Genomic DNA, 1,076,605 nt, shown 5'->3' with positions numbered 1-1,076,605 from the left:
TTGAATTGACTTTTACTTGTGCATACATAATAAACTGCCTGTAGAAACTAAGTATAATTGTGCTAGGGGTCAGACAACTATCGTAATACTAAGCAATAAAAAAAGTCCAGAGGCATGAATTGCTGTTTAAAGTGTGACAGACCTGTTATGTGACTTGAATACATTTTTTAGATTAAATGCCTCTGTAAAATAGTGAGATATACTATTAGGATCAGGCAGCTGTTTGTATACATCACTGTCCTCTACTAGATGGAAACAGAACTATTTAATTGTGAGTCATTGGCTTTATACTGACAGAGGGGATGGCCACTACCTGTGCTTTTAAAACAAGGAATTCTGTCATCACTGTCCCCAGGAATTGTGAGTGGTCATGGTTTTCAAAATAGTGTCATTCTTAGTGACTTACTACAAGTGGCCACTGTAAATAGATTTATTATAACTGAGTATTTCAGGAGCAAGTTAAATCTCAAAGCTGCAGTGGTTTGACCCTGCTCAACTCCACATTTTAAAAAAGTCTGCACAAGAGAGGATTCAATACTCCCTTTAGAAGGAGATAAATTCACTGCCCCAGTTTAATTTCTTCCCACCTCTCCTGATGTTAAACATATACAAATGAATTGGAAACCTGTTTATCATTAATATTAAAATACAAATGAAAATAAATTGGCCTAATGGTCAATATAAAGCAAATAAGTGAATCAAGTTACATAAAGGAATTCAAGAGTGCCACATGTGTCTGCATCTGGTCATTGTTTATAGTTCACTACTCAGGAAGCAAATAAGATGGTAGGTTTATACAGAGAACATTTTCCTAAGAAATGACAGAAAGCTTTAAAAGCTTCAGAGGTGTGTCTAAGTTAGTCTGTAACAGGAAAAACTTAAAAAACAACAAATAGTCTGGTAGCACTTTAAAGACTAACAAAATATGTAGATGGTATCGTGAGCTTTTGTGGGCACAGCCCAGTTTGATACAACAAAGTCCACTGTTGCTAGGAAATATGCATAATTAAAATCTTGTGTTGGAAGTGTTGCTGGAGAAGTTGTCTACTAGATGCTGTGAGAAGTTACAGTTACTGATGCAGTTCAAGCACTGAAATGTGAGAGCCGTGAAGCAATCACACAAAAATATTGATTTTAGAATGTCTGGACAGGACTGTGTAAATCAGAAAAACTAGAAAAGTCAAGTAGTCATATGCTTTTATGTCCAAGGGTCTTAGACCCTTAGTAGGAAATCTAAAGAATTTGTGAGCCTGAAGTTTATTGTGCAAGTCATCCATTTGACATTTCTTTCTCCGAACTAAGACTAGATAGAAACTGGATAAAGCATAGTTTTACACATTCTTACTCATAGAATCATAGAATAATAGGACTGGAAGGGACCTCGAGAGGTCATCAAGTCCAGCTCCCCGCCCTGAAGGCAGGACCAAGCTCTGTCTACACCATCCCTGACAGACGTCTATCTAACCTGTTCTTAAATATCTCCAGAGAAGGAGATTCCACCACCTCCCTTGGCAATTTATTCCAATATTTGACCACCCTGACAGTTAGGAATTTTTTCCTAATGTCCAATCTAAACCTCCCCTGCTGCACTTTAAGCCCATTACTCCTTGTCCTGTCCTCAGTAACCAAGAGGAACAAATTTTCTCCTTCCTCCTTGTGACACCCTTTTAGATATTTGAAAACTGCTATCATGTCCCCCCTTAATCTTCTTTTTTCCAAACTAAACAAGCCCAGTTCATGAAGCTTGGCTTCATAGGTCATGTTCTCTAAACCTTTAATCATTCTTGTCGCTCTTCTCTGTACCCTTTCCAATTTCTCCACACCTTTCTTGAAATGTGGCGCCCAGAACTGGACACAGTACTCCAGCTGAGGCCTAACTAGTGCAGAGTAGAGCGGCAGAATGACTTCACGAGTTTTGCTTACAACACACCTGTTGATACAACCTAGAATCATATTTGCTTTTTTTGCAACAGCATCACACTGTTGACTCATATTCAACTTGTGGTCCACTATGACCCCTAGATCCCTTTCCGCCATGCCCCTTCCTAGACAAGACTTTGAATTTCAAGGGAATTTTCTCCAGTTTACAACAACACTGAGAAGTCTTAAACTCTAGTAAATTATTTTTTCTCTTCTAGTTGATAACACTTGATTCCCATTAGTGGGATGAGATGGGGAAATTTACAGTTTCTCTCTGTGCTTTACTTCGGTGGTTAAAAAGAAGGTTGCCATTTTCAGGGCTATTAATCTAGCAGTTTTGTCAAAGGATTGTACTGTACTAATAATTTCTTCCTCTTCAGTCCATTCATCTACTCTCTGCCTGTCCACACAGTCTCACTATTCTTAGGCAAGAGCCTTCTCCTCTCTGTCATTTTTCCCATGAACCAGCCTTTCTGTATTTCTTTGCCTCAACTCTCCTACTTAGTTTAATTCTCTCATCTTTTTCCTTTGCCTGTGTCTTACGAATAACAAGTAACAAGAGGGTCAGATAAATAACTCTACAGAATGTTTATGGGATACAGTTTGTATGGACTTTTAAATCTCTTTAGTAAATTAGATTCTGTTCATCAAGATCGTACTCGTGAAAAGTCCCTTTCAATTTCACATATACAGGCAGTCCCCGGGTTACATGGATCCGACTTACATCGGATCCCTACTTACAAACGGGGTGAGGCAACCCCGCACTAGCTGCTTCCCCCCAGCAGACCAGGGAGACGTGAAGCTAGCACCCCCCCCCCCCCCCCACCACCAACAGACCAGGGAGACGCGGAGTGGCTTTTCTCAGCAGACACCTCAGCTTGAGAATAAAGGACTGAGGGAAATGAGGTGTGGGAGAATAAAACTGAGCTCTGGAGAAATGTTTGGCTAGAGTTTCCCCTACAATATGTACCAGTTCCAACTTACATACAAATTCAACTTAAAAACAAACCAACAGTCCCTATCTTGTACGTAACCCGGGGACTGCCTGTACTACTTATATGGATTGGTAGTTAGCTGGCTGGTTGGTTTATCAGTTAACTTAAACTTCCTGATCTTTTAGCCATAGGAGCTAAGGGGATAAAATATTTACATTGTGTACAAATGAATCTCATTATTGGAGTGGCCGGACCAACAGCAGAATGAAACGTCAGCTTCATGAATGATACCAGCAGCCAGACTAGATGCAAGAACAGTTTTACTGCACAGATGGATTATTGTAATTCTTTCTTTGCATTGCATTTGAATCTGCAACTGAGGTAATTCAGAGACAGATCTAATATCTGACAGACCACATTAGATTATTTCCCTCTAAAATTGGACGCAACTAACAGATTTTTGAAGGACCACAGATATCAGAGAGCTAGATCAGAGAGCCCTGGCTGGCCAAGATCAGGGCCTGGGCTTGTGATGGAGAGCACAGCCCCACAGTGGGGAGAACAGCCCTCACTGGAGCTGGCAGTGAGGAGCACAGCCCAACCCAACCGGAGGCAGCGAGGAGGCAGCGGCTAGCAGCACAGTCCTGGCCAACCTGGTATAGTAGGGAGCATAGCCCTACCCAGGCCAGAAGCAGTGGGGCCGGCAGCAAGAGCGCAGCCCCAGACAGGTTCAGCATGCTGGGGAGCATAACCCCAGCCCTGAGTGGAAAGTACGGCCCCAGCAGGTCTGCACACAGCAGGTCTGCAGTGGAAAGTAAGGTGGACCTCCCCTAGTCTAGAAAACTGTCATTTGGAACCACTCACATTCCAAGGATGCTGTTCCAGGGAGATCCCACCTGTAACTCAAACCTAAGAAGGAAAATAAAATACCACAATTCTTATTATAGGCCAGCATAGCTATGTTTCTGAAGCAGCACTTCAAACATTTCTGTAAGGATTGGTTGGTGGCTCCTTCATGTTCTCCTACAATCTAGTTCAGTAGTTTTCAACCTTTCGAAAACTACTGTCTCTTTCAGGAGTCTGATTTGTCTTGCATACTCCAAGTTTCACTTCCTTTAAAAACTACTTGCATACAAACTCAGACATAAAAATCCAAAATGTCACAGCACACTATTACTGAACAATTGTTTACTTTCTAATTTTACCATATAATTATAAAATAAAGCTATTGGAATTATATACTGTAACTGCATTTTAGTGAGCCTATTTTTCAATTGCGAGTCTCGTCATTCTGAGAAGTAGTGAACAGTTCAGCAACAATTATAATTTTCTCCACATTGAGAATATTCCCACTCTTTATCTTCAAGGCAATCATAGAAGATAGGGAGCCTTTGTAAGACATGTTGACCCAAAAGGTAACAGACCATTCAAAACATGACCGAGGAGAGCAATTGCCCAGTTCCTGGTGTCACGGGGCTTGGTGAAGTAATGTTGCTTAGGCTTCAGCTTCAACACTGCATGATGAGATTCCCATTACAGCTTTCTTTGGTGATCCCAGTGAATCTTAATGCCATCTCTGGCAGCCCCCTTGAACTCACAACCCATTTTGGGGGCTTTAGTTTCAGAACCATGCGTCATAGAATACAGAGCAGTATAAACAAGCAATTGTCTGTATGAAATTTTAGCTTACACTTCCTTATCTAGTACTTTTTATATAGCCTGCTGTTAAACAAGATGACTTGTCATATTCCCTGTAAGACCTTTGCATACCCCCAGGAACATGTATTCTCCTGGTTGAGAATCACTGATTTAGATAGCCAATAGCAGCAGAGAGTATAAGAGGGAACTCTTTCTCTGTCTTTTTCTTATTTCATACATGTAAAACCAGGCCAGTCAAGGGGGAGGAGCCGGGGGAAGTGGGAATGGGGAAACTCCTGGGGCCCAGCAATTCTAAAGGGTCCAGGGCTCTTGGCAGCTGCTACTGTGGCAGCGGCTGGTGCCTTGGGCCCTTTAAATCACTGCCAGACCATTGGGTGGCTCTGACAGCTGACTTGAGATGGGGGCCATAGTGTGGCACACTCCAGACAATGCTGCAGACTGGCTGCCCCAGCCCTGACCTTCTGCCCAACACCCCACTCCTCCTGGAAGTGCAGAGCTGTCTTCCCCATGCATTGCCAAGGACCAGCAAGTCTGTTGGCCACCCTGTGTAAAACAACTTAAATTCTTCTGACAAGGACACACTTTCGACAGAAAAGACTCTGAGAATGTTAACTGAACTGTCTCTCAACAATGAGACGTACCTGGAGTTCGATAAGAATCCTGCCCCAATAAATGGGCATTGGTGTGTTTGTTTTTCCATTGCTCTTCCTACATATGTCTCTGTACTATTTTAGGCTTGTCTACGCTACAGACATCGACACTGTCACGGTCGATCTTCCAGGGTTCGAATTAGTGGGTCTAGTGAAGATTCTCTCATTTAAACTGAGAGGAGCCTTCCATCAGCACCGGTAATCCTGCTCCTCATGAGAAGTGTCCCCTCTAAGCTGCGCAGCAGCACAACTTCACAGTTGATTAATTAGCTGGTCCAGTCAGAAGCTCAGGGCTCAGTGCATGGAGCTGACTGACTGAATGGGGCTGATTAATCACCTGTGAAGCTGTGCTGCCACACAGTTTAGAGGGAACACTGCTGACGAGGAGTAAGGGAAGTCAATGGGACCGTGTGCTCTAGAGAGGTAAGCGACTAGTTGTTACCTCAGAGTCTCAGTAACAAGCAGAATCTTTTGAATTAATTTAGAATTTAGGATAAGGATTGATGATGTTAAATGCTCTGGTTATCAGAAGGGAGGCCCCTGGCACCATATCTGATCAACAGTGATTTCTCCCCAAAAGAAACACGCTTGGAGTCCAGATTAAAGTTCACTAATATAGTGTAAGAATTTAAATTGGCAAGTGCATGAACAAGAACAAGAGCGATCACCGACAAATCCAACCCCCACCCCAAAACAGAAGAGAAGAAAGACAGAAAGATCCCCAATACAGGTAAGGTATTTATACATTACAAAAGTCTCTGTGTCGCCGATGGTGATATTGGTGCTTGCGACCTTCCACATTTGGGCTCAGGTTAGCCCTCAGGGAGGAACCACAAGTGATCCCCTGCTTGGTGTATCCCAGATCACCAGTGCTGAGCCTTCGCCACAGCATGGTGTGGGAACCCACCACAGTTGTGAATGATCCCTATTCCTTTTCCCTCTGTGGCGCTGTCAGGCTGGAACGCTACTCTTGAAGGGTAACTGTCATTGGATCCTGATCCTTTGATACAGGGAAGTGGGCCCTCAATGGCATAGACGCTCCCTCTCTGACACACGCTGTCCTCACAGACACAGACAGAACACTGACCACACCCTCCCTTGGGGTGCAGTGCTTTTGTAGAACCTTTGGCAGGAAAACTTGTGTAGGGTGGTGTGTACAGTTTCAGGCTGGGTGCAAAGGATCTCTGTGCCTGGTGCAAGCATCTTCATGCCTTGTACACAGCTTTTGTGTGCCATATGCATAAGTTGGTAATGAGCGCAAAGACTTCTGGTGGGAAACAAGTCCAGATCTTTCCACAGAGTTCTGATGGTAATCTCCATTTTGTTTTCCAGTCACTGATGACAATCACCATTTTAAGTGTGCACCTTACACAAATTCTGTACACAGCAGTTGCACTATAACCATTATGAACAGATTAACATTATAACATTTGCATCCCACTAACATAGTCAACTATCCAATAAGCATAAGCTTATCGGATAGTTGACTAGTAATGCGACTAGTCGCTCCCCCGCCTTACTATCTCTATCAGAGAGAGGCAGCAAGGGGGAAGAAGCAGGAGTTGGTGCTGGGGGGAGCCTGCTTAAAAGCCAGATCCCCCCAGCACTATGTCTGTGGGGCAGGGGAGGTAGAGGCATGACGGGAAATGGCATGAGTGGGGACTGAAGCGCTTCTGCTGCAATTCTGCTTTTGAAGGGCTCTTGTACATTTCAAAGGCTCAGGTGTCACAGAGAGCATGACTCCTCCGCTGGTCCCACTCTCCTTGCGGGGCTTCCTTTTGAAATGTACAAGAGCCCCACTGGGGCCGAAGGGAGCACAGGGCCAGCGGGAGTCCCCCACTGGCCCCACGCTCTGTGTGGGGTTCTGCTTTTGAACTGTAGCAAGAGCCTGGCAGGATGCCATCAAACAGTCAATGGAAATCCTATGGACCATTCAATTAGTTAATTAATTTAAATTTAACATCCCTAGTGTGCTCCCTTTGACCTCCCGCTGTATGGATGGTGCCAAAATGTAATTTAAGATACTTCAACTCCAACTATGTAATTAATGTAGGCTGGAGTTGAGTATCTTAACTTGACTTTCTCCTTTAGTGTTGAATAGGCCTTAGGGTTTTATACTGCTACCTGCATTGTATGTTAAGTATCCATAACATGTATACATGGAGCTCCTGTTATCCTGTTCAAAGGCAACTGCAACAAAAAGTGTTGTGTTCGTGAATCTACCTTTCACAATTTCAAAACTATTTAATCTTCATGAATACAGGGCCAGATTTTCTTCTGCATGTTTTAGAGAAAGATGAGGGTGGTGTTCAGTAGGCTCATTGAAGGTAACTTTGTGTGGTGACTCCTTACGGTTTATAGGTTCATGAACAGTTTTAATCCATTTCCTGAATCTCAAAAATGTCTATAATCATTTGTTGCTGATAAACACACTGCCAGAGAAATAAAGACAACAGGACATTCTGATTTATCAGTGCAGGAATTCTTTTTAAAATTCAGTATGATCCATTGTTCCGTAAGGGCTTTATCACTGCTATTTCCAGAAACATTTTGTGCTGGTGTATTGTCCTGGCATAAGGAGTCAAGTGCTCATGCCAGTCTTCCCATGAGACAAAAAAATAAATAAATAAAAGAACAAATGTGTTAACCAGGGAACAAAGGCCGAAGCTTAAACATTTGTACAACTTCTTTCATCAAGGTGGGTTTTACCAAAATACTGTCTACATAGCTATAGTATTTGATCATTGAAAGAGGCATACATAATCTACCTTTGGTTGACGCACAGGCTTCAAGTAAAGTCTTTAATAGAGAATTAAGATTAGAAGGCCCCCTTCAAAGAAACGGATTGAACAAAAGCATCTGCCTTTGGCATTTTCATCATGAAACAGTTTTGAGTACATTTTCCCTCAAGTTCTAAATTTATACTGCTATATTGATCTTGTGGATCTTGAAATAAAAAATGTGATCTTTTCCACAAAGTCTGTTTCAACTAAATTATTATGAAGGACAAGAAAGGTAAAGCATTACTCTGACTGTCTCATTATTCTCCCTGTTGACTTTTGTTTCATATTCAGAAATTCTAGTGTAATCAAAATGTGTCCATCAAGGATTTAAGAGCCTGAAGATTATTCTCAATCTCTTGGTTTTTTTATGGTTAGTTTTGTTCTAACTGAGGCTCTTTGGGGCTAATCTTTAAATGGTGTAAATGATCATAGCAACATTTGAGTAAATGTAGGTATGAACATTTATATCAGCTGATTATCAAGCAGGTCTAACCAATCTGAGTGAAGTGCATTTATATAACCACATCCAGGATTTGTTTCCCATTACAGCATGAACTGTATTTACATAACAACTGTTGACTACCTAGCAGGTCTAGGCAAACTGAATGCACATAGCCACATGTAGGATTCCTTTCCCATTCCAGCCAGTTGTAATAGAAGCAGCTACCCCATGTTTACACAAGCCACCAGTTATTTTGAAATATTTTTTGAAATAATGGTCATACTATTTTGCCATCCCGGTAAACCTCGTTGCATGAGAGCTAAGGGATAGCTTGAAATAGAGCATTATTTTGAAATCTGGTGCTGTGTAGATGTGCCATATTTCAAAATAAGCTATATATAAGTCAATATAAGCTCTTTTGAAATAGATTCGAGATAAGATACGCAATTTGCATAGTACAAATTGCATATCTTATTTCAAATTTAGAGTGCTGTGTAGACACACCCCAAGTATTACAACTTTCAAGTCATGCAGTGTTTTTGTATTACTTGTTTTGTGACCTTACAAATCTAAATACAATCCTGGTTATAATGTAGGTATTATTTGATTATGGCCTGCTACTTTGTAAAAGGTGCAAACTGAATGCATTGGGTTTTTTGTTTTGCTTTTGATTTTTTATAATTTTAAATAGCTGGTAGGTCATATAAATACTTTATTCTAAATAAAAATAAAATTAGGATAGTGTATTATATTAATGTATTATATTTAATTTTTGTATTGAAATTTTGTAGGATATTTTAAAAAATGAATTTAGCAAATAGATTATTTTATGTCTTTAGGTATGGTAAGTTATTTTGCAGCAAAATTTAGCTTATGTTACACAACATATTTTCTTGTCATTTTCATCTTAAAATGGACAGAAAAGAGAAAAGGCAGATTGAATAGAGAATACTGCATAATGCAAATGGTGGTTGGATGTGCAGTGGAAATGCGAAGAAAGGCTATTGAAATTATTGTGCTATGTGACAGATAAGAGTATGTGTGACCTGCACTTTTGAAGATGTGGTCAGTTATACACTGGGTATATGGTGTTTCCAAATGCCAGTTCCCTCAAGCAACTGTAAACGCACCTCCATCCTACCATTACATAGAATAGTTTATAGCTCAAAACATGTATTCATTTTCTTATACTACTGACTGCATAGAATGCGTGCCAACTAATATATAACAAATCCCAAAATAGGCTCATAAATATGCTTATGTAAATATTTTCTCAAAAGAGTAATGCCCTCAGGTTCATGCAGATCATTATTCATATCTTCACACTGATTTAAAGGCATATTTCTACTTTTTTTGTGAGAATATCCTCTTTAATTATTTACTGTTAATATGGAAAGTGTTTTCCACTTCCAGCACTTGCATTAAAATTTTAAGCCACTGGTTTAAAAAGCTCTTATTTGCTGATGAGGAATACATTGTGCTTTCTTGCATATGTATATTATCGTATTTTAGATGAGAATCTGATAATATGAAAATACACCATTTTATTTGCTGCAGCATTCTTTTTACAAACTGCTAATCTTTAAACTTAATTTTTAAAGTTACTTTATACAGATCATTTACATTTAAAACAAACATTTAGGTAATCTTTCTGAAGATGCCATTTCCCTTGTTTATATATGAAATACAAATTTCCTTAATGGCAAAAAATATGCTTTTTTAAAACTGCCCTTTGATGATTGATACAAACAACTCTTCTTTTGTTTTCTTGAATTTTTCCATTGTGAGACTACAGTAGATCGAAGACTTCAGAATAACACTGTGGTTGCCATGGATTCATATGTTTGCTACATAATGTGAATCCCTTAGTTAGTTCATCATTTCCTGGCCAAAAGTCATGAGTGTTCCAGACCCAAAGTGAAAACAAGGGCCAATTTTCAGTGCTTACAGAAGCAGATTAGCAATCTAACTCCCTATTAATGTAAATCACACATTTAATCCCCACTTCATCTGACTGAAAATTTAAGCCAGCTATCTCCTGGCTTCAGTTTAAAAACAAAGTAGCAAGCAATTGATTCATAATAACATCTCATTGTCTACTATATAGTTGAGAGAATTTGTCTGTGAATGAGTGAATAAGTCTGTCTGTTCATCCATTGGTTGAAGAACTCCTAAACTGTAAGAGCTAGGACCACCAAATTTGGTATTCAGCTTCCTTTTATCATAACCTAAAGCAAGGTCAGGGTTTGGTTGTGTAGGGTGGGAGAGAGCTTCTTGATTTGTATGGGGGATGCATAAAAATAATGTCTCCTAAATGGTAAGAGCTAGGATCTTAAAGCAAGGTCACGGTTTGCTTGTGCAGAAGAGGGCGGTCGCATAAAACCATACAGAAAAGAGACAGAATCACAAGGCAAGTGAAAAGGGTTGGCTTAGGACGTACCCTGCCCCCCCATCTGGGATTGCTCCAGCCTCAAGCCTCCTACCTCCCAGGTGCCATTTAGACAGGGTGGGGGAGCTACAGTTCTTCCCTCCCCCCATTTGTACAGGAACATTGCAGATTGTTTCCCTTTGTTGGGGAGTGAGAGGTAAGTGCACAGTTCACTCCATTCCCTGTAAAAATGGCTTTCATCCTAGTGCACTTAACAAAGGCAAAATAATAGCTTATTTCTTCTATCTAGACAATAAAAATTGCTTGCAGTTTTGTCTTTGGAGCAGAGAGTTTGTTATAAAAAGAAGAAGTCAGGGTAGAAGGGTATGTCCACACAGCAAAGTTATTTTGAAATAGCCATTATTTCAAAATAACTTGACTAGCATCTACACAGCCAAACCGCTATTTAATTAGAAATAGCAGAGTGCTTATTTTGAATTTAGTAAACCTCATTCCACGAGGAATAATGCCAAATTTGAAATAGCTATTTCAAAATAAGTGCTGTGTAGACACTTATTTTGAAATAGGGGGCCTCCAGCCTTCCCAGGGTGCCCTGGTGGCCACTCCAGCCTCAACCAAGAACACTCCTCTCCCTCCCCCTCTCCCCGGAGCCTTTAAAAGGGTTGACTCTGGCCACAGTGTCTGTGCTAGCTCCAAGCCTGCCAGCCCAGAGCCAGCAGTTACTGCCACTGACCCAGTAGCCCCAAAATACGAGCCAGCAAGCCACTGGCAGCCAGCCCTACACCGCTCCCCAGGAGCAGTCTGCCAGGTCCCAGGAGCCTGCCAGGGCCCAGAGAAGGCGGGCGCCTTCCTGGTCCAGGGTGGAGATCATGGACCTTATTCAGATTTGGGGGGGATGCCCCCAACATCCATGATCTTTGCACTATAGGGGGGAACGCAGCTGTCTATGGCAGGATAGCTGCCAGCCTGGCCACATGCGAACCCAGGAGCAGGTTCACATGAAAATCAAGTTGGTCCGGCGAGCCCCCCAACTCTGAGCCCTGAGCTTCCCCTCCCCCTCCCTTCTTCCCCTTGCTTCCCCCTTCTAACTCCCTCTTCCCAGGTTTCCCCCTTCCCTCTCCCACCCTCTCTTCTCCCCTCTCCTGCCTCCTTTCCCCAGTCTCACCAGAGTTTCACCCCTCCCCCCAGTTTTGTTAAATAAAGAGAGTTTGTGTTCATGAAAATACATGTATTTTATTTGACATCAGGAAGGAGAGTTAGGGAGGGGTAAGTGGAAGGACGTGAGGGAGGAATGAGAAAAAAAATCCAGTGGGGCAGACCAGGGAGGCTCTTAGTGCTCCTCAGAGTGGAAGCTCTCCCACAGGGCCTCCTGGATACTGACAGCCTCTTGATGGACCTCCCGGATGGAAGCCTGCTGAAAATGCAGCCAAGCTCACAGCAACGTGTCCATGAGAAGCACTGGAGTGCTCAGGGACACCTCCCACTCAATGTTGCAGAGTGCTGTGGTGTTCCGAGTGAGGGCAACCATGGAGAAAAAAATGCTTTGCTGTTCCTCATCAAGGTAGGCAAGTAAGCAGGGAAAGCTGATACCGGCTGTCAAGGTAGGGTCCCTTTAAGCACAGGCCTCAGATAGCCTCAGGCAGCAGCCACACAAAGTAACTCCTGACCTGATGCCCTGCTGGACCTGGTTCCAGCTGACCTTAAATGCGATTCAGCGTCAACTCAGTGTGGACGCGCTCTTTCGAACTAGCAAAATGCTATTTTGAAATGAATTTTGTGTGCAGATGCATTATTTTGAAATAACTTATTTCAAATTAACTATTTCAAAATAAAGTATTTTGAAATAACACTGTAGTGTAGACATACCCATAAAGAATAACAAAAGGCTGGGCATTCCAGCAACTGAAGGTTCATTAGATCATCATGAAAATATTGTTAGGTACTCCACTTAAAAGATGGGGGGGGGGGGAAGAGTAGGAATGAGTGTTGTGCTGCTGGGATTTGCCTTTGGATTACTATGTTAAATTTACTAATGTTCTTGAAAAAGAGATGAATAGGGATTAATCTAAAGCTGACTGCAAAGAGCTACAAAACAATTTCACAAAACAAGGTGACTGGACAACACGAAAGTCAGATAGAATTCAGTGTTGATAAGTGCACATGCAAAAATATAATCCTAACTATAGGTACAAAATAGCTGTTATTACTCAAGAACGAGGTCCTGGAATCATTGTGGATCACCTGCTGAAAATATCTGTTCAAGGTGCAGTGGCAGTCTAAAAACTAAAAAGCTAACAAAATATTGGGCATCATTAGGAAAGCAGATAATAAGATAAAACACCGTATTGCCTCTATAAAGTCATTGTATGACCACATCTTGAATACTGTATGCAGAAATGGTCACCCCATCTGAAAAAGGTATACATTGCATTTGGAAAAGGTACAGAAAGGTCACCAGACATTAGTAGGGGTAAGGAACAGCTTCCATACAAGGAGAGATTAACAAGACTGGGATTTTTCAGCTTGGAAAAGAAATTACTAAAGGGTGAGGTGATAAGTTAGAGATCTAAAAAATCATGAATGGTGTGGAAAAATAAAATAAGGAAATGTTATTCATTCCTTCACTAACATAACACAAGATGTTTAGCTGTCCCAATTACATTTATAGCCAGCAGATTTAAAACAAACAAAATAGGTGACAAGGGATGGATCATGATGATTATCTCTGCTGTTTATTTGTTTTGAAGCACTTGGCATAGGCCACTGTTTGAAGACAGAATACAGGGCTAGAAGAACCATTGGTCTGACCCTATATGGCCATTCTGATGTTCTTATATAGAGCTGAAATGTATCTGCCCTCTGCTGTAACCTACTAAACTCCACTCACCTTCCAGAGCTGAGATAGAGCCCAGGAGTCCTGACGGGGTCTCTCTCTCTCTCCACAGAGTTCATAACAAAGTAAATATATTAAAATTTTAAGGCTAACCAGTGTCACTTAAGTGACCTGCCACAAGATGTCAGAATATATTATTATTAGAGCTGAGTAAGTCTAATATTTATTTAATTTTCTTTCTTTTATATAGGAATTAGATACAGTGCTCCTGTCAGCTAACTGCTAAGTTTTCTGCCAAAAAAAGTAGTTTTGCAGTATCTTACTAGCTTCTGGATAGAGTTGATGTGTGAGGGAGGGATGGGGTTGCTTTCCCCCTCCATTTGGTGCTTGGCTTGTACAGAGCATGCTCAGTAACATTGCAGAAGCTTCTGTCCTCAATCCGCCCCTCCATTCTCTCACTCTCCCCCCCCCCCCCATCAAGATATGCACAGGTCAGCCCTCTCCTCCTTCCCCACAATCAGAAATGGGGACCCTGCTTATCTGGGACTGCAAGACAAAGGAAACAAAGATGGTTTGCACCATTTACCACCATATAGATAAGTATTGATTAAAGCTTCTAACTCAAGTAGAGGAACAGACTGTAATATAGTTAGCCAAACTATTTGAGATCTAAACATTTACATTCAAGGGAACCAACTGCCTGTGTGGGCCCCAAGGCAAAGTGTGTGTGGGGGAGCTCCATGCTCTCAGAAGAAGTGGGGCCTTAAGTGGAACGGGAAGGGCTGGGGTAGCCAGCCCTTGGCACTAGCTGGAGCATAGCACTACCTCCCCAACCCTTAGACCTATGGCAGTGAGTTAAAGGGCCCAGGGTTCCAACCACCGCTGATGCTTCAGCATCAGGGATGGCAGCTGGGACCCCCCCCGGTACCTTTGAATTTCTGGGGCCCAGCAGGGCCGGCCTTAGGCCGATTCACCTGATTCCCTCAAATTGGGCCCCGCACCCTGAACCCGGAAGTGTGTCGGGCGTGCTGCGGGAGGGGGCATCAGCCTTGGAGGAGGAGTGTGGCTTAACCAAAAAAATTCCTGGGTCTCCCATTGAAACTTTTGTGTGCCCCCCCCCCTTTTTTTTTGCTCAACTAAAATTGCTGTAGGACCCTGTTGAAATTGTTTGAATTGGGCCCTGCACTTTCTAAAGCCGGCCCTGGGTTCCAGGGCAGCTGCCTGCGTTCCTCCCCTGTGTTTACACTGACCCAAGTAAATAACCAATAAATGACCTTCAGTCACAAGATGCTTGCACAATAAGATGTGCTACGTGCTGTGCTGACGGTTGTGAAGTGAGAAACCACAAACACGGGTTACTAATATTTTAAGGGATATATGTAACTGAAAGTTAAAAGATGCGACCACACTAATGCTTTAGCAACCAGCTGACATAAATGCTGATGAGTATGATGTACATGGTTAAAGTGACCTATGAAGCAGGTGTGGATAAACCGCAGTTTGTGTTCATGCAGCATTTTTTACAGCTAAAGTGTGGCTCACAGAGCCCCTTGCTACTCCCTCCCCCATTCTCCATCTAACAGATTGTGGGGGGGAGGGGAGAGGAGGATGAGCTGGGGACATCTGCCTTGCAGTAGAGTGTGGGGGTAGAGGCTTCTGCCAGAGACGACCAGCACCTGCTGAGGGGGGGGGGGCAGGGCACAATTTAAAGGTTCAGCCCCCGCACCAGCTTGTGTTATGCCAGCCAGGCACACAGCCCCTCTTACCTCAATGTCCCCTCCCTGCAGATCCCAGGCTGTTTTCTGCGGCCTGTCTCCATGTCTGCAGCTCCCAGCTTGCTAACTGCAGCAGCTGCTGTGCAGGGAAGGGGCCCAGCAGCACCACATGACTGAACAGGGCCAACAAACAGTGGCAAAAGGTCAGTAGCAGGGAAGCATGTGTCCTCGTGTTGCCTCTGGCTTCTGCTCAGTATAGTGGGCAGGGAGGTCTCCAGGGAGGAGGAGGAGACGGACATGGTAACCCTGTCTGTGGTGCCATTGACCCAGGACATCTCCCAGGCCTGGTGAGTGGTCTGACTCTGTCACACACACAGGGCAGGGGAGATGGGCGCACAGGAGGTGGGGGGTGAGTGTTGCTCGGGCTGGACATTGTACTGAGGTCCATGCACGTGCAGTGTTAGTGTGTGGCACGCAGACACAGCAGGCAGCCCCTGAGCACACCCAGGATTCTGCTGGCAGGCTCAGGGGAGGCCACTCACATCCTTCCACGGGGGTGGGGAGGGGGGAGGCACTATGGCTGGAAGCAGGCTAGCCACAAGGGCGCAGGCATGACCCCACACAGACTGAGGAGTGCCACACACAGAACATGGCCATGCCTTCATGTGTGAGACAGCAGCCACTCCCCTAGACAGTGCTGCAAGCTGCAGCTGTGTGGGCTGACCCCAGGGAAGCCCAGGCTGCTCTCGGTTCCTCTGCTGCCCATCAGGGGATCCCACTGTGGTTGGACACTTCCCTTGCCTGCTTGTCCATGGGCCGGGGTGTGTGTGGGATGTGGAAGTAGGCAGCACAGACCCCTGGGCACGTCAGGGTCGCTGTGAGGCATGGCCTTGCTCCTGGGACATCCCCTTCCTCTGGCCAGAGGACTGTTGGTCGCTGCTCACAGAGGAGGGCACGGCCTCAGGGACAGTGTCTGCATAAATGACTGACCACCTCTCCCTCTTTGTGTTCTCCACAGCCAGACCAGCTGGGACTGAGGGCCGAGTCACGCCATCACAGGGGACCCGAAGGCTTGCCAGGGTCCATGAAGACTTGATGCATTAGTACATCAGTGTCCTGCACGACATGCAGCAGACCCTGGTGCACAAGGTCCGCGAGGACTTGGAATGACGGAACCGCACATGGGACTAGCTGATGCAGCGGTGTGACAACATGTGTGCTGTCATGTTGCACATGATGGCATACCCGCCTAATGCCGCTCCTCCTGCCTTCCACCCTCCGGCCCCCTCTGTTATGCCCATTCCCCCTCCGCCAGCCCTCCCTACTATGCCACTGCTCCCTCCCCAAACGTTGCCTCTGCTCCTTCCCCAGGTGATGCCTATGCCCCTCCCCTAGCAATGCCCATGCCCCTACCACAAGTGATGCCTATGCCCCCTCTTTCTGCCCCTTGCCATCTCTGACCCTGCTCCAGCCCCGCTTCCTTGTTCACCTCCCTGTGGTTCCTGGACCCACCCAACCCCACTCCGATAAGGTCCCTGCACCCAAGGTGGCACATCGAGCCACCCCTCTCACTCTCCCCAGCCCTGAGCTCCCCTTCCCCTCCCAGTTATGAGCCCCCCCCTTCCCCTGCCCACCTTTTCTGAATGTTTCATAAGTACAGACTTCATTTTGTTGAAAACCAAACAGGTGGGTTTATTGAGAGGTCAGAGAAAGGGTGAAGGGAGGGACTGTGGTAGGGAAGGGATAGGTCTGCAAGCCAGAGGCCCCTAGGGAGAAGGCCCTGGGAAAAGTTACTGGTCCTTTAGAGAACTTCTTCCTCAAGACCTCCCGGATGCGCACCTCAGCCTGATGGGCCTGTTGGATGGCAGCTGTCCTCGGCGGCTTGAATGCTCGCCCCTCAAGGACGCAACATGCCACCGCCACCACCTCAGAGATGTGCTCCCCCAAGTCCAGGTAGGTCAGGAGGCACCTGAAATCACCTTGAAGTGGCCGAAGGTGCACTCCACTTGAATTCTGGCCTGGTTCAGGTGGGCATTAAATTGGTCCTCACTGGGATCCAAGTGGCCAGTGTATGGTTTCATCAGCCACAGAATGAGGGGATAGGTAGCATCTGCATGTCCCCAATGGCAAATTCACAGCAGGGGAAAAATGTGCCCACCTCCAGCTTGTGGTACAGGCTGGTGTTTCTACGAAAAGTCTGTAAAGCGTCGCTGGTGGTCACCCAGGGAGTGAAGCACCATCAAAAAGTAGCCCTTCTGATTACTATACTGGGCCGCTCAATGGTCCAGTGTGCAGATTGGGATGTGGATCCCATCGATCTCTCCCCTGCAGTTCGGAAACCCCAGGGCAGCAAATCCAGCCACAGACACGTCCAGGGTCCAGGTCTCTCAGACGGATGACCGTCCACAGCAAGATGGAGTTGATGGCCCTCACAACCTGCAGGAGGAGACAAACACACACTCAATACAGAGAATGAGAGAGGGAGTGCCAGAGCCCTTGGGAGGTGCCCACCCTGCTCCCCTCTCCTGCCCCCCCTCAAGTACCCCAGGAGCCATTCCCTATGAGGCCACCCCTCCCAGTAGCAGGACTGTGTGAGGGCGGGATGTCACAACCCCCCGGGGACAGGGCTTTCCCTCCCCACTCCACCTCCCACAGCCCTCAACCTCCCTTTCCCGAGGGACCCCCTTTTCCAGGATTCCCCCCATGCAGGGACTGCAGCCCCAGAGTGCTTTACCTCCATAAGGAGGGCCCCAACAGTGGACTTCCCACATCAAACTGGTTGCCCACCGACCGGTAGCCATCTGGGGTGGCGAGGTTCCAGTGGGCAATTGCGACCTGCTTCTCCGCAGGTGAGTGTCATGTGTCCAGAGGGCGGGAGTGAGCCAGGCACACAGCTCCAAAAAGGTGGCCTCCTGCATGCAGAGCCACTGCTGGTCGTCCCACCACTCCATGACCATCCGGTCCTACCAGTCCAAACTGGTTTGGGGCCTCCAAAAACACCTCTCCACAGCGAGGTGTGGTTGCCAGAGTGGAGCACCCACACCCAGGGAGAGGGTCCCCAGAATGAGCTCGTGGTCCATCTCATTCAGGACCAGGATGGCATCTGGCAGAAAGTGCTGCAAAAACTGCAGCATGGCCACGTGGGGCCATCGCATGCCAAGGGGCAGCTCCGGCTCCATGGCACAAAGAACAAAGCTGTGGCATCCAAAAAAAGAACAGGGCAACCACAGCAGGCACTGCGAGAGCTTTGCTGTCCCTCGAAGAGCACACAGCAGAAGCAGAGAAACGGCTGTCCAGTGGGGTCTCTTTAAGCATGTGTCTCTGCAAGGCTCTGGCACCAGAATTCAGAAGCAACTGGTGACTTCAAGCCCCACCTGAAGTGGTTCTGGGTGGCCTTTTATGTGAGAGAGTGTCCATACAGTCTGGATGCTCCCTTTCGAAAAATCGCATCACTTTTTCAATGCGTTTTTGTGTGTGGATGTGCTCTTTCAGAAGAAGATCTCTTCAAAAAAAAGTTTCTTCCAAAAGAAGCCTGCAGTCTAGATGTAACCTCACAGAATGACAGAGGCTCAAGCCACTTTGAGTTCAGAGGCTCCAGCCGAGCCCCAGCACCAGGTCCCCTGACATATCTAATTTCTCATCCACAGAGTCATACTAAAACCAAAAGAATCTATGAAAATAGACACCTGAGACATTTATTTATTAACAATTAAGTCATTGTACCAATAGCATGTACAGTAAACTTCCGATAATCCAGCACCTTTAGGACCCGGGGGGCCAGATTATCAGATATGCCGGACTATCGGAAGAGGGGGCTATGAGGGATCTGGGGTGAGGTGGAGGGGGATGCCACCTCAAACCCCTCATAGCTCCCCCCTTCTGATAGTCCGGCTCTGCCCCAGGAGTCCCCGATTCAGCTGCTGCTGGTCAGTTTCAGCAGCGGCTGAATCGGGGACGCCTGGGGCAGAGCATCTGGGGTGCTGCTGGGTTGGTCCCGTAGCACCGCTCCTCGGCGCTGCGGGACCAACCTGGCAGTACACCAGCTGTTCTGCCCCAGGCGCCCCAAGTCAGCTGCTGCTGAAACTGATCAGCGGCTGACTCCAGGAAGCCCAGGGCAGAGCTGCTCTGCCCCGGGCTTCCTGGAGTCAGCCGCTGGTCAGTTTCAGCAGCGGCTGAATCAGGGACGCCTGGGGCAGAGCAGCTGGGGTGCTGCTGGGTTGGTCCCGTAGCGCCGCCCCTCGGCGCTGCGGGACCAACCCGGCAGCACTCTGGCTGCTCTGCCCCAGGCATCCGCAAGAGCAGCTGGGGTGCTGCCGGGTTGGTCCCGCAGCCCCGAGGGGCAGCACTACGGGACCAACCCGGCAACACACCAGCTGTTCTGCCCCAGGCTTTCCTGATTCAGCTGTTGGTCAGTTTCAGCAGCGGCTGAATTGGGGAAGCCAGGCGCAGAGCATCTCCAATTTTCCGGCTGCCCGGAGCACTTCTGGGTTCCCGATGGTGCCGGACCATCAGGAGTGCCGGAGCATTGGATGCCGGACCAATGGAGTTTTACTGTATATTAAAAATGTAACTTTAATTGTGAATTTCCACTGCTAGAAAAACTCTTCATTTTAGAAATGCTCTTCCAGCTTTATTGTGCGCAAACTTGTTTATAATTGAAGAAAAATCTAATTTATGTGCAACATCACTGTTAATGTTAAGCACTGCAAGCCCATTCAAATGCTCTTGTCCCATTACTTGTTTAACACATTGAATGTGCATTCACCTGAAGCCACTGATGCAGGGAGACCAACAAAAATATGTAATGCAATTCTGATATTAGGAAATACAGTCAACAGGTCAAGATCAAATATTTCTTGAAGCAGTTCTTTCTGACTTGCAGTCTGATTTAAAGTTGATAGAATGTATACATTTCAGGAAGATGATCTCGTCACAGAGATCTCTTGAAATGTTGTTGTTGAAACTGTTCAGACACTGAATATAGATCTTCATCACTTAGTTGTCTGAACCCACAAAGGAATCCAAAAAGGGTACAAATTTGTTGTAGTCACTCAAATCGACATGTAAGACTAGATTTGATGGAGTCAATAATAACAAAAAAAATTGACTTGATAGTGCTTTCTGCATCAGATTGAGATGTTAGGCTGCAATTGGTGGAAAGCTCAGATGAAATGTCAATACCCTGTGCTACTGACTTGGACTCAGAAATAATTGCATCCCATTGATCTTTTGAATATCTTTATGAAATCATTCAATGTTATCTTTCTCAACATCTAATGTAGCATTGCATGCTTCAATTACAAGATTGGTTTCATGGATCACTTTTAGCAGCTTCATCCACCTGGACATTTGTCATGGCTCCTTCCCCACTCTGGCATGATAAATGCATAAATGGGGTCCAGCAAAAGTACCCCAAAACCTTATCTACCAGGCTCTGGTATAAAACTTCCCCCCAAAACCTTAACAACCTAGACTTTGGGAATAAAATTTCCACTGCCACCATCCAAATACTAATAAAGAAAATCAGGGGAGAGACTACTTGGGAAATCTCACCCCTAAAGTACAGTAATTCCTAGCTTAACACGTGCCCACTTAACACATTTTTGTGATAGCAAAATTTTTTTTTTTTGAGGAAACATTTTTCAAACAACACGACCCGTCCCCGCAATAACAAGATTTCCCCTACCAGCCGGCCGGTCGCCGGCAGCTGTGCCGGGCTTCCCCCTGCCTCTAGAGGCAGAAACCCTCTGTCGGCTGCAAGACCCCTCCCCTGTCCTTCCCTTCCCTTCCCTTCTCCAGAGCCAAACACTTCCCCTCCCTACTATAACCCAGTCCTCTTTCTCCCCCAACTTTATGTCCCAGTCCCAGCTGCTAATAAGTGCAGGCTGGAGCTACGAGCGCATGTGTGCTTGAAACACTATCCCCACCTTTTCCAGTATTTTCAATGGGAAAATTGACCCCGCATAACACGTTTTCACTTAGCACGATCATTTTCTGAAACGTAGCTACCATGTTAAATGAGGAATTACTGTACAAACCAGGACACAACCATTAACCAATACCATAGTAATAAAAAGAAAAGAGAAAACTTTTATTATCACTGTACTATTCCTGTTGCTAGCATAAGGATTAGATGGAAAAGTAACAAAATAATATACTCATGGAGAAACTCCATAGACCTAGAACTTAGTTACAAAGGAAAGCCAAAACATTTTTTAACAAGTGCACAGACAGAAGATCCCATACCCAAACCATAAAACAATAAAACCTAACGGATTTATCTAAATTTTACCCTACTTACAGAAAGTGGAGAATTGTTTCTTGGAGACAGAGACATGTCTGTCTCTCTCAGAAGCTGGAAGGAACTCTCAGAACAAAGGAGGGAAAAACCATAATTCCTGTGTTCCTGTTTGAAATTCCTACCTACATTTCTATTGGCCACTCCACCTGACTAGGTGTAGTTAATCTCTTAGTCTCTAGGCTGCTGGCCATCTCTCGTGATCATGACATTTTTAGCAGTTTCATCCACTTGGACATTAAAATGCATTAAAATTTGGATGTATACTTCTGAATCAACTTAAGCTCAGTGATAGCTTGTGCTGTGAGAGTAAGAGATTCAGGCTCACTTAAAGCCCTTCTCACAGAGTCCAAATGCTGTGCAACTGGTTTAATGCCATCAATTCATGCTGGCCATCTCGTTGTCGACATGCCATGAAGGAAAACAGGCAGATGCTGCTTTAGAATTTCCCACTTTTGAAGACTGCTACTGAAGAGCTTGTACAATTGCTGGATTGTTCCAAAGTATGCGATTGCTTCCTTGCATGATTCAGTGCAATCAACGCTGACAAGATTTAGTATGTGGTTGCCACAGCTGGAGAAAATACCGTTTGAATTTTGCTCGAGAAGGACTGTTTGTACTCTGTTGTACTTCCCAGCCATATTGGATCCATTGTCATAGGCTTGGCCAATGCAGACTTGAAAGTTTAATTTGAAGCCTTCCAGAATTTCTAAATATACAAGCAGAAATTTCTTTTCCAGTTTTTTTCATGAAATTATCAAACAAAATGAATCATTCTTCAATTGACACCTTTGAACTTCCTGCAATTTTAACATCTCAAACACCCAAGGTCATCTGTTGTTTCAGAACAGTCTGGAGTTGCATCAATAATAATTGATGTTGTATCTCTTCAAGAATTGTTGTTTGCACAAATGTCCCACACAGCTCAATAAACTCATTTTGTATTTTAGTAGCGAGATAATGGACTTGCATGTATTTTCTGCTCTCTTGTGATTCACAAACACACTTAACATGATCAGATAAAAGTGGGTCATACTCGCTAAGAAGCTCAGATATACCAAAAGAGTTTCCATTTGTACATTGACTGGAACCAAACAAAGTCAATCCCCATTCAGAAAGAAAAAGAATGACATTCAGTATGCACTCAATCCGTTTTTTCCAGTTATCAGTTTCTGTGTTTATTTCACTCAGGAGTAAGTTTTCAATTGAACTGTCACCTAGTGCTGCTCTACCAGCTTATTTCCATGTAACATAGTTATCATTATGTGATACTGAAGTTTCATGTGCAGGTATTTGGTCTTTCAACTTCCTCCAACCTCTACTGATGCTCCAACTGGATGTATCAGACAGTACTGATGCATTTGAAGTATTACTATTAAAAATGAAACAGGATACACAGTACAGAGCCTGTCGTGCTCCAAAAGAGCCAGTCTCTTGTGTAGATCTCTCCATTTGAAAGAGTTTTTGTCAGCAGATGAGTGGGAAAAGCACGATTTTCAGCATCTTTCGGTATATTACTTGGAATCTGAAAACAACTAACTTTGAGAAATGACTGCATTTGAGCAACATTGTTCTTATCAAAAAGTCCAAGGTTCTGATACCACTGTTGTTATATTGTGGCCTGTGCTAGTCATAAGTTCTTGCTCTTGCCACGCAGCATCTCCAAGGTCCTCATTTTCTGCCTGCACTGTCTCTAAATCAAGCATAGATGCCTCATCTAGCGCTACTTTTGGCATTTCTATGTCTTGATTAATGATCTCCTCATTTTGAGGCAGTGGCATTGAATGGGTGCAAAGTTTTCATCATCAGAACTGGAAGTGCCACTGTCAGTAGGTCACTGTCTAATAGCTGAAGTGACTTTTCTATGAGAAATGATGTTATTGGCTTTAAACTCTGAACTGCTGCTTCACTCTGTTGCTTTCGCCATCTCTTACTTGCAACACTTTCAAATTTTGCTTCATTTTTATTAAGGCATTCTTTTAAAATACAGTAATACACGATAAATTAATTCACTAAGGGCTATTGGTTATACAAAATTTGAATTGTATATACTTCACAATGAATATTATAAAATAATGGTTTGGGGGTGTTATTTACTATGGCCCTTAGAGCCTTATTTCAAAATCTGGAAATGTCGTCTGCTAACATGTTCCTGTTGTTAAATTCCTCTAATAACTGATGTGTTATTATGAATATGAACATGGGGCCATTGCCAGATTAGATATAAAATGTATTAATAAACTTTTAATTTTAGTTGTTTATCACAAAAAAGCCTTTAAAGGTGAATCTAAAACTGGACGAAGAGGTAGCTTACAAGCTGTGGCTATTATATACGAAGACACACAAGAAAAAACAGGAATACAAAAATCTCCTATACAGAGATAAACATCTAATTTAAAGCTTAACCCTCCCCCCATCAGACCAAGTAAAATCATTTTACAGTAACAGAATTAATTACGACTTTCATAACCTCTAAACTATGCAAAGACAGTAAACAGCGTTTCATAACATAGAATCACTAATCACAGAAGCTACTCCAGTCTCCAGTAATGCAGATGAAACCTCGGACGTGACTGAAAAATTGGCAAAGGCCCAAGGTCCCAAAATGATTTAAATCAATTTTTTGCAGGTATATAGAGCTTCTTTTGTTATCTCTGTTATAACTACAGGGTATATAATAAATGGAAATACAACTTGGTTGAAAAAGGTTAAAATGTGAGGCCCCTTTGTCTCCTGAGACCTGGGCCAAAAGTCTCTCTTCCACTGCCCTCCTCCCCATAGGGCCTAGTAATCCTGTACTGTGTTCTTTACGGAAAGCACCAAAAATGACTTAAAAAGCAACCTGAGAGGAGCTTAAGTGACATAAAAGGAGAACATGGGCTTGTTTGGTTTGCGGCATATTTATTCTGGGAATTAGAACATGTTTGTAAGAGGGGTTGTGTTGTGCAATGTACCCTCTGCTCTCGCAGCAGTGACTGAGCTGAGAGCACATATGCTGCAGGCAGAGAAGTAGCTGCTGGACTGTAATCCTGTTCTGTGTTCTTTACAGAATAATGCTTGTTCCTGGTGGTTTGTGTGAGTGGGCATGGTCTGAGGTGCACACAAACTGACATACAATACAGAGCACAGAAAGGAGCCTCAAGCCTAGGCTTCCAAAGTTGTGTAAAAAGTCAAAAGGCTTCCCCATGTTTAATAACCTCCCACTGGGCTAGTGAACAGGAGGAGGTGGGCTACATATACATAAGATACAGAGTGTGTCAGCATTACACAAGGTATATCCTGGCCTACATGCCTTGAAAGATGGCAGGTCAATAACCACAGTTGATGAGGACTTTGAAGGTGATGATGAGGAAGATAATGACCAAACTTCTGGATCAGTGATGAATTGTAGTTGTTTCTTGTGTGCTCCTCAGGTCCCTCATTCTAATAATATTGGTAATTATCTCCCCAGTGCTGTCGCCATACAGGAAACCAACCTCTTATCAATAATAGCTGTATAATACATTAATCAAATACATAGATCCATCAGTTAGGCTCCACTCAACAGGATGGCTTAAGGGAGCCCTGACTCAGACAGTATGGGTTATGTCTTAGCTTCTGCCTCTTTATGCTAAGATTAGGACTTTTTGAGGTTGTGTCTCACTTACTAATAAAACTGCCTTATTTTGAAAAGGCTGCCTGGCATCACTTCAGATACTTGTGGATGCGCACTGACCCCTGAAGAGAGCAAAAAGTCTCTGAACAAGTGATTGTGCCACTTGGACTTGCTGGGCAGAGCTCACAGTGCACCCAGAGGCTCAGTCTCCGAGGCATTGTGCTCACTTTTTAAGGAAGAATGGGACCCCTTATGGGCAGGGTTAGAAGTTCCTGCGGGGCAGATGTTTTTTGTTCTCAAAAGTGCTAACAAACAGTATTTAAACCAGGGCTGGTGAACCATTTTTGGGTTGGGGACCAATGACTCCCCCTCTCCAAAAAAAATCAACCTCAAAGCTAAGGAAGTTTGTAAGAGAAGCTTGGAGAATATTTGTGATTTTAAATTTTTTGCAGGTGTGGTATTTCTGAGCATCATCTATTTCTGGTGGCATCTGTCTCCATCTTTAGCAACTGCAGCTACGCCAAGCCCTTCCCACCCATCTCCTGATCCCACAAGTCCTGATAGACACCTTTCTTTGTTTGTTGGTTAGGGCTCTGTTTGAACTGTTGCCTGGAGTCCTTTCTTTTTATTCTGCTAGGAGAGGTGATTTTGTTTGCTTGAAGAAGATGTATCATTTTTACTGCTGTTATTGCAGAGAGCAATAATTCTTCTGTTCAAAGATGATGTTATATGACAGCCAGAGATAAAGAATTCAGCTTCAGGACAGAATGTAGATTTTCAGTAACAATTCCAAAATTGGAGACATGTTTAAATCAGAGCAAAGAGTCCTGTTCTCCTTTATATGTAACCTATATGCATATAGCAGTTAACAGCTTTATTCTTTACCCATGTCAAAATCTCTGACCTCTTTTTATGCACACGCGCGCGCGCACACACACACACACACACACACACACACACACACACACACACACACATACACACACACTCCCCCCTCCTTTTAAATAAAGTTGTATTTTGGTTTCTTTACATTGTAAACCAGATATTCAGCTGCATAAAGTTAATGGATCTGTTCCAAATTGGGATCTGGGCCTGTGCATTTTCTGATATATTAATAAAAATAACTATTTTTTATCATTATTTCTTAAGTATTCAGTGCCTCCATTCTCCTCCTTGAACACTCTGAGCAAGAGGCAGGAAAAATGGCAGTTGCTGATTTCAAAGGACTACAGGTGCTTTTTCACAATGTCTAAGGACAAGAATTATCTCAAAGGGCACAGAAAGAGGGACCTCTCTGAGTCAAAGACCTTCCTGAAGCTCCCCCTATTTCCACAGATTCTAAGGTTAGAAGAGAGATCACTGGGATCATTCAGTCTGGCCTCTTGTGTAATCAAGGTCACAGAACTTGATTAAAGTATTAGACATTGATCTCCTTCACACACTGAACAGTCAACCCACGGAACTTGCCAGAGGATGCTGTGAAGGCAGGAGCGGCCCGAGGCCGGCTGCGGCAGCTAGCGCCCCTGCCTGCACATGCATCAATGGCCGTGACGTCATCATCGGGCGCCCGGGCCGGCGGCGCCCTAGGCAACTGCCTAGTTTGCCTAGGCTCATGGGCTGCTCTTGTGTGAAGGCCAGGACTTTAATAGGGTTCAGAAAAGAGCTAGGTAAATTCATGGAGTATAGGTCCATCAATGGCTATTAATCACGATGGGCAGGAATGGTGGCCTTAGCCTCTGTTTGTCAGAATCTGGGAACGAGTGACAGGGGAGGGATCACTTGATGATTCCCTGTTCTGTTCATTCCCTCTGGGGTACTTGGCATAGTCCAGTGTCAGAAGACAGGATAATGGGCTAGATGGGCCTTTCATCTGACCCAGTATGGATATGTCTACACTACCACTCTAGTTCGAACTAGGGTGGTTAATGTAGGCATTCGAAGTTGCAAATGAAGCCCGAGATTTAAATATCCTGGGCTTCATTTGCATCTTGCCGGGTGCCGCCATTTTTAAATCCCCGTTAGTGTGGACTCCGTGCCCGCGGCTACACGTGGCACGGAGTAGGTAGTTCGAATTAGGCTAATTCGAACTACCGTTACTCCTCGTGGAACGAGGGGCGCCGCCATTTGCAACTTCGAATGCCTACATTAACCACCCTAGTTCAAACTAGGGTGGTAGTGTAGATATACCCTATGGTCGTACTAATGTTCCAACTGCCTCAAAATATTTAGAGGATATTTTTTAGAAAAACCTCCTATCATGATTTAGAAATTGCCCTGTGATGGAGAATCCTCCCATACCTATGGAGGCGCAGGTAAACATGCAAGTGGGGGCCCACCAGGGACTAACCCTGCAGACTGGATCCAGCCCACAGGCCGGAATCTGCCCACCCCGGTCTAGCTTCATCCTCTCGACAATGGATAATGTATCTTTCTCTGCGAGATTGAGCTCCTTGAGTCTATCACTGTAAGGCATATTTTCTAGTCCTTTAATCATTCTTGTGGCTCTTTTCTAAACCTGCTCACATTTATCAACACCTTCTTGAACTGTGGAAACAACTATGGCCAAATACAGAGGTAAAATAACCTCTCTGCTCCTACTTGAGATTGCCCTGTTTATGCATCCAAGGATTGCATGAGCCCTTTTATCCACTGCATCACACCGGGAGCTCACGTTCAGCTGATTATTTACTACAGCCCCAAAACTTTTTTAGAATAGTCTCCTGCTGTATAAGTGTGGCCTACATTTGATGTTCCCAGAGGTATACGTTTACATTTAGCCATATTAAAATGCATATTGTTTGCTTGCACACAGCTTACCAAGTCACTTGCCATCTTTCTTATTTACCACTCCTGCAATTTTTGTGTCATCAGCAAATTTTGTCAATGATTTGTTTTCTTCCAGGTCATTAATAAAATATTAAATCATATAGGTCTAAGAATTGATACCTGGGGGACTCCATTAGAAAAACACCCATTCAGTTATGATTTCCCATTTATAATTACAGCTTTAGACCAACCCGCTAGCCAGTTTTTAATTCATTCAATGTGTGCCATTTTAATATATCATTCTAATGTGCCATATCATTCTAGTTTTTTAATCAAAATGTCAAGCAGTACCATATTAAATCAGAAGTCTATGTATATTTTGTCGCCACTATTACCTTTATCAAGCCAACTTGTATCATCATAAAAAACAGAAGATTAGTTTGACAAGATCTATTTTTCCATAAATTCATTTTGATTGATATAAATTATATTAGCCTCTGTGATGAGGGGGCCCTGTTTGCTGAGTTGGGTCATCCAAGTGCAGGGTTGGTATACCCCATCACAGTCATCTAGGCTTCTTGAGGGATCACATATTTTGCCACAATATGGTTGCAGAACCCCTGGTGGGGCAGTTGAAACTAAATAGTCTATGGCCCCTGAGCTCACCCTGGGCAGGATAGAACAAATCATCAGTTTCAAAGCGCAGGGGTAGGGGAGAGCACATATATGGTAGGGACCCCTCCTGGCAGGTATGGGGTAGGGGAATCCAGGCCCACCCTTCTCCACCAGGTACTGACCCAGGGCCCTATGGAAGCAGAACATTCCCTATGATGGGATTAAGCATCAGGTTTTACTGCACTCCTTGCGTCATTTCCTACTTGCAAGCTAATCTCATGTTTCTCCTCAGTGGGCAGCGGCTCAGTGTCCCTGTTGATCTCTGCAGACATCTGGTCATTGACAACCTATTCCAGGTCTACAGTTCCCATTGGGGAAGCTCCAATGCCTCTGCAGGAGCTTGTGACACATGTCCTTCCTTCACCTCAGCCAGCTCTGACTGAGTTGGGCTGCCTCCTTTTATCTATCCCTTCCGCCTGGCTGGGGCATAGGGGTGTGGCCACAGTGGGTTTGGGTCCCTGTTGGCCCAGTGTGGAGTTGATGCACTCCATTGCACCTTTCTCAGATTCTTTCTTTATTAAGGCCTGTATCAGTCACTCCATTATTTGCATGGGATGGATGTCATTACTTACATCATTCTGTCTACTGCTTTTAAATTGCTTTATTTCTCTCTTCTGGAAGTGCTTCAACTTCCAGTGAGCTCTAGAGCCAGCCCTTATAAAACTCTGGGGTGCAAGTTATTCCGACCCGCTGACTTAAAAAAAATCTTACTTTAGTTGCTACCTTTTCACAGAGGTTTTCAAACTCTACGTTGGGCCCTGTGATGGGGTGGATAGCCCGTCCCCCCGGGAAGACCGGGCTGGGTGCCTCACCCCATAGTCTAGCCCCAGCTTTAGCCCCCATCGGTTGGGCTTTATGGTCCAGCAGCCTAGGTTATAGGGCCTTCACTCAGTAAGACCCAGTGGCCTAGTCTCTCACAATCCCTGTGAGCGGGGATGTAAGGCCCCATGGCCAAGTTTATAGTGCCCCCATCTGCAGGGCACAACACACAGTGGCCAAGTCTATAACACCCCTGTCTATGGGTCAGGAAGGCCCAGTGGCCAAGTCTATATTGCATTAAGTTTATTCGCACTCTGGGGGTCAAGGGAGGTGGAGGGTAGGGGGACCCAGGCCCAGGCCCTCCGTCTCCTCTGGGCCCCCACCCAGGGACCTGTCAGAGGGGAATCCACTGAAACACACCAAGCTTGCTGGGAGGCCTCCAGTTCCCTGCCCTCAGCTACTTCCTACCCTGTCCACTGGCTGGCTAATCCCCCACCTGCATATTCCCAATTAGTAGCTCTCCTGGTCATCTGCCTGTCACCGTAGCAGCTGTTGCTGTGGCGGTGGTGGTGGCGGTGGCTGCTGCTGCTGCTGCTACAGCTGTGGGGGAGCCAGTGGAGGCAGCTGCTCCTGGATTCTGGCAGGAGCTCTTTCCCCTCCCATGGTCAGCTGCAACTGAGCTGCTCCTCTGCCTTTTATACTGAGCCTGCAGTTGGCCCATGCCCAGCAGAGCTGTGGGGGAGGAGCCTTGTCAGCCCAACAGGCCTGGTTAACCCCTCTCCAGCCAGTGAGAGGTCGGTACTTCCCGTCACAGGCCCCCACGGTGGGTTTCAACCTCATTTTAATAAGGCCTCATTTTAAGGCCCTGGGGCTGAAACCAAAGCCTAAGCTCAAAACCAGAGAGGAAACTAAGGGGGAGAGGGGATATAAAATCTATAAAATAAACTAAGGGGGAGAGGGGATATGATAGAGGTCTATAAAATCACGATTGATGTGGAAAAAGTAAATAAGGAAAAGTTATTTACTTATTCCCCTAATATAAAAATGAAATTAATAGGTAGCAGGTTTAAAACAAAAGGAAGTTTTCCTTCATTCAGTGCACAGTCAACCTGTGGAACGCCTTGCCAGAGGATGTTGTGAAGACCAGGAATTTAAAAAGGTTCAAAAAAGAACTAGATTATTTTCGTGGAAGCTAGGTCCATCAATGGCTATTAGCTAGGATGGGTAGGAATGGTATCCCAAGCCTCTGTTTGTCAGATACGGGAAATGGATGACAGGAGAGGGATCATGTGATGATTACCTGTTCTATTCACTTCCTCTGGGGCATCTGGCATTGGTCGCTGTCGGAAGACAGGATACTGGGCTAGATGGACCTTTGGTCTGACCCAGTGTTACTCTTCTTAAGTTCTTAACTGCTGAATAAAAAAGAATACTATCGTAAGGTAAGGATACACCATCTGCTTTTTCCCCAAACTCAGAACAGAAATATTTATTAAACACTTCTGCCTTTGCTGCATTATTCTTCATAATTCTACCACTTCTGCCTAGGACTGGACCAACATCACTGTTAAGATTCTTTTTTCCTTAAATATACTTAGAAAACTCCTTCTTAGAATGCTTAAGGCAGTGCAGCCACATACCACTTTCCAGACAAGGCTGTGGAAAACTCCCAGAGTTGGCTCCAAGCACATCCACCCTCATTTGTAATAATTTTTTATTGGAGTGACTTGGGAATAAGCAGTCAGTAGATAAGAGGAAAAAATCCACGATTAAAAGATAAGGAACAACAGATATCAATAAAAGGTAAGCTTGCACAATGGAGATAGGTAAATAGCGGGGATCCCCAAAGGATCTGTGTGGCTCATTATAGCCATAAAATATCCAGAAAAGGGAATGAATAGCAAGGTGGCAAAATTTGCAGACAATAAAAATTACTCAAAATAATTAAAATCCAAAGCAGACTGCAAAGAGTTACTAAGGGATATTATGAAACTGGGGGATGTTGCATCAAAGTGGCAAATGAAATGCTGAGAAGCGCAAAATAATTCACATTGGAATACATAAACCCAACTGTACATACACAGGGCCGGATTAAGTGGGGGCTAGCCGGGCAGCTGCCCAGGGCGCCAACTCACGGGGGGCGCCTGATGGCAGTTGTAAGGGGCGCCATGCGCCCAGCTGCACAGTGCCCCTTAGAGCTGCAATCAGGCACCACGCGCCCGGGGCCAGGGCCGTGTGGCGCAGCGCCCCTTAGATCTGCCAGGGGGCGGAGCTGCACATACGCCATGCACCAGGGGGCAGAGCTGCGCATGCATCGTGTGCCTGCTGCCCGGGGTGCAGGAATGGCTCAAGCCGACCCTGTACATATACCATGATGGTGTCCAAGTTAGCTGTTACTACTCAAGAAAGAGATCTTGAAGTTCTCTGAAAATAGCTGTTCCACATATAGGAACAGTGAAAAAAGCTAAGAGAAGACTAGGAAATGTTAGAAAAGGAACAGATAATACAACAGAAAATATCACAATGTCTTTCTATAAATGTGTGATATGGCCACAACTTAAAGATTGCATACTTTTCTGGTCACTTCATCTTGAAAAAAAAAGTTCAGAAATGGCCAATAAAACTGATTAAAGTTAGAGAACAGCTTCCATATGAGAAGAGATTTAAAAAAATCTTAAGTATCACCCAATGAAGTTAAGAAGCAGCAAGTTTAAGACACACAAAAGGAAGTACTTCTCACAACATGCTCAGTCAACTTGTGGAACTCATTTCCATAGGATGTTGTGATGCCCTAAATAATATATAAATATATAATATAATTGGCTTTAAAAATCAGATAAGTTCATGGAGTGTAGATCTATCAAAAGCTAAGATGCTCAGGGATAAAACTAGATGGTCTGAGTATCCCTAGTGAATAAAAAACTATGACCAGATTCACCACTAATAAAGAAAATGTTCTATCAGGTGAGTCATCTTTAATAAAGGAACTATGTTATTATGCAGAATATTTAGAATCACAGTTCATTAAGATGACAAGGAAGAAGAAAAAATATATATTTTAGATAATAGAACAAACTGAAGGGACCAAATATCTACAGATTGTGCTAAAGCAGTGTTTCTCAACCCTTTTTTTTAATAAAGTATCCCTTTTTAAAAAATAATTATGAGTACTCTTACCGTTTTCAGACACACCATTTTTTTCTACCATTGCAACACATTTGTTTAAACAACTTAATTGTAGCTGGGAGGGTGATGAAATTTTGGGGTATAAAAAGTACAAAAATAATAAAATGCTGTAAAACTTAAAGCAAAAATTCAGTTTTCTCCAAATTTCAGTTGTGTTGATGTACCCTCCCGGATGTCTCACGAGTACCCTTAGGGGTACTCGTACCACTGGTTAAGAAACACTGTGCTAGAGTCTTGAGAAAGAGAAGAGCTGATGACTGGAAAGAATTTCCTGTTGATTTCAGTGGGAGCAGGACTGAGCTGTGAAATAGGTATATCATTCCTGAGATCTACAGAAGGCAGCAACAGTGAAAAAGTCAAGAGCATTCAGAGCAACTTACAAACAAGTAGATAAAGAGACAGAGGAAGTATATCAGCAGTTATCAATTACTCTGTTTCAGCCCCTTTGCCTTTGGGCTTGACCTCCTATTGTGATTATTTTCTCTTTCACAGTTAGTGTTGTGAGAAGATATACGGTGGAGTAATTGATATAGCATGCTATATACAGTCTTCTTGATGCATTCACACCCGTATGCTTGGATAATTTTTATCACTCCTGAGCATTTCTGTTTTGCATATCCCTAGTTTCAATTTTACTGAAATCATTTTCTTTTTTATTGGCCTCCTATATCATTGGAGTATCTATGATTTCCCAAAGGTTAGATGATGAATGACAATACATCATCGGAAGACATAATACAGGCATTTACTGATTACAGGTTGAACCTCTGTGGTCCGGGACCACAGATGTTGTGGGAGTAGAGAGCCCCAGTGACAGAGGTTGCCAGTGGCTCAGAGCAGAGCCGTCAGGGCAGTGGAGCCCATGGTGCCCAAGAGCCCACAGCTGGAGGGGCAGGGAAGCTGGCGGGGGAAGGGAAGGCAGAGCTCCTAGGGAAGCAGAGCCCACAGCTGGAGCTCAGGTAGGGCTACCTCAAGGCTGGTGGGGACGGGTGAGCCAGTGGGGCTGCTGCAGCTCATGGGAAAAGGAGGCTGGGGAAAGGTGCCCAGGTGGCTAGACTCCCCCCCCCCCCCCCCCCCCCACACACACACACGGACTCCACTCACAGATCTCCCCTGGTCTAGCAAACTCCTTTCTCTGGGACTGGTCAGGTCCCAAGGATGAACCAGGGAGGGCCAACCTGTCTAACAATTCGTACTTTTTCTTCTCTTGTCTGACAGTGAGTCTTGAGTGAGTGAGTTACTAACATGATCTTTCTGAACCACATATCAGACAAAAGGCCTAGGACTAATGTACCTTCTGAGAATTAAATTAAGAATTAAAAAAACCCATCTTCAGCTGTAATAAAGTATCCCCAATTCTGCAAATTATAATGCACAGGCGGGCTGACAGCCCATCAATAGTTCTATCGACTTCAGCAAAATCAGTGGGGACCTGTGGAGACCCAGCATTCCATCCACAAGCTATCAGGCACAGACCACATCTACAGTGCAGCCTTTTGTCAGCAGAGACAATGCAAATGAAGCGCTCGTTAGCATTTGGCACGCTGTCATTTGCATATTCTCTGCCGATGCTTTTTGTGGAAGAGGTTTTTGCGAAAAAACAAGATGTGTAGACGGGGCTGTTTTGTGCAAAAAACCCCTTTTGCGCAAGATCCTGTGTACCTCCTTTTTTGAGGCATAAGGAATCTTGCACAAAGGGGGTTTTTTTGCACAAAATGGCACCATCGACACTGCTTGTTTTTGCGCAAAAACCTCTTCTGCAAAAAGCATCGGCAGAGAATATGCAAATGACAGCACGACAAATGCTAATGAGCACTTCATTTGCATTGTCTCTGCCAACAAAAGGGTGCAGTGTAAAAGTAGCCCCAGAGCCTTTTAGTCATTTTGGTGGGTGTTGCCCTGTAATGCCTTCTAGCTCATCTCTCCTAAGAAATGGAAAAAGTCCAGCTTGCTGACATTCTCTACTATATATCTTAGAGAGTTTGTATGTCTGTCTTTCTGTCCACCCATGTGTCCATTTGTTCAGGAACTCCTCCTAAATGGGAAGAGCTAGGACCATCAAACCTGATATGCAGATTCCTCTTATCATATCTTGAAGCAAGGTCAGGGTTTGGTTTTGCACCAACAATGGGATGTGCATGGAATGCAGTGCTTTCACATCAAATGGAAAGGGAGAGGTGAGATAGCGGGGACAGTTTATACGCAGGAATGACCACAGGAAGGCAGCAAGTGCCTTAGCTCTGGGGAACAGCTGCTGAATGGCAGCCCTAGGCATGCTCACCATGCAGCACAGCCTCCACTATACCAGGCTGGTCCCGGGGAGAAGCTGGTGGGCGGCCTGTGCACCCCTCCGCCCTGGGCTGGCCCTGGGGAGAAGCCAGCAGCAGGGCCATGTGGCCCCTGCCGCCCCTGGCCAGACCCAGACTCAGACCCAGGCAAGCCTGGGTAAGTCTTTGAGTTAATACAAAACCACCAGAAAACGGACGGTTGAACCATCTCATTGAATACTCTATTATTGCACCACAACAATGTATTCAGTAGAGTTTACATAATAAAAACCAATTTGAATGTAAATACACTGTGGTTGGTGGCTTACCTGGAGGTTATCACAGGCGAGTGTGGGTGCAGTTGTGGTTGTCCTGGTTTTCCCTTGGGCAGAGTAGTAGGGGTAAGTGTTCACGCCATGCTGTCACATGTCATATTGGGGAAGAGCAGCATGAGTTTTTCATGGACAGGAAAGGCCTTTGTGTCCTGAGTCTTGGCGCATATACCACAATAATGCAACACGTATATTTGCCTCTGTCCCTTTGCCTCTCCTGCAGCAACTCTTCTCTCCACTCTTGGTCCTTCACCCTGGTGTTGGACATTCTGCCTTACAATTCCTGTGCTCACAGTCAGCAGCTACCTGGAGGATCTTGCAAAACATATCCTTGTGGATCCACTTCTGTTTTCATATGATCCAGGCCAGATGTTCAGCCGGCATGGAAGGGGCACCTCTTGTAGCCATCTCAACAGGGGCTGCTGATTCAAACAGATACAACTTTAGATTTATAGTCACAATGGAAAGTTGCCAGAGCCAACTTTAACAAGAAATGCTAATGGTACCTCTCCCCCTCCCCGGTGGGTTTGGAGTGTGGAGTGTACCCCATTAACCGTGAGAGGGGGGTGGGGCTGTTTTTGGTTTTGTGGGTTTTTTGTTAGCTTCTCACCTGAGAGCAGGAGAGTAATGGAGGGTTTGGTTGTGTGTTGCCCCTGACTGATTTTTCTGTGGATCACTGGCCCCTGATCAAAAAAATGGTTTCTCACCCCTGCTTCAGATGCTGGGCCATCCTTGATCTGAATATAGGGAAAGAACAGTAAAACTGCCAATTTTTTCACAGGCAGTGGTGTTTTGGCGTATATCTCACTCTGGAGTATGACAAAGGCCCAGAGAACACAGCTGCTACTGGGTATTCCAAGGCTGCCAGACCCTTATGTCGCTAGCCTGTTTACTGCAGTGGTGCCAGCAGAACTCACCATAGAGTGGCATGGGAAAGCTTTCTGTCATGGGGGGAAAAAACAAGACCACCATTCAATGAAATGTGAGAGAGGAATGAAGAGTATTTCGAGAAAGATTTACACTGACATTGTTCCAGTGGACACAAGGGATATTTCTGTTCAGCTAAACGAAGAGTACCACATGGGGAAAATGAGCTTTCCCCTCCCTGCCTAGCCCACCAAGCCAAAGAAAGGAAAAGTGCATGTTCTGTCTGTTCCTTCTACTTCCAGCCTAGTACAGGGCACTGGACTTTTGCAGACTGTGTAATTGGAACGTCCATACTATTTTTAAATTTATTTTCTGTTATTTTAAAGGCTAAGCAAGTATTCAAAAGTCAATAACTTTTTTCCCTCTAAAGACACGAAAATGAGATAGGAGTAATTTTTAAATAGAGAAGGATGAGGGGGAGGAAGGGTAGTTTATGCGGGGAAAGTGTGAAAGAATGCTTATGAGGAATAATGCATTTATACACTTACCCAGACTTCCCTCTCCCTCATCACCAGGTTTCTCTGTGATCAATTTGTCAGACTGGTGGCTCATCACAGGGTTTGTTTCCCCTCCCATGCCCTTCCCCCCCCTTTTCATGCACTGCAGAGAGTCTGTCCTAGGCTCTCACAAAGTGTCCAGTCACTTTTCAGATGCATGTGGGATCCCCACCAAGTATGGCCTGCAATTTGTTGTAGAAAGGAGCAGTTCTGCCAGGCAGAACCAGCTTTGTTGTCACCCATGTTCATCTTTAGCCAGAGCTCCTTTGCTTTCATGCAGCATTGCAGCTCATCCTTGCTATGCTTCAGACTTAGCATCTCCTGTGCAATCTGCACATATATATCAGTATTTCTTTAGGGACTCCTTAGCTGGACTTTCGCAGCCTCTTTTCCCCACAGGCTGAGATCCAAGGCTTCTTTCTACTCCAGCAAGGAGCATATCTAATAGTTCTCTGGGGGTATATCTATGCACTAAGAAAAAAATTGCCTCTGATGGTGCGTCTCAGAGCCCTCATATACAAACTCAGTCTCATAATCTGGCACTAAAAATAACTGTGTAGATGTTCCTGAAGCTTTGGCTCTGAAATCCGGTGAGAAGGGTGGGTCTCAGAGCCCAGATCAAGCAGAGGTATCTACACACTACTCTTTTTTGTTTCATAGTGTGAGCTCAAGTCTATAGACTTTGAGACTTTTGGCCGTGTAGACACTCCCTGTGTGTGCAGAGCTGTTGTGATCAGATGCACACAACAAATGTGAGTTAATGGGTGTGCTGTCCAAAGCGAGCAATCGAATAAGGCATTTCAAACACATAGGCTGTGTCTACATTGGTACCCTTTTCCGTAAAAGGGATGCTAATGAGACACTTCGGAATTGCAAATGCTGCGGGGGATTTAAATATCCCCCGCGGCATTTGCATGAACATGGCTGCCGCTTTTTCCCGGCTCGGGGTTTTGCCGGAGAAAAGCGCCAGTCTAGACGGGATCTTGCAGAAAATAAACCTTGAAAGTAGGAATAAGGGATCTTCCGCAAAAGGGTTTATTTTCTGCAAGATCCCGTCTAGACTGGCGCTTTTCTCCGGCAAAACCCTGAGCCAGAAAAAAGCGGCAGCCATGTTCATGCAAATGCCGCGGGGAATATTTAAATCCCCCGTGGAATTTGCAATTCCGAAGTGTCTCATTAGCATCCTTTTTCCGGAAAGGGGTGCCAATGTAGACACAGCCATAGTGTGGATTTTGAAGAATGAGGCAGCTTCTGATGTCTGGAACCCCACTTCAAAGCTGTGATCAGACCACTGTCACAAGAACAGAGGTATTGTGGAACAGCTGCTAGAAAACTGTTGGTTACATCTACACAGCAAGTGTCACTGCACAACTGTAAGTACTAAAGGTTTCCAGGTGTACAATACTCTACAAGACATGAGAGTGTCTTGTTAATTAAGTCTTGGCTCTAGAATGCATGTTATGATTTTATTTTATATGTAATCCTTTGTTTCCAATACTTCTACTTGAATCTTGATGCTTTGTTAAAATAAATTTATTTCTGGAATTATAAACATTAGGTATGTGAAAGTATAACCGTTAACAGTTAACCCAGTGTTTCTCAAACTGTGCTTTGCCAGCCGATCCCTTATGCCTCGTGAAACGAGGTTTACAGGATCGGTCAGCAAAGGCTTCCCCAGACGACCAATCTGCATCTAGACTACCGCGCTGTGCCGGATCAGCTGATCATCGGCACAGCACAGTACAGCACAGCACAGCACAGCAGCCATGCTTATTTTAATGAACCGTGGATTATTTAAATCCCCGCTTCTTTGTCTATACCGGGTAGCCTAATCTACATGCCTCTGGTGACAGAGGCATGTAGTCTAGACACACCCCAAGGGCCTCTGATACAGAGAGAGCAGCGTGGGGTGGCAGCTGGTGCGTGGCAGGAGCCAACTTAAAAGCTGGCTCCTCGTGTGCACCAGCTCTGGGAGACTTGGCTGCCATCCTGTGCCCTTGCCTCCATGTCAGTCACAGCAGCATGGGTGGCAGGTGGCACTGGGAGCCAGCAGTTACACATCTACCCAATTATCCACTTTTTAACATCCCTAATAAACTTGTCACACTAAGTGCCAGTGGGCCAACAGCCTTGCTGGGCCCATGGACAAGGCCAAGGGGTGGGGGCTGGGCTTGAAGTGGCAATGGCTAGGCCGCCCTCAGTGCTGCCCAGAAAGCTTTGTGCCTCCCCCAATGTAACCCTTCAAGCTATATTTGAATAATCACTCTGTAGCCATAAAAGTCTCAGAGGGGTAACTGTGTTAGTCTGTAACTTTAAAAACAACGAGCAGTCCTGTAACACCTTAGGGCAGGGGTGGGCAAGATATATCTTGTGGGCCGATCCGGCCTGCCAAGCCACCAGTCCAGCTCACAGACTCCCCTGCCAGGTCCCTCAGGCATGCAGCAGCCGCTGTTTTAAGCACAGGGCTGCTCCATGTGCCTCTCTACTCTGGAGGGGAGGGGGAGAAGGCTTCATGTGATCTCCCTGCCCCCAGCCCAGTCCTCAGCTCCTAATGCTGGAAACAACCAACCGATAGGAGCTGAGAGATTGGCCTGTGGGATGGGGCAGTGCAAGCCTCTTCTGCTCCCAGAATTGAGAGCCACATGGAGGGAGCAGCCTGCAGTTTTAAGTGGTCTGGGCTGCAGCAAGCAGGGAGCCCACCCTGTATTGGGGTTGCGGCAGAGCTCTTGGCCAGGAGATGTTTAGGTAAACACTTCTCAGCCAGAGTCTGCCTCTGGCATCCCTTCCCCTCCCACACCCCAACTACCTTCCCCAGGTCAGCATCCAAACCTCTGTACCCCCATGCCCTAGCTCACAACTTCCTCCCAGGCCTTATTCTCCTTCCCACATCCTTCCCCCAGGCCAAATCCTCTCTTGCACCCATACCCCGTCCCTGATTGTACACTCCAATCCCTTGACCTAGGTCACAACCCCCTCCTTCACCCAAACTCCCTCTCGGACCTCACACCATCTCCTGCACCCTGTACGTCCTTCTGCACCCAGCCTCCATCCTAGAACCCGCACCCCCTCCACAGAAAAGTGCAGCCCTTGATCATTTCCCAAAATTTTTGGCTCCCCACAAAAAATTATTGCCCATGCCTGCCTTAGGGCATGTCTACATTGGGGAGTTATTTTGAAATAACAAAGCAAGCATCCCCACTAACAAGCCTGTTATTTCGAAACAATGGGTTGTTATTTCAAAATAATAACTTCTGCTTGTGAAGAGGAATAAGCTTATTTCAAAATGGTAATTATTTCAAAATAGTCTTGTAATGTATACATACATAGCCTTGTAGACTAAGTATTATGGGCAAAACCTATATCTATAGTTAGCGACCCATTTTTAAAGCAAATTTTTTAACTTTTTTCTAGTCTCGAACAATTTGGCCTTTCCTGTAATGACTGGCCAAATCATGCTAAAGCTTCATGTGGATGATAGGCAATGCAGGCAGAGCAGGAATTGAGATGGTGATGTATTTCTAAACCAGAGATTAGATTTCTGGGAATGGAAGTTTTGTGCTGTTTATTTATAAAGCATATCTAGGTGCTTAGAAGGATCTAGGGAGGAAGCAGATTGACTCCAGAAATTAAAAATGCAAAAAAAGTTAGGACTTTTTAATTTGTCAAGGGCTAGTTTCAAACCATAAATATCAGAATGCTGAAAAAAGGGAGAAAAGAGCTGATTATGTTTTTAGAAAACATTTTCACAAACTGACAATCCAACAAAATAGAATTGTTGAACATGGGGATGGAGCTAACATAATACTGGTATTTTAAAAGGGCATTAGAATAGAAAACTGAAATTGTAACTCAAAAAGAGGCTACCATTTGGCTATGTGTATACACCTTTGAATGCTCTCTGTTGCTGTATTTTACATAAATGACACAGCTGATAGAGCTTCTTTTCAAAGTTTGCAGATGAGATTAAATTACAGAAAACATCAAATCCATTTCTTGTAAATGGAATGTGTTAGATTGATTATACTTTTGAATTAAAGATGGTAATGGCAGATAAATAAAGACTTTTAAGTCAGAGAAAAAGAACCTAAAGAAGAAATAGTTATTACATGGAAAGGCACTGTAGCATTCTACCGCAGCAAGCTAGATAAGAATGCAATATAGTTAAGGTTTTCAGCCAACCTACATATAACATGAAAAATGGCAGATCAAATTGCTGACAGAACACTACAGAGATAACAGATCTGACAATTTTACTCTATGAGTTCCTGGTTAGATATTTGTGTTTGTGACCATTTATAGTCGCCCATTTCTGTTTCTTAGACTAATGTTTATTTTTAAGTTGCCAAATATAATCAGAATCAATCTCTACACTTCAGAAAATAGAAGTTATCAAATAATGCTGTAGTAGTGTCGGACTGTATAGTCACATAACAATTATAATCATATAATTTAGTTAAACTATGTCAGAATTACAGTTTGAACACTTAGTGAAAGGTATTGTTAAACTCTCACAGTTCATAAGGAGATATCAGTTGCTAATCTCTACATTTTCTTACCTACAAGATACTGCCATTTTATTTACTTCTGAAATGATTAAAAAGGTGTTTCAAGGTGATCCATTTTCCACAGAAATGTATGTGCTTTCCAGAACTCTATCTTGTCTTCAAATATGCAGACAAAGAACCACATCATGTCATTGACTGTTAAACACAAGTCTCAGCTGAAATGCAATTCTTTTAAAAAAGATGCACCTTTCCTAGCTCTCCTGTTGCAGTACTAAGTAGCTGCCTCCCAAGCATTATATAAAAATAACAATAGCAGTCTCTCACTTCCAAGACTGTAGAAGAAATAGTTTGATTAGTTCAAAATCTATTGTATGTGCATGTGTAAAGAACTTACTGGGGAAAAACTAAGCTGTGAAGATGACTTTTGCATTTATTTTACGGCAAGCTCTGTAGTCATTCTTACCTCTTGCAGTAGTAAGTTCCCCCATCTAGTCCCTATGCCCTCTTGGCCTCGACTTATTGGTGAGGTTCCCAGTTCCACTGGAATTTAATAAAGACATCACACTTTAGAGAGAGATAGTGCCAAGCAAACTCCCAATGGTAGTCTGGTAGCTAGCACCATGCCTATGGGGTGCTTTCGCTATCTGGATGGAAATCAAGAAATAGACTTTCATCCATAGGGATCCAATGCAGAGAGCAGAGCTCAGAGTGATATGTTGTGGGCTCATAGTAACCTGCAGGAGCAGCAGCTCTGCATTTTTTTTTTTTACCAGTTGGCATTTTTCCAGCTCATGTGGCTTCATTCCTAGATGTAATGATTTTCTGTAATCCAGCCCAGAGGACAAAAATGCAGAGATCACTAGGTCAGGCTGGTGTCTGATAGAATAGAGTGCAATCTTCTGACCAGTCACTGATAGAAGTATTTTTGCTGCTATGATTATTTCAGCATCTAATAGCTCTTGGGAGTCAAAGAGGACTTCACCACTGCAGAGCTTGAAAACTGAAAGCAGATGCCCTTTTTAATGGGGGGAAGTAGGGAAGAGGATATATCTACATTACCTAGGAGTCACGGACCTGGATGTTATAGAAGAGGCAAGATACAACCCGAATTATCTTCTGTGAACATGGAGCCAATCCTGAGGCCCATACTTACCAATTATGCCACTTTTACCCATGTTGATTGCAATGGCACTACTCACACAGTGGGGTATTGCTAACAATGGATAAGGGCAGCAGAACTTGATTTTACGCTTCATTTTATTGAGCATTTGCCTGATCAAGAAACGTGTAAAGACTTTATAATTTCACCCAATGTATAATCCTAAATCCCACAGTAAACACATCTTATTCACGTGGACAGGAATCTTTCATCTTCTCACAGTTTGCACTTGTATGGCTCTTTTCATCTGAAACTCTCAAAGCACTTCACAGATGTTAACCCTCTCAGGGTATGTGTAATGCTGGCAGGCGGAACTGAACCTTGGACCTCTGGAGCTTCATGCATGAGCCTCTATAGCCTGATCTAAAAGGCAGCTGGCTCTCAACTAAGACCATAGAGCAAACTTATTCTTCCTCTCTGTAAGTGGTCTAAGTGGCATTACATGGGATGGTGAACCACATCCATGAGGTGTATGGGTTAGATGTGTCTACAAAGTTTTGGCAATAAAAGTAAAGTTGACATGCAGAAGTCACCCTCTCTCCTCCCAAAAAAGAGTCACCAAAGTGTGTTTAGATTGATTCCCTCTGTTTACAAATCATGGCCACATTTTTAGCTCCCTCATCAACGGACTGAGCAATACACTGTGGGTATGCATCCTACAGTGCCTGGTGATGCCTTCTTTTGCTAGGCACTGTGGGAACACAGAACAGAGTTCAGTGCATCTTGGTAACATGCAAAACATCCTGTTGGGCACAGCTTTGTTCCTCAGTCCTCCAGGGGCTTCTGTCTCCCTTTCACACCATTTGTAAACTGTGTCTTGGCTGTGCACTCTAATATCTAGCATCTGCACTTAGAAAACATGGATCCCTCACTTCTTCCATATCCTATGTTCAGAGTTGTGAGGACATCACACACCGCAGCAGAGTTACTACTGAAATTACTGACAGAGGAAGAAGAATTGCAGGCAAACGATACAGTGAGTGAGATGGACAGCAACAACCTGGCATTGCATTTGGCTGTCACAGAGCACGTGTACAGGGTAGATCGTCTCTTTTGGACTAGGGAAATTAGCACTGACAGGTTAGATTGCATTGTCGTGCAGGAAGACTAGAACTTTAGAATGTGTAAAGCAACCTTCCTTCAACTGTGCTGAGTTGGCCCCCAAGGACACTCGAATGAGAGCTGCCCTCTCAGTAGAGAAACATGTGGCAATTGCTGTGTGGAAACTCATCACTCCTGATAGCCACCGGTCTATTGCAAATCAGTTTGGAGAGTGTGCGTGTGTGTGGGGGGAGAAGTCTACCATTAGGGCCACACCTCTGCATGTGTGCAGAGCAATAAATTGTATCCTGCTGCAGAGGACTGTGACTCTGGGAAATGTGCATGGCATAGTTCAGGGGTGGGCAATAATATTTTATTGGGAGGGGTCTACTCCAAGAAGGTGGAAAATGGTCAAGGGCCGCACTCTTCCATGATCTCAATGGAGCTGTGGAGTCTGGGCTGGAGACTGGGTGAAGGAGGCAGTTGTGACCTGGGGCAGGAGACTAAGCTTCAGGGGTTTGGATTGTGACCTAGGACAGGGATTTGGGGTGCAGGATCTAGGAAAGGATATGGGTGCGGGGGAGGGGAGGGGCAATCAATGGCACATATTCCAAATGCAGCACCAGCCCACCTTGCCACAAAGTATATCAACAGGAAGCGATACTTCTCAATGGCACTTGTGGATCACCATAGAATACTAGGACTGGAAGGGACCTTGAGAGGTCGAGTCCAGTCCCCTGCCCTCATGGCAGGACCAAATACTGTCTAGACCATCCCTGATAGACATTTATCTAACCTACTCTTAAATATCTCCAGAGATGGAGATTCCACAACCTCCCTGGGCAATTTATTCCAGTGTTTGGCTACCCTGACAGTTAGGAACTTTTTCCTAATGTCCAACCTAAACCTCCCTTGCTGCAGCTTAAGCCCATTGCTTCTTGTTCTATCCCCAGAGGCCAAGATGAACAAGTTTTCTCCCTCCTCCTCATGACACCCTTTTAGATATCTGAAAACTATCATGTCCCCCCTCAATCTTCTCTTTTCTAAACTAAACAAACCCAATTCCTTCAGCCTTCCCTCATAGGTCATGTTCTCTCGACCTTTAATCATTCTTGTTGCTCTTCTCTGGACCCTCTCCAATTTCTCCACATCTTTCTTGAAATGCGGTGCCCAGAACTGAACACAATAATCCAACTGAGGCCTAACCAGTGCAGAGTAGAGTGGAAGAATGACTTCTCATGTCTTGCTCACAACACACCTGTTAATGCGTCCCAGAATCATGTTTGCTTTCTTTGCAACAGCATCACACTGCTGACTCATATTCAACTTGTGGTCCACTATAACCCCTAGATTCCTTTCTGCCGTTCTCTTTCCCAGACAGTCGCTTCCCATTCTGTATGTGTGAAACTGATTGTTCCTTCCTAAGTGGAGCACTTTGCATTTGTCTTTATTAAACTTCATCCTATTTACCTCAGAAAGTAGACCATGGGAGTTTCATAGACATAAAGGCAGGGTGGTCTGGAAAGGTGCATGATACATGCAGATTCAGGAACATAGGCCTATACAGAAAAGCAGTAGGCTTTCTTTTCGGACCACAAGATTACAGAGAGGGTTGTGGAAATGCCCACAGTCAGGGGCAGCCCGAGGCGGGCTGTGGCAGCTAGTGCCCCAGGCAGAACGTGCAATCGGCGCCCCCGCCTGCACGGCCCTCAATGACATGATGTCAACATTAGGCACCCCAGGTGCCCCATTGAAGGCAATGCCCTAGGCGACGGCCGAGTCAGCCTATACTCACTGGCCACCCCTGTACATAGTGATCCTGGGAATCTTAGCTTACCTGTTACAGCCCTGGCTCATGAAGCCTAACAAAGGGTACTTGACAGTGCCATACTTAGGGTTCATGGAGCCCTAGGTAGTACTATTAAACTGATGCCACTATACCCAATGTGGGGATCATATTTTAGGGATGTGACTGTAATCTTCAGAAACACAATTGTGAAATATTTTAAAGCACATTTTAAACTAAGGCCCTGTCACCTAACACAGTAAATTCAGAAAGTGACAGTATATACCTGGGGTTGTCAAATGCCTGTTAAATGGCTTAATTACCACTTGAATGGCTCTTTCACAGGTTCAGTGTTTGGCTAATAATTCTGGCAGGCTTTTTCACTTTTATCCAGATCCTCTCCTAAGGAAGCAGAGTGGCTACTTGGGCATTGTGGGAAGCTTCCTGGAGTTCAAGGTAAAAAAGCCTTCTGTAGCACACACTGCATGATTGTCAATAGGAAAGGGAGAAAGAAAGAAGAAAGTCCCTCAAGTTTTTTGTTGCTGAAACTGGGCGTTTTTCATGACTTTTGTCCCGCTGCAGTGTGAACCCTATCACAGTTTTGTCGCCCAAAAGGGGTTTCGGTGACAAAACTTGGTAATGTAGACATGAGTTTGAAATCCAGATCTGAATTTTGCTACATAAGCCCATCTCTAATGCAAATCCTTAAGCAACTCTTCCCAAGCAAAAATCACACTTTAGTGGTAGTGCAGTATTTAGTTATTTTGTACACAGTTTTCAGGGGGATAGCCAAATAACAAGGTAAAATGAATAAAATATATTCTGTATCAAGGATTAATTCTGAAGACTGTAGTCAGGAAACCCTCTAACTTAATTGAGGAAGAAGGTAGGAGAGAGAGCATGTGCATGTGCGTCTGTTTATTCAGCATGCTAGCATAGCTATGGCTGTGTGCAGTGACTAAGAGCCAAACATTCTAACCTGAAAGGCTTAGAAAGTTGTTAGCCATCTGATACACACAATTAACATCACAAACTCTTCCATAACTCATGATCTGCCCAAGATTAATCCTACCTCTGATGGTTATTGTGTCATGCCATATAGCTCAGAAGCATAAAAATAGCAATCAAAGGACTTCCTGGTTAATTTAAACCAGTCTCCAACTCTCTAAGGGGAATGAAAATGCTTTGGATGCAGAACTAACTGAGCATGAGAAAAAAATGTAAGATTGCTCATATTGAATATGGGAGTTCTTGGCTCAAATAAATTTTTCAGCAAGTCTCATAATATAATCATCAAAACTCAAAATCAATAATAACTGATTCATAATTAAAGTCACATTTCAACGCTACTTCTCTGCTTAGTTTCCCTTTACATTTAAGACGGAGTGTATACCCCCAAACCTAGTGAAACTCTGGGGGTATGTCTACACTACAGTGTTATTTCAAAATATCTTACTTCGAAATAGTTATTTTGAAATAACGTGTCTACATACAAAATGCATTTCAAAATAGCATTTTGCTATTTCGAAATAGCGCCTCCACACTGAGTGGACTCTGAATCACATTTAAGGCTGGCTGGAACCAGTTCTGGCAGGGCACCAGGTTAGGACTTACTGTGTGGGGCTGCTGCCTGATGCGGAGGCCTGTGCTTGAAAGGACCCCCTCCGGACAGCCAGTTCTCAGGTTTCCCTTCTTGCTTGTCTAAGGAGGGACGGCAAAGCATTGTGTCTCTGTGTGCTCTGGTTGCCCTCACTCGGGACACCACAGAACTCTACAACATGGAGCCAGAGCTGCCCCTGGGCATTCTGGTGCTTCTCGTGGATGTGTTGCTGCGAGCCTGGCTGCACTTTCTGCAGGCCGCCATCCAGGAGGTCCATCGGGGAGCTGTCAGTATCCAGGAGGCCCTGCGGGAGAGCTTCCACCCTGAGGAGAACTAAGAGCCTCCTTGGCCTCCCCCACTGGGGGCTTGTGCCTCATTCCTCCCTCACGTCCTTCCACTAACCCCTCCCTAACCCTTCTTCCTGTTGTCAAATAAAATACATGTATTTTCATGAACACAAACTCTCTTTATTTAACAAAACTGGGAGGAGGGGAATGAAACTCTGGTGAGACTGGGGAAAAGAGGCGGGAAAGGGGAGATGAGAGGGTGAGAGAGGGGAGGGGGAAACCTGGGAGGAGGGAGCTGAAAGGGGGAAGCAAGGGGAAGAAGGGGGAGGGGAAGCTCAGGACACACTGGTGGGGGCTCGCCGGACCAACTTGATTTTCATGCAAACCTGCTCCTGGGTTCGCATGTGGCCTTTTGTGGCTAGGCTGGCATCTACCCTGCCATGGACGGCTGCGTTCCTCCGTCTAGTGTGGAGATCATAGAATCATAGAACTGGAAGAGACCTCAGAAGGTCATCAAGTCCAGCCCCCTGCTCTAGGCAGGACCAATTCCAACTAAATCAACCCGGCCAGGCCTTTGTCAAGCCGAGACTTAAACACCTCTAGGGATGGAGACTCCACTACTTCCCTAGGTAACCCATTCCAGTGCTTCACCACCCTCCTAGTGAAATAGTTTTTCCTAATATCCAACCTGGACCTCTCCCACCATAACTTGAGACCATTGCTCCTTGTTCTGCCATCTGTCACTACTGAGAACAGCCTCTCTCCATCCTCTTTGGAACATCCCTTCAGGAAGTTGAAGGCTGCTATCAAATCCCCCCTCACTCTTCGCTTCTGCAGACTAAACAGACCCAAGTCCCTCAGCCTCTCCTCATAAGTCACATGCTCCAGCCCCCTAATCATTTTGGTTGCCCTCCTCTGGACCCTCTCCAATGTGTCCCCATCCTTTTTGTAGTGGGGGGCCCAGAACTGGACACAATACTCCAGATGCGGCCTCACCAAAGCCGAATAAAGGGGAATGATGAAATCTCTGGATCTGCTGGCAATGCTCCTCTTAATGCAACCGAATATGCCATTAGCCTTCTTGGCTACAAGGGCACACTGTTGACTCATATCTAGCTTCTCATCCACTGTAACCCTCAGGTCCTTTTCTGCAGAACTACTACTTAACCAGTTGGTCCCCAGCTTGTAACTATGCTTGGGATTCTTCCATCCCAAGTGCAGGACTCTACACTTGTCCTTGTTGAACCTCATCAGATTTCTTGTGGCCCAACCCTCCAATTTGTCTAAGTCATTCTGTACCCTATCTCTGCCCTTAAGTGTATCTACCTCTCCCCCCAGCTTAGTGTCATCCGCAAACTTGCTGAGGGTGCAATCCATCCCCTCATCCAGATCATTAATAAAGATATTGAACAAAACTGGTCCTAGAACCGAACCTTGGGGCACTCCGCTAGAAACTGACCGCCATCCTGACATTGAGCCATTCATCACTACCCACTGGGCCCAGCCTTCTAGCCATCTTTCTATCCATCTTACCATCCATTTATCCAATCCACAATCCCTTAACTTGCTGGCAAGAATATTGTGGGAGACCGTATCAAAAGCCTTGCTAAAGTCAAGGTATATAACATCCACTGACTTCCCCATGTCCACCGAGCCAGTTACCTTATCATAGAAGCTAATCAGATTGGTCAGGCACAACTTGCCCTTTGTGAATCCATGCTGACTATTCCTAATCACTTTCCTCTCATCCAAGTGCCTCAATATGGATTCCTTAAGGATCCCTTCCATGATTTTTCCAGGAACCGAGGTAAGACTGATGTTGATCATGGACGTTGGGGGCATCCCCCTCAAACCTGGATAAGGTCCATGATCTCTACCCTGGACCAGGAAGGCGCCCACCTTCTCCGGGCTCTTGCAGGCTCCTGGGAGCTGGCAGACTGCTCCTGGGAGGTGTTGGAGGGCTGGCTGCCAGTGGCTTGCTGGCTTATGTTTTGGGGCTACTGGGTATGGGGCAGTGACTGCTGGCTCTGGGCTGGCAGGCTTGGAGCTGGCACAGGCACTGTGGCCAGAGTCTACCCCTTTAAGGGCTCTGGGGAGGGAGGAGGGAGGAGGGAGAGGAGTGTTTTTGGTTGAGGCTGGAGTGGCCACCAGGGCGCCCTGGGAAAGCTGAAGGCCCCCTAATTAAAAATAAGTGTCTGCACAGCACTTATTTCGAAATAGCTATTTCGAATTTGGCATTATTCCTCGTATAATGAAATTTACCAAATTCGAAATAAGCGCTTCGCTATTTCGAATTTGTTTTGAAATAGTGGTTTGGCTGTGTAGATGCTAGGAAAGTTATTTCAAAATAAGGGCTGTTATTTCGAAATAACTTTGCTGTGTAGACATACCCTGGAAGATTATGAACATCCTCACCCAGCTCTATTGATATAAATCAGACCTTCTGCAGAGGACTTTTTCTGTGCTAATAAAAAGTTTGTTAACACCGATAAAGAATGCAAAGATCAATGTTTTATTTAAACCAGACTATTACAATGGTACAAATAATTTCAAATCATGGTCTTGGTTTCTAAATTACTATTTTCATTTTAATAGTCTTTTTGGATAGGAAAAAAAGATTTGTTCTCAATACCTGGGCTTTTGTTAGATCTACCAAAAATACAGCATGAGCTGTTGAAAAAGCATGCATTCTTATATTAAAGCTATTATTCTGACCTTAGCTCATACATGCAGCACAATACATGCACATATATCTCATCTTTATGACCATTTAGATAATGTCTGTAGTAAAAAAAAAAAAAAACTTTTTTCTTTATATAACTAGGTATGTCCTTGTTGTCACTTCTATAGTATTGAAATAATTCTAAATACAGCCAGATACAAAGTAATTCAGTATTCAAATTCTCCAAAACAAACAAACATCAAATAAAAGCCCTCTTTGTGATTCTTTGCAAAACTATAGTATTAGATTAGTTTTTATCCAGAAATGTATCTGACTGAAAAATCACAATAAGTGCTTCTTTTTCTCCAAACATTGCCAGTTAAGAAGCTTTTGAAAGGAAAGAAGAATATTTCATCATTACCTGTCTGAAACAGTAGAAAGACATTGAATTACATGTTCATTTATCCCTCAGTGTAAGGGCAGTTTATTACCTTAATCTTCTCATTGGGAAGCTATAATAATACGGCTCCCAAGAATTCCTTCCATTTAAAAATATGGCTACATCTACACTGCAGGCTTTTTGCGCAAGAGCAGCCATTCTTGTGCAAAAGCTTGCGGAGTGTCTACACTGCATGTGAGTTCTTGCACAACTAAAGTTACAGTAAAGCGTCAGAACAGAGGACTTCTTGTGCAAGAGTTATTCCTTTCCCCACAAGGAATAAGCCCTCTTGCGCAAGAGCTCTTTCACAAGAAGGCAGTGTGGATGGGCAACAAGAGTTCCTTGCGCAAGAAACCCCTATGGCTAAAATGACCGTCAGAGCTTTCTTGCGCAAGAGAAAGTCCACACGGCCATGGATGCTCTTGCACAAAAGCACATCCCTTGCGAAAAAGCACATGACAGTGCGGACACGCTCTTGTGCAAGACATTTTGTGCAAGAACTCTTGCGCAAAACAGTTCTTGCGCAAGAAGCCTGTAGCGTAGACGTAACCTATATTTATTATATCAGTGATCTGGGTCAATCCAAGAATATAAAGCCTCAGGATATTTACAAACTGATTGATAAGATCGGTCTAGGTCAGATACAAAACATTAAAACACACTTAAAACACACTTGATTTTTCAAACAATTGTCCACACAAAGGCTTTGTTTCAGAAGTTATAGGCATGCAAATCCATGCACAGAAATTATGCACACCTGTGCACACCTGATTTCCATGCATCCACAAACAGGCAAATAGTTTACCTAAACAGACTACATAGTTGTGCACACCCCACATTTTTGCACATCAATTCATGTACCTGATTTTTTAGAAATCTCGCTTTTAAGATTCCTCAATCACAAAATAAACTATCTTCCTCAAGTCAGGCAAAAAACACTGAGAAAAGCAATAGGTTTTATCATGCCCTGATGATGAACAGATTCAGAAAATTCAATTATCACATCAAAGCATCTTAGGTTACATGTTTAGATTACAGTTATCCCCTCACCATCATGGGTGTACATACAAAAACTGACAATAAGAAGAGCTGGTCATAACATGTGTTCTCGCATATGGAAAATAATTGTAAGAGCTTTAGGTTTACAGAGTTGTTGGTAATAAGATAAGTACATTCTAAATAGATCATATCGTGTAGCAGAGGGATATCAAATTTAGCAGATGAATTTGAGGGAACAGACAGTATTGAGGATGGCAACCAGAAGCAATGGATCAGAACAAGCTAGTGGCTGATCCAGTTCAACATGAAAACATGTAAGGGACCTTTAAACTAGCAACTGTCTGTGCATACATGGGCATTTTACTGTAAAATCTCCCTGTTACCCACATTTGAACCTCTGAATCACAAACATATGAAGATTGCCTGGTGGGAAGGCTTGCATGCATGAAAGGTGTGGGTATGTGTATACCTTCACTGAAGCATGGATCAGTATCCTGATTTTCAACTGTCCTCCAGGACTATTCCACAATGCACTGAATCTTTTCCTACCTGACCTTCACTCAGTGTATAAAGGGATCTGTCCCCTTCCCCCCATTATTAGTGGTAGCAGCTAGCTACGCTGAGCACTTAAGAACAGTTTTCTGCTACTTTCTGGTCTCTTCCCAGAGCAACCTCCCAGTCCACCATCAATCCTGGTATGTGCCAAGAAACTGACAGAGTAGTATAATTGAGGGTCTGACTATGGGCAGGTGTGCTGTTGAAAGCCAAACCTTTCATTCAGTAACATATATTAGTTCACATATCTTTTGTAGTCCTCTGTTGTCTTTCAAAATATCCTTTCACTTCTGCTTGGATGTGATGAATGAGTTGTGCTAGCTCTGAGGCAGATGGGCAGGATATGAGTAGCTGTGGGTGAAACTGTGGGCAGTGCCATCATTGCTAATGAAGCGAATGTGGCTTGTGAACTCACGGTTGGCATTAATTATATGAGAATTCTGCATATAGTAACAATGAAGACCAGTCACTTTGGTGATGCATCATCATAAGACCTGTTCAGGAATCTGGTTGAGTTTAATCTATTTGGTCATTCAGCAGACAATGGTAGGAATTACACAGTTGTGCATGAACTCCTAATTAATGTAGGGCTTTGTGACAAAAACAGGCATTAAAATATCTTTGATCAAAAGTGATGTAACCTAAGAGGCCATGAAAATGGGCTGCATTGTTTGTCCATAGCTGAGCAATTCTCTCTGCAGAGGATAAACTCATGCAGGGAATGAAGTAAGCCAGCTTAGAAAAGTGATCTACTACCATCAGGATAGGAAACCACTGGGTAGTTCTATCACAAAATCCAAGGAAATGGCATCCCAATGATGAATTGGAGTGCATTTAGAGGCGACTGTGGGGCATGAAAACTTGGTGCGGGCAAACACCTTGCAGGATGCTACAAGGACCTCAATGGGGCACATTTGGGACCATCGAAGAAATGAGACATTGATCATCAGAATTTATATTGCCCAAAGTCAATGGCACAATTGAAGAACTGCCACTTTCACAGACTCTGAGGGAACATAGATACAGCCCCTTATAAATGTGGTACCCTCCCAAGTCTTGCTGGATAATGGCCAACTTGTTGGATGGAATTCCAGAGACAGAAGCAGAGTGGAGTGGGTGAGTCTGGGAGACAAGTAATGTTATAGGATTAAATTATAGGAATGTGGGTTGGTTCCAGACTGTGACCTCATGGGTCAGTTATATCTTCAGAAAAATGCGTTGGCCTTCCTAATTCTGGTTTTAGGGTAAGTCAAAATAAAGTTGAACCTGGGGATGAATAAGAGCAACTAAGGCTGTTGTTAATATAGGGCTGTGGTTCTTCACAGGTACTGCAGGTTTCTAGGGAATAACTAAATAGTCAAAAGTAGTCTTCCCTGTGTCCCCTCTCAGATAGGGACAAGACTATAAGCTTCCTGGAGAGCCAGTTTAGTTCATATCTTCTTTCCCACTCAAGTACAATCCTGAGCTCCCTACTGTCATGAACCTTTCCTGTGTGTCCATCAGAGCTGTTCATGAATAGACCTCTGTGGTCCAACAAGTCTTGGAGAACAAATGAACAGTAACGTTTCAGTTCACAGTTTTGGCAGGCAAAGTACAGGCAGTCCCCGACTTACGTCGGATCCGCACTTACGAACGGGGCTTTTCTCCTCCGGGGCGAGAAAAGCTTCTCCCGGTCTCCCTGGTCTCCCTGGTCAGCAGACTAGGGGGACAGGAGCAAAGCCGCCCAGGCAGGTCCCGCCGCCTGGGCGGTTTTGCTCCCGGGCAAACGAGCAAAGACACCCAGGCGGCGGCTTTGCTCGGGTGTCCCTGGTCTGCTGGGGGGGTCCAGCGGCTTTGCTGGACCCCCCCAGCAGACCAGGGAGACAGGGGCAAAGCCGCACAGGCGGCATCCTGCCGCCTGTGCAGCTTTGCTCGGGGGCAAAGGAGCAAAGTCACACGGTCGGCGGGGTCCCTCCGCCTGTGCGGCTTTGCACGGGTCTCCCTGGTGTGCTAAGGAGGAGGGGGTGCAGCTAGTGCGCCCCCCCCCCCAGAAGACCAGGCTTTTGTTGCGGGACGCCTCGGGTAGAGCAGCTGGGGTGCTGCCAGGTTGGTCCTGTGGGAACCTACGGGGCAGCGCCCCAGCTGTTCTGTCCCAGGCTCCAGATTCAGCAGCTGTTGAAACTGATCAGGCTGATTCCAGGAAGCTGGGGGCAGAGCAACTCTGCCTCTGGCTTCCTGTAGTCAGCCCCTGGTCAGTTTCAGTGGCAGCAGCTGAATCTGCAGCCAGTTCTGACTTACATAGAAATTCAAGTTAAGAACAAACCTATAGTCCCTATCTTGTACGTAACCCGGGGACTGCCTGTATGGGTCATTGATGGCCCCTGCACAGTTCAGAAATCCTATCCACTCAAGTCCAGTTATAATTACAGATACATGGATTACAGGTACAAATAAAACCTACCTGTGGACAGATGACCCTACAAATTGCTTGGCAAACTTGTACAACCATCAACCTAATACTGGACTTCCTATTCCTGAAATGGTTTGCAATTGAGCAGCAGCTGTCAGATGTTGCCATCATCCAGAGTAACAGCCAATCACTTCTGAGTCAGTATGGATTTCAAAAAAAAAATCAGTGGTCTGGCTTTGGAGTGTTGGTACAAACAACTTGCATAGCTCCATGAAGGTCTGCTTCCTCATTCAGAAGTTCTGAAATCACTAGTCATCATCTTGGTTTCCAAAACAGTGGGGTTCCATCGCACCATGTTGGTTCTCCTAGACCAGAAGCAATTTTCCACCTATGGGTGTACCATAGAAGTACTGGCAGTGACAATATTTATTGCAAGGGACCACAGTGGATTGTCACTCACCCTCTCAGACAGCCATCTTTAGTGTACCAAAATGTTGTGGCCTGATTCCATTAAGTATCTAATAGATTTAAAACTGTACCTTCAGAATATTTTTCCTGTGACAAGTAGAAGGAACCACATCATCCACAACTTGGTCCACATCTTCTAATGGAAGAGAGAGCTGCTAATGCCAAATGTATGAATTCATAGGACAATTTCAACACCATGCAACAAAGCTGTTCCTAGGCTACTTCTACACTGGCATGATTTTCTGGAAATGCTTTCAAAGGAAAAGTTTTCTGTTAAAAGCATTTTAGGAAAAGAGCATCTAGATTGGCACGGACGCTTTTCCACAAAAGCACTTTTTGCGGAAAAGCGTCTGTGCCAATCTAGACGCGCTTTTGCGCAAAAAAGCCCCGATCGCGATTTTAGCCATCGGGGCTTTTTTGCGCGAAACAGTACTGTGCTGTCTACACTGGCCCTCTTGCGCAAATGATTTGCGAAAGAGGGCTTTTGCCCGAACGGGAGCAGCATAGTATTTCCTCAAGAACACTGATGATCTTACATGAGATCGTCAGTGTTCTTGCGGAAATTCAAGCGGCCAGTGTAGGCAGCTGGCAAGTTTTTCCTCAAAAGCAGATGATTTTGTGGAAAAACTTGCCAGTCTAGACACAGCCCTAGAGTTTCTCCTATAATGCAGAGAACTCTAGAATACCACCCCTGAAATGGAAGCACTAACACCATATTCCAGCAAGCAGCAGTGTAGACACAGGTATGTTTGTATCCCCAGCGTGTTCCCGTGCCCAGGACACGTGGCTAGTGTAGAGATAGCTTAACAGAAAAATGAGATATTTAGCACAATGGACTTGCTCCTACTTACAGTAAAGTCAATGGAAATTTTGCCAAAGATTTCAGTTGGAACAGAATTGGCATCAATAAGCAGCAATGAAGAATCTCCTATTGCTTATTTTACTTTTATGACTTGGTTTTATGTTTTACTCATTGCATATTAGTTCTGCTCAACTGACATGTTAGCACCTTATGCATAGATTAAAATCTGTATTTTGTACTTGTATGTAGCTGTCTTATTATTTGACTGTAATGTTAATGTGTTGCATGCATTTGCTATGTGCATGAGCCTTAACAAATAGCTTTAACAGAGGAAAGGCAAAGTTGTCCTTGGATTTGTAAATAGGGAAACTGAGCACAAATCAGCTGAGAATATTTGGAATAGGTAGTTGGAAGCTTCACTAATGCACAGAGACTGAAGAAATAGGAAAGGTACCAGGTAAGGTAGCAAAGATGATTAAAAGGCCTTGTGACCAAAGCTACTTCAGCATCAAACTGTGAAAGCAATTCCATTGTGGGGAGAGCCACATAATAACTGATATGATTACATGACCTAGATATTTCAGCAGAGTTATTCCTGAACAGATATTATATCTCTAGCTGTGATAAAAACTTTGGGGGTCTAATTTTAATAGGGCCCCCTTAAGTGTGCCTTTGCTACTTAGTTGCATAACATGTCATGATTTGAGCTTATAGTTATTCAAATGCCACCTTACCTTTTGGGGGTGTACTTAAGAGGTTGGTAGAACATTTGACTAGAATTTACAAATTATTTCAGCCTCTATGCAGAAGTGGTATATACCCAATAACACTCAGCTACCTCATGGGTGGGGAACCTCTGATGCCACAGACTGGACACAGTATTTCAGGGTAAGCCACTTGGTGGATCACCAGGGAATTTGTTTACCTGAAAGTCTGCAGACATGGAGTCCCCCAGCTCTCAATGGTTGTGGTTCACTGTTCCTGGCCAATAGGAGCTGCAGGAAGCTGTGGCCCAGCCTTCACTACTCCCCATAGCTCCCATTGGCTGGGAACAGCAAACCACAGTACTGGGAGCTGCAAGGGTCCATGCCTGCGGGTGCTCAGGTAAAAAAGCTGGCTGGCTAGCAGCTAGCCCTGATGGACCACGTGCATCAGTGTGTCGGAGTGTAGCTGGGTGTCCCTGGCAGCAAGGTGGTTTAGTGGTTAGGTCCTGGAATTAGCTGACAGCAGTGGGGTTCAGACCCCTGCCATGGGAGCGTGCGCCTAGGAATTCTGGCCTATTGTCTGAGTACAGTTCTTAAGTTTGGGGCATGGCCTCAAGAGTCCAAATTTCCCCCTCCTTAGTGAGGGTGCCTTGTAGGTTTACCCCAAGCAGTGGGGTTGGAGGCTTACATGCTCCAGTGCCTGGACAAGTAGACGGGCTCTAGCTCAGGTCCTGAAGACACCAGAACCAATTCCTGTCTCCTCACTGGTCAGCCCCTAATTGAGCCAGGCTCCTCCTTTTATCCTGCCTTCAGACCTGGCATTGGCTACAGGTAAAGTGGGTCAGAGCTAGCTCGGCCAAAAGCCTTTGTTTGATTCCTGTTATACCAGGACCCCTCTCTTCACTCCCTTACCAGAGCTGGCCCGAGCCATTCTTGTGCCCTGGGCGCGTGGCGCATGCATGGCCCTGCCCCTGCCCAGCGGCACCGCGCAGCACCCCTTACAATCTGGCACCCCGGGCTATTGCCTGGTCAGCCTGTAGCTTGGGCCAGTTCTGTTCCTCACACGAAGGTTCCCCATACCTGGTATACATACTAGATTATGGTTTATGTGCTTACTTACCCACTGAACTTAGTAAAAATATGAACTGCACATTGTAAATTTCTAACCTGCATTCCACTATACATACTCCATTTGTGGAGTTTTTACTACAGGAATGAAATAATTTTAATGTTTCCATAAAAGTTGGGAGCCTGTATTAGGGTTATACAATGGTTTTTACAACCTTATTATTGTTCAGACAGACACAGATATAATAAGAAAGTGACAGAGAAAAAAATCCTATAAGATGACAGCACAGCCAGAAAAGTACACAATTGAAATCTCACTTATGTCACAGAATGTAAACAATCATTGCACTTTAAGCAGTCAGGATGGGGGAGACGCTGCCAGGGGAAAATGTAAGTGGAGGAGGACAAGAGAGATGAGGAAGAAGGGGAAGTGATAAAGAAGGAAGAAGAGGAGAGAAAAGGCAAATGAGGAGAAAAGGTGATTTTTAACCATGTATTATTGTGTCTGTGCTCTTCAGTGTCAAATCTGGGGGTGCAAAGTCCATAAAGCTTATTGAGGAAGTTCCCCAATCCTCACCCTCCAGATGGGGAGTCCCTGCAATGGTCTTGTCAGGTGCCCAAGATTTCCAAAGTAAAGCGAAGAAATAATCCCACTAAGACAACAAACTCTGATCCAGTGCCACACCTCTGGAAGGGCTCTAGCACTAGGCAGTCTCTGTAGAGGTTCTCGCCTGGTCCTTTCCTCAGGAAACAAAGGTTAGATGGCCTGTTCTCTTCCCTAGTCACACAGCTACTAAGCTGCCTTTATTTAATTGCCCATTTATTACCTGACAATGAGAAGCCTGGTGTAGAGAGACAGGGGTGAGTGGGGTCACCGTACCTTTTAGCCCTGGCTGGCTCAGTATGGAGTTGATATACCCCAATTATATTCAATATTGTTCCTCTAAATGCACATACATTTCAGACAATAATTCCAACGTATGTTCCAAGGGCAAGAGCAAAGAGTTTGTACTATGCCACTTTGTTTTTGTCTCACTAGAGCAGCGATGGGCAACCTAGTCTAGTGAGAGTGCTGCATGACTGGCCCTCCATCTCACTAGGCCGCAAGATTGTCATAACCAAGCTGGTTTTATGGGATGGGGTTAATTTTGTTAACTATGCTTGCGTACCTAGAATGTGGTTTGTGCCAACTGAACCAAAGCAACATTTTGATTGGATGCAGAGGGAGCACACAGCTCTGACAATCAGTGTTGTGTGCCATCAGCATGCACCTCACTTCATGTGGCCTTGATTTACAGGTATGTCTAGACTACATGGCTCCGTCGACGGAGCCATGTAGATGAGTTTACTAGACATAAGAAAATGAAATGTCAATTTAAATAATCGCCGCTTCATTTACATAAAAATGTAATCGTGGAACGAGGTTTACTGAAGCGGTCGACAAAGGCTTCCGTTGTTGACCGTGGGGCATCCAGAGTACCGCGCTGTGCAGCCAAACATCTTATCGGCGCAGCACGGCAGCCATTTTGATGTAAATGAAGCGGCGATTATTTAAATCGTTGCTTCATTTTCCTCTCTCTAATAAACTCATCTACATGGCTCCGTCGATGGAGCCATGTAGTCTGGACATACCCTACATGCATGCCACTTCTGTAATACTGCTAGGAAAAAACCTGTGCAGATGGGAACCAGTGGAATCTGGCAACCCTGCATGATGTGGGCAATGGTAAACCAAATGCTTAGTGGACCACATATAGAACCCTGATGTGCATGTGGCCCATGAGTTCAGGCTGTTGAGCACTGCACTAGATACTCTTTCAAAGCAATTAGAGTTTTACTGTTGTGCTTGAAAGGATTCGATTATTACTGGTAAATATTGGTATATGTTGATTTCACCATACACACACACAAACTAATAAAAATATTTTAATTGATAACGATTGAAATTTACAGGCAAAGTTCATTGATAGGCAAGGTAAGGAAAATGCTACTTGAGAGCTCAGTAGAATTTGATCGAAGGCTATCCTGACATGTGATGTTGACAATTTGTCCTGTAATGTTTATAAAGCCTACATTTTTAAATTAAATAATTATTGTCTGATCCCTATAATTTTTCACAACTGAAAACTTAAATGGCTAAAAATTGAGAAAATGCTTAAAAATAAACATTGATATCATGAACATTATTTTTTATAATCTAATTCTGCCAAGCCTATTCGTGGGGTGTAGTCAGGATTCTTCTTTGTGTTCTTTATATTTCTCACAAGCTTCTTTTTTCTCCATTCCCTTTCTCATTCTCACTCTCTATTTATGTGTGTAAAGACAGAATTGAAAACTCAAAGACAAGCTCTCCGTCACTCCCCAAGGGGGCAACACAATTTGTTACTTCTGTTGAAAAGATGAGGCTAATAATGCTATGATACATTCCAGGCCATAGAAGGGAGCAAAAACATGATAACTCACAAAAATGTCCTGACAGCTGAGGAAGACACAGAGCAGAGACACTCTAGCACACTCCTCTAAATCCATTGCACCCCCATTTGATCATCCAGAGCCCTTCCTCAGTAGCTTCTCAGAACGGGGTTGTACAGATTATGGGTTAGGTCATGTGACCAGAAAGTATATGGAGTTGGAACAGCTGCTCTAGGCAATTCATATCCCTAGTGGATTGTCCAGCACGAATCCATACAGTGTTAATTCTACACCTTGGAATGCTTACTTGCAATCTGCTGCTTCTATTTCCCTGAAGAGATGTGGTGTGGCGAGGAGCAGGTAAGAGGCAGATACCCTGTAGCCAATGGCAAAAAGTAAGGCCCGATGAATGTGCACAGGTGTGTGGGTGGTGGAGAGACTATTTATTCCACAGAGGGGTTAGCACTGAGCAAGCAGATGTCCCAAAGTCGGCAGGACTGGGGGCCAGGATTCCACATGGCTCTTTGGGCTTTGTAAAGCTTGGCCGCCAATTTCCTCAGTCTAGTTCACGGGGCCACAAACTCTGTGTCCTCTGAGAATGGCCCAGCTTAGTCACAGCTTGAAAGCTGCAGCTGTATTGATGTCGTTTTTCCCCTCCTGTGGGTTGTTGAAGAGGAGGGGGCATATGGCTCCATGTTACTGCATTTAATTAAATAAGCAGCTGCACACAGCACAGAGGGAATGCTGAGCACAAACACAGCCCTGGTGCTGGCAAAGACAGTTTTCCCCGTGTATATCTGATTGGTTTAAGCTGTTTTCCCCGTGTATATCTGATTGGTTTAAGCTCTATTCTTATGGAGTTCATGGATAAGCATATGTACCCATGACAACATGCCACATATAGGCTTGGATAGAATATATTGTATGGGGGTAAATAGCATAGAACAATCACAATGAATATGACCTTCCAAATGCACCTAAGTGTGTGATATAAAGAAAAACCTTGCCATTGCACTCTACAAACTCAGTCTCCTTGGCTAATGTACTTTTCCACTTACCATATAAGCAAAATGTAGTTTTACTTAGTTCCCACTATTCTCACTGTTAAGGAAAAAGGGCAGTATTCATAGTGAGCAGGCAAAACATATTGGTAATGGACAACAAGACAACATTTTTACAACCCTTTTAGGGAAGGAAACAAAAAAAATGAAGACATGATACATGAGTTACAGTCCTCCCAGGACTGTAACAACTTTCACTGTTCAAGTTCCATTCATTTATCAACATAACATGCTAGTATTTGTAATAGTAAGAAAAATCTGAGCATGAATACTAAGACAAACCTGCAGTGCAACCATAATCCACACACAATTAATTCAATCCTTCATTGACACCCATCCTCTTTTGTTGTGTAGAATGTAGAGCTGCATAGCACTGGGTTGTTATCTGAAAAGAATAACAACTTGGTAGAATAGAAATGCCGTGGGCCAAGATTAATATATTACTATCTTCCTTTCCTATATCTAGAGCATCACTTACACAAAGAATCTTGTGATGTGTCATTCAAATGGTCTTTCCTGAGATGTACCACAGTGCAGTGCAATAGCTTTATGATCCACTCATGAAAGACTTACCTGCCCATGTTTCAGCTCCATCAAAAATGACCTCTTACTTATTGGCTGTAAATCCTTGCTCTAAGTTCATTTTCTAGACATGCCTCTGAACCTCACTCTTAGTGTTCTCACTTAAAGGGAAAGTGTCAAGTTTTAAAATCATACAGCTGTCCTATGTTACACACACAAGTTTGCTTCCAGTTTTCATAAGCTATTTTAAAAATTCTCTGGCAATATTGCCCTCTACTCTGGAAACAGGCACACAATGGCTAGGTAACATGGTCTCTGCCTATGCCACCCTTAGTAATGTTGAGTAGTATCTTACTTTGTGAGTAGTTTCATTGATTATTACTGTTTATTCCACTAATACATGATTTACAGTAATGTTTTCAGGGTCAGTCATTTTCAGGCAATAGCCTCAGTCCTTTTTATGATATAATTTCTACTTTTTCTCTTTTCAGTCATTTGCCCAGGCTGCTCATTAAAGTAGAAAAATCCATAATGGAGTCAATGTGTAATGCAAAGATTAGTTCTTAAAATTGACTTTTTTCTTCCTAAGTCATCAAATATTGCATAGATGTGGCTCTAAATTATTTGAGTCACATGAGAAAAGCAGTTCTTCCTGAAGATGATATTGAGCAATAATTTTGTTCTTCTATATACACTTCTTTAGATAGTTACCCTGACTTAAGGCATGGTCAGTCTTATGCAACTTGCAGCAGAATTCAGCAAAGCATGTTTGACATTCTACAGTGTGTGCTACTGGAACAGTGAGAATGATTAGAGCTGATTTTAGCATATTCTCTCTGCTTCTTTAGCAGCAGTGCAGAATTACTCCTTTAGCTGGTTAAACAAAATAGCCAAGATCTTAAACAGAGAAAATGGAAATATCACATAGAATCCCAACGTGTATAGATCTCTACCATTCAAGTTATTGAAGTAACAATAGTAGGCTGTTATCCTCTATGTGGATCCTCTATGGCTTTCATAGTTATCTGCTATTAAATTAATTAGAGAGACAGATCTTCTGAGTGCAATCCATGTTTTAGAGGAGAATGTGCCTAGTGGCTATAGGTCCTTCTGCTTCTGTGCCACTAGCCTGTCTCTGTTCCCTTCTGTTTCTATTTTCCCCAGTCCAAACTACCTCCTGCCCTCCTTCCCCTCTTTGCTTATCCAAATGTCCCACCCCAGAAACTGCCCATCTCCCTCTCTATACCTTTGTTCCCCCAGGTCACCTCTGCTCCTCTACATACCTTCTCCCAGCTCACTTCTTTATCTCTCCCCACTACTACTATCTTCTAGCTCCTGTCTGCCCATCTCCGTCCACTATCCCATCCTGGACTCTTGGCATCTTTGCAACATTAGAGTTCTTTATCATAGGTTTCTTTGTTATATATCAATGGTATTTTAAAGCACTGTCATTTACAGTAGTAAAAACAAGGAGGTCTGTGGCATCTTAAAGACTAACAGATTTATTTGAGCATATACTTATGCAAAAATAAGTCTGTTAGTCTTTAAGGTGTCACAGGACTCCTTGTTTTTACAGGTATAGACTAACATGGCTCCCCTTCTGAAATGTACACTAATGTTTGTGGAGCAGTGGATGTTTTCCTTATTCACAGATCTAAAATACAATAATCTATCCTGCACAAAAACATATAATTAGCAAAAGCTTCCAGTCCGTCGTCAAGCAGAACCTAAATTGAAGTTAATGAGTCAATGAATGATTTTGCCTGATTTGGCTCTAAATGCTGTGTATATTGAAATGGAAAGGAAAATAAGGAGATACTGTCAGTTCAGATTGCAGCAGTTGGATTAAAAAATTAAGTATCAAAGTCTAATCACAAATTAGAGAGGACATGAACTCTACAGAATATGCTGAATATACCAACAAAACATACAAATGAGTTCCGAAAAGCTATTTCTATGAATAATGAGCCACCCCTCCTCCAAGACAAGATTTTTAAGTTCTCAGGAAATTTCACAGGCTAACAACTAAATCAAATTGACTAAACAAGAAGATGAAGGAACAGATAGTGTTCAAGTAAATGGAAGTAAGTGGGAAGGTTTTCATAGAAATTATTCTTTAGTCAGTTGTCTGTTACGAAGGATCTGCCAAGGGCATAAAAGGAATCAAACACTTGAAGAATAGAAACTATAAATGACATATGTCTGTTTCAATGTCCGGCAAAACAAAGCCAATGTAATGCAATCAAATACCTAAAGAATCTAAGCAATTTAATAACTCGCTTGATTCTTTTACAAAGCTCAAGTAACACATGCCAATGATCCACGATTTAACACCAATAAATCTGTGGCTACTGGCTGAATCAAATTTGTCGAATAATTGATCTGATGAATATTGTGGTTTACTGTGAATAAGGCATTAAATGATTCCCCCTCGCTTCTCCTCCAAATCATTATTTCATATTATTTTATAGAACTGGGTGAATAACTAGTGAATATTTCCACTGAATATTTTATTAGAAATACTTTTGAGAAATCAGTTGAACCACACATTTTTTCTTTTCGTTATTCTACCAATTCTGCTTCACACCATACTACTCCACTGAGACTTTCACAGAATTAGGACATACAGGACTCCTCCTATTGCAAAAAATAGGAGACTCTGCCCCTTGATGTCCCATTAACAGAAACAACCTCTGGCACACAACGGAGCAGTTCTGTTTCCATCCACTAAGGGGCATTGCCAACTTTCTCCCCTCCCCATAAACAAACACCCCCGCCAGATCATTACAATACATCACTGGTATATACAGATGCACGAACTACTAAGTATCAGACTTTGGAGCCTATACATACCTAAGAATATGTACCCAAAAGTTTTCTTTATTTTACTGTCGTTTTGTGTAAAATCAGAGCAAGCAGTGATATTTTTAAAATGCATTTTTCAGGGTCAGAGTTTGCCTGTTTTCTGAGTTGTTTCCTGGCTGTCTTTATTTTGCTCAGTTCTTTTGCTTCCATTCAATACAGGAGCAGTTCAGAACATTCGCTCTTCATAGGGAGCTGAAGAAAAAAAAAACCCAAGATTTGTGTAGGTCCCGAACAGCTGGAACATTGTGTCTGTCTGTTGGTGGCCTGAAAATAGTGCAGGGACAACGGATTGGCCACTAGGGAGCAGGGGGAGGAGGAGAGGCTGCAGTTCCTCCAGTTTTTGTGCAGAGTTCTGGACGCCACCTCTCATCCAGGATCCCAGCACTGCCAGCCCCGTGTCCAGGGCTCTGTCCTTAGCCCTGCATAAGGGGCCTCAGCTGCTGCTGGACCCACACCCTGGGATCTGATTTTGTTCCTGCAGGTTACCCCAGCTTCAGGACTCCTACCCAGGACTCTGTTCCTGGCCTCGCATCTGGTATGCTGCACATGGGGGCCCAACTCTTGTCAGCCCTGTTCCTAGGCTCTGCTTCTGGCTGCCAACCAGCTCGGAGCCTAGGACTTTGTTTATGGCCCTGTATCTGGAGTCTCAGCCCCAGTCTTGACTCCCATCACTCTATCCATATTCCTCCCTGAGTCACAGCTAGTCCTGGTCCCAACTCGGAGGGATGGGTGGCAGAGACAGGAGGAAGGAGGGTGAGGTAAAAAGTTTAGGGTAGGAATCACTGGCTTTCAGCAGATCCGCTGTAAATAATGTTCCAGTGCCACTACCCTGGTGTAAAAGTAATACTGGCAGGCGGAACTGAACCTGGGACCTCTGGAGCTTAGTGCATGAGCCTCTACAGCATGAGCTAAAAGCCAGCTGGCTGTTAGCTAAGGCTGTAGAGTAGACTAATTATTCTCTCTGTAAGTGGTCCAGTGCCACTAGGTGGGGCAGTACACCATGCCCAGTAGGTGTGTGGGTTGCATAAGCAAGTGCAAGTCTATCAAAGTCAGTAGTCACACCTGCTTGTACTAGAACAGTATTCTGAGAAAGGTGTGTACCACCTGCCTGTGGCTCCAACTCAGGCCCATAGTCAAGACCCTTGTAGTTCAAGGATAGCTAGTCCTTTCAGATGTGCCAACAGGGAGTCCCTCCTGGCCGCAATAGGACTGTGCTAGTAAGCTCTTGCCTATCTCACAGGCAGCCCATGTGATCCTGTGACTCAGCATCAGTGTCATTACCTCTTTTCTTTGCGTGCTGGGAAATGCATCTCTTACTGTGTGTGACAGGCTGCAACGATAGACTCCAAGTCAGGCAACATGCACAGCACTCTTTCCTCAGCAGGCAACCAGGTTAAATGTTAGAGCAGAAGCTGGGATGTTAGTGATGGCAAAGGTCCCAAAGGAATTACTTATCAAGGCTTAACACAACACATAGAGGCCTGAATCTTTCAGAACAGTACAAATCAGATTGTAGAAACTAACCTACCAAAGCCCTACGCTGGACGGGTGGAGACCTTGTCATGTTCTTTTTGAAACTCTGCCTTTCACTCAGGAGCCTGGTAAAACTGGAACACTGCAAAGGATGAAGCTGATCTGAAGAAATTACAAGAGAAGAAGGCCTCGGAGCCCCATATGATACACAAAGGTTATTCATTTTTGGGGGAAATGGCCTGCTGATAGAGGAAAAGTAAGAGGCAAAAAACCCAAAGCCCTGCCTGGAAACAATTCAGATGTCTATAACAGTTCTGCACTGTGGAGCAACCTCTGCCACAGCCTGTTGCCTAGACATCTTCAAACATTCTGTCCTCCATGCACTGAGCTATTGGGAGCCACTGTGAAGTGTGCCCGGGCTGTGCACACCCTGCATAATCTCCCTGCATCTTGCCCCAGCTGACCTGCAGAATTGCACCAGTCACACTGGCTATCCCCTCACAGAGTCAACGAGTTGTCAGGTTTCTCCTACCTGTGGAAGGTGGGGACAGAATCTGCCATTCACTGAAGCCAGTGGGCGATTTATATGAGGCCTGAGAAACAAATACTTAGGGTGAAACACTGACGTTCTATCACATGACCAGCATGGCAGAGAAAGGACACATGGCATTAGAGGGGGAGTTGTAGGCTGCAGCCACCACTTAGCCTATATCTGCAGTTGCTGACTACACGCTGAGCCCAGAGGATGGCAGTTGTACATGCCTGGATTTCATATGTTGGGAATGCAATTTCCTCTCCTTTGCCTCACTCTGCTTCAGCACAATGTTGTTCTTAAAGCAAAGATCTTTAACTTGGGTTTGATCCATGTCTCAGGATTTGGCCCTAAATCAATGTAACGGATTCACCTATGTAGGTGAGAACTCAATAATTTTAAATAAATCAATCAGAATCAGAGAATGGGAATAAATGGTAGAGCATATTCCAAATGTCAAAATTCATCCCCCAAATACTTCTGAGCAGGAAGCAGACATTAACTCTCCAAGACATGAAGGCAGCAGTATCATAACTGTAATGACCAATCTAACTTTGAGTGCTTGATGACACTTAATCATAATGAAATGTTAGACATGTGTCCTCCAATCATAGATTCTTTACACTCTTACACTATGCCTGCCCTTCTTTCTTCCTAAAACAAATAATCTCTCAGTCTCTTTGTAAACCACCAGTGACGCTTAGTATTCTGATCACTGCAGGCAAGTCCACCTGGCATATAGTGTTTTAAATCCAAACAGTGTTATGGCGATGCATTTTCACGAGCTTCATAGAACACCACAATAGCTCTGTTCAATAAGAAGTAAATCTACATTCCAATCCTAAACTGATCAGGTTCATACATACATATATAAGACTTTTATGCATCTTTAAACTACATCTGTCAAAACGTGGTAACTAAACAATGGGATACTTAAAACTCTGCAATATCAAAGAAGTCTTTTTCTTCCTATTTCACTGGTTACAAACCTTTTTGGTTTTAAATGATGACAAAGAGTCTTTGAAAAAGTCCCCACTGTCGGCTAATGTCTGGAAAACACAATTCATCCTAGACAGTGTATCAACGTGCCATTTAACACAAGACGACTATAAAGTAGATTGAAACACATGGGATCCAAGGGTGTCAGACACCTTGACAACACCCACAAATGGCTGATTTTTTTATCTCCCCCTCAGGAGGATTTTATTCTATTTTCTACTTTGTTGCCCTCATTCCTAGAAGTTCTGTTATGCCTTGCTATGGAGGAAATCTGACACACAGATATTAGAATTTCCCCAATTTAAGAGATATGGGAGGATGATTCCCAATGAAGCCAACCAAAAACTGTCCAGACACAAACATTTTCAAGAAAAAAAGATAATCAGCATGAGACATCCTTTCCAAAGCCCACTGGAGTCAATGGAGTCTTTTGCATCGACTGCAATTAGGTGGATGTCCTTAATGACCATTTTTACTATTTTTCCCTCCCCGTTTTCCAATAGCTCCATTTTTAATGAGAGAATAACTAGAATCCAGGTCTGGCTAAACCTGCCAGATCAAAATGATGTATTTACTTTATAATAAAGGACTTCTTATTTTGTCATTCTATAGTGCAGGGTCAGCAACCTTTCAGAAGTGGTGTGCCAAGATTTAACTTACTCACCTGTATGTACAGATCCGAGTGCTGGTGATACTTTAATAGTCCTACTTACAGCAGCTTCATTAATAAATAAATTAAGATGCAGATCTTACCGGTTAGTGAGATCCTTGGCCTTGCTTTGCCTTGCTGAGTTCTCCAATCTTGGGCTTGTAGTTTGATACTTTAAGCAGCACATAAGCCTCTGAGTGTTCAGTCAGACACCCCAATAAACTGTCCCCTGCTTCCACCTTACCACACAGATGCCAGCACCCACCCACCCACCCTCTTCCCTCCCCTCCCCCCCGTGGAATCTGCTCCCCCCAGCCCCCACCTGGGCTGGGATACAATCCTGCTTCCCAAAGTAGCAGGCACTAGCAGTCTGTCCTGTCCTAGCTCACAGCTAAAGCACAAACAGATTATCCACCCCTCCCCACCTCGCAGCATAGACAAACTACCTCCCCCCCAATCCCAGCACCCACTCATCTCCTCTTTCCCCCACCCATCCCATGCAGTCACACACGTGGTGCCCCCATCCCCAGCTGGGTTGCCTCACTACCATGGCTCCATTACTGGAGGAGCAGCCAGACAGCCCAAGCTCCAGTCCCAGCCGCACAGGAGCAGCCTCCTGCCCAGATCTCGACCGTGCTACCGTAGAAGCAGCCCACGCGGTCCTGCCCAACCTGCCAGTAAAAATCGGCTTGTGTGCCACTTGGGGCTTGCCAACCCCTCCTATAGTATGACACTTAACTCCGATCCTCACTATATTGCCCTGCTTATCCTGACTTTTGGTGTTGCTGTATCTCTTCATTAGCCTGTCTAGTTTAGCGTTAAGTGCAGTACAGAATAACTACTTGAGTGATTTATAAAGCTGTCTAACTTGCTTTCTTCCTAGCATACCTCGCCTATCTGTTTCTTGTATCACAATATCTTATCTCTTATTTAGCTATTTATCAAATGGTTACAATAATCTCTCTCACACATTACTGACATGTAGTGTGCCATGCTGGCTATACAGCCAAATACATTACTTTATTACACACTGACTCTTTAATGCCACGATGTCGACAAAAACAAAAACTCAACGATGGCTTAGCCACTGATGTGCTGATACCACAACCTATCATATAACCAGTGTTGTCAGATTGTCCTCACCGTCAATCTCTCTGTTGTCTCTTATCTTAACTTGAGATATTAAGTGGTTTGGGATAGGGGCCATCTGTTTGTTCTGTGTTTGTACAACTTCTGCTTCAATAGAGTCCCGGTATAGCCCTAGGGCTCCTAGGTGCTAGAGTCACACAAACAAGCAATAAATAATAATAATCCTTCATCTTTTCCCATAGATGCAAAGTTCACTTTTATCCTACAACTTCCTTTATAAGTTGCATATAGACCACGTCATCTTAATATTTTGTTGCCGTATGTCAGAATTTCCAGTTAAAACCCAACAGCAAGAATTGTCAGTAAGGCCCTGTTCACGTACCTTGCCCCAGACAGAGAGAGGCATGTCTAGTGAGACAAATGTTGGCCTAGTGATGGGAACAGTGACCTGAGTGACAGGAACTCCCACTCCTTGCTTTGACACTGACCCCTTCTGTGGCTGTGATCTCTTTCCTTTGCTTTCCTCATCTGTAAAATGGGGATATTAGCACTTCTCTCTCTCACACAAAGCTGTTGTTTCATTCATGTCTGTAAAGCACTTCGAAGAGAAGTGCTTATTATTATCACTATTGCCAGTTCCTATTTCTGGTAATTTTCCTACCTATATTATATTCTACACTAGTCAATTACAGATTTGCATTGTTTGTGGTGCTCTTTTGCTTGTTAATGTCAGTTTTAGCAAGGAAGTCAAGAGCAGAAATGTGAGGAAAAATATTGGTGGCTGATGTATGAATAAAAAATTAAAGCAAAAAGTCCTCTAGGGAAAAAAATGTCTTTCTATATTTTTTTGGAAAGAAACCTTCAGAGGTAGTTGTTCAATACAATATCTTTTAGGCTTTTAATATGTGAAGCATATTCACTGGGGCACAGGGTGACAGAGAAGCTGAAATGCACTCTTCAACCTTATATTTTATTATAAAAAGAAGCTTTATAAAACTAACATCCATTTGGCCACTTGTTCTCATTAACAGATTACATAGTACTTTTTTGAAATGGAAAGGTGTTAGTCCTACTGTCCTGGATAAAAGCTAACACATGTAAATATAATCAGACTGGCTAATGCCCTTTGCTGTTTCAATGCTTTTTATCTATATATAACTCTTGTGTCAGGAGCTGCCATATCAGATCAGACCAGTGGTCCCTCTAGTCTAGTTTGCTGTCTCCAGTGGCTGGTACCAGATGCCTCAGAGGAAGATGCAAAAATCTACATGGTGGACAGATATAAAATAACTTACTCATAGGAGAAATTTCCCTCCTCACCCTTCTCCATCACCAAATGATTTATGACCTGAAGCCAGGGACTTTCTCTCCCTTCAATTTAAGGTATTTATAATAAATAACCCTATGAATTTAATGGCAGATATTCTTATTTTCCACATAAATAATATCATTCTTCAGCTTTTGGACACAATATCTTTAGGCAGTGAGTTCTACTAGGTAATTATGCACTGTGTAACTAATTATTTCCTTTTATAGATTTGAGAATTTTTGCTTTTTTAAACTTCATTTAACATTCCCATGTTTTTATATTGTGAAACAGGATTGGAGCAAGCCTGATTTATCTTTTCCCATGTATCAGTTTCTCTCAAGTCTCTTTCTAAGCTACTTGAAAGATGTAAATTACATTAATTCTCTCTTTAAGGCCCCTGCCCCTGCAACACAACATTGACACAAACATGCATCATTAAGGACTCACCCATCCCCTAACATATTACATAATTTATGGACAGCCTCTTCCGCCCATGTACAAGGCTTATTTGCAGTCTTCATGCTCAACGTATTAAATTCACTAGCCTAATTAAAATGAAAACCTGTCTTGGATCCACAAGGGCAGATTTCCGGAGCTAAATCTCATTACTGAGTGGTTGAGATTAGAGGGGTGGCAGAAGAATAGACAAAGAATTTCAGTCAGGAAAGTTGTATCAAAGCAAAAATCATACAAGATCTGGGGAGTGTGTACGGGGTGGGGTGGAGAGGGGGAATATGCAGAGCTCATCATCTATGTTTTATTAGGACCCGGGGATCTAAATCTCTATAATGTGGGTCCAGAGTAGAAGCAGAGATACTGAACATAAAATGAATGTCAGTTGGGGGAAAGATCTTGAGCAAAGGGACAAAAGGCCTGGGAAATCTAGAAATACCATGGAGTACAGAAGAAGAGAATACATTTCCTAAGGCCGGGAATTATAGTGGATCCCAGGGAGAACCCTATCAGGCTGCAAGAATGTCTTTGGGTCCTACTAAGAAGCATGTGGCTGCTCAAGGCAAACCCTTCCCTGGAGAAGAATATATTTCGTGGAGCAGATTCTGTCAGCCTCATACCTGCTCATGGCAATATAAATCAAAACCAGAATCTGGCCTAATACTGCATTGGGTTATCCCATAAAGAAAGGCATTGCTGAATGATGAATATCACTGTATCTCTATGATGAATGCAAATTGACTGTGGTGCCTAAAATGGGAAACAAACCAAGTCAAAGCAATTTCAGACTATCAGAACCCACACCAAGCTAAGGTGTCAAAAACTAATGTCTAAAACTAGAATAAAAAAGAATGTTCCCACTCCCACCTCCCCTTCCCCTGACTCATTAAGGACCAAATCATCATGCAGTCTTGATGGTGTTAAAGGAAATTTATTATAAATCTGATGTTGGTTCAAACATACCTTATATTGGACTGTCCCTGCAGTACTTTCTTAACAATCTTGGGTAACTGCAGGAGGCTGGAGAAAGGACAGTAATTAGCAAAGATGCCCTCTGGTGAACTTAATTTCAATAACAGGAGGATGGGAGGTTAGCCCGGCTGATTTGCTGACAGAAAGATTAATCAGAATGTATTAAGATACTAAAGGAAATGGCCTCCCACAGTTGCAGCAGGCCAAGGATTGAAATGAGGAACGGATGACAAAACCTTCAAGACTGTCTCATTTAAATCCTCAAGAGAAAGCACACAAAAAGCTACCTGAACCCAGGGAAACTGAATGACCAGAGTGACGTGGCCTGACAGATATAAGAGCAGGGGTCAGTACTGAATAAGGAGTCAATTGGAGAAATACCAGGCTGTAATATCTTCTATTTTATCTGCAACATAACAGCATTAGGATGCTCCAGATACAGCAAGTGACCCAGTAGAGGGATACAAAAGAGCATTATTAAGTTTGGAGTAAGGAGGCAGAATAATTTCTCCTTTTCAAAATCAAATTCAAGTAGAAGCAGCCATAGCCAAAGCCACTTTATATAAATTAACATGATTCTTCCATATATCAAAATGAATGGCTAGGCCAGAGGTCTTTTGCCGTCTGCAATTTTCTCTCAGCTGCTGTCCCTCGGCTCCTCTGTGTAGCAGCATAAGATCAAATGCAATAGAATGAGTGTATATCAGGGTTAGATCATTTGTGATATTTACCAGATGCCTTGTGCCTCCTCCTATATGGAGAAAGTAAACAGCTTGATCAGCTCAATCCAAGCTAGGAGCAGCACAGGACTAGGATGGGGGAAAAAGAGGCTTTAAACCAACTTAGTTCTCACCTGATCTTGGAGCTGTTCCAAGCGACCATCTGGAGATTACCCTGTGAATTTCTGCATTTTTTTCTGAGCAGGCAGGACAGGTGGTGGAGGAGCTGTATGGCTGCTGAGTGCCACTGAAGGATTATCACACAAAAGGGAGAATCCTCAGGGATCCAGATCTGTGACCTTTATGGTTCCTTTGCCCACCTGGAGCAGCATGCCTGATCTGCTGCATCTATTCCACCTGTCTCTGATTTAAAGCCGCTGGCTGCAACTTTGTGATCAATTTTACCAATGCCTTGAGGGACAACTCCAACTGCACCTCAACAAACAATACAGCAAGGCCAAAAATGATGTTGCCAACAAGCCACTCCAATAAAACCAGCAAAAACACACAGGCCTTGTAGTAAATGTACAGTATGTCAGTTAGCAGCTGATGATGCCCATGACAGTGTGGAGAAGGGAAAAGGCCCCAGTGGACTGACCTGTTTACTGTAACATGGAAATTCCTTCTCCATGCCTGTTACAGGGTATGCCTAAGTGGACCACAATGAAGCAGATTAACTACCAAACTCTGTATGCTGCTCAGAAATACACATTAGGGAAGGCAGGAAGATCTGTTGCTAGTATGGGAAAGCATGTGCACCTACCCCCTGCTCACTGCCCTTTCTTTCAGGATGACTTGCCCTTCTCTAACACCTGTGATCAAAGGAACCAGCCTCCATGAATTAAGCCTCACAACCGTCTTGTGAGGCACAAGGGATCAATGTCCCCATTTTACAGAGGAGGCTCAGAAGTTAAGGGCCCGATTTTCAGAAGTGCTGAGTGTGTATAGCTCTCATTGACATTTGATGGAATTCTGAAAATTCAAGCCTGTGATGATTTGCTAGCGGTCTCAGTGGACATCCATGGCAATGCTGGGATTGGAGTTCAGATCTGATATGTGTTTATCTCTGAGTGTTTCCAGTAGAACATGAAACCACATGAAACTTGCCTGATTCCAGGTTTTGCTACAAACTCTAAACTCAGACAGACATTTTCAAATGATCATCTACCATGAAGTGGTTGAGTGAACTTGACCCAATCTCTAGGGCTGTGTCTAGACTGGCAAGTTTTTCCACAAAATCATCTGCTTTTGCGGAAAAACTTGCCAGCTGTCTACACTGGCCACTTGAATTTCCAGAAAAGCACTGACGATCTCATGTAAGATCGTCAGTGCTTTTCCGGAAATACTATGCTGCTCCCGTTTGGGCAAAAGTCTTTTTCCGAAAGATTTTTGCGCAAAAGGGCCAGTGTAGACAGCACAGTACTGTTTTCCGCAAAAAAGCCCTGATCGCGAAAATGGCGATCGGGGCTTTTTTGCGGAAAACCGTGTCTAGATTGGCCACGGACGCTTTTCCGCAAAAAGTGCTTTTGCGGAAAAGCATCCTGCCAATCTAGACGTGCTTTTCCGAAAATGCTTTTAACGGAAAAGTTTTCCGTTAAAAGCATTTTCGGAAAATCATGCCAGTGTAGGCGTAGCCCAATAGTATGTTCAAGTGAAGGGAATTCTGCCTCAAAACATGTAACATCACAAACAATCTAGCCCATTGTTCTAACCACAAGATCAACCTTCCTTCATGCTCCACCCTCATGCTGCAGCAACCAACAGCTTTCAGATCTGCTTGTCACCAGCCACAGTGCATTCATGAAAACTACATCTGTCTGACTGCTGTGGAAATGCAGATCCCCTTATCCTAACATCTACAGTGGGGGACACTGAAACATCTCTTTTAAAAAAATCCCACCATCCCTTGCTTTACAGATGGAGGCCAATTAGGGTCATTTAATTTAGACAACAGGAATAGGGGCAAAGAAGCAATTCTGAGATATAATCTGAAAGCAATGATCAGGTACTTAGATGGCTATCTGAGACTAGAAATCATCAATCCAATGGTGAGAATGGCAGAATTGAGATCAGCATGCAGTGATCAGCAAGTGTTAACAACTGAGCAGTCAACTTCAAGGGGTGCCAATCAAATGGGGAAAAATAAAGAGTATGTCCTGACTGCAGAGTGGAGAAAATGAACATGCTTGATAAGTTTAAGTGATTGCAATATTATTAGAGAGGTCTTCACATTGAATATTCACCATGTGCCTTATGCAGGGCTTAAAGTGGTCCTGAGAAGTTTTTCATTGCCCAGCAGTAGAATGTTATTAATTCATAATCAAATTTTAGGATCAGACAGCTTGTTTAAATGCACTTAAAATTCCCTCTTGCCACTGACCTAGCTAGTTCAAACTCACATCAATTGTCTGGTTTGCTTGTTTGGGTTTGCAGTCCTGGGACACCCAGTTCAGTTTAAAGCATTTGCATTAAGCACATATGGTCTATATTTCATAGTCTACTGAAGTCAATAGGAGCCTTAATTTCAATGAGCCTCGGATCAGATTTTTTTTTAAAAACAAGAGCCTTTTATTAACATCTCAGAACTCCTCTGATTCTTCTAAACAATCAAAATTACTGAAATGTACTAAACATAGTGCAAACATAATTGAGCCAGATTCATCTCTAGTGTAAGCACAGAGAAGCCAGCTGCAGCACCACTTTGGCTTGTTGGTTACAATCATGCTGCCAATATTCACCTATAAAAACTCTCATGCTCTTCTCATTCCCAACTGTGATTTGATTCCTGTAATGTGATGAATTCCTATCAAGAGAAATTGTCTTATTTTGAGGAATGTTCCCCGTGGAACATACTACCACATGAAACTTGCATGGTTGCAGGTTTTGTTATGAACTCTAAATTCAGAAAAATGTTTTTGAGTGATTCTCTGCCATGAACCAGTTGCATAAACCTGGCCCAATTTATAACTGTGGGTTCAAATCACCTGCACAGAATGCACCTCTGTCTCAAAACCAAATGACAGTTCTCTTTTTAGTTTTTATGTTCAAATCTAAAACACTGAGGCTATGTCTACACTGCAGGCTTCTTGCGCAAGAACCATTTTGTGCAAGAACTCTTGTGCAAAAGGTCTTGTGCAAGAACGAGTCCACACTGGTCAAAGCTCATCGCAAAAGCCATGCGCTTTTGCACAAAAGAGTGTCCACACTGGCGGGACGCTCTTGTGCAAAGACTTCCCCCTGGAACTACTTTGGAGAGGGCAAAAGGGCACCAGGGCTTTCCGGGGGTGGAGTCTGGAGGTCCTTTGAGACCCGTGCTTAAAGGGATCTTCCTGGACAGCCGTTTCTCGCCTCCTGCGTGCTTTGGACCTCTTGTAGGAGCTGAAAGCTGTAGCAGTGCTAGTTGTGGTTGCCTTCTGCCCCACTGGACACCACAGCTTATGCCCTAGTGCCTTTTGTGCATTTTGCCTTCTCCTTGATGTACCATGGAGCCAGGGGTGGCCCTGTGCCTGCTCTGGCCTCACATGGCCATTTTGGAGTGCCTGCAGCTGCTGCCGCACTACTCCTGCAAGAGCTCGACATCGAGCTCATTCTGGACTCCCTCTCCCCGGATGTTTATCATTACCCAGGGAAACGTATATCATTTCCCTGTGGCATCCCCACCCGACCGTGGAGAGGTGATATTGGAGACTGGATGCCAGTACCAACTGGTGGGACCGGCTGGTCCTGGAGCAATGGGACGGCCAGCAGTGGCTCCGGAACTTCAGGGTATGACAGTAGATGTTCCTGGAGCTGTGTGCCTGGTTCGCCCCTGCACTCCTGAGACGTACCACCCAGCTGCGGCCCGCCATTCCAGTCAACAAGAGGGTCGCCATAGCCCTATGGAAGCTGGCCACCCCAGACAGCTACCACTCAGTGGCACACCAGTTTGGGGTGGGCAGGTCCACAGTTGGTGCTGTGTTGATGCAGGTAAGTCCCGGGGGGGGGGGAGGGGGTGTGCTGCACTCCCTGCCCATGTGAAGGGAAGACTCCAGGCTGGGGGGGGGGGGGGAGAAGTGAGGGAAGCCCTGTTACCCAGGGGCTTGTGCCATCCATCCCTCACACAGGCCTGCTGGTATGGGGGGGGGGGGGGCTCTGGGGCAAGGGAGCTCTGGTGTGTTTGGGGTCAGAGGGCATCACAGGGCGGCAGGCACCCCTCCCAAGGGCTCATGCACCTACCCTGCCTCATTCGGTGCATTCCCTGACCTTCTGCAGTTTGTCTGTGCCATCAATGACATCCTGCTCCAGAGGGTCATCCGCCTGCGGGACATGGACGCAACAGTGGCTGGCTTCACTGCACTGGGGTCCCCAACTGCGGGGGAGCCGTGGATGGGACCCACATCCCCATCCATGTCCCAGAACATCGGGTGGCCCATTTCATAAACCGAAGTGGTACTTCTCCGTGGTGCTCCAGGCCCTCGTGGAACACCATGGCCGCTTCACAGACATTTATGTGGGGTGGTCCAGCAGGGCACATGACGTCCGCGTCCTCTGTAACTCCAGCCTGTATTGCAGGATGGAGAAGGGTACTTTCTTCCTCCAGCGGGAATTTACAGTTGGGGACATCCACATACCTCTCTGCATTGTGGGGGACGCGGCCTACCCCCTCATGCGCTGGTTGATGAGGCCATACACCGGACAGATGGATCCCGGCTGGGAACGTTTCAATCAGCACCTGAACCAGGCCCGCAACCAGACTGTGTGCACCTTTGGATGGCAGAAGGCGCGCTTCCATTGTCTGCTCACCCCTCTCAAGATGGGCAGGTCACCCTCCTCCTCTGCGTCAGGTGGCCTGGTCACTGGGGGGCACAGGCCGGTGTCCACTGGCACCGAGGGTCCTGGGACTGCTGTCCGGCCAAGGATGGCATGGAGGCGGTCGTAGTGGGGGCAGGTGTTGGCTCCTGTCCCCTCGCCCTTGGTGGCCCAGACATAGCCTAGGCGCAGCTCCTTCATCTTGGCCCAGACCTGTTCAAGGGTCCGGGCCAGATGTCCTTGGTGTGAGAGTGCCTGGGCCATGAGGCTGAAAATTTCCACGTTGTGGTGATGGGCACAGGGGTCATGGAGGGCTTCCTCTTCTGCCCACAGGACCAACAGGGCCTCCACCTCAGCCTGGGACCAGCAATGGGCACGTCGCTTGGTGCCCCTCCGGGCCTGCTGGGAACCCTAGGGTGGTTCACGGGGTGCCTGTGGAGCAGACATCTGGGCTCCTGGGTGTAGCAGGGCAGAGCCGCATGGTGGAGCTGCTGGCTGAGCTGCTGCTGCCATCTGACATCTGCAGGCTGCATGTGGCTCTAAGGGGGGGTCTGGCAACCAGGAAGTAAGGAGCTGTGAGTGTGGGTACGGAGCATCCAAGCGGCCACTTGGGTTTTTTCCTGTTCTTGCCCAGAAACTCTTGGCTGCCTGTCTACACTGGCCTCTTGCGCAAGAACACTGCGCAAGAAGGCTTCTTCCTCATACGGAGCATCAGCGCTCTTGCGCAAGCAGCCCTGTTTTCCGACGCTGCACTGTACATTTACTTGCACAAGAATGCGTGTGTAGTGTAGACACTCGGCAAGTTTTTGCGCAAGAACAGCCATTCTTGCACAAGAAGCCTGCAATGTAGACATAGCCTGGCTGTAGCCCAATGATTTTTAAGGGCACCATAGAAAATGTTAACCCTGACTCCTGTTAGGGCTGAGGACAGACTTTGCTGGGTTTGGGGTGAGGAAGCACTGGGCCCCCAGAAGGGAGGGTCCTTGGGTGGAAGGAGTGGGGATTGAGGCTAGCCTCTCACAGTCAGCCTCTCAATGCCAACAAACAAGCACCTACAGGGCTCTGGCAGTGATTTAAAAGGTCCCAGGCTCCAGCTGCTGCTGCAGCCAAGGTAGCAAAAGCAGCAGTAGCAGCCAGGAGCCCCAGGACCTTTTAAATACCTGGGCCCTGTGGGTGGCTGCCTCCTTTAAATCCCTGGCCCCTGTAAGCAGCCCTGGCTCCTGTGATGTGAAGCATGTAGTTTACACTGTTTTTCTTGTAACATCTTGTTCTGTCCCCGTGAATCTTCTATACTTAGGGCTGTCAGAAGCACAGTAAGTATTCTGATGTTGACACTGTATTCTCCAAACACTCTTACATGGAATTTAATGAGGGTTACCATATTTGAACTTTCAGGAGTGTCCTCTTTTTTGAGAGGGAGTGTATCTGTATCAGTATCTACCAACTCACGTTGTATGAATGTATTATATAATATATACCATATAACACATAACACCTGAATACAATGTGATGACTCCAGAAATATCTTAAGCATTTAGGAAGTTCTGTTGAATCGCAACTACAAACATACTTAGTAATGTTTAAGGAACAGGAGGAAAATGTTCAAAAAATAAAGAAAGAACTCATGGAAATTTGAGACTATTTCAGTCTACAGTAAGTAATAAGTGCAACTCACTAACACCTTTATCTGCACTACAAAGAGCAGACAAAGTCAAATTTAACACAGAAAGCTACAACACAAGCACAACTATCACCTTTAATGATCCATTTCTCAGTCAATGTCCAAATCCATAAAGTATATTTGAATTTGCAGTCAGCTCTAATTAACACAATTTTGGAGACAGATCCAGCATGTAATTCTCTCTCTCTCTCCTCTCCTCCCCCACATTTGCTTTCTGTCAGTCCTTTTCTGTAACTTTATTTTTATCCAGCATACTCTGAGGCCCAAGTCACTGGTGTCCCACTGCTATGCTGTGGACCACTATTAAGGGATTCAGTTTATAGCAGTCTTCATATTGTTTTCATCTACACCACAAGATTTGCCCAGTGCAGAAACAGGTGAGAATAAACTGAGCACAAAGGTCATCAAAAGTCACCTTTTGTTCCCCATATCATTTGTCTGCTGCTGATCACAGATTGGTTAGACTAAAAAATCTGGTCCCGTCATTTTGAATCTCCCTTTTTTATTTTTTTTCAGATTCTCCAGACAAATTATATCTTGTCATGAGATGCTGCCTCTGATGATTTGGGGGTCCTGGACTTTTTTGCGGGGGATGGAGGGAGCTGGCTGTGGGTGTGTTGAAAGCTAGAGTCATAAGAAACTAACAACATCCTTAATTATGGAGCAGCTACCCCTGCTCTACATTACATAGTTTTAACTTGCTCATCTGAAATGCATTCAGCTTTCAGCACAAACATTAGATTCAATTACCATTTTATTCCCCAAATATGGTAATATTGGCAGCCAGCAAAAGCCAGTACAAGTCTTACTTGAGCACACTATTTCAACAGCTCTTGATTAATTCAGCAATGTATTTGTTTCCCTTCCCCATGCATTACAAAATTTGCTATCGCTCTCCTATTTATAAAGGTAAGATCTAAAGAAGCAGAGAATGAGAAGCTTATGTACAAAATTATCTTTTCATTATAATCTCAAGATATTAAGAAGTAAATTTCCAATGCAGTGAGTTACACACCCAACTCTAGTTATTATGTGTTATATGTCCCTCTGCACCAAGCTGAAAATTTGCCCCTAAGCATTTTTGGATTTTTATCTAGCAAAGTGCCAGAATACTAAATAGATTTTTATGAAATTGCACTCAATGGTAAAAATACACCATCTGATCTCCATAGAGTGTATAAACCTGCGACATACAAACCAGCTTTAGCACCACATAACATCGTAATTCACTTTAATGTTCACAGCCTACCAATGAATTGCTCAGTTCCAAGGCTGTTAGTTAAAATTCCCAGTAAAGTCTACATAAAAATGATAGGATTGGGCCCTGACAGGGTATTTAGGGTGTTCTAATAAATAAGGATTTCATTCCTTCTATAAAACACAAGCTGGTTTACCTGCTTGAGGTCTCTCTTTTTTCACAGCACTCCAGATAGATATCTAAGCCTATTGTTTCCAGAGTTTAGCCAGGGAATCACAGATTGGTGCTCTTGGTTGCACTCAATTAAAAGAGCCATGGCTGGGTTAACCTCTCTTGATGGAAAGGGCTTTTATTCTACTGGAATCTGAGTGCTGGTGAAGGTTACACTTGTATGCATGAGGGCAGCTCCAAAATTTTCCATCAAAACTTTTTTGTGGTTGTTGGGTTAATTGTGGTTTTGACAAATGATAAGTGTCTGTAAGTATCTGTTTTCCCGGAAGAGTTTTGATTTTGCACCTGACAACATTTTGGTTTTCAGCAGTTGTGCTCTCAAAATTGTTCAGGCTTGGGGTTCTCAATCTTTTGAGGAAGAGTCAAAGGCTGTGTCTAGACTGGCCAGTTTTTCTGGAAAATCAGCCACTTTTCCAGAAAAACTTGCCAGCTGTCTACACTGGCCGCTTGAATTTCCGCAAAAGCACTGACGATCTCATGTAAGATTGTCAGTATTCTTGCGGAAATACTATGCTGCTCCTGTTTGGGCAAAAGTCCTTTTGCGCAAAACTTTTGTGCAAAAGGGCCAGTGTAGACAGCCCAGATTTGTTTTCCGCAAAAAAGCCCCGATCGCGAAAATGGCGATCGGGGCTTTTTTGCGGAAAAGCGCGTCTAGATTGGCATGGATGCTTTTCCGCAAAAAGTGATTTTGCGGAAGAGCGTCCGTGCCAATCTAGACGCTCTGTTCTGAAAATGCTTTTAACAGAAAACTTTTCCATTAAAAGCATTTCCGGAAAATCATGCCAGTCTAGACGTAGCCAAAATGTTCAGTGGGGACAAGGGATCAACAGGATTGTTGGGCCACTGGGCAAGGTAGGAGGGGGCCTCAGGGGGAACGGGTGGAGTTGGTGCAGCTGCCCTCACCGCCACCTGGAGTGTGCTGCCCCAGGACTCCCTCCTGCAGGCAACCCTCAGAGCCACTCAGAGTGTGCTGCCAAGCACTCCAGTGGTGATTTAAAGCAGTGGTTCCCAACCTTTTTTATACCACAGACCAGAAAACCCATTCACAAACTTTTGGTGTCCTAGTAATTTTTTATTTGCATATATGAATATTCACTATGGTAATTAATTTTAAGAGGTCATGTGTTATTTTACATTGCATCTCTACGCACATGATACACGTTGTAATGGATCAGAGTTTGCCAATATCTACAACACTAAAAAAAAAATTCACAGAAAGAATTCCCCTCTGGCTGCTGGGTGGGGCAGCCCTCCCACAGGGGTGATAGGTACCTTTAGAGGGAGGGACGCAGGGAGAGGCACCCGCACTGGCAGTGGCATGTGGGGAACTCCATTTAGCAACTGAAATTTTGTCAGGGGCATAGGTGGTGGTGCCCCCAAGTGCTACCACCAGTCACCTCTGCCCTCCCACCTTCCTGTGCCATGGGGTGGGGGAGCTGCCATTGTATCTTCCCCATCTCCTTCTGTACAACCCCTGTGCTGTCTCTCTCCCTTCCCCAGCCAGGCTGCTCTTGCATAGTCTCCCCCCAGCCTCTCCTCCCAGCATCTCCCCTTTCCCTCCTTGTGACACCCCCCCCCTCAGAGTTTCCCTCCATTGCACCCTGCTCCCTTCTGCCTGTAAGTCTCCCCTGAACCCTCCCAACCTTGCTTCAGCATCTCCTGCTACCACCTCACACATCCCTGATCCCCCTCACCCCTTTTATCTGCATCCGCCCCTCTTCAGCCCCCCTCCCGGCCTTCCCCAGGACTGGATCCTCCACCCCTACCCTGCACACACTGGGAGCTGGCAGCAGCTGCCCTGGGCAGGGATTGCAGCCAGCTCTGCTGGGTTAAACCCTCCCTCTGCAGCCCCGGGGCACAGGGGGCACCACTCCTGAGAGGAGAAGGAGGGTCTCTCTCACTCTGGGGGCAGGGGCTAGCCAGGCTGGAGGTGCTGCCTTGGGAGAGGCTCATGGGGAGTAGTGGGACTGGCCCTGCTCGAGATTCCCCCTCCTGACTGCAGCCTGGGTTCCAGGGACTCAGCAGCAGCCCCCACCAGGACTCAGGGATCTGGCCCCAAATTCACCACAGGCAGCGACTGCAAATCGCTTCATGCTGTGGGGGCCAAGCCCAGCACTGGCTTCCAGAGCACCTGCACGCTGCTCCTGCGTCCTAGCGAGCAACCTTCCACTCTGCAACCTCTGTGGCTGGGGGCTCTCCTGCCTCTGTGTTTGGGCAGCATCCCCTGCACGAAGGCAGTGTCATGCAGAGACGCCAGCACAGCATGAGACAATCCTGGGAAGAGAAGAAGGTGGGTTTCTGGGCAGACTGGGCCTTGCTGCAGATCCTGCCGAGCCAATCATGAAGGCATGGGCATGGCTTGGCAGCGTCCTGCGGCCCAGCAGCCAGCGGTTCATGGTCTGCTACTGGTCCGCAGACCGGCGGTTGGCAACCACTGATTTAAAGGACTTGGGGCTCCAGGCACTGGTGCTTCCACAGTAACGGCAGAGGCCAGGAGCCCCAGTTCCTTTTGAAACACCAGTCAATGAGGCTATTGCCCTCTTTGTCCCCCCGTCCCCTCGGCAGGCCAGAGGAGGGAAAACCTGCATTTTTCAAGCTGATTTACTATTTACTAACGAGCACCCCAAGAACGGAGACTTTCAGCAGTGTCTGCTACGAATGCTCAGGATATTGTATACCTCTGCGAGAGACAGCAGTGTGAGGCAATCCTCATAGCTGCTTTTTAAAATGGGTTGAACTGTAAATGGTAACATACAAGAAAAGCAGAGGCCGTCTATCTCAGTGTTTCTTAAACTGTGCTCCGTGGCACACTGGTGTGCCACGAAGCAGTCGGAGGAGAACAACAGAGTTCAAAATGTCCCCCCTTAAAGGCAATCTCTTTTGGGGAGGGGGGTCAATAACTTTTCCCCGCTCCCCCGCCTTCTTTTTTTGCTCAACAAAAAGTCTTTGTTGTTCCTTACAAAAAATATTTTGTTTGGTGTTTCTCGGTCTTAAAAAGTTTAAGAAACACTGATCTATCTGGTTCTGGCATCTTGTGTCTGTCTGCAAAACAAGCAGCTCACAGGCACAGGCTGCACAGCTTCCTTGCCTTCTATGCCCTTAACCTTGACCAAAGAGTATGTCTACATTTGATCTGGGAAGTGTGATTTACAGCACTGCTCAAGCTAGCATGGTAGAGACAGCAATGAAGCCAGAGTAGCCCAGGCTGCAGTGTGAGCTAGTCTCCTGCATAGGTGTCTAGGAGCCTGGGTATGTACACAGGTGCCACCTGTGCTACTGTGGACACACACTGGCTACGTCTACACTGGCCCCTTTTCCGGAAGGGGCATGTAAATTTCAGCAGTCGTCGTAGGGAAATCCGCGGGGGATTTAAATATCCCCCGCGGCATTTAAATAAAAATGTCCGCCGCTTTTTTCCGGCTTTTAAAAAAGCCGGAAAAGAGCGTCTAGACTGGCCCCGATCCTCCGGAAAAAGTGCCCTTTTCCGGAGGATCAGGGCCAGTCCAGACGCTCTTTTCCGGCTTTTTTAAAAGCTGGAAAAAAGCGGCGGACATTTTTATTTAAATGCCGCGGGGGATATTTAAATCCCCCGCGGATTTCCCTACGACGACTGCTGAAATTTACATGCCCCTTCCGGAAAAGGGGCCAGTGTAGACGTAGCCTATTAGTTATAGGCTGCATCTAGACTGGCATGATTTTGCAGAAATGCTTTTAACGGAAAAGTTTTTCCAGTAAAAGTATTTACGCAAAAGCATGTCTAGATTGGCACGGATTCCTTTGCGCAAAAACTGCTTTTGCGCAAAAGCATCTGTGGCCAGTCTAGATGCACTTTTGCGCAAGAAAGCCCCGATCGCCATTTTAGCCATCGGGGGTTTTTTTGCGCAAAACAGTTCTTCCCTGTCTACACTGGCCCTCTTGACCAAGTATTCTTGCGCAAGAGGGCTTTTTCCCGAGAGGGAGCGTGAAAGTATTTGCGTAAGAAGCACTGATTTTGTACATTACAAAGTCAGTGCTCTTGTGCAAATTCAAGCAGCCAGTGTAGACAGCTAGCAAGTTTTTGCGCAAAAGCAGGTGCTTTTGCGCAAAATCTTGCCAGTCTAGACACATCCATAGCGTGCTACCTCAGACAGAGGTAGCGTGGATACAGCTATAACTATACCAACTATTCCCAGCTCAAATGGAGATGTAGCCAGGGCTGAAGACAGCCTTTGCCAGGCCTCAGAAAGGTCCAGCTGGGGCTTCAGAAGGGGTGGGGCCTTAGGCAGAAGGGGAGGGGCTGGGACTAGTCTCCCCCAGCCAGTTCTTCAGTGCTCCTGGATGCATGACACCCAGGGCTACAGCCACTGCTGCAAACGAGGTAATAGCAGTGGTGCCTGGGAACTCTAGGCTCTTTTAAAATCACTGGGTTCCAGGGAGCCTGTCCCCTTTGCCTCCCTCCCCCATAGGTGGTCCTGGCTCTCCCCCAGGGCAGGAGGTGGGGATAGGGTCGGAGGCTGCTGATCCACAGAAAAATCAGGCAAGGACTGCACACAGGTGAGAAGCAACAAACAAAAAAACAACCCCTCACTGACACGGCCCTCGACATTCCCCTCACACACCAGAGCCTGGGGGAGGGGAGGGGACAGGCTAGTAGATTGTGTGGGCTCCTGCCCCACGGGGAGATGGTGGGGTGGGGGTTTGGAGCACCAGCGTCAGCTCCCCAGTACTGGGAGGGGGGGAGCCCTGAGCCTCAGGGCCGGATTCAGGCTAGCTGGGGGCTGCATCTGGCTCCCAGGCCTAAGGTTCCCCACCCCTGCCCCAGGGGAAGAAAGTAGCTTACATTCTGCAGACCTTGCTATAGGTTTCCAAGTACTGTTGGTCTTGATTTGGCAACAAAGAAGCAGACAATGACCATCAAATTAATACACTGAAGTCAAATACAAATGGAAATGATATTAGGTCACTAGCAACCTGGGATAAATTCATCCTAATAACAGAGGGTATGTCTAGACTGCAACTCTCTGTCAGCCTTATGCCTCCTGAAAGGAGGTTTACAGGATCTGTCGAAAAAGGCTTTCTTTCTCAACAGATTCCCTTCTAGACTGCCTCTTTTTGCTGAAAAAGTGCTGAGTCGTCAAAAACAGTGGCCATTTTTATGCAAAAAAAGCATGGGATATTTAAATCCCTGCTTCATTTGCAATGTCGACCTGCCTAATCTGCATCCCTCTGCCAACAGAGGGATGCAGTCTAGACATACCCCGAGATAATAAAGTATATCCCATTGCTTATCTCCCAAACTGGTAGGCCAACCATTCAGCCCAGGACAAAACTGTTGAAGAAAAAGCCTTCTAAAGCACATCCTAATTCAGTCTGCTCTAGTAATAACTGTATATTAAATACAAATATTGCTTTTCAAAGGGAAGCATAAAGGAAGAGAAAGAAGTCATTGATCACAGTTTCTAATGCTGTTTCTAGATCAAACAAACCTGCACATGAAAAAGTCTTCTTCAATGTGTTTAAAAACAACACAAAACAAAAACACTACAGGCCTGAAGATGAATTACTAGAGGGTTTTACTCTTTGGATCTATAGAAACAAAATATGAGCTTGAACCAAAATGCTAAATTTTAGGCTCAGAATTAAAACCCAGATCCATTTCATGATACAGCCCTCCTGCTATCATAAGCCATATCTAAACCCCACATCTAAACACCGAAATGTTGATGGGACTGAAATCTGAATCTGCATTTTGAGGATTGGGTGTCTGACATGTAAGCAGCACATTTTTCACATTCAATAGGAAAAAAAAAGGGCACAATATCTGTCAGTACGCTGACCCCTTATCAGGATCGCGTGCAGTCCCATTACTGCTATGACAACTAGCGCAGCTGTGAGCCAAATGCCAGAAAAAGGCCAGCAAAAAATCCATCAGTATAGACTCATTTATCACTGTAAGAAAAAAAATTCTGGAGCTGCCATCTAAACCTGTATCCACGGTGCCAGTCTTACCTCATACCAGCATCAGATGAGAGCACTAGCTCCACAATTCAGAGCATGCCTTTAGGACTTATAAAGGAGCATTTCTGATTGAAAATGATGTTTCTATTCAAAATAAACTCTATTAAAGAAAAATAATAATTAGTATAGAGCATAGAAATTTGCAAAGACCAGAAACTGATGTATTGTCTAGGAGACACTGTGAAACCAACTTAATAATGAGCAACCACATCTTGTTGATTTCAATACTTTATCAAATAAGCTATTAAAATGGAAACATGATTTCTTTTTTAATGTGCAGGCGCATCCGTTGTCGAAAGGGCCTTTCCCAGGACATGGTGCCATCTTGAGTTCCCTATTCTGACAAGGGAAAACATATTTGTGCCTTTAGTTTGTGTCTCTTGATAATTTTTTTTAGTGATCTTAGCACTGGTAGTAGAGGCAGAATTGACAGCACTGGAGACTGACGCTCTGTTTATTCACTGAAGAGGTATAACACAGGCAGCACAGTCTTCCCCCACACTGCACTGCCAATCTGCCTACGGCACTTATTAAAAAATGTAACACCTCCAATTCCACTTCATGCATCATGAATGGAACCAAGCCAATGTACAGAACTTCTCAGCTGGTGACAGAGACACATTTTGTGTCAGTGTTAATCACATACATATGGATATATTATGTGCCTCAAAAAACCCACCATTTTCATCTTAGTCACTGGCAAGTATTCATGAGATGTTATGGGGCTGCCAGATTATTATGGCTATTATTACTGGGTATCATTGCTCTGTTATTCAAACCTGACATTCAGAGCAGTTCAGGAGTGAGGGAACTCGAAGCATTTGGATCTAAGGCTTTCACTGAAAGTCATTTCTAGACACAGGGCCAGGTTGTGCCTGGCCCTGTAGTAACTGATAGAGGGGAAAGCGTAAGTTTTCCAGCCTATGGCCTCTTCATGACAGCCACTGGGTTAGGAACAAAAATGGTGCCTATGCTTGTCCCCTCTGATTTCCCCAGAGACATCATTGCCCTCAAGGGGGTGGGGAATGACAGCAGGATGGCCTCCTTTTCCTTTCTTTCTAGTCTGTAGAGCTGACGTGTGGGGACTTCCCCCACTGTTCAAAGGAGGGAGGCGGGCCATGCACCCCCTCCCCCATTGTGCCATGGACTTTGAATGTGCAACGCCTCCTAGACCTACCCCACTTCCAAGCATGATGCCCCTGGCTTGGGGCCATTTGCACTATGCCCCTTCTGGCCTTTAGCTTTCTGCAATGGGGAAGTAAACAAATGCAATGGTCTTAATTCTACTGACTGTAACAGTTTCTCACCACTCCAAGTTACGGCAGTAATGTCTCCTATCTACACATGCCTTCAAAACCACCACACTGGCACCTGTCTTCCTACATGGTTAGGAACTTGGCATGTAGCAATTTCTCAGAACTACTATTTCTTGTTTCAGCAGAACATTTGTGGCGATTAGAAAATACAGACAAATATGTAAGAGACTACAGAACAGACCAGGAGACTGAAATCTGCTGTTCAAATATCATCGGTACACTGTAAACAGATACAAGCCCAGCTTCCTCAGATTGCTTTACTAGCCATGTTAACCTCAGGGACACCCTTCTGCTTCCCAGGGTGAGTGAGCAATAATTCAGTGATATAGCTATAATGGGGCAAGTTCACTTTCCAGTCAGAATGGTATTAAAACGGCTAATACAGCATGCTGACATTTGAAGCTGTGGTTCTCAGATATGATGCATTAATAGCACTGCAGCCAGAGCAACCCAGTAATTACTTAATGTTTGATATTTACATGGAGCTGTACATTATGTTTGCTCAGAGAGGAAAGGAGAACTGGGCAGAGGAGAAGAGGTCACAATAAACCCACAGAAAGCAAAACAGAGCTATAAATGGCAGCCTATGAACAGCATCAGCTGCACTGAGGACCTAATCATTATAGGAACTGAGTATCATCAGCTCTCTTGACACCACTTAAGGTGCTCAGTTGCTGGCAGGACTGGACCCCTCATACAGATTGTGCTGTTAAGTAATCAAAACACAACGTCTCATTTGAAATGTATTATTAGGAAGAAGATAGATTAATTTTCATGTAAGGGACTGCACTAGGACTCAATAAAAATACATTCAGTTCCCAGCTCTACCTCAGACTTCTCGCACAGGCTATGTCTAGACTGCATGCTTCTTTCGAAAGAGCCTCTTTCGAAAGATCGCATCTAGACTGCAGGCGGATCTTTCGATAGAGGAAATCCGCTTTTTCGAAAGAGAGCACCCAGCGAGTCTGGATGCTCTCTTTCGAAGACGGCCTCTTTACATTGTAGAACGCCTTCTTTCGAAAGAGGAACTTTCGAAAGAAGGCGTTCTTCCTCGTGAAACGAGGTTTACCGCCATCGAAAGAAAAGTCGCGTTCTTTCAAAATAATTTCGAAAGAACGCGGCTTGAGTCTGGACGCAGGGGAAATTTTTTCGGGAATAGGCTACTTTTCCCGAAAAAACCCCTGAGTCTGGACACGGCCACAGCCTTGAGCAAGTTGCTTAATCTTTCCATTTTTCACTTCCAGGCCCATTCAATGGGGGTGGTAATACTCTCTTTCTCCCACTCTGTCTCTGTGTTGTCTATTTTGATTGTAAGCTCATCAGGGCAGAAGATGGTTCTTTTATGTGATTGTATCGTACGTAACACATAGGATCTCCAGGCACCACCTTAATGCAAATCATAATCAATATATTCAGATTTTTCTCTCCTTCAGTCTCTATAGCTGCTCCCTATAGATCATGTCCTTTCCTGTTCAGATTGCAACATTTAGCACAGTAACAGCCTCGCGGTTTAGCCTGGGTTCATGCTGCTGGAGAAGGGAGCAAGAATCTAATTTCATATAATTTATGGTGTGTACTGTGTCTTCATACTCTTTAGGAGCCATATCCAAACCTTCTACTTACTGGGACTTTATATTAATTTTATCTAGAACTGAATGGGATCTTTTCATGTTAGTGTAGCTGTTCATTTAAACCAGGGATTTCAAATTCCCAGCCCATGGGCCGGTCACAGCTGGAGTGATTGTGTGATCTGGCCTAGGATGGAGGGGGGAAAGAGGGGCTGTCTGATACTCACTCCCAAGCCCCACTCCTTCCAGTAACCACCCTGCCCTCTCTTCCCCATGACACCCATCCCCCAAGCAGGCAAATTTGGGGATCACTGCGGGGGGCCTGGTGCCGCACAACAGCAGCAGCAGTCATGGCCCCTCCCCCCACTCTCCCCCACTGGGTGGGCACACTCACTCCACTGTGCTCTGCTTCCCCACAGCCCCTGCCGCTGCAGGCGTGGGAGGCACGAATGCTCCACTAGGGACCACAGTGATCCTCAAAGCCACATGTTCAGGGGCTGGCGTGTCGAGGGGGGGGGAGAGCGATGGTGGGAAGGGGTGTGACATGGGGGGCTGGTAACAGACAGGTGCCACAAATTACACAACCACTCCAGCCAGGACTGGCCTGTGGGCCAGGAGCTTGAGACCCCTTAGTTAAGCTGCTAGCATTTACACTGAATTGATGTGTATGTCATTGGGAAAGGCAAAATAAATTGTTTTTCCAATGTATGGATTCTTTTCTGTTTAAAAAAAAAGAAAACCTTTTGCTTTGAACAAAACTATTCTGCACAGAGCAATATACAACTGTGCTGAGGCATGTGTGTGTTCATACTTGCATAAACTCAAACTCGTGGTGATTAATTTGAAATCCAGCTGCCCTATACTTCTTCAGTTGTCCATTCACATTTCATTCGATGTAAAATGAAACCACTTTCAGTCACGTAGACTGAAAAATACCTTTGATGTCAGCAATAACAGCTAAAAGCTATCTGAACTGATTTTTTAAAGATGCACATAAAATGCAAGCAAAACGTGACTGAGAAAGGACCCAGAACGAACTGCAAGATTAGGGTGGGGGAGGTAGATGGGGAAGATTATGTTGCTTTTGAATTATATTCTGCCATACCCTTCACACACACACAAGGAAATTGTCAGGTACAAGGATACAGGAAAACAGGAAGATATACAAGCCATAAGGATTACAAAGTTAAACACAGGACGACCTACTGTGTATAAAAACAAAACAAAAACCCAGTATGCTCAGTTCATTTATGGTTGCATCTTGCAGGTGAAATGTGAGATTCAGCAATTCCCTGCATCTCCTGCTTGTGCTCCTGTGATGGTTAGAGAAAAGCCTCTAGAGAGGTAAGGGAGGTCACTCAGGGGTGAGAAGCAAAGAGAGCTGGAGAACAGGCAGCAGCAGTAAGAGCAGAGTGGGTAGCATCTCATAAAGGGCACAGATCCAAGGATATAAATTTAAAAACAGGAAGATTTTGAATTAATATGACAGAATTTCAGCCTCAAGGTTCTGATGACTGTACAAAATCCTGAAAGGTTTAGCCCCCTGCTTATGGTGTTACCACCTTTTGATGGAATTACAGTATAGGTCTATAATTCACAATTGCCCGTTGTGTAGTGCACAGGCACAGTATGGACAGCAGCTTTGATGACAGCATACTAGTCAGAAAATAATGAAGTGTTCATTATGTCACCACAACCCTGCAGTGTGTGGGCAAACAGGCTTAGACAATTTTCTATGCATTAGTTTATATATTAAAAGAGGATCCAAAAAAGTGAGCACCGCAAACCTCTTTTAAAGTTAAATAGTTTAGAATCTAATCTACCTTCACTATTCAGGGAAACTCCCATTGACTTCACTATCATTCTCTCTTGTGTGTCTCCTGCTTACAAGAATCTGATAATGAGATTTAGGGGAAAGCGCTGTTAATATTTGTTATATGTGATTTATGGAACTGAAATATGTGGTGGGATTGTCACATGATATAACTGTTAACCAGGTGGTTTATTTGAGTTAATTGCATACCTTAGTCCTATTTGTTAAAATTCTGTAAAAGCTGTTCAGGGTTTTGATAACGTTTCACTGATATCACCACTTGGCCTCACTGCCATCAATTACCTCGTCAAATTATATTCTGGCTGTGAAATAGATCTGTCTCCCATCAGATTTTTCTTCTGTTCATATTAAATAACATAAAGATAGACCCACTACAAAGTGTACAAGTGAACAAAGAGAAGTTTATAACAGGCACCCTTGATGAGACTACAGAGGTTTTGCAATCAGGGTTCTTTATATTAAGGAAATGAAGGAACCCCATATTAGACACCACATTATACAGGCAGTCCCAGAGTTACGCGGATCCGACTTACGTTGGATCCGCAGTTACGAACGGGGTTTGCTGCCCGTCTCCCTGGTCTGCTGGAGACCAGCAGACCAGGGAGATGGGAAGCAAAGCCTCTGAGGACGCCGGCAGCGGGACAGCCGCGGCGCGTCTGGGCTGTCCGCTGCCCACGTGCTCCGCGGCTTTGCTCCATGTCTCCCCAGACCAGGGAGATGGGGAGCAAAGCCGTGGAGCACGCAGGCAGCGGACAGCCCAGACGTGCCGCTGCTGTCCCGCTGCCGGCGTATTCCGTGGCTTTGCTCCCCGTCTCCCTGGTCTGCTGGAGACCAACAGACCAGGGAGACGGGGAGCAAAGCGGAGCAAAGCCACGTAGCACATGGGCAGCGGACAGCCCAGACGCGCCGCGGCTGTCCTGCTGCCGGAGTGCTCCGCGGCTTTGCTCCGCTTTGCTCCCCGTCTCCCTGGTCTGCTGGTCTGCTGGAGACCAGCAGACCAGGGAGACGGGGAGCAAAGCCGCAAAGCACGCGGGCAGCAGGACAGCCGCGTCGCATCTGGGCTGTCCCGCTGCCCCCGGGCTCCGTGGCTTTGCTCCGGACGCCTGTGGTACAGCAGCTGGGGCGCTGCCGGTTGGTCCCATAGTGCCGCTCTGGGCGCTACTGGACCAATCTGGCAGCACCCCAGCTGCTCTGCCCCAGGCGTCCTGATTCAACCACTGCTGGTCAATTTCAGCAGCGGCTGAATCAGGACGCCTGGGGCAGAGCAGCTTGGGTGTTGCTGGGTTGGTCCAGTAGCGCTGAGGAGCAGCGCTACTGGAGCAACCCAGCAGCACCCAAGCTGCTCTGCCCCAGGCGTCCCCAAGTCAGCTGCTGCTGAAACTGACCAACGCTGACTACAGGAAGCCCGAGGCAGAGTTGCTCTGCCCTGGGCTTCCTGGAATCAGCCGCTGATCAGTTTCAGCAGCAGCTGACTTGGGGACGCCTGGGGTTCTTAAGTTGAATCTGTATGTAAGAACTGGCGTCCAGATTCAGTCTGTTGAAACTGATCAGCGGCTGATTCCAGGAAGCCCGGGGCAGAGCAACTCTGCCTCGGGCTTTCTGTAGTCAGCCACTGGTCAGTTTCAGCAGCGGCTGAATCTGGATGCCAGTTCCGACTTACATACAGATTCAACTTAAGAACAAACCTACAGTCCCTATCTTGTACGTAACCGGGGACTGCCTGTATTGTAATCAAGAGAGAGCTTTAGGAGGATATCAAGACTGTGGAAAGGAAGAGCCAATTAAAATGAGTGGCTGAAGCAGACAGACTCTTTAGAAAGGCAGACCCTATATCCAGTTCTCTGGCATGTAGTAACAATGAAAGAGGAAAAGAAATCAAGAAAGTCTGTGAAATACAAAATAACTCACTTTTAAGCACAGTAGAGCTAGATTGTGCCTTTAGATGGGAGAGCCCCTGGACAAGGCATGGTGGGTAGAGCTGCTCCACCCAAGAAGTGAAGTAATGAAGTGAAGCAGTGATAAGGTGATCTTATGTCATGTAGAAGAGTAAGAGCTTATAAATATTTAATGGATTCTTTATTTTGCATATTAACCATATATAAGCACATGCATAAGCAATACAATCTTTCACCAAGAGTTTAGTGTGATTAAAAAGAATTTTCAATAACCTTTCTTGGAAGGAGTGCAAATACAGCCTTTCTGGCTCACTGGCTAGTCCATTATTCAGTACCTTGATCTGGGTACAACACAAGGAAGAGATTAATGTAACTTGCCAGATATAATCAGGATAAACAAGGAAAGTCCCTAAAGTCCCTGTTTGTTATTATTGCCAATAAGCATATAGACATGCAAAATATCATATGTGGTTATAAATATGATTAAATTAGGAATCAGAGGAGGGGGTTTGATAAAAGTAGGGTGTCATCTTAGTTATAACAGAGATTGTACTGAGACTTACACAAACCAAAAACTATATGTAAAAAAGGCAAAGTGTATGTGCATTCAACTCATTGGCCTGTGCCATGCCAGCTGATCAGTGGGGTGTGGCATTCTGAATCTATACTGAAATAAACCTAGTCTTCAGATTTGAACTTAGTGTTAACTGTGGTTTTAGTCTATTCCAGCAAGCAGTTATTGTCTGCTTTGCTAGGTTCATGATGTAATCTGTGGGCTGGGCTGGTGGGCCTGAAACATCTTTATAACTGGTTCCTGAATGCAGCCCTCAAAGTCACCATGCCTCAATGCTCTCTCCTTGTTGGAGCACCATCAGTAATTTTCTGCTGGTCTAAACCAGCAAGAAAGAGAAAGACTCGTCCCATTTGAAGGTTCCATATACCAATAACAGAAGGGCAAGGACTCCACCTATTTACTTACTGTTATCCCGAAATAGTATGATAAAAAGACAATGGGACAGGTTGTAGAGCTTTTACACACATGAGTGGGGGAGTTACTCATCTGAAGAATCCCAGTGAAATCAGTCCCATCAAGGGCCTCATCCAACTCCCACTAAACGTAATGCAAAGATTCCCATGACTTCAGTGGGAGATGGTTCAGGTCTTAAACTAGCCCAGGTTTAAAAATAAAGGTCAGATTGTGAACCCTTTGCCCCAAATGGTCAGCTGTTAGCCACCTATGTAGTACACCTGAGCTATTGGGAGTCTTTCCATCTAGTTCACTAGGGCTGTGTCTAGACTGGTAAGTTTTTCCGCAAAAGCATGTGCTTTTGCAGAAAAACTTGCCAGCTGTCTACACGGGTCACTTGAATTTCTGCAAGAACACTGACGATCTCATGTAAGAAATCAGTGCTTCTTGCGGAAATACTATGTTGCTCCCATTCGGGCAAAAGTCCTTTTATGCAAAAGGGCCAGTGTAGACAGCTCAGATTTGTTTCGTGCAAAAAAAGCCCCAATCGCGAAAATGGCGATCGGGGCTTTTTTGCGCATAAGCACATCTAGATTGGCCACGGATGCTTTTGCACAAAAGTGCTTTTGCGGAAAAGTGTCTGTGCCAATCTAGATGCTCTTTTCCGCAAATGCTTTTAACGGAAAACTTTTCCATTAAAAGCATGTGCGGAAAATCATGACAGTCTAGACGTAACCTAGAAGTAGGATCAGGGCCTTAAGTGAGAAAATAGAAACATATCTCCTTGAGTTCTGCCTCTCTCTAACCCATCTGAAGTGTCTCCGTAGTGCTGGCAATTGTGTCTCATCATTAGGCAATTCAGTGGCGATAACAATGCCAAATAGCACTACTTAACAAACAGGACAATTGGTCTTTGATAATGGAAAGTCCATGAGAAAACTTTACAATAAGATACCAGTAAAATAATTACCAGAGAAATCATCCCATTGGTCAGCTCAGCTGGCAGATCTGAATACCATGAGATGTCTGAATATGTTCAATTTATTATTTTCACCATGGAAACGCTCAGCAAAACTGACCTTTTCAGCTTCAATAAAAGTGGATTTTGCAGTAGGTCCCTTGTCAGCTGGTGGAATAATAAGTGCACGTTCTAAACCCCAGAGTTATTAAAAACTAAACAAAGATTAAAATAGTCAACTGCCCTTCTCTGTCACCTGGATCTACTGGAAAGGATCAAACTTAAATCAATCAGCTACTACAGACCTTCAGTTCAGTCATGTAGGAAAACCTTGGGACCAAATTCTCCTGAGTTACACAGATTCAAACCTGGAGTGACTCACTTGACTTCAGTGACACCATCTCTGAAATGTACTGGTGTAATTTGGTGTGGAATTTGGCCATTTGTTATGTGCTGTGGCTACTTTTATCTACGCCATTCAGTTTCATTGAGAGTATTTGGTATTGCTGACCATGATATATTTATTCATTCTGATCAGGCTCTCAACTTATCTGATATTCCAAACAACTGCCACTGTTGACTATGTACTTTAAGAGTGGTTGGGGGCTGGGATTCTACGTCTCAAGGAAACATTTCACTTTTGCTGATATAGGAAGTACACAAATGCTGAAAGAGGGTGCATTTTCTGAATTATTTTAAATTGGTGTAGCCTGAAATATTTCTTACTGGGGAATTTTGGTCACTTGCATTTACAGTACACATAGTCAACCTCAGAAACTATAGCCAGAGCTATCTTCAATACAATAATAAATATTAATGCTGTCTGCTTGCATGTGTGCTTTATTAATGTGATATATCAGGAGACTTGTGCAAAAGGTTACCAAACAATATGATCTGCTGCAAGGATTATTTCTTGATTCTATTTACCTCTTTTCACTAGCTGTGCAATTTTTCTTCCTTCAAAAAGGTATATTTAAACATGCCAAAATTCAAGCAGTTATATTTAAATCTGTGTTTGCAAGCATACATGGAATAAAAGGAAAATTTGACATATTTCAATGTAAACTCCACATGTACTATTATTAGCAAAATATACTGCAATCAGAGTGATCAAAAGTTAGATCTGTAAAGAAAGGGCAAAAAATTAATGACAGCTTTAAAATTCAGGCAAATCTCATTGTTAACAATTAATATTAATTTTCTCTAAACCTGCCTTCTAATGACACATAATTATTGGCACTGTATCAAAAGGCTATAATTTTACTTACAACTTATAAATGTTTAACATTCCAGATATACTCAACACAATTACTTGACATACCACACTGAAAACACCATCTGATTCCAAAAGGTATCAGACAGAGACTCTGCACAAAAGAGATGTCCAGTGGCTATATCAGGGAACTGTGAACCACTACCCCTGGAATTTCTTTTCAGCTCTGACATTGATACTCTAAGTCAGAGTTATGTTTTCTGTGCCTCAGTTTCTCCACCTGTAAAACAGGGAGTTTATGTGAAGTTCCATTGATTTATGTTTTTAACCCATGAAAGCACATGATCTAATATTTTTGTTAGTCTCTAAGGGCCCGTCTACACAGCAGCGCTATTTTAAAATAACTAGTGTTATTTTGATATAACTAAGTGAGCTACATAGCAAGCCCGTTATTTTGAAATTTCAAAAGAATGGGCTTCTTATTCCACATTCTGTAACACTGATTTTACGAGGAATAATGCCTATTTTGAAATAGTTATTTTGAAATAGGGTGTATGTAGACAGCACAGCTAGAGTTATTTCAAAATAGAGGCCTCCAGGGCTTCCCACAAGTGCCCTGGTGGCCACTTTGTCCACACTCAGCAAAACTCTATAGTTCCCTGTCCCCTGCAGCTCATAAAGCTGCAGCCACAGGGAATAGGGCTTGTGGCACACAGCAGGCCCAGCTTGCAATGTTCCATGCAGCAGGGCCCGACAGCTATTGCTGCTACCATGGCAGATCCCCATGGTCCTTGCCAGCCTCCCACGGCTGCAAGGGAGCAGGCAGCCAGCTCCCAAGCCCCTGACTGGGGCCAAAAGAGGAGGGCACCCTTGTGGTGCGGAGATCCTGGATCTTATTGAGATCTGGGGGGAACACTCCAACATCTCTGCGTCAGATAGTGAAATGTGGATGTCTATGGCCAGATGGCTGACAGCCTGGTCCAGAGAGGGCACAGCTGCATTCTGGACCAAGAGCAAATGAAAATAAAGGAATTCAGCCAGGCCAATGCCAAGGCTAGGGAAAGAAGTTCCCAATTGGGAGCGGCACCTCAGACCTGCTGCCTCTTCACTCATGATGGCATCCTGGGAGGGGGGCAAGTCACCTCCTCTCCCTTCGTCATCAACTCTGGCCTGGACATGCCTGTCAGCCTCCCAGAGGGCCTGGCTGGAGGAGGAGAAGGTGGCCAGCACAAACACCATGTCCACTAGCCAGGAAGCCAGCCTGTCCATGGATCCGGTACTCCACTCCCAGGATGTCACCCAGTGCTCAGACAAGGCTGGGGAAGGACCATTCAGGGGAGTTGCATTACTTTCCCTGGACACACGCGAGGGGGTGAAGGTGGCAAGTGGCATCTGCCATTCACACACACCTCCCCCAATGCCTTCTCCCCCTCTCCTCCAGATGGCAGGGTTACTAGTCCTCTCCCAGTGGGACACAGCCACTGCCATACCCGGCATCTGCACAGCATGGAGGGAAGCCAAGTCACCCCATTGCTCCCTTTCCACCTGCAGGCTCCTAGCCTAGCCAGCACCTTCCCATGTCTGCTTGTCCCTTCATGTGGGTAGCGATGCACACCCCCAGACGTCATACCCCTGCAGGAAAAGACCCACTGTCTAGGCCACAGATGGCCTTGCTCGGAGCACATTGCCATTGTCTGACTCGAAACCTTTCGGTGTCAACTCAGAGATGAGGGCTGGGCTTCAGGCACTCTGTCTCCTGGGATGACTGCCCTTTGCACTTTTCTTCACCACTGAACCAGCTGCAAATGAGTTTATAAGTTTATAATATGGTAAAAACATGCTAAATAGGGAGATCTATTTTATTATAAAGTGTCCCCTTAAAAGCTCACTGTTGTAATGAATGTTTTGTTTCTAATATTTAATAAGAACATAAGAATGGTCATACTGGATCAGACCAAAGGTCCATCTAGCCCAGTATCCTGTCTGCCGACAGTGGCCAATACCAGATGCCCCGGAGGGAGGGATCACAACAGGTAATCCTGATGTGAACTCTCCCCTGTCTCCCACCTCCAGAGAAACAGAGGCTAGGGACACCATTCCTACCCATCCTGGCTAATAACCATTGATGGACCTAACCTCCATGAATCTAGCTCTTTTTTGAACCCCGTTAAAGTCCTAGCCTTCCCCACATCCTCTGGCAAGGAGTTCCAGAGATTGACTGTGCACTGAGTGAAGAAAAACTTCCTTTTGTTTGTTTTAAACCTGATGCCTATTAATTTCATTTGGTGACCCCTAGTTCTTATATTGTGGGTGTAACCCTTCTGCCAGGTAGGCCCAGCAGAAACCAAGGCCAGGTTCAATATTTAGGGGTCCATCTCACACAGAACTGACTCAAGCCCCCACCCAGTAACCTGGGAAATTCACACGCCCCTGGGCACCTCTGAGAGGCAATGCTTCCCCACTCGCAAACACAAAGTCTGAGTGTAGGAAAGAAATATTTAGTGGAAGAGAGAGAGAAGTCATATGGCATTAACTTGGGAAAATATCACAAACAGAGTTCATAGCCCAAACCATGAGCTAAGGCCCTCCCTCCCCAGCCAAGAATCACCCAAAGTCCAACACCCCAAAAGTCTCTGACCCTGGTCTGTGCCGCCCAGAGTCCAAAAGTTCACTTGCAGGGTTTTACCTCCCAACCTGGGCAGAAGGGTGGCAGAGGGATTGATAGGGTCACCTTACGTGGTCCGAGACCGACGGCCCCACCTCTCTGTAGGGTTCTGCTGCAGTCTTTAATGCGAGCCACTCTGCCACGCTCTACCACCTGTCTCGGTCCACTCCTACCGGCCGTTCACTGGTCGTTCCCACTGGCTGCTCCACTGATCGACTGCTGTCTTTCCGCTGATCGCCTGCCACCACTCCTACCAGCCACCCACCGGTCATTCCTGCCAGCCACTTCGCTGGCTGCAACAGGTCTGGCTCCCAGCCAAACGAATTATTTCAGCTCTTAGTGATTTCAATTCTTTAGCCACCACCTAGACTGGCAAAAAATTCCAGCTTCCACTGGACTAGAAAAAGACTCCTCATGGAGTCTGCTTTAGGTCTGTCCTTACAAGAAAGGGGGAAAGGGGCAGGTTGGGCCAATCTTACAGCTCACATCTGGCAGGTGTGAAGCAGGCTGACTCAAGCCCTTTAGCGGTCCCCCCCCAGCTCAGTTCATTTAACTCTGTAAGAGGGGAGGCTTGTTCCTCAGAGACCTCTTCCAATGATGGTGTCTCTCCTACAAGCACTGGTGGCATGTTTTACAGTTCCCACATTTAGGGGTAGCATGATTTGTGACCCCCACAACAGCCCCAAATTATTTACAGTACACTACATTCCATTCCAACACTGATCTTCCATCTGCTGAATTGGATTTACATAACCACATCTCGGATTCCTTCCCCCTCCTGGCATGAGCTGTATTTACATATCAACAGTTAACAGTTAATTATCTTGCAGAGCTAAACAATTGGAGTGAGCATACCCATGCCCAGGGCAGATCTCTCCTTTTAGCTGGCTGATAACAAGCAGTAGTTCAGCCCCTGCTTACATGGGAATAAGTAAATAACTTTTCCTTATTCACTTTTTCCACACCAGTCATGATTTTATAGACTTCTATCATATCCCTCCCTAGTCTCCTCTTTTCTAAGCTGAAAAGTCCCAGTCTTTTTCATCTTTCTTCATATAGCACCAGTTCCAAACCACTAATCATTTTTGTTGCCCTTTTCTGAACCTTTTCCAATGCCAATATATCTTTTTTGAGATGAGACGACCACATCTGTATGCAGTATAAAGGATGTGGGTATACCATGGTTTTATATAGAGGCAATCAGGTATTTTCTGTCTAATTCACTATCCCTTTTTTAATGACTCCTAACATTCTAATTTTCACTGCCGCTGAGCACTGAGTGGATGTTTTCAGAGAACTAACCACAATAATTCCAAGATCTCTTTCTTGAGTAGTTGTAGCCAAATTAGTCCCCATCATATTGTATATATAGTAACGATTATTTTTTCCAATGTGCACTACTTTACAATGATCAAGATTAAATTTCATTTGCCATTTTGTTGCCCAATCACTTAGTTTGGTGAGATCTTTTTGAAGCTCTTCACAGTCTGCTTTGGTTTTAACTATTTTGAGCAGTTTGGTATCGTGCAAATTTTGCCACCTCACTGTTTACACCTTTCTCTAGATCATTTATAAATAAATTGAATAAGATGGGTCACAGGACGGACACTTGGGGGATTCCACTAGTTACCTCTCTCCATTCTGAAAACTGACCATTTATTCCTACCCTTTGTTTCCTGACTTTTAACCAGTTATCAATCCATGAAATGACCTTTCCTCTTATCCCATGACATCTTACTTTACTTAAGAGCCTTTGGTGCGTGACCTTGTCAAAGGCTTTCTAGAAATCTAAGTACATTATATCCACTTGATTTCCCTTGTCCACATGTTTGTTGACCCCTCGCCTCCAAAAGAATTCTAGCATATTAGTAAAGCATGATTTCCCTTTACAGAATCCATGTTGACTTACCCCCAACAAATTATATTCATCCATGTGTCTGGCAATTTTATTCTTTACTATAGTTTCAACTAAATTGCCCGGTACTGACATTAGACTTACGGGTCTGTAATTGCCAGGATCACTTCTAGAGCCCTTTTTAAATATTGACGTCACATTAGCTATCTTCCAATCATTAGGTACGGAAGCCAATTTAAAGGATAGGTTACAAACCACAGGTAATAGTTCCAGAATTTTCCATTTGAGTTCTTTTAGAACTCTTGGGTGAATGCCATCTGGTCCCGGTTACTTGTTACTGTTAAGTTTATCAATTTGTTCCAAAACCTTTTCTAATGACACCTCAATCTGGGACAATTCCTCAGATTTGCCACCTAAAAAGAATGGCTCAGGTTTGGGAATCTCCCCAATATCCTCAGCTGTGAGACTGAATCAAAGAATTCATTTAACTTCTCGGCTATGACTTTATCATCTGAGTGCTCTGTTAGCATCTCATCTATTACTTTTTGAGTTTTTGGCTAGCTGTTCTTCAAATTCCCTTACTATTTACATGGCAAGGAATTGTAAACCTCTTAATAGTTCCCACAAATATTTTTTTAAATGAGTTTTGTAAACCAAATGCAGCATGTTGGAGGCATTATACACAGCAGTTACAAAATATTAGCAATGTCTTTTTCACTCTCGCCACTTGCAGCGTCGGTCTCATTGGCCATCACTCATTTTGCCTGCCAGTTTTGTTGAAAGATAACAGATGGATAAAACCTTGTTCTTGACAGCTTCAAAACCCTGTTGTCATTTTGAAGTATAGTATTATGGAGGTATGTATTTCTAGATCACCTTCTTCCCTGGATTTGCGTGGCTCCTGCAATTCCAGCAGCACTAGGTGTCTTTGTGAAACATCCATTGTGACTTTGCCATAGTTGCATTTCTCACATTTGTGGGAACAAAAACCTGTTCCCTAAAGAGCATTCGGGTCAACCAAGCTCCACAGGCTTGGTTCTACTCTGGACAGCTATGACACCCAATTTCAGGCAGTTCCTTTCCTGCTCCTACTGCTCAGTGATGTGCCTTTATCCTCAACTACTTTTGTTCTGTTTAGGAGCCAGCTTCAGAAGAGTCACAAACAATATAGCTGGAGTAAGAACCAGTGTTACATCCATCTGCCTCCATTCTGAATCCTTCTTCTCAGCTGCATTTCAGCTGAAATAGTCCCCATATAGTCTGAAAAGTTCAAGGCTTGGTTTTTGCTTCAAGATGATGATTTGATTTATTCTATTTATTTATTGACAATGAGCGAAAACACCCAATCCCTCATTTAGCTTTGGAGAGTAAAAAAAAAAAAAAAAAAAAGAGGCTTTTCCTGTGCCCTGCTCTCATTTTTGGAACAGCCTCACAGCAAAATGACTGAGGGACAGAACCACTTGGCATGGGAATAGCTTTCAGATATACCCGAGGTAGATAATTTACAAAAGCATAGGATGACAGAATCTGTGTCCTAAAGAGCTTACAGTCTTGAAACCATGCCATGGTGTAATGATATCCCTCAGCCTGCAAATAATTCTTTTGAGAGAGATGGCAATCCTAAAGGTATAAAAAGAGGCCAGAATAAAAGAAACTTTCAATAGAGTTAATTCAAAGCTTTGAGTTCCCAGCAAAGAACACCCTATCTGCAAACTGAGCCAATGCAGAGGAGAACTCAATGCCTTCAGCAGGGAATCTGTCTGGCTTTATTCAGTACTGGGCACAACACAGCTTTGGATTTAAAAGGCTTATTTTTAAAACCTCTAAGATTAAATAAGAATATTAAATATCCTTGGATAAGTCAAAAGGAAAGCGTGAAAGGAAGAAATGAGGGAGTTAAAAAAAAACGGGGAAGTAGAAAGAGGAACAAATACACTAGCTTGGGGCCGAGGCATTTTATTTTAGTCACTGTCTGTTGTTCTTTTCCATTTGTTTGAGATTTAGACCTTTGATCCCATCACTGCATCTGCTCATGGCAGTGTGGATGATTGCACCCAATGTGCTTACTCTACTTTTGACATTTAGACACTTCTCTCATCCATCTGCCCAGCACACTCTTGAAGTCGGATTGTTAATGGGAAGTGCATTAGGAGATTGCTCATCCTCTCGCACAGTCCACATGGGATGATCACATGTCAGGGAAACCTAAGTTAGATGGAAAGAATGAGGCACTTACACAAAAAGGAAATTTGGTTTAATTGTCATAGTTCACAGGCTGGGTAGACAACCCAAGTTACACGCCTGCCAGTTCATATTCCTCCAGGAAACACAGGCAAACAAATAGGGATGAAGCCCCCGGCAAAGTCTGTGAAAGAGAGAAGAGCTCCTGATGCAAGTTGATATCTCAGCCCCCACCTTAGGCTGCACATGCGCACAGAGTGATTCTGTAGCAAAAATCCTTCCCAGCGAAAGCTTTAGCTGCTGACCAGCAAGCTGCATCCACAAGATCAAGTCAGTCACAGTCAATTTTAAGCCAAGTACTTGCCAGATGGAATAAATAATCAACTCACTATTGGGCAGCAATGAAAGACCAGACACTATTTCAGCATTTCAGACCCACTTTGCAAAGCTAATGAGCAATGACATAGATATCTTTGGATCCAGGACTGCTCCTATCAAAATCAATTGCAAAATCCTTGTAACTTCAGTGGCATTAGGTTTCGAACCACACCCTCAGGGTGCAATTCCATTGCCCGTTTGGCTCATGCACTTCAGTGGGATAACCTGAGACTTTTCACCTTTATGGCTACATTTTCATAACTCAAGAACTCAAAGAAGCATATACCAATGTGAGGTTTGCATAAACAGTTATACAGGAAATATTGGCCCCAGATTTTGATACTGTGCTTGGTGCATTTTGTTGTTCCATTCCTAGGGTATGCCTACACTACACTATTTCAAAATAACTAGCACTATTCCAAAATAACTTATTCTGCATCTACCCAGTAGGCAGTTATTTCAAAATCATGTCAAAATACTGTCAAATTGGAGGACTTCGTACTCCAACTCCTGTGAAGCTCATTGTAAGAGGAATAAGGGAAGTCAGAAAAAGAGTGCTCTATTTCACACTAAGTGCTGTGAGGACACTCTTTATTTTGAAAAAAGCTATTTCGAAATAAGATACGCAATTGATGTAGCTCAATTTGCGTAGCTTATTTCGAGTTCGGTCCTGCAGTGTAGGCGTACATTAGTCTCAAATCACACAGGAGAAAGAGTTAAACTATTAAGATATTATACCCAATGTTTCTTAATAAGCAGAAATTCAGGGATAAATGTGAAATGCTCAGTTTATAATATGACAAAAAGTATAAATAAAAAGTCTAATAAAATTACAGCTACTTCAAATACTTCTTCAAGAAACAAGGGAAAGTTTCTTTAAAGGTATTGTTGTTAATACCTAATGCTAAATTTTTTTAATTTTCATCACTTTTGTTGGATTTTCCTTTAATTTTTTATATTTATATTTGTTTTGTTAGCTTTAAAATATTTTCCCTGGATTTGCTTAATCATCTTTTTAATAGATTCCATCATTATTAAGAATTAATGCAACTGAATGCACTATTCAAACCTTAACTAATTTGTTTTGCTAGAAATGGGGCTTTTCATCCACAAAATGCTGATGACATAGGTCCTGAGCTGATGCCAGTAATGCCATAGTTTCCGCAGTCCTCTACACCTAACAACATTGACGCCTGGTTTCCCTACACTGTAACTTACCATTTGGACAGTAATGTATAGGTACATCCACACCTGGAAACATGGGTGCTGTTTATGTGATAACTAGCATGCCACAAAATGCTGGAGGAAATAGGGCAAAGTGTAGTATTTTCTTGAATTAGCTAGTTAAGATGACTGCTAGGGTAGGAATCTAACTTTCACATAAATCAAAGTCAAATTAAAGTACTTTGAGATCGACAGATATGCTCTAGAAGAACTAGGTATTATTTTTAGTACATTGGTATTTTTCAATGTGTTAGTTATTATGTAAAAAACACTTTTTTTGCTAATGTAGGCAAGTGCTATATGCACAACTTTTCTTTGCTCCCCTAATTATGCATGTTTGAGCTATGTCTGCAAGGCACGTGTGTAGGAAGCACAGCCTGTGAAGCAGAAAGAATGGCTAATATGATTTAAGTCACATTCACTGCAGCAGAGGAGTGACTAAAATCTAGCTGAGCCCCCTTGCTAGCACTCTGAATTCAGAACACCACCATGGACAGCGGCTAATTTAGATATCCTAGGGCTGACACTGTGCGAGTCCAGAATGCATGAACAGAGCTGTGTTTGGCATGCAACGGAGTTGGTTAGTAGTTACTGTGTAGGAGTGTCATCAGGACAAATAGATACATCCAACAAAATCCTACGGAACACCTAAAGCATATCAGTCTGGTTTTTACACAGCCCATTCCAAGAGAAGTCCAGCATTTCACAGATAATTTGGAGTGCATTCATTCTCTAAGAACACATTTATCTACCTCTTTTAATAAACCAGGTTTCTGTTGAGTGAATGCGGTATCTCCCCTAGAGCAGTAAAGTCAATACTTGGTGCCTTTTCAGATAGAAAAATCTTTCCAAATCCCCTGACATTTAAAACACCACAAGTTAATATGTAGAGAGATTAGCGGCCTGAACCTATGAGGTGCTGAGCATAACCAGCTCTAGTGAGAGCTAGAGGGAATGGAAGGCCTCACCACCTCATAGAAGGAGTACACCCTATACTCAATGGGACTCTTTGACTGGCAGCTCGGTTAGCTGATTGAGCAAAAGAGGCTGGACGGTGGGAACTCATGAATTTTAAACTGGACTTTGCCACTGTGGCCAGACAGACTAACCCCATATCATCCATCTTATTTGCCTCTCTGAAGCACAGGGCAGAGAAGGAGCAATAATATCAGCATAGTCTATGCTGGCTCATCTGATCCTGAGAAGCTGAAACACAGATATGTGGATAGAGAGCAGTTAAGTCAATAAGCTGGCCTCGAGGCTGCGGCTGGCACCTATGTTGATTCGAACACACACACAGTCCCTGGGAGGGGAATTTCCCACTGAGAAAACAATGTCCTGTACTTCCAATTTAATCATCTCAAATCTCTCTTACAAGTGTAAATTAAGTTCACAACTCCCTTGTAAGAACTGGTCTCACAGCAGACAGACCAGCCCCATTTGGCATGACAGATAAGAAAGAGAAATACGTGACCCCATGAGTATAAAAGATGGGCCCAGCACACACTCACTTTGAGTGTCATTCTACCCTCTACCTGCTGGTCGGGTTAGGTGTTTGACCTCCCGAGGTTCTATGGGGACGCCCACCTCGTATTTTCGTCTTTCCTAGGAATTGAGGGACCGGCCCTGGCCTGACATGCTGGAGTCGAGAGGCACAGAAGGGGGTAAAAATGGTACCTGGATGTGGTCCTCTGTCTTAAGTGTACACATAGAAAGAGTAAGCTGTTACTTGGTACCATTATTTCTATTTTTCTATCTTTATCTTCTTTGTAACCATTTTTAAGACCTATATTTTGCTAATAGTTAAGAAATAGAACAATAACCATTGCAACCATATGATTTATAAGCTTCCTCAATAAACCTGTAACTGTTTAAGCTTTAACCTGACTCCTTCAGTTGCTGTAACAGAACCAAGCACAATTTAAAAGAACTTCAGCCGGTCATAAAGGGACAGATATAGGGAGAGCTTGGGCGTTTGGATTTGTGTCACACCCAGGTGGCAAAATTCAGTTGGGGCGCTTCTCAGTCTCCCCAAGGCTGCTCGCTGCGAAGGAATTATGAAATTCTAGCAGCTAAAATCTGAAGCGTAATAAGCTCTTCCTGTACACTTATTGGGGCACCCTCCAGCCTCTTCCAGGTTGCCCACTGCAAGGGACCCCGGTCTCAGCAGTTGAAGTCTTGGGTGTATAGTACACACACACACACACCACTCACTGCCCTGACCATCGGCTGACAGCCACTGACTCTCTGTGACTATGGGAAAGTCACAGTTCCTCAGTTTCCCCATAATAAAATGGAGATAAGACTTCCCTACTGTGGGAAAATTAATGGTTGTGCAGGGCTTTAATACTCTGCTACTGTCCATGCTCTCACTAGTATTCAGCATACTTTCTGTGTCAATATGTGATGTCTATTTTTATTACAGACCAATGCAGTCTTTCCTTTCCAGGTGCTGCTCGCCCTTTCTTTCAACTGCTTATTCTCAGTTGTTGCTCCTTTTCTTCCTGCTACTGGTGAAGGGCTAGTGTCTTGAAATATCTCTTTGTACTGTAGCACCTTGTGCCACCTGATACAGTGTAGGTCTGCTTTTCCACTTTCAGTACCTGTAGAAGAAAATGTGGCAGTCATGGATTACATGTGATATTAATCTAGGAACCAGAGCTCGAATACTGGTGTAAGTCAATAAAAATGGAAGTTTGAGTGAATAAATGAGTTACCTGATAGGAAAAGTAAGCTGTACAAGCCAATCTGTGACCTTACTTAGGGAACGTTTACACAGCAACATTATTTCGGAATAGCTAGCATTATTTTGAAATAATGTCGAAATACTGTCAAGCTGGAGGATTTCTTACTCCAACTCCTGTAACCCTCATTGTACAAAGAATAAGGGAAGTCGGAAGAAGAGTGCTCTATTTTGAAATAGGTGCTGTGTAGATGCTCCCAATTTCAAAATTAGCTATGCAAGTGACACAGTTCAATTTGCATAGCTTATTTCGAGTTAAGCCCTGCTGTGTAGACACACCCATACTGTGTAATTGCTCTTTACTCATTCTTTTCCCATCCACAGCCATCTGTTTATTTCATCCATTTGTTTACATCTTCTCATAAACATGACTAAGATCTCTGGGGCTGGGCGTGTCTGTGCTCCCGGTATCTAGAGCACCTTGCATAAGGGCCCCGAACCCTCATTGAGGACTCTAGAATGGCTGTCAGTTTTTGTCCATTGTTTGAAACTCTAACCAACCTTTTTGTGAGATACAAAAAAGCTCCTGTATTGTGTCTGCTCTAGCAGTTCAAATAGTTTGTGTAAGTCTTGAAACTCTAGATACTAATCTGAGACCAACTCTGAACTAGTCTGTAGCATTAGAAAAATATGTGGAATGAAGTCACCTGCCTACAGGCTAAAAACCTTCTTATTACTTCTCTGTCAGACTCTGGATCCCTTCAAGAAGTCATAATAGTTATGTTTTTATCAGACTGAAACTGCTTTTTTTGTGTGTTGTTGCCCATCTGTTATGCCAATGAATCCTGGAATTACCCACTGGTACAAATGCAACTATTATCATATTATCTGATATTATCATTATCCGATACAGGCACATTTCTACTTTAACATAATGTCTTCATTAAGCATGCTAAGGAGAAGACAAAATTAGACTGTTGTACAAGTTAGACTGTTCTCAGCTTCACTTTCTTCCTTCACTGAATGAAAAGTAAGTTCTTACAGCATGTCAGAAAATTAGCCTGTAAATACTATAGCATCAAGGTTTTTTTTCCACTTGTTACTAGGAGTGGGAATTCTAGTGGTATGTCCACAGCCCTGTCACAGCCCTCAGCTAATTAATTCCCCAGTTTGTTTCAACACCTCCATATAGTGGTATCATCTTGTATGTTACCAACACTACTTCCTCACAAAAAATTTTTCCTTCTTTTTCGTCTTTACCCTCACATGTACTATTTGGGCTTCCCTATTACTCCTCCTGTTTACTGATGCCTGAACCAACTCTTGAGGCAATTCCTCCTCCGCCTTGCTGTCACAGATACAATTTCTTTAAAGAATGGTGTTTCTTTATGTCTTCATCCTTCCCTTTCCCATCTGTTTTGCTTCTTTTCTCTTCTCTATGCTTTTCTTCCTCTCTCTCCTCTAGCTCTTCATTTTTCTTCTCTCTCACAGCCCTGTCCACTTCTCACTAAAAGGACTCATTGCAGCGAAAGGAAGCCCACATAAACAAAATCTTGGTTCTCGCTCTTCCCTCCACCCAACATGCCTTTAGTTTCCCAGAATCCAAAAAGTCTTATATAATCAAAACAATTTAAAAATTTAAAAAAGGGAGAATTAAACATAAAATAAACCCAAGCACTTAATACCTGATCCCATAGACACACATTGCTGCCTCGTTTCAACATTTATATTTTGATCTGCCTCTGGACTGTGGAAAGTTGTTTTTCGTATCCATCTCATACATCATTTTTATTAAAATTCTCCATTTTCAGTCTTTCAGGATCAGAGCTTTATTCTGCAAAGGTGTCTCTACTGCAAAAGCATTCCTCTTTCTTTCAGGGCTGTCATAGCCAACCTATTATGCAAGTCAGGCAATATGCATTGTTCTTGCTTGAGATTAAAACAAACAAATTAATTTTGTTTTGCAAGCCACACTACAGTTAAAGAGTAATATTCTCTGCTTCCTGTCGATATCCATGCTTTGCTCTGTGAAACAGACTGAGCCTTTCTTCACACACTTGTCTGCCCCATCCTCAGTTTGGTGAAAATCCATTATTTACATATAAAGTGGGTGTCAATAAGCCAGAGCTACCCTGCTTTTACATGATTTTCATGCATTTTATACCTATGGTGAGCTCAGTTCTGCCCTAACTTATACCAGGTATCTTCAATGATATCCAGATGGCTTCATCGGATGTATGTCAGTGCAGCATTTTCCTATCATAAATCAAGAGAAAATCAGTTGTAAAAAAGGAACATTTTAATTAAAAGCAACATGTTTGGAAAGGTAAAATTTCCAAAACCACAAGGCCAATTAAAATATAAATGTTGAAAACAGTAATGACAAAAAAAGCTACCTAGAAAGGAGGTAGTGCTACATAGAGCTCTATATATAGTCTGTGAATGTGTTCTGTTTTATAGTGGATCATTTCTAAACTGGCTGTCACCCATTCATGAGTTACTAAATCAAGCTCAATAGGTTGTAGAAACAGACAGGGATTACACACATATATACCACATGCACACACAATTATTTTTTTTGCACTGCTAAACAGAGGCAGAAGAGATAAAGAAAGATGTGACTCATGTTGCATTTAAATTAAAAATCAGAAGAGGAAAATTCTACTCCCACCCTAAAATAACTAAATGGCTAATCAAATCATTATTTACATACACTGGGGGAGGGGAGGGAACACGACTCTCTTTATGCCTTAAACAGCAGCGATTCCATGTATTGAAAAAGAATGTGTGCTTTGTCTTTATATGTACTCTTAGACTACTGAATTATAGATTTTAAATATGCAGAAACAGTATAGAAAACTGCAGGGAAGAGCAGAAATATATCTCTCTGAAGGCTCAGTTGAATTACCTTGGAAAGATTAATTAAAACTGAATTTTCTTTTCATAAAAAAATCTACTTCCTTGTTATTGGTACATCATTACCTATTTTCCACTATGAGATACTATACGCTGCAGTGATATAAAGTTCACTGATCCTAGGGGATTAAACAACAAGTTTAATCTATTCTGGTAGACCAGAGGAGAAGTTATGATGAAAGTTATCCATTCTTTATCAAAAAGGGTTACAACTTATTATTCTACAGTTATCAATATTTTATGCTTTCTTCAGTACAAAAAGCTAAGATAATATAGTATTCTATTTATTAGAGAGGGCTTCAGTTTTGAAATTCTGATCTACATTTAGCTCCTAATGTGGACTCCTCAGAATCCACGTGTCATTTTGATCCACTGCACCACTTTAGATCCAGATACATAGTGTCATAAAGGGTACGTCTAGACTACATGCCTCTGTCGCCAGAGGCATGTAGATTAGGCTACCAGACATAGGAAAATGAAGCGGCGATTTAAATAATCGCCGCTTCATTTAAATTTACATGGCTGCCACGCTGAGCCGACAAACAGCTGATCAGCTGTTTGTCGGCTCAGCGCGATAGTCTGGACGCGCGGGTGTCGACATCAAAGGTATTTGTCGACCACCCTGGTATGCCTCCTGGGATGAGGTTTACCTGGGTGATCGACAAATACCTTTGATGTCGACACCCGCGCGTCCAGACTATCGCGCTGAGCCGACAAACAGCTGATCAGCTGTTTGTCGGCTCAGCGCAGCAGCCATGTAAATTTAAATGAAGCGGAGATTATTTAAATTGCCGCTTCATTTTCCTATGTCTGGTAGCCTAATCTACATGCCTCTGGCGACAGAGGCATGTAGTCTAGACGTACCCAAAGAGTCATCTTGTTATTAGCATATTCAGTGATCTATTTTCCTGATTGACACTAGATGAAGAAGTGCAGTAGAATTCATAGTGGAAATGACATACTAAAAGTAATGTCTTCACTCTTTTGAGAGAGTAAACCAAGATCATCACTGAAGCAGAGTTATGAGGGAAAGTTACTAGAAAGTTGTGAGATTAAATGGTAGAAACCCATTATGCATTTGTAAAGGGCTTAATTCTCTCTCCCTAACTCAAACTGAGTAGCACCTTACTAGGCTTACTCTGAGATTAACGGATCTTATGGCACGGTGAGATCCTACTCAACATGAGCAAAGGAGGCAGAATCAGTCTGTGTGTGACAGAATTGTTAGCCCAAAACATATTTAAAGTGTTGTCTTCTGAAGCTGCTTAGAATATGGGCTAATCTGCAGGCCCTTCCCCCTCCTATATCTATCACCAAGGTAGTTAAGAATGAAACCAACAGGGTAAGGTGCAAATATAACTAGATTTATTAGACTAATGTGGACTTAAAAGCAGAATACTTTTTACAAAGCAAAATAACTTAAGCCCAAGTAATAACAAATGGCTTAGAAATGAACTTGAAGTCCAGAACCCACAAACCTGACACACTGGGGTAACCAAAAGACAATAAAAGGCAACTAGAGTACCATCTCTTTCCTTATTCTGGGCATGAACCCCAACTGTCCAAGGGAATGGGTCCCCAATGGTCCCATGGAATGAACCACAACACGCAACAAAGATAGTTTTGTAATCCTGGACAGAGGCAATAATCACTGGAAATGCTAGACCATGGGAAAAAGACACAACGATCATCCAAGTAAGTAATCTCTCTCTTTTTTTTTTGTTATTTTTTTGTTCCCTGTGTTGTCCTGAGTGGTAATATGCAGACTCACTGGTGGAAATGGAAATAGATTCATGCTGATTATAACAGATGGAACCTGTTACCATATATTACAATCCTGGCATAGCTAGGACTCCTTCCACAGGCTAGAAGCATGGGAGACACTGGTTGCCACTAAGATGGAGAACCCTGAGCAGCAGCGAGCCTACCAAATAGTCAGGGTATGTCTACACTACAGAGTTTGTCAGAAAAATGACCGTTTTTCTGACAAAACTTGAGAAATGTCCACATTGCAACTGAGTTCTTCCGCAAGAAAACTGAACAAAGAGGGGTTTTTCCAACACTGGTAAGCCTCATTCTACGAGGAAGAAGCCTTTTTGCGAAAGAGCTCTTTCACAAAAAGATGTGTGTAGACGGGGAAGAGGGAGTTCTTTCGGAAGAAAGAGGAAAAAGCACAGGTGCCCTGGTGGCCGTTCCATCCATAGCATTCATAGCTTACAATGAAGAGAGCATCCATTCAGTCAGGATGCTCTTTTTCAAAAAGGCTCTGCTTTTTCAATGCACTTTTGCAGTGTGGACGCTCTCTTTTGGAAGAAGTTTTTCCGGAAGATCTCTTCTGAAAAAAGTTTCATCCAAAAGAAGCCTATAGTCTAGATGTAGCCTCAGTGGTTGCTGTGCAAACTACACACGGTCATGATTCTAACAGCTCCCTGCCTATTCTTGCCATAACAGGGAAAAAGCAAGGGGGAGAGAGGTGGGAAGCTGTCTATGAAGGAGGGCATCCAACATAGAATCCTACCTGTTGTTTATTAAAACAAGATGGAGTCTAGAGGAGAAATATGTCAAAATAAGATTATACCTCAACAGTATGAGGAGTTTCCGTGCAATGTTATATTTGTACACTTTCACCTTGAAAGGGGCCACTGATCACTTTAACTCAATGAAGGAGAAATATATTGAAGTATCAGACAGAAGTTATTTGCCTCATAGAATCATAGGGCTGGAAGAGACCTCTTTTATTCCTGAATATGCCCCTCTTCTGAAAGGGTCAGAACAAGATAAATTCACATTGGCAAATACATTAGCAGAGAAGCTTTTGTTTATTTATTTTTTAATTCTCTTGTCCTAGGGTGACCATCCATCCATTTTTTTATTTAAGCCCTCTTGCACGTGCCCTGATTTTATTAAAAACAGGTAAATTGTCCTGTATTTTGTGCTCTGGCATCAGCGCAGCCACAGCAGCTTCCTGTTTGTGGCTGCTGAGAGAATGTGGGCAGGCGGAGGCCATCAGATGATGCTCTCAGGCAGGTTCAGAGGCAGAAAGATGGGAAGCAATAGGAGGAGAACCAGCCTGTGTGTGAGAGAAGCAAGGGTTTATGGAGGTGAAAGGTGTGTGCCACTCCATTCCATGTGCAACCCAAAGCATTGTTTCTCAATGGGGGTGGGGGAATCATCTGCCACCCCTTTCAGGGTGTGGGGCTGAAGACCCAATCCCTGGCACCACCCCCAGAATTCCCAGCATCTCCCTCAGGCTGAAGCCCTGATCTGCAGAGCCCTTTGAATTCCCAGCAACAACCAAGCCAAATCCCCCACCCCCAGCACACTGAAGCCCTGATCCCTGGCATGCCCCTGCCCCCCCCCCCCCACAGGCTGTAGCCCTGATCTCTGGTGTTCCCCTTCCCTCTCACCAATGAAGCCAGGGATTGTGGGGGGCTGAATGCCCAAGTCCTGGCAATCCCTGTGGTGCTGAAAGCAGGAGTCAAGAGAGCTGAATCCCGGATCTCCGGTGCTCCCCATGCAGCAGAAGAGCCCTGAGCCCATCGGCATAGCTGGGAGGTACTAGGGATATTGTCTCCCCCCAAAAATTTCAGTGGAATTGCAGGGCAGTCCTAGGGACGGATTCACTCCTCCGGTCTTCCTGCCCCCAGCTGGTTTGGAGATGGGAAGCCAGAGCCAGCCGGTGTGAGGATGCTGCTCCTTTGGCTGGTGTGTTGGTGCAGGCAGTGGTGGTGTTCTCCCCTCTCCTCCTGATGCAGAGGTTGCAGCTGCCCCTCAGTTCCAAACATATCCTCTCCCCCCCCACACACACACAGCTGGTAAGAGCCACAGGGAAGAATGGCCTGGCTCTCTGGCTAGCAGAGACCTCAGGAAACAGGGGCCACAGGGAAGCATTTCTAGCACACAGCCTCTAGCTATCCCCAGCCACACACCGCCTCTACTTATCCTGTCCCTGCCCCTGAATTATCCCCTGTCCACACACAGCCTCTATGTACCTCCTGCTTGCTTGCCCCTTTGGCTATGCCCCTGCTCACACACAGCCCCTAAGTATCCCGTGCCTGCCCCCTGAGCTATCCCCTTGCTCAGACACGATGACTAGGTTCCCCCTAAATGCCCCCTTAGCCCACAGTCATCTCTGAACTACCCCGTCCCTGCTACCCCCACATCACTTCCCATAGCTCCTTTTGGCTATATGCCTATGGACACTTAGATAAACAAAGCATCTCGCAGCCCACCTGTGTCTTAATCAAGTGGTCCAGTGGCCCACTTTTAAAAACCCCATGAGCTAGTAAATGTTTGTTCCCCAAAACAGCATTTACTCATGAGTCTATTCACATGAGTAAGGGTTGGCAAGGTGGGCCCTAAGAGATCTAAGAATCTTTTTTTATCTCAGGCAGGTTAAAAATAACCAAACCCTAATACAACAAAACTAGGTCTATGAGACTGACTTTGTTCTGTGAATCTGAGAGGCTGCTATCCTTTGTTTAAAAAAAAAAATATCAGGATTCAGTCTTGAGCTTTTCCTTTTCAACACTGTAAAAGGGTTCATTCCTTTGTCATATGGATAGTTGTTCACAAAGGACTTGACTGATACCTCCTTGCTCATTTAGTCCAGATGGTCAAAAGTGATGAAAATCCAAAGGTATTCCAAGAAATGACCTTGGAATTGAGGACAGAACATAAGCATGATTCTGAAAGCATCACTGCTTTAGCACTAATGAAAACCGTGCTCTTAGGCAGCATTTGGTTTTTAAAATGACAACAGCACCCTCTTTCCCAGTTGATGAGACACCTGGTACAGATTTTCACAATCCCTAATTTAACAGAAACAGAGCTAGCTTGCATGGCATATGTCTATACGTATGATTTTTGCCTTTTTATTCATATTTCATTATATTTCATGCTGCTAGATGGCAATGATTTATTAGAACTGAAAACTGTGAGGAAACAGAGGCCACACTTAGACAGTGAGGGTCTGTAATGCTGAATGTCCATGGCCACGTTGTATGGCCATTCCAGACACCTAAAAGCTCTACCGAACTATTCCTGATCTGATGCAAACAGGTTGATCATTAATTACCATGTGGTTATGTGCCCTCCTGACCTTAAATCTGATCTTCTGTGCTTGATGTGTGGGGACTTTATCTCTGAGGCAGATATAGGACCAAGAAGTGTGAGCTGGCAGTGATTAATGAGGACCTCAATCCTATCAAGGCCAGTTCTTCCTATTACTGATAATAATCACTCTTTCTTAGGTCCAAAAGTCACCACAGGCAATGCATATGGAATGTCCCCAACCCCTTTATGTCTTGTTTAAGCAATGTCCATTTTTCAGATCCATATGACAGGATTGGAAATACATAGGGTTGATAAATCCATACTATGACATGTAATTTCACCTTCTTTGGGGCTCCATACCCTATGCCAGGCCCTCATTGCTGAAGCTCTGTGTCTATTTGATGACAATGCCTAGATAGATACATGCCTTGATAGATGAAATCATCCTCACTTGCTCAGCAGACCAGGTATCTTGTATCACAACTTTTGCACAGACACTTTAGATTTTTGTTTGTACGCAATAAACCCTTAGCTCTGGGGCAGGTGCCATGTGCTGCAAGCTTTCTAATATGTTTTTAAGGTCATTTGAATCCTGGCTGAAGAAAATGACATTTTGCATAATCCAGATTGCTAAAAAGTCAAAGCAACAATGATACTACTGTCATTTAACCAGGAGATCTTGCATGATCTAAAAATAAAAAAGGAGTCTCATAAAAAATGGAAACTAGGACAAATTACAAAGGATGAATGTAGGCAAATAATATAGGAATGCAGGGGCAAGATTAGAAAGGCAAAGGCACAAAATGAGCTCAAACTAGCCACAGGCATAAAAGGGAAACAAGAAGACATTCTATAAATATATTAGAAGCAAGAGGAAGACCAAGGACAGGGTAGGCCCATTGCTCAGTGAGGAGGGAGAAACAGTAACAGGAAACTTGGAAATGGCAGAGGTGCTTAATGACTTCTTTGTTTCGGTCTTCACCAAGAAGTCTAATGAAGGGATGCCTAACATAGTGAATGCTAGTGGGAAGAGGGTAGGTTTAGAAGATAAAATAAAAAAACAAACAAGTTAAAAATCACTTTGAAAAGTTAGATGTCTGCAAGTCATCAGGGCCTGATGAAATGCAGCCTAGGATACGCAAGGAGCTGATAGAGGAGGTATCTGAGCCTTTAGCTATCATCTTTGAAAAATCATGAAAGATGGGAGAGATTCCAGAAGACTGGAAATGTCTATAGTAGTGCCCATCTATAAAAAGGGAAATAAGAACAACCCAGGAAACTACAGATCAGTCAGTTTAACTTCTGTGCCAGGAAAGATAATGGAGCAAGTAATTAAGGAAATCATATGCAAACACTTGGATAATAAGGTGATGGGGAACAGCCAGCATGGATTTGTAAAGAACAAATAATGTCAAACCAATCTAATAGCTTTCTTTGATAGGATAACAAGTCTTGTGGATAAGGGAGAAGCATGGATGTGGTATACCTAGACTTTAGTAAGGCATTTGATACGGTCTCGCATGATATTCTTATCAATAAATTAGGCAAATATAACTTAGATGGGGCTACTATAAGGTGGGTGCATAACTGGCTGGATAACTGTTCTCAGAGAGTAGTTATTAATGGTTCACAATCCTGCTGGAAAGATATAGCAAGTGGGGTACAGGAGGGGTCTGTTTTAGGACCGGTTCTGTTCAATATCTTCATCAATGATTTAGATATCAGCGTAGAGAGTATCCTTATTAAGTTTTCAGTTGATACCAAGCTGGGAGGGGTTGCAACTGCTTTGGAGGATAGGGTCAGAATTCAAAATGATCTGGACAAATTAGAGAAATGGTCTGAGGTAAACAGAATGAAGTTTAATAAGGACAAATGCAAAGTGCTCCACTTAAGAAGGGCAATAAGTTTCACACATACAGAATGGGAAGTCACTGTCTAGGAAGGAGTACTGCAGAAAAGGATCTAGGGGTTATAGTGGATGACAAGCTAAATATGAGTCAACAGTGTGACACTGTTGCAAAAAAAGCAAACATGCTTCTTGGATGCATTAACAGGTGTGTTGTGAGCAAGACACGAGAAGTCATTGAAGACTGAAAGAATTGTGCTTGTTCAGTTTGAAAAAGAGATTGAGAGGGGACATGATACTAGTTTTCAGGTATCTAAAAGGGTGTCACAAGGAGGAGTGAGAAAAATTGTTCTTCCTGGCCTCTGAGGATAGAACAAGAAGCAATGGGCTTAAACTGCAGCAAGGGAGGGTTAGGCTGGATATTAGGAAAAACTTCCTAACTGTCAGGGTAGTTAAACACTGGAATAAATTGCCTAGGGAGGTTGTAGAATCTCCATCTCTGGAGATATTTAAGAGTAGGTTAGATAAATGTCTATCATGGATGGTCTAGACAGTACTGGGTCCTGCGTTGAGGGCAGGGGAGTGGACTCAATGACCTTTCATAGTCCCTTCCAATTCTAGTATTCTATGATTCTATGATGTTGATATGTTTGAGGAGCCAATCCAGGGCATGACATAACATTGCTGGGGCCAGGACACATTCTTTCTTCACCCTAGAGCTAGGATAAAACCTGTAGGACCCATGGATCTCCATTGTATCCTTGTCCCCAAATCATGTAGATATTGAAATAACTTCATAAGGATGTCAGGAACATCAATTCCTTGTAGAGCTTCTCATGGGGCAGCTTCTGATTCTGTTGCTAAAATTGCCTTTAAATGTATACGTGCTGCTGTCAAAGGACACTGAATTTGCAGTGGATCATAGATAAAAGGCAAAGATCCAGTGTAGCATTCTTTCCATCTAAGGAAAGGATAGGGAAAATATTAAAGGCCATGTCTAGTTTCCTCTTTAAATTTTGTTGACTTGATCGTCTTTCTTGTAGAGGCAGGCCAAACTGAAATTGTATATCTGAACTCTCCTCAATTTATGCGTGCTTGGATACATGGTACCCTCACTGAAACTACACCTGCCTTTGCAAAACAAAAACATTGAAGTTTTGCAACAGCAAACACAATTTTTTTCTCATTATTATATGAACTAGAGATGGATCATAATCTGAACCATTTCTCTCTGTTGCATGTGTGCACAAATATCCCATCTTTACAGGAGGATATAAAGAAATGAGTCCTAAATCTCAATCACCTTTGGATTTGCAGAAATAAAACTCAAATGAATAAATCTTTGTAAAACCAGAACAAAATCCAGACTTTATTGTTCTCATCACAGTGTTTTACATAAGGGAAGAGTATTGGTGCAAAACAACAACAAAAGTAAAAGTCATAAAACATTTGTATTATCTGTAGAGAGATATTATATAATTCTCATTCCTTACACTTGACATGCAAGTATATGGAGTAGGTAAAAACCCAATTAGTTATAATATTTGTATTTATTTTGTTTGTTGAAAACATGGGAAACACAGAAAGATAGTAAAATAAAACAAGGAAAATTTGCTCCTTTAAAGATTCAGTCCCTTCCTCTGTAAGCCATTTACATTATTCACATGATATGCAAAATAAAAGTTGGACTAGTAATGCTCACATAAAAGGGATAAGAAAGAGGAGGCAAATTAAAAAGGAGGGGAGGTGATGGAACAGAGGCACTGCTCAGTGGAGTATGCATTCCACAAAATAAATAGTTCTTTGCGATAGAATACAGAGACGCAGCCTGGTCCCCCGTATGTAAGAGATTCATTCCAACTTCCCTTTCTCTTCTCCTGAAGGTCTGCCCAAAAAGGAAAAAGGGGCGAAGCAAGGAATAAACCTGGGAAAAGGTAATATTATGTCTGGCCCAGGCAAGGCAGAGGAATTTTTATTGTGACTCTCTTTGCTTAAGTTGCTTTGTTTGGTTTCTCTCAGGCTGTCTACACCACAATTCTGTTTTGGAAAAAGGTACACAAATTTCAAACCACAAGTTGCGTACCTTCTTCCGATTCTTTTTTCAGGAGAGGCTTTTTCAACATTTGGCCCATCTACATAGGGCCAAATGTGGGAAAGTCCCCTTTCAGAAGAGCTCTTATTCCTCATTTTATGGCTTCTGAAAGAACGCACCCACTTTTTTTGGAAACTGAGCTGAAAAGCGAATGTGTTCCCTGGACATGGCAGAGTTTTTCCGGGATATCAGAGGTAGTGTAGACATAGCCTCAATGAGCAGCTTTATTGCCTAACTTGAATTTTCTTTCTGCTCAGTCATTCAAGCAGATTACAATGCCTGTGTCTAGGCTGGCCAGTTTTTCTGGATAATCAGCCGCTTTTCCTGAAAAATTTGCCAGCTGTCTACACTGGCGGCTTGAATTGCTGCAAAAGCACTGACTTCCTACTGTAAGAAATCAGTGCTTTTTGCGGAAATACTATGCTGCTCCCGTTCGGGCAAAAGTCCCTTTTGCGCAAAAGTTTTGTGCAAAAGGGCCAGTGTAGACAGCTCAGATTTGTTTTGCGCAAAAAAGCCCCGATGGCAAAAACGGCGATCGGGGCTTTCTTGTGCAAAACCGCGTCTAGATTGGTACGGACGCTTTTCCGCAAAAAGTGCTTTTGCGGAAAAGCGTCCGTGCCAATTTAGATGCTCTTTTCCGAAAACGCTTTTAAAGGAAAACTTTTCCGTTAAAAGCATTTGCGGAAAATCATGCCAGTCTAGACGTAGCCAACGAGTTTCAAATACTATAAAACTAAGGAGGGGGTTCTAAATATCACACTATCTATCCAGATTCCCTCGTACCTACGAGAATTTGTCTCTATGTGGCAGCATATGGAAGAATTGTGACCCCATTTCTTTAAAGCTGGAGCTATCCTTTCAGTAGAAGAGAATCACATTTTTTTTTTACTAACATTATGCATATTTTATCCAAAGTACTTTCCCTGTGAGGAGGTAAGTGCAACAAGTCCTTTTAAATAACTAACAAATAAATGTATTTTGAGTTATCTGAATGGCCTAATGATAATGTGCTATGCTTCAGAACAGAGCATCTGGATTCCCTGTCCTCTCCAAACACATACACACAAATATAACATGACTCATACAAGTAGTTTTCATGAAGCTTTAACATCACTAGACTTTCCAAACTCAGGCTAGTCATATGATTCCTAAACAGGCCTAGCTCCAGTGACCAGAGAATGGGGTCCTAGTTTACAGGGCCTGCAATCATCAGTGGAGCCCTAGAAAATAGATTTGGTATAACTTGCAACAAAATAATATTTTAAAAAGGCATTCTCTCATAAAAACTAGATTCAACCTTCTAAAGAATTTTTTAAATAATCAGATGCAGACCAGCATCCACTTACCATGGATAATACAGCTGTAGGAAGGAAACATCAATATTGATGCAAAAATGGTTATTAGTAAGAGTATTATAATTTATTCTTATGTTAGGTCATCACAAGTTTGTCTGCACATTGGCTAAATTTAAGAGATAATCTCATTTATACCCACAATGCCTGGACAATATAATAACATATGCTTATGGTTGATTATTTTATTAACTGTGATATGCAAGGTAATTACCAAAATTCCATGTTTCTGCTTTCTGTCACTCATGGACTGGTCTCATGTCTAAGGAGAAAACACCTAACTGTTTTTATTCAGAATCTAACATTAAGCTTTTAGAACTTCTGCCTTGATTGAACTTTCTATAATACTTTATTTTATGCTATGTTTTGAAAATGTGAGCAAGCATTGGTTATCATGTCTTGTATAAAATATTTAACAGAAATCAAGTTGTAAACATACTGCAAATGGCAAATCATAAATCCAAGGACCATTTTGGTCAAAAAGCAAACAAACCAGAAGGAGGTTTTGTCAAAGAACAGGACACTTATACTCAGTATAAGTTACCACTTGGTACTGATATGGTCTTACTTAAGTGGTGGGGTGAGGAGGTCTTTGTAAGATATATATATTCTAGAAAGAGCCCTGACTCTAAAAGAACAAACTGTTTAGGAGCAAAGAAGAATGTAGGGATATGTTATCAGGGTTATAAACTAAGTTATAAATGTAAGGTTTTCTCCCTCTGCTGCTTCCTTTTTCATAGAAGAAAACCTCAGTTATACCTCTGCAAAACTCTGACTGAAAGCATTATCTTCTATAAGTATTCTAAAGCCTTCACACTTTAAGAAAAACATGGATGGCTAGAAAATGTTTTATAGAAGATGTTGGTTACTTCTATCTAACTCATGTTTCCTGTCAGTGGAGTTTATGTATTAAATGCTTGAAGATAGCACCAGCTTTTCATGAGATGTATATTTGGTACTATTGGCAGTCCCCGGGTTACATGGATCCGACTTACATCGGATCCCTACTTACAAACGGGGTGAGGCAACCCCGCACTAGCTGCTTCCCCCCAGCAGACCAGGGAGATGCGAAGCTAGCGCCCCCCACAGCAGACCAGGGAGACGCGGAGCAGCTTTTCTCAGCAGACACCTCAGCTTGAGAATAAAGGACTGAGGGAAGTGAGGTGTGGGAGAATAGAACTGAGCTCTGGAGAAATGTTTGGCTAGAGTTTCCCCTACAATATGTACCAGTTCCGACTTACATACAAATTCAACTTAAGAACAAACCTACAGTCCCTATCTTGTACGTAACCCGGGGACTGCCTGTATATCATCAAAATGCAAAGCTGCTAATGTAAGAATTTCCTATTATCATTGCTGTGTAAACCATAAGATTCTTCATGTACCAACATGGAATCCAATGACCTTGTTAGATTGGTTACTAATATAAGAACTCATCTGCGTATACAAATATTACTATCCATTGGGGTTTAATTAGTTATCTGGCAATCCTCAAGCAACTTCTTTATCAAAAAATCAGAAAAACAAGAGCCACCTCTCTAAAGATTATTAAGAGATATTACCTTCTCTAACTGCTATTTAAATGTAGACACTCTAAGAAATAAGCTTTAAAAAGTCTTTTTTCTCTAAACAATAAAGGTGTTTGGAGACATTTGAAAACAATTTCACAATTTCAACTCCTATTATACCCTAATGAAACTAGAGGGTTATCTCAGAAAATTTGTTGAATAAAAGAAAAAAAGTTAGAAGTCTAATTGTTAAAGATGTTCTGAGAATTTCCCCATGCAAAGCTGCAGGCAGTGCAATCATCAAGTCAACAAAAATTACAACCCTACGGCATACACTGACGCTGATCACCTATTCATAACCTGAAACTGCTCATAAGACAAACCCACAAAAAATGCTAATCAATGTTCCCCCTAATTTTTTCTATCCATATGCAGAATAAACATATATGCACTAAGGCATGTGGGAATGTGCACCACCGGAAGAAACAAAACCTCACAGTGGATACTCTACTAATTAGCGGGGCAGCATATAAATCTCTTATATGCTTATATAAAGCCACACAAGCATAGCTTACAGGGAATACTGGTGCTAAGACAAAGAAAGAATAAAAGCTGCTAACTTCGAATCCAGCCCAACCTGAAAGACGCCGGTTTCTTCCTTTTATAAAGCTATGGAAAGAGGTGGTTATAAAGCCCTTGGAATTGTCGCTTGAGTAGAGTTTCTCAGTAGTTCCAGGATATGCCTGCCACACCCAATCTTTTTCAAGCAGGGTTATTTTCTGAATGGAAGCATGTTAAGAAACAGCTGGCTTAGGCTCAATTCTGCTCTGAAGAACTGCTTGTCTAGATCTTCAGGCTAAGGCACCAGCCTGAACTTGAGCATTTATGCAGCAATTTTTTCTGCTCTGAAATCTGAGCCCAAGCAAGCTCACCAGGGCCAGCTGTGGCCATGGCACAGATCTTTTATCCCTGTGTAGATGTATCCTCAGAGGAGTCTGGCATCTTTCCATTTCTTCTCAGTGCTACCCTGGGGCTGAGACAGCTGGCTGTGACCCAGAGTCAGTGGCCTCTTGCTCCACTCTACTTCAGGGGAGCTTTCCAGGGGAGAGTTAGCTCCACTCCCCTGTGGCTCTTCCCTCCCTCACAGGTACGGTGTCCCAATAAAGAACCTTCTTCCTGCCCACCAGCAATAAGGCGTAGCCCAGGTCCCTTTAACTGGATGGATTAGATTCCTGGCTCTGATCCAGGTTTATCTGCAGGGATGGATACACTGAAACAGAAATCTCCATTAATTTTGGAAAAAGTTACCTTGATCCCCTCCAGTGGTACACAAAGCCTAAAAGAGACAATCTCTGGTGAAAACTCTCCTCAGAGAGACTTACAGAAGAGATCGTAACTGAAATAACTGGTTTTTACTGTTGGTGTTCTGATGATTTTTGTTAACAATAAAATAAGCATAGTTAACAATAGTGATTATTGTGCTTATTTTTAATCATGGTGTCCCCTAAGGCACTGCATAAAGCTCAATATGATTAAAACAGAGGAAGTCACATCTCTGAATTGGCAATAAGGGAGGCAATTATTAAGATTTAGCCTACCTAATAATTTTTTGTGGTTTTTGGGATAAAGTTATTTGGTACTCAACAACATGAAGCATCCCTTTCTATTGCACACTGCAATAGTAAAGTACATGAAACAACTTTGGAGGACAAAGTCTGTCCCTAGCCACTCTCACATGGTAGATCTTGATTCCAGCAACGCATTTTGATAAATATCTAGTATATGTCAAAGCTGAATAAAGATGACACACCGGAACATTAAATAACCCCGTAACACCACTGAAGTTGTCATTTTCAATAAGTAGTTTTAAAGATTTTGTTTGTTTGTTTACCAAGAGTGGAAGATCTAGTAGCTGCCTTTCTTTTTAGACTGAATGTAACAGTGTGGTGCTCACCTCTCACAAGTAGTCCTGGCTGTCACAGCTGTGGTCTTTAAGTAGTTCCAGCCCTGGTATCTAACTTCATCCCTGGGCTTCTTCCCTGGAGGCAATGGCTTCATCCTTTTGGTCTAATTCTGGCCCCAGCTCTCCAGCTGAGCCACTAAGTAGTTCAGTTCCCCTTCTGGGGGTTTAACACTGTCTGTAGGTTAGCTCCTCAGTGACATATGGTGAGGAGAGCAGACTCAGGCCCACTCACTATTCTGGGTCCCAGCTCCAGGACCCTATGAATAATAGCCACATATAGCTGTGTCCTCTTAACTAGATTGCTTTCAGTTCCCTGGGTTACTTCTCCATAGCGCCAGCTTTTGCCAAAGCTTCACCCTTACATCAGGGCTCATCTAAATTTGTGTCCAGCAGCCAGCCAGCCAGCCAGCCAGAAGCACTTTCTCACTCCCCAATCCCTGTTAACTGTGAGCTGTCCATGGTGCTGTAATTCCCTTTAGTTGAACTGGAACACCTATTACACTCTTCTAGTTCCGTCAAGGAAATGACTGCCTCTGGCACTGTGGCTCCTTTTATATGGCTCTCCTGAGCCCTGATTGGCTGTTCCCCCGGTAGCCATGATAGACTACTAGGAGGACTCCTTTACTGCACTTTTCCTGTGAGGGGTGTGGAAGAATACGGAGGTCTTCAGCAAAGGGCCTCTGGTATCGAATACCCGGTGAAATTGAATTAGAAGCTTCTACAGCTTTACATCTGTAAGAAGGCTCCTATTGGCTTTTTGGCTATGATCTGTTCCATAACTAATGTTCTCTCCCTAGGGTATTATATTCTGCATCTTCAGAAGGAGGAGCCTAACGATCTTATAGTCCTCTTCCATTTCTCTCATCTAAGATTTCTATGATTAATCCAGACACTATATTCACAGAAGCAATTTTTCCAGTCAGAATCCATAGAGATGCTCAGGATTTCTAACTCTTCCCAGCTCTCTGAGGATTTTCTCTTTCAGTCTGAGTGATAATACTCCTCATATTCATATTCCTACTATGTCATATTTCAAAATCCAGGTACTTTTCATTCTGGCATGGATTCTGCCTATCTGTCTATTCAGATAATCTGCCATGTTCCCCTTCATTTGCAGCCTACTGTACATGTATTTTAGAGAGAATGTTCTTAGGAGGACGGTTTGTTTAGTCAGTTCTGGGTACCAGAAAACAAAACAAGGAAACAATATCAGGAAATTTATCTGGGATGTTGATATTGGTGGAAGATATTTTACTCCAATTCGGGCATTATTATGATTCCAGCTGGTTGTTCAAACAACAGCATTCAAAACCGGTTTTATTAATCACCTTGTGTGCATCTATTTCAGACAGATCGCTAAATAAAGTAGGCTTGCAATGAATAGCCTATTGCCTCCAAGAGTATTCACAGGGCACAATTCCAAATACATTAGCATCCTATTTTGTTTTGTTTTGATTTTGAGCAAAGAATAAGGCTGTCAGATGATTAAAGACCTAGGAGATAAACTGGCCTTCGTTTGCTTTTGAATTTTGCGTGCAGGTCTTCAATATTTTGTTTTGTTTTGTTGTGGGTAGACCACAAGGAGTACATTTTCACAGGTTCTACTTTTGTGCCTTCAATGGATTTAAGAGAGAGAGAGAAAACTGGATTTCAGCTTTTTCAGATGCCTGAGGATTTACCTTCAGAGAACTCTTGATCTCAAGAAACCTAGCAAGTCACGGGTATTAATTTCTTTCATAAACCTCAACAGCCTCTGCTGCTTCAGTAGCAGGTTAGTTTTTGAAATATCCCTTTCCAAAGCTGGGATACACGTTTCCAGTATTGGATTTTATTAAGTTCCTGCGGTAGCTATCTCCAAGGCCATTTTCTCATCTATTTCTTTGCAAGAAACTAAGAATGACAGAGGCTTTGCAGATAAGGTTTGGATTGCAACCTTTCCACTAGCAATTGTAATAGGAGCAACAGGGAATTAAATAAAATTATACTTTCCCCCTAGATGTCTGCTTACAAGGAAATTCAGAGTTTTATGGATGCCCCAGAGACAAACTATTATAATCCATTCCTCACAGTTCTTATTTGAGTTTTGTCTATATGAGCACCTCAAACAGTACAGAATCATGCATAAAGAATGGGCAAGAGACACTGTGGATATGTCTACATTACAGAGTTTTGTCAGAAAAACAGCCGTTTTTCTGTTAAAACTCGAGGACCATCCACACAGCAATTGCATTCTTCCACAAGAAAATTGAAAGAACAGAGGGGTTTTCCTGACATTGGTAATCCTCATTCTATGAGGAAGAAGCCTTTTTGCAAAAGAGCTCTTTCACAAAAAGGCGTGTGTGGACAGGGAAGAGGGAGTTCTTTTGGAAGAAGAGGAAAAAGCACAGGAGTCCTGGTGGCCATTCCGTCCATAGCAATCACAGCTTACATGCGAGATAGCATCCATTTAGTGTGGACATTCGCTTTCGAAAAAGCAGATCGCTTTTTTGATGCACTTCGGCAGTGTGGACGCTCTCTTCCGGAAGAAGTTTTTTTGGAAGATCTCTTCCAAAAAAAGCTTCTTCTGAAAGAAGCCTATAGTCTAGACGTAGCCTGTGTCCCATCAATATTTCAGGCTTTGTCATCAAATCAAGACAAATTCATATGTTCTTGCTCCAGTCCTACACTTGCCAGCTTGACATTATTGTTTGACAGTTAAGGTCTTTTCTCTGCAGTCTCATGAATGCCTTAATAATTTATTACATCTACCACTTGATGGTTGTTTTAATATTTATTAATTTTTATTTTGATGCACTAGCCATTTTTCTTCTCTCTTTCAGCAGAAAAACATTCACACTCATTTGCTATTTGTGGGGTATTGACATAGCTGAAGAAACAGTAATGATGACTGATAGAAGGCACCATATGTTCTGTTCATTTGTCTCTGCTGTTTTCTGAGAAATGAATAAAGATACGCTAGAAAAAGATTCTCTACGTCATTCATTAAAAAGAAAAACAGACTTTGGCTTTATGCAACAGGGGAACCTATAACTTACAGATGTACTCAGCACAACAGATATTATTAATATGGAAAAGGTTAGCCTCCCAAGCCTTGGAAAAAATAACATGTACATGTTTTCAATTGAAATGTTTTAAGGATTTCAAAGCACCTTCACAATTAATTTCCTGTATGTTTATTGTTTTAAAAAAACTTGTTTCTCCACAACAAAAAATTTAAGGTTTATATATTTGCCTATACATAAACATGTTAATTTCTACTAGTTTCAATGAAAATAGGATTAAAAATAGGATTATAGGTGACAATTTGTGATATAAAACAGTCAAGAAGCTTCAGGCCATTGTCACACATTATGGCTACATCTAGACTGCAGGCTTTTTGCACAAGAAGCTTTTGTCGGAAGAGATCTTCTGCAAAAACTTCTTGCACAAGCGTCCACACTGCAAAAGTGCATCGAAAAAGTGATGCGCTTTTGCGAAAGAGAGCGTCCAGACTGCTTGGATGCTCTCTCGCAAGTAAGCAGTAATTGCTCTGGAATGGCCAGCAGGGCACTTGTGCTTTTTCCTCTTCCCTCTTCTTGAGCAAAAAACTTCTCTTCCCTGTCCACACACGCCTTTTTGCACAAGAGATCTTGCGCAAAAAGGCGTTCTTCTTCATAGAATGAGGATTACCAATTGTGCAAAAACCCCTTTGATCTTTCGATTTACTTGCACAAAAATGTGCTTGAGGTGTGAACACTTTGCGAGTTTTTGCAGAAAAACAGCTGTAGTGTAGACATAGCCCATAATGTGTACTCTTGCTCACTCCATATATTTAAATATAGTAGTATATAATATTAGTATACAAACTATAACAATCAAATTCTGACATATACAAAAGATCCCTAAAAAAGTAAACATTCAATATATACTGCATTCATTTAAAAATGTTTCCTCCTCACACTAACAAAGACTGTGCTTACTATATAGAAAGAGCTGGATCAAACTTTTTGTTGCTGTTATTGCTGCCTATCAACCATATTCTCCGTTCTAAGTGAAAAAGTCTAACCAGTTTTGATTATTTTTGCTTTCTTTTGCTCTGTCATTTCAAAAATGTTTTGTGTTCTTGTGCTGCTGCTTCCTCTGGCTTAGCAGTAGCAATTAACCAAAAAAAAAAAAAAAACAAAAACAAACCACTGGTTCCCAGAGTCATGCACATGTCTGCCAACATCATTAAGCATTCAGGTGCAGAAACAAGGAAGTAAACCAAGGAGGTCTATGTTGCCTTGTATATCATTAAAGACATGGGGAAAAAAATCAATTTTCCAACTGGAAAAAATAAGTCCCAAAAAATCAGTAGTGAAAGATATTTTATTTTCAAGCTTCTAAGAACACATTGCAAACAATAGAGATTAAATTTAATTCCTCGTTAAGTTAAAGTAGTTGACAGCTCCTGTAAATGTGACCAACAATAGGACACATAGCTGATGTCAATCAGTAGCTAGTAATAGAATTGTTTTCTGTCCTTTGTTCTCATTGGAATCGTCTATTAAAAAGGTTTTCAGAGTACATATTCATAAATGACCCAAGGCCAAAACCTGCTCATCTTACTCACATGGGTACTTCTTGGCTTCAATGGGACAACTTGCATGAATGAAGTAAGTATGATTTAATCCTTCAGAGTATCATAATCTCCAAGGTCATCTACAATAGTAATAGACATCAAATAATGCTTTTATGTGTATATAATCCATACACTTTCACCGGTTGGATTTATTTATTCTTGCTGTTAAAATCTATGCCGCCTGCTGCACAAAGGAATACGGATGGGGGTTGCTGAGGAAAAGCACTGAATGTATAGATTTCTTATGAGAAATGTATTTGTATTGGCTTTCTTAACACCATATAAACTCTGTGCCCCCCCCCCCCAGAAATCTTGACTATATGTGCTTTATTTACCTAATGTAATTGCATCACATGAAATCTGATCCTACAGTACTTAGTAAGCCAAATCTCTCATTTTTATGAGAGTATTGCCTGAAAAAGATGGCACAATATCCTTAGTCAATATTTGAATAAATAACACCTATTTAATGCAAACAATTGATTGCCACAGAACAGATTTGATGCTATGTATGTATTTAAGTAATTCTAAACAATGGCCAAATAACATACATAGTTCTTTTATTAGACATTATCTGGAATTAGAAGTTTCTTCTTAGCTATCAGGTGTGAGCTGGTCTTGATATACATTTTTCATTGTAAAGCACTTTAATAGAGATGTTACATGAGACAGTTCAATATAGCTTTAAGAAAAATCTTTATTTTGTACCATGCTTATTTCTTAATACATCAATAATATCCCACTATACTGAACATCTGATAGTAGGAAAAGCAGTTGAGACTTTTGTTTCTCTGGGATTAAAGCATAAATTAAGAAAGATGTAATATATGGATATAAATGGCATTAATGGAATTCTCTACAGTTCTAATTTTACAGATGTTTCCTCAACTAACCCTCTTTTACCTTGCCCATTTATTTTGCTTGGAGGGGCGACTTGCAAAAGTTCCAGTGCCTCACAATCCTGCTGCCACTCTCTCTATGTCTGTGGAGGTCTACATGCCACGCTGCGGCATGGCCAACCAAATATAAAGGTTTGCTCTTGCTTTCCTTCAATTCTGCATGCTGAGGAAAGGGTCAGGAGAGCAGAATGCCATCTAGCTGATGCAGTGCTTTGGGGGTATCATTTAGCCTGACTGTTTCTGATTACAATTTCATCCAGGTGGCCACACTTTATTAGCCCAAGCAACTGGAACGTATGCCACAGAGAGCATTCCTGTGTAGAATGGGATTTTGCTCATTATTAGATTGTTTATTTTGCAGGGCAATTGTGCAGGAAAAAAAGCTGTCATTTTCTTGGATAGGAAAGTAGCATCTGCCAGTAGAGAGTGCAAGAGCTACCTTCTATTCTTTGCAGACCTAACATTCTGGCTTGCAGACAAAGCTCCTTGGTTCACATACATAGGTCATAACATATTTAGTTCTGTTGTATTGTTCAAAATTGACATTTCAGTTTTCTTCCAGTTACTTCTAGCACTTATCCCCTTTGGATTATTACTCATGATCAGAATCTTTTGGAGGGCAAACTTGGACCATGCATCTTTTTAACTGTCCAAGATTGAATTTCTGCTATAAAATATATATGCACACACACACACACAAAATCCTCTCCTGTCCTCCCTCCCCCCAGAAATTTCTCCCTTCTGGGAGACCCAAGAAATCTTGCAGCTGGTTGGGATTTCCCTTTTGTGCAACTTTCCCTTTAGGATTTGAAATGTCCAGTCAAATATTCAGAACGATCAGGGTTATTATGCAGCTTAGTGGCAAACAATATGTTGATATATATTTTTCAAACAAACTCCCCTGTTTTGATCAAAATTAATTCCCCCTGCAGACAATGCATAATTCAGCAGCTTTGTGGTATTGTGTGTGTGTAGAGGATGGGGGGGGGGGGGGGGGGACGCATTTAAAACTTTAAAGGGAAATACCACCCGTGGAAATGTGAAGGCATTGAAATGTCTCCGCATGTACTTCCATCCTTCGGAAATTGAGAGTGATTAGACACTTAGAAGAAAATAAATAACCGTGCCTCCACATTAATTTCCCTGCCTGAAACAAACCAGCACCTGCTTCCCCTTACCCCAGGGAGCTCTGACTTTACTTCATTAGATTTGCATTAATAAGCGTGTGAGCAAGTCCCCTTGTTCAGGCAAATCGCAGAGCCCTGAGCCCACTGGAGCCGCGGTGATACCTCAACCCCCCCCCCCCCCCCCCCCCCGACTCCCGCCCCCGGCCAAGAGGCAAGTGACAAAGCAGGGGTCTGTCTCCCAGCGCTGGGGACGCCGTGGCAGCGCAGGGCAAGGGGCTGGCAGGCTGCCTCGCCTCCCGTGTTGCCATGGCGGAGGAGGAGGCGGAGGAGAGGAGAGGCGAGGGGAGCCCGGCTTTCCGCTCTGCCCTCCAGAGCCCGCGCTGCCCAGCCTTGCCGGGAGGCAGGAGCAGCCCTTCCCCGGGCGCGGCGGCAGGAGGCGGCGACGGGGAGCGGGGGGCGGCAGCCGCCTGCCAGCTCCGGGCTGATTGTCCCACTTTTCTCCTCCCAGCGCGCTGCCGGCGGGGAGGCGCCGAAGTGCCCGGACCGAGCCGGCCACGGGAGCCAGCGAGCCGGCGGGAGGATGCGCTGAGCCGCCCCCACCAGCGGGGGCGCCGCTGCCGCTCGGCCAGGTCAGTGCGCAGGGGCGGCCCCGGGGAGGGGTCACAGCGGGCGGCCCGGGGCTCCCCGCGCGTCGCCCGGCCACGCCCCGACGGCGGCAAAGTCCCGCTCGCCAGCCGCGCGGGAAACTTTCGCGGGACTTGGCGGCGGCCCCGCAGCAGGCGCGGGCGAGGGGCGGTTCGGAAATAAGAAGCCGAACTTGGGCCGCGCGCCGGTTGTCAGCAGCCACCCCCCGGGGGGCGCGAGCTGGCACCTGCTCCTCACGCTGCCAGGCTGCTCGCGGGTCCAGCCGCCGAGTCCTGCCCGGGCTGCTCAGGCCCCGAGTCTGAACTTCCCGGGAGTTTTGACTGAGTAACTGCTAGAGCGTGCCCCCGAATGTCCCCTCCCGCCCAGCACACGCTTCCGTGCCGAGCCCTTCGGCCGACCCGGGCTTTTGGCTCTTTGATTCCTGTTCTCGCTGCAGCTGTATTTTGGCAAGGCAGCTTCTTGCATATGTGCATCATCCCGCCCCCCGGAGAACAGTGTAGGGATTTTTAGCAGGCAACTGTACTTCACATTGCTCTGCAGCTGGGAGATTTGTGGGGTTGAGCATTCTTAAAGGCTCATTGTGGTGACAGACCATAGCAACTCTGAAGGAGCTGCTACAGTCTAGCCAGCCAAAAAATTAGCAGGGGACAATTGCAATTTACAAATACATACTGATGGGATAATACAAAACTCCACTGTCGTGGCAGGAGCATGTGTTTCAAAAGATGCTCATAAATCCGTATTCACCAAAACTTCTAGGGGTTAATGCATGCTTTAAACTAAGTTTCAGATAGATGAATGGCTCTTTTACAAGATATATTTTTCTTCCTTAAAAATATTTCAGTACAAAATCCTTTGACTGTACATTGGTTAAAAACCCCCACAATAGGCTGAAATTGTATTCCCATTTTCAACTCACCCTTTACGTTCAGGGCTCAAACTCTAAAAACAATAATACGGGGCCCTAACTCTCTCTCTAATTTTCTCATTTGGTACATAGAATTATATTTAACCAGGGAAATTCTTTTCTTCTATATTAGTCCTGAGTTTTATGTATCTCCTAATAGATCATCCTGTCTGTGCAATACTCTACCATGCGCCTTGAAACATTTAAAACTTGACCAAACCAAGAATATTAATATTGCATTAGCAGGTGAAGGGGATAAATGTCTATCAGCCATTTTCCATCTCTAATGTCTAGGATTCTTTGATATTAGTAGTGAAACAACTAGGCACAACTAGGTGAATAAAAAAGCAAAGCCTCAAGGCCAATTTTTTGGCTTTTGGGGGTTTAGGAGCCCCAAGAAGTCAGTTTAATGTAGCTTGCTTCCTATAACTAGATTGTCTTAAGATGGAAACGTGTACAGTTTAACTGTAACATGCTTATAAAAAGCAGAGATGCACATTAGCACATTATTTGTGTCAGAAGAATACTATGATGTATTTTGTTTCAAGATTTACATGTTACAGCTTTAAAGGACTTAGGTTATAGACTTTTCCAGTTAGGAGGTTGAATAGTAAATACTATGGTCTCATAAAAAGAACTCTCACAAATTAGAAATGTAATCATTAAATCTAATTTGTTTATTAATATTCTTACCATTGGACAAAAAGTCATCCCTTGTTTATCCTGTCATTTTGTCAGATGACTGGCATCTCAAATTCCTTTCATATTCATGGGATTTGCTCTTTTCCGGGAGTAGGCCACAGAAGCTCTCAGTGTTGGGGATAACAGTTAAGCTCCTCTTTGGAATTCACGAGCTTCCAAATTAAACTTTTGCTGACACCTGCTACCTAGCCCTATTGAACCCTGGTATTGGAGTGCTGCTACTGAGCAAAGTGAATAAATAAAAAAAAATTTACCCCAAACATATGGGGGAACACTGTGAAATGTGGGAGACTAATCCAAGTTTTGTTCTTATGGAGCAAATTTTGTACAGAAATCAAACATAATTCAATCCATATTGTTGACTGCTATAGAGACTAATAACTCAATATACCTGGTAGAATCAAATGTTGAAGCAATACGTGAAAATGAACTGCACACTCTCCACCCACTCTTGAAAATCCTTGTTTATATGGTGTGAAGGATATTTTCTGAGCACTAGCTTCAAGTACTAAAAATTAGAAAGTGTCGTAACAGGAGGTCAGGACTTAATTATTTGTAGAGAGCTATCAATAAGCAAGTGTTGGTGATTTATTTCTATATCACCCAGAGCTGTAAAATGAAACAGTGAATTCTGATTGTCTTTAGCTACTTACTAAAAAGAGATACAAAAGGTGCAAGCTGCAACTGACTGATCTTTGGAATCTGAAAGTTTTATCTGGGCTACATCTGGTGGAGGATTTTGATATGCCTTTTAAATATTGTAGCCAAAATGTCTGGTGGGAAATGTCATGCATATTTGCTGCATCTGTAATGAACATGTATGGATTATGGAATATCAGGAGAATGTGGCTTTTTAACATTCAAATTTTTATGTATACGAAAGCTAAGAAGTCTGGAAAAAAAACCCTCTAACTACTTTTTTGATCTGTGGTATTTGAAAAGGGCGTCTATTGGGCATGTTTGAGTATCTTCCAAAATCATTTAAAAAAACAAAAATTGAATTTTCCTGCTTGAAAAATTTGTGTACTTGATGCACTGCTTCTACCTCACAATTAATGTCAAAAATCAATTGGCTAATATGCTTTTTATGTTTCTGCTGATCAAACAGGATGGGACTGTAAAAGCTTTTATTGCTATCTGGTGATTAGGACATAGTAGTGGTAAGTAAATAGCTTGTAATAAGATGGCTTCAATGTGCTAGTATTTAATGTGTTGTATGTAGACAGGGCCATGGGCTGCCTTATAATAGCCAATCCTGCTCCCACAGATATCCAAAGGAATTTTACCAATTGCATCATTGGGAGCAACAGTGAGTTCTCAGGTTTTTAGGTGACCGGAAGTAAAGCAGTAATGATTCACTTTAGATAATCCTGAATATTCTCTTTCTGGTTTCTGATAGATTAAATTACAGAAAGAAATTCAGATTTGCTCTCCCTCTTGACAGTAGTAATGCTTCTGATCTTCACTAGCTTGTTGAATGCATTTCAAACAGGACACAATTAATTTAAATGAGGAAGAGTATGAAATTAGGAAGAGAACAGAAGCAGGGAGCTGAGAAAGAAATATAAGGGTCACGAGTCTTAAGGACAAATTCTGGACCTAGAAATGTCAGTGGCTGAATTCCACTTTGGTGGGTGCAGCCAATAAACTCTACTATGCTCCATTATACAATTCTTACTGATCTTAAAAACAAAACAATGTATAATTGTTTTCGGTGACAGAAATACTGGTGTATTAGATTTGTTAGAGGCCGTGAATTACATAGGATGTGTGAACAGTATGGATAACACGATGGAGTCATCTCATGAACAAACAATTAATGTATTAGGAAACTGTAAACATCAGTGACGCTTTAACCAAGCCACTGAAAAAGTCAGAATTTAGGGCCCCGCCCTTAGTAGGATTTCCTCTAATGGAGTGCACATATTCTAAACAATATGCTATGTGAAAAACAAAATATTAATACTATTGATTGTACAAGAAATCAATACTGCCAGAATATTTAGTGTATATATAGAGAATAAACTTAATTGTTATGATTATTGATTATATTTTAAACTGGTGGTAAAACAGAGTGTATGTTGTGAAATCTGCTTTTCTGTTTCCACGCTTTGTGGGAGAAATATATTAAGATGGTAAATGCAGTGTAAAGGGGTTGGTAAATGCAGTGTAAAGATGGGTAAACATTAATTTCACCATAATCACACACACACAAACAGGTAGGCAAAATAATAAAAATGAAGTTATTAGCGTTTGATTTAAGGTCATATACTTGATATATTTTGACATGTGACCTTGACGACTTTGTGTTATAATGGTTTAAAACTTTATCTTTTTGATTCTTAACAGCTATTATTAAATAATTGTTGTCTGACTGCTCCATAATTTCCCACAACTGGGAACCTTTAAATTGATAACATTGGAGAAATGTTTTAAAATAAACAGTGTATTATATGTCAATTATCAAATACAAATTAATTTCTCCCAAGACTAAATATGTATCCAAATTTGCTTTCATGAAACCAGTGTAAAAGTGTCCACTGACTTCCACAATAGCAGGAGTGAACTCAATATGCACATCAAGCTGAAGTGGAAGAGCAAACGGTAAAGCACAATGTGTGCAAATCCATACACAGCTGGCTTGAAGTAATTTTTCATTAGTCACAAAAGATAAAAGTGACTATAGAATTGCACCTTTTAAATGAACATTGAGGACAGAAGAGAAAGTTTTAACTATAGAAAACAAACCATGGATTTTTCTAATCAACATAACATTTAACTAGTCTCAGAGGGGTAGCCTTATTAGACTGTAACTTTAAAAACAAGAAGTGGTCCTGTAGCACCTTAAAAGCTAACAAATATATAGTATCATGAGTTTTCATGGGTGAGGATGTTTAACTAGGGCACAGTTCGAACTGCAAAGGAAGGTGACAGATTTCACAAATTAGTCACAGTTCTGGGTGAATTCATCTTATGGGAAACAGCACAAAGTGATTAAGTGGGTTCTAATCCATAGAAATCTTAAACGTGTGAACCTACATAATCAGATAGAAGCTGATATTTCTTTCTGAATTCAGATGAGCCAAAGAAACAACTTTGTTTCTATCCACTTTTGTTCTTAAATTCTCACAGGACTTTTGGTTATGTTGGTCACAGGTGCATTCCTTGAGCCCACCATACCCACACAGACATCTTTGTGAGTTTTGAGAATGAGTTAGATTATCAACCCAAACTCATTTTACAGGAAGAAACAAAGAGGCTGGGCCTCCTTGCAGCTGCAAAGATACTTATTAGTACTCTTGAAACCCAGATCCATGGCTTCAGCTGAGGTGCATGTAGCACAAGAAAGGGGGCATGTAATGTATTAAGGCCACCTTTCCACTTTCTTGATCATGGGCTGATAGTTCGTTAACATGGTCCCAAGCATAAATCCTCTCAACTACAAGGGAGAATGAGGTAGCTGGGATGGTATCAGAGGTGCCACATTGACACTCTTGCACCAGGAGGTCCCCTTATACTGGGGATGAGCCTTCTGGAGCTAGCTATATGGTTTTACAGACAGTTTTTATTGGGGGGATAGCTCACAAAGCTGCTTCATCACAGAATTAATCCCATAATTATAAGTAACCATTAAACAGCCCATTCAGATACACTCCCTCCCCCTCAAAAAAAAAAACCCTACATGTGATTTTCATTGCTTGAAGGGAGAGGGCTCTAGTTCATGAACTCCTGTGTCCTGAGCTCATAGATAAAAGTCATGGCAGGGCACTTGGGTAACTGTTATAGCTCATTTTAAACAAAAAATTCAGAAATCGGGTGAAGTTACATTATTCCTCACTTGTATTTCTATGTAGAGTAAGATAAATTCAACATTATGCAGAAAAATATCAGCATTTTGTCTCATTTATTTTGCTTCAGGTTGCCCTGCTTCTGTCTATAGCTCTGGGTGCTGTCAAGAATGAAAAATTATAGTTAAAAATCAATATAGTAAAATGTAATCAACCAAGTGAAACCAACCATGAACATAAAACCTGAAGTAATCCCTCCTCTTCTCAGATTAACCTTGGCCAGATACCACCCACTGAATTCCACCTGTTCACCAACCTCACCCTTCCCTAAGTAGAAGTTCTGCAGAAAAGGATGTGGAGTTTACAGTGGATGAGAAGCTGGATATGAGTCAACACTGTGCCCTTGTTGCCAAGAAGGCTAATGGCACATTAGGTTGCTTTAGGAGGATCATTGCCAACAGATCTAGAGAAGTGATTATTCCCCTTTAATCAGCTGTGGTGAGGCCTCATCTGGAGTACTGTGTCTAGTTCTGAGTCCCCTCCCCCCTCTCCCCCCCCCCCCACTATAGAAAGGATGTGGACGCATTGGAGAGGGTCCAGCGGTGGGCAACCAAAATGATTAGGGGGCTGGAGCACATGACCTATGAGGAGAGACTGAGGGGTTTGGGTTTGTTTAGTCTGCAGAAGAGAAGAGTGAAGGGGGATTTGATAGCAGTCTTCAACTTCCTGAAGAGAGGTTCCAAAGAGGATGGAGAAAGGCTGTGACGGATGGCAGAACAAGGAGCAATGGTCTTAAGTTACAGTGGGGGCGGTTTAGGTTGGATATTAGGAAAAACTATTTCACTAGTAGGGTGGTAAAGCACCAGAATGGGTTACCTAGGGAGGTGGTGTAATCTCCACCCCTAGAGGTTTTTAAGTCTCAGCTTGACAAAGCCCTGGCTGGGTTGATTTAGGTGGGATTGGTCCTGTCTTGGGCAGGGGGCTGGACTTGATTACCTCCTGAGATATGTTCCAGCTCTATGGTTCTATGATAGGAAGCCCAAGAAAGGTGTTGACTTTACAATATACCAAGAAGGTAACCAAGCTAGTTTTTTTTCAGAGTACAGTGGAACAGGAGCAGGTTTCATAGTCATGAATCCTTCACAGAACATGCTCTGCTGTCAGCCTTCTTGTAGAAATTAGAGAAGTTTGAACTTTATTGCTTCTGTTAATCGCAGCAGTATTAGTATTACTCAGGAAGATGTGCCATCTCTTAGGCAGCGAGCACATAAAGTTACCCAAAACCATTTACAACTTTATGGGTCAAAGCCAGTTCCTTACATTCCACCTGTAAGCTATTATGCACCCTGCAGAGGCTACCAAGCACCAGCATTCTGATGTGTTCAGTATGTGCTCTCTACACATAGCCATGCTAAATGAGTATCTATGCTCATTTGTAGTGTCTGACTTTGTGACCTCAAAGACAGAAAGGCTTTAAAACTGCACATAGAAAGAAGAAAAACATTAAAACGGAATTGATTATTATTGAATGAGGATGGGGGGGGAAAACAACCATTCAAAAGAATTAGCATTTCAAAAGCAAAAGATTGGAAAGATCTGCAGTCTCATGATAGGCAATTTGAAAAGTTTATATCAAACTTCAAAAACCGTCCCAAGCTCTTTTCTCCAGAATTGATTTGAAAAGTTGGCAGACTTAAGAAACCTTTCAGAAACATTTTTTAGATCGATGCTAATTTGATGCATAGGAGCTCATCACAGTGCCAATTTACTGTCAAACTGATATTAACTAGGTACTTTTCTTAGAATGTTTATAGCCAAATGTCTGTTAAATATGCAAACTCAACAACTACACCACATCCTTTAAAATACTTCATTTGAAATGTATATCAAACCCCCCAGAAATGGCTTTTCACTCAATCACAAAGAAACAATGCTTACCATAAGGTCCAAGTCCTTGTTCTGGGAGAAAGGGATGAAGGATACTCCTGTGATTAAGACACAAGGCTGTTAGCCAGGAAAAATGCTTTCAGTTTTCAATGTTGCCAAAAGACCTCCATGATCTTGGTAAAATCTCTTAGGGCTAAATCTTTCAATTCATGTTCACACAACAACCAATCTCATAGAAATAAGTTAATTTAAGTAAATGAGATTACTTGAGACAGTAGTAATGATTCATAGGAGTAGGGGTTGCAGTATCAGGTAGGTACATACTTTCTGAGCACGATTTTCAAACTTGGGTGCCTATGGTTAGACATTTAAATCTGCATTTAAGTGCCTAAATAAATAATGCCTGTTTTCCGGCTCTCATTAACTCAGTGTGAGCCACAGATGGTCTAAATCCATCAAAATCAGGCTACTTTTGATCCTGCAGATACTTACCTGAGTAATTAGATGTATGTTAGTCATTTTGTTCATTGTGACTTTTCACACACAAAGTTACCAACGTATGAATTTGCAGATTAATGGTCACAGTTAGATACCTATCATGAGGCATCAAAATTTGAGCCAATGTGTCTTAGTTTTGGTATTGGTAAAATGCCAATAATACTTTTTCACGTAATTTGACTAAACTAAATTCAGCATTTTTACTATGTTTAGATCTTCTGATGGAAGATATAAACAAATGCAAATCACCATCTTTTACTATATTCTTTAATTATAATTTTTCATCAACTAGCCGTAGACCTATCATGCAGTATGAGCTACATTAGCAAAATAATAATTCTAGAAACCCAAAATATACCAATAAAAGAAAGTTAAACCAATGCATAAAATGGAGCCGTCTGTGAAATCAAAGTGACGCTTGCATTTATTTCATTTGGCAAGAAAATAATGAGCTTTGGACTCTGAAACTTTGAATAACTTATTTTTCAGGCTTCACAAATTCATCTTGGAAACAATAATAATCCATAACACAGTGGAAGAAATTGCAAAGTAGAGGCCAGGCTATCAAATTATGAGACTCTCTAGGCACATAAAGGTCTTTGTGTTGCAGTTGCAATTATTTCCTTCATTTAGCCCATGCCCCCACCAAAACCAAACCATTTCAGAATTTTAAATTGCTAGGTAGTGAATATATAATTTTCAGTTTTTCAAATTAGAGTGATTGACTATTCCATTCCAGTCTGCAGTTATTGAAACCTACTTACTTCAGCAGGTTATCAAGTGACCACAAGTATATTTAGATTACTTCACATAAAGCTCTTATGTTTATCACTCCAGACTGCAAGTGATCATTCATCCAACACAGGTTTCAACATCCAGCAGAACTAGGCACAAGTTCATTTCTATGCTGTGGAAACATTCTTTTCCACATTTGTCAAAAAGCAATTATTAAATTAAAAGTATAGGAAAAACATCTCCTACAACAGCAGCTGATCTGCAACCCTCTCTTTCTGAACAGCAATTCTGATATACACCCTTACTGAATTAGGATTGTCTGATAATATTAGTTTCCATCGTCACAAAATGCTAATGGACAGTGTTTCAGGTGATTACTTATAACTTCCTAGCAAAGTGGTCCACACCTACTTACTAGTTACAGATGTAAGAGCAATCGGACTCAATTACTGCCCAATAAACTACTTCTTTTGTTTCCTCCCTCCCCTCCCGAAATTCACTTGCATTTATTCAGTTGCTTTCCCTCACCTTTTTTTTCTTGCCAAAATGAAAGGACAGCAGCTGTCTCAGCACTTGATGCCAATGCTGTTCTTTTACAGGCAGGGGGTGAGGACCTGCTTTCAAACTGACTCTTTTCCCCACAGAGACTGACAATATTGTCTCATGTCTTTAAATATGGGTCTGTGAGTTAATGGAACAGTTTGTCAGGGCTGCCTACAGGCAGAGCATTTACATGCAAGCCAAAAAGAAAAGTAGCACAGATTGGTGTGGGTTTTATTTATTTATTTGGCTAAGAAAGAAGTAATGAAAGGGGAGGTGTCCTTAAGTATAGTATAACTTTCTCATCCATTAAAGCAGCTATTGTTTTCCCCCATAAAAAGATTAAAATTACATAAGTTTTTATTTTATTATTTTTATTGTTACTTACATTGTGGTAGCTCTTATGAGCTCCAATCCGGGATCAGAGCCCCCTGTGCTAGGCTTTGTATACTCACACAAAATTATAGCCCTTTTCTCAAAGAGCTTACACTCCAATTAAGTCCCATTGTATGAAAGTATAACACCTACTACAATCCTGTCTGTGGCCACTCTGCACTAGTGTCATACAAATTGTAAATAATAATCACATTATTCACTTTGCTTTAATTATCTTGGTACCAATAACCTGTGCAGGGATTTTTACTTAGAAAGAGATATGGCAAGTTGTTGTTCAGCCTTTGGTTCATGTTGGGAGAAATTGGGGCTTAGACTAATGTCAGGAGTTGATCTGAAGTCTCTTTTATAACATCAGTATGTTGTTAGCACAGAGGTTTGCCTGGTTTTCATAAATATTTTATGGGGTTATATCATCATTGTCATCATCATTTCAGGATGGTTGACAAGGCTGTCCTCTCTCTCTCTCTACATGTGATTGCAATCTGTTTCAGAGTTGTCTTGGAAAGTCAATTGATGATATTTCAATCAAAATGTTCTTATAACAAATTCTATTCAAATTCTGTCTGAAAGGGGGTTAAGGTTTGATCCTGCTGCTTAGAGAATGACATGCTAAATGTAGCTTCCTATGGGTTTGGCTGCAGTCCAGTGCTTTGTAATTTATAGTTCTCCTTCCTGGTTCTGGATGTGACCTTGGAACGTTAACGCTGGGTAGATTTCTTAAGTTCATACATGGGCTTATCCTTTGTAAAACTGCCATCATGGAATCCTCTCCAGTTTCTCTGTCTTGCAAATCATAATAAAAGGACTTTTCCCAATAAACGGACCAAATCAGATTAATACAGCTGTATGGGCTGGTGGATAACAGGTTGCTTGAAGATAATTCATTTTCTTTGACTTTTTCACTAAAGTAAATGTTAGTAAGTTAATAACATTGCTGTTAAATGACCAAAAATGATTAGCTAACTTCAAGAGAGAAACTGCAATTAAAAAGATTTCAAATTTGACTAGTCAATGGCATTTTCTGCAGAAATACGTATAAAACAGCTATCATTGCAGATCTCCAATCAGCCGCTCTTACTGATGTATATAATGCCTTTTATATTGAGAAATCACTTGAAAGAAAGATTATGTAATTTTAAAAAATGGTTAAATTATATTGTAACTATTATAATTTTAGTGTGCTATAGGTGTACAAGATGCTTTACAAAGTAATGAAAGAGTTAGCTATAAGTCCCTCTGGCATGGACTAAGACAGCAACATATATTTCTGAATAGAAAAATCATGTCTCTGAGAAGTTATGTCTACTGGAAAATTGCATTAATTATAGGTGCTAATAGATGTTTGTCTTTAGAATAACTATGATTACTCAGTGAAATAGGTATTCTGAAATATGATTTGAGTTGTTGCATGTAACCATAGATTGTTTTAACAAAGTGACTTAAGGCAAGTAACAATTTCTGTAAACGTGGAATAGATCCATGGTGCTTTTAATGAATTCCAGATTCTCAAGAACATAATTTCTGGAAGTACTTGATGTGATTCCTCCACACACAGGATATTTTAAAGCAAAGTAGACAAAAGGTATTTTTAAAAATGCATCACTTTTTTTCTAAGTGTTGTGTATTGGGCAAGAGAATTATCAGTGATTTCCAGCACCAGCCATTACAAAGATCAATTTAAGGCCATGAGAAGTCAATATTTGCCATCAGCTTTTTTAAAAAAAGAGTAGGTTTTTCAAAACACTCAGCCTTATCCTAACCCTGTGTCCACTGAACTCTATATGAGTTTTTACCAGTGATTCAATTGGAACGCTTTTGAAAATACTACCTGCATCATGTATGTGATGATATCAAAGCATTGCTATACAGGCAGTCCCCGAGTTACACGGATCCGACTTATGTCGGATCCGCAGTTACGAACGGGGCCGTCTCCCTGGTCTCCAGCAGACCAGGGAGAGGAAGCAAAGCGGCGGAGCACGTGGGCAGCGGACAGCCCAGACGCGTCTGGGCTCTCCACTGCCAGCGTGCTCCTTGGCTTTGCTCTGCTTTGCTTTGCTCCCCGTCTCCCTGGTCTGCAGACCAGGGGGACAGGGAGCAAAGCGGTGGAACACGCGGGCAGCGGACAGCCCAGACGCGTGCTCCGCGGCTTTGCTCTGCTTTGCTCCCCGTCCCCCTGGTCTGCAGACCAGGGAGAAGGGGAGCAAAGCAGAGCAAAGCCGCAGAGCACGAGGGCAGCGGACAGCCCAGACGTGTCTGGGCTGTCCGCTGCCCGCGTGTTCCGCAGCTTTGCTCCCAGTCCCCCTGGTCTGCAGACCAGGGAGAGGGTGAGCAAAGCAGAGCAAAGCCGCGGAGCCCGAGGGCAGCAGGACAGCCACGGCATGTCTGGGCTGTCCCGCTGCCACCGTGCTCTGCGGCTTTGCTCCGGGCGCCTGTGGTACAGCAGCTGGGGTGCTGCCGGTTGGTCCCGTAGCGCCGCTCTGGGCGCTACGGGACCAACCCGGCAGCACCCCAGCTGCTCTGCCCCAGGCGTCCTGATTCAGCCACTGCTGGTCAGTTTCAGCAGCGGCTGAAGCAGGACGCCTGGGACAGAGCAGCTTGGGTGCTGCTGGGTTGGTCCAGTAGCGCCGAGGAGCGGCAGCGCTACTGGACCAACCCAGCAGCACTCCAGCTGCTCTGCCCCAGGCGTCCCCAAGTCAGCTGCTGCTGAAACTGACCAGCGACTGACTACAGGAAGCTCCTGCCCCGGGCTTCCTGGAATCAGCCGCTGATCAGTTTCAGCAGCAGCTGACTTGGGGATGCCTGGGGTTCTTAAGTTGAATCTGTATGTAAGTCAGAACTGGTGTCCAGATTCAGCCGCTGTTGAAACTGATCAGTTTCAGCAGCGGCTGAATCTGGACGCCAGTTCCGACTTACATACAGATTCAACTTAAGAACAAACCTACAGTCCCTATCTTGTACGTAAGCCGGGGACTGCCTGTATTAAGAATGTCTTTATCAACAAATTAGATGCTTAAAATCATATTGTGCAAGATGTCAATTTAAGAACCTTTCAGTGAGTGCTCCAACCTCTTAAGATGAGACACAATAAGTCCAAGTCTCAGCTGGTGCTAATCAGCACAACTCCACTGGGCTTTTTCATGTCATTACTTTCTAATTTGATTATGAATGTAACTTGTGTAAGGGCGATAAATTTAACGTCATAATTTAGTTACACAAAGATGCTACTTCAATTAATTTTCCTTAATTTTAAAGATATAGAAGAATCACATTTAAAATCTCCTGAATTTCCCATTTTAAAACATGTTGTAAAGAAATAAACTGGTAGAATTCATAAAATAATATGAAGTAGCAATGGTGAAGCTCAGTTCACTACTGCGATGTGCAAGTCTGCACATTCCTAGAGGAAATTGGAAAGACACTACTTCCATACATGTTTCCTTGAGTAACTTAGAAGAAGTCATCGAGTCCAACCCCCTACCCCAAGTAGGACCAACCCCAACTAAATCATCCTAGCCAAGGCTTTGTCAAGCCAGGACTTAAAAACCTCTGGGGATGGAGATTCCACCATCTCCCTAGGTAACCCATTCCCGTGCTTCACCACCCTTCTAGTAAAATAGTTTTCCTTAGTATACAACCTGGACCTCTCCCACTGCAACTTGAAACCACAGCTCCTCATTCTGCCATCTGTCACTACTGAAAACAGCCTCTCTCCATTCTCTTTGCAACTCCCCTTTAGGTAGTTGAAAGCTGCTTTCAAATCCCCTCTCATTCTTCTCTTCTGTTGATTAAATGAACCCATATCCCTCAGTTTCTCCTCCTAAGTCAGGTGCTCCAGCCTCCTAATCATTTTGGTTGCCCTCCACTGGACTGTCTCCAATGCAGCCACATCCTTTCTGTAATGGGTCCCCCAGAATTGGACACAATACTCCAGATGTGGCTTCACCAGTGCCAAATAAAGGGAAATAATCTCTTCTCTAGATCTTCTGGTAAAGGACCTTCTAATGCAATGTTGGCCTTCTTGGCTACAAGGGCACACTGTTGACTCATATCCAGCTTCTCATCCACTGTAATTCCCAGATTTTTTTCTGCTGAACTGCTGCTTAGCTCGTCAGTCCCCTGCCTGTAACTTATGATATGGCTCTTCCTATGCAGTTCCAACACATCTGCATGCATAAGAGTTTGTGGGCTAGATGGGAATAGTGGGCATGTTCTTTCTTCTAGGCCAAGAAGCTTCCAGACCTCAAAAGTTGGTCAGCAGGCTAACAAGTCACTCTAGCTTTAGGGCAGGAATAATGCAATATTCATCTCTGCAGAAACCCTTTTCAGGGAAGGGCCAGTAAAGGAGTTTGTGAGAAACCAGTCACATGTCTCTTCTCCTCTGGTGTGCCAGGAGCACTGCCCAAAGTGAAATAGGAAAAAAAGCACTACTCTACAAACTGTGCCATCAGTCATACAGCTGGAGTGTATAATCAACCTTGGGCCAGGTGTGTAGCTATTCTACTGGGCTAAGTAGCAGTGAAAGACATGTTTGTATGTTGTATGCTAGGCATTTGCTTTGACACTCACTCTGTAACTGTGCTATAAATGATTCTGGTTATTGGCTACAGTGTACACAAGAGTTTGGCTAGATGCCTGTGAGAGAGGTATCTGTGATTGGTTATCTGAGTATCATTGTGCCCCAGGAGTTGGATACTTCCACTAGTAGCAACACTCACCTAATTCCTTCCTCAGTAGCTTAAGCAACCCAATACTGCCTCTTGGGTATGTATGGAATATGAAGTTACTATTTGCATAACTCACAGTGTACTAAGCATGTTTCATGAGTTTGCTAGCATATCTATCTGAGAGTCAATCTAGCTGTTCCATAGATCTGGCTGAATGGATTCCTCTTCCTTTCTAAGAACTGAACAGAGTTATCAAGGAAAATTTGTGAAATGAAGACTCTGAATTTGAGTTTGAAAGATGCTGCTTACTTTCTCTAAATAAAAAGTTTTCTCCAAAAGAAATTCAGAATATTCCCTATTCCTTGAATTAGGATATGTAGGAGGAGTTGGCTTCTAAGGTGTTATACTAAAAGTAGGTCTCTTCAGCTTCTTCAGTATTTCAACATTTTTTAAATTTACTCAAATAAATGCCCATTTACACTGGTAGTGATTTTGAGACTGAGTCCTATAGTTCTCTGCATCAGCTATTCCCTTGGCTCAGCTAACTATGTGGTAACAACCATTCCCATACTAGCTCTTCTGATTCACCCAACATCTCTTTCTAATGAATAAGCAAAGCGGAGTGAAACATGACAATTTAGGAGATTGGAGGTGGATGGGAGACTCAGAGTGTAAATGGATAAGAGAGGAGTTGATCTGATTTTGAAAAGTGGATCTGATTTCTGATTCCAGTTAGTAACACCTGTGTGGCACCTTTTGGCTTATAGACTGTAAGGCCAGAAAAAGCTACTTGATTAATCCAACCTGGACCTTCTGTATTTTACTAGACTACTCACTACCTCATTCTCAGAGATCTCATACTTAGCTGTTTATATAAGAGTGAATATGGTGCACTGACCAATTCCTCTGATAGCCTATTAAAATACTCTGTTGCTCTTTTTTTGTTAAGAACTTTGTTCTAATATCTAGCAAAACTTTTTCTTTCCTAGCTTCAGGTCATTGTTCCCTGTCCTACAATTTTCTGAGACTGAATAAATCCCTTCCTTCATTTCTGTTGTTACCTTGAAGGTGTTTATAGACTGTGACCATGTTACCTTTTCTCTTTCCCCAAACTCTATGAATTTAGCTTCTTCAGCCTCTTTGTATGTTCCTTGTTCTCTATTCCATCCATCACTATTGCCCTCTTTTTTCATGTTCTTCTTCTGAACTATAGGGACTAAAAATAAATACAGTATTTCCAAATGGGTTTGGAATGTGTATGGCAGAGTTACTTCTTCAGATGTCTATGCAGTTCTCTTTTTCTGCAGTCTCTTATCATAAGACATTATTTTTGTTTTTGAGTGGTTACTTTGTGACACCTCTTTTCTTTCAACTAAACATTATGAATGAACATATATTAGAATGTGCTCCAAATTGTTACCACTGTACAAACAGAAGGACGTGAAGGTAGACCATGAAATTAAGACTCTTTGGTTTTCTATTTTCAGCTTGCTATGCAAACCTTGTCTGAGTAGGATAGGGCTCCTTTCATATCTCAGGTTCCCCTTCCGGAGAAGGAGGAGGAAGAATCAGCATCAGTCTTTCTACTCTATCCCTAAAACAAAAGAGAGGACTATGCAGCACTTTAAAGACTAACAGGATGGTTTATTAGGTGAGGGGCTTTCGTGGGCCAGACCCACCTCCTCAGATCAAATTCTGGAAGAGAATTGGCATGACCATATATATCAAAGGAATACAATGAAAAAAAAGTGAATACATTATAAAACTGACAAATCAGAACAAAAGGAGGGTGAGGGGAAGGGCTAGTATCTATGAGATAATGATCCCTCCCCCACTTCTGTTCTGATCTGTCAGTTTTATAATGTGTTCACTTTTTTTTCATTGTATTCCTTTGATATATATGGTCATGCCAATTCTCTTCCAGAATTTGATCTGAGGAGGTGGGTCTGGCCCACGAAAGCCCCTCACCTAATAAACCATCCTGTTAGTCTTTAAAGTGCTGCATAGTCCTGTCTTTTGTTTCAGCTAGATCAGACTAACACGGCTATATCTCTATTACTACTCTATCCCTAGGCATTACCTTGTACCAGGAATACAAGCCAGGGAATGGAACACCACTTGCACTGGTACTTGAGAATGTGTAACCAACACCCCCCCCCCCCCCCCCAACATATCTGCTTAGTATGGATTGGTGACATTTGTATAATAACAATAATAATGATAATTAATAATAATATAATATCTGATGGGGAAATTCCAATATTTGTTTTTATCCCAGTTCAAGATGAAAAGTTAAATTATTTAAACTATTTTATGAACCACAAAGTTTTGAAAAATTTCAGTTTGGGAATGTTGAAATATTCCACATCATCGACAAACAAAACATTATGATTTTCCAAAATGGTAACCTTTTGTCTTGGAATCTCTCCCTTTGCCTAAACCAGCATGGGTATGTCTATACTATGGGACAAGGCCAAATTAAGATATGCAACTTCAGCTACATTAATTGTGTAGCTGAAGTCGAAGTACCTTAACTCAACTTTTGGCACTGTCCACACTGCAGGAAGTGGAAGGGAGAACATTCTTCCTTTGACTTGCCTTACTCCTTGTGGGAACAGGACTGTCAGCATTGACCAGAGCGCCCCTCTCAGCTTGAATTAGCTGTCGTCACAAGACCCGCTAATTCAAACTGTGGAAAATGGACAGCAGCTGCTTCAATTGTTATCTGTAGTGTAGATGTAATCTATGGCACCTCAAGGGAGTTGAAATTCCTGTCATCGTGCTGCCCAGCTAGACTCTGTCTCTTATGCTACATAGTAAAGTCCCTGTGGTTAAGCTACTGCAGTGCCTCATGAGACTTCCTGTCTCATACTGTTTTTTTTCTTCAAAATCTACAATTCCGATCATGGAAGCATAGCCAGGTCAAGGAGACACCATAGTGCATCATGGTAGAGGCAGTCCGTCCAAGGAGCATGGACTGGAGGAAAGAATGGGACCAGGAAAGACAAACTCCCATGAAGAGTCAGGGTGTCTCAAGTGAAGGGAGAAATTCTGAGATTAAATGTATTGATTTGGTTAGGATCAATATTTATAACCAGAAAACAATGCTTCAATTAGATTTTCCCAATGGAAAAAAATCCACCAAAATAGATTTTTTTTTCTCTGTGGACATTGTTGATATTCACAAAAATCCCATTCTGATGGAAATTCTGATTTTCTTTAAATCTTTGGACTAGTAATTATTATCTGTTCTTTAGTACCTTGGTACAGAACTGGTTCTTTTAAAATTTTGGAAAATAGAAAAAATAAATCCTACAATGCTGCATACTCTCCTGAGATATTAACCCTGGTCATATTGCAATAAAACTCTCCTTTACCATGACCCCTGCAAAAAAACCCGACAGCTGTCAGACCGCTCGTGTGCTGAGACGACTGCCTGCTGACCAATTTTGTCTCACTGTCTTCTTGTCTTCCTGCATCAGCCTATCTGTATACATCTGCTCCCTTGTCTTCTAGTTAGACTGTAAGATCTTTCAGTCAGGGGCTGTCTTTTTTTGTTCTGTGTTTGTACAACACCTTGCAAACTGAGGTACAAGTTAATGACTAAGGTTTTTAGGTGCTATCACAATACAAATAGTGGTACTAAATAATAAAAGTAATACACATAATTTCCTTTCGTTATTTTTAATCCTTCACCCAGGACCATTTTGCATAATTCTCAATCTTCATTGTATCTGCTGGAACCCAAAGTACTTGTAATAATAACAGTAACAATCAGTGTTACAACTAGTCAGTGTGAAACAAAATATTCATGCGTAGTAACATGGTCTTCTTTACAACTTTTTCACCTCACTATTCTTGAAGCACATACATGGAAGATGTGGGAAGCCAATATGAAACAGGCTACAAACATCTCCTGTGGTTGTCACTGCAAGATGAACAATGCCAAATTCTCATACTGTCCTGTCTCTCAAACAAGTAGTTGTTTTTAATGTCTAAATCTTACCATGGAAATAGATTACTAATACCTCTTCCAATATACGCTTCCAAATGACTGTCCTTTAATTTCCACAGCCACAAAACCAGCAGCTACTGGATGCACATTGAACTCTGACCCTTTTCCTTTTAATCATCATTGATCCTTACAAATTTGTCAGTTTCTAAGCAGCAGTTTATTACTGTCATTGCTGGTAGGATCTCTGTCGAGGGCTTAATAGGGCAAAAAATGTTCCCCTCTCTCTCTGGCTCTTTCCTGTGGTGTTTTCTGCATTCTGCATATGACTTGCATTCTATTTTTAATTGTGTGTCTAAATACAAAGGCATTTGAAACAGAAGATGCTTTTATCACAATATACAGTATGGATAATATATAGAAAAGAAAGACATAGCATAATACTAGATGATAAAGAAAGAGCTGTAAAGAAAGCAAGAAAAATAATCCCTAGCACACAATTTATATTCATTATTTTTCTGACTTTGAATTGACCATTATTTCCTCTTTTTAATTGTTATTTAAAATTATGTGCCAAAGATTTTCAGTGAATAATTAATTTTTTATTGTAGCTCATGTTCAAGTAGTTCATTGGGTTAACAGACCCCTCATTGGTTTGAATCTAAAAGGCTTCTACCAGACAAGCATGAATATAAACAAACATAGGGTATGTATACACTACCACCCTAGTTCGAACTAGGGTGGTTAATGTAGGCAACTGGAGTTGCAAATGAAACCCGGGATTTGAATTTCCCGGGCTTCATTTCCATGTTGCCGGGCGCCGCCATTTTTAAATGTCCGCTAGTTCGGACTCCGTGCCCCGCAGCTACACGCGGCATGAACTAGGTAGTTCAGACTAGGCTTCCTATTCCGAACTACCTAGTTCGTGCCGCGTGTAGCCGTGGGTCATGGAGTCCGAACGAGTGGACATTTAAAAATGGCGGCGCCTGGCAACATGCAAATGAAGCCCAGGAAATTCAAATCCCGGGCTTCATTTGCAACTCCGGTTGCCTACATTAACCACCCTAGTTCGAACTAAGGTGGTAGTGTAGACATACCTATAGGCACCCTCTTTGGCAATGTCAGAGAAGGACTGAAGACAATGGGGATGAGCTACTTCACGGGTGATCTCTCCAGAAGGGGTTAAGGCATTGCAAGAATGCAGGACAGGGACAGATGCTTTACCAAGTTGTTGTGCTTTACCAGTGATTAATCAGAAACTATCAAATCCTAGGGTTTTCAGTTCAATATCTTTCACCAGCACTAAACTTTTGTCACCACTTTTTAAAAAAATCACAAAACAAGATACTCAGAAGAAGATGGCACAATCCACAACTACTCTGGGGAAAAAAGAGGTAACATTAGTGCTATGCTGAAGGGGGAAAAAAGAGTTTTAGATTAAGTAAAAGTCTGATATATAAGGAAAAGGGAAAGAGAGGCCTGGGTAAGATAAGAGAGGGGAAAATGCAAATATTGGAGGAAGAGTTCAAGAGTACAGTAGAAAAAAAATAATGCAGGGGAACTGCATGCCTGTGTCATTAGGAAACGTGAAAGAAGAGAAGAAAAGATGGCCATCAGAGAAACACTTCATAGAATGGAGTCCAGGGAAAGAAGGGAAGGAGGTGAACAGAGAAAGTGTATGCAAAGGACAAATGTATGAAATTACAGGTTGAACCTCTGAAATTCGGGACTCCCTGGCCCTGCTGGACCATGGATGTTGCTGGATTAGAGGCCTGGCACCTGGGAGTACGATACCTGTCCCTGGGTTGTCCTGGCCAGGCAGGGCAGCAGTGGGACCAGCGAGCCCCGTCCCCACAGATTCCCGGTTGGGTGGGAGAGAAGTGGGGCTGTTACAGCTGGGGAGCTCTGTCCCCAGGGAACCCCCATAGGTCGGAGCCCAAATCCAAGCCCTGCCAGGTAGAGCCCTGTGGCAGTGGGGTCAAAGTGAAGCCAGCCGCAGAGATGGGGAGTACCTTGGGAGGCTGAAGGCAGGGACCTCCCCGATCCAGCAAATTCCCTCCTTTGGGATGGGTCAGGTTCTGAGGGTGCTGGACAAGGGAGGTCCAACCTGTAATTTGGCCTAAGAAACAGAATAGAAGGCAGGATGAGAGAACAGGGAAGAATGTGGGTGATTTGCAAATCAGAAAACCTATCTGAATGAAAGCCTCTGGTATCCAAACTGGGGAATAAAAATTAAAATCCCATGCAAAACTAACACCCGCAATGCAGAGCTATGTATCATCATGTACAGATCCAAATCCTGGGCAACTCACTGAACTTTGTTCAATACCAGAGCATCACAGGGGTTAGTTACAGAATCCTCAGGCCCAACCAGCTGAGGCATCTGTGCTGCTAGATACTGATAGAGATCACAGTGGGAGTAACAGTTGCAGCCTGGTCACCCTCTGACTCATGCAGCATTTTTGTTCAGAGGATACAAAATATGCACAGGCTATGCTCTAGCTCGCCTACAGTCTGCCCAACAAGGTGCTGCTCTCTATACCATCAAAGAATGGAGAGGGCAGAGTATTTTCCCAATCATCCACGGCCTGGCCGGTGCATTGTTGAAGCAGGGAGAGGACTTGCCTATGTTAAATGCCCAAGATTTTTGGTATACCACCAGCCTCATTATTATAAAAATAAATGCACAATGAAGTGAGAAAAAGCTAAAAACAAACAAACAAGAGTGGTCTTGTAGCATCTTAGAGTATGTCTACACTACAGCACTAATTCGAACTAACTTAATTCGAATTAGTTAATTCGAACTAAGCTAATTCGAAGTAGTGCATCTAGACCTATTGAGTGGACCCTGAACCGGGGTTAAGGATGGCCGGAAGCAGTGCCGGCAGGGCATCAGGTTAGGACTTAGAGCGTGGAGCTGCTGTCTCAGGCTAGCCGAGGGCTGTGCTTAAATGGACCTGACCCTCACTCCGGACAGACAGTTCTCAGGGGTTCCCCGCTTGCAAAGCAGTCCTGGCTTGGAGTGCTCTGAGTGCCCACACTGGGCACATCACAGCACTCAGCCATCAGACCGGCTGCACTTGCCGCAGGCTGCCATCTGGAGGGGGGGTCAATCAAGGGGCTTCAGGAGAGCTTCCACCCCGAGAAGCCCACAGAGCCACCCCAGTCCTCCCCATCGGGGGCTCGTACTCCATTCCTCCCTCACCTCCTTCCACTTACCCCTCCCTAGCCCCTCTTCCTGATGTACAAAATAAAGGACACGTGTGTTCAAAAATAGAAACTCTCTTTATTGAACAAAACTCAGGGAAACTGGGAAAAGGAGGTGGGAGAGGGGAAGAGAGAGGGTGGGAGAGGGGAGGGCAACTAAAATGATCAGGGGTTTGGAACAGGTCCCATATGAAGAGAGGCTAAAGAGACTGGGACTTCTCAGCTTAGAAAAGAGGAGACTGAGGGGGGATATGATAGAGGTCTATAAAAGCATGAGTGGTGTGGAGAGGGTGCATAAAGAAAAGTTCTTCATTAGTTCCCATAATAGAAGGACTAGAGGACACCAAATGAAATGAATGGGTAGCAGGCTTCAAACTAATAACAGAAAGTTCTTCTTCACAAATCAAATAGTCAACCTGTGGAACTCCTTGCTGCATGAGGCTGTGAAGGCTAGAACTATAACAGAGTTTAAAGAGATGTTAGATAAAGTCATGGAGGTTGGGTCCATGGAGTGGTATTAGCCAGGGGGTAGAAATGGTGTCCCTGGCCTCTGTTTGTGGAAGGCTGGAGATGGATGGCACAAGACAAATGGCTTGGTCATTGTTTCGGTCCATCCCCTCTAGGGTCCCTAGTGGTGGCCACTGTCGGCAGACAGGCTACTGGGCTAGATGGACCTTTGATCTGACCCAGTACGGACATTCTAAGCTCAGGGTCGGGGGTCTCAGTGGACCACCTTGATTTTCAAGCAAACCTGCTCCCGGGTGGCCAGGCTGGCAGCTATCCTGCCCTAGACGGCCACTTTCCTGTGCCTAGTGCGGAGGTTGTGGATGAGGTCCACGATCTCCACACTAGACCAGGCGGGTGCCCGCATCTTGCGGACCCGGGCAGGCTCCCGGGAGCCGCCAGCCTGGTCCCAAGAAGAGGCGGAGGGCTGGGTGACAGCGGGTAGCTGGTTCGTGCCGTGCCAGGTGCAGGGTCTGCTGGCTGGGTGCTGGCAGGCTTGCACCTGGCACGGGCATCGTAGCCAGCCCGTGCCCCTTTAAGGGCTCCGGGGCTGGGAGTGGGGCAGAAGAGTTTCCCTGGTGGTGCCCAGAGCGGCCACCAGGGCAAGCTGGGAAGGGCTAGCCTCCCATTAGTTCGAATTAAGTCGCTACACAGCCCTTATTTCAAATTGCTTAATTCGAACTAGGCGTTAGTCCTCGTAGAATGAGGTTTACCTAGTTCGAATTAAGCGCTCCGCGGTTTGTATGTGTAGCACCTATCAAAGTTAATTCAAACTAACGGCTGTTAGTTCGAATTAACTTTGTAGTGTAGACATACCCTTAGAGACTAACAAATTCTTTATTTGTGGTGTGTGTGTGCGCGTGCGTGCACGTGTATCATGAGTTTGCATGGGCACGGCCCACATCTTCAGATGAATGGAGCAAAAGGAACAAATTTAATGCAGAAAAAGAAGGGAGGGGGGAGAGAAAAAGAAGGGAGAGGAGGAGTGCCCATGCTAAATGAGACTAATAGAGTGGGGCTGTAAGTGTCCTATGCGTAGCTTTGGTGTCATTTGGGTGTTGAACATAACAACCCATCCAGTTCATGTCTTTGTTCAGTCCCTGGGAGAAAGTGTGCAATTTGCATATGAAGGCCAATTTTGCTGTCTTTCTCTGTAATTGGTTCCTGAAATTACTTTGTAAAAGAACGATCACTTTTAAATCCATTAATGAGTGCCCAGGTAGGTTAAAATGTCTCCCCCACAGGATATTCTGTATGTTGCCATTTTGAATATCTGATTTGTGTCCATTAATCCTTTGTCATAGAGACTATCCAGTTTGGCCAATACACATCGCAGAAGGGAATTGCTGGCACTTGACTGCATATATCCCATTAGAGGATGTGCAGTTCTATGAGCCTCTGATATAGTGGCTTGTGTGGTTAGGTCTAGTAATGATGTTGTTTGTGTTGATGTGTGGACAGAGTTTATTGCAGGGGTAGGTTCCTGGGTGAGTATGTTTGAGATGTGATGTGTGGTTGCTGGAAAGAATTTGCTTCAGGTTCTGGGATTGTCTGTAGGCGAGGACTGACCTGTCTCCCAAGGCCTGTGAGAGTGAGGGATCATTTTCCAGGATAGTTTGTAGATAGTTAGTGATGCGATGGAGGCGTTTAAATTGGGGGCTGTAGGTGATGACTAGTGATATTCTGTTACTTTGCTTGTTGGGCCTGTTTTGAAGAAGCAGATGGCTGGGTATTTGTCTGGCTCTGTCAGTCTGTTTTTTCACTTCCCCAGGTCAGTATTTAAGTTTTAAGAATGCCTGAGGGTAAGGATACTCAACATGTGGCCCATAGCCAATTTGTTGGTGACCCGCGGTGCAGTTTGGGTTTACGCAGGACTCAACATGCGGCCTGCGGGTGGGATCCTTTGAACATGGCTTCCACTGGGAACATGCTCCACAATGGCGAGTCAATATAGTGGTCTTCTGTTGGTATACGTTTTAGTAGTTAAATTCCTGGACTGTCATTGCTCATTAATGTGCTGTCATCTGGGTGGAAATCGAGTAAATATTGCATTTTATTAATATCAGCAGAACTGACTTAAATGGGGCCTGTGTGTTCTGTAGTCTTGTATTCATGCCTGTCCATATGAAAGAAGCTATTTGCATATATATGTATATATATGCAACCACACTTAAGTTGTGGCCCTCAGCATGTGGGCTTCCAAAGTTGTGTAGGTCTGAAGTAGATGTTTCTCACTGTCTGTGGGATTGGAGCAAATCTGGTTGTATTTTCGGGCCTGGCTGTAAACAATTGATAATGTGATGTGTCCTAGATAGAAGCTAGAGGCATGTAGGTCAGAATAACTGTTAGTATGTTTCCAGTATAAAGTGGTTGAAATCTGGCCATCATTTAATTGTACTGTAGTGTCAAGGAAGTGGCTCTTTTGTGTGGAGTGCTCTAGGCTAAGGTTGATGGTGGGATAGAACCTATTGATATCCATGTGGAATTCTTCAAGAGTCTCCTTCCTGTGGATCCATATGATGAAGATGTCATCAATGTAGCAAAGTAAGAGTGCTAGGAGGCAAGAGCTGAGGAAACATTGTTTGAGGTCAGCCATAAAGATGTTGGCATATATTGGGGCCATGTGGGTGCCCATAGCTGTGCCGCTGACTTGAAGATATAAATTGTTCCCAAATTGGAAATAGTTGTGGGTGAGGACAAAGTCACATAGCTCAGTTACCAGGTGTGCTGTGAGATCATTGGGGATAGTTATCCTGATAGCTAGTAATCCATCATCACGTGGAATGTAGGTGAAAAGAAAGTCTATATCCATGGATCAGGATGGTGTTTTCAGGAAGATTACTGATGTTCTGTAGTTTCCTCAGGAAGTTAGTGGTGTCTCAAAGGGAGCTAGAAGAGCTGGTAGTATAGTGCCTGAGGAGAGAGTCAACATCACCGGATAATCCTGCTGAAAGTGTGAACATAAGAATGGCCGTACTGGGTCAGACCAAAGGTCCATCTAGCCCAGTAGCCTGTCTGCCGACAGTGGCCAACTCCAGGTGCCCCAGAGGGGGTGGACCGAAGACAATGATCAAGCGATTTGTCTCCTGCCATCCTTCTCCAGCCTCTGACAAACAGAGGCCAGGGACACCATTTCTATCCCCTGGCTAATAGCCTTTTATGGACCTAACCTCCATGAAATTATCTAGCTTCTCTTTAAATTCTGTTATAGTCCTAGCCTTCACAGCCTCCTCTTGCAAGGAGTTTCACAGGTTGACTACGTGCTGTGTGAAGAACTGTGTGCCGATGCCTGAGAATGATGGGACATTCAGGGTTTCCAGGTTTATGGATCTTGGGTTGCAAATAGAAGAATCCTGGTTAGGGATTTGGTGGGGTGTTTGTATAGATTTGGTCCCGAGTTGTATCAGGGAGTTTCTTAAGCCGATGGTGTAGGGTTTTTGTTTTTGTTTTTGTTTTTTTTTTTGTATTCTTCTGTGGGATCAGAGGAAAGAGGCCTGTAGAATGTGGTGTTGGTGAGTTGTCTGGCAGCCTCCTGTTCATAATCTTTCCTGTTCATGGTGATTACAGCTCCCCTTTTGTTAGCCTCTTTGATTATAATGTTTGAATTGTTTTGAGGTGGTGTATAGCATTGTGTTCTGCATGGCTGAGGATCTATCTTGCATGTTGTTGTTTGTTTAGAATGTCAATCCATCCACGATTACAGAAGCAATCATTATATAGAGCTCCATAAGGAAGGGGAAGGAGAAGACTAAGACTCCTAATTCCCTTCCACTGACTGGTCTCAGAATAAAGAAGAGAAGATTTCTCCAACTCTAGTTAGAGACCAACTAGCACTCCCTTTGTCTCGAAGTGGTGAGGAGTGCATATTACAGTGATGAGTATAGCAAGTGTTAGAGCATCCCAGCACTTCTCCCAGATAACCTCCCTCTAGGCAGCCAGCCACTCAATAGGCTTTGTCTTCCCCTGGTGCCTCTTCTCGCCTGCAACAGTATTCTGCAGGGAGAGAGGCACTTGGCATTGCCTCTTCCCTCGTCATCTTCAGGAGTACCTGGCAGTTCCCTCCTCCAGGAGTCTTTGACACCTATGGCAAGGTCTCGCAGACAAATCCTGGGACAGGACTAGTAATTTTGGATAAGATATTGTCTGTAAAGGCACCAAATACAATGGATAAACAATCGCAAAGGAGAAGGTTATGGTCGATCACCCACATGATTTTTTTCAATGAGTAGTAACTGTGTCTATTAAGGAATAAATCTTGGAACAAGGAGAAAGATGTAATGCTTATTACTGACGTGATGGATGCTATAGAAACATCTGTGTTAGACCAATACTTCAGTACCTTACGATGGACAGTATGTCATGTCTATTAAAAGGGCTTTATTTATGGCTTGTATACAGGTGACTATAGAGCATAAAGCATTGCCCATGAAGGACATCATCCTAGAGTGTGAGGTCCTGGGATTGTATAGCCAAAGAGAAGAGTTTCAAAACTTTCAGTGAATTGTGAAGGAGGATTGTGTTTGGAGTTCTGAGACTGTATTCCAGGCTTTTTACTTATCTGAAATGTTTGGCAGAGATAATTAACACTGACATTGAGTTCTTTACACCTACTGTTCTGTGAGTGCAACCATTACCAGTACTAAAGGCCCGAGTGAGGAGAGATGTTTGAGGAAATCTATAGAACTACATTATTTATGGTCACTATAAACCTGAGGAATACTGGAATCCTAGGAAGAATTACAGTTTTTAGGAAAGAAAATAAGCGAAGGAAGTTCCTTGTGGTTGAGTTGGAATTTCTCTGTCTGACAGTTCTTTATTAAAACGCCTGCCACAACTTGCTCAAGATCTCATGATGTAGTCTATTCTACCATTTTTAAGCAACAATGCTACTGACTACATATCTGGGATTATTATCTACAAGCTGGAAACACTAACTACCAGTCCTCTGTAGTCACACTTCAAGATAAAACTCATCAGAACACCTATTTGAATGGGGTGAACAAAAGGAGCTGAATACAATCAGTTTTAGTTTAAACTAGAAGACTTACCTGGCATTGCTTGGGTCCTTCAGGACAAGGGGCTGGTGGTGTGGGGCTGCAGGAGTCAGGGCAGGGATTGGGGGCTCAGGGCAGGTAGTGGGTGGGGTGCAGGATTCAGGATAGGGGATTGGGTTCATGGTATGGTGGGGGTTCAGGGCAGGGGGTAGGGGTACAGGAATCAGGGCAAAGGGTGGAGGGCAAGATTCAGGGCAGGGGATGAGGATCTCAGGGCAGGGGACTGGGAGGCCTGGGGAGGCTCACCAGGGCTGCCTGTGGTAGCAAGGATGACACTGCAGCTGCCAACCTCCACTGGCTTCTTCTGGGGGAAGGGTTAGTTCCTTCAAGGTGGCAGTGGGCTGAGGCTGCACGGCTCAGCCCCAGCAGGTCCTTGGGGAGGGGAAGAGGCTTCATGGCCCTGCAGCTCCGGGGGTTGTGGGGTGGGGGCGAGGCTGAGTAGTCCGGCTCTGACCCTGGCAGGTGCTGGGGTGGGGGATGAAGCTGAGTGGGTCAGCCCTGGCTGTTCCTCCGAGGGGGGTGAGGTGCCGGGGTTGTACAGGCCGCCTCAGCCCTGGCAGCTTCTGGGGGGTGGAGGCTGTGCTGGCTGGCCCTGGCAATGCTCCCAGCAGGATTGTAGCAGTGGAGCCTCTGTCCAGCAGGTCTCCCACTCTCCTCCCTTCTTCCTCCCTTCCCCCCTTCGCCCCGCATCTGGCACTGGGACCACAGCAAGTGGAAGGAATTAGGGACAGAGGGGCCACTTACCTGTGGCCAGTGGCTGTGGTTGGCAATATGGAGAGCTCTGGCACCAGCTGGCCTTTCTCTTCCTGGTGTGGACAACCCCCTGTGGTTACTCTGAAGTATACCTGTTTTTCATAACACAGCTAGGGAGGAGTCTGAGAGCAGGGACAGCTATGCTCCTCGACCACTCGTGGCAGTGAGCGTAGGGGACAATCAAATTCCAGGCAAAGCCCATTTTCCTAGCACAATCAAACCCTGATCTTGCTTTCAGTTAGGATAAGAGGAAGCTGCATATCAAATGTGGTGGTCCTAGCTCTTACCATTTAGGAGTTCTTGAACAAATGGACTTGTGGATGGATGGACTCATGGACAGACAGAGAGATGCACAAATGCTCTAAATATCTAGAGATATATAATCCTGAGGTCTGATGGAGATTGGTGGTTGTTTAGACTGTCTGGATAGAAAAGTTTTATGCTATTAAATGTAGTTAAAAGGGCTGGGATTTTGTGATACCACGTCCCCAGGAAGCTTTTGGGACAATGAGCAAAGACAGTGGGCGTAATCCTACAGAATGGAAACTGTAGAGTAAAATAGATCTTAGAGTTTCTAAAGTCTTTGGCCCTGCTACCTCTTGCATTTAAAAAAAAAACAACCTCCTTTTCTATGTGTTTGAGACACACAGACTATGGGTCCAATCTATGGCCCACCCAAAGTCAATAGGAGTCTTTCCATTGATTTCAACAGGCTTTGAATCAGATTACATATCTCTTATGATTTAGATTTCTGCTAATTATGTGATGATTGCATCATTCTAAATGTTGCAATGCTTTGTATGTACATCACAAAATGCTGATTGCTTCACTACCATTCATATAGTATCCTTTTTGTACTTACACACACACACACACACAACATGAAAATTGAAATTTTGGGGTAGGAGAATCTGAATTGAGAAGTTTAAAATAAGGGCCTCACTGCTATGCTGCAAGGAACTGGAGGAGGGGAACTAAACTCTCTAACTATCTCCATGCAAGATGAAAAGAAGGAAAGCTTTGAGTTGCAATTTTTAGCCAGAGGTAAAACTGCAACAGTGGAGTGCTGCAGGAAGGGAAATGGAAGCTATTGCCAGTTGTACATTTGGCTTTATTGACATAACCCTTTCCACAGAGATCTACTGACTGAAAGAGGGAATTTGAGGATTAATAGTTGACTTTCCCATATCACTCCTGGAGGAAAATTATTTAGTTTATATTTAGAGGCACCATGAGTGCAGGAGTTTGAGACTGTGGCTCTCTGCAGGGGCCTGTCATGGGAGAAAGAGGAGACAATGTTAGCTGTATTCAGAGGCTACGTCTACACTGGCATGATTTTCCGGAAATACTTTCCATTAAAAGCATTTTCAGAAAAGTGCGTCTAGATTGGCAGGACGCCTTTCCTCAAAAGCACTTTTTGCGGAAAAGCATCCATGGCCAATCTAGACATGCTTTTCCGCAAAAAAGCCCTGATCGCCATTTTCACGATCGGTGCTTTTTTGCGGAAAACAAATCTCTGCTATCTACACTGGCCCTTTTGCACAAAAGTTTTTCCGAAAAAGACTTTTGCCCGAACGGGAGCAGCATAGTATTTCCACAAAAGCACTGACAATCTTACGTGAGATCGTCAGTGCTTTTGCAGAAATTCAAGCGGCCAGTGTAGACAGCTGGCAAGTTTTTCTGGAAAAGCAGCTGCTTTTCCGGAAAAAGTGGCCAGTCTAGACACAGCCAGAGTGTATATAGGAAGAAAAATGTGTTACAGAGTAGGATTCTGATTAGAGGACTTGGAAGCTGAATAATTGCTGCAGCGTTAGTAAGCCCAAGTTTTTTAGTTATGTTCATCTAACATGCAAAGGATCCCCAGTTCAAATCAAGGCAAAAGCACTGTGGGATGGAACTCCAGGAACATGTGGGATCTTGTTTCTACTCGGCCAACTGATATCTGTGATCTCTAGTGTAAGACACTGAACCTTGCCTGTTTCCTCATCTGTAAAACAAATGTTCTATTAACCACTTCCATCACATACATGTTAAAAAGACTTCCTTCATTAACGTTTATAAAATGCTCTGAGAGCCTCACATGGATTGTGCTTCATAGTTACTCTATAAGCAAAAGGATGGATAAGGCATTGTACTGGGACTCAATTCTTGGCTCTGGCCTTTGGGCCATTATCTTGGGCTCCAGCTGAGGAAGATAATTATTGACCTATGTAATGGTAAGCACTGTAATAGTCCCATTGTAGACAATGGATCTCAGTCCTTCAGCTTCCTCTCTGTAAAATGGGAATAATAATACTTCCATTCTCTTATGCACTGTCTGCATTATTTGTTTAGATTGTAAGTGCTTCAGGCATGGACTTTCTCTTAACGGAAGTATGCAACGTGCCTAAGGACAGTGGAGCCTCATTCTCAAATTAGGGGCTGAAATCATTGTAATCATAAGGTGCTGAGTCTGTGGGTGTTCCAGGGCTGGAGCATCCATGGACAAAAATAGTGGGTGCTCAGCAGCCATTGGAAGCCCCCCCAATCAGCTTTTCCTCTCTCTCCCAGAGCCTACCACCAGCTGCGGACCAGCTGTTCAGTGGCATGCAGAAGATGTAGGAGGGGTGAGGGCAGGCTGCACTTGGGGTGGGGTGGAGAAGAGTGGGACAGGATAAGGTTAGAGCAGAGGCAGGAAGAGGTGGGGTGGGAAGAAGCCGGACAGGGATGAGGGCTTGGGAACAGGGGCTTGAACACCCCTCCGGCGACTCATAATTGTAATACAAATATATAATAATAAAAAACACAAAGTATTGTCAATTATCAGTGTTAGGATTTCCATATTTACGTATATCTTTAATAAACACATATATAGAGTCTATAGGGGCATCTGAGTATATGCACACAGTGCTTCTATGGGTGTGCAGATCTGTCTGCATATGCTGTGGTAGACAGACCTTGACATTATCTTGCTGAAAATGTAATCTTCTAATAGAACAGATACACAATAGATGCTGCACTTGTTGAAGTATTTGGAAGTGTATTCATTATATTTAGCCTAGAGAGAGATCCGTTGAATATATATAATAGAAGCAAGCAGGAATAAATATGACATCCACAAGTGTAAATACACATGCCCGTGTGTGCACACACACACAAAGAGACTCTATAGAACCAGTTGATGAAAACTGAAATAATATAAACTGGGTCTCTATTTTTAAATCAATCTCCGTGGTCTGATCCTGTGCTCAGACTTCAGTTGGAGTCTGGCCATGAGTCATAAGTACAGGATTGGGCCTTAATGATCAGTTTCATAACATTCTTTATTTTTTTTTCATACACACTAAACTTGTTTTATTCACATAAGAGGTCTCTGGGGTCAGCATGTGCTTCACCATACTTCAGCTAACATTATTAACACCTTCAGAAACTGCAGTCATTTCTGTATTTTCTTCTTGCTGTGGCTGCATTTTCTACTAGAAAAACATTCAGTTCTTGCAATCAGTGCTCATTTTTGTAAATTAAAGAATATAGTGTGCCAAATTGTTCCCTCTTTCAGGATTACTTGCAGTGCGATTTATGCTGCTCTCCCTATATCTGTTGCGTGCTTTACAGGAAAATGAAATCATTACACACAACACAAATTACTAGACCTCTTTCATAATCACACACTCTTAATTGGCATGTAAGAGCTCCGATCACTGTAATACATGCAGTCAAATGTCTCCAGCTCATTTTTTTTCTCTCAAGTTTAAAGGTCAACAAGAATATTTTTCTTTAATTTGACAGGCACACAAGAAGTAATGCAAGACTCATTTATGGTCAGGTAATGCACAAAGAAATCTATAAATCAAGCTAAGGGGAATATTAGATCATGCTCATATCTGAACCCATCTGGCTTAGTTCACGAAAGAATCAATATGAGGCAGAGAGCTCAGTATTACCAGTGATTTATGCTCTTGCATCTAGGAGGAGAAACATTTGCAATTTTTTAAGTCCCTTCATCTCACCCTAAAAAAAACAAACAAGAAACTACAATGGGATTTTACAACATATGCATTCCATACATAATTTGATGGTAGGTATTTTTATTATAGCTGCTGGAGGAAGAATGATTCTATGTCTCATTCATATTCATGACTCAGCATTTTTCTAGTATTTTGATATTCTCCCCCCCCCCCAAGATATTATTTCTATGGAGCTGTTGAAGAATAAAATTATCCCAATTTCCGTGTTCCTGATTTTTGCAAAGGAGTTGGGGTTAACTATTTTTGGGCACTGTGCTAGCAGCAAAATAGAAAATATGATAGTCCTGCTTTTCTTTGCAGCCTCTTTCTGTTACTTTCCTTAATTCCCATATCTAAAAAATGGACAGTCCAAATTTTATCCCACCCCATGTCATATCCAACATTAAAGCTTTTGATCAGTCTCTGAACATACAGGATTTATTTGAAAGCTTTCTATGTATACAGTACATCTCTCAACTTAATAAAATTTCCAGTTGGCCTCAAGTTCAGCCTCCCCAAGAGGCAGAACGAAAAGTGTCAGATTGTATTGCTGTACTCTGTATGCACAGGAGTGGGAGATGGGAATAGGCTGACGTAGAGGAAGAGATTTCACAAAGCAATTAGAGTATGAAGAACAGATACTACAGAGACAGGGCTATAAAAATACCTGGATAGACGGGATAAATAAAATGTCTATTTCAGCTACAATTATTTGCTTTCCATATAGTGCAGATATCCCTCAGAGAAGTACAGAATGCAGCTTAATTTAAATTTGGAAAGCCTACAAGTTGAATTCACTGTATAATTTTTTCCAGCAAGCATGCACAAGTAAAATCAATAACCTTCTCACTGTATACTGATAAATTATTACATCAGGTATCATTGATCTAGCCAAAGTAAAAGGAGGTGAAAATAATGGAAATCTGGTGGTTGTGATTAGAAATACTTGGGATATTCCTTTGGAAAAACTTGATAAGTAAAATGATCCATGTACTTACGTGTATTGATTTTAATACATAGAAGAAACCTATCTAAACAAAAATATGTTGCTTGTACAGGTAGTTTAGGGGCTATACTGGGAATCTGTCTGTAAGTCTTCTGTCAAGAGTATAGATTATATTTTAGTTCAGTGCACTGAAAACATTTATTTAAAACGAGTGTTTTTATAATCCAAAATAAACTACTACATTTTACCTGTACTTGGCCTTTAGTCTGTTAGAAGGTTTATCAGGTATTTATTTAAAGGCTTTACCATATTTCTGTGTAATTAATAATAATGAATTCATTCACCAATTTAAACATGCTTTATAAACATAGAGCATGATCCCATGGATTTTACATGCATAAAGACTGATACAGGGGGTCCATTGCTGACACTTTCCTCTACTCTGAAGGCTTGGCGGATGGTATTGATTCTTTCAGAGATCTGTCCTTTTAACAGATAATAATATATCAGCCATTTGTTGTAGCATGTTACATCCCAAAGGATCCCAAAGAGCTTTCCAAACTGAAGAGACTGGTATACAAACTATCAGGAATCATTTCATCCATCACTGGAATGCAGTCACATTTGAGGAGAAATATGGCAACTGTCTGACAACCCACTACAGTACAGAACTGTCTCGGACAGGATGTAAAAAATACAATATTCCATCAATTTAAGGAGAGTGTGGGGGAGAATTAGAACATGGGATATGTTTTACCCAGATGGAACCTGGCAAATATACCAAACTGTGACCTGGCAGTAAAAGTCCTGTCTGCAGGGCCTCCTTCCCCACAGTACTGGGGATCTGCCCTCCCAGGCGTAAGAGTGTCATAGAATCATAGAATCATAGGACTGGAAGGGACCTCAAGAGGTCATCGAGTCCAGCCCCCCACCCTCAAGGCAGGACCAAGCTCCGTCTACACCATCCCTGACAGATGTCTATCTAACCTGTTCTTAAATATATCCAGAGAGGGAGATTCCACCACCTCCCTTGGCAATTTATTCCAATATTTGACCACCCTGACAGTTAGGAATTTTTTCCTAATGTCCAATCTAAACCTCCCCTGCTGCACTTTAAGCCCATTACTCCTTGTCCTGTCCTCAGTAACCAAGAGGAACAAATTTTCTCCTTCCTCCTTGTGACACCCTTTTAGATATTTGAAAACCGCTATCATGTCCCCCCTTAATCTTCTTTTTTCCAAACTAAACAAGCCCAGTTCATGAAGCCTGGCTTCATAGGTCATGTTCTCTAGACCTTTAATCATTCTTGTCGCTCTTCTCTGTACCCTTTCCAATTTCTCCACATCTTTCTTGAAATGTGGCGCCCAGAACTGGACACAGTACTCCAGCTGAGGCCTAACTAGTGCAGAGTAGAGCGGCAGAATGACTTCACGAGTTTTGCTTACAACACACCTGTTGATACAACCTAGAATCATATTTGCTTTTTTTGCAACAGCATCACACTGTTGACTCATATTCAACTTGTGGTCCACTATGACCCCTAGATCCCTTTCCGCCATGCTCCTTCCTAGACAGTCGCTTCCCATCTTGTATGTATGGAACTGATTGTTCCTTCCTAAGTGGAGCACTTTGCATTTCTCTTTATTAAACCTCATCCTGTTTACCTCTGACCATTTCTCTAACTTGCTAAGGTCATTTTGAATTATGTCCCTATCCTCCAAAGAAGTTGCAACCCCACCCAGTTTGGTATCATCTGCAAACTTAATAAGCGTACTCTCTATCCCAATATCTACATCATTGATGAAGATATTGAACAGTACGGGTCCCAAAACAGACCCTTGCGGAACTCCACTTGTCAATCACTCCTTTGTGAGTCGTACCCCACCGTGTGGGCTTAGACCTTTGGCTTCCCACTGAGCAAAGCTCTGGACCACCACTTGTTAGGCGTATCGGACGCCGAGGAGAACAGGGGGGGCTTGGGCCCACCCCCGCTTCAAGTCCTGACCCAGGGCCCTAAGAACCGGGGGAAATTCGTTCGGTTGGTTGGGGTTACCACCCGTAATGCACCAATCCATGGGCTTTCCTAAGAGCCGGGCCCTGGGTCACTTCCTACCTCCCTCGGTCATCTGCTCCTTTTCACTCCGGGGAGTTCCCTTCTCGCCCCCCCCCCATCCTTTGCCGGTGATGCCCTTTTAAAGCGTCTCGCCAGCTCAACGTCTGATGGAGTGGGGCAGGGCGTTCCGCAGTCAGCCTTGGATGGCTTCGGCGCATGCGCAGCCGAGCCGGGGCTGATGCGGGCAAGCCGCTTTTCCCCCTTCCCTATGCCAGCAGTGCCCTTTCAAAGCATCCCGCCGACTCAGCGTTTGACAGAGGGGGTGGGGCGTTCTGCGCTCCGCTTCAAGCAGCCTCAGCACATGTGCGGCAGAGCCGAGGCCAAGGCGAAGAGAGCTGCTTCATCCCATAATGCCGGGACAGCACAGCTTTGGTGCAGGGTGCCGGAGCGTCCCTGTTACATATCCCCACCCCTAGTTCCAGCTCCGTCCCATTGTCTTTGTGGTCATTTGTCCATGAAAAAAAAATCTGCATTCGCATGCGTCTTACCCGATCGGTGCGCAATCTCAAATTGATAGGGCTGCAGTGAAAGATACAACTTCATCACTCTTGGATTGGAGTCTTTCATCAAGTTCATCCATCTCAACGGAGTGTGGTCGGTCACTAGCGTGAATGGATTTCCTAAAAGTTAATACTTTAGCGAATTAATTGCCCATTTTACTTCCAGGGCCTCTTTCTCGATCGTAGCGTAATTCTGTTCTCTAGGCAAAAGTTACCGGCTTAGGTAGAGGACGGGATGTTTGGCCTCCTCCACCTCTTGGGATAATACCACGCCCACACCCGTCTCCAAGGCATCAATCTGTACAATAAAAGGTTTCCCCCTTCCCTATGCCATCGGTGCCCTTTCAAAGCGTCTTGCCGGCTCAGCTTCTGACGGAGGGGGCGGGGCATTCTGCGCGCTGCTTCGAATGGCCTTGGCACATGCGCGGCAGAGCCGGGGCCGAGGTGAGAGAGCCGCTCACCCCATAAATCCGGGGATGGCTGGAGCGTCCACGTTACACAAACCCATAGCTTTCTCTCCCCTGCATCTCACTGCTTTCTCCCCTCTTTCTTCTACCTTGGAGTCTTTTCTTTCTGCTCTGAGGTGTCTCTTTTCTTCTGTTTTTCTCTCCAGGGATAGGTCTCTCTGTTCCCCACCATTAGGGTTTCTGTCTCCCATGAATCTCCTCTTTTCACCTCGCATTGGGATGTCTCTCATCAGTGGTGTGGGAATATTTTAAAAAGTGGGGGTGCTGAAATCCAGTCCCTTCCGTCCCCCCCAACTGAAGCCAGGAGCAAAGCCCTGGTGTGCAAGGCCAGCAGTTTGGACTGCAGTGCATGGGGCTGGCAGTAGAGCCCCCGATGCATGCGATGGCAGCTGGGAGCCTGGGGGTGCTGCATCACCCCTAGTTCCCATGCCTATGGTCCTCATCTTCCCTTTGCAATCTTAGCCTTTTCTTTCCATGTCCCCACCACTACTGCAGTTTTGGTCCCCAATGGACTTTCCCAGGTGATGCCTCCCCCCCATCTTAGGTGGAAACTGAATGCAGGATTCCTCCCTTTCACCTATGAACCTACAGCCACCTCTGTCCCGCTTCCCAAGCACTTCTGTCTGGATAGGGCTCTTCTGTAGTGCTCCTCACCCATCCGGAAGGTGTTTCTTTCATTATCCCATTCTGCTTTTTTTCATACTGTGTATTTCCAGTACCAAGCCAGCCAAACACCAGTAGACGGAGAATGAGAGAAGCCTGCTGCAGCATGTGCAGTGAAAGGACAATCGTCCTTACAGATATGCAAGGATTTTGGATGCTCACTGATGGGAACAGAGTTAGGCCTGGGGGACCGAGGGCTGTGAGGAGTGAATGGAAAGAGAGTGCACCCAACTGCATCCTGTAGTGAGGGGCTTGTAGCCTGCCAAGATTAATTAGCACCCCCAACTCCTACAGAAGTTTTAATGGGATTCTTAATGGCCATAAAAGGCCAGGATTTCTGTTTTCCATATAACCCCAAAGATGGCATCTTCAACATCACAGCCATAGAACCAGGCTAGAAAATTGCTTCTGGGCTTTGTGGCATGCAACTTACATAACAAAGCATAAGCTATAATGTGAACATCAGTCTTGTAATGGTAATATAGAAAGAACTGCAGCTACAATCTCTCTGAGAAATTAGGGGAAAGGTTGTTATGCCTTACCAGTTTCAGAAGTCTTTTTTAAATATGGAAACAGGAAATGTGTATGTGCAGATATGCCTCATTGAAAGACTAAGTTTCTTATCCCATTTTCCTTCCACTATTGGGATTCTTCCCAAGTTTCTCTCAAGCATGAAAAATAAAAGATGCTTTCTTACAGCTCTTAAGAAATTTCTTATTCTGTGTCTGGTGCAATGAATACAAAACTGATTGTTGAACTGACACTAGTTATAAAGTCTGAGCCACATGGGATACCAGTATAGTATGAAAAATGAAAACATCCGTATGTACTTTTCATTCAGTAGGAAGAGAAGTTGATCCTGCACATGAATTCTATATTTCTTCCCAATTATCCTTCACCATACTCAATACCTAAAACCTGTGTTTTCCCCCCTGCTAATACCAAGTGTAGCAATCATAGGTGTTATTTAGCAATGGTGATACAGGTCATTTCTCAGACAAACAAAAGAGAAGGCAAATATAATGAAGTTTATCATTGCTGGTGTCTCCATTATTTCTTGTTTCTGCAGCATACATGTATCATGACTGACTACACTACAGGGTTTTTGCGCAAAAACTTGTGGAGTGTCCACACCTCAAGTGCATTTTTGCACAAAAAAATCTACAATTGACAGAACAGAAGGCTTTTTGTGGTGTAGGTATACTTCCTTCTACGAGGCATAACTCCTTTTTGCATAGGAATTCTTTCGCAAAAAGGTGTGTGTGTGGACGCTCGAGGTTTCTTGCGCAAAAAGAGCCTATCTGAAAAAGCACAGATGCTCTGATGGCCATTCTCTGAATGGCCATCAGAACTTTCTTGCACAAGAGTGTACATGCAGTGTGGATGCTCTCTTGTGCAAAAGCACAGCACTTTTGCAATGTGTTTTTGGGGTGTGGACGTGCTTTTGTGTAAGAAGTTTTTGCGGAAGATCTCTTCTGCAAAAAGCTTCTTGCGCAAAAACCTTGCAATGTAGACAAAGCCTTAGTGTTTTACTGGTCAGCTCAGTATATGTTGCTCATTTATTAACGTGCTTGGTTTATTGCTGCAGATCTCTTATATGCAACTGTTTCTTGTGACTATGACCTTTATACTTATTATATATTTTCTAATGTAATCATAGAATTTAAATAGTGAATGTAGACAGGTTGTGTAGTTTGCTTCCATCTTCACCACTTCTATCATCCAACAGCTGATCAAAAGATAAGATGATGATGATCTGGGTTGGGGCAAAAGAAGACAAAAATGCTAGGTTCCCACATTCCCTCTGAATAACTTGCTCCAAAACACTTCATACTCCCAGAATCAAAACAGTGAGAGGTAGTCCAGCGATGGCAACCAAGGCTAGTGAGCAGGCCGCACGAATGGACCTCCTGCATCTCAGTGGGTTGCAAGATTATCATAACCAACATGGTCTCCCAGGATAAGGTAGTTTTGCAAACTACACTTGCATACCTAGAATTTGTTAGATGTGCCAATTTGCACCATAGAAGCGCTTTGTTTGGATGCAGAGAGAGCACAAGGCTCTCACAGTCAGTGATGTGTGCAATCAGCACACCTCTCACTTCACATGATCTTGTTTTATGTGCATGCCACTTAGTAATATCAGTAGGAAAAAAATGACACGGACACAAATGAGCAGAATCTGACAATCTTGTGCATGGGATTACAATCCTGTAAACAAAATGACTCGCAGACCATATAGAACTCTGATGGGCTGCATGTGGCCCTCAGGCTGCAGCTTGCCTACCACTGATCTAGTCCATTTGGCAGTGCAAAAACTGCAGCTACATGGGGCATGCAGGTGAAAGGACCTCCATAGATAGGAAAGAAGACTGTCTGGAGAAGGCCAAGCATGGAGAAGAGGTCTGAGCAGATTAAGGGACCAGCCTTTCAATTCTGGAGACTTAGACTCATGTCCTAATGAAGATACAAATATAACCAAGTGAGAGAAATTTGGTTTTTCTCAGATGCAAAGTGATGCTATTTCCCCAGTGGCGGGACCACTCTTTCCATCACGTTCAGGTGACACTATTTATAGGTCTTAGACAGACTGTCATGTTCTTCTGCAGTGGTGAGATCTTTCTGTCCATGAGGTAAGCATTATTATTTCTTATTCATGCAGCTTTTCTGCAAAAATATACTTGCTTAATGCTTGCTATTTATAAAACTTTGTGCTTTGTAAATAAAGCTCTGGCCTTTGCCTCTCCAACAATGCTGTGAAACTAAGTGAATGTAAAGTGCAAGAAGAGAATGGGAGCAAGGCCAAGGTTAAAGTGCATTTTAAAATCACATTTTCGCACTTGTAATTTATTCTTCTTACCACTAGCATTTTACAACGTTTATAAATATAGGTGTTTATGCACTAGATATCAGAGTTTATTTTGGACCATTACTGCAAATTTACACTGCTCAAACAGCAGTCAGAGCTGATAATTCCATTTGCAACAAAATGTTTTAGAGAAGGTGTTATTACTGTTGTTGAAAATGTTAATGATGATAGAGTTTAAAGATAACTTATTTGGCAACCAAACCTGCATCAGTGGAAACTTCAGCAAGTTTTTTTCTCACACACTTGTCACCCCACTTCTAAACCCACCCCAAATATTTTGGAATTACCCATATCCTAAAGAGATGATATTGTTCCTCAAAACATAAGTAGCAAGATCCTGATTGTGGGATGTGATAAACACATCATGGAAGACGCCTTGTTTCATCACATCACATTGATTGCAATGGTATCAGGCCATTAGAGAAAATGAACATACAGGCAGTCCCCGGGTTACGTACAAGATAGGGACTGTAGGTTTGTTCTTAAGTTGAATCTGTATGTAAGTCGGAACTGGCGTCCAGATTCAGCCGCTGCTGAAACTGACCGCCAGTTCTGACTTACATACAGAATCAACTTAAGAACCCCAGGCGTCCCCAAGTCAGCTGCTGCTGAAACTGATCAGCAGCTGATTCCAGGAAGCCCGGGGCAGAGCAACTCTGCCTCGGGCTTCCTGTAGTCAGTGCTGGTCAGTTTCAGAAGAAGCTGACTTGGGGACGCCTGGGGCAGAGCAGCTGGGGTGCTGCTGGGTTGCTCCAGTAGCGCCGCTCCTCGGTGCTACTGGACCAACCCAGCAGCACCCCATCTGCTCTGCCCCAGGCGTCCTGATTCAGCCGCTGCTGAAACTGATCACCAGCAGCTGAATCAGGACTCCTGGGGCAGAGCAGCTGGGGTGCTGCCGGGTTGGTCCAGTAGTGCCCAGAGCGGCACTGGGTCCAAAACAAAAGCCTGGTCTGCTGGGGGGGGGCACACTAGCTGCGCCCCCCCCAGCAGACCAGGGACACGGGGAGCAGAGCCGCAGCGGCAGCGGGGTGCCGCGCCTCTGAGGCTTTGCTTTGGCAAAGTCTCAGAGGCGCAGGAACCCGCCGCGGCTGCGGCTTCAGTCCCGGTGCCTGTGGTCTGCTGGGGACGGTCCCCAGGAGACCACAGGCACCAGGACTGAAGCGGCAGCAGCGGCGGTTCCTCGCGCTTCTGAGGCTTTGCTCCGGCAAAGCCTCAGAAGCGCGGGAACCCGCCCGGTGCCCCTGGTCTGCTGGAGACGGTCTCCAGCAGACCAGGGCACCGGAGCAGCTTACGAACGGGGCTTTCTCGCCCCGGAGCTCGCAGGTAACAATCCGCCACCTCGACCTCCGGGGCGAGAAAGCCGCGTTCGTAAGTGCGGATCCGACGTAAGTCGGATCCGCGTAAGTCGGGGACTGCCTGTATAAACCCGATGGTTCTTATTTTCAACTACTGCTGAAGAGGGGAACAGGAGAGGCCTGCAGGGCAAACTTCTCCTTACACCCAGTTTTACACTCCTCACTTATGGTTCTCACTGTATCTTCAAAGTACAGGTTTTTCAATTGAGGTACTGTATATGTGCATGTGCGTACAAATCAGAGGGGATATCCATGCATCATAATGTGCAGACATGACTCAGTGAACTTATGCCTCTGTGACACCTTCCCCTCACATGTACACAAATGCTTAGTCAGTGACCTCTGAAATTTGGCAGTCTCTGTTCAGTTCCTCATTAGTCTGTATCATCAAATACATCAGAACTCATACTTTTGTAGGCAACCTTAATAGAGAGGAAGACTGAAAAAGTACGGAGCATGAACTTGGTTCTCACCTCAAAACTAGTTGTTTCTTATAGGGATGAGGGGCCTAGGAGAAGAAACTTGAAAACTATCACTTCTCACGCTATCCTTTTTCAATGGCTAAACATAGGACTTCAGGTCTGTCAATCCAGCACCTTTTCATTAACAATGAAGTGCCTCATGCAGTTTAGATCTACGTATATTATATCAGGAGTCCTGAAGGATAAACAAGTCCCATGTGATTCCTTTCTTTTCCTTTTCTCTGGCTTTACTTTGTCAGTAGGAAGAGATGAGGGTTGTGTTAATGATCCACTTATAGGCTGAAAATCACTAATGTACATTGTATCTAGTGAAAAACAATTGTGTAGCTAAAGTTCTCAATGGCAGATTTACATGTCTGTTGTGTATTTTTTTAAAAATCTGCTTCCTATTTCTGACCTGCACATCCAGTTTCACATATAAGCATGTTGCTACACTCTTGTATTAGATAGATACTGCCATATTACTAAGATTGGGAGAGGGATAGTTCAGTGGTTAGAGCACAAGTCTATGCTGTGGAAAACCCAGGTTCAATTTCTTCTCTGCCATACTTCCTGTGTGACCTGGATGGTGCTAGCACACTAAAATTAGAAACTTAGCTCTGGCAGCATGAGCCACCCCAAGAATGTGCTTAGCACCTCAGAGAGGATGTATTCAGGGTAATTAGCCTATCCCACTTCTGACACCACAGCTCTGCTCTTTTTAATGTGCTGACTTGAACAGAGTCAGATATGTGTGCCTGAGCTAGAAATTAGATCCAATATAAACTTTAAACTCTATGTGCCTCAGTTCCCCTTCTGTAGAATGGGGATAGTAGCATTGCCCATTATCAATTAATAAAGGCATTGAGAAGCTGAGATCCTACATTGATGGGGTCACATATGTACCTGACATACATCAATAAATTATATCACAGGATTAGAAAATTAGTTCTTTTTAAAAAACATAGCTAGATGCTGGACTGAATCTTACTGTTTTTGACTCTCCGGGTAGAGTTTTTTGACTCAGTCTCCGGAACAGTATCACACAACACAGTGGAAACTCATGCAGTTTTTGCATATGAATGTGACTCTGGATAAAGCATCCAAACAAACCACCTGCAAAGTCACACTCTCCTCAGTGACTGGTACAAACTGAATATCACTTACAGTATCCCCCACCTTGTTTTCTTAGACCTCGATGGTAATTAAATGTGCTTTTTCCCCCTCATGGGCACCAATTAAACATCTGCAAGCTATGCAGGTGAGGGTTATCATTTATGTGAAGAGAGAGAACTCAGATCTTTCTTCTTGGAGATAATTGCTTAGTTTAATGAGGAAGTTTTGCAGAATTTTTAACTACGGCTTCCATGGCTCGTTTAATTATTTGCATATGGCTACAGCAAGTTAAAAAGAGAATGAATATACTGCATTTCTTCTTATTCCTGTGTTAGGTTTTAATGAAAGGAAGCACAAGGGTAAGATTCTTACTAATGATGATGGGAAATTAGTTTCAGATCCCCAGAGGTCTCTCGAAAAATACACTAATGATAGAAAAAGGGCAATGAAAATAAATGCAGTACAAAGTATCACCTAGCCCTTTTGTGCTGTTTCCCAGAGATATACTGTTTCCATATAGTTTTCTATTTTTGTTTTCAGGTTAATATATTGCAATACACACAGCAAAGAAGGACTGATAAATGCTTTGCAGACTAGACAACTAGTGCTAGTATAGCATATACTGTAAAGGTTACGTGCCTAGAGACCCAGAGACAGATTCATCATGCTTTTTTATTTTTTGTCTCAAGCTAGTGAAAAGTTGTAAGTCTGGAGAGAAGGAAGCCATTATATATTAGTCATAACATTTTGAAAGGCAGCAACTCCACAGTCAACCACACAGAATATTATAAAAGCAGTTGTTAATTCTTTACCTCTCTCATTCTGTGAGAGGCACTTACCCTAAGGCATATCTCACATACAGCAATCCAGTTTGGAAGAAGATCATTCTTTAGTTACTCATACTCAGTGTTACCTTATGTTTTAGTAGCTCATTTGCAAAACTGTAAATTTTTCCTGCATCATAATGGTGAGGATTTTAATAGGTTTGGTGCTTTGTGGGAAGTGTTCTTGAAGATCAATCTTATTGTTTAGGTCAAATGGTGTAATGAGCATAGGGCAAGCCAGGACATGGCTACTGAGGAATTTGTTCACCTGGCATCACCAAAAGAGAGAGCAGTCTCCTGTGCTGCAGCTCAGTTAATAACAGTTGAGAAAGGAAAGTTTTGATGGCATTGCTAATGTGCAGTATCAGAAAAGCTTTTCATGCACAATCATCGTTCTTTCTCTTTCCACATCACCACATCTGCACCTTCCTCAACCTCCCGTCTTCTTAGAACATTAAAATACCACAATGAACTACTCATCACACGGCAGTGCAGGGGAAAAGGGGCAGCAAAGGCAAGATGATGAAAGTAGATGGGAGGAGGCAAGTAGTTACCATTGATATCACAACCCCTAATAACTATTTTTCATGGGTATCAGCCAATAGACCCCTAATATACAAATGCACCACATTGTTAACCATCAGGCACATGATTTGCGTATGCATTAATTATGTGGCAGAGGTGTGATAATAGTTATAGTGTACCTGGTATTGGATCTCTTCAATCCTCTTTCACATATTGTGACTTGTGAATCCATCTGAACTACACATTACAGTTTGTAGGGGCCTTAGGTTCCAAACCATGTTAATGACATTTACTGACATATTGGAACTATTACTGCAAAAAACCATTAATAATTCAACCACTTAAACAGTCATTTAATGGGATGGTCTGGTTCAAAGTTGGGAAGTTCAGCGCAAAGTCTGAAATGCTGCTCTTAACCCAAGCATTATATCTTGCTATTTTGGAGATCTCCCCACAGTGGTCCTGCTATGCCAAGGCATACCAGCAGGTTAACTTAAAGACAAAGGTAGTAATTTTCACAGCAGGGAATGTGTGTGAACTTCAGTTATTGTTACCCCCTAACGAAGGCTGCAGAGCTGAAACATTACCATCTAACACCACAGGAGTTAATTTAGTGGCTTCCACAGTTTGCTACATTAAACTTTTACAGCAACCTGTGACACCCAGCACAGTATAGCCAAGTTTCAGTCCCTCCACTGCATATTACTAATGGAAAATCCATGTTTTACTCACAGTAAGTGGGTCAGAAATCATCTGCAGAATGATTTGGGGTTTAAAAAATATTATTCTTAAATGTTAGCTCTTCGTTTGATTTATTGGATTCATATTGAAAATCAAAGCAAAATCTGTTAGTTGGAGGAAGACTGCATGCATACAAAGCCATCAATGAGTGCCAGATTTAGTGCCTAGAGAGAGTTCACTCATACTTGAATAAGAGGAGATGTATACAGACTGGAAGAAGAGAAACTGTTCCCAATGAACTTCAAATGAGGCATTTTGGTGGTAGCGGCAAGAGTCTTGGGACTGATACTAAGCAAAGAATGGCTCTGGAACATACTGGGACTCATAAACTTGTTCTTTAGGAGGATTTGTTTCTGTAATACAGGTAATGGCAGCAAAAGTATGGTCTTTAAGATCAGAGTTGTAAGTCTCACTGGCCAGCTATTTCCTTAGTGAGTGAGCCTGAAGTTTGTTCCAAGCCTATAGCCACTAGAAAGATGAGACTAATGGGACTGCACTGAGAAACAGAAAGCATTCAGGAAGGGTATGACACATTGCACTGTCTAGCTCTGTGTGTCCCTGATGACATACTGAAATAAAACCACTGATCCTGAGATCTTTATGATTTGTTTATTACCACATATGCTGTTTGATGTAGGAACCCAGAGTGAGCCCTCAGAGAGAAAAAGGAGTGAAACAGACATGGTATTCTCACCAAGGGTATGTCAACACCACACAGAGGTTTTTTTCGGAAAAACAACTATTTTTCAAAAAAAACTTCACTTACATCCATATTGCAAGCTCATTCTTTCAAAAAAAATCGAAAGAACAGAGGAGTAATCCAACATAGGTAATCCTCTTTCTACAAGGAAGAAGCCTTTTTCCAAAAGAGCTCTTTCGGAAAAGGCGTGTGTGGACGGGGAAGAGGGAGTTCTTTCAAAAGAAGAGGAGAGAGGAAAAAGCACAGATGCCTTGGTGGCCACTCCATCCATAGTAATCACAGCTTAAATGCTAGATGGCGTCCATTCAATGTGGACACTATCTTTCAAAAAAGCAGATCACTTTTTCAATGCACCTTTGCTGTGTAGATGCTCTCTTTCAGAAGAAATTTTTTTGGAAGATCTCTTCCAGAAAAGCTTCTTCCAAAAGAAGCCTACAGTCTAGACATAGCCCCAGCATCCACACTCAAGAATATTATCCTGAAAACACAGCTAGAATTTTGCATTTTGACAAGATAGACAGTCAGAAACAAACAATTTGCAGTTGCTTATCTGGGATTAATCTTGTTAAAGAGCATTTAGTTAACAAGAAGATTACTATGTCTCATCCACATGATTTGGATCAATCTAAAGAAAAAAGAGCAAGAACAATCCACTTCCTCCTTAAACAAGAGTTAGACTTTTATTTCTTATTTGATAAAAAAGGATGGGTCTAAGTCGTCAGCTGGTGAAAACTGGAATAGCTCCATGGACCTTAGTGGATCTATGCTGATTTACACCAATTGAGGATTTGGACCATTTAGCATTTGGGAATATACTGTATTCATTCCCCCATGTTTATTGAGTATGACAGGTGTTATTGTTGCTCTTAATAAAATATATAAAAATGAAAGCAAGTCAAGAAATGATTTTTTTCGCTGTGAAAATTTGACCAAAGCAGAGTGTTTTGTGAAAAATTCCTTTTTGTAATAAGCCATATTTTTATCAACAAGTTGTCAGCAAAATTGTTTGATCAGCTCTACCCAAAAATCAAGATAAATAATTGAGAGAAATGAGAATGAGAAACAAAATTCCCAGCCAACTGAAGAAATACATGGGTATAGCTCTTATACTGTGCTTTTCATCAGTAGATCTCAAAGCACTTTAAAAAGGAGGGCAATATCATTACCCCTATTTTGTATATTGAGAAACTGAAGTATAGTGCTGTGAAGTGACGGGACCACAGCTACCTATCAGGCAGATGGCAGAGCTAGGAACAGAACCTAAATATCTTAAGTCCCTGTTCAACATTCTTTTCAGTAGACCCTCCAGACCGCCTTGGCACTTACTACTGAATCCATAGAAAGATGAAGTTATATAAATACCAATGACCTATACACTTCATAGGAAAATTAAGTTTCATTTTATTCTGTTAGTTTACTAACTATGTAAAATGTCTGTACCCTTAAGCATTCACATATCATGAGTCCAACCCCACAACATCATGAGATTGATTTTAAAATCCACAAGATTTTAAAAATATAATTGTTTATTAAATGTCATATTTTCCTTCTGCCTTTTATTCTCATAAATTCAAAACTCCCAAGGGACCTTTGTGATTAATGTCAGACCTCCTGTATAACACACAGAAGCATCTCTTTTAGAAAAAAAGTCTTTAAAAATTGTCAGTGACAGAGAATCTATGACAGCCCTTTAAAAATTGTTCCAAAGATTAATTACCTTTTCCAATATTAAGTCTATATAAAAAAAGACACCTATTCATGGCTCTTTGTGTACTAACATAATTAATAATGTCATAAATACAACTGAATTAATCCTCTTAACACCAAAATTACAGGAGCTTCGCCTTTCATCATTTAGGAAACATGACCTCACTTTCAAAGAAGTGCAGGAAAGCTCCCACTCTACCCAAAAAAGCACAGAACAGTGTTGTGGCATGAGTTGAGACCTTCTGCAGAGACCATATCAAACTATAGTCTTTCATAGACACCAAATAAACTATTGAAATTGCGCTGAACTGAGGGAGCAAATTCCAGAGTCTAGAAGCCTTGACAGCCTCCCCCTCTCTTTTATAATGAGGGTATCTAGCTTGAATACACCTACTGACCCAGAGTTTTGGCAGTATGGCAAATGGAGAGTGGCAAACCCTCCAGATAGGTCCATTGGTGTGATACAAGGACATACGAATAAACAATTAGCAAGAAGGCCCCAAGGTAACGATGGAGAATGAAAGACAAACTTGCAACACCTAAACCTATAAAACTATGAACTATTTGAAAATACAACAATAAAACAGAGACCTACACCATAATGGAATTTAAATAAATTGGCATATAACTACACTCTAGGATTCAAATCTGATCTGGACTGTACTTAGTATTAGGAAACTGGAATAATGATGGATTGAAATGTTTTATAATTGCATCTGATGCATGACCAAAATGCAGGTTTGTTGCAGAGGTTTGTACTGTAACTAAATTCTCAAATATTTTCTAGAAAATCAGCAGCAAAAGTTCAGCTGGTATGACATAAGGGCTACATATATATTGACTGCAATGTTACATTATTATGTTTCAGCTATGAACTTTTAAGATAATCTTATTTTCTTGAATGTATGGGTTTATCATTATCAGCATGAACACAACTAGCACTTCTCAAGGTTTCTTGCTGAAAAGAAATTGAGCATGCAAATACTCTTTCATCATAATCACTCTGGCTGTGCAGGATAATTCATAAAGGAGCTAGAAATATATTGAAATTCAATATTGTTTTAGTCTAAATCAATATTAATAATTGTTTGAATTTTAAAGTGCAATTTACAATTGAAAAATGTACAAAGATCAACCAGTAGTTGCTAGCATATCAAATTTTCCTATTAATGTTAAAGGCAGAATAATTTTACTAAAATTTTTCTTATAAAACAGGAGAAGGCATTGATCTAAGAAAATATCTATCAATTATTTATATGCACAACATTAGAACCTGTGTTAATTATACATGAGCTAAAAGGTCAGTAACTATTTTAGTTTCTAAGGTCCTGATTTTAAAATTGAATAGTTTAATACAAATATTAAGAGGTACCTGCCAATTTCTTTCAATTCTGGGAGTGTTCATAATGGCTAAGTTCATATATACATTAGTAAAGGTTAATTCTTGAGATTCAGTAGTAAGAGGGGTATCTCTCAGCACGTACAGCCGAAATTGCATAGTAGGTTACAAAAATGAATCTTTTGATTTGCTACACTGCAAAATACTTAACTTTGAAATGCTACTTTTAAAATGTATAAATGAAACCATAAAGTTCTACTGATAACCCAATAAGTTTCAATGATCAAAAGTCATGTGTTTGTTTGCTTTGTATTGTGGGTTTTTTCCCCCTGCTACTATTTGGGTAGGCAGGCATCAGTTTGTAAATTAACAGTAGAGCTGCTTTATGTGGAATCCTTGTGATGGATCAGAATGTATTTTTTTTTAAATGTCAATTAACAGACCATACTTTATGCCAATTTCTGGGCCCACTGAACTCAGTGGCACAATTGAGATTAATGGGATCAAGTTATAACCCTATGCTCATTACAGCATTGATTTTATTGACATAATAATCAAAGGGGCAACAGTAATTTATTATTTATAAATAAATACTATACATAAATGCAATTTATTAATACATTATATTTATAAAAATGTATAAATAAATATTATAAATAAATTACAATAATGTCACCTACGAGCACCTGACTACTTTCACCAAGGACTGCACACAGCAATGCTGGGAGAAATGGGTGCAAATTTTATGTTCTTCAAAAACAATTTTTTTGTTAAACCCTGAACATTTTTTATAAACATAGAATCCTTATGATAATTTCCATGAATTCAAAATGCCGTCAATTCTATTGTACAAGCTTATAACAGAAATAAGACCTGCCCAAGACATGCCAGAGCTTAATGCTGTTGGTAAAACCAAAGCTTCAGAGAGTTACATTTTTCCCATCAAAAACTGTGTGAACGAATGAAATCAAACAAAATGAATACTCAAAAACTACATAACAAGAACATTAGTAGCATTTCTATTCATTGAAATCCATGGGGTATCAATGGGCATAAGAAAATTCAGCAGATGGTCTTTACTTGTTCACCAGGGAACAAAAATACAAAAGAGATAGAAAATGTTAGTCAAGGAGGACCCCAAACTCTAGACTACATACAGTTACAAAAAATGAACCGCATCTTCTCCCAATGGGAGATAAAACAGAGGACAATTAGCATTTCTTCATTTCAGTGAGAACTGAAGGTGTTCAACTACTACAGCCCCTGTCTGGGACTGGCAAGAGACTCTGCCTGGCCCAGGGCAAGGTGGGTGAGGGGATTGGATTTAGAACTCCCAGAAGGGACAGGGCCTCAAGGGGTATATCTACATTGCATTCCTCTTTCGAGAGTGGAATGTAAATGCAGATGAATAAAATTGCAAATGAAGCGCGGGTTTTAATTTCCCGTGCTTCATTTGCATAATTGCATCTGGCCGCTTTTTCAAAATATCCTATTTCGAAAAAAACAAACGCTGTCTAGTCGCAGTTAATTTGAAAGAAAACCCTTCTTTCGAAATTACCCTTACTCCTTATAAAAAGATAGAAAGGGTGGGGCCAGAGCCAAGACTCCCCTATTCAGCCCTGAGTACTGACCACGCCACACAAGACTCCAAGAGTGAAAGGGCCTGGAACTCCGGATAATGCTGCTGCTTCTGCAGTAGTCACAGTGGTGGCCGAGAGCCCTGGGCCCTTTTAAAATGCCGGGTCCGAGGCAATTATCCACTTTGCTATCACAGTTCCCCATTATGCTTAGGACACTGAAATTAGCATCCCTGTATTTCATGTTTCCTCTTGAATAGCATTTGCTTGTTGGTTTGATACCACCCAGAAGGCATCTTTGAAATCCTGACTCCAGTGGAGTTAATGGGAGTTTGCCATTGACTTCAGTAGAGTTAGTTTTTCACACGGGTATGTTTTATTTTTATTTATTTATTTATTAAAGCAGACAAATTTTATGAGAGAGAATCAGATGATTTAAGGTTCATCTGAGGCTGATAATTAAGGAGAAAGATGGCTCAGTGGTTCAGGTATTAGTCTACGACTTTAAGGGTATTTCTCCACTGCAGTTAAACGCTTGCAGCTGACCTAGGTCACTGGACTCAGGCTTGGGCTGCAGATCTATAAAACTGCAGGGTAGACATTTGTGCTTGGGCTCCAGCCCCCCTCCAACATCCCTGCCCCTTGTGTTCCATACTCTGGGCTCCAGCCCAAGTCCAAATATCTATGCTGCAATTTCATAATCCCAGAGCCTGCACCCCACAAGCATGAGTCAGCTGATATTGGCCAGCCTGGATTTCTTATTGCAAAGTAGATATTCCCTCCGACACCCAGGTTCAATTTCTTTGCTCTACCACAGGCTTCCCACTGACCGTCTGCCTCAGTTACTCATCTGTAAAATGGAGATAATATTTCACTTTCTTAACAGGGAAAGATAACTACATTATTGATTGTGAGGCACTCAGATACTATGGGGATTGTGCTTATGGGAATGCCTAAGATAGATAATAAAATCAGCACTTTTGTGACTTTTTGTGATCCTCAAAAGCAGTATTTCTCAAAGTGGTCCATGAAACCACTCTGAGAATCCTGCTAACTGGCTGCTCCAGTGTGTTTATTTTCCAGCTCCATGGCCACGGAGCCTTGCGGCTCCCATTGGCTCCGGTTTACCATTTGCAGCTAAGGGGAGCCATGGGAAGCAGCAGCCTGGCACATGCCACTTGCCCCCAGGCTGTAAGTGGCAAATCGTAGCCAATGGGAGTCGCAAGGCTCCATGGCTCCCAAGTTGATTTCTCAGAGTCGTTTCGCGGACCACTTTGAGAAACACTGCTCAAAAGTATTTAGGCAACTCATTTACATTCATAGCTTTGCTTTTTTTAGCCTGATTCAGAGCCTACTGAATGGGAATTGTATAGAAAGGCTCCTATTGACTCATGAACATCAATGGGCCTGAATCAGACCCCAAATGTAACTGTTTGTATTTTAATAGTGATTTTAGATTTCATTCCTTGCAGCAACACGTCCCCACCCTCCTAGTAAACAACTGGATATGAATTCTTAACCAGCCTGAACTGTTTCAAGGTCTCTCTATGAATCATATGATTATTGTTCCCTAAACAAAGGTTATGTTTACCTTATTTTCCTTTTTCTGTCAAGATGAGTTCTTTTAGCTGTTGTTCTAATGAATTAATAGTATTCTGCTCTTGTAAAAATACTCAGCTACAAGTCAGGTGTTCTGTATTACAGCTGATAGGAATGTATAGAACACTCACACACGTATTGTTTGTAATTCACAAACGTAGCAGTATTAAAAATGAATATACTATTTTAGAATACAGCAAACGCTTAATTTAAACTTGAAAACAAGAAATATCAAAAATCTGTTGGGTTTTCTTTAAAATAGTTTCTCCTCATGTTATTTTTAGTAACTAAGTCTCTTGCTATCTAGTAACCTCAGTCATCCTACACATATAAGTGAAGATTACTCAAAGGGGCAAGGCTTTGCAGGACCAGGCTCAAGAATGTTAATTAAATAATATATATATTTTAAAAACACCACAGAAATAGATGCCTAAAGTAGTCCAGGTTCTGGCCAGGGAAGAATTCCTCTAGCACAGGAATTGTGGACAACACTCATAAGCTTGTTTACTTAGGACCCCTTAATGAATTTTGGAGCAGGGAGCAATTTGGTGGATGGATCAGGGAGGGAGGAGTGTGTCAAAGCAGCAGTGTTGCCCCCAGGCATTTTCAGTCCTGCTGACCCCGTTTGTTTGGCCAATCAGATCAGCAGAGCAAAAACCAAATTGCCAAGTATCACCATGATGTGGCGCCCCCTAGAAACTGATGTTCAGGGCAACTGCCTTGCTTGTGATTCCCTTAAAACTGGCCCTGCAGGGCTGGGCTGTAGTATTTAGGACAGTGGCGATTTATACACTGCTACATTTGGCAGCTTGAGGAGGCTGCTGTTATCAACAGCTCTTCAGTGCAGGTCTAGATTATGCCAGGGTTCTCCTCCAGTCCCAAAAGGAACAACGGAACCGTATTCCTCCATTCCCCCTGGGCTATGCCTTTGCAGTATATCATAGATTCCCCCCTTTTGTTTAGTGAACCTGAAAATGTCATGTTGTAAAGGTCAGCCATTTTGATTTGTCTGAGGGAGAACATCCCAGGCTCTGGAAAATGAATATGCTTTTTGACTTCTACACAACTCAAGAAGGGCAGACAAGACTTTGCTGAAACTTAAAAATGTTCACTTCAAAGCCAAGAGCTTGGATGGGACATGAGAAGAATCCTCTTTAAAATATTGACGTACATGTTAAAACAGAGGGTTATAATGAAACTCCAATTTTAAGTTACTTTAATGTTAGTATTTGCTGCAATTAAAGCTCTTATTAGCTCTGGTAAATATCCCACAACGTCACAGTCAATTTGTTGGTATAGGTGGAGGAAAAACAAATTTTATCCTTAGGTCTCTTTTCGCTCACTAGAAAGACTCTGTCACATCATTAGCTCCTTTGACAAAGTACAAGTCGCTCTTCTGAGAATCTCTACATGAGAATTTCTTAACCAACCTGTAGCTCAGCAGATACAGGTAGTCAGGAAGATCTGCAGTTACATAACAGGGTCTAATGTTGATTACATTGATTTAACTTAGGTTTTTACCCTGTATCAGTGTTATCCCACTCCTACATCAGTGTAATAAAGGAAACTTTGCAGGTTACGTGTAATGATCTCTCCAATATTATCAACACAAAAACAAGTATGTCTAGCTGTTGGTTGTATTTAATTTGCATGTGTTATTATTTAGTGTGATGAAACAGACTTGAAAAGAATTTTGTAACAACAAATCAAGTGATAAAATTCTCCTACTTTACCAATATTATAAAACACGTTTTAAAGAGAAAGATCCTAGGTATTTCAAGTAACTCATTATTCAGCCTGGAACAAGGCTTCTGCTCCAACCAACTTCTCAACAGAGGAACAATTGGGTGTAATCCCAATTCCATTCCTGCCAAGAGCAAAATGTCCGTGTCTCTAATGGTGTGGATATAATGTGCATGGTAGCTTTTTTATGTTGGGAAGATGCCACTGGATTTTCCAGCATCAGACCTGGCTGGTGCTTCAGTATTCTCATTGGGTGGTAAATTTTAGCTCTCTAGACTCCTCTTCCAGATTAAACAGGAAAAAACAGATAATTTTTTTAATAAATCACAACCAGTCCACAGATTCCTGGGACTACAAGTGTGTCATCAGGGGACCTTCTGTCCTTTCTCCAGTGGTTAGTCTTCTTTCACTCACAATGCCCAAATGGTTTTTGTATATGGCCTTTCCAAGACTTCCTCTTGGGTTTCTTTGTCAGGTTTCTTCCTTAAAGCTCTTCACCTGAGAAGGGTAGGTGTACTGATCTTTCCTGATGTCCTGCTTGGTAGAGGAACTCATTGCAGGGTCTACCCATCTCTCTGATCACCCCTAGACTGAGGAAATCAAGCTAGTTTTATATCCAGCATGATTTCTTATCTGGCTGGTTTCCAGAGTTGCTGGACTATAAGTCTCAGAGTATCTTTGTGTTGGGCAGGGACCATGTCATAGGAGAGAGCTGATCCCTCTGCACTGCAGCTGGGAGGTCGGATTCGCAGTATAGCCAAACACACTCACAGTGACCCAGATCCAGTTAGTGTACTAACATAGGCTTGTAGACACTGTGGCATATATAGTGGCTCAGACAAGCTGCCTGAGTCCAGGGCTGTTTAACCTAATGGGTCCAAGCACAGATGTCGGTCTGTCTGTACTGGGAATCATACCTCTAAGGTTCAGTGTAAATATAAAGGCCAGCTCCCTCTTGTAACTGGAGAATAGGGGAATACAGTTCAGGCAGAGGACCATCAACGGGCTCATCTGTACACAAAATTCAGATTGCACTCCTGCGCTGCACTTAGACCCCCAAGCATTCTCCAGAGTTTAGAAACTTGTTGGTTGCTGAATGACCAGTAAGGAAGTGACGAATAAAAACTACCGGTACATCTACACATTCCACATCAGCAAGTCTCCTGGCCTGGCTCAACAGAGTTCAGTTTGTGGGGTTTGCACTTGTGTGCTAAAAATAGCTGTGCCGACAGAGTTTTGGCAATATAGGCTCAGGCTATGAGACCTCCTTCCTTCCCCTCTCCCCACTCATCCCCATCTCTAGGCTTTAGAGCCTCAGTAACTGCCTATGCTGTAACTTCAAAGTGCTGTCTCCACCACTGTTTTCAGAGTGCTATTGTGAGCCCCCTATAATGCTCCTCTGTTAGCTAGGACTGATAAGCTCCTTGCCCCTGACTATGTCAACATACTCTAGGAGGGTGTGCTTCTTCCAGTGCTGTTATTATTAGAGTTGCTCAAATTTTTTCAACCAAAATTTTCTCCCCATCAGAAAATATACATTTTCTACATCAAAATAGACATTTTTCAGATGAAAAGATTGATTTACACTTATTTTTAAAATTTTTGATGGGAAAGTTAAGCAGTTTCTTATGAACAAAAATTATAAAACGAAAAAGACATTAGTTTAATTTTTTTAAATAAAACTTTTCAGTAGTTCATTTTTTCCCCCTTTCATTTCTCTTCTTTTTTTAGTCTACCTTTCTCCCCTTCTCCCTGCTCCCCACTGGATCCACTTTTCACACATTTTTAATTTTCCAAACTTAAAAAAAGTTGAGAAACAGCAAAGAAAGCAAGCAGAGGGAAAAATCCATAAATATCCAAAAATAAAAACGATCACCAATATTTTTCAGTCTAAGAAAAACAAACAAAATATATTGTGGGTCAAAACCAAAAAAAAATTTCATTTAATTGTATGGTACTTCAATACAAAATGAAAACGTTTATCTGAAATCTCCTATGAGAAACAAATATTTCAATTGAAATTTTTTAACAGGAAAAAATTTCCAACCAGATTTCAATATTATAATTGTCTTTTGAATTAGCTGCTTCATTTTGACTTCCCATATCAAGGGAAATAAGTTATCGCTAAGAAATATTTATAGAATAAGTGAACAAGTACCTTGAAAAAACAGATGGAGATCATCCTCATTAGGAAGGAAGTGTTTGAAATGTTTCACAAAGAAACAAATTAGTCATCATCGCTAGAAGGATTAAAAAGACCAGTATTAAGTGAAAACAGCCAGATGTACATTGTTGTGAAAGTTGTTTAGGTTAATAAAGAAAGCTATGCAACTGCCACAACACAATGCTCCCATTTCAAGGTTATGAAGGCTATTTTCTTTTTTTCCTGAAGTTACCATAGTAGCATCACAATGAACGAGAGCCAGAATGAGCCAGGGATAGTATTCCCTTTGCTTTCACAGAAGCTCTGATTTTGTGTTTTGTTTTCTCAAGTGCAGAATTAAAACCACCTCTGGTTTTGATAGGGGTTTTGGATTCACAGGAGCATGGAGCTTTTTACAGTTCCCATTTTTCACCTGCTTTTTTATGACTCACAAACAGAATTGTTATTCTCTGTTTTAAAATAATTTTTGCTTCTAGAACAAGGGGAATACTATTTAAGAAATGCAAACACTAGCTTATGGAGCAAAATTAAATAAGGGTATACAGCAAACCAGCATCATTGTAGCAAAACAAGCTATACACAAAAGCACTCAAATCTCACCCCAGTTGCAAAATCACTATTGAAAATACACAGGCAAAACCTAGGAGATTTGGAATTCAATTATGATATTAATCCATCAGTTAAGAGGAAAATATTTGAATCTACATGTATGAAGGACTTCAGCAGCCTTGTGGTCCTGTTTCATTTTCCTCCCCTCCCTTCAACAGTCCACAGAAAAATCCCATTCCTCCCTCTCTATGTAGACATCACTGACATCTTGAAGAGGAGGCACATTGGCCTCCTAAACCTTAGATGTCTTGGAAGGGTAGAGAACAGGTCCAGCCTCCTCTACCGCCAATGCTTATTTGCTGGGGACTTTTGAGTTGGAGCTTCCAGAGTTCATCAAGGAAGGCCTGAAGCACATTTAGGGGAATTGGTGAAGGGGGAGGAGTGTCATATTTTGCATGGCTGAAGAGGCAATTAGCAACATCCAAATAACCATGTCCAGATTAGTGAGCTAGAGAGTAGCTTTGGAAGTGACTTCTGTTAAGTCTAAGATGCCATCAACAAGGGATCAAAATGAGTGCTGATTTACAATATGGTCCATAGTTTGCAAACCATGTCTGGAGTCATAAGTTGTCCTTCATCTGCCAGAGACAAAAGAGATAACAGCACCTGCCCTGGGATTTCTGAAATGGTTCAGCGGTGACCATTGTTTCAGGGCAGGTTAAAGCCAAGAACTCCTTGGCTGCGTCTAGACTGGCAAGTTTTTCTGCAAAAGCATCTGCTTTTGCAGCAAAACTTGCCAGCTGTCTACACTGGCCGCTTGAATTTCCGCAAGAGCACTGACGATCTCATGTAAGATTGTCAGTGTTCTTGTGGAAATGCTATGCTGCTCCTATTCTGGCAAAAGCTCTCTTGCGCAAATGCTTTTGTGCAAGAGAGCCAGTGTAGACAACACGGTATTGTTTTGCGCAAAAAAGCCCCGATCGTGAAAATGGCGATCGGGGCTTTCTTGCGCAAAACCACTTCTAGATTGGCACAGACGCTTTTCCGCAAAAAGTGCTTTTGCGCAAAAGCGTCCGTGCCAATCTAGACGCTCTTTTCCGCAAATGCTTTTAACGGAAAAACTTTTCCGTTAAAAGCATTTGCGGAAAATCATGCCAGTCTAGACGTAGCCCTTGTGTGCAGCTGGCAATCTGATAAAGGAGATATCCCAGTGAAACACAATTCAGAGTGTGAGCTGGAATCATGGCCATGAGAATCCACAAAAAAGCACTCCTGAAAACTTGGCCTCAGTTTAAATATTTAACTGGGGAAAAGGGGCAGTGGTGTTCCAATCTGTAATTGGCTCTTTCTTACAAAGCCTCTCTCCCATTCTGGGTTTGGCAGCATAATTTAAAGGACAGCATGAGACAGAGGCTTTCCTTGGATCTAGTGGGTCTAAACATCAGAATTTTCATTATTTCTATTCTGGTGCTGAAGGAAGCCAGAAGGCTAAAAAATTTACTATGTACACAGTCACTACATGGCTCCAGTAAAATGTTCATTTGAAACAAAGAAAAGTTTTTAATTTCAAATGTAAAATGCTTCAGGGAGGTTTTGTTCTGTTTTGGTTTTTGGCCTACAAATGTTTTGTGAGAAAGTGTGCATGTTAACTTGTTAATGATTCAGTGTAGTTTTGAGGAGATAAGTAACATGTGGCTCCTGTAGTAATTTGCATTCAGAAACAGAGAAGTAATTCTGAAAAGATTATTTGGATTATTTACTGAGTGCTGTCCATTCTTTGCCTTTAATAGTATATGAAGGCAGAAATCAGAAGTGCCTGCTTCTTGTTGCAATATGTGATGGGAAATGGATAGGTGGCTGTTGTGTTTTTCACCCATTGACACCTTGTTTTTCACTTCCAATCCTGTAGAAAAATGTTATAGTCTTTGATAGTTATGTCAAACCTCAGCAGCGAGTTCAAACTTGGATGAATGCACCTGTTAGTAATATCAATGGACAGCTCTAAATTGATGGGAAGAGGCTACTCAGAATTTGTCTCATTGATCTTTGACAAACTCAGTGTTTCACAAAAGGGAAAATCAAAATAACTGCCATCAAGCACAGCTAGAATTTTTCATAGGTTGTTGTCTTTGTGGGATGTGGATTTGCCTTAATACAAGTTAAAATAAGCCCTTGTAACTCACAGAATCTTTGTAATGTTAGAAACACCCATTTTGAGACTGAAAATCAAGATGTCTAAGGGCATAAATGGCTGGAGAAGAAAGCAAGTAAAAGTCAATAGGTTCTTCATAATTTAAAATAAACACTGAAGTTGTGTTACTAGTGGCACATAACATAGATGGTCAGGTCAGCAATTTCCCTGTATAGGGAAATGGAAGCCAGATCATCAGGTACAGACAAGAGTTCCAATTCATTGGAACCTCAATTCCTGCCTGCTCAAGTGACTTTCAGCAAATCTCAGAGGTTAAAAGGAGAATGAATAAAATCATAAAACAGGTAAGACTCTCTCTCTCACTCCTTGAATTCTAACTGTTAGGCCGGTTCTGAAATCTGACAGTGCTGAGCTGGCCCATCAAAATGTCTATATCAAAGGCATATTGCAATGGGGAACAAATTCAAAATACTTTGTTAAAAAATAAGTGCCCTTTGGTGTTCCATGGCAGGTGTAAAGAATCCTGACGCTGGAGTTTGAGAGAGGAGGGAGCTATAACTCCCCCATTCAATACAAGGAGCACTGGCTCGTAGGTATAACCTGCGTAACCCACTTACAACTTCCATGCGCTTAGGCTTCCCAATTTCAAGTCCCATTTTGTATTTTCACTCTTACATGTTGGTGATCCAAAAACCATTTCCCCCACAAATGAAAAATCTTGAATTGAAAATTTTCAGTCAAAACAACTGATTTTTCCAGGAGGAAATTTCTAATGGAAAATATTCATTTGGAAACACACCTGGGTTTTTTCCATTGTTTTTCTGGTATCAACTGAAAACAATTTTTTTTAAATAATTTTTATCAGAATATGTAGTGAATGCATGGGTGAGAAGAGTAGTGTGTGACAAGCTACTCCCCAATAGTTCCTCCATTACAGATTGGAAAGCTGAGCTCACTAAGGGCCCTAGTGGTTTCCTACTCTGGTTTCTCTGTGCTACAGAAAGTAAAGAACTATGGCCTTAATGGTTGGGTTTAATTATTGTTTCCTACCCTGAAAGGAAAAAGCTGGCAGTGACTAAATGAGAGATTTGTAATCTCTTCCTCTCTGATTCAGTATTTGTATTTGAAATCCACCTTAGCAGAAAATACATGTAGCAGATAGAGATACTCCTATCTCTTCTCTTATGCTACTCTACATTGTTTGTTTTTTGCAGAAATGCAAATGAAGCGCTCATTAGCAAATCTCGCACTCTCATTTGCATATTCTCTTCCGATCCTTTTTGCAGAAGAGGTTTTTGCGAAAAAAAAATGCTGTGTAGATGGGGCCATTTTTCTGAAAAAAAAAAAACCCTTTTGCGCAAGATCCTGTAAACCTCATTTTTGGGGGAATAAGGGATCTTGCACAAAAGGTTGTTTTTTTTTTTAAAAAAAAATGGTCCTGTTTACACTGTGGGGTTTTTTTCACAAAAACCTTTTCCACAAAAAGGATCGGAAGAGAATATGCAAATGAGAGCGTGAGATTTGCTAATGAGCACTTCATTTGCATTTCCTCTTCCACAAAAAACAAACAGTGTAGACGTAGCCATAGATGGATATCCTGGCCAATGTAATAGACACTGCAGGTCAGGAGTAAAGCAGAGTGGATTCCTGGAAGATGGGAGGACTTGGTGCCTGGGAAGCAGTCTGAGGTAGAGTAAAAGGAATGTGTGTCTTACTTAGCTTCAGATCAAAGGAAGTTTTCTCTCCCCAAGCTGGTGTGCCTAGCAATGATAATCCACTCAAGTCCACACCACACAGGCAGCATTCAAGATAAGACACAGAAGTCCTATAATAGCTTCCCAACCCCTAACAACATCTTCTACCTCAGTCTTCCCAGTCCTTAGTATGTTTGCACTGTTTTGTTTTCATTTCCTGATTTCATTATAGATGTGACACATTATAAAAATACATCTCTGGACTAGCACAGTGGATCAATTTGACTGGGTCAGTCTCCTTAACTACTTTAAAATGTTGCTAGCATGCAGCTTTAAACTGGGAGATGCCATATTCATTAGTAGGTACTCACACTTTTGCAGGCAGGAAAGATAAGAAGAGCCAGGACAAATAGAGCAGAGGTATATGTGCTCATGCAATAGATCATGCATCTGGTAGGGGAAGCATCAATCCCAGCCTTGGAAAGATGCAGATGCTTCTGTGCTACAGTGATTGTTTGAATACAGCTGTAAGGCTTTGACTCCTCTATGTTTGGAGCTTTTGTTTTGGAGTTCACATGGCATGAGAAATTAAGTTTATGTTGTGCATGTGAACAAGACGTTTACCTTGATTTGTGAGATGTGTAATTGTCTAATTGAGCAATCAGTAAGTGTTTGTAAACAAAGTGAGCATTTTGTTGACTCAATGTATGTGTAATATCAAGCAGATATCAACACTAGTCTGCATGCGTTTCTTCACTTGAGGCTGGAAGGCATCATGCAATCCAGCCTGAACAGGGGGCAGTACACAGCTGCACTGCCCAACCAGGACAGCAAAGATTAAATCATGCCTCAGAGTCACATTCTGATTTTGTGTTACCTTTGCTCCAGGGGGGAAGTAAGTGGTAGTAGCCTTTTTCCTGGCACAGTTTACTTCACCTTCCACCACAAACCAATGTGGTAGTGGGGAGGTGCCACATCTTTACCCACGACCCTCCCCTCCCCAGTCTGCACAGAAAATGGGGCAGCAGCTTATTGACAGCTACTGTTCCTCAGTGCACAGGATCTGGCAACTAGTAGTCCACACAAGGGAGTAAAGAATGTTCTTTCATCTCTTTGTCAGTGATGGAGCCTTTGGAAAACAATTATTTGCATTGCTGTGGAAATCACATCCCTTAAACTATGTTTTCCAAAACATTACATGCCAGAGATACTGGGTGTGCACAAACATAAGCCAGCCTCTATCTCAGTAATGGGCAACCTAGGCTAATGAGTGGGCCACATGAGTGGCCCTCCTTCATCTTAGTGGGCTGCAAGATTGTTGTAACCAAGACGGTCTCCCAGGAGTGGGTAGTTTTGCTAACTGCACTTGCGTACCTAGAATTTGTGGAGTACTCTGATTGAACCTATAGCAACACTGATTGGATGCAGAGGGAGCACACAGCTTTCACAGTCAAGGTTGTGTGCAACCAGCACACACCTCACTTCACATGTCCTGGCTTTACATGCGTGTCACTTTAGTAATACTGGTATGAAACAAATGACACAGAGAAACCAGCAGAATCTGGCAACTCTGCACATGGGAAATGTAAACAAAATGTCTTGTGGGCCACACACAGAACCCCAATAGGGCAAATGTGGCCCTCAGACTGCAAGTTGTTTACCACTGCTATAATTAAAGAGGAAACGAACTTTCCCTGTGGCCATGTTACACCATGACTGTCCTCAGAAGTGTTTTCTCCTTCTTCCTCTGAAGTTACTAATACTGGTCACTACTGGAAACAAGACACTGGTCTAGATCGACCACTGGTCTATTCCAAAATGTAGTTCCTACACTTCTAGCTGGAGAATTCAGGCAGAAGCTTAGTTTATACATGTATCAGTTTCATTCTTCTGGATGGATGATAAAGGGTGTGTCTAGACTACATGCCTCCTTCGACGGAGGCATGTAGATTAGCGAGATCGGAAGAGGGAAATGAAGCCGCGATTAAAATAATCGCGGCTTCATTTAAATTTAAATGGCTGCCCCGATCTGCCGATCAGCTGTTTGTCGGCAGATCGGGGGAGTCTGGACGCGATGCCCCGACAAAGAAGCCTTTCTTCATCGACACAGGTAAGCCTCGTGAAACCAGGATTACCTGTGTCGATGAAGAAAGGCTTCTTTGTCGGGGCATCGCGTCCAGACTCCCCCGATCTGCCGACAAACAGCTGATCGGCAGATCGGGGCAGCCATTTAAATTTAAATGAAGCCGCGATTATTTTAATCGCGGCTTCATTTCCCTCTTCCGATCTCGCTAATCTACATGCCTCCGTCGAAGGAGGCATGTAGTCTAGACACACCCCAAGAGAATTGGGGGGAGAGGGATACTCATGAATCAGTAAACAAACCCATCTTATCAGGCACCTGACTAGAGACTGCCTTTCACATTTCAGCCAAATAATTTAAAGCAAAGGAAACATTTTTCTTTTCACTGAAGTTTTCAACAAATTGTTTCTTTTTGCATTTCTGGAATTAATGTATTATTGACAGATGTCAGTTCATTCACAGTATTATGTTTAACCTATAAGTTTCTAGAAGATCATTAAAGCACTACTACAATTCATTGCCACTCCTCTCAGGTACTCTCAATAACATTCATTTTAATCTTTCTCTATAAAAAAAAGGTTTCCTGCAGGATGACAGAGTGATGTCATCATGTCACTCTGCATCCACAGGAGCTCTGACCATGTGACCACTTCATGAAATGAGGGGTAGAGGTGTCTCCATCCCCATGCACCCCCTGGACCAGCGTCTGCCTGCCTCTGGGCCCCACTCCCCAGCCTACCATGCAGCTTGGCTCTGTGCAGCCTGACCACAGTGCTTGGGGGCCACGCTGCAGGTCTCCCCTGAGTGAGTGGTTCCGGCTTGTGCCGGTGACCCAGACCAGTGTGCTCTCCCAGGAGCTCTGACTCTGTGTGCCCCCTGGAGCAATGTCTGCCTGCCTCTGGGCCATGCCCCCAGCCTTTCCAGCTCACATGCCTGCCACGTGGCTTGGCTCTGCGTGACCCGAGCTCAGGCATGCTCTCCCAGGCCTGGTGCAAGCTGGGCAAGGTCTTGCACCCTGGATGCTTCCCAGCTCTCCAGAGCAGCAGCTCTGCACTCTGGGCTCCCTGGGCTCACCACAGAGCAAAGCTGCCCCAACAGGCCCATGCAGAAAGATTGGGCTGGGGGCGGGCTGTGGCTCCTACTGTGGTGGCCAGGGCTGTGCTACCTGGCCTATTGGTGCTCCTGGAGGGGGCGTGCACATAGTTCAATGAATTCATGGGAAGTGGCAGGGTGTGTGATGGGAGGGAGGAAGAGGAATAGGCAGTGTGTAGGGGGGTGGTGGTAGGGATGAGGGGATATAGGAATGGAGATGGGATGAGCAGCATACGGGTGGGGTTAGGGAAGGATGGGGATGTAGGAATGGAGGAAGGAGGTGGGGATAGGGATAGGCAGTGCGGGGAGGAGTAGGGATAGGGAGGATGGTGAGTGCAGGAATGGGGGCAGGGGGATGAAACTGAAGTACAGACTGCGGGCGGGGGTGGGGGGGGGAGAGAGCCAGGACTGGGCTGGCCTCAGCCCTGCCTGACAGCCGAGGGTGGGGCAGGGAGCTAGGGCTGCCCCAGTGACCAGGAGGGAGGGGGGAAGGCTGGGGCTGCCACACCTCAGCCCAACCCTCCCTGGCAGCCAGGAGGAGAGCCGGGACTGCCTACCCCTGGAGATGGAGGTTGGCGATCATAGCAAGCAGGAGCCACCACCCCCTAGTTTTTATTTAAAATGAAAACAGCTGTCTGTCAAAAGACTGAGGTCCGCCTTCTATGACCTATCTGTTTGTGTGACATGTTGCAGGTAATTCATTTTCAACAACCTCTCACTCTATGGTATATACTAATCTAGTTCATCTCCAGTAAAACAGCTAATGCAATATGGTTTTCCCATCACGTTCATTTCCAATGACATTTCTGCCATTCTAATTTGCTTTCAATATCACCTGGGAGCATGAATGAATTAAGTCTACTTCTACCTTTGCAAATAAAGCTTTTGAAAATTCAGCTAAAATATTCATGCAATCGTAGATCATGTTTTTCCCGTGAACCACAGTACATTTTCTTAAATGTTTGGGTTTTTAATGTGACAATAATACCTTTCTCTGGTTTGATACTAATACTTACCTTTCTCACAGGTGTTATAGCAATTAATGAATGTCTGGAAGGTGCTAAGTATCACCACATGCACATACTCCTGCCACTTTCAAGGACAGAGTACTCAGATACCATGGTGATGGGCAATTATATAAAAACTTGATTGGTAGAAAGGGATTTATCCATCAGAAAAAGTGTAGATGGAGTATAAATTGCATACATTTCACTGCATTCTTACATGTTCTGAGTAAGCCACTATGTAAGACAGTTAATTTTACTGTCTATGGAGAGTTATGGTCAGCTTAACAATGGAAGCTAGAAAGGAAACATTCAAGCAGCCTACATTCATGTGCTGTACCTGCAATAATATTGTATAAATCCCAATATTGATTTTATCTTATTGACCAGTTTAAAGATTACATATGATTAGAGTCTTTTAATAATCTCTGTTTGGTATTTTCCTAACAAGCATATTTCATTTTTGTGTATAACTGGTTTTAGAGTTCAGGCTTCCGTAATTTAAACACTGGATTTAGAAAGGCTTGGGGAATGCATGCCTAGCATAGAATTATAGACTGTGAGACTGGAAGGGGCCTTGAGAGTCCAGTCCTGTGTGCTCAAAGCAGAATGAAGTATTATCTAGACCATCCCTGACAGGCATTTGTCCAACCTGCTCTTAAAAATCTCCAGTGATGGAGATTCCACAACCTCCCTAGGCAATTTTCCTAATGTCTAACCTAAATCAACCTTGCTGCAATTTAAGCCTATTGCTTTTTGTCCTATCCTCAGAGGTTAATTTTTCTACCCCCTCCTTGTAACAACTTATGCACTTGAAAACTGTTATCACATCCCCTTCAGTCTTCTGTTCTCCAGACTAAAGCAGCCCATTTTTTTTTTCAATCTTTCCTTAGGTCATGTTTTCTAGATCTTTAATCATTTTTGTTGCTCTTCTCTGGACTTTCTCCAATTTGTCCACATCTCCCCAGAACTAGACACAATATTCCAGTTGAGGCCTAAATTAGCATAGAGGAGAGTGAAAGACACTTCTTGTCCTATGTCTTGCTTTACATCACACCTACTAATACATCCCAGAACGATGTTCACTTTCGTTGTAACAGAGTTACACTATTGACCATATTTAGTGGTCTGCTGGGCCTTGATTGGCCACTGTGGAGGCAGCCACTCTACCCTGCCTGGAGAACCTCTCTTCTGCTCCTCTTGCTGGGGTGGGGTATGGCAAGGCCTCTAGCCTCCTGTAGGGGGCATCAGGACTTAGTCCATCCCATCACAATCCACCCCATCACAGGCCCCCAGAACCCTTTCTGAAGTACTGATTTTTAGTAGTATTGTTCATTCCTAAGTGGAACATTTAGCATTTGTCCATATTAAATTTCATATTATTTACTTCAGACCATTTCTCCAGTTTGTCCAGATCATTTTGAATTGCAATCCTACCCACTGGCAATCCTTCTCATCATGGTCTAATCTGCAAATATCTAAATCATTGGTGAAAATATTGAACAGAACTGTACCCAGAACTGATCCATGTAAAATCTCATTTGATATGCCCTTTCAGCTTGTCTGTGAAGCTACTGATAACTACTCTGTGGGAATGATTTTCTAACCATTTATGCACCCACTTCATAGTACCTCACATTGTACTTCAAGATATACCACATCTACTGCTTGCCCCCTCTCCAGAAGATGTGGTAGCCTGTCAGAGAAAGCTATTAGATTGGTTTGATTGGTTTTGTTCTTGACAAATTCATGTTGATTGTTACTTATTACCTTATCTTCTAGGTGTCTGCAAATTGATTTTGCTTAATTATTTGCTCCATTTTCTTTCCAGGTACTGAAATTAAGATGACTGGTCTATAATTCCCTGGGTTGTCCTTATTCCCCCTTTTATAGATTAGCATTATATTTCCCCTTTTTCCAGTCCTCCGAACTCTTACCCATCTTTCATTACTTTTCAAAAATAATTCAGAGGGGTAGCCCTATTAGTTTGTAACTTTTATAGCACCTTATGAGTTAGGGTATGTCTACACTACCCCGCTAGTTCGAACTAGCGGGGTAATGTAGGCATACCGCACTTGCAAATGAAGCCCGGGATTTGAATTTCCCAGGCTTCATTTGCATAAGGCGGGTGCCGCCATTTTTAAATCCCGGCTGGTTCGAACCCCGTGCCGCGCAGCTACACGCGGCATGAACTAGGTAGTTCGGACTAGGCTTCCTAGTTCGAACTACCGTTACTCCTCATTCCACGAGGAGTAACGGTAGTTCGAACTAGGAAGCCTAGTCCGAATTACCTAGTTCATGCCGCGTGTAGCCGCGCGGCACGGGGTTCGAACCAGCCGGGATTTAAAAATGGCGGCGTCCGGCTTATGCAAATGAAGCCCGGGAAATTCAAATCCCGGGCTTCATTTGGAAGTGCGGTATGCCTACATTACCCCGCTAGTTCGAACTAGCGGGGTAGTGTAGACATACCCATAGTCTCTAAGGTATCATGGGACTACTCTAACTTTTATTTTTTTCAAAAATAATCACTTAATGCTCAGATCTCTTCAGTCAGCTCCTTGAATATTCTAGGCTGTATTTCTCCAGGTCCTAATGACTTGAAAACATCTACTTATCTAAGGAATTTTTAACTTATTCTTTCCCTGGCTTCAGAGAGTTGGAAATGCAGGCACAGCCTCTGCAAATCCACACTAATATCTGGGTAGAGGCTTCCATCTGTCTGGATACAGATACAAGTGGAGGAGACAAGAGCAACTGGTGATGCAGTTTTCCTAATCAGAGCAATTCTATTATGACTCCCTCTTACAAACTTCCCTGTTTGCTAGCTCCTCTTGGTCACTTAGCCTCTGGCTTTTAAGGCCTTCTCTTCTAAGTCTCCTTGTTAATCACACAGGCGGAACATGATCATGCAGCTCATAGAAGCTGATCAAAAATGATGAAGGTTAATCTAAGGAACAAGGCTCAGACAGTCCCCAAACCACAATCCCAACTGACCCTGTAACTTTAAAATAATCTGAAATGGAAATACAATTAGCAAAAAACCAAAGAAGCTCATTCACCACAGGTTTGGTATCACACCTTGTTTGTTTGACAGGGGGATCTCCTTCTTTCACTCTCAAACTTCCATTTGCAGTCCCCTGTTTGCTAGCATGTATAAAAAGTTATTCTCATTCACCAGGTTTATAAGCCTGTGGCAAGTTAATTAAAGTCAACTGAGTACAAAAATAATTACAGGAAAGTAGAGATGGGAAAAGCCCAAACCCATAATTTAGAGCTTTTTGAGGTTTGTGTTGTTGTTGACAGTTTGTTGTGGGAGGATAACTCCTTTTTTCTTTTTCACTGGGTCTCTCTTTATTTGCTCATGGTGAATTAACGGACTTTCACTGGGATAAAATAATAATATGGGACTATTTTCTGTTCAGTATATGCATATGTAGCTTGTAGCTTTTACTAAATGTTGCATATTGAGAGGACCATGTGTGTGTAACGCAATGGGATACTGATCCTGAAAAGGGCCTCTGGGATGTATGATACAATGTACTTATTACATAATATTAATTAGAATGGTGTATTTATAGGAACATTGGGGTGACCTCTATGACTTTCAACTCTGCTTTTTGTTTGAATACAAACTTTTAAACAAACCAGAAAAAAAATGAAGAGTAAATTCTATTCTTTTGGAAATCAGGTTTTGCTAAGGGCTCTCATTTTGCTCAGAAATGGAATTTCTAAAACTCAAATTAAGGCACACTATTATGTTATAATTGCTAATAGAGATAACTGTGTGTTCCATTAAACTGGACCTGACAGGCCCAGAAAGAATAAAATATTTCTGATTATGACATGTTTCCTAAATAATACAATGGTGATCTAAAATTAAAACAACATTTCTACTAAAGAGATCTATTCTAAGAAATATAACAATGCTGAAGATCATTCTACAGATGACACCACAAACGTATTTGTCCTCTGTTCCTGGAGTTTAGTAATGCAATGTCATTCTTTTGGATATTCCCTTTCTTTTTCCCCTCTCCACAATTTGTTCATTTTAGTATAAACAATTCCATATAATATTTTTGGTTGAAATTGTAGGTAAATTGTGAAATCTGTACCCCTTGTATCATCCAGTTATTACTACATTTAATTTACGTTTAGACAGGATCATGGTGTCTGACCCTGCAGATACTTAAGTGACGAAATAGAAAGACACTTAATCTTGTGCTTATTATCAAGCACAAGTAGTACTATTGAGTCCAGTCTTTTACCTAAGTGCTTAGCTGAATTGGGGCTTTAGTGACTAGCCCCATTCCAATTTCATTGGGATTATGTACAGTAATAAGTGCTATGCCTGAGAGTATTTGCAGAGCTGAGCCCATAAACTCTTTCATAGATCTTAGAAAGGGAATACACTAATAGTTCATACAATCCACCTGTCCTGCCAATGCCAGCCAGGTTCACGTGGAATGTTTTGTCCAAGCTAGATAAAGATGACCCAAACATCTGGGTCATTACCACCCGTAGGATACACAATTTCCTTTGGTCAGGATGCTCACTTAGATTTATAAATGGGATACCTATTTGGCCTACAATACGGAGTCTTTTTAGAAAAAGTCATTTTCCTATGACATGATGCAGAATCCTGCAAACTGTTTCTGTCATTCTCTCCATGTTTTCTGTGCAGGATGTAGCTCATGCAATCATTTTCCCCACGTTGTCACCCTTTATGTTTTCATATTGTTGAACAAGTGAAAAAAAAAAGTGACACATACTTCAGTTGGAGCAAACAGGATGTTAAAAAGGGGTTTCTGTCAATCCAGCATATGATCATTATCCCAAGTTACACTTTTTTTTAAAATATTCTGGTTTCCTCTAAACAAGTGGAAAACACAAAATGTTACATACATTATGAAAAACAAACTAATAAGGTAGAAATTGACCAGATGCATGCAATTAGATTCACTGGGTTGATATGCAGATCAACTATGAGCTCTTAAAGAAAAACAAACAAGCTCTCTTTGCAAAAGGATATGAAAAAATAAATGGTGTACGTGGGTGTTTTTTTTTTCTCTCTTGTAGATGGTATTATAATGGAATGGCAGCCTAGAAGATGAGACTATGAGTGAAGAGTGTGTCGTGGAGATTGCATGCAGTTCATTTTCCTGGGTCAAAAGTGGATTGGTTTGAGAGCAATAATTATGAGGCTGACGTGTATGTTCTCCTTCATCTTGCTGTTTGGAGCAGCTGGTCTTGTTGTCTTCATTCATCTGCAGGATCCAGAAGACATAGTTCATCAGCAGACCCCAGGTTAGCATTTCAATTTCTATTCAGGAATTCTGTTCTATATCTTTGACACAGTTTACATACGTTACAAAAGTGATGTGAGCATAAATGTTCTTTAGGACTAATATTTCATTTTTTATAAGAGCACCTTTGATACTGAATATTTGCTCAAAATCTTGCTTAAAAATCAGACTCAATAAAGAATGTCAGGCTATGTGAGAATTTTTGCTTTGTCAAGGATTTTGACTTGAATTGAGGCAAATTCTGCTCTCAGTTAGACTGGTGTAGGTCCAGAATAGCTCCACTGATTCAGCAATACCAGTGCAAGCCTCTCAACCTGCCCATTGCCTGCTAGGATATAGTCTGAGACACAGACACAAAATGAGTTGACACAAGAAAATTTAGTCACTCAAGAAACTTAAAATATTGAGCAATTCTGTCCATTAGTGTGAATAACTCACACTTCATTATTTCTGAGGTGATAATTTTCAACAACGAGAGTTTGAGGATTCCATATCTGTCTTGAAAGTAGGTAATTTTGGGACTAAGTTGAGGGATGTCCTTCAAACTGAGAGATAGCTGACAGATACACACATATATAAGCATGGGACTCATGTTGGATTTTCTACATTGACTCACAGTGCAGACTATGGGGGTGCGAGTTGCTGCATGCCCTCAAGTGCTTCGTTGTAACTACTCCATTGCAGTCCCTGTTAGTGTGAACTACAAAGTCCACCAGTCGAAACTACATTAATGTGAACTAGGTACATTTTAGTTAGCACAAGCAGGGTCTACGTGGAGAAATTACAGAGCAATATTTTAGTATGCGCTGCAGCTCACACCCCTCTAACCCGCACTGCAGAGCCATTGACAAGCCCTTGGTTACATATGATACCTCAGTGCTGGGCATACAATAATGAGTGCAGTATAAAAATCTAGACAGAGGGATGCCAATGGAGTTACTCTATGTTCTCTCTGGTGTAACAGAGGGCAGAATTTGGCCCATTGCATTCTCTTTTATACTGGACATTGGTATTTGATTGAAATTACTTTTGTTTGCTTGTGAAAATTAATGTGCAGTTTGTAATATTTTGTGTATTTTAAAGGCCAAATACTGCTACCATGTTAAAGGATCTGTGCCCTGGCTCACAGAGCCCTGGAATTGTCATTACATTAAGTACTACCTTCTGCTTCCAGACTTATTAAGTGCTTGTCTCTGTATCATCAAACATGTTTAAGCATTAATATATTTGTTATTTAAACCAATTGCACTCTAATTTTGAAAGCAGCCACTCAGCTGAAACTGTGGAAATAATAAATCAAAACTGCAATTGACTGAAAGCTGAGGATTTGCCAGTCAGTTCACTTGCTTTTTTAATTTAATTTTGTATATTTAAATGCAAAACAGCTTGGATATTGAGCTGACATGATGGGCTAAATTCTGCTTTAAGGTGTGTCTATAAATCCATTTGAAGTCAATGGAAGCTGTGTGTACACATTTGAAAGAGAACAGGGCAAGAAGATGACACATTTGAAAGATGTACTCCCTTTAGCAACCTCACTCATTGGCTTAGTGGGGGGTGAACAGAATGTAGACAAGAGTAGGAACTTATCCACAGTTTTTGAGGACACCTACAATACCTAGACACAAAGTAGCTTAACAAGAACTTGTATTCTTCATCTATCAATCTGTATTGTTTTCTAAGTGAAAGTCTATAATCCACTGTTATTAGTAATATGGGGGGGGGACAGATATGCTCTAGTTCTTTCCTACAATTATATGAATTCAAAAAGAAGTCTGGGGCTGTGTCTAGACTACAAAGAAAAGTTGGAAAAAGATACACAAAGTATGAACTGCAATTTGCATATCTTTTTCCACTTTTCTTCCGAAAGAGGCTTTGCCAACATTTGGCCCGTCTGCGCTGGGCAAAATGTCAGAAAAAAAAGCCTCTTTCAGAAAATCCCTTCTTCCTCATAGAATGAGGTTTACAGGGATGCCAAAAAACGCGTCTGCTTTTCCAATATTTTTTTTTGAAAAGCAGGCCCGATCCTTGGATGAAGCAGAGCGGAAAAACTCTGTAGTCTAGATGTACCCTCAGTAACAAATTCTAATTCTGGGTCATGCCATCTCTTCAAATGGAGGATGAGCCAAAACCTCAGCAGATCTAGGAATGGGACAGCATTTTCTATATGGTTACGTCTACACTGGCGTGATCTTGCGCAAAAACTCTTTAGCGCAAGTGTTCTTGTGTTAAAGTAGTTGCACAAGAGAACGTCTACACTGGCATGTGCTTTTCTGCAAGAGATATGCTTTTGCACAAGAGCATCCATGCCAGTGGAGATGCTCTCTTGCGCAAGAAAGCTCTGATGGTCATTTTAGCCATAGGGCTTTCTTGTGCAAGAAATTCATGTTGCCTGTCTTCACCGGCCTCTTCTGGAAGAGCTCTTGCACAAGAGGGCTTATTCCTGAGTGGGAGCATCATAGTTCTTGCACAAGAAGCCCTGGTTTTATACAGTAGAACATCAGTTTACTTGCGCAAGAACACGCGGCCAGTGTTGACAGGCAGCAAGTTTTTGCATAAGAGCAGCCGCTTTGGCGCAAGATGGCGCCAGTGTAGACACAGCCTATGGCATTGTTTCTCCTTTTCCCTAAGGAAGGACCTCCATGGGATTAATCTTTGGAGGGGTGGAGGAGATGGCTGAAGAGAAAGAGGGTTTGTGGCTAGGGAGATGACCCTCATCATAGCATCATAATCTGCAACTCACTGGGACTCTTCATCAGATAGTTCTCTCAGACTTAAGGCCAAGTCTACACTGGCACTTTACAATGCTGTAACTTTCTGGCTCAGGGATGTGAACTCCCCTCACCTCAGCACAGCAAGTTACAGTGCCAGTATGAACCAGGCAGTGCTGTTAGCTACTTCTCTCACAGAGATGATTAACACAGAGCACTGGGAGAGCTTTCTCTCAGAACTCATGCCATGGTCATTCTTTCAGTTTAAAGTGCTGCCACAGCTGTGCTTTTAAACTGTTAAATGTAGACAAAACCTGGATCGTGTCTGCAAAATAGGGTTGTTAAATAGTGAGACTTTGCCTTCATTCTGTATTGGGACAATAACAAGTCCCCCGTGAAAAATATTCACGTATGTTATTAACCTTTCCTTAAATAAACAAAACACAGGTTAAGCATGAACAATTTAGCCCACAACAGAAAGAATAGGAAGGCACATGGAAATGAATTCCACAATAACCCTGGGCAACTCCCTCTAAAAATAAAAGAAATCTTTCTTCTTCTTTAGTCTGTTGGGATTAAATTCAGTCCTCAGGTGTACAATGCAATGTGCATGTTAAGAAGTTTCCACTTTTTACTCCAACAAATATGTGATTCTACCTGCACACAGAAAAACAGATGCACCAATAATAGGTGGAAGTCACACCTGCAGTATTGACTCTGCCCCTGACATCATCGTTTACTATCTGTTGAACCTTAGAATTTTCATAACTTAAAAAAAAGTTGGTTCTCATTTTACTTATGAAAGTCAGGAACTTTGAAGCACTGGCTTAAAGCTAACACAGGGCTAGTTTTCCAGGCTTCTCTACCATTGCCTCTTAGTCCTGGATCTGTTGTACCATTGCTCTTCCAATTAAGAGCCTCTCAATCACTGACTGCTGATTGTGACAAACTATAAAATGATTTTGAGGTAGGCATAAAGACCAACCCATTTACACTTGAGATTCCAATAAAGATGTAAACAGAAGTATTCTCAGAGATTAAACTCTCTCACTAACTTCCTAGATTTTCACAGGCAGGGCTCTGTGTATGGATGTAATATGATTATTCCAAGAGGGGCACTATCCATTACTGCCAAAAATGTCAAAACTCTTGCTTGATTCACACACTCAATTCCCATTTATATTAATGGGAGTCAGGCAGAGAGAAGAGCATACCCTTGAGAGAAAGGCACTTCTAAAATAATTACATGGTCCGATTTTCACACATTTTCAGGTGCCTCTGAGCTCAGGAGTTTTACGTGGCCATCTCCACTGAAAATCAGGTCAATTGTCCCTAAAGCACACTAGGCACTTTGTAGAACATAGAAAAGACACCGCTCATTTCATTAAAAAGAGGCATAGCCATGTATCATTATTGTACACTGTGCGCTGCGAAAATCTGTCAGTCTGTAAGAGAGAAACACCAAGGCTACGTCTAGACTGGCATGATTTTCCGCAAATGCTTTTAACAGAAAAGTTTTTCCGTTAAAAGCATTTGCAGAAAAGAGCGTCTAGATTGGCACGGACGCTTTTGTGGAAAAGCGTCTGTGCCAATCTAGATGCGGTTTTGCGCAAGAAAGCCCCGATCGCCATTTTCGCCATTGGGGCTTTTTTGTGCAAAACAGTTTTTAGCTGTCTACACTGGCCCTCTTGTGCAAAAACATTTCCAGAAAAGGGCATTTGCCTGAATGGGAACGTCAAAACATTTGCGCAAGAAGCACTGATTTCGGACAGTAGAACGTCAGTACTTTTGCGCAAAATCAAGCAGCCAGTGTAGACAGCTGGCAAGTTTTTGCGGAAAAACTTGCCAGTCTAGACGCAGCCTAGGGGTACATCTACACTGCAACAATATTTTGAAATAACTAGTGCTATTCCGAAATAACTTAGTCCATGTGTACACAGCAGGCAGTTATTTCAAAATAGTGTCAAAATACTGTCAAGCTGGAGGACTTCTCACTCTGACTTCTGTAACCCTCGTTGTATGAGGAGTAAGGGAAATCAGAAGAAGAGTGCTCTATTTCGAAATAAGTGCTGTGTAGACACTCCCTATTTCAAAATAAGTTATTTGGAAATAAGATACGGAATTGATCTGACTCAATTTGTGTAGCTTATTTTGAGTGAAGCCCTGCAATGTAGACACACTCCAGGTGTGCTTAAAACAATGTTTTCCCTCTCTCACTCAGATTAGATCCTAAAATATTAGTTTCTTTTAGGGACAGGATATTACTGTGACTCGCTTACATAATTGGTCCATCAGTAGTACTGAATTATAGAATCTGTCGTCATACTATTTAGGCCAACAGAGTCTATACAATGAAGTTTTATTTATTGGTCTTTGCTTTTGTATTTCCCATGTAGTTACTATGTGTAGTTGAATGCATTTACAATGCACTGAAATCTCATCTGCAATGCTGTGTAAAATTCAATAAAGAACATTTTTCACTCAAAACAAAGCAATGTAAAAATTTTACATTGACCAAGCAGACATTCCTCAGTGCTAATATGTTCAGTCATCTTTAATTTGGAATAGTGTAACTTCTGAAACAAGATTAATAAAAATACTTTGGTGCTTTAGTTTTATCTGTCTCTTCCAGAAATTGTTCTTTATTGTTTTAGTCCAAGCAAGCATGATGGCAAAACCTTGATGTACTACTTAAACCAGTATACAACTATAGTCATAAAACTTTAAGTAATGCTTACATTACTTTCACTGAGCAAAGTACGCTTGACAGTAGCTGTTTGTGTTGATTTGTTACTATTCATTTATTCTTTCCCTGTGCTTCACATTGCTACCTAATTGTGATGCTGTACCGAGAAAGCAATATCAAAGTAATTTTCCACAACATTAGTTACAATTTTCTTCTGATCTTTCGAGTGAAACAATCCCATCCTGTTGGCTTCTGTGAACATATAAACCTTGATTACATTTATCTGTTGGAAACCAATGCTTACAAAGTATATATGTCCTGGATAGTGGGTGTATAGCCTTTTTTGCTGATTGACAAGCTTTCTGTCTGTATAGTTATATTTATATAATACACTTGACTCAGAACAGACATGGCTGTGCCAGACAGCCATTTGTAGTGGACAAAACACATTTCCGAAGCCAATACATTAAATTCACTTCAATATTTTTCTCGTCATTACAGAGACTAACTTCACTTCTGATAGACACTTACTGGGCTTTTATGGAGTGTGTTATTATGCTTACCATTAGGAGCAGGTGGGGCTTCTGTTGAGAATTTGTGTGAAAATGAGATGGTCATGGAGGAAATAAAGAAATGTAATGCCTTACCGGAGAGTCTGTGAAAACCTTCTCTACGTCTATAGCACTTTGAGAACTTCTCCTGATAGGCACTACATATGTGCAATTGCATTATTATTTGTAAACAGTTAAAAGGTGCCTTTATGACTCTTGTGAGCAGAAAGGAAACTTGGGGGTAAGTCACAATACATTTTCCTTACGGTACACAATCAAGTTATATGTTCAATTCCCTTGTCTGCTGTCAGAACTTACAAATATAAATCTCCTACCCAAGATGGGGGATTAAACTCTGAAATATTTTACATTTGTGTGAAATATTCAGTAATTTTAAGTGCTCTCATTGTCTGGGAGCTTTACAATGAGCCAGCAGGACGGCCTATCCATCATTACTGTACTCAGCAGTAAACTTCTTCAGAAAATGACATGCTCCACAAAGACTGAGATTTATAATGAAGAAGCTTATATAATGCCGCCTTATCACTGTTGGTAAGTGTCTGTCCACAGTTTTTATTTCAGACCCTTAAAGCTAGTCAGAACTCAAATCTGGGACAGCTGTGATAGTGAAGTATGGTAAAAAGTAACTAGGAAAAAAACAAAGTTGCATTACGTTAGAGTCAATGTGGTTGATCTCAAGGATATTGAGGACTGGGCTAAAAAATTGTGAACTCTGGAATAGCCAATCAGTGGTCCAGAAATATAATTATGGTAATCAAGTAGGTGCAGCTTTACAGCAGTGGCCCATCTACTGCATGAACGAATATGGAAAGCTTTTTCCTTTGAGATCTGAAGTCAGAAGACAGTCACCATTAGTAACAGACCGAGTTTGGAAAATTCTTCCCCAAAGTTCTGAAGCTATGCAAAAGGAGGGTTAGAATAAAAACTGCTGTGTACTATTAACTATAGCAGAGGCTACCAAGCTCAAACTAACAAAAATGAGCCCAAGAACCATACAACTTGACAAAATCATTAAGCACCTGCAGTAACTCTACAGTCATTGCTTCATCCACCCAGTCTTAACAGCGCAACCTTGCTTTTTTTTTTCTTCATTTTTTGCTTCACCATTGGAGAGAGGGAGGAAAGAGATGGGAAAAAAAGGAGAGGGTAATTGTTATAATAAAATTCAATGCACAGGGGAGCCTTAGTGCAGCACCTGACTGTATATTACAGCAGCCTTACTGCAAAGACCAATATTGCAGCTGCATTGTAATTCTCTCTTTCTTAATCACTTATTCAGAACACACTCACACATACCCCTATACCTTGTTACTTCCAAATTAGAGTCCTGTGTCCATGTTTCCATGATAACTTTGCATTTCCATAATATTTTCAACTGTACATTGCATTGCTTGTTAGTTGTACTAGAAACTTTTTTTATTCGTGACAATGCAATTGAAAATAAAATGGCATCTATGAATATCATTTCAAAACTAATGTGGCTGCAGTTTACAACTTTTTTCTGGTATAAATTTAACTAGCCTCTATGCTACCACCATCCATCCAAACTATATGCAAAATAATCTGGTAACAGTATATCAGATGAGTGGACTCCATGCTATATTTTTCAAACAGAGGAGGTAGTACTTGTAAATATAAGGCATTTGTTTAAGGAATGGATGCACATTCTATGGCCACATTTGTCATTCTCTTCTCTGTGCCTCAGTCTTCTTTGACCGAGCTTTTCCCATAATAGGTAGAGTCTTCCTTTCTGTCTTTGAATCTTTTTCCAATCACTTTGCTATTATTCTGACTGAAAGATAAAGTCTTATATGCATCAGCATTGAGGTGAAGCACTAGTTCTGGCACTGCTGTGGTCTACACACTATTGTGGATATGATTCCTCTTCTTTCCTTGATGCCAGCAATGGTTTTGGTTTTGGTTTTGACTTTGACTTTTTTTAAATCTTGAAAAGTTGTGCCATTTCCCACACCACTGCTATGGTCAGAAAGCTGTCTAAATAGATACAACATAAACCTACGTTTGACAGCTGAGTTTTTAAACAGAAGATATGCAGGCTAGAGCTCACAGCAGGCATCCCCGTTTGTTTTCATTGTGTGGAACACAATACAGAGATTGCCACCTGACTTCATCTTCATGGTTCCTTGGTCACCTCCTCCCAGTCCTGATTTCATAACAGACAATGACAAAAATTATTGTTAATGTGATCTCTGGAAAGCTGTTGTTGTTGTTTTATTAATGTCTTTGTAATGCTTCTATCAAATATGGCTTTGCTCTTGGAAAGCCAGTGTATTGGAAATGAGCTTGAAGCCCACAGAGCTGACCTCAAATTGCAGCTCCACAGGTCTCCTTTTGCTGTGAGTACTTCTAGAAACTGACTTGTTAAGGAAGGTTTGTTTTTTTAGTAAATCCTTTTTTATAAGCCTTCAGAAGTTGACACCTCTTTGCTATGTCAAGCAAAATCAAAAAGTGACCAGCCGTAGTTGAGCTGCATTCAGTTGTGGTGCTTGGCAACATGTCATAGGCCAAGTCAACAATACTGTGAGATATGTCAGAATGATGGCTCATTGAAAGCATGTTTCTAAACAATCATCCTCCAAAGATCCTTTCCAAAGATTTTAAGAGAAATTACAGAAATTTGCAAAAGCTGATCAGCAGTCCTTAATTTTCACCCCATTACATTTTTATTTAAAAAAATGAGTTCAAATAATTTTGCATAGAAAATGTGAAAGTAAAAGGAAGGTTACTCCCATTTGTCAGCAGTTAATGAATTCAGTTGTGTTTCAAATAGGGACATAATTTTAAATAATTGTAACTAATTTTAAAAAAATTGAAGTGAATTTCTGATTGTGCCATTTTAAACTTTGTTATGTTATTTCCATTTCTCCGTATTCTTAACATTCTCCTAAAAGCTTAAACTAAATCCTACACCAGGATCATCCTTTTCCATTTAGTAAGCATTCATTTTCCCTTCATATTTCTAGTGGCACTTGAAATTAAAGTGGCTCTTTTTTCCTATTATTGTTTTGTTTGTACATCCACATCATGATTCTTGGTGATTATTGCTTTAGCACCAATGAGGGGAGCAGAAGAGGCAAGTAATTGACTTTGTGTTGGTCCTACAACAGTACTGGTTATGAGTCCAACTTTGTCTAACTAAAAGTAAATAATGATTTATTACCCCATAGGAGCTGGATTTAAAACCCAACTTCAGTGGGTCAGTTCCCAGCTGATTAAGGTAAGACCTTGAATTGTTTCCATTTGTATTTTCTATAGGCTAGATCCTACAACGGTTGGGGCACTCAAGCCTCAGATCATCAGAGTGTTTGAGCCTTGTTTTAACTTTAAGCACACGGGTACAACTTAAAGCACAACTATAAACCCCATTGAATTATTATTCCAGTAGTGCTGAACGGACAGCTAAGAATTGGGCCCGATTGTGCTAGTTACTGTACAAACTCAGAGCAGTAGATCTGTGCTGCCAAATGTTTACAATCTAAATAGACAAGTGTGACGGGGCAAGGCAACCCTGCACTCAATCCGCAGGGCCCAGCCAGGGTTACCTGGCTGCAGAGGCCCCTCCCCCACAGCCCTACCAAGCATGCCCAGGCTGCAGCTCAACTATAAAAGCCTGGGGAAGGGCTCAGTCTGGAGGAGAAGGACTTGTGAAGGAAGATCCTGACCACAGCTACCAGAGACCCCAGAAGAAATCAGTGGAGATGCCGAGACGAGTTGGGGCAGAAAACTTGACAAGTACGTGGGGAGTAGCTCCAGATGCCCAGGTAGGAAGTGGCCTAGGGCAGGAGCGAGAGCTGCCTCTTCTACCCTGGGAACCTCGGCACGTTTTGGCAGGACTTCCCCGCCGAGGGAGTGGCAGGTCGTCCTGCCACTCACAAGGCCCTGGGCCGGGACCCGGTGGAGTAGGGTGGGCCCGGATCCCCCTACCTGGGGGGCAACCCCGCGATAACCTTATTTCACCAGTGCAGGCCTAGCCTTAAAGGGCCATCCTAAAACGGCGTTTGTTAGACTTTGCTCATGGACTCAGGCCCGTGGACCTAGCCTTAAGGGGCAAGCCTAAACTGTGTGTGGGGATACTGTGTTTATGGACCCAGGCTGGTGAGTCTGGTTCTGAAAGGGTAATGAGTGGAGGGAGTTGGGGAATCGGGGTCTTTCTGGGCGGGGGCTAAAGAGAGCATCCCCATCACAACAAGACAGATGCAGGTTTGGAGAAAGTGTAAAAACAGCCAAGCAGAGTGAACTGTGATGGCAGCAAATGGTATGTTAGTTCCATCTTTTTTAAGAAGGGGGCAGCTTGTTACATTGGAGAGCATAAGCTTTATTGATTAATTGGGATGACTCATCTGCTTACAATCTTTTTGCAGAATCAAGGTCAGAATATTCAGCACCTTGTAGGACTGAAACCTGATTATGTCCTATTTTTGTAATGAACCACTGCAGGAGGTGCTGATGGTGATTCACACTCCCTACAGTGAGGCCATTATACTTTTGGTACTTTTGTGTCAGGTTCCGATCAGCAGTTTGCTAAATTTTCTTTCCCCTTCTTCAAAGCAGCTAAAAACTGGCTAACAAAGAGTCAACCCAGCTGGGCATCTATGCCAGCTCCCAAGAGCTTCCAACTGAAAATATCACTTTTAATTTTAAACTCTTGTCAGAGGCTGGTTTTGTGGTGCTTTTGGCAGCACATTAGTTGAACAACCTGAGTTCAGATGGTGGGTCCCTCAAAATGATGAAAATTAAGCTTGCTGAGTAATTGATGTACATAGTCAGGGGAAGCAGTGAAGTCTGCAGAATCCAAGGAATATCAAACTCCTTTTAGCAGAAGTGAAGACTGAACGGCCAGGTGGCAAAAAGGAAAAGGCTATGAGTGAAATTCCCCATCTTGAGATGACTTGTTCCTTTTCTTAAGTGGTTCCAATTTCTAATTAGGTTATTTTTATATTTTCATTGGTGCATTCCATGGACATGCCTTGCCATTCCACATAGTGACAGAATACTATTTATTGCTTTGGACAATCTGGGATTCATTATTATTTTTATCTAGTAATGTAGTAATGCCTTATGAAACTGGAAACCTGGAGCTGAAAATATGAGGAAAGGAAAAAGCTTTAACCGAACTCTCATGATTCAGCTTGTCACCCACTTGAATCACAGTGGTGGCAATTAGTCAATTATCCTAAGAATTTAGTCTGTTTAAGGTTCTGTGTATGGAAGGTCTGGTTCTGAATTTCTGGTACACTCGCAGTTCCTATTAATTAAAAAGACTTTTGAGAAACCTAATAAAGATGTGCTTTGCAAAGCACATAAGCCCATGCTGATATCAGTATCAGCTGCAACGGGTCTCAAGCATGTGTTTAAGTGCTTTTCTGTATCAAAGCCTGGAGCTACATCTAGACTGCAGGCTTCTTTGGGAAGAAGCTTTTCCGGAAGAGATCTTCCAAAAAAACTTCTTCCAAAAGAGAGCGTCCACACTGCCAAAGCACATTGAAAAAGTGATCTGCTTTTTTGAAAGATAGAATCCGTTCAGTGTCGATGCTATCTCACATTTCAGCTGTGATTGCTATGGATGAAATGGCCACCAGGACCCCTATGCTTTTTCCTTTTTCCTCTTCTTTTGAAAGAACTCCCTCTTCCCCGTCCACACATGCCTTTTTCCTAAAGAAAAAGGCTTCTTCCTCATAGAAAGAAGTTTACCAATGTCAGAAAAACCCCTCTGTTCTTTGGATATATTTTTTTTGCCCCCCAAAAGAATGCAATTGCAGTGTGGACAGAAGTGAAGATTTTTCAGAAAAACAGCCATTTTTCTGAAAAAACTCTGTAGTGTAAACATAGCCCACGTGAGGTAATTTTCAAATCTTACTTATTTGAAGTAAGTCTTATGGGGGACAGGCGGGAGAAGCAGATAGCCATCAACTCAGGCAGGAGGAGAAAAGGAGTAGAGGCAATTGTTTATCCTCTCTCAACTGGCAGATAATTAGCTAGTTTACAGCAACTGTCTTTGGTGAAAAAAGCCATTTTCATTCAGCCCAGTTGTTTGGCTTGTATAGTACATGAGCCAGATGCTCCCATGCTGGCGCAAGCAGATATAAATCACATCTCTCCTCTCTGGACCTTAACACGGGAGAAAGGAATTCACCTTGAAGGAAGACCCCTTTTGTCAGGGTTTCTCCTATCAGGGCTGCTTTCCTTTGTCTGCATCTCTACATGACTGCCACTGGCTGAGGTTGCTGAGAAGCAGGCCCGCCAACAGGTGGAAGGGAGAAATTACCTAGCCTCCTAGGAGATTTAAAAGGACTAGGGGCCTCTGGCCACCATGCTGCTGTGGAAGCAGTGGCTGGAAGCCCTCTGCCCTTTTAAATCTACTGGGTGGGCTGCAGGGATCCCAGGGCTGTCCTTACAGGGCTACAGGGACCAAGATATAGGCACTGAGTTTTTAATTTTCCAGGGGGTGCTCCCCTCCCAGTTTTCTGTAGCCCCTCCACTCCATTCCTTTCCCCAAGCCCCACCCCTGCTTTGTTCTTCCCTGCCCAGTTTCACTCGTTCCCCCAAGCACACTGCACCCTTGCTTCTTGCTCCTTCCTACAGCACCTGCTGATGCCACAAAACATCTGAAGTGTAGCAGGTGGTAGGCCCTGAGCAGGAGGACCAGGTGCTAATCGGGGGGGCAGCCAGAAGGCAGGGGATGAAGGCGAGGTTGTAGTAGGAGGGCTGTTGGTGGGTGCTCAACACCCACCATTTTTCTCCATGCCTTCTCATCCCCCTCCCACTTGCCTGCTGCTCATCTTCCTGTTTGCCTCCTCAGCCTGCTTGCCCACCTGCCTTCTACTTCACCCAGCTTTTCATGATTTTATCAAAGCACAGGAGCTTTGGCCATGCCAGGACCCCAAAAGAATAAGGTCCTTCCTTCCTCCCTCCCTATCTCTCTCCCTTCTTTCCTTTTATAAATATTTATTTTTATTACAATTTCAGGCTTGTAATAAAACTAGGAGCATTTTTGTCCTGGTTCTGGGATTTGTTACAATTTTTTTGCACAGTATAATGCCCCTAAGTCAGCCAAAGGGAGGAAAAAAAATTAGAGGCCACAAGCAGAGCAACCCCCGTCCCTTTGTGTTATCTTTATATAACAACGCTCGCAAATTTGCCATCCTACATGCAGTTGTTTCAGTAGTTAGACAATAAATATGGAGGAAAAATTGGCTGTTTATTCTATGCAGGAAAATGAATTAATCTCCCTGCACAATTATATTTTCTTTTAAAAGAAATATATTGAAATATTCATGAAGGAGACTTTTTTGTGTGTGGACGAATACCATGATCTATGTATTATACTGAAGTGTTAGAGCCAGTCACAGAACAGGAATATTGTGAAGGGTACTGACTTGCATTTTATGGTAGTTCACTGGGATTGTCTAAGGCCTAATCTTGCAGACTTTGTTCAGGCAAAACTACCAATGAGGTTAATGGGATTCTCACCTACCTATAGCCTAAAGGGCTGGAGCTCCAAATGTTATGAATAGCCAGCTTTGTCCTAAATATTAATCAAGATATATTTATTTTAATAACCTATTAAACTAAAAGCTGTACTTTGCCTTATAGTCTCCATTTATTTTTCTCAGGAAATGGTTATTACCTTGTAAACAGGAAGCACCCTCGAGTTGTTACCTAATTAAAACTGGGACACAGCAAGTTCTGCATATATAAACAGCTCATTCTCATGCTATTGATGGCAATTAGGCTATGCAATTAAGTTTCTCCAGAGCGTACAAAGTCAGATATTATTTATTATATGCTGCTGATGTGTTCAGTGCTGTACAACAGAACATTCAAGACAATCCCAGCTCCAATGGCATAACTCCACTGAGTACCATGGAGTTACATCAGATATAAATTTGGTCAATTATGGCTTTTTTTAAATCTCCATGAAATTGCAATAAATGCAGTGATGGTGCCATACAAAGGAATTACCGGTATTCAATTGTATACAAAACATTAGAATAACTAAATTCTGTCATGATTATAAAGGAAAAGGAGTAGTTCGTACAGGAAGAAAAACAAAAGATAAGGATTAATTGGACACAGTTGCAGCAATCTCAATCTAAAATATAAATTCTATCTCAACCAGAAATTATGAACTTGACACAGGAAGTACCATGTAAAAATTCAAACACCTGTTATGCAGAGGGCTAGATTAGGCAATTATATATATTATATATATATTTTATATATATATAAAAATAAAAACTGGGACCAAGGTATGCATGCAGTAAAGTCAGTTGCACTCACCGCTCATTTCTATGTCAATTAGTTGATGCCTTACGTTAGTTCTCATAGAGCCAACTAATTAGGCCCTGAGTGGGCAATGAGGATTACGGAGACTCTGTAGTCAATGGAACTATAAACATGCAGAGGGCCTGCCGATGCTGAATTCATTGCAAGACTGTGGCTCTCATTTGCAACTATTCTTCTTATTATTCTACTCCTTCACATTTGTTATTATTTAGCAAGTGACTTTGTTTTTTATGCAGAAAAACATCCATGGAATTTACTTCAGTTAGGTACACTAACATATTTTAAAAGTAAAAAAACCCAAACATATTTAAAACCAAAAGCAAAATGTTTAATTAAATTAGAACACAAAAATCAAATTGCTGCAATTTCAATATTAGTCTTAATAAATAGTGGGCCCAGAATCAGTTTGCTAAAAGTTCCCAGGGGTGAGAAAATGGAGACCAGGGGAACAGGAAAGAAATAATATTCACTATTATTGAACAGCAGTTAAATTTAAATAAGTCCACTTCAATTTTAAAATACAATAAATGTTCTTAAACGTAACAGTCTAATTAGATCCTATGACACGTGCGCCTTAGAGATGACACATTCTTCATGTCTACACATTTGCCACCTATATTTTTCCTCTTGCTTGGTTTCACAGATCAGATTATATATTCAGTATATTCTGATTGTACTCTGTCATTTCCTCTGAAGGCACTAGCTTCATTTCTTAATTGAGACCCAGTGGAGATAAGATCACCGCAACATAAGTTAATGAACTATGGAAGAGCACTGCCGTTTGCTACATGAAGTATCAAGCTGCATCACAGTAAAAAGAATACCTCCTAAGTGATGTTTCAGTAGATAAAAGTAGGCAACAAACCATTTTCTGAAATTATAGCTACCTCCCCCAAACACATTCCCATTTTGTCATTTGTTAAGAAATGGGAATGTATTTATAGCAAGTTAATAAGCTGAGCGCACACAGCTTCCTAAATGGAGAAATCCATGAAATCACAGATTTGAAACCAGACACCTACAATATAAAAGAATTAAGTTCACTTCCTCCTCCCCCACTTTAAAGGTTGAAATTTACTTGACTTACTCTTATTAGTCATGGTGACACGGTCCATTTCAACTATTCATTTTTGGTTATTCTCTTCCTTGCTCCACGTGCATTCACGTGACAGTCACAAGAGGTGTTCTCACTATTCAAGGCCAGACTGCAGAGCCCTAATGCTGCCCCACTGAAATTATCTCAAGTATTTTGACACTGACAGCAGGAGTAGTAGGATCTAATCCATTATGGATTTGGGCTACTCTTAAAAGAGCAAAAGATGCTTTCAACTGCTCTAGAGCCATCCAGGTTGTGAATATAGGCTAAGTCATATAATTATATATCCTCCTCCTAACAATGTGTTGTTGTACTCACTTGCTGCAACTTATTTCAAATTAGATCATAAATTCCTGTGGGCAGAGACATCAATGAAGTCAACGGAAGTTTTGCTATTGACTTCAGTGAAGCCGGGATTTTATGCCGTGTCGTTGTATATGTCTGCACTGTACCTACCACAATGGGGCCTAAGTGGAACCTTTGTGTGATGCTGCAGTAATAAATCAGTGATCTATTCATGTCGAAACATGCCTAATAAAATGCATGGTGGCAACATTTTAAAAAGAAAGTCAGGTTATTTTTGGACTTTAGCTGAGTTTCAGTTCTTTCTTCAGTTTTCATCCTTCTGAATTATTCTTCACCCAAAATGGTGACCCAAACCAATAAGGACACAATCGGCTTTTTGAGTGGCGATAAATGCCTAGTGAAATTGTTATTATTCCCAAAAAAGGAGTGGCCTGATAATACATTAATTCTGATTATGAAAAATATCAAGTTTTAGAATTTGTTTTTGTTTTGCAGCAGGACAAAGTGGAGACCTTTCAGTATTTTACTTGGAAGAGTCCAAAAGGGAAAATCCAACCCAGCCTAGCCATTAGTCCAGTGGAGAGGACACTCACCTGGCCTGTGGCACTTTAAAGCAAATCCCCTGCTCTGCCCTGTTTTGGAGCAGAGACGTGAATGGGATTATCATGCAGGACAGGTGAGTGCCTAGCCAACAGCTTGGAAAAGAGGAGACTAACAGGGAATATGATAGAGGTATGTGAATCTGCACTCTATGGCTATGTCTACACTACAGAGGAAGAGTGAAGCTGCTGCTGTCAATCTTCCACGGTTTGAATTAGTGGTCTAGTTAAGATAGCTAATTAAAAGTGAGAGGGGTGCTCCAGTCGATGCCAGTAGTCCTGCTTCAACAAGGAGTAAGGGAAGTTGAAGGAAGCGTGTGCTTCCTTTAAATATAATAGAGGTGTATAAAATCATGAGTGGTGTGGAGAAAGTGAATAAGGAAAAGTTATTTACTTGTTCCCATAATATAAGATCTAGGGGCCACCAAATGAAATGAATAGGCAGCAGGTTTAAAACAAATAAAAAGAAGTTCTTCACATTGCACGTAGTCAATCTGTGGAACTCCTTGCCTGAGGAGGTTTTGAAGGATAGGACTATAACAAGGTTTAAAAGAGAACTAGATAAATTCAGGAAGGTTACGTCCATGAATGGCTATTAGCCAGGATGGGTAAGGAATGGTGTCTCTAGCCTCTGTTTCTCAGAGGGTAGAAATGGATGGCAGGAGAGAGATCGCTTGATCATTTCCTGTTCGGTTCACTCCCTCTGGGGCACCTGGCATTGGCCACTGTCAGCAGACAGGATACTGGGCTGGATGAACCTTTTGTCGTACCCAGTATGGCCATTCTTATATTCTTAACAGGCCACTAGCTATTCTAGGGTACCTGCATTTGTGCACCTCTCTCTTCTCCCTGACCGGAGGAACCTTCTCAATGAAATTTTCATTAAAACAGAGGTTCCCGTGAAAAATTCAGTTTCAATAAATCAGCATTTTTGGACAAGAATACATATAAAAATGTCCTGACCATATCTACAAAGAAATCCTATTTGGATTTTACTGTTTTGGCTAGAAGAACAGCTACAGCTAGCATGCCAAACTCCCTTGTTGTTTATTAAAAATGAAAGCTGGGGCAGAGGCCTATGTAGACGTGACAGAAGATTTACCATCTCACCTCACTAGCCAAGTAATCCAGAAATGCACATTTAAAATCCTGAAAAGGGAATTTTATTTATTCCTGGCTTTGGCTTTGTCCTTTAAGTGAAATCTGAAGCCCTGTTGTAGGATTTAATGATCACTGTTTCCTAACCTAAAGGAAAGAGCTTGTCCTTCTACACGTTGCAAAGATTCATTGATAGCAAATGTGCGCTCTATGGCTATGTCTACACTACAGAGGAAGTTCGAAGCTGCCGCTGTCAATCTTTCAGGGTTCAAATTAGCAGTCTAGTTAAGATAGCTAATTTAAAGTGAGAGCGGTGCTCCGGTCGATGCCAGTAATCCTGCTTCCACAAGGAGTAAGGGAAGTCGAAGGAAGAGTGTGCTTCCTTCAAATCCCTGCAGTGTAAACAGCGCCAAAAGCCGAGTTAAGCTACTTAGGCTTCAGGTGCGCCATTAACATAGCTGAAGTTGCATATCTTAATTCAACTCTGTCCCATAGTATAGACATGCCCCAAGATTGCTTACTGCATTTGAATTTCCCCTCTCCCCTCTTTCTCCTGGACCCATGTAATGTACCAGAAATAGAAGGGCTGACTGGAATCAGGGTGTGACAGCCAGTGGGGTGATATTAAAAGGCAGAGGTCCAGAGATGCTTTCATTGCCTCCTGTAGTACAGTGAAGGGAGAAATGGGTATTAACCTACAGTTCTACAAATACTGTAAACTCTTCATTGTCAAACCCTATCCTGGCTAATAGCCAGGGTTCAACAAATACGCTTATCTACTCGCCCATGGTGAGTAGACTTCAGCCGGTCGCCCCATTCACTGGCGGGCTATGCATGCCCAGTGCGGGTCTCGCGCATGCGCGGTGCAGGGCTGGCGAGTGGGTTTCGCTGCGATCGTCGAGCCCTGCTAATAGCCATTGATGGACCTATCCTCCATGAATTTATATGGCTCTTTTATGAACCCTGATGTAATCCTGGACTTTACAACATCCTCTGGCAAGGAGTGCCACAGGTTGACTGTGTTATGTGACGAAATACTGCCTTTTGTTTTGTTTTGAACCTGTACGTATTAATTTCATTTTGTGACCCTTAGTTGCTTACCAGTTAACTGGCCCTTGCCAATGAACTCCAGCAGTGGCCAGCTGCACTGGGCTGGAGCAGCCCCAATCACAATGGGGCCAGCAGGCCAGGTGGTAGGACCCCATGGCTGCAGAGAGACCACATGGCCACAGCTGTGGCAGGGCTAGGCAGCACTGTGGGTGGCAGGTTGTAATTTAAAATGGTTAACTGGTTAAGCATTTTAATTTCCCTACAGGAGATTGTAGCTATGGGACCCTAATGACCCATGAGCTGTGCTGATGGCCAATGCCATTTAGCATAATTAGGGCAGCTGCCACTGGTAAATGACAATAGGTGACAGTGTGGTAGCACCAGATGCAAACAGTGTTTTTTCTTGTTCCACATGCCTCCACTTCCAGTGCCATACAAAGGCATACAGTAGGATACTATATTGTAATCACTCAAGGGTTATGACTGACTTTTTTGGTTGATTTTCTTTGTCTCTGAGTTAACAATTGCACAATTCATTGTGCACAACTCTCAAACAATCTGGACCTAAAGTTTTTTTCTCTTTTCAGTGGAATAAAATGACTTAAAGCAGACCGGAAGCTACTATGCTCTCTTACAAGGGGATGCCCTACTTTTTGTCACAAATATTACTTGACAAGGCAGCCACTCCTGGCAGGATACTACAAAATGATTAATGTGATTAGTTTCTTTCTTTCTTTCTTTCTTTCTTTCTTTCTTTCTTTCTTTCTTTCTTTCTTATTAGACTGAGTAAAACAGCTTTCATATTCTTTTTAAAAACTGAGACCTAATGTCCGGGTTTTCAAACATTGGGTTGTAGCTTGTAAGGGTATTTCACTGGCTGGCTGTGAGACGCTTTGTTTACCTGAGCAGCTCAGTGGCTGTGGTTTGCCATTCCTGCCAATGGGAGCTGCAGGAAGTGGTGGCCCAACCTGCATTACTTCCCGCAGCTCCCATTGGCTGGGAATGGTGTACTGCGGCCACTGGGAGCGGGGAGCAGCCGTACCTGCAGATGCTCTGGTAAATAAAGCATCTCTTGGCCAGCTAGCAGTTTACTCTTAGAAACTGTGACCCAACATTTGAAACCCCTTTATCTAACTGATGGACAATTAGTGCACGCTTTTATATAACTTAAAATCATTAACTAGTTTGGATTTATTAGGCATATTATATAGAAAAGACAAATAATTCTCCTCATTGGGTTGCCCCGGCAAATCAGAGTTTACCTCTCCTACAGATTTGCTGTATATTCTTAACCGGTATCCCCAAATTAGTGCCAGTCAGAACCCATGAGAAATTCTGTTGTGTACAGTAACAATGGAATAAATAGATGATCACTGCTTTATCCAATGACTAGGATGATTCAGAAAGCAACTCTATGTAGGTTGACCCGCTTGCAGATTAGGGCTATAATCACTTTAATTTTTCACTGGGCTGTAACAAACGAATAATACTCTGGAGGCAGTGAATACAATTTTCTGGTGAATGGCACTGTTAGAAGAAAGTCATGTAAAGAGGACAGGTAGCTTTGAAACTCTGTTTTCATAATGGATTGCAAGCTGAGTTAGTAACCGAGGCAAACTGATAAAAAGAAGTCTACTTATATTCATTTCAGTTTTGTTAATGAGTTCATTTAGACTCTTGTAAGGCCCCTTTTGTGTTTTCTTTTCCACATTTATTATCATGAAGGCATTTGCTGGAAGGACTGTTCACAGAGCAAATTTTAAGGGAATATTCAAGCATATCCTCAGAAAAGCAGCTGTTCAATTTTCACCAGAAACCTGATTTTAAGAGTGATGTTTATCCAGCTATGGAATAGAAACATACTGGGTCACCAGTGTATCCAATCAAAACTGCTCAACAAGGCCATGTCTACACAGCAGGGCTAAAGCAGAAATAAGCTACACAACTTAAGCTATGTTAATTGCATAGCCCAAGTCGAAATAGCTTAATTCAGCTTTTGTACACAGCAGGAAATCTGAGAAATAGCACTCTTCCTCTGACTTCCCTTACTCCTCGTAAAATAAAGGTTATAGGAGTTGGAGTAAGAAGTCCTCCAGCTCAACATTTCAATATTATATTGAAATAACTGCTTGCTGTGTGGACAAGGACGATGTTATTTTGGAATAACGTCAGTTATTTCAAAATTGCGCTACTGTGTAGACATAGCCCAAGTGAGCTAAGGACCAAGAGTTACTTGAGGACAGCATCAGTGAAGAATTTTAAATGATGAAAAAATTAAATAAAATTGTGGTGATCTGTTCACGGACAATTCATGATTAAAAAAGAGGTGTCATTAAATTATGAATGTGTTATTCACCCAGCTCCACTGAAGGTTTCTTGCAGAATAACAAAACCAGAAAGGTCCATGAGAAGGCTTACTGATGTGCCACTAAGACATAATAAAGAACATTTACAACAGGCTTTTGTTGCAACTTCGTGTTATGTTGGGCAAAATGTATCTATGGCATATCCCAAGTTACTGAGCATGTCACTTAGGACAAGGTGGCATTTCAATGGCACCTCAATATTTCAGAAGGGTTCCACCATTTTTACTGGACCCAGCTTGACCAGTCTTATCTCACTGCTTTCTAGGGGCTCTCCAGCAGAAGATGGTGGGGACATTTGAATGTCCACATACCATTCCAATACAAAGCTTGGAAAGTCTCTTAGAAGGTCCCTTATATATGTGTGTGTGGTTTGACTTGGACAATTTTTTTTCAAGTAGAATTGTTGCCATTTTTACTTGCTAAAATTGCATTTCTTTTTGTGAAAACACCAAAAAAAGAGAACATTTTAAAAGATGTATCCAAATTTAGCAGAACCACCTTTCCAAGAGAAGTTTAGTAAGTGCCTTTGTGGTCAGTTTCTTATCTATTAGTATCATCCAAAAATCACAGAACTGAAAACAGAGTTCTTAAAAGTACTATACAACACAGTATGCTAATGAAAACTGTATTTCATAAAATAATTCCCAATTTGGTTTATTTATATCTTTCTCTAGCACAGTATATTGCAAAAAGTGTACTTGTCACCAAGACTGCTATTTATTTTGATGAAAGATCAAATGATTCTCATTACCAAAGTAATTAAATAACTGTCAGAATCCAAAGAAAAAAAAATTGATCAGAAATTTACTAGACACTAACTGGTTTTAAGCAATATGAAAAGGGCTCACACAAACAGAAGTGTTACTGTGACTAGAATAACATGGGCTGTAAACCAAATACCTATTTTAAAATGTAGAATTATGAAAATATCCCAAATCAGATGCCTTTAAAGACAAAAAACTGCAAATTATATGCTTTACATTACCCTATTTAGACATGTAAGAGCAGCATTATAAGAAAATTAGCATTTGGAAAGGTTATTTAAAGGCACTAAAATTGAAATGTATGACAGCTGCTGTCTCATTGGCCATGGCAAACAAATGGCGCATCAGTTATAGAACTTAAGGGTTCAATAGATATCATTTCTCAGAATGAAGCATTACCATGCAGTGTCTGCACATTAGAGACTTAATTCTTCATCTAAAACTATATGGCCTGTAGCCAGCAATATATTAGATGTGCAATATGATGATTCAATAGAAGTTTCCTGCCAACCCACATAAGGAGGCAATGCAGAAATAATCTTGTGCAAACCTCTTGTAGAAGTATGTATATTTGCCAAAGCTATTTTCACCAAAATTAACCCAGAAACATGGAGATCAGTTTGGAGAGGACCTGTGTGTGCGCGTGTGTGCGCACACGAGCAATTGCTGGTTCCATGCTCTTTGCCACATTTTGGAGGGATGTTTTAGGGCCCATACATTCAACTGGAGTAGCATCCATGGAACAGCTATACGGCAACTCTGTGACCAGAGGATAGGAAGATACTTTTTTTCCCTTCCCCATGAACATTTCTAATGTCTTATGCCAAAGCTGGATTTGAGCCTTAACTATTGTGTGCTTAAATTCAGCACTGAGAATCCCTAGAGATCAGTAGCCCAATCTTCAAGTCCACACAAAGGCAAAATTCACATTGACTTTGGACCTCATCCAGCAACTGTTCTAGTGAACATTCTGTCAGGGCCCTTTGGATGGCTTTTATCCAAAGGGGTTTTGATTTGGACCTTTTGTAGTGTAGACAGAGATATAATGGTATAAAACTTCCAAAGATCTTTTCAAATGGAAACTGAAGCAAACTTTCCAGAAGTTGTTATAAACTCAGCAACAGAGACTAAAGAACTACAACCATATAAATTAAATATTTCACCATCTTATTGGGTGAAGCTTAGGACCAGTATCTATAGCTAATGCAGTGTATTCTTATCTGTCTTGCTCTCAACTCCTGCTAGATTCTAGAGAAAAACATTCTCCATACCTTAGAAAATTGCACTCGCAGTATTTGTTTGATCTTTATTTGCAAACCTTTTGATAACAACTCTTTGTGTAGCAATCTTCTTCCTTTCCCTTTGGTTGCTGCATATTGCTTATTCATCTAGGTATGAGTAAGCAGTGTTTTGTGTGCAATTCCATGGAGGCCGAGGTAAAAAGAATCAGAACTGTAGATGCAATCCAGCTGTTCACTGCAACTGCCATTTAACTCTCCTAGCAAATGTAGATTTTTCAACTCTTCTCCCCTACCATCCATTCATTTATTTAAATAAAAATAGAAAGAAACAAATTATCTAGGGACATGGACACAGACGTCAGAGTCCGCAGCTTGCGATTAAAATTCATAAATCACAAAAGAAGGCCGCCCAAACCAGCCTGTGTATCCTCTGGAGGACGGATATATATGTCACCTAGCAGTGACTCCAGCAGCCAAGCTAGGGCAAGCAAGTTCCACGGAAAACCCAGTCTGTTTCCTTCCTGACCAAATGATGGCAGCTATGATACAAGGCCTTAGAAGGGGAAGCAGGAACAGGAGAGGGAGAATCCTCAGCAGTCCAGGAGAGAAGCTGCCCCTATTGTTAGAGAAACTGCAGCTAAATTACAGCTGAATTTTATGAGGACTATGTGATTGTCAAGTTATCATATGATCCCTCCCTCATAGCATCATCTGAGAGACTGAAGATTAGGCAGGATGGCAGGATGGCAGGGGGAGGGCCGGGGCTGGGGCCTCAGTCCATTTAAAAAGTTCAATACCTTGTGATAACTTGCATCTTGCTTTGCTCCTGCTCCAACCGTCCCTTCCTGGACATATAGAAAACTCTGTGCTATTTATTCTGACTTTCAGATAAGATTTAAAACTAGAGAGGAGCCAAAGCCTAGATATTTTCTTCAAGCCAGTGCCCTCTCTCCTACCCCAAGGATCAATGGTTTGTATAAAACTGAACAGATTTCTGATGTTTTGCCAGGAAAACAGAACTTGGCACTATTTATCCATAACACTCATAGACTTTAAGGTCAGAAGGGACCATCATGATAGTCTAGTCTGACCCCTAGCACATGGCAGGCCACAGCATCTCACACACATACACCCGCCCTGATATAGCCCCAGAATTTCTGTGTGAATCACTGAATTTCTCAAATCATGGTTTAAAGACATCAAATTGCAGAGAGTTCATCATTTATACTCGTTTAAACCTGCAAGTATTCCATGCTGCAGAAGAAGGGGGAAAAAACAGGGCCTCTGCCAATCTGCCCTGACCCCAAATATGCTGATCAGAGCCTGAGTATGTGGGCAAGACCCACCAGCCAGGCACCACTAGTGCGTGAGCATTTGCATGTTTTAATATTTCAGTGAACAAATCCTTAACAGCCTGATCGAAAAACCTTTGGAATCACTGAGTCTTTCTATTGACTTCAATGGGCTTTTGGATCAGCCCGTAAAAGATTATCAATTGCTAAGATTCTTTTGTTGCAACAGGGTTTAACTCATATTCCTATAGGACATACATCTCTACTTTTTTCCTGTTTATTAAATTTGCATTCACCCTGCAGCATTTTGAAGTCAAATGTTTCCCCATGATGCTTCTGATGTTTATCCTTCTTTGCTAAGAAGAATGCTCCTTTAAACAACAGACCTGGTAGCCTCTATTCAAACTCTACTATCCTGCTTAGAAAGATGGTGTCATATAGAGAGATCTTTTTCTGATACTGTGATTGGAATACTTTTGTTACAAAAATGTTAAGGGTAATGTGAGAGGAATGGATTGAGGATTTTGAGGTAGCACAATCCTCTTTTACAAAGGCTCATGGTGTGGAGCCAAGTAATTGAAAGCATGGTCAAAATTCGTGTCACATGTCTAGAGGCAGGAATAAGGACAATCTTTTAGTGACCAAACCTGCTCAAAAATGAAACATTTCTGCAAACATTTTGAAAATATTTGCATTAAAAAATTCACCTCTATCTGCTAGTGATTTCTCTGACTGAACTGGGGGCAGTGCCCAGCTTTGCTCTCTTGAAAGACTGATCAGCCCAAAAGGGGTCCAAGCTAGCAAGACACTGAGAACTCTAATTCACACTGAAGTCAAACCAGTAAAGTTCAGGATTTGGAAATACTATGTGCCTCAGATCTGTGACTTTCTTAGGGTAAAGAAATGTGCATAAAATGTACAGTAAAACTCCATTGGTCCAGCATCCAATGCGCCGGCACTCCTGATGGTCAGGCACCATCAGGAACCCGGGAGTGCTTCGGCTGCCGGACAATTGGAGCTGCTCTGCGCCCGGCTTCCCCAATTCAGCCGCAGCTGAAACTGACCAGCAGCTGAATCGGGAAGCCGGGGACAGAGCAGCTGGGGTGCTCCCATAGCGTTCCCATAGCGCTGCCCCTCGAGGTTGCGGGACCAACCCGGCAGCACCCCACCTGCTCTGCCCCAGGTGAACCCAAGTCAGCCGCTGCTGAAACTGACCAGCGGCTGATTCTGGTCAGCCGCTGGTCAGTATCAGCAACGGCTGAATCAGGGACACCTGGGGCAGAGCAGCTGGGGTGCTGCAGGGTTGGTCCCGTAGCGCCTGCCCCTCGGCTCTGCGGGACCAACCCGGCAGCACCCTAGCTGCTCTGTCCCAGGCATCCCCAAGAGCAGCCAGGGTGCTGCCGGTTTGGTCTCACAGTGCCTAAGGGCAGCACTACCGGACCAACCTGGCAGCACCCCAGGTGTCCCCGATTCAGCCGCTGCTGAAACTGAACAGCAGCGGCTGAATCGGGGATGCCTGGGGCAGAGCCGGACTATCGGAAGGGGGGGCTATGAGGGGTCTGGGGTGGCATCCTCCCCACCGCACCCCAGACCCCTCATAGCCCCTCCTTCCAATAGTCCAGCATATCTGATAATTCGGCACCCCCTGGTTCCTAAAGGTGTCGGATTATCGGAAGTTTACTGTATATAAAAATCTATGGAAACTATTAATTGGTAGCACTGTAGCAATTTGCACTGCCTTTTTGAGCCATGCCTTGACATCAGTTACACGTATTTAACTGAGGCCTGAACCAGGTCCATCGAGCTATATTTTCTAAACTGCAATCAGCATTGGTCTACTTCTGCTTCTACTACAGTTTTATGACTGACTTTAACCGAAGCAGAACTAGGTACTCTTGAACATTCCACCCATTGTGCTTAAGAGTCAAGTAAGTCATATGAGGAAGGTCTGGCTAAGAAACACAGTGATTTGAATTAAAAAGCCTGTGGCAGTTGTAGTAGAGAGGATAATGCTTCAAGTGTAAATGGAATGAGTTGGAGACAAATGAAGCTGGAGGACAGGTAAAATGGTAAGTCAGGGTTACCTCATGATGGTGGGAATAGCACAGAAGTCAAATTGATATTTGGATGCCAACAAAAACAAGGCAAACATGACCCCAGTGAGTCAGACCTAGAGGCTAACCAACAACTAGATGGCAGGTACATGACATGGGCTTATTGGAGGATCAAGCCATGGACAGGAATGAAAGGTGATGCTGCACTGCTGCCTGGGATGTTTTGGGATGGTGTGAAGATTAAAGAGCTTCCAGCAAAAACAAGCACTCAAATAGGTGCAATTTATGAAGAAGTTAAAAGGACATATCTAATCTATATCACTATACTGTCTGGAAATCATCCCCTTTTCCCCACACACACGCAAAAAACAAGCTACCTTTTCAACTGGCCGTGTAACTTGGCTATTCCTCACAGTTGGCAATTTTTCTATTAGTAAAACACAAGACAGTAGCTATGGCTTTGTTGAAGAGAAAAATGGATTTGCTCATTTTTAGCCATTGCCAAGCCACTTTTCAGCTCATGCTGTATGGAAATACACATAAAAGGAGGATTTTTAGCCTATGATGGACCGTGTAATGGCTTCATGCATTATAGTGTGCAACCCTGGAACTCACTCACTCTCCCTGACTGTCTCTCTCTTTCTGCTACACCTAATGAACAAGTTTAAAAGGATCAAACCACGGAGTGGATAATGTACCTGGTGCACTCTCTCAATGTATCTTTTTCTTGCTTTGTACCTTAGTAAACAAGTTAAAAAATGCAGTAGAGAGGAAAATTGCTAGTGACATATTCGACCTCACTAGCTCTTCTACATTACCACAAGTTGTAAAAAAGCCACTCTGAACAGCATACAACTTTAGTTATTACAATTACAAAGCTTGGAGTAACAGTTTTAAAGTGGCAGATGTATAACACTCAATTTTAAAGGAAAGTCTCCAGATACAAGCTCACTGTTTTCTGTACAAAATGTATGTAGCTTTGAATCATTAAATGCATATTATAGCTGATATCAATATACCAGGGTTGAGGATGGTATAAATTTATTATGGTACCAGGATTTGCTATTAAAATGAATTAGTGCTAGAGCTATGCAAATCACAAACTGTTTTGAGAGACCCCAATTTTTGTTTTGATTTTTCTGTTAAATTACAGGAACCCCCTCAAAAAATGGCTGAGAGTTAAATCAAAACACTTTGTTCCATTTTTAACCATTTTTTTTAAGCAAAGGAAATTTGGAAATGCCATTCTCAAAACCACTGGAGAAGGAGAAGATGGTGGTTCTGCTATGCCCCACCACCTCCGCATACCTTATTGCCCTAGGATTAGCGCACTCCCCTGGGTGGTGACAAACCAAAGTTTAAATCCCTATTTTGCCTAATTTGGAGAAGGACTTAAACCTGAGTCTCTGTGACCCAAGAACCTTTTTAAATAGCAAGAGGGTGCAGAGGAATTACAAGAATCTCCCGAATCTGGTGTATACAATCTGGCTTGCCTAAGAATCTCATATAAGGTCTCACATGAAAGTCAGTTTGATCCTGTTCATCATTAGCATTGTGAAATGAGTGTACAGATACTATGTAAGGAGTTACGTCTATACTGGAAATATGATTTTTAAAGTTTGTATATGGAGATTGAGCCCCGCATAGGTGAAAATCAGGTTTTGTGTCAGAGCTGTTTAACCATCTTATCTGTTCAGATGCAAAATTGAACATTGTCTCATTCAGAATGGGACTACTCAGAGGAGCCGCCAACCTGCAGGGGTCCCTGGCAAGGTGGGAGGGTCCCCACTCCATGCTATCAGAAGGGATAGGGTCAGGGGGCAGCCAGCCCTCTGCATCCCCCTCCCCATAACCCTTAAAGCTGCACAGAGTGGTGCTCCAGCAGCGATTTAAAGGGGCCAGGACTCCAGCTGCCACGGCAATACCAGCAGTGGCAGCCAAGAGGCCCCTTTGAATTACTGGGCCTGGGGCAACTGCCCTCTTGGCCCCTCCCCCCTCAATCAGTGGGCCTGGGACTACTGCAACCAGTCTGAACTGAATGCAAATGAAGAGTTTTATGGCGAATTTAGACGGGAAATCAGCAGGGGAGAGAACGTTATCTGAAGATAAATTTCAAAGGTTTTGTTTCCTGAATTTGGGGGACAAAGACACCCTTGTCACCCTTCACTGAGGAAGTCAAAAGATGGCACATGGCTTGGCTGAAAACCCTGGAGAGAACTTTTGGAGAGAGAAACTCCAGTAGGCAAGAGATAGTTACATTTAGTCTCTAAAGAGAGTGTTATAGTTTAGTTGTATATGTCACTACTAGTTTCCAGTATTTTTACTCATTATTATTAAGCATATAGGCCCACCGACAGGAGGGAGGGACAACTGCCCTGGGGCCTAGCAATTCTAAAGGGCCTGCGGCTCCTGACTGCTGCTACTATGGCAGTGATGGTGCCCACAGTCCCAGACCCCTTAAATTGCCGAAGTGCCACCTGGTGCACTCCATGTGGTTAGTGTGGTGCGCTCTGGGAGGTGCTGAGGGCTGACTATCCTGTGCTCCCACCCCTGCCTACAGGGGCCCGGGCGTGGCTGTCACTCCCTTGCTTGCATCTGTTCTTTGTTAATAAACTTATTCTTTTCACTGTAAATAAATTCAAGTACTGGGGAGTTAAGCAAAGTGATGGTTCTAAATAGAGTCTTACAAGCTGGTATTCACTGTTCCCTAGGGAATAGCAGACCTGGTAACTCTGTAGAGTGCTCAGTTGAGAAAGGACTGAAATTGTAGGCAATGCTACATGGCCTAAGGCTGGCCTATACCTGTGCCTGTCCAAAAAGTAGTGCCTTGTGCTGCCAGAGGCTGGTAGTTCAAGTGAGCTGAATCACCATAGGTACAAACAAGACTGCTTCATGCTAAAAGCAGCTAGTGGCAAAGAGCCTCACAACCCTGAGTATGTCTGGACTGTCAGATTAATATATGCAGTGTCTTGCACTCGGTTTGCACATTAGATAATTCCAAGCACACACTCACTAGATTCTGGGAGATTCTCAGATGAGAAGGTCACTAACAGACAAAGAAAAGGTTACAGGTATTTTCTCTTCATTTATTTTGAGTAAGGAAAACAGAACATAGGACAGTATGATTAAGCAAAGAGATCAGACTGATCTATCGAAGGGGTCTGAGCTCAAGGTTAGAACTTGCTTAGAAGACCAATATGGCCCAGTTCTCAATAAGGTAGCCATGCAAGTCAAACTAGTTGAGATGGAGATTCAGAAGGTGAAGCTAGTGAAAGGGACCAAAAAGGTGAAAATAGAGGTTGATAAGCAAAAGCTGGAAGCAGAAAATCATAGAATCAGAGCTGGAAGAGACCTCAGAAGGTTATCAAGGCCAGCCCCCTGCCAAAGTAGGACCAATCCCAACTAAATCATCCCAGCCAGGGTTTTGTTAAGTCGGGACTTAAAAATCTCTAGGGATAGAAATTCCATCACCTCTCTAGGGCTACGTCTAGACTACAAGCCTCTTTCGAAAGATACTTGCGAAAAACAATGTTTAGACTACAACCAGTACTTTTGAAAAAGCAAGCCGATTTTTCAAAAGAGAGCACCCAGGAGTCTGGATACTCTCTTTCAAAAAAGCACAGTTTGCAATACATTGCACCTTTTTTTGAAAAAGCACTTCCGAAAAAAGGCGTTCTTCCTCGTAAAACGAGGTTTCCCGCAGTCAAAAACTGCCATGTTCTTTCGATTTACTGTTGAAAGAACGCGGCAGCAGTCTAGATGCAGGGGGAAATTTTTTTGAAAGGCCACTTTTTTCAAAAAAACCCTATAATCTAGACATACCCTAGGTAATCCATTCCAGTACTTCACCACCTTTCTAATGAAATAGTTTTTCCTCATATCCAAACTAGACCTCCCCTACTGCAGCTTGAGACCATTGCTCATTGTTCTGCCATCTGTCACCACTGAGAACAGCCTCTCTCCATCCTCTTTGGAACCTCCCTTCAGGAAGCTGAAGTCTGCTATCAAATTCCCCCTCACTCTTCTCTTCTGCAGACTATATATGCCCAAATCCCTCAGCCTTTCCTCATAGGTCATGTACTCAAGTCCCCTATTCATGTTAGTTTAGAGCTGGAGCTAGAAGACAGAAGGGACAAAAACTGAGAAACAGAAATCTAAAAAACTAGAAAGACGGCCAAAAAAGAGGGAGGGAGGTGCTACATACTGTGAACATACTGGAAAAACAAGGAAAATCCCTCAGGTTAAGGCCTCCTTTCCTCTAAGAAACACACAGCTAAGAAAAGTTTCAGAGGGGTAGCCGCGTTAGTCTGTCAGTTCGAACTAGGGAGGCTAATGTAGGCATTCGAAATATCCCGGGCTTCATTTGCATCTTCCCAGGCGCTGCCATTTTTAAATCCCCCTTAGTCCGAACTCCGTGCCCGTGGACTTTTGTCGACAAAACTATACCTGCAACAGTAAGTTGATAGAACGTGGCAGTTTTGTCGACGGCAGTAAACCTCATTCTACGAGGAATAACGCCTTTTGTTGACAGAGTTCTTTCGACAAAAGGTGCTATTGCATCCACACTATGCTTTTTTCAAAAGAGAGCTTCTAGACTCTCTCTCGAAAAAGCGGCTTGCTTTGTCGACAGAACTGGCTGTAGTCTAGACACTCTTTGTCAACAGAGGCTTTGCCGACAGTATCTGTCGACAAAGCCTCTGTCGACAAAAGCCTGTAGTCTAGACGTACCCTAACTGAAAAAATGTAAAAACACAACATATAGTCCTGTAGCACCTTACCGAGTAGCAAAAGTTGTATATGGTATCATGATCTTTCATGAGCACAACCCACACCTAAGAAAAACTGTCTCAAATCTCCTCCTCAGTTTTGTGAATGGTACCTAGGCAGCCTGTAAATCCATCTCCTTCAATTTTTTTTTTTTTTTTGGCCAAATCCATTCATCAAACGTGAGACGAGTACATGCTAGTTTCAGTCAACCCAAACCTGTCTTTTCCAGTGAATAAATTATTCATTGGGAAATTTGATCCTACTCTAATTAACAGTTCCTCTTAATAGGTGCACAGATATTACCATTGCTGTCATCCTAGGACAAGTACCCTGACAATGGCCAATTCTAGATGCTTCAGTAGAAGATGCAAGAAACTCTTCCGTAGTTAGTTATGGAATAATCCTCTCTCAGGAAGTATTTCCTCCTTACTCCCTTGGGTTACTCCCTGAAGCATTAGGGTTAATAGCTCTTCCAAAATTCAGCCTCATCTCTTAATATGCTACTAATATCCTGGGTATAACATAAATGCTTTTGTTTTTTGAGTCCAGCTAAACTCTTGTCTTTGATGACATCCTCTGGTAATGAGTTCCGTAGGCTGCACGTTACCCCCCACCCCAAGTTGTCCGTTTTTCACTGTATGTGCCAGTTTTCTATTTCATCAAGTGTCTGCTTTCACTTGTACTATGAGAAAAGAATGAATAGAAATGCCAAATCTACCTTTTCTGTATCAGTCATCATTTTTCACACTTATGTTCCATTTTATTCATCTCCTCTGATATAAACACTCCCAATCATTTTGACCTCTCTTCACACAAGAGTTTTTCCATGCGTGAATCATTCTGATCACCCATTTGAGGTGAGGAAGAATTGAAAGGTATACTTTCATGCCTCCAGTTTGTTTAAACATCATTTCCTATACTGCTAATGGGTGGTTTTACTAAATGTGAAGGAGACTTGAATGGAAACAAAATCTTTAGCTTTTTGAGCACAATTAGTATATACAGAAATAATCTAAACTATGAATATTTAGCATCTGAGAATACCCTGGTTTTGGTTTAAGTTAAAAATCCCTTTTCTTGAAAGAAGCACATGTGACCCTTCATCAGTGCCTGCTGCTTATTCCTCATTTGAAGACCTGAATCTTTGTGTGTGCCATCATAATTATTTCCAGATCAGTAAAGTGTAGGATCATTCAGAGCAGATTAGAACCTACCATGAAGAATAAGCATCAAAGGCTGATGAACTCTTAAGCAAAAGAGATTTACAACAGGGTAATGCAGAAAATGAGAAGAATTCTCTCCAAAATCTTTTCACTGAACTCAGTGGACTTTGGATTCAGCTGAAAAAGGTTTTCAAAATTCACTATGACACAACCGTGGGGGTTAGGGAAGCAGATCTGGTTTCTACTGAAGTCAAGGGCAAAGTTCCCATTTTCTGTGGAAACAAGGCCAATTCCATGTAGCAAGTTTAGAGGTGAGATGACTCTTGGCCCCTCATTTAGCCAAGGAGCAATCTGAAGATATTAGGGAGTACAAGTCAAAGTGCTCATCTCTGACCGTGTGTATTTAAGCTCCTCTTCTATTACTGTTGCTATAGCTGGAAGACAAACCTGAAAGCAGCAGGCAGGAGTATCTGGTAATTATATTACCTCAAATTCTTTCCAATAATTAGTGCTTGAGCATGCTCTATAAATGGATATTGGGCCAAATTCGTCAATTGGTTTGCCCTGCTGCATTCTGTGCAGTTATGCCAGGGATGATGTTTCCCAGTACGTTTACTTTCTGCAGAGAATTCACTCTGGCTGATAGTTTGCTCCCCACACTGCTGTAGGCACTTGCAGTGCCATTGCTATTTGCTAGCGTGCCCTGGCACATCCAGTTTATCCTGCCCATCTCAGAAAATTCAAAACATACCCTGTGCCAAGAAAATGAATTTGTTCAATAAGCACGGCAGTGTCAACTCTTTCTAATTCTGTAACAAAGATGGGAATTATGCTTTGCTTTTTAGTCATCAATAAAATCTTGAAAAGCTCTAAGTACTCAGAAATTTCACTGTGCAAAAACTGATACTGAGGCAATTCTCACTAAGAAAATTCAAACTGTTTTTTAACCAAACAAATGAAGCTAATATGTATTGACTCCATTAACAATTCATAAATGCACAAAGGAGAATTGAAGAAGCTTTATAGCTCTGTCATGTCTTTGGGGCATTGATTAAACTCTGTAGATGCCGGTCTGTCACTCTAGCAGTTATTCAATAAGTTTAGCGTTTGTCTGTCAGTGTCTTTTGTCATTGCTCTGTCCTGCTCCTTCTCGGGTTGGCAGTTATTTCGAAAAATGAACTGTCACCATGAGATAATCAATTAATCAAGCATGAATTGTTTGACCGAGTCATCTAATGAATGTTAACATGAAAACACTTGTCAGATACTTTGCGGGCTGCCGTGTTTGTAAAGTCTTGTTCCTGGAGCGGGGAGATGACTGGCAGAGCAGCCCAGTAGATGGACCTGACTGGATATAACTTACAAGCATTTCTTCAGAACATCATGGCTAAATATTTCATCATTGGCTCTGTTTTCGTGGTCCAGTCCTGCTCTACAGGCATACAGACTGGTCATCATCTTGAAGAAGGTACTTGATGCCTTGTAGCACTGAGCCTCATGTACAGTATCTTACATACAGGAGTGGAAGGTTAATGCATATACATGAGCCATTAACCTTTCTTTAACGTAAGAGTAATTTACATGCTAAACACCATAATAATTGTAGGTGCTACAATGCCCCTACAATTCTTTTGGTATTTCAATAATACACCTAATTTCTCAGGGATTTATAACTCTGTCATTTTAATGGCAGAACCATGTTAAAGGTCTCTACGAAGATTTGCTTTTTAATTTGTATAAATAATTGCCTAAGTTACCTTGGATGTCTTTAGCATGAGACAGAGAAAAACAACCTCAGCAGGCAACATATAATGTCTGCTGAGTTCTGTGGGAAGAGAGGTGGTGTATAAAAACAATTGTCAAATATCTCATGAAGTTTTTTTCAAATCTGGCTTCATAAAATTAGATTTTCAAATCCTTATGTTGGAAAAACAAATTCCTTGATTTTTAAAAGTGCTGAATAGACGTGGATGAAAGAAAACATTTTATTACATAGAGTGTAAGAGAGATCTTTTTCAGCTAGAACAGAAAACTTGGCATTTCTGGGTTTCAGCAATTGAAAACCAAAACTTTTCAGTTTGTATTTCTCAAAAGCTGCAAAATTTTAGTTTTTGGCTTTCTAATGAATGAACGCTAATTTTTTAAAAAAAGTTAAATAAAATTCATTTTTCTCAAACAAAATCAAATAAATTTTGTGAAAACTTCTAGTTCTAACCATGCAATAACTACCACTGAACTGATAGGCATTGCTGGGTATCTAGCACTTTTGAAAATCAGGTATCTAAATAAGGATTTGAGAGTCTAACATTAGTCAGCGCATAATAATGCATTGTATAGAGTCAGTTTTTAAACAGAACTCTCCACTAATTTAGCTGTACTGGGAACTGATGGCAATGTGTAGTCAAATGTCCAATGGACTCCACCATGTCACTTTATTTTTGTTCATAAGTGTCTTTGTTGTTGTTGTTGTTGTTGTTGTTGTTGTTGGTTTTTTTTAAATGAATGCATGACTGAGCGGTTTCAAACAATAACTACTGACCTGCCATGGGCATTATGGGCAATATTTTCAAAATTAGGCACACAAATTTGCATGCACACATTGTAGTCAAAGAAATATTGTGTGCGTGTATGGGCACGAATCAGGTATTGATATGTCCATGCAGAACCCAGTCATCGCTGGTTGGGATCAAACTTGGGACCTCTGGAGTTTAGTGAATGAGCCTCTACCACATGAGCTAAAAGCTACTTGGTACAGGAAGGAACACCACACTCAAGAGCTTACATTTGCACATATAAATTAGGCACGTGCAAATATTTGTATATTCTAGCATGCGTACAACTTGGAAAAAGTCTGACTGTTATGAAGTGAATTTGCATTAAAGTATTTCTTGGGATTTAAAACCTTCTCAGGATGAAACACATTGTAAGGGCAGAATAAACAGAATTATAAGGGGGAGATTGTGTTTAGTTTCAATTCCTTATGAATCTTAGTAATTCTACCACAAAGACCATTTCAGGAATGATTATGACTTTTACAAAGTAACTTTCTTCATGAGAATGTCATATATTGTCCAAATGTATTATAAAAGCACAAATGCATATGCACTTTCACATACTTTTACTACATTTAAGCATGTAAATGTGTGTTGATGAAAGTCAAGATTACAAGCATAAAGCACTGCATGGTTTCCTTACTTAAAAAAGAAAAGCAAACACTACAATCCTGCAGATTTGAAATCTGCAACAACATACTTTGAATATACTCTGGATCTCTCCTGCAGTGATCTTACTTTTCAGAGGTTCCAGAGATGAAAATGTTATCTTAATTTATTCTGAGTTGGGGTAAGATTGTACCTGCTCCTTTGTGCCATCCCAAGTGACACAACAGAGTTAATATAAGCATGGAAAGCTACTGGGAATGGAAATGACAGATTGAAACACACCACATGCCTATTGCTCACACAAAAGGGGTCTCTGACTACACTGAAGACATTCTTCCTGTTGATTTATTCTAGACATACTATTTACTTCATTTCTGAGTGCATTATTTTCACTGGAATATTTGCATCTAAGGCATCACTTCATGTATTGTAAACAAATGAAATCATTTTCTAGAAAAAGAGAGACTACACTTATAATAAACCTTAGATTTCCATCAACTTTTGGTTTCCCACAAGCCCAATGTAAAGTCTGCCAGAGAACAGCTCTTTGATTTTAATTGAAATTGATCTCTTAATATTATTACCACTTTTCTGGATTTTATAGGACTTCATGAGTGACAAGGCAGTGCAGCATGTTTCATTCATGTTTTGGATCTCAGATTTGCAATCTAAGCATTCTTTGTAAGGATCTGTGAAATTAAGATGCACATAGAGTCATGTTTATTACCAGAAGAAGAAAAGGCTTTTGGTGGAAAGCCAAGACCCACTATCTCGGGCCAGGATGCATAAGAAAATCTAAATATGCTCTCTTCAGTCTATGTAAAATAAAACAAAACCCTGTATAACAGGGCTCAGAAAAGGAATAATACATCAGGAGGTTAGATCCATCAATGGCTATTAGCCAAGATGGTTGGGGATGCAAAGCATGCTGTGGGTGCCCCTAAACCTTAAACTGCCAGAAGCTTGAACTGGACAAGGGATAGATTACTTGATACATTACCCTTCTTTGGTCATTCCCTCTGAGGCATCTGGCACTGGCTGCTGTCATAAGACCAGCTACTAAACTAGATGAACCATTGTTCTGATTCAGTATGGCCATTCCTATGCTCTTACAGCTAGAAGAAAAAGGTGTTCAAGTGTAAACAGAAGTGCATTGATTAATGCAGCTATGTTTGGTTCAGTCAGTTCTCCTGATCTCTCTCTCACAGGGCCCAGTTCTCATTTACACTAGAGCTCTTTTATGCTGTAATTTTAAAGCCCGTTTATGCTGCCAACATAATATGAAGGGGCATTACTATAGGGCTATATCTATACTTCACAGTTATTTCGGAATAAGGTATTCTGGAATAGCTTATTTCAAAATAGCACGTCTACACTGCAGGGAAGCCTCAAAATTAGTCTGAGGAAGACTTCCCTAATGTAGATGTGCTATCTTGATTTAGAGCCCCAGGAAGAATAACTTAGAATGGCCCTGTTAAGGGGCTATTTCGAAATAGCAGAAGTAGAGCATCTACACACACCTTATTTCGAAATAGCTATTTTGGAATAGGCATTATTCTTTGTAGAATGAAGTTTACTGAAGTCAGAATAAGCCATCCGTTATTTCAAAATTATTTTGAAATAATGGAATTGCTGCGTAGATGCCCGCATAGTTATTTCGGAATAATGGCCATTATTCCGAAGTAACTTTGCTGTGTAGACACACCCTAACTGAGCAGAAGGCCCACAAAGTGTATGTATCTTTTGTATAATAGCCTTAAATCTCCAAACATCTTCTATCTACAAGACAGAGGCCCATGTTCTCAAACATATTTAGAAGACTAATTCCCATTAATTTCAGTGGCATTTAGATGCCTAAATACTTTTGAGGAGCTGGGGCCAAACCAGGGCTCCCCCCTTGAATGTACTTAGATCAATAGGAGTTGGATGTAAGCATGAGAATAAAATATCACCCATTTCATATATTAGTCTTTTTTTTTTCTTTTTCACATGTATTAATTATTCTCTTGGATATTCAAGCAAGACATCTCTAGGTTGATAATGGCTATTCTGTAGTTTTGGTTTTGCACTTGGGTATATATTGTTTGCAATTTCTATACAACTATAAAAATGATAAGCATTACAAAAATTAAATACATCTAACCATGATTTTAATGGGATTGCATGGTTTGGACGCCAATTCAGAATTTAGTCTGTAATGCTGAGTATCCCAGACTATCCAGCTGAGCACCATAACGCATGATTTACCATCCTGTGGTGGACTTAGCTCAGTTCCAGCTGGACTGCAGCCTGATTGCATAATTCAGCAAACACCATTCAAATAGCACTGTTGCTGAAAGATAACCAAGATTAAAAGTGCATGAAGACTATGTCCCATTGGTACTAGGGATGTTAAATATTGGTTAATTGAACAGTCAATTAACTTCATGAATTCTTATCAGTTACTTTACTATTCTATAGTCCCCATGGGATAGGGCCGGCAGCCAGCGTACTCCAGCCCAACTCGTGAGGAGACCCCTGCCACTCTGCGCTGGTGCCTCTGTATCAGGATATAAGGCAGCAGTGTGGGGTGCTGGTCCAGTTTAAAAACTAGCTCCCCTTGCGGACCAGCTGCCTATCGCTCCATGCTGCTGTCCATGGGGAGGGCTGAGCTCCCAGACCCAGCGTGAACCTGGGCTGAGCCAGGCTGCCTGCCCACCTGGCTCCTAATACACTTTAAATGCAGAGCTGCAGTGGGGGTAGGTCCCAGACCTAGTACGAGCCAGGACTGAGCTGGGCTGCTGGCCAACCTGCTAAAAAATTTAGTGGGGGGCGGGGCAGGATGCAAGTAGTCTATTGCATTAATTTACAATCTTTTGCTTATCAGTTGATCAGTGAATCAACTACACTATTACAGACCTAATTGCAGTATTCATGTGTATTTGTGGAACAACAATGAAGTCCCTGGCACATTCAATCTTAATATCATAATTTTTTTCATAACCCCTTGCCAAAAAGCCCCTGGCTCTGGGAGCTCCCCATTTCAGTTACCTATGACAAAATAACAAGTAGTCCAGTGGTACTAGGGAGTTATTTTGAAATAATAAGCAGAGCATCCACACTACCAAACCTGTTACTTCAAAATAACAGGCTGGTTATTTTGAAATCTGTACTCCTGCTTTCCTTGGGGAATAAGCTTATTTTGAAGTCGTTATTTTGTGAGTTATTATTTCAAATTTAGTTATTTTGAAATAATTTCCTAGTGTAGACATGCCATTAGAGACTAACAAACAAATAGTATCATAAACTTTTGTGGGTAAAATCCACTTGTTCAGATGAGTTGAAGTGGATTTTACTTATGAAAGCTCATGATACTATATATTTTTGTTAGTCTCTGAAGTGCCACAGGACTACTCGCTGTTTTTAAATTTACAAACTAACATGGCTACTGCTCTGAGACTCAATGACAAAATATTCTTCTTACATATTTTAAATGTGTGTGTCTAGGTGTCCGTCCATATGTGAGCCCGTTTGTTCAAGAACTCCCAAATGGTAAGAGCTAGGACCACCAAATTTGGTATGCAACTTCCTCTTATCATAACTTAAAGAAAGTCAGGGTTTGGTCATGCCAGGATAATAGAATATGTGTGAAATGAGATTGTTTCATAGCCAATGGAAAAAGAAGGGTGTGATAGCTGGAAAAGTTATACTCACGTGTGACCACAGTTGGGCAGCAAGCACAGGGGTCAGTTATATTCACAAATGACACATGGGGATAGTAAACACCCAGTGACCAATTGCTGGCTGGCAGCACAGCCCCTGCCATCTCAGCCTGCCCCAGGAAGTAGCTGCTAGCTGCCATGTGGCCTCTGCTGCCCAAGGCTGGCCTCAGAGAACAATAGCAGGCAAGGTGTGCACCCCCGTCCACTTTGGGCCAGCCCCATGGAAAAGCTGGAGGGCAAATTGCATGTTCCCCCTAGCTCGTCCACCCTGGGCCTGTCCCAGACCTGGTAACACCAGGTAAATCTTCTAGTCAGTATATTCTCTACATGATGGTTCCAATAACCCCTTGTAGCACCAAGCTGGAGAGAACTCATTCGCCTATCCACCTAGTGAATTTTGTTAACCCCAGGTCAAAGAATGTGATGTATTTTTAATGAGCATCTAGAGCCATTTCCATACTTTCAAATATGCTGGGTCCCTGGCACATCTATAAATCAGTATCTTTTGCAGGGATTTTTTTGGAAACATTTGACCCTGATCTTGCAAACACTTTCACACGTGTTTAGCTTTAATCATGGAAGACAATAGAATAGATGAATATTTATACAGTACTCAGTAGTAAGGAAAGGACAGCAAGGTTCATTTGCCACATATAAAAGGGATGAGGGATAAGAGAGAGAGAAATTAAAGCACAATTGCAGTAACTACTCCTGCCAAACAAATAGCACCTGGTGGCAACCAGAGAGAGAGAGAGATTTGTGTAACTAGCTCAGGACCTTTCCCAGCAATAAGAAAATTATTCCATCTCTTTCAGTGACAGTCAGCGTCTCCATCTTTATATGTTTATTTTTGTGTGCACACGTGAAGGAGAAGAACACCACAAGGAATCTTTTAGGCCATGTCTACACTAAAAATAAGATTAAAGCAGCCATAGTCGATCTTCCGGGGTTCTAAGTAGTGAAGGCACACTAATTCAAACAGAGAGTGCACGCCCGTCAATGCTGGTAGTCCTGCTTCTATGAGAAGTAAGGGAAGTCGAAGGGAGAGTGTGCTCCCTTTGACTTCCCACAGTGTGGACAGCACCAAAATTCTACTTAAGATACTTCGACTTAAACTACACAATGAATGTAGCTGAAGTTGTGTATCTTAATTCAAACTTATCCTCTAGTGTAGACCAAGGGTTGACACATTTCCTACTTCCAGTCTTACATGTGGTTTTCCACAAAAGCAGTATTTTCAAACAGCAGCAATGCCTAAAGTTGGTCCTCCAGCTAAGTCTTGTCCGGATTTTCAGAGCGCCATTATGGAAGACAGTTGGAAATATAGGTGCTCAGCAACTTTAAAAATCAGACCACTTTGATGTCTTTGTCTGAAAAGTATGGCCAAAGAATAACAAGAGCCATTATGTAAGTAAGCGATTAATAAATGTTAAAGGCCTCTAGCAGGCCAGCACTACTGCCTCAAAGAGCACAGCCACAATCCTGCACGATGAAACCCTAAATTGTTAAATTATCTTTTCATGAAGAGGAAAAAAAACCCAACCCTGAAATATAACCGTGAGCTTTGCAAGAAACTCTCGCCCCTGTTTTGCCATTATCTGGCCAAATTCTGACGCTCTCTGAAGTGGTTCAGTCAAAAATGATCAACCATTGAATAACACGCTGACCCATCTCTATTTAACCAAGTGCATCAGCATGAAACAAAGATGATTTGCTGGCTGTAATATAACATTTAAAAAAATTATTAATCTGTATTGCCTATTTTGCATGGCTGCCTGTACCACAGCCGGGGAATCATCCAGAAATGTCGATCGAGGAGAGAGGCACAAAACAAAACCCCAAATCTGAAAACCATGTAGCATGGTAGAACTTTAGACTCAGTCTGGTCGGTGCTGCCTAGGCTCACCTCTAATGCTAACATGTGTGTGTCAAAAACGTAATCAATGAATAGCCTTGCAGCACCATAAAGACTAACAAAACATGTAGATGGTATCATGTGCCCACAAAAGCTCATGATACGGAATAACTCAGCTACCCTCTAAATATTTGGCTGTGGGCATTCTCACAGAAATCAATGTGCTCACTGAACTTTCCATTAAGAAGTAAATGAAGCCTGCACAACTGGGCTATGTCTACACTGGCAGCATCTTGTGCAAGAACTCTTGTGGAAGAATACATCCACACTGCCATGTGCCATATGTGCTTTTGCCCAAGAGCATCCATGGCAGTGTGGACGCTCTCTTGTGCAAAAAAGCTCTGATAGCCATTTTAGCCATAGGGCTTTCTTGCGCAAGAAACCCCTGCTGCGCTTCCACACTGCTTTGTTGCGCAAGAGCTCTTGCTCAAGAGGACTTACACCTGTTAGAAAAGAGCATAGCTCTTGCGCAAGAAGGAAGAACGGCCCTTCTTGCGCAATAACCCGCCAATGTAGACATAGCCCTGTTGAGGCACCCAACGTGCCCATATCACACCAGTTCCTCATGCACCTGAGATAGGTCCACACACTTGTGTTATTTATATGTGCAGTTAGCCAGTTTCTACTTTCAGATACTTGTTTGCGTTCAGACACAAGTTTCTTCTGGTGCAATGTATGTAGATGTGTTATACACAGGTCCTCTCTTGCACAGAGCTTGGGAAATGTTGGCACTATGATCTATCTATAGACAATAAGTCCAGACCCTCTGTTGGTAGAAGCCAATAGGGCCAGACCCTCTGTTGGTAAGCTATACCATTTACATCAGTTGAAGATGTAATTAGTTTTGATATTTCCTGGATTAAGTTATTCTCTTTGATTACCACAGGACTACACTGTGTTATTTTGCTGGGCAGCATCCCAGACACAGAGTATGTCTACACTTGCCCCCTAGTTCGAACTAGGGAGGCAAATGAAGCATACCGAAGTTGCTAATGAAGCGCAGGATTTAAATATCCCGTGCTTGATTAGCGTATTCGTGGCCGGTCGCCATTTTAAAAAGCCGGTAGCCCGAATTAACTTGCTGCATGTAGACACAGTAGTCCAATCCGAAACCCTTCCCTCGAATTAACTGTTACTCCTTGTGCATACTTCATTTGTCTCCTTAGTTTGAACTAGGGGGCAAGTGTAGACATACCCCTACAGAACAAAGGAACAAAGTTCTTAATATTATGCACTTGTAACCGTCTAGGAACATTTCTGTCTGTGTTAAAGATATTATAGAACTTGCTTAGAATGTGAACAGTAAGTGTCTTTTAGTTGCTATAGTTTATGGTACTGGCTCAGGATACAAAATTATCAGCTAAAAATAAGAGAGGGAGAGAAAGTAAAAACAATCTTCTTTGTAGCTTTTGTTTATTTTGTTTTTGCTCTAAGCAAACATCTCTATGACCATCTAAGGAGGAGGCATACAATGCAGCTCATAAACTGCTCTATTATATGACCCACAAGGATATCTTAGCTTTTCCATTTCAGAAATGTGACCCCTGCCATTCACACTTCTTGATTGATGAATTGTTCCAAACCCTGTGCCGGTTAAAATAGTGATTGATTTTGTTTGTATGTTTTGTTTGGGCAATTAATGGCTTACACAAATGCAATTTCAAATGCCGGACTGTTCTCAGGTATGTTGTTGTCAAGGCCAAACAAAGAACTCCCTGACACGATTCATCACATTGCAAGCACTACCCTCTGCCCTGCATTTATAGGAAACAAGGAAATAGGGATAGTCACACATTCTATGTCTAGATGAGGCCAATAGGAGTAGACGATTTATGAAAGTAGGTTCCCATCTCCGTTGAGACATTCAGAATCCTTGGTACCTTTGGGAAACCCAGGAAGCATTCCAACGCATAGACCAGGGATGGGGAACCTAAGGCCCAGGGGCCGGATGTGGCCCCTGGCTTGCCTCGATCTAGCCCACAAGGCTCAGGACTCCCCTTCATCATGGGGAATCCTGCGCTGGCACCCCCACCACCTTCCCGTGGGGCTAGAGCACACAAAATCTACCAGCTTGGGCCCCTCAAGTCTCTCTCTAATGGTGAGTGTCTTTCTCCTTCTCAATTCTCAGTCAGTGAGGATTTGGGTTGTTTATTTTTTTTCTCACTTGTGTGAGGCCCCTGACTGAACCCCAGTGCCATTGTAAAGAGCAGTTAGTAGGAGCAGGACATAAATCCAGAGGTCTAAAAGAAATGCTTCCTGCCCCAATAAACGTGGCCACGGATCCTTATGCTCAGGCTGCTCTGTCCCCGGTCTTGAGCACAGACTCTTGGCTTTCTCTGTCTCTGGAGCAGCAGTGTTCTCTCCTGCAACCATGTTGTCCCTTCTTCAATGTTATCCTAATCCTGCCATAGGAGGAGAGCTGGTAGCAGGAATAATATTTCCAGACTGGGGCCCCGACTCACTGAAGTAAATGGGAGACTTTCCATTGATTTTAAGCAGCTTTGAATCAACATCAAGATTAAGGAGGGCTAAAATTAGGGGCAGAGCTGAAGAAGCCACTGGGATTTTTCATGGAGAAGTAGCAATTCCACATAAGTGTGTAGACAGACAGGCAGGTAAGCAGACAGGATATACAACTATTTCCTTTTTTGGGGCCACATATGCACCTTTGAAAGGCACAGGCCTACTTTTCAGAAGTAACTAGTAGTGTTTGGGAGCCCAGGGCTGATTTACACAGAATAGGAATTTTTGGAAATAAGTCCCTTTTACTATTTTTCAGGCTAGTCAAATGAAATCACCAGTCACTTTTCCAAAATCTAGTAGGCCATAATTGTTAGAGAAAAAATTGGCTACCGTAGATTGATTGTCTGGGTTCAGACTTTAAATATAAGTGGTGTCTCATCACACCACACAAAGTAATGCCTTGGCTAGCATGGTCCTAGTTCTGAAGGGAGAAGTATTGCAAGCCATGGAAATTCTGTTAATATTTTATATGTATTTTATTGAGGTTTAATAAAGCTTAACATTCAAGGTGCTGCACTGAAAGCAGACTAACATACTTAACAAGGAAATTAAAAGCACATAGACCCACAACATAAGAAACCTGCCAAATGATCATAAAAGAACCTGTATTTCCACTCTGATAACCCATCTTCAGCCCAATTGCAAAAGGTAGGCTTCTTTCATTCAGACAGCTGCTACTTCTTAACCAGCATAGGCAGAGATACAGATGGGTGGCATCTCTCACTGTCCTAAGAAACAGCAAGGCAATTATATATCATACCGTGCTTGCAACTGACAAGTATCCCCATGTTGTTCAGAGTCAGCTGAATTATTTCTAAACCAGTTGGCACACCTCTAATTCAGCACGTAGCAAAGTTAAACTAGCTACGATAAGGTTTTATTGCTGTGAAAAATGTGGGCCTGACACAGCAGGTGAGGTAAAACAAGCTAGTCATTTCCCCTGTTGGGTGATCACTCTGCAGATTGAATAATTTACTGGAGCAAAAGAAAGACATTATGCAAGTTAATTGTAAATTGTACCCAAGTATGACCCTTTAAAAATTTAACAGGAACTTCAAATCATATCTTAGTGGAAGAGAGACGCTGACTAGGAGTATAAAGCAATGGTCTCAGAAACAATGTTTACTCAGTTGATTATGTGCAAGTCTCTTCTATCATGCATTAAACCCTAGGGCATTTAGCCTTTAGGACTGTAGATTCCTTTTCAAACAGATTTATTTTTTTTAAAGAAAAGAAATCAAATATATTTCCCTTACCAAATATTTGTGGAAGTGAAAACATTAATAAATGTGAAAATCACCTCATAATAATGGCCCCAGTAATAAAGAGGTGCTTGTCTTTTAGTTCTAAAGTTAAGACTGTTGTTCATGACATCTACCAGTATCCCTAGTGGCCAGTAGATAACCCGGGGTGGGGTGGGGGGGGGGAGTAGTGGGTGGAAGACAGGGAGTTAGTGCATTCATCACCATAATAACTTCATTACCTGAAGAGTATTTCGGGGGGGGGGGGGAGTCTCAAAACCTTTAGGGCTTTTCTTTAAAAGCTTAATGTACAATGACCTAAGGTCAACTTTACTTTTGAATGAGAGCACCCATACATGGATTTAATTCATTGAATCTTTTGTATATTAATGTCACATCTTTTGAGTCCTCTCAACTTTCCTGAGTGTTCCCTCACCCCCACTTAAGCAAACACTTAGATAATTAGGATTTCAAATAATTATGGGAACTTGTCAAACAGGCTACTGGATTTACTGTCTCCAGGACTGGACCACCTCCACAGTCAATACTCAGGACATATACTCAACCTCTGCACAAATACATATGTATCTCACACACACACACATCTAGAGCAATGGTTCTCAAATTTTTATTTTATTTATTTATTTATTTTAGGCCAATTGAAAATTGCTGAGGGTCTCAGTTGACCACTTAATGGTCTTTCCAAATGTTGTTGGTATCATTAGCTAACTATTGTAATGCACTTTGGTTAAAAGCATTATATTTAAAAATGTTAATAATAAACAATGTTTTTTGTTCTAAAATGGAAGCACACAACTCATTTTAATATCGGTAGAGGTCCCTCTGCCTCAACAGTAGCCACAGGGCTGAGAAAAGAAGGCCATCTCTCCCCAGCAGCCGCAGCCGTCTAGCTAAGGAAAGATGCCTATCTCTGGCAGCCGCAGGCCTGTATGCCCCAAATTCCTCCTGTCCCCTCTTCTCATCTCCTTACCCTCTACTTACATCCTATTTCTCCCACTTCATTCCACCCCCCCCCCCCCCATACCCTCTGTTCTCCCCAAGGCCACCATCTCACCTTACATGTGCACCTTCTCCAGGGTCCAGGCACCTAATTAGTGGAGTCACGTCTATGAGCCACTAATTAGGTGGGCAGCCCTTCATTCTCATGTGTGCAGGTACCAGGTACCTTAGAGGAGCTATCTGAAGCATATCTGAATGGAGCATGCAGACTTGTGGTGGTTCACAGACCACAGTTTGAGGACCTCTGATCTAGAGCAGTGGTTTTCAAACTCCGGGTCACGACCCAGTACTAGGTCATGGAATGTCAGGCACTGGGTCTCCTTGCTGCAAGGGGGTGCTAAGGCAGGCTACCTGCCTGCCCTGGCACCACAGACTGTGCTGAGCGCCAGAAGCAGGCGGCAGCAGGTCCAGCTCCTAGGTGGGGGAAGAGTGGGGAGAACACACAGGGTTCTGCGCGCTGCCCCTGCCATGAGCACTAGCTTTGCACTTCCATTGGCTGGGAACCTGCTGCTGGGCTGCTTCTGGGGTGCGGCATGATCTACGGTGCCAGGAGAGGCAGGAGGACTGCCTAGCAGCCCCGCTGAACCCCTGACTGGGAGCTGCCAAAGATAAGCCCCTGCTGCCGCAGCCCTGACGCCCCCAAAGCTGGAGCCCCCTCATGCTCCTCAAAGCTCTCATCCTCATTCTCCCCCTCCCCCAGCACACACAGATTTATCCATTCCCTCCCCTTTCTGAGCTCTCACTTCCATAGATGTAGCCCCTGCAGCCATGGAACTTACAGTGCTTATGTCCCCCATCCAGAGCTGAAAGTGAAACTTGTTTTGGTGTGACACTCACATACTGGCCTCCTCCAAGACTCCACCATTCATGCCTGGCCGAAATGCCCCTCAACAGCAAGGAGGCAGCGAGAGAGAGCAGGGATTCCACAGACCCTTCTTCCAGCTGCTAGTGGCTATTCCTGGAGCTACCGAGAAGGCAGTAAAATTATCTCACCCTCATACTCCAAACTCACTGCTTCCTTGCTATCACCCTCATCACCCCCGCTGTATTTTAGCACAATAGTAGGGAGGAAGCAGCTAGCACCAGTTGCATCCAGCTTATTCACCCACCAACAGTTCAGCCATGTGCCCTGGTCACAAAAGCACATGCATGTGTGGATAATGTGAGTAGCCAATTGGGACAGAGAAGCAAAGGGAAGTAGAAGACATAGGACAAATGTGGGGAAAGTATAGGTGACCGGAAGGGGAACTGGATGAGATGGAGTCAGAGCCAGTAGGGATGGATAGAACGCATTGTGCCGGCACAGAGAAGCAGCAGATATAATGGCACCAGTGAACTGTAAAAGGAGAAGGGCAAAACATTACAACAGAAAAGGAACAAGGAAGGAAGAAAAGGTAAAAGATAAAAAGAGATGGGAAAAAAGAAAGATTGGACCAGAAATCTCCCTTTCAATTCACTCCATCATGTCACTCAAGGACCTACACAGATAGAACTTGGCATCTGTATGACGCAGTTGAGAGACCTACAATTTTGGGGGCAGTCTTGAAGGCATGAGAAAGCCCACAGAAGTCTGTATTTAGGGAAATGTGGGGAAACCTAAGAGGTTTTACTTAAGAGGTTTCTCCTAATGCAAATGTGTAGCATTAGGAGACCTTCCAAATATTAATATTAATGTAACTGGAGAGGGACTGCAAATCCTCTGGAAGACTCCCAGAGTAAAAAATGGTGCAAAGAAAGGATTTCTGCTGTGCTTAGAAAACAGCACATGCTGGCAGCCAGCCAGCCTTCACCTGGGCCAGGGGACCCATAGTAAATTTCACAGCTTTAGTGTTTATTTCATGGCTCCTTTGAAAACAACAGTGGCTAACTATGTTGATGGAAGTCTTGCTTGAGGTCCCAGAACAGCCATTACACTCTTAGCCTTCTGTTCAATATAAAGTGACATGCTCCTTCTGCATTTTTTTCTCTGAACTGCTATGTCAGAGTCATGATTCGATTGATATGCCTGGCTCAAACACAACAATGTTTGCGTTGCACTTCTCAGTGACAACCTGTCAGCCCAGTTTCAGAGACTGTCCTCTACAGCCAGGCAGGGTGCAACTGTCTGGTCACTGAAAATAGGTTCCTGCATAGTTAGGTGATAAATATTAGGCCTTTGTAGCCTATCCCTCGGTAACATACAACCACTACTAGATGTCAGGACACGCTCTGTGAATGGTCAAGGACATATCGTCATACTGCAGCTCAGCAGGCTGCAGTTTTGTCTATTATTAAAATGATCTCTGAACTGCTACTATAGCACATGTAATCATCAGATGTAGGGTATCTTTTCCACCTGTGCTCCATTTACTGGCCTGGTACCCTATACATTTTACTGTTAACTTGTATTTCACCTCATAAACACCTAGAATTTTGGATTGTAGTTAATCACAGGGTTGTCTCCTCTCCATAATTTTGACTTCTTGAGCATGTTTGTATCACCAGCTTTCTTTCATCTTTGGTAATTGTTGAAGAATACATACAAACATTAAATAGCCCTCTTCTATTGGAATTGAAAGCAAGAATCCCTCACCTACGTTTTAAGAAATCATCCAGAATATCTTGGTAACAATTGGGTTGCAACTAAGTGGTCTTTCCTACTTTTTAAACATGCATGGAGCTGTCTGTGGGATCTGAAAGTTTGGAAATAGTGTCATACCAAAGTTTATACACTTACAAACCTTTTGCTGTTCTTTTCCCCTGACAGTTATGACATCAGCAGAGTTGTAATGTATGTTATGTAGGAAGAGGAAGTTATGTATTCCCTAACCAGCCCCTAAATATTGTATGTTGAATTTTGACAAATCGAGTATGAAGCATTCAGTCATTAAGGGGTGACTTGTTCTGACTGGGGAACTTTTGGCAGGAGGGAAGGCGTGGATTTTCCCAATGTTCCCCCTAATCTCTTCCATCCATGGGTGGATTTTTTCCATCCGTGTGGGAAATGCATTTTTATGTGTACCTTGGCATGTGTGAATGTGCACAAATAGAAACAAAAAACCCAGCTGTGGGCACTCTGCGAATCAGCTAGGTGGCATTTGAATCTCTCCTGAGTGCTCACACAAGTGCCTAGCTTATAGGGAACACTGGTGTTTCCTACACGCTCACTCAAGAGTCTTTGTAGGCATTTGAGAAAGGCAATGCCAGTTCCTCACATAGAGGGGCAATATTAGTCAAGGGTTTTCTCCAACCCCCTCTCTGGGATTGCAGCAAGGCACCATCCCTCATCCAGCAGGGAGGTTAGCATGTACCCTTAGACCTGACTGCTGTGCAGACCTCATCTGTGGATTAACTAGGCAGTACCCTTATCCCTGCCATCACCAGAACACAGCATTACTCCTCCATTGGCATGACTGCAAGGCACCAGTTGGTGGTTACGAAGGTGGTTCCTGCATCCCAGTCTCCTGCCCAGCAAAGCAATAAAAAACTAATTTCTACTGGATGTTTCAGCTTTCACTTGGTAGCTGCATTTTGTATCTATATAATTCCTAAAACTAATAGTATAACCAGCCCAAAATTAAACTGCAAGTCTCACTGGGAGCTTTTGCAAATTGACTTGGCAAAGCCTCTGAGAACAAAGGGGCTAGCAATGTTGATAGAAGTCCAGCTCTAACCCCCATTGAATGTGAATGAAACAATGCTAGGTTTAGGGTTTGTCACTGAGCCTTTATGAACAAGTCATGGTGTGATTAATATGCCTGTCTCATTCTCCCCCTCTATCTCCTCCCCCCAGTAATTGTCCAACTCCCATGCAGCATGTCAGGGTGATAAAAGTGGACATGAGGAAGCACTTAGAAGGGCTTTGTGAGGAAGGAAAAGGAGGTACTGGAGATGAATTCATACAGTCCCCCCTTTAAAAAGGGGCACTGTTTAATGATTCTGGCATTGCTATCCAATCCTGCTGGGCTGCCCTACCCATTTCCAGGAAGAGGGAATCCCAGAGAAGGTGCCGTTTCCACAGCTGCCAACACAGAGTGGGCAAATGCCTCTCTCCTAGCAATAAAAAGGCAGGATTGCAGAGAGCCCTCTACATCCCAGTTTTGAAGCTGCCAGGTAGCTTTGTGCAACATCGTCTAAGCCTGACACTCGAATAATTGCATCATTTGGACACTACTTCATAAGTACCTTTCGATTTTGCTTCTACTGATGCAACCCTGCCTCTAGTCACCCTGATCTAACTTTTCTAACTTTTTACAATAGTCTGATGAAATGTTTCAGCCAGAATTTGCTTTGGCTCTTACTCGTCATAGTGCAAGTTGCTGCCATTTTACAGCTCTCTGACAATTACAACTAAATAGCAATGAAACAGGAATGAGAAATGCGCACATTGGATACACTCTACCGTACATACCCATTGTCTCATCCCTAAAGTGGAATCTGTGTACATTATACCATTGTTTTATGTCAATTGTATTTATAAATAGCACATAAAAAGGGGGAAAAATAGCCACAAAGAAAATATAGAACATTAACAAATAACTATACTGTAACCAGTTTTCTTTCATGAAGAAATACAGAATTACAAATTCGCAGTTGTTATAACAATAGAAGAGTTAAGTAGATACTTTACCAAAATGTAAAAACAGTACTGTTTTTTTCTGAACTTTCTATTAATTTTCCAACTAATTTTGATAGTTTTTTCATTTCCTCTTATCATTGCTGAATTCTGCAGCTTTTGCTTACATTGAGTAATACTTACTCATTTGACTATGCATTAATCATGATAGGGTTTGCAGAATTGGCCAGTAAAGAAGTTCATTTTAGCAAGGAAAGCTGATAGATTATGGGCAAATATGAGCATCATGGCATAGAGAGGATATTATAGAAAGTTTTCACTCTCCCTCATTTTAAATTTCAACCAAAATCTCATAAAATAACCTAATTTTACACTACACCAGCCTCCTACTTGTCTAACCCAAGCTCTCTTAATAAGTAGATCATATTTTTAAGGGAAAAAAAGGCATGCATCTACCCTACTTAATCCCAGTCTCTTTACCATAGTTCAAAAAATGTCAGAGCTGTTTGCAGGAATACAGTAATTCCTTGAAGAGTGCTTATACAATTGACTGGGTAGGTATTTTTCAAGGGAAGAACACATATTCATTGAAGCCTAATTTATAAACAATCAATCCCATTGCTGGAGGGGATGGTTTAGTATCAAATAATAAATGCCCAAATTTCACTGAAAATATAGGTTAAAATCCCAGCAAAATAAATTCGTTTTTTCATTCTCCCAAGCAAGTAATCCAAGTAATGCCAGTTATATTCATTCTCTCTCTCTCTCTCTCTCTGTTTGCACATGTGTTTTAATTTCAGCTGAATTTAAAACAAGAGGGTTGTGTCTCTACTTTGATGACAGCCTCTTGGCAGCAATCATACCATTAGAGGTATGCTCTGCATCTTTGGCCAAACTTCCCCTCCCTCTGCTGCAGTGCAACAAGCTGTTAAAACATTTGCCAGTTGTGCCTTAAGTCTAATGGGAGCAACGTGAATGTTCTTTGCAAAGAGTTGCAGGAAAGTTTGGCTGATGGGCCCTGACAAACCTTAGTTAAATCTAACTAGGTAAATAGTGTAACATTCAGTATCTAAAAGTTTATTAAGAAGGCATGTACATACATATGTTACTTTAGGCACATGATTAATCTTATAGGAGTCAGCATGACTACTCACATGCTTAAATTTTAAGTACATGCTTAAGTGGTTTGCTGGGTTTGAGTCATACAGCATGCAGCCTATACACATGGCTTAAATGGAGCTAGTTACAAAAGCACAGTCCGCAGGTAATAAAAACTATGCAAACTGAATTGAAGCTAGCTCTGAAGTGCTTACTAGGATGTATTTCTAATGACAGAGGCTGGTTTTGCATCCCTCTTGTTTCCCTCTCATATCTGGCAGAACATCAGGCCCTGTAGCACATAACACTTTCCAGATCCAAAGCTGTGAGCAATGGAAGTTCCTGAAGTTGCTCTTATACACCAAACAAGATGGTAAATGAGGAAAATTCTAGGTGCTCAGCACCTCTCAGGATCAAGACCTTTACACCATAATAAGGGCTAATCACTTACCTGGTGTGCCCTTTTGGTAGAAGTGTAAGAGGAACCAGAACAGTCCTAGCCTCTACTGCAATAGTCACATGTAAAGCAAAAATACCTCCTAGTCTGTGGCTACTGGGAGTTATAGACATTAGGTTGCATCTTTGCCAGTAAAACCTTCCTCAGACCTTCATAGTGCATGAACTGGTAAGAGGGATGTTGCTGCTCAATTTGCTACAGTTCTTTCCACTAGCAGTGGCTGGAAGTAGGGATATGGTGTAATGACTCACTGTATACCAAAAACCTATCCACAAAATTCAACCAATATGAGCTCTGGATTTAGGCTGCATGTTACATGAAAACAATAACATTTGTAATGATCTATCTGTATACAGATACACATACTATTTTGTAGGGCTTACACAATCAGGCTTGAAGTATTTGGCATGAGTTTGGACAGCTGCATTATTCATAAGTGAATGATGTACATTATTTTAAAAAGTGCACAGAAAGTCTTAATACCACATCACTGTGTATCCTGCAGAGGCAACACATGGTACAGAAAAACAGTTGTTGTAAATGTTTAAAAGCCCCATTTTGAAAATTTTTACTATTTGTAAGAATACTGCTCACTTACTAGAGTAGTCCCGTGGACTTCAGTGACATTACTCACATGTGAGTGACTCTATTCTATAGGCTCTGATAATAAAATAACAGAATACTGGAACTGAAAAGGCCCTTGAGATATCATCAGGTCCAGTCCCGGCACACTCACAGCACATCCAAGCACCATCTCAATCAGCCCTGACAGATGTTTGTCTAACCTGATCTTAAATACAGTAAACTTCTGATAATCCGGCACCTTTAGGACTCAGGGGGTGCCGGATTATCAAATATGCTGGACTATCGGAAGGGGGAGCTATGAGGGGCCTGGCGGGGAAGAGGAATGCCACCCCAGACCCCTCATAGCCCTCCCTTCCGATAGTCTGGCTCTGCCCCAGGTATCCCCGATTCAGCTGCTACTGGTCAGTTTCAGCAGCGGCTGAATCGGGGACGCCTCGACCAGAGCAGCAGGGGTGCTGCCGGGTTGGTCCCGTAGCGCCACCCCTCGGCGCTGTGGGACCAACCCGGCAGCACCCCAGCTGCTCTGCCCCAGGCATCCCCAAGTCAGCCGCTGCTGAAACTGATCAGCAGCTGACTCCCAGAAGCCTGGGGCAGAGCAGCTCTGCCCTGGGCTTCCTGGAATCAACCGCTGGTCCATTTCAGCATCGGCTGAATCGGGGACACTTGGGGCAGAGCAGCTGGGGTGCTGCTGGGTTGGTCCCATAGCGCTGCCCCTCAGCGCTGTGGGACCAATCCGGCAGCACTCCAACTGCTCCACCCCAGGCATCCCCAAGAGCAGCTGGGGTGCTGCTGGGTTGGTCCCGCAGCCCTGAGGAGCAGTGTTATGGGACCAACCCGGCAGCACCCCAGCTACTCTGCCCCCGGCTTCCGCGATTCAGCTGCTGGTCAGTTTCAGCAGCGGCTGAATCGGGGAAGCCAGGCACAGAGCAGCTCCAATTGTCCGGCTGCCCGGAGCACTTCTGGGTTCCCGATGGTGCCAGACCATCAGGAGTGCCGGAACACTGGATGCCGGACCAATGTAGTTTTACTGTATTTCCAATGATGGAGATTCCACAACCTCCCTAGGCAATTTATTCCAGTGCTTAACCATTATGACAGTGAGGAAGTTTTTCCTAATGTCCAACTTAAACCTCCCTTGCCGCAATTTAAGCCCATTGCTTTTGGTCCCATCATCAGATGTTAAGGAGAATATTTTTTCTCTCTCCTCTTTGTAACACTCTTTAAGTACTTGAAATATGTTATCATATGCCATCTCAGTCTTCTCTTTTCTAGATTGAAGAACCCCAACTCTTCCAGTCTTCCCTCATAGGTCACATTTTTCAGACCTTTAATCATTTTTGTTGCTCTTCTCTGGACCTTCTCCAATTTCTCCACTTCTTTCCTGGAATGTGATGCCCAGAACTGAACATAATACTTCAGATGAGGCCTAATCAGTGCACAGTGGAATTGAATAATTACTTTTTGTGTCATGCTTACAACACCCCTTACAATGATGAATCCAAGAATGCTGTTTGCTTTTTTTTGCAACAGTGTCACACTGTTGACTCATATTTATGGTGCACTCATATAGTATCTGAGTGCCATATAATACCCGAGTTTATGTGCAAGTACCAAGGATTTCCCCTTAGTCAGATTTAGAAAAAAATGTACTGTGACTATTTTTTATTTCTATCTACCATTAAAGTCAACCTTACCTACTGTGAGTTCTTCATACAATGTCAAAAGGAATCACAGAAACCTCTAAAAATGCCCTTAAAGAGCTTTTTCTATACTTAAATATCATAACTTTAAAGAGCAATGACTGCTTAAAAAAATCTTTAGATGCATACAAATAGGGACAAAAAAAGGCATTAATCTAAGGTGCTCTTGACATTCATTTAAAATGACTACTCATAACAAAACAGATTCCACCTGTACCAGCAATGGCTGACCTAATCCTCATGACTTTTACCTGAAAACAAAGACTACCACAGAGCCACCACACATCGCTTCTTGGGCAATACCTTTCAAAGCCTTAGTAAAAAAGGTATGCTTTGGTAAGAGTCAACAAATAGGCTAGTTTGGACAAGTTGCCCTAATTTGGGTCAAACAGAAGTTTTAAAATATTTTCAACCAAGAATGGATCAAAAACAACAAATGGTTCTGCAGTACCTTGGAGACTAAAAAATAATGTCGATAGTATTATGAGCTTCCGTGGGCATAACCTACTTCTTCAGATGAATGGAACAAGGAGGCCAGAGGTACAAATAAATAACAGAAAAAGTGGTAAAAGTTAGTTTTACACGAAGGTGGATGTTTTCCAGACGGTTGGTTCCACAACCTATTATTTCCATTGGACATATGTCTCATGACAGGAATGACTCATGATAATGGACAATTAACTCACAGGAGAGGGGATTTTGTGGTCAGAATTAAATGAAGTAGTGGTGTCACATTGATGTTGTGGTGCAGCAGGCCTGAAGCATTCAGCTTCACCAGTATAGTACAGGCAGGCATTAATCTTTGTACCACACAGATCCCATTGACTTTAGTGGTCCATCCCCATAAAGACAGATTCGGAATCAGGGCCCAAAACCAAAACAGACATACTTGATGGGAACTTATTGCATGTAAACACAATTGGTGTAAATGGTTGAGAAGAACTTTAGAAAAGGATACATTTCCCAAGCAATCTTTGCTGATGCCACATCTGCTTTTTTGAATTGTCAGGCCTCAAACTAAAGACATAAAAACATAATTTAAAAATATATATACACTTTTGTTAACTTAAAGGAAACAGACTATGCTTGCCAACTAGATCTAGACTATCTAAGGAATCAAGCCCTCAAGGGCAGAACACGTCTCCCTTGCTATCTATTGTTGGTGATGACAGGAGAAATACATAACATTTACTTTCCCCAGTGACAACCATGCTGGTGTAAACAAGGTCAGAGACATTGTTTTAAGGAGAGCATTACACAGATGGTGACAAGGCAATTCCCTAAACTGAATCCTTCCACAGTTTTGCATATGCCTCTTCCTGGATCACACAATAAAGTGTTAGCCAGGTACAGTTAGCCAAATGAAGGGTTAAAAAGAAAATCTGGTCTTCATACTTTTTTGATTTTGTGAGCATGAATCTCTTTCACGGAACAGCTGTCAAGTCAGCCAACGAAACAGGTCTGCTTAGGTCTCCTGATAATACCAACTGCTGTTGTTCATGTATCCTCAGTGACAGCAGCAAGATGAAAATCGAAATGAATCGCTCTACAAATGAGACACTTTTCTGCTTTGACTTTCCAAATGTGACAGTGTTGTTTGTTTTCTCAGTCAGCAACATTTAAAAACATTAGAAGAGTCTATTGTTGGAAAGTTGCTTGGGAAGGGGCGGGCATCATAAAGCCAAAGGATGAATGGGGGGAAATCTACATAACGATTCTTTTCAGAGAGATATGCAAATTAGTCCATTAGCAAGTCTGCTAAATGGAACCCAACAATATCCCACTTGATACAACCTACCGTAGTTTAAACTATAAGTATTAGTATTCCACATCTGTCTAGAAGATATTTCTCAAAACTCTAATAATTGTGCAGCAGTTTTACAGTAGTGTAGACACATTGGAGCCTCATTGCTCTTGGTCCTACATTAATATCCAGAGGTGAAAGTAATGGTGTGGGTGCGCCTGATGTTCAGAACTGGTTGAGCTGCGGTAAAAGCCAGCAGGTGGCTATTTAAATAGCTGGCAGGGATCTGGGTTGTGATAAGACAGTACCTGTAAGAAATGTACAGGTTCCTTTCACCCCTGCTAACATTTATAGATCTTTTAGAATGCATCTGTTTGTCTGCATGTCTGTGTGTGAGTCATTTTGTTCAAAAACTCCTCCAGTACAGGGCCACCAAATTTGGTATGCAGCTTTCTCTTCTGACTTAAAGCAAGATCAGGGATTGGTCATGCCAGGATAACCTGAAGCTCCAGGAAGAGGACTGTTTTCCATAACATGCACAGGAAGAAAGCTGCATAGCAAATTTGGTGGCCCTCCTAGGAGGAGTTCTTGAACAAACGGACTCGCACACAGACAAGAGAGAAAAGGCCTGTGTTGGATGGGACCCTGAGCCCCTCCTCACCCGCCAACCTTACTCTTGCACCCTACCCCCCCCCCCATCTACAAGGCCCTGCTCTGAGTCCCGCATCCCCCTCCACCACTGCAGCCCCCTGTCCTGAAGGACCAAGATAATACTGAAGTAAGACTACTATAAATAAAAGAAAAAGAAAATATAGGCCCTTCAAAACCTAAAAATTACTGTCAAGTAAAATGGAAGTGCAGAGGGAGAATGCAAGTCAGAAAGAATTTAGAACTCATTGACTTATTCACAATGAACATATTGGAAAAAGTGGGTCAATTTTGCTTGCTTCTTTTGTTGTCAAAAGGAAATAAAATGTTTTTCGAGTGTCACAAGCTATTCAGTAAATCAAAGACTAATGATTGAAAAAAGTCAAGATTTCATGAATCAACATTTTAAATATATATTTGTCCTCCTATAGCACCTTCGAACTGAGAAGCTGAGAGTGCTGTAAACGTTTTAATGAAATTCAGCTTCCTCACATATCTGTAAGGCTAGTGCCTTTTTACAGAGAGAAACTGAGGCAGTCATGGAATGCAGAAATGGATTCTCTCTCATTTTCTGAAAAACATGGCTTGGAACAAAAATCAGAATGGAAGTTGTGAGAATTAATCTGATACATTCCCGAACTAGTCAATTAAAAATTGGCACACCATATTGGAAAGATGGTTTTATACACAGAATAAATTGTTTGACTTTTTTAAATAACATGATTAAAAGTATCATTTTCCTTACTATTTCCCATCCTTGACATGATTACCTGAGGCAGGAGTTACAGTGAAGAGCTAAGATCAGTTCTGTTAAGCCAGAAGAGAGTTGTCAATATAATTCCCATTACTGTCATTGCTTGTCCACCAATGGAAGACTATCAGCAAAATGTTTGAAATTATCTAAGAGACTTGGAAACCCAAGTTCCATTTAAGTCAATGAAACTTAGCATGAAATTTTCAAATGCATCGAGAACTTAAGACTCATTGATTTTCAGTGGAACTTGGGCTCTTACATTTCACAGGCGTTTCTGAAAATTTTACTCCCAGGGCCAAAATGTGCCCTTATTTCATGAGCATGCCCCCAAAGGCCACACCAACCAAAGAGCCAAAGTCAGAAACTTCCTCTTCTTATTTTAAGTGCTATTCATCCACAATTCCTGAGTATGCAGATGCCATGAGTGAAACCTCCACAGAGTCCAATTATGATTTAATTATTAATGCTAGTACAATGTGCTTACATGAAATCACTTTCAATCTGAGTGTCAAAGTCGTTTGCAAATATGAATTAAGTTTCAAAATACCCTGTGTTTGTCCTCATGGTTGAAGGACCAATGAAGGAAATGAGGTTCACCAATCTGCCCTATTTCCCACAGAAAACTCATGGCAAAAGCAGAAATAGTACCCAGAACTCCAGGCTCTTATTGTTGTTCCTACGCCCCAGAATACTTTTTTCCCCCTTTGTTTCTTTAAGTGTTCTCGGATCTTAGAAGACTGAGCAAATTCTCATGAATTATCTGGCTAGGTGAAGAGTTGAAATCTTAATCTCCTGTATCCTGAACTAGACGGCAGGTTAATTTGGAGGAACTGACCCTTTGGTGCACTTATTAGTCGTCTGTAAAATTGAATTATATGAAGAGCTGGAAGACATGCCTATAGTTAAGGTTATTTAACTCTTCCCATCATGAGACCTTGTACTGAGTTGCTAATAAAAAGCATTTAGGCTGAAATTTTCTGCCTCAGGCAGATTTTTTTCTTTTTTAAGATTCAGAAAAAAAATGGTCTGGGCATTTACAAAAATAATATTGGGTAAGGGTGGTGGTGGTTTTTCCATTGTCCTCAGCCATTACTTTGAAGAGTTCTAGAGATATCTGAGTTTCCTGAGAGGAACTTGCAATTTGTCAGGGAATGCTTTGGGGGTTGGAAAAGTGCTTGTGGCTGTTCCCATGAAAATCCATCCATATTTAGGCACTGGACTCCCACTGAATTTGCTTGTTGTTTTTAATTTGGGTTTAAATCTTGTGAGTTTAGGACATTTAGCAATTCACACAATCAGGCTTCTAATGTATATATTGTCCATAGAACAATGGACTACAAAAGGCCCTTACCAAATGATTGGCAATAGTTCTGATAGCACAGAATTTCTCAATTCTAGCTTTCAGATTCCACACAGAAAAACACCTCTGAATTTCAGTGCTTAAGGGATACCACATCAGACCCACTATGTACTTTGTTGAGTCATTTTACAATCATATCTACCAAACTGGGGTAACAACTGAAAAATTTTCCAAAAATATAAGGAAGAAAAACCAGAGTGAACAGTAAAGAAAAGTCCCAGAATGAACTCAAAAGCTTCTGAAGTCTTCTATCAATAAATCAATCATTTCATATATCATCCCAGAAACAGACATAATGCCACCTGGCAACTTTCTAATATTGCCAACTATCACCAATCCGATTAACTCACCTGCAGTAGTGGCTGCAATGTTTTTTACAGTGTTAACTGCTTAAAGCCAGTGGGCTCCCCCAAACTTTTTCTTCACCCCCTTACTCCTGTCTGAATCCCCATATCTCTCAGAGCAGGGGCCAGGACCAGGCTGTGGCTCTGGGGAGGGGCAGTGCAGATAAGGGCAAGGGGGCCATGGTTGGGACCCTGCATAGAGGGCCATAAACAGAGCAGAGTCAGCAGCAGCCAAGAGCTGAACCCCCTGGCACAGGACCAGAAGTAGAGACAGGGCGGAGTGAACTGGGACCCCCATGTGCACACTCCTGTGTGTGGGGCTGAGAACAGAGCCCCGAGCATAACTTCAATTGGAGCCAGAGACCCACATGTGAGAGCCCTGCAACTGGGACCTCAAATGTGGGGCCAGGAGCACTGGGATCCTGGGTGTGGAGTGGAGGCCGAGACACCACACAAAAATGAGGGGTGTGGCAGCACCTTACACACACACACACACACACACACACACACACACACACACACACACACCCCTCGTCCCTGAGCCTATGCTCACCTGTGGTATTCTCTGTCCATGGCCTGCACAGTCTGCTATGGAAATCAAATATGGCAACAACATGCAAGTTTTTCCTATCAAATCAGATAGGAAAGACTGGCTACAGTAGCGCACTGCTGTACAAATATTTCTCCCTGTATGTGCTGAGATGGACATCGCCATGCAATGGTTAAACCACAAGTGAATTGAAGTTATATGAAAAGTCATTTTATATATAGCATGATGGGTCAACAACAGAGCTTAAATCAAGTACCTTTAGCAACACCTGTCTCTTGAGTTGAAGTAGCAATACTGTTAGATGACACCAGAAAAAAGTATGTGGGATTCGATGGGAACATCTGTTATCCCTTTCTACTTTTCAGGGTTTATTAATTTCATTTTTGGGGGGTTATTTTTTGTAATTTTTGAGTTGTATATAGAAATCAAAAAGTTCTATATAGATGTCAAACAGCACTAGGTTAAAGCACAATAGGAAACCTTCAGCATGCAGATATGGATGTTAGATATCGTGTAAATGAATAGTTGTGTAACTGTATAAAATCTTAGTGGTTACATGACTATTTGATAGTCCCTGGGGTGGGGCCAGCAGTGCACTCCAACCCTACTCCCGGGGAGCCACTGCCACACCGTGCTGCTGCTCCTCTATCAAAGGCAGCAACGCGAGGTGGCAGGTGGAGCTTGTCTGTGAGGAGAGCCAGTTTAAAAATCCTGCTGTTCCCTGTCCTGCTTGAAAGCCAGCTCCCCACATATATCGGCTCCCTCGTCCTTCATTCTGCTGCCTCTATATCAGAGGCAGTAGCATGGGGGGAGGTAAATCCAGTGGGGTTTTAAACAGCTCCTCACAGGCAACAGTTCCCACTCCCCCCTCCCCCGAACTGCCTCTTATACAGAGGGGAGGGGAAGGAGAGCATGTAGTCAACAACATTAACTGATAAGCTCAAGCTTATCAGTTAATCGTGTAGTTAATCAAGCTCAAGCTTATCAGTTAATCGTATCAGTTAATCGTGTAACACATTGACAAACCTACTAGCAGGTCTATACAGACCAATTAACATGCAGCACATTAGTATACTTCAGAAATGTCCCCACCTTCCACCCACTATTGTCCACATCACGCTTGATGTGGACAAGCTGTTAGATACAAGACAGGGAACAGAAACATTGCCCATATATATGCTCTGTACTGGGAAAAGGGTGACAGCAATACAAAATGACAACCACCAAGTTTGTTTGTTTTCAGTCCATGATGTTTTATTTGTTAAAACCTAAAACCAGAAGCCCTAGTTATAAAACTCCATTTCAAGCCCTGCAGGGTTTTGAAATTTCAGACACTGATTTCATTACATTTAAAGACATGATACAAAAGTAGTCATTGCTACAGGACTGAATCTCTCCTTTCTCAGGTTTGATGTAATTTTGAGGGAAGAGGAGAAAACTGGTTAATTTGAAAATATACAGATGGTTTTTAGAAGTGGCTCTGTGGAAAGTCAAAATAAATCCTGAGCATACAGGTTAGAAGAAAGGAGAATTCAAAAAATGCATAATAAATAATTTATCACATAGGTCCATGTGATGTATGATTATCACCCAAACATACAATTGTGTACTATCCATGGCATGCCTTGTAGAGACATTTGGTAAATTTATGTGGGTGCACATATACACAATACTATTTGTAAGTTGGAATTAGAGGCCTTTTTTTATCTGAAAGCATTAGAGCAAAATGCATTTCATCAGTACTCTGAAAAAAATAATACGCCTGCTAAATTTGCTCAATTGCCAGAGCATAGATTTTGTGCATTGTATTTCAGTGACTTTGAACAATGGATAAGTAGCATAGCCATAGTCCACTGAAATGGCATGCCTGTGTTATCTGCCATCCTCTACACAGTGATTAACAGATGTGAATTGGTGTTTGCTACTATAAATTTCCTGCTGTGAGGTCCTTTGTTCGCTGCATGATGCTTCCCTGCTCTAGAATAGCTGCTAAATTAGTCAGTCTTGCCTTAAGACCATTTTTACATCATTCTAATGTCTTGTACTATGTTTATTTTTGAAGCAATTCATGAAATCAATGTAATTCTCTCTTGTACATGGAACCTAGATACTACATTAGAAATACAGCAGAAAAATATAAAATTGAATCTTTCGCAGCATGCTGTATTCCTAGGAGTCTTGGATAGCTGGGGTGATCACTTAATTAGCACATTTCTCTTTCTACCAGTGTGTGCCAGTTGAAAGGACATGGGTATATATAAAATATAAAGACACTTTCCCAGGTTCTATATTGTGAACATCTTAGGGTTCATACATCAGCTGGTAAGCTTTGCTATTATAATATTATTAGCGCCCTTAGGTGCCTGAACTACCAGGCAGCACTGATTATACAGATTCTCCATTATAAATGGACCAATTACTGTTTACATCAGCCTTCAGTACAATGGCATATTATATACACAGATACTGATCCCTACTGTAAACTGGTCTGTGATAGATCATAATCTGGCCCACAGAATACACGTGGATAGTCTCGTTCTTTTTATTTATTTATTTATTTATTTGCAGTTTCATATACACAGAATTCTATTAACTGTTATATCTTAGTGGAAAAGCACATGTGCTGGATAACATTCTGGACATCATAGGATCAAAGGAATATGCCTATAATAAGAATGCAGTCTATTTTTGTGTATGACATACAGTAATAGGTTTCATCGAAGGAATAAAATGTCCCCAAAAGTTTCAGTTAGAGGAGATATGTTTTTATTTACAGGTTACAAAGAATGTAGATATGTGAATCTTAATTTCCTGGAAAGTAAAATCAACAGGAGAGATTGGATAATATATTGTGATGCTGATATTATCTACAAGCATAAAACAATTATTTTGTTGCTAGTATATGGTTTGCAATACTCTATGTAGTACAGAAATTCAAATTTAACCAACCAACTAACTCACTGTTTACTATACAGGAACTCTAATTTCTTAAGAAAACAAATATTGCAGCTGATGCTAGTATTGGAGGAATGCAAGAGAGTATATTAAATGAAATATGTTCTTTTCAAATGTTTTGATACACATACGTATTATTTCAACCACCAATTGTATAATTGCTATCCCCAATTGTATAAAGAATGAGTAGAGTGTAAAATGTTGCCAGCTCAAAGAAAATGGCTAGGATTTCATTCTGGAAAAGATCAGCATCTCTTTATTTCTGTCATTCTCTCCTCTGATTTGTTTGTTGTTATTGTTTTCTTCTACTTTCTCTTTGATGCGTAGGTGGTAAAATAACTTGTGATAAAAACTTATAAATGAGCTACTTCCCCAAAATCACATAAGAATACATCATACTCCCAGTCCTATCATATTTTGAAAGAAGATCTTTCAGGGAGTTTTGTTAACTGCTACTTACTGTTTCACTATTCCATTGTTACCACAATGGGTATTTGTTCTGAAGTACTACTGACTTTTGTGTGCATTGTCCTTACAACAGATTACCTTTCACAAATGTAAGAACAGGTAGTTTTATTGTGCATCTATTCTTGTGAACATTAGCAGAAGCAATTAATATTCAATATGATCAGACATATCATCATTAGAAATAAGTAGAAACCATACGAATGGCAGTATTGGGCAGACCAATGTGCATCTCGCCCAGTATCTTGTCTGCCAACAGTCACCAATGCCAGGCACTTCTAAAAGAATGAACAGAACAGGTAATCACCTAGTGATCCTAGCTATGGCCTGTCATCCATTCAAAGCTTCTGGCAATCAGAGGAAACACACAGACAGGGACGCAACCCCATGGTCTATCATGAATAATAGCCATTGATAGACCTATGCTCCATGAACGTATCCAGTTTTATTTTGAACTCCTATTACAATTTTGGCTTTCATGATATACCTTGGCAACTAGTTCCACAGGTTGACACTGTGTTGTGTTAAGAAGTGACAACAGATGTGATTTCTGTTTACAAGAAAATGCTACAGGGAGGATGAAATGTTGGCAATTGTTGTTTGTCATACTTGGCCAAGTATAAATTCACATTAAATACAATTTTAAATGCATAATTTTGTTTTCTTCACTTTGCTCCCAGATGGATGTTTCTGTCTTTAGTTAGCTCACTGTTTAAATGCAGTAAATAGTCATAACTTCTAGCTAATGGTTAAATGAGCAAATCACCCAATATTGCCAAATATTACTGCTTTACTTGTCAAACATATTTTGATATCACAAATTGCTAGTGTGCTTTTCAGAGTCAAGAGCCCATTGTCCTCAATCTCTGGCTTTACAGACAAGTGTTCCTTCTAGTTTTGTGTTGGAAAATATTTGTTCAGAAAAGGGTTTTGATTTCTTTCTGCAAAAAAAAAAAAAAAAAATTCCTGTCATATGGTCTAATTACTGATATGTCAGCCAGACATTCTCTGCTAACTAAGAATGTTTGCCCATCCAATGTCACCCATACAAATTTTAGAATTTTCTGTTTGCATTTTGGACAGCTTCTTTCAGACACATGTATCTGCTGATACCAAAATGCTAAATAGATCAATAATGTGTCCATCTTTGTGCCAAGAGTAACATAAGGAAGTGTGTTCCAGCATTAATCAAGTTATATGACTGACAAGCTATCATTGCTTAGGCAGTGTTCAGTCTTCCATGGATAAGATCACCTTTGCATTCAAGTAGATGTGAGAAAGTGGAAAGATAACATCAGAGCTACCTCTCTTACATGTTCATTTATAGCTGTGCTTGTACTCAACTTCTAAGACAATGATCTTATTCATCTGTTATACTTTGGGGAATACATAATTAAATATAGTACTTCATAAATTCTTAGCTCCAATTTTAAAAAACAAAGACCCACCAGACCCTTTAATAGTCACCTTCAATGGACTATGGGAGCAAAAGAGTTGCAGGCACACTGACAAAATTTAGGTGGTCTAGCTCCTTGACTGCTCCAATAAATTAGGTAGTTACACATCCTAAGTGCCAAATGTGGTGCCCCCAAACTGATTGTGTGTGTAAAATAATGGGGCACTCACAATCCCGATAAGGGATGTTTTCTGTAACAAATGCCAAGCCTCTATGACAGAAAATCAATGCATGAAATCACATCAAAACATCCTTGCCTTCTAATTGCTGGCATAAAACAGCACAAGAATCTTTCTAGGTTGCCAGAGAATAGTGACTCTCCCTGAAAGTACCACACGTTTCTTGCAATTTCACTGTTTAATTCAGGAAAGGTGAGGAACAGGCAGAACATTTTATCAAAAGTTAATAACTGTATTTCCACCCCTCTGCTCTCTGCTCCCCCTTCTCACACACATAAAATGTGAGTTATTTATAGACACCATATTCAGGGCTGCACTTGAGATTTACAGGGCCTGGAACAAAATGGGTTTTCCTAGTTCAGGTTTTCACCACCTCCCTCCTGCAGTTTCCTTGCCTGTGTTGTCTCCAGCTCCCTCTCTCTTCCCCTCCCCTCTCTCCCTCACCCACCCATTCCTTCCTCCTTTCCCTTTTCTTTCTTTCTTTAAATGAGTTGTGGGATTTCACACATACAATATATTTTAAAATGTGTCGCTAAATCATAGTTTTTTAAAAACATTCTTGAGCTTACATTTTTCCTATCAGACAGCTCCCAAGGGAACTGCAGACAGATCATGAGCCAGCAGGTTGGAACAGCACTCATGTGAGGGAAGTAACATGGATCCAAGAGGTCTGTGTTTCTGCATAGGACTCCAGACTCTGAGGAAAATGGTGCTCATTGCTGCGTGTGAGCACGTCTCTCATCTACCCATTCCCCTCTGCCACTGCCTCCCTCCTTATCCTCGCTATCCAGCTCTTTGATTACTCATTTGTACCCCCTACCCATTATAAAATTATACTAGACATCCCTCAGGTTCATCTGACACCGTTACCCTCAGTCATCCTGCCCCCGCCCCCACCACACACAGCAGAAACACCTTCCAGTGCGTATACTCCTATTTATTACACTTGTATTCACCCCTCCACTTCCCCAGCACAATCATCTACACCCCTGTCTCTCTGCTACTCACCCTGCCTCAATACCTTCCAACTCTCCATCACTTAACACACGCAGAATCTTACCTTGAAGGGATTTTTTTTTCCATCTGGAAACTTCCTTAGGAGGGGCAATGTTATTTAAAATATTGCTAATTATGTTGATTGTTACTTCCAAGAGAACCTTTATTTTTTGGTCATTATAATTGTGATCTAAAGTAACAGTCAATGAAACATCACATGAGACAAAACAGTGTTGGAATAAAATACTGCACAGTTGGGGTCCATCATCTCTGTACCCCTAGACAGCTCAGCCAGTTCTGCCGGGGTAGCCGTTCATCAGCAAACTGTTTCATCTCTACTAAACGCTCTTTTTAAACTGCAGACCATCGGTCATTTCTTGGGATAAAGACCACTCTTTATTTCCCATCACTAAGTAGGGTGACCAGATAGCAAGTGTGAAAAATTAAGACATTTTTTCTCTCAGAGGTGGGGGATGGTTGCATATATAAAACAAAGATTGGAATATCAGGACATCTGGTCACCCAGTCTCTTAGTGACAGGAAGAGTTTTTAAGTAGCACACAGAATCAATGGATTGTCACTCTAAATACCACAGGAGAACTTACAACTTCAGCAAGGACTCCTATCACACTCACATGGTAATTCACTCACACCCAGTCTCTTGGGTCAAACTCTCATACTGTTCATAACCTACTCCTCATGTGCCTTTGAATCCTTTAGTTATTAATTATTACTAATTATTATTTGTATTACTAGGAGGAGACCAAGTGATTGACAAGTACCTCACAGTGACAACTGTTTAAAAAAAAGATAAGTTCCTACCCATAAGAGCTTACAACCTAATATGGCAAGCTTTCTCTTTATCTACCCTCAGAGGAACTTTAGTGTTGACAAACTCCTCCTGCAAAGAGTTTATAAACTAGGAACATAGGGTACGTCTACACTGCATCCCTAGTTCGAACTAGGGATGCAAATGGAGACGACCGAAGTAGTTAATGAAGCAGGGATTTAAATATCCCGCGCTCCATTAACATGATCTCGCCGGCGCGCTAGTTCGAATCACGGCTGATTCGAACTAGCGCGCCGGCGAGATCATGTTTATGGAGCGCGGGATATTTAAATCCCCGCTTCATTAACTACTTCGGTCGTCTCCATTTGCATCCCTAGTTCGAACTAGGGATGCAGTGTAGACGTAACCATAGATGGTATAATATTAGTGGAAAACACCAAAATCCATAATGCTTTACACACAAAATTAAGACGTAAAACAATAGTTTTCAGTGGAGATTAATATTTAAAAGAAATGTGAAGCCTTCATATCAAAACTTTGTTTACATGAGAGAGTGGAAACATTAGATAGAGTTTCAGAAAGCAAAATACCGCCAGTTATTTTAAGATTTGATAGCTTGAAAACAGTGTAGTGTCCTCAGACTGTCAGACATAAGACTAAACATGCAAATTGGCATTGGAATGTCATGAATGAATAAGATTCCTAATGGTACGAATAGCCTTAAGAATCCTAAAAAGACACACAAACCTCTATGTACATGTAACTCTTCTATTGGTATATGCAGGGTGCAGTGGGGGACGTTACACTTCACAGCCCTTTTGAGGTATAAAAGATATTTGGAGGTTAGGCCTGAATATTTTGCACCTCTAAAATGACAGGCAAGAACAAATCAGATTAGTCACACCTAAGTTAAACTTATCAAGAGGCCATCCTAAATTTTATCCCTTAAACATTTGGTAACATTTTCAGTCTACATAACAGAGAGAGACATATTTACAAAGAAGTGTGCATTGCACATTCAAAAATTATGTACACCTATTGTATTCATGCAAATTTGAACTCTTACTCAAAGCAGTAATTATGCAGCTAGTTGCTCATTTGTGCATGTGGCTACCTGCAAAAGAACACTTACATTAAAAATGCATGTGTTTCTGAATAAAAGGAGATCATGTTCCATTTTTCTGACAACACTGTTGAAAACCCCTGGAAAACTTGGTCTGTAACATTTTCGTTTCAGTAGTTTTTTAAATACAACACATCTGTTTCACTTGAAATCCAAGAATGGACAACAAATTCCAATTAATTTAAAGTAATATGCATATATTTTAAAGTCATAACTGTGCAAGCACAGTGCAATTGCTACAATAAAAAATTGCAGGAGCAGGAGACATTTTAGATCATACTATGCTCCCAAGACTTTGTTTCAAATCTTGGGATGCTCATTAGACTGTGAAGAGGAACAGTACTTAGCAATATATTTCTGAATGTTGATTCAGGTGGCAGGAGCACTTTGTCCCAAGGAAGTAGATTAAGGAGGGAAGTAGTAAAGAGGGAATTAGAGATATTTTGCACCAGTGAACTGGCAGAAACTGTAGGAATTCTTTGTGCTATACTACAGGGATACCTGTGGCATTGACTGTTACTAGATGCCACTGTGGTGTATATATAAAGTGCAGTCGCTCAATACAATGCTTTCACATGAAATTAAGGGAGAAATCTCACCTTATTAACCCCATTTTAATTACCTTAAAATGCATTTGTTTACTGTCAAAGCAATAGTTACACTTTCCAGAGAGCATCCTACTCCACCTATAGCCACAACAGCATGGGAATCAAGTCATTTGTTTTCCTCCAATTTTTTCTCTCCCACTCATTAAGACACGTTTCCTTGAGAGAGGAAAAAGGGGAGACCTCTGCTCTTGCTAGTGTTCTTCCAGCAGGCATGTCTACAATTTGGTGGTACCGTTATCCCTTTTGCCTGAAAGGATAAAGGAGCTGAACCCTTTCCTCTGTGGATAAGCCATCATCCGGATCTTTATATGGAGAGCTGGTTCATGAATACTACATATTCCCTATGGGGATGGGAGGGCCTTGATTTCATGTACCTCAGCCTTTGGAACCTCCTCCATAGGGGTGGGAAGGCCTAAAGAAAGCCCTCCTTCCCTTAGGAGCACCAACACTGACCCCCAAAATCTCCTTCCTCTCCTCTCACTGGAGGTTAATGGCTAACTCCATTCTGCCACTGAGATCCTATGACATACACTCCATAAGTCTCCTGCAGGAGGTAGAGCAGTTCACACCTCTCCTTGCAGATGTATGGAGAGAGAAGGCAACTATTTACATACCTGCCCTGTTAATATTTTAATGAGCTAAAACTCAGTGTGACTGAGCTAAAAGGCACTTTGAATGTAAATGTAAAAGGCACTTTGAATGTCCACCATGTTGACAAATCTAGTGACTGTTTCACAGCGCTGCATCCCAGGTCATACTGGAAGTATCAAAACCAGCTATCAGAATTCACCAGCAAGCTATAAATCTGCACAGATTGCTTTTATGTAAGCAGGGTCAGGATAAGCTCTACCCTGACACCTTCTACTGTGAGCTGAATTTACTGAAGAGATGAAATCACTGTGTACTGAGGGGAGCCTGGTGCCATACTACTGAAGAGCTGAAATCTACTGTGAGCTGAAATCACTGTTGCTGAGCTATTAGCAGAGCAGATCATGAGATGACTAGTGGAGCAGTTTGCGGGGGCAACTGGTGGAGTCAGGCGAGCGGCTGGCAGGGACGACTAGTGGAGCAGCTGTGGGACCTACCGGCTGGGGAGCGTGGACCGAGGCGGGCTGGTGGAGCAGACACTGCTCCGTGGAATGGCTGGAGCGGCTCACAGGACAGCAGGTGGAGTGTGGCGGAGTGATTTGCGTCAACGGCGGCAGCAGAAACCTACGGAGAGGCGGAGCCGCTGGTTGTGCACATAAGGGCTACGTCTACACTGGCATGATTTTCCGGAAATGCTTTTAACGGAAAAGTTTTCCATTAAAAGAATTTTCTGAAAAGCACATCTAGATTGGCAGGACGCTTTTCCGCAAAAGCACTTTTTGCGGAAAAATGTCCGTGGCCAATCTAGACGCGCTTTTCCGCAAAAAAAGCCCCGATCGCCATTTTTGTGATCAGGGCTTTTTTGCGGAAAACAAATCTCTGCCGTCTACACTGGCCCTTTTGCGCAAAAGTTTTTCGGAAAAAGACTTTTGTCCAAACGGGAGCAGCATAGTATTTCCGCAAAAGCACTGACAATCTTACATGAGATCGTCAGTGCTTTTGCGGAAATTCAAGTGGCCAGTGTAGACAGCTGGCAAGCTTTTCTGCAAAAGCAGATGATTTTGCAGAAAAACTTGCCAGTCTAGACACAGCCAAAGGTGTATCAACCCCTGCCCCCTCCATGACACCCAGGTTGGGATGGTAAAACCCTGCCAGGTGAACGTTTGAACCCTGGGGCGGCACTGACCCGGGGCAGACTTTTGAGATGTCCGACTTTGGGACTTTGGGTGATTTTTGGGTTGCTGGACTCGAGAGACTTTTGGGGTGTTTGTTGCTGGGGGGTGGGTCTTTGCTCATCTGGTTTATGAATCTGGGTTGTGGTGTTTTCCCACTTCAATGCTGATGTCGGTTACCTTGTGTTATTAAAGATTTGCTGCTATACCAAGGCTCTGTGCTTGCAAGAGGGGAAGAATTGCCTCTTTGAGGCACCCAGGGGTGTGTGTAAGATTTCCCAGGTCACTGGGTGGGGGCTCAAGCAGGCGTTGTATTATGTTGTTGCGAGACCCCTAGATATTGAACCCGGCCCTTGCTGCAATTAATTTGTCCTGGCAGAAGGGTTACATTTACATGCATTCAGAGATGTGAGTATTGCTTTACGTTGAAAGCTGTAATTCTAATAATGTTTCATGTACAGCTGATATGAAAAATCTTCTCAGACTGAGATTTTAGTCAGAAATTCTTTGTGATTTGCTTAAAAGATTTGAGGCAATAAAATACCCCAATTAACTTCTCTACTCCCCCACTTAGCACAATATACAATGAAGTACTATCAGTAAGCCCTACAAATCCGCAGATAGCCACTTTATATCCATGGGTATCTGCATCTGCAGATGTGGATGAGGCTATTTGCAGCTCATTTTTGCAGATGTGAATGTGGATGTGGTTACAAATATTGTATCTAGAACCCTGTAAATTTGCAGATATCCACAAGTATCTTCATCTCCAGATGTGGATGTGGCTATCCTGGCTCATTTTTGTGGATATGGAAATAAATTTTGTATTCACACAGGGCTCTAGCTATCAGAATCAATGATTGCTTCAGAGTACAGCTACAAGTGCTGCAGCGTTCATGCTGTAGACAATTAGATCTCTACTCTACAGTCCCTACTCAGTAAAGTTGATGGGAGTTTTGCCTGAAATTGGTTCAGTGCTGCTAGTAATGTGATGCTGTCATGAATATTTTAAAGCAAAGGAATTGGAGTAGCCTAACGAGCTTGGGTAAATCTAATCTAAGAATTTCATGCGAAATTTTTGAAACGGTCATCAAATAAAGGAGAAATGGTTAGAAAGCAGCCTTAAAAGAACTTTTTTTCTAAAGCAACCCTTCTCTCTGACATATACACATTCAGACTCGCTCCCTCTCTCTCTTCCCAGTAATTCAATTTGCTCTATGTGGTAAATTCAGGGAAGAATAAAGAGCCAGCACATGCAGTACATGTGCAATAGTAAGTTAACCCTCCAGTTTAGCATGAGGTAGAGTACAGAGCTAGTTGATAGTGGGAAGATAACACAGGCCAATGATCCATGCGAACAGTGACAAGAGGCAGAGGTTCACACCAGGTAAAATGTCAGCATTCTTCTTCCTATCACTAGTGCAGAAAGAGGGAGTACTGCAGAATAGCCTAACCAAAGTTAGAAAGGGGTAAGCAGTGAGGTAGTAAAGTTTGCGGATGATACTAAACTGTTTAAGATAGTCAAGACAGAAGCAGACTGTGAAGAACTTCAAAAAGATCTCACCAAACTGAGTGATTGGGCAACAAAATGGCAAATTAAATTTAATACGGATAAGTGTAAAGTAATGCACGTTGGAAAAAATAATCCCAACTACAGGCAGTCCCTGGGTTACGTACAAGATAGGGACTGTAGGTTTGTTCTTAAGTTGAATCTGTATATAAGTCGGAACTGGCATCCAGATTCAGCCGCTGCTGAGACTGATCAGTTTCAACAGCGGCTGAATCTGGACGCCAGTTCCGACTTACATACAGATTCAACTTAAGAACCCCAGGCGTCCCCAAGTCAGCTGCTGCTGAAACTGATCAGCAGCTGATTCCAGGAAGCCCGGGGCAGAGCAACTCTGCCTCGGGCTTCCTGTAGTCAGCCGCTGGTCAGTTTCAGCAGCGGCTGACTTGGGGATGCCTGGGGCAGAGCAGCTGGGGTGCTGCTGGGTTGGTCCAGTAGCACGGCCGCTCCTCAGCGTTACTGGACCAACCCAGCAGCACCCCAGCTGCTCTGCCCCAGGCGTCCTGATTCAGCCGCTGCTGAAACTGATCACCAGCAGCTGAATCAGGACTCCTGGGGCAGAGCAGCTGGGGTGCTGCCGGGTTGGTCCATAGCGCCAAGGAGCAGTGCTGCGGGACAAACCAGCAGCGCCCCACCTACTCTACTACAGGCCCCGGGCTTTGCTCCACGTCTCCCTGGTCTGCTGGGGGGGGGGCACTAGCTGCGTCCCCCCCAGCAGACCAGGGAGATGCGGAGCAAAGCGGCGGAGGACCCGGGCCAGACCGCGGCACTTCCAGATCAGCTGGAAGCGCCGCGGGTCCGGCCCGGGTCCTCCGCGGCTTTGCTCCCCGTCTCCCTGGTCTGCTGGCTCCCCCGCCGCTCCAGTCCTCCGGGGCGAGAAAATCCCCGTTCGTAACTGCGGATCCGACGTAAGTCGGATCCGCGTAACTCGGGGACTGCCTGTTTATGTACAGTATGATGGGGGCTAATTTGGCTAAGACAAATCAGGAAAGAGATCTTGGAGTTATCATGGACAGTTCTCTGAAAACTTCCACACAATGTACAGCGGTGGTCAAAAAGGCAAATAGGATGTTAGGAATTATTAGGAAAGGGATAGAAAATAAGACACAGAATATCTTACTGCCCCTGTATAAAACTATGGTACGCCCACATCTTGAATACTGTGTACAGATGTGGTCTCCTCACCTCAAAAAAGATATTTTGGCCTTAGAGAGGGTTCAGAAAAGGGCAACTAAAATGATTAGGGGTTTGGAACGGGTCCCATATGAAGAGAGGTTAAAGCGACTCGGACTTTTCAGTTTAGAAAAGAGGAGACTAGGGGGGATATGATAAATGTATATAAAATCATGAGTGGTGTGGAGAGAGTGAATAAAGAAAAGTTATTTATTAGTTCCCATCATAGAAGAACTAGAGGACACCAAATGAAGTTAATGGATAGCAGATTTAAAACTAATAAAAGAAAGTTCTTCTTCACACAGCGCGTAGTCAACCTGTGGAACTCCTTGCCAGAGGAGGCTGTGAAGGCTAGGACTATACCAGAGTTTAAAGAGAAGCTAGATAATTTCATGGAGGTTAGGTCCATAAAAGGCTATTAGCCAGGGGATAGAAATGGTGTCCTTGGCCTCTGTTTGTCAGAGGCTGAAGAGAGATGGCAGGAGACAAATCGCTTGATCATTGTCTTCGGTCCACCTCCTCTGGGGCACCTGGTGCTGGCCACTGTCGGTAGACAGGATACTGGGCTAGATGGACCTTTGGTCTGACCCAGTACGGCCATTCTACGTTCTTATGTAAAGTAAACGGAAGTAGAAGTGAATTTTACAATAGTAGTCTATGAACTAGTGCGCTCTTGATAATGCAAAAGTCAATCAAAATGCTCACACTAGGCTTGTGATACTTCATGTTTTGGACTATAACTGAAACAAGCCTCTGTACCCAGTGGCTGGAAAGTAACTAGTGCAATGCCAACTTTGAAAAAGGGCTCCAGGAAATCCCCTTTATAAGGGGAAATCACATGTCACCACTCTGTTAGAATCTTTTGAGGGGGGTCAACAAGCATGCGGATACGGTTGACCACCAAAATGATTTAACAGCACAAGGGCAACACCAAGTTCAAAAGGGGAAGAACAGGAAGCAGAAACTTAACGAGGTTTAGGAAAAGCTTAGGCTAAGTCTACATTACCAAGTTATTGCACAATAAGTCAGCTCCCAGTGCTGTAACTTTCAAGGCGTCCACTCTGGCAAGGCATGTAGTGGGCACTAGCTCTGCAGTTAGTGCACTCTAGATAAACCACCTTGCTGAGAAGCATAGCTTGCTGCACACTGGGTGCCAGTGTAGTACTCTGTTGTGACTGGCCTCCAGCACCCTTCCCACAATGCCTGTTCTTGCCTCTCTGGTCCTCTGTTTGAACTCTACTGCCCTGCTCTCAGATGACCAACCCTTAGACCTGCTCTTTGCATTCATTTTGAAAGTTGAAATTCCCCTTCCTGTTTATTTGGCAACATGTGGCGTGTTCTCTGCTTGTTTTTCAAGTTAGCCAGGCATCCTTCATGCACCAGGAAATCCCCTTTTTGGAGCCATGCCAGGTGCTGGATCTCATCAGCTTTGGGGAGGCGGAGGCAGTCCCGTTCCTGCTGTGATCCAGCTGAGGAATAATGCTACTTATGGGCAGATCACAGGATGCATGACCGAAAGGGACCATGCTCAAGATGCACTGCAGTGCAGGGCCAAAGTGAAAGAACTGTGAAATGCCTACCACATGGCATGGGAAGCGAACTGCTACTCTGGTGCTGGGAACCACGACCTAAAGGTTCAACAAAGAGCTGGATGATCTACTTGGGGGTGCCCTACCTCCACTCTGAAGACCCCTGGGGAGGTTGTTGTGGCTGAGTGTGTGGGAAGGGGACCCAGAACCAGAGGAGGATTCCGCCTCCACAGAGGCTTGCAGTCACAAGCTGTTTTGTTCCACTGAGGAGGGGAGCCACTCACTACCCTCGGATGCTGTGGATGATGTGCCTGGTATGTTGAGTCTTAGGAAGCACTCAAGTACATTGCTGGGAGTGGGAGGGTTAGGAGAAAGGAGGCTTTTTGTTTTTGTGCATTGCTTCTACCAGCAGAGGTCAGCTTGTGAACAGACTGTCGATGCAGTGAGGGAGATCACGGCTGGACTTGATCTCCTGAGGTCTCTTCCAACCCTAGGATTCTGTGATTCTATGCAATCTCTTATGTCTTGGAAGTCTACCTCACAGAACTCATCAAAAGTGTCATGCAGCTGCTGTGCCACATGTTTCCTCAACTTTCCTGGCAAAGCAAAAGTAGCTTTTGACCCCCGAAGGCTGACATTCCCTTGTCACTGTGCTGTCAGCGGGGATGGGGCGAAACTATCACTGCACAAAGACAAGCTGGCGTGGTCCCAGATGGAACCTGCAGTCAAGTAAAAGTCCCTCCTTTGCCTCCCTGCTCACCCTACGCAGTGGGAGCAGACAGAATAGCAAAAACCCAAGTGCCACAGCAGCCCTGCAATGCCAGCCCACAGCCCGGTGAGGCCCCTGCCCTGTACTGGCCAATCAACAGTTAACCAGCTTAACTGATATCATTTTAATCATTTCACTCATTAATTGTTTTGACCGATATTTACATCCCTACTTCACCCGCATGCCTCAGACAGAACGAATCTCAATGGTCATTAGAGCAAAACAGTCTCCCTGATGTGAGCAGACATTCAAAGCCTAGTTAAGTGTGAAGAATAGCTAAATAGGTTAACACAAGCTCACACAAACCCAAGGATGCATACACTGCATCAGATAATTTGAGATCATCATCAGAAGTTTCTGTGCCTGTGAACAAGGAAGTTGAACTTTTTCGGATCACTGTTTTCTGCTTCAGCCACACACTGGGCAGTCTCACAAATGACACACGTAAAACAGAGTCAGGCTTGGCAATGGTGCACCAGCTATCACACATGTGCTATCGCATATGGCTATGCAAATGCTTCAGACTCAAGGCTTTAAGTATATTTTATATAAATGCACTATGTTTAAAACGCCACCAACTTGATTATCAGGTTCACTGTTACGTATTGTCTGTATTTAATTTCTGTGATGCACTCAACACTGCCATCCAGGGCTGGGGGGAGAGGGGTGGAAATGCAAAGGAAGCAGCTGCCCTGGAGCCTGACATTTCTAAAGGGCCTGGGGCTCAAAGAAGTGGTGGAGTCCAGAGCCCTGGACCCTTTAAATTGCTGCCAGAGTGACACATTGCACGCTCTGGGTGGCTCTAAGGGTTACAGGGGTGGCGTGGTGTGCTATGGGTGGGACTGAGGGCTGCCTGGCCCTGGCCCTTTCCCTTCTTCCTAAGGGAGCATGGCTTCCTTTTGGGAGCATGGCACAACCGCCGCACCCCCCGCCCCACTCACACGCTTTGCCCAGGGGCCCAGCATGGCTGGTAGCTCCTCTGGATGCATTGTATGTTGTTAATAACTCATTGTAGTGTTAATGGGAACAGGTATATTACTAAAACAACCCAGTGACAATGTTGGGAAGTCACATTACTTCTCCTTCACAACTAGCGCCATAGATACTTAGCATAGTTGATCGCCTCCTTTTTTCTATCATGAAGTTTTATGCAAAATGAGCTAGTGGAGTAAAACTGACCTAGGCCTAAGGCAGGTTTGATTATAATCATTGTTTCAAATTCCCACATTCATAACTGTACTAAATATTTATGAGTTAACACAGATACTTTTATTATGTAAAGAAATTGGAGGTCATATTTCTATGTAAATTTCATCTTTTTAGCCTGCCAATATCAGGGAATGTTAAATATTTGAATTTTCACTGACTTAAAGGTTTTAAAGTTCATCAATAATTAGCTCAATCAGGTGCCAAGTGATTCAACTCCCAGGGGAGCTATAATCTTGCATGTACTATGGCAAGATTCCAGAGACTGAATATATAATATAATTAATATAAACCCTCATTTTAGCATAACTTAGTAATTAGATAATTTGCTGTATGGGCTTAGCAAAGAGACACTTAAAATATTTTCAAACGCTACCTAACTCAACAAAAAATAAAGGTTGAATTATCTTATAATGTAGATGTTAACGCTGGGGAAGGAAAAATGCAAATTTCTGTAATAATAAATCTAGTTATTTGGGTGGGCATTACTACAGCATGGTTCAGAATCAAAGCTAAGTAAATGCAAGTGCTTTGTAAATTTTCTTTGTATTTTCTCCATTGCTCATTTTATCTTGTTTCAAACTTTGTTTCTATTTCACCTGTTTTTGTCTATCAGTGGAGAGACCATAATAATAAGAATAAAGTCATAACCTCCTATTACCCAATAAAGAGCCAACCAAACCACATTAAAATTAAAATCCATCAATCCAATCCTATGTCCAAATCACAATTGCAAAGACTGACGTATGCTCTCAACTTTACATACATGAATAATCCTATAAAAGCCACTGAGACTAGTTCAGAATTAGAGGGAGAAGGGTTCAGATTATTACTATTGTTGATTCAGAATTCTTCATTTCATACTTGTTAGCAAAAACATTCACCATAGAAAAAACAATGAGGAGGTAAATCAAACTATTTTTCAGGCTTCTTTAAACCAGATACTGTGATTGAAAGATAGTCTTACCATACAAGAAGTGTCACTGCACTGAATAGATAATTAAAGTATCATATGCTGTAAACAGTAGTTAATTCATCCTGAGGTATTAAAATCATACGAAACACATATGGAATGACAAGAAAACACACTATTAATTATAGTATTAAAAGGGCAAAGGTTATTTTATCTGGTTGCACTGAAAATGTGTAACTAACGTTTTTATTTCAGTTTGGTAATTATATATTGAGTAGCTGCTTGTTTACAATCTGTAATAACGTACTTATTTTAATGAATGCATTTAACCTTATTGTATCTCCTTGCAAGGCCCATTACAATATGCCAGGCTTGGCTAACATGGAGGATCAGTGAGACATCTCTTCAGCCTGACCACTTTATTATTTATTTCTTTGACAGTAGCCCTACAAACCTGAGGCCTGGACCAGGACCTCACTGTGCTAGGCACTGTACAAACACAGGACAGACAGGCAATCCCTGGCCCAAGGAGCTTACAATTATTATTAGTTAGCAATATAGCCACCTCCGTGATCTAGACAGTACCTGGTCCTGCTATAAGGGCAGGGGACTGGACTTGGGGATCTCTCGAGATCCCTTTCGGTTCTAGTATTCTATGATTTGCCCCTTCTGTAATTTTGAAGTACAGTTATCATTACTTCAGATATTTCACTATGCCGTCAGCCCGCCTAGGTCAGTTTTTCTGCTCTCATTCTCAGTCAAAGCTTACAGTATGGAAAAAATAATTAACACATGACTGTCATTTATACCCATGCATAATACTTATTAGCTGGGTTCTGCCCTTAAGAAAAATTCACTAACACAGAATATTGTATTTGTTATGAGCTGCATTTTATGAATCAAATCCCCATAACTTTGGAAAGCAGTGTTTCCAAATAATAAATTGTAAATTATAATGTAATGCTCTTTTCTGAAAAAAAAAAAAGTTCATGACCTGAGTTACACAAGAATTCTCTTTCTTTTGTTTTCTTTATATATACACACCTATACCTCTGTAAACTCCATTCCAATTCATCTGACGAAATGGGTTTTACCTACAAAATCTTATGCCCTAGTAAATCCGTTAGTCTCTAAGGTACCACAGGGCTCCTTATTGGTTTTGCGGATGCAGACTAATGCACCTATCCTTCTGAGACTTTTCACCTCTTATGAAGAATCCTGAGCTTAAAAAAAAATCTTCAGAGGGGTAGCCAAGTTAGTCTAAATAAAATGTTATTTCTGAACAGCTCTGCTCAAGTCTTTCGGTGGAATGCATCTGGCAACTCAGGACATGTCAGACTGAATAGGGTTGTAACATCCTAGTATGGGAAGAGCAACTCCCAAATGTATTCTCATACTTCAAGTTTCTCTCTTAGATTGCAGATTAGATGCTCATTTGCTTTGGCTATAAATGCTGTCCCATCCTTCTAGAAGGCCTCTTCTCCCCTTTGAAACCTCAGACTGTATTACACTGGAGCGTGGACTCTGAACTTACTACATAATTTGGGCTGCTGGGGTTATCAACAAGCCAAAGATTACCTTCTTCAGTCACATTCAGATCTCTCCTTGCTAGTATATCTCACTGATTAAATCCCACAGTAGCAATCCTCTGTCCCTTTCCCACAGAAGATTTATGCAAATCTTAATTACAGCTTCACAGTTTCAATGTTTACTGAAAGCATGTAAATCTATTGTGGGAAAAGCACAATTGGATCCAATAATACAGAGGCATTGTTTAATTATATGCTAATTAGAGTGGTAAAACTAATAATCCCTAGTAAAATCTTGGTAAATTCTCCAATCCTGACAGAGGCTTTCTGTGTCACCACAAAACAGAGGCACAGCAAATAACCATTGCTACATCATGCCAGCTATATTGAACCCATAGCTATCTGTCTCATGGTCTATATTCAGACAGAAGAATGGCCATACTGGGTCAGATTAAAGGTCCAGCTAGTCCACTATCCTGACTTCTGACAGTGGCCAATCCCAGATGCCCCAAAGGGAGTGAACAGAAACAGGTAATCATTAAGTGATTCCTTCATCCATTTCAAGCCCTTGACAAACAGAGGCTAGGACACCATTCCTAACCATTCTGGCTAATAAGTATTGGTGGACCTAACCTCCATGAATGTATCTAGTTCTTTTTTGAACCTTGTTAACGACTTGGTCTTCATGATCTCCACTGGAGCTTCACAGGTTGACTGTGTGCTGCATGAAAACCAGACACACTAATACAACCAACACATTTAATCCAGATAAGGAAATGGAAGGCTTGGGTTTTGAGCCAGCTCCCTAAAAACATCAGGTCTACCCTCCAGGGGCATATGCTGGGAGCATATTCTGTATCATTTAATACAATAGGCCCTGATCCAAATCCCATTATACTCAGTTGGAATGTTTCCATCTCCTTCAGTTGATTTTGGATCATGCCCATAGCCCCTGCTCCCATAGGTTCCTTCTCTGTTGTAATTAATCATGCTTCTGGCCTGATTTCTTCTGCTATTTCCACGTGTCCCCACTTCCAGCCCAAATAGAATACAGGAGGAAATTTGCTCTATTGTAAGTTTAATGTACGTGTCCTCTTGGCAACATGTTCCATGGAAGAAATGTGTGAATGAACACAAGCTAATTGTCTATCATAGTAAACATACTGGTAGGTGCACTAGCCAACCACAAGCTTCTCCTTTCTAATATGCTGGAACAACTTTTGACACACTGTACATGTATTTGCCTATGTGGAGACAAAATGTCACAGTGTCTCTATCAGTGTGTGAGTTAAGAAGCTGCTCTTTAGCTTGTGGGATGTGGTAGTTGCTAAGACAACTGCAGTGCAACCACTTGCAATGTCCGTTATCATGCACCACAAGGTGTAATTTACCCACAGGTTCCTCATTTATTTGAATAAGAAAACAGCAGGGCACTTGCTGTGCCACATCCCACATGATAGTACATGGTGTGAGTGCTATTACTGTCTGCTCTGGGTCCAGACTGACACTGCATCCTATGGGAATTGAAATACTATACTGTACATTATAAAAGACCTCAGAGAGCAAAGTGAAACCTCTGTCTCTTGGAAGGAAGGTAGAGAACAGTTTTGTAATTTTCCGATTTTCTCAAAATCAAGTTTTGCAGCAATTTTATTAAATGGGACTCACACACTTTGCCAAAACTAGAATGAGAGAGACACTGTTGGTGTTTAGGAAGCATAGCAGTTGAAGCAAAGCGTGGGGCTCAGGATTTTGAATCTGCCTTCAAAACCACAGCATGGATGAGGCTGTAAAATCAGACTGTCCCACAAAGCAAACACATTTCACGTGGTGCATTACGCCACTTGCAGAGATGGAGACCACAGTGTCTATTTGTTCTCTTGGTTGTTCTTTCTATCTTTATTTCAGTTTTGAGAAAGTTCTTGTTTTGTGCCTCACATTGTCAAATACCCATGGCCCCCAACACTTTGGTCCTCATCTCTTCGAAACTTGCTAACAGGGACACCCTTGCACAGAAAATATTTATTTACAGTGCTCATACCATCTAATTTAGATGATGACACGAGTAACAATTCACTCATGACTCCCTAGCTCTCACAGAGTTGTACTGATAAAACTTTTTAGACAATACCATGATAGGGAAATGTTAAAATGATTATAAGGTAGGTGCACAACTGGTTCCAAGTCCATACTCAAAGAGCAGTTATCATTGGTTCACTGCCAAAATATCTAGTGGAGCCCCACAGGGTTCAAAACTATTGAATATATTTACTGATGACTTAGATAATGGTGTGGAGAGCATGCTTATAAAATCTTCAATGACATCAATATGTGAGGGGTTGTCAACAGGATGGAAGGCAGGATTAGAATTCAAAATGATCTTGACAAATTATGGATTTGGTCTGAATTCAACAAGATCAAATTCAATAAAGATAAGTGCATACTACTTGACTTAGAAAGGAAAAATCAAATGAACAGCTACAAATGAATGACTACTGAGGTCAGGTGGTAATACTGCTGAAAAAGATGTGGGGTTATATGAGTCAATAATGTGATGCAGTCTTAAAAAATTGTGAATATTCTGGGATGTATTAACAGGAGTGATGAATGCGTGACACAGGTCATAATTATTGCCAAATACAGTACTCAACACAGATGAGGCCTCCTCTGGAGTAACTGTCCCCCATTCTGGTCCCATTCATTTGGAGAGAGTCTAGAGGACAGCAACAAAGCTAATAAAATGTTTAGAAAGCCTGATCTTTAAGGAAAAGTTAAAAAAACTGCCCATGCTTAGTCTTGAGAAGAGAAGACTGAGATAACAAACAATTTCTGTCTTCAAATATGTACACAGCACTTTGTCATGTGCTGTGACATCACATCACTACAAGTAACAGCCCCGACACATGCAGAAAAGTAGCTTCTTGTGCTATTTTATATTTTCAGTCCTAATAGACGTGTGCCCCAGTGTTCGGTAGCGTGTCAGCAGTATGCACGTATACCTGCATTACCAGTGGCAATAGAACTGTATTTGGGGTGTGGGTGCTGAGCTGCACCCTCCTTTAGATTTGTTGAGCTCTGGTTTCTAACTCTCCCGGATCAGATGGACCAGGCTTCTTTGCTGCAAATGGTGATGTGTTTATCCAGTTTGGGACAGTTGGCAACTCTCATCGCCCCAGGCTGAGGCCATAGCTGGGGGCAGCCGCAGAGTCCAGAACCTCAGATTTGATGGGCTGTGGAACCCATGGCAGGGCCCATGGGCAGTGAGACACTGAGAGCTGATTGAGCCCATGGTCCTGGCAGGATCTCAAGAGCTGGCAGAGCCCATGAGGCCAGTGAGTGGTGGAATCCCAAGGCCCAGCAGAACCTGGGGGGCTGACAGGATCCTGCAGGGGATGGAGGGCTGCCCAGAAGCTAGGACCCAAGGTTGGAGGCGCCAACAGAGAGGCTGAACCACAGATGCAAGGAAACTGGTTGAAAACCTGTGGATGCTGCAGCACCCCCATATCCAATTTCCCACATCTTTAACAAGCATTAGCAAAGAAATGATAGATAGAGGACTATAGATATTTATGAAATGAATATTGAAATATTTCTCTTTCTCCTAATGGAGTGCTTCTCCTTTATGCTTTTTTGGTAGACACATTAAGAGGGCCTTATTCGAGTTTTCATAGTAGTCATAGTATTTGAATGACAGTTCACATGCCACAATGAAGAATACAATTGGATCATCTTTCCATTGCATAGTATTTCCTTGTATTTACTGAGTGGGCAGTTTACTGTAATGTACAGGCAGTCCCCGAGTTACGCGGATCCGACTTATGTCAGATCCGCAGTTACGAACGGGGTTTGTTGCCCGTCTCCCTGGTCTGCTGGTTTCCAGAAGACCAGGGAGACGGGGAGCAAAGCCGCAGAGCACGCGGGCAGCAGACAGCCCAGACGCGCCGCGGCTGTCCCACTGCCGGCGTGCTGCGCGGCTTTGCTCCGCTTTGCTCCCCGTCTCCCTGGTCTGCTGAAGACCAGCAGACCAGGGAGACGGGGAGCAAAGCCGCGGAGCACGCAGGCAGTAGGACAGCCGCAACGCGTCTGGGCTGTCCCGCTGCCCCCGTGCTCCGCAGCTTTGCTCCGGACGCCTATGGTACAGCAGCTGGGGCGCTGCCGGTTGGTCCCATAGCACCGCTCTGGGCGCTTCTGGACCAACCCGGCAGCACCCCATCTGCTCTGCCCCAGGCGTCCTGATTCAGCCACTGCTGGTCAGTTTCAGCAGCAGCTGAATCAGGACGCCTGGGGCAGAGCAGCTTGGGTGCTGCTGGGTTGGTCCAGTAGCGCCGAGGAGCGGCGCTACTGGAGCAACCCAGCAGCACCCAAGCTGCTCTGCCCCAGGCGTCCCCAAGTCAGCCGCTGCTGAAACTGACCAGCGCTGACTACAGGAAGCCCGAGGCAGAGTTGCTCTGCCCCGGGCTTCTTGGAATCAGCCGCTGATCAGTTTCAGCAGCAGCTGACTTGGGGACACCTGGGGTTCTTAAGTTGAATCTGTATGTAAGAACTGGCGTCCAGATTCAGCCTGTTGAAACTGATCAGCGGCTGATTCCAGGAAGCCCGGGGCAGAGTAACTCTGCCTCGGGCTTCCTGTAGTCAGCTGCTGGTCAGTTTCAGCAGCGGCTGAATCTGGATGCCAGTTCCGACTTACATACAGATTCAACTTAAGAACAAACCTACAGTCCCTATCTTGTACGTAACCCGGGGACTGCCTATACTGCAATAAAATTCTCTCTCCTTAGGACACATTCTCAGATGAATGAACTATAAAATGAGTTGGTGTTATCCAGAATATATTATAACAGTTTATTGATTATTTTAAGTATTGAACTGACTCTTGAGAAATGTGAATAGCTTCTTAATACCGGTTTATTTCAGACATTGCTTAACACAGTGAAACTGGGGAAATTTTTTTTTATTTTGACCTCATTTTTATTTGAGAGACTTTTAGCAACACTCAGATGATGCCAGTTTTATGATACTGGTTTAAGATTTAGCTAAGATTCCCAATTCAAGAAGTGTGATTTTTTAACAGGATCTAAGGGCATGTCTACACAGCAGGGCAAAAGTCAAATTAAGATGCACGACTTCAGATATGTCAATTGTTTAGCTGAAGTCAAAATACCTTAACTTGGCTTTTGGTACAGTCTACACAGCACAAAGTTGAAGGGAGAACACTCTTCCTTCGACTTCCCTTACTCCCCATGAAATGAGGGTTAACGTGAGTAGGAGTAAGAAGTCCTCCAGCTCAACATTCTTTTGAAATAATGGCTTGTTATGTAGATGTACCCCAAGAAGTTAAGAGGGAATTGGGTGTCTAACTCGCTGAAGTGCCCTTGAATATCTTAGTCTAAAGGGGAGGGTTACAAATCCTGAGTTAGCTTCTTCTGGGTTGATTTTGAACACTGCTGAGCACTCAGAAATTCTTACTAAGGGTAATGCTCACTATTTTTAAAAAAAATCAACTTGTTTATTTAAGAGTCTAACTTCAGGGTTCTACTTTTGAAAATCTGGGCCTCCATGTTTAGGATTTTGGTGGAATACAATATGCATGGACACAAGGAATACAATATGCATGGCCACGTATTAAATTACATACATCCGAACCAATCCCAGACACATCAATAGGGTTGCCACCATTGAAAGGCAACAGATTTGTACCCTATTTTAACTGGAATACATTGTGATTAGGGAAATCACAGTTTGATATTTCAGAAGCCCTTCTGCAATTGTGATTCTGCATATGGTATTGTGCTTATTTTAGAAGGGAAATTTCAGCTTGCTCCAGGAGGTGTCCCATGGAAATAAAAGTGCCATCTATTACTTTAAAAAATAGGCCTACCCAAATTTGGTTTCCATTCAGGCTTTATAGTGGAATTCCAAAAGGAAATTCCAAGCTTGCAATCCTTATACTTCCAACACTGCCACTGAAGTCTCTGGGAACACTGAGTATGCAAGGAATGCAGGACCAGGAGTTGTGGAAAATACATTACAAGCCTGCGTGCACGCTTATGAAACTCTGATCTATATTGTTTAGTTTCTTTCCTAGCCAAAGACATGCGTCAGCCTAAATAGATACATAGTGTGGTATCACTGAGTAAGTTGCGATTGAAATTATTCCAGTTTGACATCATTTGTTTGAAAAGCTCTTCAGTTTTAATTTGCACTTGTCAGGCAATAAATATGAAGTACAAAGAGCACTTGCTGCTCCTGTTTACCTTCTTTAGCAATGTTGTTGGTATGCACAATCTGCAGAAATTCTCACAATCCATCTATTTATCTACCTTAAGGTTTCCTACTGCAGCTCATAATATAGTATCTAAGCACCTTCCAATGTAATATATTGGCCCTAATGAGTTCTTTAGTGAGAGACTTTACACATTATCTTTTTCTTTATAAGATTATAGAAATATTGTATTGGGGTAGGTTTAAAGGGAGAGGAGTACGTGGTTGTGGCTGTGCATCGCTTTCTGGTCATGCCTTATCAAATAGAAAAAAAGCCCTTTTTTGTTTCTATTAGTACTGCCCTTAAAAACTGTCTTCCTGGTGTTGGTACATTTAATTGTTTGCTTCACTGCACAGCCAAACATTCGCAGATGCTCAAGACAATGAATCACGATACCTGATTATACAAGTCCTTGGCCACAGAACTTCCAAAACATGACCTGCAACACCAGCACACCGGCATTCCCTGCAGTTAGTGTCCATTTTCCCTAGTGCGTGTGTCACCTTGAAATGCAGGAAAAATGTAGTGACCACACAAACAGGCACAGCTAGCAGGCATTTCCTTCCCCACATAACATCTAGTCATTAACAAATGATTGTGTGAACTTAGTTTCAGTCATGATTCCAGATAAATGAATTGTTTGTAGCTGGTACAAAAAGTAAGTCATGAATGTCTTCTGTGTCCTCTAACTGAATGAGCTGTTTACAGAAAGAACAACAGCTTCTACTTCTACCTGGCTGGATATTTGATGAGGATGAATTTTGTCATAGATGGTATTAATGATAATCTATTTTTATACAAAAGTCAAAAGCTGTGTCCTGTCTCTACCCATCTCTTGAGACTACTGTATAGGTTAGTGGGTTTTGGTCGTTTTTTGTTTGTTTGTTTGTTTGTTTTTTGAAGGAAGAACAGAAATGCGGTCCCTAAATTCCCTTAGAGCTGAACATTCTCTGTATTTTCACCATATTATTTTTACATACAAAGTACAATATGTATCATTTATATTTATTAATCATTTTCCATTCCTTCTAATGCCTTACATTTTAAATGCAGCTCGAGAGCATGATACATAATTCAGTTTGACAGTTCATGATGCATTAAAATATTCCATCACATCCTTACAAGAACTCTGTCTGGTAGAGAAAAAGACAGTAATATAATATTGTGTTTGAGCATCCTGATTACCTTCCTCCTTTGTAAAAGAAAGAGTTGATTCCTATTCTGAAGAGTATGGTCCATTGATTTTATTCCTTTTTTATTGACATATTCTTTAGCGTTATAGCATATTGAAGAACAAATACTCTTACTTAGTTTTGGGAATTGAGTACCATTGCCTCTAAGCCACCCCCTGTCAATCTTATAAGTATAAAAGGGGTCATGAAAATTCATATATCTGACTGGACCCCTATAGGGTGATATTTATCTCTCCTGAGTCAGCTCAGAAATCAGTCAATATGATGTTATGAGCATCAATAAGGGCATGTGAAATAAATGAAGAGAGCTCTAGAAGGGCTGGAAATAAGGAAGGAAGAAAATGAAGATTCAGCCTAGAAAAATGGAAGATTTTTTATTGAAAGGGATAAATAAGGCAAAGGGATTTACTTGTACAGCAAGTCAATATAATAATGAAAAAAAGGGTACAATGGATAATTGTCCAAATGTGATCATAGACAATGAGATGGAAAGATCTGTTAGTGACGCATTTTTTCTTTGATGGGAAAATTGCCATTTTCTACGAAGGAAAATGGCAGCTATCACAGCAAAACATTAAATTTCATAAAGATTTATTTTAATGGCCAGTATCAACTAACACCATCACAAATGCTTTATAAAAGGTGCTAGAAATGCCTCAGTGTGTCTGAGATAACAAGAAATTTCCATTCACTTGGATGGGTAAAGGTTGACTATGTCAATCACGCTATTTTTATTAGACACTTCTGGAGATCTACTGTCTTCTAAATTCATGTGTTTTGTCTCCTATATTCCCTACTTCCAGTTGGTTTAATTCTTCTCTTTCCAGCACTTGTAACTGAAGCCTGCCTTATAGACAAGACTTTTGACAGTACAGTAGCAGTGGGAAAAGGCAAAATGAAAAATATAAGAATTTAGTGAAAAGGAATTGTGTATTTCTACATTCTATAAGAAAGCATTTTCTTTGTTTTTTAGAACTATGGGCTGTACTTACAGGAGGAGACTGATATTTCATGTGTGTAGTACCTAACATTCAAAACCACGCATCACAAACAAGAGACAACATTGCTTCTTATACATGCTATTGTAGAGACTATGGGTTGGTATATATATCTTGAAGCATGTAAGTGACATCAGTGAGAATTCAGAGAAGATCTAGAGAAAGGAATAAGAGATGTTTAAAGCAACTAAACATTTGTGGCTTGGCCAAATGGCAACAAGGGGACATTGAAAGAGCTGACCAAAAAGATGGAAAGAAATTGTGAAGAGTGGTAAAGGGAATGTAATTTAAAGGAAAGGTATAAAATCAGTAAAAGGAAAATTCAGGATAAATATATAGGCTTGGATTTTTAAAGGAGATTTAGATGCTCAAATTCAGTGGGATTAGAGGATCTAATTCCTTTGAAAAACCCATCCTTATCCCTGACATTGAGCCTTTTCCAGTGTGATTTATTATCCCAAGGGACACTCATTGCTTGACCAGTTTAAAAGAAGAGAGAAAAAGCTTTTGAATTTTCCCTGTAGATAACAGCACTGTATGTTAGTGGAAGGAAAGGGAGATTAAATTACCTAATAGATCCTTTCTCATCTTTAATTTTCAGGATAAGACCCTGACTGCCAGTACTGAAATACAGATCATTAGAGAATCTGCTATGAATCTAAAACATGCTGAGTCCTCTTTTAAAGCAGAGCTAAGTTAAATCACAAATCCCTGGGCATTGTTAAAAAGCACCATAATTTTTGAGTAGATTATACCATTGGAAGAACAAATATAATGAAATTGACCTAAATAACTTTTCAATCAAAAGAGACAATGTGGGTGAGGTAGTGTCTTTCATTGGACCAACTTCTGTTTATGAGAGACAATCTTTCAAGCCTCTCTTCCGGTCTGAGAAACTTAATCAAAGCTCTGTATAAGCCCAAAAACGTGCCTATCTCATCAACACAAGTTGGTCTAATAGAAGATGTTACCTTGCCCACTTTCTCTCTTTAGTACTCTGGGACCAATATGGCTACAACTACACTTGCATTTTCAATCACAGTCATTAAGTAACTTTTATAAAGGAACAAAATAGTAAAATGTCAAATTAAAAAACAAACAAAATATTTCTACAGACAACCCAATTGTAGGGCTCTTTCTCCTGTCTCCCCCCCCCCCCCCCCCATGAGGAAATATTACATGTTAACTTTCATGAAAGTCTCTTGTCATGTAATAATATTAATTTGAACCAGCTTTCAAGGGGTTCGGGAGCAGCATATTGAAGAAGAAGAAATGGGTCATGCACTGAATTTTAAGAAGTGCCAGAATTATGAATAAGAAATACAGTAACCTTCCTGGTGCCCAATGATAAAATACTACAGGCTGCAGAATATGGATTCTATATTATTTACCTTTGCATATAAACAAGTTATACTTGAAAGAACTGTGCTTTACAAATAAGGAATGAAAGGCACTAAAGTCACAAGAAAACAAGAACATATTCAAATAGAAGAACTCATTAGAACCTGGTGCTTCAGGGGAGCTTAAATCCATAGTTACTTATTAAACATTTACACATACAGTATTCAGAAAGGGTCCTACTCTCTGTCCTCTACACCACACAATAATAGATATTTATGAGACTAAAAGACGCTGCATTGAAATTAAGTTGTGATGGGTATGTTAATGTCTTGAGAACCAAAAATCAGCTAGCATATTGAGATGCATTTAAGCAATAGGAGGAAAAAAAGATAGATAAATTTATTGTGTGTCATATTGATGAAATAACTGAGCTAAACATAAAAAGATTAGACACTGCCACTGTAGATTGAACAGAAATGATTAATGCATATAAACAATTGTGATCACATTAGATGAGATCCATTTTTGAAATGATAATTTTGCCCTGCATGTGCAAGGTAATATGATATTGATGAAAGTGATTAATAAAACACCACTTATGCATTGTAAAAAGTAAGCAATTTGAGCTGCTAGGATAAGTGATATAACAATAGTAGGATGCTAGACTATAATACCTGGCATTTTGTACATGGACATCATTTATAATAGTACAAAAAGGATGCTCCAGAAATGGAGTTGTGCAACAGCTATTTTGGTTTACAGAGTTTCAAGCAATTTTTTGGTTCACAAAGGGTTACTGATATTTGTTTTGAGTATTGAGTGAACCCCAAATCCCGAACAAAAGTCACTGACAGCATCAAATGTACCTCATTTCCATTGACAACTATACAAAGGCATCTAGTTTCCACCTGAAGCCATAAATCACCTGCAGGTACACTTAACAATTCACCCTGATCTGTGAACCTTTCAGAGAAACCTGACCAAGTTTTGAATTAGTAATAAAAGCTGTACATAGATGAGTTTCAAACCATTTGGGCTTCTACTTCTACAGTTTTTTATCATTCTAGGCAAAAGGAAACTCCATGATTTTCTAAAATTCTATTGCATTTTACAGATATTTATATTTTTCTAATTCATATAAAAAGATTGCCAGTACACATGAAGGGTATAAGCAAACAAGAGCTAAGCTATGGTCTATTAAATGGCATAAAATCTGATAGAGAAAAAAATGTTTGGATACGGAGGCATTAGTATATTAAAAAAATTATAAATGAGTATTGCTGTATCATCATAATCTTCTAATATTGGCTTTACAATGATAGCAATAAGTTATTTTTGTTCATTTAATATAGTAACCCATTGAAAGTTGGAAACCATTTCCTTAATATTGTGCCCTCAATTCTCCTCCCCACTGCATCAGTTTAAACCATCATATTAGTTCATTATACAACTTTTCATAGGAGCTCTTTTGTTGGAATTGTTTTTTTTTTCGTTAGAAGAAGATCCTTGAAGGATTTCGGGAGAGGGGATGGAGGTGGAAGGAGAATTAAACATGAAGAATTATATGGATTTTTGCAGACATTTGTTTTGTTTCTTTTTTTAAAGGCAGGTCAAATTTTGAGCCTGATTAACTTTGACAATGTCACTTTAACTTAAGGCCTATAAGCAAAGGGACTACCTTTGTGCACAGTCCATATGGGCTATTCTAAATAAAAATCAACAGGGTCAGCAAATATATCCAATTGACGTGAGAACAGTTATTGAAAGGCACTAGTTAGGGGAACAGCTCAATTTCAGACAGCAGGAGTGAAAGGAAAAACTGTTGTGAAGGTAGCTGTAAAACAGGATATTGCAATTTTTCATTTCACAATGTCTGGTTCCCCCACTGCTCCTAAAGTGGAAAATTTAGAAACAAAAATAAAGTCCTGGCATGCATGCCACATTCAGAAATTAAACCACTGGTTTGAAAAGGAAAGGGAAAGGGAAAGGGAAAGGGAAAACTAAATACAAGATCAGTATTGATGATCTCATGTCCAATTGCAAAGAAGTATCCAGATACCAGCATTCCCTACCATCAACATTCATATTCACATACACACACCTCCAAAGGTACAAGATTTACAAAGGCTTTGTAGAGGCAGATGGAAGATGTGTGCATTCAGACAGTGATTAAACTGTGTCTAATGTATTATGTAAGCAATGAAATTGGTGTAAGAGAGTTACTGCAGATTGATTGAAAAAAGGTGTCTGATGTACCACTGACAGTGTGAGAGAACGAAAATGTGAGAGAACAGAACTTCTGCCTTCAGCCAAGCATTTAAAGTCCCCACTCCCTCCTCTTCCAAAACTAAATGTGCAGCGTGACACATCACAATTTACCCTACAGAGCTGCCTCATCATAAATTGTCTCTCTGTGCTTTAAAAAGAAATGGAAATTACTTTCTTCCTCACTCTGAAAATGATAAAATTTACCTGTAATATGAATCATTTGACTAGTTCCAAATCTCCTAGCCAGACATTTTTACTGATAGAATAAGGATAAATGTTTCTATTTAAGGAATGATTTTACAGCCTGTTATCAAAATGATGAATTTGTTACAAGCAAACAGACAGCACTCTGTGAAGAAGAGAAATATTTTGTAACAGTCTGTCAAACACCATGCTTTGTTAAACTAAGAGAAATCGAGCTGTGTGCACTCTGGAATGGTGAAATGAAATAGTTCATGCCACCTATCACAGCCACCCAAGTTGAAACAAAAGGTCTGATGCTTTACTGTGTTTCTCCAATTTTATTTCAGATAAGTCTATTGAAATCAATGGAATTACACTAGCATAGAACTGGAATCAGGGAGTAATGACTTGTGCCCCTACTGAGTCCATGTTTCTAACATGATTGCACTATTAGTAAATTTTTGTTTTCTCCTGTTCCCTTTCTTTGTGTAGTTTTGCTCCAGTGCTTTCAATGACAGCCTCTGCTGATGACTTGCTATGAATCCCCTGGATGCTTACTTAAAAACAAAACTCCATTAATATCATCAACTCACCCAGTGAAGTGTGATCTAGATTCCAGGTTATTTGTTGTTCAAAAATAATGATTTCTGGAAGTTTTACTCTTTGTTTTGTTGAGGGGAAAAGAAGCAGACAGAGCAGAGCAGAACACAAATCTCTGATGGGATATTTATTTTTTTTCATTTTTGGTTTGAGCCTAATAATTATTTTTTATTTCTATTACAATAGGCTATAGATTTTGACCAGGCTCCCTTTGTGCTAGGTGCTGAATAAATACATAGAAAGATTCTCTACCTTGTGGTCTGAATAGATAAGACAGACAAAGGGAGGGAGAAAGGAAGTACATTTATACTCGGAGAACTGAGGCACAGAGAAATTAAATAACTTGCCCAAGGACATACTGGAAGTTTGGTTAGAATTGTGAATGGAATTCAGATCTCCAGCATTCTAGTCTAGTGCCTTAACCCCAAGACCCTTCTTCCAAAATGCTTGGATAATATTAAGGTATTTATTTAGAAGTCAAGCAGCATTTTCCCACTTACATTTATTATCCAGCTTCTCTTTTATGTTAGCATCTTTGAAAACATAGTTTGCAGCCTAACCTAGGGAAATGGGTCTCTCAAAGCATTGGCAACAGATTATAAAGACTTCCACTTCCATTGCACTCCATCCTCCACAGATCAGTGAGTGTCCAGAGCAGGACCCAAATTTTGAACTTTGCAAAGTTAATGGGTTACTGAATCCAGGGTTTTCATTGTATATAATATACGATATACAGAGGTGGCGAAATATGAATCAGCATCTAATTCTGAAATGCTCCAAATATGAGAGACATTCATGTTCATTTACTTGTTCAGGTCCATCTCTAGCAGTGGATGTTTGAAGATAACATCTATGCAATGCTTATTTAATAGCCTCGGCAGTGAATGGATGATATCAGTCCCGTTCCTACTGGACAAATATATTGCTACAACTTTTCTGACAGTCCCAGGGACTGTACCAACCATAGAGATTAAAGTATTCTCTCATCCTTAGAGATTGTGCTGTTGAAGCACTTCCCTAGGGTACGTCTACACTAGCCCCCTAGATCGATCTAGGGAGGCTAATGAAGGCGACCAAAATTGCAAATCAAGCCCGGGATTTAAATATCCCGCACTTGTTTTGCATGTTCCCAGCCAGTCACCACTTTTAGAAATTGACTAGCCCGAAGTCTACACAATGCAGTGAAACAGGATTCCAATTTAAACCCCTAACTTGAATTAGCTGGTATTCCTCCTGCAATGAGGTTTACCAGCTAATTCGAATTAGGGGCTTTAAATCGGAATCCCATTTCACTGCCGCGTGTAGACGCAGGCAGTTACTTCGGACTAGTCAATTTCTAAAATGGCAACCAGCCGGGAATATGCAAATCAAGCGCAGGATACTTAAATCCCGGGCTTGATTTGCAATTTCGGTCGCCTTCATTAGCCTCCCTAGATCGATCTAGGGGGCTAGTGTAGACGTACACCTAGGTAACACTGCTGCTGCCCATTCTGTACTGACCCTGAGACTATACAGGGGGTAGCCAAGTTAGTCTTTCAGGATAAACTTAAAAAACAACAAAAGGTCTGGTAGCACTTTATAGACTAACAAAACATGTAAATGGTATCATGAGCTTTCGCAGTCATCTGAAGAAGTGAGCTTCAGGGGGTAGCCAAGTTAGTCTGTTACAGAAAAAAACAGCAAGCAAATGGTCTGGTAGCACTTTATAGACTAACAAAACAAAACATATAGACTAACAAAAGCTCATGATACCATCGACATGTGTTGTTAGTCTATAAAGTGCTTCCAGACCATTTGCTTGCTGGTTTTTTTTTTCTTGAAGAAGTGGGCTGTGCCCACGAAAGCTCATGCGGCCATCTACATGTTTTTGTTAGTCTATAAAGTGCTACCAGACCTTTTGTTGTTTTTTAAGTTTATTCTGAGAATATAGAACTTTAACTCCCAGGGCAGTCAAAAGCCCAAAACCTTAGCTCTTCACCTGGCTCTTTGCATTATGGAAGTATTCTGAACAGCCACTATGGAGGTTTAAAAGGGCAGATTTTTGTAAGGAGTTCTGAAAGCTACAAAAACTGAGCAAAGTTTGTTACTTTTCTGTACATAAAGTCCTACTGAACCATGCCCAAATGCCTATCCCTACTGAACCATGCACAAATGCCTATGCCTATTTTCCTTAAGGCTGCACAAGCCAAAAGAGCGGAAGAATCAGACCAAAAAGGTAGTTTCTGCCCCAGAACACAAAATAGTCACTAGACAGATTTGAAACAAATAAAATATGTATTCTCCACATTGACAATACCATTTATTTATATTTTATCTGAGGGCACAAAAACTGAAAGGGATGCTTCCCAGACAGATCTTTTTTTAAAGGACCACAGGGAATAAGAGCACAAGTGCCAGTGAATAACTCCTAAATAACTTAGGTGCTTTCAGAAATATTCTACATTCTCAGAAGGATTTCCAGAGTATTTTAGCCTCTTTCCCAACATGCTGCCCTGTAATACATGGGCCCAGAGTTTGAGATCAGACTCCTAACTTCTAAACATTCATGAATCTCTACTACTTCTGTTTTCAGATTAGAACCCAACACCTGCAACACATGTATGGATTCAGATTACAAAATGAAAAATTCATATGTATCTAATCATAATAAGCCAGCTAGCAACAAGATCTAATGTTAAGTCTGAATTCTTTACACAGCTAAGACCCTGGCTCCCGATTCAAAATCCTTAAGTCAATAGAAAGACTCTCTTTGGCTTCAGTGGGCTTTGGAACATGTCACTGCGTATCTACAGTAATTTGGTACATCGGGCTAAATTAAGAATGCAATGGTAATCATAACTCAGTTTCTTTGTCTTTGTTGGATGCAGTCTGAGACTTAATGTTATTTTTATGTAGTTTCTCATGCTACATTTCCCATTTAACAGTGATATCATTTTGCCTTCCCTCCATAAAGCATTGCAAAAGGCATTAGAATTTGGGTTCAGCTTTCATTTGTTATTCTACGGCTAACAGAGTTTTAACGTATTAAAACCATTTTGGCATGGGCAGGAAGAAATCTGATTTAAAGCAGAATCTGATTTAAAACAGACAATAGTAAATCATGGTTTAAAGTTAATGCAGTGCCCATGAAATGTGCTAGGTTGTCAGACTGGATAACTTAAGTCTTCTCTTTATCCACATAGTAGGTGCAGGATGGCATACAATAGTCTCAACTATCATTCTGTCCCATTACTTATGCCTCATCTACGAAGATTAAAGGACTTGTTGGAATAGCAGTCTGTGTGTAGATGGCACCAAATTTTCAAATAGACTCTCTCAAAATAAGCTCGAAATAAGGTATGCAATTTGCATAGACGCACCCTTAAAGCCTTCCTGGCCACATTAAAGACTTGATTTTTCTACTAGAACTGCATGGCAGTTGGGATGACTTTTTATCAGGTGGACTCTTTACCACTGATAAAAAAATATTTAATCATGAAGACTTAGGGGGAAACAACTGCATTTCTTTGCAGGTACAGATGTTCTCATATGCCAGTCATGCTTCAAACTGTATGCCATGGAACACTAGTGAACCACAATACCGTAAAATCTTGAGTATATGCGCACTTTTTCCCCGCTTTTTTTTTAGCATTAAAATCAGGGTGCACATTATCTATAGATTTTTTTTTTTTAAGTTTTCATTTGGCAGTTCCGCAGCAATTAATCAATCGCAGGACACCACAGGTTAAGTTGATTTTTATTAGCGTCAACAAGCAACTATATACACAGTTTCAAAAAGGTAAGTTAAACAAATGAAATCAACACAGCAGTGCAAACAAGCAAATACCGGTATGTTAATTGATCATGTACTCATCTTCAAAGCCCTCGAATTCGCTTTTGTTAGAATCTTCCTCAAACAGTTGAGCAGTGTCTTCCAGGGGATAGTCCTTGACATCTTCATCCAGGTAATACAAATCATTGTCATCTTCACATACCGGTAATTCGCAATCGGCCGATTCATCGTCGCTCGGATCCATCCACAGGGCATCATCCTCGCTGCCATCCACAGCATTAGAGATGCTGCATTTCAGAAACCCCTTCCTTATCATAGCGGGATAAAGTTCAAGCCAGACATCCGCTATCCACAGGGTAACATCTTGCAGCGTTGGTATTCGCATACGTCCACCTGCAGCAGTAAATGTACGTTCACCTTCCAACAATCAGGTGTTCCATTTCCTGCGTAGTGCATCTTTCATTGGTTTGTTAACTGTCACGTCAAGCGGCTGCAACATTTTGGTCATTCCACCAGGAATAATTGCCAAGTCTGTTTTGTCCTGCTGAAGCCTTTTCTTGACTGATGGCATACAATGACACCGAAATGCATCCAAAACTATTAGAGACCGCTTTCTCTGAAGTCCACCCGGCTGCTTCACCCAAACCGTCTGTAGCCAATCAAGCATTAAAGCTTCATCAATCCAGACTTTAGGGTGAACATGCACATGAACGGGAAGATTATATTCCTTGGCATTGTCTTGCGCTTGAACACAATATGAGGAGGCAGCTTTGTTCCGTCGACCATGCAAGCAAGCATTACGGTAAACCTAGACTTTTCATGGCCTGTGGTAGCAATGGAGACTGTCTTGGCACCTTTCAGTTCAAGCGTTCTGTCATAGGGATTATCGAAATTTAATGGTGTCTGATCTGCGTTACCAATTAATGAAAGGTTGTAGCAGTGCTGCTTCCGTAGATTTTTGATAAACTTTTGGAACTGCAGTAACTTGGTATCTGAGTACATTGGCAGCTTCTGTGCGATTGTTGTTCGGCGTCGGACCAATAGGCCATGGTGATTCATGAACCGATCGCCCCAGCCATATGAAGCTTTAAACCCGGCTGTGTTAGCGCACGTTTTGGCAATGGTCAAAGCTTTCATTCTAACCTCCACAATGCTAACACCACCGCCTTGCTGTCTACACTCACCAATCCATTCAACCAGCTTGGCCTCCAACTCAGGATATGCAGCGCTTTTACCTCGCTCAGCCATCTTCATCATAGGCAGCACTTGCAGGCGCTCTTTCTGCCGTCTCCAAAGCCGAATGTTAGACTCTGCTTTGTTATCAAATTCATGGCTGGCAGCTCTGTTGCCATGAGCCTCAGCATAGCTAACAACTTTCAGTTTTTCAGCGGTTGTGTAAGATCGCCAACAACTCATGACATCCCAAAGAGAGCATGGAACACTGCGCATTGGAACACTGCGCATTATATACTCGTGTGCTCACATGTGATTACCCGGCAATACAAAAAGGCAAGACGAAATACGGCAAAGTTGCGGTGCACGCTATAGATAAGAATTCAGTTTATACAAGGTTTCTGACGTTTAAAAGGTAGGTGCGCATTATGCATAGGTGCACATTATGCTCAAGATTTTATGGTAGTTTGGGAGCCAAGGAGGAAGAAATTAGGGTGCTAGAAAAGTAACTGGGGTTCCTCGGAAAGGTCTGTCTTACAGATCAATCTACAAAATGGAAAGTCCTGCAGGAAATGAACTGAACTGTTTATATCCAACACTGAAATAAAAAAATATGTATATACACACACTCCTACACACCTACCCCCATGCTAGTATAGCGCAACCTCACTTGCACTAATAGTAGGATTTGAACTCAGGATCTTACATGCTAAAAGCATACACCATTTAAGAGAAAAGACTCATTTGAAGCAGGGCTGCGTGCATAAGCCTCTCATATGGGCAAGGCCTTTTCAGATGGACAAAGGCACATTCTCGCCTCGTCCGAGTTAACAAAACTAGCACACAATCACCTTGCTCTCTGAGACCACAGCCAGATATGACATGTCTGACTTCTGTTCTGGGGCATGAAGGAAATAGCTCAGCATCAGGATAGTCTTTTCTTTTTGACTTGTTGGCTCTCCTTGTGGCACACAGCAATGATTCATTTATATGTGTCTGGCCCAAACGAGCAAGGATCTTGCTCTCTTTAAATTAAGAATAATAAGAAACTTTTACAGTACACAGCAAAGCTGAAGTCCAGATATTGAAATAAACCTTTCCAAGGACCTCACTGATTTAGAAATGTGTGTCCCAGTGCACTGGATAACCTAAGCAGATAGTGACCTTGGCAACACATCAAGGGTAATATTTTCACAAGGATGAAAAAACTGTTCTTGAACAAACTCTCCAATGTATTAGGCACAAACAAGTTCTGCTTCAGTATCAGCCATGCATGTCTTCATTTTCAAACTATTTTTTCTTAAGGTAACAGATTTATTGGGGCCGATAGAAAATGTCACCAGCCACTTAGATCTGAGCTTTCCCGTGCTCTCCTAACAGTATTGCAGAGTATTGATAGAGTACATGATTATACACCTGCCACATTTAGAACTACTAAGCCATAAAACAAAGCACCTGTGTTCAACCAACAGTCAAAAGTGTTTGTTAACTCTTAAGATACCATGGAATTGTATCTGTATACTTAGAATTATAAAGCGAGAAAAAATTATAGGAAGTGTCTTCTTATTCCCTTAACCCTGGGGGAATAATTTTTGTAGTGGGGGGGGACACTTCACCAATTTTGGTAGTTGTGGTGGGCTGGCCTGAAAACAGTGGGGCCTTGAGCAGAAGGGGTAGGGCCTCAGGCAGAAGGGGCAGTTCCCTGTAGGCACCATGTGCCTCTGGTGGGGGGAGGGGATGGAGAAGGGAGGAGACTTCACGCACTCCCCTGGAGGATGGGGGAGCATGTGAGGTCTCTCACACCCACCCTGCCCTGCTAGGGGTGCCCGGTACCTACAGGGAACCACCAACCATTTTGAACAGCTGGCCGTTCCCTCTAGTGCCATGCAGGAGAAGGAGACTTTGCATGCTCCCCTACACCTGGGTCTCGATTGGCCTGGGGGCGGGGTCATGGCAGGGTGGGTCACAGGCCAGTCCAATAGGTTGACGGGCCCAGATCTGGCCCACGGGCTGGACCTTGCCCACCCCTGAACTAACCCCACTACCAGCTTCACACTTCTCTTTCTCTCTCCTAGCAGATGTAAAAGACCGTTTCCACAACCATGACCCTCCATTTCCCACATACAAGTGCTAGAAGGACATCACTCTGTGTGACAGGCCTCCTGTAAACCTTCTCTCCCTTCAGGGCAGCCTCTTCAACAGAGCAGGGAGAAGAAGCCGCACATGAACAACAACATGCACTAGGAGGAGGAGGATGCAGTGGCTAGGAGATGATTAGAGAAGTTAGATGGATTTTGTCAGACAATTGATGGAGGGAACGTGAGTAGAATTCCTGTTTGGAAAGAGAGACTGGAAACAAATATCATCTAGTCCCTCAGCTTTGAGCCCAGAGGATGAGGAACTCATTTTAGGAGACGGTCTCTGGGTTAGGAGTAAAAAGCTGTCCTCAGCCCACATGACTCTGTATGGCATTCTGTTCTGTTTGGGGATTTGCTGCAGTAGCTCTCTAAGAAGCGTGACACCTGTGTTTGTGTACAGAGTGAAAATATTTTAAGATACCAGCTGAAATGTCTATACATAACCCTGAGACATTAGTGAGCAGAAATAGGAATGTTCTTGCAAAGCATGATGGGGGAGATACTCCTCTCTTGCTGTCCCATCTTTGTTCATCTGTGATAGCACAAGAGCAGAGAAGGAAAATCACCAGCAGAAGAAGAGAAGACACGTTGTTTATTATAACAGTGGCATCAGAACATCCCTACTTCCTCCTCCCATCAGTGATAAGGAAGGGATTTGGAGAGCCAGGACAGTGCACTAGCCTACTGCACTACCAGGGCCCCTTAATGTACAGTTTAGAAAAGGTTTTGTTGGTTAAAAGATGGATCGCCTTATGAATAGCTTCCAGCAGAATCATTTATTAAGAGCTGCCGTTCATACTGTCCTGTTGTGTACTTTACATGGATGCTAACTAAAAACACCCACAGAAAATATGTTGTGTTTTATCAACCAAGGCCGAAAAGAAAGAGGGGGGCACTGGCATAATGGGCTGGCTGAAGGTGCAAAATGCGTGGGATCTAAATTTCATGTGAGAAAACAACACTGTTTGCAAGTTGCAGGAGAAATGAAAAAACAAGCATACAGAAGCAGTGAATATCTTTTTCCTCCTCACTCCTGTGACTTCTTCGAGTATACTGAAATGTCAGTGAACATGGTCTCCCATTGAAACTCTCTGGTCTGTTTTTTTAAGTTGTTTATAAGGTGGCAATGCTGAAAACAGATCAGCTAGCAGGGACCTTACTGAACCCCCAATAGGACCTCATGAGTTAAGGAGTTCATGTTAGAAGATCCAATTGCAGGGTGAAAGTCTAATTTTGTACCTACAGTCAAATGCAAATACAAAATTACAGTTCCTGGCAGCAACAAATTTTATATAATAAAAACTAAGAACTTCTTATCTAAACCAACACTTAGTTCTTGGCAAGCTAGGATGTAAAACTACCCCACGCTAGCCTGCCAGGCACTCAGTATCCATATGGACTCTTCTGCCGTGCACCAAAAGTCCTCACTGTGCTTTAATCTACTTCCATTTGAAAGTGGGGTAGATCAAAGCACATAACCGAAATTTTTAGTGCACAGCCACGGGGTCCATACAGACACTGAGTGTATAGCAAGCTATAGCAGGGTAAATTGACACCCCAACTTCCAGAGAATGAAATGTTTGTTTAGACAGACAAGCTGGTGGGGATGAAATTTTCATCTGATCTTAAATCAGTAGGGGTATGTCTACACTACCCCGCTAGTTCGAACTAGCGGGGTAATGTATGCATACCGAACTTGCTAATGAAGCCCGGGATTTGAATTTCCCGGGCTTCATTAGCATAAAGTCGGCGCCGCCATTTTTAAAAGCCGGCTAGTGCGAACCCCGTGCCGCGTGGCTACACGCAGCACGGGCTAGATAGTTCGAACTACGTAGCCATTCCGAACTATCTGTACTCCTCGTGGAACAAGGAGTTTCCCGGGCTTCATTAGCAAGTTCGGTATGCATACATTACCCCGCTAGTTCGAACTAGCGGGGTAGTGTAGACATACCCTAGGATGTGCGCTCCTAAGTCAGTCATATCAGTGCTTTTGAAAATCCTCCCCCTCATATCTACAAATCAGGTTTCTGATAGTGGGTTTTCCCAGAAGGCAGCACTTTTGAGTTTCTTTCTGGGTTCCCCTTTCCGCATACACTGTATATTTCTGGCTTATGTATTACCAAATATTTTGTAGGTAGCAGACTTTTCCTACCTTGTATAGAAATTTCCAAACTGCTCCCCCTCCCTGCCAAAAAATATACCCTGCTTAAGACAGTTACATATGAGGACAAGAGGTCTATTTAAAACATTGCAGTTATTTCAAAAATGGAAAGTCAAGAAATTAGAAACTTTTACTGAAAGATTCCAGCCTGAGAGAAGTTAATCTGGGCCATCCTCAAGCATCTGCAATCTTTCCCCAATAATGCCAGGTGATTGTATGAATCCCTGCATTCTGTGTTGGGAATAGCATTCTATCTGGGCCACACATGGAGAGGAATGTGAGATGTTTTGGCCTCTGATCTGTATTGTGAGGTCAGAGGAATGGTCTGCTCTCCATTCTCCTGTTAGCAGGTTCTTGGAGTGAGGGAGCAGAAGTTTGGTAGGGGCAAAGCTCCAGGCTCCAGAAGTCCTTTGTTAGGGCTCTGATGCTTCCTCCAGCATTCCTTCCTGTCCTCCACGTGTGTAATGCTAGTCCTCCCTCATGCGTGCCGTTCTTCACCCATTCCCAGAGTGGCTTTAGCACTAAAAACTGTAATTTAAACACATTTGATATCTACAGATTCATTCTTATTTGAACTTGGTTTTTTAATGATTGTTGCATATGAAGTACACGTATTAGGGATGTTAAATTTAGCTTAATCAACTAATTGACTAGTTGATGGAATTTCCATTGACTAGTCAATTAGTCAATAAGCAGGGGAGCTGTAGCGGGGTTAGCTCCCAGTCTTCTCTTAATACATTTAAAAGGCCGAAGTGCACTGGGGGAGACCCAGTGCAAGCTGGGAATCAGCTGTCCCAGCTCACACTGGGTCCCCCTCGCTGTGCTTCAGCCTTTTAAATGTAAGATCTGGTAAGCTCTTAATACATTTAAAAGACTGGGACATAGCATGGGGGACCGGTGCAAGCCGAGAATGAGCTGATTCCTAGCTTGCGCCAGGTCCCCCCACCCCGCTGCCTCCCCTGCCCCCCACGGAGATGGTGCTGAGGGCAAACCAGCTTTTAAGCCAGCTTCCCCCAGCCCTGGCTCCTGCTGCCCCCCCTTGCTGCCTCTGGTAAAGACAGCAAGTGGGAGGGAAGCAACTAGTCGAGGGACTAATCGACTATCCAATAAGTTTATGCTTATCGGATAGTCACTTAGTTGACTAGTTGCTTACATCCCTAACATGTATCCATAATAATTCTAATGACTGTGCATGCAAACTGCCATTTAGATATCTCACTGGTCATTTGCACATGCATTTACTTCAGCTGCTAACAAACAATAGACATGCATTTATACATACACTTTTTGTAAATCTGAGCCCAGAAGTTTAACTTTGTGCAATTGTGGTAATATTATCAGACACTGTGAAATGCAACAGTCAGGGTCTTCATCTTAATCCAGTCCTCCAGTAAATGTATCTGCCTTCTGCACTGACAGTTAGTTAGTTAGGGTATGTCTACACTACAAAGTTAATTCGAACTAACAGACGTTAGTTCGAATTAACTTTGATAGACGCTACACATGAAAACCGCTAGTTCGAACTTAATTCGAACTAGCGGTGCACTTAATTCGAACTAGGCAAACCTCGTTCCACGAGGACTAATGCCTAGTTCGAATTAACTAGTTCGAATTAAGGGCTGTGTAGCCACTTAATTCGAACTAGTGGGAGGCTAGCCCTCCCCAGCTTTCCCTGGTGGCCACTCTGGGCACCACCAGGGAAACTCTTCTGCCCCCCTCCCGGCCCCGGAGCCCTTAAAAGGGCACGGGCTGGCTACGGTGCCCGTGCCAGGTACAAGGCTGCCAGCACCCAGCCAGCAGACCCTGCACCTGGCACAGCTCGAGCCAGCCACCCGCTGTCACCCAGCCCTCCGCCTCTTCCCGGGACCAGGCTGGCGGCTCCCGGGAGCCTGCCCGGGTCCGCAAGAGGCGGGCACCCGCCTGGTCTAGTGCGGACATCGTGGACCTCATCCACAAGGAGTAACAGTAGTGGACCTCGTCCACATGAAACGAGGAGTAACGGTAGTTCAGACTAGGAAGCCTAGTCCGAACTACCTAGTCCGTGCCGCGTGTAGCCGCGCGGCACGGAGTCCGCACTAGTGGACATTTAAAAATGGCGGCACCCAGCTTTATGCAAATTAAGCCCGGGAAATTCAAATCCCGGGCTTCATTTGCAACTCCGGTTGCCTACATTACCACCCTAGTTCGAACTAGGGTGGTAGTGTAGACATACCCTAATAGAGGGTGTGGTCAGGGCAGCCCTATTTCCTGCCAATCCCCAGCTTCGGGAATAGCCCCTTGGGTCCATGTGGATCTAATATCAAGCTGTTTTTACTTATGTCCAGGGTAACAAATCTTCCTGAGCAGTGCCAGATAGGTATTGAACCTAAGAAATTGTCTATAGATTTCTTACTTAAATAAAACATGCAACATTTTCATTCTAATATTGGTATAGAAGAAAGTCAAAAATAACTTTAGCCTAGTTTTGTTCTGTCATTCTAACATATATATTGCCAAAGATAGCGACACTGTAAAAGATTCTCACACTTAGAGTTTTTCTTTTTTGAATTTCGTTAAGTACAGAAGATGAAATACACTTGGCAATACCACAGAATTTTGGACAGGCCCATAGATAGATTGCCATAAAAGACACTTAAATAATATTTAACTGAGCAATCATATCTACCCCTAAATTTTCAAACCACTTCCCAGAGAATGCAGTCCCTTCTAAGCACACAGTTTCCATCAAAGTGTGCTTGGTTAAATCCTCTGCAGCTCTTGGAAAACGTAGGTGTAAAATCCATTTACAAAAATTGGGTTTCAAAAACAGCCTGCAAAAATTAGACCAAAATGTATAACTTCAGGTCTTCAATCAGAATCTATAGACCTCACTGTCAGGCAAAGCCTGAGTTACACAAACATTTGCTAAGAGAATTATTGAATTATAAATGGAGACTGATAACTGCAATTATATGTGACAGAAAACAAGGTGGCAAATATATAGGTTTATTATGTTAGGCTTCCTTTCTGTTTTCTTCTCTCCTCTTTATAATGAAGAAGCTGATACTGGCAGATGGAAATAAGTATGAGCTGCTTTGAATGCTTTTAGTCTGTCAGATAGCTTTACACTCAGGAGCTGAAGCAGAAAGTTACTTTCTGAACAACTTTGCAAATTTTCTTTCGTGGAAATGTTTGCCTTCTCTATTCAAAAACGTTTCATACTTTGAAAGAAATGGCTTCTCAACTATACTGTAGCATCAGTAATTTTAGCACCACCTGAACTGAATATATTTTCTATATGTGTTTCTTAAAACTTCCATGTTCTTTTTTATTGTGATCTGTTATGACAGGATGCCAGACTGTTCAGTGGTATCACTTAGTAATTAGGTCACTGGGACCCCAATTTCACCCTCTCAGTCTCCGGTGCCTCCCATCAGCAGCTCCTCCAATAGCAAACGGAGATCTCAGACTACCCAGAGGGGTCACCAGTTTAAGTCAATCTCCATTTAGTGGTGTTCAATGAATTGTAGAAGGCTCTGTGTCCTTATGACAAGGAAGAACCCTCGGTCTTATCTCCAGGCAGGTAGTTCCTCCCTGCCCTGAGACACTCATTATATCTAACTTGTCTTTACTCTTGTGAGGGGTGGAAATGAGGCTAATGTCCTTACATGGCAAAGGCTCTGGTAGGAGAACCGGTCCCTCCCAATCCACTAGGCTCGTACCCAGTGCCCTATGAAAGACGAATAATGTCAAGTACTAAGGGGTACCTTTAGTCATCCTCCCTTGGCCACATCCTACCCATCTAGCCCCTTCCTAGGTCTCAAAATCCAAGTTAAAATCATACAATCATAGAAGATTAAGGTTGGAAGAGATCTCAGGAGGCCATCTAGTCCAAACCCCTGCTCAAAGCAGGAACAACCCCAACTAAATCATCCCAGCAACTTGAGATAGCAAAGGGGAGAAACAGGTACCCAAACTTCAGTCTCGCTGAGCTCAGCTTCCTCCCCAAGGGTGTGTTTCTACTGCAGCTTTGTTCAGGAGCTCTCAAGGCAGATCTGCTCTGCTGCCCCATCTGAGTTATCTAGCTTCCTTCCTGCAGCTGGAGCATTCACTATAGATTCAGGGGCGGAGCCTCGTCGGCCAGAACTGCCACTTAACACAACTTCAACTCTAGTGTGGGGCTTATCCACCCCATCACATCTGTGTATAATTAAAATTATTCAGTGTCTAATTCAGTTAATTATAGGATTTTATTACACATATGACATTGCTAGTATGAATAACAGTTTGCATTTATATCATCGAATTATAGAAATGTAGTACTGGAAAGGACCTCGGAAGGTCATCTAGTCCAATCCCATGCATTGAGGCAAAACTAATTATCTAGTCCATTCTTGACAGATGATTGTTTAACCTGTTCTTAACAATCTGCTTCCACAGAGATACCAGAAGCTCCTTAAGTGTATCTTTATTATATATTTATTATAACAGCTTCCTTCCAAGGATCTCAAAGTACTTTGCAAGTAGTAATTGGGTCTCGTATCATGTCAGCAAGGTAGGTAAGCATTGTCCTTATTTTTCAGATGGATAAACTAAAGCACAGAGGTTAACTGACATGCCCAAGGTCATGCAGTAATTCATTAGAAGAGAGGGCAATAGAAACCAGGAGTCCTGTCTCTCTCCACTAGAAAACATTCGCTCCCTAAGTAAATGGTGTGTTTTATGTTAGCAATGTTCACTCTTCACATCTGCTAACGTAGAACAAATAACTGGGCTGATTGTGGCTGGCATTTGAGCCACATAATAAGACATAAGGCCTTCTCCCCTTTAGCCACACCTTTCCAGACTCACCATGCAGCTCCAATCCCAAGACAAGGCTCAGCAACCAGGTGCATCAGATGTCCGGCCTGGGAAGGAGAATGGAGCACCTATCCCCTGAGACATTCTGCCTTGGGACAACCAGTGCTATTTCCAGCCCCTGCCTCTGTTGAAATTCCCCCGCTTTTTCCAAGTGAGCCTGTTGCTTTAAAAGACACTCTTAAACCCCCTGTATCTGTAATGAATAGGTCAACAGTGTGCACCTACCTCTGGTTTTCCTCAACATCTTGTGGCTCATGTGAAGGCATCCCTCCTTACATTGAAAGGCTGGCACTGTGATGGCAAATTGAAGCAAGAGTTATGCCCTTATTACATCCCCAAAAGCCTCTGAGTATGATGTTAGGCAAATGTCCTGATTTATTGAAATTAAGACAGATACTATGTAGAATCCTTTTATCTGCAGCCAGTAAATATGTTTCAGAACTAAAATAAATACCCACCACACGGCTGCCAACAGAGAAATGGGATGACTTACATCCTGTGTTAGATTAACAACTGAACTGTTTGACAAAAGATAGGCCAACAGGGATAAGATGGTTAAAATACATCATAGATACAACTTTTATAACTGTAGGCAAACTTGCTGCAAGCTATAACTTATCCAGTCTCTACTCTGCAGTACTCCCTTCCTTGTATATCTGAAACTCTCTCTTTTGCAGTTTAGGCAAGCAAATGTCAAATTCATAATACCATAGAAACTAAACTCCTGTGCCCAGTCTGTTGCACTGAAACATGATTCCTGGCAATATCACCAAGGAAAATGGCATTGTTGGAAGCGGTGCTTTTTTTGTAAAAAAAAATAAGGTGCTGGTACTCCAGGGGAAAAGTTGTTGAGCAAAAAAAAAACAGGTGGGGTTTGGCCAGCATTGCCCTTTTAAGAGATGCAGGTGCATACAAAGGTGCCAGTACACTCCGTTTTTTCCAGGTAAGCTCTGACTGGAGGTGCCGGTACTGTGTCTGGAGCTGCCAGTGCTGTGTAATCAGGCACTACCATCACAAAAAAGCACTGGTTGGAGGTAACAGAGCACTAGTGATGGTTATTTCTAGTGCTATAGTAGTATTCTGTTTCCCTAATGTCAATACTTGTTGTGCTTCTGGAGATGCTGTATTTCAAGACCGAAAAATTAGATCATGAATATTTCTAGCCAAAGATTTTGTCATTTTTTTCATATGATTATGAAAACTCAGCCTGTGTCTTGCCTAAATTCCACCTTGGGTAATTCCATCCTGAATATGTTAGTTGAGGTGTTTCTATCTCATCCTAAAAACAAAATAAATATTGTATAGTATGCTAGTGCATATGACTGATAATATACAACTCCAGAGGTGGCCTCTGTAGTGAATGCAGTTTCTAATGTTCTAGATTCATCAAAAAAATCCATGATGTCTTCTCCAAGATCCCGAGAAAAGGGACCGTCCTTAACAGACTTTGTTTCTGTTTTCTCCCTTGTCCTTCACGGTTGATCGATGATGCAATGATCGATCCACCAGCCATCAATTTATTGCATTCTGCTGGAGATGCAATAAATCAATCTCTGAGAGCACTACTGTCAACACTGGTACTCCCATCAAGGTGCTGGAGTGGGCTCAGTTTGGGGTGTAAGATCTAGGAGGGAGGGAGTGTGGGATTAGGCTGGGGCGGGGGTGCAGGGCATTTTCTTGAGCTAGTTCTTCTTTGGGGGGCAGGGAAGCAGGTGGCTCAGCACAGCCCACTTTGCCCTGCGCTCACCTCCAGGCATTGCCCCGTTCCTCCCCACAGCTCCCATTGACCCACCAATGGAAGCTGCAGGACAGAGGCTGCAGGGGAGCACAGCATGGGAATGGAGCTTCCCCTGGCACTCGTGATCACGCAGCCCCAGGGGAGCAGGAATGATGGGCACAGAGCTGCCTCCCCCACCCCGCAGCCAGGCAGGGGCAGATAACACACAGGGGCTTTAGTGCCTGCAGCCCAGGCCTTTGAAAAGATCTGCCCTTTTGGTGGCCTGGAGCACTTTTTTGTGGGGGCTGCTTTTCTGTGGGGCCTCTGTCTGCATCTGGACCTGATACCAATATTGTAAAGTTGCAATGTGCCAGACATGCCACATCAGATATCTGCAAAAATTTTGTAATTCCCCAAGTATGATAATCGCGTTTATATGTTGTATTGCCTTTGCATTAGGAATTATAGCTGTGTAGGCATGTCTGTATTTCAAACTTGTGCTATGCTTCTGGGGGACACCCCCAGACAGTTTGGAATTAATATTACCTAGCCTGCTTGGTGGCCCATCAAAGACCATCAACTGTACAATGAACCCATTAAAAGGGTCCAGAGCTACACCTTATGACTCAGCAAGCCATGCTGGAGCATTCCTATAGGTAGAACTCCAAGGCTTCCAGGCCATGTGCTAGGCAGCTTGGCTACGTCTAGACTGGCCACAAATTCCGGAAAAGGGATGCAAATCAGGTAAGTCAGCATAGGGAAATCCGCGGGGGATTTAAATATCCCCCGCGGATTTAAATAAACATGTCCGCCGCTTTTTTCCGGCTTGGGGAAAGTAGGAATAAGACTTGAAAGTAGGAATAAGAGATCCTCCGGAAAAGGGCTTTATTCCGGAGGATTGCGCCAGTCTAGATGCTTTTTTTCCGGCTTTTCCCCAAGCCGGAAAAAAAGCGGCGGACATGTTTATTTAAATCCGCGGGGGATATTTAAATCCCCTGCGGATTTCCCTATGCTGACTTACCTGATTTGCATCCCTTTTCTGGAATTTGTGGCCAGTCTAGACGTAGCCCTTGTGTTTGGACTAGAGGAAACACAAGCTGCTTGACAAAGAACTATAAAAGGGGTCTGCATTTTGTCTTCCATCCTGGCTTCTTACCTCTGGAGGAACCTTTTCTACAAATGAAGCTCCGAACACAGGACCAAATGACCTATCCAAGATCCACAGGGACTTTCAAGCCAGCAAACTCACCAATACTACTAGGAACCTGATATAGGTTGGACCTCTTTGGTTCAGCACCCTTGGGACCTGAGCTGTTCCAAACCGAGGAGTTTGCCAGACATGGGGAGGTCAGTGCTCTCCTGGTGGCTGCCTGCTCCTCTCCCTGGAGCTCCCTGCCCTGCCCTAACCCCTCTAATGCTGGTCTGGCATTAGAGCTGCTGCGCACAGGCTGCCTCAGCATTACCAGGGCTCCCAGCTGGGACAGTCTGGCTGCTGCAGCCCTGGGCTCCTCAGAAGGAGCTGCTTGGCTACCCTGCCCATCTGCTAGGTCTGGCCCCACTGCAGCCAGCAATTCCCTGGGGTTCCCCGGTGGGGCCGCCCACCTACACCAGCCCTGCGTCAACTGTGGCGTTCTCGGCCCCACTGCCACTGGGTCCCTGCTGCTGCCAGAGGTTCCCTCGCCCAGGTCTCCCACTGCTGGCAGCCCCTCTGCAGCCGGGGGTTCTACAGCTGAGCCGGGATTCCCCAGCTGCCTAGCCCAACTGAAGCCACGGACTCCCCAGCCGGGACAGGGGCTCCCTAGCCATGCCTGGCTTTGTTGATGCCAGGGGTTCACCCAGCCAGGTCAGGGGCTCCCCAGCTGCTGTCTGGCCCAGCCGCTGCTGGTCCAGCCTGAATTCCCCAGCTCCCATGGGGTACGTCTACACTGGCATGATTTTCCGGAAATGATTTTAACAGAAAAGTTTTCCGTTAAAAGCATTTTCGGAAAAGCGCGTCTAGATTGGCCACGGACGCTTTTCCGCAAAAAAGCCCCGATCGCCATTTTCGCGATCGGGGCTTTTTTGCGGAAAACAGTACTGTGCTGTTTACACTGGCCCTCTTGCGCAAATGATTTGCGCAAGAGGGCTTTTCCCGAACGGGAGCAGCACAGTATTTCACAAGAACACTGACAATCTTTCATGAGATCGTCAGTGTTCTTGTGGAAATTCAAGTGGCCAGTGTAGACAGCTGGCAAGTTTTTCCGCAAAAGCATTTAATTTTGTGGAAGAACTTGCCAGTCTAGACACATCCATGTTGTCTTCCCCTGCCACCTCCAGTGCTCTTTGGTCACGCAACATCCATGGCCCTGCTGGACCACAGATGTAACCGGACCAGAGAGTCCCAGATTTGGGAGATTCAATCTGTACATGGATGTTGAATCTTTGTATGTGCCTGCTTTTACCATTTTTGTCTTGTTCTGTCATTTTTATAAATACTAAAGGATTAGCTGACTTGGTAATAATCTCAGAGGGGTAGCCGTGTTAGTCTGTATCTGGAAAAACAATGAGGGCTCCAGTGGCAACTTAGAAGCTAACAAATGTATTGGGGCATAAGCTTTTGTGGGTAAAACCCACTTCATCAGATAAATCCAAGAAGCAAGGGTATATCAAGAAGTTGTTTGTGTTAATGAAGCTAATCAAGTCAGGGTGGAAGTCTTTTTCAGCATTTAGTGTGGAGCTATTACTGTCCAGAGAGGGGAAATTGCCTTTGTAATGCATTAACTAGTTGAGATCCTTATTTAATCCTAAATTGATAGTGTTGAATTTGCAAATTAACTCCAGTTCAGCTGTCTCCCTTTGTAATCATGTTTTGAAATTCTTTTGTAGAAGAATGGCTACTTTCAAATTAATTATTGAATGTCCAGGGAGGTTAAAGTTTTCCCCTACACATTTATGTGTGTTATCATTCCTGATACCTGATTTATGTCTAATTATCCTTTGTCAAACAGACTATCCAGTTTGTCCAATATACACGGCAGAGGGACATTGCTGGCCCTTGACAGCATATATCATGTTAATGGATGAGCTCCTGATGGTTAGGTCCTGTGATGGTATCGTTTGTGTAGATATGTGAACAGAGTTGGCAATGGGGTTTCTGTGGTGCATTGTGAGGCTGCTCATGAGTATTTGCTTCATCTTTGGAGGCCATCTGTAGGCAAGGATAGGTCTGTTTCCCAAGGCCCGTAATGGTACGTCTACACAGCAACATTATTTAGAAATAATTTAGTCCGCAACTACACAGCAGGCAGTTATTTCAAAATAATGCTGAAATACTGTCAGTCTGAGAGACTTCTTACTCTGACTCCTGTAACCCTCATTGTTAGAGGAGTAAGGGAAGTCAGAGGAAGAGTGCTCTATTTCGAAATGAGTGCTGTGTAGACAGCACGAAAACTCAAAATAAGCTACACAATTGACAGCTTAATTTGCATAGCTTATTTCGAGTTAAGCCTTGCTGTGTAGATGCACCCTAAGAGCGAAGGATCATGTTCCGGGATTGGTTGTAGATTGTCAATGATGCTCTGGAGGGGTTTGAGCTGAGGGATGTAGGTGATAACCAGTGGTGTTCTGTTATTTACCTTGTTGGTAAATATCCTGAAGTAGGTGACTGCTGGGTACTCATCTGTCTCTGTCAATCTGTCTGTTCACTTCCCCAGGTAGGTATTTAAGTTTTAAGAATGACCTGGTAATCTGGCTGGGCCTTAGGGGTAAGAAGAACACTGAGTGGAGATTTAAAATAACCACCCACTGTATTGGATGTAGGTGCTGATTGAGGGCCAGGGAACTGGAATGCTTCTTGATAACCAGTGCGGGGGAGGAAGGGGATCAGCACAGTTTATGATTTGGGAGTTTAACTACAGTGTTACCCACCAATATGGGGACTATCTGCTCTCCCTTTTGCAGACTGCCCTGACATTGGCATTTCTGGTGACAGCTCCCCAAGGCACAGTGAGTCATAGGAACTACCCACAAACTAAAATTCTGAGAATGTTGGAACCTGGACTTATGGAAAGGCTACAGCTTAGAGATGTGAGAAATTTATGCTCTTTGGTTTAATTTCTTATGCAAACATTTTTTGCGGTTCCATTTTATCTGTTCTCATACATAAACTAAAAATGTAGGGCTGTAGCAAAATAGCTATTGCTTGTGCTGAAATTATAAACTACATTTTTTATAGGAAAGATATCTTTGCTTGACAAATGGATTCATAAAAATGCTCCATTTTATTGGGTCTAATTTTGGCCTAAAGTTAATGTACACCTTAACAATATTGCATGCAACAACAGGACTACTTTTAAATTCATCGCAATAAGTAAAAAAAAAAAAAGCGCCCTAAAATTTGGTGTAGTTTTGTTTTTTTGACCATTTCACACATTTCTCACCAAGAATATCCATGAATCCTTCAAAAACTGTAATATCTACAGATTCTAGGAGCCATTCCACTGGTATCAAGCATATAGTTTACATTACAGTGTTTTAATCCCTGAACTCTGTGGAAATTTACATGCAACTGTGATGATGAATATGAAGCTGAAAGAAATAGGGTGATTTGTTTTCAACTATAAATTCCATTTTCTCTGAAGTTTCATATTCACCATTCCAGAGACCTTCCTGTTAATCATTCACTTTGTAGATATTTTGAGTGAGGAATTTTGCTGCTAGAGAACTAATTTCACTAGAGAATTTCACTCTTGTTAGTGGACTGCCTCCAAGCAGGTGAAGCATAAAACACACAGCATAAACCTGGGTGGTGGATATAAGGTTGAAAAGGAAAACACATGCACAGTCACATTGAATAGCTGCATCTCATTTTGGGGGAATCTTAGTTTATTGATTGTTCCAGGAAAATTCTGTCATCCTAGAATATCTAACACACTCTCCCTGTTATTACCACCACCCACTGATAAGAGCTTACATGAGTTTTGTTTCCCCCATGTTAATTCTAATCAGAACCAGCTATCACCATTCCATATAATTTTGAAGTGTAATTATTCCCACACATTTTATTTAACAGTTATCCTTATTACCAAGTAACACGATTCACTTCAGCACAGCTGACAAGCTAGCCAATTAATTTCCCAATAGAAAGGAACTCTCATACCCTAAAAAAGGTAGGACTCTTATTCAAGATTCTTCAGTGCAAAAGGTCTTCACTATACAGCTGATTTTTGACTTCCTACAATAAATTATCCACTTACTTTAATGGTGTGCCTTGCCTTATCCCCTCTGTTTTTGAACAACAAAGTTAGAGTTGGCTATTCGTTAATTCTAACCTATCTATGGCAACCTCCATCTAAGTACCAGTGCACTAAGTTGATCAATACTTCTGCCTCTCTCTTCCTTTGTGGACATTATCCATCCTATGGACCGTTAGTAAGAAATATTTCTTAGACTCATAGAATCATAGGGCTGGAAGAGACCTCAGAAGGTCATCAAGTCCAGCCCCCTGCCCAAAGCAGGACCAATCCCAACTAAATCAACTCAGCCAGGGCTTTGTCAAGCTGAAACTTAAAAACCTCTAGAGATGGAGATTCCACCACCTCCCTAGGTAACCCATTCCACTACTTCACCATCCTCCTAGTGAAATAGTTTTTCCTAATATCCAACCTAAGCCGCCCCCAATGTAACTTGAGACCATTGCTCCTTGTTCTGCCATCCGTCACTACTGAGAACAGCCTCTCTCCATTCTCTCTGGAACCTCCCTTCAGGAAGTTGAAGGCTGATATCAAATCCCCGCTCATTGTTCTCTTCTGCAGACTAAACAAACCCAAATCCCTCAGTCTCTCCTCATAGGTCATGTGCTCCAGCCCCCTAACCATTTTGGTTGCCCTCCGCTGGACCCTCTCCAATGAGACCACATCCTTTCTATAGTGGGGGGTCCAGAACTGGACACAGTACTTCAGATATGGCCTCACCAGAGCTGAATAAAGGGGAATAATCACTTCTCTAGATCTGCTGACAATGCTCCTCCTAATGTAACCTAATATTCCATTAGCCATCTTGGCTATAAGGACACACCGTTGACTCATATCCAGCTTCTCATCCCCAGGTCCTTTTCTGGAGAATTGATATTTAGCCATTCAGTCCCCAGCCTGTACCTATGCTTGAGATTCTGCCATCCCAAGTGCAGGACTCTATATTTGTCCTTAACGAACCTCATCAGATTTCTTTAGGCCCAATCCTCTAATCTGTCTAGGTCACTCTGGATCCTATCCCTGCCCTCCAGCATATCTGCCTCTCCCCCTAGCTTAGTGTCATCCACAAACTTGCTGAGGATGCAATCCATCCCCTCATCCAGGTCATTAATAAAGATGTTGAACAAAACCGGCCCTAGAACCGATCGATCCTTGGGGCCAGTGACAGATATAGGGCAGGGCGAGCGGGGTGGCCACCCCAGGCCCCATGCTTCAAGAAGCCCCGAGCATGTGCTGTGGCACCACGGCGCATGTGCTGTGTCAAAAGGGGAGGCCCCGCGAAATTGTGCTGTCCTGGACCCCGCAAAATCCTCATCCACCCCTGCTTGGGGCACTCCACTAGAAACTGACCGCCAACCTGACATTGAGCCACTAATCACTACCTATTGGGCCCGACAGTCTAGCCAGTTTTCTATCCATCTTACAGTTCTTTTATCTAATCCATACTTCCTTAACTTGCTGGCAAGAATATCGTGGGAGACCGTATCAAAAGCTTTGCTAAAGTCAAGGTATCTCACATCCACTGACATCCATATCCACAAAGCCAGTTACCTCATCATAGACATGCCCTTGGTGAATCCATGTTGACTATTCCTGATCACTTTCCCCTCTTCCAAGTGCTCCAAAATGGATTCCTTGAGGATCCTCCATGATTTTTCCAGGGACTGAGGTAAGGCTGACTGGTCTATAGTTCCCTGGATTGTCCTTTTTCCTTTTTTTAAAGATGGGCACTACATTTGCCTTTTTCCAATCATCCAGAATCTCTCCTGATCTCTACGAGTTTTCAAAGATAATGGCCAAAGACTCTTCAATGACATTTGCCAACTCCCTCAATACCCTCAGATGCATTAAATCCGGGTCCATGGATTTGTGTATGTTTAGTTTTTCTAAATAGTTCCTAACCTGTTCTTTTTCCACCAAGGGCTGCCCATCTCCTTCCCATACTGCATTGCCTAGTGCAGTAGTCTGGGAGCTGACCTTGTCTGTGAAGACGGAGGCAAAGAAAGCATTGAGTACTTCAGCTTTTCCCACATCATCTGTCACTAGGTTACCTCCCTCATTCAGTAAGTGCCCCACACCCTCTCTGATCACCCTCTTATTGCTAACATGTCTGTAGAAACCTTTCTAGTTACCCTTCACATCCCTTGCTAGCTGCAAGTCCAATTGCGCTTTCGCCTTCCTGAGAACTCCTCTGCATTCTCAAGTAAAATATTTATACTCCTCCCTAGACATCTGCCCAAGTTTCCACTTCTTGTAAGCTTCCTTTTTGTGTTTAAGCTCACCAAGGATTTCCCTGGTAAGCCAATCTGGTCGCCTACCATATTTGCTTTTCTTACTGCGCATTGGGATGGCTTCTTCCTGTGTCTTTAATAAGGCTTCTTTAAAATACTGCCAGCTCTCCTGGACTCCTTTCCCCTTCATGTTAGCATCCCAGGGAATCCTGCCCATCAGTTTTCTGAGGGAGTCAAAGTCTGCTTTTCTGAAGTCCAGGGTGTGTATTTTGTTACTCTCTTTTTTTCCTTTTGTCAGGATCCTGAAATCTACCATTTCATGATACTGCTTCCCAGGTTGTCACCCACCTCTACTTCCCCTACTAATTCTTCCCTCTTGTGAGCAGCAGGTCAAGCTGAGCATGGCCCCGGGTCCTTCAGCACTTGTACCAGTTACCCCCAACATTCTCCTGAAACTCCGGACTTCCTGGATTGTCTGTGTACTGCTGTATTGGTCTCCCAACAGATGTCAGGGTTATTAAAGTCCCCCATGAGAACCAGGGCCTGTGATCTGGAAGCTTCTCTCAGTTGTCTGAAGAAAGCCTCATCTACCTCATCCACCTGATCCTGTGGTCTATAGCACACACCAAGCACATCATCACTCCTATTGCTTCCCATAATAGAAGAACTGGAGGACACCAAATGAAATTAATGGGTAGCAGGTTTAAAACTAATAAAAGAAAGTTCTGCTTCACACAGCGTGTAGTCAACCTGTGGAACTCCTTGCCAGAGGAGGTTGTGAAGGCCAGGACTATAACAGAGTTTAAAGAGAAGCTAGATAATTTCATGGAGGTTAGGTCCTTAAAAGGCTATTAGCCAGGAGATAGAAATGGTGTCCCTGGCCTCAGTTTGTCAGAGGCTGGAGAGGGATGACAGGAGACAAATCGCTTGATCATTGTCTTCGGTCCACCCTCTCTGGGGCACCTTGTGCTGGCCACTGTCGGCAGACAGGCTACTGGGATAGATGGACCTTTGGTCTGACCCAGTACGGCCATTCTTATGTTATGTTCTTATGTTCCACCTCTAAACTTAACCCATAGACTCTCAACAGGCTTTTCTCCCTCTATATACTGGAGCTCCAAGAGTAGAATCATGATATGGAATCATGCTGCTCTCTTACATACAGTGCAACTCTTCCTTATCTCCCCAACATGTTCTTCCTGAACAGTTTATATCTTTCTATGAGAGTGCTCCAGTCATGTGAATCATTCTTGGTTCAAACAGCCACTGGCAGCAAGGATTTAGCATGAATTTCTATGCAAAGGATGTGCAAACCAAATTTAAAACACTAAAGAATGTATTCACCTACAACACTCAATACTGTGAGGAGTTTATAGAAGCTCTCAGCCATGGCCTAACTCTGCTTCTCAGGAAGGCAACAGCAAAACTCTCTTTAAGTTCCATTGGAGCAAAGTTCACCAGCACTGTGTATTTCTCAGTAATCAAACACACACACGTCAAACCCAAAAATACAGCCCCCCAAATATGATTTACTGTAATATCTGTAATTTGGTGAAAGAATCAGAGGAGTAGCCCTGTTAGTCCAGAACAAAAAAACCCTTTGTGCGTGTGTGTGTGTGTGTGTGTGTGTGTGTGTGTGTGTGTGTGTGTGTGTGTAAGTAAAAGAATGTCAGTCATTTTTAACTTTTCTGTTTTATTCAGTAAATCCACCAATTGAGAGAGACTTCTTGGTCTTTTTGCACCAAGAGCTCCTTTTGTGACACTAATAAAAAATAAATGCTGGTTCTATCACAACAGTAAATTCAATTTCCTATCCCTTGACCACCATCAGTGATGCGTGGAAATTACAGAAATAAAAGGTCTATGACCTGTAGGCCGTTGAGTCTACAACTTTGAAGATCCTGGATTTTGTTCCTGGCAAGGGTTATATTTCTAGTATGTTTCTGCCTAAGACAATCATTCCTTCTTTAGATATCATTCTCTGTTAGTTTCTCTAGTATCCAGAAAAAATTGCTATGGTTTAATTTTATATCCCACTGTCAATACATGTCTTGGCCCATATTCTTGGAATTCAGTTAAGGTTGTAAAAGCCTGAACCATTCCAGAAGGTAGGGGGAACAGAAGATGAACCACCTAAATGTCAAAGAACTATGCCTTCAGAGGCACCCTTGTGTAGAACAGTCACTGCTGCATGCCAAAGCTGCTTGCTGGAGATGTAACAGTGATCAAGCCCACACACTATCAGGGCACCACTTGTATTCAGGAAGTGCAGCCAACTATGTCATGACTGTTCCAGGACCACCACACCCACACTGGGAGAGCCAAAAGCTTACAAAAGGATAGATGGCTCTGTGACCTCGGCTTTCATTTAGTTCACATACCATAAGCACAAGAACATGCCTGATCTTTCTCCCATTTCATTAATGGGAGTTTAGCCATTGATTTTAACAGGAGCAGCATTGGGATGAAGATATGCCAAATTAATTGCAGGTCTGTCATGGACACTGTTTAGGTAAGACAATGGAAAGAAATTAACAGCTGGTAAGTGGACAAGAACAAGAAGGGAAAAGTTATTCAAGTAATGGGAAGCTAACCACAGAAATTACTCAGCATTGTCCTGTTAGTAAGGAGTACTCTCAGTGACAGTTGAGTGTTATTGTGTGTTGTTTTGAAATAACTTCCAAGATGCTAAGCAGCAATTATGACAACATACCATCCATTTTCTGGGATACATTTTTTCACCAACATGCAAGTATGTCACACTCCTTTGGGGTGTTTTAGTGTATGGAATGTATTTACACTGTAGATAAAATAAGGTGCTTGACTAGAGTTTTCAGCAGCTCAGAACCACCACAAATAGAAAACAAAAATTAGATTCTGAATTTTAGGTAGTGTTTTTCAAGATAGAATGCCTTAATTTGAAGTTTAACATCTTTCAAAGCAAGTTTTTACGTTTGTCTTAAAATATGTTTGATTGGACACTTTGGTCAATGCTTACAATTGATGTTCCTTCATGCACTTACAGTATGGCTCTGTAACACAAGCACAGGGGAAATCACAGCTTAAAAATAAATGAACCTTATGGAGCTTGGGGAGCAAATGGCAATGACAACTGAAGAGTTTTTTTTTTTTATCTGATATTGAATTCTATGCTGCTTTAGGCTTCTGGCTCAAGGCTTATTAACTCAATGGCAAATTAACATAAAGTAGACTCAAAGACCAAAAAAAACCCCATTATGTAAGATATGAAGTTTTCCAGATCTTGTTGCCATGATGAGGAAAACACACACTTCAGCGGGTGCACAAGAAACCAGTGCTTTTTCTACTTTTGGGGGAGCAGAGGAAGGCGAGAGGATTTTAAATGTTTAGGATCTAAACCTCATTCATACTTAGTTATCTTCCTAATTAAAAAGAAAAGAAAGTGCCCACCCAAGAAACAGAGAAATATTGTTAATTCAGTAAAATAATGCCACAGTGCACACAGGAATTATATTGTTTTACATTTTTCAAACAAAAAAATTGCTATACAGCTGACAATATATTATCAGTTACTTGTTTATTGCTGATTTTATTTACCATCTCCCTGACAGTCCATAAAGAAGTGGACCTTCCTTCCTGGATGTCAGGACAACCTGTAAAATCATTTTCTTGCCTGTAATTTCTTGTTGTGCTTTCTGTAACTCAGCTAATTGTATTTCTAATGTTAAGTAACACCAAGAATCTATAGTCCCATATCAGAAATTTCTGGGGATTCTAATCCTAATTGGTTTGCACAAGTATTCTCCTGCCATGTAATTTAACTCAAGTGCCAGCCCACTTCAGCCAACTTCAGAGATATTCCAGACAATCAAATCTGACTGGTGATTGATTTAAAGTGGGGCTGTAGCCTGCAAAAAATGACTATAGGAAAATAGCACATTCTTATTTGATAGATCTTTTTACTAGACTATGTTCTAATCTCCTGTCAGTGACAGCAGCGTAGTAACTACATTAGCGTCAGAGTCACTCCAGATTTATACTAGTGTGACAGAGGCCACGTCTACATGCAGGATTAGCCTAGATTCTATTATCTGTTTCCAGCAGCCAGTGCAGCTGCACCATGCTGACTTTTGAGAGTGGACAAGATCTACAGGGGTTGGTACATACTGAGTTCACTGAAGCCTTGTCTATACTAATGCTCACCATCAATATAATCTACATTACTTTAGCTGCTATGCAAATAGCGTAGCTGAAGTAGACATACTTACCATAGCCTCTTGTGTGTAGTAAGGTCAGCAGGGGATGCTCTTCTGTTGACCCTGGCTACTCTTCTTCTCCCAGTAGAATATCAGTGTTGACAGGAGAGCACTCAGAGATCAATTTATCACATCTAAGCAGACACGATAAATTAATGGCCAGTGGATCAATTACTGCAGCATTGATCCCCAACGTAGTGGAGACAAGCTCTGAGTTTATTCCCCTATCAGTTTGAACACTCATTCAAGTGGAGTATTTTAAATTTAATTGTACAGGTTTTTTAAGCTAGGCAGCAGTAATTGTACCTGAGCCAGTTGGTTTTCAAAGACAATATTGAAAGGCTACTTTCACTGGATTTGCAATATACGTGCAAGTGAAAAATTACATACCTGTTAAATTATTGTCTCTTCCTTTGTTCTCTTTTTGCCCTGCACATAAAGTTCTTTAAATTAATAAACAACAACTAAAACTAACTAAAGGAAGCCGCAAAATATCTCTTATGCATCAGTCATATGTGGCTTTGTCTTGCACAAGAGATATCCTAGAATGACCACATCTGACTGTGATTTAGTAGTTACAAAAAAATCTCCACTCTAGTCATCTCACTTTATCCCCTTCCTTCCACCACCACCCACACACACAGAGAGCTTTCATTGCTGCTTTTCATTCATTCGCTCATTATCTACCTCTCTCCAGCAGCACAATCTCAGCTGAATAGAGAAGGTTATATATTACCTCTTTCCCAAACTGCTACGTGCATTTGATTTTTAAAATTGTTGGCTAATCTCATCTCTCTGTCAAAAATAATGGAAAACATCCTTCCTGACCCAGTCAACAAATATCTAAATTTCAATAAACTAATTCATCTCTAATTTCATGTTTGCCCTTTTCATGAAGCTCATTAAACTGCCATATAATACATCAGCTCTTCTTGAATGTACTGATCACATCCACTCTACTCTGAGTAAAGGTCATTTTACAGGTCTGCCTGTCTTTGTTAAGGGAGCTTTTGACGCAGTCAGCTGCTCCACTTTACTCTCTAAATCCAAAAAGCTGGCCTTTATGTTGTTTCTTTGTCATGTTTCTTTCTCTCTTTGGCTTTATTTTCAAAGAACTTCATTGCAGAGCTCCATGTCAGAACCACTTTTCCCATCTGTAGGAGTTTCTCAGGGGTCAGTGATAGGGCCAGGTCTTTTCAGTCTTCATATCAATAACGTAGACAGTCTACATGTGAAATGCAAAACATTCATGTATATAGATGACACTGTTCTGTTGTTTATTACAAATGATGTCTCCTCTGTCTCCAGAGTGCTCTGCTCTGAGGTGGCATATGTGATCAGCTGGCTTAATAACCAACACAGACTCACTTCCAATAAAAAGTGATGTGACAGGGTTTTCTTTCTGCCAGCTTCTTCAGCACAGCCAATACCTTTATGGTCCATATTGGAAATTTGACTTAAGTTTGTGTCACATCTAACAAATATGTTAAAGTAAAATCTTAGGAAAAGTTTGTTCTCCTAATGGGCATATTGATCACATTGCATATGCAATTACTGTTAAACTTGGCCCTGTCTGCAGAATTAAACATCTTATTTTGATATGATTACCGTGATTTCTGTCATGTATTAATTTGTGTGGAGTCATTTTCTTCATGAAGAATTATGATCAACAATTTGAGAGTATAATCATTCAAGTAAGAAAATCCCAAGGCCCCGCATTTTAAAGTGGCCCAGCTTAGCCTTTTATTTTTCACCCAAAAATCAATTGCAGTCCTAAAACAGAAGGTACAGATAATAAATTGTGGGTGCCAGGGACTATTATTTACTGCTCTTTGAATCTGCATCTTTTAATTGATTAGGGTAGAAAACTGCAGATATAAAATTAGAGTCCATCTGATGATTAATATGATGCTAAATGATTTCAAGTTGCAGTACCTCTTCATGTCTGAAGCTGCTACTGCTTCTCCCCAGACATGAAAAGCACTTAGCAATGTCAGAATCATAGTGTTTCTTCTGATGTACAGGAACATATAACCACAAAAGCTGTGCCAAAGGTTCACCCAGAACCACAAGTTCACCCACACTAGGACTGGTAGTGCAAGAAACTTCATGTGATCCATGAATATCAGCTCAGATATGTGAAACCTTTCTGAACCTGTAATGGTACTATTGGTACAGAACTTAACAGAAAATGGCTAATCTTTCTGCAGGCTTCTGTAACCTCTCTATAAAATGTAATTATATCCCTTCCATAACATAATGTAGGAGACTTTAAAACTCCTACCAAAATGATATTATTCTGTATTAAATTATATACAAATGTTTAGAGAATCCTCCTCCATTCATCAATAAATGGGGCTTTAATAATGGAGATTGCCTATCTCCTAGAACTGGAAGGGACCTTGAAAGGTCATCGAGTCCAGTCCCCTGCCTTCACTGCAGGACTAAGTACCATCCCTGACACATTTTTGCCCCAAATTTGCTTCTCCATAGCAAATACCAAGCTTATGTTAGGTCTCTTCTAGGTTGGTAGTGACTTGACCCTTCTGTTGTGGCTTTAGGAGGCCACCTACTCTTCAGTGATGTCAGATGGCTGCTCTCCTATAATCTATTCTTGGAGAAGGAGAAGTGAACTGCAGGGAAGGGCTCCTGAGATTCTTTGGGGAATACCAGCAGGAACTGGGAAAAGGAATGTGGCAGTGGACGTGTTTTTCAAATCTGACAGATCTACTGGGGGCTGAGGGTAAGTTTTTGTGCTGCTCTAGAACACCTTTTGCTGAAGTAGAAAAAGTGGCCCTGATCTCACTCTTACCTGCAAAGTGTCTGGTGAGATATGGAAATGAAACACCGTCTGATGCTCCTATAGAACCCAAGATAAGGACATCCACCACTCCAGGACAACAGACAAGTGCAGGTAATGATGGGACAGCTGAATGAGGATAGGTGTGCAGTTCTTAAACTGCATGGAACTCAGACATCCAAATGGAGCAGGAGGGGCTGGTTGGATACCAGAACTCTATGACAGAACCTGCATAGTCCACACAACCAGTGTCAACAAAATCTGCTTTGTTCATAACCTGTTGGAGAGTCCTACATTATTTACCCTGAGTAATTGGAGTAGTGGACATCATAACAATCTTGCTTTGTACCTGACTATAGAAAGAGTCACAACAGCATGCTAATACCCTTGGTTACTGAATATAAAGGACAAATCTCAGCATCATTTTTATATTTTTAAAGAGTAGCTTCTCAAGAACACATTTGTGAATTATAAGTAGATCCGTCATTGCTGAAGGCTTCATATCAATATACCTTAGTTACACTGGGACTAATTTTCTTCTCGCGTCCTCTCATGTACAAATAAGTAAAGAAAGTGAAACAGAACCCTAACCATAAGTAGGGCACTCATGAAATACAGACCTAAATACTATCTAAATTCTTAATGTATCAGAGAATCATAGAATACTAGAACTGGAAGGGACCTCAAGAGGTCATCAAGTCCAGTCTCCTGCCTTCACAGCAGGACCAAGCACCATCTAGATCACCCCTGATAAATGTCTATCCAAAGTGCTCTTAAATATCTCCAGTGATGGAGATTCCACAACCTTCCTATGCAATTTATTCCACTGTTTAACCACCTTGACAGTTAGGAAGTTTTTCCTAAAGTCTGACCTAAACCTCCCTTGCTGCAGTTTAAGCCCATTGCTTCTTGTCCTCTCATCAGAGGCCTAGAAAAACAATTTTTTTCCTTCCTCCTTATAACACAGTTTTATGTACTTGAAAACTGCTATCATGGCCCCTCTCAGTCTTCCCTTTTCTAAACTAAACAAGCCCATTTTTTTTTCATTTTCCCTTATAGCTCATGTTTTCTAGGCCTCTAATCATTTTTGTTGCTCTTCTCTGGTCCTTCTCCAATTTGTCCACATCTTTCTTGAAATGTGGTGCCCAGATCTGGACACAATATAGGCGACCCCTGCACTTATGACCTAATTGTTTCCTGGAGAACCGTCGTAAGTTGAGCTGTTGTAAGTCAAACACTTATTTCCCATAGGCACAATGTTATAAATGGCAGTTCTATTCCTGGAAACCCATTTCATACCCTAAAAATACAACCAAGCAGGTTGCTACTGTAACAAAACTAGCCACAGCTCCCAGCCCCACCTGCTGCAATTCCCACGAGGCCACACGGCAGGAGAAACAGCTGCCAATTTTGCCTCCTGGGAGTTGTAGTCCCCAGCATGCTGGGCTTGGGAGGCCATGCTGGATCAGAGCAGGGCAGTCACTAGGGACAGGCTGCGCAAATGTACCAGGCCCATAGCAGCACTGATCAGGGCCTGGGACAAGGCCCTGGTCTGGCGGGGCACCAGTTCAAACGCTGCTGGCCAGCACTGGTACTGACGCATGGAGTCTCCATCCTAAATGCAAGGGGTCATAAGTTGGGTAGTCAAAAGTCAGAGGTCACCTGTACTCCACATGAGGCCTAATCCATGCGGAGTAGAGCAGAAGAAATTTCTATAACTCATAGAACTGGAAGGGACCTTGAAAGGTCATCAAGTCCAGTCCCTCATGGCAGGACCAAGTACCATCTCTGACAGATTTGCCCCAGATCCCTAAATGGCCACCTCAAGGATTGAACTCACAAATGTGGGTTTAGGGAGGCCAATGCTCAAACCACTGAGCTATCCCTCCCCATGCTACTACAATACTTCTTATGTCTTGTTCACAATATTCCTGTTAAGGCAGGCCTGTACAACATACGGCCTGAGGGCCGCATGTGGCCTGCAGGGGTTCACTGTGCAGCCTGTGCTGACTATGGGCGGTGCGGCCCCATCCAATCGGCTGGCCAGGCGGAGGAGTGGAGAACCGCCGGGGAGGGGGAAGTGCGGCAATTCTAGCTGCCAGGCTGCCTGCATATAGTTCTGGCGCAAGGAGGCGGGGCGCAAGTCAGAGAGTGGGATGCTGGTAGACACCAGGACCTGGAAGGCAGAAGCCAGGTAGGGGAGGGGAAGGGGTTTGTGCTTAGGGGAGGGGAGTAGGTCAGGAGAAAGGGGAAGGCACCAAGGGGCAGGGTGCAGGAGAGACAAATGCCAGGGGGCCAAGTGGGGAGACACATGGTTTTTTTTTTTGCTTGACAAAAATTTTTAGCCTGCATGTTCGGTATTGGGAGAGCATCCCTACTTGCAGCCTGCAGCTGTTTTCTTTGGAGTAATATGGCCTTCACCGCTTTCCGAGTTGTGCAGGCCTGTGTTAATGCACCCCAGAATCATGTTAGCTTTTTTTGCAACTGTTGACTCACATTTAGCCTGTGGTCCACTATGACCCCTAGATCCATTTCTGCAGTACTCCTTGCTAGACAATCACTTCCCATTCTATGTACAGTATGTAAAACTGATTGTTCCTTCCTAAGTTGCGTACTTTGCATTTATCCTTATTAAACTTCATCTTATTTACCTCAGACCATTTCTCTAGTTTGTCCAGATCATTTTGAATTATGACCCTATCCTCCAAAGCCCTTGCAACCCTTCCCAGCTTGGTATCATCTGCAAACCTAATAATTGTACTCTCTACGCCATCTGGGACAGAACTGGAGAATCCCACTTATAATGTCATTTCAGCCTGATTGTAAACTGTTAATAACTACTCTCTGAGAACGGTTATCCAGCCAGTTATGCACCCACCTTATAGTAGCCCCATGTAGGTTTTATTTTCCTAGTTTATTGATAAAAAGGTCATGCACGACTGTAACAAATGCTTTACTAAAGTCTTTACTATACCACTACCACTTCTTCTCCCTCATCCACAAAACTTGTTATCCTAGCAAAGAAAGCTATCAGATTGGTTTGAGTGATTTGTTATTTACAAATCCATGCTGGCTGTTACCTATCACCTTATTATTTTCCAGTTGTTTGCAGATGAATTCCTTAATTACTTGCACCATTTTCTTCCCTGGCACAAAAGCTAAACTGACTGGTTTGTAGTTTCCTGGGTTGTTCTTATATCACTTTTTATAGATGGGAACTATATTTACCCTTTTCCAGGCTTCTGAAATCTCTCCTAACTTCCATGACTTTTCAAAGATGATAGCTAAAGGCTCACATATCTTCTCTATCAGCTTCCTGAATATTCTAGGATGAATTTCATCAGGCCCTGATGACTTGAAAATGTCCAATTTTTCTAAGTAATTTTTAACTTGTTCTTTTTTTATTTTAACTTCTAAACCTACCCCATTTCCATGAGCATTCACTATGTTAGGCTTCCCGTAGCCATCAATCTTCTTGACAAAATCCGAAACAAAGAAGTCATTAAGTACCTCTCCCATTTCCAACTCTCCTGTTACAGGCAGTCCCCAGGTTACGTACAAGATAGGGACTATAGGTTTGTTCTTAAGTTGAATTTGTATGCAAGTCGGAACTGGCTCCAGATTCAGCTGCTGCCACTGAAACTGACCAGGGGCTGACTACAGGAAGCCGGAGGCAGAGTTGCTCTGCCCCCAGCTTCCTGGAATCAGCCTGATCAGTTTCAACAGCTGCTAAATCTGGAGCCTGGGACAGAACAGGACCAACCCGGCAGCACCCCAGCTGCTCTACCCGAGGCATCCCGCAACAAAATCCTGGTCTGCTGGGGGGGGGGCGCACTAGCTGCGCCCCCTCCTTCCTCAGCAGACCAGGGAGACCCGAGCAAAGCCGCACAGGTGGAGGGACCCCGCCGCCCGTGTGGCTTTGCTCCTTTGCCCCCGAGCAAAGCTGCACAGGCAGCGGGATTCCGCCTGTGTGGCTTTGCTCCTGTCTCCCTGGTCTGCGGGGGGGTCCAGCAAAGCCACTGGACCCCCCCAGCAGACCAGGGACACCCGAGCAAAGCCGCCCAGGCAGCGGCTTTGCTCGGGTGTCCCTGGTCTGCTGGGGGGGTCCAGCGGCTTTGCTGGACCCTCCCCCCAGCAGACCAGGGAGACCGGGAGAAGCTTTTCTCGCCCCAGAGGACATGGGAGGCGACCCGCCGCCCATGAGCTCCAGGGTGAGAAAAGCCCCGTTCGTAACGGATCCACGTAAGTCGGGGACTGCCTGTATTTACTGAGCAATGGTCCTACCCTATCGTTGGTCTTCCTCTTTCTTCTAATATATTTGTAGAATATCTTCTTGTTACCCTTTATGTCTGTAGCTAGATGGAACTCATTTTGTGCCTTCACCTTTCTAATCTTGCCACTGCATACTTGCTTATATCTATCCTTTGTAAATTGATCTAGTTTCCACTTTTTATACAATTCCTTTTTGATTATGTAAGATCTCCTGGTTAAGCTAAAGTGGTCTCTTACCATACTTCCTGTCTTTCCTATGCAGTGGAATAGTTTGCGTTTGGGCCCTTAATAATGTCCCTTTGAAAAACTGCCAACTCTTTTCAGTTGTTTTTCCTCTTAGTCTTGCTTCCCAAGGGACCTTACCTCCTAGCTCTCTGAGTTTACTAAAATCTGCCTTCCTGAAATCCATTGTCTCTGTTTTACTGTTCTCCCTTCTACCATTTCTTAGACTCATGAACTCTATGATTTAATAAGCGGCGAGGAGTCCTGTGGCGCCTTATAGACTAATGGAAGCGTTGGAGCATAAGCTTTCGTGGGCAAAGACCCACTTCGTCAGATGCATGTGGGTTTTTGCCCACGAAAGCTTATGCTCCAACACTTCCATTAGTCTATAAGGTGACACAGGACTCCTCGCCGCTTTTTCAGATTCAGACAAACACGGCTACCCCTCTGATACTATGATTTCATGAACACTTTCACCCAAGCTGCCATCCACTTTCAAATTGTCAACCAGTTCCTCCCTATTTGTTAAAATCAAATCTAGAACAATTTCCCCCCACTAGCTTTCTCAACCTTCTGAAATAAAAAATTGTCTCCAATGCTGTGATACCAACAATGTCATAGTTGTGTTTATTTATTAGCACTTCAAGTTCTTCCTGTTTATTTTCCATACTCCCTGCATTTGTATACAGGCATCTAAGATATTGATTTGATTTTGACCCCCAGTTCTGCCATGCCCCTCCTATATCTCTGCTATGATAGCCCACACTCCCTCCCTTTTCTTACCTATCACCCATACAGGTCTCCATGTTTTTCACTTACCTGTGGGCTTTGGTCAAACCTAGTTTAAAATTCTTCTCACTAGATTAGCCAGTCTGTGTTCAAATACTCTCTTCCCCTTCTTTGAAAGGTGAACTCCCTCCCTGCTTACCAGGGAACAGCATCCCATGGTCAAAGAAGCCAAAACCCTCCTGGCAACACCATCTTCACAGCCAGGCATTCACTTCCAGGATGCACCTGTCTCTGCTTGGGCCCCTAGCTTTGACAGGAAGGACTGAAGAGAAAACCACCTGCACTCCAAACTCCTTCACCCATACTCCCAGCGCCCTGTAGTCACACTTGATCTCTTCAAACTCATACCTTGCAGTATCATTAATGCCCACATGGATAAGTAGCATGAGGTAGTAATCCTTGACAGTGCCCTCGTAATGTCTCAGATACGGGCCTCTGACAGGCAGCATACCACCTGAGATGCAATATCTGGGCGACAGAAAAGAGTCCAACCACCTCTTCCCTGCTTTCTTCTAGGGTATGATTCTATGATTCTAGGAAAAGGTGCAAGGTATATATGGGAGCAGGAGGAGACATTGTCATCTTTTGGCTTTTCTCTAGTCCTAACTCATTCAAAACTGCCATTTTTCATTTCGTATACAATAGCCTTTCATCAAGGAGTAGGGCGCATTGAGCCCTGATGCCATCTAGTGCATTCCAAAGAAAAATAGCTCTCCGGAAGTACTTATGATCCGTAGGGATTCAAATCATCCCTGGAAGATATGATTTAGCAATAGCCACAGTCAATTAAAACCCATCAAGGGAAATCACCCTATCCTGTCAAATGGTGAAATTTCAACATGGATCTTCCTTGAGCCCTATCACACGCCATGAACACAACACTGCTTCATGACTCAGCTAAATATATAGCCTGAAATATAAAAGGATTATGTTACACAAGCAAAGAGCAATTAAATCATTTCTAATCTGCCACCATCAGGTATGCATGCTTATAAAAAAGAATCTGCTCCCTCATTCCAAGCCATCTTCCCAGTGCCCACTTGGCAGCAGCATATACTGTAATGAATGTGAAGTGCAATTGGTGTATAAAACCTTTGATCAAGGAAATTTCAACTACTTTATTACTCCAGCAGTGGTAACTTAATTACTTTAGAAGGAGATTGCATTGCAGCCTTGGTATTTCCATAAATAGGTTAGAGACAAATGCAACCTCAACCTCTAATATGCCAGGACTCTACAATTATTACTCATATTTGAAATTGTACAGCATTTGAAAGCTGCCAGTATGTTCTTTTGATTATGCAACAGCCCCAACTCAGAAGAAAATGTATTTCTTTGAGCTAATTTTTTGGAGGTAACAATTGGAAATAAATATTTTGGATAACATTTCTATATCTATCCACCTATCTTCTCACCTGCATTAATCCTGTTTACTTAGAAATAAGAGTATGAATTGTTTTACAAACTATGATCACAGATTATGAGACTAAAGCAACACATGTACACTTTTATGACAGTGGTGGGCAATCTGTGGCCAATGGCTGTATGCAGCCCATTGGGGTTCTGTGTGTGTCCTGTGAGACATTTTGTTTATTGTTCTGCACACACAGGGCTGCCAGATTCTGCTGGTTTCCATCTGTGTAGTTTTTTCCCTACAAGGATCACTAAAGTGACCTGCAGATAAAACGAGTTACATGCTGATTGCACACATTGACAGAGAGCCGTGTGCTCCCTATACATCCAATCAAAGTGCTACTAAGATTCAATCAGCACATCCCACAAATTCAAAGTACACAAGCACAGTTAGCAAAACTACCCTATTTCAGGAGACCGTCTTGATTACGACAATCTTGCAGCCCACTGAGATGAAGGAGGGCCACTCATGTGGCCCACTCACTAGCATAAGTTGCCCATTGCTGCTTAATGGTTTTGCAGAAGGTAAAAAAAAAATGCAAGGGACAATTTATCATGTACTGAAAAGTTATGGGAAGGAAGAACTATGTATTGAACTACAGAAATCACATAAAAGACAACCCAATAACAAAAATTGTGCTGCCTCAGCTAATTCTAGCTAAGTACATTAGCAATATAATACAAAATGGAACCAATGCTTCTACAAACGTATTACTCAGTAGGAGAAAGGGCAATAAAACCTTTAGCCACAAAGTCAAGACAATTTCTCAGACAAACATTGCTAAGTAAAATTTAAAATGCTAAAACTTAGATACCAGAAACATCACAATGTACATTCTCTTTTTTTAAAGTTACCATCACAACCCAGAATTTTTTTTCATATACTAATACATGACTAAATTCTCCCAGTCCCTCCATGGCTATGGAATTCTCACTCTACTGTGTTCATCTTATTCATGGCAAGCAAGGCCAATCAGTAAGGCCTATGGAATTACCATTGAATCCCTGCACATGAGGCTAGGAAGCAGAAAGACCATACAGGAACTTTTCATAGCTAACTCTGTGCTGTGACGCCGAGGTTTGTTCCCTGGGAATGTAAAGGTCATGTTGGCAGGTGAGACAGTAGCAAGAACATAGCCACAACTGGTCAGTCATACAGTCTCTCAAATCTGCAAAAAGCTGGCAGTATGTCTACTTGTAGGGTGACCAAGTGTTCAGTTTTTTACCAGAACACCTGGTCAAAAAGGGATTTTGGTTGCTCTGGTGAGCACTGCTGACTAAGACATTGACTGTCCAGTTGGCAGCAGGGTTGATGATGCCATGCAGTAGGGCTGGCAGGCTCTCTGCTGGTCTTGGTGCTGTGTGGTTCCCAGGAAGCAGCCAGCATGTCCCTGCTCTGGCTTCTATGTGTAGGGGCAGCCAGAGGACTCTGCACACCACTCCTGCCCAAGCAGCACCACCATCACTACTCCCATTGGCTGAGAACAGCAGCCCATTGGTGTGGGTAGGGAAGTGCCTGTGGACAGCACAGCGTGCAGAGCCATCTGGCCTAGGGATGTAATAATGTAGTCATAGAATCATAGGACTGGAAGGGACCTCAAGAGGTCATCGAGTCCAGCCCCCCGCCCTCAAGGCAGGACCAAGCTCCGTCTACACCATCCCTGACAGATGTCTATCTAACCTGTTCTTAAATATCTCCAGAGAGGGAGATTCCACCACCTCCCTTGGCAATTTATTCCAATATTTGACCACCCTGACAGTTAGGAATTTTTTCCTAATGTCCAATCTAAACCTCCCTTGCTGCACTTTAAGCCCATTACTCCTTGTCCTTTCCTCAGAAACCAAGAGGAACAAATTTTCTCCTTCCTCCTTGTGACACCCTTTTAGATATTTGAAAACCGCTATCATGTCCCCCCTTAATCTTCTTTTTTCCAAACTAAACAAGCCCAGTTCATGAAGCCAAATTATCCAGTGTTACAGTACTGCAAATCCACCACACTCAGTGAGGTTACATAAGTGTAATAATGAACTGTTTGGCATGTTAGTGTAACTTGGGTTACATAAATTTGTTGAACAAGTTAGCAAATGACGTCAGAGCACAAGCAAAGGCTCAGCCACTTGTGAACTATGGCAAGGCATTATTGGTATACAAGAAAAGATCAATATCCTAAATATGAACTACAACATGCCTGTTTATCCAGCATCAGTCTTAATAAATGGTCTGTCAGTCAAAATGCTGGTGACATAATTCTAGAAGAAGGGGTTTAAATATTTATTTCAATATTTGCTGCAGTATCCGCCATTTACTTCAGGCTATGCCATTATTTTATGGGACTATAATTTAAAAGGGGAGAAAAAACCTCTAGCATCCCTGCAAATATTAAGACTTAAATATAAGATATTAAAGAATCTATACGTTAGATCACATCAGGCATTGTATATATTTTATGGCATGCGAGTGTCAATATCACATGAATATTGCATGTTGAACAAAGATACCAGGAATACAAAGTACAGTATACTGTACATTCAACATTGTGGCCAAATTAACAGTGTAGAAAAATCAGAATTTCCTGACCTCAGTGCATTATCTCACAGCATTAATCTTGCATTCATCCCATTTTATTTCATTTTCCTGAGTGTTTTTTTTTAAGTGAAAGGGGAGAAAACAGAGTTATTTAGCTTGTGTAGCTTACAAGGTCTGCAGGCTTTGCAGCTTGATGCACTTCTGAGCTTCTTGTTCCAAAGTAAATAAGTCTTCTGAACTTATCTCCTTCTGCTACAGTTGCTGAGCTTATAAACTTCCGTACCAAAACACCCAGGCAGATAGCTATCTGTACACTGAATCTATTTTAAATGCACATCTAACCATTTAATAAACTTTTCTACCGTGTTGGCTCAATGAAGAATTTTCAAATAATTATAACTAAAATCACGTACTATTTAGTGCGCCCTCTATAAACACCAAATTTGAATGTTCATGATAAAAATATTTTATGTTTGGGTGTCACTGAGGGTTGAGAGCCAAGCCCCCCCCTTGCTAAGGGCCCCATGTTATTGAGGAAAAGCAGGACCCCAAGAAATTATAGTACTTCTGTTGGTAGTACTACCTTTATGCTGACTACTCCCAGACTTGCATCTATACTCCTGACCTGTCTCACTGAATCCAGTGCTGCATCCCAGCCAGCCTCTCTGACAGGTGGGCTTCTGAATGGCTCACCAACAGCTTTAGTTTTGGTCATGTGAAGTTTATCTCCTGATTTTTTCCTCTGAAAACCTCTCTATCCCTCCAACTTCCATTTTGTGAGCACACTAATGTACTCGCCATACTCCCCACCCATCACTCAGGCCAGAGACCTAGGAATCATTTTTGATTTGTCACTTTTCCACTCACATCCTGCCCACATCCAAATTCCACCCCTTTTCTCTCTGCCTTATTTCTGAGATCCAACCCCCTCTTTATGTCCGCATAGCTAAAATTCTTGCCTATGTCCTCCTCAACTCCTGTTTTCATTACTGCAGACTGCTCTGCACTACCACATTCTAGTCCATGTACAACACAGCTGCCAAAAATATTTTTCGGGCCCATCATTCTACTGACTAAGCCATCAGTTCTCCAAATCCTACCACTAGTGCCTCCACCTCTACTCCATCACACTTGTTCCCTCACCTTTAAGTTCTACCTACCTCTACCCATGCCTCCTAACAGAACATAGTCTTTTATTGTCTTGGCCCCACACTCCCTCCCTATTCCCACCAGTTCCCTTTCTTCACGGACTGTACTCCTTGATCCAGTGAGCTCTGCCACAGATTCATAGATTGTAAGGCCGGAACTGACCACTAGGGAGCATTTGGTAATACAGGCTACAGAGAGCCATACATTTATAGCAGAGACAATCTTCTCCTTCACATCCATCCTAGAGACACAGATTCACCACAAGACCCCCCTATAAATGAGTCAACACTAACAATTTTTCTTCATTAAAAAAATACCCCAAACTCTGCACCAGCATGCTGTGTACAGGCCTAGGCTGAATAATTCTACTCTTGTAGTTCTGACCTTAATTAGCCTTGCCTCACTCCCTGTTGTTTTGCTGGAGCATTACTTTATGGCCCCTGTCAGAAATGAGACTAATATTTTGGGACTATATTTTCCTGTGTGTGTCAGGAGGCCCTGAGCACACACATGGGCATAATGCTTAAAGCACTAATTTACTGAGATGAGCAGATGCACCTTTATCCAGGTCTACCTTGCTGCAATGAGTTCCTGTCAGAATTTCTTGGACCACCGAACCGTGATGCTAGTTAAATCTCCATGACTGACTCTTTCTGTTCTACCTGAGTAGAGAAACTTCACTTATGGCAGCAAGACTCAATAGCAGCACGACTGCAGCAGATGACTTTTACCTGATTGTTCTCTTTAATGGATTATGTCTTGGTCCTCTTGGCTTTATGCTCTGATATTTTCTGCAGGCTCAGCCTAGGCTCATTTTGTTTTTCTTTCTCTCTCTTCTTTCCTACTTAGCAGTCTTAATATGGGCACTTTCCACTACCAGAGAAAAGAAGGAGTACCCAACAAAAACAGTATTCCTCAAAACATTAGTGAGTAGATGAGTATTTAAAAGGCTCCCAGTCAATTTTAATTGGCTGCTTGTTCTTCTAAACCTTAATTTAAGGATAATCCAAATATTTTTCATTTTCATCTGAGATCTCGCAGAAGCCATGATTCAGAGAATATTTTTATAAAGCTGTCATAGTTACTATGCAGCCTAGCACTAACCTACATGAGAGCACTGATGGGAGACAGTGGGACTGCATTTCCCTGCCTGTTCAGAACTGGTGGATCCTAATATCTAGCTTCAGGGATTGAATTAAGTACTCGTGAATGTGATATACAGTATCAAAATTTGGCATTGTGTAGGAAGATCATTCCAAAAGGCACCAATCAGTCCAAACAGGAAGAAAATGAGAGAAGTTTAATTTTTTTGGCATTCATATATCAAAAGAATGGACCCTAAAGCTCTAGTCCAGTTAGCTACCCAAAAATAAATGTACAGACAACAATTTATCTTGAGATGCAGCAAGGGAAGTAACAGACAAATCAATGGTAACATATCATGGACTTTAACAGGGCTCTTAGGTACTGTTATGCAAGATGGATAAATAGAAAAAGTCATGGTCTGCTTGTGGATAAGACTATGGATAAACAGGACTGTAGCCTAGAGATTCTGTTTCAGCTCTGAAGGCAACAGTCTCTCTGGAATGAAAGTTGAAATCCAAGTAAGGATGTTTATTGGTTTTGAATTTTCTGAAGGAAACTTTAAAAACTGAGGCTATGTCTGCTCTGTTAGTTCATTGCTACCTTTCACCCAAAAGTGACTGAACTGTAGTGCTACCACATATCAAAAGCTGTCCAGGGTTTTGAAACTATTGAGCAGAAAGACGCTATGTAAATTAAGATGACCTAATTTTGTATCAAACACAAACAATTTGTTTTGATATGATTAGTTCAACCCCACAGTATTCTTTACAAATGGCTCTCAGAAATCAGGGATTATTTAGACACATGGTAACTGCCCAAATAAGGGCTCCACAAAGAAAATGCAGCTGTGTAAGTCCCAGCACAATTGCAACTGAACTGGGAAGAGAAGGGGGAATTCTCTCCAGATGACTGTCAAGCCTTCTGCTGCTGAAGGTTTGTGGAACATCAAAACTTTTTCTCCCTAGTCTTCTCCCACAGCATTCCTGAAAATCAGCCTTGGTTCCAGACATTTTTCTTGCTTCCCTTCCCTGGCTTTTTGTTTATCTCTCAGGCATGAAGGAGGCAAGAAAGACTTTCTAAAAATCATCCAATGCAACAGGACAAAGCAGCAACAGTAATAACTGGGACAAATTTCAACTCTTTGGTGACCAGTCAGCATTGCCAAATGTTTAATGCACAAAGCATTTGAACGTAGCTAAAGGAAATTGCCTTTAGCAATGGCCACATGGGGTTCCCATCACTTAAAAAACAAGACAAGATAACAGGGCTGTTTATTTCAACCTGGACATATGCTTTTAAAATAGAGAGAACTATTCCTGTAAGAATTAGGGTGTCTATTTACTTTATCCTAATGAGCTCAGTTACAATATATAGCACCTAATACATAGAACACATGGTGGGCTAGATTCAGCTATCCTTACCAATGAAGAGTAACATCCTACTCCCCAATTTTGAGTTATTACTTGGAAGAAGTAAGAGTGTTGAAACCTGACTCTATAAGGTGTATCCTGAAGACATGGGAGGAGACAGCTCTCTCATTAATAGAGGTGTAAACAATAGCAGAATTTAGGCGAATACAACTTCTTTGCACAATTTGGAAGCAGATAATATTCTTATTTATCTGGTTTTGCCAGGTGCACATTACTCCTTAGGTATCTGATCTGTATGTTATTTGGGCAGTGGCACAGACAGATCACCAGCTGGATAGCTGAATAGTAAAGGCCTGATTTTAAAAACATGGAATAAAATGTCCACAATGGCTTTAGAGCCTGAATAACTTGCACATCTCTGCTGTGTGTTTCCTTTAATATCTCTCTCTATATATAAGATATATATAATCTTAATTTGCTTCCAAATTTAAAATAAATAGAATATCAAATTATGTGAATGTTTGCAAGATGATAGGCTGGAAACAAATCCATTTTCTTCTACAATGCTACTCTTACACACATCTCTAACATTTGAACCTGTTTCTGCACGAATAAGGAATCTGTCTAGATAACAGGATTTTAACTTTATCTGATATACTTCTTGGTTGAATTACTACCTCACCTACTATATACCTAACCCGGCAGAGCAATTTATTTCTCTTCTTTTTCAGTAGTGTTGGGTTGCTTTTTCTGTTGAGTGTGTGTTAAACCTGGGGCTATAATTCAGCATTTAACTCAGTCCTGGAGATTTCCTTGCTATCATCTTCAGCGACAAGTGGCTGCAGTTTTCATAATCACAAGCACAAAAATGTAGCTGAGAAAATAGTTATGTGACTTCAAACCTACATAAGGAGCATCTTGACATTTAAATCCAATTACCCTTTTCTCTTTCTGATGAGAATATGATCTCAACCAGTGGAAAATTCTACTAGACAAATATATCTTATCCCCCGTTCCTAAAAACTTTTCAATATTACTTTTGGTATTTTGCATTCCCTTCTTTATCTGTCATTTTTATGAAACATAGGGCCACAGGTGTGTAATAACTAATAGGCTGTGCCAAAAAGTCCATAAAAATTCTGTTTGAAAAGTCTTCATAGAAATAGGATCTGTTCCCTAGTTGAAATCATTAATTGCAGAAATGGAATAAACTCCAAGCTAAGACAGAATGCTGCTCTTTGTAATAAATTAAACTGTCAATCACTCAAAGCACCCTTAATATCATACTATTTCCCCAAGCTCTTAAATTACAGGCTGAATTTCATTTATCAGCCTGCTGTATGTGGAGCAGGATTAATTAAACTCATTCCAGTATTACAGTAAAGCTCCATTTCTCTCAGTACTAAAGAATAATTGACTCCAAATGAATTGGAAAGTGGGTAAGTAATTGTAGTTATTATTCTGATGTAAATATTAGTTCTCTTCTGACATTTCAAAAGATTTAGTGGAGGCACTTTTGTGATAACACAGATCATTACTTTGGCTAGAAAGGAGAGATAGCATGTGGAAAGTAAAATTATAATAATTTGTTTACATACCTGAAAATACCTGTGTCATTTATTTTCATATAGTTATATGCCCTGCAAAAACTTTCATTACATGTTGCTCTTGATTTATAGCACTAAATGTGTTGCATGAAAGTCAATGTAATATATCCTGTTCCTCTGGAAATATTTCAGAGTTAATATGAGTTCTAATATTGGAACTAGAATTACTAGCATGCTTCTCTCACAGATACAGTAACAATACTTGCAGTATTTTATAGTTAAGATCAGTTGATTGACGTTACTAATGCTTAATTAAGGTACTCAACACAAAAAAATCTCCTATTAATTGGACAACCAGAATCACTCAGACAAGATCCAGAAAAATAGCAGATTTTATGGCATTAAAAATTGGGAGTATCCTGAAATATCACCTAAACCAGTGATGGGCAACCTTGGCTAATGAGCGGGTGTCACGAGTGGCCCTCTTATCTCAGTGGGATGCAAGATTGTCCTAACCAAGATGGTCTTCCAGGATAGGGTAATTTTGTTAACTGCACTTGTGTTCCTAGAATTTGTGAGATGTGCCAATTGAACTGTAGCAGTGCTTTGATTGGATGCAGAGGGAGAGCATGGCTCTTACAGTCAATGTTGTGTACTATCAGCATGCACCTCACTTCACATGCCCTTGCTTTACGTGTTGTGACGGCGTGAAGGAACCCCGCACAGCCAGGAGCAAAACCCAGGAGGAAGGGGCAAGCGGTAGGCCGGCTCTCCCCACAGACGCCGGGAAAGTAGTGGTGGCCGACACATGCCAGGGCAGTAACGGCACCTGCGTGGTAAGCACAGGCCCAGAAGACACCGGCGCATGTGCCCTGGGTGGGTGGGCTGTGGAGCGCCAGAGCGAGGACGCTCAGGGCAGGCCCAGAGGATGCCGGCGCATGAGCCCAGGGGGGCAAGCTGCTGAGCACTGGGGAAAGGGCATTTGGGACAGACCCAGAGGACGCCAGTGCATGCATCCTGGGGGCAGGCTATAAAGGGGTCAGGACGCCCATAAGAGGGGAAGGTCCAGCGCAAGAGGAGGCAGCAACGGGCATGGAGGCAGGTGAGGGACCACCGGATAGGAGGAGTGACACCGGAGCGAGGACCTGAGGAGGGGGTGAGGAAGTGGACCAGGGCGGGCAGAAGGAGCACTGCATGTGGGCTGGTGAGTTTCAGCAGTTAGCCTCGTCAATCAGGTGGGGGAGGTGACTGCCCCCCCACCTTAGGGCCCTGGGCTGGGACCTGGAGAGAGGGCGGTCCCATGTCCCCCTCACACCTCTTTCCGGGTGTTGTGCATTGTAGGGATCAAAAGTAACCCCTCCCCAGGATCACAGCTTAGGCCAGGGGCGAGGACAGTGGAGAGGAGGGAACTCCTTTCATGGACCCCTTCACAAGTGCATATTACTTTAGTAATGTTGGTGGGAAGAGATGCGGGTCTTGCAGGGGACAGAAAGGATCAAGTATTCAGGAAGGAATGTACAAGCTTTTTCTGTGATAGGATAACAAGTCTTGTGGAGAATGGGAAGTGGTAGATGTGGTATACCTACATGTTTGTAAAGCATTTGATATGGTCTTGTGTGACTTTCTTATAGATAAACTAGGGACTACTATAACATGGGTGCATAATTGGTTGGATAACCACTCTCAGAATAGTCCTCAATGGCTCACAATCATGCTTGAAGAGCATAAGAAGTTGGATTCTACAGAGATCAGTTTTGGGACCGGTTATGTTCAATATATTAGTCAACAATTTAAGCGTATAAAGTTTGTGGATGATACCATGCTGTGAGGGTTTGCAAGTTCTTTCAGGGATAGGTATAATTCAAAATGATCTGGATAAATCAAGAGAAATGGTATGAAGTAAACAGGATTAGGTTCAAAAAGAACAAATGTAAATTACTCCACTTAGGGAGGAACAATCAATTTCACACATAGAAAATGGGAAGTGACTGTCTAGGAAGGAGCACTACAGAAAGGGATCTAGGAGCCATAGTGGCCCACAAGCTAAATATGAGTCAACAGTGTGACATGCTTGATTTTTTTGCAACAATCATTCTGGGCTGCATTAACAGAAGTGTTGTAAACAAGATATGAGAAGTAATTCTCTACTCTGCACCGATTAGGCATCAACCAGAGTATTTTATACTGTTCTGGGTACCACATTTCAAGAAAGCTGTGAAGAAATTGGAGAAGGTCCAGGTAAGAGCAACAAAAATGATTAAAGGTCCAGAAAATATGACCTATGAAGGAAGACTGAAAGAATTGGGCTTGATTAATTTGGGAAAGAAAAGACTGAGAAGGGACATGATAGCAGCCTTCAAGCACCTAAAAGGAGGAAGGAGAAAAATTGTTCTCCTTAACCTCAGATAATAGGACAAGAATAGGCAAAGGGCTTAAATTGTAGCAAGGGAGTTTAGGGAAAATTTCCTAACTGTCTGAGTGGTTAAGCACGGGAATAAATTGCTTAGGGAGGTCATGGAATCTCCACTATTGGAGACATTTAAGAGCAGGTTAGACAAAAATCTGTCAGGGATGGTCTAGATAGTCTTGCTGTGGACTGGACTTGATGACCTCTCGAGGTTCCTTCCAGTACTAGCCTTCTATGATTTTATCATTCTGTGATCGTCAAGAACAGCTCTAGGTATCATAGGCAGCGAGCACTATGGCCCGGGGGCCTGGCTCCACCAGAGTTCAGGGCCAGGTCTCTCCCTCAAGCCCTGCCTGCCACACGCTTTCCCCTCACCCTGACCCCCGCACATCATCTGCCATCCACCAGCACTTTAAAACAGCCTGGAGGTCAGTGTTCCCTGTAAGTTGTGCACTTGTGTGGCAGCTTAGGAGAGAGTCAGATGCCACCCAACTGATTAGCAGAGTGCCCACAGCTAAGTTTTTAGTTTCTTCTGGTGGTGCACATGCACACATGCTTCAGTGCACATAAAATATATTCCACACCTAGATGGAAGAGATTAGAGGGAATATTTCAAGGGGTCAGTGCAGCAGGGCTAGAGTGTCTTCCTGCCATTTACTCCATGCCAGCATATGCATCTTTGGTGCTTGTGGAGGCTGGGTTTTCGTGCCCTGCTGTTGTCGCAACTGAACCTGCGGCCAATGGGAAGCTGCAGTGGTAGAGCCTGTGGGCTATAGCATGTACAGGGACCACCAATGGCCCTCCTAGCAATCACTCATAGACCAATTAAATAATTCATGTAGGAAGGTCCTCTTTTCATAAGCTTTTATGAACTTTTCCTAAGGACATCTAGTAAGTGTACACTCACAATCTCACTACATTCATTAACTCACAAACATTTACCTTCCTTCCCCCTCTCCCCCCGCATCCCCCTTCTGTTCTGAAATGTGATTTGTCCTTTTCATATGTGTTCATTTTTTTTAATTGTATCCTTTGGTATATATGGTTGTGACTATTTTCTTCCACTATTTGATCTGAGGAAGTGGGTCTGGCTCATCATCTAATAAACCATCTTGTTAGTCTTTAAAGTGCTACATAGTCCTGCATTTTGCTTCAATCTCACTACAGTTTCTGACTGAATTTGCCACCAAAACATTCTTCCTAATCTCTAAAATAGTTCATCCATCCTGAGATTTAACCCACTGCTCCTTCTGCATAGGCAAAACAAACCTTAAACCAGCAATAGGCCCAAATCAAAATCCCAAATATAAGCATTCCCAAGCTTTGGAAGAATTCAGCACCACAAGGGACTAGACCTTATTTTATGGGATGCTAGACCTTGGATTGCCACACCTCAGATATTTAGAGAAATTTGAATATGGAAGTGAACTAATCATAGAATCATAGAATACTAGGACTGGAAGGGACCTCGAGAGGTCATCGAGTCCAGTCCCCTGCCCTCATGGGAGGACCAAATACTGTTTAGACCATCCCTGATAGACATTTATCTAACCTACTCTTAAATATCTCCAGAGATGGAGATTCCACAAGCTCCCTGGGCAATTTATTCCAGTGTTTGACTACCCTGATGGTTAGGAACTTTTTCTTAATGTCCAACCTAAACCTCCCTTCGGGCAGTTTAAGCCCATTGCTTCTTGTTCTATCCCTAGAGGCCAAGATGAACAAGTTTTCTCCCTCCTCCTTATGACACCCTTTTAGATACCTGAAAACTGCTATCATGTCCCCACTCAATCTTCTCTTTTCTAAACTAAACAAACCCAATTCTTTCAGCCTTCCTTCTTTAATCATTATTGGTGCTCTTCTCTGGACCTTCTCCAATTTCTCCACATCTTTCTTGAAATGTGGTACCCAGAACTGAACACAATACTCCAACTGAGGCCTAACCAGTGCAGAGTAGAGTGGAAGAATGACTTCTCGTGTCTTACTCACAACACACCTGTTAATGCGTCCCAGAATCATGTTTGCTTTTTTTGCAACAGCATCAGGCCTGGGTGATGTTTTCTACAAATAAAATTATAAGATTATAGAATAGCAATGATATTGCTCAGCAGCTGGAATGCAGAACTGGTAGTCAGAAGAACTGGTTGAAAGCACCTGTTGTGTGAGCTTAAGCTAGTCACATAATTGCTGTGTGCTTTGGTCGCCCTATCTGTAAAACAAGAATACCATCACCCAGCTCTGTAAAACAAATAAAGGCAGAATGCATCGAAATATAGTATACTATCAACTCCCTAAAACTACGAGAAGAAAAAAGTAAACTAGCTTTCAGTTGTAGTAACTGATAAAGATATGATTGCAACTTGAAAAATGCATTAGAACCTTCTGTTTACTGGTGACTTATGGGTAACAGCTTGTTACCGAAATTCAAGTAAATAACCCCAAAAATGCCCAGAATAGCTTCAATCCAATACAAATGGTAAGGGAAATATTTTGATTATTTCAAATAATGCTGTATTATGAAATTAAACTATTCAGACCTAAGTACATCTTCCCATTTGATTAAAAGCTAATGATAATTCAAATATTGAATGTGTGTAAAACAGTGCAAACATCAATGCTTTAAAAATCTATATGAACCATGAATTTTTTATTAGTTCCAATTTTTCCACAGTCCTGAATTCTGATGTTGCAGGTTAGCAGATAGAATTTTTATGGCTAGACACTATTTTCCAATCTAATAACTCCAAGAACAGTAATACATTGTTATTTCTTTGTGTAACTAGACCCAAATGTTCCTGTAGAAGAAATGGGAGGGGGGAGGCTCTTTGTGTGCCTGTGCACATTCCGTGTGTGTATGAGAGAGAGAGCGATCCAATTGATTTAAAGTATTTTTTGTGTCTTATTACACACATTAGTCAATGCCAAGTATGAAATTGACAAAGAAAGAGCAGCAGAGATTGTAAGGCACCATCTTACAGATCCATTATTACATTAATGACACAGTTAAGGTTAATCACATTGTTTTAATTTTTCATTGCATAAAAGATTCTGGAGACTCTTCAGACTGTAGTCAAAAGGGTAAGTTTTGTAATGCCTGGCAGAGTTCTTTCTTTTGTAGTTACATTTTGTGATCTTCACTCTAGTGACACCTCATTACCCAAATTTACATTTCATCAAGCTCACGCTCATAATCATTTCTGATCTAATTGTTGGTGAGGGGACGAGTGGGTTTGTTTTCTATCTATTTTTCAGGGTTTTTTTCTGGTTCCTTCTTTTGTGCCACAATTGACTGGCAGTGCTACTGCAAAACTAGACACTGTCATTCTGTCTTTCCTATCCGTGGACCATCAAGCCCTGTCATTAAATATTGCACTCCTGCCCTATTGCCCTCAAGCACATAAGACAATATTATAAATTCTGTTTAGCCCAAACACAAAAAGGAACAGTCCTTTTCCTTTTGCCTTCAGAAAGATGTGAGTTGAACAGATTAGTAGGTAAAGGGCAATGATTCATTTATATACTTATTTCAAAGTAGAATTTTAAACCGGCCTTTTAAAAATTAAATGCCAGATTCCTTCTAGCAATAGAAGAGTATCATTCCCAGGGGTTCATAAGGACCATTCTATCTTTCAAAAACCATTTCATTATTCTTTAGCACAAATCTGAACTGGTCAAGTCAGCATTTGAAATGAGATTCTGGTGCAGTGTGCAATGCTAACTCCAAAAGAAAGCTGATTTCAGGAAGTAAAAGGCAAAAGCATCTAATCACAGCTTAGTTACTAAAAGGGTCAAAGTTACTATGAAAAGAATTCAGAGTACAAGGCACACTGCCCAATGGCATGCTGAACTACATTGCACTAGGAACTAAGAAAACACAAAATGTAATTCATTTAAAGGTTTTTGTTGGGATTTTTTTTACAAAGCTATGTTTTGCCATTTGGTCGATAAGGGAGATATTTTCAATAATGACTAGAAGCACAAGTCCCAATAAATTGGAAGTTTCTACTAAATATCTTAGGAGCTTGTTTTTTGCTGCCACTGTTCTAAATATTGAAGTCATGACTTGTCATTAAAGTTTCATTGCTCTTTTGCCTGACATTTCAAACTTTACACTGTGATCAGGTAAAAAACCCTTACTATGGTTTATGAACACACAAGATTGCCAGCCTTTTGTTCAGAACTTCATGAATTGCAAACATATAACCTAGTTACATGCACACCCAAGATTCCCTGGTCAAATTTCTTTCTGATTATTTTGAGAAACATCCTTGATTTAATACGGTGCAATTCATATTGCTATGCAGAGAACTTTCTCAAGGAATGCCAGAAGGCAACACATTAGGCTTGTGTATCCACCTAAGGATCCACTTTGGAAGCAAGAATAAAACAAAATTGTGCTGACAAATTTAATCTTAAACTTGTATTTCATAGACTGGTGCCATGAAGATATAAAATTTCACTAATGTTAGCATCTGCAATCTATTATAAGATAAGATTGCTTGGACTGAACACAAAAACTGCCTGAGATAGAGAGCTCCTATAATATTTAGCGTACAAAACAGTCCAAAATAATAAGCTCTGTGCAGTTATTATTTTAATCATGTCACAAAAGTGGTAATTTCATAACACAACAGCAATCCCTGACAGTTTACTAGAAAGTCCAAGTTTTAAGTCTTGATCTATGGTAGGCTTATCTGTACTTAAAGCTTGCTGCATGCTCTCGGCCCAAAACCACAGAGAGTTTGCATTCGGTCACTGACAAGTAATAGATTAAAAGAAAAAAGATAGCGACAGAGAAGAGCACGCAGTTATTTCAGCATTTCATAAAATTGCACCAAACAAATAAATTGCTAAGATCATATAGTTGCACATCCCTTCAGTGGGCAATTTTAAAAATCATAACCCTAGTTTCAGACTTTGGGGAAGCAGGGAGAAAAGAACGGAAAGCAATATATTTTAAAAACAAGAAATGGCAAGGAAACAGTCAGGGTATGTCTACACTACAGCATTAATTCGAACTAACCTAATTCGAATTAGTTAATTCAAACTAAGCTAATTCTAATTAGTGCATCTAGACCTAAAAACTAATTCGAATTAGCGTTTTGCTAATTCGAACTAGCATGTCCACATTGAGTGGACCCTGAACCGAAGTTAAGGCTTGCTGGAAGCAGTGCCAGCAGGGCATCAGGTTAGGACTTAGAGTGTGGAGCTGCTGCCTCAGGCTAGCCGAGGGCTGTGCTTAAAGGGACCCGACCCCCACCCCAGACAGACAGTTCTCAGGGTTCCCCGCTTGCTTGTCTACCTCGATGAGGGACAGCAAAGCAGTCCTGGCTTGGAGTGCCCTGAGTGCCCACACTCAGCACATCACAGCACTCGGCCATCAGCTGCACTTGCCACAGGCTGCCATCCGGGGGGGGGTCAATCTAGGAGACCCTGCAGGAAAGCTTCCACCCCGAGGAGCCCGCAGAGCCACCCCAGTCCTCCCCATCGGGGGCTTGTACCCCATTCCTCCATTACCTCCTTCCACTTACCCCTCCCTAGCCTCCCTTCCTGATGTACAAAATAAAGGACATGAGTGTTCAAAAATAGAAACTCTCTTTTTTTAACAAAACTAGGGGTGCGGGGGGGTGATTAACCTCTGGGGAGACTGGGAAAAGGAGGTGGGAGAGGGGAAGAGAGAGGGTGGGAGAGGGGAGGGGGAAACCTGGGAGGAGGGAGCTGGAAGGGGGAAGCCAGGGGAAGGAGGAGGACGGGAAGTATAAAACTATGGTACACCATATCTTCAGTACTGTGTACAGATGTGGGCTCCTCACCTCAAAAGACATGTTTTGGCCTTGGAAAGGGTTTAGAAAAGGGCAACTACAATGATTAGGGGTTTGGAACAGGTCCCATATGAAGAAAGGCTAAAGAGACTGGGACTTTTCAGCTTAGAAAAGAGGAGACTGAGGGGGGATATGATAGAGGTCTATAAAATCATGAGTGGTGTGGAGAGGGTGCATAAAGAAAAGTTCTTCATTAGTTCCCATATTAGAAGGACTAGAGGACACCAAATGAAATGAATGGGTAGCAGGCTTCAAACTAATAAAAGAAAGTTCTTCTTCACAAAGCAAATAGTCAGCCTTTGGAACTCCTTGCCAGAGGAGACTGTGAAGGCTAGAACTATAACAGAATTTAAAGGGAAGTTAGATAAAGTCATGGAGGTTGGGTCCATGGAGTGTTATTAGCCAGGGGGTAGGAACGGTGTCCCTGGCCTCTGTTTGTGAAAGGCTGGAGATGGATAGTATGAGACAAATCGCTTGGTCATTGTCTTCGGTCCTTCCCCCCGGGGTAGCTGGTGTTGGCCGCTGTCAGCAGACAGCCTCCTGGGCTAGATGGATCTTTGGTTTGACCCAGTACGGCCGTTCTTATGTTCTTATGTTCTAAGCTCAGGGCTCAGGGTTGGGGATCTCACTGGACCACCTTGATTTTCATGCAAACCTGCTCCTGGGTTCGCATGTGGCCTTTGGTGGCCAGGCTGGCAGCTATCCTGCCCTAGACGGCCACTTTCCTGTGCCTAGTGTGGAGGTCGTGGACGTTGGAGGCCTCCCCCCAAACCTAGATGAGGTCCACGATCTCCGCGCTAGACCAGATGGGTGCCTGCCTCTTGCGGTCCCGGGCAGGCTCCTAGGAGCCTCCAGCCTGGTCCCGGGAAGAGGCAGAGGGCTGGATGGCAGCGGGTGGCTGGCTCATGCCGTGCCAGATGCAGGGTCTGCTGGTTCGGTGCTGGCAGGCTTGCACCTGGCACAAGCACCGTAGCCAGACCGTGCCCCTTTAAGGGCTCCGGGGCCGGGAGGAGGGCAGAAGAGTTTCCTTGGTTTGGCCCAGAGTGGCCACCAGGGCAACCTGGGGAGGGCTAGCCTCCCACTAGTTCGAATTAAGTGGCTACACAGCCATTAATTCGAACTACTTAATTCAAACTAGGCGTTAGTCCTCATAGAATGAGGTTTACCTAGTTTGAATTAAGCGGCTGTTAGTTCGAATTAATTTTGTAGTGTAGACATACCCTCACAGGTTATTTGTAGCCCTCTCCATACAGTGTCTCATTTAGAACACCCACCACTAGATTCCCTCACTAGATCACATGCACAAAAGCTGCCAGTTGAGGAGATACAAAAATATGAACTACCCATAACCCCAGAGCATAAGCCGCGGGTGAAGCTGTTGCTTGGAGTGGCAAGATCTCCAGCCTGTGATCCTGCCATACTCCACCCCTGCTCCTCTCAAGATTTTGCCCCCACTATGTCCAGGTTCCTTCACCTCTCCATGGTTTCTCTCTTCTCTTTCCTCCACTTCCCTGCTCAACGTCTTCCAGCCAAATCCCTGAATCCAAATGTAGAAAATGACATTTGAAAAAAGGACTCTTGTAAATTTACTTCTAAAGAAAATGGAGCATGTTTTTTACTCCATACCAGATTGTGAAGATTGGACATGCAGAAGGTACCAAATTAAAAGCATCACCTTTGTAAATAACGAATGTCAGTCGTGGGTGTTTTGCTATACCCTAAAGTTTGTCAGAGATTTATTTCCAAATACTTTGAAGTACAGGCAAGGCAGCTGTCCTACTGAATACAACATTAAATATAATTGAATACATGAAGCAGCTCCTCTCTGTTTCACATTTTCTTAATCAGTATTTCTAAGCTGATTTTATATTTTAAATGTACTCTTAAGCTTCCATAAAGTAATCATTCCAGATTACTACTTATTTAATGCATTGAAACAAACACATTACTTTAAATTAATCAGTCAGAGCGGTTTAGTGTGTTCATAACAAGTTCATTGCTTTTACAAAAAGCAAGCACTAATTTATTTTTGTGTGATCTCCATAACAATAGACATGTTTATGAAATTTTACCATATGTCTATGTTAAAAATATTTGCAAAGATTTGTAGACATTTTACATTTTACTGAGGTACTGATTTAGGTGGAGGGTTCTCTTAAAACTAGTTCATAAAATAGTCAGAAGTAAAGAAAGGGAAACTTATCTATGCAGCTACCTGCAAGAAAAGGGGGGGATGTCCCTTTACAGGCTCTCTTCAACAGGGGGTGACAGAAGAAAGACTACAGCAGGGATGGACAGAAAGGAAAGGAAGGCTTTAGAAGCAAGTTGTTATACGATACTAATTAAAATAAAAATTTATTTAGTTAAGGGAAGTCTTTTGAAGAATTTATTTTAAAAACCAGATGTCTGTGGATCTAACCAGTTAAGGCTAAAGATGAATAATCAGATTATGTGTCAAAAAATCTAAAGCACATTTTAAACTAAGGCCCTGTAGATATATTACAGTAGGGGGTTTCAAACTTGGGTCACAGATCTGCCAGGGAAAGCCCCTGGCAGGCCCACAATTCTTTGTTTACCCTGAAGCACCACAGAATCTCACAGTTCCCACTGACTACAGTTCACTAGGGGAGCTGCGGGTAGCAGTGTGGACTGGGATGCTGCTCCTGCAGATCCCCTTGGCTGGAAACAGAAAACCACAGTCAATAGAAGCTGCAAGGTTCTGTGGCTGCGGAACTTTAGAGTAAACAAAGCATCACGGGCCTGCCAAGGGCTTTCCTTGGCAGGTCCATGACCCAAGTTTAAAAACCCCTGTGTTACAGCAACACACGGCCTGTTAACTGGCTTCATTAACTTAATGGCTCTTGATTCAATGCTATTCAAATAGGTCTGGCAAGCTGGAAGGCTTTTCACTTGTAAGTTACTACATTCTCACAACCCACCCTGAGGAAGACTCATCCTCATGCTGCAACAGAAGAATGGTCAGAGGAGAGGGAAAGGGAGAGGAAGAGGCAAGTCACTAAGACCCAAAGGAGGCAATGCTATCACTTGCCTCTTATTCTCACTGCCAGGCAAGCTCTATCTACTGCAGCAGCAGCAGCAGCACCCAGAACCCCAGGCCTTTTAAATCCCCATTGTAGTGCCATGCAGCATACTCTAGGCAGCACTGAGGCTGGGGGGGGGGGGGGGGGGAGGGCTGCTGCAGTCTGGGCAGTGCGGAAGGCTGGCTGTCCCCGGCCCTGCCCCTTCCACCCAAGGACCCGCCTCTTCTGAGAGTGCAGTCAAGTGCCCCTCCCACCTTGCCCAGGGGCCCAGAGAGGCTGTCAGCTCCTACCACCTATGCCCCAGAGAGCAGGGGCAATTGGAGGATGTGCTGATTCAAAGTACTTCTTGGGCAACCCATGTTCCTGGGAAAGCCCAGCCAGATTCTGAAGTTGGGGTCAAGAGTGTTACTTTTAGCATTCACCAAAGACATGTTTTCCCATCCTTTTGGAATGGGAACAAAAAGTCAAAGTTTCAAAAATGTTCGGAAGCCACTAATTCCCCCAAAAATTTGATTGGCTGAACTGAAATGTGTCATTTTGATAATTTCGAAATATTTTATTCTGTTATTTACCTTTCATATTTTAAACATTTTTAGTATGTTTTAACTAAAATTTCAAACAAAGTCATTTCAAACCGAAAAAAACCCCCACTTTTGTTTAGGAAATACAAAAATCCTGTTTCAAAAGTTTCCTCCACTCAACATTTTTTCTGAATTTGGGGATTTGTTGAAACCACACGTTCAGTTTCAGAAAACTGGGATTCTCTGATGAAAAAAGTCTCACTGGAAAATTTCCAAACACCTCTCATTACTACAGCCTCCTCATTCCTGGGTGACTCCCCTTACTAACAATGGAAATTCGAGAAGTCACCAAGTCCAGTCCCCTGCACTCATGGCAGGACCAAGCACTATCTAGACCATCCCTGATGAGTGTTTATCTAACCTGCTCTTAAAAAATCTCCAAAGATGGAGATTCCTTGGGCAATTTATTCCATTGGTGCAAAGATTCACAATTATTCTCCTGAAGGAAAAATCTGGTCCTGAGGCTCTCTGGAATCCCATGTCTGAAGGCCAGCAGAGCTAGCTCACCATTCATTGGTAGGAAAACTGAGTACTATATCAACTGTCTTACAAACAAAAGTCCTTTTATTTGTGCATACACATTGTGGAACTGATTTTTAAACTTGGTCTCTGTTTGTAGTTGCCAAAATCAGACAGACATCTAATTGTGCAATTGAACTTGCAAAGCTGGTGAGCAGACATTTGAAAATTACTTGTTTCCACACAAAAAATCTCAGGCGTCAAAATAGATGCTGTGTTGAGGGTCAATTAAAATTAAGCCCTACAAATCCAATAACACTGTTTTTGGAAAGTTAAAGGTGAAGTCTGGGCCCCAATGAAATCAGTAAGAGTTTTGTCATTGAATGCAGTGGGGTTAGGATTTCATGGCAGCAATTTACCTCCATGCCACCAGTCAAAACTTTCCTTCTCCCCATACTATTGTGGGGTGCGCACTGAGTTCTCTAGACTTCTACTCTTTCCCACACCCCAGTAGACCGAAGACATAATGCAGTGTCATTATAATTAAATTTTTGGAGAAGAAGGCATATGTTCCTCTGCGTTGTTTCAGCAATTTTTAAAAATTTAATTCAACATTTTGACTGTTAATATACATATGTGAAATCTGATAATCCAGATGGTACAGAATTATCCTAGTATGGAGAACCAAAATGGTTGAGCCTTGCTTATTTCTCACACCCAAAGCTGGTTTCATGAATTTTATTTCAATAAAAAATACACAAAACTTCTGCAGCCCCCACAGTTCATTATGTGTTTTTTCATTCTTTTAAGTGTGCAGTTTTTAATTGTATTTGAGTTTGTTTAGACATGTATTGTACTACAACTAGATAATTCTCCTATCCAGTTAATTACTCTGTTTATATTCATACTGAACTACATAAGGACTTTGCCCAGCAGATAAATAGCTATAGGCTATTAGTATAAAGGCAAGTAAGGCTTGTTATTTGTCAAAGTATTTGGCAAAAACTAGATAAAGTTATGCATCTGCCAGGACAAAAGAATGCTCATTCACTGCATCACGGGGATAAGAAATGGATTAGGTACAATTCTGTTGACATTTAGGCTAGGTCTACACTGTGAAGATAAATCAGAAAAATAAACACAATTTGTGGTATGCAAATTGTGTATCTTTTTCCACTTTACTGTCAAAAGAAACATTTCTGAAATTTGGCGCATCTACATGGCACCAAATTTTGGAAAAAAGTGCTCTTTCAACACAACCCTTCTTCCTCATAAAACAAGGTTTACAGGGATGGTGAAAGAGTGTGTCTGTGTTTTCAAAAAATTTTCTGAAAAAGTGGACGCGTTCCTTACACATGGTATTGCTTTTCTGGGATACCTCTGGGAAACACTGCAGTCTAGACATAACCTTACACTAGTTTAAATAAGGAGTCACTCCTTTGAAAAGAATGGGATTATAAAAACTTATAAAACTGTTATAAAGGCCTTATCAAAATATCATTTAAATCAATAGGGGTATGTCTACACTACTCCCCTAGTTCGAACTAGGGGGGGTAATGTAGTCATACAGAGTTGCAAATGAAGCCCGGGATTTGAATTTCCTGGGTTTCATTTGCATAAAGCCAGCCGGCGCTATTTTTAAATGCCGGCTAGTTCGGACCCCGTGCCGCGCGGCTACACGAGGTGTACAGCTAGTTCGGATTAGGAAGCCTAATCCGAACTAGCTAGTCCGTGCCACGTGTAGCCGTGCGGCACGGGGTCCGAACTAGCCGGCATTTAAAAATGGCGCCGGCCGGTTTTATGCAAATGAAGCCCGGGAAATTCAAATCCCGGGCTTCATTTGCAACTCCGTATGACTACATTACCCCCCTAGTTCGAACTAGGGGGGTAGTGTAGACATACCCTAGGTATCTTTCCTTTGACATCAAAATATCATTTAAATCAATAGGTATCTTTCCTTTGACTTGCAAGTAGGAATAAGAGATCCTCTGGAAAAGGGCTTTATTCCGGAGGATCGCGCCAGTCTAGATGCTCTTTTCCGGCTTTTCCCCAAGCCGGAAAAAAAGCGGCGGCCATGTTTATTTAAATCCCGCGGGGGTTATTTAAATCCCCCGCGGATTTCCCTATTCTGACTTGCCTGCTTTGCATGCCTCTTCCGGAGAAGGGGCCAGTCTAGACGTAGCCATTGAGAATTTCCCCACACTTGGGGCTGAGGACAAGTACAGAGCTAGAACTGTTGGTCCAAATTATGTTCTCAGCATGCACGCAGAGAAGTTAGATAGAAACATGAAACACTCTTGCTGGAAGGCTGCCGTGTAATACTACTCTGTGTCTTTGAATTCAGAATGGTAACACACAAGAATCCCAAATACAAAGAGAGAAAGCAGGCTAATCCCTAAAACAGGAACACACAAGTCCACCCAACTTACTCTAGCGTGGCTTTCTACAAACGGAGTGCTCTAGACCTGGATTGTACGTTTCCCTAGCCTGCCAGCCAGCAACAACAGAATAAACCCTGAGCATTTAAAACGATACAATTATAATGCAGTTTTCCACACACCACAGTCCAGGTCATTCTGTCAAAGAGAGGCCTAGATTTTTCCCAATATTAAAGAGTGAGTGATGCTTAGATGTGGTCCAATTTGTACAACTCTACAGCAAATGATGGACTAATTACCATTGATGTGATGGAGAGGATTGCAATGTCCCTTTGTTAAAATTCTGCCACAACATCTGAAGATAAACTTGGATAATTTTCCTCCCCTTTCTTCATGCACACTGGCCCCTTGTAGTGTGGGAGAAGACTTCTTACTAAATACAGCTAGAAGCACACTGCTGTTTATTAATATCCTTGCAGCTCTAAAGGTTTTCCTCAAGAGATCCATCTAATACATTTAAGTCCATTTTAACTGATCTGCCTTTCATTTCTCATCTTTTGCCCGGCTGGGTAAAAGATAACATGGATCAGTGTCACTGATAGATTATTGTACTAAAGGCCACTCCATAGCCACACACATACAGCCTGCTGCAGCTGGCGGAAGCTATGCCATTGACATCAGCGGAAGCTCAATCAGGCTCAGATAGAGCAACATTCTTTTAAACAAATAGCTGAAAGTGCACAAAGCAGTGAAGGGAATTTGATTACGTGAAATATTTCATCAGTGAAACTTTCGTCAAACAACAGATGAAATAGAAAACTTAATTGGACAGAAAAGTATCTGGAGTGGGATATACAGAGCATAAAAAGATGGAAAAAGGAAGAATGATAAAAATCTAAATGGTGAACAAAATATAGGAGGGGCATTGAAAAAGGGGTCTGGCTTATACAGAGAGGTGGCCAGTAGAGACCAGACCTGATTAGCTGTAAAATACACAAGTACCTCTGAAATGAAGATGTAATTGTTTTAGGACAGCAGTGTGTAATAACCAGCTCACAGGCCAGATGCGGTTCACCAGGATTAACCCCTGGCAGGCCACTGGCACACGATTTACCTTTGAATCACAGGTATGGCTGCTTGCCATCGATTGCCGTTCCCAGCCAATAGGAGCTGCAGGAAGTGGCACAGACCAGGCACCACTTCCTGCAGCTCCCATTGGGCAGGAACAGTAATCCACACTCAATGGGGCCTTCAAGCAGCTGTACCTGAGGAGGTGCAGTTAAATCAAGTGCCACGGGCCCTCCAGGTGCTAACCCTAGCGAATCACATCCGGCTGATTGCCCACCCCTGTTTTAGGAGGCAAGAAACTTTTAAAAGATTTATGATAACAAGATGCAGCCGATGAGACCATTTGAAGCAAATTTGTAAAGAAAAAAAGAGGACAGTCTGCAACAAGAGGAATTAAAAATGGAATGTGGCTGATGGAAGAGAAGAGGTTTCAGAAATTACAAAAGGCAGCCGAGTAAAGGGGGAACCACAGGAAGGGATTCAAATGTACAAGGCATTTAACACAAGGAGTCCAGTATCTGCCATGTCACACACTGATCCTGGAGCTTTCCCTTTAAACTAAAGAGGAAATCAGTTGGACCTCACATATCAGAACTTTGGCTCTACAGAACACAGCCTTAAGCAGCACCTCTAAGTGAAGTTTTTACAGAAAGATGAAGGCAAATGGGTAATTTAAGTCATGATTATTCAGAAACAAAGTGGGAAGCAATGAGTCAGAGCCATCGCCTGTTAAATATCACAATACAATATTTTTCTCTGAATTGCTCTCATATTTTCTCTTGCCCATCCTCTCAAAGCTACAATATCCAACTGGATTTTTCTTGAAAAGACTTCAAGTGTAATGGGAAAAACAGTATTTTAATTTTTGTGGGAATCACAGGAAGAGCCACAGAGACTTTATTATGTATAGAGGGAAGACAAAGTAAGAATGCTAGGGTATGAAGAGAGTTCTTACATCTAGTATTACCCGGTGGAAAATACAGATGTAGTAGAAATGTCATGCTGTTCCAAACTGTCAGCAATCATACATACTGAGATAATGCTTATAGAATTAAACCATATGCAAACTCTTTATTGCAAACCATTTTACACTTTTCCTCTTCCCAGCCAAATAAGAAATAAATACTTCTAACTTGTGTAAATCAATCTGGCACATCGGGAAAGATCCAGGTGCAACTCCATAAATTCAGAGGAGTTGATTCCACTTATGAAGTTCCATGTTCAGACCTGCTGCAGTCCTTCTGAATGGAAAACAGTATGGATCACGTTCATAGCTGTGCATCAAATGGAATGGTGTTATCACAACATATTTGCACATAAACTTCATGTTAGAGTGTGTCAGGAAGGCTGAAAATTGCATGCTGTTGGGTTATAACTTGTATATTTATTTGAAGGACAGGACAGCAAATTAGAAGAATTTTCTATCCCAAGTGGTTGGGTTTTTCAGGAGTTGGTAATTTCTCAGATAAAGGATCTGTTGAAGGAGAGATTTTCATTGCAGCACACGAGACATTAGATATATAAATGTCATGTTTTGTGAAGGGGAAGGTGCATGCCCACCCTGATAGCAGCCCTGACATGTTCACAATATCCCCCGCTATCTCTGATTCTAGTGGCCAAATTCAGCCCTGGTGTTAGCATTCTTGTCAAAGGGCCATTTAGTCCGTTTGAATTTGCAGCCAGGAATTTATTGGCATGCTGCACAGATATTCAATGCATGTGCACCAATCCTGGTTACATTTCAGTAATATCACCATACTCCTGTAAACAGAGAAATTGGGTAGGCAGATATTGATAAGGTGCGGAAGGGAAAAGTGATAGGGAAGAAAATTGCTTTACAATATGTGGAGCTTTTAAGCCCAACTCCCAAGCCCAAAGTATACAGTAATTGAACTTTGCTCAAGAAATGAGAACAAAAGATGAATTAGAAAAAAAATGTACTAAGGCAAAGCATCCTGCCTTCATGTGTTAGATTCTAATTCCTTGAATATATAATGTTTAGGAGGAATCCTACTTTAACATGATGAAACCTACGAATATGTATTGTTGGAGAGTTCTTTCCATCTATTTTCAGTTATTCATTGAAGACTCTGCAAAAACAGTGTAGTACAAAATATTGTATACTTATAGACATTGGGCTTTCAAGAGAGGAATGTAAATGCAGACAAACGAAATTGAAAATGAAGCACGGATTTGAATTTCCCATGCTTCATTTGCATAATCACGACTGGCCGCTTTTTCAAAATACCCTATTTCGAGATAAAATGAAGCGCAGATTTGAATTTCCCACGCTTCATTTGCACCATTGTGGCCGGCCACTTTTTCGAAATACCCTATTTTGAGATAAAAAACGCTGTTTAGATGCGGTTATTTTGAGGGAAAAAACCCTTCTTTTGAAATAACCCTTAAACCTAATTTTATAAGGAGTAAGGGTTATTTCGAAAGAAGGGTTTTTTCTCAAAATAACTGCATCTAAACAGCGTTTTTTATCTCAAAATAGGGTATTTCGAAAAAGCGGCCGGCCACAATGATGCAAATGAAGCGTGGGAAATTTAAATCGGCGCTTCATTTGCAATTTCATTTGCCTGCATTTCCATTCCTCTCTCGAAAGAGAAATGCAGTATAGTCATACCCTACTAGACCAGGCAGGTCAGTTTAAGGTACACAACTGCAGCTATGCAAAATGCGAAGTGCGTAGCTGGATTTACCTTACCTTAAGCTAAGCCATGGTGGCATCCACAGCTTGGCGGGGGGCCAACATGAGCACACGCTCTCGTCGGCTTCTCTTACTCCTCACAGGAGTAGCAGCACAGGATGCCAGCGGAGGCTGCCCTCAGGGTTCGATGTATGGGTCTACATAAATCTGAAGGGTCAATCTTCTCGGTAGTATAGACATGCCATATGAAAGCCACCAATACACAGTCTAGCTTTTGAGCATGTGGATTTCAGCATTTTTTCATATAGGAACAAAAATCTAGTTCCACGCACCTCTGTTAGTAAGTTTGCTGGAATGTTTATTAACTTAATTGAAGCATCTATTTGTGGATTGAGGTCAGCTGGGGAGGCTTTGCTTCGTGTTCCACCACTTGTGGAGATAAGATTAACATCTACGCAAACAGGACATTCTCGGCTTTTGCTCCCAGGCTGTGGAATTCTCTTCCTCGGGATATTCGCTTGGCGCCAACGCTAGCATTGTTTCAGTGTCAGGTTAAAGCCACCCTTTTTATTCGTGCTTTTATTAATGTTTGAGTTGTATGTGTGTGTTCCTCCTCTCTATATGTTTTTAGCTGGTTATGTCCCTCTAGGTTCTCATATTTTAAATTTTTATATATATATTTGTATTGTGGTTTTTTTTGTGAGCCGCCTTGAATATTTTAAATAGAAAGGCAGGGTAAACATATTTAAATAAATAAATAATAATAATAATAAATAAATATTTGCCATTGTCTCCATAAAAACAATTTAAAAAGTAGAAACTGAGGTGTGGTGGATTTTACATGGTAAAACTTCAGGTATTCAAGTTTGTGAATAACAGGAAAAGGACAATAGAGGTTAGGGCCATTTGCAGTTTGTATCTGATCTAACATGAAAGTGAGTTCTGAAGCCATTTAAACCATAAGCCTACATTTGGAAAATGGTCTCCATCTGGGAATGATTACTACAATTCAGATCTAGTTCCTTCTACACCTGAGCACATCCTTCCTGCCCCTCCCCACCTCTGCCATTGGTTCAGGCCCCAGACAGACCATGCATCCTGCTTCATATGTATTCAGAAGGCAATGACCCGTGCCCATCCTGCTCAGAGGGAGCAACTGGGGAAGGTCCCCAGTGAAGAAATCTAAGGTCAGATGAGTACGTGTCTGGTTCCTGAGGGAAGAGATCATTTAAGGGGTGACTCAGGGCAGTGGACTCCTTCCTGCCAAAGCAGCTGCCAGCCCCTGCAAACAGACCCTGCAGAGTGACGCATATACCTCTTATCTTAGGTCATGCCCAGGGATATAACCCATATAACTCCTATCCCAGCAGGGTTCTTCGAGCGCTAAGTAAATATCATATTACCTGTCATTTCAAGTGATTCTGGCATGGCCTGTGCCCATTTAAAACATAAACCACATCACTGTTAAAGCCATTACATGCACAGAATGCCACTGCCCCACCACTGTCCTGCTTAATGTATATGAAGGGACCAGACATGAGTCAGTGTTCAATAAGGAACAATCCAATGTGGAAGGCAAGGGAGACTAGACAAGCTGTCTGTCTTTTCCCACACTGTTATTCTTTCAAAATGTGAAATGTTTTGATCAGCTAAAGCAACTCTACAAGGAACTGATGCTCAAGCCTCAATTGGGCACAGAGAAAACGTCAAAAAAAAGAACAAGTTTAGGCTGCCAGATTTGCCATTTTTCCATGCTGTCTTATTTCATACAGATCTATTAATCCACATTAAAGGTGAACTGAACAGCTTTTCTTTGGGAGAGGAGGCGTCAAAATCAGTGAGTGAAAACCTTGGATATTCTTAGGGAGGGGCTACCAGCTATAGACCAGCAGCATGATCATGTGGTCATCTTACAAGCACTAGAAAGAAACAGCCTATTTCTAAGGTGAACTGCAAAGCTCACTATTAAACTTTTATGTTATTTAAAATTCCATGTAAGTGACAGGCCATCTGCCTTTGGCTAAATCTTACACACAGTGACACTTTAAAATATTTGAACATGAATCTATGTCTCTCTGTACAAAAGCCTATGTGCAATAGACCAAGACCTATCCTTCTGCACACTACCTGAGGCAACTGCCTGCATGCTGCAGACTTTCCTACTCTTAGCCTCCTTCATCCACGCATCTTCATGAGTTGTGAAGTAGGAGCACAAACAGGGATGAGAAATTTACCTAACTTGCCTTGACCACCCTAAGACCACACACATACCCCTTACCTTAAGACACACACACACACACGCACACCCCTCACCTTAAGACAAAGCTGAGCTTCTTAGTGTGTGTAGCATGCACAACTCTTCTGCATTTTGGCTCTGTCTTGTTCCCACAGGGAACATGGCAGAATTATACCAGCTCAACTGCCTGCTGGGTCTTCCAGGACCCTTATTCTTCATATGATTTTGGTCTCATCATTAATTTCATTGTCAGGGTAGTACTTTTCTGCTCAATTTAAAATGAGCATGTTACGTGGCATGCCAGAACCATGAAGCACATACTCTGCTTTGTTAGGCTCACACAACTCAATAGACATTAAATGTCACTGAAGTTCTTCACAGTCATTAAATTTCATTGAAATCTGCTCAGACACCACCACTTTCAATCATTACCATGCAAAACAGTTTCCACCTCCTCATTTTGACCAACAGAGGCTTCTTTTACAGGAGATTAAATTAGTTATATACTTGGAATTTGAAGACTTTCCTGTTAATACAGCCTAATACTGTACTGACCTCTCCCCTTTTACAGATCTTCTACTGTCATGTGCTGGATAGCTGCAGCAGGGGATTTTCTGAAGGTGACCAAAAAAAAGGAAAGAAAGAATGCATTAACACACAACCCACATCTTTGTCAGAATGGAACCGGTGGCTTAATTCTCGACTGCTGTGAACATTAAAAATTGTTTAAACCTGTGCAAAGTGAGTGGATGCAAAATACTACCAGTCTGATATTATAAAATACCCACTTTGCACAGGTGTCAATGGCCACAAAAGGTGCAAGGGAGTGGAGAATGAGATCTGTAACTTTAGCTTAATGTATTTGACATGACAATTGAGAAATCCTGAAGCACTTTTTGGAGCAATCCAAGACCTGTGGTTGCTCTGAAGAAATGGAAGACAGAAAGCATGCCTAATAAATGGCTTAACTGTGCAGCAGAAAGACAGGAAATCAAACTGACAAGTGAATAATTTAAAGGACTGGAGCTGGAGAGAGAAAGTTAAAAGAAAATTTGTGATGCTGGACAAGGAAATATGATGGGGATATTAGCAACCAGAGGAGAATACAGAAAAAAAAGACTGTTTGGAAAGGGTCCAAACATCCTTTTCTTGGGACCCAAGAACCATTTAAATTGTGTGGAATTTCTTTTGTAGCCCATTAATACTTCACTTCTGTAGCAGACCAGATTGGTCTCACTGAGTGAGGATCTACATGGGCCAAACATTTCACCTGTCCAGAAGATATAGTGCATATCCTCCTAAATTAGGAGCATCAGAAGGTCATAGCTAAGACCAAGGAGTCATTTCAAAATTTCCCTTAATTAGTGAGCCCTTATGTAGCTAAGGAGTTCTGCAGTGCTTCACCTACAATTTTGACCAACAGGTTGTATTTTACACTCCTCTACTATCCAATAATGTAAATCATAGACTTCTATGCATCTCCATCAGTGACTCTCAATGCAAGCTGTAAATAATGAATGAGCCTTGTCAACCCCCTCTGAGGTAATTCAATATTACAATTTTTTAAATGAGGAAACAGAGGCACAGTGAGATTTAGACACATGCCCAAGGAAGGTCACATTTCAACCTCAAGATTGTCTTTTGTACCAGAAGCCAAAGGAGTGTGGTTCCTCTGAACCACCATCCCATACATAGCATACAGTTTTCACAATGGTTTTTTTTCCAATATCAGGCTTTGTAACTTTAGAAAATTGCTGTTTTCAATACTTTTTCCCCCAATAAAGTACATCTAATAAAACATACTGCAAGTCTACATTTATTAACCTTCTCCTAGCACCACACAAATCATAGAACAATTCAGTTACACGCAATGGATTTACTTCTGTCTTCAGCAGTTGGGAGATATAACTGTATCATAAAATACACTCTAATTTGTTTTCAGAGTTTAATCGTGATCTGTCATTCTACATTTCAGTGGCATTTGGACACTAAGTTTTTGCAATATTAATAACATCATAATCTTCATTAGTATGCAAATCTATACCATCTGACAAGCTCCTGTTCTCTTCCATGAGCTCCTTTGTTGTTGCGGCTTCATGAATTTCATTATGAGACTAGATTATTATCAAACACTGGCAAGGAGGGAGAAGTGAGGAATGGAGAGAATGATGTGGAAATTATAATCTCTTCTTTTAATAATGAATCCACGTTCATAGAGCAGTTTGTTTTCTCACAACAGATGCTGCTCATAGGAAATGGAGCAAAATTAAAAAGAATTTTAAACAAGTAATTCTGTAAAGTAACCTTTCCAGCAGATGTCACTGGCGGGGCTAGCTGAAGAGAAGACCAGGTTCCCCAATCCTTTGCCTCATTTAAATTTCAGATGACACCCATGCTCCTTTTTAGCATCTACCCATATGTTTTGGTGATTCATAGCTTCGTTATGCGTGCAGAAAGTGTAAAATAAAAATATCCCTGCTGTTCGATAACTGGTAGCCATTTTTCTTCCAATTAAATTGAAACCAAACGATCTTCAGACTTAAAAGTGCAACTGAAATAATTACTACAAGAACTAGGAATCCTGTGGTACCGTAAAGACTAACAGATTTATTTGGGCAAGTTTTTGTGGGCAAAGACCCACTTCATCCGATGCAAAATAATTACTGTTTCTTAGAATTGAAATTGCATTGAAACAAATTTGTTTCTGTAGACATGAATACAGCTCACCTGTTAGGAAGTCTTCCTCTCAGAACTAGAACCTGCTCCACCCCTTTCCAGTCCCAGTTCATAACTTTTAGCCTGAAGCTTTTTTTCTGAAAAGCCTAGCTGTGGGAAGCAAAGGGTTTCAGGAAACTGTTACCTTCATTTAAAAAACTGGTGTTTTTTTCAACTCCAGGTTGCAGAAAAAACTTTGGAAATACAAAGTGAATGTGTTCAGAAACCAGAAGCCAGAAAAAACAGAAACCTGATCAATTTTTTGACTCTTATTATTCTATGTGAAAAGTCATCTTTTGGGGTGCCACTGAGGGGGGGGTCCCCACAAAAGTGAGCTGGGGGGGTGGAATTAACAACACACTGGGATGAATAAGGCAGTTCACACCTCTCAGAGCTATTGTTTTAGGCACAGGGGTGGCAAATTTACAGAAATTTTGGTGGTGCCCAGAACCTGCTCCCCTCACCTACCTAAGTTTCTGGGAGGTAATTTGGGTGGGGGAGGGGGAGAGGCTCTGTGAGAGAATTTTGGTTGGGAGAAGGTCTGGAGTGCAGGCTCTGGGACCCAGAGCCTGGGTGCAAGCTCTGGACTGGAGCAGGGGATGAGGTGCAAGAGGGAATGAAGGGTGCAGGCTCTGGGAGGAAGTTAAGAGCTGGAGGAGGTGCAGGGGTGCCTGAAAACTTGTGTACTGAAATATACAATCAGACCCACCAATGGGAGAGTAGGGAGCAAAGGTGGCAATTGCCCTGGGGCCTGGCATTTCAAAGGGATCCGGCAGTCCTAGCCAAACTTGCTGCTTTTCTGGCAGCAACCAGAGCTCCAGGCCCCTTTGAATTGCTGCTAGAGCACAGTTTTGTGTGTCTTTGAGGGCTGGGGGGAGAGGGGAGAGCACCACAATCAGGTCAGCCCTAAGGGCTGACTACCTGAGACCTCACTTCCTGTTCCTGAGGCCCCGCCCCTTCCAGGTCACAGAGCCGCCTCACACCTTGCCGGTGGCTGTCGGGCCCACTGTTTACAATACATAATAATCCAGCAAGAAGTGACTTTTTATCTTGTCTACTGTACAACAGTCAATTCTAAGTCACTGTTAACTATAACATTGCATCCTTTCATTTTTTATTAAGCCATGATACATTTGGTACATATTAGTTACCTACATTTAATATTTTAGTGATGTTAGCTATTTGTTTTAATAGTCAAAGTTATGTTAAATAGTTTTCATGAAAATATGGAACTGGAATTAACATGAATTCAATTAAAATACCATTTCATGAATAGTGCAATTCATATTCATACAGGACTACAGCCCACAAATGCTGTTTAATACTTAAAAAGCTCATGCAAAAGATTATCATACTCTACAAAGATGACATTTTAAAAGCTTAGACTATTTTGTATCACATTCCAAGAGAAGTCTGATTTAATGTCATTCTGTGACCTACAATATAAGATTTCGCTAGCTTTTTGTTGTTACTAAAAGTATATGTTAAGTTGTCAATATTTAAAAATCCAAGTTAGCAGTTTGTTGCTGCATATTAAACAAAAAGCTTCCAGTTTTCATATTCTTTTCATGGCGGGCTGTCAAACACAAAATTTCAGTCATACCAAAGTCACACCAAAAAATTTCAGATTTCCCTTTGTTCTTGTCCTAATTAAGGAGAAACCTGTCATTAGGAAGATCTATTTAAAGCCAGTACAGAAATGTGTTTGGACTTTGATTATGGCAATTAAAAAAAAGTGCCATTCAAAGATGATGCTTTTTTATTATTTAAATAACTTTTCACATTCTTCTAACACATTTTCCTAAGAAGATAGCTAAATTAAGTGATAAAAGGTTACTTCTGCCTTTGAAGTTGAAATATGTAACCATTATTTCTTATCTGTCTTGAGTTAGAAAAGCTTCAGTATCATATTTTAAAGGACTTATTATCAAAATTCACCAGACTTCATAAAACAAACAAATGTTTCACTTTTTGCCCTTATTTAATCCCAGCTAGACAATTTATTTTGTTTTCAAGGAAAGAAGATTTCTTTCAACATTTGACAGAAGCAATATCTTTTTATTTTCAAATTGCACAAAGTGAGGTTGGAAAACATAACCGCTTTCTTTTCATAACATGAGAAATGGGGACAGTTGTCAGGGATATATTTTAGGAGGAAGGTTCAGACATAATGGGGCAGGTAAAGAAAAACGATGTTTTTATCTTCTGTTTAAAGCAAGAACAAGACTGAAATACAATTGAAAATGGCCAAGTAGGTCATGTCATAAAATGCAGAAGGAAGCACCATGTTTCAAACCCCTCATTCTTCCCAGCTCTGACAGGTCTGAACGTTTGTAAATAATCCATAAAACACACACACTCCAAATTTGTGACTCTAGAATGCTATGATAAATTACATTTCTCATGCACCTCTAAAAGTTTCACCTGTACTCTGACCATTAATCCATCTCACTAAAACTACCCTTGCCATTCCATACCTTAGTTAACGTCACAGAGCAAAAATTTATTTTAAACAACCCAACAAAAATGTTTCAATCTTTGCCCTTCAAATATATAATGCCCCTCCATACTCCAAATAACACTAGCCTGATGAAGTGCAGAACAAGTAATATTTACTCCTGGACTAAGGAGTATGGAATAAGGTATAATGAGCTGCTATTATTTAACATTTATAATGCATTGATATCCAGAGGCTGTGATCAGGATTGTATTAGATGCCATGCAGAGCCAGGCATAGTCTAATGCCAAAGCAATATACAATCCAAGAAGATAAGTAACATAAGCAGGGTGGGATATAGATCTGAGGATACATTACATCAAAAACAACAATTCATTGTTTCAGTTCTACTGTCTTGTGTTAGCTTTTCATTTGTCTTCCTCTCAATTCTCATGAAAAAACATGTATTCTCAACAATTTAATATTTAGTTAGCATAGAAATACTGGCCAATTTCTTATAGAAGTCTAAGCAGAAGTGGGTCTGAGGAAGGTATTATTTTGTTGAGATTGATCTATATCTGTAGGCAATATTGTTCAAGTTCACCAGCAAGAAGTCAAATTTCTCTTATTAGAAAATGTTCACATAGCTCAGAGGGTCTGTTCTTGTATATTTATTTTCAAATGAGATTGCTAAAGTGCTCATGATGGGAGACTCCTAAAGTGTACGTGCCAATACTGAAAAAGTTTTCCTAGGAATAGTGCTTCCAGCTCCATGCAGGCCTACAACTTAGCCCCCGTGTAAGTCATGTATGCATTCTGGAGAAGTATCTCCTTTCCCATGCTTCTGTGGCAACCAGAGTGAAAAGGAACCACAATACATTATTTTTTTTAAAAAAATCTGCTTATTATAAAGGAGGCCCACGCTCCAGATATTAGGCTCTTTCCTAGAGGTCTCCTTATTCCTCTCATCCCCTCCTCCTGGCACATTCGGCATCCTTGTGGCTGCTGCCAATTTGGTGCCTGCTTCTACTGCTACACCAGCTTGGTGCTTTGCTACTGTAGGCCCTCTTTTTTATAGGACCCTCTGACTTTCACTGAGAAGATTCTTGGTGCTGCAATCTAGCCCTAGGGTATGTCTAGATTACATGAGTCCGTTGATGGAGTCATGTAAATTAGTTTACCCAGCATAGGCAAAGAAGTGGGGATTTAAATAATCCCTGCTTCATTAAAATAAACATGGCCGCCACACTGTGCCGATGATCAGCTGATCCAGCATAGAGCGGCAGTCTAGACGAAGATCTGTCAGCTGCGGAAGCCTTTGCCGACCTATCCAGTAAACCTCGTTTCACAAGGCATAAGGGATCGGTCGGCAAAGGCTTCCCCAGCCAACAGATCCACGTCTAGATCAGATGATCGTCAGCACAGCGCGGGGACCATGTTTATTTTAATGAAGCAGGGATTATTTAAATCCCTGCTTCTTTGCCTATGCCGGGTAAACTAGTTTACATGGCTCTGTCGGCAGAGCCATGTAGTCTAGACATACCCCTAGTGGCTAAAATTCCCATGAGCTCTTGGGAAGAAGGAAGGGAAACTGTTGCTCTCTTCCAGTCAATGCAGGCACAGAGCTGGTGGGCTCCAATTTGGAGAGCCAGATTGCTGGTGTGGATCTTTTCCAGACCAGAAGCTGCTGCGGGAAGCTAGAGCAGGATGCTGAGAGCCTGCTGGGGCTTGGATCTAGCAGGCTGCTTCAGGGGCTGTTGGTGATTGTCCCAGGAAGGGAGAGACTCTGGCAGTGCCTGTGACTGAGAAGAGCCTGCATAGAAGTAAATGTGGCTTTTGGGAAAATGCTGCCTGGGACGGAGCACAGAAGACAAACTGACTATGGGTCTGAAGAAAAGCAGAGGGATCTGCCCAATGAACCAGGGCTGCTGGCATTTGGTGGGGCCAACTTCAGTGTCAGAGGGATTTTGCAACTGTTGCCTACCTGGACTGACACACACACAACCAACACAGTGCTGTCTCTACTCCAGCCTCAGATCTTCAAGTGTGCCCATGCAAGTGTCTGAGACTCTGAGATCCAGAGGGGTACACACTCTGGGGTGGGACATATGGTGGCAGTGTAAATGCCAGTTAGACACGTTTCATTTATTTTTGTGTACTTTGTTAATTTAATTTATTCAATTTTAGTCTGTTAACCACTTAAAGAAACAGGGTTTAAGTAAAGGTGTGTCAATTCTAATTTAATCAATTAGATGTATATTATTTATAATTGTTGTCTTGGAGTTAGATCCAGATTATTACTGGAGTAAGTTTATTCCTAGAGGTTTCTGAGGCCCACCATTAAGTGTGTACAAGGGCCAACTAGATGGAGGCACCACTTCATATTCCTTTAGGATCAAGAGACTGCAGCAAAGGGGTGGATACAGGATCCCCAACTATCCAACATCACACTAGGATACTCAGGATCTCCTTTAATGCTAAAAACATCAGGTACCAAGGCACACAGGTGAGCATTGCCTGCTCCTGAGTAACCCAGGGAGAAGAGCAGAGTTACGCTACTTTGCAATCTCACTCCACTTTAGGAAAGGTGGGCTCTAGCAAATATCTGGATGCTGATGCTGAATGCCAGCTGCAAGGTTTTCCATCTTTCTTAAGGTGATCCCTTCTTCCCCATCCCGGTAGAGCTGCAGGTGGCAGGAACAGCCCAAAACAGATAGCAAGTGTAGCTGAGCCCAACAGCTCACCAGTCTGCACAGCAAATCCTAGTGAGAGGAGGCCAACACTGGGACACCAGCCAGGGCTGAAACCACCCAGGGTGAATCAGAAACATCCAGGATTAAAGTCCCAGCCCGAATGGTACTGTTGGCAACGATGAGAGAATCAACAGGACAATCTCACCATGGCCTGTTTAGGTGAACTGCCACTTCTTCTTAGCTTTACATCAGGTCTATTTGGCCCTTAAGAGCTTGATTCGCCACCTCACCCCATCCAGTTAGTGGTTAGGTGAAGGAGAAAGGTGTTTGCCATTACAGGAGCTGCTACTGCACCTTTAATTTGGATTAAGAGCAGACCAGATCCTTCTTAGTTTTAGCTGCCATTCGGGAAGCAGTATAGTCTGAAGAAAGAAGCACATGAGAGCGAGACAGAAGGCACTGAGTTCTAATTCCATTTCAAAGTCTATCTCATTTGGTGGCAGTGAATGTGGAGTGCTTCTCATAAACAGACTGAGCACAAAATTATGGTGAGGGTAAAGTAATTAATTGATGTACAGGTCTTTGAATAAAAAATGGATATGTTAAGTGTAATTGTTACTAATCTGGGTAGAGAAAGTTACTGACCTATTTCTTTTCCATTTTTCCTCCTTGAGGCCCATGCTCTCCAGCAACAGCATGGCATGTTAGAGATCTCTAACACCCAGAATTTCCAGATTCAGCCATCATCAAACAAATCCACAGGCAACATGTTAGATTATTAAAGCTTTCATCTGTGCCATCATAGGCTCAAATGTGTTTGAGGCTTTAAGGAAAACTGCAGTGGTGTGAAACCGTACAAATCAGAACAGACAAACAATGTTGTCAAGTGCAAAATCTCATCGCCATTGTGCTGGGCTGTTTTCAGCCTGTAACATTTTTAACTCATGCTGTAATTGATGCCCCAACGCATTATAAAATTCTGTACATTTGTACAAGAATAGCCACAGGGATGAGGTGGGTGTGTGTCAGAAAGGTGGTTCACAGAACCTGGAGAAGTGTTCTCAAAATCTCAAATAGACAGTATCCAAAGTTTTAGCAGTTTAAGAAGGCACTCAAATTCTGAACCATTTGTGAGTGAAGATAAAATTCCTTTTGACTGACAGTTCCATTCATATTAATAAATACTGCACAATGTATAAGCTCTGAAGGGTGGAAGGGCCTTTCTAACACATTTGAAAGGCTTAAAGTGTTTGGCACTACACATCAAAAAGGAAAGTCGGTTTTAATAGGATGCGTTCTGTGACCTACAGCATAATGATTCCTTTCATTTGTGTTGTCACTGAAACAACTGTGTGTAATTTGTTACCTGTATTTTTAAATGCCAACAAAGCTTTCTTTCCTCTGCTTTAATTGAATGGCATCCTATTACGTATTTAATAGCAAGTAATTTTGGAGGAAACCTTACAAAACACAGGTTTGTCTGCTCTACATGCTTATAAAGGACGTGCTGATGCATGCAGTATAAAATAATTTACAGAGAGTGAATTCTTAAAGATCCTTTAGGAAGAAACAATATATTAATATTCTGTAGAATTATCATATAGTGATCACCAAAGAGAGTGAGCAATAAGCAACCAATTACCAAAATGAATTATCTGAGACAGGCCTGCCAAGAGGAGGGGGAGCAAAGAAGGTAACTGTCCTGGAAAGGCCCCGGGGCTGCTAACCACTGCTGCTGCTGCTGCTGCTATTGTGGCAGTGGCCTGAGCCCCGGACCCTTTGAATCATCACTGGAGGCCCCAATAGCACACACTGGGCAGTGCTAAGGGCTAGTGGGGGCTGACGCATTGCATGGTCGGGGCAGCGCCAAGGGCTGTTTCCTGCCTGCCCCTTCTGCCTGAGGCACCTCCCCATCTGGCAGTGCAGCGTCATCCACCCCTGTCAGCCCCTCCCGAGATGAGATACCCCAGTTCCCATTTCTAAGCATAGAGAAATGCTGCACTATCCCAGAAATCCTAGGGCACAATAACCTTTGATAATAGTTGGCTTAATGGTGATCGCTGTATGTAGTGAAGGATTTAAAATATTGTTTAATTGCATCTATAATTAGTACATACAGAGTAACATTGATCCCTTACATTGACTGGTAGGAGAGTTGTGCAATTAGAAATTCCAAGGGTAAGGATAGCAGCCCAGTTCTGAAGCAGTGTGTGTGTCTGGAAGTAATTTACTTCTGTTCCTGATATCCCATCTCTACAATGGAGGGTACTGTACAACGGAGGTCACATAAGGATAATGATGGTCATTACAATGACCATGCTGCCAAACTCTTCACTCTGGAAGAACATACAATCAACAAGAAATAAAAACTTCTGACTTTTACTCGTTTGATAACACTTACTGATTGCAGTGACCTCATGCGATAAACATCTTATTCATATGCCAGAGGCCACATTTGGGTCCCCTTATTTGTGTTCAGGGTCTCCCTGAAGCAGACTCAGTCAAACACATTGCAAGAGAAAGTCCTTATGTTGAAGATCGTACCACTCAAACAGATGTTAAAAAGACTAACATTAATCAGAGTACTTCATAACAGTAAGCACTTTGCCAGATAGTATGTTTTATTCACTACTATACAAAGTCAGCCTAACTTTTATGAGGCCAAAAAAGTACTGTATAAAAATGATATTAATTGTTCCATCTTAGATGACCACTGCCCTTTTCAAATGGAGGCAAGAAACCATAGGAGAAAACTAAGTGTCTGTGCTAGTAGATTTGATCAGTCACGTACGTGCATTTTATTTCTGCTTCACTGAGCCTTTAGAGAGACAAGGTGGGTGAGGTAATATCTTTTACTGGACCAACTTCTGTTGGGGAGAGAGAGAGGATTTCGGGCCACACAGAGCTCTTCTTCTAGTCTGGGAAAGGAACCTAGGACTTGTCTACATTCAAAAGGGCTGCACCACTAGAGCACTACATAGAAAGGCTGTCTGTGCTGATGAGAGAGATATGCCCATGGGCATAGGTACTCCACCTCTCCAAAAGGCAGTAGCTAGATCAACAGGACATGGCACTGTCTTCACCAGATATCAGTATAACAAGGTCACATTCATAGCCATGCATGCCACAGTTAGTCCGATGTAAATTCCTGGTGCAGACCAAGACTCAGACTATGTTTACACTACAGCTGATGTCAGTACATGTCACTCAGGACTGTGAATCAGAACTGCACTCTCCAAGTGACAGAACTTAAGCACCGCTGGAGACAGTCCTGTGTCAGTGGGCAAGCTTCTCCTGCCAAGGGTGTTACTATTACAGGGTTGGTAGTGGGTTCTAGGCACTTGTGCCTTTATCCTGTTCATGATTTTTAGTGTTTAGCAAAGTTATAAGTTTAAGATCCCAGGCTCATCTTTTGAAGGAGTTGTACAGGCTTCCTTTGTGTGTATGGACTGATAGGTCAGTGACAAATGTTCACACACAGGCACTCGGGTGTTTTTTTGTCATTTATCATTTTCCTGTGAGAGTTAATTCAAGAGCGAGTGTCTGGTTTCACCCACAGAGTTGCTATTGAGACAGTCAATAGGATGAGTTACACCTATGTCATAGGCATGCGTAGGACCCATAGATTTTGAAGGGGGAGTTGTGGGAGTGGAGATATGTCTGTGTCCTGGTCTACACTAGGGAGTTATTTTGAAATAACACCCTTTGTTTCAAAATAACAAGCCAGAACATCCACATTATGGAGCCTGTCTTTTTTAAATAAGGGGCAGGTTATTTTGAAATAACTCCTGCTTTCCATGAGGAATAGTGCTTATTTCAAAATAGTTATTTCTAAATAGCGGCAGTGTGGACACTCCACTGCTGCTATTTTGAAATAACTACTCCCCAGAGATATTCAAAGTAATTACTCCCCAGTGCTTCCTGGGGCTCTAAGTCTAAGTCAGACGAATTTTAAGGCTTCCTTGTAGTGTGGACATGCTATTTTGAAAAGTTATTTTGGGAGTTATTTCAAAATAATTTCCTAGTGTAAAAATGCCCTGTGAGTTTTATATCTATTGTTCTGTCAGGGCCAGGTGCAGCTTTGAATTGGTGAATCCTGATCTGTGGGGAGCCTGCTTCTGACGAACAGTTTGGAAGGTTGCTTGAAGGCCAGAAGAGGAGATTCAGGAAATATTTCTTTCCAGATTGGTCAAGTATGTGTTGTAGTGGTTTGAGGATGCCCCTAATGGCCTACAGAATCAGACCAAAGGTCCAACTAGCCCAGTATCCTATCTTCCATCAGAGACCAATGCAAGATGCTTCAGAGAGAATGAACAGAAGAGATACTCATCAATCCCGGTTGCCCATTCCCAGCTTCTGGCAGACAGACTAGGGACATCATCCCTTCAATGGTAGCCATTGATGGGCCAATCCTCCATGGACTTAACTAGTTCTTTTTTGAACCCTCTTATAGCACTGATTTTCACAAAACCCCAGAGTCATAACTAGCTAATTTGGGGCTTGAGGCAAAACCGTTCTTAGCACGGGTGGGGGTGCTGACATGGCGCGAGGCATGAGCGAAGACAGTGTAGTAGCTGTCTTTTCTGCACCCCCTCAGCTTTGCACCCAAGGCAAGTGCCTCACCCGCCTCGCCCTTGTTACAGCTCTGCAACTCCCTCTGGCAAAGAGTTCAACAGGTTAACTGTGAATTGTGTGAAGAAGTACTTCCTTTTGTTTTAAACCTGCTGCCAATTATTTGATTTGGTGACTCCTAGTTTTTGTGCTACAAGAAGGAATAAATAATAGTTCTTTATTTACTGTAGCCACACTAGCCATGATTATATCATATCTGCCCTTAGTCATCTCTTTACCATGCTAAAAAGTCTCAGTCTCTCCTCATATGAAACCTATTCCATACCCCTAATCATTGCTGCCCTTCTCCAATTCCAATTTTATCTTTTTTTGAGATGAGGCAATCAGATCTGCACACAATATTCACACTGTGGGCATACCATGGATTTATATAAAGTCACTATTATATTGTCTGTCTTATTGTCTATACCTTTCCTAATGATTCCCAACATTGTTAGCTTTTTTGACTGCTGCTGCACATTGAGTAGATGTTTTCATAGATCTTTTCACAGTGACCACAAGATTTCTTTCTTGAGAAGCATCAGCTAATTTAGACCTTATCATTTTATATGAATAGGTTTCAGTGCAGTAAGGGGCTAAGTTTCAAATAGGGGAATGTGGATGGAGGGATTTTTTTACTTGAATCATGCTCTCAGGAAATGGGGGAGGTCCATTCTATGATGCAATCAACTTTTCTGGTGGAGTGTCCTTTTTGCTGAAGAGGTTTTAAGTACATCAAGATGTATGTCCTGAGTTTTCAACACAGAGCATATTCAATGGTACTTGATAAGCTACAGATAAGTATAACTTCAGTAACAGCCAAGTTGATTGAAATTATAGTAAGTAACAGAATTTTCAGACACATAGATGAATATAATTTGTTGGGGAAAAATCAACATGGTTTCCTATAAAGCGACGAGGAGTCCTGTGGCACCTTATAGACTAACTGAAGTGTAGGAGCATAAGCTTTCGTGGGCAAAGACCCACTTCGTCAGATGCATGTGACGAAGTGGGTCTTTGCCCACGAAAGCTTATGCTCCTACACTTCAGTTAGTCTATAAGGTGCCACAGGACTCCTCGTCGCTTTTGCAGATTCAGACTAACACGGCTACCCCTCTGATACTTTTCCTATAAAGGAAAATCATGCCTCACCAATCTACTAGAATTCTTTGAAGGGGTCAACAAGCATATGAACAGGGGGGAAATCTATATTGTACTTAGATTTCCAGAAAGCCTTTGACAAGGTCCCTCACCTAAAGCTCTTAAGCAAAGTAAGCTGTCATGGGATAAGAGGAGAAGGTCTTCTCATGGATTGATAACTGGTTAAAAGATATGAAAGAAAAGGTAGGAATAAATGGTCAGTTTTCAGACTGGAGAAAGGTAAGTAGCGGTATCTCTCAGGGATCCATACTGGGACTAATCCTATTCAACATATTCATAAATGATCTGAAGAAAAGGATAAACAGAGAGGTGGCAAAATTTGCAGAGGATACAAAAATATTCAAGATAGTTAAGGCCCGAGCAGACTGTGAAGAATTTCAAAAGGATCTCACAAAACTGGGTAATTGGGCAACAAAGTGGCAAATTAATTTTAATGTTGATGAATTCAAAGCAAAGCATATTGGAAAACATAATCCCAACTAAATTTATAAAATGATGGGGACTAAATTAGCTGTTACCACTCAAGGGAGAGATCTTAGAGTCATTGTGGACAATTCTCTGAAAACATCCTCTCAATATGCAGCGACAGTCAAAAAAGCAAACAATGTTGGGACGCATTGCGAAAAAGTTAGAGAATTAGACAAAGAATATCTTATTGCCTCTATATGAATCCATGGTATGCCTACATCTTGAATATTGTGTGAAGATCTGATTTTCCCATCTCAAAAAGATTCCATTCTGCACGCTGCTGTAGTAGTCACATAAGTAAAGGTTTGCAGGATTGGACCCTTGAATTCTATGATTTAGGTTTCCCTGTTCTGTAACTGCCTCTAAAACAGAAAATATGCCAATCTGTTGTAAACAAGCCCACAATGATTTATAATAGTCATCACTACATTTTGTTTAGTACTGTACAAGCCAATGGATATAAATCAAGTCATTAGAAGCAATGACATTTAATCCCAGGGAGAATGTTTTGCTAGGTTGAATAGTTTACACTTAACTGGAGAATCATTACTGATAGAGAATACAACATATTTTAATTTTTCTCATCATATATTTAATTCATAATTGAAATCAGCTACTGTGAATGCATCGATGAAAAAACATACATTAATTTAGACCTTAAAAGTGTTAGTTTACTTTTTTCCTGTTTGTTAACAATCCCAATGAATATATTGGTAGCAAGGAAAATGCATTATTTAATTATACATCTATAGTAAGTAATTGTATCTTAATTCTCTAAAACAGAAAGCTTTTTTAGTTTTAGCTGCTCTGTTTTTGAATTCATATTGTATTATTTTGACAATGCAGTATTTTGTACTTCAAAGGAAACTGGATAACAGATTGGTTGTTTTTTTTTATTCCACTTTATTATGACCCCCTGCTGTACAGATAGCTAGCCATGAAACTGGACTGACATTGTATTTGCAAATCTGACTGATTCCTATTTTCAGGATTTTACTGGAGCTTTTATGGTTGTCAGTAAAGAAAAATATAATTCTTAAAGGACTAGCTAGAGTTTTAGAAACTATTGGCAATTCTTTATCATAAACTAACTTCTATGTTGGTTTGGAATATACAAATGAAGTATTGTATAGCCTTTCACCTGTTTTTTATCTCGGATGTCTCAGATTAAGTTTTTCAGAGAAAGATCCTATCTTTTAAATATGTCTAAAGAAACTCACACACTTTTGGTACTCCAAAAATAATAGTAATATCTAGTGTTTACATTGAGTTACTTATTATATAATCAATATAATAAAGTTTTACATAGAAAAACCACGAGGGCTAAGCCTACTCACAAATGTTGTGAACATCCAGAAAAGTAAAGTAAAGAGGGTACTTTAAATGTTGGTTATTTTACACAGTTTCAGAGTAGTTGTGCTAGTCTGTAACTTTAAAGAAAGAGTAGACCTGTAGCACTTTAGAGATTAACATTATATCTAAATTACATGGTAACTCTAAATAGACTGCACCAGAATACATTGGACTATTTTAAAAACCTGATGGTTGAAAGAATTGGAAAATTGTATTTTACAGTACTTAAATCGACTTAGCAAGCCCCTGCTTCTAGCTAATGAGTACATTGTTATACAGTAATGGAGACTAAATGGTCTGTAATGGTATTTAGAGGTGTTGCACTCTGTGTCTGGGGAATTTATCCATTAGATCTCCTAGTCCCAGCACTTTAAATTAACATGAGTTGCACATAGCCAGTGGTGAAAGGACACTGAACAAGCTACCCATATATGTCTGAAACACCCCACCCTATTCATTCTACTGGGAAAAGTTTATTTCACTTCTGTTGACTCTCAGGTATGGTAGGATTTTTTTGACTTTCACTGTCTCCACCCAGCTGGAGCAGCACTGCCTCCTACTTCCCCTGTAGTAACCTGCATCTTCATTGAAATGAAGCAGTTGCCTGGGAAATTGCTCCTGGCCAGATGGGGAGTCCCCAGCTCTGCACCCCATAATGGCATTTCTATGCCACTGATGATTTCATGCCTATTTTGAAAGCTGCATGAATCACACAGGAGACAACAAGGGAATACATTTCATGTTCTGCTGTATGAAACAGAATAGAGGGCAATAGCACTGAATATTGGCACAATTTTTAACAGGCAGTGGGGATGCTCGCTTACATCCCACCTTCAAGATGAACAAAGGCAGATGACAACTGCTGCCAGCATGCCAAAACCACCTAAGACAACATGCTAGCGAGCCTGCCTACAGCAATGTTGCCTGCTGAAGTTATCACTGACTGGCATGGGAGTGTGTTCTACCAAGGAGTAGGAGAGAAGGCTGCCTACTATCCCTAAAAAAAAAATGGGGAGGGGATTGCAGAGTATCTCCATGAAAGTATCTTAAAATCTTTCTGGAGAATTCAAAGAGATCTCTGTGAACATCAACAAACTACTCTGCATGTACAGGACAATGAAAAGCAAGTAACTGTGCCTCTCTGTTGTGCTGCTAGGTTCTCTAGTAGATGTAAATAAAGAAGTCATTAGTTCTGTCCTACCAAGTTGGTAGGTGCCAACACTGTAATGGGAAATTAATTTACACTCTTAGCTGAGGCTCCTTCCCCTGCATTGGGCTTGTCCATGCTTCACTGCCTGGACTGATTGAACCAACTGTGGAGTCCTGGCTTGTGGTGTAGATGGAACTCCAAACACATGTCCCTGATCCTCATCCCCCTCACTGTTCATGCCAGTATGTTACTCCCACATACACACATCTGGCATATAGAGCAGTACAAGCAAATAGGCCAGCTGCTGCTTAGAGACAATAGGAAGGATTTTGGGGGCAGTACACTGTGGGGAGGTACTGTGGCAGTGTGCAGGGTGGAAGTAGGGTACAGCATTTTTTTTAAGCCACAGGTTTGTGGCTCAGCACCTGATTAACTAAAGGCCACCTGGGCCTTATGATATGCCTGCTGCAGTTCCTTTGGCTTAACAGTGAACTGCTGCTGATCCTCTGCCATTTTCATTCTGCATCCCCCATATAAACTGCTCATAGATGCCTGTGTTTCTATAGCTGATCTGTACCTGTGTATGCATAGTCTCTTCTCCCCACTGCCCCAAGAGATCCAACATTTCCTGTTTATTAGAAGACACAGCATGTCAGGGGCATGCTGTCTATCTTCTAAGAAAGGTAACTAATGAAGTTGAACTTTCCCATGCAATGCTTTCTCCCTGGATGAAAAGCTGTGAAAGGAAAGCACTCGGGATGGCAATCCTTTGCCATAATCCTCTCAATTTTGCTATTATGCCAGAATCAACAGAATTAACAGATGGCTACTGCATCTGCATCATCTGTATATGACCGCAGGTCTGTCCAATACCCTTCTCCAACTGCATGGATGTGGGAGAAATGAAAGAAAAAGTGGGAGACACAGAAAAGGGATCTCAAGGCAGGGAGATCTGAAGAAAATTAGCAGGACAGGTTCAAAGATATTATCAGCTATTGGATATCTTAAAGCTATGGGTATCTTGTGGTAACCAATACTGCCATATTTTAGCCTAATCTAGATGTACGTACATTTCAAACTTTTGAGTGAGTAAACAAGCAAGGTTCTGGAGAATCCACCAAAGTGAATTCACAGCCAGTTACCCACGTATGGTGTTCAAACAAACCTTAAAAACTCCAAGCAAACTTGGACATCATGTTGCCAAAATTGACAGCTTGTCAGGAACCCTTTACATTGGAAGACTTTAAATGCTAGAAGTCCTTCCCTCGTACTCCCTCCTCCCTGCTGCTTAGAGACTATAGGAAGGATTTTGGGGGCAGTAAACTGTGATCAGACCAGGAAACTCATCCGGTATCGCTGCTTCCTCCTAACATCCTTTACCTTATCCTTTACCTAACTGGTGGGTATTTTCATTATTGTATTGTTATCTGGGGTTTCTCAGGCTTTGTACTAAAGTAAGGGCTATTGACAGAAGTAGCCAAAGGACCACAGCATTTCCTGGTTTCACTGAAGCTAACGGAACAAATGAAGGGGACGTCTACTCCTCTGACTACCCTGTCTTTAAATTGCAGTGTAACAGAATTTCCTGTCAGCCCACTCAAAGATACTGAAGAGGATGGGCTACCAGCTGACAACCCCAAAGCTCCGAATAGTGGGCTAGCTAATCACCACCAAAAACATTAAGTGTGAGATCAGGCCCCAGAAGGGTGCAAAAAGCAAATGTGTGTATCTGGCACAGGATTAAAATTAGTGTTCGAAGCACACAGCCAACAGGGAGACTGGGTTCTGCTCATGTAAACCTGAAAAGTTTAATTTTGGGAATAAAACCTGAAACATGATTTGGGATTATGGCTCCAAACATTCCCACATCTTAATAAAAGCCTTTGAAACATATTTAAATTAACTGAACCAAACCATTTCTTTCCTGCAAAAGAGCATTCTGTATTATAAGCAAGATGTCAGTGAAAAATAAAATAAATTGTATTGCAAATCCAAGGAGATGCATACTTTACAGAGAAAAATGACTTCTTTGGAGATGCTTATAATCAGCCGAGCACCGTTATCCAACAGTTCTCTCAAACATTAATCAAACCACTCTGCTTGTTTGCTTCAAGCTTTTTGTTTCATGTTGGTTTGGTTCTTTTTTTCCTTTTGCGTTATGTATGAGTATTACATTTTCCTTAGCTACCTATAAATGAACATTGACTTTGTGTTATGTGCAACTCAATAGTTATGCTTCCAGAAAACCTGCAGACACCCCGGTTGAAACAATTATACTTGATTACCCCCAGTCCCAATTTTATAAAGAATTTGAACTTTAGAGAAAAATGTAGTTAAGCAGAAATTGTCCTATTAGAAAGTACAAAATAACCGTTCAGTCAACAGTGCAATGATAATACTACTTCTTACCTAACCATATATTGTGGCAAATGGAAATGTTTTAATCATGTAATAGTGACTCCCTCTTTCTCTAAATGGACTTTTAAAAGCTTTTATCCCCATTTATTTTTCTTTACTACTACAGGAGAATTGCACTTCTAGGTTACATCTGCATATCATATTTTTTTCTGAGTCATTACCACTGCAAACTCAGCCATTATGAGTACCTGTAAAACTATTAAATAAGGTATATGTAATAAATAAAAACAAAAAAGCTTCTGTTTTCAATATTTGTTTACTATTCTCCATGTATTACTCAAAAACACTTTAAGAGCTCCAGCTTTGAATGCATTGCAACTTCATGAATTTTGGTGGCATGTGTGTATTTCAGTAGGAAAACCTTCACAGTATTTAGTTAAATATTAGTTACTGGAGACTTTTGACCATTACCAGCTGCTTGAAAGCTACATGAGCATTCCCCAGATTACCACCCTGTTGATGTATATAGCTTGTAAAATGATTTACAATTTAACATTTCTTTATTATTGATTGCTACACAATTTTTTTCAGAGCACATGGTATCCTGCTACCTTACAAGCTTTCCCATTCTGAGTCAGGGAAATTAGTTTTTAATAGCATTCTTTATCCTCATCTCAATTTTGCACAAAGGCAGGCAACAACAAAAAAATGAATTTTTGTCAAGTTAAACTCCCAAGACTCCCTTTACCCAATAAAAAAATCTGAAATGAATGTTACTCTTGCTATTTGTTATAACTATAATTCATTTAATCAAAGTCTTACTCACATATCCATAAAGACACCGTGACAACAAAAAGAGCCTGACTAAATAAAGAAGTTGTTTTTCATTTTATCCCTGGAATAACTCTGCTTCCAAATATAAAACTTCAGTTATTTAATTCAACATAATGAGCAACAGCCTTTCAAACACAGGAAGCCATATTAACCTCTACCAATGACTCAGCAGTACATGCATACATTTACTTAATAAAACCTGCTTTTTTTTTTCATGCCAGGTCTACACTGGCAGACAAAATTGATGCAAGATGCGCAACTCCAGCTACATGAATTGCAGAGTCGATGTACCTTCCACTAATTTTCTGGGTGGCCCCACAGTAAGAGGTCAATGGGAGAAATGCTCCCATCAACTTCCCTTACTCCTTGCAAGAGTGAGGAGATCAGTGCTAATGGGGGCACCCTGGGCATTCGATTTAGCGGGTCTTTACTAGAAGGCCAGGGTAAATGGGCTGAGTAATGGTGAAGTCTTCATACATTGAAACCATGATTTGAGGACTCCTGTAATGCAGCCAGAGGTTAGGGGTCCATTCTAGGAGAGGGTGGGTGAGGTTCTGTTGTCTGCAATGTGCTATCTATGTAGAGATGTTATATGTACCCAGCCTCCCAAAATAGACATACCTTTACATACAATGAGCCAAGTGCCAGCCATATTACATTATTATTATAGTATTACAGTAACATTAAAAACCCTACTGAGATCAGGGCCCCCTATTCTAGGCACTATACAGACACATGGCAAGAGAAAAACCTTGCCACAAGGAGATTAGACTCTAAATAGCTATGCCAAAGGTGGGAGAAAGGGTGTATTATTATTCCTATTTTAGAGATAGGATATAGGAAAAATAAAATCCCTCAGTTCCGCATTTATAAAATAAGAATAGTTTCCCTAAAGTCATACATAGGCAGTCTGTGATACAATTAAGAATTCAATTCACATCTCCTGAGACCACTCCAGTGCTGTAGCTCTCTCAATAATACAGGTACAAACTTACATAAGCAGTGCTGTTGACTTTAATGGAGCCATTTGTTTAAGATGATCAGGACCAGGTCATAACATGATCATTTACATTGTCTATAGCTAATGACATCTGCAGAGTAGTGTAATAAGGAGTCAAATGGAACACAATAAATCAGCCCAGTGAAATTAAACGTGGTATGTGTCCACAGACTACACCCATGCAAGCGGGTCAGATTCAGTCTGAAGCATGGGAATTAGAATTACATGAGGAGAGGAAAACTAGATGGGCAATAGCAGAACAAAACAACCCTGTGTTTTGTTAAGGATGTTGCTGAAATAGATAACTTTTTTTAAATACAGTGATGAACTCAGTAGCAATGCTATCCTATCCTGTGCTCACACAGCAATCCTTCTTTACTTGTACTGTTATTTATGTTTAATTGGAACACACAGCATTTTTGTAACATTTATATCATGGTGAACATTTAAGAAAAGCAGAAAGGCCCTTTCAGCTCAGCATGTTTATTTCTGATCACTGAACCCAAGTGGAAATACAAGCAACAGAATCATTTCTTTATGGCTTGTTTCAGTCAGTAACTCCAGAAGCAATAGGATTCCCCCATTCCTCTGCTTGCAGAGTATAAAAACAGGCTAAGAGTGGCTAACTCAGGGAATGGGTAATGGGATATGGAGCCTTTCATCTATATGTCATTGGTTTGAATCCAGCAAAGGTCTGAAGTAACCAAAAGTCATTACCATCAGATAAAGGTTCAGTGCTCTCAGTGAAATCATTTGAGAGGTTTCACTCTAGTTCCTAGTGCAGGTGTCTGCAATACCAAATCACCATGGCAATTAGCTTACATTCGGTAGTGAGTCATCCAGCAGTAAGCCCCCATATCTATTCTCATGAATGCCCAGAATGAGAATGTTGGTATTATCTCTGACACTAAGTAACTTTCATTTGACTGAAGATTTATCATAGCACTGGATACTTTGTTTCAGTTCTGACCTTCATTTTGGTTTCAATTATATACAGTCACCTTGTATTTTGTTTTGCATTGCATTGCCTGTTTTCTTTCTCACTGTGTTGTAGACAGACACGCATACAAGATAAATGGTTTTTAAAATCTCCACAAATATTTGATGGCTTTTTAGACCTGAGGCAAAGCATTCCTGGTATCCCAAATAAGTGATAGTATTGTAAAATAGGCCAGAGAGAAAGGATACAGGATACATCTCAGAAAAGGTTAGAGTTAGCTAATGTTTGGTGATTTATAATGTAGTGGGGGTCATTGTCTGTTCTTGGTGGTCCTTGTCTGTCCATGGTGAGATGAGAAACAACAACAACCTGTACCCCAGGCCTGAAGGGATGCACTCTAACTCTCCAGTTGGACATAGTGAAGTGGGGGAGGAGAATTTCAGTCTCAGGGAACAGGCAGTTTTCTTTTTTTTTTTTAAACCATTCACCAAAATTCAGCCCCACAAGGGAACCTCAGATCTGTTTAACACCATACTATAATGCCGTCTTAGGACAACACCGATGGGAAGTGTCTTATGCATAGGACTGCTGATGGGAGGGAGGGCGCAAAGAGGGCAACTGCCCCAGAATCCAGGGATTCAATACTGTAGCAGTATTGGCACCTGGAGTCCTGGGCCCTTTAAATCATCACCAAAGTGTTGTGTGGCTCAGTTCAAGCGGTGCTGAAGGCTAGGGGGTTTGCCCAAGGACCTGGAAAGACAGTTTGTTTCCCTTCCCCCCACGCACTTACGCAGCTGAAACTGCAGGAGAAATTGAGGTAACCAGAATATAATTACCCAACATGAAATTCAGCTAGGAGCCAGCTCCCAATGTTATCATTCCTATTTCTTCAGAAAACTACTACAGGAGAGACAATTTTCAGAAGCTTTGAGCACCCAGAACTCCATTTAGAATTAGTAACAGTAATTTAGGAGGGTGATCAGTAGCGTGGGCCAAAAGTTGGGATGGGGTCATAGGAAATTTTCAAAGTTTTGGCACAAAAATTAAAACCTGAAATTTTGTGATTAAAAACCTTCAAGTGAAATGTCAAATTTATTTGGAAATGTTGCCATAGTGCCTCATGGGAGTGGTAGATAAGGCATCTCAGGCCCCTGTTCTCTTATATGGGCCAACCTCCATAGGTGTACTATATCTCCTATAATGCACTGTGATGCATCATGGGAATATCTGGCAAAAATAAATCCTGAGAGATTTAGTCCAGCTAAAGAAGATTAGGGACATAAGGCACCTAAGCTATAGCTCCCATGAGGCAATGCAATAGCATTTCAAATCAAAACATTTGGGTATGAGCCATTTGGGTTTTTGACAAAAAGTCAACATTTCTCAAGAGAATCAGAAACTTTTCATGAAAAATTCTGTCTTCTCAAAAACAGTTTGGAGAGAAAGTTTCAGCCAGCCTTAGTATTCAGCAACATTGATCACTGAAGCCTTAATGACCACCAATCGTCAGTTTTAGGTCATTTCTGAAAATATCTCTTAATAATTATGGCATCACCTTCATGCATACATGTGCCTGCCCTAGATAATCTGAAACCTCTTTGTTATCCTCATCACTGGTGCCTTTTGCAAACTTTGAGGGGTTTGTTCTTTTTTAATTTGCTTGTTTACTAGTAATACACTGTATTTTAATTAAACACTAGTACACTATGTATATGCAGTTAGGAGTAACTTTAATCATGCACCTCTGAGATCAAACAGGCTAGAAGTGAATAGGTGGCAATTAAGCTACTCTGACTAAGCCTGCTCTATTCAGAAAAGGTAGTATCAAAGACAATGGGTTTGTCATTATAGTGACTTTTTAGCACAATTCTGTCACAATCCAAACAATCACTGTTATGGTGCAAGCAGTTAGAAGCACCACTGTGGACCTACTTTTATGAAAATTTAGCATAATTTTTCTACTTAACACTTACTATTTTAAGAGCAAATACTAAGACATCAAAAGTGACTAATATATTTATTGCAGTAGAGATTTCAATACCATATTAGATCCTTACCCCCCAACAACTAATCTTGTAAAACCTATTTAAACATTTTAAATATTTTTTTCTGTTAAGAGAAGCAACTAACCATCCTTCAATAAGCAAAGTAGCCTGGAAAGCAAAAGCCAGGAGTGAATTCAGGTGGGGGCAATAAAGTCATATTTTGTGTTCTAGTTTAGTGTTCCTGTTTTTACCCTATTCACCACTTAGGTGGAAGTGTCACACGGAGTGCCATGGAACAATTCACAGCGCATCAGTTACAGAGACACCTCTGCTAAATAAATTTGTGCTGATCCACTGTGAAAATTCTGTGTTCAATAGCTCTCAGCATATCTCATTTCTTTCTATCTCTGGAGTGGCTTAACAGTTAGCGAGCTCAGCTGTAGAATGAAGCATGCAAGGGCACTTTGAAATCCTTGTGTGGAAACACAGAACAAATGTGCAGTATTATGATTAAAAAACACTTTGGGGGTTAAATGTTACTAATAATTAGCAGCTTGCAGAGAGCTTGTTTAATAAATTAAAAAGAAAGTATTGTTTGTCACAATGAGGATTGCATCTTGGCATTTTCACATTACAGTGAAATGCCAACTAGCTGCAGGTACATAACTTGTATAGACAGTGAGAATGTGCTCCGCAGGTGTGATAACATCTGTAATCCTAGACACACGTTCCAGGATGCATCCATTTGTGTATTCAAGCAAGTACATCCTTTCCCCTTTAAATGCTAGGAACCAGAGACACCTAAGTATATGGCAGGAAATGGTACAAGAGAAAATGCTGAGGTTTCTAGGAAATATTAAATTAAAAAGATTGGGAATTTTTTTAGAAGTTTAGAATGTTTCACTGATCTTTTTGACCACATTGCAATTAATCACCCATTTTTTTAATTTCATGTTAGTTGGGTACAAAAAGTAGTTTGACCTACAGTACTTGGCTCACTGGCAGAGGGTGCCTTATATAATCAGTACCCTTAAGTGCAGATATACCTGCAGCTTACCAATTTGAGGAGTCAATTTAAAACATTTATGGTGAAATCTTGGTCCCACTCAACCCAATGGCAAGACCCCCACTGACTTCAAAAGATTTCACTTCATGCAACACTCCTAGTGTTGAAATATACCAAATATAATAAATGAGGAAACCAGTAGACTTCTACAGTAATTTAATAGCACTTACCATAGAAACCTCTAGCATTATTCCCTTTTTTGACCCATCCTATAGGTTTCTTGAGCAGGGATACTGATTCTATACTGAAATCTAGAGGACTGTTCTAAGAGCAATTGAAAGACTATTGATTTGGAAGCAGGAAAATGAAGCACAGATACAAGAATATGGGTAAAACAGAAGCTATTTCTTTATTAACATAAATAATCAGCATCCACACATCTATCCAGAAGCTTTTGTTCCACTGTGGCTTCTCCAAGTGGCCCTCAGAGAAATGGAGTAAAGGTAATTTTAGCAATTTCTCTAGAACTAAAGAGATTTAACCCCACCTGCCAACCCTTCTTTCATCCCGACACTCATCTCCCATATAAAAGGCCTAAGACTAAGGCACGGATAAGAAGTTTCTCAAGTTGTACAGGAGACTGAATATATATCTCTGCCCTAAAATAAAAGGCCCAGATCCATGTTTGTCTGGCTCTCTCTCCAAATTGTGCTTCTCAGTCAGTCTCTCAAACTTTTTAAGACCAAGGAACACCAAACAATTATTTTTATTTTATGCAGAACACCAAGGATTTTTTTTGTTGGAGGTCGGAGAAAAGTTATTGAGAAGAAAAAAAAGAGGTTGGGGAGAAGTTGATGAGAGGGAAAAAAGGTCACTTGCCTCTTTAAGGGCAGCCATTTTGAACTCTGTTCACAGCACACCACCGACTGCCTCGTGGCAGACCAGTTTAAGAAACACTGTTCTAAATCATGCCCTGCTAATCTTCATTGAACTACACTACCCAAAGTTATGACAAATTACCACACCATGCCCTCCTAAGACAGAGCTATTGATAGGGTTGCCAGATTTTTTTTTTTTTTTTTTTTTTTTGAAACAAACACGTACACATTTGACATTACATATTATTTAGAAGATACCGGACATTTATATTTTCTCATTTATATTTTTTTAATTTGTTTCCTGAATAGAAAGCTCAAATACTGGACTGTCCGGTTAAAAACCAGACACCTGGCAACCCTAGCTATTGAGAGAAAAGCAAGAACTCTTACTGCCAGTTCTATCTCAAGGAACCATTACTTCTAGGCCCAGACTGCACTCAGTTAATTCCCCGGTACACTGGCAGGTCCTGTCAAGATGATATAGTCTGGGTGGATGGGGCCATATCAAGCCCAAGTCCCTCATCTGATGGGTAGAATAATTTATATGGGACTTTTCTTAAATGTTAGGTTCAAATAGCAAACTGGTTAACCTGGCTGGCATAGAAATGTTGGGCTGCAAGGGACCAGCCCTTTTCCAGATCTTAACTACATTTGCAGTTAGAAAGTTTTGCTTAATATCTAACCCAGGATACGCCTAGACTCCATCCTTCTGTCAGCAGAGGGATGCAGATTAGGCAGGTCGACATTGCAAAAGAAGCAGGGATTTAAACATCCTGTGCTTAATTTGCATAAAATGGCCACCGTTTTTGCCGACTCAGCACTTTGTCAGCAAAAAGTGGCAGTCTAGAGGGGGATCTGTTAAGAAAGAAAGCCTTTTTCGACAGATCCCTTATGCCTCCTACAAGGAGGTTTACAGGATCTGTCGAAAAAGGCTTTCTTTCTCGACAGATCCCCCTCTAGACTGCCTCTTTTTGCTGACAAAGTGCTGAGTTGGAAAAAACGGCGGCCATTTTTATGCATATTAAGTGCGGGATATTTAAATCCCTGCTTCTTTTGTAATGTTGACCTGCCTAATCTACATCCCTCTGCCGACAGAAGGATGCAGTCTAGACATAACCCCAGTGTTCTCAAACTCCAAGCCTGAACAATCTGGCCTGGGACTCCCAGCAGGTTGTGGGGGGGAGGGGCTCTGTCTGTTACTGGTTCCCAAGCCCCACCCATTCCCACCATCGCCATGCCCTCTCCCCTCTATGGCACCCTGCTCCTCAGGATGTGGCTTTGCGGATTATTGGGGATGGGGGGGCTAGCACAGCATGGCAGCAGCAATTGTGGCCCCCTGCACTTCCCACAGTGGCAGGGATAGACTAGAAAAATACTGATCCCAGCTCTTAACATATTTGCAGACTCTTACCAAGTCTTCTTTCACTTTTTTTCCTCAAGATTAAACATGACCAGCTTTTCTAAACCTTTTATCTGTTCTCAACTGGATTTTCCAATTTGTCCACATATTTATTGAAGTGTAGCACTGAGAACTGGACAGAGTACTCCAGCTAGCTAAGGCCTCATCACTGCCAAGCAAAGAGTAACATTTACCTCCCAAATGTTACATACAACACTGCTGTTAATGCACTCATAGGCTACATCTACACTGGCATGATTTTCTGGAAATGCTTAAAACGGAACAGTGTTCTGTTATAAGTATTTCCGGAAAAGGCGCGTCTACACTGGCAGGATGCTTTTCTGGAAAAGCACTTTTTCCAGAAAAGCATCCGTGCCAATGTAGACGCGCTTTCCGCAAAAAAGCCCTGATCATCATTTTCGCGATCGGGGCTTTTTTGCGGAAAAGAAATCTGTGCTGTCTACACTGGCCCTTTTCCGGAACAGTTTTCCGGAAAAGGACTTTTGCCCGAATGGGAGCAGCATAGTTTTTCCGGAAAAGCACTGACAATTTTACAGTAGATCGTCAGTGCTTTTCTGGAAATTCAAGGGGCCAGTGTAGACAGCTGGCAAGTTATTCCAGAAAAGCGGCTGATTTTCCGGAATAAGTGGCCAGTGTAGACACAGCCAAAAAGTATTAATCTTCTTCTCAACTGTCACATTTTTCACTCATTCAGTTTGTGATCCATTGTAAACCCCAGATCCTTTTCATCAGTGCTTCTAGTTACCTGGTTATTCCCCGTTTTATAGTTATTCATCTGGTTATTCCTTCTCAACCACTGTAGTCTGCACTTGTCTGTACTGACTTTTGTTTTATTTACTTCAATTCAAGAAATGGTCTGACCAAGGTCATTTTGAATACCAATCCTTTTCTCGTGTGCTGGCAATCCCTCCCATTTGCAAATTTATAAGCACATGCTTCACTCCATTATCCAAGTCATTAATAAAAATATTGACTAGTTCTGCACCCAGGAAAGACCCTTATAAAATCCACCAGTTATACCCTCCGGCTGTGTCTAGACTGGCATGATTTTCCGGAAATACTTCTAATGGAAAAGTTTTTCCATTAAAAGCAATTCTGCAAAAGCGTGTCTGGATTGGCAAGTGCCTTGCGCAAAAGCATCTGTGGCCAGTCTAGACGCGATTTTGCGCAAGAAAGCCCCGATCGCCATTTTATCCATCGGGGCTTTTTTGCGCAAAACAATTCTTCCCTGTCTACACTGGCCCTCTTGAGCAAGTATTCTTGTGCAAGAGGGCTTTTTCCCGAGTGGGAGCGGAAAAGTATTTGCGCAAGAAGCACTGATTTTGTACATTACAAAGTCAGTGCTCTTGCACAAATTCAAGTGGCCAGTGTAGACAGCAAAGCATTTTAAATATGTGTACTATATTCACCCTTCACCCTTCTTCTCCAGTTCTTAGGGGGTCTCACCTATCCTATGAACTCTCCATGTCTATCCGTCCAAAGTAGCTAAATTATATTTTATGCATGTCCTCTGCCAGTCAGTTTGATTTTTATTTTCACTTACATACTGGTTTTTATGATTTCCCATATTAAAAAAGACAAGCCCCTTGCATTTCTGTGCATATTAGCTAATAATTAAATCTTCTAGATGCATGCAATATGTGCTGAATGTGAAATAGTTTACTCTAGGTACTATTTATTTTAGTGTAACAAATGCTTTCTATTCTGATACCGAACAATTGGCGTGCTCTTAATGCATTGCATTATATTGAGTTTGTGAGTGGTAAGGCTACCCTATTTTCTCCTCATGCATAAACATACATGTTCAACCTTCCACTAATTACATTAATATAGTTAAAAAGGCAGGGATAACAGGATTTTTTGTTCCTGAGTAATATGGCATCATCATTTATATGCATATAGCTGACACATAGATGTTAGCTCACAGGATTGAAATAATCACTTCAAGCCCTCTGAGGGACAGAAGAATGAATAAGTGAAATTTCTGAAATGAAATTCTTTTAATACAGCATCCCTAGGTTTTTATGATCCTTGATCTTTTGTCAAAACTCAATGTAAGAAGAAGTAAAATCAAGGCATGGTATAAATGCCAAGGTTACAGGGAATTAATTACATGAAACTACATCTCTTTGCTCTCTGATTCATGCTGAAAGTCAAGGACATCATACAAAATAGAAAAGAGGGAGAATTGGAAAGCTGCAAAAACGCATTATTTGGGGAACAAAATAACTATTTAGCTATGATACGTTTGTAAAGTTACACACCTACTAGTCTGAGCAAGACTCAGAAGCCCATGATCCTAGAGCCTATTCCTTCTGCTAGTGCTTTGCTATCTTGTTGTTGGAAAGTGCTCTTTCTTCCCTCAGTGTTCCCTCTTAAGCAGGGATGCCATGCAGATTGATTAGCACTTTGAAACTTAAAAGTGCCTATTATTTGAGAGCACATACAAAGAAAATCCCTCAAATCAGTTAGTATCTTTTCATGTTCACTGGCCACAAATTAAATGTTACAGATAGCAGCAGTAGTTTGAGAGCGTGCGCTAGGTTTTAAAGGTTTCCTGATACGTTTCACTCATTGGGAATCCATTCTTCATTTACTGAGACACAACAAAGTTGCTTTTGTAGAGCAGAATGAAAAGAATGAGAAGAGCTACTTCCACATGTGGTCTCTCTTGTAGCACTGCCATTACACTTCACTGAGTGGGGCAGATACCTTTGACAGGCAGCTAACGCAGGACACTGCCTTTAAGTTTATTTGGTAACATTTGGCACCCTGATGCAATATGCCAATTTCCCTAAATGGTTAAGAACTCAGTGCAGAATTCCCCCTTAGTGTCATGTCCAAATAAGCTTACCATGCCAAACTTAATATTCAGTCATATCCTTCACAGTGCTTGAGAAGTCATGGAAATATTTGACACTGTAGTTGCCTCATAGCATTGCTGATCAGCTCTGTGGAATTGCAAGGCAAAGTCTGAGCCAAGAGCACAAATGTGGCTGCATGGCATATAAACACTCTAACTAGATGGTAGGGAGACCAGAGTTAAGATTATTTTTAGTAGCCTTAATACCTCATTCTGATGAAATACCACAGGGCATTGCTAAAAAAAAAAAAAAAAGAACAAAATTGGGCTCTAACTGGAGTCATGATTTCCTTTCCCAAATAAGCATATTTTTTGCATCCTCCAGGGTAGCGGAGAGCATCAAACAGCGGATGCTAAATTTCTCATAAGAGTGATCAATAATTGAGCCATAAACATGATATGGTTTATAGAAGGAGGACTGGCTTAAAACTTGTTATTTGTTTATCTAAGGCAATTGACACTAGTTCATTATTTGCAGAATTCCCTGTACTGTGCGTCTACGGAATACTAAGATAGCTTTAGCTACAGAATTATCTACGGTGACATTTTTATGCATGACTGCTCTACCTTTACATAAATCAACTTCTTTATCTAATTATATATTTATCAGTTCATCTCTTTGATCAGTTTCTCTCTTTAAATATGCAATGTAAAAATGGGCCTTCTGATGCAGAGATCTATTATCGGGAAACTAAACTACCCTTTTGAGTTCTTCTCACCCATACGAATTGTTGTTTATTTATCTCTTCCATTCAATTTAATATATCTTTGGCAGTATAAAAGTAGCAGTTACATGATGTCTCTCAGGTACAATACTCTTCTTGTTAATTGCAGAAAACAGATTTGCTCAATATGAGAAACTGAAATAAGGTCATGATATTTGGGGAAAGGCGGTAGGCTTTTATGAATTGCGAAACCTTCATTAAACTTTCCTGAAGACAGGACCCTTCAGTGTCTTGGGGAAGAGCAAAATCTTCACAGTGCTACCGGGGAACATCACCTGTAATTTATTCACTTTGAATGCTTTTTATGGTGCAATTCAAGACAGATGCATGACACGATTCCAACATCCACAAACCTGAGGCATGAAGTAATTGAATCCATAACCAGAAGCTGGTAAATGGGTAGACTTATGAGTTATGCGTGTAACATGGAGAACAGCTTGCTTCACAATCATTATTTTGCAGTAGTGCAGAAATCATGTAATGAGGACTCCATGCTGTTAGGATTCTAACCCTTGATTGTTGGAACATTTCTGTCACATTAAAAAAATGATATATTGCCAAAAGATAGACAGAAAACAGTAATCGGAAGCATGCTTGGCAGAGAGTAAAGCTGCAGTTTACTAGAAATTTTACTGCAGATAAGTGACTCACTAATAAGACTGTTAATAAGATGAGCTCTACTGTATAGGAGTAACGTAACAAAACACTGTTGCCAAAGGGCACTGTTACATATTATTCTCTGAGCCAGAGACAAATTCTGAAATTATTGCAAAATGTTAAAAAATTTGAAATTACTTGAATCAAGATATGGCCTTTAAAGTAGAAGCAGCAAAAGTTTAATAAAAATTGCAAGATATTGATTTCTCAGTTGTACGTGAGGTGAGCACATTAAGGAAACAATTAAACATTAAAATTCAGCACTGCTTCATTGAAAATCATGAACTGATGAAATGTAGTTCTTTGCAAGATGCTGCTCTAATTTCCATTCAAACTACCACTGATCACTGCATTCATTATATCAGAGAACTTGATTCCCTGTTTTTGATCACGCACTTGTACTCCAAGAATTGTTCAAGACTATTCCCCCCTCACACACTTTATTTTAAAGAAAAAAAAAGTTGCATATTCTGACACATTGATATCTCTCTTGCTCATTTTCTCTATTGAATATACAGTTAAATCTCTCGTTCATTTTCTCTATTGCATATACAGTTAAATCACTGCAAACAATTTCAGAATCTATATTTTTAAAAACTTCAAAAGCTTTACTTTTGCAGTTGGGAGTATATTTTATTCTGCTACTACATGGCGTTTCTCAACAGTGCACTCTGTGTCCAAGTGCCCTTTGTTTTTATTAAAAGAAATGTACTATATCCCATGGGAAAAAAAAGCAAGGACAGCTCCCTGCCTCTACTAAAAATATACCCTTTTGTAACAGACCAAGTGAAATGAATCAAGCAGACTCTGCTTTCTGCTGTGGCCACTGCTGAAGGCAGATATATCCATGGTTTTTATTTTAAAATTCCCCTGATGAGATCATTTTAGACAGCTCTCTTTTTGATAGCACACATGCTAGCAGACTGATAGGCTTGTGAAAATCATTTTTGTACAACACAATTAAACAGGTGTAAATTATCTCCATGATTTTTAGGCTAGTCTCAGTTTATCATCTTCAGGAAGCAACATATTTGGGGAGTGATATTGCAGTACTTAAAGAAAAAGCTAATTGGCAGGGTACCCAGGCCACCATAAGAGAACATTGTAACTTTTTTAATCATAACCACACCTGCAGCAGATGATCATTAGATGAAAAGTCACAAAACAATAAACAGGAAGTCTTCTGAACTGAGATTGGGTTGAGAAGGAAGCAGCTTGCTTTGAAATAATTATTTCACTGCAGAGCAGAAATGGTATAATGAGAATTTCATGCTGCCAGAAGCTGTAACCCTTGATTGTTGGGATACAGCTGTCACCATAAAAATAACACATTGCCTTTAGATTGGCAGAGCACAGTAATCCCACCTCTCACATCTGTACTACACGTAGCCAATTAAAAATATTCTTATTACAAATATTGGCCAAGACTGGTGAAATTATTGAATGCATTTAACTGTATCTGCATTTTTCAAATAAATATACCCCAAATGCTTTTTAAATGTAACCATGCAAACTTACAACTTAGATGACTACGGGTCTATGGCATAGATGTCCATAGAGCTAAGATCTATAAAATCATGAATGATATGCAGAAAATGCATAGGGGGGAGTGTTATTTACTCCTTCATGTAACACAGGAACTAGGGGGTCACCCAATAAAATTCATAGGTAGCAGGTTTAAAATAAACTAAAGGAGGCACTTCAAAAAAAATGCACAGCCAACCCATAGAACTTGTTACCTGTGGTTCAAGGAAGTATGAGGTAAATTCTTGGAGGATACAGGCTATTAGTCAAGATGAACAGGGACTAATTAGGGCCAGATTAAGAAAGGGCCTTAAAATCTCCACACTGACAAAAGGGCAGATCTTGCAGCAGGGCCCTGGCCTGCAGTCACTAAAGCCCCTGCCTTCTGGCCCTGCCTGGTGGGAGAGTTGGGGGACGCAGTTCCACATGCTGTCATCAACCCTCTTCACTCCCCCCATGCTTGGCTGGAGTGACAAACTGGGAAGTTTCATCCATGTGCTTCTCTCACCTGCAGGCTCTACTCCTGCAGCGCCCATTGGCCAGGAATCATCACCAATGGGCGCCGCGGGGGTCAGGACCTGCAGGCGAATGCAGGACAGTGCGCCCACAGCCTTCTTGCCCCTTCTTCTCCCTCCCTGGAGCCTACACCACTAACGGGAGCTGCCCCAGGTAAGCATCCCACACCCCCACCTCTGCCCCAGCCCTGAGCCCCCTACCACACACTAACTTCCACCCAGAACCCACCCCAACTTCCTGTCTTGAGCCTCCTCTGGCACCCTAAATACAGTCCAGACCCTGCACTCCAAAGTCCTAACTCCTGCCCATACCTCGCACCTCCACCCCCATCTCATGCCCTGAGACCCCTCCCACATTCTATACCCTTGGCCCCAGCCTGGCACTCCCTCCTGCACAGCAAATGTCTCATCCTGCCCTCCTCCCCCCAGATCCCACACTCCCAGGCTGAGCCCCTCATGCCACCACACTCATCCCCGTGCCTCAACCCACTCCCCCCCTGCCACACTATGAGCCCCACATCAGGGCCTAGGGGCCTCATAAAATCTAATAGTCCTGGGCCCCCAGAAGAATTAATCCAGCCCTTGATGCAATGCCATGTTCTGGATATCCTTTAACTTCCACTTGCCAAAAGCATCTGGCAGTGGCCACTGTCAGACAGGATACTGGGCTAGATGGATGATATGGCTGTTCTTATAACATAGGAAGAAAAATCAGACATGAAGGCTACTGCTCTGCCTTTAAAGAAAGACTGTCACATCTTATAATTAATACATAATTCCACACTTTAACTGAAGAGTTCAGTATGACTCTACACTTCACCAAATTAAGATAAAACAATCACTAATGCAAAATAAAGGAGACCATTCTGCACCAAGGTCTGGTTCAGGTAAGCATCCTTATTCAAGAAAGCCCTTAAGTTTAACTTCAGCACTAAAGTTCAAAGCAAAGCACATCTTTAAGTGATTTCCTGAAATGGGGCTTTTATCTTTGCATGCAAGATTGGTGGCCTTCATCTGTACACTACACTTGTAATACAGATCAGAATTGTACCATAGACTTTTATAGTTGTACTATACTAATGTTCGGTGATCCCATAAGCACAGCTACACTGACGTTAAATAGATGGCATATGGTTTTCCTTTCAAATTTGAAGGATCACTGAGTCTGAAAACATAGGCTCATCTTTTGGAGCAAGCTGTTACACTTACTAGTCCAAACAGAATCAAACACACCATGTTAAGTTTTAAAATTCACTTGCTGTATTTACAAAGACACCATGAAAAATAATAGGGACTTTAGTATACAGATCCCATGTATTTAAGATGCATCCCATTTATTTCTACCCATGCTGTAGAAAATCCTAAATAGGTTAGATTACATTGAGTTAGAGGTAGGATCTTGCCATTGCTAGTTAGTTGCATTCTTCATTTCACTCATTCTTCAACTTTTTCCACAAAGTGGTAAGAAAATTTTACTCCAGAAGTTAAGTAGCAATGGAACAGCTTCTGACAGAGCAATAAGCAGTTTTCAGGGCAAGTTCAGCACAGGGGAGGATACGAGTTATCAGTTTGGCAATAAGAGTAACTGGAGTAAATTAAAATTATTGTGGAGATTTTCAGTAGTTAGCAGAGATAGACACAAGTTATTATGTGAATAGAAGGAGGTCATGAAATAGATGGAACAAAAGGAAAGAGAAACAGAGGGTGATAATTAGACTGCAGGCTGCAACATACAGGAAGTTTGCCATGGTCTCTGACAGATAAGTAAAAGACAACAAAAAAGATTTATTACAAGACTTACTACATGTTTGATTGTGGATTTACCACAAGCCCTACATTAGGGTCAACATGTGGTTGTTCTGCCCCAGAAGCAGATCAGAAACCAAGTTATGAAGCACACTGTCTCAACTGGAGAAGAGAGAAGTAATCTGAACACAGTATTGCCAAGTACTCCAAAATCATGAATTTTAAAAAATAAACTTGGGCTCTTTTTGTTTGCTTTCTGGGTTTTGAGCGTGTAGAGGTCCCTTGGATCCAGTTTTTCAAACTTTTCTCTGCAACTACCTGTGTAGAAACTGGCATTTTCCTAAAATGAAAACAAAGATTTTCATATAATCCTATGACTCCAGAAACTGGGGATTTAAGGGAAAAATCCAGAAACCACAAGATTTTTCACCACCTCCTGTTAGCATTTTAACTAGCCAAATTTATTTTCCCTCTGCACCAGATCAGCTGCACTGATTGGGCATGAGGATGAGTTCATTCAAGTCACTGTTCCCATGCCACTGTGGCCATATCACTTCCTGCTCACGTGCACGGGGTCGGAAATAGCAGCTCTTTAAGGCATCTGTCTCATTGTTTCATTGTCCACAATACCAATACCCTCCGGCTCAGGTGTGTACCAGGGATCATGATTTGATCCTAAAATTTGCACTGGATCCTGAATTTCTCTGAAACCCATTGCCCTGATGTTATAAAAGAAGCAGATATAAGGCTTGGCTTATAAAAGCAAATCAAAACCTACATACCTTTTCCATTTGCCACACTGCTTTAAGATTCCAAAATATTCTGACACATCACATTTAATGTTGGTAGCAAAGGCACATACTCAGAACATTCAACAGTTTTACCATTCATGGGAGAAAAACAGAGACTAACTAGCCAGTGAAGCATGCCAATGCTTCAAACAGGGACAGGGGCATTTAAAGGACAATTAAATATACTGTATCACATATGGATGAAGAGTATATGCCTTATGTTCTGCAGAGATAACCGGGAAGGGGGGAGAAGACTCCCACTAATTCCTTTGCTCCTTGGAATTAGCGGGAGTCTTCGTTGATTGCAGTGGGCATTGGCTGAGGGCCTTCATCTCTAAGGATATATTGTATTGGTGCAGGTTATGTGCTTGTCTGCATATTGATTGTACCTGAAAACAGGGAATGTGCACATGGAGCCATTTGTGTGCACAAACTGGATACCTACATGTGTAGAGAAGATGGCTTTTCCCCAAACAATAACTCTTTTGGTCGTCAGCCTTCCCATTTGTGATCCAGTTTGTAGTAGATCACCATTACAAAAGATTAGCACGAAGCATCCAGAAAAAGGTGTACTCTTCCTTGATGTATTCTTGCTGGGAGTGGCTAGTTACTGAGCAATCTATTTTATGCTCAGTTCATTTTTTCTTTCACACTAGACTTTGTTAGTAATTGTTCAACCAACAAGTCTCAGAAATGTAATGACAAAGGAGGTGCAGAAATGAGCCTTGATGCAGCGCTCATGACAAGTGTATTAATCACAAGCCAACACCTTGGGCCAAATTCAGCCCTGATGTAAGTGGGAGCAATTACACTGATCTTTAAAAAATTATCAGCAGGTGTTAAATGACAATTTCATTGAAGTCAATAGAGCAGTGCCAATTTCAGCAGCTGAGGATCTGGCACTTTGACTTTGAACAGATATATCCCCATCTTCACCAGGGGCTGGAGTCTGTCTATTGCGTAGAATTATATTCTCTCCATCCCTATGTTCACTGGTACACACATGCTCAAATTCCAGTTACTGGAAATGCACATATATTAAAATGGGTTTTTTTCAGTAGCATATTTAATGCACAAGCATTAAATTCTGTCTTGTACACTGCTAAACAAAAGAAACGTGACCAGTCATTAATTCAATGTCCTGCTGTAAACAGGCAATGCAATGCACAGAGTACAAAAACAATGGTACATTATAGCCTAAATGCTGACAGCTATTACTGGACTAGCTCTCAACCACCCAGAGTTTAACAAATCTTTAAAATGTTACACACAGGGTTCAGGTTAAAAATCTACATAACAAAATTCTGTTATGCCATCTGTAGTCCTGATTTATTTATTACTTTTTGCTGAACTGTTAGTTCTGAAACAGTTTTGCTTCTATCTGAGCAGTAAGAATGAATGAGGATGAAGAAAAAAAATACACATTTTCGATACTTCATTATTAGGTCTTACTGAAGGATTTAATAAGTTGAATTTTCCTATTAACACAATTGAGAATTTAATGAGTTTCTTAATGTATGACTTCAGTAAGCTTCTTCAATTTGAATTATAAAACTATAATACAAGCTGCACTCTAAGTGCCTGAGTGTCTGACGATGACAGTATGTTTAAACTTTCACGTTAGCATCTAATCTAAATGAATTAACAAATAGCATGAAATCTCTGCAGTGATTCTTAGCAATGTAACAGAATGAACAGCTAGAAGCTGATCCTGATCATGCAAGGCATGCATGCATGCTCTCTGCTCTATTGAAGATTGTTGGGAGTTGAGAAAACAAAGCACTTAAGAGGTGGGTCTTTTATTTGCTGTGTGCTCATCTTCATCACATTGAGCTCTTCCAATTATTCTGCTGAATGACCTTCCATTCAGATCACTTCTTCCTCTTCACTGCAGCAGAAAGACGTCTTCAGCAATCTTTGCATCCATTAGGTTTGAATGATTTGGCCAAAATTTCACCATGCTGGGTCACCATGGCAAGGACATGGGACTGGCCCTGTTGTCACGAAAATAAATGTGCTTTTCACCTGAGTTTATGAGGATTGTAATTCATTTTAGTTAAGACAAGTTAAAACACCTTAAATACTTAATTGAGTTAATAGGAAAATTGTACATCATTTAGCAGATCAAGATAAAGATGATGATTTAACTAGATTAGATTTAACTTAACCTGATAATTTGTGTGGAAACTACAAACTGCCTTGTCTTTACTAGGATTGTAGCTCATTTTAAGAAACTTGTGTTTAGAGGACACTGTTTTCGTAGTGAAGACAAGGCCACTGTTATCCCTATTTACCTCTTTACTGGCTTTAGCACCAGGAATATCATCATTCAAGGGGTTGTGAGGAAGAATTGTCACTCCTGTTCTGTCCCTCTTGACTCTGAATGAATAGGGTCAGTAGCAAACCCACGTTCAAACTCAGTAGCAAGCTCAAGGTAATTTCATTAACATTCTGTACACCAGCAACTTATCTGACACCTAGGTAAACCTTACAGGTTTGCAATATTGGGCTGGAAGACTGAAAAAAATAAAGATTTCTGGCCCTACTGTTGGTGCTTAGAATTATTTCATGGTGTGTTGTGCTACATTTTAGCAAGAGGACAACCGTCTGCAGCCTTGGAAAATACAACATCCATTTCATAGTTTATTCATGGTGACAATTGGTTTCTGCCGTAAGGTGCTATTTAGCCCACTTAGGAATTTCTCTACAATATGCATCACAGCTGTATCTAAGTGCTCTCCCGGACTTAGGAAAACCAATTTGATAAACGGACTACAGGAATCCCATCCATTTTGCTGTAAGTGTGGCTTCTGGTTTTCGCAAACAGCTGTCCCAGTCTGAGCTGGCGGGATGATGTCATTTGTGCAGCTCATTCTTCGGGGAACACTGGCTTTCCCCAATTCCCACCTTCCTCGAAAGGAGCAGAAGGTGGGGAGAGAAAGAGAAAAAAAGCTGTTGAGTTTAACAATGCCAACTGTCACTGCCTGGCGTCATCAGCGATATGAGATTATTAGAAGACCAGCTGAAAGGTTAAGGGTTTATGTAGAAAACCTGAAACCAATATTAAACCAAGATTTATAGAAATTCATGGCATGAACTTCCTAACTGTCAAGGTAGTTAAATGCTGGAATAAATTGCCTAGGGAGGCTGCGGAATCTCCATCACTGAAGATATTTAAGAGCAGGTTAGACAGAAACCTGTCAGGGATGATCCAGGGTGCTTGGTCCTGCAATGAGGGCAGGGGACTGGACTTGATGACCTCTCAAGGTCCTTTCCTCTTTTAGTACTTTATGATTCTGTGAAAATTAATGTTTACGGGTTAGTTGCTATGATTCAAGGACACAGACAGCGATGTATTGTTCTTTGTCCATGACCTATGGACAAAGGCATGCTCGTCTTCCCACTTAATGTTTTTGCTTTGCTTGGTGAAAAACTTCAAGCCTGCAGGAAATTACATTTGGCAAAATAAGAAAAACGGTTTAAATACCACTCAATCTTACATTTACAAAATGTATTTTTCAAAATGAAGTTTGCCAGTTTAAATTGGTTGTGACCAGTAAGTACATCAATGGCATACCACAGGGCTACTCAACACAAGGCCCAAGGGCCACATGAGGCCCACAACCCTTTTGTTTGTGGCCTGTGGCGTGGTTTAGGTTTACATGGGGCTCAACACATGGCCCGTGAGTAGGATCCTTTGAACATGGCCTCCACTGGGAACATGCTCCACAATGGCAAGGCATCTCCCCGGTGGGGTGAATATTGAAAGATGCAAGCAGACAGGCTGGCTGGAACAGATTGGTACAGGGTGTCAACATTTCTAGCCCCCAGAGAGGAGGTACTGGAAGCACCAGGGCATTGTGTGAAAAACTATTTGCATATATATGCAACCACACTTAAGCTGTGGCCCTTGGCATGTGCTGAGAATATCATTGTGGTCCCTGGGGCTTCCAAAGTTGAGTAGCCCTGAAATACCACATTTCATTGACACCTCAGTATTCTCTTCAATAAAACAGAATGTTTCTATGTGGAACAGTAGATTTTTCATAATAGTTTTTGGACCTGTAGCAGTAATTGAATAAAAAACATTTGATTCTCCACAATGTTTACTCCATATTAAAGGAAAATATGCCAGACTGTTTCAATTTGAGATACAAAAGGTGGGGGGGGGGGGGGGGTGCTCATCACTAGATCCATGGATGTTTTGTTACTTTTGTCAGGTATTATAGAATCTTCTGATTCACTAAAACAGAATTATAGAACCTTAAAGTAGAAGGGACTGCAAGGGTCATCGAGTCTAATTAGCAGCAGGATTTGTTGTGTCTAAACCATCCAAGACAGATGGCTGGTTATCCAGCTTCCTTTTGAAAACGTCCACTGAAAGTGCTTCCATGACTTCCCTAAGCAGTTTGTTCCATTGTCCTACTGTTCTTACCTTTCAGAATGTTTTCAGAATGTTTTCCTGAGATTTAATCTAAATCTGCTTTGTTGTAGTTTGAACCCATTGCCTCTTGTCCTGACCTCTTTGGCAAAAGAGAACAATTTTTCTCCATCTTTTTACAGCAGCCTTTCAAGTATTTGAAGGCCACTATCATGTTCCTGCTTAATCTCCCCTTTTCCAAACTAAATATATCCAGCTCCTTCAGATGTTGCTCATATGGTTTGCATTCCATCCCTTTGATCATTCTTGTTGCTTGCCTTTGGATCCTTTCTAGTCTGTCTACATCCTTTCTATCAAGTGAATGAGGGTTCAGCAACCATTGCTGTGCTTCTAGGTTGTAGAAGTTACTAGTTGAATTTCTAATGATGTGGAAGTTTGTTGATTATACAAAGGCATAGGCAAATAAGGGAAGACAGAAAATGTTCAGGTTATCAGAAATCCTAATAGGGATTTATATCTGCTCAAAATGTTCCGGTATATTCATTTTAGCTGCTGTGGTGCCTTTGAGAAAGAAGAAACAAGACCTCAGGTTCTGTTCTATGGGGACACATGATACATAGGAATACAGAGTAATTCCTTGTTGGAGGCTCCTAAAGGAATATCATTTAAACAAGGATATTAGACTTATTGATTAAAGTTGCAGAGATCCAAAACTAAAATTCAGCAACTAGTTCATTTTAAGCCATTTTCCAGGAAGGGTTTAAGAGTATACAAGCAGAAGCCAATATTTCAAAAATATTCAGAAGCTGGTTTGATTACCATACATCTAATTTACCCAGTAAAGTGCTTAGGAACATTATATACAACTAGCATATATATGAATCCGAAATCGGTATAATAGCACCTGTATAAACAATTGTGTATCTAATTTGTACACACAAATTATGCAAGGTTTCTAGCAACTGCATGCAAAACTTGATTTGAGCACTTATATATAGCAACACATGTGCAAAGTATAGGCATGACTTCAGAAAATCAAAATGAATCACTTAAATAATATTACGTTTAAACTTACTTACCTTATGAAATCATTCAGCCCAAACAACAAGGTGAAAATACCTGTATTCCAGAGTCACTAGCTACCTTGCACAAAGAATTCCCACTGAGATCAATGGAATTTTGAGTGGAGTCCAACTGCATAAGTTCCAGAATTCTATAAAATGATTGCATATGATGGAGACATGAAGAGTCAGGGCTCAATCCTCATGTTCTTACAGTTTTTTATATCATTAGGAAAAATTCCATTCAGGATTTGGCCCTGTCTGACTAAAGGAGAGAATGCACAGATAAAAACATCTGCAAGTGGAAAAGGAAATAAATCCAAAATATCAACTTAGTGTGCAGTGCATAAATATAGGCAGAACTATTCATGTCAAGAAATAATCTCACCACCAATCTTAAATTGAAAGACTAAATACATGCAAGAACCCCTAAGGGAAAAGTGACATGCCTCAGCCATAAGCCAACCTCAGTCTGAAAGCATTTAGGGAAAAAATGATGGAATTTCCTTCACCTTCTTCCAAAGACCTTGCCACTATCAGTGATGGGACACTGCACTAGGTGGACCATCATTGTGATTTGGCTTGGCAACATCTGCGTTATTAAGCAATTAATATCCAATCATCACTCAAAGGAAGGCAAAATTTATCCCCTTTTTCTGAGAGGACAAATAGGTTGTCTGAGATCACATGGTGAGTTGGTCTTTCTGATCGTGGCTTTATGCCACAAAAGGTTTCAAACTTGCCTGCAAAACTTCCTCTTATTACTTTGAATAAGGACGGAAAAAACAGACTAGAAAAAATCTACTTCGAAATTTAATTCTGGAGACCTATATAGACACACATTTCTTGTTTTAGAAATAATGTAATTAATCCTCTAGGAGAAGAACACAAATTCACTGGCACCCAGGCACTCAAATGTCTGGTCTTAAAAGAATGTTACTACCTCTTTCTATGTGAAATATTAGGAGTTCAGCACTCCTTAACTTTCCAACTTATTCCCCAAGCTCAGATCCCAGCACCACGCTGCAAGTGCTGGGAACTGGAAGAGCATTCTGGGCATATTGACATGAAACAAACTTGCTAAAGACCCTGTCATCTGTCTTTTCCCACAGTGTATTTCAGTTATTAAGAATGTAGTTCAACAGCCGCCTCTGAAGATTCTGACAGTCACCAAGGAAATCACTCATATTGCTTTTTCCAGCGCTCACTGACAACAGTTTGGCAATTACCACCTTCCTTAATGGGAAGAAAAAGGAACATGATGTAAATGAGCAGTTTGAAGTCCCATTTGTTTGTTAGTAAAACTATGTTGTGCATTCAGATTTCAGTGGTAGTCAGAGCAGATCAGGACAAGACTGCTATGATTTTAATGATTGGATATGGACTGTGTAAGATGGATTCTTACTCACTCACAAATACATATTGCAGTGCCTAATCACCAGACCTATTTACCAGTCAAAAGAGTAACTTTTTCTAACGTTGGTATATAACTCAGGGCATCTTGGCATGAGACATTTAAAGGAGCTAATCTTGATCTGTCAGGAATTTCATCAGCATGCAAACAAATCAATTGCAGTAAAATCTATACACACATATAATATCAAGGCCAAGATTATAATATTTTTTATAAATAAATGGACCTTGATGATCCTGTATCTACTATACATTTTAAATAGTTTTTTTGTGGATTTGTTTGTGCAAAATAAAATCGTACTTCACGATTACCTCCAGATGCCATATTTTGCATGAATAATCCTGCCACTTAAATTAGATGAATGCACTACTTTTTACACCAAAATATGTTGGGTGTAATATTTAAATAATCATTTTTGCTTTGCATTGGAAAAAAGTCATGACTATTATAATTAGAGTTCATAAAAATATTTGCTAACAAAATTAAAATCGAGTCACCTATTCAACTGTCATTTTAGTGCAAAGAAAATGTTTACTGTTATGAATCACAAAATAATTCAAATTAGTATGGAAAGAGTAACGGAAGCTTTACGAATTTCTGATTCAAATTTACTATGTATGGCAATTATTCAATAAAATGAATAATGTTTGAAGCTGAAATCCTGCACATTTAAAACTGTTCTTTTACTTCCCTTTTGCAAGCATATTAATAAAAATTGCAAGCAATTAATAAATAATTTCTTAAACTTTCCTATAAGTGTAATCAATGCAAAATGACTTTGTCCAGTCAACAGTGGGCCTCACTTGCAAGTAGTACTATATACACAGTAGCTGCTTTGAATTAGCATGAGATGCCCCTTAATTTTGATTCATCTCAGCTTCACTGAAAGTTTTAAATGTTTGTGGAAACTGGAATACAGTGAGTATAGGTCAAAAGCAAAATCACTTAAGAGATAAAACGAATAGTGTGAAAGTAATTCCACACTAACTATCTTAGCGCTTTAAACCTAAGAAGAAGGAACTCTGTAGGGAGAAGACTACATACATGAGAAAATGTCAGTTTTGATTAAATGTTTTTATTTTCTTATGTGGACATTTGAAACAAAATAGTCAGTTTTCAAATTCTGATTCTGAACAAATATCCATGTTTCATTTTGACTTTGTATTCTTTTGATACAGTGTAATACCAAAAATAAAGTGATAGAAATGTAGCTGTGTTAGTCTAGTGTAGCTGAAACAAAAAACAGGACTATGTAGCACTTTAAAGACTAACAAGATGGTTTATTAGGTGATGAGCTTTCGTGGGCCAGACCCACTTCCTCAGATCAAATAGTGGAAGAAAATTGTCACAACGTTCATTTTTTTAAATTGTATCAATTTAAAAAAATGAACGTTGTGACAATTTTCTTCCACTATTTGATCTGAGGAAGTGGGTCTGGCCCACGAAAGCTCATCACCTAATAAACCATCTTGTTAGTCTTTAAAGTGCTACATAGTCCTGTTTTTTGTTTCACCAAAAATAAAGGTTTTCCATTTTCAGTTTTTAATGTTCAAGACTTTTTTTTATTTTAAACAGACACACAAAAAAAGATACACATCTCACTGCCCCTTTGCTTTTACCTGAAAACATTGAAAAACAACAAGGATTACTTGAAAGTAAGCTTAATGAGTAAAAAGGATCTATTCACTACACTCTTCATTTTTTGTCTAAGCCACAAAGGCCAGTTTATGGAACTGAACAGTCAGCTGGCAGAGCAAGAGGCTGAGAAGCTTAGTGATTACCCCTTGCAATATCATGTATAAAATATTACAGCTTGTCTATAAAGAGACTGAACCACTGAAATTAATGGCAAGGTTCCCATGGTACAGGATTAGGCCATGAAGGAACACAAAGAGGAGTCAAATAACTATTGTTTAAATATTAAATGCTGTACCACCACACCAAACCTATTTTTTTAAAATTACACTGCCACTTCTGACTCCCAGAGGAGTGACTATCTAGAGAGCTATGATTACAGTCATTAAATGTTTCATTTATGAGTTGTGAGCACAATAAATGTTTAAGGAACTTAGCTATCAAGTGAAGAGTCATAGAGTATCAATTGCTACATGAAAGGGAGTAAAAATTTGGTTTGCAAACAGTAAAATGTTTGCTTCTAAAAAATAAATCCTCTTTACTTTTAATATTGACGTGCAGATGCAGTAGAGGAACAACTTTAAAGACAAAAATTATGTTAAATGAATGAGAAAAACAAGAATCCAGGAGTGTAAAATATTGCCGAATCTAGTTGGAGAAAATATTCATTAGTAAACCTAATTGATGAATGTCAGTGAAGAAACATTAAAGATTCAAACAAACAAGTTCATCTGCTACAAAGTTAAATCTACTGTTAAATTCCTCTTGCAGCATTAAAAATAAGTCACCTTTATTGTTTACACAGCCTCTAACCTAGATGCATTTTCAATGAGAACTTAAAAAGCTATTTGTTTTAAGACACACATTAAAGTCAATGGGCATTCCGTTTCGGGGGGAGGGAGGGTTGAATTGCAAGATTTGGGCAAAGCACACCAAAATCATGAGCAGTGATTTAGAAAAAGTGCTAAAAAGTAGTAAATAATTTCACCCCAGACTTTGCAAAATAAATTTAAATATAGATGACCAGTACAATGTTGCATGACTACCACAGACTTCAATGAGAGTTGCATCTGTTTGTGCCTACCACATAACTTGGTGTCATGAGTCTGTTGACACTTTTGTACCTTATTCTTAAGTGATTTCAGGTAAATCTCCAATTAGCTGATGAGAAGTGATCATTTTTGTTGGGTCTTAGATGCACATGTTTTCTGCTTCAGCCTTGAAGTTTTAATCAACATTCAGGCAGATACATCAGGAAACAGTTTTAGTAATATTGAATTACTTTGTGTAAAATGTACAGTCAGCTAATGTTGTGTTTCATCTTTCAGAAAATATCTACAGTTATAAATTGAATTGCTTTCAAGAATATGTGAACTGTAATATAATACAAAGTGGCAACACTTTACTTTGGATGTCCATTAACTGATGTTCAGCACATACAGCATGTAAATAAACTTCCAAGAAAGCACCTATGGCATCCTTGTGAACTCAAATTAAATACTTTATGATCATTGCTATGACAGTGAAATCTAAGTAACTCTCAGTGTTTCTTTCTGAAATATTTTGTTGATATTAAAACAAGTGGCTTAATCTCTCAGTTGGTGAACTATATGCTGTACTCCTAACTATCAGTTATTATTAGTCAATCATTTGGGTACACATTGCTTTTGGGTTTTGATTTTGAGGTGTTTATTTTGAGTTAAGTTATATGGGCTGAGCACCTTACATCTCATCTCTCTCTTCCCCTGGGATGTCATTTACATGAGCCATCAGGTCCTGTGTATTAATGGAACGGTTTGGTAGCTGGGTGTTCTCAGTGAAGGATCCCTCTACTCTGGAATTGCATCTCCTGTTTGTCTGACCCAAGCTGGATTTGGCAGCCTTGGGGGTAGGCCACGAGGCTTAGAGATCGAGAAGCTTTTCTCAATAGTGGCACCAGGAGGGCTAGACTCGGATTCTTTGTGGCAGCATGGGTCTTTTTTAGCTGAAATCCAGGTCTATTTATTTATGATTGTAGGATCCTGAACCTGAGAAGCTTTCCTGAAAAATTTTTATTGAAATCATTAAGTTTTTGTACAGAAGTTTCCATTTCTATGCATTGGCATTTTCCAACAGAAAAGTATCCCATAAAAAAGTCACGGTTCCATTCTAATAAATAGTATTCCTGGAAGATCGATCCATTTAGTTCTCAGGTAGTTGTGCATATCTCCCTCCTCAAGATTCATTAGAACCATAAACTGTCTTCACTGAAACCTCAAAGTATGCAAAAATTACGTGTCTCAAGTATTGTTACAAACTCCAAACATAGCTTGTTTAAACAAACAGCTTGCTGGGTTTTGCAAAATGTTCAAACTAAATTTTGAACTATCTTTGGATTAACATGTTACTAGGAAGAAAACAATATGGATCTGTACAGTTTCACATCATAAAACTGTGAAGCTTCAGAGTTAATTTCACAAACTCATGGAATGTAAACAAATGAAGAAAATGTTTGCATTAACCCCTACAAAATAAGCCTGCTAGTTTTGACCCTATTGATACTCACCGTACAGTGCAAAATAATCAGTTGAATGAGTGTTTGGTAAGGAGAAAGGCTGACACAGCATGTTCAGTATGACATTTCAGTTACATATTAGTCAAACACACGCGCGCTCGCACACACATGTACACTGTCATATTCTTCTACAGTATCCAAACACCCACAGAATCCGTGGTATTTGATATCTGAACTAAGATCCAGATTGAAGGAAGTAGGCTTTATCTTTATAATGTTCTTTTATTGTGATGTTTCTTTTATTGTGTTGTGTAAGGAAAAACTCAATGAATATCTTAGTATAAATAAATGGGCAAATAAAATTCCACAACTGATACCCACCCCAAAATATATCATATTTCATATTTGAATTTTGCAGTGTATGCCCATCTTTAATATAAAACCACATTTGTGTGCCTTGATACTACTCTAGTGTACCCCTACATTCAGGACATCTCAAATTATAAATCTGTTTCATTCTTCCCACAAGTGGAAGGACACGACCTTTCACTTTGGTAATTGTTACTTTTGCTTGTTTCTGTTATAGAATCCTGACTCCTTTTCCTGATGTTTCAAGCATGTGTGACCTTCTAGTTCATGGAAGCTGGTTTTCCCCTTGGCCAAACATCTTTTCACTGTCACTAATGAACAGTAGGTTTTTTAGGAAAATACAAGGTACAGATGAACAGTACTGAAGGACTATGCATATTCTTTTTTGTCACTTCAGTGATGAAAGGATCTATACGTAGCCTGAGAAACTAGGTTCCCTTTCACTGCCACTAGGAAAATACAACTTAAGTGGTTACTCCTACTATAAAATGGGTGCATAACTGCTTAGATAACCATTCCCAGAGAATAGTTATCAAGGATTCAGAGTCATGCTAGAAGAGCATAAGTGGGGTTCTGCAGGGATCAGTTCTGAGTCCAGTTCTCTTAATTGATTATTTAGTTCAGGGATTTTCGGGGATTAGGTCACAGGCTCCCTTTGGCTGGAAATGACGAACCACAGCCAATGAGAAATGCAAAGCTCCATGCCTATGGATGCTTAGATAAACAAAGCATTCCACAGACTATCACTGGCTTACCAGACAGGCCCACAACCCAAGCTTGAAAATCCCGGATTTAGATAATGGCACAAAGAGTACAATTATAAAGTTTGCAGAAGATTTCAAGCTGGGAAGAGTTGCATGTACTGGAGAAATGGTCTGAGGTAAATAGAATGAAATTCAACAAGGACAAATGCAAAGTACTCCATTTAGGTAGGAACAAACAGCTGTACACATGCAAAATGGGAAAGGACTGCCTAGGAAGGAATACTATGAAAAAGGATCTGGAGGTCACTGTTGACTCACTTAGCTTATGGTCTACTATGTGACACTGTCACAAAAAAAAGCCCAAACATTCTGGAATGTATTAGCAGGAATGTTGTGAGCAAGACATGAGAAGTAATTCTTCCATTCTACTCTATACTAATTAGGCCTTACCTGGAGTATTGTGTCCAGTTCTGGGACGCCTCCTTTCAAAACAGATGTGGACAAATTGGATGTCCAGATAAGAGCAACAAAAATGAATAAAGGTATAGAAAACATGACCTATGAGGGAAGATTGAAAGAAGTGGGTTTCTTTAGTCTAGAAAAGAAAAGACTAAGAGGGCATATGATAACAGTTTTCAAGTACTTAAAAGACTGTTATGGGGAGGAGGAGAAAAAAAATATTCTCTTTTAACTCTGATAATAGGACAAGGAGCAAATGGCTTAAATTACAGCAAAGAAGGATTAGGTTGGACATTAGGAAAACAAATTCCTAACTGTCAGGGTGGTTAACCACTGAAATAAATTTGCCGAGGAAGATTGTGGAATCTCCATTATTGGAGATTTTAACACCTGTTAGGGGTGGTCTACATGGTGCTTGGTCCTACCATGAGTGTAGGGACTGGAGTTGATGACCTCACGAGGTCTATTCCAGTCCTACAATTCTCTGATGCTTTTTTCGGATAGCCTAGTTATAGTAAGGGAAATCCACTTTCTCTAAATTCTTGTGGGATTCTTCTGTTCCCTAGACTCAATAGTTTGACTTTCCAAGGAACAAGGGTGGAATTTCGGGTAGGTAAGGGGGACAGCAGCCATGTGCTCTGGGACCGGCTTGATTTTCATCCCGTTCCCTGGGCACTAAGGGAGTGAGGGGGAAGTACTTACATTCCGTGCAGGCCTCACACATCCCTTCACCAGCAAGGTGTGAGGCATGCACAGAATGCAAGTACTTTCCCCTCATTCCCTTAGCACCCAGGGAATGGTATGAAAAGCAAGCCGCGTCCTGGAGCACATGGCTGCTGACCCCTCCCTCCTCCCCCCCCCACGCACACACGCCCGAAATTCCACCCTTACCTAGGCAGTCAAACAGAGTGGATTCCATCTGCCCTAGAGTAGCTGCCTCTGTCAATTCCACATATGTGCAATAGTTTTTTTCTCTTTATTTCAAAACCTCTTCTTTATCTTTTTTTATCCCAAACATTCTCCTGAATGTGTAAGTAGGAGAGAGAGAGAGAGAGAGAGAGAGAGAGAGAAAGAGAGAGAAAGAGAGAGAGACTGTTTTCTAGTTAATTTTAAAGCTTAGGTTTCCAGGTGTCTTCCATTTTTTTACTGACACTTACATGGCTGAGTAAAAACTCCAAACACACAAGGTGCTGATATTTTATGGCAGGAAACTGTCACCTTGCTAATGGAGAGCTGCCTGCTGATATGCCTGGTGGCCCCAACTGGAAATAACAATATCTGACTGTTTCTTTTTCCTGCTGGCACTGTTTTGTCAGGAATGGGGATGGGTCTGTTTACTTCTCTCTTGTATGACTTTTCATACATGAACTTTTTATGTTCTCGGTAACTGTCACCTTGTACTTCTCTTCCCAAGTATGCTACACCGCGCCTTTCTGAGCTACCACTAAACACTCGTAGTCTATTACCAACACAGCCAGTATCTTATGGGTATTTATATCCAACTGAGGAGGAAGAGAAGGGAAGAAAAGAGTGTTCCAGAAAACAGCGCATAAAGTTGCATTTTTATTAATACCACAAAGAGTAAGACTTGTGTCTTCTCCTCTCTTTCAATCTCACTTCTTCTGGAAAAGAAATTAGTGTCTTCAGAAATGGAGCCACATGAAAGTATCCAAGACATTTTCTGCTGCATTAGGTAGCATGGTAGTAGCATGGTAGCTTCATGTAATGTGCTATGTATCTAATTTCCTGAAATGATTTGGGGCACTAGATGCATTATTTTGGGTAACTGTTTCCCTGCTGCATGCAAGAATCTCAGATTGCACTTGCTTGAAATTCGTTACAGCTCTTTTGGATACACAGATCATTACTACAGGCTACTAAATATATAACTACAGCCTTAAATTTTTAAATCTCATCTTTGATTTTTAATAAAACTAAACAAAGTCTAACGTCCTTGTCAAAGTCAGGCTGCCTATGACGGCTGCCTTCATGCAAATATTAAATGTGACAATGGAGAATAACTGAAAGGTGCTAAGTAGAAATTGCAAGTAACTGCTGACAGTGTCTGAAAGCTAATGATGCTAATTAATGATATTCCCATGGACAGTTCCATAGGAGGAATGGAAAATGCAACAGCACAGACTTGGCTTTTCTGCTTTCTTTGTTGAATTCTTATTGAATATAAATTAAGTGCAGAAAATGTCACTCCCTAATTAGGATGCCTAAATAGCTCAGAGAAGATAAAGCAAACAAGTAGTGCTGCCTTCCACATAATAAATTTGCAAGCAGAATCTTCTTGTATTAATTCAATTAAATTTGCACTAAAAAGGTATTATGTATTTTCCTTCTCTTTATTGGTTATCAAGGAAATACACCAAATTTTAAAAGTTGCATATGTGTAGAACAGAGTCAATGAGTTTTGGATATTTTAGAAAAGGGTGTTATGACAGTCACCAGAAAAATAGCTCATATTTTCTTTATAAAGATAGAGCAGATTCAAACTGAAATCAGGGCCCCATTGTACTAGAAACTCTCCAAAAAGTTTGCTTTATCTTGTCTGTTTAGGGTGCAAGAGACAGGAAGTCTTTCTATGTATTTTATTACAAAGATTGAAAACAGCTTAAGTCATTTTGTGAGAAAGGTAACATTTGTGCATTCAGAAGGTATATATATAGCTTTCCAAAGTTAATACAGATTTGTAACACGAGGCTGTCATTTTGCAGGCAGGCATAGCAGCATTTCTTTTTGTTTCAATTGTATAAGTTTATCTCCCTCTCTCTTTTGTTTTGAATCTGAGATTCCACTTAACCCCCAAAATGCAAGCAAAAGCTAGTTGAAATACATATGGTCCCCGAGTTACGAATGGTCGATTTACAACCGTTCGTACTTACGACCAAAGTTCCCAATAAGCGTTTGTAAGCAGGTCCCTGAGTTACGAATGCGATCCGCGCTTACGAACAGCATGGTTGCATTTAAATGAATGGGGTCCAACTTACGAACACTTCGAGATACGACCAAGTGTTTGGTCCATAACTCGTTCGTAAGTCGGGGACTACCTGTAACCATTTCCAGCTCAATGTTTGTAGAAACACAAAAAAAAAAACTAAAAACCCTACAAGAGTTTCACATAACTAAACAACAATCCAGAGGCTATGGGACCTTTTAACAAACAATGATCTGAGCTTAAGGTGGGTAATGAACCTGGAAACCAGGTAAGCTCTACATGGTTAGGAGTTTATTAACAGATGCACTCTACAAAGGAGGAAAGTATTATCCCCATTTTTCTAACTGGTAAAGTGAGACAGATGGAAAGTGATTTGTGCAAGGCCACAAAAAAGCACATTGCAGAGATGCAAGAACTACTCAGATGACCAATGACCCTGCTCTCTTCCCATGTGTACAGTTCTGATAATTACACTTCACAGGCATCAGCAGTGAGAAGCGGCACTCACCAGTCCTCTGGTTCTTGTATACCTAAGATTCCCTTTAGCAGGCTGGTCTGTCCCTTTTAAGAACAGTGGGAGCCTGTGGCCATCCAAAACCATTCCATGGCATGTCTCCTTGGAGAACAAGTACTTCAGAGAAGTTTGCCAGACCAGCTTTAAGGAGGAAGACGGGGAGTGAATTATGTAATCACCGGATTAAAATGCAGTGCTCTTAGTTTAAAAAGGAAGACTAGAGTGAGACTCAGGAGTAGAGCTCAGCAAGTTTTGGTGGGCAAACAGGCTATTTGTGGGGGAAAAAACCAGTTCTTGATCAAATGCAAATATCTGCCAATAGTTTAAACTGAATAAAAACAGAAAATCCAGTTCTGAGTAAGTTGAAATATGTTGATGTTTTCTTTCAAAAAAATGTTTAACTATATTAAACTTTAACTAATTTAACTGTATTTAACGTTAAAAAAACATCAAAGGAGATAGCATAGAAGAAGTCTGAACTGAGGGTCTGCAAGTTAAGAAGAGATCTATAGGAAGGGCTCTGCAGAGCTGGCAGAGAGGAATTGGAAAGCGGAACGAGCTGGAGTCTGAAGTCCTGTAAGAAGGAAATTGGAATACCTGAGGAAAGAGGAGGTTGATACTCAAAGGACCAAAGGAAACAATGTTTGTTAAGTATCAGAGGGGTTGCCGTGTTAGTCTGGATCTGCAAAAGCAGCAAGGAGTCCTGTGGCACCTTAGGGTAGGTCTACACAGCAAAGTTATTTTGAAATAACAGCCCTTATTTCGAAATAACTTTCCTAGCGTCTACACAGCCAAACCGCTATTTCAAAATAGATTTGAAATAGCGGAGGGCTTATTTCGAATTTGGTAAACCTCATTCTACAAGGAATAACATCAAATTTGAAATAGCTATTTTTGAAATAAGTGTGTAGACACTTATTTCGAAATAGGGGGCCTCCAGAACTTCCCAGGGTGCCTTGGTGGCCACTCCAGCTTCAACCAAGAACACTCCTCTCCCTCCACACACACACACACACACACCCACCCACGAGCCCTTAAAGGGGTAGACTCTGGCCACAGTGCCTGTGCCAGCTCCAAGCCTGCCAGCCCAGAGCCAGCAGTCACTGCCCCTGACCCAGTAGCCCCAAAACATGAGCCAGAAAGCCACTGGCAGCCAGCCCTACACCACTCCCTAGTTGCAGTCTGCCAGCTTCCAGGAGCCTGCCAGGGCCCGGAGAAGGTGGTGCCTTCCTGGTCCAGGGTGGAGATCATCGACCTTATTCAGGTTTGGGGAGGGGATGCCCCCAATGTCCATGATCTCCACATTAGATGGAGGAACGTAGCCATCTATGGCAGGATAGTTCCCAGCCTGGCCACCAAAGGCCACATGCGAACCCAGGAGCAGGTTCGCATGAAAATCAAGTTGTTCCGGCGAGACCCCCAACCCTGAGCTTCCCCTCCCCCTTCTTCCCCTTGCTTTCCCCTTTCAGCTCCCTCCTCCCAGGTTTCCCCCTCCCCTCTCCCATCCTCTCTTCTCTTTCCCGCCTCCTTTTCCAGTCTCACTAGAGTTTCATTCCCTCCCCCGCAGTTTTATTAAATAAAGAGAGTTTGTGTTCATGAAAATACATGTATTTTATTTGACATTAGGAAGGTGAGTTAGGGAGGGGTAAGCGGAAGGACATGAGGGAGGAATGAGCCACAAACCCCCAGTGAGGCACACCAGGGAGGCTCTTAGTGCTCCTCAGGGTGGAAGCTCTCCCACAGGGCCTCCTGCATACTGACAGCCCCCCAATGGACCTCCCAGACGGCAGCCTGCAGAAAGTGCAGCCAGGCTCGCAGTAACATGTCCAAGAGAAGCACCAGAGTGCCCAGGGGCAGTTCTGGCTCCATGTTGCAGAGTGCTGTGGTGTCCCGAGTGAGGGCAACCAGAGCTCTCAGAGACACAATGATTTGCTGTCCCTCACTGAGGTAGACAAGCAAGCAGGGAAACCTGCAAACTGGCTGTCCGGGGTCCCTTTAAGCACAGATCTCAGATAGCTTCAGGCGGCAGGAGCCCCACACAGTAAATCCTGACCTTGTGCCCTGCTGGAACTGGTTCTGGCAAGCCTTAAATGCAATTCAGAGTCTACTCAGTGTGGATACACTATTTCAAAATAGCGAAATGCTATTTTTAAAAGCATTTTGTGTGTAGATGCATTATTTCGAAATAAGATATTTCAAAATAACACTGTATTGTAGACATACCCTTATAGACTAACAGATGTATTGGAGCATAAGCTTTTGTGGGCAAAGGCCCACTTCGTCAGACGCATGTAGTGGAAATTTTCATAGGTAGGTATAAATATGCAGGCCAGAATAAGACTAGAGATAACGAGGTTAATTCAGTCAGGGAGGGTGAGGCCCACTTCTAGCAGCTGATCTGGAGGTGTGAACACCAAGAGAGGAGAAACTGCTTTTGTAGTTGGCTAGGCATTCACAGTCTTTGTTTAATCCTAAGGTGATGGTGTCAAATTTGCAGATGAACTGTAGCTCAGCAGTTTCTCTTTGAAGTCTGGCCTTGAAGTTTTTTTTGCTGCAGGATGTTACCTTTAAATCTGCTACTGTGTGCCCAGGGAGATTGAAGAGTTCCCCTACAGGTTTTTGTATATTGCCATTCCTAATATCTGATTTGTGTCCGTTTATTCTTTTACATAGGGACTGTCCAGTTTTGGCCAATGTATATTTATCTATGCCCCTCTGCTATATACATTGGCCAAGCTGGACAGTCCCTAAATAATAGAATAAATGGACACAAGTCAGATATTAGGAATGGCAATATACAAAAATCTGTAGGGGAACTCTTCAATCTCCCTGGGCACACAGTAGCAGATTTAAAGGTAGACATCCTGCAGCAAAACAACTTCAAGACCAGACTTCAGAGAGAAACTGCTGAGCTACAGTTCATTTTCAAATTTGACACCATCATTTTAGGATTAAATAAAGACTGTGAATGGCTAGCAAACTACAAAAGCTGGAACGTATTAGCAGGAGTGTTGTGAGCAAGACATGAGAAGTATAAACCTCATTTTTTAAGGAAAAGCGGCTTGTCCTTAAAATGGGAGGGTTCGCCGAGAAAACCGTGTCTTAATTACTTTCACTTTCGAAAGTGAGCTCGAAAGAAGATATGAAAATTCTCAGGGAATTTGCATATCCTCTTTCGAAAGTCTAGCGTAGTCTAGGTACGCCCCAAGAGAGGAAACATGATATTAAACTCCTGGCTGAGAGTGAGTTACCAGGAGAATAGTTGAAATGAGATGGGACTAGTGCACATGGCAGCACTGAATGCTGAAACAGTTCCATGGTCTTCTCCAGGAGTGTTTCCTGAGTGTGGAGGGCAGGACTGGATACTTCTCTTAGGAATGAATTGACAAAATCAAAGACTTTCCCATTGTTAAAGAATTCAGGTTTCAATGAGCTGTTTTAAGAATGTTGGCTGATCTCTTTGTTGATTTTCATTTGTAAATTTTTCATGCTCATTCTAATGGATGAACCTGTAGTCAATTATTTTTTGTATGCCCTTCAGAATAGCATTACTTTCCGCAGGTACTGTACTCTGACCAAAGACTGCTGTTCTGCATTATGTTGCAATGTCATTTCAGTCACCGAAAGCTAGAGGAATTGTATTTTAATTGGCTAAAGTACACACACTATGCTGCCATGCAGATCCTCCGTTGCCATTACTCCAACTCGTGTGCTGCAGACACAGCCTCCAGATCTCCTGATCTATATCCACACATTCAGTTGTCCTTTTCAGATCCAATGCTCTCTCATATGGGGCCAATATATGTCCATAGGTGGCACAGACCCCTTTGTAAGGCCACTATCTCTAAGGGTACAGCTAAACAACAAGTTTTTGTTGGAAAAAAGTACATAGAATGTGCTCTGCATTTTGCATACCTTTTTCTGATTCTTTTGTCGGAAGAGGCTTTTCCGGCATTTGGCCCATCTAGACGTAGAACGAGGAATACAGGGTCTTCCAAAAGAGCACATTTGCTCTTCCGCTTCTTTTTTGGGGAAGAGCAAACACGTTCCCTGGACCCAGAGGAGTTTAGCCGTACCCTAAGATTCCTGCATCCTACAAGGCAAATGCAAGGTGTCAGCTGAACAGTAGGCTTTGCAGAGGCCCTCCAAGATGGAGTGATTTTACTGGGAAAGTCTGATTTTCAACAGATTTAAATTAATCCATTAATTTCAATGGAGTTACACCAATTTACACCATTGTGAATCTGGCCTTAAAGCACTCATTCTTAATAATTATTTAGGTACTAAAAGGTTAGCACTATTAAAGCACATGTTCTGAACATGAAATACCTCATCCCCCTCCACTACAATTTATTCAAAGTTTCTTTGGTGCCTTTGTTTAAAATCCCTTCTAATAAAATACCACCTACTTCTGCAGGCTGTAAATTGGCATGACAGTAGCAAGTGCTAACGTTTCACTATTCCATGTTAAGTAAATGCTAACCAGTCTTTTAAAAACTCTTCCCCAGCTTCTCACAGCACAAATGCAATCAAAAAAATTCTCCATGAAGATTAGTAAAATAAAACCCAGAATATATACCCTTCAGTAGCTTTCTCTATTCGGTTGATAAATAGGAAACATTTAAATAACTTACTCTGAAAGAAACCAGCAGCAGATGAGAGCTGCAGTACATTAAGGCAGACCAAAGTATTTTGTATCTTATTTATTATCATTGGCACACGCTTGTATTATACCTTAGTGTCTGAACTTCTGCTTAACTATTAATGTAATTGCTTTCAACATGGAAAATGACCATATCTTAATGAATGGGGGAAATATTTCAGTCATGGATTCTTAATTATTTTGGTAGCATTGACTGTGATGCAGGAAAACTACTAAGAAAATGGAAATTAAAGATGTGTGTGTGTGAGATTTACATTTTAAAAACTTGCTCTCAATATCAGCATTTGGAGGAACAGTATCTATCTACAAGTTGTGTGTGTGTGTGTGTGTGTGTTTGTGTTTTTTAATAAAAATTGGAACTTTATTATTTCCCAGGTTTCCACTGACTCTGGAAATTTCATCTTCAGAAACAGCAATAAACTATATCAATTTGATAATTTCACTATAGCAGCTAGAGGGATGAATACAGCGTTTCCAAAAATATTCATAACATGCCTCTGCAGCAAGCCATTTGAGTTTCATTTGGTATTTATTTTGTTTTTTTTTCCATCCAGCACAGTAAAAGGGGAGACATTTGCAACGTACAATTATGTTTGGGAAGGAAGAATTGGAAATGAGTGCCTGTTTGGAAACATTTCTAAAAATAATTAAAGTCTCAAGAAAAAAATAACTCAGAGGAGATAACCAGTTTTTAGGACCACTGGTGAGATGCACTGGGAAGAAGGGAGATGTGTGGGTCTTGAGAACTGAGATTCGTAAATTCATTAGAGAACAACCAAGACACAACCCTCCTATGACACAGAGAAACTCCTCTCCAAGAAATAATTGCGCAAAACCATCTCATTGTCCTTTGGATCTTCTCTTAAAGCATTCTTTTGGCATGATGCCTACACAAAATTTGACAGTTGCAAGTTAGTGCGATGAGGTAGCTACCTCTTGAACTGATCGATATGGTCACATTGCTTCTTTGTGTTCACTCATCTGTCTGTGTGTATCCATCTGTTGTCTCTTCCCTTATACTTTGACAGCAAGCTTCTGAGGGCAGGGAAGACCCAGCCAAAGAGTTTGCAGGGCCCGAGACAGCATGCTGTGGTTGGCTGAGCCGCATGGCACCCAGTCAGGGGAGTGGATGAGCGGCCAGGTGGGTGGGGCCAGGAGCTGGGCAGTGCGGGGCCCTGAATGCACTGGGCTGTGAGGCCCAAGGCAACCACCTGGCTTGTCTTGCCCAAAAGTTGGGCCTGGGCAGAGAACCTGTTTGTTGTACTTATGAATAGTGCCTAGCACAAAGAGATTCAGGTCCATGACAGGAACTCCTTGGTACACTCAGTAGTACTCTTCCCAGAATCTTGAAGCTCAAGCATATCAGTGTGCATCTCCCTCATTAATATGCTTTTTTAAGGAAAGCAATCCCTCAGACCCAACTATATTTTTGAAGGGAGGCTCTTGGAAGCTCTTTAGCTATTGATAAGGCCTAATTCACGAGGAGTGTAATGGTGGCACACCAGTCAGAAAAATGGATGTAGTGGAGACAGTATAACCTAAAACATAATTGGGTGACTGCAATTTTTGTGCATACATGGTACGACCTGCATGCACCAGTTTGCATTCTCTAGATTCCAAATAATCACCTGGCGTAAGCTCGGTATGGATGCATCACCAAGCTGGTTTGTTAGTCAAACAGGAGGTCATTAACTGGAAAACTGTTTTCTTTGGAATGTAATACTAATACTTTGCATTTTAATAAGCCCTTCCAGTAAAAATATCTTCTGAGTTCAGACTATACAAGCTCAAGAGATAGGGTGATATTTTTCACATTTTTCCAGATGGTCAAGGCAGTTAGATTAGTGTCTTGCCCAAACAGTCACTATCCGAAACAGTCACTATTCTCTGTCTTTGCTTTAGTTACATGCTGCTGCCTCCCCTTTCCTTAAAACAAATGGGCTATCGCAGGAGGCCAACTCCTTGGTTAAACTGATCAACTTCTCGAGAAAACACTAATTCTCCCCCCCCCCCCCAAGACATTCATGGCATTGCTACTCCCGAGTTGTAGCGGCTTCCCGCTCGCCACAGCACCACCTGCCATCGAGTTGGGGAATTAGCACTGCTGGCAGGTGGCCGGATCCCTTTCAGGACACTGCCCTCCGGCAATGTCCACAACAGCCTGAGCTTTCCCCCCCTTCCGGGGGCAGTTTATGATAGGCCTGTAGGCCTTCAGGAGGCGGCTCCTCCACCTCCAGCACAGGGAGAGACGTGCCTGCCTCCCTGTGTTACCGCGCCTTCAACTAGTCTGGGCGGGCGAGTCTCTTCCCGGCCTTCCTTCAGGTCGGGCCAAGAGGTAATTGTTCACGCGCCCGGCCTTGCTTCAGGTCCAGGCCGCAGAGAAATAAGCCCACCACTTGTCAGTCTAGTATCATACAGTTTGGGGCAGGGCAACCGTTCTAGTCCTGTCCCCTTAAGAGTTCCCGCCCGATGCACGGACGGTCCCAAACGCACTGCAGGTAAGCCCGGGCTCTTGAGCAGGGTGGTCAACAAATACCACCAGCCAAATCCAGGCCCTAACTCCAGGCGGGACGGTAAATGGCGGCCAGGCCCTGACGCCAGGCGTGGCCGCACCCAAACCCCAGTTCGTAGAAGCTCCTCCTTCAGGAGCAGGCCCGGGATGGCACCAGTAGCAGCAGCGGTGAGGGGGAGACTGCCACCCGGTTATGGGATGGCAGGGGGGTGCAGGCCCACTCACCTCACTGCGCCCTGGCCCAGGGGCCCTGATGGCAGCAGTGCAGCTGCGACTAGCTCAGCAGGGCTCCGGCCCGTAACTTGCTGGCCGTGGGCAGCTCTCCGCCCGGACTACCCCCTGGGACGCTCTCGTCTCCCCCTTCCCAGGTACCTGTTTCTTCAGCAGGTTTGTCGGGGAGTCGAGGCCGGTGTCGTCCCATCAGGGTCCGGGCGGCCCAATCCAGGGGTCAAGGGGTTGGAGCTCTGCAACATCCCGTGGGCTCGTCCTGCCCCGGCGTTCCAGTACCCATCGGGGTTCCAGCCAGTCCCCCGGCTCGGGCCAGTCCTCTGGGACCCTGGGAGGTTCTGCTGGCTGGCTTGGCCCGGCCTCCATAGCCCTGGCAGGGACGCCTTGGCTGGCCTCTGGGGAGGCCGCTGAGAGCGGCCTAGCCCCGGTCCTACTCTCCCGAGGCAGGAGCTCAGGACAGGCCTCCATCTCCTTCAGAGGCTGCGCCCTGACTGAGCTCCCTGGCAGCCTTCTTATAGTCCTAGCCCCGTCCTTTGACTTCTGGTCAGGTGAGGGGGCGGGGCTAGGCTGGGCCCAAAATGGCTCCCGGAGGGGTTCCTCCGCCTCCGGCTCAGTGGGGGACCACTTCTTAGGTCAATGTTGCTGCAAATTATGCATGACTATCTATTGCATCCAAAAGCTATGCTGGATATTTGGAAATAGCCAGAGATATCCAGTTCATGCCCCTTTCCTTCAGGCTATCCAGGTCTGCAGAGGAAATTCCCAGCTGACCAGATCTGCTGGGTTTCCAATCTCTTTAGGTCAGCTGGGTAAAGTAAAAAAATCAGGCCCTTTGTGTTTAATGTGAGTATGTAAAAGATTAGCTATTACTTTTTATGCAGAGACAGCAGTAACATGCATTGCATGCCAAAACAATCCACAACGTTTCAGAGTGAGGACCCCAAAAATAAAGCTACGTAATAAACTGAATAAATAGATGAAGCTTAAAATTGAGGTTTAAGGAAAAAAGCTTCTACAAATTTAAATGAAAATGTTCCCATGAATTATATTCCAGAGGAATCAACTGTTTATAAATAAAATACAAAACAATCACTCCCATATAGTGTGTGCCATCCAACCAATTGCACTTGTATAACAGGGCGTAACAGCCAAGAAAGGAAACCGACTTAGTCTATTATGATTGTCCAAAAGAAAAGTAAACAGTTAAAATAGATTTTAATATGTGTTTTCTATGTAACAAGGAAGAAAAGGAATTTGTTTTTTATAACTGATTTTTAACCAGTGTGTTCCTTATTAGAGACATGCCGATTTTGTTATTGGCATCCCTCTGCAGAACGTGACATATCCCACTAAGATTTTGTCTCTTGTGTAAGATGTTTTCAGCACTGGCAGCTCCAAGAACAGTAGGAAAATAACAAAACTTCAGTTGGCATCACACTAAGGTGGACCAACTAAAGTGGAGTTAATAAAATAGATACATCCTGAGTGCCGGAATATTAATGCGTTCAATTTCCATTGTACTGTGAAAACACTGGGTCTTGAAGAGTTTGAGACTGGAGGTCAAGGCAGCTCCAAAGAAAGATGAGGGGTGGGAGCAAAGGGCAGGGATGGAGACATGAATATGGAAAATGGGGAGGGTACTGAGGAAGGAGCTATCAGAGGTTAATCTAATAGAGATCTGGTAGCTGTTAAGTTCAAGGAAGGAGCAGCTAATTGTAGGCAGAGAAACATTAATACTGCCACGAAAGTGAAAGTGTCTTTGCAGGGCATGAGACATCTCCAGGGTCACCGGGCAGAAGCAGCCACACTAGAGGCAGCAATCTTCTCAGGTGATTACCACACTCTCTGCATTCCTTTCTCTCCCACCCCCATCTCATAACCACTGCAGGTTTCTTCCAGGACATAGCAGCTTTACATTCCAGTTGCAGCTCCTCCTAGAAGAGGCTCACTGAAAAGTCAAGTATCAGAGGGATCTGTTAGTCTGGATCTGCAAAAGCGACAAGGAGTCCTGTAGCACCTTATAGACTAAACAGATATATTGGAGCATAAGCTTTCATGGGCAAAGACCCAAGAACATGCATCTGACGAAGTGGGTCTTTGCCCACGAAAGCGTATGCTCCGATACATCTGCTAGTCTATAAGGGTGTGTATAGACTACAGGGTTTTGTCAACAAAAGTTCACTTTTGTCGACAAAATTATACCTGCGTCTACACTACTGCTGAGTTCTGTCGACATAACATCGACAGAACTCGACAGCTTTGTCTATGGCGGTAAACCTCATTCTATGTGGAATAACGCCTTTTGTCGACAGAGTTCTGTCAACACTGTCCTTTGCGTCTACACTCTCATGTCGACAAAGCGGCTTGCTTTGTCGACAGGACTGGATGCAGTCTAGACATTCTTTGTCAACCGAAGCTTTGTCACCAATATCTATCAACAAAAGCCTGTAGTCTAGACGTACCCTAAGGTGCTACAAGACTCCTTGTCGCTTTCATGAAAAGTGTATCTCCAATCCAGCTGGGTCCCATCTCATTGGGAGCCAGCTTCTGGGACAGACTTGCCACTGCTAGAGGAGTTTCCAGTTTCCACCTGGATGCCACCAATGTCTAACACACATCATGGACACATAATCCAAGGGCTTGAGTAGCATGCCATTGCACATAACTCACTCTGTGATTCTAAAGAGAAGTACAATGTTTGTAATGTGCTCCAAATACAAGACTCATTAATTAGCTGCACCAAATTAGCAGACAGGCAAATGTGTTCTTGAAGACTGAGAACAGAGCAGGAGTCAAGACACCCAACCTGGTTTATAATCTGGATTCTAACACTCACCTTCTACATGATCCTCATTTTAGGCTTTCAGCAAAAAAATCTGGCCACAGATTTGGGGTTCCTAAATTGGTGACCTAACAATTAAGGGTGCTCAACTGAAATATTAAGGTAATCAAGAATATGACCACCTAAAATCAGACCACACTTGAAAGTTTAGCTTATAACCTCTGCTGCCTGTAAAACTGGAATAACTATGAACCACATTTGTGCAGCACTTTGGGATCTAAGCGGGGGAGGGAGGTGGAAATCACTGTGTAAGTACTGTAGCAATGAACTGTAAAATTAATTATTTTCACCCTCCAATCCTGCAGTTTTTTGGGGGAAACGGTATATTACAAATGAGTTATTTTATAAAGCCACTTTCTCTTGCAATCTACAGAGTAACTCTTGCTTTTGTGTATAATTACTCTGTCACCAAACAGAAGAAGGTGCTATATATCAGGAGTGGCCAAGCTTACTGACCCCCCAAGCTGTGCACAATAATCTTCAGAAGTTCAAGCATCTACCAGTATGAAGGGCTTCTTCCCAGATCCCGCCCGCTCTCCCCCCAAGCTAATCTAGATACCCCTCAATGCAAGAGCAGAAGCCCTTAAGTCCCACCACCCCGCGATAGGCCAAAAGGCCCTAGCTCCCTGCACCGTGTCTTACAGGTGGAGAATGGAGAGGGGTATGGGTGAATGCTCTGGAAGCCTCACTTTAATTGTAATAGAGCTGTATGCAGCTCATAAGCCACAGTTTTGCCATGGCTGCTATATATGATACAAGGCAGTATAGTGACTGTTTGCCTTTGACTACATTTCACATGAAGAGTGAGAGATGTTCTTAAAAGATCAAGAAGCTCAAGGTTTTCCTGTAATAGCTACCATTCACAGAGATTATATAAATAAATACGTCATTGCCATTAAATCAATTAGTTTTAAACTAAAATAAACTAAGAAGTCACTGCAGTGTCAGTTGGATATAACACCTAAGGACGCTCTGCAAAGAATATGCTCAGGGTCTTGACACCAAAAGATATCTGAGTTGACTCTTCTTTGAGGGAGCTATCATTTTATTATTTAGCCAAAGCATTCACTCAAAGTTCTCATCTGTAGAAAATGTCACGGACTATTTACAACTTCTCTGAGAATTCAAAAGATTCATTGTACAGATTCACTTGTTTCTGGCTGGCAGTCCATTTTATTAAACCTTACTTGCTTCATCTCATTAATTTTCTGCATGTTAAAACTGGGAACTATGTCATGGTGGAGATGGGCCTATTAAAGGTTTGTTATTGTCAAATAAGACATCAATTTAGAGATAAGAAATTACTGAAGGACATTATAGATATAATTTATGCCACTGTTTAGGCCATGATCTCAGAATAAGAAAAACCTTTTCAGTCTTTTTACATGGACTTTTTTCTTAAACGTACAATTTATTATTTCTAAAGTAGAATGAGGCAAGTGGCAGAGACAGATGGCTTACTGACATAGCAGCACTTTGCAAATATTTAATTGTTTCCTACTTGAAAGAGCTTGCAATTTAACATGATACATGATAAAAATTGTGCGCGCTACTAGGTACAGACCAGGCTGGGCAATGTATTGATAGTAAACAACTTAGTCAAAAAGTTTCTCCTCTTTTTCTGTCAACAAATCATTCACAAGCTGAGTTACTTTTTTCAAATTTATTTGCCAGTATTTTTATGCAAATAAATTGTAACCTGAATGCTACGCACAAAACTACTGCTTGGAAAATTCACTAACAATTTGCTATTGGTTCTGTAACTGGTCACTTTTGTTACCATTCCCACTGCCTGATTGGTTAAAGCTATTATAAAAACAATCAGGAGTAGTTGAATAAGACATCTGTGACATACACATCTTTGCACAAATGTTCACAAATCTTCTGAAGTATCTATTTCTGCAAATATGTAATTGCATAAGTTTTGATACTCTCCCCTTGCAATGAGATTTCATTAAAACACAAGCAAACAAACATTGTTCATGGAAGCACACTAAGAGGCACATATACAGAAGTGAAATCAACTTTTATTTAAGCCCAGTCCCAGCTGGGTTAAAGGGCTAGCTACAGGAGGGCAGACAGGATCACTGGGTCTATGGGCAATATGGTGGGAGCCTTGGGCAAAAGGAGCAGGGCTGGGGCAGTATAGTGGAGCTTGTGATGACCGGGAGAACCGTTTGGTCACTTGAGACGAACAGGAGCAGCTAACAGGGAGTTTGGAGAGGGAGTTCTCCAGGTAAAAGAGGAGTAAATATGGGACCCTTGTGGTAAGTGGCTGTCTGTAATGTGTGTTTATGTGTGTGTGTGTGGGGGGGGGTTATTTGCTGTGTGCTGAGCTTGTGTTTGTCTGTTTGGTTGGTTGGTTTGTTTGTTTGAAGGAGCATCTAAAAAGGTTTGAAATCTAGAAGCCTCTGTTAATTGGCTGAGCCTCAGTCAAGGGGAGGGGCTAGCAGAGCTTCATAAGCCTGTGAGTCAGTGACCAGGGAGCAGCTAACAGGGAGTTTGGAGAGGGAGGTTAGAGGGCACTAGTGACTTCTGACCTTCATTAAACGTAACTTTTATAATCGATATTCTAGACATTTAATAAGAAGCCCAGTTTATACTTAAACTTATTCATAAGAAAAATGGAGACAGAAGCCCAGCAGCAGAGTGGGGACTATCCTGTTTATTGTGTCAAGTGTAACATGTATGATTACCTGCCCTGTGGGCGGGTGGCATATGTGTGCACCCGTTGCAAGGAGCTCCTGACCCTCAGAGACCAAGTTCAGGCTTTGGAGGCCAGAGTGCCTGAACTGGAGGAGCTAAGGGAGGTAGAGAGATATGTTCATGAGACTTTCCGGGACACTGTAGTACTGTCCCACCTCCAGTCTGAGAGCCCCAGTGCTCTTAAAGAGGATGAAAGTCTCAAGGGAACAGAGAATTCAATGGGAACAGAGGGAAACCATCCCATAGTTGGGACCCTCCTTCCAGAGGATGTTGCGGTATCCTCTCACAATGAGGATACCTCTGAGGGGGAGGAAATGCCAGTTGTTAGGAAAAGGCATGTGTTAGTAGTGGGTGATTCGACTGTTAGAAACATAGATAGTTGGGTTTGTGATGACCGGGAGAACCTTATGGTCACTTGACTGCCTGGTGCGAAGGTTGCGGATCTCTCAAGGCATCTAGATAGACTTATGTGAAGTGCTGGGGAGGAGCCGGTGGTCGTGGTACATGTAGTAGGTACCACAGACGTAGGGAAGGGTAGGAGAGATGTCCTGGAGGCCAAATTTAGGTTACTAGGAAAGAGACTGAAATCCAGGACCTCTATGGTGGTGTTCTCGGAAATGCTTCCAGTTCCACGCGCAGGGCCGGGTAGGCAGGCAGAGCTTAAGAGTCTCAATGCGTGGATGAGACAATGGTGTAGGGCAGAGGGGTTTGGCTTTATTAGGAACTGGGGACACTTTTAGAAGAGGAGGAGCCTATACAGGAAGGATGGGCTCCACCTAAACCAGGGTGGAACCAGACTGCTGGCACTAAACATTAAAAAGGCCGTAGAGCAGTTTTTAAACTAAGAGATGGGGGGAAAGCCGATTGGTGCGGAGAGGCACGTAAATCGGATGGAGACTTCTCTTAGAGGAGAATCCGTTGATAGAGATTCTCTAAGCTGTAGTCAGAAAGAGAGGAGGGGAGAGGACACACCATGGGCCAGAGCAAACAAACAACCGCATATAAAGGAATCCAATGAATCAGGGAAGGGCAGACAAATAAGCAGTGGCAAATTTTTAAAGTGCTTCTACACAAATGCTAGGAGTCTGACTAATAAGATGGGTGAACTAGAGTACCTCGTATTAAAGAAGGATATTGACATAATAGGCATCATTGAAAACCTGGTGTAATGAGGAAAATCTGTGGGCCACAATCATACCGGGATATAAAATATATCGAAAGGATAGAGCGGGCCGGGTGGGTGGCGGAGTGGCACTGTCTGTGAAAGATAATGTAGAATCAATGAAATAAAAATATTAAATGAATCAACATGTTAAATAGAATCGCTATGGAATCATATTATTCCATGCTCCAATATGAAATTAGCAGTAGGGATATATTACCGACCACCTGACCAGGATAGCGATACTGACATTGAAATGCTGAGGGAGATTAGAGAGGCTACCAAAATAAAGTACTCTATAATAATGGGGGACTTTAATTATCCCCATATTGACTGGATACATGTCACCTCAGGAAGAGAAGCGGAGATAAAATTTCTCAATGGCTTAAATGACTGCTTCTTGGAGAAGCTGGTACAGGAACCCACAAGGGGAGAGGCAATTCTCGATTTAGTCCTGAGTGGAGTGCAGGATAAGATCCAGTAGATAACCGTTACAGGACCGCTTGGGAATAGTGACCATAATATAACAACATTTAACATTCCTGTGGTGGGAAAAACACCTCAGCAGTCCAGCACTCTGGCATTTAATTTCAAAAAGGGGAATTACACAAAAATGAGGTTAGTTAAACGGAAATTAAAAGGCACAATGACTAGAGCCAAATCCCTGCAAACTGCATGGAAACTTTTTAAAGACACCATAATAGAGGCCCAACTTAAATGTATAACCCATATTAAAAAACATGGTAAGAGACCTAAAAGAGAGTCACCGTGGCTTAACCACCATATAAAAGAAGCAGTGAGGGACAAAAAGGTATCTTTTAAGAAGTAGAAGTCCAATCCTAGTGATATAAATAGAAAGGAACATAAACACTGTCAAATCAAGTGTAAAAATGTAATAAGAAAAGCAAAAAAAGATTTTGAGGAACAGCTAGCCAAAAACTCAAAAAGAAATAGCAAAATGTTTAAGTACATTAGAAGCAGGAAGCCTGCTAAAAAACCTGTGGGTCCCCTAGACGATCGAGATAGAAAAGGAACAATCAAGGACGATAAAGCCATTGCGGATAAACTAAATGATTTCTTTACTTCAGTCTTCACGGATGAGGACGTTAGGGAGATTTCCAAATCTGCACCGTCCTTTGTGAGTGATGAATCTGAGGAACTGTCCCAGATTCAAGTGTCATTAGAGGAGGTTTTGGAACAAATAGAAAAACTTAATGTTAACAAATCTCTGGGACCAGATGGCATTCATCCAAGGGTTCTAAAAGAACTCAAATGGGAAATTGCTGAACTATTATCTGTGGTTTGTAACCTATCCTTTAAATCAGCTTCCGTACCTAATGACTGGAAGGTAGCCAACGTGACACCAATATTTAAAAAGGGCTCTAGAGGCAATCCTGGCAATTACAGACCGGTAAATCTGTCTGTGCACATTATGGCACGTGACAGAGGTGTGCAGCACCTGGGGGCAGGTCCTCTGGGTATTGTAAATTCCATTAAAAACTCAACTTTCACATAAGAAGGGAAAGGGTAAAGTTAGATGCAAAGACTGAATGGGGCTGGGCATCAAAAAAAGGGAACAAGAACAGAGATATCATTTTCAGGGTCTTTGAAGGCCAAGTTCCTGCAGAAGAAATGAGAAAACCAACAGAAGTGTTGTGCATACAGTGCAGTGATACTCTATCTGAATTCCTACTTATCTATGTGCTGCAAAGATATTCTTTGTTGTGGCATCTGGCACCACATTTTAGTTATTTTTTAACATCACCAATTTCAGTTACGTTCAATGGATTAAAGAGTCCAACCTCTGGCCCAAATGTACATTCCATTGTCATTTTTGGTTACCATCTGGGAGCTAGTAGCGCCAAAATACCATCAGTGTGGCATAACATTAAACTTAGATGTGATTCGTTGAGAAGTGTGGAATGTATTTCCACTTGCTGAGTTCATTCCACCTAAGAATGGTTTTCTCCGTGTAGGTTTAAATCTGATACGACAGATTGCTGCTGGTGAGAGAGAGAGAGCTGAGAGGAGACAAAATTTAGAAGTCATGTGTGACAAGAAACATTCAAGAAACTAGTAACCAACTTCACCATACATCTTCCATTCCAAATATACTCTTCACTGTTATTCTGACCACGTGTTAGCACCAATAATTGAAGTCTTAATTCTGATGCACATTCTTCCTTCCAACTAATGGAATTCCTTTATTTGATGTAATGACTGAAGTACAGTATGAAAGTACAAGATATCCACCCTATTAAAAACCAAGTCACCTTCTGAAGCAGTTAGCAACAAAAGTGTGAATTACTCATCATTAATTCCTTTTCTTTCATAATTTAAAAACAGATAGCTCAGACAGCATTTATGATACCTTCATCTTTTTAGTAGCAGAATGATCCTTACTTCATACAGAAAAGTTAAATAGGTAATAACACTTTATGAATGGGATTTTCAAAAGCACCCAAGAATGGTGCCTCTGCTACCACTGAAACCAATGGCTGATGGCCATAAGAACACCAGAACAGCCAAAGTGAGGCAGACCAATGGTTTATCTAGTCCAGAATCCTATCTTCCAACAATGGCCAATGCCAGGGGCTTCACAGAGCTAGTTTGAAATTCCCCCTCGCATCCTCCCTCCCCCCCGTTTAGTCTTTTATTACAATCTTAGCAAATGAAATTTAAACCAATGTGTCCGCATCTGTGTAAATACTGGTTTTCACTTGTCTAGTCTTGTTTTTGATTGTGGCAGGCTTAAAGGCTTTCGGGGAGGAGATACAGAAAGAAAATGTAATTATATTATAAATCCTAAATACTGATCTGATTTTAGAATCAGGAATTATATTTCCGGGTGTGTGGCCCACAGAGCTGCCCCCAAACTAGTATCCAACCCACATCACTGCAAATGTTAGACTAGCCTTGGATGTTGTTAAATCTTATAATTTCAGGGGGTGGGGGGAAGGAAGTAGGTTACCAAACCACTCTTCTGTATTACATTGGTAGGCATAGCTAGTTCATGCAAAGATAAATATTTAAATGTGTAAATTCTTGCATGTTGACAGAATTGACAGCCAAAGTGAATCTCTGGTATCTGCGACAGAGGATGAGAAGTCATTTAACAAGCTATATCAGATATTACAAAATAATGAAGCCCAGAGCTGAAGTATAAGGCAGTATAAGTATAACATTGGTGATGCTGAACAGACTACTGCTTGTAATGATGCTATTACACAAGGAAATTACCAAATGCATGTCAGCAATTACACATGAGAAACCAAATATCTCCGTATAAAACAAGCAAATTGCCTAACCCAATCCACGGATTTGTTTTAATTAAACATTTGACTTTTCAGTACTCAGCATATACAATTTCTGCCCCCACAAAAAGGGATTTCATTACAACATTCTGAACTGATAAGGAAAAGAAGATTCAGACTTTCTGGAGGTTTCAACTGGTACCTATGCTAGCAGGAAATCCATTTTACAGGAGTACTCAAAAGAAGAATACAATAGGCTAGGGCTCATTCCCTCCAAATATTCCTCACCTCCACCTAGGGAATCAGGGTTAGAGAGAGGGTAAAAAAAAATCTGATTTAATAATATTTACAGCACTTTAATCCTGAGCTACCTACTTACCTCTGCTTGGGCATTCAAAATTAAGGAAGACAGCTATTAACCATTCGCTACAGTTGGTGAAATTAAGGCAGAGGCGCAAACCTGCCAAAGGGCACAAAGGGAGTCAATGCAGAGCCAGTGTAATGTTTTGATTAATGTAAGCGGCTATATCATCCTCTAATGCAGTGGTTGGCAACCTTGGCTCTTGGTCCATCAAGGTAATCCATGGGCAGGCTGCAAGAAATTTTGCTGATGTTGCCAACCAGAGGCACATCCCCGCCCAGCTCCTATTCGGTGGGAGTTGTGGGAAACTTCCTGAAGTCTGGAGCCTGCACTGCTCCCCGCAGGTCCCACTGGCCAGGAACAGTGAATTGCAGCCCCTGGGAGCTCAGACAGGGGCCCTACCTGTGAAGGTCAACATCAGCAAAATATCTCATCATGTCCCAGCAGCAGATTACCCAGTTGGGCAGAGAGCAAAAGGTTGCTGGCCCCTGCTCTAGTGCATAGCTGCAGCAAAGATCAAAAGGGATACACAGGTAGCCATGTCTCTGGAGAGAATGGCCCTAGGAGCTATTCCACAGGCTGTAGCTATATAGCTGAGAAACTATTAGCAGTGTAGAGGCAAATATGTTGGTAATATCTATGGGCTCACTACAGGGTGGTGCCCAAGCAACTAACAAAGGTCTAGCTCAAGTGGTATAAAGTTGTGTCTTCGTATTCAGAGATCATGGGTCCCTGCTGACAGCCATGATGTCCCTATGGGTTAAAGCATATTATATATACAACCAGATTAGAGCACTGGAATTCCAGACCTCTCTTTGCATAGCAGTTTTCATACTCATTATTCCATAGCATTTTACAAAACAATGGATTAAATGCTTGTATTATATTGACTGTATTAACAAATTTAGCCACCAATAAGAGGTCAACTACAGTGCTGAGTCATAGGCCCTAGAACTAGTTTTGAAAATTCTTAGATTCACCACTTTCTGCTGAACAAGTACTTTGCTAGAACTGAATAAGAGGAGGCTTCAGACTTGCATCTCATTTCTAAAAAAAGCACCTCTAGTCCAGCCTGATCTTGCTCCCACTGAAGTTAATTGTAAAAGTCTCTTTGACTTCAATGGAGCAGAATCAAACACATAGCGCAGCATCCTCTCCTGCCCATCCTGCCTAGTGCTAGGTTAGCTCCTGCTAATAAACTGCTGGTTCATATAGCCATAGCAACACAGAAATAGGTTCAACCATTAATATCTGTTCATAGTTCTTGAACAAATAAGTCAAAGATCAGCTTGTTGGAATAGGTGCTATAGCTGCAAGAAACTAATGAATGTAAATAGTGTATAGTCAGGGGACTGATAGAACAAATTTAAACACACAATATTCATGAGCACCTTAATAATGTAATGAAAATTAATCTGATAAGACTGGGCTTCTCGGGTGGTAGTTCAATTTGTAGTACAAAGGTATTATACACTGGTATGATGACCTGCAATTGTCCTTGTCAATTGCTGCAGATTTGTCATGTAGCCCCATTAATTAAACTGAAATCTTTTTAAGCAGCACTGACAGTGACAAGTGGCCGCACTACGCAAACCACCACCAAAAATCTTAGTTGATCACATAAACAAAAGATGTTTTTCAATAGCATACACTTTAAAGTTTGCTTAACTGCAATAGTGGTCATAAAGTATAAGTGAAATAAGATAAAATATTTGAGGTAATATCTTTTATTGAGCCAACTTCTGTCAGTGACAGGCACAAGCTTTTTGAGCTTCTACCGAGCTCTTCTTCAGGTCAAGAAAATGCATGCAAAGTATGGATGCTGAGTACATTTTCTAGAGCTAAAGAAGAGCGCTGCATAAGCTCAAAAGCTTGTCTCTCACACAAAGCAGAGTAAGAGGCAGTCCAGTAAATGATATTACCTCACCCCACCTCATCTTTCTAATATCCTGAGGCCAACATAGCTACAGAACTTCATGCAACAATCTATAAGCAATTGCAAAGTCTCTTAGTTTAAGTCTTAAGAGGTAATCACATCTTTTATTTCTGAGTGGATCTCTCTTGAAAAGTTAAGAGTGTATGGCATAGTACTCGTAAAAGTGGTAAGTGCTTTTCATAGTATGTTCAAAATGTTCTACAAATCTTAGCTCATATATACATAGCACACAGGGAGAGGGGTTATAGGACAACACTGCAGACTGGTGTACATTTAAATCTATCACGCTATCCAAAGTGGGCACATTTAAGAGCAAGTTTTTGTCAACTGAAATAAATGCATTTACAAGCTGACATTTTGGCTTAGTGGACATGGCACTGACCTGGGCCTAGGGAGATGTGGGTTCTATTCCTGGTTTTGCCACTGGCCCTCTGGCTGTCAACATGAGCAAGTTATTTCACCCCTGTTTGAGTTACCCCACTATCCCAGAGGGGAAATGATATTTTTCTATTCTATAAAGCATTTTAGATCTGCAGAGGTAAGAGTCATACAAAACCTAGGTATTATTACTATGGTCTGTACACTGATATAAAACAATAAGGGCTCATCTAGGCCACGGTAAAGTGTCGAAAGAGGATATGCAAATTCCGTGGGAACGTGCATATCTTCTGATCTCACTTTCAAAAGTGGAGCTTTCAAAAGTGAGAGTAGTCTGGACACGGGTTTTTTCCGGCAATCCCCCCTTTTTCGAAAAGCTGCATAAACCTCATTTTCTGAGGAAAAGCATCCTCTTTTGACACTTTAGCATCATTTAGATGAGCCCAATGAGTCTATTTAATATAGGCATTGCTCCTACTCACATCATAGTTAACTCTTGTTGATCTCAGTGGTACAAGATAAGTATGTATTTTTACCAATTATTATTGTAATTTTCCTTTTCTTTCTTTAGGAATAAAATACAACATTGGACCCCAACAACCCAAAAAAGTAAGTTCTTCAGGAAAAACATTTCAGACTATAGAGTAAGACATATTTGCAATGCAGAATATGAGACAAGGGGAAGAAACTTCAAAGTAAATCATTAGTCTAGAGGTAAAAGTATCCAGCTTTTCCCCGGAGTGGAAATTTTCTTATTAAAATATGAATTTGGTAAGCCATGAACATTTAGTTTTATGATTATTTGCTAGACTACATATTGCTAAAAGATACTGTAAACTTGAAAGATATTTGCAATATTTGAATATTCATATTTGATGTGAAATTTTATTGATGAAAAGAATGAGCTGAGTGTCAGATGATTTGAACGAAAAATACTAGTATAATTGTGCCATCTAGTGGCTACTAGTTCATTCAAAGTAGCAGTGCCTATATACGAGTTATTCTTTAAAGCTTAAGAGAGCACTACAAAGTACTTGAAAGAATGCTAGAATTTACCAGCTGTTTATCCAGATTCCAGGAGGACCTTAGGGTATGTCTACACTACCACCCTACTTCGAACTAGGGTGGTTAATGTAGTCATACGGAGTTGCAAATGAAGCCCGGGATTTGAATTTCCCGGGCTTCATTTGCATAAAGCCGGGCGGCACCATTTTTAAATGTCCGCTAGTGCGGACTCCGTGCCGCGCGGCTACACGCAGCACGGACTAGGTAGTTCGGACTAGGCTTCCTAGTCCGAACTACCGTTACTCCTCGAGGAGTTTCACAAGGAATAATGGTAGTTCAGACTAGGAAGCCTAGTCCGAACTACCTAGTCCGTGCCGCGTGTAGCCGCGCGGCACGGAGTCCGCACTAGCAGACATTTAAAAATGGCGCCGCCCGGCTTTATGCAAATGAAGCCCGGGAAATTCAAATCCCGGGCTTCATTTGCAACTCCGTATGACTACATTAACCACCCTAGTTCGAACTAGGGTGGTAGTGTAGATATACCCTTAGTGAGACTCAGTTCATAGCCATCTCTACAGGTTCAATTTACTTTTGAATTGGAGTGAATAGGAATTTTGTCCACAGAGGACATTCAAATCATGACATTATGGTGTAAATGCTAGTTTTATATTCATCAGCAGCAATGTGGGGGAGAGAGAGAGAGTAGGAGGGAGTGTGAAATTCTACCCAACCATGGAATAAGTCTGATTTCCTCATATGATTTCCACATCACACAAGACAGCTGGTCATTTACATATTCAAGATGAACAAAACCTATGTTTACTGCATTTAATCAGGGTAAGTCTCCCAATAGGTGGACAATCAAATACTTTAATAGTCACATCAGTTTAGGATAAAACTGGCAATGGTAGAAGGGACCACCAGAATGAGTTGGTTTCCAAGTCAGCCTGTATCACAAGATAATATAATAATGGCAGGAGGAAAAACTTAACACATGTCATTCTAGGGGGAAAAAGTGTCACTTTTTGTGAACATTAGCAAAAGGAAACACCTATAAAGAAAGTTTTACTCTTGTTTGGGTCTTAGTCAACGTACTGTATACAGAGAAGTGAAGAGACAACCCAGACTGTGTCCCACCTAACCACCTGTTCCATGAGTATGCACAGCCCACTTATTATTTGTTTAATACTGATTAGTTCCACTTTATTTCCGAACACAAAATTTAGTAAGTCACCTGCAAATTTGCCTTTTTGCTGATCACTTTTTCAACTTATTACAGAAAAAAAGAGAAAAAGAAAAATCCATTCCCCTTTGAAGAAGGAACTTGGCAAAATACAGAGAATCAGTAGTGATTCTACAGGGAGAGGTAGGCTGAGCTGCAGCTTCCCTTTTGTAACTGAGTGATCTTATCCTTTGACAGTCTCATCTAAAGCCCTGTGACGATTTCTACTGGGCCATAGAGAGGCTAATCTAACTCCCATTGAAGTCAAGTGGACATTTGCCTTTAAGGGGATTGGATCAAGCCCAAACTGCAGATTCTGCCAGTTATCTCAGCTGAGCAGAAAGAACTTTAGACATCACTAGGAAAATTTGCAAAAGTGCTTCAGCACAAAGAACAAAGAGAAGACACGTTTCAAATCTAAAACTGATTTTTTTATTAGTGATAGGGATGCAGCCGTGTTAGTCTGGTGTAGCTGAAACAAAAGACAGAATTATATAGCACTTTAAAGATTAACAAGATGGTTTATTAGGTGATGAGCTTGTGGTTCTGCCAATTTTCTTCCACATATTCATCTGAGGAAGTGGGTCTGGCCCACGAAAGCTCGTCACCTAATAAACCATCTTGTTAGTCTTTAAAGCGCTACATAGTTCTGTCTTTTGATTTTTTTAAGTGTGACTATCTTTAATCATCATGAAGGAGCATTTGAAAGGCAAAGATAGAAGAGTTTGAGATTTACTTCACACTTTACCTCTAAACATTAAAGTAGTTTAGACTAGCTAAAGTATTCACCAACAGCTATATCTGCATAATCCCTGTTCTCCCATTTCTTCCTCCATTTGAGCTATAACATCTTTGGAAAAATCACAGTATAATAAACTAGTTAAACAAAATCTTAGAGTGGAAGACCTAGATTTTTCTGTGATAAAGTAAATATATTAATTAACTTAATCCATACAGTTTGCCCCATCTTGCTGAAAATGGTTAACAAGTGTCACAGGCAGAACTAGAATAAGAACTCAGCAGTTGAAGCTTCTCAGACACTTATTAAATCCAAAACAGTCAAAGGCAGTATGATGCAATCTACCTTTCCCCCTTTTAAACTTAAGATCATTTTGACCTGTATACACTGCTATTTTCGATCTCTATATAAAGGTTTATATGAAATTGGCAATAAAAGGTGGAACTTTCCACTGATGGGCATACTAGCTGCCTAACTTCCATTGGCTGCCATCTATTCTTGACTACTGTCTTTGCTTTGTAACAGCTTTGTCATTTTTCACTCCAAATAGCCAAATCCAATACTCATTAAAGTCAATGGAAAAAACTCACATTGGACTTGGGATTAGGGCCATAATGAAAGCTGTGAAATACATGCCAACAAACAATGAGCAAACAAGTGAAGTTAATTTGAGCCAAGTGTAGGATTTTCCTTCTTCCTGACATGCCTACAGTATGAAATCATTTAAAGGTGACATTGTTTCAAGGCTTCATTAATAGCTATAATAAATGGTATTGTATGCTGAGTAATTATTGATTTCCAGAACTGTAACCCATCTGGACCATCATTTTCAGGCTCACCTTAATAATTTAGCTTGTGTTCCTCTTGTAATGTATATATGCACATTTTTAAAGACAACAAGAACTGAGTTGCAATAAATGGCACAATATTCTAAAAAGGAAGAACGTATATAAGATACCATCTTCCTTAACAGAAGACATATTCTATGGCAGTTGGCTTGTTTTTAGGGGCTAGAGCCTCATGCTGGTAGCCTGTTCTGGTTCTTGGACTACTTAAGCCTTCAAAATAATGCTGATGTGGAACCTAAAGGGTGCAACATTTCTAGAAGAGTAAATTTCGTCCCTAGAGATACAGACCGAATTTTAGATAAGGTGTGTCAGCGTGGTAAGAAATAGGATAGCCAACTCTCCAGGATTGGCCTGGAGTCTCCCAGAATCAGCATCAATCTCCTAGAGACTATTGAAAGCAACTCTGGAGATTTTAATAGGATATTTTTTTTAAATGATGTTACATCATGTCGATGTTACTCTGTCGACGAAAGGCGTTATGCCTCGTAAAATGAGGTTTACCAGTGTCAACAAAACTGCTGAGTTCTGTCGACATTATGTTGACGGAACTCAGCGGTAGTGTAGGCGCAGGTATAGTTTTGTCGACAAAAGTCCACTTTTGTCGACAAAACTCTGTAGTCTAGACACACCCTATGTCTGCACTGCAGCCTGGGTAGACAGACCTGTGCTAGTGGGGTTCGAGATGATGTGAATATTATGACTAAGGGGAGAGGATCAGATCACTCCACAGAACCAGTGACCATTCTGTCATTTTTAGCAGGCTGCCTCATGCCCCATCATTGCTGTCTGTCAGGTATATGCACAGAAATTTAACTTTTACTGCTATTGTAGCAAAGTTCTCTGCACCTAAACCCATCGGGCTTTAGCTTTCATGTCCATGTAAACAAGTTAAAACAGAAAGAGAAGGATAGTGAAAATCCCAGTGCAGAAGCAGTCTCAGACATACTACAATACACATCATTTTATCAATTAGCTGAACTGAGAGTCGATGAATAGACCAGTCATTAAAGTGTGCAAGTTATCAATAGTGATAAATACCCTCTCATTTAGTAATTTGTTGGGTCTTTTCTTCCAGCAGGACTGCACTTCTAGCAACAATCAGGATGTGAGAATAAGAAAAAATTCTGCAGATAAATTAGCAATGGGAAACCAGAGAAATTCTTTATACCCTCCTGTGAATGCGCCTACTAATCTTCAAAGTACAGAAAGAAAGCAGAACATAATGTTTGTGATGAAAGACCATCAAACAAAAGAAATAAATCCTATCAGGCTCCACAAACGGAGGAGATTTATAATTAAGAAGAGTCCTATACTTATTGCTATGAACAGTTCTTCTCTCAACCTGCCTTTGCTTAAGTCTGAGGACAGAAACAACAACAAATGGAAAAGTCTCTATCAGATCCAAAAAGAAAGGAAGAGAATAATGAGAGACACTTGTTCCAAATACAAGAGTAACAGCAGAAGGATAATCACTCCTTATCATGTTTCCAGAATATTTGTAGAAGATAAATACAGAATTCTATACTGTGAAGTTCCAAAAGCTGGTTGTTCTAACTGGAAACGTGTGCTCATGGTTCTCAATGGGTTGGCTTCCTCTACAAAAGATATACAGCACAACACAGTACATTATGGAAATTATTTAAAAAGGCTGGATGGGTTTGATCGCAAAGGGATTTATCACAGGCTCAATACTTACACCAAGATGCTTTTCATTCGCGAACCATTTGAAAAGTTGGTATCCGCGTTTCGGGACAAGTTTGAGCATCCGAACAATTACTACCACCCTGTATTTGGAAAAGCTATCATTTCAAGATATCGTGTCAATGCCTCCAAAGAAGCATTAAGGACAGGTTCTGGAGTCAAATTTAAAGAGTTCATTCAATATCTTCTAGATGTACATAGGCCAGTGGGCATGGACATTCACTGGGATCACGTAAACAGGCTTTGCAGCCCATGTTTAATAGACTATGACTTTGTAGGGAAATTTGAAAGCATGGAAGAAGATGCAAATTTTTTCCTGCATTTAATTGGTGCACCAAAAAATTTAACTTTCCCTAGGTTTAAAGATAGACATTCCAATGAAGAACGAACAACCACTAAAATTACACAGAGCTATTTTGCACAGCTGTCTCCTTCACAAAGACAACGCAGTTATGATTTTTATTATATGGATTATTTGATGTTTAACTATTCAAAACCTTTTGAAGATTTATATTAGAAAGTAAAAGATACTTATATTTCATATCAGCTGAATAACATAATAGACACAAAGTCTCAGAGGGGTAGTTAGCCTGTAACTTTAAAAACAGCAAGTAGTTCTGTGGCACCTTAGGGTATGTCGACAAAGCTTCTGTCGACAAAGAGCATCTAGACTACATTCAGTTCTGTCGACAAAGCAGCTTGCTTTGTCGACAAAACCCTGTAGTCTAGACACAACCCTAGATGCAATAACACCTTCTGTCAACAGAACTCTGTCAACAAAAGGCGTTATTCCTTGTAAAATGAGGTTTACAGCCGTCAACAAAACTGCTGAGTTCTGTCGACATTATGTCGACAGAACTCAGCGGTAGTGTAGACGCAGATATAGTTTTGTCGACAAAAGTGGACTTTTGTCGACGAAACCCTGTAGTCTAGACACACCCTTAGAGACTAACAAAAATATATAGTATCATGAGATTTTGGAGGACAAAACCCACTATTTTCATCTGATGAAGAGGGGGTTCCCATGAAATCTCATGATACTATATATTTTTGTTAGTCTCTAAGGTGCCACAGGACTACTCATTGATACTAGATACAGGTCTTGGTACACCGATACTTTAGAGACGCACACCACACTCATATTTTCTACAAATAAGCAGTGAATTCATGTTACATAGTATCTATTTTATAACTTTTCATTGTGGAAAATGTACCATGAATAAAACAATTCCTTTCCTATTAGGCCTAACACATCAATGAAAAACAGGAAATACAAAGTGCTAATGTCTTCACGTGGCATCTGCTAGATGTTACAGTATGTTTAGCAAATGTCAGTTAAAGAGCATTTCCACTGCAGAAAGAAATAAGTAACAGGCCATAAAGTATTTACAATTAGTGATGTCTACATTTGCTCTTTAACTTCCTCCTTTAAATCATCATTTTACTATGGTTTTGCCATGTGATAACGATACACGTGAAGGCTCCCAAATAAAGCACATGATTTTCCATTATGGTGTTTATTTGTGTTTACACTGGAAGGTGGCAAGAAGAGTGGGTGAAGAGGTAGGGAAAGCAGCTGAAATCCTGTGGTGGATCCACTATTCTATTGATTTCCTAATTGCTATGAAGAGCTCTTTAAAATACCATAAGAAAAAAAAAGTGCTGTTTTATTAACAGCTTTACAGTTCCTTGCAATCCTCAATGTATGCAACCATACATCAACGCAGCCTTCTAAATTTGATGCTGGACATAGATTTCTAGTTACTTTCTGTGATTATCAAAATTAATTATAACAGGAAAAAATCTATCACAATTACAGTAGAATGTTCAAACACGTATTAGTGAAAACTTTAATACTTAATGGCCATCTGAATGCAGTGTTAGAGCAGATGTTCCAATTCACAGAGTGAGAATGTATTGTCTTCATTCCATATTCCCATTATGCCACATTGATCTGCAAGAAGATAAAATGCCAGAGAACATTTACATCTCTATGCATGTCATTAAGATTCTTTCAATCCTTTGCATTAACAAATATTTAAATTTAATCTGTGTAGTCACCAAAAATATCAAATGTTTCCTTTAAAGTGGCAAATAAATGTAAATACAACATCCAGCCCATCAGGGTGCTTTTTAGTGCTGCAAACAATCAGGCTTTATTTTGGTTAAAAATCAGATATCAGCTCACAGCAACTAGCAGAGCATATTTGTTTGTGGTTTCATTTGGTTCATAATTTTCTATATTTAACTGCAGTTAAGCTAGATTTTCTTAGAAACATCCAAGAGATTCAAATGTTGGAGAGTTACAACAGCAGCGAAACATCTATCTTTTGCTGTTTGTGTGGGGCCAGTGAAACAGCAGTAGTGTTTCTGAGGTCAATGCTATTTTCAGTTAGGGGAGCACATTTGAATCAATCTGGGTAAATCTATACTACTTATTTTTGAATCTCACTTCCAATCTCTCTTTCGAAAACAGGTCTTTCAAAAGTGAAAGTAGTGTGGACAAGTTTTTTCGGAACCCGCCCCTTTTCGAAAAACCCTATAAATCTCTCTCTCTTTTTTTTTTTTTTTTTTTTATTAAAGGAAAAGCAGTTTTTGAAAAGGGGGGATTTTTTCTGAAAAAAACGCGTCCAGACTACTTTCACTTTTGAAAGACCTGCTTTCGAAAGTGAGATCAGAAGAAGATATGCAAATTCCATGGAATTTGCATATCCTCTTTCGAAAATAAAGTGTAGTCTAGACACACCCTGTTTGTTACACAATCTAAGCCTCGGTTACATGTTATAGAATCATAGAAAACTAGGGTTGGAAGAGACTTCAGGAGGTGATCTAGTCCAATCCCCCTGCTCAAAGCAGGACCAACCCTAATTAGATTCTTTCTAGATTCTGTACAGACGTTAGCTAATGCAGACCTCAGGATGAACTCTGCATAGAGCTTAAAACCTGGCTTCTCCTACCAAGGGGCCGAAAGAGTTGCCGGTCCTCTGTGCAAAGTGAGGGGACCAGATCTGTGCTCCCATAAGTGGCAGGGACTCAGGTGGAAGGGATGGAGCTAGGGCAACCAGCCCTCAGTGCCTCCTGGGCCATGCCTTGAACCCCCCCCCCCAATCCAGCCAGCCCTTAGTGCCGGCTGGAGCATGCCACCCAGGGCTCTGGTGGCAATTTAAAGAGCCTGGGGCTCCTATGGTTGCAGTAGTGGCAGCAGCTCCCAGAAGCCCTGGGCCCTTTTGAATCGCCAGGCACTGGGGCAGTTTCTCTGCCCTGTTGGTGGGCGGGTCTCTCACTGGAAGTTAGTGCAATAGAAGAATTACCTCACCCACTGTTTCCTTCCAACAAACTTAGAATAAGCCATTCTTTGCTCCAAAGAGTTGACAGTTTTAGGACTCAGTTCTGCAAACGTTAATGTATGTGCATATTCTTAAGTGCTTTGCTAGATCAGCTGATTCACAGCATTCAAGCTTTGGGAGGGAAATGGTGGAGCGGGGATGGAGCTTAAATCAGCTAATTCACAGTATTCCAGAAATGCTAGAAGGGAGGGGGAGGAGAAGGGACGGGACACACTCAGGGGAGGAGTCAGGGAAGAGGTGGAGTGGGTGGGGGAGGGCCCACAGTAGAGAAGATGGTCACGCAGCCCCTGGAAAAATGAGAAGTGACACACATTTAAAGCAAGCGCTCATGTGAGGCACATGCTGATTGCACACAACACTGAGCACCATGTGCTCCCTCTGCTACTTATATTACTTTTGATGGCAAATTAATTTGCCCCTAATAATGGATCACTTTATGCTAAAAAGGCACAATAAAGAAAGAAAATCAAGTACAATGTATTTAATCTTATTCTTGGCATCATGCTTAGAGCACATGCCCGATTTTAAACTTGCAGCCCACTGAGATGAAGGAGGGTCACTCGTGTATGCCTTGGTTGCCCATCTTGCTAAGCATGGTAATTTAGGCAGCATTGCAGCTGAGAAAGTCATTCTTCATTATTGTATTTTCCTTGGAATTCAGTCATGTTAAATGCTCCACACACACAAGAAGGGGTGTCTTTCTAGCCAACATGATTAGATTTAGCTATAACTAGAGGAAATCTGGAAGAGTCACTAAGACACACACAGAGGATGTGATAAGGCCTGAGCTCATTTTCTATAAATGGATGTAATTTGCTCATTTTGGGTTGGACCCTGCAAGCCACCAAAAGGATAAAAAAGAACCAGAACACTCCATGTGTGATTACACTTCTTCCCTCCCCAAACAATTCTGGATAGTTCTGAACCCTACCCATTGACCTGAATGAGAGCACTTCTCATTGAGAGAATTGGGGATGTATCTTCATTCAACTTCCAATCATGCTTGGTGCATGTGATGGAGCAAGATAATGTGAAAGAGATCTGGGAAAGGGTTAACAAAACTGGTGGTTGGATTCAGGCCCTTAATGAACTATACATAATGTTTTAAGGGAAAGACAGGCAAAAAAAAAATCCAACTGTACAGGGCACACAACAGAATTGGCTTCCTCCTTCCTTCTTCTAAATTTATTTTAGGCCAGGTCTACACAGATATTGCACCAGCATAACTATTTCAGGGTATGTCTACACTGCCACCCTAGTTCGAACTAGGGTGGCTAATGTAGGCATTCGAAGTTGCAAATGAAGCCCGGGATTTAAATCCCAGGCTTCATTTGCATCTTGCCAGGCGCCACCATTTTTAAATCCCCCTTAATGCGGACTTCGTGCCCGCGGCTACACGTGGCATGGAGTAGGTAGTTCAAATTAGGCTCTCTAACTTGAACTACCGGTACACCTCGTGGAACCTCGTGGAATGAGGTGTACCGGTAGTTCGAATTAGAGAACCTAATTCGAACTACCTACTCCGTGCCGCGTGTAGCCGCGGGCACGGAGTCCTCACTAAGGGGGATTTAAAAATGGCGGCGCCCAGCAAGATGCAAATGAAGCCTGGGATATTTAAATCCCGGGCTTCATTTGCAACTTCGAATGACTACATTAGCCACCCTAGTTCGAACTCGGGTGGCAGTGTAGACATACCCTCATTTAGGCCAAATCTCTGTGTGGAAATCTTTGCCAGTGCAACTGTGTCAGCATTCTCTACTGGTAAAGCACTCCATATGGATACAATCTATACTGATAAAACTGTCCTTTCAAGCTTAGTCCAACTTAATTTCTGAGGCTGTGTCTACACTGCACCATAACTCAAAGTAAGATACGCAATTTGAGCTACTCAAATTGCGTATTTTATTTCAATATAGCTTATTAATTTTGAAATAAAGCTCTATTCCGAAATGAACCTTTCTCCTCATAGAATGAGGTTTACAGGGACATCGGAATAGTGAGCGCAAAATAACAGGCTTGCTGTGAAGATACAGGACAGCTATTTCGGGATACTCTGGAATCCTGAAATAGCGATGCAGTGTAGATGTACCCTGAGTGAAATATGCTATACTAGTGAAAACAGGTTTTCCTGTATAAGTGTATCTAGAGTAGGGCCTTTTACTGACACCTCAGAGTCACAAATTGCACCGATTTTATTACACCAGTACAGCTAGATTGGTACAATATTTGGATGTAGACAAGACCTGAGAGAATAGAGATTTGGGCCTTAGAGCAACACTTGGTAAAATTAACATGTAATGGAACTGATATAATTGTGATTTTTATACCAGAAGAATTGGTTGAAATATTAAAACCTATTTTGTGAAAAACTTCAAAACATAAAGCAAACTTCAAAATGTAGATGCATACAAGGTAGAACCAGTTATAATGTAAAAAGTCATATATTTTACTAGTGTCCTCTCCTTCCCATTCTCTCCCCCAAAAAGTTAACCATTTCAATAAAAGAGAGGGAGTATTTTCACAAAAAATGAAATATTTGACATCAATTTTTTGTAGAAATTTGTTTAAAAACCAAGACCATTCAAGGACAAAGTGTTCATTCAAGAAAACTTGACCAGCTATCTGCAGTACTAACAGATTTAATTACTATGATATTTGAAGAAGAGTGGCTTCCCACTGAAGTGTGGAATCTGCTATATATAAATGTCTGGTTTGTTTGATTATAGGTTTGTTAGCTGTGGGTGGTTTGTTGATTGGGTCCTTTCACTTCTTACTGACAAAAGCAGTGTGGTGGGAGAGAGTTTTATTGAGCAAGGAAATATAAACACATACACACACAAGAAAAAGGCGGGAAAGAATGACTAAGAAGAAATAGAGAAAGCTAGTTAGCCAAAGCCAATAAGGAGTGGAACCAAGGAACTATAGAAATGGTCTGTAGGTCTTAGCACTCACTCCAGTTAAAGGGTCCAATGAATTTGATCCAGATCAGAAGCTCAGTCTGAGGTAAGAGTACATTTGGTCAACATTCTTGACCAAAATAAATTTACTTGCTGGAAAATGAGGTTTCATGTAAATAAATGTGTTTCATGAGAACATAGCAATATTAACTATTATTTGTTCTCCAGTTGGGTGATCTGAAATGAAAAATTCCATTTTAATGTGTCGATCTTTTTATGGATCAATGTTTAAGTTTTCCAATTCAAAATTTCAGAATTTTTTTCTTCATTTTGTAATTATGTTTTCAATATTGCATCTGTTCTGCCTGACTGGGAATTAAAAATAATTTCAAAGTGTCAAAATTTCCTATGAAAGTAAAATCCCATTTTTTTGACTGTCTCTAGTTAGGAATTCAGCCAAGCTTAGGATCTAGTGTTGCTTATATCACAACTTAAAAGTTTATTGGCAAATGGTTTCCTATTCTTAAAATGTGCATTTTATAAAGTTGAATTCTCAAAGCTTGGTAGTGAAAGCTGTAATTTAACAGCCCTTGCCACTCCTGTACTCTTTAGTGGATAATTTACCAACAGTATATACACATTAAACATTATGGAAATATTTTAAGATTCACTGCATCTGAAACTCATTATAAAATGTACAAGATAAATTCTGTTCTTTTGGAAAAGTGCGTAAGTGTTTAAAAAACAATATGATGAAACGATGTACTGTTGGTTTTGCTGACTCAAAAAATAGTATGCATGCTTAATAAAGTTGGCCCTTTGGTTCATTCTCATTTGTAACAATGTAGAGATACTGTGATCTAGCAACATAAAGAAAATTACGAACAGGATAAATGGCAGAGGGGAGCTTGCTTATCTTTTTAAATGCCTACAGTCTTTAGTAATTGGCATCATTTCTATACCCTATGCTCCTAGCAAACTCAGTGTTCTCCTGTATGTCTGTACAGTGCATACCAGATTGGAGACATTATTATTTATTATGAAGCAACGTTCCCAACCCTACACAATATGCAAAAAGTAAAGACAGTCCCTTCCTGTCTAAAGAGCTAACAGTTTAAAGACAGGGAATCCACATGAGGAGATAACTTTTTTCCCCATTTTGTTTAGTTCTTCCCATTTGGATGCAAGTCATTTTTCAAAGCCCCCCCCCCCCCCCCCAAGGTTTTCTGAAGGGATTTGAGTGAAGAACAGCCAAAGCTACATTCAAAGCTCTCCCTCAAACACCTTTATGTTTTCTTTAAAATAAAAGATGAGTAAAACTAATTACAAGAAGCTTCAGGAGGTAGCTGAGTTAATCCGTACAGAAAAAAACAACAAATGGTCTGGTAGCCCTTTATAGACTAACAAAAGATGCAGATCAGGGTTTCCCAACCTATGGGTTAGGACCCAAATATGGGTCGCCATTACATTTCAAAAGTGTCACCAGGTGTCTCTCCAGGTGGCTCTTAAGGAGCCATTCACACATTTTTTGAATTATTCAGGAAGACTTGATGATCCAGAGCAGTCAAAATCGGTCCCCATCTGGAAAAGGGTTGGGAACCACTGATGTAGATGGCATCATGAGCTTTCGTGGGAACAGCCCTCTTCTTCAGATGACTGGAGTTGATCTGAAGAAGTGGGCTGTGCCCACAAAAGCTCATGATACCATCTATATGTTTTGTCAGTCTATAAAGTGCTACCAGACTATTTTTTGTTTTAATTACAATAATATTGTAGAAGTGTGTCTATTGAACTAAAAATATTGAGTCTTCACATTGAATGCTGTTTTCTTTGTTTATACACCAATCCTATATAACAAGTCAAGACAGACAGAGCTGGCCCAAGGTACAGGCCATTATAGGGGGCACCGCACGGGGCTGCCAGGCTGGGCAGGCGCTGCACCGCGCATGCGCCACGTGCCCGAGGTGGTGCCACATATGCACTGGTCGCCCAGGGGCGGGGCCACTGCACGCCCGGCAACCGCGCGCCCGGGGGCGGAGCCGCGTATGCGTCACACTCCCAGGGTCGGCACCGCGCTCCTGGGGCCCAGGCCTCACGAATGGCTCAGGCCAGCCCTGAAGACAGACCTACATTGTTTAATATACTGCCTTTCATTTTTCCAATATCTATTCCCACTTATGACTAGGTACACACATCGCACCCCTGGACCAGATACTGCAATTATTTCTTCTAGTTTTACATGAATGCAACTAACTTTAAGGGAGTTATTGAACAATGTGTATGCACATTTGTAAATCAGTATGTGAGCCTGTGTGTGTGTACACAACATATATGCATGTATAGTATGCATGATAAAGCCTGTACAAAGGACTGCCTTCCACCCTGAGTATACTATAGAGATTGGTAAGTCAATGCAGGTTGAGCCTCTCTAATCTGGCACTTTCTGGTATGGAAACATCCATGGTCCAGCATGATTTTAGTTAGCTGGATGTCCACTTATCATGGGTGTGGCCAAGTTTTCCATGATCCCATAAAGTTTGTTTACAGCCACTGGCCCTGGCTCTCAGTGTTCTATGCTGTTATTTAGATCTAGTTTACCCCTAAATGTCTTCTAAGAGCCCAGTAAGCAGTGGAAGTGTGGTAATGCTGCTAGACAATATTGACCTCCTGAGCGAAGTTTAGCCTGTATAATCATTCACAGATGCTCCAGAAAAAAAAGTCTTCTTTGCATTAACTTTATTATTAATTGTCTTTGGAAGTATACATAGGCCAGCTGCACATTCATTTGAGTATTTTTTCTTGAGCTATCACTATACAATAAATAAGAATGAATAACCAAGTCATGCTCTCACTTGCCACATTATCCTGAGGTATTACACCAAACTTTACAGGCTCTTTTTTTACTATCATCATTCTATTATGCAATTTACTTGGAGTCATTTTTTCCTTCCCCAAAAACCAATATATTGCAGATCTGGAATTTTGTAGGCCACCTGGAAAAGAGGAATAACTAAATAAAGGAATAACACAAAAGCTAACCTAGCCTAGCCTGTACACTACACTTCCCCAATAGAAACCCAGTAACATTTGCAGGCAGCAGCAGTTTATTTCCACAGAACAGTGTAAGGGACAAGTTATGGCACAGTTTATTCTTGTTCACATTGCATTAAGAGATTACTGTTGTGTGGATGATGCTACTTCAACACCAAGGCCTGCACACACTTGAATAAGAGCACAGTAAGTGTCTCATGTTTCATGTGGCAAGATGCATACAACTTGTTTTCCCCCAAAGACAGGCTATAGGTAAAGAAGGCACCTTGCCTCCACTCATTAGCTTAAAGCAACTGAGTCTAGCAGGCAGACCTGTAAACAAATATTTGTTTCTTGAACAAATGCTCAGGTTGTACATTAAGGAGGATGCACCAAAACTCAAGCATAGGAAACACAATCTGAATTTGTTCATATTGGCTCCTATTAGTATGGGAGAGGAGATCTGGTCTAATGTTTAGAATGGACTCTCAAGCCAAGCCTATTCCTAGCACTGTCCTCAGAGCGACCTCCAACAAATTATGTTAGACTGAAGTTTTCCACAGTAGCCATAGATTCTGGGGGCCTCTATTTCTGAGTTTCCAGCCTGAGACATATTGGACCTGAAATTCAGAAGTTCTCAGCACTCAAATCTCCCACTGATTAGGCTTGGACCTCATGGATTCTATCATTTTAAAGGCCAACAGCAATTATAGCTGATCTTATTTGAACTCCATGCTTGAGTTAATCCCCTGAAGTGACCACAGGTGCAACTTAATTAATGTTTGCTAAGTTCTTTCCGGGATTTTAAAGCAAGAAAGGAGGTGAGTGCCAAGTATTATAGAAGGCAACAACACAGAGGGAAGACCGTCACATGAATCATGTTTAAAGCTGATAATCCATCTGGATAACCAACGTAGTGAAGAAATAGTCTTCTCAAAAATCAAGTTTAAGTATTTCAGCTGCCTCATAAAATGCAAGTCACATACATTGCACCTGCTGCTGATGGGCTAGTTTGATGGGAGCAGTTCCTCAGAAATAATTTTGTGAATTGGCTGTAATAAAAACACCCGTTCATTAGTTTAAAAAAAAAATCTTTGGAAGTCCAGTGTGGGCATTCAGCTGTTACTGGAAAATTAACACAGATGATAAATATATATGCAGTCAATACCACCTGCATACCCTCATCTTTGACAAGAAGACTTTATATTATAGTGATTTGTTTAATTAATTTTATCCAGCAGAACAAAAAAATAAGCTCTTCCTTATGTATCTGTCACACATTTACATTTGTGCTATTGACTTTCTTCTTGAGCACTTAATTGAACAAATCTGTCTCTAATATAATTCCATTACATTCACATCACATAAAAGCAACCCATCACTGGTGTTTGGGTTCCTCTCCATTCTGATACTGCCACTGCAGGAGTCCCCGGACTGTGTTCCAACATACTCAACATTCCCTTTCAAAAAGGATCAGTGATGTTTTCTGCTGATATCCCATATCCCAAGATATGAAATTAGCGATGGGCCTGAGCAGCCAAGTTCTGATCCACTGCCTAAGTTTTCCAGAGTTTGTGGTCCTGTGATGTGGGATTTGTCCAGACTCATCCCTACTTGGGGCATGAAGGTCTGATGTTCCTTTCCCTCCACACACATCCAAACATGTGCAATGGCAGATATAGCAGAGGGTGTTAAGATTAATTTCTAGTCCTTGAAGCATCACCACATGAAGCAGAGCACAAGACTACACTAGTCACAGCTCTGCACCAGTCTATGCCACACGAGGGGCATCTGCGCCTTCGTTAATAAGTGAATTGTCTAAGCTATATAGTTAGTCTCCAAATTTATGAATTTATTACAACATGATCAGCACACAAATAAATAAAAATAATTTTGCCACTGTTTTTTAAGTGCACACTTAAGGAGTGTGTCTACACTGCACTGTTATTTCAGAATAACTAGTAATGTGAGTGTCTGCAGAGCAATTCCTTTATTTTGAAATAATATAGAAATAACAGGCATCTTATTCCGACTTCTGTAAACCTCAGGAATAACTCTTGGAGCAATAACTCTTCTTCTGAAATAGCTATTTCAATATACCTGCAGTGTGGATGTTCCACTGCTGCTATTTCGAAATAGCTTCTCACCAGGGCCAGTCTAAGTAATTTCTCCCCAGTGCTTCCTGGGACTCTAACTCGAGATAGCGTGTCCACATTAGGGGAGCCTCTCTCGGACTAATTTTGAGGCTTCCCACTAGTGTGGACACTCTATTTTGAAATAAGCTATTTTGAACTATATCTTCTGGAATAGCTTATTCCGAAATAAGCGTGCAGTGTAGACATACCCAAAGACATTTATTCAGGGTCCCCGATCCAGTTACCAGGACATAACGACACACGGAACACATGTGAACATCAGCTAACTTATACAAACAATTCAAATACTGATGAAGACCATGAAGGGTACCTTTGTAGATGGCTTGTCTGGTGATATTGGTCAGAAACCATGTGTAGGCTTAATTTTGCAGTCTTTGAATAGCTACTGAAGAGCACCACTGCAGTCAGCCACAAGTGAAATTCTTTTTAGCTTTTAGGGCATGAGGCTGGGCATCAGACTTTGGAGGCACCACTGAATCACTATGGAACCTTGGACACCATGTGCGTCAGTGCATCCATCGGAGGTATAGGGATAATACTTCCATCCTTCACAAAGCCATGGTAAGGCTTGAGCCATGGTTTTTGAAGTGCTTTGCATTTCAACGGTGCCTTTCATTTGACGATCTCAAAGGATTATTCATCCACAGTAATACATAAGGACAGATAAAAGGGGTTTTGCTTTTGTTGAAACCATTTTTTTCAGTGACATGTTCCTTTTCCTTTAGAAAAAGGACACAAAGCAGTTCCAAACATAAAGCACCACTGTTAGTCACCATGACCTCCACTGAGCAACAGAAAGAAGACACAGAAAGAAATGAAGGATGGTAGTTTTATATAGGCTTGTGTTCGACTTCTGCATTGAAATCCATGTAGACAAATCCTGCCAAAATGACAGTGATATTCACGTTATAAATCATGCATACAATGACCATTTCTGCAGGGAGGAGGGGGGAATTTTGCAGATACAAGGGGGATTATGAATTTTGACAGTTTATCCATAGTTGTCTCTGCAACAAAGCACTTTTTAAAAAAATTATCTGAAATATGTCAGAGATCATTAGCTCATCCCAAAGAAAACTGAATGCCAGGTGTACACTGTAATCCATGGGAGCATGGAGCAGCAGATATTGATCAAAAAAGTGTTTTATCTTTGAAGTTCTTTCAAAATAAATTTAAAATCAACAAACACTAAACCGATCACTAACCTTTGTAAAAATCAACACTCAGCAATCAATAGAAAAGCCTGGCTAACTCTCAGAAAGTAGAGAGATCAGGAAGAACCATGAACCAATGGAGCAGAAAGAGAATTGATTTTAACAGAGCTAAAAGTCTACAGAATAATATGCACCATCCTGAGTCTCTATAGATTTGATTATGGGGGAGAAGGTGGCTGCTCTGTGGATGGCCCTAAGTGAAATTTAGAATCTAATTAAGAAAACAATTATTGCCCATTTAAATTTCAGCATGACTGCTACAGATGACAAATGCCAGCAATATCCTGATGACACCTTGCTATATATCATCTTCTCATCAAGAGGAGACAAAGCCATCATCCAGTTGCCCTAGATTCTAAAAGAAATAAGTATCTGGATGAAATGCAGTTGGCTCAAGCATATTTACCCTCTGTAAGACAAAGGTGAACATGGGTGTCTGGTTTGCTAGGCAAAAGGAGACTCCACCTATCCAACCCTGGGGCTGCTGGCCCCACCCCTCCCTTCCCTGCCTTCAACTTGCCCCTGGGGTTGCTGTGGAATGTTGTTAGTACATTCAGGCAGGTTCCAGGGTGGCTGGGAAGGCAGAGGAGCAAGGAGCCTCCTCAGCAGCCTACCCCGGAACCTGCATGGAACAGACACAAGGCTGGAATTACAGTCACAAGGTTCTCCCTGCTGCTGCTGCATTCTCCAGCGCACCGGCTGAGCATTGCAAGCCCTGTTCTGCAGAGACCATTACACCCAGTTTGCTGTGTCCCTGCTGTTGCTTGCTGATTTAGCTTCCTCCCTGCTTGGCCTCTCACCCATCCAGTCCCCCTCCCTGCACTTTGGCCAGGGTGGGCAAAGTGGACTTCTTCCTTGATGTGCTCCCTTTCCTCCTTTTCCCTCTCCCTGCTTTGTTGGTCCCCACTTCACTAGAGTGAGGAGTGGTGAGGGGTTTGGTGTCACTTTCCACGGCCAGTTGCTACTGAGCCTGCTGCTAGGGGCTCTTCTCCCCTTTCCCTCTCCCCACATGCTCTCCCCATAGGCCTCCTCACCCTTGCCAGCGCGTGGAGTCATGGTGGGGGGGAGGAGTTGCCTAGCTCTGCTGAGATAGCTTCCCAGTCCCCTCCCCTTCTTCTCCTCTCCCCACAGGCTTCCTGTTTTCTGTGGAGTTGGGACGGGGATGAGGAAAAGGGGGTTGAGGAGGTGGAGGGACAGGCAGTGGGAAAGGAATGGGGAGTGAGGTGAATGAAGGGAGGGAGATGGAAAAGAAAAGGGGATGAGGAATCAGAGGTGGGGAGCAGGAGTCCGGCGTTCAGTGTCCCCTCAGCAGCAGCTGGGGCTCCGTGGTTAAGCAGGTTGACCCTGCTTAACCCTAACAAGCCCTGCTCCCCTAAACATAGACTAGGGTTACCAGATGATCTCAGAGGGGGGGGGCGGCTGGGAGGGGAGTGGAGCTGACCAGGAGTAGGTCGGGGGGAGCAGGGCTGGCTGGGGGAGGCAGGGAGAGCAGGGGGGAACTGGCCAGCGGGGAGCAGGGCTGGTCGGGAGTGGGTTGAGGAGAGCAGGGCTGGCCTGGAGGGAATTGGCCGGAAGGAAGTGGGGCTGGCCTGGGCGCATGCAGATCCCGGGGTGCTGCCCGTCCCTGCACACGGTCCCGGCAAGGCGCATGGGTGAGTCCAGCCCCGGGGATTCCATTCCTCCCCAGTTCCGCCCCCAACCCCCTCCTCTCTACTGTGTAGTTGCGTCCTGCCTTGCTGATAGACATGCTCACGCAGTGTGAGCGTGTCTACCAGCCAGGCAGTACGCAACTACGTACTGATACTCATGATAATAATAAAACGTACTTAATTAGAAAATATCGGTGTGACGGACCGGGCCGGGTCTGGGCACAGATGAGGGCATCCACTTAGGGCGAATTGCTCAAATTTGGGGCTCCTTACAGCTCCTAGACTGGTGACCTTTCCAAACAGGCCACAAACCAGTCCTACAGAGCACTTCAGCAGCCTGCCTGACGCCTCACGAGCAAAACCCCTCCAGCACCCCAGCAATATCCGTGCCCCAGATGGCCCTGGGCCTCATACACAGGTGAGGGGTCTAGAATCCGATCTCACCTTCCCCGAACAAGTTCTGTCTGGTTCTAAGAAACCAGCCACAGATTTCAATTTACCCTCTGGACCTTACCCACAAATCATGCTGAGCCAATCCTTTAGAATCTAACATCTAAAGGTTTATTGCTACAAGAAAGAAAAACATGAGAGTGAAGTTGTTAAAGGATAATACATGACATGCATCGAATCTCCCAGTTCTCAATGCAGGCTCTAGCAGAGATGTTACAGCTGCTGGCTTAGAAGTCCTTGTTGCGCATCCTAGGTCAGGATGGGTCCACAGTTCATTCCGGCTCTTCGATCCCTGCACTGCTGCCTCTGGGATGAAGTGCTGAGCTGAGTATCAAGATGAAGACCACGTGGCATATTTATACTTCCTTCCTGGTCTCTTGGCTTCAGCTGGTCACTTGGCCAGCGGCCTATCCCTGTGTGCCGTGCTGGCAGCCCTTAGGTGTCAGCCCTCATTCTTGACGTGTGTCCTTGGCCTATTGAGTGCCATTGTCCCACATAGCCTCGCTAATTAGCATGTCCATAGGCCGAACTTTGCCCAATGCTCAAGCACATTCAGAGAGACTTCCAGTCTCCATACAGATTCCTAACTCCACACACAGACATAATACAGATATATGAAGAGCAGATACAGAATCAGAAGCAGGTAAGCTTTTGTTTGACCCCCCTCACATGGCCCGCTTTGTACTATTTTTGGGGCAAATATCCCCCCCCCCCCCCCGGGTGCAGCAGTGACCAGATGCTCCCCTCATAATCCAATAACGTGACAACTGGACATTTATATGTCTGGTATTTTCTCAATTTGTTTCCCGGACAGAAAGCTCAAATACCAGACTGTCCGGTTCAAAACCGGACACCTGGCAACCCTAATCTGGACTCATCCAACAAGCTCTCCACACCCCCAGCTCACTGAGCCCCAGCAAGCTGCACCTCCTGTTAAGTCCCACTTCCCCAGCACTTGGACCCCACATCAAGCCCCACTTGCCCTTGACTCCTCCACTGAGCTCAGCCAGAGTCCCTTTGCCCCTACACCAGACCCTCCCCAACAAACCCCTTTGTATCCCCATCTCCCACTGAGCCACCCACACCCAGACTACCCCATACCCGGATCCTCCCTCAATAACCCCTCTGCACTTGGATCATGCAGGGCTGAGCCTGCCCAGCCACACCTGGTATGCCTGGCCCAAAGGAGGGAGCAGGGCCAGCCCTTACACTGTGGTGTGTCTAGACTACTGAGTTTTGTCAACAAAAGTGGACTTTTGTCGACAAAACTATACCAATGTCTACACTACTGCTGAGTTCTGTCGACATAACGTAGACAGAACTCAGCAGTTTTGTCGACGCTGGTAAACCTCATTTTACGAGGCATAACAAATTCTGTTGACAGAGTTCTGTCGACAGAAGGTGTTATTGCCTGTAGGGTTGTGTCTAGACTACAGGGTTTTGTCGACAAAGCATCTTGCTTTGTCAACAGAACTGAATGTGTCTAGACGCTCTATGTCGACAGAAGTTTTGTCGACAAAACCCTGTAGTCTAGACGTACCCTGTGTCAGGGTCAGGTGCAGCCTCACTGCCAAGGGAGGCTTGGGTTTCAGGGTGATCTCTCATCTCAGTGCAGCCAGTGGCCTGTGCTCCCCACTGCTAGAAAGGTGAAGATCAGGGGTTTTCATAATGATCTTCCTTTCACAGACAGTGGGCCCATCATATAAAGCTTGATCAACAGGAGTTTTTCCACTGATTTAAGAAAAAAAAACTGCGGATAAGGAACTTAATTATCCCGTGCCTCAGTTTCTCCATCTGAAAAGGGGATAATAATAATAATACTTGCCCACCTCACAGGAGTTTGTGTAAATTCATCGGTTTTAGTTTGGTGTGTTCATGTCATCAGATGGAAGGTGCTGAGAAGTACAATTTTACAAATTCAATTTCAAAATCTTTCTGCATTATTCATGAAGTGGCCACTGCCCCTGGATTACAGGAGAATTTTGATTTGGGGCTTTATGGGATGAATCCACCTTCTCCCATTGTGAGATACTGGAGCAATTTGCCAGAAGAGGCAGGGATAGTGAGAGCAGGGCCCTACCGGGCCTCCCCCATCATCGCTTTTCAAAGGGCTATCCAAAGACATAGGTAGGCCAGCCAGCCTTAGGTAGTGTCTGTGCTGCAGGGAGGATTGGATCATTTGTGGCAGCAGGTACCCTGTGCTGGCCTGCTAAGTGGAACTGGGCAGAACAATAAGTGGCCAGGAGGAATGGATCCTCCACCACCAGGTCCAGAGGAGCCCTTCAGAGCTTTCCCACAGGTAAGCTGTGCCCTGAGCTGGGACAATTTGTCTTTTTTTTGCTTTTTGGTTCAGGGAGGGCAGTGATCTTGAGCTGTGGAAGCCTAGGGAGAGAGGGCTGTGTAGGGAAGAAAGGCGGGGCAGAGAGAGGAGGGACCTAGTGGCAAGGAAGTGAGAAGTTATTGGTAGGATAGGTCCCAACTCTTTTCAGTGGTTGGGAGATTATGTTTTCCTGGTGAGAACAGGGCTGGGGATTTGGTTCCTTCCCTCCTGGGGATATTGGGTTTACTAGTCAGATACATAAAACTAGCACCATCATGCTGCCTCAGTGGGACATTTTACCTTCTTGGTTCTGAGAGCTGGATGGGTGCTGCTGTTAAAGCAGCAGCCAGCCTGTATTTTACTGGCATGTCCCTTGGCAATTCTTATTCTTTGTCTGAAGTACTTACTGCTATTGAAACAATCAACATAGGAAGCCCTCAACTTCTTTGTATGAAGAAATGAAAATGAGGTAGCAACTTTTGCAGTCTGATTCTAGTCATTTTCCTCCTAGAAAGAAAGGGGACTAGGCCTAACACCTCGTTTGATTGTGCCAAGAGAAGATAAAGATTTCTCAATTAGCATTAACTGGTGCCTGCCATTCTGTGTTCCCCGGGATCAATGAGAGGCGTTCGGGCCATTTGCAAGTTATCTGCATGTCAGATATGAGGGTATTTAATAAACCTGTGACTGACATTTCTTATTCCCAAATTTAGTGCTGTTAATTAGGTACATATCTAATTCTGCATATTTGGCACATGGTACAAAACAGGCTCCATTTTTTTGGGAAAGAAATTGCAGAAAAGTGGAGGGTTTTCAAAAATAATGTGCTTGGGATCAGGGATTTGACTGGAATGGGACAAGCACACAGGATGCGTAGGAAAGAGAGGAGGGAGCCAGTGGGAAGGAAAAGGGGAAGGGGCCTGGGTAGAGAAGCTGCTGCCTCCCCCTGTGGAAGCTTCACCAACTGCCCATGGAGGGGAACCTTGTAAGAAATGGAAAGTACTCTAAGAAACTGGCAGAGGCCATAAATATTTCCTACTGAGAGTATTTGTTCACCTGTTAGCGGTTTGCAATGGGTATGACCTGTATGAGGAACCGCTAGCAATTGTAGCCAAAAATGCATTCTTTCATCTTTGATGACCAGGAAAACTTGATGTCACCAGTTTAGAGCGGCGATACTAACAGAAATGAAATCTAATTAACTAAATTGCTTTTTAAACCTGTTTCATTAAATTGGTGTAGCTCCCTTGTCTGGACACTCAAATTAAGTCAAAGGGTGCATCTACACTGCACCGTTATTTCGAGATAGCTAGCGTTATTTCAAAATAACAATGCAAGCATCTACACAGCCATTCCATTATTTCGAAATAATGGACAGCTTCTTCCAAAATCTGTAAACCTCATTCTATGAGAAATAACACCTATTCTAAAATAGCTATTTTGAAATAAGGCGTGTGTAGATGCTCCACTGCTGCTATTTTGAAATAGCCCATCACCAGGGCCATTCTAAGTTATTCCTCCCCCAGGGCCTCCTAGGGCTCTAAATCAAGATAGCATGTCTACATTAGGGAATCCTGCCTCAGACTAATTTTGAGGCCTGCAGTGTAGACGTGCTATTTCAAAATAAGCTATTTTGGAATAACTATTCCAAAATAGTTTATTTTGAAATAAGCATGCAGTGTAGACGTACCGTAAGTGCCCCTTGTACTTATATAAGTTACTTCTATCAGCAGACCCTTCCCACACTCACCCATGCTGCAATTTCCGAACCATCTGCTGCAGGGTTATTTTGCTCACAAAGCAATGCCAGGCAATACTTGTTTTCTACCCAGTGACTCAACATTTGATGTCTCCCACTGTACTGCATGTTTTCCTTTCACTAGGACAACTTTTTTCTCTGACAGACGCCTCTAAACAAAGGAAACACCCTTGCTGTGTCTAGACTGCATCCCTTTTCTGTAAAAGGGATGCAAATTAGACACATTGCAATTGCAAATGAAGCGGGGATTTAAATCCCCCCTGCTTCATTTGCATAAAAATGGCTGTCGCTTTTTTCCAGCTCGGAGCTTTGCCGGAAAAAAACACCAGTCTAGACGCGGATTTTAAGAATAAGGAATAAGGGAATTTTAAGAGGAATAAGGGATCTTTTGGGAAAAGGCTTTATTTTCCGAAAGATCCACGTCTAGACTGGCGCTTTTTTCCAGCAAAGCTCCAAGCCAGAAAAAAGCAGCAGCCATTTTTATGCAAATGAAGCAAGGGGGATTTAAATCCCCGCTTCATTTGCAATTGCGATGTGTCTAATTTGCATCCCTTTTACGGAAAAGGGATGCAGTCTAGACACAGCCCCTGTTAGCAAACTAATTTAGTCACATTTGTCTTCACAAAAACAAAGTTGTTTAACATCATTACAAATGTTATCCACAGTCAACCATAGGACATCACTGTTTGAATCAGAAGGTTACTGTTGCCCAAAGGAGCTGCCGACAGGCCTTATGACCTTTGGAAATCCCTCCAGAAGGGACACTCTGGGACTAGAGACGTGACAGCCTGGATATTGCTGTTTTATTAAGTAAATGAGAGATGGGATGCTACACACTCACACATCACACTTACACAAGAAAGCGAATGAATTGGATTGTCCTGGCACTGGACGGCATGCTGTCTTCCTGAGGTGGAACTATGCTGGTTCGCTGGCCGGGCAAAGATCACCAGTTGGGAGGGGCGTGCTTAAGGATCGAACCCCCAGCATTGCGCGTCTTCCCTTTTTATGGACAGCCCCCATTGCTTTTTTTGTCCAACAGTCCTCACTCTTGCTATTTAGCGGTATGTTCCTCTGCTCCTGTTTTTTGGCACGCTCCTGCTCCTTGCATGTGATTGGAGGGAGGATAGCTCAGTGGTTTGAGCATTAGCCTACTAAACCCAGGATTATGAATTCAATCCCTGAGGAGGCCATTTAGGCATCTGGGGCAAAATGTGTCAGGGATGGTACTTGGTCCTGCTGTGAAGGCAGGGGACTGGATTTGATGACCTTTCAAGGTTCCTTCCAGTTCTAGGAGATAGGCATCTCCATTCATTTCATTGGCTTGTGTTTGATCACACAATCGTGACGTGTCCCTTCCACTTCCACATGTGCCAGACTGTCACTGCTCTTTGCCTTGCGTCTTCTGGGTTTTGCCCTCATGCATACTTCCATACGCTCAGGGGAGGAGATACAACTCATGACCATTACAATGGTAAGAAACAAATGGGCACCCTATTCACCCTCCCAACAGTTACCAGTGCACTTGTTAGAGTTCTCAAGTACATGAGATGTTTTCCAGTAGCTTACTAATGCTGCCATGCCTAATCCGTTAATCAGCAAAAGGGATGCTGACATTTTTAAGATTAAGCAGCAGATCAGGAAGTTAAAAGTGTACTGCATGCTTTATCCCAACCATGGCCTGACTTCTTCACTCAAGCCTTTAGTGAAGAATGGGTTCATGCTTCACTAGGAGGAAGATATTGATTAACACTGAGCTGAGGAATAGTTAAGGGGTGGGGTGCAAGCAGCACTGCTAAAGTAATTTAAAGAGAGATGGCCAATTGTCGCCAGACAGGAACCCCCCCTTGTAACATCCATTTTTGCTTGCCTGGAGCATACAGGGCACACAGAGCAGAAGGCCCAGGCTGCTGTGACCGTGAATGGCTGTAAACAGAAGTATGCCAATTGCTGACAAAGAGGCTGCCAAGGAGTGTCCTTGACTTAACCCATATTGATACGAACACACATCCGTCCATGGGGGGAGGAATCTCTCGCCCAGTAAAAAAATGTCTAGTGCTCACAATTTAGTTCTCTCTCTTGCAAGTGTAAATTAACTTGAAACTTGCTTGTAAGAACTGGTGCCACAAAACGGACCAGTAGAATTTGGCCTCTTAGATAAGAAAGAGGATACGGGCCCCCAGGAGTATATAGATGGGTCCAGCAGCACATTTTCTCTGAGTGTCAATCTACCATCTATCTGCTGGTCGGGTTAGGTGTTTGCTCTCCCGAGGTTCCAGAGGGGACGCCCACCTCGTATTCGTCTTTCCTAGGAATTGAGAGACTGGCCCTGGCCTGACACGCTGGAGTCGAGAGGCACAGAAAGGGGTAAAAATTGTACCTGGATGTGGTCCTTTGTCTTAAGTGTACACATAGACTTAGAGCTCTTTAAAGAGTAAGCTGTCACTTGGTACCATTATTTCTATTTTCTATCTTTATTTTCTTTGTAACCATTTTTAAAATCTGTATTTGTTAACAGTTAAGAAAGAGAGCAATAGCCATTGTAACCATATGCTTTTATAAGTCTTTTAATAAACCTGTACCTGTTTAAGCTTTAACCTGACTCCTTCAGTTGCTGTAATAGAACCAAGCACAATTTAAAAGAACTTCAGCCGGTCATAAAGGGACAGACATAGGGAGAGCTTGGGCGTTTGGATCTGTGTCACTCCCAGGTGACAAGATCCGTTGGGGCACCTTTTCAGCCTTTCCTAGGCTGCCCGCTGCGAAAGAACCCCTGTGTTCTAGCAGCTAAAATCTAAGGTGTAATAAGCTCTTCCTATATAACGGGGTGTTTGTTGGCCTGCTGGCCACCCTCTGCGACGGGACCCCGGTCCTAGCAGTAAAGACACGGACGTTAAACCTTTTTTCGGAAACATACACACACACACTGCCCTGACCGTCGGCTGACACCAATCAACAGAGAACATACGATAGGGCTGTTTGACAAAATGCTGCCAAGTCTGCACTCCCAGGAAGCCCCTGAATGATGAGGATACAGGGAGACGACCAACAAGTAGACACATCATGTAATGCTAGTGCAGTGACTGGTCACACTTCAGTCTCACAAGGTATGAGGCATGAGCTGCTGCCTGATTGCTGAGGTATGTGAAGTTTCCCTTTTATTTCTGGTCCATACTGGAGCACAGTGCAGGTTCCTTCTTTCCAGTGGGACTGAGAGACTCACCAAGTCCCCAGGCGAGGTGGAGGGGAGGGAAGCAGCTTGCATCCCCAAAAGGGGCATGGCCTTGGGCCAAAGGAGCAGGGTTGGGGTTAGCCTCCCCCAGGCAGCCTTCAGTGCCACCTGGAACATGCCAGGCTTACCTCAGGCAGCCTTCAGTGCTGCCCAGAGCACCCAGATTTAAAGGGCCCAGGGTTCCAGCAGATGCCATTGCCACGGTAGCAGCAGCCAGGAGCCTTGGGTCCTTTTGAATCACCAGGTCCCAGGAGAGTTGACCCCCATCTTTCCTGCCTCTCAATGGGCCTCCTTCCTTCCTCTTGTCCATCCCTTTCTAACACGCATTCTCCACCACATCCCCACTCTACAGGGCTGAATCTTCTCAGGCGCAGCTGACATGGCAACACGAGGGCTATGCATTTAGTCTTTGGAATCTGACTGAGTTCACGTGCATTGGTTGGTTCTGCTTGAGGGAACAATACTGGACTTCTTAGGAAGTGGGCAAGATGAGTGAATTGCCTTTTCCTAGCTTGAGCTTCCAAAAGATGTTGAACACCTGCAGCTCCCGTTGTCTCAAACAATTTATGGGTGCTCAGCATTTCTTAATATCAGGCCATTACCCTCATGTCTGATTCTGGTTTTACACCAAGCAATCTCTCCTTCCCAAGACTGACAATAAATAGGACTGGTCTTCTCAGCAGGTCAGAATCTATTAACCCTAACTGACCACAGAACTCCTCCCCAGCCTGTGGAAGGGTTGAGACAACCCCCCAACCCCACTTCAGGTCCCGCTTCTCCACCCCACCCTACCCCACCACTTCTCCCTCCCCTGAGCAATGTGGTCACAGGGGACTAGCAGGGCCAGTGTAACCACCACCAGGCGGATTTGAACCTAGGACCTCTGAAGCAGAGTATAGGAGCCTCTACCCTCTGTGCTAAAAGCCAGCTGGCTCCCAGTCCCTGCTGTAGAGATCTCTTGGTTTTAACTGTTGCTGTGGTCCAGGTACCACTTGCATTGCTCAGGAACCACACGAGGGCTATTGCCAGAGGTATGCAAATGAGGCTAAACGTGGAATATTGCAGAGCCTCATTTGCATATCTAATGAGCCACCATTTTTGCAGAAGAGGCTCTTGCACCAGAAGGCGCTGTCTACACTGCCCCTTCTTGCACAAGAAAAACCCTCTTGGGCAATGCCATTATTCCTGAAAATAATCAGCGTAGCGGGAGTTGGATTCTCTCTGATTTAGCGTGCTGTGCTTTGCTGAGGGATCACTGGAAAACAGTTGAGCAGCTGCAGGTGTTTTGGGTTGGAAAGTGGGATATGACTCCACATTTCTGCCAGCATAAATGTCTTCAAAGATATTCAGCAGCACAAAATCAAGTTCAGAATGAAACTTGGAAGCCTGACCTACATGATAGAACAAAAAATCCTGTTCCTAGAAAAGAAAGGGGCAGGGTAGGATAGATTGAAGGCATGTCTGTGTCAAATTGTGAATGCCATTTTGATTCTAACCTTCATAGTAATCCTCATCCCCTCTGCACTGTAGCCTCCATGTTTGATGGAGATATCCAAGGTGTTGATGGAAACCAATGTAATCTTGATTAGATCAGACACTCCTACACACTGTCTGCTCCCACCAGTGTTCAATCAGCCTAGAACAAACCTGTTTTCAAGTTAAGAGTTCAAGGAATTCCCTGGACTAGGTAAAGTCACCCACTCCAGCCAGGGAAACAGGCATCCAATGTTACAGAGGCTATTTCTCCCTCAGAGTAGAGAACCGGCTCCCCAGCGGTGGACTGCTTGGAGATCATGATGCCTCCCTAGGCCAGCAGTGGCAGATAATCATTTTGTGAGATTCAGGGCATTTGTTTTGTGACTAACAAAGCTTGGAGCAAGCAGTGACTGGCAGGAGATGACTCTGCAACCACAACTTAAAGAAGAATTACAAAAGATGCAGCGAAAACCAGTCAGCTCTTGCATTTTACTTTATCCCATGCTACAGGAATGAGAGTGCCCATGAGGAAAGGCTATAAATTTAGTACAACAAAGGAAATACTACTGTGGTATAGAGTTTGGTCAGCTGTGTAATTCACTGCCACCACAGCCAGCAACTCAGGCTTTTTTGTTTTTTGTTTTTTTTTTAAAAGGTCTGAATAATTTTCCTACAGTAGGCACTTGTAGCTAGGCCAGCTAAGATAATGAGAAGGGAAATCAAAGCTCATGCCTCAAGACATAAAATGATTGCTTGTGTGGGGATTAAGAAAGAACTCCTTTCTCCCGCCTCCCCACACACACACACAGCATAGCACAATTGCCTAGGTGTATTATGAAGGGTTTTCATATTTGCTCTCTTCTGAAATGTTAGATCTTGGATACTGCCAGAGGCAGGATTCTAGATAGCTGGAGCAGTGGTCTGATGCTCTATGGCAAATTCTATGTAACTTGTTCCGGAATCATTTCTATGGTATCCAAATGCCTAAAAGAATCAGGACACTCCATTGGCTTGATTAGATGATAACAGAAGATATAAACTATTCATGCAAAATATCCTGCTGAAGCTTTAATGTCTTCATCTTCTTCAAAATAGGGACCCTGGATTTAGAAGTATGGAAATAGGGTCTCAAATCTAATTCAGTTCCTAAACCAAGAGCATTCAAATTATAACTCTCCATGTGACAGGTATTTAATAAGATTATTATACAAAGGAAATTGCAAGGCCTTGACTAGCTGTACTTTAATAAATTTGAGAGATGTTAGAGAATGCTGCCCTCATCTGGTGGCACGTTACTAAGACCCACATTTACTGGTTTTCACTGCATCTTTGCTCTCACCCCATATCTTTGAGTTCATATAGTATGGAACTGTTTCAAAGGTGAGGTGAGAGCAAATTATAACATTAAGAACTAGGAGAACTAATGTGTTACCAATCACATTAGTTGCATGACTGAGAACACCTAAGAGTCAAGATACATGTCACTTCATGATTCTCCTTGCCCTAATCCTCCAGTGCAAGAGATCACTGTTATTCCATAGCACCAGATACCTCCTCCCTGCCATCCCAGACAAATCCAAGGTGAAACAATACAGAGATCAGAGAGAAGGGGTGGTATAAATATGTATGAAACCTGAAACCACAGGGAGTAGAATAGAAAAACATCCCTAAGTCCTCCCCCTTGGTACAGGTTGAACCTCTGTTGTCTGGGATTCTCTGGCCTGGATGAACTAGAGAGCCTCAGCAAAGAGGTTGCTGGGAGCAGAGCTGACCAGAAAGGCAGCGGAGCCCACAGGGCATCAGAGCTTGCAACTAGCTGGGCTGGGAAGCCAGTGAGGGCACCGGAGCCCACAGCGGGCCAGGAAGCCAGCACAGCTGCCAGAGTCTATGGGGAGGGGAGCTGCAGTGAGTTGGGCCAGGAAGGGGAGAGGTTGCAGAGCCCAGAGCTGGCAGGGGCAAGTGACCACAAGAGCCTTTACCAGAGCTCCTGGGTCTGGCAGGGCTGCTGGAGCTCACAGGGCTGTGGAGACCACAGGGCTGCTGCAGCCAGGGGGCAAAGGCAGATAGAGCCATATAGCTGGGGAGAGGAGCACAGTAGAGAAGCTGGCGCCCCAGCCTCTCCCCAGACCTTCCCTGATCCAGAAAACTGCCTTGTTTGGGACCGGTCAGGTACCGAGGGAGCTGGACCAGGGAGATCAAATCTGTAGTGGAGAAATAGGAGGTGCCAGGCAAACCTGTGCACTAGTCTCAGAAGATTTATTTCCCTCCATTCCTCTGGCATATACACTTTCCTGTAGCCCTATAACCCCTATCCATTGCTGTTCTTCCCAAGTTCTCTTTCAGAAAAGAAAAATCCACTCACTCCTCACCAAATGAAATATGCTTGAACCCGCAAGGTTGTATGAATAGTAACTGCAGTTTACTAGGATTTCATGTGCAAATAGAGCACTGTTATGTAAAAATGGTCATTGAAACACCTGAAGACCACTTGAACACATAACTGTTTATTTGAATTTGCAAATATCCAATTTATGTATGGAAATGCAGTATTTTTTTCCTGAACATTAGGTATATAATTTTATCAAATTCATGTGCAAGGTTCTAACAGTAAGGTAGCGTATGTAATTTTTTCCAGCCCATGCATCCTATCCACTGGACTGCAGAAAAAACAGGATCATAAGCATGATAATTTATCATGTGAAACTTAAATAAGTCAGATCCTCACTAGTGATAAATTCTCTTTCCTCTTGGATAAGGGCCTCAAAAGACAGCCCACTCTCATTCAGCATTGCCTGGTGAGCTGAATTGTTCCATCTCTCACTTGGGTATTTAATTTGTCAGCAGTGTTTTCCTGTTTGTATCCATACTAAGATTACTGTACTGTCAGCCAACTGCGACATTAGCACTCAGTCCTACCTCTTCCATTTCTCTCTCTTGATTCTCTCTAGTGGCTCTCCCTAACCTTTTCGTATTAAGCCACTTACAGCCATTTGTTTCTCCTCCGTTTTAAATTGATTTTAAGTTTATATATATATATAATGTCATGAAGGAAATGCTCTCAGTTTTCAAAGAAAATGGCCATTATTTTTCATCCCAAGAGAGTGACATCAAGAATAAAAAAATATTCTTCATAAACTTCCTTCCAGTGTTGAAGGATCTAGCAGCTGCCTAACAAAAAATGGTATCTCAATAATACAGAAATTATGCTGCCAGAAAATGTCATTTCTAAAACTGTTGGTCATTAGCTGAACATCATAGATCAGGATCTTTTTAACCAGAAGCACTGGAAAAACTTGAGAGGGTGACTAAAGCCAGAGAACACAATTTTTCCTATAATTACTGCATAATGAAACTAATTTCTTTTCACCCTTGATGCCTTTCACCTCTTGCCAGCAGCGTTAATGTAGAATATGGATGTTAATAATGAGGACAGTAAGAACTGAGTGTTTTAAAATTTGAAGCCTTATTTTAATGGTGTTCAACATAGTATAGTATGCAATATAATTAGGCTTGGCAGGTTTGTTTGGTTTTTTATAATTTTGATGGATAATTTTATATTTATCTATTTACATTTTCGCAGCTGTGGAAAGTTGAGGGCAGACAATAGAGAGGTCAGGCAGCCATTTAGTGACAGATGTTGAGATTCAAAGAATTAAAGGTTTAACACAAAAAATTAATATCACCTCACATGTCAAAATATACAAAATAAGCATTCGTAAATCAAACTAAGCAGCATTTTTCTTATTTGCTTATCTGAACATTTTTTATTACATGGGATAAAATATTTTCTTTTCTGTCTGAAGATTAAATTGACATTTGACATTCACCAATAAAAATATAATAAGAAGCCTAAATATAAGACAACTGCTCTTTACCAATTCAAAGGATATACTTTTCTGCTCAGAGCAGCAATAGAATACCAGGCTGAAGATACTTAGTTCACCAGTTTCCACCTTTGTACATCCTCTTAGATCATAACTTACTTTTAATAAGCAGCATAGTAATACAGCTTATACAACCTTCCACACACTAAAAATATTCTGGTCCCTTAGGACACATTCTTTCAACCTTCCCAGTATTCAAAAGGGGTAAACTGACACACTGAAAAATCAAACTCATACTTTTAGAGCTGTGTGGAAATTCCATGTCACAAACATTTAAGTCTGGCATTGTTTTGAATCAGAATGAAACAATTTCAAAATCTTCCAGGAAAGAAAATTCTAAACAAAGATTCATTTTGGATCAATTGAAACATTGTTTCTATTCTGACAGGATATTGAATTACACGGCCTGCACCCTCCTTCTTCCTCCCTTCCCCCCACAAACACATCCAGTTTTTTCAAAAATTAAGTTTGTAAAATCAACAATTCTGGAAACCATTTAGATTTTAATAGAACTGCATTTTTTTTATGGAAAATGGCTCCATCAAAGTTTTTCTATGTACTCCCTTCGCAAATTGCTATGTTGGTTCCTATTGAGTTATTTTTGCCCATTTTCCATTACATTCAGTGGGTGCTGCATATGCTTTATCTGAAACAAGAATTTAACCCTTTATTTCAAATCTATGCATAATTTAAAGCTACCCCACAAAAAATTTGAAATGACACTCTGCACCGAGACTTACACTAAGTTATTTCGTAGGACAAATTTAATTATTTCCTGATAATGCCATGTAGTCCTATTGTACTTCTCTCCCATAATCTCATATATTTGCCCAGTGCTTTTTGTCCCACAACATTTTGCAGTACAGGATTTCATCCACTGCTGAAATGCTGCCCCTTCTGAGATAAATATAGGAACTCTTTAACAGGATAATTTAGGATTGCTTAGAAAAATCAATACCATATATTACTGAAACCTTGGAGAATAAGTATGATACAAGAAGCACATACTTTTACTCATCTAAAGTCATACATCTAGGGTTGGATTTTTACAAGTGATTTAGAAGCACCAAATTTGCAATGGAACTTGTGCTCTTAAGTCAGGCACTCTTGAAATCCTACCGCTTGACGCCAGTTGTACATCCTCTCCATGTGATGCCACTTCCAGCAGCGCAGTGACCCTTTTCCCGATACATTCAGCCCTGATTAAAGGGAGAGCTAATGCCTGGACCTGCCCATTGAAGTACCAACAAGCCCCAGTTCTGCCTTATTTCATTGATGGTAACTGAATCAAGGCCTAAATGAACTTGCTCACCTGGAACTTGAGCTGTAAAAGCAGAATTAATGATTTAAGGATCAAGGGAATGACTGATTACAGACAGGACCCATTGCAAATATTCTGTCTTTCTAATGCTTAGGAAGAAGCCACATGTTGAAATAACATAGGGATCCAATAATAATTGCAGGAAAGAGCCATAAACATTTCAGTACTGAATGTACTCATATGCCTGGAGTTGATGTCAGCCATATTAGAGACTCTGTTTACAAAGATTGCCCCCAAAGAAGAGGCTACAAACAATTATGCTCACCTTTGTTTTAATACTACAACAGGGTGGATGACACCAACTGTGGAGTGAAGAACAGCCACAGTGTGAGGAAGTCAATATTTATACAGACATTAAATCAAAACAGAAAACACAAGAGAATGAATCATGGCTTTCAAACAGGGGAGTGAATAGAGGCTCACATGGGCTAACAACTGGATCACACTGTAACAAAACCATGGCTACACAAACATCCACACTCGCCCCTCTTCGGGCTACATGCCTGCAGCATAGTGAAGAGAACTCAGATCCCTTGCTCTAGAAACACATCTGCTCCTCTTCTACCATTTCACAGAGGGGAGGAACAGCTCAGTGATTTGAGCATTGGCCTGCTAAACCCAGGGTTGTGAGCTCTAATCCTTGAGGAGGCCATTTAGGGATCTGGGGCAAAAATTTGTTAGGGATGGTACTTGGTCCTGCTGTGAAGGAAAGGGACTAGACTCCACAACCTTTCAAGGTCCCTTCCAGTTCTAGGAGATAGGCATTCTCCATTTAAAAAAAAAAAATCAGATTCTCCCTACCTCTGTAATTAAAGATCCCTCGTAGTAGGGCTTAGAACAGATAGAAATTTTACTGACTCCAGGTCAACAGAAGAAGAGACAGGTACCAGAAGAAGAAACAATACTGAACATTCATCTTCAAAATGCTTTGGATTAATCAATGACTGGCTCCTGAGCATCCTTGTGCAATACTTAGAACAAACTCAAGGCTGTTGCAGAACAACTGTGAACAGCAGCTATGTACGTGTGCAAGTCATAGTAAAGCCTACGTGTAATCCAGTATGCTCGTCTTGAACTGTTTGTGTATCCACTCAAGAAAAATAATGTAGGAGTCCTGGATAGAATTCTTCTGGTAAAATATTTATGATCCCTGGATGAGGAAGATGTGACAGAGGACTTAAAGTCTCATGCTCAAAGCCAAAGTGTATGGCCACATCTACATTAAAAGGGAAGGTTGAATTAAGATACACAACTCGAGCTACATTAAATATGTAGCTGGAGCGGACATATCTTAGTGTTTTCCAGCAGTCCCCACAGTGAGAAGTCAATGGAAGCAAATGCTCCCATCAGCTGCCCTTACTCCTCACAGGAGCAGAAGTACTGTGCTGATGGGGGTACCCTGAGTTCAATTTAGCAGGTCTTTACTAGACCCACTAAATCAAACTCCAGAAGATTGATTACAGCAACATTGGTTTTCCCCATAGCGGAGACATGGCCTATGTGGTAGACATAGGAATTCCTAGCTCCCTGCTCATAAGCTGAAACTATGCATGGCTGTCCAAAGCATTTGAGATTTGACTTACTCAACCTAAATGTTACCCCATTCTTACACTTTGAAAACAGAACTATGACTTGGCACAAAATAAGGAGTCTGGTGCACAATTGTGTTTATATCCAGCCAATCTGCAGTCACCTGGTGCAAGCAAAATAGAAAGAAAGTTTGTCCCATTTTAGTCATGCTGCAGAAAGAGGCAATAATGGGGTTTAGTCAGGGCTGGATTACCCAAGAGGCAGACTAAGCACGTGCTTAGGGCACCAGCAAAGCAGGACACAAAGATTTTTATGGTACAGTATTGTTTTTATTTTGGATTACATAGGGGGGGCACCATAATCTTTTCAGTGCTTAGTGTCTCTGAAGGTCTTAATCTGGCCCTGGGGTTAGTTTCTGGGCAGTTAATGCAGAGACAGGGAAACAAACAGCAATGTCTCTCAAAACAGGAAAGGAGCCACAACACTCAGCATCTCGACTGTACAGAGATTGCCCACTGATGGCATTTGGGAAACATTGGCCCTTCCACAGGAGAAAGCGGGTAGAGTAAGAGGGCTTGTCTGTTTTTGCCTGCCTTGTGGAAAATAGCCCAAATTACTGATTACCTAGGGAGGTTGTGGAATCTATCATTGGGGGGTTTTAAGAGCGAGTTAGACAAAATATCTGGTAAAGGATGGTGTAGATAATCATTAGCCCTGCCTCAGTGCAGGGGTCTGGACTAGATGACCTACATTTCTATGATGGGGAGCAGGAAGACTAACACTTTTTTAAATGGGAGGAGGAAGGAGTGGAATGGGGGGAGTAATGACAGGTGAGAGGTGCAACAATAACCAAGAATTAGCCAACCAGGTGTGCAGTTTAGGGTGTTGAGGCCATAAAATGTAATGGCACAACAAAACAGGAAAAAGAGAACGGAAGGGAGAAAGTCCTGCCTTTGAAGATGCCAGCATTTAATGATGAAAACTCTCTGAAGTGGTTTGTTCTTTGGAGATGGGGACATGGCAAAGGTCATCTGTATTTCAGGGTGGGCTGAATGTATTGTTTAAGACTGCTGGGCTTCTGGGATTGTCAGAGGACATGCAATTTACATTCCCAAGAAGCTAGCACAGTAAAAGACAGCCGAGCCCAAGTAACCATCACATTCCAATTAATCCCCATAAAGCAGTGCAGGAGTCAATTGCGGAAGAACTCTGTACATGTGAAGTATAGGGGTGATGAAGCCTGCATTCTCCACCCTCTTCCCCATCCGCCCCCCCCCCCCCCTTCCCTATTACTGATGAGCCAGAAGCAAGCCTCTAGGAACATACACCACAGTAGCAAGAACGAATTGTAGATAAGGGCGGGAACATAAGAATCTTGTTTACATGATCAGTACATTTAGGTAAACAAAGTCAAAGGACAAGCAGTACAGCTGAGCCATACTGTAACAAGCAATGAGTAACCCCCGGAAATTTCCGAACTGCCACAAACAAGGTAGAAACACAATATTTAAAGCTGCACCAGAGCACAGCAATTTGGACCTCACCAATGGGCTTTGGGTACCGTTGCCTCGGAAACTGAAACAGTCTTCTGGGCACACAGAGCTGCCCCCAAGGGCCCAGCACTCCTGTTGGCTTCCCTATCTCAACTAATTCTGTCCTGGGTATAAAGTTATTGCCATCTAAAATACTATCAAACAAGAGCAGTTTTCCGTCTTAAAATGATCTCCAGCTAAAGGAAAAGGGAACACGAAGGGTTGTTAGAATGAAAGCCGGATTACTTTGCACTGTAAATGCTTTTACTATGTTTCCTTCTTTATCTTTAGTGAGGGAAAGTGTAGCAAATTTTTCATAGTGTGAGCCATAGTACTAAGCAGACTGAAGTCTGTAATCAAACATGAGATAGTAACTGAGTTATATTAACACCTTTAGCCCTCATTCCATCTTAAGGCAACACTAACTTCCTGGTCAGTCATCAGCCCTGGTCTAGACTGATTCAAAATAACAAGCGGAGCATCCACAGTACCAAGCCTCTTATTTTGAAATAAGGAGCTGGTTATTTCAAACTAACTCCTGCTTTCCTTGGGAATAAGCTTATTTTGAAGTAGTTATTTCTGGAGTTATTTCAAAATAACTTCCTAATGTAGACATGCACTCATCACAAGGCCCCCTCAGCCCTTGCTACAAGTTTATGCAGCATCAGTGCGAGTGGCATTTGCCCTCCCTGGTGGCTTAGCATACCACGTTATTAGAGGCATTTGTACTAACTGGACATGTTAGAGCACAATGCCTAGTTTAGACAAAGCTTCAGCCCAAGTCCCAGTAATTAAACTAAAGCCATTTACAGCCAGTAGCTTAATTAACACTCTCTCTCTGTTCTACATTCAGAACAGGGGATCAGGCTGCAGCCACTACTGTCCCCCCCGTCCCCCACCCCCTTCGTTCACCTCAGAAGCTAGTAAGGGGCAGGGAGTGAGGACGAGCTGGAACAGACGTGCATTTTAACTCTCTCTGTGCCACAAACATTGAAAGTAGGTCATGTGGATGCTGCTCCTCCTAAGTCCCTCATAAAGCCATGAGAACTTTGGAGCCTGAGGGGAATGTTGCTCCTGACACAGTTTCCATGGCACTGCCAAGGCCTTTAGGCTAATGCCTGCTGTCTGGGTTCTCTTTTCCAGCTATCAGAGCGAACTTGCTTTCTGTGATTTCCATGGTTGTCTCTTACCCCTTTAAAGAATTTCTTTCCAGGGGAAGGGGGGGTCCCCCTCAGTTTTTTCCATGTTTGTTAGTAGCAGTATGCTAACCAGGGTTCCAACTGCTGACAATGATTTTTTTATGGACAGTATAGAAAGACGTTACTTTTTCCACAGACATTCTTACGTAATATAAAGATGGCTCAAAAGGTCTAAAGTGAACAATATTCAGTGTTTTTATTAGTACCTCACAAACACAATGTCATTATGCTAGCTTAACCTTCTTACTTGCCATATCCATGTCCTCCAAGTTCTGTGGTTTGTGATCATACATTGCAGGAACCATGCTGTCAACCATCGCTTTAGTATTTTTTCCAGGTCCACTTTTGACAGTCAATCATCCTTCCAGCATAAGAGTGGACAGTTTATTTCTTACAGTGAAGTGACTGCCCCGATGTGAAGTGACCCGTCCCCTACCCCCTCAGCTTCCAGCCATGGGGCACAAGATAGAGGAGTACGCTGCATATACGCCCACTAAAATTGCTTTTGCTCTGGTGCTAATGACCTTGAAGAAAAGTTCAAAGCCAGAGGTGGAGAAAAGCAGCAGCAGGTTGGAGGGAACCTCCACCATGAGAATTCCCCTTTCCATCCCAGCCTCAAGATAGTTTTTTATGGATAAGTCTAATTTCAGATTTTTTTTTAAATGGACTCTCCGTGAACTTACTGAGGGTTGCCAATTCTGATGCTAGCACCATGAGGTTCTGGCGAACACTGAGGGCTCCAGTGTGCTGTGAGAGCACACCGGACACAATTCCTGCCTTAACGAGCTTATACAAGCCAACTATTTGGCTTAAGGGACAATATCAGATGCATCCCAACTCCCTTTCTCCCAGCACTTCAGAGTTGATATAAATATAATGATCAGAATGTTAAAAATATCAATTACATGAAAAACTGGGGAAAGAAACGGAGCATATTTTTGCAGTTACCACATTTTGGGGAGTTTCTCTCAAATCTCCCAAGGCATACATAGCCTATCTTCCCATAAATCCACAGCAGTTGATCAGGTGAGCTTAAGATAATACAGGCAGAAAAAATTATCTTGAGACCTTCAGCTGTCCTCCATCTCACCCAATGGGGTGAGGTTTGCACAAACATTCTGACATAATATAAAGATGGCTCAAAAAGACAAAAGGGAAAAATTGTTTGGGCTAAGCAAAATACATTCTTTCAGGTATGAAATTCTTTGCACTTAGGAAAGAGAGAGAAAAAGTTGAGAGGAGGAAATCCAGAATTTAAAAATTAGCAGATACAAAAATAGCACTGCATGCTATTGCATGAACCAACAGTGGCATCCAGTGGTATATTTCCATAGATGAATATTGCATGCAGATATCACTAACTGTGCCTTTCATCAAAATAGTCTAAAAAGCAGATTTTCCAAAGCTGATTTTCCAGTATTCACACACTTTTGGACACAGTCACACACAGATGCTGGAAGTAGGGGTGTTGTCACATCCCCTGGCTTGAAATAGTTTCCATCATAACACTATTAGTCTACAAATTGTTCCAGCACCGATGCAGCCATTAGCACCAGGAAAAGACGCATGTGAGAGAGCAGACTAAGGTCTAGTCTATACTAGACCAGGCAGGTCAACTTACGACACGTCATCCAGCTATGCGAAATACATAGGGCGGTCCCAGCATCCACACTGTGAGAGGCTGACGGAAGCACATGCTCCCGCAAGCTTCCCTTACTCCTCACAGAAGGAGGAGTACTGGACACTGGCAGGGGCTGCCCTCGGCGTTCAATTTAGGGGTCCACATCAGTGTTGCCTCTAAGATATGCAGCAGCACAGCTTCACAGGTGATTAGTCAGTTTAGAGGGAACGCTGATCTATATTAGACCAGCTAAATTGAATGCCAGAAGATCAACCTCTGGAGGGTCAATCTCCTTTGTAGTGTAGACATGTCCATAATGTGCATCCATTAGTCAGTCAGAAAGCTATTTGCATTAATACCTAGTTCTGCCTCCGTGAAGAGGACTGGACTGGACGACTTATTGAAGCCTATTAGTACATTTGGGCTTGCATGCAAATTGGGACTTGCACAAATTAATGTTCATTTACCATTATTTCTGCAAGTTTGGAAGCTAGGTTGAGGCATCTCTGAAATTTATATGCAAACTGGGCAATGTTAGATTTGAACATTTTCTAAAGTTATTTGTTTTCAGCAATTTGAAGCCCTGCTGTCTGTTGTCTCTGATAACTGGAAGAGAGAAATAATTTGCTTTTTTGAGGTCTTCACAGCTGTCCTCTGGCTCTTCAGTTGTTTTTTACACTTAAGTCCACAAGATGGCAGCAGATACATTTGCAGGTCTGTACTGTTCAGTTAGTCCCTCATTGGGCTACTGTCCTGTCTCCTGATTATTTAGTGACAGTAAAACAACTTTCATCCAGAACATTTACTTAGATGCAATTAACAGTTTGAACATACATTTCTATATATTGAACACGTCATTTTTGCTGCCCTTTTATCATTGCCAAACAGGGAAAAGAACAGACATTAAAAGTAACACTAGTCTTGCGTACGGATTTTTTTAAATAGATGTAGATTTGCAAGACTCTGAACTCACACTTGAAATAACATATCAATAGCATGCATCAATAGATCATTGTGAAGTTTGACTCACAAATACCAATGTACTGGGAATGGGAGGGAGAGCAGTCTCCAAGAATTAAAGCAGAAGGGTAACCCCGATTCCACTTTAGCCAGTGACTCACTGTGTGTCTTTGAGTAGGTCAATCAGTTTACTTCTGTGCCTGAGTCCCTTCAGTTGTAAAATGATAATTCCTAATTTACAGGCATGTTGAGGCTTTATTGGTGTTTATAAAACACTTCATATATACATAGCACCTCAGAGAATTCTCAGAGATTCTCAGAGAATTCCAGTCAGCTAACTATACAATAAAATAGGGAACTGTTTATTAATAAGTAGGCATAAATTAATTTCATATGTCACTCTGCAAAGAACAGTGAAAAGAACCAGGTTCAAGAGTTCCTGATTCTCTAATATTTAATAGATGTGAGTTTGTCTGTCTGTTCAAGAACTTCTTATAAATGGTAAGAAGGTGGACCACCAAATTTGGCATACAGCTTCCTCTTATCGTAACTTAAAGCAAGGTCAGGGTTTCGCTGTGCCAGGAAACGGGATGTGCCTGGAATGGGATTGCTTCTCATAAAACCATAGACAGAATCACTAGGCAGGTGAAAGCAGCTGACTAAGGGTATGCACACACCCCTTTGGGACTGTCCTGCTCCCTCCACACACCTCCAAGCATCCTTCAGGGAGAGGGGGACTGAATCTCCCACCTCTCCCAATTCATACTGGAACATTGCTGGCTGTTCCCCTTTTTCAGGAAACCAAGGGAAAGTAGACAGTTTGTTCTATTCCTCACTCGGGCTGGGGAGGGCAGGGGGCAGATGAACCTGGACCTGCCCAGCCCAGGGGACATGCACCTCCTCCCCCAGCTGTGCCCACTGCAGCTGCAGCAGCCATGGAGAGGCGCTTCTCACCTGGCCCTAAACTGCTGTGGTGAGAGGGCTGGGGTAATCCTCTCTCCCCAGGGCAGCCTGCACACTGAATCCCTCACATACAGCCCCACCCCAGAGCAATGACTTAAATGAAGAAAGTCAAAAATTGAGTTAAGGACTTGAGCAATGCTGGGTAAAACTTCTAATAGATTATATTTATTGGAATCTTTGTAACTCTAGGAAATGCTTGTCTTCAGCCCCTAGCTAGAACCATATTCATATACTGATGGATTCTAGAAGTTAAAACTAAAGCCCTTGGTCATCTTTATCAAGGTTCTTTTTCCATTCAGCCCCCCACCCTCACCCTGTATGTCTTTGGGAACCTGATTACCTAGCTCTCTCTGAACCAGGTTATGTATCTAGGAAAGGAGAAGTTACCGAGGGAGGTGGTGGAATCTCCATGCCTAAAGGTTTGTAAGCCACAGCTTGACAAAGCCCTGGCTGGGATAGTTGAAGCAAAATGCAGGACAATGTAGCACTTTAAAGACTAACAAGATGGTTTATTAGATGATGAGCTTTCGTGGGCCAGACCCACTTCCTCAGATCAAGTGGGTCTGGCCCACGAAAGCTCATCATCTAATAAACCATCCTGTTAGTCTTTAAAGTGCTACATTGTCCTGCATTTTGCTTCAACTACCCCAGACTAACACGGCTACATTTCTATCACTATTCTGGCTGGGATGAGTTAGTTGATGTAGGTCCTGCTTTTAACATGGGGTTGGACTCAATTTCCTAAGGTGTTTTCTAGCCCTATGATTCTATGAAAGGCATCTCATTTAGTAAGAAACTGAGGCCTGATCCCAGCATTTGTTCTAGTGTAGATAAGTCCATTATGAGTTTTTACTAATCTATCAGTACAATCTGTAGCATGACTGCCTTTGTATAACTTAATTACCTTCCCTATGGGAACATGTTCTAACAGCATAATCCTGCCCACACTGGAGGACCATTCAGCTAATGAGACCAGTACACTTTCAGTGGCATAACTTCTGCATGTAGTAGCCAGGAGTTACTGGTGTGGTGTCCTGGCTGGCCCCCTGCTCTTTCAGTCATTGATAACTGTTTGGCTGTGTGCATGTGCTCCTCTGCATGTACTGTTGGGCTTGAGCAAATAGCCACCACAGCAGACGCGGAGAGAGTCCCCAAAGACCACAAAAATCAGATCAGGATCAAAGCCACCTGGCCAGGTTTATTGTCAAACAAAGACCAACTTGGAACCCCCTTGTCTGGCACCCCCAGGATTTGACCCATCCCAAATGAGGGAATTTGCTGGGAAATGGGGAGGTCCCTGCCACTGGCCTCCCAGGATACTCCTCCTCCCTGCAGTTGGCTCTGCTCCGGCCCAATGCACTGGGCTCAGACTTGGGCTCCCGCCTGCTGGAGCTCCCCAGCTGCCGCCCTGCTTCTCTCCCACCCAACCAGGAATCCCTGGGGATAGGACTTGCTAACTGCTCCACTTTTGCCATTCGCTGGCCCTCCTCTCTCTTCCCCTTCCCTTCCCCAGAGCCAAACACCTCCCCTCCCTGCTGTAACCCAGTCCTCTTTCTCCCCCAACCTTATGTCCTGGTCCAAACAGACACCACCGCTTGAAATGCAACCCCTACCTTTTCCATTATTTTCAATGGGAAAATTGACCCCGCATAACACGTTTTCACTTAACACGATCATTTTCTGAAATGTATCTATGGTGTTACGAGGAATTACAGTATTGGCAAAGTTTTGACCATTGTTAGCTAGGCCTCAGACTTCAAACAAGGCCTGTGCTACATGGACTTTTGTTTCAGGTTCTCATCTTACTACAAGCAAGGCTCAGGAAAGCCAGGGTGTACATGAGCTATTGAACACTCTGCAGTCTATTATTGCTCATTGAGGCCCCCAAATCAATACCCGCCTCCCTCTCAACCTCACTCATTAGTCCAGTTTGACAGCAGTATATTCAAATGGGTTGGAGGAAGGAGGCAGACTGCTTCTTTCAGCATGCTTTATGCTTTAGACTGCAAACAACAAGGTCTTCCTTGCTGTTTTCTCAGGAGCATAACCACTGGTTAAGCAGGTGTGCCCCATCCCAGGCTGTCAACTCCCAAAGGACACTTGAATCTGTTTCTTCAGTGGGGTCCAATCAGTGCACCATAAAAACGGTCTCACTCTCGTGTACTTTTGGTTGAACTATGTAACCTGAGCTCACTGAATCAGTTCAGGGTGGTCCACTTTCCTCATGGCAACCCTTTTAATGTTTTTGCAGCCAATATAACAAAAATTCCAAATAAAGTTTATTAAACTGCATTGAAGTAAATGGTAGTTATGTGAATTTAACGTGGTTGGTGCTAAATGTGCTTTCTATTCCCATCATTTCTCTTACAGGGGAGCAACAGAGCTTCAGTGACCTGCAAGCGCCTGCATGCCAGTCCCAGGTCTTAGAGAAGAAGGAAACTGATCTTCCATAAAAGATGCAGAAGCTTGATTACCAAGTGTGATGGGGCGACCCCCCCTCCCCCGTCCCCGAGGCGCCGCCGAGCAGGCACTGTTCGGCATCTGCGGGGCGCTGCGCCAGGAGTGCGCGGGGTGCACACAAGCTGCGCTGGGGCTGGGAACGCTGGCAGCCCCGCCGGCGCGCGGCCGCGACGCGGCAGACAGGGAGGGGTTAGCGGGGCGGAGTTTCCCCGCCTTGATAGACGTGGCAGGCAGCCAACCCGGGGCCAGACGGGCGGAACTAGGAACACCCGGCCGATAACGCGAGGGGGAGGCGGAAGCCCGGCGGGAGGTTTAAAAAGGGAACCCCTTCCGCCCAGGAGGGGGAGAGAGAGAGAGAGAGAGCAGGCGCTAGCGAGAGAGAGGGAGAGAGGGCGGGGAGAGGGGGAAAGTCGGCGGACCTCCCCAGAGCACAGACCCAGCCGCCACCCAGGCTACCTAGCCCAGCCCCGTCGCTAAGGTGCGGGGAGCGTACAGGACCGACAGGCTGTCGGACAAACTAAAGGTGACCGACCCCCCGGGGGGGGGTGTGCACCGAGGGCGGGAAAGGAAGCAGCCCGGGGCGGAGCTCGCTCGAGCTGGCGGGTTGACGAGTTACGGCAGGAGCCCCGTCAGCCGGACCGGAGCCAGACAGTTCCGTGTCCTTAGGGCCCTGGGCTGGGGCCCGTGAGTGAGGGCGGGCCCGGGCCCCCCTTGCCCTCCCCCCTCAGCCGCGGGGGGATTATATTGCTGGCCGGGCAGCAGCGAGGAGACCGAGCACGTAGCCGGGAGCCGAATCCCCGCAGCTGAGCGGGGCAACGAGATACTGAGGAGCACCGTGCCCACCCCGGGGGCGCCCCCGAGTACTCCGGGGCCCAACGGGCACGGGCGCCCCGGCTACACGTGGTGGAGAATGTGGGCACTGGAGAGTGATCCCCGCCCCTGGTAGAGAGGGGCATAAGCACCGCTGAGGGGAGCAAACTTATGAAAATATTTTGTTTCAGTAGAAGCCGAGAGCGGGGGGGGAGCCGCGAGGCCCGCTGCCTCCGGAAAAAGAGCCGAGAGATGGATCCCACCCAGGTGTTGGAGTGGATGAAGGCCGCCCACCGGGAGAGTCAGCAACAGCAGAGTGCGCTGATCCAGCTATTTTGTGGCAATAGCGGCACCCCTGACGGATCTGACACGCGCTGCCCTACCCCAGAGGATACGATGGTCCCCCGAGTGCGAGGAGGCCTTCCAGAAGCTGAAAGATTGCCTAACCCGGGCTCCGGTGTTAGCTCAGCCCGACTTTAGCCAGCCCTTCACCCTCTACACGGACGCCTCAGAAAATGGAATAGGGGCAGTCCTAGCGCAAGGGGAGGGCATAAACGAACACCCCGTCGTCTATATCAGCCGTAAGCTGTTTGTACGGGAGCGTAAGTATGCAACAATCGAAAAAGAGGCCTTGGCGGTAAAATGGGCAATTGACTTATTAAGGTACTATCTTTTAGGTAACCGGTTCCGAGTAGTGATGGACCACGCACCCCTACAGTGGCTGCAGACTATGAAGGACACGAACGCCCGGGTGATGCGTTGGTATTTGTCCCTGCAGCCATACGCATTCGAGGTGGCCCACAGGGCCGGAAACCTGCACCAAAATGCGGACTTTTTTTCGAGGCGACATGAGGAGGCGGAGGACCCGGAACCAGGAGTGGTGACTGATTTGGAAAGGGGGGGGGGTGTGACGGGGCGACCCTCCCCCCGTCCCCAAGGCGCCGCCGAGCAGGCACTGCTCGGCATCTGCGGAGGGCTGCGCCAGGAGTGCGCGGGGTGCACACAAGCTGAGCTGGGGCTGGGAACGCTGGCAGCCCCGCCAGCGCGCGCCCCGAGTACTCCGGGCCCCGGAGTACTCGGGGGCGTACAGGACCGACAGGCTGTCGGACAAACTAAAGGTGACCCCCCGGGGGGGAGGGGGTGTGCACCGAGGGCGGGAAAGGAAGCAGCCCAGGGCGGAGCTCGCTCGAGCTAGCGGGCTGACGAGTTACGGCAGGAGCCCCATCAGCCGGACCGGAGCCAGACAGTTCTGTGTCCTTAGGGCCCTGGGCTGGGGCCCGTGAGTGAGGGCGGGCCCGGGCCCCCCTTTCCCCCTCCCCGCAGCCGCGGGGGGATTATATTGCTGGCTGGGCAGCAGCAAGGCGACCGAGCACGTAGCCGGGAGCCGAATCTCCGCAGCTGAGCGGGGCGACGAGATACTGAGGGGCACCGTGCCCACCCCGGGGGCGCCCCCGAGTACTCCGGGGCCCAACGGGCACGGAACAAATCCAATTCTCAACAAGAACACATTCCTTTGCAAGATACCACCTTTCCCACTAACCTCTTACATCCTCCCATGACAGGTCACAGCAGATTTTTAGAAAATGTTTCCAAGCAAAAGCAAGTTTAATATTCTATCCTGAAGGTTGAACCCAAGAGAAGACCAGATGTGCCTCAACTGCCACCCTGAGCAGCTACCTCTTTAATAGTCATTCACGGTCCTTCCCAGGCAACAAGAGTGATCACTCAGTTACATTCCCCATTTGTGTAACAGCAGTGCATTAACAGAGTCACCAGTTCATAGCATGCTTTCAAAGAGTGTGAGACAGGTCATGCTCTGCTCATCATACGGTCTATATTATGAGAGAGACTGGGAGAACAACCCTCCTAGTTCACAGGAGGGAAACTGAGAAATGAATCGAGTAAGTAATATAGCCCTGGTCACCCGGAAAGTCTGTGGTAGAGCAGAGAACCAAACCCAGATCTCCCGAGTCCCAGTCTAGCTTGTTAGCCACAACAAGGCCAGCCTACACCACTGGCTTTATCTGTGCACCTTCATAGGGGTGTCAATTATCAGCTCTCTGGAGTAACACATTTGGCAACCCATTCAAGCCCTCATGCACCTGGCGGGGCTGTGGTCAGACACCTGCATTTGTTCTTCCTACCCATGGAAGGCCACACTGGAGCATTGTTCCAAATATCTAGGTAGCCACTGCTCCCCCTGCTGGTACTGACTAGCTTGGGGTCTGGACACTGGTGAGACAGCAAGACAAGGATGTTGACGGCAAGAGAAAGTAGGGACATTTCCCTCAAAACCCTCTTCTAGAGTCTCCTTCCAGCCACAAACTCTCTTCAGAGACCATGGAATCCCTTCCAATCTCTCATTCCCTTGGGCTGTTCAGCCATCTGCACCCTGACTACTGAGATGTTCAGGAAACAGGCTTCTACCTCCCCCATAGCAGGGAATGGAATTGCTGTGTAGATGCTCGCATAGTTATTTCGGAATAACGGCCATTATTCTGAAATAACTTTGCTGTGTAGACACACCCTAAATGACCAGACACTTTTTCAATTTCTCAAATGTGGTCACTATGCCTCAATGAGGCTCAGCTACCAGGGGCTTGTCTTGCAGCCACAGCCTCCTGGGCTGTGATTGGGGGGCACAGCAGCGGTTTCTCTGCCTCTGTTGCTCCTGGATGCACTGCCTTGGTGTTGGTTGCTTGGACCAGGGATAGGAGAGTGTTAGACTCTAACCATGGGGCTTTGGGCTCACACCTCAGGGTTCCGGCCGTGTAACGTCAGGTTCTGTCCTGGGCCCCATCCCTGGTCATGGGACTTCAGGCTCTTTCACCCCACTGTGTGCCCCAACCATCCACGTCCCTCATCCCTGACCCCTGCTGCCTCCCCCCTCCAGGGCTTAATTTGTCCCCAAGTTCACTGGGGATGAGCAAGCTCGCTGTGAAAGGTGAAATTCAAATTTTCCTGAGTGCTTCCTCCCCCACTTAGATCGACAAGATTTGAGCTTGAGCATCAGCATCTGCCACAAATCTCATTGGCAGAAGTGTCACTGATTTCTAAAATAGAAATTACTCGACATTGCCTTCCTTGCTTCTAGAGCAGTTACAATTGAATATCATCTGGTCATGACACCAGAGTAACATAGTTAGTTACTAACTTTTGTGAAAAGTAGCTTGGAGTCTAAGGCGATGTCTACACTGCATAGTTATTTCGGAATAAGCTACTCCAAAATAATTATTCTGAAATAACTTATTTTGAAATAGCACATCTACACTGCAGGGAAGCCTCAAAATTAGTCCGAGGTAGGCTTCCCTAATGTAGATGTGCTATCTTGATTTAGAACCCCAGGAGGAATAACTTAATGGCCCTGGTGAGGAGCTATTTTGAAATGGCAGAAGTGGAGCATCTACACACAACTTATTCGAAATAGCTATTTCGGAATAGGCATTATTAAAATTTCTATTTTAATCTTAATCCACTGTGATCTGTTCCATATCTACAGGTGGCTGAATTTGATATCTCATGGGGTATTTGGGATTTACTGTTTGTAAGGGCTTTGAAATTCCTGGAAGAAAAGTTATTCCAGAAATTTTATTTATCAAAATATTTTCCACCCTTCACTAAGAATATTAGTCTTTTCATATTTTAGTAGCCTTGACAATATTTATTAGGGGGTCAGAAGGGAGAAATTTCACATCAGCTTCATTGCTAAAATATTGATATTTATGTTTAAGGCATGATATTCAAAAATGTGAATTTCAAATTTTACAAGAAATTCCTGATTGATTGCAGAGCTCCTGCAGCCCAGTAAGCTCATCTTTCCACCAGATGTCACACTTCCCTTTTATTTCTTGCCAGTTTTTACCTGGGATTAGCTTCAGATCTCATAGACTCAAAAAGATATACACTTGATCTTAGCCAAAAGGCCGAGTATACACAAACATCTGTGCACAATCATTTCCTCTTACTGCAAGCTTCCAAAACAAAGCCTTGGCTATCAGTCACTCCAATTTGGCAGTGGTACTACACCCTCCAGTAGACATTAGAAGGTGTGTTTCTATTGCATAGATCGATCCCCAGCCTAATTTACATAGAGCAGGTCTACACTAGACTGGGAAGGTCATCTTAAGGTACGCAACACCAGCTCCATAGAATATACAGCTGGAGCCGGCTTATCTGAAGGTGAACATAGCGGTGTCCCCACATCAGGAGGCAGACGGAGCAAGAAGTACAAGTGCCAGTCAGAGCTGCCCTCGGCATTCAATTTAGCGGGTCTACATTAGACCCACTAAATCAAACACCAGAACATCAATATCCAACACAGCAAGTGAAGATGTGATCATAAGAGCTCAAACGGAGTCAAAAGTGGAAAAGTAATTTCATATTTCCAGCAGCCTCAAGTACTAAACACATACCTGGGCAACAAGTCGTTTACATTAATTTAAGTTCTGATTCTCTAGATAGTTTGTTTCCAAGGATCCCTAAATTTGTGTGTGAATAGGTAATCAGAAGTTCTGATTCAGAACAGCCAAAATCCTCTCCCTTGATCCCTCACGTCTACTGACATACTATAGTTAAGGCCCATGTTTCTTGGTGGTTCTATTTTCATCTGTATAGATAATATTTATTCTATAGGAGGAGGAATTTAATTATTTAGTTCTTATTAATCAAGAGCATGGACCAAGTACATTTTTTTAAAAAATCGGAGTGCCTAAATCCTTATTTAAGCACCTATGTAGTGACATGTATTTCACAAGAGCTGCTTTGGTTTGCTTTAAGTCAAATTGTTTGGGATTTATACCTGTGTAACAGAGCAGAACTGGGCCCACTATTCCTATTAGCCTGCATACTGGAAGATTTTTGCCATTTGCAATTTATTTCATGCTTTCCTTGCAAAAGTAATCTGTGTCTCTAGGAGAAGCCACCTGAACAGTCTGCAACTTGCTTTTGTTTATTTTTAATAAAAAATGTCTAATATACTAAAAATTAATCCACATGAAGCACTAATTTGAACATCCAACACTACCTCATTGTCTCATCTTTAGATACTGTTAATATGCTGTTAATATTCCACTGCACAGGTTTAGTTTATAACTTTATATAATTTCTTTCCTGTTCTTTGACAATGACCTATTTTTAGACACATCACACTGAATGGGTATGTCACTTGATAGAAAGCCATCCTGAAGATTCAAGTCTGTCATAAATAAATATGAAAGACAAACTGGTACGTACAAGTTGCCTCTGAGACCTGCTTTCAAGTCCATTCCAGAATGCAGCGAATGAAGATCATTTCAAATGAATGTCTGCTGGTCTCTGCCATGTTTCTTCTCTAAGAATTGCACATCACAAAACAACTGAGCATTTCCAAACAGACAGCCCTAAGAACGCACAGAAGAGGAAGACTGCAAGAGGATGTTCCACTAACCAGACGCCAGCACTTTCCCAACTCCCTCCCTCCATCTCTAAGAGGTTCAGATATCATCAGGGCACTCGAAAGGTCATTGGATTCACTAATTTCTCTACTAGCTCTGCAGAAAGTAGAAGTTAATATTTAGCTAGTTAACACTCATAAGACAGGCTATACCAGAAAGGTTTTTTTTAATAAATACAGACAGGATTTCATTATTCTACATAATAAATATCACTTGGCAACAGTAAGTCAGGTCTCCTAACATACTGAGTTGTGCAGGAATTGGCTGTTTGTTCAAGGAAGGGTTTGTGTTTCTACCTTGTCAGATGACATTCAAGGCCATGTTGCCGGAGGCACTGAGAGTTTTGACCTCTAAAAGAGAATTTTCTCATTGTCTGCTCAGAAATGTAACGTTTTTCATATTGAAAGGTTTTATATAGTACTAGGAGACTGTGCCCCCTGCTCGCTACACCGATACAGGTGGTGCCCCTGTCTGTGGGGGATATGCAGCCCCCCCCCCACCTCCTAGCCCTCCTGCAGGGAGGTGGAATCTGTCCAGGCCAGTTGCCAGGTGGCTTTGCCATCCCCAAACAGCGTCACACTGTTGTCCCACATGAAAAACTTTTGATAGATAGATGTATCTTTCTGCTTTAAACACAGCATATTTAAACCTCTAACATAATAAAACAGCTTTGCGATTAATGCTCTAAATACTTAAATACCAGAAAGCTATCAGTATATTATCATGATCATCATTGCACAAGAAAGATACATGGGCTAAATTCTAGCATTGGATTTACTGTGGATACACAGAAGTATGTCAGGTCAGAACTTGGCTCATAGGGTCCTAGATGTTCAGGTAGAAAGTACCTATAGGATCACAAGCAAATGTAGTTTATAGTTCCCCTTACTAATCTCATACTTTGAGTGATAATATGTTTAGTGCTTACTTCATAGCTCTTCCTTAGATTAGAAAGAAAACTTGTCTTTACTTACTAATGCGTTAGACAAGGTCAACACTAGATCTGGAAGGTCGGCTTAAGGTATGCAACTCCAGCTATGTAAATAATATAGCTGGAGTCTGTGAACCTGAAGCAGAGCGTGGGGCGGTCTTCAGAGTGGGAAACATACGCTCCCATCAGCTTTCCTTAATCTTCCTCTGCAATGAGTACGGGTGCTAATTGGCAGTGCCCTCAGAATTTGATTTAATGGGCCTTAACTAGACCCACTAAACTGAAGGACAGAAGATTAATCTCCAGTTCATAAGTATACATGTGGACTTAGGGCATACTCGCCACGGATCAGCCCTTGGGAACAATAGCTCAAATAAAAAAAAAAGTATTGAAGAGATTGAAAGTATATTATATATAGTAATATTTTGGCCTTTTCCACATCAACCTGATTTGTACTCACTAAGGTTTTACTAAACACATGAATCTAACAAGCCAAATAAATCATCATTATGGCTTGGTATCCAAAGCTGACAGTTGGTTTTTGCCCCTAAAAGCAGTGTTACAAATGTTCTATGTACAGCATCTTTCATGACAATTGACACCTCGCATGTGTGCATGCACACACATACACAATACTATATGTGCGCATGGGAAGAGTAAGAATTACATGACTTTTTTGTCCAACAAGTAAATTTTCTGGTTATGAGATGGTGAAAAAATAGGGCTCTAGGAACATCCATAAAATCCACTGCCATGTATAAACTTGAGACAAGTGCATCTTTGCCTTACTAACATGGAAATCAGAGACAATGCAACTGGTAGGCAGCAAGCCTTACTAAGGCAGGCACGTGGTCCTGGAAAATTAAACCTTAATAGCAATGTTAGTCCCATCCAATACATGTATAAAGGCTCCTTAGTATCTAGATACCATATACAGCATTAACATAAATACAACTATTCAGAATGGACTCTTCTCTTACCATCTGAGGATTTGTATGTTTAAACATGGATCTACTCCCCACCAAACTGTTGACCAAATGCAGCAAGGATCCCGACAAACCTTTTGCCTTGACAGCAATGTTGAATGGGTATTTGCATTAGCTCATTTTAATATGTAATACAGCAGTCCAGTACCCCCAATAAAGCCAAGAGCTCTGAAGGAAGTATTTCAAAGAGTGCCTGGAATTGAAGGTGTTTACCTTAGACACAAAGTCAAGATGCACTGGAGCATAGTCTTCCTCACAGGGAAGAAGCCTTCTGATTAGACAAGCAGTAAACTGGATACCCACATATGTCAGCTCCTAAAAAAGGTACAAACCAACCATAAAACACAATCATCCATCACCAAGACTACCAGTGCAAGAGAGAGCTTGAGAAGTTTAAATTGTATTATAGCTACAGCTTCATCATGCTAGTTTATACCAAAAGCACGAGACGATCTTGCATCTTTTATTAAGTATTTTCATTGAGAAAGAAGACAGCCAATTTTAACAATTCAGTCATCTATTCAGTATCATCTTCAGGCTGGTGTGAAATTGGCACACTGAAAATACTGCAATGAGAGGTGCTCCTGTCCTGTATCAGACAGCATAGAGTATACTGTGTATTTGTGAAAGAAAGATACCCATACAAATTGAGACATTGAGGTTGCAGTGAAACCCTAATACATTTTGGATTAAAACAAAACTATGAGGAGAAAGCTGGCCTATGTCATGTGTATCCAGTTCCAGACAAATGGGACAAGAGTTCCATTTGAAGGGCTTATCTGCCACTATCCATTTGACTGCTACTATCTAGAGGACACAAATACAGGTTCTGCTGTTAAAAAGTGGACCTTTTCCACTGAATTGGATAGTGATATATTTCCGTCATCCCAAATCTTTGTATAAACACATTAAGGAATAAATTGTGACAAGGAGTACAGCTGTTTTATCTATGCAAGTTTCATTTTAAAAAGCATCTTGTCAAATTGGTTAGAAACATTTTGGAGGTAGGGAAAGCATGTATATGTAGTGGTTGTGGTGACTTGGCCTGAAATAGAAAAATCCAAAAATATGTTTGTAATAGGAGTGCCACTTAAGAGAATAGTTATTCAAAATGCAAGTTATTATTTAAGCTTCTATCATCCAGATAGGGAAAAGGAAGAACAACACTTATTCATTGTTTATTTAAAATCAGATCAGAGTTTTTGAAGAACCTAAACAAATAGCCATCGGAATTCATTATTCCAGACACTTGGATTATACATCTATTTCTGGGAAGCCAAGTGTCAGTATTACTTGCAAAGCACTCTTGAAAAATTCAACAGTTAAAAAAGGCTTGCCATACTTTGCAATGCAGCGTGAAATTTGGGAGCTTACTGCTACCAAGGTGATTGAGTTTCTTTTGCTATTATACATGCTAAATCCAATTCCCAAACTAAATATTCTTCCCAATCTGACTTTTGAAAAAAAAAAACAATATACATAATTCATCTCAAAATGGAATTCACTCGGATACAGAAATCCTCTGAACATTAGCCCAGTCTGCACAACTTTACAGTATTTCATACCACTCTACAGCCTTTCACATCTTGTTAAGAGGTTACTTTACCAGAATAATATTAGCGTTAAGTGACAACCAAGTGGAGTCCCAATAAACAAGTCTATCTGTCACTCAATACCCTAACTCTATTGCCTGAGAATTTATTTTTTTAATTACAATAATCAATTTTCCATCATAACATACATAATACTTAAAGTCTATTTTGAGATGAAACACATGGTACTCAATAACAAACAGAGCAGATCTACACTACCACTTAGGTTGATCTAACATATGTCACTCAAAAGTGGTGAAAAGACACTCATGAGCAATGTAAGTTACAGCAACCGAAGCATTATCTACACCAGCACTATATTGGTAGGAGACATTCTCCCAGGCTATGTCTACACTGCAGGCTTCTTGCGCAAGAACTGTTTTACGGAAGAGTTCTTGTGCAAAAGCTCTTGCAGAAGAGAGCATCCACACTGCCATGTGCTTTTGCGCAAGAGCATCCATGGCAGTGTGGATGCTCTCTTGCGCAAGAAAGCTCTGATGGCCATTTTAACCATAGGGGCTTCTTGCATAAGAAATTCATGTTGCCTGTATACACAGCCCTCTTGTTGAAGAGCTCTTGCGCAAGAGAGCGTATTTCTTGTGGAGAGAGGAATAACTCTTCCGGAAGAAGCCCTGTTTTATGACACTATACTGTAAATTTACTTGCGCAAGAAAGCACGTGCAGTATAGACACCCGGCAAGAACAGCTGTTTTTGCACAAAAAGCCTGAAGTGTAGGGCTGCGTATAGACTAGCAATTTTTTCCGCTTGCAAAAACTTGCCAGCTGTCTACATTGGCCGCTAGATTTTGCGTAAAAGCACTGACATTCTACTGTCCAAAATAAGTGCTTCTCGCACAAATGCTTTGATGTTCCCGTTCGGGCAAAAGCCCTTTTCCGGAAATGATTTTGCTCAAGGGTGCTAGTGTAGACAGCTAAAAACTGTTTTGCGCAAAAAAAGTCCCGATGGCGAAAATGGTGATTGGGGCTTTCTTGCGCAAAACCGCGTATACAATGGCACGGACGCTTTTCTGCAAAAAGTGCTTTTGCGGAAAAGTGTCCATGCCAATCTAAACGCTCTTTTCCGCAAATGCTTTTAACGGAAAACTTTTCCATTAAAAGCATTTGTGGAAAATCATGCCAGTCTAGACGGAGCCCTAGTGTATACCTGCTCTAAGGTTAATTCACTTTGTCTCTAGCAACAACGGTTACATTTATAACATGGACCGAGGTGGAACCTAACCACATCATCTGGACACCTGGGCTTTAGGCCCACTATCAGTGTCTTATAACCAAGTCAGGGGACAAAAGTGCTGTAATCTGGTCTTCTAACAGTTGTGTTAGCAGTGTAGATGAGCCTTTATTCATTGTGAAAATCATCCTTAATGCAGAATTAATGACATTAACATAATAGGAGGATGAGTATTTGGCATATAATAGGAGGGACAAGTGGGTGAGATAGTATCTTTTATTGGACCAACTTCCTTTGGGGCAAGAGACAAGTTTTCTTGCTAGATAGCAATTACATTGGATACAATGATTATTAAAATAACATTTATAGCAAGAGTTACATTAACATGAGAACAGCCATACTGGGTCATACCAAAGGTCTTTGTAGCCCAGTCTCCGGTCTTCTAACAATGACCAATGGAAGCTGCCCCAGAAGGAAAGAACAAAACAGGGAATCATCAGGTGATCCCTGTTGCCCATTACCAGCTTCTAACAAACTGAGGCTAGGGTAGGACTGCTGAAGGGAGGGACAAATGAGGCAGTTGCCCCTGGGCCTGGTGATTCAAAGGAGCTCAGAGCCAGAGCCCTAGACCCTTTAAATTGATGCCAGAGTACCACACTGTGCACTCCAGGCAATGCTAAGACCTAGAGGGCAGTGCTGCCTAGGAGCCAACTTGGCACACTCTGGGCGGTGTTCAGGGCTGGCTGCATTGGCTCCGGCTCTTCTGCAAGTACAGAGCCATCCCCCAACAGACACCTTGCCCACTTTGCAGAGGCTACCAGTGCCATAGGCTAGGGATGCCATTCCTGCTATAGCCATTGATGGACATATCTTTCATGAGTTTATCTAGCTCCTTTTTGATTATTGCTGTAGTCCTGGATGTCATCACATCCCCAGGCAAGGAGTTCCAGAGGTTGATTGTGTCGTATGAAGAAATACTTCCTTTTGTTTTAAACCTGCTTCCTATTCATTTCATTTGGTGACCCCCCCCCTCCCCCCCAGTACTCATGTTACGGAAGTAGTAAATAACTCTTTAGTCACTTTTTCCACACCAGTCCTGATTTTACAGCCCTCTCATATCGCTCCTTAGTCATTTCTTTACCAAGCTAAAAATTGCCAGTTTCAATCTTCCAGATAGCAGCTGTTCCACACCCATCTTTTCTTTGATCTTTTCTGAACTTTTTCCAGTGCCAAGATTCTGTTGTGTGGGTTTGTTTTGTTTTTGAGCTGAGGTGACCACAAGTGGACACAGTATTTTTGTAGCATTTCTTGGTTAGAGTACATGAAGGGCAGAGTGTTAGTGTGGAGAACGTTGACTAGGAGGTAGATTTAATGTTTTGTGACACCGGGGCAGCTGAACAACATGATTTCCAATTAGTTGAACCCAGAGATGTAGTTTGGCTGCTGTTCAGTATTAATGAGAACCTACAAAAATACTGTAAGTTAATCTGTATGTTGTTACAGAGCTCACACATTAATACACCAGGATAAAGCACTAATTACAAATAAGAAACAAGTCTTCCTATCTCCTGAAGGACTATGCTTAGTGCTACTGAACAGACAGGGGTTATAGTACCCAGGGCAAAAAACACCCACCTACTAGCCAGGACATTGGTTTCTTGTGAGTTACTATTCAAGTGTTACAGTACAATACTCCTCCTTATACAGCTAGCAGATAGTTTAATATAAACACCACAAGCCAATTTGTGCTACAGTGACTTCACAGCACAAATCTCTTGAGCTTTCTCTCTCCCCTCACAGATACTCCCAGACTCTACCCTAATGACAAACAAGCTTTATCCTGTAATGGCTACAAAGAGCAGGTGGATCCTGTTACCCGACTAGCACAACTGCTTACCCTCACCCCAGGCAAGCTTTGGAGGGAGAAACTCCTAGGCAGACCATCTTCAGGAGCACTACTCCCTGGGCCCACAAGAACTATAGAGGATCCTGATTCAAAACCAATCCCTATAGGTCCCCTGGGAGCAGCAGCTGGTTTCCTAGGCAACTACTAATGGCCTGAAAACTGTTGTATCATTTATACAGCCGAAGGGAAAGAATAGTGGGGCTCAGTGGGAAAAACTGGAGAGAGGGTGTGTCTATGGCCTAAAAGGGTTTCTTCATTGCATCTCCGAAGGTACCTCTCGTCACAATGGCATTTAATTCTTACAAGACTGATAGTGATGCAGACATTTCTACACAGCTGCAAGCAAAGAAAGTCTAAAAGGCAATGCTGTGAACAACATGGACAGCCTATGTTTTGCACTTTCTGCATAAGCTATTGTGCAATGGGATACCAGGCTCTCCTTTCTGTGTCAGTTCTACCTGTTCGCCATATTATAAAGCAAGAATAAGGAAAGGGAGTCACAGCACTTGCATTATTCATTCCATGAATTGTTTAAAAAAAATCAAAATAAGAACTGTAGTCTTGTTAGTTCTCAAACATTTTTCCTCAAAAGCAATTCCAGATTCGATTAAACTATTTGTTAACTCACTTTGTGAAAGGAGGCCCTGTGAGCCTGATTCTGATTCCACTTAGACCTCTAAATCAGGAAGAGAGCCAACAGAGTCAAGAGTGACCAGAGGGACTGAGAAGAGGAATAGAACCTCACTATCAGGGGGAAAGGACTGTGAACCAGTAGACTACTGTAAAACCAAAGACTTGTTAATGCACAGGGCATAAAAGAGGTGTCCCAATCACAGCATAGTACTCCTATAAAAAATCCTGCACTGCAGGCCCTGGCCTTGCAGGGTAATTGAGTTTGGGGGGGTTCAGACTGGGGTTAATTGCATTTTACACATTTGGGGCTCAGCTTGGTATTTGTGCTCTGAGACTCCCCTTCAAGAGTTTCAGAACCTGGGCTCCACCCCAAACTTTTACAGTGCAATTTTTATTCCCAGGAGCCAAAGTCAGCTGGGCCAGGGCCCATCACAGCCATGCAACTGTTCTTTTAATGCAGTGTAGACATACCCTTAAGTTTCCTTCACCTCACTCAGCCCTACATGAGCCTACTATGGGCCAATCATTGGAAGAGGAGATGCTAGTAGCTACCCCTCCCTCTCTCACCCCACAGATCTTCATTACAGCATAGCCTTGTTATTCACATCACCTCATTTATACCCTTTGTTTGGGCTGAGATATTTAAAGGTTGTCTGTGTAATCCTATGGGATGAGTTCTGCCTTTACATTTAAAATATGCTGTGATATTAAAAATCCACATGGAGAAGGTTTGAAGCCACTAGAACTTCACTGACTTATACCAACTGAGTATCAGGCCCAGGTCTCATTTTACTCTTAGGATGCCTACCCTCCTGCAACTGAAGTAAATGATAAGCTTCAAAAGTACAAGACTGAAACCGTACACAAGGCCCAATTAAGCAACTCTTATGTCCCTCACTACTTATTCACAAAGCATAGGCAATAAGATTACTGGTATAAGCAAGAGCAGCCCAAGGCTGGCTGCAGCAGCTGGCACCCTAGGTGGGGCAACACAATCAGCACCCCTGCCTGAACAGCCATGACATCATCAGGCAGCACCCAAGACAGCAGCACCCTAGGCAGCTGCCTAGCTCACCTAGGCTTACAGGCCACCCCTGGGTGTAAGTGCTCCCCAGAGTGGGCAAAGGGCCCAGAGTAAATGCAGTTCAGTTACTCCAGACTGACTTTACAATAATGCAGAATTTAATGCTTCATAATAAAAGCAGCTTGTGTGAATATTTACCTTTACTAACACACTCTAAACAACATCTACATATGGGGTAGGATCAGAACTTACCCTCTTCCTGAAGTTCACCTTTATTTACAAACAATTAAAAATAAGGCAAGAAAGTTCATCTGAAGCTTTTTCACTGACTTAGCTATTTCTAAAACCACTATCTCCAGAACAACATCATCTACCCTCCCTCCAATCCTCACTTTTCCAGAAAACTCTGCTCATCTCCCTTTTATACAGGTGGGGGTAAGGCACCACCTACTTCCTTGAGTCAGCAGAATCCAATTAACCTTTTGTCAACAGGATTATCATTGCTGATGGTGGAAGTTTCAGGCAAATGCTGCCTGTCATTTAAAGTTTTTTACTTGACAACAGCTTTTAAAGGATATCAGATAAAATATTAAGAGTTGACATTGTAAGTTTTTACAGTTAATCACTGGCAAAGCCTAAACTTAAAGCAAAGGAACATATACAGCTGACTCAAAAATATGTTATACTAATAGGAGTATTGTAGCATCTTCTAGAAGATCCAACCAGGATCAGGCTGCCATTGTGCTAGTATAAAAACACAGGGATATTGATGATGATCAAAGAGTTTGCAATATAATTTGAAATAAGATGCAATAAATGAGTATGATAAGCAAATGGAAGGAGGCCAGGAATGGAGGCTGATGTGATAATGCAGATTAGCTATGGCACAGCTTGATGGTTCCAGATCATCTTGGATGTTTGTTTTTATTGGTTTATTTATTTAAATAAAATTCACAATTCCTGATTGCCACTTAATCTAACCAGATTGGTTGGCTGATTTCAAGTGGGCACTACAGCTGAGGTGTATCTTAAGGAAGGATTTGAGAAAAAGGTAATGGTCTAGCAAAGTAACCCCAGGAGAGATTTCCTGAGTGGAGACCTTTAAAAGAGAAGTAGGCAAATAGACAATCCTTTATTATTGCCTGTATTAGATGGGCAAAAATAAGAAAATTAATAAGGTGAACAAAGAATCAATGTGACACTAGGGCATATTAAAAACACCTAGACATAAAGGAACATTTTATTTTGGAAAATCAGTTTCCCTTCCTAGACAACAAAATTGTCCCAACAGCAGAACGTTAAACTTAATAATCGTTCACTGCATATTAATTTTCTCTTCACCACACTAAAATAAGCTTGTAATGGACAGAAACATAAACAGTATAATTGTTACTATAAACACTAGTCTATAGTATATAAACTAGTATAAGTGCACTATAGTAGTTCAGTATCACCAAAATCATTTTTATTCCAAACTAAATACACCAGATTTGTTAACAGATTCTTATTTGCAAATTCCACAGTTCACAAATTGATTATTGATTAAACACTTAAAATATAATACTGCTTTCCCTCAATACCTTCCCAGACTGAGGATTTTAACCGACAAGGATGCAAAAATAGTGACATTATGGTAAAATAAATAAAAAGTTTGAGCAAGAAAGCCAAATAAGTACATGAATCATCTACATAAACAATGGCATTTATTCTCTTCTCAATATATACATCTCCCTTTTTATGTGAAGAAGAATCAACATGGCTATCAAGATAAGAACATGCCCCTTAATTTACATAACACTAAGGGATTCATTCATAAGAGCACAGGCACTGTGTTCAGGGCAAGATAATGCCTTTGAAGGAGAAGCTACACATGATCCAAAAAGTGACATAATCCATGTATGATGAGCTACGAGGCCTCTCTATGCAAAATTGTTATTGGAGCACAAGCATCTTCCAAAAATGCATGCTACAATGCATATACATTATGAAGCTACATAAAATCTTTCCTTCCTTTTCTATTGGCTGCCATACCACACTTCCTGCATTAGTAAAGGTATCCAAACTGGAAACAAATTGTTTTTCATTTTTATGGCATTGTCAGTGAGCCTCTGGAGAGCTGATGATCTCCCATGTAAAGTTCTGACGGCACAAAAGCCAGAAAAGCCATTAATGCAGTCCTGACCAAACTTTTTGCCTGTGTGATCCCATTTTGAGACTTTGTGACCCCAGAGAGCAACAAAGCAACACTGCAACCAAAGACTCTCAGAATTTACACCTTAAATATGTTATCACGAAAGAGGACATGATAGCTGTTTTCAAGTATCTAAAAGCGTGTTACAAGAAGAAGGGAGAAAAATTGTTCTCCTTGACCACTGAGGATAGGACAAGAAGCAATGGGCTTACATAGCAGCAAGGGAGGTTTAGGTTGGACACGAGGAAAAACTTCCTAACTGTCAAGGTGGTTAAACACTGGAATAAATTGCCTAGCGAGATTGCGGAATCTCCATCACTGGCGATATTTAAGAGGAGGTTGGACAGACATCTATCAGGGATGATCAAGACTGCTTGATCCTGCCATGAGGGCAGGGGACTGGACTTGATGACTTCTCAAGGTCTCTTCCATTTCTAGTATTCGATGCATTCTATGATTAATGCTCTCTAATGTGACACATGGGCTTTTGTATTACAGTACAGCTTCTCGAAGTCCGGTGGTGTGATAGAAAGTGCACATCTAATCTGACCTGACACTGACAGTACATCAATACTGAGATTTGATCAACAGAAGTGCACCAAATCCAGCTCGAAATATTTGCTCACAAAAGATGCCAACAGTTTCCAGGCACATGTTGATATTCACTCTTGACAGTGAACCAGAACTTCAAGGCAGTAAGTTGGGCCTTTGTTTCTCACAAAAATCGACTGTACGAAATTTCAATGAGTTGTTCAGTTTCAGAGGCAAATCCATGGTATCAGGTGTGCACTAAAAGCACTTCTGTACCTAAAAGAGCTTCTTGTACCATACTTTGCCCAAGTAGAGGGAAAAGAATGCAACCTGTTCCTCCATCAGACTGAGACGCCCAGCGATCACTTGTGATTTACCATGAATTTTATCAACTACCAAGAGAATACACAGGGTGGCTTAAAAAAAGATTTTGGCACTGCCTTAAAGCACTTACAAGCCAAACTTTTCACATCTCAGAAAAGGCTAACAGCCTCCTACCAACGCACGCAAACAATTCTCTCTTAATAAGGCTGCTGCTCACAGATAAGCATCTTCTGGATTCAAATCTCTCATCTGATTGTTTGTATAACTGCCTGGTGCAAATGGCAATACGACATCTGCACAGACAGGTCTCTGGTTCTATTCCACAAATTCCATGCCAGGAAAAATGGCAGTCACTACGCATATGACCTCACATGTACTCTAGGTTTGAGGTCATGTGGTAAGGAGGCATTGATGTTGCTCTACAAAATAGTGGCCTTCAAACAGTATCCTTGGACTCAATGTATGTATAAAGTATCAGTGTACGGAGAGATTGCCAGATTGTAGATGAAAATGATGGCCTCCTGGCACATCATTTGTGGAGTAAGTCAGGACATATATGCATTGTCTTTCAGGCCAAATCTGTCTTGTTGGACCCCGCTTCCACAAAAGAGCTCATAATTCACCATTTGGGAGCCGCTGCATTAATTGATCTGTTTTTTGCCTAAAGGAGAGAGCACTGAAATGCATGTTAGGGTCCTTTCCAGATATGACTGTGCCCAAGAATTCTGAAAATGGTCCATGATTTGAATCAAAAGAGACTGCAGTCTTTTTCACCAGTTCTTTGTATCCTGCCATTTTTTGAGTGTAGCTTATTGCAGGCCTTTGCCGGAATAAACACGATGTACGACCTCTCCTAGAGGTGTATTTAATAGGGAACTGTCTGATACATTAGATTCAGTTTCTTCAGTGATACCAATGCAAAATCAAGAAGTCAGGGACACCATGTGGATTTGTAACGCTCCCTGGAGGACTTTGTGTTTATAATAAACCAGAGACTGAATTACAATAATCAATACATGTTTTTCATCTGTGACATATATAATATGGATAATCTTTATTTAATAAGCAACCAAAAGCTAATTAATGAAATTTACCCATGTAAGTTAAAAATACTCGTTTCAATAGAACATAACAGAATGGCAAAGTACAAAAGCTGAGAAATACCATATGGCAAACTGATGCAGTAGATATTGAGGAAATTGCATGTTGGGAGTTATTTTTGGCTTGTAGCAGTCAGGAAGTGATGATGATATATATATAGCCAAACATTTTCTAGATTATCTTTCCAACCTAATGTTATGTGCCTAAGATGTTTGGACCCTGCACTTTCTACTGAAGATTACTTCATAAAAATATTGATGTGTGAAGTATTTACAGCTGTGAACTGGTAGGTAATTTTAAAAAATCTAACTGAATTTAGACATTTTAACAAAGAAATGGCTTGTAAATTAATTCAGAATATAGACAATTTTACTAAACAGAACTCAGAATACCCAACTAAGGGGGAAAGAGAGAAAAACCTTGCCAACTTTCTAATTTGTGTGGCCACAGTTGAGTATCCCAGGACAACCCTCTTCAACCAACCAATGACAAATTATAGTATATGATGTCAGTTAACTGGCAAACATCATGGTGGCTTCCTTTTTACAGAATGTCCAGGACTGCAATTTTTTTAAACCCTGATCAAGTCTCTTGAACTTAGGTCCTTAATTCTTTCTTTTCCTCTCCACAATGCCACCTGACAAAAATCAGAAGAACTGATGTTCATGAGGCCCTGGAGGTTTTTCGCCTTCCTCTGTAGCATGGAGTACAGATCACAGCTGGAGGATTCTCTGCATCTTGGGGTCTTCAAACTATTTGAAGGCTTCAATATCTGAGATATAGGTGAGAAGATTATTCTAGGAGGGGGTGGGTGAGATTCTGTGGCCTGCACTGTGCAGGGAGTCAGACTAGATGATCATAATGGTCCCTTCTCACCTTAAAGTCTATGAGTCTGTGTACTTTTGAATGATGTCCCTAAAATAACTGCTTTTTCATATACTCGGAACATCTTTCGTATGAAATTTTCTGTGAACTGGTATCCTCTTCACATCTTCTGGTTCTAGCTCATTCTCACCTGTTGAAGCATTAGTGCTAGTTACAGATCCCTGGCATCTATACATTCTTCACCAGGACTCAGAAATGTGTCTTTTTTCCATATTCATTTCTGTGTTTGGCCTTATTTACCATGACAGAAGGCAAAATTCTTCTCCCAGCCACACCAATGAAAACTCATCCAAGTCAAGGTTTAATTGATCAAAGACACACTTGGGCCCATCAATTATTTTTGAAGTACTGATTCACAAGTTCAGTTCAGATTTCTGAAGTACTTGCTCAGTTCTTTCACCTTCTCTTAAAGGTCCAGGCACCCTGGACAGGCCTTGTGGCAGGAAGCCGACCAGAGAGCAGCACCCTGACCACGCGTTTCTGCCTGCCACAGGCATTTCAAGGCATGTCGGCCCCTGAAGCCCCCTACCACCTCCCTGGACCTCGCAGGGAGCAGACTCAGGAGTCCCAGGACCCATTCAGGGGGACCAAGAGGCGTGCACCCTCCTGGTCAGGCCCAGAGATTCAGTTCCTCCTCAAGCTGTGGGGCGAGCAGGAGACGTGGCAGGATCCCTGGGCCAAGCGGCGGAATGCCAACATTTATAGCTGGATGGCCACGTCCCTGGTGGAGCATGGACACCCACCCCGGACCATGGAACAGGTCCAGAATAAGATGAAGAAGCTCCGCCAAAGGATATGTCTGGGCCACTGAGCGCAACTCCCACTCAGGGGCAGGACCCTGTATCTGCCCCTACTACAGGGAGCTGCACCAGATCCGGTGGGGGGGAGGGGCGGAGGAACATCTTCTCCGCCCATTCTGTTGGAATCCAGGGTCGAGACCCCCATCATAGTCCGGCCAGAGGTCACCCCAAAGGAGGAGCAGGAGGGCCAGGGCCAGCCAGCTGTGCCGGAGGAGGAGGAGGAGATGGGCCCCCTACACATAGCTGCACAATGTAATGGTTTCTTAGTCATGAGTGGGAAGAAATATAATCCCATATAGAGATCTTAGTTTTATAGGGACAAACATCTAGCTCTCAGTCCTTCAGTGTTTCATTCTTGAAGGTTTTTTTTAATATTCACAAGTGATCTGTTTTATTAGTCATTATTAATTACAATTATTATTTAAAATAACCAAAAGTATTCTAGGCACGTTACAGTAACACGAAAAGAAAAGGCACCTGCCCAAAGAATTTATAGTTCATGGATTTTATCCTGTTCCCTTTGAAGTTAGAGGGAGAGTTACCAGTGACTTTAGAAAGGGCAACATTTTGCTAATTTCAAATATAACACAACAGGGCAACAAGTACAGAGGTAAAGGCATGCAATAATAAGATCAGATATAGACTGCAATATGCATGTATTGTGGTACTTTTAATAATAATTAAGAAATAATAGGTAAGAAGTTACAGTTGTAATTACTGTATTCATGGAAACAAGATGTTCTGATTTTTTTATTTCATTTGCACTTTCTTTGATTTGATTAGTAATTTCCAGATATGATTATTTTAAAAGACTTCAGTAAAATTATACTGAAAAGAGATTTAGAACATCTGGAAATCAAAACTTGTGCATGTGTTGGACCTGTTTCTTATTCTATTTTTGTTTTACTGTAAAATATGCATCATATGTTGTTTCAGGACAATATGAAAACAGATTAAAGAAAATAGAAATGAAGATACTTTTATTGATTTCTATTTCAACTCTTAATAATACTTTTCAATAATTCTTTGATTAGCATACTGAAAACACTCAAACTCAGACTGTGTAATGATAAGATAAAACAGGACATGTGTTATAAAATGGTTTTGTCCTTTTCAATACAAATTAAGCAACAAGATACAAATAAATCTTGATAAGGAAAATGCAAAATATTGTACTGCCTGTGCTATTTAATACCTAAAATACTTTTGACTTATAGACAAGAACTTTTAAAGTGCTTAAGGTAAGATATCCTCTAACCTCCAATTTTAATTATAATATTCCATGCCTGAGCTCAGGAATTTTATATTATGAGTTTGAATTTATTATATAAAGGACACAATAATATTGCTAAGAAAATAAGTTATGTTCACTTCTAAAAGTGTTTCTTTTTTCTTGTTTGCTGCAGTTATTTGTACGGTTTTTTAGTAGTTGAGCTTTAAGTGAAGCTCTGAAAAACAATGTTAGAATTCAAAATAAAGTGGAAGATTTTATTTTCAGGGTCACAAGTACCATAGCGAGATTTCTCTCTTAAACAATGACACTTAGTATCTGTGTAGTTCTATGAATACTTTTGAAGTGTCATATTAAAACCAATCTCTTGGCCTTCAGGCAAAGAGAAGCAATTAGTCTTGGAGTTGTGAATAAATAAAAATCCATTTATATACCCGTCCTTGACATGTACCTTGCAAATCTTAGAAACTTCATCTAGTGGGAAAAGAAATGTTAAATCATGAACACCAGTATTAATCATATTGCAATGCTGCTTCCTAAAACTGTTTAGTTTATATACATCTTTTAAGTATTAATTCATATGTATATATTCATACATATTGAAACATGACAACAAAGTGCCATTCACACAATTGAGCGAAAAGAAAGAAATGAGTGAGTGCATGCGGTGCTATATAGAACACCTTTAATATCGACTACAATAATATGGGTTAAAAAAAATCAAGAACAATGTCCCTTTTGAGACACCATGAAAACAATACAGTGTAATATGCACATCTTTTTCATTCTCAACTACTACTGTGTCTTTGCTTTGATCTAAAAAAATAAACCCAAAAAGCAAAACTCAATTCCTGTATGAGCCAGACATTTTATTACTGTGCAATACACTTGAATTATTACTTTTTGAGATGAGTTGGGACTGACTGAGGAAGCATTTTTTTCTTTCTGTTCAATAAAATATTTTAATTATTTGTTTCCTCTTTATTGGGCCTTGGTATAGAAGCACTATTTCCAGTTATGTTTTGATTACTGCTCATAAGTCTCATACTTACTTTATATTAGACCATAATATACAGATGAAATAAAAATTAAGCTTCCAAATCATATACAATTTTCAGGCTGTGCCTCACTGAGTATCTTATTTGGCTTGCCCTGCAAAAGAGGACTTAAAGTCTCAATGGGATTTTTTTCCCTCTCCTGAAACTGCACTTGTTGAACTGTTAAAGGGAAACTACAATCTTGCCCAATGCTATAGCAAGGCAGTTAATTGAAGATACTGTTATGCTCAGCAGGTTAGTTTCAAATAAAATCCCAACCTTTTGTGCTGGAGTTTCATAGACAATACAGACACTTCAAAAGTCAAAGGTGAAACTGTTGCCCTAAGAAGGGTACCTGAGCTGGTAGGATGGTCAAGGAAAAACAAATTTGAGTCTGTGCTGGATGCAAATCTCTCAGCTGACCTAGTTCTCATTCTCCTTTTCATTTCAGAAGCTCAGCTAAAAATCCATAAATTAAGGAAATTAACTGATGGAGCCTCCGGCATCTTTGTAAGCTATTTAAATCTTTAAATTTACAACATCTTCTGCATATATCAAGTAATTGAACTAACTGCAGGGATGTAACTTTAATGAGAAAATTTCCCTCTTCTGCTGCAGTTTGTACTCTTAAAAAAAAAACCACTACCCTTAGGAAAAAGTTTCTGTTTATTCCTGCCATGGAAGATAACTTTAAAAAACCACTCAATTTTAGGGGTTTCTGCTTTTTCTCACTTTGTTCTTGATGGTGCAATAATAAAGACATCCAGTTCCCACGCCTTCCTGCTCTGACCATAAATGTCAGGAAAAAGGACTAGTGTTAAGCCCAATGCTTCAGATTTTGCCTCTGACAGAGGAGCTCTCCGGTGAGGCCAAGCAATTCTGATTTCCCTTTAACCATGAAGTGGCCTGACCTTTGTAATAACAGCAAAAAAATAAATAATTACATAACTTTGCTGCACTTACAGTAGTTTACAGCTAGTAGGCGCTGAAGATCTAAAATGTACTTAATTCCAGTCACAGAGGCTGACATTTATTTCTAATATACAAACACACATACACACACACAAATATATCCTATTCTTACACTCTTAAGGTATGAAAAGTAATGATGTATTGAAAAAATGCAGAGGGGATGCAGGTCAAGGAAAGGTGTTCCTCTAGAGATCAATATGGCAGAGAGATGAACTGCAAAAATAACAAGAGGGTCGAACTGCATGAAATCACATAAATGAAACAAAGGAAACACAATTTGTTAAAAGTTTATTCACAGATCAACCTGATTTTAGGAAGAAGGGGCTGAGAAGGATGTTTTCATAGTGTTCAGTAGCCAGATGGATGATCTACAAAATGAAAAAAAAGAGATGATCCATATAAATAAAATAAAAGAGCCATTTAAAAAAAAAGTTTATTGCAGGATGTCTATCTAAGCTATTTATCTTATCTATCCATCTATCTGTCTATCTATCTTTGGTCTAGCCAAGCTCAATAGTAGGCAACTATCCCAAAATCCACATGCCATATTGGCCATCTGCAAATAATCGATTTAATAATAAATACCTTAAACCACCCGCACAAATGTTAAAAGTTTATTCAATGTAAACATCACCGTGGGAGAGGGGTGGGGGAGGTAGAGAATGCAGGTTTCCCTCTAGATCCATATCCCATATTGGGTTAGCTGCACACACAAAAAAATGCCGAAATGTATGGAACCAAATGAAGCAGCTTTTGTTAAAAGTTTATGGAGGATATTGCTGTGCTGGTTGAAGGGAGGGGCTGGGTGTGAGGTTCCAAAGGGGGAGGCACAGCGACGGGAAGCAGCAGCAGCGGCTGTGTTGTGGCCAAGCCAGCGGAGCGCCTGTGGAGCTGCCTGTCTGCCTGGGAAATCTTCATGGCAGACATCTCCATCTAGCCGTGCGCTATAATTGAAATGGCGCTTTTGGCCAGGGGCGGCCTGCCAGGGCGCTTTCTGCAATAGCACAATGCATGTCGATAGACGTCATTTGGTTTTAATGGCCTACAGGAAATTTGGCGTTTACAATGCGAGACATTAGCAAAGGGTGAAAAGGGAGAGAATGGAGGGAAAACGAGAAGGGGGGGGGGGGATAATTGCAATCCTCCACCCCCCAAAAAACCCCTCCTATCTGCATCTTTCATTGCTGTAGTTTTTTTTTAACTTGATCTAGTTTATCAACAAGTGCAGAGTGGGTGCTACCCTAATTGTAACAGAGGAGTCAAGAGATGTGAGAAACGTGCCCTGTGTTACTTATTTGGGAGCTGAAAATTTATGCCTAGTTGAAAGTGCCTGGGGAAATATTACATCAGACCAAATGACAATGATTAAAATCAGCTCCCCCCCCCTTCCTCCTTCTTCTTTTCAGTAAGTCTATTGAAGGACGTGACAGTGGCCTGATATTCCACAACATTAAACCGTTATCCCCCCAGCCCCGGAAGGAGAGGGGCTGGCAACCCAAACCGTTAGCAAAAGGATTCTGCAGCCAAGAAGAGAGGGGGGTTAGTTTGGGGAGGGGGGTGGGAAGTAGGAAAGTGGTGGGGGCTCGCCATCTGATTTTATTATTCTTATTAATTTTATTTGCAAAGGTGTTTTTTTTTAAATCTGAAGATCTCCAGCCAAAGGAGGGAAAAATATCCAATTTTCATCGCAAAATTAGCTAGGGCGAGAGCAAAGAGCTGAGCTAATTGTAGCCTAATCCTCTGCCCTGGAGGCGTTTGCAAAGCCCTGAGCAAGAATTCGCTTTTTTTCCTCCTCTTTTCCCTTCCCTCTGTTATTTAGAGACGGGATTATTGCCTTTCTTCTCATAACAGCCTCGGCAGTTTCATTTTAAGGCTTTTTCCCCCCTCCACATACATACACACACACACACACAAAATAAATAGAAGAAGCATAAAAAAGAGGGAGAGAGCGGGAGAGAGAAGAAGCAGCTTTAAAAATAATAATCACAGCAGGATCTAAGGAACAAAGATAGTAATAAAAGCAAAAAAACAAACCCATCAACACACAAACCCAACAGAGCCCAAAGCAAAAGGGGGGTTTGCAGATCTCTCTTCTGTGTTCAAGGTAAGAAAAGCTGCTCTGAACTGCTGTTCCTGTCTCTCCCCTGCATGGACTGGGGAGTGCGCATTGCATTGCATGGCTTTTTTTTTTTTTTTTTTTTTTTTTTTGGAAAGTGCCTCTTCTTGAAACTAACTCCGATCTTGGCTCTGGAGAAGAGACCGAGGGTTTTTTTTAAAGCTACAGGATCCATTTTCATCCACCCTCCTTTGATAGCGCTGGCGCTCTGTGTGTGTGTGCATGCATGTGTGTATGGTTTGTTTCCTTTTTCTAAGGCATGGCCAGTTTGGCTGGAGCCCCGATGCCCGGGGTTCCGAGGCTGCTGCTGCCGCCCTAGCCCCAGCACTGAAGAAGGCAAAGGATCCGGGGGCAAAGCCACAGCGCGGAGGAGGCAGAGCTAATTGGGTCCCGGGCTTTTGAATGGTACACAAGGAGCACTGGCAACAATTGCACTTTCCAAAAGGGCAGCTGCAATAGCAGCCGCCGCTGCCACCGCGTTGTAGGGCTGGGAGGGGGAATCTGGGTTTTTTTTTTGGGGGGGGAGGGGGTGTTATTTTTCCGTGCACTGTTTGTTGATGGAGGGAGGGGGATGTTTGTTTGTGGGGGCGCGGGGGTTGTTGACGGTGTTTGGTTTGGTTCCCCCTTTTGCTTTAAGAGGTGAGCCTCTTGGTTCTGGTGGAGACTTTGTGGGTCCGTCCTTTGGGGTTGTCTCTAGGGTGTCTAAACACAAAGGAGGAAGGCAGATGACAAAGCTTCGTATGGAAAACACGGGCGGTCTGTGAATGAAACTCTGGCGCCAGTCAGAGGGGAAGGCTTGATCTGGTGTAGACTTCAAACCACTCTAGGCTATAGTTTGCATTTCTGTTCCTACATGGAATGTGGCACACTTCTGCAGAATTAATACAGTCGTCTGGCTAGGGTTCACCACCATGGCTTGCACATTAAATAGATAGGATCGGAGGTGCGGGGCTTTCCCTGCATTCATCTAAGGCATCTCCTTTCTCGTTATGTGAGGATAAGTAAGGGACGCCATGTTGTGCTTTTTTTTTTTTTTTTTTTTTGAATGTTCTTTGGGCATTGCTGTATATTTCAAACAAAAAGCCAGAAGTTTCGTGACCGGTGTGCAGGGCTTACTGGTGATTTCCCTGACCATCAGCAGGGAAAGGCATGTGTGGGTGACGTGAAACTCACACTAAATAGATTGGAGAGTGCTAGGAATGGGGGGAGGAGAGTGGCGAAAAGGGTTGGTTTGGTTTTTTTTAGCGAGAGCTCAACACGCTCTCAAAAAGTTTCTGACTTGACCCACTTGCTGGCCAATGTCCAGTGTTTTCTGAACCTGGGTGCAAATGTTTTATGGGCTTGTAGTTTATAAGCGATTGGCCAAGGTTTTAAAGTAACCTGATCACTTCTTTGTCTTAGGTTTGTTTCACAAAATAAACAATCGGCTCCCAGTCGCCTAAGAGGCAGATTCTGGATATTATCATGTTTACGTGTTTATAGAGAGGAAGGCAATGCCAAGTCTCTTTAATTTTGACCCTCTGGCTGGGCTGACTCCTACCTCCCTGGAAATACAGACAGTGCCATGAAGCCACGAGAGTGCAAGGTTAAGTTCTTTAGCTGGTTATTCTCCAAAGTGCTTGAAATGGGGTGTCGGGCGGGGGGGTGAGGGAACTGAAACGGTGGTTTCACTTTTAGTGATATAATAGATCTGCTGTTAAAGAAAGAAAGAAAGGGGGGGGGCGTCAACGGGAATCCAATAAAGGAACCAGTCAGAGAACAGATGTTGGTGCTGATCTCATTAAAGACGAGTCAGTGGTCCTGCAGCAGACTGGACTTTGTGCCTTTGATGCACACACAGCGAGCTGGCTGCATATGGGTTGAAAGATGCCCCCTTTCAACATCTTAGAAATAGTGAGCTGTTTCATGGCAAGTCCTTAAACCTGCAGTTTTCATTTCATGTCTTAAATGTGCATGAAGGAATTAAACTGCACGAGTGAATAACAGCATTAGTTTCAATTAATTTTTATCCTGGCAACAATAAACTTTAGAAACAAAGCACTTTTACATCCTTAATTAGTCTTGGTTCCCATCTGTAGTCTTTTAAGTGTCTGTTTTGTGATTTAACTTTGTCCCTCCTTCAGAGCTGCTTTCTTTTTTAATTCTTCCCCTTTATGTCTTGTTATCCCTTCCAGACTGTTTCTTGTTTCTCTTCTTCAACCTTTCACCTCCCTTGTCCCAATCTCTCTGCCTTGCTCTGTGCAGTTTTTCTACTGTATTTTCTCAAAATCAACAGCAGTATTGGTTACCATGGCCCCAAGCTATGTGCAGAGGTGGGAAAGCTTCATCCGCCCAAAAGTTCTTACACTTTTGAAGTCTTTCTTTTAGTAGGATCTGACTGAAATGTATCATCTAGAGTGTGTATTAAATGAACAATATTCCTGTAGGCTTCAGAGCAAGAAAGGCAACACCCTGGAAAATTCTGCAGTCTTTCAGCATTCTCTGCCCTAGGGTGATAGCCCTGGGCATGGAGCTGAATGGAGCTCTTACAACTGCCTTCTGTTTACCTTTTATGGTTAAAATAACAGCTTAGCAAAGAAGCAACTTCATGGAGAAACGATTCAGTGAAATCATCTCAAGCTGTAGCAGCATAGCTAGTTTAATCACCCCTAGAGAGCTGAACAACTGTGAGCACAATGGGACACAAAATCATTTTGTGTGTAAATGAGCATGGCATTGTGATTATTTCACTTTGCATGGGCAAATAGTTTTTACAAGCAGTACTTATGCAGTTAGCTTAGAGAGGCAGAAAAAGATAAGCTGGCTCTGAAAAAATCTTGGTGTGTAATGTCTGAAAAACTAAATATTCAGATAATTTGAGAATCAGGCTCTATTGATTTTGCCTTTAGCAGCTTCCTGTGTTACTTATTAGAGCAGGGCTATTGGCTGTGCCACTAGTAGTGATGTTATACCCTTTTGTAGGCAGCTAAAGAACAGGGATTATTTTATATGGTTTAAAAATTGAATTTGTTAAAGTTTCTTCAATATTTACACTTCCAGTTTTAATTTTCATATCAGTGTTATAAAACACACAGATAAAGGCTTTCATGGGATAAATACCTTTAAGATCCAGCTCTGTACATTAAATTAATATATTACTTGCTATGATGAATTTTACAGTAGTTTATATTGAGAAATACATGCAAGAAGATAGTCAAAGTTGGATTAAGGAAACAGAAATATTTATTTCTAGGATTAATGGAAGTGCTTTTTACACCATAAAAAAGAACTGGCTTTTGTAGCTTTGTTAAACATTTGGGTTATTTTAGAATATTAATCTTTGTTAACTAAACAAACCTGTATTTCAGATCCCCTTCTGATTACCTCCACTAAAATAAAAACCTGAAATCCTTCAATAAGTATGAAAATCCATACAACATTATGAACTATTTTAGTTTTCCAGTGATTTTCTATAATTAGGTGGGGTTTTTTCAGTGCATACTGTGGCTGAGTGATGCCAAAAGCAGAGATTGTTCAAAAAGTCCCTCCAGTGAATAGTATAAATTAAATATCTCTACTCTACTGTATGGGTATGGCCTCACAGAGAGTCTCAGACAGTTTGCAGATCAAGGCATTTGCTGATGTACCAACATTAAACAAAATCGTAAGAAAGTAGTAGTGTTTAAATATGCACAAATAGATTCAGATCACTTGATCTTTAGCTTTCTATGCATATTTTAAAACTGGAGTCTGCATTTCAGGACAAACGGTTAAATGTAAGACTTATTTCAAGTCTTACAAGTTCTTTGATTTCATTTAGAAATTGTAGGGGTCCAGATGAGCCCTAATTAGGCATATTTTTTGTAAAACTCCATGAGGTGTATTTCCAAGGCAGCTGTCTCCTGCAAGGTCTGTACCTTTATCATTAGTGATAATACTTAGGGTTAGAACAAAGGCAGAGTTGACATGCAGCATGTAGCTACTGACCCTTACATTTATGAGAAGGAGTACAGAATGAACATGAGCTTGCAGTGCTCTTTGGTAGGAACACGTTCTTGTCTGTGTTGGTAGCCAGATAGAACATCCACAAATAGAGAACTGACTGCTAAAGTATTATGTTGCTTTGAAAAGTTAGTTGTTTTATTTGTGATATGGCGTATTTCCTAAAGATTGCTCGTAACAGGACCTTGTGGGAAAGAAGAAAGCAGCATCTTTAGTCATTAAAGGATTCAATCATTTTCCTTGAAGGTGGTGCTACAGTAAAAATGTTAATGCCAATTTCACATCGACTGACACAGAAGTTCTAGGACAGTGTTGATATTTTGTTCCGCATTCAGTGCAGATGTCCATTCTGCATTTGAAGAAAAAAGGATGTGGATTCATAATGGGGTGATGTATTTCTGTACTGGAGTAGTTTAAATTGTTCTGAAATACAATCTAAGATGTTGTGGTTTTCTTTGAAAGATGTCAAGATACATTATATTTGTATCCCCTTTCCATGTATTTTGGTAACCATGTTTTTTTTAAATAATCTTGTCAATTACATGTTCACTGAATGGTTATGGCAAGCATATTGTGCAAAATGTTTATTATTAAAAGAAAGTAGAGGCTTAGCATTCTTAGAAATGTCAGCAAATTAACCTGGAAGAATTTGGACATTCGCTTTCTAACATTGCATATAAAGTGCTTATCAGATGTTAGGAAGAGCTTATATGTTTGGTAGCATGACTGCAAAACAAAATACCAAAAAAATTAGATTATATTCAGAAATGTTTTAACTATAATATTTTGCATATGTTATTCTACACATATTTATTTGATTTAATTCAGTTGTGTAAGACACATTGGTGTGTAAGAACTTCCAAAAGCTTGAATAGGTTTTTCATTTTTCATATATGTTACCTATAATTTTTAAACCAAGTATGTTGGTATCTAGAAAAGTTATCATCCTTTTCATATAAAACCTGAAGACATTTTTGGATATATTTTGTCCCTAGCAGTCCCTTCCACATCAAAGGAGTTTTTGAAAGTCTTTTAAATATTTGTTTTAGGTTAATAGAAGCAGAAATTCAGTGCATGAATTTGGAAATCAGGTACAAATATTTAGACTGAATTCCATTTAATTTCAGATATTGTAAAGTAACAAATACACACATTTTCATATGTATATTTCTGATTTCTAATGCTACATTTTATGGCATTTGTGAAACCTTTGTGTCATGAAAACTTCAGTAATTTTATATAATATATATATATATATTTGCTGCCATTGCTTCCAGCTATTAATTTTCTTCAGTTTGAAAGCTTATTAGTCCCTTGTTATATCGACTATTAAGATGTAACCAATACTTATCAATTTATTTTGTAGTTATTAAAAATAAAATCTATTTTTCATAGTTTGATGTGAAATTTACTACATGTATAAACTAAATGCCTTAGGTGCTGAGGAAATCACTAATTTAGAGGTGTCTCGTTACTGAGACAAACTTGCAAAAACCCCTGAATCCCAATTCACAAATTGGTTATTCGTTTGTCAGGGGATATTTCACATCTAACACATAAGCCCGCGACCTTTAATTAGAATTTTGCAGTTTGTTTTATGCCCCTTGAGGCTGACACCTTGAAATTTTTTTTCTTGATTTCTTATTGCTAATAAGCATCTTTCTCTTCCCCTCTGGTACTTTGAAGAAAATGATGCAAATACACTTAATTACAGTGGTGGCAATAATTTGTTAGCTGAATATGTGATCAGGCAGATGCAAAAATGATCTGATTAGATCTGTGATCACACTAGAAATAAAGGTAACACACAGTTACATTTAAGAGAAACTGTTCTTTTTTGTCTTCCATTTCCAGGAGGGAAGAAGCATGTCCCGTCTTTCTCTAACACGGTCCCCAGTTTCTCCCCTGGCTGCTCAAGGAATTCCTCTCCCAGCTCAACTCACCAAATCCAATGCTCCTGTGCATATTGATGTAGGAGGACACATGTACACCAGCAGCCTGGCTACCTTGACAAAGTATCCAGATTCGAGGTAAGACCTGTGTTTTCAAGCTGTGTGGCTATTTCTTTTCGTTGCTTGGAAATATACATTTACCTGTGAGGAATATTTGGATGTAAAACACAATATATTACATATTCACAACTTATATGCAATTCAGTCTCCAGTTGCTCCATTAACCTCACTAGAGTTCTACAGGAAAAAAAGATTGCAAACTGTATGTATTATTTGGACAGTCCATTCATTTTCTTTCTCAGCCTCTTCCCCACCATACTGCTGTGTTTTAAGCACCTGTTGATGTGACTGTCCTATAATATTCACCACTATATAAATTGGTTTCTTTATTTTAAAACAACCTTTGGTTCAAAAATAAACAAGCCTGTCTTTTATGGGGGTGCTCACGGGTATATTTTATCAGGCAGTTAAAGCCTTAACAGAGGTGCAGCGGTGTAGGTTGGTAGAATTTTTAGCTGATGTGTACCCACTCATTCAACAGGATTGACACTAGTTACTCATTGTCAGCAGAATGCCTAGCACACAATGTATTTATTTGCAACTGCACGTCAGGTCAAAGTTGTTTGTAGTTACCGCATGCAGATTAGTTACTGTACATGCAGCTACTGGTGTGTCTGGCGATGATTATGTAATCTGGCCAGTATTTTAAGGCAGTAGAAATTGCAAAGATATGCATATATAAACCTCTGTAGTATTCATTTGGGGCCTTATTTTGTGAGGTGTGTAGCACTATGCAAGGTGCGCATTGGAGGTGCTCAGCACTTTGGGCCGTAGGGTGGCAACTGAAGAATATCAGTGATTTAAGAGTTAAAAGCATTTTTGTCAGAGTATCTCAAAAGGGATATTTGTTAGCTTTAGATTTTTAATGAAATCCACCAAAATTAGTATTCTGAGATTGAAGAATAACAGATTGTGTTTATTCTGTGCAAGGGTCAAATGCTTCACATCTAAATAACAGGAAGTGTGAGATGTACAGTACAAGGTGTTTGGTCACCCTGGCTAAAGAAAGCAGTTTTGATTCAAATGCAAACCAGGAATCAGGTCAACAGTGTAGTTGTCAGAGGTTCTGCTGGCAACATGACCTGTATTTCTGCAAAGAGACAGCTTTTTCAGTATAGAGGTACTGTATAAAGCTACATTTTTGTTTAAGTATTTTCCTGTTAGAAGAACTGGGGATTTTTGCATTGATTTGGCAGATTCCCAAGCAGTAAATGACATTTATGGAGACACCTTGAAATGCTTCTGATGTCATAAAGCATATGGCTGTTATTTCAGTCCAAGACTAGGTAGTGCATTGAAATGGTCCGTAGGAAAAAAAAAGCATTAATTGAAATGCCAATATTTTAAAATTAGGCAAAATACATGATTTTTGGGGAGACCATCTACTTCAAGATTCAGTCAAGTATTTAATTGCAAGGAAGAAATCTATCCATGGAGGAAAATTTATAACAGAAAAACAGATGGATGTTTCACAGAATAAAGAAAATACAGCGAATATGCAGCAGTTGCAGTGAAATAGCACATCTGCTTCCACATTAAAAAAAATCAGTGCTGACATTTTAGAAAATATGCCCCCATATCAGAGTTATTTAATAGAAACATCAATGGTATAACTTGCAAAATATAAATATGTTTAAAATAAATCCCCAGATTTTATTCAGGAGTTTTGGTTTATAATACAGACTTGTTCAAACAGTTGAAACAAAATAAGTGTATTCGTTTTGATTTTTAAGCTGCAAGTACAAAACAGTTATTGGTACTAGTGTATTGTGTTGTGCATTGTCTTGCATTTGTATGTGTTGTGTTATCTATTATGGCTTGAACTTGCAAACTCTTTTTCAAGTAGTTCTTGCCCATGGGTTCAGTGAATCTACTCATGTGAGTAGATGTTTGCAATACTAGACCCTTAGATTGTAAAGTTTGAGTAACATCATACAGTCAGAAAACCAAGAAGAGTGGATATGTAGTAAGGAAGTGTTAGAGCACACATTTTATATTTAAAAAGAGACAGATTCAGGTTATTTTATTTAATTTTGCTAGTGGGATTCCTGCAATCATTCGTTAGTTGACATGAATGGTTACCCCAGTCCTTACTCAGAAGGGCCTGCTTTCATTCCCATTGAATCCAATGGCAAAACGCCCAATGATTCAGTGTTCTGGATCCTCAGTAGTGTTGGAATAAATTAACAAAAGCTTTTGTTTTCATTGACCTCTAAAATATCTTCCAGGAGGTAATAAACTGCCTTCACAATTATCATGGATGAGAGAGAGATTTTCGGTCTTAAGCGGGTGTAGGAGAAAAGGATATATGTTACTGGGTGAGACAGCTGGGAATAGTGAAAAGTGCAATTAGCCCACTCTGCAAAGATGACATGCGTAGCCACAGATGGAAGCAAGCTATTTTCATGTGCACACAGAGCTTTTTGGATTATTTATTCAGGGTATTAAATTCTTTACATTTTGGTTATCAACATTTCATAAAAACTTCAAGTATTGTAGAGTAATCAAATCGTATAGGCCCGGGTTCAGCAAAGCACTTAATTGTGTGCGTAAGTCCTTTGCCAAATAGGCTTGGCTATGCTTTGCTGAATCTGAGATGCAGTTGTAGAAAAGAAAGTTGCAGCATCCTAAAAATTAAAGTGTAGGAGATAATCTTCATGTATATCTATATTACATTATTTATTTGCTTTTGCTGTGTGCTTGTAAATCTAAATATACATTTTTATTATTATTTGCATACATCTACACACTTGTGTGACACACCTCATATTAATGGAAAATAGAACAATAATTCAATTATATTTATTCCTCAGTTGTTCTTATAATTGGCCTGGTCCTGCAAGGTCCCAAACAATTTCAGTTTGCATTGGCTTCACTGGCAGTTGAGCATTCTCAACACCTTGCAAGATCTGGCTTAACAAGAACAACTATAGGAATGGTAAGTTCCTGCCTATACTGGCTTTTCAGTCACCCTTCTAGTATGATATAAATTACACCTGACAGCAGACAGCGTGATACATTTCTCATTGTAATTTGTTAGGATTGACCATGCTCAGCCCACTCTTGGCTTTTCTGTGTTCTGCCATTCATAAGTTATGTGTTTCAGCTGTAATTCATGAAAATAAAGAGGCTGGTTCTCCAACCATGACTCATGTGAGTAGTCAGTGATTTGAAGTAGTGAATGATTTGAAGTCGGTGGGCCAAATTCTGTACTCAGTTATCTCAGCGTAATTTCAGAGTGACTCTTAGGGTGTATCTAGACTACAGGGATTTTTCGAAAAAAGTGGCCTTTTTTTGAAAAATCGTTATCTGCGTCTAGACTGCCACCGTCTTCTGTTGACAGTCAATTGAAAGAATGCAGTGGTTTTGTCAACCGCGGAAAACCTCGTTTTACAAGGAATAAAGCCTTTTTTCGGAAATGCGCTTTCGAAAAAAGGTGCTATGTAATGCAAACTGTGCTTTTTCGAAAGAGAGCATCCAGACTGCCTGGTGTTCTCTTTCGAAAAAGTGGCTTGCTTTTTCCAACGTACTGGTTGTAGTCTACACGCTCTTTTTTGAAAGAGGGTTTTTAAAAAAAATCTTTCGAAAAAGCCTCTTTTGAAACAGGTGTGTAGTCTAGACGTAGCCTTAGAGTCTTTGGTGTTTATATCCGCACAACTAGGAGAATTTACTCCAGAGAGTGCGTTTTCGTGAGTAAAGGTTGCAAGAGGTTAGCCACATCTTTTTCTGCAAACCTGCTTGGGCTACATCATGATGCACTCCCCACAAGGGAACTTATTTAGTTACGCTATAGAAACAAATTCCTCCATAATGAAGTTTAACGCACATGTGCCATGACCTGCTCTTCTGTATCAGCTGTGTGAGTTAAAGAAGATAAAGGAGATGGAGCACTTAACTAGTGTGACAAATGGAAAGCTAATTAAATGGCCACTGTAAATGATTCAGTCTATGTCTGTATTTCTCACTTCAATCATTATAGCATGATATATATATTTTTTTCTGACAGAAATAATGTATAAAAGATATTTTGGTCCTTCCAAGAATAAAGGCAAAGATTCTGACTCACCTGTCATATCTCTCTCATAGATCTGTGCCAGCATGCCAAAAAAAATAAGAAACACATATATGACAGTTATGTGTAAAATTATCTCAGTCTCTCCATTATTAATCTGTTTTAATGGACAGTTACAATGTAGAGGCATGATCCTCTATTCCTTGCAATCCTTTTCCTCTGAACTTCATCGAAATATAGAGCTTTGGATGTGCAAGGAGATTCACATTCTGCCTTGGCTGGATCTGTATACCGGATGTGTCAGCTCAATTTTATTCCATTTATTTATGTTTAATACATGCTGAAAAAGTCTTAACCCTGGTAATTTTAAGTTACAGAATTGCAAAAAAAAGACACTCTTGTGCAATCTCTCAGTCCATGTCTCATATTTAAACAAAGAAAACAGACAAGTTAATAATATTTGGCAGCCAGGTTCTCTAGAAATTTCATTCATGTTTTCACCCAGACTATCTCTAACACAGTCCTCTTACACATTGACACTTGAATACAGATTTCCCTGACAGACTGCAAAGGCTCTGGTGACACTAGCACACCCATAAAGTGAACTGAAAATGATATATATGTATGTATCTAATAGGATGGGATAGTTCTTTTAAAAAAGAAAAGTCCCTTATTGTATATCTATTATTGTACATACTGTCACAACATGTGCACACGATGCATAAAAAAGCTGCCAAATACTTTAATGGAGCAGTATTAGAGCCCAAATCCATATGCAGATAGTCAAAATCTCAAAGTTTTTACTGATTTTTCCCCCCCAGTGGAAATTTTAATTTTTTTTTAAAAGGAAAGATTTTTCCAGAAAAGTTGTCTTATTTTGTGACCAAATTTAATATTTATCTTCTAGAATAGGAGTGTATTCTTTGAGCTAAATATATATACCAGAAATATCCTTAGATAATTAAGATGTGTTGTATATCCTTCCAGTAAATATATGTTTTGTTCTTTTAGCTTAATACATTAAAAGCTCTTAGGTTTTCAGTAGTGTTCGTTTTGTGGCATAAATGAAGGAACATCTGGAAATTTTAATGTAAAGCTGAGTTACAGCAAATTTACGTGTCGGTGTAAGTGGGAATAGTGTGTAGCTCTCTCCTCTTAGCTAAAGCCCTTTGTGCTTCTTTCTCCCATAACCACATACAGTCAGAAGGGAGTACTAGCGTCAGTTTCTAATGTTGTGGTTTTTCATTGGCTTTGTCCCAATCAGTGCCATGTAGATGTGGTGTAGGATATATTTTTTACATATTTTTCTCATTTGAGAATCTCTCACATTTTATCTCTCTCAACCATTTTAGTGTCATGTGATGGTTTACGTGCTAATCTGAAGTCACGTTTGGACATTCTTGCTGTGTAAACTGAAAATGGTAATTACATGCAATTAGCAAACACTGAAACACTGTACTATATATGGGCAAGTAGACTGAAATTCACCCTATCCCAGTGTCGGGGGCAGAGATGGAATTCAGTCCCTACCCTATGAGCAGTCTGTGGGGCTAAAACTCAGAACCTTTGAGACCAATACTCCAGTCGTAGGTTAGAATGACATCTGCTACCCCTATGTACCTTCTGAGCAGTGGTTCTAGGCTACTGGAACATCATGTTTATGAATACTGTGTTTCTTTCCTGGCTATTCCTCCCTCCACGCAAGTCCACCAGTGCACAAACACACAGTATGCATGTGGCATTTTGTTCCTCCTCGGAGCTCACACCTCTCCCCCAGGCGAACCCATTAATTGGCTTAAAATGAGTAAAGAACTTTAGGCTATCCATCCACACCACTGTGAATTTCACCTTTAGTGAGTTTTCCCATTTTAGTCAATGATACAACTCTCATTCAGTTCAGTGGAGCAGAATTGGGCTTCTACTCTGTATGGGTTCGTATCATACTATTATAATTCAATGGGCAAACTTTTTTATGAGTTTGGTCCAGCAAGCTTATATACCTGCAAAACTCCAAAACTGGAATTTTGCTTTTGCATGGACTTCATGCTCTTTATTTTGAATATGTATTATGAACTTAAACCTCATGAACTTAAAATATCCTTTGGGTTTTTGCTTTAAAGTGAATTTCCAGTTACTTTCTTCTTCACATCTGTTTTCCTCCATTGATTAATTTCCAGCAGAATCCAGTGAAAACTCTGATAAAGAAGTAGAAGCCCCTTTTTTACAAACATTCAGCACAGTATGCAATAGAGATCACACACTGATAAATTAGGTTATGTTTTTGGGTGGCAGAGAAATTGAGGATTTACTCAGAAAGGCAAGTCTTTTAGGGTATGTCTACACAGCAAAGTTATTTTGAAATAACAGCTGTTATTTCAAAATAACTTTCCTAGCATCTGCACAATCCAACTGCTATTTCGAAATTAATTTGAAATAGCGGAGGGCTTATTTCGAAATTGGTAAACCTCATTCCACGAGGAATAGCACCAATTTCAAAATTGCTATTTCGAAATAAGCGCTGTGTAGATGTTTATTTTGAAATAGGGGGCCTCCAGCCCTTCCCAGGGTGCCCTGCTGACCGCCCTGGCCACAAGGTAACTTCTGACCTGATGCTCTGCCGGAACCAGTTCCGGCTGGCCTTAAATGCAATTCAGCGTCCAATCAGTGTGGATGCGCTATTTTGAAATAGCAAAAAACTATTTCGAAATGCATAATATATTTCGAAGTAACTATTTCGAAATTAGATATTTCGAAATAACGCTGTAGTGTAGACATACCCTAAGTGAGTTGCCTACTTCCCCTTATTGCTAGAAAACACAGGGTGTTCTTTTGTTTAAGATAAGCTTGTGCACGATACAGACAAGAACAGTTAAAAGTGTACCGAGTTTTTGTTCACAGTTTGATGTCCGTGCACCTCGTTTTATGTTGAATTTACATTTGATCTTTCGCTGTCATGGAAGAAACTTGCTATTGCATTTCATTCACACACATTTAGGGCTAAATCCTTTGACCCTTACTTTGTTGTTACTTGAGCAAAAGTCCATTGGCTTTCTGGGATTTTGTCTGGTAAAGTTATGCGGGATCAAGGACTATTTAGGGTCAGTGGTCCTTGCCCTCCTCCCCCGCTCAAACAATGTCTGCCTCAAACCACAGAAAGGGAGGGTTGCATTTAACAGTGAGTAAGAGTTGGAGAGAGGAGAAAGGAATTCTTACTCCCAACCTGGTAGCCTGAGGCATCCTGGGTGCATACTGGCAGTTGTCCTGTTGCTACTGTTACAGTCAAAGAGAGAGTGAGGGGAAGAGGGAAGGATGCCTGGGTCCAGAAGCTGGAAATCTGAGTTCTGTTGCTGGTTTTCTGGAGCAAGTAAATTAATCCAGTCATTTAGCTTCTCTGTGACTCTGTTTCCCCATATATAAAATAATGTTTTCCCGGAGCACTGTGCAATTTAATTTACTCTTGTCAGTGCTTTGTGATCCTTATGTGAAAGGTGCTGTACATATACAAAGTATTATTCAATATTATTGTGCGTATGGCTCCTTACAATTTATGGGGCAGGCAGAGTCTGGGGTATAGTGGATGTAGTAAGCTTTTCCTAGTCACTCCTCCAAATACTCTTCAGATGCAAAAAGACATGGCTACACTGAGCTCTCCAGAGCACAAAAAGGGCAGAAATCTACAGTGTGATCTCTGTGGTGATAAGGACATGATTTGGCCTCTGAAAAGAAAACAGTGACACTTACAAAATTACAGCTTGGAACTGTCGTTTTACACTCCCTATCACTTTCTTGCAATAAGGAGCAATATCCCTCAAGTCAGTGCCTAGCCTGAGTAGTTGAGCTGAACACTGGGAAATCGAAGGGATCTTCTCCTTATCTCAGGAAGCTACTCTGCTGAGGCTGCAGTAGGCCTCCATGGTCTTAATGCCATGTGTCTGTGAGATGGAGGAAGTGAATAGGAGGATCTGTGTAAGTGTGGATTATCCTTCACACCTGGATCTGCCCTGCCTAACCTGACTGTGTGCAGGGTGCCAATGTGGAGCTGTTCAAAATGTGTTTCCCTGCCTGCGTGACCTCTCCTTACACAGCAGAAGCACCGAAAGGAGACTTTTGCCAGCAGTGAGAGCAGAATTTACCCCATGGGAGTGAAACGTGTATCAGTTGGATCCTAGCACTGGAGCTCTGTTCATGAATGAATTATAGGCATGATGTTTGCTCAGAGCATTCAGTGGAATTTGCAAGGGAAAAAGTTGCTCAGCTGGTCTCTGCTAATCATGTTCCCCCAAAGTAATATTTATTCAAGCCTAGGTTGTTTTGAGATCGTTGGTATAAATGGAAGTTATGTTATTTGGGGGCAGGATACAAAACAAACCATTAGGTGGAGGAATTGATACCAGTGATCAAGCTTATCTGATTTCTGAACATGAAATTGTATCTATGTTGCTAGTCTGCCAACATGGGCTGTTCTAAAAATGGACTTTGGGAAGCCTAAACATTCAAGTTAGCTTATTTGCTGGTTCAGCTTGGATAGTATATGAAGAAGGACTTGTACTTGGTTTTCTGATTAAACAGAGCTCCTTTAACTATAAGAAGCATTCCTAGACATATCTGACTGACGTGACAAATGGCCTTTCAGTAGAGCGATCTACCTCTCACGACCTTTGGGAGTAGATATGGAGTAATACTTGTGCAAGGATCATTGTTGAGCACCATCGCCACCGTGCTTGATGCAGACATCAGCTGTCCTCATCTTCTTTGCTCTATTTTTATTTCCCTGAACAGATCATTTGAATGCGGTTACGTGCAAGGCAAATGCCTCTCTCTGCTCAGCTCTTTTATAATTCCCCTGCAGTGCTGCTTGTGTAAAAGAATGTGTCATTAGAGGCAGGTCCTTGGTTCTAGACCGGAAAGCATTGTTAGAGCTGACAAACACAAGGGGCTCGTCTACACTGGCCCCTTTTCCAAAAGGGGCATGTTAATTTCAGAGATCGTAATAGGGAAATCCATGGGGGATTTAAATATCCCCCGCGGGATTTAAATAAAAATGTCCGCCGCTTTTTTCCAGCTTTTAGAAAAGCCGGAAAAGAGCATCTACACTGGCCCCGATCCTCTGGAAAAAGCGCCCTTTTCCGGAGGATCTTATTCCTACTTTGAAATAAGATCCTTTGAAGTAGGAATAAGATCCTCTGGAAAAGGGCGCTTTTTCCGGAGGATCGGGGCCAGTGTAGACGCTCTTTTCCAGCTTTTCTAAAAGCCGGAAAAAAGCGGCGGACATTTTTATTTAAATGCCGCGGGGGATATTTAAATCCCCCGCGGATTTCCCTATTACGATCTCTGAAATTAACATGCCCCTTTCGGAAAAGGGGCCAGTGTAGACGTAGCCAAGAGGTAAAAGGATCCAATTCACGGTGCCACCCTGACCTATTACCAACTCTGATGTAATAAAACACCTGTTGGACGATTTCTTTGTCCTTTGGGGAATTGTACTGATTTTCCTCCTTCTTTCTATAGCTCCCACTAACCAGAAGGCCTATCTTACCCCTCACGTGATAGGCCACAGTGGCACTAGCTGCACAGAATAAGAATGCAGTAGTTTACAAGGCACTGCAAGTGGAGCATGAAAAGCATCAACATGAGCAGAACAGTTTGCGAAGATTCTCCCACGGGATGCCATAGAAGCAACCTGTTCCTAGCTTTCATCTGCGAGTAGAGGTTGTTTTTATGTGGATGAGCAGTGTAAAGTATTTTGTCTGTGATCGCTGTTACACAGTTACAGTGGCTTTATACTCCAGACAAAGGGGGATTCTCCTTTATTGATTTTTTTTCTTTTAATGCTGTATATCCAACACATTCACCATCCCATGCAGCGGCGTTATGTCACCATGAAGATACAGTGGCATTCCATTGGAAATCATATCCTCAGGTCATAGTTAACTACTGTAAAAATGCAGCAAAGTGGCATTACCTCTTGATATTTGGACTTTAAATATATTTCACTGCCATTTCTCCACGAGTCAAGTTTTGATTTATACAAACCCTATCATGGCATGCAGACGTAGTCTATTTAGAGTACTATTTCATTAACTCCTTAGAATGTTTGTAAAATACACTCTCTGGACTACGAAGATGAGAGGTATGGTTTGTAAGGCGCATGATAGGAAATGAATTTGTCTCTAGGCCTAGCTTAATTATTTTAATGATACCACTGGTGATTACTATAGGTGTCTTTCTGTGTATATATATATATATATATATTGTGACCTACATACATGTGCTCATTTTTGAAAGCTAAGATTTAAATAGTTGTTGAGCCATATTAATTCATGGAGTAACTCTACTGAAGTAAATGGAGGTAAGCCAGGAATAAATTGGGTCAAATCTTGGTGCCACTGAAATGGGTGGCATTTTGCCATTGTTTTCAGTAGGACCAGAATTTGTCCCGTTATCTTTTAAAAATGTCCTGCAAAATTCATTGGGACAATTTACTCCTTACTGCAACCTGTTGACTCAGTGAAATTACACTGGAGGGTAGAGGCAGAGCATGTCCCATTATTCTGTGTAGAAGAAATACACAGAACTTGAAAATTTTATTAAGGGTTTGCTTTTGACTGCAGTGGTTGTCATAAAGACAGTTTTAGGTTGTGCGGCCAAAAGGCATGTAAAATTACAGGCTTGTGTCCAGATGGTTACATAGATTTTACTCCTGTATAACTTCATTGATTTCAGTGGATTACTCCAGATTTACACCAGAATCAGGCCCAGTGGGTTCATAGGTTAATAAAACTTTTAAAAGCAAAGTGTATATTTCAGTTGAATAAATAGGCAGGCATGCCAGACAAAAGAGTTAATGATGAAAGCATATGAGAGTATAGATCGATAGATCACTTAGGGTATGTCTACACAACGGCAATATTTCAGGATACCGAGGTATCCCTGAAATAGCTATCCTGTGTCTTAGAAACACGCCCTTATTTTGAAATCTTTTTCGAAATAACAGGTGCACTATTTTGCCATCCCTGTAAACCTCGTTGCATGAAGATTAAGGGATGGCTCGAAATAGCCTATTTCGAAATAGACTTGAAATAAGCTTCACAATTCGCATAGCGCAAATTGCGTATCTTATTTTGAGTTTTGGGTGCTGTTTAGACGCGCCCTTCGTCACAACATTCTGTACTGATTAGGATTTAGCTAACACAGCGATAGCCACATGAACCCTTAGGATACTCTTTTGGGCAGATTTCCCTACCATATGAATTGAATAATAAATTGATAGCAATACCTATCCCTCATAAACTCTAGCATTTTACATTATCAAAGGACTTTAAGTAATTACTCCTGACACCAGTTTTCTGTGATTTTGAAGGGTAACTATTATTGAGCTACATTCAACCCTAGTCTAATTCCATTGACCTCAAGAAATAAATATAGCCCAGTCTTCATTTTATAGATGGGGACACAGCAAAGCTGGACTTGGATCTCAAGACTCTAAACCAGTGTTCCCTCTAAGCTGCATGGCAGCTTCACAGGTGATTAATCAGCCCCTCCCAGTCAGAGGCTCAGGGCTCTTGCATGGAGCTGACTGACTCAGAGGGGCTGATTAATCACGTGTGAAGCTGCGCACAGCTTAGAGGGAACACTGCTCCCAAGCCCCTGCTCACTTTCTCTGTCTTCTAATCTTGGATTTTTCTTAATGTTTTATATTTTTATATTCAAAATTGAATGTTTTTTGGATTTGTTCTGCTTTGCAATTTTCTCCAGTAGGATGGTTATTAACCTAGTGTGTAGGCACACTCACTCTGTGTTGATGCAGTTAGTGCGACTACAAGTTGCCTGTTAGAGCTGGTGCACGGGACATATAGGCTAGGCAGAGGTATTCTAGGGTTCATGAGTATTGTGTTGCTTTCACTCTACTGTACTATGGTCTGAGTTCAAAGGCTTAAAATTGCTGCTTTTTTGTCTGCTGAGGGCCATGTAAAGCAATAATTGAAAGGAATCCTGTATGTGGATAGCGGGAAGCTATTGTGCAGCATTTGCTGATCTGCATGTACAGAGAGGATCATTTGGCAAGAACTGGAAAAATGAAATTTGCAACGTAAAGCTGAAATGATGAAGGAATCACAAATCCTGTTAACGCCTTTGTTCTAATGGAGTGCAAATGCTACCCAGTGCTGGCAAGTAATCCATTTAGAACTAGTAGATGCTTCTGTAGCAGCAAATCTCTGTCCTGGGAAAGAAGATAATGAAAAACTCAGGGCATCCTTAACATTTTTGGTGTCATGCTGTTCTGCAGGTGTTTTTCTTTCTATCAGACAACAAATTCCACCAGTAGTATCTACACAAGAGGCTGAAGCTTTGCAGTTGGTAAAGGTGAAAGTCATTAAAGGCAGTAGGCTAAATTCTGCACTCACAGAATAAATCCCATATATCCTCACTGAGACAAAATCATGATTGGTGCCATTCAACTATAAAGGAGTCAGGGATAAATTTCGCTCTTTGGCGTCACAGTGATTGTGTGGGTATGAATGAGGGCAGAGTTTGGGCCACTAAAGGTTTATGTTGTAATTGAATAAATCAAGATTTATTGATAGTTTTGTAAACTTGTTTAAAAAATCCAGCGTCAGTTTGTAAAAAAACCCAAACAAATAAGCAATTTTTTTATTTTTTCTCCTTTTAATGTTAATTGTATTTATTTGGGTAGAAAGGATTGATGGTTAAATGATGGCCCTGATTCTGCTCCTAGTTAAGTCAAACTAAGTTTTACTCTTGATTTTAGAGGGGCCAGAATCAAACCCATTTGGGTCTGTTGTTTCATGTTAAGGAGCAGCAACTGAGTCACACTAAAATGGCCAAGCAGGGAGATTCTGCTCTCAGTTACAGTAGAGTAGATCTAGAATATTTCCAATCAGGCCAATGGCTCAAGGTTTTTATACTCAATTTCTTTCAAGTTTCATCAAGTTGAAGAATGGGAGCCACATCTCCTAAGTAGCAGTTGTATTGTACTCTTCCTTCCCTAGTGACAGTGTCATTTAGAAGATAAAATAAAAAAAGAACAAGTTAAAAATTACTTAGAAAAATTAGGTGTCTGTAAGTCACCAGGGCCTGATGAAATGCATCCTAGAATACTCAAGGAGCTGATAGAGGAGGTATCTGAGCCTTTAGCTATCATCTTTGAAAAATCATGGAAGACAGGAGAGTGGGTGGGTGCATAACTGGCTGGATAGCTGTTCTCAGAGAGTAGTTATTAATGGTTCACAATCCTTCTGGAAGGGCATAACAAGTGGGGTTCCGCAGGGTTCTGTTTTGGGACCGGTTCTGTTCAATATGTTCATCAATGATTTAGATATTTGCTTAGAGAGTATGCTTATTAAGTTTATAGATGATTCCAAGCTGGGAGGGGTTGCAACTGCTTTGGAGGATAGGGTCATAATTCAAAATGATCTGGTCAAACTAGAGAAATAGTCTAAGGTACATAAGATGAAGTTTAATAAGGACAAATGCAAAGTGCTCTACTTAGGAAGGAACAATCAGTTCCACACATACAGAAATGGGATACAAAGAGATCTAGGAGTCATAGTGGACCACAAGCTAACTATGAGTCAACAGTGTGACATGGTTGCAAAGAAAGCAAACATGATTCTGGGATGTATTAACAGGAGTGTTGTGAGCAAGACACGAGAAGTCATTCTTCCACTCTACTCTGCATTGATTAGGCCTGAATTGAAGTATTATGTCCAGTTCTGGGTACCACATTTCAAGAAAGATGAGGAGAAACTGGAGAAGGTCCAGAGAAGAGCAACAAAAATGATTAAAGGCCTAAAAAACATGAACTATGAGAGAAAATGAAAAAAATGGGCTTGTTTAGTTTAGAAAAGAGAAGACTTGAGAGGGGACATGATAGAGGTTTTCAAGTATCTGAAATTGTGTTACAAGAAGGAAGGAGAAAAATTGTTCTTTTTAGGCCTCTGATGATAGGACAAGAAGCAATGGGCTTAAACTACAGCAAGGGAGGTTTAGTTTGGACATTAAGAAAAACTTCCTAACTGTCAGGGTGGTTAAACACTGGAATAAGTTGCATAGAGAGGTTATGGAATCTCCATCATTAGAAATATTTAAGAGCAGGTTAGACAGACATCTATTAGGGATGATCTAGACGGTGCTTGGTCCTGCCATGAGGACAGGGGACTGGACTCAGTGACTTCTCAAGGGCCCTTCCAGTTCTAGTGTTCTATGGTTCTGTCTCTATACCCCTACTCACCAACAGCTCAGAGAAGGAGGGTTTTTCTTTCTTGTGGAGTATAGCCATAGCACACCTCTCAAGGCACTCCCTTTCATTTACTAAGGCCACATCTACAGCAGAAAGTTGTCTTAAGTTATGAAACTCCAGGTATGACAGTAAGGTAGCTGGAGTCAATATAACTTTAAGTAGAGTTACCGTGGGGTCTACACCAGTAGGGATTGATGGGAGAAACTCTTCCATTGACTTCCTTACTCTTCTCATCCAGGATACAGTAACAGGATCGATAGGAGAGCGATCTGCAGATCTTCACTCGACTTCTAAATCGGCCACTGGTGAATTAGTCTTACAGTGTCAATCCGGGCTGTCATGTAATTGTAGCCTTAGTTCACCTCTATCATCCTGCAGTAGTTAAAAAAAAATCTATTGGAAATTCCATTTGCTTGTGTCTCTCACCTGCTGTCTGTTCTGATTCCCAAACAAAATGATTATAAGCTTCAGAGGGGTAGCCGAGTTAATCTGTCACTGGAAAATCTTAAAAAATAACAAATAGTCTAGTAGCATTTTAAAGATTAACAAAACATGGAGATTGTATCATGAGCTTTTGGGGGCACAGTACACTCCTTCCACTACATCAGGGGCTCATTTAACTGCACATCCAGTAATGTGATCTATGCCATCAAATTCCAGCAATGCCCCACTGCCATGTATATTGGCCAGACTGGACAGACTCTACGGGAAAGAATTAATGGACACAAATCAGATTTCTGAAAAGGCAACATATAGAAACCTGTTGGAGAATACTTTAACCTTCCCGCGCACTCATTAATGGATTTCAAAGTTACCGTGTTTCACGCCAAACAATGGGTATTTATAGAGGTGCACATTGTTCTTATCAGCCTCTTGTAACTTGAACAATCTAATTCACTACTTTTTCTCTCTTCTTCCTTTTCCCCCTTCCTTATCCTCTCTCCCCCGCCTTTCCTTATTTATTCTTGGATCTGAACTTTTAATGCTCAGGTCATTTGAAGAAGTGGGTTGTGCCCACAAAAGCTTATGATACCATCTACATGTTTTGTTAGTCTTTAAGGTGCTACTAGACTATTCGTTGTTTTTTAAAATGATTACTGTCTCTTCCCAACTTACAAACTGGTTACGGACCAAGCAATTGGTCATAACTCGGTTTGTTCATAAGTTGGACCCCATAGAGTTACACGCGACCTCGCTATTCATAAGTGCTGATCGTGTTCGTAACTTGGGGTCCTCCATTTACAACAGCTTCGGTTATAACTTAGAACGGTCGTAAGTCGACCGTTCACAACTCAGGGACCAGCTGTATAGACATATTTGATGTGGAAAGAAGAATCTTGTTATTACCAATCATTCTGGACATGTTCCGTTTCTTTAGGGGAACAGTTGGAAAAAACCCCATACAGCTTAACCAGATATAAAAATAAATAAGAACTTTATTAATTTACCAACTGAAGTGTGATTCAGAAATAGAGCTAGCTAGGGACAGATTCCGTTTTCACACCACATATATGTAGCACCAAGTGAGTAGAGAACAATACCTCTGTTCAGCCATCTGTCTGCAATAAGTGAAGCTATATCTGCTAAGGAGTTTCTGGGCTAAACTGGGATAAAACAGGGACACAAATGGAGATGTGTGTTACATTTTGGGCATAGCTTAATGCAACATCCACCAAGTTGGTATTCAGGGATTGTGTAAAATTAGTATAAATTAAAGCATAGGCCTGGGAAGTAGAGGTACTGCAGCACACCTAGGTTTTGTACCGGCTTTCCCATGCTCGGGGCTTATCTTGGAACCTGGCCTCTGGGCAGCTCCATCCCCATCCTGGGTCATTCTGGTCCCACCAGCTTCAGCATCCCCTGGGGTCCCATCGCATGCCATTCCTGGGATCCAGGCCACTGGCCTTTCAGACTCCAGTGCTGCTTGGGTACCTGCCACTGGCCCTAGCTGTAGCTAGGTTATCAACTCTCCCAGACTGGACACCATTTGGGGCAATAGCATCGAGCCGGGACAGTTGGCACTCATAAGTGTTACCCCAGCCTGGGGCAGTGAGAGGTGCAAACAGGTGTGTGCGGGGCACACAGATTAGTGCTTCCACCCTAAAAGAATGAATGGATGGACTGCAGCAAAAGCAACTGAGGGAGAGAATGTGAGGTAAAGTATGTTTTCCTACTGTAAGTCCATCCTTCAAATCCTAGTTTATCAAACAGATGTACCCTGTAATTGTTTTGCACACCCACTGAATTCCCAATCATTGTAAGTTATAGTGCTCTTTTACTGCACTGGTTTTGTGACTTAGGCCAGGTCTACATTAGACCCAGTAGGTTGGCCTAAGGTACACAACTCCAGTTCCATAAATAATGTAGCTGGACTCAACATACCATAAGCTGAGCTTGGTGTTGTGTCCATGGCGAAAGGTCGACGGGAGCAAATGCTCCCGTCCATATTCCTTACTCCTCGAGAATTGAGGGTTACCGGTGCTGACTGGGGGCACCCTCCATGAATGATTTAGTGGGTCCTTACTGGACCCACTAACTCAAGGCCAGAAGATCAATCTCCGGTGCAGTAAGAATAGATGTGGCCTACTGCACCCAGATACATAAGTGCAAGTCCCATTTACATCAGAGGAATTTGTGTATATTAGGCAGAATTGGGCTTCACTTGTAAAATTACATTTATCCTCCCATCTCCCAATGAATTTTGCCCCATATATAACTTATTTGTTATTGGAAGTCTCTGAGAGTTCATGCTCTGCTATTCTGAAAAGCATCATAGGAGAACATTGCTCCTCTAACACATCTGTGCTCAAAGAGACAGGGAAAGGTATATAACTTGATTAAAAATGGAAGGCGCTATCCTTATGCACCAGCCATACCCATACTCCTGCCTGCAGCTAGTATATCAAGAGAACATTTACTCAGCACCGTTGACTTGTTGAAATAAGCAACTCCGTGCAGGCTCTTAGGACCAGTCCTTTTCTCCCGCTAAGCAGCAAAACTGCACCCAGCAGCATTAGAGTTCCAGCACACCTGCAGGGGATGGGCAGGGACAGGATATGCACCAGTTAGATACACAGAGTGAAATCTTGGTGCCACTAAAGTCAGTGGGAGATTTGCCAGAGACTTTACTGTCGCAAAAATTTCACTCAAAGCTCCCATTAACATTAAAACAAAACTAATATCTTCATGTTCCCCAACGTCCCAAAGGGCCCACTAGTGCAGTGTTAATGGAAACTGTGTGCAAATCTTCCAGTCAGCTTTGAGAATCTTAATCATAATGTTTAATTATCTCCTGCTTAGATGAACTTTCTATAGTAAAAAAGAAAAATGGTAACCGTGTTTTGAAGACATTACTGATGCAGCTTGCTGTTCATTGGGTGTGTGTTCTGGGCTTTTATTGTTCTGGGTTGGGTTGTTTAAAGGACTGATAGTCCTAATAAGAGGCAGGAATGTTTTATTTGCATTGTGCATCTTCAGATGTATCCTGCCAGGTGCAGAGTGCCATCAGCTCCCACAGAATTTGAATGGGGATGCAATTGCTGCAGTACAAGGCCCTGGCCAGGTGGGAGGGTAGAGAAGCAGGCTGGAGTGTGGGGTCTTGGTGGAAGGGATGAGTGAGGGGGCTGGAGGTGTAGGGTTTCGGTGAAAGAGGTAGGTGAGGGTTCAGGGTATCTGTGGTGGAGATGTGTGAAGGTCTTGAAGGGTGGTGAGTGAGTGTGCTGGGGGTGCAGGGTTTCAGCTGGGGGGGGCTATGAGTGAGTGGGTGGGGGGATGCAGGGTATTCATTGATACTTAAAATAAATCTGCTTGAATCCCACTCACCTCACTGTTTAAGTCCCTGTTCATGCCATTTCCCTGCTGTGCCTCTGTCTCCCCTGCCATCCCCCACGGAGATTTTTCGAAAGATCCTGTACTCCGAGGAGTACAAAATCTTTCGAAAAAGTGCCCCCTTGTCAGAAAAAACGTGTCTAAGCCGCGGTTTCAGTTTCGAAATGGTGCTTGTTCGAAACAGCGCCAGGATGCGATTGTGCAAATAAATCCCCACTTCATTTGCACTTTAGAAACGTCTAATTTACATCCCTCTGCTGACAGAGAGGTGTAGTTTCGACACGGCCTCTATCTGTTGATTTCTCTGCTCATTCAGCTTGTTGATATGGTTACACACTGAAAGAAATAAAGAGTCCATAATACAGCAATTAAACATACTACCAACTGTTTGTTTAGGGAAGTATTTTTATAGCTGATAAAATAAACTTGTAAATATATATCTAGTTTAATAAAGCTTTACAGCTGAATTTGCCACCCTTATTTACATGAAGTACTGCTTTATTTTGTGAATAGCCCCACTGATTACTGCACGCATGAATAAAGAAGGCAGAATCAGGTCCTTAAAGAACAGTTATACTATTGATCAATTTACAAACATCTGAAATAAATTCCTGATAAAACAGCGAATTCTGAAGGGCCTAATTCTGATCTTACTTTCACTGATGTAAATTAGGAGTGAAGCCAATAGATTTACATCTGCATAAGCCTAGTGGAAATTAAATCAGAACTGGACTCTCAACTAACTTTAAAAAGAGACTGTTTACTCTTGAACTGTGATCCTTTAGCCATAACATCTATCACTTCACTCCTACCTTGCCTCCCAAAGGGCACAGTATTAAAAAAAATCATCATAGAACCTTAAGAATTATTTAGCTTGATGAATGGTAATGGCCACACTGGATTATTGACTTTTAAAAATACATGTTGATAATATATATATATACACCACCAGCTTGATCTATTGCAAAAATAAATATTCTTGCCTGCACAGCAAAATATAAAGTATTAAATCTAGGTAATAGTAATAGATCCAATAGTTCCTCTAGGTGCTTAATAGTTAATGAGTGTAATATCCTTCAAAAGCACTCCAATGTGAGCACATGGCTCAAAAACTCTTATGGCATTCCAGCATCAAAGTTAAAAGGCAAAAAGACAGGGTTATAGAAATTAGAGATGGATAAACCACTTACCTTGATATCTCATCTTTCTCCCTGAATTATATAGTATATTCTCCGGTGTTTTGTCCAAGTCGGTTTTAAATAATGAAAGATAAAAGTTCTTGGGTTACATTTGTTTTAAAAAGCTTAGCTTTTGAATCTACAAAGCTGATTCTGTATTTAGACCTTTAGATTTGGCCATTTATGTCTGGAGTTTTTTAAAGATGGGATTTTTAAAAGTGCCTGTGACGGAGGAACTCGGACCTCATTGACTTCCATTAGAACTTACACACCTAACCCACAATTGTGGAATTGCAATGATGGGCTGAGTTTGAGCCTCTTGAAAGTCCAGCCCCTAAATTAACTAAGCATATACAGGAGAGGGGGTGAGTTAAACCAAGTGGAAGCTGGTGGGGATGAGTGCAAAAGAGGTATCAGTGGTCATATGGCATTTGCTACGTACCATACGGTCTCAAGAAAGGCTTTCTTACCTTGACTGTATCATGGAAAATCCGAGTTACCATTTCCAGGGTCTGTGCGCAGGATGTAGAAGCCCATCTGTGTGCCCATTGCATGGCTGAGGGTCCATGGATAGAAAGGTTACATCAGCCCAGGGATAATAAGGACAGTCAGATCAGAGTGACAAGCAATCTCTTGGCCAATCTGCAGAATTTCAGGTGGAAAGTCAAGTGAGAGCTAATGCTGACAGTTTCAGCATCAACTTGTCTTCTATTCCTCACGGCTGGGGCCTAGAGAGCAGCTGTGGGCAGTTACGCTGTGACAGTAGCTCTCAATGAACTATGCTGCCAGGGAAGGGTCCCTGAGATCAGAGCAAGAAGAGCTGGCCCTTCCTATCAGATTTCCTTGCAAATTGGGACATAGGGATCATTGGAAAACCCTGGCCTTTGGGAGCCCACAAACCACTGTCCCTGGAAGAATGATGGGCAGGAAACATTTTCAAGTCTGCTGTGTAACTTTTAACTTCTCACAGCTTTTAGCATAAGAATGCAATGAATTAGTTCTCTATTTTCTGCTAGTGAGTTTGTTTATGGGGTAAGAACCAGATTTTCAACCTAGCACTGAGAGTTAGGGGATTAGGTGCTTTTAAAAATCTCACTAGGCACCTACCTGCCTATTTAGGTAACTAAAGACCTTTGAAAATCAGGCCCTGTCTGTAAATGATTGGTGTTGGCCACATGGCACAGTTGGAGTTGAACCCACAAATGTCTTCCCCCTTTCTTTCACAGTATAAAAATGAACAACAGACTTTTTAGAAAAATTGTTTAAAACAAAATTCTCTCCTACGCTGACAACCCAAGTGTCAAATTTCAGCCTGAAGCAAGTTTTTATGGCTGAGTTATTAACCTCTGAAAATAAGGGTTTGTAATGGAACCTATGTCAGAACTTTGATGGTGGCAGCATATATGTGCCTCTGTCAGGATGATATGTTTAGTCTCTGTAGCATTTCAAGGGCTCATGCCCTGGTGCTCCTTCCCCTCACAATGGTGGCTGTTTACCTGGCTACCGTATGGGAAAAGGTTTTAAAGCTCCTATTGGATAGGAGAGAGTGTGTGGGAATATGCGACAACCATCCAGAGTAGGTTTTTTTCTATTGAGCTTCATGCTAATCTAGTTGACAGATAAAATTATGATCCAGATTCAGAAAAGGTGATGTAGAAAGGTTAAAATGACATCTCCAGGCTTCAGCTAAGCCCCTTCTGTGAAAATCACTTAGGCTGTGTCTACACAGCAGTGTTATTTTGGAATAAATAACATAGCGCACATATATATTGCCAGCATTTATTTCAAAATAATGTCGAGCTGGAAGACTTCTTACTCCGACTCCTGTAACCCTCATTTCATGAGGAGAAAGAGAAGTTGGAGGAAGAACACTTTTCCTTCTACTTCATGCTGTTTAGACAGTGCCGAAAGCCAAAATAAGCTATTTCGACTTAAGCAATGCAATTGACATAGCTCAAGTTGGGCAGCTAATTACGACTTTAGCCCTGTTGTGTAGACATGCCCTTAATTTCTCTGTGTCTCAGCATTCCATCTTCAACACAGAAATAATATCAACTGTACCCCCCTTGTAGGGGTCTTGTGATGAACATAATGGCTGTACTGGATCATACCAATAGTCCATGTAGCCCCATATCCTATCTTCTGATAGAGGCTTCAGAGGAAATGAACAGAACAGGTAACTTGTCAGCTAGTCCCAGCTCTCATATTTGGTGGTCTAAGACCGGGTCTACGCTAGACCTGGCGGCTCGGCTTGAGGCACATAACTCCAGCTAGGTAGAATATGTAGCTGGAGTCTGCTTACCTTAAGCCAAGCTTGGCAGCATCCCCACAGTGAGGGTGTGTCTAGACTACATGCCTCCTTCGACGGAGGCATGTAGATTAGCCAGATCGGAAGAGGGAAATGAAGCCGCGATTAAAATAATCGCGGCTTCATTTAAATTTAAATGGCTGCCCCGATCTGCCGATCAGCTGTTTGTCGGCAGATCGGGGGAGTCTGGACGCGATGCCCCGACAAAGAAGCCTTTCTTCATCGACACAGGTAAGCCTGGTTTCACGAGGCTTACCTGTGTCGATGAAGAAAGGCTTCTTTGTCGGGGCATCGCGTCCAGACTCCCCCGATCTGCCGACAAACAGCTGATCGGCAGATCGGGGCAGCCATTTAAATTTAAATGAAGCCGCGATTATTTTAATCGCGGCTTCATTTCCCTCTTCCGATCTGGCTAATCTACATGCCTCCGTCGAAGGAGGCATGTAGTCTAGACACACCCTGAGAGGCTGACAGGAGCAAAAGCAGGAGTACTGAACGCAAGCGAGGGTGCCCTCTGAGTTCACTTTATCAAGTCTTAGCTAGGTTTGCTAAATCAAACTCTGGAAGATAGATTGTGGCAGCAGCAATCTTCCTTTTAGTAAAGACAAGACATTAGGGGTTGAATGCATGGCTCATGTCCTTACCATTGATGGACCTATCCTCTATGAATTTATCTACTTTTTTTTAATCCAGTTATATTTTTGGCCTTCATGATGCTTTTTGGTAGTGAGTTCCAGATGCTGTCTATGCATTGTGTAAAGTACTTCCTTTTGTTTGTTTTCCACATGCTGCCTATAAATATCATCAAGTAACCCCTAGTTCTTATGTTATGTAAAGGGGTAAATAACACTTTCCTAATTCACTTTCTCCACACCTTTTATAAGTTTATAGATCTCTCTCATATTGTTTTTTCATCTCTCTTCTAAAATAGATAATCCCGCTCTTTCTTTTTAATTTCTTCTCACATTGAAAATGTGCCACACTCCTACTGATTTTTGTTGCCCTTCTCTGTACTTTTTCCAGTTCTGGTACTTCTTTTTTGAGATAGGGTAACTAGAAAAATATGCAGTCAGTATTCTAAGGGTAGGGTTATCATGGATTTATACAGCGGTATTATGATATTTTCTATTTTCCTATCTATCTCTTTTCTAATGGCTCCAAATATTCTGTTAGCATTTTTTGACTGCTGTTCAACATTGAATGGATGTTTTCAGAAAACAATCAACAAAGATTCCAAGTTCTCTTTTTTGAGTAGCAGCAACTAACTTAGCCTCCATCATTTTGTACGTATAGTTGGGATTATTTTTCAAATGTGGATTACTTTTCATTTGTCAGTAGAACTCTTAAAATCTCAGATGCAATATCTGCAGTTCATTTTTGCGGCTACGGATGCGGACAGGGCTCTGTTTGTCAGCGTTGAATTTAATCCGCTATATTGTAGTCCAGTTACCCAGTGTAGTTTAGTTCACTTTGCAGTAAGCTTTGAACATAACTATTTTGTGTAATTTTGTAATGTTCACAAATTTTGCCACTCCATTGGCCACCATCGTTTCTAAATAATTTATGAACAGCACATGTCTTGCTGTTTACATCTCTCCCTTATGAAAACTGACCATTTATTCCTATCCTTTGTTTCCTATTTTTACTGATTCATGAAAGGACCTTCCCTCTTATCCTGTGAATGCTTAGTTTGTTGAACAACTTTTGGTGAGGGACCTTGTCGAAGGCCTTTTGAAAGTCTAAGTACGCTATTATCTGCTGGATTACTTTGGTCCTCATGCTTGTTGACACCCTCAAAGAACTTTAATAGATTGGTGAGTCATGATTTCCTTTTAAAAAGCTCTGTTGACAATCAGATCTGATCATTTTGTTCTTTACGATGCAGTCAGTTTGCCTGGTACTAAAGCTAGGCTTACTGGCCTTAATTGGCAAGGTTGCCTCTGGAACCTTTTTAAAAAAATCATAAGATACTGTCCATTCATCTGGTACAGAGGTTGTTTGAAGCAATAGGTTATATACTATAGTTAGTAGTTCTTCAGTTTTATATTAGAGTTCCTTCTGAACTCTTGGGTGAATATCATCTCTCCTGGTGACTTAGATAGTTTAATGTATTTATTTGTTCCAAAACCTCCTCTGGCAACTTGGTCTAGGACACTTCCTCTGATTTCTCACCTAAAAATAAAGGCTTAGGTGTGGGAATCTCCCTCACATCCTCCATAATAAAGACCAATCTAAATAATTGAATCAGCTTTTCTGCAACAAACTTTTCTTCCTTGAGTGTTCATTTAGACCTTGATCATCTAGTGACTCAATTGAATGGCAGATTTCCTGCTTCTGAAGTACTTAAAGAAATTATTACAGTTAGTTTTTGTGTTTTTTAGCTAGTTGATCTTCAAATTCTTTCTTGAGATGACTATACACTTATACACTTGCTTTTTTCTATTTTCTTCAGTAGGATTTGACTTTCAATTTTTAAAGGATGCCTTTTTACCTCTAATGGCTTATTTTACCCTGCCAGCCATGAAGGCTTTTCTGGTGGTCTTGCTTTATAATTAGTTATTTATATTTCATTTGAACCTCCAGTATGTTTTTTTTTAAATAATCTCCATGCAGTTTGCATGTGTTTCACTCTTGTGACTATATTCTTTTTCATTTCCATTTAACTAACTTTCGTATTTTTGTGTATTTCCCCCTTTTGAAGTAAAATGCTATTGTGGTGGGTTTCTTTGGCATTTTGGCTCTATAGGACGTTACATTTAATTACATTAGAATTGCTATTACCAAGTAACTCAGCTATATTCACCTCTTGGACCAAATCTTATGCTCCACATAGGACTAAATCAACAATTGCCTCTCCCCTTGTAGATTCCAAGACACACTGCTTCAAGAATCCGCTGGGATGTTTCCATGCTAAACATTATTGTATGCCAGATAACAGGGATTGAACTATGCCAGTACATAATAGTATCCTGCATTAGCACTTACTCCTAGTTTTTGCTCTCTTGTATTCGCTATAATAGTTCCATTTTTCCTTCTGTGTTCTGCTTCCCGCCTCTACTCTTAACTCCATGCAACAGCAAAGAGGCCAAGTACAGTTGACAAGCTCCTTATCAAGTGCAGAGAGAGAGCTTCAGAGATCTTATCAACTTCACTTTGCCATTCTGCTTATGCTTGGAACAAAACAGCAGGGTGTGGAAAAGCAGAAGGAAGCAGCAGGTGTAAAGAATAGAACTGCCGCTCAGTAAAGGGGCACTGTATGTAATGTAGAATTTCTTTCAGCCAGAGTAGAATTTCTTCTCTTCCCTTCCTCCCTGAAAAAAAATTACAAAAAGCCATATTTTAAAGATAATTTTCTGAAACTTGTATTCCTGACTAATTTGACAAAGGGCAGAAGAAATATCTACAGAATCAATTTTTAATAAATGTAAACAAATAAATTATAAATGACAAAAATATTGCTGAACAGTTAAATATTAATAACATAATTACTTAAATTAATATTTTTAATGCACTACTTATGGAAGAGTCTTCTTGACACTGCCTTGCACACTTTGTTAATGAAATGCGTAGGAGCTGGATTTGATGAGGGGGGAATCCTGGACTTTGTGGGTGTTCCCAGTGTAGTTGATGCTGGGAGGGGGGACTCTGAGCATGGCCAGGGGAATTTTGGAACCAGAGAGAAGAGGAGCCGCAGTTTTGTGTTTTCACACTAAGTGTTACAAGATGCCCCCAATTTTATTGCAAGTCTCCTGTTATTTGGTATTTTTCTTAAAGCCTCTTGGAGTCAGATTATTGGGGCAAATCGCAGCTTTCATTTAAAAAGAGCCCTTTATGGTAATGAAGAGAAACTTGAAAATGTAACTGTAGACGCTCAAAAAGCAGGTGGTAGGAATAAAAAACCACCTCTACATTTATTTTTAAAATTTCATGATTTGTGAGCCAATCTCTTGATTTTGGGGGACCTGACTCATGAATCCCAGGAGTTGACAATGCTGCCGTTACTCCGCAATGAGCTCTCTATTAAATTAAAAAATGATTTCTGAGACACACCAAAGGGAGTTTAGTTTGGTTTTCCAGATAGAGAGATTGTGGCTAGAGTTACTGGCGTAACATGGGCAGAAACAGAGGGGCTGTAGATACCTAAAAGCACTAAACTGCCTCTTTTCACTTCCAAGCAAGCAAGAAAAGAATTTACTGGTAAAAATTATTCAAATGTGGGTTGGCTGGCTCATTTGTTTATTTTTAATCTAATAAAAGGGGATCTTAATATCCCTGTTAAATCAGTAGAAAGCTGGAAACTCCCCTTTGGCATTTTGGCTAAATACTGCTTAAAATGTAAAAGCCTTTAACAACAACAATGGAAGTACAAAGAAACTATAGAACTTGAATAACCAGGGGTCATTCAAAAGTGAGGAAGAGTAGTGAAAAGTGTTTGATCCAGAGTCAAATTAACCAATAGGTGCACTAGGCCAGAACTGGACCCCAGCCATTTTGACAGCATTGCTCTGCAGGGGCAGGTTTGGGAATAGCAGGAGTGAAGGGATGTCAGTTTTTAATATGGCCTTTTCCATTGCAGGAATCACATAGGCACTGTACAGGTCCTAGGCAGCTGCGTGGGCTGAACCCCGGGACGGGCAGGACACGTTCTTGGAGAGCTTGACAAAGCGGAGCCTCAGGTCGGGTTGAACCTCTGGCTGGGGGACATGGAAAGGCTGCTCCGGAGCACGGCATGGGGAGAGTGGGCAAGAGACGGCACAGGACAGGAGTAAAGGGAGTTAGGTGGGCAAGCGTATCCTGAGGAGCAGCTCACTGATCAACATGTGCTTAGCATTTGCTGTGTGCTGGCCACACTAAGTGGAAGAGAAGCCTTGCAGCAAGAGAGGGCAGTGAAGAGGCAAGGCTGGAAAGAGGAGTGGTAGAACCAGCAGCATTGTGAAAAGTACAACAGAAAGTACTCAGCGCATTCTGTAGAAATGGGGGGTGAGGGGAAGGCAAGCTCACAGAATCCTATGGTCTTCAAATGCTTGTTGGGCTGAGCCGGTCTGGATTTGATCCAATGTCTGGAAATTAAATCAGGACAAAAATGTGTTTATGAATCGGAAAGGATAATATTACTCTAGCAAGCGTGTAGAAGTCTTTAGAAATACTAAATAAGATCTCAGTGCTGGAGACTTTTCCACCTCCATAGTATTTCACTTCCTTGAGCCCTGGGGTTGCCAATTGTCCAGGATTGGCCTGGGATAGGTTTGTAAATCCTATTTAATTAGTTAACTGGTTAAATGTTAAGTTTACCTGGTTAGCTGATTAAACTGGGGGAGACCGGGTGCTCCAGCTCAGCTGCTTCCAGCCCCACCCGCACCCCCTCCTCCACTCTCTTCCAAACATTCCAGCTCACGCGGGTTTGGCGCTGGCGGCTTGGAGGGGCTGGAGCAGCCCGCCACCTGCAGCAGGCTGAGGGTGGGGGGCTGATTCCGGGTAACACTTAACCATTACCTGGTAAGCATCACCCGTTAAGGGTGATACTTATCGAGTAATCGGTTAACTCGTTACCCATTCCCATTCATATACCTAGCCTGAAGTCTCCAGGAATTAAAAGATTAATCTTTAATTAAAGATTGTCATGTGGAAAACCTCCAGGAACATGTCCAGCCATAATTGGCAATCCTATGGAGTCTTCCACTTTCTTCCAAACATCAGTGAAAGCTGCAGATGCATTCCCCCCAAGTGGAGCAAGCAAGTTGTTTCTGCTGAAGTGGGCTTCATATATTTTTGCCAAATATTGTGTGGGGATGAACACTACTACTAATCAGAAACATGATTTTGTGGAGTGAGCCAGGCTCTCCTGCCACTGTTTCCCCTCCCCTCACTTTCCTCCAGGTGAATTCAGACATATCAGGCTGTGCCGGCAACAAGGTCTCACTCACTGGGTGTGAGACTCACTCATTAGCATGCTCTCTTACTCGCACACACGCCTAAGCATATCTCATTCATTTTGAGTAACTATATAAAGATTTACAATTACACAGGTACTGCAAGAGACAATAGATCTGGGGCCTCGGGTACAGGGCTTCCAGCTTGGAAAGCTGCTTTCTGAGCTCATGTGTTAGCCATGGAGGCTGCATTCAGGCAGGCATTCTATATGGGGGAGAAAGGAGGCAGTCTGGGGGAGGAGGGAGGAGCGCGGGGAAAGCACACATGCAGTGGTGGATTCGCTACTGGGCAAATGGGGCTGTGTCAAGTGGCCCTGGCCAAGAGGGAGGCTCCCAGAAAAATGGGTATTCCCTGATCTGCTTCACTCACCAACTAACCTGATAGTCATGCTGGGGAGCAGGGGAAGTTCCCATGCCCTGACCTCAGTCGTGTGTGTGTGTGCGTATGCGCACGTCACAGACAGAGACAAAAATCCCAGAAAATGAGCAGGACTTGACCAAATGTTTGTGGGCTCTGTAGAATACAGTTCAAAATGTAAAGCATACTGCAAAAATTTGCCTCTCCGGGGATCTTAATCTGTCTAGGTTGTCCAGCCAGCAAATGATTGTTTATATTAACATCTACTGGTTTGCATTGCATACAAAATTATCATGTGCCCTCAACCAGTGATTCTCAACCTTTTCTACATTTAAGAACCCCTAAAAAATGGGATGTGGACTGCTTTGGAAATTTTGAAGGGAGATACAGACCCGTTGGAAAATATATTGTCTGTGTATAGTTGAATTCTGTTCAGTTTTCAGTCTAACTCTTTCACAAACACCTTAGACGCAATTTATGGACCCCCGGGTCCACATATGACAGTTGAAAACCACTGCCCTAGACTTTAGTATGACAGAACATTTAAGTGTTTTGTGTGCAGTATTAAGCAGTGTATGTTTTAAAACAAACTACTGTATTAACTGCTGATTGGATTAAAAACATGGACTATTGGATGTTGCCACGGACCAAAGATGAGAGGACTGTCTTAAGCAATGAGCTAACAGGCCACCTTTGGCCTTGAATTTCACTCTTTGGGGCTGTAAATCTTACTCTTAAGGACAGCCAGCCTTTGACATCTCTGTGAATATCTGCTTGGTGACATGTTTGAACACTACAGAGCCATGCTAAAGGCCTGAGAGCTTCTCCATATCCCAGTGTCCCAGGAAACAGAACATCTCCAGACACATTACCTCTTATGGTATAGTTATCTACAGATCTGCAGTTACATTCTTGTGGTTTCCAAACAAGCAACTTGCACACTGCTCTCATTTGCCTAAATTGTTATTTTTGTATTTGCTGTGCTGCTACTTTAATGAATAGGCTGCAAACCATTCCCTTTGATATTGTTGCTTGCCTTGGTTCATCGCTTCCAAAATGAGGCCTACCTGAGTAAGCAAGTCAACTAACCATTTGTTGTAATGGAAAGTTGTCAGTAACCAGTCTCTTCATGGTGTTCTAGATCACCAGCTAACCTGTCATGCAAGGCTTTGGCCTGAAACCCATGTTCCTGCTATTTTCACTGAATTCACTAGGTGCCTCGGAAGTGTTGCTCCTTCTAGCTGATTTCACAAAGGTGTAGTTTGTATTTGTGAAATAATTTAGGAGGAGAAACCCTTTTTGGTTACGGAATTACATACTGCAACTGAAGTTTGGTTTTGGAGCAGGTAACTCCTAAACCATTCTTGTTTTGGGGTGGGAGTTAAGCAGCACATTCAGTAGTGAAGAAATATTGCTGAAGGCCTGAAAACTCACTTTTTTGTTTTCTTTACAATAAAAATCCTGCACTGTGCTAAGCCTAGCCTAATTGGAAATTCTGTATCCAATCCTCCCTATATCCCCTCTTTGTTGGCAAACATTCCTCTATTTGTTCTGTAGAATCTGAAAGCAGCAATTGCATTTTCTTCAATGTGTCTTAAAACATAGGACAAAGGTTCCAAGGGATAGGAGATCAAAGCTGCGCCCTAACTAGCTGTAAGACAGCAGTCTTCTGTAGAAGCTCTCAAAGTTACTCTGTCACCAAGCAAATTAATTCTATACAAGTGCAAAATTGAGCATGAGTTGTTGTCTCGAGGTACCTCTGATTCCTTCCAGTTAAAGCAAGAGCTGCATGGAAACTCAGTTTCACTAGCCCAGATGCACACTTTGTGAAGGAAGTTAACCCTTTAGTTAATAGACTAAAATGTAACACTGGTCTTTACCTTGTAACGACTAAAGCAGATGCCCCTAATAATGTCTAGTAAAATAACAATTAGAAGAGAAACAGTGGGATGGATAACTATTAAGCAAAAAAAACCCCTAAACTTTTAGAGCTACTGAAACGATAGATTTGCAGAGACTAAACACTGCAAGGCAAACATGATTGCTTTTTCTGGTCGATTTGCAGAAGTAGATGTTGAAGGAAATTCAGCAGATGTATTGTACTTGGGTTTTAGGAAAGCATTTAGTATATTTTCATAATTCAAATCCGCTATGATGCAAACACTGGCACATATATTGATACTAATTGAAGGATTGTAAACATAGGACAAAGATAAACAACAAAATATGGAGTCACAGTAAGAGTGTAAGATTTCTAGTGAAGAATAGCAAAGAATTATGTTATTCTTATTTAATATTTCCATAATTAATATTGAAGAAGGTCAACAGTACATTAATTAATTTTGCAGATTAGACTAAATTAGAGAGACACCAGATTTAGGCCCAACAGTGGAAAGCAAAGTGGACATAATTTGGCAATACATTGCAATCTTGAAACAGGCCCATGCTACAGACACAACGATATCTATCACAGAAAATGGAGGTGCTAGTTTCTCTAAATAGCTCTGATGCAGTAGCACCTGGATTACTGTAGTCAGTTCTGGGCACCTCTTTGCCACAGACAGATTGACAAATTAGGGAGTTCTAAGAGAAGCACAAAAGATTAATGGGCCGGACAGATTAATTTATGAGGAAAGGTTAAAAAGGAGCTATGTACCGTAGAGTTGGTAAAGGGCAGAGTTAATTTGTGAGTATTAGTATCAAAGTGTGGGGAAAATTTTACGCCAGGGACTGTAATAGGGAACAGTGGGATCATAGGCAAGCTAAGTAGCAAGGGAAAATTTGTGACAGTGGATTCTAGAGGGCTACAGTTTCCCAGGGAAATAATGGAACTCCTGTTGTCTGGGACATTTAAAGCTAAATGTGGCAAAAATTAGTAACTGCAGTAGGAAACTATGATTATCAGGGAGATGGACTCGATTCCTTCATAAGCCATTTCTGTCTCTGTCTTCTATGATGCTGCTTTCAAGAATATTACCTCTGTGTATATATAGATAAATTTATGTTATTTCTCAAGGAAAGACAGGATGAAATCCCAGCCAACCAATGCCCGAGTCCCTTGCTTTGTAGAGTGTATTGATCGCACTGGAATTGAATAGGAAATGTTTAAAACTTAGCATTTTGGTCATGTTTATGTCTAACCAGTTAGCCACTTGGCATAATGTCTAAATTTCTTTTCTTTGGCATCCAAAGATGTAAATGGCTTCTCTGTGTATGCCTCACCTGGTGAGAAATGACTTCTCCTGCAATATTGGCAACAGCACCAAGGCCTCAAGTGTAATAGTGATAGACGTTTGTACAGATCATTCCTTGCTGCACAAAAACTGGACGTCTAACCCATCCAGCCACAGAAGCCTAAAGATCTAGCACTGGGGGGATTTACGTAACTAACATTGGTTCATTTAAACCATCTTCTCAAAAATGGAAATATTTTCTGACTAATGACAAGTGACCTGGTGAAAAATGTACTGGCTAGGAGCGCAACACCATTCAATTCTGGATAAGCTGTATATGGTAATTAGGGACTTATTATAGAGTTAGCACCCCATAGCCATATCAGCTATGACCAGCCTACTGCAGGGCAAAAGCCTTCTAGACAATACTCTGTCAAAATTATGGACCCTGTTTGAAGCTCTTATTCCAAGCAATGAGAATTTTACATGAGGAGAGAGTGTAGGATAGAACCCCTCTCCACCAGTATAGATGTGTGTGTGGGGTGTGTTATATACATGTGTGTGTGTATATATGTGGCATCTGTCTTTCTGCACATTTTCCTTTGTCACAGAGTTTACAGAATTAAGATACTGCATTATTAGAGTTATTCTTATGCAAGTGGAACTCAGATAGCTGAATTGGCTGGGCTGTTTTTAAGCCTGTAGAATTTAATGAAATTTTTGTGTATCTTCTACCCATTTCTCTTTTTTTTCCAGAATAAGTCGTCTGTTTAATGGCACAGAGCCTATTGTCTTGGATAGTTTAAAACAACATTATTTCATTGATCGAGATGGTGAAATTTTCAGATACATATTAAGTTTCCTAAGGACATCTAAACTGCTACTCCCAGATGACTTTAAGGTAAGGGAGGCCATGTCTACAATCCATTTTTTCCACATTCTGTCATTTATTTTGGTGTAGGTTTGTTTGTGTGCTTGACCTAAACTCAGTTAACTAAATGTTGATGTTTATTGTTAGAGTTTTTAGTAGTTGTGTATTACATTGGGGATGCTATGTTTTAATAAATGGACCAGTGGTTGTCATGGATACCATAAAAAGCTAAACGATGAAGCTCAAGGCTAAATCAGTTTTTCTAAACTAATTTTATTTTCTCACATTTTTAGCTTATTTATCAGGGTATAACAACAATTAAGAAGTGGCAGCAGCACCAGCTAACATTTGCCTCAGTTTTATGTTCAGCATCTCAAATAAATGTTCTATATTTGATAGTTAAAGCATTTTAAGTTGCATAAATCTGTTTCTGATTGGTGATTTTAAAATTCTTACAATCTTAAATAAACCCATGTCAGTTTCTACTGGACCTAACTCGTTATAGACATTTTGCTTTCAAGGACTGATCCCTAACACAGATTGTGAAAAGTAAAAGTGCCCTCGAGAGAATGGGATTTACTGAGGCGATACTATGGAGCAACGTATTTTGACTTTAAGTTTAGATACTGACAACTTTGCTAATTCTGAATGATTGAGTGGTAAAACATAATCTCCAAGCTGATTTCTTTATATGTGGATGTACAAAAACGGAAACCCTAATATCTCCAGGCATGTGCCCAAAAATTAAGACAACAGAATCCAAAACATAGTGCACCTGGTAACTGATGACACAATTAAATGAGAATATATTCCTATTTGGAGTTGGCAGACATGCCCAGTATCCCTGGAACAGGGATTACGCATATGCCTTCAATAAGATTTCAACTTTCATGTACAATTAAATAAATTGGTCATTCTTCAGATGGGGATCATCATTAATTTTGAATGGGGAATATAACCATTCCACCAACCTAAACTAAATCCTAGTAATTGCTGTACAAAATCAGTTTTTTTTAAAAAAATTTATAGCAAGTACCATTTTATATAGGCTCCAAGGAATTCACTGTCTAATTTGTGATATAACCGCTTAACTGGCATGTAGGAGCAGCCTCCTGTACCCACCATGGGGTGGGGCAGACTGGCAGCCCCTATGGGCTAGCAGAGGTGGCAGCCCCTCAGGGCACGGGCAGCAGCCAGGCTGGGGTGGCCCCCCACCCACGGGATCTTGCTTAATCAGTTAGCCAGTTAAATGTAACGCTTAGCCAGTTAACCGATTAAATGGGATTTTACATAACATTTAACAAGTTAACTGATTAAACAGGAGTCTAAAGTGGACAGACAGCAGAGTGCAGATACATAATATATTGATGTGAATCAGGATTGGAAGATTTAGTCTCAAAGCAGTGATGAGGTTTGGGCTCTCGTAGATTATTTGTTGAAAGGCTTTGCACAAGAAGTATGGTCTCCAGCACTGTGTGTGCAGAGAAGGGGATTGCGTGGTGCACAAGAGGAAAATTGTTCTGAGTTTAGTATGGAAAAGAGAGAGAAGACTAGGAATATTAAATAGCGTGGAATTAAATAGTCGTGTAACCATATGAAATATTAGCAGGTATACAACTATGCGATAGTCCTCGGAGTGGTGTTGCAGCTAGTGTACTCTGGTCCCATTCCCAGGAAGCCACCTGCAACTGTGCTGCTGTGCTGCTGTCTCTCTATCGGAGGCAGCAGCGTGAGGTAGCAGGCAGTAGCTGGTCTGCAAGGGGAGCCTGTTTAAAAACCAGCTCCACCATGCAAACCGGCTCCTGCCTAGGCTTACCGGTTAATCATGTAGTCATCTACTTGTTCACATCCCTAGAGAAGACTGTGAGTCAGTGGTGGGCAACCTGTAGCCAGTTGGCCATAGCAGGCTATCATGGTTCTATATGTGGCCCAAGACAGTTTGTTTGACAGTGTTGCCAAATTCTTCTGGTTTCCATTTGCATCTTTTTTTTGTGACAGTCATATAAAGCAAGGCACATGAGGTGTACTCTTATTGCACATTGAGGGTACGTCTAGACTACAGGCTATTGTCGACAGAAGGCAGAGACTGTCGACAAAGAGCGTCTAGACTGCATCCAGTTCTGTCGACAAAGCAAGCCGCTTTGTCGACATGAGAGTGTAGACGCAAAGGACAGTGTAGATGCAATAACGCTTCTGTTGACAGAATTCTGTCGACAAAAGGTGTTATTCCTCGTAGAATGAGGTTTACCACCATCGACAAAACTGCCGAGTTCTCTTGATGTTATGTCGACAGAACTCGGTAGTGTAGACACAGGTATAGTTTTGTCAACAAAAGTCCACTTTTGTCGACAAAACCCTGAGGTCTAGACACACCCTGACTGGGAGAGCCAGGTACTCCCTCGGCATCCAATCAAAACGCTGCTACAGTTTAGTCGGCGCACCCTCCAAAATCTACCCTATCCTGGGAGACCACCTTGGTTATGACAATCTTGTGGCTCACTGAGATAAAGGAATACCACTCAGTGGCTCACTTAATAGCCTAGTTTGCCCATCGCTGCTATAAGGTGGGAGTACTTGGGGTGGAAGGGCAGATGTGGAAAATGAGAGAAATGAGGTAGGTAGGAGCGGAATTGGGCCAGGACCATAAAGGGAAGGGCCACATGGTCTTTGTGGATGTCAGGAAGGAGCCAGTGAGAGGATCAGTAGTAGCAGAAAGAGATGATTTTAGCAATGTACTTTGGTAGGAGCCATGGAGAAGTGGGAGAGGAGACTGCAGTGATTGGGAGAGAGGGTCAAGATACTGTCAGGAGGATGGATTTTATACAACAAAAACCACGGATATGTGAGAATGAGTATCCTCAAAGTGTACGCCAGCCTCAAAGAGCCATGGCAAGGCTGGATTTAGAACTCAGATGTTCCTGACTTCAAGGATCATGCTCAGTCCATTGTTTCATGCTGCCTTTTCGGATGGAGTTAATTGTATTTTATTTTTATTCCTCCCTGAGATAGCTCTAGAATAGACCCCCCGGGTAATGAGGACTCGGAACAAAAGCACAGTTTTGCAAGGTAGGGAGTAACTCAACAAAAATGCATAGAAGAATGCATTGAAAAGCTGTGCACTATAAAACTGCACTGCAAACAGTTTTTACTTCACAGAAATCTTGTAATTTTGCTAGTGTGATTAAAGTGACAGAAGACAACAATCAACGGCTGCAAATGGAATGGTTTGGTATTTCTAAAGGAAAAACATTATTTAAGGTATAAACACCTAACAGGTTTTCCAGTGAGACTTGCATTAAATGGGTTTTTTTAATGTCAAACAAAGCATTATCAAGTGTTTTGAATATTTATTAGTTTTTTTACCTCTTTAATTTAATCAAGTCGTTTAGTCGCCTCAGGGCTAAGCCAAGTTGCTTTTCAACTTGAATTGTTGCTCAGATTGTTATTTTGGAAAGTTTGGAATGTTAGTACCACACCAATGTTTTTGTGTTTGCTATTTAAGTGTTGTTTTCAGACTGAGTTAACACTGAAATGCAGAGAAAGTGGAGTATGTGTTCCTAGGCTAGTGATTCTTTATTATCAAGTCTGACTGGTGTGTTTACGGTGAATATTAACTACAGTTCCAATTACTAATAAGACAAGACTTGAAAGTATTCTGCATCTGACAGGTCTTCCTCCTGAGATCAAGATTCCTTGCTGATTATACAGCATTCATGTTTTTGTGGATTCTAAGCAGTGTACAGAGTGATGCTTTAAACATTTTGAAATTATTTGTAATTGCTGAGTTTGATTTTCCCTTGCATCCAAGCTCCGCTAAGCTCAGAGGATGCGGAGCAGGCAGTGAAGTTACCAGCCCCAGGAAGTCAGAGCGGTTAGAGGCTGCTCTCACTTAAGCCACTGGTCCATAAGTGAATGTCTACACTGCAATTGAAAACCTGCAGCTTGTCTGTACCAGCTGACTCAGGCTCACAGGTCTCAGGCTAAGGAGTTGCCTAACTGCAATGGAGATGTTTGGGTTTGGGCTATGGCGTGGGCTCTAGGACCATGGGCGGTGGAAAGGTCTCAGAGCTCGAGCTGAAGCCCGGGCCTCCATGTCTACCCTGCAGTTAAACAGCCCTGAAGCCCAAGGTCTATGAGCCCAAGTTAGCTCGTATGGGCCAACCAGGGGTTTTTAACCGCAGTGTAGACATATCTTTCCTGGCACGTCCCCTTTGTCGGGTGGTGGTGGCTGGGTTTACGGAGTTCTCTAGCCATTTGCAACCAGAATTTAGCCTCTTTGCACTGCTTACAGTCCGTTATTTACACGATAGGCCCCCAACCTAAAAAATGGGGCCCACTGTGCTAGGCATTACACATACATGTGGAAGAATTATGGCCAGCCAAAAGGACCTACTGTTTGAATACATAAAACAGGCAAAGGAAGGACAGGGGAGGAAGCGGTGTTCTGATTTCAGGAGAAGCAGAGGTACAAAATGCTAAAGATGTGCCTGGGGTAGAGCCTAGCATGGAAGCCAGAGTGCCTGTGTGCAGGTGGGGTGCTGTAACCACAAGAGCAGCCTTTCCTTTGCCTTGATAGAGCCTTAAAATTAGTGTGGCCCAGGCTAACATTGTTTGATATCAACTTAACCTTAATTAATGCCCATGGTAGCCATTTGCGGGGGTGCATGGAGTTGGAAGGAACCTCATTCAAGGGCCAGAAATTCATCTTTGTGTGCTGCTAGAAGAGCCTAGAACTGCTGAGGACAGAAGGCAGTAGGCTACGCCCTCCAACCAAACCCAAGCAAATATAATCCCAATGGAAATTGCTATGTCAGCCCCCTGTGCAGTAGAAGAACAGGTGATACAAAAATAATCCCTTGCAAGCAGTAAAGGAAGCAGGACTAGAAGGACCTTGCAGTCTCTGGCAGCCAGTTCTTTACTCACTGTGAGTAGAGCTATATCCCACATGTAGTCCCACTGACTCGCTGGAATACAACTGAGCCCTGAGTTTCTCACACCCAGTGAGATGAAACCGTCGAATTACTCCAAGAGATGACTGTGACATTTAGCAAACATGAAATTTGCCACAGATTATCCAGATCTTTCCTGCTAGATCACAGTGTGTTGCAGAAAGGGGTTGACAGTCTCTCTTAAAAAGACTTGTCAGTCATTCTGTCTAGCTTTAAACACTGTCCTGGGTACCAAGGAGTGGTCAGTGGGCTTGTGTGTGCATAGCCCACTGCCACTGTACACAAATTCCCTCTTTCAACTGATCTAACACAGCTGTACCATTAGCTCGCTGGGTGGAAACAGAAGTGAGGAGTTGTGACTTGAGGGGGGATTGATACAGTAGCCCTGCCAATACTGAGCCAGGACTGAGGAGTCTGAAGCTGCAGTGCCCTGGAATAGAGAAAAATCACATGCACACACTTGCTTAATGGTCCCTTATATTGCTTTTCATCTGTTCCTCACTCCTGAAGTCTGCGGCAGGCTGGGTTTCCTCATATACCTTCTGGCAGTGGGAGCCACAGCAGCCCACTTCCTCTGCAGAGACCACATCCATGTCCCATAGAACAGCAGCATCTAAGAGGCATGTTCTGAGTGTGTGGTTTAGTCCCGCATTGGGACAGGTGACCCAAGAGACTGCTTGGGGGGCATTGGGCTCTGGGTGCTGTTGTTGTTGCTAGCGATGTGTCAGGGATTCATCTTTCACTAGCCTCCTAGAATGTTCTTAGAATCCTGTGGAATCTTCCAGACTTTCTGAGAATGACATTTTCCTTGAACCTCCTAGAATATTATATTATCAGCCAAGGCTTTGCTGAGAAGCAGGGTGTTGCCAATCAGTCTTATATGACAGATATAAATCATGATGCAGATCATGAATCGAAGTAATGAAATGGGTTACAGATGGAAAATAAGATATTCAAAAGTTTAACAAATGGAAGGGGGCACCATTTGGTCTAGGGTTAGGGTTGCCAGGAGTCCAGTATTGTACCAGACAGTCCAGTATTTGCACTCTCTGTCCGGTAAAAAAAAATCAGAAAATACCGGACATCTGCAGTGTGCGATGTCCGGTATTTTCTGATTTTTCCGGCTACGCACCGGACGGAAGCCTGGCATGGGAGTCCCAGCTGGGAGGCGGGGCCGCAATTGCCACTGGGAGCCCTCAATTGGTTGAGTGTAAGGAGGAGGGGAAGCCTCCTCCTTGCTCGTGCGTCGCTGGGAGCACGTGCCCAGGTCAGTCCTGCTCCAGGCCAGTCGATTTGCTCACCCCTCCCCGCTTCCTGGCCGGCTGGTTCTCCCCCACTTCCCCTCGTGATCTTCCCCAGCTAGCCCCCCTGCACTCAGTTTCCCGCTGGCCCATACCTCTTCCTTGTCTCCCCCAGCCAGCGCCTCTGCACCGCTCCCCGCCCCTGCCAGCTTGGCTTCCCGCCCCCCCCTTCCTCCTGGCCTGTACCTCTTCCTTGTCTCCCCCGGCCAGTGCCTCTGCACCCCCCCCCCCCCCCCGCCCTCTGCCAGCTCTGCTTCCTGCTCCTCCTTACTCCCAGCCAGCCCCGCCCCTTTCCGGCCAGTCCCCCCTCCCTCGATATCCCGTGGCCAGCTCCGTTCCACCCGACCCCCTCCCCCAAGACCAGCCCTGCTTCCCGTTGCCCCCCCCATCTCCTCCTGGCCAGCCCCGTTGCCACCCCTCCCCCTGTTAGCTGTTTCTAGGGCCCCCCCCTTCCCGGCCAGCATCACTCCCTTCCTGGTCGGCTCCCCCACCCCCAATGAAACGTGTTTGGGTTTTGTTTTGGTTTTTTTGATTGATGATCTGGTGTCCCCCCCCCCCTTTTTTTTTCCTTCAACAAAATGTTTTCCTGGTGGTTTTTTTTGGGGGGGGGGGTCGGTATTTTTCTTTCAGCCATCTGGCAACCCTGTCTAGGGCTGGTCCTGTTCAGGACATTTCCTCTGTCTTCAGACAGCAAGGGCCACATGCAAACAGAGCACAATGCTGGAGTCCAGGCAGGGCGCTGGGCATCGCAGGAAGAAGGGTGGGATGGAAATCCGCTCTGGCAGGGCCTGGAGACCATGTTAGACTATATGGTCATCACCTCGTCCCTTCTCAGGGAGGACAAAATCCTCACTGTGTGCTCATGGGGGAGGGCAGTATCTTATATTTGATTTCCGTGCAGGGGCTGCATCTGGAACCCTGTCCTGCTGCCCAGTAGGACCTTATTGTTTTCAGTGCCAGAGCCTCCCTGGAGGCAGGTATCACATTTGTCCCAAAGAGCTTACCCTGCCCTTTGCTTAGCAACAGGATACATCTGCAGCAGCCTATAGCCACTTCTGAGCCTGGGTTTCTATGTGGCAGCTGAGCCTGTAACATTAGGGTAACCAAGTATGCTCCTGCTTTTGTGTGAGCTTCGGATTAGATTCATAGATTCCAAGGCCAGAAGGGGCCATCTAGTCTGACCTCTTGTATAGCGCAGGTCAGAATTGCCCCCAAAGGGGTGGGCCAGGTGTGGCCCAGGGGCCGGATCTGACCCGCCTAACACTTTGATCCGGCTTGCGGACTGTATCTGGTCACTTTCTATTTATAGCCTGCTGTCTGTGCCACCAAATTTCTAGGCAGCGGCTCAGGCATCAGGATCCTATTTAAATGGCTCACAGTCGCTGTGCTACTTGGGCAGAGGCCAGAGCCACGAACCCTTTTAATAGCCGCAGCAACCCCAGGCGGCTGCCAGGCTACATGGTAGTGGTGAGGCCAGGAGCTGCGAGCCCTTTGCTATGTTTTTAATTCAAAGCCTCCAGACCCAGACTACTCTAGAGGGAGTCTAGTCACCATCCCCGCCCCTTTTTCCCCAGGCCCTGCTCCTTTTGGGGGGAAGCCATCCTATGCCCACATAGCAAAATTCATTAAGTGGCCCCTTTGCGAAAATTATTGCCAACTCCTGCTTTAGAAAAACATCCATTCTTGATTTAAAAACTGTCAGCCAAGGAGAGTGCACCGCTTAGTGAGTTGTTGCAATGGTTCAATACCCTTGCCGTTAAAACTTTACACCTTATTTCCAGTCTGATACAAACACACATTTGTAAACGACAGGCTTCTTTAATATTCTGCTTGTCCTGTGATATGACACTGGCAAGATAAACTGCAATTTTCTTGTCCTCTCTGTGGAACTGTCAGATGTTGTGCTAATGCAGTCTGGGCTGGCTTCTGCCCTGTCTTGTGCTCTGTGTACAGTGGATGTCCCTAGATAATGTGAGAGTAAAACGCTCATAGATCTGAAGTATAGCATTTTACACCCTCTTTGCACTACACAAGGAGCAGGGCAGTGGAGAATCAAATCCTGGTGCCTGTAGTGGTGTGTTTTCTTTGTTACTGCGTTTGTTGAACATCTCCCCTATCCTGCCCCACCCCAAAAAATTATTAAAATTCCTCAGTGATGCACGGTTGACTAGACAATTTGCCAATCACAGACATGGTATCATGGTATCAGCTATAAAACAGTCACTAGGTTTTAAGTTACGGGAGCAAGACCAAGTGCAAAGCTGGTATTTGTTCCAGCCTTTGGAACAGCACATGGTGGTGATGAATACATGAGGCAATATGGGGAAACTTGCACTGCTGCTGTGCTGTGAATTAATAGAGGATGTCGCTCTCATGGGCTGTCAGTCAGACAGTGTACTACATTCTCCGTTTTAAAAAAAGACATTTTATTGCCCATATTTCTTTGGAGAATGACAGACAGAACACTCCCTTCACTGTCACTTATGGGATCACTGGCAGAAGGAGCTGCCTGCATAGATTACCCCCAACACTACATTTGCTGTATTAAGCGCATTGAAGGATTCTGAACATTTGTTACAAATTGCTTTGTGTAGGTGTATGCAGTAAACTACTAGTAAACATATACTTCGGAATAAATGGTGCCATGTAATATTCTAGCCAGAGTTAGTAATTGGGGGGTGACGTGGTCTCCTATTTTGGGGGTGGTTGTAGTTTTTAAATATTTAAACAATTTTGACTTGGTACAAAAAAACAAGAAGTTGAAACTGGTGTACATGTGCATGTCTGTTTATGTGTATTCATAACTCACGTTAACTTTTGTTTTAATAACTCATGTTGTGTGTGCAATTTTTGGAATGGGTTGATCACTGTGGATACAAAAATGGAGTCATTTGACTCTGAACACTGGTTTCTGGGGTTGCTTTTTTGTTTTTGTTTGTTTTTTGGTTGATCACAGAAAATTGGAAGATAGAAACTATATCTTGTTAATTTTTTCCTTATTAAGCAGTAGTTAGAACAAATGGTGATTTAGCAAGTGGTTACTAAAGACTTAAATCTAATGCCATAGGCTAACAGATGGCTCTAGAGGAGATAGCACAATCGCAGAGGTTTGTTGGCTCTGTAATGTTAGTATTTCCCTGGAGGTTGTAGCAAGGGACTGTTGCACTTCTGAATATTATGGGCCTGGTCCAAAACCTGTTGATGTGGAAAGACTCCCATTCAATTGAATCAGGCCTTATCTGAATGTGAGACCTACATTCATTTCAGAATGAAGGACAGATTTATACAGTTCTGTAGCCTTGCTGTTTCTGATAACTAAGCTCATGTTGGGTTTTCATCTTTTGGATGTTATTTCAGGCTCACATACAAACATAAATTCCTGCTTTACCCTAATAAATAGTGTATTCTTTCATGTTGAACATGACCAAAAGTCAGGAGCAATTGAAGCAACTGAGAGACTTTCTGTGAAATTCAGTGAGCATTGGATAGGGCCCTGTTCACATCAGTGAAATACTAGCATTGGCCTAGTGGACAGAGTTGTTACAGACTCCCATGTGAAAAAGATTTCAGAGTGTTTTACATGCAGATCATTAGTCCCTGTAGATTCAGCCTGATTGATCTCTTGTGCATTTCAAATTAATGTTCAGGGAATTCTGCAAATGTGGAAAGGCAGAAATGACGGTGACTCAAAAGAGGAATATGCTTCTGAATAAAATAATTCATCATCCAGGTTCATTTCAGGAATGTATCACAATGGAATTAAATCCAGTGATGCATAGTAAGGATCATGGTGTTTAGAAGTAAGGTGCCGACATCACTGTCTTTTCACCCCGGGTCAGCTCATCCTATACACTCCTACCATATGCCCATCCATGAATCCAGTTTTCTCTGCAGCACTTCTTGTTTGACACTGATGTGGGGCAGTATCTGCCATTACACGTCTTCTTTTATCTTTAGTCTCCCTTAGGATCCATTCCTCTAAGATGCTTAACATCCTTGACTACCATATTGGATGGTGGGGGCTGGAGTGGTTCCAGCCCAAGGAGCAAGGCCCCCTGTGCCCTTTGAAGGCTCACTTCCTTGCATAGGGACTGTGATGGTTCCATTTGCTTCATATCCATTTGTTGGTGGCCTCTGCCTGATGCTATAAAAGAAGGCAAAGCAAACTCACCCCCCACAAGTCATCTGGCCAGTGCATGCTCCCCAACCTCAACAAGCTTCTGCCAGAAGCCAGGGATTGGAGATACACTAGCAAAGTTAGGAAATTACAAGGGTAACTGTTCAGTTGCCGATCCATACATCCACAGGCCTCCATTGAAGGCAGCTGAGTTGTAGTTCCAAATCTGTCCCTAACAGTCAAATCCGTTGTGGACATTGCTAAACTCTTTGCTTTTCATTCCCCTATTAGTTCCTTTTCCCCTGTGCGGTGGATCCATAGAAGGCATCAAATGGCTTTCACTGTGCTCATTTTTGTTGCATATCCCTTAATTTTGCCTCTTCATACTCAACTCCTTTCTGCCCCCTATAGTTTCATTCTCGTGATGATTCATGCCTCTAGTAAAAGAGTATTTTCTGGTGGTCAGAGCAAAGAACTCTAGGGTTTTGTTTCCACATGCTAGCTGGCAGCAGCCTATCCATTTTTAAACTGGGTGTAACCCCATACATGGGACTGTTTTGAAGGTTGGTTTAACAATGATTTTTCACATGAAAGTCCAAGAGTTGTTTGTAGTTATTTCTTGTCAGCATCTCTAAATCTTTGCTGTTGATTTAGCTTTGCTAAAGCAGCTTTGCTGGTGACTGAATGTCATCTGTGACATGGGGAGGCACAAGCCCCATCTCTCAGGGTACAGCTACACAGCATGGCTGAAGTCAGAATAAGCTGTGCAACTTCAGCTACTTCAGTTGCGTAGCTCAAGTCAAAATAGCTTATTTTAGCCTTTGGCACTGTCTACACAGGAGGAAGTTGAAGGAAGAACGCTCTTCCTCCTTCCCTTACTCCTCCTAAAATGAAGGTTACCACGAGGCTGACTAAGAAGTCCTCCCACTTGACATAATTTTGAAGTAAAGGCTTGTAGTGTAGACGCGGATCATGTTATTTCGGAATAATATCAGTGTGTAGACATGCCCTCACTGACTTCCACCATTGTCTTATGCTCCAGGGAGGGATCCCGACTGGCATCTGCAATTGTGTTAGCACCACTGCTTTCCTAAGCATTGGGGGGCTATCAGCACCAGTGTTCATTCTAATCTTTTCCATCCATGTATGGAATAATTTTGTCAGCTGGGTGGCCCTGGAATCTCTAACAACCACACAGCTCACAGGGAACACTGCTCAGCACCTTTCCCCTCAGCACGCACTAGTGCCCTTAGTTTGGGATGGAGAAGGCCATCGGACACGTTTGCTGACAAGTAGTTAGCAAGCATGTGCTGAAAGCACCTCTCTCAATGAACTGAGGTGTTTTAATTACTGTGAGGAACAAATCACACGATGGACAAGTGGCTGGTAAAAAGTATTTGTTTAGACAACAGCTCAGCGACCAGCGTACACACGTGCTTGTGGCCATGCGTGTGCTCGTGGCGTTGTTGGAATGTACCGCCTCCCAAACTGTGTTTTAAACACATTTTTTCTATTTGTAAGAAAATGGCTGCTGGGCCATTTCCTTGCTGTGCTGCAAATGTAGCCTGCAGGGAGTTTTCACAGCTGAGTTTAAAACCACTAAAACTGGGAGTTTAAAATGAAAACCTGGCAGGCTTCTTTCTCCATGGTAGCAGTCGTATGAGTTGCAACAATGAAGTTAAATATGGATCCTTTCAGGAGTTGTGCATAAGAATAAGGCTCTGTCCTCCTCCTCTGATATCAGCAGGCCCTGCTTTCTGCAACCAGTTATTTTGATTGTTTAATCCAAAAGAAGAGCCTTTTGACATTGATCTTGTGGGGTAATAAACATGAAAGAATGATTCAGCACAATGGGAAGTGAACAGACTCTTCAAGGCGATTTAACACTCAAGCACGGGGTGGCTATCTTTGTAGGTGTTACATAGTAGAAGAGTAAGACAGTTGGGCTACCTGTTGACTTTGTGCTATTGCTGACAATACGTGAACCTAAGTAGGTCACAGGGGAACAATATTCATTTTAAAAAGAGAACCATGCACATTTCTTCTCTCTCTTTTTTTCTTTTTATAGGACTTTAATCTTTTATATGAAGAAGCAAAGTATTACCAGCTGCAGCCAATGATTAAGGAACTTGAGCGATGGAAACAAGAGAAAGAACAAAGGAAACATTTCCAGCCTTGTGACTGCCTGGTTGTAAGAGTGACTCCAGATCTTGGGGAAAGAATTGCACTGAGTGGGGAGAAAGCTTTAATAGAAGAGATATTCCCTGAGACTGGGGATGTCATGTGCAACTCTGTAAATGCAGGTTGGAACCAAGACCCTACCCATGTCATTAGGTTTCCTTTGAATGGATACTGCCGGTTGAATTCAGTGCAGGTAATGGCCTTTCAAGCAATGTTGTCTCATGTTGTAGCTTTTTTTATTTCATGTTCCGTTATATGCAGATTATTTGCTTCTGCTCAATTACCTATTTTTTGCCCGGTGAGATCACAGTCTTTCAGGTTTTTCTAAGTCTAAGCAGAAAAATAGATTTAGATTGTGTATGTTAGTGCCATGCTGGTTTCATAATAGTGTTATACTGATAAATGCTAATTTTTTCATCAATGTATAGCCCACAGCATTTTTTCCCTCCAAAGTGCCCCTGGGAAGAAAGAGAGAGTTCCAAAAACTACAAAAAAAATCTCCATGCCATTTTATAGAAAATGCAACAATGTGTAAATGCATAATTTATGTCTCACTCATAATTAAATGATGGTGCCTCCGGGATGGACTTAAAAAAATTGATCTCTGCACTTTTTTTTTTCAAAAGGATGTTCTATAAAAATTGCCCAGAGTATTTTAAACAAAATGTATTTCATTTTATACTTTGAGTTTTGACATTAGGATTAAAATTAAACATATGAAACAAAGAACAAGAACTGGACAGATTGGTGGATGGAAGCAGGAATAAATACCTGGCTGGTCTTTAGGCAGTTGTCTTGAGGGGCCTAAATGGTCCATCACAAGGAATGACACACAACTGTAGACAGTGCTGTGGAGGGTTGTAGCAGTCCTTGTGCGGAGTGGAAAGAATTGTGCTGATTATGCTGTTAACACAGAACATTAATTAGTCAAGGCAAAACAAACTTCTCTTATGTTGAGTTTATGTCTTTAAAATATTTTGCAAAAAGGATGTCTGTCTCTGGTGGTTTTATTAGGAGAAATGATTCCTTCAACCTCTAGGTCAGTGGTGTGCAACATTTTCTGATCTGCAACCCCCGCACTGCGGGGGCCGCCAGCTGCCGGGCCCAGCCCCCGGCCGGCCGGATCTAAGCACCGCAACCTCCCAGGAAGACATCCGTGACCCCCCTGGGGGTTGCAACCCACGAGTTGTGCACCACTGCTCTAGGTAACCGGTTCCCAAGTTATTCACATCTATAGCTGTTTTGTTGGCTGGACTGTGGGAAACGACTGAGATATGGGGACATTTCTCAGTGGACACTCATTCGCAAATCAGCTGGCACTCTGAGCAGTCTAATCAGAAAGGACAGGGAGGAACAGCCATCCAGACTTTACAGAGCTCTAGCCTCCTATAGGTGATCTCTTGACATCAGAGGAGAGGCAAATCAGTGGAGCAGCGTGAAAGAGGTTGGGCTGCCACTGCTGTGCCTTTTCTAGAACACTGAGCACTAAATATGCTGAAAACATTCCGACATGTAATAATATATGCAGATTTGCTTTAATAATCTGTATTTTACATTAATAAGAGTTTCCTCTTTAATTAAAGGTACTGATGCATTATGCATTAAACCTGTCTGAAAAAGAGATCGATCCGCAAATTTTGGTTTCACACTAAACACTCCCAAATGTTTCATTCAGTTCAGCTGATGAGCTCAGTGCCCTTGGCTAGTTTTGTACAGTTCCAGATTAGTTTGAATGAGGTTTAAATTGGATTGGGTCACATTCTGACCAAAGAAAATGAAATACCTTCGGGTCGGTCAGAAGCAGGGCAATTTGCTGGGGACCAGCAAGTTGTAACAAGTGTTCCATGCTGCTGAGGAAGAGGATGTCTGCAGTCTCTCTCAGTTGGGTGAATTAATTTTCAAGGTGTTAGTACAACTGGTTTGGTGCATGATGTCCACATGCCCTGGTTTGGTGCATGAAAGAAATGAAAACACTGAAAGATCAATGCTAGTTAAAGACCAACCCAACAATGCACTGTAAACACAAATACTTAGGAGAGATCTGAAGGTGTTGTTATAGTTGGCTAGTTGCTAGGAGAAGATCACCCCAAAAAAGCAAAGAGTAACTGCTGGTCTATAATAAAACACTTTGTTTTCAGCATTAGGTCATTCGAGTAATCTCCCTCCTCATTCCTGGTTGACGTATAGCATTTATTATTGCAACATTCATGAATTCTTTGGAACTCGTACAAATTATTTCATGAAATGATGTTTCATAGCAAGGACTCATATGAAACTGCATATGTAAAACAAAGAATGTCAATATGTTAGTGGGCCAAAAAAAATAGCAGCCTTCAATTTAAAATTCCCTTTTGTATTTGCATTTTGAGCATATATTTTTCCTATGATTTAAGTTATTTTTTTAACCTGACAAAGGACTTAGGAAAATACATCAATATTCAGCAAACAGGCTGTGAAAATTGCATATGTTGAACATTTCAAAACTAAGACCATATTAATATCACTTTACAAAATGTAAATGAAATGCATTAAGGAATCATATTTCTGTCTGGAGAACTTCCCAACAAAATAACAACCTGTGTGTCTACGTGTTTGGAGTACCTGGCAGAGAGAATATCTTAAATCCTAATATAATTGCACTATTTCATATATATATATACACACACACACACACACACACATATATATATATATATATATATATATATATATACACACACACACACACATATATATATAATGAATTCATTTACTTTTTGGCATGTTTTCTTTGGAGACTTAAAGTAGCTCATATTTTATCCTATAGCTATGTTCATGTATTTGCCACTGTCTCCTGATTTACTTTTTAAAGCAGTATAACATGTACGTGGGCCCAAGTTACAAAATATGGCTTCCTCTTGTCTATGTGCAAAAGCACACTCAGCTTCCTGAGTGCACGAGGAGTAACACACAGAGAGGAGTGCAATATGCACACATTGATATTGTAGCCATGCAGCGGAGGTGGTATTCTGTAGACCTTTGCTTATCGCATTCAGTATAACCTAATGCAAGATATAGTTGAGCCAGTACAATATTTAAATATCACCCAAACTATTTTGCTTCTTGCTCTGAAAATTGATGAGACCTGTGTTTTTAACACTAGGTTACAGCCTGCAGTCTCATCCTTCAAGCACATAGGTAGCACAAATGAATCACTTTGTTCTATGTGAAGTGTTTTAAAGATGTAACGTCTGTATGGTTTGTGTGTTTTTATATAGCTGGCTTAGTAAAGAAGAGACTTATGCTAACATGCAGCTTGACATACCTATGAGATACCAACAGCATCTCAGCACTAGTTTTGCATTATAAGCATATTGACTGTTTTTTTTAAACTTTGTAGTAAATAGATTGGTCAAATCTCAGTGTTGGTATGGGTGTCAATCAGTCTCATTCCAGTTAAATGGAAACCCACTTATGTCATGCTGCACTTGCTATAGAAGTGGTTCTAATGTCCACCTTGCCTAGTCTATACCTATTAAAAAAACAGATCCCAGACTGTGGGTTTTCCTGCAACTCCTGATCAATATACAAGCATCTCACTTCCATCTTAGAAGGGACAAATGCTGACAAAACAGTACTGTGTCCTGCATCCCCTTCTTGTCTCTAGACTGCTTGTGTCCTTGCTTCCCCCTCTCTCCGTTGTTGAATAAGGGGGTAGGACTTACTTTTTTTTATTATACTTTTACCCCCAAATTCTCCCTCTTTGCTTTAACTTCTTGCCTGTTGTTTTCAGATGCTAGGGTGCATTTTCCTCCCTTGAATTGTACTACTTCCTTACATACATAAACTCTGTAAAAATCAGGGCAAAAGTCAGTGAGATTTGGCAGATGTAACTTTATTAGAACACAAATCACTTTGTCCCAAGGCCAGACGCAGCTCCCAGCGCAAGCTGAATCAGAGCAGACAGCATGAGTCAGGCAAAGCTTAGCTACAATGAATGTTTCCTTTTCTTTGCCAGTCTTCAGAAACTGGGCGAGTGAGCAGAAGGCTTTAGTTGCCGTCCAAAAGTTCACCTATTTGAACTGCTGGTGGCTAATACTAGAGATCTCAAAGGAAAGCTCCTACAGTTGATCTAGCGGATGTACTACATTGAGTTCACATCCTTGTCCAATCAGATTCAGTGTTCTGCCTCTGGCACAGTCCCCTTGGTGTTTATAGGTAGCAAAATAGACAGGAACAATGTTTTTTGTCTATAAATATTGTCAGTTCATTTAAACAAACTAAAGACACTAGCCTGACTTTCCAAAGTTACAGAAACTGAGCCACTCTGCACTGGACAGGGAAAGATGTAAGGAAATAGAGAGGGAGGCATCGGACACCAACGGGCATTGTTGATGATGATAATGATTAGCTTTTTCCTCTATGGACCATTTCTGTGGCACTTGGGCTGCATAGTGCTTGGTCTAAAGAATATTCACAGTGTAGCAGTACAAAGGTTTGGCTAGAAGAGTGTTTGGATGCAGATTTCAAATACAGGCGTGCAGATTCCCTTTGCACTGTTAGTCGGGAAACCTTAACGTGCATATATTCTTCCACTTACACCTGTGTCTCCACACTGAAGTCAGTGAGATGTAGCAAAGGCCAGATTCTTGCGCAGCACCTGCAGTGGGTGTACATGGAAAGTGTCTAGTCCTTTTGGAAGATGCTCAAGGAACCTGCCTTAAGTCTATTCTTCCTATGCTGATACATACTGTCATTGCTGATGCCTACTCAGCTGCTGCTAAAGCCCACACTAGGCATATTGGGAAGAGAGTGTTCACTGAATGTTCCTATCTCTAGTAGTATTAATCAATTGCCAGACCCTCAGAACTGAACCTCATCAGGAAAAGAACAGTGGAGATCCCCCTGTAGCACTGGAGTGTGAATAATAAAAGTAAACAGGAGTGTAGCAGACGATTTTGTACATTACTGCCCTTTATTCAGTTGAGCCTTCAGCTGGAGTGACTGAGGTTTCCTTTTATTGGTTTCAAACCCATGTCTGTTGAAGACAAGCACATGAAACTAGCATCCAGCTGTACCTGCTGCTTGAAAGCCTGTATGCACACCTAATATGTTGGGGAAATAGTTCATCAACAGTTCATCCATGTGAAAACATGACCCTTATCATCCAGCCAAGGGTGATATGCAGCATGTCAGTCATGCAAATTAAAGCTGCCTCTGGGCTGCTTTAACTCATGCATCCAAATTACCCTAAGTTTTATTTAAAAGAAAAAAAAATGTGCAGAATACAATTTTCTGTTTGTTTGGGCTAGTCTGTTTTCTTACCCACCTGTATCTAGTCTCCCCATCCCAGTCATGGTTTCTGAAAGCAGCACTAAATTCCAAGAAGAGGAGGAGTTGGTGTGATTCAAGCTAGAAGGCTCGGGGAGGTGTCACTCAGATACGCAAAAGACTTACTTGCGCTCAGGAAAGGCTCAGTGTTTGCAACCCTTTTTCCTTGAGACTTGCCATATTAATAATGAATTATGAGCACTTGTTATTATGACTTAAACCTAGTGTTGTTTTCCTGTAAGAGAGCGCATCAATATCACTGCAATCCAGTATTTTACTATATAATGTACTGAACTGCTTTGTCTAGTGCTTATTTGTTTGATTAATTTTTGTTTTCTACAGAGGTTTGCTGTAAGCGAGACTTTAATCACAGTATAGTCATTTAAGAATAAGTTATAAAATTATAGCTGTGTAATATTCATTCCATGCGATCTAGAAAGACCAAATGCATCATTCAGATCCACTGATTCAAGATGCTTTTATCCTATTCCCTAATACCTCAAATTGGCTACAATTAATCTATACTCTTTTTCACATTGCAGGTGCTCGAAAGATTGTTTCAGAAGGGATTTAATGTGGCAGCTTCGTGTGGTGGTGGGGTAGATTCCTCCCAGTTCAGTGAATATGTGCTGTGTCGTGAGGACAGAAGACCACAACCCACCCCAACAATCAGAATAAAGCAAGAACCCCTGGACTAGAATCAGCTCTTCCTCCTTTGCAACCATAGAAGTGTTTAATAGTCCCTTATGTGAAAGGATTTGCAAAACAGTATTAGCAAACAAATTGTGACTTATGTTGCCAATTAATGATATTCAAAAACTACCTGTCACATGAAACATTTGAAAAACCTCCAGTTTTTCATGAGGAAACAACTGAGTATGCCCAGTGTACAAGACCTTTGTGGGAATGTACTTTCAATTGAACAGCTGTGATGCTGAAAAAGGCCAAGCTTCCCAAAATACTGACCCTGGATTGGGCTTCTGCAGAAAGACCAATTAAAGCAATCTGAATATGTCAGCTGGAGAAACAACAGTTCTTTTGACAGCACTCTTTCCCTCCCTCCGTTATATTCTAAGGCAACGAAGTAAGGTCCACCAAAAGGAAGATGGTACCTTAAAAACTGCACTGAGTTATCTTTCCTGTCTGAATGCCACATTTCTCTCATATCAGATGTACTTTACACCTCCATAGATTTATGTTATGTTTCTGTTTCTGTGATTGTAACTCATTTGTGCTAGCAAATGGCTTATTTTTATACAACATTGACAATTGAAATAACTCTGTGTACAGAATACAAAATGAGAAAAGGACCAACTTAATCATCTGGTGCTCAGTATTTTAATTGCGGACTAGTTGTGGCTAATATGTGCAAAAATAGGGATCTGGAAGCACAAAATGAATTTTTTAATATGGCCATCTGAAATCTAATGGTATAGCACAGGCCCCAAACGTGGAGTCATAGTTCCTTTGAGATGGCAGTTTTGTTTTCTTCTCTCAGTTTCTGTGTTTTGCATCATTAGTGGAGGGGTGGTTCTGCCAAGCATGTTCTATTACCCTTAGTCATCCTTTTTACTAAACATATTTAAAACAAACATTCAGGAGCAGATGTTAAACATTTTGGACACCCCTTACTCTTCATGGCCCTGGAATTTTTACAAAGGTTGATAAAGACCCATCCTTCTTTCTGACAGGAGCAAGTCAGGTTTTATTTAGATATTTTTTCTTCTATTAATTTGAACTATTAAAGTACTGATTTTATAGCTGCCCTGTATCTGTGTATTTTTAACCATAAAGAAGCCATTTGTTTATAGGAGGTTACTGTTCCTTTAACAAAGACAGTATCAATCTTCTGACTTATTCAGCTTCCTTAACTCAGGAGACAGTTCTGTGTTTGCAGGTGCAAGTATATAAATAGCATTCTGCCAAATCCAGTTTACTGCTGTTTAGCATGATTGGGTCCTCAATAACTAATTCATGTATTAGTCGCAATTTAGTTTCTCCCACAATAACTTATAGAATACTTTTGTAGATGCTGAATTTTAATTAAACTGTTTTTAGATGCATAAGTACATCTGTATAGAGAAAGGGACAGAGTATTAAAATCAGCAGTATTTGACATTTCTGTTTCTCTATTGCCATCTGATTACATGGGCAGAAATTAGGACCTGAAGTTTAATACTGAATTTTTCAAGTGTCTAGTGATTTTTGGGTGCCTATGTTGGAGACTGTACGTGGAGTCAAAGATTTTTGGAAAATGGAGTACATGCCTGCCCTCTGAAACTCTTCAAATTGTCTCAGATTAGTCACCCAGAATCATAAATCACTCATACAAATCTTAGCTTAGTGGCCTACTACTGCCTTAGCAGAACTGTTGACAGACATTTGGCCAAATCTGTCTACTTTAAAGATTATTAAAGTTACTTTATTTCATGGTTTTATACTTGTTTGACACACTAAATAAAATTGCTAGGTACTGCCAATATTTGAAAAGATGGCACTACATTACCTTTCTATGTAAGATATCTGTAGAATTGTATATTATACATTTAATATTGTAAAAAAAATTAACGTATAATTGTCATGTATTTGTGTATACATATTTCTTATACAATACTTCATACCATAAACATTTCAGTAAAGATCAAAACTGCAGCAAGTAGAATGAACACTAACTTTCTCTCCATTTCCTCTGGCCTTTGACTCAGTTCAATTTATTGTAGCCATCTCTTCAAAAACAGTGTTTATTGGTTTTATAGATTTAGTTTGACTTCAGTTCAAAGTCTCCTTTAAGCATCAGTTTTGCTCCTTAGCTTTACTATATATTTTCCAGTTCTGTATTCAGTTCCTGAGCCGGGTGATTCAGAAAGAAATGGAGGCTGTGTCTGTGCATACTGTTTCATTCATTAACATTCATCTAGGAAAGTTCTTCTCTAGTTACAGCACAATCAGGCTTCAGACATATGGGCCAACCCTGCAGTCCTTGCTCAAGCAAAACTGCTGACATCCACAGGAGTTTTGCCTGAATGTAGGGTTATATCAGTAGGAACATATTAAAGCACCTCTTGAAAGGGGCTGTGGTCTTCCAGCTCCATTTAAAGTAAAAAGGGAAAGTGAAGGGCCCTCTTCTCCACTCAGGATCAAACCCATAGGCAGAATGCTTTAGTGGTATGTAAAGAGCTAGGAACTATTTGTGGCTTCATTCGTCTGCTTTCTTCAATTTGGAGTTCACCATATTTTTATAGCTCAATAAAGCAGCTCCAGTACTCACAGCAGTTTGGTAAGGTGGCATCGTAAAAGATTCCAGGCTGCTCCAACTGAGTTAAATGAGAACTTGAGATGGAAAGTTTGAGCCATGACATCACAACATTAACTGCACAACAGCACTGAAGCAAGCAAGACATATGGAAACAATCACTTTGTTGGAGAAATATGCCTTTTTTTTAAAGCAAAAGTTAAGCTAGGACATGTTTTTAGTTAGCGACTTCAGGTCGCTGATTTAAAGTTTATTACAATTTCATTTGTATCTCTTTTACTTTTTTCTATCCCCGTATTCTAAAGTAGCAATATCAGCAAAAACTGATGTGAATTCCTGTTACTGTCCTAAACCACAGTAGCACAGCTTGATTAAGAACATTGCCCAGTGCCATGTAAAACATTTAAAAAACCATCATCACATCTCTAGTAAAACTGTGGTGTGCAGACAGCGAATGCTTTTAGTTTGAAGATCGAAAGTAAACATGCCTTGTTTTTTAATCTAATTTCACTGTATGAAATTGGTTGGAATCTCTTTTCCTGAGCACTGAAATTGTGGTTTTTAGAACTTTAGTCTTCTCTAGCACTTTCACATGTACTGTTCTGTACCACTGTGCTCTCAAGTCTGACAAAAAAGTGAAAGGAAAATGTTATGTTGTGCTTATTGGTCAAATTTTTAACAAAGCAAATGTTGAGTACATTCACTGGCTGTATTTAATAGCATCAAGGTTTGTTGACAGTTTTATTAGATGTTTGACAAAGAATTAGAATCAGCACAGCAGAACATTAAATACTCAGTTTTAGTATTTCTTTGTGGGTATTGTTAATATTTTAATGCAAAATGTTTTTGACCAGTGCTTATAAACTACAAGACAATGTGAAACTGAAATTAATGTTTGATAAATTAATACTGTATGTCACTCAAATGTTACTTTAGTAAATTGTTTTATTTCTTTACAAAATAAGTACAAATAAGGAAGTATGCTTTCACAGAAATTGGGGCATTTACGAATATGTACAGAAATCATCAAAATAACAATTCTAATAAACACAGGGTTTATAAACAATATGTACAAATTATCAATACATTTAAAACATAATTTTACACTTCCTGGCCTTAAATACATTACAAATACTCTTTTGGCTAAATAGCAGCAGTATAAATTTTGATCTGCTTTTTAACAAACCTTAAAATATAATTAAAACTTCTGTTTTTAAATCTATTGGACAGATAGTTCTATTTGTGCTTTCACTATTGTTTCTCATCCAAAAAAAATACTGCCTCAAAAAGTGGCAAATATCGACATAGGAAAAATTGAAAATATAAATAAGCAAATGTCTCCCTTCCATTGTTATTGATAATACTGTTATGTCTGAACTAATACTGGTATTCGCCTGCTTACTAAGTACCTTATCCAAGACCTATTAAGAAGACTCTCATTGGCTTTGGTAACTTATGGTCCAGTCCAGCAAAGCATTTAAACACATGTGTAACTTTAAATACTTACACCTATTCGCATGCGGAAGGTTACACACGTTTAAGTGATATTCTGGATCGGGGGCTCAAGGTCTGATCATGCAAGGTGAGGTCAATTCCCAGTGACTTGTGATGACCCTGATAACCTTGCAGGCTTGGGCCCTGAGGACTTGATACCACTCCACTGACTCCAATGAGAGTATGACTGGCCCCTCTATAAGACAACTATTTTTGGCAATGACTTTAAAAATCTGCGTAGAATACTCTAAAATCTTTATTAAACAATACTTTCTCTCACTTTTAAAACCACGATTAGACCATACTCTTCACAATAAATAATTTTTTTAAATAAAAAGCCAACTCAGATTCATTTTACTGCATCTGCTACAAACGTGCAAAAGGTTGAGCAGATTTAGAAAATAACTGAAAGCTAATCAAAATAACTCAGCTGGGACCTGAACGCACAGATTTCATACACTCAGGAATTAGATCAGCAAATAAATACTAAAAGCAAAAAATCATTACTATATAAAATTTGTGCAAGTGTGGGACAGCTCCTCTTTCAGCTGGGCAAAAATTGGCAATTATAAGTAATCTAAAATGATAGCAGGCATCACTCTGGTTAGTCAATGAAAAGTTAGGAGGTTATGGAAAGGCTAGCATTGTAATTGAATATATAGCTAATAAAAACAAACAGCATCCCTTGAACCCAATCCTGCAAACCCTTCTTGCAAGATGCCCAGTGTCATCAATGGGATGCCTCATGTAAGCATTTGCAATCAGGCCCTTAACTGGTATAAACGCCTTCTCATCCAATCTGTGTACCCTCATCTGAAAATGGCCAAATGCCATAAAATTTTTTAGCATGGATCACAACCATAGATTTTATCTCCTTAAAAACCTTTTGCACATTTTCATTTCTTTCTTTAATTTATGTAAGGGGGATTTATTGCATGTGTCTGACAATTTTGCAAAAACAAACTACTGGAACAGTGATATCTGAAAAAAATAGAAGGCACGTTCAAATTACAAATTTTCAATGCAGGCTGAGCTCTGTGAGGAAACCAATACAATTCTTGGCTTTATTTAAGCAAAGCTCTGTAGAGCAGGAGAGAATGGCTAGTTTCTCTTTCCTGTTCCATGTAAAAGATGAAGTCCCTGAGGGTTACTCGAGTTACCTTCTGTCTTGCATACTGCCTGGATGTAGGAGCCCCGAAACCAGCCTGACTTCCACTGGTCATGCCCAAAACCTGAAAGAAAATTAAAGATGATTGTCAACGTTCAAGAGCAAAACAAAGGGGCTACATCTACACTGGCGGCTTCTTGCACAAGAATTCTTTTGTGGAAGAGTTCTTGTGCAAAAAATCTTCCACAAGAGCACATCCACACTGCCATGTGCTTTTGCGCAAGAGCATCCATGACAGTGTGGACGCTCTCTTGCACAAGAAAGCTTTGATGGCCATTTTAGCCATTGGGGCTTTTTGCGCAAGAAATTCATGTTGCCTGTCTACACTGCCCTCTTGTGGAAGAGCTCTTGCGCAAGAGGGTTTATTCCTCGTGAGGAGAGGAATAACTCTTCTGGAAGAAGCCCTGTTTTACAACGCTATACTGTAAATTTACTTGCGCAAGAACACTCATGCAGTGTAGATAGCAGGCAAGTTTTTGCACAAGAACAGTTGTTCTTGTGCAAGAAGCTGCCAGTGTAGATATAGCCAGGCTGTTTTCACTTTCAGGGTATGTGGAGTTAATGCTTGGATTTTTTGTGTGTCCTAAATTGGTAAAAATGACCTTACCCAGCAAGCCTTGAACATGTGATAAACTAAAATTGTAAGTAATCCCACTGAATTAATGTAAGTAAAGTTACCCACATGCATTCATGTTTATGAGATTGAGCCCTCCCTATAGGTGCAAAAAACAGATAAACACTGGGATACATTCTAGTTAACTCCATTTAAATTAGTCAAATTACATAAGAGAAATGTGGCTCAATAATGTCAAAGTCTGTGTGGAAGCTAGGTTGGTAGCAGTAGTTCATAGTAGGTCATAGTAAATGGCTAATGTATACATCTGAACCTTGTTCCCAGTTCTTTGTACCCAGGATTGGAAGAATGTGTGTGTACATCAACGTGTTGCTGATCTTAAAACCAGAGCACTAAATTCTCAAGATCAATAAACTCAGTCCATGATTTATAGTCCCTTTAGGATACTGTTGGTTCTAGAATGCAAAGCCCCCTATCCTGAAACATCTCAAAGATATTTCCATTTAGGAGACCACCATTGGTTTGTAAAACTTCGTTCTGCTTCCATGCGATTTTTATCAAAGAAAAATATTAACAGGAAATAATACCTTGAAATATCTAAATTATGTTGAAAAACTTCTAGAATGTTTTAAAAGAATTCTAGAATGCATCAAAACCCAAAACATACCATCATTCATTCATTCTTAAAAATGTTCCTAGGGTTTGTTTTTTGTTTGTTTAATATTCAAGGATCTTTATTGAAGCACATTATAAACATTTACTTATATGCAAGTGTAGTCCTGAAGAATAAGAGGAGAAATATAGTACTTTATCAATAGGGCAGACAGAGGCTGATTCTTTCACTGCCTTTTTCTTCATCCTGAGAGTGTCAAACTGTCATGACTATAACACTCATTAGTTATTTCTCCTCTGTCCAATTATTAAACTACTATGAATGAGTCAAATCCTGTTCCTCAGCTCCATGAATGCAAGACTCTGAGGCTATAGCAACACTATAGCCTACTTCCGGAAGAACAGCTCGTGCGTAAGAGAGGGTTTTTGCGCAAAAGCGGCTGCTAATTATGCAAATGAAGCACGGCAATAGTCCACGCCACGCTTCATTTACATAAGCTTTTCCGGAAGAAGGCTACAGTGTAGCTGTAGCCTGAATGTAGCTGAACAAATGTGGATGCTACATGCAAAATGGGGGATGGGCAGTGGAGATACCTACAACCACAGTCCATTATAGAAGATAACATCTGTGTGTGGAGTCATATCTTGAGAATGGGACAGAGAAGTCAATGATTCACCAGCTAAACTCTACCACAAACGGGGATGTTTGGGGCAACTGAAACAGTTGTTCATCCACACCCAATGGACAGGCCATTTACTCTAGATGTTTCATGCAGCACTCTGCATTTTTAACAGAGAGCAGCAGGCCTTTTATTGTGACAGTACTTCCCCGGTACACAGTACTGGCACCTCCAGATGCAGTACCAACATCTCCAGTCAGAGCTCAACAACTTTTCCCCTGGAGTACTGGTACTTTTTATATATATATATATAAACAAAAAAAGCACTGGAGAGAAGTATAGTGAGCATCTCTTTTTACTGATACCACATATATTACCGCAATATCTATGTGATAAATTGCAGAACCACATGAAGAAATGCACGTATCATGTACTTTGAGATGGCCTCTCACCTGCACTCTGACCACTAGTTTCTACCCAAACCATTGTCATTATTTCAGAACTCCAAAAATCCAACTTTGTTTAAATTTACCTGAGAACTGTTTTTCTTTTCACTGCAAAAGTTGAACTTCCTTTTCCCATCCTATTCATAACATTGGCTTGAGGTCTTGCACAATTAATGCTGGAACCATGGCACACACATGAGGAAATGAAACTATTCCAAAATCATGCTGACAGTACTTTTATATTATCATAACATGTCATACATTGCAAGCAACTACAAAATAATAATAGAATAAAACTAAATAATTTTCTCAAATATTGTCTTCAGAGAAAGCTTTCTTTCAATAAAGACAAGGCAGGCAAATTCTGTTTTTTTAATAGTTTGAAAACCACTGTAGCAAACAAATAATGTCTATTCGCTGGCCAAAGTGGCTGTAATGAATATGAAATAAATCATATTTATAAGTTGTTACATTTATTTTCTGAAATACTAATTTTTTTGGTGGAAAGATGATCATATTTCATGACTGGTATAGTAAATGTGATATTTGTAACAGGAAAGCGAAGTTTGTGTGTTTTCATAATAGCTCCAATATTGTAAGACACTCAGCTAGCCAATACCATTTTATAATTTGGCTTTACAATGTGGATTTTTATGAACAATTTTAGAAAACAAAGAGTGCATTTAAATTGACAGCACACTTTGTACCAGTTAACACAATCCCTAATATAGAATTATACCAATTTCTGTTTGGTATCGCATTGTATTTAAAATTATTCTTCAATGCTCCATATGGCAAAAACATACACTATTAATTGCTACTGCTTTTTTAATTATCTAAAAGAATGTCAACACTGTTAAAACTAATTGTCAAGCATAGTAGGATTGAAGTAATACGGATCTGACCAAAAAATACACCACATATTTATCAGTGTGATAGATTTTTCATTAGCAAGCCTCTGTGTTGCCTGTATCCATAGCAACTAATAAAGGAGTCACAAAGATAAAAGCTCTAATAAAAAATAAATGGCTGGAAATTGTTTACATCCTTTATTTCATAGCCTACCATATCTAAGTTATCATAGCATTATGCCCACTTCAATGTATATATCATAACTTTTTTTTAAAGTAATGAACTACTGTTTTAAATGCAAGAGGGACTTTTAGAAGGCAGGTTGTAGACTATGCAGGGCTTACACTCACTTTGCAGGTTGCAAATCTCAAAGAATAAGACGATAGCACAAAACAGTTGGTATCTCCTTCATTAGGATCCACCCATTTTCTTTGTGCTTTGTCTATGCGTAGACAGCAAAATGACACTCGAAGTGGATTGAGTGACTTTATTTTGCAGTCAGTGGTGCATAGAGTAGAACAAGAAAGAGAGGTTCAGGAAATCAAATGTGGAAGCAAACAGTCAAGAGATGATGCCATGTTCTTGGTAGAGATTGAGGCACTGAAGTCAATAGGAATCTTTCTCTTGACTTCCATGGCCTTTCGCTCAGACCCCAGAAGTACAACAGGGCAGATGGCCATGTGTTTATCTAGTTTTTTTCATTATACTGTTGGCTTGTCAAACTGTCTGAGCCAGTATAATTTGAAACAGTCTTAAGAGAGAGAGAGAGAGAGAGAAAGAGAGAGAGAGAGAGAGAAATGGCAGAAAAGTGTAACTCTGGTACTCTGGCATTTTCTCATTTAATGCAGAATTTAGGGCACATTTCTCTGCTTGTCTGCTGCTTTTATGATTGTCTTCTATAAGAAAACAGACACGTCAAGAAAAGTAAAATAAAAATGATGGAAATAAAATACTGTTCAAATTAGGGATGTAAACAAGTAGTTGACTATATGATTAACAATAAACCTTGGCTTATTTAATCTTGTAGACTACTCGCATTCTGCCCCCTTTGCTACCTCTGTATCAGAGGCAGCAAGATGGAGAGGGCAGGAGCCAGTACTGGGGGGAGCAGGCTTAAAAGCAGGTTCCCCCCAGCACTGGCTCCACGATGCTGCCTTCACCACCTCCGCACTGCTGCCGCTATACAATGTGGATGTGTCAAAATATACAAAACCCAGAATTTTTCATTGACATTAATCCAAAATGACACCCACTATCACTCACACAGAGTCAAAATGCCTCTATGCATTAAATTACAGTATTATCACCAGCAGGACATTAAAAATAGTTTTAACTGCTCTCAAAAAGTATGCTACTACCAGAACTGTCTAATTTACACATGGAAGATAAGGGATGTATTTTAAGTTCTCAGGTTTACAATAGTTAACCGATTAAAATTTGCACATTTCCCTAAATCTGAAAAAAGCATCAAGTTTTAAAAATGTAAAAGAACTGGAGAGATATGCTGTGAGAGTCTAGCTGGGAAATACAAAGACAAGGGCAAGTGCAGAAGATTGAATTTAATATTTTATCCATCCCTCCTTTACCAGAAAACAACTCAGTCTTGACATCTCTTCTTTGAACACAATCCTGAATGGAGGCTATTGCTTCTCTGTAACCCAGAGAAGCAAGGCAATAATGATAAAACACATCCATGGTTTTCTTCCCAGGCTACATGGCCTGTCCTTGTGGAAGACTAACACTTCAAGCCAAAGTCCACAAGTGGGAATCACGAGGCAACTATTCAAAGAAAAGCTAAGGCACAGATGCCCGTAGCTCCTGGGGTTGGCAGTTGTCATGTCTAGGTAGGGGAGGCGCAAGAATGGTTGAGGTTCAGGAATGTAGCTTCAAAAGCAGCAGGGCCTGGGTGTGGTGGAGAGGGGGGATATAAGTATGTTTGATACAGGGAGAAGTGAACGGGGTGAAGATTCAAGGAGTCTTGTCTCTCCAATTTCCATGAACTCAAGTGAGACACAGGGGAAGTGAGGCATGTCTTATCTGGCCTTAAGAGTGAGAGGTCTTTGCGGTCAGAGGATAATCTTTGGGATAAAATGTGGATAGTGAAGTGAAAGTGCACTGGAACAGAGGTTGGTGCTATGTGGAAGAAGTGCAGAGCAAATGAATGAGCATGGTAGCGAGTGGGGAAGTCACTGGAGAAATTGGTTAGCGTTATAGCAGTCTCTGTAACTGCTAGGGGACAAAAATTATCCTTACGTTTGCAATGTAGGGGTCTTGTTAAATCGTGCAACCCAATACAGTTATGGTAAAGAGGGTACTTCTCCATCTACCCCATGTAAGATGATACAGCCATTAGCTTTGGACATAGATCTTGCCACACTTCCTCATACCTTTGTCCACCCAAGATTTGATGACTCCACTTAACACTACAACCTGGGACATTTGGGCTCTTTGCCCAGAGCATGGGATATTAATCAAAGTCTGAATCTGGAAGTCATAAAGGGACAGGTAGGTATTCAAGTAACACAAATGTTGCTGCAGAAACACTATCACAAGGCAGGAATTTTTCTTATCTTAATAAGGACTCACTGCCATGCACACAGTCTGTACGTCAGTTTATTGTCCACCTAAGGTCAAATCAACACAAACACAGTTGTTCAACATACCCTGGGTTAGAGCGCTCTAGGGATTTTAGCCATTTAGTTCTGTGGTTCATTTTCCCTTTCCTCCCAGGACTCACAGTCCAGTTGCTCCTGCTTCCCTGCCCAGGGGATTCTGGCAGTCTAAGCTCTCCAGGAATCACTGCTCCCAGGGAACAAGTAATGAAAGTCTCATGCCTGCTCCTCCACCTACCCTACCCCATCTGGGTCTCTATGTAAACTCAAGCATTCTCTTCTGAAGTTCAACTAGGGTCAGCTGACAAGTCACAGATGCACTGATCTTAAAAGAACAGTGGCATCCTATGACAAGCACCCTCAATATAAAAAAGAAGCTGCTGCTGCCAAAAGCTTTTTCCTGAGGATCCCTTCACTGTGGAACATGGTCTTAACACCTGGCTCTGCCAGAGCCTGTGTGTGTCAGATTCTCCTTTCTTATGGGTATTTGAGGACAGGATGAGATTAGGATAGAATGGAGGAGTCTGCTAACTGTAGTGTAGCAGAGTGGGAATGGACTAGGATTATGTGGTTCTTGGTGATTTTAGAAGTTCAATGCATTTGTTAAGCACTGTTTTTTTTTCAATACTAGGAGCCCCAAAGCATGGGGAGGTTGCTTGTAGTTGTATGCTTGAAAAAAATCTAAGTAAATAAAGATGAAGCAAGTAAAATTGCTCTACACATAGTAAGCTAGAGAATGCAGGGAAGAATAGAGAAGTACAGAACTGTTATGGCTTAGAGCAGGGCTACTCAATGTTGGAAGCCCTGGGAGCCACAATGATACAGCACATGCCAAGGGCCGCAAATTAAGTGTGGTTGCATATACATGTAAATATATATGCAAATAGCTTCTTTTACACTGGTGGGCATGAATACAAAGACTAAGGCAAGACTATAACACATGCAGGCCCCATTTAAGTAAGTTCTGCTGATATGAATAAAATGCAATATTTACCAGATTTCCACCCATGTGACAGCACTTTTAATGAGCAATGATAGTCCAGGAATTTAACTACTAAAATGCATATCAACAGACTATTATATTGACTCGCTATTGTGGAGTGTGTTCCCAGTGGAGGCCATGTTCAAAGGACACCACACACAAGCTGCGTGTTGAGCCCTTTGTAAACCCAAACCGTACTGCAGACAAATGGGCTGTGGGCCAGATGTAGCTCATGAGCCGCATATTCAGTCACCCTAGCTTAGAGGCTACTGCAGGGAATTGGGAAGCAGGAGACCTAGATTCAAGTGCTCTGTCTGCCATTGGGTTACTGGATGATGTTAGGAAAATAAAAATCAAAACAAAAAAACCCTCCCTCCTTTTTGCATCAATTTCCCCATCTGTAAAACTAGACCACCACCTTTGTAAAGTGCTTTTAGATCTGTGACTGTAAGGGGCTTTATAAATGCAAAGTATTTATTTATAATTAGCTTTCCCACATAATTTAGGAATCAATCTAGCTCCCAATGAAGTGGTTTCAATTATTTCAATGGAAGATGACTCAAGCTCTTAATCATCGTTACCAAAATATGTAGTGGTATGTAAATAATAACCTTATAACAGCACCTCATAGATTAGCAGTACTGCATGAAACCAAATGATGGCCAATCTCAACCCTATACTTGATATAGGATCCTTACAAAAGTCTTGTTTTCTATTACTATTCCTCACCAAAAAGCCACCATTTAGCTCTTTGAATCAACTGCATTTATAAAATTTATTAAAGTTAATTATTTCTTTATGAATTGAGTGATTTTCATCTGCTAACATTTTTGGCTCATACTAGTTCAGTACAACTGCTTCTAACTACTTGGTTCTGGCACGCGTTTGCATGTTACACCCTCTTTCATGAAAATACATCTCATTTCCCCCTTGGCATATAAACACACACCTCACCCTGCAGTCAAACATCAGAAAAACTGATTTGCACGAGTATTTACAAGCACCTTAAATACCAACACAATTGCAACATTTCACAGGACAGTGTGCAGTAATTTTTAATGTCACGAAATAACGAGGAAGGTTAAGCATAATGAGCTATGGATGTTTAGAAAATTCTCTCATTAAATGAGATATTTTCAATTTATATCACATAATGTGATTCAGACTGAGAAAAGTGGGTGGCCATTACAAGAAGAAAGTCTGACGGGTTTGTTTAACACAACAACGTACCATATTGCAATAAAAACAGTCAACTTTATAAAATAACATCACCTCAAAAACTTACATCTGAAACAAACTGGCATGCATTACCAATTTGTCCACTTATACTTTTTTGTAAAAGAGCATTAACCACAAAAACCCAACCTGATCTCTGGCAGAAATTGATTATGCAACACTATTTCTAAAACATAGACCAACAACGTGGGGTGGAGATCAGTGCACCAGTCTGCCTGAATGGAAATGCATAATGCAGGGTTATGTCTAACTTTGTTGCTGAAGGGGATTACTCAGGCCACTCAGCTGCTTGACCACCTACATTTCAGAAAAACTGATTTGCACGAGTATTTGCAAGTATTCTCACAGAAAGAACAGTCCTTCTGAAAAGTTTCAGTTCCCTATAGGGATGTAAGCAACTAGAATCATAGAATCATAGGACTGGAAGGGACCTCAAGAGGTCATCGAGTCCAGCCCCCCGCCCTCAAGGCAGGACCAAGCTCTGTCTACACCATCCCTGACAGATGTCTATCTAACCTGTTGTTAAATATCTCCAGAGAGGGAGATTCCACCACCTCCCTTGGCAATTTATTCCAATATTTGACCACCCTGACAGTTAGGAATTTTTTCCTAATGTCCAATCTAAACCTCACTTGCTGCACTTTAAGCCCATTACTCCTTGTCCTGTCCTCAGAAACCAAGAGGAACAAATTTTCTCCTTCCTCCTTGTGACACCCTTTTAGATATTTGAACCAGAGCCATTCATTGAAAACCGCTATCATGTCCCCCCTTAATCTTCTTTTTTCCAAACTAAACAAGCCCAGTTCATGAAGCCTGGCTTCATAGGTCATGTTCTCTAGACCTTTAATCATTCTTGTTGCTCTTCTCTGTACCCTTTCCAATTTCTCCACATCTTTCTTGAAATGTGGCGCTCAGAACTGGACACAGTACTCCAGCTGAGGCCTAACTAGTGCAGAGTAGAGCGGCATAATGACTTCACGAGTTTTGCTTACAACACACCTGTTGATACAACCTAGAATCATATTTGCTTTTTTTGCAGCAGCATCACACTGTTGACTCATATTCAACTTGTGGTCCACTATGATCTCTAGATCCCTTTCCGCCATGCTCCTTCCTACTTGACTAATCAGATGCAGCAAGGGGGTAGCAGTAGCTGGTGCTGGGGGGAACTGGCTTAAAAGCTGTTCCTCCCAGCATAGTCTCCACGGATGGAACAGGAGAGGTAGGGGTAGCGGCGACCTGGCACGAACCGGGAATCAGCTGATTCCCAGCTCGTGCCCAGTCCCAGGATGCTGGACTTCTACTTTTTAAATGAATTAAGAGCCTGCTGGGTCTTAATACATTTAAAAAGCAGAAGCGCAGTGGGGGAAGGGAGGAACCCAGCATGAGCTGGGACAGCTGATTCCCAGCTCGCACCGGGTCCATCGCACTACACCCCAGCCTTTTAAATGTATTAGGAACCGGCCAGGTCTTAATACATTTAAAAGGCTAGAGCTGCAGCGGGGTTAGCTCACAGGGCTAGGAGCTAACCCCGATGCAGCTCCCCCTCTTATTGACTAGTTGATGGATATTCCATCGACTAGTTGATTAAACTACATTTAACATCAGTAGTTCCCTATATCAATGTATCCATGCACTCCCATGCATAAATACTGAGAGCAAGAGAAACTGAAGTTCTGCCCACACAGCAATTTGTGCGAAAATGCATCTTTCTGATAGCTGACATTCATTAATAGTAAAGACAAGGTTGGAGAGGTAATAGCTTTTATTAGACCAACTTCTGTTGGTGAGAAAGACAAGCTTTTGAGACCACACAAAGCTCTTTTTCAGGTCCAGTTTTTCTTTCTCCTTCTTCAACAGAATTTGCTCCAATAAAGGATGTTACTTCACTCATCTTGTCCTCCAGTGTCCTATATGGCTACAACAACACTGCATGGATTCATTAATAAGGCTAATTACCTGAACTTTTTGCCTCTAATATACAGCACCTTTATGGAAGCATGGTGACTGTTAGGACTGTTCTCAAACATCATAAGTCATCAAGTCTTATGTTCTCAGTAAAGGCATTTCTGTTCTTTTGTTGGCCTTCCATTGTAAATCCTGGGTCAGGATTTTGATCTGACTCAGTTGCAATTTGTCAGGATATTGAGGGTATTTTTTTTTCTTTGCTCTCTGTGCTGTTGGCTCTTTTGTACGTTGGTATTACCATTCTGGAGTCTATTTTAGGGACAAACAAACTGGTTTCAGTAAATGCGAACTCACTCAAAGGAAAACCCAGGTCAGGAATTCTATGTCCCCACCACTTGTAGCCATCACAACTTCACTTACCCAAAGGAGCTCCAAATGGTCCCCTCCCACCTTTTTCTGATGGACAGAGAGCTATTCACTTCCCCTGAAGAAAATGTAGCTTGCAGATTGCGAAGTGACAAGCACAACTGAAGGCCAAACTGGGGATATAGACGGAAAGATTATCCAACAATTTAGGAACTGGAGTCTCCAAAAGGGTCAGATAAGCTTTTAGTACTGTCAGGACGATATTTTCAAAACAAATGAAGTACAGGCAGTCCCCGGGTTACGTACAAGATAGGGACTATAGGTTTGTTCTTAAGTTGAATTTGTATGTAAGTCGGAACTGGCTCCAGATTCAGCTGCTGCCACTGAAACTGACCAGGGGCTGACTACAGGAAGCCGGAGGCAGAGTTGCTCTGCCTCCAGCTTCCTGGAATCAGCCTGATCAGTTTCAACAGCTGCTGAATCTGGAGCCTGGGACAGAACAGCTGGGGCGCTGCCCGGTAGGTTCCCACAGGACCAACCCGGCAGCACCCCGGCTGTTCTACCCGAGGCATCCCGCAACGAAAGCCTGGTCTGCTGGGGGGGGGAGGGGCGCACTAGCTGCTCCCCCTTCCCCCCCCAGCAGACCAGGGAGACCCGAGCAAAGCCGCACAGGCAGAGGGACCCCACTGCCCGTGCGGCTTTGCTCCTGTCTCCCCGGGGTGCTGGGGGGAGTCCCCCCCAGCAGACCAGGGAGACCCAAGCAAAGCCGCACAGGCAGTCCCCGACTTATGCGGATCCGACTTATGTCGGATCCGCACTTACGAACGGGGCTTTTCTCGCCCCGGAGCGAGAAAAGCTTATCCCGGTCTCTCTGGTCTGCTGGGGGGGTCCAGCAAAGCCATTGGACCCCCCCCCCCAGCAGACCAGGGGGACAAGAGCAAAGCCACCCAGGCGGTGGGGTTCCCCAGGCGGCGGCTTTGCTCGGGTGTCCCTGGTCTGCTGGGGGGGTCCAGTGGCTTTGCTGGACCCCCCCAGCAGACCAGGGAGACCGGGATAAGCTTTTCTCGCTCTGGGGCGAGAAAAGCCCCGTTCGTAAGTGCGGATCTGACATAAGTCGGATCCGCGTAAGTCGGGGACTGCCTGTACAACTGTGCTCCCATATGCAAACATTTACATTAAAATACCTTTATGGCTCCATAGTAAGACAATAAAAAATCAGAAAATACTAAAACAACGTAAGCTTAATTATGACCTCTTGTGCATTATAATGCAGTCTTCAACTACATTTCTTAGATAATATAAAATAGACATATTTTCTGTTTTCTATAATATATGCTGTTTCAATAAATATATTTTACCAACAGCTATAAATATATATGTAAAGCATTTGCAATAAAATGTATATTACACTAATATCAACTGATAGATTTTACTGGAGTTATCTGGAAAATGCTAGTAGAAATTAGCTAGACTTGACTGAGGTCACTAGAATTTACAGTCAGAATTTACACCTCCAGAGTGTTATGAAAAAAATACCCTTTTAATCTTTATTTGGCAACTTGTGTTTAAAGATCAGATGTTTTAATTTTACACTCACATAACACCTGGTTAATCACTACTGAACTAGCTACCTTTATATATTATTGTCCCAATCAAGCAGTCATCACCAATCATAATCATTTGTCTAAATCACTCTCTTAAGAGTCATCCCAATAAAACAGGCCTACTTCAAAGTAGGAGCCTGCACTGTAAAAAGAATTTACAATTATATAGAGCCCTTCATCCACAAATACCTGACACATTTGTATACAGAGAACAGAAGCAACCTCTAAGGCAGGGGTGGGGAACCTCAGGCATAGGGGCCAGATGCTGCCCTCGACTTACCTGGATCTGGCCCCCAGGACTCAGGGCCCCTCCAGCATTGGGGAGCCCATGCTGATTCTCCAGGTCCCCCTGCGGGCTGGAGCACACATAATCTACTAGGCTACCCCCTCCCCCCCCCCAGGCACTGGTGTGCAAGGGGAATGTGGGAAGGGTCTTTCACCTTCTCAGTCGGGGGTCACGGTGAGGGTTTTTTTCTCTGCTTCTCACTTGTGTGCAACCCCCTATTGATTTTTCTGTTGGTCAGTGGCCCCCCACACACAAAATAGGTTCCCCAGTCCTGCTGTAAGGGAGAAAACAGCAGTCATTTGTGTTTAGCAGGTAGGTCAGTAGTGAGGAACTTGTAATCAGAGGGCCACATGCCCCTTCAGGGTTCTATGAGTGGCTCGTAAGACATTTTGTTTACTGTTGTCACCGTACAAGGTTGCCAGATTCTGCTGGTTTCCATCCATGTTATTTTTTTCAAACCAGTATTATTAAAATGACATGCATGTAAAGGAAGGATCTGAAGTGAGGTGAATGCTGATTGTAAACAACATATACTGTAAAAACCATGTGTTCCCTCTGCATCCAATCAAAGCATAGACACCGTTCAATTGGCACATCCCGCAAATTCTAGGTACACAAGTGCAGTTAGCAAAAACCACCCTAACCCAGGAAACCATCATGGTTACAATAGTCATGCAGTCCATTGACATGAAGGAGGGCCACTCTTACAGTCCATTCACTAATCTAGGTACATGGAAAGTTTATGCACTGACGCTGGGGACAGGCCTCTTAGTCATATGAAACATGTTAAAGTCAGCTCTTTAACACACATATATAGCCAAAAGAGGTTCAAGATTTATGGGCAGGTCTGAAATATCCACACAGTAAGCTGCTTGGAACTCAGCAAATCTGCCTTGAATCAGCAAAACAAAGCTCCTCCCATTAACAGGAATCTAATTTCACAGAAAAAGGTCACCTGCATGCAGGAAGAAGTCACAGGCCACTAACAAGAACAAGAAGAGAGGAGGAATGGAGAAACAATGCCCTCCCCTTCCAAGAATTCAGTCCACTGACACAAGCAGTAGTCATGGAGATACCAGTAACAATCAGTACCACCAGTGCTGACTCTGATTCATGCCCTTCCCAGAAGGTAAAGTAGAAAATACCTAAGACCCCCTAATGAAAGATGATATCAACCCTTCCTTTGCTAAGGGGAATCTTCCGCACTCCTTCTAAACATGCAATAATCCAACCAGCACTAAAAAAAACATCACTTGATGTTAAACAGTTCACAAACTACAGCCCAGTGCCTAATCTCATTCTTTCATGCAATCAAGAAGCCAACAAAAAACAGTCTCCAGCATCAGCTGAGACAACATGTGCTAGAAGTATGTTAAAGATACATCAAACATAAACAGGACTAAATCCTCCCATGCCCACTGGTGTAAAGAATTAGTAGCTGCAGCACCTCTGTTCCAATGATCCCAGGGCCAGTGGAAGGACCCCTCAAGGACTGTTACAAGTTTAAATGGCCTTGGGGACCAAACTGGTACTTAGCTTCACACAGCCCAAGAGAGGTGCATCTTTGATACATCTAAGGACTCTGTTCTAACGAATATGAAAAGACTCCAAAAACCCTAGGTTTGTTCTTAGCTCTGTGTACGAAGTTCCTATGTAACCTTGGAAATCACTTGACCTTATAGGGCAGCTTCGGTTACTCCATCTATAAAATGGGGGCATGGATATATAATACTTTGTGTTGGCATATATAGTGTGAAAAGTGCAGTGAAAGATTAAGGTCAGTAAGCCAAACAGAGAATAGAATTTTTACCTCTTTCACCTGTGAAAATTGTTCATCTTTCTCTCTCCCTCTCTTCTTTCCACTTGTTCAGATAAAAAGCTGAATACAACTATAAGGTTTTAAACTGTTCATTGTCTTTCTGTATTCTTGATGCTACAGTTAATACACTCTAAAAATGTCATGTTTTAGATCCGCCCTCTTTTTGCAAGGTGCTCTGTAGCTGCTAGACTCTTTTCATCCATGTTATGCACCGTAGTCTCAATCCATAAACATATTGCAGCTACTGAACTCATTGCCTTACCTGGATTCCAAAGAGTGGAATAAGAACTTTAGGATTTGAAGCTGTACTCTTCTAGACAGAATTATGTATAGTATAACCTCTTTACTCTGTTTCTACCCCCCTTCATCCACCCACTCTTCACCTGATATGTTCCTCCTCCTCTCCTTTGCGAATGTTTAATCAGGTGCCTTTGAAATATCTACTAAAGATGTTAACTAACGGGTAACATACTAGTCGAAAAGTCAATGGAATTTCCATCAACTACTCAACTAGTCGATAGGCTCTACCACATTCCTCCTTCCACTGGGGCTCTTATACATTTCAAAGTACAAACTCTGCATGCAGCCCGGGGCCAACGGGAAGTCCCACTGACTTCTGGCTCCATGAGAGTGCTTATCCTTTGAAATGCACAGGAGCCTCCAGAGGCTCCTGTGCATTTCAAAGTGGAAGCTGCCACTTTTAAGTACCCTCTCCCCCCTTTGCTGCCTCTATTTGATAGAGGCAGCGGGGGGGGGGGGGGGGGGAAGGAATCGACTAGTCAACTGGACTATCCGATAATCATTTGCTTATCGGATAGTTAACTAGTCCTTAACATCCTTAATATCTATCCTGCCAATTTTTTGTTGTTGTTGAAATCAAAGTACTCTCTTACTCATCTTTCAACACCAGATCACACTCTAGCACAAATCTTTTTGTAGCCTTGCCCATCTTACTCCAGTGCAATTATGTTGCATATTCCTGTATTTTCAATCCTTTTGAGGCAAAGAACTCCAAAACAACTCTGTGGGAACTGTGATGAGATCAGCCAACAGAACAAACAGGACTTAGAATGTTTGATTCTCATTTGATTTCTTTTTCTTGGTAGTCATCCTTTATCATTTTTTTCAAAGTGATTATCTGCATTATGCATTGTAGCAAGGGTCCCTCTTACTTAGGCTACCACTGGGGCCAGCCTCTCGCTCCCAACCCCAGGGATTGAGGTTCGCAGTGGGTCTCTGTGATAGGGAGCCCAGCCACTCCTTCTGGGACTCCTTCCCCAGCTGTTTCTGTTCTAATGCTGGTATGACACTCTCTCAAAGTTCTTGCTCTCTTACTTTATGTCTCTCTTTCACCTCTCCTCCCGTCCTCTCACTCTCCTCCGCACCACCACGCCCCCCCCCCCCAGCTTCCAATTGCCGAGGCTTTTAAAGGCCTTTCAGCCAGCCAGCAGTGGAGTCAGTTGGCCCCAGTCTGCATGAGCCAGCTCCCTCCCAGCTGCTTCTAATTGTCCTGCAGCCCTCTGCTGCTATTTACAGGTCTTGTACCCTTTTTGAGCTGCCTTTTTTTCCCTTTGCAGCAGCCCTTTGGCTTAACTCTCCCACAGCATCCTTTAATTTTCTCTGCTCCTTCATTTTGCAATTTATATAATTTTGTGACTTATTGAACCAGAAACTAAGAACACTGGAACAGTTTTGATACTAAATCACTAGTGGGGCCACTGGACAATCAAGATGCTAAAGGAGCACTCAGAAATGATAAGGTCATTTTGGAGAAACTAAATGAATTCTTTGCCTCAGTCTTCATGGCTGAGGATGTTAGGGAAATTCCCAAACATGAACCATTCTTTTTAGGTAACAAATCTGAGGTATTGTCCCAGACTGATGTGTAATTAGAGAAGGTTTTGGAACAAACTGATAAAAACAGTAACAAATCACTAGGATAATATGGCATTCATCCAAGAGTGCTGAAAGAACTCAGATATGAAATTGGCAGAACTACGAGTTGTGGTTTGTAATCTCTCCTTTAAATCAGTTTCTGTACCAAATGACTGGAAGATAGTTAATGTGATGCCACTTTTTAAAAATGTCACTAGAGGTGATCCTGGCAATTACAGGCTGGTAAGACTAACTTGAGTACTGGGCAAATTGGTTGAAACTATAGGAAAGTACAGAATTCTCAGACACAGAGATGAACATAGTTTATTGGAGAAAAGTCAACATGAGTTCTGTAAGGGAAATCATGCCTCACTAATCTACTAGAATTATTTGAGGGAGCCAACAAACATGTGGACGAGAGGGATCCAGTGGTTATAGTGTACTTAGATTTCCAGAAAGCCTTTGACAAGGTCCCTCACCAAAAGCTTATAAGCAAAGTAAACTGTCATGGAATAAGAGAAAAGGTCCTCTCATGTATTGATAACTGGTTAAAACAAAGGGTAGGAATAAACGGGTCAATTTTGAGAATGGAGAGAAGTAACTAGTAGTGTCCTGCTGGGGTATGTACTGGGACTAATCCTATTCAATATATTCATAAATTATCTGGAGAAAGGAGTAAAAACAGTGAGGTGGCAAAATTTGCAGATGGCACTAAACTGCTCAAGATAATTAAATCCAAAGCAGACTGTGAAGAACTTCAAAAGGGCAGTAATGCATATTGAAAAATATAACCCCAACTATACATATAAAATTATGGGGACTCAATTATCTATTACTACTTGAGAAAAATCTTGGACTCACTATGGATAATTCTCTGAAAACATACACTCAATGTGCAGTAGCAGTCCAACAAGCAAACATATTATTAGGAATAATTTTAAAAGGGATAGAGACTAAGACAGAGAATATCTTATTGACTCTATATAAATTCAGGGTATATCCGCATCTTGCATACTGGGTACAGATATGGTCACCTCATATGAAAAAAAAATCTTGCCATTGGAAAAAATTCAGAAAAGGGCAACCAAAATTATTAGGGGTTTGGGACAACTGCCATATGAGGAGAGATTAATAAACTTATGACTTTTCATTTTAGTAAAGAGGGGATATAATAGAGGTCTATAATATGATGACCGGTGTGGAGAAAGTCGATAAGGAAAAATTATTTACTTGCTCCCATAATACAAGAACCAAGGGTCACCATATGAAATCAATAGGTGAAATTTAAAACAAACAAAAGGAAGTATTTCTTCACATAACGCACAGTCAATCTGTGGAACTCCTTGCCAGAAGATGTTGAGAAGATCAGGACTTTAACAGGGTTCAAAAAAGAACTAGATAAATACTATCAATGGTATTATCTAGGATGGGAAGGAATGGTGCCCATAGACTCAGAAGCTGGGAATAGGTGACAGGGGAGGGATCACTTGATGATTGCCTGTTCTGTTGATTCCCTGTTGACAATTTGACATTGGCCACTGTTGGATGACAAGATCCTGGGCTAGATGAACCTCTGGTCTGACCCAGTGTGGCCATTCTTATATTCCTCAATATCTAGAATATGTGAAATTACAGAATTTAAGTGTTTTAAACATAATTAAGATACACCAAATTGCTAGCCAAGTAAAGACTATTTTTCTTTGATGTTCCCTTTGGTAAAAATAAGTTGAGCTGAAGCAATATAGTCAATAGGATAGGACAGCAGGCTGCTCTACAGCTTTTCTTAATGAAGGAAGGCCAGCACAAGAGGTGTCTTGCATTGTGCTGTAAAATAAGTCACAAACTCAAAAGATTCCATCTGTCTCTCTCATTCAATGGCGTATCAAATGCCCATCTCTCAGGGAACAAAAGATATTTTCTGTTCCCCACACTGCCAATTCAGATATGGCACAATGCCATAAAGGGCTTGCCTACATTGTGGAGTAATGTGCTACATGAGTTGTTTTTTATAAGCACACTAATACGTTTAACATTAATTGGTCTGTGCAGACCATGCTGGTGTGCATGAAAGATTCAGTAGTATTCTTTAGCATATTCTGATACTCCTGGGAGAATTTTGCACCACTGCACAATGCCAAATTTTGCAGAAATTAATGTGACCACAGAATTTCTTTCCCGCCCTGGAAACGGACTGCAGTGCTGCTAGCCACCATAGGGGCTGCTGGACCCAGCAGAGCCCAGCTCACTCACAGATGACATTGCTGGGGGTATAGTGAAGGAAGTAGAGAGTTCCTGGCAGCTGTAGTTTCCAGCAAGCCCTAAGGGAAAGAGAAGGCAATGCACAGGAAACTCCATACAAGCCTGGAATTAAGCCTCAGGCTGTTTCTTCCTCCGAATCTCTAGGCTCTGGAGTTGAAAAGGGAGAAACCACAGCTGGACTATGAAAGGGGAATGGCAAGTGAATATCTAGGCTGGTGGGCACCTGCAGTTGGGGTCTGAGGGAAGGCCATAGATAAACATGAACTGGGTGGCCATAGTGGTTTCTTGCTGGCAGATATTTTGAAAGAATAAAATAACTGAAACTGGCATTATTATCTAGTGTTGTTTTGACAAAATTTTGCAGAATTTTGTAGAATTTTAAAATTAAGTGTGAAGAATTTTTAATTTTTTTGGTGCAGACTGCCCCTAGGACAGAGTATCTTCACTCGGGAATTTTTAGTGTGTACCGGAAAAGTCTACACGGACCAATTAATGTGGACCACGTGGGCACATCTACACAGCAGGGTTAAATTTGAAATAAGCTACACAACTTGAGCTATGCTAATTGTGTAGCTTAAGTAGAAATAAGTTATTTCGACTTTTGGCGCTATCTACACAGCAGTTATTTCAAAATAGAGCACTCTTCCCCGACTTCCCTTACTCCTCATACAATGAAGGTTACAGGAGTCAGAGTAAGAAGCCCGTTATTTTGAATTTATTTCAAAATAATGGGCTTGCTGTGTAGACACGCACTACGTTATTTCAGAATAACTGACATTATTCTGAAATAACACTGCTGTGTAGACATAGCCTGTTCGTGCACTTCAGAAATCAAACCCCAGTATGCATTACTCTACCATGTAGACAAGCCTTACTGGTCGATGGGGTTCAACCACTATAGTGGCTACTGTTATAGCCAACTAGCATCCGAATAGCCACATGTGGCTAGTATGTTGGATACCATACGTCTACTCCTAATGGTTGTGAATAAAATCCTTCAAATGTGAACTGAGTGTAGCTCAAAGCACAATCTTCTTGACTCTGCAGCCAGTCCCAAACAAAAGCCCTGAGAGATGTGAACTGCCTTCATTCATCTCATCTGACTTTCAACTGCCTAAATGACACATTAAGAGCAAGATTTTCAAAAAATGTTGTTATGCAACTGTGTGCCTATTTTGAGGAGTGCTAGCAAATGTGTGTGCCAATTAAATAATTTTGTGCACCAATGCCCAAATAAAAAAAGGGAAAAACAGCCATGCAACTAGAAGTGTTTAGCATAATTTTTTCCACTGAATAATGTTGAATGCAACAGTAACTGTATTAAAAGCTTAGTCATAATCTAAGTACAGTAGTAAAACCTCGTACAATTATCACTGGGGTCCTGGTGAATGGAGCATAATGTATGTCCCCAATTTGAACATCAAGGCCACAACATTATTTAATATGGCTCTCTTCACAGAATTAACATCCCTGGGTTGGAATTTTCTCTCCCACTTGAAGCTGGTCAGACTACAGCAAAGCTCTCAGGAGTCTAGTACTTATGTCCTGGACTCCCTCCCATCTTGAAATTATACAAAATACTATCTTAGAACATCTTTATGGATGACAGAAACCAAGGAGCCAAGCAGAAACCCCTCTCATGTATTGTCTGCCACAGCTGAACTGCTGAGGCTTCATAAAAGCAAATATTTACAAGTTTACATTTAAAAGCAGAAATTGTCTAAAATTAATATCTAGTGGTCATCTCACAATCAAAGGAGTAATGAAATTTTAAGACAAATATTATTTTCAGCAAACAGGAGAATAATCTCTTAAATAGGAAATCAGGTGCTAAAATTTCTCAATAGAGGGCTGTTTTTAACCTTTCATGCACTTTTAAAAGTGTCAAGGACTATAGCTGATGATTGTGATCAGCTAGCAAGGACGAAAAATGGGGCAAACTTTTTTTGGGAGGAGGTAGGGGGATTCAGTTGCCTCAGTAAAACATAACTCCTAGTATCGGGAAGTTCAGTCACCATAGGGGTAAATCAGGTTGGTTAACAGTGAGTGAGGAAGGATTATATACAGTAGGAAATAGATGAATCCCTTAGCTGTTCATTTCCAGATTTATTAACATTTAGAAGAGACCATGTTACTTTCCACTCCTGCCCTAATCTCTGTCCTCTTCATACCCAAGCCACCCCTTCTCTCCTATAGTCTCCTGCATTACTACTATCCCTCCTGGTCAGATATCCTCCAAATGCATGCCTCCCAATCTGTGACTCAACCCAGCCATTGCTGAAACAGAAAAGCCTGAACTCAAGAGTAGGTCAGTTTAAATTTATAAACATTTATTGTACTATGTGTTTAAACTTTGCTCTATATAGGTTGAACCTCTCTAATCCAGAACTCTCTCATCCAGAAACATCCGTCATTCAGAATGATTTTAGGTAGACAGATGTCAACTTTGCATGAGTGTGGCCAGGTTTCCCGCAATTCAATAAAGTTTGTTTACAGCCACCAGTTCTTTCTCTCTCAGTATTCTGTGCCGTTATAGAGCTATAATTTACCACTAAATGTTCTCTCACAGCACAGTAAGCAGCGGAAGTGTTGGTAAAGCTGCTAAACAATATTGACTTCCCATGGTCCAGAAAATTCTCTCATTTGGAACTGGTCAGGTCCTGAGGGTTCCAGACAAGAGAGGTTCAATCTGTATACATTTATCAATAATTATTTATCACTCTGTATCTTCAAATTAATGTCTTCTCCATTGACACGCACCCAAAACCAACTAGTCACCTAAATTCTTAAAGGCATTTCTCTGTAGGATGGCCAACAAAACAGAAAAAAAATTTCAGATTCTATGACATACTATTTTGGAAACAATTTTGCTTTGTGACTTTACAATTGATGTTTTTTTAGGAAAATGATATTACAACTTACACAAAGCTGAACTAGTTAAGGAAGGGACTTAAGAAAACAACTAATTTGACACATGAAATGAGCGTACAATTAATACAATTATACATCTGCAAGAAATTTTGCAACAATGTTGTGAATAAGATATAGCTCTGGAAAGCCACAAACCCAATTAAAAACTTTAACTAATTATACCTTGATATAATAAAGTTATAATCCAGCATTACCATATCAATAAGTGACAAATTCTTGTCAAATTCCTGAAATCATCCATACATTTGTGATTTTAATGTCTTCTTAAAGCTGAAAATCATTCAGCACACTTTAAAGGAAGATATAAACTAACAAGTAAAAATAACCAACAGAGAGCCATCATGATCTTTGCTTGATTATAAATACATTTCAAATATATAGATATTAATTACGTTTAAGTTAGATAGGAAGTTAATATCAAGAGGATCAAAAATAAAAAGGGTCCAATAGTAAGCAATCTGTATAATAATTAAAACAGCTGCTACAGTATAATGGGAAACAATTGTCAAAGATACAAAATAGCATGTATAAACAACACAGCATAGAAAAAAAGAAGCAAAATCACGTGATACCAACTGAAGAAGCAAAACAGATCTAGGCTGACAGTTTCCCAAAGTTGCCAGAGACCAACATATTAACTTAAATGTCTCGTACAAATAATTAATGGTGAAATAGGCCACCCTTACAGAACGCAGACCTTTCCAAAATACTTGCCAAAATGGAGCTCAGTGTTGGGATAACTTTTGGCAAAGTTAAACAAAAGACTATGGAGTGTAACACAGTATCTTTGGATGGGAGCTGGTACAATCAGTCAACAGCTATATAAGAAACAAGACTTAACTAAATTAATTAGAGAAAGCAAATGAAAAAAATTATGTGGGATTCAGAATGTGTTCAATAGTATGGAATGATGCTACTGGCCTATTTTTACCATTGGCAATAAGATATGAGAAACAGCTAGCTCCAGTAGAAGCAAGTGCATTATGATACAACACAACATGAGCATTATAAAATGCGAGATGAATCTCAAGCCCAGAGGCTCTTTAGCACCAATCCAAATCACAACTCTCTGCCTTCATTTTTCTCCTTTGCTACCATTCTACTTCTCCAAGTTTTTCTGATTTGATTAACCCTTTTTTCTCTTTATTGTCTGATATTTTCAATTTTTCTAACACAAAAATCAGATTATTAAAAAATAAATTAAATAATGATAGAAACTACACTTTGGGCACCAGAAATTTTCAAATTGTTCAGCATTCAGTAGCTTCCTTTATTCTTAGTATGAACATGACCGCTTCATTGGTACCTAAACGAGAGCTAAGCTCTTTGGAAATCTGGTCTCAGCTGTGGATAACATGCACTTTTGAAAATCAGGTCTCATGAATAATTACAGAAATCATAGATCAAGTCTCAACATGTTGTTACTACTTTGAATTTAACTTTGATTGCTCTTTCTAAATTCTGTTTATAACCATGATCAATGAGATATAATTGAACCATATAATACATGTTAGCCATTTTGGGATCATCAGTGATTTATTTTTGGATTTGGTCTACGATCTTTTTATCTCCAATTCGATACTTTGAGTTACATAGATAGTATAACTCAACTAATTATATTAATTTGGTTATCCTGGCCTGAAATATGTGACATTACTGAACAAAAATGTTAAGCAAATGTTATATGCATGTATACAATTGATCCTTTCTGCTGTTTCTTAAAATCTGTGTTAATATCACTGATTTTCAACATAGTTTGTAAATACGTCTACCTGCATGTGCTATGGAGTATTGTAGGAGGTTGTAACTATTTTACCACCTGTTCTCTGAACTACAATGTGTATAATCCCATATCAGTGTTTGCCACTAACTAGTGCAATTCTTAGATCTTGTCTTCCACTTACACTTTTAAAATTAAACTGTAGTAAAATGAATGACTGGGTTATATGTTGTTCTTTCGAAGCCTTCACTGTTCCCCAGCTAATGTCGGCTGCACCTCACCCACCAAAATAATCTTTAAAACCAGTTTTTATTGTAGGCTGAAATCTGCCATAAAACAAAGTAAATCTGTAATCAGTGCATCCTTTATCTTTCTGAAATGTCTCCTAAGATCTTGATAACTTTATTAATGAATCCATCACACTGAGGCTGACTTATTTTAGCCTGTTATGGTCTTGATCCTTAAACATAATGCAAGTTTAAGATCCAGTTCAGTTTGACATTTTTTTATACTCTAAATAGTAAATATGAACACATGCTTTCTGAGACTGGCAAAACCAACCACTACTCAGTCAGAAGCATAGAGCTCTTTCCATCCACTCAACCCTGAAGTTGAATGGAGGATCTGAAAAGTCAAAAACAAATGGTGGGAGGTTTGCAAAACAATTACATAAATGAAGCACAATAAAGCGCCAGGTCCTGATGGCATACCAGGTGAAGTACTGAAAGTGGGAAGGGGGAGAAACATGGACAAAGAAGCTTCGTTTGCTGCTCCTCTTAATCTGGCACACAGAAGAAATCCCTGCTGACTCACGACTGCTAACAGAGTCACCATTTTCAGAAAGGGAGACAGGACTGACTGTACCAAGTATTGAGGCATTGCCATCTTCTCCATCACTGGGAAGAATTTTACTGAATCGCCTGCTTCCTCTTGCAAAGGAAGCATTTCCAGAGTCACAGTGTGGCTTCAGACTGTCGTAAGGCACCACTAAAATGATTTTCACAGCCAGGAAGATCCAGGAAAAATGTCAAAAAAGCAGCAAGAGACATACCTTGCCTTTATCGATCTCACCAAAGCCTTCCACTTTGTCAACTGTGAGGCTCTCTGAAAAATCATGTCAAAGTTTGGCTGCCCAAGCAAATTTATCACCTGTGTAAGACTCCTGCATGACCAGATGACTGCCTCCATCCTGCAGTGGCTCTACCGAGCCATCTGTCAACCGAACTGTTGTAAAACAAGGCTGCGTATTGGTACCCACCCTTTTTTTTCCATTTTTTTAGCAGCTATAAATACATTAGCCTAAGATTGTCTATCACAGGATGGTGACATTCAATATTGGACTGACGGTTGTTACACTGGATAAATTGATTAGAATTATTAGGGAGTCAGATTATCAGGGCTCGACAATTTAGTTAATCTATTCGCCACGGGTGAGTAGATTATAGACCAGCATGGCGCCGCAGCACAATCAGCTTATGTGCAGCGCGCTGAACCATGTGGCTGGTGAGCAGGGCTCGCCGCGGCGTGGTGAGCCCTGCAGATTATACATGATTCCTGTGCTCACAACATGGAGTCTGTTAGGGTTCCATTTTGAATCTGAGGGAAGGGATAGAATCTGGTCTTTTCCCGCTCAAAAGGGCTTTGCACTCAGCACACCTAAGGGTGCACACGGCACAGAACGGTGCACTCCACCCAAAGTTATGCACATGGTTCCTTAGGAGATGCACACTACCCTGTAGAATCTTTGCACACGTCACAGAATTGGTGCACCCAGTACACAATTCTTTTCCCACCCAAGAGTTAATAAAAGCACCCCATAAGGAGGGTTCTGGTTCGTTCGTTCCTGTTCATCATTGTGGATGTTGTAGCGTATGTGGATTCCTCTGTATTGCTATCTCATGTGCCACCTGCATGTAGAGTAGTCCCACGTTAGGGAGTTGGGACCAGGGATAGTGGCAGTTGGACTTTGTAACATCTCCACAATTCTTCTGGGATCATGTGGATTTACCGAAGGGTCATTCACCTCTGATCCAGTGAAGAGCAATAGTCCAAGGAGGTTGAGGATTTCTTGGCGGTTCTGTGTCGAAAGGCCTGGATTATTCACTTCGAGGGATCTCCTCGTAGGTCCTCCTCCAAAGCTTTAAACTTTCTGTGGAGTAGAAGGTCACGAGCACCGACCGCGGACCATCTTTGTAATATATATTACTATTGTATAAGGGGCTTTCTTGTCTTCTTGTTTTCTAGGGTTAGGGTTGGTTGTGTTTGATGTTATCATTTCCTGTGTATGCGGTTTTCAATTCTGACAATATATGGTTTGGCCCTAAATCTCTGCACCAGTGTCTGCAGGTGGTCACAACAGGGTCTGCAGCAGCACCCATCAGCTCTCCCGCCTTAGCTGCAGGTCTTCATGCACCCAGTGCTCCAGGATGAGGACCTGCCTTCACAGAAGCCCCAGGTACTGCCGCTGGTACTCCTCCTGGTTCCGGGTCAGCCTGCTGAGTGCCCAGGTGTGGGAGGATGTCCTGGGCGGGGTGGTGCGCCCTGCACTCGCAGCTGCTGTGGCTGTGGAGAAACAAGAGAAGTGGTCAGTTATCCCTGGGGACACAGTGGATGAAGCCCAGCCCTCCTCTGCAAGGCGAGGACGGCAGGTCTCCACACCATTAGAGCCGATGTGCTTGCACACAAGCATGTCCTGCTATCCCCAGGAGTGTGAGCCAGTCCGGGACTGCACCCATGCCCCTGTGCTATATATAGTGTGGGTGTGGGGGGGGGAAGGGGAGATGTGCCCTGCCTCTGCATAGAGGGGGCTCGCGGAAGGAAGCATCATGCAGTGTCCCTCCCCGGAGTCAGGAGCATGTCATGTGCCTTCATACATACACGTGTGTGGGTAACAGGCCAGGGACCCTGTGTGGCAGCCAGCCAGGGCCACATGCCCAGAGTGGCACGGCACATGTACAGGTTGCTGTGTACTCCGTGGTCAAGGCCCACACACACGGTCCCTGGTCTCCCTCTCCCTCCCCCGCTCCCCATAAGGGGACAGTGATGGCACTCACATGTCAAGGCCTCCCCGGCCTTGGATGACACTGGAGACATGGCTGCTGTGATGCTTCGGGGGTCCTGGATGAGTGCCACGCTCCCTCTTGGCTCCTGTGACTCCTGGCCGTCGTCGTCCTCCTCCTCTTCCTCCTCCGTGCCATGCTCAGGGTCCTCTGCCCCAGGGTCGATGACCATCTGGGGGGCACGGACTATCTGACCTCCCCCAGGATGGGGTCCAGGGCATCATAATAGGGGCAGGTGTCTGGATCAGTCCCTGGTTGGGAGCTACCCCCTGTGGCCCTGGCATAGGCCTGCCGCAGCTCTTTGATTTTCATGCGCACCTGCTCCTGGGTGTGCATGTGGCCTTTGGTGGCCAAGGTGTCAACCATCCGCCTGTAGACGGCCCCGTTCCTGCATCAAGTGCGGAGATCATGGACATTGGAGGCCTCCCCCCAAACCTCAATCAGGTCCATGATCTCTGCACTAGGCCAGGAAGGCGCCCACCTTTTGCAGCCCCTGGCAGGCTCCTGGGAGCGGTGGAGGTCTGGGTGCCAGAGGGTTGCTGGCTCATGCTGGGCCAGGGGCAGCGACTGCTGTCTCTGTGCTGGAAGGCTTGCAGCTGGCACAGGCACTGTGACCAGAGTCTACCCCTTTAAGGACTGGCTCCGGGACTGGGGGGGGGAGCAGAAGAGTTTTCCTGGTTTGGCCCAGAGTGGCCACCAGGGCACCCTGGGAAGGGCTGGAGGCCCCCTATTTTAAAATAAGCATCTACACAGCGCTTATTTCAATTTAGCTATTTCAAATTTGGCATTATTCCTTGTGGAATGAGGTTTATCAAATTCAAAATAAGCGCTTTGCTATTTCGATTTAATTTCGAAATAGCAGTTTGGCTGTGTAGACGCTAGTAAAGTTATTTCAAAATAATGGCTGTTATTTTGAAATAACTTTGCTGTGTAGACATACCCTCCCAGAGCATGGACATCAGTCTAATCTCAAACAACTACAACAGCAATTTTAGCCTTGCAGCTGACCTGGGCCCACCACAGCTATGCCATGTGTAGACATATCACAGAGACCAATTATCATATGGAAGTCAAAGGGGATTTTACATGCATCTTAATGAGATCAGAATTTGCCCCAAGTTCTGAATTTCCAAACTAGCAAATATTGCAGTACAGCTAGACCAAAGTCAATATAAAATAAGGTTGATAGCATTGAGATGAAATTGTTTTGCTTTTGTTAATCCATATTTTGTTCCAAACTTTTTACCAGCAATATTTAGATGAGTTCTCACAGGCACGGAACAAACTCAGTAGCACAATGAATTTTTCAGAAACTGATCTGTAAATCAAAGGAGAGACTTCTTTGCAAAAGACTGATGTTCCATGACATCAATTTTTAGCTTCATAGTGAAATTATATTTTCAAAGGCAGTGTTAATTCCAGGGATTTGCAGAATAGTTTATCTGGGACACTACATGTTTTAATTGTCTTTTGAAAAGTACCATAAAAATAGCTTGCAAACTACTTAGCTAAAATGTATCAGAACTTTTGGCCTGGGTGTAATGGTTTGCATCTGTACTGTAGTAAGAAAACTTATTCTATCCACAAGAAAATATACACACTTCTGGTTGTATTTAATTTAATACAGAATTAACATTTGACAATCATTTCCTGAAGAATGCGAGAATAAGAGTGAAAATCAGATATGGATATTACTAATCTTTTTTATATTTAGACATAACTCAGAACATTAAATGATAGTAGCTCAATATACTTCTCTTTTGACTTATCCATCAATATTATTGTAATGTCTCAGTAGAGGCAATAGATCCAATTAGTACATTTATACAGGAATATTCTTGTAAAATAATTTTATGCTAACTTTAAAAAATGAGCACATATCTTCTGCCTTTGGAAAGAGTTAATGCCTTCTCCATTCTCACTGACTATAATGCCACTTCAATAAGCATTTGTACTTCTATGGCGTCTGTTTTGTGCGTGAACAAAAGGAGATCAAAATTCCACAGTGTGTGAAGAAATCAGTTCATGAGATATAATTTTGTTTTTTCCACACGAGTAGTTTAAATATGTTATTTAATGTTATCTTGAGGCATAAACATAAGGCATGTAGGTTAAAAAAGTCAAAACTACATCTTTGTGTACTAGCTATTTCAAAAATTTTGTTTAATGTGCAAATGACATAATGAACAGGATGCTTGATTAAAGTAATTTGCACCACAGTTATAACAGTGCAGAAATGCTGGTCAGTAATAGTATGTACTTCATACATAACTTCCAGCCATATAAAAAGATTTTACTTTTTAAAAATCTTCCACTGGAGGGAAAAATGCTTGTGTTTCTTTTTTGGAGCTGGTGTTAAAATATTCACTTTCCCACACAGAGCAATAGTGCTAAAAGCTTCAATGGGTAACAATTAGAATTTACAATTCATTTTTCCTCTTCATATACAAGAGAACATTATCTTTTATATTTTGCAATTTTCTTTTGTATTTAAATATTTCCCACCTCTGCATTAAAATGCCTTTTATTATGCAGTTCAACAGGCTTTCCTAGGTAGGCATCCCTAGAGCTTAATCCTGATTCACAAAAGAAAAACATCTAATTACTCCACCTACATAATTCATTGGCCCACAAACAAAAGTTGGCTAACTCATGATGTTATCTGACAGACACTACAGAGCAGATATAAAGAGCTCACTACATGAGGGAAGCCTTCATCAAGCTTCAGTGGGAACTGCTGCTGATCAGTAACAAGAGTGCTTTGGAATCAAACACAATTGCAAGTACCAGTCCCTCCCCTCCTCCCATCATCAAATCAGATAATACAAAGGGAGGGATGTCATTTTGAAATTAAGAACCTGAAGTTCCAAAGTAGTTAGTTCTGTCTTTAGGGGCTCAGCAGGCTTCCAGGTAGATCATGTAGCTATGTTCTAAGATCATATTGTGACCCTCTATAGACACACACAGCACAGTAAGCTACACACAAGGTTTTTTTTGTGAATTTAGTGCCATTAATTAAAAAAAAAGAGAGAGAAAAGACTCTAAATTTTTAGTTTTTGAAATTCCTAATGCTTGCAAAAAACTCAAGCCTTCAGTGGTACAGTAATATAAGAGAGATACAGAGTAAATTGAGGCATAGAAATTATCCAATGAAAAAACTGGACTAGTATGATCAAGATAAATGAAAAACTAGTATATTCACACCATGCAGACTTAATGTAGCTCAGCAAGACAAAATCTTATTAAGGGTCTGTCTAGTCTTAACCCCTCTCCCAAATTTCCTTCTAAAGCCTCATAAAGAAACAGAGAATCCAGTTAATTTATTTTTCTGGTCAAGTATCTAAGGCCCACTAAATCACTAATATTGCAAAAGATTTGGCCCACTTTTGTTCAGCTAGGGGAACATTTTGTAGTGATGAATTAATTTCAAATGAAAAGCCATTATTTTCCACAAGTACTAAGGAATAGATTCTACATGAAACAACTTTTACTACACAAACTGAGGCTTGCCAGAAAATTACAGTTCTCGGGTTTTCGAAATTTGTCCTCATTCTGCATGAAAATGAAAATGAAAGGATAACATGAAAAACTGGGTCTCGGACCATTCTCCTAACCACTGAGTCCCATCCCCGATTCCCAGAAGAAATGCCACCTTAGACCTGAGAAACCTTCCTGATAAAAGGTTGGCAAAAGAGACTCTTCCGTGAAATTTTTGGGTTTTGTGAAACTTTTGGGTTTTGACAAAACAGCATTTATTTATAGAAAAAAGTTATGCCAAACCATTTTTGACCAGCTGTAATAACAACCTAGAATTTTAGGCAACCCAATTCTACAAACTTTTACTTACATAACTAAATCTTTATGCATGTGAGTGGTCTAATGGGCCAATGTAAGGACTATTTGTAGGTGTACATGTTTACAGGATCAAGCTCTTAGGTTTTAATTAAAAGGTATATTCTGGTCCCACAGTTTACCAGACTCAGTTAAAATACTCACTTTAAAACAATGGGGTATGGATATTTTCCCCTGTAGTCTACGGTTCTGAAGACAGGAGATGAGAAGAAGAATTATTATTTGAAGCCAGACTTCCCCCTCCTATGCCAAGTCTCCACAATTACGTTTGGAGGGCTATGTCATATACTTCAAGTAGTAATTAACAACAGAAATGTTTGGAATATACGAGTAAGGACAGGGCACTTGAAAAAAGAGTTAACAGATGTCCTTTACATTGCTGCTGGCCCAATAACATTGTTGCAGTAATTTATTTGATGTGGAGTTTATTTAACTGCTGCAAAGACATAGAGTTATAATAATCATAAGCAGGTTGCATTAAGTATAATGCATCTTTGATACATAACAGTTAAAAAGAATCTCACGATACTATGTGCCTCAAAAGTAGGAAATGTACAGTACTTCTGTATTCTGATTTTAAAAAGCTGACCAAAAATCACTGCAGACTTTGCAAATAAAACTAGAGTTCTTTTAAAAATAATGTCATCTATATTTTGTGATAGCAAGCAGACTTGATTTCAATGCCAAATACTGGCATACTTCAGTAAGCTATCAGCACAGCAGTGCTGCCTTCTTTCCCTTTGAAAAATGAAAGAATTAAATTCAAAACAAACAACTTCAATTTAACACCAAACTACAGGATAACCAATCTTAAAAATGTCAAATTGTAATGGATCTTAATACCCATATAAAACACAAAAATAGTGGCATTGTTCCTTGGTAATGCATAGCAACCTTACAGAATTTCAGTGAAGGAGAAAGAAGGGAAAAACACCTTATTACTTCTAACTCCTGCGAGCCATTTTGGTCTCCAAAGGTTTTAGACTGCCTGAGGCCATGTGTCTGCAGTGTTTCGGGAAATGACTTGCCTTCGCACGAACACTGCTATGTTCTGCAGCACTGCTGCCCCCCAGCATCCCCGCTCAATTTCTGTTTAACTCTTCCTTACCTATATCAGCCTCTGATTTTTTATTTTTTTCAACCAAGATTTTAGAAAGGGTTTTTTGGAGGTGTAGGGGGTAGGATGTTTTAAAACTAAAAGAAAACAAAGCTTTTGGCCAAATTCTCTCAGAAATACAAACCCAACAATTTATCTGCATATACCCTTGGAAGGAGTTTATTCTCTGTTAAAATTTGCTAACAAAATCAGCTGTGATCACAGACCTTTAAAGTTTGATATTGTCCAAATATCTGTCTAGTTTACCTCATTAAAGAAACAATGGTTAGAAACAAGTAGAAATCATCAGACCCACTCCATCTCCTCCTTCAAAACAGGAATGATAGCTAGAAAAAAATATTTCAGCTAATACTGGCTTTAGGTTTTAAATTATATGCCAAACACTGCTCTATAGGCCAAGACTAAATATCTGGCTAAAATCCTCGTCATCACCCTTATCTAATTTGTCTGAGCACCAGAATATTAAATGAGAGTAGCAAACATCTTCTCTCATACACAGGGAAAGAAAGAGCAATGTCTTCCTACTGATACATTTGCTAAGGTAACTTAGGCAAAAGGTCTCCCCCCCTCCATTTTTTGAATAAATTCAAGGTTATGTACTGCAAGCTACTTTGTTCCATAGCTCTTTAAAAAACCTCTAGAAAATTCCTAGCCAAGGTCACTGCTGATTGACTCAAAATATGACAGTGTAGGAGGCTACTACAATATTCTGTTCATCTCAGAGGTTGAATAAGCAGCACTAACTAAGAGGAAAATCAATATAATACTTCTCAGTGAGGAAGAAAACAGAAAATAGTTTAGCAGTTAAGTGGTTAATGCAATTCCTAAGTGTTCAGCAATCATTGCAATTTAGTGCCATTTCGATTATTACACAATAAACAGACCATGTTGTCTGGAAGCAAATTTTTATGAGTATAGCTGAAGGGGTTGCAACTTATTTAGCTGCTGAAACTCTAAGGGAAAGAACATTTCTGAATGCTAACACTACAGATCACAAATATACAGGTATACTAGAAAGGTTATTTTTAGGTCACTACTATGGTAACTAACCACACTGACCTTTAAAATTAGTATGCAGTTAACAAAGAAAAATAAAGTTCAATAAAATGTTCTTTAAACCAGATAACTTACCAACAACACTGCACATTCTAGTTGTGCAATATGTTGTCAATTTTTAAAGCTATTAATTTCAGAAAAGAACATCATGCCAACATGATCAAGAAATCTGCTAACTCTGGGGAAAACATTGAAAAAAAATGGAAAGCTGGGCTTTAGCTACCACAGTTTTAAAAACTTTTCAAATATTAAAATGTATTTGTTTTGCAGACAAAGACACAGTGGTACCAATACAAACAAACATAACATTTTTACATAATGTGTAGTCAAGGCAACATTAAAAATAAAGATAGCCAAAACTGGGCATCTTCTTTTGCCTAATTTTGTCAAAATACAGAATTTACAATTCATCTGATAAAGCAAACTGCTCTGGAATTAATAAATGTGAAGGCAGTTCTTTAAGACTGTCAAGCATCAGGTTCAGGGGAAGATGGAAATGAATGAGAAGCGATTAAGAATGCACAGTTAACAGCAATAGGGCCTCAGAAAAGGAAACAATGGAAAATACCTTGGACCCAATTCTGTAGTTTTTACTCAGACATAAGTCCAATTAACTTTGAATGAATACTTTGTTAATAAAAATGAAATCTCTGGCCACTCCACTATGTAGGAAATGGAAGTTAGATTTTGACTGGCAAAATTAAAGCTTTATGAATATGGGTTAAACCTTTGGATGTTCTAGAATGCTCTGTCTGGAGACTGATAGAAAAAACAGAATGGTAGCTAGAAAGCGGGGAGGTTATTTATTATACTACTGAATCTAGGTCATATTTCATATCTTTATTTTGGCTCTGCTAGTCTCTCTCTAAATATATATAGAGGTGAAAGAAGGGAAAGGAGGGGAACCTCAAGAGACAATTTAGATTTTATTAAAATGTGCTTTATATACTTCTATGTCACATTGCTCCTGAGGTGACAGTCTACTTGCCTTCATCACAGGTTTTACCATTAAATGGAAGACCAATGATGGCTTAGGTAATCAGTACAGCTTTTATGATTATTTAATTATTATATTAAATCTGGACTGTGTTGTTAATCACAGCGAGACCACTTTTTAGTCCTACAGATAAGTACAACCTGAGTCATCCTTTATCTTAATTAACCCAATAACCTTATATTACAGTAGTGCCTAAAGTCTCCACCTGAAACTGGGGATCTATAATGATAGGCAACATACAAATGCAAGAGTTTAGGAGACAGAGAGAATTAATATCTCCATTTTACAGATGGGGAACTGAGGCACAAATAGATGAAGTACTTGTCCATGATGTCAAAGACTATGTGAGACAGAGTGGAAATGAATCAAAATCTCCTGAGTCCCAGTGCCTTCACTGTGTGGGGAGGGTTCTCACATTCCAAAACCAAGTGCGGTGGTATTAACACACCTAAATAAGGATTAAGATGCCTAAACTCAGGCACCTGATTAGAACATTAATGTAAATGTTTTGCAGGTTCACAAATCCATTGAGAAATACAAGATCAAATGAACATTTTTATGTATGTATTCACTGTAGTTCTAATCAAGCATACAGATGACAGGCCAAATTTTCTACTCCAAGGAAGTCAATGGAATTATTCCATTTCGGTAACTGCTCCCCCTACTTAATATAATTACTGAGTTTACTTAAAACTGCATTTTCTTTGTAAAATATGCTTGGAAAGTTAATAAATGTTCAATTGCACTGAGCAAAAAGAGTCTTAATGCTGAAATGAAAACCAAAATGCTATCCCTATCTCTAGTCTGAAAACTTTTCACATACAAACTCACATTAGTGTAGTGATTTAGATGGTAATAAATAATCAAAAGTCGTTTTCTGAAAGCCAGCCAAGATACTGAGCATTCTTCATGATATCTTTTGTGTCAATCCTGCTTATTGCTGCTGCCCATCACAGTGGCTTATTTAAGGGCCTGAATGAGACTGTTAAGCAGGAAAAGATCAAGTGAACACAACAGAGCCTGTCTGCATCAGCAGTAACTCAGGTCTACTCTAGAGGACAAAATCAAACTAAGATACACAACTTCAGCTACGTGAAGTTGGAGTTGACATATCTTAGTTTGAATTTCTACGGCATCCCCACTGCGAAGGTCAACAAAAGAAACTCTTCCATCAACTTCCCTTACTTCTTGCAACCTGATGAAAAACTGGTTAAACAAGGATGCAATCCCCAGTCGATTTAGCGGGTCCTTACTATACCCGCTAACTTGAACCTTGGGAGATTGATCTCTGAAGCATCAATCTCGTGGTAAGTCGAAACAAGACTAGTTAACCTATCCTTTTAAAGTCCTGCATACACTACAATTTTCAAATTGATGTTATGTTCAAATAGATCAAAGTTCTGATCGGCTGTTATTCATTTTGTTACTCATACAAGACAGACTATGTTGGAATATTGACTCATGACAAAAACTATTTTAAAAACTTTAAAATTAAAATATAAGTTAAAAATGGGGAGAAATTCATTTTTATGTAAATATTAATTTTGACCATGTGCTTCCAGCTACATTGGCTAGTTAATCTGACATAATATAGGGAAACTGCCTATTGGAACAAGAGGTAGAGATAATTATGGTCTCATACTGTTAAAAATTCTTGTGGTTTGCTATAGAGAGTTAGCTTTAAAATACAGATTTTACTTGCTATATCAAGTTTCCTGCTCTAGAAAGAAAATACTAATTCAAAAGACACAGTGCATTAATATATATTTTATTTTAACCTATTCAGAATGAAAATTTATTTAAAATACAATAAAATGGCATGCAAGTCTAAAGACTAAATATAAAAATCCAAGAAGAATGTCAAATGAACAAACTTTTTAACTCTGCAGTTTTTATGTTATTAGATGCTCTTCCTAACTTGTTAAAATTGATCAAATAGAAAGCTGTGAATAGAGAAAAAATTAAGCCAACTAGAAAAGTGTGACTTGGATTTAATATTTTATAATTGCCAAGGGACATACTGAGATCAATGAATTTTTGCCCGAGATGAACGTCAGAAAGAGATGTACTTCAGTCTTTTAGGGAACATTGGTCTATTTAATTCTTGTGTCTGATGCATGTGAAATATGCCTGTCTTGGCCTTCTTTCTTGCCTGGAGGCAATGCTGGGGGCAGACATTACCACTTTTAATAGGCTGCCATCTGAGGAATGGCAAGGGATCCAATAACCCATCGACTCTAATGGATTTGCCTGTTTATTCACTTATACCTTTTTTGCAGCTAATTTTAGTTTTGCATGCTGAGTTGTTTCACTTTAAATTAAATGAATAGAAACAAAGGGGAAAAGACTGTGCAGCTAATAAACCATGATTATTTTCGAAATTCTTCTCAACAGGATCCTCCATACATTAAGGTATATCATTTGAGAATGGATTCACTGCTGTGTTTTTCCACTTGTTGTCAAAATTAACATAGCTTCTTGCAGATTTAGTGAGACACAAAGTAGATTATTATGAAGTCTTAATTATAATGTATTGTAATTTGTAGCAGCATTAACTACCCAAATTCAAATGCAGCAAATTGCGCACTTTCTCCTCACTCTCTGACAAAGGGGAACAGCCAGCAACAGTCCCGTATGAATGAGGGGGTAGGCTACCCCACCTGGAGCAGCTGTGGGTGGGAGGTTTGGGGGTTTATGTCCTCAGCCAATCCCTTTTACTTGCCTGGTGATTCTGTCTTTTTTCTTTATGATTTTCTGAGAAGCAATCCCAATACAGGCAAATCCCATTTTCCTGGTACAACCAGACCCTTACCTTGCTTTAAGTTATGATAAGAGGAAGCTGTATACTGAATTTGGTGGTCCAAGTTCTTACGGTTTTGGAGGAGCTCTTAAACAGAGACAGACAGACAGGCAAACACTCTCAAATATATAGTAGATAAATCAGATTGAATCCCTCTGCTCGCAGAAATATATAAGTAACATTGACTAGTAACAGTCTCCTGTAGGTTAAATCTGTAGAAAAATAAACATTTCAAGAAAAATGAACATATGATTTATCAGAGGATAATAACCCTAAATATGGAATGTTGTACATTCTCAACAGGAGATATTTTCCCCTTGTTGCTCAGAAGATATCTTTCTTCCCCACATCTGGTCCTCAGGAAAGTGCACCATCTACCAGTATTATGCCTCAAGATCTGGCATTTCAATTGTCTTCCTTTTCAGAGAAAGACTAGATGAAACTCATTCCAGAGACCAACAATGCCATGTCTTTGTGGACCACAAGGACTGCCTAAAGTGAGAGGTGAGTCTTCTTTTCTCCAGAGACTTGTGTGTGATCAGTTTCTGCACTGCTTCCAGATGATGACAACTCCAGCATAGACAGCAGACCGAGAATCAGATCTGGATCTCTTACACTGATCTTCTCTGGTCTACACTCTCATTTAAACTGACATAGCTACATCATTTAAGGGGTGTGAAAAATCAACACCTCTGCCCTCACTGACACAGCAAAGCCTATCTAATTCCCAGCATAGATGCAGCTGTGTCAATGGAAGAGTGTTCCTGTCAATATACCTACTGTTGTGTAGGAAGGAGGTATTCCTACACTGATGGAAAAACACTTCTGTTGGCATAGGCATACCGTCTATGGCCGTGGTCCCCAGCCCGGTGCCCGCGGGCGCCATGGCGCCTGCCGGGCCCTTTACATGCGCCCGCAGAGCAATCTGGGCTGGCCCCGCCCCCGGGCGTGCGGCAGGTGCCAGCCCAGGGCGCATGGCTGGCCGCGTCCCCGGGTGCGCCGCGTGTGCCGGTGCCGACCCTGACCCCCGCCACCGGAGGCGCCATGCCAGCCCTGGCCCCGGCCCCAGCCCCGGCGGCACCACGCGGAACCTAGGCAGCCCCTGCCCAGGATCGCAGCACATGCCGGTGCCGACCTTGGGCGTGCGGCGCATGCTTGGCCCCGCCCCGAGTCACGTGGCCTGTGAGCGGATCCCGCCCCCATATGCGCAGCGTGTGAGCAGCCCCGCACCCAGGCGCCCGGCAGCCCCAAAACGTTGGGGACCACTGGTCTATGGCATATAGTCTATGGAATTATACTAGGAACGTTAGTTAGATAGCTGTAACTGAATAGTCGTGTAACTGCATGAAATTTTAGCAGTTATACAACTATTCACTAGTCACAGGGGCAGAGCCAACAGCCGGTACTGAATGTGTACCGAATCAACACCTCTCCCAATTTAAAAAAAAGAATTTTATAGAATAGAATTAAAATAATTGATTAAAACATGACAATGCTGCCATTTGCTCCCCCTTTGAGAAAAAGTCTAAAGTGAACAATCTAAAAAATAGAAATAAGTTTCTCTTTCATATGTGGAGGAAGTCACAAGGTTGTGACTATGAAAACCTAATTATAATAAGGGCCAAAAATTTAGCCCCTTCCAGGCAACTGCAGTTGGGAGATCAAATGTATATAAACACATAGTGAGTCTTGCAACTATAAAGGAATCTTACAGACCCAATATATTTTGAAAAAGCTTTTTCTGTTTGCTAGGAAGCTCCTACCTTATAGTATTTCTAGTACTATGGAAATTAATAAAAACAAATCAAAATATATTTCAAAAATCATTTAAAAAATCCTCCCTAAAAATGAAACAGATCAGAATAAAAAGGGTCCCCAACTCATTCTTAGCATGCTCCACAGAGATAGCAAGTTATTGTCATTGATGAAAGGACAGCACCAACTGGTTATTGTCTATCTATAGCAAGTTAAGTTTTCTTTTCAGGGCATCATATATAGTAATTTGGCTTCTTCCCCTATACATCCCACATTTACAAGGACAAGTCCATGTTAGGAATGTCAATGTGTTGTTGACTACATGATTAACCAATAAACCAGGGTTTATTGGGTAATCTTATCTACTACACACACTCCCTCCCCCTTGCTACCTCTGTATCAGAAGAGCAATTAGAGGGAGAGGGCAGGTGGGATCCAGAGATATAGAGACAGCAGTGCAGGGTGGCAGGGGGATCCGCAGGAGTGGGGCCGGGAGCACACTGGCTGCCAGTCCCGCCTCCAGGGACTATCTAATAATCACGTAACCGCTAAATTTTGATGGGGTTACACAATTATTAAATTAATAGCTAACTAACATCCCTAGTCCATGTTTACCATTTGTTGATCTTTTGCACATTTTCTTAGTGACAATTTTTTTTGTAACATAGTGGGTGAATCTACACTGCACCATAACTCAAAATAAGATATGCAAATTGCATATCTTACTTTAAAATAGCTTATTTTGTCATTTGGCACTGTCTACATTGTGCCAAATTTCAAAATAAATTGCTATTCCAAAACATTTCTTACTCCGCGTAGAATGAGGTTTACAGGGATGTCGGAATAGCGAGCCCAAAATAACGGGCTTGCTGTGAAGACACAGTATAGCTATTTCGGGATACTCCGGTGAGGCCTCAAACCAGTCAGAGACTATCTAGTCAGTACTGAGGATTGGGGGGCTGGATTTGTAACAGGTTACTCTATTGTTGTTTTTCATTACTCTGTGATTTACAAGACACAAGAGCATATATTTCATAGAATAAGCCAGCACAGTCAAAATAAGCATCATGGTTTACATTTATTTTTGATTAATTTTTCAATTTTGCCTCAATGTTTATATCATAGCGGGAGACCTTTATTCTGTCGCAATACTCTATTGCCAATACACCTTAAAAATACCATAAAATGAAAAGTATATTAAATAATTTTGAAAAGACTAATTCACATATCTGAAGCATAGTTCCTTTACTAAATTAATGTTCTTCTAAGTCAGTTATAAATCTTGCCTGCCATTTAAACCAGTATTCCAAAGCTATTATTTAAATGTAGTTAAACCAGCTAATCTAATATGATGCTTCACATGTGCATGGAAAAGTTAAAATAATTTGTCCGCCATAGACACATGTTTGAGTTCATCTTAGAAGCTACATAGCTACAGCATAATTATTTTTTTCCAAATCATGTTTGTGAACCTGGATACTAACTCCCAGACACTGTGTGCAAAGAAAAATGGGAACAACAGACTGAAGTTGGGATTGATTTACTTCATTAGCTGGGATTACAAGTTTAACTTACAAACCAGAGGTCAAAATTTCTCATTAACAAGGGGGCCATGAATTGCTGCAGGGCTTGGTTCAAGAGGAGACCACTCTTATTACTAACTACACATTTCAATCTGTCTTTGATGTTCTCCTTCTACCCTCCTCCCTTTTATTTTTTGGCAGAGGAGTTGATTTTAATTGTAGCTATACAACACAGCTCAGTTTGCCTGAGAGCCAGCCTCCACATCTGCAGTGAGTGCAGTTCTAGTGATATTGGGTGCAGTCCATAGCTTAGGGCTAATTTTAATGGCTCCCCTTTTCATACAAGGCTCAGATTGTTTTCCACGTGATTCCTGTTAATTTAGCTGCAGGAAAGGGCATCAGTTTTCCTTGTGAGTTTCTGATCCATACTCCTAAACTAGGTGAAATGTATTAAAAGAGAGAGAAATGATCACAAAATGAGAGTTTCAATGTTCTAACTAACTTCTTAAACAGGAAAACCAAATAATCACATTTTTAACAATCCAAACAGAAAAATGAGGTTTAAATTATTTTAAAATCTGTTTGTTTTTTGAGAATCCTTTCATTTATGAAATGCTAAAATGAAGCTCTTGCTATATTTATGGCTTCTAAATAATGCCAAGGGTTAAAAAGCGGAGGAGAGGGGAGAAGAGGTATTAAATATCTACATACTACAGAGTGCTCAGAACCTCTGGATTCAAACTAACATTTTACAATACCTACCCTTTATGAAAGAGAAGTGCTTACAAATAAGACTTCGATATATGATGGAAGCAGATAGTGTAGTGTTCCACAAAATAATAAAATGTTCAATATATAAATTTTACTTCTGAAGAACTGCAATAAAAAAAACTGAAAACACACAAAGATTGAGTCATTTCGTACTAGAGATGTCAACGTGTAGTTGACTATATGATTCATCAATAAGCCGGGTTCATTGGTTAATCTTGTTGACTACATGCCCCCCCTTGCTGCCTCTGTATCAGAGGCAGAAATGTGGGGAGCGGGAGCTGGTGCTGTGAGGATCTGGCTTTACGCAGTCTCCCCATGAGCACCAGATCTGTCTGCCCTCCACCAGCCCCATGCTGCTGCCTCTGATAGAGAGACAGCAGTGCAGAGAGTGAAGGAAGTAGGCTGGAGACAATAGACGCAGGTAAACTGGCTTTTAAGCCAGTTCCCCATGCATGCTGGCTCTGTGGACTGGCCTGTCCTCCCTCTTGCTGCCTCCTACAGAGGCAGCGAAAAGAACCAGTCAGGAGCTGGTGCTAGAGGGAACTTCCTTAAAAGTCAGTTCCCGTGGTGCTGCCTGATCCCCTTCCCCCACTGCTGCCTATCAGAGGAGGCTGCCACAAAGCAGCCTCTGTCCACGATGGCCCAGACTCCCTGCAGCAGCCCCTCTCCACGGGGAATCCGAGCTCCCCAAGGACAGAGGCTGCTCCACTTCCCACGGAGCAGCCTCTGTCCGTGGCGAGCCTGGGTCTGCTGGGACAAAGACTGTTCCCATGGCAGCAGCCCCTCTTTGCAGGGCATCCAAGCTCCCCGTGGACAGGGGCTGCTGCCATGTACCAGCCTTTGTCCTCAGGGAGCTCAGGCACCGATCTGCAAAGGGAACTGGTTTTTAAACTGGCTCCCCTTGCAGACTGGCTCCTGCCTGCTACCGAGCGCTGCTGCCTCTGATAGAGAGGCAGCAGTGTGGATTAGCATGGTGCTCCCTGGGAGTGGGACCAGGAGCACTGTCGAATAGTTGTGTAACCACTAAAATTTTATGTGGTTACACGACTATTCAATTACATAGTATTTAACATCTCTATCTCATATAGCAAAAAAGTTGTCAATCTATAGGATGTAATACACAATTTAACATCTTCAAGTAGATAAAGGTAAAATCATTAAAAATGTTATACAGTATACTGAATATTATAAGCAAACTGGCATGAGTAATTAAACTGATGTTCCATTCTACTTTAAACACCACAAAATTGAAAGAGCTATAGTTGAAATTAAGTTTGTATATATAATATTCAATGCTAAGCAGTAAGAAATGACACAGAGACCTGAAAGTCATTTTAACAGCCTCCCCCTCCACATGTGATAGCAATCTGTTAAATACTGTACAGTTTAAATGCACAAAAAAAATGTTAATTGTAAGGGTTACCCAAATAAAAACTAACATGCTGCCGAATACATAGTATTTTCAGTTCCAAGTTCACTGTTTCACCTTTGTTTATATATACCTATTTTGACTGCAGCAAAGACATTTCTCTATCTTCATACCTATTTATTATTAATAATAAAAGACAGCTTTGCACATGATTAATTCAGACAAATTAATAATGGAAACCCAAAAGTGAAAACGTTGGGAAAATCAGAATAGTTATTTTTACTTAGGACTAAATTCAAGTCACTGATTATTTAAGTAGACAAAATCTCCTATACTGTGTGTACCATTTTCTATTGGACCAGCTTTGGCTACAAACACAGTATTGCAGAATTACAAAGACCAATCACTCTCTTTAGTCATTTATATTAATAGTTATGGTTAATACTTAATTCCCCAGCACTCTCCAACTGCCTTCAATAAAAACATTTATTCAAATATAAGATATGAATTCACATCCTGAACTATCTGAATATTAACTTTTTCTGGTGCTAAAGTCTGTCCTCTTTTCTTCTAGTTTGTAACTAAGCTGACTGCTGGAACTTTGTAAAGATCCTTTGTTTGGCTTCAGGATGTAAGAGTTAGTGTGAGACAAGGGTAGGCAGTCTTAGTCGGCTATCAGTTTCATTCCTTTTGGCAGCATAGGTCAAGTCACTGGCCATGACTTCCAGTCACCTTTACAAAATCTGCTAAAGCATCGGTTATGTCTGATCAACACAGGGTGCAATGACTACCTTTAAGTTTCAACAGGGGGTTATCTTAACAACTAGACATCTTTAAAAGGTCATTATTGCAGTCTAATTTCAAACTGGCACTGAAATGAAGGGTTGTCTTTGTGTGGGATTAATTTAAAAACCTCAGGATTTGATGTCAGTGGGAAATAACCAGCGTGGGACTCATAATGCTGCCTTCTCCTGCTTCTGGCCAGCGCCTACGGCTAATTTCTTAGGAGATGAAAACTATGACAAGCCCTTCAGTTAAGCTGAAAGCAGGCAGCAGTCCAGTAACACCCACAGGCCTTAGAGGCATCCTGTGACCCCCTTAGAAAAGTCACATTCACTTTGCTCTTGAGAAAGGAAAAATAATGCTGGAGGCATTTTGTTTTAAACCATGTGAAATAAGGAAATGTGAGGATGTGAAAATGAAGTGAAAAAAGTTAGAATTCATTTCCTCCCTTTGCAATGGCTTAGAAGCAAAACTGGTTCATTTTGAAAGAGTGTGTAAAAATCTGATACATTCACCAGTAGACAGTGACTACAAAATGCTTAAGGTAAAATATGTAAATATGTAAAATAATCTCTTGAAAAGCATCTTCTTTTGTGCTTGAAAGCATTTTGTGAAAGCATCTTTATTTCTCAGTAGCCTTAATAGAGAGAAAGAAAAGTTATTTTCTGGCAAAATAAAAACAAAATTAAAAATATTTTTTAAAAGAATTATTTTGAAATAAATCTTCACTGAGATAAAGGAGAAGAAAAATATTTTACAACTTCTTTATACTTCTGCTGGCCTTTTAGAATTAATCTGAATAATAAAGTAACATGTAAATTACAGTTTCAAAAATTTAAATAGGATTATTTTAACTCTTATAGACCTAAAGCAAACCTAATCTGCCAAGTCTCCACTCTCATTTTATTTTAAAACTGTGCATTTTTTTTCAATTGTTATGACTTTCAACTCAGAATGGGTTTTTATCTTATGGCATGGCAGATCCAACCTAATTTCCTCTTTAATATGACCAAAGTCTACACAAATATATGTTCAGATTTAGTTTATTATTTGGCTAAGCACTGCTAATCTTGTTCAAAAATACTCTTTCATTAAAATTTTGTCCCTTAAAAATCTATTAATACAGAAATAAAAGTATATGAAAACATAGTTTTTATTCTTTAGACTAGATTATCTTGATATGTCTCCATATTGTAACTGTCTCATTATCATAACTGAATGACAGAGAAATAATTCACAGAAAATCTGTTTCATTCCAATTGAAGTGTCAATCCATAAAAATAAATTCCTTGTGTCAAAAACAAAGTAGCCTGGAACTTATTATTATTTTTATTTTTAAGGAAAAGGCAGGAAGCAGGGGTAGAGAGAAGAAAGGCAAAAAGATAGGTGGTGGCCAGTAACCAGAATACATCAAAGGACTGATCTCTCTGGGATAGGAATACAGTGACATACTACTAGTATGGTAAATTTCAGACTGCATCAGAGTGCAACAAATTAATGCTTGACTAAATATATTTATTTTCCCTTTAATAAGTAAGTGTAAGTGTTAGTTTTTTATGATGATATTGCAGGTCATACAAATAGTACCTAAGAATTTCATTGGGGATGAGAGGGTTAAACAAAGACAGTAAGAATTTTAAACATATTTGTACAGTGCCTAACACAAAGATACTCATTCTTGGTTCATTAGGTACTACCATCATAAACATTAATAATAAAATAAACAATAAATTTTTTTATGTACCTACCAGGTGCTTTCATCTCTATATATTAAGGTGGGAAGCAGTGATAACAAATCACTACCATATATGAGGAATCAAGTCTACTCAACCCTCCAAAAGTCTTACTACAAGATATCATCATTAGAAGGACAACGATGATCATCATGTAACTGATAAACAATGATCAAGGATCTCCTCCAAAATCATCCCCATGAAGATGCTATATGACATCCGGTCAGATGCTATATGACATTCGGAGTGCTGGATGGCATCCAGTGAATGATGAAAAGGAACCAACAGGACATTAAATTGTGATATTCTCCACTTTCATCCATTCAAAACTTTAAAGGCTGTCGACCACACTTCATTACAACCAAACTTTGGAAGAAGATACCACTAAACTTGATATAATTAATTTTTCACCTGATCTCCTGCAGATTCATCACACCTCTTACTGAAATCAATTCAGAAAGAATGAGACTCTTAAAGGGTTCTTTGTTCTGTGCAAATTATGAATCTTCAGTGTGTGAGTTGATTAAAACTTCACATGAATGGGTTATCCCTCTTCTGGTTCACACAATTATGGCTAGTGGGTTAAAAATATCATTTGCTGACCTTGTTTTGGGATACAGGCGGGTGTATAAATTTCACAGTCATCCATGTAATTGTCTGCCCACTTTAATCTCTGCCAATGATAAAGAAAGATTTTGGGTCTCTGAAATAGGTGGAGAGCAGTATTCTTATGAAACTGCCAGCATATAAGAAAAGAACACACACAGTAGGTAAAGAAAAGGGATTTGTAGGCACTTGCATTATTGGTTTAAAACATGGCTTGCATATTTAATAAGAACGGTGACTTAATACTTCACTGTGTATGTTCCTTAAACTCCCCTTTGATAGATTGTTATAAGTCACTCTGAATTTAGGCATACAGGCATCAGTTTTGTCTCTACTGACAGATGTAAAATGCTGTCAGAAAATACAGTAGTGACTCCGCTGTTTTGTGTCCACACTGCTGGCTGTAGTGTGGCCACACTTCCAGCACTAGAGAGGTGAACTCTAAACAGCTATCCCACAGAGAACCCGCCTACCCCTTAATGCCATGGCTCACAAAGTCATATACTGGGAGCCTTGGCAGCAAGGAACAGTTCAACAACAGGCTGAGCAAGTATAAAATGACTGGATGTGCTTTTGGCCATTTAAAAGCATGCTAGCGATGTTTGTACAGGAAGCTGGACCTGGTACCGTCCATATGCTTATAACCACATGCTGTACCCTACATAACATTTTTCAAGGGAAGAGTGAAAGCTTCTTCACTCAGAGCTGGACCACTCAGGCTTAGCTCCTGGAAACTGAGTTTGAGCAGCCTGAGACCAGAGCTATTAAAGAAACACAGCGTGGGGCTATAAGCATCAGAGATGCCTTGTAGCAGCAATTTGTTGCTGAAAGTCAGTAATATTTGTTGCCATGCATGGGAGTACAGCGGCTGCAGTGCTAGTGGGGACAGTGATTGGTCCATACTTTGTACAAAACTGCCGGTTGTTTTGCTGGTGTGTGCTTGCTTGCTTTCATATAATAGAATAAAGATTGTTTTCAAGCACAATAATTAATTTATTAAAAACAACAAACATAGAACACACACGCTGCATAACACATCTGCACTTTGTGGGAGGGAGTGAAGGAAGGAAGGGGGTGAGGCCCAGGCATGTTTACAGATTTGTGCATGTCCAAGTATCATATGTAAGCATTGTTCACATACCTATCACTGACTATCCCAGGGCGAAAACACATAAGGCACAAAACCCATGAAATGGTGAGTTAGCCAATGGGTAGGGGAATTCATTGATTCAAGGCCTTACTGTAGTTTAGGCATGTGTGCCGTGGGGAAAGCCAACACTGTAGGGGGGCCTATGATCAGTAATGTCCACACATTTTCCACAGACTGTGTTCTTCCTGGAAGATATTTCACTGCTGAGGGTGAGAAGGGAAACAAGGAAGGGTCTTCTGTGAGTTTGCGGCTTTTGTCCTGGTCTCTACACAGCTTTCCTGTTTACAGCAAAGGTCTCCTCCTTCCTTATTGCACAGTGGCATGGGAATATTATCCTTAGCAGGACAACGAACACAGCAGCTCTGCCAAGGAAACTATGGAGGCGGATTGCCCAGCATCTGCATGACTCTTTCAATTAGATCTTTGAAGTTGATTACTGTGAAGCAAGAGAATACAGGCAGTCCCCGGGTTACGTACAAGATAGGGACTGTAGGTTTGTTCTTAAGTTGAATCTGTATGTAAGTCGGAACTGGCGTCCAGATTCAGCCGCTGCTGAAACTGACCACCAGTTCTGACTTACATACAGAATCAACTTAAGAACCCCAGGCGTCCCCAAGTCAGCTGCTGCTGAAACTGATCAGCAGCTGATTCCAGGAAGCCTGGGGCAGAGCAACTGCCTCGGGCTTCCTGTAGTCAGCGCTGGTCAGTTTCAGCAGAAGCTGACTTGGGGACGCCAGGGGCAGAGCAGCTGGGGTGCTGCTGGGTTGCTCCAGTAGCGCCGCTCCTCGGCGCTACTGGAGCAACCCAGCAGCACCCCATCTGCTCTGCCCCAGGCGTCCTGATTCAGCCACTGCTGAAACTGACCAGCAGCAGCTGAATCAGGACGCCTGGGGCAGAGCAGCTGGGGTGCTGCCGGGTTGGTCCAGTAGCGCCCAGAGCGGCGCTGCGGGACCAACCGGCAGCGCCCGAGCTGCTCTGCCACAGGTGTCTGGAGAAAAGCCTAGTCTGCTGGGGGGGGCGCGGGCGGCGGACCAAGACGCACCGCGGTCCCACCACCTGGGTCCTCCGCGGCTTTGCTCCCCGTCTCCCTGGTCTGCCAGGGAGACAGGGAGCAAAGCCTCTGAGGACGCCAGCAGCGGGACAGCCGCGGGGCGTCTGGGCTGTCCCGCTGCCGGCTTCCCCGCGGCTTTGCAAAGCCGCGGGGGGACTCGGGCAGCGAGGCAGCCCAGGCGCGCCTGGGTTGCCTCGCTGCCTGAGCCCTCCCGCGGCTTTGCAAAGCCTCGGGGAAGCCGGCAGCGGAGCAGCCCAGGCGTGCCTGGGCTGCCTCGCTGCCCGAGCCCGCCCATGGCTTTGCTCTGCGTCTTCCTGGTCTGCAGACCAGGAAGACGCGGAGAAAGCCCCGGAGTACAAGGGCGGCAGGACCGCAAGGTCCCGCAGTCCGTGTCCTCCGGGGGAGCCCCGTTCGTAACTGCGGATCCGACATAAGTCGGATCCACGTAAGTCGGGGACTGCCTGTACATCAACACCCTCTTCCGCATCTGTCTAGCCCTGTGTTGGTCCTAGCACCACACAGACCCAAACTTGCTTTTAGCAACCCTGCTGTCCCCAACACCTTACTTCAGTGCTTCCAAAAATCAAAGCCAACTGACCAGATGCATTCTCTGCTGATTTTGCTTACCCAAACTCCAACTGCTATGACTGGCTTGCCTCCTCTGAGGTAGAAAATAGCTCCTGACTGCATGCAGGACACTTAATCATCCTCAGGCTCTGTGGTCCGTCCTCTTTGGCACTCACATCCACTATTTCCTTCTCCTGGTTCAGTCCACTCTGGGATGATCCAGAGTGTCCATAGGAGTCTTTGAAGCTGAGGTGGTGGTCACTTCCCAGTCTCTCATACAGCTCTTTGTAGAACCAGCAGGTTGTGGGCTTAGCAGTGTAGTGGTAGTTTGTCTTTCATGCCTTCTGGTAGCCATTTTGCGGCTCCTTCACTTTGACCCTACTCTGCAGTAGGTCCCAGTCATGGCTCCTTTCAGTTATGCATCTTGATATCTGCCCATAGGTATCATAATTCCTATGGCTGGTGCACAGCTAGGACTGGTCAGCCTCCTCTCCCAAAATACAGATGAGATCCAGCACCTTGGCATTGCTCCAAATAGAGGATTGCCTGGTGCATGGAACAGCCATGGTCACCTGGAAATATGTGCTAAGATCATTCCAGGTGTGACTGACCAAAGAGGAGAGCTTTCAAAATTCCAAAGGAATCTAAAGGGAGGGTCTGACAGTTGGTCACCTGAGGGCAGAGCAATAGAGTTCAAACTGATGACCAGAGAGGCAATAACAGACATTGTGAGACGGGTACCAGAGGCCTGTCACAGTGCTATAGTATACCACAACATCCACACACGTTCTATGCCTCTTGTTGAGGTGGTTTACTGAGAGCACAGGCAACTGCAGAATTACTGCATACTAGGTGCTTGTCAGTATGGACATCTCGGGAATTACTGTGCTGTAACTTGCCAGTGTAGCATTGTCATAGAGAGCTCCACGTACTTACTATAGGAACAACAAATATTCCAAGTACATGGTCACATGAACACTTTTCCATCCTGAGAGAGAGAGCACACACAAGAGAAAGTGCATGAGTTGATGGCCAAGCCAGCAGAACTAAACATTTTGTTCCTGTGATCTTGTTTATCTCAATTTACCAGCTTCCCTTTACAGAAACTGACAGCTAATCTACACTATCATGCTACACCGTGTCTGGTGAAAACATCCTATGCCAAAGAGAGAGCACTCTCCAATGAGCATAATTACTCAACCTCAACATAAGGCAGGAGCTATCTCTCGCTGACACACAATGGTGTGAATACTGCTTTAAGTCAATGCAACTTGCATTGCTCAAGGCTGTGAAAAAGCCCATGAGCAATGCAAGTTACATTGACTAAAGCTGCAGTGTAGACTAGAGCTTGGTCTCCTAACTATTGCTGGGATAGGTTTGGATAAGTTAATAATTGTTGGAGAGTTACATAAAAAAGATAACTGTTCTGTTTCTTCTGTATCACCAATACTGAGTTTGCAGTGAAAATTATTATGGATGAAAATATACTAACAGAGAAAGAAAAGTACTGTTACCAAGATCATTCAACAAATGCAAATTCAGTTCACTATGATGTCTCTTAGTAGATAATGTATTCTTCCAATTTCATTTCTGAACTCCTATTCAATCTTACATACAAAAACTACCTCTGAAACAAGGAAGTGGTGGAAAGTTAAATTATTTCTTGCAGAATATTGATTTTCTCTGGAGGTCTTGTACTGAACAACCAGGCCTGACTCTGGTTGGCTTATGACTTATTTTCCCAAAGCAGTTAATCATGTTATATATTATAATAATATATGTTATATATTATAGCAATTAACATAATTAATACCATATTAGTTGTAACATTGTTTGGGTCAATGATTCTAAGGGTCCGTCTACACTAGCCCCCTAGTTCAAACTAGGGAGGCTAATGTAGGCATTAGAAGTTGCAAATGAAGCCCAGGATTTAAATATCCCGGGCTTTATTTGCATCTTCCCGTCCAGGTGCCATTTTTAAATCCCCCTAGTCCGAACTAACTGCTACACGCGGCAGTCAAAATTAACATACACATCAGAATCCAAGTTGATTTTTCCATTTCTAACTGCAGAAACGCCATGTGTGGCTATGCAATATTTCCAGGTAAAGTGGACACTTTCATCTGTAGGAAAAAAATCTTAAATATTGTTCCATTCTATGAGATATTTTATTATTTTAAACTTCATATAATTTTAGATTTATTGTCTGACACCCATTCCTGAATATATATTTAAAGCAATATGATATGATATCTGCGTCCCCAGCATCAACACAAGGAATCTATTATTACATTACACATCAAAATATTTTAAAAATAATAAATACTAATAGTAACCATATTTCTAATTTGGATTTCAACCTGCTCTGATAACTTCTCTGTTGCAATGACAAATAGCAGTATCTGAATTCATTACAGCCTGATTAATTAGGCTGCTTGTTATACAAAAGGAAAAAAGACTTCAATCGGAAGAGGTAACCTTCTACAGTACCTGTGCAGTTGTACATAAGAAATCAACCCCTAGATTCATACATCTTCCATTTGATTAGCAAACTCTTAGTGATTACTTCTCAATTATCTATTGCATGGGTCAGTTAAACTGAAACTGATTAGACAACTAAAACAGGAGTCTAAGATCTAATATGTTGCAGTTCTAGTAAAAAGAAATGTTACAAGAAAACAGACAAATTATTGAGTAGTGTTTCTTGCTCTCTCCAGTCTACTTGGCACAATCTGGCTGAATCTCAGAAATACATTTCCCAATTTAACATAAGCCTATTGTGGAGCTGCAAATGGGTTGGAGACTTCCATAATAAAAATCTCTTTACTCACCAATACAGAAGCCTAATCCCAACTAAAATTTGATCTTTCTTGTTTGTGAAAAAGAATTCCTTAATTTTTTGAACTCAAGTATCATTGAAACATTCCTTTCTTCTGAAGAGCGTGCATCACCAGAAAAAGCTCAATATCTATAATGTGCATTTCTCAGGTCTATCATATCCACATATTACTCTGTTATGGTGTGATATTGGAGAGTTTCTGGGAGCACCACTGAGAGGGTCAAATCAAGGCAAATTACTTACAGCCCAAGACTAGGGGTACTCCGCTATACAGCACACCAAACCAGTCACAAAAAGCACTTCTGTATGCCACACTTCCCATCAAGAAGTCACACAAGCAATTCCCTTAGACATTCCAGCGTCTCCTGTGCCACAACCAGTACCACTTCTTATACAGATGAGAGGTTATTAAAACCAATCTCACCAAATCCAAACAGGTTCTCCTGATCCCAAAGAACCAACCACATTCCCAGGTCAATTTATACCTCAGATCTTACCCAAAAGATCATGTGGTGCTAATCCTTTAGAAGCTTAATTCTAAAGGTTTATTAATAAAATTATTAAAAGAATCAAATTACATACACCAGTGCAAAGTTCTTGGTGCAGGTCTGAAGCAGAGATAGATTAATCTGCTGTTTTATAAATCTCTGGAATACAGCCTTTGTATGGGTCATCATGGCAAAGATGCTTCATGGCAAAAATGCTTCAGAAGTGATGAGCTAGAATGAAGACAGGAATGAAGACAAAGATGGAGGAACCTCCAGGACCCTCTTTACATCCTCACCCATGCGGAGGGAGTCCCATTGTTCTCCTTGGCTATATCTACACTGGCGGGTTATTGCACAAGAATGGCCATTCTTCCAGAAAGCATCCACACTGCCCACCCTCTCTTATGCAAGAAGATTTACAGTATTGCGTGGTAAGAGAGGGCTTCTTGCGTAAGAACTATGCTCTTTTTTAACAGGTGTAAGCCCTCTTGCGCAGGAGCTCTTGTGCAAGCGGGCAGTGTGGATGCTCAACAGGAATTTCTTGCACAAGAAAGCCCTATGGCTAAAATGGCCATCAGAGCTTTCTTGTGCAAGAGAGCATCCACACTGCCATGGATGCTCTTGTGCAAAAGCACAGCTCGCACATGGCAGTGTGGACATTTTCTTGCGCAGGAGTTCTTGCACAAAAACTTTTGCACAAGATGTTCTTGCGCAAGAAACTGTCAGTGTAGACATAGCCCTTGTGTGAAAGTAAGGCCCAAATGCAGTTTGTCACGTGAATAAGTCACCTGTCCATGCATGAGCCAGTCCTATTTAGGCAAGCAGCCATGGGTTACATATTGGTTTGAACATTCACAGCAAAGTTTCTCATACGTGGATTGGCACTACTTAAGGTGCATTGTCAGTGAATTACTACTATTCACTTGACTAGCAACCCTTTCAGAATAGGTTGGCAAAGCCTGTCAATAATCTCCCAGAAGCAAATATTTGATATGCAAGTACAGCGCCAGTTCTCATAACTTCAAACAGGGATGTAAATTCCCATTTAAAAAGTTAACTGGTAAAATGATAGGGGCCCTAATGTGTTGCTGGCTGCTCTGGCCAGGTCAGTCACACTGCAAGCTGCTCTGGCCACTGTGCCATAGGTGGGAGTTGCTCTGGTTGGGCAGAGTAGGGCCCACCTGTGATGGATAGGAGTAGTGCTGGCCTTTTCTGAACATCCCAGCATTTAGTGACTAAACGGTTAAACTCAGGTTGCTAGGGGGTGCTGGCAGGAAGCCAGAAGAGCCAATGGGAGAACGTATTGAGATTTAAATTGAAAGGTTACCCGCCTGCTGTTTTTCTTTGTGTGAGTTTTAAGCCAGGAGTTGGGGAAACATATTGAACTGAACCAGGCAGAACTATGATGCCTATAAAGAATACAGGCAGTCCCTGACTTATGTCGGATCCCTACATACGAATGGGGCTTTTCTCGCCGCGGAGGACGCGGGCAGCGGGACCGCCCAGACATGCTGGGACCCCCCAGCAGACCAGGGAGTCGCGGAGCAAAGCCACGGAGGACGCGGGCGGCGGGACCGCGGCGCGTCTCGGCGGTCCCGCCGCCCGCATCTCCCTGGTCTGCTGGGGGGCGGGAGGGGTCACAGCTAGTGCGCCCCCCCCCCCAGCAGACCAGGCTTTTTTTGCCGCGGAGGACATGGGCGGAAGGACTGCCCGCGTCCACCGTGGTGAGAAAAGCCTGGTCTGCTGGGAGGAGGGCGCAGCTAGTGCGCCCACACCCAGCAGACAAGGCTGTTCTCGCCGATGCCTGGGGTAGAGGAGCTGGGGCGCTGCTGGGTTGCCTCGGGCTTCCTGTAGCCAGCCGCTGGTCAGTTTCAACAGCGGCTGAATCTGGACGCCAGTTCCGACTTACATACAAATTCAACTTAAGAACAAACCTACAGTCCCTATCTTGTACGTAACCCGGGGACTGCCTGTACTGGGCATGAAAACGGACTGGACCTTGAAGCACAGATCATAAGTAGAAAGGGAAATGTCTATTTAGTCATGATCAGGTTATTTTCTTTGTTTTGTTGTTTGGTTAAATTTCTCTGCGCTAAGCAAATGTGCCCACTCCTCATATACTGTAATTAAACTGAATCTCAGAGATACAATATCTCTGTGTTTTAATCTGTTCTTTTCCCAGTTGCTCTGTAACACCTAACAACCAAGTACGCTTTATCAAGTATATCTTGTTGTGTTTTGTTAATAAAATCACCTTTTTTAAGGAGATGATTTGATTCTTGTGTCCTGGAAGGTAACAGAAGGTCTATGTATGCATGCCTAAGACTTAGGGATCAGCTATTAGAGACTGCAGTTTGTTTTCTCTTTTTATTCCAAGCCCTCATGTAGTAAAAGAACTTGGGGACATGTCTCTGGGGTGCAAGTGTTGTGAACAAGACACAAGAAGTCATTCTTCCGCTCTACTCTGCGCTGGTTAGGCCTCAGTTGGAGTATTGTGTCCAGTTCTGGGCACCACATTTCAAGAAAGATGTGGAGAAATTGGAGAGGGTCCAGAGAAGAGCAACAAGAATGATTAAAGGTCTAGAGAACATGACCTATGAAGGAAGGCTGAAAGAACTGGGTTTGTTTAGTTTAGAAAAGAGAAGATTGAGGGGGGACATGATAGCAGTTTTCAAGTATCTAAAAGGATGTCATAAGGAGGAGGGAGAAAACTTGTTCATCTTGGCCTCTGAGGATAGAACAAGAAGCAGTGGGCTTAAACTGCTGCAAAGGAGGTTTAGGCTGGACATTAGGAAAAAGTTCCTAACTGTCAGGGTGGTTAAACACTGGAATAAATTGCCAAAGGAGGTTGTGGAATCTCCATCTCTGGAGATATTTAAGAGTAGGTTAGATAAATGTCTATCAGGGATGGTCTAGACAGTGCTTGGTCCTGCTGTGAGGGCAAGGGACTGGACTTGATGACCTCTTGAGGTCCCTTCCAGTCCTATTATTCTATGATTCTAAGTGCTTTCTTCCTAGGTTCAAGAAGAAAGGTGTGGGTTTTTTTTTCACTTGATGGTGGCAGCCTGTCTCCCAAGGCCAGGGAATCTGAGACCTTGGGGAGCTTTTAGGCAAAAGCCTATAGAAGCAATGTATTTTAAGGTCTCTTGTGGGCCCCCACCTTCTGCACTTGGCATGCTAGAGTGAGGAACTGCCTTGATACCACCATATTGCCTTGCGGGCTGCTCCAGCAGGGCTGGGCCACTGCTTAACTAGTTATAAGGTAAGCATGTTGATATGGCTAATGCTTACTGAGTAACCAGTTAAACCTTTACACCCCTAACTTCAAATACAAAAATGATACATTTATATGGCATAGGATTTGGAGCAAACTTATTACAGTGGTTGCAACAATGTTTTGTACATTCACATCAGAATTAAATAATGTCACATATGGTATCATAACGTAGTGAATACAAGCAGAGAGAGGGTAAGTTTAGAAGATAGGATACACAAAGAACAAGTTAAAAATCACTTAGGAAAGTTAGATGTCAGCAAGTCACCAGGTCCTGATGAAATGCATCCCAGGATACTCAAGGAGCTGATAGAGGAGGTATCTGAGCCTTTAGCTATGATCTTTGAAAAATCATGGAAGACAGGGGAGATTCCAGAAGACTGGAAAAGGGCAAATATTTTGCTCTATAAAAAGGGGAATAAGAACAACCCAGGAAACTACAGACCGGTCAGTTTAACGTCTGTCCCAGGGAAGATAATGGAGCAGGTAATTAAGGAAATCATATGCAAACACTTGGAAGGTAATAAAGTGATAGGGAATAGCCAGCATGGGTTTGTGAAGAACAAGTCATGCCAAACTAATCTGATAGCTTTCTTTGATAGGATAACAAGCCTTGTGGATAAGGGAGAAGCGGTGGATGTCATATACCTAGACTTTAGTAAGGCATTTGATATGGTCTCACATGATATTCTTATTGGTAAACTAGGCAAATATAACTTAGATAGGGCCACGATAAGGTGGGTGCATAATTGGCTGGATAACCGTAGTCAGAGAGTTGTTGTTAACGGTGCTAAATCCTGCTGGAAAGGGATAACAAGTGGAGTTCCTCAAGGGTCTGTTTTGGGACTGTTCAATATCTTCATCAATGATGTAGATATTGGGATAGAGAGTACGCTTATTAAGTTTGCAGATGATACCAAACTGGGTGGGGTTGCAACTTCTTTGGAGGATAGGGACATAATTCAAAATGACCTTAGCAAGTTAGAGAAATGGTCAGAGGTAAACAGGATGAAGTTCAATAAAGAGAAATGCAAAATGCTCCACTTAGGAAGGAACAATCAGTTCCATACATACAAGATGGGAAGCGACTGTCTAGGAAGGAGCATGGCGGAAAGGGATCTAGGGGTCATAGTGGACCACAAGTTGAATATGAGTCAACAGTGTGATGCTGCTGCAAAAAAAGCAAATATGATTCTAGGTTGTATCAACAGGTGTGTTGTAAGCAAAACTCGTGAAGTCATTCTGCCGCTCTACTCTGCACTAGTTAGGCCTCAGCTGGAGTACTGTGTCCAGTTCTGGGCGCCACATTTCAAGAAAGATGTGGAGAAATTGGAAAGGGTACAGAGAAGAGCGACAAGAATGATTAAAGGTTTAGAGAACATGACCTATGAAGCCAGGCTTCATGAACTGGGCTTGTTTAGTTTGGAAAAAAGAAGATTAAGGGGGGACATGATAGCGGTTTTCAAATATCTAAAAGGGTGTCACAAGGAGGAAGGAGAAAATTTGTTCCTCTTGGTTTCTGAGGACAGGACAAGGAGTAATGGGCTTAAAGTGCAGCAAGTGAGGTTTAGATTGGACATTAGGAAAAAATTCCTAACTGTCAGGGTGGTCAAATATTGGAATAAATTGCCAAGGGTGGTGGAATCTCCCTCTCTGGAGATATTTAAGAACAGGTTAGATAGACATCTGTCAGGGATGGTGTAGACGGAGCTTGGTCCTGCCTTGAGGGCGGGGGGCTGGACTCAATGACCTCTCGAGGTCCCTTCCAGTCCTATGATTCTATGATTTTACAAGATGAACTTTGCTCAAATATGGGTTTTTGAGTAGGCTACCCAAATTAGAGAAATGCTTGTCTTTGGGCAGAAAATATCTCCTCTAACAGTAATGTTATTCACTCACTATTCCTTATGCTTGTTAAAATGCAAAGGCAAATGCAAACAATATCCTCCTGATACAAGATAAGAATTCAGATAAAGGAATATAAAAATCAGAACGTGCAATCAACCTGAGAGTGGAAACCCAGTCAACAGGTTTTTTTAAATTGATTGTACTGATGTTAAAAATCAGTACTCAGCATTCCTTTGAATAGAAATAAAGGGACAGGAATTTTTGCAACTGGAGTGTGTTGCAAAAGAGCCTATTTTCACACAAGCAATGGTTATGAATAGCAAAGGCAAAGAGATAAGCACAGAAGATTAAATCACCCATAACAGCAGAGCCACAATAACAATGGACGAATTCTCATCCCTTTGGACTACATTATAAATGGTGTTCAGACATTTTTGAAGTAGCCCGTGGTCAAAAACTATTGCCCACCCTTGACCTAGACACAGAGCTGACTGTATGTTCAGGTGCCAACTGTGGAGACGATAGTAACTAAAAATGTTGCCAGACTCCCAGCCTTCCTTTTCACATTCTGACCTGGTTATCATAATGCCAGTGTGTTGACCTTCATAACGTAATATGCCAACATGTTCCATAATGGGGAGCCCATGTAGCAGATCTGCTGCCTTCAGCTAGTACAAAGAGCAGCAGCATAATCACAAGGCCTTGGAAGAGGGAGTTCAGTCTAGCTTCTGTTTCACTTTCTACAATGGTTGTCCATTTATGTATGTGGAATAAGATTATGGATTTAATTTTAAAATTTAAAAACCTAAAGGGACACAGTTCCAACTATATCCCACAGCTAATCACAATTAGCTTTTGTTTCCCTATTTAAGACTGTTCCCTCTTAATGGGAGAGGCTAGAGCTTTTGATTCAAGGAAAGTCTGGGTCCTAGCAAGTGTATATTTTTAACTTCATAGAATTGTGCAGGTTGGCCTTCCAACTTTAAAAGTATCTGTACCTGTCAGGTCCAAGATTTTTCTGTTTGCTAAAGTTCTCAGCCCTTTCAAATACTTGTTGTTGTCTATTTATCAAGGTGCAATAGGGTTCCCTGGCAATAGGCACCATATAAATAAAAAAATGCGTTAGTTGTTCCGCAACTGGTGTTGTTTGAGATGTGTTGCTCATGTCCATTCCAAGCTAAGTGTGAGTGCTCACCACATGCACTGATGATGAAAGATTTTCCCTTAGCAGCACCCAAAGGGTAGCAGCTCTGGTGAACTCTGGAGTGTTGCTCTCATGATGCTGAATACTGGACACCGCATGCTCTCCCCCATCTTCAGTTTCTTCTTGCCAGAAATTCCAACAGTGGGGAAGAAGGGTGAGTTGTGCAATAGACATAAGCAACACATCTTGAAGAATACTAGTTGCAAAACAAGTAACTGGCTTTCCTTTTTTGAGTGCTTGCTCATGCCCAGCCCAAGTAAGACTACTCCTAGTATCTGTTGAGGTGAAAAGGAATTCAGGGATGTGTAGGCTCAAGGCATTGTACTGCCAAATCAGGTTCCCTCCCTAACCTGCTAGGTGAGGGTGTAGTGAGCCATGAATGTGTGTATGGAAGACCACGTTGTGGCTATGCAGATGTCCTGAATCAGAATCTGAGAAAGGATTGCAACTATGTCTGCACCTTTATTGAGTGTGCTTTTATGAACAGCGAGACACGTGCCAGGTCATAATATGCCTTCATGCAGGAGGAAATCCAATTGGAAATTCTCTGTATGGAGACTGGAAGGCCCTTCTCAGTCACTATGAAGAGCTGGGTCACTTTCTAAAGGGCCTGTACATGCTGCAGGTAAAAGGCCAGTGCACACTGGCCGTTCAAAGCACACTGCCTCCTCTCCTCGCTGTTGGCATGTGGCTTCAGGTAAAACACATGAAGGAAAATATACTAGTTAACATGAAAGAATGATAAAAAAGCAGGTGGTTTCAGAGCTGAATCTTGTCCTTAAAAAATACATTTCCAATGTCAAGGCCGATTAAGTTCCAATCTGGCTGATGTCACTGACAGGAGGAAGGCAATTTTCCATGACAAAGGAGTCATAGAACAAGAACTCAGTGACTGAAAGGGTGGTCCTGTTAATCTAGAGAGGACCAAACAGAGGTCCCATTAGGGAATGAGAACCTTGACTGGAGGGAAGAGCCTTTCCAGGCCTCTCAGGAACTGGGCTGACGTCTCATGCAAAAACCGATCTACCCTGAATTGAAGGATGGAACACTGAGATGGCTGCTAGGTGTACCCTAATAGAGGACAGGCACAGGCCCTGACTCTTCTTGAGAAGCAGGTATTCTAGCAGGTATCCATGAGGGAGATGCTCCTCTCAGCTACCCAAAGAGAGAACCTCGTTCATTTCATCAGGTAATTTGCCCTAGTAATTGGCTTCCTTCTGCCTAACAGCACCTCCTATATACTTCCCTAGAACATGCCTGCTCTTCCAGGTTCAGCCATGCAATAGCTATGCAATGAGGTATAGGGATGGGAAGCTGGGATGCAGAAGAAGACCATGGTCCTGCGATAGGGGGTCTCAGAGAATGGGCAATGTCCATTGTGGGGTGATTGTGAGGTCCAGGAGCATCCCAAACTAGTGCTCTGGCATCATCTTGTGGGACCCCTGGTGGGGTCCCATAGTTGCCTCATCAGGGGATGGTGATGACGAGGCTGGTACCACAGGAGCCTCCTCTGAGGCCTGCTCAACCTGGCCCTCCTCCTGTGTAGTTCTGGTGAATTGGAGATAGTGGCCAATGGTCTGACGGAGGTAATCAAGGACATCTTGGAGCCCTGTTGGGGTTGAGCCCACTGCCATACACCTAGCCACTGGTCCTGGGGCCATTGGAACACTTGCAGTGCCACTGGGGTAACTGGTGTTGTCAAGGGAGAAACTTGGCCCGCCTGTAGACGCTCCTGGTCTGACTCCAAGGCCTGTAACCTGAGACCGAGCTCCAGCAACCAGGACTGCACTGAGACAGACCAAACATCTCATTCCCATCTATATTCACCCCAATGTTTGGAGTAGGCTCTGCAGGGTAGTGATGGTCCACCATGCTGAGATTCTGGTGACCAGCAACTGCATTTTGTGGCTCACAGAATAGTCAGTACATCATCAGTATAGGTCATCTTCCATGTGTGAGTCTGAAATAGTTGCATCCATATTCAGGGGCAGTACAGAATAATAGGAATAGGAATTAAATAGTGTTTATAAAATAGTTTGTGCCCCTATTCACAGACTTTTTGTGCAAGAAAGCCTTCAGTAATAATACTGTAGTTTTAAAATAAACAGCTTTGAAATGGCCCAAGGGCTTGGCCACGGTACAACACACTGCCACCAGGGAGACTCTAAGAGCAGTAAAAGCATGTCACTGATTTGAATCAGAAACTAAAGCAATATGAATGTTGTTGTCCTGAGTTATTTTGGAAGTAGTTATACAGAAGGTACTTACGCTCAAGTTCACTTTGGACTTTAAAAAATAACGTCAGTATGCAAGCTTTATATTTTCTGAACAAACACATGTAAAAATATTCTTTAAATATAGTTATAGCCATGACAAACATGGATCTTAATTTGAACCCTTTTTACCATTTATCTCAGGCTGGGAATGACTGGGTGAAAGGGAGTCAATCATTATGCTTTTCAGACACCACGTTTGGCTGACATCAGAATTGGTGGTGACAAGCCCTGGAGGGAATTGTCTCTCTGACCCTTAGAACAAAAGTATATGTTTATACAATACAGCTCCTGAATATCTGAGACCTTCAAAGTCTGAGGAAGAGATAATATGGAGAAAGGATTAAAGTATGAGAAGAACAGGGTAGTTCCCGGACATCAGTGGCTCTTGCCTATTTCAAAACTCAAATTGGCACTACCCTAGGATTTTATCAAAATATTTGAGCAAGGAGATCTTCTTCTTCTTCTTCTTTTTTTTTGGGGGGGGGGGGGGGGGGGGGCAAATCTTTGGAATGCTTATTTTTTCTTAACCCAGACACAAACAAATATATAATCTGAAATTTGTGGTGGTGAAGAAATAGCCTTCAAAATATTTTGGTTTTCGTAACTGGCTCAACCAATTTGCTAAGACCTCACAAACAATTACAGGTTGGACCTCACAGCCAGGGTGGAGTGATGGGGGCCAGACTCCATGGCCCAGGCCAGAGCTCCCTGGCTGCCACTGGAGTTGGAGCTTCCTGGCTGGAGCCAGAGGTCCATGCCAGGGCCTGGCTAGAGCTCCCTGGCTGCTGGAGCCAAGGAGCTCCACTGGGGCCATAACTCCACACCATGCAGTCCGTCCTCCTACCCCACACACACTCTGGATTCCCAGCTGAGTCGCTGGCACCCCTTACGGCATTCCTGCCTGGCTGCCAGACTTCTCTCTTCCTGGGCTCTGTGGTCCAGGAACATGCATGGTGCTTGCCGGACCAGGAAGTCCTGATTAAGGGAGCTTGTGACGAGGTGTGCATAATCTGCATTGAAACAGGCGGGCTTAAAACTCTGGGTGGAGGAAGACCCTCCCCTTCACCTAGACTGGGCATGCTCCACATGCTAGAGCAGAATAAAAAGCAGAACAGCTCAGTCTAGGCTGGTCTCTGAAGGAGAAGGACCTTCATCAGGAGGTCCTGGACTCCCCCCACCAGTCAGCGACTCAGACCAAGGGAGACACATCTCCCGAGCAACCCCAGGGAAAAGCAGCTGCAGGGGAAAAGGAAGACCCAGCCACTTCATGGCACGCTGTCATGTCTGCATCAGTAGAGAGTGACCCAGGGAGGAATTGCCTCTCTCACCCAGGTAAACTCGGTGTGTTTCGGCCAGATTCCTTGCTGAGGGAGTGGTAGACTGCTCTACCATTCACAAGATCCTGGGTCGGGACCCAGTGGAGTAGGGTGGGCCCAGGTCCCCCTACTGGGGCGATTGGCCCCCAACTCCCCAATTTATTGACTTGAGCTACCGAGCTGTGCCACCCTGCATTAAAGGGCTATACCCTATTGACTTGGGCTACCAAGCTGTGACGCCCTATAAAGCAACCAGAATGTGAGCTGCTTAAGGAGGGTTAATTTGATACAGCTTGATTTGTCTGGTTTATTTGATGTTCATTCTAACCCAACATTCACGTTCATTTTAACCTGGAGAGAGCGATAGTAAAGGGAAAGGGGAAGATATTATAAGTGGGGTTTTTCCCTGGGTAAAGTGATACCACAAGACATTTTCCTGGGTAAAGTGATATCAAGACATTTTGGTCTGTTCATGATTTATTTTGATTACCTTTTCCATAATGAGAAATTTTGCTTTCCTTTTCACTCAACTGCATCCTCTGCACAATTTAATAATTTTTCCACAACCATATCAGTTATTAAGGAACATGAAGATGAGAAAAGAGGACTTAAGAGAGTGGTTCCCACACTTTTTTCATCAAGAACTCCATTGGCATCTGTCCCAAGACTTTTGTCATTTCAAGTACTTGGAACATACCTACCAGCATGGAAATGCCCTCTGCTAGCATGATCTCTGTCTACTCAAACTCATGTTGCATGAAGGACACAATTTGAGAACAAAATGGCATCGTTCTTGTAGCAAAAAGTGCAGGAATGCTGTGCCAGTGTATTCCAGTACTGGCTCAAGAGACAGACCCCTGCATAATCCACAGAGGACCCCTTGAGTCTAGGAACCCCACTCTGGGAACCATTCATTTGGACCATGGGGTAAGAAAAAACATTTTGGTTTTCATTTGTATGAATTAGTTTAATAAAAGAAGATAGCACAAGCCGTTTTAAAAGCTGTATGGGTATGTCTACACTACAAAGTAAATTCGAACTAACAGCCGTTAGTTCAAATTAACTTTCATAGGCACTATACATGCAAACTGCTAGTTCGAACTTAATTCGAACTAGCGGAGCGCTTAATTTGAACTAGGTAAACCTCATTCTACGAGGACTAATGCCTAGTTTGAATTAAGTAGTTCAAATTAAGGGCAGTGTAGCCACTTAATTAGAACTAGTTGGAGGCTAGCCCTTCCCAGCTTGCCCTGGTGGCCACTCTGTGCCAAGCCAGGGAAACTCTTCTGCCTCCCTCCCGGCCCCAGAGCCCTTAAAGGGCCATGGTCTGGCTACGGTGCCCATGCCAGGTGCAAGCCTGCCAGCACCCAGCCAGCAGACCCCGCACCTGGCACAGCACGAGCCAGCCACCCGCTGGTTCAGGGTCCACTCAATGTGGACATGCTATTTCGAATTAGCAAAACGCTAATTCGCATTACTTTTTAGGTCTAGATGCACTAATTTGAATTAGCTTAGTTCGAATTAACTAATTCGAATTAAGTTAGTTTGAATTAGTGCTGTAGTGTAGACATACCCTATGGGATGCACAATTACTTGCCTTCTGCTATATCAATTGTATCCCAATTCACCAGTATATTACAAATTTTGGACAATAAACTGGAATACAGTAGCTAAAATAAATATGATGAAGAATACCATCTTATAAATCATAAAAGCATTGGACATCCAAAGCTGGAATTTTGAAGTTTAGAGTCTTTCCACTACATTATCAAGAAGATATCTATTGAATCAGTAACAAAATCTTTAAGGTTAAGTTTCCCAAGGGAGGAGAATATATATGCTTCATAATTGGTAACTTTTTGCTGCACATTGACCAGATGCCTGAATTTTCTTAACTTAAAGAGTAGTGGTTTTATATTATTTGACCGTACAGAGCTAGAGGAAATATTCTATGAAAGTGAAAGTTGCGTTAGAATCATTACTTTAAAATTATAGTCTAGAGGCTTCTGATATCTCCCTATGAGATCATAAGTAAAGGATATTTTAATCTGAGGTGAAACTTGAATAATTCACTAAAATAACTTAAATTTGTTTTAACAATGATTCAGCCATGGACAAATGGTTTAGTGTTGAGAAAGTCTGCTGATCTAGCACAGAATCAAAGACCACATTTTGTAATTCTTCCTGTGCATAAAAAGGAGCAGCCAAGGAACATATCCAGTTAAAGATAAAATAATCTGCAGACTATAGTGATGCCAACTAGATTTTTTTTATTAAAATAATCAAATAACTGATTTAAAATTTAGAAAGTAATTCGTGAAAAATAAAACAATGCACTTAGAAATTCTGGGACGTAAAACTTCACCTACCAGGTAGGATGGAAATTTGTAGAATGCCATATTTTTGTACAGCGATGGAGTAGTGAGGAAAGACACGAATTAGCCAAGTATGACTTTTTATATTTTTTTCTAAAAAGACTCTTTTAAAATATTTTAAACTTGTGTTCCTTTAGAATTCTTCCAATACTGACTCTGAACCACTGAAGATATCTTGTGAAATTAGAAGACTGCAAAAAAAGCCTACTATCTTCTTAAATCCTCTGGAATTACCTGTGCAGCTCACATACATACTAAAAACAGTACTTACAATTCCTATATAGACGTTCCTTCTGTTATTAAAGTAAGGTAAAAGCTGAATTCAACAAGATCATAAAAGTGATCTCTGAAAGATGTCGTTCTAAATGGGGCTAGTAAGAACTGGAGAGAATACTTTCTTAGCAAGAGCTTCACCAAAAAGCAAGGACTAATGGCTGTCAATTTTTCTCAAGGGCTATGTCTACACTACAGCTGTTTTTGCGCAAAAACCAGCATAGCTTCCACACCTCAAGCATGTTTTTGCACAAGAAAATCAACAGAACTGTGGGCTTTTGTTGGTAGAGTTATTCCTCTCCCCATGAGGAATAACTCCTTTTTCTGCTACAGCTCTTGAGCAAAAATGCAGGTGTGGACACTCTGGAGGGGTTTTTGTACAAGAAAACCCTATTGGAAAACATACGTGCTCTGATGGCCATTCTGTGAATGGCCATCAGAGCTTTCTTGCACAAGAGTGTCCATGCAGTGTGGACACACTCTTGTGCAAAAGCACATCGCTTTTGCAATGCACCTTGAGGTCTGGATGTGCTTTTGCGCAAGAAGTTTTTGTGCAAGAATTCTTCCGCAAAAGGCTTTTTGCGCAAAAACCCTGCAGTGTAGACAAAGCCAAGAAGAAAAAGTTCAGGGAAAGAGCTTCTTATTTCAATTAAGGGAGGCAAAAGGGGTCCTCTGACCCTGCATTTGCTGGGGTATTTGTGAAAAACTGTTAGTAAAGAACACAGAATGAACATTGACTTTTGGAGAGCCAGACATTTTGGCATATTTTCTAAGTCTATCAGAACTGCATATACCTAATGCTTTATAAAAGCTTTCCCCAAAAATCTTAACTGCAATAGGAAAAAAGTAACAAAGAAGATTAAAATTGAGACAAGCCTAAATCTCTTAAGAAGACAGAAAGCTAGTTGACTTCTTTTATATCTTGGGAAGAAGCATCATAGATTAGTGATAAAGCCTAGGAGAAAAAAAATCTCCTCTGCTAACACCTATTCTTTACAGAAAGCAAATTGCAGTGCTGCTGTCTTTTTGATCAAGAGAAGAAATCCCACGCCAATGACTTTTTCCCCTGACAGAATGCTTGTCCTTTTTAATGTTACATGAGAGCACCAGCCTGAATTTCCCTCCCTCAGAGCTAGTACCACTACCAAGATTAGAGATGCTGGTCTGCCTGGGGGTACTCACTTCTTTGGCTGAAGCTGTTTAACCTGTTAAGCTCCCTTTACTTCCTACCTCCTTCTTTGGAGATCGGAACTTTGCCTTTTTATGGGGCTTGCACTCTGCTGGCTGTCTTGCTCTGCTAGCTGAGCAGAAAACTGTTCAGTAAATGGCCCTCAGTAGAGAAGTGCAGCTTCATACAGCATCTCACTGCTATTGCCCTGGCACTGCAATAGACTGATATGTTCAGCGGCACAGGGGAAATGCGTGTTACCTTCTGATTTAGACAGAATGGCTCCCATTTCCATGAGCTGTAGATAATATTTGTGATGTCTTCATTCTCACATACAGCTGAAGAACAAAGTCATGATTCTATTAGATATGATACATTGTCCCCAAGGAGCACCACTAAAAATAGCTGTGCACACCCTAGACTTGAGATTCTGACTCCATTACAAACCATGGTATCTACACAGCTATTTTTAGAATGCTCATACTAGCATGACTAGCACAAGTCTGTCAGCCGGGGCTGCAAGACTTCCTCCCAGATACAGTGTAGTCACACACATAGGAGACTAAGTCTCAGGTACTTGGGTTCATGGGTGTAAGAGGCAGGGGAAGGCAATGCCTTTCCAAAATGGGAGGCATGGCCCTGCCCACACTCTTCTCCCAGCTTCAGCACGGTTCCTAGGCATCAGCCACACTAAGGCTGAGGCAATGCATCCTGCCGCCCGGGAGCTGGGGCAGTTCACCCTCCCCATGCTTCTGTCCAGGGAGGGTGAGGCTGCATACCGACCGACCTCCCTGTGCTCCGAACTGGGGAGACCCCCAGGGGAAACTGGAGGCTTGCCCCTGTGGTGGGGGTTGGGCCTGGCTCCCATGGGGGGCGGAGCCTTGAGCGGAAGGGACAGCGCTGGAGGCTTGCCTCCCCCAGACCTACATTCATCCACCGCCCATGCTTAGGTTCCAAAATGACTCAGGACCTATCTACACACAAAGTTTTAAATGATTTTACTTAAATCATTGTGTTAAACTGGTGCACCTTTGTGTGAGTGGATATCAGTTTAAAACTGGATATATCATTTTATCTTGAATTAAGTTAAATAAACAGATATGAACCAGGTTGAAACTTATACAAGACTGTCCATAGATACTTTCACCAGTTTAACTAAAGCAGTATCAAATCACACCTTTAATGAAACTAGTACTCTTCTGTATGATCCAATATTAGTTTCTTTTACATATATGACAAACTCTCAAATCACTGAGACACTTATGAAAATTTTACCTTTTGTGTTTATTGTAAATCTCTTCTCTAAACTTTCTTATGTCTATTTTTTATCTCTTGGTGCTTACAAACCGAGAAAAGGTTCTTGAATTTTCCCAATTTTTCCTTCTCATTCAGTTCATTTTTTGGATACTCCCCCCATTTCCTTCTGTTGTCAATATTTTTCTCTATTTTAAAATACATGACAAGGTCGGGGAGTTGTGATTTCCTGTAGTGGCTGATGCCCATGCCCTCCAACTGTACAATCCCTGCAGCAACTGGCTACAAGCTTGTAACTCCAAGGCAGACAGTAGCTAAGCAGCTAATAAATAAGGAGTATACCACTAAAGTAAACAATACACTAGCTATAATTAGCACAGACAAGCTGCTGGTGGTACATTGCTCTCCAAGTTCCCTCAGGCTCTCCCCGGTTAAATTCTTCCCCAAAAAAAACCTTTAAAACCAGCATATTCCTGTTTCACTTCAGGAAAAATAAAAATTACAAAAAAATTAAAATAAAATTCTAGTCATTCACTAGAAGGGACTGTGTACCTAAAGAACATCAACACAAAGACATCACAATTACAATTTTATTACTGTTTTAATTATTTTTAATGCAAAATAAATAGCTTACAGTAATCTGGAAAACAATCTAAACTACAGCCAACACCTACACTCAACATATAATAATGCTGCTGCTGAGTTCTCATTGACAAATAATGTGAGATTTTACTAAAATATGCCTTCTATCCATTTTCACAAGCAGAAACAGCTTTTAACACTGAGAAAAAATGGAAAGGAAGTATTTGCTAAAATAAAATCAGTTTTGCCTTCACACAGTAGTAAAAGCAAAAAAATTTGCAGAAATACACGCACCTTGGTCCTGCAAAAACTTAATTTGTATATGACTAATTTTATTTCCCGGCAGTAGTCTTGACTTCAAAGGGACTAATCATAGTGCATGAAGGTAAGTGTGCATATAAGTGTTTGGACAACTGAGGCTCAAATGTTTAATTTTTTGCAAATGGGACAAGACAGGACATTTTAAAACAGTGCGCAAATGATCTTAGTGAAATATATTTTAGTGTCTAGAGAGGAAAAGGGCTAACAAATATGCATGAGCTGTACATATCAATATACATAGACTGGGAAGATCCTGATAACACCAAATAGGAACTTCTAATAAAAAATAAAACTATTAAAATTGCAAAATTAAGCATTTAATCAGAAAATGCCACAATAATAGGCAAAATATGTACAACAACTCTTCCTCTTTATGCAAACTGCCAAATAATAGTACCTTAAATACATCTACTACATATTTATGTTTGTCTGCCTGCCTGTTCAAGAACTCCTCCTAAACAGTAAGAGTTAGAAGCATCAAATTCGGTATACAGATTCCCCTTATCATAACTTAAAGCAAGATAAGAATTTGATTGTGCTAGGAAAATGGCATGTGCCTGGAATTGGATTGTGTCTCATAAAATCATACAGAAAAGAGAATCACCAGACAGGTTAAAAGAACTGGCTAGGGGTGCCCCCTTGTCCAGGGCTGCCCCAGCCCTGAGCCTCCTACTCCACAGACACCCTTTACAGTGGGCGGAGAGGCTGAAACTCCACCCCTGCCCCCGATTTGTATGGGACATTGCTGACTGTTCCCTTTTGTCAGGCCAAGCCAAGGGCATGCACTCCTAGCTCCAGATGTGCCCACTGGAGAGGCACTTCCCACCTGCCCCCAAGCTTTTACAGTGAGAGAGGCCTGGGGTAGTCCTTTCTCCCTGGGGCATCCTGCATACTGAATCCCTCATCTCCAGCTCTACTCCAGAGCAATGATTTAAATGAAGGAAAATAAAAATGAATTGAGTTAAGGACCCAAGAAATGTTGCGTAAATCTTCTAGTATGAAATATTTTGTTATTATTTTTCATTCTTGATATTGTCTGCAGCACACCTTAAGTGGGAGGGTCATTGTCTGGCTTGCCAGGGGAGTCCACTGTAAAAGCAAAGTGGGTCAGTGTGGTAGCATTAACTCATCCCTGAGGAACTGGAAAGACAGCAAGTTGATAATAGGAATCATATATCATATTCTGATTGATTTAAACTTACAATTTTTCTCTTGTCTAGGATATATATGTTAATAATTCTGGCACCTCTGCTGTACTATCCATTCAGCAGGATTTTCCTTTGGTGACAGACACGCACAAGTGGCTTCACAAAGAAATCACACTAAAAACGCTTTAAAGATTTTAAAAATATTTTGTTTTACTGTCGCTCTTATGAACTAGTGTACTTATTTTTGTATTTTTCTTTTAAATATTGAACTGTTTTAACAAAGTTCAAATGTCAGTTTCCTTAAATTTTTTTTTAAAAAGAGCATTTTCATTGAGCAACAGAAACAAAATTACTCCAAAAAATTGGCTTACAACATAAAACAATACTTGGAGAACTTTCAAAGCCCTCAACTTAGTCATTGGCAGATATTGTGAAAAACAAGCTCTGTAAAGGCAATGTATATTTGGCAGAATGGTCAAAAATGTATGCAATTAGTATGGACAAGGGAAACCGTTAAAAGTTTGATTAAAATCCTATGACAGTACTAAGATAGTCTTACTGGACCAAAGATAGCTCAGAGTTAGGGCAGGTCCACACTTATCGGGAAATCAGTGCTGCGGTGATCAATCCCTCACGAGGGTCGATTTAGCGGGTCTAGTAAAGACTCACTAAATTGCCTGATCACACTCTCATTGACACTGGGTACACCACAGGAATGAAACGTAAGGGAAGTTGATGGGAGAACGTCTCCCATTGACCCCCTGCAACGGAGACCCTGTGACAACTTGACCTTCTGGGCACCACATTTCAAGAAAGATGGGGAGAAATTGGAGAGGGTCCAGAGAAGAGCAACGAGAATGATTAAAGATCTAGAGAACATGACCTGTGAGGGAAGACTGAAGGAATTGGGTTTGTTTAGTTTAGAAAAGAGAAGATTGAGGGGGGACATGATAGCAGTTTTCAGATATCTAAAAGGGTGTCATAAGGAGGAGGGAGAAAACATGTTCATCTTGGCCTATGGGGATAGAACAAGAAGCAATGGGCTTAAACTGCAACAAGGGAGGTTTGGGTTGGACATTAGGAAAAAGTTCCTAACTGTCAGGATAGTCAAACACTGGAATAAATTGCCCAGGGAGGTTGTGGAATCTCCATCTCTGGAGATATTTAAGAGTAGGTTAGATAAATGTCTATCAGGGATGGTCTAGACAGTATTTGGTCCTGCCATGAGGGCAGGGGACTTGACTTGATGACCTCTCGAGGTCCCTTCCAGTCCTAGTATTCTATGATTCTAATCTTAGTCAACTCCAGCTATCCTATTCACATAGCTGGAGTTCTGTACCTTAGGTTGACATTGTCCAGTAGTATAGATCTGCCCTTACTGAGCACTTTGGAACTAATAAGGGAATGTCCTGCCTGCACTATAAATTGATGACAACAGCTCACGTTAGAACAACATCTTTGAAAACTAGGGCAGGATCTGTATTATGATTTCCAAGCTCTTAAACAGGGAGCTCTTTTGACCAGAATAAAGCTTCCTATAATGAAGGATCATTTTTACTACCTGCTGAGTTGTACCACTGAAGCCCTAGGTGGCCCAGTTACATCTGATGATATTCTTTTTAACACTTCAGGGGAACTTATCTTCCAGCTATATATTTTCTTCAACCTACATACTGAATGACTGCAGAAATACGTGATGGGTAAGACAGCAACTCTTAAATAAGATGCTGCCATCTCCAATTTGTTAGTTAGGTTCCAACTAACTATGCCTTTTCATCAAAAGAATCTAAGATGATATTCAAATGTAGTGAAACAGGTAAGAATTTGGAACAGGCCACCATATAAAGATCCACTGTAGGAGCATCAAGGCAAGCTTCTTGAGAAAGTGAAGGTACATTGGGTCAGTAGATGATATTTTTAAGAGTGATCTCATGATTTAATATTCCAATTTGTCTTCATTCTATTTTAGACAATGGAAAGTCCAAGAGTACCATGCATAGAATTGATAACCATTGTAAAGGAGATAATCCACATGCTGAGACTGTGAAAAGATCCTAAGAGCATTAGGCATCCAATCCCACAGGATTTCAAGCACACGATTTCCTTAGGAGCCTTTCAAAATCCCTGTCTCAGAAAATATATTTTTAGCTAGAAGGAAAAAAAATATGAATCCAGTCCTTTAGGTCCATTTAACATCAAAAGAGATAGCAGGGAGCAGGGCAAGGAAATCCATCTAATGGTACTGGCCTAATACCTCTTTTGGAGAAGCATTTATAGCACAGACCCTGATGTGAGGATATAGGCCTAAATCTCTCCTTCCCTGTTAAAGTGCAATCATGGCACAAAAGAGTACTATAAACATTTTTCCCCAATACACCAAAATATTTTATTCCATAAAATCCTGATATGGTCTGCTTCTGGGTAGTAGGTCAACTTCTCTCTGCAATCAGCTGGGAACAACTACTATTGCCATCTCTAACAGAAGCAGCAGCCAAATTTCTCTTGGCCAATCAGGAGAAATGATTAAGATCACAGAACCTCTGTCAGAATATTTGTGTTACACAGATCAAAGGATATATACAGTATGCAAACCTGTTCTTCCAGTGAAAACAGAATGCTGTCACTGGGACAGAGTCACTCGCTATATATTGTTGTATAGCAGGCTAACTTACTTCCTCCTCCTCTTCTTTTTGTTTTTGCTGTCAACAGAGATACATGCAAACCTATTCTACTGCCTCTTGACTCACTGCCTCTATCAGAGGAATATCCATACTAATCTCAAGCTGTTTGCAATGGGTGTAGTGCAATGGTATTTCAAATAATTTTAGCACCAGTATAGCCTAATTCATTAACAATGCTGCAGTTAACAGAACAGTCTGTCTAATGTTTCCATTGCTTTTTTTTATTGCAGATAAGTATCTGCTGAAATGCATCAATATACTGGTTGTGAATTTTTTTCTATACAACAAAAATAGGACATTGGTTTTAATAAAAATCTATTTTAGAAGTTAAAATCCAGTTTGGATTTAAACCTGAAAAAAAAAAGAATTTGTCCTGAGAGACCTTTTCATTATTAATTTATATTTTTAATTTATTAAAGGAAAGACAAAAAATGGGCACTTACTGCTTATGGGAACATCTGGACAGTGTTATAAATGGTTTTGATTTTCAAAGACATTTGCAGTCGATTTTGTACACATTAAGGAACATTTTTTTTATTTAGACCTTTAGAAAAAAGTAAAACCAAACACTTTTTTATTTAGACAAGTGGCATTTAAAGCTTGGATTTTCCAAGAAGCTCAAGGGGGTTAGGCACCCATTTCTTATTGAAAGTCAGGAGTTGTGTCCCTAGCTGCCTTAGGCCTCTGAAAATCCCAGTTCAAATATATGGCACCTACTAATTTTCATGGGTATTTAGTACGGTATTCATAACTAAAACTACGTCATAATGGGTCTGAAATAATTATTATATTCTAATCACATCAACTATACATCCATGGAGTAAAGAGTGCCTAAGTAGACAATAATACAATAGATCATAAAGGCTCCCTCAGCCTGTCAATACATGGGTTTAAACACTGGGTCATAAACATTAATGAAGGAGCTATAATCTTATTAAATCTTGTAATTATATCTCTAATCCTGTAAAGGTCAAATGGTTTGGGACCTGTTACCCCAGAACAATCACTGCATTTCTCATGCCTTACAGCTGCTCCTGAAATCAACAGGCACACTTGCCGCTACTGAGGCAATCTCTAGGAGGGATCCTTGATTTTTCAACCAATTTGTCACAGCTAGATCTGCTGACCTTCAAGGCAAACTATAATTACCCATCTATTCTCACCAGCTTTCAGAAAGAATGTGGGCAGAAGACTAGAAGGAGGAGGACTCTTTTTACATGCATTTAGAAGACTTCTAAAACTGATCAAAATCAGTTTTTCTATAACCAAATGCCACCAATTTGAAATGCAGTCATTTTGGGACCTCCCATAACTTTATGGGAATCTCTGTTCCTGGATGACATAAAAATAAGCTTTCTAGACTCAAAGAGAAAAAAGGTATTGGACCTCAATCCTGCTTATTGATTTTATACTGAACATTCAGCAATTCAAATCAGCATTTTTTTCCCCTTTTCTAGTAGAAGTTAAAGCATGAAGGTCTGGGTTAGCTTGCTACAGATTTTTAAGATGGCTGCTCTCCCAGTACATTAGAAGTTCTTTTTCTTTGTCTTCCAAATGATTGTCTTCAATAAGTGATAACTTAGGGTATGTCTACATTTCATTCCTTTCCCGAGAGAGTAATGCAAATACAGACACCCGAAATTGCAAATGAAGTGGAGATTTAAATATCCCATGCTTCATTTGCATAATCATGTTACGGCGCTATTTTGAAAGAAAAAAGGGGTTATTTCGAGATAAAACCCTGTTTTTGTCTTGAAATAGCGCTATTTCGAAATAGCTCCATAACGTGATTATGCAAATGAAGCGCAGGATATTTAAATCCCCGCTTCATTTGCAATTTCAGGTGTCTGCATTTGCATTCCTATCTCAGGAGAGGAATTAAATGTAGACATACCCTCTCTGAACTAACCCTGAAACTGCTGTTAAAAGATCACCATTCAAAAAACATCTGCGACAGCAAGTACCAGGAGAAGGGCCTTCACGTGCTAATTTCAAAATGATCTGGACAAATTGGAGAAATAGTCTGAGGTAAACAGGATGAAGTTTAATAAAGAGAAATGCAAAGTGCTCCACTTAGGAAGGAACAATCAGTTTCACACATACAGAATGGGAAGCGACTGTCTAGGAAGGAGTACGGCAGAAAGGGATCTAGGGGCTATAGTGGACCACAAGCTGAATATGAGTCAGCAGTGTGATGCTGTTGCTAAAAAAGCAAACATGATTCTTGGATGCATTAACAGGTGTGCTGTGAGCAAGACACGAGAAGTCATTCTTCTGCTCTACTCTGTACTAGTTAGGCCTCAATTAGAGTAGTGTGTCCAGTTCTAGGCACCGCATTTTAAGAAAGATGTGGAGAAATTGGAGAGGGTCCAGAGATGAGCAACAAGAATGATTAAAGGTCTAGAGAACATGATCTATGAAGGAAGGCTGAAAGAATTGGGTTTGTTTAGTTTAGAAAAGAGAAGATTGAGGGGCGTCATGATAGCAGTTTTCAGGTGTCTAAAAGGGTGTCATAAGAAGGAGGGAGAAAACTTGTTCACCTTGGCCTCTGAGGATAGAACAAGAAGCAATGGGCTTAAACTGCAGCAAGGGAGGTTTAGGTTGGACATTAAGAAAAAGTTCCTAACTGTCAGAGTAGTTAAACATTGGAATAAATTGCCCAGGGAGGTTGTGGAATCCCCATCTCTGGAGATATTTAAGAGTAGGTTAGATAAATGTCTATCAGGGATGGTCTAGACAGTATTTGGTCCTGCCACGGGGGCAGAGGACTGGACTCGATGACCTCTCGAGGTCCCTTCCAGTCCTAGGATTCTATGATTCAGTTGATCATAATTTCCCAAAACTTCTTTAGAAATCAGATGAACAAATAAAAATTACATACTGAAGTGCTCAAGTGCAGTTCTTTGAAAGGCACTCTACATTCCTTTTCTCCTTCCCTCTCTTTTAGAATTAAATTATATTAATAATCTGAGCTCCTAGTTGCTACAGAGGAAGTTGCATTTTTTCAGGATCACATAAAGGAGAAAAGACAAGGAAAGATTAATCACAGAATGAATAAAGCATATAGAGAATGAGAAGACAAAGCCACAGAGAACTACATAAGTTAGTCCAGACAGAAAATAAAAGGGGAAAAAATACATATACATATACATATACATATACATATACATATACATATACATATACATATACATAGAGAGAAAGTGTCAGCCCAGTCTGAGTACCTATCTATCTATCTTTTAGAGTGCATCCATATGTGAGTCCGTTTGTTCAACGACTCCTCTTAAATGGTAAAAGCTATGGCCACCAGATTTGGTATGCGGCTTCAATTTTTTCCCAACTTAAAACAAGGTCAGGGTTTGGTTGTGCCAGGAGAACCGGAAGCTGTAGGAAGAGGACTATTTTCCATAATATGAAAAGGGAGGAGCTGCTTTTCCAAGGAACGCAATATGAGAGTAGCCATAGACAGCAGCAATCCTTCAGGGGAGCACTATCCTGCAATGGCCAGTCATAACACCAATGCAGTGGCCAGCAGGGCTAAAGCTCCACCACCTTGTCTGCCCACATACCAGTAAAAAGCACCCCCACTCCAAACCCCTTCCCCTCTCACTGACCTGGGGGGAGAGAACAGGCCCCTGGCAGCGAGGGGAGTTTCCCAGGAGAAGGGAAAGAACAGGCCACAGGTGGGCTAGAAAAGGGGAGAACAGACCCTAGGCAGGATGGGGACAGCCTGGGTGGGGGCAAAAAAACAGGCCTTGAATGGGTTGGGGCGGTGGCTGGGGAGGGCAAAAGGAACAGGTCCCAGGAGGGCTGGGAGTGTGTGGCCTGGGGTGGGAAAGAACAGGCTGCGGGTGGCCTGAGGGAAGGGGAGAACAGTCCCTCGCCAGGCTGGGGATGTGGCCTGAGGAGGGGGAAAGAACAGGCCCCATGTGGGTGGTGGAGGAAGGTTTGGGGGATGGGAAGAGAACACGCCCCTGGTCCCCAGCCTTCTGCACCACCTCTCCACATCCCAAGGCCCAGCTCTGAAGGACCTGGGCAACACAGGGTAAGTTTGCTTAAGCGTTGCACGGGTCTTTAACTGAAGTAATTTTTTTGGAAAAATAAATGAATAATATATGTGCTTCATTTCAATGATTGTATTTTTTGAAAATGAAGGAAAATGAAGGCTGGAGTGAGAGTTCGGAAGTGAGGAGGGGTAGGAGGTACGTGGCTTGGGGCAAAGGTTTGGGAGGTGGGGAGAGCTCAGGGCAGGACAAGAGGATGCAGAAGTCAAGGCAATTGCAAGGTGCAGGACTGACAGCATGAGGCTCAGGCCAGGGTGGAAGGTGCCACCCATGGTGGTGAGGCTGGCACTGCTCTGGTGGCGACTCCTCTCAGACGGCCAGGGCAATGCTCCCCTGCCAGCGGGACCCTCCCAGTTGTCCCCTCCCAACAAGAGCAGGCTATCTGGAAGGGGGAAGATCTGGGGGCTATACCCTCCTGCAGCGCCTGCCCCCCTCCCTACTGCCTGCAGGCTGTCTGAAAGGGCCAGGCTCCAGGGGATACCCCCGGCCTTTGCCTCTCCTCCAGCGGCTCCCTTCTTGTGATCTGCAGGCTGTTTGGGGAAGGGCCAGGCTCCGGGGGCTGCTGCCCCTTCAGGCTGTCGGGGAGGGGGGAGGCTGACCCCTCCAGCAACCTTCCCACAGCCTGCAGGCTCCCCAAGGGGAGCAGGGTCCAGGTATGGGGCAGTAGGGCTACCAGTCTGGAGGCAGGCAAGATGCTGGAGCCCCAGCTCTGCTGGCCACTCTTGGTGCTGCAGCTGCCCCCAGAGCCCATTCTCAGTACCACATCTCTCTTCTCTGTGCCCCTTCCTTTCGTGTTCCTTCTCTCTCTGCCCCCTCCCTTTCCGGTCCCATTCCCAACACTTCCCATTTTCCAGGCAAAACCAAACCTTTCACCTCAGCAAAGGCAAAATCATCCCAGTCTCTGAAACTGCTTTTTCACAATTATGTATATTCTAAAAGTGAATTACTATTTTAACCAGTATTAATTATTAATGCATTTTCTGCCCCCAAAATAGAGATGAATCCAAGCAATACTATTAGTCTATAATGATCATCATCATAACTTATAATTATCATAACTTACGGTAAAATGGAGAACACTTTCTGTACTACCAGTAGCATGAAATCTTTGCACTACAGAGTCTTACATAAATCCTGTTGTTAAGCAACATCCAAAGACTATACTTCCAATATAAGTACCTTAAAATATATACTCAAATGCCAAGGAGACAAAACTGAAACAATAACTAACAATTGCATTCTGTAGAGGAAGAAACAGCTAAATTTCAGTCAATAAGGATTATGTATGTAAATGAACTTTCAGATCCTTTCTAAATATGATACTAAGTTTTAATATATTGCATCTTCTCATTGTTTTGAACTTTTGGAAAATTAAATTTTCAGGTTCTGAATGAAGTAACAGACAAACAAAGTCAATGGGATTCCTGTGGCTAAAACCTCACACGATGCTTTGAAAACATCTCCATCTACACTTTCCCTTTTATACGCTTTAATATTGCTGTTTAAGGAATATATACAGGATTTAACACTTTGTGCGACTGCAGACCCACAGTTTGTGGTTATGTGGTCACAAAGACTGCTCCTTATTCTAGTGGATTTCTACACTCTTGGCAGTATCCATTAAGCAACTGCCTATTACTAACCCTTTCCAGTGGTGAATTCAGATTCTGCCTAGCATGTGTGCCAACAAACACAACTCATGGATTCTTCATCAGCCGACACAAGGTTAGAAGATAAAAGCTCCTTTACTGGCCACTCAGACACAGGTCAGTCAAGGACAAAGAGGATTGTGCACAGGGGCTCCAATGGGGAAATGGGATAGGGGGACAGTTGCCCAGGGCTCCATACCCTTTAAATTGCCAATAGAGGCCTGCACAGTGCAGTACAGGAAGCACTGAGGATGGCTGTCCTTAGCTCAGCCTTTTCTGTTCAATGCCCTGCCCTCATGGGAGACCTGGAGCCATCCCTTCCAAAATGCCCAGGACCTGGCAAAGTCTGTGACCAGCCCTGGCTGGGCAGTACTTATTCAGGCTGACAAATTCCCATTATTTCAGCTCCTAATGATCAAACGAAGAGGAAGCAGTAACCTTCACCCCGCCATATGATTTTCAATATGAGTGACAGCTGAAGCCTCCCTGATTTCCCTTCTCCATGGCTCAAGTGTGTAAAAGACCTATCCTTTCACTGAAGGCTTAATTTTTAAACAAATGTGGTACTGATTGCTAATTCCATCTTTCATCCAGATAAGGTTCTTAGAGTCATTCCTCCATCTGTATTATTGTGGTCACTCTTACAGTGTATTAAACCCAATGAATGAAAAGACAAGAGGAGGCCAGACCTTAGTGCAAAAAACCCGCTGATGGCTTGTTTGGGGTGGATTTACGCTAAAAATACATGTATTTTTGTGTCAGAAGACAGGGCTCCATTGCAACTGAAAACTGGGTCCATTTTGTAATATAGCACAGAGGGAAACTTAACTATCATCAAACTCAACAAATACTTTTGCACCAGCTATTGTAGCACATCAAACAAGGAAGAAGAGATGAGGGGGAAAAGTTCCCCAAAGGGGAAACCTGGCTATGGGATGTCATTAGAATCAAGCAAGTCAAATTATTAGTTCAAAAATTGCAGAAAATGTTGGAATTTTCCTCAGAAGAACTCAGAGGCAGGGATTAAAGCTTCCTGCTGCTCTGTAGGAGGAATTGGTAACTTGTGAAAAATCACAGGCAACAAGGAAATGCCTCACCAACCGTAGCCCCCCAGCAGTCTGTCCACAGAATTAGCTCCTTCCGGTGTCCGGGGACCTTTCCTCTGGCAGTGTTTCCCCCTTATCCTTCTGGCCGCGGCCTCCTCTTCAGGACACCGCCCTCCGGCAGTGCCCACAGCAGTCTCTGAGCCCCCCTTCCGGGGGTCGTTGTTTCCTCAGTGGGCCTTTCACCAAGCCCCGCAGTCTGGGGTTCTGTTTGGCCCGAGCTCGCCTAGCCCCGCCTTGCCTCCCCAGCCCTGCCCTAGCTCCAGGGAGCCTCCTTCTCCCTCAGCTGCCAGGCTCTCACTGCTCTCCCCCTATGGGAGCAGCAGCCCATCATTTTATATGGTTCCCAGCTGGGCCCCAATCATCCAACATGGCCTCAGCTGGAGCCAAACTCCCAGACCCTGCTTCAGGCCGAGGTTTGCTCTTAAAGGGCCAGTGCAGGGCGGACGCCCTGTCACACCAACATATCTGGTTCTGCATCCAGACCGAAGTACCTACTGTGATGGATGGATGCTCTTTAGTACAAAGAATTGTTCTATCTAAATAGAAATGTTTCACCAGTGGTTAATACATATATGCTGGAACAGTCTACGATTTAGGCTTTATCAGTGAGACAACTATTCTGTATAGTATACGGGCTTTCCTACACTATAAAAATGGAACAGTGCTTTCACAGTGTAAGGGAGGCAGCCATTTTGTGACACAGCCATTTTGTAATACAGTTGTAACATAGATGGATTGTTACCGACGCGACAAACAAGCTCTCAACACAAATCTCAAACAATTCCACAAGTATTTCCATTGACACTTTTCTCTGATTTAATCTATCTTTTCACCTTTCCTGTGTGGGTCACTAGCTGCCCAAACTGAACCATTAGTTTTTAAAAGCATTCTAAAAAACAGTATTAAACCTCTGTTCAAGTCCTTTTTGATCATTTTTTTAAAATTATATACTGAAAGATAATTCTTGAAAGTGTAACAAAAGTGAGATCTCTTTTTACCTTAAATTTATTCTACTTTATTGTCTTTGGAATATTGGATGGTGAAACATGTTAAAATCAAAGCATCTGAACTGTATTGTTTCTAATTCAATAGTCTGAATTGCCTTTTTAAGAACACCAACTCACTGGATAGGTGTTATTATTTGTACTCAGGAGTATCCCACAGTAATTACTAGTGTGTTTCCAAAAACACTGATTTTCACAATGAATGCAATAGTTTTTTGTTGTGTTTTTACCTCTCCACCTATGGTAAGTAAGCCAGGTGAATCAAGCTTCCGTTTCTTCCGTGGACCAATAGCTGCCAATGCAGTTAAGTTGGCATCCCTCTGCCTCATCTGTGCTAGTTCTTGTTGCTGCATCTATTACGGGGGGAAAAATAGCTAACATTAAATTTCATTCACATACTAAATGTTACTCTCAGTCCTAATCATGTAAAGTGCTGAAAGTTGAGAGTGCCCAAATGCCTCACGGGATCATGGTGTATATAGCTATAACAGATTTTAACAACTCAAACATGCAGTGTCAGGGTGAGATTTTCAAAGGCACTATGGTGACTTAGGTGCAAAAATCCTATTGTTTTCCATGGGTTCTGTTCTCCAGATCACTAAGCTTCCTTTGAAAATCCCTGACTTAATCAGTGAAATTTACTTCATTGGCAAGTAGTATGTACCATACACCTTCAGACCATGACTTCTATGAAGACTCTAAGTGTAAATGAAAAGGTAAAATAGCACTATAATTCAAACATTTCCTTTCATTTCAAAATCTGAAGTCTTTTGTTTACTATTTCACCCATATTTAATATTCATCTTAAGAAAGTATTCAAAAATATCTAGATCTGAACATTAGGAAGTTTTTTTCTGGCAATATAGTAATGAAAAGTTGAATTTCCAATTTCTGTAAGGGATTAGGGTTTAGTCACAGATTAGAGCAAGGAAAGCAATATGAACAATCTACAAGTCAGATATTGTTTCTTGCAAAAAGAGGGGGAGAACTGAAAATAGGAAGACATACGATAGACTTACGATGAAAAGGTCAGATTGTTTTACTCATTATACATTGCACAATCCCTTTAGAAAGAGTTAATGACCACATTTTCAACAGATTGTGGACAAAAAATCTTTACTGAAGTCATGTTAACATTATACAAAAGAAATTAAAATTTTGGTTAGGCAATGTAGCACATACATTTTAATTAGACACAATAATTCATGTCTCAGCATTACTTTCACATTTTTGCAGTGATTTGGTTTATTCAAAAGAAGATTTTACTTTTTAATCTCTCACTCATATAACTACCACAAAATATTATAAAACACTGTTTTAAGTGCTTAAGTAGTGGTCTGAGGTTTGTCACATTGCACTGTGACAAACAGCCCTTCAATGATAGGAAACATGAATTGGCAGGTGTGCTTAGAAGTGACTCAGTAATTATTTAACTGCAAATTGCACATACAATATGCAATGTCTGTTGAGTGATCAAGTGCTTAAATAAACAAACAGAACATGCTGTGTGTTTTCTCAATTCACCTTCTGTTTAAAAAAGCAGAAATGTATTAAATGTCTTATTTCCTACATAATTTTGGATTTCTATAATTACTTGTTATTGTAATTTATTCTAACTAGATTAACTGCATATGTTAACTTTGGCAAAGAAAGAGAATGCTTTAAATGTAATATATTTACATTTTAAATTTGATTATTCTTTGACATCTTCTCCTACTGCACATTTAAGTTATGTCTATTTTGCAACTTAAAGTTTGCATAATAATTTCAACACAAAAATTATATACATCTATACAGCTCAACCATCTATAGGATAATAGAATTAATTAAATACCAAAGTGGAACATGGGCACAGGGTCTGTACAGTAGTGCAAATGTCCATATGCACTTTGCTTTGCCAACTCATATTAGGTTTTTAGCTCAAATATCTTTGGCTGTCTTCCAGATTAAATGCCAGTTGGATAGACCTGCCCGCTTACCCTTTCAAGGTAGATAGGAACAGTGGTGAGCTCTAATCATTTACAAAGGTCATGATTGGAAGCTAGCCCGTAAGCAGTCATTTAAAATTCGATTGATCCCTATTTGTAGTCAGGGAAAGAAAATGGACATTTCAGCTGTATTGTAATTATGAGGCTTCAAGGCAACTGTAAATAGATGTGCAAATCTAGATACTGGCAAATACCTTAGAGAAGAAATTATTACTATAGTCTAACACATAGCCAGGAAAGGTTGAAGATAAAACTGCATATAAAAAAGATCAATCATCTTTTTGCTAATTTGCCATGCTTGCCAGCCTATAAGGGTTATCACAATTATCAGAAGTCTGCTGAATATTTAAGTTAGGGCCAACTGGCTTAGCATGATCTAAGACAAAGAGTGTAAAGCAGCGGGCTAGCCCAGAATGTGAAATTTTGAACTGGAGAAGAGTTTTAATGTCATGGGAGGCTACAGTCAGAAATGTCATATGAAAGGCAACTAAAATAATACAAAAGATATTATTCAAATACATCATTCCAAGTTGGAACACCTAGACCAACTGCACCTCAGTCCTTTTTTGGGTATATATATACTATTTTGTATTATTGTATATAGAATTAACTAGAATGTTTAATATACACACATAACATGATTGAACCGGTGTTCTTAGGATCCTAATTCAGAATTTTTTGACTTTGCACATGCAAATTCTGAACCATAAAAAAGGCATTGCTGTAGATTTTGCATAATGGGGAAAATCCTCCCTCACATTCAAGTCTGCCAAGTCTAGATTAGTTTGGGGCAGATTTGGGAACCTTCAGAGTGGATCAGTATCCATTTATTCCTTTACTTCTTTGTCCTTTCATTTGTATTTTAAAATACTGTCCACTAGATATTATACAGCAATGTGCCTAGTGTTTATTTTAATTACCACAATACTGACTGTTCAAGTAAACACAGAGTGCATGTGCAATTGACTAAAGTATATATAATACAAAAAAAAGTAAGGTCTAGTAGGTATGATGCTGAATTGAAGGTCAAAGGTCATAAATTCTATTACACGACCCTGTTCTGTTACTTCACCTCTCTGTGGCTTCGTCTAGACTGCATTGCTTTTTTGGGATACTGGAGGTATCCTAGAAAAGCAATGCCACATCTAAGGAATGCGTCTGCTTTTTTGAAAAATTTTTGAAAAAGCAGACACACTCTTTCACCATCCCTGTAAAACTTGTTCTATGAGGAATAAAGAATGTGTCAAAAAAGCACTTTCTTTTGACATTTGGTGCGATATAGATGTGCTAAATTTCAAAATACCCTCTTTCAAAAGTAAATCAGAAAAAGATACGCAATTTGCGTACCGCAAATTGCATCTCTTTTTCCGATTTAACATTGTAGTGTAGACCTAGCCTCTGTCTGTTCCCCTCCCATCTTTTGCATATGTTGTGTAGACCATATGCTTTGCAGCTAGGGATTCTCTGTTACTATATACCTCATTTATGTTGCCTAGTACAATCTGTGTGTGTGTGTCTATGTAAAAATACATCTCCAGATATGAAACTCCAGATACATACACAATACAATGTGTGAACATCTGGTTGTCCAGTTCACAGGTATCTCATAAGAGAAAATTGCATCCCACAGCTCTATAACTTTATTACCTTTGTGTACAACTACTTCAAATATCATAAAACTTAAAAAACAACAAACAGTCTAGCAGCACCTTAAAGACTAACAAAGTCCAATAGACTTTTAATACTCCAGTCATCTAAAGAAGTGGGTTGTACCCACGAAAGCTCATGATTCAATCTACATGTTTGGACTTCTAATACTCCAGTCATCTGAAGAAGTGGGTTGTACCCACGAAAGCTCATGATTCCTTCTACATGTTTTGTTAGTCTTTAAGGTGCTGCTAGACTATTTGTTGTTTTTTATGTTTTTCCAGTTACAGACTAACTCGGCTACCCCCCTGAAACTTTCAAATATCACAGTATCATAGACCTGGAAACAGAGATAAAAGTAAGGGGGTACGCTGGACCACGGATATTGCTGGACTAGAGAGTGCTGGTTTTCAGAGTTGCAAACTGTACTTGAAAGCTGTTATCATGTCTCCTCTAGGTCTTCTTTCAGACTAAACAAACCTAATTCTTTCAATATTCCCTCAAAGGTCATGTTATTTGACCATTAATCATTTTTGTTGCTCTTCTCTGGACCTTCCCCAGTTTGTTCACATCTTTCCTGAAATGTGGCATCCAGAACTCACAGTACTCCAAATCTGGCCTAATCAGCACAGAGTGGAGGAGAAGAATTACTTCTCATGCTTTGCTTACGACACAACTGTTAATGCATCCTAGGATGATGTTTGCTTTTTTTGCAACAGTATTACACTGTTGACTCATATTTAGCTTGTGGTCCATTATGACTCCTAGATCCCTTGCTACAAAATTCCTTGCCTGGATAGTCACTTCCTATTCTGAATATGTGAAACTGATTGTTCCTAAGTAGAATACTTTGCATTTGTCCTTGTTGAATTTCATCCTATTTACCTCAAACCATTTCTCCAGTTTGTCAAGATCATTTTGAATTTTAATCCTATCCTCCAAAGCACTTGCAACCCTTCCCAGCTTAGTATCATTTGCAAACTTTATGTGTGCGCTCTCTATGCCATTATCTAAATTATTGATGAAGATATTGAACAGAACTGGTTCCAAAACTGATCCCTGCAGAACCCCACTTGTTATTTCCATCCAGCATGATTGTGAACTATTGATATTCTCTCTGGGAACAGTTATCCAACCAGTTATGTATCCATCTTAGGTTGTATTTCCCTAGTAGATTAATGAGAAGATAATATGAGATTGTATGAAATGCTTTACTACAGTCTAGGTATACCACTTCTACCACTTCCCCCTTATCCACAAGATTTGTTATCCTATCAAAGAAAGCTATCAGGTTGGTTTTACATGATTACGTTCAAGACATTTGCCGTCAATGAGATGAACAAGTTACCATTTTAAAAATAAGCTGCTTTGTTAAAAAGTTCTGACGTGAATCTGAGGCTGTATAACTCAAAACTTTTTCAAAAGAATCATCTTTGAGCTGTAATATGATAAAATAAGTCAAAAAGGATCATTTAAAAGTTTATATTCAATGAAATTACATTCTCAACTGTTTCTACAGAGTCACTATCATGACATTATAATTACCAGAAAAGGCCTTGATCCTGAAAATGTGATTAACTTTACAAACAGTCCTCCCACAGAAGTCAAGAGAATTCTTTACAACAGTGTTTCCCAAATGGTGCTCCGCGGAACCCTGGGGTTCCGCGAAGTGAACGTAAGGGTTCCACGAGAACCTGAACACTCCCCTCCCCCCCGCCTATAAGGAGACAGAGAGGAGCCCGGTGCGCAAAGATGCTGGCTCCTTCCCCACTTCCCTTTCAGACATCGCCCGTCCCCCGCTGCCGCTCTGCTTTTACCACTGAACTTAGCAGCAGCAACAGCTGCTTGTCCTGCTTCTGCCCCTTCAACTCAAGATCCCTCTCCCGTGTCCCCCGCTGCCGCTCTGCTTTTACCAAGGGACCTAGCAGCAGCAACAGCTGCTTGTCCTGCTTCTGCCCGATCAACCCAAGATCCCTCTCCCACGACCCCGCTGCCGCTCTGCTTTTACCACCGGACCTAGCAGCAGCAACAGCTGCTTGTCCTCCTTCCACCCATCAACCCAATTCTTCTCCTGTGTCCTCTGCTTTTTCCAAGGGATCTAGTAAGTGCTGCTAAGTCCGGTGGTAAAAGCAGAGCGGCAGCGGGGGACGCGGGAGAGGGATCTTGGGTTGATCGGGCAGAAGCGGGACAAGCAGTTGTTGCTGCTGCTAGGTCCCTTGGTAAAGGCAGCATGTGTGTGGGGGGGGGGGGGTAGAGGGGAGTACTATCAGTGAGTGGAACACCGGAACTCCTACTCACTGTGAGGATCGGAACAAATCCCCATACACACTGTGAGGACACGTGGCTCCTGTGTGTGACTTTAAGTTTAAGAATTCAATCTAATATCAAAATTCCCCATGGATCGTTGGTTAAAAAAAGGAACTTTAAAGAGAAAAGTGAGTACTTCAAACTCCAATATTTTTACTGAAACCAGCAAGGAAAATACTGAGGCAGCTCAAGTTAATTATGAAAAATTTCAGCTGACTAATAAGAAACACAGGTATTGTGAGGACTATTTGGCATTTGGATTCACAAGCAATGGAAATGAAGATGCTCCAGGTGCCCAGTGTTTAGTGTGCAACAAAAGATTATCTAATAGTTGTTTAGTACCTGCTAAATTGCAAAGACATTTTGAAACAAATCATCCAGAATACAAAGATAAAGACATTAGTTTTTTTAAGCAAAAGCTTGAATGGCTTGAAAAAAGTAATCTCTTCATGTCAAAAATTGCCAAATCTGATAATGAAAATGCAACAGAGGTGTCTTACAAAGTAAGCTATCGTATATCGCTCGCCGGAGAAGCACACACTATTGGGGAATCACTCATAAAACCATGTGCAAAAGATATTGTAATGTGTATGTTGGATCAGGAATCTAGTAAAAAAGTTGAGGCTGTGCCACTATCAAACAATACTGTCACACGTCGTATTCACGATCTTGCTGCTTATTTTTCGGCTGCATTTATGTGATGCATATGCATTACAATTAGACGAGTCCACTGACGTTGCAGGTCTTGCAGTTCTGCTTGTATGTCCGTTATGATTTTAATAGTTCTATTGAAGAAGACTTACTTTTATGTGAATTTTTGCAAACCAATACAACTGGTGAGAATACATTCAATTGTATCATTAACTTTATGAAAACACATCAAATAAGCTGGGAAAAATGTGTTGATGTGTGCAGTGATGGTGCCAAAGCAATGGTAGGAACAGTGGCTGGCGCTGTAACACAAATAAAAAATGTAGCACCAAACTGCACCAGCAGTCACTGCATTCTTCACAGACACGCTCTGGTAATTAAGAATATTTCTCCCTCTCTTAAAAATGTGTTGGACGAAGCAGTAGAGATTATTAATTATATAAAAACTCAACCATTACAATCAAGACTGTTCAAAATTATGTGAGAAGATATGGGTAGTCAGCACACAGCCCTGCTTCTACATACAGAAGTCAGGTGGCTATCCTGAGGAAAAGTGCTGGTTAGATTATTTGAGTTGCGTCATGAGCTCTCCATATATCTGATGGATCACAAATTCCAACTGTCTGATCGTTTAACAGACTTTTTGTGGTTATCGAGAGTTGCGTATCTTGCAGACATCTTTACAAAAGTAAATGAAGTAAATCTGTCGCTGCAAGGAAAGAATGTAAATATCTGTAATGCGAAAGACAAAATTTTGTCATTGTCACGGAAGCTACAGTTTTGGATCTCGTCTGTAGGATGAAATGATTTGGATTGTTTACCAACTCTGAATGATTTCCTTGAAGAAAATGGATACAAACTTGATGAAGATATTCGCAGCGACATTGCAGATCATCTCCGCGATTTATACACGAACATCATTATTTTTCAAACATCAATGACAACAATAACTGGATTCGAAATCCATTAAGTTTAACAGAAAAGCCAGTCAGTTTTTCTACACAAGATTATGAAAACCTAATTGAAATCGCTTCAGATGGCCAATTAATACAAAAATTTAAAGAAGTTTCTCTGATTACATTTTGGAGTGACTTATGTCAAAGTCAAGAATATTCATCTTTATCAAGACGCGCAATTCGTCAGCTGTTACCCTTTGCCAGTACATACTTGTGCGAAACTGGGTTCTCAAACTATGCAGCAACGAAAACGAAATACAGAAATCAACTGAATGCTGCGCCAGATATGCAAATCCAACTTTCTAGTATTAAACCAAATATAAAAAGAATTTGCCAAGAAAAGAAGAAAAACCACTCTTTGCATTGAAAACTATGAATATAATTAATATTATTTGATAGTTTTATTTTTTGTACATATTTAATATGATTCTTGTTGAATATAAATGAATGGTGTTATATTCAATATGTTGAATTTAAATGAATGGTGATCTCATGACCGTATTTAGCATCTTATTACTACCAATTGTGGTGTACTGGCAGTCTGTGTGTGTTTGGGTGGTTTTTTTTTTTTTTGCTCGACAAACTTAAAAATTTCCTTGAAATTTTTCTGAGTTTGAAAGGGTTCCGTGGTCAAAAATAATTGGGAAACACTGCTTTACAGTGTAAATTTAAGCACAAATCCTTTAATACTCTCTTGTGAAATTTTAGGAAATACTTAGTAGTAGTAAACCAGCTCATCGTATATACTTTTATACTTTTTCATATTATATGGATATTTAATATTAAAGATTAGAGCTTCATTTTTCACTGACTTCTATTTTAAATTTATATTAGAATCCCAAGATAGATTATTCCCTCTGGAATGTGAAAGTTGTCATTATTTCTACCTTGTTCCATCACTCCCCTACTCCATCCCATTTATGCTACCTGCCCGATCCCAGATTTTCAGCCCACCTGTGCCACTCTCAATCTCCCTTCCCTCATGTTACCTATCATAGTCTCTCCCCTTGCTCCCTAGCTTTTTTTTTTTCACTCCAACTCTCTCTAACTCAAACACTGCCTCATTTAATAAAGGCATAGCTTTATTAAATACAACAGAATGCATCAACCAATGGACTATGACAGCTTGACTATAGTAAGGCATTCTTTTTATCGACCGCTTTCTTATTGCATTTCTTATTCAATACCACACTAACTAGCTTTCTGACAATTAATATGCTATACAACTGAAAAATAAGTCTTAAATCTTTAGAATGAGGATAGTGATTCTTTTGAAAGGATAGTACTAAGACAAGTACATTTTTGATAATCAATATATGTATTTAGAATATAAAAAAACTTGTCAATCTATGCCAGTGTTTCACACTTGTATTTGGCCACGGAACCCTTTTAAACTCGAAAGAATTTTGTGGAACCCCTAATAACAGTCTTAATATATGGAGTTGAAAAATCAGACCACAAATAAGTACCACAAATCAGACCACAAATAAGAATAATAATAAACAAATGCTAAACGAGGTCATGAGATCAACATTTAGTTTAATTGCACATATTTAAAAATAAAAATCACATAATATTAATTTTTTTTAATAAAAAATGTTATTGTAATGGAATCTTTTCATGGAATCCTTATTTTCACTTTGCAAAACCGCGGGGTTCCACGGAACACCACTTGGGAAACAATGATCTATGCTATACAAGAAAAAGAGCTTGTTCCTTGATAGCTGTCTTTCAGTATTTATAAATACATAAATCCATTTCATTTTATAGTTTTTTAAAGGCATTAATCACTAATAGCATTTTTAAAAATTTTAAATAAAATGTCTTTTCATTATCCTTTTGCCCTTGACCTAATCTGACCAGGATTAATTTTTAGTGTACTTTGATTGCAGATGAAAATTACGTGGATATGTAGTAGTTATTGTTATTTCATAAGAATTTTAACATACCGAAGTCCTTTCTCATATAAAAGCATTTTTCTTTGTGAGCTAGCATTGTTGGATGAAAACCACATGGAGGACATTTCTCATTAGTTAACTACTGCAAAGCCAGAAGGATGTTACTCAGACTAAGGATGTTAAGTAACGGTTAATTTACCAGTTGAGTGGTTGATGGAATTTCCATCAACTATTCGTTAGGCACTTCCATATTTCTCCTTTGAAATGTACAAAAGCCCCTGTTGGGGTGTTCATACATTTCAAAGGAGGAACACAGGACTCCACGCGCAGCCCAGGGCCAGCGGGAAGTCCCGCTGATTCCGGTCTGCACGCAGCATGCCAGTTTTGAAATGTACAAGAGTCCCCAACAGGGGTAATTGTGCATTTCAAATTGGCAGCGCAGCATGGAGCCCAGAATCAGCGGGGGACTCAGAGTCCCCCGCTGAGCTCGGGCTCCATGCTGCGCTGCCAATTTGAAATGCCACATGGAGCCCAGGGTCATCTGGGGAGTCCCCAGCTTATCCCGGTCTCTGTGAGGCATTTCAGTGGAACCCAGGATCGGCTGGGGACTCCACAGCTGATCCCGGGTTCCACAGAAATGCCAGGTTGGAGTAGCATGCCAGCTTCAAAATGTACAAGAGTACGTTGTCTCCATGCACAGAAATGCTGCACAACTGAGCCGGGGATCAGCTGTGCGGTGCTGCCCCTTTGAATGCCGTCTGGCATTTCAATGTGGCAGCACAGCACAGCTGATCCTGGGCTCAGCTGTACAGCGCTGCTGCTTTGAAGTACCTCCACTCCCCCTTCCTCTGTTTAGTGCCTCTATCTGACACAGGCAGCAAAGGGGGGAGAAATCGACTAGTTGACTGACTATCCGATAAGCATTTGCTTATCGTATAGTCGACTAGCCCTTAACATCCCTACCTCACACCACAAGTGAAGATGACAGATTTGAATCCTCTTTATTTAACTTTGAAAATTAAATAGCATGCCTGCTGCTGGAACTCCTATTGTAGATAGACTTTTTTCCTGTTGAGAGAATGGGAAAGCAAATATCCCTAGAGGTGGAAAGCAACAGAATTCAGGTCTTCTGAGATCTGTTAAGGTTAACTATGCAAACATACTAGAGAGTTTTATCTACCAAATTCCAGAACTTGTTAAAAGACGGATGTGAGTTAGACGCTTCCACCAAAATGAACCAGGAAATTATATTCCAATGCATCACATTTTAACGTATATAGCTATGAAATCTTAGGAGATGTTGTGACATACATAATAAGATGGACCTGTTGTTCTGTTAATAAATGTACTGAATAAAAATAAAATTAACAAGCCACTACTGGAAGTATTTCTGAAATAAAAATACATAATCTTTGTTTTAAGGGGGGCTATGTACCTAACCTACTACTTTATGCACTCAAACCATTGCAGGCAGGTAGTTAGATGCTTCCACGCCATGACTGTCACACACAATTATTTCCACTTAAAAGCCAATATAATTTAGTAAAATGAATGCACATTCTAGATCATAGGCAGCTTCAAAAAACAGCTATTATTTCAATTTAGCATCTAATCAAAGTTCATATTTTGGAACATAGTGTTCAATTGTTTCTGCACCAATAAAAACTGATAGGCAGAACACTCTAATAACAAATATAAAAACTTGGCTGAATACACATTCATCTGGTTCTGGTTATTATAAATTCCCAGTCATTATAAGCATATTCTTTCATACACTGGTTCAAATCCTAATCTTGGCACATCACACTCGAGCTACTGGAATCCAAGTAGATCCGCCATGATTGTTAATATAGTATTATCTTATCAAATGCCATCACTACTCAGGATGGGTATGGACTCCAATATGCTGATTCCTACTAGTAACAACAGTAGTAAAGGTTTATATTATGATAGCACCACCACAGGGTTCATTATATTTTGGGACCTCACTGTGCTGGATGAGACACAAATACAGAATGAGACAATTCTTTTGGAGGGATTACAATCTAAAGATGCACAACAGTTGAAGGGCAGGGAATGGAGATTACATACACAAGCAAATTAATATGGTAAAGCTTTATTAGTTACATGTATTGCAAGTATTTTCTCCTTTTTTAAAAGCTGGAGGTAGAAGAGGGCAGGAAAGGATCAAAAAAAGGAAGAAGAATATTTACAGTTTGTTATTTGTCTGTTGAATACATTGTGGAATAACATTATGGAGGTATCTGAAGGGAGATAAGACAGCAGCTGGGGAGTTGAGTGTTTTTACTATGCATTAGAAACAGCATGGGAGAAAAAACAACAGTATTAAAGTGAGAAGCTGACTTAGTAAGTAAAGGCTAGCAAAGTGAAGGTGGGAGTCAATGTCTCAGTAGGTTACTAGGTCACTGAGCCTTGCTGGGCTAAGTTATGAAGAACATTAAAGATAAATGCTATATCTGATACTGACACAAATGCTGCTACAGCCGGGTTGGGGGTGCTCCAGCCCAGCGGAGCTGCCAGTTAACTGTGACCGGTAAGCATTACCCGATAAGGCTGATGCTTACCAGTTAGCATCGTTCCACGAGGATAACCAGTTACCTCGTTCCACGAGGCGTACAGATAGTTCGGAATGGCTTGCTAGTTCGAACTATCTAGCCCGTGCCGCGTGTAGCCGCGCGGCACGGGGTTCGAACAAGCCGGCATTTAAAAATGGCGCCGGCCGGCTTATGCAAATAAAGCCCAGGAAATTCAAATCCCGGGCTTCATTTGCACGTTCGGTATGCATACATTACCCCGCTAGTTTGAACTAGCAGGGTAGTGTAGACATACCCAAAGGGGTGAGGAGTAGGGTTCCCTTTTAAGGGCATGCCTGCGTGGATGTACACCAAAAATTTCAGCCCCACCCACCTCTTCAACAGAGCCATGTAGCAGATGTCTGTCCCACCACAAGAGCAGCTGGGCAGCCACCACATGGCCTGCATAGGACATGCAAACTGCACCTAGCTGGAGGGAGCTGAGCCCCCCCAGCCCTGTACCTGGCCTCAGTCCTGTGCACTGATACCGCTGCCCTTCTCCTTCCCTCCCTCATAAGTGCTCAAAGTTTACCTAATTTGGGACGGGGAGGGGCAAAAGGGGCGCTGCTATGCTGCTCTTTCCATGACTCCCCACAGTTTTTGGACTCTCTGATTCCCATCTGCTGGAAAGTGACTAAGTGGTGGTGAGCAGGTGGATCTCCAGGAGGTGGGGGGGGGGGGAACAGTCACTGCAGCAGCCGCCTCCCAATCTCCCTCCCTTCCATAACATGGCGGTGGATCCTTCTATTCCTCCTCAGCAGTTCTGTGTGGGAAAGGAACAGAACTGCCACTGTGCCATGGTGGGTGGGAGCTTTCTCTATGTGTGGGGGGGATACGTGGTAAGCAGAGAGGTGGTAAATGGGATTTGGTGGTCCCAGAGGCGTAGTGAGGATGTTTTGCACCCGGGGGCAAAGCCCAAATTTGCACCTGTCCCCCCAATCATTTATTACTGTAAATCTGTTATTATTTCTAAGTCAGCAAAAAAATAAGAACATAAGAAAAAAAATCACAAACATTACTAATAGCCACAGATCCTTGGATCAATTATTAGATCAGTTAGTAGATCACAGTAGAACTATCTTGAGGGGGATTGGATTAGTATGGGGGTGCCCGGCTGTGGGGGAAAGGAGCGGAATATTTTGTTAATGTTTTGGTTTTTATTTATTTATTCCTAAATAAAATCACGTGGGCTGTGTTTAGACTGGCAAGTTTTTCTGCAAAATCATCTGCTTTTGCAGAAAAACTTGCCAGCTGTCTACACTGGCCGCTTGAATTTCTGGAAAAGCACTGAAGATCTCATGTAAAATCATCAGTGCTTTTCCGGAAAAACTATGCTGCTCCCGTTTGGGCAAAAGTCTTTTTCCGAAAGACTTTTGCGCAAAACGGCCAGTGTAGACAGCATAGTAGTTTTCCGCAAAAAAGCCCCGATCGCGAAAAAGGCAATCGGGGCTTTTTTGCGGAAAACCACGTCTAGATTGGCCACGGATGCTTTTCCGCAAAAAGTGCTTTTGCGGAAAAGCATCCTGCCAATCTAGATGTGCTTTTCCAAAAATGCTTTTAACGGAAAACTTTTCCGTTAAAAGCATTTTCGGAAATTCATGCCAGTGTAGACATAGCCAAAATGTATATTAATATTATATCAATAAATATGTCAATTTTTTTCAAATTGCACAAAGAATTATATGCTTATGCAAAATTTCAGATTTACAAAGTATCTGAAATTTTCACAAAAACCTGTTCTATTTGATTGACCATGGCCTATACCTGTTTTCATTTCAACAAAACAAGTTATGTATCATATAAAAATTTTTAAAGTACCTTAAATTTATATTTAAATTAAAAATCATTTTATGTAAGCAAATAATTTTACACAACCAATTATTGTATTATATTAAAACAAGACCTGAAAAATATTATAAAAAATACTTAAAACATAATCTGTAATAATAAATAATTACAACTGCCCTATAGAAGTACATTCTCTTTGGTGTCCCTCAAAGCTATCAGTTTTCATTTGTGTGGGCCTCAGAGGGCTTCAAGTCTGACATGCATGATCTACACGCAATATCAATGTTGTATCTTGCAAGCTCTCTCGCAACCAAGGCTGTTCTTTTCTCTGGTCTGTCTGTTGTAGGGTTGTCCAAAAGCGTGAGCACGTTCCAAGTTCCAATGGTGAGTGATGTCACCATACGTTTAATCTGTTTATTTGTATTTGTTCGACCGCCATATTGGGACTCCCACCAGCCGCGGTAAACTGGCCAGGATGTAGTGAAGCAGGCAACATTTCCCATGCAGCTAACATTGACATAGAAGTCACATGCAGAATAGCGAAGGCAAGTTCTGCTTTTGGTAGACTGCACCCCACTGTATGGGAACGTCGAGGAATCAGCCAACCAACAATACTGAAGGTCTACAGAGCCGTGGTACTCACCACCCTCCTGTATGCCTGTGAAACGTGGACTGTGTATCGGAGGCACGCAAGACAGCTTAATCACTTCCACATGACTTGTCTTCGCAGAATATTATGCATCAGATGGCAAGACAAAATACCAGACACTGAGGTTCTCTCTAGAGCAAGTTTACCGTCAGTCCACACTCTGCTGCTGAGTGCACAGACTAGATGGCCAGGTCATGTCATTCGTATACCGGACGAAAGTATACCTAAGCAGCTCCTTTTTGGGGAACTCTCTACTGGTAAACACTCGCTTGGTGGACAGAGGAAACGTTACAAAGACACACTCAAGGCCTCCCTGAAGTCATTCGGAATCGATACAACCACCTGGGAATCGCTGGCACACAACCGCCCTGCCTGGCGCAGTCTCATCCACAAGGGATGGCAAGCTCTCGAAACAAGGTGCATCTCTGAAGCACAACACAAGTGCGTGCTGCGCAAGTCCAAAGCTACCAGCGCAACGACTGCAATGCCTACATGTCTGTCCGACATGTTCCAGAACATTTGGTGCCCGAATTGGCCTGATAAGTCATCTTTGGACACACTGTATCCAGACTCAAAGCACTTAGTGGTGTTGTGGTCTTCATCGACCACGATGGACGAACAACAACAACAACATGTTTGTTAGTCTTTAAAGTGCTACCAGATTATTGTTTTTTAAGTTTTTCCTTTTGTTATAAAGCAGTGGTCCCCAACCTTTCCAGGTTGTCGGGCGCCAGGGGGCGTGGCCGTTCGCCCGCCGGGCGCCAGGGGGCGGGGACACTTGCGCCCCAGGGGCGGCCCCCCCATAGCCGCATGCCTGGGGGCGCCCCCCCATAGCTGCATGCCCAGGGCCGGCGCTCCCCCCGCCATGCGCCGTGCGCCCGGTGTACCCCACCAGTGCCACGCGCCCGGGGCCAGCGCTCCCCCCGCCCTGCGCCGCGCGCCCGGCGCTCCCCCCGCCTGGGGCCGGCGCTCCCCTCACCCAGTGCCCAGGGCCGGCGCTCCCCCTGCCCAGCACCGCGCGCCCGGGGCCAGCGCTCCCCCCACCCAGCGCCGCGCGCCCGGGGCCGGCGCTCCCCCTGCCATGCGCCCGGGGCCAGGCCAGCCCCGAGCACCAGGCGGGCGCATGGAAATGCCCCCGAGGGCGCCATGGTGCCCGCGGGCACCGTGTTGGGGACCACGGTTATAAAGTATCTTCTTTTTAAAAAATAAATAACCCCAATACACTCATCCCTGCCCCAGAGCCAGGCACCCTCCCATTCCAATACAACAGCCCTTCCCCAGAGCAGGCACTTCAGCCCCCTCCATACCAATGCAACTCTAGGTAAATCTCACTAATCTCTGTATTAATCATTTTCTCATTTTTTTTATTTTAACTTTGTACCAAGTCCTTTTAGTTTTGTAATAAGTCTTTAGTTTCCTGTATTATGTCCTTTTATAGAAACTTTGTATACTTTTACAGAACATAGACATTTTGTATTACACAGAAACCTTGTATCTTGTAGACTTTTTAGCTCCCCTCCCCCCTTTGCTAAACTGATTGTCCTGTTGAGTGAATGAGGTGTGAATGGATAAGGCATGAAAGGAAAGCATCTCTGGGCACTTGCAATGGTTGGAGAAAGGTGGAAGCCAGATTCAGGAACAATGGGACCTGTGAAGTGGGCTCATTGAAAGAAGGCTGGACCTATGGATGCCTTGGGAATAAGCAGAACACGCCTGCTTTTGGAAGGTCCCTTTTTGAAGGTGAATGAGGGAGCTTTAAAATAAAAACACCCAGAAGAAGGTGCTGTAGATAAATAAGGGTACATCTACACTAGCCCCCTAGATCAATCTAGGGAGGCTAATGAGGGCGACCAGAATTGCAAATCAAGCCCTCGATTTAAATATCCCGCGCTTGATTTGCATGTTCCCGGCCGGTCGCCATTTTAGAAATTGACTAGCCCGAAGTAACTGCCTGCGTCTACATGCGGCATTGAAATGGGATTCCGGAATAAAGCCCTCAATCGAATTAGGTGGTATTCCTTGTGGAATGAGGTTTACCACCCAATTCGATTTAGGGGCTTTATTCCGGAATCCCGTCTCACTGCCACGTGTAGACGCGGGCAGTTACTTCAGGCTAGTCAATTTCTAAAATGGCGACCAGCCTGGAACATGCAAACCAAGCGAAGGATATTTAAATCACAGGCTTGATTTGCAATTCCAGTTGCCCTCATTAGCCTCCCTAGGTCGATCTAGGGAGCTAGTGTAGACGTACCCTAACTGCATATGCATATGATGACTCTGCATGAGAGGAAAGACACTATACATCTCTAAGGCATCTTGCAGTCAACGTGGGAGCATTTATCTGGCTCCAACTCTCCCCCACCTAACTAATCTGGACAGCAGTTAGGTGGAACAGCTATTGGTGAAAACAAGGTGTGTGTGTGTGTGTGCGCGCATGCACGTTGTATTATATGCATATAAGTATTGACTGCTATGTGTGTATTACCAATAAATGTGGCATTTTGCCTTTTCCCCAAAAAATATCCCATGCAGTACTTTTAAGTACAACACAACCATCCTTGCCCCAGAGACAGCCACCCCCAGTATCCCGCATTCCAAAGGCACTCACACCTCTTCCCCTGAGCCAACCCCCCCACAGTGACAGTGCTCCCCATCCCAATACACTCACCTCACCCCTGCCCCAAAGCCAGCCCTCCCATGCATTCCCCCCTCTTCCCCACAGAGCAAGGCACCCCCAGTGCCAGGGGGGGAGCACTCCCTCAGTCAAATCCTCCCCCCCGCCAGGCACAGAGGAACCTACCCTTTTTCAGAGCACTGCTCCTCCCACCCAGCTGGCTGCTTTGGCTTGCACTTTGGAGGCAGCCAGCACTTAGCCAGCAGCTCAAGAGCAGAGTGTGCTTAGTCCCCACCCTGCCCAGCCCGGCGCCCCCCTGGGGCGGGGAAGGGGAGCACTCTTCCAATCAAATCCACCCCTCCAGGGAGGCGGCGGGCTGGGTGGGGTGGGACCAAGCGCACTCTGCTCTTGAGCTGCTGGCTAAGTGCTGGCTGCTGCGGCTGCCAGCGCTGGCTCTCTCCAAAGTCCAAGCCAAAGGAGCCAGCTGGGTGGGAGGAGCAGTGCTCTGAAGAAGGGTAGGTTCCTGCATGCCTGGCTGGTGGGGAGGTGAGGTGGTGGATTTGATCGAGGGAGTGCTCTCTTCCCCCCCTTCCCCAGCCAGGCACAGAGGAACGCACCTTTCTTCAGAGTACTGCTCCTCCCGCCCAGCTGGCTGCTTTGGCTTGCACTTTGGAGATAGCGGCGCCAGCAGCCGTAGCAGCACTTAGCCGGTAGCTCAAAAGCGGCGTGCGCTCGGTCCCACACCAATCTGGCGCCCCCCCCAGTGTGGTGCCCGGGGGCAATTGCCCTCCCTACCCCCCTTCGCTACACCTCTGGATGGTCCATGACTAGGCCTCACAGCAGCCTGGGTGGGGTGGGAACAGCGGTTCTTTGGGCTGCCTCCAGAGGCACCACAGCTAACTACAGGTTAATCTTTGGTCCTGGTGAGAGGGCGGCCAACCCCCACATGGGCAGAGAGGAGGGATGTGAGCAAATCTCAGTTGCTGATTGTTGGAGCAGGACATTCTGCACAGGAAGGCAGCAGTTGTTTCAAATATCAACCGTGGAACACTCCTGTTGCTGGGCTCAATCCCCAACGACCATAACGGCCACCTGGCCCAGGAGAAGGGGTGCATGCTGCCTCAGACAGAGGCAGAAGCTTGGGGACTCCAGGGCAATGGAATGACGGTGGGGATTTCAGTTTCAGATGAAAGTGGGGTGGCCCGAGAAAGATTGCACAAAGCCTTGCTCCCCCTTCACCATTCCCTTCTGTTCCTGTGGGGCGTGTCTTACAGAACTCCTCCCTCCCCCGCCCCCAGCCCACCACCAGTTTCCCATCTGTTCAGGGAAGGATTCTTCATAAAAAATGCTTTTGTTTGTATTCATGTGAAGAACCCTGCACAGATATAAAATTTGTATCCGCATCCGTATCCACTAACATGAGCTGCAGATATCTGCATCCATATCTGTGGGGATACACAGATTTAAAGTGAATATTAAAGTGACTCTACCCATGTGCTATCCATCCAGTTGCATTTCCCAACTGCTCTGGGAGTGTATCCCATGCAGAGACTCCTCCTATACCCATCTGTCCCAAGCCACTTGTTCTTTCAAAGGTACCTAATGTGATTGCTCACTGAGCAGATAGTGACACCAGAACAGAGACCATTAGCAAGTGTTCTAGAGGATATCCCTGTGGAATCTCTGCTTGGAGGTAGCAGGGGAGCATGATGTGAGGTACATTTGATCTGGCTATTGGTTCTTTGATTTTGCTCGCTGTATAGTGGCTGCATAGCTGAGTTATAGGTATCTGAGCAAGCAGCTGACATGTATCTGTTGCTTGGTGCCTTCATAAAGGTCATGAGGTTCTAACCCTTGAAGCTTTGATCAGCCTACTTTAAAGTCTCTGTGGTTAATTGCTCCCTGATGCTGTGGGGCAGAGTGGGAAGACTAGGTCACTTTCTAGGCAAACTCAAGAGCCCTGAACAGAGGGCAGCTAATATGAACGTTTTAGAGGAAGTTGAAAGTTTAGGAGAGGTTTATCTTCCACGTTTGTTTCTACATGCCTTTTCAAAATGGCCAGCAATGAATAGTGATGGTAGTGATAACGGGTGCACGGGATGGGGGCGCAGGGATTGGGGAGCCCATGGAAGCAGCAATGGTGGGAGCAAGGCTGGGTGGGAGTAAGACTGGGTGCCAAGCAGGGCTGGATTGTTGGTAAACTAAATGGAGCAGACCATTTAATTTATCAACATTCTTCTTCAACCATGGACACCAGAGCTGGTCACAATATTCCAACAGCCGTTGCACCAGCGCCAAATAGAGACATATAAATTCTCTACTCCTACTCAGAAGTCCACAGTTAATGAATTCTATGATCCCATTATCTTTCTCATCCACAGTGTCATACAGGGAGCCCATATTAACTCCTAAATCTTTTTCGGAGTTAGGATAAAGTCCCTAATCTTGTAAGTATGGACAACAGTCTTTGTGCTTACATATATATATATACATTTAGTTGTATTAAAATGCATGCTGTTTGCTTGCTCCCAGTTTACCACATCATATCCACATTGCTCTGGATCAGTTACCTATCCCCTTCAATATTTGCCCCATTACAATTTTTGTGTCATCTGCAAACTTCATCAGTGATGATTTTATTTTCTTCGAGGTTACTGATAAAGACATTAAATAACATAGTCCCAAGAACCAATCTCTGTGGGACCCCACTCAAAATATATCCACTTGGATGATAATTATTACATTCTGAGACCTAACAGTTAGTCAGGTTTTAATCCATATAATGTGCACACAATAAGTATAGCAACCCTACCAACTCTACTAACAATCTTCTATATGAGATTTTCATACATAACTTGATCAAATAAAAAATAATTCTCTCTACAACAAAGCTATATGCTACCCCACTGCAAATGTTATTCCTGTGACTAAATGAAATTATCAGTTCATCAACCATGATGGCTAGTCAAAGAGATCGTGACTTTATTGTACCGGAAAAGATATATTGTTCTTTCCCATGAGCCTGCGAGTCAAAAACTGTTGAAAATTATTGCTTAATATGAAAAAAAAAAAAAAAAAAAAAAAACCTTTTGGCAAGAGACTAAGCTGGGAACATTTAAGCCCCCAGGGTGAATGTTTCACAAAGTAATGAGCACCTGAATACTGTTCTGGAACCTTAATTAGAGAGGCTGCGACCAGATGTCACTACTGCCATAGACCCATGAAGCTTATTACTTCTGGTTTCATTAACATTTGCTCCATTATTTTAGTAAGAATACAAAATTACATTTATGGTACACAAATTGCTATGTGTATCCTTGTCTTTTTTTCTATGATTTTTTCCAGTCCTCCCTATGATTTTTTCAAGTCAACAACACCTCAGCTCATTAAACCATGATTTTTCAGAAAATAATTATCAGCAAAGAACTCTGAATTAGCTGAAAATCTTCTCTCTCTTACCAACAGAAGTTTGGCCAATAAAATATAGTACCTCACCCACCTTGTCTCTCTAATATCAGTGAAAGTGTCCTTTAATTTCCTTAGATCCATAGAGAAACAGACCTGTAGAAATTTTCTAAGACTTTCCTTAACTGCTCTTTAGTAATAGCTTAAAAAATCAGGGTATTCTCAATTTATAATCTTCAAAACTACTTTAAAAAATCTTTTTGAGGTCAGATTTTTAAAAGGAATTCATTATCTAATATTTTTAGTCTTCTTAAATTGTAAGTCTCTTCATTTATTAATAGGCTGACTTTCTCTCTAGTACTACTTTATTCCCAAAATATTTATAAAATGCTTTACTCATTCCCCCTAGTCCCTTTGATTAACATGTTATTTTGCAGTTGCCATTAATTTTTCCTTGCAATCAATTTTGTTTATTTTTGCTTGGTTGAATTTCTGTTTTTCTATTTTCAATACTATTTCTTTTTAACCTAAGATCTCTGAGTGATTACATTTCAGTTACATTAACTCCTACTTACACCATTCCTCCTTCTTTATCACAGGAAATACTGCACCTTAATTATACTATCTTTTGGGCTTCCCTAGACTAATATTTAGAATAGTGGACTTCAGTACTTCCCTCCATTTGATCTAGTTCACTAGAGACCTCAGTCTCCAAAATTTCTGTTCTTGAATTCTAATACACTTGTATAGTTCATATGCATGCTGTGAAACCATCCCTCACCATGATGAATTCACCAAGCGTCTCTATTATTCTCTTACTCCATCCTTTCCCAGGTAAATCAGTACCAAGTACAATAGACTTTGGACTGTTTCTAATTTAGTCAGCCTTCACTTTTTTAATCATACAATTATCTTTCAAGTGCATTAGGAACCTCTTTCATTAATCATGTCTGGTTAAATATATTACTCAAAAGATAACTGGGCTAGTTAAATTCCCCATGTGCATGGTACGTTGTAGCTTTGTGTAATATCAGATCTGCTCAGGAATTTACCACCACGTTCTTCACTGATGAATTATAGCTTTCGGGCTGTCCAACACAATCCTATACCCCTATTACTTTTATTCTGTCTCTTTACTATACCTGATGTTTGAAATAATACAAAACCACTATAGAACTCTTTGTCAAGGACCACAGAAAAACTAGGTTCCTATTATTTATTTTACTGTAGTCAACAGAAGTCTGATTTATATAATAAAAACCTGGCTCCAGTTAATCAATGGGGAGTTCTGTCAGTGACTTCAATGAAGCCATGATTTCACCCATACAATCTTCATTTAAAACTAAGTACTGCTCTATTTTAAAAGGAAATACTTACAAATGGCTTTGCAAAACTTCACTGAACATGTGTTAACATCTCAAATGCTTGAGATGAGTAGAAAGGTTAAATGTGTATAAGATACTAATTAACCACAATTCTGGTAAAAGGCTTTATTAATCAGGCTTTTGAGAAAGGAAATGCCCAGATTTTATTTGATAACAACACTACACCATACTTATGAGAAATCCGTGTCTTTAAATTGCCAGTCTCATTTTAGAAAATGAGAAAAATGTAGCAATTTACTTAAAATCATTTGGCTGTAGTAAGTAATTTTAATCAAGTAGTTAGAGAGAATGTCACTGGAGCTAATTTTTAAAATGTTATAAACAGATGGAAAATGGCTAACGCAGGGAATAGTTGTGCTGTTTTTGTAATCTGGATCGTGTTTTGATCAAGTCAAAGTGACAAGACACAAAAACTATTTTAAGTTATTCTATAACTATATTCAGCTTAGGAACAAATGACATTACAAGTACTCTACAATTGGCAAACAGAAGAGTGGGGACAAAAGAAATATTAGAAATGAAGAGTCAAAAACCCACTTTTTTCCCGCCAAAAAAAATTCACAGGGCGTATTTGGAGTCCATTTGTGAAACACAAATTCTATTTTGGAATGTGAAACAAGTCTGATATTTAAATTATCTAAATCTTTTCTATTTTAGAAATAATTATAACAAAACTGCTGACACTAATTTCTCCTACAGATGAAGGGCACAAAAAAACAGCATGGGGACAAAATATTTCATACACTGACAAGTAACAAATTAGAGAGTCTTATAAGTACAATACGGTAGTCGTGCCTTTCTATTGATCACATATAATTTACATCTTACAAAGATGTGAATTCTTGCATTCTCACTCCACAAGGAAAATCTCAATGATTTATTCATTTCAAATAAAAAATAGAAGGTAGATGAGAAGAATTACTTCACAGGCTGTAGCTTTCTCAGGGCACTAGTGCTAGGCTCTTCTTTCGCACTGCCCGAAGGGGCTTTGTGTGCAAGTCCCTCTAATTAACAAGGTGAATCATGCAGCAGTTCTCTAATTAGTGAACATGACAAGCCAATGGAAACAAGCAGACAGACCTGGTGTACAGATACGGTCAACAAAAAGCCCAGCAACATGCCATTAAAAAATGTATATTTCATGTAAATATACTATAAGAAGTAAGAGACTCGCTGTAAAACATGTTTTTCTTTTTCATGTTTTATGCTTATAATTGTTTTCAGATATAAATAATGACATAATAAATCAAGGCTCCCAAGTGCAAGTCATACCATACACCGCAGTGTTTTTTAAAACTGCAGCGGTCCAAGCAATCCAAAGGTAACTAGCTATCCAATTCAAAACAAGCAGATTCTTACAGGGAAGTATTTGTTTTCTTGCTTGTTTCTTCATTTTAAAAAACAGCAGTTACATTAAGTTTATAATTTTGAAAACCCTTCAGCATAGATACATATGTAATATGGGTATGGTAGTCTCGCCTTTGTTATTATTATCTTATGCATTATAAAAAGATCATTCTACATATTTTCCCAAAATTCTACATATGGCAGAATAATAATAAAAAATTAGAGAATGAGATCTGTATTGATAAAACAATGTCACAGAGTTCTTCTCAGATATAAACTTCCCTTATTTTTCAACTTCCCACCATGCTTCCCCCACTAATACTTCCTGCCCATAAAATACCTTCAAAACATGAGATGGGATTTTAATTATTTTTCCATTCTTTATTCTAAATTAACTCCTGATTTGTGCTCTAAGGATCATAAAAGCACTATAATAGTCAGTGGTGGAAGGTACCAACATTAGTGAAAGTTGAACCTCTCTAGACTGACACTCTCTGGTCTGGCAACGTCAGTGGTCTGGCATGATTTTAGTTAGTTGGATGTCCACTTATGTGTGTGGCCAAGTTTCCTGTTGTCCCATAAAGTTCGTTTAGAGTCACCAGTCCTGGCGCTCAGTGTTTTGTGCTGTTATTTAGCTTGAATTTACCCCTAAATGTCTTCTAAGCAGTGGAAGTGTTAGTAATGCTAGACAATACTGACATCCCATGGTCCGGCAAATTCTCTAGTTCGGTACCAGTCAGGTCCAGAGGGTGATGGACTAGTGAAGTTCGACCTGTACATACTTCTCCACAGCAAAACTGGATAATAGTCTCTGCTACTTACACTCCAGTGTTTTTAATTAAATGGACAAAACTGTGGATTAACTTCACCAAATATTCCTCACTCTCACAAAGCCCCAAAATAAACACATTTCCCATCCTCCTTCTTTAACTGGAGAAATAATATCCTTCTGCCCAAGAATATCAATTCTGGACATCCTGACAACTTGGATCATTGCAGTTTAAAAAAAAAACTGCAGCGCAAATACTTGTCCTTATGTAACATTAGCTTCACGGGTGTAAATTAGAACATTATTTTTAAACTGCTTTAGCAGAGAATTGGATGACTCAAAGTCATGTTATAATGAAGATTTAAATTCATGATCTAATGTCATCTAATGTGAAATTCTAAAATAACCTATAGACTTTTTAAATGCACTCAGTATGTTTTCAATTACTATTTGTGAGCTACTCCTAACTTCTCTTAGATCCCATTCAACATAATCATCCTTAGGACAGTGCCTAGCAGCTTTAAACACAGACTGAAGAGTATCCTTTTTTAACATCAAGGCATAACTGATAATCTGCTAACAACTGAACTATGATCTGCCATATGCACGGAGAAAGTATTCAGCAAACAACCTGTCACAAATGCTTATTGTTTCAATATCCAACTCACCAAAGGACTCTGCTTCCTAAAATATATTACAAACACTAGCAATTGCAATTAAATGTGAAACAACTGGAAAAAAACACATCAGGCTGAGGGTTAGAAGAGGTTGTGTGGATCAGAAAGCTCTTGCATTCCTCAGAGCAACAAAACCAAAATAAAGTGATTGGGGAAAATGTGCTAAATGAGAGGTTAAAAATAAGACCCTATCTAACATCAAGAATCTTTAAATGGTTAATTTTTCACCAACTTTTATACACAGGATGATTTTATGTAAACAAACACACACTCTACATAAATAAGAAAATTAGGTAACAATAAGAGGCTTTTGGCCATATGTAATATCTTCTATCAGACAATATAACCCATTGTCAAGCAGCTAATTCTTCTCTCATTTGAACTGGAGTAAATACAATCTGCCTCCACTGACATCAACTGTATTACTCCCAAATTGCACCAGTGAGAAAAGCAGAATTTAGTTCAAACTGTTTTAAAGAATAAATGCAGACACTGGAAGGTGAACACAAGAAAGTAAAACTACACAATCAAGCAGAGCAAAAGATAATTTATCCAGCAAAACATTCAGGTTAATGTATCTTATTCACCACCTCTAGCATTTGTCTAATAATAGTCACCACATCGGTTTGGTGTTCCTGCCTTGGTGAACATCAGGTTTAGTCTGAGTTTCAGCTCCACTCAAAATTAATTGAGGATGTTTATGGAATATATATTTATTTCTTAAAAGTTTAATAATATAGTTGAGCAAATTACAAAAATTTTACTGTCATCAATTATGCAACAAGGACAATTTCAGAAATCTGTAGAATAGAGACAACAACAGCTTTTAAGGTGGTCAAAATATGTATTGCATTGCTCTATGTTAGCTTGAAAGGAATTTCTATAAATGGAAACAATAAAAAAGAGTTATGAGTTGCACTAAGGGAGAAGTCAAATAGTTTTAGGAGAATAGCATTAGTAATTTCCATAATTCTACACAGCAAATCAAGCCTTTTTTTCTTTCTATTTCTCTATTAATGAACTGGAACAAGACTAAGGGTATGTCTACACGGCAACATTATTTAGAGATAATGTCGAAATTCTGTCAAGATGGAGGTCTTCTTACTCTGACTCCTGTAACCTTCATTGTACAAGGACTATGGGAAATTGGAGGAATAGTGCTCTATTTTGAAATAAGTGCTGTGTAGATGCTCCCAATTTCTAAATAAGCTATTTCTACGCAATTGACATTGCTCAATCTGTGTAGCTTATTTTGAGTTAAACCCTGCTGTGTAGACTCCCTCTAAGACTCCCTTTTTTGGTGAGTTTTTTAAAATCACTTGCACATGGAGATCTGATTATGTCCAGATCATCCAGCAAAAGAAAAAGTGCTTAAAGTTTAGGAAATTACTCAACATAACTGACAGCAAACTACACATTACTATTAACATCTGGGACTGTAACCGTTTTCTTAAAGCCCACCCCGAGTCCGGGTGGTACACCATCCTAAGTGGGAGCTCTGCTCCCCGTCTGGGCCTCTGGCCTTATGGCAGCACTTGCGCCGCCGGGGCGGATAGAGCCTATGTGTATCCCCAGGGGGACCGGGAAGGGGGCTCGGGCCCTCCCTCACTCCGAGCCCCGACCCAGGGCCCTGAGAAAGGGGACGTGCGTCCCCTGTCAGTTGAGGGGGTCAAGTTTCCCCCAAACCCTCCACTCGCGGGGTTTTGCGGCCCCGCCCTGGGTCCCTTCTTCCCGGTCAATGTTTTACGGATTCCCCCAGCGTGGGGACAAGCTTACCCTCCGTCCGCTTCGGATGCCTCCTGGCTGCCCGGACTCCTCGGGGTCGGGGTCCTTCCGCCAGTCCTGGGACTCCCCCCGGAGTCGGGCACTCTCCTCCTCCCAGCCGAGGCCGGGGCCTTTTTGAATTCCCCGCTCCTTGGCGCTTTGGCCTGACGTCACCACTGCGTCCCGGCCCCCGCCCTGCTTGCTGTCTTGGCCGGCGCCTTTGCTGACGTCATCCCCTAGCGCCGGCTTGGGCCGTCCATTATCGGCTGTGCCGGTGCTCGGCGCTACCGCCCCGCGCTCCGCGGTGCAATTCCCGTCGCCCAATCTCCCCTCCCGGTCTCTGCCCCTCTCCTCGGGACCTGTCTCAGTGCGGGGTCGGGCGGGGGGGTCCGCCTACCCCGTCACAGGGACTAAGAAAGATTTCCTAATTTATTAAAACAATATACCATACACATTTATTAAATGATATCTCTCCCCAGCACAAAACAGAACTACTAGATAAATAAAGGATAATAAATATTTTGCACTTACATAGTAGCTTTCTCTCAAGGCACTTTACAAATATTAATTAAGCCTCATAATATCTCTAAGTTAGGTAAAGTATGGATGGGACCACATAATATTGAAATGCAACCACCACTGGGACAGAACACAGTGGCTGTGAAAGAGTGTACTCAATAGTTTAAGATAGAAGCAAAGAGGAATATTTTAATCAATTACTATCACTGGAATTTTGCCCAGATCTTCAAACAAACATATGGGATAAGAATGGTCGTACTGGATCAGACCAAAGGTCCATCTAGCACAGTATCCTGTCTTCCAACAGTAGCTAATGCCAGGAGCCCCAGAGGGAAGGAACAGAACAGGATATCAAGTGATCCAAGTCGCTCATTCCCAAACACCTCTATTTTCATTAAATGTGCCATGCATGTCAATGGGCTCTGGATCATTCTTCATATCCTCTAACACAATGCCAGTCTGCTTAATCACAATACACCTTGTTAGCCAGTTTGCTTGAAATCTCCAACACAAGCATAAACCAGCATGATTCTAACTTGGCTTTTGATGCCAGCAGATCTCAAAGGTGAGGTAACTTCAGGATTCAACATTTTTGGGGGCAATCTAGTATAATTCTTCTTTTTACAAAGTGGAAAAAATGACCTCTCCTCTTCAGTCAGCTCACCTCAAACAGACCATGGGGGAGGTAGCAAAGTACACAGATGTAAGAGTGCAGGTCTCTTCAACTGCCAGTTTTTGGATCAGAATTTTTCCCACTGGACCATACTGGCAGACATTTGGTGATGTTTGTCACTTTCCTTACAATACCGGGGGGCACAGTCAATTTGGACTCATTAGTAGTATTTTTAATATCAGGAGAGGTAAGAGGTTTAGCTCATTGTAATCTGTGGCTGATGTCTTGGGTTGACAAAAGCTAAAGAGGCCAATAAATGAGACCAGGGCAAGTAACAGTGGAACTGTGTCTATAGGAAGAGGGGAGATTTGAAGTCTTTTCAACCTGTGGTCCTCTCTTGGTAACTTCTACTCCCTCAATTAGGTCTATTTTTCAAAGAACCAGCATTAAATAACAAACAAGCAGTTTCACGTACGAAGAGTTGACAATCATCCATTCTCTCTCTCTCTTTCTATTAGAGGTTTGTATCTGTCTGTGAGTCCATTTTTTCCAAGAACTCCTCTTAAATGGTAAGAGGTAGGACCACTTCCTCGTCTCCTTACTTAAAGCAAGGTCAGGGTTTGTTGTGCCAGGACAACTGGAAGCCCTGGGAAAGGGACTGTTTACTATAATATGAAAATTGAGGGACTGCTGTTTGGAAGGACAAGATACTGAGAGTGGCCACTGAGGACAGCAAACCCACAAAGGAGAATTATCCTACAGAGAGTCCCCTGGGGGCAGCTGTACCACCAAAGGAGTGGCTGTGGCTCCACCATCCTGCCTGCTGGCACACTGAGTAAGTAGCTCCCTGCCCCAAATACTTTCCCCCCGCCCAGCCCTTGGCCATAGCGCTGGGGGAGGAAAAAAAGGCCCCTGGCGATCAGAGTAGCAGCTAGGGGAAAAGAAAATGCCCCTGGCAGCCAAGAGGAGGCTGGGGGGGGGGGGGGGGGGGGGGGGGCGGGACAAAAAAACATCACTGGTGGCCAGGGCAGAGCTGGGGAAGAGAAAAGGCCCCTGGTGACTATGGGGAGGGGGCACTGAGAGAGAAAACATTCCTGGCGGCCAAAAGAGGTCTTGGGGTGATGAGAAAAGGCCCCTGCCAGATAGGAGCCCTCACTATGAGCCCTTCCTTATCCCCTACCCCTCACTCATGCAACACCCATGCCTACTACACTGCCTCCCCACATCCCCAAGCCTCTACTCTGACTCCTGCACACATACACCCCCATTTCCAGCTCCCTGCCCTGAAGGAACCAGACAATGCTGGATAACTCTGCTAGTAGATCTACACAGGTTTGAACCTCTCTGATCCGACAACTTCTGTGGTCTGGGAGGATCACAGATGTTGCTGGACTAGTGAGTCCCCTGGACCAGTGGAGCTTGGGATCCTCAGCAAAGGGGCAGAATTGACCTCCCCTGGTCAGGCAAACTTCTGTGTTTGGGACCGGTCAGGTCCCGTGGGTGCTGGACCAGGGAGATCCACCCTGTAGTAAAATGCCAAGATCAATCTTCAGTATTTAGTTTCATCTGTCTAGAAGTGGGAGTTTGCAAGTGTCAGAAGAGTTAAAGGTAGGCTAAACTCTGACCTCTGATAGTAATGTACTTTCAGTAATTTGCCTCATCTGTACCTCTTAGTAAATCACATTAGGTATGCCCATAGATCTTACCACTACACTATACCAGTGGGACTGTTTTGCTTCTGCAGCACCAACATATGCACACCAATGTCAGAACGCACTGTCTCAGGATTTTAGGCCTTCTTGCAACAATAATTACTATATAGTCCCACAATTTAAGCATAGTCCTAAAAAGCAACATCCAACATATAAGGATGGATGAAAGGACTAACTGGACATTTTCTTTCACCCCACCACCTTACCTTTGCAAGAAAAAGTGGTTTCCAGAACATACTTTCCTCTACTGGAAAGGTAATAATATAGTATTTAAAAATACACACAGAAATGTGTTAAAAATACTAATGTTGTTTGTAAATCCTGAGATACACTGCTATTTTAAAGTGGGTTCTCAGAAAAAAAAACTCTTCTGTATCAATTATGCCTTGAGGCAATCTTTTATACTAAATTTCTGAAATCTCTACCAAAAATTACATGTTTCAAGTTAGAAAATAAATAAAAATCTGAAATTACATGGTTTTCAATAAAATCTGTACTACTCCCATCAATCTCACTATCATTTCATACGTATTTCTTATTAAGAAAACATTTTCTATCTCTACTGTCTTCCTGAATACAATTAACACCTGATTTCAGTTGTGTGCATTCTAATTTCCTATTTTGTTTCTTTGACACTAAGTTATAGTCTACTTGACTTGCCTGGCATATTTGTCAGATATTAGGAGCACTACTTACAAGATGGATATTTCTTAATCTTATCTTTTGGGGAGTTAATAAATGTTCATGGAGTTTGAAAGGTCAATACAACCTTTGGTCACACAGGGTAAAATAACCCTTTAAAATAATAATGTTGATAGGGTGTCAGAAATAAAGATAAGAATACTCTTCAGAAATCTACATGTTGTGTCCTGATTAAAAGGAACAAATCATTTTTGTTTTTTCACATAATTAAGCTTACTTGTGAAACTAAATGTGCAGGGCAGTAAAAATGGGATGGAGTCACAAAATTAATCCCAAGAAGATTTAATAGTTTTGTTTAGGTTTTTTGCAAATATTTCCAACTGTGTAATTCGATACAAGGTAGGTGAGATAATATTTATTGGATCAACTTCTACTGGTAACAGAGACAAACTCATGAGCTTACACAGAGTTTGTCAAAAGGATGTCTCTCTCACCAACAGATGTTGGTCCAATAAAAAATATTAACCTCACCCGTCTTTTCTCTCTAATATCTTGAGATTGATATGGCAACTAGAACTATACTGCATTTAAGACTATACTGTCATTAACTAGAGTTGAATTTATAGATAAGTGTGTTATGATTTTCAGTTGCTTCTCTTCTCTTCTGCATTATATTTAGTCAACAGAAGATCACCATCAGAAACAGAACAAACATATAGCAACTCTGTTCTAGTTTTTACCTTCTACATGGAAAAGATCTCACATCATTCTGACTCCCCCCACAGTCAAAACATGGAAGCTAATCACAATTGTCAAAAATGTTTTTAAGACTAAACAGGAACAAGAAATCTTATGAACTGTTATTTAAACTGCCTAATAAGAAAATGAGTATCTTTCAAGCATCTACATTTTATAGATAGTCAAATCCACGTCTAGTAAACACACATTTAAGGAAAAACTGACTGTTTACATTAGAAATTATAATAATGTAATGTATTCACTTTTAAAAATAATATTACTAGAGAGGGAAAACAAGTGCCTTTTTATTCAACAACATGCTGAGCAGTCTCTTGTTGTTCAATTAAGATGATGTGTCTATCACTAGAGTGTTTAATAGAGAACGCAAAGCTGAAAATGAAAACAATACACTTTTAGTCTTCCCAGACACATTAATAATCAACTGCCTGGTTTGTATTTTAAATATGATTAGAAAGCTATGCACAAATATAGACAGAAAGGTCTAGTGTTCTACAAATCATAGAAAATGATACTTCAGCTTTTATCCTTATTACAACCTGTTATCTAACCAATGGTAGTTAATATTTTATTAGGTTAAACTGCTTGGTATAGGTGGTAATTAAAACTGTGAGTCAGTCATGGACTCTATGATTTTACATGATCTCTTCGACTTCAGTCCTGGGTGGTGCATCTCTGGCTTCCACAATTTATTGTTTATTGACCGTATCCTATCCGTGACTTTTACTAATACCTATGCCAAAACTAGCAACAACAAAACTAACATGTACAAATGTGTACAGGAATATATACTCTACAAAAATAATTAAGGGCCAAATCCTACTGAGAGGGGTTTCCTTTTGGAGAACCAAATGGGAAGAATATAGTATACATGTTCAGAGACAGATATCCTATATATCAAATCAGATAACTTCTCCATGCCTCATTTAACCATCTGTTAAATACAAGAGTATTCTTCAGAAGTGCTGTGATGATTAATTCATAAATCTTTCACAAATCACTTGGAGATGCATAAGAAAAAGTTATGTATATAATCTCAAACAAAAAGAAACCCTCCACCTGCTCTGATAGAATGAATGTTGAAATTAAATTGTCCTTTGAAGCACTGATAGATTTTTTAAAGTCTCAATGACTGTTGTAAAGATTCCAACACCAAGCTTAACTCTGCCCCCGGATACTTGTCCATCTTTAACATGCCGGGTGGAGAGGATCATACCATTTGCCACAGAAAACTTGTCTGCTCTACTAAGTATATTCCAAATATGTAAACTGCCAAATAATGGCCATTATTTGTAGAATCTTAGAACAGACACAGGGATTTCCAGTCTATTAGCATGTAGGGAGGATTTCCACTATGTATCAGGAGTGTATCAGGGTGGACCAGCGACAGACTTTTCCATCTGGGCCCTGCTCTAAAGAGACTAAAAATGTGTCAGCAGGAGGTATGCAGCTGATTGCTGATGGCCAGCTGCCTGCTGCCGGTGCAATGTGCAATACCCAGACTGAGTGGGCAGAGGAACAGAAGATTTACTAAGGTGCCTCTCAGCACCCTCAGGTTAATCCATGTGACTCTGAGTGCCTAAAGGCACTGGGGGTAGATGAAAGCTGGAAGCTGTGTGCTGCCTGAAGCACAAGGAGGCTGCCAAACAGGGCTTACCAACATGCTAGCTCAGCAGCAGAATCAAAGCTCTCACGTGGGTTTACTCTCGCATCTGAGGCCAGTGTGTATAGAGTGGATGGAAAACCGATGACTTGAGCTAGAGGCTGAAGTCTAAGTACATCTTGAAAATATGCGTTTATATAAAATAGGGTAGAATCCTGACTCTCATTTGAAAACATTTGAAAATCATGTCCCTTTTGCAGCTACCTGTCTTGATTTCTGGCAATACGCTGCTGCTGACTACTGCTCCCTTCCCACTTATTAAACTGGACACATTCCAAAAACTAATACACATAGACCTTGCAAGATCAGTAGGGAGGAAAACCCTGCCATCATTTCTGTGGGAAATAAAGCTTTGTGATTTTCCACATTTTTGTCTTGGGCCAAAGGAGAATCTTTTCTCTTTAGCCCACTGTGTCAAGTAAGTTCTACTGTAGTCTCTAATGTGGGGAGGAAGTACAGTGGCGTAACGTGCCACTGCTTGTCTTTCCCAAGGAGTAGTCTGAAAATTCAACCTCAGCATGTTCCCTGCAGGGAGTGGTAGTGCAGAATCAGCCTCAGGAAGGGAAGAAGCAGAGAAGCCTGCACTTCTAAATGCCTCTAGTGGAACTTTCAGATGAATTTGCGGCGGCTGCTGCTGCTTCTGCTAGCAAGTTGCAACTCAAAAGCTTAGTTTTGCAGAGCAAGGAGCGTGGAGGTGGGAGAAACATCCAGCTCTCCTTTGAGTTTATTCACCTGAGTCCCCAATAGGGTCAACATCTGTCTGTTTTTTACCCAGATAGTCCAGTTTTTTGCTTTCATGTCCAGGGGCCATTTAGGGTTGCCATGTGTCTGGTTTTGGGGACTATGGTAACCCTAAATAGTACCTAAATGAAAAGTCCCATTTCTGTGGGGTAGGAAGAGGCACCAACCGCTGATCAGGTAGGGCTGGCTCCTTGAAATGATCACACAAATTATGGGGAAAGGGTGGATGAGGAGTAAGCCATGGGGCAAGTAGCCTTAGGGGAAGAGTCAGAGCTGAAAGCAGGGCTTTGGGAGTCCTATTACCAGCAATAAATGGTTAAACCCGTAGTTCCCAAAAAGTTTCTGCTTCAGGTATTTCTTCCTCTCCAACCATGTGCTGCAAGTAATAGTTGGTAGCTCTAAAGCTGAGGTGAGTACTGTTAGTTATTCCTTGTGATGCTGCTGAGGCTTAGTGTTGGAAGAGTGTGCTACCATTCGTCCCTCCTCTAATGTGGAAATGAAGATCTCAGCTACTGAAATGGGATTTTTCTTTAACACAAAAAAGTATAGTGAGAAATTCATACAATCCTTGCACCAGTTCTGAGGAGCCCTATTGATTTTAGTGCAGTGGTCTCCAACCTTTTTCAGCCTGAGATCACTTTTTAAATTTAAATGCAATCCAGGATCCACCTCAAACCCAAACACCTTTGTCCCACCTCTTTCCTGTCCCTTCTCCAAGGCCCTGCCCCTGCTCACTCAATCGTTCCTCCCTCTCCCATCCTCACTCACTTTTATCAGGCTGGGGGCAGAGAGCTGTGGTGTGAGGGAGAGGGGATGCGGATTCTGATCTTGGGCTAAAGGATTTGGAGTGTTGGAGGGGTTCTGAGCTGAGCCTGGGGCAGGGAGTTGAGGTATAGGAGGGGGTTCAGGATGCTAGCTCTGGGATGAAGTTTGGATGCAGGGAGGCTCACGGCTAGGGCACTGATTTGGGGTGTTGGAGGGGTTCAGGACTGGGGCCAGGGTTTGGAATGCAGGCTCTAGCTGGGCACTGCTTACCACAGCTGGCTTCTGGGTGGTGGTGCAGGGTACTAAAGCAGGCTTACCCCTACTCTGTCCCTGCACCAGTCCCAAAAGCAGCCACCAAACTCTCTCCAACCCTTCTCACCCTCTGCTCTGTGGAGATGGGGTACAGGGTGGAGGGAGGGGCACTGTGACATCAGCACCCCTTCCTCTTTTTCCTATAGCTTGCACAGCAAGCAGGAGGCTCCTGGGGGGCAGGAAGGCAGCTCCAAGGAAAAGGGCAGGAGCAACACAGGAGTGCTTAGAGGAGCCGATGAAGTGCCAGCACTTGACAGTCTCCTGGCCAAACCTATCAGGATTACCTGTCAAAGGCTCCAAGATCTACCAGTAGATCCAGATATATTCTTTGTCTTTCTTTAGTGAAAGATTGCATATGGTATAGCAGAGTTTGTAACAGCCACAATTCTTCATCGAGTAGTGTCCCCGAGGGTGCTCCACTCGAGGTGCTGGGCTCGTCCCAGCACCGCAAACCGGAGGAATTTTCATTAGCAGTAGCCCCCTACCGGACTGCGCATGCGCGACTGCCCCTTCGCGCCTTTCATCTGAGCACGGTCCGGTCTTGTCAGTTTCTCTCCAACCATCTGCTGCTGCAGACGGAGTTACATTAGGTTCCTTTCTCCTCTCTGAGGAGAAAGGGAAATCTCCTAGTTATAGTGTTTAGTCATAGATAGTTATCTTGTTTCTAGTTGTAGTTCCCCTCTTTTTTCCCTGGTTAAAGAAAAAAAAAAGTTTTTCTTCAGCGGCCAGTCAGTGCCTTCCTGACTGAAATTGACTAAGAGAATAAATAAACAGAAAAGGACTCGAGGATGCCAGGATCACCTGGCTTCAAGAAGTGCCTTCAGTGCCAGGAGGCTATCCCCGTCTCAGATGGACACTCCCGGTGTGTCAGATGTCTCGGGGACACTCTTGTCCCAGCAAAGTGTAGCCACTGCGTGAAGATGACAGCTCGCGCCAGAAAGGATCGGAAGCTGAGATTGAGGGTACTTTTATTTAACAAGGCTCTCCAAGCTCCGGAGGTCTCCGAGCCACACTCTGCATCTACTGATCATGCTGGACAAGAGATCTCCCGCAAGATCCACAGGACGCCGGGCGGCAGTGCGGACAAGCCGGGGAGCTCTGGCTATGCGCTGAGACTCCCCGCAGACAAGTCAGGCAACGGCCGTAGCTCCTCTGCCCCAACTGCAGCCCGCCACAAAAGCTCCACTCCGACACCCACGAAGGGTTCGCGAGCAGAGTCGGTGCCGGCAATGGCTTCAACAGCCATTGCGGAGCCGGGAAGAGAAGCCCCGGCACCGGGAGTTCCTGCGCATGCACGGCTGGAGCCAGCTGTGTCGGCACCCGCAGCTCCTTCTCCAAGTGCCGTTCTGTGCTCCTCGGTGCCGGGCATATCAGCACCGGATGCAGCACCGCAGCAGGAGTCTCTTCCAGCCCAGCCCCCTGCTTTCACATCCCCGGCTAATCAAGCTGCACCGAGCCTTTACTCTGCCGACGTTCAAGTGGCAGAGGCTCCTTCACTGCCTGCTGTTCTGCCGCAAGCACCTCCTCAGCCTGCCTTCAATTCCTCAGTGCCAACTAAAGCACAGCAAAAATCTGCAAGGGTCCGGACACCGTCACTGACGCCAGACCTTGTCACCTTCTCGCCTGGACCTGATTCACCTACCTCGTCCCATGCTGATTGCCGTCATCGTGTTCACCGTTACACAGCCCCCAGGGAACTCTACTATAGGTCACCTAGTCGTTCACCGCCACGTCGGTACTATTGAGACCACTATTCGCAGTCTCCTTCACGCTACTATAGGAGATCCCTTTCACCAAGGTCTCCAAGACGTATAAAGTGTCCTCGTCGATATGACATGGTGAGAAGATACAGCTGTTCTCCCTGCCACAGCCGGAGGGATGACCGATGTTCTCACGAGTGCTCTTCTCATTCATCTCACCGCAGAAGGTATTTGCGATCGCGGTCACTGCAATCTTCTCGGCATGAATCTCCACATGGTCTGGATGAGTCTACCCCTTATGTTGCCCCACCATCCTCAGCTGGGGATTTGAATTTGGATTCACAATATCAGGAGGATAAGCAGGACCACACTCCTCTTCAGGGACAGCAGAGCCCTGATTCCCTGGCGCAGCGTTCCTCTTCCTCGCCGGATGATGCAATTATCCCTGCGGACTTGTCTCCTACGGAGGACCACAAGCAGTTCCAGGAGCTCTTCAAGAGGGTTGCGCAATCCCAGGACATTCAGACCACGGATGTGCAAAAGAAACAACATCGGCTGCTTAAGAATTTACAACCTTCCCAGAAGTCAAAGCTCGCTTTTCCCTTTGATGACGCTATACTGGAGGTTGCCAACGACATCTGGCAGACGCTGGCCACATTGCTGCCAACTAATAAGCGGTCGGACAAGAAGTACTTCATAACTCAGAAGGATATGGAGTTTCTGTTTACACATCCTCAGCCTAACTCCCTTGTTGTGGACGCTGCACAGCAGAGAATAAGAACGTCTCAAACCAAAAATTCCTCAAATGACAAGGAGGCCAAACAACTGGATATCTTGGGCAGGAAAGTATATTCCTCCTCCACTTCTGCTCTGAGGATGTGTAACTTTGCAGCATAGCTAGCAAACCACGATTTCGACAACTATTCGAAACTGATCCCTCTATTTGAGCACTTGCCGGATTCCAACTGTCAGATTCTCAAGGCGGTGATACAAGAGGGCTATACTGTCGCCCGAACAGCCTTACAGATCGCCCTTGACACTGCTGACGCAGCTGCTAGATCCACAGCTTCGGCCATAGTCATGCGTCGGGTGTTTTGGCTACACCAGGCCGCTGTCCTGAAGGAGTTGCAGGCCAAGATGGAGGATTTGCCCTTTGATCGCAAGTCACTATTTGCCCAGTCAACTGATCAGGTCTTCCACTCGAGCAAGGATACGCGTACAACTTTGGCTGTGTCCAGACTCCATGCCTCCTTCGACGGAGGCATGTAGATTAGCCACATCGGAAGAGGGAAATGAAGCCGCGATTAAAATAATCGCGGCTTCATTTAAATTTAAATGGCTGCCCCGATCTGCCGATCAGCTGTTTGTCGGCAGATCGGGAGAGTCTGGACGCGATGCCCCGACAAAGAAGCCTTTCTTCATCGACACAGGTAAACCTGGTTTCACGAGGCTTACCTGTGTCGATGAAGAAAGGCTTCTTTGTCGGGGCATCGCGTCCAGACTCTCCCGATCTGCTGACAAACAGCTGATCGGCAGATCGGGGCAGCCATTTAAATTTAAATGAAGCCGCGATTATTTTAATCGCGGCTTCATTTCCCTCTTCCGATGTGGCTAATCTACATGCCTCCGTCGAAGGAGGCATGGAGTCTGGACACAGCCTTTGAGAACTCTAGGGATGTACAGCCCCCCCTACAAACGTAGTAAATACATACCCTACAACAGGAAAAGACCATTCTCATATGCGACGCCTCATACCAGGCCATACGAGCAGCAGAGGCCAAGACAACATCCCCAAAAGCATCGCCAGCAACCTAACAAGGCATCTGTCCAGCAGCAGGGCCGGCAGCAGGTTTGATGTGTTGATCGAGGGACTTCGGACCACCCCGTTAACAGAGACTCTAGGCATCACAAAAGGCGTAGTCCATCATCGTCTCAGGCCTTATCAGCATCGTTGGGCTCTCATATCCACCGACCAGTGGGTTTACGATGTAATCACTTCAGGATATGTCATTCCCTTCACCTCTCTTCCTCCTCCTTCCCCCCCCCCCCCACCCCGTCCCTTTTCAGGGACCCCTCTCACGAGACTCTTCTCCATCAAGAGGTGTCACGCCTTCTCACATTAGGGGCAGTGGAAAGGGTGCCAACACCCTTTTTGGGGAAAGGATTCTATTCTCACTATTTCCTCCCCCAGAAAAAATCAGGGGGTTGGAGGCCTATCCTGGACCTATGTCGGCTCAACCATCATCTGAGAAGGCAAAAATTCAAGATGGTCACGTTATCTTCGATCATTCCGGCTCTCGACAAAGGGGATTGGTTTGCGTCCCTTGATCTTCAGGACGCTTACTTCCATATAACGATACACCCGGCCCACAGAAGATTCCTTCGGTTCATAGTGGGGTCCGACCACTATCAGTATCGCGTGCTGCCTTTTGGACTGTCGGCAGCCCCACAGGTTTTCTCCAAGACCCTGGCGGTAGTGGCGGCCTACCTGCAGCGCCTTGATATTACAATTTTTCCATACCTGGACGATTGCCTGCTAAAGGCTTCCACACTCGACGAGGCTACGAGGGCAGTGTCTGCAACTACCACTCTGTTTACAGCTCTCGGACTCATAATCAATCTCAAGAAGTCCTTCCTGACACCTACTCGCGACCTGGAGTTTATCGGAGCAAGACTCAACTCCCTAACCGCGAGGGCATACTTGCCAGTAAAGAGGTTTCAACTCATACAGGACCTGGTGAAATCAGTATCAATTTCTCCCAAGTCCCAAATACTTACCTGTCTACAGCTATTGGGACACATGGCAGCCACCACATATGTGGTTCCGCATGCCAGACTCCATATGCGCAGTCTTCAGCATTGGCTGTTCACCGTGTACACGCCCTGGGTGCACAGTACGAACAGGGTGGTTTCTCTGCCCAGTCAGGTGCGGACTTCCCTGACATGGTGGGACAGCCCCAACAACATGCTAACAGGGGTCCCCTTTCATGCCCGCAAACCATCTCTACAAATCACTACAGATGCCTCTCTGCTCGGCTGGGGCGCTCACCTTCAGGAGCACCGTGCGCAGGGTCTCTGGATGCCCAGGAATCGCTACAGCATATACATTTTCTTGAGCCAAGAGCAGTCTTCAAGGCTTGCAAGCAATTTCTTTCCATCATCCGAGGACACTCCATACAGATTCTCACTGACAACATATGCACGGTGTATTACATCAACAAGCAGGAGGGGGTCACATTCCCGCTCTCTGTGTGCGGAGGCTGTGCGCCTGTGGAATTGGGCTATTCAACAAGGTATCACCATAACTGCAGCATACCTTCCTGGCAAGGACAATGTGATCGCCGATACTCTGAGCAGGCATTTCCTCTCACAGCACAAGTGGGAATCACATCCTGAGGTGCTCCGCGACATCTTCTTGCTATGGTGCTTTCCCAAGGTGGACTTGTTCGCCACTCGACACAACAGGAAATGTCCTCAGTATTGCTCATGAGCAGGCATCGGCACAGACTCTCTGGGGGATGCCTTCCTCCTGGACTGGGATCATCACCAATTGCTATGCACCCTTCCTCCTCTTCCACTCATTCCGAGAGTACTGAAGAAGATAGCACTACGCGGCGCAACAGTAATTCTGATAGCACCTTTCTGGCCCAGGCAGATCTGGTTAACAAAGCTGTCGAGAATGTCAGTTGCCTATCCACGACAACTACCGGAACTGTCCAATTTGCTATCTCAGAAACACGGCACAATTCTTCACCCAGCCATCGACTGCATGCACCTCACAGCATGGCTCCTAGCTGGCTCCAAGCTTCTGAACTCTCCTGTTCTCAAGAAGTGAGATGCGTGTTGATTAACAGTAGGCACAATACGACGCACAAATCCTATCTCCATAAATGGCGTCGTTTCCATTCGTGGTGCTTGACAAAAGATCTTGACCCTCATTCGTTGTCTATACAACAGATCCTAGATTATGTGATGCATCTAAAGACGACGGGAATGGCTATTTCTTCCCTAAGAGTACATCTAGCAGCAATTTCAGCCTTCCGTCTTCCCGTTGACGGTCATTCAGTGTTCGCCCACCCTATCACCAAAAGATTTCTGAAGGGATTAGGCAATCTGTATCCGACCCACAGGATCCCACCAGAGCCTTGGGACTTGCCTCTAGTATTGGACACTCTGACTCGCTCGCCCTTTGAGCCGCTCGCAACGTGTGATCTACGAATGCTCACGATGAAAACGATGTTTCTACTTGCCATCACGTCGGCGCGTCGAGTAAGTGAATTAGCAGCTCTTTCCGCCGATCCGCCGTACACGCAATTCTTCAGTCATGCGGCAGTACTGCGTGTCCAACCAGCATTTTTGCCAAAGGTCAACTCTGCTTTCCACATAAATGAGCCCATAATTCTGCCGACTTTCCACTCAAAGCCTCACTCCTCATTGGAAGATGCACATCTACACACTCTAGATGTCAGGCGAGCACTGGCCTTTTACCTTGACAGAACTCGGGTCTTCAGAAAGTCTCAGCGGCTTTTCCTTTCTACAGCCGAGCACTCCAAGGGCAAACTACTTTCGGCACAGCGTATTTCCCACTTGGTCGTTGCTTGCATCACACAATGTTATGCCTTGCGCAACAAATCTCTTCCGAGCGGTCTTCGTGCTCATTCCACCCGGGGCATAGCAACATCCATTGCCTATCTTCACGGAGTACTGTTGCAGGACATATGCTGGGCGGCAACCTGGTCATCTACCCTCACATTCGCTAAACACTATGCCCTTGCGAACATACTTACCGCCGATTCAAGGGTAGCTCAGGCTGTCTTGTCTACAGCACAAGGGCGATAGGTCCAAAGCACTCATGTAACGTTGGACCACTGCTGTGTACTCACCTCGAGTGGAGCACCCTCGGGGACACTACTCGATGAAGAAAAGAGAGTTACTCACCCGGTGCAATAACATCTGTTCTTCAAGATGTGTGTCCCCGTGGGTGCTCCACTCTCTGTCCCATCCTCCTCCCTGTTTCGGAGCTTCTATTTATATCTTTCAGATGCTTCCGGTTGGGAGGAAACTGACAAGACTGGACTGCGCTCAGATGAAAGGCACAAAGGGGCAGTCGCGCATGCGCAGTCCGGTAGGAGGCTACTGCTAATGAAAATTCCTCCGGTTTGCGGCGCCGGGACAAGCCCAGCACCTCGAGCACCCACGGGGACACACATCTCGAAGAATAGACGTTACTGCACCGGATGAGTAACTCTCTTTTCTTGGGGACATTTTCAGAAAAGCTCTGCTTAAAACTTTACCCTCTGGCTTAGTAAAGCGTCCTATGCACTAGTTTTAAGTGAAGGCTAGTGGCTACAGTAAATCAGTTTCTGAATTGTGAGTAGATAAAACAAAAAGTGAGAATAATTATCCAGAAGTTAAAATCTATTTTTAAATATATATTACTCAAAACGTGCTTGTTTGATGAACTTCAGTCTTCCCAACTAAGTGACAAACATGGAACTTTTTATGCAAAATGGAAATTTAATAACTTTAAAACACTAGTTTCCTTTTGTGTTCCATAATTATTCAGTATTAAAAGTTTCCTCTTCTGCAAAGGTTTTCAACAATAATCTACCATGGGAACATACTTAATTTGTATCTTGTCCACAAACAACCTGTTAAGATTCTGCTTTCTGAAGAAAACTGCACTCCCCACAAAAGGTACACCTTTCCTTTTATTTACCACTGTTTTCCTACTTCACTTCACTTCACATGCATCTGCTGAATTAGAGCCACAGTACTAAATTCTTTATAGGTGGCCCCCTGCGCCCTTTTGGAGCCTTACTGACCTCATGCCTATTGACTTGTACATGAAGAGCTGGAGGGTCATGATCTTAGGTTGTGAGACTGCAATGGTGGAGACTTCACAATTGCCTGTAAAGCCTAAGCCAACCACAAACTGATGTGGGTAAGAAAGAAATTTTTCTTGTGGGCAGGTTATTCCATAATTGTCAACTACAGCTGTGGGTTTTTTTTTTTTTGGAGGAGTGCTAAATCTTCTTATATATTTGGTATTGACCACTTTCAGAAATAGGATTCTAACTAGATGCGCAACTGTAACACCACCCCCACCACCAAAAAGAGTTCCTTTTTATGTGGTGGTATAGAAATAATTATCAAAAGAAATGTAAGTGTAATTTATCAGAGAATTAAATTATGTTTTTAAAAATAAACCAATTTATGATATCTAGATTCTTTTAGTCTGTACTGATCACTGGACAAAAATACTTCAAATCGTTATATTTTTATTAGACATACAAATGTGTGCAAATATTTACACTATGATGCATATCATCACATGATAAATTAAAACATTAAATTTTTTCAAAAGCATTCCTAACAGAACTATATTGTAGTAACTGGGTTTTGTACTTTATGTAAACATTGCTTTATTCACAACATTTCTACTAAACTTCAGAGTTTCCTACTTCCCACAAGGAAATCTCTCACAAATGACTGTTCTGGGATAAACATAACTGCCAGTATCATAGAAATGTAAGACTTGAAGAGACCTCAATAAGTCAAGTTCAGCCCCTGTGCTTAAACTTACACCATTCCTGATAAGTGTTAGTCCAACCTGTTCTTAAAAACCTCTCATCACTGGGATTTCACAACTTCCTTTGGCAGCCTATCAATTATTACAAGAAATCCATCAAAATGTTGTACCTAGATGGTTACTATCTTTGTATTCTGGAGCTATAAATAACAGGTATATAATCTAACAAGTCTGATACCATATGATAATCATTGATAGAATCTAATTAGTCCAGAGAGAGGGAATAGATCCCAGGCCTCCTGTGTTCCATTTGCTGAATGGAATGTGCTTATAACACTGTTATAAGCACAATAAAATGTTGATATTAAACATTCATCACAGGACCACATCCTCAAATACCTGGGATTGTGTTTACTTTTCTAGAATTAAAATGGACATTTTGGCTAGACTAATTTTCACTTATATTGTTCCAGCTGTTATCCTGTTAATTGAAAAACTATTCATAAATAAATGTAGTCATAGCAAAAACATGGATAATCAAATCTGATGTGATCGTCTGTAAATATTTTTAATTCTTCAACCATACAGATTTATAAAATAACATAATTTGTATTTAGTAACTGGAAATATCTGTCGTAGTTGACACTGCTCTCTGCAACTTTTGTAACTGTAATATTTCCTGATTTGGAAAATCATGATAGACTGATACCACTGAAACAAGATGCTGTAAGTGTCAGTACCCATTGATAATACATGATAATTTCTCTTGACTTTTAGTTAATAATCACATGTGATACCACTGATGGTGTTAATTAAAATTAGGGATGTAAAGGGTTAACTGGTTACCTGGTAAGCATCAGCCTTGCCAGCATGATTACCATGGTAACAGGTTAATTGGTGGCCTGGTCGGGCTGGAGCAGTCCTCCATTCATGACATGATAACGTGGGCCTGGCTCCAACCGAGAAGCCCCCACCTGCAATGAGGCAGTCTCAGCCCAGCCTGGCCAGAGCAGCCTGCGGCACAGTGGGCCCGGCTGGCCAGGAGTAGCTCACCACCTGCAAGATCCCAGTTAACCAGTTAAATGTAATGTTTAATTGGTTAACTTTTTAAACATGATTTTACATCCCTAATTAAAATGTAAAGCATTTATGGTTTCCATATTATAGTTTAAATACATATATGTAAACAAGAGAATCTTTAGACTAGGAATCTGAAAAATTCTCAAAACATACCGTTTGTTCACTAAGAAAAATCAAAATTGATTTGTACCAATACAGATCATTAAAAGTAAAATAAGGTCTAAAACATTAATTACAATAGAAATGCAATCAGAATCTTACAAAAAATGAACATTTATGAAGTAGGATAAATTATTTTACTGTGCACAAAAGATCTACGTGCATTACATGGGTATGATATAGGATTTGATATACCAGATCAGATCATTAAACCCAACAAGCCCAATATCCTGTCTGTTGCACTGATCAACACTGGATGATTCTTAGGAGGACAAAACCCCACAACCAACTATGGATCAACTCCATTGTTCTCTCTGAAGAGAAGTAGTGTGGTTTGGTTGGAGAAGACAATATAGTTTAGATTTTTCATGCACTGCAAGGAGAAATCCTCAGCTTGGGATAACTCTGGGGTAGGGCAAAAGTTTTTAATTTTTATTGCACTGTGACCTCCTTCTGACAACAAAAATTACTACATGACCCTAAGAAGGAGAACCAAAGCCTGAGTCCATCTGATTCCAATTGCCTCAGGTGGGAGAGGAGACAAAGCCTGAGCTCCAGTGCCCTGGGTTGGAAAGGTGTCAAACCCAAGGGCTCCAGGTCCAGCCAGGAGGCTTGTAACCTGAGTCCTGCCACCCAGGGATGAATTTCTAAGGCTTCAGCCTTGGGTAATGGGGCTTGAGGTGTAAACCTGAGCCCTAAGTAGTCTAAACTAGTCCTGGGGTCCCCATTGAAACACAGTTTGAGAACCACTGGGGTAGCAAGAAGGCAAAAAAGCTCTCTCTTTATACACACCCCCACTTCTTGTCTAAACAAGTCTTTCCTGCTTCACAAGACTTGGCTGGAAAGAGATTAGGTCCTTCTTGATCCTTGGCATTTTGCCTTCTATTGTCCAATCTCTCATTCCTGAATAGGAAATGCAATGCCATGCTACACCCTCCAGCCAGCCATCTCTTCCATTTTACAATTCTGACCTTGCAAGAGATGTTATGAAGTATCTTAGTCCCGGATATCACAAACATATATATGTGTGTGAATAGTTCTGTGGAATTCAGTGAGACTACTTTCTTGCCTAAAGTTATTCACGCACATAAATGTTTGCAGGTTCGGTGCCTAGACTGCATTTTAGCCTGGGAAATTTAGCCAAACGGAATAATTCTGGAGATCTATATTAAAAAAAAGTCTTTGGAGACAATTTTAACTATTTGTATTTCAGTAGCTCCTAGTGGTTCCAGTTAAAAATCAGATCTCCATTATGCTAGACTTTGTATGCACATATAACAATATATTGCTCTGTCCCCAAAAGCTGACAAAGTAATTTATCGGGATCTGTGCTGGTCCCATGCAGTATGTGTGATGTTATTTTACTTCAATAAACAAAAATATTGTAAACATAGTTCCAATTAGCATGCTTGATAACATAGCAGTACTTTCGTGGGAGTATCTTGTTTGACACAGCCAGAATCACTTCTTTTTGAGTAGCAAGTCTGCATAGAATGGAAACCACAAGAACTTTAACTCTAGGAAAATCATTTACCCCAAAGCTTGACTGTCTGATAAATACTTTTGTCTTAACCCAATTTTTTCTATCATTTTGACAGAGAGAAGGAACTACTAAAATCAGTTCAAATGGCAATTGCCCAACACAATGGAAATTTCATGGGCTAAATTCAAACTGGTGGCATTTTCTATAGGCCTTGTCAACATTGGAAAAGTGTATACATATTTTTCTGCATTAGGTATCTTCACCGGGTGACAAACATCAGAAGGCATAATACATACATGTTGTTTAATCTTGCTCACATGGTAATAAAACTGCCTGAACTTTATCTATACAACACAGCTTCAATACTGACAGGACTGGTACAGAAAAACATTCACAAATTATCCCAGTTCAGATGGACTTTTACTGGTTAAATATAGCATTAAACCAATCATTATTCCAAGATGAAATTCCTAAGATTTGTATTCTTCCTTTCAATCTTCTGACCCATAGAGGGTTAAGGAGCTAAATGAAGCTTTAATGTAAACATTTTCTGTCCAGGAGCATAATCCCACTCTTCTAGTTTGTTATAATGTCCTTTAAGAAAGAACAGGTTGTTTCTTACCAAACTCCTTCTGTTTTTGGTTTTCAGTAAATAAATCATGAATATAGGGATAATTGCAGGGAATCTGAATGTATTAACAAGCAGATACCACTGCTACTGAATTACTGAGGGTATGTCTACACTGCCACCCTAGTTCGAACTAGGGTGGCTAATGTAGGCATTCGAAGTTGCAAATGAAGCCCGGGATTTAAATATCCCGGGCTTCCTTTGCATCTTGCTGGGCGCTGCCATTTTTAAATCCCCATTAGTGCTCCTCATAGAACGAGATGTACCGGTAGTTCAAATTAGAGAGCCTAATTCGAACTACTTACTCCGTGCCATGTGTAGCCACAGTCATGGAGTCCGCACTAATGGGGATTTAAAAATGGCAGCGCCCGGCAAGATGCAAATGAAGCCCAGGATATTTAAATCCCGGGCTTCATTTGCAACTTCGAATGCCTACATTAGCCACCCTAGTTCGAACTAGGGTGGCAGTGTAGACATACCCTGAGTTATCAATGCAATATTAAGAAATTATTGATTGTAGAATTATTTTGATACCTTAATAGTTAAATATCCTGAGCTGAATCAGAATGACAGAATTTAACTTAGAAGCAACTCTCTTTCTAGTCTGGAAACAAGCATGTTTTCATATTTCCATGTCAGTGTTAACGCTTTGTAAAATGTGTGTGCTCAGTGCGCCAACCAGTTTTTGCATATATTATCAGAACAGGCTGCATTTCAAAACCTAGATGCTTAAGGACAATTTAACCCCTGTACAATGAAAACCACACTGGGCAAGGCAGAGAAAGTGTAGCAATCAAGTGGAGGGTGCCACAATGCCCAGAGGTTTGCAGCAGGCACAACACCACCAAGAGCACTGGGAGGAACATGCCCCCTGACAAACTCATGGAACAGTTGCAGAAGAAATGTAGTCTGTGTTCAGTGACCCCTTATTTACTGGTCATCACACAAGGTGTGAAAATTTGGAGGAATCTGTCTATATAGAGCTTATGAATTCTGTTTGATATTGAGGATTGTCTATGTATCTGGGTCAGAGTGAAATCTTCATTTACATTGTAAGGCTAGTCTTTGCCTTCTCTACTGTCTTTTGCCTCCATGCTAAGCTAAATCCCACAGAGGTGATAGGAGAAATTCTTACACCTGGCACAGAGTTTATAATAGAGGGTTAAAATTTCATTATCTCTACACTATAATTAAAAACCTATGGCTAACCCATGCCATCTGAGGACTTGTAGGGCTCAGGCTAAGGGGCTGTTTATTTACAGTGCAGATGTTTGGCCTTGGGAATGTCCCCCTTTTCAGGGTCTCAGAATTCAGACTCCAGCCAAACGTCTACATCTCAATTAAACACCCCCTTTGCCTGAGTCCTGGTGACCCCATGTCAGATGGAACGGACCACCCGCAGGTATTTAAATGCACTGTGGACAGACTCTTTGATAATCATCCATTTAATTGATGTGCCATAGGACAAAGAGAAAACTCATGCTCAAGATGAACAAGGTTTTTTTTAATCCAAACTCCAGACAGAGGGTGGTAACTACACAACAAATCACGCAGTAGGGGGGTTTGATCATCTAATGATACTAAGCAGGGAGTCACCTGACAAGGGGCTTGATATTATAAAAGGAAGGGAATATCACTAGACATTTTTCTGGGGTAGGTGGCAAATGAGGGGCATAGGAGAGACTTCATCATGAAAAATTATATGTTGTAAGAAAGGGAGATAGAAGATTCTGGATTTTCTAAAGGATATTAGCCTATGCCCAAAAAATGTCTGAATTGCAAAGAAACTGAGGCAGAGAAATTGTGTTTTCCTGTTTACTTTCCATTCCTGCAACTATCTAGATCAATATAGACTTATGTTAAGTAAAGAGTAATTTATTTTAGACTCCTATGCAAAGTCTTTTTATGTGTCTGTCCTGCTTCACTGTCACATCCTCCTGAAGAAGTAAATATGAATCCAGAGCACCACATGACTGAAGTTCTGGGTAAAGGTCTGCTTTTGTTATGGAGCAAGCTGACGGATTAGCACTGGTACTGGGAGGGCAGGATGACTGCAAAGGGATAACAGAGTGACAGCCTGTGCTCTGGGAAATGTGCCAGACAGGCCAAGGAAAGATAATACTTGAGCCTGCTCAAATCAAGGGAAGCTTATAACACATGGGTATAGTGGATTGGGACAAAATACAGCAGTCTAGGAAATGTCCAGCAGAGGGAGCTTTACTAAGGACTGTGACACAACCATTGCCCCATCCTCATCACACATCCTCACTGACCCCACCCTGCAAGAACTGTCTCACTTCAGATGTGTTGTTACTGTCGTGCAAATATTAAATAGGTGGGTAGGGGTCTACCAAATTCATGGCCATGAAAAACATGTCAAAGACCAAGAAATCTGATCTCCCCCTTTGAAATCTGTGTGTGTGTATATTTTACTCTATATTGTGCAGATTTCATGCAGGAGACCACCGTTTCTCAAATTGATGATCCTGATGCAAAAGGGAGTTGCAGGGTAGTTGCAAGATTATTTTCGGGAGGTTGTGTTATTGCCACCCTTACTTGTGTGCTGTCTTCAGAGCTGAGTGGCCAGAGAATGGTAGTTACTGGCCTGATGCCCAGCTCTGAAGGTGGTGCCTCATCAGCAACATCACAGAAATAAGGATGGCAATATTGTACCATGCCGCCCTTATTTCTGCACTGCTGCCTTCAGAGCTGGGCAGCTGACAGTGGTGGCTGCAGACTGAAGGTGCAGCTCCGCAGACAGCACAGCAGAAGGGTAGCCACACCATCCCATGCCATCCCATCCCATCCATACTTCTGCATTGCTGCTGATGGCACCTCTTACCTTCAGAACTGGGCTCCTGGTGAGCAGCCACCATTCTCTGATGGTAGCACCACTGCGAGCAGCAGCATGAAAGTAATGATAGCAGTACTACAGCCCCCCCATAATAACCTTGTAAGTCCTCCCAATTCCTTTTTGGGTCAGAACTCCTGCAATTACAACAATGTAATTATTATTTTTAAAATCTTATGACTGTGAAACTAACAAATGGACCATGAATTTGGTATGGCACTACAGATACAGATAATGCCCAGGGAGTACACTGAGGCTATGTCTACCCTACAAGGTTTTTGAGCAGTTAAACGGCAGAACAGAGGGCTTTTTCCGCTGTAGGTAAACCTCCTTTTCAGAGGCATAACCGCTTTTAGTGCTACAGCTATTTAGTGCTACAGAAGGTAAATGTGGACGCCCCAGAGGGGTTTCTTGTGCAAGAAACCCATATGGGAAAAAGCACAGGTGCTCTGATGGCTGTTCTGTAAATGGCAATCAGAGCTTTCTTGAGCAAGAGCGTCCATGCAGTGCGGACGCTCTCTTGCACAAAAGCACATGGCTTTTGCAATGTGCTCTGAGGTATGGACGTGCTCTTGCGCAAGAGGTTTTTGTGCAAAAACTCTTGCGCAAAAGGCTTTTGCGCAAGAAGCATGTAGTGTAGGCGTAGCCTCAGAGTGAGATTCTGTACACACTGAAATCAATGGGAGTTTTACCAGTGACTTCAGTAGGGCCAGGATTTCACACCCATGGACTACGTCTAGACTGGCATGATTTTCCTCAAATGCTTTTAACGGAAAAGTTTTCCGTTAAAAGCATTTGCGGAAAAGAGCGTCTAGATTGGCACGGACGCTTTTTCGCAAAAGCACTTTTCCCGCAAAAGCCATTTTTGCAATCGGGGCTTTTTTGCGCAAAACAAATCTGAGCTATCTACACTGGCCCTTTTGCGCAAAAGCTTTGCGCAAAAGGACTTTTGCCCGAACGGGAGCAGCATAGCATTTCCACAAGACGCACTGATTTCAGACAGCAGGAAGTCAGTGTTCTTGCGGAAATTCAAGGGCCAGTGTAGACAGCTGGCAAGTTTTTCCGCAAAAACTTACCAGTCTAGACACAGCCATGGTGTATAACACATCTGAGACCAAATTCTGACTAGGGATTATCTGAACTGATCTGGGCCCTGGATGAATGCCCTTTTACATTGTGTTCATGGTGTTTACTTTAAGTTTTTATTACTGTGCAATATCTTACATTGGTAATGAGCCAAAATTTTAATCTGGTTAATCTATTAGGATAAACAAAGTCAGCTACTTCACTTTCAGTTTAAATAGGAATATCAGTTAATGGACATTGAATATATAGCAAGTTATCCATAACAGAACAGATGCTCAGGATCTCACCTCCTCTGTCTTTCTTGCAACCATTTATATTATTAATTGCTAGGTGTTGACTCAATTATTCTTAATCTTTCTCTAATCTTGCTAGCAGTTATATAGTCTGTTTTATGTCCTATTTAATGAACCCTTTTTATGGATGTTAGAGAACTCATTTCTCCAATACATATTTGTAGTTGAATTTCCATGCTTTCAACTGACTGAACAATTGCCATCATATTTTAAAATTTGATTTTGAAAGGTTTAATAATGTAATAAAAAGTAAATGTTGTCCACAAATGTTGCTACTCCTTGTACAGGTTCAACTGACAATTACACTGGATCTTTCTTATTTCAGAATGTAGCCTAGGTTTAAATACTCACATAGATCAGAATACAAGTGAAGAGCAGCATTTTTCTTGCAATAAACTAGCTTCAGCTAATGTTGCATCACTTTTTAAAATAGGTTTAATAAAAAATAACCTGACAGATCACTATCTTGTCCATGTCAACAGGGAGAGTTGCACCAGTTTAATGAAAGCATGAATTTTAATTGATTTAGTTAAACCAATGTAAATCCCCCCCCCTTTATGAACACTTATTTTGATTTCCTTCAAATCAGTTTGGAACATGTTTAAATTAAATAGTGTATTTTGAAACAAAAAAGAGTAACCACCTTGGATCTTTGCATCAGTATAACAGTGCAAGCCTGTGTGTGGATAAAGATGCGGTGTTACAGATTGTCTCCTGTAAGGCAATGTCTAAATAGGTTTGGTATTATGTTTAATAACCTATTTTAAACAAATTTTAAAATGGTGTGGGCTAATTTGGTTTAAAGATGCTGTGACAGTCCAGAACCCCTGAGCATAAAAGGAATTATCAGAATCTGTACCCTTTTCTTTTATTTATTTTTTCTTTCCCATTATGATTTTTTCCTATACTTTGATATCTTTCTTCTGAACTCTAAAGCTAGGTATTTCATCATTTAGATTTTTCTTCCCCATAAACCATCACTAAACCACTCCTTTCAGATTTCTCCCCTTATTTTAGTCGCTAGTATGTATATATTTCTCTCTTATCTCCTGCTTTGGTCCCATTCTCTACACATCAATGTCTTGATTTCTAGCCCCACACTTTCTCTTTGCTCCTAAAGTCTCCACATGTCGGATCCACAGCAAGGTCCTGATCACAGTGTAAATGAAGATGAGATACTGACAGAATATTTGGGGGGGTAAGACAATGGCTATGCTGGTGTCAACCTTATAATACAGCTATACTAACAGCCCGGAAACATCATACAGTTATAGAGGCTGTAAACCCTTCCAGATAAAGCTAAAATTCTCAAATTTTTGATAAAGAAAAGCAAGCTGAAATGTATGACTTACAAGCATAAAACATCAATAATGATTTATAAATACCAACACTATCCATTCAATAAGACTAAGATCCGATGCTGTGTATAAAATAGGCACTTGGGTGTCCTCAGCATACTTTTCAACAGCATTGACTAAATGATAGTGTCTAACCACCAGCCAGAAGGGCAACTGAGCAACAAGTGTCTTTGAAAGCCAACATTCATGTCATTTTTATAGATTAGGGAAATGTTGTTTTCAATTTTGCTACTCTTCATAAAGCTAGTAGTATTACCTTTATCAGTTTACAAAAGCTGGAGGGAGACCCAAATCTCTTCTTGAATACAAATCTTCAGTATGTTCAAAAGTAGACCAGCTGGTGAAAACATTATAAAACTGACACTTTTTTGGAAAATTAATTCAAGGTCCTTAGTTTCAGATAATATAATGCCCCAATGATAATCTGGCTAGTATAGGATCATTTGTATTACAAAATTGGACACCTTGTCTCAGTGGTATCAACACAAATAACAGTGTCAGTATTCATTCTGCAACTGATCCAACTAATCAATGTGGGGGGGAACCCCCAAATGAAAATCTATGTTCCTCCCACTTACTTTTTGTATTCCCCATTTCTTTGGGGGGCATTCATTACAAAATATTGCATTTTAAATATATATTACATTTATTTAAATATTTATAGGTGAAAATACACTCTGTAAACTGAAGAAAAAAATTCAGAATCCTAATTAATGAAAAACGAGTCTTATATTATACTCATATGGTTTTAAATATGTAGAATGAAATTCAACTTCAGACAGAGGCAGAGAGCCAGCAAATTATGCACCTTCATTAGAAGGGTGGGAAACAAGGCAGGGCTACTGTAAAAAAAGAACAGGGCGCAGCATTCTGAAACAGAAAACCTGGTATTCATTCTACATTCATTCCAACAAGATGCCATTAAAGGCACAATTACTACTTTAAAGTCACAGAACAGTTTGATCTGAGCATTACTAATTAGATTACCACCAAAATATTTGGTAACAATATCAAATCAAGATTATTATTTTTTAACATGTTCTTATATTCACAAGTCTGCACAGCATCACTCCCCCTACTGGATCAAAATGCAATGTATGTCAGAGTTACTTTGAATTTCCCATAGTAAGAAGAGATGTTCTTGCAGTTGCTCAGAGCAAAAGCAACCAAGTCTGCTAGACAGCAAGTCTTTCAGCACAGCTATAAAGAATTCATCTTATTGCAGTCTGACTACTTCTAAAACATGTATTTTACTAAAAGAGATAACCATTTTTCCTTCCCCTACCTACCAATTAACCAATCGCAAGAGCACTCAATGAAAGACAATTGCTACTCATAGTCAACAAATGCTAAATATTTCTAGGACAGTTTGCTTACAACAACAACAACAAATAATAATTAAATCTACTAACTATATTATCTTTGCAGGCAGTATAAGCTCCCAATGTCTGAACAGTGTCTCAGTCTCATAGCCAACAGCAGAATAGCTTTTGTGGTTATTTCAACAGCTTGTTTTGCTACATTTCATTCCATTCAATTATTTTTATGTATTTTCAAAACTGATTTTACTTTTGAATCTATGCCTTAGTAATCTTTGTTGGTATCTGGTATTACAAACTCTGGGGCTTTTTCAGGAAAGAACTTGATTATTATATTTTTCAAAATATTTTCAAAATCTTTAATCCAGAAATGCAGCTAGCCACAGTAAAAAGTTTAAATGAAATCCATTTGGCATGTCCTCTTCATTATATATTTCATATCTATTCACAATAATTCACCATGGAGAAAAAAATCGTATACATTTTGTGTGTGTGTGTGTGTGTGTGTGTGTGTGTGTGTGTGTGTGTGTGTGTGTGTGTAATATAAAATAGGAAAATAGGAAAAACAGGGAAACAGGTAAAATATTTGTCAAAACAAATATCCCCATTAACATATTATCTCCTAATGGACTTCATTAATACAGTCATTGGAATTTTACTTTACCTAATGGGAAAAGGGTGTACTAGGTATCTGAGTGATGCTGTTTTTGTCTATCACAATTGTATTTAATGAGTAGATATTTTTAAGTTATGGCTTGATCCTTTAAAGTACATTGGGTAATCTTAAGCAAGAGGAAAGTACCTAAATTCAGTGTGAGTTAGGGATGGTCAGCACCTTGCAGAGTTGGACTCAAATTAAATTATCAAAACTTCAAATGCAGTTTTTTGATTATTTTTAGACTACCGGAACTAAGAATGATGACTGAATGAAACATCAAGTTTAAAAACATTGTAATGGAAATAACAACTAGCTACTAAATGTAACACATTTCTAGGAAGTGACATTTTACAGAAAGACAAAGGCATATATTTTCCACCAAAATCTAATGCTGCTGTCATCAACAACCCAACAAAAGCTACAGCTACCTAAAATGGAAATGAAAATGTAATGTATGGAAATATTCTCTTATAAAATCTCCTTAGGCTTCACATGTATTAATGTATTAGTTTGCAAACATTAAGATCAAAGGCAAAGCAACAAATATATCCTAAAAGTTTTAGTCAGATTTTTATTAACGATATACAAGTATCAAGGCATAAAAAATTAATATGTTCAAGCCTTGAAATGTCAAGTGTAATGATCTCTAGCTCTGCTTACCTCTTTTGCTTTTTGTTTCAGTCTAGCTTGCTCTGGGTCTTCTTGCCTTGAGCGACTCTACATGTTTAAAAAAAATGGGAAAAAAGGTTAACAGATGGTTGAAGAACCCCTCATCTGTTACAGTGAGTTAAAAAATAGCAAAGAAAAGGGAACAGGATACAAGGTGTCAAAGATGGGATACTTAAAGTCACAGAAGTGCAATTTCAAGCCTGTAGGCCTCACCCAATACACTGTTAAATATTCAGTTGTAAATAAAATCTACACACTGTAGGTTTAAATAAAAAACCCAATCTACTTCTGTTATTACCAATTCTAAACTTTCAAGAGAAGTTTAGATTCTGGCTATTTAATACATATACCATGAATTTGCTATGAAATAACTATTTCTTAGCAAAGTAAGAAAAGAAAAACATCTAATGTTTTATAGATCATTCACAATTAAAATTATACTTAAATGCTTGATTAACAGAAATATATTGTAAGATTAAAGCTGGTATCGATAAAGAATGTGCATAAATCTATAATGAAGTCTTTTTCCCAGCTATCATCAAACCAGTACATTTAAAAATTTAGCATGATGTAGAACCATACTATGTTTACAGAGTAAAAGGCATACATGTAAGGCTCAGCCAAGATATGGACTCCTTTACATTAATTGTCATTCTGTAAACTACCAGTGAGACCCTCTCAAAGCAACCTTTACAAGGTATTTTCCCTTCAGAAATAGAAACATGTTAGCTTTAAGAGGCAGAAAGAATAAAGCTACAGGATTATCTATGTGATCCTTAGAATCTCTCTCTTAGGTTTTTTATATTTGTATGTAAATAACAATAACTATTAAATCATTATAGCCTGAATATTTTAAGACAATTATGTCATACATTTCAACTCTTATGCATTCAGTAAATATGCATTAAAGGTCAAGAGTAAAGAGAAATTCCTGAGCTCAGATTCATGGAAGTCAATAATCACTCAGACAAAACAAATTTGGAAGCAGATTAGAAATATATTATTGTATTTTCTCAATTTTTATAGGATTGGCTAAAATTCAGATAGTTATGTATCAAACCATATCCAGTCATAATAAAAAACCTGTGGTTTCCATGTGAGTTATTATTTTTGTTTTGACACAAAAGATGTAATTATTTACTTGCATATTTCTTTGCATATTAAGTTTTCTGCTATGTAATTTCATGAATGCTAATGGAACACTAGTTATAGTCCTTTTCTTCCTTCCACCTTTCCAACTTGGAGAAAGATCTAATGCTTTGGAAGAGAAACAATCACTTGCAATCACTTACATCAGGTGGCTAGGGAGGTACATGTATATAACATCTTATACTGTGCTCTTGTTAAGAATATCAGAAGCTAAAAGTCCATAAAGAAAAGAAAATGGAAAGCATGAAGAGAAGAGACCAGCTCCTAACATGGCAATACAGCCATAGGGAGTTCTGACTATTTCATAACCAACATTCTCTAATGCCCTCGGACAAACATGACTACAACATTGAACTTTGGCAGGTAAGGGGAAAACTCTGAATTTACTGCAGTGTCTTTTACTAAGATTATTTTTCCAACTGATAACTGCATGTAGATTAAACCTCTGATGCCAAAAAAACAGAAACAAACTAAGGACTTTTTCAAGATTTGTCTGACACTGTCATCACACCTGCTAGCTTCACCTTCCAAAATCACCTAGCAGTGATTTTGTAGTAAATTTATCTAATCAATGGTTAAAGCAAAAAGATGGGAGTAAGATGATCTGGGTTCTATTTTCAGCCTTTAGAGACTGCAGAACCAATTCAGTAAAGCAACTAAGAACTTATTTAAATCCATTCCTACTCAGCAAATGATTTACACATATATTTATGCACATACTCAATGGCTCAGCTGAACAGGGGTTTGTCACCTAATACAACTCATTTAACCTAGTACAACTCATTTAACTCAGTATCTCCATCTGTAATGTGGAGAACTGCTATTGAGGAGGAGGATTTGGTCCTCATTTGAGTTGAAGTTCTCTAAAGTCCATTGTCCCTCCAAAAGCCAGGCTGTCAGATGCTGTATTGCAATGACTTCAATGACAGTAGGTGACTTCAATGGCAGTAGGTTTTGAGATGTCTATAAGTGAAAACACAGTTGGGAGGTCAACGGAGGCCCATCATGAACCAGAACCACTATGGCCACCTTGGAGCTACTGTCACTTTGTTTACCTTGATTTTCATGTTGAAATGAGGCAGGAGGGGGATTGGAGAAAAGACCTATAATAGCGAGTCTGCCCATTGCACTAGGCAGACATATCCTCTGGAACCATATCTCTGTTCATTGCAAAATCAGAAGGCTGTTTTTTCTGGATGGTGAAGAGGTCTCACATTGGAAATCCCCAAAGAGAAAATAACTGTTGGGCCACAGATGAATGGAGCATCCATTTGTGGTCCTCTTGAAAAGGCCATCTGAGTCTGTCTAGTAGGAAATTCATTGCCTGGTTAGATGAAATGCAAAGAGAGTGAGCTGATAGTGGATGCACCAGCAAAACTGCCTGTGTGGGAAATGGTATGCACCTAGCTGCCCCATCTTGTTTATAACATACAATGGTCATACTGTCTGACCTTAGTTGGACACAAGTGAATCAGAATAATGGCAGGATTTGCTTGCATGCTCAGTATAAGTCAAGGAACACGGACTCCAGAACCCTGAGATACATGGACAAGAGACATGCCTGTGGCAAGCATTTTGTAGATGGGTGGGAGAAGTAAAAGGAATCCCCACAAAAACATTGTCAGATTCTGATAGGAAGTGAGACTCATTAAAAAAAAAGAATAATCTCTTCAGGACATAGATACTTCTCCACCAAGGTCTGGAGGTGGCACTGACGAAGTCTGATGTGGAGTGCAAGTCACACTGATGCATGATGCCATGTGGCCTAGGGAAGCAGGACCAGATAGTTGTTTGAGGTTGTATTTGAATTCTGAGGTTCTTTACTGCAAGGAATCTGTCCTCTGGTAAGCAGGCCCTGGCCTCAGGTCCCGAACTACTCCTCATACATTGTATAGTTGTTGTGGGTTTGAAGTGGAATTTCCTGGGTTTACTTGAATACCCTGGGAGGGGCAAAGGGCAAATAAGGCAGTGAGTGATACCTGCACTTCTTAATATGAGCCATCCTTGAAGAGGCAGTTGTTCAAGTATGGTACTATATGATAGCTGGGATGGCAGAGCTGTGTTGCTACTTCAGCCATGACCTTTGGAGCTGTACTGAGCCCATTTTAAAACACAGGAATTCCCTGTGTTGGGATATCAATCTGAAAGGAAATGTCTTTTAAATTGTGCACCACAAACTGCCAAAGAGGGGATTATAATGGTTAGGGTAATCACCAGTGTTCCTTCTAAGATTTTCCAACCATGAGTGGAGTGAGTTTTGGCTTGTGCACCAATATTGAGATCACATGCACTGGTTTGGATGTGTGCCACCCGATTTATTAACACACACATGTTCCCAGCTGCCGGAGCAGACACTCCCCCCACCATGCAGCAGGCCCCATTCCTGGCACCAGCTGCCAGAATAGGCCCTGGTCCCCCCTGCCACGTGGCAACCCTGGCCACCGGAGCAGGCATCCCCTTCTGCCATGCAGCCGCAGTAGTTGCCAGCCCTCCACCCCAGCGGCTTCCTCACCACACTGTCTCAGCCAGCCCTGACTGCTGGAGCAGCCACCTGCCACGTGAGTGCTGCTGCACAGCTTTCCAGAGGAGGTGGGCAGGGGAAGAATTTTTTGTGTGCGGCCGCACAGGCACATATCATAGCAAGTAATGATAATCTCCCTGAATCCTGAATGGCAGATGAAGACAGATCTCTCTGGGATCCAAGTTAGGTCTTCAACCCCGCTACCTTTTGCAGTAAAAGCTCTCCCTTCCCCTTGTGTGGAGGAGGTATTGGTTCTATTGCCCTAGTTGCATTAGAGAATCTGCCTCCTGTGTGAGAATCATCTTGGAAGAGAGGTCCCTGAAAAGGTACGGGGAAGGGACTTTTGGGGAAGGAATAGACAGGAATTCATCTGTAAGTAGCCAGTTGATATGATATCCAAAAGTCATTTGTCCAAAATCAGATGTTGCCACCTCAGAAAGAAATGGTCCAGGCAACCACCAATAGAGAATGAGTGAGAGAGACGGCCCATCAAAATGTCTTCTTTATGGGTGGCTTGGTCTAGAGAGGGGATGGTGGTAAGGCAAGACTGGAAGGGAGCTGCACATCTTGCGGCTACAGGTAACCTTGTCATATAATCCCATTTATAAATTTATCAAGCTCATCAAGCCTTCTAATAAAAGACAGTTTTCAAAGTAACAAAATAGATGAAATTGCCTTCTAGTTGACCTTCCTTAAGCTAAAGCTCAAGTGAACAGTTGTGTTTTGCCTCTGAGAGCCATCCAACATAAATTCTGCTGTGTCTGCTATTTGACCTGTAGCAAGAGCATGTTCCAGAGAGTTCAAAGCTAAGGACTGTTAGGAGAGGTGGCTTAACTGATTTCTAAAACACTCAGAAAACATAATGAAGAGTATGTTATAAAGATGCAGAGATAAAGGGATCTTAGCCATCACACTAGCTCATAGGGTAAGAGGGTCTCTGAGGCTATGTCTACACTACATCCCTCTTTCGAAAGAGGGATGTAAATTAGGCAGATCGAAAGTGCAAATGAAGCGGAGATTTAAATATCCCATGCTTCATCTGCATAATAGCATCACAGTGTTCTTTCAAAAAAGGGTATTTCGAAAGTGAAACTGCTGTCCAGACGCAGTTCTTTCAGGAAAAAAACCCTTTTTCAAAAGATCCTGTACTCCTCCTACTTACCACTCTCCTCAGGTATGTCTACACTGCAATGTTAATTCGAAATAACAGCAGTTATTTTGAATTAACTTTAATAGCGTCTATAGATGCAAACCGCTATTTTGAAATTAATTCGAAATAGTGGAGCACTTAATTCGAATTTGATAAACCTCATTCTATGAGGAGTAATGCCAAATTCAAAATAGCTATTTCGAATTAAGTGCTGTGTAGACGCTTAATTCAAAATAGGGGACCTCCAGCCCTTCCCAGGGAGCCCTGGTGGCCATTCTGGGCACAACCAGGAAAACTTACTCTCCTCTTCCCCAGTCCCGGAGCCATTAAAGGGGTAAACTCTGGCCACAGTGCCTGTGCCAGCTCCAAGCCCACCAGCCCAGAGCCAGCAGCGGCCACCAGGGCCCCTGATCCAGTGGCCCCAAAACATGAGCCAGCAAGCCACTGGCAGCCAGCCCTCCACCGCTCCCCATGACCAGTCTGCGAGCTCCCAGGAGCCTGACAGGGGCTGGAGAAGGCGGGTGCATTCCTGGTCCAGGGTGGAGATCATGGACCTTATTCAGGTTTGGGGGGGATGCCCCCAACGTCCATGATCTCCGCACCAGACGGAAGAATGCGGCCATCTATGGCAGGATAGCTGCCAGCCTGGCCAACAAAGGCCACATGAGAACCCAGGAGCAGGTCTGCATGAAAATCAAGTTGGTCCGGTGAGACCCCCAACCCTGGGCCCTGAGCTTCCCCTCCCCCTTCTTCCCCTTGCTTCCCCCTTCCAACTCCCTCCTCCCAGGTTTCCCCCTCCCCTCTATCACCCTCTCTCTCCCCCTCTCCCACCTCCTTTTCCCAGTCTCCCCAAAGGTTCATCCCCTCCTCCCCCCCCCCCCAGTTTTGTTCAATAAACCCAGTTTCTATTTTTGAACATACATGTCTTTTGTTTGACATCAGGAAGGGGGGCTAGGGAGGGGTAAGTGGAAGGACATGAGGGAGGAACGGGGCATGAGCCCCCAGTGAGGAGGACCAGGGTGGCTCTGAGGGCTCCTCGGGGTGGACGCTCTCCTGCAGGGCCTCCAGGATCCTGAAAGCCCCCCGATATACCCCTCGGAGGCAGCCTGCAGCAAGTGCAGCTGGACTGACGGCAACGACCCCACGAGACTCATCGGCGTGCCCAGGGGGAGCTTTGGCTCCATGTGGCCAAGTGCTGTGGTGTCCCGAGTACGGGCACTCCAAAGACAGGACTGCTTTGCTGTCCCTCATCGAGGTAGACAAGCAAGCGGGGAACCCTGAAAACTGACCGTCCAGGGTGGGGGTAGGGTCCCTTTAAGCACAGAGCTCAGTTAGCCTCAGACAGCAGCCCCACACACTAAGTCCTAACCTGATGCCCTGCCGGCACTGGTTCTGGCCAGCCTCAACTTCGGTTCAGGGTCCACTCAGTGTGGACTCACTATTTCGAAATAGCAAAACACTATTTTGAAATAGTTTCTGTGTATAGATGCGTTATTTCGAATTAGCTTAATTCAAATTAACTATTTCAAATTAAGTTAACTCGAATTAACTCTGTAGTACAGACATAATCCTCTTGTCTTCTTTTACTCCCTTCATGTCTTCTTCACTCCACTCAAGCTATCAGACTAATCACACTCTTTGTGCTCTCTTCTTCTGGTGTCCAGGACTTCTTCTATGCTGTGCCTTTTACTGGAACCCCTCCTACCATCTCAGTCTGCCACATCTCCACCTTCTCTGTCCTTCAGACAAACATCTTATACAACCTCAGAGCGCAGAAGCATTAAATAAAGTGAATACTAAAAATACAAACTTTAAATCATGGATTTTTTTTCAGGCATGTGTTCATCACCACTCAGTCACTTTGGTTCCTTTTAGAATGTCCATCTTTCAACTATATGGCCATGTCCAGATTAGAAAAATAGCCAATTTATCTTAAATGTGATCTAATATATTTTAACTAGAACATTTTTAAAACCCAGCCTTCCTCTTCAGATTCCCTTTTAGGGTTGACCATGACCAGCTGTTTTTAAAGTTGTTAATCCTGCCTCTTAGAATTTAAGAAGACATTTATTAATTACTTAGATAAACATGACCTGTTTACCTAGGTTGGACAAAATGCTATTTTGTTTATGCAGTTAGTAAGTTCCTCGGGGAAGGGACCCTGTCATCTCACTTAGCTAAAAATCTCATAACTTACTTTGAGTTTTAATATAAATAATAAGCTTTGAAAATGCGATCTACTAATGTTAAGTTAAATGCATGTATATCGCTGACAAGCAGAACCAAACCTGGGTCTTCTGGATCTTAACGCATGAGCCTCTACAGCATAAGCTAGAAGCCAGCTTGCTCTTAACTAAGGCTATAGAGCACACTCATTCTTTCTCTCTGTAAGAACCACTAAATGGGACAATGAACCACACCCAGTAGGTGTGTGAGTTTCAAATGTATTCACAATAAATAATTAAGGGATTTCAAAATGCAGTTTGTCAAACTTCCCAGCTTTCTGAAAACTCAGCTTTTCTTCCTACTATAGTAAATTATTATTAAATAGAATGACAACAGATGCTGCATTTTAAGGCAGGAGATATGCATCCCATAGAGGTCTTCCTTGCAGTTAGATAACATTTGCATTTTTTAAAAGAGAAAAGGTTACATTTTTTCATATATATTTTAGTTGAATATATCCTCTTCCTATAGACATTTTTTCAAGACAGATAGAATATGAATTATTATGCATGTGATCAGAATTACAGACCTTTTGCTCACATTTCAATAGGCACTTACAATTTATCCATACAATTTGTAAAATCAATGCTGCTCTATATTTTAAATTTTATGTCATTTACGAAAATGTAAAATACACTGTTAAATTCAGAACCACTTTGGAGCCTTAAGCTTAAAGGACTTGTGTTTTAAAAGCTCTCAGGGCCTCCTCCCTTAGCATTAACTTCTGCTTTCAGCAAGCACATCCATCCCAGTATAGGGATAGGCACTTTAAAAAAAAATCTATATTGGGAGACTTTAATGTTTCAAATTCATCTTTTTCATTAAAGTTAAGAGTCACAACTGTAGGTACTGTGCTACTGAGAGCCACTGCTGTGCCAACAGTTTCAATTTTAAACCTATTTTCCCCTATTGATGATATTAGAACTTCACCCACGGCTCTGCACCAACTTATAACTTTCACTTTTCATTAAAGAAGATAAATTGGCAACATGAAACACGTTAGCTGTGTTAATAAAAAGTTCAAGTTAAAAGCAGCATTGAATAGGGTTTTACCTTCAGCTAAGTTGCAGCTGCACTGAGGTGACATGAAATAATGCATGTCCAAAAGCTGTGGGGGGATTGGTTTGTTTGTAATTGTTAAAATTGTAGAAAGTAACATACAATTTCAAATCTCTCAAAATTAAGCACCCCATTTTCTTATCAGAAAAGAGTGAGCCATTTCAGTTCAGAAAGGAGTCCATTTCACAAGAAGCAGTATTGCATAAACTGTCACCCTCATTGTTAGTCTCCGGAGACAGAAAAGGATTAAATGAGCATGGAGACTAAACTCTCCTCTCACTTGGGGTACGTCTACACTTGCACCCTAGTTCAAACTAGAGATGCAAATGTAGGCAACCAAAATTGCTAATGAAGCGGGGATTTAAATATCCCGTGTTTCATTAGCGTAATCTCGCCCGCGTGCTATTCTGATCCCCAGCTGATTCGAACCAGGAAGTGCACTCTGGGCCGCATTAGTTCGAATCAAACCCCTTGGGTTTAAACTAATGTTACTCCTCATTAGCAATTTTGGTCGGTTACATTTGGTCCCTACTCAAGATAAGGAGCAAGTATAGACGTAACTTAGAGAGGTAGTTCTATAGAAGAAAATGGAAGCCCATCGGCAGGACTGTGTAGAGAAATTTGCTTTTGCCACTATTCACCAGACACTTGTTTAGTGGATAGAGGATTGTAGCCTGGAGTGAGGTCAAATTTAAGTACCATCTTCAAGAATTAATATTAAGGTCTTGTCTACATTGGTACATTTTGTCACCAAAACCTGCCTTTTGACGACGAAACAGTGAGAGAGTTATACTGCAATGTGACTTTTGTTGGGAAAAACACCCAGTTTTTTACAACAAAAGACTTCCAGCCTTGTGAGAGACTTTTTTCTTTCCCCCTCCCTTTATTGTTGACAAAGAGCCACTGTGGACTCTGCTGTTTGTTTTGTCGAGAGAACTGGCATCTGCCAGTATTCCATAATGCTTCCCAGATGGCTGTGCTCATTGTTTTTTAATCTCTGCTGCTGTGTAGACTTGCACCCCTCTTCATTCAAAGCTCCCAGAAGTATCTGACAGCTGAGTGACCTGCTCTGTTTGGGGAACCAAAGAAGAAATCATTGGAATGATCCCGCTCTGCCCTGCGAAGTACATAGCAGCTGGCAAACTGTTGCTGCAGAGGGAAAGCTGGGGAGACTGTTGTGCTGATTTTATATTCCTTAGCACAGAGAGCTCACAGAGCCAAGAAGGAATCCCAAGAAATTATGCAGGGATCAGCTCTGCCTTCCCAAAACAGAGTAAAGCTTACCCACATTGCTTTACTCTATCTGTCGACAGGGTGCTAGCAATGTGGCCATGAAATGCCAACAATGGGAAGCAGAAAAATCAGTCTGACCAGTGTTCACTTTTGACAACTTTTGCATGTCAACAGCACTTTTATCACCAAACCTTCCCAGCGTAGATATCGCCAAACTTTAAAAACTGCACTAAAAGGTACAGTTTCATTCACTAATCTAGTGTCAATTTTTACCGAAAAGAGACTATGAAAAAAGATACTACACTCCTGTGATTGTTGCATTTATTTTTAGTACCCAAGAATTTGTTATTACCATAAACACTACACAAACAAACAAAAACAAACAATGCTAAAATGGATGGGCTATAAAACATGTCCCAGGATCTGGTAGGGTGATACATGCTATTCACGTAAACATACAGTGAAAAAATTCATGTGCAATGAAGCCAGTATGATCATTTCAATTAAAATTTTGACAGTTTTATAAACGATATAGAAATGTTCACCTTCTTAAATACTGTAACATGAAATGCTATTTATTTCTTAAGGTAAGTCTACACTGTACGGCTATTTCGGGAAACGGGAGATATCCCAAAAGAGCTACCCCACATCTACAAAGCCCGCCCAGTATTTCAAAATATTTTTAAAAATAACAGGTGCACTATTTTGCCATCCTGGTTAACCTCGTTGCACAAGGGATAAGGGATGGCTCAAAATAGTGCATTATTTTGAAATCTGGCGCTGTGTAGATGCGCCAAATTTCAAAATAAGCTATTTCAAAATAGATTTGAAATAAGATATGCAATTTGCATAGTGCAAATTGTGTACCTTATTTCAAGTTTAGGGTGCTGTGTAGATGCACCCTCTATTCTTTGCACATGGACAACCTTGATCTATATACATCTAGTATAAAAAGCGTGTAACTATCCAAAAAAACATTTAGAAATAAAATCAAGCCATGATCACTAGCTATGGTTTCACATCATGTTTCTTTCTGTCACCAAGAGCATTTTCATTATTGACCATATATTAAACTCTAACACATAAGCCTTTCCGATCTCCAGTTATTGAGACAATAAACAAACAAGTACCAACACTTTTAGTGTAATGCAAAATTTGTGTTTTGGTCTTTTAAAAATCCCACACAATGCAGGCCACAATAAATGTGAAGAGAAATTCAACTGATTCAGTCTGGCTTTTGACCTTTATATTGTTCTAAGATTGCTCTTTGCTGTGTTGCTTTCTAAGAATGTAATTTTCCCTACCTTCCTGACAAACAGACCTGTTCCCCTGACAAACTGCATCCAGAGGAGAGCAAATACCAGTGGATCCTGACTAGAAGAGTATAAAAGGGGAAGAGTATAAAAGGGGAAGAGCCTGCTCTGATACACATTCCCTATGTAGGGCTTGGGCTTTGTACGCAGAGAAGGCATGGCCAGTTGTTTTATGGCATTGTTCTCTCACCTCGATATTTTTCACCAAGACAAATTAAAATAAAGTAATGCTGTTTCAGTCACCATTATATGGTATAGACCCTCTTGCCATAATGTGGAACTGTCCCTTGACAAGTCAACTTCTCCAAATCTATATTTTCATACTGAATTAATTACCATGGTGTCTGACACAGAAAGAGGGGGTCCAAGACAGGAAATGGCTGGGGATCACATTGGGTTTGGGGAGGGTGGAGGAGAGACACAACCTCACTCCAGCCACTTCTACCAGAGAGAGAGTAGAAACAGTGGGGAAAAGAACTGTGGACTTGACCCATTAGTCAGAAATGCCTTGACATATTGAGCTTTTATCATCTACTCGTATCATAGACATAAACCAAACTAACAGTTAAATTTCTTCTATGGGCAAATTACTCCATAACTGCCTGTTGCATACTTTCTTGCTCAATACAGACAAAGCCTTAGCAACTTATCTTCTTTAAAACTTATCCTAAAATCTCCCTTTTGACCTGTGACTGGCTGTCTTTATAATACATTTTGTTACATTTCAAAGCCACATTAAGCAAGCCTATCAGAAAGCCGCATTTATAAAAAAAAAGCATTTCCCATCTTCAGGTTCTCAGCATATCTTTAATTCCAAGCATCCAAGCAAGCTTTTTCACTCTGAATGAAACAAGTAATCACAGCATTCCCTATGCACAGTAATACCACTATTAATAGTGCAATTAACATCATTTGGTTATTGAAAATAACAGCCCATTGGGATAGGAAACAATTGTGTTTAATATTCCACTGCAATGGCTAAAATTATAAAAATCTGTCTCTGGATGAACAGTAACAGTTTTGAATGTGTAAATCAAACCTATTCTCTTACATTTGGCTTCAAAATCTACAAAGAGGTAGAGAGATAAAGTGTGTTCACAAAAGATGTCCCTTTCACATCCCTATATAAAGAAGCTCTCCATTTAGTGTCAGAGCAGACACAGCACAGGCACAAGCCTTATATTGCCTAACCCTGACCTAGACAGACCACCTCTTCGGCCAGGTCTACATTAACGGGCAGTGTCAACTAAAGCATGCAACTCCAGCTACATGAATAGCATAGCTACCACAAGCTACCACATTGTCTCCACGGTGTGGAGATCAATGGAAGACACTCTCCCATCAACTCTACTTACTCTTCTTGCTCGGTGGGGGATTTGGGTTGATTGGAGCAAGATCAGTTATGGATTTAGTGGGTCTTTACTAGAGCCATTAAATCAACCCCCAGAAGATTGATTCCTGCAGTGCTGATCTCCTAGCAAGTGTAGATAAAGCTTTAGAGTGCATGGGTAGTTCAGTTTCCAAGAGCTGGATCAATTATTGGCCTCTCTGCTGACAAGGATATCAAACAGTCAACTACTAACACTTGGTTAAATATTTTGTCAGTAGTTAAAATCCAGCTCAGCTGGCCTGGTAACAAGAATGTCTATTTAACGTATCTTACAGATATCTCAAGTCATAGAACAAACACAGCATTCTCTGTACCATTCCTGGAAAGACCCATCAGAGGATTCATACAACTGTAGGAGCTGAAGTCAGAGAATTCCTAGGAAATCATCCAATCGAATGACTAGTCACTGTTGCATTTTCAAAAGTTCAACAGTTTAAACTCTTTTCATTTGCAAACCCTTAAAAAATGCAAATGAAAATGCAGGCCCCTTTGGAAATCTTAGACCTAGTCTGTAGATTCCTGGAGGTCCAGAGACCAGCGGTTGAAAACCATTGGTCTAGTTCTTTGTCAGTATTAATTTTTATCATTAGTCTCTCTGATAGAGCTTCAAATTACATTGATAAATGCGATAGATGTATTGTAGGAATATATCACTATGAAAGTCACTAAGAGCTGGATGGGAATCATCAACTGTTTTCACACAGACTACTGAACAGCTATCAGACAGCAATAAATTTCAATCACTATGAAACTGGGTCACACATGAACTGGTGGTGGCACGGGGAAAAGGTTCATTACTCCTTTACCAATCCCCTGAGCCCTTGAGTCCCTCAAGTTATTTAGGATCATTTAAATATGAATGTTACAGACAACGCAATTTAAAAAAGATCAACTGGAGTCAAACAGTATAACTTAAAAAATACAGATAGAGTGGTTCACATTAAAAATAATCATGTATCTTATGCTATATGAGATTATCATATTATATTGTAAGATTTGAGATATCTTTCTATGTATATTAAGATCAATTATATGGTAAGACAAATAACTCCTTTTTTAATATGAACCACTGTACTCACCCTCAATCTTCCAGGATAATACTACATTCTTTACAGGTTGCTCCTCTATAAACCAAGACTCTCTGATCTGGCAACATCCATGGTTCTTCTGGACCACAGGTTTCCAGGATCAGAGAATCCCAGTGCACTGCAGGGGGTGAGGGGCCATGAGCCTGGTGTAATGCTGGGGAATGAGGGGAGAGTGACACGCAGCCCAGCTGGGGAGCGAGGAGAGTGGGAGAGCCAGAAAGCCTGGTGCATGGCTCAGCTGGACTGGCCTGGGGGGGGAGGGCCAGGAGTTGGCATGTGGCTCAGTTAGGCTGCGGGGGGGAGCCAGAAAACTCAGTGGGGGCAGGGGCCAATGCAGGGGGTAGAGCCAGGAGCACGGAGGCCAGAAATGATTTCCCCTGGTTCAGCAAAATCCCTCATTTGGGACCAATCAAGTTTGAGGGTGCCGGACCAGGGAAGACCCATTTTTCTGTAAATTGAGCATTTCCCTCACTCAACCTGAAAACATCCCTTCCATAGGTATTTTTCCTTTCAACATCACAATTTCTTTTGTCACACATACACAATCCATACGGGCTGAAAACAAGAAATGAGAGAACTTTATTTTAAAGTATGGATGCCACCAAGAAATATGATATTTCTGAGAAGAGGAGACTCACAGAGGGACCTCTTTCCATTCACGTAAGAGTCTCATGAAGCCCTTGCTAAGAATTAGCAGCCACAGTATATCACTTTACCTCCAGCCCAAATAATGGAGAATTGGCCCAGTTGTTTAACTACTGCTGGACTATTGCATTTGACACCCAAAAGTCACCTTTGTAACTGAAACCAGAGAAACAGAAGCCCCAGTCCAGACTGGACACTGATTCTCTCAATATCATTGTCCACCAATGTGATTTACTAAGCCACAAGCATATTTGTAGAACTTAATTAGGAGAACATTTTGCATTTTAAAGCTTTAACTATTTTAAAGCTTTAACTACATTTACAACAATATATCACTGGAGTTCTTTGTGATGTAATGTTAGGGGAAATTCCTAACCAAATTATTACAAGATTCCATAAACTTTGGGGAAAAACCCATATGGAATCGTGTCAATGCTATTCAGTATCTGTGACACTGTGTCCCCATATTTTATGGAAATATGTTTTTGAATATGAATACGCATAACTTGTTTTATGCAATATGTTTTATGCAAAACAGGACAAGTATCCTAACATTCAAGAACTTGTAATCGCCTGACTGTTTATATTCTATTTGTGTGTTTATCTTTCTCATATGTAAAATTAGAAATATGAAGTATAACCCTATTTATTAATCTAGGTCTTCTAGTGAAAGCTCTTATTGGTACTTAAGGACTTAATGACCCAGTGCTCTAGTCAGTGATCTGTGAAAAGTCCTGTTTTTCTTGTGAGCCTGGATTGTGGTGGGTCCTACAAAGACAGGTGACCATGCCTTTGAATACCTTTGCAAGTGCACATGCTCATCTTGAATTCCTTTGAATACCCACAACTAATGGGAGTTTCAGTGCACGGCACTGCTCCAGATAAGGGCAGGAATGATTCTACAGATTATAATTCTGATAAATGAACATAACCCAGTGCACTGAGAGTGGGTTACCTGAGTTTCCTTTTTTAAAATTTTAAACCAAATAGCTGCTTGAACATAGCTTATGTGTGTGAATAACATACAATGTACAATTGATATCAGTTTACAAAGTATTAAGAACTCTAAATGAAAAGTTGTTTAAATGGAAAATGTCTTTACATAATAATAGAAGCATTAGAACTGGCCTCAAGTTTCAGTACAGATGACCCAATTTATCCCTGCTGGGGAAAATGTGCCAGCAGAATGTATTATATCAGGTTTAAGACAACACAAAGGTTCTTGGAGATCCATGGGAACTGATGTACACTGGTAAAAAACTAGAGCATGTGCACTTGCAAGGGAAGAGAAAGTTAAATCAAACAGAGTACATCTACAAGCCATTTATTCAACCTCTTTTACATTAGCCTTGCTGAACTTGGCCAATGAATATATACATAATTTTTGTTATATTACCTTTTGATACATAAATAAATACACATATATTTGTATACATAAGTACTACTATTTGATACATATTTGATTCATAAATACTACAATGTAATATTTTGTTTTTTTAAACAGGAAATAAAACAAGTACCTTGGCTGCCTTTAACAAAATTTCCCTTTCTTGTTCATCTTTCCTTTGTTTTTCTAAATGTTCCAACTGTTCAAAAAACTTCAGTTGTGATCGAACATCTGTAGCTTGTTCATACCATTCATTGTCCTAGGAAATACGAAATATTTTATAAAAACAAGACATCTTAATAAAGCTATAAATCATGCATGCTTTTAAACTACTATGCCTTAGTATCTTCCCAACAGATTATTGTTAGAATTGTAGATAAAAATAATGTTATCAATTAGTTGTGTACCATAACATTTTTAAATACAAACTGTATGGATTGATTAATCCATGTCAGAGGTACGGCACACTTATATAAATCAAAACAATGGATTAAGTAACTGAAAACTGTGGTATTTAATTTTATGATTACACAGTAGACAATTAAACCTAGATATAAATTGCAGGTCTTATATTTAATACAGTTATAGGAATTGTCAAAATGCATAGAACTTCAAAAAAACATTTACAACTTAAAACACAAGTTAAAACAGATCTATGTTAAAATGAAATGGACAAAGGCAAAAGACTATAAAGATATTGGCTCTCAAACTAATTATTTATGATGCTGGCTGCATGGGAGCACAAGACATTTTTAATGTTTAAGTGGAGAATGAGGGAATTAGCTATTGTTTTTTATGAACAGTACATTGCATATCTGTTTATCTGCTTTCTACAAACTTGCTTTACTACAAGGAATTAAAAGAAGCTGATGGGAGGAAAATCACTGTCAGAGAGGGAAATTACTGGGAAGCTATTAACTGGGAAATATTCTCTTCCCTATGTTACCGAGATTTAGACCAGGTCTACACTAAAAGGGAAGGTTGAATCAACATACACAACTCCAGCTGGAGTCGATGTACCTTGTTTCAAGTTTCCCTGCTGTCCCCACAGCAGGAGGCTAAGTGGAGCAAATGCTCCCATCAGCATCCCTTACTTCTTGCAGAAGCAGGAGCACGGACTGCCGACAAGGGTACCCACTGAGATTGATTTAGCAAGTCTTAACTAGACTCACTAAATCGAAGTCCAGAAGGTCGACTGCAGCAGCATCGATCTTCCATTTAGTGAAGACATGGCCCAAACCTGGAATCAAAAGGTATACACTGAACTACTAATATTCCCTGGCCTGCATATGAGTCTCTGAGACACTCACTCAGAGTACGTGGTAGGGTGTGTCTGTCCATCATTCCTATCCAGAAGCAGGGCTATCTGGGTTGCTATGTACCTTTGGATGAATAAACAATGTGTTTATTTTCAGTCACTTTAATCAGCCACTGGACACAGACGACTGAAAAGAAGAAATTTTGGAGATGCTAGTTAAGTACAATCAGAATGGTCATATTTACGCAGTTGGGATGCAGCTGGTTCCCCCGAAAGCCAGTCCAAGTATTACTGGACCAAGGAATTTCATCTTTTGAGTTGAAGGAAGACAAGCTACTCATCTTAAGGGTCTACCTGATAGAGACTCGGAGGGTCCAAACTGCCACTCTATGACCTTTTCACCCTGCTTTAATACTAGTTTAACAAAACTAAAAATATCTTTAGTATTAATGGTTAAGGAATAAAAATTCCACTTGCCTGTTGAAGGTTTTCTATTACCAGTGATCAGAAACTAATTTGCAATCTTTTACCAGAGCTCCCACAGTGCCAGATACCCAAATCATGTCACTTTTCTGTAAGATAACACTCACCAGCAAGAGGGTGTTAAACCTCTGAATTTTCAGACTGCTTGACTAAGAAAAATATGTGGCATTTCCTTCCATTATTAATTAATATACATTAGATACACATTCTAAAATATTGAAAGCTGATTTCAAATGATCACTTTTCATTTCAGTTTCAGCCCAGTATACAAGAGCTCATCTTTGTATACTCTGATGTATTCATTGCTCGGAACAATGTTACTTCAGCAAATTCTATATGTACTAATTTTTCTCATCTTCAAGAAGTAGAAGGATAAGCTCTGTTAAAAGCAGATTTACACATAAGGCAAGCAATTTCAATCCACAATGTGGATACCATGGCCCTGAGATAAGAACAATTTCAACCATGGCTCACAGGTAGAAACAGTTTAACTGCTATCCTACAAGCGATTTTAGTACTGTTAATTGAAATAGTAATCATTTACAGTGATTTTAAGGAAAAATACCATGGACGTGTTCTATCAGAGAAAGGTGCCTACCAACTCTCATTAATTACGCATAGCTGGATTCTGACCAAACTATGCCATGGACAGTGCAAATATTCCACCTATAGTGTGCTAAGAAAGGAAAGAACAGATTTATTTCTGAAATCTCTCAAAAAGAATGTTACCTTTGTCCATAACTGGTGTTCTTCAACATGTGTTACTTATGTCCACTCCATGTTAGAAGTGTGTACTCACCACATGCACTGGTGCCCAAAGTTTTTCCTACAGTGGTATCTGTAGGGGACTGGCTCTGACATCCTCTGGAGTAGCACTTGTATGATGCGGTATAAGGGATGCCATTGGCTCCTCTACCATCAGTTCCTTTTTACCAGAAACTCTGACAGGGAGGAAGATATTCTGGTTCACGTGGAAGAAGGACCCCACCTTTGATGGGAAGGACAGATGGGGCAGCAGTTGGATCTTGTTCTTGTAGAAGACTGTGGGTGTGTCTACACGGCACTCTAAACTCAAAATAAGATATGCAATTTGTGCTATGCAAATTGCATATCTTATTTTGAATCTATTTTTAAATGAATTATTTTGAAATTTGTTGTATCTATAAAGCTATTCGTGCTATTTTGAATCATCCCTTAACCATCGTGCAATGAGTTTTACCAGGATGGTAAAATAGTGTGCCCATTATTTAAAAAAATATTTCAAAATAATGGATGGCTTATGTAGATGCAGGGTAACTATTTCAAGATACTGGAAGTATCCTGAAATAGCCATGCAATGTAGTCATACCTGTGGCAAGGACCCCTCTTACCCAGGCCATTGCTTAGGCCAGCCTCTCACTCCCTTCCCCAGGGGTCAGAGCTTGCAACTGGTTTCTGAAGTAGGGAGGCTAGCTACGCCTCTTGGGACTCCCTCCTCTGCTGTTTCTGTTCTAAAGCTGTTCTGATTTACTAACAGACTCTGGATCTCTTCTACGTCTCCTTCCGTCCTCTCACTCTCCCCCTCACCTTCCAATTGTGGAGGCTTTTAAAGGCCTCCAGAAAGCCAGCAGTGGAGTCAGCTGTCCCCTATATGCCTGAGCCTGCTCCCTACCAGCTGCTTCTAATTGTCCTGCCGCCCCCTGCTTCTATTTAGCAGGTCTTTTACCCTTTTTGAGCTGCCTTTCTCCCACTCTGTAGAAGCCCTCTAGCCTGACCCTGCCACATATGCTATACAACGGCTCCTATGTCCTTAAGTTCCAACTCACATCTTACCAATATTATTGCCACAAGGAATGCAACCTTCCACAACAAATAGGAGAACAAGCAGCATGCCAAGTACTCCAAAGGTGGGCTGGTGAGCCTGCTGAGAACCAAACTAAGGCCCCTCTGTGGGACAGAAGCTCAACTCGGTGGGAAGAGTCTCTCCAGTCCCCTCAAGAAATGGACAGACAAGTTCTGAGAGAACACCTTGAATCAGATGCACTATGCACTACCAGTGCACTATGAGACACAAAAGAGCCCGCCCCTAGTTCTTGAGGTGGACTAAGTAATCCAGTAGATTGCAGAAATAAGTGTGATAGGCAATGTTACTCTGGAGATCTGCGCCTCACACTGTTCAAACATTACCAGGGCCTAGAGTGAAATCAAGAACTAGAGCAGGCTGATCTCTTGGGGGCCAGGCCTCTCGGTGACTGTTGTCGATGGAAGTGTGATTGGCAGCCTTGTTCACTGCAGCGGTCATGCGACTGGCACCAAGGCAGGGGAGAGATGAAGGACAGTAATGATGCTCCTACTGGGAGGAGGTGCCTCCATGGATCTCAACCAGGATATGCTCTCACAGCAGGAGCTCAGATACACCTGACTCCTGCTGTAAGCACTCCAACATTTGGGGATTCAAAGGGGCTTTTCTGAGCTTGTCTCTCTATGCTTGAAGCGGGACAGCTCTGAGTGGGAGAGTGCTGGTGGGACATCTCTCATGATGGGGAATGGTGCTGCGGAGATAGGAACCTGTGGAAATATCCAAGGTGAGTTTTTCTTTAGGTCGGGGTACCACCTGAGCTAGTGTAGGCAGCAGCAGTAGTGGATTTTCTGCACTGCCTGCAAGGCCTTAAATGTCAAGGGGATTTCTATTTGCTGGAGGTCCTCAACACTGTTCAGTGAAGCAGTCTTAGTTTGGGCTGGGCTGGACTGCTTGGCTTGAACTGGGGTGTGACTCCCTGACAGAGGGGTTGAGCCACCCAGCATGGGTCTTGGCTCCCCTTTGGCCCTCTTCTTTCTCTTGCAGGAGGTAGGAGATCTACCCTTTGCCTGTCCCTTGGACTGGAGAGGGGAATCAGTAATGCTTGACAAGGGTGCCAGTGGCCGTGATACTCGGGCTGAGTCAGATCTCTGCCCTGGTGCTAGAATTACTATTGACTCCATCGTGAGTGACCACAGATGAACATCTCTCTCCTTCTTCATCTGGGGTTTGAACCATCAACAACTGCATTAATGTGCTCTTCTCTCAGAAACCTTGAGCATACTATTGTGAAGATCACTGATGGGAACAGGATCCTTGCAGCTGTTGCAGCACTTGAAACCTGGGGATTAGAGCATGTCCATGCCTAGGCAATGTCCTGTCCAGGACCAACTAATTAATCAACACTAAAGGATAACGATAATATAAGAGTAAAAGTTCACAGAACTGAACGAAGCAAACACAGCTAACACAAGGTAGCTAAACACTGTCATTGGTGGCAAGAAGGAATTGATGGTGAAGGGTGCCTGTGGTACCCCTTATACTGCACCATATAGGTGCTACTCTAGAGGGCACCAGAGACAGTCCCCTATGGATTCCACAGAGAGAAAAACCTTTTAGCACTGGTGCATGTGGGAAACACACACACTTAATATAGAGTGGACATGAGCAATCATTCAAAAAGCTATATCATTGGACAGCAATTCAGTACCATCTTTTCATACTTACTTTGTGTGATTCCATTCGGTGCTGCGTTACCATCGTTACTTTTTCTATCACTGTTCTCAATCGGTTTTGTGTTGCATGGGAAATAAAGGTAATCACCTCAGCAGGCACGTCTGTAATTCCTAATTTTTTGGCTGAAGCAGAAAAAAAAAATTAGCCTCCCCCAAAGCTTCTCCTAACAATTCTCATTACCAAGATACAACAGTGATTACAAATGCCATATTTGAATATCTCAAAAATGTCTCTCTTTAGTAAAATTCCTTGGAAGGATTGCTATTCGAGGTACATGGCCTTAAGATAGTGAAAAAAATAAAGTATAATAGTTCCGAGAAGAAATTACAGATTATGCTAGAATAGACTATAAGTAAAGGAATTCTTTTGGGGGGGGGGGGGGGAATCTTACTGGAATAGGATTAGGCACATACAATAAATGGATAAATATACAAATCTTTCTCTAGACACACAAGCTGGGTGAGGCAATATCTTTTTTTGGACCCATTTCTGTTGGTGACAGAGACATACTTTCGAGATACATGGCGCTCTTCTTCATCTGTGTGTAGCTCAAAAGCTTGTCTCTGATACCAACAGAAGCGGGTGCAATAAAAGGTCACCCACATTGTACCTCTAATATCCTGTGACCAACACAGCTACAATACCATTGCATATGTATTTCACTTTCAAATATTCATCAACTTATTAGGTGACCACTTGACAAAAGTTTGGTTTAAACGTTTTTGCTAATTAAAAAAAATTGGTTAAGAGCAAATTTTGAAATTATCATCAATTTTTTTGTTTTTGCTCTTTCAAGACAAAACTTATGGATGGTTAATTATGTTTAGTTCATAAACACAGTTTTACCAAAAGGGGAACATACTGAGCTTAGTATTAAAAAAAACCCTACAAGTGCATTTCATGCCACTTTTGCAGTGCAAAGGAAGCTCAAATTGGGAGTCAATTATATTAATGCACATATCAAAGACTGCACAGGACAAAGGCAGTGTTATGTGGGAATAGGGTAAATAAGAATGTGGCCATAAGCATAACATTTTCATAGGTACCTAAGTGACTTAGGAGTCTTGGAAATTTAAGTTCGTTATGGATTCAGTACTTTCAAAAATGTTATACTACTTCTGTGCAAGCAATCTGCATTTCTGCTATCAGCCCTGCTCCTTCAGTCCGAGAGAAATAGTCAGTGACTAGCCACTATGACAGGCAGACACCAGAGGCTAGCTGGACCTAAATGGTTCTTCCTCATGAACCATGCAACGACACTGCAATTAGAGGCCGCAGGTGGATTTTAGAGATGTGTAATTTGACTAACACTAGAAAAGCTCTGATTAACTGCTTTCTTTTGCAAGACTGGGTCCCACAGAAAGATATAACAGGTTCTGTATTAAATGACTGTATTTTAATGACATGTAATGAAATGAAGTGCAAAAAAAGCTGTTCTTAACCCTAAGATGAACCAACAAAGTCAAGAAATTCAGTTTTCAGGCTGACTCATTCTTTAAAAATTTGCCTGATTACAAGTTCACAATTATGTCTATTTTATCCAAAAGGGCATAAAGAAAGTTCTAAGCCGCTGTTTAGAACCTACTTGTCTTTTGTCCACTTGTACCACAACAGTAACATTTAATCATAATTTTAAAAGTGGAGTTTATTTTGTTAAATAGAGTAATCCTTAAAGGATATTTGTCCATTTTTCTTCACACATTTGTGATCTCTTGAAAAGATTTGTGACTGCATATTTGAATGTTTGTTTATTATGTAAATTATAGTTTTAAATGGGTTTTTCTTTCAAAAGTCTGGAAAGTATTTATGAAGTTCACTGAAGTTAATCTGAATAACTTCTAGCACCCACAATCTATTGAGCCAAATTCAACTCTCAGTTATGCTGGATATATAATGAGTAACTTCTTTATTTTCAACTGAGTCCGTTTGGATTAACCTCTGTGTAAATGTTATCAGAATATGGCCCCATTGCATACTGTGCATTGTAACTTCATATATACCTCACATGCTGCCTGTAAAAAAATTCCTTAAAATGTATTTGTCCATAATCCAACCATTATTAACTACAATTGAACAGTCGGAAAACAAAAATTGTAAAAAATATAGTTATTTAACCATTTGATATTTTATGTCAAGTTTATACTAATGGTAGATATCTCAGAGTTGTTAAAAATCCTCTGCTAGCCTTTGGCTGAGTAGTTGCTGGAGCCATAAAAAAGATACTTAGTTCTTGACAATCCATAGTATTTGCATGTCCTAACTAATCCCTTTCATGGCCCATGAGGTTATGAAAATAGGGAGATTGATAATATAAGTAATTATAAGATTTAATTTCAGTAATGCAGATAGTGTTATTATTGAATTTGAGAGTGGATCTAAATTTAGTATTTTCTTTACTGCAATTTTATAGATTAAGAATAATTAATAATCATGAAGGAATTTTTTGTCTTGAGAAAGCAAAGGCAAAACAGATTACAGATAAAATCTCCTAAACTTGCAGACATAGAGGAGAATTTAAATTTTTTTTAACCAATAAAAGGAGTAACATATATGGCACTTAAGAATTCCCCAATTTATTAAAATAATTTAAAATGCTGCAAATGCATTTCTAGACATATTACAAGCTTACAATCTGATCTGCAAATATTTATAGTCAATTAGTCCCAGTGGGACTAATGTACAAGCATTCGTAAGACTGGGACGTTACATCGTATTCCACCCAATAGAACTCCCTTTGTAGGATCAGGAAAAAGATTCCCAGGAAATCAATGGGCTTTATGTGTGTGAATTGGTAGAAAAGTTTACACACTTAAAACATTTCTTGAATTGCTAGTTAGAAAGATAATTTTAATTTGAAAAGGAGGGGACTAGTGAATAAAAACAGAGGAGGTTTAAAAACAAACATTCTTTTTGTGAAGTGTTCATATTTTTTTCAGCCAAACTCAGCAGCAGTAAACCATCACATGTCTAAAAAATGAAGAAGAATCAGTGAATGGTAGTTTTATATTGATATATAGTTCTGTTATTTTAATGATGTGATTTAAAATGAACTGGCAGTCTTCAGCATCACCCTTGGCTTTATGTCAGCAATGGGTTTGGTGCAGTCAATCACTGACATTACTGAAACAGTGAGCTGCCATTCACCAGCAGGGGGCACTGCAGTGATTTCTTTCTTTAGGCTATAGCACAATAGAAAGTCGGTTGATTAAAAATGCATATTTCAAACAAATCTGTCATGATGTAAGACTTACAACAACCATCTTCTAACAAAGTGGTTTGGCATTTTCTCTATATTCACCACTATATAGCATTCTCTGCAACACAAAATTATTCATACATAGAAAATGCTGAAGTAATACAGCCCAAAGTGAAAATTGTTTATGAATTCTGTTTCTAGATATGTCTATTGTAACTGAATTTATACTAAGACATATGAAAAAGGTTATGTTTCCTGAAGCCTTCTTTTTCCCCATCTTTTCTTCAAATTTCATACCGCAGTGTCTCTTTAAATCTATATTTTATTACATCACTACAGTACATCATTTCCACACTTCCCAGAGCTGAATTGACTATGTCAACACATTTCTGATAATAATTTTTTTAAAGGCACTTTGAAGCTCTCTGAAGATTAGGTTAGGCTGACCATGGCTTCATTCCACAGGCATAACCATAAGGAAGCTAGCAATATAAATTTGTATGTTTTTTGAACTGATCTTTGCTGTGACACTAAATTTTTAAAAATTCTCTTTTGGACCTTAATTTGTTCTCTATTACACAGGTGGACCTAAATCACTGAGAGCTGTACGCATAACAGAAGGCAGAATTGTACCATTTGGCCCCATTGATGTAACCCTTATTAATTGAAATAAGGGCTATGTCTGCATGTCAGAACTCACAGCAGCATAGCTGTCTCGATGCAGCTATACTACTGTTATATCTATGGTGTATCTGCTCTGTGTCAATAGTAGAGAACTTTTCCATCAACATAATGCAACGAGGCCCACCGTGTGGTGTTAGGCACATCAGGAGAAGAAGCTCTCCCACCAATGCAGAGCTGTGAACTCTGCCACTCATGCTGGTGAAACTTCTTTTGCTCAGGGGTGTGGGTTTTTTACGCCCCTGAAAGGCATACATTTTGCTGACATAAATGGTAGTGTAGACAAAGTCTTTGTACTTGAAGCAGTGAGAGGTCCAGTGTATGTAACTATTCGGGTGAGGAAGATTTGATAGATCAAACCCTTATTGAGCAAAAACCATCTTCTTACGTAAACATTCCTAAGTCAATAAAAAAATAACCCTAGTCACAACTAAAAAGATCTAGTAGAGGAATTCCATAAGAAAAAATTCTGTCAGACAACCTAGGCATTTTTTGTTTTGTTTTTGGAGACACAATATGAAAGCAATATTCAATTTATTATCCTTAATCACAGTTCCTATTTTCCAGGGCTCTAATTCCAGATGTGACTATCTGGCTGTGGTTACAATGGCATTTCCCAATTTTGAACATTCTCATTCCAGCAAAATAAAAAATTGGGCACTTTTTTTTTTTAATCCCTTATACTCTTAGTTAAATTTTTCATGATAAGAAAAGAGAGAAATGCAGCACAGGCTTTTCATTAGATGAACTCACTAACACCAAACAAAGAACAAGAAAAGAAAAGAAAAAAGGTCATTTAAAAATACAGGTTGAACCTTTGTGGTCCGGGACTCTCCGGTCTGGCAGGACCACAGATGTTGCTAGACCAAAGAGCCCCTGGACCAGAAAGCCCAGGCAATCAAGAACCTGATGTCTTAAGGTTGGCCACAGAGCAGTGGCCCCAAGAGAGCCCTGGAACCACTGAGGTCTGGCAGCCCCAGGGCATCAGAGCCTCAGAAGCCCTTTAGGCAGTGGATCGTTGGCAGCACAAGGGCAGGAGAGCTCCAGCAGCACCAGAGAAAGTGCGCTCCAACAGCCCTGGGCAAGCAGAGCCCCAGCAGCCCTGAGACTGCAGAGCTCTCAGCCCCAGAGGTACAGAGCCCCAGTTGCCCCAAGGTGCAGAGCCTCAGCCACCTGCAGCAGCAGAACCCAGCTTCCCTGGAACTGCTGAGCCCTGGCAGATCTGAGACAGGGGAGCTCGAGCAGCCCCCGGGCAGGAGGGGAGCCAGACTGGCTGACAGCAGAGCCAGTTGAGGAGACCCATTGGATCTGGTAATGGACCCAAGGAAAACCTGGAGTCCATCAGCAGAGGGGCCAGAATTGACCTGTTCTGGTCCAGCAAAATATCTTCATTCAGGTCCCAAGGGTGCTGGACCAGGGAGGTCCAACCTGTAATTACAACTCATCACCATTTAACCACTGTGGTGTCATAAAATCTCTCTATATGTCCTTTGACTTTTAGGCAAAGAAACATGAAATGGAGCAGGATGGTTGAGGTTCTGTTGGGATTATAAACCAAAAGCAGTAAGTATACCAGTGCTGAGAGGCTACATAAAGATCTGGATAAATATGACACATGGCTCGTTGAGTAAAAATGGAAGACCTGAGTAATTGTAAACATACTTCTCAAAAATTGTACAATTTTACACCACAATAGGCACAAAATAACATGTTAATTACAAACATCATATAAACAAGACATGCATACACTGCTATTGGCTGGGGACAGACCGGCTAAGCAGCACTTTGGTAGAAAAAAATCTGGGGATTACAGTGGATGAGAAGCTGGATATAAGTCAACAGCAAGCCCTTGTAGCCAAGAAGGATAACAGCATATTAGGGTGCATTAGGAGGAGCATTGCCAGCAGCTCTAGAGAAGTTATTATTCCCCATTATCCAGTGCTGCTGAGGCCACATCTGAAGTATTGTGACCAGTTCTGTGCCCCCCGTTACAGAAAGGGCATGGACGCATTGGAGAAGGTCCCACAGAGGGCAACAAAAATGATTAGGGGGCTGGAGCACACAACTTATGAGGAGAGGCTGAGGGATTTGGGCTCATTTACTCTCAGAAGAGAAGAATGAAGGGGGATTTAATATCAGCTTTCAACTACCTGAAGAGGGGTTCCTAAGAAAATTGAGAGGGGCTGTTCTCAGTGGTGACTAATGACAGAAGAAGAGCAATGGTCTCAAGTTGTAGTGGGGAAGATCTACGTTGGCTATTAGGAAAAACAATTTCACTAGGAGGGTGGTGAAGTACTGGAATGGGTTACCTAGGGAGGTTTCTGAATCTCCATTCCTAGAGGTTTTTTAATTCCTGCTTGACAAAGCCCTGTCTGGGATGATTTAGTTGGGGTTGGTCCTTCTTTGGGCAGGGGGGTGGACTCAATGACGTCCTGAGGACTTTTCTAACCTGATGATTCTATGATATAGCCCCTACTGATCCCTCCTGAATATTCACTTCTTCTATAATGTCTTTAAAGAAATCAAACAAGTAACGATGACTAAGCTGAGGGAGGTAACTGACCCCTTTTACTTATAATTTTTGAAAATGTGAATATAAACACTGCATGTATCTCTTTCCTGCACCATCCTTCGTGTGTATCTTACCTTTCTTAGACTGAGTTCGTTTGGGCTCACATTTCTGCATATGTTTAGAGACTAACCTTGACTGTGGGAGCTTGTCACTACTGCAGTGTAAATATTAGAAAGTAGTAACATCTTCAACTGGATGTGTGCAAAGACAGAAGGAATTAGTATGAGTAAAAGTGTTAATCCTTTGGTTAACAATGGATTTTTCTCTGCTTTTGTTAGAAAATCTACTCTTGTCTTTTATTCTAAAGAGGAATATCTAGTCATACAGATTACAAAAGGAAGTTCAGGAAAGGAACAAACTTCCACAAAATACTGATAGTTCTTAATATTTTGGAACTTCTTATATAAAGCTTGTAGCTTTGTGACCAAAAAGACTACAGACATGGTAGTGGTGGATGCAGAATATACACAGTTGAAAATTCTAACAACTTTAAAAGATCTGTAATTTAAACAAATATGTCATTACAAGCTGTTTTATTTTTCAACTATGCATTGGTTATTTATATGGTGTGTTTAAAAGCTAACATATTTCTAGGTCTTTACAATAACCTTACCAGTGCAATCCTGGACCTGCTGAGAAGATTAGAGTAGGAGAGCATCACCAAGGATATCAGTGGAGAATGAGCTGGAGCAAAGTGATGCTCCAGGTTACAAGCCTACCAAAATATACCACTTAGATTTGCGTTTCTCATATATTTTTCTTATAACGTTTACCAGAAGTCAAAATTATGTTCCTCATCCATGTTTTCTTACCCTAATGTAGGTGACCAACTGCCTCAAAAGTGTTTTTCGATGAGGCAAGGAACAGATTCTCCTTGCTATCAGAGCAGCCAATAGATGCTAACACATGCTCAAAGGGATGTCACGCTCATATAGGAAGGAGCGAGAAGACTTTAACAAGATACATATTCTGTACAATGAAGTAAAACTGCTTGGGGGGGTGTTAGTTTGTGGCTATATATTCAAATTTCCTAAGATCAAACTATGGTTCAACTCAAAACAGTAAGATGTAGCAACATAAGACATGCACAGCAAGTACAAAAGTGAGAATAGAGCTTGTTGAAAAATACAATGTTACCACATCATTTTTAACAGGAGTGTATATTAATGGTACTTGGGTATGATAGACCTCAATAATCTCAGGAATAAACATACATAAGTATTATGCTGATATTGGATATGAGTCAGTAAAATCTGAGATGTATTGTTTATTCTGTTTTTACAAATGTAAGTTCCTCAGTTTTTTTCTGACAAATTTCAAGTCGTAAGTAATGAGAATTTTAAAGGTTACCACTGTCTGCTTAGTTATATTGGAAGCCATAATGGTTGAGTTATGTTTCAATTTTAACTATTTTGTTCACTAAACTATAAGCTGAAAGCTTCAAAGAAATGTATAGTTTCTAGTTAAAAACATGGAAAAAAGATGCTATATTAATCTTTGCAGATAAGGTTTCACAGAATCAAAAGATATTTTAATAATTTATACTTCAAGAGGACTGACAGCACTGAGATGCAAGAGAATTTTTTTTGTTTGCGAAATATCAGGCTTGACCTTGGTTACTGATGTGATAAACTACTGAATAGCTGTACAGTGTATTTGCATATTTAAGTTACAGACAATCTTAAAAGATCATGTTAAAAACAATTTAGAACATCACCATGCATTTTAAACCAGGCTCTGTCTGGACCTTGCATAGGTACTCCAGGAAAGAGCCCAATACTCTTTCTCTATTTGACCCCTACTTAAAGGTTGGATGCAGCTGCAGAGAGCACACTCTGACAGCACCACTGCAGTGCTAACTATTCAAAACATGCTAGTATTCTGCCACTGTTCTATACCTCACACTGCAGTACAGATGGACACAAACCTCAAGATTTGGAACCAGTGTTAGACCCAGACTTCTGCAGCAACTAGCTGCAGTGCTAAGAAGTGTCAGCTAAAAAGTTCAGGCCTGTATCTGAATACAGACCATGTCCACACTGCCTTAAAATGTATGAAGGTGTTTGAACCTGAGGCCTTCTTTTATTTAATCTCAGGATTCTGTGTATTTAAATAAACCTTTCATTTTACCTCATCAGCACCTCTCACATGGGGAGAATACAGCAAGGCATGCCTGCCCTCTCAAATGATCCTCACTCGCTCAGTGTGGACTATCCTTGGACACCGTGTCTAAATACCCTTCTTATGTTTTACTAAATACACCCCAGGGATGTTAAATTTAGTTTAATCAACTAATTGACTAGTTAATAGAATTTCCATTAACTAGTTGATTACTCGATAAGCGGGGGAGCTGTAGTGGGGTTAGCGGCCAGCTCCAGAAGCTAACCCCGCTAGTAAATGTATTAAGAGCCAATAGGCTCTTAATACATTTAAAAGGCTGAAGCGCAGTTTGAGGGACCTGGCACGAGCCGGGACAGCTGATTCCCAGGTCATGCCGGATCCACACCGCTGTGCGCCAGCCTTTTAAATGTATTAAGAGTCTGACAGCTCTTACTACTTTTAAAAAGAAGAAGTGCAGCGGGGGGAAACTGTTGAAAGCCAGGAATCAGCTGTCCCAGCTTGCATAGGCTCTTCATACATTTAAAAAGCAGAAGCACAGCGTCTGAGACCGGCTCTTAATACATTTAAAAGGCCGGGTATCCCCAGCCGTTCTTCTGCTTTTTAAATGTATTGAGAGCCAGCAGGATGCAGCATCTGAGACTGGGCGCGAGCTGGGAATCAGCTGATTCCTGGCTCGCACCCAGTCCCTGCTACCTCTCTGCCTCCCCTGCCCCTTGTGGAGACGGCACTGGTTCCTGCTCCCCCCTGCTCCTGCAGCAAAGATGGGGGAGAAGCGACTATTTGAGGGATAGTCGGCCAGTGAACTAGTTATTTACGTCCCTAATACAACCTCTCCACAACCTCACAAGATGTGCTATGTTCCACCTTGGAAGAGCCTCAGGTAGCCCATGAAAAGGTTTTAGCCTCTAGAGCCTTCCCTACAAGTAACTACAGGGTTTGTACAAGGTAGCAGGGCATGGGTGAGGCAGCTGTCCCCAGACATTCACAGCCTTGCAGCCTGCTGATATTATCCATCTGACGAAATTTTTACTCTATTTCTCTGCTTTTTCATTGACTAATCCTTCCTATGAATCTCCTTTCTTCCCAATCTTACACATCCATGTTCTTATTTTCCCTTTTCTACACCTCTCAGTATTCTTGATCTCCCATCGACTTTCAATTTATAGTATTAGAAAAAGAGAAAGCCCAGAATATATTATATAGCTGTATTATATTAAGAGCAATGGCCCATCTCATACAGAATATAGACAGTTCCCAAAAACTATTCTCTGCGTAGGTAAGTACAGAAAACTGGTCTGGAGAGCAGGGACTATGCCATGAATTAGAAAAAGATCAGATTAATAAACATGAAGGGTTCTTAACTTGTCCCATCTTGTAATTAGCTCAGATACTCTGATTTCTACCTCCAGATTAGAAGAAAAGCTCTGTGAAACTCAAATGCTTGTCACTTCCATCAACAGAAGTTAGTCCAATAAAAGATATTACCTACATTGGCTCGCTCATATCCTGGGACCGTATGGCTACAATAACATTGCAATGAACGGAGGAGCCTTATCTAGACAAGTGAACTGACTGAGATGCAGGGATCTAATAAGCATGTTTATGGCAGACAAAAAAAAAAAGCTAGTACCTTGATACCATATGAGGCTGCCAAACTGACCAGATAGGTTACAGAAGAGATTGCTTTCACAGGATGTGAGCTATTCACCTCTCATTATATCCTACCCTGATTAAGTAGCTCAAAGAGAAGTGTAAATCTAGATGTGTTAAACAAATAGTTCTTCTCTTACATTCATTTTCTCTCTTTTGAAGAAATCTTGTGTTTAAGATTTCTGTTGAGTAATTTCATGTGCCTGTCACCAAAAGAAAAGAGATGCCTTTCTGTGTTTATGATGGATCACTTTCTATGGAGTTAGATAAAAAACGTTATTAGCGGTGCAGGTAGGTAAAGTAAAACAATGACAAAGGTAAAAATCCTTGAGGAAACTTTGGGAAACCTGTTAACTGCAGAATATCCTCTGTCTCCATCCAGGTTAAAAATGGCTTACTCTGCCACGGCTCAGCCTAGGGTCAAAGAAAAACACTAAACCATTATAGGACTCTAAGCCTAAAAAAGGGAAGGACTGAGGGTTGAGTGAACTAACCAAAGAGTGTCAGTGAGTGCTGACGTAGATGCAGAAGTCACCCATAATGAGTGAAACTATGATTGAAAGTATGCTATAACCTGGACCCCTGGAGAATGTGAGACAGCAAGTGTGAGTTATCTTCCTAAGGGCTTGAATAGAATGCCAAATATAGCCAAGAAGGTATGCACATAAGCGTCATTTTACATCCATTTCTGACTGCTGTGTACCATTCGGAAAAAAAAAATCACACACTGTTTTGAAGAAACTACATGTGTCAGTGCATATACTAAAAGTTTGCAAAGGGAAACTCTTCCAAGTGCTAAGATGGTTAAGTCTGGAAGGTATCAAGACTGACAACATATATCCCAGACATCCAGTCAGAAGATGATCACAGGATCTCAACCCAAAAAAAAGAAGTGAAGGCACACACCTGTCATTTGAATTGGGTGCATTGGAAGAACTTCAAAATGTTCTTGAAAAGCGCAGCCCACCCAAAGACAATTGTACTGACTTCTAAAATTACATCTTTTGTGCCTATCTAATATTGGAGAAAAACTTGGCAAGCAAATCAACTGTTCATTATGACTACAAAAAAATTACCACTGAACACAAGTTGAATCTGGTTTCTGAAAGCTGCAGAAGCACAACAGATAGTGGCCTAACAGTTGTTACGGCATTGTTCAAACAAAATACATTTTTACATATCCACCAGCACAGAATGTAAACCTCAAATCAGAGGATTTATTATTAAGAGGGAGAAGGATAGACTGTGGGAAAGCTTTTAAGATGAACTATAATGTTTTCTGGAAAAACACTGCAAATTTAGTATAATCAGCAGAATTGCTGAATAAATATTAACAGTCACTTAACACATTTTAGAAACTGTATTACCTTTCCCTTTTTTCCTTTAAAGATCCTTGATGTTGCTGTTCATTGACCAATGACATTTCCCTCCACAAAGGCGTCCCAGCATGTTTTGAGAGTTGGTGACGTTAATACCACCACTAGAGCATGGAGTCTGCCTATGGGGATAATGCAAGTCAGCTTTATTGCAATATTGAATGGTTCTCTAAGGTTTTCTTTTTATTGTTCTTATTTTACACCCTATATTTATACTGGCATGCTATATATGAGATGGAGGATATCGCCAGGCTCTGCTACAGGATGAATCTCCGAGAAATACTACTCCCAGCTTGACCTCCTTTGCAAGTATCAGTAACTTCAAGCCAATCACAAGCCAACCCTTATTCTAAGGCATCAGGTGGTGCTGTGGAAAGCAATGAAGGCTAAAACAATCCTCCAGAGATCGCAGGATATTTAAAGACCATTCCAATGAGATTCATAAAACAAAAGCATAGTACTATGCTGAAGACAGAACTTTAATTCATTATGGCTACGTCTACACTGGCCCCTTTTCCGGAAGGGCCATGTAAATTTCACCAGTCGTCGTAGGGAAATCCGCGGGGGATTTAAATATCCCCCGCGGCATTTAAATAAAAATGTCCGCCGCTTTTTTCCGGCTTTTAAAAAAGCCGGAAAAGAGCATCTACACTGGCCCAGATCCTCCGGAAAAAGTGCCCTTTTCCGGAGGGTCTTATTCCTACTTCAAAGTAGTAGAAAAGGGCACTTTTTCCGGAGGATCGGGGCCAGTGTAGACGCTCTTTTCCAGCTTTTTTAAAAGCCGGAAAAAAGCGGCGGACATTTTTATTTAAATGCCGCGGGGGATATTTAAATCCCCCGCGGATTTCCCTACGACGACTGGTGAAATTTACATGCCCCTTCCGGAAAAGGGGCCAGTGTAGACGTAGCCTATGTGTTTTGGGGACTAAGAAGTATGGCCATCTTCTTAGTTTTATTATAGTAAAATCCTACCAAAAATAGTAATTTTATGACTGTGGAGACCAGGTGCATTTTATTTATAAATACTGATCTTCGGAATAAATCTAAGAGTTTTAGTTTATTTTTGAGGGAATACACTTTGAAGAAGAACATCAATACCAGTATGTAATTTAGTCATATACTAAAGTCAAAGTACCACTGCTGAAAGAGTTAACGGAGGCTTTGCTGTGTTGATTCACAGAAGAACCGACAACAATAAGAAGAAAACCTTAGAAATACACAAAAAATATTGAACAAAAGCTGTCTTACTTTTATAGAAAGGCAAACTCCAGGCTCTCTAAGTGGTACTGATGTCACCAGTCCCATACATATTGGGACGAAGAGGGAGTCTAATCGTGGATCTATTAAACAAAATAGAACAATACAATTTAACAGTTTGTTGAAATGCCTACTAATTCTACTTATTTAGCAATGCTACTTATACTAAGATTAGAACTTTTTTTCTTTATACAAGGAAATAGTGAAAGGTCACCATTTAACAAAATCTGGTTGCCCTAAAATATCAGAAGCAAAATAAAATAATAAATAATAATAATAATTCTCTATAAAACAAGCACAATAAATGAATGTTTTCCGCTCTCAATATGCTAACTTTGAAGATCTGGGCATGCATGTTAAATATGATGTAGAACTCTGGCAAATTTGCTCATCTGAAAAAATCTGTAAACAAATTAACTCAATGAAATAGTTACCTTTTACTTTCACTGACAGTTTTGTGTACACCCTAACAGTTATATGAAACTACAAACATTTCAAATCCTAAATTCATATATATACCAACCGCACAGTCTGTGTGGTGGTGGGCAACCTGCGGCCCATACTTAGGTTCTACTTGCAGCCCACGAACCCCATCTGGCCTCCCCTCCCCCACGCATCTCTCGTGCACTGGGTCACTGGAGCTTTGTACTTCCTACTCCTCCCTCTCAGCACTTATGGAGCATCATGCCATCCCCACTCGTCCCTCCCCCTCCCAGAGCTTGAACAGCCACCAACAGCACTCCAAAAGTGCTGAGAGGGAGGGGAAAGAGTAGGAAGTGCAGGGCTCTTGGTGCTCCAGTGCACGAAAGATACGAGAGGGAGGAAGACTGACGGGATCTGCCGCCACAGTGTGCTGCAGGCAGCAAGTTGCCCACCTGCGGCCCACTGAGACAAAGGAGGACCAGTCATGAGGTCTGCTCACTTGTCTTGTTTGCCCATTACTGGCCTATGTCTTATGGGAACTGGAAAAAGTCCATAGACTTGGCATGCAAACAATCTTTCAAACTAAATGATATGCAATCTAATACAAAATCCCTTGCTTAAAAGAAGCAGCTGGGGTCATGAATTTCACTCATGGAATCAGGATTGTCCATATTGTTAGAATAATATATGACTTCATGAGACTGCGCTTTCGGAGGATAAACATATCACAGGTATTTTATGCAAATGTTAAAACTACCTCAAAACAGTCAAGGGTGATTTCCACATATATGTGAGAGGGAAGTGTCATGACAGAAAGATGCTGGTAGAAACTGATATGGAAAGGAAGTTTGGATTTGAAGGCAAATCAGTTCAAGAATAAAAAGTTGAAGTCCAATGGTGAAAACCACTAAATCTTTTCAACATAATAGAGGAAAGTAGAAGCAAAACATAACATGCATAGTTATCACACGGCTCAAAATGTGAGAAGACCAACAATTGTGGCTGAACCATTATAAAAGACATTATAACAGAAAACCAAAGACAGATACAAGTTAGAACTGTTAAAATGCAGTTAATTGACTAATTGAGTATTCGTTAGAATTTTTATCGAATTACTTGATTAGTCAATAAGGGACTCTTAGTACAGCAGGGGTAGGGCCTGGAACAGGTGTGAGCTGGGTTGAGCTGCCTGCCCACCTGCCTTTTAGTACATTTACACAGTAGAGTTGAAGTGGAGGTAAGTCCCAGAACTAGCGCAAGCCAGAACTGAGCCGGGCTGCTTTGCAGCAGTAGCCCCTGTCTGTGGGGTCCTGGAGCAGCATCTATCTACAGCCAGCCTGGGCTACCACGCAAAGGGGCTGCTTCACGGCAGCCTCCGTCTACGACCAGCTGAGGTCAGCGCAGACAGGGGCTGCTTTGCGGCAGCCTCCCCTGCTCCCTCCCCACCCACTGCTGCCTCTGATAGAGACAGCAGCAAGGAGGGGGAAGAGAGCAGGTGGCACTGCAGAGACTCTCCCCCCGTACCAACTCCTGCTTCCCCCTACTTCCTGCCTCTGATACAGAGGCAGCAAGTGGGGGGGAAGCAAATAGTCAACTAGATTAACTGATAAGACTAGGCTTATCATTTAGTCGACTACTCAGTTACATCCCTAATACAGGCTGAACCTCTCTAGTCCTGAAGCCCTGAGACCTGACCAGTTCCAAACCAGAGAATTTTCCAGACCATGGGTGGTCAATATTGTCTAGCGAACAATTCCATTGCTTACTGAGCAGGACTTTTTGGGGTAAATTAGAGCTAACAACATAGAACATTGAGAGCCAAGATGCTCTGCATGCTCTGGTTGCCCTCACTCAGGATACCACAGCATTCTGCAGCATGGAGCCAGAGCCACCCCTGTGCACTCTGGTGTTTCTCCTGGACATGTTGCTGCGAGCCTGGCAGCATGTTCTGGAGGCAGTAACAGTCTCCCCGGGGTGCCCCATTGGGGGCTTGTGCCTCTTTCCTCCCTCATGTCCTTCCACTTACCCCTCCCTAACCCCCCTTCCTGCTGTACAATAAAAGACACATGTATTCATTACAACAAAGCCTCGTTATTGACCAAAACTGGGGGGGGGGGATGAAACTGAGGAAAGAAGGTGGGAGAGGAGAGGAGGGAGGATGGGAGAGGGGAGGGGGAAACTTGGGAGGAGGGAGCTAGCAGGAGGAGGCAAGGGGAGGAAGGGAGAGAAGCTCAGGGCTCAGGGTTGGGGGTCTCCCCGGCCCAACTGTCTCCCAGCACCGTGGATGCGGGGGCCTCGGCATCCCTGGGGGTGTGGGGAGGGTGGGGAGAAAGAAGCAGGAGGAGGAGAAGGATAGGGAGGAGGAACAGTAGCTAGGGAGGCAGCAGGGGCTGGAACAGCAGGAGGCAGCAAGCTCTGCCCAAGGGTCGATGACCACCTGGGGGCACAAAGCATCCTGCCCCCCAGGATGCGGTCCACGGCATCAAAATAGGGGCAGGCATCTGGGTCTGCCCCTGGTTGAGGGGTTCCCCCTGTGGCCCTGGCATACGCCTGCCACAGCTCCTTTATTTTCATGTGAACCTGCTCCTGGGTTTGCATGTGGCCTTTGGCTGCCACCTTCGCCTGTAGACGGTTGCGTTCCTCCATTTAGTGCGGAGATCATGGACGTTGGAGGCATCCCCCCAAACCTGAATTAGGTCCCTGATCTCTGCACTGGACCAGGCAGGCGCCCACCTTTTCCGGCCCCTGGCAGGTTCCTTGGAGCTGGCAGACTAGTCCTGAGGAACGGTGGAGGGCTGGCTGGCACTGGCTGCCTGGCTCATGCTGGGGCCACTGGGTCAGGTGCAGTGACTGCTTGCTCTGGGCTGGCAGGCTTGGAGCTGGCACAAGCACTGTGGCCAGAGTCTACCCCTTTAAGGGCTCCAGGGAGGGGGGGAAGGAGAGGAGTTTTCTTGGTTGTGCCAAAAGTGGCCACCAGAAAAGCCTGGGAAGGGCTAGAGGGCCCCTATTTCAAAATAAGCGTCTACACGACACTTATTTCAAAATAGCAATTTTGAAATTGGTGCTATTCCTCATGGAATGAGGTTTACCAATTTCACAATAAGCGCTCCGCTATTTCGATTTAATTTCGAAATAGCGGTTTGGCTGTGTAGACGGTGGTAAAGTTATTTCGAAATAAAGGCTGTTATGTGTAATGTGTAATTGGCCACACCCATAAAAGTGCACATCCAGTTAACTAAAATCATTCCGGACCAGAGAGTTCTGGAATACAGGCAGTCCCCGGGTTACGTACAAGATAGGGACTGTAGGTTTGTTCTTAAGTTGAATCTGTATGTAAGTCGGAACTGGTGTCCAGATGCAGCCGCTGCTGAAACTGATCAGTTTCAACAGCGGCTGAATCTGGACACCAGTTCTGACTTACATACAGATTCAACTTAAGAACCCCAGGCATCCCCAAGTCAGCTGCTGCTGAAACTGATCAGCGGCTGATTCCAGGAAGCCCGGGGCAGGGGCTTCCTGTAGTCAGCCACTGGTCAGTTTCAGCAGCGGCTGACTTGGGGACTCCTGGGGCAGAGAAGCTGGGGTGCTGCTGGGTTGCTCCAGTAGCGCCGCCGCTCCTCGGTGCTACTGGACCAACCCAGCAGCACCCAAGCTGCTCTGCCCCAGGCGTCCTGATTCAGCTGCTGCTGAAACTGACCATCAGTGGCTGAATCAGGACGCCTGGGGCAGAGCAGCTGGGGTGCTGCCGGGTTGGTCCAGTAGCGCCCAGAGTGGCGCTACGGGACCAACTGGCAGCGCCCCAGCTGCTGTACCACAGGCATCCGGAGCAAAGCCATGGAGCACGGGGGCAGCGGGACAGCCCAGACGCTCCGTGGCTGTCCTGCTGCCCTCGGGCTCCGCGGCTTTGCTCTGCTTTGCTCCCCGTCCCCCTGGTCTGCAGACCAGGGGGACGGGGAGCAAAGCGGCGGAACACGCGGGCAGCGGACACTGGGCTGTCTGCTGCCCGCGTGTTCCACCGCTTTGCTCCCCGTCCCCCTGGTCTGTAGACCAGGGGGACGGGGAGCAAAGCAGAGCAAAGCCGCGGAGCACACGGGCAGCGGACAGCCCAGACGCGTCTGGGCTGTCCGCTGCCCGCGTGTTTCGCCGCTTTGCTTCCTCTCCCTGGTCTGCTGGAGACCAGGGAGAGGGCCCTGTTCGTAACTGCGGATCCGACATAAGTCGGATCCACGTAACTCGCGGACTGCCTGTACAGAGAGGTTCAACCTGTGTAAGCACATTTTTACATTAGCACTTTTCCATATCTAAAAAGAGCACCATTGGTAGAACAAGATGGACCTTCTTAGTCTGGCACCCTTGGGATCTGAGCAGTCCTGAACAAGGGAGTTTGTCAGACCAGGGGAGGTCAGGCCTCGGGCTCATCTCCGGATCACCCGCCCCACTCTGGCCATAGCAGCTACCTGCCACTGGCCAAGCTCCTCTCTAGACGATTGGCTCCACGCTCCCTGCTGCCAGTGAGGCTCTGCTCCAAACCCCTGGCCAACAAAGCTTCTCTCCAGGCCAGCTTCACGCTGACCATGGCAGGGCTCTACTCCCTAGTCAGCAGTGCTCCATGCCCCTTGCTGCTGGTACTACTCCTGCTGGCGGGGCTCCATGTCCCAGCTGGCAGGGTTCCTTGCCCCCAGCCGCCATCTCACTAGCTGGGCTCTCTTCCCCAAGGCCACTTGGAGGCTGCCAGCCACTGCAACCTCTGTGATTGGGACTCTCTGGTCCAGCAACATCCATGTCTTGCCAGACCAGAGTGCCCTGGACCACAGAGGTTCAATTTGTACAATATCATTTCATTCAAACACAAATGAAACTGTTGATAAACAGGCTGACATAACAGATATGACACAGATATGCCTATATTTATTAAACTAATAACAAACACTCAGACAAAATTAGACAGAAGGCTCTAAAACCTATTGGAATACACTTCATGAAACAGAGCCAATCAGATTTTCTAGGCAGTTCTAACACAATATCAAATACCCTCTAGAGCATTCAGATTATTTATTTAAAATATATACACAGCTGTTTTACTCTGTGATGCCATTACTGTGTAGAACATATGACACTTCAGAATGCAGACTCCCAGAAAATCTCTTAATTCTAAGACTTTGCCTTTTGTGTGTGTGTTGTATCATGCATTAATGCAGTAGGTACAAGAACCAAGAATGTGTTTATGAAGAACAGTCCATATTCTGGCAGACGGAACTTAGAGATATCTTACAAGAAGAGTAACAACAGGGTATATCTAAATTATGTTGAATCTAATCTTTGCAATTTTAACACTGACAAACAATCGTTTCAAAGTATCATACAAAGCTGCTCTGCAGACACTGCATTTAAGAATAATATTCAGCTTCCTAATACCTTGCCCCCTTAGAACCTGGACACACCAAAGAGATGCATTTTCAGATTTCTTGAAGGCTGTGTTTCCCTGCCAAGAGATTTATTTAGAATAAGCAAGGTGCTAAAATATTCATATTAATAGGAAAAATTAGGCACATTAGTGTCTTGTCAAGTTTACTTTGTGTAAGACCGCATCTGACAACAGAAGGTATCAATATTTGATCATTGATCAACAAATCTAAGAAAATTGTTTAACTCAAAATTAATAATTTTAAATGAAATGGGAACAAAAAATAGATATTCATGATTCTTCCCATGAATGTAAAGTTTTCAAAATATTTTAATAAATGCTGAAATAAGGTAGGTAGTTACTATGAGCTATATATGGTTGATAGAAGATTTTACTTCCATCCCCACCTCTAACGAGATGTACACAAAATATTTTAAGTATTTCATACTTTGAATGTGTCTGGGTAGCCAACTGCCCCACACCAAGAAAGAGAGAGAGAGAGAGAGAGCAAGAAATAGCATAAGTCAAAGAACACTATATTTCAGCTTTATGTTTCATTATTCTTACTGAACCTGAGTTATTGCATGACCATGGCACTCTAACCCAAGAGTTCTCAAACTGGGGGGTCAGGACTGGAGATTATGGCGTGGAAGGTCACAAGTTATCAGACCTCCACTCCAAATCCCACTTTGCCTCCAGCATTTATAATGGTGTTAAATTCATTTAAAAGGGTTTTTTATAAAGGGGGAGGTTTGCTATGTGAAAGGGGACACCAGTACAAAAGTTTGAGAATAGTAATTGGTGTTCTTTGAGATTTGTTGCTCATGTCCATTCAATATAGGTGTGTGTGCCTGACACATGCACCAGTGCCAGAAGTTTTTCCCTAAGCAGTACCCATAGGGGCTGGGGTCCCTAGCGCTCTCTGGAGAGGCACGGGCATGCCTCACTATACAGTGAGCCCCCAGATCCCACCCTCCTGAGTTCCTTCTTGCTAGAGCACTGACAGAGGGGAAAGGGTGAGAGGTTGAATGGACATGAGCAACACATCTTGAAGAAAAAGAAGTTACTCACCCTGTGCAGTAACAATGATTCTTCGAGATGCGTGTCCCGTGGGTGCTCCACTATAGGTGTCGGGCTTGTCCCGGCGCCGCAGATCGGAGAACTTTTGTAGCCGTAGTCTGCCGGACCGCGCATGCGCGAAGCGCAGCTCGTGCTCTTTCGCACAGTTTGTATTCGTGCGGTCCGGCTCCCGCCAGCTCCTCCTGATCCTCTTGGTCTGAAAGACAAAATGATACTTCCGAAGAGGGGAGGAGGGCGGGTCGTGGAGCACCCACGGGACACGCATCTCGAAGAATCATCGTTACTGCACAGGGTGAGTAACTTCTTTTTCTTCTTCGAGCAGTGTCCCGTGGGTGCTCCACTATAGGTGAATATGCAGCAGTAGCCCCTGAAAGGAGGGGGGTTCGGAGCTATCGTGCTGCAGCTGTGGACAGCACTGCTGTTGCCACTGCTCCCTCTGGAAGGTAAAGGTTGGGAATGGCATAGTGCTTGGCAAAGGTGAAGTTTGACGACCATGTGGCAGCCCTGCAAATGTCTTTTAAAGGGACGCCCTTTAAGAATGCAGTTGATGTAGCAACTGCACGTGTTGAATGAGCTGTCGGATTCTGCAACAGCGGTCTACTATTTAGAGCATAGCATTCCTTTATGCAGTTCACAATGATTGACAAAATGTGTTGAGCTGACAATGGGTGACCCTTAGAGCAGTCGGCTGTAGACACGAATAGCGTGTTTGTCTTTCTGATGGACCTAGTCCTGTCTATGTAGAAAGCCAGGGCACGTCTGGCATCCAGAGTGTGTAACCAAGTTTGCTCTGCCGAAACATGGGGCTTTGGATAGAAAGTGGGAAGTACTATTGGTTCATTGATGTGAAATTGTGAATTCACTTTCGGAAGGAAAGTGGGTTGAGGACGTAAAATGACTCCTTGATGGGTAAACACTGTGTATGGGGGTACAGCGGATAAGGCAGCTATCTCACCAACCCGTCTTGCAAAAGTTATCGCAATGAGAAAGGTAACTTTCATTGTGAGAGTGCGCAAGTCGCATGTGGCTAAGGGCTCAAAGGGTTTTTGAGTTAACGTGTTAAGAACTAGCTCTAGATCCCATGGCTGCGCTGGCTGTGTTTGGTGTGGGAAGAGATTAGTCAAGCCTTTCATGAAGCGCCGCATCATCGGGTGGGAGAAAACTGAATAACAATCTACAGCGTGGTGTAACGCAGTGATTGCGGCAACGTGCACTTTAATAGAGGCGCAGCTGAGAGAAGAATTCTTGAGCTGCACGAGGTAGTCTAGGATACGGTGAATGGGCACGGAGTAGGGGTCCAGGGATGCCGATGAGCACCATGCTGAAAACCGTGCCCATTTGTGAAGGTAAGTGGATCTCGTAGATAATTTTCTGCTATATAAGAGAATGTGCTTGACCTCCTGTGAACAGATCATTTCTGTTTGTTGGAACCAACTAGGAACCACGCTGTCAGTGCCAGTAGGTCGATCTGGGGATGGAACAGACGTTGATTGTTCTGGACAAGAAGGTCGCGCCTCTTGGGCAGAGGGAATGGAGGACGCGCTGACATTTGATGGAGGTAAGGAAACCACATTTGTCTTGGCCAAAAGGGAGCTATCAGGATTACCGTGGCTTTGTCCATTAGTACCTTCTCTAGTACTCTGGGGATTAGAGGTGTGGGCGGGAATGCATACAGCAGTTGATGGCTCCAATCGTATAGGAACGCGTCCTCCTTGGAGTTCCGACCCATTCCTGCCCTTGAACAGTATTGGGGGCATTTGGCGTTCATTCGGATCACAAATAGGTCCACTGTTGGAAATCCCCAGGAACGGAATATGGTTGAGAGAACTTCCGGTTGGAGCGCCCATTGGTGCTTCAGGGAGAAGTGTCTGCTCAGTGCATCGGCCATAGAATTCTGCTGACCGGGTAAGTATTCTGCAATTAGGGAGATTTTGTGGAGGATGCACCAATCCGACATCAGATTTTTGGGAACTGACCACCATGCTAAAGAATTTCTGACGTGTGTGGGAAACAGTACTCGTTTGTGGACGTCTCGAACATTTGGAGTGTAAACAGTAGCTATCCAGTGCTGGAGACAACGGAAGTGCAGTCTTGCGTGCTCGACGACATATGTCGTGGCTGCCATGTGCCCCATAAGCCTGAGACATTGTAGGACCGAGGGCTTGGGACTGGTGATGATGGCCTGTATAAGATCTTGGATTGCTTGAAATATGGTTATTGGTAAGAGAGCATGAGCAGTGGTTGAGTCGAGTTGTGCTCCTATGAATTGTATTGATTGGTGCGGGGTCATGGCCGACTTTGGGATGTTGATGATCAGGCCCAAGGTTTCGAAAACTGTTTTTGTGAGGTGTGTCACACGTAAAGCCTCTGCCGCTGAAGGTAGGGGAATATTATTACGCCGAGACGTCGTAGGTACGCCGTTACTACTGCCAGCGTTTTGGAGAAAACCCTGGGAGCCGACGAGAGACCGAAGGGCAGAACCCTGTATTGGAAATGGCCTGCGCCCAATTGAAAGCGTAGAAAGCGTCTGTGAGCTGGGTGTATTGTTACATGGAAATAAGCATCCTGTAAATCGAGGGACGTGAACCAATCTCTGCTGTGAAAGGCTGGAATGATAGTGGCTAGGGTAACCATCCTGAAGCGGTGCCTCCGCAGGTACCGATTTAATCCTCTGAGGTCGAGAATCAGTCTCCATCCCCCTGATTTTTTCTCTGTTAGGAAATATCGGGAATAGAACCCCCGTCCCCGGAACTCTTTTGGTACTATTTCTATTGCTCCGATGGTGAGGAGGCGATCGACCTCTTGTTGTAAGAGAGGTTCGTGAGATGGGTCCCTGAAAAGGAACGGGGTGGGGGGCGTTGGGTGGGGGTAAAGCGGTGAATGGAATGGTATGCCCTAGCGTGATTGTCTGCAATACCCATCTGTCGGTGGTGATGTGAGACCATCGGTATTCGAAGGGTCTCAAGCGATGGTGGAATAATGCCTGTGGAGGGTTGGGATGGGTGTTTAGCGTAATGGTGCACAGTCCCTGGACTGGGATGTCAAACTTGTTGCTTGGCATTTAGACAGCCAGATGTTTTTGGCTGAGGTCTTCTTTTCTGCTGGCGCTGCCAGCTGCGTTGCTGGTCCTGCTGTCTATATTGAGATGGTTGGAAGGTGAATGGTCTCTGTCTCTGATAGGGAGTGTACCTCTTCCGACGAAAGGGAGGAGTATACATGCCTAAGGTCTTGAGTGTGGTTCTTGAATCTTTACCCGAATGAAGAACCTGGTCGGTTTTGTCAGAGAAGAGATTGTGTCTATCAAAGGATAAGTCCTGGACCTTGGTGAGAAGGTCTTTAAGGACTGCTGCCTGGTGCAGCAGAGAAGCCCTGCGCATGACCACGGATGTGGCTGTGGTACGGGCTGCAGTGTCTGCCGTGTCCAAAGCTATGTGGAGAGCTGTTCTGGAAGCTGCTTAGCCTTCTTGGACTACTGATTTGAGGACCTCCCTCTTGCTCTCGGATAGATGTTCCAGAAGGGGCACTAATTTAGCGTAATTATCGAAGTTATGATTAGCTAATAGTGCGGAATAATTTGCCATACGGAGCGTAAGGGTAGCAGACGAGTAGACCTTTCGACCGAAGAGGTCTAGCTATTTCATATCCCTGTCCGGCATATTTGATCTTTGTTGTGGGCCCCTCGTTCTTTGTTGGGCTGCATCGGCAACTAGAGAATTTGGTTGGGGATGAGAGAAAAGAAACTCCATCCCTTTAGCCGGGACATAATATTTTTTGTCTGCTTTTTTGTGTGTAGAAGCCGGTAACTGCCATATGTCGTCGACAATCTCAAGAATGGTGTTATCGAGTGGAAGAGCCACCTTAGCCTGATGTGAAGGGCGAAGGTTCCTGAGGAGGTGATGGGACATCTGTTGGACTTCTGCAATTTGCACGTTCTGTGATGTCGCCACTCTCCTGAAAAGATCCTGAAATTGCCGGAGATCGTCCGATGGTGATGTATCTTCCTGGAACACTGCATCATCCAGCGAGGAAGAGGATTGATCTGTGGGAGATTCATCCTGAGGTTGGTCCTGAACGGTATGTTGTTGTGGGACCTGTGGCTCGGGCAGCTGGGGAGGCGGAATACCCAGTGGAGTTGGTGGTCTGGTTGATGGTAAAGGCTGGCACTCCCTGCTGGGTGGTGTGTGTGACTGGTGTGGAGAGCACGATATTGAGGAACGACGTGTGGAGGAGTGAGAATAATGCCTGAAATACCAGTGGTGTTCCGGAGACCTATGGTAATATCGTGAGTGATGAGGTGATCTGCTATAGTAGCGGGTCCTGTGGGAGGTATAGTACCCGTAGCGACCGGAGACTGATGGAGACCTAGGGGATCGGGACCGTTCCCTGGATCTCAGAGCTGGTGAAGGTGACCTGCGATAATGGCGTCTTGGTGAAATACGAGGAGAGCGGTAGACCCTCTGCGCGTGTCTAATGGATTGGGCTGAGAGCCCTGATGAAGGAGAAGGCGGTTCTGGTGAAAACTGGATGTTTTCAGGTGTGGGAGACGGTATAATGATTCTCCTGGACCTTCGATGGTTGGTTGTGGCAGTTTGCCCTGCAGAGGGTCGCGAGGGCTGTGCAAGAGATTGGGTTGGTGCCGGCGGTGCCGCACTGGGAAGCGGAGAGCCTTGTGGGAGAGGAGACTCCCGAGCTGGGGTGAGTTCCCGTACCAAAGAGTCACTTGGTGCCGGCGAGTTGCTCGGTGCCGCTGAAGGGCATGGTGCCGAGTGGCGAATCGGTGCTGGCAGCGCGCTCCGTGCCGGCAGCATGCTCTGCGCCGCGGGCTCGCTTGGCGTCGAGGTGGGAGCCAGTGCCGTTAGAGTAGCCCGTGCCGAGGTCACTTCCGGTGCCGGAGCAGCGGGTGCTTTCGGTGCCACATGTACCGACGGCACTGGGGAAGGCTTCGGTGCCGACGGCAACTTAGGCGCAGGAATAGTTGCGGGCTGTGGAGCCGAAGTGCTGCAGCCGTGCTTCGCCTTAGAAGGGGCATGCACGCCCGAGGTGCCCGGTTTGTCCCCCACGCTAACCCGCGTCGGAGGTAGAGAGCGAGAAGGCGAAGGTCTTTTCTTGGCTCTCTGTGGGGACGGCTTGGGTGAAGGAGCAGGGAGGGATCCGGGAGTTGCTCCATCTTGTGGCTGTAATGCCCTGTCAAACAGGAGCATTTTAAGCCTCATGTCCCTGTCCTTCCTCGCTCTTGCGGTGAGTTTAGAGCAGTGAGGACACTTCTGGGGTATGTGTCCCTAACCTAGACACCTGATGCAGAGAGCGTGACCGTCGGAGGCAGGCATTGCTTCCCTGCATGAACCGCACTTCTTAAATCCAGGCAAACCCGGCATGATGGCCTCTGTCCTCCTCTGACTGAGTCAGGGGGAGAAACTATTTACAGATAACTTGAGGAATTTTTTTTTTTAAACTAAAATGACTACGACTAATAACTAACTAATTAACTGGGGAGAACTAACTATTAAATAAACCAAATGTAATGAGTTTTTCCTCTCTCTCAGACTGACAGGGCTGAGGAGAAACGTATATTCCGTCCACGGCTGAGGACGGTCAGGAGGAACTGGCAGGAGCCGGACCGCGCGAATACAAACGGCGCGAAAGAGCACGAGCCACGCTTTGCGCATGTGCGGTCCGGCAGACTACGGCTACAAAAGTTCTCCGATCTGCGGCGCCAGGACAAGCCCGACACCTATAGTGGAGCACCCACGGGACACTGCTCGAAGAAGAACATCATTTACAGAACAGGTAACTGGCTTTTCTTCTTCGAGTGCTTGCTCGTGTCCATTCAACATACGTGACTGTAAGCAGTGTCTGAGGAGTTAGGCAGGAGTCAAGGGAATGCTGACTGCAATATATCCCTGCCAAACGCAGCATTGTCCTGATCTGATGCAGGATGGCATAATGAGACGCAAACATATGTACTGATGATCATATCACCACTCGACAATTGTCCTTAATCAGGACATGCGCAAGGTAAGCGTGAGAGGAAGCCTGAGCCCTGGTGGAGTGGGCCCTAATCAACTCCAGTGGCTGGGTCCCTGCCAACCCTGCGATGAAAATGATTGTCACCTTGTCCCTCTTGACTTTCTGCAGGACCTTGCTGATGAGGGGAAACAGAGGGCAGACATAGAGGAGACCCTCCAACCACTTGTACAAGAACACACCCAGAAGAAAGCCTCTCTCAAGGCCAAACCACTAGCAGAACTGGCTGCACTTTGCTTTGTCTCTTGTTACGAAGAGGTCCACTAGGGGAGAGCCCCAGTCACAGAAGTGGGAGGCAGTCACCTCGGATGGAGAGCCCACTTGTGGTGAGAGAACTCTCTTCTGAGACAATCTGCGATTGCAGTTCAAATCCTGGGAGATGTTGAGCTTTTAGCATGATGCTGTACAGCAGGCAAAACTCCCAGAGCCTTATAGCTTCCTTGCAGCATTCTTGGGAGCAGGCCTCTCCTTGTCTGTTTAGATAGCACACGGTGGCGGTATTGTTTGTGAGGATGCACACCGCCCTGCCTGTGAGGTAAGGGAGGTACACCTCTCACACATTCCTGATTGCTCTTACCTCTTTCATGTTTATGTGGCGTGATCTCTCTTGAGTGGACCACATGCCCTGAGTGCAAAGGGACCCCAGGAGTGTGGGTCCCCAAACCACAATCTGAAGAGTCAACTACTTGTTCTCTCAAGTGCAATTGAGGATGGTATGGGCTGCCCAGCATGACTTGGGCCTGGCTTGCCTACCAGGCCAGGGCTCTCAGAATTTGGGACAGGCCATTTCCACCTTTTCCAGAGAATGTTTTACTGGTATGTACACTGAGGCCAGTCATAGCTGGAGGGACCTCACTCTGAGACTGACTAGGGGCACTACGTACGTGCAAGCAGTCATATGCCCCAGGATCTGAAAACACACTTGTGCTGTGGTCGGGGGGCATTCATGAGCTGCCAAATGAGGGCCAATAGGGCCTCAAATCTCTCTTGAGGGAGCAATGCTCTGGCCATGGTTGAGTCCAAAACTGCTCCTATGAACTCTATCCTTTGAGTTGGCACCAAGAGGAACTTTTTTTTGTTTATCAGCAGGCTTTCTTCACCCTTAACTGAAGAATACATTTCTCTACCAAACAAGTCCAAGCATTTGGAGCTTTTATTTTTGGAGGTGGGGGCCAGCTGGCCCTGCCACTCCCTGTGGCTGACCGATTCCATCACAAGGGAGTTGGATAGTGGGTGGGTGTAAAGATAGTCTGGGACTCAGCCGGAAAGAAAGTACTTCTGCTCAGCCCTCTTAGCTATAGGCAGAATAGAGGAGATAGTCTGCCAGAGTGTCTTAGCAATCTTGGTGACCATTTCATGGCGGGGCAAGGCCATATTGCCAGGTCCTGTTTGGCCCAGGACCCCGAACAACGAGTCCAAGGTCTCTCACATCTCTTCAGCCTGGAGGTCTAAGCCATTAGCCACCCTCCTCGGGAGGTCCTGGTGGGCTCTTGAATTCTCCAGGGGCACCGCAGGGGGAGAAGCCACAATTGCCTCATACGGCGAGGAGGAGGCCAGGGCCAGTTGACCTTCCTTACGAGGCGGGGGTTGGCCACTTGCCCCTGCCATCTGTTGGGGGGGCCCTGGTGTCCCCACATTCCTTTGCAGCCCACAAGAACTTGGTGGCACCAAGGGGACCTGGGATGCTACAGCTACTTAATGGCTAAGCTGAGACTGTTCCAGGAAGCCCTAGGGAGTCCATGGACACCACTGTGTCTGCCACTGAGATAGTGGCTATTCCGTACCCTGGGACAGCACCAAGAGTTGCACCGACTGCTGCACCAGAGGAATGGAGACTGCATCCAAAGCCACATTGCAAAAGAGGATGCTCATCAACACCCACAACAAAGAGCGGGAGTAGCAACTCTTCTGGTTCTGGTACTCCTCAGAGGCCTCAGAGACTGGGAATGTCCAGACTGTCTGTGGGAGCTACCATGCCCTGAAAAGCCACTCCTTGAGTCCAGAGAATGGTGCCAGAGAGAAGATCCAAGGTATCAGAACAGGGACCGGGAGAAATAGGACGTGCCTTTGCGGCTGGGAAGGCTCAGTGCTGGAGAGTATCTATGGCATCAAATGGTGCTGGTGGCATGGAGAGGAGTCTTGATGTCAGCTCAGTGAATAGCGAGAATCAGTGTCCCTTTGACACATCTGGTGCTGGGGGGAGGGTGCATACCTGCACTGGTCTGTGCACCGACTCCAGCAATGTGGAAGATCATGCGTCATGCCCCAGTCTCTTACGTGGAGACCTATGTGGACTTCAGAGCTCTCTCCTCTCAGATACCAAAGGAGAGCATGAGTGGACCATGCCAGGCAATCGGGAGCCGAACGGCAGTTTGTGCTAGTACCCTGTTGGCATCAGGGGCGGTACCAGCATGGCACTTATGTCCTGTGTGGCCTGGAAGTCCTCCAGTGTGGAAGGCAGACAGACCTCCATCACCTATGAAGGTGACCCGAAAGCCGGGCTCGGTACCTTCTGAGGCTTCTCCTGCCTGACCGCCAGCTGGTCACACTTCTTCTCCTTATCCTTACAAGGGGGACTTGTCTCTGCCCAGCTCCTAGCAGGTCTAGCCAGAGTCAAGGGTGATGACCGGCACCAAGCTACCAACACTGGTGGTGGACTGCGCATTGAGGCACCAATACTCGGTGCCGAGTCCGACCGATGATCCTGTGGGGCAAGCATTAAGAGGACTGTAAGACAAATGTTTCTTTTTAATAGTTCTGGGACGGAAGGACCAACAAATGAGACACTTGTCCAAAATATGTCATTCCCCAGGCAATGAAGGCAGTGAGCTGACTGGCACGGGTCTGTGGCACGCTGTGCAAACTTGGAGCCAGGGGAACAGGGCATACCATCCTTGCTATAGCTAAGGCTGGAGCATGCTGTTGCAAGCACCATCACTGGCGGAGGGAGGGGCCGGGGAACCCTATATGGTGTGACATGTGTGTGCCACTCCAGAGGGCACTGGGAACCCTGACCCCTGCAGGTACTGCTTAGGGAAATCTTCCAGCATCAGTGCATGTGGCAAGTACACACACCTATTTTGACTGGACATGAGCAAGTACTCAAAGAACCATTGTTCTATCCTCTTACATTTTGGGGTAGTCAAAGTAAGAGCAAGATACAGACTGTGTGTCGTTTGGTTGGGTTGTAAATAGAAAGTGAAGTCAGCTGGAGTCATGACAGAGCTGTGGGAATTTGTGATTTCCTACAAATCCTAAGATTACAAGAAGATTGCAATTTGGTTAACTGGAACCCAAAAAGAGAACTTTTATGAAGGCCAAATAAAGTTCTAGGGCTCATCAAATTCTAAGAGATCAAGAACAGGTGACATTCTCCTAAATAGTTTTTCAAGAAAGAAGGTGTGTGAGAAAAGGAGGGGACTAGATTTTTATCCCATTGTCCTATTTAATGGGCTAATGTTAAAAAAAGAGGAACATTTAGGATGACTATCTGGATTTCCACAGAAAATGAGATGCATGATTAGACTGTAGAATAGGATCCCTCCAAAAAACAGTAGGGATGGGAATCCATTACTAACAATATTTATCATTAGGCCAAATGAAACACCACAAAATGAACAACTGAGAACAACTGCATTGGTAAGAAAATGGATCAGTTGCCTCACCAGGCTTTTTCCCTGTGTATAGCTTTTACAGTCCTTCAAGTTTTCTTAAATGCCCACTAGAGGGTAAGAGGAAGGTTACTACTCTGCTGTTTATACATTGTTATTGATGTCAAGTGCACACTTTTGTATATTTTCTATGGCTTCTCATTTACCTTTCATGGTTTCTACTGTGTATGCAGGTCTTACTTTGTTATCGTGTATTAACAATGATCTTGGATGTTCTTTGCTTCTTTCTCTTTACAGTTTTTTCTTTTTTTCTTAGTTTTAGTTGTCAACGTCTATACAAAAATCTTCTTTTGTTAAACCCTTTGTGTCCTGTTCCTTTTATTAAAAGCAATATAAAATAAACAGTGGCCTAATTTTTATCTGCTTTCACAATCAAGCAGCAATTATACATTAGATGAATCAAAGTGATTGTACTTTTACCAAAACTCTTATTAACAAAAAGAAGAAACTGGCACTCACATCCCTGGTCTACACTAGGGAGTTATTTTGAAATAACCCCGCTTATTTCGAAATAATAAGTGGAGCATTCATACTACCAAGCCCATCATTTCAAAATAAGGGGCTAGTTATTTCAAAATCTGTACTCCTCCTTTCTTTGGGGAATAATGCTTATTTCAAAATTGTTATTTCAAAATAGCATTATTGTGGAAAATCCAGTGCTGCTCATTCAAAATAACTGGCCTCTAGAGACCTCTCACAACTGCATTTGTGACCACTCTGACCACACCTGCCATCTCCACTGCTCCCCTTCTCCTGAGGAACTTAAAGCTCCAGGCTACAGGAGGAGGCTTTGTGCCACGTGGGCAGCTTTGCCAGCCCCATGCCATACAGCAGGACCGATGGAGCTTTGGCAGACCCCAGTGCTCCCTCGGATCCTCCCACAGCTGCCAGCACTCCTTCGGCACCCTCAGCTGCCACTGGCCAAGGACTCAGGAGAGATCTGTCCTTGACTGGTGCCGGGATTCTGGACCTCAGCGAGGTCTGGGAAGAGGAGACAAACCTCCAGGATCGCTACACCAGAAAAAGGAATGCCAACCTCTAAGACCAGATCGCCACCAGCAAGGCCAACAAAGGCCACATCCGGACTCTGGACCAGGTGCAGATGAAGATTAGAGAGCTCCAGAAGGCTTACCACAAGGCCAGGGAGCAGAGCAGATGCTCTGGGGCAGAACCACACACATGCCTCTGCTACAAGTCACCTCCCCCACATCGTCATCGCATCCAACCAGGACACACTCAGCATCAGCCTCTACAAGGGTGGGTTTGTGGACAAGGAGGCAACCAGCCGGGGGACCATGCCCACCAGCCAGGACCTGCTCCTCGCCCTGGAGCCAGTCTCCCAGAATGTTTCCCAGGCATCAGATGAACCCAGAGAAGGCACTTCAGGTGAGTTCTATAACCTTACATATCTACATGTGGAGGCAGGCAACAGGCTGAGAGGGGCTGCATGCTCCTTGCTTGAGCTTCTCAGCCTGGGGGCCACACAGAAGCCTGTGCACGTGGGTGCACATAGAGTGCCAGTCTGGAGCACTCAGCCCTATGACACTCTCACTCAGGAATCCTACAGGACTTCTCACAAGGTTCCTGGAGAGGCCTGCCTCACTCTGGCCTCCCTGGTGGGACACCTTCCCACAACAAGCCTCTGCTAAGGAGGCTGGGGTCATGGAACTACACACCAGTGCCACACATTCACTCCCAGTCAAGTGCGGCAATGTGAAGGAGACTGATCCCATGCAGGGAGAGAAAGAGGAGGGGACCTGAGTAGCATTCTCTCTGGGAAGCGGCCTCTCCCACTCACACACACCTGCCCCCGATACCTCCTCCCTCCAGTGGACAGGGATAGAAGTTCTCTCTCTGTGGGATGCCGCCAGTGCCAGACCAGGTGTGTGCAGGATGCAGTAGGAAGCCGAGCCACCCCATTCCCCGTCCCAACCATGCCTGCTTGTCCCCGGGGTGTGGGTGTAGCAATGCTCCCTGGACATCTGTGCCCCGCTGAAAAGTGCCCACTGTCTGGGCAACATATGGCCTTTCTCAAAGCACAATGCCATCATCTGAACTGAGACTTTTGGTGTAGGCTCAGAGATTAGGGCTAAGCTTCATACACAGTGGCTACGTCTACACTGGCCCCTTTTCCGGAAGGGGCATGTAAATTTCACCAGTCGTCGTAGGGAAATCCGCGGGGGATTTAAATATCCCCCGCGGCATTTAAATAAAAATGTCCGCCGCTTTTTTCCGGCTTTTAAAAAAGCGTGGCGTGTCCACCACCTCCCACACCATCTACCCAACTCCACGGGATCAGAAGAGGGAAGAGACCCCGGGAGTACCTAATACGGGAGCAGATGGCCTGCCTGCAGTTCCTCACCTTGGGGGCTCAAAGAGGAAGCAGCTAACATGCCAGCACAAGGCCATGTGCTCCTCCCTCAACTTGGTGATGGAGCTTATGGCCTTGTTCATGGAGCGGGCCACCAGCCCACCTCACTGCCTCACCCAATGACTTCCCTTCTTAGCCCCCTCAGGGGCCACCAGGGTCCCAGCACACATGATGCGGGGACCTCTCAGGCAGCTGAAGCCTCCCCACCAACCCGAGGCAGGCTCCAGTCCCAGCCCCAGCCCCATCCCTGAACCCTCCTCCCCAATTGCAGGTTCTTTCCCCAGTACCAACCCTGTTGTATATATCCCCCAGTAAACAGTCTTGTTTTTTCACAAATGAAGGCTTTTTTATTTGCTCTGCAGGGGAGAGGGGAAGGTGGCAAGGGAGCGCAGGGGAGGGGGAGGTGTGCACACAGAGGGAATGCAGGAGGCCACTTGCGCAGAGGCACAGGGGAGAGTTTCACAACTGGCCTTGCATGAAACTCTCCCTCAAGGCCTCTCTGATGAGCCCCTTGATGTAATCTCCGAATGGCACTGGTGTCTGGCTGCTCATATGCCCTGGCCATTAATTCAGCCTCCCCGTTCTCCTGCCTGGCAGGAAAATCTCCCCCTAGCTTTTGCAAATGTTGTGGAGCACACAGCAGGCCACCACCACAAAGGGGATGTTCCACTCGCTGAGGTTCAGTCGGGTGAGGAGACTCCTGAACCTCCCCTTTAAGTGGCTGAATGCACACTCCACAACTAGGTGGCACCTGCTTAGCCTGGTGTTGAAGTGCTCCTTGGTGGGGTCCAGGCTGCCCCTGTAGACCTTCATCAGCCAGGGGAGCAAGAGGTAAACTGCATCGCCCAGGATGCACATGGGCATGTCAACCTCCCTGACTCTGATGGTGCGGACGGGGAAAAAGTGCTGGTGTACATCTTTCAGAACAGGCAGGCATTCAAGAAGGTGCAGGCGTCATGTGCCTTCACCAATTAGCTGACACTGATGTCGGTGAAGTGTCCCTTGTGACCCACAAGGGCGTGTAGCACTATGAAGTACCCCTGTTTATGTAGTCCAAAGCACGGTGATCGGGGGCCAGGATGGGGATATGAGTGCCGTCCATGGCCCCCTTACCCCTACAATTTGGGAAGCCCATGGCAGCAAAGCCACCGACAATAGTGTCCATGTTGCCCAGAATGATGTCATAGAAGCATGTGGTTGATGGCCTTCACTACTTACATGAGCATAGTCCTGACTGTGGATTTCCACACGCTGAACTGGTTCCTGACGGAGTGGTACCTGTCCAGCATGGAGAGCTTCTACAGATCAATGGCAACATGCTTCTGCACAGGGATGGAAGATCTCACTCAGGCGTCCTGCCACCTGAGGGCAAGGGTGAGCCACTCGCAGAGCTCCAGGAAAGTGGCTTTCCATATGCGGAAGTTCTGGAGCCACTGCTGGTTGTCCCAAAGCTACAGGACAATGTGGTCCCACCAGTCTGAACAGGTCCCCCACCACAGGAAGCGGCACGGTGTCCAGGAGATTGAGGAGCATTTAAAGCAGCAGGAGGGCCAAGACCTGGGTGATTAGGGCCTGTGGTCCGGGCTGGTCCTCATCCTGCTGGAGGACCAGCAGCGTGGAAATACTGTGCTATAAAGTGCAGCACAAGGCCCATGAGCCTGGCACTGCTTTGTAGCAGCTCTGGTTCCATGGTGTAAGTCCGCAAGGGCATGCAGAACACATTGAGTCTATTTTGTGTCCCCCAAGGAGGGAGCAGTGGCAGAGTGCTGTGTGAGACGCAGCCGTAGAGAAGAGTCCATGTAAGCACACGTCACAACTTGCCTGACCAAGCAGCCACAGGAAGTGTCCACCTTCGTGGCGCCCTCCCCGAAGTGCTTCAGGGGGCTTTAAGTCTGAGGCAGGCTCCAATCAGGGTGGACACATTATTTTGAAATAATTCTGACACTTCCCCATAGTATGGATATGCTATTCTGATTGTTATTCCGGGAGTTATTATTTCAATTTTACTAATTTCAAAATAATTTCCTAGTGTAGACATACCCAAGTATTGTGGTGCTGCCTTTCTATTGTGTGTTTATTGCACAATGGAAACTCAATTCAAAGAATGTTCACCTAACAGCTACTGTTTAAAAGCTAATACAGCTAAGAAATAGTCCCCATCCACAAAAAACTAGTCAAAGAGTAACTAAAAATGAAAAAACAAACAAACAAGCACAAATGATCCAAGCTTATTTTTCTGTGTTCTCTTCCAAACGTAAATTAATTTAAGAGCCAGGAACTTTCACTATTATTTACTGGGTAATTGCAGCTATGGTGTGGGGCTTATCAACCTTTCTTGGCTCCTCGAGGAAACACTACCAGGTGTGCTAATGGAGCAAGCAAAGGGGTCTGTCAAATAAAAACATACAGCAGCAGCAAGCACAAAGAAAATTATAGCTTCTCCAAAAAGAAAAAGGCAGAGTATTGTGTGTGCCACTGTGTACTGCTTTATGATCCTGGGCAGAGCAGCAACAAAACACATTGCCTGGTGCAAAAACATTCATTCTTGACTTTGAATCAAGATGGAGGTTGAAACAATCAAAATCTTTGCCTTCTTAGATGAACAAAAGGCAACAATTGTGAGCCAAAGATGATAAGACACAAAGCTAGACAACAAAGTAATTTAGGCAATGATCTAGTGTCTTTGTATTAATGCACCTTTCAACTATTTCTTGTATTTGGAAGGATTGATAATATTTATATTTGAAATAAACTATGGACTATAATGCTGCCAAGTTACTGTAGAGATAAGAATATACAATATTTTTAAAAGAAACCTCTTTTTTACTATAACTTTGAGGCATTTGGCTCGTGGTAACTGCCAAAGACTGCATAGCATCTGCTCTCACTTTAGCAGTTTATATTCTGACTCTGGTGAATGGAAGCACAATCTCTGAAACATCCTTTGGGGAACACTACTGAGTTTCTCTTCAGAGCTCTTGCTCAGAGATGAGAGAGAAGGGGATTAATACTACAGAAAACTTGAAAGAACCAGCTTCTGAGGCACCAGTGAATAGCAGTTTCCTGATACTGTACATACCACAGTTCTTTCTTTTACTGGAACATTAGAAAGGTGCCCTAAATACTAAAGTGATTAGTAAATATGAAAATCTTTCAAGCTGGAAAAAACTCCCAATTTTTAGCCATGTTCAGATACATTAATACAAGAAAAAAGTGTATTTTACCTTGTTTATCTATAGCCCTAATACAAAAACAAGATAATAGTGACCCGACTTAATTGAGATTTTCCTTTTTCTAAGGAGTCTTAGAAAATGACAGTTTCTTTTGTGTAGTCCTTGGGCGCTTAAGCATACCAACATATGGTAAGACTGAATTTTGTGATACTCATACAATCCCATTATTTTAAGTACCCAATAGCACAAACTACGGAATTTTGTGTGGTCCTGTGAGATCAACAAAATCTGGCCACACACAGTGAAAACAAAGCCTTTAAAGCTTCAAACTCAGCTGCAGGAATTCTCTCCTCAAGAGCCATGGATACTAAATAGTAGCCACTAGTGAACCCCAAAGCCACTTTCAAAACTACAAAAGACTTTATATAAAGCCAAAATAAAGCTCTAGAAACAGCAGCAAGAGCTCACTAGAAGCGACCATTCTCTTGGATTCACTGCTTTTGAGAAGCAAATCCCTGCGGCTGCTTTTAAAAGCTTTGAAAGTTTCATTTTCTGTTATCAAAGCCAATAAAGTTTCAAAAAACAGCCACAGGGATTTGCTCCTCTGAGGAGCAAACCCCAAAAGGCAAATGGTGAACAGTGCTCTGTGGCTCTCAAACTATGTACAGAGCCTTCTAAGCCCTACACTTCAAATTATAACTCCATGTTGGGCTGCAATTGTTACACCCAGAAGAATTAATTAAGGTTTGCATGGCAACTTTATTAGTGACTTTCCAACTATTTTCATACAGTTTTTAGTCTAATTTTCTTTGCTTGTTGTTGACCTGTCACATCAATATATGGTATAATGAAAGCAGGCCTCATAACGGTTCTTCCAAAGACCTGAACCAATAGCGTGTGCACTTCATAACCTCAGAGAGCAACCACCAAATTCCAAAAATATTGCACTAATATTTTCTCATCGTAACTTCATATGATGACATCATCATAAGGTCACTGGACTAAAATAATTATAGGTTTACATGCATTTATTTTCCCACTATGGCCTCAGTACTGCAAAGGGACTACTTACAGTGTGTAAAACAAAGAACATGAATAGGTCTTTGTAAGATGAGGGCATGTTATATTGTAAAAGGGTTTCCATAAATTTATACTGAACTTATTAAGTATGACATTACAGGTAAAATTTCCAAAGCCACAGAAGTAAAATAAGAGCCTAAATCCCATTTCAAAGATGACCTGGGCATTAAAGAACCCAAGTGTCATTGAAAGTTAATAATATTTAAACTTTGTGGCTTTTAAGTCAAAATAAAATTTAGTTTTTCTGACCTTTTTTAATGTTATGTGGCCATACATTTAACCTAGTTCATACTTCAGTCAGAGTAACAGAAAATAAATACTGAGCATAATTATTTGCCACTTTTTAAATGTTACTATTGAGTGTTTATTTTTTTTTTTTTAATTCTCAAAATAACTATTAACATTCAGGCCCAACTGTAAGTAAAAAGATAATCTATTTTATTTATATCAAAGCAAAAATACCATAAATTTTTAAAATAGTTACATATGTTAATACCTGGATTAACACATTTAACAAAAATATATCCAGATAATCACTTGTCTTCTAAACCACAGAAGTGGGAAAGTAGGAGATCTGGATTCTATTCTTGATTCACTCTCAGACATCTGCCAAGACCTTGGGCAAGTCACTAACCTCTCTGTGCTTCATCTTGGTCATGTGCAACATCTGAGAATGGGAAATGATTGTCTAGGAAGGAGTTCTGCTGAAAGGGATTTAGAGGTCGTGGAACACCACAAGTTAAACATGAGTCAACAGTGTGACACTTGCAAAAAAAAGCAATGATTATGGGATGCGCTAACAGGAGTGTTTTGTTAGCAAGACACGAAAAGTCATTCTTCTACTGTGCGCTGATTAGGCCCCAGTTGGAGTACTGTGCCCAGTTCTGGGCACCACATTTCAAGAAAGATGTAGAGAAATTGGAGAAGATCCAGAGAAGAGCAACAAAAATGATAAAAGGTCTAGCAAACATGACCTATGAGGGAAAACTGAAAGAATTGGGCTTGTTTAGTTTAGAAAAGTGAAGACTGAGGGGGGACATGCTAGCAGTTTTCAAGTATGTAAAAGGATGTTACAATGGAAGGATTATTTCAATAACGTTTGCAAGGAGTATAAAGGATCCTCAAATAGATTATAATACCAAAGTGTCATTTTGATACATTTTGAGACAGCAAAGATACTTTCCTAATGAAATATGGACACATAATGGAAATACTTATAGAACTTTCATTATATCATGCTGGACGCTACACTGTATCATGACACTGACTAAAATGGATCTGCTCCAAAGGCAATACTTCTGAAAGCAAATGACATGCTCCTCACCCATTTCTAGTATTCGTTTATGTAAAGGGATAGCAGCAAGAAAAGGTTCATCTTTACAAGACTGTATCTGGGTTCCAACCAAGTCAGAGTTGGCTGCCATAATTCGGGCACTCTCTTCATTAAGGTTAACTCCAGCCATAGAAGCAACATCATTGATGTCATCGTCATCTCTATAACAAAAGCATAAACAAAAGATAATTTTGCATGGATACATTAACATCTATAAATTAATTGCCTCCCTTAAAGGGAATAATCATGCAATGCTCCTGATCAGAAGAGGGAATCTAGGCCAGCTTATCGGCACAACACCAAGCTCTGCTTTATCATGAAATACCCAAAACTCAGAAACCACTTAATGCACAGGTAGGAACCTTATTTGGGTCAGGGGCCACTGACCCACAGAAAAATGAGTCAGGGACAGCACACAAATGAGAAACTATAAAAACCACCCCACAATGCTGGGGATGGGGAGCCCAAAGCCTCCTGGGCCAGATACAGGCAAGCCAGAGGTTGCATATCTGGCCCCAGGGCATTAGTTTCCCCACCCTGACTTAATGGAACAAATATCTTTGACCACTCAGCTTCAACTACCAATGTGGTATGATTTGTGTACAGCAAGAACAGCTGAGCACCCTTCCTTGGACTGGAAATCAATGAAAAATATGGATAGCAATGTCTACTATGTGGCCAGCTGTACTAGGTTAGTGGTGACCACAGACCACAAGGTGCTCGGTCTTCCCTGCATGCTGATGATTTGGAAGTAGGGGGTCAATCTACAATAATAATAAACAAACAAAAAACCCACAGACAATGAAACCAAAACACATTATTTCAAATTGCTCAAGGTTCAAGAGATACTGCTATTAATACTGAAAACAAGAAATCTCACAAAAATGCCAAAGAAAAAAGTAAAAAACCACCCCAAAAAATTTATCCTAAAAACCTTAATGCTTTTGATGGAATTGGCACCACTTTAGAGAAGCTAAACAAGATCACATGAGACTGAAGATCCATTTCTGACAGTCACATGAGCTTAGCTGAAAATTGGACCATGCGAAGATAATCACAAACATGAACACATAGTTAGATAAATAAGTATGGATAGTAAACAAAGCTAGAACAAATAGGCTGGAAGCCCAGATCTCCAATTAGAGTTAAAACACAAGTGCTGACCATACTACAAATCTGTGTAAGTTTACTGGCTTGTGTAGTTAATGAAAATAAAGCACTAACTTACAAAGATGCCATATATGAATGCCTAAATAAGACTCCGGAATTCACCAAGGAAGAAAAAGACCAATGGTCATTCTTACAGAAACGGATCTCAACTAATGAATAGTTCATTACAACTAATGAACACCACATATATATATAACAAGCCCACAGTCTCTGAGGGTGTGTCTACACTGCACCGTTATTTCGAGATAACTAGCATTATTTTGAAACAACAATGCGAGCATCTACACAGCCATTCCGTTATTTCAAAATAATTTTGAAATAACGGACATCTTATTCCGAAATCTGTAAACCTAATTCTTCGTGGAATAACACCTTTTCTGAAATAGCTATTTCGAAATAAGGCGTGTGCAGATACTCCACTGCTGCTATTTTGAAATAGCCCCTAACAATAGAATCATAGAATCATAGGACTGGAAGGGACCTCAAGAGGTCATCGAGTCCAACCCCCCGCCCTCAAGGCAGGACCAAGCTCCACCTACACCATCCCTGACAGATGTCTATCTAACCTGTTCTTAAATATCTCCAGAGAGGGAGATCCCACCACCTCCCTTGGCAATTTATTCCAATATTTGACCACCCTGACAGTTAGGAATTTTTTCCTAATGTCCAATCTAAACCTCCCCTGCTGCACTTTAAGCCCATTACTCCTTGTCCTGTCCTCAGAAACCAAGAGGAACAAATTTTCTCCTTCCTTCTTGTGACACCCTTTTAGATATTTGAACCAGAGCCATTCTAAAGTACTCCTCCCCTGTGTCTTCTGGGGCTCTAAATCGAGATAGCATGTCTACGTTAGAGAAGCCTGCCTTGGACTAATTTTGAGGTTTCCCTGCAGTGTAGATGTGCTATTTCGAAATAAGCTATTTCAGAATAACTATTCCAGAATAACTTATTCCAAAATAACTGTGTAGTGTACCCTAACAAGCAAAATGCAAACACATAAATGCTGACACCATTATCAGTGTTTTCCCAAATGATTATGATAAATGTGGGATTTTGAAAGCATCTTGCAACCATAAATTATATTATGTCTACTATTCTATCGACATATAGCCAGTGTCATCACATTCAGTTCAACCAGGACCTATGATAATATATATCTGTGATCCCAGCATTTGGTCTTTGAGGGACAGTTTCACCTCCATCAAACATTCATTCTAACAGAATAAAATAGAAAAATAACTCCTTATTTCCCACAAAGTTTATGCTCTATGACATACAGGCAAATAATAATTGGCAGAACTTTCAAGATAAAACATAATTGTAGGCAACAGCCCTTTCCCTAGAATTATTCGCTTTTGAGAACGCTCATTTCTTCTTCCTTTAATGTTCTATCCATGTTCCTCCTTGCCCCTGACTCCTAATAGTAAGCAGGAACTGAACTATTTACCTTGCTATGCTTTAACAATAAGTGAAAATCATTTTTACATAATATGAGTCCTATTAGCATTCTTTCTATATAGTAGTTTTTGAAGCTACAGTAACAGCAAAACTCAAAATTGTGATTTTTAAAATGTACAATTGACAAGAAAAAAGTAAAATCTACATGTGAATTTTCCAAGTGAAGAAGCCTAAAGATATCAGTCTCAATATCATCACTAGGATGATATCAAGATATCATATAAAGATATCATCACTAGGATGATCCGAGGAATGGAAACCCTGTCTTATGAAAGGAGACTCAAGGAGCTTGGCTTGTTTACCTTAACCAAAAGAAGGCTGAGGGGGGACGTGATTGCTCTCTTTAAATATATTAGCAGGATAAATACCAGGGAGGGAGAGGAATTATTCAAGCTTAATACCAATGTGGACACAAGAACAAAAGGATATAAGCTGGCTAGTAGGAAGTTTAGACTTGAGATTAGACTAAGGTTTCTAACCATTAGAGGAGTGAAGTTCTGGAATGGCCTTCCAAGGGAAGTAGTGGGGGCAAAAGATCTATCTGTCTTCAAGGTTAAACTAGATGGGTTTATGAAGGGGATGGTTTGATGAGATAACATGATCTTGGTAACTAATTGACCATTCATTATCAGTGGTAAATAGGTCAATGGAGGGATGATAGGAGTTACTATAGAGAACTTTCTGGGTGTCTGACGGTAAGTCTTGCCCACATGCTCAGGGTTTAGCTGATCGCCATATTTGGGGTCGGGAAGGAATTTTCCTCCAGGGTAGATTGGCAGAGGCCCTGGAGGTTTTTCGCCTTCCACTGTAGCCTGGGGTACAGATCATAGCTGGAGGATTCTCTGCATCTTGGGGTCTTCAAACTATTTGAAGGCTTCAATATAGGTGAGAGGATTATTCTAGGAGGGGGTGGGTGAGATTCTGTGGCCTGCATTGTGCAGGGGGTCAGACTAGATGAACATAATGGTCCCTTCTGACCTTAAGGTCTATGAGTCTATGAGTCAATAACACAGTCAAATAAACCTTGCAAAGTAAATCATTTTTCAAAGAACTTTTACTTCCATGTTTATCTATTGAAGTTAGTGCTTATGGAAGGTATAAGAAACTCTAACTTCCAAAAATCCCATTGACTCACAAAACAGATATGGCATGGATAACAGCAGAGTAATGCTCCACTAACTCTATGCTCTGCCAATGTTCTTTAAAATTAAAAAGATCATAGAGCAGTTTTTAAATTAAAGGCAGGTAGAAAGCCAAGAACTGCGGAGCAGCACCTGGTTTGGAATGAGACATCCCTTAGGGAGATTCATGGAGATTCTCTATGCTCTGGCAGGCCTGCCAATGAGGGAGGGGAAAAGAGGGCAACTTCCTGGAGCCTTTCTATTAAAAAAGGATCAGACTGCTAACACTGCTGATCACCATCAGAGTCCTGGGCGGTGCATGCCGGGAAGTCCTGAAGGTCTGGTGTGGGGAGACTAGCCTCCAGCCCCACCCCTTCCACCTAAGGCCCCACCTTTTCTGGGAGTGTGGAGCTAACCCATCCCCACACACACCTTGCCCAGGGTTCCAGCAATTCTGTCAGTGTCTCCCCTCCCCCCCCCCCCCCCCCCCCCCGTGTCCTGCTAAGGAGGAGTGAATGGAAAATGATAAAATACAGGCAGGATCTGATCAGAGACTATCAAATGAAAGAGTCCCATTCAATTCATCTAATGGCAGACAGCTAAAAAATGACACATGTTTAAAGTGCTTTAATATACCATTGCTAGAAATCTAAATAATTCTATGAGTGAACTAGAGAGGCTCATATTAAATGAGGACATTGATACAAACAGGCATCATAGAAACTTGGTGGAATGAAGATAATCAATGGAACACAGTATTACCAAGGCACAACATATATCAGAAGGACAGAACGGGTTGTATTCATGGGGCAGTGGCATGGTATGTGAAAAAAAAAACACACAATCAAATTAAATAAAAATCTTAAATGAACCAAACTATAACACAGAATCTCTATGAATGGCAATTCCATGCTCTAATAATAAGAATATAGCAGGCAGTAGGTATACATTACTGACCACCTGACCAAGATGGTGATAGTGACTATGAAATGCTCAGGGAAATTAGAGAAGATATTTTACAATAAAAAACTCAATGGTAATGGAGGATTTCAACTATCCCCACACTGACTTGATAAAAATCACCTCAAGATAAAATGCAGAGACCAAATTTCTTGGAGCAGCTAGTCCTGGAACCCACAAGAGGAGAGGCAATTCTTGATTTAGTCCTAACTCAAGCACAAGATCTGGTCAAAGACGTGAATTTAGCTAAACTGGATGGTATTAGTGACAATAATATAATTGAATTTTACATCCCTATGACAGGGAAAACACCATAGCAGCCCCATTCCCAAAAGGGGAACTTACCCAAAAATGAGATCAGTTAAACAGAAAATTAAAGGTACACTGAAATTTCTGAAAGTTGCATGGAAACTTTTTAGACACCATAAAAGAGGTTCAACTTAAATCAGTGGTTCTCAAACAGTGGTCCATAGCTCAAGCTCAGCCTCTCCCCATTTTCCCCACAGCAGGGAGCCCATGCTGGCACTCCAGCCTCCTCATCCCTCTCCCGCTAGGTTAGAGCACCAGTGCCGGCTTCCTGCTGGGGGGCAGGTCAGAAAGCCCCAAGCCTTGCTGTGCAATCCGTCTCATAGAGAAAAACTGCTCCCCCTCATTCGGCCAGCAGCGGGAGACCATGTTACACAGTGCCTGGGACTGGTATGGGGTGCAAAGGCAAATAAGTGACCTTCCATGTGCAAACTCTTCATATACCCCTTCTCCCCCTGCCAAAACCCCCCATCCAAGCCTGTTTCTGCACTTCCTGCCCTAGCCAGACACCCTCCCCCCAGCCAGACACCCTATCCGCCCCCAGCCTGCTCCTGCACCCTCCCTCCTGGCCACATACTGCACCTTCCCTTGTTCTTGCTATCTCCTCCTGGACAAACACCCCACTCCCATCTTGCTCCTGCACCCCACCTCCCACCCAGACCTTGCACCTTTACCCCCTCCTGCACCTCACCTCTTGCCCACAGGCAGCCCTGTCCTGCACAATGAACCCCTCATTATTATCCCAACCCCAGAATGGGCCCAGGAACCACAGAAGAGTTAATCTGGCCAATGGGAAGCCCTGAATCTCAGTCCTCTCTGTCCCTATCCCTCCCCAGGTGGGGCTAGAGTGCCAGAAGAGTGAAGAATGTCAGTTGGGGGCCACATCAATGAGGGTTGGGGATTTTTGGAGGTTTTTTTTTGTGTGGTCCCCAGCTGATTTTTCTGTGGGTCCGTAGCCTCTGATCCAAAAAAGGTTCCCCACCCCTGCCATAAATAAAGAAAACACAGTAACTTTTTGTTTTGGACATAAATTAAAATTTTACTTTATTTAAAATGAAGTTTGATAAACTAACATGAGAAAGTTAAAGCTCTTAATCTGTTTAATAATTTATATTAATATTTCCTTTCTTACTTGTTAAATTAAACTGTTCTCCCTAGTTGAAGCACTAGCAAAATGGCTGGAGTGTAATTATGTAATTAACAGTGAGTTTCCATTAGCAACTCATGGTCTATGGAAAGATTTGCATTGAGTCAGGTGGGCCATAGGCCAAAAAGTTTGAGAACCAATGACTTAAATGTATATCCAAAATTAAAACATAGTAAGAGAACCAAAAAAGTGCCACCATGGCTAAACAACAAAGTAAAAGTAGCAGTGAGAGGCAAAAAAAAAATCCTTTAAAAATGTGGAAGCTAAATCTTAGTGAGGAGAATAGAAAGGAGCATAAATTCTGTCAAATTCAGAAAATAATTTAAAGTACAGATAGCTAAAAACTCAAAAAGTAACAGCAATTTTTTTAACTACATCAGAAGCAGGAAGCCTGCTGAACAACCTGTGGGGCCATTAGACAAATGAGATGCTAAAGAAGCATTCAAGGGCAGTATAGCCATTATGGAGAAACTAAATTAATTCTTTGCTTTGGTCTTCTTGGCTAAGGATGAAGGAGATTCACAAACCTAGAGCCATTCTTTTTAGGTGACAACTTTGATAACTCTTCCAGATTGAAATGTCATTTGAGAGGAGACTTGGAACAAATTGATAAATTAAACAGTAATAAGTCATCAGAACCAGATGGTATTCATTGAAGAGTTCTGAAGGAATTCAAATATGAAATTGCAGAACTACTAACTATGGTGTGTAATCTACCATTTAAATCTACTTTTGTACCGGATGATTGGAGGTATGTGATGCCAATTTTTAAAAAAGGCTCCAGAGGCAATCCTGGCAATTACAATCTAGTTAACTTGACTTCAGCAGTGGGCCAACTGGTTGAAACAACAGTAAAGAACAAAACTGTCAGACACATAGATGGACTTGATTTGTTGGGGAAGAGTAAACATGGTTTTTGTAAAGGGAAATCATGTCTCACCAATATATTAGAATTCTTCAAGGGGATCAACAAGCATGTGGACAAGGGGGAACCAGCGGATATCGTGTAATTAGATTTTCAAACAGCTTTTGACAAGGTCCATCACCAATGCCTCTTAAGCACACTAAGCTGTCATAGGGAAAAAGGGAAGGTCCTCTCATGGACTAGTAACTGACTAAAAGATAAGTGTAGTGGGGCAGCTACACGACTCCTGCAAGGAAGGGTTAAAGCAGGCTGTAGGATGCCTGTGCAAACACCTTCCAATCAGGAAAGGGCTCACTGGGGGCCAATCAGAGAACAGTTTTCTGGAGCAACCTTGTTATAAAGAGCTACTCAACAGAGCAGAGAGACAGGGAAACTGAGTGTGGAGAGCCTACCACAGGAGTGGAGCCTCCTACAAACCAAGCTCAGAGAAAAGCTGCAGTTGAAAATTCCTTCCATGGGTGATTTGAGGGAGAGGGTGTGTAGTGCAGTGGTCCCCAATGCGGTGCCTGTGGGCGCCATGGCACCCGCCAGGCCATTTCTATGAGCTCGCCGAGTGATTGGGGGCAGCGCCAGTCCAGGGCGCGCAGCACATGGGCGGCCCCGCCCCCGGGCCCGCGGCGTATGAGCGTCCCCGCCCCTGGGCACATAGCATAGGATCAGCACCAGACCTGGGCGTGCGGCGTATGGGCGTCCCCACCCCTGGGCACGCAGCACAGAAGTGGAACTGGACCCAAGCATGTGGCGTATGGGCAGCCCCACCCCTGGATGTGCAGCACAGGAGTGGCGCCGGCCCCGGGAGTGCAGTGCATGGGTGGCTCTGGCACCGGGCACTCGGCATATGGGTGTCCCCGCGCCACATGGGTGGCCCAGCCCCCGGGCATCTGGCAGCCACAAAAGATTGGGGACGACTGGTGTAGTGCTTCTGTAGCCCACTCCAGAAGGGAAAGGACTGCAGACAAGCCAGAGGAGGCTTTCACAACTCTGACCAATTAGGGCAGGGAGCAGCCAGCCAATCAAAGCCAGGCTGGGCCTATAAAGGCATTCACTCTTGCTCCAAGTGTGGAGTAGGAGGGTCCTGGCTGCCTGGAAAGTTAGAGAGGGTACCCGAGACAGAACAGTGCTGGGGAAAGGTAGGTAGAGCTAGAGAGCTTTGGTCTGACCCAACTCCCAGGCTGCGGGCCTGATTTAGGGGCCTTAGGTGTACTAAGGCTGCAGGGAGCCAGCCAGGGCAGGAAGAGGCAGCCAATGATGCCAATGATGAGTGGCCATTTCAGACTCCAGGGGCTAGATGATGACTGGAAGTGGGTCATTGAGTAAAGGTAGATATAGGGGCTTGGGGTTTCCTGGGAGGGGAGGACCCCAGAATGTGGGGACACTGCTGTAGGTCAGTGTTGTGAGGAAAGGGCACCATGAGCCAGAAAATTCATGCAGTTACTTGACTCTTCAACTACCCAATATCTAACATCCCTAGTAGATATAGCTGTAAAGCTGCAAAAAAGAAAACAATGTGGTCCCACCACACCAATTTAAAAATACATATTCTTATTGCTGTAACGCCACCGTGAGTCACTGTACTGCTGAAAACATTCACTGCCTTAAACCCTTTCTGCAAAATTGCAGAGATAATGTATAAATGTCACAAAAAGTAAAATGTTAAGTTTAAAGAAGTTTATCCTTCATATTTTTATTTATCTGGTAGAGCTACACTAAGTTCTTGCTCCCACTTTTTCATGGTACTTTTGCCACCTAATTTTTTTAAAAATATACACATTTAAATAAATGATTAGATTCTAAACATTATTAACAAAATAAAACAGGCTACAATAGGCGTCAAACTATTTTTTTCTGAAAACTTTCAGTGATATTATCAAGAGCATTTCAACATTGCTAATAGTTTATTTCATCATGAGAACCCCTCAACAGAATCATTTTCTTGTATTTTATTTGATAATGTATTATTAATATCTGTGAAGTAGGGATGTAAAATCCTGGTTAATCAGTTAATCCGTTAAACCTTAGGTTTAATCGGTTAACCAATTAAGCAGGGTCCCATGATGGGAGGACAGCAGCAGGAGCAATTAGCCCCCAGCATAGGGCTGCCTTTCCTGCTCTCAGCTCTTCTATGTGCAGGACAGCCGGCTTCTGCTCCCGGCCCACTGCGGGGCTGGTGATGAGGTAATGCTTACTGGGTAACCCATTAAACCGGTTACCCATTCACATCCCTGCTAAGCGGAGAATAAAATATTACAGGAAAGGCAGAAGCAAATTTTAATAATAATTGGTGAGTGGTGTTTTACAATCTAATGACAGTTTCTAATTTTTTTTATTTTTTTTAAAAAAATTTTAAGAATTATTGAATGGAGGGTAGAGTAGTTTTGGATATGTTAAGGAGAAATATGACCAAAAACACTTGCAAACTGTTTTTTAACTGTTTCCCATAAAAGTCAACTGTTCACTTCAGATCAATGGATTTTCAGTAGTAATTCTGTGGAACAAAGATGCCATCCAGTGGTAGGCTAGATTGATAGTTACTGTCTATTCCCTATTCATAGCACAGCACACAATGTTTCACAGGATTAGGTTCCTTTGCACATCACATTGTGCTAACTCTAAAGGTACAACATAGCACAGTTGCTGCTGATTCCCTTTTTCGTTATATTTGTACAGTTTTAGGGTATTAGAAGCAACCTCACAATGTAGTATGTATTATTTATTAGTGTAGGACTGTTTTCCCCCCTCAAGCTCATAGTGTTGTCCACATCTTAACAGATGTAGTTTAATGGACCATTTTTCTTCCCATATGCAGCCACCTCTCCTCCACTCATGATCAGAAACACTAAAGTAACTATTGCATGCTTATGTGAAAAAATGAAATTAAGGAAAGTAATATATATAGCAATTATATATAGTAATAACACTTTACTATGTCAATATGACATCATATCATCCAATTTGGAGTGTCTCATTGTAATTATAACATTGATTTTTTATTTCTAAAAACTGAAATTAAAGAAAGTAAACAGCTTTTTTTCAACATACATTTCCCTCGATATTATTTTAAATATTAAAGACTATGGCTATGTCTAGACTACAGAGTTATACTGGAAAAGATATTCAAAATGCAAACCGCAATTTGTGTATCTTTTTCCGCTTTTTTTTTTCTGGAAGAAGCTTTTCCGAAATTTAGCCCATCTACATGGGGCCAGATTTCGGAAAACCCTCCTCTTTTGGAACATCCCTTATTCCTCATACAATGAAGAATACAGGGATGTTGAAAGAACATATCCGCTTTTTCGGAAACTGTTCTGAAAAAGTAGATGCATTCCTTGGATGCGGTAGAGCTTTTCTGGGATACCTCTGGTATCCAAGAAAATCTCTGCAGTGTAAACACAGCCTATGAGTTAATGTTGGAGGCTAATGTTTTTGGTGGCACTTCCAACATAAGCCAAGACTAGCTTTTCATGAAGTCTACTTGTGAAAGTGCAATTAACAATAGTGACCTTATTTTAAAGTTTTATGGACCAATGACAACATACCACAGGTAGGGATGTTAAAGGGTTAACCAGTAAGCATACCGGTAATACTCATGCTTACCAGTATGCTTACCACTATGCTTACTGGTTAACTGGTCTTGGCCAGTGAATTCTGACGGCAGCCAGTTGCACTGGGCTGGAACAGTCCTGGCCACTTAAGGACCAGTAGGGCTAGATGCCGGGACCCTTTGGCCACAACCAGGCTGAATGCAGGCTAGGCATCAGGGCCTACACTAAAACAATTAACTGGTTAAGCACTCTTGTTTAACCAGTTAATTGTTTTAACATACCTAACCATAGGGGTAGTAAAAGTGAGCTCAGAGTATCAAGAAAACATTAATCTCACTTTATAAGTACAGGTTCCTCAAGAGATGCAGCACCAGGACAAGTATTCATGAGGTTCACAGGCTACATACAACCAGCTCTGAAATACAGCTCAGAACAATATGGAGCCTTTGGAAAAAGAAGGTGAAACTAGATGATTGCTAAACCTAACTATCCCATCTCAAACAAAACAATCTACACTGGCAGCATTCCCTGTATCCATTTTTTTCACTCTGACAGGACTGTCTTCTATAATGAGTAAAATCAACCAGATTATGGTTTCTAATCTCACTTCACTTAGGCTGGATCACTGATCACCTTATTACAGACCCAATCCTTTAACATTCCTTTTTATGATTATTAAACATATGTGATGTGGATGGGAAAAGGAGTAAATGGGTGCTGCCGGGTTGGTCCAGTAGCGCCAAGGAGCGGTGCTGCGGGACCAACCGGCAGCGCCCCACCTGCTCTACCACAGGCCCCGGGCTTTGCTCCACATCACCCTGGTCTGCTGGGGGGGGCACTAGCTGCGTCCCCCCCCCAGCAGACCAGGGAGACACGGAGCAAAGCCGCGGAGGACCCGGGCCGGACCGCGGCGCTTCCAGATCAGCGCTGTGGTCCGGCCCGGGTCCTCCGCGGCTTTGTTCAGCGTCTCCCTGGTCTGCAGACCAGGGAGGCGCTGAGCAAAGCCGCGCAGGACCCGGCCCGGCCCGCGGCGCTTCCAGCTGATCTGGAAGCGCCGCGGTCCGGCCCGGGTACTCCGCGGCTTTGCTCCGCGTCTCCCTGGTTTGCTGGGGGGGGGACGCAGCTAGTGCCCCCCCCAGCAGACCAGGGAGATGTGGAGCAAAGCCCGGGGCCTGTGGTCGAGCAGGTGGGGCGCTGCCGGTTGATCCCGCAGCACCGCTCCTTGGCGCTACTGGACCAACCCGGCAGCACCCCAGCTGCTAAGCCCCAGGAGTCCTGATTCAGCCGCTGCTGATCTGGAAGCGGCCGCGGGTCCGGCCCCGGGTCCTGCGCCGCTTTGCTCCCCGTCTCCCTGGTCTGCTGGCTCCCGCAGCAGAACAGGGAGATGGGGAGCAGCTTTTCTCGCCCCAGAGGAGGCGGGCGGCGGGACCAGGTGTCCCGCCGCTCGACTCCTCCGGGGCGAGAAAATCCCAGTTCGTAACTGCGGATCCGACATAAGTCGGATCTGCGTAACTCGGGGACTACCTGTACAGTAAAACTCCATTAGTCCGGCATCCAATGCTCTGGCACTCCTGATGGTCCGGCACCATCAGGAACTCGGAAGCCCTCGGGGAAGCCGGACAATTGGATCTGCTCTGCGCCTGGCTTCCCCGATTCAGCCGCTGCTGAAACTGACCAGAAGCTGAATCGGAGAACCTGTAGGCAGAGCAGCTGGGGTGCTGCCAGGTTGGTCCCGTAGCACCGCCCCTCGGTGCTGCGAGACCAACCCGGCAGCACCCCAGCTGCTCTGCCCCAGGCGTCCCCTATTCAGCCACTGCTGAAACTGATCAGCAGCTGACTCTGGGAAGCCCGGGGCAAAGCTGCTCTGCCCCGGGCTTCCTGGAATCAGCCATAGGTCAGTTTCAGCAGCGGCTAAATAGGGGTGCCTGGGGCAGAGCAGCTGGGGTGCTGCCGGGTTGGTCCCATAGTGCCGCCCCTCGGCGTCCCCAAGAGCAGGCGCTGCCCCAGGCGTCCCCAAGAGCAGCTTGGGTGCTGCCGGGTTGGTCTCGCAGCACCGAGGGGCGGCGCTACCGGACCAATCTGGCAACATCCCAGCTGCTCTGCTGCAGGTGTCCCCGATTCAGCTGCTGCTGAAAGAAACTGACCAGAAGCTGCTGAATCGGGGACGCCTGGGGCAGAGCATCCCCCACACCCCATCCCAGACTCCTCGTAGCCCCCCCTTCTGATAGTCCGGCATATTTGATAATCCGGCACCCCCTGGGTCCTAAAGGTGCCAGATTATCGGAAGTTTATTGTACTTTACTACCTTCTAGTAAAACTTTAACTCCTCAATTAGTCTGCAATTGGTGCGGAGAAGCACGTAAATCGGATGGAGACTTCTCTTAGAGGAGAATCCTTTGATTGAGATTCTCTAAGCTGTAGTCAGAAAGAGAGGACGGGAGAGGACAAACCATGGGCCAGAGCAGACAAACAACCGCATATAAAGGAAGCCAATGCATCAGGGAAGGGAAGACAAATAAACAGTGGCAAATTTTTAAAGTGCTTCTACACAAATGCTAGGAGTCTGACTAATAAGATGGGTAAACAAGAATACCTCGTATTAAAGGAGGAGATTGACATAATAGGCATCACTGAAACCTGGTGGAATGAGAAAAATCTGTGGGACACAATCATACCGGGATATAAAATATATCGAAGGATAGAGCGGGCTGTGTGGGTGGCGGAGTGGCACTGTATGTGAAAGATAATGTAGAATCAAATTAAATAAAAATATTAAATGAATGAACATGTTCAATAGAATCGCCATGGATAGTAATTCCATGCTCCAATAATAAGAATTTAGCAGTAGGGATATATTATCGACCACCTGACCAGGACAGCAATACTGACATTGAAATGCTGAGGGAGATTAGAGAAGCTACCAAAATAAAGAACTCTATAATAATGGGAGATTTTAATTATCCCCATATTGACTGGATACATGTCACCTAAGGAAGAGAAGGAGAGATAAAATTTCTCAATGGCTTAAAAGACTGCTTCTTGGAGCAGCTAGTACAGGAAGCCACAAGGGGAGAGGCAATTCTCGATTTAGTCCTGAGTGGAGCGCAGGATCAGGTCCAGGAGATAACCATTACAGGACCGCTTGGGAATAGTGACCATAATATAACAACATTTAACATTCCTTTGGTGGGAAGAACACCTCAGCAGTCCAGCACTCTGGCTTTTAATTTCAAAAAGGGGAATTACACAAAAATGAGGAGGTTAGTTAAACAGAAATTAAAAGGCACAGTGACTAGAGCCAAATCCCTGCAAGCTGCATGGAAACTTTTTAAAGGCCCAAATTAAATGTATACCCCAAATTAAAAAAACATAGTAAAGAGACCTAAAAAAGAGTTACTGTGGCTTAACCAGCTTGTAAAAGAAGCAGTGAGGGACAAAAAAGGCATCTTTCACGAAGTGGAAGTCCAGTCCTAGTGAGATAAATAGAAAGGAACATAAACACTGTCAAATCAAGTATAAAAATGTAATAAGAAAAGCAAAAAAAGATTTTGAGGAACAGCTAGCCAAAAACTGAAAAAGAAATAGCAAAATGTTTTTTAAGTACATTAGAAGCAGGAAGCCTGCTAAAAAACCAGTGGGTCCCCTAGACAATCGAGATATAAAAGGAGCAATCAAGGACGAGAAAGCCATTGCGGAGAAACTACATGATTTCTTTGCTTCAGTCTTCACGGCTGAGGATGTTAGGGAGATTCCCAAATCTGCACCATCCTTTGTGGGTGATGAATCTGAGGAGCTGTCCTGGATTGAAGTGTCATTAGAGGAGGTTTTGGAACAAATAGAAAAACTTAATGTTAACAAATCACCAGGACCAGATGACATTCACCCAAGGGTTCTAAAAGAACTCAAATGGAAAATTGCTGAACTATTATCTGTGGTTTGTAACCTATCCTTTAAATTGGCTTCCGTACCGAATGACTGGATGGTAGCTAACGTGACACCAATATTTTAAAAGGGCTCTAGAGGTGATCTTGGCAATTACAGACTAGCAAGTCTAACTTCAGTACCGGACAAATTAGTCGAAATAATAGTAAAGAATAAAATTGTCAGGCATGTAGAAGAACATAATTTGTTGGGCAAAAGTCAACATGGTTTCTGTAAAGAGAAATCATGTCTTACTAATCTATTAGAGTTCTTTGAAGGGGTTAACAAACATGCGGACAAGGGGGATCCAGTAGATATAGTATACTTAAATTTTCAGTAAGCCTTTGACAAGGTCCCTTACCAAAGGCTCTTGTGTAAATTACATTGTCATGGGATAAGAGGGAAGGTCCTTTCATGGACTGAGAACTAGTTAAAAGACAGGAAACAAAGGGTAGAAATAAATGGTAAATTTTCAGAATGGAGAGGGATAACTAGTGCTGTCCCCCAAGGGTCAGTCCTGAGACCAATCCTGTTCAATTTATTCATAAATGATCTGGAGAAAGCGGTAAGCAGTGAGGTAGTAAAGTTTGCGGATGATACTAAACTGTTTAAGATAGTCAAGACAGAAGCAGACTGTAAAGAACTTCAAAAAGATCTCACCAAACTGAGTGATTGGGCAACAAAATGGCAAATGAAATTTAATGTGGATAAATATAAAGTAATGCACGTTGGAAAAAATAACCCTAACTATACGTACAGTATGATGGGGGCTAATTTGGACAAATCAGGAAAGAGATCTTGGAGTTATCGTGGACAATTCTCTGAAAACGTCCACACACTGTGTAGCGGCGGTCAAAAAGGCAAATAGGATGTTAGGAATTATTAAGAAAGGGATAGAAAATAAGACAAAGAATATCTTACTGCCCCTGTATAAAACTATGATACGCCCACATCTTGAATACTGTGTACAGATGTAGTCTCCTCACCTCAAAAAAGATATTTTGGCCTCAGAAAAGGGCAACTAAAATGATTAGGGGTTTGGAACGGGTCCCATATGAAGAGAGGTTAAAGCGACTGGGACTTTTCAGTTTAGAAAAGAGGAGACTAGGGGAGATATGATAAAGGTATATAAAATTATAAGTGGTGTGGAGAGAGTAAATAAAGAAAAGTTATTTATTAGTTCCCATAATAGAAGAACTAGAGGTCACCAAATGAAGTTAATGGATAGCAGGTTTAAAACTAATAAAAGAAAGTTCTTCTTCACACAGCGCGTAGTCAACCTGTGGAACTCCTTGCCAGAGAAGGATAGGACAATAACAGAGTTTAAAGAGAAACTAGATAATTTTATGGAGGTTAGGTCCATAAAAGGCTATTAGCCAGGGGATAGAAATGGTGTCCCTGGCCTCTGTTTGTCAGAGGCTGGAGAAGGATGGAAGGAGACAAATCTCTTGATCATTGTCTTCGGTCCACCCCCTCTGGGGCACCTGGTGCTAGCCACTGTCTGCAAACAGGCTACTGGGCTAGATGGCCATTCTTATGTCCTGCTGTACTCAGTGAAGCAAGATATCCATTGTGAGTAAAGTTACCATAATCCTGCTTTAAATTATTTTTCATTAAGAAAAAAACAGGGTATACAATACCAATATCTTAAAATATCTGAGAAGGTGAAGAATGTTTTGTAGAGAAAGAACAGAGATACTTCAGTTTTTCACATGCAAAGAGTAAACAACTAGGACAATTATTGTTCATAACTCAGCCACAAATTTCAGGACACTATAATTGATTGACAAAAAACATTGAGATAACAAGCATAAAGGTTAACTACAAGAATTTTAAACACAAAATGTGGAACTAGATCCTTAGTGTGTTGATAACATTGTTCCTGAAGCAGCCCAGGAGGAAGAATTTGTCTCAGTCACAATCACTCTCCTCATCTCCCCACAGCTCTCTGTCAGCCACAGTGTACGTTCCCCAATACGCTATTTCACAGGTACTCTGAAAGCAGGGCCAAGGCTCCACCTAGACAAGTGAGAAACGTAATGGCTCTATACATCTTGTTTCCCCACTGGAGTGGTGGTACAGTGCAACAGCACAAGGGAGTAAGGCAGTGGTGGGCAACCTGCAGCTCAGGAGAACTGGGCCTCCCTCCCTCCCCCATGTACCTCTCACGCACTAGGGCACTGGAGTCTCACACTTCCTACTCCTCCCCTCCCAGCACTTTCAAAGCACTACAAATCTGCTGATTTACACTCTGTCCCCACTCCTCCCGCTCCCTCCCAGAACTGGAATGCTGCGAATCAGCTGTTTGCAGCTTTTCAAGCTCTGGGAGTAAGGGTGAGGTGCAGGGACAGAGCGCAAATAGGTGGATTCATGGTACTCTGAATGTGCTGGGAAAGAGTGGGTGGAGCAGACAAGTGTGGGGCTCCAGAGGAACACTGAGATGAAGGAAGGCCACTCATGTGGCCCACTTACTAATCTTGGTTGTTCATTGCTTGAGTAAGGGGATCCCTGATGCTTCTTCTATTTTCTTGCGCTAGTGCACAGGATTGGCCACAAACTGGCCCTTGATTATTAGACATACTAAGGGCCATATTATGGGTTGGGATTACAAGCAGTTTCCACTGATATCAATGGGAGTCTTGTGTTTATATCCCAAACCAGATTACAGTCCTCAGCAAATAGATAAACGAAAAAGAAAAAAAATGCTTACCAGGTTTTTCACTATTCTTTAGGATCCATATAGGGATGCTTAATCTGTCCTTAAGGGAAGTGGCCTGGCATTTTCTGGGTCATGTCTAAAATAATCTAAAGTAGCAGATTAAGAACCAACTTCCAATTTACTTTTATTGGGTATTGTTTTGTATTACTATATTGTGAGTAAAACTTGTAGGCCTGACACATCGTAGTAGTTCAATAAGCTTTGTTTTATGTAGTTATATAGATTTTGTTTAATAAGTTTAGTTTATAGGAGCTGCTAGGTATTAAAATATATTTGGTATTTGGTATTATAAATTAGTAAGAAATTGTTTAATTTTTTTTTAAAAATTTTGTAAGCTTGTAAGAAATCCTGCCTGCTTCTGTCAAGAGAGAGAAGACTTCAGCATCAGAGGGTTAGAATGGCTAACAAGAAGGCGTGAACTCAGGCATGGGTCAAATTCAGGATGGCCAAAGGGGGCAGAATTGAGGACTTTAAAGCAAAAGTTGGGACTTACAACCATAAAAATGGGGTGTATAGCCATGCCATGAAGTTTTGGGTTAGTCTTTTGAAGACAACTTTGGAGCATCAAACTGTGGCTGACAGAACCCAGCTCTTTTGGTCACTAGGCTGGGATGAGCACCAATAAGACTGGTAATTATGACACCAGCTACAGGACTTACGTGTACGTGTGTGAATGCATATGCCGATTTCTATACGTTATTTGCAATAAACGTGGCATATTGCCTTTTTCCCTTGAAAAAGACTCGAATATGTCTTATAGGTATAACAAGCTCACCTGTAAATTGTATTATTATGGTTACAGATATATCTTGAGATTATTAGCTATTAAATAACAAAAAGAACTTTAGGCACTCATAGCCTGAAAAATTCTATTCATAAACAAAAATATTTAATTACAACGTATTTATCCAATCAAGCATTACTCTCTCCACTAATAACTGTCCTCAAACAATTATTCACAACATAATTTATGCAGGCTTTGATATGAACAATGAATTCATCTGGTTTGAAAACAGGATCCATGAACAAATAGATGTGTGTCAAGTTACGAGGGAGTGGGGAGTAGCATGTCACAGAAATCAGTGTTAAGTGGGGTCTTAATACATTTATTTCCACATCAAATACTAGTTTGATTTAGGTTTGATATTGTTTGGGAATATTTCTTCACACCTCAAACACCTAAGAGCCCGTAAAACAAAGACAGGGCATATATTCATGCCCATCCTGCAAGCATTAGTCCACTGTCATGATACTCAACCATCCAATAACAGTAATACCCTACCTATCTAACACAGTTATTTTCAAGTCAACAATATTATCACTCCTAAAGTACAAAAGTTAAAAAAAAAACAGATTTTCGGAAAATTCATTCTATAGTCAAAGAATAAGTGCTGAAAATTTGGGAAGATTCACTATATTATTCACTATATTATGCAAACAAAACAAAATTTAAACCATGCTCAATGTGCAAATGTAAACATAAGATAAGCTATGGAATCATTTTTTGCAACTTCAAACATTTGTCATGGTAGTTAGCCATTTATCATCCCAATTTACAAATCTAGCTATCAAAGGAATTTATATATACTTTCCCCACTTCGTCTGGGACTGCCTCAGTCCTCAGCCTCCCACCTTTCAATTGTCCTTTACGAAGGACAGGGAGGGCTGAAGATTCCCTCCACCCCACATTTGTATGGGATTGTTGCAGCCAGGTGAAAGGAGCTGGCTGTTCCCCTTCGTCATGGAGCAAGGGGAAAGTGCACAGGGACTAGACAAACCTGCACCTGACTCAGCTGAGTCCACTGGAGCTGCAGCAGCCATGGAGAAGCACTTTTTACCTGGTCCCACTCTGCTGCAATGAGAGAGCGCTGTGGTACTCTCCTCTCCTCGGGATAGACCGTGTACTGAATCCTTCATTCCCAAGCCCACCCCAGAGCAATGATTTAAATGAATGCACAAATGTATGTACATTTTCATTTTATTTTCCAAAAACTGAATAAAGGACCTGAGCAATGCCAGGTAAATCTTCTAGTACTATTATATTTTTGGTACTTTGGTAGTCTAGAAGCCTCCAAGGAAGACTGGAGCCCTCCTATGGCAATCGAGAAATTGTAAACAAGACTGCCATGTACATGTTCATCTCTAGATGTCATCACAGTTAACAACCCCACATGCATGAATGGGGTAGTTCACAATTTTCCCTGACAAATTTTAGCTAGAATAAGTTTTTACCCACAAAATAAAATAACATATGAAGTCATGTGGGGATTTTATTTTGGAGAAGATAGGGGATTAACAACTGGTTTTATAAAGGAAAATTAACTTACATCTTAACTACAGAGCACCAACAATGCATTATGAATCTAACTTTTAACAAAGTAATTATTGTCAACATTGAATTCTAAACTACCATTTGTGAAATGCTCTATTCACATGTGCCTTCAGTAAACAATATATATCAGAAAAAATAGTTTAATAAGATACGATAGACTTAGTATTTACATTATTAAAATAAAATGTCTAGAAAAACAAAGTTCCCATTTCTATTACTAGTGACCAGCCCTTTTCCCATGAGTGAAAAACTAAAGTAAGTTATTTTAAAGAAAGAGTATGAAATAATGAAACAAATATGCAATAATAAAGCACCAAGGGTAAAATGAATTTATACATAACACAACTATTTTTCATATTTTTGCTCTGCTTAGATGCCAGTTTGCCTTCTGGCTATAAACACATTCTTCACACACGCTGGGAATGTTGAGGAAAACTAGTCAGCATTCAGAGGATTAATACTGATTTCCAGCTCTGTGCCTTTAGGCTTAATAGTCAGACATCTATTTGTCCTCAGGAGAGGTTAGGGGTTGAAATGCAAATATTCAAACAACAGAATTCTTTGTTACAATATCAAGAAAAAACTTGATCTTTACTGCTGTTTAATAAATCCTTGCGATTTTATGGATTTATTTAAATACAGCATTGTGTCTTGCTATTTTGAACAAGAAAACAATGCAAGGAAACAAACACATTGATTCTGACTAAATTTGTTCTCTAGAGGAAAAATGACATACAATCTTGACAGCTTATTTACCAAACTCACTAAAGATTTATTGATTTATCAATCAGTGCCTTGAGCATTTGCTTCTCCTCTAGGGAAAATTAACAATCCCAACTAACCTAATATATTCTACATATAAACTAAGTGAATGAAAGAATCAATCCTGGCACAATTTACAACATCCAGTAACAAAAAATGCTGTCCCTTTTGGTGTATGTAAAATTGAAAGCCATGCTAAAGAAGAATAAATGTCTATGTTGCTTACTAACACAAAAAATATTTATTAAGACTGTACAATTGAACCCAACTACATTTTAAATCATTTAAATACTCAGTGGGAGGCAAAAGCATTTGAAAATATAAAATTGAATGATTTTGCATCTCGATTAATACTAAGTACTACCACTATTAGTTGCAATGCTGACATGCCTCAGAGCAGAGATATTTCACAACATGCTACAAATTCTCTTTAACTCTACCTGTAAAAGTCTAAGCTTGTCAATTAATTACTAGTTTGATGAGGTCAGATCAAAGCAAGTATCCTAAAGGAAGAATGTGACAGTCTAAGAATAATTTCTTATTTTAGCAAATAAATAGGGAAAAGGGTAATATTTTAAAAGGAATTAAAATGCATTTCAAACAAGCAACCAATTTAAAATGAAGGTGGGAAGAAGATAAAAGCAATAAAATATAACATCCATTTTCCACTACAAGTATTAAAATGTTCAAAAAATAGAATGCAAAATAATGTTAATGAAAGTTTGATGTGTATTCAAAGTAACAGGCATAGCAGTTCAATAAGCCCAACTGCAGCTCAATAAACCCATGCTACTGAGCTGAACTTCTGCAGCTCCTAACCACTATAGGAACCCAAAGAATGCCCCAAGTTGTGCCTCACAAACAAATCACACAATGGAGTTTCTCTTGTCAGTTCTAAAGAACAGCATTTCCCCTAGGCTTCATACCTGCAGCTGAGCTGCACAAGCCTATCTAAATACAGTATGCCCTGCTGTCACAGTTAGGATTATCTCAACAAGGTACATCTCCTATGAGCGTTAAAATCTGATTCATAAAATAGCTGCATTGCACACTTATGAAAACCTCATCTACATAGTTTCCTCTACTAAGAGAATAATTCCTATTCACAACAGTGTTTTGGAAGGTTTATGAAATATTAAAAAACTGCGTTGGAGGAAAAAATCTGAAATCCTTTTTAAAAAAAGGAATAAACAGATTGCCATCCAATCAAAGGACATGGTAAATCTAGGAATTATTGTAAAATACTGCCCTCTGGTGTTAAATCCATTTTAAATTGTGGGAGGGGGAGAAGGGGATTGTTGTTGTTATTTTTTGTTTTTACCTGAAAGATCCACCTCCAGGGTCATTCAGCTTGTTTTTCTGATTTGCAGAGACCTGAACAACAAAGCCCTCAGGACTTTGGCTGGCTTGTATTGTTGGTGCCTTCCCTACTGTGCCTGAAAAACACCAAGCAATGTTATTATGAGCTGTCTCAGACAATTTACATCAAAGAACCTTCTGTCCAGGAACTAAATTTAACTGTCTCTAAATTGCAAACAAAAGCAAGTTGTTATTTTTAAAGGTTCCACTGCTGAAGGAGAGAACAATTTTAAAAATAAAGGTGAATATTAACTTTTTTCAACGTTTACTTATGAAAAATTGAAGATTCTAATACAGCAAACCATTGTCCATAGCTGGCTAAAATACACTTAATAGCAATAAATATGTTTGAAACTATCAATAACCTGCTCATATATGTGTATGTGTGTGTGTGTGATTTGCACAAAATAAGCAAACAATAATTGAAATAGCTTCTTGTTAAAAAGGGTAAGAAAGTGGTACTAAGGATATCAATGTGTAGTCAAATATACGATTAACTGATAAGCCTGGGCTTATCAGTTAATCTTATCTACTACACGGACTCCCCCTTCCCCACTACCTCTGTATCAGAGGGAGCAAGGGGAGGAAGCATAGTTAGCTGAACTAATAAATTATTTTACAACAGATGCTTTTCTGTAACAAAAGGGTTTGCCTTGGCTGAGGACAACTTTGTTTTTAATTCTAAGATCTTTGTTCAACTCCAGTCTGAGTTCTCAAAACAAAACTTATTTGACAGTTTTTGTTCAATCCTTCAGAGTATTGTGCACTACAGCAACCTCTGTATGGTGCCTCAATCTTGGAAAATCCACAGTAAGATTTTGGCCCTCAATTTCTAGATCCAGGGAATGAACATTGTAACTGACATATTGAAGATCCATGAGATGACACAAATAGCATCAATCCTTTAGTTGGTCAATTCATGCATCTATTTCAGATAAACTAATTAGAAGACATTTCACTGAGTGAACTGGAAAGTATGGGATAATGAATGAAACAGAAGAAAAATTAACATAGTTCAGCATGTACTATTTCTGTTCAGGAGACTCAAAGGAGCATTAATAATAAAAAAGATGCAATAGCTCTGGCAAGATGTAACAGATTTAGTGTATGCTGTTAGAAATAAAGTAATGAAACAGTAGTAATGTTCATCCAAAGTTAATTAGCAACAATAGTTTGATTTTTCTATGCATGTTTAACTTTAATCAAAGAATATTACAGAAATAAAACCAATGCAGTAACTCAATCTTTTAGTTTCCTGAAATCAACCTAAACAAATATAAATTGTCATAGCTAAAGTGTATATAGAGAATTTAATTCCACTTGCCTTCACCCTATGAATATGAATTTTCTCAAATGGATCTGACAGAACATATTTAAAAGTGGGGTTTGATATCTGGGATAATGTTTACTTCCCTTTCTATTGTAAACAGCTACTGTATGTATCTAAGCAATAATTCCCTATGTTGCATACTTTTTGGTTGCAAGGCCCACAGCAAAAACAGAAACCTTGATACTGATAGCTCTATTTTAGGAGGCAGCTCAACATAATTTGCAATAACTTTCGTAAATCAGGATCAGCTGTTGAACTGGATACCTCAAGAGACACAGACATAGTCCTTCCTCTTGAGGTCATGATTTAAGCATAGGCAATAAGGTATGGAGGAATGAGCCAGAAATTAGGAGTGAATAGGTACCTGGTTCTAATCCTGACTCTACCAATGATTCATTGTGTAGCCTGGCAAGTTACTTTATCCTTCCCTCCACTAGCTCAGTTTCCCCAGCTGCCTGGTCTCATTCACACACATTTATACTGGTGTAAATACTTCAGTAAAGGGTATGCATTTTTACTTACAAGTATACGGTACAGCCTATCACATGGACACAGTTACATAAGTATAAAGATGCTTGACAGTCTTACACTGAGAAGTTGTACTGCTTTAACTATACTGGTAAATCTCAAGTGAAACAACTCTCTAGAGTGGATCCAGTTCTATGAGGGTAAAGGTAGTTTGTACTGGTATACATACTACTGTATGAGGAGGGAATGTCTTATACAATGTAAGACTCTCTTATATCAGCATAACTGTGTTTACTGGGTTGTACGGTTTTAGTTATACTGAGATAGTTAAAGCAGTATAACTTGTGTGAAGACAAGCCTGTAAACAGAGATAACAATGCTCATATCATATAGAGGAGTATAAATGCTAAGAATTATTCTTTAGGCAAGATTATGAATTAAACCATTACCATCTGATGGCCAATCAATCAACTACATGAAATAAATGTGCCTTAACAGAGATATGTCCACACCATGCACATTTCTACCACCATTAGCACTACTGTTGGCATTCTCAGCACAGAGGCCAATCACTGACGGGGCCCAGAAATCAGATTAACCTTCTCATATTAAGGCACACCAATGAGGATTCCAGGTGTGAAAGCTTATACTCCCATGGCATATTAAATAATCTTATATGTTAATACATTTAGGATTTTAGTGCCCGTGTTGTCAATCCAACAATACCTCTCTTAAGAAATAAACTCACTTCAACCCTGACTAGAAAAAGCAGACCCAAGTGTGAAACAATAGATCAGTCTCCATACTCATGCAACACTTAGCCTCTCTGAAGAGAATGGCCACTTAAGAGCGTGAACTGGTACTAACTGTAATGGCAAGTTTGTGAGGTATATACTTTCCCGTGAGGAACAGGGAGACCAAACAACTCATCAATAGACAGACAATAATGAATTTGTACATTCCTAAACTAGACTGGATTCAGACTGAAGACCTTAAGATGACACGTTCTGTATCCCATTACAAATCTTCAATTATCTGACTGCCTACATCCGAAAAGACATTTGCCAACTGTAAACAGAAATGAAATTTAAAAAGACACGTAATAAAGACGTGCAGGGGAACACATACATATAACCGTGAGGAACCAGTAATCTACAAGAACTTCTAGGGAGAAGAAGGGGGCAAGAAAAAGCTAGTCCATTTATCTACCTTTGTACAGCTGTAAGGAACATTCAGGGTCCAATACCCAAAGTCTCTTATATACCAGACTGGTTGTGGCTAGGCATTCTGCATGTGGCAGTCTTTGACATCACAAAAAAGTGACTTTGGTAGCAGATGATAGGCATATAGCTAAAATATTTCTCCAAGAGGGTACTACCTGTTCCTCTTCATCTGGAAAGATAGTGGCTAAAATATGTGGTCTCAAGGTTGAGAGAGAAAGCAGGAAGATTAAACTGAAGCATTCTCAGGCAAAAAAACTCTTTCCCACACCAAAAGAAAAAGTCATATAACAAAAATATAGGAAACCAAAGTCCTCACTTCATTGGGACTGTCACAAAAGAAACTGCTGAGTGAAACCTAGGCAATTTAACATGTGGCCCTAAATTTGTAATCACAAAAGGTAAGTATATCAGTCTGAAAAATGTTAAAATTATATAGTGAAAACATGCATTTTCAGCCAGTAAGAAAGTAAAAGGTAATGTCAAGCCTGCCAATGTCAACACTGAGTTTTCCCCATGCTACTACTTTATAATAAAATTACAATGAAATTCATACAATGTAATATAATCTCACTAGAACATTTAAACCCATACCTTGTGGTCTAATGGTCTGAGTTATTACCACTGGCATCCTAATCTGGGTAGTCTGGCAAGCAGGGTTTCGTTTCACAGTTTGAGCAGATGTTGACTGGATAATCTGCTATTATTAAAAAAAAGTATACTTACATTATACTCTATACACAAACACACATGATATATTATATATATATTAACAGGTATAATTACTACAGGTTGAATCTCCCTAGTTTGGCATCTTTGGGACCTGACCAATGCCGAGCAAGAGAATTTGCTGGACCACAGGAGGTCAATATTGTCTAGCAGCATTACCAACACTTCCACTGTTTACTGGGCTCTTAGAGGACAGTTAGGGGTAAATTAGAGCTAAATAACAACACCGAACACTGAGAACCAGGACTGGTGGCTGTAAACAACTTTATGGGACTGCAGGAAACTTGGCCACATCCATGGTAAATGGACATCTGGCTAAATAAAATCATGCCGAATCATAGATGTTGCTGAACCAGAAAGTGCCAGACTAGAGAGGTTCGACCTGAAATATAAGCATGTGGGTCTCTAAAGCACAGCCAGGTGAAGACAAAAGTCCTATTTATGTAGTGCTTGTGTGTGCACATGTACATATGTCAGCAGTATGTTTCTGAAAAAGAATAATCCACATATATTCTTTGGCAAAAAAAAGTCATTTTCTTGATCTAAAAATATTGTATTTCATATGTGTGAGATTTAAAATAAAAATCCTAGAATTTTATATTTGAATAAAATTTTACTAAGAAGAAAAAACAGTTTAGAAAATCTTCATACTGGTCACTAATTTCACTGTTGTTCATCTACAGCTTCATAGGTTTTTTCATTTTTTACTATTTTTGTTAGTACACCTAAGCATTTTTAATAAATATTAAAAGTTAAATCTCATCAAGTGGTTATGCAAGACCTGCAATCAGACATGCACAAATGGGAAACCGGGATTTTTTTTATAGTGACAGGCAGCTTTCAACTTGTATCATTTATTTTTAAAATCAGAGAATTGTGTTGCTTCAGTTAATCTTGAGCCAAAGCCTATCACCTTATTGAAATTGTCAATTAAGTCAGAATAGGATAGGAACTTTTCAACTCCTTATAAATAAAATAACAAAATCTGCAAGGATCACATCTCAAGTATACCAAAATACATGTTCATAGTATCAGCAACAGGGTAGTACACATGTAAAACAGCAGCCTATCAAGTGTATACGGCTCTCTCAGAAGGAGAAGAAATCCACAAATAAACTAATTGGTTCAAGATAAAGCTATACAGACAACTCAGGGTCCTGAACATATCACAACTTATATACAAAACCCTGCAAATCCATGAATATCCGCTTTATATCCGCAAGTATCCAGATGTGAATGAAGATATCTGGGGCTCATTTTTGTGGCCACAGATGCAGACACCAATTTTGTATGTAGAACCCTTGCAAATTTGCAGATATCCATGGATCATTTTTGCAGATGAGGATACACTTTTTATATCTAGACAGAGCTTTACTCATACAACAGTCACAGTAATTGACATTCTTTAAAGTGAATGCAGTACCTCTCTTTCTCATACAAAATCATTAAACATTTCCTGCAGGATGACTATACTACAAAGCATATTACAACCTAACTTATGTGTTACACAGATCAAACAGGAGACAATGAATTTTTGTTTGGCTGATCAGCATTATTCTTATGATTTGTTCCCCAGAACATCTGAAACCTACACAGGCCAAATCCCAAACTTAAAAGGGAATTTTGCAGTATTATAAAATACAGAGAAAATAAGAAAATATGTCTTCAAATTAGTTTTGAAAATAGACTAAGAAGGAATGGCAGTAGTTTCCAGCACCAGAAATGGAACAAAAGCCTCCTACATCATACAGCTGGTAGGATACACGGAGGCAAGACCATGGTGTATTCAAAACATGGGGGGCAATTCTGAATTGTATCCTGAATTTAATGAGGAGCCAGTAGAGGAGTATAAAGATGGGCATGATATATTATGTTTCTTTGTAGGTGAGCAAAAATAGGCAGCAGCATTCCATATATGTTGTAATTTAGAAAAGTGGAAGGTCATTATCAATTTAAAGAGACAAAGGCATGCATGGATGAGGAATCATCATAACTGTGTATATAAGCAATGTTATGGGGGGAATGAACTTGCAAACACAGGAAAAATGGGAGGGATCAAGAAAGTTCAATGTAAAGGACACAGAAGGAAAAAAAGGATGAATCTATTAAGCTAGGAGATAGCGCAGGTAGATGTATTTGGGAATGCTCTTCTTGCCCAAGAGAAACACTTCCATCTTTAAAGCATTTGGATGAACCAAGAAAGGTAATGAGTAAATAGGGAAAAGTCATTAAAGATGATCATCATATGAGCATCTATGATGGTAGATACTTGAAGGTAGAAAATACAACATAGAAGAAAAAGAGCTCAGTAACTGAAAATATTAAGAAAAGGATAACTGAATTCAAAATACATCTTGATGCAAAGGAAAAACTGCCACTACATGTAGACTAAGGGTACGTCTAGACTACATGCCTCTGTCGCCAGAGGCATGTAGATTAGGCTACCAGACATAGGAAAATGAAGCGGCGATTTAAATAATCGCCACTTCATTTAAATTTACATGGCTGCCGCGCTGAGCCGACAAACAGCTGATTAGCTGTTTGTCGGCTCAGCGCGATAGTCTGGACGCACGGGTGTCGACATCAAAGGTATTTGTCGACCACCCAGGTAAACCTCATCCCAGGAGGCATCCCAGGAGTGTTTTAATAGGCAGGAAGATAATCGTCCACAATGCCATAAGGAACTCTGATTTGAAAGGCAGAAAGGCTAATTTGTCTCAACCACATCTCTCTCTAGCCACCATATTCACAATATGCTTTCAAACTATTTTTTTTTCTGGTGATAGCAGGTAAACTCTTCTTCTCTCTGATGTTATTAATACATGCTTTCTTTCCCTGAAACATTTTACTATTCTTTGAAGTCACAGATTTTAAAAAGCTGAGGTGGTCTGATACCAAAGACAAGGCAAATACTGACAGTTGCTTAACACAAAGAGAGAGAAAAGATGTGGGGCAATAGGAACAATAAAAATGGAGAAGAGGGTCAAGAGAACAGATAATTCTCTATGGAAACTCACACATGGGATAGACAGTATAAAAAGAGCCTAAAAATGCTGGGGTAGAAAGTGGAAAAAATTAAGGGGTTGTATGTTAGTCCCTTACTTGGCCAGGGTTGTAAGGTTTTAATCCAGCCCTTTGTGCATTAAAGCAAGTCTCACACAAAAGCACCTCAGCATACTGCACAAACAATGTTTTCACACAACTGAATGCAAAACATTGCAATAAAGACAACAGCTTAGGAAACAAACACACTAGAAAGAATACAATTCTGACAACAACATTCTCTGCTGGGTATTTTTTATTTTTCTCACAACTGAAAAAATATTGTGGACAATATAAATAAGCCACTTAACTTGTATATGCACACAATACAGAATGGCTATAGTCCAATATGACATTTATCTTCACTCATGAGTAAACACTTGCTAACTCACTTGTGGCTATGCCACTTGTGATTTATCAATCTATTCACTCCTGAAGATAAATGTCATATCAAACCTTAGCCATCATGTAATCTGGTAGCATTAACTCACTTCTGTCTTGCTTTGGTGGGTTTAGATTCCATATTTAATATTAATATTGCTATCCAGGGCCAAACTTTTACAACTCTTGCCTCAAAAATGATACTTGTAAAATTGCATGGGCAATTGTTTTTCCTCTCCTCACATTAAAAAAGGAAAAATAAAATAAATCATATGGTTCTTTTTCTCCACCATGACCAATATTGAGTTTCTAGATACAATCTTTCAAAAATCAGTGAAGTCAAAAAATGGAAAAAAAACCTTATTAGGTCACGTAAGTCCTCTCTCACTGAAAGATTGTTTTCTATAACATATTCTCTAGTCTTAACCATTTCAAGCAATGGGACATTCACTGCCTCTTTGGAAGATTATTCCACAATCTAGTAACGGATCTCACGGTAAGGATATTTTTCTTTATATTCAGACTAAATACTACTTTGCTTAATTTTATCCTTTTGATCCTATTTTATACTCCTTTGGATCATTCTAAATAATTCATTACCCTACTTTAATGTTTAAACCCTTAAAATATTTGAAAACATTTTTCATGTTCACCTTTTGTCACTGTTTGACCAAGCTATATTTTGCTCAATTCTCTTATTCTTTCCTCATAAATCTGTATCAATTACTATTTTTGTTATTTCCAGGTTCTATTTAATTTTCTGATTTTTGTATATGAAGGTATCTCAAACTACTTTGTATTTTTAGGGAAGTGCCACCATTGGTGGATAAAGGCCACAACAATGGTCCATAACATTGTAGTACCAAACTCACATTTGCCTTTTTACTCCTGGCTTTCATTCGAAATATTTATCAAATTTCCTGTCCATTGTCATGTCTTAGCTTCTTTCTGTATTAATGTCTTTTAAATCTACTGTGCACTGATTATTTGCATTTCAAATTTATTACATGTTCATATAGTTCAGAGACAGAACCTTTATCCATTGGTTCATTAATACAAGCCACGTTTTATTGCCTTCGGTGAGCTTCCTCTAATCTTCCTTTAAACCATTAGATACCTAATGGCCCATCCCAGCTGTCCTCCAAACAGAAAGTAGAGGAGAGTGGTGTCCACTATATCTCCAAAATACATTCAGGATCCACCAGATCAACAGTAAAGACTCAAAACTAAAGATTTCAGTAGAGTAGTCGGACAAAAGAAAAGTCAAAATATTTTACTTCTAATTTCCCATTATTACACTGACTTAGAAGCATTCCCAAGGTTGGCATAGTGGTTAAGAAATATTTCAGAGCAAATATTATTCCAGTAAGCCGTGGCAGATTAGTCACTGGGCCAAAGAGGCCTTGACCAACTGGGAAAAATGCCAGAGGAGTGGGGGAAGTCCCCACACACCAACCTGCTTCCCAGGAGGAGCACCAGGCAGGCAGAGCAGGGAAAGACCCCACACCTTGACCCCACTCTCCACCAGGAATGCCAGGTAGGACAGGGCAAGCCCCCAACACTCCAATCCCATTTTCTTGGCAGGAGCATGGAGGGGAAAGGTGAGGGGGCTGCAAGTGGAAGTGGTGAGGAAGCCCCCCCCACACACACTTCCTCTAGCCCTGGGCCCACTAATTCACCTCGGCCAGTATACAGACTACTGTGAACAGTGTACAGGGGTCACCACTTAAAGGTCAATTTTATTAATAGTTACCATACAATGGTATTGAAGATGCAACGGTGTTTGTCTAATTGGAACAGTGGTAGTTGCGGTAACCTAGATAACCCAATAGAATATGTGTTGTTAGATACTGACTTAGCCAATATAGCACAATCTGGGCAATATCGTAGGGCTTTCGTTAGCCAGAAGTTCAGTTCAGTTAATCAGTCATACTGCTAACAACAGACAGAAGAACAGATTTATATACAGCTATTCTTTATATAGATTGGACCTAGTCTGGCACCCTCAGAACCTGACTTGTCCTGAATGAGAGGACTTGCTGGACCAGGGAAGGTCCCTCTCCTCCTGGTCTGTGCTGACACCAGATTAGGGCTCCAGCCCCTGCCCCCCGGGACTCTCTAGATGTTGCCGGTCCTGCTGCTGCCAGGGTGGAGCTCCACATCCTCCTGGTTCCATGGCCAGAGCTGCTCAGCTGGGGCAGAATTCAGCAGCTGCCTGGCTCCATGGCTGGGGCCAGAGCCACCTGGCTCCATAGCCGCTGCTGCCCGGTTTTTTACACACACACACACACACACACACACACACACACACACACACACACTCTCTCTCTCTCTCCACACACACACACACACACACACACACACACACACACACTTGCCGGTGCCAGAACCATGGATGTTTCTGGACAAGGGAATCCCCGTAAAGGGAGATACGACCTGTATAATAAAACTTTTCTATATGTTTTCTAAATGTACTTCCATCGTGTAGTAGTCCTTAAAGCCCACTTTTCCTGGCAAGTCAGGAGGCAACCTTCTGCCATTGCAGCTATTGCTATTTCCTGAGACTACAGCAATCATTTCATATCTCCAAATGAGATTAAAACACGTACCTAAAAGCAATCACTTCACCAATTCAAAACAGTACAAAACTGTCATATTGCATGGCTCTCCCAACCATTCCTTAAAACAGGGCACTTTTTAAGTTGTCAACTATGATACATTTGATTGGAAATGAAGCAGTAAGAACAGAATACATTAACAAAGGACTAAGCAGGCAGTCATATTGCTACTCTGTACTGAAGAAGTAAAATCCTGTTTAATTGGTTAACTGGTTAAATAAATTAGTTAACGGTTAACCAATTAAAGGGAAGGCAAGTGGGGCATTGCTCTAAACTTGGAGCAACCCCTGTCCATGGTGGACCCCTTGCAGGGTTGGAGCAGCCCCCACCCGTTAACCTTAACAGGTAAGCCTCACCCATTAAGGGTGAAGCTAACTAATTAACCAGTTAAACAGTCATATCCATACTCTGTACCATTTTAGACTAAATACAACATTCTGGAAAAGATTTTCTTTATCAGAGAGGAGGGAATTCAAATGGGTTAAGAGAAAAGAGCAACAGCAGCTAAGTCCAAATTCAAGATCACATCTACATGTCTCATGTTTACTATAAAAGATAAGGTCAACTATCTTAGCATCTAAAGAACTTCATGTTCACTTTGCTACTTCTACTATAAAATAATTATTTTAGATTTTAAATGTTAGTGATTTCACTGCTTTGCAAAGCACATGTACTAGCTAAATGACATGGGGCTCTAATGGGCATTGAAAAAATTTGCATTGTTATTTTTTAATTAAATAAGCTATTTAAAGTTAAACATTTTAAATAGATTTTCCCCCTTCCCAACTATTTCCTTTCCTGAGCCTACTGTTTCAAGGAACAGCCATGTGAGTAACAAGTTCTCGTGATGTATACTTGCATTTTAGAATCCTGATAAGGCACAATTCCATCAGCTTAAGATAATACATTCAAATTTGCTCATCTTAATTTTTAAACCAAAGTTGTGTACTATACTCACACATACATGTGACCTGCAAACAAAGAAATACTTTTTACCATTTCACAAGAGTGGTTAAGAAAGTCAAGAATGGACTGCCATATCATTAGACTTAGCCTTTTTCCAAATTAAAAAAAATGCATATACAGGGCTATATATTCATATACCAAGGGCAGGCAAATTATGGCCCGTGGGTGCATCCAGCCCATCAGCCATTTTAATCCAGCCCCTGATCTCCCACTGGGGACTGAGGCTAGGGGCTTACCCTGCTCCATGTGTACTGTGGAAACTGCAGCTAATGGGAGCTGCAGGGGTGGTGCCTTTGGATGAGGAGAGGGAGGGCAGTGCACAAAGCCAACCTCAGGATATAAGGGGGGCTATACCTGAGGATATAAGGGGGGAAATGCCACTGCTTCCAGGAACTCCTGCATCCCAAACTCCTCATCCCCAGACCCACCCCAGAGCCTGCACTTCCAGTCAAAGCCTTCATACCCCCCTATCCTGCTCTCCAACCCTCTATCTACTCCAGCCCAGAGCCCCCTCCTATCCTCAGAATCACTCGGTTCCAGAGTCCCCACTCTCCCATCCCAAACCCCTTACACTTGGCCCCACAGAGCCCCCACACCACCCCTGCATTCCAACCTCCTGCCCCAACCTGGAGCCTGCACTCATAACCTCACTCCAAGTTTAATTTTGTGTGCATAAATGGCCCTTCATACAATTTCCATAACCTGATGTAGACTTTGGGCAAAACGTTTGCCCACCTCAGCTACATACTAATGGTACCACCTTATCTACAGTGAATCGAAATCAATGGGACTGTGTGCATGTAGCAGGATATGATTCAGTGTAAGCAAGGGTGAGGAATAAGATGTTGGTATTGTGGCTAGAACAAGCTGATTGGTACAGTAAAATTATTTTCTTTGACATAGTTTTCTAATTAAAAATGTACAGAAGAATTTAAAATGGGACCCCAAATTTTTCATTTTAATGCAAATTAAAATCTAATCCAAGTAGAATAATATAACACTGATCATGTGATCATCTTTAAAATCTTAATTTTTCCTATAAGTCTTAAAAAGCTAGCTCTCTTGTACTGCTATAATTAGGTAAGTATCTGCTATATAAAACTATATAAAAATCTCTATGTGCCAGAAATAAAGGCCCTGATCCTGCAAGGACTTATGCACATCCTTAGCTTTACACAATGTCAGCACTTCCATTAAAAAATAATTGGACTACTCATAGTACAGGTGAGCATGTGCATAAATCTTTGTAGGATCTGTACGTAATATACTATATCAGAAAGAAAAAAATAAAAAACAAAAGTATTCACAAATTACAATGTAATCATTGAAATAAAATGTAACTTTAAAACCACTATTCAGCCTATTTAGAAGTTTTCCATTATGTTTCAGTACCTACCAGTTGAGAACTCTGATTTGACTGTACTAGTTTAACCTGAGGAGGCTGCACTGTATTTGATAAAGAGACTGTGCAAATGTTGTTTGGTTGCTTTATTCCTACTGTCTGAGTTGTGACACTAGAGGAAATACTTCCAGAGGCAGGTTGAGGTATAACTTGTGATAGCTTGGTTTGTTGAAGCAGCTGCTGAGATGGCTGTCCTTGCAAAACCGAATGTTGGCTATTCAATAAAGACTGTCTCAATGCCGGCAGACTTTTCTGTATATAAAAAACAAAACAAAAAAGAAAGAAAGAATTGGGGGAAAAATCAAATTTACCAAATCATCAGAAAAAAGTCTGTTTTTGAAATGCATACATACGCTGGAAAGCATAAATCTTTAAAACCAGTAGTATGACCTGTCTAGCACTTCAAGAGAAATGAACCTATACATTTTAACATTATTCATATTTTATATGAAGAGAGAAAATTCAATCTGGATCCCATCACAAGTTACTGATTTTAAATTCTGTCAACATGGTGGACTAGATTATGATCTTTCCTAATCCCAACACACTGGGGAGTAAAATCCCCAAACCAGCAACCCATTAGGATTACCTAAAGCCTGGGTTTAGATCCTGGGAAGAGCAAAAAGTGCGTGGGGAAAAAGAAGGACAGGAATGAACTTCATTCACACTGCGTGCTGGCAGAAGTAAGCTGCATCCCTCCATGTACTACGGCAAGATACCTCTCCCCACAGAGTACTTAAAGCAAGAAGATTTAATTGTTGGTGTCTAAGGGTAACAGTTGTTTACCATATTATTACTGGTGTACTGTACTGACCATTAAAAAAGTGTGCTAGTGTGTGCTTTGTGTTCAGACAGGTTCAAAGTTCTAAAAGAGTACACTGTATTTTATGAATAAACTTTTTACTTTTAAAATAATCTTTTGAAGTGCTCCTCTAAACAGCTGCAGGCTTTTGCAGTGCTTACCCCAGGCTGTAGTCACTTTTAGCTTCTGTTTTTTATTTAAAAACGTAATTGTTGTTGCCAAGAAATGACTTCAAAGAAAGGAAAGAAGTTAAAACTTAAACAATTTTTGCAGAGATGGGTGAAGAAGGGAAGCAGGGAAGAGAGTAAGAAGAGTAACCAGTATCCTAGAAGATAAGAAAGGAAAAGAAAAGGAGCAGGGAAGGAAGAATTTAAAAATGAGAGAAAAAAATCTGCCTTAAATTGGCAGATTGCAAGTAGGGAGAAAAATAGAAAACCATGATAACTGGGATGTGGGTGAACAACAAAACATATGTTTTACATATAAGAGCTAATGTTGAGCATCAACGCACCAAATTCTGCTTGCTATCCTCTCATAAGCAAGCAGCTAGAAGTCAATGTTTTAAATATGGAAGACAAGCAAAATTTAACTGCATGTGCTAATTTTAGAGTACAACAATCAATCACATGAGATACCACATTTTATATTTCCCCAGATGTTCCTTGTTATAGGTGAGTCTTGCCCATATTCCAGAGAAGCTTTAAGTAAATACAGTTACCTATCTTTCATAACTGTTGTTCTTCGAGATGTGTTGCTTATGTCCATTCCAATAGGAGTGTGCGTGTGCACCGCATACATGGTTGTTGGAGGGTTTTTCCCACATAGGTGCCTGTCGGGTCGGCAGGGAGGCCCCTTGGGGTGGCACATTCATGCTGCAGAATATAGGGTTCTGCCAATTCCCAGCCCCTTCAGTTCCTTCCTGACGAAATACTCCAACAGAGGGGAGGCAGGTGGGATTTGGATTGGACATGAGCAACACATCTCGAAGAACAGTTACAAAAAGTAGGTAACTGGTTTTTCCTCTTCAAGCGATTGCTCATGTGCATTCCAACTGGTGACTCCCAAACAGTTTACCTGGAGAAGGGATCAGAAGTCACTGAGCTGCTGCCTGAAAAACTGCTCTACCAAACACTGCGTCATTCCTTCTCTGTTAAGTGTTGGCATAGTGCAAAGTGAAGGTGTGAAAAAACAACCACATCACTGCCCTGCAAATGTCCTGAATGGGGATTTGTGAGAGTAATGCTGCCAAGGATGCTGTGCTCTTGTGGAATGAGCTATGAATACTGGGCCTGGGACCTTCACCAGGTCATAGCAGGTTTTGATGCACAGTGTAATTTATGATGAGAGGCATTGGGATGGAAAGCCCCTTCATTTTTTCAGCTATCACAATAAAGAGCTATGGTGACTTACAAAAGGCTGTGTGTATTCAATATAAAATGCTACAATGCATCCGATGTTTAATGAATGAAGAGCCCACTTCTTAGAGCTGGTGTGCAGCTTTGGGAAGAAAACTGGCAGGAAAATGTCCTGGTTTCTATGGAAATGGGAGACCACCTTGGGCAGAAATGCAGGGTTTGAGTAGAACTCCTCTTTGTCTTTGTAGAAGACAGTGTACAGAGGCTCGAAAGTAAAGGCCCGAGCTCAGAGACCCATCTGGCTGAAGTTATATCCACTAGAAAGGCCACCATCCAGGACAGATAGGACAAGGAAAAAGGTGCAAGGGGCTCAAAGTATGAGCCCATGAGTTAAGACAGGAGCAGGTTGAGATCCCATTCAGGAATAAAGTGTCTGACCTGGAATACAGCCTTTTCAGACCTTTGAGGAAGCATCCTACCATGGGGTTGGCACTATGAGAATGTTCACCACCTTGTCCTACCAGGTATTGAGAAGGACTTTGTGTACAAGTGGGAAGGTGGGAATGTGTAGAACAGGTGTTTGGACCATGAGATGTGGAATGCATCTTCCATGGAACCGTGACCGTGGTTTCAAAGAAGTAGAACTGGTGACACTTCCTATTACACCTTGCAGCAAATAGGTCCATATGGGGATTACCCCACCTCTGGAAGATAGAGGGTGCAATATCTGCCCTGGGGAACCATTCATGGGTATTGAAGAAACTGCTGAGGTGATTGGATAGGTTGTTCTGTGCCCCTGACAAATAGAAAGCCTGCAGGTGGTTGTGGTGCTCTATACAAAAGTTCCACAGGAAGGGCTTCTAGGCAAAGAGGAGAGGGGCAAGCATCACCCTGTCTGCTTATATATTACATGCTGCAGTGTTGTCTGTCAAAACTGTGATGCACCTGACCAGTAATTGGGGAGAAAAGGTCTAGCAAGCAAGGTGAACCACCCTGAGCTCTCCGACACTGGTGTGCGGTGAAGGTTATGATGGCAACCAGAGTACCCAAGTTCTGGGCTGGGGTTTGCATCTGGATGTAGAATGTACCCAGAATGTACTCCCACACAGACTTCCTGAGGCGTTGGAGAACTGAGATGGAGTGACCAGAATGTCCAGTGGGTCTCTGTTGGGCTTCTACACTCTGGCGAACCAAGTGTGTAGAGGGTGAAGGTGCAGCCTGGTGTGCTTCACAACAAATGTGCAGGCTGCCATGAACATGAGTAGACTCGGGCAGTTCTTGCCATGTTGGTGGGTAACTTTTGGAGACTGCCAATGAGATCATTGATTGCATGAAAGCGGGAGTCAAGGAAGGTATGCTCTTGCACACATAGAGTCCAGGAGGGCCTCGATTAACTTTATCTTTTGTGTCAGGACCATCTTGGATTTGGGTACATTCAGAATAAGCCCCTGTTCAGTGAATGTTACTCAAATCAGTGCCACGTGATAGAGAACTTGCTCCTGCACATGGCCCTTGATGAGACCAGTCATCGAGGTACAGGAAGCCTGGTACCTGAAGTCTGCGTAGAAAAGCTGCCACTAGTGCCATGTACTGTGTGAATACGGATAGGGCTGTGGAGAGCACAGTGAATTGATAATGGTGACTATCAATGATGAATCTCAGGAACCTCCTGTGTGTTAGTATGACTGATATGTCCTTCAAATTGAAAACAATGTATCAGTTCCCCGTATCTAAGGAGGGTATGATCATGGCCAAAGAGACCATAAAAAACCTGAACCTTCTTATGAATGCTTTGAGATTTTGCAGGTCCAGAAAGGGCCTGAGTCCACTCTTAGCCTTGAGGATAGAAACATATCTGAAACAGAAACCCCTGTCTCAATACACCTGAATAAGGAGCTGCTTGTGAGAAGGGTCCCTGAAGAGGAACGGGGCAACATGGGTGATAGGAGGGCAGGGAATTGGATAGAATATCCCATCTCTACTGCGCTCATTATCCAGCAATTTGTGGTAATCTGAGACAAGGCATGGTAGAAGTGGGATAGATGATTCCAAAAGGGAGAACAAATATCTGGGATGTGGGTTGGTGCTCCACCCTCAGGTACATCTTCAAAAGCTCGCCCTGGGGCTCCAGGGCTGTTTCGAACGACCCAAGTCTTAGCCTGTGGAAGACTGAAAGGACCACTCCCACTAATTGTTTCTGCCCTGCCTGAGAGTATAGTCCTCCTAGGGAGACCAGGGAAGAAACATCCAGGAGGCTGCATCTTAAAGTGTTTCCTTAGATGCACTTGCATATGAATACCAAGTGATTTGTGAGTAGCCCAGGAGTCCTTCAGACAGTGCAGCCCATATCGGAAGCATCTGTTACAAGCTGGATTGACAGAGGACGACGGAGAATCGGCATCCCCTTGAGCACCGCCTCCTCGCACAGCCACCAGTCGAGGGAGCTCAGCACGTCTGCAGGCATTGTCACCAACGTGTCCACGTGCTGCAAAGCAGAGTTGTGGGACCGTGCCAGCCACAGTAACCTTGGTCTGGTCAACCTCACCACGTAGGTACAGGCCACCATGAAACCCAGCAGCCTCATGCAACAGCCAGCAGTCACGGTGGGAAATGACTGGAGCCGTAATATGGTCTCTTTCGGCATCGAGAAGCGCTCTCTGGGAAGGAAGGCCCTTGCCCTTGTCAGGTCCAGGAAAGCTCCCACGAATTCTATTGTTTGGGTGGGGAACAGGGTGGATTTGGCCTCGTTCAGTATAAAGCTCAGCCTCAGGCAGGTGTTCCTTATAAGAGTTATATGGCTGACAACCGGCGATGGGGGAGAGCCCTTGACCAGCCAATCATCCAGATATAGATAAATCTGGACCCGACACTTCCTCAAGAAAGTGGCCACCACTGCCATACACTTCGTAAAAACCCCAGGGGCCATGGAGAAGCCAAAGGGCAGGGCCATAAACTGATAATGGTCGCAGCCCACCACGAAGCGGAGGAACTGCCTGTGTACAAGTGCGATAAAGACGCCTATTTTTACTTCTCTGAGATCGAGGGCAGTGTACCCATCTTCTAAAGCTAGAGAGGGAATGATGGAGGCCAGGGTCACCATCTTGAACTTGGATTTTACTATGAACGCATTCAGGTCCCTCAGGTCCAAAATGGGGTGAAATCCACCCTTGGACTTTGGGACCAGGAAATATCAGGAGTAGAATCCCTTTCCCCTGAGGTCCAAAGGCACCATCTGTACTGCTTTTGCACTTCCAACTTGAGCAGATACTCTTGAGAACGGTTCCTGAAGAGGGATGGGGAAGGGGGATGAGAAGGGGGGTGGGAGCAGAAGGAGATGAAATATCCCCTCCTCACCATGTCCACAACCCAACAGTCCATTGCAATATGCGACCAGGCACGGTAGAAAGGGAAAAGGCAAATCGGTAAATGGCCTCTGGTCTGAGACTGGTGTGCTGTCCTTGCTCGTACCAGCAAAGATTCAACCTGGGGCCCTGGGGCTTGCTGGAAGGGCCTGGCCCCCTCCCCCCCCCCCAGTCAAAAGACAAACAGAAGGGACATCTGCCACTTCTATTCCAAAACTCTGGTCATCTGAAGAAGTGGGCTGTGCCCACGAAAGCTCATTATACCATCTACATGTTTTGTTCGTCTATAAAATGCTACCAGACCATTTTGTTGTTTTTTAAGTTTATCTTTTTACAGACTAATTCGGCTACCCCATGAAGCTTCTATTATTGTTGTTATTATTATAGCTGCCTCTCCATCTGGAGAAATCTGGTCTTCCCTACTGGAAGGGTCAAGGTGGGGGCCCTAAGGAGGGAGCGCCTCTGCAGGGCAGGAGTGTGGATATCTAGGGACCTAAGGGTTGCCCTAGAAATCTTCATCCCATGGAGGCTGGTGTCAGTGCAATACGAAAACAGGCCCCCACCCTCAAAAGGGAGGTCCTGGATCCCGTTCTGGACCTCTGGTGGGATACTGGATACTTGTAACCAGGCGCCCCTGCACAGGACCAGACCTGTCACTATAGTGAGGGCTGCCGCATCCGCAGAGTCCAGACACACCTGAAGCGCCACCCAGGACGCTATCTTGACCTCCTCGGAGAGGGCCTTAAACTCCTGCCTCGAGTCCTGTGACAGCAAGTCACCAAACTTGTCCATAGCCGCCTAAGAGTTAAAAGCATACCAACTCAGGAGAACCTACTGGTTGGCAATCCTGAGTAGAAGACCCCTTGAGGCATAGGCCTTGCGACCCAGCAGGTCAGACTGTTTGGCCTCCTTGTTCTTGGGGGTTGGAGCCGGCTGACCTTGGCGCTCATGGTGGTTCACCACCTGCACCACTATCAAGCCTGGCAGCAGGTGCAAGAACAGGTGCTCATGGCCCACTTGGGGGACAAGTACCGCCATTCTGCCCTCTTGTCCATGGGCAGAATGGATGCAGGCATCTGCCAGAGGACCTTGGTTATCTTGCCCACCCTCTTATTCAGAAGTAGGGCCACACAGGACGGCACCCCTTCATTGAGGATGTCCACTGTTGGGTCGGAGCCCTACAAGGCCCATTCAAGTTGGACCCCAAGTTTCATGGCCAGCCTCCGGAGTAGCTCCTGATGGGCCTGGGAATCCATAGCTGGCGCTGAAGAAGAAGCCAGCCCAAGCACCTCGTCGGAAGAAGACGACAAGTACTCCCAGACGGTCAGGTCCTCCCGTTCAAGTGGCTGTTCTGACACCAGAGACAGGGCGGACTGTCCCGAGGGTCCCTGGCCTCCGTCCCCTATCGATGGGGACTGGGAGGAGTCACTCTGCACCACCGAGGCCTGTGATGTCAGGGCACAGGGCACTGGGATTGCCACGGGTGGGGCCCAGATGCCCAGACGTGAGGAACCCACCATGGAGGGAGCATTCCCCTGGGCTTGGTGATACGCCCACAGAGTCCAAAACAGTCACTGCTCCAGGTGTTGCCACTGCGATGGCCAAGACTGCGACAGGCCCAAAATGCTGCCCTAGCGATCATGGTGCTGAGAGCGAGAACTGCGTCGGGACCTAAAGTGGTGCCGAGATCCAGAGCAGTGCCAGGACCTGGATCAGTGCCAGGAGAATGAATGGTGTTGGGAGTGGGAAACCGGTGCCCTAGACCACACCCACTCCACATCGGCCTCCGAGGAATAGTCAGACTCCAACTACTGTGGAGCCAAAGCCGGGCCCAGGGAGCGGTACCGCTCTGCATGCCAAGCCAAAGAGCCGGTGGCAGCATTAAGTGTCCCACTACCATGGACTGGACCACTGGGATCAGAACACTGGATGCCTAATTCTCTTTGGACTCCTGAGAGAGGGAGCTTATAGGCGCTGAAGGTCCCGACGGTGCCAGCATTGACGTTGAGTGCTGGGGAGCGTGCCACTGGACGGGGCACCAGTGCTCGGGGCACCGCAGGCCTGTCTTGGTCCAGCGCTGTGGACGGAACATGGTCCCAAAGCTGGTCCTGGTGCTCCTGAGGGGGCAAGGGTGAGTCAGCAGTCAACTCTATCAGTTCCCGCGCCACCTCGAACATATCTGGAGTGGAGGGTCTCTCAACTGGAATGGGCTCCTCCGTCATGCTGTGGCCCTTGGGTGCGCTCGACCAGCCGCATTCAGTCCCAGGAGCAGTGACCCTCATTGCCAGAGCAAGTGCAATAGGGTGAGAGTGCAGGCTAAGCCGGGCCCTCCTCTTCTTGCAAGGCACCAGGGATTGCGACAGGTTCCACACTGCAGGATGCCTCGAAGCTGATGAGGTTCCTGACGAACGCAGTGTCTCCCACACCGAGGGCGGTGTGCTGCGGGACTCCAGGGCTGCATCCACTGCTGGACAGAGTGCAGTCTTTCACGCTGAATCCAGGGCTTAAAACTACAGCAGATTCTGCAGTTAACCGGAACATGGGCCTCACCCAGACACTTCAAACACGACTCGTGTGGGTCTCCACCTGGCATAGGTTTTGAACAGTCAGTGCAGGGCTTAAAGCTGTGAGGCCCTGGTATGCCCTGAGAACCTGGAGGGAAGGGGATGCAACAGGTGAACCCAACAACTTATCTAACACTACCTACACAAGTACTTAACAGGGAAAGCAACTTGAAGGAAACAAAGGGAATCAACTAAGTGCTAACTACGCTAAAGGACCAAGGACAGGGGAGGCCCACTGGTCAGTGAGGAGGAAGAAACAGTAACAGGAAACTTGGAAATGGCAGAGATGCTTAATGACTTCTTTGTTTCGGTCTTCACCGAGAAGTCTGAAGGAATGCCTAACATAGTGAATGTTATGGGAAGGGGGTAGGTTTAGAAGATAAAATAAAAAAAGAACAAGTTAAAAATCACCTAGAAAAGTTAGATGTCTGCAAGTCACCAGGGCCTGATGAAATGCATCCTAGAATACTCAAGGAGCTGATAGATGAGGTATCTGAGACTCTAGCTATCATCTTTGGAAAATCATGGGAGACAGGAGAGATTCCAGAAGACTGGAAAAGGGCAAATATAGTGCCCATTTATAAAAAGGGAAATAAGAACAACCCAGGAAACTACAGATCGGACTTCTGTGCCAGGGAAGATAATGGAGCAAGTAATTAAGGAAATAACCTGTAAACACTTGGAAGGTGGCAAAGTGATAGGGAACAGCCAGCATGGATTTGTAAAGAACAAATCATGTCAAACCAAGCTGATAGCTGAGAGGGGTTGCGACTAATCTGGAGGATAGGGTCATAATTCAAAATGATCTGGACAAATTGGAAAAATGGTCTGAGGTAAACAGGATGAAGTTTAATAAAGACAAATACAAAATGCTCCACTTAGGAAGGAACAATCAGTTTCACACATACAGAATAGAAAGCAACAAGAATCATAGAATCATAGGACTGGAAGGGACCTCGAGAGGTCATCGAGTCCAGCCCCCGCCCTCAAGGCAGGACCAAGTTCTGTCTACACCATCCCTGACAGATGTCTGTTTAACCTGTTCTTAAATATCTCCAGAGAGGGAGATTCCACCACCTCCCTTGGCAATTTATTCCAATATTTGACCACCCTGACAGTTAGGAATTTTGCTGCACTTTAAGCCCATTACTCCTTGTCCTGTCTTCAGAAACCAAGAGGAACAAATTTTCTCCTTCCTCCTTGTGACACCCTTTTAGATATTTGAAAACCGCTATCATGTCCCCCCTTAATCTTCTTTTTTCCAAACTAAACAAGCCCAGTTCATGAAGCCTGGCTTCATAGGTCATGTTCTCTAGACCTTTAATCATTCTTGTAGCTCTTCTCTGTACCCTTTCCAATTTCTCCACATCTTTCTTGAAATGTGGCGCCCAGAACTGGACACAGTACTCCAGCTGAGGCCTAACTAGTGCAGAGTAGAGCGGCAGAATGACTTCACGAGTTTTGCTTACAACACACCTGTTGATACAACCTAGAATCATATTTGCTTTTTTTGCAGCAGCATCACACTGTTGACTCATATTCAACTTGTGGTCCACTATGACCCCTAGATCCCTTTCCGCCATGCTCCTTCCTAGACAGTCGCTTCCCATCTTGTATGTATGGAACTGATTGTTCCTTCCTAAGTGGAGCACTTTGCATTTGTCTTTATTAAACTTCATCCTGTTTACCTCTGACCATTTCTCTAACTTGCTAAGGTCATTTTGAATTATGTCCCTATCCTCCAAAGAAGTTGCAACCCCACCCAGTTTGGTATCATCTGCAAACTTAATAAGCGTACTCTCTATCCCAATATCTACATCATTGATGAAGATATTGAACAGTACAGGTCCCAAAACAGACCCTTGCGGAACTCCACTTGTTATCCCTTTCCAGCAGGATTTAGCACCGTTAACAACAACTCTCTGACTACGGTTATCCAGCCAATTATGCACCCACCTTATCGTGGCCCTATCTAAGTTATATTTGCCTAGTTTGTCAATAAGAATATCATGCGAGACCGTATCAAATGCCTTACTAAAGTCTAGGTATATGACATCCACCGCTTCTCCCTTATCCACAAGGCTCGTTATCCTATCAAAGAAAGCTATCAGATTAGTTTGGCATGACTGGTTCTTCACAAACCCATGCTGGCTATTCCCTATCACTTTATTACCTTTCAAGTGTTTGCATATGATTTCCTTAATTACCTGCTCCATTATCTTCCCTGGGACAGACGTTAAACTGACTGGTCTGTAGTTTCCTGGGTTGTTCTTATTCCCCTTTTTATAGATGGGCACAATATTTGCCCTTTTCTAGTCTTCTGTCTAGGAAGGAGTATGGCAGACAGGGATCTAGGGGCTATAGTGAACCACAAGCTGAATATGAGTCAACACTGTGATTCTGTTGCAAAAAAAGCAAACATGATTCTGGATGCATTAACAGGTGTGTTGTGAGAAAGACATGAGAAGTCATTCCTCCGCTCTACTGTGCACTGATTAGGCCTCAGTTGGAGTCTTGTGTCTAGTTCTGGGCACCACATTCCAAGAAAGATGTGAAGAAATTGGAGAGGGTCCAGAGTAACAAGAATGATTAAAGGTCTAGAGAACATGACCTATAAAGAAAGTGGGCTGTGGGTTTGTTTAATTTAGAAAAGAGAAGGGGGTGGGGGGGACATGATAGCAGTTTTCAGGTATCTAAAAGGGTGTCATAAGGAGGAGGGAGAAAACTTATTCATCTTGACCTCTGAGGATAGAACAAGAAGCAATGGGCTTAAACTGCAGCAAGGGAAGTTTAGGTTGGACATTAGAAAAAAGTTCCTAACTGTCAGGGTAGTCAAACACTGGAATAAATTGCCCAGGGAGGTTGTGGAATCCCCATCTCTGGAGATATTTAAGAGTAGGTTAGATAAATGTCTATCAGGGATGGTCTAGACAGTATTTGATCCTGCCATGAGGGCAGAGGACTGGACTTGATGAACTCTCGAGGTCCCTTCCAGTCCTAGTATTCTATGATTCTATGATAGTCTAAAGGACTTGCAGATACTGCTGGGAGCATGGCTATGAACAAGCGAGAAGGAAGCTCCAACAACCGTCACGGGCGGTATGAAGGAACTGAGGGAGTGGAGAGCCAGCGGGGATAAATATGCACCGATATAGCAGCCACCACTCCAGGGTTCTCCCCGGCTGGCCCGATGGGAACCACTAAGGGAAAACTCTCCGACAATCCGTGCACACATCTAAGTGGAATGGACACAAGCAAGTACTCAAAGAAGAATCTCCCTTACAAACAGACATGTACACTGAATGTATTGATCGCTCTTAGTTTTTTTCTAGTGCTTTTTTCTTGCCTAAATATCTCAACATGGGTACTACAAACATACTGATGAAGTAACCTACTATACCACTTCTGACTGGTGTACTTTATTATAGGCAATACTGTGATTGTCTTAAAAAAGTAAATCCATTAACACTGTAAGATGTCCAAAGTCATGTGTGGTGGTCTTGAGCTATCCACATTAAATGTGATGTAATAAATCCACTAAAGAAAATGCATTTCTTCAGATTTTCTATTTAAATATAGGAATATAATATATTTATATATAAGTAAATGACAGAATATTTGTTTTAAAATTAGAGTTTGGTTTTCTTTTACTACATATTCTTAACTAAAATGTTCTAGATGGTCCAACCTGTTTGGGTTCTGTGCTAGTCTGTACATTCAAAAAAATTTAAAACCTTAAGTAATAGAAACTATTCAATAGATAAATTTGAGATCTAAACAATATTTATATTTACCTTCAGAAAAGGTACTAGATATGGCTGAGGAGATGATTTCAACTCTGACTGAAGGCGGCCTGTAAATTCTTCTGGATCAATCTTTGCATCCTGGAGGGGAAAAAGAAAAAAATAACTATTTGGCATTTTTCTGTTTTCTCAAAGAATGTAGTAAGACAGGATAATATTCGGGAAATATTTATATATCTCTATAGATAACTCTCAAATCAACAGGAACTTTTAAAGTTCAAAGTCCCTCAAACTCATCCACTGTTATAAAATCCTTCTATCGGGAATGTGGGTGTGAGTGTGTATGTACGTATGTACACCTAGGCTACGTCTACACTGGCCCCTTTTTCGGCTACTTTGAAGTAGGAATAAGAGATCCTCCGGAATAGGGCTTTATTCCGGAGGATCGGGCCAGTCTAGACGCTTTTTTTCCGGCTTTTCCCCAAGCCGGAAAAAAAGCGGCGGACATGTTTATTTAAATCCGTGGGGGATATTTAAATCCCCCACGGATTTCCCTATTCCCACTTTCAAAATTAGCATGCCCCTTCCGAAAAAGGGCCCAGTGTAGACGTAGCCAAACTGTGCTTCACAGAACTCAGGAATCTGTGACCTTTATGTATGCAACTCCCTCAAGGATACACACTTAAAGAAACAGTTAAAGCCCACAAACATGAAAGTCTTTATTCAATATTTCCATTCTGCCGATAACTTTCAGACAGTGATTTATTTAAAACACTAATCTAAAAACTGGTGTTTAAAAACAACCTTGGAAAATCATTACACATTTACTAGCCCTCGCATAAAATCTGTCAGAATAAGAACAAGATATTTTACTCAATGGTTAAAAAACAACATCCAGATTGGTGAACAAGTAGAATTTCCAACATCTGATTTAAAAGAATTAAATGTACCAGTATGTGTGTTTATTTGTGAAGATGAAGGATCTACTGAAGCTAAATAAGTTTTTAATGTTTCTGAAACTATCATTAGCTAAAAACTTTTACAGGCTGTCTAAAGATACAACTATCACACTCTTGAACCTCCATGCGGTTAATATAATATAGTAGGGAAGCAACAAAATATACCTGCTATATTTATTTTTCAATATTGTAAACATTAACGCTTTAGAATTATTAATTTTCAAAAGTTCAAGCTAATTTTTATTGGAACCACTACTATTTTTGTTGGCAGGCTCTCACTCCATGTGACTGGGCCCCTGTGCTTGTGGCTTGATTTGGGGAGACCCAACACTGTCCCTGGCCTAATTCTGCCCCTCAGCCCTTGAGAGTGAGAGAGAATTGCCTTTATTAGGGAAAGAGTCATAGACTTTCCAAATAAAAATTTTTAAAATGTGCAAGTAGTCCTTGATGATCAATTCATAACCATCATCATCTTTCAGGTCTACATTCTGATAGGCTAAATTAACTGTTTTAAATAAAAATTTTGGCATACACAAAGTATGTGAACTTGACTATTTGTCAAAGCCTTTGATAAAGTCTGTTTGCTGTGTGTAGCTGTTCCATAATGTACACTGAAACATTTGTAGTGCTGGAGGCTACCATAAGTCATTTTTTCTGCAGAACCAATCACATGGATTCCATATACCAAAAGCACTATTTTGGCCAATATTAGGAGTATAAGAGAGTAGTCAATTAGTCAACTACGCCATAAACTTAAGCTTATCAGGTAGTTGAGTTGACTACTCACTTTCTTACCCTCCTCCCCTTTGCTGCCTCTATATCAGAGGCTGCAAAAGGGGGGGGAGCAGGAGCCAGTTCCCCCCAGCACTGCCTCTGCTCCTCTCTACCCACTGCCTCTATCAGAGGAAGCAGGGAGAGGGAGCAGGGGAGGCTGCTCTGGCAGCAGCCCATGGCCTCAGGGGATCCCAGCAGGAAGTTGGGACCCTCCACGGATAAAGGCTGCTACCAGCTGGGCAGGCAGCCCTGATCAGTTCTGGCTTGCACCACAACCAAACCCTACTGCAACTGCAATTTAAAATGCAGTAGGAGTCAGGCAACCTGCCCCCTAGCTCCTGATGCGCTTTAAACTGCACACACACAGTGTGGTTTGGTCCCCAATCTGGCATGAGCAGGGACTGAGCTGGACTGCCTGCCCGTCTGGCTCCTACTAAATTGTGGAGCCAAGTGAGCTAGCAGCCCAGCTCAGCCCCTGGTTGCACCAGGTTGGGGATCAAACTGCACTGTGGCTCTGAAATTTAAAATGTAGTATGAGCCGGGGGCAGACTGCCTGCCTCCTACTGCCTTTTAATTTACGGAGTTGCAACAGGGTTTGGTCCTGACATGAGCCAGGACTAAGTGGGGCTGCCTTCCCCTATCTAGTAATTGAGTAGTCAATGAAAATTCTATTGACTAATCGATTACTAAAACAACATAAATTTAACATCCCTACCACACATCATTTAAGTGTGGAATTTTTAAAATCCACAGACATTCAGGCTAGGGATGTGAACGACTAGTCAGCTCTCCGATAAGCAAATCCTAATCGGATAGTCAACAGGTTAGTCAACTAGTTGCTTCCCCCCTCTCCTTGCTGCCTCTATCAGAAAGAGGCAGCAAGAGGGGGGGAACAAGAGGGGGTACTTCAAAGCAGCAGCACTCTTGGAGCCTGGGATCAGTGGAGGAGTCCCCAGCTGATCCCAGACTTCACAGGGTGCTGCCGCGTTAAAATGCTGTGGGGGAGTCCTCAGATGGTCGCAGGCTCCACAGGGCACTGAATGCTTTGAAATGTTGCGAGGGGTCTGATGCCAGGCTCCCTGTGATGATTCAAAGTGGCAGCACCCCTGCTGACTCTGGGCTCCACACAGCACTTCAAAGGCGGAGGAGCCCTATCGACTTATCGAATAGTCAATGCAAAATGCATCCACTATTCAATTAGTCGATTACTCAATATTTAACAACCCTAATTCAGGCCCCATTACTGCAAAAAGACCTCAGGGATCTGCTTGCAGAATCTTGGTCTTAGTCATGTCTCAGAAAAAGTGTTTTAGTTAGTCCCCTCCTTATTCTGTAATCTGCTCCAGAAAGGAGGATCCCTACGTCGATATCAAACCTAGATTATTTGAATGGACTTTAAATGTCACATAAGAGACCACAGGTTACAGGATCAGAATGACAAAGCATTCTAAAAAAAAATATTTAAAATATTTCTAAATAAACGTTATCAAAATATTATTCATCAAAACAAGTGTGTTGTTCATCTTTATTAAATATTGTGACAATCAGTATTTTAACCCACTACAAAAGAAAATACAACTTAATTAACAATGAAATTGTGAGGTTGTATTCAGAAATCCATATTACTTTTTATGCAACACTTTTGCCTTTTAACACTGAACTGCAAGCAGAAGCTAAAGATAGAATAGTAACACATACAGCAAAGATTTTCAGCCTGTATAAATGGCATGCACAATATACAATTAACAACAGCTTAATATTTACCAGCAAATCCTGAACCAGTGATTTCACATTATGGGATGTTTCTGCAGAAGGTGAGTTGTGGGAAGCAAGTTTTATCAAGGTAGCTAAAAAGTTTTTACATTTCTTCACATTCTCTTGCATTTCCTGTTTTTAAAAAATTAGATACACGTAATATTTTGATATTGTTCACTGCGTCACCTAATAATTGTACATAATGAGAAAACTATAACTGTTCTTATCCAAATAAAAGCCATTTGAGAAGTGTCTTCAGTTACTTGGCTATTGTGCTGTAGTTTGGCACTCTCACTTCATTTAATCACTAATAGTCATACGATAGCATTACTAACAAAATTAATCACAGAAATATTTTTATGTCTGATGTAGTATCATTCATTATATCCTTCATCGTTCATGGAACTGTAACCCTAAATGATGAAAAACCATCATGAAATATGTAAAAAATCCACACGCTTATTGAGGTGGCAGATACTAAATTCACAGTTTCTCTTTACTATTTTAACTTTTTAAGTTACTATTTTAATATAATATCAACTGTACAATCAATAAATAAATACATTTCAAATACTATCATGTCTACATACCACTTTATTTTATCAGTTTACATATGCTCTAATCCTAAACCACCATGAACTTTCAAATTAATGGTCTTCTGTCTACTGAGGACACACCCACTGATATTATAGAACAACATGAATAGATGCGTGGTCATTATAAAATTGGAGGCCAGCAGTATAATTAGAGATCTATTTGTTCCAATTATAGAAATACACATTACACTGCATAACTCTTGGGCAAAGTTGGCCAATTGTCAGTTAGTTAAAATGTGTTCTCTACAAGATGTTATGGGAATTGGATTGGTGGGACAGCTCTTCCTGGTATTAAATAAAACCGAAAAGCACGCACATAAGCAAGAAACAATGCCTCTACTAATATTTTCAACATTCAAATGTTCCAGAACTTAGACACAAACCTGTGATACAACTGTAGTCCCTGGTACAGGAGAGCTAGGTATGACCTGGGGTTGTGCTGGTACTTGTGCTGTAGTATAAGGTGGAAGTGGCAACTGAGGCTGACCTTGAGGCTGTGCTGCTGTTTGAGTTTGTCCTCCAGAAATTACCATAGGTTGTTGAGTTGCTAGGGTTCCAGTTGCTACTGTTGTTTTCATTAAGTTCTGAGCATTTGTAGTAGCTCCCGATACCTGATAACATTGTTAATATAAAAAACAGATTATTACCTTCTTTAAATTTTTTTATTTTACAATAAATCTTTAAAACCTCAAAATTGCCAACTTACAATTGCCTTCTACTGCTGAATTTAGCAGTTTATTGCAACAACAAAATATTCTTCCTTAAGGTAACAATTTGAGGGCCCAACTGTGTCACACCTTTCTCGTGATTTTTTTACTCTTTGAATGGTCCCTTTAATTTCAATGGAACTATTCAAGGAGAAATGTATTTTTAAACATGAATATGAGTGCTGTAATCTGGTTCTTTCACATTAGAGAGCATGAGGGGCAAATTTACCATTAGTATTAGTGTGTGTAAATCCAATGGCAGTGAGTTTCACCCTCACTGTATTTGGAAAATAAACTTACAGGTAAACACATTTTTTTCTGTTGGTAACACAAGTAATTTATTAATAATTATCACCAACATTCATTTAGAAAGCCTTACCTTTATGACTGGTTGCATTGGCATTAGTTTTTGTTCATGTTGTCTGGTAACACTTTTAATACTTACTGTAGTGTGTGACAGAGTGGAGCTCCCTTGTAAGCTCACAGTAGATGTAGCACTAACTGATGTAGCAGTTGATTGTACAACTTTGGCTTGCATTGGAAGTCCTATGTGGACAGCAGATGTACCTACAGAAGTTGGTTGCTAGTATAATAAGAGAAACAGTGTTAAACACACACATTAAATTACTGCAGATGCAAAAAATACAAAGGTTCTTTCACACAGTAATGAAATGAGTATCTAATAATTAATCTCTACAGTTTACAACAAAAAGCAAATTTCCACACTTACAGCAAGATAGTTTCTTTAATTCATATACAGCTAAAAAATGTCCAGGTTTTTCTTCATCCCTATATCCATTACATGTGAGAATATAAGCAGCAGTATGTACCATTTTATTTTGAACTAATGTTTCTTATTGCTAAAAGCTAGGAACATTACTAAAGCCTCTTAATATCTATATATAATACAGCAGAACATAGGGAAAAAGGACAAACTAAAGGTTCCAGTCCTACAGATGACAAAATTTCTGTTAAAAGAAAATTATTAAGAATGCAAAGTCAAACATCCAAGTTAGGAGATGCCAGAATTAAGTTGCCTGAGCAACCTTACCTCAGCTCCCTTCTGAATATGCATTATGATTAAGGCTACAATTTATTCATGGGCATTTTTTGTAAGTTTTGAACAGGTCATGGGCAATAAACAAAATTTTGCAGCCTGCAAAATGTCCATAACTTTTACTATAAATACCCTTGATTAAATCAGGAGACAGCTTGAAGAGGGGTGAGACCAGCTGGGGACTGTCAAGCAATAGCTGCTCTGGTTATTTTCTACCCCATTCTAGTACTGTTGGCATGACATAGATGAATGCTTTACTGTAGTTAAACACTGCATAGGTGTAATTTAGAAAGTCAAAATGCCTGAGAACTAAAAAAAAAAATGGTTGTAACTGACTATGAATCCCAGTGACAACGCACCCTTGAGTTATTCTAAACATAAAGAGATTTCAGCCATTACTGTAACTGAGTCCTTCACTTTAGAGCCCTGCACAGATACAAAATTTATATCCAGCACCTGCAAAAATGATCCACAGATACCTGTGGATTTGCAGGGCTCTACTTCACGTCACACTGATGCCAGGTATTCTAGGCTTCAAAGATGCATATAGAATGACAAGCCTGGAATCTATTATACAGATCAGGAGTAGCGTGTCCAGCTCACAACAGTAAAATATGGGGACACACTGGGGCATTGTTGGCCCCTCCTTTATTCACCTGCCTCTGCCCCCACTCTGTCCTAACCCCCCACACATGTTCCTCCCCATACGCCTTGGCCACTGATCACCTTCCCCACCAGCTGCTCATTAGTTCCTCTACCTGCCACTTACCTTATCACTCTCCTACCACTCACTTGCTCGCCGCCAGAACCCCAACTCGCTGTTGGCCTTCCAACTTGCCTTTTTCACTCACCCCACCTCTCGGCTGCCATTGGCTTCACCATTCATCGCTTCACCTCCCCGGTCACCCACTGCCTGCCTCCTCACCTGAATATTGTGACAAATTGTGTCCCAAACATAGACCAGTTGGGACACAGAGTAAAGGGTTCAATATCAGAACATCTAGTCATCCTAATAAGTAATTCTCAAAGGTTTTTTTTTGCCCTCCAGTAAGGATGTAAGTGACTAGTCAACTACCCGATAAGCCTTACCCAATAAGACTAGTCAATACTCAACTAGTCACTCTCCCGCTCCTTGCTGCCTCTGCCTTTGAAATGTACAAGAGCTGCAGGCTCTTGTACATTTCAATGGCAGAGGCACAGTGGGATAGTGAAAGCCCCTCTTATCAACTAATCAAGTAGTAGATGGAAATTCCATCAACTATTCAATTAGCTGATTAATCAAAATTTGACATCCCTACTCTCTGGTCACCCAGCTCTAAGGCAGCACAGAAGGAAGGGTGGCATTTCTTAATTTTGTATTTTGCAACCTTAAGAATGTTATCTAAATGTAGTTTGTGTATTTTCCTAAATATGTTTAAATTGCTATATTAAGAGTATTCCAATTACATAAATTGTAGAATTTACATATACCAGCAGTTAATATTTTTCTTTTAGAAGAATTACATATCCATGGTGAACAAAGGACAGAAAGATGGTGTAGTCTTGACCTCACAGAAAAAAGTGTTGTCAACCCTCTGATACTGTACCTGTTGGTCTCTTTACATGCCAACTGCATTCTTTTCAGCGTTCAAAAAAGGCTAAATTTCCTTCTCCCGGGCATATCCAGATACTCAAGGAATATTTTTTCAGTTGTTAGGACATGGGAGAACAGAAGGTGATGCTTTTTAAACAGATGTAATTTGGGATCTTTAAACATGGACAGTAATTCTTTAAATATAAATCAAAAGACACAAGTGGAAAAAAGGTCCAGTTATTCAGTGTGGAAAAACACTGGATATGGGTTATGTTAACTCTTCCTGAAACTAAATTTTAGGATTAGGGTGTTCTTGTCTATAAAGATAAGCCATAACAAATTCAAAATGCTCTGCAAAAAGAAGATATGAACACATTAACATCTGACTACATAGCACTTAGTATTATCTGAAAGTACATTAAGGCTCTCAGAAATTTAATTCTCAAAAGTGATGGGTGAAATGAGGTTTAACTCACTCCAGAAAAGCAATAGGTAGATTACTGATGACCAAATATTCCCAAAGAAAACTTGATCAATAGTGTCACACGGAGGGCAAATATCACAAAGAATTAAAATTAACAGTGAAGATTTTTCAGATCCTTGTGGACAGTTTTAGTTCTACATTAAGTTTCACTGACACAAAGGCAGTTTATTAAACACATTAACATTAAGAAAAAAAACAGCAAGCAAATGGTCTGGTAGCACTTTGAAGACTAACAAAAGATGTAGATGGTATCATGAGCTTTCGTGGGCACAGCCCATTTCTTCAGATGACCGGTCATCTGAAGAAGTGGGCTGTGCCCACAAAAGCTCATGATACCATCTACATCTTTTGTTAGTCTATAAAGTGCTACCAGACCATTTGCTTGATGTTTTTTTTCTGAAACAGACTAACTCGGCTACCCCCTGAAGCTCATTAACATTAAAGTATGTTTTCATTTAAAGAGATTATATATATATGGGCAAAACAGCAACAGACTCCGTGTTTAATAATGCATGTAGATTTTTTTTTAATAAAAAAATCTTCACTGGTGGTATACAATGGAACTGTAATTTTACCATCAGTTTCAGATTACTTGAAATCCCTCCCCCCCCCCTTTTTTTTTTTTTTACTTTTTATTTATACATGTAGGAAACAGACACAGATTTCAGGGCTACAGAGAGTGCTCCACTCCTCTTACACACTGTCTGTCATTCATGCCACTTATAAAGGAGGTAGGTACAAAGATCAGGAAATTTGGCTTAACACATTCAAAAACAAAGCTCTGAACTACATAAACTGAAAATGTAAATAGACAAAAGAAGTTATCAGTGAAAACTAGATGGCAGCACCCACCTACTTTTTAAAATTTCAAAACTATAATACTTCAAAATTTAGGGTTAGTTAATTTAGGGTTAATTAACTCTAATCCAATGTTAATTTCAAAGGCTGAAATGCAGTAGCTTTAACATATTTTTAAATACTCTGAAGATTATAATAATTTAAGTAATTTACAAGGCAAATAAAATATTAATGCTTGATTTATTTTTCTAAAATGGTAATATATTATTTCAAAATAGATCAGTAATGAAATTAAAACTTAATGGAATTAGAGATTATGCTTTCTCAATTTATAAAAATAACATATCTAAACTATAACCTACAGGCTTTGAAAATTCTATAATGTAAATCACTGTTAAAATAACTAAGTATCACAATCTCAATCAGAGAACAAAGGAAGAATTACATCAAATTCATTCAGAAACATGGAATAAAAAGAATAGAATATTGTACAGATGTTTTGACAAGGGATATATACTAAATGCTTTTCCAGTTTCATTAGAATGCTTTTTCAGACCCAATAACATAAATCAGGCACAAAGCATTTCTATTATAATCAGGTCAGATGTCATTCTCCCCCAAGGGCATCACCTTTATGATGCAGATAAGCTCCACAAGACAACAATAACTATCCATAAGGATAAAGCTATATGGTAAGAGAGAGACACAGGAGCACAGATATAAAATCAAAAGAAAAGACAAACTCTCCCCCTACTGACAGGAACATATAAAAATGTTAAAAATTCCCTGTAGTATGTTATTAGAGGAGTGTTAAAAATTGCAGTCAACATAAAGTGATGATTTTCTTCCATAATTTTAAAATCAGATTTAAATTAACATATTAAACTCCAACAATAGTTTAATGAAAGGAAAACTATTTACTTTCTAACATATCAATTTTTCAGCAATACAATAAAAGCTTAGAATTTAATCATGAGAAATGTTAACTGCACCAAGTCAAAATGTACTTATTTCAATACTTTATTTCAGTTAAAAAAATAAGTGGCAATGTACGTTCACAAGATGATTACAATTCTAATGTAAACAAACTATGCATATTCTCTCAGAATTGCTGCTTCTGCAATCTTGACATTCTTAATTTTATTTTAAATAAATTGTAATTTATTAATTTGTACTTGTATTTATATGCTGCACATCTTTCTGTAATTTGTTCTCGTGCTCCATATTCTCTCCTAGATGGGAGCTAAATTTACCCAGAGATGAGTGCCAACCTACAAAGGTTACTGCTGTTCTGTTGATCCTCTCTTGCTAAAAGTATAGCTCCACCTGGAGCAGTTTTCCAGACTTTTTCTTTTTGAAATGCAGTTAAATGAGCTCTTAAAACTTGCAATTTGTTAATTTCCTTCACAATGGCTTTACAAGTAGCTTCAGTTTCTTGAACAGATTTTAAGTTACTGATGTCACCAATTAACAAATGTAATGTACGAGCAGTACAAGTGTACATAGCAATGTGACTGTATTTTTCGTTAAGCATTGATAAGGATTTCACCATTGCTGCAGCATTATCAGTGATAATTTTTCAGTGCCTATTTTTTCTGTCATTATTTCTTCCATACGGAATGCCATAGACTCAGCAGTATGGCGTTCAACACCTGTTGCCACTGTCTTGTAAAACACTGGTTGGGGTGTTGATATAATAAAATTTATAACAGATTCATTTCTTCAGTTGCTCCAAGCATCACACCGCAGGGCAAAAAAGAGGCTTCAGCAATTTTTGTTTTTATAAGACAATCAACACGTTGATATTCAGCTTCCAAAAGTTTGTTAGAAAGTGTGTACCTGGATGGCATCTTGTAAGATGGTCTTAATTTTGCATGAAAGTAATCCAATCTTCGTTTTCAACCAGAGAAAGAGGCAATCCCGATGAGAATATAGCTCGTGCAAAAAATTCATCCAAAACTTTGTTGTCAGTTTCATTCACAGAATCAAAGTAGCGACTTACAGAGTGAGACACCTTGGCTGAACTAGATGTGGAAGGTGGTGATGTAAATTCACTAGCAGTATCACAGTGTTCTATAGATGTTGATGAAGTTGATGGTTGTGGTGATCTGCTTCTGGACTCTGAGAATTTTGTTGCCTTTTCCTTGATGTAAGCAGGAGTCTTCAAACAACTGGAAATATGCTCTCTCATCCTTGTCGCATTTCTGATGTATTCAGCCTTGCAGTACTTAGATTCATATAAGTATGAATGTGTAGGAAAGACCGACAGGATGTCCGTGTGACCAAGGCTATGTATGGCGCCGACTGCTGGACGGACCACAGACTGCTCATCTCAAAGATGAACCTTAGGATTCGGCCCCCCAGACATCCACAAGGCATTATGGTCCCAAAGCGCCTAAACGTCTCCAGACTGAAAGACAGCGGCGTCCAACAATCACTTGCTGACGCCCTGGCATTTAAGCTGGAAGCCCCTGGAACTGACGCTGATATAGAGCCCAGCTGGGCAGCTTTCAAACAGCTGGTGTACTCCACTGCCTCCGAGTTAATTGGCGTCACCACAAGAAAGCACCAGGGCTGGTTCGAACAAAACTGTGGAGAAATCAAGGCATTGCTGGATGAAAAACATCGTCTCCATCGTGCCTACAGCAGTGACCCTAAGTCTGTAGCAAAAAAAGTTGCCTTCACCAAGATACGTCAGACTGTACAGATGAAGCTACGTGAGATGCAGGACACATGGCTGAGCCAGAAAGCCGATGAGATCCAGGCCTTTGCCGACAGACACGATATGAAGAAGTTCTACGATGCTCTTCAGGCTGTGTATGGCCCAGTCACATCTGGTTCATCCCCTCTCTTGAGCGCAGATGGTAGTACTTTGCTCATTGATAAGGAGAAGATCCTTTATCACTGGGCACAGCACTTTGCTGATGTCCTTAACAGGCCCTCTTCTATCAACAAGGAGGCAATAAACCGCCTACCTCAGGTGGAGATCAACGAAAGCCTGGCTGATACTCCAACAGTACTGGAAACTCAAAAGGCCACTGAATTGCTCTCCAACAGTAAAGTTCCTGGAGCTAATTCTATTCCAGCTGAAATTTATAAATCTGGTGGACCCAAGTTAATTAAGAGGCTTACCGAAATGTTCTGTGAGATGTGGAAACAGAAACGCGTTCCGGAAGACTTCAAAGATGCGTCTATTATTCATCAATACAAGTGCAAGGGAAATCGCCACTCTTGTGACAACTACAGAGGAATCACTCTGCTCTGTGTTGCAGGAAAGGTCCTCGTCAGAATACTTTTAAGCAGACTCACACAGTATCTTTACCAAGGTCTCTTGCCGGAAAGTCAGTGTGGCTTCAGGAAAGGATGAGGTACTATTGACATGATATTTGCCGCCAGACAACTACAAGAAAAGTGTCAAGAACAGAATGTCCAGCTCTACACTGTCTTTGTGGATCTAACTAAAGCATTTGACTCTGTCAGTCATGAGGACCTCTGGAAGATTATGGCCAAATTTGGATGCCCAGATACCTTCATTGAAATGGTGAAGCAGTTCCATGACGGCATGCTTGCCAGAGTCCAAGATCGTGGCAATTATTCAGAGACATTCGCAGTCACAAACGGTGTGAAACAGGGATGCGTCCTGGCCCCCAGTCTCTTCAGCCTTATGTTCTCTGCTGTGCTGATTGATGCCTTTAGAGAAAATAATGTCGGGTTCGACTTGCGCTACCATTTTGATGGAAAGCTATTTAACTTGAGGAGGCTTCAGAACAGAACCAAGGTCCAGGTCGAGACCATTCGTGACTTTCTATTTGCGGATGACTGCGCCCTCAACTCAAGTACGCAAGAAGGCATGCAACATTGCATGAATCTATTTTCCTCAGCGTGCATGAGCTTCGGCCTCACGATCTCCACCAAAAAAACCAAGGTTCTGCATCAGCCCACTCCTGGCTGTGACTACACTGAACCATCCATCACTGTCAATGGCCAGAAACTCGAAAATGTGGACAGGTTTACATATCTTGGCAGCACTCTATCGAAGGCAGCCAACATCGACGACAGCCAACATCGACGAGGAGGTGAATACTAGAATCGCCAGAGCCAGTGCAGTTTTTGGAAGGCTTCAACTTAATGTTTGGAATCGAAGAGGCATTAAGACTGAGACCAAGCTAAAAGTCTACTCGGCGGTCGTCTTGCCCACCCTCCTCTATGCTTGTGAGACCTGGACTGTATATAGTCGTCATGTGAAAAAGCTGAATCACTTCCACCTGAACTGTCTACGGAAACTGCTGAAGATAAGATGGCAGCATAAAGTTCCAGATACTGATGTTCTTCTACAGGCTAATATGACAAGCATTCACACCATGCTTTGCAAGGCACAACTCAGATGGGCTGGCCATGTTGTGCGCATGTCCGATGATCGACTGCCCAAGAAGATGCTCTATGGTGAATTACAACGCGGCAAGCGATCTCTTGGAGGTCAAAAGAAGAGATTTAAAGACACCCTTAAGGCCTCTCTTAAGAACTGTAACATATATCCTGGAAATTGGGAGAGTATTGCTGATGATCGTTCCGCCCGGCACAGACGAATACATGATGGTGCAATAGCCCACGAACAAAAGAGACTGCGTTATGCTGCAGAGAAACGTCTTCTTCGCAAGTCCAGGGCTGGTATCTTCTCTTCCTCCGGTCAGCAGTCCGATCTTTCATGTCCCCACTGTAACCGTCAATTTCGGGCTCGGATTGGACTAATCAGCCATCTCCGAACCCACCCGCAACTAAACTGATGACACTGGGTGGTCCTCATCGACCTCGATGGATGAACAGCAGCACTTAGATTCATATAACACTTTGTCTTTAACTGTTTTATGAAGGAAATAATACCACACATCACTTTTAGGCTTAGTTCTTCTTTTCATACTGCTGAAAATACAACTACACCTTTCACAAAATAAATGTGTTATTGCCTCTTTATATACTTTTTGTGATGCTTCCAGAAAGTCCCTGACTCATGATTGTTCTAGAAAGTTCCATAACATTCTGGAATGTTCTGAAACTATCTTGAACGATCAAGAAAGCTCTTTAAAATTCAGGGTGTTCTAAAAGTTGAATACAATATATTATTTCAAGATGAAATGAAAAATTAGAAAATTCTCAAAAATTCTCAGGAATAATCTTTTGGAGAAAAATTGGAAAATTCTCAGAATATTCTTGTTCTCGGAAAATATTATCCAGAGAATATTCTCACCTCACATCACTAGGAGGAAGCAAGGTTGGAGGGGGCAGGCAGGTCCATGGAGCCGGTGGGAGTAGCTGTGTACAAACCACTGGTACGCATAGGGAGCCTACTTGAATGCTGGCTCCCCACATATATCCGCTTCTGCCTGCCCTGTCTCTCCTCCCGCCCCTCAGTCACTCTTGGTTCTACTGCCTTTCAATCAGAGACAGCAGTGCAGGGGAGAGGGAAGGCGGATCAGGTGCTCATGGGGAACCAGCTTTTAAATCAGCTCCTCATGGGCACTTGCTGCCTCTGTTACATAGGCAGTGGGGATGGAGGGGTGGGGGGAAGAAGTGGAGGTAGTTAACAAGATTAACCAATAAGCCCAGGCTTATCTGTTAATCGTGTAGTCGTCTACAAATTGACAACCCTAGGCCCTACATGTGTGGTGGGTGGACAGGAGTCTCAGCGCACTGTTCCTATCTGCAAGCGCTGCTTCCTAGAGCCCCCGTCGCTAGGAACAGGGAGCTATGACCAGTGGGAGCAGAAGAAGCGGTGACAGCAGAGAGGGGTACATTAGCCCCTACTGAGAGCACATGAGTCCAGGGCAGGCAGGGTTAACCTTAGTCTTGCTGTATTGCCAACCAGGAGCTGGCAGTGATAAGTGCCACCCAACAAGAGGCCACACTCGACCCCCCCCAGCCTCCTCCCACAGTCAGCATCCCATAATCCATCCTACACCCCAAGTCCCAGCCCTGAGCCCCTTCCCAGAGCCAGAACCCATGCACCCTCCTGCACTCCAACCCTCTGCCCCAGCCTGACCCCCTCCCAGGGCCAGCACTCCATACCTCTTCCTGTTCCCCAAAACCCCCTCTCAGAATCTGCACCTCATACCACCTTCTGCACACCAAGCACCTGCCTCAGCCCTAATCCCCTTCTCAGAGCTAGCATCCTGTGTTCCCTCCTGCACTCCAACACTCTGCCCCCGCCCAGAGCCCCACCCTGCACCAAAACTCCCTCCCAGAGCTTGCACCTGTTACTTCCTCCTGCACCCCAAATTCTTGCCCCAGGCTCAGCCCAAAGCCCTCTCTCACACTGTGAAACCCACCCCCAGCTCTAGGCCAGAGCCTGTACCTCCCCTCCGAATCCCAACTTCCCTGCTTCAGCCCAGTGAAAGTTGGTGAAGGTGGTGCAAGGGAGATGGATTGGGTGGGGCAGAGCTTCCGGGAAGTGGCAGGACTTCAGGGAAGGGGCAATGCAGATCTTGATTTGCCCTTAAACTCAAAAAGCAATTATGGGCATAAAAAGTTTAGAGACCACTGAATTAGACAAACAATTGGTCTGACCCCAGTATGGCTCTTCTTGTATTGTTATCTTTCATTTTCCTTCACATTCAAGCACAAGAGCATGTTCAGACTATGGCACATCCCAAATACCACCACAAACACTGCCAGACAGCAATTTTCAAACATTGTTGTACCTGATACAATTATAGGACAATTTCCCTTGCACAGTGTGAAGACATTTTTTCTCTCAATCAATCATGTTAGCCAATGCTGTGCTGATCAATAGCAAAAAATTACATTAACACAGTTAAGGTTGCCTGTGGTATGTCATACCTTTGCAGAACAGTGAGCTGAGCAAAACTAACTGCTGAAAACAAGGAAATGTACAGTAAAGGTTATCTGTAAAAGGGATGTTAAGGACTAGATGACTACCCAATAAGCAAATGCTTATCAGACAGTTGACAGGGTAGTCAACTAGTCGCTTCCCACCCCTCTTGCTGCCTCTATCAGATAGAGGCAGCAAAGGGGTGGGGTGAAGAGGAGGGCACTCCAAAGCAGCAGTACCGCACGGAGCCCACGGTCAGCAGGGAGTCCCCAGCTAATCCTGAGCTCAAAGCAGCAGCACCATACAGAGCCTGGGATTAGCTGGGGCCTCCTCAGCTGACTTCAGGTTCCACACAGCGCTGCCACTTAGAAACACCATGGCAGCATTTCAAAAGGGCAACTCCACACTGAGCCAGTGGTCAGCTGGGGAGTCCCCAACTGATCCTGGGCTCCGAGAAGAAGTGCCACATGGAGCCTGGGATTGGTTGGAGAGTCCCCAGCTGATCCTGGGCTCTAAGCGGCGCTGCCCCTTTGAAACGGGGGCAGCACTGCCCTATCAACGAATCAAAGAGTCGATGCAAATATGCATCGACTATTCAATTAGTCAATTACATTCTACTTAACATCCTTAATACAACTTCTATTCTGCCCTCTTTCAGCAATGGCCAAATATGCTCCATTGGGACATGTATGCTACCAATCTTACAGTGGCTGAAATGTACAAGCTTCTCTTTTAAAAGCCACTCTCCTTCACAGTATTCTGCCTTACACTATTAAAGGACAAAGATGAAACAAAGGCTGTCTGTGTCCCTGTACTTCTCTATAGGAGGCAGTAGCTAATGAGAATTACTCTGATAGATTCCAGGTGCAGTCAGTGCATGGGATACACCAACACTAAATGGTGGAGGCAACATTGGGACTGCTTGGTAAAGGTGTATTTGTAAAACAAGGTCACAATTACAGAGCTGTAATTATGACATTAGAGCTATGTTTTGCACTCTCCAATGTGTATATGAATCTTCAGAATCCACTAAGCATCATTTCAAGGCAGAATTGTGTAATTATATAATCAGCTAAGAATTGTGTAACTATATAATCAGCAAAGGCCCAGCGGTTTTATTACAAAGGGTTTTTGTTGTGACCTGGGATATAAACTGTGTTCCCTCTAAGCTTCACAGGAGCTTAATCTGCCCCGCCCAGTCAATCAGCTCCATGCACAGAGCCCTGAGCCTCTGACTGAGTGGGGTGGATTAATCACCTGTGAAGCTGTGCTGCTGCACAGCCTAGAGGGAACATGGGATATAAGCACAGTCCAAGCATTTGTTATCTGAATACACTCCAGGTAAAGTGAATATAGTTGGTGTCAGCTCTATCTGCACTCAGTGGTGGAGGGAGTAGTTATTGCTGCTTCGTACCTTGTCATTGTGCATGACAGAGCTATGATTGTGACATGAGATCTATATTTTCTACCTTCTCATGTGTAAGAAAAGGGGAGAATTGCGTATGTACCTTCAGGATTCAATATGCATCCCTTCATTGCAGAATTGTGTAGGTTATGTTAATAGGTCTTTTGTTATAATATTGTCATCAGTAAACGGGAATATGAAAGGAATATGATGCTTTAATGATGGTTAAGTGATAGTGCAGGTTGATGCCATCTTATGAGTAAGGAGTTGTAAAAGTCTCTGATTTGAATCTTAAATTGTACATGTGCTGTATTTCTTCTTGGGAGTTGGCTAAGAGTGAGAGGTCTGGAATCTCCTGAATTGTATTATGCCAAGGACCAGTATAAGAATGTGCATACTAAGGCACTGCTTGAAGGGGATAAGTGACAAGGGCAACCCTCCCCGTCTCTTTCGCCTTTAATACTGTTGTGTAGAATCCTGTGGGTAAAAATGAATGGCTTCTAAAAAGAGTGAAAACCTTGTATATTTCAGCAACTGTGGAGCTGGCTAAGGAGCGGTATAAATGTTAATAGAGTATTTTGGGGCATATCTGAAAAAGAACAGAGGGTTTTAACTGTGTATTTTCTGATTTTCAGATTTTTGTGTTTTATTCAGCTTAACATTCTTGGAAGTCATGATATACCACCACACAATTTTAACTTTGAATTAATGTAGTATATTTCTATTCCACTTCCTGGTCTTTTTAATCAGAAAAGATACTCTCTTAGTAGGAACTGATAGTAATTTATGCAGTTGTAGATCTCATGTCCTACAACAGGCATGCTGAGCCAGACACATACATACTCCTCTCCATCCCCTATGCACACACAAAGCTGTACCCCACTTGCCCTGCTTTGGGGCATCTCCCCACCTCCCCTAACGTATTCACTGTGTTCCCTCCTCCAACTTAGCCTGCTCTCCACTATTGTACCCAAGTCCCACCCCACCATAAGCAGTGAATGCTGCTGCCTGCAATCTTTGCTCCCTGCCATATAAATGTTTCTATTGCCATTACTTCCCAACTCCTATAACCCAACTCAATGAAGCTTCTGAAGCTATGATCAACTATGTCAATAGTGAAAGGGAGTTGCTGATTGTGTTTCAGAATAGTTGGAGGGATGGAGCTTGAGGTGGGGCCAGTAAAAGAAATCTTAGACAGGGTTTCTGTTCAAAGTACTGAGGTTAATGAGGTGTCAGAACTAACAATGTTTCTATGACATACAGAACATATAATCTGGTCAGCCATGAATATTCTAATTTTCTGATTAATATTCTTCCAAAAATTATTAATAACTTTCATATTGCTGCAATTATTCAGATGCTGAGCTACATCAGAGAAAATCATCATCGCTCCTGCACACAAATATATGATGTGGTCCAAATCTGTTTTCACACATTTATAAGGTAAGCACCCAGAATAAAGCTCAGATGATTTCCACACAAGTGAATCAGCAGTGTCTAGAAGAACACAATCTCTTAAGTCACCAGAAGAATGAGCAAAATATGATGGCAATGCAGCCACCTTTTTCCACCCAAATCAGCCTGCAGTCAGCAATCCCCATGTCCTGGTGTGCTCCATTGCTCTCTCGCTCTCTCACAACTTCTTCAATCTTGTGATTCAGGAATCCATACACCAGCAATCCATACACTAGCAATACTTATTTTTCCCCCAAAGTGATCAAAGTTCCTGCACTTCCAGTTCCAAACTTCCATGCTATGTGTTTTGGAAACAATATGTTAATCTGCCCTTAATTCAGGAAATACCCACTTTCCCTACCAATCTCCCAAGTGTTAGTAATACTAATACAGATTTTTTCAAATAACCCATTCAAGGCTTGTTCTCATTGCCACCTTCCTGCCTCCCGATGCAAAGGTGCCCGCGCGCACGCACACGCACACGCACACGCACACACACACACACACACACACACACACACACACACACACACACACACACACACACACACACACACACACACACACACACACACACACACACACACACACACACACACCAGTCTTCTGTCTCTGTCTCCTTCCCACCCATCCCACCCAATATACCAAACATTTTTGTTAGACTGGCTGCTGGCTATTTTACAGTGTTCACAGTAAACCTCACCACAAAATAAATACATATTATAACAGAGACATCTTGGCTCATGTGCCTGAGTTATTAAAACTTTACTGCACAGCTATACAAAGATTTAGACTGAAAACCAGAAATTGACATGCAACCTTAACTATAATGGTGATGTTGCACCATTATAATCTAGATAGGAAATTTATAATGTGATTTCTTAACATAATTTATTATTATTATTTATATTATTATGTGTGTAACCACAAATTGTGTTACAAATATGACACTGAAAATGGTTTCAAGCATTAATGGGAAAAGTGAGTAAAACTGACATATTTGACTTTAGGTGTTAAATATGAAAGTCCTCAAACATCTCTCCTCAGATTTTAATTGAAAACAAATGTCCTCGGGGGAAGCCGGGGAAGACCAGGGAGATGAGGAGCAAAGCCGCGGAGCACGCCCGCAGGGGGATAGCTCAAGTGCTCCCGGGCTGTCCCGCTGCGGGCGTGCTCCAAGGCTTTGCTCCCCATCTCCCTGCAGACCAGGGAGACGAGGAGCAAAGCCACGGAGCACGCCCGCAGGGGGACAGCTCAAGCGGGCCCGGGCTGTCCCACTGCGGGCGTGCTCCAAGGCTTTGCTCCCCGTCTCCCTGGTCTGACCAGCAGACCAGGGAGATGGGGAGCAAAGCCTCGGAGCACGCCAGCAGCGAGACAGCGCGGCGCGCCTGGACTGTCCCGCTGCCCGCGTGCTCTGCGGCTTTGCTCCGCGTCTCCCAGGTCAGCAGACCAGGGAGACGGAGCAAAGCCATGGAGGACTTGGGTGTCCCGCCACCCCCGTCTCCCTGGTCTGCTGTGGGGGGGTGCAGCTAGTGCCTCCCCCGCCCCCCCCCCCCCCCCCCGCAGACCAGGCTTTTCTTGCCTACCCCTGGGGTAGAGCAGCTGGGGGCTGCCGGGTTGGTCCCGCAGCGCCGCTCCGGACCAACCTGGCAGCACCCCAGCTGCTCTGCCCCAGGAGTCCTGATTCAGCCGCTGCTGGTCAGTTTCAGCAGCGGCTGAATCAGGACGCCTGAGGCAGAGCAGCTGGGGTGCTGCTGGGTTGCTCCAGTAGCGCCGAGGAGCCCAGCAGCACCCCAGCTGCTCTGCCCTACTGGAGCAACCCAGCAGCACCCCAGCTGCTCTGCCCCTGGCGTCCCCAAGTCAGCCGCTGCTGAAACTGACCAGCGGCTGACTACAGGAAGCCCGAGGCAGAGTTGCTCTGTCCCAGGCTTCCTGGAATCAGCCGCTGATCAGTTTCAGCAGCAGCTGACTTGGGGACGCCTGGGTTTCTGAAGTTGAATCTGTATGTAACTCAGAACTGGCATCCAGATTCAGCCACGGTTGAAACTGATCAGTTTCAGCAGCGGCTGACGCCAGTTCCGACTCACATACAGATTCAACTTAAAAACAAACCTACAGTCCCTATCTTGTACGTAACCGGGGACTGCCTGTAGTTCCTCATAGGCTCTAGCTAACACTCCCCTCCCCTTGCTGCCTTTGATAAAGAGGCAGCAGGGGGGGGAGGAGTGTGTGTAGTCAACAAGATTAATCGTGTAGTTGTCTACAAGTTGACATCCCTAGTTTACATTCAGTCTGTTCTGAGTCAATTTGTCTCCGCCTGAATGACTGAGAACAGGACTCCTGGAGATTTTACTTTACAGGCGTAATAACATCCATGTGGAAAATATTTCACATACTCTTGCAGGTTTTCACTGGAGGAAAAAACCCTGTCAGGCTCCAACTTTTTGACAAGTCAGAACTGTATTCTGGAACAGGGAAAAAACTTTCTGTGAAATATAGAATGGCTGGAAGACAATTTTGTTTTCAGTATACATTATTTGCTGTACTTCTTGAATTAGATTCCTTTCTAAAATCAATCACCATTATTCAAACTAGAAAAAAAAATTAAAGATACAACCACTTCTAAAAGCTTAGCACAATATTTGTCATTAAACATTTTCTCCAGAAAAGCAATGAGTTCAAGAGCCTCAGGAAATAAGCTTTCCATAAGAAATAAATATAAGTGTAGTTCTCACATAATAAAGCTTTTATCATTTAAGAAATTCACTCTTTTCTGGATGAAAAATGGATATAATCAAATGTTTTAAACATATTTTCAGGACCAAATACATACAAATAGAATAGTTACTGGTAACAGGAGAGAGAAAGCTACAGCCTGTTTCCAGAATAATTAAATTCAAGCCTCCCAATGACTTCGTTTTAATCATTTCATGGCCTTTATTCATTGATAAGAGTAAACAAACGTGGTAGTCATGAAATGGACAAACCAATATGACAGTCTGGGCAGATACTATACACAGTGCACATGGATTCCTGACTAGTAGCAATTCTACTGTTCCGGTACTTCCACTGCAAAATGTTGAAATCAAACTCTAAGACAGGGGTAGGGAGCCTCAGGCCTGGCACCTGGCTTGCCTGGATCCATCCCCCAAGGCTCACGGCCCTCTCCTGCATTGGGGAGCCTGTGCTGGCGCTCCAGCCCCGCCGCTGTTCCACCATGGGGCTAGCGCACAGAAAATCTACTAAGATGGGCCCCCCAAGGCTCTGGATTGCGAGGGGAAAGTAAAGAGTGTCTTTCTGCTTCTTACTTGGGTACTACATCACTGAGGAGTTTGTGTGTGTGGCCCCCAACTGATTTTTCTGTGGGTGAGTGACCTTCGACCCTAAAACGTTCCCCACCCCTGCACTAAGATATTCATTATTCACAATTCTTTTGTTACTGCCCAACCACACTCAAAGGTCCCACACCACAGCTTGATACTAGGTGATAACTTGTATTAAATGTATAAAACACAGCAGTAGATGATTTAAGGTACTTCCAAAATTAACAATTCTGCTCCAAATCAGCCAAAAGCAGTTACAGGAGAGCAACACACAAGCAGATTCCAAATTCTTGTTGTGTATCACATTTGTGAATAAGTTTGGGACCCAAATTCCCAGCTCCTAAATGGCAGTGCACTGTGCAGCCGGTAAGCCTTCAGTGTACCCAACCATCATCATCTTAGGTCTTCTAAGATTCTATGCCCATTAGAGCTATACTTCTCAATATTTTTTTCTACTGAAGACAATTCTTAATAGAATATACTCTTATGCACATTTCTCCTCCCAATCTTGATCCTACACGCTTCTCTGTAGCAACTATAGCTACATGAAAAACTAAAATTAGAAGACTATTAAATAGACAAGATTAAAGAGCGCTCATTTCATATAGCAAGAGTATCTCCTTGGTTATATCCCCAATTGTCAACCATTATTGTGTTTGTATTAGGGATGTTAAATAGCAATTAATTTACTAGTCGAGTAGTCGATGCAATTTCCATCAACTACTTAACTAGTCGATAGGCACTTCTGCGTTCTACCTTTGAAATATACAAGAGCCCCAACGGGGGTTCTTGTGCATTTCACAGTTGGAATGCCACGTGGAGCCCAGGACCACAGGGAATTCCCACTGACTCCGGGCTCCATGTGGGCACTTCCACTTCGAAATGCACAAGAGCCCAGGTGGGCTCAGCGTCCCACATTGGTCCCAGACTCCAGGCTGCACTCCCTCTTTGAAATGTACCACAGTCCCTGCTAGGGACTCCTGTACATTTCAAATCTGGAATGCAGCAGGGAGCCAGGGGTCAGCTGGGGACTCTGGAGTCAGCTCCCCTCTTCTCCACCCTTGCTGCCTCTATATGATAGAGGCAGCAAGGGGAGGGGAGTGACTAGTCCTTTACATCCTTAGGACACACCTGGCACCCTTGGGACATAGGACAGATTAAGAGGGGCCCAGAATACAGAGAAGCTGGAGGCTCCTTCAGTGGCACAGTGGATAAGGTACCTTCCTCCACAGCCAGAGGCCAAGGGCTTGAGACTCACCCCCCACACAGGTACATCCTTAGCTCTAATCTCTGATTCTTTTGCAGGATGGTTCTCTTCTCTTGTATCTGATATTCAACCAATTTTGGCATTATCAGTCAAAATTTGATTAGTTTGTGTATACTGTGGGTTTGTATTTGCACCCAAAGTAAAAAATATCTGGCATAGGCAAATATGAAGCAGCGATATAAAGAAAGGAGTTTGTTTTTAATTTAATTGTTCAAGAAAGCCTCAGAAAACTAGCATGGACCACAACTATCTCATAAAATGACAGCTTTTTCACCAGTGCTAAAAAAGCAACTACATAGACAGTTTGATACCCTCTGCACTAATTATTGTATGTCTCTTCAATATACGGTACTACATCCTATCCACAGAAAATCCAACTTGTACCAGTAATTAAATCTGTCTGGGCCTTCGTCCATTACTGAACAGCTGGCTCAGCAGAGAATTTTGAGCTGAAGGCAAGCTGAGGGCTGAATTGCACATGTGGAAGGAGCTAGGGCTAAAGGCAGAGCTGGCCTAGGGTTGGAGAGGGAATGAGGGCAGGGCTGGGATTGGAACTGCGGCTGGAGGCGGTGCAGAGCAAAGCAGTGATTGGGCTAAAGCTATACTGGAAACTGAGCAGAGAAAATCCGACGCAGCCGTGGTAACATTGCACTTAGGCCTGTTTCAGAAGAGCCTCCCACAAAGTCACAAAGCAGAGGGTTTTTTTCCTAATGCCTTTTTTGCAACCTTCCACCCACAGCATTCCACATAATTCTAAAGACCTTTCTTTACCAAGCTTGTCATACTTATGCTCATAATCATTCTCCTCAAATGGTCACACTACACGTTTTCTGTCCTCTTAACAAGACTCTTTTTTCAACTTCCTCTGATTGTTAATTAAAAGTTAATTCACTTTTAATTGGAGAATTAAAAGTGAACAATTTTCTCTGTATCTTTACATGGGAGACTTCTAAACATACAATTTTATAACATACTCATTAACCACCAACCAGCACTGACCGGCAGCCTCACAGCAGCTAGAAAAATAAAACTATGAAGCAGGAGACAGGACGGCTACGAAAGGAACAAACAAGCCGGAGAATGAAAGTCCTGCTAGCAAGATGGTGAGAAGCTACCCATACACAACAGTCCAGAGAAGGGATTTACAGCAGTCATCCCAAAACTGTGACATATACCTCCTTAGAGGGGCATGAAAGAATGTAAGAGGGGCACAGTGGGACCTGGACAGCCCCCACAGTGGGCAGGAGGGAGTGCCATCTAGCTGTGCTCAGTTTCCAGTATAGCTGACAGGGCAGGCATAGGGTTTGGGGGTGGGGACTTGGGGGAAGAATCTGGGCATTCTGCAGCCAGGGGCCAGAAGAACCCTATGGTCATCAGGCTGTGCCCACTGTTCCTGATCCTCCCCCTGCCTGAGCTTGGATGTTGCAAAGTAGGAATTTGTGACACTCTGGGAAGGCAGAGAAGGAGTTGATGAATGCGGGGCCCTACCTTTTCCCCATGAATGGTCCAACCTTGGAGAACACAAACATGCTGAACCATTGATGTTGCCAGACAAGAGAACCTGGTTCAAACCTGATTTGGCTAGCCTGGTTTAAGGGTCTAGAGCTGGAACCCAGTGGAGTGGGTGAGCCTGAGTTTCCCTACCAATCCCATAACAGAGACTTAAGAACAAGGTATTTTTCAGACCCCCTGAGGACCAGGATCAACTGACCCTACCAGGTAAAGGGGAAAGCCATATACCCCAGCAGGACTGAAACTAACACCCTTTATAGCAGAATGGAACTGGCACAGAGACTCAATTAACTTGATGTGACTTGATGCCTTCCCAGATCAAGGTAAGACTGAAATACTCCTTCTGACCAAAGGGGATGCTGTTGATTAGGACAACCAGCTTACAGTTACTTGTAGTGTTCATAAGTACCAATGTGAACTCTGCCCCCCACAAATCAGAAGAGCATTAGTAGGGCTAAATTGTTCAGTAATAATGCTCAGAAATACTCATCTGTAACTTTATAGGCCAAAGTTGCCACAACTGAACAACCTCCCTAAAGCACTACCACTTAGTCTAATAATAATTGCTTGCATTAATATATGTTTTGGTTCTTTTAGCTAGAAGGGTCTCAAAGCACTCATCAGAAACTTAACAGTAATCTTAGCAGCCACCACTGCATTGACATACTGTAATGTTTTAACATCAAACACTGCAAAATATTTTGAAATCTTAATGTAACATGTGAATCATCACCCTTACTCTTGAATATATGTATAACACCATTTAATGATTACAAGAGGGCAGGACATGTATTGTTTGTTTTATTTGAAAAATTAATCTTAACAGCACAAAGCTTCCAAATGACATACAGGCAGTCCCCGGGTTACGTACAAGATAGGGACTGTGGGTTTATTCTTAAATTGAATCTGTATGTAAGTCGGAACTGGCGTCCAGATTCAGCCGCTGCTGAAACTGACAAACGGCTGACTACAGGAAGCTCGAGGCAGAGTTGCTCTGCTCCGGGCTTCCTGGACTCAGCCTCTGATCAGTTTCAACAGGCTGAATCTGGACGCCAGTTCCGACTTACATACAGATTCAACTTAAGAACCCCAGGTATCCCCAAGTCAGCTGCTGCTGAAACTGATCAGCGGCTGATTCCAGGAAGCCCGGGGAAGAGCAACTCTGCCTCGGGCTTCCTGTAGTCAGCGCTGGTCAGTTTCAGCAGCGGCTGACTTGGGGACGCCTGGGGCAGAGCAGCCAGAGCGGCGCTGCGGGACCAACCGGCAGCGCCCCAGCTGCTCTACCACAGGCGTCCGGAGAAAAGCCTGGACTGCTGGGGGGGGCGTACTAGCTGCGCCTCCCCCTCCCCAGCAGACCAGGGAGACGCAGGCGGGGGACCGAGACGCACCACGGTCCCGCCGCCCGGGTCCTCCGCGGCTTTGCTCTGCATCTCCCTGGTCTGCTGGAGACCAGCAGACCAGGGAGACGGGGAGCAAAGCCCCGGAGCACGCCGGCAGCGGGACAGCCGCGGCGCGTCTGGGCTGTCCGCTGCCCGCGTGCTCCGCGGCTTTGCTCCCGGTGTCCCTGGTCTGCTGGAGACGGTCCCCAGCAGACCAGGGACACCCGGAGCAAAGCCGGGGAGGCGGAGGGGTCCCGCGCCTCTGAGGCTTTGCTGTGGCAAAGCCGGGGAGGCGCGGGACCCCTCTGCCGCTGTGGCTTTGCTCCCAGTGCCTCTGGTCTGCTAGGGACCGTCTCCAGCAGACCAGGGACACGGGAGCAAAGCCGCAGCAGCGGCAGAGTCCCGCGCCTCTGAGACTTTGCCAGAGCAAAGCCTCAGAGGCGCGGGACCCCTCCGCCTCCCCAGCTTTGCTCCAGGTGTCCCTGGTCTGCTGGAGACGGTCCCCAGCAGACCAGGGGCACCCAGAGCAGCTTTTCTCGCCCCGGAGGTCGAGGTGGTGGGAGAGCTGCGCTCTGGGTGGTCCCACTGCCTGCGAGCTCTGGGGCGAGAAAGCCCTGTTCGTAAGTGCGGATCCGACTTAAATCGGATCCGCGTAACTCGGGGACTGCCTGTACTGAGGATTTTGATCAATACTGACTCAGAAGAAAGTAAGTCACCTACTAAATCATCAGTACGTATGATCTCCTTGGAGATCTTCAAACTAAGTTCTGACCAAGCTTGATGCAGCTTATTTTATGAGATTTGTTGTACCCACCATAACGTGGGACTCCTGAAAGGTAGATGTATAGAGAAATTTCCTGGACCCCTGCAACTAATCCGGCCTTTGGCTAAAGGTGAGGTACAATATTCCCCTCCTCTGTAACTTGTTTTCAGTACAAAAAGGTTTGTGGACAAATTTGCAAACAAGTCCAGCTTTATAATGTACATGATAGAAGAAACGGTAGATGATAAAGAAAAATGTGTGAAAAAAGTACCTGAGTTGTTGTTAAACGAAAAACTGGACCACTTGTGGGCACTGAAAGTCGGGGTGAAATGTTGGTGGAACCTTGGGCCTGTGTTTGTATTTGAGCTTGAACTTGAGCCTGGGCTAAAGCCTGCTGAGGTACCATTACAAGCTGTCCAGCTTCGGTGCGCACCAAGACCATACCTAATGAAATTGATCAAAATAATAGTAAGTACTATGAATCGAACTGATGTGCAGTAACTTAACATGTTCCCTTCTTAATACATCATACATCATTCCTAACATGTTTATTACAGTATAAAATCAGATACTAAAATCAGAAAGTAGTTACTAGCAGCAGAAAAAAATATATAAATTACAGCTTGTAGCAACAATTTAGATGATATTTGAATAGTACAAATGCAACCAACCATTGGTTATCTGAGTGTATAAGAAAATTACAAAATTTAGAGGTGTAATTATAGAGACAGCAGTAGATCAGAAAGAACTAATCAAGTTCTATAAAATGGGTTCAGCAATTCAGAGTATTTGGTATGAGTATTCTGAAGCTAATTCATGACAATTTTACTAAAATATTTACACTCATTTTAAGGCAGTCACAACCACAAAATCAGGGAGCACAGTAGATAGAGCTAATTAAGAACCAAAACAGAACAACCTCTTTATGCACCATAGGACAGAGATGTGGAAGACCTCATAAGCATTATAAGTATCAGGGGAAACAAGCTAGAAATTACCTAAATGCCTCAACAAAAAGAAATGTCATCCAATACTTTCCGAATGTGAGCAGTATTCAACCGACAGTAATGAACTCGAGATAAAGGCCTGCTAGCAAAAATGGTCAGTTACAACAAACCTCACCCTGGCTTAAGTCTTCTAGATCAGCTGGACAGAAAAAGGGAAGCAGCAGCGGATATTGGACACCAGAAGACTTAAGACAGTGGTCACCAACCTGTAGATCGGGATCTACTGGTAGATCTTGGAGCCTCTGACAGGTGATCCTGACCAGTTCGGATGGGAAGCTGTCAAGTGCTGGCACTTCAGTTGTCCCTTCACTCACTGTCATGCTGCCCCTGCTCTCTGCCTTGGAGCTGCCCCCTGGAGCCTCCTGCTTGCTGTGCACAGTGTGGGAGGGAGAAAGAGGGGTGCTGATGTCAGGGTGTCCCTCCTCCTCCCACTCCTGTACCCTATCTCCACACAGAGAGAAGGGTATGGAGGGAGCTTGGCAATGCAAATCTCTGTCACTCTCACACACTGTGTTGTTGTTACTTCTTTTACTGCTTGCAAAGTGTGTTAGTTTGAGTTTTGTCTGGTCTGTGCATTTCATAATTTTCATTTCTCTCTTATGCTTAAATTTAATTCCCTGAGTACAGGCAGTCCCCGGGTTACGTGGATCCGACTTATGTCGGATCCGTACTTACGAACGGAGCTTTTTCCACGTCTCCCCCAGCAGACCAGGGAGACGCAGAGCAAAGCCGCGGAGGACGCAGGCTACGGGACAGCCCAGACGCGCCACGGTCTCGCCACCCGGGTCCTCCGCAGCTTTGCTCTGCGTCTCCCTGGACTGCTGGGGGGGTCCCCCCCAGCAGACCAGGGAGACACGGAGCAAAGCCGCGGAGGATGCGGACGGCGGGACCGCGGCGTGTTGCGGTCCCGCCACCTGCGTCTCCATGGTCTGCTGGGGGAAGGGGGGGGCGCAGCTAGTGCGTCCCCCCCCCCCCCCCCAGCAGACCAGGCTTTTCTCGCGGACGCCTGTAGTAGAGCAGCTGGGGCGCTGCTGGTTGGTCACCAACCCAGCAGCACCCCAACTGCTCTGCCCCAGGCGTCCTGATTCAGCCGCTGCTGAAACTGACCAGCAGCTGACTACAGGAAGCCCGAAGCAGAGTTGCTCTGCCCCGGGCTTCCTGGAGTCAGCGGCTGATCAGTTTCAGCAGCAGCTGACTTGGGGACACCTGGGATAGAGCAGCTGGGGTGCTGCAGGGTTGGTCCCCGCAGTGCCAAGGTGCGGCGCTGCGGGGACCTACCCGGTAGCGCCCCAGCTGCTCTGTCCCAGGCGTCCAGATTCAGCTGCTGTTGAAACTGATCCAGCGGCTGATTCCAGGAAGCCCGGGGCACAGAAACTCTGCCTGTAGTGAGTTCTAAAATGTCTAACTAGAGTAATTTTCCCTGTGGCCAACTGCTGCTCCTGGAAGTGGCTGGCATGTCCCTGCAGCCCCTGAGAAAGGCAAAGCAGGGGGAACTGTGGCCAGAAGAAGCTGAGGGCTCAGTACCTGTAGTTGAGGGGCAGCACATGGTGCCATGGAGCCATTGCTGTACATGCCAGCTGCATCCAGGAGTGGTGCAAGGCCAGGGCAGGTGTAAGCCTGCCTTAACCCCACTGCTCCACCACTCGGAAGCCATCTCAGTTAAATGGTGCCCAGCCAGAGCTTGCATCCTGAACCCCTGACCCAGCCCTGAACCTCCTCCTATACCCAAACTCCTGCCCCAGACATGAGCCCCCCTGCATCCAAACTCCTTCCCAGACCTTGCACCCTGAAACCCCTTCTGGAACTCAATCCCCCACTTTGGGCTAAGCCCGGAGCCCCTCCCACACTCCAAACTACTTGGCCTAAGACCAGAGCCTGCACCCCAACTCCCTACCCCAGCCTGGTGAAAGTGAGTGAGGATGAGGAAGGAAGGGGGAATGGAGTGAGCAGGGTGAGGCCTTGGAGAAGGGGTGGAGCAAGGGCACGGCTTCAAAGAAGGGGTGGGAAAGAACAAGGGTATTTGGGTTTGAGGTAGATCTTACATTGCACTTAAATTGAAAAAGTGATCTTGTGGTTTAAAAGTTTTGAGACCACTTACTTAAGATTTTGTAGTAAGTTATTGGAAATCTACAGGATATGCAAAGCACAGACATAATAAACTATCATTGGCCCATTTTGATCAGAATATGAGAAGCAGTTATCCAGCTAGAATTATTAGAAAGCCTTTGCAATTACTGCCGTGGAGGATGCATTGCAAAATCTGTCCTAAATGGAGAAAAGATGGCAATGGCAAAGTCTCTATCAAACAGATAATGGAACTCTTGCCAAGCCAAAGATAGAAAAGACCTTTTTGGCCATGGTTGCTATCAGAGATCCCAGAAAACTGTCTAGAAAGACAACTATACTGAGTAAAACAGTTTGGTTTTTATTGTGGCAATGCATGCTCAGAGTCAATAGTATTCTAAGTGTCCATGTGACAACAAAAGTGGCAGTTCTTTATTTTTTTTAAATTACTAGATACAACCATCGATCAACTACTAAGTACATTAAAACAGAATCAATAAAAACACCACCATTAAATGTGTGTTAAGCTGTCATTAAGGCATGCAAAGAAAATAACCCACCCTAACCTTATTTAACAGTTCATCAGAAAAAACATAGATAAAAGAATGAATCCTGTAACATGTTTTGAAAATGAAGGAAGATAAAACACTACACTGTTATCTCAAGCAGGGATCAAATTCCAGACTGAAGGACCCTTCACCAAGAACAGCTCGTCTCCAGTCCCCAAACACACAAATATAGTTCCCAATCCTTCAATGTATATGTGGGTGAAGTAGTGTGCTCACACGGAGCCTCAATGACCTCACCTTGGGTGTCCAAATTCATGTTAGCTGCTGAGCTAAAACACAAGGGCTGCGTCTAGACTGGCAAGATTTTGTGCAAAAGCAGTTGCTTTTGCGCAAAAACTTGCTGGCTTTCTACATTGGCCGCTTTAATTTGTGCAAGAACACTGACAATCTAAGGTATGATTGTCAGTGTTCTTGCGCAAATACACTGATGCTCCCACTTGGGAAAACGTCCTCTTGCGCAAATGCTTTTGCGCAAGAGGGCCAGTATAGACAGGTAAAAACTGTTTTGCGCAAAAAAGCCCCGATGGCGAAAATGGCCACCGGTGCTTTCTTGCGCAAAACCGTGTCTAGATTGGCACGGATGCTTTTGCACAAAAGCACTTTTTGCACAAAAGCATCCATGCCAATCTAGACGCTCTTTTCTGCAAATGCTTTTAACGGAAAAACTTTTCCATTAAAAGTATTTGCAGAAAATCATGCCAGTCTAGACGCAGCCAAGGAGAAAAGCAATCTTACAAATTATGAACAGCATTACAATTCCAAACAAAAATCTTAAATTGCTTCACAAAACTAATTGGAAGCTACTGCAATCTCTGGAGCAAAGATGTAATAGGGCTTAGGGGCAAAACACCACTGGAAAAAAACCCAGGATGCTGCATTCTGCACTAACTGGCATGTTCCACTAGTCTTCCAGCACAGCATGAGGTAAACTACTCAGCAGTAATCCAATCCTCAAATAACAGGCATTAATAACTATGATAAGTCCATATTAAAAAAAAGGCAAGCAACATAAAGTAAATACATTTTATATTTTTTAGAGAGTCTCTTGGTCACTATAGTTATCTAAATATCCAAAAGCAATGGTCCAAAATAAATCCAAGATCCTTATTTATCCTACTTGCATCCCACTTCAATTTTCTCATCAATATTTTAAAAATCACAGGTCACAGAATAAACTACATTTTAAAAAATTAGAACATATAGTTTTCAATGAAAAAGCAGAGGGTACTGAAATTAGGTTAAAGATTTTTCTGCCCTGTGTTTGATGTGTGTGTTGATAATCAATAAAAACAAGTACAGGATTCTTGTTACAGAAGTCAAAAGACTTTTGACGGGTGTAATACTGCTAGCATTGTGTTTTTAGAACTCAGATAGTCAGCATCTTCAGGATAAGTAGTGGCTATATCAAAGGTGGGCAAATACCAGGCCGCAGGCTGGATCTGGTTCGCGAGGTTTAACTCCTGACGGGCCCCCCACTGCTATATTTACTTGCATCTCTGTACATACAGCTGATCGCAGCTCATGTTTGCTGCAAATTGCTGTTCCCAGCCAACGGGAGCTGTGGGAAGTGTATCCCGGTGTGCACCACTTCCCAACACTCTCATTGGCCGGGAACAGTGATCTGCAGCCCACAGGTGCTGTGATCACTAGTACCTGTGGAGGCTAACCCTGGTGAACCACTGCCATTTTACTGCCCACCCTGGGCTACATGGAGGGGAGAAATGTGTGTTGTGCTGCAAACCCATAATTTCCCCCTACTCTGGGAAAGTAGATTATGTTCCATCAACCTTCACCTACTTCCACACACAAAGTCCATTTAATCAGGTTTCCACCATGAAAAAGCATGGGAGGAGAAGGGGTTACATTTCATTCTTAACTCTTGATTCAGCAATGGGACTTACTGGCAGAGATACTTCTGACAATATTAACGATGTAAATATCCATTAAAAATGTTAACCGCTAAACAATATGTTTAAGCAGGTAACCGCGGAGGGCGGGGGTCCCATGGTGGCGGGGGGGAGCCTGCTCCAGCCAGACAGCCCTTCTGCGCTGCAGGCAGGGGGCTTTCTCCAGTTGAGCCCAGCCTTCTGGTTACCACTTACCACTCCCGCCTGTTCCCCCAACCTTCCATCCTGCTCTGCTGCCTCTGATACAGTACCACAGCCAGTGGGGAGGTGCTTTTGTGTAACCATAAAGGTTAACTGGCTCATAGTATATACTTTTAAACGGTTAACCAAACACATCCCTAGTAGGTAAGCATCTTCTGTCCCTCCCACGTCACGTCACGTCACGTCACGTCACGTGCCTTGGTCAACTGTTGAAATTCCTCTACCCTATCCAATTTTATTTTTATAAACTAAGGCCCCCAATCCTTCAAAGACTTACACCGGGTTTAAATGTATCTCAGAATCTAGAACTGGAAGGAACCTCAAGAGGTCATCAAGTCCAGTCCTCAACCACCATCTAGACCAGTGTTTCTGAAAGTGTACTGAAGAAACACTTTCAGAAACACTTGAACTGTCTGCCCTGATTTGTTTATGTACCGGCGCCACGGCCACAGAGTCTCGTGGCTCCCATTGGCCCCATTTCATCCTTTGCAACCAAGGGGAACTGCGGGAAGCAGCATGGGGTGGGCCACTGCTTCCCACAGCTCCCCTTGGTTGCAAAGGACAAAACAGAGCCAATGGGAGCCATGAGGCTACGTGGCTACGGCGCCAGTAAATAAACATATCATGGCAGCTAGTTAAAGTGTTTCTGAAAGTGTTTGAGGTACACTTTCAGAAACAGTGATCTAGACCATCCCTGACAGATGTTTGTCTAACCAGTAGTCCCACTGAAGACAAAGTCTCATTGAATGCACAAAGCTAAGCATGAGCATAAGTCTTTGAAGGTGCAGAGGCCATATCCTTGGCCAAAATCGAATGCACTGGCTGCATTTTCAGTTTATTAGCTTGTCAATTTTTGACTTAGCACTATCAATCAAACTGTACCTATGTTGCAGGATGATAAAAATAAAAAATTCACTAATTTTGCAAGCCTGATGAGCTAATTTTAGTTTTGAAAATAACCCTTTTTGCTATGTGCTTGTAAACAAATAAAATGCTATGTTCTAGTTGAATTAACAAATTGTTAATAATATAATACAATATGCAATTGCAAGCCATTTGAAACATTTAATTTTCATGAGTTAGAAATTAAACTATAGAAATCATAAGAACAAATCAGAGCCACAACTGCTTTGCACATGCTCAATCTATCTGAGTAAAGTTAAAAGCATATTCAGGGATTTCACTTTTTTAAGGAATATAACATGGGTGCATCACATAATTTAAAAGTTCTATTTATCTGATTCTACATATCCACTCTGAGCTCATGTATAATCCTTGTAAGTACTGTAATTTCTCTTTGTGTGAATTAACTTTAAGAGGAAACATCTAAAACACACTTGCTAAACTTCCTTAGGCAAGATGAAAAACTGAGAAGCAGCTCTGAAGTAGTTGGGCTATGTCTGACCCCTACAATTCACACAACTAAGTAAGGAAATTCAAAGAGGAAGATACAGACTAAACTACGAAAGCAGGTGAAAAACTAAAAATGGAGTATTTTCCACAATTATTTACTGCTGAAAGATAACAAAATCATCAATTTAAAAGCACTCTGTCAATTTAGTCAGACTTTTACCTAATGTTGATAAAAAAAAAATCAACGATTAATTTCACTATATTTGATTTTCCTTATTTATTGTGAGGTCTTTTCCACAGCAACACTGTATAAGATTTTAAACTACAGTAGACTTCCGACAATCCAGAACCTAAGGGATCTACATGGTGCGGGATTATCAGATATGCCGGACTATCAGGAGGTACTATAAACTGGTTATATATATACTGTATACATTATATACTGTATATAAAGTGTTCTTAACCCTTTTTATTGTACATACTGTATACAGTATACTGTAATGTTTTAGTTTTTTTAAGACTTTTTTACCTTTTTGCTCAGTTCACCTGCTGCCGCTGTTACCTTATGACTCATTTTTGGCTGAAGGTCACTCACTAGGTTCTTGCCATTTTGATGCCGGACTATCAGGAGTGCCGGACTATTGGAGTTTTACTGTAATTTGAACACGCCATTATTCTATTTAATTGAATCATTGTGTTAACTGTACATGCAAATGATAAGTTAAAACATGCAATTAGACATTTTTTTTCATACAGCCACCACACAGTGTACATAAATCCATAAACATTTTTCTGAAAATTTACACCTTACAGCTTTATGCAACGTGTTTCACAGGAGTTTATTTTAGGACATCACAATTTGTTTCTTCCATACACATTTTTGTTGTGCTATTGTGGGACTTATTTTTCATTATGAAATATTGAAATGGAGCAGTCAAAGTAATTGTGATGCATGCTTACATTTGTTATTCATGAAGTTATAGAAATATTTCCTGCTATGAGGATATAAATGTTCATATATATGACAATTTGCTTTTAAAATGAATGTGATTAATTCAGGTTCGGGACATTGTTTTATTGGCCTATGATTATAAAACACATAGAATCTGTAGCATCTAATATTGTGGGTTATTATTTCAGCTCTATTGCCAGCTAGAACAGAATGCTGAAATTAAAAGCTTGTGATATAATTTAAGAAGACCTACTCAAAAACAGACTATTAAAAGTTTCAACTTTAAACACAAGTTTCCTCTTTGAAAATTGCATTATTTTAAAATCAGTAATGAGCTGTCCATTACTTTTTCAGTCAAACTACAGGTATTTTCATTTTTTCCTCTAACTTATTCCCTAAGAACACTTGCCTGTTTGACTTTTATATTCAAATTAAGTAACTTTAATTCACTAGAAAGCAGTTTTATAGAGCAAAAACAAACCTTTATAAGTTTGCACACTACTAACTTTTCAACATTATATTCTGAAATCTAAAATATGTTTGTTTTCAAGAGTATCATTTTCCTCTTCTAGCAACCAAACAATAGACCAAAGCAATGACACCGTCAATTTCAGAAGCCGATTATGACACACACACCTAAGTATAGGAAACAATAGCTAAGTGTGCTAATGTACCATCTAATATATTACTTTTACTTTCTAAAATCAACTTGATATCTGTTCCAAGTAAAATGAGATCATAAAGTCATATGAATTTGCCTGATCTATGCAGTAGCTTTCTACCAAAAAAAAAAGGCAAGGGTTTCATAAACTGTGATCAACTTCACAACTACTTAAAACACTGCACTAAAAACAGATTTTTATGTACACAGCAAGCATACCAGTCAATAAGCATCATTTGCTTCACTGATGTCAAACACTTTAAGGAATTCTGAGGCAAGAAAAACAATTTAAGAGCACAACAAGCATTAAGGGATGGAGATTTTTTATTTGCATAAGAAAAACAATTAAACATCATCTGAATAAATCATCTAATTTCACAGGAAAGAACTTATATGTGATTTGCACTCTAGCACTACGGCATGGCAAGATAATATCAGATACCCTTCAAAATTTTAGACTGAAAGTAAAATAGTCATTTAAACCAAGAATTGTTGGCATGGAGATATGTGATTAATGTTTTGGTTGTGGTTAGCCTTTCTGAATAAGCATTTTTAGAAAACAAAACCAGATAATATTACCCCCTGATCTCTGAGTAATTAAGACTGAATAATTAAGAAACAGTCATTATGAGGGAATGGTGTGAAATTTGTTATTTTAGAATCAGAGGTGAATCTGATTGGTGTGGGGAGACACTCAGATACTATGGTGAACATCACAATATATGTACTGATGTTGAAAGATTAGATTAATCTAGTTAAATATTAGATCAATTCAATTAGCCAATCAGGACAGACACTGCTTGAATAAGGAGAACACTACCTAGTGTCAGCAGAAATAAAAAAAAATTAACAAAATTTAAAGCATTATGCCTATCTAAAAATCAGCAACTTCTAAAATAAAGTTTTAATTTTACTGCACAATTTTAAAATAACTTAGCATGATTAGTATTTTCCTTTAACAAAGCAAATAATTCTCCAATGATCACATTATTTTAATTAGCCACCACATATTTTTAAATTAAGTATTTTAATAATACCAATATATTTATTAGAACAGAACTAATTTTAAAAACATGAGATTACTGGTGTACCACACGTTTATTTGATAATTCTGTATTTGATTTGTAGCACAGCCACAACTTTGAAATATCAGTGAGGAAAATGACTTAGCAAAGATTAACAAGCCTGTAATTGTATTTCCACTTACCAGGTGGTATAGTAAAACCTGGAGGCAACTGGATTGTAGTCTGCTGAGGCGGTCTAACAATCAATTGTGGTGCAACTATTCTCTGAGCAATGCCCACTGCAGGCCTGGGTGACAGCGACTGGGGGACTGCAGAGACGACAGGTACACCGGTAGCAGATTTGGCTACACCAACAGCAGAGCCTGGTGGCCCTATAATATTTACTGTAGGTTTAGATACAGCATTGAGAGTGACTGTGCTGGACACTACAGGGGCACAGCTTGCTACTGGACTTTGGGCTGGATGGGTGACAACGTTCATTGTAGAAACAGAACTGCCAGAGTTACAGAGTGTATTTACTGCAGAACTGTGTGTGAGGAGTTTTGTCTGTGCTGTGGAGGAATCTGGTTTGCAGTGGCTGACAGCCGGGTTCTGATGGTTGACAACCTGTGTTACTGATGCTGGGGCACAACCAGCCTTTAGACTCTGAGTGACAAGCACAGCAGTGCTGGAGGCAGTGCCATTCCCACTGAGTGCCGCGGGAGGAACGGTATGCAGAGCAGGTCTCTGGAGAAGAGGGAGAGGAGCAAGAGGAGGAGCAGCAGCTGTACCACCCAGCACTACCGCCTTTGCAACCCCACTTGCTGCGGCCGCTAGAGTGACAGCATCGGCAACCCCAGGCGACCCCCCAGCAGTGGCGGCCTCGGAGTTAAGCAGCAACACGTTGTTCACACCAGCCGCTGCTGCAGAAGGACTATACCCCGGGCTGTGACTCTCCACTTCCCGGGCACCGCTGCCAGCAGCAGGAGCAGCACTGGCATCCACATGGTTGTTGACAGGCTGGGCTGGGGCGCCTGCAGGCGGAGGTGGGGCTGCGGCTTGCAGTGGGACAGGGGCAGCAGGTGCACTCGGGGGGCTGTTGCTGCTGCGAGGAGCTGCTCCATGTGATTGCTGCATGCTACTACTGTTTACACTCGCTCCCCTCCCGGCCGCCACTCCGGGGGCGGACAGGGCAGGGGGCGCCCCCTGGACTGGACTGGGGCTGCCCACGGCACTTGGGCACCTGGCAGCCTCCCCTGCCCCGGGGAGAGGAGGAGGCGCAGGATGCCCTTGCTGCTGTTGCTGGACAGGGCTGCCGCCCCCCACCAGGCTCCCCGGGTGCTCTTGCTGCTGGTGGGATGCGGGGCTGCTGTTAGGACGAGCCTCCTCGGTGGAGGCCCGCCCGCAGGCCAGCTGCGATTCCAGGGAGCCCACCAGGTCGCTGACCGCCTTCTCGTCCACCTCTTCGGAGAAGAGCAGCATCTCTTCCAGAGGGTCCGAGGCGCCCGCCGCCATCTTGCGCCAAGCTGGGAGCCGGCCGCTCAGCGCACAGGCGCGCCCGGCTTCCGCCGCGCGCGAGGCATTCTGGGAGGCCGCCGCCTTCTCCAGTCTCACTGAGTGAGGCCAAGCGTGGCGGGGGTGGGGGCGCGAGGGCAGAGTGCCAGCGCTTTGTGCTGTAGCCTGGGGCTCGTCCCGCTCTCGCTGCGCTTACCCTCAGAATGCCCCATCTCCTCTGCTATCAAACGCTAAGCAGCGTGGGGCATGGTTAGTTCTTCAGTAGGGGACCAGTGCCTTGCTTGCATGGTGACAAGTCTCAGAGGGGTAGCCATGTCTGTATCTGCAAAACAGGAGCCCCCTGGCACTTTAAATACTAACAGATTTATTTGGGTTTGCTCACAAAAGCTAATGTCCTCATACCTCTGTTAGTCTTTAAGTTGCCACAGGATTTCTCTTTGCTCCTGAGAATAGTGGGTGCTACTCTTTTTGATGGGTCATAGGGGCTATGTCTACAATGCCAGGTTATTTTGAACTAACTCCCAAAATAACTGTTTTAAAATAAGCTTATTCTGCTTCACAAGCAGGAGTTATTATTTCGAAATAACAGGTAGTGTGGACTCCGCTTGTTATTTCGAAATAAGGGGAGTTATTTCAAAATAACTCCTTTGAGTGTAGACGTGCCCTGGGAGGTTTACCTGTAGGTTGGGCAGAATCTGATCATTAGGATTGTACTCTCCATCTGCAGATTACTGCATCACTCCATAGTGTCATCCCAACAGCTGGGGCTTGCTTCTGCTCCGAGCTGGGCTTGTAGTTCTAGAGTCACCACCTCATGGCCCTGAACAAAGTACCAGGTCTACATTATAGAGCCAGGCCCATGTAAACCAGTTATGTCAATCTCATGATGTAAGTGCCTTATTACACTGAGGTAATAATTCTACCTCCACAAGAGGCACAGAGCTTATGAGAGTGTAGTTAGGGCAACGTGGTGTCTGCTAGACCCTAGTCTCCTGATGTGCAAGGGGAAGATCCATCTGACAGTGGAAAGAACTCAGGGACAAGGGAACTCACTGCATCTTTTTCCAGAGAAGTGTGAGAACACAAAAGGGAGCATGCTAAGAGGATAATATGAAATCAATTCAAGGGGGTAATATTTGGGATAACTAAGAATGGTAATCTGTGGGTTAATACATTACTGTCTTTCTGTAATCCCACCCAGCAGGATTTGGGGCCAATTAATTGGAAAGCTGCTTCTTCCTCATAGCCAACTTCTGAGAGAGAAGTTTTAAATAAGAGAAAAAGAAACTTCATTATTGTTACCCCATCTCCCATGCCTCACCTTAATCCACTTGTTTTTCTCATCCATCCGTTACGTTGTGTCTTTTAGAATACAAGAATTTTGAGACAGGTACCCATTTTCTTTGTATGCATCCAAGGATAATGGGGCCTGGCTTGTTTGAGGCCCCTAGAGATTACTACAGTTGATTCTACATAATAATTAACTTCAATTGTCAATGTTAACAATTTAATTGTTTATGACTGTAGCAAATGAAATTGCAAACAGGGTGGGAATGGGGGGTGGGAATTAGAAGGTGCTTCAGGGGAAAAAAGGGATAAAGGAAGATAGCAAAGAAGATAGAAATAACAGTCATTTTAACTTTAACAAAATAAACAGTGAAAATTAAAAGTGCATTTATTACTTAAAGGCCAGTGTTCAACCCTTATATTTATTTAAACTTCCCCAATGTTAGAAGGAGTTCTGTTGTAGTTCAAGGATAGCATATCCTTGTCCACAAGCCTTTGTTAAAAATGTAATTCAGCCTTCTCAACCGAATAAATTTGACACACCTTTTTTAATTAGACTGATATATGTAGTGATCCCCAACTGACAAATTCAATGTCATTTTAATATGCACTCTACTACTGTTCGAAAAAAATTGTACCGAATGTTATTCTTGAATTAATGGAATGAAAATACCTTTAAAAAGCCATATTTTATTGTTTATGAACTGCTTCTCCACTGGTGTAAACGCCGACTTGATTTTAGGGATGTGAATGGGTAACCAGTTAACTGTAGGATAGCTATGATAGCTAAAAGGAGGCCTTTTTAGCTATCATAGAACTGGACAACTAATTCTACTTGAGCCCTTATGGATGGGCCAGGGGACATGTCAGGGGTACAAAAGGAGGATATGGCTAGAGCACACTCCAGTACAGCTATTTCAAAGAGGGACTTAAGAAGTGGAGCATGAAGGTTAAGATAGCTTTAATGCAGCCTCCCCCTTTGGGGTGGGAAAGGCTCAGAAAGTAGAGGAAGTGCAAATGTTCCTTAAAGACACCTTCTTCTCCCCTCCATTTCTGCTCCAAGTCAAGGAACAAAGTAAGTGTGATTAGGTCAAAAAGCTAGGCTATGTTTGCACTGCAGGCTTCTTGTGCAAGAAAGGCTATTCTTGCACAAAAGCTTGCAGAATGTCTACACTACATGCATGTTCTTGCGTAAGTAAATTTACAGTAAAGCGTCGGAACTCTTGCACAAGAGTTATTCCTCTCCCCATGAGCAATAAGCCCTCTTGTGCGAGAGCTCGTGCGGTTTCAGAGGTAACAGGGGTTTCTTGTGCAAGAAAACCCTACGGGTGCGTCTAGACTTGCCAGCTGTCTACACTGGCCGCTTGAATTTGCGCAAGAGCACTGACATTCTAATGTAAGAATTCAGTGCTTCTTGCACAAATACTTTGACGCTCCCGTTCAGGGATAAGCCCTCTTGCGCAAGAATACTTATGCAAGAGGGCCAGTGTAGACAGGCACCATAATCTTTTGCGCAAGAAGCCTGCAGTGTAGACATAGCCTTATTTTTCTCTTTGGAAGGGTATAAAAAAAACCCTTTTCTAAAGTTCAAGTAAGCATATCAATTTTCTCTTTAATGGGACACAAGACTTCACCTACCAGACTAACCATTCCTTTTGTGTTTTGTACGTTTTTTGGGGGGAGGGTTTTTTTTTTCAATTCATACCAAGTAGATATATAAGGTGAGCTCCACTCTGATAGATCTTGTGACGTCAACCAAAGTTCAATGCCAGTCTAACAGTCCCATTGACTTTATGCACATAGCTGTTTGCAGGGTCAGGAGGCCTTTATAAAAAATTAATGGGTGTGCATTCCCAAGGGAGGAGAGAGATTTTGAGATATTTTATATCAGAAGGGAGCAGACATGTTTATATCAGGATAGCTGCATCCAGACTAAGGAATTGTATCTGCAATTGAGGAAGTGGGTCTGACCCATGAAAGCTCATCATCTAATAAACCATCTTGTTAGTCTTTAAAGTGCTGCATAGTCCTGTCTTTTGTTTCTGCATCTAAACTAATATTGTTAAGGCAGTACAGAAACAGTATGCAGACACCCCTTTAGAAATAGATTAAAACTAAAGTAAAACAAGACCTGGGCTAAAAGCCAATGCGTGACATGCCTCCACTGAGGCAGACAAACACACTCAGGAGTGATGCAAGTGAAATGAAAGTGCAAATGATGTCATTCAAGGCCCGACAAACAAAGTGCCATGCAGCATATGCAGAGGGGAGAGAAACGAGGACAGAAGCAATGGATACACAGAAAGATGTATGCATATTCTCATGCGCCGCAGACTGTAGGTTTATTAGCGCAGGACGTGCAAAAAAAAAAGCTCCCAATAAATCCCATCCTCTCTATCCCACTTCAGCCCTTCTCTCAGCTCCAGCTTCTCCCTCCTAATTGTCGCCCCCATCTGCGAATCCGCGGCTATCGCGAGATCGTCTCTGTTCCCGGCATCCATTTCGCGGCCTGGGAGAGGGGGCGGTACTAAGTCTGAGGGAAGATGAAGGCGGCGGCCATGTTGGCAGCTTCTGAGTGGCTTCGACGGTGTTTGTGTTGAGGGGCCTGCGTGGGGGGGAAGCGGTTGCTGAGGGGTCCACCCGCGGTTGCGCGTACGCCTAGGGGAGTGGCGTGCTCGCTCGGACTGCGAGAGGGTTCGCTTAGCCGTCCGAGGCCGGCCTCAGGAGCGTGCGGCAAGGGGGGGGGGGGTCCCTGACCGGGGAGTTGGCGCCATGAGCGGGGGGACGCCCTACATCGGCAGCAAAATCAGCCTAATCTCTAAGGCCGAGATCCGCTATGAGGGGATCCTGTACACCATCGACACCGAGAACTCCACCGTGGCGCTGGCCAAAGGTAAGGGGCTGGGGGGAGCGGCCGCGGTCTCCGGCGTCTTGCTCCGTCACCGGTGGGGGAAACGAGGCACGCGCAGCCCCGGCCGGCGTTACGCTGTGGCAGGACCGAGACGCCAGTGGCACTGGCCCGAGGTGAGGGGCCACCGAGTGAAGTGGGGGTGGGGGTGGGGGTGGGGGGTCGCTGCATCTCGTCACTTTTCGGTTCAGCGCCCCTGGTGGCGAAGGGACGCGAGCGGAGGTAAGAGCTTGGGGGAGAGAGGAGAGCGTAGTCGGGGAGCCGATCCTAAAGCTCCTGACCACTGCTGCCCGAGCTTACAGGTGGGGTTGGCCTCCACTGAAGCGTTGGAAGAAGCAGAGAAAGGGAGATGCGCTGTGTCGTGGTGTTTGCAATGGGTGGCAGTGGTGGAGGAGGGACGTCCACGTGTAGTCTGGTACGTGATAACCCCAGCCTAATTGGTTAATCCTATCGAATACACACATTCCCCCTTTGCTGCTTCTGGGAGAGAGGCAGCAAGGTGGGGAGCAGGAGTCATTGCTGTGGGGAGCCAGCTTTTTAAGGTGGCAATGCTGGGGGGGGGGGGGGAGGACAGGGCAGGCTTCTCCTCGAATCTAGTGCTTGTAGGGAGCTTTTAAGCTGGCTCCCTACACGCACCAGATTCGAGGAGCAGCCTGCCCTGTCTCCCCTCCTCCCCTCCCCAGTATCCCCTCCTTTCCCCTCCCCAGTATTGCTGCCTTTGATAGAGAGGCAGCAGCAGCAGGGTGAAGGGGGCAGGCAGGAGTTGGTACACATGGCAAGCTGGCTTGAAGTCTGCTTTCCTCACATGCCAGCTCACTCCTACACTGCTGCCTTTCTGTCAGAGGTAGCAGTGGATGGGAGGGCAGGGGAGGCTGCTCACTGCGGACAGAGGACACTGCGTGGAAAGCCAGCGCAGGTTCTGAGAGAGAAGTTGGGCCTCAAGACACATGCTGAGAGTTAACAAATATGTAGTTGTGAATTAAGGTAGGAACCAATTTCCAAAGGCTCTGATCTGTTAGCCTTTCCTCATTGGAAATTCCAGCTTGGGCATGTCCACTGACTCCAGCTGTAACAAAAAGAAAGCAGCCTCTTTGATGGTTTGGTCCCAGGTCAATTTAGGCTTTATACATCAAAATCTGAGAGAGCCCTTGCAGGCCATGTGTAGAGCATGAGGTTAATATGCTCATGAAGAGAAATGCTGCTGACAAGTACTGAATTCTGGACTAGCTGCAGTTCAGATATGGATTTTAAGACTTAGCCTGTTGTTTCATTTGTCTGATCTTGAAGTCACAGGTGCTAGAGCAGGGGTTCCCAAACTTTTTGACATGGAGACCAGTAAATCCATTCACGAGCTTTTGGAGGACATGTAACATTCATTTGTATATTTGCATATTCAATAAGCAAATGATGAATATTCAAATACATTGGTTTTGGTCCTCCCAAAGCCCCCAGTGCCAGCATTAGCAAAGCTTTTGGTACAGTCACCCACAATATTCTTGCCAGCAAGTTAAGGGAAAATGGATTGGATAAATGGACTGCAAGATGGATAGAAAGCTGGCTAGATCAGGGTTTGCCAAACTTTTTACTTTAGTTGGAACCCGTTTTTTTCAGTACTGTCTTTTGCAGCCCAAAAATATAAACACATATTTAAAAAAAAAAAACAGAATGAAAAATGAATAAATTTTCAGTGTTTCACCCGACTGCATCCTCCACCCAGCCTGGGCCAGGGCTTGGGGGACCTGGCACCACATGAGCACTTCAGGAGGCGGGAGCAGGAGCAGATTGGGGTTAGGGTATCTGGCTAAGAGGGATGGTGCAAGGAAGGGTAGGTTGCCAGGTGTCTGGTTTTGTACTGGACAGTCCGGTATTTGAAAGTTTTTTGGGAAAGAAATTGAGAAATTACCAGACATATAAAATGCCTGGTATTTTCTAATTAGGTAAGTTTTATTATAATTAGGCGTATTAGTCCTTAGCTGCCTGCCTGGTAGATGTGCTCACACTGAGTGTGTCTACCTGCCAGGCAGTTCGCAACTACTCTAGGGAGGGTATGTGGGGAGGTAGAGAGGGCAAAATGGAAGCCCTGGCCAGACTCAACTCATCTGCCAGGGTCTGCATGTGTCCAGGTCAGTCTCTCTTCCCCCCCCCCCCCCCCTTCCCGATCTCCCCAGTCCAGCCCTGCTTCCAGCGGCCGGTTCCCCCCACCACCCACCAATCTCCCCCATCAGCCCTGCTCCACCGACGACCCCCCCCCCTCCCACCAGCCCTGCTTCCAGTGGCCGGTTCCCCCCACCACCCACCAATCTCCCCCATCAGCCCTGCTCCACCGACGACCCCCCTCCGCCACCAGCCCTGCTTCCAGCGGCCGGTTCCCCCCGCCCCCCACCAATCTTCCGTCAGCCCCGCTCCACCACCGACCGCCCCTCCCCTCCCCCCCACACACACACCAGCCCTGCTGCCCCTGTCCAGCCCTGCTTCCGGGCTGATTCTCCCATCCTTCTCCTCCTGATCTCCCCCAGCCAGCTCCCCCCTCCCCTTGTGCAGCCCTGGTTCCTCCGCCTGCCCTCTCCGATCTCTGCTGCCAGACAGCCCCACTACCCTCAACCCTGCTTTTGCTGCCTGGCTGCCCGCCCTCCCCCCTTCTCTGCAGGTCAGCCCCGCTGCCCGCAACCCTGCTTCCACCGCCCACCCACATACCCAGATCTCCACAGGACAGCCCCACTCCCCCAGTCCTGCTTTCGCTGCCCGCCCGCCTGGATCTCTGCGAGACAGACCTGCTGCTCCCAGCCCTGCTTAGGCCGCCTGCCCGGGCCTGGTATAAAATACCGGGCCTCAGCATGGCTGCCGGGAGTGGAGCAGAGCAGGGAGGGCTAGGAGGAGCGGAGGAGGAACCAGCTGCCCGGAAGCAGTGCTGGAGGCAGTGGGGCTGTCCCGGTGGAGATCCGGGCAGGCGGCCTAAGCAGGGCTGGGAGCAGCAGGTCTGTCTCGCAGAGATCCAGGCGGGCGGGCTGCGAAAGCAGCACTGGGGGAGTGGGGCTGTCCTGTAGAGATCCGGGTATGTGGGTGGGCGGTGGAAGCATGGTTGGGGGCAGCAGGGCTGTCCTGCAGAGATGGGGGGAGGGCGGGCGGCCAGGCTGCTGCCCAGAGTTAGGGAAACACCGTGCTAGAGGATTGTTTCAAGATTTACATCTGAAAGAAATGGGTACAACCTTTTAATCTACACAGAGGTAGAAACCTGACTTTGCATAGCAACCATCAGATCTTCTGGTAGCAGCTCTGAGTGTACCTGGAACACCTCCCCTCCTGCCCCCCAATGTCGCAGATCCTGGCCCAAAAGGCAGAGCGACAGCCTGAATCAAATTTTTCTTCCAGTTCCTTCTAGGGATGTAAAAAGCACCTTAATTGGTTGATGATTTGTTTAACCTGTTAACCAGCAGCAGTGGGTTGGGGGCTGCTCTGATCCCAGCCCTACTGACCTACTATTGCTAGGCAGGCCATCCATGGGACTGTTCTAGCCAGCTGGGTCCTGTGTTTAACCAGTTATCCAGTAAGTATGCCGGTAAGTTTGATCCTTACCGGATAATTGGTTATCCTTTTACATCCCTAGTTCCTTCATCCTATCCAGCCAGCCTCATATTGCTGTTATCTAGATTGAGTCTCATCTATACAAGAAAGTTGGGCTGGTTTAAGTTCTTCAGTGTTTTAAATGGTGCTGAAACCTATATTGGACGTTATTTTGCCAAGTCAGTTAGGAATTGGTTTAAGATAAACCATTCTTAAAACAAAATAACACTGAGCTGAGAATGGGACAGACTTCAGCATTTAACTATGAAGAGGTTATCTCCTCTCCATATGAAAACATGCTGATGGAGAGCCGGAGCCTTGATACCTTGCTATCAAACTCACTCTGCCACAGTTAAGAATCTTAATGTTTTCCTATGGTACAGTTAGCCTGTACCAATGGTCCTTTATGTAGCGCCTGATCCTATTGCAGTCTGGCATCAGTATTGGGCCCCAAACAATGAAACTTTGCTTGCTTTGTGTCTGTTTTTTAATGTGTATCTGGTACATGCGACGAGGAGTCCTGTGGCACCTTATAGACTAACTGAAGTGTAGGAGCATAAGCTTTCGTGGGCAAAGACCCACTTCGTCAGATGCATGTCTGACGAAGTGGGTCTTTGCCCACGAAAGCTTATGCTCCTACACTTCAGTTAGTCTATAAGGTGCCACAGGACTCCTCGTCGCTTTTGCAGATTCAGACTAACACGGCTACCCCTCTGATATCTGGTACATGAGATTTACCTTTGAGGGAAAACTTGGAGGAAAATAAATGTTAGACAAAAGCATATTTATGTTAGCCTAACTTCTGATAACCTGTTTCTGAATATTTGATAAATATTTTCTGAAATGTTCTGTTTTGAAGAGTAAATCTGAGAATTTTCAGATGAAACTGCATACCCAAGCCATAGAGTTGTTGTGATGAAACCAGGTTGCAACCTCATCCTTGCAGAGGTGCTTGTACTTAGTCTCTATGACAGGGATTCTTACCTTTCATTGCACACCCATCCCCCCCCTTTGACAACAAAATTACTACTCTGCCCCAGGAAGAGGAGTGAAGCTTGAGCCCAGGCATGGAGTTAGAGGTTAGAGGCCAAAACCAAGAGCTTCGGTACCAGGCAGGATGCATGTCACCTGAGTCCCACTGCCCAGAACTGAAGCCCAAGAGCTTCAGCATTGGCCCCAGTGGTGCAGCTCAGGCTTTGGCCCTAGGTTTCTGGCAAGTCTAAGCCAGCCCTGGTCACTAGGTATGTGAATGGTTAACTGGTAAGCATCACCTTTACAGTTATCTGGTGGGGACTTCTCCGGCTTGTCAGAGCTTCTGTTCCAGCATGGTGGGGCCTCCCACCCGCCCCCGTACAAGCGGTTAACTGACTAAACATAATGTGTAAGTGGTTAAACAGAATTTTACCTCCCTGCTAGTGACCCCATTAAAATGGTGTTATGACCCACTTTGGGGTCCCAATCCACAGTTTGAGAACCACTGTTCCATGATTGCTTAAACTGTTATGATCACATTATGCTAGTATCACCTTCCACTGTCAGTCTTCAGAAACCAGCTCTCAACTTCATACAATTAAACATAATAAAAATCCATTTATTCTTATTTCTAAATGTAAACTCTTAAGATATGACTCAAATGAAATGGGAGGGGAGGCTAAATATATGTGTATAATTATGCACATGTGGTTTCATACTGTGAGTGAAGTGAAATAGTTATTTTACCAAGTAAAGCAGTCTTACCAAAAGCAGTTAAACCTTCAGTCTCTCATTTGTACTGCCTCTTCCTCAATGCTCAGAGTGCTACTCAGTCACAGCTGAGGAACTGGCACTTAGATTTTGCACTGACTTCAGAATTAGAATAAGTACTTCATATGATGTGTTATCTAATCTTTTATTAGCAATCAGTTTGTAAACTACTAGAATATAATAAGGTGCTAAGTAAGGGCATGGATTTGTCAAGAACAAATCATGCCAAGCCAACCTAATGGGCTGGAGTATAATTTGTAACCAATTAACTAAATAAAGTGGGGTGCAGCGGCTCCACCCCCCCATTAAGGTGACCCATTACCCGCCTGTTCACATCCCTAATCCTTACAGTATAGTCTGTCTAAGATTGGGGTCTCTCATTGTGATAGGCTTGGTACAAAACTCAGTAAGAGATGGTCTCTGCTCCAAAGACTTCCGTTTGAAAAGATCAGTGGTTCTCAACCAGGGCTATTCTGAGGTGTCCCAGGGCATATATCAGTTAATCTAGGTATGCAGTCTGTTGTAAAACTAAGCAAATAAAAAGCACAAGCAAAATCTATTATAGATAAAATTTCATACAAAGATTTTTTTATATTGCTTTGTATATCATACAACGAAATGTAAGTACCATATTTGTATTCCAATTTATTTTATAATTGTATGATAAAATTGAGAAAAGAAGCAATACATAATTTGAGACATCTTTTGTATTTTTGTATCTGATTTTGTAAGTTAACTGAGGTTAAAATTGAGGCTATACAAGACAAATCAGTCTTTTGAAAGGTATACAGTAGTCTGGAAAGATCCATTCCAATGGCTCTCAACAAGACAGTCTCGTAGAGTAAATAGAGGCACAAAGAGAAGTGACTTGCCCAGATTCATACAGTAAGTTGATGGTAGAAGAGAAGATAGACTTCCACGTGCCTTGTCCGCCAGACCATGTTTCTACTTCATCACATTAGTCACTTTGTGTTCATTATTTTCACTGGCAGATGCTATCTCTAAGTCTCATATACATCAAGTAAAATTGTACTGTAATGCAAAATCTAAACTGTGATATTGGCAACATAAATATTGAAACTTGTGAAATGTTTGTATTTTCCCCTGGAGAAGTGTGGATTTGGGGTTATGGTTTTGTGGAATAGTGCAGTCATGATCAATACAGTTCCAAGTGAGTTATGGCCTACTGTATTCTAATAGACTAGATTTGTGGGCTGGATTGATGAGTAGCTATTGTTGCAAGGCTTGTCTAAATGGTATGTTGTTGTGCATCAGTGTGTCATGCACTAATTGCTTGTCAAACTTGCTGCCATGCACTAAAAGTTCCCTCGTGTATTGATGAGGACTACATCAGCTTGCATTGTAGAACGCTTTATGCATCAGCAAGAGTACACATGGACAGTTAAGGTGTACCAGTATGTCGCATGCTAGTGCACCATGTAGCCAAATCCACCATAGTTCCATATTAAGTAAATGTTGTCTTCTGCATGGAGTGTTAGTTTTTCATGTTTGTGTTTTACTATCACCAAAAAGACCACTGTGAATTAGGGATGTTAGATGTCATTTAATTTAATAATCATGTAACCTCACAAAATCTTACCCTTTACATGATTATCTGATGGCCCCTGGAGGTGAGGCTGGCAGCCAGTGTGCTTCTAGCCACACTCTTGGGGAGCACCCTGCCATCCCAGGGAGCGACTCCCTGCATACATCAGAGGCAGCAGCATGAGGAGAGAAGGGAGGATGCATGTAACTGCACATTAACCATGTAAACGGTTACACTTTGACATCACTACTCCATACACTCTGAGTGGGGTACCTGAGAACACTTATTTTCTATTTTGTAAAATCTGGGACAATGATTTTTATGAACCTTATGTATCTTGTGAACTTTGAAACTGATAGTTTTCATATATCAAGCTTGACCAAAGAGATACCGTGCCTTCCTTTTAAACCCGTGTGATGTGAACTTGATTTCAAACATTAGCTTTAATTAAACCAATATGAGTTCATTTCACTATTTTAGTAGCTAACTTAATGTGTCTATATAGAATAAAGTGAATTGGTTACTTTTTCTCCTCATAGATTGTATTATAGGTACAGGTCGAAACCTCAGTGGTCCGAGATACTCTGGTCCAGCAACATCTGTAGTACTTGTTCCTGGATCAGAGTGCCTCAGCACCAGATGTTGCCAGTGGCTGGCAGCTTTCAAAGGGCCATTGGGCTGGGGGCAGGGAGTCTCACTGGCTGGAGTGCAGAGCCCCGGAGCTCCCCCAGCTGGGGGGCACGGAGTGAGGTGGCAGCCAGAGAGAAACCAAGCTGTTTAGGGGTGCAGAGCCCTGCTGACAGCTATGAGAAGAATCCCACCAGCAGGCTGGGGGCAGCGCACTGGCCAGGCTGTGACCAGAAGGGAAGCCCCGGAGGGCTGACCTCCCCTTGTCCAGCACACTCTGTTTAGGATCGCTCAGGACCGAAGGGATGTCCAACCTGTAGTATCATAGATCTCTTTGACCATGTGTTCTTGATATAGCTGCCAGATGTTCAATTAGCTGTATTTGCAAATCATACTTTGACAGCTACAGAGGTGTGTATTGCATAAGACAAGTCAGCCTTATTCTGATAAAATCAAGATAATCTTGAGCTGCGTTAGAGACACTTTTTATGCAGTTCAAAATGTTCACATTCTTAACTATTAGAGTTGAAGTCAAGTGACACTGACTCATGGTTTTAACCATTGTTCACTATTCATTTTTTTATTTGTAGAAATGACAGAAAAGCCCCCTATTAGAAAGGAAACTAAGATATTTAAAAAAAAAATAAACGCAATGCAACATAATGAAATCAAGTTGTAAAAATACAGATCTGCACTGTTTTTTTCACAAACAGTTTGGTTTGGTTGCATAAAAACTTGATAATCTTGTAAAGACAAGAACATCATACAATCCTCACTTCGTGGCAGCAAATAGTGAATGTTTTATTTCTGTGTGCACCAATTTTTTTGCTGCATGCTCCTTTACCCTCAGATTCATGTTTCATGCATGTTCTCTGCCATGTGGCTCAGGAGAGAGTGCTGCTACATAAGCAACACTGGGTAAAGCAGAAGGCAGGATGCATTCAAGAGGTGGGGATGAACAGACATCCTTGGTTCTCTCCCCTATACTTTGTGGACATTCCTATCAAGAGAGGGTGCAAGGTGCCTAGACATCACTACCTCTAATCTGCTTCCGAGCCCAGCAAGACCGTGTGCAGCTTCTGAAAGGTTCTGTCTCCTATGTTCTGCTTTCTGACTCCCTCTTCCTTCCACCAGATCTTACGCCCTTGTAATGCACAGGTTCCTTAAGGCGGTTTTCCTGATCTGAACTTGACCAAAGCCTTCCACATAAGCTTGGCAAAATTTCCGGTTTGGTGATGGGAGTATTGCCTTAATGACATTGCCAAGCAGTCAGAGATGGCCTGCCAAGATGCAGCTGACTTGAAAGTGCCTCATCTTGGTGTTGTTTGTTCTCTCCTCTCCTCCTCCTCACTCTCTCCCCCCGCCACCCCCCCATTCCCACTCAGTAATCTCCCTGTGTATCTCAAATTAAAAAAGCATAGAGGGGCAAAAAAGTGCCATCATGACTAAAAACATAGTAAAAAGTGAGAGCCAAAAAGGCATCCTTCAAAAATTTAAGTTAAATGCTATTGTGGAAAACGAAAAGGAGAATAAACTCTGGCAAGTGACATTTTAAAATGTAATTAGGGCGGCCAAAAATACTAGGCTACCCAAAGACTCAAAGCAACTTCAAAAATTGGAAATTACGTCAGAAGCAGGAATCCTGTTAAACAACCATTGGGGAATACTGCATGATCAAGATACTAAAGGAGAGCTCAGGGAAAGGAGTCTGTTGCAGAGAAACTGAGTTCTTTGCATGAATCTTTATGGCTGAGGATGAGAGTGAGATTTCTAAACCGGAGCCATTTTCTTTAAAGTGACACATCTGAGGCACTGTCCCAGATTGAAGTATCATTAAAGGAGATTCCAGAACAAATTGATAAACAGCAATAGGTCACTAGGACCAGGTGTTCATTGAAAAGTTTTGAAGGAACTTGGATGTGAAATTGAACTACTAACTGTGCTATGTAATCTATTGTTTGTCTGCTTTTCTACCAGATGTTGTGGGAACAAGATAATGTGAGGCTAATTTTTTTTTTAAAAAGACTACAGAGGCAGTCCTGGCAAGTACAGGCTGGTAATCCTAACTTCAGTACTAGGTAATCTAGTTGAAACCATGAAGAACAGAATTATTGGACACACAGGAACACTATTTGTTGGGGAAGAATAACATGGTTTTTGTAAGGGAAATTCTCAGTAATCTGCTAGAATTCTTTGAAGGGTTCAACAAGAATGTGCACATGGGTAAGCCAATGTATATAGTGTACTTACATTTTCAGAAAGCCTTAGATTTTCATAACTTTCACCAAAGGCTCATAAACTGTCATGGGATAAAATCAGCAGTCCTCATAGATCAGTAACGGGTTAAAAGATCTGAAACCAAGGGTAGGAATAAATGATCCTCTCTCCATTCTATAAATAGTGTTGTCACAGGTCTGTACTGAGACCAGTATTGTTTAACACATTCATAAATTATCTGGAAAAGGGGGTAAAAAGTATTGGCAAAAATTGCAGTTGATACACAGTTACTCGATATAGTTAAGTCCAAAGTAGACAGAAGAATTACAAAGAGGGTTTTCAAAATTGGGTGTCGGGGGCAAGTGAATGACAGACTTAAAATTCAGTGTTGATAAATGCAAAGTAATGCACGTTAGATAACAATCCAGTCTACCCATCATTAACGATGGGATCAAAGATAGCTGTTAACATGAGATCTTGAAGTCATCATGGATAGTTCTCTGAAAACAGCCACTCAATTTGCAGTGGCAGTCAATGATTCTTAACTTTGTTAGCTTTTTTAAGAAAGGGATAAACCAGATAGAAAATATCATATTGCCTCTATAGAAATCCTTAGTATGCCCACATCTTTTACACTGTGTGCAGTGTGACTGTCCCATCTCAAAAAAGATGTATTAGAAACAGCACAGAGAAATTGTTCGGGGTGTGTAACAGCTTTCATGTGATGGGAAATTAATAAGATTGGGACTGCAGTTTGGAAAAGAGGATGTAATAGAGGTCTATAAAATCATGACTGGTGTGAAGAAAGTGAATAAAGAAGTGCTATTTACTCCTTCTCATAATACAAGAACTTAGTGGTCATCAAATGAAATTAATCATCAGCAGGCTTAAGACTAACAAAACGAAGTATTTCTTCATGCAATGTATGGTCAATCTGTGGAACTCTTTCCTGGATGATGATGTGAAGGCCAGGACTACAATAGTTTAAAAAAAAAAAAAAGGTAAGTTTATGAAGGATAGGTCCATCAATAGCTATTAGGCAGGGTGGACAGGAATGTAAAGCCATTCTCTTGAGCAGGGCTCGTCGAACCGCAGTGAGCCCTGCTCGCCAGCTGCGCTGTCCAGCGATCTACGCATGCGCAGATCGTCTGTGCATGCACAGATCACCCGAACCCGGCTCTTCCGGGTTGCAATCTACGGGTGAGTAGATTGCATTATTTGTCAAGCCCTGCTCTTGAGTGTCTTTAGCTTCTGGCAGACAGAAGCTGGGAATAGGTGGCAGGGGATGGATCACTTAATGGTTACATGTTCTATACTTTCCCTCTGAAACAAATGGCATTGGCCATTGTTGGAAGACAGGATATTGGGTGAGAAGGACAATTGGTCTGATCTAGTATGGCTGTTACTATATTTTTAGCGATTAAGTAGGTTTTATAAATGGATCATGTGATCATTTATATTTTAAAACAAATGCACTAAATTTACCATGTATTATATAGTCAAGCTTAAATTGGGTTTAAAACTACATATCTATTCTTTAACAGCAAAGAAATACTCTCTCCTGTACTCCAAAATACTTCTGTATTTCTGCCATTTTGCCATCTGGTGGTTCTTGGTTGCTGGATGGTGATTATATCCAACTGACATTGGGGTAGGGACTTAAGTGATTATTTGTAGCCAAGGATAAGAGAGATGCCCTCTTCTCTTCAGCTATCACTGCTGTCATAGTTAATCTTAGCTGGAGCCATAATTTCCTTATACAGTAAACTTCTGATAATCCAGAACCTTTAGGACCCAGGGGGTGCCGGATTATCAGATATGCCAGACTATCGGAAGGGGGGGGGGGGCTATGAGGGGTCTGGAGTGGGGTGGGAGGGGATTCCACCCCAGACTCCTCATAGCCCCCCCCTTCTGATAGTCCGGCTCTTCCCCAGGTGTCCCTAATTCAGCCGCTACTGGTCAGTTTCAGCAGCAGCTGAATCAGGGATGCCTGCAGCAGAGCAGCTGGGGTGCTTCTGGGTTGGTCCCGCAGCCCTGAGGGGCAGCACTACGGGACCAACCCGGCAGCACCCCACCTGCTTTGCTCCCGGCTTCCCCGATTCAGCTGCTGGTCAGTTTCAGCAGCGTCTGAATGTGGGAAGCCTGACCAGCTGCCCCAGCACTTCCGGGTTCCTGATGGTGCCGGACCATCAGGAGTGCTGGAGCATTGGATGCCGGACTAATGGAGTGGTGTTGTATTTGTGCCAGCAACACAAAAAGCACTTGAATACCAAACACAGATTGCACAGTTAATATCACTGTTTAAAAATGTCTGCGGAGTAGCTAGATTATAATCATACTATAAGAAATAATTCTTTTCAATTCTGGATTGCATATCAGATCTTTAGTCTTGTATCTTAATTATTTTTTTTTAACTTGAGGCAGTCTGTGCTCTTTTAATTATCCTGTCAGCCTCTCACCAAAAATACCCTGCATAGTTATCCATTGATGCAGGTGTGTGGATGCTGGTTTGGGGTTAACCTGAGACTAGCTAACGATGGAAGGAATAGGATTTAGAGAAGTCTTGGTTATGCAGAGAATGGATCAAAGCTTGAATTTGTACTTGGGCTATTGTCTCAGTTTTGACGTTAACTTTTGCATGTTTGTCATTCCCCATGTTTTTCTCTGCATAAATTGATTTAACTCTATGGCCCCAGTATCCAAATGTAGTTTACCACAGCACTCATCAAGTAGGGAAGTACTAGGAGTCTTGTGCTACAGAGAGGAATGGGAGTCTGAGGAACTGACGCTTACTTTTCCAAGGTCAGAAAGAAAGTCTTTGATACAATAGAGTTCAAAGTTCCAGGATAGGATACTAATCCTCACTCATCTATTCTCTGTCTGTGATCTGCTCCACTCCCTCTCTCTTATGTGCCTTCCCTGCCACAATTTATGCCTGCATTGTGGCTTCTGCATGTTTCCCCAGCAGAAACAGGCTGAGGCTTTACCATTCTCACCTGATGGTGAGATGGGAGCAAAGGAATTATTCTCCCCTGCATCTTGACTTCGGCGTGCCCCCAATGGACTTCAGAAAATGCAGAGGCTAAGGGCCTGGAGTACAAGACAGTCAAGTGACTGAAAGTAATCCCTGCTTACTACAATTATTGATGCTTGAATAAGTATTTTCTCCCTCACAACCCAACTTATTTTGTTTTTGTTTCTTCAGTTAAATCATAATCTTTATTCACAAGTTTACCATGAAAATGCTGGTCACGAGTTGAGAGTTAAGACTTCTGCAAGGATGATCTGTGAGAATGAATTTTTGATACTACATTGATTAGTAGTTCCTATTAATTTTACTATCGAAGTTAGTTACAAATATTGAAAAGCAAACACTTTCTGTAGTGTGGAAATCCTATCTGCAAAATAGAGCTATCTGACATCCAGCAATTTTAGGAAATGAGATACTGAAGGAACATTGCAACTTGCACAGGAAACAAACTTTTACAGACATCTCTCTATTTTTAGGGCATAGAGTTTGCCAGCTCCTACTCTAGGATTCATGTACTCATTTTACACATGAGGAAGGCCTAGAGAACGAAGATGAACTAAGGATTTTTTTGTTTCATTTGTGGGCTTTTTTTTTTAAACTAACTTAGCAAAAGGTAGATGATAGGGAAGTGGAACTGTGTACATGGTTACTTGCAGGTTCCCAGTTTGCTTGGGGATCCTGCTTAAAAACCAGCTCCCGTTGCACCTGTTCCCTTCCCCCACCCCCGCTGCTGCCTCAGAGGGGAGAAGATGAGCTGCTGTGTGCTGGAGGCAACTTAAAAGCTGGCTCTCCCTGCATACCAGCTCCCTGTTGCATGTAACTACTGAAATTTTCAGCAGTTACGTTTTTTTCTTGAATTCATTTTAACATCCCTAGTAGATGACTCAAATGTGTCATTAATTAAATTTCCACTTTTGAAGTGGAATGGAATATTGTTTGATCTTTTGATCTTCAGTGCTGTCATAATTGTTGAAATTTATCCATATTAATAGGGATGTTAGTATCAGCTGATTAATCAAGTAGTTGATGGAATGTGACTAGTGATTCAATTCTGTTTCAGGCCTTTCACTATTTCCTCAACTTCAGTGTTATTTAAGAGCAGTGTGATGCCTAGAAATGGACAGGATCAGTTAGTTGTTGACTGATACAAAAACTGAGACGAATTTAAACTTGATACCAGCTGCAGTCTTTTTTACTCTTGGAGGAATTCTGTGCCAAAATATGAAATTCTGCAAATGTCTGTATTTGTCAAAATAACACTAGTCGCACCATTTTCAGTTTTGGTAATTTATTTCAAAATAACTGTGAGCAACTATGTCTGTAATAGTAAAGATGGTGACCCCCTTCGCCCCATCTCTGCATGGCAAGCAGGAACAGCTCAGGAGCAGCTCCAAGGCAGAGGGCAGGAGCTGCCAGTGGGCAGATGTGCAACTTACAGGGAACTTAGGTGTTAACCATTTTTTAAAATAAAACTTCTAGGAATTTCATAACAGTGAACCTTATTTCAGGTCCATGCAAATTTGGGTGAAACAAATAATTTAGTGAATATACTAAAAAGCATAGGTTCTGGAGTGGCATGGTTTTGCTTTTACAACTTACTAGAATTATTTTACTTTCCAAGAAGACCTATCTGAGATGCCTCCTGGGCCTATATATACAGGGAGAGATTGGATGGAGAAAGAATTTTGGTGGTGGTGCTTATGCATGGTGAATCTAGGGACCCAATAGGAAGCTGAATGATAATGCAGTAATTGCTTGTAAAATGTTTAGACTTCAGTTAGGTATGTAAAATCTAATCTTTACACTAACATTACAGTGATACCAAATGTGTTATTGTTGCGCAAAACATAACATTTATGAAGACAGTGCTGACCTAATGAATTCATGTATAGTCTAATCTAAATTTAAATTAGTATGAGTTTAGAGTCAGTTCCTTCATGTACAAGGCAAATAATGTGTTGCATCTCTTCTAGATGCTTACTTTTCATCTCCTTTTTACAGAGCTTTGAGTAAGAGGGCATAATTTAATTTGCTATTCTATTAATCAATAATCAACATATGTCATGGCCAGAATGTAAATCAGGTCTCTGAGAACAGGACCATTTCCCTAGGATGTCTTGTCCAGTTGTCTGTCTTTATAAAAATATTAGTGGTATTTACTTTCAAGAAATGGTCAGTCTGACTCGTCTATTTTTCAGCATGTTTTTTCCTTTTTCTAAAATTTTAAAAGGAACCTTTGTAGTTATATTTGTCATAAACCTAGTTTTGTCAGTCTAAGAGTGTATCACTTGTGGCTTTTCTCTGAACAGTTTTGTAGCTAATGCCAGATTGAATAACGCGTTACAGGCAGTCCCCGGGTTAATTACAAGATAGGGACTGTAGGTTTGTTAAGTTGAATCTGTATGTGAGTCGGAACTGGTGTCCAGATTCAGCCGCTGCTGAAACTGATCGGTTTCAACAGCGGCTGAATCTGGATGCCAGTTCTGACTTACATACAGATTCAACTTAAGAACCCCAGGCATCCCCAAGTCAGCTGCTGCTGAAACTGATAAGCGGCTGATTCCAGGAAGCCGGGGGCAGAGCAACTCTGCCTCGGGCTTCCTGTAGTCAGCCGCTGGTCAGTTTCAGCAGCTGCTGACTTGGGGACGCCTGGGGCAGAGCAGCTTGGGTGCTGCTGGGTTGCTCCAGTAGTGCCGAGGAGCGGCGCTACTGGAGCAACCCAGCAGCACCCAAGCTGCTCTGCCCCAGGCGTCCTGATTCAGCCGCTGCTGAAACTGACCAGCAGCGGCTGAATCAGGACGCCTGGGGCAGAGCAGCTGGGGTGCTGACGGGTTGGTCCAGTAGCGCTGAGGAGCGGCGCTGCGGACCAACCCAGCAGCGCCCCAGCTGCTCTACCCCAGGCGTCGTGGGCAGAAAAGCCTGGTCTGCTGGGGGGGAGGGGGCACTAGCTGCGCCGTCCCCCTCCCTCCTCCCCAGTAGACCAGGGAGATGGGGAGCAAAGCCTCGGAAGCTGCCCGCAGCAGGACAGCCGCGGCGCGCCTGGGCTGTCCCGCTGCGGGCGTCCTCTGAGGCTTTGCTCCCTGTCTCCCTGGTCTGACCAGCAGAACAAGGAGACGGGGAGCAGCTTTTCTCGCCCCGGAGATCGCGGGCGGCGGGACTGCGGCTCATCTGGGCTTCCCGCCGCTCCCGTCCTCCGGGGCGAGAAAAGCCCCGTTCGTAACTGCGGATCCGACATAAGTCGGATCCACGTAACTCGGGGACTGCCTGTATTCAGTTAACAAATGATAAAAATGGCCTGGCTCTAAGTGGAACATGGCAAAGATATTTTGTGTTCTGACTAATGTGGGATATTTTGCAGGGCATAAACAATTTGATTCTTGTATTATTTGTAAGGGGTTGTGGTGTGTTGGCAACAAACAATGTCCCCTAGTGAATATTAAATACTACTTTCTTTGTTTTAGGGGTGTAATTTCTATAGGGAGGTGAAACTTAGGCTACATCTTCACTACAAAAAAAATCAGAAAAATATGCAAATTGCAAACAGCGATTTGCATGTGTGTGTTCCGCTTTTCTTTCTAAAGGCTTTTACGACATTTGGCCCTTCTACACAGGGCCAAATGTTGGGGGGGGGCGGACCTCTTTCAGAACATCCCTTCTTCCTCGTAAAACGGTGTTTACAGAGATGCTGAAAAAAAGCATCTGCTTTTCCGAATTTTTTTTTGAAAAGCAGATGCATTCCCTGGATATACCTCTGGTATCCCAGAAGAGCTCTGTAGTAGGTGTACCCTTTGTGAAACAGGGTGTATCCTTTGTAAAACAAATTTTCCCTTTTCCCTGGTCAGAATGGGTGTAAAAATCTCATAAAATTGTGGTTTCTGAAATGCACATAAAACTCTTATTCTCTTGACATGCTCACCCTTCTCTCTTGCAGTACGTTCCTTTGGTACAGAAGATAGGCCCACGGATCGGCCTATACCACCTCGTGATGAAGTCTTTGAGTATATTATATTCCGTGGCAGTGATATTAAAGACCTTACTGTTTGTGAGCCACCAAAGCCACAGTGTTCTCTGCCCCAGGATCCTGCTATCGTACAGGTAAAGTTTAGATTTATTTGTTGCAATCTACAATTGAGCTTCCCTAAATATGTTGCAGACTAAAATGTTCATACTACCTTGTGTTGTGAACCACATAATATCAAAATCTGGGCATTCTAAAATTGTAGAATTGTTCTTTTGGAGCCAGACTTGCTTTCAATGATTGTGGCAATTAATGCTCCACTCCTCTCCAGACACACAGTCTTACAGTCTCCATTAGGGATGTTAGATAGTGATTGATTGAATAGTCGTGTAATTGCATCAATTTTTTGTGGTTATATAACTCTTTGATAGTCCCCAGGGGTAGGTCGGCAGTTGGGGGTTCCCGGGGAGTCCCCTGCCATCCCACACTGCTGCCTCTATCAGAAACAGCAGCGTGGAATGGCAGGTGAAAGCCGGTCTGAAGGGGAGCCAATTTAAAAATCAGCTCCCCATGCAGACTGGCTCCCACCTGTCGCCCCACACTGTTGCCTCTGATACAGGACAGCAGTATGGGGTAGCAGCAGCCCTTTCCACAGGGGGCCACAGTTCCCTGCAGACAGGAGCTGCCCTGGCATCCCACGAGCAGTCTGTCTGTTGCAAGCCTGGGCCCGCAGCAGACGGGATGCTGCTGCAGAGCAGCTTCTATCGGTTGTTCTTCCTACTCTCTCTCTCTCTCCCTCCCTTCCACGCCCCTCACCCCCGGCTGCCTGTATGGGAGATAGCAATGGGGGAGGGCAGATCCACCGAGGCAGCATGTGAGAAGAGCCAGCTTAAAAGTTGGCTCCCCACTTGTATCTGCTCTCACCTGTCCCCCTATCCCTGCTGCCTCTTACAGAGGCGCAAGCAGCTTGCGTGAGCCGATATGCACAGGGAGCTGGCTTGAAAGCCAGCTTCTCGCATGTAACCAGCTCCCAACTGCCCCTTTCACCCTTCATGCTGCTGCCTCTCTATCAGATGTGGCAGCACTGGAGAGGGGGGACAGGTGGCTCTGAGGATCTGGTGCTTTTGGGGAGTCAGCTTAAAAGCTGGCGCCCCATGAGCACCAGCTGCTGTCTCCCCTTCTCCTCCCCTGCTGTCTCTGATACAGAGGTAGCAAGGGGATGGGGGGAGTGCATGTAGTCAAAAAGATGGTTAATTGTATTCATCTGCATGTTGACATCCCTAGTCTCCCTTGGTGTCACAAATCTCTCCTAACATGCAATGCTGTGCGTACATCCTTTGCCTTAATAGTTGTTGGGATGTTCTAGAATAGCCATTCTGATAGTAATGGGTGGGGAATTCAGAGTGGGCAACTAAATTTGGTTAATTGTCCTTGTGTTGAATGGAACATTCTTAATTTTCACATACGAGCCCAGAAGCAACAGTTCTCCCATAAAGACCTTGCTAAATATCATAGGTAATAAACACATTTAGCAGAGCACTGAACTGACATGAGCACTTCTGCAAGATTTCAAAAGCTCAGAGTGCAGTATTGTAAATGTTGGACGCCTTTAAAAACATTAGTGTGTTTTTTAAAGTGCATTTTGGGTATCTTCTTTCTAGTTTCTTAGCTTTAAGGTACATCTGCATTGCAATAAGACCCTGGCATAGGTACATCTAGACTGGGTTAGTTAATATAGGCTCACCCTTATTAAATAGCATTGTAGGCAGTTAGGGCTCAGCTGGAGCCCTAGTCCAAATGCATACACTGCAATTTTGTAGTCCCACAGTATAAGCTGAGTCAACTGACTAGGCTCTGAGACTGTGCCATGAGTTAGTTATTGCAGTGTAAGAGACACACACACACCCCCACCCCACGGATATACAAGTCACACTTTCAAAGTTTTTGTAACCTTGAGAATTATTTTTAAGGAAAGCTGAGATTCTTTTGTAATGAAACGAGTCCAGAAATTAAGGCTTTAAGAAAATATGGAATGTTTTGAATTCTGTGATTGAAATAGCACCCCAAATTGTATGTATGTTTGCAAAAATTTTGCCTTTGTGCTTATTTGGATAATTCCAATGTGGAATAATCCAAATACTTAAGTATTTTGAGGTTTTCTTTACTGTTTCCCATATTTGTCAATGTGAAATATATATATTAAACAATGTGTATTCCTTTTATAAGTAGTAAGGTTTCGTATTTTTATAAATTAATATACAGCATGGTTGTTCAGTGGTGAGCAATTTAGTCCCCTTTACATTTTCTCTGTCTTGCTTTTCAGAAGAGTATTGTATTCTCTAAATTCTATCAATATGATTTTCTTCAGTCTTCACTAGGATCATCTTCTACTTCTTCATTCCAATCTGTGGGGTCCTATGGTCCTTTTGGCAGGATGCCAGCATACAGTCAGTTTAGTCCAAGTCCATTAGTGGGGCAGCAGTTTGGCGCTGTTGGAGTTGGTATGTTAACTTTTAAATATTTTGTATTTTCCTGTAAAATTAAAATGCAGAAAATATATAGAAGTAACTAGTGCATAATGTTTTATCCTTTGCCAAATCCATATATGTGATTTAAGTATCACTCGGACCCTTTAGCTAACCTTTTCAGTTGAGATATTGGAGCTACTGGTTGATCTTCTCTAGTCTGGCACTATCAGTACCTGACGGGTTCTGAACCCAAGAATTTTCAGGACCATGGGAGGTCAATATTGCCTAGCAGCATTACCAGTACTTCCACTGCTTATTAGGCTATTAGAGGATTTTTAGGAGTACATTAGAGCTAAATAGCAGCACAGATTGAGAGCTAGGACTGGCAATTATAAACAAACTTTATGGGACCATAGGAAACTTGTCCACACCCATAAAAAGTGGACATCTGACTGACTAAAAGAATTCTGGATGATGGATGGTTCTGCACCATGGAGTATTTCACCACTGTAGTATTTCAACTTGTAGTATTTCACCACTCTGAGATAAATTCCTTCCCCACCAATGTCCTCTAGTAAGAGTAGGGAAACTATAGATAATATTTCTAATGCCCTCTCTACGTATGAACATAGACTTTAGGGAAGCATTCCTTCTATTCCTGATTCATACATTGCAAACAAGTAAAAATGACACAAGCACAATTTTTTAAAATCCTTTGCAGTTCATCTTGAAAAGTTGAGTACTTGGTCTCAATGGATCCTAAAATCTGCATATGTAGCGAGCAAGCCCTTGTGTATGCTGGGATTTTAGCCGCCAGTGTAGTTGTGCTGCTGTAGATTCAATATATAGGACTAACTGTGATGTGCAGTGGTGACCCAGAAGGTCTGTGTACAACAGAAGCATAATTTAACATAACTTGCATATTTACAATTTTTCATCTACAAATTTTGATTTGGATTACTGAAAGAAACTAAAATTAAGAGGCAACCGTGTTAATGATCCAGAATGTGTTTTGTGGATGATGTCTTGCTGTATTGGGGTTTGAGCAAACTGATGTGTATCTTAGGGATGCTAATGTGTAGATGACTACATGATTAACTGATAAACCTAGGCTTATTGGTTAATCTTGTTGACTACATGTAATCTCCCCCCTTGCTGCCTGTGATACATAGGGTGGCAGGTGGGAGTCAGTTTGTGCAGGAAGCTGGTTTTTAAACCAGCTTTCCTCCCGGACCAGCTCCTGCCTGCCACCCCACATTGCTGTTTCTGTATTTGAGGCAGCAGCGCGGAGTGACGGGGCTTCCCAGTAATGGGACCGGAGCACAATGGCTGCCGGCCGTGACCCCAGGGACAATTTAATAGATGTGTAACTGCTGAAAACGTAATTGAATAGTCATGCAACCACATACATGCTATCTAACATCTAGTATATCTTTCTTAGTGGGATAGGAAAATATACTTTTGGTTGCCCTCAGTGTGAAAACTGGTTTACTGAAAACTAAGTGGGATAGGGCATGGGGGTGCATCTTTCTCTTAGGTTTTCTTATTACCCCTTCACTGCACATGCTTTAAAAAATCATTTTAGGGCTTTTTACAATCAGACTTGCTAGTTAACACCCATTCTACACGTTTTTATGTGTGTTGAAAAAGCACCCATATGAAATGTACAGTAGGACTCTGGTCATGGTTCTGTGTCTCACGTAGTTGATATCCGTACATTTCACAATCTCCTAAAGAGGTTTGTTCCAGTACAGTTTACCATCAGACATAAAGGTTTAGGTGGTAAATTTAACTCTTTAGTTGCACCTTTGCAGCATCTTTGCAACCTCATTGCTTTGCATAGGTTTTAAAAGATGCATCTGTTACAATTTAGTTTGTTCTTTTTACATTAAAGAAAATTAACTCCAGATTTCTCCCTTAGTTACTTTTACTCCATGGGACCAATAAGAGTAAAAAAAGATAAGTTGATAATTTTAACGTACCCTTTCACTTTTGCAAATGGGACTACTGACATTTGTATGAATTTGAGTATTTTAATCTGTAATGTCTCAAGGTAAAATTGTGCTTCGACTTTTCTTGAAGTCACTTATAGAATGACCATTTATAGATTGGGAGACTGTTGGAGAATGTTAACTTCTGGGAACACAGGGTCTGTCATTAGTAGAACTTGGGAGTTTTGACTATTGGTGAGAGAAATATTGAGTTACAACTTACTTCGTTATCTGCCAAGCTTCTGTCACTGTTGCTTACTGTCCTAGTATCACAATTCTATGTCAGTAGGATTACTTAGCTTTTTAGAACTTGCTGCAAGGTCATCTCCTCATGATGAGATTTCATTGCAATTTGTTACTAAATCATCATTTTGTTAGTTCTCCAAAGCTGTGTAGATTTGGTCAGGCATGAAGTCATGTAATTACCAGTTGAAGAGATTTTTTTTAAAGTGTATGTTGTCTATTTCAGTATTTTAGAATGATTAAGAAAGCACTGACAACTAATTGACTAGTCCTACTAAAAGTTACATGATATACCCACATAGTAGAATCATTGAAACCGAATTTTAAATCTTTACAGCTCTCTTATTTTCTTCAAAGCAGGAGGTTCCTTGACATCTTTTGGAACAGAAACTTCAGCTAGTGCTAGCTTATCTCAAAGCAGTGCAGTTGGTTCGGCCTTTACAACAGATGCGAGATCGCTAAAAACACAGCTATCTCAAGGTAAGATAATCTTGAGTGCCTAATTGATGATTCTTACTCCCCTTAGGAGTTATTGACATTAGCCCCAGTTAAAATGGAATTAATGAAATTGTAATTGTTCATTAATCATGACAGCTAGAATATGTTCATAAGTGTCCTTAACTAAAATCAGCAAGAAAAGGGTGTTGTCTTTGTTCCTTAGCTTGTTGTATTGCATGTAGTTATGTTGTACTTATAGCACTGGTCACCTCTCAGAGATTTTTCTTCAACAAAAACAAGTTTAAACTGCTTAGTTCAAATTGTTAAAATAAACACTGAATATAGCTAACGTCAGATTTCATAGTTATTATTAGAGTAGTCCCTGATTAATTTCATAAATATCATGATAAACATAAGTTCTCTGATACATATGAGTTTTACATATGAGGTACAGGCAGTCCCCGGGTTACGTACAAGATAGGGACTGTAGGTTTGTTCTTAAGTTGAATCTGTATGAGAGTCGGAACTGGCGTCAGCCGCTGCTGAAACTGATCAGTTTCAACCGCGGCTGAATCTGGATGCCAGTTCTGACTTAAGAAACCCAGGCGTCCCCAAGTCAGCTACTGCTGAAACTGATCAGCGGCTTATTCCAGGAAGCCTTATTCGAGGAGTGGCGCTACTGGAGCAACCCAGCAGCACCCCAGCTGCTCTGCCCCAGGGTCCTGATTCAGCTGCTGCTGAAACTGACCAGCAGCAGCTGAATCAGGATGCTTGGGGCCAGAGCAGCTGGGGTGCTGCCGGGTTGGTCCGGAGCGGTGCTGCAGGACCAACACGGCAATCCCCAGCTGCTCTACCCCAGGGATAGGCAAGAAAAGCCTGGTCTGCTGGGGGGTGGGGGAGCACTAGCTGCACCCTCCCACCCCCAGCAGACCAGGGGGACAGAAGCAAAGCCATGGAGCATGCCCGAAGCGGGACAGCCCAAGCGTGCCCGGGCTGTCCCGCTGTGGGCATGCTCCAAGGCTTTGCTCCCCGTCTCCCTGCAGACCAGGGAGACGGGGAGCAAAACTGCTCGTTTGCCTGGGAGCAAAGCCGCCCAGGCGGCGGCTTTGCTCGGGTGTCCCTGTCTGCTGGGAGGGGTCCAGTGGCTTTGCTGCCCCCCCCCCCCCCCCCCCCCCCAGCAGACCAGGGGGACAGGAGCAAAGCCTCCCAGGTGGCGGGAGTCCCGTTGCCTGGGCGGCTTTGCTCCGGGGCAAACGAGCAAAGCCGCCCAGGCAGCAGGACTCCCACCGCCTGGGCGGCTTTGCTCGGGTGCCCCTGGTCTGCTGGGGGGGTCCAGTGGCTTTGCTGGACTCCCCCAGCAGACTAGGGAGACCGGGAGAAGCTTTTCTTGCCCCCAAGGACACGGGTGGCGACCCGCCGCCCGTTAGCTCTGGGGCGAGAAAAGCCCTGTTCGAAAGTGCGGATCCGACATAAGTCGGATCCGCGTAAGTCGGGGACTGCCTGTACTTCTAAAGAGCTTTTTGATCCTATTGTGAAACCTTTATTCCTTTGTTATGCTTTTCTTGGTATCCTTGGAGTATTAGGCCTATTGTTAGTATCATTACCACATTCCAAAGATAGAATCATAGAAATGTAGGATTGGGAAGGATTTCAATTGGTTATCTAGTCCAGTTGGTCCCCTACATTCAAAGCAAGACTACATAATATTAACTAAATCATTTCTGATGGTGTTTGTTTAATATGTTGTTAAAAACTTCCAATGATAGAGATTCCATACCCTTAGGCGGTTTTGTTCAAATACTTAGTTACCCTGACTAGACACTTTTGTAATGTCTAACCTAAACCACCCTTGCTGCAGTTTAAGCCCAATACTACTTGTCCTGGTCTTAATGCAAATAATTTTTCACCATTTTTCCCGGAACAACCTTTTACATACTTGAAAACTGGTATGCCCACGCCTCCATTCTTCTCTTCTCCAGACTAAAACTCAGTTCTTTTAATCTTTCCTCATAGGTCATGGGTTGGTTGTGTGGTGTTTGGTGTGGTTTTTTTTAAAGACCTTTAATCATGTTTGTTGCTCTCTGGACTTTGTCCAGTTTGCCCGCATCTTTCTTGAAATGTGCCATCCAGAACATAATACTCCATCTTAGGCTTATAAGTATGGAGTAAAGTGGAAGAATTTTATCTCATGTCTCTTACAACATCTGCTTTGTGGGGATTAAGCCATTGAATCCAACAATAACCTACATTGCCTGGCCAAATCCTTCTGGCATACTAAGGGCTTGTCTACACTGGCACATTTTGTCATCAAAAACTGCCTTTTGAAGACAAAACAGTGAGAGCATTTAGACTGCAATGCAACTTTTGGTCAGGAAAAACACCCAGTTTTAGTCTCACACAACTTCCAGCCCTGTGAGACTTTTGTCTTCTCCCTCCCCTCCCTTTATTGTTGACAAAAATCCAATGTGGACTCTGCTGTTTTTGTCCAGAGAACTGGCTTCCACCAGTATCCCTCAATGCTTGTCCTGCTGGCTGTGCTGAGTGTTTTGTGATCTATGGTGCCCTGCAGGCATGTGCCCCTCCTCTTTCAAAGCTTCAAAGTATCTGACAGCTCAGTTAGCTGCTCTGTTTGGGGGGGGAAAAAAGCAAATCATTGGAATGCCTCTGTTCTGGGAACACAGGAACACAATGGCAGGGAGGCTGCTGCTGTAGGGAGAAGGCTGGAATTGACTGCTGTGCTGCTTTGACATTCCTCAACACAGAGAACTCACAAAGCTACAAGGGAATCCTAAAAAGCACAGAGATCAGCTCTGCCTTCCTGCAACACTGCACTGTGGGGTGCTAGCAGTCTGGCCATAAAGTCAGTGGGAGGAAGAGAAACGGGTGTGACCAGTTTTCGCTTTTGGTGACCTTTACATTTTGACAGCAATTTTGTTGCCAAATCTTCTCAATGTAGGTATTAAGGATGTGACTGGGTTACCTATTAAAAAGTTAACCAGTAAGCATCACCTGTTAATGGGTAAGAGTTAATCAGTATCCTGAGAGCAGCTCCCTGCCTGCAGCCCAGCCACAGGGTTGCTCTAGCACCACTGGCTCCCAGCCTGTGCAGGGGCCGCACTAGCCCAGAACTGTGTTTAACCAATTAAACAGGATTTTATATCCCTAGTAGATATAGCCTTAAAAAGAAAAAGTTGTATCCTTTATTAATGGTGGTACTGCAGTGAGGATGAGAAGAAACTAAATAGTCTTTTTTTAACATTGGTCTTCATTTTGTTTCCCTTAGGTCCTACTTCATAGTAGAGCTTAAAGTAGTATATAGAACTATGTAATCTTGCAGCATGTAAAAACTTTTTTCTGCCTGGTAAGGGTTTAAACTAACATTGTGGTCCAAGACTAACAGATCCTTCTTTACAGGATATGTAATAGAATCGGTTACCAAAGTTGTGTTATTAAATATAAATAATTCTGCAATAACTGGAAAAGTACATTGAACATTCAGACTTAACTATTAAAGTAGTGTGGGTCTTTTATATGGATATATTTAAACTTGTGTAGGCTTGGGTTGAAGGTTTTACCTGCCTAAACCTTCCAGTTTGGCATTAGCAGGACTTTTGGCACCTGTTTTGGAATGCTTGATTGTTGATTCAGATCCTAGGCCTAGGCTCATTTTTAAAAAGTGAGTCGGGGGATGCAAAGAATTAATTCTCTGTTTAATCTCTTGTAATCTAAATCACACGTGATTTTTTTTTTTCTTTTTCTAGCAGAATTTGTCATACCACATATGCAATTTTGCAGTTTCTGTTGAGGAGATGCCTAGGGCTGCAGTAGCAGATGTGGTACAAATCGTGACTTAAGTGCATAAATAGAAGAACTCAATGAAGAAGCTTACAAAGTTTGTCTATCTGCATTATAGTTGGAATTAGCTATTGCTGTTCATTAATTGGTAGAACATTCAGTCCGCACTACACTAAATTCTATAGCTAGATTCAGCAATGCTATTGGGGACAGTTACCTTCTATTCAGTCTTCCCAGAAATGACAAGGGAAGAGTATTTGTAGTGCTTCCGACCACTCAAACATCAAAAAATTCCATTCCATAGCTGGACACTCAAGGCTGGCTTGGTAGGAATTAATTGCCCTACCCATTTTTTTTCTTTTTAGACTAGGGGAAGGGGAATTGCTATATGTCTCTTCAGTCTGGATTAGTGGATCTGAGGGTGCAGAAATATTTATTTCCTCTTTGGACACAGCTATCTTGACTGGTAAGGCAGATAACCTTCAGTCTGGATTGGTTGACTAAAGAGTAACAAATAAAATTTGTAGATAAGAAAATATCTCCTGGTTACATTTTTGTAGGTCGTTCAAGTCCTCAGATAGACCATTTGAGAAAAAGCCCAACCATGGAACAAGCAGTACAAACAGCTTCATCCCATTTACCTGCTCCAGCACCTGTTGGGAGGAGGAGTCCAGTACCAACCAGACCTTTGACATCTGGTAGCCAAAAATCTTTAGAGAATCAGGAGCACAGACGAGGTAGAACTTAAGAAATTTTATTTTTATTTGTCTTCTGCTTTCTCCTTTGTATGATCTATGGATTCCTTTTTAAGGAGGTTTTTAGCAAAATACTGCATAATGGTAGTTGATGTGCCAACAGAGATCTGAAATCTTAGCTTTTACTCAGTGAATTACAGTAACTCTAGCTTTTTTAATTTCTCTTAATTTAAGAAACCTATTTCCATCAGTAAGATGGATAAATTTCTATAACATTTAGAATAGCTTTATCACCTGTCTGATTTTGAAATTCTACACAACATAGCGTTGTATAGGAGAATGACAAAAAGATATGACTTGCTCATTTACATTTTCCTATTTTAGCTGAAGCACACAAGGTTTCAAGATCCGAAAATGAGCAATTCAGAAATGAAAACAAGCGACAAATTGGTAAATTAAAGTTGTTTTGAGAAAAACCTTACTATTGTTTTATGAGATGCTATTAATGCCTTAAAATTAACTAAATTGAAAATACTACAAAAATCATAACTACTCCCTTTATATTTTAGAAAAGTGACAGGAAACTTTTCTCTAAACTTTTATGGATTATAACAACTGTGCAAATTTGAGCTGCAGTTATAGAGCAGGGAAGTTGTCATTTCGTGTAGATGGCAACAGTTAGTGCTCAAATGGGATACCATGAGCAAAAATCATGCATAAAGGAGACACATTTGCCTGAAGGCAATGCATTAAATAGCGATTTGAATATTGTTGTAAAAGCAACCCTCATTCATTGTAGAAGTTGTCAAAAAATTAAATGTTATAAACATATTAACATTCAAAACATTTCTTTTTATGGAGTCTTTCCTCACTTGAATAGTTGTGTAAACAAGATAATTAAACATCCTCATGGAATGCTTAACTTCTCTTCTACTGTAGTATAAAGGTGAATTTAAGATATTACTCACGAGAGATGTAGGAAGTTGATGCATGAGGTACAGACTTGTCACACAGGGCATACAGACTTGTCACACAGGGCATGCTTAGTTTGAATATCTTCAAATCCTGAATTCTCGCAGCTCCAGGTGGACCTTCAGCACGAAGAAGCCGTGGGGGTCACCGTGGCGGCAGAGGACGATTTGGTATTAGGCGGGACGGCCCAATGAAATTTGAGAAGGACTTTGACTTTGAAAGTGCAAATGCACAATTTAACAAGGACGAAATTGATAGAGAATTTCATAATAAACTTAAATTAAAAGGTAATTCATTTCTGTTTTCAATGTCAATGTGGGAAAATAAGAAATAGGTGGCATGACTTAATAAAGCAAAGATTGTTTGGGGAAAATTTCTTTATAGTCCATATCATAGAAAACCGTTGCTTTCTAGAAATTGATGGAAAATAGGTACCATGTCAAAAACTCAACAGGTTTATTTCCAAACATATTAATGGCTTGAAAGACTTCTAAACTATTTGGTTCAGTATTTTAGGCTGGGGTTTTAAAAGAATTCTGAAGTTTAAAATACACAACGTTGTGCTGCTTAACTATAGCAGGTATATTTTCTAGAAATGTTTGAGCAGCCTTTCCCAATAGGAAAAAGCGGTAAATATTTGAGTTCTGGATGAGGGGGAATTAATGGATTATGCTCCCAAGTCTAGAATTTTTTTTAATGTATTTCACTTCATTTAACTCAGTAATCCACTAGATATCAAAACGAAAATTTGGGGCAAAATTTTTCACTGCAGAGTTCATGGTCTTTTTTTCCTCTGCTAGTGTATTTTGTTCTTCACCTTTCTCCTCCTAGAGGAGTAGGTTTTCTTTGAGTGACTGCGCATGTTCATTCCACTGTTAAGTGATTTACACCAAGAGTGCCGGAAAAGGAGAGAACCACAGGGTATCATGGTTGCACCGGTTTTACAAGAGGCTGTAAAGACAAGTGATGGGTAAAGATGGAAAGGAGTGGCTTGGGGGAAGGGCCACGTTTCTGGTGCTGGTGACCCTCATGTGCATCCCAAGCACTGCCACTGGACAGTTTTTTCCCAATGTGGTATCCGTTGGCTCAGCACTGGCTACCCTCTGGTTCTTTGTGATCATAGTGCAAGAATAAAGGTCCTGGATGACCCAAGTCCCCTTAGTTCCTTCTTAATGGTGTAGACTTTTATATGTTTTGTTAAAAAGTTCTGGTTATACATGCATGTAGATATTTTATACAGACCTATGCACAAGTTAAATATAGTCCTCTCATAGTTTAATCATCAATAGAGTCTCTCATAGGGAGCTTAATTTTCCCATCCTGGGCATCGGGCATCCACTTTTCATAATATTCTGCCCACTGCTTCATTCTGCACGTGTCCTTAAATGTGTTCACTCTTTTTCTCCTATTGGTCTGTGTCTACTGGAAACTTAGGAACCTCAATTTTCCATAGTCTGGATAAGTTCCCTTTATTCTCATTAGGATACAGGTTGTGCAACAAAGCTATGACTAAGATACATGTCTGAGACTGATGCATCTTTATAGGTTTTATTATCTGGCATACTGGATAATGAGGGGTTCTGGTTAGGGTTACTATATTTAACTTTCAAAAAAGAGGACACTCCTGAGAAGGGAGTGTATCCGTATCTACCAACTCACATTGTATTAATGTTATGTATACTCTATGCGTGTGTGCGTGCGTATTGCACATTAATACTGGCTCCTGCTTCTCCTCTCCCCTGTTTCCCTTACTGCCTCTGATACAGAGGCATTGGAGGGCGGGGGAAGAATTAGAGTAGTCAACTCAACTACTCGTTTACATCCCTAATACTTACTAGGGCTTATCGGTTAATCCAAACAACTACATGCACGCATCCCCTTGCTGCCTCTATCAGAGGCAGCGGGAGCCAGTTTTTAAGCCAGCTCCCCTTGAGTGCTGGTTTCCTGCCTCCCCTGTCACCCTCCATGCTGTTGCACCTCTATCAAAGGCAGCAGCGCAGGAGGAGGTGGGAGCCACCTGTGTCTCTTCTCTCTCTCTCTCTCTCTCTCTCTCCCCCCCCCCCCCCCCCCGTCTCTGCTGCCTCTGAAAGAGAGGCAGCAGCGTGGAGGGTGAGAGGGGCGGGCAGGCAGGAGCTTGTACACATGAAAGGCTGGCTTTCAAGGCCGCTCCCTGCATATATCGGCTCATACAGAGCCACCTGCCCTTCCATCCTCCCACGCTACTGCTCCTCTTATCAGGGAGGGCTTGCTGCAGCCTATGTCTTGGGAGTACTTGAGCTCCCGCAGACAGGGGATGCTGCTGCCTCTGTGCCAGCCCAATTCCAGGAGTATTTTTAGTAATTATGTGTAACTGATAACATTTTTTGTGACAACACAGTTACTGAAATAAACGTTATCTAATGTTCCTAATGCTTACTAATAGAATACCAATTTTTAAAGAGTTGGAATATAATAAAATGGATTAAAAAAAGTGTGCAGTTACTCAGCAGTGTAGTAGTACTGCACTTCAAAATGGTTACTTAAAGTACTTAGGCATATAAAGGTCAAGTTTACCTTGTGTCACTGCGAATCACTATGAGCAGTGCACAGTATACATGCAGATCCCTAAAGTACACCTAACGCTTAAAACTATATTGAACATCATTTTGTTGTCTTTGCTTCACAACAAGATCTTGCAGTGCCTCAGGATCATCATTATCAACATCAATTATTGTAGATGTAGAAGTTGTTGGAGATTGGACTGTTGGTAATGATACACATGGAAGCTACTTTTTTGAATAAATCCCTGATACCAGCTTCCTTGTTTGTCTTCTGTCTCTTTTGTATAAAAGTGGAGTACAGAATGCATAGTGTGGAACTACATAATTTCCTGGGCAGTATACTTGTCTGTTACTAGATTAGTAATTTATATTGGGGGATACAAAAAATGTCAGTTAATAGAGCTTTCTGGTTGTTAGTGCCAGTTAACACATCTTTTTACTGAACCTTACATTTTCTGTTCATGTATGGTAAATAATGCAGATCATTAGTTTATAAAAACCTAATAAATTCACACACTTAAGTATAAAACACTTATCCATAACTGTAAAATGATATTCCTGACTCTTCTAATACCACTTTACTGAATCTGCAAAAAATCAAGAGGACCTCAGTCCATTGGACAGCAACATACACCCTAATTTAGACGGTCTAGTCAATAGATGTTAGCACTTGTGACAATTTACAATTGGATATTCAGACCTTCCACAGGTTTTTCCTCTAAATTATGAATCATAACTAACTGCTATATGTTTTCTTTTGGGAACCATACGAAAGTCAAATTATTTTGAACACTCTTCCACTTAAGTTTAGGCTATAGGAGATTTTGTATTTAAAAAAAATAAGTTTTTATTTTTAAGTTAGATTTTTGTCACATTAGGCTTTTTTGTGAACTTTTGTTAGAAAGTAGGAAGTCTGATTATTATTTTTTTTTTTCTAGAAGACAAACTTGAGAAACCAGAGAAGCCTGTAAATGGGGAAGATAAAGGTGATTCGGGTGTTGACACCCAAAACAGTGAAGGGAATGCTGATGAAGAAGATCCTCTTGGACCCAACTGCTACTATGACAAAACCAAATCCTTTTTTGATAACATTTCTTGTGATGATAATAGGTATGGGCTACAATGGGAAGCCATTATTCTCCTCAGTGCCTGTCTATTTTATGGTTTAGTGCATCAGCATTATTTTTTAAACAGGGTCTATCTCTATAGTCCGGACTTCTATACAGTACTTTGGCAACATCTTTGGTCTGGCATCCCTGTGTGTGCTCCCAGGCTAGAACACTCACAGGGAAAAACTGGGCCCTGTGCTCAGCAATTCTTCTCTCCCCTCCCCCCCCACCCCCACCCCCACCCCCACCCGAGCGTTTGTTGTGGTCAAGCTTCAGGGAGGGGAGAGGAAGGGAAGGAGTGGGGATGAAGAGGCATTTGGTGGAAGAGGCAGGGCAGCTGCAGAGCACTGCAAGGGACCAGGAGCGCAAGCTGACGGCGGGGTTAGAGTACTGTTTTGGATAGAGAAAATAGAAAACTGAGGACTAATTTCAAGCTTTCCAGTACTGGTTTTCTCAATTTCCTGTTTGAATCATCAGAGCCTTTATATTCATGCAGAATGTAGAGTACATAAGGTTGCATTCCTTCATAGTGAAATTCAGTGCAGTGTTACAGTATATCTAAAACTACATTAAAACATTCCTTTTTGTGGTGCTGCTGGACAGGCTTCCTCACTAAGCTGTTTCAAACAAAGTTTAGACTTATTTTAGAAGACTTACTTTTTTTTTTTTTTGGTTTGTTTGTTTGTTTGTTAAATAGAGAACGTAGACCAACCTGGGCTGAAGAAAGGAGGCTAAATGCAGAGACTTTCGGAATACCACTGCGTCCAAATCGTGGTCGTGGAGGCTACCGAGGTAGAGGAGGAATTGGTTTCCGTGGTGGCAGAGGACGTGGAGGTGGAAGAGGTGGCTTCAATGCCCCTCGAGGATATCGTGGTGGTTTCAGAGGTGGTCGTGGAGGCAGGGAGTTTGCTGACTTTGAATATAGGGTAATAACATACTTGTATTAACAGAATGTCTTTAGTAAAATTTGAAGTTTTTTTTAATTTATTTTCTTAGTTACATCAGCAGTAAGGACTTAAGGACCTGACCCAGTACCCTTTTTGGGTTCATAGTTAGTTGGAGTGGAGTATTTCTTGACAGTATTCTGAAAATGTAAGGATTTGAAGAGAATTGCTATCATTTCTTGAACTCCTTTTAATGCAGGATTCATTATCCATTTTTAAACCTTTCACAGTAAACAAAACAAATTAGACTTGAAAATTATTTCCAGAGTAAGGATGTTAAGTAGCAAGTAAATGACCAATCATGTACTTGATACAAATTGTATCGAGTACATGATTAGTCAGTGAGGGGCCACTGCAGCTTTGCAGTTTAAATGTAATAGGAGCCAGGGATGCTACATTTAAACTGCAGAGCCACAGCAGGAGTAGGTCTGGGACCCAATGCGAGCTTCAGTCCTGGGTGGCTTTTACTACATTTACAAGCCACTGCAACTCCTGCTCTCCCCCCTTCCTCTGCTGCCTCTCATATAAAGGAAGCAAGGGTGTTGGGCGGAAAGCGGGGGGGGAGAAGCAAGTAGTCAACTCAGCTACGCTTTTCATCCCTATTCCGTAGTTCTTATACTTTTTTTGATGGAGAAACATGCAGTTTGATTGTTCATGTGCATTCCTATATGTGTGTGTGTTTGCCATGTGCACGGTCATTGGAAGAGCTTTCTCTAGTGGTACCCATCAGGTTGGATGTGGCATCCCTTGTAACACCTTGCTGTGTCGCATATATACTTCCGCTTCAGTTCCTTCTTTCCATCAGTAATGGTGGTTTTTGCTTCACAAGTAGTTAGTCCCTAGCTTAGCATTTTTAGTTGTCATTGTAGATTAGTTTGTTACTAGTTAATTGGGGGGAGGTTCCCCCTTATCTTTTTTTTTTTAATTTATTTATGCTCCTGGGGCATGCAGCAGCCTCAGGGTTTCAGTCAATGTGCAAAGTGTGGCAAAGAGATCCTCACAGCACCATCTTGAAGTGTCTTACCTGCCAGATAAGTGCAATATCTGCAGAGGGTTTAGGCTGTGGACTAAAAGAGAGGGTCAGTGCCTTAAACTGATCTTTGTGGAGCTGGCACATAGGCCTCAGACAGCCACTGACAGCCTTGGTGCGCAGCATGCCATTCCCTGGTGCAGAAAACAGGTTTGTCCTCTCAGCACTGGTCCCATTTCCCAGTGCTGCACAAGAAGAGGGGAAAGGACTGAGGATGATCCTATTCCAGGAGATCTAGTAAGGCCCTGGAGTCAGCCTACACCTGCACACACCCTCTCAGGGCTGAGTGCTTCAGCCACAACACCATTGACTCCAGCCACATGGGTGGGTCTGTTGATTCCACTGTTGGTGGATTCCCAGGTTCTGGTGATGGTATGGTGGACTTTAACCTTTCCTCCAAGCCGCACATGTTTGAGGCTGCGTGGGACCTCCTTGAACTGATAGCCCCATTTGAGGTGCAGCATCTTCCCTCTGACAGCAGCAGCAGAGTTGGCTCCAGCCTTGATGGCATCGGCACTAGAAGCTTTGATGCAGGCTCTACCCAGCACCAGTGGGTTGGCCTCAGGCACCAGCTATGGCTCCACTGCCTCGCATGGCACTGGTGATTTTTTTTCAGCACTGCGGGAAGCCTGCTGCCATGAGTGTCCATGCCCGCTCGCCTCAGGACCAATCTCTGACACTGCTAGGGTCAGTCCCTCCATGGTCTGTGTCTGAGTAGGCTTTGGAGGCAGAGTCCCTCGTATCCCAAAGCTTGTGGTACACCACTCCCATTCCTGGCACTGACATGCAGAAGGACCGCCTGCAGTGATGCAGGCCTGGCCTCCCCAATGGCAGGCACCCATCTAGCGGCCCATTTCTACTCTATGGACCTTTCGCCAAAGCTCTGCCCTCTATAGCTACCTCTGTGACACCTTCAAGCTGGGCACCACCCTCTGCCTCGTCACTATGCAGGCTCTGAAGGTGCAAGGGGAACATGGCTGGTGGTGGCACAACTGACAGTCTCTCTCCCTGAACCTGAGCTAGCAGGGGATGTGGAAGGAGAGCAGACAGGATAGTATGACCTGGTCCCCTTGATGTCCTCTTATCCATAGTCACTGGATGAGGCAGTGGCAGGTACCACTCTGTCACCTCCCTCATAAACTTTAGGGCCCACCCTGACTTGCTCAGGCATGTGGCTTAAGGTCTCAATCTCCTGGTGGACCTGGTGGTTGAAGAGTCTGACCCAATCATAGGGATGGAAGAGACCTCAGGAGTTCGAGTCCAGCTCTCTGCCCAAAGCAGGACCAATCCCAACTAAATCATCCCAGTCAGGGCTTTGTCAAGCCGAGACTTAAAAACCTCTAGGGATGGAGATTCCACCACCTGTCTAGGTAATCCATTCCAGTGCTTCACCACCATCCTAGTGAAATAGTTTTTCCTAATATCCAATCTAGACCTCCCCCACTGTAACTTGAGACCATTGCTCCTTGTTCTGCCATCCGTCACTACTGAGAACAGCCTCTCTCCATCCTCTTTGGAACTTTCCTTCAGGAAGTTGAAGGCTGCTATCAAATCCCCCCTCACTTATCTCTTTTGCCGACTAAATAAGCCCAAATCCCTCAGCCTCTCTTCATAGGTCATGTACTCTAGCCCCCTAATCATATTGGTTGCCCACTGCTCTGGACATTCTTTCATCCAAAGGTCTTGCAAGGGTGGCCCTGCCTCTGATTAAGTTGATTCAGATGACCACTAAGGAATCTGGCAAGACCCTGTTGTACCCACGGTCAGAGAAGTGGAGAAGTGCCCCTTTGTGTCACGGGGGGAAACAAGCACCTATATGTTCACCCCCAGCTGGGCTTGGGGTGGATGCGGTTAACCACTGAGTGTAAAGGGACAACCTGGTCCTGCCCCAAAAAAGACACAAAGATGCAAAGAGATACTTGGTTGCAAGGTCTCTTTGACTGCATAGCTTCAGCTGCGGGTCTCGAACCAGCAGGCACTCCTCAGTTGATCTGCATTTAACTCTGGAAAACCCTCTCCAAATTCCAGGAGTGTCTTCCCTCAGACAACTGGCAGGAGTTCTCAGTGTTGCTGTAGGAAGGCTGCACAGTCACTACAATGGTTCTGCTGGTGGTCCTGGACCGCAGACTAAGCAGTGCGCATGATTGGCCATGGTCCTATAGTTATGTGGCATAACTCTTGGCTGCAGGTGTCCAGTGCCTCAGCGGAGGTACAGCACACCATTCAGGACCTGCCATTTGATGAGACAGGACTGTTTGCTGAAAAGACAGACTACTGCCTGCACAGCCTCAGGGACTCCAGGGTTACTGTCAAGGCTTTTCCCCGCTTTGGCACTTCAAGTGCAGAAGATGGGGGGGGGGGGGGGCACAAGAGACTTTAAAATACCCTGCCACTAAAGGCTTCTGTTTAAAAACTCCCCAAGGTCACAGATACCCTAACCTCGAGTGGTATACTGCCAACATCCAAATACAAAAACCCCTTTGAGAATCGAGGAAGACACTTGAGAATTTTTTTCCAGTAATAGACCCCCGAACCCTCATGGGAGAGCTTTAAAAAACAAACAAACCTGTACTTTCTTAATAGTTTACCTTTTGGTCTCAGGCATGTGCGCACGGAACCACGTGCCTTCTAGGACACAGAAATCGTATCATTGTTTTAAGATTATTTTATTAACAAATCAAAGATGACGTACTTGGTAAAGCATAGTTGGTTGCTAAATGTTACAGAGCAACTAAAAAAAGCAGATTAAAAACAATTGTTTCCTTAGCATTCATTTTAAAAGTTAGTGTACGGGGTTACATGGGCTCAGAACAGAGGAGTTCAACAAACCCCAAAATAAAAAACCTGATTGCATCTGTCTAAACACCTGTTCTACTTATCTCTGTTGTTCCAAGAGACCTTCCCTAGGCATGGATTATCGCTGGAAATTCCATGCGTAGTCTGGCTTAACTCATTTCTCCAAGCTCTTGCTCTGGTCACACAAGACCACAGCAGGAAGGTCCTGCTTCATTTCAAAAGTCTTTTCAATTGCTTTCTTGGCTCCCTGCCAACACTTCCTGGAGACCCTCAAGGACCCACTGTCTCTGGGTTGAACCTTTATAGGCAATTTAGTTAACTGAATGGCTGGGATGTCTAGAAGAATAGTATCCCTCCCATTCATCAGTTCCACTGAAGTCATTGGGTATCCACACCCAGGCCCCTTAGCACTACCAGTTTTAGGCCACATCAACCATGCTGCTTCTATCCTGGCCCCCTCTCAGACAGGACCACAGGCACCATAGGGGCTGCCACAACAACAGGATGGGACCCCATTGTTCCTCCTTTGCTCAAGGGAAAGGCCCCTCCAAGCAACCACCAGGACCCAAGCCTAACTTTTTGAGGGTACATTCAAGGATGCAACACCAGAGCCTATCCTGGATTCTTTCCCTCTCTTTGGGAGTCTGTCCCACTTCTACTATGCCTGGGTCCAGATTACCTCAGACTGGGTCCTGAGCATGGTGGTAGTGGGATATTTTATCCAGTTCTGTAACATGCATCAAGTTAAGATGCCTGCCCCCTTCTCTCTCCCCCCCCCCCCCCCCCCAATCATACCTCATTCAATTTGGGCACAAGCCTTGCCGGTAGCCTTTCTAGTACAAGTCCCAATTCAGAACATCTGCAGAGTAGCTACTTGGTCCTCCATGCACATTTTCATGACTCGTTATGCCCCACCCAGCAGTCTCGAGATGATGCAGAGTTCAGCAGAGCTATAACTGCACTTGGCAACAAATTGAGGTCCAACCCCATCTCCATACAAACTGCTAGTAAGTCACATATTGGAATGCACATGAGCAATCACTTGAAGAAAAAATGGTTATGTGCTTTTGTTACTGTTGTTCTTAGAGATGTGTTGCTCATGTCCATTCCAGACCCACCTGCCTCCCCTCTTTCAGACTGTTCCAGCAAGAAGTAACTGAAGCGGGAATTGGGTCGGGGTGTGTGTGTGTGTATATGTGTGTGTGTGTATATGTATATATGTATATATATATATAGAATATGCGACAGCATGAGGCATCACCACAGAGTGTGCCACAGGAGACCCAATTGGTACTGCTCAAGGAAAGTCTTCGATGTTCACGCACACAGTGCTCTCTCACACGTAGGAATGGACGTGAGCAACACATCTCAACAAACAACAGTTACAAAAAGTAAGCAGCCACTCTTTTTCTAAGACAGCAGTACGCTGCTTTAAGCTCTCATCCACCTCAAGCATTTCATATTCAAGTTATATCTGCTTTGTTCAACAAAAACAACTGTTCTTTAGGAATTAAACTCCCTTCCATACAGAGAGTCAGCACAATGCCTATGTACTTGTTAAATCCCACTTAAACACTCAGAATAGGATGTTAGGTGAGCTTAGTGATGCAAATTCCTTGAGTTGTCTCTCTGAGGAAGTCACATTTCGGCTCTAAAGAATCAAACTGAGACTTAAGGCTATGGCCAAAGTGGTTTCCAAAATGCTCAGAAATTGCTCTTGTTAGGTGTGATGAAGAATAACTATTTTCACTGTTTGACATTATAAAAACTGTGCATAGAACGCTGCACGAGGACAGAAATTAGAAGAAAGGAAATTTTCCATGTCTGCCACTATTGAGACTGCAAAAATAGCTCGAATCCATACATATATTTTTAAATTTGGTGTCTTAAGTCTATAAATATAACATTGAGAACTTGATGTCCCTTAAGCATGACAAATGAGAATTGTCCAACTGAAATAGTTTTGTTTTCAGGATTGGCTTGAGCCACTGAGTTAGGTGAGAAGTAGAATCCTCTCCCAAAATATATACACTCTTAAACAACAACTTCAAAAAAGATGTACTCTCTAGAGTCATAATTGAAGTCATCTCTTGTGTTTGCAGTGCCTTCTGGGAGGGGTATAGCAGGCAGACATCCCTAAGCAGCAACTGCCATGTGATGCTTTCAGTTAGACACTTTAGATAATTTGTCTTTTTTTGTTTTGTTTCTGAAAGAGGGTTTTTGTTCTGTAGGGGTTTTTTTTACTATGAACAATAATTGGCTAGATCCTCTGCCTAGTATCAATCCTCAAGTTTCATTGATTCCAGTATTGGAACTTTTATAATGTCACCTTCATATAGGAATTTCACATTTGCACCTCAGTATTTTAGCCCAAATGTTGCATCACTGTTCCAGAATCAGAAAAAAAATATCAGTGACAGTTTTTAGTATACAAGTTGAGTGGCATGCATCAAGTGAACAAAAACAGATACAAGTAAGCTACATTGTATTCAGTTTGGGACAGTTTTTTAACATGCCAGTTTCTTTGGGGGCGAGGGAGAAGAGGATTTCATTATGAAAATTCCTATGGTTTTGGTTCATTATGGAATCCTGAATTTTCTTGCACTGACACAACTTCCTTAGTGTCAGACTTTTTTTCACCAGCTGGTACAGGTTTGTCCTGTGTTTGAGCTCCTTTGAGAGCTGAGCACACTTCATTTGGTCATTTCAGTAGTATTGACATGGAAGGAAGCAGCATCTGAGGCTTGAGCAGAATTAACTGTATAAAGCAGTTTTTTGTAGTTCTATTCTAGCCCTTTGGGAAAGATACTGTAATGTCTTTTTTTTGGTGGCCATCTAAAATCAATTAATCATTTCTAGATTGACTACAAATATGTTTAAATAAAATATAACATTCTAATGTGTCCTTTCTAGAAAGACAACAAAGTTTCTGCATAGTCTACAAGAAAGCTGGAACCAGGTGAACTTCTAGATCTTCATGATCAAGAGAATTAGTTTCAGTCTTTGCAAAGAATGAAGTTAATTTGCTGTATACTTGTCACCAGCACTGGGATTTAACTATTTAATTTCAAAGGGGGGTAATGCAGTTACTTTTTGAAAAATGGCCATCTTTGAAAACAAGGAGCATTAAATATATTTGAGATAGAAGGGTAAGTAATTTCTTATGTATAGTTAGCTATAAAGCAGTACTTCGATGGAATTTAAGTATTTTTTCATCATTGAAAGGATTTTTCTTAATAAACTGTATTTAATAATTGCCGCAAGTTACAAGGACAATTGTATGCAGAAGGCCGTCGATACTGTGAGTGTTTTGATCCACTGAAGGTTGTTTTTTGGAAATCCTGTAATATCCCTTTTGAGATAGTTGTACTTTGTCAACTAGGGTGCTGGACAGTAGAAAATTTGCTTTGTCAGATATGTACACACAGTAAATATTGTTTCTTAGGCAAAGGAAACTTTTTATATAGTTGTAAAATTCCATTATATCCCATTGCCAAAGAAACATTACAAACTTTGTATAGCTGTATAAAAAGCAACTAATTTTTTAAAAAATAAACATTTTTAAGTCAGCAAACATACTATGTTATTGCAAAAGTTGGTATGCTAAAGAACACTGAATTAGTTGTTTGTTTTTCTTAGCTTTTCAGTCTTTAAACTTGTTTGATTTTTATATCTGGATTATAATGAAGATTTGAAAATGTTCTTCCATTATACAAAACTGGATAAACTAGTCTCTCATACAAGAACTTCATTTTGTAATGTCTGGCGCATCACAGGATTTGACCAAATTAAGGAGATTCTTCAAATAAGGACTAAAATAAAATGTTTTGTCATGTGTCAGAACTTACAATTTTACTTTATGGTAAATATTAACTTTTTAAAAAATGACCCAGGCATATGAGTTAATATGCTTCTTCTAATATGCTTGGGTTGAAAATAAGCCTCCACGTGTCAATTCTTGAAATGTTAACTTTGTTGTAATACCAGTAGACATAATCAATTTAAAGAATTCTTAGTGTTTGAATTTGCATTTTGATAGGCTTTAGCTTGGAGACATTGCAAATTCTGGTTGTTAGACCAGTGAACCCACAAATGACTTGGTATGGATTTTTTGTCAATTCTAAATTACTCGTTACACCTTTGTGATATGGTTAAGTTATAATTGAAAAGGAAATCTGGTAATTTGTGTTTGTATATGTATATGAAGGCCACAGGAATAAAGGGATCCAAAGATTAAATTTTTTTATCTGATTTGATTTGTTAACTTTAGCCTCAAAAATGTTCAGTAGTGATAAAGATGTGGGAAACTGCACTGTTGGAAAATTGGAATATTTAAGTGGTTGATAGATATAAAATTAAGATAAGATTCTTTTTGTATAGCACTACAAGGAAGTATTTTGTAATTGGTTTCCTTATTAAGGTCCAGTATTGGCAGCCATAGGTGTTAGATAATATTGTTTAGTCATGTTTTTTGCATGTTAACAACAATGCCTTTTTGGAAACCACAAATCATGATCCTGAACAACTTTTGAGGTTTTTGAACATAGAGGCAGTGCTGTACTGTTGCAATAACCATGTATATTGTGTGAGGTGTCCCAGGCTTATTTAACAAGATCAGTTGTATATAATACCAATGATACATGCTGTGAAGGTCTGAGTTGATGCATATTTCCCCCAGTCATTTGGGTTACTAACTGGGGTGTTTTGTACCCCAGTAACTAGCAGCATGGCATACCTTCAGTGTACTTTGCTACATAAAACTAAGGTTTTTATTTTAAGACAGAATAAACAGTTCAATAAAATCAGTCTTCTGAAAATTCTTTCTAGTGCTAATAAAAATGGAATAGGAGGAATAGATTATTAATCTGTTTCCCAAGCAGATGTACCAGGAGAACTGCACTTCCCTCTGAATAATGGAAGCAAAGTAGTATCAGCTACCTCAGGCCCTCTGTTCTAATTCTGTCTTCTACTTCCTCCTTCAAGCAAGGGCAATACTAAGAAGAGGAAAAACAAAAGAGGAAAAAATCAGAAAAAGAACAAGTCTCTTCTTTTAAGCAAGCTACAGGAAGAATGTGTGAAAGAAGGAAAGCTTATCCTCCTGTGGCTGCTTCTACTTGGGGGCCCCAGCAGTCAGTGCCACTAGAAATGTAACAGCTTGTTAATTCACTCCCTGTTGAAGCTGTCCACATGGCTGCAGGACAGTCATTCTCTTCATCTTCATCAGTGGCTCCATTTTTTAAGATAAACCTTGCTGCTATGGGCCTTTCTCTCTCTTTCTCTCCCAAGTAAATTAGGTCCCCCTGGGCCTCTCAGGATGTCTGTATAAACCCATTAGCATAAAGTTAATTAAACTGAACACAGTGGTGTTTCACAGATGTTGTGGCAACTTTAAACTAGAATTTTTATTATGGGTGCTGTATTTCAGGCAGCCTGAATGTCAGCACTGTGCACACAGGAACAGTTTGCTAGGAGCACCACAGAGCTGTGTATTCTTGACTTTTCAGGGCAGAGTTGTATTTTCTACCATGTTACTCCTTATAAATGACACACTCAAATCAAATTTAAACCCCCCTAATTTAGGTCAGTTCACAACCCTCCTTAGACTCTTGCTTTGCTACAGACTACTGCCAGTTGATAATTAGACAGATGGTGATCACAACTGTCTGAAAATGTGCCTGTATTGTTGTACCCACACAATCTTTCTCTGACCTAGTGCATGTCTTCGTAAAACTAGATTGCTGTCGTGTTTCTATGGTGCCTTGCTTAATGGGGCTTCAAGATGTAACTACTGTAACTCTTCACTTTTTTCTGTACTGTATCTGGAATAAGGATAATTTGATGTTCACCTTGTTGTCATGAAAGCTATTTATTTGCCTTGTTGTGGAAGGATGAGTGTTTCCAGATATGTCAGACTCAAAGCTCTTCCCTTGCTTTTGATTTTCTCAGTGGGTGAGCGAGTTTGGTTTAATGCTTCTGTGCGCGGAGGTATATATTTTTAATATTGCTGGGTAGTTGTAATGACATTTAAAAAGCCTTAGATGTCCAGGCACATCCTGGACTTCCAGAACTTATCTAGATGACAGAATTCCTTGGAATTTGCTTCCTAGGAAGGGTTTGTATTAGTCATCTTTTCCTTCGCTCCAGGTGATCTTTTCTCATCCTGTGAAGTCTACTACTACCCATCCGAGTATTTCCATACTCTACAAAACAAAATGTAGTTGACAATTTCTCCTAGTAGGGATGCATAATCCCATTTAATTAATTAAAACATTTAACCATTTAATTATTGAAGGAGATGGGAAGTGGATCACTCCAGTCTGGATGGGCTGGAGCACCCTACCCACAATGTGCCCCTTGGGGGCTGGAATTGTGCCCTACCTGCACGGGAGCTGCTTCAACTTCCACTGGTTCATTGGAAAGTGAGGCTTACTGGTTCTCCTGACTCTTACCATTACTGATGCTCTGGAATTCAATTGTGGATGCTAGATGCCTTTTTGTATTTAACTCTATCATGTACTGTATGCTAACTTGAAGTACTACTTCTCTTCTCACTTTCAAACACCCCTTGTGTTCACCTGGCATGAATGTAGAAATATTCTAAAAGGGCACGAATGACATGTCACTATTTCATACTATTCTTGTGTATTAGAAAAATACATTTGTCTTTTTGAGAGTAATGTGAATTAACTGTTAACATGTCTAAACAGAAGTTTGAAAACACAAAGGCTGCATCTACACTGGCAAGTTTTTCTGCAAAAGCAATTGCTTTTTTGGAAAAACTTGCCAGCTGCCTACACTGGCCACTTAGTCAGTGTTCTTGCACAAATTCAATCTAATGTAAGATTGTCAGTGTTCTTCCACAAATACAATGACTCTCCTGTTTGGGGAAAAAGCCCTCTTGCACAAAAAAGCCCAGATGGTGAAAATGGCGATGGGGGCCTTGCGGAAAACCACATCTAGATTGGCACGGGTGCTCTTGTGCAAATCTAGATGCTCTTTTCCACAAATGCTTTTAATGGAAAAACTTTTCTGTTAAAAGCATTTGTGAAAAATCATGCCAGTCTAGACATAGCTTATGGGATTCATTTCTGCAGAAGCAAATAGTTAAGAGTTCATTCCTTACCCTTATTGCAATACAGTTTTCTTATAGTGGAGGACCTGTCCAACTCTGAAACTAATGCATCTTACACTCATGCTGATAGCTTTAAGGGGTTGATAAAAGTAGTCATTTTCTACTTGAAAACTGCATAGGCATTGCTATGTGTTCTACTTATGCTTCTGTGGAATGACTATTGTAAACTAGTTTTAAATCTTAAAAGTAATGATGGAAAAAGGAAGTGGGATTAAATTCAAAAGGGTGAGTCAAAGGGCTAGGATTCATAAAGGAAAAGCCCTTTCATTTGCCTTTTAACTGATTAATTAGCTTCTGTTATTACTAATTTCAACTGCTATATTGTAATTTATCCCTTAACATAAAGTAAGTGATCATGAAGCAAACTAATTAGATAAAACAAGCCCAGTCTTATGGTTTGGCAGAGGGAAGCAGCTGAAAACTGAACAGGGAAGAACTTCCTTCAGCTAGAAAACTCTTTAGCAGAAACAGGAGTGAAGTGATACAGCTGAGGGCACCACTGTTGTGTTAAGTTTACCAAGCATCAAAGTAGAATGCTCTAGACACAAAATTGGTGTATGTAGCTGCAAAAATGACTACTTGCAGCCACAGCAATGGATAGGGATAGCTGTGGATTTGCAGGATCGGGGCGGGGGGGGGGGGGGGGGGGAGTAGAGGCTGTGGTCTGTGTCCACAGTATAGCTATAAAAGCTTGAGGTGTAGCTGAGTTACAAATTAAGTATTCAGGGGCTAGCGTGAGCTAAACTATCCCTGCTCACTCTTGCATATGCCGTCCTAGCTTTCTCTATGCATTTATGCAGTACTGCTGTGTGTAATAGTGACAGCAGCTAAGGGGTACATGAGCACAGGTATGTAGAGTAACTCCTAGCTAACCACTTCAAGTAGCTTCGTCTAACCAAGTGGATTTAACCCTCTGCTGTTTGTGCTGGCTGTAACTAGTCACCACCCCTGCTGCCTAAGCTCTGGCTGGACTTACTAGCCCAGGCAGTGCTTTGCCTACACATCGCTCCTGCTCTGGTACTGCCTGGGCCTCTCGCACGAAAGCTGCTCCGGAAAGAGGAGGAGGGCTGGATGCAGGATCCCACTCTCCAAGGCTTGGCCTCCTGGTCTACTCCAGGGTCCTGCGGGGGGGTAGAGAGAAGCCCAGATCCCTGCCCGAGATTCGTTCCCGGACTCTCACGCAGGCCCTGGGGCCGGAGCTGAAGCGTCTGCCGGGGCGGTTCCGGAAGCGCCCGGCTGTAGGCGCGAAGCCGAGCCTCACGCCGGAGCGGAGAGGGATGCTCTGGAGAGCCCGGGCGGGGAGAAAGTGCGTCTCCCCCCAGCTGCAGGCAGTGGTAGCGACCTGGGCGGAGCCAATCGGAGCTTGGCGCGGGAAGGGCTGGACGGCTGGGATTCCCAGATGCCCTGGCGCGGGGACCGGGGTAATTTCTGACCGCACAGGAAGCGGAAATGACGCAGAAGACACGGCAGTCGGTGAGCCGGCTTATACCATCCCTTGCTGCCTGGCCTGTACGGTGAGCGGGCCTGAGGGCCCCACCTTCGCTCCCCTGGGTGTAGAGGGGCCTTCCTCGGAGGCCCCGCTGAGGAGTCGGGCGCGCTGCTGTGCCCAGGGCATGTCGGGCGGCGGCCGCGCTTAGGGACGCAGAGGGGTGAATGGGCGGAGCTCGTTGCGCGGGGAGGCGGTTTGCTGACGACAGTTGGTTTTCTCGTCCCCCCCCACCCCCCCCCCTTGGGGCTCTAGTGGTAGCGGCCGGGGCAGAGCCAATCAGAACCTCGCGCGGGGAGAGAGGCCGGAGCAGGGGCCATGTCGGTGGTTTTCGTGCCGGAGCGGCTGCGCGGGAAGGCGGAAGTGAATCAGGAGACCCTGCAGCGGGTGAGTCGGCCCGGACCCCCTCGAGCGCCCCCTCGCGCGCGGGACGTTCCCTCCCCTGGCCTTGGGGGCAGCGAGCGGCCGGGGAGCCAGCCAGAGCCTCTGCCGCGACACTGCCCAGCCGTGCCACGTGGGGGGGAGGAGTCAGTAACAGGGCGCTGAGCGCCAGCGCGCTCCCGCGCCCCCTTCCCTCCGTGCCCGCCCTTGTGGCTCTGGCAGGGGAGGATGCAGAAAGGGGGCAGGGAGCTGAGGGGGGATGGAAGCGGCCCGTCGGCTACCCAATACGCTTAGGCCTAGTCACTCCCCGCCCCTCCCCCACCTTGCTGCCTGTGTCAGAGGTACCACGGGGGGCAGCGGGAGCCAACTTAAGCTGCTTTCTCCCAGCATCATCTCTGTGGGGGAGGAGGGACAGAGTGGTCCCTGCTCTCACCCGTCTGACTGCTGTGCCTCTGACGGGTAGTACCAGCGCCACAGGCAGCTCTCAGTGTGGATGCTAATGAGAGGTTATTTGGCTAATCATGTAATCGATACAATTTGTATCAACTACATGATTAGTCGATAAGCACCGCTCTGAGCTGCAGTGATGGTAGCAACCAGAGCTGGCCTGAACCAGGACTGAGCTGGGCTCTTATTACATTTAAAATGCAGAGCTGCAGCAATTCTGGAACAATCCAAGTGGTGCCGGCTCCGAACTGCTGCAGCTCTGCATTATAAATGTAATAAGAGTCCAGCAGCCCGTCCACGTGGCGGGTGTCCACCAGGGGCAAGGCTGCTTCACAGCAGTCACCCCCATCCCCGTGCCTCTGTTAGAGGCAGCTGGCACTATGGAGACAGTCCTGCGGGGAGCCTGCTTTTAACCTGACTTCCCCCAGCACTGGCTCTCATAAAGAGGCAGCAAGGGGGAGGGGAAGTGAGTAGTTGAGTCTTCTACTCGCTTACATCCCTAGTCCCTGGATCCCAGAAGCTGGGGAATCTGATGCCAAAAGCCTCTTAGTTGAAGCTTCGAGTGGGGAAGCCTGACAGCCAAAGCCCTGTGGCTCATGGGTCAGGAGGGAGGTTTAGCCTGTCATTGGAGCTTCTGGCTGAATCCTATGAGAGGCTGAAGCCTGTCCCTGGAGTCCCCAGCAGAAGCTCACTCCCTAGGTTCTGCTCAGAAGGAAGGGTCTGCTTTATTCCTCTCTCCCATCTGTATTGAGGCTGTTACTACCACATTTGAGAAATACTGTTCTAGGCCTCACAAATAAATCAGCCTGCATACCTAAACTTCAGAAAGATGCAGGAAAAATATTTTCAGCCTGATGAAGTGGGTCTTTGCCCATGAAATCTTATGCTCCAATAAATCTGTTAGTCTATAAGGTGCCACAAGACTCCTCATCGCTTTTGCAGATTCAGACTAACACAGCTACCCCCTGATAATTTTCAGCCTAGTTATCAAAGACAAAACCAGACACCTAAAGGGAATTTTTGCCGTTATAAACAACTTACAGTAAAAGATTTCAAACAATTGTAGCAGCAGTAAAGCACTAATGTATGTGTTTCTTTTAGTTACTAGATGAAAACGATCAACTGATTCGGTGCATTGTAGAATATCAAAATAAAGGAAGAGCTACAGAGTGTGTGCAGTAAGTAAGTTTATTCCGAAATGCAGTCACTATGATGCATATATAGCAAAGGTTCTAGTTTAGATGTTCAACACACCGAATTTATCAGAAAATGTTGTATAGAAAAATTAGGACTTAAAATAAGCCTTGTTCAGTGACCACATGCAAGATCAATATTTTATTTTTCAGTTGATGATGCAATAAGCTTCCTCATCTTTAGGGTGAAAGTAATTTAGAAGTTGGGTATAGGAGAAATAAAATACAATGGGAAATAAACTATTTCCCCAAGAGTAAGTTTTTCCATTTTGGGTGTACAGTAAAGAGCCTAATATGGTATGTATTCATGGACTTCAGTTTTTTGTAGAAAATAACAACCGTTCAAATAATGTCAAGTCTTGTTACCTTTTGAATTTTCCAAACTTTTTTCTCTCATAGGTACCAGCATATCTTGCACAGAAACATTATTTATTTGGCTACTATTGCTGATGCAGCACCACCCACTGTGCAGAAAACTGACTGATCCCACAAACTTGGACATCCTTCAGTGGTGCCTATATAAAGCAAGACGACATGATTGAATTGGAGGAATGCTAAGGCTCAGAGGAATACAACATTCCCTCTTTGACTGGCTAAAAGAACAAGCTTTGATAGGGATCATCTGGGAATCCAAGGGCCATGATTCATGGGCATTAGGGAGTAGAATAGGAAGAGAATTGCTAGGGCCTTGCATGTTGTTAGTGGTGAGCTGATAAATATGTGGAAGATGCCTTGCAACCATCTTCCCCTTTCTTGGTTTGAGAGAAAAATACAGCTTTCCTGACAGTGCTGCCACCTAAATCTTTCATGCTTCTGTGAGTATAGGTGACAATATGGAGCAGTATCACTGAACCCCTAACAACCTGAATTTCATCATGTATTCTTTTGGAAAATGAGCTTGGTGTAAAGGTGGTGAATGACGACACTGGATACCAGAGGGCAGATTGAGCTTGGAACAAAAGCTCAAATTCTGATTCACTTAAATAAAGGTTGGCCCTCCCTGGTCCAGCACTCTGAGGACCTGAGGTTAGTGCTCCCTTGCTGGCTGCCCCACTACTGGTCTCCTCTTGCTTGGGTTCCCTGCCACTGGCCCAGCACGGCTCCCTATCTGGCTTCTCTCCCACTAGCCCAGCATGGCTCCCCACCCACTACCCCAGGGCCTTCCAGGGTTCCCTGCGGGGACTGCTTGACCACTGCTGGCCCTGCTGCCTCAGGATGTTGTCTGAGATACCTGGCTGCTGCTGCCATCTGGGGTTTCCCAGCTGGGGTGCACAGCCCTGCCCTGCTGCTAGGGCTGTGTCTGCTGCTGCTGGGGATTCCAGCAGCCTGGTCAACCCAGTCCTGCTGCCATGGGGGGCTGCTCTGCTGCAACCGGGGATTTCTTGGCTGGGGCAGCAGCTCCTTGGCTGTGGCCTAGCTCCACTGAAATCAGGGCAGGGGCTTCCCAACCCTTGTGTTGCTCCTGTCTCTGGTGCTCTTTGGTCCTGCTGGACCGGAGTCCCAGATTTGGGAGGTTCAATCTGTACTGACAGATCTGACAGATAACTAGAGATAGTCTAGCACAGTGGCCACCAACCAGTAGATCCAGATGTACTGGTAGATCTTGGAGCCTTTGACAGGTGATCCTGACAGGTTTGGCAAGGGGGCTGTCAAGTGCCAGCACTTCATCTGCCCCTCTCAGCACTGCTGTGCTACTCCTGCCCTCTGCCTTGGAGGTGCCCCTCACCCCAAGAGGCTCCTGCTTGCTGTGCAGGGCACAAGAAGGGGGGGGGGGCGCTGATATCACGGTGCCCCTCCCTCCATCCTGTACCACATCTCCACAAAGCAAAGGGGAGCAGGGATGGAGAGAGTTTGCTGGCTGCTTTGGGGAGTGGTGCAGGGCCAGGATAGGGGTGAGCCTGCCTTAGCCCCACTACACCACCACCCAGAAGCGACCTGTGGTAAGTGGTGCCCAGCTGGAGCCTGCATTCCAAACCTCAGACCCAGTCCTGAACCCCAAACCCCTACCCCCAGCCTGATAAAAGTGAGTGAGATTGGGGAGGGAGGATGGAGTGAGGAGAGGTGGGGCCTTGGAGGCGGGGCAAGGATGTGAGGTAGATCCTGGTTTGCACTTAAATTCAGAAAGTGATCTCATGCTTAAAAAGGTTGGAGATCCCTAGCACTTGCAGGAGCTAGCCTTTACTGTATTGCGACAATACACAGAAGCTCTAAGCAGAATTAGGGCCTCCTTGTGCTAGCTGCCCTGAAGACCTGACCGTCCTTTTTCTACTCCAGTACCAGTTATTGGACCATGCAGTTAAAGAGATTCATGACAATTCTCCACGCCCTCTAAAATTATACCAGAGACTGATAGTCTTCCTTCACTAAACAGCCACACTAACTAAAATCTGGCTTAGTGCTCTATCCCTTTTCCATGCCATTGTCAGGTTTATAGAGCAGTCACACTGTACTTCTACATCACACTTTTGCTTTTGAATGTATCTAGTTGCAATGCTCACTTCTGAGAATTGTTGTCAGTGGCCTGAAAGACAAGCAAACAATTTTAAGTTTGTCATTCTTCCCTCCTGGTTGTACTAAGTATGTCTACAACTGATTTCTCTTGTCTAAGTTCTTGAATTTGAGAATTTACAATCTCCACAGTAAAACCTGTGTAATTGTACTTAACTTGCTTTGCCAATAGGTGGGCACTGCAGCAATCAGAAGACATTTATTCCTCCCCAGTGCATGATGTACAGAGACTTCCAATAATCCGGCACCTTTGGGACCCTGGGGATGCCAGATTATCGAATATGCCGACGTATCAGGAGGTACTCTGGCAGGGGGGCTGTGACGGATCGGGCGGGAAACAGCGTGGTGTGGGGCAAACCGGGTGCTGGTGAGGGGCAACGCTGCAGGACCAACCCGGCAGCACCCCAACTGCTCTGGCACACAGCTTCCCCAAGTCCGCTGCTGGTCAGTTTCAGCAGTGGTAGACTTGGGGAAGCCGTGGGACAGCTGCCCCTCACCTGAGCGGCGCTGTGGGACCAACTGGGCAGCACCCCAGCTGCTCTTCCCCACATCCGCTGCTGCTGAAACTGACCAGTGGCGGACTTGGGGAAGCCCTGGGGCAGAGCAGATGGGGTGCTGCCGGGTTGGAGAGGGGCAGCGCTGCAGGACCAACTGGGCAGCAACCCAGCTGCTGTGCTCCACCCCACTTCCCCAGGTCTGCAGCTGGTCAGTTTCAGCAGCAGCAGCGTCAGACTTTGGGAAGCAGTGCAGAGCAGCTCCAGTTGTCTGGGTGGCCAGATCACTTCCAGGTTCCTGTTGGTGCCAGACCACCGGATGCCGGGCATTTGGAGTTTTACTGTAGTGCATTCTACCTTCATCTCTGATGAGAATATCTTCATGGGCCAGTTTTCCTGGAAAGGGATTTAGACTCTTAAATCTCAGTTTGTAGTACAACCAACACTTGTAGATTATACATTTCATTAAACCCATGCTACATCATAAGTATACAGCTGTTTGAATCATTTTAATTTTATTTATAGTTAATGAAAATATTTTCATTTAAGTTGTAAAAACCTTGGTTTTAAGTTGGCAAAAATTCAGGGTAAGTAATTTGTGTCAGATGCAATACAAGGATACATCTTGCTGCACTCACAGTCAACTGCTGCACAACCAATTGCAATAGTTAATTTACAGGATACATTGCAATATGATTCTATGAAGATTGAACTAAAGCTCTTCTCAGTGAGCTAAAGCACTTTTGGGATTAGTATGAAATTCATGCAACAAGTGAGTTAGAGGAAACCTACTTTACGGCTGCTAGACAAACAAAAGAGATTTCAAAGTATTAAGTGGCTTGAGTAGTTGCTTCCCTCCTAAACATGAAAGTTTATCAAATATTCTGAGGTTACATTTCTCATTTTCCAACAAAAGAACAGCTGATTTCTTTCACAGATTATTCAGTAATGTGTATTTTCAGAAATAGTATGTAAGTATTATCCTCTTAGTGGAAATACTTAGGAAATGAGTTTTAAATCTGCATTTAAATATTTTATAAGGGAATACTCATTGTTTGAGTAATGTCAAAGTGGAGTAAGTATTTTAACTTGCTTGACAATGTTAGATATTTTGTAATCTGATAAAGACCTCTAAATCAATTCCTTTGATATCAGTGAAAAGACTGGCCTGATTTTTGGGGTTTTTTTTCCCCTCAATGAGTTGTCGTATTCATATATTTCATTGCTAGCAAAAAGATACAGATAACAGGCTTTCATTCTGCACACTTCAGATTTTGTGTTTGTCACACAATTACTGTAATGTAAAAGAAATGGCATCAGATTGTAATTTTGTCCAAAAGCAAAGGTAATTGTCTCATCCATTAGATTTGTGAACCATGCATAAGGAAAGTGACTTTAGCAGCTATTCTGCAAGCTAAGTGAAAATATTAACCAGCAGAAGCCTTCTATGTTGAGGACGTAATACAACCTATTGCTTTTCAACAACTCTGCAATATTCATCATGCTATTTACTCTCCTCATTGTAGAGTAGCCCCAAAATAAGGAGGAAATTGATACCACATTCTAGTGTGCAGACAACTCACTAAAGTCATTAAGTAAACAGTTGACAGTTTTTTACATTAATATTTCTTGATACCTTTTCATTGACAAATTAAAGTTGCATCTTAAGGCGCTGTTCATTTTCAGTGGGGAGCATATTAAACAGGTATGACTTATTATTAATGTATATCTTTAATAAAGCATATAGATTTTGCTTTCAGGCGCTTTAAAAGGAAAATACAAAATGTTCAATTCCAGTTCAGAAGCATTAGCTATTCACAAGAAGTACTGCAGTAAGGGTAAGCACCAAACCCTTGCACTTGGCAGTGTAAATGATAAACAGGTTTTATGGCAAGACTTGTGTACCAAGTGCAACAATTTAAAAAATTACCAGTGTTCAGATCAATCGGCAGCAAATGGCATAGCACCTACATGGTCAAAATGCAGATAGAGAAATGGTTTCAATTTTGTTTCCACAATATTAAGTTTAGAAAGTGCCATTATTTGTAACTACCGATACATTACAAAAACTTCAGCAACAGTTTTGGCACTTGTTAGGAAAAGTTCAAAATTATAAATAATTCTAATTTGCGTTTGGATTTAATATGAGTAATAATGGGACATACAACCAAATTTAGGATCAAATGTTAATCAACACACTTTAGGAAACTCCAAACCATTTGTCAACCTAAGTAACCACTAGCACTTTCAGGAGAGGGTTTTCAAAAGTAAAATAGTACAGAGCATTAACAATTTACACACAAAAGCCACACTGATTGTGCAAAACACATTACTGTAAAAAGTCCATGTACAGCAAACAATTCTTTGTAAACATGGTAAGTATGAATTTTCAGAAAACATGGTGGCAATATATCAAATACAGGCAACATTGGCATCCTTAAACAGCACAAAGGTAACATTCCGGGCCTGTGACTACAGCCCATCACCATACAAACAAAAAGGAGTGAATGGGTTTTAAACACCCAAATGTTTAATAGTATTAGTGTTGTATATTTTATATATATATATATTTTATTTTTTGGTATCTTTAGATATAGATGTACCTAAGTTTGTAGAAAAATGGGAACATAAATGTGCTTTTATCTTCACTGAAAAAAATTTATATGTAGTTAGAACTAAACCCCCACTTTACTAGTAGTTAACATATTAGAATGGCATTATGATTTAAGAAAATACAAAAATAAGATTAATACTGTCAAAACTTTATACCAGAAAATATGATTTAAACTCTTTTAAAGATGAAATATGAACATTTTTAAATAAGCTTTAACTATATAAAGAATCTTCTGTAACTTCAATTAATATACAATGGGATAACTATACATATATATTTATTTTTTCTTTTTCAATTTAAGCACCAGTCTCACGCGCCTGGATCCACTTTGGTTGGAAGTTTATTCCAAATTCCACAGGTTCACTTTGTAAGGGCACATAATATTTTAAGTATCTGCTACTCAACATTTTAATCTAGTTTTTCTTCGGAGCCAGCTCACAGTTTTTACCCTAAATGTAGCATCTGAAATAAGACTTTAAATATATGCCAAGTAGTCTTTTAGTTATAGTTTCATACATTTAAGGAGCACTGTGGGGGTAATGCCTTTGGCCAAATGTAGAAGTATCATATTGTGTATCTGAAAATCAGTGTAGTCATATCCACATAGATACCATCTACCTTCAGCAGCCCAAAAAACATTTGAAACAAATTTGAGTGATTCCAGCAGCTCTACATTTACATTAATGAAATTACTGCAAAGCGCAGTTTTGCAGTGGTTTTTGCAACACTTCTGTAACAAACCCACTGTGCGGCATGTTAAAAGCTGCTGCCCCACTTCATTAAAAAAGTTGTCACAGGCTGTTTACTTAGAATACAAAGACTTTACAACTTGTCCATTATAAATCTAAACAAGAACAGTGTTGAGCAAAAGCAACCACTATATTTGCTAAAATAGTCCAAGGATTTTAGCAGGTGTTTAACTATAAATCTATATGAAAATAGCTATAAAATAGTGTCTTGCATGGTACTCTTAGCAATTTTTAAAAAGGGGGTTGAAAAGTAAAGATAATATACACATTTTAAAAGCATTTCATATCTCAGTTTCTGACTGTTTTGTGTACATTTAACAAATATATTGGCTGTTTGCTCAACACTGTAAAACAATTTAAAACCTATGTACATCACCATAAAGTTTTCACTCCACATATTAAAAAAAAACAACCCAGAACACAGCCAATACACAAAGGGGAAACAAAGATAATATACATAACTTATAAGACTGTTTGGCCCTATGATGCATCTTTCCAATATAAAAAAGCATTTAGTATTGATGCAAATAAGATGGTCTGCGTTCGTGCTTTACTGGAAAAGATTTAAAGCCCTTATTCAGCTGTTTGTGCTGGGGAGTCTGCTGCTGTGGTGAGTGTTGCTGCTGAGCATAGGCAAAATTGGAGGAAATCCCTGTTGATGGAGCACAGTCATTGGCTGTAGACCAAACTGGTGACTGTAAAATCTGCATTGTGTCATTCCACTGACTGACTGGGTTACTCATCTGATACAAAGATGTACTCTGATTGGGCAGTGTATTTGTGATGGATGTAGAATGCTGCCACGGAGCCTTAGGAGGCCAGGTTTTGGTTTTATTATCCTGTGGAGATAGAATTGTCAGGTTTGATTTTGCAAATCAAAATACTTTCTTTTGGAACTGTGTAAATCTTAGTTATAGTAAGGAAAGACAGGAAAAAAGTTCATTTTTTATACTTGTATAATAGGTACCCTTTTTCCTAGAAAAGAAGTATGTTGCAAAATCATTCATAGGGTTTCCATAGGTTTTTCCCTATTTTTGTTTATAAAAATTCTATGGAATCATTATGCTAAAAAAATTACTACTGGCTTAAAGGAGGCATATGTTCAATATCCAGACTTTCTTCATGAAATATCCTGAACACATTTACAATTGGTAGAGCTCTACTACATCTTTATAGGGCAAAGACTAATTTGTTTCAGTTATCATTTATGTTGGTGGTCAGTCTCATTGTCTGGCAGCTCACTTCACGGTGTGATTCATTTCCCTATTCATTTCTCACTTTAAAAAAATTACCTGACAGCAAAGCAGTATTAACCCTGCATCTATGCCACACTAACGTGCCATTAGCACACCCTGATAAACATACCACTTGCTGTGGTTTGTCATCAACATATCAGGGGAAGTGAGGGGAAAAGAACACTACAAGAAATCAGGAAAGCCACACACTTCCATTCTCCAGCAACCAGGAACATGAGTCCAACAGGAGGGAAGCAATGCGGCTTCAACTGATTGAGCTGCTTCTAGTCAATTTTCCTTTTTTAAATTGTTACTGTTTATGTACTGACAAGAAACAGAGCAAAGATGCTTTGGAAGACGTTTTGTGCCAAGCTTTAGATTTCACTTACATTGAACATAATTTTTGGTATTGATTCAATTCAGAAGTTACAACAACTTAAATCTTGTGAGCAGTCTGAGGGTACCTATCAAGTTATCTAGTTTTTCTTCTCTTGATAGATCATCTTCATTAATATACAGAAAAAAACCCCCAATTTTTAGCTTACCTGATTAAGATCATCTACAGTGGAAAGAAGAGGTGGCGATGGTAGTGTGCTAGGTTCCTGCTCACCACTACTATGTTTTCTGCAGAAAACAACAGATTGACATGCAGTTTGCCATCATTTAAAAGTACCTCTTTTTCACCTACTGTAATGTGTAATTCTTAAGATGACAGACTGACTGAAAGATGAGATGAAAATTGTTTATTTTTCCTGAACATCTGACAGCTCTGTGTGTGCGTGTGTGCGCATTTTCATTCTATGCATCTTGTACCCAGTAAAGGGAAAGAAACATTAACTGTAAGGTTCCTGTTTCCTTAAAACAAAAGCTGGCAGGTAGATTCTGGGATAGTAGTTTCTACATTTTAACTTTAAAAAACAGTAGTTATAGGAAAACATCTTGAAATCAGTCACCCACCTTTTTCTGTCCTCTTATATATAGTAAAGTACGTATGTCAAACTGAGCTGTGTTCTGTGTACTCTTAAATTGGAGCCAAAGTAATCACAGAATACTAGTTCTGGAAGGGACCTCAAGAGGTCATAGAGTCCAGTCCCCTGCCCTCATGGCAGGACCAAATACTGTCTAGACCATCCCTGATAGACATTTATCTTACCTACTCTCAAATATCTCCAGAGATGGAGATTCCACAACCTCCCAGGGAAACTTATTCCAGTGTTTGACTACCCTGACAGTTAGGAACTTTTTCCTACTGTCCAATCTAAACCTCCCTTGCTGCAGTTTAAGCCAATTGCTTATTGTTCTATCCTCAGAGGCCAAGATGAACAAGTTTTCTCCCTTCTCCTCCTGACACCCTTTTAGATATCTGAAAATGGCTATCATGTCCCCCCCTCAGTCTTCTCTTTTCTAAACTAAACAAACCCAATTCTTTCAGCCTTCCTTCATAGGTCATGTTCTCAAATCTTTCATAAGTATAGTAATACAAATCTTTCATAAGTATAGTTTAGTTCCCAAGCTCTGCAGATGCTATATGTTACAGCAAGTACAGAGTTTGGCTTGTTTCTGGTGACAGAAGTGAACTGAATTAACTCACTTACTAAAAAGATTCGGTGTTAAAATTTGGATCCCACTATAGTAGCGCCTCTCTATCAATGGCTGATTTGATCAGAGCTTCTTGAACCCAATTTTAACACAGTATTAACTTACACCCCTTATTTTGTTTAAGCAGCTATAATTTAATCACTACTTATAGAAAGTTCTAATTTAAATGCCCAATTGCTAGTGATCATAAGAACAGCCATCCCAGGACAGACCAATGGCCCATCTGGCCCAGTATCTTGTCTTCTACTAGATGCTTCAGAACTGTGGTTCTCAACCAGAGATACACAGAGGACTTCAACACCTTTGCATATTTGCCTACTTTTACAATAGGTGTACAAAAACACACTAGCAAAGTCAGTATCAAATTTAATGAAATGAGTATACAGTAAAAATGAGAACATATGCAATTTTTCGATAATTGTGTTCTGTGATGCTTTTGTATTATGCCCAATTTTGTAAGCAAGTACATTTTAAGTGAAGTTAATTGGGGGTATGCAAGACAAATCAGACTCCTCAAAGGGGTATACAGTTATCTGGAAAGACTGAAAGTCACTTCTTCAGAGGGAATGAACAGAATAGGGAAATTGCTGAGTGATCCATCCAGTCCCAATATTTGTCCATCAGTCTGTCTTAGGGACACACACTGCATAGGGTTGCATCCCAGACATCTTGGCTAATAGCCACTGAACTTATCTAATTCTTTTTTGGACCCAGTTATACTTTTGGCTTTCACAACATCCCATTGCAATGTACTTCACAGGTTGACTCGTGTGTGTGAAGTATTTTTTATGTTTGTTTTGAGCCTGCAGCCTATTACTTTTCATTGAACTGCTGGTTCCTTTATTAGGGGAATTAAATAACTCTTATTTGCCTTCACACACCATTCACAATTTTACAGACTTCTATCATATTCCCATTAACTGTCTCTCTTCTAAAATGAACCGTTCCAATGTTTTTACCCCCTCCCTCCCCCCCAATATGGAAATTCTTCCATATCCCACATCATTTTTATTATCCTTCTCTACATTTTTTGCAGTGCACCAGAACTGTGCACTCAGTATTCAAGGCGTGGTATACCATAGATTTGTATAGTGGCAATATGATTTTATTTCTATTTTATTATCTATCCCTTTCCTAATAGTTAGCTTTTTTGACTGCCGCCGCACACTGAATGATTGTGTTCAGAGAACTATTCATAATGATCCAAGATCTCTTCTGAGTGGTAACAGCTAATTTAGACACCATAATTTTATATGTATAGTTGGTTGTATTTGTTCCAGTGTACATTACTTGATCTGATTCTGTGAGTGTTATACAAAATGGACAGAGCACCAGATGACCTCAGCAGGTTGAGCACATTACAGTTCAGTGGGCCCCCAAATATACATTGAAAATTGGAAATTTGTGAAACCCAGAAATACGATTTCTCCAAAGGTAGTTCTGTATAAGGAGCGAAGGCAGTCCCATATACTCTGCTTGGGCCTGTAGCACATTTGATCATTGTTACTGACAGATCTAGTAATAGCAATAGGAACTGATCTTTATCCATCTGCAGGAGATTTGACTAGTGCAGTCTGCGAGCCATAACTAGGTCCTGAAAGTAGCTTGACAAAAGTCAAAGATTTGAAGCACCTACATACTCAGAACTGTATCAGTCTTCTCCACAATCTTAACCAGAAATGAAAGATTACAAATAGGTCTAAAGTTGGCAAGACTGGCAACGTGGAGTTGTACATATGCTTTCCTAAAAGTACTTCCAACTATTTTTTTTACTTAAGTGTGTTACACTATTTATGTGTAACTATTTTTAGTTTCCATTATCCTTATGCAGTATCTCTTACATCTTAATCTTTGCCAATACCATTATGATTCTTTCAGTATAAAATAAATTTCAGTGCTGTAATGTTATAAAGAACTTGATCCTAAATTGTATCAGTCAAACTGTTGTGTACTCTGTCTCTTTGGGGAGTGTTTACCTGGTAATTTCTTTGAGTGTCTGATGATAGGGGCTGGACATCATAGGGAGCACTCTAAGGTTAGTGTGTCTATATTACTAGCCTTTACAAAGAGGCCAATGAGTGACATTGAAGTCAGTACTTGTATGTGGCCAGATGCTGGTGATTTCAGGAAGTTGAAACCTTTACATATGAAAAAAATGTCCAACTTTTACCAAGTCCTTTGCAAATCATCTTTTAAAGCATCAACAGCACTCTTCCCTGCTCTTGTATAGTTTATCGTATTTTAGATAACTGTCATGATACTTAAAGCTATGGATAGGCACTTATTTCTAAAAAAAATTAAATAAAGTAAATGACTGTAAGCTATTTGCTGATATGAGCAAGAAACACCAGCATTATAGACTAGCTATTTTTATGACACATACATGTAAAGATGTGTAGGATTTTCTACTTTCTATTTGGAACATTCTAGTATCAAAAGTCTGTTAAGGAGTTCTGTCTTCTCACTCTGTCCCCTGTATCTCCCAAAATGATCCTCGGAGTAGACTGATATCAATGGGATTATCAGAATGAAGAAATAAATCTGTCATTATAATGTATGCTGCTATATTCTCTGGCAGCTTGCTTCCCTGGTTTCACTCTTCCACATTCAGCTGCTCCTTTTTTCCCTACGACTATTTATTGACATTCTTTTTCATATAACTCCGTGGTCACCAACCAGTAGATTGGGATCTTCTGGTAGATCTTGGAGCCTCTGACAGGTGAGCCTGATTGGTTTGGCCAAGAGGCTATTAAATGCCCCCCCCCCCCCCCCCCCACACACACACACACACACTGCTGCACACCTCCTGCCCTTTGCCTTGGAGCTGTCCCCCCACTCCCACTTGCTGTGCAGGGCAGGAAGAGGAGGGGGTGCTGATATCGGGGTGCCCCCTCTCCCACACTGAAGTCTATCTCCACGGGGGGGGGGACACAACAGGGCTTGAGATGGAAGGAGTTTGCTGGCTTTTAGTATGGTGCAGGGCCAGAGCAGAGTTGAGCCTGCCTTAGACCCACTGCACCACCTGTGGTGAGCAGTGTCTAGCTGGAGCCTGCATCCTGAATCTCTGCCCCAGTCATAAACCTCCTCATACACCCTAAGGCCCTTCCCTAGTCCTCCTTCCTGCACCCCAACTCCCTGCCCCAGGCTCAGCTCAGAGCCCCTCACACTGCAAATCCCTTAACCCAAGACCAGAGCCTGCATTCCAACCCTCTGCCCCTGACGGATGAAAGGGAAGAAGGATGGGGAGGGAGAGAGGATGGAGTGAGCAGGGATGCAGCCTTGAAGAAGGCACAAAGGAGGCAGGGCAAGGGTATTTGGGTTTGAGGTAGATCCTGGATTACACTTAAATTCAAAAAAGTGATCTTGTGCTTAAAAAGGTTGGAGATCACTGATCTAACTTTCTAAAAGAGGTCTCTGATGTTTGGTTCTTGGTTCCTTAAAATGTCAGGTGTAACTCCTATGCTTTGGACATTTCAATCTATATCCCACTCCATTGTTCTGACCTTTAACTTGCTTTCTGCATGTATTTAGCCTTCCCCACTACTTGCTCCACCATGCTTCCTTTAGGGCAACACATCCAAAACAGACATCAAAGGATGACACTCAGAATTTAGCAATGTTGCTATTGGCTTTCAGCACTCTACCCCCAAAATAGGTACATTTACTTATATTTGCATATTTTGTCTCGAAACTATCCAGTGGCTATATTATGGGAGGTTATTAAAAATATGTTCAGCCAAAGCACTAGTATTTGCTAGTAGTTTAGGTACCAAAAGGCAATCACGTGACATTTTAAAAACTACATATGTTGGGAAACTAATACTCAACTGGAGGAGGGACCAATGTCCTGATCCTCAAAGGCAGACTTCCACTCAATTCAGTGGGAGTTAAGCATCAAATACCTTTGAGGATTTGGTCCCTACTGCCTCAAAGAATTAATTTTTAAATTTAGGCCTCTTAATTGCTCATCTCTTAGCTACAGACTTCCCATGGGATCAGTCAAAAGTTTTAGAGGCACAGCAGAGCTTTCAACCCTTTAGAAAATGATGAGGTTGTGATTTATAATATAACAGGAATAATCTACTGCTGTAATTCATTTCTGAGATTAAACAAACACTTTGGCTCTGTTTTGGTTATTAATCAAGCTCATTCATGTCTTTGCTTTCTATGATACACATACAAAAAATGCAGTTGTGCATATAGAGAAAGAGGGACCAAGTTCACAAGGCCACTTAAGATAAAGACAGGAAGGTTGTGGCCGATGTCAACATGAAGGGGGAACAAATGAAAAAACACACGGGCTTGACATGGTAAGAATGACAAAGTTGGAAGATTATCTTAGCAGCAGTATTTTGAGAATTATGGGGAACAAAGTTACAGCAGAGTCAAAGCCAGAATGAAGGAACTTACAGTATTCAAGATGCATAAAGAAGGTTTGAATGGGAATTTTAGCTTGAGATGAAATGTTGGAAGTGGTAGGATTTATACACATGAATCTATTTCGAGCCAATTTAAAGGGGTGAGTAACTGGGAAGACGGGGGTGTTTCCACAGTGACAGAGTAAGAGTTTGGCAGGGTAAGTTTAAAAGCTTCCTTTTGTACACTTTGGGTGCATCTAGACTGGCAAGATTTTGCACAAAAGCAGCTGATTTTGCGCAAAAACTTGCCAGCTGTTTATACTGGCTGCTTGAATTTGCACAAGAGCACTGATGTTCTAATGTAAGAATTCAGTGCTTCTTGTGCAAATACTTTGACGCTCCCGCTCAGGGATAAGCCCTCTTGCGGCCAGTGTAGACAGGCACCTTAATTTTTTGTGCAAGAAAGCCCGATGGCTAAAATGGCCACTGGAGCTTTCTTGCGCAAAAGCGCGTCTATACTGGGCATGGATGCTTTTGCGCAAAAGCATCCGTGCCAATCTAGACGCTCTTTTGCGGAAATACTTTTAATGGAAAAACTTTTCCGTTAAAAGTATTTCCGCAAAATCATGCCAGTCTAGATGCAGCCTTTGAGTTTGAGATAACAAATGGACATTCAGGAAAAGATATCAGAAGGATACTAGATTGGAGGAGATGACAGCCAGATAGCAAGATTTGTGAGTCATTTGCATACAGATCGATAATCACAGATCTATGAGACTAATGTAGTTACCAAATTTCAATTCATGCAGTTGTTTCAAAGTCCTACCAGTTGAACTCTTCACACGAGATTCTCCCCTTACCTTGTCACTCTTTTATGAAGTTAGGATTGCAAATATTCAAGTGGCACATATTTATATTAACTCATCTCTGCTCACCTCCTTTGTTTGACGGCAGCAACAAGGTCCGGCCCTGAGAACATGGAAAACAAACTGTCTCCATTAGCTGAGGAAGTCTCATCACTTGAGCTGGCTGAGTCTCCTTGATTACCGGACCAGCTATTTGACACATCACTGAAAGAAAATAGGAAGTCAATATTCAATACTGTCCTAACTGGAGTACCTGCCATGAAATGTTAATGGATTTTACATTAAAATCTGAATGTTAGAAATTTCAACCTGTAGGTTAAACCCTAACTCTGAAGAAAGTAAGAGGGGGAATACTTTTGAATGATAAGTTTCACTGATAGTTATTATAGTAATGGTTCTGCCTCCATTCTAAGTTATGAAGAAAATTGCTCATTCATTCATATATACATATTCTTATTATAGGCACGACCATACCCTCTCACTCAGAAGATCCAAATCATACTTGGTTTAGGAATTTCTGAAATAGTTCAGACATTCCATTTCAGAATTAGATGAACAAGGATTCTCTATGTGGTGGCTGCAAACTGGGGGAAGAGAGAAGGTGGTGTCACAAACAACCACTTTCCCTGCCTATGTGTACAGCTGGGAAGGGAATCCTGAAACTTTTTTATGTTGTAACATGAGACCCCGGTATGAAAAGGCTAAGAACCACTGAACTAGAAAATGCTTAAACTCTCGCGGCATGTAAGGAACAATTAACTCACACTGGTTGATTAAACAGCTCTTACTGCTCCACAGTAGCTGCATAAAGTTGATAATGTCTGGGAAGCTCAATGCAATCCTCTGACATATCAAATGACTTTATAACATCAAGACTGATGTTGAATATCCTTGGCCTTTAAGACGTTAAAATAAACTCGTTTGAATTAAGGTTTGCTGTAAGCCTATCCCTTCTTATGTTGAGATTAAAAATAACCCTGTATAAATACAACTGTCCTAAAATATTGGTTTAAAGGAGGTTTCAGGCGAATGCCACTTCAAAATCAACAAATCAGAAAATGGTGAAGCCTACTACCTTAGAAAGTTATGTAACTTTTAGAAAAATATTACAGCGTTAGTCCAATATAGCAATGGCAGTTAACAAGGTATCAAAAATACCCAATAATTTACAGCATCTTTCCACTATGTTTAACTTGAAAATACAGTGGACTAGAACATAATGTCCAGGTTGATGCTAGCATAGACTCACTTACCCTTCTGTGAAATACTCAGGAAAAGGCCAAGTTCGGTGAGGATCATCAGGAAGAGGCCAGTTGCTACGTGTGTTGCTTGGGCGACGGATGTGCTGTGCTTGCCTTTTTTGTTGCATAGCCTGGCTGACCCCGGCTACATAGCGGGCAAACTCTGGATCAGAGCCCACTGAATGTACAAAAAGAAATCTGAGTGTCAGTTGCTGACACATTCAACTATTTCTGTTGTAATTATCCCTTAATTTAATCCTTTCACTTGGCCATCTATCTTAAAACAAAACAAAACACCCTAACAATGAATACCAGTCACCATAGTTAACTGTCACTGAAGCAATAAACAGAACTAGATAACTGAAAACAATCACATACTGACAAAGAGGTACACAGTATCTCCAAATACTGAATAAGGGGAAAGAGGAAGTTACTGACCTGTAACTTGGAATCTATCAAGCAATTGTATATAGGCATTAGTAGCTGGTAACTGACTATTGTGAACTGGAGGCTAGATGAGGTAAAGATCTTTCTCTCCCTACCTCCCCAACCAGATTCAGGTGTTAGCGCTCTTTATCCATAGGTGTAGATGTAGCAGTCTAGCCCTTTCAAAAGCAGTCTGGTCCACCAATAAGTTGGGAGTGGGATGAGAAAACAAAAATTCTGCTGTTTGAGGGGTGAGAGTGCCAAACTGTCCTCGCTGGCTCCAGAAAGACCTCAACAATGGGAAGTGCTATTCTGTTGGATTTAGATCAATGGAGGATGTCTAAGAGTTTGTGATGGGAGTTCTCAAACTCTGCAAACTGTCAGAACTATTTACAAAGCTAGGCACGAGGTGAGCAGGGCACATGTGCAGACTAACAGACACTACTTTCAAATTCTTCAGTTCCAAATACATGGTACAGATATGTAACTCACAATGGAATACAATAGGAACCATCACTCAAAGAACCACCGTATAGTTAGCATTCGTACCTCATATGGGAAAGGAACATCAATGAACTTTTTGCTGCTATTGTTCTACGGCTACTGTTTTTAAACTACAAATATCCAAAAATGGTATTGTCAACAAATCATTTGATGGTCTCAGTGCAGATTAGCTCATTTTAAACAGACCATCTGAACAACCATTAACAAGTGAAAACTTTTCAGCCCTACCAACCTAAGCAGGTTTTGAATCGGTAACTCAAAAGTCAAAGGAGAGCCATAACTAGGCATTTCAGCATGTAGGGTGAGCAAACATATTTGTACCTCCTATTGTTTTTTATTTTTATTTTTTTGCCAACTCAGCTTTGTGCCCTGGGTATCTGCCCTACTCTGAGGGCCCTGAATCAGAGATTCAGCATCCCATCCGTGCCCCTTGAGCCTTTGAATTAAAGCCCAAATCACGGGCTATGTCTACACTCGCGGTTTCTTACGCAAGTACAGCCGTTCTTGCGCAAAAATCTGCAGTGTCCACACTGTCCGCCCGCTCTTGCGCAAGTAAATTTACAGTACGGCGTGGTAAGAGCGCTCCTTGCGCAAGAGCTCTGCTCTTTTTTGACAGGTATAAGCCCTCTTGCACAGGAGCTCTTGTGCAAGAGGGCAGTGTGGACACTCAGCAGGGATTTCTTGTGCAAGAAAGCCCTATGGCTAAAATGGCCATCAGAGTTTTCTTGCGCAAGAAAGTGTCCACACTGCCACGGGCGCTCTTGCGCAAAAGCACAGCTCGCATATGGCAGTGTGGACGTTTTCTTGCTCAAGAGTTCTTGCACAAGAACACTTGCGCAAGATGTTCTTGCGCAAGAAGCCGCGAGTGTAGACAGCCGTAGCCAAGGCTCACAATGGGGATTTCAAGAAAATAGCTATTTAGGCACGTAGAGAGTTTAAAATTCATTATCAGTAGATGGTCTTTAGAATCCTACCCTTTTGAAATTTGATTTAGTATTCTAAAGCTGTTAAGTGGTGTGATTTTGAGCACAGCACTAAATAGCTTTAAAAATCTGGGCCTTAACCTCTTTGTACCTTAATTCACTATCCTGTTAAAAATAAAGGATGCATAGATGTTAATGCCAACTGACCTTTGTAAAATATCTGGAATCCACTGATGAAAAGCACTGTTATCATTACTACCAACATTTAAAATAGTCTTTACTTTGTAAAAAAGTATGCGTAAATTTAATTATTCAAGGAAAAGGATACACACCTGCAGGATCAAAAGGCAGAATTTCTCCCAACATACCAAAGACTCCATCATTCTGGTCACGGTTCGGCCACGTGTTATTTCTAGGTCCTTGTGGTTTTTGTCCTAACATCTCAGACATCATACTATCCATATAGCTGCTCACAAGACCCAAGCTATACAAATCAGAACTCAGATCTGAAAAGCCTGGATTGTTCCATTGACTAATATGAGACAATCCAGCCCCAACTGCTTGTGCTGATTGCTGTGAAGAATTAGTCAGCCATTTGCCTGGTACACGCTGTTGCTGCGTTCCAATTGGTTGGAGAAGATGTTGATAATACTGCATTTGCTGCTGCTGCTTTTGTGACTGTTGTTGCTGTGACAATCCTTGCTGAGAAGGGTGCAGAGATGTATGAGAGACAGACTGTGGTTGCTGTTGCACTGTTCCCGATTTTTGTTCTGTTGACGTAGAAGATACAACAGAGTTCCTTCTTTTCACCAACGGAGAAGTCTGTTGGGATTTACCCATATTAAAACCAGACAAGAAATCTATAACATCCTGCATTTCCTGGTCAGTTGGTAAATTCATACCTTTATCATCCTTGCCATCATCTGCTTTGAAGAAATTATCACACCTTTCAACAAGAAATCCATTAACTATCTGGTTACTTGTGCTCTGAGTTGGCTGTAATGGATCTATAGTCCTCGGGAAATTACCAATGTTCAAAATGCTTTGTAACCGTGTGTCTATATTACTGGGCATTTTCACTTTTTCCTCTGCATTGTTACCTATGAAGACATTTTTGGAAGGTGTGCTAGGGATAGAGTAACTTCCACTGTTGCTTGAACTGGTGCAGGAAGTTTTCTTTGTAAACCGTGAAGTCAGTTTTGAGAAAGTCTTTTGCAGGCCTCCTGAAGACTTGCTTCCATTGCCAGATGGCATGTCAACTTGATTCCCAAAGTCACAGATCTCACGTTGTAACTGGATCTGAATACAGGGCAAAGCTTGCTCCCTGTTTCAACAAAAACATTTATTTCAAGCCATCTATTTCAAACATCTATTCACATCCTAATACAAAACACAACTCTATGACTTACCAAGACTACACTATCAGTCTGGGTAGTTTTCGGGAACTGAATAATTGAGTTTATGGAGGGGGAAAGCATTGAAAAATAGAGCTCTCCAGACAAATCAACCAAACTGAGCAATCATTTTCTTATTTGACAGAGTGATGCTGGCTAAACAGAGTGATGCTGGTATTGGTTAATCTGGTTGACTTGAAGTTTGGGGATATTTATGTTTTATTTTTCTGAATGTATTTTAATAAAGCTTAAAAATCTGACAGGCACACCCATGTCTTTGCAATAGACCAGCAGAGTGCTGTTCCAAATTTAAAAGAGTCTACCTACAGGCTACCCTAAATGTCACAAATTTCTTACCACTTATTCTGGCGTATGTACCAATTCTTTGCCGTCCTTCCCCCAAGGACACTACAATTTTTTTGAAATATTATACTGAGTTATTTTATGGACCGCAAAGAATTTTGATTTCTCTTAAACTTAAAAAGTAGAACATGAGGAAAATATGAGATATACCTTCCTTCCTTCCACCTGTTTATATCAAACACAGCAGTATAGAGCACATCTACAAGTCCCAAAGTCTTCTCTGGATCCAGACTCCTCTGCAATAAAGACATAGTTGCTGGATCTTCCTTCAGACACCTATAAACATTGAGGTTTTTAAAAAGTTAGCATTGAACTATTCCAATCAGAAATATTTAATATGTTGGAAAAGCAACAAAATGCCACTTATTATATGGTCATGCATTTGTGAAACAAATAAGGTGTTGTTCATGGATCGCTTAACTACTGCCACATACCACATAACACAGGGCAACCAAAATCACTATGGTTTGGGGGTAAGAACAGAGAATTACTACCAAGCAGTAATGATGAAATTCACAAACTGGAATGGACGGGTTGCACTCATGCTATAAAAATATTAGCAGCAGTGACCAAATAAGGACTCAGCATCTCCTCTTACTGACTTGCCTGTTTTCTCCCAGATGAAGTCACTTGTACCAGTAGGGCAATATTCAGTGCTGAAATAATTTATAGTGTAACAGAAGTACCTGCACTAGGCACATTTGACATAACCTTCTCACATGGGTCATAAGAATGGCCATACTTGGTCAAACCAAAGATCCATCTAACCCAGTATCCTGTCTTCCGACGGTGGCGAATGCCAGGTGCTCCCAGCGGAAATGAACACAGCAGGCAATCATCAAGAGAGCCCACCTCTTTCACCCATTCCCATTCATTAAATTCTGGTAGACTTGAGATTCAGAACCATTACTAACAGCAAAAATAACCTGTCTGAATTGTATGGTCCGCCACTCTGGAAGTGATGGGATCTCTATAACAATCCCACATCCTTAATTTAAAAAACCAAACAAATAAGAATATCAAGAATTGCTTTTAGAACATTGGAAACAATGTCCACAAAAACAAGAGTCCCTAGCTTGAAATGCTTACACAAAAGACCAAATGGCTACCTCAGCATCTTCTGCTGAGTTTCTGCAGTTTCAGGCCAGGAAGAGATTGAACCACCCTGACACAAGTAAGGAGGACAGAGACTCCATTGGGAGAAAGATTAAATCACTTGGAAAAAGGGATTCTAGAATCTCCCCAAATACTTTACTACACTCTGAAAAGATAATATTAAAATCTCTCTTTAAATTTTTAAAAAAAAACTCCTCACACTTTTAATGACAAGGGTTCTCTAATACTGGATTGGGAAAGAACTTTTTCACCTAAATGGAAACAGGTGACCAAATTAGGGTGAAAAGTTAACACACACACAGATCCTTGTACAAAAATAGTTGGTCTCTGCATTTTAAATGCTACTGGGCAGCTCTTTGACAGCAGTTCAAGAAGCTACTTAGGTATCTAAAATGTTAAGTTTTGAGGTTGTTTTGCAAATAAGGGGGTATTACTTCTGCTGTGGGACTAGCCACACACAGTTTATAGCTAGCACAGTGGTGCAGCTCAAGGGGGAAGAGTGCCTTGCCCACTCAGATAAAAGAATGGATTGAGAGAGAGACACCATGCTATCAGCCCCACATGGCTCTATGCAACAGAAAGCAGGCTCCCAGTCTGAGTAGCTCAGATGGAGGCAGCCTAGCTACTCCAAATGGCAGTAGTGCAGACCAGTGAAAGGAGGCGGGGGGAGGAGAGAGAAGGAACGGCAACATCTTTCCTCCTGCTTAACTTCACTCAAATGTGGTATGGAACTCGGGGGGAGGAGAGGAGCTCCATTTTCCCCAAATGGCACCCCTGAGGCCCAGATTACAAGGTACAAAGAAGTGATGCCCTGGGTCTATCTTTCATTTTAGGGACGAGCTACAGAGAGTTCACTAGTTCAAAAAGTAGGGCCTAACATTTCCAATGTAGTTCACAAGCTGTAGATATTGTTTGTAATACTAATTTATCAAAAAATAATTGAAGGTCCATTGATACTAGGAATTCCTGGAACTGGTGGCTGAATGATTACCCATACTGATGCTAAGTCTACAAATAAGATTTCACTGAGCCCCCAAAGTGCAGAATTGCCAAAAATCTAGCTATTTCTCCGGCCACAGAACCAGAATCAGAACTGATGTCACTTGAAATGGGACACAAGTGGAGAACACTGCTTCTTTTTGACAGTAATTAGGGAACAATTTTCCTAAGACAGAAAGGTTAAAGAGTTTTGTTTACTACCTCCAAGTGAAATCAGGAACCTAACAGCCTTATATCTGCCTATTCAGCACAAATAAAAGATGAGCCCTTTATCAGCTGCACTCCAGGAAGAGCCATTAAAGTCAATTTAGTAGATTTAGTTCAGAAAAGCCTTTCCTCGTTATCTGCAGATGTGATAAAGGAATAGTTACTTTGGTACATAAAATGATAATTTGCATTGCCCTGGAAGTACAACTGAGACATTGAAGAAATCTAGGGGCCAGAGACTCTTTATGGTCTGGAATACTTAACGTTATGATTTTAGAGTTTTAGGGGGTAGCCGAGTTAGTCTGTTACAGAAAAAAACAACAAATGGTCTGGTAGCACTTACAGACTTAGTCTATAAAGTGCTACCAGACCATTTGTTTTTTTTTTTTTTAATATGATTTAAGATTTCCCTAAATATACTCGCAACCCTGAGAGGAAAGAAATAAACAGCTACCGTTCAAATGAACTAGGTGACCTGAAAATAAATGGGCTTGCCTTGCTACCACTAAGAAGGACATTCTCTACAACAAGGTAATCAGAAACCAGAGCCGCATCATGGAGAAAGGCAGCTACCAACTTCATTAAATGTAAGGTATTTGCAACAGACCTGAAATCAAAAAATGCTTTCTTTCACTTGCCAGAATCAAGCACCAGAAAGGTTCACAAGGAAACAGTTACCTGATCCACTAAAAATTCCACCCAACTACTTAAAGAGTTTTTTGAAATAACAACCATTGCCTTTAGCCAGAAGAGAGAAGCCCATACCCAGTGAGCAGTCCACCTGTAGAGTCTTCTCTCCCAATAGTATTTTGTCTAACAGAGAGCCAACAGCATTTCTGTGATTGACTTCGGCTACGTCTATACTGCAGCCTTCTTCCGCAAAAGCTTATGCAAATGAAACGTGGAATAGAATACTGCTGAGCTTCATTTGCATAATTAATTAGCAGCCGTTTTTGCACAAGAGGCTTTTGCACAAAAAGGAGCTGTGTAGACGGCAAGAGCCTTGCGCAAGAGCCGTTCTTCCTCATTTTTTCAGGAAGAACAGCTCTTGTACAATAGAGGGGTTTTGTACAAAAAGGAGCAGCCTACACAGCTCTTTTTTGCGCAAAAGCCTCTTGCACAAAAATGGCTGCTAATTAATGATACAAACAAAGCACAGCAATATTCTACTCCGCGCTTCATTTGCATAAGCTTTTGCAGAAGGCGGCTGCAGTACAGATGTAGCCTTAGATGTAAAACACTAATATCTGGATATGGTCAAATACGTCACTTTTAGGAATTGTTGCCTTATAAGTTTTCCCATTCCCTGCTCTTACACCACACACACACACACACACACACATAAAAAAGACCAATTTGCACAAACAGAAATCAGCCATGGGAAAACAATTCTCCGCTTTACGTTGTTTTGCTATACAGCCATGTTTTTTTAAACATAGCAGGGATGCCCGCCCTGTAGCATTTCTATCACACAATGAAAAGACAGAGCTCTATTAATGTTTGTCAGTAGGGGGAGCTCCTCCAAAGATTTTTAATTGTGGTTCAAGTTGTCTGCATCCTCTTTTTAGTTGTTTTCCAAAAATACAGCACTTTAAACAGTACTGCAATGAAAGAATATATCTGGAGGGCCAGTTTATAATCTGAAGGAATCAAAGAATAATTCACTTTTCTCTGCAGAGAGTGACTAGGCCATTCACACTTGAGAAAATGTCATATATACCACTACCGTAACTGCAGACTGTGTCCACTACAGGTTCTTAGACTCATCATCCATTCTAATCTGAAGTCATACATAGTATAGGAGGCACTACAACAAAAGGGATCTGAAAATGTGCAGCACCTCTGCTTGTTATTTCAAAAGGATGACAATATTTTGTCAATCTTGGCAATTAGAAAAATGAATTAGTCCATAGTCTACACTACTCCACATTCCACAACAATTTTCTGGAACAGTTTAGTGAAGTCCTAGAGTCCCTCACCTGCCAGATACTTGAGGAGGTCCTCTTACCCCCCTAGACTTCCTGAGACATGCCAACTCAGAGAAAAAAGAGATGATTTAGCAGTTCATACACTGAAGGTCTGTCAAGGATGAGTGTAATAAGGATCTGTTTGCCTTTCCTTTCCTCTGTTTAACTTTTACCATTCTTCCTTCTTTAAAAAAAACACTTGCGTATTTTAGTCTGATAGCACTGCCTCCACTGCTATTGCCTCCTGAAGAAGAGGAAATACTGGTAGCTAACAGAGAAGAACATGTAAAGAAAATGTTGGCACACTTGTCAGTCAATCCTACAGCAAGAGCACCACACAGCAGTTCCAGATTAGAGGAGCTTGATGAGGCAGATGCTATCACTGAATGTTACTTCCAATTCTATCACAATATTAGTTTTCCTATATAAAAAGTAAAATCATGCCTACTAGTGTTATCTGAAATACAGTATTTATTTACCAAGTTGATGGGACTTGCACCACAATTCTGGATCCTTCTAAACTAATCTGAGGAGCGTATGCTTCTTTATTTTCAATCTGCGCTGTGTCCACAACCACCTAAGCAAATAAAGTAATAATATTTAGTTCTTTTAAGAAAACTTTTAAAGTTGTTTTACCAACTGAAGTTCAAAATATAATGAAAACTGACCACAAACAGCTGCAGCAAAATATAATCGCAGTTTGATTTTTCCATTTTACTTTATCAAATGGTAGAATTAAGAATCTCTCAAATCAAGCATTTAAATAAACAGCAGACACTTAATTTTATCATCAACTACATTGTGTAGTCATGCCTCACCACATGAAGTATCAACTACTGCACTTCACATAGACACTACAATAGACGTCACACTTGGAGGCAAGGAATACTAATTTTCCCAACCCTCTCCCTCAGTAGCCTGCAAAACATTTTTTGGTGAACTCTTTTGGATAAAATTGATACTTAATTGAGATGCCTGAGATGAAAGACATGAACGGTATTTTAGTCTAAAATTCTAGATTAACCTGCAATTCCATAATTCTAAGATCCTATATACACAGTCCCTGCATCTGCCCATCCTTAATTTTATGTCATTATTAATGCCTTCCTTAGTGAGAAGGGGGAGATGGCCATCCGATTTGTTGAGTTTAGGTCCCACTCCATAAAATTTTGTTTCTAAAGCTCAGGGTCTGAAAATTACAATTCTGTCTTGAACCTTCCCTTTTGGGGGAAATTGAGGACTGGATCACATAAAACTCAATAACTATTTTGAGTAGGTTTCATATTTGATTCATGTTTACATTTGAGGTCCAGTCTTCACCCACATTTCAGTAATTTCTAATAATTTATTTTGGTTGTGCTGAAATTCCTAAAACATCTGAGTTACCATCAGATCTCATGTCAGTGACTGACAGATTAGCTGCATCATTTAACCTGGAAATGGCAAAATCCTCCATTGTAGAGAAGCCGTAAGGCAGGGGTAGGCAAACTCCAGGCCACGGGCTGGATCCAGTCTGCAGGATTAGTCCCTGGTGGGCCCTCACCTTTATGTTTACCTGCACCTCCGCAGGTATCAGAGGATTGCAGCTTTGACTGGCTGTGGATCGCCATTTATGGCCAATGCGAGTGGCAGGAAGTGGCGTCCTAGTCCATGAGACTTCCTGCCGCTCGCATGGACCAGAGCTGTGATCCTCTCATACCTGTGAAGGTGCAGGTAAACATAGCGGCAGCAGCAGTCCACCAGGGATTAACCATGCAGGCTGCCATTTTTTTATTGCCCACCCCTACCTTAATGGATTCTAGTGCCGTGTCTGCAATCCTCCTCCTCCATTGTTTCTGCTGTTATTTGATACATGGTCAGATGAAGCATTTGAAATGGAGGGGCCTGAAGTTGTTAAGATTCTGTCCCTTCCTATAGTGTCAAACCCACTAAAATTGCAGCAAGCCTAACTGTTCTGCCATTACCCACCCTTAGAGTGTTCCCATCACTGAGCATATTTGTCTCAGTCTATTCCTCTCTACTTGTAAACAACATGAGCACACTTTTTTAAAAAAAGAGGCCATTATCATTAGCCATATGACAATGCCATCCTGTTACTTTGTTTAGGTTTCAGAGTATTTATGAAACTTGAATTTATTTGACAAAGCTGTTAATTTATGCAACACCCATAGCTATGAGTATGACAGGATAAGAAAGGAAAGATTTATGAATGATTTATTCCTAGTATTCAATAGACAGATACCACCCCGCAACTTAGATTATGTAATTCAAAAGCAAATCTTGCTTCACTCAGACCCAATTTACAAACATAAAAAGTAATCCTCAACATTTGGCCAAGGTTATGATATTTTGGGTACAGAAATTACCAGAAGTTAGGATGTTGCTGTTATAACAACACTGTGCTAATGGCAGAGAGATATGCTAATACAAAACTACCCTGATTATTATTAAACTTTAATTTTATCCCCACCATACATGACATCCAATTAAGAAAAGTCATAGTTTGATTTTTTCCTGACAAACTAAAAAGAAAACATCTTAAATCCATGTGCTAGTGCTGTTCAAAAGGGGGAGGGGGATTCATTCAATCTGACAATAATATAGAAAAGCATTCACAAAATGCAGCTTCACCATTACTACAGAAGTATCAACTCAACAGGACTAACATCAATGTTTTGATAAGAGACTGGAACTCAGGCAATGCTACAAACAAATAAGTCACTGCTCATGTATAAACAAACATAGGAGATGGATTCTTAGGAAACGTAGTGCTGTGCTTTTGAATTTTCCTTTTGAAAAATTAACATTAGACTCACTCGGAGGACTGGTCAGCACTAGGAACTTATATCAGAATAGTTACAGCTCTCAAAGGTGCAAAAATGTACACACCTGAGAGCTGCACCTATGCCAACCTAACTCCAGGTGCAGACAGCATTAGGTTGACAGAAAAATTGCTCCATCAAAGTAGTTATCGCCTCTTGGAGAGGCTGATTATTATGCCAATGGAAAATCTCTTCCATTAATACAGACAGTGCTTCCATGTAGACATTAAGCACTATGGTTTACTCAGACATATCCTTACATTAAAAATAAAAAACAAAACTAGTATCTTTCCAATAATGCAGACCTGGACAGTCAAATTGGGTTTCCAGTTGCTTTGCATTATTGGAGCAGCACAAACAAAGCTGGACTGTACCATTGAATATGCAAAAATCCGGAATTGTCAATCACAATGGGCGGAGTTCAACCGAGTGCAGCATGCTAAATCTTGGTGAACATCAGAACATTTAAATATAGTTTGAAAATTTATAATGCAATTTTCAGAAGTGTTGAGTTGTCAACTTCAGATGATTTAAATCTGAAGATCAGGTACTTAACGTACAAATATTGAATACCTTAACTGTTCTTTTTCTCAAGGGGGGTAACTGAGTTAGTCTATAACAGGCAAAAATTAACACAACAACAAATAGTCTAGTAGCACCTTAAAGACTAACAAAACATGTAGATGGTATCATGAGCTTTCATTGGCAAAACCCACTTCTTCAGATGACCGGAGTATAATAAGTCCAGATCCAAGAATAAATAAGGGAAGGGGGGGGGGGGAGGAGGGAGACAAGGGGAAAGAAAAAGAAAGACTCTTCTGGGCCTGCCCTGAAGTAGTTCATGTCTGGGTACTTTTCTGGCTCTGTCGATCTGTTTTTTCACTTCACCGGGTGAGTATTTCAGTTTTAAGAATGCTATATATAGATCCTGTAGGTGTTTGTCTCTGTCTGTGGGACTGGAGCAAATATGGTTGTATCTTAGGGTTTGGCTGTAAACAATAGATTGGGAAATGTGTCTGGGATGGAAGCTAGAGGCATGAAGGTAAGAATAGCGGTTGGCAGGTTTCCGGTATAGGGTGGAGGAAATTTGTCCATCATTTAATAGTACTGTGGTGTGAAGGTAGTAAATTTCTCACGTGGACTGATCCAGGCTGAGGTTGATGGTGGGGTGGAAGTTGTTGAAATCCCTGTGAAATTCTTTAAGGGTTTCTTTCCCCGTGGGTCCATATGATAAAGATGTCATCGATGTAGCATAAGTAAAGTAAAGGTCTTAGGGGGTGAGAGCTGAGGAAAAGTTGTTCAAGATCAGCCATAAAATGTTAGCATATTGTGGTGCCATGCAGGTGCCCATGGCTGTGCCACCGACTTGAAGATATAAATTGTCTCCAAATTAGAAGTAGTTGTGGGTGAGGACTAAGTACCCAGACAGGCCCAGAAGAAAAAACAACAGAATTCCACTTAAGACCTACAGTCCACAACTTAAACCCCTCCAACACATTATCAACAATCTACAACTTATCCTAGAAAATGACCCCTCACTCTAAGAGGCCTTGGGAGAAAGGCCAGTTCTCACTTACAGACAACGCCCTAGCCTCCAACAAATTCTTGACAGTAGCCATGCAACACGCCTCCATCATAATCATCCAGGAACCCACCCGTGCAGCCCCGGTGCCAACTCTGTATACCAGTGATTTCATCACTGGATCCAATGACATCAGTTACCAAATCAAAGACTCATTTAACTGCACATCCACTAATGTGATCTATGCTATCAAATGGCAGCAACGCCCCACTGCAATGTATATTGGCCAAACTGGACAATATCTATGGGAAAGATTTAATGGATACAAATCTGATATCCGAAAAGGCAACACCCAAAAACCTGTTGGAGAACACTTTAATCTTCCTGGACACTCATTAATGGATCTCCAAGTCGCTGTTTTGTTTCAGACCAATTCCACAAGCCAAATACACAGAGAAGGATTGGAACTTAACTTCATTCACATGTTTAATTCTTATGCTAATTGTCTGAAGGGGTATAGGATGGCTTGCACACTATCTTCCACCTTTTAATGATTTAAACCAACCAACCAAACAATGGAGGTGCTAATGGTTCTTAACAGCCTCTTGTAACTGTTTGCACTATCTACTCACCTGTCTCTTCTTCTTCTGCCCTTTTCCCTTCTCCCCCTCCCCACTTCTCTTATTTATTCTTGGATCTGGACTTCTTATACTCCAGACATCAGAAGAAGTGGGTTTTGCCCATGAAAGCTCATGATACCATCTACATGTTTTGTTAGTCTTTAAGGTGCTACAAGACTATGGGTTGTTTTTTAAGTTTTTCTTGTTCTTTTTCGGTTATCTGACATAGTAAGACAATAAAACCCCAAATAATCAGTTTACAAGTTACACTTCATTTTGCTTTCCAATCTTTTCACAACATGTGTGGCCAAAATATATACTAAATATAGAGTAAACTAAAGCTTCATGAGACTGTCCTACGCTGTTTTATTTAGCACTTAGATAGCAAGTTAACTCATAAATCTCAGCCAATACAAATATATTAGTTTCTAAAAACAGTAAAATGAAGGGTATGCTATGCCTAACTCCTGATTCCTTTATCTGACTTTTGAAAAAAATAAATTCAAAATATAGTGAACACATGTTTCTCACACCCAACTTGATGGTTACTTAGGAAATAGCTTCCTGTTCATGGCACAGCTATTGTTCTTGTTTTACAGGTGTTTCCTCTCTCACCCCACCCAGAAAACACTCTAAAGGAAAAAAATAGAATCTGTCATCATCACATAAAATTGTATGTAAATGTAATTTAATTTTGCTGAATTATTTTTACATAGCACCACAGATGTGAAAGCAGTCGCTAAGCAAAAATGGCAAATCCAATCTTCTAAGAGATTACAGTGTCATTTAGAAGGAGAGCGCAGTAGGGGAAGGCATAAAGGCATAACAAACCAAGAGTAAGACCGGAGCATAAGAAGATAAGGCTTACAAGACTGAAAGATCTACCACTGCTTATTGTTATGCATCTTGGTAGTGTCTCCAAATATGAAAGGCCTCTGCTTTTAGATAACTGATGCCAGCAGCAAATAGAGTTATTCATGATTTTTACCAAGTTATTGCTAAAAAAGGGAAGTTTAATTTTGGCTTGGATTATACTCAAAAGAGTTCTATGACAATGTATCTCCCTGCTACCAGCATAGATCTCTCATAATAGCAACACTTTAATGGTGGCAGAGCTGCCCTTTTCTCCCCCAGCTGTGATTTCTCATACCCTACTGCTATTGAGCACCAAACTTCCTCTCCAGGAGAAGTCACCTAACCGCTCCCAAGAACAGCTCTGCCCCACTCTAACCCATCTTGTATCTAACATTTTTAAAGTATTTCTTCCTCAAACACACAATCAGAATGAGACAAATAAACAATCTTACTATACTACCACCACCACCACCACCTTCCTCTACACCCAAAAAGAAACCCTTCTGTGCTACATAGGTTCCTATCAGCAGCTATGTCAACTCTATAGTACTAAAATAAATGCTTTTATAAACTAAGAATGAAGGTAAGTCAAAGCCATTTACAAATCAGCTACTTCATTTGCCTATACAGATGCAATATCTGACCTTACAAAGATATGTAGCAATATGCATCTTTTTTATCAGCGATTCAAATCAACTTGATCATTCTGTGCTATGGTTGTACACCAAATAAAAGACCATTAACAGAGATTCAACAATTAGACTGAAGTTTGATTCTGTTACCTAGTACTGGCTTTAAAAGAAGTTGACAAATTCTTACACTTTTAAAACACACATCACTCATGTATTTCCTGTTGCATTGTTAAAAGAAAGCGGCTCCCATTTTACTGACCCAGTATATTGAATATTCACAATAGCCTAAAAGAAACCACTTATCATAAATAAACAGCAGTACACTTAATTAAATAAAAAGACTGCAATGATTAGTCATGCCATAGATACAATGTTTTCTTATGAAAACATCCAAATCTTAAAACAATATCCAAACTATTCTAAAAATATTTTACTGATGAATAGCACAAGTATTTCCATTGGAATTGGAATTGCCATTTTGCTGATATCCGAAGGGGAGAACATTTTACTGCCAATTAAACAGGAAATCCAGCTGAGTTGTGAAAAACAGGATTTTCAAAGTTGTTGTACAATTTTTTTTAATGTGGTAGTGTCCTGATTTTACCATGCATTAAAATGGGAGTTGCATTTCTTGTGTCCTAATCTACATTAGGTTGTAAAAACAGCAGCTTCCTATTTGATTTTAAAATTTCTGTAGGGATGTAAAATTACCTTTATTAACTGGCTAAATGTTACATTTAACCAGTTAACTGACTAAATGGGTGAGCGGGAGGGCTGCTGGCTCCCAGCCTAAGTGGGCAAGGAGTTGGTAGCCTCCAGCTGAGTAGGGTTCCAAGCCATCAGCAGGCTTGCGCTGGGCAAAAGTAGCAGTGGGACGGGGGAGGGAAGGAGTGGTCCCAGTCCTACAAATTGCTCAGCACCTTGTTCTACCAGCCCAAATGATCTGTTTTTCTTTAAGAGAAGAGGTATTATTGTTCAAATATAGCTTTAAAAATAGTTTGCTTACTGCTGATCTGTCCCCATTGGCCACAGTTACTTACCAGTCCAGCTTGGCCAAATAATAGCTGTACAGCAGTCTTGCAGGCTCCCCGCCAAGTAGAAGGGCAAACCTGATTTAGTACTTCAGTAACAGGAGAGTCATCCCGGGGTGTAAGTCCATTATGGCAACCAGCTTCTTTGATCAGTTGTAACATCGTGTGCTGCAAGTCACAAAAGCCTGTCACACACACACGATTCAAAACAGCATAAAATATATCTGAAAAAAAATCTACTACTGCATGTATATTTTGAAGTTATAAACAGGAAACAAAATGTTCCCAAATGTCCTCATCTTGTCATTTAGATTTGTCAGAACGACACATTCAAGGAAATTAAATACACATCATAGTGTTAAATATAACAGCTCTCAACCTGAAATATTTGCTACCTGTAAACAGTCTAAATTATAAAATGCATCTATATAAACTGAAATATGGAAATTAGTTTGATAACCAGAGTATACAACAGAGCACTGCATGAGACACACTGCAAATTGAAAATTCAAAATGCAATCAATTTTTAACTTTTCTAGAAATAGGGAGCTAAGTTTACCTTGAAAAGGTGAAAATGCTGATATAAATATCCAAATAATTTTTGGATGACACTCTCATCTTGCCTCCCTCTCCCAATTTAGAAATCCATTTTTCCACTAGCTCAGTGAATACCCTTTGAATGCATTTGACATGACTGATTTACATTTATAATTTATAATTTAATACTGCATAATACCGAATTCTACAAGAAGCTAGATTTAGGATCATTACCGTTTTCAGCTTCAGATTTTCTGCTGCAGACTCATTAAAGGATATTCCTTTTAGAAAATGGGATCCGATCTGAACAGGTACAGTGGGAAGTTCACACTGAATTGGCTGAGGTGGAGTCTGTCTCCTTCCCGTTTGTTGGGCTTCAGCTTCACTACAACAGCCCTTGAAGACAAAAATATTGATCAATGAGCAGAAGAGGACAGAGAAAATAAAAAGCTAATAAAGAACAAAATTTAAGGAATTACCACTTTTTATCATTCATTTTCAGAGGGAAAAAAAAGCATATTGGTTCTTACCTGCAAACTTGCTTCAATAGCTTTTGGATTCAAATGGAAGCCAGCCTTCATTGCATACTCACAATGGCCTAAACTCTCCAAAGCGATTTTATATGCCTGATATTATAAAATGGTTAAGAAACAAGTTAGCCATAATCAACAAGTGATGCAAAGCATGCCTATGAATTTACATTGGTATGTTTCTCAGCACATCCACGATCTTCTACAGACAGTAATACAGCAAAGTCACAACATTTTTTCAGTTGATTGAGCTACATGTTTTTGTGTAACACATTCCTTCCCTGCTTCAATTCCCCACCTCCTGACTGTAGTAGAGATGTGGAAAAAATGAGATAATTAAGGTAACTAACCTGCAAAGCACTGTCAATTTTCATGTTCAGTTCTTTCAGCTGATGCTCAGGGATTGCCACACTTTGTGAGCAGAAGAGTTGCTGAACCTCAATCCCAGCCAAACACCCATCGCAGCCTCTTTCTCTCAGCCGAGATGTGGCCTTTATGATAAGGCATAATCAGAAATAAGGCACAGTATTGGTTCAACATTGGAAAAAATCTATATATAGAACACAATTCAAGTTTAGTGGACTAAATTCAGCTTCAGTGTCCCTTTAATACAAAACAAATATGAAGAGGTTTGCATATTAGGGCAACTAATTTCAAAGTTGCCTATTAAAAAGATGAAATATTCAACTTAATTGAAAGCAAGGCATCATAGGCGTGTGCACAGGGTGTGCCTAGGCACACCCTAATGCAGAAGCGGACTGGCCTGGTGGGACAGAGCCACTGGACTCCGCACTCCTGCACCGGAGCCGGTAGGAGCGCCGGCAAGGAGGCCAGCAAGCTGACCCCGGCTGGGGAAAGTACCAGGCCGGGGAAAGGGAAGCCATCAACCCAGGCGGCAGCATTGGGAGGAGCCGGGGGGTGGGGTCACGCACGGCGTGCTGGAGGGGGCAGTGCCACATTGGCATGGCGTTGCAGCAAAGTTTTTAAAAACGGCCAAGCCACAGATTGTGGAAGGAGACGCGCCAAGCGGGGCGTGAGGGAGCACAGCCTGGCTAGAGGCGGGACGGCGGCTGGGCCGAGGCTGCGAATGCCAAGCAGCCCAGCTCCAGGTCCAGTACGTGGTCTGGAGCCTGAGCTGCGGGGACTTCTGAGGTCCGATCACAGCAGACTCCCACCCTGCAAACTGGAAGGCAGAAGGTAGGCGAGAGGAGGGGGAGGGGAGGGAGAAGAGAGGGGGGAAAAATAGGGAGAAGGGGTAGGAGAGGAAGGGACCTGTGCTGATGGGAGGGGGGTAGGTCAGGAAAAGAAAAGGGAAGGCACCAAGGGACAGGGTGGATGAGAGAGAAATGCAAGGGGGGGAGGGAAGGGGTAAGTGGAGACAATGAGGAAAAGGGCAGGAGCCAGGAGGGGAGGTGTCAGAGGGAGGGGGGGGACAGGGTGATGCTAGGAGACAAGAGGGTAAGGGCATTAGGGGCTAGAGGGGGGAAAGTGCTGGGAGAAGGCTTGAAAGAAGGGGTGGGCATGAGGAAGGTGAGGATGGATCAAGGCGTGTGTGAGGGCACAGGGGCATGAGGGGAACAGGGACAGAGGGTGCTGAGGGGGTGGGGATCAGGGGAAAAGAGGGCAAAGGGGGCAGGGGCAGTGAGGGAAGGGGGAGGCACTGGGAAGGTGCAGGTGCCAGGGGATTCGGGGGGTGAAGCAGAAGGGCAGACACCTGCAGGGGAAGGACCAGCACCAGAGGAGAGAGGCAGGGCTGGTGTGTAGAGGGAGGTGTTAGAAGAGGGGATGAGGAGGGATAGCTCACATGATCAGAGTGGGGCTACTGGAGGAGTGGTCACAGGAGGGAGTGAAGGACTGGTGGAGGGGGGCAGGTCTCAGGAAGGCTGAGGGCAGTGAGAAGGGCAGGCATCAGGACAGCAGAGGAGGGTGAGGGGTTGGGGGCAGCAGGCACCAGGGGAGCTGATGGAGCAAGGGGAGGAGACATGGCAGCAGAGGGAAAAGGTAGACATTTATAAGATATTCATTAATAACTTGGGTGCCACAGTTGCACATCCAAATAAAGCCACATGAACTCAGTACTGGTGCACAACACAAAATTCATTCTGCTCATGGGAGGAAACTCTTACTTCCTCCAGCCTCTCCACCCCCGAGTTAATGTCACACACACTGGGTTAATGCAATTGCAGCATAGTTGCATGTGGGGGGCTTGGTGGGGGCCAAACTAATCACTGTTGGTAGGAGAATGGTGGGAAAAGTCCTTGGCGGGGGGGGGGGGGGATGTCACGTGACACCTTTTACTTCTGGTCATGTTTCCATCTTGCCCTGAGAGTGTTGCCTCCAGAGGCGTGGCTAATGGGGGTCAAAGAGTACATTTAAAAAAAAAATCTTTGGGTGCACACCCTAATGAAATGTGCTGCGCATGCCTACGCAAGGCATCCATACCTCTGCAGCTCCTCTCCACGATCGTACTGAATCCTCTAGTTCAGTTGTGGGGCTCAAATTAGAATTTCCCATCCCAGTAGCATTCTTCCTTTCCTGAGCTACAGCTTCAGCAAAACAAGAGTGTGCCACTGGCTGGACTTTCTGCAAAGCTTGTGACAAAAACTGAAAGTGAACCTGCATCACTGTCAAGAAACATCGTCCAAGTAACTATGAAAGAAAAGAAACAAAATTCAGGAGTGCGTTTGGGGTTATTTTTGGTCAATGAATCCTGATGTTTAATTCAAGCAAATGAATCAAGTTCCTAAACTCAGATGGATCAATGAAGAGCTTTTTTTTTTCTTTTTTTAATAATGCTTCACAATCAAACCATCATCAATATTAAATCATAGCTAAAGCTTAAATATGTGCTTAAAACACTTAAGAGTTACTTCCGAACACTGGTATTATATGTATTACTCAAAAGCTCGTAAGTTACATGATATTTCATAAAATAAAAATTGTATCTGCTTAGTATAAACTTTTTCTGTATCATCTTTACAACACTCATGTTCTCAAGTCATGGTTTTTTCAAGAATGCAAATCTGAAAAGCTGATTCAACTACATAGCCATATCAAGTATATAAAAGAAATACATTGTATAAGACTGTTTAGTCTCAGAGGAAAAATGTCTACCGTACATTAAAGCATCACTTGTATGTGATGAGTCACACTCTCCTACAATGTTGGCCCAACATATAAAATCTACTTTAGTTACATCAATATAAACCAAGCTTATTACCATATTAAAAGGCTGATAATTAAGTTTGATATTCTGCTTAGAAAATCATCAGAAATATATGTGAAAAAATCTTTTGACATTTGAGAGACTGAACTTTTATTTTTTTTGGCTTCTTTGGAGAGTAATTTTGACTGATCTGGTAGTACGTTCACCTGGAAGAACTTGTACAAACTGACAACCTTATCTCTGACATCATCTGACAGGAAAAGAAAGAGCTAAGAATGTTAATAGTGAGTAAATGACTAATCATGTACTCAATAATATTTGTGTCAAGTACACCATTAGTTGATAAGGGGCCACTGCAGCTCTGCAGTTTAAATGTAGTAGAAGCTGGGCATGCAAACTGCATTTAAACTGCAGAGCCGCAGAGAGGATAGGTCCAGAATCCAGAGCAAGTTGGTACTGAAGCAATCCCAGCTTACACCAGATCCCACGCTGGCCAACAAGACATTTTGTCTACCTCTGCCCACGCACAGGGTTGCCAGATTCCACTGTTTTCCATCTGCATAGTTTTTTCCCCTACCAGGAATACTAAAGTGACTTGCACATAAAGCAGGGGCATGTCAAGTAAGGGGCTTGCTGATGGCACACCACACTGACTCTAAGAGCAGTGTGCTCTCTCTGCATCCAATCAGAACTTTGCTATGGTTTAAGCGGCACATAACTCAAATTCTAGGTATGCAAATGCAGTTAGCAAAACTGTCCTATCCCAGGAGACCATCTTGGTTACAACAATCTTGAGGGCCCCTGAGATGAAGGAGAGCCATTTATGCAGCCCACTCACTAGACTAGATTGCCCACTGCTGGTCTAGAAAGCCAGTTACATTATTCTCTCCCTCCCCCATGCCCAAATAGATTACAGATGCTGTATCTATGACCACTCTAGCTTTTGCAAGCACATAGAATGAGAGATTCAAACTCCTAACTCAGATAGGTTCCAAATCCCAGACACTGGATTTGCTGTCTCTTTTCTTTGTAAATCTCCCTCTGTCATTTTCCCCTTTCCCCTTATCAATATGGCAACCCAGGATTATGCTTGCGCTAACCACACATGCCTACTATTGGAATAAGCAAAATGCACCTGCAGTCAGCATGGGAGGGTAAGTACAAGCTTCCAACAGAACAGAGAATGCAGGGATAAGAACAAACAGGAATATTCTATAGTTAGGAGTCTGCCATAAATGGGGGTGGGGCATAAAGGCTTGCAACATAAAGGGTGCCAGGAGCCATGGGGGGAGCGGAAATGCTTGCTTCCAGCTGCCGTTCGCCCCTCCCCCAGTTATGTGCTGCATACCTCCCCCAGGAGTACTTAAAGGGCCAGTTTCCTTTTGCTTTTGCCGGAGTCAAAAATTTGCCGGATTCTACAGTTTTCCAGATGCTTAAGTTTCGGATAGCGCAGATTTTACGTACCAGAGCAGTAAATGTTTTCAAAGTTACAGCAGAAAGTAATTCAAATGGGTAGTGTACTGGACTAGAATTTGGAACATACAAGCTTTATTCCCAGCTCCTCCACTTATCCAGGCTACGTCTAGACTGCAGGCTTCTTTCAGAAGTTTTTCCAGAAGATATCTTCCCAAAAAACTTCTTCAGAAAGAGATTGTACACACTTCCAAAGCGCATCGAAGAAGTGATCTGCTTTTTCGAAAGATAGCATCCACTCTGAATGGACGCTATCTCTCATGTAAGCTGTGATTACTATGGATGGAGTCATTTTTTTCCTCTTCTTTTTCCTCTTTCCTGTTATTTTTCCTCTTTCCCGTTCTTTCAAAAGAATTCCCTCTTCCCCGTCCACACATGCCTTTATCCGAAAAAGAGGTATTTCGGAAAAAAAGGCTTCTTCTTCGTAGAAAGAGGTTTTCCAATGCTGGAAAAACCCTTCTGTTCTTTTGATTTTTTTCAAAAGAACGTGATTGCAGTGTGGACATAAATGAAGTTTTTCGGAAAAACAGCCTTTTTCCGAAAAAAAAAACTTCTCTAGTGTAGACATACCCCCACTTTCTAACTCTGGAAAGTCTAACGCTCTCCCTCTATGCCTCTGTTTCCTCTCTCACATCTTTTGTCTCTCTTCTATTTAGACTATACATCATACAGGGAATGGACCATGCCTTATATGTATCTATAGAACGCCTAACACAATAAGGTCTAAGCCTCAGAGGAGGCCTTTATGTATTACAGAAATACAAGTAATGAAAAAACAGTATTAATGAATCCTTGTGACTTTCAAGAAGATAAGAAGTGAAGATTACAGCTGTAATCTAAACTATTAATATTAAAATATTAAATATTTAAAACTGCTATTTTTTGGTATACAAGCATATACACTTGTTATAAATATAAATATGGATAAACTTCACACAGTTTCTTTTCTTTTAGTTTTACTGTAGTTGCCCCAGAGAGAAGGTGAATAAATATGAATGCAGAAATGTTTATATACATTTTACCTTCTTCACAAAAAGCGTACCAGAGCTAAACTGCTGCACCATTTTAGGAAGAATGCATAAAATGTACAAACAGTGTACAAAGGCATTCTGTCTTGGAGAACAAGAAGTTATCTGGCTTATTTTCAGTTACATTCTTTTTCAATAAAAATATTTAGCTACAGTGATCGTACTGGCAAAATGCTGGAGTCACTCTAACAGTTATATGCATTAATAATCTACTTTAACAGAACTTTACCAGTGGCAATTTTTGTTTTCCATTGCAGCCAGTCTCCTTTTGACATTCCATTCTGGTTCAATCATTTCCCCTCTTTGTACAACATATAACATGAAACAGTTCTGATACTATGACTGACCTCTGCAAGTGTAGTCTGCTGTATTAAAAAAGAATTCCACAGACATTAAGAACAAAACACCAACTTGCTTGATTACAAAATTGTAAAGTTTTCTATTGAAATTTCAGGAGCTACTGAAGAGAAAAAAAAAACCTCCATCAGGGGAAAAATTCTGTTGAGGAAAAAAAAGGGGGGAGACCAAAGTTGTTGAGGGGAAAAAAGGACCCCGAGGGTTGTTACGCAAAAAAAAAAAAAAAACCACAACCCCGGACTGTTCGGTTCAATACCGGACACCTGGCAACCCTATAAAGAAGAGCTCTGTGAAAACTCAAAAGCTTGTCTCTCTTTTATTTGACTGATTTCTGTGGATGAGACATATACAGCACCCATCTTTTGCCTCCAATAAGATTCTGCTCAATCTATTAAAACTGGGCAGTTATGTATGGCAGAGTTAAAATTAGGGGTGTCAATGGTTAACCAGTTGATGATTACTGATTACGGTTAACTGGCAGCCTGGGCGGGAGGGAGGGCCACTCCAGCCCTGCCAGCTCAGAGCATCCCCCTGCTCTCACCCATTAAAGCGCTTATTGGTTAAATTTATAATTCAACTGGTTAACTGATTTAACAGGATTTTACATCCCTAATTAAAACAGCCATTGTCACCATTCCAAACTTATTCTTCTTTGCTCATTCCTTTGGGACTTGAGTTTTCCTGCTAGGAACTACAAAGGGAATGGATTGGATTCTTGAGAATATCTATTAAATAGGAACCGGCTTGATTTTCCACAATTTGTAAATGATAAAATAGCCTCAGCCTCCTTTTCTGGAATCTTGGATGTTCCGGATATGATGGAAAAAGGTTTCTGTGTCCTTGAAAACACTTATCTTTAACAAAAAAGTCCCCACCACTTTATACCATTCCTATACTTTGCTTGGTCATCATGAAGACTCAAATACTTCTTATCTCAATGGCTCAACAATCTTGTGTAGAGGAATCTGGCATGATGTTTGGACAGGTGCAAATAGTGTGGCTGTTGGAGACATACTGTGTAGAACAAAGGTTCTCAAACTTCATTGCACCATGGCCATGAGAGGGGATCGAAGCCTGAGTCTGTCCAAAATTCACTTCCCTCGATTGGGAGGGCCTAAGCTGGAGTTCAAGGGCTTCAGCCCCAAGCAGGGGACTTGCAACCTGAACCCTGCTATCTAGGGCTGAAGCCTCCAAGCTTTGGTCCTAGACAGTGGGGATCCAACTTCAGACCCAGATCCCAGCAAGTCTAACCTGTCCCTGAAAACGCCAAGGGGAGTTATGACCCACTTTGGGATCCTCACCCACAGTTTGAGAAATGCTGGCACAAAACATCCTTCCCTTAACTATTGGCATTTGCAGGATCTATCGAGGCTCTGCTTCCTCTGTACAGCTTCTAGTGATAGGCTTGCAAAAATACATACCCTGCCATGAAAGAGGGAATGGGAGAGTAGAGAGTCAGTGATGGTCACATCGACACCATGCAAGAAGCAACTGTGAATCATAGATTTTGGTTAGAAGAGACCAAAATAGTGAAATAGTTTTTCCCAGTATCCAAAATCTACTTCCTCCGCTGTGACTTGAGACCATTGCTTCTTGTTCTGTCATCTGTCATCACTGAGAGTAGCCTAGGTCCATCCTCTTTGTACCTCCCCTCCCCATACAGATAGTTGAAGGCTGCTATAAAATCCCCCCTCATTCTTCTCTTCTGCAGATTAAATAATCCCAGTTCCTTTCTAGCAGGCCTTGAAGATCACACTTTTCCATTTCAACACATTCAGCAACTGATTTTTCCAAATTTCTATTACTGTAGCACAAAGGGTCCTCCACATCAAGACCAGAAACCCTTTGTTCTGGGCACTGCATAAAACATTTCTTAAAGTCCCTTTCCACAGAGATCTTACAATTTTGAGTTATGACAAGACGCAAGAAGGTGTATGAAAAATAAGTGGCTGGAAGGGAAGGATAAATGAACAGTAAAACAAGAATGCTTTTGCATAACAAATAATAGATACCGTATTTTCCGGCGTATAAGATGACTTTTGATGTTAAAAAACATCCCCCAAAAATCGGGGGTCGTCTTATACGCCGGGTATGCGGCTTTGCAAAGCCTCGGGGGAAGCCGGCGGCGGGATAGCCCCGGCGCGCCTGGGCTGCCCCGCCGCCGGAGCCCCTCCGCGGCTTTGCAAAGCCTCGGGGGAAGCCGGCGGCGGGGCCCATCCGCGGCTTTGCAAAGCCTCAGGGGAAGCCGGTGGCGGGGCATCCCAGGCGCGCCGGCTTTGCTCCCGGTGCCTCTGGTCTGCTGGGGACCGTCTCCAGCAGACCAGGGACACCGGGAGCAAAGCCGGGGAGGCAGAGGGGCGCTGGGGTATAAGATGAAACCCTATCTTTTAACTAAAAAATTAGGGGGTTGTCTTATACGCCCAGTAGCCTTATACGCCGGAAAATACGGTAAAAGCTCACTACCTGTTCAACCACTGTTTGTGGCAGTAATTCTCAGACATCACAGTACTGAGGCAAGACACGAAGAAGGATAAAATAATGACTATGTGATTTTTGGGGAGTTCTGTCTTCCCTTGTATGCCTTCTACAATAGAAAAGTCATACTTTCAAATTTAGCATATTTTAAAATATGTTTCTCTTTTTAGATAGGAAAGGCAATTTAAAACACAGCACACACATTTTAAAAGTGTATCTAGTTGCTAATATGTTACGAAAGTTAGGATTCATAAATTAATGAGCTTCTTCAAAATCAGTACAAAAGTATAGAGAAAGCTTTATAGCAAGTTTATACAGTTGGCCTCATTTGGGAAGAATGTCTAAATCAGACTGCTTATGTCTTTTCCAAGGCAGATGGTAAGGTAGAACATATACAAGAGAAATGATGACTATGCAACAAAAGCAAAATGACACCTGCCACTTCAAATTAGGGTGGAGATGCCTGAAGGTATCTACTGAAGGTTTATTTTGTGGTTACGTATTTGGGGGAAAAACAGAAAATGTAACTCAAAACCATTTGTAGAAGATGATTTAGTTAGTTGCTGATACTTTGTAATCTTTTTAAAATGTAATGATTTATAAAATAATTTATAAATAGACTTAGTAAACCAGTAAATTGATTAGTCAATGTACTAGCTATAATTTGATCATGATCAAATATTCTGGCAAGAATTCCTTGATGTAAGTGCCGGCCTTGCTTCATGATGCAATGGGCTAGTAAACCTGTTTAAATACTATGATCACTCATTTTACTGCATATTAACAACATATGCTGAGAAAAAAAGTGAATTGAAAGTGGTATGTATGTATACCTTTATTTGTATATCTGGCCATCAATGTACACAGCAATTTAAAAAAAAAGAAGCAAATTAAAAGATATGGTCCCTGCCCCCAAGGGGTTACAATATAAACGGACTAGATTAAACGTGCAGAAATTCACTCAGAAGGGAATGGAAAAGAAGGCTTAGTCATTAAATCTCCTCCCCAAACATACAGAGAGAAGATGTACAGACATTAAGTTGCTTGAAGAGTTGGCTAGCTGCCTAGCTAACATAAGTGCACTTTAAAATGACATTTTCTTTTATAATTGCTATGTGTTTACTTTGTTTAATTTCATTTTTCTTTTGTAACCATTCAATTTTGAACATTCACATTTAAATGCTAATCTACCACTGCTAAAAAAGACAATTTTTTTTTGAATTTTATTTCATTAGGTTTCACATTTTTCTTAGTTAAAAATAACTCAGCTAAGTACATTTTTTATTACGCGCAAGTATCTAAGGCTAAATCAAATTAAGATCAAAGTCTATTTTGTTGTTGTTGTTATAGTTACTGTTGTAATACATTAGTGCTTTAAAAGAGTTGACATTTTGATATTATTTGACAATTTTTGACCAACTGACCAAGTATTTTTTGATCAAATTCTCAGTCCTACTTTAAAAAATCCAAAAGTTATGAATACGCAAGTAAATTGTAATGTAAAGAACTGAAATTAAAGATTATTGCATGAGCCAATGTCTCTGCATCAAGACTAAATTTTCTATTTAACAAAACAAAACAAAAAACAAAAAGACTAAATTTTCTATTTAACAAAACAAAACAAAAAACAAAAAGACTTCCCTGAACCATTAAAATTAGCTCTCTGTATGGGGGCATAGTGCTCATGTAGAAGTACATCAATTTAAGGCAACACTCTTTATTTTAATACCACATGAAGGCATACAATGTGTTTTCCATAATGCCATCTTACTGTTTTGCTTGGTGTACTACATATTAGTCTGTGACCCTTCAGGAAATCTTTGTATTGTTTTTTTCCCTCCAATATCTTAGGGGAAGAAAGCCATAAGATGTTTTGATCCTGAAGGTACAGTTTTGTAATTTGAGAAGTGGAACTGAACTATTTAAAGACAGTTCCAGCTTACTACTTTGAACAAACAGAATAATGGCATTTTCCAATCCAATCATTTTAACTATGTATTTTGGTTATTTAAAGGGGAGCTTAAGTGCTTCACTCAGATATAAAGGTCTGGCCTATACACTACATGATAAAGTCAAAGTAAGATACACAACTCCAGCTATATAAATTACATAGCTGAAGTCAACGTATCTTACATTTCCGTCCACACAGCGGGAGGTCATCAGGAGCAAACACTCCCATGGGCTTCTTGCGAGGAGTGGGACTACTGGTGCTGACAGGGGTGCCCTTTGAGTTTGATTTAGTGTGTCTATCTATACTACACCCACTACATCAAAACCCGGAAGATTGCCCACAGCAGCATCAATCTTCCATGTAGTGTAGATGTGCCCATAGTATCTACAGGGAAAAATGGGATGGTAACAGTGACTTCTAGCAATCAAGTAATCACTCTATTAATGTTGCACCAGACTCCATAACTGAGCTCAGAACCCCACTGTAGACCACTATACAAAACACACAGCAAAAGACAGTCCTCTGTCCTAAGAACCTTATAATGTAAATGAAGGAAGGCTATTAAACTGTGGGGAGGGTACAGATTAACACACAGATGAAGCGACTTCTCTAAAGTCATAGCACAGAACTGAGCCAGGCACTAAATTTAGGTCTTCAAATCCTAGTCCAGGTCCATATTCACTATGTCATATTGCTTTACATGCCAAAATGAAGCTTTACACAGAATTTTCACTTAGTATTTTGGAAGTGATAGCAGATGAGTTTTAACTGTTCAAAATCTTTGAGTTTTTAGAATTTCCTCATACCTCTGTTCTCCCTTTCAGACAGCTGTTCATATATATAGTGTTTTGGTTTTATTTTGCTGATTAAAATTATTTTCAGATGTAATTAAAGTCTGAAATTGATTGACTATTGTAGATTATAAAGTAACTTCATATACTTTAATGAACACTATATAATAATCCTTTCTATATGAGATTTTAGATAACACACAACTCAATGTAAAACTAGTTTGAACTCTACAGGATTTTCTCTGTATCATATTCCCAAGCGTCTTCTCACTGTGCTGCCCGGGACATCTGCTCACAATGGATGTTGTTGTACCAAGGCAGCAGTGTAACTAGCCTGATTTGTATGGTAAAGAAATCATTAGCAAAGTACTATTTTGCTACTGGAAGTTTAAAACACAGCAAGTGACTAAGTGAACCACATGTAATATTATAATTGTTCAACTGAATTATAATTTTGCTATAACAGACATTTAGGCTCACATCAGCTTTTTCATCAATGACTGTCAGCTAAAGCTAATGACTTACTAATATGCAAACTGAGAATGAGTACAGGTTGGACATCCCTGGTCAGGCACCTTTGGGACCTGACCGGTCTCAGATAAGGGATTTTGCCAGACCAGGGGAACTCATTTCTGGATCCCCTGCTACTGGCTTCCTAGCCATGGCCCACTTACTGGCCAGATTTTGCCACTGGCCCTGATGGGCAGTCCAGCTGCAATGTGCTAGGCTCTCAGCCCCACCAGGGAACACAACTGCTGGCAGCCTGCTGTCTTGTCAGCCTGCACGGGTCCCAGCCATCAGCCCTTCACTGGGACGCTCTGGTTAGCGAGGTTCAACCCGTAAAAGGATTTTCAACTAATTTGTGAGCATGGGGAAAAAGTATTAGCCATATTTACTGAAGAAGAATCACTGTAAAACTATAGGTTTGAATAAAAATCCAGAAACTGTGTGCTGACTACTAAGAACTATTCAAAATCCAATATCAAGAAACATTTTAATCTAATTTTTAGCATTTATAACATTATACACAAGAAAGGGCAACAACAACCATATTTCCAGGCTCAGGACAGTCATAAATTATTTAGAAACATGTCGCATTGGATAATAGGGTGTAAATGCAAGACTAAGATTTTTTCCCCACAAATCTTAGTTTACCAATCCCCTCCCCTGAATGGCTGTTCCCCCCCCCCCCTTTTTGTAATCTCTGAGATAAAGAACCATATTTCACAAAGTTAGTGTCTCTCTCAAATGTATGTAGTCTGCAAATATATGTAAAATCTCTATACAATATAAGGTGAAGTTTTACTCTTGAAAAGTGACTGAATATTGGCATAACGGGGTTAGATTTTTATTGTCTCTCAGAATCTAGACCAAATATACAGAATTTACAAATGAAAAGATGACTTTTGTTCTTGACCCCAAGTCCATATAAATACTTTCCTTCAAATGTATCACCACCAATAATTGATTCTAAAGCCCAAATAAGTCTCTTAATGTGTCTGCAACATCACTAGCCTTCAGGGACAATGAGTGGGTACAAGTGGCCTCATTTCACCTTCAAACTATTAGCAGTTATGTCTAAAGGAAACTAGAAATGCTATATTTACCTGTCAACTCAGGAGATTTGATATTGAATCAGTGAGACTGAAAATAAGCCTAGCAATGCCTTGTTCATGGCTGTTTTTGTTTTTTAAAAAAGTGTCCCTTTTCATAGTAGTAGTACATTAAATAATTTCAGTTATCTTCTTTGAAGCACTTCCTGAGATAAGAATCTTTTCTCTTACGATATCTTGTAGATGGGATCTTCACAAACAGATAGATCTAAAGGCTGAGTACTGGCTAAGTCTTGTGTTGTTTCTTTTTAAATTGCTGGCTCGTCCCTCGTTAGATTTTCCCATGTTGCCAAATAGAAGGGAATTAATTTATCAGGTAAGAGAGGAGTCATGTTAGGTCACTTTCCCTTTGTCACTCTGTGCAGTAAAGCCAATCTTGTGTGTTACATGTTAAACTTCCAGAAAATTAAGTTTTCCTCGCTCTTTGGATCCACGCAGCCTCAGCAAGCTGATTCTGTGTCTCCTCTCCTTCCAGAAAGTTTTGCATTTCCTATCCAGATCTTTCTTGAACTAATACAGTAGTAAGACTGGCAAGACCTGTAGCCATGTGGGGAGTAAATGCAGCTGTATATAAAGGTAACTCAATACTGAAAATAAAAGGTTGTTCTTTCTAGATCACGTTTTCTCAAACAGGGTCACAAGGCAACTACATGTGGGTTGCAAGCTGTCAGCTCCATGGGGCTGATAGCCCCAAGTCCTCAATAAATGACATGGTTCTCTGTAAATTATATATCCTTAATAACTTGTTAGAAATCAGTGAACTGGTCTTCCATTTCTACAATAAGAACTTGGCCCTCTACTACAACAGTAGTATTGGTAATAGTAATCATGTTTATTACAGCAGTGCCCAGGAACAAACCAGATTCAGGGCCCCCTTGCACTAGGCACTGCCCAAAAACAGTAGTAGGCTGTTCCTGCCCAAAGAGCTAACAAACCTATGGACAAGATAGGGACATAACATATAAGCAAAGTGATCAACATAAGAGCAAATGTCATGTTAGTTCCATGATATTTGGATGGATAATGTGGTTAGGAGGGGGATTAGCTAAATGGAAATAAAACAGAGGAAGATGAGAAAAGGGAAGGATATTTACAGCTGAAAGGGTGACATTTGATTTTAATAAATTCTCTCTCCATCACTAAATTTAAAATGAATTTATTTTACTAGTTTAGCTAGCACCCCACTGCTAAAATCCAAAAGATGAGCTCTTCAATACACTGTGACTGGTGTAGAGAAAAAAATAAAGATAATATTTGAAGATGTTGTTAATTTCAGAAACAATAGTATTAAGTGCCCTAAAGACAAAAATAATTTGAACTGCTCAACATAAAATTATTCTTAGATTTACCACCATACCAGAACAAAATTAAGTCAATGAGACTTCACTCATGTAAAGTAGGCTGCATATCTAGATAAAGCTGAACACAATAAAACAGAGATGATGCTGGTAGGCAGAAGAAAATATTTCCAAGAGTTTGCAGCCAAGCATGGGGTTTCTCCCTTTTTTGAAGATCAACACATGTAATTGGACATTTCAGTCTCTAATTCTGATGTATTCTTGGACTCCTCACTGACATTAAGCTCTGCAAAACCATATAAGAACATAAGAACGGCCGTACTGGGTCAGACCAAAGGTCCATCTAGCCCAGTATCCTGTCTACCAACAGTGGCCAGCACCAGGTGCCCCAGAGAGGTTGGACTGAAGACAATGATCAAGCGATTTGTCTCCTTCCATCCCTCTCCAGCCTCTGACAAACGGAGGCCAAGGACACCGTTTTATCCCCTGGCTAATAGCCTTTTATGGACCTAACCTCCATGAAATTATCTAGCTTCTCTTTAAACTCTATTATAGTCCTAGCCTTCACAGTCTCCTAAGGCAAGGAGTTCCACAGGTTGACTACGCGCTGTGTGAAGAAGAACTTTCTTTTATTAGTTTTAAACCTGCTACCCATTAATTTCATTTGGTGTCCTCTAGTTCTTCTATTTAGGGAACTAATAAATAACTTTTCTTTATCCACCCTCTCCACACCACTCATGATTTTATATACCTCTATCATATCCCCCCCTCAGTCTCCTCTTTTCTAAACTGAAAAGTCCCAGTTGCTTTAACCTCTCCTCATATAAGACCTGTTCCAAACCCCTAATCATTTTAGTTGCCCTTTTCTGAACCCTTTCCAAGGCCAAAATATCTTTTTTGAGGTGAGGAGACCACATCTGTACACAGTATTCAAGATGTGGGCGTACCATAGTTTTATACAGGGGCAGTAAGATATCTGTGTCTTATTTTCTATCCCTTTCCTAATAATTCCTAGCATCCTATTTGCCTTTTTGACCGCCGCTGCACACTGCGTGGAAGTTTTCAGAGAACTGTCCATGATAACTCCAAGATCTCTTTCCTGATTTGTCGTAGCCAAATTAGCCCCCATCATACTGTACGTATAGTTGGGGTTATTTTTCCCGATGTGCATTACTTTACACTTATCCACATTAAATTTAATTTGCCATTTTGTTGCCCAATCACTCAGTTTGGTGAGATCTTCTTGGAGTCCCTCACAATCTGCTTCTGTCTTGACTATCCTAAACAATTTTGTATATCTGCCAGTAATGCTTCCTGCCATCTCTGGTTGGCTAGGAGACTTCATCTTATCCTGGCAGATGACTTTGCCTTTGTTATGCATGTCTTTGTCAACTCTCGATTGAATTACAATATTATGCACCTAGGCTTGAAGCCTACAACACAAACTCCAACTAACACACAATACTGAAAAACATCTCTGCAGAAATGCAAGCACATGAATCCATCCACACTGGCTTATCACAGAATGCTAATCAACTTCAAAACATTGTATGGCCCCTTCTCCAGATAGCTAGAAGACTACATAAACTTTCAGGATAAAAACTGTGGGCAACAACTACACTCCTCTGTCTCAATGGCATTCTCTACAATAAGAGTACATCTTATCTGTATGGGAGACAGAACTTTTTGAGACTCTGGTCCAAGACTATGAAATAAACTCCCTCAAGAACTAAGGACCAACTTCCCAGCATTTTACCATCTTCCATTCCAAATGCAAGGCACATTTCTTTGACCTTGACTTCTCTAACAAACATACAGCAACATATATTAAAAATCATTACCAAAATCAAATCAACTATTGCACGCACTTCTCCCCTGGGGAGAGGATGCAAGAATACATAACACATGACAGCCATGTTGCTTAATGCATTACTGGACATAGCTCACACATTATGGTGATGAGTGTAGTATCAGAACTTAGGCAGTATAAAATATTTGCAGAATCGGGATTTTAGAATGGATTCCTTGGAATAAAGTATAAAAAGTTATCACTCCCAAATTCTGACTCAGATCTTCATAAGAAATTAGACATATTAAGGGCAATCAATGTATTCAAAAGCATTCTGAGATATTTACATTTTTAACAGAATATAATTAAAATTTTATTTAAATATTGCATAAAAAGGAGTAATCTTAATGTTACATTAAGAGTTGTATAGAATATAGATATTTCTACTTCACTCTACACAGTATATAAAAGTCATTCAATTGAGGTATCAGACTACCTGGAAAAGTATTATGCAGAATAACTATATAACCCTTCCACTATTTTTTTCTTAAGACTACATCCAAGAATTTAGACATACAAGCATCTTATAAAAGTTCAAACAAAGATCTAGCTATATAAAATAAACAATGTCACATTTTAAATTATAAACACAAAACACCTAATATGCGGTCTTACGCAGCAAAGGAATGTATGTTATTGAGCTCCATGTTTTTAGAATAGGAGTCAACAGAACTAAATTGATTGGGCATATTTATCCAATATCAGGCATAGCCCTAAGCAGAAAGATTTAGTGTGAGATCTTATTGCACAGGATCAGCTTCAATGATGACTGCAATTTCAAATCTAGCATTTCCCAAACTGCAAAAGACTTAAAGGTAGTGAGTGTACAATAATTGAATAAAATGTATAATTTCTTCCAAAAGGAAAAATTAATTTTATTCTACCCAATAATCCTGCACCTCAGCAATCTTTTTGAAGAATTAAAATCTCTCTCTGTAACACTCAAAATTTAGTGTCAGCTAGGGGCTACTCTTTCTTTCAGTACCGAAGAAAAAACTATCAAGAAACAGGAGTGTTGGCACAGTAACTTGCTTTTTTCACATAACTTCATTATTTGAGAGCAATCTTCAATTTAACCACACATGTCAACATTTACGTTAGTGAATTTAAAATAGAATAAATAGAAACAACAGCAAAACAGAATAGATGAGACTACTATTTTTGTTTAGAAAACAATCCAAGAAAAGTTTCCTTTGAATTTTCAAAGGGTTTCTACCCCCTTCAAATATTTCCATTTTTCTACATTGTTGTCTTGATATCTGTTTACACTGGAGCTAGTACCCTACTTGCTGACCCAAGTCTATTCTGTAATTATTGTTCAAAAGACAGCAATCACTGATTAGATAAAGTCATTTCAAAGAGACAAAAAGTGACCAGCAGACAAAGATCTATAACCAGAACAGTTTCTAGACACATAACATTAGATTTTGTTCTCTGTATTTCAGTCAAATATTTTTCTATCAAATATTTCACAAATAATTTGATAAAAATCCCACACATTTTGGTAGTGACTTACACAGACTGGATCACAGTCTATTTGTTTTGTCTGATGCTCACAGAAATAATGTCTCCCTTAAAGCTGCATCTGTCTTGACGCCTGGAGGCCTCAAACAGAAGAACTACTGATTTGGAAAACTATAAAGATGGCTCAAAAAAAATCTGTGGCTTATTTCATAATAAGGTTCACAACAGCAACAAAAAGAGCAGTGAGAAAGAACAATTCACAAAGCAAATTCTAGTTACCCCAATTAAGAGAAAAAATCCAATAAGATTATTTCCCTAAATGTTCAAGAGTAGATCATAACCATAATATTTAGCTAAATATCTGCTCTGAAATTGCAGAACTTTTACTAACATGGCTTTTATTTTAATGTTAGACACTGAGATTGGTGGTTTCCTCATGTAAGATATCAACACAGAGTCATTCCCAAGAAAGGTTAAAAAAAAAAAAAAAAAAAAATCACTGAGCAGCAGACTAACTGCCCAGAAGCTCTTACCTTTATTCATTTAAGAGAGATTGAGAATTGAGCCAAAATAAAAGCCAGCGACAAAAACTACAGAAGCTAAAGTGGAAAGATTCTCACCTAGTAACTACTAGCAAAAATTAACATTTTTTCTGATAAAAAAACTCTCTCATCAATACTACTAATGATGACTATATTAAGACTATTAACCTAATATGAACAAAAAAGGAATGACACTGACGTTGCACCAATATATATAACTGATATACCCAAGTACTATTTCCTTATTTCATCTGCTAGTGAGTAGTGTAACCCAAGGTTTGGATTACATGGGAACACAGAATAACTAAAGGGACAGAAATTATCCTAAACAACCCTTATGTCTTACATTTGACATGGTTTGACCAAGTTAGACAAGGCCAAGACACTTATCCAATCACACTAGTGCAATAAAACAGAATAGTACAAGTGCTAAAAATAAAATTGGTGCAAGATACAGGACTCGCCATCCTCAATCTTAAAGAAATGTAAAGCAGCACTTTTAGAATGAGGGACTAGTTTTAAATTCTGATATTTTATGAAATGCTAAGATTAGAATCATATGCTTTATGCCATATGTGGCATAACTAAACCAAAGCCACTCAGAAAGCATGCTAGTATGGTGCTGGACCATTACAAATAAAGAATGGCAAAATATGCAGGTGCCACCTACTAGATACTGCAAAGTAAGGTAATATTATTAAAGTTGATGACAGTAACTGACAAAACTGATGTGGAACTAAAGCAATTTCCTCTAATTAAAAATAGATGGTTTGGGATTGTGTGGAACCACAATACATTTTGCATACTCAATGCGATGCAACAGATCAGTCACCAGGGTTACATTTTACCACTCTAACCTCACCCTTTCCTGAAGTGTTATCTTTATGGGGTCACACAGTTCCCATTTCACAACTCCATGCTAAACTATGTGCACTGAAAAACATTATATACATTTCATTGTTAATAAGTGATTCTGTGCAGATTTCCAGACCATGGAATTGTAGGGGAAGGGGGTTTCCTGTATAATGTGAATGAGCAATTAATCATAATTTGCAATTTAGCACAATGTGTCACAAAAGCTTTAGCACCCATTTCTGAAGCAAGGTCATAAGTTATTCCTGAATTCAGAGCTCCCCCTTTATAAGATGACAATTTTCTCTTAAAAAAAAATTAACTCACTGGAGTCTACGTTCTGACTTCCAACTACCTTTATTTCTTCACAACATTTATTCTCTTCTTCAGCACATTTGATAATGGGTTTGGGGTTGATCAAACTGTGTATAGGCTCTTTGTCAATTTGAGTGGCCAGATAGGAATTGCTAATACAATATTCAGATATTGCTCAATTGGAGGACAAAGATTATATGATAACATTCTTTCCCACAGGCATTGTGCAAGGTGAACATGTTCCTCAGTTTTACAATGCACAGTACCTTCCATGCAATATGACTAATTTAAAAGGTGACCTTACAACATCCCAAGTAGACAGACATTTGTAGCAAAACATTCTGTTCTTCCTGAACAAGAAATTGCCTTTCCTTTCTTTAGATACACAGCAAGATTTATTAGATTCCAGTTTAAGCCATGATAGTGATCACAGTATCAGGGGAGAGAAGAAATAGTCATGCATGCTAATAGTCAAAGACCCACAGAAGTAAAAATACAGCCAGCCAGAGTTAGCACAATATTTATTGCTATTAAAATGTTAATTGTTCTTACAATTAACTTTTTTATTTAGTGTTTGGACGTATGAATTGCTTTTAAGACAATAGTACTTTCTAAAACTTATAATGTATATGACAGTCAAAAGATATTTTAAAAATTGGTAGACTATGAGATAATAGAGATCATGCAATATAAGAATGCCAAGTAATATCAAGCTCCATAGAATATTTTGTACAGTGGGCCAGCAACATTTTTCTACTAGCAGAGTCTCATCTGAATAAAGTCAGAAACTAAATCTGAAAGACATACAACAAGGTGGCCAAAAAGACTGAAACTGGGCTTTATTTCTAAGGGAAACACATACCCATTAATTTTAAAGCAAATAAATGCTGACGAACAGAATTTTTATTCAGACATCCTTCTGTTCTATGAACCCTTTAATAGAACACAAATCTTAAGTACTTTTAATATACAGAAGCAGAAAAAAATCCTACTAGTTTTACACTGCAGCTCAATTTTAGATCTAATTATTTTGCACCCTAACTCTGGTTTTCGACCAAGATGAACATATGGCCTGCCATACCAAGAGACAGTACAGTAACTCAATGTATTAGCTCCATGCATAGCTAAGACAAGATTTAGACTGCATACTTCAGAGTAGTTTGCAGTTTTCATATTAGTTTAACCTTTACTCCCCCCTCCCATTTTATAATACTATATATCGACCTCTCATTATATGGAGGAATGTTCAAATATTTATCAATATAAAAATCCAGCTTTAACATACATTTTATATTTATTCTGACAACCAACAAAAGTCCAACTATATCACACTCTTCCATACTACTAGGATTTAAAGAACATAAATATATACAGTATTTCCACTTGATTTCCCTCCCTCTTTCAAAGTGTCTCGCTAATACCCATTGCCTTTTCTTGTCCCTCCCCCTCCTCCCAATTTTTCCTTCTTCCACCTCTCTCCCGTCTCCTGTATTTATTTTGGTCCTAGACATCCAACACTCCGGTCACCTGAAGAAGTGGGCTGTGCCCATGAAAGCTCATGATACCATCTACATGTTTTGTTAGTCTATAAAGTGTTACCAGACTATTTGTTGTTTTTTCAGTTTACATGTACAGACTAACTCAGCTACCCCCTGAAGAAGGGAGAAATTATCCCTTTTTATACACTGGTAAATAACTCATCATGACTACGCAATCTGAGTTCTGACGAATAATTTATTACAGTGGGAGTGGCGAAATGACTGCTACATTTGTTTTCATTCCAACTCAAATCAGCTGATGTTAATCAGGACCTGAAAAGTGACCTCAACACCTGCTATTCTGAGCTCAAAACATACCAGCCCAGATAAAAATACACCAAGGCTATTATCCCTTCCACAAAAGCCAGGACAATTCAACTTGCATTGCTTTTAGTGATGCTAATGAGTACTTGACTACTCAACTATTCGCTTCCCCCCTTGCTATCTCTATTAGAGGCAGTGGGGGGGAGGGAGGTAGGGAGGCTATGGAGAAGCAGCCTCTGCCTGCAGCGGGTGGAGGCTGGCAGCAGGCAGAGGCTGCTGCTGGAATGCTCTTCTCTTTATTACTCCCTTATATCTGGGAAAAGCAGTACTGTATTCTTAAAACACCATGCACCACTCTCCCACTCCTTGAGGGAAGTGGTGCCTGTCATGCTCTGCTCCTTCCTTCCCCCTTTCTTTTAAAGAGGTAGCTAGTGAATCATCAGCAGGACTCAGGCAGCTAGCTCAGCGAGTTTTTCTACTTGGTGCCCTGTCCTCCCCCAGGGAGCGGGAGAGAACAGGACAAAAGAGTGGGGTTTCAAATCCTGAAAATAATTTTGAAAATAAAACTGCTGCCGTGCCAGACTTTGTGTGGCCCACCTGCCGCAGAGCAAACCTGCTCTTCAGTGTCCGAGAAGATATCCTGCCTGGCACTGTTTGGCTGAAGTGCAGGGTAGGACATGCCTCTCCCAACAGTCGCAGCAGGAGAGGAGGCACTGGGCCATGTAGCCTAGCCCTGGCCTCCAAAGCTGCCGTTTCCTGGCAGCCAGCAGTTTGTGGCAGCCAGTAGTTCGTGGCCCAGCAGTTGGGAAATGCTGGCCTAGGGTATGAGTACTAATTTAGCTACGTAACAGTGTAATGCAGGTGACATGTAGCTAAAGCACGAGCAAAACTTCTGATGACCTTTTAAGGTACAGGTTGTATCTCCCTGGTCCAACACCCTTGGCACATATCCGGTCCCAAACCAGGGAGTTTGCAGGACAAGGGAAGGTTAACACCGGCCCCTCTGCTGCAGTTGGAGCCCCGCAGCACTCCTACCCTCCCACCCTACCCCAGCTACAGGGCTCCACTCGAGTGGCAGCAGAAGGCCCAGCGTTAACCTGGGGACCAAACAAGGACTAGGGGTAATTGGGGAAAGGCAGGGTGGCTGTGGAGCCTCATGGAAGGGGCCAGAAGCACAGTATGACTAGTGCACACCTGACTCTGCGGACACTAGGCTGCCCTCCCAGTCCCCAATGCAGGGTTGTGCTTCTGACTGCAGGCTGTGGAGTTCTGTGGCCACTCTGTCTTTCCCCCCAGGGTCCCTCCCCCTCCCTCTTCCTCCGTAAGCTATTTGCAGCGCTCCAAAAGCTCTGGATAGGGTGGAGCTGCTGAGCACGAAGCCCAGGTTTTCCCCATGAGTGCTCCAGCCCAGCCCAAGAGTACCCACCAGGATGCCAGATCACAGATGTTGCTGCACAATGGAAGTCCAGTCTATAGAGGTCCAATGTAAACAAGTAGCTAAGAGCTGGTGACCACTGTGCAAGGTGAGCAAGAGGGAGTCCTGCTTTAGTACAATTCAGAAGCATTGCAAAGATTGAGGCTCACAAATCAGGAATTCTCCCCAAATGACTTCTAAAGTCTGTAGGACAGGGTGTTCAGGTAGCGACTGGAATTGTTTGTTTAGATTATGGAATTTTCTCACTTACTGCCAATTTTTTTTGCAGGATCACAGAATGAAGAGCGGAAGTCTGGAAGAGTGAAGCTTCTCTTTGTTTTATCTTTTAGAAAACTTGCCCAATTTTGCAATAGCTTTGAGGTAGTCTTTAATTACATGATCACAATACTATTCCTCAAAAAGTACAAAAGAACATAAGATTGTGGAAAATACTAGACAGACATGTGCAACAGTGTGTTCTACTGTGTGACAGGAAAACCTGAGTCCATGAAAACAGTTTATATGACAAGTGCATAGTAAACCAATCTTAGATTGTACAATAAACTATATAAACCATAGTAGCAGTGAAAGTTTGCTGAAATATTACATGCAAGATTTCTCAGCTCAATTAGCTTTACTGTTAACTGCTTCATCTCCTAATATGTACTTACAGAAGGCTATGTCAAAAGGTAATGTATAGTACTATGTAGCTTACAATATTTTTGAGTTATTAAAGCTCTAGAGTAGACCATGGGTGAGCAAGATCAGTTCCGTGGCTGCCCCACCAAACTCACAAAGGGAGCAGCCTGAGGGCTCAGAGTGGCTGGTTGCTCCATCTGCCTCTCTGTGCTGGGTGGGAGGAGAAAAAGAGGAAAGCTTCACATGCTGCCCCCACCCCCAGCACAATATTTCAGCTCCCATTCGCCAGTTCTCATTGGCTCTCCCTGTCCCCAGCACAATTTCTCAGCTCCCACTGGCTTGTTCCAGCCAATGCGAGCTAAGAGATTGTGCTGGGGACAGGGGCAGTGAGTGAAGTCTCCCTCTGCTTCAGAGAGGCACATGGAGCAGCCAACCACTCTGAGCCTAGGGGCTGTAGCAGACAAGGAGCTTGCCTGAGATTCCCACTGGGCTGCTGGCCGGCAGCCATTTAGGTAAGCACCTCCCGGCCAGAGCCTTCCACTAGCACCCCTGCCCCTCCCACACTCCAACTCCCTGCCCCAGGTCACCACCAAAACACTCCACACACCCCTCCACCCCATCTCAACTCCCTCCCAGACCCTTCCCCGAGAAAAGAATCCTCTCCTGTACTCATACCCCTTCCTGGAACCTGCACCCCAATCCTCTGTCCCAGGTCACAACTCTCTTCTTTACCCAAACTCCCTCTAAGATCCCACATCTTCTCCTGCACCACAGTCCCATACCCCACACTCCCTTCTGCACCCAATGCCTGTCCCAGGCCCCATACCTCCTTTATAGACAATTGTGGCCCTTGACCACTTACCAAAATCTTGGAGTGGCTCCCCCATCAAAAATTATTGCCCACTCCTGATCTAACCCAATGGGTCTCCAACTTCATTGCACCACAACTCGCTTCTGACAAAAAATTATTACATAGCTGTAACACACATATACCCCCACATGGCTGAATCCACAGCCCAAGTGTTTCAGCCCTGGGCAACAGAGAGGTACATTGAACTCTGCGGTGAAGGGCTGAAGCCGCAGCCTTACTCCCCACATCTAATGCCAGCCCTGGGCAGCAGGATTTGGGCTTCAGCTTCCGCCCTTAGCCTACATTTTCAGGACTGTTGCCCTAGACAATGACTATAATGAAATAAATACAAGCATAAAATTAAATTAAAATGTTGTATGCTAAGATTAAAGAGACAATTGTGTGTACAACATTTTTTAAAAAGTAACAATCATGTCAATTAATACTGTGTTACAATGCATACAAGTTATGGTGGAACATTCCATTCTTCAACAATTCTAACTTTTGGCTGCAATACACCCAAATTTAGCACAACTTTTTGATCTAATTTGTATCAACACAACTGCATGTTTTGTAATACAAAACTCATACAAGCATTAAGGCTTCTTTTTAGCCTAAGTTGGTTCATCCAAATACTATAATAGACGGTTAATAAACACTAACAATTGTATATACTGTTAAACTACATAGTGTAGACAAACAGCTCTAATATAGATAACAAATTTTCAATACTTCATATGCCAGTGCCCCAAACTTTGTCTTCAATTAGTTCAGATCGCTGTTACTAAAGGCTAATTTGTATACATTATAATTTAAGTCAAGCACCTATGAAAAATACTTTTTCATATTCCTACCAACCATCCATGGCAATAAGAAACAGTAAATAAAATGCGATGTAATTTATATAATACTGTCTCTGAGATTATGTAATTAGAAATATTGGTTTACACTTTTTCTACTTTCTAGGATTAATTTTAAGGATGGTTATTTTAAAAATACACTGTTTTAAGTTAAGGCACCTTATATAGTTAATTTTTTTTCTTAAATCACAAATTATTTTCTCCATTTAATGACGACTACAGATCAAAATTCTATTTTTACAAAATCTTCTTACTTTTTTCTGTCCGTTTTTGGAGAAGATTATGGGTATGCTTCCCAAGGAGAAGAAGGGAGCAGAAGCCATTTTTTTCTAGGTGGCTGGCTGGCTAGATAAATTCCTGTTTGACTTATTTGTAGACTTCTGGTATTTTTTGCTTTATTACTGATTATGTGTTAGGAAACCAAGAGACTTGCATAGGGATATTCATTATTTAAAACTAAATAATGAATAAGCATCTCTGTGTGTCATTGAAGTTCCTTAAACCTCTCAGGAACTGAAAAGTCATGCATGTGAACAGTTTGTCAAAAGTCACAAATCTCCATGAATAAATCACAGTTTGTTATTCCTGACAGAATAATGTTGGGGAAATAAAGCATGCAGTCATATATTTTCTTAAATTACTTTAACGCAGTTCATGTACAGCTCAAAATTAGTGTAACTGAACAGACAAAGTTTACTTTTTCTAGTTGGTAAACATCTTATACCTGTAATGCAATTCTTTTTTTAAATGTACGCCTGGCACAGGAAAAAATATTATTCAATATGCAATTATATGTACCACAAAATTATGCATTGCAAATCTCTTTACTATGTTTTCCTCCTTTGACATTTTGAAAATAAAAATGCTTATAAATTTCCTCTTTGTTTTAGAAAGCATTCTCTAGAAAAATAAAAAGTAGAAGATGGTACACCTTTGGTACAGTGATGGGAGGGACAGTCTTATAATAAGTGCAAAATAGACGGGGTGAAGGAACTTCACATGCAAAATATCATCATCCATGGTAACTTACCTCTATGTCCTGTAGGCTGAATTCCTTTTGATCTTTGAAGTTTGCAGCTCCAGTACTCAGTTCCATCAGCATTTTTGCTATTTCTGGTTTTATTGCTGCCGTGAGTCGACTCGCTGCTTCCATGACATGTTCCTGCACGTCTTTCAGTTGCATAGCTGCCTTTGAATAGTGTGAGTTCCTAAATACACTGCTGAAAAGGTCTGTAAGGAAAGTGCTCGCACGGCAAAACACATTGAGTGCATCCAGATATTTGGAGATTCCCTGCTGGATGTCTGCAATCGGAGTAGTATGGGACACAGGGTGGTTGCAGCTGCCTGCAGCAGCTGAGGAGACCAAAGGGGAAGTTGGGGTAGTGGATGCCAACGGTGCGCTCAGGGTCCTGCCTAGCTCAGGCATTTGATACTGCTGGTGTTGCTGCACTTTTTGCTTGGACCCGCCAAGCAAAAAGCGCCGCTTGTAGTCCATTTTACTTTCCTGTGCACTACAGCAATACATAAGTGAGTAGTTGTCCAAAAATTCCTTGGATTAGTAATCAGTTGTCAAATTCCTTCCTCAGAAATGTAGTTATGTATAGTAACAGTGGAGGACTGTGTACATACGTTTCAGAAAAGGCATTTCAAAAGGGCAGACGTCTGTATAATCTGTATCAGCAGAGAAAAAAGGCAGCAGATTTGCTGACTTAGTATTTTCAATGTTCAGTGCAGCCCTGCTGCAGTTACAAAGTGTACTCAAAAAGCAAGCTGAAGTAACTCAAAAAATATGCTTTCATTTAATATTCCACTCTGTACATAAGATGCACTATGAAGGGAAGAAAGCTAACTCCTACCATTTTCTTGCCAGGACTTTTTGACACCTGATGGTAAAGTTCATAATACGTAAATCATCTTTTAGAAGTAATACCTTAATGGAGATTTCCAACTAGTAATACCAGGAAAAGTGGAACCAAAAAAAAAAAAAAAATCACCGGTCAACAGTGATTGTAAAAGAAGTGCAGAGACTTTTTCCTTGAAAAACCAAGTCCTTATGTCAGCAGATCAAATATCTTCCATGTCTTGACAGATCCAGTCTGTCAAATCAGTTTGTTTGTAGTGTCTCTTCTTAATACTGAAAAGAAAGGGTTTGTTTTCTGAAGACTTTGCAAGTGTATGTTATTAAAAACTAGAGTGTTTATTATTGCAAGCCTTCTCTTCTCCTTCTGTTTGATGAGGTAGTAGTTTCCAATGTAACACTAATAAGTGGTGCTCCAGATTGAGTTTGCCTTCAACTGTAGAGTCTGCAGCAAAAATGCACAAATGTATATATAAGGCCTCTAGGTCATTTCCTGTAAAGGGAAGGGGAAAAAAAAGTTTAAAGGTTAGGAACAATGAGAGGTTTTGTTAAGATGTTAACTCCTACAGTATCCTTGTGCATCAGTACATCTGATTAAAAGGGGGGAGAACCATTTATATTAATTTTTTAAAAAGAGTAACAGTTTAACAAAATTAAATTAAATCCAGAACTACTGCATATTTCTTCATGAACGGTCTCACACTGAGTAGATTTATCTAAACTGCCAAATGTAGGACCTGCCGATCAACAGTAGTACAACTCTACCACTGACAGTTACAGGGGAGAGCTGTAGCATAGGCAAGGCCCAACAGGTTTAGTCACTGTGGATATGTCTACACTGCAATATAAACCCAGAACATGAATTAACAGACACTGGCTTTATTATCTAGGGCTTGTGTATTTATTATCATTTGCAACCCCTAAATAGGAATTGTTGAACCCTGGATCCCAACCTAGGGCTCCAGCATCTACATTGATTGCATTATGCAGGTCCAAGTCCAATCATCCATCCCAGGATTCCTAGAGCCCTTCCAAAATGTGGCAACTTTAGATAGTTCTTTGTGGTACTGCATGGGAAAACTTGACTATCCAGGGGCAGAGAAAGTCAACCAGAAGGACACTTTTGGATGACTCCCAGAGCATAAATCCAGTGGAGCTGTGTCTATCTCCAAAGCAGTAGGCCTCAAACCACTGGTCCTGACTTGACTCAGGCTCAGACTCTCCACCCTTGTGGGATCCTGGGTCAGTAGTTTGTATGTACACAGAAGGAAATTAAGATTGAACCTGAATTCACATGCTGGATTTACACTGCAATGTAGCAGTTGCTCCCACATGCATTTAAGGAAAAGAAGAGGCTGTGTTCCTCACAGTGCCCTGCCTGTGAGGCCAGGTTAGGAGGCATGGAACATGGGGGGGACAGTGTGGGGTACATTGGGCTGCTGGGGGAGATCACAGACGAGGGTTAAGAAGAGCTAGTGAGGGGATAGACTGGGGCAAGGGATGAACTGGGAATGGAGCTGCAGAGCCACATGAGGAAAGGGGGAAGAGTGCAGGGACACATGGGGATAGGGCAGGTGTGACAGAGGGGGGTGCAGGGACATATAGCAGGAAGAAATGGGTAAGTGAGGGCACAGAGAGTGCATGAACAAATGGAGACAGGAGAAGACTGAGTGAAGGTGAAGGGACACATAAGGGTGGGGCAGATGTTCCTAACAGAAAGTTGTTGGGGTTTTTTTTTGGGGGGGGGGGGCATCAGCCAGGTTTGCATGGGAGGGAGCTCCTTAGCAATCCTGCCACCATAAAAATAACCCTCCAAGTTCACACTCAGGTTTACCACCACCAATTTACTGCCCACTCCCACAGTTCCTCCATTACTCCTGACTTCCCCAGCCCTTTGCACTGCTTCTCAGGAGGGCAAGATACAAGTTTCTGTGCTGTAGTTTCAATGACTCATTATTCAAAGTTCTCTATAAATATGCCTATTTGTCAAAAAGCATTTCGTGGATCTTTTTTGTTGTCTGTAACAATACAGACACATTTGCTAACATGTATTCTGAAATAAATTACCATAATAATTGAAATTGCATGATTCAATTGTTATTTTCACAAATAAAATATGCAGAATTTTAAAATATTGCATCCAGAAATTTTAAAATGTTGGCCCAAAATTCCCCCAGGAATATAAAATAAAGATATAAGATAGGGGTGGAAGTGTCTTAAATTTCTTACAGGTACTGTTGTATTGCCACCATCCTGGGGAGGTCTCAGTGCAGGATGTTAGGGGATGCAATGACAGTACCTGAATAAAATATTAAGTGTGGGGTGGAATGCAAAGGGCTCAGGGCAGGAGGAGGGTGAAGGAGTCAGGATTGGGGTGTGTGATGAGGGGTAAGGGCAGAGGGTTGGGTGTGTGTGTCAAGACAGGGTACAATGCCAGGCATGATCATTGGGTCAAACAATAGCTAAACTATTGATAGTTATTAGCCACACTTTTGTTTCTATATAAATAATCAACTTGATAGTGCAAAGACAATATGCTTGCAGCTGCTTTCCTGGAAGCTATAATAGTTATGATTTATAAATGAGAGTCTATGTTTGATTTTATTTAAAATGTTTTTAAACAATTCTGATGTTCTAGTGAATAGCATTTGCATTCTTGAACACATGTTCCTTTTTTCTGTTGGTTCAACTTATATGAAAGCTATATTTCACAAATGTTGCAAAAATATATTTTAGCATTCGTTATAATTTTAAGTTTCCAATATTACTTGTACACAAGATTTTTATTTCTTCATGTGCATATATTAAATTTTTGTGATATACACACCTAACTTGACTGTCAAGAAGTAACTATTCATACACAGAGTAGGATGTCTCCTACCTGAGGAGGAAGAATAGTTCCAAGGACAGTGGGAAGGATAACCTGGTATTAATATAATGATCAAAAAGTATAGTTGTCACCCAAAAGATAGTATTTGTAGAACCATAACCAGCAGTGGCTATCTCTGTGATCCTGAACAATAATCAAGAGGCCACTTTTAAAAACATACATGATGCTAACTTTTTCCATATGTACATTTATTACTGCTTTATGATTCAAATGTTACATTGAAGTATTCATGTGTGTTTTCTGGGATTGTTTTTTAATGTCTTCCAATTCAACATTTCAAAATGCAGCAATTTTTTTTTCTCCTTGTTAGACAAGTCACAGTGCCCTGGGGAAAACTTGATTAAAATGTCAGTTTTCCTAATAGCATGCAAATGTATTGAGAACGAGTGAGTGGGTTATCAATTTGTACACATACTGGATATTTATGTTACTCTGAAAAGTAACATGGTAACATACGATTTGGCCAAAATCTTGGGATTTTTAAGTATTTTGATTTTTGGAACATTTCTCTGCTTTAAGAAATTAGACTAAATCACTTCCACTGTCACATTCCCATGTGCTAGTTCAATGCTTTGAATATGACATATGTAGATTTTACTTTTCAGAAAGTTTTGTTGAAGGAGAGGTTAACACTTATATGTTCAGAAAATAAACTGCTTCCTAGCAGAGAATTTAATACTCGTTTCACAAAATAACTTTCATTCTTATTGAATTTTTAAATAGTGCCATCATAGGCATATCCATATGTAAAACCAACGTAAGACCTTTAGGACATCTGGAAGTCTTTAATACTCTAAAATAATCTAATCTTAATTATCAAGAATGCTCCTTATAGTTATTCTTGATTTTGAGCATGTGTGTCAATACAACACATATATATTACACATACCACAATGAAATTTGCAACATATATTGCACAAAATAAAATGGTCTTTCTTCTCAGCCTTTTCCTTCTATCTATAACATTGTTTTCACTTATTTTTCATGCTATTGTTTGTCTGTGAATCCAGTATAACTCTGTAAATCTGTAGGCTCCATATTACAATAGTTTGCACTTTATATCTAGCCAACTCCTTCCATTTAAGAGAGAACTCAAAGGATTTCATTATGACTGTGCAAGAACAGCATTTTAACAGTCAAAAATGTAAATATGCAGTTTGTACTACACTTTGAAGACAATGGTGATATTCATAAAAATGAGCTGGTGGAAGTTAGTCCAGAAAAACCTATTTAACTGCAAATCAAAGTGGAATTTCTTGATGGATGTACTCCCCATGTACCATTACCATAAAAAATAGATTTATAGGTATGGAAATCTATGAGTACAAAAATAAATAAGGCTAAGCATGGATATTGATTGAAGAAGATAGATTTCCATTTAGTCACTTCAATTTAGTACCTAAGCGGTTGTAGACAATTCTAGTGATACTTTAAAAAAGGCTCTGAGTAGTGTTCTGAAACTGATGTGATAGTATTCTCAATGGAGTCTTTTATCTCCTGAATGTGTGGGTCATTATGGTCGTAACTCATAAATAAGCATGAGATGATATGAGAGTCTGGCAATTCATGCACATTTGTTGTAAGTCTCCTAAGAAGCCCACATTTCTAAATGGTGTACTAGAATTTTATTTTACTTTATTTTAGATTTGGAAGACACGTATACCTAGAGACTAAAGGACATTCACCATAGTTTGAAAAATCAAATATGAATGTAACTAAGTTCAACTAACTCCTCAAAAAAGAACACCAAACCAAAAAGAAGGAGGGGGGGGGGAAACACGTACACATCCTGGACCCCATCAGACTACTTAACTCAGGAAAAGCCTGAGCAAACAAAGCCTGCAGCAAGGCCTAAAGGTCAACAAACTGCAGGGTCCAGAGCCTCCCAACGAGCATACCAAGCCAAATTCCGCAATATCTATCCTGTGAGAGCCCAATCAGCCCGATGCTAGTAGACTTATTCGTTTCACAATGATGAAAAAGGAAAATTTGCACACCAATCCCTGCTCCTTCACTCCCAGAACTCAAAATGTGGAAACTATTATGAATGAGCATCTCAGGTGATAGAGTTATTAATGTGAATGACTGGCAAGGCAGAGTAGGAAGAAAAGGTCTTTGGATCAGATCTAAAACAAGTAGCAGCCAGGATCCAAACCTTAAGGCTTCTTAGATTAACACCTAGAATTCTTATTAAAAACAAGTTGGTGGCTCTGGAAATCTATGGTGTCTACAGCACTAGTGTAATAAATTCAACATGAGAAGAAACAGTTACTAACCTGTTTCGTAACACTTGTTCAACATGTGTTGAAGTGGAATGGACATGTATATGTTTGTGTATGTCCAGTGCACTGTTGGGAGATTTTTCCCTTAACTGTACCTGGTGGGGAATTGCATACACCCTCGGTGGTCTTTCACTACTAAAAGTGCAGAGCCATAACCAACCCACTCAATTCCTTTGTACTGGACAGACTCTGGCAACATATATTTAAGAACAACAGTTATGGACTAGGTTAGTAACCATTCCTTCTTTAAATGACTGCACATGTCCATTCCACTTCAGTTAATTCACAAGCAGTTTGATCTGGAGGTGGATCGGAATCTACCTCAGTAATGACTAATGGACTACCTGCCTAAATCTGGTATCTTCTCTAGATTTCCAAGAGAATAATGGGAGGAAAGGTATGCAGTGAAGACGAACTTACAATTCTACAAATGTCCAAAAACATCACTAGAATAAAAGCTTCAGAGGAGTAGCAGAGTTAGTCTGTAACAGGAAAAACTTAAAAAATAATAAATAGTCTGGTAGCACTGTTTTTAAAGCCTTTAAAGTGCTACCAGGCTAGTTGTTGTTTTTTAAGTTTATCACTAGAATAGAAAGGCAGCAGAGGCTGAGCGAGAGCCAACTGAATGCGCTAGGCTCCCTGTTCAGAGAAGTTACATTGGTTATTTCATAGAACAAATGTACACAAGGAGAGCGCCATCATGAGATTCTTTGCAAAAAGACCAGAAGTCCCTTCAAGTTGTCTGCAATTGCCACAAACAGTTGCAAGGACGAATAAGTCCTATCCAAGTGATACACTAACACTCTCCTTTATGAGCATTAGGTTTAGGGAAGAAAGTTGGTATCTCTCTCACATGACAGATGTGGCAGTCAGACACTGTTTTATGACTGTCAGGTGAAGGACCTCTGTGTTGAGAAAAGGTTGCAACTGTAGTCCTGTGAGATCATGAAAAAGGAGCCTCTTTTTGCTAGAATCTGGGAATGGGTGACAGGGGATTGATCACTTGATGATTGCCTGTTGTATTCATTTCCTCTGGCATTGGTCATTGGACCAGGATATTGGACTAGATGGACCTTTGCGCTGACCCATTATGGCTGTACTTATGAGCAGGGCTCGACAAATAATGCCTGTGGCGAGTAGATTGCAACCCGGAAGAGCCAGGATCGGGCGATCTGCATGTGCGCAGAACCATCTGCACATGCGCAGATCGACGGACAGCGCGGCTGGCGAGCGGGGCTCACCGCGGTTTGGCGAGCCCTGCTTATGAGCCTTTTCTGAGAGGATCAAACAAGAAAAACCAGGTTGGCAAGGCCACATTAATGCTAGGTATATCACTCTGATGTGGTCTTGCTTGATTTTTAACAACTCTCTGGATAGGAGTAGAACAGAAGGAAATGAGTACAGAAGCTTGTCTATCCAGGACAACAGGAGAGAGATCCTTGACCCTGACCTACTTGTGAGGAAAACCGATGACACTTCCTGTTGATTGTGGTTGCAAATTTCCCCATAGATGGAAAATGAACCTAGCTACATCTGAGCAGAGACATGACTTGTGGTGGTTGGTGACCTGTTCAAACAGTCTGCCACACTGTTTTGAACATCTGGAAGGTGGGACATTTTGGGGGGGGGGGGGTTGAGTTGGTGATACAAAAGTCTCACAGCAGCACTCCCTGCTGGCATAGCAGAGACAATCTCCCTCTCCTTTCCCAGTCACATAGAATTTGTTGTTTCCATTGCCTGTAAGCATTAGCAAACTCCTTTCATTGACATGGGAATGGACGTGTGATAAGTGACCCGAAGAGGTGGCGTGAGTTTGTCCCCAGGATTGCCCCCTTACACTTACACTGAAGTTTGAACAGGGGAAACATCCCTATCATCCCATATCTCTGCCCATGGGCTCAGGGGCTTCTGCTTCATGGAGAGCACCAGGGACCCAGGAGTCAGCCCTGCCTCTCCAGGCTTCAGTTTGAGGGAGAGGGTGGACCCAGGACTTCAACCCCGCAGCTCCTGCTTTTAGCCCCAGAGAAGTCCCCAGGGCTTGGGCTTTCAGCTCTGCAGCTCCCCACTTCATTGGCAGGACAGAGGGGGAATACCAGATATCAGAGCTTCAGCCCAGGCGGTGGAGGGATGTGCCAACATCAGGACTTCATCAAACATCTTAATGATGGTGCTGTGTCCCTTCTAAGGTCAAAATATGACAAAGCAAACAATATCAAAGCCTCAACTTTTTCTCTTATTTTCTTGATTATGGAGACCTCTTTTTGGTTCAAAGGCTGCAAGAAATAAAGGCAGGAAAAGGAGGGGGTAGGTGGAATCAAACAGTCCAATTTCAAGTACTATAATTAGTCAAGTTGCCTTGTATAAAGATAGGAAAATCTGAGAAAGCACTTAGGCCATCTACACTCCATCCCCTTGCCCTTCCCTCTATTATGCAGATAAAGTGACTTTTTGCATAAGAGTCTGGTTCCAAAGTCTCCAGCAAATGAATTTAGTGTTAATAATATCTGGAAAGTGATTATATGGATAGTGACATTATAGCCTTAATTTGTAATTTATATCAAAAGCAGAAAGTTCCAATTCTGAATTTTGGGAATCATGGTAGAGTTGAGCTAGCATTTCACTGTTTAGTCAGACTCATGGAATTAGAAGACTAGTCTTGTAAATTTTTTCCCTCCAAAACACAAGAGATACTTTGCTGGGCATTTTCTTCAGATGACATGTGCCTTATAGCCTTATTTTAAAACCTTGTCGAAACAATTTCTATTTGATAGTATTAAAAACCATACATCACAATGATATGTTTATAACCAGCCAAAACAGAAGACTTTTCTTAATGGTTAATCAGTTATTTGACTACTAGCTGGAGTTACCCAGCATTGCTCGGGGCGGGCAGTGGGTTCCTGCCAGGGGTGCCCCGTGTGAGGCGCAGGAGGGGGCGAGAACGGGACTTAGGATGGATGGGCAGCCCAGCTCGTGCCCGGAGCTGCAGGTGCCGAGGGGGGGGGGGGGGAGCAACAACCCCACCGCCCGCCCCGAAACTTTTGCCCCACTACCTGCCGTACCATGGGGCCACACCGGGGCTCCCCTTTCCCACGGTCCGCGGCAAGCAGGTGCCGGGCTCCCCGCCACGCGACCAGGAAACTGCACCGGATCCCAGGCTGCTCCCAGCACCACCGCTGCCTCCCTGCTGGGCTCAGCCCTCTGCACCCGCAACCGCCCTCTAGCAGCGGCCACAAGCTCTAGCCTACCACTCGGCAACCCTCAGCTGCCGTCAGAGGGGAGGGGCCCTGGGCGAGTGACATCATGGGTGGGAGGGAGAAGGGGGCTCCCCAGTCCTGGAGGCGCCTGCGCAGTGGAATGATCTGGTAGAGGTGAGTGGGGCAGCTGCTGCTCACAGCACCGCCCCTACCCTCGTGCCTCCGCCACTGACCTTAGTGAGTGACTGTCCCTGCCACTTCCCCCGGGAAGTCGCTTCTCCCCACACTGCCAAAAGTACCTTAAAACCTTCTGGAGGAAAGGTTACCCCATGCAAAGTTTGGGTGCGGTAGCTCTTATAATGTCCAAGTTATTAGCACACAAACATTCTCCTTTATATATTAGATAAGAAAAATACTGCAGAAGTTTCCTAAATAGCATAGAAATTAATTTTTATAAATATAGATTAAAGTTATTTACATATTTTATATTATTTTTATGTGAGCGTACACATCTGAGTGAGCATTTCCACTAAAAGGGCTGCTAAATCTCTAAGCCATATTTTTAGTCAGACTGTTAGTTAGTGCATTCCCATGGCATGTTTTATAATAGACATGACCTTTAGAAGTTAGGCTCTCCTTTAAAGAGTTCAGTATTGTTACACATTTTAGCTCTTACTTCTGTAATGTAAAAGGATTAATTGACAAGACTGTAGTCTAATATATTGAAACAATGAACTGAATATAAATTTTCTTGAGTCAGTCATTTAAAACTCTTCAGTGAATGACTAGAGATATTTTATGTAGCTTATGAGCACAACAAGAATGGTAGATAAAAGGCACACAGCAAGCCCTGAATATTAAGGTAAGCACATGACTAATAAGAGGAATGTCATTCTTACATGTGAGTAACAGTAAGAGTAGCAGTGAAGAATCTCTCTCAACATATAAGTGCAACTCAATACCTTTTCCCCCACAAAATGAATGCTTCTTCTGTGATTTCATTGTAATGCTACTTAAGATTATATCTTCCACTTTCTCTTTAGACTGCACTGCATCCCAGTGAAAAATTACAAAACAGTGTTATTTCTAATGTGTGTATGTATAACAGAAATAGTTATAGCTGCCAAATATTTCTATGTACAGTAATTCCTCATTTAACACTACAGATATGTTTCAAAAAATGATCGTGTTAAGTGAAAACTTGTTATGCGGGGTCCATTTTCCTATTGAAAATAATGGAAAAGATAGGGGTTGCATTTCAAGCGGTGGTGTCTGTTGGGACCAGGACATAAGGTTGGGGGAGAAAGGGAACTGGGTTACAGCAGGGAGGGGAGGTGTTTGGCTCTGGGGAAGAAAAGTGGAAGAGAGGGGAGGGGGATTGGGTTGGGAGTATGCCTCTGTGATGGGTCTGCTGGGACCTGCACTGCGTCTGGCGAGGGGGGGGTGTCACTGGGGAATGGCAAAGCGAGCGGCAAACCCTCCACCGCTTTGCAGGGAGATGGGGGAAGCCCCGTGCAGCCGCCACCAACGGGCCGGCTAGGGAAACCCAGTCGCCGGCCTGCAAGCGAGGGCGGAGGAGAGGGGGCAAAGCGTCTGGCGAGGGGGAGTCAGCGGGGAACGGCACAGCGAGCAGCGAACCCTCTGCCGCTTTGCAGGGAGGCGGGGGAAGCCCCATGCAGCTGCCTGCATCAGGCCGGCTGGGGAAATTGTGTTATTCCAGGGACAGTCGTGTAATTCAAAAAACGTTCCCTAAAAAAAAAATCGTGCTATCATGAAAACGTGTTAAGCGGGCACATGTTAAATGAGGAATTGCTGTATAAATTATTCACTCTACTTTTGGATATTAAAATTAAATAACACTAGTGCACCAGAAAAATACTAAGCTGAATCCAGAATTCTCATTCTTCATAACAGTTTAGAGTATCTGCTTACTTTGATGTAATCACCTCCCCACTATTTCCCCTTTAAAAAACAAAACAAAAAATCCAGCATCTAGGTTCTCCTTTCCAAGAGATATTTATTATCATTACCTAAATAAGAGTTCTATAATTCTGAGATAACATGTATTCTTTTGAGTTCTAAAAATAAAAAAGGAAAACATCTTATCAGGAAAATGCTGACCTCGGCACATACCTTGGCCGAAGGCCTCATGACAGTTGTGAAACATGAGCTTTTTCTCATCCAGCTAATATAGAAATTCATGTCACCATGCCACAATTCTTGTGTTTTGACAAGCAGACTTTCCAAATGGTTTATAGGCTTACTTGATTTGAATAGCAATAGATTCTCCAGTGAACTGTTGGAGCTTTACCTAGGAAATCAAGTCATGTTTTGTGTCGGAAAGATAGGGATATGGTGATTAGGCCCTTTACATCTTATGCTGAAAATTATGGAATTATCAGAAAGCTGTTTTAATGAAAAATTAAAATGAATGAGAAGTGTATTTTGACACATTACATTTACTAACTTTGGGCCCTGAAATTCTCTGATTGCAAGGATGACTGTATTGATTCATAGTCATTACAATATATGAATAAACACAAAACAGTCTAATGCAAATGTGAGCTGATTTTGATATAAAAGGAGCAAACACAATAGTTTCCATAGGCACCTAAAACTCAGGACATAAAATTACTGCAAATCGCAAATTCATAAAGATTGGTAATTGACAGGTTACTCTGTAATTTAGTTAATTACGATTTCAAACAATTTTTGAGCTAAGTTTTTTATGATAAGCCTTATTTTAGATCAATAGTGTTTTATTACTATCCTTATATTCAGGGCATGGCTAGTTTCATTATGTTAATGAAGTATCTAGAATGGACTTCAACAGCTGATGGAGGTACTATCGGGTGACACAAAAGCCTGAGATTTCAGAGACTAAACCCCTTAAAATAGTAGTTTGCATACCTGACAAGCATGCCTCATTGTTCATTACAAAAAAGCTCCTTATCCCTCATCAGCATAGCACTGTTCTCCTCATTAAAAGATAGGATTTAAAAATTGACACAAACAGTGGAGATTTTAAAAAGCAAGTATTATTTAAGCCCACATAAAACCACTCCAGTACTTTGGAGGACATTGCTCATTAATTTATAATGTTTAAATCAAATTTTGAGCCCAGATTCTAACTATTTAAGAACGAAACAAAAATGAGAAGTGCTCAGTCAGCAGTGTATCACTATTTTGCAAGACCATAATCCCTTCCCCACCCCCCAAACCAAAAAAAAAAAAAAGATTTTTGTGTTCATTTGATCTTTGATTTCCTGCAGATGACTAAAATATCCTTGTTAGAGATGCTCAAATTCTTGCAAACATAATTAATGAAATAATGAACAACAGGGAATAAAAGCTAAGCATTGTAGATCAAGAGGCTTCCTACCTTTTTTTGGCAAGACTATTTTCCAATAAGCTTCACTTCATGTTTCCCAGAACTGTAATAGACAAATCTGTGAGACTTCAATACCAGTCATCGTCATCAACAACCATGGACTCAACGCCCGTTGGTGTCCAATCCCTCCCTCACTATTTCCTTCCATCTTTCCCTGTCCAGTGCAGAGTGGCTTAGTTTCTGTAGACTAGCTCCGCACCAATCTACTATATCATCTACCCATTTTCTGTGGGGTCTGCCTCTCCTATTTGGACCTTCCATTATGCCGAATATCAAGGTCTTAACTTTTCGCTCATTGTTCATTCTGCAGATATACCCGTATAGCTGTAACTTCCATTGCATAACCTTCTGCAGTAGGTTCTCTTTCGGCTGCATTTTCCTATAAAATTCCTCGTTGATGACCTTCTGCATCCACCCTATTCTCAGGATCTTTCTATAACAACTCCTCTCGAACACCAATATCGTTCTCTTCAAATCTTTCGTTATCACCCATGTCTCACATCCGTACAACATTCTGCTAAATACACACATTTTCAAGACGCTCAAGCTTTATTCCTAAGATAATTGCTTTACTTTTCCAGATCTTATCCATCGCCTTCAAACTCACTCTTGCTTTCGCTATTCTAGTCTCTATTTCCTTCTAATAGTGCCTTTTATTAATAGCTTCAGTAATACTGTTTCCTATTTTTACACCAGGGCATTAAATTGTTTTCCTGTGTTCACCCAGTACGTGCACCAAATTGCCCCAAATGTCAAATTTAAACAAAAATATACAAATATGAGGTTGCACTACATGAATTATGAGTGTTGAGGTTATGGTTGCGAACCCCTCCAGAATGACCATGAGTCTCCCGGAATTGGGCTTGATCTTCCAAAAGCTACTGAAGCCAATTCAGGAGATTTTAGGCAGCTAAAAGTCCAGGGCACAGAAAGAATAAGGCAAGCTCCCTACCTACCCTGGCTCTGCCCAGCTTCCGGCATGTCCAGTGCAAAGGCAGCCAGGAGGTCTCTATGAGCTGCCCCCAACTCAAATGCCAACTTTATAGGTCTCATTGGCTTGGAACCATGGCCAATGGGAGTTGCAGGGGTGATGCCGGCAGGCAGGGCACGGAGAGCCAGCTGGCCGCCCCGCGCCTAGGAGCTGGACATACCAGCCACTTTCCATGAACTGCCCAAAACCTCACCCCTTCCCACCTGTACCCTAGTCCCGAGCCCCCTTCTGCACCTAAATTCCCTTCCAGGGCTCAGACCTCTGATATACTCTCCAACCCTCTGCTCCAGCCCTGAACCCCCTCCTACACTCAAACTCTATCCCAGAGCAAGGACGCCAAATCCCCTCCTTCATCCCAACCCCTGTCCCAGGTTCAGCCTGGAGTTCCCTCCTACACTGCAAATCCTTGGTTCCACCCCATTTCCCAGTCCAGAGCCTACGCCCTAACCCTCTGCCCCAGCCCAGTGAAAGTGAATGAGGATAGGGGGCAGCAACCAATGCAGAAGGGAGATGGAAGGAGCAGTGGCAAAGCGCAGAGAAGGGGCGGGGCAAGGCAAAGGTGTTTTGGTTTGTACAACTAGACAGCTGGCAAGTCTAGCTGAGAGAGTCATTTACATTTATTTCTATATTTACATAATTACAGTACAGGCAGTCCCCGGGTTACATACAAGATAGGGACTGTAGGTTTGTTCTTAAGTTGAATCTGTATGTAAGTCGGAACTGGTGTCCAGATTCAGCCGCTGCTGAAACTGATCAGTTTCAACCGCGGCTGAATCTGGACGCCAGTTCTGACTTACATACAGATTCAACTTAAGAAACCCAGGCGTCTCCAAGTCAGCTGCTGCTGAAACTGATCAGCGGCTGATTCCAGGAAGCCTGGGGCAGAGCAACTCTGCCTCGGGCTTCCTGTAGTCAGCCGCTGGTCAGTTTCAGCAGCGGCTGGCTTGGGGACGCCTGGGGCAGAGCAGCTGGGGTGCTGCTGGGTTGCTCCAGTAGCGCGGCTCCTCGGCGCTACTGGAGCAACCCAGCAGCACCCCAGCTGCTCTGCCCCAGGCATCCTGATTTAGCCGCTGCTGAAACTGACCAGCAGCGGCTGAATCAGGACACCTGGGGCAGAGCAGCTGGGGTTCTGCCGGGTTGGTCCGGAGCGGCGCTGCGGGACCAACCCGGCAGCCCCCAGCTGCTCTACCCCAGGGGTAGGCAAGAAAAGCCTGGTCTGCTGGTCAGCAGACCAGGGAGACGGGGGTGGCGGGACCGCCCAAGTCCTCCACGGCTTTGCTCCGTCTCCCTGGTCTGCTGACCAGGGAGACGGGGAGCAAAGCCTTGGAGCACGCCCGCAGCGGGACAGCCCAGGCACGCTTGAGCTGTCCCCCTGCGGGCGTGCTCCACGGCTTTGCTCCCCGTCTCCCTGGTCTGCTGGCTGGGAGACGGGGAGCAAAGACGCGGAGCACGCCCGCAGGGGGACAGCTCAAGCGCGCCCGGGCTGTCCCGCTGCGGGCATGCTCCAAGGCTTTGCTCCCCGTCTCCCTGCAGATCAGGGAGACAGGGAGCAGCTTTTCTCGCCCCGGAGGATAGGGGTAACGGACCGTGGCGCATCTGGGCGTCCCACCGCTCCCGGGCGAGAAAAGCCCCATTCGTAACTGCGGATCCGACATAAGTCGGATCCGCGTAACTCGGGGACTGCCTGTACACCCATTGTGTTTTTAGGAATTTAGCATATGCATTTGTATTTTGCTTATTTTCTTCTTTGGGTGGACTTTGTTTACATGTTCTTTATATTTTCATTTAACTTACTTTGTGATTAAAAACAAGTTAAACATTGTTAATATTAAAAAAGATAATGACGTGTTTAAGAGACCACTGCAATTTTCAGAGCAGCAGCAAAATACTTTCATTTCTCAACAAAAACATAGAGCTTCTTATAAAACTAAAGATATACTTTTTAGAAAACATCCTCATTTTCCATAATTAGCAAAGTGCCCAGTAAAGAATATGAAGGATTTGAAAGTACAGTCATTATAACAGTTGTTTCCTTACAAAAGTATACATGGAATTCAGCTGACATGTTTAAGCAGTAGCATAACTTTTTTAGATCAAGGTGTTAAGCTGATGGTTACAGTACTAGGTATGGAAAGACATAAAGCAATCACTAAAATGTCATTTGTATAAGTGCTAATGTGTTGGGGATGGTTTGTTTAAGAGAGATTAAATGTATTTTGAGTAAAAATCATCATTCTTGAAACTAATTTTTGTTTGCTCCCTCCCCCCCCAAAAAAATCTATAAATATTTACTATTACATTACGAAATATCAAAACCTACATTCATTTACAGAAGTAACAGTATGCTGTATCTGAAAATGCTAACAGTTTGTTAATAAATGTTATTAACTTCACAAAGAAAAAATAACAGTTGATATATGTATGGAAAATGAGTATATAAGAAGGCTTTATCTATATAATCAGAAGTGAATTGATGGTTATACTCTGAAAAGTGATTTAAGTGCCATTATCTTGATCTACAGATCTGCTTTCACTGCATATTCAGATAGCTAACTTTAGTGACACATCTAAAGTTGTACTGTTTTTTTATTCCTGTTCGTCAGTCAACAAGGCCATAAGAGAACATGCTCAATTTCATTATCTTGATTGGTTGATGTAATTGCTATCAAGTTCCCATTAGCACACTCCTGCAAAATAACAAGATTACATAGTTGTAAATGAGGGTCTAACATAGCATTTTGAAAATTTATAATGGTATTTTAATGTAGGGTTGCTAGACCTCTTGGATTGGCCTGGAGTCTCCCGAAATCAACCTTGATCTCCAGATGACTACTGACAGAAATCTGGAAGATTACAATATGCCGCTAAAAGTCCAGTTGGTGGTGCAGCAGGGCTAAAGCAGGCTCCCTACCCACCCTGGCTCCGTGACACTCCAGGAAGCAGCCAACATGTCTAGCTCCTACGTGCAGGAGTGCCCAGTGGCTCTCCATGCTCTGCACCCACACCCGAGCCCAACCAATGGGAGCTGCGGGAGCAACGCAGGCAGGCAGGCATAGCACATACAGAGCCACCTGAGCCTAGGAACCAGAGGGACAAACCAGTTGCTCTTAAGAGCCACACAAAGTAAGCACTGCCTGGCTGCAGCCTGCATCCTTCCCTCCTGCACCCCAACAACCTACCCCAGTCCTGAGCCTGCACCCCCTCCCACACTCCAAACCCTTGGCCTCAGCTGGAAGCCCACCTGGACCCCAAAACCCTCATCCCCACAGTTCCACCCCAGAACCCACACTCCCAGCCAGAGCTTTCACCCCCTCCCTGCACTCCAACTCCCTGCCCCAGCCTAGTAAAAATGACTGAGGGTGGGGGAGAGCAAGTGACAGAGGGAGGTGGGATGGAGTGAACATGGGGCAGGGTCTTGGAGAAAGGGTGGGGCAGGGCAAAGGTGTACCACAGGCTGAATATTCTTTAAGCTTAAATTATTATTTATTGAGTTTGCTGAAAACTAATATCTATAGCAGTGGTCACCAACCAGTAGATCGGGATCTACTGGTAGATCTTGGAGACTGACAGGTGATCCTGACAGGTATGGCCAGGAGGCTATCTAGTGCCAGCATTTAGCTGCCTCTCCCCACACTGCTGCGCAGCTCCTGCCCTCTGCTTGGAGCTGTCCCCTCAAGAGCCTTCTACTTGCTGGGCAGGGGAGGGAGAGGAGAGTGCTGATGTCAGAGTGCCCCCCCCCCCCCACTATGTATCCCATCTCCACAGAGCAGAGAAGGGACACAATAGGGCTTGGGATGGAGGGAGTTTGCTGGCTGCTTTGGGGAGTGATGCAGGGCCAGGGCAGTGGTGAGCCTAACCTTAGCCCCACTGCACCATCACCCAAGAGCCACCTGAGGTCAGCAGGGCCCAGCCGGAGCCCACATTCCAAAACCCTACCCCAGTCATGAACCCCCTCCAGCATCCCAAGCCCCTGCCTTAGCTCTGAGCACCCCTGCATCCCAACACCATCCCAGAGCCTGCACCTAGAATATCCTCCAACACCCCAACTGCCTGCCCCAAGCTCAGCTCAGAGCCCCTATCACACTCCAGATGCCTTAATCCAAGACCAGAGTCTGCACCCCAACCCACAGCCCCAGCCTGGTGAAAGTGGGGGAGGGAGGGAGGATGGAGTGAGCAGGAGTGGGGCCCCGGAGAAGGGGCACAAAGGAGGCGGGGCAAGGGTATTTGGGTGTGAGGTAGATCTTTGATTGCACTTAAATTCAAAAAGTGATCTCATGCTTAAAAAGGTTGGAGACCACTGATCTATAGACACATAACTTCAATGTTACTAGAACGATACATGTACACCAGATGGGGAACCTTTTTTGGGTCAGGAGCCACTAACCAACAGAAAATCAGTTGGGGGCCACACACAGATGAGAAGCTGAAGGGGGGTTGAAAAGCTAGCATGGACTCCCCAATGGTGGGGGGAGCACTGAGTCTTAGGGCCAAACAGAGGTAAGCTGAGGGCTGCATCCGGCCCCCAGACCTTATGTTCCCCACAACTGATATACACCAACAAAAGAATACATCTGTATATCTAATCAGTTAAAGTTTTATGGTAGCTCTGTTAACATTCCAATATTCATTAACAAGGTTTTTATATTTTTTCTTCGTCTCCTTTTATCTGATACCAGTTGACATATCAAGTACAGTTTAAATACAATACTTTGTCAGCATTTAAGGCCAGGTCTAGACTAGAAAATGTTTGCTGATATAGATATTCCAGCAAATCCTCCTCATGAAGACACCATTTATACTGGCCAAAATAAGCCTCTATTGCAACATCTTATACCAATTCCCTCTAATGAAATATGCTATAGGGCCTACAGGGTCTACAGTAAAAAAGGGTCAACAGTAGAGCTTTACCAGTTTAAAAAAGTCAGACACACACACCACAACTAAAGTGACATTATGATACTAACACAAGTGTCAAGTATGCAGATCTGGCCTAAACTGTATTTTTAAATTGTTAAATAAAACTGGATATCACTTTAATTGTTAAATACAACTAAAAATAACCTTTTAGCCACAAGGATTATTAGTTTTGCACCAAAAGCGCCAAATCACAACTGCAGTCACCATACAAATGCATAGACAGGTTTCTTCTCTCTAGAGAGAGCTTACAACAGTAACAAATGATCAGAGGAAAGAGGATACAACACACAAGAAGAGTAATCAAAAAAATTTTAATTCCCTAACTACTCTTCATCTTTGCCCTTATTAGTGCCTTTTCCCCCTTCCTCCCACAGGCTACAGACCTTGAGGCAACCTTGTTCTATTTTTTTCCCCCCAGAGACCAGAGAAGGCTCCATGTCTGAAACATAAGCTCTAATCTTATTTTCTATTTCTAGCACACATTTCACAAACCTTCTCCCATTTTTTAAAACTAAATATTCTCCTGTGCTGTGGACTGTGATTCCTACAGCAGACTTAACTAAATATTTTATAATTTGTGACTTTACACGAACATCTGAGGAAGATTTTATTTTAATTTTGAATTAAGTTTGAGTTTGATTATTTTATTCTGTTTTTAGAATTATTTGAAAGATTTCACTGCAAAGAGGTTTTCCAATATTATGGAAAGCATTCCACTCCAAAAGTACATACAGTTTTACTTGTTTGGGTGTTTGATAAAACACACCATTTAATATACAAACATTTAGAACGGTATGTACAGCAATTTGGTTTTGAAAAGCAAAACAATTCACAAAGATTTAAATATACTTAGTGCATATTTGTAGCCATTAATCCTATAGTCTTGTTAGTTGTAGGCATTTCCATTATACAGCGGAATTCCTCTCCTGGCCATCTCCAATGGATTCTCAATGGGGGGGGGGGGGGCACTTATAGCAAGTCTTTATGCAAACCCATTAGAAATCTTCTTTTTTACTACTTTGTCCACTGATATCTGGTTTAGTAGCATGGAATTTCTTGCATTAATTGGATTAAGGTCCTTGGTTGGAACTGTATGTATCAATAGGAATTCTCTCTTGAACCTTTATCAGTAATACTTAATTTGAGTTGTTAAAATAGTAAAGAAATTCTTACGGCAAAATCTTGTATTCTGCTACTCAAACCCAAGCAATATGATGTGGCACAATATTCTCTCCCCAGGTTACAGAAACACCAAAAGAGCTGTCCCCATTATTTATGTACCCTCAAGGCTATGCCGGTGTCGCTATTGCCATGCCCTCCGTTCACAACAGTATCATTTGGAGGGTTTACATTGTTGCAGGTTTACCAACCATATGCCAGTCCTTCACCTCATACCCTGCTGTGGATGAAGACTCAGAGCACAACTCCACAGGGAACCTGTGAAGCTACAGATCTCCATTATGCTTGAATGCCTATCTATTGTGTCCAAACGTGACAGGCCCAGTAATCTCACTCACCTATTGTGCAATACAAGCGACTTCCACTGCCCTCATACTACATTAACGGAATTCAGAAACTATGCACTAATTATCTTGACTTGGAGGGGTAGCTGTGTTAATCTCTGAACTTAAACAACAAGTTTGTTTGTGGCACCTTAAAGACTAACAAGGATATAGGATCATGAGCTTTTGTGGGTAAAACTCACTTCAACAACTTCAAAAGGCATGGGAAATTGCTGTTGTATTGGGTAAAGCCAGTTAATATCTTTATTCAGGCCCAGAAAGACAATATCAAAGATGCAAATGAACTCCAATTCAGCAGTCTCTCTCTGTAATTGGATGATGAAATTTCTCTGTAGAAAAATGGCTACTTTTAAGTCCAATATAGAAAGGCCAGGGAAGTTAAAATGTTCCCTTACAGTTTTGTGTAATTCACATACCAACATGCTAAGAGGATGCAAAAAATGTTTAATGTTTACATAGTATATTTGACAATATTCTATATTTGCAGCTCTAATGTCTCATAAAATATCACTGATTGTTCCCTGCACTCAGTCTACAATTTCATTCTACCATCCCACTCTGGGCATAGGGTTGCCAAATGGTTTCAACAAAAATACTGGACACACTTGACATTACATCGTATTTAGAAAATACAAGACATTTATATTTTCTCAATTTGTTTCCTGAACAGAAACCTCAAAAACTGGACTGTAAGGTTCAAAACTGGACACCTGGCAACCCTTTCTGGGCATAGCATCCTAGGTCAAATACAGCAGTGACTTTTAAAACTGGTATTTCAGCTTCCATTTTCCATCTAAGACAGGAGAAAACCTTCAAATGTCAGCTTTTAGGAAACCAAGTTTAAGTTTAGAACTTAATTTACCCCACCAGCTTTTCAATTATCATTTTGTTTTTAGTTTTTTACTTTCTGAACTAAAGAATTAAGACAAGATTTGAGAAGGTTGAAACTTCCTTATAAAACTAGTAACTATTAGTATGGGAGAACAGCCTCCTGCAGTGAAAGACCAAGACAAGAAGAGTAGATTGATTTAAACAAGTTGAAGAGTTTAGGTAATATAATTTTGGAGAGGAATGAGTCCATGAGGTATTTTGAAAAATGCACAGCAGCATGCCTGGGTTGAATTTAGAAATAGATTGGAAACAATATGTTAATATTTTGTTTCTGCATTTTTAAATATAGCATTGTCAATCTCAAGTGTTCACATATTTTAACTGAGATTCATATATATCATGAGATAATATTACAAAATACCTTTGGAATTCTTTTTATTTGCTTAATGGTTTTTAAGTCTTTAAAGGTCCACTCTCAAAGCTTTTTTCCTCTGCAAACATGAGGCTAGAAACTTTTTTTTTTTAATAAAAAGCTGTGATTCTCATATAATTACGTAACTGCAAGAACTGAGGCTATAAAACAAAACACCAAATATCTCTAGACCCATGATAAAATTATGATGTTTTTTAATCAAGTTAAGAAAATAATCTGCCAAATGAAAAAAGAAAACTTTAGGGAAGGAAAGCTTTAGACTTCTAAAAAGGATATTAAAGGCAAAAACAAAACTTCCTTTTTCCAGTGGTCCTTCAATAACTGCTATTTAAAAAGTCTCAAATTATACAGTGTTATCTCACTATCCTACTCTCCAACAAATTGTTCAATTAAAAAAAACTAATACAAAATGATTAATCAAGTGCAGCTCTTAATAATTTGAAATATGGTGTCATAATATTCCAAGCTTTTATACGAAAGAACAGTAATGAGGGGAATAGCTTCTGAAGTCCTGTTTGAAACACCCAAACATGTTTTTACTCCAGATCATCCCAGACTTAAAATGAACTAAGCTTATACAGTTTTAAATTGTGTAACAATTATTTCTTTCATTTGTGTAAAGAATGAATTTCCAAGTATAATTCTACAATTTCTTATATTAATAACTTGCTGTAGCTCTTTAAAATGTGTTTGAGTTCTTTTCTACATACACTATACAGGCAGTCCCCGGGTTACGTACAAGATAGGGACTGTAGGTTTGTTCTTAAGTTGAATTTGTATGTAAGTCGGAACTGGCGTCCAGATTCAGCCGCTGTTGAAACTGACCAGCAGCGGCTGAATCGGACACGCCTGGGGCAGAGCAGCTGGGGTGCTGCTGGGTTGGTCCCGCAGCGCCACTCCTTGGCACTACTGGACCAACCTGGCAGCACCCCAGATGCTCTGCTCCAGGTGTTCCCAAGTCAGCCGCTGCTGAAACTGACCAGCGGCTGACTACAGGAAGCCTGAGGCAGAGCTGCTCTGCCCCAGATTCAGCCACTGTCCAGATTCAGCTGCTGTTGAAACTGATCAGCGGCTGATTCCAGGAAGCCCGGGGCAGAGCAGCTCTGCCTCGGGCTTCCTGTAGTCATCCACTGATCAGTTTCAGCAGTGGCTGACTTGGGGACGCCTGGGGCAGAGCAGCTGGGGTGCTGCTGGGTTGGTCCAGTAGCACCGCACCTCGGCGCTGTGGGACCAACCCGGCAGCCCCCCAGCTGCTCTACCCCAGGTGTCGGCGAGAAAAGCCTGGTCTGCTGGGGGGGGGGAGGGCGCACTAGCTGCGCTCTCCCCTCCCCCAGCAGACCAGGGAGACGTGGAGCGGCTTTTCTCACCGCAGAGGACACGGGCAGCGGGACCGCGGCGCGTCTCGGCGGTCCCGCCGCCCGCGTCCTCCGCGGCGAGAAAAGCCGCTCCGTGTCTCCCTGGTCTGCTGGGGGGGGGGGGGGCCGCTAGCTCCTGGTCTGCTGGGGGGAAGTGCCCCCCGCGCCGCCAGAGGCGGCGACAGTGGGGGAGGCACCCCGCACTAGCAGGGCCCCCTCCGGTTCGTAACTAGGGGTCTGACTTAAGTCGGATTGACGTAACCCGGGGACTGCCTGTATTGCAAGTTTACATCAATTTTATGTCATTTCACAGAAATACTGTGCATTTCTGCATATCCTGTATTGGGGGATGTATCTCACTGTCCTTTGAGGTGTTATAAGTAAGTAAGTAGAACAAAACATAGGCTAGAAGATTAAAAGATGAAGATTTTGAGGCATTAACTGAACTAAGCCTTCCATAATGAAAGGTGTACACCTATAATTACATAATAATTAAAAAACATTTAAGAGGTTGCTGGTATAACTTAACTGTTACTACATAACATCTCTATGTGAGAAAACCTAAAAATTCAAGGCTACTATATATAGTTCAGTCAAAGAAAAAAGAAAAATAATTGGAATAATGATGGTGGAGAAATGCTCTACCTTTATGGGGGAAGATATCTATCTGCTACTATACATTGCTTGAAACCTTTCCTAATGACTGACTGGCAAAGCATTCCCTGAAGTGTTAGCTGGTTCAATTGGTCTTCTACTAGGGTAGTGATATGAAGAAAAGTGGTGGGGGAGGGACAGACTGACCAGCCAAAACAATGATCCATTTAAAATTCTAAGCATAGCATGATGGGATAGGGTAATAATAGGATAATAATTTGTGTCTTACTTTTGACTAAAAAGAAAATAAAGGCTTGAAACAAAGCATTCTCTTAAATCATAAAGTAGTGATTGCAACAATGTTTATACAAATATGAAATATCAAGCAGCAGGACGAATATTTTTGCTCTTTTTTTTCAATTCAGAAGTACAGTTACTATATCCACCAAAAAGGGTAGCTTTTAGAAATTTTTCCACAATGGAGTGGTCAGTTTTAGAACTTAGATACTTGAAATTTTGTATATATGAACTAGATGATTAGAGTTTGAAGGTCAAGTTTGCAACCAAAATAAATGCTACAACTTTAATATACAATATCTTCAAAAAGACTTTTTAATACTAGGGGGCTGCGCCACCTACTTGGCATGCTTGCCAACCCCCCTCTCTGTGGTCAGACTTGGTCACCCCATTCATACCAGTCTGCATGGATATTCCTCGGCTGGCGAGCTGCACGTGTTGGTGGCCACCACGGTCATGCTGAAGGCGGCATTCATGAACTCAGGCATGCAGTGCTGTGGCCATCCACTGGACTTGCAGGAGCCATGCTGAGGTGGGAGCAGTGCAGGGGCTGCAGCCTATGGAGCCCACACAACAGCCTGGGGTGATGCCCCTCCCACCCCAGCCTGTGGCAAGGCCGCCCCAGCAGCGTTACCACCCAGGCTCTGGCACCACGGCTGTACTTCCCCCGAATGTGGGTTGGGCACAATCGTTATTCACTGGCTGGTGGCTTCCTGGGTGGGATACTATGGGGCGAGGGAGAAGGGGGAGATGTTGGATGCAGCCTTCTCCCCACCACACAGCCAGAGAGAGTGAGTGGGGAGCGGGCAAAGCATGGAGAGGGCTTAGCAGAGCAGAAGATGTGGGGTGCTGCCAGAGCTGGGCACAGGAAGTGGCTGGTGCAGCACAGGAGGCGGGGAATGTAGCAGGGACAGGGTAAGCACAGGATGGGGCTGGCAAGGTGCAACAAGTGGGGGGAGCTGCAGGGCCTAGGCATGGGGAGGGACAGAGAACAAAGCAGTTGGGGGGCACTGCAGGAACCTGACATGGGGAGGGGCTGGTGAGAGTCAGAGGGCCCTCCCTATGCCCAACCCCTGCTGTGCTCACTGCCCACTGTGCCCCAACAATGACTCCTCGTGCCTGGCCCCTGCAGCACCTTTCCCATCCACTGCACCCCGCCGGCCCCTCCCCATGCCCACTTAGCCCATGCAATGCCCCTTCACCTGCTGTGCCTTCCCAGCCCATTTAGTGCCTCCCGCCCGCTGTGCTGTCTTTCCCTCCCCATATCCATCCAGTCCCTGCAGAACACCTGGCCTGCTGCACCCTGACAACCTCTTCCCATGCCCAGCTCATGCCAAGTCTCTGCAGTGCCCTCCGACTGATCTGGCCCGTTTATGCCTGGTCCCTGCAGCACCCCCAACTTGCTGCACCCTGCCAGCCTTACCCCATGCCTGCCACACTAACTCCCTAAGGTGGCCAACCACTTAGAGATGAAGAGCCAAAATAGCTGTGGATAGAGTGCGAAGAGCCATGTATTATTTAATTTAATTTAATTTAATTTAATTGATAGATAGACAGATAGATAGACAGAGTACACAAAATGTAGCAATAAAAAAACATTACAGAACATTTCAGACAAAAATCAATAAAAAAAGTCTCTAGTCACTTAAAAAATTAACAGCCAGTCCATATATCTTTAGAGAACTTGACATGGAACAAACATCAATTAAAAAAAAAAAAGCAACCCTTGAAAAATACAATAATATTCACACACACACACACACACACAAGCATCCCCACCATGTATTTTAAATTTAACACTTCTGCCCCATTATGTCCTGAGTCTTTTAAAATTAAACTGAACAGAGAAGTAAATTAGTGAAATTTGAAGTGCCTGTTTCACTCCAGCTTGTTGATTTTTGGTATGGTTTCCTTGTTTTGTTTTTGTTTTTTTGACTTATGAAGATTATGGCATTTTTATAGTTCTAAAAATTCAGGTCTGTCCCAAACTGCAAATATGAGAGGTTCAAAAACAATAAGGGAGAGACTCATATCTCAGAATAATAGCTTCAGCTTGGCAAACAATAGCCATTGAATTTTCTTTAAAAGAAACACAGTGTAAACCTGGTACATGCTAATTCTATTTTTGCCCTGGAATTAAAATATGACATCTGTGTTGGCTACCTTATTCTGCATCTATGAAGACTGAGTTTAAGGGGCTTCAGCCCCCCGCTCTAACCCAATCCCCCTCCTCTCCCCAGAGCCAGGCATTCCCAGCCTCCCCCCCCAACCCAATATCCTCTCCCAGAGCCAGGCACCCCTACCCCCTCCATTCTAACCCAATCCCCTCCCTCCCCCACAGTCCGGTACTCTCAGCGCCCTCCCCACCCCCAGAGTCAGGCTCCCCCAGAGCCAGGCATCCCCAGCCCTCCTCCTCCCCCGGCTCTAACTCAATGCCTGGGTCCCGGAGCCACTGCCACCATGCACTTCTCCCTCCAGACGCTGGGGCGTAGAGCAGTCAACCATGAGCAGGAGTTGGAGCACATATGCAGAACAGCTGATTGTGAGCAGTCCGGGCACATGGCTCAAAACTACCAAGAGCTGCATTTCTTTAAGCAAAGAGCCACATGTGGCTCGAGAGCCACTGGTTGGCCATCCCTAACCCTTCACCAGCTCTGCAGCCTGGCCACCGGGGAAGGCACAGTGCGGCAGCCTGGGCTTTCCATGTGGCCGATGGGGAGGGCCAGGCTCGGAGTCAGTGGGGCTTAGCTCCAGGGGGTGGGCCTGGGACAGAAGGGGTGGGGCAGTGGTTTGCTTTCACCCACCCATGCCAATCCTCCCCCTCAGCCTGTGGAAACTGATGATGTCATTCTGACATCCCGAAGGAAATATTTTTATATACAGAGAGAAAAGTGCATCTCCCAGTAGTGGTAAATGGCTTGTTCCATTGTCCAAGACATCTTTCCCAATGTAATACCTCAGTGTTCAGTCAGCTGATAATGAGTTCAACAATTTCAAATGCTTTACTCAAATTTTTTTAAGGAAGCAGACAGAATTTTTAAATGTGAATTTTAGCCCTTTCAATCTCTTCTTACCCCAGTGTTCCTGAGCATCTCCGATTTTCAGTCCTTTTCAATCTCAGTGGAAACTTTGCACAGTTGCTACCATACCACAGCCAAATTGGTCTTGAAGAAAATGTCTTCATTACCCCAGTAATGCTTTGTAATGTGCTCCATAAGCACAGGTATTTCTCTCTTTTCCCATCCTTATGGGAGAATAGCATGCTAACTCTAATAAGTAAGAAACCACAAATGAGGTTTCTATTTTCTCTTATAACATGGAGCATTACTCACCAAGCTATGGGGCTAGCTAATTTTAATTATTTCTAAAATGTTCTAAAGAACACTGCTTTGAGAGACAATGTATGTCTTCTTATCAAGTTTCCTATTTATAGGAACTTTGAATTAAATGCATTAAACTTAGCAAGACAAAACAACCAGTAAATAGAATCTGCACAGCTAACAGAAGGATAACTAATTAAACGAATTGCAAGAGGGTCAAAACTAGTTTGTCTTGTTTAAAATTTAGTTGCTGTGTCTGTACTGGACTGTGCTGCATGAGTCACACAGTTCATGAACCTTTTTACCATTTCAACCTATCAAGTTTTTCAAATTTAACTTAGACTCAAATAGTAGTAAAACCTTTGAATATATATAAATAAATGTTCCCTTCTTTATACATCTACAGGTTGGACCTCCCTGATCCAGCACCCTAGGGACCTGAGCCGTCCCGAGCCAGGGAATTTGCCGGACCAGGGGAGGCCAGTGCTTCCCTGTTGGTTGCTCCCTCGGGCTTTCTGCCCTGCCCCTTGCTCCACTAATGCTGGCCTGGCACAGGCTCCTCATCCTAATTACCACACACAGCCCCAAAGACTCCCAGAGTTCTGCTGCTGGCCATGCTGCCACACAGTATTCCCAGAGTTCCCAGGCTAGGACCACCCAGCTACTCCCAGCCCTACTGCCACCAGAGATTCCACAGCTGGGTTTGCCCAGCCATACCATGCTGCTGCTAGGGCCAGCCCTGCCGCTGCTTGGAACTCCCTGGGGTTCCCCAGCTGGGGCTGTCCCTCTCTGCTAGCCCTGCTTCAGCCGTGGGTTCCGCAGCCAGGGTGTCCAATCCAGCCCGCTATAATCAGGGGAATCATTCTAGGGTTCCCAGCTAGAACCCTAGAAAGCAAACCACAGCCCTGCTGCAGAGGGTGTGTATGGCCTGGCTGCCTGCCACTGGAAGCCCTGCTACAGCTGGGATTCCCAAGCTGGGGCCAGGATTCCCCAGCCACTTGGCCAAACTGATGCCAAGGGTTCCTAAACCAAGGCAGGAGCTCCCCCGACCACCACCTGGTCCAGCCACTGCTGGCCTAGCTGGGGCTCCCCAGCCCCACATTCTCTCAGCTGACTCCTGCTCCCACCTCTGGGGCTCTTTGGTCCAGCAACATCTGTGCACCTGCCGGACCACGGATGTTGCCAGACCAGAGAGTCCCAGATTTGGGAGGGTCAGCCTGTGACACGTGAGCCAATTTTCAGCGGCAAGCAGGATGGGAGCACAGCCTTGCCCCTCCTCCCCCACACAGCTGCTGGAGTCTTCCCTCTTCCCCAACAGCAGGTTAGGCTGCCGTGGGAGGAGGCAGTGCTGTGGCTGAGGCTCCTTAGTGACGCCTCCAACCTCCAGGGCCAGCCCAGGACAGCAGTAGCAGCACCTCTGGCCTCCAGGGCCACCTCAAGACCACATGGCTGTAGTAGCAGTGCCTCCAAGGCCAGTTCAGGACCATGTGGCCGCGGTAGCAGTGCCTCCAGCCTCCGAGGCTGGCCCAGGACTGTGTGGCCGTGGCAGTTGCTTCAAGGGGGTGCGAAGCCAGGTAAGCATCTCACCTCATTCCCAGACCCCGACTCTCCAATCCCCCTCACTCATTCCCCTTCCCCCGCCAGGACCCCGTACCTCCAGATTACTCTGACACCCTCCCTTGTTCCTGCACTCTCTCTCCTGACCAGACATCCTACCCCCACCCTGCTCCTGCATCCTCCCTCCTGGCCACACACTTGTACCTTCCCTTGCTCCTGCTCCCTCCACCTAGCCAGACACCCTATTCGCAGCCTGCTTCCGCACCCTACCTCCCACCCAGACCTCGCAACCTCTCCCCCTTCTGCACCCGACCTCCCTCCCAGATCCTGCATCATGCCCCATCCCGCTCTTTGGCACCCCATCTTGCACACTGAACTGCTCATTTTTATCCCTACCCCGAAGTCTAAGTGGGTCCATAAAATCTACTAATTCCAGAACCCCAGAAAAGTAAATCTGGCCTATGGAAAACCCTGAACTTCAGTCCTCCCTGTCCCTTCCCCTCACCCCATGAGGCTGAGTGTCAGAGGAATGAGATATGTCAATTGGGGGTCACATCAGTGAAGATTAGAGGGGTTTTGAAGAAGTTTTTTTGCTTCTCACTTGCGTGGTCCCCAACTGATTTATGGGTCAGTGGCCCCCAACCTAAAAAAGGTTCCCCACCCCTGCCATAAATAAAGAAAACACTTTTGTGTTGGACATAAATTAATATTTACTTAGTTTATCAAACTTCATTTTAAATAAACATGAAAAAGTTATAACACTTAATCTGCTTAATAATTTAAATTAAACCATTCTCCCTAGCTGCAGCTGGGTCAGAAAATATGGTCTCGGAACCTTGCCTGCCCCTTTTCCCTCCTCTCCCTGGCATGCAGATCCGTAAATGGAAGTGAGTAAGTTAAATCTTGGCATGCCACTTCTGAAAGGTTGCCGACCCCTGAAATAGAGCATAATAATCCTTGGCAATGGCACCCCAAGTTACTATAGGATGCTTATAGACCCTAAATCCATCCCTGTGCAGAGCAATGTTTCTCCCAATGACTAAACTCAATGTATTCAAATCCTGTACCTTCTAATTTCCTGGAATACAGGTGAAAGTGCTAGCGGCAGAACAGCAACACAGACACAATTCATTGGCTTTGTCAGTACAGGAGCATGGGCTGGAGGGAAAGCTCTTGCTAGTGGCAATGGATTGTGTTAGCTACTTCTGCCACTGGCATTTTCACCCACATTACATGAGAGAAAAGATAAAATATTTTAATCAGGGAAGTTAAAGAATGGCTTTTTCCACCTATGTCCCAGTAGAAGGAGCATAATGAAACAATTTCTTATGCAGCAATTGCATAATGCAGCTGCTTGAAGACAAACCATTCAATGGGATTTTCTCAGATTTAAAAAGTTAGAAAAAACATGAGTTCCTTGCCACTAGAAATTAAAGTCAGTCTGCTATTTTCACTTTACTTATTAAAACTAACTCCTCTGTTACACTTCTTTTTCCAGGCTTTAAAAAAAAAAAAATCCAAAACAACAGGTAAGCACTCATTCCCCCTTCCTATCTCTCTAATGTAAAATTTACCACGCCTACACTGTGATTGTTTCAGCATCATCGAGGTCACCCTTGTAGAAAGAGCATAACTGCTACTGTACTACCAAACAAGGTAGCACATTTATGTGGTGTAAAAACTGTGGCTTTTAAAGACTTTTCAACAATAGTAGCAGAATTTAAATCTTCCAGATCCTACATTTAGATATTTAGAAACATACAATGGAAAAAGTTCTAACAGATTAAGTCTCTCGTTCATTTATGGAATTATTTTAATAGCAGCAATTTTGAATGAAGCCGCGAATAGGACTAATGGTCAGTCATACCAAAACATTTTGATCACCAAGGGCTTCTCTCACTCTACCATACAAAAATCCTGATTGTGCAGGAAATGAAAGTGCTTCAGGATGCATGAAAAGAAAAGGAATGAAAAAAAATATTGCTAACCTCCGTACCAAAACCAGTATAAGATGGTAGGAAATCCTCCTGAAACTACAGTGTTTCAGCTACAACTCTGTCGCATTAACATACAAAAAGAGAAGCAACAACAGAAAGGGTCACTGGCAAAACAGAAACCAGTAGTGCTGGAGATAAATGAGGAGCCCTGGACCCTGTAACAGAAGGATTAATATCTTGGATTAAAATTGGCAGGAAACCTGAAAAATCTTTCAATGCTCATTAAAATGAGAGACACAGAAAGGAATAAGAAAAGAAAGTGCAAGAGGGAAAAAAAAGAAGTGCATAGGAAAATGAGGATGATTGGATTCAGTAAAAGAAGGAACAAGAAGGCTGTGGGTTTGGCAAGTAAAGTGAATAATAACAGGTTTTTTTCTATCCTACTCCCCAAATAAAGACAATATTTCAAATGAAGTCTAGAGGCTTCTTCTCTAAAAGAAGAATAATTTTATCTGGATGGGCTGATATAGGAGAATTTTAGAGAATAAATCATTAAAAAATGTAAGCCACTACCCTCCAGCTCTTTGTACATCTAATCAATGCAATTAGATTTAAAATTAAAATAATAGTTCTAAATCTTTTACTATAACAATACTTATGCAGTGGAATGTTCCATATTGAACTAGTGGTTACGTATAGGCCATTAAATCGTTTAAACTGGCATAGTCACTAGTATAATGTATAGAAAGCTGGTCTGACTTAATGTGTTGTCTTGTGTCTGGAAAAGAAATTCTTCCACTGACTTGTCTTCCTGCCTTTCACATTGTTGGCCTTTCTTCACATCCCGGATTGAAGTATGTAGATTCCATTTAAGTGCACATTCCTTTGTCCACATCTTGGACAAAATACAACATATTTACTGGTAAGAAGAAAAGTGAACATATAGATGACTATATGATTAACCGATAAGCCTAGGCTTCTCGGTTAATCTCGTCAGCTACCTGCATTCCCATCTCCCCTGTATCAGAGGCAGCAAGGGATAGAGAAGGAGCCGGTGCTGGGGGGAGCCAGCTTAAAAGCTAATTCTCCCCAGCATAGGCTCCGTGGTGCCACCTGCCCCACCCACTCCGCGCTGCTGCCCCCATCAGAGGCAACACTGGGAGGGGGCAGAGGAGTCTGCTGCAAAGCAGCCTCTGCGCACAGCAGGCCTGAGCAACCTGAGGACAAAGGCCACATCCCATGGAGCAGCCTCTGTTCACAGTGAATCTGGACCCGCCGTGGGCAGAGGCTGCTTCATGGCAGCATAAAAGCAGGATACAGAGGCAGTAACACAGTGTGGCGGGGGCTCCCTGGGAGTGGGACTGGGAGTGTACTGGCTGCCAGCCCCACCCCTGGGGACTATCTACCTTTAACAAAGAAGTTTTTTTAATACTACAAGAAAAGATAGTTTATACTATTAAAGTTCCTGGAAAATACCATTTCTAGATTGACAGAAAACCTTCTATAATCTATCTGGATTTTTATACCACACCAATATTGTGGTGTGCCTTGTCTCAATTTATCTCAGTTTTAAGCTTCTCAAACAATAAAGGAAGGAAGGGAGGGTAAAGGGTTCTTTACCCCGTGTAACCTTCTAGAGTCAAACCAGAATAAAATTTTAACTATTGTGGAAGGAATGCACTCTGTCACTCAAAGTGTAGGGTCAGGACATACGTAATGTGTTTCTATGCCTCGGTATCCAGAGCCAGTATACACACTGCTATTAGCAGAGCAAAAAGGCCTAACCGCCAAAGTCAATGTCTTCACCCCTGCTAGCATGGTAATGCTGCCCAATGGCCAGAGCCAATACATTTGCTCCATTCAGCAGGGAAGTAAGACCCACTGGCCAGAGTCATTACATTTCTCCCATCAGCAAGACAGTAAGGCCTAGCAGCCAGAGTGCATAGATTCGCCCCTCTTAGCAGGACAGTAAAGCCTAGTGACTAAAGTCACTGTCCTTAAATTACTACTGTTAAGAGGCCCAATGAACTCAGTCGGAGCAGAGGGTCACCACTAACAGAAAAAAGAGTTGTTGTGGCCCAGACCCTTCTACTCCACTGTGTCCCAGCCAATAGGCCCGCTTCCGGTAGGAGCGCATGCTATTGAGTCAGCCTGGGAGTCCAATCGAAACACCCTGATTCAAAATTCTGATTCACTAACCAATTCCTCATGGTTCCTGCTGTTGTGGCCTGGGTGTGTCTGCTGTCTCTGGGTTGCCCGGTCTGCACTGTCCCCAGCGACTGGAATCCACAAGGCCTCAGTGGATAGCCTGGCATCTGTCTAGACTGGAGCATCTCTGGTTCCCACTACCTTGGGGTTCAAAATGAACCTTTGCTGGAGCCTGCAGCATGCATCTTTCCTTTCCAGCAGTCAACCCAACTGAGCTGTTCCCTTTTATACCAGTTTGTTTGGAGCATGCCCTGTGGAGATGAAGGAGTCTCAGCCTACAATGCAGGGCTTCCAACTGATACCTCTAGTTTGCCTCCAGTGAACACTGAGGCAATACAATCCACCTGGAAGAGCTGGCTGACAGGTTTCAGAAAGAAGTGCTTTTCAGAATTAAAAAGCTAAAGAACAAGTCTTCCTATTATAACAAACAAAGGTACCAGTGTTTGAATATTAAATATAAGGTGGGCAGTTCTTATCTAAGGAGGTTGTTTCTAAAATAGTATTATTAATCAATCTTGCTACACATGTATATTTAAGTTAATTATCATAAATTCCTTTCCCCAATCTGATAGGTCTCTACTCCTATAATTCCCCATTGTTTTCAAAAGCTTGAGAAAATAAGATGAGTCTTGCAACAAGCCCTGAAGGTAACTATATGTGGACTATTTCAGACCTGGTAATGTTTCATGTATTCAATGGGACCATCATCTGCCCAAAATACCAAACAAGTACAAATAAATTGTGTCAAGCCACAGCTCTTCTAGTCTCAAACCAATAATGTGGTAGAGATTGCTCCATGAAAGAAATGGCAAAGTAAAACTGAACACTAGGTATAAGAGCTATGGAGTGCCAAGTACGCTAGAATGCAATGCCAGCTGCCTCATGCAGTTTTATGCAGTACTGTAACAAATACTCCAACATATATTCTTCAGCATAATACTTAGGCCTGGTTCTCCATTTGCAAACTCTAACTGTATCAGTCAGGATTTGATTTTGTTGTACTGGTGTGATACTCATGTAACACCCTGTAACTCCCACTTTTATATGATTAGGATACATGTTACACAAAGTATCTTGTGAAGTATCATTTCAAAAGTCATTATCTGCTGAACATCATTGTCCTGTTAAAATGTGTGGATCAACGCTATATATGGAGTTGATTTTGCTACATGTTTGTTACTGAAACATTATAATTCTGGGGAATGCAGACAGCCTAGTTCCTCAATTTCAAAAAGGACTTAATACTGGTATTAAAAAAACTATTACTGTAGCTACTGAACAACCATTCGCCATCAGGTGAGACTTTAAACAAAAATTTCATACCCGAAATCTCAACTATCATGTACTCAGAACACGTGAACAAGAAATTTACAATTCACCTGAAAGACATTTCTAATCTCATGTACGCAATAGAACCGATTGTCCCCCACCAGGGGTGGAGGTGATTCCTTATGGAGAGGAGGAGGGTGCAAAACAAGAGACCATGGATACCTCATTTACCCTTTCTCCCCCATCTCTACATACTGCAACAAGAGTGTATGAAAAACAAAGAACCATCATTGACCTGTCAAGGGATGGTCCTAATTGAAAGGCTTTCTGGTTAGTATGAACTGCTCTGAGCTTTTGGGTGAGAAACCATTTTTTGCTTTCAAATCTTATTTATCTTGGTAAAGTTCAGGAAAAAGCTTGTGTGTTTATCTTTTATTCTTTTGTAACCAATTCTAATTTTTATGCTGTTTTCACATAAAGTACATCTTTCTCTAGTTAAAACACTTGTTTTAATGTTTTATCTAAACCAGTGTGTTTTCACTGAAGTGTCTCCACTAAGATTAATAATAGGGATGTGAAAGGTTAACCAATGGGGATGGAGCAGCTCCCCGCCTACTGCGGACAGGGGCTGCTCTGGGCACCCAGAGCAGCCCATTTGCAGCAGAGCCTGGGTGCGCTGCAAGCAGGGCGCCTGTCTTTGGTGGCGTGGGTATGTCACAGACAGGGGCTGCAGTGAGGGCTTGGAGCCAGCAGCAGCCACAGCCCCACCCCAGGGGCTGAGAACCAGCAGAGCCAGCCCCAGTGCGGGGTTTGGGAGCAAGGAGGCTCGCAGGCTAAGGGGCTGGAGCAGTGAGATCCCGTTTAGCTGGTTAATCAGTTAAAACTGATTACATCCCTAATTAACAAAGGCTGTGACAATCATTTTCTTTGATAAATTAACGGAGTAATTAATGAGTTTGCTTTGTTCGGTAGTGTGATGGACAGCGCAAGATGTGCATTTCTGGGGTGCAAGGCTGGGGTGAAGAATATCCAAACGTTATTTTGTGTCTATTCATGAGAGGCTGGGAGAGCATGCATGTAATTCTGCTGGTGTGCCGTCACATGCTAACAGCTGTGAGCAAACAGAAGCTGGAGGGGTTTGCTGCTCATTAGCATTGTAAAAGGTATCCCAGGCTGGAGAATTAAGGGGACACACTATTCAATAGTCCAGCTTGTACCCTGGAAATGTCACAACCACTAAAACCCATTCCAATGTAGATGCAATTATACTGCCATAAAAATGCACTATACTTGTATAGCTTATTTCTCTTCCCGTATACAAATATCAGTATATACAGGTATAAATTGGTGTACAATGTACCTCTATGGTAATATAAATGCATCTACACTGGTGAGGGCTGCACTCCTGTAACTGTATTGATACAGTGAACACCATGCAACCTTCAGGTATAGACAAAATCTGACTTTGTAGCATACCATAACTACTTATATTTTCTCATACAAACAAGGAGGCCAGTACAGCAGATATTCAATTCTCTCACTACATTTACTTCCCAGAAAAGAAACTTTTGAAAAGCAAATACTTTATATATGCTGAGCACTTCAAAACAGAACATGGATTCACTACTTTTGATTGACAGTTATGTTTTAAAATATTAAAATTTAAATACTGAATCAAATTATTTGTATCTATGTAGAATCTTGTTTGCAATTTTTACACCAATGTCTCCAGAAAAAAGTATATTCTCTAAGTCCCCATAAATCTACCTTTCATTAGTATTGCATGTATAACTCCAACAGCTTTAACAAAGAAAGTTGGTTTTTAAGAAACAGGCAAGCAAAAGGTTGGTGGCAACAAAAATGTAACAGTAAGGAGAGCAATAGCTAGTGGAAGGTTGCAATCTAGATTAAAACACAATTAATATACAACTTGCCCAGTACACATACAAAAAGTTTGGCTTTTGACATGAAACAACATCAGCTCCCAATCACACCAGCATCACGAAGACAGACCTCTATACCAGTGGTTCTCAAGCTTGTAGTCTATTAAGAGCTTTTTGAGGAAACATAGATCAGAAGGTTTCAAAATATAAGAGAAGGCAGATCCATGAAAGGCTCTCTCTTCCATTAAGTTGCCCACAAAATAAGAACTCAGTACTCTAAACCAAAAACAGTGAGTGGGAGGATGGATAGAGGGTACTCTATGGAGAGTTCCACATTTTTCCATGCCACAGGCTTAAGTGGTGAGAAAAGTCACTAACAAAATACTGTACATTTAAAACTAGCAAGATTTCACACATTTGTACTGCACTTAATCAAATGAAGCAGCACTGCCACATACTAATCTTAATATGTGTAAACAGAAATGGACTAGAATAACTTTATTTAAATATTTGAAAATGCAGTCACTTGCCATAAAAAAAAAAAAAAATCAAGCTAACCAGACCTAGGACTGACACATTACCAAGGAACTGACTTCTGCACTGCCATTTCCAAGATCCAAATTCAGTTTAACCAATCAATAGATTTCAAAGCCAATAGTGACCTATGTGTTTGAGTCCATTAAATTTTCCAGTTACTCCTATATTTGATCCAAGGAACGGATGTTTGACTAAAGCATACCTTCCAGAAGGGCACCGAGAGTAGATCTGAAGTCATCGAGGGTACACTACAGAACAAGGTCAAATTAAGATACGCAATTTCAGCTACATTAATTGTGTAGCTGAAGTTGAAGTACCTTAACTCAACTTTTGGTGCTGTCCGCATCGCAGGAAGTCGAAAGGAGAACACTCTCCCTTCGACTTCCCTTACTCCTCATGGAAGCAGAACTACCGTTATCGACCGAAGTGCCCCTCTCAATTTGAATTAGCTGCTTTAGCTAGACCCACTAATTTGAACCCTGGAAGAGCGACAGTGGCAGCTTCTCTATAGTATAGACGTACCCCAAGAGATTTCTAGGCCTAGTCTTTTGACATCATGCCAGAAGGCGGTCAGAACAAGCACTCCTGGAGTGACAGGAGAATCTTCTATTATTAAAACAACCACTCTTATAATCTGAAAAGAATCCATCCAGTCCTCAGCTAAAAATATGGTCATTGTCATATGGAAAGATGAGAGGGTAGAGTAAAGAGAGCTTCTAGTATCTGTCCAAGAGATGTCCAGAGGATACATAATTAAAGGGTGAATCACATTTCTAGCAAACATTTATCTAACTGACTACATACATAGCATTAATCAAATGTCATAAATATACAAGCCATCCCAGAAAATGAATTGAATAGAAGATCTGCTTTTCCTACTATGTCTTCAAATGAAAAAAAATACACTGTCTTTTCCCCAAAAACACCTTACTAAATCTTGTGTGTTAACTACAGATTTACTCTATCATACCAATCTACCACCACAAAAATGTGACATTCCTATATAAAAACAAAATATGTATCATTAGTGGTTTTGAACAGATTTCACATCCAGCAACATCTACAAAGCAATAGTTTTCACTTAACCAGACCTAAATCTTTTTTAACCACAAAACCAAGCAATAGATTAATTTCAAAATAGCACAGGTCAAATGTACTACCCTTCCACAAGGATAAAAGTAATAACTACTTATGACCAAAGATTACCACACAAGATTATTTCCTGCCCCCAAACACGTAAATTGCTATTTCACTACAAAGATTAAATATGATATGAAAAAGACATTTTACTTAGCATTGATAATATGAATTAGAAGTACAAGCATGCAATTAAGAGCTTTCAAATTGATTCATACTAAATTTAAAAGTACTTTAACTTCTAATTACGTTTTATAATTTTGTACCAAGTTTGCTAATCACAAAAATTGTGTGTGTGTTTTTAAACAAGTAACTCTCTACAGCATACCACACTTTGGGCCTGAAATGAGGTCTACATACTGAATTTAACAGTACAATCTGTTGTACTGGAAATGACTGAATTGTTTAAATAAACAGGATTAAAACTGAATGAGTTTAGTTGTCTAGAAGGAACTGAATTAAGGTAGCAGAGAATTTCATATGTTATGAATTTTTACATTAAAAAAATGTAAAAGTCAGTAAGTCATATACATGAAAATAATCTAGATAATATTAAAAATAATCTAAGTGTAACAATGGTACTTCCCTCCTTGAAAAACAAGTATTTTTACAGAATCAGCATAGCATCGGCCTCTTTAGTGTACAAGTCTTACGTATCAGTTAACATGGAGAGCTGGGGAAAAGACTGCTGTGAATGTATTAAATAAGTGTGGGGTTTTATCATTGTCTTAAGGGTACACAATATTTTTAAAGTGTTAAATATGTTTCAGCACCATATTAAGGAACTTTTCTATGTTGCCTGTTTGTTGCTTTTATAAACAGCAGCAAAATGGGTCACAAACTTATGGGCATTTTAAAAGTAGCAAAAGTTGCTGCTCCATCATAAATACTAACCAATATTTTTTGGTGATAGCCTATAGATAATTTATCCTTAAGACATGAAACATGTAGTCATCTTCTTGGACCACAAAAAAAGAGGAGATTAGAAACCTCAGATATAGCAACATATTTTCAAGGAGCATGAAATGTGGACACTGAGTGGTTTTGCCTTTTTTCTCTCTGTGAATACTTTCATACCTTTTTAGTCTCTGCCAGCATCCTGTCAGAGACCATATCTGCAGGATCTACAATCTGTATTGATGGAGAAAGAACTTGCTTAACTCAAGAAGGAAAATCCCACAGAGCCACTGATATGATCTTACTCATAGCAGGTCTGGACCTGCGTCAGAGGGATTTGCCTTCATCCCCGTAAATCTTGGGAAATTGTGATACCATCCAGAAACCATAAGCAGCCCCAATGTAATATACTGCCAGTGAGAAATTCTACTTACCAAGCATGAACTACATTTTCTACATTAGTTTTCATATCTACTATAGATACTATAGTTTCAAAACTACATTAGTTTTCATAATAGAATGGATTCAAGATACAGTGTACTGTACTGGAATACTCTAGTACTAAAGTGACTGTAGCATGAATCACAGTACTGAGGTCCTCACTGAAAAGAAAAACCTGTCATAATGGGTCTTTTTATCCTCCTCCTACATTTTGGTCATTAGATGAAAACTTTAACATTCCATGATTCCCTTTAAAAAGTCGAGAACAAAGCATTCAGGGTGCATATCATTTTGATAAGAGAAAGACAAGCTTCCCCTATGACATGTTTGGAAAATATTTAAACAAAAAGCTGGATTCTGCTCTTCTATTTCCAGATTATTCCAAAAGATGTAAGATTCAATCAATCCTCGGGGAGTATTCTCTAATCACATGTATCACTCCGTTGTGGCCACTGAGCATACTCCTGATTTACAAAGCAAAAGTAATTACTGTGGTATTAGAATTGGAAGTTTAATCAACATTCTACCACCAAAAAACCAGTTAATATGTTAAACAAGTTTTAGTTAGAAATCTCAAACATATTGCCAGAAAAGAACACAACTTATCCAAACCCTGAAAAAAAGGTAGCCTGTTTTTGTCCTAAATTATCTTAATTCTCCATATAATTTGTGTTATCCGGACATGTTTACAAAAATGGAGGAAGCTTAGAATCACACAAATAGCACAGTGAAAAGTGACTGGAAATGGGGGAGGTTGGGATTTAGGGTAAAAATAAAGTTATATTTATCCAAAAACTACCTGAAAAATCCAACAAGCAAGTGAAAAAGCAACAAACAAGGAATAAAAGATAAGTCATGTCTATATTCCAAAACAATAAACATTTTGCTAAGATTTAGTTAACTTTAAAATACTCGTAATTTCAGAGGAAAATACTACCTGAACAAAAAGATTTAGTTTTAGAAAGTCACTATAAAGACTGGAAGTTAAAATTAATGTTACAATTCAAAAGTACATTTTAGCATCTTTTCTGGCTTTTCTTTAAACAATGAATAATCATAAAAAGTTTCCTTGTAAATTTTTGCTATTATGTAAAGTATTACCATTATGAATGGGCATACCTATAGCTTACAGGAAAAAAAGATGAAAGTAAATATTTTTAAAGTGCCAAATATATACAAATTAAATTTAGGCCAAAAAAAAAAAAAAAAGAGAGAGAGACACACACACACACACTTTCAGCGAATTCTATGTTCCCCTTTGTGGACTTCCCTTAGCAAGGGCAGATTTTTATCTTCTCTTCTCCAAACATAAGGCATGGCATACCACTTCTCAATTAACAAATAGAACACATCCATAACTGCACAGTTCACTGCATAAGAGATGTACTACTGGATTCCTCAATTATATTAAGCTTTCATTTAGCAGCATCTATGAATCATCATCTCCTGTTAGCTATGAGATTCCATCTCACTCTGATGACCAATATTTTCACTTCAATATTTTTAAAAGTGGTTTTTAAAATATACATATATATTCACTATGCCTTCTATAACATGTATAACAAAACAAAACACAGAAACAAATAAAGACCATCCTATCAAAACAAGACTAAACACACATTTTCCCTTTGGGGCAAGGATGGGGGAATAAAATCATAGAATCACAAAATCCTACGACTGGAAGAGACGTTAGGACAGGGGAGAGCAATAATTTTTGCCTGGGGGCCACAACATTTTTTTGAAGTATCCCTGGGCCACCCAGAAGGGGCAGAGCCTAAACAGGAAATGGCAGGGCCTAAATGGAAAGGAGCAGGGCTGCCCCACCCTTTGCCCCCCCTTCCCACTAAGCACCCATGCCCTAGAAGAGGCATGCACACTCCCCTACCCCCTAGGCCAATCAGGGCCTGGAGGCTGGGGAGCGCGGGAAGCCTCCTTCTGCCCTGTGAGGAGCACATAGCGTTTTGAAGTGTCGCAAGCTCCTCGCAGAGTTGGGGAAAGGGCAAAGGAAGCTTTATAAAGCTCCCCTGCCCCCAGGCCCTGATTGGGTGGGGGAAGCACACGAAGCCTCCTACGCTTCCCCCCTCCCCCACCCTGTGAGCAGCGTGTGGCGCTTCAAAGCTCCATGTGCTCCTGGCAGGGTGGGAGGAGGCTTCATTTACTTTCCCGACCCCAGGCCAATTAGAGCCTGGGGCGGGGGAGCAGCAGGTCCTCCACGGATCGAATCCACCCACTTGGCGGGCCGGATCCAGCCCGGAGAAGCCCTATTGCTCACCCCTGCCTTAGGAGGTCAAGTTTAACCCCCGGCCCAAAGCAGGACCAATTCTAACTAAATCATCCCAGCCAGGGCTTTGTCAAGCCATGATTTAGAAATCTCTAGCGATGGAGATTCGCCCACCTCCCTAGGCAACTATACCAGTGCTTCACCACCCTCCTAGTGAAATAGTTTTTCCTAATATTCAACTAGACCTTTGTTAAAATATGTTTAACAGATGTTAATCATGTCTCTTAATGCAATATTGGATGGCACTCAAATACAGTGATGAGTAAAGCATACAAACTTATATAGAACAGAATTTAAAACTCAAACATACTGACTAGACTACCTTTGTTGTCTCAATCAGTGTAGTTTAATAGATACATATTCTGATAAAGTATCCCATGTGTCACCTGATTGAAGCCTGTGTACCACAGCTTGAAACTTTTTCTTATTGTATAACAAATCTTACATGGTGAATTATAAGGCCTACACTGGCCTGTTATTCCCACCACTTTATACACAGATACCAATATTTTATTCCTATGCACAGATCTTAGCAGTTCTTCAACAATGCACACGTTTATGTGCCTTTTTGTGGCCTTCTCCCACTCCTTCACTTTTAAATGTCCACTCCCTAGATATCTCCTGCTTCTATTCTCATTCTCCTCCTCCTCCTCTCCCTTTTCCTATCATAAGTCTATTCCAATACAGGACTTCTACTTGCACAGTGCATTGTTTTAAAACCTTAAAACAACTGCACATAATAGGACACTGATCCCTTGGAGCCCTGAGCGGAAAAAAAATGTGTATTGGCATCCGCATCTGTATCCGCAAAAATGAGCTGTATATATCCTCATTGTCATCTGTGGATAGAAAACATATATCCATGGACTTGCAGGGCTCTACTCATCCCAAATTTTTCTCGACTACAAAGCATCAGTTCTCACAAAAGAATAAAACAAAACTGATATTTCTAGGCCAAGCCATTTTTAGATATAACCCTGAAAATGTTCCCAAAAAGTGAAAATACTTCATTTTTAACCACAAAGACACTTTATCCAATTTGCTTCAGACTTCACAGAAAAATTTCAATCTGATTAACTGCATGTGGAAGTTTCAGATAGATTAGTTCAGTTTTGGCAAAGTCAGAGCAGGTGGTCAAGAAGATCTGTCCAGAAAGCATGTGGTACCTCTCCATAAATGATTTAAGCATCAACTTTCACAATGGCATTTGTGGACAAAAACATTATCTACATATTTTTTCCACAAATCCCTTTGGAAAAATAGGGCAATTGTTAAGAATCTCTTATAACATAAGCCTACTAAAATGCATTTCGATACACATCCAATCATAAAATTATCCAAAAATATACAAACAGAAGATTAACAAACAAAGGATTAATAAGGCAAGGCAATTACTGCTTCTGAGCCTGGAGAACACCTCCATCTGGAAAATTCTAAAGTGACTATAAAGTTATCATACCAAGCAGAAATTAAGTTTAAACAGCACTATCTGGAGACTAGGAATACCATCTTGTACTGTAAGATCTGATGTTCTCACAAGCTATATTTTGTAAAGTCTAATCAGGTCAGTTGCTCTCTGAACTAGTCCCAACATATTATTTTGTAATGAAGTTATACGTTCTGCTATAAAAATCATCTTTCAGATGCAAGATAAAAGCAAGGTCCTGACCCTCTGTGTAGTTTATTAATGGTTTCCTGGCACTCTTTATAAGAGCTGGGGCAGGGTCCTGGCTAACATCCAACTCTAGTAATAGCACTCTACTTACCTACAATTACTCCTGCAGTTACAATGAGAAATACTCTCCACTTCCTGTTCTAAACTGTCATATAGTACTACTGTGCATTGTTGAAGAGTTCCACATTTCATCTGAGGTCTGCATTTCAGTGGTGCATTCATTTATCTGAGTGTATAGTTTGTCAAGTACGTAGAGAACCGTTGGAATAAAAGGAGCTTTATATAACACGTAATAATAAAGCGTAGGTCTTAGGAATGGGAAAGCACATGCCTCAATCTGCTCTCGCTAACAGTATTCCTGGTGCCATCTTTATTACCCCTCCTCAGTGCACCAAGAACCACCCCAAAATAGTTTTAAGTCTTCTGCCACATTGTATGAGGTGGCAATTTCCTCACCTGAGCAACTATATTGGTCATGTTTTTCCACAGGTCATCATATTTATCAAAGAAAAGAAACACTACAGGAAAATGTGTTTCTCTTATTTTTGTAAAAGAGAAAAATTGATGATTATGAGGCTACATTGAATGGGAAGGGGGGAAAGAAAGGTGTTTAATCATCATGGATGTTGGGGCAGAAAGTGAAAGAGGGCTAGAGTGTAGAGACACCGAAAGAGAAAAGGATATGGAAGAATAGGAGATTATGCAATAAGGCAATAGCTCTCAACCTTTCCAGATGACTTCATCCCATTCAAGAGTCTGATTTGTCATGGGTAACCCCAAGTTAACATAAAAATACAAAAGTGTCACAACACACTATTACTGGTAAGTTGCTTACTTTCTCCTTTTTACCATAAAATAAGATAAATCAATTAACTATAAATACTGCATTTGCATCCCAATGTATGGTATATCGAGCAGTATAAATAAATCATTGTATAAAATTTTAGTTTGTACTGACTTCATTAGTGCATTTTATATATATAGGCTGTTGTAAAACTAGACAAATATCTAAATGAGTTTATGCACCCCCAACAAGACCTCTATGTACCCTGGATTAAGAACCACTGGCATAAGGCACTGAGGAAGGGTACAGGTGAGCAAACAAATGAATTCAGCACGTACATGTAGATTTTTTTTTAAATATTGCTTATATTGGTTATTTTTGGCATTAAATTTGGGCTAGGGATTATTTAACAATTGACCAACATTTTTGAATCTCAAAAAAGGTTTTGGCTAACCCAGTCTATATTATTTCTAATTTCTTCATATCTGTGCACTTACTGGTTCTGAATCAGAAATGACAATATATCAGCTTTTCCTACTGATATCTCAATACCAGAAGAACCAGAAAACACACAGCAATACATGGGTTTTTTTAGCAGATTTCTAGTTCAGTTGCCCACATCTGAGATAGGATCAAAACTATCAGATGCTTGTTAGTATCAGAAGCACTAGAGATTAATTTAAGCATTTGTACAGACAGGTATACCTGGAAGAAGAAATACATGGAAGAAGAAAATAAAGCATGGCAGGGCCTCTAACCTTTTGGCTCTGCACACTGCAGAAGAAAGGTGGATAATTCTATATTCTATCAGGAGTTTAAGAAAAGATGCAAGGCCAATCCAAATTTACATTTCATTACATATTTATGCATAGTACTTTGCACTAGTCTTTCAAAACTCATCCTTAACTGTCTGCCATTCATTTATACCACTCCTATGACCAGAATATACAAACATGTATAGATGCAAAATTCCTCAAGAAAAAAAAAGTATGCTGGTTTATAACTATTCAGTTCTGAAAGTGTCTAAACTTCTAAACCAACAACTATGTGTTACATTTATATCTATTATCATTATCAATTCATTTAAAATAGATCACCACCACAAAGCAGGACTCTCTCAAGCTGAAAGAATATGAGGAAAAGTGAAAAGACCCTCATTTTGTTAATGAGGCATCTCTCGTTCTCCCATATTTATCTATATGGATAAAGTAGCAAGGAAAAAGTTTAAGAAATCATTAATCAAACTCATGCAAGTTGGTATAAGTTCAGCAAGCTACAATGACAATCAGTACCAAGATATTAATATTATAAGCACTTCAGAAAAGCTTTAGCTACATGAGTTAATGTATTCAGATTTCTGCTGTGCATGAGACATCGCTTTTCTGCGATTACAGACAGCAGCAGTCACTGTCTCATAACAGCACTAGCTAGTACCATACAAAATAATATAATATAGAAGAGACTACAGTAGCAGTCAATATAGCGGTCACAATTTCACTCTTTTTTATGCTTACATGGCTCGAGATAAGGAGGTTTATAAAACCAGACAAGGCTGGTGCCTGCATGAGCTAAGAATCCTTTTGCACACATTGTTCTGAGCCTGTATCATGTTTTCCCCTCTGTAGGGGAGGCTGACTCCAGTGAGTGAGATTAGAGAAGGCCTCTCCAGAGCCTGGCAGCAGCTCTCTCTCTCTCTCTCTCTCTCTCTCTCTCTCACACACACACACACGCTCGCTCTCAGAGAGTATTTCAGGGCCGGGTCACTATTTAGCAGGAAGGTGCAGTGGAATTCCCGCAGGCGCAGTCTCTGCCGGTTTCACCCGAAACTCTCACGCGCAGGTCACCAGCGGTGGGGTGGATGTCTATGGCACCCTCACGCGCGGCCTCTCTGGTGCCAACCCTCCACATCCCCCTCGTCCCTCCTCGCACCCACAAGGGGGCAGCATCAGCCCCCGGGCCCCGCTGCAGAAGGGGCTCATCCCACAGGGGCCCTGGGTTTTTCAGCCTTTCCCTAGGGACTGCCACTGCCCGACGCTGCCTCCCAAGGGGCTGCCCCATGCCTTCCTGAGAGGCTCCTCACCCCCACCCCCGTGGGCGCCCCTCCCCAGCCAGGGGGCTCCCTTCGCCCTTCCGGGCGATGATTCCCCCCCTCCACCCTCAGGGGGGCTCCCCTCATAGCCGGAGGGGGGGGTTAATGTCCCCCCCCGACCCTCGCAGCACCCTGCCCCCCACCTCCCGAGCCGTGGGGCAGCTGCCGGGAGCAGACAGCTGAGCCCGCGGGCCGGGCCTGAACGGGGCCGCTCGCTCACCTGCCTGCCTCAGCCAGTCACCCCCTCACGGCACGGCCAGCAGCCCCGCTCTGTGTACTCCGGAAACGGCGGCTCCTCAGCCGGGCGCCGGGGGGAGGGACCAGGAAGAGCGGGGCGGGGTAGAGCCGGGGAGTGACAGGGGTGAGGAGCGGGGAGGGGAAGAGAAGGGGGGCCCGGGGCTGTGAGGGGAAGATGCAGGGGAGGGTGCAGGGGACATGGGGAAGGAGTGAGGGGAGATGGGGGTAAAGGGAGGAGAGGACGATTCAGGAGCCAGTGGGAGGGAGAGGGGAAAGCAGAGAGGCTGGAGAAGGGGATTCAGGCTTCAACTGTCCTACTGTCTCCCCTTAAATCTTTCTCCTTCCCGCCATCTCTTTTCCCCTCTTCCTCGGCTCCCCTCCCCCGTCTCACCCTAGCTCGTTCCATCTCCCCAGGAGAAGGCCCCAGGGAACCAGGCTGACTAGAGAATGCCCCCAAGTGAGCATCCCTCCTGCAGGCCCCCCCAGAAGTGTCCAGGCAAGTATTGCACAGGCCTGTCCAGAGAGCAGGATGGATGCTGCGCTGATGTGCCAGCTGAAGAGTGAACTCGAAAAATAGACTTCAAAGGCACTATAATATAAGCGAAACAGGTGATGGGGAGGGATGTGTGTTTAGTGATGCTGGAAAGTTGAAGTTCAACATCATTGTTAAATGGTATTAGATTGGAACTGGATAACTTTTCAGTGCAACATATCTGCAAAGTGCTGTGTCAGACCAGTCGCTCATCATGTATTTATTAGTGGTTATTAGTGGTAAAATGCATTCTTCACAAGATGTTTGAAGTGTAGCTTCTTCAGGGCAGGAGTTTAAACAATTTTATTAACACATAATTTGGATAGTGATGTAGATTTTATGTCTGTACAGGAAACTGGGTTTCAGATAGTAAAGAATTTTCAAATCCAGTAAAGGGACGAGTAATGTGTATTTTTTATTTTAATTTTCTAAGATGGTATAGGGTATTAATTTGAAAAGTGAACAGGGAGTGTAATGCAGTCACAGAATAGATAGGTTGAGATTGGATTAAAAAGTGGCATTTATGTAGTCCTAATAGAGAAATTTAAAAACTGTTAGCTTGGAGATAGCCAAGTGCTTTGATTCAAGGGCCTAAAAGTCTGATGGGCTTTCATTAACTCAGAACAAACTCTCAGATTAATGCTTTGGAGAAAATAGTAACAGAATGAAACTTACAAGAATTTACATCAATTTCAGTGCTGCTAATCAGAACCCTATGGGAAGCCTGGTAGGAATCCTTGGAGTGGGAAGAGTCTCAGCAATTAATGGAAGCAGAATAACTGGGCTTCTAATGAGCATGTTGACGCAGACTTTGCTGTGGTCTTTTCACATGTTCCATATCTACATTTTGCCTGTAAATTTAGTCTTCCAACTAGTAGGTGTCGGGGAAATTTTCAAATTCTATGATCATAGCAGGTGGGCCAGATGCAATCAGGAAAGAGATGGCTAGAGCACAGCTGGCTACTTCACCAGGATGGGCAGTCAGGAAGCACAACAAAACGATCAAGATCTTTTTTATGTGATCAGTATATGCTGGATTATGCTAATTCAGTGCAGTCTGACCAAAGTCTATACTACCTAATGTATAATACAGAGTAATAAACTTGTATAATTAAGGAGAAGGAGAAAATACATAATATGCTAATCATCTAAATAGAGTGACATTCATTTTGACAGTTCTAGTTTGGCTTACAGGTTCTATTTCACTATTTTCCTATATGTGTAGCTGAATATCCTTATTCAGGTATTGTAAATTACCGGTATAACATATTGTTTAGTTTTTCCTATCTTTGGGAAGGTAGTAATAAGATCAGCTACTGATTAGAGTGATGAAATTTGCATACAATGGCTGTGTTTAATTACATCTATTCATTTCCTATGAATGTTGTCTATTAAGATACGTGAGAAGTACTTTCCAAAAACTTTACTGAATAGGAAGGGAAGGAAATCTGTGCTCTAGTGAAACAAAGAATGTAACAATGCTTTTTAGAGAGAGGAAGCCAGCTTTTAATACCATTAAATGTACTATGAGTGCTCCTGATGTCAGAGAAAGGGCAGAATTGGCACAGTTTTACAGTGGTAAATAGAGTTAATAAGGATATTCCTATCAGCAAGGTGTGGGATAAGATTAGAAGGATGAATGCTGGTAATAAAACCAAAGAATGGGCTGTCTTGTGTCCAGTAAAGGAAAAAACCTGATTTACTAGGGACTTTTTTTTTATTGATGGGGATGTTATGTATAGGAAAAGGAAGTATGAGAAATCCAGGATATTTTTGGAAAATAATGGAGATCAGTAACATTCTGTTGTATCAACAGTGATTTCCCCTTTGAGAGTGCCTATTATTGTAAGCAGAGCTGGCCTTAGACTAAATGGCACCCCCAATTGAAGAGCGTCTTTAGCAACCCCCTTATTTGTTAAACTTTTGAATCCCTTATTTTTATTGAATTTGTAGCCCATTTCACAACTTTCATTCATGATTTATATGCATGATTTAGTGCTGTCATATGAAAAATTTGCATGTTGTATATATTCATGCCATATATAAACACATTTTAAAAATTAATTTCCTCTAAATTTATAGAAACTTTTTTCACTTTTAATTTTTTTTAAACAGAACTATGAGCATAGGCAATGGGTTTACGAGTTAGGAGAGGCTAAGTCTCCCCAAACTGCTGGCTCATCGCTGAAAGGGTGGACACTTAAGCCATGGCCCCATCCATGCTCTGCCTCAGGGTCCTTGAAACACTCATCCTCTTCCCCTGAGGCTCCTCCTCTTCCTGTCTCCCCTCCATTCACATGAGAGACTTGCAGGAGAGGGTGAAGAAGTATGCACAAGCAGTGAACACCCAGACAGCCGGCCTGTGTGTGGGGTGAGGGGCAGGGACAAAGAGATGCAAACAGGAAACCAGGGGAAGGGGCAAAGAGGTAGAAACAGTGGGGGGAATGTTCTGTAGGCAGAATCGAAGAGGTACGAGCAGCATGTGGGGGGCCGAGGGAGAGGACGAAGAGGCTGAGGCTGAGCAGGGCCCTAGAGAAGGGTCATGAACAGCCCAAGAGGGCTTCAAGGAGTGGGCCACGTGGAACTGGGTTTCATGGTAAGGAGGCTGAGCTGGGACAAGCTTCAAGTGGGACCACTGTTCAGGCACACACCATCTCCCCAAATGGAAGTCACACATAGTCCATGCTTCTAAGCTCGGTGCCTCCCAAGTTGAGCACCCATCTACCACCAGACCTGATTGTAAGTAAACAACAAATTCTGTTATAATATGCTGAAGTACATTAAACACAGCAGCCATATAGTATTGATGCTTGAAATGTATTTTTGCACAAGAGGCTGAACTGTAGTGAAAAGGCAATTTTAGAAATAGATATATTGTGCTTTTGTACAATACATTATAATTTTGTGGGACCACATCCCTCTACTGTATGGTAACCTGACTGGTCTTGCTTCGTGTGGATATTTGATAATGCTGGCATACACATAGTCTAATAAGACTTCTAAAAATAAATGTCACAAATCATTCATTCCAGTTGTCAGAGTATGAATAATCCTATTGTCCTGGATCTCTGCACAGTCAAAATCCCTTTTCATACACATGAGATCTTATTATTTTCTGCCTGACAAAAAGCTGCTGACCTGCATTTAACTGTACAGACTGCCCGTTGTGTCCAACCTAAGATTTAAATGACCACTGGCCTCCTGCCCAGTTCCTTTAACAGGGGGTGAAGAATCTTTTTTGGGTCACGAGCCACTGGCCCACAGAAAAATCAGGGGCCACACACAACCTCACTCATGTGGCTTCCGACTGCCTCTCGTACCAGAGCATAGGAGGGCCCAGGCTAGTAGATTTTGTGTGCTCCACCCCTGCAAGGAGGTGATGGGGGGCTAGAGCTCCAGCATGGGCTCCCCAATGTTGGGGGGAAGCCCCAAGCCTCGGGGGCCAGATCCAAGTAATCTGTGGGGCACATCTGGCCCCTGGGCCTTACGTTCTCTATCCCTGCTTTATAAACACCACCAAATGTCAGTAGATGTTAATGATTTGTCTGTTCCCCCCTTCCTGTTTCATTGCTATATTCCCTCTCTGCTTCCATTCAGCCAGTCAAACTTTGGGATGGATGCATATGACTGGCTACATGGGAAATGAATGCTACAAAAGAGTACCGCAGAAAAGAATCTAAGGGGCATAGTGAACCATAAGCTAAATATGAGTCAACCGAATGACTCTTGCAAAAAAAGCAAACATCATTGGGATATATTAACAGGAGTGTTGCAAGCCATATATCAGAAGTAATTCTTCTGCTCTACTCTGCACTGATAAGGCTTCAACTGGAATATTGTGTCCAGTTCTGGACACCACATTTCAGGAAAAATGTGGACAAATTGAAGAACATCCTGAGAAGAGCAAAAAGAATGATCAGAGGCTTAGAAAACATGATCTATGATGGAAGATGAAAAGAATGGGTTTGTTTAGTCTGGAAAAGAGAAGACTGAGAGGGGACATAACAGCTTTCAAGTACCTAAAAGGTTGTTATGAGAAAGAGGGAGAAAAATTGTTCCCTTGGCCTCTGATGATAGGACAGGAAGCAATTATCTTAAATTAAAGCAAGGGAGGTTGAGTTTGGACTAGGGATGTTACATTTAGGTTAATTGAATAGTCGATTAGCCTCATGAATTTTTATCAGTTAGTCAACTATTCTATAGTCCCCAGGGATGAGGCTGGCTGCCAGTATGCTCCCAAGGAGTCCCTTGCCACTCCACGCTGCTGCTTGTGTATCAGAGGCAGCAGTATGTGGTGCCAGGTGGGAGCTGGTCCACGAGGGAAGCCAGTTTAAAAAACAGCTCCCCTCATGGACTGGCTGCCTGTCACCCCACACTGCTGCACAGCGTTGGGTGGCACATCCCCTGTCTGGGGAGAGGTGTAGGGCTGAGCTCCAAGACCCTTCCTGAGACAGAACTGAGCCAAGCTGCTTGCCCGCCTGGTTCCTAATATACTTTAAATGCAGAGCCACAGCAGGAATAGGTCCCGGACCTGGCATGAGCCAAGACTGAGTTGGGCTGCTGGCCAGCCTCCTAAAATATTTACTGGCAAAGGGAGGGGGAAGGAAATGTGTGTAGTCTATAACATTAACCTATAAGCTTTTGCTTTTTGGTTAATCGGTTAATTAACTACTACACTATTACATCCCTAGGTTGGACATTAGGAAAAACTTCCTAACTGTCAGGTGATTAAATGCTGAAATAAATTGCCTAGGGACACTGTGGAATCTCCATCACTGGAGATTTTTAAGAACAGATTAGACAAACATATCAGAGATGATCTAGATGAGGCTTGGTCTTGCCACGAGTGCAGGGGACTGGACTTTATGACCTCTCAAGGTCCCTTCCAGTTCTGGTAGTCTATGATTCTATGTCTACAAACAAAAATGAGAATCAGAATATAGTTGAAAAAGTTCCCTTAAAATGCTCAACATAATAAAAAGTAAGTAATTACAAATCTCTCCTAATTCCAAGAGACTCAATGAAATTCTTATTGTAGTACATGGGAGCCTTTCCATTGCCTTCAGTGAGAGTTGGATATGCCCCATGTCTCACCATCTAGTGTACTGAGACTCCTCATACTGGTTTTTTCATATGTGGGATTGAAGCCATCAGCATTTTTAAAAACAAAAATTCCTACTTGACTGGCAGCAAATAAACTTTTCAAAAGGCAGCCAACAAGTAAGAATGTTTTGGAAGAGTAACATGTAAGCATGAATCCATTTAGTTTACAAACCATGAAAAAATTTCAGTTATTTTTAAGGTCAACATCCTTAGTCCAGAGGTGAAGCAAAAGAAGTATTTGTTTTTAAATAGCAGACATCATTAGAGGAAGTTTTACTAAGACAACTGCCTTCCAGTACCAGTTCTGAGTTAGAGGACTGGACTCTGAAGCAAACTAAACCTCTCCTCTGTTCTTCTATAAGCCAGACAGGGTACAGACATGGAATGACTCCAAATGCACACACAAAATAGTAATTTGAATTTGATATTTTTATTTCAGGAAATCAACTTCTTAAGCACATGTATAATTGTTTTCAATGCCTGATGATTCAGATGTCTGGGATCTCATTCTGCTTGTTTTCATTAAAACTTTTATGAAAAGGAATTAGCCTGCAAAACCACAAAAATGCAGCTTACAGCTAAGATGCTGGAGAAGCAGTTAGCAACATGGTTGAAATATTGGAAATGTCTATATATTTTTAATAATTTATCCTGATGACTGACAAATTATTATGCATGTATAATTACAGAAGAACATAAGAACAGCCACACTGAGTAAGACCAAAGGTCCATGTAGCCCAGTCTTACAACAGTGGCCAATACCAGATGCCCCAGAAAGAGTGAACAGAACAGATAATCATCACATGATCCCTCTCCAGTAATCCATTTCCAGACTCTGACAAACAGAGGCTAGGGACACCATTCCCACCCATCCTGACTGATAGCCATTGATGGACCTAACCTCCATGAATTTATCTAGTTCTTTTTTGGACCCTGTTAAAGTCCTGGCATTCACAACATCCTCTGGCAAGGAGTTCCACAGGTTAACTGTGCGCTGTGTGAAGACAAACTTCCCTTTGTTTGTTTTAAATCTGATACCTACTAATTTCATTTGGAGACCCCTAGTTTGTATGGGAACAAGTAAATAACTTTTCCTTATTCACTTTTTCCACACGAGTCATGATTTTATAAACCTCTATCATATCCCCCCTTAGTCTTCTCTTTTCTAAGTTGAAAAGTTCCAGTCTTTTTGTTATTTTGTTAGGTTCTCAGTTGGAAGCCATGTCAGTGAGGGTGTGTTTTGGTTTTTGGGGTTTTTTTTTGCTTCTCACTTGTTAATTTGTTAGGTATCAGCAGTGGTCTCAGAGTTATACAGACGATGGAGGAAACATGGAGACATTAAGAGCCTGATCATGTTAGGTGCAAAATTGAATTGTAGTTGGCAGTGGATGGCACCTTGTAGGATTAGGCTCTCAAAAGCTGCCATAAGAACAAATGCATACTCCACATGTGAATTAGGTTTAGATATAAGATGTTTTGGGTGTTTTTAAATATGAGCATAATGATGCAACACACTTCAGTGTAAGGTTTGGAGTGGGAATAAATCTTAACTCTCAATATTTGACCTATTATTATGATGTATTCATCTCTCAAAAAATACTAGTACTAAATGCCATTGAAGGATGAGTAGAACAGATCATAGAGTACATCCTGCTGCAGCTAATTACTGCTAACTATTTCTCCAGCATCCTAGTTGTAAACTGAATTTTGAGGTTTTGCAGTCTAAACTTTTTCATGAAAGTTTTAATGAAAACAAGCAACCAGAGAGATGTTAAGAAGCATTATTATAAACTACCTATTGGATTTGTTTCCAATATGAGTTTCATTAAGACACTAAGTGCCAACTCCTGCTCCATTACATCATATGACTAATTCCAGTGAGACTATTCACATGAATATGATTAAATGAATTTGGCCCCATTCAGTATGTATCTTGGATTGGACATATAAGGTAGGTTTAATCAATTATACCAGTGGTTTTCAAATTATGGGTCACGACCCAGCACTGAGTCACACAGAGTACATCTACGCTGCAACCGGAATATTCTGAAATAACTATCCCATGTCTACACAGCAAGCCTGTTATTTCGAGCTCACTATTCCGACGTTCCTGTAAACCTCATTCTACGAGGAGTAAGAGACGTTTTGGAATAGCGCTTTATTTCAAAGTTTGGTGCTGTGTAGACAGCGCCAAATTATGAAATAAGCTATTTTTATTGCTCAAATTGCATATCTTATTTTGAGTTACGGTGCTGTGTAGATGCACCCACAATGTCAGGCACTGGATTACCTTGCTGTAGGGTAATCCAGTGATTACTGAGAGTGCTAAGGCCTGTCCTAGCACTGCAGACCATGCTGCATCCTGGAAGCAGCCAGCAGCAGGTCTGGCTCTTAGACGGAGTGGGCCACAGAGTTCAGTGTGATACCCCCACTCTGAGCACTGGCTCCACACTCCCATTGGCCAATTCCAGGTGTTCCTGCAGGCAAGAGCAGTGTGCAGAGCTTCTTGTGTGCCTCTGCCTAGGAGCCAGACCTTCTGCTGACTAATTCCAGGGCACAGCATGGTCTGCATGCCAGGAGAGGCAGGAAGCCTGCCTTAGTACCCCTACTATGCTGCTGACCAAGAGCCACTGGAGGTAAGCCCATGCCCAACCAGAGCACCAACCCGCCTGCCCCAGCCTTGAGCACCCGCCCCCCCCACACAGTACCCCCTCATTCCTCACTCTAGTCAAAAGATATAATTATGTTGGGTCACAAGCATCAACAATTTTCTTTAACTGAGTCACAAGAAAAAATGGTGGAAAACCACTGATTTAACGTGTGAGCTGTGAACATGCAACATAGTGCTAAGCACTTTGGGAACGTGAAACACATCCCGTCAGCCATCTCTTTGCTTCCCAGTGCTCCCGGAACTTCCAGCTTGCTTTTGTGCCACTTGTGTGACAGAATGACAGTCCTGGCTGTGAACTCCAGCATTTGCTATAAGAAATCATGAGTCCCATACGTCTCTCCCGTGTTGTGTTCAATGTGCTTAGGACATCACACATTTCAGCAGAGCTACTTAAGCACTAAATAGCAAAGCAAAAAGACTCAGATACAGACCACAATGTAAGTGACAAGGACAGCAGTGAAGTGGCATAGCATTGGGCTGTTACAGTGCAGGTGTACACAGTAGAGTGTCACTTTGCGCTAGGAGCATGGGTTCCCAAAATGGGCGGCGTGAAGAAATTCCAGGGGGGGGTGAGGTGACCCAGATCCGCTCCCTTAATCCGCCTCCCCTAAGTTTTGCTGCTATTTTTGTTTTTCAGCCCCAGTCAGTTCCTTTTTTTTTCTCAACAAGCGTTGCTGCTGGGTGGGGGGGGTGAGGATTTCTCAAAAATCAAAAAGGGAGCGTGATGCTGAAAAGTTTGGGAACCACTGCTCTAGAGAAACCAGCACTGAGTGGTGGGATCACATTGTCATTCAGGTGTAGGATGAAGAGCAGTGGCTACAGACATTTTGGATGCATAAAGCAACTTTCCTGGAGCTATGTGCTAAACTGGCCCCTGACCTGTGGTGCAAGGACCCCAAATGAGAGCTGCTCTCTAGGTAGAGAAGCATGCTGCAATTGCTTTGTGGACGCTCGTGATGCCTGATAGTTATTGTTCAGTTACAAATCAGTTTGGAGTGGGCAAATCTACCTGCTAGAGCAGTACTTATGCAAGCATGCAGGGCAATAAATCACATTTTGCTGTGTAGGACTGTGACTCTGGGCAATGTGGATGACATAGTGGCTGGCTTTGCTGAAATGTGCTTTCCAAAGTGTGGTGGGGCAATCTATGGCACACATATTCCCATTATAGCACCACCCAACCTTGTCTCGGAGTACATCACTTAAAAGGGATGCTTCTCCATGTTGCGTCAGGTGCTTGTGGATCAATGTGAGCATGTCACAGATATAAATGTGGGATGGTTTGGAAAGGTACATGACACATGCATCTTCAGGAACAGTGGTCTGTACAGAAAGCTTCAGGCTGGGACTTTCTTTCCAGACCAGAAAATTACAGTGGGGGAATGTGGAAATGCCCATAGTAATCCTCAGAGACATGGCTTACCCCTTACAGACTTGGCTCATGAAGGCTTACATTGGTCACCTGGACAGCAGTAAAGAGCAGCTCAATAATAGGCTCAGCTGATGCCCCGTGGTTGTTGCAAGTGCCTTTGACAGATTGAAAGGGAAACGGAGGTTGTATCTTGTGTCAGGCTGGACCTTTTGGAAGATCATATCCCCATTGTGGTGGCCACATGCTGTTGCTTACATAATTTGTGTCAGTGTAAGGGTGCAGTGTTTGCTCATGGGTGAAACAAAAAGACGCAGCACCTGGACACAGTTTGAACAGCCAGATACTCCAGTCTGGATTGGGAGGCCCTTGTGCTAAACACTGTACAAACATACAAAATTTTCTCAGGAATAATTAAATATAAACCACAACCTAAGATTTCTCTGGAAATGGCCATGTTTTCACTACATCTCGTACCTCAATTTGCAATCTGACATGATTACCCATCTGCTGACATAAATGTGGAACAACTAGTGTACTTCCATACTATGTCTGATCCTCTTCCTGTTTAAGATAATGGAAATGTTATGATTCATTTCAATGGGAGCGGGATTGGATCCATGGTTTATTAACTGAGGAACAAATTTTCAAATAGTTTCAGTCTGGCCTCTAATCCAGTAAACATTTGAAAATGTCAGAGTGCTTTGGAGTTGAAAAAATTAGTTAGCACCTTGCAGGATAGATTGCAAAATTATACCTGCAATTTAAAAGCCTGCAATTATTATAATCATTCCTGTAGTAGCACATAGATGTTCATATTCCTTTTCAAATTCAAAGTGCTGTGATACACAGACAGGCAAATAAAAAATATGGGCAAAGAGTTCAAATGGAATATGGAGAGGGAATAACTTTTGTTTGGAGATCAGTTTTGGAAGGCTCCACAAAAGTGGGTGAAATAGAAGAGAGACTACAGTAGTAGGATAGATCTTGGCAGAGAAGAGAGATGGTGTCTTTCGGCGTCTACTTTTAATTTTTTTTTACAGATTCAAGTTAACGGTGTTATCCTATTTCTCCTTCCAAAATAGAATTCTAAATTACAGAGCAACTTCTTTGAAACTGAGACCAGCAGTAATACGTTCGGAATGTATACTTCCTGAGAGGGTATTCAACACTAGCAATAATTATTATTTTTAAAATTTTTAATAGGATACTTTATCTTTCACAGACACTATTTCATTAAATTGCAATGAAAGAAAATAGTAATGTTATGAAATCCAGTTTACAAATTAATATCAAAGTGTTTGTTTCTGTTTTTTAAGCTCTAGAGATTACTTTAGCATACTGCTGAACAATCGTTTATCTTTGCTGACAGACTGGTTTACATTACTGGGATATGTGCTGCAGTACACCAAATGGCATTATCCAATTGGCTTTTATTTTTAGGCCCCTGTGTAGCAGACACAAATTGGCACACCATTGCTACTCCAGTGATCTCTGTTATAAACCCAGTAGCAGCCCCACTGAGAGAGGAGTAAGACAACTGGCAGTGGAAACAGCAGCACTGCAAAACATAAGTTTTAAAACTTTGAACTCTAATTATTCAAATACCAGACATTGCCACACATGAAGGTACTGTCCAGCTGCCATTTCTCTCTGCAAGGGTCCCTGATAATAAAAAATCAAAGTTATGAATAATATGTAAATAAGCAAAATATCATTAATGGCAGTCACCTCATTTGCTCTAGAGAAAACCCTAATTCTCCAAATAAGTGTACTACTCAATGCTAATAGTAGAAAGAAGCAATCATTCTTCAAAGAAGTAAGCATATTTTGAAGAATATATACTGACTGCCTGGTCCTGATTCCACTGAGATGAACAGGTATCTTATTATTAATAGTAGCAGGAGTAGTTCCTAAACGTGTGAAAAATGCATTTTTACTATCAACCAAAACAACTCTCAAAACCACATTTATATTAAAATTATGTCACTTGTAAAAAGTACATTTAGTTTTTTCTCAGAAAAGAATTACATTAGGGACCTTTACTTTGTATAGTGTAAATATATTCTCAGACTAAGTATAATGAAAAACTCTTAGGAAAAGTATTTGCTGTTCCATAAACAGCAGGCATATTAGCCACCTTACAAAAATCTAATTATTCTTTCAAAATACTATTCATGAAATCCTGATTACACTGAAATCAATGAAAATTTTGCCACTGATTTCAATGAGGCCAGGATTTTCCTCCAAGTGATTGGCTCAGGTAACATAATCAAGCCATACAGAGACAGTAATTCTCTCTGTGGCCTTAATAAGTTACCCAAATGGATATGGTCATGAAAATATAGGAAAATAAAATCTTGTTAAAAGGTTATGCTTTGGATGTACACAAAGAATCACTTCCACTTACTTTTTTAATGAACAGGGGTTTTTTGCCTACTATTTAGTTTTGTTAATGTGACAGAGCCAATGCAGAGAGACAGACAAGAAAGAATGAGTTGTTTTTTCTGACATGGGCATCATCAACAAAGTTTAGTTTCTGATTTCAGAAACTCTGTTACCTATCATATAAAGGCAGAAAGAACACACATAGGCTACATCTACACTACGAGTTTTCTCAGACAAAAATAACCTAATAGAATCATTTGCATAAGTTGTGATCTCATTTGCATATTTTCTGCAGATCCATTTTTGTGCTGGGATTTTTGCGGAAAAACAAGCAGTGTGGATGTTTCCTTTTTGCACAAAAACCACTTTTCCTGCAAGATCGGTAAACCTCCTTTTTGGGGGCATAAGGGTCTTGCAGAAAACGGGGATTTTGCACAAAAAGTAAACGTCCACACTACGTCTTTTTCTGCAAATACCCTTTGTGCAAAAATGGTCTGCATAAATTATGCAAAGGATGCACTGTGATATGCTAATCTGTGCCTCATTTGCATACTCACTGCCTGCAAAAGCGGCAGTGTAGATGAAGCCTCGGTGTTAAGATCCCGCTTTAAATATGTATGATAGGAATTGCTTAGAAGAATCTGTTTATTTGTAAAATGAGAACATTTGATATGAAAGCCTAAGAGCAATAATAATAGAATCCACATTGATATTTTTTCAGTTACTTTTCAGAGTAAACCCTGACTTCAGCTTCTGTGCTTCAACTTCCCCATTTTTCAAAGCGGGAGGAGAAAACACATTCAGATGGTGTGAGAATTTATTAGTTAATGTTTTTATAACATTTCTAAATATGCTTCAGATAAACTGTATCCACCAATTTAGATAACACAACCAAATCAGGCATATTCGTTTATAATAATGTCAGCTCACAAAAGTAAACAGTAAGAATATATATGCAGAATTGCTGTTGATTTTTCACTGAGGAATCCCTATGTCTGAGAAAGAGCAACTTGTGTTATCCTTTGGGAAAGGGACATAATTTAGAACAGGTGCCAAATTAGAAATAGAGAGCAGTGTTGTACTGCTCTCCAGTGTCATCTGCTGCTTCAGAAGGATATTACATGGAGCCTAATTCTAGTCCCACTGAAATGAATGATTATTTAAATGTCCTTTTGTGTTCAAACATTAATGTTTACAGGCAATTGCCAGGACCAGGAGATTCTAACTGGGTCAGAAATCTAAATCTGAAGGAATTATTTATCATCTGGTATGTGTTCTTGACCAGCATTTGAACCTGTGATTTCCTTTGCAAGGGATGCTCTTGCACACAGGATTGGACACACTTGACATTACCTCACAATCTACATTACATCTTATTTAGAAAATACCGGACATTTATATTTTTTCATTTATATTTTCTCAATTTGTTTCCTGAACAGAAAGCACAAATACTAGACTGTCCGGTTCAAAACCAGACACTTGGCAACCCTACTTGCACATTCAAAGTTTTCTGCTTGTTATTTCTAAAGAAAACCCTGGCTTTTTGCTGTATTTGATTCAAGATATTGAAAAACACTGGAAAACAGCAAGCTAAATTCCTCCCAGGTGAAACTCTGCTGACTATTGGGGAAGTAAACTAGGGGTGAATTTGTCCCAAAGACTGGGGATGTCAATTTGGTAGCACATGTGTAATAATGAATAATTGATACTAATGTCCTTTATTTGAAACTGGCATCATGGGTAAACTTTGCCCTGGTACCATTAGCAAAACTGTGGTTAAGAGGAGGAAAATAATTTTTGCATATGAGAGGGTGATCCAGGCCAAAATGAGACAACAGCAGAGAAGCACAGTGTATTGGAGCCTTCACGATCACTAGGAAACACTGCACAAATCTATTTTTTTTATTACTATTACTAGTTTTTATTCCTTCATGAGGAGCCTGGGTATAAATTTAGAGATGTGGGTCTGGAAGTAAAATTGCTTAACTGTTTCATACTGTGATTAAGTATATTTTTCAAGAAATAAATTGACCAAGCATCACCAGGAGCTAGCCCCACTGCAGCTCTGCCTTTTAAATGTATTAAGAGCCTGGTGGCTGGGAAGCCTGGGAGACGAGGTGCGAGCCAGGACAGCTGATTCCCTGCTCACGCCCGCTCCCCTACTATGCCTCTGCCTCCCCATGGAGACGGTACTGGGGGAAACCAACTTTTAAGCTGTCTCCCCCCAGCATCAGCTCCTGCTCCCCCCCTTGCTGTCTCTCTCTGATAAAGGCAGCGGGGGAGGGGGGAAGTGACTAGTCGAGTCACTCGTTGACTATCCAATAAGCATATGCTTATCAGATAGTTGACTAGTTGTTATATCCCTACTGGGAAGGAGAAAAAAGGTCCCTAGCAGGTGGGGGCGGGGCTAAGGGGGAAAAAAAGGCCTCTGGTGGCTGGGGAAGCCTGGGGGGAGAAAAAACACCCCTGGCAGCTAGGGGAGGACTGGGCGGGGAGAGAAAAGGTCCATTCCAGATGCGATCCCCTATCCTGAGCCCCTCCTCACTCCTCAACCCTCACTCTCACATACACCTCCTGCACTCTCCCCACCACATCCCCAAATCCCTGTCTTGAGTCCTGCAACCCCACACCACCAGCCCTCTGTCCTTGAAGGACCCAGGTAACACCGGGTAAATCTGCTAGTAGTCCAATAACTTAGAAACCTGTCTCAGGGTATGTCTACACTACAAAGTTAATTCGAACTAACAGACGTTAGTTCGAATTAACTTTGATAGGCACTACACTAGCGCTCCGCTAGTTCGAACTTAATTCGAACTAGCGGAGCGCTTAGTTCGAACTAGGTAAACCTCATTGTACGAGGACTAAGCCTAGTTCAAACTTACTAGTTCGAATTAAGGGGTATGTAGCCCCTTAATTCGAACTAGTGGGAGGCTAGCCTTCCCCAGCTTTCCCTGGTGGCCACTGTGGCCAACACCAGGGAAACTCTATTGCGCCCCTCCCAGCCCCGGACCTCTTAAAGGGGCACGGGCTGGCTACGGTGCCCATGCCAGGTGCAAGCCTGCCAGCACCCAGCTAACAGACCCTGCACCTGGCACGGCTCGAGCCAGCCACTCAATGCTCCGCAGCCCTCCCCCTCTTCCCGGGACCGGGCTGGAGGCTCCCGGGATCTTGCCCGGGACCGCAAGAGGCGGGCACCCGCCTGGTCTAGTGCGGACATTGTGGACCTCGTCCACGACCTCCGCACTAGGCACAGGAAAGTGGCCGTCTAGGACAGGAGAGCTGCCAGCCTGGCCACCCAGGAGCAGGTGTGCATGAAAATCAAGGTGGTCCACTGAGACCCCCGACCCTGAGCCCTGAGCTTACAATGGCCGTACTGGGTCAGACCAAAGGTCCATCTAGCCCAGTAGCCTGTCTGCCGACAGCGGCCAACCCTAGGGACCCTGGAGGAGATGGACCGAAGACAGTGACCAAGCCATTTGTCTCGTGCCATCCCTCTCCAGCCTTCCACAAACTTTGGGCAGGGACACCACTCCTACCCCCTGGCTAATACCACTCCATGGACCCAACCTCCATGACTTTATCTCACTTCTCTTTAAACTCTGTTCTAGTTCTAGCCTTCACAGCCTCCTGCAGCAAGGAGTTCCACAGGTTGACTCTTTGCTTTGTGAAGAACAACTTTCTGTTACTAGTCTGAAGCCTGCTACCCATTCCTTTCCTTTGGTGTCCTCTACTCCTTCTATTATGGGAACTAATGAAGAACTTTTCTTTATGCACCTTCTCTACCCCACTCATGCTTTTATAGACCTCTATCCTATCCCCCCTCAGTCTCCTCTTTTCTAAACTGAAAAGTCCCAGTCTCTTTAGCCTCTCTTCATATGGGACCTGTTCCAAACCTCTGATCATTTTAGTTGCCCTCCCTTCTCCCACCTCCTTTTCCCAGTCTCCCCCAGTTTTGTTCAATAAAGAGAGATTCTGTTTTTGACCACGCGTTTTCTTTATTTTGTACATCAGGAAGGGGGGCTAGGGAAGGGTAAGTGGAAGGAGGTGAGGGAGGAATGGGGTATGAGCCCCCGATGGGGAGGACTGGGCTGGCTCTGCGGGCTTCTGGGGGTGGAAGCTCTCCTGCAGCCCCCCAATTGCCCCCTCTCCCCAGATGGCAGCCTGCGGCAAGTGCAGCCGGTCTGATGGCCGAGTGCTGTGATGTGCCCAGTGTGGGCACTCAGGGCACTCCAAGCCAGGACTGCTTTGCAAGTGGGGTACCCCTGAGAACTGTCTGTCCGGGGTGGGGGTCGGGTATCTTTAAGCACAGCCCCCGGTTAGCCTGAGGCAGCAGCTCCACGCTCTAAGTCCTCATCTGATGCCCTGCCGGCACTGCTTCCGGCCATCCTTAACCCCGGTTCAGGGTCCACTTAATGTGGACATGCTAGTTCGAATTAGCAAAACGCTAATTCGAACTAGTTTTTTAGTCTGGATGCGTTAGTTCGAATTAGCTTAGTTTGAATTAACTAATTCGAACTAAGTTAGTTCGAATTAGTGCTGTAGTGTAAACATACCCTCAGATAGTGGCCAGCCTCATGATTTAGAAGAAGGTTTAAGAACCCTGCAGTCTGCATATATTGGGTAATCTGATCTCTAATAGAGATTGACTTAAGACTGAGACATCTGATTTAATATCCTTTCCACAGAATTTTTATCATTAATAACAATAACCCTGGATTTTCTTGAGCTCCATAGAAACATCCAATCCCTTTTTGAATCTTGTTAAATTCTTGTCCTCAATGACTTCCTGTTCTAATGCATTCCACACTTTAATTACAGGTTGTCTAAAAAGTATTTATTTTAATTATTTTTGAATTTCCCACCTTTTAATTTTATTAAATGTTCCATGGTTCTTTTGTTATGAGACAGGAAGAATAAAAGTTCTCAGTCTACTGTTATTTTATATATTTTTTATCTTAGCTCCTCTTAGGTTTCTCATAAACAATTCTAATATGTTTTCTCTCTCTTAATTAGAGGTTTTTCCATGTCCATGATCATTCTTGCCACCCTTCTCTGAACCTCTTCTAGTTCTGCAATATCCTTTTTGAGATGGGTACTGTACACAGTATTCCAGCTGAGGCTGCATCATTGATTTATATAAAGGAATGATAATCTCAGTATTATTCACCATTCTATTTCTTATGTGCCCTAATACCTTTGCTTTTCTGACCACAGCTACATATAGACAAGAGGTCTTCACTGCACTGTCTCAGGGACATCCAGGTCCCTTTCTTGAATTAATACTTAACTTAGGGTACATTTGCACTGCATGCTTATTTCAGATAAGCTATTCTGGAAGATATATTCTGAAATAAAGCGTCCACACTACAGGGAAGCATCAATATTAGTCCGACACAGGCTCCTCTAATGAGGATACACTATCTCGATTTAGAGCCCCAGGAGGCACTGGGGAGAAATTACTTAGAATGGCTCTGGTGAGGGGCTATTTCAAAATAGCAGCAGTGGAGCATCCACACTGCAGCTATTTTGAAATAGCTATTTCGGAAGAGGAGTTATTCCTCATGGAATGAGACTTACAGAGTTGGAATAAGCTGCCCATTATTTTGATATTATTTCAAAATAATGAAATTGCTGTGTACACATATTGTTATTTCAGAATAATGCTAGTTATTCTGAAATAACGGTGCAGTGTAGATGCACCCTTAGTATCCTATGAGGTGTGTGAGTAGTTTAATATTTTCCCTTCAAATGCACATTATTTTGCATTTATCAAAAGTGAATTTCATTTTCCATTATCTTGCTCATTTGCTTAGTTTGTTTAGATCTTTCTGAAGTTCCTTGCAGTCCTTTGTTCCTGAGTAACCTTAATAACTTTGGGTCCTCTGCATATTTTCCTACTTCACTATTCACTGTGCTTCTGAGTTAATATAGTATATATTTTAGAGCATTTGTCTGTCACTTTGATCAAGAACTCCTGAACTGTAAGAGTTAGGACCACCACATTTGGCATATGGCTTCCTTTTATCATACCTTAAAGCAGGACTACCCAACTTTGTAAGCCCTGGGGGCCACAATGATACTCACAGCACTGTGCTGAGGGCAGTAACTTAAGTGTGATTGCATATACATGCAAATATATATGCAAATAGCTTCTTTCACCCTGATGGGCATGAATACAAAGCACTTCCTCAATGCCCAGGCACTCCTGGCACCTCCTCCCTAGGGGCTAGAAACACTGACATCCTGTACCCGCCTGTTCCAGTCAGCCTGCCCACTTGCGTCTTTCAGTGCTCACCCCGCCTGGGAAACACCTGGCTGTTGTGGAGTGTGGTCCCAGTGGAAGCTGTGTTCAAAGGATCCCACCTGCAGATCACATGTTGAGCCCTGCATAAATCCAAACCACATTGCAGGCTGCAAATAAACAGGCCGTGGGCCGCATGTGGCCCGTGGGCCATGTGTTGAGTAGCCCTGCCTTAAAGCAATGTAAGACTTTGGTTGTTCCAGGAAAATGGGATGTACCTGGAATGGGATTGCTTCTCATAAAACCGAGCTAAAGAGAGAGAGAATCCCAAAGCAAGTACAGTCCTCAAAACTGACATAACTGAGCAAATGTTGAAAGAGACTGAACTAAGATGAGCCACAAAAATAAGATGAATGTGGAATAGGACTGCTTCTCAATAAATCTTACAGAATAGAGATAAAGTAAAGAAATTTGGAGTAGTGGTCTGTTTTAGCACAGCTAAATCAGGGCTTACGATTTGAAAAATAGAAGAAAATGTTATTGGAAACTAAATTGACTATAGCCCTTTTTTGTTAAAACCTACTGAATGATAAGAGTTTATAGGGATGATGAAAAATACACTTGATGAATTCCCATTTTTAAAAAATTACTAAAAAAATTAAACAGAAAAATGTTAATCCCTTTTTAAAAAAAATATCAAATAAAATTAATGTCATAAAAATAAGAGTGTATTTTTAACCATACAATCATTTAAATAAAGCATGTACATTTTTCTTTTATTTAAAAACACCTTAATTGAGTTACAGACTTGGGTAACTCTGCTAGTTAATAAATATACTAAACAACACAGGATCTAATATGGGGCCTTGAGGCACTCAGCTGTTAATCTTTTACCATAATGAAAATTTACCATTTAATTCCATTCTATTTTCTGTTTTATAGTCGTCAGTTTTTGTTTCATGACAATATTGTGCCTTTCAGCCTCTTGTGGGGTACCTTGTAAAATGTCTTTTGAAAGTCTAAATTATGTCAGCTAGTTATCAATTATGCACTACATATTGAAAGGATTTTAAGAAAATTAGTGAGATATGATTTTCCTTTGTACAATCTGTGTAGGCTAGACTTGATCATATTATGATATTCCAAGTGTATTGTTCTGGTTTTAATTATAATTTCAACCAATTTTCTAGCTATAGATGTAAGATTTATTTGTCTATAATTCCCCAGATCATGCCTAGAATAATTTTTAGACATGTGTTACCCTCTAATCCTGTGGCTGTTTTTAATCAGATTACATATTTTTGCTAGCAACTCAGATTATTCATACTTCAGAACTCTTGGATATACACAGACTGGACCTTGTGAATTATTGCTTTAAATTATCACTTGGAATACAATTCATTAGTACACAGTGACTGAGAAATAGTAAATTTCTTTACATAACAAGGAAAACCGAAAAGTGTGAGAAACCCACTAAAATAGACAATGAATCCAAGTAACTCTCATGTAAATAGATCACACTGGCCCAGTAACCCATTGGCCTAGTCTGTGTTATTAAGGACATTTTTCAAAACTTCTTTATGCCTATGAATAGATAAACTCTGAATAGATTAAAAATGTGAGCTTTAAAACGCTGATGGATCTCTGCCTGCACGAGGGCTCCCAACATTGCTATCACCTTTCCAGCTGACCTGCCATTCACAGCAGTGAGAAATTTTAGAAAAATATCCCAAGTGTGAATTGTGTCCCTAGGAGTTGTGTTCACAATCAGACTAAAAGTTGTGCCAGTGATTGTGTTATCTAGGATTTCTGCAGTTACAGCCTTTTTTCCCCTCTTCCAGTAATTTTTTTTTAATAAAAAACAAGACTTCTTAAACATCTTTATAATAAAACCAGAGCACTTCCAAAGTTTGGGAAATTCAGCTTGAGATCCAGAGTAGGTCTGAATGTTGTCATTTGGGACACATCTATAGTATTTTTACGTTGGGACTTTCGAAAGCACTCAGCATTGACATAACTCTCTTCTCAGGACCATTAATGGAAGTTTACCATTAACTTCAATGGGGGCAGAATTAGACTATTACAGAAGTCTATTGGAAAATTATTGTCTTAATTATTTTGATTATTTCCTTTATTCAGTCAAACACTAGTTTTATATAAAGCCTGCTTTAGGAATTGCGGGGCCCAGTTCGAACAATTTCGACGAGGCCCCGCAGCAATTTTGGTTGAGCGAGCAAAAACAAAAAACAAAAAACCACACACACAAAAATTTCAATGGGGGGCCAGAAATTTTTTTGGTTGAGGAAAAAAAAAACAGCACACAAAACCCCCCAGCTACCTCCCCTGCAAAGCCCCGGAGGTAGCTAACATTTCCCCCCTCCTTCCTGCGCTCAACTCACGCCTCCTGCAGTGCAGCAGCTGCCGCACTCCTCCTCCAGGGCCGACGCCCCCTCCCACAGCGTGTCTGGCACACTTCCGGGTTCAAGGCACGGGGCCCCTTTAGGCGCAGGGCCCGATTCGGGGGAATCGGCCTATGGCCGGCCCTGGTTTATATTCAGCTTCTAGTGACTAATATCTTCACATTTACTTTTCAGGTATCAGAGGGTATTAATCTGTTTTAGCAAAAACCACAAAGATTCCCGTGGCACCTTAAAGACTAACAAATGTATTTGCTCATAAGCTTTCATTGGATGGAACCCACTTTGTCATGATGAAGTAGGTTTCAGCTCACAGAAGCTTATGCCTAAATAAATTTGTTACTCTTAAAAGTGTCATAGGATTCCTTGTTACTTTTCAGGTTGGGAATATAGTTTCTAAGTTACATGATTCTGAAAGCATTTTAAAAGTACATGGTAATTATTGTTACTATGTAAATTAACTCTGAGGCATGGAATTGTGCATATTAATTTATGGACGAATAACAATGTCAGCCGACGGTCAGGGCAGTGTGTGTGTGTATGCTTCCGAGAAAAGGTTTAACGTCTGTGTCTGTACTGCTAGGACCGGGGTCCCATCGCAGAGGGTAGCCAGCAGGCCAACAGATGCCCCGTTATATAGGAAGAGCTTATTACACCTTAGATTTTAGCTGCTAGAACACAGGGGTTCCTTCGCAGCGGGCAGCCTAGGAAAGGCTTAAAAGGTGCCCCAACGGATCTTGTCACCTGGGAGTGACACAGATCCAAACGCCCAAGCTTTCCCCATGTCTGTCCCTTTATGACCGGCTGAAGTTCTTTTAAATTGTGCTTGGTTCTGTTACAGCAACTGGAGGAGTCAGGTTAAAGCTTAAACAGTTACAGGTTTATTAAAAGACTTATATAAGCATATGGTTACAATGGCTATTGCTCTATTTCTTAAATGCTAGCAAATATATATATATATATAGAGAGAGAGAGAGAGAGAGAGAGAGAGAGAGAGAGAGAGAGAGAGAGAGAGAGAGAGAGAGAGAGAGAGAGGTCTTAAAAATGGTTACAGGAAAAAGGTAAAGATAGAAAATAGAAATAATAGTACCAAGTGACAGCTTAATCTTTAAAGAGCTCTAACACTATGTATATATATACTTAAACAAAGGACCACATCCAGGTACAATTTTTACCCTTTTCTGTGCCTCTCGACTCCAGCGTGTCAGGCCAGGGCAGGTCTCTCAATTCCTAGGAAAGACGAATACGAGGTGGGCGTCCCCTCTGGAACCTCAGGAGATCAAACACCTAACCTGACCAGCAGATAGATGGTAGATTGACACTCAGAGAAAATGCGCTGCTGGACCCATCTATATACCCCTGGGGGCCCGTATCCTCTTTCTTATCTAAGAGGCCAAATTCTACTGGTCCGTTTTGTGGCACCAGTTCTTACAAGCAAGTTTCAAGTTAATTTACACTTGCAAGAGAGAGATAACTAAATTGTGAATACTAGACATTTTTTTACTGGGCGAGAGATTCCTCCCCCCGCGGACGGATGTGTGTTCGTATCAATATGGGTTTGAGTCAAGGGCACTCCTTGGCAGCCTCTTGGTCAGCAATTGGTGTATCTCTGTTTACAGCCATTCACGGTCACACAGCCTGGGCCTTCTGCTCTGTGTGCCCTGGATGCTCCAGGCAAGCAAAAATGGATGTTACAAGGGGGGTTCCTGTCTGGCTACAAACAAATAATAAATGCAGTTTTGCTATCTGTTGGTTAGAGAGATTAGTGATCTAGAACTGTTTAACCATTGGATGCTGTGATTTCACTTATTTATAAACTGTCATCTAAAATTGTTGTGCATTGTTAAAACAGGTACTATTTTCCACCTGGAAGGGGGCTCTGTTTCAGTGGTGTGTTATGTAGGGCCAGATCATCCCTTTTGTAGACATGGCAGGAGAATAGAGCATGCATGGAGGCTCAGGAACTCTGCACAAATGCATCTGATCCTCTTGTCTGATCTGTCAGGTTTGCAGATGAGCCCTACAGCATTTTCTATGGGAGACACTCTGCTCCCACTGACAAGATGATGTGGGAAGTATCTTCACAAGGGAGTCCTCAGAGAGATTTCTGATCCCTAGAGATGTGTATTTCCTGTGGGAGGGATGATCTGGATCTGGACTTCTAATACTCCAGTCATCTGAAGAAGTGGGTTGTGCCCACTAAATCTTATGATGCAATCTACATGTTTTGTTAGTCTTTAAGATGGTATTAGTCTATTTGTTGTTTTTTAAGTTTTTCCTAGATCTTTATGTTCACCCGTGTAAAGTAGTTTGAGTCATATGAAGAGAAGTCCTATGTGTATAGCATTTAAAGCATAATTCTGCTTTTTGGGTCAAATCTTGGAGACTGGGATTCTAGGTCAAGAAGTGCCATTGAAGCACTAGATTAGTCTGGGCAAATCATGTGGGTCAGCACTTTTAAAAGTGCCCAGCAGGAGACACCTTTTGTCTGATTTACAGAAGGGCTGAGCAATGCCCAATGAACTAAAAGTCTGAGGCATTCATAATTAGTAGACACATTTGAAAATGTAGTCAGAAGTGACTTGCTCAAGATAATAAGGTGGGTGTCGGTGTCAGAACACAGGAGTTCTGTATTAATCTTATACTCAGAGGGCTCGTCTACATTGGCCCCTTTTCCGGAAGGGGCATGTTAATTTCAGAGATCGTAATAGGGAAATCCGCGGGGGATTTAAATATCCCCCGCGGCATTTAAATAAAAATGTCCGCCGCTTTTTTCCGGCTTTTAGAAAAGCCGGAAAAGAGCGTCTACACTGGCCCCGATCCTCCGGAAAAAGCGCCCTTTTCCGGAGGATCTTATTCCTACTTCAAAGTGAGTTACTACTTCAAAGTAGGAATAAGATCCTCCGGAAAAGGGCGCTTTTTCCAGAGGATCGGGGCCAGTGTAGACGCTCTTTTCCGGCTTTTCTAAAAGCCGGAAAAAAGCGGCGGACATTTTTATTTAAATGCCACGGGGGATATTTAAATCCCCCGCGGATTTCCCTATTACGATCTCTGAAATTAACATGCCCCTTCCGGAAAAGGGGCCAGTGTAGACGTAGCCAGAGTGTGTGTGTCTCTCTCTCTAGGGCTGATTCAATCCCCAATGAAAAAATGAGTCTCCCCTGGTGTCAGTGAGGGTTGGATTGGGCCTGATCCTATCAGAATCAGTGTGAGTTTTGCCTGAATAATGAGTCCAGGGTCAGGTATTTTTCACTTTGGCTACGTCTATACTGCACTTTTATTTCGGAATCAGCTAGTCCGGAAGAAATATTCCAAAATACTTTATTTCGAAATAGTGCATCTACACACCAAATGCTCATTGAATAGCACTGAGCAATTGAAAATAGAGCGTCCACACTGATTGGACATTAAATTGCATTTAAGGCCACCCGGAACCACTTCAGTCAGGGCATCAGGACAGCACTCACTTCCTGTGGCTGCTGCCTGAAGCTATCTGAGGCTCTTGATTTAACAGATCACCCTGTACAGCAGTGTCTCAGGCTTTTTTCCTTTGCCTATCTCCTCGAAGGACAACAAACCCATTCCTCTGCCTGCTCTGGTTGCTCTTTCTGACACCTCAGCAATCCAGCTATGGAGCCAGACCTGCCTCTGGGCAGTTGACAGCTATTGTAGCTTATGCTGCACCTGCAGGAACACAACCCTCTGATCATTTTGAAGGCCCTCATTGGCTCGCTGTGTGCATGGCTCATGCTGTTGAATCCTGCCCTGCCCTCCCCTGCACTGACACTTCTGGATTCTGGACACCAATGCTGACTGGTGGGACCGGCTTGTCCTGGAGCGTTGGGATGATCAGCAGCGGATCCAGAATATTCCAGATGAGGAAGGACACCTTTCTAGAACTCTGTGAGTAGCTTGCCCCTGCCCTCAGGTGACAGGATACTCACATGAAGCCCACCATCTCCCTCTAAAAGTGGGTCACCATCGCCCTGCGGAAGCTCACCGTGCCGGACAGCTACCAGTGTGGATCAATCAGGGAATCAGTTCAGTGTGGGGAGATCGACTGTTGGGGCCCTGGTCGTGTAGATATGGTGCTCTTGGGCTATTGTCCCAGGAGGGGGGTGGACTGCTGGAATGGGGTTCCCTAGGGAAGGAGTGGGTGGATGATGGTGTTGGAAGCCCCTTTCCCAGGAGGTTTTGCAGTGCTGCCCTCACAAAGCCCTGCCGGGGCATGGAATAAGTGGGGGGTTGTTCCTGCTGGGGGGAGGGAGGGGTTGGGTTCCAGGACCTTCCGAGGGCTCATGCAACCCTGCAATTCTCTGTTTGTTTGCTTATCTTCTTCTACAGGTGGTGCAGGCCATCAATGCTGTCCTGCTATGCGGGGTCATCAGCATGGATGCCACTGTTGCCTGCTTTGCTGACATATACTTCCCCAACTGCAGGGGGGCTATTGATGGCACCCACATCCCCATCCAGGCCCCTGACCACCAGGCATGAGTACATCAATGGGAAGGGTTACTTCTCGATGGTCCTGCAGGCCGTTGTGGACCACGACGGCCAGTTTGTGCGTGTGCGTGTGTGTGTCTATATATATATATATATATATATATGCATGCTGGGTGGTCAGGGAAGGTGTATGATGCCCGTGTCATCCACAACTTGAGCATGTTCAAGAAGTTGCACACCAGAATTTTTTTCCCTGACTGCACCATCAGGGGCTGGGATGTGGACATACCAAAGTGCGTGGAGGGGGACATGGCCTACCCTCTTTTGCCCTGGCTCATGAAGCCCTACATCGGCCGCCTTGACCACTCCAGGGAACGGTTCAACGGCAGGCTCAGCAGGCCGGCATGGTTGTTGAGGACTCCTTCAGGCATCTGAAGGTGTGGTTTCTCTGTCTCCTCACCCGGCTGGACGTCGGGGAGTGGAACATCCCACACGTGGTGGCCGCATGTTGTGAGCTTCTCGATATTTGTGAGAGGAAGGGGGAGGCATTCCTGCCAGTGTGGGGGGGGCAGAGGCTGACCTCAGCAGGGTCTTTTAGCAGCAGTGCACAGCTGCCATCCGGCAGGTCCATCAAGGGGGAGTTTCTCATAAGCACCCCAGTGACACTCTCCTCTGGGCCTCCCCACTAGAGACAATAAAACAAGCAGTTTCTTTTGGAAAAAATAAACTCTTTGCTTTTTTATTTGGGGTAGAAATAACTGGGGAGGGACTGGAGAAAGAACCTGGGAGGGAACAGGAGAGAGGAGGAAAGGGAGAGGAGGGGGGAATGAGAACCTTGGAGTGGGGAGGAGAGAGCTGGAAGGGGGAGGAGGGGTGAAGAGGGGCTCAGGGCTGGGGCTGGGCATGACACCTGGCTCTGGTGATTCTACTGACACGCATGCAGGGGCTTCGGTGGCCATGGAAGGGGGGTTGAGAGAGAAGCGGGAGTGGGAGCAGGAGCAGTCTCAGGCAGCCAGGGATTGAACTGCCACACACATGGTGTGGCCCTGGTCCAACATCTCCTGCCAGGTGTCTTGCCACAGCTGAATGTCTTCCTGCAGTCTGTGGGCCTGGGTCTGCTCCAGGGGTTGAAGTTCCACAAGGTGCTCCCTCTGGAACTCATCCGTGGGTCTCCTACATCTGCGGGTCCCTCAGATTTGGGATGTTGTCCCGGGTGGTGTCAACTGCTCCCCTCTCGCAGCTGGTCTGGCTGTGGAAAATAAAGAGAGAAAATAAACTTTTCCGTTAAAAGCATTTGCCGAAAATCATGCCAGTATAGACGTAGCCTGTGTGTGTGTGTGTGTGAGAGAGAGAGAGAGAGAGAGTGTGTTGAGGGCAATGTGGGAGACCGTGTGCACCTGAGTGTGTCAGTGCACTGTCTCTTTAAGTTGAGCGCTCAGAAGCCTGAATTCTTGTTCAGTTCAGCAGCACCCATTCCTGAGCCAGAGGCACCAGCACAGAGAGGGTCTTACCCCAGCTCATTGGAGACACGTTCAGACAAAGAGCGTTGGTAAGTTCACCCAGCATCCATAGATCAGCTTCCCAAAGAAGAAGAGATTTAAGTGTAAACATGGGGCTTACAGTCTCTGTAGTAGTGGATGCTGCTGAGGAGACAGTGCCTCTGGCTGAGGCTGGCATAGGGAGAGATAACTGTGCAAACCTTTGGACCCAGAGTCCTGCCAGGGCTACCAATCCTGGGCATAAAGGAACAGACTGGAAGAAAGAGTCAGTTTTCCTTCACTCTAGGCAAGCAGCAAAAACGTCCTGTCTGCAGATCAGTTGGGGGGAGAAGATGGTGCTTCTGATGCCAATCTGCTTCCCCTGCTTGCTGCTGTTTGTGGGCAGCCTAGAGTGGTAGGGGGAAGTGAGAGCAAGCAAATATGGGGAAGAAGTGTGCATGACACATTTAGTCTTAAAAAAGAAGACTGAGAAAGGTCCTGAAAACAGTCTTCAGGTATATTGAGGGCTAACATAAAGTGGATGGTGCTGATCAATTGTTTTCCATCTCCACTGAAAGTAGGACAAAAATAATGGACTTAATTTGCATCAGGCAGGCCCACTGATGGAGAAGGGGGCAAAAGGGACAGCTATCCCAAGCATTTTAAACTGCCGTTGGAGCCTCGAGTGACATCCTCAGGGCAACACTGAAGGGCTGGTGGGGCAGGGGAAGGTGAAAGGGGGCTAGCCCCAGCCCTGTCCCTGCCAACCTTAATCTTCTATAATTCTTTCTTTTGGGGGGTCCTGAGAAAGCTGTGCCTTCAGAGTTTGGTGGCCAGAGACAATGGCTGCTGGCTGGACACCCTAGTGCTGCTGTCAGCAGTTGGGAGAGGCAACTGGGAGTGGGGCTTAGACAAATTTTGGGGTGGCTGAAGTTCACAAGGAACCCTCCCTAGTGCCACCCCACCTGACAATGAAGGGTTAAAAGAAAAGAATTGGTACACCCTTCCCCAAAGCAAAGCTGATAAGGTCATTAAGAGATAGAGGCTATGTCTACACTACAAAGAAAAGTCAAAAAAAGATACATACGCAAATTGCAGTTTGCAATTTGTGTATCTTTTCCCGCTTTTCTTCCAAAAGAGGCTTTTCCGACATTTAGTCCATCTACATGAGGCCAAATATTGGGGAAAACCCCTTTTTCGGAATATCCCTTCTTCCTCGTGAAATGAGGTTTACAAAACGCGTCCTCTTTTCTGAAAAAAAATGTTGGAAAAGTGGACACATTCCTTGGACGAATCAGAGCTTTAAGTTCTGTAGTCTAGATGTACCCTGAGTGTGCTAATAATGGAGCTTTGTAAATGAGTGTGAATAGTGAAGTCAAAAGCATTGATCAGTAACTGGATTACAGTTTGGCTGTCCCCCTCTACAATATAAATCTGGTGTAGTTGCCCTGTTATAATAGCCTTTAATGCACAAACTGTAACAGAAATGAACAACTAATAAGCTCTGCAACTATTGAGCTTAGTCACTAATGTTGGGATATAGTTTCATGAGCCAAGTTAGGAGCAGGTATGTGGGGGTTGGCACAGACACACCACAGAAAACAACATAATTTCTTGGGAATAAAGTCCCTCGTTCACCCTCAAATACAATTGGTCTCCTCAGCACCCTGACATCAATTCCTCAAAAAAAGTGGTGGTGGTGGAGGTGGGGGCAAAGGAGGCAATTGCCTTAGGACTCAGCCATTCAAAGGGGCCCAGCGCATCCAGCTGCTGCCACTGTTGCTGCAGCAGCGGCTCGGCTGGAGCTCCAAGCCCCTTTGAACTGCCACAGGAATGCCAGAGTATCACTTTCCATGGCTTTGAGGGCTGAGGGACACAGCTTTGCTGAGGTCTGGGCAGCGCTAAGGGCTGACTACACTCAGTCCCATCCCTTCTGCCTTCAGCCTTGCCCCTTCCAGGGTGAGCCACTTGCCACCTTCACCCAGGGTCCACAATGGCTTTTGGCCCTGCTGCCTGGCATCATGCACCTTCAATCATTTCCTACCTTTTTATTTATCAATTTGCCTCTGTCGTTCACTAAGTTTTGCAGGAGTGAATGGTAGCCTTTTTGGTTCACATACTCACTTTCCTTTTTGGTAGGCAAACTATTGAGATATGGGTGCCATGAGAGCTGTCCTTATCCATATACAGAATACGCAGTTGCAAAGGGTACCTGAAGATTTCTGGCACCACGGGGTCTTAATATCCACCCAGGTCCTGCCTCTTCCTATCTCTGTTCTGTGACTCTGCTTCCTCCAGAGAGGATCTAGTTAACGTAAAAGTGAAAAAGCCTGACAGACCTGTTAACAGAATCAGGGAAAGTGGCCATTTAACAGGCATTTCCTACCCTTATCAGTTTCTGAATTTACTGTATTAGCAGGACTGTATTACCCAATAGGCAGACTAAGCACGTGCTTAGGGCACCAGCAAAGCAGAGACACCAAAAAAAAAAAAGAGAGATTTTATGGTATAGTATTGTTTTTATTTTGAATTACATATGGGGGGGCACCATAATCTTTTCAGTGCTTAGGACCTCTAACGGTCTTAATCTGGCCCTGGTTATTAGTCTACAGGATTGTTTAAATTTTGTTTTAAAAATATTCCATTAGTGTGTTGCTGAAGATTATAAAATCACATCTCTAAAAAATGCCCCCCCTCCAGATGCCATCAGGCATAGGGACACCAATTTAATAGTACTGTGTAGGTTCCCATAAATTCTAAGTACGCCTCAGGTGTCATTGCCCTGCATAGATGGGAAACCCATTCTCTCAGATCCAACCATTTTTTATGGAAGTTTTCTTCTGGCAACCGTGCATGGGTAGATGACAGTGCTAAATGACTCACAATGGCATCTGCTTGTGGAGAAAGACATCTCCATAACCTGTTGATAGATAAGAGGAGTACTGGCCTTTTCTGAACATCCCAGCATTCAATGACCAAAGAGTTAAACTCAGGTAGCTAAGAGATGTTGGCAGGGATCCAGGAAAGCCAAGGGTGCGGGGAGAGGGTAAGATGTTGAGATTTGAAATGAAAGAGGTCCTGCTGGCTTTTTCTTCTTTCTGCGAGTTTTAAACCAGGAGATGGGGGAACAAGATGAATTGAACCAGGCAGAACTACCATACCTAGAAAGAATGCTGGGTGCGCGCGCACGCACGCACACACACATACACTCTCTCTTTCCTTTAAGCCAGGATGGGGAACCTTTTTTGTGTTGAGGTTGCTGACCCACAGATCGGGGGGAGGAGGGCTGGAGTGCTAGCATTGGCTCCTCAATGCTGGGGGAGGCCCTAAGCCTCACCAACCCAGGAGCTGCATCTGGCCCCTGGGCGTTAAGTTCCCCACCCCTGGGCTGTATCCCAGAGTTGGAATTTCTTTGTGTTTTAAAACTGTTTGTTTCTCAGTTGCTTTAAAACACCTAGCAGTATGCTTTATCAAGTACATCTTTTTGTTTTCTGAATAATATCTCCTTTTTTAAGGCGCTGATTGGATTCTTGTGTCCTGAAAGGTAATAGAAGGTCTGCGTATGCATGTCTAAGACTAAGAGGTCAGCTATCAGAGATTGCAGTCTGTTTTCTCTTTTTTCCAAGCTATTGTGGTAAAAGAGGTTGGGGGGTATCCTTCTGGAAGAAGTGCAAGTGTTTTCTTCCTGGGTTCAAGAAGAAAAGAGGGGGTTGTTTTACTTGGGCTACATCTACACTGCACCTCTCTTGGGCAAAAGCCTATGCAAATGAAGCGTGGATTTGCATATTGCCGCACTTCATTTGCATAATTAATTAGGGCCCATTTTTGCACAAGAGGCTTTTGCTCAAAAAGGAGCTGTGTAGATAGGTCCTTTTTGTGCAAAAATACTCTATTGTGTAAGAACCATTCTTCCTTGTTTTTTCAGGAAGAACGGCTCTTTTGCAAGAGGGGGTTTTTGTGCAAAAAGGACCCGTCTACACAGCTGCTTTTTGCACAAAAGCCTCTTGTGCAAAAACAGGCCCTAATTAATTATGCAAATGAAGTGCAGCAATATGCTAACCCACGCTTCATTTGCATAGGCTTTTGTGCAAGAGAGGTGCAGTGTAGACGTAGCCTTGGTGGTGGCAACTACTTCCCAAAGCTAGGGAGTCTGTGATCCTGAGGAGCTTTTAATCAGAAACCTACAGACTGAGGCAAGGTATTTTTAAGATCTCTTGCAAGTCCCAGAGTGAGAAACAGCTTTGACACCTGTATAGTGGCTGGAAATGCACATAAAGGAACTTTGGCACATGCTTATGGTGGGGGGCTTCAGAGATGAGGCCAAATCTGAAGTATTGTGTCCAGTTCTGGGCCCCCCCACTACAATAAGGATGTGGATGCATTAGAAAGGGTCTAGCGGAGGGCAACCAAAATGATTAGGGGGCTGGAGCATATGACCTATGAGGAGAGGCTGAGGGAGTTGGAGCTGTTTAGTCTGCAGAAGCAAAGAGTGAGGGGGATTTGATAGCAGCCTTCAACTTCCTGAAGGGAGGTTCCAAAGAGGATGGAGAAAGGCTGTTCTCAGTAGTGACAGATGGCAGAACAAGGAGCAATGGTCTCAAGTTGTGGTGGGAGAGGTCCAGGTTGGCTATTAGGAAAAACTATTTCACTAGGAGGGTACTGAAGCACTGGAATAGGTTACCTAGGGAAGTAGTGGAGTCTCCATCCCTAGAGGTGTTTAAGTCTGGGCTTGACAAAGCCCTGGCCGTTGATTTAGATGGGGTTGGTCCTGTCTAAAGCAGGGGGCTGGACTTGACCTCCTGAGGTTTCTTCCAGCTCTTTGGTTCTATAATTCTATGATTTCTGAGGCTTGCTGGGTTTTTTGGAATACTTTATTTAGCAATTAACGGCAACCCCTTAATTTGTATTGCGGCTGCATCCAAAGATCTCAGCCCAAAGGAAGGTCCAACCCTGCCAGGTCCTGTACAAATAGCTCAGTCTCTCCCCCGCAGGGCTAAGTCTATTTTACAAGACGGGAGGAGGGCGGGGAGGCGACGCCTTGCAGTCTCGGTATGAAGATCACAGAGCCTGCAGGGCAGTTTGCTTCCCAGCGCAAGCTGCACCCGTAGGCCAGGAGCTCATGGCCACCCATGGGTGGGCGGGATCCTACCTGCGGGGCTGTTAAGGAGAGTGAGTGGGATGTGACCCAGCGGAGCCGGCCCCGTGCAAACCCCCCAGGCCAGGCAGATCATGGGCTGGGGTTCGGGCCCCTCCACAAGCCAAACACGCGTGAAAGCGGCGCCCAGGCCGGGCGCTGCTCGTCAAGGGGCCGGGGCGGGGCCGGCGCTGGAGGGGCGGGCCTGCCGTTATAAAGGTCTGATCCGGGCGCCTGCTCTGCCCGCCGCATCGCCGCTCTGCCAGCACCATGGCCCTGTCCAGCGACCCCGCCTTCAGGAAGCTCGCCGAGTGGCACAAGGCGAACGCCGCCAGGCTCGTCCTGAGGCAGCTCTTCGAGGCCGACAAGGACCGATTCCAGGCATTCAGGTCAGCCCGCGGGGCGCCCCCCCGGGCAGCGGGGACGGGGCGGCTGCAGGGGCCTTCCCGCCCCACCTGTCCCCCCCCCCCCGCGGGTAGCGCCGCGCGCTCAGCCTCTTGCCCCAGGAGCTGCCATCTGCCCGAGCAGGGCCGCAAGGGCGCGAAAGCCGTGCAGGGCGGAGAGCGCCCCCCCCCCCCAGTGGGGGCTGCCGTGCGGGGGGGCCCTACTGCAGCGACTCCCCCGCCCCCCAAGCCGGCTGCCCGCCTGCCCTTGACTCATCCTTGCGGCACGGTACGTGCCGGGAAGCACGGCGGGGAGAGGGGCATTGTGGGTCCGGCGTGTCCCGGCTTCCCCCTCAGCGCGCTGAGTCATGGCGAGCCCCACGGCAAGAGGGCCCGGCCCGGCCCCCAGAGCCGCGCGGGGCCCGGCTGTCAGCAGCGGCGCCTTGGCTCCCCGCATGGTTACTCAAAGCCCATTGCCACAGCGCTAGTGGCTTGTGACACAGGAAGGGGAAGCACAAGGCGAGGCGCAGGGTTTAACGCTGCTCGCCCTCTGTCAAATGGAGCCGAGATTAGCCTGGCTGGCTGGCGGGGTGATTACAACGGATTTATTGTCGGGCTTCAGGGGTGTGTGTGTGTGTGTGTGGTGTGTGAGATGTAGATACCCTGAGCGTTCAGCCTTCTAGTATACAGATCGTCAGTGTCCTGACCTTCCTCGCTGGGGTGGGGTCATCTTAAAAAGGGACTCTACAAGGCATTTTATGAGCTGCCTAACTAAGCATTTTTAAAAGTGTTGAAGACCAAGTTGTCTATTACTCCACATTAATGTCCAAGAAGTGCTTTCTTGCATGCCAACACCCTCCATGCTGATGAAAGAATAGATTTTTTTTTTTTTGTTTAAATGTTCATCGTGTAATAATTGTTCTTATGATCCTGGTAACAAGATTGTGCTACCTTGCATTTTAAAACAATATACCTATTTCTTTGTAGCAGAGACATGAAACAACATTCTGATTTACAAGGTTTTCCTGTCTCTAATACTGAATTTGATACAGACTGAATTTGATAGCTTTTTTGGGGGGGAGGAGGAGAAGAGAGGAGGCAGAGAAGTCTAGAGGTGTGACTAGTTCTACAACCTTAAAGTCTAGAATGCCGATTACTTTGTTCCTTTTGCATGCCTATAAGAACACAGAATGTCAGTGTTCTTGTTGCATTCATCAATGCATTACACTCTCCCTTGCCATACACCTGCAAATGCTTTACACAATGTCACATGTATTTGTGATTATTTTTTAAATGCATGAGTCTTTTGACAAATGCTGAGCAGTTAATCCATCACTTGAATTACATTTGACTGCTCCTTGAAATCCAAACTTTGCACCATGACAGAGGGAGCTCATTTCAGAAGTGTGGACTGTCTTCTAAGAATACCTTACCATTAATCATAAATACGTGGAGATTTCAGCACAGGACTACTTGTTTTTAAGTTACAGAGTAATAGAGCTACCCCTCTGAGTGAGTATACACACACACACACACTTACTCACACTCACACGCTCTCTCTTATAGTATATGCTACTTACAGCTTGCCCAGTTAGGAAAGGCTTGTACAAAATGCACTTTTACTTTGGACTACCCTTGAAAGGTGCTCTCAAACTTGAGTTGATGCAGAGTGTAATTTCTAGGCTAGATTACAAAGACCTAAATTACTGTAGTAAGGTCTGGGACACAGAGAGCCTCTAGGCTTGCTATTGGGGGAGAAAAGTATTAGATAGGAATTTGAGTAATGATGGTTTCAAGGTTGCAAATTGCTGGAAAGGGTTACATTGCTTAAGTGTCCATGTGGCTTACGTGACAAGTCTGTTTCCACCTGAGTAGCACCATCTAACAGGTGCCGCACTGCAGAATGTGCATTGTAGCAGAACATTATTGATAGGGTTTTTAGGTTTCTTTTTAATTTTGTGTGACTCTAAGGATTTTTAAAATAGAATTACATTGTACTCCTCCATACTCCAGATGATGTGTGGATAGTAGTTAGATTTGTTGTGATAGCCAGTAGCAGCTACAATGAACAGATCTTCTCTTAACTAGAAAGTAAGCTGGGAAGCTGTTTTTCTTCATCTGAACAATCTTTGATCTAGTCATTCATAATTGTTTCTTTTTCTCCATTTTTAGTAAGTAATATTTTTTGTCTTGGGATACTTAGTTTTCTATGTTTAAGGTTGATTTCTCCCTCCCCCCATGAATAAATAAAATTTCTGTAAGACCATGGAGCCCAAGTTTCAAGAATGTAAGTGCTAACTCCTTTGTTCTAAATTATAGTTTGGGATTGTTTTGTAGAATTTATCTAAACTATGAACATATTAATATACAAAAGGGCATGATATTTCATTAATAAAGTAAGTTCGAACTTTTGATTAAGGGATTTAGTATCCGTTTAAAAATGTGATAAACATAATGTAGCTTCTTAAAAGAATTGTCTGAACTTCATTTTTATGCTGCTTTTAACTAAGTCTGTTTAGAAACAGTTAAAATTGCACAAATCCCTTATGTGGCTGTAGTTAAATGTTACATGTTGTAAAAGGTACTTATACAAGTATAGCAAGGTTTATCTGTATCCATGTGCTTATAGCAAGCTATATTGGTATAAAGGTGCTTATACCAGTATAACTTCATCCATATGAGGTGTTTATCTAAAAGTGCAAAGACATTAGTCAGACTAGGAGCAGCTGTAGCAACCGCCAAAGCAGGGACCTTTCAGACATGCAGAGAACGTCCTACAATTTTAACTAGACCTTCTTTGCTCTGTGCTGACTGGATGTTTTTGCTACCATTCTCCCTTGATTGCATCACCTCAGCTTACTCTGCACCTGCCTCTTACACTTTCCACCTTCCCTGCCTTCCTCACCCCACTACCCTTTAATGTTTCTTTTCCCTTCACTTTTATTTTCATTTAGCTGATCCAGTCTAACACTCTTCCCCCAATTAAAATAAAATGTGCAACTAATGACACTTGCTGCCATCACATTGTTCATTCTACTTCAATTGTAGACTCTTTTTCCACACTCAGTTTGTCAACTTAGACTATAAGCTTTTTGGAGCAGGGCTGTCTTACTATGTTTATACAATGCCTAGCACGGTGAGGGTCCCCTTCTTTGCTGGCCCTTATGCACTACTGTAGTAAACATACTTTCACCTTTGGTTCTGAGAGCTGGTGTGATGCCCTGGTAAGAGACTGTCCAGTTGCAGGTGAGGTTCTGTGTGCTGCCAGCACTCTGGATGGCACAGCCACATATGTTTGCTTCAATTCTGGTGCTCCAGTGGCTGGGTAGCAGATGACTACACTCCCATCCCATGCTGCATTTGAAGTGAAAAAGACACTGTAGTAGTCTTTCTGCTTTTGATCTCTTTGATGGTACCCCTTACAGTCCCTAAAACGCTTTGCCTTTTCTACCTCTTCTCACTTAAATCTATCCAGAAATTTTAGTTCTGCTTGGTTTAGAGCAGTGATCTCAACCTTTTTAAGCACAAAAAGATCACTTTTTTACTTTAAATGCAATCCAGGATCTTCCTCAAACCCAAATACTCTTGCTCTACCTCCTTTTTGCCCCTTCTCCAAGGCCCTGCCCCTGCTCACTCCATCCTCCCTTCCTCCCCATCCTTCCTCCCTTTGATCAGGCAGGGGCAGACGGTTGGCATGCAGGCTCTGGTCTTGGGTTAAAGGGTATGGCTACACTGCCGCTTTTTTTATTCCCTGATTCTTCTGTAGGAAATGGTTTTCCAACACTGACTGGGCCAAATGTCAGGGAAAAAACCTTTCGGAAGCCCCCTTATTCCTCGGAGAATACAGGGGTGGCCGAAAGAGCATGTTTCCACTTCTGGTTTTTTTAGTGGAAGAACAAACACGTCCCTGGATGCAGAAGAGTTTTCCTGGGATCTCTGGTATCCTGGGGAAAAAACCCTGCAGTCTAGCTGTAACCTCACTAGGTTGACAGGAGGTGTGGGCTTGGGAGTGGGAATGAGGGATTTGGGTGTAGGAAAAAGGTTGGGAAGTGCAAGCTCTGGGAGGGAATTTGGATGCAGGAGGAGATGAAGGGGATGCTGGCTCGGAGAGGAGGCTCCAGGCTGAAGAGTATTGGGCTCAGTTGTAGGGTTGGGGTACTGAGCAAGCCACAGGCTTGTGAATGTGATGGTGCATGACTTTGGGTTGGGGTATGTGAGGGGCTCAGGGCTGGGAGTAGGAAGGGCTTAGGACACAGATTTGTGGTGTGTGGATGGTGCAGAAGTGTTGTGGCAGAAGACTGGGGATGTAGGGGTGCACGAGTTTGGGGATGAGAGGCTCAGGACAGGGGGTTCCAGTGTATGATAGGTTCTGATTTGGAGAGTGGTACAGGAGTCTTATGGTTCTGTGGCCAGATAGGAGCTTGGTCCCAATTAGGGGTTTGTTGGCCAGGCTTCATTTTTAAATAAAATATTATGTCAAGCACAAAGTTTCAGTGTTGTCTTTATTTATGAGAAGGGCAAGGACCCTGTTTTGAGTTAGACTTACAAAAAAGTCAGTTGGGGCCACACAAGTGAGATGCAAAAAAACTCCTCCAAAAGGCACCCAAGCCTCACTAATGTGGCCTCAACTGTGCTGGTGGGAGCAGGGGACATGGTACTGGGGAAGGGTGCTTGGGACCGGGATGGGGTGCCAGTGGAGGCAGGGGACAGGGTGCTAGTGGATGCTGCAGCAAGGAACGGAGTGTTGGTGGGGTCAGGGAACAGGGAGTCCCTGGCACTTGCTGCCTCTGAGGACTCCTCTTCACCTACCCCTCTCCATCCTCCCTGCTGGGGAAGCACAGCCTAGCGCATGCCTGCTCTGGGGGCAACTCCTCCCTCCCCCGCAGGGGAAGCTCGTCCCAGCATGCGCTGCCTCCAGGGACTCCTATGGCTCCCCCTCTCCCCCCCTTCCCCCCAGTCCCTGTCATGCCACAGTCCTGGGTCTGGTACCTTGCCGACTGTTTGGGGGAGGGGGAGCAGCCAGCACACTTCCTGAAACCCTGGAAGTGGGGTGCAGCTGCGGGACTTCCGTCCACCCTTCAAGAAGCCAGTGCTACCTCCATTGTCACTGGAGGTAGGCAATGGGGCTTCTTGGGGGTGGGAAGAAATGGGGGGGGGCGAATGCCTCAACAGACTGGTCAGACCTCTCTGATTGACCAGTCGATTGCGATCAACTGGTTGGTGACCATGGACTTAGATGCTTAAACAGTAGCTCTTTAGGAATATGCAGTTAACAAACCATTTCTGTTGGCAGTGTGACACTGAATACCGATCATGGGGATATCTTGGTGGATTATTCGAAGAACCTTGTTACAGAAGAAGTCATGAAGATGCTGATAGGACTGGTAATTCTTTACATTCACCTCGATCTAATAAAAATGAAAAGTTGTAGAAAAATGTAGCGCCATGTAGCGCCAACTCAGATGGTTCTAACACAGGACATTAACGTCCAGTTCATCAAGGCAATTTGAGTGCCTACTGAAAACCTAAATACTTTTGAGAGATTGGCTGAAGTTCTCTTCCATCTTAACAAGGAGTTGGTAAGCACTGAGCCCATGAATCTTGCAGACAATGATAGGGCTGTTTTTCACTGCTGTGTCTTCTGTTCAAGGCCGAGTGACCCTGTCAAGAGCTATTCTAACAAAGCCTCTTCATTTGGCCATGAGCTCCACCTCCCTACCCACCTCAGGAGCCTTTTAGCTGTGTAGCTGAGCCACCGGTCTAAGATAATACCAGTGAGGTCTGCATTAACATAAGATAGGACTCCTCATAAAGTTGATAAAGGGAAGGTTATGTCACAAAAGATGTCCCTGTCTGTGGCGCAATGGCAGAGGGCTCCTCTATGCTAGCTGGCTCAAACCACCATCACAGCCCCAATCTGTGTCTACAATGCTAATATTCACTATATAACACTGGGCCATTCTCATCTAGGGTTTATCGAACCAAAAATGTTTCTCTTGTCAATCGCATGTTTTTAAAGATAAATACATGTCTCTTAACAGCAGTTCCCAACCTTTCTTTATACTGTGGACCAGCAAACCCATTCACAAACTTGTGGTGAACTGGTATCATTTTATTTTCATAATCTTTATGCAAATAAAGTTTGTGAATGGGTTTGCCGGTTCATGGTATAAAAAGCCCTCACCCCCAGAACCACCCAGTGCCAGCCGTAATCCCTAGAGCCCCCACTACCCTCCCAGTGTCAGCCCCTTGTCTCCGGCGCCTCCAGTGCCTCCCTCATCTGTCTTAACTGCCTCCAGCCACCAGCTGAGCACTGTTCCCCAGGTCACAGCTGCTCAAGGCTGCCATGCCATGCCATGCCATGCTGGACTCTGCATTGCCCTCCCACCATGCAGCAAATGGCACTTCTGCGGCTGGGAGGAGATCCTGCCTCTGACAGCTGCTGGTTGGCTGCTAGTACTTCTAAGCATGATGCATCAGATACAACTGAGTAGACAGGGATGATAAATCTGGACATCATTAAACTGAGTACTAGTAGAAATTTGGGTGAGCAGTAAAAAATTACTTTCACTCAGTTTTTTCTGTTGACTAAAATAAATAGGCTATTGATTGACGTTGAAAGATGAAACTGAGTAACTTTAGAAAGTGGAGATTTTGTCACTTTGCCTATACCACCCTCTCCGCTGCCCCCATATGTGAACATCCTTTAACTGGTCTCATTTAAAATAGGAAAACCAACTCTTACAGTTGTAAACTACTGAGTCATAGCAGCTGATAGAACTTTTGTTGTGATAGGCCTGCATTGGAAAGGCAATGATTTTTTTCCATAAGACAAACTGGCTATGTGGGAGGCGCTAGCATTTTCTGCCTTTAAGTGAATTATCTGTTTGGTTTTTTTACCCTTCTCAGGCGAAGTCAAGAGGTGTTGAAAATGCTAGGGAGCAAATGTTCACTGGAGAGAAGATCAACTTCACTGAGGTAAGGTTATTTCTTTGTGTGGCTCTGTCTTCTAGGTCAGTGGCTCTCAACCTTTCCATACTGCTATACCCTTTCAGGAGTCTGATTTGTCATACATATCCCCAAATTATACCTCACTTAGAAACTACAGGCTTAACAAATTCAGACCTAATACAGAAGAGTCACAGAACACTATTGCTGAAAAATTGTTTGCTTTCCCACTTTTCCTATACAATTGTGAACTAAATGAGTTGGAATATCAATATTTATTTGCATTTTAGTGTGTGGTATATGGAACAGTATAAACTAGTCATTGATGGTATGACATTTTAGTTGGTACTGACTTTGCTAGTGCTTTTTATGTTGCCTGTTGTAAAAACTAGATCAGTCTAGATGAGTTGATGTACACCCCCCCCCCCCCAAGACCTCTGCTTACCCTCATGATACACACCCCTCTGAGAACTACTGACCTAGGTTCTGCATATTTATGCAGAAGGGATGTGGGGCTAGAAATTACTACTATATGATTACTACAGGGCATTGAAATATTAAATGTGGTGATAGTGATTTATTTCCTTGCTCATGTACATCACACCATATGTGCACAGGCTCTATGGGGAAGACAAAACAAGCAAGTTATATCAGTGGCAAATGAGGTTTGGTGGAGAACTGGAGGCCCACCTTATTTACTTACTGAGCCCAAAGCTGTTGGAAGTGGAGGAAAATGGGCCAAGAGTTGATTCCTACTCTAGCTCAGTTGTGAAGGTATTCTACTAGAGAGGGAGATGGACCAACTGATGAGTTACAGAGCTCATATCCAACATGGGGCAGAGTATGACATGCAAGGTGGAACTTCTTTTGCCTCTGCTTAAGATGAATTCTGGTGAAGCTTACCAAATGGCTTACAAGAAGGTCTACTAAAAACTTTGTTGGTACTTCTGCCCTGTGCTATTGGGGATACTTATCAGTGGCAGTTATAAACCCAGTTTTTTGGAAACTAGCCACCACTAGCATATCTTGATTACTTTCACATCTAGAAAAGAGTCTCGTATCCAGATGTGCCCTTAGAGCACATTATTGCTCAGTTGGTGATGTGTGCTGTATAGGGCTTCAGTGGCATTAGATAAAACAAATTAAATAGCTATTCCATCTCCATTTTAAAAGACAATCCAGATTTTTTTTTCTACAGTGTAGCTCAACCAAGAGGGCTACCTGAAATATTAAAGGTCTTTTCGTGTTGTAGAGGTTTTCTGATGGAACTTTATTATTTGCTTAGTTTTTATTCACTATGGATGCATCTACACAGCATTGTAGGTCAAAATAAGATGCTCAGTATGAGCTATGTGGATCTTATTTTGATACTTCAAAGTAGTTTATTTTGAAAGTTGGCACAGTCTACACAGCACTTATTTTGAAACAAATTGCTACTCCGAAATGTCCTTTACTCCTTGTGAAATGAGGTTTACAGGGATGTTGGAATAGCAAACCTGTTATATTTTGAAATAACAGGCATGCTCAAAAGATGCAGAGTAGCACTGCAGTGTAGACTTAGGCTATGTGAACTTGTAGAGTTGCTACTTAAATCCTTTGCTTTGAAGAGATCATCAGTTGCATTATGTTTTGCTTGAGAGTATTGAGCATTTGTGCAGGTTTTCATGTCCTGATAAAAAGTAGCATTAGAAAGGCAGTTCCTCTCCCTTTTTGTGTTAATCATTTGCATATAAAAGGACACAAGTAAGATGTCTTATCTGGAGACCAAAAAAAATAAACTATTTTAATACAAGTGCTTAAAACTTCCTTGGCTAGAATATCTACAGACCATTTTAAAACCTAAATCTTCAGAAAGCTGAAGTCTGTTTGTTTGAACTAGGGATGTAAAAGGGTAGTTAATAGTTGACTATCCGATAAGCCTAGGACTTGAAGTGCATTGACTACTTGTATTTTCCCCCTTCCCTTTGCTGCCATTTTGAGAAAGCTAATTGCCGTGCTGGTGTATTTATTTACTGGTGCTGTGGCCACAGTGGGCTTTCCATGGCTCCCCTTGGCTGCAAACTGTACACCAGAGCCAATGGGAGCTGCAGAACTCTGTGGCTGGGGTGCTGGTAAATACACCAGTGTGGCCAGTTAGCAGCTTTCTCAAAGTGGTTTCATGGGACCACTTTGAGAAACTAGTCTAGATGAAGATTCAAATTCTTGCTTCTAATGTGAGCTGGTGGTGCAGGGCCTCTGAGTTCAGGGCACTAACCTAGAATTCTAATATAGCACACGAATATTTGGGGCCCTTTGCTCATAGCAGTGGAATAGAAAACATGCTTATTACATGATTGATACTTACTACCTATGTTTATTTATCTTTTCCTGTTCATTGGAGGGTCTGTTACTGCTGCAGTCATTGCAAAACTGCTGCAGTCATTGCAAAACTGCTAAAGTTCATACAGATAGTTTTATGATCAACTCCTATCTACAGACTTCAGGATTGAAATTAGTTCAGCAGAAGTTAATCTTACTGCATAAGTATGAATTGCCAAAATATTAGAATTGTTTATCAAAAGATAAGTTTAAACTACACTTTCAAATTCATCACCTCACTACAATCTAATGTTTGCCTAATGTTCATACTATTCTAAAATGTCTTTGGACAGTTTCCACCAACTGTGTCAAATTTGTTTAGGTGCTTGTATAACAGTGAGCATGTTAGATTGAGAGAGATGCAGGCTACTGGTCTTGGAAGACTTTCAAGTTAATAATCTCCTAGATCCTTAGATGGCAAGTATCACAGCCTTTCAAAATAAAGTATACTGCTGCCTCCTGCAGTAGTTGTGTATCTACACTGCCAAACTGTCTCAGTTAACATTTTATGGTGTTTCTCCCATGTCTTTGTCTTGTTTCAGAATCGGGCCGTGCTTCATATTGCACTGAGGAATTGCTCCAATGTTCCTATATTAGTGGATGGCAAAGATGTAGTCCCAGAAGTTAACAAAGTGTTAGACAAGATGAAGCACTTCTGTCAGGTAAGTCCATAGTTAATTGCTGTTAAACCTGTGTAAGTTACATAACACTGTTGCCTCTAAGATGGACCTCTAGCACAAAACTAGTCTGAATGAAGAACTGTAGTAGCTTGCATAAACAAAACTGATCCATATCTGTACCTGCCTGTCAGGAATGGTTAATTTTTCTGAATGAAATTTTTTTTAATGGAAAAAACCTTCTGAATTGAAATGCATGCTTTTTTTGGTTTACAATAATGAACAGGAGGGAATAACATAACTTGAGTTTAGAACATATGGGCACTAATGACAGTTAGGCACCAAGCACCTAATGACTTCCCCTCTCCTTACTAATTTCATAATCACTTGGTAATATCTCATTTCCTGTAGAAATGTTTGTCTAAAGGAACTTCCCTCTTGGTTATTTCCGAACATCAGTGCAGTCAGGAGGCTCCTAGGTTACTTGTCACTTGACAGGCTCTGACAGTTCTACAGAGTATTGTAGAAGAGGGGTGTTGGATTGTTTCCATGATCTACTCTGTAATCATGTAGTCATTATCTTGAAATCTTTGAGTCTTGAATAAGGTATATGTAAGAGTCAACTCTGTTTGCAGCTTAGCAGTGTGGGAATTCTTTGGTCTGCTCTCAGCTAGTCTAAATACTTCACCTTCTGCTCTCAAATCATAAATGACTAGTGTTTCTGGGTTAGTACAACACAACCTTTAAAATGTAGGCATCTGTCAAATTCACTTTTGTAGTGATCAAGGACAGTTGGCTAGGAATAAATATGGAGAACTAAGTCGGCATTGGCTTAAGATATGGTTGAATTTCATTTGCCTGAATGCCAAAATTGGATGTCTGAGGGCTGATCAGATACACTATACTGTATATCTTAAACCTGCCAATATATAAGGAACATGCCAGTGAGGTACAGAAATGGTAATGAGGTACAACTTTACTCCTGAGGCTCAGTGTAAATCCTGTATAGATGGGAGTGATCTAAAGTAGCTATTGCTTGATGACTACAGGGTGGCCTATATTAAGAGTTTGGAGTAAATCCAGTTCCTAATGGAGAAGTGCCCAAACCAAAATAACTGACACTAATTGGCACCTTTTGTTGGCAGCCTCAGCCTACAGTTAAGAACTAAATGGACTCTTGAAGCTCTATACAGTCTTTTATCCCTTAGAAGTTCTCTCTTGATCAGGATTCAAATGTACTGGTGCTATAGCATGGGGAAGCTTCTACTGCTATCTGTTCTATACCTTTATTTGGCAAGTCAAGACTTCAATCTTCAGTGCTAGCATTTGGGCTTTTTGCATATGGACCAGGGCCCTTGTCTGAGTGACCAAAATGTTTAAACATTCTAATCTTCCCTGTGTTGGTAGAAAATAATAATTAGATATAGGCTAAATCAAGCATCCTTGAAGGCTAAAAATGTGGTTTTGTAACATGATTTTAAGAGGCCAGGAAGAGTGATTTTATTTTTAAGTACTCTGTAGCTAAGATTGCTAAAAATTGTTACATAACTGTGTACAGCTTTTATTTTTTAAATTTTCAGTAGCTGGCAGGCCAACAACAATAGAGCTGAAGCACAGAATTTATTTAGACCAATGTACAATGGAAAACCTACTTATTTTAATTAGAGGCCCAGTGCAGAACTTCAGAGCCAAATACATCTGAATCTTAAGTTTAAATGCAGACCAGAATTTAATGGGTCAGACCATCTCTTGGTATCGCATAGATTTTGAATTTGTTTCACGCTTGTTCCTTCTCCAGTATTCAAATATTCTATATAGCATTGTAATTGTAATTGCCATGATAGAACAGAGGAAGGGTTACCTGGATCTTGTATTCTGTTCTTGTAAACGTAGGCACCTGTATGCATATGAAGTATTTTGGCTGTGGTATGAGGTGATCCCTAGCCTATATGAAGTTTAACATCAGTCACGTCTCTACAGCAAGGGCCCTATTTGATCTTGTGAAAAATATGTGCAGCTCCAGTTGGATTTGAGTAAAGGGAATATGTGCATATTTAAACACTTACCTTTGCCTTTTATGTCAGTATATTTGTATCCACAATGATCAAGTCTTTTAATAACACCAAAGAAATTAGTTTTAGCTTATTGACTTAACTTTTTAGAAGTGCATTGTTAGGTTCTTAAATATTTAAAGGAGAATCTCATAGAAGCATTTGTGAAATTACTCTACTCTGTACTTGATGTTGTAACTTGATCATTATAACTTAGTTTGTGTGTATTCATTGGTGTATTTTAACTGCAGAAAGTTCGTAGTGGAGAATGGAAGGGCTACACGGGAAAGGCAATTACTGATGTGGTCAATATTGGGATTGGTGGCTCAGATTTGGTAAGCTCTCTGGTACTGACTTCTGAATAACATTTGTGACTATTTTTGTGCTGCATAAGGGTTATGACTTAACTATATTGATGCTTTCCAGGGCCCCGTTATGGTGACTGAAGCCCTGAAACCATATTCCAAGGGAGGCCCTCGTGTCTGGTTTGTATCCAACATTGATGGTACTCACATAGCCAAAACCCTAGCTGAGCTTAACCCTGAGACAACACTCTTCATCATTGCATCTAAGGTATAGCACATATTAACACTAGCAGGTGTGTGTATGTATGTGAAAACGTATAAGCATTGCTGCCGGGGAGGTATAGTTTGGATATTGACTAACATGACAGCGAGGGTGTCTTTTTTTTTTTTTTTTTTTTTTTTTTTTTTCTTCTTCTCTTCTTCCCCCCTCTTCCCCCCATCACTAGAATACATTGCCTAGGTAGGTTGTGGAACCTGATTAATGGTTAAGAGCAGGTTAGTCAAGGCAAATAATATTTAGTCCTGCCTTGAGTGTAAAGTATTAGATTAGACGACCTCTTGAGGTCTCTTTCAGTCCTATCATTCTGTGAAATGATTAATTTCTCTAGATGTTCAATGTAGTTTGTGACCAGAAACAATACTTTGAGTCAGACCCACAGAGTCTTGTCTCCTTGTGTTTATATCCCATAGATGGAATTTGTGATGCTATGTGGTCATTTCTTTAAAATTCAATATCCGGATGAGTGTTTTTTCCCCATATCTGATGCACTTTCCTATTTGCTAGAACCTAATAGATTTAATCTAATAGATCTTAACACAAAGTACAGTACATCAGTAAGATCTTAGTTAACTATTCTGTAGCTATTCTATATAGCCCCAAAGAGCCACACCACCATTGTTTTAAGGTCTGTACCAAAATAAAATTGACAAGTTTGTGCCCTAAAGAACTGTTAAATATCTCCTTTCCCCTACAGTAGGTACTGTAGAAGCAAAGTCTTTTTACTTACAAATTGATAAAGTATTATGCTGGCATATCGTACAATTTCAGTTTTATTCTGTCTAGAACAGCTATTATAGTAAACTTGTAATACTCTTTGAGGTTGGCTTGCCTTAATTCACAAATTCAGTGAATGGAAGGGTCTGGTCTTTACTTAGTATTTCCTAAAGAGAAATACAAACTGAAACATGCAGCTTCTGTCTTGCCCAAGGAATTTGATGGAAACAAACTTCATAGTTATATGATTGAAGTCTTCATTTTCTACAGCACTGCAGAACCTATTTAGTTTTGAAGGAGCAGTCCCTAAAGTTACCATGTGTGTAATACTGACTGTGCTTTGCTTGTAGTGTTCGTTATCTCATCTTGGCAGTAACATAAACTAGCAACTAATATATGAAGTGAGAGGGAAACTTAAAAATGACCACTGGCATTGTTTTATGAGTAATTGAGTTCAGTCTTTTATGGTTCAAAGACTCAAAATATTGCTAGATTGAAAGAGTAACAGTTCATTTTATTTACCAGACTGTAGTTAGATAATTGGATATATTTGGAAGGGGATGAATGGTATCTTTTCTCCCCCTGAACAAATGTGTGTTCTATAGCGAAATAATTTTGGTGCTAGATGGGAGTAGAATGAATGTAATATTCATCCTTAAAGCTGAAATTGTGATGGTTGAGTAAATCTGAATGGCTGAAGATGATCCTAGAAGAATTGCACAGCTGACCTTATTTGCACACTTCATTAAAGAAAACATTTTCCCTACTTTATCAGCAAAAAGGAAGTTATGGCAAAAGTCTTGCCAGAAATGAAGTAGAATAGAGTGTTCCAAATGGGAATGAAAACAAATAGCGTTAACAATCTGTGGTTGTTCCCGTTTCTTTTGAAAAGTCACCACTAGTCTGAGAGTGGAAATTCTAGTCCAAACTGCCTATACCTCCCTTCAGATATCAATTATGAGCTAAAACTGATTTTCCTGTCCCCTCTTCCCTCCCCTCAAATCTGAATACTCCTTGAATCTTCAGACCAATGTTAATGTGAAATTAGGTGATAAATATGCACCTAGAAATACTAACTTGAATGTCTCTCTGTAGGCACAGTGGGTGTACTCTTCTTGAAATTATACTGCTGCTGTCCAGTGTATAAATTTAGGATTACTCTGCTGTGTCTATCTGGAATAACGTGGTGATTTGGTAGCCTAAACTTGTTTTGCATTCCTTAAACATAATGCTGACTTAAGTTATTTTTTTTTTCACCGGGCAGACTTTCACCACCCAAGAAACTATTACCAATGCAGAAACTGCCCGAGAGTGGCTGCTTCTTTCTGCTAATGAAGTAAGTGCAATATGCTTAAGTTAAAAGTTCTAAGAGCTTTGGTGCAGAATCAGCAGCTGCTCAAACACCTACTGTACAAGTTAGCAAATGTTGGATCTGCCACATTAAACTAAAATCCATTACCACTGATTGCATATCTGATCTTAATTAGTGATGATGCCACAGACAGTTGTTTCAGTTGCACCTAAAATCCTTTGTATAAAAGTGTTTTAATAGATTGTAGCCTGTGTATCACAACCACATTTAAGTCTACCAGACTTGTGAGGTGGAGAACACTTAAGGTGCTAGTCTACATAGCAGGCCTGCACAACATATGGCCCGAGGGCTGCATGTGGCCCGCAGGGGCTCACTGCATGGCCCGTGACAACTACTGGTGGCACAGCCCCATCCGATCTGCCGGCTGGGCAGAAGAGCGGCGCGCCGCCGGGGAGGGGGAAGTGTGGTGATTCTCGCTGCTGGGCTGCCTGCGTGCAGCCCCGGCGCAAGGAGGCAGGGCCCGAGCCAGAGGGTGGGCCACTGGCAGACGCCAGGATGCTGGCGTGACATCATGATGTCATGGCCAGTGACCGCCAGATTAAAAAAGATAGAAGCCAGGTAGGGGAGTGGAAGTGGCTTGTGCTGAGGGAGGCGGGGGGCAGGTCAGGAGAAAGAGGAAGACACCAAGGGGCAGGGTGAAAGAGAAACAAATGCCAAGGGGCTAAGTGGCTCAACAAAAATTTTTACCTGTGTGTTTGGTACTTGTGGCCTGCAGCTGTATTCTTTGGAGTAATATGGCCCTCATCACTTTCTGAGTTGTGCAGCCTGCTATATAGAATAGCCTGCAAGTACTTGCCAAGGCATTCCATCTACACCTTCAACTATAACTGTGTAGTTTTGAAATTTCAGATATTTGCTGCAGCACTGTAAATAGAGGTCTTCAGTTTGTACTCTGGCATCTCACTCTTTCCCTTGCCATTCTACCACTCTCACTTTTAAATGCAAGTCCTTGCTGCTTTAGTTAAAACTATCTCGGATTCACCCCACTAGGTTGACTATTCATGTTATCAATATCCGGGTTTTAGAATATTTATCATGTAAAATATTTTTATAGCTGCATCTTCCTATATCAAATACTTAACCTGAATCTCTGAGTGAGGGGCTGAATTTCATACCTGTCACGTGGTGGTGAGCCATCAGAGAACCAAGGCAAAGCTCTGTTCTCCAGTGAACTTGAGGATAGCCAGGAGTATCTCTAACATAATATCAAACAGACTGAGGCTGCGCCAAAACTTGGTTCAGCAAGGTTTGATACAGACAGACCTGGTCAGCATTTTGTCCTGAAGGCGGAGTGGGCTGCTCCAGCATATTTGCTATAGACAGACCTAAACTATCTTTGATATTTTGCCTTCAGTTGGGTCAACAGACATGCTGCTGAATTTTACTATATCTGTATTCATGATAATGTCCAAGTCAAAGACAATGCAAATGCATCTGAATAGCAACAGTCAATGTTATCTTAATGCCATCTGTAGCAAATATCAAGAGTCATGACTGTAGCATGTATAAATGAGCTTTGTGGCTGATCAGCAATGAAAATCTTAGCAGAATTCTGTTTAACAAATTTTATATTTTATTTTTGTATTAAAGCCTTCTGCTGTGGCCAAGCATTTTGTTGCATTGTCTACCAATGGTGTAAGTATAACACTATATAACATGCTATAGGTTCTAAAAAAGGACTTAGTTAAAATCTAGTAATGTATGGAAATGTGGTGGTGGTGGTATAAAACAATCCCCCATGCTTTCAAGATCATCTTGCTGATGAAAAGAGATCCTTCTCTCTTTCTTATGTAAGGGTACGTCTACACAGCAGGGCTCAACTCAAAATAAGCTATGTAAATTGAGTTACGTCCATTGCAGAGCTCATTCTGAAATTGTGAGCCTCTACACAGCACTTACTTCAAAGTAGAGCACTCTTCCTCCGACTTCCCTTACTCCTTGTACAATGAGTGTTACAGGAGTTGGAGTAAGAAGTCATCCAGCTTGACAGTATTTCAGCATTATTTCAAAATAACTGCCTGCTATGTAGACATGGACTAAGAGAAGAATATCCCGGTAGTTGATTATGGGGAAAATCCAGTCCCCAAAGGACTATCAGATAATTATCTAGCATAGAAAGTATTGCCCAGAGATCTTTTATATGTTTGTGGGTTTGTTTTTTTATTTTAGATCAGACTTGTAAAAAATCTGATTTGCAGATCAAATGACGGCCACATTCTTAACAAAGAGTACATCTTCTAGCTTAAATAGTCAGGTACTCTTGGGTGGAAGTCTTGGGCCTAAGGGGATTTTAAGCACCGTTTGGTTACGTTCTGCAATGATGAAAGTAAGCCATTACATGTAAGTAGTGTCTCACATGCCCCAAATGCCAGTGTGTGCAGTGAAAATTTGCATTCTTAAAGGGGTTGTAATGCAGGAATTAGTAAGACCTATAATAAGATGAGGTCTGCATTTACCACAAAGCCCTTCTGCAAGTTGGTTTAAACTTCCTTTCTCTCATCCCATTCCTCCATTTTGTTCCTGCTGTGTGTAAGCTATTCATTTTGCACAATACTGCCACTTGCATTCATTACACTACTTATAGTTATAAATTTTCTGATCAATTTACTCCACTAAATTTAAACTACTTGTCTTGGGACCACTGACAGATGGTATATTGACCAGGAGGAATGCAAGATCAATCATGGCTTATTTTCCAGTGGAGGCTTTAAATTTCAATCCAGAGTTAGGAAGATGAAGTTAGGAAGATGTGCATGGAGGAGGGTGTACTTCAGTTATATTGGGAATACTATCTTTAAGCACACTAACTTTAGCTATATAAGCATCCTCAAGTTGCTGTTTGTCATCTGTGTTCTCTAACGTGAATGTACTCATCCATTTTATTTTTTTATTCTAGCCTAAAGTTAAAGACTTTGGAATTGACACTGAGAATATGTTTGAATTTTGGGATGTAAGTAAATGTTTAATCCTTAGCACCCAAGTGCTAGTTTTTCTGCTTCAGAAAAGCCAAATTAAAAGGTCAATATCCTGTCAAAGTGGAGGTACTAAAATAAACCACTACTGCTTTAAGGCAATAAAGTTAGGATTCTTCTAATGTTCCTTCAATTTGATGTTACATGTCAAACTAGTAAAATAAATTTAGTTTAATGCCTATCAAAGGTCAGAAGAGGAGCTTTCTGTATACAGTGCTGTCTAGACAGCTGTTGAGTAACAGGAGATAGCTCATGGCTCCCAGTGTAGGTCTTACAAGTAGTTATTATAAGCCATGACATTTGACTGTTGCACTGTACTGTATATAATTTAGATCAGTAAAGGTCAAATATCAAAAACCAGAATCTGATATAGTAAAGACCCAAACTTTTATGAGTACAGTGAACCTTAATCTCAGACCTTGTGGGAAATTAATTTCTGAACTATGCTGGAAAACAGACATTTGTTTATTACATGCCTGACAGAACTTAAAATCAAACTTTAAATATGCTGTTGAACCTATGACAGCTGTTAACTTTCAGGTGGGTTTAAGTCCTTTAACAAGGAATCTTAAACTTTCTATCCTAGCTAGCCTTTTAGTGTTTTGTGACCTACTGCCTCTCCTAGTTGCAGTGCCTTTGCATTGCCATAGTTGACACAAGCAATTTTCTTACAAGCACAAATAATATTTGACACAAGACTGCAGATAGGCATATTTAGCTGCCTTTAATACAGGTTCAGAGTTGGGAGTGAGGTGGAAGCTAATCCTGTGATCTGCCACAAGCTTTGATGTCATTGACTGACAGTCTCCAAACACATGCTGTTGCCTCCAAATGGATGCACATACAACATTCAAAGTATGGTTTGCTGAGACTCTCTAGAAAGATTTTTAAGGAATGGCCTTCTTTCACTTTAGATATATTAAGATTTTATTAAAGAAGTGCCTTTCTTCCCCCCTACAGATACAACAGCACTGATGCCCATAAATAGGCCATGGACAGAGCCCCACATTTCCAAAATGCGATTCTGTAAAAATGACATGGAACTATATTTTGGTTTTAACACAAAGGAGCTTATTCTGGAACTCCTAGGCTGCGTCTACACTGGCCCCTTTTCCGAAAGGGGCATGCTAATTTTAAACTTCGTAATAGGGAAATCCGCGGGGGATTTAAATATCCCCCGCGAGATTTAAATACTTTGAAGTAGGAATAAGAGATCCTCCGGAATAGGGCTTTATTCCGGAGGATCGGGCCAGTCTAGACGCTCTTTTCCAGCTTTTCTACAAGCCGGAAAAAAGCGGCAGACAACTTTATTTAAATCCCCCGCGGATTTCCCATATTACGAAGTTTAAAATTAGCATGCCCCTTTCGGAAAAGGGGCCAGTGTAGACGCAGCCCTAAAGTATAGCTGCCTTATGGCTCTGTTACACTAAACCCATTCCCAGAGATGGTCTGGCTTGTGTAGTTGGGTGTGCAGAACTAGGAAGTACATGATCTCCATCCTGTAGTAAAATGCTTGTGTTCTGAAGTGAAAAAAGAGTGTTAGCTCTAAAGAGTGCAGTATGAGAGGAGTTACTAAAACTTTTTGCAATTGTTAAAACATAGAATTCCACATGTAAAGATACTGCAATCTAAAACAATCTCTTATTTACAGTGGGTTGGTGGCCGCTACTCATTGTGGTCAGCCATTGGTCTCTCCATTGCTCTGCATGTTGGTATGTATCCATGTTCTATAAAATAGTCGACATAGCTTGCATGATCAGTGGTGGGATTTAGTACATTCCATGTGTGTAAAATTATGGATATTTGCAGATCAGATATTTGCCGGGGAGGGAGACACCAATGGTGGTGTTCTATCTAAATTCTAATCACACTAAATAGATGTTCCTGCTAAAATGATCCACAGCGAAATAGATACTGTTTCTTTAAATAGTCTACTGAAATCCAAACTTCTGAAACTGCACCCACAAATTTGCCATGGATTAAAATGGCCAGCCATATACTTTGGCCATTTGCATGGTCAAATATTTTTCTTTTGTACAAAATCAGTCGTCTTCAATTTATTTTCTAAAAACTAAAATGTCCTGGACATGGAGACTATTGAGTACTGGGTGTTGCAGTATGTGAAATACTCTGTTGCTGTGTAAAAAAATAAATAAATGGATTTCTTCTATTTTTAAATAAGCGGTTGATGGACCACTCAGGCAAGCAAAAGGGTACAGTACTTCATTTATCTGAAAGCAGATTTAGGTTGCTAGAATACTGATTCAGCTGCATTATTAGCTCTTTGCATAGAACTGCTTTTGCAGATTACTGAACCAAGTTACTGCTTTCATTGCCTGCTCAAATTGCTCCCCCTTCAGAGTTTTAAACTGAAGAGGGACAGATTTATCAATTCTATAGTGTATCTGGGGGTGATTAGGATGCCAGTTTCAGTGGGTACTGATGAGTGATGTTGGTTAGCCATAATGATAGGACTGTGGTGATTTCTCTAGTTTATATAAGTTCCTTTTTTTTTCCACACTTGTGGTGAATGGTCTCAGTAACTCAGACTGATCAGAAAGCTATTCCTTAGTCATTCAGATGCTATCTTTGTATGCTTTCCTTTGACAGAATAAGTAACGTATGACTTTCAGGCTAAGGTTTTGAAGTATAAAAAACTTACTAAATTGAGTTCTGAAATTTTAAAGCCCAGACTTATTTAAAATTAGGTACATCCCCACCTGTGGGGCACAGAGCAGAAGTTACAAAATGTAGGAGAAATGCAGTTTTCCAATTCAATTTCACTAACAGGAAACTTTTTTGTACACGAATCTCTAGGTTGAGTTGAGACTTTAAGCTAAGGAAACTTGTAACCTATGACAGTTAACTTTTTTTTTTGGTTAGGTTTTGACAACTTTGAGAAACTTCTTGAAGGAGCCCATTGGATGGTAAATATGTTAGCTCTTGTTAAATATAGTGTATCTATTTAATGTGGTACAGTGTTGCTATTAAGACTACTGGTAAAGAGAAACTTTTAAAGCTCAGCTGGAGAAAACTACTTGTCTTCCCTAAGTCCCTTACTGCAGTGGTTCCCAACCTTTTTTATGCTGGGGAGACTGGCAAACCCATTCACAATTTTTTTTTTTAAGACTGGTAACATTTGCATATTCATTATGTAAATAAAAATATGTAGATATGCAAAAGCCCCAACCCAGCCCCTTGCTCCCTAGTGTGTAACACCCTTTGATCACCCCCCACACTCGTATGCCCCATACCCTTTGACCCTTTAATCTCTAATCCCTACAGGCCATGCCAACACCCTCTTGTTTTGTGACCCCACCATGCCCTCATCCAACGTCCCTTTGCCCCCACCCTCTCAAGAATGAGGCTGCTCCACTAGGGATCATGACTGTTATGGCAGGTCCCCTGTCTGCGCGGCAGTTGGTGGCGCATGAGCTCCCTTCTCTTGTGCTCCCTCCCTCCCAAAGTGCTTGGGTTGATGGAGCCTTGTCTGGGCCGCTATTACTGAGGAGAGAGGGAGGTGCCTCCTGTTCTGCCACCTCCTGCCAGGTCTCTGCCACCACAGCTGCCAGAGGTGAGCCACCATGAACAGCCGGCTTGAGCTCTGGAAGCCGCAGCAGCCTGTGGGCTGGTGGATGGGAACTGCCGCCTTACTGTTTCCACTGCTTTGAAAATATTTTCTGTTGGCGCTCACCTCTTATTCCCAATCTCAGATTGAAAAGTTACCATAAAAATCAATGTGGGGAGACAGTTGTACCCCCAAACTCAGAATCTGATCTCTTATTCAAGGAAGTAAATTTTTTTGGTCACACTAGTTTTCTTTCTCTCTCATCTCTTTGCTAACTAAAAGGATAAGCACTTCCGCACTGCTCCACTGGAAAAGAATGTGCCAGTTTTGCTAGCCATGCTGGGTGTCTGGTATATAAACATTTATGGCTGTGAAACCCATGCACTCCTGCCATATGACCAATATATGCACCGTTTCGCTGCTTACTTCCAGCAGGTAAGGCTCGTCTTGCACAGAAGACTAAGTCTGTGCCTCCAATGCATCTGATGAAGTGGTTTTTAATCATAGAAGCTTATACACAAATAAATCTGTCCCTCTTTAAGGTGCCACAGGACCCCTCATTATTACATACACAGACGTACAAAAACAGTCTGTGTCGATAGATCACTGCCTTAGTTTGAGGTCAGGGTGCACTTTGGTTGTTACAGTAAAGAAGCTCTTTTGATGGTGACCACTGGCGCGTAATATAATGGGCCACTTCACCTGGAAATGCTATCTGTTCAATGTAGTATTTAACTGTCAAGTACCTTTTTTCCAACCTGAAGAGCTCTGTGGCTTGAAAGCTTGTCTTTAGCCAGACGAAGTTGATTCAGTAAGACTGCCTCAGTCATCTTGTGTCTTGTATATCCTGGGATTTACTCTGCTAAAAATACTGCATACAGAATATAATGGCATTTTGGAGGGTTCTTAGAGTATTATCGTGGTAACAGGCTGTATCCACATCCATCAATATAAAGGCTCATAAACTTCCTGATGTCAGCAAACCAAACTAACTTTAAAAACCGATAAATGAAGAAAAAGTTAGGCTGTGTCTAGACTGGCCAGTTTTTCCTTGAAAATCAGATGCTTTTCCGGAAAAATTTGCCAGCTGTCTACACTGGCCGCTTGAATTTCCGCAAAACCACTGATCTCATGTAAAATTGTCAGTGTTTTTGCAGAAATATTATGCTGCTCCCATTCGGGCAAAAGTCCTTTTGCGCAAAAGGGAAGGGTAGACAGCCCAGATTTGTTTTTTCCGCAAAAAAGCCCCGATCGCGAAAATGGCGTTTGAGGCTTTTTTGCGGAAAAGCATGTCTAGAGTGGCATGGACGCTCTGTTCTGAAAATGCTTTTACGGGAAAACTTTTCCGTTAAAAGCACTTCCGGAAAATCATGCCAGTCTAGACGTAGCCTTAAAGTAAATGAAGACCGTTGTTACAGACTTAACTGTTGACTCTTCAAGGGAGGAAAATCACTGGTATATTGATTGTAAACTTCCAACTTCATTGCTTGTAGGGTGACATGGAATCTAATGGGAAATACATCACCAAGAAAGGCACTCGTGTGGACTACAATACTGGCCCTGTTGTGTGGGGTGAACCTGGAACTAATGGCCAGCATGCCTTTTATCAGCTCATTCATCAAGGTACAGCCCTTAACACTGGTGATCACTGTGCAGAACATCTGGGTTTTGGAGGAAATTCTGAACACTAGATGCTGCAGATATTGCAGAATTGATAGTCTTGGGCAGGTTATTAGTGACTTGGTGTAGGCCTCTTACTTACCATCAATCTGTTAAATTGTTAATTAGTGCCCTTAGAAGGCAACCTGCTCTAGTGTTGCAGCAACACAATTTGGATTTCAAAAAATTAATACTCTAATTAGAGTGGCTTGAGATTTTATAAAACATTAGCAATTTTTTGAAAAACTTTTCACTGCTTTTAGACCAACTTAGAGTGGCTGAAACGTGCCAAGTTTTGGGTGTAAAACATTTCCTGTTTGATATGAATATTTTGTATTAAAGTGTTTCTAATACTGTCTTCCCTGTAGGAACTCGTATAATCCCCTGTGACTTTCTAATCCCCGTCCAGACTCAAAATCCAATCAGAAATGGTTTACATCATAAGGTAAAACTACTTGTGCTTATAATCATTGGCACCATATTCTGAGTCACTCCTGTTGAAGAGACTAGAGTTCATTCAACACTACAGCATGTCAGAAGTCATCTGTTTTAGACACTAGACCACATTTTTAATGTCTGAGACTGCCCCCATATATAGGGTATGGCAGAAGAATCTGACTTGAGTATACAGTAATTTTGTTCCTTCAGAGCTTGTAGCTCTCCATTTTTAGAGGCAGATAAAATGTGGCCTGTTGGTGCTTAGAGTCCGGGGGGGGGGAAGGGGTGGGTGAGTAGCTGTTCAAGAGAACTGCAGGCTAAACTTGCATATTGTGAGGAGTCAGATTCTCAAAGGAAATGCAAATCTTGGCGGTCTGGAAAAGGTGTCCAGTTCTTTGAATAATTCAAAGATAATAAAAAGCTATTATCTTCTGAGCACTGTCTCCTATAAACCTGGATTGATTTATTTTTTTTAAATAAAGGCTTATTGTCCCACTTAAACATAACTACAAAGTGAATGATTTTCTATTAACTAGACCTCCTAGCACCCTAAAACTAAAACTCCACTGCAATATATAACTTCTGTCCAGCAGTACAATGTTTTTATTTCACGCTTTCAATGTTGAGGAGTGTCCAACTCAAATTCCTTCCAATGCCTATTTCAAATAAAAGTTGCCAGTATTCCTCTCAAGTTCTCTAGATTTTTCTGACAAGATGTTAGAACATTGACTTCAGGCACATATTTAAAAAAAAAATGTAAAGGGGAAAGTTTCACTCAGCAATTCCTAGGCACATTAAAGAATTTATATGCTAGGGTGATTGATAGGTACTGGCCAAAGCAGGACATGATCTCTGCCCTGAAGAGCTTGCAAACTCATCAATATGATGCAAAGAGGAGGTAGTGTGACCCTAAAGAAAGGAGAGGATGAACAGTAACTGCAATAAGAATGTGTGTTAAGATAGGGACTGGTATGTGGCATGACATTAAAGTTTGTCTTAGTTCATGGATTTCTCAGCTGGCTAACTATCAGTCTTTGGGAAAGGCTGGTGACTAGATGGGTAATCAGATTAAGAATGTGCCCGTTGCATGGAAGAAAATGCAGAGACTCTTGTATTTCACCACTTTCATCCACTTTTTACAAGTAGCGCTACTGAGGTAGGATCCTCTGCTGTGGTTGTGGTGATTTGAGGGCAAAATCCTGGCCTCACTGAAGTTAGATTTCACCCCAAATCTTTAAATGTGCCTTTGCTGAGATCCATGATACTAAAGCCTTCAGATACACTTGGTGGAAGAACAGTATTGAACCGTGTTCCCCATTTTTCATTCTAAGTGACTTGTCTGAGGTTGTGCAACCTGGAAGAGAATCTAGGCATCCTGATGCAATCTTGGGTGCTAAGCACTAAATAGTGCTCACTCTGCATTAACTAGAAAAGCTGTCATTTGACTGGCTTATTAATATTTAACCTCTTCCCTTTAGATCCTTCTGGCCAACTTTCTTGCTCAGACTGAGGCCTTGATGAAAGGAAAGACTGCTGATGAGGCTCGGAAAGAATTGAAGGCTACTGGGCTTAGTGGAGATGCTCTGGAGAAACTTCTTCCACATAAGGTATCCATAGCTGTCACTGTTTTGGTCAGTGTGTACCACAGTGAATGCGGTGAATATTACTAAAATGGTTACACGGAGTAGATTGGGTGCCCTCTGCTGGCAGATGGCTGGACATGAGCAGCAGTGAGTTGCAAATGTTGAATCTTTAGAGATTCAGTGACTGACTTGGGAGGTACTTTTATGGGACAAATTTCTTTTAAAAAAAAATACAACTCTGTCGTTGTTATGCTAGAACACTACCTTGCAGCATTTCCCAGAAAGTACAGGTTTCTGGAGTTTTACCTGGAAAAGCCTGCACTTGCTGTCTATCCCAATAGCCTTGAATGTCGAGTCTAAAATCTAGGCCCAAACAGGACCCAAGTGCAAGAGGGCAAAATTGTTTTCAACCTGACTTTTATACCATACCCCCCATAGTCCGCACCATTGCTGCCTTTTGCCCATGGGGTCAATGCAGGGACATGTGCATGTGCCCTGCAGCCTCCTGCTCTGCCTACTGCAGAATGAGGCACTGCCACTCCTTGGCACACTTTGAGCAGCACAGAGTGCAGCTGGGTGGCAACATCCCAATTGAACTAGGACCCAGCCCATTTGGGTTGGGTTGCATTGGGTTGCAGGGCTCTTTGCATTTGGGGATGACATTTTACCATCATTATGCTGACAAATTTATTATAATATGGCCTAAGGGGATGATCAACCAACTGAAATTGCTATTTTCTAATAGGCTTCATGTTGCTTGGCTTGTACCATCATTAATTAAAATGAAATGTGACTTGGTGCGTGACTCACTGGTACTTGGGAGAAATAGATGTGATTCTGATGAGCAACTACATTTAGGATGTAATGCTATTTTGTGTTTTGTTTTGAAAGGTCTTTGAAGGAAATCGCCCAACCAATTCCATTGTGTTCACTAAACTTACCCCGTTCATTCTGGGAGCCTTAATTGGTAAATGTCTCTCATTACTAGTAACGTTAAGTGATGCTTTCGGATGAGGCTTGCAGTTAATTCTGGTTCTGTTTTTATAGCTATGTATGAACACAAGATCTTTGTTCAAGGAGTGGTGTGGGATATTAATAGCTATGATCAGTGGGGGTAAGTATTACTAACCTGTTGAATCTCCTGTCCTTATGAATTATGGCTCTCACTTCTCATTTTTTTCTTTGATTTCTTTTTAATGAAGCAAGGTAATTGTGTATTACTTGGGCTAGCTGTCCAACTAGACAAGTTTCTACAGTGGCTCTTACATACAGAGGAAAAACAAGTCTATTTATGGGATAGAACATCTTATCCCCTGTTAAACCCATGCATGGCATCACTGCAAAGATATAATCTTGAGGAAATATTAAGGGAATCTACTTTTATTAGCTTTTAAGAAACTGTATAGATGGAAGAGGAATAGGCATTCTCAGTAATTCCTGTGGAAATATTAGAGGTGGAGAGATGCTAGATCAAAGCTGACCAAGAAAGTTTAACAAAAAGCAATCCCTTTGAGTAAAGGGCAACCATGGATTACTTCCACATGTATGGAAACTTACACTCCTGTGAAGAAACTCTCAGGAGGAAGTAGAGGGGCTGGGATGGGTATAACCAGTTTCATCTGAATCTTAACTTCCTTTTGAAAGGGCAGTGGAAGTGGATGAGGCCCTATAAAGCCCAGGACTCCACAAGGGACTCTGCTCACAGCTCTGGATCAAAAACCTTGTTCCTGTGCTCTGCTCTAAAGATTCTACTTTCTGCATTCCTCCTACAGAGCTGTGCTACCATTACATTGTTTCAAAACATTGAAGTAGAAGCTGAACAGGGGTCTCTGCAGGGTGCAATTCTGTGAGGGTAACCCATGAGGCCTGGAAAGGAGGTGATGCTGCCAGAGAGGCATGACTATATAGTCTAATAGTTAGGGCACCTATTTGGGATGTGAGAACAGGTTTCTGTCTTGTCCTACTCTTGTGTCTCTGTTTATTCAAAGTGACAAGGAGTCCTGTGGCACCTTATAGACTAACTGAAGTGTAGGAGCATAAGCTTTCGTGGGCAAAGACCCACTTCGTCAGATGCATGCATACTTTTATTCAAAGTAGAAGTGATTCAGTAAGAGACTGAGGGAGCCCCATTCAAAATATCCTGAAGCCCCTGTTTAAATCGGTTCTCCCATCAGGCAGAGGGGGAAACTGAGCCCAGGTCTCTGATCTCCATAGGGCTAAAAGTTACAGGAGATGGCATCACTGTCTCAGAATGAGGCTCTAGCCAATAGCCGTGGATCTGGTGTGGAAGAGGCATCCCACTGCATCTTCTCTTGCTTTATGGATAGTGCTAGGGCTTAGGTATGAGGTAGCCTCCGGGCACCTATAATGAAGTTGCAGTGTATATGCCTATAAACCAAAACTGTCACCTAAGCATATTTACCCTGAAGCTTGGGTCCTGAGTAAGTTTAGGCACTAGCCAAGCAAGGATGGATGGATGACAGTATCTAATCTGGGGTTTGTACCTAAATCTGTTTGTGTCTGGTTTAGTACTAACTTATTTTATTTTTTTATTTTTTTTCCTCCCCCACCGTAACCTTCAGAGTTGAACTTGGAAAGCAATTGGCTAAGAAAATTGAACCAGAACTGGATTCTGATGCTCCAGTGACCTCTCATGATGGCTCAACCAATGGGCTCATTAACTTCATCAAGACACACAAAGCTTGACCAGAAAGAATCAGACGTCACCAGTTTAACTGCCAAGCACCCAGATCAATGTTGTAGTAACTGCTTTTTAGCTAACTTTAACCAAAATAGCACTTTACACTTGGAGACCCTTAACTTGTTGCAGCTAAATCCTGTTCTGTCAAGTGTTAAGAATGAGAGCTAGTTTTGTGACACCCAGAGATTGTATAGTTGCTTTCTATTTTGTGGTTGGTTGTCAAACTGTAAAGTGCAGCTGATATGTCCCCTCACTACTTCTTCCCTCAAATTGATCACATACTAAAAGCAGAAAATAAAAGACAGTGAAATCTCCTCACCCTGTGTTTGTAAAGTGCAAACCTGATGACCCTAGCTTTACCAGTCAAATAATCTGAAACTGAGTGAACGAACTTCAATTTGTGTTCTCTTTTGAGATTGGTCTTGCTGTGACCTTAGGGATTTAGTATTAGGGGAAAACTTTCTGCAGAAATCCAACAACCCAGCATTTCAGTGTTGCTCAGATTGCATGGTATGATGCATTCTGCAAATAAGACCTGGTCATAATAGCCACTATAACCCACAGGGATTCATTGTTGCTGCTACCATGCTAAACAGACAGGGAAGGCACTGGTGGCTCTTCAGTGTTTACATTTTCAGTGAGTTACGGCTATCCCAGACAAACTGCTATTCCAAAGGGGAGGACCTACCATTCCTGATGTGACACCATTTTCAGACTTCAGAAATACTCTGGCATATTCTCATTCAAACATCTATTTCTTGTCAAGCTGCTAGAGCTTAGCATCACAGGAAAGCTGAAGGATTTTCACTTAGTATCTTTTTTAGGATCCTCCAAACAAACATAATGTAATTGTATGTTTCCTATTGAATGGGAAGCAGTCTTGATAAACAAGCCTGGAAGGTCTGTGATGGAAACTAAAATACCCATAGTCACTGTATACCATATTAATCCTAAACCCTACACATCAGACTCTGCGGGTGGCTTTCTTACAACCCCAATTTCTTCTTTACGGCTTTATAAAAGTTGCTGTGGATTTACCAAGGCATTCAATAATCAGGGATCATTTGGCAGAAATGTGCTTTGATCTAGTAGATTATTGGTATCTCCCACTATTGTAGTGGATCTGTTCTTTCCAGAGGTTTAGTACCTGCTTTTAGTACCACTCATGATGGGTGTGGGTTGAATTGTCCAGATCCTTGTACCACAAACACTTGGAAAAGATTGTTAAATTCTTGGTTAGCTTGTTTTGAGGAAACCGAAGTCTCAGGAAAGACTTGGCCAGCAGTCTTAGCCTGTTGTGCTGGCTGTCAGTCAAAGCATTCATCAGATAACATCTCCATATGTGACTTGATCAGTGAGAGCATTATATGAACGATTAGACTTTTGTACTGAACACGTTGATCTAGCTAAATAAGGTTTGTGGAAATTACATTGGTCCCAGATAAGGAACTCCTGTGCACGTTTGAAAGACCTACCTATTGGATTTGAGGACCTACAGTCCAGTCTCCAACAAACTGAAAGTAATAGACTTGCAAGTGGTGGACGTAAATCAGATCTGCTGGAGTAATTGTCTAGTACACAGAGGGGACTACAGTCCAAAGTCCAGTCTGAGAGGTAATGGCCTTGAGGTCTTTCCCCTGAAGAGTGATGCAGTCCACAAGACCAGCAGTGTTAGCTAGTCACTGTCTAGTGACAAACTCCAGAGTAGGATGAGTGGAAAATAGAGGAGCCTGGGGACTGTAGTGCCAGTAGATTTGGGTTTTGTTTTGTTTCTTTAGTTCATTATATTGCAATATCCTTGATTTCTTTATTAAAATCCACAGTTGCATAAAGGCTAAATGATTTCTACATGATCTGAAGATTGTAGTAAAGCCTTATGCTGCTAGCGGAAAGGCAAAGACTTCATAAAGAGGTCCATACCAAATGAGGTCTGTGCTAGCCTTTAGACTGTGGTTTTGGTCCCAGCCATTGGTTCAGAAGCAGACTTCAGAGTGGAGATTGTCCTAATATTTATTTGTATTACAGTTGCTCCTATGGGCTCCATCCAGGATTGGAATCACATTGTTTTTTAATGTGTCTAACAACCTAGCACCATCTTCCCTGGAGAATTTTAAAATCTCGATAAGCAAAACATGGGGACAAAGGAAAAGAACAATATTTCCTTTTACAGAAGGGGAAAACTTCAGCATTGGGAGAGCAAATGTCTTGCCAATGTCTTGTCATGCAGAAAAATCTGTGTCCGAGCCAGGTGTACCTAAATCATTTGAGAACCAGCCAGAGCAGATTAACCACAGGGCTGTCCATCCTGAAGGCTATGTCTACATTATAGTTTGTCAGCATAACTTTTTTGTTGCTCTGGGGTGTGACTAAACCACCCAGTGATATGTTACACTAACAAGTGCTGGTATGGACAGCACTAGGTCAGTTGGAGAGCTCCCACCAACATATTTCTGCTGCTGTCACAAAGGTGGTTTTATTATGTTGATAGTACAGCTTCACTAGATATGCAGCTGCACTGTTGCAGTGCTGTCCACGTGTAGATGGCTTTATCCCGTATTGATTAGATTAATTTAATGTCTGGCTTCATGGTTTGTATTGGCTTTGATCACTTAGGCCTCAATCCTGCGAACACTTAATTGTCTCTGCTTTTGTTCAGATAAGAATTCCTATTAATTTCTGTGGGACTGTTCATGTGTAAAGGTGTGGCTCAGTCATTGGCTGTATCTCTGGTGATATATCCATGGTGCTCTGTAGGGAATGGAGGTGTTCAGTAGACACTAATCTTTGAATAGTTACAAAGTCAGAATTTAAAGATGAAGAAAAATGTTAAGTTTACAGGATATAGATTATTCCTTTCAAAAGGACAATGTTTAATATCCTTAAAGGAAACACAATCAGATTAATCTTGCATTCCCACCAGAAATACACATAGTATGGACTGAGAATGCAAACCTGTTCCTGTTTTAGCTCACATTTCAAAGTGAGGATAACAGACTGCCTGAGTGGTATTATTCTAGTAATAGCATCTTGTGGCTCTTCTGGTTGCTGCAAATTTGACTGGAATTATCAGCAAGAGGTGCTCTTAGGCATAATCTCTGGTGATCTAAAGTAACAAGGGTGGTTATATTTTTCCAATCTCTGTAGAAATAAACTTAGAATGCCAGTTATCAAGGAAATGGACAATTGTTTAATCACATTTGTTAATTTTGCATAAGACCAGGATTGCCTCAAACAGCTATAAAATCATTAAGTTCATGCAATTGCTACTATTTCTTATGAGATGCAGTCTAGCCAATTTTATCTCCTAAAGCAAGGAGGGAAGTGTAAGGTAACCTGCACCAGCCATTTTGCTGACATAGGCCAAGTCTGCACAGATGGAAAAAATGGATTCAAGCTAAGTAACTCCAGCTACGTGAACTCTGTAACTGGAGTTGATGTACCTTACATTGTTTTTGTTTGTGTTTTGTTTGTGGCAGCTCCACAGTGGGAGGTCAGCAGGAGAAACTCCAAGTTGTGGGAATGGGGGTTCACTCCTGTCATCACATCCCAAACCTCCTGCACACTCGCATCCCTCCCTGTCCTGCCCCAACCCACTCATCCCACCCCTGCATCCCTAAGGGTATTCTCCCACCCATCCTCTCCACTGCTGTAGCTGCCACACCCCTTGTCCCTGACTCTCACACCTGCACCCCTTTCACCTCCCTACACGGTTGCATTCCCATTATGTCCCTATACACACCCATGTGGCCTTGCATCCTCATACGCCTATTGCCTCCAGCTTCCCCGTAGCGCAGCTCAGATTTTTGCCTCTGGGATCCTGTGCCTCTAGGTGGTTAGGGTGTTTCTCAGACTTGCTGTGACGCTTGACACAACCCCTCTCCTTTTTCTGGAGGCAAGTGTCTCAGCCTACTGAGCCACCTTCATCATATGTCAGTCTAAGGTCTTTTGTGTGAAAATCCTCCTTAGTCTGTCTTCCTTCTCAGCGAATGTATCCTGGGTGGTAAGAGGAAGGTTTGGGAGCAGCTCAGGCCCACCCTCTTTTCCAGGTTCCAGGGACTCTAATGGCGGCAACAGCTAGTTTTTCCCCCACTACCAGAGCTATATCCTTGCCCTTGGCTACTTCCCCAAAAGGCCTCTCCCAGCACATTGCTCCTGGTACCTTATCACTTTGGTCCTCCCATGTCTTCCATAGCACACCACACTTTTTTTTTTTAATTCTCCTCCCCCCCCCTCCCTACTGCTGACCTTCCTCCCTTTCCTGTTGGCTAATTTAGGCAGCCTCTGGAAAAGTGCCTATGTAGGCAAGTGTGTGCATACATGCATTGTGTGTAAGTGTCTTTGTCGGGAGGTGTGTGCATTGCCACCTGTGCAAATGTTATTTGCAGCCTCTTTCGCTTTTATTCCTTTTGCTGGCTTGCTCACACACACAGACATTAAATGTGTGTTCATGTCAAAACAAGTTTTTAAAGGAAGGGAACTATACACTTTTTAAAGTGAATGTTGTTTACTAGTAATTGGAGAAGAGCCAATGTATCCTATACTTCTTCCCATGTTTTTCTAGATACACTATAAACTCTTTGCATACTCCTTTTTGTGTATCCACAAGGCTCCAGCATGGTAGGTGCTGACCTTAGTTGGAGTCTCTAGGCACTAAACAACACTTGTAGTAATAATGTGGAAACATGTTAGTGCAGGCTAGATTTGTATACATGAATACATGTGTATATCAATGTTTATGTAGGTATCTGTGCAGTGTGCACTTCAGTGGTTGTTTCTCTGTGGATTTGTATTTGGGCTTCAGGAGTGGATGCATTAAAGGCCCTTTGCAGGGGAGATAATGGATGGTCCTAATTCCACACATGATTTACAATAACTTTAGTGAACAAAAAATGTAGTTCATTATGAAAAATGGGAAGAGAGGGAAGTCATGGAAATCTTTGAAACTTTTTTTAAATTACCCTTTTAAACTTATGCTGCCAGCTCTAGCATCCTGTAACACACATCTGAACTGAGCACAATTAGAGGTGGAAAGTAAGTAGAAATACTTTGTTACACTACTCAAGTACCCTTTTTTAATTATTATTTGTACTTTAGTAATTTATTTTTGTGATACTTTGACTTAGTAGGCTTTTTTGCTATGCAGGCAGGAGGAAAAGGCACTATGGGGTGGTAATTTACTCTAGTGCAGCTGGGGGAGAGGGCTGGTGGCAGTGCAGGGCTGTAAATTGCTTTGCTCTGCGGTGGGGTGGGTAGCGGTGCAGGAAGTTGTTCTTGCAACCCGTGCGGAGGAGGTGGCAGTGGCCCGGGAGGACTGGAGGCTGTATTTCCGTGAGCTGACTAAGGCTTGTCTGGGTCTGCCTTGTATCCAAACAGCATTGATGCACACTGGCATATCAATGGACTCTTGCTGGGAGATGGTGTTGAAGCTTTGCCTGAGGTACTTATCAATTTTCTTAGAGATTCCATGACAGGAATGCCACTTCCCCACTGCCATATGACATTCTCCCAAACCATTCCCCATACTGTGCTGCTGGAATCAAGGAGGCATGGTGTTTAGCTGCATAAGGAGCTGCTCCCCTCCAGAAGCAGAGCCCTGGTTAGCCTGTTACACTTGTCCACAGGCTGCCATATCCCTGTTAAAGGTTAAGATTATTACACACTTTTTTCCCATGTACTCCTGCTGCACAAGCATGAACTCTACTTTGGGGACCCATGCCCAACTCTTTTCCCACACCTTTAAAACTCACCATGATCAGAATGTCTGGACATATCTGTCCTACCCCTACTCTAGAGGCAAAGAGGCCTCTGCTCCCCCACCCCCAGGCCAATCAATACCTGGTGTTGAAGTGCATGAAGTCTTTCTCCCACTCCCCTGCTTCCAGCCAGCAAGGTGAGGGAAAACATGCCTGACTTCTCAAGCTCTGGTTTGGGAAAAGTAACCCTTAACAATAGAGTGGCTGTACAATTGCTGATAAAGATGGTAACATTTCATTAACATGCACATGTCTCTGAAAAAAAATTCTTCTTAAAGCAGAAGTGGGCAGTTTTTAAAAGACAGTCACTTCATAAGTTTCTGAAGTGGTCTAGGCTGCCCTGGAAAGGGTGGTGCCAGGAGACTTCTCATGCTTTCCCCCACACCCCATAGATTGATTGGCCTGGGGGTGGGAGAGTGCATGAAGTCTTCCCCCTGTACCTGGCACCTAGAGAAGTGCCAGCTGTTTTAAAGCAGCTGGTGGTTCCTTCTAGGCACTGCAGCAGTAGGAGACCTAGCATGTTCCTTCTTCCCCAGGTCCCTTAGGGTCTGCGGGTAGAGAAGTGTGAAAAGTCTCTCGCCTCCTTCCCCTGCCCTGCTAGGGATGCACGGCAGCTAGAAATGTCTGCTGTTTTAAAACAGCCACTGTTTCTCAAGACTCCCATCTGCTAAGGGGGGAAAAAGCTCAGAGGATAGAGGAGGTTCTGGTCAAGGATGTGTTGCAATGTTCAATACTTCGAACAGAAAAAGGAGCAAAGACGACCTAGGTGATGGAAGTCAGAACAGAAGCCAGTGAGAGCATGCTGAAGTTTCTGGAAGACTAAAATGAGATCCTGAAAAAAACTTAAGAAGCAGAGCAAACTGAACCAAAGGTCTTCCTGTCAGCGCACATGGAACTCTTTTAACAGCAGTCCTCCCACTATGCCTATACACTCATTTTCAGTCAAGTAATGCTTTTTCCTAGCACACTCCACTCCCCCTCAAAGCAGCTGTGCCTGACAGCTGGCTGGTAATATCATTTGTGAGGGGTTTTCCAATAACAAGACATCAATAAAGACAAATGTGATGCAAGTTTCTATGCGTTTATTTTGTGTGACAACTCACAGCAATCACTCTGGCCCCTGTGGAAGCCTGAACTATCCTATGAGCAGGTGCATGAGGCAGGGAGGTCACTCAGCACACAGAAATGTTAGTGTCCTCATTGTTGAAGTGGGGCCTCAGAACCTCTCTGATATTGACAGCTGCTGTATGGGCTCCTCTGACAGCGCAAATGTGTAGGTGTTCAAACTGCACATCCCCGTGCTATGTCTCATTGTTCCACCCATGTGCAAAACTTCATCCTTATTCTCACACAAATTAGCACACAGCCACCACCTTGGGAATATGAGCCTCCTGTATGTCAAGCCTGCTATAGAGACATCTCTATATCTCTTTCAGTCTTCCAAAAGCACAATGAACAAACATGGCAGGTTGTTGAACTGCTCCTTCTTGATGGCTATGTGAGCCAGGGCTGTAAGGAGTAAGATGGGCCATGTTAGATCACTAGGGGCATTTCCACATCCCTGACTGTAATTTTCTCGTCTGGAAAAAGTCCCAGCCTGCATCATTCTGAACGGCCACCATACCTGAAGATGTGGGTGTCTTGCACCTTTCAAGACCACCCCACATTTATGTCGGTGAAATGCTCACAGTGAACTACAAGTGTTTGAAGCACTAATATCCTTTCCACTTGATGTACTCTGAGGTTGTGTCTATACTACACAGTTCTTCTGGGAAAAGATACATAAATTGCTTTTTTCAGAAGACGTTTTTCTGACATTTGGCCTGTCTACACTGGGCCAAACGTCAGGGGGACAAAATCTTTTTTGGAACATTCCTTCTTCCTTGTAAAATGAGATTTACAAAAAGTTTTTGTATGAGCAGATGTGTTTGTTGGACGTGACAGACTTTTTGATTGCCCCATCGCATGCATTTGATTGCCCCATCACAGTTTGGAAAGCCCATGTCAGCACAACCACTCACTACCTCCTCCACATTTCCCAGAGTCACAGTCCTATGCAGCAAAATGTAATTTGTTCCCCTACACACCTGCATTAGTGCTACCCCAAGGGGTAGAGTTTCCCACCCCAAGGGGTAGAGTTTCCCACTCCAAACTGATTTGCAGAAGAATGGTAGCAATTGGGAGTCACCAGCTTCTACAAAGCACTAGAACATGCTTCTCTACCAAGAGAGCAGCTCTCATTCAGGTGCCCTTGCACTGCAGTTCAGGGGCCAGCTCAGCACACAGCTCCAGGAAAGTTGCTTTATGCATCCAAAAGTTCCGTAGCCACTGCTCTTCATCCTACACCTGCATGACAATGTGATCCCACTGCTCAGTGCTGGTTTCCCTAGTCCAGAGTGATGCTCTTCTGTGCACAGCTGCTCTGCTACAGCCCAAAGCCATGCCACTTTGCTGCTGCCCCTGTCACTCACGGGCTGTGTCTACATTGGCACCCTTTTCTGGAAAAGGGATGCTAATGAGACAAGTCGGAATTGCAAATGGTGTGGAGGATTTAAATATCCCCCGCGGCATTTGCATGAACAAAAAGTGCCAGTCTAGATGGGATCTTTCGGAAAATAAAGCCTTTTCCGGAAGATCCCTTATTCCTCTTAAAATCAGGAATAAGGGATCTTCCGGAAAAGGCTTTATTTTCTGAAAGATCCCGTCTAGACTGGTGCTTTTCTCCGGCAAAGCCCCGAGCCAGAAAAAAGCGGCAGCCATGTTCATGCAAATGCCACGGGGGATATTTAAATCCCCTGCGGCATTTGCAATTCCGACTTGTCTCATTAGCATCCCTTTTCCAGAAAAGGGTGCCAATGTAGACACAGCCACGTTGTCTGCATCCGAGTCTATTCCCTCTGCTATTAGGTGCATAAGCAGCTTTGCTGCAATGCATGATGTCCTAAGCACATTGAACACACTGTGGGAGAGATGTCTGGGATCCATGATTTCTCACAGCAGATGCTGGAGTTCACAGCAAGGACAGTCATTCAAGTGGTATGAAAGTAAGTGGGAAGCCCCAGGAGGGCTGAGAAGCAAAGAGGTGACTGTTGGGATGTTTTTCACGTTCCCAGAATACCTAGCATTATGTTGCATGTTCACACAGTGCTTAGTGACTGGAGGTGACACCAGGCTTTGTGGGAAGCACACACATTGCTTTGCTCATTTTGTCAACAGGGGAGCTAACAATGTGGCCATGATATGTCGACAAAGGGTCTAGTGTAAACATGATCTTTTTGGCGACATCTGAATGTCGACAGTACTTTCATCACTAAATCTTTCCTGTGTAGTCATAGCCTTCGATTGTTACCCTGTGGAGTATTGGAGATGTTGGCCCATAATCCTTTCCAAACTGCCTGATATCCCATTAGGCAGCTGTAAGTATCTGGTGTGTCAACGGAAGTATGTCTGTGCCGCCTCAGACATAAAGCATAAATTACATGTTTGAACTCTTGGTTCACCCCCAACCCTCCCCCCCCAACATTTTGATGATAATGTCATAGCCCTCCTGATCTGAGCGAGATTCTGTCCCCAAATGAAGAAGCTGAGAGGCTTACGGACTGAACAGGGCAAGTGGCCAGCAGCCGTAGCATTCCTTGAGGCCGGTACTGTCTGTAGAATCTTTTATTTCTGTGAATTGCTTATTGGTTCTTAACACTGTTCATCTGGGACTTGCTCCAGCTCCCACTGACATCAATGGAAAGAGCCTCATAGACTTCAATAGCTATTGGATTGGGTCCTGGGTTATTAATTGCAATCTTGGGGAAATTCCTGTGGCTTGGAGACTCAAGATCTACAGAGAAAATATTTTGTGCTATCTTGGAACAACTGAGCTAATGTGTGTGACTCTTATCTCTCCATCAGCCAGGCCACAGTGTGGAATGCAAAGACCCTGGATGAGGGGCATGTACCAAATATTCATGCAGGAAACTTAAAATGTAACCGGAACCACTCCAGTGTAAATAACACACATTCCCTCACCAACCTCAGTTTCGTGCTTTTTTTATTTCTTATGTAAATAATTTTCAACTATCAGTGCAAGGGAGACACCAGCTTTGTGGCTAAAATGAGGCACTCTGCCATGAGAGAGCCTATGGCGACACTACTGCTTTGTGATACATTTCACTAGTATTATTTCTGTTACTGGCAAAAACTAGGATAAAACAGAACATAAGTGGACATGAAATTAACTTTGATGGAGATGACTTTACTAATGAGAAAAATGCAACATTAAAGGATTTTTTTTAAATTCACTTAAAGCCATAAAAATCTTACTCTGAGCTGATATTGACATTCCCTTCATGTTGAGTGGACTTATCCCTACAGAAAAGTATAGGAAACTTTAAAGTATTGGGTTCTATTAAAAACCTTGGTGGTCCTTAATGGCTGCCCCCACTGTTCCAGGCTGGTACAAACTTAAATAGAGCTCTTTGTTGCTCTTGAATGTGACATAATCCTTTCATCTGGCATGGTGAATGAAGTATGCACATGGATTTTTTGCTAACCCTGCTGGGCTGCCTTGTTACACCTTCAGAGCAAACCACCCCACACTAAAAAGCTTGGACTCTGTCACCCACCCTCATTCCAGTAAACAATTGATAACTATGGCATCTTTTAGCTTTAAAAAACTACCCCTACTTAAACCTGTGTCTCTAGGAAACAGCTATTCTCCTCCTTTCTTACAGATGCAGAGTACTATAATATATACATATAATTTGTTTGCATGTTTGCTCATTTGAAGCTCTTTGAAGAATCCTAGGGGGAGATCAAAGACAAAAGATTAGAAAGTTTTTAATAAAGTGAAGAAGGATCAGGTTAGATCAAAGGGACCAGCTGACAGGAAATAACTAGGTGCTGTTGTTGGCCGACACTTCTATGCTGTAGGGTGATTTCTGTGTTAATGGGAGGTCAAAAGGAGGGTCGCTTTATATCTTATTGTCTCCAGATTTTGTGGACTAGGTGTGTCTTTGTAGTTTAATATTTTTTTTTTAATATCAACCCCATAAAGTCACAGTTTGGCTCAGTCATATGATTTTTCTAGTTAATTTTATTTTGACTTAAAAAAAATTAAAGTGGAATGCACCAACAGTTTTTTTTTAATTAACTAGTGTAGGGGGTGCTTTGAATAATTAATTGTCAGAAATACTGGGACAGATTCCTCCTCAAGTGAAACTCCACTGAGTTCAGTGGAATAACTGTGTGAGTATGAGAGAGAGAATGAAGGCATTTACTCCCAGTTCTTCACTACTCACAAACACAATACCACTTTAAGTATACTGGTGTAACTTAAGAGGTTCACCCTCTCTAGTGTGGATGCACATATACAGGCATAAAGGTGCCCATATGGGAATAAGTTATACCAGTTAAATTACATCAGCAGTAAATCACACCCCTAACCAAAGTAGTTATACAGTGCGAAAAAAGTATGTGTAAACCAGGCCTCTGGATCCCATTCTGATCTTTGGCAGAGGTACTCTTATGAAGAGGAAGAAGCTCTATACGTCTTTTCCTTTTAGTGCAATAATAATGTAACTAGGATTCATTTGGCTTAATGCACATTTTAAATATTTTTATAGACAGTCCTAGGCTCAACAGCTATTTTTTACAATTTGGGATTCCCAAGGGGATTCTCATATGCCATTGACACTGGATTTCATAGGTGCATGGAACATCCTCCTCTTTCATGTCTTACCACATGCAAGAGGAATAAATAGGAGGGTCCCAAGAAAGTCACTGTCAGCAGGAAGCTTCCATTGCCTGAAAGGGGAGCAAGATTGTGCCCAAGATGCTGAGATTAAAACAGTCATTGTTGTGATAGCCCCAAGGAACGTTAGTCAATGCCCAGGACTTCATTGTGTTAGGTGCTGTACAGACACATGCAGTGGTTCCTCCTTTTGCATCGGGAGCTTCTGCAGCATGCTAGCCATTAGCTACATTGTTTCATTTTTATAGTGGTGTGTTAAAACTATGGTAATTGTAAAAGCGGCAAGGAGTCCTGTGGCACCTTATAGACTAACTGAAGTGTTGGAGCATAAGCTTTCGTGGGCAAAGACCCACTTCTGACGCATCTGACGAAGTGGGTCTTTGCCCACAAAAGCTTATGCTCCAGCACTTCAGTTAGTCTATAAGGTGCCACAGGACTCCTCGCCGCTTTTGAAGATTCAGACTACCACGGCTACCCCTCTGATATATGGTAATTGTGTGTCCAGGGCCTCTGACTGGGCCCTCTCGGTGCTGCTGTAATTCAAATGATTATCTGTTCTAATATTTTCAGATATATTTTACTGACCACAACTTTTGTGAAGTTTACCTAATAATAATAATGCAAAATTAAGACAATTAAGTATTAAAAAAAAGGTGCTGCCTCTTAATTCCAAGAAAACCAATTGGGAAGAGTGTGGAGGTTTGAATGGGGGGAGAGGAGAGAAAATTGTGCTTGAACTTCAGAAACAGTACTGTGTTCAGTTATGATACATAGGTATCCTGTCACTATCTGCTGTAGATAGTAGGAGGACTTCACTCTTCGTGTAGTGTGGCTGTAGGTCAAACCCTGAAGTCAGACTCAGTGACTTTCCTCAGTCATACATGTATGTATAACTTGAGGACACTTGAAGGTGTAACTCAGTGCTGTGTACTGATGCAAAGAATGCACAGAATATGGCTGTTTTAGAATCCCTTATACTAGGTGTTACTCAGTCTGGGGACCACTGACCTGCTATGGGTCCTTCTTCTGGAAAAGCAGTGCTGCTAAACTAACAGCTGTAAATGGTGCATAGAACTGGGGTGAAAGCAAGTTAGTTTTTATTGGTTTTGTTCCCATATTTTCTGACTAGGACATCACCCCAATGATCTCTTAGGCTGCCAATCTGGTACTCATAAGAATTACTATTGTCATTTAAGAAAAGCACTCACTCAAGTTTATATAAGTGTTAATGGCTTAACATATGGAAATAAAAGGTTCCTTTAAACAGATTTTTTTGGCGAATTGTAGATAGCTGAAGACTCTGATCTTTATATTTTTTAAATACCCATGTTACTAATTAATACATGGTAAATTGTTAAAGCTGAAAGAGCTTTGCCATAGAACCTATTTATTCGCTTGACCTTTCAGTTAGAGTTGGATTCCAGACAAGTGATTTCCATTAAATCTGAGAATTTGTTTGGGAAGGGGCATTAAGGCCAGATCTTTTCTATATGGTAGAGTTCTGGCTCTTATGAGTCATTGGGCATACTAGGTGTGATGATAGGTGTGTTATAGGATGAAGACTGTTTTTGGAAGCTCTTTAAAAATGGATCTGTCTACAAACTCTGAAGTTAAGTGCTGCTCTGGAGCTTCTCAGTGAGATGGTAACACACACACTCTGAAAATTTCAAACGAGTAACTTTTATCTGTGTTTACAGGTCTCTGTTTCACTTGCATAGTGATCTTAAACATTCATTTTAAATACCCGTCACCAATCACCCGATGTTTTACTTCCGTTATTGTTCTTACATCTGTGGCTTTATTTGCTTTCTGTGTTGCTTTATTACTTATATTTAAAGTTCTATGTTTGTGCAATATTAATCAAATTAAGAGTTGACATCCTAGAGAAACTTTATAAGCCGGAGTGCTTTTTCTCTCCATTTTTCTCTCCATTTTTCTCTCCATTTCAGTGTAAGTAAATATTGTATTAGTATGTGCAAGGACAGCATGACTGTTTCCAGTTGACTCATAGATTCCTTTAGTATCTTAAAGCTGAGCTATGTGTGGATAATATGCATTTTGGTGTGTTTACTAGCTTGAATTGTTACAAAGGATGATAAAATACATGTAGTTCCAGAATAGTGTTAATTTTCTTTTTATTTGATATTAAATAAACATCATAAGCAGTGCTCCTTGTTAATTATCCGTTTTTAATTTCTTTGTCTTTCATACCTATAGGTTGTCTAAAACATATATTTATATCTAGGTTTTTTGTTTGTACTGGTGGTGCACTTAAGAAAATTCAACCCACCTGAGGATGGAAAATGTGAGAGAGAGCACTGCTTATTACTATAGTGTTTGCATTTCACAGTTGTATTTCAGAAACCCTAGGTTGCTACTAAACACTGTTTCTGGCAGAAATATATGGCCAGCATCATCCAACGTACTGTTATTTCATAAATTACATTGAACGATCTTGAGACACAATGTTGCTAAGTTATCAGGTCTGCAGCGCAATGCATTGCTCTATAGATTTTACAATCATAGCGGCAGCAACGTCACCGTACTTTTCTCCTAAATGGCTGTTATTTTAGAATGAAGTACCATGAATTTCTCACATGGTGCACCACTTCAAGAGCGAAAATTGAAGTGGGGGATATTAGGTGTATAGGTGATAGGGCATTTCTCCCTTATATTTTTCTATATAGTCTAATTTAAGGGCCTACAATTATGAGAGTGCCTAGGGCCTACAAAGAGCTTAATCTAACCCTAGTGATGACCGGAGCCCTAGATCCTTTAAATTGCTGCCAGAGCACCGTGCTGCACACTTTGGGTGGCTCTGACTGTTGGGGGGAGGTGCCATGCTTCAGGCAGCATTGAGGGCTAACTGGCTCTGGCCGCGCCCCAGCTCCTGAGGCTCCACCCTTTCTAGGAGTACAGAGCCAGGGCCTCCCCCACCTTGCCCAGAGGCCCGTGGAGGCTGTCTGATCCCCTGGTCACTACACCCAATGTTTATAGAAGAAGTTATAGATAACTTGCCATCCTTCAGCTGCTTTACTTTGTATTTTTGGCTTCTCTGTTGGGTTTTATTAAGTTTTATATTTAACAGGGCACTCAGATTCTTTCCTTTAACTTGGGGACATGTTAGTTGCGTCATACCAGCAAAATCTTAATGAAGAAGACTCTTGCAGGACAGTAGGGGATTGCGTGGAGGTCTAAGGGTATGTCTACACTACAAAGTTAATTCGAACTAACAGACGTTAGTTCGAATTAACTTTGATAGGCGCTACACTAGCGCTCCGCTAGTTCGAACTTAATTCGAACTAGTGGAGCCCTCAGTTTGAACTAGGTAAACCTCATTTTACGAGGACTAAGCCTAGTTCGAACTTACTAGTTCGAATTAAGGGGTGTGTAGCCCCTTAATTTGAACTAGTGGGAGGCTAGCCCTCCCCAGCTTTCCCTGGTGGCCACTCTGGCCAACACCAAGGAAACTCTATTGCCCCCCTCCTGGCCCCGGACCTCTTAAAGGGGCACGGGCTGGCTACAGTGCCCGTGCCAGGTGCAAGCCTGCCAGCACCCAGCCAGCAGACCCTGCACCTGGCACGGCTCGAGCCAGCCACCCAATGCCCCCCAGCCCTCCTCCTCTTCCCGGGACCAGGCTGGCGGCTCCCGGGAGCTTGCCCAGGACCGCAAGAGGCGGGCACCCGCCTGGTCCAGTGCAGACATCGTGGACCTCGTCCATGACCTCCGCACTAGGCACAGGAAAGCGGCCATCTAGGGCAGGAGAGCTGCCAGCCTGGCCACCCAGGAGCAGGTTTGCATGAAAATCAAGGTGGTCCACTGAGACCCCCGACCCTGAGCCCTGAGCTTACAATGGCCGTACTGGGTCAGACCAAAGGTCCATCTAGCCCAGTAGCCTGTCTGCCGACAGCGGCCAACCCTAGGGACCCTGGAGGGGATGGACCAAAGACAGTGACCAAGCCATTTGTCTCGTGCCATCCATCTCCAGCCTTCCACAAACTTTGGGCAGGGACACCACTCCTACCCCCTGGCTAATACCACTCCATGGACCCAATCTCCATGACTTGATCTAACTTCTCTTTAAACTCTGTTCTAGTTCTAGCCTTCACAGCCTCCTGCAGCAAGGAGTTCCACAGGTTGACTATTTGCTTTGTGAAGAAGAACTTTCTGATACTAGTTTGAAGCCTGCTACCCATTCATTTCATTTGGTGTCCCCTAGTCCTTCTATTATGGGAACTAATGAAGAACTTTTCTGTATGCACCCTCTCCACCCCACTCATGCTTTTATAGACCTCTATCATATCCCCCCTCCATCTCCTCTTTTCTAAGCTGAAAAGTCCCAGTCTCTTTAGCCTCTCTTCATATGGGACCTGTTCCAAACCCCTCATCATTGTAGTTGCCCTCCCCTCTCCCACCCTCTCTCTTCCCCTCTCCCACCTCCTTTTCCCAGTCTCCCCCAGTTTTGTTCAATAAAGAGAGATTCTATTTTTGAACACAATTGTCCTTTATTTTTTACATCAGGAAGGGGGGCTAGGGAGGGGTAAGTGGAAGGAGGTGAGGGAGGAATGAGGTACGAGCCCCCGATGGGGAGGACTGGGCTGGCTCTGTGGGCTTCTGGGAGTGGAACCTCTCCTGCAGCCCCCCAATTGCCCCCTCTCCTCAGATGGCAGCCTGCGGCAAGTGCAGCCGGGCTGATGGCCGAGTGCTGTGATGTGCCAAGTGTGGGTACTCCGGGCAATCCAAGCCAGGACTGCTTTGCAAGCGGGGCACCCCTGAGAACTGTCTGTCTGGGGTGGGGGTCGGGTCCCTTTAAGCACAGCCCTCGGCTAGCCTGAGCCAGCAGCTTCATGCTCTAAGTCCTCATCTGATGCCCTGCCGGCACTGCTTCCGGCCATCCTTAACCCCGGTTCAGGGTCCACTCTGTGTGGACATACTAGTTCGAATTAGCAAAACGCTAATTCTAACTAGTTTTTTAGTCTGAATGCGTTAGTTCGAATTAGCTTAGTTCGAATTAGCGCTGTAGTGTAGATATACCCTAAGAGATGAAGGTGTCCAACTCTATAATACTGAGGGTTGACACCCAAAAAGGATTAATCAATTTACAGGGACAATAAGGCAGCATTCTGGATGGCTTCTCAGACTCTGACCCAGTGAACTACTTAAGCATGTGCTTTAAGTACATAAGGAACCCTAGTTCATAGGGACTAATCACATGCTTTAAGATTTATGTGCTTAAGCACTTTGCTGGATCAGGGCCTCAGTGGTAAGGACAGTAAATGTAAATCAATAGTACTAGATGCTGTGTTTTACAAAAAATGGTCAAATGAGTGAACAGAAGGGGCTTTGGCCACTGGAGGATAATGCTGATCATTTAATTCCTATTCTGACAGTGTGAAATCGCTCTTCTCAGAGTCCTATGTCTGACATTCTTCATTCTGTTTTAGATAGTTTTCTTTACTTTTCAGAAACTGTGTTCTATGGGACAAGAGCCTCCTTATTTCCCACCACAGGGTTGTGGATCATAATAAGGATAGTAGGTGGCTGAATATTAATGAGTTCCTATTAGTCAATATGTATATTGGTAATGCCTAGAGGTCTCAGCAAGGTGGGAGGAAGGGCTTGTGGTGCACATCTGAACATATAGACCAGCACTTTCAAAAGTCTCTGCTAATTTTGGGTGCTTTTTTGGGTGGCCAATTAGAGACACTTGAAAGGGCAATCCCTGGGTTTCAGAAGTTGCTGAGCAGGTGCTCTATGAAAACAAGGTCTTTTTACACCCAAAATTGCCAATCACTTTTGAAAACCTTGGCCATAGCCAATGACAGTTCCTGCCTTAGAAAATTCACAATGAAGAGACAATGAAGTTTTATTAAGCATCTGAAACTGAAGCCCGATTTGTCACCAAAGCCAGACTATGGAAAAGGGCTGAGAGAACAGTATATATAGATAGCTGAAGATGACATGCAAACTAGAATCTCTTCACCCACCATGGGACGAAAGTACAACAGAAAGTGTCATACAGGTAGGCGTAAGGTCAGGCAAGACTTCTTTTTAAAGTGCCACTTTCCTAAGAACTCTAAAATCTATGCCATTACTCAATGTGCCTTGAAATGTGATATGTCTCAGGGGGGCCTAGGTTTCTGTTGATCCAGGTTAGGGGCCAATTGACCAAAGTGTTTTCTAGATACAGCCCCTGAAAAAACAAACAATCAAAAAAACAGCTTTTCTTAAAGTTGAGAGATTCAGGCAATGTTATTTGCTCAAACCAGGGCCCAGAGTCTACACTATGGGATTAAGTTCATCTAAACTATGCAATTTGAGTTATGTTAGTAGTGTGACTCAAATCAACGTAGCTTAGATTTATTTACCACAGGGTCTCACTATGCTGGGTTGATAGAAAAAACTCTCCCATCAACTCCCCTTAGTCTACTCATTTTGGTGGAGTAGAAAGTCAATGGGAGAGCAATCTGCAGTCGATTTATCTAGTCTGTCCTAGACATGATAAATCAACTCCTGATGGATCAATCATTGGATCAGTCTGACCCATAGTGAAGAGATCATTCCACCACATCTCAGATGTTTGAGGGTTACTTTAGCAGATAGTATGGCATTCATCAATCCGGTGCCCACGAAAGCTCATGATACCATCTACATGTTTTGTTAGTCTATAAAGTGCTACCAGACCATTTGTTGTTTTTTTCTGTAACAGACTAACTCAGCTACCCCCTGAAGCTCATCAATTCTTTTGTTTTGCTTCTCCAGTCAGGCTTGTGGCAAGCCTCACATGCTTATTGGCACTCCTGAGAGTTTACACTGAGCATGTGCAGAAGTTAACAAGGTTGTTAGCTTCCAAAGTTTCACACCAGCTCAATGGCTCCAGGGGATAAGAAGCAGTATTCCTTTGAACCTGACCCACCCAGACAGTCAGTTTGAGTTCCGCCTTGGGCAGGAGTCTGGCAAAGACTGAGACATATAACTGCTAAAATGTGTCTGTCAATTTGTATTACTATTTTGGAAGAATGTAATCAAAGCATTTTTTTAGAACACCCATGCAGACACATGTGAATGCTTGTTGGAAGGGGAGCGATATTTTAGAAGTGGAGTGGGGAAAATAGCCGTGAAAGGAATGTGGAGCTGTATCAAGGGGTGGGGGATAATGGAGATGAGTGATGGCAGAGGAGGTAAGAGAGGCTAGGAGTTCAACTAATGGCTTAATGGGATGAGAAGGGGAGGAAGAGCAGGAAATGTTAGTGGAGGGAACTGTGTGTTATAAGGACTGGTGGGCAAGAGTTGGGGAATGAGAGAGAAACACTAGTCTTTTCTCACACACTTAAAGTTAACATACCAACCATGCAATAAAACAGTTACGATTTTGGGATATGCCATGTTGTAGCCATGTCAGTCCTATGATATTAGAGGTTATATCTTTTATTGGACACACTTCTGGGATGCAGAAAATGGATAAAATGTTTCTTCTCCAGCCCTGTTACCAATGGCGCATTGCAAACATTTCAAAGCACAACCATTATCCCCTTGGCTAAGTCTACACTGGCATGATTTTGCGCAAATACTTTTAACGCAAGAGTTTTTGCATTAAAGTATTTGTGCAACAGAGCGTCTACACTGGCATGTGCCTTTGCGCAAGAGATGTGCTTTTGCGCAAAAGCATCCGTGCCAGTGTAGATGCTCTCTTGCTCAAGAAAGCGCCGATAGCCATTTTAGCCATCGGGCTTTCTTGTGCAAGAAATTCACGTTGCCTGTCTACACTGGCCTCTTGCGCAAGAACAGTTGCGCAAGAGAGCTTATCCCTGAGCAGGAGCATCAGACTATTTGTGCAAGAAGCACTGATCTTATACATTATATCGTCAGTGTTCTTGCGCAAGTACTCGCGGCCAGTGTAGACAGGTGACAAGATTTTGCACAAAAGCGGCCGCTTTTGCGCAAAATTTTGCCAATGTAGACACAGCCCTTCACTATAACAAAATGTACTGGCAAGGAAAGGAGCACCAAGGCAGCACATAGCCATCATGTGGCTTATTGGAAAGACAAGTGGACTGGGACTGTTCCTAGCTCTGCCACTGGTTGGTTGGATGGCCTTGGACTAGCCACTTCACCTGTTGGTGTCCTAATTTCCCTATCCATGGTGACAGACTGTTGGCTAAGCCAGAGCTCTACCACTACAGCCTGGCTGAAAGGGCCAATTAAAGCCAGCTGAGCAAGCCCATGCCTGAAGGTCTAATGGAAGCAGCTGTGGACCTCATTAACCAGAGGGCTATATAAGGCAGCCAGACAGGCAATGGAGAGGGAGGAGCCCCTGCCCCCAAAGGAGAAGGAAGCTGAGTTAACTGCTGGGGGAAAACCAAGCTCTATAAATAGAAGGTGGTGGGAAGCTGGCACAAGCAATAAAAGACATGGGTGAGTGCACCAAAGAGAGTCTCTTGGTGATTTGTGGCTGAAGAAGGGGTCCCTGAGCAAGGACCTTGCCACACCATGTAATGGGGGTAGCAACAAACTTTGAGTGCTGTTCAAAAGCTAGGGCTTTGGATTATTACCCACCTGCAATACTGTATCAGTGGCAAAGCTAGGTGAGACCGACCACTGCTTAAATGGGCACTAACTGTTACCAACAAACATTTCTCTTTCTAGTCAAAAAAATAACTAGGCCATTAAATGGGCAATATCTTTCACATAGGGCTCGTCTACACTGGCCCCTTTTCCGGAAGGGGCATGTAAATTTCATGAGTCGTAGTAGGGAAATGCGCGGGGGATTTAAATATCCCCCGTGGCATTTAAATAAAAATGTCCGCCGCTTTTTTCCGGCTTTTAAAAAAGCCGGAAAAGAGCGTCTACACTGGCCCCGATCCTCCGGAAAAAGCACCCTTTTCCGGAGGCTCTTATTCCTCTATTCAAAGTAGGAATAAGAGCCTCCGGAAAAGGGCGCTTTTTCCGGAGGATCGGGGCCAGTGTAGACGCTCTTTTCCGGCTTTTTTAAAAGCCGGAAAAAAGCGGCGGACATTTTTATTTAAATGCCGCGGGGGATATTTAAATCCCCCGCGCATTTCCCTACTACGACTCATGAAATTTACATGCCCCTTCCAGAAAAGGGGCCAGTGTAGACGTAGCCATAGTGTAAAGGTTGCACCACTGTAGCTTGTGCCTCTTCAGAGTGCTGAGTTCAGCAAAACTCCAAATTCTGAAAACAAGACAAATCAGAGTTAAGGGAAATGCCCTCATTTAACTCAGCCCTCTTAGGCTTTGTCTACACTATGACTTTTTCCGCAAGAGGCAATGCAAATGAAGCGTGGATTAGCATTTTCCTGTGCTTCATTTGCATACTCTTTCATTCTGTTTTTGTGCTAGGGGTTTTTGTGCAAAAACATGCAGTGTGGTAATGGCCATTTTGCACAAAACCCCCTTTTTCTGCAAGATCCTTATGCCTGTCCCAGAGTGAAAAAGTCATAGTGTAGCTGTAATACTCGCTCTGCCTCTTGGTTGCAATGGACAGGTGCTACTGGCACGTGCTCTATGTTAAAACTCTGTGTCTGCTCCCAGGACAGAATGACACACTTATGAAGTGATTGTCAAATTTAGCACCTTTTTACCACCCCCTTCACTTGTGTGCACAAGATAACACCTATCCCTATCCCTCCCCTCCCCAACATGAAATCCTCAAACTGCTCTGACCCTCACCCCTCACTATTGATATTACCAGGGCAAGAAAACCCCAGTTCTCTGCTAGATGCAACCGGTATAGATCTCTACTGAAATGATGCAGATTGGAGCCCCAGTTACACTTGCACCTCTCTGCTTTGATAACAAACATGGGGGAAAGCAGATCCAGATCTCCTCATAGCACAATCACAGCAGTTCCACCATTCAGTACCACTGCACATCTACTATTCAGTACAGCTACTCCTAACACACTGAATGCAGCTGGAATGAGCAGGCTGCAATTGTTGCCTGCTGCAAGGGTGGGCAATGGTTAGGGGAATTTTCCTGAGCTCGCTTTTCTTGAAGAGCATGAATTATCACTGGGCAGCCTTAACACTAAGTTAACAAAGCTATTGGCCATTTAATATGGCATATGTATAAGTTTAATCAACCAGGTTTAACTGCAGATTTTGGGTGAGACAGAAATGTGGCTGCACAGTTTATCTTCATCTACTGTATTTAGAACATAGCCAAGGATTAAATTGTCAACCCTTGAAAAAGTAGCAACATAGAAGATAAATTTCTACCCCTGCTTGGGTGGCTGGTATCCATGTTTTTGTATATGAGAGGGCAGATCTATCAGTGTAACTCCTTTGAACTCAATGGAACTTTTCTGACTTGCACCAGCTGAGAACCTGGCTCAGAAGTATTCATTTTGGGGCACTATTCTATATAAATATGTTGAGGTTAACTTAACAGTTCACAACCTTGGTTTTATTTATTTATGACTGAGCTGGAAGTTATCTTCTAGTCCAGTGGTTTTCAACCAAGGATCCGAGGGCCTGTAGCTATCGGGGGAGCAAGCATTATTTCAGGGATTCTGCCAAGCAGGACCAGTGCTAGACTTTCTGTCCTGGACTCCAGTGAGTCTAGTTCTGCTATGCAGGGCTGAAGCCTGGGGCCCTGAGCCCCCTGCCCGGGGATGAAGCAGAAAAATGAGCAACTTAGCTTTGCGAGGGCCCCTGGACATCTCCCCTGCTTGCTACCCCTTAATATACTATGCCTTAATGACCTCTTGGCTTCTGTATGCAGAAAACAGTAATTGTGGCACAGGTGGGCTGTGGAGTTTTTATAGCATGTTAGGAGGTGGTGGTAGGGAAGACACAGAAAGAAAAAAGTTGAGAATCCCTGATCTAGGCCATCCCCCACCCACTACAGTAGTCCAGGATAGCCCTCCACACTAATCCCCTATTTCACAGATTGTGCTTTTAGGCTCACTTCCATTCTTGATCATATTTAATGGGTTTTAAAAATAAAGAAAAGGGGAGGGCGGGAAGGCAGAAAAGTGAATATCTTATTTCCAAATGTTGTAGACTCCATCAAGGTAGATGTGTGTGTGGTGAGAGATACTTTTGTGCAGGAGGAAAACTGGAATTTGGACAGCCAGTACAACTGGGCACTCACATTATGGTGACATAGGCGGATATATATATATATATATTTAGAACTATTGGTAAGGAAAAACTCCACTGAAGTATTAGAATCATAGAATATTAGAACTTAAAGGGACCTTGAGAGATCATCAAGTCCAGTCCCTTTCCCTCATAGTAGGACCAAGCACAATCTAGATCAGGGCTACTCAACTTTGGAAGCCTCAGGGGCCACAATGATACTCACAGCACATGCCGAGGGCCGCAACCTAAGTGTGGTTGCATATATATGCAAATAGCTTCTGTCACACTGACAAGCATAAATACAAAAATTAAGGCAAGACTTCACAACACACAGGCTCCATTTAAGTCAGTTCTGCTGATATTAATAGAATGCAATATTTATTTGATTTCCATCCATATGACAGCACATTTAAAGAGTAATGGCAGTCCAGAAATTTAATGACTAAAACACATATCAGCAAAAGACCATTATGTTGAGTACTTTTTGTTTTGGCTTCCACCCATGGGTCATGTGTTGAGCCCTGCATAAACCCAAACTACACCCTGGGCCGCAAACAAACAGGCCATGGGCTGCATGTTGAGTAGCCCTGATCTAATCATCCCTTATAGACGTCTATCCAAACTGCTCTTAAATATGTAAGGGGACTGTTACCCCTTACTAAAACTCTGTGGGAGTTTTTGGTTTGCCAGCTCGCAGTATCTGAAGGGGAAGAGTTCATTAGACTGACTGACCCCAGAGACAATGGAAAGCAGTCAACACTCCAGCTCAGCCTGACTGACAGGTTGTAAGTGGGGATTGTTCTGGCTCTCTCTGTGCAAACAGGGAGCTGAAAGAGCAGAGCCAGCTGTGTGCAGAAGAAGTCCTGCAGCGACAGAACCAGACACAGACAGGCCAAGCAGTGCAGACCCTGTGTTGAGCAGCAGACTGGAAGTGCTCAGAAAGCCAAAAGGAACAGAGAAGCAACACAAGGAGCTGGAACTGGCCAAGCAGCACAGCCTGCAGCTGGATGTGGTGAGCTACTGGGACCTGCAAAGTGTGGGGAAAGGCTCTGGACTGGGAGAGGGGTCTGGCCACTTAGAGACTGAGGCTGTGTAGTCACTGCCAGTGCAAGCGTGTCCAGCCTGCAGCCCCTTGCAGCACATCCAGGGCTTCTAAGGAAGAGACTGTGAACTGTCCTTACACTCTGCAGACTGCTGTGTTGATGTCCCTGTGCTACAGAGCAGGGCTGTGTGTTCTCATTTAACCATTCTCATTGTTTCTTATTCTATTCTCTTTAATCAGTTGATGTTTAATAAATTGTATTTGCTTTGAACCTTATGAAGTGATCACTGGGCCAAGAAGGCCTGCAGTGTAGAGAGAGCACCTCGGAGTGGGGACACCCTAACTCCTGCCCCTAGTGACTACAAGGTCAGGGATTAAGCCCCAGGAAACCTGGGCCCAGCCTTGTTGGGGTTTCAAGGGCTCTGCTACTCAGGAGAGTGGAGGGGGAGCCCTCAGGATCAGGGAGCCGTGGGGTAAAGGAAGTGGGAGCGGGGACTCAGATCCTTTCGCTGGTTCATGTCACCGGGGTGTATAGAAGCCAGGAAAGTTCCCCACAATAGCGGGACCATTCCCCCGCTTACAAATATCTCCACTGATGGAGATTCTACAACCTCCTTAGGCAATTTATTGAAGTGTTTCACCACCCTGGCAGTTAGGAAGTTTTTCCTAATGTTCAACCTAAACCTCTCTTGCTTCAATCTTTCCTCAGAGGCCAAGGAGAACAATTTTTCTCCCTCCTCCTTGTAACACCCTTTTAGATACTTGAAAACTGATGTTGATGTTGCCAATTCTTCCTGTAGGTGTCGCTTTAACAACAGTTATAAGAAGGACTTAGTAAAAGGCAGAGAGGAGGATTCCTAGCATTAAACAGTATAGCAAAATGCAGGACCTAACCAAGTGAGTTATAAGATCAAGAACACATATTCCTGCGCATCCAGAAATATAATCTATGCTATCATGTGCCGAAAGTGTCCGTCTGCTATGTACATTGGACAAACATCTCAGACACTTCGCCAAAGGATTAATGCCCACAAAACAGATATCAGACAAGATCACAAAGAGAAAACAGTTTCTTGCCATTTTAACCAGAAAGGACACTCTCTCAATGACTTAACCACCTGCATTCTGCTACAAAGACCTTTTACATCTGCACTTGAAAGGGAATCTTCTGAACTGTCATTCATGTTAAAATTCGACACTTTCCAACAAGGACTTAACAAACATTTGAACTATCTCACCCATTACCAAGATAGTTTCCCCAATTATCACCTCTAATACCATTAACTCACAAACATCCCACTCTCCCTACCTCTAATATCATCAATTCACAGACACTTACCTTCCTTCCTCCCCCCCCCCCCCGCATCCCCCTCCTGTTCTGCAATGTGATTTGTCCTTTTCATATTTGTTCATTTTTTTTAATTGTATCCTTTGGTATATATGGTTGTGACTACTTTCTTCCACTATTTGATCTGAGGAAGTGGGTCTGGCCCACGAAAGCTCATCATCTAATAAACCATCTTGTTAGTCTTTAAAGTGCTACATTGTCCTGCATTTTGCTTCAGGACAATGTAGCACTTTAAAGACTAACAAGATGGTTTATTAGATGATGAGCTTTCGTGGGCCAGACCCACTTCCTCAGATCAAATAGTGGAAGAAAATAGTCACAACCATATATACCAAAGGATACAATTAAAAAAATGAACACATATGAAAAGGACAAATCACATTTCAGAACAGGAGGAGGATGCGGGGGGGGGGGAAGGAAGGAAGGTAAGTGTCTGTGAATTGATCTATCACTATTAAACAGTATAGTTTGTGGTGTTCTAGTTCAGCCACAGGAAAGGCAGATAATATATCTATGTATGCAATATAAATAAGGTTTAGAACAATATACACAAGCTAAACACACAGTTTCAATCATAAATACCAGAGGCTAGAAAACTGTGAGGATAACGTGATCTTTTTTTCTGTGTTTTTTTTTGTTTTTTGTTTTTGTTTGCACCTCCCGCCCCCAGTTATTCCCAGAGGTGCTGATCTCCTGCATCTATCATTGTCCTGAAGCAAAATGCAGGACAATGTAGCACTTTAAAGACTAACAAGATGGTTTATATCATTGTCCTGGCAGTCTTACTTTCTTTCTTTCTCTGGCTTGGGTATTTTATGGGCCTTTAAATATGAATATCGATTGCAAGCTCTTTCGAGAAGGAACTTGTATATTATTGCCTTTGTCCATCGCCAAGCACAACTGGGCCCAAATCCTGACTGTGGTCTCTAAGCACTATTGCAATGCTGCCACTGTGAATGCTTTGCGATAGAGATGCTGGTAAACACGTTTGTTTTTAAATATGTATTTAATAGCCAATTAAATGCATGCCATTTTTGCCTTTGACAACCTGACTCAACTACCAAGTTATGGTATGTAAATTAAATTAATTTTACCAAGCCTGACACAGCAGCAAGATTACACACATACCAATAATGCTTCATGGGCCTCCAATTGGATCGACATGAATAGGCCTTGTCTGGAGTCCATTTGACTTCCACATGGTTTCCTGTAAGCACAAGGGTTCATCTGAGTAGGAATGAATACACTGATAGGAAACATATCACTTAACTACCAGAAAATATGCATTATGCTTTGTTTTGCCTACTAATGCATGGGGCTGAATTTTAACCCAACTTTAGTGTTAAGTACTGTTCATTTTTCCATTGTACACCTGAATTTTTTTCCTTCCACGTGTGTTTTATGAAACCATAAAGGATTAATTCATGCACAAACATTTTTATCCAGACCTTTCCTTTTAATTGGCTGTAATGTAATTGGCAGACTGTGGCTAATTTAACTTGAACCCTGAAATGCTATGTTTGTATAACTGAAGAAAATAATGCTGTAGGCAAATCATTAATTTATGATGACATTTTAACATCTTTTTTTTGGAAGAAAGAGAAAACATGAACGTCATTTGGTATCCTAACTTAAATTAAGTATAAAGGTAAATTATCTTACTAAGGCACTTAAAAATTATTTTAGAAAGTAATTGAAAGTAAATTTTAGAAGTTTTTTTTTTCATATTTTAAAATCTCTTATCCTGTGTGAATGTTTTACTACTTAGATACAATGTCCTGCAAAGACTTACAAGTGCTCTGTGAATAAAGTGCTCCTGGGTAGAGCGAATTGAAAAATTGAAACATTTTCCTTGGGGAAACTGTCACGGAAAAAAACATTTTCATCTGATTTTTTTAATAATTCAGGATTAACATATAATGTTCTTTGTAAGAAAAAACTGATTTTGGGAACATTCCTACTTGCTCTACTGCAAGCCTGCGAATCATTCTGGTGATCTTCAGTGAGTACTAAAAATAAATGCTGACAAACAGTAGGACAAAAGCAAATCATAGGTAGTGAAAATCAAATCATAAAGAATAATACCTATCTCCTTGAGCTTGGCAATGTTGATTATAAATACTGGCCACTAAATACATCACAGAATGCTTGAACTGGAAGGAACCTCAAGAAGTCATCGAGTCTAGTCCCCTGCACTCATGGCAGGACTAAGTATCATCTTGACTGTCCCTAACAGGCGTTGGTTTGATCTTCTCTTAAAGTGGAAGTTCCACAACCTTCCTAGGCAATTTATTCTAGTGCTTAGCCCGTCTGACAGTTAAGAAGTTTTTCCTAATTTCCAACCTAAACTTCCCTTGTTGCAATTTGAGCTCATTGTTTCTGATCCTATCATCAGGGGTTAAGGAGAACATTTTTTCTCCCTCCCCCTTTGTAACACCCTTTTAGGTACAGGCAGTCCCCGAGTTACGTGGATCCGACTTACGTTGGATCCGCAGTTACGAACAGGGCTTTTCTCGCCCCGGAGGACGCGAGCGGCGGGATGCCCAGATGCGCCGCGGTCCTGCCGCCCGCGTCCTCTGGGGCGAGAAAAGCTGCTCCACGTCTCCCTGGTCTGCTAGGGGGGGAACCCCCCAGCAGACTAGAGAGACGCGGAGCAAAGCCGCGGAGCACGCGGGCAGCAGGACAGCCCAGACGCGCCACGGCTGTCCTGCTGCCGGTGTCCTCTGAGGCTTTGCTCCCCCAAGAAGACCAGGGAGACGGGGAGCAAAGCCTCGGAGGATGCCGGCAGCGGGACAGCAGCGGCACGTCTGGGCTGTCCCGCTGCCCGCGTGCTCCGCGGCTTTGCTCCGCGTCTCCCTGGTCTGCTGGGGGTGAGCCGCCCCCCCCCAGCAGACCAGGGAGACGCGGAGCAAAGCCGTGGAGGATGCGGGCGGGACCGCGGTGCGTCTTGGCGGTCTCACCACCCGCATCTCCCTGGTCTGCTGGGGGGGGGCGCACTAGCTGCGCCCCCCCCAGCAGACCAGGCTTTTCTCGTCGACGACACCTGGGGTAGAGCAGCTGGGGCACTGCCAGGTTGGTCCCACAGCGCCGCTCCTCGGCGCTACTGGACCAACCCGGCAGCACCCCAGCTGCTCTGCCCAAGGGTCCCCTAGTCAGCCACTGCTAAAACTGACCAGTGGCTGACTACAGGAAGCCCGAGGAAGAGTTGCTCTGCCCCGGGCTTCCTGGAATCAGCCGCTGATCAGTTTCAGCAGCAGCTGACTTGGGGACACCTGGGGTAGAGCAGCTGGAGTGCTGCCGGGTTGGTCCCTGCAGTGCTGAGGTGTGGCGCTGCGGGGACCTACCCGGCAGCGCCCCAGCTGCTTTGTCCCAGGCGTCCAAATTCAGCCGCTGTTGAAACTGATCAGCGGTTGATTCCAGGAAGCCCAGGGCAGAGCAACTCTGCCTCGGGCTTCCTGTAGTCAGCCTCTGGTCAGTTTCAGCAGCGGCTGAATCTGGATGCCTGTTCCGACTTACATACAAATTCAACTTAAGAACAAACCTACAGTCCCTATCTTGTACGTAACCCGGGGACTGCCTGTACTTGAAAACTGTTATCATGTCCCCTCTCAGTCTTCTCTTTTCTAAACTAAGCAAGCCCAGTTCCTTCAGTCTTCCCTCATAGATCATGTTTTCTAGACCTTTAATCATTTTTGTTGCTCTTCTCTGGACCTTCTCCAATTTTGTCTACATCTTCCTGAAATGTAGTGCCCAGAAATGGACACAATGCTTCAGCTGAGGCCTAATCAAAACAGAGTAGAGTGGAAGAATCACTTCTCATGTCTTGCTCACAACACTCCTGTTAATGCATCCCACAATCATGTTTGCTTTTTTTTTTAAAGAAGAATTATTTCTCTGAATATTGACATGATGAGATATGGCAGCCATATAGGTTGACTCCATCGTAACTGCACAGGGGCTGATGCAAAGCACTCTGAACCATTCAGTTCCATGCAGGCAGCACATGAGAGAAAAGGGATTACACTGGCTGTGCCTTTGCTTTCTTAGAAAAGGTTCCTGCACTGGTACAAGCAAGCTAGTAATCGTGGTCATGCAAAGGCAGGCTGGTGGAAGAGATCACAGGTCCACATTTTTGCAATCCATTGTCCCTAGTACACTTCAGGAGAGATAAGGAGAAGCTGTGGCTACCGTTCTGATCTATAGGAGCATTTACATTGAGAGGGAAATTGTTTGGTGGGGGATGGTAGAAGCAGGGAACCACTGGGGAAAGGCCTGTTTCTCATAGAGCAGGTGCTGTTCAGATAGTGTCATTTTTCCTCTGTTTGATTCTAATCTGACAAGAGTCCCAAGAGGCTCTCTCTTCTGGCAGCCTGTCACCAAGCCTTGCTTTGGGGAAAGGGAGAAGCTTCAAAGGGATGGGGTTTTAACTAGTAACTTGCTTACAAGCTTCACTTTTGTTTGTTTGTCTTTTTTTGGGGGAGGGAGAGGAGAGAGAGGATAAGAAGAATCTTGTTTACAGCCTGGCTAGAGGCAGTTCACCTTGTTAGCCCCGAGCAGGCTGT

The 1,076,605-nt window shown here is 42.2% G+C and overlaps 7 protein-coding genes and 4 long non-coding RNA genes across 33 annotated transcripts; 6 read left to right on the top strand and 5 right to left on the bottom strand.

The window, feature by feature from the left end:
• Window positions 1-69,690: 69,690 nt before the first annotated feature.
• Window positions 69,691-72,563, bottom strand: LOC142831148 (uncharacterized). Of its 2 annotated transcripts, XR_012906811.1 has the most exons (4): window positions 72,282-72,563; window positions 72,160-72,179; window positions 71,420-71,476; window positions 69,691-69,958 (listed from the first exon to the last, which is right to left on the bottom strand). It is a non-coding gene; the product is annotated as an uncharacterized LOC142831148 (long non-coding RNA). The 2 variants fall into 2 exon arrangements; XR_012906812.1 differs by lacking the exon at window positions 72,160-72,179.
• A 57,852-nt stretch (window positions 72,564-130,415) lies between these two features.
• On the top strand, window positions 130,416-435,363 carry CHST8 (carbohydrate sulfotransferase 8). Of its 2 annotated transcripts, XM_075940099.1 has the most exons (4): window positions 130,416-130,766; window positions 199,415-199,642; window positions 428,671-428,708; window positions 432,989-435,363. In XM_075940099.1, exons 2-4 carry the CDS (start codon window positions 199,483-199,485, stop codon window positions 434,129-434,131), a joined length of 1,341 nt encoding a protein of 446 aa, XP_075796214.1. In that variant the 5' UTR covers window positions 130,416-130,766; window positions 199,415-199,482; the 3' UTR covers window positions 434,132-435,363. The 2 variants fall into 2 exon arrangements, with proteins under 2 accessions (XP_075796214.1, XP_075796215.1); XM_075940100.1 differs by lacking the exon at window positions 130,416-130,766 and having other exon boundaries at window positions 199,143-199,642.
• Window positions 435,364-435,419: 56 nt separating this feature from the next.
• LOC142831066 (uncharacterized) lies at window positions 435,420-487,505 on the bottom strand. 3 transcript variants are annotated; one of them, XR_012906684.1, is made up of 4 exons: window positions 487,370-487,505; window positions 480,987-481,088; window positions 478,657-478,802; window positions 435,433-435,568 (listed from the first exon to the last, which is right to left on the bottom strand). It is a non-coding gene; the product is annotated as an uncharacterized LOC142831066 (long non-coding RNA). The 3 variants fall into 3 exon arrangements; XR_012906685.1 differs by lacking the exon at window positions 478,657-478,802 and having other exon boundaries at window positions 435,420-435,568; XR_012906683.1 differs by lacking the exon at window positions 435,433-435,568 and having other exon boundaries at window positions 477,113-478,802.
• Window positions 487,506-496,460: 8,955 nt separating this feature from the next.
• LOC142831065 (uncharacterized) lies at window positions 496,461-497,714 on the bottom strand. Its single transcript, XR_012906682.1, has 2 exons — window positions 496,775-497,714; window positions 496,461-496,557 (listed from the first exon to the last, which is right to left on the bottom strand). It is a non-coding gene; the product is annotated as an uncharacterized LOC142831065 (long non-coding RNA).
• Window positions 497,715-497,898: 184 nt separating this feature from the next.
• On the top strand, window positions 497,899-558,253 carry KCTD15 (potassium channel tetramerization domain containing 15). 13 transcript variants are annotated; one of them, XM_075940096.1, is made up of 8 exons: window positions 498,408-498,710; window positions 499,707-499,890; window positions 502,533-502,673; window positions 503,336-503,377; window positions 504,141-504,316; window positions 536,103-536,247; window positions 548,653-548,958; window positions 554,618-558,253. In XM_075940096.1, the coding sequence occupies exons 3-8, from the start codon at window positions 502,656-502,658 to the stop codon at window positions 554,771-554,773; spliced, it is 843 nt and encodes a 280-aa protein (XP_075796211.1). In that variant the 5' UTR covers window positions 498,408-498,710; window positions 499,707-499,890; window positions 502,533-502,655; the 3' UTR covers window positions 554,774-558,253. The 13 variants fall into 13 exon arrangements, with proteins under 13 accessions (XP_006113886.1, XP_075796209.1, XP_075796211.1 ...); XM_075940094.1 differs by lacking the exons at window positions 498,408-498,710; window positions 502,533-502,673 and adding an exon at window positions 498,272-498,293; XM_006113819.4 differs by lacking the exon at window positions 502,533-502,673.
• A 78-nt stretch (window positions 558,254-558,331) lies between these two features.
• Window positions 558,332-833,320, bottom strand: LOC102463045 (transcription initiation factor TFIID subunit 4-like). 2 transcript variants are annotated; one of them, XM_075940091.1, is made up of 15 exons: window positions 831,816-833,320; window positions 822,166-822,338; window positions 800,498-800,635; window positions 799,729-799,956; window positions 798,759-798,881; window positions 795,313-795,402; window positions 783,430-783,687; window positions 774,892-774,994; window positions 771,242-771,356; window positions 749,549-749,718; window positions 712,137-712,267; window positions 707,024-707,149; window positions 691,721-691,777; window positions 637,982-638,104; window positions 558,332-560,054 (listed from the first exon to the last, which is right to left on the bottom strand). In XM_075940091.1, the coding sequence occupies exons 1-15, from the start codon at window positions 833,125-833,127 to the stop codon at window positions 559,887-559,889; spliced, it is 3,315 nt and encodes a 1,104-aa protein (XP_075796206.1). In that variant the 5' UTR covers window positions 833,128-833,320; the 3' UTR covers window positions 558,332-559,886. The 2 variants fall into 2 exon arrangements, with proteins under 2 accessions (XP_075796206.1, XP_075796205.1); XM_075940090.1 differs by having other exon boundaries at window positions 774,892-774,997; window positions 831,816-833,319.
• Window positions 833,321-836,936: 3,616 nt separating this feature from the next.
• Window positions 836,937-877,264, top strand: LSM14A (LSM14A mRNA processing body assembly factor). Of its 3 annotated transcripts, none has more exons than XM_006130563.4 (10): window positions 836,938-837,307; window positions 853,979-854,142; window positions 856,374-856,506; window positions 859,068-859,187; window positions 863,501-863,677; window positions 864,020-864,085; window positions 864,715-864,894; window positions 868,086-868,257; window positions 868,954-869,182; window positions 875,940-877,264. In XM_006130563.4, the coding sequence occupies exons 1-10, from the start codon at window positions 837,187-837,189 to the stop codon at window positions 875,961-875,963; spliced, it is 1,386 nt and encodes a 461-aa protein (XP_006130625.1). In that variant the 5' UTR covers window positions 836,938-837,186; the 3' UTR covers window positions 875,964-877,264. The 3 variants fall into 3 exon arrangements, with proteins under 3 accessions (XP_075796202.1, XP_006130625.1, XP_006130624.1); XM_006130562.4 differs by having other exon boundaries at window positions 859,065-859,187; XM_075940087.1 differs by lacking the exon at window positions 864,020-864,085 and having other exon boundaries at window positions 836,937-837,307; window positions 859,065-859,187.
• A 4,216-nt stretch (window positions 877,265-881,480) lies between these two features.
• SS18L2 (SS18 like 2) lies at window positions 881,481-887,154 on the top strand. The gene is made up of 4 exons (XM_075940089.1): window positions 881,481-881,631; window positions 881,900-882,031; window positions 883,574-883,650; window positions 884,065-887,154. Exons 2-4 carry the CDS (start codon window positions 881,963-881,965, stop codon window positions 884,147-884,149), a joined length of 231 nt encoding a protein of 76 aa, XP_075796204.1. The 5' UTR covers window positions 881,481-881,631; window positions 881,900-881,962; the 3' UTR covers window positions 884,150-887,154.
• A 1,227-nt stretch (window positions 887,155-888,381) lies between these two features.
• On the bottom strand, window positions 888,382-987,406 carry GARRE1 (granule associated Rac and RHOG effector 1). Of its 4 annotated transcripts, none has more exons than XM_075940084.1 (14): window positions 987,311-987,406; window positions 941,547-942,867; window positions 918,220-918,426; window positions 916,128-916,268; window positions 915,778-915,873; window positions 915,482-915,643; window positions 914,720-914,878; window positions 907,708-907,805; window positions 903,090-903,215; window positions 901,515-902,506; window positions 899,342-899,507; window positions 898,158-898,292; window positions 891,811-891,889; window positions 888,382-890,869 (listed from the first exon to the last, which is right to left on the bottom strand). In XM_075940084.1, the coding sequence occupies exons 2-14, from the start codon at window positions 942,039-942,041 to the stop codon at window positions 890,543-890,545; spliced, it is 3,183 nt and encodes a 1,060-aa protein (XP_075796199.1). In that variant the 5' UTR covers window positions 942,042-942,867; window positions 987,311-987,406; the 3' UTR covers window positions 888,382-890,542. The 4 variants fall into 4 exon arrangements, with proteins under 4 accessions (XP_075796199.1, XP_075796200.1, XP_006130623.1 ...); XM_075940085.1 differs by lacking the exon at window positions 987,311-987,406 and adding an exon at window positions 986,516-986,675; XM_006130561.4 differs by lacking the exon at window positions 987,311-987,406 and adding an exon at window positions 954,126-954,177.
• A 92-nt stretch (window positions 987,407-987,498) lies between these two features.
• LOC142831064 (uncharacterized) lies at window positions 987,499-1,013,133 on the top strand. The gene is made up of 3 exons (XR_012906681.1): window positions 987,499-990,598; window positions 1,011,617-1,011,951; window positions 1,012,393-1,013,133. It is a non-coding gene; the product is annotated as an uncharacterized LOC142831064 (long non-coding RNA).
• A 6,180-nt stretch (window positions 1,013,134-1,019,313) lies between these two features.
• Window positions 1,019,314-1,047,367, top strand: GPI (glucose-6-phosphate isomerase). The gene is made up of 18 exons (XM_075940083.1): window positions 1,019,314-1,019,492; window positions 1,024,780-1,024,870; window positions 1,026,396-1,026,464; window positions 1,029,335-1,029,454; window positions 1,031,712-1,031,795; window positions 1,031,887-1,032,033; window positions 1,034,024-1,034,095; window positions 1,035,722-1,035,766; window positions 1,037,028-1,037,081; window positions 1,038,755-1,038,815; window positions 1,039,987-1,040,030; window positions 1,040,954-1,041,106; window positions 1,042,165-1,042,294; window positions 1,042,699-1,042,775; window positions 1,044,247-1,044,375; window positions 1,045,243-1,045,318; window positions 1,045,399-1,045,465; window positions 1,046,934-1,047,367. Exons 1-18 carry the CDS (start codon window positions 1,019,374-1,019,376, stop codon window positions 1,047,055-1,047,057), a joined length of 1,662 nt encoding a protein of 553 aa, XP_075796198.1. The 5' UTR covers window positions 1,019,314-1,019,373; the 3' UTR covers window positions 1,047,058-1,047,367.
• Window positions 1,047,368-1,076,605: the final 29,238 nt, after the last annotated feature.

The sequence above is a fragment of the Pelodiscus sinensis genome, chromosome 12, assembly GCF_049634645.1.
Source record: "Pelodiscus sinensis isolate JC-2024 chromosome 12, ASM4963464v1, whole genome shotgun sequence".
Lineage (NCBI taxonomy): Eukaryota > Metazoa > Chordata > Testudines > Trionychidae > Pelodiscus > Pelodiscus sinensis.
Note: the sequence above shows the minus strand (reverse complement) of the source record. Positions and strands in the feature narration are given on the sequence as shown.

Coding starts and splice junctions, on each gene's coding strand:
- KCTD15 (XM_075940092.1), top strand. CDS start 500,459: ATGTCTTGTTATCCCTTCCAGACTGTTTCTTGTTTCTCTTCTTCAACC. Junction 504,317..536,102: donor ACAAAGTATCCAGATTCGAG/GTAAGACCTGTG, acceptor TTTTTTTTCCAG/AATAAGTCGTCTGTTTAATG. Junction 548,959..554,617: donor GCCGGTTGAATTCAGTGCAG/GTAATGGCCTTT, acceptor TTCACATTGCAG/GTGCTCGAAAGATTGTTTCA.
- CHST8 (XM_075940099.1), top strand. CDS start 199,483: ATGCAGTTCATTTTCCTGGGTCAAAAGTGGATTGGTTTGAGAGCAATA. Junction 199,643..428,670: donor AGTTCATCAGCAGACCCCAG/GTTAGCATTTCA, acceptor TTCTTTCTTTAG/GAATAAAATACAACATTGGA. Junction 428,709..432,988: donor GACCCCAACAACCCAAAAAA/GTAAGTTCTTCA, acceptor CTTTTCTTCCAG/CAGGACTGCACTTCTAGCAA.
- GARRE1 (XM_075940084.1), bottom strand. CDS start 942,041: ATGTATTGCTGTAGTGCACAGGAAAGTAAAATGGACTACAAGCGGCGC. Junction 907,806..914,719: donor TATTTGGCCAAGCTGGACTG/GTAAGTAACTGT, acceptor TTATTTGCTTAG/GTGGTTGTGGACACAGCGCA. Junction 890,870..891,810: donor CTGTAGATGATCTTAATCAG/GTAAGCTAAAAA, acceptor CTATCTCCACAG/GATAATAAAACCAAAACCTG.
- LOC102463045 (XM_075940090.1), bottom strand. CDS start 833,127: ATGGCGGCGGGCGCCTCGGACCCTCTGGAAGAGATGCTGCTCTTCTCC. Junction 800,636..822,165: donor TTCGTTTAACAACAACTCAG/GTACTTTTTTCA, acceptor TTATTATACTAG/CAACCAACTTCTGTAGGTAC. Junction 799,957..800,497: donor CCACTCTGTCACACACTACA/GTAAGTATTAAA, acceptor CAATGTTATCAG/GTATCGGGAGCTACTACAAA.
- GPI (XM_075940083.1), top strand. CDS start 1,019,374: ATGGCCCTGTCCAGCGACCCCGCCTTCAGGAAGCTCGCCGAGTGGCAC. Junction 1,032,034..1,034,023: donor TCTTCATCATTGCATCTAAG/GTATAGCACATA, acceptor TTCACCGGGCAG/ACTTTCACCACCCAAGAAAC. Junction 1,034,096..1,035,721: donor TGCTTCTTTCTGCTAATGAA/GTAAGTGCAATA, acceptor TTTGTATTAAAG/CCTTCTGCTGTGGCCAAGCA.
- SS18L2 (XM_075940089.1), top strand. CDS start 881,963: ATGTCGGTGGTTTTCGTGCCGGAGCGGCTGCGCGGGAAGGCGGAAGTG. Junction 882,032..883,573: donor ATCAGGAGACCCTGCAGCGG/GTGAGTCGGCCC, acceptor TGTTTCTTTTAG/TTACTAGATGAAAACGATCA. Junction 883,651..884,064: donor AGAGCTACAGAGTGTGTGCA/GTAAGTAAGTTT, acceptor TTTCTCTCATAG/GTACCAGCATATCTTGCACA.
- LSM14A (XM_006130562.4), top strand. CDS start 837,187: ATGAGCGGGGGGACGCCCTACATCGGCAGCAAAATCAGCCTAATCTCT. Junction 864,895..868,085: donor TAATAAACTTAAATTAAAAG/GTAATTCATTTC, acceptor TTTTTTTTCTAG/AAGACAAACTTGAGAAACCA. Junction 869,183..875,939: donor TTGCTGACTTTGAATATAGG/GTAATAACATAC, acceptor TGTCCTTTCTAG/AAAGACAACAAAGTTTCTGC.